General features: G+C 38.2%; 11 protein-coding genes and 5 long non-coding RNA genes across 23 annotated transcripts; 7 read left to right on the top strand and 9 right to left on the bottom strand.

Moving 5' to 3' along the window:
• Positions 1-28,581: 28,581 nt before the first annotated feature.
• On the bottom strand, positions 28,582-549,231 carry LOC143366966 (uncharacterized). The gene is made up of 22 exons (XM_076808473.1): positions 549,123-549,231; positions 368,557-368,742; positions 282,112-282,436; positions 281,217-281,368; positions 277,551-277,679; positions 274,771-274,893; positions 258,804-259,061; positions 257,420-257,662; positions 248,597-253,576; positions 246,334-246,444; positions 246,150-246,263; positions 240,826-240,931; positions 238,493-238,682; positions 235,571-235,760; positions 221,670-221,784; positions 215,816-215,952; positions 182,299-182,438; positions 178,623-178,725; positions 176,216-176,241; positions 163,346-163,420; positions 163,077-163,263; positions 28,582-30,125 (listed from the first exon to the last, which is right to left on the bottom strand). The coding sequence occupies exons 1-22, from the start codon at positions 549,169-549,171 to the stop codon at positions 29,965-29,967; spliced, it is 8,100 nt and encodes a 2,699-aa protein (XP_076664588.1). The 5' UTR covers positions 549,172-549,231; the 3' UTR covers positions 28,582-29,964.
• On the top strand, positions 526,798-528,365 carry LOC143366960 (uncharacterized). Its single transcript, XR_013084871.1, has 3 exons — positions 526,798-526,886; positions 528,053-528,242; positions 528,320-528,365. It is a non-coding gene; the product is annotated as an uncharacterized LOC143366960 (long non-coding RNA).
• Positions 549,232-565,687: 16,456 nt separating the features above from the next.
• On the bottom strand, positions 565,688-573,771 carry Ubi-p63e (Polyubiquitin-63E). The gene is given in 3 exon segments (XM_076808937.1): positions 565,688-566,677; positions 569,401-571,553; positions 573,618-573,771. Coding segments are annotated over 2 exon segments (2,985 nt in total). The 5' UTR covers positions 571,547-571,553; positions 573,618-573,771; the 3' UTR covers positions 565,688-565,838.
• A 971-nt stretch (positions 573,772-574,742) lies between these two features.
• Zn72d (Zinc-finger protein 72D) lies at positions 574,743-591,126 on the bottom strand. Of its 2 annotated transcripts, none has more exons than XM_076808935.1 (11): positions 590,856-591,126; positions 590,415-590,578; positions 589,941-590,282; positions 584,721-585,287; positions 583,878-584,591; positions 583,457-583,805; positions 583,197-583,384; positions 582,066-582,214; positions 580,727-580,822; positions 580,366-580,486; positions 574,743-578,203 (listed from the first exon to the last, which is right to left on the bottom strand). In XM_076808935.1, the coding sequence occupies exons 1-11, from the start codon at positions 590,903-590,905 to the stop codon at positions 577,920-577,922; spliced, it is 3,024 nt and encodes a 1,007-aa protein (XP_076665050.1). In that variant the 5' UTR covers positions 590,906-591,126; the 3' UTR covers positions 574,743-577,919. The 2 variants fall into 2 exon arrangements, with proteins under 2 accessions (XP_076665050.1, XP_076665051.1); XM_076808936.1 differs by having other exon boundaries at positions 584,721-585,176; positions 590,856-591,121.
• Positions 591,127-593,877: 2,751 nt separating this feature from the next.
• Positions 593,878-599,756, top strand: Betaggt-i (geranylgeranyl transferase type-1 subunit beta). 2 transcript variants are annotated; one of them, XM_076808631.1, is made up of 4 exons: positions 593,878-593,991; positions 594,065-594,614; positions 594,724-595,084; positions 599,292-599,756. In XM_076808631.1, the coding sequence occupies exons 2-4, from the start codon at positions 594,081-594,083 to the stop codon at positions 599,402-599,404; spliced, it is 1,008 nt and encodes a 335-aa protein (XP_076664746.1). In that variant the 5' UTR covers positions 593,878-593,991; positions 594,065-594,080; the 3' UTR covers positions 599,405-599,756. The 2 variants fall into 2 exon arrangements, with proteins under 2 accessions (XP_076664746.1, XP_076664747.1); XM_076808632.1 differs by having other exon boundaries at positions 593,936-594,614; positions 594,724-594,936; positions 595,031-595,084.
• Positions 599,757-626,443: 26,687 nt separating this feature from the next.
• On the bottom strand, positions 626,444-763,108 carry LOC143367117 (uncharacterized). Its single transcript, XR_013084982.1, has 3 exons — positions 762,974-763,108; positions 759,300-759,804; positions 626,444-626,458 (listed from the first exon to the last, which is right to left on the bottom strand). It is a non-coding gene; the product is annotated as an uncharacterized LOC143367117 (long non-coding RNA).
• On the top strand, positions 648,186-660,912 carry Sigmar (Tumor necrosis factor alpha-induced protein 8-like protein sigmar). Its single transcript, XM_076808673.1, has 4 exons — positions 648,186-648,226; positions 648,370-648,477; positions 650,798-651,069; positions 659,707-660,912. The coding sequence occupies exons 2-4, from the start codon at positions 648,468-648,470 to the stop codon at positions 660,058-660,060; spliced, it is 636 nt and encodes a 211-aa protein (XP_076664788.1). The 5' UTR covers positions 648,186-648,226; positions 648,370-648,467; the 3' UTR covers positions 660,061-660,912.
• Positions 666,074-673,327, bottom strand: Dcaf12 (DDB1 and CUL4 associated factor 12-like protein). The gene is made up of 8 exons (XM_076808598.1): positions 673,188-673,327; positions 673,068-673,107; positions 672,376-672,931; positions 671,839-672,294; positions 670,020-670,250; positions 669,660-669,944; positions 669,416-669,581; positions 666,074-669,325 (listed from the first exon to the last, which is right to left on the bottom strand). Exons 3-8 carry the CDS (start codon positions 672,459-672,461, stop codon positions 669,170-669,172), a joined length of 1,380 nt encoding a protein of 459 aa, XP_076664713.1. The 5' UTR covers positions 672,462-672,931; positions 673,068-673,107; positions 673,188-673,327; the 3' UTR covers positions 666,074-669,169.
• Positions 676,010-680,447, top strand: LOC143367003 (U3 small nucleolar RNA-associated protein 15 homolog). Its single transcript, XM_076808588.1, has 5 exons — positions 676,010-676,102; positions 676,255-676,837; positions 676,921-677,141; positions 679,612-680,047; positions 680,122-680,447. Exons 1-5 carry the CDS (start codon positions 676,013-676,015, stop codon positions 680,355-680,357), a joined length of 1,566 nt encoding a protein of 521 aa, XP_076664703.1. The 5' UTR covers positions 676,010-676,012; the 3' UTR covers positions 680,358-680,447.
• LOC143367019 (uncharacterized) lies at positions 682,023-683,463 on the bottom strand. Its single transcript, XM_076808613.1, has 3 exons — positions 682,620-683,463; positions 682,343-682,550; positions 682,023-682,252 (listed from the first exon to the last, which is right to left on the bottom strand). The coding sequence occupies exons 1-3, from the start codon at positions 683,461-683,463 to the stop codon at positions 682,129-682,131; spliced, it is 1,176 nt and encodes a 391-aa protein (XP_076664728.1). The 3' UTR covers positions 682,023-682,128.
• On the bottom strand, positions 683,629-685,420 carry LOC143367061 (tubulin-specific chaperone A-like). Its single transcript, XM_076808682.1, has 2 exons — positions 685,159-685,420; positions 683,629-683,855 (listed from the first exon to the last, which is right to left on the bottom strand). Exons 1-2 carry the CDS (start codon positions 685,286-685,288, stop codon positions 683,629-683,631), a joined length of 357 nt encoding a protein of 118 aa, XP_076664797.1. The 5' UTR covers positions 685,289-685,420.
• Temp (protein prenyltransferase alpha subunit repeat-containing protein tempura) lies at positions 690,572-693,264 on the top strand. Its single transcript, XM_076808603.1, has 2 exons — positions 690,572-690,921; positions 692,007-693,264. The coding sequence occupies exons 1-2, from the start codon at positions 690,845-690,847 to the stop codon at positions 693,211-693,213; spliced, it is 1,284 nt and encodes a 427-aa protein (XP_076664718.1). The 5' UTR covers positions 690,572-690,844; the 3' UTR covers positions 693,214-693,264.
• LOC143367092 (uncharacterized) lies at positions 693,069-694,117 on the bottom strand. Its single transcript, XR_013084954.1, has 2 exons — positions 693,981-694,117; positions 693,069-693,371 (listed from the first exon to the last, which is right to left on the bottom strand). It is a non-coding gene; the product is annotated as an uncharacterized LOC143367092 (long non-coding RNA).
• LOC143366995 (uncharacterized) lies at positions 693,981-947,327 on the top strand. Of its 6 annotated transcripts, none has more exons than XM_076808566.1 (8): positions 693,981-695,457; positions 736,457-736,709; positions 750,228-750,416; positions 898,463-898,684; positions 927,467-927,620; positions 936,367-936,899; positions 939,540-939,810; positions 944,012-947,327. In XM_076808566.1, the coding sequence occupies exons 2-8, from the start codon at positions 736,570-736,572 to the stop codon at positions 944,123-944,125; spliced, it is 1,623 nt and encodes a 540-aa protein (XP_076664681.1). In that variant the 5' UTR covers positions 693,981-695,457; positions 736,457-736,569; the 3' UTR covers positions 944,126-947,327. The 6 variants fall into 6 exon arrangements, with proteins under 6 accessions (XP_076664681.1, XP_076664677.1, XP_076664678.1 ...); XM_076808562.1 differs by lacking the exon at positions 693,981-695,457 and adding an exon at positions 698,321-698,755; XM_076808563.1 differs by lacking the exon at positions 693,981-695,457 and adding an exon at positions 698,321-698,755 and having other exon boundaries at positions 943,986-947,327.
• Positions 761,425-762,027, bottom strand: LOC143367069 (uncharacterized). Its single transcript, XR_013084893.1, has 3 exons — positions 761,732-762,027; positions 761,516-761,564; positions 761,425-761,443 (listed from the first exon to the last, which is right to left on the bottom strand). It is a non-coding gene; the product is annotated as an uncharacterized LOC143367069 (long non-coding RNA).
• On the top strand, positions 761,857-762,408 carry LOC143367126 (uncharacterized). The gene is made up of 3 exons (XR_013084991.1): positions 761,857-761,971; positions 762,139-762,187; positions 762,260-762,408. It is a non-coding gene; the product is annotated as an uncharacterized LOC143367126 (long non-coding RNA).
• Positions 947,328-948,196: the final 869 nt, after the last annotated feature.

Raw genomic sequence — 948,196 nt, 5'->3', positions numbered from 1 at the left:
ATCGATCCATCTCATGCATATATAAGAACACGTATCAAATGATTAATTTCGCTAAAACATAATGAAATTTTTATGATATCTTGCGATTTAATAATTCAAGATTTCCTTGCTTTCGCAACTTTGCGATTTCTATTACCTTCTTACTTGCTCCCGTTCGTGCTTCTGATGAGAAGATACCCCCAGTATCTCCACAGGCAAACAATCTTGGGTTCGACAGGCTTAGAGAACGCTTTACAGCGAAAAATATTATTCCTCTAGGGTACAATGTTTTACCACACAACGAACGTTAGGCGCTAGAAGCGAGAGATGACGATTTCCGAGCCGCCCCATTCTCGCCAGAATGCGATATGTATATCTATAGTGGCGCACACAATATACCTATGCAGTATGCACGCGTAATGTACTCGACGCGCTCTCCATTCGGGGGAGGTGTCTCGTCGATCTTCCCGCGGCTGATTTTCCACGGCCCTCAGCCATATCCACAGGTTTCCCCCTCGCGTGCGCGCGTTTTCCATTCCGTCTTTCTTCGCAGACCGTTCCACGGTATCATGGCCCACACTCCGTGTGTAGCCTATAGCGAGGTAAATTTATCCTGGATTCGACGGTCGAGAGGCTCGCTCTAAGAGCATTACCGCGATCACGATCGACACGCCCGCAGAGATGTAGGAATTACCGGCGGGAAATACGCGATGTAAATGTTATATGGAATTACGCGTTTCAAAGCAACTATCGCGTTTGCGATACCATGAACGGAAGAAGAGAAACATCGAGCACAGTTTGCACAACCCGACGATCGATAGATACAGTCTATCGTATGGAAGTGTATCCTCGGGTGGCGTCTCTGAAAAGATTAATCTCATAAGAGGAGTACACGGTTTAGGACGCTGATTCTGTTAAAAGACGAATGTCACTTTTTGGTCAATTTTGGATCCTGGTGGACAAAAGAAGTTTTTATAGTATAGGGGAGAACGGGGTTAGATGTGACAGGGGCGGGTTGCTCCAAAGCTGTTTAAACTTTGGACTAGGGTAGGGTAAAGGACCCAATTACTGACACCTAACCAATTACTGTCACCTTAAGCTGTTTTACTTAAAATAACGAATAAATGAACGTCGTGAAGTCATACACAAAAATAATTATGTAATTCAACCTATAATCTATACTATAGATTATATACGATAGTTTATTTATTCGTTATTTTAAGTAAAATAGCTTGAGGTGACAGTAATTGGATAGGTGTCAGTAATTGGGTCCTTTACCCTAAGTGTGGGTATTACTGCGGATATTCTAAAACAAATCGTATTTAATGTTGGAAAGTACATAATCTCTTGAAAGTTATTTGATAAAATTATTTTAAACTCTATTACAGATATTTTATCGTAGTTTGAAATTCGTCAAGGCGAAACCTTGATCGATTTCGCGATATGGCTGTCACGAACACCTACCTGGAAAACATTTATATTTTTGTTATTAACAGTAATACATGTAATGTAGCGTTACTACTCTATAGTAAGAGTGATTCTTTCAGAAAAACTGTAAATCAGTCATCCACGTTTTAATTTTAATTTTTATTTCTCGCCGCAGTATTAGGTGCAGTACTTTACACGATGTGTATGTATTACTGCGGACTGGCGACTGCGTAACCTAACCATTTTTCAGACTGTACGTCAGTCTAACCTCCAAAGTGAGCCGCGGTGCTTGAGTGACAGTTACAACTCTGTAAAGATGCCAAGAAAAGATAAAAGTGGAAAAAAGAATAAAAAAATAAAAAAAGCCAATAGGCTTTGTTGTACTAGTATTTTGCCTAACATCAGTCCGCAGTAATATACGCGCAGTAATTGGTATTTCGTTAGTAACTGGCACGCAGTAATGCATGTACAGTAGTTCACAGCCATAATCGTACACTCTTTAAAATCGCATAACTTTTTTTAAAATTAATCCAAACGACTTGAGTTTTTTTTAGAAGCTACAAGGATTAGTTTGCTAAGTGACGTGATTCGTCGTTTTGAAAAAAAATGCACTTGGTCGGAGTAGCAAAAAAAAAATAGTAAAGGTTGTTTTTTCAACTTTTTTTGTGAGCCTGTAATGAAAATTAAAAAAAAAAAAAACGTTTGTAGATTTATGTAAGTTATATACCTGCCTAAAATTTCACGAAAATCGGTTAAAGATCGCAGAATAAGGTCGAGAATCGCTGATTTTGGGAATTTCCGCGATTCTCGACCTTATTCTGCGATCTTTAAGCGTTTATAGCTTAGAGCAACGTTAACCGATTTTCATGAAATTTTAGGCACGTATATAACTAACTTAAATCTACAAACAGTTTTTTTTTTAATTTTCGTTGCAGGCTCATAAAAAAAGTTTAGAAAACGATCTTTTCTATTTTTTTTTTCAAAACGACGAATCACGTCACTTAGTAAACTAATCCTTCTAGCTTCTAAAAGAAACTCAAGTCGTTTGGATTAATTTTAAAAAAGTTATGCGATTTTAAATAGTGTACGATTATGGCTGGTAGCCACTGTATGTCCGCAGTAACTCCTGCAATGACATTGATGTTTAAATCTCTGTATTTTTAATTAACTGCGCCTATTACCGTGTCCTTACATTTTTTTATGGAATTATTAAAGTTCCAACTTTCTTTTAAAAGAAGGAGGTGGGACTTACATTCATTTGTGCGTTTTATCGAACGTTCTAAAGTTAACCTATCTTAAAAGTCCGCAGTAATACCCACACTTATCCTATCACTTCGACGGTGAAGTGGCTGATGTGTTTCAACCATGCACAGTTGTGTATGGTGCCTTTTTTGTAGTCGGTGCACGCATTGCCACGTTATTAGAGGTTTTTGTATTTTCGGTACTAATAGTAACTCTCCTCTTTCCACTTCAATTTTGTCTACCGAACAGTCAGATAAATGTATGTAAATTAATATTGCCACGTTTGAATCAGCGTTCCTTTAGCTACAGATTCGTACCAAGAGCATAAGAATACACTAAACTGGTATGAACTTACAGCATTTTATACACAATGGTGTCAATGGGGGGTTGTTAAATACGAAAAGGGGCATGTTGTCAAAGTGAGACTCCACAAAGTGGCTTCAGTGCATGGACTGCAAAAAGGGGCACATGAGAAATGTGCAAAACCAAATAATCAATTTTATATCTCCATTAATTGTGAGTCGCCGCGCCGTATGAAACGGACGATGATAATCACCTTTTTTAGTGCAATTGATTTCAGTAGTTTTTTGTATTATTTTTAACAAATTATTCATATTTTTTCTTGTATATTTAGTGCAATAGATTCTTACAATTAGTATATTTATTTTTGTCCAAGAAAATATAGTTATATTACTCATAATTAGCCTCTTTTCGTAAAATGTAGCAACTTGCTCCGTATGGTGTCACAACTAGCCCCTACTCGGGATACGTTGTTACAACATGTCTCGACCTTCCAAATGGCTTTCTTTAAAGTCACAGTTTTCGTTTAATTACGTGGGATAGCGGTCATCGGTAGAGGAAAGTACTTTAAGTGAGAGTCATTGATAGTGTGGGGATCAGGAACCCCCATAACATAAGACAGGGCATGGAATAACCAAGACCGGGAGAGTCAGCGGTAGCCGAGGTGGCTAAGGCAGCTGGCCAGCGCGCAACGAATCTGGAGATCGCGAGTTCGAGTCCCGGTGCCCGAGGCTGCTTGCTTCCCTTTTTTTCCGTGATCCTACAATTGCTGTCAGAAGTGGGATGGGGGAGCACCGATCGCCACACGAAGCCGTCGTTTAAGGTCGTTGCCTGCGACGTGAAAAAAAATAAACACACCACGGTCATGTTGTCTGCGACGCGAAAAGTAAATACACACCACGGTCGGGTAAGAGTTGTGTCAACGACGCAAAAAATAAGCGACAACACACGAGAAGTTGAGCGACAGAATGTCATTCGAGGACGAATGGCGTCGCAGGATGGCCGAGTGTGGGGATCAGGAACCCCCCATGACAAAGACAGGGCAACGGAATAACCAAGACCACCGGGGAGAGACAGCGGTTAGCCGTGGTGGCTAAGGCGGCTGGCCAGCGCGCGACGAATCTGGAGATCGCGAGTTCAAGTCCCGTGCCGAGGTTCCCATTTTTTTCCGTGATCCTACAATAGTATCGAATATGGAATGTAAAAAGAATAATAAATAAGAAACGGACAAATGTATAACAACCTAGCCCCGGTCAACCTTAATTCGAAAAGCGTAATCATTTAACCGAAATGTGAAGGGAAAGTTATGATAAATCCGTGTAAATGTAAAAATTAAAGATTCTGACTTACATTATTGTCATATTGCATCCTGGTTTTCTTCCGATGATCTTGCTGTAAAATAATCATTAAGGAAATCCGTAATTATGTTTGAAGGAAGTTGATGTTGAGCAAAACCGAAAAACCATGAAATTGTTGCTGCGTGAGCGTGAAAAACCACTAAACGTTTGCTAAACTGCAAATCCGATTTTACTTTTATCGAATAATATATGAACGAGGTAGATATTTAATTGAAAATTTGTACACAGTATATTTAAAAATGTATCATTACCCGTGGAAGACAACAAGTACAAAATTATATTCATCCAAATTCAATATTTAATTTGTAGAAACGTAATTACAATAAGTTAATATTCTTCTAATATTCCTGCGAGTTTATTTTATAAGCTTTAATCTATTATGCATAGATTCAACTGATTTTCTGCGAAATTTGGGCTCATCTTGGCCCATTTTTTTTAGCAAAATTTCTTTGATCATTTCTTTGGTAAATGGTACTAACTGAAAATATATTAATCAAGGTTTATACCAATGTAAATTATAATGGGTAATTATGAATTTAACAGGTCTATGAAAACGAGACGAATTTAAATCACTAATTGTACGAATAATTAAATACCAGTGAAAATACCTATATCTTATAAGGAAGTACTATATGAATTTTTGTGGAGTTGCACTTGCAATTTAATTATCGTTCCGTTTGTACGTACGAACGCGTAAACCGAGAGTCTGGAAAAAGTAGAATTTTGAACTCGATTATCTCGCAAATTTTTTTGTAATGCACTCTGTGGGTTTAATAGATTATTCTACACGCTGCGCTTTCGGTCGCCTGAAACTCGAATCGATGACCTGAACCTTTCTACACTCCTCCAGTGACCTATAAAAAACTACATAAATTTAAAAGCGCATTTAAAAAGCTATTGCACTTCAACTTAATAAATAACCAGCTAAATTTCTTCCGCTCGCGATTTCGGCTTGAGAATGTTTCCACATACTCCCAAAGCCTTGCTGCCTTAATTGGTTACACATTTCGACTACACAACAGTCAATCTGAGACAATGGTTCGAACTTTCCATAGTAGTAGGATAATAAACTGTAGCAGGCAATTATGATTGTTTTCTTTTTGAAGAATTCCATTTGTACCTGTTCTTTTCAAACTAGTTTCCAACAGATATCAAGAGATTTCTCTGGTACAATTGGAGCATTGTGTACCCTGCACACTTTAATGATTGGTGAACACCCATAAAATGGCATGGTTGCACACTTTGAAACAGCTTCAAATTTGCATGTTTACTGGGTGTGGGGTAATGCATTGAAGCAGTATATTACAATAGATCGATCAATCTTCGTCTACTAAGAAGCCAGCCCTAGTAAAAATACTCCAATTGAAGACTGTATTGCAAATATTTTTATAAGCACAAGACAAGCTATTTTCCATATATTTAAAAGACATTTTATGGTCACGACAAATACATTAACACTTTCCTTTGCAAGTAGATTGATTATACGTGTATGGACGTCCGGAGGGGGGTGCAAAAGGGGCAGTTTCCCCCCCTGGATTTTGAGAAAAAATCGCTTGTTTTTTAAAACTGATCTTTATTAAGTTTATATTAAAAAAGGGAATATTTTTAAATTTCGGTTTTAAATTTGTAATTAAATTGGCACTATAAAATTGGTTAAAAAAAGCAAGAGGGGTATATTTTTCTTTACCATCACCCAAAGTTTCCCCCCATACAAGGCACTAATCTCATCCAAGTTGGATTACGGATCAACTGTATATGGGTCGGCTAAACAGCACATCTTAAAAATACTGTCACCTGTACATAATGCTGGAACTAGGATGGCCACTGGGGTCTTCCGCACCGGTCCGACTACTGCAATATTATGCGAAGCAAATCTTCCACTGCGACACCATCGAACCCCATCCACGATCTAATTACTGCAAATACACTTCTTAATGATTTTGCAAAACAAAACCTAAACTACCGCAACCCTTGAGCTTCCGACTGGAAAAATATTTACAGAGCCTACAGATCGACCTGCCTCCTACTATGCCAAAAACCACCATGGACGATAGAAACCCCCCGCATAATCGACAAATTCTGAAACGTAAGCAAAAATACTGACCCGAGCATCTTCAAAACCCTATACAGTGAACTAACCAACGAACATCCAGATCACAAACAAATGTTTACCGACGCCTCAAAGTCCAGGGAGGGAACCGGATGAGCAGTGTCCCCCCTGAACATAGATTGCTCTTCAAACTTCCAGAAGCTTTTACAATTTTCAGCAGCGAAGCAATCGCCGTTTTACAAGTCCTAGAAAACATAAAAGATACGACATACGACGATTTTTATTATTTTCACTGATTCCAAAAGCGTCGTGTTGGCGTTTACAAAATATCCAAACTGAAGACACAATAATCCAGAACATCATTGATAAGACTTCAAGACTCAGATGTGCCAACAAAAATATTCTGTATTCCTGGGTCCCCTCACACGTTGGCATCAAGGGAAGTGAAGAAGCCGACGTAGCAGCAAAGCAAGTAAACTCTAACCCCAACGCATCCACTACAATTCTGGAACCCGTATTCTACAAGGATCTTCAAAAGTACCTTGTAAAAGCTACAGCAGAATCTTGGAACGACGAATGGATAAACTCAAGACCTACCACTCTGCACCAAATCCGCAAGAATATAAATGATATCAGCCCGGCTTTGTGGCTGAACAGATAAGACCAAGTTACACTGGAACCAGTAAGAATAGGCCACACGAACTGGACACACTCCCACCTGATCGCCAAAACCGAACCAAACACCTGCGACTCCTGTGACGTACAAAACCCTGTTAGTCATATCTTAACCAAAGAGGATAAGATAGAGTGGAAGCATCCCATAAGAGCCCGTGTTAAAAAGTAATATACGAGATTCAGCGCCCTCTGGTGCTTCAGGCCCACGAAATTTCGATGAAAGAGGCAATATTTAAAAATTTTAAAGTTAGAAATGAATGAATTAAAATATTAATTAAAGCAGAAATAATGAAAAGAACTGTAAATTTGATATAATGTTAAAATTTATTAATGATGAATTACATTATGAACATTACAAACATATTACATACATCACATTACATATACATATATAAATAATACATAATAAATAAAGTTAAATTAATTTTTAAAATTATACATAAATTAGAAGTATAAGGAAGTAATTGAAGGTGAAAAGAGATTTCTTTATTGATGGTAATTTCATAAACTTCATTATTTAATAACATTGAAAGTTAGGTTATTGCTTGAAATCATTATACGTACATCATTAAATTTACAGGTTCTGAGAAAAAGAGGTGATTTTTTTAACGTGATAACGAACCATTTTTTAAACTTTCTTCACCTTTAAATCAACGAATATCCCAAGCCCACTACAAACAGCTACAAATGGCTACCAATGGCTACAAACAGGTGTCAAAGTTTGGCTAGGCTTGGCTTCTTTACCTCCCACTCCGCTACCCGCAAACTGAATAATATTGAGCCTGAACAGACAGGTGTCGCTTGCATCGCATATTTCTGCTTCTACTCTATCTTTTCCTCTTTGATCTTAACCACTCGTCCTAAGTACAGTAGGAGAAGAGCAGAACATAAGCTCCAAAATACACTAAATATGTTACAAAAAGAAGACACATGTGAAATAGTTCTAGCCTTCCTAAAGGCCATTGGACTCTACAGCCTGGTTTAGATAATACCATTAATACCCCGCCATACTCCACTGATCTCTACTGTGGTCACTAACAACCTAAGAAGGTGCATGTGACCCATGGACCTAAGAATTAAATGGACGGAGCACAAAGCTGCGGGGCCTAAGCTCGTATAAGTAAGGGGGGTGCATGATACTGCGCATGCGGTGGTGGACGATCGGTGATTGGTTAATGAAAGTGACATATCACTGATAAGAGGCATTGCCTCTTTCATATTTTTGTATGGTTAAGTTTGTCGTTGAGTTTGAAATGTTAATACGTAATTGCAACATTATATTTTGGTGTCTTAAGAATTGGTAAAACTTATGCCACTCGTCAATTGAGGGCCTCATATGTAAGTACATATATATAATATATAAGTATACATATATATATATGTATAGTTTTATACATATAAGCATATTTTAATACACCCTATATAAGCATTCCGTTTCAAATAAAGCGCGACGCATGCGCACTACTCCGCTAATCACAAGTCGTCCACCATGACCTCTCTTCCCGATCGACTGGCGCGACCCCCTCGTCCATATTCAGACTTTGTGCTCCGTCCATTTAATTCTTAGGTCCATGATGTGACCTTAAACTCGCAATAAAAAAAAAGAAAAAAAGTTGTCCCCCTCCCCTGGAAAAAAGTCTCCGGCCGCCCTTGTATACGTATACTGTAAGCTTATAATTTGTATACTTTTGACACAAGGTCGTACAAGAAATATCGAGCGTTGTTTATAAAGATTCGCATACAGTTAGTTATATTCCTTGGAAGAATTGCTGAAATACCAAATTCGATATATCTAGGGTAAATGTCCCAATTACTGCCAGTGTCCCTATTACTGCAACTTCATTTATTTTACTTAATAAACACGCAATGTATAATAAATAGTTTAAAAAATAATTTATCATAAATATGGGACTGTTCTTCTTATTACTATAGTACATTCTTTATATGGCTATTCTTTATACATTACATATTTTTAAAGTGAAATAAACAAAGTGGTAGTAATTGGGACCCTGACAGTATATGGGACATCTACGCTATATAAATAAAAATTTTATTGTTCGTTTGTTCAATATTCTTATTGAATGAAAACACTGATGACGAGATCAGTGATTCCGCAGGAAATTCGGATTATATTATGCAATACTTTGAGTGAAGGAAAATTTTCAAGATGCAGTTCCTAATCTCGGGAAAATATAAATATTTAATACGTTTATGAAACCATAAATTTATAAGTATATTTTTTGAAAAACAAATACAAATATAAAATATATTAGATAATTGCTATTATTGAAAATTAAAAATCAAGTGATAAATTCAAATAGATAAATAGACAATATAATTTTATATTTTGCATTCGCACAAATTTTTATATAACATTTTATTTTTAAAATCAATTACAATGCATCATTTGTATAAAAATCAATTTTCCAGAACTCATAATATTATAATACGATTAATCATTTTATCATAAAAAATGAAAATTATTTACGTATAACGATTCTGAAATAAGTAAAATACAATGTTACGCATTATTTATATTATTTTAGTCATTTTATTAAGTCATTTCTGATTACATTACCATCGGTCGAAATGACCGACGTGCGCCTACTAACGTAAGTTGTTTGGCGCGCCTACTCCCGGGTTAAGGGCTCGTATTTACATTTAAAGAAATAAAGATCCCATTGGTATGGCCTACATACACATACTTGCAAAAATACAGTCATCATCGAGTGACGTCCTCTTACAGATTTAACAATTTTGAAAAACAAAAACTACACATTTCACTCGGTTTTAGACATATCAGTCTACATCACCCTAAATTGTACACTATTCCCCCGTTCTACATCTTTCGCAAATATCGCGGGCGCGCTGTTATGTAGCAGATTGCACGTATTCGACGTAAAAAAATTATTCATCGCAGCTTTCCACAAAATTAACTTTGACTTCAAAATTCAAAGTTAACTTTTTTCATCGCCACACGTTACTGAGAAGCTAAAACGTGTTAAAAAAAAACATTTTTTTACGATTCACCAGCAGAGACAGGTTCTTTTGACAAGTTTATCTGTTAAACAGCTAAACTCGTAAAACACGACGAAATGAAAAAAATTGAACTGGAATTTCGAGATCAAGCTCAATTTTGGGGCACATTTTTTTAACAGATCTGTACTAATCCAAAAGCCTGCATGTCGCCTGCAAAAGCTGGATCAAATACTTTCCTTACATTCTTTACGTACCGAGGGAATCCAACAGCAGCAATTTTTCAAACTAGATTCGTCGACGATTATTAGAGAATCGCAACGAGAAGGACACGCTGTTTCTACAGCTATGCAGTATCGCGCGCGTTCGTGGATTTTGCGTTGGTTTTTTTTTCACGGACCAGCCCTCGCGAATTCATTGGTGGAGAACGAAGCTGGAGAACCCGAACATCGATCGATGCCGAAAATTTCGGTGGAGCCGACGGTGTTCGACGGGTTGACGAAACTGCTCGCGATTAATTTCGAAATTGGATGGTTCGTTGAGTTCAGCTGCAGCCGACAGCCAGTACAAGGATAGTTTTAATCCTGTCGGCGATCACGCGAAGGGCGGTTCCAGTTGTTCGAATCGGGACTGAGCGGATTTATGGAAATTACACAGTCCTAGGACATCAAAGCTCACTCTAGTCGGTCCTTCCATTGCGCGGTGCATTGCGCTGGCTATGGTACCGAGGTCAATCGAAAGTTTAATACTTCATCAACTATTATACATTTAGCCATGGCTAGTGATCCTAAATTTTAGTTATAGGTTGTGTTTAACTCGTGAATATTTCATTTCCAACCCTCGCTCGTAACTCTGGGATCTCACTCTCAGTTATTTTTGGTGGCACAAGTTAATAAATATTTTTCGCGCAATACAAACTTTCACTGACTTCCACCCTATTTCCAGAATTGAATTGGTCATTTCGAAAGGGGGGTGGGTCCTCAGAAACTAAGTTTATAGGAAATGAAACGAAAGCTTGAAATCAATTCTTTATTATTATTTTTGGATTTGGCGTATCGTGCTCAGTGAAATTTCACTGATTTTAAAAATTCTTAACGTGGTCTAATTTCATCTTCTGTTGAACAGAGGGTGTGAGGAATTATTTAACAGCATGAAGTGTATTCAAAATCGGACTTATCCCCTTGTCGAAATTTGCGATTGAATTGTGAATTGGGGTGGTCTTTATTTTCAACCTGCGATTTATTTTTCTCTCACCCCCTAATATGGTTCTATTTCATTAAAAAATGGTTCTTGATAAAGATTATTGCAATCGGACAACAGGAAAGGGTGCCGACCAGGCCATGAAGTTTAGAATTCTTCAATGATTTGAATTTGAAGAATTTTTCAAAAATGGTAAGCCCTATCGAAATTTTCTTCAAACAATATTAAAAGAGTATTCAATATTCTACAATTGTTGTATATATAAGTTTTTCATGATTCCAACCATTTTTTAAATAATAGTGTTTGAATAAAGAGAAGTCCGTACTTCGCGCGTCCCACCTGTGCGGCGTGACGCATTGTCTATACGCGTACAATATTATTAAGAAGGGTATACCCGTTTGAACCCTCGGAAAATGTGTACATTTTGTGGATTTTTTTACAAGTCAACGGCTTCATGAAGATTTCCCGTTTTTTTACTATCTTTACATAGTATTATGAACTACTTAAAAAAAAAGTTTCAGTTAAAAAACTATTGTTTTTCGGAAGTTATGCATACATATCCGAAAGTCTCTCGATTTTAGAAGGCTAAACGGTGGGCCTGAAAACAGCTGTATGTCGTGTCTGAAATCAAAAACAATAAAATCTTCTTATAAAGTATGTCAATAGCTATCGTCCAACGGGGCTGATTTTGAAAATTTTGAAAAATAAAGAAATGGTGAGAGATCGAAGGTAAAGCTACATTTTTCTAAGAGCAAAGGCCACCTTTTTTCTTTATAAATAATAAACGGGGAATCGGAATAAAAAAAGCCCTGGTTGGACGATGTGGAGTCTTATTACGATCCTGCATGCAAAATTGGAAGTGAATTGGTCGAACGTAGCGCGAGTTTTTAGGCCCACCGTTTAGCCGTCTAAAATCGAGAGACTTTCGGATATGTATGCATAACTTCCGAAAAACAATAGTTTTTTAACTGAAACTTTTTTTTTAAGTAGTTCATAATACTGTGTAAAGATAGTAAAAAAACGGGAAATCTTCATCAAGCCGTTGACTTGTAAAAAAATCCACAAAATGTACACATTTTCCGACGGTTCAAACGGGTGTACACCCTTAAGCCGATATCTGGAAACAGTTCGAAAAGAACGGGCTAGAAATTGTCGGATCCACCAGCCTCCAGTCTGAGGTACATGGATGCAAGAATAAAGTGTTACACGAATCAAGTTTATCAGATAGATGCTTAATTTTCAAGTAAAAATTTTTTTCGATTCTTTGCATGCCACTTTGAAAAGAAGCGCCAAAACTCCACCATCGTCAAGAAAACTACCGCAAGTAAAGTGAGCCTGAGGTATGTGGAAACGTATGAAAGCAAGCGTCGAGGTCCGTTGAATATATTTCGTGATATTTTGCGTGATCGCGTCGAAGCCTCTCAATGCCGGTAAACCAAAATGATTGTCCAGTAAAAGGAAGGTGTCACCCGTGAAGCCACGTCTCCACGTGTACAACGCGCGATACGGACGCACCTGAAATACCTGTTCGATGATGCTACCTGTGGAAGATAATTTCTTTAAAGTGTGTCAAGTGTTTGACACCGAGAACACAACTGTACGCGTATTCTACATCGTCTCTTGCACATGTGGATACGTGGCTTTAGGCGAAATAGGGATAATTCCCTGTATCAATCCTTGTATCCATTTAAGGTGTGTGAAAGGTACGAATAAACGAGTCTGCAGTCAGACGTGAGAAACGAAAGGATTACTTTTCTGCGTGCGGAGTGTAATCTGTTTGCGAGAAACAGTCACGCGATAGAGCGAAGCAATGTAAACAGCGTCGATGCTAAAAGCGGAAATAAAAATGTGAGAGAAGGGCGACTATTAATAATCCAATAAGGAAATTTGAGATTGACAAGGAAGATGAGTGGATTATAACGAGCGATGAACGATTTTCGTCTGTGAACCTGTTGGCGAATCATTAATTTTCGAAGGGTCTGCCTGGTACGACCGATGAGTAATTAATCTTTAAATCGGAACATTTGTTTGTTAAGACTACTTTTACCACGTGCGCAAATGACTGCTGTAGTGGGATGTATATTCTTGATTACGTAGCCTATTGAGGGTATTAAAATATCAAAGTAATTTATAATTGTAACCTAAATCATTCATCAATGTAGGTAAATCATACCGAACGTGGTTAATGTTTTAGATAAATACAGTTAATAAAATCGCGGGATAGAATATAATTTTTGTTTTTATTTTACATAACACTTTAATATTCAAAGTGGAAAATTCCATATGAGTAGTATAGTAAAGAGAGTTCCAAACCAAAGTTGAGTTTTGCATTCAATACACGCTCAGAGTGGTACGATAGACGTTCAATACACCTTCGGAGTGATACGATAGACGTTCGATACACGTTCAACGTGGCACGATAGACGTTCAATACACCTTCAGAGTGGTAGGATAGACGTTCAATACACGTTTAGTGTGGTACGATAGACGTTCGACACACGTTCGGAGTGGTACGATAGACGTTCAATACACGTTCAAAGTGGCACGTCCAATACACATTCAGAGTGGTACGATAGACTTTCAATAAACGTTCAGAGTGGTACGATAGACGTTCAATATAGTTCACAGTGGTACGATAGACGTTCAATACACCATACTACTTTTGACTGGCGCCATAGGTGTATTGAACGTCTACCATACCACCTTGAACACGTATTGAACGTCTATCGTGCCACGTTGAACGTGTATTGAACGTCTATCGTGCCACTCCGAACGTGTGTCGAACGTCTATCGTACCACACTAAACGTGTATTGGACGTCTATCGTACCACTCTGAAGGTGTATTGAACGTCTATCGTGCCACGTTAAACGTGTATCGAACGTCTATCGTGCCACGTTAAACGTGTATCGAACGTCTATCGTGCCACGTTAAATGTGTATCGAACGTCTATCCTACCACTCTGAAGGTGTATTGAACGTCTATCGTACCACGTTGAACGTGTATCGAACGTCTATCGTACCATTCCGAACGTGTATTGAACGTCTATCGTACCACTCTGAACGTGTATCGAACGTTGACCGTACTACTCATATGCATCGAAAAACACGCGCAAGCGAATGGTCTAGTATTCGTATCGTATTCTAAGTTTACTGAAGATAATATTTACATACGTAATATAAACATACACATTTGTTATTTAAAAAACATGTAAGCCCAGAGACAAGTTACTCGAATTTACGATTAAAAAGTATTTTGCCATTTCAAAGCCTATAGTTAAATCTAGAAGAGGATATGTAAACTTATAGCCTTAGAGATATTTCACCAACTGCAAAGTGTTGCAAATGGTATTAGTAATTATAGTGTTCTGTTTGAATAAATAATAAAAATAGAAATGTTCCCTTTTAAGGGTCGAAACGCGCCACAAACCGAAGCGAAGCTCGAGGTAGATCCTTAATAGAAGCACGGAGCAGAAAATAATTATTGAAGTTATCGGTTAACCACATAATAACCGTAGGGACAATATATGGAAACCGTAATTAGAGGTCATCAAAAGTTTGTGATACCTTCGATTATATCGATAAACGTTGTCTGCGTTTGAAATCGTAATTGTTAGGAAAGAAAAGGAGGAGGAATCCAGTCTTGAGAATGTCTCTTTCGTTTCCATTGTGAACGGGGCCGATCATTACGGAGCCTATTGAAATGACTGGTACATGATACGATCAGAAGAGGATCGCGAGTGATGAGCAGACGGTAGGAAAGAATATATTTTTGCATTGTTATAATTGGTACACGTTGGTCGATGTTGTAATACTTTGAGACGACGCTTCTGTCATCGCCAGATTCCTTGTTCGACCGACTAACATTGTCGCGAAGGTAGTGAATACTTAATAAGCGCTCTGCTAGACAATAGGCTATTAAGGACACGAACCAGTACAGTGAGTCAGAAGAGCCTTAAAAGATTTACAAAACTGCTTATTGTTGTTACGCTGATGATTGTCCATGCTTGGTGATCGTTTTTCCTTATCGTTTTAAGGGCAGGTATTCTCGCTCATTTTTATACTCAATGGAATTTTTTATTGGCACAGGAATCGTTTAAATTGAAATTAATTGTTACCATTGGGGATGTTAAGAAATTGTTTCTCAATAATTGTCAGCTAATTATTTTACTCGGTAGATCTTTTTACGTCCTAAAGCTATTTCTTTTTAATTGCGGATATTATTTAAGCTTACTATTAATGGACGTTTAATTATGGGCGTTTAATATGTTGAAATATTTTTTAATTATAAAACGTATACTATCACTCGTGAGTATCATATTAAATTAGTCCTGTTCCACCTTATTGCAAAGTTAAAGCAATTTTGTCTTTTACCCATAGCTTACCTGATTTGACAAATCGTATTAGCAGGAAATGCATATATGCAATACGAACTACTCATCTCTAAAAATGAATTGAAATTCTTTATGCAGCTTTGAACATCCGACGATGCTTAAGGAGTCAGTCCACTCTCACGGTTTGAAAAATTAAGCTATTTTTAAAGATTTTTTTCTCCGTAGATACAACATATAATGCAATAAATCTTTTTGGTATTTATTAAGCTACTCTTATATTATACAAAAAAATTAACAGAATTTTTTTAATTTGTTTTAAAACTTAACACGCAATTATCTCAAAACAACATATTTTCAACTGGTGCAGGTGATTACAAAAAAAATACTATTAGACCAATCAGCATGAAATTTTTACACGTTATTCAGGACATCAGTGGCTATGGCCGGGGCCACGGAAACCTTTTTGGATTAAACATTTCATACTTTTTTCAAGGCAAAATTGAAAAATTCGCCGTATTTCGGCACTTAAACTTCAAACCTCCGCCATTTTGTTAATTTCTTATCAGTAAAAATAATCCTGGTTCTGGCGATAACCACACTCATAATGATTACAACACACTTTGAATTTTTTGTTTCAAATGCGTCGTTCTCCCGGAACCACCTGCACCAGCACTGCATCGCTTTCTCAAGGCGCTCACATCAGTGCGATATATATTTAAAAAAAAACTGTTTAAAATTTAAAATAGATTTTTTTTACACTGTCAATAAGTGTATTAATAAGTAGACAAAACATTATTTATGTTGGACATTCCGTTTACTAAAAAATAAATCCTAACAAATGATAATTTTTCACGACTACACAGTGGCCTGACCCCTTAAATAATTATATTAACGCAGTTCACGATGAAAGTTACTGCAACATAAAAACGGTTGCAATTTGAAAACAAGTTTATTTGCATTTATTACTTTCACTTGCAGATCTTAATCGAAGACTTTGCAGCTAAAAAGAGGCAGCTGCACATGTACTAATTTTGGGAAAACTAATAAAAACAGTGTTAGCAAAATATTTTTAGATATATGTTTAAAGTATTCTTCTCCCTCAAGGTCTACATATTCACGCATCATTTAGCATTATTACTAAGCAAAAGGATCTCTTTTCTATGGCAGGGTGAATTTTCAAAATTTAAAACACCAAAGTGGGGGTTGAATCAAGACAACAGAATCAAGTATCTCGTTAAGTAAATTTCAATGGTTATTTAAGTTCATTTAGTTAGAAAAATATACTTACATATACCTGTTTATATTATAATATGTAGGTATATATTACTGTGTATCTATTACTAATAAACAATACATCAAATTTGAAAATAAAAGTTTTATTGTAAATCAATGTCAGGAATAACAAGTTCAGCCCATAAATTAAAATTCTTGGATTAGTTATATTTATGTATTTAATATTGCGGCCCGCGTAGAGTAGTAGGTTTCCACTTGTGGTGTTGAATTCCGTATTATAGGACTACACTGCGTTCCACATTAGAGCGTACTCGTTTCGCGCAGGGATACACTGTTGATTGGTAGTAAACCGGCAGGGAAAGTGCTACGACCAATCGCGTGTGTCAGATCTGTGGGAGCTGCGCAGATCGGTCGCAAATCGGTAGGGGCGTTGGTACGCTCTTATGTGAAACGCAGTGTATTGACTATATGTATTATAGTTCAGTGTTTATCTCATCACTTGAACTGAATTCTTTGTACAGGCAGCTATCCGTGCTGAGGATGCGACTAATCGAACGAATCCTTTTGTACATAGTTTCTTCATTATCTTTCGGTACGGCACACAGTGTTCGATGGGTATAGGGAAATGGACAAAAATTAATAACTTCTCTCTGGAGTCAAATTTTTGAAAATAAATTTCATGTTTGTTTATAAAAGGACTTTTTATACATCTTTGATGTTACAAGTTTTTTTTAATTTTTTTTTAAGGCATGTAAGGTAAGTGCGAGTAATACGGCCCAGCAGGTAATATTGCTTCTATTACATACGAAATGTCATTCGAAGATGTTTCCACGTACCTGCTCTACACGAAACAGGGCCCATTTACAAGGTTTTTAGAAACCTAAAAATTTTCCTGTTTGTTGTTTTCATATAATCCTACGCTACGCGGCGGGCGCAGCGCGGGTCTGAGCGGCCAACGTCTTGATAATGATTTTGACTTCTTTCTGTTTCGGGCAAATTCGGGCAGCTGAAATTGCCGTTAATATAAAGTTTAATGTTCCCTAAATTAATATACAAAAAGTCACGCAGGTACTTTTTAGTACTTTTTTAAAAGTCCCCCTGAAGTTGATTAACATTTGACATAAAAAATTCGTACAAATTGTTAGTATTGTAACAAACTGACTTGGCAGTTTTGAAAGTACGACAGTATTAAACACAACTTATAAAAATCAAACGAAAAACATAACCATTCCGCCAATGGGACGTGTTTGAAAAAATGCACCGAGATTTGGAATAAATTTCTAGTGTCATTTTTTACAACAAATTGGTAAATTCAGCAAAATTTATGGGTGGCGTTAAAACCTACGTTCCTTTCTTAACATTTTAAGATACAAGAATTTGTGGAACACTTCAGATGTGCGGCACAAGAAAATTATACGACTGCATGGTGTCCTAATTTCTCGGAAATTTACTGGCCTGCACTGTGAAACCGGCGTACTCCCTGATAATAGACGTGGTTTCATGCACTCGATATCCCCGGGGTAATGATAGTCAATTATTCCATCAGCCATTTGCGCCTCGGTGCTTAGTGCCTTCTACGAGAACCACCCCCGAGAAAGGAATCCAGTGACAGAGAAGTGGCGTCATCCAGAAACGCCGTGACCGTCACCGACATTGCTAAAGTGATTTATTTATCCAAGGAGTGAACAGACCTAGATATTTTCACGAAATAAGTACGTTTGTAGAGTGTCGCGTCATTTTGCTGTTATTTTGCTATTGAAGTAGAATAATTATTTTATTTAATTTCGCTTTGTATGTTCTGAATTTTCTCCCTTTGTATTTTGTATTTTTAAACATAAATAAACAAATTTGTATTTGAAATAATGAAACCATGAAATAATTCATGGATCGACGATACTGTTATTAAATATTAGTTTAATAATAGGAACGTCTATAATTTAACTGGCAGATCTTTAGATCTACACAGATGTACTGCTTCAGAGATGTACATATGTTCTCTTTATAAAGAAATATTACATTTACAGTCCCTGACAGTAAAGTAATAAGTTATACAAACTGTACCATTTTATATTGCCATCCAAAATATTTGCGTTGCTTTTAATTATAAAAAAAGTGTTTCAGACAGAAAACGGTTGTTACATACGGGCGAATATTGTAATTGATGCGAGATTTTATAAAGTCATATTGTCCGCCTTTTCAAAACATCAATATTTTTTTAACCGAGAATATTTGCGAAAGCAAACTCAAATAAATCAGTATCTTTTTATTTAATTCGAAATAACATTATAGTAAACAAAAAGTAGAAATATCATATCCGCTATTTAAATCAAAATTCTGACATAACGACTGAACTCAATACGATTCCACAGTATGTTCAGATAAAACGTACATTTGGTTTTTAATTATTGGCAAAGGAATCTACCACCGCCGGAGCGGTGGCGCTAGTGTGCATAACAAATATGGACGACGCAAGTATACCTTTTACTATATATTCATATGGATCCAGTAGTACCTATTAGAGATCCCTATTTTACGTGTATTTAAATACACGTGTACACGTGTATTAAACGTATCCGTACCTCAATCCGTGTATCTTTTAGTACACGGGTACCCGTGCACTATTTCACGTGTATTTAAATACACGTGCACTATTTCACGTGTATTTAAATACACGTGAATTTAGATACACGTGTATTTATAAATACACGTATATTAACGTATCCGTATTTTGATTCGTCTGATTTTTAATATCTACAGATATCCCAGAACTCTGAGGGATTGCGAAATTAATAAAAGAATTAATGTATTTAAATATATTTACTAGAATAATATGCGGAAAGTATGGTTTTACAAATTTTCAGATTGTAACTAATAACACAATTATAAAATTAACAAGATTTATTTAATCGATTACCTATTTTGATACAAAAAATTAAGGCATTACTGGTAATAAGCGAGTTTCTTTTTAGACGCAACGATAATCCTTAAAATTGAAAAACATCACTCGGTTTTATTACACTTATTGCTTAAGTGACCGCCATTGTCCATTCTCCCGTAGTTAATGCCCAATTCTGATCAAAATAAACAAATACGTTGATACACGTGTATTTAAAAACACGCGAAATAGTACACGGGTACCCGTGTATTAAAAGCTATACAGATCGAGGTACGGATATATGTAATACACGTGTACCCGTGTACACGTGTCTTTTTGCTACACGTACCATACCGTGGTCTCTAGTACCTATGAAAGTATATTTCAAAGCTTTCTTACAGTAAAAAATGTTGACAATTCGTTTGGACACAATCGTGAAATGTGTACAAGCAACGCCGTCATCGAGAAATATCATCGAAGGGCAGAATGTCGTAAATTTAGGAATGATAATTGTATGCGGTATAAGCGATGAAACAGAAGAGATAAGTAATATATATGCGCTATGTTTGCAAACCAGTGTGTTAACTTCTAACCCACACACGATTACGAGGAAGTTCAAAATTAAACGCTCAAATAATAATTTGCCTGGAGAAGTTTGTATAGAGAAAATGGTATGTTCCTGCAGGGCTAGCAGTGGCCATGCATGCAAACATTTTTTATGACTGTCCATATTGCTTTTTGTTAACCGCCTTTGAGCAAGTCTTTCTTCTCTTTTTAATTTGAATGCTTCTCTCTGTTCAGTAAGAGTTACAGATACTGGAACTGCATTTCTTCTTAAAACTCGTTTGCTAGCATCGGGAAAATAGTAATTATTTTCACGAAAATGTCTTGAGCAAATTATTACATCTCTCGTATCATTGGGGATATCCAATTTTCTTAACCATTCTGCTCGTTCATCAGTCATTTCTAAATTTCCAACTAAATTTTTTCTTGCAATTTTACTTGCTCCACTTTTTAGCACATTATGAAAACTTAAATTGAGATTACTCTTCATTGTAGAGTTACAATTTGCTACACAACACTTTTTTGTATACAGTTCGTCGATACTGTGAAAATTCCATTTTTTTCCGAGTTTTGAAGTCTTTGCCAATATGTAGTAGCAATAAATAGTATACTTGCGTCGGCCATTACTATTAGTTTGCGTACCGACCGCTAGTGTCGCATGCTAATGTTCTACTCCTAATTATCTTGTTATTTTCGTGTGCTGAATCGACTCTTGATATTTTAATCATATTTTATGATGCATCCTATCAAGGCCGTCTGTAGCACGGTGTAATAGACAGGTGTTCCGGCTCTGTACCTTTTTTACCCCATCGATTTTGTGTGCCGATTTCTGTTTAGTTCCCCTGGCCGCCGCGAGAGGCGTCGTGACTTAGAAGGCATATACATATGTGTTAATGAGATTGGCGAAGTAGAGATTGTAATGGTATTGCTGGGCTTGCCAAAAAAATTCTACGCTTAATAAAGGGGGAACATACGACGCATGCGCGTGATGACGCTGTCATTTGATTGAACCTTGGCGTCGATTGGTTTGACGTCACGGGGTCATCACGCGCGTGCGTGGCGTGTTCCCCTTCCACTACGAGTAGGAATTCCATACCAGGCTTTTACTAGGACGAAAAAGTCACACATTCTGGACAGGACTCGGAACACCTGTCTCTTACACCGTGGTCTGTAGTACAGGCCGGAACATAGTGACTTTGGCAACGCTGTCATCAGTCCTATTTGAATTTCTCTGAAGCCTTTCGTGCGTTATGTCACGGCCGGCTCTGGTACCGGTCGGAACATAGTCATCGGACTGATGGTTGTTCGAAATGCGGTGTTGCAAGATCGTAGTGTCCGGCCTGTACTACAGACGGCCGTGCTCCTATATAAGAAAGAACTAAATAAAGGAGAAACGTTGATTCCTGTTACTTGGCGCATCAAAAGCATCGTCATAAATTTCGATAAGAGGAATTTCCTATAAACAGTAAAACAAATAGTAGGAATTTCGTTGTACGTCGTTCATAGCTGTAACTATTGTCGTCTAATCAAGATACTTATAAATATTACAAAATGGAAAAAACAGATCACATACCTGGGATGTCGGTCACGATGTCAGAAGAATCGTCTTAAAACGAAGACGAAAGAATAAGAATAATAAATAATAGAATAAGAACGGTACAAATACACTTTTTTCGGAAAAAAATTTCTTGTCCTCACAGGTGAGTCAAAGTATTAGACCAGGGGTGTCGAACTAGCGCAGGGGTGTCGAACTAGCGGCTCCCGAGCCGCAGTGGCTCCTTCTCCTCTTCGCCTGCTCCGTAGAGCCGTAAGAGAACTGCCCCCTCCACACCTACTTCGCTCTGACGAATTTCTCCTCCGGGAGCCGCGCTCTCTCCCTGCCGGGTCTCGTGCAACGCCTGGAGAAAAATAAGTGGGGGAACCGGCTGACCCGGGGCCCGACTCGTGCGGCTCTCGGAGTGGGGAAGTTCGACACTCCTGAACTAACGGCTCGCGAGCCGCAGTGGCACCTTCCCCTCTTCACTCTGATGAATTTCTCCTCCTTGCCGGGTCTCGTGCAACGCCTGGAGAAAAATAAGTGGGGGAACCAGCTGACCGGGGGCCCGACTCGAGCGGCTCTCGGAGCGGGGAAGTTTGACACTCCTGTATTAGACGATGAAATTGTTCAGATTACGTTGCTACTTACATATCTGTGCTTTTGTGTCTGGTTCAAACGCGAGTCCAATCGATGCTCCGTGATCATCGGTACCGAAGAGAGAGAAATTATTATACAATAAAAGATAGATTGTTTAACGGTTAAGGAGCGTAATTGATAAAGAAAAACCGACGTAGCGTAAGTGAAGTTTCGTTTATTATTATTTATTGATACCCTTCCACGCCATTCGCATATCATTGTTAAAAAATAACGATCGATTACCATCGTACACGACATTACAATAAATGTATAAAATTTATGTATCAAATACAAAATGTATGTATGTATATATATATATGTATATTTCAGAGAAAAAAGAAACCTGAATATTCCTCTTCTGAGCTCCTGTCTCGAACTCACTTAACATTAAAAGGCAGTAGGTACTGCATAGTGGGATTGGTTGTGTATGGCAGTTGTAATAACATTTACGAATGTACAGTTTAACCAATACAATCTTTTTGTAAAGTATTTTGCGTTTCGTGATCTTTGCGAAGTAACCCTTGAGTTAGCGAAATGGAAACGTCGCGAATCGAATAAAAAGATATTAATTTAAGTTAAAGATGGCTCGAAGAAAATTTAATTGGGTTCATTCGAACCGGGTGTATAAAAGTGCATGGAAATTCATTAGTTGATGGAGATTTATAATTCAAGTTTGTACGTAAGACATACCTAAAAATATTGAACAGTTTAATACTAATAGAAAATAATCCGTTAGTCTGGTAACCTTAAAATGCTGAAGTACGAGTTATTTAGGGACATCTTATGAAGTATAATTAAGTCTCGGTCGAATCAAAGGATAAAACGCAGGAATTAAGTTTCTCAGTATCGTAATTAACCTCTGCGTTTTCCGGCTTCGTAAAGAGGTCAGGAATATGTATAATATAACTTTCTGTAAGATCGACTTCTACCGGAGTATCTGCCAAGTAGGTATGACAAGAAGCCAAAGAAGTTACTTAGATTCAAGATTTATCAAAGCTTGAAATAATCTGCTTCCGTTTTCGCTACACTAAAATTACATTCAGTGTGAATATTATTCGGTATTCAATGTTTCCACTTCAACGATAAGTCGAACGAGTGTAGGAAATGTAGAACCTCTTTTAATCATGCTACGATCAGTCCACTGTATTATAATAACTGAAAACTGTACGCAACCTAAAATGTAAGAAAATGTTGAAAATTGTGAATTACATGAACTTCACGTGTTTCTGAAAAGTTATACACTTTTTACAATTATTTCAATCCTATGCTCCTGATACAAAGAAAATCGGGGCAAGCAGAACGTTTAAGAGTTTTCTGCGAATTTTAAAAATGCTGATAAATCTGTAAAACAATATTTGCATGATTTCAGGGTAGAGGATGTTGAACATATTTTTCCCTTCCTAAGATCCTGATTTTCAGAGATGTGAGATCATCGAGTCTTTTTCCTCTTTCTAAATAAAACTACATAGTACAACTGATACTCGGAAGCACTTTTCCCAATATATCATAAAGTGATTTTGATATAACAGTCTAAAAATATAAGAAAAATGATCTTTAAGAAATGAAATTAGCTTTCTCCAGCTTGTGATTGCTTTGATGATAGAAATCAATGTGTACGTCTTCACCATTGTTTTATTTAGTACGTTTATGCCGTTTATATATTATCAGCCATTTGAGATAACTTTCTCAAGGTATTGGTAGGAGAGACCGGGGCTAGATGATACAGGGGGCAAGTTGAATTATCTCGACACCGTATATGTGTAGCTCCATTTGAGCGAGATATATGTATGATGATTGTTGTGCACTTCTTTCCTACGATCCACCGTACGCGTGTGTATATTGACGTTAAAAATCGTTTTTTAACTGTTTTTGTTTATATAGAGAAAAAGTAAACAGTTTTGGTACATCCATATTGATCGTCGAAATAACATTTTTTCATTCATTTTGTATGTATTCTCTCAAGTTTTCGCTTACTATGTATTAAAGAGGAAGGACCAAAGAATATCTTGGCATATTTGTTATTAAGTAAATAATTCAAATAAAAAATGAAAAAAAAATTAAAAGAGAATAAGGTATCAACTAGCCCCGCAGTGGGGTAAATTGATACATTTTACCTTCGTCCAAATAACATTTTTTTCATTCATTTTGTACGTATTTTCTCAACTTTTCATTTATAATATATTAAAGAGGAAAAACCAAAGTATATTTTAGCATACTTGTTATCAAGTAATTAATTAAAACAAAAATGAAAAAAAAATGAAAACTGAAAAACGTATCAACTGGCCCTGCAGTGGGGTAAATTGATACATTTTACCTTAGTCCAAATAACATTTTTTTCATTCATTTTGTACGTATTTTCTCAACTTTTCATTTATAATATATTAAAGAGGAAAAACCAAAGTATATTTTAGCATACTTGTTATCAAGTAATTAATTAAAACAAAAATGAAAAAAAATGAAAACTGAAAAACGTATCAACTGGCCCTGCAGTGAGGTAAATTGATACATTTTACCTTAGTCCAAATAACATTTTTTCATTCATTTTGTATGTATTTTCTCAACTTTTCATTCACAATATATTAAAGAGAAAAGACCCAAGTATATTTTAGCATATTTGTTATCAAGTAATTAATTAAAACAAAAATGAAAAAAATTGAAAACTGTAAAACGTATCAACTGGCCCCGGCCTTCCCTATATGCCACATGTTATTTAAAAGAATTTTTAAAGGTCATATCATTAGGTACGCATCAGTAAGTAAATATCATATTGTCAGCCATTATACGTAAAAAACATTTATATAAAAGTTTTTCATTATCAATTTGAGAAAGTTTTAAATATAAAAACACACGAAATACATCGTAAATTTTATCGGCATAGGGTTATTGTTTATAAAAGCATACAAGCTCGTCATTTAATCTTGCAACCCGCGCTCACGCGCGAACGGGTAAAACGGCAACAGCGCCTCACGGACACATTCCACTACAACCATGCACCGGCCAGGCGTTCGGAGGGCTGCCAGCGACCGTTGGACAGCAGTGATGCCCGAGCTTCGAGAATTTTAGAATCGTCTCTTTTAAATTAACGTCGCAAAGAACTATTCGGAATTTCCTGGCCCAGGTAAGCGAGCCGCGCGCTCCGCTTTTATGATCGATTTACCACTCACACCCCAGATTACTGTAATGAGGTTTGAAAGCAATGTCGACTGGTCTCGTACCGTCTCAATTTAAAAATTTTTAGCTACGACAGGGTTGGCTGCGGCGCTATACCTCTGTACGGAGAGATTTTTCGCCACTTGCGTGTAAAAGCCACAATAATGCCGCATCGTTCCAAAAAATGACATTACCCGAAGCTGGTATAGGCGTGGCGCTGAAAAGCTAAAAGGTTAAAACATTCAGACACAAAAATTCTAGAAAAAAAAATTCAAACTCCGTTACAATCAAAGACACGTTCCATTATAGTTCGATTTTAGAGAGTTGAGACCTCGGGCGGGTCTAGTTTATTTGCGATGTTGCCGCTTATTCAGCCCCGTTAAGGGTGTTTTTTCTGCGTGGTATTCGCCCTACTCCCTACATCTGAACCAATAGCTTTCGACTGTTTAGTCGTGAGTCCTTACCGGCCCTTACCAGACCTTACCTATTGTTTGCTTTGTCGGGCATCTATCGCTATCCTTTTCGAGAGGGCCTAACCAACATCGAATCCATAGTGACAGATACCTGTGCCGAAGATTATTGGAGAATGCGGAAGGTACGCGTCACACAGAATAAATGGCGGACAACTTAAAGAATACACCCTCGTATGCTTACGGAGTGTTTCACCTATAGTCGAATTAACGAAAGAAGGCGCCTTGGGACCGGGGCCAGAATTTGCGACGTTGCCGCTACTCCAGGCTCGCGATTGGTGCTCCCCCTACGCGGCTCCCTGCGCCATGTCTAATGACTTTCGACTACTTAGCTGTGGGTCTAGAGTAATCGTTGTCCTTGTCGGGTGTATACTGCTATCCTCTTCCAGAGGGCGAACCCAACGTCCTTTTCATAGAGATTTGACAAAGTGTCGAATCTTATTGGCTATTGCTGCACGTGCCATGCAGAATGAATGGCGTACAAGTCGAGGAATACAGGCTCATAGGATTCTTATTCTATTTAGCGTCATTCCACGGTAAATCGATCAGTTTTTACACTCGATGTCAGGGATTTTGTTCAAACTGAAATATTAAGAAGGCATTTCAGTCATCACTTTGCTGGTTTTGAATTTGTTCAATTTTTGCCTATTTTCATGAAACCGAGCTGTACTTGTGAATTTTTATCTCGGAAACTCTTTATCGTATTGAATTAATTCTTTTTTCATTTTAATCTAGAAAATGCGGGCTATTCTAATACTTTGTTTTTATATTGAAAAATTAATTTTGTAATTTTTAAAATTATAACCAAAGTTTTATTTTGCAAATTTCACGTACGAAATATTCTGCTTTCGAGAATGGAATTTTGAAAATTAACGTCAGCATGAGCTGTTACTAACCGATGAAGAGTTTCATTATCCCACTCATGGCCAATGACATTCTTTTTATGATGATCAGGTCTATACGTACTATCACCTTCTTTAATTGTTGATTATTTGTGAAAAATGAAGGAATCTGTTTTATCGAGCGAGTCAGAGAGACACAGTTGCGCTTGAAGATAGAAAGAGACGTGCGATCTGCTACATAACGTGGCAACGTCGCACGAAGTACGGAGCAGGCATTGGGTCTCTCCAGATCCACGCGCGCCGGCCTACGGGTCGCCCAGGCGCCTTCTTTCGTTAATTCCACTATAACTATTTACACCTACTGAAAGTCAACGAATTTTAAAAGCTAAAACTAAAGATTAATGTAAAACTAACGACTACATAACACTTCATTGTGGAATGGATAAAGGACCTGTGGCGGGATGGAAGTTCCCGCCAAGGTGGTAGAAACGCAGTTACGCTTGAAGATAGAAAAAGACAGCCGATCTGCTGCAAAACATGGCAACGCCGTAATGCAATCCGTAGCGTACCATTGGTTCCTCCTTAAAGGTCTGCGCACACATATCAGTTCCGTGTCAGTACCATTCCGTCGTGCCAGTGGTAAGAAGAAGAGACCCTCTACGCCCCTCTTCTTCTTACCACTGGCACGCCGGAACGGTACTGACACGGAACTGATATGTGTGTTTAGACCTCAAGCCACGCTCCGTCCGAGGGACCCGCCTCAGGTCTCAACTCTCGAAAATCAAACTATAGTTACCCGTTAAGCCGCGTATTTACCTGTGCATTCGGCGCGCACCGATTTTTTGCTCGTTCGGAGCTCACAGTGAAATTGGCGGCGTCCACTTCATGGTATTGTTCGGACTCGAATGCACGCTTTGATGGATCGGCCCGAACGCGCGCCGTACGCACGCCCCGCCCCGAACGCGCGCCGAACACCGAACGAGCAAAACATCGGTCTAGCCTATTGTTTATCAACACCATGAATTTTAAAAAGAGCATTAAATACAGTATCAAATAAACAGTTTGCAAAAGCTTTTTACAACAATTATGGTTAAAAAATTGATAACAGAGAAATTAAGTAAACATAAAATATGTTAAATTATCCATCATTAAGAGGGAATAATTTTTCCTCATTTTTCGGCGGGAATAGCATTCCGATATCTTTTATAGTTCAAAAGTTATGAAAAAAAGGCCCGAAATTCTTCAACCCGGGCTGGGAAATTCCGAATAGCTCTTTGCGACATTAATTTGAAAGAGACCATCCTAAAATTTTTGGAGCTCGGCAGTGGCGGATTTAACAGGGTGGCCGATGAGCAGTTGCCGCCTGGGCCCCCGCCCAGAAGGCCCCACAGGGCCCCATCTTTAATAAAATTATAATTCTATCCAAACTATATTTTTTTTGTACTACTACACTAAGACCGCTTTTAGTAAATTAACTCTACATTTTCCTGAAAATCTGGGCTCTTTCAGAAGGCCCCCTAGGGCCCCATCCTAAAAAAAATCGATTTTATCCAAACTATATTGTTTTCAGTACTACTACCGTTAGCCCGCTTTATTAAACTACCTCTTCATTTTCCTGAAAAAATGGGCCTCTCAGAACGTTTCCCACCTGGGCCTTGTTTTCTTAAATCTGCCACTGGAGCTCGGGCACCACTGCTGTCCAGCGGTCGCTGGCAGCTCTCCGAACGCCGGGACGATGCATGGTTGTAGTGGAATTCGTCCGTGAGGCGCTGTCGCCGTTTTACCTGTTCGCGCGAGCGCGGGTTGCAAGATTAAATGATGGCCCTGTAAGTTCGCTTGTACCCACATTTCTATATGTTTACTTCCAAAAGAAACATTTCAAATGAAGTCACTTAAAAGCACAATGTATGTACTATGTACCATATACAATCAAATACGAGCAACGAGGGAGAAATTTGTTCCCCTGGCAATTATTTTCAACTATCGTGATTCTACCCTATTTAAAACAAACATCGCCACTAAATCAAAAATTCATACAGACATTATCTGTTATAAGAAAAATATGGATAGAATATAAAATAATTTTAAATTTTTTGTTACCAACATCATTCAACAGAATATCTAATAGTTAAAACAATTGCATCCGTAAATCCGGCAAAATACGTTGGTGCGTGTCGATAATAAACAAGTGACAATCGCATCATTTTTCACAGGAGGAATATAAAAAAAAGTTTATTTCATAACGTTTTCCTATTGCAGAAAAAAGCCAACGATAAAACACACAAGCCGATCGTGAGACACTGTGTGACCTTGAGTGAACGTTTCAAATGAATGCAACGCATCTTCAACGGCAAGCTGTCTGAAATCGGCCACTGTATACAATAATAGTGTCTGTCGCTTATCTTGCATATGAGAATAAACCATAACGAAATACCTCCAAGAAAGAAAGGAAGAAAAAAATTAAAATGTGTGAACATCTTAAGGGTACCAATCGGCGTGTCGTCAAAATGTCTCGCCTGCAAAACGCCGCCACCACGTCGCCTAAAGTCGAATATAACGAATATCAGTCCCGTGGCGGCTCACTGCCGTTAGTGTCAGTAAAAAAAGAATTCCCCACTTTAGAATAGGAGCGCGTGAAGTGACACTGAGACACTGTGACGCCATCGACCGCCACGGAACTGATACGTGTGAATTCGCCTTAATACTTTACTCTTCAGAAACTTCGATCAAGTAACACCTTTTAATGATTCGAATATTCGTTTCCAATTCCCCGAGTTCCTTGTCTCGCGTTAAGGGTTAAAAGCCAAAGATCACTATCGACCGGTGCCATTCAATGATAGAAGAAGTATCACCGGGTCTTGAAGATCCTGCTGATCCTGAGGATCGAAACGACGATGGACGGTATGTCCATTATGCGAAATCGATGGACTTTAATTAGTCTTAATTGAAGCGAGGAACGAACTGGCAGTGCCTTTTCTCTTCCCCCTCGCCGGCCCTCCCCTTCACCGACGGAGAACTCTTGATATAATTTATGCGCGAACCACAGACTGGCTTTCCTTCGACAGTGAAATTACTTTCGGGTTGGCGCGGCTCGTCTTGAATAGGCACGGGTGATCCTTTACGCGCAACATTTACGTCGTGGCAATATCCTGGTCTCGACGCGACCTCTACTGTAATGAGTCGTCGGAGAAGCTACGTAATCGGTCCTCGAGGTGCGTTCCTGGTGCTGTTGCCGGTGCTCCCTCGGTTGCTGCAGTTGATACACTCCCTGGTGTCGGTCTGCGAACACAGAGAGAGATAAATTATTTGGGACAAGCTCGCCTGAAGCCCGTCGGAGACTCCGCGAACTCGGTCGATCGAGTTTAATCATCGTTACACTGATCTTCTCCTTGTTTGAGACTGCGTAATGAAACTGGGCTTAGAGTTAATCATCAAGCTCCGCTTGGAATCAGAGCTGGGCACTGTTCAAATACTGTTGTTTGAAATGTTACTTCAATGTACCAATCGCATGCTATTTCTATAAGCTATACCATACCATGTTGCTTCCCGTTTGCGCCGATTTCAAATGCAATTTCGGAAATTTATTCAAGAAATTTCTTTGAAAATATAAATAATAAATAAGCGTACAAAGTTTTATATATTCTGTTAAGTTTCGATTGCACTTCTTGTTAGAAACGAGATCAATCATGATTAGACATGTTTTTTGGCATTGGAATTCTAATGAATTCTGCGCACTGTTGTTTATGCCCCTAGATTAATTTTTTATATTAGATTCTTATCCTGTTATGATCTTAATCCCTTATTTCCTTAAATTTAAAATTAACACGTGTAATTTAACATTTAGAATTGGTCCCATGTAGTAGATTCTATGTATATCCTCTACGAGAGAGATGAATAATGAATACATATACATCATTCTGTATTCAAATCAGTATGCTTACTGTCTCCGTAAGACTACAAGATTCTCAACCTCATTGAATCGATAATTTCGAAAAGGAAATAAGTCCTCAAAAACAAATTTTACAGGAAACCAACAAAAAATTTAATATTTATAGAATTAATGTTAGAACCATCAAACTCTGCTGTATTATCCTCCGATTGGGTATCTTGTGCTCACTGAAATATCATTGATATTAATTATTTTAAAAATTGTCAAGGTGGTCGAATTTATTTTTTTGTTTGTTTAGACCAGGGGTGCACAGGGAGCCGTTTTTAGCGCCTAGTTGCGAGCAACCCGCCTGTTCCGTTGCTAAGGTTAGAATCGGTGAGGAGAACTGCAGAAGTGTATACAGCTGGGTTCAAGTCATAACAAATGCACGTATACTACTGCAGTTCGCCTCACCGATTCTAACCTTAGCAACGGGACAGGCGGGTTGCTCGCAGCTAGGCGCTAAAAACGGCTCCCTGTGCACCCCTGGTTTAGAATTATATCCTTTTCGAAATAAATGATACCGAACAGGGAATTTGAGGAATTAGAACTGGAAAATCAGTGCAGAGGAAGTCAATAAAGCAAACTCAAGCTTACTATACTTAGTCTTAAAAAAAATCAAATATGAACATGGATAAAATGAATGATATAATCGGGATCAGAAATCCTGTTTTGGGCATTCTTCATGCTCTGTTGTAGATCAACTTGTTAGCGCTTCATAAAAATCCCTGAAATCTGGCGGGACTTAAATCTTTGATCCCTTTAGTTTATAGCATTGAGATCTCTCGCTTTTCCGACGAAAACGACAAGCCAAGACCCGAAGAAGGGGGAAATGCAAAAAACGTGAATATTCTCGAAAATCTGACTCATCCCCTTTTCGAAATTATCGATTCAATCTTTAATTATTGTGCTAAATATATGTGTACATAATATATCTGTTACTTTTAATTTTTAAGTGAAATGATTGATCAATAAAAACCGTATAACCGCTACGAGAATTATTTACCCTCCTGGTTTTGTTTCTTGAAATACTCGTATAAGATTTCAATAGGTAGGGTAGATGCAGCATTTGTGGCCACTTTAAGGTGTTGTACCAGTTTTGGCCACTTCTTAAAAAATATAATATTTTAATTATATTTTTAAACAAAATATTTATGATGTGAAATTCTCCATATAATAATGATCTGCAAGCAATTTAAAATTAAGATAATTATACACATAGCCAAAAACAGTGCAATGGCCACAAACGGTACATCTACCCTATATACTACAGGATTGACTACTACTTGTGACAATTGATCAGTTGCTCGGCATGAATGTTTCAATTACCTAGTGACACATCTGAAATTACAGTTCAATGATTGAGATGTTCACATTTGACTCCTCCACTGTCCAGACGCACTTGTTATCAAATGACTTTTATTTATAATAGAGCGACTTTAGATTACAGAGTCTGTGTTATTTAGTATACAGGGTGAGTCATCTAAGATTTGAACTTAAAATATCTCCGTTGTTTTTAGCGATGCGAGAAAATGATGTAAATATTTAATGAGAAGGGAAAAAATATTTGCTTCAGAGGGACAATTATTTTGATGAAGAAGATTTTTTTCTCAAGGTCATATTTTCCGAAATTTCGAGGTCATCGACGTTTTTTTAAATGGGATGACGTATTTTCATTAGTGCAACGTTGTAGCTATTAAAGAGAGAAATTGATCCATGTAAGTATGTTGACCTTAAAATGACTTTAGAACCATCACAATAATTGGCCCTCTGAAGCAAAATTTTTTTCCTTAGACATTTTCTCGTATCATTAAAAACATCGGAAATATTTTAGGTTTAAATGTTAGGTGACTCACCCTATATAGGTACTCACATTTTACCGAAAGAATTGCTAACAGCAGTTCAAAGTACTTACTATAGGGCTATTATTTCGAAAAGCTATATACAGATGTGAAAATTTTTTATACACATGTTTTTAGAATTTGCAGCTGTTAAAGGTCTGGCACATAAAAGTCTTTATAATTTTATGCATCATTCAACTAGAATGAATTTAAGACAATCAGTGAAATTATTTTAGCCATTAGGTACGTTTTCATTGGTATTCGAAATGAAAAATAATGGAATGTTTTATAAATTGAAATTTGTTCATTTCAAATAATTTATATTGAATTCAATTATTCCACATAACATGACTACAAAGAAAAGACTGCACTATTATTTTAAACCATTATTTCTTATTTTGATTTCCAATAATGTTTGCCCAAATAAGTTTCAAATTAATAACACACTCTACTTGTAGGTGTATTATATAGTTCTAAGAATGTAATCGATAATACAATTCAGTGGACATTTTTTATGCATCATGTGATTCATGTAGGATTATAGAATAACTGCAAACCATGAGATATGTGTACTGAAGTTACGATACGGATGATAATGGGTATAATGATAACGATAGCGATAGTTATTCAAGTTATACTTTAATGTTAAATTTATATACTTTTAGATTTGAGTGATAGTTGTCTGAATTTTAAAGATACACAAAGATTATAATTTTCAGAATATTTTGTCTTCTTAAATAATCAAATAATTTGAGTTGGTTGTTCACCCATTATTTTAAGCAGTTTATTTAGAAATTTTTATGTCAACTTCTCAGTGTGATGAAAACATATGTGATGAAGATAAAATACATTACACAGAGCTATGTTATGCATTTCTAATGATACAAGCAGTATTGCTCAAGGCTTTCTGCAACCTTCACCATTAATGTGGTAAGTACCTACTATAAGAACTACTAACATCTCAGACAAGTTTTTCCAACGTACAATCAAATAGGTGCGTCACGGTTCTTTGGTACTGCGATTGGCTAAACTGCTGAGTAGGTCGCTGGCTGCGATTACAGTTAGAAAGTGTGTAAGTAATTAGTTTAAAATTAACATTTTGCCTTGTTTGCGGTAAAACTTTTGCGAATTAATTTTTCTGCTATAATCAATTTACTTAGAGTCTACTTTCAGTGACTGTAAATATTCTGTGCAGCACTTTGTTCCCCCAAGGTAGCTTCTATTTTATAATTATCATTTATTTCTAAAATATTCTTATTCTCTTCTGAAATGAAAAGTTCATGCCTCCCAGATATATATTTTTTTTTCAAATATCGAAATAATTGTATGTAAAAAGGAATTGAAAAAATATAATTTTACAGTTCTTTCGTACCCATCAATTGTTCAAAATCAATACAGTGTTTAAGAGTTAATGGTAAAAAATGAGTAAATATTAAAAAATCAATTATAAAATTTGTGTACATAATATCTAGGTCTTATAAAAATAAATAAAATCAATACTTTCTTTTGATTAATTCCGAATGTAATTATTTCTCTGTTATAAAAAATATCAATTTGATTGATTAAACCAGTAATAAGAACTTTATTTCTTCTTTTGTTAAGTGCAAGAAAACAGCCACACTGCGTTTACATTTCTTACTTAATCCAGCTTTGCAAGAACATTTTACACGTAAGATTTTCCCAGGAGCAGCAATGGATCCGGTAATCTCATGAGGATTACTTTTTAAATTCGACGTTTGCAAAGAAAATGCAATGAAATAAATACAATCAATGCTGGCACTTTTCCTGTCGCAAAATATTATATGATCTGCATTTAAAACTCTTTCAACTTCAACAAAATTGCGGTACGAAGGTATTGAATTTGTAAAATCGCACGTGTCATTTATAGAAAGCTTATTATTACCATAAGGGGACTAGGCAGTCGAAAAATCGATTTTTTATTGTATTTTCTGAAAGTACTATCTTTTCTGAATAAAATGCCGCCTGGTTTATAGTAAAATTTGCAAAATTGTAGATTTGGCAACTAAAAACGTCAAGCGGCAACCTATAGCGTCGCCTTTGCCCAGAAACTTTAAACGCGTTTTTCTCGAATATTTTTTTCTTTTGGTTTTGCCGTATTAGCGAATGAACAGAAGTTCAGATCGACTTGAAAAAATTACAGGATGTGTAAAACATGTGCCATTTTGGGGTAAACCTCTGATATGGTCCGTAAAAATTCGAGATTTTCATAAAAAAAATTAAGAAGTCATTGGATTTTGGTAGCGCACAAATAATGATGGTGCGCTACCAAAATCCGATGACTTCTAGCGTCGCGCGGTCTCCTTGCAACGGAAGGCACGCTGCGCGAAAGAAATATTGGAAGGGGAAGCAGGCGCGTGAGGGGCCCCTACGCTGGACAGCGCTCTTTTAGCCCAAATAATAGGATTCCCCCTTAAGAAAGGAAGGGCTGTGTTCTATGGTTTCAGAGTTGTCAAAATATGAATATAACTTTAACATATATACAACTGAACTACAACTATTCAAATTTTATGACCGATAAGATCATTTTAATGGTGAATCGATACAGCAGGCCATCGATAGTTGTTCGTAGTCTTCACTTAAATAATAGGTAAGTAAAAATGTTGCCTGTTCTTGCAGTGCCCCGTTTGCTTAAACAGTATGTACGTAACAAAGAAAAATCTTTAACACAAACGTAAATAAATTGTACCATCATCGAATTACAAAATAAAAGCAGAGAAGTGGCTGCATTTTACATTGGTGAGGCCACTTGCAGAATCGATGTGCTGTCTGTTAAGATGCATGTCAAATACTGCACTTTGTATGGGTTCAAAGGCAACAGAGGCAATAATACAGTATAAGGCTCGGAGCAAACGAGCGGTTTGCGGCAGTTTGCGCGTTTTAGCAGGACATAAAGAGTGACCCAAGAAATGGCCCCTTTTTGGGTCCCACGATTTTGGAACTGAATTTTGTGCCAAATGATAGCTTATGATGAGACATCAAAAATATAAACTTTAATGTCATTCCGATAATTTAAACAATTATTTCCAGGGGTTTTGCTGACGGCTAATAACGAATTTGAACTTAGATTTTCAAAATTCACGAGAAAAAAAATCAAGAAATATAAATGTCTGTGTAGTAGGTGCGTTTTTAATATATCGTCCACAATGTTGAATAGGCCATTTGATTTTTTTTTTCGTGAATTTTGAAAATCTAAGTTCAAATTCGTTATTAGCAGTCAGCAAAACCCCTGGAAATAATTGTTAAAATTATCGGAATGACATAAAAGTCTATACATCGAAGCGTATGGGCGGACGCGTTAATGAATTTTCACTTCTTTCACCTCTCATATCTCAGAAACTAATTGTCACCTCAACTTGAAAATTTATCGGGATTGATGTCTCATCATAAGCTATCATTTGGCAAAAAATTCAGTTCCAAAATCGTGGGACCCAAAAAGGGACTAAAAAGGGCCTCATTTTGGGGTCACTCTTTATATCAGGGGTGTCGAACTAGGGGCTCGCGAGCCGCAGTGGCTCCTTCTCCTCTTCGCCTGCTCCGTAGAGCCGTAGGAGAACGGCCCCCTCCACACCTACTTCACTCTGATGAATTTCTCCTCCGGGTGCCGCACTCTCTCCCTGCCGGATCTCGTGCACCGCCTGGAGAAAAATAAGTGGGGGAACCGGCTGACCGGGGGCCCGACTCGTGCGGCTCTCGGAGTGGGGAAGTTCGACACTCTTGCTTTATATGAAGCAGTTCACACGGGACGCAAAGTTTTGCGGCGACTGCGCGGTATGTTTGCGTTCGTTACGACGTTTTGGCAAACTGCCGCAAGCCGCTCGTCTGCACCGGGCTACAAATAAGAAAGTCGTGAGAAAGTGTTGTACATACATGAAGAAGATGCATTCAATCGTGATGCATCGATTGAAAATCACTTCAATCTTAAATGACCAGCAGGTTCTAATACTAGATACGGAATTGCGATCAATTATCAGTTGAGATCCAGATAAAGCAACAGAAGAAATTGTTCAAAAAATTGAAGGCCATTGAACTGCAGTGTATTATCTCTAACCCCGGGTCCACACTAACGCGAACGTGAACAAAAGCACAGCATAAAAACGTTTTCTAGGTAACACAGGTCAATGTTTCTTCCAAGTTCTTACTGTAGTTTTCTGGTGTTATTCTGCTGATCAGCACACCCTCCATAGGGGAGGATAAAATTTGAAAGTTGCCTAGGAAATAAAAACAAATCGTATATAAAGCCGGGAATCCAGCGCAAAGCTAAGCTATGCTATGCGATGCTATGCTATGCCATGCTACGTTTTGAAAAAATTAACTTCGATACGTTCTTATGGAACCGTTTCCACCAAAAGCTACGTTGAAACACAGCACCGTATAGCATAGCTTACAAGGGGGGGACACCTTGTGATAGATATCGATTTTGATGAGCCTTGGCACGATGGATCTATGTCGAAAATAAGTAAATAGGTGTCCGAGCGTTTTTGCCATTTGGCCTTAATAATAGAAAAATTTACATGGAAATTATTAAAAATTTCATAGTGGTCGTGGGGTTTTAATGGTGAAAAATCCCATACTACCCTGCCCCCCCCCCCCCCCCCCGGAGGATTACCCTCTGAAGGAGTTGGGGTGCCTTTTGAAGATTTCCCCAAATTAAAAAAAAAATTATAAAAAAAAATTTATACATTTTTTTTTAACGTGGAGACACCTTCAAAAGGCACCGCGACGCCTCCAGAAGGGAATCTCCCGCGGGCGCCAGGGTAATGTGGGATTTTTACGCATTAAAACCCCACGGCCGCTATGAAATTTTTAATAATTTCCAAGTATCTCTATTATTAAAGTCCATTGGCAGAAACGCTCAGATACCTATTTACTTATTTTCGACATAGATCCATCGTGCCAAGGCTCATCAAAATCGTTGTCTACCACATGGTGTCCTCCCCTTGTTAGCTTCCCGGTGGATTCCCGGCATTACAATGAATTTATGCTGATATGTTAAATATTTAAGTGGCCAGATCTATTGCACTTGCTAAACAGCGTGGAGCACGTGTTGTGTGTCACGTAGTCGCGAATATGTAGAACGGAATGTCGCGTCTATGATCAGAGGCCAAGCTACTGGAATACTTTCCCAGATGCGTCAATGCGTGTCACAGAGCTTCGTGGGCTGAATCACCCTGATACAGAATGCGATGACATAGTCTGAATACATGCGAGCGCCAATTCAGGAATTCGCTGGACGTTCTTAAAAATTAACTCAATTGGAAATAATCGTGGAATCCTGAGCGTGTACCTATACATAGGTATGCACGATTCTAAGCAATTTTTAGCAATCAAGCAGATGATGAAAATGCTTGAAGCGAGGACGACATTCGTAGTAGGTACACCTACAATTTTTAACGTAACATTTCGAGCTTGCTATTTCCGCATTTATAGTCGCAAGTATAATTGGGGCGCCCAGTAATACACAGGCACGTGCCACAATACTATGAATTTACAGAAAAGCAACTGTTGGGAAAAGTGATTTTCTCAGATAATTCACTGTAATTGTGTTAACTGGTAATTGAAGTAGATGGTAAATGGCAATTACTATCTTTTGGCTATAAAATATACGTTGGTTCACACCTTTTATTACATCTTACTTTGAATAAACCATTTGCTCATCAGCATGAATATTAATTATACATATGTATCAATTTGGAATATCAATATAGCCACATATGTTCGGTAAATATAACCGCGATACTTACATATAACCCGTTAATAATTCCTACTTATTTCCTAATAATCACGTTACAAGAATTTTATTATTATTTTTTAAAGAAAATCTGTCATTAACTACTTAGTATAAAAAAGTGTTGATATTATGAAACCATAACATATTATAATATTGTCAAACTTGTCGGAATTGCGTCGTGTTGGTTCCATTTTTATCAGGCAAATTTCGCCAGTAAATGGGAAATATTTTTATCGAGATACAACAAAAAATATATAAATTTTGTATTACTCAAAAGTGAATACGTATTAGCTTCTATCTCGCGTGTTATCCCTTTGGGGTGCCTGGCTGTGGATGCTTTCGAGTAGTCCCAGAAATGGAAGGGATGTCGACCGCCAGATTTCGACCTACTAACACCAAAAATATTATCCACTGCGCATTCGTACTGGTGCAAACATCCTAGAGAACGTTTTTACGCCGAGAGCAACCGTTTTTACGCTTTTCCGCAGTGTTCTTGTTCGTGCTCACCTAGGTGTGGATCCAGCGTCACATTTCCTCCTGAATCTTACTAGGGTAGACCGAGCCGAATCGGATCAAAATAAGAATTCAGTCTGTATTTCTTACATCGCGATAGAAATGAGCATTCCGATCGTTCGTGCTACCTCATCCCTTTCTCCGCATCTACCGCAATAACCCGTCAATTGTTTTTAAGTCATTGTTCAGAGCTGGCATACGTTTATTTTGGTCCAAATCTAACCTACGTATTCTGCAATTTCGTATTTAAAATAAAAAGTATGCTTGAAAATTCAAATGTGTTTATTATTACTAACAAGGGAACATCCCGAATCTGGAAATTCAAAAAATTCTGAAACTTTGTGAATATGTAGGGAATTTCCTCCTGATTACAACGGAATTTTTGTTTGCTGCCCAAATTTACTCTAAGGGGGTGTAATTGACCCCTGAAAATCCGGTTATTTTCCGATTTTGTGTTATAACTTATGAAATATAAAATAATTTTTTTACCAAATGATAGATCTAATTAAAAGAAGTATCTTTTGTCGTAAAACTTTTTTTCTATCTTTTACAGTTCGCGAGTTATAATACAAAATCGGAAAATAGCCGAATTTTCGGGGGTTAATTTCACCCCCTTCGAGTGAATTTGGGCAGCAAACAAAAATTGCGTTGTAATCAGGAAGAAATCCCCGACATATTCACAAAGCTTTAGAATTTTTTTAATTTTCGGGTTCGGGATCTTCCCTTGTAAGTAGTTTACACGGTGTCAAAATTTAATATGTCATACGTTAGACTATTATTTCATAATATGTTTATGTAATCTACAATCTTTGAAATCCTTATATATGGGGCTAATCGGATCACCCTTTTTTTCATTTGAGTATTTTTATTATTAAAAATATGATAATTGTTTATATACAGATGATTCGTACGTACATAAGAAAGACCAATATCATAAGTGTCCCCAAAAAATAAAGGAAGCTGTTATCAAAATTAAAACTAAAGAAATGACTTAAGAAGATGGAATTGTATTTACTGTGGTAAAAAATTAATTCGTCCATTTTCAGAAGATTGGCTGAGAAGAGTGATGCCACGAGAATTGTGCTGATAGAGGCAGCAAAAAACGACAATATTCTTCCGATCTGTGTGCTAAGTAGTGTCACTTGACTTCAGTGACATTGAATGAGATTTGTTTAAGTTGATTCTAATGATTTTGTTATGAAAATTTCAATTTTTTTCAGAGATTTCTGGGTTATCCGATTCGCCCCGAAACTTGGGGAGAATCGGATATTTATTACTTTTTCGTTTTTTGTTTATAAAAGAAAGATAGGTATGTATGTTTAATTTTAATTTGTATATATTAATGTTCAAGTCAAAGGCGTATTGGTTCCAAATATATAATAAAAAATTAATTTTTTAATGTTTGACTATTATTTTTTACCATCAAACACAAAGTGATCCAATTCGCCTCGGTGTACCCTACATATTTGGGTCACTGTGTAATCTTTGTTGACAGCAATCTTATGTTAGATGATACTGTAGATATTACTCAGCATTTATTTTTTTGCACATATATTACTTATGTTAGATATTACTCAGCACTGTTGAAAGACCACCCACAGCCTTATTACAAGAAAGTGATAAATACCACCGTAATAACAAGTGATTGGAAGCTGAATGCATTGAAAGTGATCAATTACTGACAAGGAAAGGCACTGAAGTGTCCCCTTCCGATTATAGTAAAACTTCGTACGTTTGTTAAGGAGATAAAAACAAGAGATGCTTTTTTCCATCGGCCGAGACGCGACTTTAAGGGGTGAAACCACCCCCCAAAGTTTCGACCCAGAAGAGCTATCTCGAAAACCAGAAGAGATACATGAAAACTTCAAACGGGAAACTTTCATGGTTCTTTATGTACAATAACACGGCCCCAATAAAGTAGGCAAAGTACACTTTGTTTATAGCAAAAAAAAATTTACAACTTTATTTTACAATTGATTCAACTTTACATAATGACCAAAAATGACAAGCAATTTAATTCAAAATCCATTGGTATATATATATATTTATGAAATGCCCTCCTACATTTTCACAGATTTGTATTATTTATATGCCGCGCGCACGCGGGAACGCTGACAGGGAAGGGTCCTGTGACGTCCCGGCCCCACCACATGGGTCACGCCGGGTTAGTCTCCGTCGGCGCCGCTAGAGGTCTACTCTTCTCGCAAGTCCTATCGTCCACTCTCGTTCCTATATATACAAGTTCTAAGTTTACTTCCTCTTAGTCCTCGTGTGTCTAGGGCAGGGGCCGTCAGCTATAGCCCTACTGATGAGAGTCTGGCTGACGGTTCCAAGACGAAACACGCACCGCCCATAAACCATCATCTTTTCTCTCTTCTTGTTTTTTCCCCTCGATATTTAATGCCAATTCACCTGCCCCGTACAGTAGTCCAAAAAGCGTGACCGACGACCGGCCGGCCCCCGAGGGATTTACGGTGTTACGCCGGAGGCGACGACGGGGTAAGAATAAAAAAAATCATCCCTCTTCTTTACGTTCCGGAATCAATCACCATCTCGGTTTCGGACGTAAACCAGGTCCCCAATCCGGAAATTCAAAACGGCTGTGTTCGGAATCAGTTTTCTTCACCACGATTCCGAAAATTTGATTACGTATTCGTGGTATAAAATCAGACACACTTTATGGTGACCACCACCACCACCTTGTTTCGAATAGCCCGTAGAATTTTGCTATGTGTCGGATAATGAACCACGGTGCCATATATATGTGGTGATGTAGCTATTACTACTTGTGCTTTGGTGTCGAAAGTCGCTATTGTTTGACACATATCTTTTTCGGGTTATCATGACTGTGTTCCTTAAGTTATTCAAGTTACCTATTGAAATTATCAGTCTGATACGTTTCTTTTGAGATACGCATAACTGCTCTATTTTATATCATTCAATGAAATTTCGTAAAATTTTGTCTCCTTAACAAACGTACGAAGTTTCATCACAATCGGAGGGGGACACTTCAGTGCCTATCCTTGTGAGGCCCGAATTGTTCGAATCTAAATGATAAAGAAGCCTGAGTGCTTTATTAAACTTTACACAACAAATTTAAAGCATTATAGGTAAGTAAACAAAGCGAGTCGTAAACTGCCACGCGTATGCGCAAAAAAGTGGCGAAATCATTTCGATTGGGCCGCTTGGTCCCCCTCTAGGGAATTAGAGTTTAATGCATAGGGTAAATTAGCCGAATATGACGACCTTATCTCCGCTACTGAACTCTTGAAGGTCATAGCGATGCTATTTCTTTACTAACTAACCGTGTATTCACAGTGGCAGACTGCAATTTTGCTTCGTCCAAGGTGGCCTAACCCCTTAAGGGGGTAGGTTACCCTCAACAGTCCAAAATCAGGCCCTTCTTCAAACGCACATTCTGAAGTAATAAATGAATATAGAGATAATTTTTATTTTAATTTTTAAGCGTCATTTCGTTGACTTCGATGGGCAAAAAGAAAATTTTAAATATATTTATAAGAAAAAAGTTATAAATATAAATGTGAGAGCGTGTACGCGATGCACCGTTTGATGGTGAACACGATTTTGGATAGATGAATTACCTAAAACACAAATTAAAAGCATTTTTACAATCGGCAAGACAGTCTGCTTCTTGTGCAGGAAGCAAAATTTCGATAAACAAATTAATACTATTTTTATGATGATGTTTCTGATTTCATCCTTTTTTGTAGATAAAATATTTTTTATCCTTTTTTTAAGAACTTATATTGAAAATGTGCTCCCAAAACATGGAGGGAAATATTTTCCTGCACTTCCGTGTAAATTTTCACTCAAATCGTTGCACCGGTTTTCGAGATTTTATGTTCACCGTTTTCGAACACGTAGTTTCTTTTGTCGTCATCCGATCTCATGTGCAGGCTCATACATTCTTAGCTGTAATTCCTCCAATTTTTGGAATTTCGGGGTCCGGTTGCGCTTAAGATAGGCAGAAAAGATGTAGCTATATGCAAACATCCTAAAAAACAATTTTCGAAAATTTTGAAGGTAACCTACCCCCTTAAACGCGTTTTTCTCGAAACCACGTTTTCTAAACTTGTGTACACGAGAGAGAAAAATTTATACGACCGATTGACTTTCCCCGGGGCTTTTTAGTTACATACTGACCGACTATCGTCGATGAATGAAAAATATTTATGCAGAAATGAAATTAAATCATTTTTTTGCATAAAAACTTCGAAATTTTTCCTTCAAAATCATAACTTTTTCGTTACAGTCCCATAATTTTGTCAATTTTAGACTTCTTTCTTATTTTTTTAATACATCGACGATATATATTCATCTCAATTAAGAAAAACTTCGACTTTTTGCTTTCAGGCAAAAATTGAATCCGCTAGGTTGCACACAATTTGACCACTCCACGGCGCGGCGCCATGAAGGTATAGGCACCAATAAAACAATATTAAATAAATTATTCTTAAATAAAAAAAAAATCCTTGTTGTCTGAATATACAATAATACACCTTTAAAGTTTTAGAAAGATTTGCTTTATATTTGTTGCGAAAATAATTCCTAAAAATTGCCGTGTTTTCAGCGTCGTAAACCAGGTTCCCCCCCTTACGAGGAGGTTCCGGTCTAAAAATCGATTTTTTTTATTTCATTTTTCGAATGTTCAACTGTTTAAGAATATGTGTTTAAAAGGATTTTTTGAAACTCGTAAAATTCCCGAAGTTATAGGCATTTGAGTCGCGGCAAACGCATGGGTAACGCTCGGCCACTCGGCACTCACGTAAAACTTTAACCACGTTTTTTTTCGAAACACTGTTCTCAAACTCGGTGGAACCTGCATCTCCAAAAGTTATTATCCGATTTGACTGAAACTTTTTTTAATTTGAAGAATATACTTCTGGCTCGTGGATAGACCAGTAAAATTAAAAAAAATTAAAAATTTCTGAATATAGGCAAAACATGATTTCAAACTTCGAGTGTCGTTATTTTCTCAAAAAATGTAATTTTTTAATTTGTTCTGGTCTAGTCCACGAGCGAGTTTCATTCCCTTTAATAATCTGGCGTTGTTTTTTACTTCAGACCAATGGTTTATGTTCCGTCTTACTGGAACAAAGAGGGGCTCAGAGCGAGGCGGAAATACAGCGATCCTTATTACCTGGCAATTGCTTATTTTAGAAGCGTTTTAGGGAGCATTTGCCTGCCAGATGTCTAATAGGTGGCAATCAACATCGTGCTATTTTTTTTTGGACACCTCGACCGTCCTCGCTCTGGGAAAACCCGTTGATTGCTCTGTCAGCAGGCGGTATACGGCAACTTCAAACCGGTACATACCATCGACCACCGCTGACTCGCGGGACAATACGGTCATAAACCGCGACCCTGGCGAGACGCTCCGGCCGATCAACCTAGCGAGGTTTGGTAGCCAGATGCCCGGCTTTCCCTCCGCTACGTCACGAAGAAGGAGAGGATTCCTCCTCCATCACCGAAATCGCAGAGGGAAGGTTCCTCCTCTTCAAGGAAAGCTGAGCCAATCAGGCATTTTGGCGCCTCCCAAAATTCAGATGTCTTGTCCACCTTTGACATCGAAAGGTGGACAAGAGCAGAATTCAATCGACTATCCACTAACAAGGTTCGTCTGCTTGGATCGAGTCAACGTTCGGACTACAAGCGCGGACAGAGCAATTCCTCACTATTTGATCATCGTGCGGATCAGAATCTATACATCTAAATAATCACCTAATATTAGTTTGGTGGGTATTAAGAACTTCCGATTACACGTGTTTAGCAAGGTAAATCGGGCCTTACAACCCCGAAAGGAAACGTTAAATTTCCACGCGCGTGTCGGTACGAACAGTTTAGGTGCTACAGGTTCCACCGATTTGGATGAATTTTTTGACGCCTCGACTTTAACGACTCCCCAGTTCCATCTGCAATGATTAATTATAGACCAAAAAAATCAGGTCTATAGTTTAAGACATCCTCAATTCAATGCAAAAAGTCCGATTAAATTATATGTAGTAGTTTTCCCTTAATTAATTCCTAAAGGTCACCTATTTTTATGAGCTCTAGACCGGAACAGCCCCTTAAGGCTCTTCTATACGTATACATTTTAGAGGAGGAGTTTTGATCAGTAGCTTAAATGCTATTGGTGACGATGAACTCCTCGAATCCGCATCTTTGGCAGAGAAGTGGAAACGGGTCTTGGAAATTTTATGACATGTGGCCTTTGAAGTGGTAAGTGCAGTGACGCGTAAGTTGTTATGTGTGGAATTACTACTTGGTATCGGGTAGATATATAATGACTAAAGGAATGCTAGTAGAAAGTAGGTCATCCAACATTTTTTCATTCACAAGTACCCATTCGAAATATTATTCAACTATAAAAAAAGTTGGCGTGCAGAGTTGTAACTGAAAATTTCTAAACTGGATCAGAGTGATAAATTTCAGTCGTTTTTGGAATTTCAAGTAATATTTCTTCCAAGAGTAATGCTTTTTCGCAGTAAACAAAGGACAATTTATTGTGATTCTCGTCAGAAATATAGAATAGGTGCAGCATTTGTCATAAATCGATTTTGTATCGCGGCAGGACAACAGCGGCACCTCGAAACCAACAAATACCAAAATACGGACGCGGCGGACGTCCCGACGTTCGATGACTCGCTTTTTTTCCTGATCATAAATCATTAAATGTCGATCGATATCCGATTAACCGTTGTCGTCCGTAATTCAAACAGATACCTAAATCCTCTTCAGGCTGATTTATCCCCGGGTGATACGGCCACGAGTGTTTCCATCCTCTCTCGTTTTTCCTTCCTTTTTTTTTTCAAATTGAAACGCATTGTCGCTTTTATGCAGTTCGTAAATAAAACGTCAAAAAATAAACGGAGCACTAGCAACTAAGAACATAAAAATAAGAGAAACTCAGTAATTCACTCGTCATACAAAATGAAGGTTATGAAGAATATGTTGTGTAATTTGTAATTTGCGGTTTTTCGAAAGGATTCGAAAGTGTATACTCCTATGTATGCTCTGGTAATGTTTCCACTTTATCAGCATGACGTTACCTACTAATTTTGAAGACTCCTGCTCGCACCAGTCGCCACGGACGCCCATGGAATCGATGGCAGTTCTCAGTCAGACAGATTTCAGGTTGAAACTAGCTTACAAGGGAACATCCCGAACCCGGAAATTCAAAAAAATTCTGAAACTTCGTGGATATGTAGGGAATTTCCCCCTGATTACAACGCAATTTTTGTTTGCTGCCCAAATTCACTCTAAGGGGGTGTAATTGACCCCCTGAAAATCCGGTAATTTCCCGATTTTCTGTTATAACTCGTGAACTGTAAAATAATTTTTTTACCAAATGATAGATCTAATTAAAAGAAGTAACTTGTGTCTCGAAACTTTTTTTCTATCTCTTACATTTCGCGAGTTATAACAGAAAATCGGAAAATAGCCGAATTCTCGGGGGTTAATTTCACCCCCTTCGAGTGAATTTGAAAATTCGAAAAAAATGTGAAACTTTGCAGAAAAGTATAATAAATAATTCAAGCGATGCTAATAACGTAACCATTTTTTGTTTCGGCAATGAGACCGCCCTAACGGTGGGAACACCCCCCAAAGAAATTGTGAATTTTAATATTTTTACGAGCCGAGGCTGAGGGCAATGAGATTGCCGGCTGCGAAGCCAAGAATTTGTGACTGTTGTTTAAAGGTTGTTAGCCTGGTTAACACAGGAAGCCACTGGGAATGTTAGTTTAGCCTCGTAACTTTATAATGTAATACACCTCCAGCGGTGAAGATGTATCTCTGTGGGTTTATCTGACATTGGAAATTCAAATAATGATGGGATTCTAATAAAAAAACTGTCAGTAAGAAATAGCGAAAGTATATTCTATAAAGTTCAGTCTTTACAGTTGGTAGAGTAGGTGTAATTCATTGTCGCGGTACCTAAGTCCACCTCTCGGTTTTGACGAGCTGAGAAATACCAGGGTCTCAAAGAGGATAATAAATATACATAATGTCAGGCATTATGCCTAACAGTAACTTTACGTATTGCACGGTTAAATTGTGTAATTGCTCAAAGGGAATGTATTGATATATAATTGAGCGGGTGGCCTTAGAATTATCCGGGTGTATACTTTCAGATGAAACATAAGGAGACGCTTCGTGGCAGACACACTTTATTGAGAGAACAAAAGTCGATCGACAGGGCAAGATGGCGATGCCGACCAAAACAATTGGTCTCCTAGGTGGGAGATTATAAACCCAACAGAATGGAACCCTACCTTGCTAAGCCTCTGTCTTCTTAGCGTATTAAACTAGAAGTGAGCCCCTGAGGATGCATTCATGCTCCGTTTTGAACTACAAAATTGGGCTTGGAACGTGGTGGGGACATGTATACTTTCAATGAGTTATCAGTTTTCGTGGAAAACCTCGGCTGCACCACGTCATTGCAGAAAATTATGACTCCCCCGGGTCACGTGCATTCCAGACACCCGAAAATGTCCGAATGTCAACAGTCTCTGAACGTAACATCATATTATCGCGAGTATCTGCAAAACTGTAAAAGATATCGACAAAAAGTTTAATTCAAAGTTTAATTCAAAGTTTTATGGCTTATGATACCCTGCACTGTGGCGACAAAAACTTTTCGAATAGAAAGGATTGTGGGGATAAATTTAAAAAAATTTAATTTGTTTCGGAAATTCTTCATCACCATATAATAGGATATCAAGAGCCATAAAACTTTTTCTCGATATGTTTTATGGTTTCGCAAATATTCGCGATAATATGAAAACTCGAAATTCCTTTGAGGGGGTGTAACTTCTAGGCCCGTTTCATTACCGAAGCAAAAAATGGTTATTAGATCACATTATTAGATCACTTGAATTATTTACATTTCTACAAAGTTCCAAATTTATTAAATCTTCGGATTGCCGAACATCCCTTGTACCTACGTTTATCTTCAATGTTTGGTCACTTCATTTTTTAGGTCGCACTCTTTAAAAAAAAAAATCAAATTTTTTTACCACTAAAAAGAATCTCTAAATTATTTTAACATAAATTGCTTGTAGTCACTTCAAACTAGTGCGTATAAAACTGTTTCTAATCATTATTATCACATGTCAGTTCCGTTTTACGTAAATACATTAAAACGTTGTTCGAATCTAATATATTTTCAAAGTATTAGAAAATCATCTATGATTGGTAGAAGTATAATGATTTTAAGGTCATTACATAAATATTTAAATCAGACACATTATAGGTTGTGTTATTACTTTTTAAGCGCAACGCAACCCACCCCTTTAATGGTACTGAATGCGGATCACGCATGAGATAATCTCTATTTCACTTGTACGAGGATCGTTGAAATTATTTGCAGTTCGGAATTTTAGATGGCGATAAAATGCGGTTATATTCAGGCATGAACACATGCTAACGATTCATGCGGCGGGAACGTTTACAATTCCATTACGACATTACGTAAACTGCAATGAGTCGTATTCGGTTGTTCTACAACGGGGTGGTCCATTATTGACGTTACAACCACGAAGTAATTCTTTCGGTTTGAGAAGAACAAAGATATAACATAGTTAATAGTAGGAATATTCACCATGTACTTAATACTATATTAATATGTGTACTATTATTATTTGTTATTATATACTCATATTATACCTCTGGTGGGCGGGGGAACGAGTGTAAGTGAAATTTTACCTGAAGCTTAAACAGCTTTTCTCTTTTGTTCTTTTTCGTGAATCGAAGTTAAAAATAAAAGTTTCTTTTAACATACATGCTATCATCTTTCACGTTCAAAAGTTTACACCTGATCTTACATAGAACTTTAAATATACTTACAAGGAGAGGTTCCCAGGTGTCCGCCTCCGATTGTTTTGAATTTTGGATATGTTTTAGAGGACCGAAAAATAAGATATACGTGTTTTTTTATAGCGGACTGTTTTCATATTGAGGGGGTGAGATCAACCCCCAAAGTTATAAGATTTTCAGGTGTTTATATCCGATTGCTTTGATTTTTGGATATGTTTTAGAGAACCGAAAAATAAGAAATACGTGTCTTTTTATTTTGGCCCGTTTGCATGTTTGGGGGGGGGGGGTATAACCACCCCCCAAAGTTCATAAGAATAGTTGGTGCCGGCCTCCGATTGGTTTGGTTTTTGGATATGTTTTAGAGCACCGAAAAATAAGAATTACGTGTTTTTTTATTTTCGCCTGCTCGAATGTTTAGGGGGTGAAACCACCCCCCAAAGTTCATAAGAATAGTTGGTGCCCGCCTCCGATTGGTTTGGTTTTTGGATATGTTTTAGAGCACTGCAAAATAAGAATTACGTGTCTTTTTATTTTGGTCTGCTCGAACGTTTAGGGGGTGAAACCACCCCCCAAATTTCATAAGAATAGTTGGTGCCCGCCTCCGATTGCTTTGGTTTTTGGATATGTCTTAGAGGACCGAAAAATAAGAAATACGTGTCATTTTATTTTAGCCTGTTTGCATGTTTAGGGGGTGAAACCACCCCTCAAAATTACATGGGTCCTCTAAAACATATCCAAAAACCAAAGCAATCGGAAACGGGTACCAACTATTCTTATGAACTTTGGGGAGTGGTTTTACCCCCGAAACATGCAAGCGGGCCAAAATAAAAAGACACGTATTTCCTATTTTTCGGTCCTCTAAAACATATCCAAAATTCAAAGCAATCGGAGGCCGACACCTGGGAACCTCTCCTTGTAAGTGTCTTTGACTTAAATCTATAGGATATCATTTTGACTAATGTGGACATTTGATCGGCTAACAGTAACTAATAAAATAGAAAATACTGACAATCTCATCATAATTTTGAGTGGCGCTAGGTTTTGAAAACGGCACCGTCAAAGAGATCAACCCGGTCAGGCGTTCTTCAGCAATTGTTACGGCTGTAAAAGGCTTGCAGGAAAAGGGGGTACCTACATGAGTATTTCGGGGTCAAAAAATTCGAAAAAATTGATTGTTTACGATAGCCACTAGTCTCAGAAGGGTTTTAAAAAAGATTTCATTGAACAATTAAAAAAATTGCGAGAGTTACAGCGTCAAAAGTAACGGACGGGCCATGCAGGTAAATGCGCCGCGCCGCGGCAGGCTTTAAAGCCATTTCCCTCAAAACTATGTTTCGCAAGACGGTGAACATCGTAACTCAAGAACGGATCGATATTTTTGATTGAAATTTTAACTGAACATACAAAACACTTTTCTCCACATGGTGGAACTCGCTCACTAAGATCGCATAACTTTAACAACATTTAAGATAACATTTATCACAGAAGTATTTTTGGAAAATCCTTCGAAGTTGATATTTGGTGTACAACTACGTGAATTTTTATTAAAATTGTTCGATCGAGTTCCACCTTGTAGATTTTGAGTTACAGGATACTTATGTACAGCGATTTTGCTTTTAGATGAGTCGGTCAATCGGAATCGTGTTCATCACATGCAGGTGCGTATTACGCAAGCATTCACTTTGACATCTTGTATATTAATTAATTTTTAATATTTTGTAAACATTCTTATTTGAAAGTACGTCTTACATCCCTAAGAAAGAATTGTTAAAAGAACAAACGGTTTAAGTTATTACTGGCTCCATAATCTAGCCCAGAAGCAACCGTTGATTTTAGCTGTCTATTACTTATGTACTCCCTTAAAGATTAATGTTTGCTTTCCTATTTTTCGGTATACTTTAAAAACTATAGTGGACACAAAAAAATGTTTGGAATACAAATTTAATGGTCTTCTTATGGTCTATAAAACTGTGCAATGAAATTGTTTAATTGTTTCTGGTAGGAATCGTTTGGTTATGTAAACTTCAAATTTTAAACAATTCCATTGCACAATTTTATAGAACACAAAAAAATGTTTCTATATTATTTCATATTTTCACAGTACATAGGTAGGGTAGACCGGGGGAGATAGTAACAGGGGGGCGATTGTAACACGTTTAATATCTCAAAACATATGATAGATATTAACACAAATTTTGGATGTATGATGAAGAATGACATTTGGAATACACACATCCATATCCTAGCAGTATAGATACACAATAGACGTGCATAGCGAAGAAAATAACTTTTCGCTACCCTAAAGTAACTTTTCCTAACTGATTTAAAATTGTAATATAAATACTCCCTTTGCAAGTACGTGTTTTCTCTATTTTTTAATATTTAATCTGGCCATTTTTAAAGTAATACTGATCGTTACTTTTAAGTGTCTCGTTAAAAGAAATTTATAATTTAAGTTCAAAAACCTGGTCGGGGGCGATTGTAACATCGGCAGTCGGGGTCGGTTGTGCCGCGACAGAACCGTATAGTGACAAAGAAGATTAATAATATTGTCTTGTTAGCATAGAATCCTATAGCACAGCACAAGCAAACCAAATAAAAAATGGGTGCAATGTACTGAATGTAAAGATTGATCGCATGAAGAATGCACCAGCCAAAACGTTTTCTATATCTACCACAATGGCGACACCGCATATCTGGTTATAAATTTAATTTTTTCATTTATTATTATCATTAAAGTCAATAAATATTTTAATTTTGTAAAGTTAAATTTGTGCTACTATCGACTCCATGCAGTGTTACAACCGACCCGGGGTCAGGGACGGTTGTAACACTTTCTCCGCTTCTCATTTTTTTATTAATAACCGGAATATTACTTGACATATGTCATATATTTAGCGGGCCAGTCCTCGCTTCCTCCGGGGCCTCCGGTATACTGGGCGGCCGGAGAGGGCGCCACGTGTTGCCTGGTGACTGGAGAGAGCGGTCTGGCCGCACCGCGAGTACTGAATAAAGTATATTAAATTAATTCCGACCCAGAAGGGCTTACCCATTTCCACTACCCTACTGTAATACATAACAACACACAGCGAAACTGTTGTGGCTTAAATAATGTCAGATAAGTAAGTAACATTTTCGTAAAAAAAAACTGTTGTTGTAACTGTAATTTTAATTAATTAGTTTTTGCGTAATCGTATTCCAAAGTCAAAGTGTTACTACCACCCCCGGTCTACCCTATATATAATTGTATAACTTCTTGTTTCCACACTTCGTCTTCTCGCGAGCTGCTTCATCCATTATTTTTATAATCCCCTTCATCTTCAACTTGCAGAATTATTAAATTGATCCTGCCTTCGTGGTAAAGAATAAAGAACACAGCAACTTTCAGTGTCGATACCCCCACACTTAACTTTACACCATAATGTATTTCAACGCTGTAGTTTCTTAATTTCTTCGACCTCCTAATTCCGAGAATACACGAAGGCACGTTACCAGCACAAAAATATGATAATCCATATCCTGCTAGCTTCCCCTATAAATTATCCCCGTTGAATATCGTGACGTATACACATTCCGATTCACCTGCCGGGCAACATTATTCTCGGCGAACATTCTGACAGAGGACATATTACAGCTGAGAATTACAATTTGTTTAATGTAATCGATCGCCGAAACAGCCTTCAGCTCTCAGCGTGCTCGAGGTTCCTCTATTTTCCAGCCCGCCCTGTCGTAACTCGGACGCGGCTGATACTAATGCCGCTCATAATTTCGGTCATTGTGTGCGGGAAGAAAATTTATAATCAATAAAAACTACGTTCAGGCTGGGGCGAAAATTGCAGCAGTTCAACGAAAATGTGAGCGGCGAGAGAGAGGGAAGGAGAATCGAGAACGACCTGCAAGAAATCGCGCCACGGGAATATCGCTAATGGTCTCGTCTCGTAAACCCCTCTAAAGCGAAATTGCGTGCGGCATCCGGACGCGGGAGAATATAAATCAGCTCTTGCACGTCTTCCGTGAACGCGCGGGCGAGAATATTAATCAACGTCATCGGGTCTCGCGGTGCTGTGAGAAACACGCTCTCTTAATCGTCATTGGGCAGGCTATATCAATTACTGTGGAAACTAAGTCGTCCCATATTGCTGTAGCAAAGTCAACAGTTCGCTGAAGTCACTGCTGGGCTTGTTCTCAGTGTGCCGTTTGATCGCCACATGTTTTAAGACTGTCATTACCGTGAACTGTTCGGAACAGGAGGAGCGTGACAAGGCATTCCTGGGCTTGTTGGGGAAACTGACCATGTCCACGATTCTTAATTTTCAGTAAATGCAAATTTATAGCTTAACCTAATACAATAATTTACCCCGTATGGATTTTTACTAATCTATTGTCGAAAAATACTTAGAAAGTAATTGCTTCCATTAATCTTTAAGGATTGATAGGATGGAATGATAGACTTGGTCAGTTTTACAAACAAGCCAACGCTTTGTTTTGCGTTTCGCTTTTTGCAAATATTTTTCGCACAAGCACTGGTCTAGCAATAAACAAGAAAGCAATTAAATGGAGTTTAGGATATAGATCCCGAGGAGTATCAACCATTCCTGGATTTTCAATCACTAATGCAACTGTTTTTGTAGAAAAAGTAGTTGCAAATTTGATAATTTGTAATTAACATAGTAGCTGGCGAATGATCCCTGAATCATATAGAGGACACATTTTTTTTTACACATTTTCATTCCTTATTTTGCATCGTTTTGTGTGATTTGTTAAATCAGGTACCACAATTTTTTGAATTTCTGGTTACCATTTTGACAGGATACAGATTGAATTTAGGAAATGAGAAAATAATATTTACAGTGGCTCGCATTAATATTCGGACACTTTTTAAAATCGCATAACTTTTTTAGAATTGGTCCAAACAAGTTGAGTTTTTTTGAGAAGCTAGAAGCATTAGTTTGCTAACTGACGCGTTTCGTCGTTTTGAAAAAAAAATGTATTTGGTTGGAATAGCGAAAAGAATAGTAAAGGTCGATTGTTAAACTTTTTTTTGTGAGCTTGTAATGAAAATTTAAAAAAAATCCGTTTGTAGATTGCAGTAAATTGTATACGTGCCTAAAATTTCATCAAAATCGGTTAACGTTGCTCCGAGCTACAAACGTTTAACGATCGCAGAATAAGGTCGAGAATCGCGAAAATTACCGAAATCAGCGATTTTCGACCTTATTCTGCGATCGTTAAACGTTTGTAGCTCGGAGCAACGTTAACCGATTTTGATGAAATTTTAGGCACGTATACAACTTACTGCAATCTACAAACAGGTTTTTTTGAATTTTCATTACAAGCTCACAAAAAAAAGTTTAAAAATCGACCTTTACTATTCTTTTCGCTATTCCAACCAAATACATTTTTTTTTCAAAACGACGAAACGCGTCAGTTAGCAAACTAATGCTTCTAGCTTCTCAAAAAAACTCAAGTTGTTTGGACCAATTCTAAAAAAGTTATGCGATTTTAAAAAGTGTCCGAATATTAATGCGAGTCACTGTATGTGTATCTATCTGCATGTCTATGCACATTCTTGCTCCGAGAAGTTATTGTGACGGTCTGGACGTGAGGACGCAGAACAGTTGGAATCCGTAGATCGTGCACTCTTAGATTCTCATGATACGCTTTAGACACCGTTGCACAAATATACCGTAGAGATGAAAGGATTGTAATGCCGCAAGACAACAGTTTAGAATATATATGTAAGGAGTGTGCTCCTTAAACTGATTTAAACCTTCCCGCTCAATACAGTGAGTCGGTAAGTTAAGGGTCTGCAGTAACGGCAGAAAAACAATGGCCAGCATGCGGCAGACGTACACGTGTGAGTCTTGCTAATTAGTAATTAAGAAATCTTTATGATAGAGTGGATTGATTATACAAGGAACAAGATTGCGAAGAACAAGCACTGAATGTTGTTTCTTGTATTTTTACAGGTTTGTAACCATTGTGAATAGTTCATGTAAATAGGTTAATTAATAAAAACACTTGTATTGTTCCCAGTGAAACTTTTCAGTTTGTTATTATCCGCAACCCTTGAGTGTCCAATTAAATAACTCAATTGCACGTTACATATATATTAGGGTGGTCCTTATTTGTCAACTTTAAAATTTGTATTGTCTGACTCTCTGAAAATCTTCTATTTGACAAAAAAAATATCTTTGTGTTTTTTATTTGTATGTTTTGATATATAAAGGTCGCTCAAGGACTTTATATTTCGCATGTGCCACAAGTTTGGCAACTGCGACTTTCCATAATTGTCACTTGTCAATTTTAATGAAACGGGGCCCATATTTATATATCAGAGTCCGAAAACACGCTTTTATCTATGCGTTTAACAACCCGAATATGTAGAATGTACGTCAAAGTTTGCCTCTGCATCTGATTCGAGAGCTGCTGATGAGAGAAATTTAAATGTGCATATAAAGTTATTAATGTTATACTCTCACTTAAAAGTTAATAAAACTATTTTGGCCTCATTGCAAAAATTTCTAACAATTTATACCAAAATAGTAACATTTCAATACCATTGGGCGACCTTTAATCCTTAATATATTTTAACACAAACTCTAGACGAAATTCTTTTAAACTATTTGGAAACTTCTGAGAGGGTCAGAAGAAAATTTTAAAAACTTTGATTTTTTACCATACATATAAGGACCACCCTAATATATACATAGGTATATTTAATATAAGTAGAGGTTCGGTGGTTGTACAGAGACTAAACTACCTGCCCTGCAGCTTACAGACTTATATAAATGTCTTACGATCTAGAGGTGGAGGGGATGATGCGTAAGGGTGCAAAGTTTGAAGGATGTTGTAGAGGAGTGCGCGGATGACTAGCTGGTATGACTACTGGTAAACAGGATCACTCGGAGGGTTGAGCTGTATATTTATTTAGCTGACTATCACATTATCAATGAACCACATGTGGCAGTGCAAGCATGTTGCGGATCATATGTATCGCATGATCAGGTTTTTCTGCTGTTTACACTTATATTTATGGGCTCGAACATACTGTCTCCATGAATACAATATGTAATCTAGCAAATGCTCTTAACAATCGATTAAACTTCAACGCGACTTATGCCCGATTTCTTCACCTCCGATTAAAGTCCCGGTTAGTAAACGACCAATTGGATGCTTTCATGTGTCACTCGTCGACCAGTTGGATGCTATCATGTGCCAGTTATGTAGAACATAACTCTAACTGGAAGATTACTGAAGGTGAAGAAATCGGCCGTTAGACAAATATAACTCGTAACCCACACTGTGCCTGGAAACATTGCCAAAATATATTAGACGCTTCAAGCATAATCGGTTTGTACGTTTCTTATTCGGACTCCAACACTTTATTTCGTTCACACCAGTTTTCCTCTAGTTCTATACAGGGAGTCTTCCTGATAATAAACATCTAAATCTACATTATTTCTGCTACTATTGAATGTTAAAAGAAATGACTAACGGCCGGTTTCTTCACCGTCAGTAATCTTCCAGTTAGAGTTATGTTCCACATAACTGCCACATGATATCGTCCAGCTGGTTGACGAGTGCCACATGATAGCATCCAATTGGTCGTTTACTAACCGGGACTTTAATCGGAGGTGAAGAAATCGGGCATAAGAGGAGTTTATATGATTTGAGGATGTATATCTGATGATGTCATATTATTTAGTACATTATGTATGCAAGTCAATTCAAGGTCATGATGCCATAGGTCGTTGAACTTGTCTTGATATCACGTTGCCGTTGCATTATAAAAAATAGACGTTAATGCGCAAAAAAATGTTGACGATCTTGGAAAGACCTTCGTTCAAGTTGTGATATTTAATATTTGTGGGTCAATTTGCAATGGCTGATTCTCAGACCAGTGAAAATTACTTGATTACTTCCATCTTTAAGATATGGTTGTGGGTTTTTAAATATATTCTTTCTAACATCAGGAAGCTTTTGTAGTATCGTTTATATCCATTTGATGTTCCAGGATTTTTTGTTTCTTTTATGTACATACTTTTTTTCGTCATTATGGAGGTTAACTCGGAGGGTTTGGTGAAGGCTCTTTGTAGCTTTTTTGCAGCTTCATTCGGAAAATCATCGTTTTCCCTTATTCCAACATGTGAAGGGATCCATTAAACCCCTTCTTTATTTACAGTGGTGACTTCGGATTTAAGGTTAATTATGGATTCGATAATTGGTTCTTCTACTTCATAGGGTTTAAAGTCTCTAAATGCTGAAATGAGCATGCAAATGTGGACGTCGTTCCGAGGTACATAGGTATGCGAAGTGCCTCGGGGCCGCCGCACGCCTCGAGCCGTTCGTCGCACGCCTCGAGCTGTTCGCGGTCCAGAAGAGAGAATTCGTGCTCAGTGTGGACATCGTTCCGAGGCATGCGAAGTGCCTTAGGCCGTTCGCCGCACTGCCACGGGCCGATCCGAAACTTGTCGGTCCATCAAAGAGAATTAAGCGGCCACGTATAATGCGCTACTTAGCAGTCTCAGCACTCGCGTTGACTGTTGGTGGCGTGCGAGATTTATATAACGTCATATCTTCTACAATTATTTATTAATCAGTGTGAAAATTGGTGAAAACCTTCCTTGTATATTAAGGAAAAACTTTGTCGCTGCAACTTACCTCAAAATTGCCTCCATATTTTTTAACGGAGAACGTTAAAAAACATGGGTTATGTCCACTATTACTTTTTAATTAAATATTATTACATTTTTTAACATAAGGGTTTTGTGCATACATTTTACAGCTTCCCTAGAGTTTTCTGAAGTTATGTTTTATGTCTCATAAAGATCCGTTAATATTTACTGAAGTTATCGCAATTTATGCTTAAAGAAATAATGATTTTGGGCGACGAATTTTTTGTTGATTATAATTTTTAGCTCGAACAGTAATGATTCGATAAAGAAACTGTAAATAGAAAAAATGTGTGTCGTGATGAGCTTTATAACACTATATTTTTTAAAATTAAATTTAACAACATTTCATTTTCCGATCTTTCTTAGCGTTTGGACAATTTTTCCCATTCTGAAGCGCTAGTCTCCTTATTGCATCCGACCCTTCAGTTGTCAAAGGTAAGGTGAATGTCCCAATTTCTGCTCATGTCCCCATTTCTGCTCATTTCGTATTTTTCTTATTATTATAAGCGTCACGTTTGCACTGTAGTTGCAACAAAATAATTCCAAATTATTTGAACATTTACGCGAGTGTTGCACGAGCTTGGGGCTAATCAAAGTGCAGCATAAGCAACGAAAAACTTTTAAAATGAGAGACACATGATTTTCCGACCGTATTTTAGCTGGTTGTGGTAAGGAACAGGGTCGCTATTGGTATTCGATAATTGGGCAGAAAATAGTTTTCGCAGTAAAAGTTCTTATTTAATAACAAAAACAGATACCGTGCTCTGGATGTAGAGTTTTTTTTTACTATTTTTAATTATTTTAAGTAGAAAACAGGTGATTAGATTTAGGGTCAAGTGAATCACCTTCATGTCCGAATTTCTACTCACCAAAATTTTAGCAACATAACCTCACAATTCAATATATGCTGTAACCTCTATTTCTATTCGAAGGCATTTTATTTTTTGCTTATCATTATTTTATGCTTTACTGTTGTGTTATGAAACATCTCCATAAAAGATGTAACTTATTTTAACCTGAAAAGGCAACATATTATGTCAGCAGAAATTGGCACAAATGGTGAGTAGAAATACTTAATTACAAATTACTAGTAGTTAAACATCTTGAAATATCTTTCTTAAATAGTTTTCGACTGGTTGATTTATTATTAAAGAATTAATTAATTACTCTGCAAATTTTCATCACAAACAAATTTTGTACACCTTCTTTCCGACGAGTAACTTCTTAAGGAGGTTCGATACTTCACTTGCGGGGCAGGCGGCGAGAGCGGTAAGCCTATGCTTATGCATGGGAGCTCTGCAGTGATACCAATCTTATATAAAAAAAATGATGTAGACAAAAATGTTATTTACATGTCTATTCCTAATAAAATTATTACTACATATTTTGTTTTGGAAATCAATTAAACAAAAAGTATATTTAATGCAGCTAGAAACACAATGTTTCCATTAAAAGTAGATTAAAATATGCGAGCGAAATGCGGCAACGTCGCCTTGCGTCCATTTTTTTTTCTCTTTCCACTTTACACTTGTGGCGTCCCTTTGCGCGTTCGTACTGGTTCGCAACAAATTACTAAATACATGTTTACAGCTTGGTAGTGTTTTTACAAATTTTTACTGTATCCTTTGTACAAGTATACACTGTATAGATGACGACCTGGCGTACAGCGTTGCCACGTTTCAAACAGTTCCTTCAGGCAGTTCCAAAAATACGAGCACATTGCTGTCTATTTATTCAATTATCTAATAAACCGTACGGTAAATGTCCATTTTTTTTTTAGAATTTCATAGGAATACTTAAGCTTTTCATTGCAAAATTTTTTAGGACTTTCTCGCTATTTTTAAGGACTCTGAGTAACATTTTATAGAAATTTTATCGTTTCTCCCATAACAGCCTGTGTATAAGAGCGCAACTTTGATTTCAATTTTTTCATAAACCGTGCTGTCAATCGACTTGAAATTTTAACACAATGCGGACTACACTTTGGACATTAGATCAAAACACTTTTCAAAGATTTCTCATTATTTTTTCTCCGGTATCGAACCTCCTTAAATGAGCAGAAATTGGGACATTTACCTTGCGCTATGTTTTTGTGCCGCTACGGTGGTGTTACTCCTTAGCCCCGTTACGCACTTGCGACAAGTTGCCGGCAACCAGGTCGCCGACGACCAGGAGGTACACGGGGATATATGAGTTTGTACGCACTTGGTCGCGACGAACAACAAAGGTTTCTGGTCCCTTGTCGATCAAGTTGCCGGCAACTTGTCGCAAGTGCGTAATGGGGCTTAAAAATTCCATTTCTTTATTCCTCTTCAAAGAAATGTACAAAAGAATGAAATTTGTACAATCCTCAGCTTGCTTTAGCTTGCCTTAGCCTGCTTTAGCTTGCCCCAGCTTCCCAGTGCGGGGCGTACAGGACGAATATCTCAATTTTTCCAGCTCGAGGAATTCGGTTTGGCCTCGGCTTGCTTTATTCGCGTTCGTGCTCAAGTCTGTACGCGGCCTAAGCTTTTGTCTGACACTAATAGAGTCAGTGAAGATGAGATATGTAGCTTTTAGTGATTGATCACTAACAGTAGGAGAATTCCTATCTCTTGACTATCATTTGAATTATTTTTAAATAATTTAAATATCTTGGGTGTCATAGCATTTTGTTGCCCTCTATTGCTGGTCGTATAACTGTACTTGCGGAGTATATTTAAAACAAATAGGAATGAAGGTAAGAGGTAAAAAACAATAAAGGCAAATATAAGGTGCAAGAAGTAATATGAAATATGCATTAGATCTCAGAGTAAATATTAAGTAACCTTAACAGCTACAGGAATCCAGGTGAATTAAAACGAACGTGTACCAACGATGAAGATAAGGCACGAAGAGAGTAAGAACGGGACATCCGACCTGAAAATTTTAAATAAACCGTGGAACTTTAGAAATTATGCTCAAATTGGAATGAACAAGAAGCAAGCAGTACAGATAAGGGACGGAAATAGTAGGGGGGAATTTGAACCTTCAAAATCTTAAGAAGTGTGGAACTTCATCAATTAGAATAAATTCAAGCAGACAAAAGGGAATTACATAACAGAGACGACGCACAAAGAAGAATAAGACGAGGAGTCTGATGTCTAAAAAAATATAAATAAACTCCCCAACCGCAGAAAGTGTAATAAAGTGGAACACGCAGGTAGCAAGAATCAAAATAGGCAAAAAAGGTGATAATAAAAAGGTGTCGGGGAAAAAGAAACCGGAGTAGGTGCATTAACAGGTCTTTGTGCATTCAGTATCTAAAAACGCATCCGTTCAAAAGTGAACCTCGAAGCTGCTTCCAAAAGGAAGGAAAATTCTAAGTCCGTGCGAATCACAGCAAGAAAGTTCTACAGGAATGCTGGCTGTTAAAAGCTGCATCGTAAACCTTGAACGAGATTGCAGGCAGCATCAAGTACCGCGATCCTCGCCTAGTTCTTCTTCGTCTTCCGCTAGCGGGTGTCATCTTCACGGAGAGCTCTTTCCGCATGCGGCATAATCGCGAAACGTCTCCGAGCAGCTTACGCTCCGTTGTCCCCGTTTCTTGTTACGTATTATTAATAGTCATCTTGTCTAACACGTTGACCGTTGACGACGCAAATCGCATAAATCACTAAAGAATCGTTGGACTTAACGAGCCTCTTAACCTTAATTGGTGATGAATAACGGAAATTCATTGTCGATCAAGAGTGAAGAACAGATTGCTATCATCAGTGGAAAGTTTGTAGTGCAAAAAACACAGGTAGCGTTGGGAAAAACGTGGTACCTGCGGGCATATGATGATTCCTCGTTAAAAAATCAATCAAAATTGGAGAGTACGTAAATATTGCTCGCACTGGGCGTGATTTCTGCGAAAAACGAGTTTGAACTTTCATCAAATACACGTGCACTTGTGCTGGCAGTCCCCTGTGGTGACGCCGGATCGCTATTATTCTTCAAGATATTCTTGGAGGGGGTAGGGGGTAGAACGAGGTATGTAGGTTATCGACAGGGGTGAGTGCGCGAGAATGCCAATGAGAAATTTTGGAGAATTTCTGGGATTTTGCATACACTCCTCATACGCCTGCTGCATATGGTATGCAGGTATGCAATGTAGAGATCCTGGAGTTGTCCGTAATTTGGAAAAACCTACTTGCAGTTCTTGAATTCGAATTTGTATCAACTTTAACGTGATCGTGGATTTATACACCTGGTCTTTGGCGTCCCAATTAGAATCTGGAAGTTTCTTGACTATAAACGTCTGTAAACTTGACTGTAAATTAAAGACCATGCAAAAAAGCATTACAAAAATGACAATTAAACACGACCGTGTCATAAACTTATTCTCCGTTATTGTTTTTAACACGTCCATTGTAAACGGAAAAGTTGATGAAGTAAAGGGATCATCATTAATTTATATAAGGGGCAGCTCTTTGAGTCGTCTGTGTATTATCTAGCAGGATAACACATTTAACAATTTATGATATAATAAAGTAACTACGCGGGTCGTATGTAAAAATGTGTTAAGTTACATGGAAATATACTTGATGTAATATGCATTCTATTGAAACATGGTAGAGGTCCGCCCAGTGACCAGAGACCCACTGAAATATGTGTAATAAATATGTTTATATGCAATAGACATTTGCACTAACAGGTTTCAAGTACATGGTAGAGCTATTCTTTTGGCCCGGGTACCCGATGAGACCCACGGGTAGACAAAATTTCCCGGGTACCCCTGAGATACCCGGGTAAACAAAAATTACCCGGGTACCCGATGAGACCCACGGGTAAACAAAAATTACCCGGGTACCCGATGAGACCCACGGGTAGACCAAATTACCCTAGTACCCGATGAGACTCACGGGTAGACAAAATTACCCGGGTACCCCTGAGATACCCGAGTAAACAAAAATTACCCGGGTACCCGATGAGACCCACGGGTAGACCAAATTACCCTAGTACCCGATGAGACTCACGGGTAGACAAAATTACCCGGGTACCCCTGAGATACCCGAGTAAACAAAAATTACCCGGGTACCCGATGAGACCCACGGGTAGACAAAATTACCCTAGTACCGCCGAGATACTCGGGTAGACAAAAATTACCCGACTACCCGGGTAGACAAAATTACCCGGGTACCCGAAGAGACCCACGGGTAACCCAAATTACCCGGGTACCCCTGAGATACCCGGGTAGACAAAAATTACCCGACTACCCGGGTAGACAGAAATTACCCGACTACTCGGGTAGACAGACCTAACCCGACTACTCGGGTAGACAGACCTAACCCGACTACTCGGGTAGACAGAAATTACCCGACTACCCGGAATCCCGTGAGACACCCGAGTAAATGTGATAGTTGAGAATTCCAATTTGACAGCCGATCGTCTTTCGACTTTCGATCATTTTCGGCTAACATCAGTAATGAACTTCAAGCAATTAAATGTGATATTGTCTGCGCGTTACGATTATGAAGGGCGCCTTTTATGAATAACAGCATCAAATGCTGTATTTTAAATTCTCTAATAAATTTGCTGATGCATTCATGTTACTTGCATTGTCATGTACCACAACAATTAATTTATTTGTAATGTTCCACCTTCCTACATTCCTATTTCCTATTATAACGGCTGTGAGATTTTCGGCGGAATGCCGTCATGTCGTCCCTGTATAACTATGATTATCATGCGTGGAAAATGTGAAATTTTTTAGCTCCCAATTATCTGTTATAAATTGCGGATTGCGCATTCTAGGTATCATAGTCATAATTTCATAATCATAACGCGCAGACAATATCACATTTAATTGCTTGAAATTTATTCCGTTCATTATTGATGTTAGCCGAAAATGATCGATAGCCGAAAGAGGATCGGCTGTCAAATCGGAATTCTCAACTAACTCATTTACTCGGGTATGTCATGCATACCCGGGTAGCCGGGTAATTTCTGTCTACCCGGGTATCTCACAGGTAATTTTTGTCTGCCCGGGTATTTCATGGGTAATTTTTGTCTACCCGGGTATCTCACGGGTAATTTTTGTCTACCCGGGTATCTCACGGGTAATTTTTGTCTACCCGGGTACCTCACGGGTAATTTTTGTCTACCCGGGTATCTCACGGGTAATTTTTGTCTACCCGGGTACCTCACGGGTAATTTTTGTCTACCCGGGTATTTCACGGGTAATTTTTGTCTACCCGGGTATTTCACGGGTAATTTTTGTCTACCCGGGTATTTCACGGGTACCCGAGTACCCGGCGGGTCGGGTAGTAACAGCTCTAGTACATGGTAACAGTGCAGTAGAAGCATACTAATAATATTTATAATAATAATAAATTTCAGATGTAATTTTATTGAAAATAAAATCCTTGTGTTAAGAGAATTTATGCTTCGTTCTTTTTATTACCTATATCTGTTTTAGATGAAAATAACCCATTTCTAATTAATTATTATTCCTTGTATTATTATAACACAATGCTTTATGTATCGTTATCAGTCATGGGAATTCTCTCAGCGAACGAAAATACTAGTTCAACAAATTAACACTTTAGGACGGTTACTTTAAAATGACTATTGTACAGTTCCGTTTTGAGAACGCAATGTTTAAGAAATAACGCATACAACAATTACACTCGATGGAATTATTGTCGTAAATAAAGCCTTCAGCATTCGAGTGGTTTAATTAAAGTGGTAGCAGGTGCATAATCTTTTGTAGGAACGTCTTCTTTCCATCCTTAATTCTTATCTCAAGTTCTTGGACAGAACTTTGACAGATGTTTGAAACTTATGATGCTCACTGTAACGAACCAAGGCTCAAAGATTTATGAGTGCCTCGAGATACATTAAATTGTACTTTTGACGAAGCTGCGTACAGATGAATCTTATCGCGACGTCTCGCTATTTCAAATACTCGAAGCCCATTAATATCTAACTGCGCCTCTAAATGTGAAAAATAATTTCGTACATGTGCGGTTCACTCAATTTACCCAGCAAGAAGTGATTAGAAACGAACATTCTAAAGATGTATATTCATTTACAATACATTTTCCACCAGGTGGGGCAAATCATTTTGCATCAACCCTGATTTTTCTCTGCCATGTTCAACAAATTTTGCACTTGCTGGACTTCTATGGACGACAAGGTTGACTCTAATCCCGGCAAGATAGCGTCCGTCAGACTCAGAGAGGCCAGCTCGCCGATATTAGTGTGGTCGCGATCGGATAACACCCGCTTCAGCTTCTTTATATATTTCTTCAGACCGACTTGCATGGCTATGCCAGCCTTGGAGTCTCGACGAGGAAGCTTCAAACCTCCAGCAGCATTGTCCAGCTCCATCGCCGCCTGACTGGTGCCTGTTTTTTCCGGTTTTGCGGTTTTCAATATTCGCCTTTCATTCGAAGCAAACTCACTCGACCTGATTTGCACCGATCGCACGCCACTCACGCTGTCGTGCAAATCAGTGTTCACTTTGGATGCAACCACCCTTTGTTGCAATGTCCTCGAATTCGAAGACAGTTTGCTATTCGTTGAAACGTCAGGTTTAACGCTGGTTGCTACTAAATTTTTCATAGCCCCCGCAGCTTTTCTTCTATTAAAATCGTCTGTGAATTTCGCAGAGCTCGCTTTCACCCCTTCTTTGCGTTTAGTCACAACAGGAGTATGTTTCTTTCCATATGAGCCTGGTTTTGAATTTGCACCTACTTTTGGCTTTCGGTTTTCTCGCAACCATTCATGCGACCGTTTATTCCTCTTTTCGTTACTCCCATTTGTAATAGAGTTCACTGGAACGTTTTCATGAAATTCGTCCTTAGGGGGCAATGTCTCCATCGAAAGCTCTATTTTTGGGCTCAGCAGAGCTACTTTCGCTAGCACAGGACTGGAGGTTCTTGACCTCTGCCTCCTATTTCGATAACGCTTCGCGAATTTCTCAGATTGGCTCTGCATCGAGGGTAACCTTGAACACTCCAAATCTTCAGCTATCTCATTTTCCACATGCAACTTGTTAGGCAATTCCTTCGAGCGAATAGTCTTCAACCCAAGTTCCCCTGGAAGCTGTCGACTTACCTCAACGAAACAATCCATGCATTTAGGCATTTCAACCCTCGGTAACGTTTCAGGCGAAAATTTCGACGATGAACGACTTAGACGGCCAGAAGAATCGTTAGCTAGCCTCCTCGCTGGTAAATTGTTCACTAAACACGATAGATCTGGGTTTGGAATCACTTCAGTTTCACTTCGAATGACTGCTAACTTTTCAGGTTCATTGCTTCTCAAGTGATTTGTTCGAGCGACTGATTTCAGGTCGCCTTTGCTCTCTATTCTACTACTTCTTTCAGGCTTCTTTCCCAGTTGAGAGAGATTCGGGGTTATGTGAGCAGCATACTCTACGTTAGGGTGAACAGTTTGCTTGCTGGACGACAGTTTACTCAATGTGTCTGACTTCTTCATGATCGAATTTCTTCTGGACACTTCGAACGTCTTGTTCGAAGATTTGCTACTGGTCCCGTACTTTTTGTTGAAAGACATTCGCGAATTACCAATAAACCAGGGTTGAGTTTGAGGCCTGTCAGTCGTACATACTTTTGAAGCAACGGAGGAGTCACGAGAGTGGCATGAGTGATCGTCGCGAAACTTGCTGGACTCGCTGCGAGCGCTCTCAGAGTCTATGGAGCTGATGGTCGTGCAGTTTATTGATTCTCTCTCAGCCCCATCGTTCGAAGAGAGGGTTTCTCGCCTGTTGTCCCGTTTCTGCGATCCTGAAAACGTGTCTCGTTTCGAACTAACCGAGTCAGTGCTAGATGTAGGCCTCGAGATCTTCGTGACGCTCCTTTTCCCTGCGCTGTGTGAAATCGCGGTCCTTCTCGATGCTGAGGAATCTGCACCAGCGCTAGATGGCCTGCCCTTCGATATTCTCGAGCTTCTCTTCATGACTGAGTCTACAATACGTGCGAAGTATGTACATACAATTGGTACGTGAGTAGGAACTTTGTAGAGTCTTTCGTTCTTTTGTGGTTTATCTGTGACAATGAGTCTGTTATACGTTAATGAGTCTTTAATGAGAATTAGGCAACCACTCACAAGGGTTCGCCCATTTATACACGAACCGATTACCATTATAACAAGTCACACCAAAACCTATCGGCTAATCAACGTTCTAGCCCAAGGAACTTTACATTTATTTAAAAAATCCTACAATATGGTGATAAAAAAATTTCGAAAAAAATTATTTTTTGTAGAATATCAAAATCCATGAAACTTTGAATTAAATTTTTTCGATATCTTTTACGGTTTTGCAGTTATTCACGATAATCTGAAAACTGACAGATTCTTTTATGGAGGGTTTTTTTTTCATCCCTAAGACCGTTTCATTGCAGAAACAAAAAATGGTTACGTTATTAGCATCACTTGGACTACATTTCTGCAAAGTTTCAGATTTTTTTGAATTTTCGAGTTGCTGAACATCCCTTGTGAGTTGTATACAAGTATAGTACAAAGTTGTATATGTATCAGTTTGCCAAAAAATTTTTTAAAAATGACAGTGTCAATTCTAAGTGTACAGGGTGTCCCAATTGAAGTTTCGCACGCAATTACCTCCTAAAGTATTCGTTACTGAAAAAAATGTTTCACGTAAAACTTACTTTGTCTCGAGGGGGACATCTTGTGATGATCAAAAATCTTATCTTTGTAAGTGGATGTGCCTTCGAGATATCATGGTGACCTTTGTTTTTTTAATTGGAAGTATATATTTTTATTCAGATGGACGTGTAGCCCGTTCCGCGACGAATTCATCGACCTGTATTATGTCGGCATTCCAAGGTCATTTATTGACGTTCAAAACTTACCTTCGTTGAACGTCCAGAAATTATTCCTTAACTTCGGATATTCGAAATGATGACCTCGGACGTCAATGCATTGATTTACTCTATCTCTAAAAGATAGTTACCCCCTCTCCAATGATGCAGAAGTAATTTGTTGGCAGGCATCCCCAATACGATTTTCATATTATCAATGGTAGAGGGTTCTTCCTGATAAATTTGATCTGTTATGAAACCCAGGAATAAAAAGTCTACAGGTGTCAAATCCGGAGACTTTACTGTCCAACAAAATTAAACTTTTTTCTGTTCTGTAACATTCAATAGCCGTTTCTTATAGATTTTTGTGCGCTGAAAACGAATCTGCAAACCGTTTATCGCCACCACCCTTAGTTTTTCAGAAATTCGATTTTGAAAAAAAATGCAAATTTTCAATTTAATAATAGTTATTCAGTTGCATTGTCTGTCAAATTATTCTACGAACCCTCGCGAACGCAGTGATATAAGTTATTATTGAATTATAAGCATTTAAATATGTTTAAACAACGATCGAAGAAAAAGGACACCCGGAATGCACCAATTTTTGCAGATATCTTGTTATACAATTTAAAAACTAAGGGTCTAGGAGAAAAATTAACTACTCCACGCGATGCAGCAGAAAAATTTCTTTCGGAAAGCATCAACAGAAGTGGTAAGTCACGTTTTGTTTTCAATACAGAAGCGAAATAGTTTGGCAAAACGTGCGGCGGCGACAGTGGTAGTCAACGGCGGCGCGCGATACACTGCCGCTCAGCGTCACACAATCACTTAACGCGCGTGACTACCACTGTCGACGCCACACGTTTTGCCAAACTATTTCGTTTCTGTATTGAAAACAAAATATGCCTTACCACTTCTGTCGATGCTATCCGAAGGAAAAATGTCTGCCGCGTCGCGCGGAGTAGTCAGATTTTCTTCTGGACCCTTAGTTATGGAAATAAATTTAAAGATATCTTCAAAAATGGGTGCATTTCGGGTGTTCTTTTTGCTTTGATCGTTGTTTAAACATATTCAAATGTTCAAAATGCGCCAATAACTTATATCGCTGTATTCGGGAGGGTTTATAGAATAATTTGACGCAACAAGCAACTGAATAACTATTACCGTTTCGACAGAAAAGATGTTCAAAGTTGAAAATTTGCAGTTTTTTTTCAAAATCGAATTTCTCAAAAACTGAGGGTGATGGCGACAAACGGTTTGCGGATTCGTTTTCAGCGCACAAAAATCTATAAGAGACGGCTATTGAATCTTACAGACCAAAATGGCTGTTGGACAGTGCTTAGGGTGGGAAGGGTATTTTATTTCCTCTTCGTGTCGTCATTTCAAATATCGAAGATAAGCAACAATTTGTGGACGTTCGACGAAGATAAGCTTTGACCTTGGAACACCAGCATATTATAGGTCATCTGAATAACATATAGTTCCCTTTAAAAAAACAAAGGTCACCTTGAAATGTCGAAGTCATGTCATCCAGATAAGATTTGTGATCATCACAAGATGCCCCTCGAAACAAAGTGAGTTTTACTACAAACCTTTTTTTCAATAACAAATACTTTAGGAGACAATTGCGTGCGAATCTTCAAATGGGACACTTTGTATATAACGCTAAACACAATTTTTTGCCGATCGGTCAAGCGAAAAGTCAAACGAAATTCCTGTAAAGTAATTAGTACATCTAACACATAAATGGTATTGTTTGAATGATCAATTATTAGTTAGCAGAAGATGGGGTATTGACTACTCAAAACGACAAACTATGTCGTCAAAAAAATATGTCACAATAAATTAGCCTTCCTTACAAGTTTTCTAAAGTTGTGTGTAAATTTCGTGTAATCAAATTGTTTTCTCGGTCTTATTTACTCCTTACATGATTTTTAAGAAGATTGTATATGCCTTTTGGGCATCTATGTTTCAATTAATGTATACATAATCATATATTCGGCAAAAAATAGTGCCGCGCACTATATGATACCAAAATGTTTCGCAATTAATAAGTTGAGAAGTGTGAGAGTCGTCGAAGTCAGTACACGCTTAATCGGTCGTTGCAAGATTCATTTCAACAAGCTCACCACCTATTAACGAAAACACCTTGAAGGTAAGTACCTAAGTCCCCATTAAGCTGCTTCCTCTGCGTCAAACTGCTCCTTCCCACAGTGTCATCGTAGAACGAAATCCGTGGCGACTTTTCGTCCTGATCAGCGGAGTCGATAACATCCACCGCAAGTGTCTCCGTCTCTTTCTCCACGGTCTCCGGTTTTTGCGTGCCTTTCACCAAGAAATGATCCAGCGGGTGCAGGTACTCTGTCTCCTTCTTGCTCATCCCCGTAGTGGCATCGTAATACTCTTCAACGAAGTCGAAGAAGCTGTGATGGTATCGATCATTGAGGCGCACAGCCACGGCGGAATCGTTATTGTTCAGGTGAATCGAGTTCAGGACAACGTCCCCGGGTGGCTGATAATCGTCGTACTGCTTTCGTAGCGCGGCCTCTATCAATTGGTGCCGGTAGGCGGCGTAGTTGAATGCCGATATGTCGACGATAGGTAGCTCCGAGTTGGTGACTACGAACGAAGAGGACTGCTTCAGCGATACGTCGTTGCGCCTCATCGTCACGTCCGTTTTTCCCCGATCGTCGCGGAGACCTGGCCTGGCCTCAGAATCCCCGCGGTTCCTAACGTTGTCGCCGCTCGCCTGCAGGATCGGCGTCGAGATTGTCCTACGGGCCGATTCCAGATGCAGGTCCGCACTCGAGCTAGATGCGGAGTCGACGAACACCGACGCTGGATAGTGCGTCACCACATCCCGATCGTGACTTCGTTCAGTCCCTGGGCTGGCGCGACGAACGGCTGGGCTCCGGTAGCTGGATCTCAACGGGTCGTCCTAGCACGAGGGTACTCGGTATTCCGACAGTGTGTACAAATAGCAAGATTCGGCGGAGTCGATGACGCGAGTCTGCTGGGTATATAACAGAAGGTACGGCGGCGGAATTTTTGATTGGGAATGTTGCGACCGGTGCTTCTCATACATATCCCCCCTGTACAACTATATTTTATTTGGGTGGGTGACGACGCGGTTGATTGGGCGAAATCGCGTTCGCCATGAGCGACCGGTACACCGACTGTTTGTTTGACAAGATTCTCGCGAGCAGCCTTCCTTCTTAAATTGGATTCCCTGGAAACTTCGTGGTTTGACGGCCGGAGCCGTGACGTATAGTGGGTGGAATAACTAAGCGTGTCTTGCGAGATAAGGTATCAGCGTATAGGATAATTCTTTGTGAAAAAATAAGTAGGTAAGGAATCGAAAGTAAGGTCTCCTTGTGCTTGAAGACTAGGGTAGACTGGGGCTAGTTGATGCAGGGGGCAAGTTGATACAGACGAATTGTCTCGGCACCGTATATGTGTAGCTCCATTTGAGCGAGATATATGATGATTGTTGTTCAATTCTTTCCTACGATCCAGCGTACGTGTGTGCACATTGACGTTAACAATCGTTTTTTAACTGTTTTCGTGTATATAGAGGAAAAGTAAATTGTTTTGATACATCCAAATTGATCGTCCACAAATAACATTTTTTCATTCATTTTGTATGTATTTTCTCAAGTTTTCGCTTACTATGTATTAAAGAGGAAGGACCAAAGTATATTTTGGCATATTTGTTGTTAAGTAATTAATTCAAATAAAAAATGAAAAAAATTGAAAACAGAATACGGTATCAACTAGCTCCGCAGTGGGGTAAATTGATACATTTTACCTTCGTCCAAATAACATTTTTTTCATTTATTTTGTACGTATTTTCTCAACTTTTCAAAACGTTGAGGGGTGGTTTCACCCCCCCCAACATGCAAACAGGCCAAAATAAAAGATACGTATTTCTTATTTTTCGGTCCTCTAAAACATCGAAAATTCAAAGCAATCGGAACCGGGCACCAACTATTCTTATGAACTTTGGGGGGTGGTTTTACCCCCTAAAAATTCAAGCAGGCCAAAATAAATAGACACGTATTTCTTATTTTTCTGTCCTCTAAAACATATCGAGAAACCAAAGCAATCGGAGCCGAACACCTGAAAATCTTGTAAAATTGAGGGGTAGTTTCACCCCCTAAACATGCAGACAGGCCAAAATAAAAAGATACGTATTTCTTATTTTTTGGTCCTCTAAAACATATCGAAAATTCAAAGCAATCGGAGCCGTGCATCAACTATTCTTATGAACTTTGATGGGTGGTTTCACCCCCTAAAAATTCAAGCAGGCCAAAATAAATAGGCACGTATTTCTTATTTTTCTGTCCACTAAAACATATCGAGAAACCAAAGCAATCCGAGCCGAACACCTGAAAATCTTGTAAAATTGAGGGGTAGTTTCACCCCCCAAACATGCAAACAGACCACAATAAAAAAATACACGTATTTCTTATTTTTCGGTCCTCTAAAACATATCGAAAATTCAAAGCAATCGGAACCGGGCACCAACTATTCTTATGAACTTTGGGGGCTGGTTTTACCCCCTAAAAATTCAAGCAGGCCAAAATAAAAAGACACGTATTTCTTATTTTTCTGTCCTCTAAAACATATCGAGAAACCAAAGCAATCCGAGCCGAACACCTGAAAATCTTGTAAAATTGTGGGGTGGTTTCACCCCATAAATATGAAAACGGGTCGCTTGGAACCTCTCCTTGTAAGTATGTCTCTGACGTCTGGTGTGCTGTCGTTTTTTATCTATTTAGTTTTCAGGGTATTTATTCCTCCCAATATACCCTTTCCTGAATTCTAGTATTTGACCTCTTTCTCAGTGGTAATCACAGATAATTCATTCGAATCACATTACCGTTCATAAGTTACAAAAAACTTACTAATTTTTTAATGAATATGAATTGCATAGGAGATAGTACCTCTTGTATCATTTAATCTTATTATAATCATATCATGACCAATATGAAGTCATTATTCAAAGATAAAATTAATGTTTGGATATTGATGACATAAATAAATTTGACAAAAATTTAACTATAATATTCCTGTTACAAGTGCCTTTTCCTTGGCACTATCTATTTCCACATTATAAGACAATTTAAATATTTGTTTCAATATTCAGTGGAGTATCAGTCATTTGATAGAAATAAACATGGAGGTTGTGAAGTCGTTCACTTGGTTTCAGTTTGAGTTTAACAGTGTATTTCCACATTATAAGACAATTTAAATATTTGTTTCAATATTCACTGGAGTATCAGTCATTTGATAGAAATAAACATGGAGGTTGTGAAATCGTTCACCAGGTTTCAGTTTGAGTTTAACAGTGTATATACTTATAGCCATGTGTTTCAAAAGTGAGGTGGGTATTGTCTGTAGAAAGTCATTCTGCTATTATAACACTTGTTAAAATTTGTTATTCAATTAGGTAAACTGCGCCACGTCTAGAAATTTCGAACATATATTACATGATACAGTAACAATATTAAGGGCTGAAAATTGTTATATCTATAAAAAATATACTGTTAATAATTACTGCATGGAAATATTAAGAAAGCTTAATATGTTCGACAGAAATCAACCACATCAGAAAAGTAACTACATATTATCATGTATATCCAAGTAAGAAACGTAAATGGCGACTTTTAAAAGCTATGCCACAAGGCGGTATTGTGATTAAAGAAACAATTAACGCCAAAATTAGGTGAAACAATTTAAGTGCTCAGGAAAACGTGTAAATTGGACAATCTTTCTGTAGAGGGTAGTATTATGGGTAAATGAGTTTAAATTTTAAGTAGTCAGTGGTGAAATTTGTGTTTATGTTGCGTACGAAACCTCATGATAAATTATTTTCCGAATGTTTAGTGCTTACAATAAAAAATAATAAAACAGAATAATATTTTATACACCTTCAACAAAACGCTGTGCCTTGTAAAAAATGTATTTAGAGGAAATAATGTCGTTTTTAATAATAATTCAAACATAGTGAAGCATTTGTAAAAATTATTTAAATGAATTTTAAGACGAATTGGACTAAAAAGAAAGGAGCAAATGTCAAAAATCAGAAAAACGTCTTTGAAGGAAAGTACACACAGCGTAGAAGAAATTCGTAAAGGCACAATCAAAAGATTTGTTGTTAGATAATTGTGAATTACTGAACTTATCAATTCTAGGCGAAATTGTAAGATTTTTAATCTACGGTACAATTTAAACCTTGTGTAACGCAGAGAATGTTAATAAATCGTACGTAAGTAAATAAAGTTAAATTTATGAACAATAATAACTTATGAACGGTATTGCACATGAATTTACAAAAAGTGTACACTTTAATCCGTTAAGGTTGAGTTTTGGTGAAAGGAAAATTTTTAAAGCATTTTTTAGCTTCTGTAAAATGTTACATACAAAATTCCTTGAAAATAATTAAGTTTTGATACAATTACCACTTCATTTGATGACATATCTAAATAGCAGTCCAGTACCTCATCTATTTACTGAAATTTTAAGTACGAAGAGTTTGTCTAATAAGAATACAAAGTGTAAAATAATGTGTATGCTAAAAAACTTCAAACTTATTTCTTTCAACATTGGGCGAATTCCACTTGCGCCCAAATCGCCCGTGAGTTTCATTAGGGTAGCTTTCGCGACGTCAAGAATTTCAAAGTCGATTTTCTCGAAAACGAAGCACGATATGAAGAAAAGTTACTCTTCCTTTTCGATTTATAACAAGTAAATAAGTCGAGGAAAACGAATAACATTTTTTGTTATTGCGCTTCATTTTCGAGAAAATCGACTTTGAAATTCTCGACGATGCGTCCAGTCGCGCATAGAGAAAACCTAACTTAAGGGAGTAGTGGACTATTTCAGCTTCAGAAAATCGATTACTTTTTTTTTACTGATTTTGAAAGTCTTTGTGAAAATTTTAAACAAAATTTCATGAAGAAATCCAAATAATTGTCGAGTAACGGCCTCGTAGAGCGGTACTGGCATAGGGCACTTAACTTTGAAGCCGGTTTTCTCGAAACACCATTTTCAGAAACGGTGTACATCATAACTCTTGAACGAATGAATATTTTCACTTAAAATTTTAACTGCAGCTGTAGAATTCCATTCTCTATCGCGTGTAAATTCCGCATCAGCATTGGATGTTTGTAAAACATTTTATAACTGATTAAAGACGATTTTTCCCGTAAAAACGTGTGAAAAAATTGATTCGTGTGTAACTTCCACAATTTTTGTCCAAATTCATCGGCAAGTTTCCACACCATAGATATTTGTGTATAGAATAATCACCTCAAAGCATTTTCCTTTCAGATGATTAGTTCATCTAAATCCATGTACACCACCTGCAGCGGCGCGCCGTACAGACTATGTTCAACGATTAATAACTTCGACAATTTTATACATTCCGACGATTTTATTTTTGCAAATACTCGCAAACGTGCCCACAATATATTGTCAAAAGACTATAACGATTGCTTGGTATCAAAGTAATTTACCGTCAAAGAAACTAACGATTTTACGTATCCAATAGTCCACTACCCTCTTAATGAAAATCACGAGCGATTTGGGCGTAAGTGGAACTTCCCCATCACGTAACATCCACGTCACAGTGGGTACCATTTCACTGTCAACGATAGCAGACGCAAACTTTAATTTCAAAAGCAAGTCATTCAAAAAAATATGTAATTGATAATAAACGGTAAAGTGTCCGTTTGTTGCGGAATTACATTTAATATTAGATTACGTACCCACCCCTCAGAACTAGAAATCTATTGTCCTATTAGATAACCACATCACAGCATCAGTACTCCGCGATTCGGTCACGCAAAACTGCGGTTCGACCCACAACCTCCGTCAGTTTCCAAGGAATCCAACGTCTAGACCCCGTCGAATGCTCCATACTCCAAGGAAATACATACTAGAAAGTATTGAACGTGAAGGATTAAGGGCACAGCCAGCAGCACTGCCAAAGTCAAAGCGAAAACGCTCTCGACGACGAATGGTGGTATCGATTGCAAGGTTAGAATAAGCTTCCCGGGCTCCACGACGTTCAGCATAACGTTGCCTTCCTTCTTCTGAACGCGGTCGTTTTCCGGGAATGGTGGTTCGATCCGTCTCGCGCCTCATGCTAGAACCTCGATCGCCGGTTGGAAGCTCGGGCGATCGATGTCGTTCGCAGCCCGCAGATTGTTCACGGAAACGTCTTCCATAATTGAACAGCCGCTGATGCCCGCGATTTCCGCTCGTCTCTTTCTTCCTTCGTTTGTTTCCGACGGCATCGGGAAACGCTCGCTCGTAGACTCCAAGTGCGGTTTTCCATTAGGGAAATTCCTGAGTCGCCGCGACTCGGTGACCGATAGCCGCTAACCCAGGCTTAGGCGATTACATACTTGTCGAAGTTTTCTGTATTCGGATATTTAAACAATTCAGTAATTTAAATATTCGGCGAATATAAGTCGAATACTACTTATTTGAGTATTCGTTGCACTGATCCAGTATATCTAAGTGTTTGTAGTGTTCGAATAGTGTGATGCGGATTATAAACCACGTTGTATGTACCTTAAGTTCATCGTTCTTTAATAAACTCCATTTTCATTTAACGTTTTATATCACGTTTTTATTTTGAGAAATTATTATAGAATTACTAGGGGGGCTACACCCCCCTGGCGCCTTAGGCGCCCAACCAGTGTTGCCAACTCAGATTTTTTAAAATCCGTAGAGAAAAGTTCAACATTCCGTAGAATTCCGTAGATCCCGCTTTGAAAAATCCGTTGATCTACGGATTTTCTTCGTAAGTGTTAATTATTACAGGTATGAAAGAAGCTAATTCCCTTGCTCATGGAAACCGTCCTTTCGCAAATCCTTTCTAGAAATCTTATGTTTCGACCCTCCCCTAGCAACCTCAAAAAAATTATTGTCACAACAAAAATTCACACATTACGAAAAAAGTTCACGTGTAAAAGTTGTGAAATCGACTTTGCTAATTCCACTTCAGTACAAGAGCTTTTCCCAAAAATAATGTTTCCCCGAAAGTCGTTTTCGCCAAAGACTTTCATCCCGACGTAAATTCACGAAAAGGAATTAAAAAAGTTCACGTGCAAAGATTCTGAAATCAACTTTGCTAATTCTTATTGTATTCGTTCAAAATGCAGGGTAGTAGAACTAGAAAATAATAACTTGAATTCCAGTGATTAAGTGTGGTAAAAATCTCTTGTAGTGAAGTGGAATTTAGCGAGCCGCAGTAAATTGGCGGTTTGGATCGTAAAATCAATGGGTCAAATTAAACAGTGAATGATTTCTTTAATCAGAATCAGAATCTTTTGTTTTATCAATTTCGAATTACCTTAGTTTTAATATTATACATATTAATAGTATTAAATAATTTAAGGGAAAAAATCCGTAGATTTCAGTTTACAATCCGTAGATCCGTAGATAAAGTAAAAAATCCGTAGGGTTGGTAACACTGCGCCCAACCCCCCGGGGGTGAGCGAAACGGGACCCCTTCGTTACTGGTTCCCTTTTCTGCAAAATTCACTGTTTCGTTCAGCACGTGTTTTTGTTTACTGTTTAGTTCAGGGGTGCGCAGGGAGCCGTTTTTAGCGCCTAGCTGCGAGCAACCCGCCTGTCCCAATGCTAAGATTAGAATCGGTGAGACGAACTGCAATAGTGTACGTGCATTTGGTATGACTTGAACCCAGCTATAGGGACATTCCACGCGAAATCGGACACTTTTTGGAGTAACATTTCGGATAAGGCTGAAATGTGAATATGTTATAGTCTTTAGGGATATATAAACATATCTCGAAGGATTTTTGACAATTTTGAAAAATGTCGATTTTACAGCTGTTTGAAGGTAAGTGTTAACTTTTTTTCAATAAATTATAACTATGGAAGTAGTAAACGGATGGAGATGATGTTTACGGCGATTTGTAGAAAAGACATTGAAGTTTGAAGAAAAAATTATTTCAGTTTCAGAAACAAATTTTTTTAACCATTTTGTGCAATTATTTTAAACAAATGCAGTTTTTAACAAGGGTGCCATTTTAAAAATCTAAAAAAAAACAGAATATAGTTCTATCCTTCCCCTTCATGGTCTAATTCTCAAAAATATGGGCATTTTAAAATTGGCCTTGTAAAAATTGCCAAAAGTTGACGCTACCTTCAAACAGCTGTAAAATTGACATTTTTCAAAATTGTTAAAAATCCTTCGAGATACGTTTATATATCCCTAAAGACTACAACATATTCAAATTTCAGCCGCATCCGAAATGTTACTCCAAAAAGTGTCCGATTTCGCGTGGAATGTCCCCATTACTTCCGCGTGCCCCATAGGCCTCGTTCACATTAGTCAAGTTACTTGACTTCAAGTCGCTTGAATTCATGCAACTTGAAACTACATTACCAATGCGAACTTCTTATTTACTTGCCTTGAAATATCCTTTCAGGTTTCATTTAAGTTTTAAGTAAAGTAGAGATTCTTTCAACTTTACTTGCCTTCAAATACAACTTGACTAATGTGAACGAGGCTTTAGGTGCCTAAACCTGTACTTCGGTGTACACGTACTCGGCTAACATTCAACGTCAATTTTCGTCGAAAACGATGTGCGATATTAACAAAATGTATTCTATATGATCGTTTTATTTTGGCCTGTAAAGTCATCCCCCAAAAGGTTTACCACCTGTAGCATAACATCCTGTATACTCGCCGTTTATCGGGTGTATCTTCCTGTTGCGCTCTTTCCCTCACTCTCGGTTTGTCTCGTTGACTCTTTTTGTCCGATGGTTGAAGCAAGGATCCAAGAAGGGGTCAAGTGGTAGGTATGACATTTGAATCCCCTATTTTTGGCTACTGAACTCAGCAGTCGATAATGGGCAATGTGAATAAATGAACAATTTTCGAGAATTATTTCTTCAAACATTTCTCGCAAATTAGCAAGTAATGTAAATCTCGGAAGTAAATAAATCTCGCAAATTTACTTATAGTCCAGTGAAATTAGGATCTGTCTTCGGAATAAATCCCAGCAAGCTAAATTTTGGTATGGGCCTTTATTTGGTCGTTTTAAACAATATGTCAAAAGTCCCCATCGATCCGACTGCCGCTAAAAATTTTACAGAGGTTTGAAAAAAAACAACTGTTTTTCGCGAATATCTCGTTATCTATCAGTTTTGCGACAAAAATAGTTATTACACACTTTATAGCCTAGGAAATTCTCTACAAAAAAGGTCGTATGAGTTTGTTTCCTAGGAGCAATGAGAACGTCAGCATCGTCTTGTGCGTGTTTTGCATTGATGTTTGCAGCTTCCAATTTTTTAGAGAGCATAGCAATAAACCTACTCTTGTTCTTTCTATTCGCTCTACACGTGCTGCATCCATTGATATTTTCTGGAAAGCCCTTCGTCACAGCTTCTTCATGTAGCAGCAGGGCACATTGTCCCATGCCTCCAAAGATCTAAATCAATTATCATCGCGGTGTATCAGCACAAAAATTACAAGTGGTCAATAACTGTATTGCTGCGCATTCGTCGGACCAGTTACTGAACACCCCCCAAAACAAGATCATCACGTTCGACACGACTGGACGTATGACGAATGTTAGCATTGGGTACTTGTCCCCTTTTATGATCAATGGCATTGACGGCCAACAAAATTGAACGATGAGTCATTAAAGAAGTCGCCGTTCTAAAGATGCCCGCTAAGCCCGTACCTTCTTTGAGAGTAAAAATGACGTTTTCCTTTCCGACAATCTCACAGCGGAACGCTTGTACTAAAATCATCGATTCTTGGTTGAAACGAAAGGTAGGACTGTCGTTTCTGATCAAAATGTATCATTGATGCGGGAACGCGCAGGTTCGTTAGAAATTTGAAGTGGTCAACTTTTCTACCCTGGTCAATAACTATATCGTTTACCCTATTTACAAAATACAAAAACTTAATTTTAAGGGTTGGTGGTAGCCTTTAAAAATATTGATTTCTCGAGAATTATTTTTACGCAATTTTATAGATATAAAAAAAGGATGCAATTTTTTATTAACCTTCTTTTTGATATTTCTCACCGTTCTCGAGATATTCTACGGAAAATAAAATTTTGCATTTTTTTGAAGAGGTGATTTAACCCCCAAAAACTGCACTATATCACCAAAAAGAGGGTTGCGTTACGGATAAACTACTCTACTTGCACACCAATTTTCATGATTTTCTGAATTTCTGGGTTGCTGCACGTCCCTTGCTAGTTTTGCAGTTATATGCATTTTTATATTTCGTCAATAGCGGGTCATTAATGCCTATTAAGTGACATTTAAAGAAACCCACATTTTTATAAACACTCTGTACATGTGTAGTGACAATGTTATAAGGGAAGTGCCAAATGAATCTGTGACTATCACATATACTTAACCATATAATTTTATAATTACATAATATAATAATAACAACAAGAATAATAAGGGTTATAATAGTAATTACGTTGTTATATGTGTATATATAATATATTTCCAATATATATATGCAGGTGAAAATAGGAGGTACAGTATGTATTCGCTAAGAGCTCGGTTAGGCCTACGCGTTAAGAGCTCAGCGCTCTCCCCACTACGTCTGGCTCACTCCTGTACCGCGAAGGTGAGAGCGAGATGGAACGAGAATAAGTGATCAGTATAAAGAAGAGAATAAGTATCGATAAAGTGGTTTATTTTTTACCGTAGATGGTTTAATTTAGACAAAATAGACGAAGATCTTCCAATTCTATCGACGATGCGTGCGAAGCATTCTCGTCCGCGCGATGACCTTCTTTTCAGTTTCAGCTAGCATTTGCGAGGCAGGTGTGCGAGTCTGATCGTTAAAAGTGTTGAAACCCAAGCTTTTTAATGGCACATGTGTGGAAGGCATTTTGGCCGCGCACAGTTTTGCGCGTATTCGTGAACGCTGTTGCACATATTTAAATCTACCTTAACGTTACATGTGTAACGTAAATTATTGTGAAACCAATTGAGGAATATTACATAACTCAAGATTGTATCATCAAAATGGTTAATGTGAGAAACTAAAATGTTATTTATTTCCACGATTTGATTTGATATCGATACTCGGCTAGCTTTAACAAGTTTCTCGGCTTCTTCGTTTTCTCCAGATTGTAATATCGTCAGCGTTTGTCGCGTTCGCTTCCCTCCATGTTTACTGTTGTGTCAATACAATTCGTCTCCATAGCGCCCCCCGGGGAAACTGGCGAGCCTTGGAATAATACTCGCTACGAGAAAGGATATTTCCAGTCGGTAGACTGAAAGTGCTTCGAGACGTTTCGTTTGTTCTATGTGAACCTGTGCTGTAACGCAGTGTTTCTCAAAACAGGCGCTACCGCTCCCCTCCCCCGGTGTCTTTAATTTATCTAGGGGACATTAAGCATTAAAGGGGCGGTAAGAGGGCGGAAATTGGACAACTTGGATTTTAATAACATGAGGTTGCATATGTTTACGCAATAAAGTACAGTTACGTGTGTGAAACTGTAAACGTATATGTAAATTAATCTTATATCAATAGAATATTTTTTATACTAATTATATTAATGATATTCGGCGGACTTCAACATTAAAATGTTCGGAATAGTCGTAACTGTCGTAACACAGCTGCGGCGATGCTAAATGTTAGGAGATAACTGCGCGGTGAAATTAAAATGAAACACCCTGTATATGACAGGGGACGGTTGGAATAATTTGATAGAACTAAGGGGACGGTGGTCTGAAAAAGTTTGAGAAGCACTGCGGTAACGTGCATATGTACACCCAGATACAGTGAATCGCAGAAGTATTCGTACCCACTCAATTGTTGAATTCAAATAAAATTGATATTAATATTTTTCAACAAAATGTCACCGAAATGAGTATACATATAGTGTAGTAATAATGGCGAAACTTCCGAAAACCGGTCAAACCCGATTGGGCTGAAATTTTGCAAATAGCTTCATTTTGCATAAAAATAACGTTTGCGAGAAGGATTTTTGGCGACTCGAAAATTTTTTTTTTACCATTTCAATGTCATTCTCTATCTTACCGACAGAGCGGAGAACCAGGACCTTCGATTCGTACATGTGTTTAAAAAATCCTGTACGCAAAATTTGAGTCAAATTTAATAAGGAGAATGCATTGAAGCTTGGCCCCGTGTAAACTCACATCGGTTCGCTACCATGCTTTACGCGCCCGCGAGCGGGCGCGCGCCCCCCGCCCCAAACTAGCCCAAAACCAATACTAATACCCAGTATCAAGCTGATATCTCTTTCTAAGTTGATCTCTGTTTTATAGATTTTAGGAGATTAATAAGGAGAATGCACTGAATAACTGTTGAATCCGATTCTCCGCTCTGTCGGTAAGATAGAGAATGACATTGAAATGGTAAAAAAAAAATTTTCGAGTCGCCAAAAATCCTTCTCGCAAACGTTATTTTTATGCAAAATGAAGCTATTTGCAAAATTTCAGCCCAATCGGGTTTGACCGGTTTTCGGAAGTATAGCCGTAATAATTAAGCTTTTGATATATAATAAACGATATATCGTTTATTGAAAAATAATAATTCAATGTAATATAAATGGAAATTTAAATAAATTGTCGCAGATTTAATGTCATAAAAATATTCGTACTCGAACAATTTATGCCAAAGGTAATAAATATATTATCAGATCAGCTGTGTGGGGATATCCATTGCTTCACAACATGAGCTATATGCTCGGAATCGTTGTTGTGTTAAAAATAATTTTTTTTCTAATTGCAATTTAGCGGCACTTGATATTAAATCATTTGGTAATATAGGTACTCAAATACAGCATTATCTCGATCTAAAAACGGAGTTTCCGACTTGGTGAAAAGGTGCATTCCCGCGGCGCTTGGCTCGACAAGCCTTGTAGACTTGTCAAATCTGTTTAGCGAGTCGGCAAGCCAAGTGTGCTTCGACGACGCGGCTAATCCAAACCACGGTGTAATAGTCAGGTGTTCCGACTCAGCACCTTTACCCCAGTGATTTTGTGTGCCGATTTCTGTGTGTTTCCTCTGGCCATGTACGTATGCATTTATGCGATGGTTACTACTGTAGAGATTTTAGTGTTATTATGCACAAAAAGTCTGCCTTATACAGGGTCATCATTTAATCTTGCAACCTGCGCTTGGGCGAACATGTAAAATGGCAACAGCGCCTCACGGACGCATTCCACAACAGCCATGCACCAGCCTGGCGTTCGGAGAGCTGCCAGCGACCGCTGGACAGCAGTGATGCCCGAGCTTCGAAAATTAATGAACGGTATCTTTCAAATTAACGTCCCAAAGAGCTACAAGAGGTACAGCAGGACTCCCGAATAGATTCACGGTTCTTCGTTGCATGTTTCGAATGATTCTCGTGCTTGTACAATATTGTTACTCTCATAGGAATGCATTCCAACAAAACGATTTATCACCACGTTAAATGTGTATATTGCAAATCATGTGATATTCATAAAAGGAAATTTGAAGCCACGCGATACAAAGAATCGTTAGTAATACCTGTGAATGCTTTCGTGACATGAAAACAACAAGTATAAAATATAAAACAGTGTTTCTATTTATTGTTTTAAAGATTTGTATCATCTTATATTGAAATTAATAAATCTTATAATTTGCGGCTTGTGTAAACGGCTTGATAGTGGATCACGGTTAATTTCAGGTTTATTACTAAAAACATTTGGTCTCGCGTAGGTGCTCGTTCGGCGCCTAATCCTCAATTGTTGCAAGCTAATTTTTCTACGCATGTTAAAATATTAATTTATAACGCCATTAGTAATATTACTATTTGTGAAAAATTCATATTAAATTATTTCTTTAAGATTGTATTAAGTTTGATGTTTAAGAAGTAATATGAAAAAAATAAATAAATATTGAGAAATGCTGAAGTTATGAGTTTTTTCCACTTCTCCTCTATGCGTCCGACCACTGTGCGGCACACTCTCGGAGACAACCATCAATACAGATGGCGCGATATTCGCATATCAGTCGCTGCGACCATAGACATATATAGACAGAGCGTAAGCTGAGGGGGGGTGTAAGATTCGCGGTAAGGGGAGCGATACAGGCAAATCGGGTAACGCAGTGGTTATGTATACCGAATGCTTCCGAAGCTAACCCGACGTCGGGCTGACGTGCCTGTATCTGACTTCTGCCTTTTCCCCTCCAAGCCTACCATTCCCCTCGCCTATAGTCCCAGCTTCTGCTCCGTCTATATATGTCTATGGCTGCGACTGCTTGTCCACTGACTACCTACTGACCAAAACGGCACCCGGAGATTTGTTACCATTTTTAGGGGTTAAAAAAATTAATATTTTCAAATAAATTAAAAATATTCAGTTTTTGTTAGAAACATTTAGGCACCACGTCATAAAAGCGGCTGCACGGGTGAGCCTAACCAGATGTAGCCAGCGTGACGAGTGCAGCGACGATGGGCCCAACTAGCGCGACGCCACAGCTGTCATAAAATTAGCATCGGGGTCCTTAGGATTTTTCCCAAAAGGACAACCGAGGACTTTCCACAGGACGGAAAGGCAGCCTTCTCTAGACCTCGAGTCGAGAAGGACCTCATCTTTACTCTTGTTTCTTCATTGAAAATATATGTATATTCAGCAAATAACTTCTTCAGCAAATTGTTCCTGCTACACTTTAGACTTTCTTACATTTTCTTTCGTATATATTGATAGACTTGTGACAGCGTATATATACGCCTTCGTAGTCAACGGGTTAAACGTTAAAAACTAGCTTTGGTCGAACGCGAGCGAGGAACGGCACGCAACAGATACTCCGTCGCGCACGCAAAGGATGGAATATCACGCGCCTGAAAGACAGAACGAGACAAAGCAATAACTGCGTTTGCCCCGCACCGCTCCCCGCTCGCGTTCAGTCCCAACGACTCGCTCACGCCTTCGGCAAGAAAAAAACAAGAAAGGTCGAGGTTACGGTGGCCGCGTTTTCGCCCGAAAAATCGATCAGTTTCTGTGTAAACAATAACATTCATCGGTGTGATCCATTTCGGCTTCGTCATTGACATCACGGGATTAAAACTAGCATTGATCTTACATTCGCCAGAAATCTAGATGTATCTTGTATGCCATTCGCTTCATACTTTAGCTATCACAGGCCTATAATCAATAAAATTATCGGCTATACTTCCGAATGGCTCCAGTAGCCGATCGACATGAGGTTTGAGAGGAGCGGAGGGGAGGGGGTGTGGACTCTAAGTCTAAAACTGTAGCTTCAGGAATTTATTAGTTTCCGAGATATTAATAAAAAAACTTAGTATTTCTGTTGACATTTTCCGACATGACGCATTCCACTTTTCAACTTGTTCTGAATATTAGTATTGGTTGGGGCTAGATTAGCGCGGGGGCTGTAAATCGTGGTAACGAACCAATGTGAGTTTGGAGATTTGAACCAGAAACTTGCGGATGCGATTCATCCTATTATACAGGGTGGATACCTATTACTCTATAGATAGTCAATAGTCTAGGGGGGTAATTATATGGGTCAAAATAAAACGAAAATATACAAAACAATTTTTTAATATCGCGCTTCGTTTTCGAGAAAATTGGTTTTCAATTTCAGCTAAATACGCGTGCCTTTTGGGCGCCTGAGGGGCACGCAGAGGTAAGGGGAACGCGCCCAACTTTCCGTAGAACAAATTGGGGGGCAGGATGGATCCACGTTAGGACTACGTGTACACAGTTAAAAAAATAGTTTGTAAAAAAAATTAACACTAATTTTTTATTAATATTTCGGAAACTAATAAATACCGGAACACCCCCTCCCCTCATACCTCGTGTCGATCGGCCACTGGGGCCATTCGGAAGTATATCCAAATTATCTTTGAATATTAATATCAAGCTTACTTCTTCAATATCCGAGTATTCAACCTATCCGATTTTTTTTTAGTTATAAAGTAATATTTTTTATAAAATTTATGTCTTACAAATTAAGTTCAACATAGGAATACCCACGAGTGGTAAATATAAGTACGTATATAAAGAAATCTATAAAACACTTAAATAATAAAATGGTTTAGAATTAAATTCTACTTGAACACAAATGAGATTAATTATTGTACTAAAATAGGTAGGTACGTTTTCACATTGCAGATTAAAGATGTTATTATTAATTTTTGACGATACAGTTTGTCGCTTTCAATAGTCACTTTATTAATTCTTAAATTTGAAACAATACGTCATCAACTAATAATTGATAATTTAAAACAATGTCATCTATGTATCAGATGATACACTAAAGTCGGTATCAGATATATTGGCCGGTGAGTTCGTTTTCGTGAGCAGCGATCGAGGAGAAATCAGCCACCACCATCTGACGGTCGTGGATTTATTAGTTGGAGTTTCGTGGCCCTCGCAGGGTATGGTGGCAACGGGAACGTTGCTCGGCTCTGCCTGAACCTAGCAGTTTGGTTGTTATTTATTCTTAGCGTAATAGTTGTATGCCTGATCCAGACTTGAACGAGTACACGTTGAGCAAGGCTCAACGCGCACGAGTATTCTGATGTGGACGGGTGAAACGGTAGCCAGGGCCGCGTGCTTCTACGTCAGAAAGGGTGAGCGTGAACGCATATGCTAGTGTGGACGTTTCATTTGTGGTGACTCGACGCATGCGACCCGACTCGCGAATGTCGACGAAGGCACATGGCCTGAACCGATCGTTGTCGGTTTTCTTCCACACATCAAAGGCAGTTTGAAGTGCATTGCGCTCAGCGTTGAAGATAGAAGCAAATGAGATACTTTTCTGAAATCCTCCACGTCTGGGATTTTCATGATATTGAAATATGTTGTAGTCCATATGAAATTAGAGAGGACTAAGTCCTCATTTTTCGAGATACGAAATTGTTTAAAAAATACAAATTATCAAAATTTCCTGTTCTCGGTGATTTTTACGAAACCCGCTTTCAGAAATGAATTTTAATGACCTAAATTATTGAAGGCATGAACTTGCGTCTTTTTTTTTAATCATGAAGGATGAATCTACACTGCGTTCCACATTAGAGCATACTCGTTTCGCGCAGGGATACACTGTCGATTGGTAGTAAACCGGCAGGGAAAGTGCTACGACCAATCGCCAAAGTATTAAGACCACTCGCGCGTGTCAGATCCGTGGGAGATGCGCAGATCGGTCGTAAATCGGTAGGGGAGTTGGTACACTCTTATATGGAACGCAGTGTATGTGAATGAATTGTTTTTGTATTCCGAGAGAGGTGTTTGCCACATAAACATAATAGAAATTCTTCTTTTCTTTTCGACAGTCGGCACTATCGATAGTTTCCGATAGTTGGACCATCAACATCGATAGTTATCGATAGTGATGGTATGATTTATTATCACAGTTGAGTTATAGAGGTATCATATACCGTCGGTGATATTACTGCTTTTCAAATATGTATAAACCAATTTATTTTTAATACACGTAATAATATTAGAAATTAATTTTTAGATTCTGAATTTGAGCTGTTCCCTTTTTTAACAGACTTAAAAAAATGTACATGAAATTTAACATCCTTTTCTTTAATCTTACAAAATTTAATAACTGTATTACGAACCTTGAGTTTCAATAATTTACAATAAAATTTAAATTTGAAGTCTTAGAGCATATAAACATGCAGGAAGTAAAGAAAATGTAGACGGCGGTAGAGAGAGAAAGATATACATTGGGGACACCCTCTCTCTTTCTAACATCAAAAGAAAAACACTGCCACCCCTGGCGCTAGAAAGAGAAGGCTGACCCCAATGTATATCTTTCTCTTTCCACCGCCGTCTACATTTTCGCCCATTGCATGCTTCCTCCATGTTTATATGCTCTAAGGGCGGTATTTGTAAACGTTTCTTAAGCGAATGCTTAAGATCATCTTCAGGAAGACGATCCTATTTCACTTAAGACATCCGGAATTCATAGACGTTTCTTAAGATGATCTTAAGCATTTGCTTAGAATAATAACATTATCTTAAGTCACGTCTATGAATCTAGGCGGCATCTTGAGCAAATGCTTGAGATGGTCTTGAGAATATGCGACGTCATACAACTATTTACTTATTTGAACAAGATCTTCCTCAAGCAAATGCTTAAGCACGAATTTAAGATTATCTTAAGTCACGTTTATGAATCTAGGCAGCAATCCAAGCAAATGCTTAAGACGATCTTAAGCTTAAGACACGTTTGTGAATACCGCCCTAAGCTTGAAGTAGAGATGATAACGATACATCGATGTTTTTATAATCGATATTTGAAGAACGATATGTAAGTGCATCGAAACTAGTGATCCTCTAGGCACTGATCGTGTATCGTCGCTGATTGGTCGCCTCAATTTGGAGCAAAAGCGGAAGTAGACAGAGAAAGAAACTGTAAAAAAGAAAAAGACAGAAATACTGATAGAAAGAGACAGATACGGTTTAGGTTATGTTATTTCCGGTTTTGCTTCAAAATGGCTGCGGTTATACCGATCACTCCCTAGAGGATCACTAATAGAAACCATCGATGTTTTTCTAATGAATGTTTATCGATGTCTTTGGTTATTATTATGCTAAGTAGAAATCATTTCTTTAGGATAAAAACGATTTTTTCCAGTTTAATGCTTTATGAGCTTTAGCAGCAGTTCTTAAGCAAAGCGATCAGAACTGAAAGGATATGAATCCACAATTTTCAATACCGATAACTATCGATAGTGAAAATAAGTCGTCGATAGTTTTCGATAGTGAGGATCATCGATAGTTCTCCACCACAGCTTTCGCTCGCAACCGCCCGCGGCTCCTCTTCGAGGGCAAGAGCAAAAGTTGGACAGGCCTGCTCTAAGGGATTACTACTCCGTTGCAAGTGACACCGCAGTGACGTTTATGTCAAATAACTGGACACTAGTGTTGACATAAAAAGGAAAATAACTTGCATGTGTAATGCATTTAGAATTTTGTCAATTCGATTTGTCCTATTTAAAACCTGTCCCTTTTATAGCACCTCTCCCCTATTGTAAAATACTGACTTGGCAGTTTTGAAGGTATGACAGTATTAAACACAACTTATAAAAATCAAATGAAAAGCATAAACATTCCGCCAATAGCACGTGTTTGAAAAAATGCACCGAGAGTTGGAATAAATTTCTAGTGTCATTTTTTACAACAAATTGGTGAATTCCGCAAAAGGTATGGGTAGCATTAAAACCTACGTTCCTTTATTAACATTTTAAGATACAAAAATTTGTAGATGGAACAATTCAGATTCTTGACTTTTGTACATTACAGTATTGTCTCGTTAGCGACTCGCTGGTCGGGACCGGCGTTGAGTCGGTATCGTGAACAGAACCCTAATTCCGAGTGTTCGTTTCTCGCTTCTTTCTGGCCGGAGGGGGGAGCGAGATGGAACACTGCGTGCGCGGCGAGCGTGCGCGATGGTCGCAAGCGCAAAGGACAGAATGTCAGGCGTCCGAAAGACGGAGCGAGACAAAACATCAACGCGTCGTCGGTCTCGTACCGTCCTCGTTCGCTTTCAGTGCCTCTCGCTCGCTCTCGTTCCATCTCGCTTCAGCTTTCGCCGGGCAAGAGTGAGACAAAAGTGGTGGGGATAGCGAAGAGTCGGTATCGTGTACACAAAATCGAGTCGCTAACGAGGAAATACTGTACATCGAATACTGTGCATCGTGTTGGCCCATTTCATGCGCGCGGCCTCATAAAATCGACCCTTGCTTGGCGCGCCGTTGCACGAGTGGGATCCTCCCTATAAATGTGCATATTGTACAGGTTTGACGACCGACGTCTTCGAATTCTTTGGGCGAGTTCATCTTTTGTTTATATTTCAATAAGATAAGCTGTCTGGACCTCTACTGCCTAAACACAGTTTCCACGCTCGAGCCCGAGGGTATTGAATATCCTGCCTTATGATAAACGAACTCTCAAAAGTTCCAGAGCTATCAAGACTTTCATGGCTTGCAAGCCAATCAAGATTTTCAAGATGTATCGAGACTATAAAGCAGCGCTGCCCAGCGTAGGGGCCCCTCACGCGCCTGCTTCCCCTTCCAATCTTTAGCTGTGACGGCGAGTATCACATTGTGTCACTATAATCCACCCGTCGTATGGGACGTCTGAGCTCGCTTGACGACGAAGACGCTGGTCTGTCATGGTCGCCTCTTTAGCGCCGCGCGTATCCCTGACAACGCGGACGAGAGTGGGAGAATCCCAAGTGTACGTGTACACGACCTTGGACAGCGCTGCTTTAAAGACTTAAGACCTATCACGACCAGAGACTTATCAAGTGGTTCAAATTGTTTAAGCTTCGAATTATGTTGGAAGTGATTCAAATTAGTCGCCACATATACATAGAATACAGATTGGGGGGGATTCGAAGTGTTTCAGGTCCCATCATAATATGCAGGTACTTACAGCAATGTGTACTATTGCGAGATGAGAAGAAACAAGACTACCAACAAGCTGAAATGTCACAGGGCCAAGGGGAATCGCCCGTTCGCGTCAACCTATCCCCTCCAACACAGTTCGTCCCGTGATGAAGAACGCGAACGAAACCAATCGCAACAATCCGCGGATATGGACAGCCGCTAAGAACCGAAAAGTAGGACTTCTTGGAGGGGATAAGGTGGAACGAGCGGGCGATTTCCCTTGCCCCTGTGACATTTCAGCTTGTGGGTAGTCTTGTTTCTCCTCATCTCGCAATAGTACGCCGATTAAACACATTTTGCAGGTAACGTTAAGTGAATATAATTTATTCATAATCAACGGCTGGTGGTTATATGCATTGTTACGCTATAATCGAGCTGTAATTAAATAATAATGTAATTACATGAAATTCAATAAAATATACCAGGGTTGACCAACTGGTGGCTCGCGGGCCACCGGGGGCACCTCCGCGTTGTTGCCACGCTGAACGGCCCCCTCCACACCTACCAGACTCTGACGATCGCAGTGGATTTCTCCTTCTTTCCTTCTCTTTTCGACTGCGATCGTCAGAGTCTGGTAGGTATGGAGGGGGGCCGTTCAGCGTAGCAGCAACGCGGAGGAGCTCCCAGTGGCTCGTGAGCCACCAGTTAGACAACCCTGATATATACCATTGTTACGTCCTGAAGTGACTTTGGCAGATCACCCCGAGCGGCGGGGATGATCCGTCGGGTTCTTGCTCTGTCAAGGTGCTAAAGCACGCCTTGACTACACTTACCAGAAGGAAGGAGAGTGAAAGGGGCTTCGAATGATTGGTTGACTCGAGGATTAGGAGAATAACAATGTAATATTTATATTCTAAATATAGGAGAAGTACAAGCTACAGTATTTCCTCGTTAGCGACTCGATTTTGTGTACACGATACCGACTCTTCGCTATCCCCACCACTTGTGTCTCACTCTTGCCCGGCGAAAGCTGGAGCGAGATGGAACGAGAGCGAGCGAGAGGCACTGAAAGCGAACGAGGACGGTACGAGACCGACGACGCGTTGATGTTTTGTCTCGCTCCGTCTTTCGGACGCCTGACATTCTGTCCTTTGCGCTTGCGACCATCGCGCACGCTCGCCGCGCACGCAGTGTTCCATCTCGCTCCCCCCTCCGGCCAGAAAGAAGCGAGAAACGAACACTCGGAATTAGGGTTCTGTTCACGATACCGACTCAACGCCGGTCCCGACCAGCGAGTCGCTAACGAGACAATACTGTACATACCCTTGAGACGGCGTTCCGTCTCAGCTGACGCTCGCGTGTCGCAGAACCTGTCGTAGGTCGCGTTCGCTCGCAAGTTCTCAGGTGACGCTGGAAGTTGACGCTCTGGCGTCCGTCGTATCGCTCGCTCGCTCGCTTGTCTTCGCGATCAATCTTCGTGGTCCGTATCGGCGCGTAAGTACACTCCCGGCGAGGCCGTTCCTCGGTGCGTCTGGTTGGAGATGCACTTCGCCTGACCTGATCGGCCGAGCGCGGTTCGCGAGATCGGCGCGGAGGCGAATACGCGATTTCTGGACGGCGCGACTTGCCGTCGATACTTCCTAAGTCGAGCTATCAAACACGAATGTCGCTTTCGAGTCCGCGGTTGAGGACCGCGCCTTGCACTCTCAAAATCGAACGGGGGTAATCGCCGCGCCGGCACCCGTCGATCGCTGCTTATTGGAAATCTCGGGGCCCGGGCCGTCAGCGGTCACGTTGCGCTTACCGCGACGTTCTTCGTGCTTCGGCGACCTGGCTGCCACGCGCGAGGCGATTCCGCTGAATCGCCGGTGTCGCAAGGGAAAGCGACGCGTGGACAACGAGCACGGGAAGGACCGATAGAGCCATGTAACACCATAAATGGTTTAATAGTCATAACACACGTGTTCTCGTTTAAATGTTATTATCTGGTAAAGGGGTATTTAATTTAACGCATGATAAACGTACTATGTATATAGGTACGATGGTTCAGTTTTTTGGTGGATTATGTTTAATTTTCGCGTATGATGAAAGCAGCGCACAGTGGTCGAAAATCGAGATAACCTGGCCAAAACATGAAGGTGACCTTTGATTTATACCAAAATGAGGATATAGTTACGTCCCTACATATAACTTTAATTTTTCTTGGTTAATAAGTGGGGTGCGCCTTGACAATGCATTAAGCATTCTGGGAAAACCCTAGTCGAATGCACTCTTGCTTACTGTATTTTATCTTTGATAACGGATACCTCCGGTGTTGGGACCATCGTCGTCGTGACACTTGGTCGCTGCGCAGTATTCTGGTCGTGGGACTGTGCTGATGTTAGCATGGTTCCCTGAAGCTCGCTCAGAAGAACCCAGTGGTTCTCATACCTCGCGAAACTTATTAATGTAAGCGGTGGGGATGCGACTTGGCAATGCGTCTAGCATTCTGGTAAAAACCTCGTCGAGCGCACTCCTGACCGTGGCATCCAAGACTAAATTGTAAAGAAGTGAGTGCAGGAATGCGTGTCTGGGTTATTAAGGCGAGTGTAAACTAAGATCGGAAGGGTAGTAGGACGGTAGCGTAGGGCCACGACCCAAGTATGAAAGTATGGAAGGATGAAAGAGCTAATGTCACATGCATTGGTTGCTGGGGCCTGATAAGACTGCAGCGTCAGCTTTTTCGAGCAGGCCTCGCGGCCGGACGCTCCCGAGAGCGCGAAGCTGACTCACTCTTTGTCGTACAGTCGCGGAGAGCGTGACAGGGTGTCCGTGGATTTGTAACTTCTTTCTTTAATTTATTAATCGTATTTCGAGCCGGAGATTGCTAAGTTTATAGTGAATGGACTCAATGTTCCACGTTAAATAGTGTAACTTCGTTTAAACTGCGTTTTATATTCTTTTAATATTTTTTTATACTTTTCTTTTATATATTATATGCCCCTATTATTAGTTGCGTTCAGATCAACCTTCGGTTCTATCTCATTTCTTTTGTGTTATCAAACTCTCGCTATTGTTTGCAATCGAAAATACCGGGTGTGTGAGTGAGTTTCTCTGTTCTTCAGGTACCGAACAAGCTTCATATTATTCAACAGCGAATATCCAAGCGACTGAAATTTGTACACTAAAAAGAAAGCTATACCGATATAGTGGGTGAGTTGCGCATTTTTCCTTTTAATGTTGTAAATATTATAACGATAGGCGAGCGTTCTTCTCATGTAAAAGTTTTATTTTTATGTAATCAATTCGAACGTTACTACTGCAGAGGTAACGGAGGGCCAATATTGGCATTAGCCATTATTCTGGGGGATACCCTTGGCTCTTCAGCCTCTCTAATCCGAATTAGAGAATAAAAGAATATTCATTCACACTTGAACTTTACACTCGAATAAAAGTTATTTTTCGTTGAACCTTCTGTAAATTAATAGTAACTCAGTGCGGCGGCCTGTATAGGACGAGATTTTTGACCCACGAAAATAATCAAAATTCTTTAATCATCAAATTAAGAATTTGTACTGTAACGCGCGCGGCATTCCTCCGACTAGACAGACTTGAAATGTCAACTACCAGTAATTCCACGTTTACCTGTAAACCGCGTTACAATATTATGGTTTTCAACATCGCTGATTACGAATGTTAAGTCAAAATTGCAAAAAATATTTGTGATCTCCTAAACAAAAACTATTTTAATGTTGAAATAGTTTCAACTTGACGGAGACTCAGACTCCAAGTAGTATCTTCCTTGCATCTTTTGTGCCACTTCAATTGATATCTAGTGAGCTGGATTCATAAAAAAAATTATTGTGTGGCAAAATCCATCATCAGCATCACCTCGTTTTTGCCGTCCAATTAGATTACAATTCATACAAGAAACATCTGAGGTTACTATTCAAGACAAACTGTACACAGAAACACAAATATATGAACTTCGTCCTTCGTCTTTTTCTTTTGTTTAAATTTTGACTGAACATTATATACGCGTCTGCCATATTGGGTCCGCCATTTTGTTTTTTTACTCATTTTTATACAGATCAAAAGTCATCTGTATGTTTTGGGATTGTTGCAACGTACAACAAAATGGATTTTCCTAAAAAGGGGCAAATATGGGCAAAAGTTTTTTGTACGCCACAACAGTTGAAGCATTGCTCTTAATGACAGAAGAAGAAATTTTGCTCGGAAGAGCCCGGGGGTAAACCTTATCTCTAGTTAAACATAGTTTCACCAGTGGTCGTGACAGAGGGTGCAATTTTTTAATTTAAATTTCATCCCAAAATTGCTACAGTTCTCAAATCTGTAATCTGTAACCAAAATATACTATATGACTCTACTTATCACTACCTACTGAATCCATGGCTATTCTATCTGTTGGTATAATGGCCTCACATGCGTACCTTTAATGTTAATACAATAGTTAATAAGATAGATGGCGCGACAGTCGTTCAACCCGAAACGGCAAGGGAAAGCCAGTCGTAGCCATTCGGTCACGCGATACGCAAGTAGAAGCAACGGCGACAAAGATCCCAAGTGTACAACGTTTATTCTCAGATACATATATTATTCTTTATGTTAATCGACGAGTGTCGGAGTTATTACGAGAGACCTTCCAACACTACCAATGATTTTAAGTACAGTTTTAAAAGTCACAAAAGAGCATCAGCAATTTCACTGAGAGAGTAATACTCAGACAATACTCAACGTTGGAATAAGCTGTAGCGAAGGATGATACCAAAACTTACTTTCCTCTAACTGTTGGTAATTAGTAGCCAGATAGGTGATGAAAACGGTGATGGGGTCTGAAACCATAACTGGTGATTTTAGAAATTAGGGTTTTGGCCAGGTTTTCTCGATTTTCGACCACTGTACAGTGGGGTCGATGGAAGGCAGTATCCCCGACTCGTTATTAGCATCCAATATTTATATGAAAGGCGTTATTTACATACTGATTGTGAGATTAATAGAATTATCGAAATGCGTTGTATCATGAACCCAGTGAGCGGAACGTTGTTTCCACAAATATAATACAATATTTTGAGATAATACTGGCTACCATCCTTCCATATAGAGTTGTAATCGTTTTAGTTTCGACGAATATGTGGTCCAATCGAATACTGATAAAATTTATTAATATAAATTTTATTCCACATCTTTCAAATAATACTTATTCATATTGGATAGATTTTTTTTTAAGACTTTACAGAAACAAATGTATTGCTATTGAAAACGCTTGAATCCCTTGAATTTCATGATATTTAACTCTGCTTTTTTTATGAAAGTATATAGGCTACTATTACGGTACTATTACCTACATTTTACTCTTTGCTTAAATAACAGAAGGTGATTAACACATTGAGTAGTGCCAGCGTGTTTTACAAAAGTTTACAAAAGTTAAACAAAATTCTCTCTGTAGAACCAATCGCTCAGAAAATTCTGTCCGACTTGAAGGGGCATTTTTCAAAACCCTGCGCGATTCAAAGTGTTAATAGTAAGTACGTGGGGCGAACTTATATTTTTTAAGTTCTGGGTTATTTAAAGGTCTAATAACTCTGAGTGTATTGAAAAATATACAGAGTATTTCGTATGCGGTGGTACAGGCGGAAGAGTGGTGACTCTGTATTATAAAAAAAGGGAAAAATAGAAAATAAAATTGTTTCGCTTCGTTTTCAAGAAAATGTAGCTTTGAATTTCTTTACATATACAGGATGATCGACGTAACTTGATTCCCATTAAAACTTGTAAGAGCCGACAACGATGGGATTCTACGAATCCCATCAGCAACGCGGCAACGTCGCGAGCAGCGTGGCGTGGAAAACAGCTACCAGCGCAGCTATTTTAAAGTGGGGATGGCTACCTACGTCCACGCATGCGCGCGATGACGTCGCGACCATCGAACCAATCAACGCCAAGATGAAAATCACTGGAAAATTCGCCGACGACAGCGCCAAGTCAAGCCAAGTGGCGTGAACGCGAACCAATCAACGCCTAGATGAGAAACGAATCGACGCCAGCGCCAAGCCAAGTGAGGCCGCAGTCAACCAGTGTCGACAACCGATTCCCCGGCGACGCTGATTGGTCGCGGCCGCACTTGGCTTACTCCACTTGGCTTGGTCTGGCGCTGGCGTCGGTGAATTTTCCTGCGATTTTCATCTTGGCGTTGATTGGTTCGACGGTCGCGACGTCATCGCGCGCATGCGTGGACGTGGGTAGCCGTCCCCACTCTAAAATAGCTGCGCTGGTAGCTGTTTTCCACGCCACGTTGCCGCGTCGACCGTAAAGACCGCCTGGTAACGGAATTCCGGGAGAGACGGCACGACTCGACACTCGTCGCCTGGCCGCTGTGGTGTGACGAGTATAACGGTTTCTTTCTTTCTTTTCAAATACACATACCCTGCCAAAGGTGTAGTCATTGTAGTGACCCATAAAAACAACCATCCTACAAACTGAGCAAATTCAAATTATTGTTTTTAAATACCTCGGTTTTGGCGGGCCTACGGCCCGATTTCAGTGTTGTTTTTACACGTTTACTTTATGCAGAATACTTTTTTATCTTTAGAACTGATGATACGATGGAAACATGTATTTTAGAGAAAAATATTTAGAGACTTACCTACATACACAATATGTTCATCATGTCGTTCCTTACGTTTAATACACTTGTATGTAGTAGGTAACGTAATCTAACCGAATGCCTAAGTCTAAGTAGTTGCTTCAAATATATTAATATCGTGATTCATAGCTGAGCGAGCATGCAGCTATAATTCGTTGCCGCATGCTTCCTGATGTTGTTAAAACGTCTTTGTAAACTTCTTCATTCAACGTGCCCCATAAAAAAAGCAATCTAGGGGAATGAGGTCAGAAGATCGAGCTAGTCAATTTTGTGCCGGACAACCATCATGCTCGTATGGAATTGTCGGATTCTTCTAAAATATCTACATTCCATCGTATCTTCAGTTGTAATGATAAAAGAAGTCTACTGCGCTGCTTGCCGAATTTATCTCTCTGTCTGCTAAAAGATAGTTGGAGAATAATTATAGAGCCCGATTTAAAAAGTAGAAGGTGATGGCAGGTCTTGTAACTCTGAAAAAAAATGGCTTACGAAAAATATACTTTAGTGATCTTGTAGACCACTATAAGTAAACTATATTTCAAAGATAAAAATAATCTACAAAGATAAAAATAATTTGAATTTATCCGATAGTAATAGAAGTATATGAGCTGATCAAGTTACGTTGTCCAGCCTGTATACATATAGTTTCATTTAAAAAAAAAAGCACAAATGAATCATTTTTGTGAGAGAAATACATTACAGACATCAACGAGGACAACTAGACAAAACAGAAATTATTTTCACACCTGAGAATCATTTAAATCCTGTTTTACATATAGGTATTTGTATTCTATATATTCGAGGAAGACACAAAAATGTTCTTTTTCTGTTGACTCATCTGCTCCAACCTAAATATGAAAAATTTTCTTAGAAATCATTTTACGTCAAATAATTTTATTTTTAATTGTTTGTAAATGGTTTATCCACTTTTTCTCATCAATTACTAGATAGTTAATTTGTTTCGTAGATGCACTGACAAGTGTCGGCGATAGTAAAAAATTGAAGTGAAAAGGGTGTTCGTAATTGTGTAAGTATTGGCATCGCTCTCCAGCGGAATTGCTTTCTGAAGAACTTTACGAAATGGTCGGCGCGGATAGTTAAGCGCAGAAACTGTAAACTTTTCACGGTTGATTACAGCAATGTTACCATGCCTTTGGAGTAACGAAGTTTAAATTCCTGATAACGTTTAAACTTTTCGAAACTGATATTGTATTTTGGCTTTAAAACACACGATTCCTTAACACGGGAAAAACACACAGCAAAATATACATAAATTAAATATAAAAATGTTATGAATATTGATTAAACTTCCTTTGCTAAAATACATATTTAGGTACATAACTGTCTTTCTCTAAAATTATTTTAGCACTTTGAGTGGCGTCGGCTTGTTTTCAAGCCCAAGGACTTCCACTCGAGCTTAAATTTTCAAAACTAATTTTCTTTAAAAAAAAGCTTCTTATGAACAAATTTTATTTGACATTATCAATTTATTTTTGCACAAGGAATCATACATTTCTCAGTTGTACCATGAATTTTACTGTACCCTATATTTTGATTACCATATTCTGATTTTATTCGAGAGAACGCACATAGGAGTATTTGTATAATAAAACCGGACAAAAATATTTTATGTGTTTTTCGCTATGTACATACATGCAGAAAACACATAATTGCCACAACACATGCCAAGAAAACTTTTAAAAAATATCTTTTATTCCCCGGTTAACACAAAAATATTACTGCTGAATATTACAACTGAGGAAGGATTGTCAGGCTGTTACATGGGCCCTTTAGGTCCATCCCGTGCTTGCTGTCCACGCGTCGCTTTTGTTTCGCAAGGGCGATCCAGCGGAATCGCCTCGCGTGTAGCAATCGAGTGGTGCTGAGCCCGTGGCAACAGCGATGGGGACAGCGACCGCGCTCTGCCCAATTCCCCAATTATTTCTCAATAATCAGGGAATTGGTGAAGCAAGCGACAGCTGCCGACGGGGCAGTTTCCCCCATTCGTAGGGATCGTTCGAGGTTCGGCCCGCGATCGGGAGCCGCTTAAAAGATTCATTCTTATTCGAGTGCTCGAGTTAAGCCGCGTATTCACCTGCGCATTCGCCCCGAATGTGCATTCGGCGCGCACCGATTTTTTGCCCGTTCGGAGCTCAGCGCGCGTTCGGCGCGCATTCGGCGCGCGTTCGGGGTTGAGTGAAATTTGCGGCGTCCATTTCATGGTATTGTTCGGACCCGAATGCGCGCTTTGATGGACCGCCAACAAGCGGATCGGCCCGAATGCGCGCCGCGCCCCGAACACGCGCCGAACACCGGACGAGCAAAAAATCGGTGCGCGCCGAATGCACATTCGGGGCGAATGCGCAGGTGAATACGCGGCTTTAGGAAGTCGCGACGGACCAGAGGACCGTCTAGATACCGCGACCACGTCTCCACGCAGATTCCGCGAAGCGCGATCGGCCGATAGTAATTCGTAAGAAGGGTAACTCCGTCCGACACACAGGACACGGCATAGCCGGGAGAGCCCTTGCGCGTCAATCGAGACCGACGTAGGACCGCTTAGAAGTACGTTAGAGACAGTGCGGTACGACGGGCTCTAGGCCACCGACATCCGAGAAGCACAGCGAGCGACCACGACCTACCCGTGGGTCAGCGACACTGCGAGCGACCGAAACACGAGAGAGCAAGCGTGCCGCGCGACACCCGAGCGACACAGCGAGCGACAGCCAAGGCGAAGCGCTGTCTCGAGGTAGGATAATCTTATTTATGTAACAATATATTTATTCTTATCGTTTCTCCCTTATATCCCCTGTACTTTATTCTTTCAACCCCTTGTCACCTTCCATATTCCCGGTAAGTATAGTCAAGGTGGGCTTCAGCCCTTCGATAGAACAAGAACCCGGTAAATCATTCCAACCGCTCGGGGTGATTTACAGGAAGTCCTATCAGGACGTAACACTACCAACAGAAGCGAAACATGAAAACATATCAATATGGCACATATTGTATCCAAGTGCGACAACGATACTAATCGTAATAGCAATAGTACTAGCAATTATAATATACTCTCGGGGATGACGAACGGGTTTGCCCATACCCTCCCCTCGGAGACGATTTCGACATCAACGAAGATCAAGATCTCGGCGATTACCGCGTTGAACGCAAGCCTACCGAAGAACGAGTACAGCATATAGTCCAAACGCTGAAACTGGGGGAGATAGACCTGGAACCGCGCCAGCTTATCGAGGAGTTGGTGACAAGATACTCGGACAGGTTCTTTGTACCTGGGGACCCACTGGGAGGAACGACGACAATGGAACACACCATCCCGTTAACCGACCCGACGCCAGTATTCACGCGGCAATACCCGCACTCCCCCCTTATGGACGAAGAAATTGCCAATCAAACAAGGAACCTCGAAGAGCTGGGAATAATCGCAGCCTCGTCGTCGCCACATAACTCACCATTACATGTGGTCCCGAAGAAGGCGGACCCAGATGGAAAAAAACGCTGGAGGATAGTGGCGGATTTCAGAACCTTGAACGCCAAAACGATCGACGACCGTTTCCCCTTACCGCGAATTACGGACATTCTCGATCGCTTAGGCGGAGCCCGATTTTTCTCAGTTTTTGACCTAGCGAACGGTTTCCACCAAATTCCTATCGCTCCCGAAGACCGTGCGAAAACCGCGTTTACCACCCCCGACGGACACTTTGAATATCTCCGTATGCCGTTCGGGTTAAAGAACGCTCCAGTCACCTTTCAACGCCTAATGAATACCGTGCTGCAAGGGCTTATCGGTAAAGAGCTGTTCGTGTATTTAGACGACATAGTTATACATTCGCGCACGCTCGAGGAACACTTACGCAGACTTGAGAGATTCTTCGAACGCTTACGCGAGCATAACTTGACGCTGCAGACGGAGAAGGCCAGGTTCTTGAAGGACAAGGTCGTGTACTTGGGTCACATAATAGCAGCCGACGGAGTCAGACCCAATCCCGAGAAGATCCGGGCCGTCTCTGCATTCCCCGTACCAAAAAGCAGGAAGAATGTAAAGCAATTCTTGGGTCTCGTAAATTACTACCGTTGTTTCATCCCAGAAATGGCGAAACGTGCTAAACCACTCACGAATTTAACAAGCGTCAAAATTCCGTTCTTTTGGACTGAGAAACACCAAGAGAGTTTCGAAGATCTACGCCAGGCACTCTATAAGGAGCCGGTTCTACGTTATCCGAATTACGATGAACCGTTTATTATTACAACCGACGCATCGGACGTAGCCGTCGGTGCGATTTTGAGTCAGGGAAAGATAGGCGAAGACCCGCCTATAGCGTACGCCTCACAGGTACTCACGCCGTGCCAGGAAAACTACTCAACAACTGAAAAGGAGTGCCTCGCGATAATTTACGCTGTAAAGCAATTCCGCACGTACATTTATGGACGAAAATTCCTCTTGGTAACCGACCACCGGCCGCTTCAATGGTTATCCTCGGTAAAAGACCCGGTGTCGCGACTAGCCCGTTGGAAAATCACGCTCGCCGACTATAAATACGAGATCATTTATAAACCCGGCCGAGTAAACGCGAACGCCGACGCGTTATCGCGGAACCCGATTTCGCACGCGTTCCCGACTACCTCAAAAGAAACTGCGCCGGAGAAAGAGCAGGAAGGCATAGGGACCCGTGTAGGCACGCGTCGTCAAGGCATGCCCAGACCGAATTATGAAGAACCACCGTCGTTCGACCTCCTAGAGGATTCCACGCTAGAAGGACACGAACCCGAACAGGAGCTGCAACCAACAGAGGGAGACAACGCAGCCAGCTCGGAGAGCCGGGCGAATTCCACCGTTCTGGATACAACAGAAGGTCTGACGGGAATGCCCGAGTTCCTGGATACGGGAAACAACGATCCAGAAGAAGGAGACGAGGACTCTGCCATATTAAGCGATAGCTCGCGCATAGGCCCACTCACGCCAGACGAAATCACCATTTTAAAGAGCTTTGATGAAGAGTATCCCTGCAAAGAAGAAGGGACAGCAACGAATCACCACGAAAATGTCAGTCCTCAGAAGACGGAGGACCTACGATCAGGCCCAAAGAAGCGGGTGTCATGGGGAATACCTCTGCACGCAGAAGTCTTGGACATCCCGCAGTCGACCATGATTGGACCTGACGACGAGACAGGGGAGGAGCAGAAAGATCCATCGCCACCCAGGCAGAAATCAGGCATAAGCCGGGGGCCTGATGCAACTAAGATGCCCGATTTAACGGAGTTCCAGGAAACAAGCTACAGGCCATTCGTCGTCCCGCCAAAACTTCCAACAACCTGGAGGGAGTCGCCCAGACTCGGGAAAAACACACCGGACGCTTCGGAAGACGAAACGCAGTAAAAATGCGAAGTAAAAATCGTTAAAACCACGCTAGCGTCGACCCCGGACAATTATGCTCATTTTATATCTTCCGACAGAATACTAACTAACCCCATTTGTAAAACTTTAAAAGCTATTGGACTTTTCGACGAGACTAAATTATTATCCGATGAATTAATCAGGAACCGCGTAATAATCACCCACAACGATGAAGGAAAAATTTTCAGCATTGTCGGAGCAAGAAGCTTCTATCATGAAATGGGAGAAGATGAGCTTACATCAGCATTAGCAGCGCTCAGGGACGCCATAGAGACCGAACGCGTCCGCACGCTCCGTATGGCAACGTATGGCGAAACCTTACACCGTTTTGACGCCACGGCGCTCCAGAAATACTGCCAAGTGATTTTCAAACGTACACCCATCATGATTACAATCTGCACCGGCGAAATCCAATTACCACCAGAAGATAAACGGGAAGAAATCATCCGGCACTATCACGAAAGCCTTATAGGAGGGCACAAGGGCGTGACAAAGACGTACCGACGTATCCGCGGCCTATTTGACTGGCCGCGCTTACGTCGAGATGTAGAGGATTTCGTACGAAGTTGCCAGAGTTGCCAGGAACAAAAGCTCGTACGCATTAAAACACGAGAACCGATGTTAATCACCGATACGCCCGCTAGGCCCTTTGATAAGGTAGCTTTGGACACTGTAGGACCGCTTCCCCCTACACCAAGCGGAAACCGTCACGTACTGACAATGCAATGCCAACTATCGAAATTCTGTATGGCCGTCCCTTTACCGGATATACGAGCCGTTACTGTGGCCGACGCCTTATCGCGTTACTTTATCGCAATTTTCGGCGCCCCGCGCGCAATACTCACGGATCGCGGAACAAGTTTCATCAATAGCGTAATACAGGGAATAGCTGAAACGTTTAAAATCAAACACGTAACCACCTCGGGATATCGACCACAGACCAACGGTTCCCTCGAAAGAAGCCACATAGTCCTAACTGAGTACCTGAAACATTACCTGGAAAGATACGAGGATTGGGACTTGCTACTTCCGTTTGCTATGTACTCGTATAACACCTCGGTACACGAGGCCACGAAATTCACCCCATACGAAGTGGTTTTCGGACAATTAGCTCGAGATCCGTTTACGCCTATGTCCCGTGAGGAATTGCTAACATACCCGGGATACGTACAAAATCTAGTAGAACGCTTAGACGAAATCCGAACGACCACGCGATCAAATTTGGACACCAGCAAATCGCGTTCAAAAAATATTTATGACCGAAAAAGTAATCAGGTCACCTTTGCGGCAAACGACCTCGTTTACGTACTAAAGGAGCCCCGGCTCCACAAATTTGATCCGCATTACATCGGCCCCTTCAAAATAAAAGCAATTACCGATCAAAACAACGCGGTACTAATCTCAGATAAGGGCCAACAAATCATAAAACATTTCGATAAATTGAAACATGCTTATATTAAAGATAAACCACCTTGACGCCAATGAAGCGCATATAGTGTGGTTTAAGCTTACAACGGACCGGAGGAAGGAGTCGTATTACCGACTTCCATAACCACGGTCCCACATTCCAAAACTTTATTTATCCCCCCCCCCCCCATCCTCTTTATCTCACTTGTTTTTCGTATTTGCAGTAGTCAACTACGTAAAAACAATAGAATTCCCCCGTGAATTTGACATTTTCGGAAAATCTTCGTACTACGGCCACAATGGACGGACGTGGGCTGTTTTTGTTTGCGTCCCTGTGGACGATCGTTAATAGTAACATCATCGACGGAGACTACAGTATATCGCAATTGACCCACAACCCGGGCTTGTACTACGAAAAGATCAGACCCCTCCGAGTATTCCATACCCAATGGAGGCTGGTCACTGACATAGGAGTCGCGGAAGTACTAGCTTCGAGACCGCAGCTTCAACCCCAGATAGACCGGATGAAGGCAATATGTAATACAAATAATTGGACGCCTTGCTCGGCCGACGCCCTTAACGCGGCCTTGCAACGAAAACTCCTCGACAGTAAACGCTACGAGGAACTGCTACTCAGCATTCTGGGAAAATCACCGCTCCGCCGCACCAGGCGATCGGTACCGTTAGGATTCATCGGATCGCTGAGTAAGGCCCTTTTCGGAACTTTAGATAGCGACGACGCCCAATATTACAATAAGGAAATAGATAAACTGTACAAGGATCAAAACCACTTAGCCGAACTGTTAGGAAACCAAACACACATTGTAAAATCCGAATTCCAGGATATACACAACACACTAAAAGCTGTAACGGGTTCCGTGCAAAACATGGGCGATAGAATTAAGGAAATAACGGCGGGTACATTACAATTAGACGAACGAGAAACAAAAGTAGAATTACAATCAGCCTTTTCGACATGGACATTTTTGATGACCAGACACGTGGACGAGTACGTGACCGCGCTCATCATAATTGCGGACGCGCTTACGTTCGCGAAACTCGGTATCTTACATCCGGCCGTATTGTCCCCATGTCAGCTTGCGCAAACTTGCGAACGAATTCGCGAAACCACGCCATACGAATTCCCGCTGACTCCAGAAGAATTAAATTCCGAACAATTACAAGGGGTGACCAAATTGAACGTAGCCTACATACAGGGACGAATCATCTTGTCACTCGACATCCCCTTACTAGACCAAATTCCCTTCGACCTTTATCACCTACAACCGTGCCCTTCGTTCTAGTCTATCTCAACCAATGTCTCTACCCCTATATTCATAGTACCAAGAACACAGTATTTGGCAATCAGCCAAACCAAAACCCAATACTTCATGCCCAACGAGAACTACATCACAGCATGCAGGAAGCACCCTCGGATGTACATGTGCGAACTCAGTATACCGCTCCAGGACTTGGAGAACGCACCGAGCTGCGAGACGGATGCGTTGTTAAGACCACAGAACATCAAGTGGTCTAGTTGCAACATCAAGGCCCTTCCCGGAAGTCGAACCTTCCTCAAGAAGATGGTCGCACCCAACACCTGGTTATATTCCATCAAAGACACTCAGGCCCTGCAGATCCAATGCAACAAGCACGCGGCCGGATATGAAATGCTCCGGGGGGCAGGAATATTACAACTGAAGAGAGATTGTCAGGCTAAGATCGGCACCGATCAGGTCTGGGCATCCGGAGTTGACACCGAGACATTGACAACCGTTTACAAACCATCCATCGACATAGACATCTCAGGGATCCTGCCAACGCTCACGGAACACCACGTAAAAATCTTGTCCGACCATCAAGGAAAGGAGCCCCAGGGGACCCTTCACGACGCCCATGCGATAGCAAACGCAGTCGCCCTGGAAGACATCGAAAGACAAGCAAGGGAGCTGGCCACCCATCATCGTACCGAAAACCTAACAACTTATGTTACCTATGGACTGCCCGGACTGGGAGGAATTTTCATCGTTCTCCTTATTGTCTGGATTGGATACCGTTTTTTGAAGGCACGCCGCACACAACATCGCAAGCCCTCAAGGACCAAGACAAAAGTGGATATAGAGATGGTACCATCCCGTCCCCCTCCGCAAATAATTTCAAGACCCCGTCCTCTTGCTATTACATCCTTTCCTCCAGACCTACCCGTTATACCGCCCACGAGGACAAATGAAAAAACTCAGGTAGAACAAGCGAGAAAGTTCGCGGGCTCCGAGCCATACTTCGAAATATTCTAGACCGTAGCTGCTGACCGTAGCAATAAACCCCACGCGATACCTGTAGAATCAATCCTCGCGATGCGCTCTGCTGCGAAAATTAGGTAGTAGGGACAATAGCATATAAGACATCAATCAAGCGAGCGAGATACAGTCGTTAGAAAATCCTTATAACAACGAGAAAATGGAGTATCCCACCTTTAACGATTCAAAGCACGTCCGCGCATCCCTGGCCGAGGCCATCCTCCCGCGCCGCCTCCAAGAACCCTTCGGACGGAGGCTATGCGTGCGTCCGGAGACAACGTGCACGGGGGAGGACGGACGCGTCTGGGCGTTAAAAACCCAGACACTGTGCGGGGTATGCGCGTGGACGAACCCACCGAAAAATTTCGATGATTACCGCAAGCTAGCGGTGCACTGGTTGGCAAGTGAGACCAGGGCCCTCGCACTAACCAGGTGCACCCAGTGCCGGAGGCGCCATTTAAAATGGTCTGTGCCCGGAAATTGCACCGGTTGTATCCGGGCAATAATGGAAGCAGAACCGCGATTTCTCCCGGCCTTCCCGATTCTGGAGGCACCAAGGCCGTTGGAGCCTCGCAAACCCCGGGATGTGCCCTGGGTGATCCCCGCCGGAGCGGAATGAAGGAGCACCTCTCGCTTTAGGTAATTACCCATCACACTGTAATCACTTAAAAGTGACGCGATCGGATTGTAATTGTTTCGGTTTTTCATTTCCATTCGCAGCAGAGCAACTTCACCCAAAGGCCACAGCTGAGAGACTTAGGCCCCAATCAGATTTTCGATTATTAATCACCTTTATTGCTATTATTTTTCCCCTTTTTTTCTACCATTATTTATGTAACAATATATGGGTTTTTCGTTGCTTAATTATGATTCATTCATTAGTTTCTCCTTGCGTCCCCTAGTTTTAAGTGCCTTATTCATAGTATTAAGACGCGGAAAAAGCGTACGCGCCGACAGCTACGCACGGGTTGACGCCGAAACAGCCTCGCGAGGCCGTTTCGTGTCTAAGTGGGGAGGTGTTACATGGGCCCTTCAGGTCCATCCCGTGCTTGCTGTCCACGCGTCGCTTTTGTTTCGCAAAGGCGATCCAGCGGAATCGCTTCGCGTGTAGCAATCGAGTGGTGCTGAGCCCGTGGCAACAGCGATAGGGACAACGACCGCGCTCGGCCCAATTCCCCAATTATTTCTCAATAATCGGGGAATTGGTGAAGCAAGCGACAGCTGCCGACGGGGCAGTTTCCCCCATTCGTAGGGATCGTTCGAGGTTCGGCCCGCGATCGGGAGCCGCAAAAAGATCATTCTTATTCGAGTGCTCGAGTTAGGAAGTCGCGACGGACCAGAGGACCGTCTAGATACCGCGACCACGTCTCCACGCAGATTCCGCGAAGCGCGCTCGGCCGATAGTAATTCGTAAGAAGGGTAACTCCGTCCGACACACAGGAAACGGCCTAGCCGGGAGAGCCCTTGCGCGTCAATCGAGACCGACGTAGGACCGCGTAGAAATACAACGTTTAAAGACAGTGCGGTACGACGGGCACTAGGCCACCGACATCCGAGAGCACAGCGAGCGACCACGACCTACCCTTGGGTCAGCGACACTGCGAGCGACCGAAACGCGAGAGAGCAAGCGTGCCGCGCGACACCCGAGCGACACAGCGAGCGACAGCTGAGACGAAGCGCTATCTCGAGGTAGGATAATCTTATTTATGTAACAATATATTTATCCTTATCGATTCTCCCTTATATCCCCTGTACTTTATTCTTTCAACCCCTTATCACCTTCCATATTCCCGGTAAGTATAATCAAGGTGGGCCTCAGTCCTTCGATAGAGCAAGAACCCGGTAAATCAGTCCAACCGCTCGGGGTGATTTACAGGAAGTCCCCTCGGGACGTAACATCCACACAATCTCTCTCTCGACTATCCCAGAGCGTAGAATCCCAGGATTTTCTCGAAAGCGGATCAAAAATATAAACTCCCTAAATCACGGCCCCAAATAGGAAGTAGAGACGTAACAAGAGACACTTTCAAACTAAATTTGAACCTGACAAGTACGTAGCATGATGCAAAAATGTCCGCCGGAAAAAATACATAGGGGTGCTAGGTACAGTACATCTCGGTAAAACGTTTTTCAGCCAAAACAGACCCCCGTGTACGACGCGACCGCTCGTGTAGGCGGGTTAAGGGGGTAGACTACAGTGACGGCCCGAAAAAAACAGGTAATTTTCTGATGCACAATGTAGAGAAACTAATCAGCCGATTCAATTGCGGTTTAGCACTTGATTTTGGCATATTGTAAAGCATTACAAACCATTATAAAAATTAAGAATATATATATGGAAAGAGTCGACGACAACTTCGTGTCAGCTGCTTCGTTTCCTCTAGCTCGTTCATTGGGTTTTCTCACTCGCGCCATTGGCCGCGCGGAAGAGCGTCCATAACACATTAGGAGCCCGCCGCCAGCCCCGTTCGTCGGGCTGGTAACGAGGATTTACTGCATATGTCAGGATGTGACTCCGAGCTGATGGTCTGGATTTTGTAAAAAACCAAAAAACAAATAGTTGTCTATTAAGTATAATGTTATGCCTAAGCATTAACGGACCCGTTTTTTAATATTTTAAAAATTCACTGAATAACAGCGTCTTGAAGAAAAGGATGTCAATTTTCGCGAAGATTCGCCTGTTACTCCCGTGCAAAAAGGAATTTTCAAAAAATGGTCCCTTATGCATTAACGCTTAGACAATGTAGCAAGAAAGATGTCTGCAAAATTTGGCCACGTTTGCATCAATACAGGTTGAGAAATCATGTACACCGTTTTGAAAAGTATCGTTCGGCGCGCAGACATTCGAGTGTGCGTTCGGCTCTGTATCTCCAAAACTAAGCTATATTTATATTTCAAACCTTTTGCATGTCATCCTAGAGATTTAAAACTAATATTTAAGCGAAAAAAAATACGATTTTTATAACATTTTACAGTAGTGTATCTGTTGCGTGCGTACACTTCCCATCTGCATAATAAAAATATTTTAAGACTTCTTCTCGAAGCCGGATAATAGACTCGTAAGGTCAACAGATGTCGCAGCACTCCGACCTTATAGCCGTTGTAAATTCTAAGCTTTACCCCTTATTAACGAAATTTCTTTGCAGTCACCAAATGTTCCCAAGGTCTAAGTACTTTATGAGTTTATTAACCGCGCGTGGCCAGGAAATCTCCCGCTGACCGTGAAATTACAAGGGCTAGCGGTTCGGTTCTTTCGCTCTGGAGAGTGTCCGCTGTGACTTGTCGGCGGTCACTCGTTGCCATCCCCGTCCTTTTTCTAATTCACCAATAGTCCTCGACTGATTTCAACCCGCCCAATAAGCAACGAGTTTATTTTCTCGACCGACTCTGTTTACCCCTCCACCGAAGGTTTTATGAAGAATTGTACGAAGCGGAACTAGTCTAGTTCAAACACCCAACAACGAACCACCTCGTTCCTTTAAGTTAAATTTAATAGTTTTTGTAGTATAATATACGTTTGTTTTTTTTTATTATTATTAAAACTGACTAAAGACTTTTTATCCCATATCACGAATCGGTCTGACATCATTAAGTTGCCGTGAGACATCCGGACGTACAGTATTGTCTCGTTAGCGACTCGCTGGTCGGGACCGGCGTTGAGTTGGTATCGTGAACAGAAACCTAATTCCGAGTGTTCGTTTCTCGCTTCTTTCTGGCCGGAGGGGGGAGCGAGATGGAACACTGCGTGCGCGGCGAGCGTGCGCGATGGTCGCAAGCGCTTACCGTGGGCACGAAAACCGCTTCGCAAAATCTTGACGCAGGCCCGTCACAAATCTTTTTTGCGCCCTAGGCGAACTTGTCAAATTGCGCCCTTTATTATAATACATTTATTTGAGTTTATTGATGACCTTACTCTGAATTTTTATTCGTAGTTTAAAACAGTTGCAGTGCAATTTGTAATATTTTATTTTAAAGTATATACATATGTGTACACACTGATCTCTGCTTGTAAGCTTGACTTGTCCCTGTAAGCAAAATTAGGCCACTGCCTAGGGCGGAAAGTCGACAAGAGATGCATAATGGTATTTTCATTGCTGGTGTTGTTTAAAATATACTTTAAAATAAAATATTACAAATTGCCAAGTTCGCCTAGGGCGCAAAAAAGACTTGAACCGGGCCTGCGTCAAGATTTTGCGAAGCGGTTTCGTGCCCACGATACGCGCTTGCGACCATCGCGCACGCCCGTCGCGCACGCAAAGGACAGAGTGTCAGGCGTCCGAAAGACGGAGCGAGACAAAACATCAACGCGTCGTCGGTCTCGTACCGTCCTCGCTCGCTTTCAGTGCCTCTCGCTCGCTCTCGTTCCATCTCGCTCTAGCTTTCGCCGGGCAAGAGTGAAACAAAAGTGGTGGGGATAGCGAAGAGTCGGTATCGTGTACACAAAATCGAGTCGCTAAAGAGACAATACTGTATAGTGTCGTGGTCGCCAGTAACAGAAGTTACATCCGTTAATGGGATCAATCTAGGTACACGCGTCGGAACAGTATCTCCTTAAAGAAGTAACGTGACGATGTTGTCCGTAGTTCTTCCTGCGCCATGCATGCCGCTTGCCACGTTTTTGGGATGTGACACAACAATTCTAATCTACCGTACATGAGTTACAAACAATTTCTTTTTTATCTGAGACTAATTTGAAACAAAAATATCAATTATCACCCTTCAATTGAGAACGAGCTGAATTTTGGTAGGCGAAACTAGGTGCACTTACCCTAAATGTTTCATGACTCTACCACCTGGGTTAGGACTGCATACCGCAACACCAACTTAAAACAAAAAACCGCTGATGACATCCTGCTACTTATGCGACATCATTATAGGTACCTTTGTATACCAACTACAATACTCCTAGCAGCTGGCCTAGTATACGCACTCCTTAAAAGGCAAAAAAGAATGATATATGTGATCTCTGTGTGGAGCAATAGCGCTAAAGACGTCGCGAATCGACGCTAATTATTTCAAATAGGAACGGGGGAAAACAGAATAAAGGTCACGAACACCAATCTCCCAGAACAACACTACTTCATTCTTTTGGGTACGTAAACGTACCACGCACACTTCTCGCTTCGCCCCACTTTCTCGCCTTCTTTCCTCGACACTTACGCCATCTCGTACCTCACACTAATCTTGCAATTTCGTTAAAAACAGCCATACCAAACGAACGACCATTGTCGCTGCATAAACTGCGAGGAGATAGTCCCGTAACGAGGTTAAGGATTATCCACGCGACGTCGCTTGTTTCTCGTTTATCCCCCGTTCATTTCGCCCAAGAGCCCAGCGATTTCACGCGAACCGCAGAATATTCGTTGCTTACTGCGAGACGGTTATATAATACCGCGCCATCCGTGCAAAGAAAATGAGATTTTGGGGACTTTAATTACCGGTTGGCACCAGCGAGCATGAACAGAATGCTTTTCGTTGGTTGACGATCTTTTTTTATACTTCTGCGCGATGCAAACCACTCCCTCAATGTGTTTAATACAAAAGTGTTTTGTGCAATTCAATAAATACAAGCGATGAAATTATATAGTTGGAAATTAGGTGATGTATGATAGCTACAAGAAGAATATATGCAACACATTAAAATGCAATGGAAATTGATTTGAAACCGCTATACAATGACGGTGTTTAAGGGAGGAACCCCAATCGACGAACGCAAATTCATATGGAAATGTGTTTTTTTGTTAAACTAAGCCGAGGATCAATTTCAAATTGTGAGGGGTATTTTTTTATAGGTACTTATGATCAAAAGGAGACACCATTAATTAGCAAGAAAAAATTATTAATTCAAAGAATTATTATATAATTGTCAAGTGCCCGGTTTCAAAAGTTGCTGTGCAGCGTGCACTGTAGCGGTTGTTCTATTTATCTGAAACCAAAAATCCAAAACGTATTTTTTAATTAGGAAATTACGCGGGTAATGAAGCTCGATTCGGAAGGAAAACTGTAAAATTCACAAAATGGCGGCAGTTTGAAAAAAGTATCGATTTTGACGAAATGATATTTTTCTTCAAACTGCCGATATTTTATGAATTTTGCAGTTTTTCCTCCGAATCGAGCTTCGTTACCTGCGCAATTTCCTAAAAAAATATTTTTACTTTTTTTGGTTCAGATAAATGTAGAACAGCCGCTAGTGGGGTACACGCTGCACAGGAACTTTTGAAACGGAGCGCCGGACAATTGTATAATAATTCTGTGCATTAATATTTTTTTTACCAACTAATGGTTTTTTCTGTTGTTCGCAAGTATAAAAAATACTCTCACAATTTGAAATGAATTCTCTACCTAGTTTCTGAAAAAAAAACACACAAATTTTCATATGAATTTGCCCTCTTTGATTGGGGCTTCCCCGGTAAAATCTCATAACAGAAACTAAGGAAAACCATTTGAACAGCAGCTGAGAACTTCAAAGCTGTCCCTAGTATATGCCATGTACTTGATGACTGATGAAGATTTGTAATGAGACCTTACAGAAATGATAAGTGAGTATTGTTTGACTGGAACAGAGAAGCAACGCGTAATTAAAATCTTCAGATGGAACAAAGAAAAATAGACATTGCCAAAGAATGTCGTCAGTCGGTGTATAATTATAAAAATCGTGATATACAAATTTTCAAGAGAACAATGCTATTAAAAAATCACTGCGATGATGTAAACCTTGAAAAGTCCAATCCAAGTGCATATATAGACCTTGGAATTATAAAAACCAATTCGTTTTGTAATGCTACACAGATCACGAATCATTTCTAATTTGAAGAAATCGATAGCATGAAAAATTTGAGACAAACCATGCATTTGGAAAAAAAAAGAGAAAGGCATGCTTCGAATTTAATAATTGTAAGTAAGAATACGTTATTTGTTTGTAACTATTGACAGAAACAACAATAGACGTTTTATTAAAAACTATTTACTTAGTACTGTTGTGTTGAAATACATGATATGTATTACGAACCAATTGCCTGCAGACTTTAGACAGGTAAGTGTGATTGTATTCAGTTACTTGTTTTCTAACAACATCGGAGCGATAATACAAATAATTAGAGATATATACAGTGAACGCCGATTAAACGGATGTTTGGTTGCCCAAACAGCGTTTTCTCACCAAGAAAAAAAAGAAGTGCCGAAATAATCATTTCTTGCTCGAGCTCCAAATATTTCAAACACCCTGAGAAATGAAAAATTGCTAGATAGGATATTTTAGTTAAGTAGGGTAGAATAGAATTCTATAAAAAATATATGTTGAAAAATTGTCCATGCGTTCTGAAAGATTAGAATCACGTGTGTGGTAAAATATGTACTTATGAGCGCAATGTGCATTGTGCATGCTTCTTGTATTTTGTACAATCAATAGCATGCGGGTATAAAAGAATGAATAAAGCATATTGAACAATTTATGAATGACTATTTTGTTTCTTAACTTTTTTAAATTTTATATTGCGTTTATTAAATCTTCATTCAAGCTTTAAACGAATCGCAGTCTCTTAGTCTGTCCCATAATTAAATAGTTTTTTCGCAACCGTTTGCCAGCAATTTAAACATTTGAAATTGTCGACATTGTTCAAATAACCGAAATTATATAATGGGCGAAATTACGTCTTACTGTCGCGTACCACTAGGGAAATCCCCGGGTACGCGCGCCAGCAGCGTGATTTCAGGAGTCCTCCTATTTAATTTCTTCCATTTAGATCGTTATTCACTATCTACATCAGCTCTGTCTCATTGTTAGATCGTCAAACCGAATTTCTGTTAGGGTTGAAGATAGGAGAAAATATCAAAGGGGAGACTTGTTTTGTTTAAGGGGTCAAATATTGTGATATACATAAACGTTATCTTCAAGGTTTTTTCAAAGTCATCGATGGCTATGTAAGCCGGGAGTAGGCGCATGTTGGTCTTTTCGACCGATGATTTCGTATGTTTTGAAACATGATCCATAGCGTTCGACTGTTTACTTTTTTCGTGGAGCTATTCTTATTTCAAGGAGGTCTCGACTTGTTTACGTTGCGGAGCGACAGTTAGTACGCTCGTGTAGGTTTTAAAACATACATTGTTACGCGTCGGTCTTTTCGACCATAGCGCGCCTGCTAACGCCAGTCTCATTTCGTCTGTCACATAGAACGCGTACTGTGTGGCAATCATGGCTAATACTAATTTCCGAGATTTCTTATTGAATGAAAACATTAAAGACGAGGTCAGTGATTCCGCAGAAGATTCCGATTATGTTATACAATCCGATCACGATACAGATTCGGAAATTGATTCTGCGGATATAGAGATATCAGATGTAGAGGAGGCATGTACTTTGAGTGAAGGAAACGTAAGTATTTATTCTTTATTTTCAAGATGCAGTTTCTAATTGGAAGAAAATATAAAAATTTAATACGTTTATAAAATCATAAATTTATAAGTATATTTTTTTTTAAAAACAAATATAAATGTAAAATTCATATATTAGATAATTACTATTATGAAAAATTAAAAATCAAGTGATAAATTCAAATTAATAGACAATATAATTTTATATTTTGCATTCGCACAAATTTTTATATAACATTATATGTATTTTTAAAATCAATTACAATGTTTCATTTGTATAGAAATAAATTTTCCAGAACTCCACAATGCATTACATTGGCAAAGATAAAACAACAATATGGTTTAAAATACCACCTACGAACAAGAGTAAAACTAAAAAACATAACATTGTCAATAAACGTCAAGGCGTAAGACCTACTGCTAAATATGCTAAAACTGTTATTGATGCGTGGAGACTTTTTTTATCTGACGATATGATTGAAAAGATAGTTCTGTATACTAATTTTTATATAAATAATAAACAAAAAGATATATTCAAAAGAAAACGAGATGCGAAAGGAACAAATGGCGGTGAAATCGAAGCGCTTATTGGACTACTCTATTGAGCTGGGTATTTGCGGTCATCGCATCAAAATTTATTAGATTTATATAGTAAAGATGGAACTGGAATTGGCATTTTCAAAGCGACTATGCCACAGAAACGATTCAGTTTTCTCCTAAAATGTATAAGATTTGACAATATACAGGATAGAGAAGAAAGAAAAGCAATTGACAAACTAGCTCCTATCCGCGAATTTTATGAAGCATTCGTGAATAATTGCATGAAACACTATACTCTAGGTCCATACAGTTTATTAAGCGAGGAATAATTAGTTATTTATTTCATTGACAGTTAATTATATTTATTTACTTTATATTTTATTTTATATTTTATATTGTATTTTCTTTCATTTATTATGATTTATTTCGTTAACAGATTAAAATTTATTTTATCATAAAAATGAAAATTATTTATGTATAACGATTCTGAAATAAGTAAAATACAATGTTATGCATTATTTATATTAGTTTAGTCATTTTTATTAAGTTATTTCTCATTACATTATCATCGGTCAAAATGACCGACGCGCGCCTACTAACGTAAGTTATTTGGCGCGCCTATTCCCGGGTTAAATGGCAGCATGTATTTGACAGTCGTAAAAAAATTTTCTGTCTGCTCGAAAATGTATAATACACCAAAGTTCAACGACACTGAGTGCGTACGGTCCACGTTGGCCGAAGCGGTCCTTCCGCGCCACCTCCACGCGCCCTTCGGACGAAGGCTCTGCGTAAGGCCCCCAAAAGACGTCCTCGGGAGTGACAGACGAGTATGGACCAACAGGGTCACGAAAACGCAGACCCTGTGCGAAGCCAGCGCATGGGCAAGACCACCGAAGGACTTCGCCTCTTACGAGAGGGTCCAGGCGCACTAGTTGGCGGTGACGTTGTTACGATGTAGAGAAGACACTCGTGCTTTCTCAGTAACTTTAGAGTTTGTTGTAGATAGACTTTTATTACGAGAATGAAAACCGTGCTTAAGGTTACGCGCTAACAAGTGTTTAGGTCAGTGGTCAGTACTGGAGTCTCTGGCGTTGGTGGAGCACCAGGGGTTTTATACCCCTTGAGGGTACGACGCTTTCCTCGGTTTTTGGCGGGAAAGTCTGGCGGGAAAATCAGGCGGGAAGATTTGGCGGGAAGATCCTCTTGGGAGATCTACCGCCAAGATCTATTGCGAAGGTCCGGAGAGATCTAGCGCTAGGATCTATCGGTTAACGAGAAGTTATGCGATGGTCCTTTGTCACGGGTTCGGGATGATCCTTGTTTTTTGGCGCCAGCCTGGCGCATAGCGTAACAACGTCGACGGCGGTGGCCCTCACCAAATGCGTCCAGTGTCGGGACCGGCACTTGCAGTGGGCCCTGCCCAACGACTGTACGGGGTGCATCCGGGCCATCATGGAGATGGAACCGCGTTACCTCCCGGCATTCCCGGTCCTGGATGAGCCTCGCGAGGCCGTTTCGTGTCTAAGTGGGGAGATGTTACATAGGCCCTTCAGGTCCATCCCGTGCTTGCTGTCCACGCGTCGCTTTTGTTTCGCAAAGGCGATTCAGCGGAATCGCCTCGCGTGTAGCAATCGCGTGGTGCTGAGCCCGTGGCAACAGCGATAGGGACAACGACCGCGCTCGGCCCAATTCCCCAATTATTTCTCAATAATCAGGGAATTGGTGAAGCAAGCGACAGCTGCCGACGGAGCAGTTTCCCCCATTCGTAGGGATCGTTCGAGGTTCGGCCCGCGATCGGGAGCCTCAAAAAGATCATTCTTATTCGAGTGCTCGAGTTAGGAAGTCGCGACGGATCAGAGGACCGTCTAGATACCGCGACCACGTCTCCACGCAGATTCCGCGAAGCGCGCTCGGCCGATAGTAATTCGTAAGAAGGGTAACTCCGTCCGACACACAGGAAACGGCCTAGCCGGGAGAGCCCTTGCGCGTCAATCGAGACCGACGTAGGACCGCGTAGAAGTACGTTAGAGACAGTGCGGTACGACGGGCACTAGGCCACCGACATCCGAGAGCACAGCGAGCGACCACGACCTACCCTTGGGTCAGCGACACAGCGAGCGACCGAAACGCGAGACAGCAAGCGTGCCGCGCGACACCCGAGCGACACAGCGAGCGACAGCTGAGACGAAGCGCTGTCTCGAGGTAGGATAATCTTATTTATGTAACAATATATTTATCCTTATCGTTTCTCCCTTATATCCCCTGTACTTTATTCTTTCAACCCCTTATCACCTTCCATATTCCCGGTAAGTATAGTCAAGGTGGGCCTCAGCCCTTCGATAGAACAAGAACCCGGTAAATCATTCCAACTGCTCGGGGTGATTTACAGGAAGTCCTATCAGGACGTAACACTACCAACAGAAGCGAAACATGAAAACATATCAATATGGCACATATTGTATCCAAGTCCGACAACGATACTAATCGTAATAGCAATAGTACTAGCAATTATAATATACTAAGTAAGTCATCGTAAGAAAACAACGAAACGCGAGGCACAGGCCGTATATACTGTGCCAACACCAAAAATATCACGATCAGAACTCAATGTACAACTGGGAAATTGAACTAAGAAACGATTGTATAAAACATTATAATCGGGAAACCTTATGTAACGAACTGACTCTGGGCAATAGAAATAAGACAAATTTATCCCGATACAGCCACCCTTCTTCCAAAGGGGGGAGGATGTTGTGAAACAACCACCGCTTAGCATCGAGCCCGCAAGATGTGTCCCAATGCTAAGGAATCCGCGAACGATGCGCGGTTAACGAACGTTGCACAGCCACGGGTCATCGGACAGCGACCATTAGGCCCCACCGTGACCCAAAATGACCATATATAACCACCGCCCAAACGGGGCTCGCTCTCTCAACTTTTGCGAATCGATTAGCGATCACTGCCGTGATCGCCGCGTCATTGTCAGTTCAAGCTCAATAAATCTTTGTTCACTTTACGGTGAGTTCCAACTCTTAAACCGGCTAAAGATCCACTACCTTCGGTTCATACCGAATCCTCGTTCCCGACATCTACACCCGTACTATCGGAGCCCGGAGGACGACCCTTCAGAGACCAGCCCACGGCAACCGACGAGATTCTCAGGGAGAATCTCAGCTCCGGCAACCTCACAACAGTATTATAATAAAGGGCGCAATTGGACAAGTTCGGCTACGGCGCAAAAAAGGCTCTTACCATGCCTGGCTATCTGACCATGGCGCGCATGCGCCGAGATTCCATCTGAACGCTCGCGCCTGTCGCGCACGCAAAGCGTTCCACCTCGCTCCCCCCTTTGGCCAGAAAAAAGCGAGTAACGATCGCTCGGAATTAAGGCAACGTTCACGATGACGGCTCATCGCCCTCAGCGAGGAAATACTGTATTTGCACCCTTGAACAATACAAGCTTCCTCTTTGACATTTTCTCCTATCTTCAATCCTAGCAGAGATGTTTAGGTGTCCTGTTTCTCGTGACTTACTTCGTAACCTCGTGAAAAAAATATTTGTGAACTTAGTGACTGTTTATTGAATAAATTAAAAGAACTTGGAACCGGTGAGATCTCACTAAAGTGTCGCACTGCGATTAGAGAATCCTTTGCTTCTTTGGGATTTAATGGTTTTATCAACTGAAGAGAGTGTGGTAGAGGTGGGCATACAATGTAGTTGTATGATCCACTTATTGTTAGTAACAGCATCATGGCAACGGCGGTGTATATCCACGTGCCGCTGAATCTGCGAAAAACTGCTTCGAGTTTTCATTCAATTCCTTCAAAATTTTGCTTCGACATTCCACTAAAATATCATGCAATATTCCTTCAAATTTAAATCCTACAATAATTTTATCTTACACGTCTCTTCAATCCCATTCAATCGGAATTTCATTCCACAACGTTATAAAATTCTATCCCACCGTTACGTGCCGACCACTTTTTAAATTTTTCTGTAATTCAATTTTTAAGACAGTAACAATTGATCCAACCACAGTGTGTTACGGATATCCCTCGATCAATTGTCAATGATCTGTGAACCAAAGCTCTCTACAGTAATAATTTAATCCTGGTCCCTAGTTCCTGGAACACCGCATGCGATAAGGTTTGAAAACTCAAGCAGTAAGAGGCTGGGAACGATCTGAGGTGACGACGTTGTTACGAATTAGAGAAGGCACACGTGCTTTCTCAGTAACTTTAGAGTTTATTTGTAGATAGACTTTTAAAACAAGGATGAAAACGGTGCTTAAGGTAACGCGTTGACAATGTGTTTCAGTCGAAGGTTCGTACTGGAGTCTCTGGCGTCGGTGGGGCTTCAGGGGTTTTATACCCCTTGAGGGCACGACGCTTTCCTATCCTTTTTGGCGGGAAAGTCAGGTGGGAAAATCAAGCGGGAAGATTTGGCGGGAAGATCCTCTTGGGAGATCTAGAACTATAGCAAAGGCCCCGAGAGATCTTAGCGCTAGGATCTATCGGGTGAACCTAACGATGAGTTATGTCTTGGTTCTTTGCCGCAGGTTTGGGACGACCCTTGTCTACTGGCGCAAACCTGGCGCATAGCGTAACAACTTGGTGGGCCGTGTACACGAAATGCGTGCTCAGCAATTTGAAGCTCTTTGCCCAAAGTCCCAAGTGCTCGGACCTACGATGCGTTCGTTCAACACAGTCGGCCAGCAAGTCGCGTGGTGCGCGATCGTTCTGTCCGATGGACATTAACTGTTTTTTTTTAATAGTCGTTGAGCGAGAGTTTCCATTGAGTGTAGTGATCGTGGAAAAGACTCAGTCTTTTAAATTATACTTATTAAATTAGAAACTCTTTTAAATTATACTTATTTTAACCAATTCTCGTTTAGTTCTTATACCTTGCGTTATTATTATTTAAATCCACCGTTTATCACAATATTAACAAAGTGTACAGTGCTACGTATCCTGCGCTTCAACATTTCGTATCGCAGGCCCCTCCAGGTCACACAGAGAGAAAGAGAGAGAGAGTAAGCCGTTCAAAATTGAACAGTCTTCTCGTACCGAGTCGGTGAGTGAATCAAAGTATGCCATTGTACGGAAGCAGCAGTTGATCCAACCACCTAGTGTGTTACGGGGTTTCCCTCGATCAACTGTTATCTTCCCTTCAGCGTGTACCGCGTTCTGAAAATCCTCCAGTTTATGTAGTAACAATCCCCGACCGCATTACCTTTCCAAATTATCGTGCCACATGTATAAAATCGAACACGTGATAATTGATCCAACCACCTAGTGTGTGTTACGGGTTTACCCTCAATCAATTATCGTCCGGTTTAGCATGGAAAGTATGTAACATCCGGAACGAAACCAAATATTGTCAATTTCCAACCCCCGCAATTGGAAAGCTTATATTGTTAGTCGCCTACGACTTTGTATAAACCCATGTAAATTCCCCATTTTTGTACCACCTTTGTGTTTTCCCTTTTGCTTATTTTGTAATACATGGTAAATTTAATGTAAATCTGTCTCATTCTGGTTCGAATCAATCTCTCCAAAGTATCACATCCTGATTGGGCAACCTGTATAGGTTGTAGACAAAACCCGTGCCCAAAACAATCCTGATTTTTGCGTAATAACTCTAATTATGTCAAAATTACAACAATCCTTTTTAATTCGTTAAGCGTTGCGTGAGAAAATTAGACTCAACCCCTCGGTCGCTTAAAAATTAACGCCCCCTCGTAGCACCACCGTTTCAAATTAAAATCCTTTGATTCCATTAAATAAAAAGCACGCGCCGTATTAAATTTCATACATCAAAAACTGTCGTACTCGGAAATGAGTAATTCATTAAACGTCCGCCGCTAATTCATCACCCGAAATTACGCAATCCGCTTAACCGAGATTTCTACGGCCTGCGGGCTACTTGCGAAATTGTTGTTCAAGTGTCACGTTCTCCGGCCGGCCGCCAGCAATTTCGGCAAAACCTCCGCGGGCTAATCTAACGGCACCTCATGCGTTAATTCGTAATTACTGTTCGAATTACAGGGAGGACAGCGTGCGGGGCCGATGTTATTAAGGGGTCCCGTAGCTTTCGTCGCTCGTGGAAAAATTATTCTATACACCCATGCTTCGTGTTACATTATAACATTACTAATTTGAAAAATAAATTAAACTACATTTATGAACCGATATTTCCTATAATTAGGCTTTGAATGAGAATCAAAATGGTTCACATTCGGGCAGAGATGTTGCTTCAAAATTCCTATGCGAAATATAGTGGGGACACGCTAACTGATAAGTATTGTGTCGGTCGAACAATTGGTTTGCAATAATAAAGATACTTAAGGATACAAAGCAAAATATAATAAAAATTTTTATCCTTTACATCCTTTACGATAACGAATTCCTGAGGCTCCCGTTCCCTACGCGTAACGAGTTCAATATAGTGTATCTAGGTTTTATTAAAAAGTTGAAATTGAAAAATTCAAAGTATCCATATTTCACAGTTTGGTTGAAGTTTACGTCGACAAATTTATGCCGAAATGGATTGACAATCTATGGGTCTGTTCCGTTTCACGCGCAGCATTGCATAGCATGCATAGACCCCGGCGCAGTCGCTGCGCGCATTCATAGCGTTCCGTTTTATTTCTGCGATTCATGCGCTGTTGGAAACGGAACGGTTCTTGTAGCGTTTGATGCTCCTGAGATTGCGCGGGAATGTTCAAACCTACATACAATTAGCTTGTTGTTGGATGGATTATGTTAAATTTAATTCGAGACATTTGGACGGTGGTCGAAGCACGCTTCGTAACTACCTCGGTCTTCGTTCTTAGGATCGGGAACCGACTCCTAACGAAAGATGGCTTTATTGGTTCCTGGTGTTGTGCCCGGGCCGACATCCGACGTCGTCGACACCGCGCACATACCGATTGCGGCAATCGAACGGCCGAAATCCGGCACAGCCGCGTAAGGGATTTCGGAAGCGCACCAAGACCATCAGCATATGGCGAAACACCGGGAAACTGGGCCAAAGGCGGAGACCCCAATGGTCCCCGCTTCGCCCCGACGATAGTATAACAGCGTGTAAGAGCCATGCGAGGGCAGATTTAGATAAAGCTCTGTTACGGGAACATCACCCGACTTTTACAAAACTCATGCCGATCTAGGCACAGTGTCACTGTCACCCAGATCGGGACCCAATAAACTTGTTACACCTTACGGTGAGTTCTAACTCTTCGACCTGCAACGATCTCCTACCTCCGGGTTCTAAACCGAATCCTCCCGTCCCGGCACAATCACCCGAACCTACGGAGCCCGTGGACGACGATCGCGAAGGACGCCCAGGAGCACCTCGAGAATCGTACCCAGATTCTCGACCCCCAGGCGCCTCAGCACAACAACGTAATACAGGGAATAGCTCAAACGTTTAAAATCAAACACGTAACCACATCGGGATATCGACCACAGACCAACGGTTCCCTCGAAAGAAGTAATCGGATTCAACACATATACGAAATACCGACATACACGCAAAACAAACGAAGAGGATTAATAAATGGGATTGGATCAATATCAAAAACACTATTTGACACCATGGACGCAAATGACGCGGAAGAAATAAGCGCTCATTTCGCAAACTTAGACAGGAAACAAGATCCGGTACAAAACGCCATGAAAAAGCAAATACAATTGATAAACACAACACTAAGTCACCTACAAAACGTTGAACAAACGATCCAACGTAACGAAGATCTATGAACCAGGCAAATGAGACGGATACAAATGTGAAGGAAGACCTGGTACAGCAAAAAGTTAGGACTGATTTAAGCGACCGCTTCACGACATTGGATTCTCTATTGGTCGACCTTACCGAATACGTGAACGACATAACACAATACTGCAGTCAGTTGAAAGGAGGAATAGTTGATCCTAGCATATTATCAAGCGCCGAGGTAGTCAACTTACTACAGCGGTTCAACGGCTACCAAACGGGCTTACATTTCCGATACCACCAGCACCGGAAAACGCACACGTCATCGAGCAACTATCATCGATAACAGCGTACTACGCCAAGCGCACACTCATCATGGTGATCAAGGAGCCACTAATCTCAACACAAGTATATAGCGTCATGGAGGTGACACCAGTACCCGTGCACGTACGCGACAACATATATGCACTGCTAACTATCCACTCATCGACTATGATCATCGACACGGAGAACGATCAATACATCAATGCAGATGCACAAGAGCTACAGAAATGTAAGAAATTTTTAAACCAATATTATTGCGAACAACCTATGGTCGAGCACAAGTTAACAGACACCTTCGTTCAAAACTTACGCTGAGTTCCAACTCTTTAACCGGCAACGATCCACTACCTCTCGGCTCAACCCGAGTATCCCGTTCCCGGCATCTTCACTCGAACTATCGGAGCCCAAGGAACGTCCCATTCAAGGACAACCGCGGAGTGCAACCAGATTCTCGGGGAGAATCTCCATACCGGCAAACATTGCAACAATGTTTTAAGGGCTCGGTAACAAGTTTAAAGTATCTCTCCAACGCGATATCTTCCGCCACCTTGCCAGTCTTCAAAGCCTGATGTTTCTTGTGAAAGGATTCGCTGTTTTTTGCAATTTCCTTTGCTATTCTCTCGCGATCCTTAATCTCCTGACTACTGATCATCGTTGTACCGTAGACATTGCTTTCCCACTGACGTGTTGACGATGATTGACCCTCTCACGGTACCGCAAACTCGTTAAATCCCTTTCTATAACGTCCATTGGACATCGAGCTATCCTTGTCTATTACCGCGAAACCATACTCCCGTTGTCAACAATTACGACACAACGCGCAGAAATCCTCGTAAGACATGTTACATAGGCCCTTCAGGTCCATCCCCTGCTTGCTGTCCACGCGTCACTTTTGTTTCGCAAAGGCGATTCAGCGGAATCGCCTCGCGTGTAGCAATACTGGAAACGGCCTCGGGAGAGCCCTTGCGCGTCAATCGACACCGACGTAGGACCGCGTAGAAATACAACGTTTAGAGACAGTGCGGTACGACGGGCACCAGGCCACCGACATCCGAGAGCACAGCGAGCGACCACAACCTACCCTTGGGTCAGCGACACTGCGAGCGACCGAAACGCGAGACGGCAAGCGTGCCGCGCGACACCCGAGCGACACAGCGAGCGACAGCCAAGACGAAGCGCTGTCTCGAGGTAGGATAATCATATTTATGTAACAATATGTTTATCTTTATCGTTTCTCCCTTATATCCTTTGTACTCTATTATTTCAACACCCTTATCACCTTCCATATTCCCGGTAAGTATAGTCAAGGTGGGCCTCAGCCCTTTAAAAGAGCAAGAACCCGGTAAATCATTCCAACCGCTCGGGGTGATTTACAGAAAGTCCTTTCAGGACGTAACATAGGCTATTTCAGAAATTGGTAAAGAAATTTTTGAAGGCCCCGAAAAGAGTCATAATCACCTAGGCATTTAGTCGAGCGCCAAAGTGTTAGAACACCAATAGGAAGTTGCGCTACATGTCATTGGTATTGAGGCGTAAAATTAATGTTCAAATAAATTACTAATATGTGAAAATGCAAGACGCGAATCACTGAGCGAATAAAATACTGAATATACCTACAGTAGTGTCTTGAAACAAGGATGGGGTTTCTGTCTCGAAGGAAGGCGAACGGTATCCCTTCGACGTATTCTGTTGCTGCTGCGGCCAATGAAGCAAACTGCGAATCAGCGAGAAGGACTGGCGGGATCCCCCTCACTTACTAAGGGTCGGTTTATACAGCCAACGAGGACGGGCCGGGAACGAGCCGAGCCTACGGTACGCTTATGGACGGCGAGGAGTTACCGAGCTCGGTGGAAACTCGGTGGCTCCTCGTTTCCTGCTGGCCACGGGCTCGGTGGCTCTTCGTTTCCTGCTGGCCACGGGCTCGGTGGCTCCTCGTTTCCTGCTGGCCACGGGCTCGGTGGCTCCTCGTTTCCTGCTGGCCACGGGCTCGGTGGCCCCTCTTTGAGACGACGGGCCGAGTCTGTACCGTGTCGAAGTGCAACGTTGCTGGATTTTATGCTCGCAACACGTAAAGGAGTTATATGACAAAAACTGTACTTTAATAACTGGCATTAGCACCACCCAAAATGCAGTTTTTGTCATTGCGAAGAGATTTGTCATTTTATAAAAATGTCCGTGCATACGTTCAAACTAGACAGAACTTTGTTCCTTGCACTTCATCTTGATAAAACAGTCTCATAATGAATGGAAAAAATTGAGTCCTTGATTCAAAAACCAGGAACTTCAAGCGTTAAATTGTTTTTTTTTTTAAATATTTTTGTGACCATTTTTCGCGAAGATACAGTCATTTCAAAATGAACAATATTTTGGAAAATTATAGTGCTCCTTTAATTTAGACGAGCAGTGTATATTGTGACGAGGCCACAGGAAACAGGTTGAAAATAAACGGTGGACTTCAGAAGTGACAAAGAAGTTTAATCAATGTAATAAAAGGTAAGAGTAATACGCGGACGCGCCATACCGTCCGCGAGAACACAACGTGAGTGTTTAACATAGAGGGGCGACTGTATGGGCACGCTTGCCAACAGTAGATGGCGCAAGATGCGTATCGCAACTAGAAAGATGACACGCGGGAATTCCTCATGGAAATTCTCTATTCCGTTCTACACTTCCCCTCGATACGCGATCGCAGCCCGTGACGCTCATACCCAACGCCTCCAAACATCGTTGATGATTCGAAATGGCCAAAGGCTTAGTTAACACGTCAGCAGCCATATCTCTTGTTGAGATATGTTTAAGATTAAGGTTCTCGTTCGTTAATGCCTCAGGCACGAAGTAATGGCGTATGTCGATATGTTTCGTTCGGCTATAGAACACGGGATTCTCGGCAATCTTCGCAGGACCAGTATTGTCGCTGAAGAGGGTGATTCTTCCTAACTCAGCGCATCCAAGTTTCTTCAAAAAGTTCTGTAGGTAGATAGCCTCTTTTGTTGTCTCTGTCAAGGCCATATATTCCGTAATCGGCCCATTTGCAAGCACGAACGCATAACCGCTGTAAGACCTTCGATCTTTGGGATTGTTCCCCCAATTAGCGTCAACAAATCCTCTCAGAGAATCAGAACCCTGCCTGTACACGATTCCTAGATCTGCAGTTACTTTCAGGTATCGGAGTACCCGTTTTGCAGCCTTCCAGTGTCGTTCCTGATAATTTGTTAAAAACTGGATCAAATAACTCACGGTACGTGCGATGTCGGGTCTGGTTGCAACAGCGAAATACATTAGGCTTCCGATCATCTCGCGGTATGGTAGGTTACCGGATTTTTCATTTATCCGTTTGTCACCGTTACATGCTGTTATGTGTGTTACTCACTGGACACATGATTCATCTAGAGATTTGTTTATGAACTAACACATTACAGTTAAATATATGAATGATAGAAAGTTAACCTAAAAGGTATACACATGTCACGGGAATTTCCGCGAACTGGCGGCCGTACACGAGCACGACTCTCCCAATTAATTCATTCGCGCGAGAGATGGCGCAGTGCGATTCCAATAGCTTTAGGCGCGTCCTCAATACGCAACACATGACTTCGTACCCACTTCTGCAGGCGAGGCCACTGGATTTTACTCAGACATTCCGAATCACTCTAGCAGGTCCAAAATATAGCCTTTTTAGTGAATCTTTATTTCATCCTGGTTCTGCCGAAATTCGATGCCCAAGCAGCACTGGACCCCGTCGATGTCGTTGACCTTGAACAGCCGCTTCAAATGATTCTTCAATTTTTGCACTTCTTTTTGACTGCGTGACGCAATCAGAATATCGAAGACGTATACAGCAATAAGTGTCGATTATTCCCCTTGCTTGATACGGTAGACGCAAGGATCAGCGTGTGTTGGGATCGCTCCAAACGCTTGCAGTTCCCTGTCCAATCTGGTATACTAACTACGATCCGCTTGTCGTAGTTCGTAAAGAGCCTTCTTTATTCGCCACACCATGTTGCCTGCTTGTATGGCCTTAAGCATTCTATTAGCTTTCGCCTTTATATTTTCATCCATGTCAGATCGACAAATCTCCTCCAACGCTTCCGACATCCAGAGGGGTAATTCCACATAGGCGGACTCTTCTAACGTCCCATTCAAGAATGCCGTCGTAATATCAAGCTGATACATTTTCATCTTGAACTGTGCCGCTAAGACCATCAACAAACGAACCGAACCCAGGCGCGTAACTGGAACAAAACTTTCACGAAAATCAATCTTGGGTCTCTGCGAAAATCCACGCGCAACGAATCGTGCCTTTCGCTTCGCCAGACTCCCGTCAGGATTGTATTTGTTCCGCAGGACAAAACGACTTCTAGTGACTGTTCTACTTGGTGGTTGATCGACGATATCCCATGTGTCGTTTTTAATAATCCACGCCACTTCCTGTGCCATTGCATGCAGCCACTCCTGCGTATGTTTAACAAGCATGGCTTGTTTTACAGAGATTTCAGCCGCACATGCCAACTCTGGCATATTCTCTGATTCGTTGCTCGGGGACTCGTCCTATAGATCAGCGCAGTTCAGGAGTTTCCCGATAGAGCAACTGGTCAGACAGCCCGGGGCAATACACTTACTATACGGTACAGATGCCAGGATGAACAAGGCCACAACCATTCCTCCCCACTCCGCTGTAACGATAGCTGAAGTCCCTGCCCGGAGCTTTGCCCACAGCGTTTGCCCTGGGTAATAGCGGCTGCCCTTGCCCTGAAAACAGTAGCCTGACTGGCGCTGCTCTAAATCATCTGGCTCGTGGACATTTACTTCTTCAGGTCTGTGCTCTTGGATCTGATCTTCCGTTGTCACCAATGGCTGATACTCCTTGCGGGGTGTTCCCCTGCGTTCGGTGAATATCTTCCGGGGTCTTCCGCGTCCTCGTCCTGGTACATGAACAGGAGTATCCACAATGCTTTCTTCATCGATTCGCCGATCGATTTCCTCGCTGCCTCCATCGGTGTTCTTCTGCACGATCGGCCTTACCTCAATATTGACGAAGTTTTCCGTCTCCGAGGATGAATCACACTTGCTCGCGTCGCATATTAGAGCAAAGTCCTCACAGACATTTCTCGAAATACTGGGAAAGCTTTCTCGGAATCTAACGTCGCGAGATACTACTACTTTTCTCTCATTTGACAGCCATACTCTGTACCCCTTGGATTGCTCCGAGAATCCCATTAGGATTCCTTCTAGAGAGTGAGGAGCAAACTTATCTCCACGGTCATTCAAATTTAAACAGAAAACCCTGCAACCGAATTCACGAATATGACTGACATTCGGGACCTGTCCACACCAGGCTTTGTGTGGAGTTTTATAACTCAGACTACTCGTTAGGACTCTGTTTCTAATGTAATTTGATGTTGAAACAGCCTCGGCCCAAAACGATGATAATAGACCTGATTGTATCAGAAAACATCTGGCCATCTCTATTAAAGTCCGATTCTTCCGTTCCGCGATTCCATTTTGTTCCGGTTTCCCGTGAGATTCACTGGTACAGTGAGTCTGCGTTGAATCCCGTGCAGTTTCAAATAATCATCGAACTCTAAATTACAGTACGCACCACCGTTGTCTGAGTGTAAATATTTAACTTTTCTGCCGCTGACGTTCTCTGCCATAGCCCTGTATTCTATAAATGCGTTAAGAACGTCGCTATTTCTTTAAGTACTCGCACCTCACACCATCGCAAAGTATCATCGATGAATATGACAAAGTATAATGCTCCACCGTTGGATCCGACCCGCATTGGCCCACACACGTCAGAATGAACTATGTCCAATAATCGCGTTTTACGCAACGATCTCTGTGGAAACGGACTTCTAGTCATCTTACCGAGAGCGCAAATGTCGCATTCCAGTTCCCCCTTAAACGTAACGGAGCCAAAACTGCGCATCGCTTGACTACGTGCTCTTTGCATATCCTCGATGTTTAAGTGTCCTAAACGCCTATGCCAAATTTCTAAGTCTGAACGTTTATTTCTGTTTTCGTCTTTAGCAGATCCTGTTATTGCGTTACACGTGTCTTGTTCTTCGCTCTGAATACAATACAATCCTCCGGTATGACCTGCTATCAAAATTGCATCGCCGCGTTCGTCTAAAACTGTCGCTTTATCTTTTTAGAACACGACCCTAAAGTTACGGTCTGTGATTTTTCCAACGGATAACAAGTTTGTTCTTAAATCAGGAACAAGCAACGTTTCGTTCAGAGTCACTTTTTTCTTATGCCTATCAATTTTAGCAACGATCGGCACATTTCCTACGCCGTCCATTACCGCGTGCGCGCTACTAGCTAAGTTTAATATTTTCTGACTCGACTACTATTCATTCGATTATTATTGCGTACAATTTCGGCCCGAAGGGCTCCCGGCGTTCGTTTTCAACGATTTTGTCGACACGTGTACACTCTCGCGACGCGATCCGCACGAGTTCAGTACGCACTTTACCAATCACACGATACTTTCTCGCAGTGGAAGCGTGCTGGGCCCATAACCTGTGACGAGGCCAGAGGAAACAGGTTGACTACAAACCGTGGACTTCAAAAGTGACAAAGAAGTTTAATCAATGTAATACAAAGTAAGAGTACAAAGCGGACACGCCATGACGGACGCGAGAACACAACGTGAGTGCTTAACATAGAGGAGCGACTGTATGGACACGCTTGCCAACACTGCCCTCTTTAGTTAAAATGTCCTATCTAACATTTTGAAAGAATCGAGAAAACTGAAGTTTTATCATTTACTTTGTACCGTCCTTATTTTCCTTCATTTAAATTAAAACATGTTGTCATTATTTCGTAACAGCCTAATATAATTTTTTGTAATAGGTGTACCGGTAGGTGATGTATTATTACCGTACCAATTGATTAATTGTTTTAGATAGGATATTATAACCATTTGGAAATAAGTTAGGTTAAATATATTATACTGTTTATAAATTTTGACGAAGCACGTAGAGTTTTGTAACTTTACGTAAAAGGTAAAAGACGTGTGCAACTTCAAATATTTCAACATATCTCGAAAAATGAAAAAATGCTAGATACAGTATTGTCTCGTTAGCGACTCGCTGGTCGGGACCGGCGTTGAGTCGGTATCGTGAACACAAAATCGAGTCGCTAACGAGGAAATACTGTAGGACAGTTTAACTGGGGAGGGCAGAACAGTAGATGGCGCAAGATGCGTATCGCAACCAGAAATATGACACGCGGGAATTCCTCATGGAAATTCTCTATTCCCTTCTACATAATTTGCCAATCTCCCAATCGGCCAATTGGGTGAAGAGGCCCAAGAAGTCAGAAATAATGATTTTAAAAACTATAGAAAAAAGAATAGCCCAAAATATTCCCCCTACAATACAAACGAAGATGTTTTAAACTTCTTATCGATTTCTTCAGATCCAGTAATAAATAGTTTTCTATCTTTGCCAAAATAAAACCAAAAACCTTTGTTTGCAAATTAGGTTAATAAGATTCGGCATTTTGATTGGCAAGGTTGCATCTTAGGCCCCGTCCGGAGTTCGGCTCGTCCCGGCCTGTCCTCGTTGGCTGTAAAAACCGACCTTAATCTGTACAGGGTGTTCGGCTATATGTGGGAGAAAATTTAAGGGGTAGTTCTAAACGTTAAAGTAAGAGGAAAATGAAGAATAACGAAATTACGGTTGAAGCTTCGTTTTGTAATTAAAAGGGTCCGGGCTAAAAATCGATTATTTTCTATTTCATTTTTCGAATGTTCAATCTTTTAAGAATACGTGCGTAAAAGAATTCTTTCAAATTCCTGAAATTGCCGAAGTTAAAACGTTAAACGCTTTTTCTCGAAACAGTGTTCTTAAAATCGGTGGAACCAATATCTCAAAAAGTTATTACCCGATTCAACTGAAACTTTTTATTTTGAAGAATATACTTCTGTGTAGTGGAGACCACTAACATTTTAAAAATTTGGGAAATTTGTAATTTTTAACGGCGTTGAACGACGAAAAATATAGTGAAATAGTGATTTCAAACTTCAAGTGTCGTTACTTTCTAAAAAAATGTCATAGTTGTCATTCTTCTGGTAAGTCCACTAGCGAGTTTCATGCCCCTTAATCATCTGGCATTGTTTTTTACTTCAGATCAATGGTTTAGGTGCTAAAGGTTCCACCGATTTGGATGAATTGTTTGACGCCTCGACTTTAAAGACTCCCCAGTTCCGTCTGCAATGATTAATTATAATACAAAAAATGTATTTCTATAGTTTAAGATATCCTTAATACAATGCAAAAGGTCCCATTAAATTATATGTAGTACTTTTCCTTTAATTAATTCCTAAAGATCACCTATTTTTATGGGCTCTAGACCGGTGTCTCCCTCGTGCAGTGCCTTTCAGGAGTTGCCCGTGCGAGTAACAGATCAGACTGCCCGGGGCAAACGCTTGTCGGCGGCGAACAAGTCACGCCTCCCTGGGCAATACAGTACAGATGCAAGCACGAACAAGGACCGTCGCGCCGACTCAACAGTATTAGGATGAACGTACTAACACATGCCTGCCTACCAGAGTTAGGAGCCATGGGGCCGCAGTGATGGAGGGGGAAACACCTACAGGAGCGGTGGTAATGTGTGCGTGACTGACGCACAGGCGCAGGTCATGCACACATAACCACCACTCCTGTAAGTGCCCCCCCCCATTCACTGCGGCCCCATCGCTCCTAACTCTGTCTAAGAGCCTCTACAACCGTTCCTCCCCACTCCGCTGTAACGATAGCTGACGTCACTACCCGGAGCTTTGCCCACAGCGTTAGCCCCGGGCAGTGGCGGGCGCCTTTACCCGCCAAACGATAGCCTGAACGGTACTGCCCTAGTGTGACAGTCTGAAAAGAAGGCGATATTTGAGATTTCCTTTAAGAGAACACCTTTAATTATATTAATTAAAAACTTTAGGCCTATATTTGAACATATTTAGACAACACTTTAAAAAAAGGTACCTAACACATGAATCGCGTCTTTCTCAAAAAGATGTTTTTAGAATTGGTTAGCATGACATCTAAAAAACCAATCAACCGATACTACAAACTTTGTACATATATTCAATAGATGTCCCATTCTCGTTGTTTCTAAAACGAAGATCTAGATTAAATGAGAAATACTGAAAAATAAAAAAATGGCAGCGTCTAAAACAGGAAATTTCGATTTCTGCAAAAGATTCGCTGGTTTTTTAAGTCGCAAAAGACTAATTTTGAAAAAAATCGACTTAGTTTTAGAAACACTCTGCTTCCATTGTACCAACTCTAGTGCATTGGTTTATCGACACACATATGCGGACAAATCACACTACATAAAAAAATATCAGATTTACTCGCACTAAAAATTACCACAAATAGTTGTACTCTTTCAACGATTTTACTTTGTATCCTCAGGACTAATAATATGTATATGATAAGAGATATGTTGGCTAATACTTTTGATGATTGTTGATGCAATAGATGCATTTAAAATTAATTATTGTCTCTAAAACAAAAAAGTAGTTCATATATCCACCTCTCCCTCTGCATTACCGTGACAGGAAATTATATCCGGCAACTTCTCTAACGAAGGTTCTAGCAAACCTGTGTTGCAAACAAAAAGTGCGAACTCGAAATGGAAACATTTTCCGACGTTTGTTCAGGTATTTCTTTTTCATTCTTGCAGCTAATTGAGCATGTTTCTGAGGTGTGACTACACCTCGTGCCGAAACACCCTGTATAGCAAGTTGAAGTGGACAGCTTCCCGCGAACGCCACCCCCCAGTAACATTCTATTTTTCCGCGGGAAATCGGTGCGAAAATCTGGCGCACTGAAAGCACTGGCGACCAACACACGACCATTCGACTGCAAAATGAAAGAGTGCGAACCCATTGTGCATCGAGTGGTTCGCCGGCTATTGCATTTTGGTGCAGCGAAACCATCAGCGCAATCTGCACGTATTGCGGCCACTACCGAAGCCCCATTTTCGTTTTGCCACGATGTGACCCGACACGCACTGATTTCTAACCCATTCTCTATCTCATTCTAGATAGAAGAACACGTTGAAAATTCCTGCAAGGAAGAGTTTCTTATGGAATGGCCAAGGGGTGCAAATTTTGAGTTTCTTGGACTATTCTACAAAGAAGAGACCGAGGGGAACCACACTTTCTTAATTTCTAATGGGCTCTTGCAGAGTGATGGGGGTTGAAATACTGCAATTAATATGAAATATGACCAATAACCCTGAATGAATGTATAATTTTTTTCTTTTTCTTTACAATTTGTCCAGGTGGACATTTGGTAAATTCTTCTAGCATTTATTCTGATATTCTAAGGAAGTCACGTGAGGCGGTCTTGTCGATGTCGACCGGCTCGTGGTTTGAAGAGTCCCCGATGTGCGCTACGAATTTCGGGCGACGTCGACGTTGGGGATTCCAATACCGGTAAACCGGTTTATTGGTTTCCCGGTAAATTGCAAGAAATACCCTCAAATTTTTACCAGTAATTCGGCAAATTTGTACCGGAAATTCGATAAATTACGTATAGCAATATAGCGCGAACATGCGTTCATTAATTCCGTCCACATCTACTACGTTATCAGTGAAAAAAAACTTCAATTACTAGTGAAGACGAAAACCGAAGTATCTCATAAAGAACCAACTCTAATACAAAAGAAAACTAAAAATCTGAATCAAGTCATAAAAAAATGAACGTATTTTCAAGTAGAAAAAATAAGGAGAAAATATATAGGTACAAATGGCATATGATTTCTTAATGACTATCTGACCAACAAGTGTAGAATCTGAGAGCGCTTTATCTTTATTTAAAATTAGGTCGCGATCAAGAGACCAAAGTTTAGACAAATTATGTTTTGCGTGCTTATTTGTTAAAAAGAATTGTTAAATAAAAAATATTGAATTATGTGTATCAGTTACGATTCTTTTCATTGTTTTCGGGGTGAAGATCCATATTAATAAGTATTGTCAATAGTTATACAAATACATCTATTTTGTGTTATCTCATTTTATATTTTATGTACAGAATAGTTTTATTTGCATACAGGGTGTAAACGGTATATGTAGCGATATTTTAGGGGGTGGTAGGGGAGGTTCAATGAAACATAAAAAGTTCTATGATATAGTGTCCGATCTGTCTCTATTTTACAGTAATAATGCCTTAAAATTTGCACCATGCATTTGAAACGGATAGTAGCTCGCGCATATTGGTGAGACAAACACATTGAAATAGGGTGTTGACCTTTGACCTTTCATGTAATTCTCAAAGTGGAGTGTTTTTCGGAAAGAACAACTCTTAAGGGTGATCCTCCAGCGACTGGACTCAAGGAGATGCCGCCTGATACCTCGTGGCGAAGACAACACCCCGCGATGCCTCACCGCATGTTTATGGCTTTCGACCCTCGAAGGAGTTGAAATACTCATTAAGAAGTGAGAAATGTTCCAGCATTTCTCATCACATCTCTGCGAAAACGCCGCCAATCGATACTTTTTGTCATCTTTTGGTTGTCATTTAAAGTGAATAACGAATAAAAGATAAATCCAGGAAAATCATGTTAAACGTAAAAAGATGAATACACATTTTTTTAAAGCAGAATCGAAAATAATAATTATTTGAAGTGAGAGAACAAGAAATGCGTAAATTTTCTTTTCAAATAGCACATAAACGAAAGAGTAATATAACAGAAAATGAACGAAAAGTCATCGTAGTTCGTCATTGTGATAAAAATCCATAGTTCAATAACGGCCAACACTGTCGCTGATAATGAATAAGTCTGTTTAAAAAATCCGAAGGAATATTTACGTACAGAAATTTTGAGAATTATCGTCGGAAATAAGCCATAGCCTGCGTTAAATTTAAAAAATAATAATCACCAATAAAGTAACTAAAACTCGTCCTTTCGGAAATTCACCTGCAGCTTGAAAATCTGTCACTGTATCACTGAACTGATCATGATCATCAACGGATGCGCTCAGTGCACAGCTAGTCCCAGGTATACGACACCACCCATACTTTGGGCCCCAAAGTTAAGAGTCGCAACATCAAGTACGTTCGGGTTAATGTACCGAATATTCACTCCACCGCACGGCTAGGTACTAACACTGGTCACTTCCTGAAAAAATCTGTGTTTATGCCCAGAATAACGGAGACGCAATTACTGCTATACGAGCATTTGCGCGGCTGTATCCACGGCTCCGGACGCCAAGTGAAAATTTTTGCACCAATTTTTATAAGGTAGGAACAACAGGATTCATGGCCGGTTAAAGAGTTAGGACTCACCGTAGAACTGAACAAGGTTTATTCTGCCCCGATCTGGGTTACACTGTCACTGTGACTGTCGCGCGTGAGTCTCGTATAGAGTCTGAACTATTATATTGATGCGAGCACCGGGTATAGGCCCGTGCATAGCCTGCTGGTGCTCGCAGCTGAAGATAGAAGTAGGTCGGCTCCCTTCAAGAGAACGATCGGGAGGCCGACCAGAAGACTGGGTCTTGTACCGATTGCCGTGGCGTTCGGACGTACGGGTTGGGCTTGTAACATTGTAATCTATCGCTGTTGCCCTGTACACCGGAAATATAGTTGTGTCCTGTGTGCGCCCGTCTTATTATTCTACTCCTTTGCGTCGGGGTGGCCTGCGGTGAAAACACCCCGGCGCAACAATATCCTAATCGGGATGAAGCGGGGACCAGAGGGGTCTTCGTCTTTGGCCCGTTCTTCGACGTTTTCATTGAAATGCTGACGGTGCTCGCGGGTTGTTGCCCGCGCTTTGGCGCTCGCGCGTGGCATCGGAATGCGCGGTGGTTGTAACGCCCGGTCGTTGGTTGGGTTACAATATCCCCCCCCCCCTGAGGAAAGGGTGCTTATTGGAAATTTTTACAGTTGTTGGAAATTTCCTTGGGCCCTAAGCGGTCGGTTCGTTTGCCTTTGTGTCGGGTACGGTGGATTGTTTTCATGCCATCGGAATTTATGTTGACTTTGGTATTTGCATTAAGTAGGTTACAGCTGCTGGTATTATAGATTGTACAATGGTTGCAGTCGTCGGGTACACGATATTCTATGAAATTACATGTGGTTGTTCCTGATTCGCATTTTCGGATAGCACGTTTTGCTCTTGGTCGAGGTGACTATATATATTTGTGAGTTCGGATGGGTTGTTTAGGACTCTCTGTAATTGTGTTTGTGCGAGGGCGCACAAACTTCGTTAGACGATTGCCGACGCGCGACGGGGCAGTTTCCCCCATTCGCCGACGATAATGTGGGACTCGGCCCCGAGCTGCAAGCGAGCGAACGGAGAGTTGAATTTGAGAGTTGAGATCGAGAGTTCGAGTCAGATTGGGAGCGCAATTTAGGAAGTAGCGACGAGCCGAAGTGCCGTCTACAAATCGCGACCTCGTTACCGCATATAGTTCAACGCGAATCGCGCTCAGCCGATCAGGTTAGGCGAAGTGTATCTCCGTTCTGACACACTGAGTGGGCGACAGCCGAGGCGAAGCGCTGTCTAGAGGTAGAGTCATTTAATTTCTGTAACAATATATGTAGCCTTATCGTTTTTCCACCTTATCCCCTGAACTTTATTCTTTCAACCCCTTTTCACCTTCCTTATCCCCGGTAAGTATAGTCAAGGTGGGCCTTAGCCCTTCGATAGAGCAAGAACCCGGTAAATCATTCCAACCGCTCGGGGTGATTTACAGGAAGTCCTATATCAGGACGTAACAAGAGATTGTCAGGCTAAGATCGGCACCGATCAGGTCTGGGCATCCGGAGTTGACACCGAGACATTGACAACCGTTTACAAACCATCCATCGACATAGACATCTCAGGGATCCTGCCAACGCTCACGGAACACCACGTGAAAATCTTGTCCGACCATCAAGGAAAGGAGCCCCAGGGGACCCTTCACGACGCCCATGCGATAGCAAACGCAGTCGCCCTGGAAGACAAGCAAGGGAGCTAGCCACCCATCATCGTACCGAAAACCTAACAACTTATGTTACCTATGGACTGCCCGGACTGGGAGGAATCTTCATCATCCTCCTTATTGTCTGGATTGGATACCGTTTTTGGAAGGCACGCCGCACACAACATCGTCAGCCCTTAAGGAAGGAGGCGAAGGTGGACATTGAGATGATACCACACCGTCCCGCTCCTCAAATAATTTCCAGACCCCGTCCTCTCGCTATTACATCTTTTCCTCCAGACCTACCCGTTATACCGTCCACGAGGACAAGGGACAGAAGCCAGGTGGAAGAAGCGAGAAAGTTCGCGGGCTCCGAGCCATACTTCGAAGTATTCTAGACCGTAGCTGCTGACCGTAGCAATAAACCCCGCGCGTTAGGCTAAGAACCGACCCCCGCGAGGCGCTCTGCTGCGAAAATGAGGTAATAGGGATATTAGCATATAAGACATCGATCAAGCGGACGGGCAACAGTCGAAAAAAAATTTTTCTCCTGCTAAAAAATGTACGCAAACCAAAAGTTCGACGACACGGAGTGCGTTCGGTCAACACTGGCCGAAGCAGTCCTTCCGCGCCACCTCCACGCACCCTTCGGACGAAGGCCATGTGTGAGGCCCCCAAAAGGCGTCTTCGGGGATGACGGACGGGTGTGGACGAACAGGGTTACCAAAACGCAGACCCTGTGCGAAGCCTGCGCATGGGCAAAACCGCCTGAGGACTTCGCCGCTTATGAGAGTGTCCAGGCGCATTGGCTGGCGGTGACGTCGAGGGCGGTGGCCCTTACCAAATGTGTCCAGTGCCGGGACCGGCACCTGCAGTGGGCCCTGCCCAACAACTGCACGGGGTGCATCCGGGCCATCCTGGAGATGGACCCGAGGTATCTCCCGGCATTCCCGGTCCTGAATGCGCCTCGGCCCTGGGAACCCCTGCAGCGGAGGGCCACCCCAAGGATTGTGCCCGCCGGAGCGGAGGAAGAGATTAACTGTAAGCACAAATCACGCGACCAGATTGTAATTTTTCCCGTTTTCCATTTCCATTCGCAGCAAAGCAACTCCACCCGGACACAGCTTGGGAAATTAGGCCCGAACCGGATTTTGAACCCAAGCACTTCCTCTCTTTTTTTTTGGTTTTCCTTTCTATAATGTCACAATATATGGGCTGTTACTTGCGTAATTATTGACTCACTCATTGGAATCTCCTTGCGTCCCCTAGTTTTAGTTGCGTTATTTATAGCAGTAAGACGCGAGGGAAAACGTACGCGACAATAGCTACGCACGGGTTGACGACGAAATAGCCTCGCGAGGCCGTTTACGGTGGCCGTGGTCAGTCGATCTCCCGGTAAATGAAACGTGTCGTACTATTCTTTGCATATTTCCTTCATGGATTCCTTTTCTTCTTTATTCATATGCTCTCGGTCTACTTGATCTACGACTCGAGCAATGCGCGTTGACAGCGATTCGTTCGTGGTCAAGGCGCGAACAGCTGCGGCGCTATCGCTGCAGTGGATTATTTCGTTATCCTACATTTCGTTTAATTGAACTCGGGACTCGATTTTCGAGCCGAGCCAGGTACCCGTAAAATCCGGGCTCGGTTCGCTTTATTCGAGTACCCGAACCACCCTACTGGCGAGTATCACGTTTGACGACTATAGCTATAGCAGCGCCGTCCAAGGTCGTGTACGCGTACACTCAGGGGTTTCCCACTCTGGTCCGCGTTGTCAGGAATACCGTGCGACGCTAAAGTGGCGACCATGACAGACCAGCCGCTAGCTCGGCTAGCCCGTCATGGCAGCCTTCGTACCGTCGTGCGGTCTCCTTGACAGCGGAAGACACGCTACGCGAAAGATAGATTGGAAAGGGAAGCAGACGCGTGAGAGGTCCCTACGCTGGATAGCGCTGAGCTAGAGAATCGCCCTGTACAAATCTAAGAAACCATCGTGTGAAGCGGCGCGCGTGTCACCTGCACATTGGCAATACCGTAGATTCTAGGGCCTAGAATATTAGCTCCGAATTGCAATGTGCTTAACCAGAGTACTGAATTAATGAATTAAAAAATAAATGAATTGGTCAACTAATTAAAATTAATGAACTGAGCATGATTTTAATAATGCCTAATTTAATTGCACTTACAAACTGAATTATTAATTGTAATTAAAAGAATACAAACTTTTTATCTTCAAACATCTATAAAAATTTTAGCAGATGTTGGATCGATGGAAACTTTTGCATATTAATTAAAACGACGAAATAAAGGCTCATACCAAAGTATAGCTTGCTGGGAATTATTCCCCAGATTGTCCATTTTTCCGTCTAATTTCACTGGTCTAGTTGGCGAGCGCGAAACGGGAAGCCGACGAAGAATGGGAAGCCCAAGCCGTGCCAAGCGGGCCCGAGCTGATCAAACCCACGGACGCGGGGCTCTGCGAGCAGTGTTTCCAGGAATGGTCCTGTCACACAAATTGTCAGTGGAGGGGGAACACACCACGCATGCGCGTGATGACGCCGTGACGGCAAACCTATCGACGCCAAGCTAGGTGTTGGCTCCAAACCAATCGACGCCAAAGTTGGTTCCCCCTCCACTGACAATCCTGTGCCAGGATGATCCATGGCAGCCCTGTCGGGGAATATGGCGCGTCACGCGTCGTTGGAATTCACCTCTACCACGTTATGAGATTATTTGTACAAGTCATGGAGGCAACAGTTCCAAAAATATGAGGAATCTTCTTATTTTATTTTCGAGTATGCTTTTGTCGTGTACATAAATCTTATCTTATAACATTTATATTTTAAAAATATATTGTAGAATACTTTGTGTTCAAATGAATTCTTCCATGTAAATTGTTGCTCTCACAAACACCATGTAAATTTATGTGAATGTTACAATAGAGGTAAGTATTAATTAAATTTAATCTATAATTTAAAAAAATGTATTGTGCAAACTTTAGATGCGCAATATAGAATATTTATAGTATGATAAATAACAACAGTTAAGAATATATCAATTAATATATTATTAATATATTTGCTTAAGTCTCAAAAGAAAAACCGCCCTAGAAACATTAATGTTAAGTAGGTATCTGTTAAAGTATTAACTTGTTTAGTGATCTTCATCTTGGGTTTCATCTTTTTTGAAGATAATAAAAAAAGTGTCAGAGTTGAAAGGGCAATGAAAAATGTTTTGAGATGAACAAGCATAAACTATTTAGAATACATAATCAGGGTATTACGATTCTAAAACAAAATATTCTGCAGCTAATATTTAATTTCTACAAAATAATTTCTAACTGTTCTTACAGAAAATGTATGTTTCAAAGCATACATTTCATAATTCTGAATATTTAATTCATTCTCTTGCAGATTTGCGGAGATATTTCACTCTTTATAACATAATTATGTACTTGACCTTAGATTAATAAATCTGAGTGGCGTAAAAATGCTCAAATAATAATTATTTTACTACTTTCATAATTCTATTGTCCTCTCTAACTTTCTAAATATGATGATTAAAGGCGTCACCCTATAAAAATCTACCACACAGTAAAACCAAGGATCTGTGAATCAGTTAGTTCAATCAAAGAACCGTATAACTTTAGTAAAAAAAGAGGTAAATCTGTGTCAATGAGAATCTATGAAAACCAACCAGCGTTCATAAACATCTACTGGCCACAAGACGCGACATTTTAAAATCCTCGTAGGATTGATAGCAGGGTCTTTTTCGCGTGCAAACGTGTTCCCGGAGGGAATACAGGTCACACGGTAATGGGACTATCGGAATTTCAAATGAAGCATTCCTTATTGTATCACCGAAGGACTTGATGTTCCAGCAATTTCGACACTTTTCATCCAAATATTTCCCTTCTTAACAAAGGTACTGTTTTTATTGCACGGCAGCGTAAAATTGTCTCAATCCCAGCCTCGCTGACATTTACGTTGCTCGAGGGAAAATTATTTCTTTCCTTTTTCTGTCAAATTTTCAGACTCGGCGAAAAACCCTCTTCTTTCGTTGCCACCATCTTGGCCCAGTTCGTGGTAGAAAAATGCAAATAGTTGAACCGTGCTCTCGAGACGAGCTCGCTTGACGTCGATAAAAATGCGTTATTTTGCATTGGAGCTCGGTCGATCTTCGCTCTTCGAAATCAGCTATATCTTACGATCTTCGCCTCCCATTCTTATCAACCCGCTTTTCCATATTCCAACTCCCCAATGTCGAAGCCATATTTCGTCCCACATCGCTGCAACTACTTTTGGGAACGGTTTTGAAACATTCAGTAGTGCCTCGGTAAAATTAATTATCACACTTTGAATAATCAATTCCGCGAGTTATTCATAAAGTTTAACCAATATTTATTCTATTCCCAGAGTAATCACTCTAATATATTCTTCGAGTTTGTTCATAGTTAAATATTCAGTTTCTTGTTTCTCATTGGCAATGACGTTTATATCAAATGCATATTGCTGGAGTATCAGTATGACTGGATTCCTACATATCTGATAAAATCAACTGCAACAATGATCAAATATCAGAACAGGTTTTCGAGCAACACGGTTTACAAACCTGGAAAGTCTGAAAGGACCTGATACAGCAGTTGGCAGAAATGTAGACAGTTGTACAATGTGCTTGAATTTACAGCAGTATTTAAACACAAAGCTTCCCTTCGTTAATTACCACTTCGTTAATTGCTACTCAATTTTGTAACTTCTACATGTTCGTTAAAATCTAATACTTTGACAGGCCACCAACCTAAACCATAATTTCTCTGATAAATGTAGTTGTCAGGTTTATAATTGGAAGTGAAACTAATTGTTCCGTCTCACGGAAAACAAGCGGGTTCGGAACGAAATGGAAATGTTTCGTAATTTAAAAAAAAACGCTTCGAAAACATCTTCTTGCCTTACTTTGAAAGGCGATGAATGGGTGCAGTTTTTAAGAATATAGACATTCTTCGCTTTGAACAATACGTTATTTTCGTTAATCCGTGTATTGCTTCATTGGCGGGTGGTGACTTCGGACTAGGGAGTTCAATCCCGGGATCCCGGCTGTTTTTTGCATTCTAAAACTCCCGGGATTTGATATGTCAAGTTATAACTTATCCCGAGAATTTCGAGATTTTTTTAAAACGTCAATTACTTTATGAACAACTGAAAAATATAAAAATGGAATCCAAAAACAGCCGGGATCCCGGGATTGAATTCCCTACCTATTCACACATATTAGTTGTAGTAGGCAACCGGCATATAGGCAACAGCCTATGGTGTGCGATGAGGCCCATAGGTGACGTCCATTTATGAGGAGTTCGGAAGACAGGGACCGTGGAGAGTCGGCGTAGCCGTGGTGGCAAACCCGACTCATCAGCACGCGGACGGCTCGGGTTCGATCTAGGGGTGTTCGATTCACTTCAAAGAATCGATTCTTGAATCGATTCAAAATCGAATTATAAGAATCGATCCTTCTAAAAAATCTGAACCGAAGAATCGATTCTGGAAGAATCGAAATGAAAAGAATCACCATAAAACGTTTTCTTCCAAAATTAGTACATATACATAGAAGTCGGATTTGAATAATTTTGAAAGAATCGATATAAAACATACTTTTACAAGGAACAATTTGGGATAGTTGTTGAAGGGCATTGTATTGAATAGAAGAAATATTTTGCTATTCATTTTAAATATTTCATTCATAATGTAATTGCCATTCTTTCATTGATAAGGAATTTAAAAACAATAATTGCTGTAAATGTTCAGGTGATAAATTATTTCTGTGATCAGTTAAAATATTTCCGGCTTTGGAAAATACACAAGGAAGGAAGAAGGAAGATGGATAAAGAAAGGTACAGATCCGTCCCGAATCATCCAGCACATAAGAATCGTTTATAAATTTGGCGCGAATCCTGCATAAATTTGGCGGGAATCATGTATAAATGGCGGGAAACGTATAAGACCAGGAAAACCTACGCAAAAAGCAGTTTGATTGGTCCTTTCACTAGTGGCAATTAATTCCCCCAGACGGCATAAAATTGACCCCACACAAAATTGATCCCACACTCCGTCAATCGGACTACCTCCCATCCTTTCCTTAATCTCACTTGTTTTTCGTATTTGCAGTAGACATTTACCAAAAACAATAGAATTCCCCCGCGAATTACATTTTTGGAAAATCTTCGTACTACGGCCACAATGGACGGATGTGGACTGCTTTTGTGGGCGTCCCTGTGGACGATCGTTAATAGTAACATCATCGACGGAGACTACAAGATATCGCAATTGACCCACAACCCGGGCTTGTACTACGAAAGGATCAGACCCCTCCGAGTCTTTCATACCCAATGGAGGCTGGTCACTGGCATAGGAGTCGCAGAAGTACTAGCTTCGAGACCGCAGATTCAACCCCAGATAGACCGGGTGAACCCCTGGAAGACATCGAAAGACAGGCAAGGGAGCTGGCCACCCATCACCGAACCGAAAACCTTACAACTTATGTTACCTATGGACTGCCCGGACTGGGAGGAATCTTCGTCATCCCCCTTATTGTCTGGATTGGATACCGTTTTTGGAAGGCACGCCGCACACAACATCGTCAGCCCTTAAGGAAGGAGGCGAAGGTGGACATTGAGATGATACCACACCGTCCCGCTCCTCAAATAATTTCCAGACCCCGTCCTCTCGCTATTACATCTTTTCCTCCAGACCTACCCGTTATACCGTCCACGAGGACAAGGGACAGAAGCCAGGTAGAACAAGCGAGAAAATTCGCGGGCTCCCAGCCATACTTCGAAGTATTCTAGACCGTAGCTGCTGACCGTAGCAATAAACCCCGCGCGATACCTGTAGAATCAATCCCCGCGATGCGCTCTGCTGCGATAATTAGGTGGTAGGAACAATAGCATATTAGACATCAATCAAGCGAGCGGGACACAGTCGTTATAAATTTTTATAAAGATCAAGAGCAATAAGCAAAATGGAAGTTCCGTCTTTCGAGGATTGTAAATTCACGCGCACGTCGTTGGCCGAAGCGGTGCTGCCGCACCAACTGCACGCGCCGTTTGCGAGACGTCTGTGCGTTCCTAACCCTGCCGGCGACGGAAGGGTATGGACGCATAAAACGGACAAAACCCGGACTCTCTGCAACGCGTGCGCGTGGCTGAGAACACCGAACGATTTCGAGAACTACCGGAAGATAGCAGCTCACTGGCTAGCGGAGGAGGTGCGGGCCATCGCGATGTGCAAATGCACCCAGTGCTGGGACCGGCACATGCAATGGGCACCTCCCCAAGATTGCACTGGATGCATCCGAGCTCTCCTGGACGCGGAACCACGCTATCTCCCGGCCTTCCCGGTTTTGAAGGCACCTAGGCCGTTGGAACCTCCAAAACTCCGGGATGTGCCCTGGGTGATTCCCGCCGGCGCGGAGTAAGCAAACAACAACCGTCGCATTGGGTAAATAACCACAGAATTGTAACACTTAAAAGTGACGCGATCGGATTGTAATTGTTTCGGTTTTTTCATTTCCATTAGCAGCAGAGCATCGTCTTCATTCGAACACCACAGACGAGAACCCAGCCCCTTCAGTACTATCAGTTTTTTTCCCCCCTTTCTAATGTAACAATATATGGGCTTTTACTTGCTTAATTATTGACTCACTCATTGGAATCTCCTTGCGTCCCCTAGTTACATGGGCCCTTCAGGTCCATCCCGTGCTTGCTGTCCACGCGTCGCTTTTGTTTCTGAACCTAACTATATTATTCTGCCTTAAAGCTTTAAAAGCTTGAGTTAAGACTTTAAAAGCTTGGAGTGTAAGACTTAGAACTTCTACACTAAGTTTTAAGGCTTCCAAAACTCGAGCTTTGTACATATTCACTTCACTACATACAATTTAAACGACTCGAGCCTCTGAGCTTGAAGACTCGAGCTTTAAAGGCTAGAGCTCTCACGGCTACAGGGTTCGAGCCTTAAGGGTTCGAGCCTTTAGAGTTTGAACCGCGACTCGAGCTCTTGAAGCTCACGGCTCGAAGCTCATTTTAACAACACTAGTTAATACACGGTCAAATTGACTGCCCGGAGCTCTTGGCAACAGTACGCTTTCACGCCCCACAACGGCATCCGCGCTCCAGACCCCTGTTTGTGTCTAAGGTACCTGGGTACTTTAACTACACAGCTGATCCCGTCAATAGAGCTATGTATGCGGCGAACCAACATCTCACTGATATTGATGTGTTCCCTATATCGTGTGATTCATTCCGGCACAAATTGCTCAGTCGACTCTCCGAACAACTGTCCCCGATGCGTAAGCACATATGCTTAGGTTATTAGAATAAGTTACCAGACCCCTTTTCTCTTTGTACTAGTTAACATGTTTTGTATACTAAAGGGTATTCCCGTTGATAATAATAATAATTATAATAATAATCTTCGAAATCGATTTTGTCGGAAGCAAAGCAATTTATGAAAGAATTTTGTAGCACAGGGTAAATCCGGGAGACGCGGTCGGGCCGGAGAGTTGGTCGAAACAGTTGATTCCTAGAGAATGAATTGTTCTGAACCTCAACACACTTTTGCATATACAACAGATGTAGAGTCTGAATATAGCGACTCGACCAACTCTCTGGCCCGACCGCGTCTCCCGGATTTACCCTATTTTCGCCTGAATTTTACTTGCATAGTCACCTGCATTTCATTTGTACAGCGAATTATGCTCTACCCTGGCTGCCAGCCCACGAAATTATCGTAGTTAGGGCCCGTAATTTCATCAGGAGATTCCAAATTCAGTGAACGAAACACCTAGGAAATCCCCTTCGGATTTCTTTGCGAGTAACGTGTTTCCCATCAGCGCATTACTCGAGAGCCTGTGATTAACTCTAACCGTGCAACATCGTGTCCCTCTGCTTTGGCCCGACGCTTCGGGGTTTCCCTCGTTTCTCACGTGTTGCCGTTCTTTTGATCCCTCGCCCAGCCTTCCCCCCTCAAAACCTAGCCGAGTTTTCACGGGTCGAGCTTAATCTCGTTTCCTCATTGATTTCTCTGAATTGCAAATCTTTCCTCCGACGTAACGCGTTTGTCGAACTACCCTGCCTACCAATGCCTCGGCTCCCTTTTAAAGAGGATATCTACATATGTCTCAGCTGTGATTCCTCCAATTTCTTGACGCCACGATTCATGTTCGCATTTCTGAATAAATTAAGGTTTTCTTCTCTGAACTGCTTGCCAAAAATTCTCGTTGCGCATCTTTTACAGCATGCAGAATGTTTAAAGTATTTAAGCAGGGAGAGAATTTTGACTAATCATTCGTTGATTAGTAAGGACTTTTTGAAATTTGTCAGTCATATTCTCTATTCCAAAAGGCAAATCCTATTTTTATATAGATTTTTATTTATTAATGTGTACTTCCTTATGTTGTAACATAAGTTGACGCAAGAGAAGTGTAAGCAGGGGGGAACACAAGCTTTCTTATAAATCCTTAAGTGGTTAGACCACCTTGACCTGGTCAAGAAATATCGCATCCTTGAGAATTTTTTTCTAAGTGACAAAAACACTTTTATCCATAAAAATTTTTCAATGAAGATAGAGATATCATTGAATAATATATACAATTTTCTTCAAATGTATATAAAACAATTTCGAAAACTTTAAATGCATTTTTCTCGAAACCACGTTTTCCGAAACCGTGTACGCTGTAATTTGAGTAAAACTCTACGGATTTTTGTACAATTTTGCACCTGCAAAATTACGCGAAAAAATCAGGATTTCAACTTTAAATAGCTGCCATGTTGTTTTAACTTAATATTTCGGAAAATTCTTTCCGTCAACCTGAGGATACATTAATATACTAATGAAATCTTTTTTGTTGTTTGATTTTAAATAATCTGATTCCGAATGGCAATGCTCACCGCGAAACCAAATTTTTAAAAATGCTTCTTGGATGTCGCATGTTATTTTATTATAAACGTAAATATTTTTCTACGAAAAAATTACCAAATGTTCTTTAAATGTTGCTCTTTTAAGCGCAAAAAGTTCTGTAAAAATATACGCTTTCGCTTCTTCAAAAAAAATTCACAAATATTCGCCTCTTTTCGACCGCCTGACTAGGCATCACCCCTTAAGCATCGTCGCTAGTGGAATAGTGGACTGTTCACGTATGGAATACAAGTAAATCGCCCCAAAAGTGAGCCCATTTTTTTCTGTAACTACTTGCGAAATCGCGGGCAGTAGTCCCGTAGGAATTGCCGCTGTGTACATCGCAAATGATAGTAATTTTTCCTGCGACCGTATTTGCGACGACCGCAAACTGCACTATTGAGTCGGCCACTTTGTTCTGCTGACTCGTCGAATAAAATATTTCAGCGACTGCAGTTGAAACAATGTATTTTCCACTATTTTTCTCCGCGAGAACAATTTTCAAGAGAGTATAGGCTTTTAAACTAATTCAACGGTTGGTTTCAGGCTTTAATAAAATGTTATTTCTGTAATCTGTAACATATATACCATTGACTCGGTTAAACGGATAAAACGAGTTATTTAATTCTTTTTTTCGGGAAAAATGTTTACAGAGTGGAGTTAATATGTTCATTTAATATTTTGTAAGAGATAGATATTTGGTAACAACTATCACATAATTTTTTTTTTAAATGAAAGCCTGCTAGTAGTTTTACTTTTTGCAATAATTTAGAAAAACCACGTTTATCGTGAAAGATCCCAATTTAATACGACAAATTATGTGCGTAGTGTTTGATACGTATTTCGCAGGATATAGATGAAATATTAATCAGAATGATAATTAAATACAGTAAAATCAAAAATGGTCATTCGAAGCGAAGGAGACCAGTGTCGTTGCTCGATCATTATATAGTATTACCATAGTCTTACGGGAACAAAGTGGGCTCAGAGCGAGGCAGAAATTCAGCGACCCATTATTACTAGGCAATTGCTTACCTTCGAAGTCTTGGGGAACATTTGTCTGCCAGATGTCTAATAGACGGCAATCGACATCGTGCTATTTTTTTCGACACCTCGACCGTTTTCGCTCTGAGAAAATCCGTTAATGGCTGTGTCAGCGGGTGGTATATGGCAACTTCTAACCGGCACATACCGTGGACCATCGCTGAATCGCGGGACAATACGGTCATAAACCGCGACCCTAGCGAGACGCTCCGGCCGATCAACCTAACGAGGTTTGGTAGCCAGATTTTCAGTTTTTCCCTTGCTACGTCATCAAGAGGGAGAAGTTCCTCCTCCACCACCGAAATCGCAGAGGGAAGGTTCCTCCTCTTCAAGGAAAGCTGGGCCAATCAGGAATTTTGGCACCTCCCAAAATTCCGAAGTCTTGTCCACCTTTGACAGCGAAAAGGTGGACTAAGCAGAAGTCAATGAGCTCGCGACTATACTCGTTTCATCCTAAGAAAAATCCTATGCCCCGACCGTTTTGTGGCCGTTCTGCGCAGCCCCCACTACCGCCTACGGGCCCGACGCAGGCTATTGCTCGCAACACTTTACCTGCCGACTTCCCTGCTCCTCCGAGGGCGTGACATGACCGATGTCAATGTCAACACTGCAGGTTGCGGAACGGCTGACAGAGAGGTAACAGGTGGTAAGACGGGGAAAAACGTAGGCGGTTAAGTGGGGAGTCGGACCAACCAGCGCCTCCTCAGAATCATCCCTGCGCGAACGGGATTTTTCTTAGGATGAAACGAGTATAGCAAGGTTCGGTGTCTTGATCGGGTCAGCGTTCGGACCATCAGCACGAACAGAGCAAAACTTCTCTGATCATCGTACGGATCAGAATCTACATTTAAACATCGAAACAGTCACCCAATATTAATTTGGCGGGTGATAGATCGTCCGGCTACACGCGTACCTCCAGGTGAATCGGGCCTTACAACCTCGAAAGAAAAATTCCGATATTTTTCACGCGTGTGTCGTGCGAACACCCTAACTGATATCGAATCGATACCGAACCGATGCCTAACCGATACCAAAGTGTGGAGTAAAGTAAGATCGGTAAGTAATTAGAGAAATATTAATTTTTCTGATTTTTAGTAATTTATTTTAACATTTCCAACGAGCGTCGGCTATAATATCGTTCAAGTGATTCGCCGTCGAAATAGGGATTTGGTGTCGCCTATAGTTTTACCGACGCGACACAAGTCTAATGATTCACAGATGACATCACTCTGCTGTAACACGCTGACAAAATTTGAAAACTTCATATTGATAAGATTCGTATTCAAAGCGTAGGGGAGACCGGGGCTAGTTGACTAATTTTTTGCGTTTCTAATTTTTATAAATGGACCGTTGGTATTTTGTTCACTTGTTGCATATCAAAGGTTTGCAAATTTCATTAGGTATACAGGTTCAATTTTTAAAATCGTTTTAATTGAGTCTAGGTTGTAGTTTTTAGTATATTTAGAGTAGTGAGATGAATAAGTTAACAAACCCCGGCTGTGGGGTTAGTTGACTTGAAATTTACTTTTCAGTTTTTTGCCTGTGAAAGGCAACACACTGCGATGCCACAGTTCCATTAATATAGTACACGAAAGGCGTACATATATATCATACGACCAATAAATTTTTTAAAAAAATTTTCACTCCTTCACACTGTTATTTTTTTTATATTAATTATCATGGTGTTAGATACTGTAATTATTTTCTACTTGTTTGTTATGGTCTATTTGGAAGGCCTGCGAGTTTGAAAGGAGGATGTTAAACTGATAGGGGTGAGTTTGGAGGGATTTGTGGTGGGGGAAGTGGACTTGAGCAGCTAAACACTTTGCCTCGACTGCAGCTTGAGGATAAAAAGTGCAATTTTAAGTGGTGCTCCTATGCTTAGTCAAGTAACCCCATCCGACATTGGTTAACATGTTAAAGGCCGTACGTACAAAACCTCCATGCACCCGATAAAATAAAATACCGTAAGTTATAGCAAATGTATCACGTTTCCACAAAATATTTATGAAAAAACATCAAACACTACTTAGTGGACAAAAATTCATAAATAGTCGAAACAATAGTACATTGCGTGACAAGGGAGAGAAGAAAGCGATTTCGACGAGCGGGAAGTTTGCTGCTCGAGCGTAGCTTGGGCAGCATTTCACGCGAGGCAAAATCGCGTCTCTCCCTTGTCACGCACAATACTTTTTTCAACACCTGCATGAAAGGTATGTTTTTGATAACCTGCTGAGCGATTCGCAAAAAAAAAATACACATGATCGATAACGATTAGTCGAACAAATGCATCCTCATACCACAGGGTACCGCCAAACTCCAGTTTCCTTGGGAGCAAAGTAAAAAATTGCGAATACGCATGCGCGTAAAGTCTTTTTCCCTTGGGAGAAAAGTAGAAAACGCGAATACGTCTGAAATTGGCCATTTTGCCCCAGCTCAGCAGACGTAACAAAAAAAAAAAAACATTTTCATGCAGGTGTTGAAAAAAAATATTTACTTTCCGCCGCCCCACAGTGGTCCGTCTATTAAGAAGCTAGCGAGACAAAAGTCGCGGTTCGTCCATAAATCGTCAATTAGATGAAAATGTTTGAAAACACCATCCGCATTGTTTTACCACCCTTAAAACGTTCACCCCTCACAAGGGAAGGTCCCCCACACGAAAATTCCTAAAATTATGAAACTTTGGGGATATGTAGAGGATACATCGGCATGTATTACGCATTTTTTTACTGCCCAAAAATTCAGTCTAAGGGGGTAAAACTGACCCCTGAAAATCCGGCTATTTTCCGATTTTGTGTTATGACTCGCGAATAAACGAACAGTTTAATAATGCAGAGTTGCAAATATTTGCAGCTGTAACTTGTCAATATGCATTCTATAAAACAAATAGAAAAACAAAACCCCACAAAAATTTCTAGGTTCCACGAGGTTCCCGGATATCTAGAGCTTTTCCAACGAAAGCTTTTGAAAAAATCCACCATTTTTATGATCATATTTTAATTCTGTACGTTGGAAATTAAAATATTCATGGCTGAAACTTCATGTACTACTTACTTGTACGTTTGCAATCCATTTTGTAAAGTACTAACAATTTTAATTGCGATACAACGGAGCACTACTGATTTATAGCTGATTCTGATGCATTCTAACAAACTGTTACTAAGGGTCCGGCGCGCTTACGTTTGGACGATCGTCATTTCTATAAAATACATACAAATTTGCATACCATATCATTCCGATATCTGTGACTCTGTAGCTTGTGGTATGGCAAGGATTCATTCATTTTGGATGGGTCATGATTTTGGACCTTTGTCCCGCTAGGTCATCAATAAGACGAACCACTGTGGCGACCTTTTTAGCTTTTTAATTCTCACTGATAGAACACTCAAGATTTTGTCACGGCGACACATTAAATGGCAAGCTGATCATCCATATGCTTCAATATCTCGAATCGCAGCATAATTTACTCCAGAATACAACCATTAAATGGAATTAGTCAACTAACCTCGTTAGTCAAGTAGCCTCGGTCTCCCCTATATTCTCCCCAAAGACGCAACCTAAAAGAACAATCAAAGCTTTGAAAATTACCGTTTTCAGGAAAACCGCAAATAAAAAATCACGAAAGGTTGAGAAAAAAATTAAGTTTTACGTGTTAGATATATTCTTCTTGCATGGAGGCACAATATCTTGTATGATCGTCGGAACGTAATAATTCGTACGTTTAGCGTTCCCTTGAACATCAGTACTGCACATTTTTTATTTTTGATCGCGGCTTGTCCGTCGAAAGTTGCCGTTGTTACAGATGGATTGATGCACTACCGTGCGAGCACTGGTTTAAATATGGACGCATGCAACTTGCATACCTCAAATACATGCCATGCTGTGCATGTATTGAGGTATTCTATTAAACCGGATAATGAATGTCTAATAAAGCGTCATAGCCAGTGGCGGATTTAAGAAAAATGGCCCAGGTGACAAATGTTCCGAGGGGCCCATTTTTTCGAGAAAATGAACAGGTAGTTTACTAAAGACGGGCTCAGTGTAGTAGTACAGAAAAAAATATAGTGTGTATAAAATCATCATTTTTTTAAACATGGGGCCCAAGGGGGCCTTATGGGCAGGGGCCCAAATGCAACTGCACATCGACCGCCCTGTTAGATCCGCCACTGGCCATTGTCTATTAAATGAGAAAAGATATTAATATGCGATATTTACGCTTTTACAACTGCTTTTATTCTAAAGCTAAAAAGTTTTGAAAACGTTTTGATTCTCACGGCGCACCGTATGGCGCGATCTAGATTCAGTAGGTGTAATTCGAATCCGCGAGGATATGGTAGCTGTGTTATTTTTGGTGGTGTGAAGAATCCACGAATGAAGTATTATACTTTGATAATCAAATTCGTCGCACGCGAGAATCATAGTATATAAAAGTATATAAAAGTATATAAAAGTATATAAAAGTATATGTAACAGTATAATAAAATGTATAAAGTATATACAAGTAGATAAAAGTATATATAACAAAAGTATATAAAAGTGCATAAAGTGTATAGAGAGTATAGAGTGCATGAAGTGTATGAAGTGTATAGAGTGTATAGAGTGTATATAGTGTGTAGAGTGTTTAGAGTGTATAGAGTGTATACAGTGTATACAGTTTGTAGAGTGTGTAGAGTGTGTAGAGTGTGTAGAGTGTGTATAGTGTGTAGAGTGTATAGAGTGTGCGAAGTGTGCGAAGTGTACGAAGTGTACGAAGTGTGCGAAGTGTGCGAAGTGTGCAAAGTGTATGAAGTGTATGATGTGTATGAAGTGTATAAAGTGTGTAAAGTGTGTAAAGTGTATAAAGTGTATACAGTGTATACAGTGTATAAAGTGTATAAAGTATGTGAAGTAGAGATATTATTTAAAAAAAATGCTGTAACCAATGGGTGACGACATTTGCGACACCTCCGTTTGTCACGGGGTGGCACTCATCAGCAGTTAAGGGTGCAGTCTACTTTGATCAGCCGAAAAATTAAGCTATTATTATTATAGATTTTTTCTAAGTAAATACAACATACAATGAAATATAATTTATTAAGTTACTCTTATATTGTACAAAAAAAATTGTTATAAATTTGTTTTAAATGTTTTTTTATGGCGCCAATATGGCACCTAACAAATAAAGTATATTCGTGGCGCAGGTTATTTCCCAGCTCAAGTTTATCTCAGATAAAAACTCCGAAAACATTCTTAATCTGTATGAGTGTCGCTATAGCACTTTAGCTCAATTAACAAGTTTTATCGAACAATACCCGCGATTTTTCTCAGGAAAGACCCGAGAAAACATCCGTTTGGGTGTTTTGACAAACTGACACTCATACGGATTAAGGGGGAACGCCACTGGGACGGCCTGATAAACAAGCCATTTTTAAGATTTTTTTCAGGAATAATTTACAGTTTTCATAGAAATTTTTGATTAGTTACCTTTAGTACACTGTCTTAAGACCCTATACAAAAAAAAATAAATAGAAACACATCCATAAATTTTAATATATTAATTAATCTTCTAGACCCCCCACGCGAGCTGGTCGAATGTGTAGATATTGAACAGCAGCTCCGAAATCAAATTTCATTTTTTTTTTATGAGTGTAGTTTCCGTTGTACGTACGGATTTTTTGATTGAAAACAAATTTTTTGCAATACGCTCGAGAAGCTATCCACCTTATTCGTGGATTTTTTAAACTTTCATTCTAAAGCGCGCCACGTTTACAAAAATAATTTGTTTAAGAAATCTGTACGTACAACGGAAACTACCCTAATATAGTTTATTACAAAGAAAATGAAATTTGATTTCAGACCCGATATTCCAAAGTTACACATTCGACCAGCGCACGTGAGGGGTCTAGAAGATTAATTAATATATTAAAATTTATGGATGTTTTTCTACTCATTTTTTTTGTATAGTCTCTTAAGACATTATACTAAAGGTAGGTAATAATTTTTTTCTATGAAAACTGTAAATTATTCCTGAAAAAAAATTGTTAAAAACGACTTACTTTTCCGGCCATCACAGTGGTGCTCCCCCTTAAGAATCTTTTCAAATTTGATGGTTCAGACAAGCCTGAGCCGGGAAATCACCTGCGTCACGAACATACCTCTTTCTTTTAGGTGCCATATTGACGCTATAAAAAAACAATTACAACAAATGGAAAAAAAGATTTTTTTGTAAATATAAGAGTAGCTTATTAAATACTAAAACATTTATTTCATTATATGCTGTATTTATTGACAAAAAAAGCTTTAAAAATATCTTAAGTTTTCGGCCGATCAAAGTAGAATGACCCCTTAAATTGAAATATTCTTCAATGCATTCAGAACATTTCTCTATAGGGTGGCGGGTGTATATTTGTCTCAGACATATTCAGCAATAAACATAATACGTACAGTGATTCCGGAGCGTCATGAGATGATTAAACGCTCCTCGTAGGATGCCCGAGGTAGCACCTGTGGCATATTTTCCGGCGACACACCTCGTCTTTGACTGTGTGGAGGGTGCGCCTGCCTTGTACTGCAGAATATTTATTGCGTAATACACCATCCCATGGACTATAGTATTCTTCGTCGCAGTCGGTCGGACGGAATGCCACGGTGTGTAGGACCGGCATTTTTATTTGCAATATGATTCTATTAAAGAAGTTTAAACTTTTCAAATCCAGTCCCTCGATTAGTGTTTCGTAAACTGGGGGAATATTGGCAATATGGGAGTAACACTAGCAATTAATTAACATGTATTAAAGAAGGAAAAGGACAAAAAATTGATGCATTATCACACTTGTAGTACAGTCATAAAAGATGCAATGTTATAATAAGATACTTAAGGGGAGGTTCCGGTCTAGAGCCCCCAAAAATAGGTGATCTTTAGGAATTAATTAAAGGAAAACTACTATATATAATTTAATGGGACTTTTTGCATTGTAATAAGGATGTCTTAAATTATAGAAATATATTTTTTGTTTTATAATTAATCATTACAGACGGCACTGGGGAGTCGTTAAAGTCAAGGCGTCAAAAAATTGATCCAAATCGGTGGGACCTGTATCCCCAAAAGTTATTATCCGATTCGACTGAAACTTTTTTTATTTTGAAGAATATACTTCTGGCTAGGAGGAAACCAGAACAAATTACAAAAATGACATTTTTTTTAGAAAATAACGACACTTGAAGTTTGAAATCACTTTTCCCCTATATTTTTCATCCTTCCAACGCCTTTGAAAATTATAAATTTTCAATTTTTTGTATTTTTCGAGTGTCCCCCCTAGCCGGAAGTATATTCTTCAAAATAAAAAAGTTTCAGTCGAATCGGATAATAATTTGTGGAGATACAGCGCCCACCGATTTTGAGAACACTGTTTCGAGAAAAACGCGTTTAAAGTTTTACGTGAGTGCCGAGTGGCCGGGTGTTACCCATGCCTTTGCCGCTACTCAAATGCCTATAACTTCGGGAATTTTACGAATTTCAACAAATCTTTTTAAACACGCATTCCTAAAAGGTTGAACATTCGAAAAATGGAATAAAAAAAATCGACTTTTAGACCGGAACCTCCCCTTAAAGCAAATGTAAAAATGTTAACAGTTATATTATACTAGCTATCCCGTTACCCGGTGTCACCCGCCAATTATAATTTATGATGTTTCCAAAATAAAAAAGCCTAAAAAAATAGCCTATATTCCAATCTAGAACGTATGCAATGTATATTCAAAATTTCATTGAAATCCGTTCTGCCGTTTTGGCGTGAAAGAAGGACAAACAAACAACGTTGCACTTTTATATATTAGTAGGAACAGCGAAGTAGGGATAACAAAATAATAAAAAAAAATCTGTCATTATTCCCCCAGTTTACGCTATATACAGTGATTTCCTTACCTTTCTTTGGGCAAATCAAAACTTTCTCCCCGTACACTTTCTATCACTTTTTCTTCACTTTACTTTACAAGCGGCTACCAAACGACTGTAACAGCCTCGCAGCAACCCAGTTCCTTCCATGCAATCCTTATCTTGGAATAGAGAGGGGGGATGCATACGTTGCAAATTAGGGGTAGTCAGCATGGGGCCGCTGCAAGTCAGCATGGTGTCTTTGTTCCGCACCTTCTTCGCCGACTGTTCCTTTCCTTTTCTCATTCTTCTGCTTCTTCTACGGTGACTTTTTCTTTTCTTCCTCAGCACGTATATTTTGCGGTGGAGAGGCGAAATGGACCGAATTAACGAAGGATCTGGTTTAAGAATGTTTATTAAGCACGTGGTCTCTCTTCGAACTTGGCTCGACGACTGACCCGGCCAAACCACGATCGTCATTGGCTCGACCCACCGGCGACGATGCCGAATTTCCTCGGCGCTCAACGCAGGCGAGCATCGAAGATGACAAAGGCTCGCGAGGCCCGCTGTATGCGCAACAACCATGCCTCCCGCTAAGGATGGGCGATACTTCTAAAAATATCAATACAGCGTATCCAAACGTATCTGCAGCCCTAATATCGATACATTCCGACACAAAATAAAAAACAATGACAAACTGAAGGTTTAATTAATTAAAGTATAATTAAAACTGGATTGTTTTATTATACATGTACCTTTATTATTCGAGTAGTTTTGTTTTACGATATGGACCATTTATTTTGAAAGTGGTATAAGTCTATTATTTGAAAAAACTGAGAAAAAAAACGAAACATTTACATATACTTTAATGTGAACTGTTTATTTATAAACATAATCTAAATCTTAAAATATTAATTTGGTTGAATCAATTGAAGTTTCGTAAATAAATGGAATTGCATAATCATTTAAATATCGAAATTCGATACTGGTAGCCATGATATTTAAAACCCAAGATATCGATGCAGGGGTGTATCGATACTGTACCGCCCAACCCTACCTCCCGCACAGCTTACTCGCAGGACGAAGATACCGTATCGCCTACAATTTGATATTTAAAGATTTTTCGAGTTGAAATAATTAATCAGCGCGATTTCCTGTAAGAAAGGTATCCGCACTACTGATGCCTTTTACTTTAACACTCCGGACACTGACAAGGAACACTATTCAATTGATGATGGAATCACGCAGATTTCTTTATATAGATCGAAAGTATTTGTCACAAAGGTCACAAAAATGCAAATTAAAGATGCTCCCAACTGCTGGTCTGACATTGAAAAATCAACAAAGGTGGAACAGGGGAAAAAGAAAAATGAGGGAAAGAAAAATGAGGGAAAGAAAATGACAAATCTGTCAGTTCAAATTTAAATATCTCTGTTATATGAAAATACATTAGAGTAAATGAATGATAAATCATTAATGATAGATAATAATTAGAAAAATATAATGCTAATAAATGATAATACTAATGATGTCAGTGACATGTTTAGACTATCTCGTTGATCACGGTATGGAAGAAACAGTGTTCGCTTGTTGCAGCCATTGTGAAATTTATTATTGCTTCAATCACTTTTTTAAACCTTCTTGTCGACAAGATTATCATAAATGTAATGATTAATATTACCCACTGTTGTGATTTCATTAGCATATCATTTATTATCATTAATTTTTTTTAATTAATATCTATCATTAATCTATTATCATTCATTTACTATAATGTATTTTCATATAATAGAGATAATTAAATTTGAACACACGGATTTGTCATTTTCTTTCTCTCATTTTTCTTCTTTCCCCGGTTCCACCTTTGTCGATTTTTCAAAGTCAGACCAGCCTTTGGGAGCATCTTTAGTTTACATTTTTGTGACCTTTTTGACACATACTTTCGATCTATATAAAAAAAAACTGCGCCATTCCATCATTAATTGAATAGTGTTCCTTGTGAGTTTTACCAGAAATTTCTTTATACCTCGCCTCGACATCTTTATGTGTATTATTTCCGTGTCCCTTCTCCGAATACACGTTATGCAAAACCGCTGATCCTTCCCGACTTCATGCGATACAGTTTCAGCTGACACCACATAATTCTTTCTATGATTCTCGCGTTCGATGAATCTGATTTTCGAAGTATAATACTTCATTCGTGCATTCTTCACGCCACACAGTGGGCCGGATTTAAAATTTACCGCCTTTTGGGTCTTTTTCTTAAGATATCGGAATGAAATTTACGCCAAAAAATAGGAAAAAAATATTCCTTTTTAATGATGTATAATTTAATATTTTTTACATATACTTATTTATTAATTTTTTTAACTTATCTGTGATAAAAAAAAATTAATTCTGTTTGTTTGGTACCTTATTTAATGCCCTTTACAGTGGTTTAAGCGAAATGTTTGGGAAGCTTTTCGTTTCCAAGTTATAAGGAAAATTCGAATAATAAAGGAAAGTAGCAACAAATCGGTTTGTTTAAATTAAAGACAAGGTTTTTGCGATAAATATCTTCTTTTATTAGTTACTACATAATATAAACAATCCATTAAAAAATATTTTTATATGCAGTAACGAAAATAGCGACATTTTTCAAATTTGATTAGGAATATCTTCCAAACGCCAAAAAGTTCCACTTTCGGACCAATTGCTATAATTTCAGCACACTCTCCTCTAAATAATCACGCAACGATCATTTCCGGCCCACTGTGCGCCACGAAAAATGACACCATCTCGCATAGCTGCCTTATGCTAGAGGATTCAAATTACACCTACTGAATTTAGATCGCGCGATACGCTGCGACGTTAAAATCAAAATGTTTTTAAAACTTTTTAGCTTCGGAATAAATGCAGTTGTAAAAATGCAAATATCGCATATCAATATCGTTTCTCGTGTAATAGACAATGGCTGACCAACCGATATATGAATGTGTGATTGACTGACTATGGCGCTGTATTAGGTATTCATTATCCGGTTTAACAGAATACCTCAATACATGCACAGCAGATATAGCTGAAGAATAAGATAGGTGGTGTGGGGGAATCATTTGTTTAAAACAATTCTCACACGGCATTGCATCAATCGATCTATAACAACGGCAACTTTCGACGGACAAGCCGTGATCAAACATAAAAAATGTGCAGTACTGGTGTTGAAGGGAACGCTAAACGTACGAATTATTACGTTCCAATGATCGTAGAAGATGATGTGCCTCCATGCAAAAAGAATACATCTAACAAGACTTATTTTTTTCACAACCTTTCGTGATTTTTTATTTGCGGTTTTCCTGAAATCGGTAATTTTCATAGCTTTGATTGGTCTTTTAGGTTGCGTCAACCAGCTCGTATGTTGGGGAGAAGATACGCATCTTATCAATACGAAGGATTAAAATTTTATCAGCGTGTTGCAACAGAGTGATGCCATCGGTGAAACACTAGACTTGTGTCGCGGCGCTAAAACGATACCTACGTGACAGCAAATATTTCGACGGTGAATCAGTTGTCAATTGCGAACTATTGGAGTGCGCCTTAAACATTATTGTAGACGACGCTCGTGGTAAATGTTAAAATAAATTATTAAAATCATAAAAATTAATATTTCTCTGATTACTTACCCATCTTCCTCCTTACTGGCTGTGGGCGCTACGCCCAGTTGCCGCACTTCACTCGCGGTTTCCTCTCCATACTTTGGTATCGTTTCGGTATCGGTTCGGTATCGGTTCGGTATCGGTTCGGTATCGGTTCGGTATCGGTTCGGTATCGGTTCGGTATCGGTTCGGTATCGGTTCGGTATCGGTTCGGTATCGGTTCGGTATCGGTTCGGTATCGGTTCGGTATCGGTTCGGTACCGGTATCGGTATCGGTATCGGTACCGGTATCGGTATCGGTATCGGTATCGGTATCGGTATCGGTATCGGTATCGGTATCGGTATCGGTATCGGTATCGGTATCGGTATCGGTATCGGTATCGGTATCGGTATCGGTATCGGTATCGGTATCGGTATCGGTATCGGTATCGGTATCGGTATCGGTATCGGTATCGGTATCGGTATCGGTATCGGTATCGGTATCGGTATCGGTATCGGTATCGGTATCGGTATCGGTATCGGTATCGGTATCGGTATCGGTATCGGTATCGGTATCGGTATCGGTATCGGTATCGGTATCGGTATCGGTATCGGTAGAAAGTTTTTTATTAATATCTCCGAAACTAAGGCCGACCGCCAAAAAGTTTAACGGGAAATGTTGTTCAGAATGACGGACTTCACAACATACGTGAAGGTCATCGAAATTGGGGAGGGCCCAGTTCATCGGCAAGTTTACCGTGTTATCCTGTTGTACACTAAATAAAATGTGTGGTAAGCTGTATGTGTTCTAAATTGAATGTGTACTATCTCGTGCGTGAAATTTTGCTGTGCGCTATCCTGATGTGCACTAAATAAATATGCGTTAAACTGCATGTGTTCTAAATTACATTGCAATATCGTACTGTGTAGTATTGATATGGTGCTATTTCTTGTAGACAAATAATCTAAACTATTTTGTGCACGAAATAATAGATAAAAGCAAAATCGGATTGGAAATTGGAAGCACGTATTTCAGCACAACGTGACACCAAATCGGTAGCTGCTGTCACGTAGCAACGATCTTATGGTACTTCGGTTTTGCTCGGTAGCCATCTTCGACTGATTTACCCGCAGGTTTCCTTTCTAATTATGCTTTTAATATATTTTGGGTGCTGAATTCGAAAAGCACAATAATAGTTTCATACAAACATTTCATTTTTCACTACTAATTCCATTCAATCGCACATTGCAACATAAAAATGTCAAAGCCAGTTGTGAAAGAACTGTACACTTGGCGCCAAAACTGGCTTCCCTTCGGAAATTTGGCAACGTTGCATGTCACTGAAACCAGGGACATTCCACGCGAAATCGCACGCTTTTTGGAGTAACATTTCGGATGTGGCAGAAATTTGAATATGAAGTAGTCTTTAGGGATATATAAACATATCTCGAAGGATTTTTGACAATTTTGAAAAATGTCGATTTTACAGCTGTTTGAAGGTAAGTGCTAACTTTTTTCAATAAATTATAACTATAGAAGTAGTAACCGGATGGAGATGAGGTTTACGGCGATTTGTAGAAAAGACATTGAAGTTTTAAGAAAAAATTATTTCAGTTTCAGAAACAAATTTTTTTAACCATTTTTGTGCAATTATTTTAAACAAATGCAGTTTTTTTAACAACGGGCACGATTTTAAAAATCTGAAAAATACAGAATATAGTTCTATCCTCCCCCTTCATGGTCAAATTGTCAAAAATATGGGCATTTTAAAATTGGCCTTGTAAAAATTGTCGAAAGTTACTCGAAAGTTACCGGTACTCGCAGCGGCCAAGCGGCTATACCTGATATTCTTATACAGGATTCTCGAAAATGGTAAGTATTTGAAAAAAACTGAAGGAGGAAAACTTTTACTGAATTTCATATCCAACATAATACGGTATCTCAATTTTTGGTGTTCAAAACATTTTCCTTGAAACGAGGGTGACTTTTAGTTTTTTTAAATGGAATGCTATATATTTGATTACCCAATATGAAAGCGACTGTCAAGACAAATTCAACCATATGGTACACTATGATCTTCAAGGCCACACAAGGTTAGGAATGAAGTAAATATATTGAACTATCCATCTAGTAGATAGGGTTTCTTTCTTTCATTCCTAACCTTGTGTGGCCTTGAAGGTCATAGTGTACCATATGGTTGAATTTGTCTTGACAGTCGCTTTCATATTGGGTAATCAAATTTATAGCATTCCATTTAAAAAACTAAAAGTCACCCTCGTTCCAAGAAAAATATTGCGAACACCAAAAATTGAGATACTGTATTATGTTGGATATAAAAAAAACAGTAAGTTTTCCTCCTTCATTTTTTTCAAATACATACCAATTTCGAGAATCCTGTATAAGAATATCAGGTATAGCCGCTTGGCCGCTGCGAGTACTGCGGTGCTGGGCGACACAGCGTCAACTTTCGGCAATTTTTACAACGCCAATTTTAAAATTCCCATATTTTTGACAATTAGACCATGAAGGGGAAGGATAGAACTATATTCTGTTTTTTTCAGATTTTTAAAATCGCGCCCGTTGTTAAAAAACTGAATTTGTTTAAAATAATTGCACAAAAGTGGTTAACAAAATTTGTTTCTGAAACTGAAATAATTTTTTCTTAAAACTTCAATGTCTTTTCTACAAATCGCTGTAAACCTCATCTCCATCCATTCACTACTTCCATATTTATAATTTATTGAAAAAAAAGTTAGCACTTACCTTCAAACAGCTTCATATTCAAATTTCAGCCACATCCGAAATGTTACTCTAGAAAGTGTGCGATTTCGCGTGGAATGTCCCACCACTGAGTTATGCCTAGTGACATGCAACGTTGCCAAATTTCCGAAGGCAAGCCGGTTTTGACGCCTAGTGTACATACGTGATGGAATAAATCTGAGGTTGTTTTTGCATTTAGAAAACCAGCATACACTTTTGAAAAAATTTCTATGACCCCCAATTTTGTATACCTGTGTTATTTTGAAGACGTATCAGATATTTGAAGGAGATGAGAATGAAACGTAACTCCTACGTGAGTTCGATTATATGTATACCGTCACATTGTTATAAATTTGCAGTCGATCCTTATAACTTTCTCATCACATTTCGGATAAATAATTATGCTTACCTAATTCTGTGGGGCACATACTCTTAAATATCCTGCATAAATTTCTCGTTTCCAAGTGATGCCAAAAATAGCCATTTTCTATTCTCATCTCTCATGAGAGACACAGTCAAAAGTTAACAAAAATCGGAGCTTTTAAGAACTTGTAGAAAAAAAGGAAAATACCTAATTGTAAGTCTCATTGTCAGTCACACATATAATCACCTTTCTATGAAAAAAGAATTAAATTTTAAATACAATTTTAGTTGTTTGAAACCTTGTCTAAAAAATTCAGCTTAAAATTCGTGCCATACAATTACATCCTGAATATGAGAAGTTTTTCATTCTATTTCACATCGTGGAACAATATTACTGTTCTACGAAACCACATGTTTCATTTCGTGTTTCAATAGCTTTTGTAATCGCTGTTACTTCCTTTTCAAAGTATTCTTATGTTGCTCCGTTTCAGAAAATAATTAAACAAATAATCATTGTATTATGTAAGGTCCTGAAATAAAAAAATAATCAACAGTTCAACACAAATAGGTCAATTGTACAGTAACATTACTTTCATGCTATATATAGTTCAATGATTTGATTGTAGTGGGAATTTTCCAAACAATTGTTTACAACGATTCAAATTAGTATATACCATTATTGTAAGGAATTATACAAAAAATGAAAGAAACTTTACGCACTTGCTCTGAGAAATAACAGATTAATGGTGTAGTATGCTTACGAATTAAGAATGACTGCATCAGAATTATGAAATAATGAATACAGTGTACAATGTACATATATATATATTCTTTTTGTTTCTTATTCTATTCTCTCAATTTTCCTCATTCTCAGCACTACACTACTGCAAAATATAACCATTTATTGAAATAAATAATTATAAATTCATAAATTGTCAATCTGAAACGATTTGAGATAACTGAAACGAATTATTTTAATCATCCTTTTTGAATCAATACTTAAAACGAAATATAGTCAAATGTTTTTCATGATTTAAAGTTCCTCTAATTCTAAATAAATCAATATTCTATTCAATTCCAAATCATTTTATTCAAAATAAACGTTGAAAGTTTTATTTAAACTCGTTACTGCTTACTTGGATTTCAGGGACAAATATCAAACATTGTACCCAGCTCTGGTTCGCTCTACGAGGAACTGCAGCTGCATGCAATTACACATGAATACCAGCGTTACAGAGTCACGAAACGGCGGGCCGACAACTTTAGAGACATTAGAAGCGAGAGAGTAAAAGAAGCGTACAACACTTACAGTCGCCGAGGGGATACGATCTGGGTAGTTGAAGACGACCTTGGCTCTCGTGGATGGGATGAACTTCGTGATAAGCCGCCCTTGCGTCCTGATAACTGTTCTGCCTCTGCCCTCGGTAGTTCTGGACCGCGTATGCCCCGGAGAAAATTCTCGTGTACCTCAGGTAGCATCCGTTCGGTATCTGCCACTAGAAATCGAATTAGGATATACCTTCGTGCTTTCCCGGTTCTCTCCGGCGTGGGACCGACGTAGAAGGCGCGTTCACTCACCCCGTAAGCGGTGGATGGTATCTGCTGGGGCGGTCTACCGGGACACATCAGCATCCTTCTTCTGTAGTACCGCGGCTAAACGGCGAGACAAGTGTAAGCACTGGATTTTAATTGAATTTCGGCGATCACAGGACTGGTCTGTTTGATTGAAACGTTTCAGTGGCAGTTGGACGAAGGGCTATGATTGATAATGTTAGTAAATCATCCCATAAGTATTGCGGGTTCTTCCCGTACATTGTCCGCATTTGCAAACTTTATCAATACGTTTTAGGTGACGATGGATCGTAGAATGAGTTGAATTCAAGTTCTGGGCTAATCCTTCAACAGTAACTCGTAAAACGTCTTCATCGAACTCTTCAGGCCTCCCGGCACGACGTTCATTTTCGAGACTATAGTTTCCAGCTCGACATTTCTTCAAACATCCTCGACACTGGCTTACACTAATAATATACAGTTGCATTATTTCTGGTAGTATGTACAGTTTTGTCTCGTTACAAGTCAGACGCTTGGGGGACAGGCCGAACCTCTAACGAACCGGTATGCTATTTGGTTCGTATGCCACGGCGTGTGCGAAGAGAGTGAGAATGAGTGAGGACGCATGCGACAGTGACAAGCCATAAATCTCACGTGTCCTCTCGCTCATTCTCAGTCTCTCCCTGGTGACGACTACAAAAGAAGTAGAGGGGAGAGAAATGTACTTCTAACGAAACAGGGGACGCGGGCTTATAGCGGGACAACACTGTTCGTATATCGAACAAATAAGTGACGAACGCGACGAGTACCATTCTTTTAAACCCAGCTCTCACAGAAAACCGCATTACGTGTGGGATGATCTAATATGATAGTTATAAGCAGCAGATTCCACCATAAGTAGTGCGTACATTAAGTAGACGTTGGAAATATAAGATATAAAATTAAGGGGATTGTAGGATATTCTCTGAATCTCTTTTTCAATAGCTCTGTGTTTGGTAGCCAACTTTTATAAGATCTTGAAAATTTTTAATTTTGAATGTTTGGTGTTTTTCATTCAGTAGCCTATTGTTAAATGTATTTATATGACAAGTACACATTTATCAATAAGCAAGGTTAATGTTTTCAAAGTTTTTGAATGTGAATATTTTCCAGAGTTGCAAGACTTTCAAACGTATTTTAGTCTCTAGACAGTTTCATATTTTAGTTTCATTACGTTTTTAGAAGACAGAAAGACTATACCAAAATGTTGATTTCATTGTCACAGTAGCTTGTAGTTTTGAATACTCATTTATATTTGTAGCCAATTTCTCCTGAAGTAAAACGATTGTACAAGGTCACATTAAAATTATCACGAAAAAGTAGAGGGTGTAAAGCGTAAAAATATCTCTTTTCGAATTTTTTCGTGGGATGTTTTTTTCGAAATAAAATGAGCAAGTGTAGTAGATACGACCAGTATAGTGTCAAACAAGAGTCAATATTTTATGGCGTGAACGCGGCTAAGACTTTAAATTTGATGATGTATTCTAAATACATTATATTACATGTAAATTTGGAAATTTATAATTTTAAGAATATATGACATCCTTATTACAACAAAAATTGAACGCTGTCTGCGTTTTACCTACTAATTTTCAATTATAATTTCCATACAATCTTGACTGTGTACAATTATCTTACTCATTGAGCAGTGAGATAATGTATTTCGCCATTCAAAATATTGTCAAAAACACCAGAAGACCAAACAATCTCCAAGAGCGAAAAAATTTCACAGCTCCCTTTAGAGATATTATCCAACGTTCTTAATTTTACACATTGTATATGTAGGGTATTAAAAAAAGGTTCTAAGAAATTAGAAGCTTATAGTACTGATCGACAGGAATAAAAAATACCAAATCAACATAGGTCCTGAAATTAATCCTTTTACAGTAAAATATAGTTTTGTGTTTAAAAGGGTTTGGTAACTGAAGTCTATTTACAACACATTAACACTAAATGTACCGACACTTTATATATGTATATAAACCTATTCCTACCGTAACCGGTCAAATGACAAGTTAGGAAATAAATTGTCATAAAGTCAAATGGACGGAAAAATGCTAAATTGAATTTTAAAACCGGTCATTTGACCGGGCGTGGTACGTTTAGTGTTAAATGTAAACAGAAGTATGGTCAGAAGAATTTTAGGATTTAAATTTCTGAGAACAGTTGAGGTGTGATTTTTCAAAAGGGCATATTTTCATTTTTGACCTTGAAGCAAATTTTGAGGGCGTCGCCTTAATAATGTTAACTTACACCCCCCAGTGGCACACAACACTACAAAATAGGTTTAATTCCTTTTTGAAAAGTTGAAGTGAAGATACATGTTTCATACAAAAAGTTTTATTTCTAAGTTTGTCTGATGACATAGTGAAATCAATTTTTAGTCTGAAACAAAACGAAGATATTTCCTATACTCGTCTAGGAAATTGTTATGAATTCGAAACAAAACGAACTTAATTCCATAGAGTTACCCAAACTTAATTAAATAAGTTTGAAAGTGTACCTACCTAAATGTAATAAAAACATAGTAACTATAAACATTATATTGCATTTTGAAAGTGGCAGAAAAGATTGGAATGAAATTTCCAAATAGTTTCATACAAAAGGGCTTATATCCAAACGTTTTTTTTAAATAACTATTAAAAGAATGTCGCTAAATTTAAAGCATTACCGCTATTAGATGGAAGAATAAAATGTGCGTGTAGTTATAAAAAGAAAAGTGATTTTTTTTAATAAATGTAGGTACCACCATTTTTTGCGGGTATTGAAAAATTTCTCTATGTGGAAATGTGCCCTTCTGAAAAATCACTCCTCAGTTGTTCTTTCGAAAGACAGGTGGAAGTTAGCAAATGATTCGAAGTCTTGGATAGCGTGCTGTATCAGGAAAAATTATGCACGTGGTTTCACCGTGATGGGGCTCCACCACAGTTTTCAATTAATATGAAAGGTACATGGGCGAGGAGGTGCAGTAGTATGACCTCCTATATCATCTGGCTTTGAATCCTCTGGATTTGTATTTGTGGGGATACTTAAAGAATTTGATCAAGTCATCTACAATAAATAATGTAGTGGACTTACAATAAAAATTAGAAAATGCATGTCAGATAACACGAGATGGATAAAAAATATTTGAAAATGTACGTCAATACATAATCCGCAGATGTTAATGTTGTGTTCAACTGGGAGGAAGACACATCGAAGATATCTTGAGAATCTGAGACCAAAATTTGGATTTTACACCAAGAGGATTAATTTTATGATTTATGTCGATTAAGTATTTCTTACTCGTTTTACTGACAAAGGACGTTCGGCAACCTGGAAATTCAGAAAATTATGAAACTTGGTGAGCAAGTAGAGTAGTTCATCAGTAACACAACCTTATTTATTTATTTATCGTGTGGTTCAGTTTTAATAGATTTTACCTTGGATGCAATTTTAGGTACGTACTGTCTTGCTTAAGTAATTGAAAGCTGTCTAAGCTTTATGGAAACAATAACTTAAATATTGCTTTAAGAAACCATTTTATTAATGGAACCTGGTAAAATGGACTTCAAATTCGATAATAGAGGTTTCATTTGTTTACAAGAAAAAATATAACACATAAACTATTTATATATTTAGAAAGAGATAATCCAGACGTATTTCAGTATATATTTACAAAATACAAATAATTAATTTTAAGGGTTGGTGGTGAGGGTAACTTGAAAGATATGGATTTTTCGAGAATTATTTTTACTCAGTTTTGTAGATATAAAAAAAGGATGTAACTTTTGTTTAAATTTCTTTTCGATATCTCTCACCGTTCTCGAGATATTCCACGGAAAAGACTGCACTATGGCACCAACAAAAAATAGATTTGCGTTACGGATGAACTACTCTACTTGCACACCAAGTTTCATAATTTCCTGAATTTCCGGGTTGCCGTACGTCCCTTTGAGCAGTGAGCACTATAAGTCTCTAACACCTTAAGGAGACTAGGCAGTCGTTTTCCGCGAAAGAAACTCTTTCTTTTTAATGTATTTGCAAAAAATGAAAGCAAATCCAGATGTACATATCCTTTTACCCAATGTTTATTATTATCATAGAGATTGCAAAAAAAGTTGGTATGAAATATATATGTGCTTTAGAAATAGCGGTGCTAATTGGTAAACATTTTAACTTTCTTCTGTAGTTTTGCCGTAATATTTGTTTTGAAAAATGACACAATTCAATTTCAAGGTATGATTTTTATTTGTTACATCTGTTGTTTCCCCCGGAACCAATAAAAACGCCGATTATTTCAAGAAAAATTCGATCGTGTTTGTGCGTTATTAAAAATCCTCGACTTTATAACATTTTTTGAAAATCTCGAATTTTTGCAGACCATATCAGAGGTTTCGCGGGAAATGGCACATGTTTTACACATCCTGTAATTTTTTCTGCACTGCATTCCACATTAGAGCATACCTGTTTCGCGCAGGCACGCCCCTCGGGAGGCGTTGCAACGCCCGACTTCCCACTTAACCGCCTATGTTTTTCTCCGTCGCACGGCCCTCTACTCTCTCTGTTAACTTTTCGTGCGGGACGTTGTTTACGTTGACAACGGTCAGGTGCCGCGTTTGGGATGTACCAGTTTTTCCTTGGAAACCACCACGACCAATCGCGTGCGGTTCAAACCGTGGGTAGTAGTGGGAGCTGCGCAGAACGGTCGCAAATCGGTAGGGGCATCGGTATGCTCTTATATGGAATGCAGTGTAGTCGATCCGAACCTCCGTATTTTTGCCGTATTAGCGCCGTCATATATCTATGTATATATAATTCTTTGACGGATTAATCGCAAGGAGATGGATACAAATTGTGTTTGGTACTTTTAGGTAATGTCTATTAGTACTATAAAGTGTAAAAAATTTTTTTGATTATATATATATTTTTTTTACAGTTTATAGTATTAATAGATATATATATATATATATATATATATATATATTCAAAAAAAAAAAATTTTACAGTTTATAGTATTAATAGACATTACCTAAAAGTACCAAACACAATTTGTATCCATCTCCTTGCGATTAATTCGCAAAGAAGTACTTGATTTTCGAGCGACTCGACTACCTGGTCCCCTTAAATCGATTTTTTGAGTTCTCTAACGAGCAAGGATTTCTGCACTTACTGTAGGTAAATCGTATATCACCCTTTGTACTCTATACTCTGAAGTGTGCAAATAATAACCAACTGTAATGTACATAATATTTTTAAATCCGCAATGATTATTAACAATAGTGGTATCAGTACTGGTATCAGTTAGTACACATAAGAGTAACTGACTAAAGAAGAATTTTCGGTAATTATTTACTCTAGCGATTCCTCACCGATTTTGATGAAATTTGGATATGTTGTAAAACTCCACATTCTGAGCAACTTTTTCCTATACATGTTACCACCGCTCGGTCTTAGTTTCCGAGATATTCGCAAAAATATTTTTTAAATTTCTTACTTTGGTGTTATAATTTGGGTTAGTGTTGGGTTAGGTTTAGTATAAATAAATATAAGTGCACTTCACATTCAACATTATGTTCAATTATTATTGAGAAGCCGAGAACGGGCGGGAGGAAACGAAAGAGTCGACACTTTGATACTGTGTCCCGCTCCGGCTTTCAGCACGTGCTCGAACTCGAGCTCGACCCACGGGTGGGCTTACACTGCATCAGCGCAACTTTTTCCTATACATGTTACCGCCGCTCGACCTTCGTTTCCGAGCTATTTCCGAAAAACTTCCGTTGACTTATTCCGACACAACGCATTCCACTTTTAAACTACTCTCGGGTATTAGTATTGGTTGGGGCTAGATTAGTGCGAGGGGCGCGCGCCCGGTCGCGAGCGCGTAAAGCAGAGGTGCACAGGGAGCCGTGTTTAGCGCCTAGCTGCGAGCAACCCGCCTGTCCCGTTGCCTAGATTAGAATCGGTGAAACGAACTGCAATAGTGTACATGCATTTGGTATGACTTGAACCCAGCTGTATACACTACTGCAGTTCTCCTCACCGATTCTAACCTTAGCAACGGAACAGGCGATTTGCTCGCAGCTAGGCGCTAAAACGGCTCCCTGTACACCCCTGGCGTAAAGCATGGTAGCGAACCGATGTGAGTCGGGGTGTTGACGGGAGCCTCCACCCATCCAATAGGTGCTCTCGAAAGCACCCTCTTTCTAGCAAAAAAATTATGTTTTAGAAACAGAGGCATCCGAATATCCGGCGGCGCCGCCGCACAGTGGGGATTTTTGCGATTTTATGACCAAAACTACAGAAATGAAATTTTTTAATTTTTCAAATTTAATACAAATGTGAATTGAAGAACTATATCCATTTTCGTGGTCAAAACCTCAAAACTTATTTTTAATATATAAAATTCGGCACTTTTACGTTCTAATATATTAGAAACTAAATTATCCGAAAAACAGCACTTACAAAAATTACGAACGATAAAGATTTTTTTATTAATTACAGTTATACACTTTTTTCTTTGTTTGTGCAGCAGGGCATAGCAGAAGGGTTAACAAACATACATAATACAAACAATCAAACAGAGGATCGAAGCTGAATAAAATCGTTTAAAAATGAATAAAAAGGTTTGTAATGTATAACATGTGAACCAGTCTCGGTCACGGTTATGTCGTATGTTAGACAAGACACGCTGGATCGAGTTTAAAAAAATGCATATAATTACAAGATTAGCAACTATTAGCAATTAAGAAGTGCATTTATAGAATCAAAATAGTCCAACGTAAAATAGGAATGAAAATCACTGCAGGATATTATGGGATTGATAACTATTTTATGTATTGAAAATTGATTCTTATATGAAAAGGTTATTTCTAAAACACTACATTAAAAATTGTATAAAATATGTATTAAAAACCGGAACATAATTATTTTGAAGATAAAAAGATATCTAACGCACCACCACGAATTGAATCCATGCCTTCACATTATTTTCAGATCTTTGGATAAGACAATATAAGTATTTGAAACAACTTGAAAATCTGGATTAATTCTTTGCGATCGGTCTAACCTCGCGTGAACATAAACATTTTCGAGTCTATACGAGCTTTGTATTAAAACATTTAACAGTAAAATTGGTAGCATTTGATACTCATATTAGTTCTTCAATTGACATTTGCATTTATTTTGTCGAATTCAAAAATTTATTTTTGTGGTTTTGGCCATCAAATCGCGAAATTTCCCCACTGTGCGGCGCTGCCGGACAGAGTCGGGGTTGACGGGAATTCGCAAGTTTCTGGTTGAAATCTCCAAACTTACATCGATTCGCTACCACGTTTTACGCGCCCGCGAGCGGGCGCGCGCCCCCGCCCTGATCTACCCCCACCCTATACTAATATCCGGGACAAGTTGGAAAGTGCAATGTGTTTTTCGCAAATATCTCGGAAACTAAGGCCGAGCGGCGGTAACATGCATACGAAAAAGTTGTTAAAAATGTGGAGTTTTACAACATATCCAAATTTCATCAAAATCGGTGAGGAATCGCAAAAGTAAATAATTACCGAATTTTCTAATAATCGTAGTTTCAATTGTGCCGTATACAAAAGCATCAAAGCATACCTACAGAAGATTCATATCCACGTAAGAAAAGAAATCCTGATGGACAGGCATCTGAATGTTATTTAATGTCACACAGTTCGACAAAATTTGACTTTTTTGGGACTTGTAACATTCAATAGCCGTTTCTGATAGGATTTCGTGCCCTGAAAACGAATCCGCAGATAGTTTGTCGCCATCACCCTCAGTTTTTGAGAAATTCGGTTTTGAAAAAAACTGCAAATTTTCAACTTTGAACATCTTTCGTGTCGAAACGGTAATATTTGGTTGCTCTTTGCGTCAAATTATTCTATGAACCCTCCCGAATACAACGATATAAGTTATTATTGAATTATAAGCATTTAAATATGTTTAAACATCGATCAAAGGGAAAAGGACACCCGAAATGCACCCATTTTTGAAGATATCTTTCAATTTATTTCCAAAACTAAGGGTCTAGGAGAAAATCTGACTACTTGACGTGATGCAGCAGATATTTTTCCTTCAGGAAGCATCAACAGAAGTGGTAAGTCGCGGTTTGTTTTCAATACAGAAGCGAAATAGTTTGGCAAAACGTGCGGCGGCGACAGTGGTAGTCAACGGCGGCGCGCGATCCACTGCCGCTTAGCGTAACACAATCGCTTAACGCCGTTGACTACCACTGTCGCCGCCGCACGTTTTGCCAAACTATTTCGCTTCTGTATTGAAAACAAAATGTGTCTTACCACTTCTGTTGATGCTTTCCGAAGGAAAAATGTCCGTTGCATCGCGTGGAATGGTCGGATTTTCTCCTACGCCCTTAGTTTTGCAAATAAATTGAAAGATATCTTCAAAAGTGGGTGCATTTCGGGTGTCCTTTTCCCGTTGATCGTTGTTTAAACATATTTAAATGTTCATAATGCAATAATAACTTATATCGTTGTATTCAGGAGGGTTCATAGACTAATTTGACGCGGCGAGCAACCGAATAAGTATTACCGTTTCGACACAAAATATTTTCAAAGTTGAAAATTTGCAGTTTTTTCTAAAAAACGAATTTCTCAAAAACTGAGGGTGATGGCGACAAACGGTTTGCGGATTCGTTTTCACGGCACGAAAACCTACAAGAAACGGCTACTGAATGTTACAAGTCCAGATGGCTGTCGAACTGTGTCATCCATGTTGAAAGCATTAACATGATTTATCAATTCGATGACGTGCTAATTATGCCAATAACGGCACGGTTATTATGTATGCAGATGAACGGGCGTTTAATTAATAGGTATTCGAATAATCGACAGGTGGGTTAAGTGATTTCCAATTAATGGGGATGCTGCTGCATTAATAAAACGATCTCGTCGATGTCGACCGATTAAATCGCAATTCGGCTGCAGTCTTCCGTCATCCACGAAACGAAATATCCAGTGTAAAGTCTATTTCCTACGCGCGAGAAGTTTTCGAAGCAATCGTGGATGCACGTAAAAAAAGAAAGTGGAATTTGCAGAGGGAACGGGAAAACCGTGTTTCCCTGCTTTTACAACCGGCAGCCGGGTGTTTCCATTACGAGCAGCTATCGTTTCTCCTTTTTTTTCGGAGAAAAGAGTCGACGACGACTATAAAATTGTCTGTCAGCAGCACGCCACGGAATCCCCCTCTCGTAAATCGCGCGATAAACTTAGTAAGCATAGGGGGAGCGTTTTGAAATTTTTTCTGCGAAACTTTCGAACATGCAACATCATTCCCGAAGTTTCTGGAATATTTCTCGATGGGGGATGAAGGGTTGGCGAGGGAGTGGGGGTCACGTGATGGAGTAAGGATTTTTCAGATTGTGAGAAACGAGCTCGTATTCGTCGTGTTATTGAATTATGAAAATAACAAATAATTTAGACCTGCTATTCTGAAAATTCACGTGCGTCTGTTTCGTAATTAATATGGATAAGCTTTCAAAGAAATATAATGCGAAATCTCAAAAGATGAATGAGTGTCAGAGTAAATCAGAATTTGTTATTTAAAAAGTAACTAAATTTTAGTAATAAAGGATCCCTTAAATGTAGCAGATATTTGAAAGAGAAGTCTAAAATGTATAATAGGAGATTGTTATATTATGAATCTATAAAACACGTTTAATTAAAAAAATTCACAACACCCTTAGTCGCATACAGAATCTTTCGTAATAGAAGATACAACCAAAGAGGAAGTTATTCTGTGTGGAAAAAGTAAGTACAAAATATATGTTACAACTTTTTTATGCAATGCGTCAGTTTACAGAAACCCTATTGTGAAAACTCGTCTGATATATACAGGTAAAGGGACCAGTAGTTGACCAGTTATGAGAAATTCTTCACGTAAACAATAGTAACCACTTGCTCTGTCATTAAATAGTGACAGTCGCTGCCTAAAAATACTCTTTAAGCTTTCTAAATTATGTAATGAGAAAGATTTTTAAAAAAGTTATTGTATAAAAATTTTAGAACCATTTTTCGAAATTCCGTAACTGCTTCAGAAGTTGGCCATCCTTAAAAATGAAAATACTAGTAGTTGACCCTATGTTGGTCAGTAATTGATCACCTATACTAAAAAGAGAATTAAGGCAATGACGCAGGTAATCGTGTTAGCATCGATTATTGTAAATAATTTAGAACAAAGTAGAACTAAAAAGGAAAGTGAAAATAAAAGAAACCGGCTAAATGCACGAAAAAGTTCACTGATTCCGAATCCGACATAGGTTTCGTAAAATTAATTTGTTTAAACAATTTGTTTAAACAAATGATTGCAAAATTACATGTTTTGTTACATATAGAATCGTGTTCTGCGGGGAAAATAACTAAACAAACATGTATAAGTTTCAGAAATTTTTGTATTTATTCAAAAACTTTTTTACAATATAATTTGTTAAACAAATTGTTTAAATAAATTAATTTTATAAATCCTATGTCGGATTCGGAATCAGCGACCTCAAAAACCACTCGCAATATATACATAGTCAGTAATTGACTATACCTGTCAACTTCTAGAAACAATTAGAATGACAGGAGTCATTACTTGATCACCCCACAAACTATGTGTTTTTGACATTAGTATAACAAAAACGGTGTATTTATCAAATATAGAACACTATGAGAGTTTAACAAGTGAAGAGTTCAGTCATAAAGTGTTAATAACCTACGAATTTTTTTACCTGAACCATACACCTGTTCTTACCAAAATCATTAAGGAAATAACGATATAGGAACACACTACTCACCTTGATGTAAATAAACGTTCGCCAATACTATTCATAATGTACTTCACACTTGAGTGTTTTAGATTTTAGTCGGTAGATGTCTTGGCACGTCAACTGCACTTAGGGCGGTATTCTCAGTCGCAGCTTATTCTTAAGCAGATGCTTAAGCATTCGGCATCCTTTACTAGCTACTAGGTTAGTAGAGGATTGCCGCATGCTTAAGCATTTGCTTAAGAATAAGTAGCGACTGAGAATATCGCCCTTAGAGACACTATAATAAGAGTCTGGGCACAAGAAGGCCACTTTTTGATTGGTCCGCCATGTTTGATCGAAATCCCAGGATAGAGAAAGAGATATACACCATTAGAGCACTAAAGAGGTGAGTATACGCATCCGCCATATTGGGTTCTCTGGAGAAAGAAGATTAATGAGTACCCGCCTTTATGCGCATTGTCAAATTCGCTTTATAAACCAAATATAAACTTAAATGTAATAAAATACTCTAATAATGTGTCGTGCTACTATGCTTCAATATCAACAACGCATATTTTGTTTATAAAGTGAATCTGACAATGCCCATAAAGACGGGTACTCATTAATCTTCTCTCTCTAGAGGACCCAATATGGCGGATGCGCATACTTGCCGCTTTAGTGCTCTAACACCAGCGGCCGTAGCCGTGATGGAAAACACCGGTTCTCGTTAGATCACCGAAGTTAAGCATCATGGGGCGGTGTACTGGGGAAAGATGGGAGACCACCTTTCTCCCGGTGCGCTGCTGCTGCTGGGCCCCGAAGGAGAGAGGAGGGATAAAAAAATGTGTGACTATAGTTCGTTGGGCAATATAAGCAAAAATAAGCTTGAAACGCCATCCTGCTTAAAACACAGGAAAACAGTAAAAACAAACAAAACAAACAATAGTGCTCTAACACCATTTCACTCTTGACCACTCTTAACAACTCTTACGTTTATGGCGGTATTTTACTTCTGTTTACTTCACGTAAATAGGCATACATAGGTATATCAAGAAATTCTAATTGCGATTGATACATACAAAATGGTTGGATGTACAGCACCCTTTTGTAACAACACCTTAGAAAAGGGTTATGTTTTGAGAGTTTTTCCCAAATGTCCCGAACGTCGAGCTTTATGGCTAAGAAATATTCCTTACAAAAATAGCAAAAAAAGGTTATGTTATGAATATATATATATATGGCAAAAAAAGGTTATGTTATGAATATATATACTATATTCATAACATAACCTTTTTTGGCCATTTTTGTAAGGAATATTTTTTAGCCATAAAGCTCGACGCACATCATTTTTTTACTACCCAAATGCACATTTTCAGATTAATAGATAGTAAAATACCGACATGAGCGTAAGAGTTGTTAAGAGTGGTTAAGAGTGAAATGGTGTGTATCTCTTTCTCTCTCGCAGGATTTCGATAAAAAATGGCGGACCAATTAAAAAGTGGCCTCCTCGTGTACAGACTCTTGTTACAGTGTCTCTAATTGCACTTTGTTCAAAAGATCGTCACTTCTAAAAACTTTATTGTTCACGTTCTTCTGAAAAGTGGTCAACTACTGATACATGGTCAACTACTGCTGCCTTTACCTTAAGCCACTTTCAAAATAAGCGACTTGTAGAACCTCTGTAATTTAGAATGACTTGCCAAATATGCTGGAAAATTGATCAGTTGCCCGGTGAGACACCCAATGTATGTATCCCGAAGCATAGACCACAATAGAAGATAAGTTGGCCTCTTTTTAGACAAGCCGATATAATGCTCAGCCCTTGGCAGCACCAGATAGAGGTGTGCCAAACAGACGGTCGCGAAATTGTTAAGTCATCCTGGAAGGGCCGAAATCCGCGATAATTGAGATTTCATTGGGATAACGCCGAACACGGCTCGATGCTGAAGCTCCACAATGGATGGGACGGTGGGAAGGGGGCTGGGGATGCCGCGAAATGAACGAAACAGAGTTATGTTTCCCGATGAAAGAGGACACCAAGCCGGATTTCGTCGCTCTACAAAGGCATTCGGGGTTGCACGAGACCCGGCCAACAGTTCCTTTCAGCTCACCTCGAAATCTCGACGATGCTCCGATTCTGAAAATGTACGGGACACCAGATAAGTTCGATTAATCGTTTCCTATCGCGACCAGCCGATGCTATCGAGAACGGAATTCCACCAAAGCCCGACGAAAGCATAATTCTTTTCTTATCGACGCGACTTCGTCGATTAGGCGCGACTCCTCTTGGATGTTTTATGGGGGAATCGCCTTCGTCGAATCCATTAAAGCGAAGCAATTAGTTGGAGTCAATTGAAACCTCAGACTACCGGCTGATTCGAGGCCATTCTCGCTTAATCGATTATATAGGGGCGTTTCATAAATCTTTGCGTATTTCTTCGTGAAAATTTTAAATGGAAGTAACTGTTTTTTTTATGTAGAAGATAAATGAAAAACGGGCCAGCAGGAAGATAGCTACTGTACAGGACCACCAAATGCACGTGGTCCGCTTTAAAAGGTCGTAATTGTTTCTAGAAAAAAATGGATTGTAAGGGTAGTGTGATCTTTTTCGAACAAGGTTTTTGTTTACGGGAAAACTAATTCTGCAGGTAGCTATCTGGTTTCACACATGTTTGACTAATATTTAGTATACTGGATCTTTTTACAGATGTCCATGACAATAATAATAATTGTGTCAGTAAGTGCCATATAGGGTAAGTCCGGGTGAGATGGTCGTATTTTCGTTTGGAGCCTCCTACAGCCAACCTATTTGCAAATAAAGCAACGAAAATGATGTACAACAAAACTTCAATCCTTTGTCTACATATCCGTTAATATCAATAAACGAAAAATTATTATTTAATATACAAATTTCACAAATGAAAAAAGTGTCATTGCTCATCTCTCCCTTAATGTCCAGGAGAGATGGGCATGTATACCTTTTAGGCTAACAAGTTGTGGATCCTACCTAGTTATCACAGATCCTTTCTAGTTTTCGTCCACTTTTGTTTCTGCCCGCTCAAAACTTCTTTGGGCTTTTGCTGTGAGTCGTCTAACCCGCATGTTAGACGCATAGTGCCAAACGTTGTACAATTTTCATGGGCCCAATAACCACATAATTTACATCTTAGCCAGTCTTTTTTTTTCGTTTCAAAATAATTTTCTCCGCATCCTCTAAAATTATTAATGTCAAAGGCAGACTCTTGAACGGAATCACATTTATTGCCAAATTTTATTTTCTTAGAGGACTTTTGTTGTTTGAATTATTTTTCCGCCTTTGCCCTGTCACTCATTTTTCGAGTGGTAACATGTGTTTGCGGCGTTAATAATTTTCCAGGTTGTTTGACGCGATTCCGAGTAGGGAAGTTTTGAGCGGCACAGGAACGATATCTTCCAAAACTTACTTGGTTGATTCAAGTGTACATTCGGTTTCAAATTAGTAAAGACCATATTAGATGGACCGGGATCATCGTTAGGACCATTCTAGGCTATACCTACAAAAACAACCTTCAAAATATCTGAAATTACATCAAATACAGCTATGCCCATCTCTCCCGGACAAAAATTCACCATCTCTCCCTTAAAGCCCTGATAAGATGATCATTCCCATTGCACTTAGACTAGCAAACGGAACCCTGAATACTTTACGGTTAAAAACACTGTAGACAATACACTATCGAAAATACATCTTGAGATCTAAAAATATTCAGCATAAATAACACAAACAAGGTGACCAAAATATAGATCAAACATTTTGAAGCACTAGAAACGTCCTAGTCCAACAGTTTTAACTAAGAGTGTTGCTTGTCTATAACACTTTGTACCCGCGTGGACGCAGCGCCATCTGGCGTGTCCTTCTAAAAAATACTGCCACTGCCCATCTCTCCCGCGTGACCATCTCACCCTGACTTACCCTAGGTATATGCTACATGTGTGGGTAATTAGATCAGTAAGAAATATAACTAGGCACTGTGTAATGGAGAGGTTTAGCAATGTGCTGTTACGAACCTAACCTATACTGAAAGTTGATATGGAGACGAAACAAAAGAAATTCAACACACATTTCGAAACACCGAAGTTACATTTATTTATTTACTCCATCTAAGAAACTTTGACACTTTCTACCGCAATCGTAACTTTTTTTTTAGGAATACTTTCTTACATGCACACAATAGCACATTTTATTTTCAAATTTTAAAATTGTATTTCAATTCACAATTATGAGGAGATTAATATTGAAAAGCTACATTTTCGACCGTAAGAGCTACGATACACCCTCATTTCTTGGGGTAGCCGCAGAACTTAAAAATGAAACGTGGACCTTACATGTGTACGTAAGCACGCAGTGGCTAGACTGACTAGGGCATATTCAATGCTTAGCGATTTCCCAAAAATATTCGATGGATGTCGTCTCTCGATATCATCGATCCGGTGGCCATACGACTACGTGAAGCCTCTCCATGCATTGCATAAATTTACCTCGCACGTGTATCGAGAAATGGCATTCGGCTCGATTTCCGGCTGCATCGGAAGCAATGTAGCGCACGTTGTGAATGCCGGGGTACATCAGTTGTCCGGGTTCCTGGACGGAATATACGCGAGTTAACTTTCGATAGACTGAGAACCGAATCCCCTTTGAGATTGAAATGCGACCGTCCGTCGCGATAGCACGAGGGCTTCAACCGAATTATTAGCTTGTTGCATAATACATATCGTTTTTGAACTGGAAACTCAGAATGGTCATAATATAGGTCCAAAGCAGAAGATTTTCAAGAAACATGAAAACTAACTACTTGAATCACCTCGTTTTTACAAACCAGAAACAGTTGAAGTTCGGTTAATAATTAATTGTCACAGAATTATCCCGATTGCCTTATTGAATTTTTGAAACGGAACGAGCCTTCGTATTATCTACTAATGGAACCATTGACACAAGAAAAATAATTTTTTTTATTCTTTACTTTAAAATTATGCGATTGTTTTAATAGAATTGGCGAGGTTCTTGCACTGAAAATGATATGAAAATTAATTACATATCTATAAATTCGAATTTAACGAGCTGAATAAGGTAATTTCGGGTAATAAGGCCCACCTAAGGTTCTATAATTTAAAAAAAAAACTTATAAACATTAATCTATACACTGTAATATTTGTAATATTATATGAACAAAACAAATACGGAAATTAATAGGATTTTAAAAACCTTGTAAACGGGCCTTATTTCCTGTAGTGCAGGTAATAAGGCCCACCTATTTAATATGTACAATTCGGGCAAACAACATCTTCGACCTCAGGTGTGAGCCCAACGCATTCCTCTTATACCCAGGTGAGACACATGACACACTGTCACATATCTATCTTGAATGCAGTTCTGCATAATTTGCAAAACCAATTTCCGCAGAGTTGCCGTCCACTTTTTTTCTGGAGGTGGATGACATGGGCTTTTGTTCACACAATCTTGTCTTTTTTCTTCTGGTTGAAGTGACACGTGCTTGGGAGCTCTTCTCAATATCGTTCCTGCTGTGGAAGGGGTCTCTAGTTACTTCCTGAGCCTTAAAGCCCACTTAAGGGGTTATACCTAGTCAGGCGGCCGAAAAGAGGCGAATATTTGTGAATTTTTTTTGAAGAAGCGGAAGCGTATTACGAAAAAATTACCAAATGTTCTTTAAATGTTGCTCTTTTAAGCGCAAAAAGTTTTGTAAGAATATATGCTTCCGCTTTTTAAATAAAAAATCACAAACATTCGCCTCTTTTCGGCCGCCTGACTAGGTATAACTCCTTAATATTTTGGTGGGCCTTATTATCTGTTTTGTTTCTTCCTCATTGCCGTGGATATATGTTAAGCGCGCGCTTTACAAAATCATCAATTTTCTGTGAATATGTTGCCAACATATATACTTATACATACCTATAGTTGTACAGTAATTGGATAATGCGTACTCCTAATACAATGCCAAGAAAGCAACGTAATTCTTATAACTACAGCAACGCTAGTCGCGGAGGAAACATTTCTTGAATTTACAGCCGACAAATGTTATATTAATCGCGTGGGGTTTCTTCCAGTGACATTTTGTATGTAGTAAAAGCAATAGATGGCATTAACAAGATTGTGGATTGACCTGCCAAGGATAAATTACAGATGGGCCTTATTACCTGCTGGGCCTTATTACCTGCTGGGCCTTATTACCTGAGCTTACCTTATTACTAACCAAAGACCAAAACGGATGTAACATACATATGTTACAACTATGTACTTTCTTTGCTAATTAACATTTGCTTTACTTTTAGTAACAGAAAAAAAGGCCAGAGTATTTTGCATATGAAGCAATTTTTAGGTGTTCACATTTGCTTTGTTTATTGACTACTTCCTTGAAAATATTTGTCCATTTGTTACTCAAATATGGAACATTATTCATTCGATGGTATCGCAAAACAGCCAGTCTAAAAATAATAATAGTGAGTGTGAACATACGACTACATCTTACAAGGGAAGATCCCGAACCCGAAAATTCAAAAAAATCTGAAACTTTGTGAATATGTAGAGAATTTTCTCCTGATTACAATGCAATTTTTGTTTGCTGCTCAAATTCACTCTAAGGGGGTGTAATTGACCTCTGAAAATCTGGTTATTTCCCGATTTTATGCTATAACTCGGGAACTGTAAAATAATTTGTTTACCAAATGTTAGATCTAACTAAAAGAAGTAACTTTTGTCTTGAAACTTTTTTTCTATCTTTTACAGTTGCCGAGTTATAACAGAAAATCGGAAAATAGCCGATTCTTCAGGGGTTAATTTCACCCCCTTCGAGTGAATTTGGACAGCAAATAAAAATTGCGTTGTAATCAGGAGGAAATCCCTCACATATTCACAAAATTTAAGAATTTTTTGAATTTGCGGGTTCGGGATCTTCCCTTGTTAGCTACATCCTAGATTCGTAGATCACCTTCCTCCCCGCTTAAGGGGGAGTTGCGCCTTGTTGGGCTGAAAAATTCAAGAGTTTTTTCGTCAATTATATATATATTTTTTAAACTCTTTTCTAAATTTTGTTAACGGAAGTTTGTAGCGCTTATTGCACCATTAAGCTTTTGTTTGAAACATTTTTTTCTGTCTGTTGTACTTTGAGAGTTATACGCGACAAAGTGGAAGTGCCAATTTGACTTTGAGGTTAGTTTTTACCCCCCCCCCCCTTAAAGGGCGATAGGGCCCAAATGAAAGACACCGTTGTTCTTGTTTAGAATCACTCGAAAAAACCCACAAAGTTGCGTTCGAATCGGTGTATCCGGGTTCGCGGTGTTCCCTTCTTAGAAGTATTTTTACTAACCCATGTTATAAACGCTGATAAATAGCTGACGAATAAAAATAAAACTCTACATTTACATAACGTATTCCAATTAAATCCCGTAACACTCTCTTATAATTATTTCTCCTTCATCGTCTGCCCTTCACCTCAACTATATTTTTTAATGCACTTCGATACCTCATACCTCCACCGTTACGCCCTCACCCCGAGGCCACTTTAATTGACGCGACTTAGCAATTTGCTTCAACGCACCAAATCAGTCATTTATCAGCTGCACAGGAGGAACCAATTACGGCTCGCCAATTATCGACTGTCCGACGAATTCACGATTACGTTACCACGCTGCTGCGACGAGCGTGGTGTCACCGACGACTCGAACTTGCAAGCAACCAGAAATAATCATTAACCGTTCCTCAAATTTCTCGTTGAAAGCTTCTGAAATTAGAAGCATAAGAAAAGACCGGGTGAACAAGTAGCTCCTCCCAATGTCTCCTCCCACATCAAGTCAGAGGTCTCTGTGCTTGAGACACCGGGAGATAATTAATGGGGGGGTATCTTGGCTGGAGATAACAGCCGGATTGGTAAGTTCGATCGTTAGAGCGAAAGTTTTAATAAACCGCTTGCGAAAAAACGGGTGGAGGAAGAAGGAGATCGGCCGTTTTGGAGGGTTGGCGTCGAGGGTCAGATAGGGCGGTTGAATGTGGGGAATAAAAGTCGGCGGTCGCGAAGCGTCATTTTCTCAGAGATCAAACGGTTGAAATTTTGAGGAGAGGAAACGGAGACATGGCTTAGCCTAGGGTTACACTCGAACTGGCTGGCTACCCTCTCCCTCTCTTTCTGTCTCTCTCTCTCACCCTCGTTTTGTAGACTCGTTCCACGCCGACGTTGTCAGTGAACGTTGGCTCCTGCCAGAATATTAAGCGATTTCGTTCGCCAGGGTTTAGCCGCACTTCAAAGGACGTCGGGCATGTCGAAACTTTCGGATTCTCGGTGTCTGGAAATGGTAATATAATCAGCCGTGAGTAGGTATGGTAAACAAATTGACCCGTTTTGAAGGGTCGGTCAGCCAACTAGCGTCGAATTGAGACGAGCTTGCAGTCTGTCATACAACAGCGTACCCTCGATATCGCGGGGAAAATTCATTTGACGTATACCAGTTTACATGCTGCTTCAAAGTACATTCAGAGAGCCTTTGCGTTGCTACATCATAATTGGACCCATGGCGGCCATTAGTGTTTCCACCGATTTTTGGTGATAGAAGTAAGTAGCGATCGCCAATTATCGCGGCAATGCGTTGCAGTGAAACCATCAAAATCGAAACACGATATCTTTTAAACTATTACGATTATTACGTTAACATACCTACGTGTCGATTACACGTTGTTAATAGGATGAGTAATTGCAAATTCGAACCGGTGATTTAACGTAAGCGTTTTTCGTTATCTGCTTAGCAACGTACATACGAGGTGCTTTTGACAAAGATGGTCTGAACTCGGCGGGAGGCGCTACTTGGTGAAATTTACCACAGAGGCGCTAGTTGCGAAAGTATGAAGACAGTTTGAGTTTTTGTTACAATTTTTTAAAGAACTTTAATAAAGATTTTAAGATATTTCATAAATTTTGGTTGATTCTTAAAACACAGTACTTTAACATAAAAATTACGAAGTTAAAAAAAAATATTCCGAAACCGTGGTTTTTACGTTTCAATTTTGGGTATTTTGGAGGACTACATGCATATTCAATGAAATTAATGTCACAGGGAATTTTCAATATCTCCTATGCAAAATTTTGTTCTCCGGGAAACTGATTGGCGCAACCCTTGTAACACGTTAGTAGTACTTTTTTTAAAACATAAACACTGACGAGGCAACCTTTTGAAGAGATTCTGCAGATTTGCAGAATAGTGAAGAATATTTTATGCACTTTTTGGTATCGGCAATCGTCCATGTTGAAGGGGTGAAAACAGCCCCTAAAGTTAGGGGTCGGAAACATATTTTTTGGAATGTCTCGGGAACTATTAGGGGTAGGATATTTTTTTTAACGCGTGAGTGTTTTAAAGATGAATCCAGCCCCTTGCTCAGTTTTTAGAAAATTTCGGAAAATATGTTTTCGACCCCCAACTTTAGGAGCTCCTTTCGCTCCCTCAACATGGGCGATAGCCGATAAAAAAAATACGTGTAAAATATTTTTCCTATTCTGCAAATCTACAGAGTCTCGTCAAAATTGGCGTGCGAGTGTTCGATATTATTATTATTATTATTATTAAAATTTACGGGTATAATTCCCTTTAGATTACAAAGATAAGAACTATAAGGAAGGATTACATAAAGATTAAAACTAAAACTTAAACTTAAGTAACAACTAAAACTAAAGATAAAAATATAATAAAAATAAAATAAGTAAACTAGCCATGCATGACTAGGCGGAAAGAAGCAACACTTCATTAAAGGCCATAAACGACAGGTTTTTTGCGCAGCAGACCGCGCAGGTGATTTGTTCCCTTGTGAGTCATATACAGGACATTCATGAAGCTTACCGCAATTTATAATAAGACAGTTCGAGAGCCATCTGAACTTGTAACATCCATTGGCCGTTTCTTATAGGTTTTCGTGCCATGAAAACGAATCCGCAAACCGTTTGTCGCCATCACCCTCAGATTTTGAGATATTCAATTTTGAAAAAAATTGCAAATTTTCAAATTTGAACATCTTTTGTGTCGAAACTTGCGTCAAATTATTCTATAAACCCTCCCGAATACAGCGATATAAGTTATTGGTGCATTATGAACATTTAAATATGTTTAAACAACGATCAAGGGGAAAAAAACACCCGAAATGCACTCACTTTTGCAGATATCTTTAAATTTATTTCCAAAACTAAGGGTCTAGGAGAAAATCTGACCATTCCACGCGATGCAGCGGACATTTTTCCTTCGGAAAGCATCAACAGAAGTGGTAAGACACATTTTGTTTTCAATACAGAAGCGAAATAGTCTGGCAAAATGTGCGGTACCGACAGTGGTAGTCACGCGCGTTAAGCGATTGTGTTACGCTGAGCGGCAGTGGATCGCGCGCCGCCGTTGACTACCACTGTCGCCGCCGCACGTTTTGCCAAACTATTTCGCTTCTGTATTGAAAACAAAACATGACTTACCACTTCTGTTAATGATTTCCGAAGGAAAAATGTCCGTTGCATCGCGTGGAATGGTCAGATTTTCTCCTAGACCCTTAATTTTGGAAATAAATTGAAAGATATCTTCAAAATGAGTGTATTAATAGTAACTTATATCGTTGTATTCGGGAGGGTTCATAGAATAATTTGACGCAACGAGCAACCGAATAAGTATTACCGTTTCGACACAAAATATTTTCAAAGTTGAAAATTTGCAGTTTTTTCTAAAAATCGAATTTCTCAAAAACTGAGGGTGATGGCGACAAACGGTTTGCGGATTCATTGTCAGGGCACGAAAACTTATACGAAACGGCTATTGAATGTTATAAGTCCGAAAAAAGTCAAATTTTGTCAAACTGTGTAATTTACCAATCATAGACATTAGTGCCTTGGACAGTTTCTTTAACAATATTTATCTCATTAGTTATGCGTTTTTGATACTATGTTGATAGTTTATTTAATATAACGTTGAACGAGTATGTTCGTTAGCTATAGTAGTTAATTTTCAATTCCCATTATGTCCACTTTGTAACAAACTCTTTTCACTTGTACATATACACGTGGCTTCAAAATTAAGAATCACAACATTTTCGCTGAAAAATTATTGACCTTTAAACTGTCATAACTTCGCGCAGAAAAATCTTACAATAATCCGTCTGGGGTCATCTTGAAGAGCGCAGCCTCTACTTTCATCCTCATAAGTTGATTTTTCTCCAAGACGCTTTTACACTAGGAATACATCACTCCTAGTGGTGTACCTTGGGTTATTCTAATGCCTGCGGCACACATCCAGTTTTAAGGGAGCGTTGTAAAGGGCAGGCTTCAATCTGAAATTCGTGGTGTCTTGAGTGGTGAGAAAACATTTTTAAATTCCGTAGGGTCGTTCGACTTTAAAAAAAATTTCGAGAAAAAAAAACATCTTGACTTTCCAACCTCACTTCCTAGTGTAAATGCATCCTAGAGGAAAATCAACAGGTGACATCGGAGATGAAGGTAAGAGGCTTCGCCGTTCAAAATGACCTCGGGGGATTATTACACGACTTTTCTTTACAAAGTTATAACAGTTTAAAGAGCGACAATTTTTCGGTGACCGTTATACTTTAATTTTGACGCCGAGTGTATATTATAAGTGCCATTGCAAAAATCACTTTACCTATGTTCTTTTGGAGACTAACGGGAGAAAATTATTCCACATCATTTAACATATGCAAAATTTATGCATGATATTAAAGATCTAAATATTAAATATCTCGGTGGCGTAGAAAGATGTGAAAAAATTGTTCAGGACAGAAATAAACTGCTCAAAGAGATGACAGGAAAAATAATTTCCTGAATTCCACTTTTCGCGATTTCAAGTCATAAAAGTTTTATTTAAAATGATATCATGTACTTTTTTTAATACCCTTATGAGCTCTATTTTTTTAGAATATCATGGATACGCTTTTATGTGACCTTCTTTCCTCTCCTGCCTGTTAGGTTTAAGAAAAAGTTTAATGTAAACCGTATAATATTGTCCTCCTTCTTCTGCAAGTTTAACGAACCGGTTGAGATTTAAAGTAACGAGATTTTAGTGTATCTAGTTAATTATGGACGTCCAGTGTTACTCGTTAAAAAGTTTCAATTAAATTTCATTCGGCTTTTAAATTAGATTCAGAATGATGATAGTAGTTTTGAGCTTGCTAAACATTATTACGGTAGATACTCCATTTTTTTCTTACATTTTCTTTTCACAGTTATAATTTCAATTCTACTATAATCTGTTCTGTGCTAAATGCTACCTAGTGTTAAAAACAGATATATGTAAGTAATAACTTACGAAGTCACAAAATTGTGACTTCATTACTTTCTTCTTGGCATACTTTAAGATATCACAATTGTAAGAATATATCATTTTTTATTAACAAAACAAGTACGCTTTGTCCATTCTACGTGGAATGAACTAAACATTATAACATCCTTGTTTAATTCGTCAGAGGTCAGAAATTTGTATCGTTGGACACAAGTTTCTCCAATATTTTGAAACAATGAATTTAACCAAAATTATGGAACAGTGTCATATTAAATGCTACATTATGTAAAAGTGCCCGAAAAAACTGGAGTGTATAAACAAACATGCAGAAATGTCGAAAAATCCAAGTTTAAACAAGATGTTGAATGTCAACGTCAAAGGAGTGCCTGAAATTAGGCTTGTGCTGTGGAATGAAATTGGGTTTTCAAGTTTACAAGGCTTTTAGGCAAATGAATTTTGAAAAAGGTTGTATAAAATCCTGAAAGAAGTGTAAGAAAGAAAATTATTACTGTACATATATGTTAGCGTCAACGTGTTTATGAGTGGAATCGAGGGCAGATAGCCTCATGCTGTGCTGCCTTCGAGACTTTTATGATTGGGACTTAAGGGGTTATACCTAGTCAGGCGGCCGAAAAGAGGCGAATATTTGTGATTTTTTTGAAGAAGCGGAAGCGTATAATTTTACAAAACTTTTTGCGTTTAAAAGAGCAACATTTAAAGAACATTTGGTAATTTTTTCGTAGAAAAATATTTAAGTTTATAATAAAGTAACAAGCGACATCCAAGAAGCATTTTTAAAAATTTGCTTTCGCGGTGAGCACTGCCATTCGGAACCAGATTATTTAAAATCAAAAAACAAAATAGATTTTAAGTTAAATATTAAGTTAAAACAAAAGGGCGGCTATTTAAAGTTGAAATCCTGATCTTTTCGCGTAATTTTTGCAGGAAAAAATCAGGATTTCAACTTTAAATAGCCGCCCTTTTGTTTTAACTTAATATTTCGGAAAATTCTCTCCGTCAACCTGAGGATACATTAATATACTAACGAAATCTTTTTTGTTTTTTGATTTTAGATAATCTGGTTACGAATGGCAATGCTCACCGCAAAAACAAATTTTTAAAAATGCTTCTTGGATGTCGCATGTTATTTTATTATAAACGTAAATATTTTTCTACGAAAAAATTACCAAATGTTCTTTAAATGTTGTTCTTTTAAACGCAAAAAGTTTTGTAAAATTATACGCTTCCGCTTCTTCAAAAAAAAATCACAAATATTCGCCTCTTTTCGACCGCCTGACTAGGCATAACCCCTTAAGCTGTGTGTGGTCTTGAAGAGGATTGCACGAGGCTAAACAGTCCTGGCCTCAGGGGATAGCTGGTGACCACATTGGATCTCCCAGCTACCGGGTGTTGTAGGATTGATGGTCTGAATCAGACCTGCTCAACTCGGCTGTGGAGAGCGCTCTCAATTGCTCACGAGCAAAGTCAAGAGCAACGCCGTGAGCAGTTCCCCTGCCCTATGGTCACTAGGGTAAAGGTACCAGTAGTTGACCATGTATCAGTAGTTGACAACTTTTCAGAAAAACGTGAAAAATAAGGTTTTTAGAAGTGGCAAACCGTGGGTAGTAGGAGCCGCAGTGCGCTGTTGAAAAAAGATAGTTGCACTTCTAAAAACCTTAGTTTTCACGTTTTTCTGAAAAGGTGTCAACTACTGGTACCATTACCCTAGTTGCATCCAATTGTATCGGCCTGATCTGAATGAAGGGAGAGAGTTTAGAGATGGCAAGCGGCCCGCCGCCCCGTATTGCTGAAGGATAGGGACTTTATTCCTGAAGGATCTCGCCACGGAGTGCGGAGGGCGAGGATGCCTTCTGGCAAGAGGACTGTGATGAACCACACAGGGCTAAGCTCAGAACCCTGGAATAGAGTGGACTTTCTAAAGTATTGTTGATAAATACTTTCATAACAATCTTATGTTTTGTGATTCACCGAATAAATAAGGTAAAAGTATTGATCAATTATGTAAATATCGCAATAAAATAAAAAAGTTTCAATTTATGAATTATAACATTTTTAGGCAAGAAACATGATATTTTGCACGTTTCCCAAATTACTTTCTGAACAGGATGTCCAGTAACAGTTAACTATTTTTATTACCGGCTTTTGAGACCATCTTAAGGTAGAAAGTTGAGATTGTTATATTCCAGACAAAAATTTTCTAACTGTAGAAATTTCATGGAACTGGATTGTCTCAATGATGTGTTGCACTGTGTAAGCCTCCCTAATCAAGCAAAATCCTAATTTTCGACACAAATTAATTTCACTACCAATTCTTAATGTAAGACAATTAAAACAATGTCAGATAGAATATATTTTATAAAAAAAGTATATACAAGATTGAATGTAATTAAAATTAATACAAAGTAATCGAATGTAACGCAAGACAACCCGACCCAAGCGCAACACAAAACAATTCATTTACTCTCCCTGCCGGTTATCCCAACCAGGGTTGTCAGGAATGTTCCTGACGCACAAGATTGTCAGTGGAGGGGATCCAACCTTGGCGTCGATTGGTTGGGAGCCAACACCCAGCTTGGCGTCGATTGGTTCGACGTCCCGGCGTCATCACGCGCATGCGTGGCGTGTTCCCCCTCCACTGACAATTTGTGCATCAGGAACATTCCTGACAACCCTGGTGCCAACTATGGCCGTCCTCCGTAATGCTCGCATTTCCGACAAGGACGCTATACCTCCCCCCCCCCGCAAGCTCTTCTTACTCGCCTTCATGCCCAAATATGGGCATTTCTTCGCCACGCGCTTTCTCACTTCGACAAACCCTAGCGCGCGTCGCTGGGCCCTGTGACGCGTCGGGTTTTTCCCCGACGGGCCTGCTTCCTCAGAGGTTCCAAACATAACTCAGGCGCACACACATCATTAAAACTATTCCGATACTACAACAATGATTAAAAACAATTATTGTCCTTAGTGTTACGTCAGTACGAACACAAAAGATTCTCCAAATAAACACGAGCTCGATTTGCAATGGTTTACATAGGTACCATTACGAAAGCCAGAATCAATATTATATTGCATTTGCAGTTCGTGCAGTATTTCCATTCAATTATACATGTATATACATTGCTGTCTGTATGCTTATTATATTCGAGGAACTAATAGTGTAGCATTAGGTACCTGTAATGTTACGTGAAATCCGAAGTGTATACTGCCAGGTTGAATAGGAAGCCGTTAAATCGAGGGTAAGCGTTTCCTTTAGTCCCCCAAGCTTTCGGCACGTATTATACGTTATCCTACGCGTTTTGACGTGCTGAATATGAATATCGTATCCGTTTTTGGCGGAAACTCACAATGGAAAATACGTGGGAATACAAAAACTCTCTTCTGACATTTTGGGGGGAAAAAGGTATCCTGAAAGAGTGGGGATCAATGAGGGAGTCATTAATCCTGACAAAACGGAGTGCAAAGAGACATTTAGGAGCTATCTTTGCCAGCGGGAGGACTATATAGCTAACGATGTGACTGTGTCCGTCAAGGCATCAAGCATCTCCACCAGGCTTGCCAGGAGTATGTATGTACTGTCCCCCGCTGCAACCTCCGCGCCACGTGGTCTGTACTCCTGGCCAAAGAGGATAAGATAGAGTAGCAGCAGAAATATGCGATGCAAGCGACACCTGTCTGTTCAGGCTCAATATTATTCAGTTTGCGCGTAGTAGAGTGGGAGGTGAAGAAGCTAAGCCAAACATGACACCTGTTTGTAGCCATTGGTAGCCATTTGTAGCTGTTTGTAGTGGGCTTGGGATATTCGTTGATTTAAAGGTGAAGAAAGTGTAAAAAATGATTCGTTGTCACGTTAAAGGATGCCATAGATCACAAGCCAAAGACAAAAATCAACAGTTTTTCTCAGAACCTGCAAATTTAATGATGTACGTATAATGATTTCAAGCAATAACCTAACTTTCAATGTTATTAAATAATGAAGTTTATGGAATTAGTATCAATAAAGAAATCTCTTTTCACTTTCAATTACTTCCTTATACTTCTGCTTTATGTATAATTTTAAAAATTAGTCTAACTTTATTTATTATGTATTATTTATATATGTATATGCAATGTGATGTATGTAATATGTCTGTAATATTCATAATGTAATTCACCATTAATAAATTTTAACATAATATCAAGTTTACAGTCCTTTTCATTATTTCTCCTTTAATTAATATTTTAATTCATTCATTTCTAACTTTAACATTTTTAAATATTGCCTCTTTTATCGTAATTTAGAGGGCCTGAAACACCAGAGGGCGCTGAATCTCGTATATTACTTTTTAACACGGGCTCTAATGGGATGCTTCCACTCTATCTTATCCTCTGTGCTCCTGGCAACCGTGATCCCCACCACTTTACGGGGAACCGTACGCGCATCTCTTGCGCGCACCGCGGTGAACGCCACGTAAGAAATCTGCCTCGCTTCACTATTTCGCTTATTACTAAGTCCCATTTAGCAATATCGAGATGATATATAGCCTAAAACCTTCCCAAATGTTGTCTCTACAAATCTGTGAAACCTGCAGGAGAATTGGTTGAGTAGTTTCCGAGTTTACCGCGTACAGACACAATAATACTTTCCGTTTTATATATATATGTATAGAGAGAAGAGAAGAGATTCGTTGTGAAGCACTTGCGTTCGAAGCTCTACTGCGAAGTATGTGTTGATGCATTAACAGGCTCGAACACTAGTGAAGTATATAGTTTAATTGCGTTTAAAAATATGGGTGGATTGTGTTATCCTTCTGATGATGTTTATGATGTTTACATGACTTGTTCAAAGGCTGAAAAGTAGTGGTACTACACCTGTAATCATCTCGGACGAAATCCTCGTGTAATTACGATGGAACTTCACGTACAGGTAAGTTCGTTTGATCGTTCAATTTTACCATTTATTTCAACGCGGCTCGATCGCAATAATTCAAGCGATCGAAAATCCACTTTTCAGGAATTCAACATGTAACCTACAAGGTTTGTTTCCACTTATTTATACATTCTACATAAAAACGATTAAAACCACTAACAATTATTGCATCGCATTAGTTAATTCTACTACAGTATTTCATTTTAGTTGGAACGCAAATTACACAGTCAAACCTACTGTCTGAAGTGGTCAAATTAAAAGGGCAATGGAAGAAACGTTGAAAATTACTTGGACTGCAAAGTGTTAACAGTTTCTTATGCTTGGTGATTTTGGATTAAGTATAGTTCTTGCAGAGATATAGTATTATTGTAATAGTAGCAAGAGGCGATGTCAGTAGCACCCTTGACTATTTTGCCGAAAAGACAAGAACTCAGAGACATGCATATTTAGTGGCTTGTACCCACAAACATATCGCTTTACATAACACTGTTGCGTCATTGTTGAGAGAGTCCCAAGATGAGTCACTATACACACCTCCAAATCCGAACAGTGCTTCTTCATCTCTGCGGAACAGAATCTCCAGACCTATTTAACCTCTTAGCTATGGCTGGACTTTCCGCGAAACTGTATCTCTGTATGGCAGTATTTGACGCGAACTGCCCATAAATAATATAGCACCGTTTAGAAAGATGACATTCGCCATAGCTAAAGCCATAATAGTGGCGTACCGTTCAAGTACTATTGCGAGATGAGAAGAAGCAAGACTACCCACAAGCTGAAATGTCACAGGGGCAGGCGGAATCACCCGCTCGCTCCACCTTATACGCTCCAAGAAGTTCTACTTTTCGGTTCTTAGCGGCTGTCCATATCCGCGGATTGTTGCGATTGGTTTCGTTCGCGTTCTTCGTCACGGGACGAACTGTGTTGGAGGGGATACGTTGACGCGAGCGGGCGATTCCCCTTGCCCCTGTGACATTTCAGCTTGGTGGTAGTCTTGCTTCTTCTCATCTCGCAATAGTAGATGGCATTCGCGAAAGCCACTGCACTGCGTTCCACATTAGAACATACTCGCTTCGCGCAGGGATACACTGTTGATTGGTAGTAAACCGGCAAGGAAAGTGCTACGACCAATCGCGTGTGTCAGATCCGTGGGAGCTGCGCAGATCGGTCGCAAATCGGTAGGGGCGTTGATACTCTTATGTGGAACGCAGTGTACAGTGGCGTACCGTTGAAGTAGTCCCAGTAGTATTTCTAGTTGGCCCACAGTATCCCTAAGTTGGGAATTAGTTGGCCATCCAAATGCCAACCATACATGCTACTAGGGAGATGACATACGCAAAAGTCACTATAGTGGCGTACAATAGCTAGAAGGTTAAATCATGTCACCTGACAATGTTCGGAGTATGAGGATGAATGTATAACTTTGTTAAAACTGCTCCTCAGGCACAAGTATTATCTTTCACTTTGTGTTAATTCTTTTCTATATGAATCTGATACCGAAGGCCTTCAATTGATCTATAATTTTCTTAAGAAATGTAATGTAGGAATTTAACTACTGCCAAGTAAGATACAAATATTAAATATTGTAAATGCTGTTATGTAAACTGGTAGCTTGAAAGGGTCTAGCCGGGTAAGCATAGGGAAAACGGCCCCAGCACCAATTCTAGTATTTATGTGATCCAAATAATGCTCCTTGCCTAAAGAAACACTGAGAGAAATTTCAGATGTTTACCCCCTTTCGTTAGGGTGATATGGGGATAACAACCCTAAACTTTACCATTTTTTTCTCAGCAACTACTGAAGATATTTGAATGTTCCAAAATACACGTAATAGGTAATTTTTGGCTCTACCACATATATATTTTTTCGAAATTGCAGATCAATTGTTAAGGGTGGAAATAAAGGAATTCATTTTGGGGGGTTGTTTGGCGAAACTTCCGAAAACCGGTCAAACCCGATTGGGCTGAAATTTTGCAAATAGCTTCATTTTGCATAAAAATAACGTTTGCGAGAAGGATTTTTGGCGACTCGAATTTTTTTTTTACCATTTCAATGCCGTTCCCTACCTTACCGACAGAGTCGAGAATAGGATACAACAGTTATTCAGTGCATTCTCCTTATTATTCTCCTGTATATACATATTTAATATCGTTCAATAATGTTGAGAATGCATTGAAGCTTGGCCCCGTGTAAACTCACATCGGTTCGCTACCATGCTTTACGCGCCCGCGAGCGGGCGCGCGCCCCCCGCCCCAAACTAGCCCAAAACCAATACTAATACCCAGTATCAAGCTGATATCTCTTTCTAAGTTGATCTCTGTTTTATAGATTTTAGGAGATTAATAAGGAGAATGCACTGAATAACTGTTGAATCCGATTCTCCGCTCTGTCGGTAAGATAGAGAATGACATTGAAATGGTAAAAAAAAAATTTTCGAGTCGCCAAAAATCCTTCTCGCAAACGTTATTTTTATGCAAAATGAAGCTATTTGCAAAATTTCAGCCCAATCGGGTTTGACCGGTTTTCGGAAGTATAGCCGGTTGTTTTTGCAAACAACCCCTTGAGTGACACCTACGAAAAAAATCAGGAGTAAAGCCTCACTACATAAAACCTCTTGGCAGATTGTAATAAATGGGCCGACCACATGATCAATAGGGAGGGTAAAAAATCTTGCATGTTTTGGATTCTTTTTAGGAAAACTTAGGAAAATGTATGTATAAACTACATAAACCACGTATGGTTTAAAGTACCTAATAAATAAGTAAATAAATACATATTTCTCCAAGGCACAATAGAATGCCTTCGAGGAGTTCGTGCTTCTAGCGGCCCGATTTTACCCGTCAGAATGACTGCGTTTGTACGTTTCGTCGATAAACACCCCTCCCCCCGTCGTCTCCCGGCCTGTTTAGCGCCGCCTTTAATCGTCGCAATTAGTCCAGTAAGAAACTACCGTGGCAGTTGAGTCGAGCAATTAAGAATTACCACGCCAGATCTGCCCGTCTTGGGCTTCTAAGAGTCCGTTTCGTGTAATTGCATATCGACTGCTGGCATCCGTCCACCGTTTCACCTGTACCTCATCTGAGCGTGTCTGTCCGCCAGGAAAGAACTTGCTTAAAGGGAGTTTCGTGAACCTTCGGAATGAGTAATTAAGCGGGACGCGGCTAAGTGCACTTTACTAGCGAAGCTGAAGTTTCCAGTATCGGGGTTTCGATTCGAATGCGACCCATGCCCGGTTTCGTTGACTGTCCCCCAGCTTTCGAAAAAAGTTCTCCTTTTATCATGGAGTCGATCGTTAAGCCCGCTCGTCTTTTGCACGTTCCCTCCTCCCTCCGCGCAACCTCCTTCGCAACTTCCTCTTACCCCCAGATCGTTGTATTCTTGTTCCCTTTCTTTCAGCAGGAGATTGAATCGCGGTTTCGTAACTCGTCCGGTTGTTCGTTAATGCCCTCGGATCGATCCAGGTTTCCGCTGAATTGGTAAACGCTTTCACCTGTCTTTGGGCAAACGTTTCTCCGCGATTTCAGGGAGGACTTCCATGGTTAATCTGTATCGTTGCAGTTTTCTAAAGCGACGCGGGTTTGTCGTTCGCCGAAGTTCTTCGGAGGACGTGGAACGATTTTTCGAGTGCCAGCGAGAAGATAGACATGAGGCATTGTGAGAGGAGACAGTAACGGAGCAGATATACAATTAAGGAGACCCACAGTTCTCGATGTGCGTGAAAAAGGGATCCTGCACTCATCCTCTGTGTGCAGTAATAATATCGGTCATTTATAAAACAAATTAAGTGATATTTTACGACTACAGGGTGATTCTCTCGGTTCGCCTGATCAAAGAGATACCGCCTGATCAACCGTGACGAGGTCAACCCCCCGTGGTGCCTCTCCTAATTTATGGATTTCGACCCTCGAAGGGGTTGGAGTACCTATTAGGAAGTGCAAAATGTCCCGTTTCCGCATTTATCATCAGATCTCTGCGAAAACGGTGCCAATCGATTCCTTATGTTTCGCCGATGAAAGTAACACCAAGAACGACGCAATTCGGAGCATAATGAAGGAAATTACATAAAAAATTGATTTGCATAATTTCAAGCTAACTTCGTTGAAAATAGTCCGATTTACATGACATTTGGTATGATTTTCATCGGAAACACACAAGGAATCCATTGGTGTCACATCCATATCGATACGATAAAGAATAAAGAATTTCTTAATACGCTGTAATGAATATTACACATTTCCACCCTGGACTGCGGGGCGCTAACCTCAATTTGCTGTGGTCGGCCGAGGTTTCATACCTGTTTCAGAAATAAAACAATTCTTTATTCTTTATCGTATCGATATGGATGTGACACCAATGGATTCCTTGTGTGTTTCCGATGAAAATCATACCAAATGTCATGTAAATCGGACTATTTTCAACGAAGTTAGCTTGAAATTATGCAAATCAATTTTTCATGTAATTTCCTTCATTATGCTCCGAATTGCGTCGTTCTTGGTGTTACTTTCATCGGTGAAACATAAGGAATCGATTGGCACCGTTTTGGCAGAGATCTGATGATAAATGCGGAAACGGGACATTCCGCACTTCTTAATAGGTACTCTAACTCCTTCGAGGGTGGAAATCCATAAATTAGGAGAGGCACCACGGGGGGTTGACCTCGTCACAGTTGATCAGGCGGCATCTCTTTCATCAAGCGCACCGAGAGAATCACCCTGTATAACACACATGCCTGCAATATTGAGGGTCGTAAAAACTTTTTTAAACGTATGCTGGTTTTATAGGAATTTGGACTTATAAATGCAAAAATAACCTTAGATTTACTCCACCTGGTATTCAGAGCTTTTTCACAACTTGCTTTGACGTTTTTATGTTGTAATGTGTGATGGAATGAAATTAGTAGTGGAAAAGTACCTAACTCGCAACTCGAGTGGCTTGCTCGGCAACCCAGTAGGTACTTATACTGTATAGTCTTCTAAAAATTCCTAGTAAGTTCTAATATTTACCTGCACCAACTGTTGTAGTAACTCTGAAACCGCCCGTAGTCGATATTGTATGAAATTCTTATCGTGTTCATCGAATTCAGAACCCAAAAATATATTAAAAACAGCTAAAACATTGAAAAATGCTTTTTCATCGCAGGTCTGTGTAATCGCTGTACTATAATTTGTCGTCAACGTTAATACTGCACAAAATGTGGAGTCCATGATACACGTTCATCAACCTGAACGGTGGATTTGAAAGAAAATTCTTTAAGTAAACATCATTTGTGCACCGATCGTGAGAACTCCGGTTATTATTAAGGGGTCAGTCCACTGTGACGGTTTGAAAAATTAAGCTCTTTTTAATGATTTTTTCTCCGTAGATGCAACATATAATGCAATAAATTTTGTTAGTATTCATGAAGCTACTCTTAACAAATTTAAAAGAATTTTTTTAATTTGTTTTAAAACTTTAAACGCGATTATCTCATAGCAACATTTTTTCGACTGGTGCAGGTGATGGCAAAATAACTATTTGACCAATCAGTCTGCAATATTTACACGTTATTCAGCACATCAGTGGCTATGGCCGCGACCACGGAAACCTTTTTTTATTAACCATTTCATACTTTTTACAAGCCAAAGTGATTGAAAAATTCACCGTATTTCGACACTTAAATTTCAAACCTCCGTCGTTTTGTTACGGTAGTCTCTAACCAACTATGTCAGTCAAATTAGAGTTGGGTAATAAATGATAAATATAAAGTAGTATGATACTATAGAAATAATAATAATAATTTTTTACATAATTTATATATATTTTAAAAAGTTCAATGTTAATATAAATAATTTTAATACGAAAATAGAATATTAAATTGGTTAGCGTAGTGAATTGGAGCAGCAGATCTGACAACGTCGCATTCACTGGAAGCGTTTTTTATAACCAAAATGTCAGAAAGGTTTCGTTACAAAGGTAAATTTATTAAAAAATATAACATTGGAAAAGAAAATTCGACAAACCTGAGAAAATTGTTTAACAACATTAAATAAATTTAAGTCACAATTATGTTATTTAATATTTTATCTACAAATTTCAAATAACTAATATGACTTGCAATATAATTAGCTTTCATATGAATTTGACTCGTCGTTCGCTATTTAAATGTCTAAACATATCGATAGTGCGACGTTGCCACGTTGACTGCTGTACGTAGTTACTGAAAAATTTGCACGTCAACCTATTTCTTATGGGCATTTACGAAGAAACTATGTGATCAGTTTTGCAGAAATTAATAAATTCATTTCCTGACATTTCGATACACATTGTTGCCAATTTTTGTACACTTCTCGAATATAGTTTTCCTGTTTCAGAAGAAAAACAAACTATAACCTCCTTTTTTCGACTCTGCCACATGCCACTGTGTTAAAATGCGTTAACTTTAATTAACAATTTCTCGATAACTATGTGGTAAATCGATTTTAAATTTCGTACAGGGGTTTCTTGCATTCCAAATTAGTTTCGCACGAAATCTCAAAGAATTCTTGAATTCAGTAGATTATTCAGGAACTACCTTGATAAATGTGATTATACGCTTGTTTATTTGGTCTTGGCGGCGCCAAGTGCCGCAGAAGCGTTATTCTTCAAATTGTTTTCCAAGCAATTTCTCTCGAGGTGAAGACGCTTCCTTTCAGGAGCTGCACTTGGTTCGCAATTGCGAGCGGGAAACGGAAGTTTGCCAGTGACAGGGTGGACAAAGATTGCGCCGTCATCGACGATTCGAATATGGCAAAGAAATGAACTAAGCGAGCAGAAATATTGCCCGGGCTTCCTCGACAATGGCACAATCGAGCTTTGCGGTTTCGCAAAGCGCCCGTAATTTACGAGCGATGCTCCAGCCCGAATTAAATACCTCGCCGTGTAAACGTGAAAACCTAAAACGGTCGACTGTGATTCTCCCCGCGTGGCGCTATCAATTCCATTGACAAGTTTTCAATGGTACCGTAAACTGGGGTGACTTTACCCGCCGGGGTGACTTTGCCCACTTTTTTTACTCTGAAAAATTACCATATGATTGAATTCGCTATTGTTTTTTTTCGTTTGACCTTGGAGAAATTATTGCTATCGATTGCAAAACAACATATGTTCTAATTACTTCACAATAAAATAAAATAAAGTTTCTCCGAAAAGTGGGCAAAAAATAAATTTTCCATTAAGTTATGTAATTGATATGTTAATCATATTTGTACACAAAAAAAAATTTAACATCATAAAATAATTCATTAAAATATATTTTTGAACATTATTTTTATTAGTTAATCATATCGTGCATACTTTTGTAAAACAAATAAAATATATATTTTTTTAAATACATTTAACCACAAATTAATAACAAACACATGAAACAATTATAAAAAAATAAAATTAATTTTTTAAATAATTCGTATTGATAAAATTTTTTAAATTACTCATTCTTATTACACATCTTCATCACTATCAGTTGAATCTGAAGGAATTCAAAGCTCGGTGTCTTTTAAAAATAAATATTCTAGCACAGAGTTGTCTAACTTTTCGTTTCATTAATGTATTTCTTCTTATGTGGGAGCACTCGGGAGCAGATAAAATTTACACCAATTTAAAGGGCATAAAAAGAACTAATTGTAGTAAAAAAATGAAAGAACCGATAGGTTTCGTTTTTTTTTTTAATTCTCTCCAGAAGATAGAAGATGCGACAAAAAAGTAATAATTTGAGCCACTGGTAGGGGAGAGGCTTGCAGGTTGCCACCCTTAGCTTTTTTTTATCATAAAGTTATGGACCTTGGCGTTTGTATTTCACCTGGGCTGGATTTCTCTAAACATTGTACGAATGTTGCCAATACTGCTGCCAGAACCCTTGGTTTCATAAAACGATCGGCATGCGACTTCAAGAATGTCGCCACCTTCAGATTACTATATATTACTTTGGTTAGGCCCCACATGGAATATGCATCCATAATTTGGTCTCCAACACATCTAAAATACAAAAAAATCCTGGAAAAAGTGCAGCATAGATTTTTGAGATACGCAGCTTACAAGTTGGGCCAACCGATGTCTTTTTTAGATCACGATTACACCCTCATTATGGATAAGCTTAGTATAACGCCTCTACGTACACGCAGAATGGTCGCAGGCTTGTCTTTTCTATCTCGAATACTAAAAGGCCAAGTTGATTGTCCACCCCTGCTGGAACTCATAAAACTATATGCTCCACCCAGATCGCTCAGGGAAAAACCCTTATTCTATTACATCGTGTACAAAACGAAATATGGATCTTCTAACCCGATTAACCGGCTACTACAGCAAGCAAACTTATATGCTGATGCAGTTGATTTCTTTCATGAATCTGTTGACGTATTAAAGAGTAAATTGCACAGCATGCTAAGAGCGAACGATCAAAATAGCTGGTAATCCGTTAACGCGACAAAACTAAAATTAATAGTATAGTATACACTTTTTAGAGGGAATGGAGCATGGATGAGGAGATGAGAGTGGAAGGGGAGCCGAGCGGTAGCGGAGGTCCGGGAGAGAGGGGGGAGCGTTTTGGGGGTTTTACGTTTGCGAGCGGCGGGGAGGAGGGTAAAGGACGAGCGAGCGGAGAGGAGGGAGAGACGGAAGGAAGAAGTAGGTTAAGATAGGCTAAGATAGGTTAAGGTAGACACACGGTAGATATAAGGGAAGAAGAGGGTTTGAGAGGCGTAGGTATAAGGAGATTGTAACCTCTAGAGTAGTCAATAAAGACCAATACATAGTATACACTTTTAATTCCACCCCTCACTTTTCACTTCTATTCTATTTTCTATGTATTTCTATTTTGATTTTCTTTTTCTTTTTCTTTTTCTTTTTCTTTTTCTTTTTCTTTTTCTTTTTCTTTTTCTTTCTCTTTCTCTTTCTCTTTCTCTTTCTCTTTCTCTTTCTCTTTCTCATTCTCATTCTCATTCTCATTCTCATTCTCATTCTCATTCTCATTCTCATTCTCATTCTCATTCTCATTCTCATTCTCATTCTCATTCTCATTCTCATTCTCATTCTCATTCTCATTCTCATTCTCATTTTCATTCTTCACCTCTATTTTTCCATTTTTCTCTCCATTGTTAAGTATAATTTGATATAGTATGCATATATTTAGATTTATTTTTATTCAACACGCATGATGTTATGTATCCTTGCTATATAATGGGTTCTAACCCGCTTATGATAAATAAATAAATAAATAAATAACTCGTCATAAAATTAACGTATCGTTGATTTATGGTATAAGTTGGAAAGAGGAAGTGTAGAGCTACAATCCTGAGCTAGAAATCATGTAAACTCTCGAAAAAGAAAAATTATACTGCGAATTCTCGAAAGTATCTACAATTGACTCCTTGAAATTTTGGCTTGCACGCTGCCACCCCTAGAAAAATTGCTGAAAGTGTAAAAAAAAACTCAAGTAAAAACCTGATTCAGAAAACTTTTCAAAATCAGCAACGCTTCAAAATCCTTAATGCCGCGTTCAGTTTATCTTGACCTGCGTGCTGCCATACTAAAAATGTATCAAAAATGTAAAAAATAAACGAAAATATGACTACAATGCAATAAAAACACTTCACTTCAAAATCAATGACAATAGTAAACATCACATAATCATGAAAAATGACATTTGAGTGTAAACAAGCGGGGAAGAGAGAGGTGGCAACCTGCAAGCCAAAAAAGGTGGCAACTTGCATCCCAACGCATTTTTGGAAAATATGAGAAAAAATTGTCAATTCATGATATGTTTGGAAATTTGTTTGGCATATGTAAATTAGATAAAAAAGCAGCACAGTACGAATAGTTACCTTGAATTGTCGATGAAAATGTTCTATTTACGAGCACAGGGAAAACACACAATTTCAATAATTCAATTTCTTGACAAACACTATGTCACACTTCGCTCAGTAACCACAGTGTTATTGCGTCTGTCCGCACCGGAGGTTAATAAATAGTGACAACTACTCTTTTAACGTCGATGTGAGTCCGAGTTCAGGTTATGACACTGCTAGAAAGTCGAAATACAGCAGGGGTGGCAACCTGCAAGCAGTGGCAACCTGCAAGCCTCTCCCCTACGTATCCATATCTTTAAATGCAAGAATTTTTAATTAATAAAACGAAAGAAGGATACATTTTGCTTATTTTCAAAAAAGAGAGAAAGAAAAGAACTCATAAATACAAAAAAATGCAGTGGGTAAATATTTCCTATTTGCAGTCTGCGGCAGCTTGCGTTTGGTTATTCGACTTTGAATGTAATTACTGACCATAAATCCTTTATTTATGGTACTAACTTGTGATGTTCTTATGTCGGAGGACTCTTTACTACCAATTCTATGAGACGAAATACAAAATTTAGAAACTCAAATTTTTGCTTTTTGAACACGTGCCGCGACACTGTGCGGCGCGGGCGAAGTCACCCCAGTTTACGGTAGCCAGGAAAAATAGAATACACGAATGTCTACGTTTAATTTAAAGTTACAGAAACAACGTGTAGACCAGAAGTTCAATGACCCCACAGGATGAACTTCTTAAACTCACTTTTTCCTGAGTTATCACGGTCATTAACGTTTTTCTTTCTTATGGGACTACATATTTTTTGTCTCCTGCATATTAGGGGATGGAAAACCACATCGATTACTTTGAGATTCTTTGAAGTTTGTTGTCCAAATTGTCTTGCAATTGACGTGAAGAGAATTTCCTGGGTTGTAGGTGTGAGAGTTTCGTCATTCATTTTAAATAATGAAGTTGGAATTTCGACCGTAAATTTTTTTTTAAAATATTACAACATATGATTTCGGCGCGCAGTTTCGGTCAATTAAATTCATCATATGTTTTTAACATATGAAATCATATGTTTTAATTTAAAAAAAAAAAATACATCGATTAGGTACTGTGCACAGAAGTATAGTTACATTTGAAAAGGGGTGCAGTTGCATTTGTCAAATGCACCGATGCATAAAAGTGCATAAAATTGATGTAGCTATATGCAACACCTCTTACTATTTAATTTTGTCTTACGAAATTTTTCTCTATGTTTAACCATTTCAAGGATACAGCTTATCCCAGTTGCGTGGGACACTGTATTGTATTTACTTTTTTTTTATATACATATCATATTTGTACAACCTAAAATCAAGTTCTATTATTAAAAGGGAAGAGACGGACGAAAGAATTGCTTCTAGCCAGAAAATCGATCCAGAACCTGGAGATACGTTCTCAGATATCATCTGCGAGAAAGCACAGAAACGATAAACTGATAAAGTCAGTTGGACGTATGAACAATCCGCATGACCCAGGGCGATACTATATAGCGTGCTGACATTAATAACAGAGATGTTATATTGAACGATATCGGGGCGGAGAATTATGGGGCAGGTTTCTTGCACCTCGTAAGCGAGAAGTTCGCTTGAAAAAATACAAGAACAAAGGAACGGCTGCGTGAGAAGTTTGAGAGCGATACCATGATATGTGAGAGCGCGCATTGCGATTCTTACCGCGCATACCGCTTTGGGCAGCGGAGCTATTACTATCTCGTGGTTAAGCGGCGCGATTGTAAATCATGCATAAGCGGGATCAAATACCGCTAAATAACGTTTCTATTCCAGCTGTCTATGGTCACCGGCACTCGTTCCCTCGCGCGCATTGCACGATATTGCACCAACCAGCTTTGGACCTACGCTACAGAGAATGCCTCAGAATAATGGGACGGACGGTCCGAAACACGCTTGTTCGATATTCCAAAAGAAATCGGAGAGAAGATTAATGTTCTGTAATCTAAGGTTTTGTTTTTTAACATCTAGGCCGGTATTAATAGTCGCTACTTATTCTTAAGCAAATGCTTAAGCATGCGGCACCCTCTACTAACCTAGTAGCTATTTAGTAAAGGATGCCCAATGCTTAAGCATTTGCTTAAGAATAAGGAGCGACTATGAATACCGGCCCTAATCGAATGAAGTTCAATAGTATCAAAATCACACAGTTCGACAGCCATCTGGACTTGTAACATTCAATAGTCGTTTCTTATAGGTTTTCGGGCCATGAAAACGAATCCGCAAACCGATTTTCGCCATCACCCTCAGATTTTGAGAAATTTGATTTTTACAAAAATTGCAAATTTTCAAATTTGAACATTTTTGGTGTCCAAACGGTAATACTTATTCGGTTGCAAGGATATCAGTTATTATTGCATTATGAACATTTAAATATGTTTAAACATCGATCAAAGGGAAAAGGGCACCTGAAATGCACCCATTTTTGAAGATATTTTTCAATTTATTTCCAAAACTAAGGGTCTAGGAGGAAATCTGACCATTCCACACGATGCAGCAGACATTTTTCCTTCGTAAAGCATTAACAGAAGTGGTAAGTCACGTTTTGTTTTCAATACAGAAGCGAAATAGTTTGGCAAAACGTGCGGCGTCGACAGTGGCAGTCAACGGCGGCGCGCGATCCACTGCTGCTCAGCGTAACACAATCGCTTAAGGGGTCATGCTCAGTCAGGAGGCCGAAAAAAGGGTGGTCTTTGGAAATTTTTTACTCAAAAGCTATAACACATTTCTCAAAATATCTTTTTTCTTTTAAGGATTGCATCTAGTACCGCGCATCGTAATTTTTTTTTTTTAAATATTTATCAATAACTAAGTTATTGTCCATCACTCGAAGGTTCTCTAAAGGCTTCTGCGGTGATCACTGCTGCTCGAAAGTCGATCACCTAAAGTAAAAAATTCAAAAGAATTTACTTATTATATTATATTATCTTGTATTTGAACGAAGGATTTTTCGAAATATTGATTTGGGGGAAAATGGCTGATGTTTAAAGTAAAAGTTTAAATTTTTATCATTAATCGTGCCAGATTTTCGTGAATTACAAGAAAACTAAACATCGGATAAAAAGATCCTTCGTTCAAATACTAGATAATATAATATAATAAGTAAATTCTTTTGAATTCTTTATTTTAGATGATCGACTTTCGAGCAGCAGTGTTCACCGCAGAAGCCTTTTTTTTAGAGAACCTTCGAGTGATGGACAATAACTTAGTTATTGATAAATATTTTTAAATAAAAAAATTATGATGCACGGTACTAGATGCAATCTTTAAAAGGAAAAATGATTTTTCGAGAAATGTGTTATAGCTTTTGAGTAAAAAATTTCCAAAGACCACCGTTTTTCGGCCTCCTGACTGAGTATGACCCCTGAAGGGGAGGTTCCGGTCTAGAGCCCCAAAAAAAGGTGATATTTAGGAATTAATTAAACGAAAACTACTATATATAATTTAATGGGACTTCATGCATTGTATTAAGGATGTCTTAGGTCATAGAAATATATTTTTTGTTTTATAATTAATCATAGCAGACGGCACTAGGGAGTCGTTAAAGTCAAGGCGTCAAAAAATTGATCAAAATCGGTGGGACCTGTATCCCCAAAAGTTATAATCCGATTCGACTGAAACTTTTCTTATTTTGAAGAATATACTTCTGGCTAGGGGAGAAACCAAAAAAATTAGAAACGTAACATTTTTTTTTTTAGAAAATAACGACACTTGAAGTTTGAAATCACATTTTCCCTATATTTTTCATCCTTTCAACGGCTTTGAAAATTATAAATTTTCAATTGTTGGTATTTTTTTCTGCCGCTCCCCCCCAGCCAGAAGTATATTCTTCAAAATAAAAAAAGTTTCAGTCGAATCGGATAATAACTTTTGGAAATACAGGTCCCACCGTTTTGAGAAGACTGTTTCGAGAAAAACGCGTTTAAAGTTTTACGTGAGTGCCGAGTGGCCGGGTGTTACCCATGCATTTTCCGCTACTCAAATGCCTATAACATCGGGAATATTACGAATTTCAACAAATCCTCTTAAACAAGTATTCCTAAAAGTTTGAACATTCGAAAAATGAACTAAAAAAAAAATCGACTTTTAGACCGGAACCTCCCCTTAACGCGCGTGATGCATAATAATATTTAACAAGTTTATAGTTTTAAACACATTACCCGAATTGATTAACTTTTGCCAATATTTTTAAGTTAAACATGTCAGTGTATGAATAAGTGGACTTAAAGCACTTTCAAAAACAACGGCTCAATTTAAAATGTTCCTACAGATTCAATATTTCGTCTTGGGCCTTATTTTTGCACATTCGTACCGTAGACCTACACTCCCAGAACTTCCTTCTGCGTACTCTATCTCTTTACGCGTTACACATTTTGAGACAATATGTTAGATTTTGCTCTGAAGAAATCTGACTCACCATCAGTATTTGCCGAGATTATAGACTGAGAATCCAGAATTGTTTATGTTTCAGAAACGGAGTCTCAGTTTTCCATACTTATTTCATAACTTTGAGACGCCCTGTATAGTCTTCATCCGTTATGCGAGATGCAATTGAAACTGTAGATTCAGGATAAACAGGTGATTGCTTGTGCAAAAATAATTGAAATACATGGAAGAATTGTTTTTTCACGCGAACAACGCGATCTCAACGAACGCTTATGAAGCAGGACCAAGTTTAAAGTAAAGTTTGCCTAAATGTATGTAGATCTAAAGATTAATCGGTTCAGAGATAATTAGTTTTTAATCTGTAAGTTAATAGTTCTCTGTACATGACTACGCATACCGTAGAGTGATTAATAGCTCGGAAGGTCAGATTCCTGCAGGAAATTAAAAGAAGCAGAAAATTTATTAAGAAATCGTGCAGATGACTGCATACAAATGGAGAGGCCATCAATTTCACCTCTGCTCCGAACAGTGTATTGTAGAATTTACGATATACAGGGTGTTGAAAAAGATATGGAACATTCCCTCCGGATCCACTGTGTGCGATTAAATAATGAAGAAAGTTTATGCACACACATATACAGGGTGGAGTAATAAGAATTGCCAGATTGAATATTTCCCGAATCATGAAGGTAAGAGAGAAAAATCGAAAAAAGTTGCTTATAGTTAGTATGAAAGGGGCCATCTTATGAGCATAGGCGATTTTTTTCAGGCGCAGTCGCTTACGAGCGATTTGTCTCTTAGGGTAGATGCACCATTTGTGGCCACTTTAAGGGGTTATGCCTAGTCAGGCGGTCGAAAAGAGGCGAATATTTGTGAATTTTTTTTGAAGAAGCGGAAGCATATATTTTTACAGAACTTTTTGCGTTTAAAAGAGCAACATTTAAAGAACATTTGGTAATTTTTTCGTAGAAAAATATTTACGTTTATAATAAAATAACAAGCGACATCCAAGAAGCATTTTTAAAAATTTGGTTTTGCGGTGAGCATTACCATTCGGAACCAGATTATCTAAAATCAAAAAACAAAAAAGATTTCGTTAGCATATTAATGTATCCTCAGGTTGACGGAGAGAATTTTCCGAAATATTAAGTTAAAACAAAATGGCGGCTATTTAAAGTTGAAATCCTGATTTTTTCCTGCAAAAATCACGCGAAATCGTGTAATATAGAGTCAAATGGGTATTTGTATTTTGTTTTTCCTGTGTTATTTACACACAGGATGGCGTTTCAAGCATTTTGCTTATATTTCCCAACGAACATTAGTCATTCCATTTTTCTCTCCTCTCTCCTTCGAGTCCCAGCAGCAGCAGCGCATCGGGAGAGAAAGGTGGTGGTGTGTGGTCACCCATCTTTCCCCAGTACACCGCCCCGTGACGCTTAACTTCGGTGATCTAACGGGAACCGGTGTATTCATCACGGCTACGGCCGCTGGTAGTCAAATGGGTATAATACTATGCAATGGAAATACTATACTGTGCAAAATATAATACTATAGGTACTATACTATATAATTACTATACCATACAACATTTACACACGCAACAAAGTGCTAATTTCCATTTTCTTAACAAACTATTCCTTTTGTCATGGGTTAATGTTTCACACACCCAAATCTTTCTCGAGAAATGCTCTATAAAACGGTGAAAATTGCATCACAATTCGTCCAGTGGTTTTCGAAATTAGAGCGAACAAACAGACAGACGCCTACCGGGGACTTTATTTTATACTGTGTAGAGAAAATAATTCTCAGGTAGTAAACAGTCTCTGACAAGGAGAGGCTTCTAGATGTCCGCCTCCGATTGCTTTGGTTTTTGGATATGTTTTAGAGAATTTAGAGGACCAAAAAATAAGAAATACAGTTAAGGAACTAGTTCCTCATCAGGCACTAATTTTTTATCAGTTCATGACATAAATTTTTTAAGTTTATGTCAACATATAATTGTTTGAAATAATTACTAACATAAAAATTGATAATTCAAAAATATATGTGTTGTATGTGAAAGCAGTTAGTATTGTTAGTTTTCGTGAAAATAAATGTGTAAGGTAGCCCACTTGAAGGAAGCCCCTGTTGAACGCTATCACTTACTGTTCGCAGGGATCACTATTGACGCCAAAGTCGATTTCTTTGCTGCTTGTTGCGGTATTAAAGGTTATTTTCACACATTTTGCTTATAATAGTTTACTGCAGTAATTGTAACTTAAATAATTTACTAAAGTAATTGTAAACAATGTAGTGCAAGAATTTTAGCATTGTATGTATCATTTTGGTTTAATCTTTAGAGGGCCGGGATTTTTTCATTCAAGTTGTAAATTTTATTTACTTAAAATTTATGCATATATATCACCAAAATGGCGGGCAAAGTATCCAAATTCTTAGGTGGACACTACAGTGGCCAACCCGGCCCTCTAAAGGTTAAAAGTCAGTGATCGTTATTTAGTTCCAATTTTTTCTTGTGGAACTAATTTTTGATTACCTGAATAAAAAATAGGTTAGAACATTATAAAATTATAAAAAAAATTTAATTTAGATGGTATAATACTAAAAATAAGTTATTTTCTTTTTAATTAGTATGGCTTTCTGGTCACATATTAGTTCCTTACCTGATAAGAAATTAGTTCCCATGTATTTTAGATGATCAAAAACTAGTTCCTCACCTGATAAAAAAATTAGTTCCCCATGTATTTTGGATGAACAAAAACTAATTCCTGACCTGATCAAAAATTAGTTTCCACGTATTTTAGATGATCAAAAACTAGTTCCTAGTCATCTTATTATTCCATACGTTATAAATAATTAAATTATGCTTATTTTTATCTTTTTAAAATTTTTCCTTAAAGTTTAAACATTAATTCATCTTTTAGTATAAAAACTCTATGGTTTAAAGTTTTATTAGGTTAAAAATAAATGTTAAAGCGAGGAGCCCTCTAAACTGATCAGAAACTAGTTCCTCAACGGTAGGTGCCTTTTTATTTTGACTCGTTTGCATGTTTAGGGGTTGAAGCCTTCCTTCAAAGCTCATAAGTAGAGTCCTTCATCAATTCACTTGTTATCTAATTGTTTGTTGTGTTGAATACAGTTTTCTGTTACTGTTATCCCTGCAATCATCTACTTTCACTTTACTATCCTTATCATGGTAACTTGTCGTAAGGACGCACATAATTCCGCGGTGTCGATAAAAACGTGACGAAGATTTAAGCCTTTCGTTGACTCGACATCCTGTGGTAGAAGTCTCATTGCGGAACACGTGCTCATTAGGGTGGCTCTTATTTATTCTTGGTAAATATTTTTTTCAAGATTTTCTTCAGGGCTCCCTCCAGAATAGTTCCAAATAATTAAAAAAGATCCGTGTAATGTTTGAGCTCGATCGAATAACGGGAAAGATTGTCCCTGAGCCCTTAAACATTTAAATCATTATTTAACAGCTCGCGAAGTCGATTTTATATAATATCCTCCAAGTTATTGATTAAATAAAAAAATATGCTAAACAAAAATTGTAGATCCGGACAAGGAGCATCTTTTATGTTGTATTACTTTTTCTCGTGCGACAAACGGTTTTCGAAAAAAGTCCGGAACACTGAAAAAACATTATTACTTTTCAATTTTTTAAAGTTTAAATCCTTCTGAAACACTTTGTATTTATGAAGACGGAAAAATTGTAATTTTTAATTTCGAGGACTATTTTTTTAATATTTAAGGGGTGGGCATATACCGAAATATGCGAAAAAGATAACAAAAAAAATTTCTTATTTTCAGTATTTGATATGTCATGAATGTTTCCTGAAAATTTGGGACCGAAATTTGCAAAAATATCGAAATATGAGTCTCTATATCTTCGAAAAAAAAGTGTTCTAGAAGCATTTAAACTTTCAAAATTTGAGGGGAAAAAAGTTTTTTTTTAGTTTTTCGGACTCTTCGAAAACCGTTTGTTAAACGAGAAAAAGTAATAGAACATAAAAGATGCTCCTTGTCTGGATCTACAACTTTTGTTTGACACATTTCTTTATTTAATCAATAACTTGCAGGATATTATATAAAATGTACTTTGTCAGCTGTTAAATAATTATTTAAATGTTTAAGGGTCCAGGGGCACCCTTTCCCATTATCCGATCGTGCTGAAACTTTACACGGATTTGTTTTTAATTATTTGGAACTATTCTGGAGGGTGCCCCGACGAAAATTCAAAAGTCGAAAATAAGAGCCACCCTAGTGCTCATATGCTGCGTTCTTTCCGGAACGCGAACATCCATAGTAAATAAATGACAGTTAATAAAAATACAGGGAGAAAGATGAAGATTCAGAAAGGTACAGAAATTTAAATAAAAATATCTGTTCGTAAAATGGAAGAATATATCTAACCAAATTTCACTCAAATTTGAAGGATCTTGTATTTTCAGTCCTCCCTTATTCTGCTGATCTGAAATTATTTCTTTCCTCGAAGTCTCACATTTGTTGCACTCAATCTGGAATAAAAATGTTAAAACCGAATCCCTGTTAAATCCTTTCACAACCTGTTGTCATTAAAATTAAGCGTTGCATGACGAAAAAGTAATAACCGATCTACACAGACTCCTTTAAAAGAAAAAGGGACACAGTTCAAGCATAATAGCTTGAAATAGAAATCGTAATAACAAATCGTCCTTCGAAGAATGCATACATTAAAATTTACATGATAGCACGGGCCTAACTGTAATTTCCCGGAATTACAGTTGAAGCGCGTAGATCTGAATCCCGGCGACAATGTTATTTGCTGCTTTCTCATACGTGAAATGAGATTTAAATCGAGGGCCTTGTGGCACCTATGTATCTTTATCTGTGTAAGCGGCAATTTGACAATTTTCTGTTAGCAGTTAGGCCAATCCTCGAGCAGTCATTGTGCAGGCCTCTGCACGTATTTGCATGATCGATCAATAGCTCATACTTTATAGCTTTGCCAGGGATGTTATGCAATGTTTAGGCACGGTTGGGATACTTTTCATTGCGGTTTTCTTAGCTGTGATAGAAATTTTTTATTAAACTTCGCAATTGAACCTCAAAACCTAGCTAAGCACATTGTTACTTCTGTGTGGTCTTCGGTTTTAATGCAATTTTTGGTAGGTGGGGGTGGGTGCAATAATAAGAAAAATAAAATTGTATGATACCTACTGGGGCGTGTGAAATGTACTAATTTCTAGATAAATTTATCAAAGGAGATAGTACTGTACGACATAGCTTTGGAATGACTACCCTAGTAGCATTTCTGGTTGGCCCACAGTATCCCCAGGCTACAAATTAGTTGGCCATCAAAATTGCCAACAATAAATGCTACTAGGGTATGTATTTTTACTAAATTCATCTTGGAAATAATTTTTTTAATAAAAACACCTTAATATCTGTCACCTTTTACGCTATTTAAATAGAAAAATATAACGCTAAATAACGAAAAAGGACACTTGACTGTGTATAGTGCATTAAATTTGTCCGATAAAATAAACCGAATTGCCCCTAATATTGAATAATTAGAATTAGAGGCCCATCCACAATTTTGGCAGGATACACTCCCATACTTAATACTCTCATTAAATATAATCTACCAAATTTTATACTGTAAACATTAAAAAAAAAGGATAAATTAGTCAAGCTGCTAAAGATAATAACAAAATTAAAATTACTCTAAAATAATATAGACATAAATTAATCCTATCAATAAAAAAAAACTCCGTATTTAGCAGCTTAATTACATCACTAAAAGGCTGTAGTAGTCCACAAAACCCTACTTTATTTGGCCCCTTGCGATCTTGAATATAGCCCAAAATTTTTCGTTGAAATAAAGTTAAAAAAGCTATACCAATTATTACTATTAAAATTAGAACAATTGGATAAAAAAATTCATCAATAAATAAATAACTAATAAATAAATTACTACCTATAACTTATTTATATATTTTAAATTTTAAATTTAACGCACTATTCTGCTATGTTTATCGAAATTGAAAATAAAAGAAACTGTGCAAAATAGAATGTAAATGGTTCGGAAAGACGGCCGAGAGAAACATACTTACACTGCGTTCCAAATAAGAGCATACCAACGCCCCTACCGATTTACTACCTATAACTTATTTATATATTTTAAATTTTTAATTTAACGCACTATTCAGCTATGTTTATCGAAATTGAAAATAATAGAAACTGTGCAAAATAGAATGTAAATGGTTCGGAAAGACGGCCGAGAGAAACATACTTACACTGCGTTCCAAATAAGAGCATACCAACGCCCCTGCCGATTTGCGACCGATCTGCGCAGGTCCCAAGGAACCGACACACGCGATTGGTCGTCGTACTCTCGCGATTGGTCGCAGCACTTTCCCTGCCGGTTTACTACCAATCAACAGTGTACCCTTGCGCGAAACGAGTACGCTCTAATGTGGAACGCAGTGTAGTTTTTCTTCTCTAAAGTAATTTTTTATGCGTTTTCATGGTCTTTTGTTTCTTTCAATGAAGCTACTATACGTATACCTATATCCTTTTTAAAGTCATATTGTGTTATGTGATTGAACTCATGTTTCTGCTAGCTACAGTACGCAGTTGAAAAGAATGTAGTTCCATTAAAGAGGACAAACTAATGATAATAGTCACACAGAAAAAAAGAGCTCGAAAGAAAAAGATTGTGCCCATCTTGTACGTCCTTTGGAACCATCTAAATTATATTTTATACATTTTTTTGTGTTTTAAAATTCAACAGAAATATTTAAGAGTTCTATTACTCATAACCCATTCTGTATAAAAATATAAAAAGTATAGTCAATATATCGCGAAGATATTAAATTCGTTTCCTACATCCCCACTTTGTTATCTGATTTCCATTTCCTTCGCTGCTACTTTACCTTTCCGGTTAACAAGTACTACATGAACAGTCGATAATATTCAAGAACTTTATCGTATCAAACTAATGCCTGTCAAAGTTCCAAGGACCCCTACAAAGTAAAATCGTTTCAATATCTCGTAACCTCTATCTCAAATTCTGTCTCGCTCGTCTCCGCTCCATACCAATGAGCGATATGTAAAACATACTATGTATATAAGGTGATTCTAGTAACTGGGCCGAGCTACAGCTTCGTTCTAATTGCAAGTGAAGATACAAAATAATCGCAGAGGAAAATCTTGCACTGTTTAATGAACTCTACCTTCCTATGACGTGATAATTTTCTGCAGTGCATCGGTGCACTTGCATTGCAATTTTTTTATGTAAATCGAATCCTCGAGTCATTCTGCGTATAAAGAATACAAGGTGATTAAAAACTTAATAACTTACATGATATTCCATAATACTAGTTTAATACATATCATCTGAGAGTTTCACCTTCAACTTTGGATGGCCGGTAGGGGAGACCGAGGCAAAGTGAGACGAGAAAAGTTTGAAGTCGAATAAAATTTTTCCCTTTCAATAAAAATGTGTGGAAACAGATTTATAATATAATTTAAACATTACTGTTGATAAATGACGAACAGCAATACTTAAAATAAACTTAGAGTATATTAAAATTCAACTTGAAAAGAAAAAGCCAAAACAACCACTTTACCCCATATATGGGGTGAAGTGAGCTGAAATAAAATAAGAACTTTAATTAAGGATATAGGTAATTATTAAGGGGACATTCTACTCTCTTGGTCGAAAAATCCGCCACTTTTCAGTGATGATTTTTATAATGAAATACATACTTAACGTTTTCGAATTTCGGGGGGGGGGGGGTATATTGTAACACTCTTGAGATACAAGAGAAGCTCTTTGTTGTTTGTTTATTTTACTTGTTTACTTAATTATTTCACAGTGAAGTTGGCGTTTTCAGAATTGCTGGCGGTTGAAATTTCGGACGACTGGATCATCGGAAACAGGAACACCAAACATACCTATTTTTAATTTGCAGGAATATGGCTATCTCGCTAACCACAAATATCTTAAGATTTCTTAATATTTTCCCATATTTTATATCTATTAAACAGAAAAGAAATGCCCTTTTGGTACTTTCAACTTTGATCGACTCCCATTTTAATAATTTTTGTTCAAAATTGTTCATTCGTGAAAAGCGGGATAACCATTCTCCTGCGAATGAGAAATATGTTTGGTTTTTTTATTTCCGATCATCCAGTCGCCCGAAATTTCAACCGCCAGCAATTCTGAAGCCGCCAACTTCACTGCGAAATATTTATGAAAAATAAATGAAATAAACGAACAACCAAGATTTTTTCTTGTATTTCAAGAGTGGTAGAATATACCCCCAGAAATTTGAAAACGTTAAGTGTTTACTTCGTTATAAAAACCATCACCGAAAAGTGGCCGATTTATCGGCCGAGAGAGTAGAATGTCCCCTTAACACCTTGAGTTGAACTGTCGTGTGTAGCACGTCAGCTTCTGGCTTTTTTGCACCGTGATGGTCAAAAACAGTGGCAGATTTTTCATTTTTTTGAGGTTAGTTTGTGTTCCATCACGCCGCGTGGTTTTCTAGCCAGCTGACAGGTTAGAATATTGCGCATCTGTTCTTTGCAGCTCAATTTACCCCGGCCACTTTACCCCGAATATGTACTCACAAGGGTACGACACCATGAGGTAGACACCGATTTTGATGAGCTTTGGCACGCTGGATCTATGTCGAAAATAAGTAAATAGGTGTCTGAGCGTTTCTGCCACTCGGCCTTAATAATAAAGATATTTACATGTAAATTATTAAAAATTTCATAGTGGTCATGGGGTTTTAGTGGGTGAAAATCCCACACTACCCTGGCGCCTGCGGGAGATTCCCTTCTGGAGGCGTCGAGGTGTCTTTTGAACATGTGTCCACGTTAAAAAAAATTTATAAATTTTTTTTATAAATTTTTTTTATAAATTTTATTGTTATAAATTTTTTTTATAAATTTTATTGTTATAAATTTTTTTTATAAATTTTATTGTTATAAATTTTTTTTATAAATTTTATTGTTATAAATTTTTTTTATAAATTTTATTGTTATAAATTTTTTTTATAAATTTTATTGTTATAAATTTTTTTTATAAATTTTATTGTTATAAATTTTTTTTGTAACATTTTTTTAACTTGGGGAAATCTTTAAAAGGCCCCCGACTCCTTCAGAGGGGAATCTCTCGGGGGCGCCAGGGTAGTATGGGACTTTTACCCATTAAAACCCCACGGCCACTGAAATTTTTAATAATTTCCATGTAAATATCTCTATTATTAAGGCCCATTGGCAGAAATGCTCGGACACCTATTTACTTATTTTCAACATAGATCCATCGTGACAAGGCTCGTCAAAATCGGTGTCTACCACATAGTGTCCTCCCCTTGTCAGTAGAAAATTATTTATTTAATAATGTTAGGATTAATGTCTTCTTAAACGCGTGCACATGTATGTTTATAAGGTTGTTTTAAACACGTATAAAAAATTTTGAGTTAAACTAACACATTTATGACTCATTAATCCAGAAAGCTAAATTGAAAAGAAAGCCAATCGGACGTCTCTAAAAATTAATTTTTAAGGTTTTAAACGAATTTACATTTTTCGATATCTGAATGTGCATAATTATCATTGTCATATTACACACATTTATTACGTCACCGAATTTTGTAAATATATTCTATATTTAAAGAACAAATTAAGAAAGCTCATTTCACCCCGAGGCTCACTTTACCGCGGTCTCCCCATCTTGAGTTTACTAACATCACACCTACGATATTATCATAACAATATTCGTAAAGTATTAAATTCTCAACGACCTCATCTTACACATCTTATACCCAGAATAATTCCAGAAATTGATTTATGCGGCAAAAGAAATACTGCTCCATTTAAGAATAAAGAACTGCTACATTTTGCGCGTTGCAAGTGCCCCAGGATGCACTTGCGAAAAAATTCATGTCGTGGGTCTAGTTTCGGGACTTTGTCCCTGTCTATATGCCGTATTTTGCTTGCGCAGGACGTGCGCGGAGAAGGTAGCATCAACTGGCATCCATATGCATGTCAGCGTGCGCAGAGTGTGGCAAGGTGCCTGAGCTGCGGAGCTCGGTTCGGACATCTCCGGCTTATTGTTATAGCCAGGTTACAGCCCGGCCCAGTTACTGGGATCACCCTGTATACATACTAGCCAACGTGCACGAGCTCCATCTTATGTACATCGATCACGATTGACGATTGTATTGCTTGCTGGGAACACTCACCTCGAACGCGTATCACAATCCTACACGTGCTGGTGTAATTCGACACGGGCGACCAGGCTGTAAATGTGACAACCGTTGTACCGGCTGGTAAATCCGCTTGTAATTGTTTGGCCCAGGACGGTGAAGCGTCCACGTACCTGTACAAAGCAGAACAGAGAAGAAAAGGGGGAAGTAAGCCGGCCATTGATCGCGCCAAGATGAAATCTATGTAACTCTCTCGCTGCGACCATAAAGATCGAATCTCTGGGTCTGATCGATGAATCATTACCATATAAATGCTGGATCTCCTTTATGGCCTCGATGTGATCGACGTCTAACGTGTAGTGACGCAGATGCTTTCTGTATGGGACCACGCGTAAAATCGTACCCGACCGACTTCAATAAATAGAGATGCGGGGCACAAATACCGGGGCAAAGACGTGTATACACCCTTGGAAGGAAACCCCTAAGCTCGTTTGGAATTCCCATTGTGCGCGTGCGGCAGGCTTGCGAGCAGTCCCGGTTGCGACGCAAGATAAACCATTCCATTGTGGTAATGCATTGTGTGGGGACGGATTCGCGAAAAGAAATTAATTTTACCGGTTTCACGTTCAACTGGAATTTATAGCCACACGACGGAACTACTGTGACGGCAAGACGAAGGTCTTCGTTAATTTGGTTGGCGACTTGGTCATATGATAATGAAAGTATCTTTTAGTAGGTTGCTGCATAAGCTGTGTTAGGCTGATGCTCTGTCCATCGCTTCGTTTACGTTATGAGTACATATCAATCCAAATACAACTGTCAATGCTGATTTATATTATGAACAACTTAAGAGAGTGCAACAAGAACTGCAAATTAAAAGACCATCCCTTGCGAATCGAAAGGGTGTCCTGTACCTCGATGACCTGGAACTTATTCCTCATCCACCATGTTGATACGGTTAAGAATTAAAATCATTTAAGGAATTGAAGGTCATATGGAGATGTTTTACCTATTTCTTTGGTCATGATATGGCGTAGTCAGTCCATGGTACCTACGGACGATGACATATGAAGCGGGGAGAATAAACATACTCTTAACTCGGCGGGAGGCGTTACTGGGTAAAATTAACCTCAAAGTCATAAGTGGCGAAAATATCTTTTTTCTCGCCCAATCCTGTGCCGCGGCGTTCTAGGTACCTTTCGGCGGAGGAATATCCGACCAAGTGCAATCAGAGACCACAATATTTCACTAACACTATGTAAACTGATGATTCTAACAAAGGAAGATCCCGAACCCGAAAATTCAAAAAATTCTGAAACTTCGTGAATATGTAGAGAATTTTCTCCTGATTACAATGCAATTTTTTTTGCTGCCCAAAGGCACTCTAAGGGGGGTGTAATTGACCCCTGAAAATCTGGTTATTTCCCGATTTTGTGCTATAACTCGGGAACTGTAAAATAATTTGTTTAACATGTTGAGATCTAACTAAAAGAAGTAACTTTTGCGTTGAAACTTTTTTCTATCTCTTACCCATACAGCACACTCTCGTTGCAGCAAAGTTACAGAATGGTTGCAGTGCAAGATTGCAATGTTGCACGGCAACGTCGCAGCAATGTTACATCCACATTGCGCTGCAACCATGCAACAATGCAAGGTTACTGCAACCATCCTGCAACGTTGCCGCCACGAAGTGTGCTGTATGGGTTACAGTTCCCGAGTTATAACAGAAAATCGGAAAATAGTCGATTTTTCGGGGGTTAATTTCACCCCCTTCGAGTGAATTTGGGCAGCAAATAAAAAATGCCTTGTAATCAGGAGGAAATTCTCTACATATTCACAAAGTTTCAGAATTTTTTTAATTTCCAGGTTCGGGATCATCCCTTGTAAGTATGTATGTACTTTAGGAAAATTCTCAGTATTGTTCGTTGATAAGTTCATAGCATCTACTTTTGATATCGATCTCAATTTGATATTGTTACTAAAGAAAGAAGACTAATTTTTCTTATTCGATGTTATAAGCAAGTAAAAATTAAGAAGGCTGTTTGAGTTTTTCTTACAATTTTTTAAAGAACTTTAATAAAGATTTTGAGATATTTCCTAAATTTTATTTGCTTCTTAAAACACTTTACTTTAACATAAAAATAACAAAGTTAAAAAAAAAATATTCTGAAACCGTGGTTTTCAATTTTGGATATTTTTGACCCGGTAGCGACAACGTGCGTTGCATATTGGGGTGCGCGTCCCGCCGAGTTAATATATATGTATATATACTAAGTGGAGCGTAATTCATGGCACAATCGATAAAGGATTGATTTCATGTTATGTTATTGTGTAAAAATAAGTCAAGATTGTGGAATAAAATTGTTTCCTGCAGGGCTTCGTGTTTAGAATATGTAATCGACTTTAGAGATTCATTGGACACTCGTACGATGGCAGACGTGTCCGTCTAGTTCTTACTACTTCTACTGGCATGCGAGTATTTCAAAGATTGATGGCGATTTGTATCGAATAATGCAACAAACTTGTGGAGATTGTTAATACTTTATTATCCAAAAAATTGTGTTTGGATTAATCATAGTGGTACAATAACTTGACTTCCAAAATTACTTTTCTACTTATTGTTAGAGATCATATTAAGAACATTATTAATCATAGAACGATAAATTCTGCAAAATAGAAGATGGTATCCAGTTTCGAATTAAAGAAAACATTACCCCAGAATTTGAAGAATAATAAAGAAAAATATGTTGGTATATTTCATATATACCTGTTGAATTCGCTAAACAGTACTCTGTATGCAACATTTTCAACAATTTCCAACACATTGAAAAAACGTTTGTTGTTTTATAAAACATTAATATATTTATTGAAATTTTTTTGTATGCGAAAAAGTATTTATATGAACGGTCTTACGCCAGTATGCGCTAGTCGCTCGATTCTTAGTAGCCATTGCTCAGCGTATACGTGCCTTCAAGTTAATAAAAACCGTGTTTGGACGTATTGCAAAGAGGTATGTAATAGATGATTGTATTGAAATATTAACAATTTATAAATAAACGCGTAAACAAAGAAAAATAAAACGATAGAACTCATAAAATTGACTGTCCATGTACTGGTATGGATTTTCTAACCTAAGCCCAGTAGATGGACAGAATAGAATTGAACCTTTTGAAGCCGTTTTTTTTTTAATAAACAAAAAGTTTACACATTTACTTGTATGCAGGTACCTTATTTTTCTTTTAATTTAGATAGTAAGCAACAAAAAAAATATACCTTAAATCAATATGCAAATAATGATGTACATAGATAGAGGTTACATGTCAAATCCGGATAGTCCTACATTATCCAGGACGTCTGATCACTTTAGAATAGATATAACCTCACTTTATTTGCACTCTGGGGCCATAACCTGTTGCACAGTTTTCGGACAACGAAGACTGCACACGATTTTAATTTTGATGAAATAAACTATATTTTAACAAAAATGCCTTAATCTATACTTGAGCTCATTTAAGAATGAACCCGTTTCGCGCATGTGGAATGAGCTCATTGGCTCCGAAAAAGCGTTGATGGAGGTACAGCCAATAGTGCCTTCTCCCGGCACCAATGAGCGTCAACCTGCGCAGAACCGGTCTAAATTCGTCGGTCGGCAGGTTCCTTCTAAAATGAGCTCAAGTTTAGGTCACTACTGTAGCTAATAAGCCTTTTATACGTCTAGCCAGACACCCGTCCATCTATTGGTTCTAAACTGTCCATCTACTAGTCCTATAGTCCATCTATGAGTAGAATTTTCATCATTTTATGCTTAAATACATTAATTTTTTACTTACAGTAATTTTTTCTTTAAATTTCTACAGTTTTACGTGCAAAGGTTTTGATTTTTTTTCTATTACAACAGATATTTCTAAGAAACGAATTAATATATACATCGGATTCCGCTAAACCGTCCATCTACTGGCCTGCTTACCCTAAGCAGTTCCATGAATTATGTTGGACCAAATATGTTTCTTCGAGCAGAAGAAACTCGCTCGTACAAACAATGTTTCTTGTTTAACTAAAACTTTGAATGATGAAGTGATTTAAGAATAGTAGAAAAGATCTGGGAATTATAATTTAACTAACTTATTGGTATTTTGTTCAGTTAGCTACACAATATTAACTGGACATACAAGAAGCAGGAGCTACTTATCAGCATAAATTCGATTAATATATTGCAAATTAAGGCCTCAAACTATTCAAACAACTGTTCCCGATCATCTACACAGTGCGCTGAGATATGGCTAGTATTGCTGTGATAAAACAAAAACAAGTGAATTTTTTCCAGATATTCATCTTGGGAAAGTTTCTGGACTGATTTAGTAGGTACCTACGTGTCACGACTTTTTGAATGGTGTCTGCGTCGTCAAACGCGTTTATGTCCGTAACCTTGAATAACCTTGAATGACTATGGTAATTGAAAAGCTCCTGAGAAGGGCTACAATCGTAGGTGTTCAAAAATACATGGTTCGATTTAAAAAAATCAAGTTGACTTTTAAATCTCCCAAGCACTGTCGCCTGAAAATAAGTTCCGTCTGTCACGGGGTGGGCCCCTTGGAACCAAATAACCTTTGTCTCAAATATTTCTTTTTATCTCAAAAACTGTAGAAGTTATTCAAGTGGCTTGTCTTAAGTGACACCCTGTATATTCTTTGCCAAATATGATCAGTGAATACTTCCTTATACTCGGATATACTTGAATAGAAATTGTGAAGAAATAGTCACTGCGTATTGGGATTTACTTATTGCCGCTACGCGACCTGGTGGCGAAAATTAAAAGCAGTATAATCGGGTTAGCTGTCACATGTAATAGGGCAGTATTGGGAATTTCAACTGTTTCATGATCGATTTTGTAAAATTTAACAGACTATTTAATGACAAAAACATTATTGCAATATTGCAATACTTGTGTGACACCAGTCCTGTAACGCGATTGACCCGATTACAGAGCTTACTGAAGTAGATGGCGCTCTCACAGTATTTCCCAATACCAGTACTTATTAGGGCGGGGCGGAACATTTAAATTTGAATTTTCAGTTGGTCTGGGTGCCGGATAGTTGTCTTTTGATTAACCATACACAACTGTAAAAAAATTTTGGAAAAATATTCATGTTTGCAGGTTTCTTTTTCTCTTAAAAATGTAAAAATGCACAATGTGAATCTTATTTTTTTTTACATTTTTTGAATATTCAGTTGGCCTGGGTGCGGGAAAAATCAAATTTAAATTTTCAAAATGTAAAAAATAAGATTCACATTGTGAATTTTTACATTTTTAAGAGAAAAAGGAACCTGCAAACATGAATATTTTTCGAATTTTTTTTACAGTTGTGCTTGGTTAATCAAAAGACAACTATCCCGCACTCAGGCCAACTAAAAATTAAAATTTAAATTTTCGCCTATATAGTATGATTATATAATTATTTTTAGGAGAAAAAGGAACCTGCAGACATGAATATTTTCCCAATTTTTTTTTACAGTTGTGTTTGGTTAATCAAAAGACAACTATCCCGCACCCAGGCCAACTTAAAAGTACTTATTGTTGGCTTGTTAGTAAAACTGATCAAATCCCTCATTCCATCTTAAAATCCTTAAGGATTAATGGAAACAATTAGTTTCTAAGTTTCTTACAACAATAGATTACGTTATATTATAATGATATATTATAACAATATATACTTGATAGCTGATTCCTGATTCACCTAATTATAGGCACGTCGTCCATCCGAAATACATAGGTATATTAAGTTAAAGTAACTTTCATCACGGGATATCGTACTTTTATGAACAAATTACCTTGAAAATCGTATTAGTCGTCGCAGTAGCATCGAGAAAAAGTATTGTATTTAATAAATACCTCCACCAGTTCATGTTGGACTTGGGCTGTGGAAATGAGACGCGTATCGTGTTCTGCCTTGCGGGTAGTTCCACATCCATGTCTCGGGGACACCTCACGAACGGCCGTGGCATGTCTAGAGCAACAAAGCCTGTTATTAAACATGCGGTTTTCCGTGAAATGTCCGGCGGAATTATAGCTCTGGAACTGCTAGGAGAAAGGACATGACGTAACGTCGACGAGATATATCCTTACATCACGCTAGAATTATCACGTTCCTTGGAACTGTCTCTTCCTGTTCGTAATCAAATTATCGGCTACTCGCTAAATTGCTGTAGGGCTCAATTACTCCGGCGTTCCCTTTCCCGTCTTCGCTGTACTCCCCCTCCCTTCAGAGTAAGCAATAACCGCGGCTATATCACTTCTGCTACTTCTACGCGATCTGATAAAAAGGAAAATACACCGAATGACTTTGATACTGTAATATCCGCTTCGCAGTCGAATCCTGTACAAAAAGACGCTTAAGGTGGATGTTCGTTTGTTAGCAAAATTTTTCCAGAGTTTTTTTTTGTACTCCCCGATGACCTGCAAGGTTCAGATTCGGCATGAAGTTTCCTCGGCACCCAAGTATGCCGTAGAAAATAAAAAAAACTGGAAAATTCGATAATGGGTAATAGCTTCGGCCTAAAACAGGTATTTATGTACAATGTAGTAGCGGCCACTGCATTGTATCTAGGCCCGCACGCGGGTCGAGCTCGAGCTCGAGCTAAATGACGAAGCGAGACAAAGTATCATGCTTTCTCTCTTTCGTAGCCGACGATAACTTCGTGTCGACTCTTTCGTCCCCTTCCTCGCTCGCGAGTTCTCTCACTCTCGATCGAAGGATTCCAAGAAATGGTGGGGATACAAACGCGCGCTTAACGCAGAGGCGAAATGCGCCCTTTATTTGGGCACTCGTAGAGGCGAACGAAAATGCGCTGTTGTAAGAGTGAATATGCTCCACAAATTTCTTTGATTCGGGGTCTTTGTCACACATCAGTTGTTTTAATAATATCGAGAATTATTTCGTTTTTAGTCGACTTACAAGGGAATATCCCGAATCCGAAAATTAAAAAAATTATGAAACTTTGTGGATATGTAAGGGATTTCCTCCTGATTACAACGCATTTTTTGTTTGCTGCCGAAATTCACTAGAAGGGGGTGATATTAACCCTTGAAAATTCGGCTATTTTCCGATTTTGTGTTATAATTCGCGAACTGTAAAAGATAGAAAAAAAGTTTCAAGATAAAAATTACTTCTTTTAATTAGATATATAATTTGGTGTAAAAATTATTTTACAGTTCACGAGTTATAACACAAAATCGGAAAATAACCGGATTTTCAGCGGTCAATTACACCCCCTTAGAGTGAATTTGGGGAGCAAAAAAAATTGCTATATAATCGGGAGGAAATTTCCTGCATATTCACAAAGTTTCATAATTTTTTGAATTTCTGGTTTCGGGATGTTCCCTTGTAAGTAGCGCATTACACGCGGCCGCTGACTGTTGGTGGCGCGCGGGATTTATATATATCGTCATATCTTCTACAATTATTTATTAATCAGTGTGAAAATTGGTGAAAATCTTCCTTGTATATTAAGGAAAGACTTTGTCGCTGCAATTTATATGTACCTCAAAATTGCCTCGATACTTTTTATCGGCGAACGTTGAAAAGCATGCCTTATGTCCAGTATTACTTTTTAATTAAATATTATTACATTTGTTAACATAAGGGTTCTGTGCAAACATTTTACGGCTTCGCTAGAGTTTTCTGAAGTTATGTTTTAAGTTTCATAACGATCCGTTAATATTTACTCAAGTTATCGCAATTTATGTTTAAAGAAATAATGATTTTGGACGATGAAGAATTTTTCGTTTATAATTTTTAGCTCGAATAGTAATGATTGGATAAACAAACTGTAAATAGGAAAAATGTGTGTCGTGACGAGCTTTACAACACTGTATTTTTTAAAATTCAGTTTAACAACATTTAATTTTCCAATCTGTCTTAGCGTTTGGACAATAATTTTTTCCATTTTCGAGCGCTAGTCCCCTTATTGCATGCGACCCTTCAATTTAGCTTATACTCCTTTGCCCGCACACCAGAGAAATATCACTTTGAGTGGGCACGAGGTTTTGCGAAATGCCGTTTCAAGTCGGTCAGGCCTTTCCAAGCCGTTCCTTCTGCTAACAAACTTTTGCCCAGCTAGCCTCGCACTTTAAACATATGCCGATAATAATGAGAACTTAAAATTCTATATTTTTCACTAAATTTATATGAGTGTACTCTCAAAGTATGTGTGTGCCAAATAGGAAGCATAAAAATTAAAATTTTCAGTATTAGATAATTTATTGGAGGCTCGATTGTCGAAGTGGCAAAGTACAAAGCGAGCTCCGATTTTGCTTTCCTTTCCAAGTAAAGTATCTACATACGTGAAGGGAAGAAATCCTCGATGTGGAAACACGCCAACGCCACGCAAAGTGGTATTTTTCGACGTATAATAACTTTCTGTTGCAGTTTCATTCGATTCGGCAAAAAATTTAAGGATGTATTGGACCTATCTTGAAAATGGTGCCAAGTCGATGAAAATTTGTGAGATTGTTCTTTCTAATCTTCCTGATGTGCTCTAAAAATTTTAAACGAATTCACTAAATGGTTGCTGAGTTGTAACGATTTTAATTTTCACTGATTTTACACGTACTCTTATGGAAAGAGACGACCTCGACGGATAAAACAGCTGAAAAAATGTTGAAGAAATAGTAGCAATGTTTTCAATTTTTTTTTACATGTAGTATATGGGTAGATGAAAATATCTGCCAAATTTCAATTGTTTTCACTACACCGTTTTAAAGAAATAAATTATAACTTAAGAAAATTGTGAATTCAGGGCATTTTTACGGACAAAAGTTTAGCAAATAATGGTTTAGAGAGCATTTGGAAAGTGAAAAATACCTTCATAGGAGTAAAAATAAGACTCCAACTGTCGTTCGAGTTCCTTACATATAGATTTACTATGCGTAAGACTTAGATAAAGTGAAATTCCCAATTTCTGCTCATTTCATATTTTTAAATTATTTAAACATTTACGCGAGTCTTGCACGAGCTTGGGGCAATACATCGCTATTTTTCATGAGCAGAAATACGGACATTTAGAGAATTATATATTTAATTACAAATTACTAATAGTTAAACAGCTTGAAATATCTTTCTTAAATAGTTTTTAAATTGGTTGATTTATTATTAAAGAATTAATCAATTACTCTGCAAATTTTCATCACAAACAATTTTTTTACACCTTCTTTATGACGAGTAACCTCTTAAATGAGCAGAAATTGGGACAGTCACTTTATTCAAGTATTTCAAGGTTCATATACTTTTGTCTAATATTGTTCGTCCGATACATTCTTAATATTAATGCATTAGCCTCAATTTATATGACACCAAATTCAACACGAACTGTAAAACATGTTTTACAAAAATGATATTAATTTAAAGATTATTTTCATTTCAACATACGAGTGCTTGTTAGAATGACAACATAAGTAGTATAAATAACTATCTACCTAATGCATTCAACTGTGAAAAGAATATTATAATTAGTGTTCCTTCTCGAGAAAGAATTCTCGAAAATTTCTCGAGAAATTTTATAAATGCTTATTTCTTATTTCTCAAGAAATACTATTTCTCTTAAGTTTCTACTTAAGTTTACGAAAATTATTATAAATCTCATTTATTTTCGGAATTGAATTTTCAGTTAGTTCAAATTGTATATTACTAGTTAATTGCGAAACGTATAAGCACATCTACAATTTATAATAAATCTTATTAGTAGCATTAGAACCTATATGAATTACAATAGAAAATCTCAGTAGAGAAGATTCGACATTATTGACTGGTGAAGGTGATCTTAAATTCTTAATTAACAATTTAGAAAAATGGTACACCTACTGAATTAAGTAATGAGTTTCTTGTGGCTATTAAAGAAGAAATATCGAAAAGAAGAGAAAAAACTATTGTATCCCTTATAAAATTGTTGCATAGATAATGGAGAATCTGTTAAAAAAAATTCAAAAGTCACGTTTGTCATTTAATATTCGCGACAGATATGTATATAACGGCAAAACAATTTTTAAGTGGCTAGACTTTTCGGAAAATATAACAGTAACCATGATTCTACTGAAAGTACTGAAAAATTTACGGGTCCTCAAAATGAAGAATTACAATTAAGAAAATAATTAGAGATACCAATCGCAGAGAGCCTCCAAGAAATTAGTATCAACCAAGAACATGATAAATTCCGGACTTTAACAAAGGAATTTCATATCTTTGAGTCCACTGGAAGGACATCCAATTTACCATAACTTTTGGATCTGCTACATAGGATCAAGTCAACATCCACTCAAATCGAAAGAAAGTTTTCTACAGCTACAGATTTTATCACAAAAAAAAGAAACAGATTAAAAAACTATTTTAAAATAAAAAAGTAATGCTTCGCTTTGCACAACTTTTGTATTAAATAAATAAATATATCAATTATATTTAATATCTGTTTTTTCATTTATACAAGGTTTGTGCAAATTAGACAGGAATGAACAATTAATTAAAGGTTTCTTGTGTTTTTGATAAATATTATCAACATTATTCCAAAAATATAAATTTTCTAATATTATTTTCATTTTCTCGAGAATTCTCGAGAAGTCTAAAGAAGTATGATCTGATTTCTGATTTCTCGAGAGACAAAAAATATCGAGAAATCAGGAACACTAATTATAACACAACTATGAAGGAGCCTAATGAATAAAGTGTAAGCAATTGCTCTTTCTTAATATTTTACTAGGAATTGCTTAAATTCATGCGAATAAAAACACAAGCATTTGCTTTATCTTGTAGGAATACCTAAACTGTCTAGGAATTTCTTAAAGGAATCGCTTTTCCTTAATTTTTTAAAGAATTGCTTACAATCGAATGAATAAAAGAAGCAATTGCTTTTGCTAAATAAGCAATTCCTTAAAAAAATTTAAGACTGCTGTACCCCATGCTAACATTTGCTTGAAGGACCAATTTACTTCATCAGTATGTATTTGGGAGAAAGCGTATGAATAAATGGTACATGAAGCTCTTTAAACAATAATTAATTGCAGCCGTTTTAAATTCATATATATATAAATATATATATATACCACAAATCACCCCTTTCAAGGAACGGAAACATTTTTGTATATAAATATATATGTATATATATATAAAAGGGGTGATTTGTGGAGTGATTGCAAACGATTGCGAGCCGCGCTTCCACGCCCACGCGTTTCGGCTCACGGGCGGCCAACAAGCGTATTTGGGTAACTTCTCGATGGTCGGCGTTTCTCCATGAAAAGTTTCCTTTTCTGCATGCTACAGTTGTAATTTTGTTTACGCAGCAATAACGTATGGAAATGGCGCATTTCTTAAAAGTCCGGAAAGAAAAATTTTATAATGTGCGAAAGAAATGGAAAAATGAAGATTTTCGAAAATTATATCTGCAAAGGCGGGCGCGAGTCAGGAGCACTGGACGCGAACGAGCAGGGGTAGCCCGAGAGAGAGTGAGAACGTTACCGGCTGTCACAGCTACCTTTTACTTATACGGTCTAGCAAAGCCAGCAATTCCTTACGATTTTTATTCATATGAACATAAGAAATTCCTTTTTTGTTTAAGTAATTGCTTTTTAAACAATTGATTTGGCTAATAAGGAATTGCTTGTGGGAATTGTTTAGTTTTTATTCATCAGGCCCCTTGACAGGACACCATGTGGTAGACACCGATTTTGATGAGCCTTGGCACGCTATGTCGAAAATAAGTAAATAGGTGTCCGAACGTTTCTGTCAATGGGCCTTAATAATAGAGATATTTACATGGAAATTATTAACAATTTCATAGTGGCCGTGGGGTTTTAATGAGTAAAAATCCCATATTACCTTAGCGCCCCTGGAGATTCCCCTCTGAAGGAGTCGGGGGCCTATTAAAGATTTCCCCATGTTACAAAAAAAGTTATAAAGAAATAATTTATAACAATAAAATTTGTAAAAAAAAATTATAAAAAAAATATAAAAGAATAATTTATAAAAAAAATTTATAAAGTTTTTTTTTAACGTGGAGACACTTTCAAAAGGCGCCGAGACGTCTCCAGAAGTGTGGGATTTTTACCCACTAAAACCCTAAATTTTTAATAATTTACATATAAATATCTCTATTATTAAGGTCTATTGGCTGAAACGCTCGGAGCTTTGTAAAATGAAAACAAGTGGATTTTATTCTTTAAATAAATTTTTATAATCATCTATGAATTTTATTCAATTTGCATAAAAAATATTTTTAACCAATTCGTGACGATTTCCAGATCATGGAAGCTGATACGAAAGAACCCTTAGTCGAGACTTGCTGTCAAGAACCCCAAGTTGTTACATTTGATAGCGCCGTTTCTTGTCGTAAAAATATGATGATGAAGGCTGTCAACCACAGAGGTCGAATACGACGGCCTTAAGGAGAGGTTCCGGTCTAAAAGTCGATTTTTGTATTTCATTTTTCGAATGTTCGACCTTTTAGGAATACTTGTTTAAAAGGATTTGTTCAAATTCATAAAATTCCCGAAGTTATACGCATTTGAGTAGCGGCAAATGCATGGGCAACAACCGGCCACTCGGCGCCCACGTAAAACTTTAAACGCGTTTTTCTCGAAAGAGTCTTCTCAAAACGGTGGGACCTGTATTTTCAAAAGTTATTATCCGATTCGACTGAAACGTTTTTTATTTCGAAGAATATACTTCTGGCTAGGAGGGTAACCAGAAAAAATACAAAAAATTGAAAATTTATAATTTTCAAAGGCGTTGAAAGGACGAAATATATAGGGGAACAGTGATTTCAAACTTCAAGAGTCGTTATTTTCTAAAAAATGCCATTTTTGTAATTTGTTCTGGTCTCCCCCTTAGCCAGAAGTATATTCTTCAAAATAAAAAAAGTTTCAGTCGAATCGGATAATAACTTTTGGAGATACAGGTCCCACCGATTTGGATCAATTTTTTGACGCCTTGACTTTAACGACTCCCCAGTGCCGTCTGTAATGATTAATTATAAAACAAAAAATATATTTCTATAATCTAAGACATCCTTAATACAATGCAAGAAGTCCCATTAAATTATATATAGTAGTTTTCGTTTAATTAATTCCTAAAGATCACCTATTTTTTGGGGCTTAGACCGGAACCTCCCCTTAATTCAATTACCACAACTGTGCTTTGCAGTCGTGTCGATGAAATCCCTTGTCGATTTACAGGTTTTTCATTCACTTGTATATTGTTAATAAAATATAATGTAAATACGATTTCTACATTTTCCAGTAAAATTATACAAAATGTGGTTAAACTCACCTCAATACGCCATTTTTGCTCGTGTTCAAGAAAAAAGTATAATTGCTAAGGAACATAATATGAGATTTTAAGGATAAATGTAACCCGTCGAGTTTCTTCAAAACTATTACGTTCAGTGGAACGTAATGCGTCTTGAGATAAATCCATTTGTATGAGGTGTCTTACTAGGAACATAACAACCTATTTATTTGTCACGTCTGACGGCGCGAAAAAGTGTTCACACTTCACACGACTTGAACGGTTCCAAGAAACGAATATAATGCAGTAAAAAATTCGTTTCCAGAGTTTTTAAAATCACCGAAATTTGTTACTTGAAATCGTATATGTTTCCATTTCGTATACAGTGTCCTAGTAACCATAGTACAACTGAGAATGGGCTTCATGTAAAACCAAATCGAAAATATGAAAAAAGCTTTTTTTGTAAGTCCTTTGATATTTAGAAAAACAACTTTGAAAATCTGTATCGTATGCATTAATTTGTCTTATCGAGTCTTATGAAAAGAAAAGTATATTCTGCGGATAACAGAAGCATTGAAGGACTAAAGGCAAAGAGTAATAATAATTTGTTTTTTAGAAGTGTGTACGTCGCACTGTGCGCAGTGGTTTAAATAAATTCTTTAATAAAATTAAAGAACTGTCTTATACTTATTTGCTAAACCATCGTAATCAAATACAGACTATAAAAACCCATTAGATCGCGAATTACAAAGACAAGTGCAAGCATTTAGCATTTATTATTATTTTTGGGGGTAAATTATTTTTTTGGGAAAATTTTTATTGTATATTTTCAATTTATTTTTGCATGACGAAGCAACTGAGTTTCGGTTGTACTGCTATTATTGAGGCACCCTGCATAATAAGCTTATAATGTACAGTAGGTATCAAAAGTTTCCGAATTCCGAATTTAATAATTTACTGTGGTGGAATTAAAGACAGTAAAAAGTAAAAAGGTAAGCATGATGCCTATCTTAGTATACCTGAGAATTGCTATTTTCCAGTAAATTATTAAACTCAGAGTCCAGGAACTTTTGATACATACTGTGTTATACTTGCTAAACTCTAGCCGGAGTAATTCGTGTGTAATGTTACGATTTTGAATGCACCACGAACTCCAAAAAAAACAACAACAAAAAAAAAACTCCAAAATAATTTTAAGATAATATGTGAGTTTTACTACTATGTTAATATAACCCAGACCTAACCCAGACCTAACCCAGACCTTTAATGTAAGCAGAATAAAACTCAATAAATTTCCATACCTAAAACATAAATCAAGAAATGAGGCTATCAGCACAATAGTAGCGTAACCCCAAAGCTTTTGTTTTGAGATAACGGCAAATGAAATTATTGACGTTTTAAAGTTTTTGCTTAAAATTTCTACTTTTAGGTACATAGGTATGATTTTTTACAAAATATAATTGCTAAGGTGTATATTATTAGTATATAAAATAGTGACCAATGCTGCACAGGCCAGTATTTTGCGACGTAAATCAACAAAATGCTCAGTGCAAAAACACTGTGCATTTTTGTGCTGCCACTTTGTGTATGTTTTTGTAGGGTTAATCAGAACACTATAGAATTCAAATTTTGCACTATAAGAAGCGGTTTCGGCTGAAGTATCAATTCGCCCAGAATTGTGGGTTACGCCACTATTGCGCTGGTAGCCTCAAATTGCAATGTAGCAATTATCAAATGAACAATTGCAGCACATGGAACCTGCAGGGAAAATACTGTTGCAGTACGGGATTAATTATGTTATTATTATGAATTTTATTATCTCACTCTATGTATGGATGAATGTAGATTGGCAAATATTGGTAGTCTAGGTGATAAGAGAGTTGCTTTTGATTCTCTAACGGCCGATTTCTTCATTTCCAGATATCTGCCAGATAACTCTGACTGGAGGTGATGAAATAGGCATGTGCCAGATATCTGCCAGATAACTCTGACTGGCAGTTCCAGCAATTATCCGGTGCCCGAACATCTAGTCAAATTGACCGGAGGATAACTGGCAGATAACTCGAGATTGGAGGTGAAGAAATAGGCATGTGCCAGATATCTGCCAGTCACAGTTATCTGTTATTTGACTAGAGGTTCGGGCACCGGATAACTGCTGGAACTGCCAGTTAGTGCATTTTTGCAGTAGTGGGGGAAGTAGGAAATGTGAAACAGAGAACAGAGTTATGTTTGTGGACTGTTCTGGACGCCATTGTATACTTTGCGACGCCAAGCGATTTCAGTTTTGTTGAAAAAGGCGCTTCGACGAAAAAATCGTTTAGAAATGGAAGTGATCATGAATATTAAGATTTTCGAACATTTGGAGGAAGAAGAGGCCTACTTTACTCCTACTTATCTAAAACTAAATTTCTGACAGTAACATGGGGAAAATAAAAGAAAAATGCCATTATTAAGAACCATGGTTATTTATGTGTAACAGTTTATACTCTTTTATTTTTAATTTTGCTTCTAAATTTTTAATGGTTAATTCGTTTATTCTTTCTTTGCGACGTTTGCAATAAACTCTGCGATTTCTTAAAATTATTAAGTTTCTTTAGCGATGCGCCCCATATTCAAATCACATCCAATTGCACCCCTACTTAAGCAGTAATACTTACCATTCGCAACATTCCTAATCAATTGACCTAAAAGTTTCCTAATATTTTTTACAAAAATTCAAAGACATGTTTTATACGTAAAACTAATATTTTTAATAGATTTGACTGCAATTCAGAAAAATGAATAATTAAGAAATCTCTCCCATCCCCGAGTCGACTTTTAAATTTAATTTGCGTAAGCGTAAGACTTTTTGGCCAACCCTAACATAATTTCAGGCACATTAAAATGTACTAATCGATAATCGTACAGTTGAGAGCAAAAACCTCGTTCTTGTTAACCCGAATCAAGCGGCGGTCGTTGCGGAAAAGAAGAATATGGTGAGGGCAAAACGGTGGACCAGCTAAAGAAAGCGGAAGGGAGGCCGAGAAATGAAATGTAAAAAACTAAAACGCGTCTCTGCAAGCTCGTTAAGGCGTGGCGTTAACGTATGGCATCGTTAGCAACCGGCTTTTACGCCGGAACTTCCTATTATTAAAAGCTGTTTAGAGCGGCCGCGTGACTAATTAAATGCGCCGGAGGATTTTCGTTGGTAAATAATTGCCGCTGACTGCGATCTTTCTTCTCAATCGTTTGCAAAAAACCACCTGCCAGCCGACTACTGGATCCCCAACATTCCCAGCCGTTTTGTGTGCATTTCGTTCAACGGAATGAGACGTAATTTCTCTCTCTGACATTTCAACCGTAATTGTGTCGTCTGAAAGTGCAAGGACTCGGTTCCCGTATTTTTCACAATAATAAAATAATGCGTGGGAAAAACTTTTCGAATATTATAATTGTAGGGAAATAGTTGGTAATCTTGTAACTTAATTACGGGGGAACAACACCTTGAAGCCCGGAAAAAAGTGCGATTTTTTTAAATTTTTTTGGTTAGATATCCATACTTCGTAGGAAAGTCATTGATATGGGGTTTGAATGTGCATGTTGTGGACAGTATTTTAAAATTTTTGTGTGACAAAATATACGAACACAATTTGATGGTTTCCACCTAGGGCGGAGCGGAAAATTTTATTTTGATTTTTCAGTTGGCTTGGGTGTGGGATAGTTATTTTTTGATTAACCAAACACAACTGTAAAAAAAATTTGGAAAAATATTCATGTCTGCAGGTTCTTTTTTCTCCTCAAAATGATTATATAATCATACTATATAAGCGAAAATTTAAATTTGATTTTTCAGTTGGCCTGGGTGCGGGATAGTTGTCTTTTGATTAACCAAACACAACTAAAAAAAATTTGGAAAAATATTCATGTTTGCAGGTTCTTTTTTTTCTTTTAAAAATGTAAAAATTCACAATGTGAATCTTTTTTTTTACATTTTTTACATTTTTTTAATATTCAGTTGGCCCGGGTGCAGGAAAAATGAAATTTAAATTTTCAAAATGTAAAAAATAAGATTCAGATAAGATCACATAAGAATCATTTTTTACAGTTGTGTTTGGTTAATCAAAAGACAACTATCCCGCACCCAGGCCAACTGAAAATTCAAATTTAAATTTTTGCCTATATAGTATCGCTCCGCCCTATTTCCCACTTTATTCACGTCGCGTTCATTTGAGAAAAAAGGAGAGCATTTTTTATCTATATTAATATAGTTACAGTTATGCGTACGGAAATTAAAAATAAATTATTTTTACTATTTTTTCCACCCCAAAATATATTGATTTCTTCCTTAACCTGACTCAGAAATTTAGAACTTTTCCCTTTAAGCTCCTTCATTTCTCCAAAAATTATTGTAATTAAATTTCCCTACGCTTAACTGTAACTATATTAATATATATGCGACGTGAATAAAGTGGGAAACCATCAGATCCTGTTCGTCGCGTCGCGCTCTACGGCGACCTCTATAACTTGATTAAAACTGTATATTTTGTCACACAAAAATTCTAAAATACTGTCCACTACAGGCACATTTAAACCCCATATCAATGACTTTCCTACGAAGTATGGATATCTAACAAAAAATTCCAAAAATTTGCACTGTTTTCCGGGCTTCAATGTGTTGTTCCCCCTTAAGCAAAATGATGTCCTTTAAATAACATCCAGTTTCGAATTTTAATCTAATTATTCGATCTCTTATTTCCTCAGAACCTTTAGGTATGCAATCGCTTGTCACCTTTTTTTCATTTACCGATCGCTTAGAATTTTCAGTTTCATTTGTAGTCTCTAGCAGCCATGTGTACCTAGCTCAGGCCTGTCCAACTTTTGCTCTTGCCTTCGAAGAGAAGGCGCGGGTGGTTGCGAGCGAAGGCAAGCGGGGCAGCCGTAAAAGAGTGGGGATAGTGGCGCTCACAGATTCCCCCACCAACAAGACCTTTTGCTCATGGGCCTGGCTCCCTACCTCCGAGAGCGAAGAGCAACTCGCGGCTGCGCGTGGGAGCAAATTCCTGGACAGGTCTGATCTAGCTAATCAATCTATCAGTCGAGCTAATCACACTATCACACACATTAAATACATGGTGAAAGAAATAGCCACCGGATTGGACACCTGAATTCTTACAGTAGTGTTTCGACAAAATAGAAATTCTAGATTTAATATAGAATTGTAGATTGAATAAGGCGAATGTCCCATTTCTGCTCATTTCATATTTTTATTATTATTATAAGCGTTACGTTTGTATTATAGTTGCAACAAAATAATTCTAATTTATTTCAACATTTACGCGAGTTTTGCACGAGCTTGGGACTACCTAATCAAAGTGCAGCATAAGCAACGACAAGCTTTTAAAATGAGAGACTCATGATTTTTCGACCGTGTTCTAGCTGGTTGTGCTGAGGAACAGCGTCACTATTGGTATTCGATAATTAGGCAGAAAATAGTTTTTGCAGTAAAAGTTCTTATTTAACCCGATGGGAGGCGCACCTCATATTCTAACACAGGTTGTCGCTACCGGGTTAAAATACCCAAAATTGAAACGTAAAATACCACGGTTTCGGAATATTTTTTTAAACTTTGTAATTTTTATGTTAAAGTACAGTGTTTTAAGAATCAACCAAAAATTATTAAATATCTTAAAATCTTTATTAAGGTTCTTTAAAAAATTGTAACAAAAACTCAAACAGTCTTCATATTTTCGCAACTAGCGCCCCTGTGGTAAATTTTAACCAGTAGCGCCTCCCACCGAGTTAATAACAGAAACAGATACCGCATTGTGCTCTGGATGTAGATTTTTTTACTATTTTTAATTTTTTTTAATAGAAAACAGGTGATTAGGTTTAGGGTCAAGTAAATCACCGTCATGTCCACATTTCTACTCACTAAAATTTTAGTAACATAACCTCACAATTCAATCTATGCTGTAACCTCTATTTCTATTCGAAGGTATTTTATTTTTTGTTTATCATTATTTTATGCTTTACTGTTGTGTTATAACATATCTCCATAAAAGATGTAACTTATTTTAACCTGAAAAGGCATTTAGAGCATTATAGTTAATTACAAATTACTAATAGTTAAACATCTTGAAATATCTTTCTTAAATAGTTTTTGAATTGGTTGATTTATTATTAAAGAATTAATCAATTACTCTGCAAATTTTCATCACAAACAAAATTTTTACACCTTCTTTATGACGAGTAGCCTCTTAAATGAGCAGAATTTGGGACATTCACCTTAGCATTCTTCTTTTCTTCAACCCTATCGCCACACCTGTTCTCGCCATTAAATCTATAATAACTTAATTTCACATAAAAAAACGATTCCAACTTTAATCTCCCCAAAGTGACAAAGACATTGCCCCAACTTTGAGAAATGAAGATGAAACATTTGATGTCTCCTGCTGTAACTTAAATTTTCGTAGGGGAGTTCAGAACTCGTTTAATGGGATTCTAAGAGATTACTGTCAGTGAAAAGATTGGAGAAAAAGCTTACCGGAATGGTAACGAGAATCGGTCACGATCGATTCTTCAATGCAAGTTGGTTCTTTCCCGTTCCATCGATCTCCAGCCATGCAGTGCCTTGTGTGCGGTCCTTCTAACCTGAACCCCCTTCGACAGCGTATATGACATCTGGCCCCAACGGGATAATCCACTGCCCCGGAAGAATGACCAGGACATCTGATCTAGAAGAAAAAGAACCTCGAGACTACAATGCATCCACGAGACCAGATAGCTTTAAATACTTCTTCCGTTCCTCTGCACACACATACAGCAAGTTATAAAATTATTGAAGATAATTTTTTTGGCATGAACTCTCTTCGCTTGTTTTTCTCCGTATTATTACATAAGGACGTGATTCTCGGACATTTTCCTTTCATAGCAAAATATTACGTGACTTGTGTATATTTTCCAAAAATCAATTGTATTTAATATGTACTTTTTGGTAAATTTAAATTGTTTCTTCTCTGTTGACTTCTCGGAGTAGTGTTCGAGATTTAATACATATTAAGATGATTAACACGTCAACTTTATCAGAGTTTAAAAACTTGTAAAATCGCAAATGAGAAATTAATTTAAAGGGTGGTCTAAGAAAAAGGTAGAAGAATTTAGAGACACGGTAGGTACACGCAAGTATTCAGTCAACATAGCTGAGTGTTGATTTAAATTTTCTACAAGAAGACTTTTGTATAGGTATTCATAATTTATGTCAATAGCCATACAGCACACTTCGTTGCATCAGTATTGCAGGAACGTTGCTGCAATATTGTGTTGCTGCAGGTTGCATTGCAATATTGCAGGAACGATGCTGCAATATTGTTGTGCATTACTGGAGTGGCAACGATCCTATAATATTGCAGCAATATTGTAAGTTCGTTGCCGTGCACTTTGAACAATTTTCGGTCTGTATCATATCATTTTACATACACTTGCCGAAAACCTTTTATGTAGGTACATTAGGGTGGCTCTTATTTACTCTTGGTGAATTTTTTTTTCAAAATTTTCTTCGAACTCCCTCCCCCCCCCCCCAGATAAGTAGCAAATAATAACCAATGTCTGTGTAAAGTTTAAGTCCGATCGGATAACGGGAAAAGGAGCCCCTGGGCCCTTGAACATTTAAATAATTATTTAACAGCTCACAGTGTAGATTTTATATAATATCCTCCAAGTTATTGATTACATAAAAAAATATGTGAAACAAAAGTTTTAGATCCAGACAAGGAGCATCTTTTATGTTCTATTACTTTTTCTCGTGCGACATACGGTTTTCGAAAAAAGTCCGAAAAACTAAAACAAAAAAACTTTTTTTCCTGAAATTTGGAAAGTTTAAATGCTTCTAGAACACTTTTTATTTATGAAGACGAACAAAAAAATGGAATTTTTATTTTCGAGGACTATTTTTTAAACATTTAAGGGGGGGGCATATACCGAAATGTGTGAAAAAGATAAATTTTTTTTCTTATTTTTAGTGTTTGATATGTCATGAATGTTTTCTGAAAATTAGGGACCAAAATTCGCAACAATATCGCCCATACAGTACACTCCGTTGCATGAAGGTTCCATGTGCGTTGCCGTGCAATGTTCCACAGGGGCGGACGTAGGAAGATTCCTGCAACCTTCCAGCAATGTTGCTGGAACGTTCCGATGCTGCACCGCAACCATCCTGCAACGGAGTGTGCTGTATGGGCGAAGATATAATTAGAAATGTAGTATGCTCATTGGTGACGCAGACGTAACAGCATTAACATTTAGGGTTGAAAATAAGAAATGTTCGAGATACAATTAAATTTCCAAAATTTAAAAAAAATCGGGTATGAAATCTTGCACTTTTTAGGCAATAAAAAAAAAGCTATGAATCAAATAACCAATTCACGCTGTCAAAAAACTGACTAATACTGTATCATATAGCCATGGAAAAATTGAAGTAAATCGGTTGAATAGTTTTTGAGTAATCATGAGTAAGATGTTTAAAAAACATGATTTCCAGTAAAAAAGCATTTGAATTCCTCACTTCTTATGTTCTGTATCTTCGATATTTTTACGAATTTCGGCCCCAAATTATCAGGAAACATTCGTGACATATCAAACACTGAAAATATGGAAAAAGAATGTTATCCTTTTTGGCATGTCTCGGTATATGCCGCCCTTAAATGTTTAAAAAAAATAGTCCTCGAAAATAAAAATTACAACTTTTTAATTGCCTTCATAAACAAAAAGTGTTCGTAAAGCATTTGAACTTTCAAATTTTGAAAAAAAAAAATTTCAATTTTTTTGGACTTTTTCAAAAACCGTTTGTCACATGAGAAAAAGTAATACAACATAAAAAATGCCGCTTGTCTGGATCTACAACTTTCGTTTCACATGTTTGTTTTATATAATCAATAACTTGGAGGATATTATATAAAATCAACTTTGTGAGCTGTTAAATAATTATTTAAATGTTCAAGGGCCCAGGGGTACCTTTCCCCGTTATCCGATCGGGCTCAAACTTTACACAGATTTTTTTGTATTATTTGAAACTATTCTGGGGGGTGCTGCGGAGAAAATTCAAAAGTAGAAAATAAGAGCCACCCTAAGGTAGTACATATACCATGAACCAGAAACGATAAAGTCAAACTCATGTATCCCCATAAAATGGAACCCAAGGATTTGAACTCTGGGGATGATAGATATCAACGAGGCAAGAAGATAGTGTTTCCCAAGCCGTGGGTCATAATGTACGTCAATTTATGTACAATTGATTCCATGAATAAAATTAAATTACTTGCTCCTTCGTCAAGGCTGATACACTGGCGGGTGTTAACTGCTATTTTTTACCGCCCATTTCGTACGAGTATCGTTAAATTCCTCGACCTTTGTTTTTAGGTTGCCCTGTATAAATAGGTAAGTGTATTTCACGCAATAAATTGTTACTCACTTCGGCGTGCAACGGTGGTTCCATGGCGCGACATCTCAATTCCGGTGAAACGCAAGTTCTCTCGTCGAAAGCCAACACCAAGTCGCCGCTGCACGTACAGTAGTAACTTCCGGCTGTGTTAACGCATTCACCGCTGCAGCCCCCGTTACGGTTCAAGCACTCGTTTATATCCCAGCACTGGCTTCTGTTCCTGGCAAATAAAGGGGCGAATTTGTTTAAGGAAACTTCCGCGATGCCAACGTCTTCAACCGTTTTAACTAAGCGCCGTTTAATTCATTATAAGCGAACATTAATTACAAATGACTTTAACAGTCTCGGAGAACAGCCGGCAAGATTAATTCGCGTAATGCACACAGGATTGTAAATTTCATGAGTTATGTTGCTTAAATGATTGAATTTAATTTTCCAAGCCTTCATTAGTTAGGAAGGTCTTGTGTCTTAACCTTTAGAGGGCCGGGCTGGCCACTGTAGTCGCCATTGAAAATTTTAAAATTCGGAACAATAAATTTTTTTTGATATCGCTAATCACGATTCTAAGGTCAGAGAATCGAAATTTTTGGCAGAAACAGTGTTGCCAACCTGAACAAGCCTAAATGTATAACAGCAGTTACAATCATATATTATTCTTTCCTTTGGCGTTACCCAGAGCGAAGGACGTGGACGTAGAAAGTTTTGTACCTCTTTTTTGGTCTTTGGGTTTTTTTTTAGGTTTCTGACTTTACTATTTATTATGCGAGCTGCATTATACAAAATGAATAATGAACGTGTATCCTTTCCCTCATTTCGTTTACAAGTGCTTAGAGCTTTACTGAATCTTGATCCGAATGACCCCACTTCTCATCTGCATAAACCAGAGGTGTCGAACTAGGGGCTCGCGAGCTGCAGTGGCTCCTTCCCCTCTTCGCCTGCTCCGTAGAGCCGTAGGAGAACGGCCCCCTCCACACCTACTTCACTCTGATGAATTTCTCCTCCGGGTGCCGCACTCTCTCCCTGCCGGGTCCCGCGCAACGCCTGGAGAAAAATAAGTGGGGGAACCGGCTGACCGGGGGCCCGACTCGTGCGGCTCTCGGAGTGGGGAAGTTCGACACCCCTGGCTTAAACCCTCTCGACTAATAGGTCGTCATTTTCCAAAATTATTGGATAAAAACCGACGATGCAATTTGCGTTCATTACGACAAACTAGACGTCGAACTCTTTATATATGCTCCACATGTGACACTGCATTGTGCATAACACCCTGTTTTGAGGATTTCTATACGAAACAATCAATACCGTATATTCGAATTTCCGAAATATAAATTCATTATTTTTTTTTCATTTGGAAGGACAAGAAGTATGAACAAACAGATAAAAAACGCAATATAGAGATACACATTCATTATTCATTTTATATAATGCATGGGCATTAGTGAGTTTCACGATTGCAGCTCGCATAATAAATAGTAAAATCAGAAAACTAAAAAAACAAATCCAAAAATAATAAAAAAACCCAAAACAAAAGAAGTGCTACAAAACTTTCTACGTCCACGTCGTTACCTCTGGATAACGCCAAAGGAAAGAATAATATATGAATGCAACTGCTGTTATTCATTTAGGCTTGTTTAGGTTGGCAACACTGTTTCTGTGTAAAATTTCGATACTCTGGACTTAGAATCGTGATTAGGGATATCGAAAACCGTTAGAAAAATTAAAGTTCAAATTTTAAAAATTTCAGTATATGCCACACCGTTCGCGGCCGGGCTGGCCACTATAGTGGCCACCTAAGAATTTGGATACTTTTGGAAAATTTACAGTATTTAAATAAAATGTACAAAATTTAAATAAAATGCACAAAATTTAAATAAAATGTACAAAATTTAAATAAAATGTACAAAATTTAAATAAAATTTACAAAATTTACAAAATTTAAATAAAATTTACAAAATTTAAATAAAATGTACAAAATTTAAATAAAATGTACAAAATTTAAATAAAATTTACAAAATTTAAATAAAATTTACAAAATTTGAATAAAATTTACAAAATTTAAATAAAATTAACAAAATTTAAATAAAATTTAAAAAATTTACAAAATTTAAATAAAATTTACAAAATTTACAAAATTTAAATAAAATTTACAAAATTTACAAAATTTAAATAAAATTTACAAAATTTACAAAATTTAAATAAAATTTACAAAATTTACAAAATTTAAATAAAATTTACAAGATTTAAACAGAATTTACAATTTCATCCCGGCCCTCTAAAGGTTAAACAATGAAATTTTGTTTGTTAAGAGTTTCTTTTATATTTAATGTAATTGCATGAGGAATGCATTTAATTAATTGCCTTACCTCTGACTCGAGATGAAGCCAGTACGACAAGCACACACGTAGGATCCCACTGTGTTGATACAATCTTGCTCGCATCTTCCGTTGTTCCACTGGCATTCATTTATATCTAATTAGGAAGAGGATATTGTTACCCCCGCTTGAAATAAATCAATCTTTTCAAATATGCAAATATTTAATCACTTTGTGTTTGAATTTGAAAATGTATGACTTTTAAACGGATTTCTTATTTAACTGTCTTGAATGTTTTTCTCGAACAATAAATTACACAAACTAGCTGGCCGCTTATGGAAATTAGGTGATAAATATATCAAAAGCCACTTATAATACAGACATTAAATATTTCGTGAAAGTTGTGCACTATTATCGTAGTATAAGAACTTTCACTTGTGATACCCAGATCATTATTCAATTCTAATATACTATTTTTCATTCACGAAATTCCGTAACTACAGGGTCAGCATTTAATCTTGCAACCCGCGCTCGCGCGTACAGGTACGCCGGGCCAGTGCGTGGTTGTAGTGGAATGCGTCCGTGAGGCGCTGTTGCCGTTTTACCTGTTCGCGCGAGCGCGGGTTGCAAGATTAAGTGATGACTCTGTACTTAAAAAATGGTATAACTATGTATGTCAGCAATCATATCTCCCGTTTTTCTTTTATTTCTTCTCAAATTATGTATTAGAAAAATACCAACTTTCTACTTTAATTAAAAAATACAACATACAATAGAATCGAATTAGAAATAATCTGAATTTATCAGAGGTTAAATAATTTTATAAATAATACGTGAAGGTTATGTAATATGTCTCTATTAGCTTCCTAATTCAGACTTCGACGTTTCTAATTATTTTTAACTGTATAAGAACAGTAATAATAGCAATAATATCTCGAGTTTGCCTTTCATGTTTCCCCGACACCTGCAAAGCTACTGTTAAGTGGGGAGACCACTGTAATGGTCTGAAAAGTAAGGGTGTTTTCGGGAATTTTTTTCAACCAAGCAACGCAAGTAAATGAATGTATAGCTTAGTATAGTTAATATGTACATATCGAAGGGTAAGAAATATTTTTTTTCAATCAAATTCATAAATCCGTTTCCTGTATACTCTTCGTCAAAATTTGCTCTGCGGCAAAATCATGCTTGTCGCGCTGACAGTGCCCAGGCCATATGGTTAATCCGAATTCAAAAAGACAAAAATATTTAGAAACTAGAAGCCTACCTCTATTACATGACGATAAAAAAAGTCAAAATTGCAAAAAATTACAAAATGGCGGACCACTGAAAAAAATCATGTTTTCGGGGTACAAAATTGGGCAAATGTTGATAAAAAAAATAGAAGCAGGTCGTTAATTGAAAAAAAACTAATCGTCACGTAATAGCGACGGGTTTTCCGTACAATAAATGCCCTTGCTCATGTCAATTGGACGTATAGCTTTCTCTATAGACTGTCAACGCGGTTGAAAAATGTCATTCTCAGGAAAACGCGTTCAATGTTCCGCGCGGCTCAGTCGCGCGCTTGACACCGCTTCACGGAAAATACTATATCCCCGTCAATTTTGAGCATTTCTTCATAAAATTTGGAGAGAGCATTCCTGAAACGTACGTCTTTCAGAAAATATAAAAAAGAAAAAATCGATTTTTCCGATTCTTTACAGTAGTCACCCCCTTAATCCGGATCCAGACCTGAATGCGTATACGCTGATTTGGCTGAGCGCGCACGAGTGACGCATGCGGCGGGGTCGAAAGTGCCATGTGTCTTTCGTCACCAACTTCTGTGCTTAGCTTAGCCCACTCCGCAGTCGTAAAGATGGCATCGAAGAAACAATTCCTTATTGCGGGCGCAGCGTTTCTTTTAACGTACAAATTAATAAAAAAAAAGCGAACTAAAAAAGAGTAGAGAGACGATGGTAGATAACGGAACTTTATAAACACAGAAAAGAAGAGGGACACAATATTCTGAATGAATTAAAAGTGGAACTTAGCACGGGAAGGTTTAAAAATTTTGTACGAATGTCCAGCGAGGATTCTGAAGTGCTCATTCAGATGATCGGACCTAAAGTGATCAAGAAAGATACTCGGTTCAGGGACGCTATTCCCGTTTCACTGAGGTTGGCAATAACATTACGCTTTCTAGCAACAGGCGATTCGTATACAAGCTTGCAATATGTTTTTAAACTGTCGAAGCAAACAATATCAACTATCGTAATGGAAGATACGGATGCAGGGCAAATTGGTTAGGTTAGGACTTCAAGCCAACCTTCTGTCGCACGGAATACGTCAGGCGTGCCTTTGTTTTGAAATTCGAGCGCGTGTATTATATACTCGAGAGATAAGGGATCCGTCTCCAATTGGAAGGGAAGACGACGCAGACGGGGTCACGCGCAATGAGCGGACTACACTTTTTTTCCTACGTCCCTCCACGAAGCGTATTGCCGGTCCCCGCGAATAATCTCGTGTGATTTTTTAATACAACAGCGAGTCGGTCAGGTTGTATGAATTGAGAACAATTCAGGGTGTAGTGAAGAAAAGAAAGACAAATTATTCATTAAAATAGAGCTTTAAAGTCTATCATATGGCAAATGCATTATATTGTTAAGAATGTAATTTTGTTAATTTTCATTAACTGTTTATGACAATATTAGCAATGGATTAAATGCATTCACATAGATCCATCTTTCATGATTAAAACAAAAGACGCAAGTTCATGCCTTCAATCATTTAGGTCATTAAAATTAATTTCTGAAGGTGGGTTTCATAAAAATCATCGAAAGCAGGGAACTTCGAAGATTTGTATTTTTTTAAACAATTTCGAAACTAGAAAAATGAGTACTTAGCCCTCCCTAATTTCTTATGGACTACAACATATTTCAATATCATGAAAATCCGAGACATCGAGGATTTGAGAAAAGTAGCTCATCTGCTTCTATCATCCACGCTGAGCGCAATGCACTCCAAACTTCCTTTGATGTGTGGAAGAAAACCGACAACGGTCCACCACAAATGACACGTCCACACTAGCATATGCGTTCACGCTCACCCTTTCTGACGTAGAAGCATGCGGCCCTGGCTACCGTTTCACCCGTCCACATCAAAATATTCGTGCGCGTTCAGCTTTGCTCAACGTATGCTCCAGCGCCGTTCAGAAGTTGCCCGACAGGGCAACTGGTCAGACAGCCCGGGGCAAACAGTTGCTGGCAGTTGGCAAGATACGCCTCCCGGGCAATGCGGTACAGATGCCAGGATGAACAAGGACGCAACGTGCCTGCCTACGCAACTACGAGCCTGTACTCCCGCCACAACCATTCCTCTCCACTCCGCTGTAACGATAGCTGACGTCACTGCCCGGAGCTTTGCCCACAGCCTTTGCCCTGGGCAATCGCGGCTGCCCTTGCCCTGAAAACGGTAGCCTGACCGGTGCTGGTATACTCATTCAGGTCTGGACCTGGCTTTACATTGGAGCTAAAGCCGGAACCAGACCTGAATGAGTATACCAGTGCCGGTCAGGCGCCCTCATTCAGGTCTGGATCCGGCTTTAGCTCCAATGTAAAGCCAGGTCCAGACCTGAATGAGTATACGCTGAGCATGCTGAGCGCGCACGAATATTCTGATGTGGACGGGTGAAACGGTAGTCAGGACCTCATGCTTCTGATCTGATGAGAAATGCGGAACTCTTGGACATTTCTGAATTCTTAATGGTATTCCAACCGTTTCGAGGGTCGAAACCCATAAAATTCGGTGAGGCACTGCGGGGAGTTGTCCTCGCCACGGGGTACCAGGTGGCACCTCTTTGACTGGCGTCGCTGGAGGGTTGAGCTGTATGTTTATTTAGCTAATCACACCATCTTTAGGGTCCTCCAGACGCTGATGCATGTTGCAGTGAAACGTTGATACATGCATCATGATGCAGATTTCATTATACATGTTGCTACGTCTGTAGATCGGTTTCACGTGTTTCAGCATCAGAAGCGGAACTGGCATCTTGCTCATTAGCTAGGCGCGTGAGCAAGATGCATGAGTCATGAAACCTGCATCATGATCAGTGTATCACTGCAACATGTATCAGCGTCTGGATGTCCCTCTTATGACTGCGGAGTGGGCTAAGCTAAGCACAGTAGTTGGTGAAGATAGACACAATGGCACTTTCGACAGTTTCGACCCCTCCGCATGCGTCATTCGTGCGCGCTCAGCCTGCTCAGCGTATACGCATTCAGGTCTGGACGCGGCTTAAAATGTGCCTGCTCTAAAATTATGTTCTAATATTTACAATGTACATGTATGTATAATCTTACAAGAAGATTAAAAGTGAAGTACTAACGCGATGGCAATATAACACGACAGGCATACAATATTATGTTAATTAATCATTTGTCTCCAGATGGTATTTCAATAATACAAATCACAAAAACGAAAGAAATGGGTGACATTTCGAATTAAAGCAGATTACAATACCTATGAAATCTATCCCATTATCTCATTCACTCATTCAGATTATACAGGGCGTTCCATAGGCAGGGTTATACATTTTAAGAGCTCGTAGTGCTCATCTGAGCAAACTGACAAGTTTTAATAAACATATGTCCGAAATCGAATTCTTATTGAGGTATACGCGTTAATAAAGAACTCATCGCGCTCGGGGTACTATTAGTATTTTTATAAACCTAGCTGTAACAGATTATTTTTATAATACGATACCAAAATGTCTTTTTAAGACATTTACAAATACCATTTATATCTGCATCTACATTTATTTATAGTGAAAAGATGAAAGCTTTGAAATGAGAAGGAATCACATAGAACATCTGCTATAGAGCCAACATATCTTCTACGTCTCGATATGGTATACAAAAAATATTACTATATTCAGACACATATTTATTAAAACTCTTTTGTTCGTTTAAATGTAAATCACGAGGCCTAAATTACCTAATCCCTTTTTTGAAATACCCTGTACGTGCAATTTGATTTTTCGTATTAGAAATAGGCAAACTTAGAAACACACATACAAAAATTGAGAGTGACAGATATTAAGAAGGTAAAAGTGTCACTAATAGTTTTAGATTAATTATCATTTTCAATTTACACAAATAAAGCTGTAAGTCCGTATATGCGGCACACACTTATGAAAAATGAAAAAACGACAGAAGAATTGTAAAGGAAAAAAGTGAAAGCATTAAGTGAAACGCGTACTTTTGATATGCTACAACCAAATAGTTTTCCCTGGTAACTATTAGAAAGTGATCTGTTAAAGTTCCCAATCCCTTCAATTCGATCAAAGTCACGTTACGCAATCATACGTCTGACAACACTTATAAACTCGTCGATATACTCGCCTATGCAACTATCCCCGTGCGATCTAAATCCCGGCGAGCAACTGCATCGATAAGAGCCAGGCGTGTTGACGCATCCCTCTTTGCAAGCCGCATTTTCGACGCACTCGTCGATATCTGATCAACGCAAGCTAGACTTAATGGAAACGTAGTTGATCTACCGTTCGAGAGAATATTTTGCACGAACCTACACAAGTGTCGCCATCCAATCGATAACCCGTGTCGCACTCGCAGCGATAGCTGCCGTAAGTATTGACGCATTTGTTCTTGCAGGGCTCACTCGCGCACTCGTCGACATCTGAAAGTAATTAATTAATTGATAACACCCCCATTGCACTGGATCCCCATTTACTTTCAAGGGAGTAGTGCAATGCCACTACAAAATGCTTCCTCGAGAACTCGGATTAGATCCAGGAGCTGGATATCTTAACACTACTCGTATCTCTGGTACTAAGGTTCAGAGTGAGGATAGCTTAGGTACCATTGCGAGATGAGAAGAAGACCGACTACCCACATGCTGAAATGTCACAGGGGTAAGGGGAATCGCCCGCTGGCTCCACCCAATTCCTTGCAACAAAGTCCGCCGCGTAACGCAGAACGCGAACGAAACAAATCACAACAATCCACGGATATGGACAACCGCTAAGAACCGAAAAGTAGGACTTCTTGGAGGAGATAGGGTGCAGCGAGCGGGCGATTCCCCTTGCCCCTGTGACAATTCAGCTTGTGGGTAGTCGGTCTTCTTCTCATCTCGCAATAGTACTGTGGCCTGATGGAAAGAAGACGGTGTTACGCTATGCGCCAGGTTGTTGCCTAGTAGACAAGGGTCGTCCCAAACCTGCGGCAAAGGACCAAGACATAACTCCTCGTTAGGTTCACCTGATAGATCCTAGCGCTAGATCTCTCGGGACCTTCGCTATAGATCTTAGCGCTAGATCTCCCAAGAGGATCTTCCCGCCAAATCTTCCCGCCTGATTTACAGAAACACAATAGTAGTTGACTTGAGTGATAGTGACTTGATTGGCCTGTGTGGCAGAATCTTACCAGGGGACCACATAATGTCTTGCCAGATGGTTTAAAGAACTGTGTAAATAAATGGAGAACCGAAGAATAGTTGATCTACTTATGCTTGGTCTTTTCTCTAGATCAATTATAGTATACGAGATATTGTTGGAAATTGTGTAATTATACGAGTGCAGAGCACACTACAGTGTTTCCTCGTTAGCGGCTCGCTGGTCGGGACCGGCGTTGAGCCCGTATCGTGAACAGAGCCCTAATTCCGAGTGTTCGTTTCTCACTTCTTTCTGGCCGAAGGTAGGAGCGAGATGGGACACTGTGTGCGCGGCGAGCGTGCGCGATGGTCGCAAGCGCAAAGGACAGAATGTCAGGCGTACGAAAGACGGAGCGAGACAAAACATCAACGCGTCGTCGGTCTCGCACCGTCCTCTCTCGTTTTCAGTGCCTCTCGCTCGCTCTCGTTCCATCTCGCTCTCGCCTTCGCCGGACAAGAGTGAGACAGAAGTGGTGGGGATAGCGAAAAGTCCGTATCGTGTACACCAAACCGAGCCTGTAACGAGGAAATACTGTATTTCTCTCTTATTAGTAACGCGCGTAAATAATTGAAAATCGGGACAAGAAGAAGCAAGAATGCCGCATAGAGAAAAACAAAAGCTAATCCCGCTGACACCAATGAACTGTTGTCCAAGGTAAAGTTCTGTAGCGATTAGATGATAATTGGTGAATTGTAAAATGTTTCTATGCGAGGAGTCAGTCAGAATTGAAAGGAAAGAGTTTGGAAAAAGCCTGTCATACGGTGTAGGTACAGACCGCATGTATTGTTGACGAGTGGGTTGGCTGGTTGATACATGTTGGCTTTCACTAAATTCTCAGCATGGTACACAACTTAATTATGCCCATGTGGAAAATAACCCAACTACTGTTAGAAACGGCAGTTATGAACAGGAATGGAAGGATGCTCAAAATCTGAATGGAATAATCCTTTATATAGAATTCCCATGGTGATTTTGCTTCTGTTGTACCTTACAGATTGGAGTATCCTCCAATTTTCATTTCAAGATCATCCTGTATTTTATACAGAGGTATAGATGGAAAATAAATTTAGTCAATAATTAATATATTCATTTTTAAGATTTGTGAAATCATTAGACACTTCAGCTCTTCTAAAAAAAAAACTTTCTAAATGTTCTAGACTCTAGACTCCAAGATACTCTGGTGACGAATAATATTCAAAGAGATTCAAATTTTCAAATAATCAAATTATTTCAAAATCTTCAAGCCAAAGATTTGAATGCCCATTCGAAGTAGTCGGACATCCAAACATTACAGTAGGAAGCCACTCCTCATTACGTATATCCCCTTGCATACTAAATAACTTAGTACACTCCGAACTTTTCCTTAATTACTACCAAAAAAAAAAGAAATGTACTCACCAATGCACGTAGAATTCTGCATCTCAAAGCCCTCCTTGCACCTGCACTCAAAGGATCCAGCAGTATTCAGGCAGAGCTGATCGCAGTCATGTTGATCAACACACTCATCAATATCCCCGCACTTTGAATGATCAGTCTCATCATATCGGAAGCCTTCTTTGCAAGCACAGACAACCCGGCCGTTTTCAACGCTGCAGATATGCTCGCAGCCACCATTGTTGCGCGCACAAGGATCAACAAGGTGGCACGACTTACTCCTTAACTCGTATTCCGCGGGACAATCGCACCGATAAGAGCCGTGCTCGTTGATGCACACGTGAGAGCAGCCGCCGTTATTGTTCTCGCACTCGTTCACATCCAAACAGAACTTCTGATCGTCGTTCAAACGATAACCCGTCGGACACTCGCAACGATAACTACCCTGGACGTTGACACAGACGTCAGAGCAGCCGCCGTTCTCCATATCGCACTCGTTCACGTCAAGGCAGGTCTTAGAGTCGCTCTCCAGATGGAATCCACTCGAACAGCGACAGACGAAACTACCTTCTAAATTGACGCAGATATCCGAGCAGCCACCATTCTCCGTTAAACACTCGTCTATGTCACTGCACGCCCTCCCAGCCTCGTCTAAACGCAATCCCACGGGGCAGCTGCACCTGACGCCTCCGACGACATTGAAACAGGCGTGCGAGCAGCCGCCATTATTTAGCTTGCACTCGTCGACGTCCACACAGCTGCGGGAGTCGTTCGCCAAGATGTGGCCATCAGGGCAGGCGCACCTCCAAGAGCCTAGAGTGTTGATGCAGTCATGTTCGCATTCGGACACGCCTGTCTTGCACTCGTTCACGTCGATGCAGGTTCTCTCGTCCTGCGAGAGCTCGTACCCCGAGGGGCAGGCACAAAAGTGGCCACCGATAGTGTTCGTGCACAGGTGAGAGCAGCCGCCATTTCTCTCGAGACATTCATCGATGTCCAGACAGGTGGACTTGTCGGAGTGTAGATAGTGTCCTTTGTAACAGGTGCACATGTAACTCCCCAGGAGGTTCTGGCAATCGTGGCTGCAGTTGTGTTCACTGTTTAAACATTCATTTACATCGATGCAGTTCTTCATATCTCCAGGTAGTAGAATGTAGCCTGGAGGACACTCGCAGTAATGCCCTCCTTTGGTGTTGACGCAGATGTGCGAACAGCCTAGGTCCACGTCGTTCTCGAGTTCCTCGCATTCATCGATGTCTTCGCAGGTCCTCTGATCCTGTTTCAGTCTGTACCCTAACGGACAAGAGCAGTGAGTCTTCTCAGTGCCTTCATCGTGGTGGCAGTGATGAGAGCAGTTCCCATTATTCTGTTTGCAAACGTCGATCAACCTGCAAGTCTTGTTATCATTCTCGAGGATGTAACCTGACGGACAGGAGCAACGAAACGATCCAACGAGATTTACACATGTGTGAGAACAGCCTGTCTTACCATCCTCGCATTCGTCCAGATCGTCGCAAAACGCAAGTTCAACGGAGTTCACCTTGAAACCCTCGTTGCAGCTGCACTCGAAACCACCTGGGGTGTTTACACATTTGTGCGTACAATTGTCCTTGAGTTCCAAACATTCATTAACATCGATGCACGTAGCGTTGTCCTGCACTGACAATCGGAATCCTGATGGACACTCGCAGTTTACAGACCCCTCGTTAAAGGCGCAGATATCCGAGCAGCCGCCATTATTGAGGAGGCATTTGTTCTCGTAGATACAAAGAAGCTTATCATCCGCCAGGATCATCTCAACTGGACAAGAACAGGAAACTTCGTCATCTTCGTAATGACAATCGTGGGAACAGCCACCATTGTCCAGCAGGCACTTGTTACGTGCCACACAGACAGTGCCATTTTCAGAGAGGATCATTTCTGTTGGACAGGTACAAAACACTTTCCCATCGTCCTGGTTGCAGAAATGGGAACAGCCACCGTTCTCCACGTAACACTTGTTTTCTTCTACGCACGTGGCGTTATCCCCCTCAGGGATCATCCCTGGCGGGCAGAAGCAGGATACTGTGCCATTCTCATAGTGGCACAGATGAGAACAGCCACCGTTGTCGATCAAACATTCGTCGATTTCCACGCAAGTTTTCCCGTCGTCCTCCAGTAGCTTGTAATTATCGGGACAGGCGCACTCGACGCCGCCCTCGGTGTTTGCGCATAGATGCGAGCAACCACCGTTCTCCTCGATGCACTCGTTTATGTCCTCGCAAATCCGTCGATTATCCCCTAGTCGATAGCCGTTCGGGCACTGACACTCGAAGCTACCCTCCGTGTTGACACAGGAATGAGAGCAGCTGTTGTTTACCTCGTTGCCCTCCTCTTCGCACTCGTCTCTATCGTGGCAAGTTTTGTTGTCCTTGGACAAAATGTACCCTGTCGGGCAAAGGCACCGAAAACCGTCCTGCCCGCTGACACATTCGTGCGAGCAGCCGTGCTGAACGGCGCAAAAATCGATTTCCCTGCACGTCTGATCGTCGGAGCTTAATTCCATGCCGTCAGGACACTCGCATCTGTAGCCTTCAGATGTATTCACGCACTTGTGGCTGCAGTTGTGTGATCTCGCGCAAGTGTCGTTATCATCGCAGATCTTATTATCCTCTCCAACGACTGGATACTCGGGACAAGAACAGTTGTAACCAGCATCCAAGTTTTCACACTGACGGGGGCATCCGTGAAGGCGTTTAACGCAGTCGTCGATAACCTGACACGTTTTCTTGTCTTCAGCTAACTCGTACTCCTCTGGACATGCACAAAAGAAGCTGCCTTTGGTGTTCACGCAACTACCAGAGCATTCACCGTTGTTCAGCGTACACTCATCGATGTCCTCGCAGGACCTGTGATCTTCAATTAACCGAAAACCCAAAGGGCATTCACAAAGGTAAGAACCGTCAGTGTTTACGCAAGTGTGGGTACACGAATGAAGATCCTCGACACATTCATTCACGTCTTGGCAAGTCCTCTCGTCGTCCTCCAGCTCGAATCCTTCGGGACACCCGCATCGTGTCTCGCCTTCATTCTGCTCGTACGTGTGGGAACAATTATGATCGCCAGCTATTAAACAGCTCCTTGAATCCTCGCCGAGCTTCCATCCTGGAGGACAAGTGCAATTGTACGCCCCCACAGTGTTCACGCATTCGTGAGAACAATTGTGCCTGCGCTGATGATCCTGGCACTCGTCGATGTCCGTACACATGCGTTCCTCCTTGGAGAATACGTGCCCCGCGGGACACGAACAGTCGTAAGTCCCTTCGAGGTTTACACAGCCGTGAAGACAGTCGTGACTTTCTTCCGCGCATTCATCGACGTCGATGCAAGTTCCATTGTCCTCCGTCAGCATGAATCCTACTGGACAGCCACAGGTATAAGACCCTTCATCATTAACGCAAGTGAAGCTACAGTTGCTCAAATTTTCTTGACACTCGTCGACGTCCTCGCAAGTCGAATCGTCCTTTCCAATTCTGTAACCCAGAGGACACTGACACTTGTACTCTGAACCTTCAACTACGCAGAAATGAGAGCAAGATGCGTTCACACAAGGATCACCGATGGTACACGTGACACTGTCGTCAGTTAAGGTCCAACCTGCTGGGCAGGAACAATGATAGGATCCGTTTTCGTTGTGGCAAAAGTGTGAACACTCGTAGTCTCCTAACTGGCACTCGTCAATATCCTGGCACTGGCCTTTGTCATCCTGTCGAAATCCTTCTGGGCACAAGGCATCCTCGCATGTCAATCCGTCTTGCAGGAGCTTCACACCCTCTGGGCAGACACACTTGTAACTTCCTAGTGTATTCATACAATCGTGGGAGCAGTCGTGCTCGTCTTCAACACACTCGTCGAAGTCCTTGCATGTTCTCCCATCGCCCTGCAGGACGTAGCCCTCCAAGCAGCTGCATTTATACGTATCGCGATTTTTCTCGCAAACATGGGAACAGTTAGCGAATTTGCACACGTCGATCGCAACACACTGTCTCTTATCCTCTGCCAAGAACATTTCACCAGAACACGTGCATTTGTAAGATCCTTGCACGTTCATGCATTCGTGGGAGCACTGATGTGTTCCTTCCAGACACTCGTTTACATCCTGGCAGGTCTTAGAATCGTTTCCCACCACAAATCCTACGGGACAGGTGCACTTGTACCCTTTCTCTTCGTTAACACAGTCGTGAGAGCATCCGTGTTCATTTGTCAGACACTCATTAACATCTTTGCACATGTAGCCGTCTGAAAGGTCGTATCCTTCGTGGCACGAACAATTGTAGCCTCCGGGGCTGTTCAAACATACGTGAGAGCAGTTATGTCCACCACTCAAACATTCGTTCACGTCGGAGCAAGTCTTATTGTCGTCGTTCAAGACAAATCCAGGCCGACACGCGCAGATATAACTTCCATGAATGTTCGTGCACACATGCTCGCAATCGTGAACACTTTTAACACACTCGTCGATATCCGTGCAATTGAACTTGTCGTGTTCTAATGTTTCGAGCCCAACTGGACAGGTGCACTCGAAGCTGCCTTCTAAATTGACGCAGAAATGAGAACACAGGCCCAGAGCGCATTCATCAATATCTGAACAGTTGGCACCGTCCTCCAGGAGTTTGTGTCCATGAGGACAAATGCAGATGGGCCCTTGGTTTGATTCCTGACACTCGTGGGAGCAGGGTGTTACCAGTGTCTCGCATGTTTTCGTTTGAAAGCAGGTGACGTTGTCCGCGTTCAGACTGAATCCCGCGGGACAGGTGCAGTTGTAGGAGCCTTCAGTGTTGTTGCAGCCGTGCGAGCAAGGCGGTGGCATTCTCTTGCACTCGTCAACGTCGTTGCAGGACACGCCGTCTTCGTGGAGCTCATATCCGAAATGACAGACGCAGTAATAACCGCCAAGCTCATTAATACAGTCGTGCTGGCAGCCATGAGCCTCGCCTCCGTCTCCTTCAATGCACTCGTTGATGTCTGTGAATAACGCGATGATCGATATCGAGATTGACGAATTCGGTTACAGCATTTCTATAGAGCAGCTCCTGCTCTGAATATCACAATTATTCGAATCTGCGCATTTATGTTACTGTTTAACTGCTTCACTATCTAGGCGTTACGATAGCGAGACGCTCACACATCCCGCTCCAAAATATAGACATGTTTAATTATGCTTCTTTTCTCAGTGAAAAATCATTGTATTTCAAAATATAGGTTGACTAACAAATATGAAATTAAGAAATGAAAGTATAATGGAAATAGGTACTGTAGAATCGACGTGATGTTATAGTTGCTTCATAATATTGCTGCAATGTTTCCAAAATATTGTCAATGCAATATTGCATGGTAATATTTCTATAATATTGCAGAAATATTTTCACTGCAACATTGCATGTTTTTGCAATGTTGCGTGCTGTATGGGTAGTATTAAATTGAAGACATCAAAGTGACAAACAAAAACGTACATACACGTAAGGACCTATTATAAATGAATTGTTGAAGACTTATCATATTACTAGTGATAGTGATTAAATTACCTATCAACTGTAGGTACCACAAATAGCCATTTGAGCGTACGAGGGGTGTTGAGCGTGACCCGGACAGTGAAGCAATTAATGCAAACGGTGATTCACTAAACATCAGCATTTTAACATCTTGATTGCAGGGTACATGTAGTATCAGTGTCACATATGAGACAACGCATTATTCTGACTTTTGATTTTTTTAAAAATAATTATTAGTAAATCATTAGTAAACCCGTCGAATGAACTAGAGTAGTGCTTCAGAAGTCTACACGGAGTCTATTCTTCAGAAAACACGTGATCGACATCCCTTATCCCTACCTCGAGTTCTATCTGACTCACTCTCGGCGTACCTTGTTTACTGTCATCGTCAGGCCCAAGCCCGCAAAAGAAGTGTCTTGAGTAGTTGCGAATAACGGTTGCTGCATAAGTGGGAGGCCTGGGTTCCATTCCCGTCAAGGTTAAAATTTTGGAGGAGGCGGGCATCGCGACGTGTTCCCCTGGAGTTCTAGGTGTTTCCCACCGCGCGATGGTGGCCGCGGGGTTTTAGTGGGTAAAAATCCCATAATGTCTTTGGAAGATTTCCCCGCGTTAAATAAAAACGTAGAACCTCCTCCTTTTTGAAGTCATTTCAAAAGGCTCGAGCCCGCGATAAAAATTGTGACCATGCACCGAAAATCGCATGCGAGCGGTTCCGAATGGTCGTGCGAATAATGTAGCACTACTGTAGTTTGTCATATTAATTATTATTTACTTCCAATGCAATGTTAATCTGTTTACACACTGTTTATACATTTTGGGACACATATCGATACATCCGTTTTTGTAAAATCTGGCATTAAGTCTTCGAAAATTATCGAGAATTGGCGAAAATTGGCGAGGATAAAGTACCAATCTTTTTTCCCCTAAATCATTTGAATTGAGATCAATGACTATTTCAAATTTCTACCTCAAATGATTTCAAGAGTATGTAATTAAACTACACTACATTCCATATAAGAGCATACCGACGCCCCAACCCATTTGCGACCGATCTGCGCAGCTCCCACTACTATCCACGGTTTGAACCGCACGCGATTGGTCGTGGTGGTTTCCAAGTCCCAAACACGGGACCTGACCTTTGTCAACGTAAACAACGTCCCGCACGAAAAGTTAACAGAGAGAGAGTAGTTTCTTTTTGTTAAGTGTTCCATTGGGGTTTAGATGTCCCTAGGAGTTTTGCCCCTTTACCACCTGTGATGGGAGATAGTAGAGGTGTTACCTGCATGTGTTGACATTCTTGTGTCTAAGTAATTTCTTTGGGGAAAAGTTTCAAAAAACTCCCTCTTGAATCAGCCCGGCCCGCAAGAGCGGCCGGTGACAAACATTGACAAAAGCGCCCGAGGCGCAGGCCATGAGCAGGAATTGGATACCACGCCCTAGTAGTATCCCCTGAGAAACACCCAACGCGTGGGAAGTCCAAGTCACGTAAGGACGCCTGGCGGTGCGGCCCCTCGACAGCACTCAGTACCTCAGGGCTCCACCAACGAAGGAAAGTGGGAAAGGGATTTTAACCCTATAAGGTATCTTGTTAATATCTAAAGTTCCTATAAGTCTGACCAGGGGGTTAAGGTGCTCCCCTACCTGATACCTCTCGTTTAAAAAGTTAATAGAGAGAGAGTAGAGGGCCGTGCGACGGAGAAAAACATAGGCGGTTAAGTGGGGAGTCGGGCGTAGCAACGCCTCCCGAGGGTCGTGCCTGCGCGAAACAGGTATGCTCTAATGTGGAATGTCCTGCTGTAGGACACCATATATGTATGTGATAAAATGTAGTTCAATTTATACTTTTATTTTCAGAAATGTTGGAATGAAATGACTAATCAAATAGAGAAATACAAGAAATAGGCACAAAGAACAGTATATCTGATATAATAATGATATAATATATAAAAACGACATAATATCTGATGTTCAAAAATACAATAATATAATCCTCTTAGGATAGCTTTAATAAGACAATGGTAATAGATCAAAATAGAATTTAGTTTATATTTGTATTTATTCATATTCGTAAAAAACACATGCAGACAACAAATCTGTATTGGTTTGTAAATGAAACTGTTCCTAAACTACAAAAATTGTATCAAATGTTTCATCAGAGGCTACGATACAGTCTACTCCAAAATGTACCCTGCTAGTCATATAGGATGTAGCCATATTGTATACATGCAGAGTTGGTATTAATCGAATCAATTTTTATTCGACTAAATTTTTATTCGAATATCCCGAATAAAATGTAGTTATTGGTTATTCGTTATTCGAAGAACTTCCGTGGCAATTAAGCCACACGAATAACCGTGGGTCGAAACTCAAGCCGCCCCGCCCTCCGGATGGGCCGAGGGGGGTATCATAACTCGGGACCCGAGCCGAAGCGGCTTGCTTATTCGTGACGCTTAGTTGCCACGGAGGTCCTTCGAATAACGAATAACGACTAAAAATTTATTCGTTATTCACGAATAACTTCATTTTATTCGAAATTTTTACTCGACGATTAGTCCAATAAAAATTTAGTTGAATAATGCCCAACTCTGTACACAGGGTGAGGCAGAAACTACCATAATTTTCAATATCTTCAAAACTTGGACAGCTATACAAAAATTTGTATAACAAAAGTTGCATAGCCTGAGCGTCATTATGTCACAGATCGTTGTATTAAAATTCATATAGTATTCCACTTACTTAAAAATCCAAAGTTAACCTTCTGATCTCCAAAGCCACGGCCGTCTGTAGTACAGGCCGGAACATAGTGAATTTGGCAACGCTGTCATCAGTCCTATCTGAATTTTTCTGAAGCCTTTCGCGCGTTATGCCACGGCTGGCTCTGGTACCGGTCGGAACATAGTCATCGGACTGATGGTTGTTCGAAATGCGGTGTTGCAACATCGTAGTGTCCGGCCTGTACTACAGACGGCCGTGCCAAAGCACTTCTACAAAAAAAAGTTGCCATCGTATGACAAATGCATCTGTGCAACCTTTGTTATATTTTTTGTCCCGCGCTCATAGTTTCGAAGATAGTGGAGGCGGCGGTTGACTGCCCCACACCGTATACTTAACCACGAAATTCTACGATGCCACTATATATGGCTGACGTAGCAGTCAAAGAGTTAAATAGCTTTTGTTAAGTGTTACACACATATTTCAAGAAGAATATTATAGTAGTATTGCAGAGAAAATGTTAAACATGGAGCACATATAATTCATTTCATGATTCTGATTCATGCAATAATATTGAATGAAGATTTAATCAATGTTTACGAACCAATACATTCACCATTTTTGTTTTTCTTGAAGCCCTCCTCGCACTTCCCGATTCCTGAAGTTTCTGTGACACCTTCTTCGCCGTATTCGTAATCGTCGTTTTCATCTTCGGCATCGTAGTCCTCATCCTGGAGGACTTTCGTCATTTTCTGTGGCTTACTAACGCATTTGTACGATCCAATGGTGTTTTCGCAAACGGTACCGTTCGCGCAAACCACCGACACGTTATCGCACTCGTCCACATCTAATAACACAATAATTCATAATATCTACTTGTACAAATATATTGTTTAATAAATTAAACTCTGTTCTTTCTCTAATACTATTAAGGCAATACCTACGTACGAAATTTTCATTCTCAGTACACAAAGCTAATAATACCCATAATTTTATCATTAACTACTATTGGGAGATGAGAAGAAGACCGACTACCCACAAGCTGAAATGGCATAGGGGCAAGGGGAATCGCTCGCTCGCTCCACCCTATCCCCTCCAAGAAGTCCTACTTTTCGCTTCTGAGCGGCTGTCCATATCCGCGGATTGTCGCGATTCGTTTCGTTCGTGTTGTTCGTCACGGGACGAACTGTGTTGGAGGGGATAGGTTGACGCGACTGGACGATTCCCCTTGCCCCTGTGACATTTCAGCTTGTGGGTAGTCGGTCTTCTTCTCATCTCCCAATAGTAGGATTTATACAAAAACCGACTTTTGAAAAAACCAGTTAAACCGGTTATCGAATTTTCACAAAAAATATAATTAAATTAGAAACGAAATATTTGTACATATTTTACAATTTTTCAGTTTTTTAGTATTTATGGAATCACAAAAATATAACAAAATAAAATATAATCTATCTATACAAAACCAAATAAATAAAAAAAAAATGAAGAAAAATCCGTACAATTTTTTAGATTATTTAATATTTATGGATCTACAAAAATATAACAGAATAAAATACACTGCATACAAAACCAAATGAAAAAAAACTAAAATAACTAAAATCCGTACAAAATATAAATTGTAAATCTTTATTTTATTTAGTATTTTTCTTCTGAAAATATAAACTCATGAAGATTAGTTTTACAGTAAACTGTTACCTACTAAAATATGCTTGTGTCCGAGGCGATTGCAAGTAAAAATGTTAACAATTTTAATTGAATAATTAAATGATTTTTACATATTAATTCTAGTATATAAAACCTATAATAGTTTATATTTTCTAAAAATTGTATACAACAATAACACAGCTATTTTCTCTTTCAAGGGTAAACAATATATAAACTTATTACAAAGTACTCCTCTTGTTAACTGCTCACTAATTCCAAAAAAAAAGCAACAGAAAATGTAATACATATTTACAGGAATTGAATCATGTTCGGTACATTACCTTGGCATGTTTTCCAATCGTTCGTCAAATAAAAGCCATCAGGACAAAGGCAGAAGGCGCTTCCAGGTGTGTTTAAACAGACATGAGAGCATCCCCCGTTGTGTATAGCGCACTCATCGATATCCTCGCAGGTGTGATTATCCAAAGCCAATTTGTGACCGGGAATGTCGGAGCAGCTACACTCGTAGCCCCCTTCGAGATTGATACAAGCGCCTTGGCACGGGCCGTGCCCGTTATTCAGGAGGCACTCGTTAATGTCTGAAGACATGAGAACAACGAACGTAATTTTGCAAACTGCTTTCGAGATTAAATGAAAAAAAGCGAGTGCCTCGACTCGACGATCGTTGTGTTTAAAATATAGCACTGAATTTTAGATACCCACATTATTGCTAGAATGTTTCGGTACATGTACCACGTACATATGTAGGTGAATGGAAATGTAGAGTTCAATATTTGATCATACTTTAATCGTTGTATTTTCTTTTCTTCCAGTCGTGAATAATACAATTGTATGGTGCTCAAAATTATTTATTCACGGCTTGGCATTGATAGTGGGATAACTTTAAAAACTGTCAATTATTATGTTTTTTGCACAAATAGACTCCATATATTTTATTAAATAGTCTGTTCCAGCCTTAAGCGCTTGCGACCATCGCGCACGCTCGCCGCGCACGCAGTGTTCCATCTCGCTCCCCCCTCCGGCCAGAAAGAAGCGAGAAGCGAACACTCGGAATTAGGGCTCCCTTCACGATATGGGCTCAACGCCGGTCCCGACCAGCGAGCCGCTAACGAGGAAATACTGTAAAGGCTCCCCCAAACCAACGCGAATTTCGCGGCGCGGAGCGGAACTGTCTCGGATCAGATAACACTGCCCATAAGCTGCCACGTGTAAAAAACTGCTGCCTTATCTGACCCGCGGCGCGGAGCAGATATTCGCGTTGGTTTGGGGAAGCCTTAATATGTGTAGCAGCGGCACGGTCTGTTGTTGATTTGAGAAGCTCGGAAACTGTAAATCATACTTACTTTTAACAGGGTTAATAGTTACATTTTAGCTCATGGAACAATAAAGTACTTAATAATTGAGGGGCTCAGTGGAAAACAGCCACATACCACGTGTGCATAAATTTCCGTTTCTCTGTACCATTAATTCGTTCCCGCAATGTAGTGTAATTCCACTACCTCCTATTATAACAGCATGTAAGTACATTCCACCGATTCATAGTGGAAGAGGGGTCCATGCCACTCGGCTACTTTGGAACACGTGCATTGTTTTCACGATGGATATAACACATACGTAGAGAAATTAATCATTTACATATACGAGGCAAACACAGATGTAAGTGGTAAAAAAAATTTTCGTAATAAGATTAAATAGAAAGATAGCGAAAGAAAAATACTAAGAACTAGTGGTAAACAATATTATGCGGCGAAGTAAAACAAAAATTTAATTAATTTTTCAGCTAAAATTTAGTAATAATTGTCATTTACCAATTGAAGTACCGTTTAAAATAATTAAAATAATTTTCTATTTGAAGCACCGTTTAAAATAATTAAAATCTCGTACCGCATCTTCTATGAAAATAATTTTCCCTTCAACTTGCTTTTCTCTAAAATCATGAAACGGTAAAATGCTCCTGCTTTCCACTGGGCTCCTCAATTTCAGGAAAAAGGAAATGTGAAAACGCGTAGAAACGACAAAATTTTATAATTATTGAAGAAAACAACAAGCATATAGGAGAAGAGAACAAAATAAAAGAAGTAGACTATGTACGGGGAACAAGGGCCATGAGAATTTAGGAAAAGGAAGTTCTGTACCATGTAAAGAATAGATTTATAAGTACAATATTGGATGAGGATGGCAGAAAGGTAATAATATAAATAAAGGTTGTGAGCAAAATTAGAGAACAGGAAGATAAAGTGGAAGATAAAGTTATCAATAGAAGCTGACTACGAGGAATGGATTATAATGTGCACTGATTTGGTTAAGAGTGTAATTAATGAATAAAATTGTAAATCAAGTAAAAATAGAGATCTTCAGCCAGATTTAAAAGAACAGAAATAATAATACTGACATGCAGTATTTCATTTTCGAAGTTTTATTTTTTGAATGGAGTTCGTAGAATTTGTAACGATTAAAGAAAGACTAGAGTAACGAACTACAAACGTAGAATAATTACAGATATGCATTTAGATAGATGTTTGATTGTTTGAGAACACGTCAAGTGTGCTTTCAATTATCCAAGTGCTTACTGATTCAACTCAATTTTAGTCAAACTATGCGGTGAAATGGATAAACCTAGGTACCTACATCCAATCGCACAGAATAGATTAGGTACACTCTGTTTAAATCGAATCCTCGATAATTCCACCTAATTCTTCTGTCGTCAAAATCGAAAACGCTTTAAAAACATTTTCACTGGCTGAATCACTGAAAAATACAATACCCACTTCCTTCAGCCAATGTTGAATCGTAGCCTCGTTTTAGTCGATTTTTCAACTAAAAATTGTCTCGTTATTTATAAAAACCGATCCACCTAAATACAGACGTTATATTTTGACACGTATTTATAATCGAAATAAGCGTATTCAATTTCAGCGATTTTAATTTAATATTTATAAAATATTTATTCGTGAATTACGTATGCTCGACTTTTTCTCATTAAACTGCCTCGCTCCAAATTCTCGCGTGTTTAAATTTCCGTATTTTTCGTTGCTCCAACTTTAATTCATCGAAGCTCCGAGCACCCCCAACATTAATCAATTTAAACCTCTCTGACCGCGCCGCAAATGTGACAGGATTCGCAGGCCACATCAAGCAATTCAACAACCAAGGGTTGTTTGTGATTCTTGCATCGCTTGTAAACAAATTGTAAAAGGTCTCGTCGCAGGCCTCCCCTGCCTCGGTTAGCGGAAGCTCTCCTAAATTAATTAACTGACGCAAAAATTTGTCTTCCGTGAGACGATTTTGCGAGCGTCGCGACAACATCTTAAAATCAGATTACTCTGTCAAAGCTTTAAACGCAACTTCATCTGGCGTAGAATCTTTTCGCCCCAAGGTGCGCGATTTTTTAAAAACCTTATGAAGAACCGTACGAAGAATCTTACTGGTACGACAAATGAATTTAGGATCACGAAAAAAAGGGAGGCCTCCGGACAGGACTCGAACCCCGCCGATCTCCAGATTTGCGCGCTGACCAGCCGCCTTAAATACCTTTTTTTTTTTTTTTTTTTAAAGTATACGTTTATTGCATACCAAGAAATACAACAGTGGGATGAGTACGTCCTTAACGTATAAAAGGAGTACAGTCGCTGGTATTCTTAAGGGGAGGTTCCGGTCTAAAAGTCGATTTTTTTTTATTTCATTTTTCGAACGTTCAACCTTTTAGGAATGCGTGTTTAAAAGGATTTGTTGAAATTCGTAAAATTCCCGAAGTGGGATCTGTATCTCCAAAGGTTATTATCCGATTCGACTGAAACTATTTTTACTTTGAAGAATATACTTCTGGCTAGGAGGGAAACCAGAAAAAATACAAAAAATTGAAAATTTATAATTTTCAAAGGCGTTGAAAGGACGAAAAATATAGGGGGAAAGTGGTTTCAAACTTCAAGTGTTGTTATTTTAAAAAAAAAGTCATTTTTGTAAATTTCTCTGCCCCCCCTCCCCTAGCCAGAAGTATATTTTTTAAAATAAAAAAAGTTTCAGTCAAATCGGATAATAACTTTTAGGGATACAGGTCCCACCAATTTTGATCAATTTTTTGACGCCTTGACTTTAACCACCCCCCAGTGCCGTTTGTAATGATTAATTATAAAACAAAAAATATATTTCTATAATTTAAGACATCCTTAATACAATGCAAAAAGTCCCATTAAATTATATATAGTAGTTTTCTTTTAATTAATTCCTAAAGATCACCTATTTTTTGTGGCTCTAGATCGGAACCTCCCCTTAAGACAAAAGACCCATCGCAATGGGTACGCGTACCCTCTGTTTTAGGTACAATGGTAATGCACATTAGAATATAGTGCAGGCTTTGGTAGTTTTAGTATTTGACTATTTACAGTTACGCTTTTAAACTTAGCCCAGGTCGCCGAGGACCACGAGGTACACGGGGACATATGAGTTCGTACGCACTTGGTCGCGGCGACCAGCGAGGTGCCTTGACTCCAATGCACGTGTTCACACGACCAGCGACTTTGTTGGCGACCAGACACCTGGAAGCAACGAAACTGAGATTCGATACGCAGAAATTTATTTTCCAAATTGAGTCTCGAAAGGCAATTTGGGACTTGTCATATAATGAGCCAGCGGCAGTGGCCGCGATGGAAACACCGGTTCTCGTTCGATCACCGAAGTTAAGCATCGTGGGGCGCGTATCGGGGAAAGATGGGTGACCGTTTTTTTCTCCTGGTGCGTTGCTTGCTGCTGGCAACCTTACGGGTAGATTTCCCCGGCCGGTTGCGAACGTTTATAATTCGTGACCGTTATGGCCTACCCAATAGGGCCCTTTACACGGACGGTCTTGCGCGCGGTCCGGCCCGCGGGCCGGCGCGCCACACGCCGCGCGGCCCGCAAAAGTACGCGAGGCCGGATCGTGGCGCTCCTTCGCGCGGGCCAGAAGGTCGTACCCGTCACTACTTAGAGATAGCGAGTTCGGGCTCCCATTTCTACGTCGACTCCACATGCTTTGTACACGATCCACCGCAGTGGTGTATTGTGTTCTACCTGTTCGATGTATATTATCGATCTGCGAAACGATCGACAAGACACGATCGCGATATACGTTCGCGAAAAGTATACAAATTCCTCGATATACCTGGCCTATAAAGGATATCATAAATGCTGTTACTGTAGGGTACACTGAAACATCTGTTTTTACGAAGCTAAATTTGGTTGACCTGAAGGTGCTATAAATTCTAGAAATGGTTTATGACTCAGTTATAACGAGTGTAAAATTTTACAAGGGTACATTAAAATATGTCCAAATGTTTCCCCGGCAATGCGATGGCAAATGAAATTGCAGTTAACACATTCACTGTTGTGACGATCATAAATATTACTATCAACGGCAATAATTACCATGTCACTGCTTGTTTTAATATAAAAACTAATATTGATAGACAATAAATACATATAGGTATGCAAGTGATGTTATGTCTAAGATAAATGATGAAGAGATGTAATATGCAAGATGTTTTGAAGAAGGGGGCTAGTCTTCTGATTGCTCGTGATGCAGGTCAAATTTTTCACCCACGCTCTTGCGTGGCGCGCAGCAAGAAAGCATCACAGTCCTGCCCGCGCGCCAGAAAGCACCACGCTCCTGCCCGCGCGCAAACCTCGAATCCAGAAGAGTTTTCATAAGAGACAGAAAAGGTAGTTAGAAAAGGAAAAAACGATACTTGGAACCAGGCTCGTTGCGCGCCTCAGGATTTCCGACAGTGCGGACGAGTCTGAGGCGCGCGACGAGCCTGGCAGCCGATCCTGGCAGCCAAGACTCCAAACGCAACGCCGTCGATAAGCCGTGCCTCGATGGGTTTCGAGGACTTCGACCCTCGAGACCAGGGGGGCCGTACCATGTTGCCCCCTAAGACGTGGCGAATCGAAAATTCTACATTTCGCACCGGATCTTGGCGAAAGTGACGTGGATCGTTTCCTTATGTTTTCCCGATGAAAATGGTCCAAAAAACGACACAAATCGGATTGTAATTAAGGAATCTTCATAATAAATTGATTTCCATAACTTCGTTAAAAATAGTCCGATTTACATGAAATTTGGTATAATTTTCATTTGAAAAACGTAAAGAATCCATCGGTATCACTTCCATATCGATACGATAAAGAATAAAGTATACAGTTTTTCTGAAACAGGTATGAATCCTTGGTCAACCGCAGCGAATTGAGGTCGGCGACCCACAGTCGAGGGTGAAATATTCATTACAACGTATTGAGAAATTCTTTACTCTTCGTCGTATCGATATGAAAGCAACACTAATGGATTCCTGGCGTTCTCCCAATTAAAATGATCACAAATATCATGTAAATCGGACTACTTTTAACGAAGTTATGGAAATCAATTTATTATGAAGATTCCTTAATTACAATCCGATTTGTGTCGTTTTTTGGACCATTTTCATCGGGAAAACATAAGGAAACGATCCACGTCACTTTCGCCAAGATCCGGTGCGAAATGTAGAATTTTTTATTCGCCACGTCTTAGGGGGCAACATGGTACGGCCCCCCTGGTCTCGAGGGTCGAAGTCCTCGAAACCCATCGAGGCACGGCTTATCGACGGCGTTGCGTTTGGAGTCTTGGCTGCCAGGATCGGCTGCCAGGCTCGTCGCGCGCCTCAGACTCGTCCGCACTGTCGGAAATCCTGAGGCGCGCAACGAGCCTGGTTCCAAGTATCGTTTTTTCCTTTTCTAACTACCTTTTCTGTCTCTTATGAAAACTCTTCTGGATTCGAGGTTTGCGCGCGGGCAGGAGCGTGGTGCTTTCTGGCGCGCGGGCAGGACTGTGATGTTTTCTTGCTGCGCGCCACGCAAGAGCGTGGGTGAAAAATTTGACCTGCATCACGAGCAATCAGAAGACTACCCCCCTTCTTCAAAACATCTTGCATATTACATCTCTTCATCATTTATCTTAGACATAACATCACTTGCATACCTATATGTATTTATTGTCTATCAATATTAGTTTTTATATTAAAACAAGCAGTGACATGGTAATTATTGCCGTTGATAGTAATATTTATGATCGTCACAACAGTGAATGTGTTAACTGCAATTTCATTTGCCATCGCATTGCCGGGGAAACATTTGGACATTTTTTAATGTACCCTTGTAAAATTTTACACTCGTTATAACTGAGTCATAAACCATTTCTAGAATTTATAGCACCTTCAGGTCAACCAAATTTAGCTTCGTAAAAACAGATGTTTCAGTGTACCCTACAGTAACAGCATTTATGATATCCTTTATAGGCCAGGTATATCGAGGAATTTGTATACTTTTCGCGAACGTATATCGCGATCGTGTCTTGTCGATCGTTTCGCAGATCGATAATATACATCGAACAGGTAGAACACAATACACCACTGCGGTGGATCGTGTACAAAGCATGTGGAGTCGACGTAGAAATGGGAGCCCGAACTCGCTATCTCTAAGTAGTGACGGGTACGACCTTCTGGCCCGCGCGAAGGAGCGCCACGATCCGGCCTCGCGTACTTTTGCGGGCCGCGCGGCGTGTGGCGCGCCGGCCCGCGGGCCGGACCGCGCGCAAGACCGTCCGTGTAAAGGGCCCTAATAGCAAAAATCCTTACGGTGATCCCATCGAGTTAATAAGACCGTGGTCTTTCAGACCTCACTCTGCTTTCCGTCCACCCTGTGGCCTTGCACGGTGGTTTCCTAGGGAGGAAAGATGCTCACTCTCCATCTTGCTTGGTTTATATGCTGCTATAGAGGAGACTCTGAGGCGCAGCGCGTCAGTTGGACCTTTCTAAACCGACACTATCTGTCATATAATGAATACTCCAATAGTGACATTTAAAAAATCAATAAGAAGAAATGGTGCATTTATTTGAGAATGAGGAAACCAGTAAACATTCCTTTTTGGCGGCGTTCTTCCAATATAGGATGCACCCAATATCGCCTCTTCTTTTTATTTTTTTTTTCAATGTACTTCATAAATACAACAATCTCCTCGGAGTCCACTCTGTTTGGCGCTCTCTACGAGGTATCGAGTTGCTCGCTCTGGTCGCTTCGTTTGGTTGCCCGAATTTTGGTCTCTCGGCGACCAAGTTGCCGGCGACTGGTCGGAAGTGCGCAACGGGGCTTAGAGTCTAATTAACGAGGGTACTATGGTATAGAAAGGTATCTAAAACTATACTGCTGTGTCAAGAGCTCGCAGCGCGTAGTCATGCGGACATAGTCGGTCACAGCCGGGTTTTGGACGATGCTACGCCTTAACCACCTCGGCTACCGCTGACTTCCCAGTCTTGGTTATTCCGTGCCCTCCCTTATGTTATGGGGGTTCCTGATCCCACACTCGGCCCTCATTCATTTGTCGCACAACTTCGGCGCCCCACTTATTTTTCGCGTCGCTGACAACAACCTTAGTGTCTCTTTTTTTTTCGCGTCGCAGACTGTAGGGGAGCGGTACCCTCCTTCACAGGGGATTGTCCTGGGAGTGGGGGACTCGCTGCGCGCTGGCAAGCGTTGCCATGCGGTTGAACACTGCCGTCCGGAACGTCTTCGATTAAGGGAGCTCTCTATTCTCCTTCGTCGCCATTCGTGACCCCACGTTCCGGTTGCGACTGATTAGTCGCATCCCAGACACAGTTTGTCTGATAACCTCAATTGTGGTTGTGGCCAATGTGCCAGACAGTATTTGGAGATTAAAGTCTATTTCAATCTCGTGACCTCGATCCTTCATTTGATCCTAAGTCCTGTGAAAATATTTATATCGGCGCCGGAGACAAGCTCGGGGATCAATTGGCATTATATATCCACTGATCCCTACAAGACAACGACCTTAAACGCCATTTCTCGGCTTCGTGTGGCGATCGGTGCTTCCCCCATCCCACTTCTGACACCAATTGTAGGATCACGGAAAAAAGGGAAGCCTCCGGACGAAGGCTGGACAATTCTTTTCCGTCAGAAATGCTACTTAGGTAGGTACATCTGCGGTATCGAGAAGCGCACCGTTACTTTTATTTCGCACTTGCTCCTACGCTCGGATGGCCGGTTCTTTTGGGAGGGATGCAAGTTGGATTGGTTAGGTTAGGAGGAGTGAAAGTTGCTAGACTAAATTTCAACCATAGGGAGCAGATTGTATCACAAGCAATCGGATTTGCATCCCTCACAAAAGAACCGGCCATCCGAGCGTAGAAGTAAGTGCGAAATAAAAGTAACGGTGCGCTTCTCGATACCGCCAGATATACCTACCTAAGTAGCCACTTGGCAGCAATAACTCAATTTAAGCGAAAGTTGCAGATACGCCCTTTCGAATTAAGACGACAGTGTTGTGTAGTGGCAAGGTGCGTGACGAAAGAGCCGGTGGAAATCTTCCCTTTTCTGTTGTATCTATTACAACTTTTTCTACACAATTTTTTATATTTTTTTTAAAGCAGCTATGCAACTTTTTGCATCAAGGTTCACGCGCGCTTTACTTACAAGTTTCTTCGAGTCAGAGGTTCACTTACAGTTGGAAGTATACATACAACTGTTGAAAACTGTTTAATTTCTAGTTGACTTATGACATATTCACAAATTTGGTTCTTCCAGACCGATTATCCGAAAGACCGCTTATCCGAACGGATTTATCTCCCAATTAGTCCGGATAATCGACGTTCTACTGTACATATTATACCACGATTGAATGGGCTCATATCGAGCACGTTAAATTTAGAATCAAATATTCAAATATAATTATATTCAGTTATGTATCTTAATTTGAAATCTATAATAGCAGTTTAGTTTGATAAGCAATTTCGATTCAGTTATTTAATTCATTCGTGTGCGTGTTTCTTTACTTTTCCAGATCAGCGAAAGCATAAAGGGAGACCGGGGCAAAGTGGGGCGGAAAAAGTTCGAAGTCGAACACAATTTTTCCCTTTCAATAAAAATGTTTGGAAATAGATTTGTAATATAATTAAAACATTACTATTGATAAATGGCGAATAGCAATACTTAAAATAAACTTCGAGTATATTAAAATTCAACATGAAAGAAATGATGCATGAGGTAAAGTGAACCCCTATCCGGGGTAAAGTGAGGTGCAACAAAACAAGAACTTTAATTAAGGATATAGGTAAATATTAACCCCTTGCGCTGGAATGACGTGTGTAGCGTGGCAGCTTCTGGCTTTTTTGCACCGTGGTTGTCAAAAACTGTGGCAGATTTTTCTTTTTTTTTAGGTTAGTTTCTGTTCCACCACGCCAGCTGACAGGTTAGGATATTGCGCACATCACTTGCGCATTGGTTCTTAGTAGCCATTTGCAGCTCAGTTTACCTCTGTCACTTTACCCCGAATATGTACTCAGTGGAAAATTAATTATTTAATAATGTTAGGATTAATGTTTTCTCAAACGCGTGTACATGTATGTTTATACAGTTGTTATAAACACGCAGGAAAAAATTGGAGTTAAAATAACACATTTAAGACTCATTTATTCAAAAAGCTAAATTGAAACGAAAACCAATTGGAAGTCTCTAAAATTTTTTTCTAATTTTTAAAATGAATTTCCATTTTTCCATATCTGAATGTGCATAATTATCATTGTGGTATCACACACATTTATTACGTCACCAAAATTTGTAAATATATTCTATTGTTAAAGAATAAATTAAGAAAGCTCATTTTACCCCGAGGTTCACTTTACCTCGGTCTCCCCTATAGGTATCAAGCGAGAAACAGCGAATTTTTTATTCATCCACATTTCATTGTTTAATTAATCCATAATTTAGTGAGTTTCCATTGTTTTATACAAAGTCTTTAATTAATTTTCGTTACTGATTAATTCCAATATTTCCAATACGTCTGCCGCGTAGGTATCTCATTACATCGCCTTTTTCTCTTCATACATATGTTTAATTGTGAAATAGAAGGGCATCGATATTGATTATTATCGCTCAGTATCCTGGAGTTCCCTTGATGTTCCTTTTGTCTACTACACATGGTATCGCAGAATAGGTGGGAAATAACATGATTTTTAATTAATTCTGGTATCAGCTACATATTGCGGCTTTTTAGCGAATGTGTTCAAACCCTTGTACTGTCTCAAATTTCAATTATTTCTTTCTAATACAATTTGTACATATTACTGAAACATGGTTAAATATATGAACCAAATTTTGAAGGAAAAAGTTGTATAACTGCTTTGCAAAAAAATACCAAAAATTGTGTGAAAAAAAGCGAGTTATACAGTGGAGTACCACCTTAATATGTTAATACATTAAGGTTGTTCTTGTTCGGGAATCTGCGTTTGCTGCGAAGATTTATCCCGAGCCCAAGATAAAGATATCGGTTCTCGCTAAAGAAAGAGCCCTCCCGAAAAGTTACTTGTTCTACTCCGAATCGCGGGGAAGGATTGCCAGCAACAACGAACGCACTTTAAATTAAACTGTTTATATTTCGGAACACTCGAGAAACGAGATATACCGTGTCGTCGCCACTAAGACAGTAGCTCGCTCGTCAGAAATCGGCGGTAATTAGGGGGCCACCGGCCTCCCCTCGCGGCACCCGCGAGAACCTAGCTACTCGGTCCACCCTGGGTCCCGCGGGACGCGGGGGGCGCGCGGCTGCCGATGCCTCAATTCCGCCTTGCGAGCGCTGCTATTGATAACATAAATTGTCTGTACAAATAATATAATATAAGTTAGGATAAGTATACAGGGTGTCCCACAAAGGAGTGGACAGCGCGATATCTCTTAAAGTATTGTCGATAAAAATATAAAAAAAATAGGGAATTGCATGGTTCGAGGGGGCCCATTTATTAGCGCGAACGAATTTTGTTTTCGATTATTATTTTAAAAGATACGATGGTCAAGTTCGGTTTTTCAAATGGAACTATTTTTTTTGAAGACCTGAGTTGATAGTGCGTTCCAAGACAAATGCAATAAGCTTTAATGTATACACTTTATTTCCACTGGTTTTTAAGATATTGCGCTTGCAAATTTACTGATTTTCACTGCAAGAAACCCCTCTGGAATGGCAAAAACCGGGGGTGGTCTTACTGGCGCCACGGGTGGCACTGCCTGTTGAAATGGATACTTACCTGCCAAAGGTCTACGCCAGAAATGGCAGGCCCAAAGGCTGGACAATTCTTTTCCGTCAGAAATGCTACTTAGGTAGGTACATCTGCGGTATCGAGAAGCGCATCGTTACTTTTATTTCGCACTTGCTTCTACGCTCGGATGGCCGGTTCTTTTGGGAGGGATGCAAGTTGGATTGGTTAGGTTAGGAGGAGTGAAAGTTGCTACACTAAATTTCAACCATAGGGAGCAGATTATATCAGAACCACTCCTCAGTGGGACACCCTGTAGTATAAAATAGTATAAGTATAGCATAAGTATAGCATAAGTATAGCATAAGTATAGCATGAGTATAGCATGAGTATAGCATGAGTATAGCATGAGTATAGCATAAGTATAGCATAAGTATAGCATAAGTATAGCATAAGTATAGCATAAGTATAGCATACGTATAGCATACGTATAGCATAAGTATAGCATAAGTATAGCATAAGTATAGCATACGTATAGCATAAGTATAGCATAAGTATAGCATAAGTATAGCATAAGTATAGCATAAGTATAGCATAAGTGTAGCATAAGTATAGCATAAGTATAGCATAAGTATAGCATAAGTATAGCATAAGTATAGCATGAGTATAGCATGAGTATAGCATGAGTATAGCATAAGTATAGCATAAGTATAGCATGAGTATAGCATGAGTATAGCATGAGTATAGCATAAGTATAGCATGAGTATAGCATGAGTATAGCATGAGTATAGCATGAGTATAGCGTAAGTATAGCGTAAGTATAGCGTAAGTATAGCATAAGTATAGCATAAGTATAGCATAAGTATAGCATAAGTATAGCATAAGTATAGCATAAGTATAGCATAAGTATAGCATAAGTATAGTATAAGTATAGTATAAGTTAGTATAAGTATAGTGTAAGAGAAAGTAAAAGAATGAAGACGTAACTAACACAAGGAATCGTACCGTGACGCGAGTCACAGACCCCAAATCCCCCGCTACTATCCGTTTCCGAAACAAAGGCAAAATAAGTTCATAGATGTAGGTAATGCAATTCTAATACCAATGTCATTTTTGTGCCACCAGATTTAAACGTATTTCAACGATACTGATAATCGTATTCACAAATGCCCCATCCAGAAATACCTGAATAAACCTTATTTGGCTTTTTTACGAACCAATCGCGTTTGGTGAGCATAAAAGCTACAGAATTTTTTCTGAATGCTGAAACGTTGAAGGCAGAAAAAGTGTTCCCCATGCTGATATTACCACTTCGATCTGGCGTTTTAAAAAAGCATTTCGAGTTAAACCGAAGCGGTCGAACGTATAATTTTCCCGACATTCGACCCAACGATCGTTCGTCTCTCCAACAACTGCGTCGCTTTGGCCTTCGACAAGTATTCACGACAATAAAAAAAAACAGAAAGAAGAATTTCAACTGATTTGATCTATTCATAAGTACTGCTTGGTTTATGTATGAGCTTCATCGAGACGGCGCTCTAGAACTCGAATAAATATCGCTGATAACCACAGCTGGGGACAGAAAATACGGTACCGATCAAAAGTAAACTGATTATGTGAAGCTTTTGCTTTAAAATTAGCTGGTTTCCTCTTGAACGAATTTCATGAAAGTAAATTTTCGAAAAATTAATTAAGAAAGCAAGTTTAGTTACCCGAGCATTCCGATTTTTTTTTTAAACTATGCAAGCGTGTAGAGGACCGCAATAGAAGTATTAGGCAATTTTCCGTGTTTGCCCATTTTCAGATCTTTAGAGTGAAAACATCCCCTAATGGGACCCTTCGGTAAAAAAGCTCGAAAAATGGGTGATCTTTATGAATTTTTTACTAGAAGAGGTTATAACATATACTAAAAAATATGTTTGGCATTTATTGATACACTCGTTAGGGTGCAAAAAAAATTTTTCATTCATGTTTTCGGTCTTGATGCATTTTCTAGGTGGCGCTTAGTGCAGCATTGCCAAAAAGAGATACCAAAATGGTAATTACTAAATTTACTCACAGGTTCATCCAAAATCAAAAATTCAAACAATTTCTTAAAATTTATATCAATGGCTATCGCAGCATTCCTTGTTGGGGCAAAAAATACAAAATTACGATGATTGGTGCACGTTTGAACGAAGTAGTGCAAAAGCGGGTAATTATCAGCACAAATGTGCAGATAAAAACGAAACCCGTGTTACAAAAAATTATGTTATAGAGTGCTGCGATAGCGAGACCAATTACGAATCAAATGCCTCAAGGTTTTTTTTTAATCGGTTCATTAGTTCTTCTGAAATCGTGTTTGGAGTAAAACATGTTCAAAGTGTCTTCGACTCATACCTGCGTTCGGAGCCTGAATTGGTTATGTGACTCTAGAATCTATACCGTTACAAATTTTGGTGTGAAAGTTTCACATGGTATTCTCGGGATGTTACACTACAAAAATATATTTATAAAAAAAAACGATTTTGTGAATAATTTTAACCGGGGGGCCCCTTAAAGGCTAATGCATGATTTCCTGAATATCGCGAAAACTATACTACTTAGATGGAACAAAATTATTAGAATCAATGAAAACTGAAGGACATTATGCTTTTTGAAATTATGCCTTGAATTATTTAAAATTTGTAGTTTAAGTAACAAATCGTTCCTGATTTCAAATTTTAAACAATTTCAATGCATAGTTTTATGGGGCATAAAAAAGCGGTTAAGTTTTCATTATAATAATTTTTTTATATCCACTATTAATTTTCAAAATGTAGAGAAAAGAAGGAAATCACATATTAATTTTTAAGGGGTGTTTTCACCCTGAAGAACCGAAAATGGGCACACACAAAAAATTGCCTGATACTTCTATCGAGGTTCTTAATAAACCTGCACAGTTTCCAAAAAATGGGAATGTTCGGGTAACCGAACATCCCGTAAGTTCTATCAGTAATTGGAAGCGGTTCTCTATGTACTGACGTGTTGTGTTGTAATGTTAAAAAACTGTCTCGGTTTTAACGTTAAAATTGTAAAAAATAGTGGTTTGTATAAAATGAAGAAAAAAACAATTCGCGGGGTACAGAAATACAAGCAAATGAAGGTACGAAAGTGAAAGAACGAAATGAATCTGAAAATATTAATACAAAATTGAATGTATCGCGCGTTAAAAATACGGGCAAATGGATATTTCGTTGCAAACATACAGATATAAAGTGTAATTAACAATGCTATGTTACGTTCAATTGAATTTTCATGTGATGGGTTTCATTTAATATGTAAATACAATTTAATGACTGTTATAATATGTACATATTCCTGTATCGATATATGTTACCAATTGATTGTCCAACGAAATGTTTATTCAAAATAAACTACATATTCATACAGATACATTTATACATACTTAAGTACAAAGTTAATGAGTTGTGTAGCCTTTAGTTTTTAACAATAAAACATTTATGCATACTATTTTCATATGTATATTATGCCAATGACGAATAATTATATAAACATAAAATGGGTACCTACTGATATGATCGAGTACCGTAAGCTGGGGGAACATTGGCACGTTTTTGGAAGATTTTGCTATATAATATAAAAATTAACATTTTTACATTTGCTTTAAGTATCCTATCGTAACATTGCATCTTTTGTGAATGCACTACAAGTGTCAAAATGCATAAAATTTGTGTCCTTATCCTTCTTTAATACATGTTAAATACCTGCCGATGTTACCCCGTAACTGGGTAACATTGGCACGTCATGTATAAATAGCAGTAGAAAGTTAAAGTTTTACCACATCTGAACTTACATTAACAGTTAACTTTGTTTCTTTTTATGTTCAATGTACTTTACTTTTTATTTTTTTATTTTTTTATTTCTTATTATTTTTATTAATTTTTTTATTTTTTAATTTTTTAATCTTTTTATCTTTTTATTTATTTTATTTTTTATTTTTTATTTTCTATTTATTTATTTTTTTTTTATTTAACATTTTTAAATTTGGTTTAGGTATCCTATTATAACATTACATCGTTTGTGATGGCAATACAAGTGTGAAAATGTATACAAATTTTTTCCTTTTCCTTTTTAATAGATGTTAAGTAGATGCCAATGTTACTCCGTACTGCCCATGTTTCCCCAGTTTACGGTACATATTAACGGAATTTTTCAGTGTTAACCCCCATATACAAAAATAAAATTCAAGTTTGTGACTCACCCTGACAAGATTTGCCGTCAGTAACCAATTGATAGCCAGTACGACATTCGCAATGGAAGGAACCAAGCTCGTTGTAACAAGTTTCAGCGCAGCCAGCTATACCCTCGGCACATTCGTCTACGTCTGGAAAACATTAAGGATGGATCGGTTCTCGTGTTACGTTGCACAGTGACGTGATTCCCCACCCTAGACCACTGATAAGTGAATAACATAATAAGTGAAGTCCAGAATTAAAGCTATTTATATGCATAATAGCTTCACTACTCGGCTTCGCCCGAAATTTAAATTCAGATTTTATAAAAAAAAAATTTCTTGTGAAAACAGTCACATTCGTCTGGATTAGCTAGGCATAATAAGCTGGGACACATTTCGTGACCCCAGAGTTTACCCTTCAAAAGTTTTTAGGTGACAGACAAACACACAAACACTTTCTGCTTTATATATTACACTAGTTTACACTGAAAATGTACATTTGATGAGAGGTGATTGCTCTTATGGATTTTCTCCTGCTGAATTCCAACATCAAGATTAAATTTTTTTTATGGAACAGTTTTTAAGATATGCGATTTTTTCCATTTTTTTACCTCTTCATGCTCGGATAGTTTTCGCGGGTACCGCCTATTTGGGAAATTTTTCTCTTCCCGGATATCTTGTTGGATTGTTGGTAACAATTGCGTCGGCAAGAAAACAAAAATGAATTTGGTTACGTGTGACAACCGCTGACGAAAGCAGTAAACAAACTGTCAGCGGATGCATGGGTCTGTGAGTGTTTGTCTATTAGAGATGTGCGGGTAATTGAATGTGTCGTGTAGCCCGATTACTTCGGGTAGCGCGATTGTATCAGATAGCCCGATTATTTCGGATAAAGCGGTGTTTGATAAGTTCATATACGTACAAGATCTTTACCTATATGAAACTTTAGAATAAGATGATTTTCATATTCATATGATTGTATATTTTTATTAAATACTATGAAACATCCGGAAAATATGCGTTTTTAAACATGTATTTAGTATTGCGATATTAAAAAAAGGAAGTTTAATGCATTATTAACAATATTTTCAGGATGTTTCATATAGTATGTAATAAAAATATACAAGCATATGAATATGAAATTTATCTTATTCTAAAATTTCATACAGGTAAAGATTTTGTACATGTCCCGAATAACTTCTAAAGTACGAAATTTAAAAGAGCAGTGCATTTTCTATAACGAAGTATTATCTAAGCTTTATTTGTCCTAAACTTAATAATAATAACAGATGTATGGAAGCCAACGGGCATCGCTTTGCACCTATTGTAATTAACAATAAGGTAACTAAGTAGTGAGATCATAAACAATAATTTTGCAAATATGCCGCTAATTATTAGGTTTAGGATCAATGCTAAAAGCTTAATACTTTTTTATAGAAAATTCAGGACCCTTTTAAATTTTGGTACAAAAAGGTACGCATTTCGTTTCAAAAATTCAGATCCACCTACTCGTCAACAAATAGGTTATTTAAAAACCCCGTTTCGGCATCATATGTTCTCTTCAATATCATACAATTTCTATATAAAACAGTCTTTGGGAGAATACATACTTTAGAAGTTATTCGGGGTGGACAAGTTATGTGACTCATCCTGTATAGTTCACTCCAGTATCTTTTTTTAAGTATTTTGAAAATGAAATAATTTGAATTTCGACCGCATAAATCGTTCCAATTAAAAGATTGTTGTTTCGGTGCACTGGTTCACAAAAACAAAAACTAATTGCAATTTTGAAACATTTTTTTACAGTTTCCAACATTTCGGTCAATAATTCTGATCATTTTCGAAGAAAGTTAAATTTTTTTTTAAAGTGGAAATAAAAATTGATATTAAATGAACTTTCGAATTTAAAAGATTGTGGAAATGTCGCATGTCCACTACGAACGCGACATTTCCACAATCTTTTAAATTCAAAAGTTCATTTAATATCAATTTTTATTTCCACTTTTTTTTAAAAAATAAAAAATAAATTTTAACTTTCCTTGAAAATGGTCAGAATTATTAAATTAAATGAACTTTTGAATTTAAAAGATTGTGGAAATGTCGCGTTCGTAGTGGACATGCGACATTTCCACAAAAAATGAGAAGCGGAGAAAGTGTTACAACCGTTTCTGACCCCGGGTCGGTTGTAACACTGCATGGAGTCGATAGTAGCAGAAATTTAACTTTACAAAATTAAAATATTTATTAATTTTAATTATAATAGTAAATGAAAAAAGTAAAAATTATAACTAATTATGCGGTATCGCAATAGTGGCAGAAATAGAAAACGTTTTGGCTGGTGCATTCTTCATGTGATCAATCCTTACATTCAGTACATTGCACCCATTTTTTATTTGATTTCATGCAAACAAGACAATATTATTAATCTTCTTTGAACTTAAATTATAAATTTTGATTAACGAGACACTTAAAAGTGATAACTAACGATCAGTATTACTTTAAAAATGGCCAGATTAAATATTAAAAAAAATAAAAACACGTACTTGCAAAGGGAGTATTTATATTACAATTTTAAATCAGTAAGAAAAAATTACTTTAGGGTACCGAAAAGTTATTTTCTTCATTATGTGTGTATTCCAAATGTCATTCTTCATCATGTATCCAAAATTTGTGTTAATATCCATAATATGTTATGAGATATTTAACGTGTTACTATCGCCACCGGTCTACCCTACATATTTTGTGGCTGAAACTCGATCGCCAAATAATACTTCAAATTACATTGTTCGAAATGAAACAGAAATTACCTATGCAGGAAAATCCCTTGGCGCGAAATCCATCGAAACACGAGCACTTTACACCCGTCGGAGAGTCTTCACACACATGTTCGCATCCTCCCCTGTCCTGATTGCACCGTTTCACATTGAGTGCCACTTCTGAAACAAGTCAATAAATTTTTCGCTTTGTAGATTAATATCCAATCGATTCTCTCTGGCTGAGAGGTGGATTAAACGAGATATTCGTGTGCGCTTTTAATAGTCTTGTTACATTAGCACGGTCCAGGCCATGCGAGTCACAGGTGACCCACCACTGATAACGATAAAATAATTCTCATATTCCTTGATCCCACAATATTACCCATACAGCACACTTCGTTGCAGCAGTATTGCAGGAACGTTGCTGCAATATTGTGTTGTTGCAGGTTGCATTCCAATATTGCAGGAACGATGCTGCAATATTGTTGTGCATTATTGGAGTGGCAACGATCGTGCAATATTGCAGCAATATTGTAAGTTCGTTGCCGTACAATGTTCCATTGGCAACGATCCTACAATATTCCTGCAATATTGCGCGCACATCGACGTGCAATATTTCAGTGGCAATAATCCTACAATATTTATGCAATATTGCGCGCACATCTTAGTGCAATGTTCCAGTGGCAACGCTCCAGCAAAATTGCACCCACATTACCGTACAATATTGCAGAAATATTGGAGTGGCAACGCTCCTGCAATGTATCGCCCGTATCGCCGTGCAATGTTCCAGTGGCAACAATCCTACAATATTTATGCAATATTGCGCGCACATCGACGTGCAATATTCCAGTGGCAACAATCCTACAATATTTATGCAATATTGCGCGCACATCTTAGTGCAATGTTCCAGTGGCAACGCTCCAGCAAAATTGCACCCACATTACCGTACAATATTGCAGAAATATTGGAGTGGCAACGCTCCTGCAATGTATCGCCCGTATCGCCGTGCAATGTTCCAGTGGCAACAATCCTACAATATTTATGCAATATTGCGCGCACATCGACGTGCAGTGTTCCAGTGGCAAAGCACGAACAAATTATCGCACATATTGCCGTGCAATACTGTAGTGAAAAATATTGTAGAAATATTGCAGCAAAATTCTGAAGCAACTATGACTTTGCAAAATTTGTCGAAATATATACATGACGTCGAGTAGATTCTGCAGCTTGTTTTATTTAACTGGATAAGCTAAAATTTCTCGTTGGCCGTCGATCATATGAAAAAAGTGTTATCGTGAGACTTGTTTGTACATGAAATTATAGAAGAGATTTGAGGATCAATTTAATTTTTTTAGACACAGTAGGTACTATATATTTTAATGTGTGAAATTATTATTATTATTAAACGTCTTTATTGCACAAACACGTATATACAATGAAGCAGGAAAAAAGAGAGAAGAAAAGAGAAATGTAAAGGTTCAGTCTAAAGACTGTTTTCCAACATAACCTAAAATGACACCGGGTGAAAATTGTAGTCCGCACCTATACTGTTACAACTCTCTAATGGGGTTTGTTAAATCAGCCTTCGTTTTTGAATAATTTGAGTTTAAAGTTTTGCACGGTAGGAGTATAAGTTCGAATACGTAAGTAATCTTATAAATCAGCGGTTCTAGTTGCGGCGGTAAAGTGTTCGTCTACGATGCTACAGGTCCTCGGTTCGAATCCCCCCTGGGGAAAAAAATTTCTATGAGAGAAATACACACCGGCGTTATACTACTACGATTCTGCACACATTCATGTCGTCGCGTCCCTCACTGCACGAAACGTTGCAGCGGGACCATTCTCCGAAAAATATCCTAAACGTTGCGGGAATACACTCCTGTTGCCGTTTCGTTGCAAAATCATTTTCGGAACGTTGCAGGACTACTTTTTTGTAATGTTGCTGCAACATTGCAAAAATACGCACCTGTAATATTGCGAAGTCGGACATAGGACTGAACCTGCAACGTCTCTGCAATGTTATGGTGCAACATTGCAATCTTGCACCGCTTCATTACAGAGACGTTGCTGCAATGTTATGGTGCTGTGTGGGTAGTAACAACGATTGCACATTCTATAAAGGTGAATGAATTTAATTTTAAATGTAAGAGTGATTGCGAAAGTAGCCTTGGTGATACTTACATTTTTCGTTTTGAGGTATTTCAACTTTTGCGTTTGCATGTATTGAAAAATACAAAAACGGTGATAAACTGAATTTTTACAAATTTTTTCTGGAGCCACTTTCATAATTACTGGTACAAATGTATTTGTATACTTGTGAGTGTTCAGCAGTAAGTGACAAGGAGAAAAGTTCTACTGCCAAAATCTTTGTTAAAGCAACATAAATTACACTGTAGGTACATTACCAAAGGTGATAAATGCAATGAAACAAAGACGAAAGTCAGAAATGTTGTAATATCCTGCTGAAAAGATGGTAAACTAACAAGGGGAGGACACCATGAGGTAGACACCGATTTTGATGAGCCTTGGGACGCTGGATCTATGTCGAAAATAAGTAAATAGGTTTCCGAGCGTTTCTGCCAATGGGCCTTAATAATAGAGATATTTACATGGAAATTATTAAAAATTTCATAGTGGTCGTGGGGTTTTAAAGGGGGAAAACCCCATACTACCCTGGCGTCCCCGGAGGATTACCCTCTGAAGGAGTCGGGTTGCCTTAAGAAGATTTCCCCAAGTTAAAAAAAAATAAAATTATAAAAAAAATAATTTAAAAAAAAAATTATAAAGTTTTTTCTCCAAATGGAATCTCCCGCGGACGCAAGGGTAGTGTGGGATTTTTACCCACTAAAACCCCACGACCACTATGAAATTTTTAATAATTTACATGTAAATATCTCTATTATTAAGGCCGATTGGCAGAAACGCTCAGACACCTATTTACTTATTTTCGACATAGATCCAGCGTGCCAAAGCTCATCAAAATCAGTGTCTACCTCATGGTGTTCTCCCCTTGTAAGTAAGTACATATGTAGAAAAATCGGATAATGGTAAAAGTAAGCTACATATTACCTAAACTACTATTCTAAAGTATTTGATCACTTGCTGTAGCTACGTGGGTTCATAGAATAATTTGACGGTACAAGCAACCGAATAACTATTACTGTTTAGAGGCACATGCTGTTCAAATTTGAAAATTTGCAAGTTTTTTTCAAAATCGAATTTCTCAAAAACTGAGGGCGATGGCGACGAACGGTTTGCGGATTTGTTTTCAGCGCACGCAAACCTACAAGAAACGGCTATTCAATGGTACAAGTCCGAAACAAAGTGAAATGTCGAGCTGTGTAATTCTACGAGTCATTACGTACTATACATATGAATGGAACATTTTCTTAAAAATTCTATGAAACCTCGCGATATTCAATGTAACTGTTACTTATATTGATCTAATTGCTCATTTCTTCAGTTCTGCTAGGCTTTCAGGAAAGAATAAAGAAAGTTAAAAATTAAAGGCAATTACGAGGAACTTCTTGTTCGAAGCTTGGAGATAAAACGACGAAAGTACATTCATTGAAGTCTTTAAACAGTGAATAATAAGTAATAGCAAGCGTGCCAACAAATAATTCAATTAAGAAATTCATTACAATTATGAATTTCTGGTATTTTTATGAATATTATGCTTTGAAAAAATTAAATGCCATTTTATTTCTAGCTACTTACCACCCTGTTTTATGCAATGCGGAAACACGCCCAACCAAGTGCCACTGCTACAGAAAAGTCGATCCGCCATCGAGTCATCGAAAACGTACCCCTCTGTGCACTCGTAAACTGCTACGAAGTATCGATTGTACGGCGGGAGTACGTTTTTCCTCCTACAAAAATACGCGAAGAAATATACAAACGGTCGTGTAGCTGTGTTAGGAAGAACTCAAATAAAACAATTGAAAATATCTGAAATAGCAAACGGAACATGTACTACAGCCAATAATTATTCGAACGTCTTTAATTTAGAAAGCCAGTGAAAATTGTATTTTTAATACATCGCACGTGTCTTACTGTCATAATTTATCTCAAACTATAAATGTTAATGAACTTATTAGTAATAATTTAAGTGAGAGTATAGAAGAAAAGCTGTTGCTTGATCCATTAATAGGTACTGACGTTCAGGTCCAAGATCCTGACGAAATGTTATATTTAATATTTATAACATCTATTTGGTGTTACGGCGTTGTCAAAGGAATATATTAAGCGTAGCGAAACAAACCACGTTTGCCTTCAATACTGTAAGTGATTATACACAGTGCGGCTATTAAAGTAATTAATATAGATCACTTAATTAAGTAATGGTCTATGTTTCAAAATCTATGATAATAAATTTCAATGCATATACTCCCATCAAGACATTGGTGACACAATTGAACATTATTAACTGAAAGTACAAACTATAGAACAACTAAGGGGATATACGAAGAATTACAATTATTCGAATAATTATGCGTGACTGTTGTAAGTTCCTAATTACAAAATGATAGATGACGACACAGAGAAACGTTTACTGTCTTATTTGCTTTTCTTCTGTTTTATGGAATGTAGCGGTTTACAAGAGAGCACGGACCTGGCATACTTGGCAGGATATGCGTTTTCAACCTGAGGAGCTTTTGCAAATCCTTTCTTCCGGGCTTTCATGAAGCAGCTCAGATCCAACCTCGACATTATTGTTTCATTTAAGGCAGCGACTACTGACGCTGGGGGCGGTCCGGGCAGGGACTTCTCGGCGATTTGCTTCCGCTTCTTCTGCTTCGCTTTTCTACGCTTCTTCAGCTCGCCAATTCTCTTGCGCGCCCTCAGCCGCTCCTTTGCCGCATTCTCCTCGAGCGGTGTCGTTGAGATTGGATCATCGCCGAGATAAAGGTCGTTGCGAAAGTGACGGAATTTGTTGTCTGCACAGAAAGCGAATTGCAGAAGAAATGAGAAAGACAAACAGAGTAATTCTTCCGGTAACCTACGATAATTTAAATAGCACGAATTTAGAGTAACGTCTGGTAGCTTTGATAAGCACGCGATTAACCGTGATCATTAAAGTGTCATTTATGGTCGACACACTATTTCCTATCGTGCGCGCAAATGACGATACTTGGTGACTCTAGAATCTAGAGAGTGGGATGACATGCAGTTGTTTTCTACGCAAAGACACGAAACAGAATAGAGAAAGGAGTTGAATGTCATAACAGGGACTGCCTTCTCGTGACAATTTTTTGTTTGGCTTAAAAATCGGGGCGAAGAGATCATTTTAATTTGGATACCATCTCAGGTGGGTATTGAAGGAAACGAAAAGGCTGATTCCCTAGCCAAGTCAGCATGCTCACTACCAGTGCCTGACGTCCCTATCTCTGTGCATTACAATGATCTCAAAACCCCGATTCGTATTGCAGTCCAGGCCCTATGGGATGAAGAATGGAAAACGGGCAAAACCACCACACTGCGCCTGATTAGGAAGGATATCCCTGAAAGAAACGGAATCTGCTTGGAAAACCGGAAAGACCAAGTGACACTCACTCGATTGAGAATCGGTCACACTCACTTGACCCACCCCCACCTCATTACCCAGAATGAACCGACAGAATGTGATGTCTGCAAAGTACGTGTCACCATCCAGCACATACTGGTCGAATGTGTCAAGTACTCAGCAAATCGAAACCAACATAAAATTGGCACCGACCTCAAACAGGTGCTCACCGATCCGGATACCTTCAACAATGTGCTCACCTTCCTTGAAGACATTGGAATCCGACAACTGATTTAGCGTCTATGCTCATCAGTACCTGAGATGTCTGAGCCCCAGGAACATTTTTCTTTTTTTTTTCCTTTCTACTCTACTCTCTTTTCTTTTCACTAATTCGCACGATGACTAATTGATCTTACGCACCCAATGTAGTCGCTAATGACCATAGAAGTAGATGCGACTCTAAACGCTCAATTAATAAATAAATAAAAAAATTTTGTTTGGGTGTACTGGTGAAACTGAAACGTGTAAATACAGTAGTGGCTCTCATAGTACCTACACGGCTCTTGCAAATCCCTAACTACCTATTTGTATCCCCATCAGTTTCAGGAACTGTTCAAAATTATGTTTTAAATTTGTCAAAGAAGTGATTGAATTCGTATCTCGGCAATCAAAGCAAAAACACCTTTGCTTGATATTATTGTCTAAAATTATACTAATATATTTTGTGTAAACTGTGTTACGTCCGAAACCGAGATGGTGATTGGTGATTGATTCCGGAACCTAAAAAAGAGGGATCTTGCCCCGTCGCTTCCGGCGCAACCGTAATCCCTCGGGCCGGTCACGCTTTTTGGAGTACTGTGCGGGGCAGGTAGATTGGCATTAAAGATCAAGGAGGAAAAGAAGATGTGTGCGTGTTTCGTCTTGGGACTGTCAGCCAGACTCATCAGTAGGCTATAACTGACGGCCCCTTTTTTTTTGTTAAAGTGTTTATTTCAAAACATAGTACATACTTTTAAATAAATCTTTGGCAGAATAAACATAAAAAGAAATGCCTAACGGTATATAATATTCTTATTACTTGTACGAGAGTCTTCGTAACTTATAATACCTCAGTCTATGACAGCAGTTGTCGCATAAAGAATATAAAAGAGAAGAAAAATTGAAAATAAATGCCAACGTATAGCTAACAGTCTTATATTAACGCACGGGGGAAAAATGTTCATGAATAGAAAGAAAAACACCTGTATCACTCTTTAAGAGACTTAACAACTAAACTTATGATTAACTAATACATAAAAAGACTATATACAATTTGGCCCCAAAAAGGGCTGTTCATGGCTATCATAGCGCATTAAGGGGTTATGCCTAGTCAGGCGGTCGAAAAGAGGCGAATATTTGTGAATTTTTTTTGAAGAAGTGGAAGCGTATATTTTTACAGAACTTTTTGCGTTTAAAAGAGCAACATTTAAAGAACGAATAGTAATTTTTTCGTAGAAAAATATTTACGTTTATAATAAAATAACAAGCGACATCCAAGAAGCATTTTTAAAAAGTTGCTTTCGCGGTGGGCACTGCCATTCGTAACCAGATTATCGAAAATCAAAAAACAAAAAAGATTTCGTTAGTATATTAATGTATCCTCAGGTTGACGGAGAGAATTTTCCGAAATATTAAGTTAAAACAACATGGCGACTATTTAAAGTTGAAATCCTGATTTTTTCGCGTAATTTTTGCAGGAAAAAATCAGGATTTCAACTTTAAATAGCCGCCATTTTGTTTTAACTTAATATTTCGGAAAATTCTCTCCGCCAACCTGAGGATACATTAATATACTAACGAAATCTTTTTTGTTTTTTGATTTTCGATAATCTGGTTCCGAATGGCAGTGCTCACCGCAAAACCAAATTTTTAAAAATGCTTCTTGGATGTCGCTTTTTATTTTATTATAAACGTAAATATTTTTCTACGAAAAAATTACCAAATTTTCTTTAAATGTTGCTCTTTTAAACGCAAAAAGTTCTGTAAAAATATACGCTTCCGCTTCTTCAAAAAAATTCACAAATATTCGCCTCTTTTCGGCCGCCTGACTAGGCATAACCCCTTAATCGTACGTGGCGTTTCTAATAGAACTCTCTGATTCAGACTGGCTTCTCTATCAACAACTTTGACCTTGTCGAAGTCAAATCTATGGTCGAACTCAAGCGAGTGTTTCGTTAAAGCAGTGTGTTGGAGGGGAGATAAAAAGATATTTCTTCTGTGCTCATAAATCCGTCTTTCCAAACAGCGCCGGCGGAAGGGACGGGCGAAGCGGGCGACCGCCCGGGGCGCCAATTCGCGAGGGTGCTTCAATAAAAAAATAGTTGTTTAATTTAGTTATTTTTCTGTTTTATTTTTTTTAGTATTTCTGGTATTATTCAAATAAATAGCGACGAATTACGAAAGCAACCATGACAATTTATATTATACGTCGTTTTTTGAAAGAATATTAGCTACAGTAAATTGTCGTTCTAAGATCACCAGATTTAGTTCGTTGTACGTATAATCATCATTCGCTGTCACGAAAAAGAAATGAATCCCAGGTAGATGAGACGGACGCCTCCGTCGTCCTTTGTTTTTTAAGAAACACGCTTTTGTATAATATACAAAGTTACTCGTGGACTCTGAGAAATATTTTATCCTTTCATATATTTATATTCGCAATTTTAAGTTCTAAATATAAATATCTATTGCAATTTAACTATAAGTTTTGTTTTGTAACATTAAAAGTTTCAAATCAAAGGATCATTGTCAGTTCTAATAACTTGCAGTACTTTCTAATAAAAGTTACGTGTGAATTTTTACTAGACAATATATACATCTCGGCAAATTCCCATGAAATATTGAAAAATTCGGGTAAAACATAAAAATCTTTTGACTTTCTTTAGCCATAGAATGTTGAGAAAAAAACTCTCAGGAGCGCAGAATAGAGAGAGAAAACTAAATCAATCAAAAGAAAATGAGTTGTCTACAAGTCTGATGTGTTCATTTTTTAAAAAGAAATATGAGCCAAATATGCAAAATGAAGAGCGTAAAAATACCGAAGAAGAAGAATATCTTGAAATCGATACAATTACTTTTGAAGAGGAAGAACGTGATGATAATCAACCTAAAAGTGTAAATACTGACGCCAAATCTTCATCTGAATATGTATTTATTATGTATTATAATAAAACTATATAAAGTAAAACAGATGGTTTTTTTTATTAAAAAATTAGGAGAGGGCGCCAAAAAATATTTTCGCCCGGTATCATATGTATTGTCACGCCGGCCCTGTTCCCAAAAGCCTGGAGGTTTGCCCAATGTAAACCTTGTTACTTACAAGCCATGCAAGGCATTGAGTAGACGATGTTAGAATTTTTAGAAAAGGATATTTTATCTTTGATTGGAGGAAACAAATGTTTAGTATAAAGTGGCAGTTTAAAGATGGTGTGTATTCCTGCTTTTCTAAACATTCTTTTCATATCATTTCAGATTAATGTATTTTGTATGAAAGCTAAACATTGTACTTCAAAATAAATCCAAAGCGTTGAAATATGTTACAAAACTGCCTTGTAACTTATGTATTTCAATATCTCTGCTGATGGCAACAAAGAACGCAGTCGAATTTTCTTCCATTATTTCTCGCAAATTGTCATCAGAAGCTGTAGGTGCACGTCCACAGCGTGATTCATATTCTAGGCACAAAACCACCAGATTGAAATCTGGCAAATTTCCCCGAGAACTATACACAAATTTCTGATAATTACAGTTGCGCTACTGTACATTTAAAGACAAAAAAGGAGACAGAACTACTTCTAAAGCACAGATATATGTATTAAAAAAAATACTTGAGAAAATGTAGAGAATAAATTAAAATTGAAATAACACAATAAAATGAAAAAAAAAACACAAAAACTGAGAAAAAGTGAAATTTTAGTGTTTTCACGCAATTGTCTCTACCTTCGGTATTTATCCATAGATTTTCTTCAATAGCATCTTGTTTTCTTCGTAAAAGTGCAGAATCAACGTGAGAAATGAGAAACTTAGTCAATTCTTGCGATTTAGATTTTTCCCAGGTGATTAAATGAATTGTCAATTTCAATTTTGGTCGAAAAATGACTTTTTCACATATTTCCATTGAATTCACCCAAACTACTGAACCGATTTAAAAAATGTGTGAAGGTAAATTTGTTGGTGATTCAATTATCTAAAACTTGATATAATTTTCGCACATACCGGTCATTCGCAACACGAGATATTCGCAATTAAGGAGACTAAATAGGCAGTCGTTTTTAGTGAGAAAGAGACTCTGTCCTTTATTTATTTGTAAAAAAATGAAAGCAAATCCAGGTGAATCCTTTTACCCAATGTTTACTACTGCCATACAGATTGAAAAAAAAATTGGTAAGAAATATATATGTGCTTTAAAAATAGTGCTGCAGACGGGTAAACATTTAAACGTTTTTCCGTCGTTTTGCCTTAATATCGGTCTTAAAATGTGACGTAATCCGATTTCAAAGGTGTGATTCTTGTTTGTTGGATTCATAGTTTGCGGGCAAACCTATAAAAACAAAAATTGAATCAGAATTATGCGATTAGTGAAAAACTGCGATTTTTTCGAAAAAAAATCGTTCTTGTTTGTGCGCCACTAAAATCCGGTGACTTTTTAATTTTTTGATAAAAATCTCGAATTTTTACGGACCATATCAAAGGTTTGCCCGGGAATGGCTCATGTTTTACACACCCTGTAATTTTTTCCAAGTCGATCTGAACCCCCATTAGTTCGCAATCAGGGAAAAATAAAGAGAAAAAAATATTAGAGAAAAACGCGTTTAAAGTTTCTGGGCAAGGGTGGCGCTGTAGGATGCCGCTTGACGTTTTTAGCTGCAAAATCTACGATTTTGCGAATTTTACTATAAACCAAGCGGCATTTTATTCAGAAAAGATAGTACTTTCGGAAAGTGCAATAAAAAATCGATTTTCAACTGCCTAGTCCCCTTAAGGGGAGGTTCCGGTCTAAAAGTCGATTTTTTTTTATTTCTTTTTTCAATTGTTCAACCTGTCAGGAATACGTGTTTAAAAGGATTTGTTGAAATTCGAGGGCTAGGGGGGAAAGCAGACAAAATAACAAAATAGTGAAAATTTATCATTTTTAAAGGCGTGGAAAGGACGAACTTCAAGTATCGTTATTTTCTTAAAAAATGTCATTTTTGTAATTTTCTCTGCCCCCCCCCCTAGCCAGAAGTATATTCTTTAAAATAAAAAAAGTTTCAGTCAAATCGGATAATAACTTTTGGTGCTACAGGTTCCACCGATTTGGATGATTTTTTTGACGCCTTGACTTTAACGACTCCGCAGTGCCGTCAGCAATGATTAATTACAAAACAAAAAATATATTTCTATAACTTAAGATATCCTCAATGAAATACAAAAAATCCCATTAAGTTATATGCAGTAGTTTTCCTTTAATTAATTCCTATAGAACACCTATTTTGTGGGGCTCTAGACTGGAACCTCCCCTTAAGGGTACTAGGCAGTCGTTCCTATCTAAAATGAAGCATTTCTGTTTCAATTAATTGCAAAGAAACCAATTGAAACTGAGACTTGTTCTTTGGCATGAAGTTTATTAACATCATAAGCTTTAAAAAAAAATTGTGTGTAGTCAAAAATATGCATTATATATTACGCTACAGATGGATGATTAAAAAGGCTTTTTAGAAAAAGTTTCTTTTGTATTGCAGTGATAACTCAGAAACGGAGGTTCCAATCGATTCAAAACAAATTCGAGGATCTTCACAAAATGTGTAGTTTCGGACCAGACCTAAATTAAAGTTAATGAAAACTCTTATTCTTTATGAAAATAAACTGAAACCCCATTGAGACCCCATTGATGAGGTTTTTCCATCCCCCAAGCGCCAAAAGGCGAGGTCTTAGTTTATTTTCATAAAGAATAAGAGTTTTCATTAACTTTAATTTAGGTCTGGTCCGAAACTACACATTTTGTGAAGATGCTCGAATTTGTTTTGAATCGATTGGAACCTCCGTTTTTGAGTTATCACTGCAAAAGAAAAGAAACTTTTCCTCAAAAAGCCTATTTGATGATCCATCTGTAGCGTCGTATATAATGCATATTTTTTACTAAAGAAACATGTTTTTTAAAACATATGATGTTAATAAACTTCATGCCAAAGAACAAGTCTCATTCTCAGTTGGTTTCTTTATAATTAATTGAAACAGAAATGCTTAATTTTAGACAGGAACGACTGCCTAGTACCCTTAAGTACCACTTTTTTGACAGACAGGTAAAAAGTTCACTTGCCGATATCTCGAAATCGAATCGATAGAAAATTTTTTAGACCTTATTTTCGGAATCAGCGGACCATTCTACATAAGAAAAAGATAGAGGCATCTCCTACGCCAATTTTTTTTATAAACTAGTGTTATCAATGTTTTATAAAAAAAAATATCACGCAATGCCTTCGGTAGTCTTTACATGTAGAAACATTCGTCACACTCCCACTTTCATTACTCGCTGCATGCTCTACACTCCATTCCATATAAGAGCGGACCTACGCCCCTACCGATTTGCGACCGATCTGCGCAGCTCCCACGGATCTGACACGCGCGATTGGTCGTAGCACTTTTGCGATTGATCGTAGCGCTTTCCCTGCGCGGAACCGCGTTCGCTCTAAAGTGGAATGCAGTGTAGATTAAATCGCAACAACGGAACATGGTAATCCATCCACCGCACACGGTATTATTATCAATAATGCTATTGTTAATATCCTTCACAGTTCTGCAAACTAATATTTTTCGTAATCGTGTAAATATGACTGTCACCCGTACACGAGTGGCGCGGCAAACGAAGTACCTACGTATTAACACAGTTATTGTCCACACTCTACTGCTTAAATTTAACAGGATCGTGCACGCGAACTGGTCCAGGCGCCAAGGCGTACCTGTACACGTTAATATTGTTTATTGCGAGCCCAAAACAGGCAGTAAAACAGTGACAATGCACGTCAACGTAGTTGCACGTGGTTACGACGTATTGTGGCTGCTGTTGAGCGCGCGCGTACGTTCTCGACGTGAGAAGTTACCTTTAACGCCCGGATATCCGGGAACCCACCGCGACGGAAACTTTGTTGCAAGCAAGCACGTGCATTCGTGTGTGGGAAATCTACCGATACGAGTTTCATTTCCTTGCGAGTAAGTCTCTAATAATAACGCGGTACCGCGAAACTCTGCCTGCACTGGTAGGGTAATTGCGGAAGATATGCCGCACTGGGAGAGGCGCCACACCTTCGGCATTTCAGGGTTATCGGTAATAAAATACAACACTGTCGATTTTATTTGCTTTGGGCAGTTCGTTTAAGCTAGATTAATAAGCGGGAACGTGTTTCCATTATTAGTTTTAAAGATTTTGCTATTTTTGAGGTAACCCTACCGCACTTTGCCTCAGTAGTTATACGTCCAGTTTATTTTTGCTATGGTAGTAGTTAAAAATTCATAGTTTTTTCGTGATATAACTTTTGTAATACGTTAAAGGAACTCTGTGGAATATTTCCCGGCCAGAATAGGTCATATTCGACATAGCACTTGGAAATACGAAAGTGCGGAGTCTCTTCCGGGCATTTGGACTAGATGCCGCACTTTTATGCGCACTGTGTCGGAAGGTAAGTCGACTAAATGATGCTTTTAATGTTAAAAATACAAAAAAGTGTCTGAAAATAGATACCGTGATATCTCAAGGCAAATTATTTATTTTTTAATGACAAATCTGATAATCCAAACATATTTGTGGGCTTTTTACTCTTTTTCACATTCTATTTTTATTTTATGTGTAATGAATGTGGAAGGAAGAAGAAAAGACAATTAAATTTAGAAAAACAAAAATAATTTCTGCACCAATTTATTTTTACAATTTTATTGTATTTTATAACTGTATAAATTAAAAAGATGTTTCATTTTACTTTGCTTTTACCATTTTTTAAAATAAAACGTTAAAATTAACAAGTTTAAATGGACAGTTAAAGGTTTTTTTGAAATGCGGCACCACTCCCGCACGTGCGGCGTCCCTCCTAAAAAATGGATGTTTGTAGTTTCAATTTTTTAAGGATGACAAATATTAAAATGTTGATTTTCTTTAATGCTAGTAGTAGGACAAGATGTTCAACTAATAATATGTATCCTTGGAACAAATTTTCATTGCAAAATTTAGACACGGTGACAATTCTGCGTAAGGTGCGACAACTGTTCCACAATTACCCTAGTTTCATACTTGAACGGCCTAGGATTCTTGGAACGCTGTTACGATTTGGATGATGGGAAGAATGACGGGATGTCCAGTGAGGTTTCCACAGACTCTCAAGTCAAGTTCGCAACAAGAGTTTATTGTAAGATACGCCTTTTACAATCAGAATTAGAACACTGGCGACAGTGCTGCCACACAGAGATTCGGCGTGATATTACGTTGAGGTTTTACTCACTTGCTTGGACTTAGCTGCAAGGGGTATTTATACTAAAACCAATGGAATGTCTTAAGGGGATGAAGGGAGTCACGTAGGCCTCCAAGCATTGGCATCTATGGTGGTTATATGATGTGATATCGTCAGTTATCACACTTATGGTGAGTGGCGGAGGTCCTTGTGGCCTCCGAGTCCTGGAGCTTTGGAGTTGTGGGCTTATTTTAAATATGACATGCTGTGGCGGTAGTCTTTTAGGCCTCCGAGTCCTGTAGTTTTGGGTTGCATCGACGATAGGGTACCTAATTATTCTGAGGCGATCCTAACAACGCCTGTGAAGTAAGCTCGCTGGCAAATACATCTGTTTGATAGAATCCGTCACATCCTTTTACGGAACAATATACTAGGGCAAAGGACCCAATTACTGACGCCTAACCAATTACTGTCATCTTAAGCTATTTTACTTAAAATAAAGATATTTCCCAAAAGGACAACCGAGGACTTTCCACAGGACGGAAAGGCAGTCTTCTCTAGACCTCGAGTCGAGAAAGACCCCATCTTTACTCTTGTTTCTTCATTGAAAATATATATATATAGCAGGAAGAATTTGCTGAATATATATATATTTAATTCTTATATATATATATATATATATATATATATATATATATATATATAATTCTTCCTGAATATATATATATATATATATATATATATATATATATATTCAGCAAATAACTTATTCAGCAAATTCTTCCTGCTACACTTTAGATTGTCTTACATGAAGAAAAATATGGGGCAGAAAGCAAATAATTCTTTTAATAACTATAACAATGTGAATAATGTGGTAAATGAGGAATGGATATTAAATATAACACTCATTATAGAATGACAAATTTAATATGGATATGTTAATAATAATATTGGTTAACGATAAATCACTTTGAATGTGACATGCTTTCACTGCGCTCACTCTCCATCTCGGGAATGAATCCACTAGCTCTTTTCCCATTGCTGCCAACCTCTCATTACATCATTACCCATACATTAGGCCCATTCACACTCACACTCATACCAACTCAAAGATGAAAAATAACTCCACAAATAATTACAAAAAAAGATAAAGAATATTATTGTCTGGCGTGCATGGAATCCTATAGCAAAAGCAAAGCAAACGGAAAATGGGTACAATGTACTGTGTGTAAGGATTGGGCGCATGAAGCATGCACCGGCCACAACATGTTTTATATTTGCCACAATTGTGATGCTGATTAACAGGTTACAAATTTTACTTTTTTCAGTCATTATTATAATTTAAAATTAATAAATATTTTAATTTAGTAAAGTTAAAGTTGTGTTGCTATCGACCCCATGCAGTGTTACAATCGATCCGGGGTCAGGGACGGATGTAACACTTTACACGCTTCTCATTTTATATTAATAACTCGGATATTACTTGACATATAGCGAAACTGTTGTAGCTCGATAAGTGTCAGATAAATAAGTAACATTTTCCTGTAAAAACTTTTCTTTTAACTGTAATAGTTGTTGCGTAATCGTATTCCAAAGTTAAAGTGTTACTACCGTCCCCGGTCTACCCTATAGATTAACTTTATTTAAGCAGAGGAAGGCTGCACGGGAAGAGAGAATGGAACAGAACATGGTTGATTATTTTTTATCTTTCCCAAATTGCAATCCTGGTTTTTTGTTGTATGAGCAATCTTGTAAATGTGATTTTAATCGTAAGGTCTGAAATGCTTTTTTTGAGCAAATATACTAATAAATAACGAGTAACGTATACAGTTTGATATACATATACAATATATATAAGATGGGTCTCGATGCACCCTTTATCCGCCAAGGGAAAGGTTAACATCTTCTTAGAAAACCGTAAATGAGTACACGATTTCTTTAGTCTACGAATATTTTTCGCATTTTGTCCGTGGATCAACTTTAACTCCGGGGGAGGCGCTACTGAGTAAAATTTACCACAGAGGCGCTAGTTGCGAAAATATGAAGACTGTTTGAGTTTTTGTTACAATTTTTTAAAGAACTTTAAGGGGTTATGCCTAGTCAGGCGGTCGAAAAGAGGCGAATATTTGTGAATTTTTTTTGAAGAAGCGGAAGCGTATATTTTTACAGAACTTTTTGCGTTTAAAAGAGCAACATTTAAAGAACAAATGGTAATTTTTTCGTAGAAAAATATTTACGTTTATAATAAAATAACAAGCGACATCCAAAAAGCATTTTTAAAAAGTTGCTTTCGCGGTGAGCACTGCCATTCGTAACCAGATTATCGAAAATCAAAAAACAAAAAAGATTTCGTTAGTATATTAATGTATCCTCAGGTTGACGCAGAGAATTTTCCGAAATATTAAGTTAAAACAACATGGCAGCTATTTAAAGTTGAAATCCTGTTTTTTTCACGTAATCTTTGCAGGAAAAAATCAGGATTTCAACTTTAAATAGCTGCCATGTTGTTTTAACTTAATATTTCGGAAAATTCTCTGCGTCAACCTGAGGATACATTAATATACTAACGAAATCTTTTTTGTTTTTTTATTTTAGATAATCTGGTTCCGAATGGTAATGGTCACCGCAAAACCAAATTTTTAAAAATGCTTCTTGGATGTCGCTTGTTATTTTATTATAAACGTAATTATTTTTCTACGAAAAAATTACCAAATTTTCTTTAAATGTTTCTCTTTTAAACGCAAAAAGTTCTGTAAAAATATACGCTTCCGCTTCTTCAAAACAAATTCACAAATATTCGCCTCTTTTCGACCGCCTGACTAGGCATAACCCCTTAATAAAGATTTTAAGATATTTCATAAATTTTGTTTGATTCTTAAAACACTGTACTTTAACATAAAAATTACAAAGTTAAAAAAAAAAATTCTGAAACCGTGTGTTTTTACGTTTCAATTTTGGGTATTTTTGACCCGGTAGCGACAACCCGTGTTACAATATGGGGTGGGCCTCCCGCCGGGTTAATGAATACTTAACTCTTTTATGAGAACCTTTTGATTCGACGAGCACAATTTTCAATTTTTTATACAGTTAAATAGATCAATAAAAGCGATTGATATTTTAACAATGTCCTTCGAAAATAACGATTTTTTTTTTATTTTAATTAATTAATACACACCATTTTAAAATGTATCATTTATAAATGAGGAACATACATAATTGTGTTTCGGTAGGCAGTCAAAGTTTGTCAACAATAATTTATGTATACTTCATCGGGATTCTTGAATATTGTCTATCAAAATAACGATACTTATGGCGGTTTAAATACGTAGGTACTTCTAATTGCATAGTAGACGACTGTATCTACAAGATAAAGATTTGTGGTCCTTCAGATACCTACCACATTTACAGGGTTTGCTGATTGCAACATACGTAACCACTTACAAGGAGAAGTATTATGCAATAAGTTATACAAAACTAATATGTAGGTATTTAAACAGCACGTGTTGCGAACTTGAGCTCCTAACTAGGGTTTATACAAAAACCGACTTTTGAAAAAACCGGTTTTCTAATTCCACTATTCTAAAAAGACTGGTTAAACCGGTTTTTGATTTTTCACAAAAAATATAATTAAAATAGGAATTAAATATCTGTACTTATTTTAAAATTTTCAGTTTTTTTTAATATTTATGGAATTACAAAAATGTAACAAAATAAAATATACTCTATCTATACAAAACTAAATAAAAAAATTAAAATAACTAAAATCCGTACAAATCCCTACAATTTTTTAGTTCATTTAATATTTGTGGATCTACAAAAATATAACACAATAAAATACGCTGCATACAAAACCAAATGAAAAAACAACTAAAATCACTAAAATCCGTACAAGAAGAAGCGGAGTGGATGCGTATGGTTCTGGAAAAAAAGGAGAAGAAAAGAAGCCCAAGATGAAGGAGGAAGTAAAAAAGAAAGCAAAATCTTGAGTTAACAGTCGTAGAAACATTTACACACACAACATATGTAACCCTGTTTTGACGTCGAAAGGCAAAAAATAAACCTATTTACTGCTAGTAAAATCCGTACAAAATATAAATTATAAATCTTTATTTCATTTACTATTTTTCTTCAGAAAATATGAACTCATGAAGATTAGTTTTACAGTAAACTGTTATCTACTACAATTTTTTTAATTAAACAATTAATTCATTTTCACATATTAATTCTAATATATAAAGCCGATTTTTTAAAGTTAAAAACCGGTTTTCGAATTTTACAAATTTATAAAAAAAAGGTTTTTAAACCTGGTTTTTAAAAACCGACAAACCCTACTCCTAACTCTTGAATTTTATAACTTGAAACGAAGCTTCAATTTGAAGATAACGATTTCAATCTCTTTTGATACGAAAAATTTGCATACTGTCGCATAATTTTCGTATTATAGAAATTGCACAGAACCCTCTGCATAAAACGATAATAGTATATCTACTTTCAAGAGAACACCGCGAACCCGGACTCATCGATTGGAACGCAACTTTGTGGGTTTTTAGAGTGATTCAAAACAAGAAAAACGGTGTGTTTCATTTGGGCCCTATCGCCTTTTAAGAGGGTGAAAACTAACCTCAAAGTCAAATAGGCACTTCCACTTTTTCGCGCATAACTCTCAAAGTACAACAGACAGAAAAAAATGTTTCAAACAAAAGTTTAATGGTGCAATAAGCGCTAGAAACTTGCGTTAACAAAATTTTGAAAAGAGTCCTTTTCGTCAGTAATATATTTTTTTTTAGCTCTTTTCAAAATTTTGTTAACGGAAGTTTGTAGCGCTCATTGCACCATTAAACTTTCGTTTGAAACATTTTGTTCTGTCTGTTGTACTTTCAGAGTTATACGCGAAAAAGTGGAAGTGCCAATTTGACTTTGAGGTTAGTTTTCACTCCCTTAAAGGGCGATAGGGCCCAAATGAAACACACCGTTGTTCTTGTTTTGAATCACTCTAAAAACCCACACAGTTGCGTTCCAATCGGTGAGTCCGGGTTCGCGGTGTTAGTACTTCCGCGAACATCCCTATACCTGCAGGAATCCAGTACTTTCGTTGCACTACAGTCCACTATATACGTACATCATTCCTTTGATCGAGTAGGCAACAACAAAGACAGGACAATGGCTTGTGGACACCGTGACTCATCCGAGATGCACGATATTCTAACCGCGATCACCGCAATCGATTATGCACTAGCGGCTGACTTCACTCAGCGTATGACTACCTACATAGAGACCTTTTTACTTAATCACCACTCATTTATGGATTTTTAATACATATATGTACATGTGTAGCAGGTAGAGCTTGATTTGGTAAGTTGCTGGTAAACTGAATGCATTTGTCAGAAAAATATAAATTATAATCGTTGGCATGGTGACTATACTAATTTTCTACAAAACCTGTAAGATATGAGCAGTGTATAGAACATGAGTAAAAAATTAAGTTTCAGAAACATTCCAAAGGTAACTGATCCGTTCCGCTAACCAAATAGCAACTGTCTATCATAATTCTGCTTTTGGTAATACTTCCCCAAAGCTGTATAATAAACTTATCATGTTTACAGACGTCCCAGTACCTTTTACACCCAGCTATTATTAACTCAGACTCATTACACACAAAAATCGCTTGTAATCATTGAATGTTTTAAAGATTTAAAGATTTTTAAAAATTTCAAGAATTTTAGGCAACAACTCTCTTCTTAAGGTACATATTCACAATACGTTGAAGGTCTGGGTTAGGTCTGGGTTGGGTCTGGGTTAGGTTACTCGCTCACTCACTATTATCCCCGTTTTTCTGAAACAGCCAACAGCAATATTCTGTTTCCATACCACCAATGAGAATTCAATTTTGCACCGACTCTGTATACTCCTTCCCCTAAAGAAGTTTACTTCAAAGGATTGTACAAATAATTCAGAAGCCCTTGTTCATTTTTTCAATCGACAAACAATCCACAAAATATCTACTTAGTGAGCATTAATATACAGGGTGTAACATAATAAGTGTATCAAACTTTAAGAGTGGACTCGGCACTGGAAAATAATAAAATTTAACCTTGTTTCTGAGTCTCAGCGAATTTTGATTTACAGAAACTTGTATTCATGTAATACCTAATACAATAAAACTGATAATATAGACGGTGCAATTGCGCGCGCGTTCTAATAGCAATAATTGATTGATAATATTTATTACTGCTGTAATAAATGTATAGCTCATTCATCGGATACCTATGCTAACAAAAGGTTTGCTGTTAAAGTGGCTTGAAAGCCATTCAAGATCGACGCATTATTACTAATAATATTTTATTAGACTTGCGTCAGACTTCAAGACTGGATACGGAACTGGAAAACAATAAAAACAAATCATATGGACATATGTGCGATTTGAACTTGTTTCTGAGTTTAGTAACTAAATATTCTTATTTATTTATTAGTAACTAAATATTCTTATTTATTTATTAGCAACTAAATATTCTTATTTATTTATTAGCAACTAAATATTCTTATTTATTTATTAGCAACTAAATATTCTTATTTATTTATTAGCAACTAAATATTCTTATTTATTTATTAGCAACTGAATATTCTTATTTATATATTAGTAACTAAATATTCTTATTTATATATTAGCAACTGAATATTCTTATTTATTTATTAGCAACTGAATATTCTTATTTATTTATTAGCAACTGAATATTCTTATTTATTTATTAGCACCTAAATATTCTTATTTATTTATTAGCAACTAAATATTCTTATTTATTTATTAGCAACTAAATATTCTTATTTATTTATTAGCAACTACATATTCTTATTTATTTATTAGTAACTAAATATCCTTATTCATTTATTAGTAACTAAATATTCTTATTTATTTATTAGTAACTAAATATTCTTATTTATTTATTAGTAACTAAATATTCTTATTTATTTATTAGTAACTAAATATTCTTATTTATTTATTAGTAACTAAATATTCTTATTTATTTATTAGCAACTAAATATTCTTATTTATTTATTAGTAACTAAATATTCCTATTTAGTTACTTACTCTTATAAGTTATTTAATTAATAAACTCAGAAACAAGTTCAAATCGGACATATGTCCATATGATTTGCTTTATTGTTTCCCAATTCCGTATCCAGTCTTGAAGCCTGATATAAGTCTGATAAACTATTATCTACACTATTATATAAAGAGAGAGCCAATTTTCATGTTCGCGCAAAACTCAAAACCTACTGAACCGATGTTCCTGAAATTTTAACACGTTATTCCTGGATACTCTAGGACGGACATAGACTATTTAGCATGTCTCAAAAACGGGTTATTAACATGGAACGAAGAAGCGCCTGGTATATGTTGCGCTGGAGGAAAAGTAAATCACCCAAAGCAGAGAATGTTATCTTTTCCAAAATATTATGAAGAAATTAACCTTTTTCCTCAAAATACTTAATTTCCTTAAAAGATATTAATTCCAATAAACATGAAGCAGTCACGCTAATATCTCGGGCGAAGCCGACACGGGGGACGCTAGTTAGTAATAAAGCCGGGAATCCACCGGGAAGCTAAGCTGTGCTATGCGATGCTATGCTATGCTATGCCATGCTACGTTTAAAAATAATTAGCTTCAATACATTCTTATGGAACCGTTTCCACCAAAAGCTACGTTAAAACATATCATCGCATAGCATAGCTTAGCTAGGCTTCCCGGTGGATTCCCGGCTTTATGCGTCGATCTTCAGTGGCTTTCAATCCGCTTTAACAGCAAACTTTTTGTTGAATGAGATTTACACTTAATACATATTTCGAATAGATGGTTGACGTAGTAAACGAATTATTGCTCATCGTTTGTATTAAAATAGCAAGGAAGAAATTCACTGGCTTCACGATAACGCCACTAAAAGAACTTAGGGGAGAACGGGGGTAGTTGTTACACTTTTCAGTTTTTTATTTTTTTTTTGCATTCCATTTTCAATACTATCAACGACTCTGACTTAAAGTACGTTCTTTCCTCTACCGATGACCGCTATCGCATGCAATTAAACGAAAACCATGACTTTGAAACAAGCCATTTTGAAAGTCGAGACATGTTGTAACAACGTGCCCCGAGTAGGGGCTAGTTGTTACACAATACGGGGCAAGTTGTTACAGAATTAAATTTTACGAAACGAGGCTTATTACGAGTAATATAATTATATTTTCTTGAACAAAAGTAAGTTTATTAATATTAAGAATCTGTTACAATAAATATACAATAAAAAATCTATTTGAAAAATAATAAAAACTACTGAAATCAGTTGCACTAATTATCGCCATCCGTTTCATACGGGGACTCGCAATTAATGCACGCATAAAAGTGATTCTTCGGTTTTGCACACTTCTCATGTGCCCACTTTTTGCATTCTATGCACTGAATCCACTTTGCGGAGCCCCTCTTTGAATTTGAAAAAGGAGAGAGACAGTGCAAGCAAACGCATTCTTCATCTTCGGAGGAAGAGTGTCTATTATTTGTGGTGGATTTATTTTTCATCTGCCTTTTCTTTACTGTATGTTTTTTTTATTTTTATGTCATCAGTTTCCTTTCTAAAACTTTTTAATAAAATCTTTTTAGGTTTTGATTTTTTACTTTTCGTTTTTTCTTTTAACAGTTGTTCCTGACGTTCATTTAGCGGGAAACCACTATAGTGACTCGTGGTAACTAAAGGATTAAATTAATAAATTAGTTACTAAATATAATGTAACAATATGCCCCTTTCCCTCTGTAACAACGTGCCCCTTTTCGTATGTAACAACTTGCCCCGGTTGACACTATTGTGTATAAAAAGCTATAAGTTCATACCGGTTGGGTGTATTCTTATGTTCTTGGTGCCAATCTGTAGCTAAAGGAACACTGATTCAAACGTGGTAATATTAATTTACATACATTTATCTGTCTGTTCGGTAAAAAACATTGAAGTAGAAAGAGAAAAGTTACTATTAGTACCTAAAACACAAAAAACTGTAATAAAGTGACAACGCGTGAACCGACTACAAACAAACTACATACACAACCGTGTATGGTTGAAACACATCAGCCACTTCATCGTCGAAGTGATAGTCCAAGCGAAAAAAATTTAAACGGCTTTGTAACAACCTGCCCCTCTAACAACTAGCCCCGGTCTCCCCTACTGTTAAAAATGAAGACTTCTAACGGTTGATAGATGTTTATTGGAAACATTTCTACGCTGGTCGCGCGTGAATCAAGCGATGTATTTATTTTCACCAAGGATTAATAGATTTCCCTCTCGAGATTAACCAAGCCATAAACCACGATCGACGATCCAATTGGCTGATCATTTGTCAGGAGTTCAATGTCACCTATCGGCTGTCGGTAAGGGGCGCGTTGAATCCACTCGCAATCGATACGTGGCTTGTGCATTGAAACTCGTAGGGGGCCATTGATCTAATTCGCAGCCATGTGGCTTCAGAAGTTCCTTCTTATCGAAGATAATCTCGCCGCTATTATGCTGAGACTACGAACACTTTGTCCTCATCAGTGACGATTAGTCATGACGGATCGTCTCGTCGAGACACACGAGAGTCGGGATTGAAGTCACTTTCCTCGTTAACTTTACGAGAATACTCTCCGTTTCGCCGAGCAAATGAGTATTATGAAACCACCCCAGCGAAATAACTAAGTAATTGTTCTAACGATGATGAAGTACAGCCGTCATAGACACGAAACTGTCTGTGCGATGGCACCTCCTACAGAATTCAATAAAGATATTACTCGACCTCGCCATGTGAAATAGGTTCAACTTCAATTAACCACAACGAATGCTCTGCTCTGTTTTTAACTCAAAACAGTTCGAAATAATTATCCCGCAATTCTGCAGTCGCGCATGCCTGACACGTGAGTGAGAACGATTGCACGTGAGGTTTGGTAATAACAAAACGCGCATTGGTTGTATGGGATGTCTAGTCGCAAAGTGAACAAAAAAATCTTCATCGTAATTATATTTTCTATATATAGACACGCGGTCATGAGATCGGATCTTGACCACGCACAATGTAACCATACTTCCTGCCCAGGGTTGGGCCTACAACGGCCATTGCACCTGGTTTACACGCAGGCATGCGCATACACACGACTGCAATGACACTGTCCGTGGATATTTCGTAGCGTATTTTCCTTACCACGGAGGCAGTGGCGGATTTAAGGAGGTTCGACGCCGGGGAAAAAATAGTGAGAAATCTTTGAAAAGTGTTTTAATCTAATGCTCAAAGTGTAGTCCGCATTGTGACAGAATTTCAAGTCGATTGACCGCACGGTTTTTGAAAAAATTGAAATCAAAGTTGCGCTCTTATACACAGGCTGTTATGGGAGAAGCGATGCAAATTCTGTAAAATGTTACACAGAGTCCTTAAAAATAGTGAGAAAGTCCTAACAAAATGTTGCAATGAAAAGCTTAAGTATTCCTATGGAATTCTAAAAAAGAAAATCTATTATGATCGGTTTATTAGATAATTGAATAAATAAACAGCAATGTGCTCGTATTTTTGGAACTGCCTGAAGGAAAGGTTTGAAACGTGGCAACGCTGTACGCCGGGTAGTCATCTATACAGTGTATACTTGTACAAAGGATACAGTAAAAATTTGTAAAAACACTACCAAGCTGTAAATATGTATTTATTAATTTGTCACAAGTGTGAGATGGAAAGAAAAAAAAAGATGGACGCAAAGCGACGTTGCCGCATTTCACTCACATATTTTAATCTACTTTTAATGAAAATATTGTGTTTCTAGCTGGATTAAACATACTTTTTGTTTAATTGATTTCCAAAACAGTGTAGTAATAATTTTATTAGGAATAGACATGTAAATATCATTTTTGTCTACATAATTTCTTTTTATCTAAGATTGGTATCACTGCAAAGCTCCCATGTATAAGCATAGGCTTACCCCTCTCGTCGCCTGCCCCGCAAGTGAGGTATCGAACCTCCTTAACAGGCCGGCCGATGAGCAGTTGCCACCTGGGCCCCTACTCGGAAGGCCCCACCAAGGCCCCATCCTTAAAAAGAAATTATGATTTCATCCAAACTACATTCTTTTTCTGTATTATTACACTGAGCCCGTTTCCAGTAGACTACCGCTTTAGTTTCCCGAAAAATGGGCCCAGCTCAGAAGGCCCCCCCCCAAGGGCCCTGTCTTCAAAAATAAATTATGATTTTATCCAAGCACTTTTCTTTCTATATTTTTCTGTACATTTACCCCCTTTTAGTAAACTACCTCTTCATTTTCCCAAAAAATGGGCCCCTCCACGTTTGCCACCTGGGCCTTTTTTCTTAAATCCGCCACTGTATGGAGGCTTTAATTTTTTGATAAGTTAATTAATTTATTAATACTACTAGAGATTTCCCGGTGTAAATTGTGTCGCCTTGATAGAACCTTGAAAAGTTTCGCCAGCGTTAAACCTTCATCGGAGGTCTGCAGACACACTGACATTAGTAAGTACCTCGTGTTTGTTATGTATTTAACATATGCGTGATCATATCACGGATCATTAATCGCCAACCTCGGTTTGTTTTTATGTTGCCCAGTTAATGAATCAAAAAAATTGAAATTATCGATACTATATAGGAGGATGTTTCGCAGTTTCTAAAGCCCTCCTATATTTTCTACAAAATTATCCCCTTTTCTGCACCACTGCATTTTTTTATATATATAATATGTTGCGTCGCGTAGTTACACTTGGTGTTCTACGGTTGAGTGTAGGTATCTCAATCTGATGCACCACCATGTTCTTTTAGATGTGTGCTCACATTTCTCCCAGTTTGGTCAATATACAGGGTGTTCCGCTGTAATCTTCCCACGGGATTATCTCCGAGATATCCTTTGGTGAATACAACTTTATTTACAACTTAATTATTCGCGAAATCCGCCATTTCTTAAAAAAATAATATTTTTTTAAATCTGTACGCTTAACTGAAGCTATTGTAATATACTTTAAGAAAACCTTCGAATTTTTCAATGCAGAGCAAACGTTGGAATGTTATACGACCGCCCGTTTTGTAAATTTTTGTTGCAAAGCCTAACATTATCGTTACATTTTTTCAATCTAGAAGCAAAAAATATTAGTTAAATATATGCAATTTCAGGTGGTAATAAAGATTTTTTCGTAGAAAGTTACATTTAAAAAAAAAATATCTTGAAATAGCCTTTATTTTAGCACTCTATTTTCTTTTCGCTAAAGCCATTGCATTCTAGGGCGTTTTTGACATGGTTCAACTCTTCCTTAATATGTTCCTCTTCACATGCCTTCATTACTCTATTGGCAAGGAGCAGATTATCGAGTATTTTGCGTCATGTGGAAATGAGAAGAAGTAGTAACTCTTATCTGTGTGTGTTAATTGACTTCAAATCCTACGATTCGAAAACTGCATCCGGCTTCATCAAACTTAACTTCTAAGGTAAATTGAACTCCAAAATTCAGGAAAATAAGTAATTTGTTGCTCCTTTTCGTGAAACTATTTGTCTCTGTCGAATTCACTGATTCTATCAATTCCAGAATTCGATGTGTTGAATTTATACAATAAGTTAGTAATACAAATAAAAATGGTAGAAGCAGATTGAGCATTGCAAACAATCGACATCTTTATTAGTCGCTAGCAAACTTGACATCAGAAGTAAGGACCGCTTATCTCGATGATGGATGGAAATAGATCCGTTGTGTGCATAACGTTTTTGGTTCATAATAACCTGTCAAACTTTCTGGAAAGGTTTATTGGTTATCTCGCGGGATACTCTGTGTGCTAAAGGTTTACTGAATCTGAATTTTAATTCAGCCGATTTGATGAATAGGTGCTTGCTTTGCCTAAAATGCTGATCAATTGGATTGAACAAAATTAAAATTTTATTTTAAAATGGTTATGAAATGAATAGAGATGAGCAATTTAATTATAAATACTATCTGTGCAAGTTTAACGTAAGAAAGTAATTATGAATTGTTTATCATAGAATGTAAAGTATTTAGAGTAGTATCTTAAGAGTGAAGAAAAGTGAAGGGAAATGTAAAGAATATTGTAGAAAAGGGAAGAAAAGCGGCGGTAAATTGAAAGAAAATGAAGAAAATTGAAGAAAAGTGATGGTAAATTGAAGGAAATTGAAGAAGAGTGAACAAAAGAGGAGATAAGTGAAGAAAAGTGGAGAAAAGTGAATGGAAAAGTAAAGAAATTTGAAGAAAATAGAAGAAACGTGAAGAAAAGTGGAGAAAAGGGAATGGAAAAGTAAAGAAAAGTGAAGAAAAGTAATGGCAAATTGAAGAAAATTGAAGAAAAGTGAAGAAAAGTGATGACAAATTGAAGAAATTGAAGAAAAGTGAAGGGAAACGAAAAGAAAAATGAAGAAAAGTGAAGGAAAATGATGGTGAATAGAAGAAATGTGAAGAAAAGTGAAGAGAAGAGAAGAAAAGTGGTGATAAATTGAAGAAAATTGAATAAAAGTGAAGAAAGGTGATGACAAATTAAAGAAATTGAAGAAAAGTGATGGTAAATTGAAGAAACTTGATGAAAAGTGAAGAAAAGTGATGGTAAAATGAAGAAAATTGAAGAAGAGTGAAGAAAAGTGGATGGAAAAGTAAAGAAAAGTGAAGAAAAGTGGATATCAGTGAAGGGAAAAGTATAGAAAATTGAATATAACGTATATAAATTAGTTTATGTAAAGTATATAAATTAAAAGAGAATAACAGGTCATTTATTTACCTGCTAGAAGGGTGAAATTTTAGGTACTTATTGGCCGATAGACGGTACGCCGTGTTTATTGATAAATACCTCATGTACTATTACCTACTTATGTAGGTGTATGTGCATAAGGCCGACACATATAACATATTTTTCAGCTCTCCATCCACCTACGCGGTTGTATAAAAATTGGTGCACAACATTTCACGTGGTTCCCTTGTCAGACCAGAGATGGGCATAAAATTATCTTGATACAAATTTCAAATTCGAATAAAAAAGAAAAATTTTATTCATTCGTCGCCGAATAAAAAAAAACGAAGTATCTTTATTCGAAGCGCCAGTTTATTCGACGGGAATTCATCCGACGAGGCAAAGATACTTTTTTTATTCGAAGGTCTTTCACCCTGAGCTTCGAATATGTTTTTCTTTAATTTCTGTAAAATTGGTGACACGTGGCGGAGCGCCCGTAGCAGGGGACAGTTGCCTCGCTCGCCTCAGCCCTTGAACGACCCAGGCCTGTTGAAATTATTCGAAGTCTTCGAATAAAGATATAGTTAAACTAGGAAAAGTTATTCGAAGCTCACAGTGAAAAGCCTTCGAATAAAAAAAGTATCTTTGCTTCGTCGGATGAAATCCCGTCGAATAAACGTTTCATCCGTGGCGTCTCAAATAAGATACTTTGGGGTTATTCGAACTTCGAATAACGGATAAAGATATAATATCTTTTATTGAATTTGTTATTTAAATAATGTTTTTATCTAGATAATGCCCAACTCTGCTACCCGAGATACTTGAGATATCCGAGAACTTACAGAGTACAGGGTGAATCTGGAGCGACGCCTGTCAGAGAGATGCCGCCTGGCACCCTGTGGCGAGGTCAACCCTCCGTGGTGTCTCACAGAATTGTATGGAATTTGTATTCCTTATGTAAAAGTAGTCTGATTTGCATGAAATTTAACATAATTTTAATCGAGAGGACGCCAGGAATTCATTGGTGTCACTTTCATATCGATACAATGAACATTAAAAAACTACTTAATATACTGTAATGAATATTTACCCTCGACTGCGGGGCGCCGACCTCGATTTGCTGCGGTCGGCCGAGGATTCATACCTGTTTCAGAAAAAAATAATTCTTTACTCTTTATCGTATCGATATGGAAGTGACACCGATGGATTCCTTATGTTTTTCCGATGAAAATCATACCAAATTTCACACAAATCGGACTATTTCTAACGAAGTCAATTTGAAATTATGCAAATCATTTTTTCATGTAATTTCCTCCATTATGGTCCGAATTATGTCGTTCTTGGTGTTATTTTCATCGGAGAAACATAAGGAATCGATTGGCGTCATTTTCCCAAAGATCTGATGAGAAATGCGGAACTGGAGATTTCAATACAGGCATCAATTATGGAACGGTACTCTGTGACATCTCGGGTGTCTCGAGTATCTCGGGTAGTTTACCCGGGTAGCTCCTATCCGAGAAATTTTTCTCTTCCCGGGTATCTCACGGGTACCCGGGTACCCGATCTCCTGGGAATCTACAGCTCTAATCTGAACGCAGTTCTAATGTCAATCGGTTAGACTTTTGTTCCTCAGCTGAACAATGTTTTAATCAGTTACAAGGATGAATATTTTAAAGTGTTTGTGCTAATAATCTCTTTAATCTTGATGACAGTGGATACTTTGTTCACGCTGCAAACTAGCACATATTATTAGACATATACTTATACATTAAAGTGTGAAAATGCAGGGTAATAATACGAAGTGTTTCGTAATAAGTGATACGACGGAAAGGTGAATGATTCTATATAAAAAAAATGAGTGAGAAATGTGGAATAAAATTTCTTCATAGAAGATTTTCTTTCTATAAAATCGATTTTGATACTCGCCTGGAACAAGTGCATCTGACTAAAAGTCAGCAGTATTTTCCAGTAAATATGGTGCAGCTCCGAATAAAATGAATCCTCGTGTATCAGTAAGTCGAAATTGAACAATCGGTTCATATTTCGGACGTATTGTATAAATGCAGCGAGGCGCAACGTCTGAATTCCGAAATTTGTAACCCCGTCCTATCAACCATGTAATCCTACCTAATCCAAATAAATCTTTTCTGTCTAGAAATTATCCTTATTCCTATTCACGAAGCCTACACATATAAATTATTAAACATTTTATGGTGGCGTGGGGTTTTAGTGGGTAAAAATCCCACACTATCTTGGCGCCCCGGGGGATTCCCCTCTGGAGGCGTCGGGGTGTCTTTTAAAGATTTCCCAACGTTAAAAAAAAATTATAAATATAATTAACATTTACCACATATGGGGTAAAGTGATGTCTCTTGCATCATTTGTTTCAAGTTGAATTTTAATACACTCTAAGTTTATTTTAAGTATTGCTATTCGGTATTTATCAATAGTAATGTTGAAATTAAATTATAAATCTATTTCCATACATTTTTATTGACTGGGAAAAATTATATTCTACTTCAAACTTCATTAGGCCTCACTCTACCCCGGTTTTCCCTACAGCGACCCGATCGCGCTATTGCATTGCAAAAGTATGCGCAATATGACATACATTTATTTACTTCGTAAAAAATATAACAATAGTTGGTTTTTTCTCACGATCATCACACTTGCTAGGATATGTGAGTCGGAGGAGCGTTGCGAAAGTAAGGTCCGCGTTGCGGAGGTAACGAGTACCCGCTGCGCTTGGGTTAGGTCGTACCAAAGAGGATAAGATAGAGTGGAAGCATCCCATAAGAGCCCGTATTAAAAAGTAATATACGAGATTCAGCGCCCTCTGGTGTTTCAGGCCCTCGAAATTTCGATAAAAGAGGCAATGTTTAAAAATTTTAAATTTAGAAATGAATGAATTAAAATATTAATTAAAGCAGAAATAATGAAAAGAACTGTAAATTTGATACAATGTTAAAATTTATTAATGGTGAATTACATTATGAATATTACAAACATATTACATACATCACATTACATATACATATATAAATAATACATAATAAATAAAGTTAAATTATTTTTTAAAATTATACCTAAATTAGAAGTATAGGGAAGTAATTGAAGGTGAAAAGAGATTTCTTTATTGATGCTAATTTCATAAACTTCATTATTTAATAACATTGAAAGTTAGGTTATTGCTTGAAATCATTATACGTACATCAATACATTTGCAGGTTCTGAGAAAAAGTGTTGATTTTAGTCTGTGGCTTGTGATCTATGACATCCTTTAACGTGACAACGAATCATTTTTTACACTTTCTTCACTTTTAAATCAACGAATATCCCAAGCCCCCTACAAACACCTACAAATGGCTACCAATGGCTACAAACAGGTGTCATGTTTGGCTTGGCTTCTTCACCTCACACTCTACTACTCGCAAACTGAATAATATTGAGCCTGAACAGACAGGTGTCGCTTACATCGCATATTTCTGCTTCTACTCTATCTTATCCTCTTTGGGTCGTACCAGGGAGCGGCGGGCTCCAGCTACGCTGATGGAGGGGGGAACACCTACAGGAGCGGGGGTAATGTGTGCGTGAACTGACGCCAGCGCGAAGCGAGCCAAGTGGCGACAACGCGAAGTGAATGTGACGTCACGGGTGTACCGACGCCAGCGCCATACCAAGTCAAATGACACAATTGGCACTTTAAGTTTTATATTTTATGTATACATTTCTATGTATTATGTATATATTTTTATATAATTATGTTTGTATTATATATATATATTCATACACATGGGTCCAGCTGTACGCTAGACGCGTCCATCGATGACCAGGAGCGGTACAGTGAAGTAATAACACAGGTTTTCAAGCTGTAGGTGAATTGTCACGCCTTTTTCATTTGCTATTCTACGCAATTTCCTTCCATGCATGCCAACTTGCTTCTTCGTAGCACAATTACAGCGCGTAGCCACGCTACCACAGAAGCTCGGCCGACAGACTCGCGCTCTGACTGGTCGGGGTTTTCTGTTAATAGCTCATTAACAAAGCCTCGGAGAACATTTTCGCTAAGGAAAAAGTTGTATCAAATCACTCCACGAGTCACCCCTGTCAAGGAACTCCAATATTTTTGGGACAGCCTGTATACAGACTACCCGGGTTATTCGCTGGTCTTCTTAAACAAGATGATTAGGTAGGTGAAAATAAGGAAGAAAAAAAATGTTTTATAAACAAGATGTCAAATACGAACACTTAATGAGATATACGTTTTCAAAGCTTACCACTACTTACGTCGCAGTTATAACAGATGCTCCGAGTGACCACCGTTTTCTTCTATGCAAAGATCAATACGGCGCAACAGTACTTAATTGACGAATTTGTGGGAATCTATTTAACGTGATATTTTCACTTGCGGCTAATATTGCATTCCACAGTTTATCACGATTTTCAAACTGGGAGTAAACTGTCTTGCTTTCCAAGAATAGAAATATAGTGGTGATATATTTGGTCATCTAGGTGACCATTTTGTTGGAGCAACCATTTTCTTTGGTTACTTCTTTGAAGATTTATATCTCAGTAAGTATCGGTCTTTGACACCATGTTTACACAACATTTTTTTCTTCATTGTAGCTCCCTGTCACCTGCTTTAAGGAGCCCAGTGAATAACCGGCCACCTTGTACTTACATCTCCATATTTTGCAATACAAATTGTTAGTTCGCGAACAACAAGGAGAACAGGCTGGAAGAAAGTAACACTAGGGGGATAACTACCGCCGGTAATATCGTTGCAACTGAGTGCACCCTCCACATGATATACGATACACGGGACCGTATCTCGATCGCGACAAATTCATGGTATGCTGTGCTGCTGAATTTCCTGCCCCTGAAGCACGCTGAATGGAACAAGGGGCGACGCGTCCAGCCGGGCACGTTCCTAAACCACTGCTCCGCAAATTTCCGAACCACTCCAGGAACGTTCTCAAGTTCCTCGCGACCCTGAGCTATTCCCAGGTTGTACCATCGAATCGATGGAGAATCTACGGCACTGCAACCCTTTCGCTCCTAACGCCGGCTATAACCGGCATTCATGAAGTCATCTGCGAATACTAACGCCCACTATACTTGTTATCCATGCGACAACCTGTGGATACTAACATCGGGTTTAGTCACCGCACAGTGGTCCGCCTGTTAAGAAGCTAGCGGGATAAAAGTCGCGGTTCGTCCACAAATCATCAATTAGATGAAAATGTTTGGAAAACACCATCCGCATTGTTTTACCACCCTTAAAACGTTCACCCCTCACAAGGGAAGATCCCCCACACGAAAATTCCTAAAATTATGAAACTTTAGGGATATGTAGAGGATATATCGGTATGTATTACCTATTTTTTTACTGTCCAAAAATTCAGTCTAAGGGGGTAAAACTGACCCCTGAAAATCCGGCTATTTTCCGATTTTGTGTTATGACTCGCGAATAAACGAACAGTTCAATAATGCAGAGTTGCAAATATTTACAGCTGTAAATTGTCAATATATATTCTATAAAACAAATAGAACATAACCCCACAAAAATTTCTAGGTTCCACGAGGTTCCCGGATATCTAGAGCTTTTCCAACGAAAGCTTTTGAAAAAATCCACCATTTTCATGATCATATTTTAATTCTGTACGTTGGAAATTAAAATATTCATGGCTGAAACTTCATGTACTACTTACTTGTACGTTTGCAATCCATTTCGTAAAATACTAATAATTTGAATTGCGATACAACGGAGCACTACTGATTTATAGCTGATTCTGGTGCATTCTAACAAACTGTTACTTTTAAAAGTACATACAAATTGGCATACCATATCATTCCGATATCTCTGACTCACAAGGAGAGTATTTTAGGTATTATACGTGTTTTTTTATTTATCGACATTTTCATATTTGGGGGGTGAAAACTGCGTTCAAAGTTAGGGTTGAAAAATCATTTCTGTGGAATATCTCGAGAACTATTAGAGATAGGGGAATAGTGTCAATGGACGAATTTTGTGCCTTTGAATGCGAAATATGACTGACTCACCAGATTTTCAAAAATCCACAAAAATGATTTTTCAACCCTAACCTTGAACGCAGTTTTCACCCCCCAAATATGAAAACGGGGAAAAATAAAAAAACACGTATTTCTTATTTTTCGGTCCTCTATAACATATCCAAAAATCAAAATGATCGGAGGCGGACACCTAAAATACTCTCCTTGTCAGTAGCTTGTGGTATGACAAGGATTCGTTCATTTTGGATGGGTCATGATTTTGGACTTTTGTCCCGCTAGGTCATCGATAAGCCGGACCACTGTGCGCCGTGCGCGAAACAGTGGAAACAGTAAACTGTAATAATCGCACATTCACACTTTTGATCACGTATCGCATACGAATTACATAAGTATGTTTCTCGCGATCAGTCAGTCCTGTGAGTATTACACGAAGGAACTGTTTGAAGTAATTTTTTTTTACGCATTGTTTGAAGAAACTTCTTATTAGAAATTTCTTATTAGCTTGTCATTTTAATAAATGGTTCAGATCTTACTCGCTATAAGATGTGGGAAGCATGGAGAATAGGAAATGTACAAACGGATTAAATGAATCAGAAACTGATTCGAATAACTACGATGAAAACGAAGATAATACATTATTAGTACGCAAAAAGGTATATAAATATATCGATTGCCTAGAAATCAGAAGAAACAGACGGAGTTGAAGCACAAAATAGCATCTTTTCAGATATCATTTGGATTTTCAAAATATTTTATTAAAGTTTAATGTTCCCTAAATTAATATACAAAAAAACACGGAGGTACTTTTTGGTACTTTTTTTAAAAGTCCCCTTGAAGTTGATTAAAATTTAACATAAAAAAATCGTACAAAATTGGCAGTTTTGAAAGTATGACAGTATTAAACACAACTTATCAAATGAAAAGCATAAACATTTCGCCAATGGCACGTATTTGAAAAAAATGCACCGAGATTTGGAATCAATTTCTAGTGTCATATTTTACAACAAATTGGTAAATTCAGCAAAAGTTATGGGTAGCATTAAAACCTACGTTCCTTTCTTAACATTTTAAGATACAATAATTTGTGGATCGAACACTTCAGATTCTTGACTTTTGTACATTACACCGAACACTGTGCATCTGTGTGCAACACTTATTAAAATGAAATGGAAAGTTAATTATGTCTTCGTTGTGGAGGAAAAAACGAAACACACAAACTCACAAATTAATTGTTTGTTTATTAGAAATAGTGATGATATATATTAATACTGAAAAATACACGTGCGTCTCTGAATGCACCCTTTTCGACCACGAGATCCGAACAGGCAGTACATAACCCCAAAACATATAAATACAAGATGGCATTCTAAGCATGGAATGTAAGCTGGGACTGGCAGCTGCCATCTACTGTACAAACAATGAGACTTATAATAAAGATAAGAAAAAACAACTCCACATTCGTTAATAAGCATTCGAATAGTATCAGAGTCTAAAAATTATGTCTGCACTGTAACGCCTGCAAAACAAGATGCTGATGAAACCCTATTTTTTAGATCACCTATTTCTCCATTTACCGAGTACCCTAGTAGCAGTTCTGGTTGGCCCACAGTATCCCCAAGTTGGGAATTAGTTGGCCATCAAAATGCCAACAATAAATGCTACTAGGGTAGGTACTAGGGTTAGTCCGTAGTTGCTTTCAATGCCTCAATTGGTCTATGGAGTTCGGAAATAATTTAAATTTCGTATAATCAAGCATATAATCCGACTACGATCGTATTTAGGGATATTATTATCACCTATACATTGTCAGTAGGTATTCTCATTAAGATCTAATAGAAAATGCAGAAATCTTAATTTTCACTAAATAGCGTCGGTATGTTGGAAACGCAAATACAAGCCGGATGAAACTGTCTCGGTAGAAGCGACTTGGAATAATTTCCGCCAAACCTGGTGGCTCTCAAAGGGCTAGTAATGTGATTACTTACAACAAACTGTCAGGACAGTGACACAGATTCGCGGTTTATCGGAAAAATAAATTGCAACCTTTTCACAGAAGTACGTGTCTCCATGATCCTATCCCGTCTTCAATGGTTTAGGGAGCAGCTGCCATTCCAGAGTTTCGTGGCCTTTGCCGTTTATATCTCATATCCATAAAAAATATCGCTTATGTATTTGATTTACGATCGTACGATACGCGGCCGCCTCGAAAATGTTCCTCCTGGGACGCGATCAAAGTGCTCGACGCGTTATGCCAATCGTTACGCATCCTATCTAAAGTGGCACGGCACTTTGAGCTCCGCTTCCAGGACATTATCATCCGCTGGGACGCCCTCGTGCAAAAAGGAAAGCAACGAATAAGTTGTCACGTTTGCAAATTCTTAGTGGGATCAATACCAAATTTCAGAGCCCATCTCGTTGTATCCAACTGCATGCTGTCTGTTGGTTTGAGGGAAACAATAATCGAGCGTATAAACTCGACTTACTCTTTCTGAAACAATGTTATTACCTGTATACAATTTTTTCATTTGTACATAATCGTAAATTTAAAGGGTGAAATAATAGTTCGTAGTTTGGAAATTACAGATGATTACTTCCACTTTTTTTATCATTCTCTGATTTTCGTATACGTACACCTCCTTCCTGTCTTCCGCTACTTGAATTATTTATTAATACTTATTAGTTTAATTTGTTTTGTATTTCTTCCAAAATGTGGGGTTTTAATGGGTAATAATCCCACACTACCCTGGCGCCCCCGGGGGATTCCCCTCTGAAGGAGTCGGGGTGCCTTAAGATGATTTCCCCAAGTTAAAAAAAAAATTTATAAAAAAATAATTTATAAAAAAAAAATTTATAAAGTTTTTTTTTAACGTGGAGACATCTTCAAAAGGCACCCCGACGTCTCCAGAAAGGAATCTCCCGCGGACGCCAGGGTAGTGTGGGATTTTTACCCACTAAAACCCCACGGCCACAATGAAATTTTTAATAATTTACATGTAAATATCTTTATCTCTGTTTACTTATTTTCGACATACAGGGTGTCCCACTAAGGAGTGGACAGCGCGATATCTCTTAAAGTATTGTCGATAAAAATATAAAAAAAATAGGGAATTGCATGGTTCGAGGGGGCCCATTTATTAGCGCGAACGAATTTTGTTTTCGATTATTATTTTAAAAGATACGATGGTCAAGTTCGGTTTTTCAAATGGAACTATTTTTTTTGAAGACCTGAGTTGATAGTGCGTTCCAAGACAAATTCAATAAGCTTTAATGTATACACTTTATTTCCACTGGTTTTTAAGATATTGCGCTTGCAAAATTACTGATTTTCACTGGAAGAAAACCCTCTGGAATAGGAAGGACCGGGGTCGGTCTTACTGGCGCTACGGGTGGCATTGCCTGTTGAAACTGATACCTACCTGCCAATGGTCTACGACAGGGTTCGCAGGCCCAAAAGCTGGACAATTCTTTTCCGTCAGAAATGCTACTTAGGTAGGTACATCTGCGGTATCGAGAAGCGCATCGTTACTTTTATTTCGCACTTGCTTCTACGCTCGGATGGCCGGTTCTTTTGGGAGGGATGCAAGTTGGATTGGTTCTGATACAATCTGCTCCCTATGGTTGAAATTTAGTCTAGCAACTTTCACTCCTCCTAATCTAACCAATCCAACTTGCATCCCTCCCAAAAGAACCGGCCATCCGAGCGTAGAAGCAAGTGCGAAATAAAAGTAACGATGCGCTTCTCGACACCGCAGATGTACCTACCTAAGTAGCATTTCTGACGAAAAAGAATTGTCCAGCCTTTGGGCCTGCCATTTCTGGCGTAGACCTTTGGCAGGTAAGTATCCATTTCATCAGGCAGTGCCACCCGTGGGGCCAGTAAGACCGCCCTCGGTTTTTGCCATTCCAGAGGGGTTTCTTGCAGTGAAAATCAGTAAATTTGCAAGCGCAATATCTTAAAAACCAGTGGAAATAAAGTGTATACATTAAAGCTTATTGAATTTGTCTTGGAACGCACTATCAACTCAGGTGTTCAAAAAAAATAGTTCCATTTGAAAAACCGAACTTGACCATCGTATCTTTTAAAATAATAATCGAAAACAAAATTCGTTCGCGCTAATAAATGGGCCCCCTCGAACCATGCAATTCCCTATTTTTTTTATATTTTTATCGACAATACTTTGAGAGATATCGCGCTGTCCACTCCTTAGTGGGACACCCTGTAGATCCAGCGTGCCAAAGCTCATCAAAATCGGTGTCTACCTCATGGTGTCCTCCCCTTGTTAGCTTCTAACTAGCTGAAATTCATCAGTTGTAGAATGATAGTTTTTAATATTCTAGAAGCTGTCTCACCCTACAAATATGAAATTCAGTACAGATAAAAATACACCTATTCGTCAGTTTCTTCATATAACTTAACAACATACGTTAAGATCAACAAGATCGATTCTAATAAGTTGGAGAAATAGGTACTCCTTATTAACCTCTTTGATTCAATATATTTTTTAAAATCAAATGCGTCCATACGAGCTCCAAAAGCTCGAGCTTAATTCTAATATGCTGAAATATAATTGTTCATACATTACTATGTTTTATTACATTCCATGTTGGTATAAAAGTCTTTGAAAGCAGCCCTTTAGGAAGAACATTTAATTTGGTATTAGCAATTATATTATTTCTACTTCAAAATGATTTGTTCTAACTCTTTTTAACTTATAAATAGGTGTCTATTTTTATATATTACAATTATTCGACAACGTAAACCGAGTGAGAGATGAAGTACTGAACACGTAGGCTTTAGAATCATATTATGTAATCTGACCTCTTCTTGCGTAAGTAAGGGCATCGCTGCAGGTGACTAGAATGGTTAATAAATTATTCAAATCTCAAGTATCCCTGTAAAAGCACTTTTTTTTATCATATTCTATGTGCCCTATCACTCATACTACATCCCACCCAATAAATTGGCACACAATCAAAACTCGGCCGCTCCCTCCTCCCGCGCAATGTTCCGTCGTAGGTTCAATTAGTCACGAACACGAAGAACGGCAGCCGCGAAAATTGTAGGACTTCCTCGATTGCTTGCCTCTGGTTTGCTACGCGTAGTATCGATTCGCAATCTCACGGCCAAAGCGGGAAATCGTATGTAGGGGAGCGTTGCCTTTATTGGACCGGCTCACAGTGGGCCGGATTTAAAATTTCCCACCTTTCGGGACTTCCTTTTAAGATATAGGAATGAAATTTACGCCTAAAAATAGGAAAAAATTATTCCTTTCTAATGATGTATAATTTAATATCTTTTACATTTATTTATTTATTTATTTATTAATATTTTTAACTTATTTGTGTTTAAAAAAAAATTAATTCTGTTTATTTGGTACCTTATTTAAAGCCCTTTACAGTGGTTAAGCAAAATGTTTGGGAAACTTTTCGTTTCCAAGTTATAAGGAAAATTCGAATAATAAAGAAAAGTAGCAACAAATTGGTTTGTTTAAATTAAAGACCAGACTTTTGCGATAAATATTTTCTTTTATTAGTAACTAATAACAACAACCCATTAAAAAATATTTTTATATGCATTAACGAAAATAGCGACATTTTTCAAATTTGGTTAGGAATATCTTTCGAACGCCAAAAAGTTCCACTTTCGGACCAATTGCAATATTTTCAGTACACTCTCCTTTAAATAATGACGTAACGATCATTTCCCACCTCGTCCCACTGCTCAAATTATTGGCGTTTAAAGCTATGAACGTTCGGTCAGTCCGTAGGATAAAGGTGGGATAGTTAAACAGAAGGGATACATGGTCACAGAGGTTATTTTAGTGTCTGCAAAATTAATTCCTCAACTTCAAGGTCTAAGCTCTGATTTTTTTTTGGTACACGATTTCATTCGCATACTAGATATATAAGGATCACTGCATTGCGAAAGGGCTTTCTTTCCTTTATAAACAGATACATAATATAATTTCGATTTTACTTTAGCACTTGTTGAAGCGATATCTTTCAGTATACTTTTCGGATATAAGAATTCTTTTTCTAGCCAATCATTGTGCCGTTGAAAGAATCTTTTTTCTGTGTAGGAACACTTCATCCACTTTTGCTTTAATTTATTGGTAAAAATTTTTTAAACTCGTTTTTAATACTTCTATTTTTTTTCAGGAGAAATATTGAATTTTTCACACACTCTAGAAGATATGAGTGATCACCCACATCTTTTTTAGTGTTGCGTAGTATAAAGTATAAATCTTTATTCCTACGAAAATATTGCATTTATATTAAATAAATAAAATCTAGATATCAAAGAAGGAAATGTAAAACATAGGAAACAACTCGTGTGTTAGAATATAATGTTTATTTATTCAAGAAAATAAAAGTTACACAGCCGAACGTCAGTATAATAATAATAATAACTGTATAAAACTTAAACTATAAGTAATAGAAAGAATACTGTCTTTAGCGCGATACAAGTTATCCGTTCAGAGGGTTTTCTCGGACTGAGAAGCGCAGGGGTCGAGACGACCGTTTTCCCCTCTTTTGGGTCTCCTGTAGCGAAAGAAAGGAAACTCATAAATTACCGGGTCCTTAAAGTCCCTGACACTCTAACTCTAGGAACAGTCTATCGTTGTACACATCTGAACGCAAAAGATCCCGGATTCCGTCGACATTTTCATGGTTTCTTGAAGATGAAGGCCTTCCGCTGCGTGGTTCATCCTCAATCGACTCTCTTCCTTATGAAAATGCCTTAAACCACCGATAAACCTGGGCCCTTGACAAAACAGAGTCCCCGCAGGCCTGCTGAAGTTTAGCAAAAGTTTCCGTTGCACTGTGCCTAAGACTGAAGCAAAACCTGATAGCACTCCGTTGCTGGAAATTGATGTCACTCGTATTTAGAACGCACTAGAAACAACTGTTTCACAAAAAAAATCGCTGCGGACAGCCAACTGACTCTAGCGACTTTAAACTCGTACTGAAAGCGCACCACGTGTTCACCTGCCGCCCCTCCAAGTCCCGCGTCCCAAGCGTTGCCAGATCGAATGCTACGTTGCCAGTCTCATTACTTAATTTGCACACCTCGTAGATTCATTTTGGTAAAGTGTTCGAGCATTAATTTTGCTCAGATCCACGACTGATTGGGCTTTTCTGTGATAAACAACGCTACTGTTACCGTTTGAAAATAGAACTGAGAATGCGGCGTTTAACAATTAAACGACGAATCAATATTCAAGTGTACTCTAAGCTTCGTCCAATCATCGTGGACGCCTGTTAGCTGCTAGAATCCCTGCATTCTCGATGCTAAACCATTAGGAATTCCTATCCTTTCAGAACTCGAAAACCGTGAAAATGGTCTTCTACAACACTGCCCATTATTGTTTCTTCATAATGATGTTGTGTGGATTAAAAATAGAAGAGACATGAAAGTCCTAGCACCTCACTAATTGGTTTATTACTGGGAAGGTCATAAATTAAAATACATAGGTAACTACAAACTTCCCCATTTGCGTGCGTGGTGGTTGGCACAGACTGCTCAGATACAACTGGGGAAGAGGAACTAGTTAGCACCACATTATTTCACGCTTGGCTAGTCCTCATTCGAAGCGTTTAACAAGGACAGCAAATGAGATACACCGAGAATGAGAGAAATAGCGCAGCAGTGGGAGTCATCCACTACTGAAAATTAAAATTTTCATATTTTTCATTACCCCTTAACGAGAATATTGCCGATGGATTGGCAAAATTGTATCGATGAAAATCAGTCCAAACATGACGTAATTCGGACTTTACAGGCGCACATTCCAATTTGTAAAGTACCTACGTATTACGTATTTGGGTAAGTCAGGGTGAGATGGTCATACGGGAGAGATGGGCAGTGGCAGTATTTTTTAGGACACGCCAGATGGCGCTGCGTCCACGCGGGTACAAAGTGTTATAGACAAGCAACATTGTTAGTTAAAACTGTTGGACTAGGACGTTTCTAAAGGTTTGTAAATCCACTGTGAAATTTAAGCTAGTGCTTCAAAATGTTTGATCTATATTTTGGTCACCTTGTTTGTGTTATTTATGCTGAATATTTTTAGTTCTCAAGATGTATTTTCGATAGTGTATTGTTTACAGTGTTTTTAACCGTAAAGTATTCAGGGTTCCGTTTGCTAGTCTAAGTGAAATGGGAATGATCATCTTATCAGGGCTTTAAGGGAGAGATGGAGAATTTTTTCCGGGAGAGATGGGCATAGCTGTATTTGATGTAATTTCAGATATTTTGAAGGTTGTTTTTGTCGGTATAGCCTAGAATGGTCCTAGCGATAATCCCGGTCCATTTAATATGGTCTTCACTAGTTTGAAACCGTATGTACACTTGAATCAACCAAGTACGGGTCTTGCTGCTGAGATTGATGAAGAACGTACGCCAACCCAAGTTTTGGAAGATATCGTTCGTGTGCAGCTCAAAACTTCCCTACTCGGAATCGCGTCAAATAACCTGGAAAATTATGAACGCCGCAAACACATGTTAACACTCGAGAAATGAGTGACAGGGCAAAGGCGGAAAAATAATTAAAACAACAAAAGTCCTCTAAGAAAATAAAATTTGGCAATAAATGTGATTCCGTTCAAGAGTCTGCCTTTGACATTAATAATTGCAGAGGATGCGGAGAAAATTATTTTGAAACGAAAAAAAAAAACTGGCTAAGATGTAAGTTATGTGGTTATTGGGCCCATGAAAATTGTACAGCGTTTGGCACTATGTGTCAAACATGCGGATTAGACGACTCACAGCAAAAGCCCAAAGAAGTTTTGTGCGGGCAAAAACAAAAGTGGACGAAAACTCGAAAGGATCTCTGATAACTCGGTAAGGTCCACAACTTGTTAGCCTGTAAGGTATATATGCCCATCTTTCCCGGACAATAATGGAGAAATGGGTAATGACACTTTTTTTTAATTTGTGAAATTTGTGTATTAAATAATAACTTTTCGTTTATTGATATAAACGGATATGTAGACAAAGCATTGAAGTTTTGTTCCACATCATTTTCGTTGCTTCATTTCAAATAGATTGGCTGTAGGAGGCTCCAAACGAAAATATGACCATCTCACCCAGACTTACCCTAATTAAAAATAGATTGAATAACATCGGGTTGAACTTATTTTTATAAAGAAGGTCTCGGTAATTTGTTAGTATTTTACTTTCACGAGGATGCAATAAAGGACAGAAATCTTGAAAATTTCAATAATGCATTCCAGTAGTTCATTCCAAGCGCTAATACTGTCGCTTTTAATTCTTGAGCTCCGTGCGAGCGTTCCTCTATTCTGCTCGTTCTAGATTTGGTTTCCTTGTCGAACGGTTTAGCCACAAAAAGTAGTGGAACATTAAAAATTCGTGACCTCATCCCGTTTAAAGGCTCCCCCAAACCAACGCGAATATCCGCTCCGCGCCGCGGAGCAGATAAGGCAGCAGTTTTTTATACGTGGCGGCTTATGGGCAGTGTTATCTGATCCGTCGCGGATCCACTCCGCGCGGCGAAATTCGCATTTGGTATGGGGGAGCCTTAAGAGCTCGCGACCGGTCCCATCCCACGAACCTTTAGCCCCGTTACGCACTTGCAACAAGTTGCCGGCAACTTGGTCAACAAGAAACCAGAAACCGTTGTTGTTCGCCGCGAACAAGTGCGTACGAACTCATATATAGGCTCCCCAAACCAACGCGAATATCCGCTCCGCGCCGCCGATCAGATAAGGCAGCAGTTTTTTATACGTGGCGGCTTATGGGCAGTGTTATCTGATCCGCCGCGGATCCGCTCCACGCGGCGAAATTCGGGTTGGTACGGGGGAGCCTTAAGAGCTCGCGACCGGTCCCAACCCACGAACCTTTAGCCCCGTTACGTACTTGCAACAAGTTGCCGGCAACTTGGTCAACAAGAAACCAGAAACCGTTGTTGTTCGCCGCGAACAAGTGCGTACGAACTCATATATAGGCTCCCCAAACCAACGCGAATATCCGCTCCGCGCCGCCGATCAGATAAGGCAGCAGTTTTTTATACGTGGCGGCTTATGGGCAGTGTTATCTGATCCGCCGCGGATCCGCTCCACGCGGCGAAATTCGGGTTGGTACGGGGGAGCCTTAAGAGCTCGCGACCGGTCCCAACCCACGAACCTTTAGCCCCGTTACGTACTTGCAACAAGTTGCCGGCAACTTGGTCAACAAGAAACCAGAACCTTTGTTGTTCGCCGCGAACAAGTGCGTACGAACTCATATATAGGCTCCCCCAAACCAACGCGAATATCCGCTCCGCGCCGCCGATCAGATAAGGCAGCAGTTTTTTATACGTGGCGGCTTATGGGCAGTGTTATCTGATCCGCCGCGGATCCGCTCCACGCGGCGAAATTCGCATTTGGTATGGGGGAGCCTTAAGAGCTCGCAACCGGTCCCAACCCACGAACCTTTAGCCCCGTTACGCACTTGCAACAAGTTCCCGGCAACTTGGTCAACAAGAAACCAGAAACCTTTGTTGTTCGCCGCGAACAAGTGCGTACGAACTCATATATAGGCTCCCCCAAACCAACGCGAATATCCGCTCCGCGCCGCCGATCAGATAAGGCAGCAGTTTTTTATACGTGGCGGCTTATGAGCAGTGTTATCTGATCCGCCACGGATCCGCTCCGCGCCGCGAAATTCGTGTTGGTTTGGGGGAGCCTTATCCCCGTGTACCTCGTGGTCGTCAGCGATCTGGTCGCCCGCAACTTGTCGCAAATGCGTTACGGGGCTTAAGGTCGTCGTCCACTAGGCCGAAGAGCGGCGGAGCGAAGCGCTGCGACCACGCATCGCTCATATAACAGAACAGCAGCAACAACGCATCGCCCATATGACAGAAGAGCGGCGACGAACATTTCGCTTTGGTCGCCGCGCTTCGCTTCGGCGTAATGGGCGACGGCCTTTAATTGGAGCCAGTACCTGTATTGAAAGTAGTTTCTTCAATGCTGCCTGAAAGGCATGTAAATGACTGTACCGCGACAGCGGCTTTGTATGATTGTACATTAGGGTGGAGTGAAATTTTTTTTTGACAATTTCGCCAACACTGTACGTTTAATTTTTGACCCTGTACAAATGCATTATTCATACCCAAAATTAATAAGTTATTACATCACAAAACACTAGGTAATATAAATATTAAATCAATTATTGTTAATTTCTTTGCAAATTCATAATGTTACATACTGTTTTCCAGAACATCGGTCCGTTCCATACTTATTTCCCAGACACATTTTGTTTCTTCCATATTTTCTATTATATAATAAACAAAATTCTTAATTATTTTTGGTGCTTTTACTTTAAAATAGACCAATTTAACATTACCACGCGTTTCATATATATACCGTTGCATATTATACATAAAAAATATTGGTGTTTCTCGTTAATTTCGTATGTTTGCGTTTGGTTCCAAATTTATGGCCAGGGGTTGTATGAAACACATAAATCTATACCACAAGTTGTTGCCTCTAGGTGTACATTTGAGTCGCTAATAATCCATATAAGTGGTCGATGCGACCTTAAATAAACAAAAAAGGCATGGAAAGGCTGGGTGTGACACGTGAAATCCAGACTTCGGTGCTCGCATGCTTATAGTTACAACCACAAAATCTTTGCAAACCCATAAATGTCATGCTGCTTACAAGGTCTTCGAAGATCAAACGGCCATCAACGTTGTACGTTAGGAAATTGACGACGCTCGATAAGGAGCTACCGGCCGTTACATCCGATCATCCTCTAGTCAGGGTCAACGAGACTGACATAGTTCTCGAGCACGGGAGCAGTATCACGAGAAACGAAATAAAAGCAAGAACGATATCCTTTGATTGGAACGGGGGTCTTTCAGTTCGGACGATGAGCAGGAAACGAAATCGATTAGTATTCATAACGGGGATATTAATTTCCGCGAGAAGCGAGAGGAAAAGAAATGCGGACTGAGACGCGATTACAAGAATTTTTATTCATACCGCTTCAGCTGCAAAACGTCGTTCCCGCTTTCCATCTTCGCGAGCTTTTTAAGAGGAAAACGCAAAAGGAGCTTATTCCGCGCAGATGAGTCGGGTACAGCCTGCGCGAAAGGTGGGTCAGAGACGAGAATTACTTTCCGCTTTGTTTACTTCTCGCTCGGGTCTATTGTAAGAAAACGGAGATGGAATATACGAGAACCGATCGACGAGCTTTAATTTTCAATAAATGTCACTAAGTTGAATCTTCCTTTGTACTGCACCCATTCCCGCTAGACTAAAAGGTCCCTTCTAATAAGAGGCACTATCGAGGTGTCCAGCGCCAATTTTTTTCTGCTTGAAATACGTTGTTGAGCACAAAAATCTAAAAGACACATAATTTCTATTTTTTCCAATCTCAATTTTGAACACAGTGGAATACTTAAGGAGTCCATGCGAAAAGAAGAAGTTCATTTGCCGTGATTACCTAGTTGCACACATAAACTGTAAGATCACTTGTATAAAAAATTAATTTTTCAATTTATTTCCTGTTTTACAAACATTTTCTAGGGGGCGAAATTAGGAACAGTTTTTCAGATCTGACATTTTGCTCGTTTTCACATTTTTTTATTATCTCGTATTGACATGACATAATTACATTTTGCGATTCGTGGATACACAGAGAAACGTTCAAAGAAAATTCATGCCAAGTACTAGCCTATTCTAACATTTTACACACCCTCTACAGGGTCCAATACAAATGGGGACGAAATTTTGGCCCTTTATCCTATACTTGGGCGAAATAACGTGCTGCTCGTTAAGAGTTCTAGAAAAAGACTGCGTCTTTATTAAAATGTGGTTGCAGTTTCCCATGCACCTGTCTTGAGGCAGTGGTGGGGCACCGCGCCCTGTGCAAACGGATTACGGAATTCTGTTGAGTTTGGTGATTCTACAGATAATATATGTCGGAAGATAGATGCGTTACAAATACAGTAATCCCCCGTTATGAGTCCGACGAACAGGGCTGGCGGCGAGCTCATAGTGAGTTGCGGACATGATTCCGCGCGGCCAATGGCTGTGTCGACTCTTTCGTTTCCTCTCGCTCGTTTCTCCCACTCTCGTCCGCAGGCTTCCAAGAAATGGTGGGGATAGTCGCCGGACTGTCAACGGGTGGAAGAAACGGACTCATAACGAAGAATTACTGTACCTAGATAATTATTAGTGGCATCTTCAGTTTCAAATGTACGGATAACACTCGTAGCGGTTATTAATCTTGGATACGTTGCATATTTATTTGTCCAATGATCAATTTTATCGTATTTTTATCTTTGCTTTCAGCGCGACGATTCCACGACCGCTCGTTTTCATCCTGAACAGCCTATTTGGAAGGCATTATTATTTAAATGCACAAGTCTTCTGGCTTCAAACGAGGAATTTTATAGTTATATTCGGTAACAATGGCTCCAACTGTTAACCAAGTTTGCAGCAACGGGCCACTAGAAGCGTGTTCCGGACGCGAGTGTGCTAAAAGCTCGTATTACAATAAAATCGTGCCGGACGATTCACGTGCTGAATGCACGTGTGATATTCCGCCATCTCCTCGTTAGAATAAAATGCACGATGAACGGGGGGATCCGAATATTTCAGTGATTGTTCTAATTTTTATGAAGACCTCTCGTACGTAGTTGACAACTTTTCGAGCTCGACTATTTTGTTCATCAATTTGATCGTATCAAGAGGATGTTACGAACGTCCGAACGAAGACGTTCTGAAACGAAAAATAATGACGAGTTCCCAAAGTGTTTTATGGTGAAGAGGCAGTCGTTTTTAAAATGTGAAACAAAATTGATTTACTTTTCTACGACTGCCAGCAATTACACGATAAAATAATTAAAAGTGTAGTAGTGCTTAAAACTAACGGCTGTTATTTCGATTGTAGTTTATAAACGAGCCGCGAAGTTAACGATCAATAAAGTTTATTTCCAGGTGGAAACAAAATAAAATGCAGTCATCTAGAACGCAAACATTGTCCCTGGGTGGAGCAGTGTGGAAGGGAACACTAGAGTGTAAAATCCTTTTGACGAAATAAAGGGTCTAGCAGGGTAAGCATGGGCAAACGGCCCTCATGCCGATTCTTGGAGTTGTTATTTTTTAAACAATGCTCCTTGCTTGAAACACCATTATGTAAAGTTTTAGATCGCTACCCCCCTGTTTAAGGATAATACGGGGGTAAACGCCCTTAACGTTATTATTATTTTTCTCGGTTACTACTTAAGATATTTAAATGAAAAAAAAACGAAAAATAGTTACATACTAACTGCCCTTCATATATATTTCTAAAAATTATAAATCAATTATTAAGGGTAGAAAAAAATAATTAATTTTTTGGGGTGGTTTATGGAAACAACCCTTTAAGTGACCACCTCCAAAAAAATTAAGAATAATGCTCTATTATCCAGTTATTATATATAAAAACCTGAAGATAGTCGAGATGGTGGAACATAGTTAAATAATTTAATGAAGATCAATATATTATAAATAGGTGGGGTTTTGTGACGAGAAAGAGTATTTGTCGCAAGCCTGAGTACGTTTCATTTAAATGCGAATGGAAGAAACGATTGCGGTGCGTTTGGGAGATCGAAGTGTAAATGAAGAGTGTTTAGGATTTATTGTTTATGTATAGCGTCGGGCAAAGAAGCGAGTCGTGAAGCGTGCCGTTACAGTAATCAGTGGGAGTTCGAAAATCGTAGGTAATAACGACAAAGGTTGATATCATTATTGATTATTATTTATTAATCCTCGTCGCTATTTACGTCAATAACTGCCGTTGTGTCAGTTGCATCAAATATATTTGTTAATATTTCGGACGGTTTAACTATTTTGGATTTAAAACGCCCGTGTGATAAATAATAAATAATCGCAGCGACGTGCGAACAGCAACCCACTGTCCTGTTGCCATTCGCACAATCGCACGTATATCGTTGTATTGCCGTGTAGCTGATAGAATTTGGTACATATTCGATATAACATTTGTACGTTTTGCGATTGATATGTCGCGAGCGGACCTTCATCCTTATAATGTTAGTGGTTTCCTTTAAGTACTCCACGGTCAAACAATTTTCATTATTCATGACCTCAGCAAGATAACACACTGCCTGTGTTAATTGGTACGTGCCTGTCTCGTTTGGGAGTTCGAGTGTGAAGGTGAAGGTAGCTGCGGAACAACGCGTATGCGCTAAATACGAATATTTCCCAAATATTAATATTTGTATGGAGCTTTACCTTGAATACCTATGCATTAAAGTGAATATAATTCTCGTGTATATTTCGTACAGTATATTTCTAATCTTCGAGAGAAATAGTTTACATATTCTCAAATAAGAGAATTATAGTGTGACATACAAGTATTAATATCTGGGAAATATTCGAATTTAGCGCATGCGCGTTGTTCCGCAGCTACCTTCACCTTCACACTTCGATATCCCAAACGAATCGTAATCGTTTCTTCCATTCGCATTTAAATGACACGTACTCAGGCTCGCGACAAATACTCTTTCTCGTCACAAAACCCCACCTATTTACAATATATTGATCTTCATTAAATTATTTAACTATGTACCACCATCTCCACTATCTTCAGGTTTTTGTATATAGTAACTCGATAATAGAGCATTATTCTTAATTTTTTTGGAGGTGGTCACTCAAAGAGTTGTTTCCATAAACCACCCCAAAAAATTAATTATTTTTTTCTACCCTTAATAATTGATTTATAATTTTTAGAAAAATATATGAAGTACAGTTAGTATGTAGCTATTTTTCATTTTTTTCATTTAAATATCTTAAGTAGTAACCGAGAAAAAAAATAATAACGTTAAGGGCGTTTACCCCCGTATTATCCTTAAACACGGGGGTAGCGATCTAAAACTTTACATAATGGTGTTTTAGGCAAGGAGCATTGTTTAAAAAATAACAACTCCAAGAATCGACATGAGGGCCGTTTGCCCATGCTTACCCTGCTAGACCCTTTGATGCCATAAAGCAATTATTCAAGGGTCAACCAACAAAAAACGTGAGAAGAATTAGTATTTTTACATGTCAACATGTAACAGGGAGTATAGATAAATAGAAAATGATGATCGTTCGAAAAGGAAGAGAAAAGAAGAAGGGAAAGCGATGGAGATGGGAAGGTGAAGTGATAGAGAGAGAGTGAGGGAATTGACATAGGTACTTGGGCTCCAAATTTCAAAGGAACGGGTTGTAAAAGAACATGTGTAGCTGAGAATAAGGAAAGCGAATACAGCGAAGGTTGTTCAAGGATGATTTCAGAAACAGAATATTTATGTTTGGTCATCTAGTGGTGGTCAGTTTGTTGTACGGGGTGGAGATCTTTGGTTGGAAGGAGAGAAAGAATATGGAAGCAATACAAAATAAATATATCAGGTGGTGCCTTAGTTTAGAAAGATGTATGCCAGGGTATATTGTGCTGGAGGGGACAAAGCGAGAGAAATTGAGCTTGACCAAGAGCAAGTAAAAGGGCAATGAAGTTTGAGGATGGAATACAAAGAACAGGTTGAGGTAAATGGGTAAAAAAATGTCTAAAAGAGAAAAGACAAATAGTACATATGACACGTACGGCAGAAGAAAGGATGGACTACTTAACTCTTAAGTAGGCGCACTGGCAAAATCACACAAGTGGGTGCATGGGGTCAGCAGTGAGCTCAACTTCTTTTCGTTCACAAGAAGGAAAGGCTTTAGTCAGGCAGGATTAATTTTGCTAGACCAGGAAGGTAAAGAGGGGTACAGAATTCTAGAGGTTAGAGATGAAGAGAACCAAGAAGTACAATAAATATTGTAAGTATTGTTGCGAGCACCCTTTGGATGGAATCCAAGGCCTGCTGGTGCTCGCGACTGGAACAAGAGGACAGCGAGAAGAAGGCGATCGAATCGAGAGTCAGCCGCCACTGCGTACAGACCTATCGATACTAACATTGCAGAGCCTTGGAGATTGTATTCCGTTACCTCTGTTCTTGTACCATTCCTGTTAATGTTCTGTTACTCTCGTTGTACACTAAAGTTATACCATGTCGAGCGCGAAGCGTAACAGTATATTAGGTGTTTAGGAATCCGGGAGTATTTAAGTAGAAGAGAAGAAGGAAGCAGCCAAATTCTACTAGCAAGAGCAAGATACGGCAATATGGAAGAGAATAATAAGTACTAATGGAAAGAAGAGGGAAGGAAATGTAGACTGTGTGGAAGAGAGTTTAGCACGTTGAAGCACTTAGTGCAAGATTGTACAGGAGTCGATAAACCGAAACACGGAATAGAAAAGATATTGCAATATTCAATGTGTTAAGGTGGAATCAGATGGCGCCTGAATAGGTCGATTCACGCGCCGTGAGATCGCTGATGGCTCGCCAAACCGAATCGCCGAACCTGGGCGAGCCGAGCAAGCTTGCCGATACACGTGCTGTGTGATCGGTTATGGATCACCGACTGAAGCTCGCCAAGCCGACTTGTCCAGCCTGGACGAGCCGAGCAAGTTCGCCGATTCACGTGCCGCCTGATTCCACCTTTACGTGACAGTGGGGTAGTTGAGAGGGGTGGAAAGAAATATAAGGCGGGAAATAGAACAACAAAGTAATTTGTAGAATTAGAGACAAGTTTTAGGAATAGAGATTACATAGATTATTTATGCAAAAAGGAGTGATGGTATGAGTGATGTGTGAAGAATGAAAGGATAAGGGGAACAGTGAATTGTGAAACCAAGTCCCATCTCAGTAGCCGACAAAGCTGAAATAAAGTTTTATCTTACTATCTATAAGAGCAAATTCAAACGTTTCATTGAAAGTGAAAAAAAGGTTAATAAACATTGCAGAAGAAGAATAAAAAAAATCTCAAAATCTAACAGTTGATAAAAATCCATAAGGTTCGAGAAAAGTTTTTGAAAATAAGTGGAGAAACTTGTAAGTATACTCGTTCTCAAATGTGAAGGAACCTGCTAACCGACGAGTTTAGCCCGGTTCTGCGCAGGTTGACGCTGATTGGTGCCGGGAGAAGCCACTATTGGCTGTACCCCCACCAACGCTTTTTCGGAGCCAATGAACTCAGTCTGCATGCGCGAAACGGGTTCCTTCACATTTGGGAACGAGGATAGTACGGATGCGCCAGTACTGTCTCTTTATGATTAAAGCGCGTAACATTTCATTTGGAAATATTCAAAACCATGTGGTTATTTTTACGCCACTTATTAAGGTTAGCAAGATCTTCCTGTAAATGTTCTATGTCCAAAAGCGATTCTATCATGAAACATTTTAAGATCGTCGGTGTATAATAGAAAATTGCAGTGTTTAAATATCGATGCAATATTATTGAGGAATAGATTTAATAAAAGAAGGCTGACATGAAAACCCTTGTTATAAGAGACATATTTCAACACCCAGCCATATCAAGTGAAATTGGTTCTGAAACGAGCTTTGGGTACTCGTCATTTCTGGCTTTCGCACATCCCTAACATTTCTCTTTTATAATGCCAGATAAGCTATCTCTTATACTTCTCATGCATTCGGCGTCACTCTGAAATCACAAGTATTCATTTCACAAGTGATTTCAATCAGCTCTGAGATTAAATTCTTGTATCTACTTAATTCAATAAAAATTTATTTTTTAGTAAAATATCAACCTATCTGTGAAACTGGAAATCCAAACGACTCTGTCAAAGAAGATAAACATCCAACAGACTTGCCATCTGTAATAACAAACTATCGGTAGTTGTTACATCCTTGCGAATACGCTATGATGTTTACCCGGTCCCCTCTAATCTGTATTAAAATTAAACAGAAAATCGATCGAAGTTGTTGTTGGACCAAGCCGTTACGGTCCATCGTTAACGCGAACGAAAAATGAGGAATAACTGAATCCTCGTTTACTGTGTTGTATTATGTATCAGCCATGTCGTTATACGGCCTTGTTATTTTATGGAATAAATCCTGAGCGAAACGATAGTCTACAAATTTCAGGCCATATTTAGTCCAGATTAAAAAAACATCTAGATAGGTAACATAATATTACGCTCTTTGCAACTGTTTATATATACATAATTCTCAGTACTCGCAGATAAATTGAAATATACTTTAATCTATTAGTGATGATAAAGCTTTATTATTAGCAATTATAAGACTGGAGTATATTCTGTCTTAATTATAAAGTGCATTCCGGGAAACGGATCTTTACTGAATACCAATTTTATGCGAAATTATTTGTATTAAGACCGCTTCTTTTCAATTTCATGATGCACAAAGAATAATATTTAACAGGAGGCAATTTTCAATAACGACGGAATAAATATAATTACTTGGAAAAGCATGAGTGTTGCATTAGAGGCGCGAATCATAAAAAGAATTGGATATTATTCCGAAAGGGCCGATCGAGATGAGGTTTGGGGGGAGGGGTGGGGAGGGGGTGCGGACTCTAATCTAAAATTGTAGCTTCGGGTATTTATTAGTTTCCGAAAAATATTAATAAAAAAATATTGTTAATTTTTTTGGAGGGGAAATTTTTTGGACGTTGGTAGGCCCCCCTACCCGGAACCCTCCCGTCCCACAATTTTTTCACTTTAAAATTTTGTAGCCTGAGTCTCATTTTTAGCATCGCCAAACTCAACGAAATTTAATAAAATTTATTTAGCTCCTCCAACCAAAAATCTTAGCGTAATCAATTAAAATCACGGGCATTTTCGCCTGGATGCTAATAGTCCAACACTTTGACACCACAAGATACACCTCTCTCGCGACACTAATACCTCTAAAACAAGCCTTTCTAGATTCCAATTTCCCTCAAGAGAGTTAGTTAGGTCTACTAACGCCATTAGAACGATCGAATAAACAGGATCGAATAAACGGTAGTGCACGCTCCACGACGCAATTCGAACTGTCTCGCGTTTCTTCAAGCAACAATTGTTGCACGTTGCACGCCGTCGCGCGATACTTCTAACCAGTCATTTTAAGCATCGCCAAATTCACATCGGATCGCCACCATGCTTTACGCGCCCGCGAGCGGGCGCGCGCCCCCCGCCCTGGTCTAGCCCCAACCAATACTAATACCCGGGACAAGTTGGAAAGTGGAATGCGTTTCGTCGGTGTAAGTCAACAGAAATATTGTTAAGAGGGGGACCGTGGTAAAGTGATTAAAAAAGATCGGTAAGGTGTACCTTACTTTTATTCACAATTACCCCTGTATCTTTTGAACGCATTAATTGCCGAAGCTAACATTTTATATTTGGGGTCTTTCCACACCCCTCGTAATACCCACCAAATTTTATCTCGAACGGCCACCGATCCCTTTCGGAGTGATGAGTCAAATGAAACAATGATAAAATGTTTGCCAACGTAAACCGTGACGAACATTAAAGATCGAGCTTCTTTATTCTGGAAATCAGAAACTTCGAGTAAAGCGAGTGAAATATACTTTTCACATGGATCAGCAACGTCGAACTTACAAGTAGCGAAATGTTGTCACGAATTTGTCGAATGTGTATTACATATTTGCGAACAATATTTCTTCTAGTCGAGGAGGATGTAGGATTGTCCCCTTTTCAAACCCATGAAAGCTGGGCCTTGCTATCCCTTACAACTGTGGGACTGCTGGTAAACAGGGGAATCTGCCAGCAGGCACTCCAGTGGAATAGTATGCGTGACAAGCACGAATAAATCTTTTTTATATTTTTCGGTTTAACTTAATGAGAATATAAACCAAACACGACATAATTCTGAAAATTCTGAGTTCCAGTCACAATACAGGGTCATCCGTTAAAACTGCAACCTACGCGCGCGTGAACAGACGAAAATGGCAACACCGCCTCACGGACGCATTCGACTACAACCATTCACCGGCCCGGCGTTCGGACTCCGAACTTCGGAGGGCTGCCAGCGACCGCTGGAGAGCAGTGATACCCGAGCTTCGAAAAATTTAGGATGGTCTCTTTCAAATTAACGTTGTAAAAAGCTGTGCGGAATTTCCCGGCCCAGGTAAGCGATCGGCGCGCTCCGCTTTTATGATCGGTTTACCACTCGCACCGCAAATTAGTGTAATGAGGTTTTGTAGGAGTCAGAAAAAGAGAGCCACGGCGGCGGTGTCGTGGATCGAACTCGAGCCGTCCGCGTGCTGATCAGTCGCGTTTGCCACCACGGTTACGCCGCCTCTCCACGGTCCCTGTCTTCCGAACTCCTAATAAATCGACGCCATCTATGGGCCTCATCGCACACCATAGGCCGTTGCCTACTACAGTTTTAAAACAATGTCGACTGGTCTCGTACCCGTTTTAACTTTAAAAATTTCAGCTACGACAGGATTGACCGCGACGCTATACCCCTGTACGGAGAGATTTTTCGCCACCTGCGTGTAAAAGCCACAATAATGGCGCATCATTCCAAAAAATGACATTATAACGGTGTTTATTTTACTTGCTGTGTACCAAGCCTTTTTTCACCGTTGACTTAACCTCACCGGCATATCCCACGCGCTCACCCGCTAGACTTTCAAACACCGTCACTGCGCGTGACCCCACCTGCGTCGTCTTCTCTTCAAATTGGAGACGGATCCCTTATGTCTCGAGTATATAGACGCGCTCGAATTTCAAAATATAAGCACGCGTTGATGTATTCTGTGCGAGAGAAGGTGGGCTTGAAGTCTGATTGGCCCGAATCTAATCAATGTGCCCTGCATCCGTCCCAAACAGCCACTCTCTTGAAGAGGCCCTCTTCACAGCAATATCTCCTCCCCGAGGCCCACCTTTTCTTGCATGGAATACGTCAACACGTGATTTTGTTTTGAAATTCGAGCGCGTGTTTATACTCGAGAGTTAAGGGATCCGTGTTTAATTTGAAGAAAGGACGACGCAAGCGGAACCACGCGTAGTCAGCGGACTACTCCTTTTCTTCCTGTGTCTCTCCACGAGGGAGAGTTCCTTCGATGGCATCTTTACGACTGCGGATTGGGCTAAGCTAAGCACAGAAGTTGGCAAAGAAAGACACATGGCACTTTCGACCCCTCCGCATGCGTCAATCGTGCACGCTCAGCCTGCTCAGCGTATACGCATTCAGGTCTGGATCCGGATTTACACTCACTCTTGTTCGCACAGTGTGTAGTAAAAGACGTGTCTCTTATCGATTCAAGTTTTCTCACCTTGTGAATTCTCATCAAGCATAGTGCATTCTCTAAGGCAGAGTTTAGGAGCGATGGGGCCGCAGTGATGGAGGGAGGACATTAGGCTTCGCTAGTAATTGTCTTCCTTTGTTTTAAATAGCTTTTTTTACATTTTTGTTTCATTTAAAACCCAGCACTTGCATTGATTTCATTTCATAATAAATATTAGTTTCGTTGTACAATAATAATTTTCCAAAAATAACTGCATTGAAACAATAAAATAAAGTCGTTCAAGAAACTGGTATTCGTTGCTTTGCACTGTCCGGATGCTTATGAACATGTTTGTATATGTACACATTTATTTATTCATCTCTAATTGCGTGCGATATAATGTCACAATGAAGTCTACGAAACACCAGCACATTAAAAATATACACTGTACATATAATCGCACTTGTTACACCACAGGTTGAGTATGCGTCGGAAATCTGGAGCCCATGGCATAAACAATATGTTGGCTTAATTGAAAGGGTCCATCATAGGTTCCTTAGGCTAGCCATGAGGGCAACTGGTAGCTCTATGCGGTTCTACGTACATGATTACAGTCCTGCCTTACAAATGACAAGGCTCACCTCCCGTCGCGACCATTGGGTCTGTTCCGATCTAATGTTTCTAAATAAAGTTATTCGCGGTCAGATAAACTGTCAAGAGATTGTGGCATTGATTGGGTTTCATGTCCCACAACGGTCATTGCCTCCGAGACCCCTTTTTGTATCGAAGGTTCCAAACTATACTGCTGATCCCATAAACCGTGCCATGGATGAGATAAAGGCTCCCCCAAACCAACACGAATATCCGCTCCGCGCCACGGATCATATAAGGCAGCAGTTTTTTATACGTGGTGGCTTATGGGCAGTGTTATCTGATCCGCCGCGGATCCGCTCCGCGCGGCGAAATTCGCATTTGGTATGGGGGAGCCTTAAGAGCTCGCGACCGGTCCCAATCCACGAACCTTTAGCCCCGTTACGCACTTGCTACAAGTTGCCGGCAACTTGGTCAACAAGAAACCAGAAACCTTTGTTGTTCGCCGCGAACAAGTGCGTACGAACTCATATATAGGTTCCCCCAAACCAACACGAATATCCGCTCCGCGCCGCCGATCAGATAAGGCAGCAGTTTTTTATACGTGGCGGCTTATGGGCAGTGTTATCTGATCCGCGGCGGATCCGCTCCGCGCGGCAAAATTCGCATTTGGTATGGGGGAGACTTAAGAGCTCGCGACCGGTCCCAACCCACGAACCTTTAGCCCCGTTACGCACTTGCAACAAGTTGCCGGCAACTTGGTCAACAAGAAACCAGAAACCTTTGTTGTTCGCCGCGAACAAGTGCGTACGAACTCATATATAGGCTCCCCCAAACCAACGCGAATATTCGCTACGCGCCGCGGATCAGATAAGGCAGCAGTTTTTTATACGTGGTGGCTTATGGGCAGTGTTATCTGACCCGCCGCGGATCCGCTCCGCGCGGCGAAATTCGCATTTGGTATGGGGGAGCCTTAAGAGCTCGCGACCGGTCCCAACCCACGAACCTTTAGCCCCGTTACGCACTTGCAACAAGTTGCCGGCAACTTGGTCAACAAGAAACCAGAAACCTTTGTTGTTCGCCGCGAACAAGTGCGTACGAACTCATATATAGGCTCCCCCAAACCAACGCGAATATCCGCTCCGCGCCGCCGATCAGATAAGGCAGCAGTTTTTTATACGTGGTGGCTTATGGGCAGCGTTATCTGATCCACGGCGGATCCGCTCCGCGCCGCGAAATTCGCATTGGTATGGGGGAGCCTTAAGGTTGCAGTTTTTTATACGTGGTTGCTTATGGGCAGTGTTAAGGCTCCCCCAAACCAACGCGAATATTCGCTACGCGCCGCGGATCAAATAAGGCAGCAATTTTTTATACGTGGTGGCTCATGGGCAGAGTTACCTGATCCGCGGCGGATCCGCTCCGCGCGGCGAAATTCGCGTTCGTTTGGGGGAGCCTTTATATCAGTGCCTCGCTGACATTGATCTGTTTTCAGTTTCACTTGATTCGTTCCGGAGGCAACTGTTTAGTCGACTCCTAGCATAGCACAGTATATTACCATTGGTGCCGTTAAGTATGTTGTTGCAAGCAGACTGTTTTATGTTATTTTATTTGATTTAATGTATTTATCTGTTAATACTTTGTAGTCTTAAGGGTTTTTCCGTTGAACTAATAATAATAATAATAATAATATAACGTGTCCTGGGCGTGTTCTACCTATTTAGTTGAAAGTAGTTTCATTACCAAATCATTAAATATACACGTTTAATCTCCCATCGTGAACAAGAAACTCTTTTAAGCAAATAACAGATACATACGTGTGTGGCCTATTGAAGTGTCATTCAATTTTACTCGAAGAAACCGCCCTTAGCTCACTAATAGCTTCACATAGTGCAGATTCTACTTAAATACTGCGTAAGAAATTTACTCGGTTTTTCTACTTTACTTTAAGATCATGATACCAAGTGCGCAGCGTGTCGGTGTCGGCACATTGGATCTCGAAACTTAGATTCTCCAGCCCGAATGTTAGTGCAGGGGGATGTGGAAAGCGATGCGTGGAATTGCCTCGATAGGAAAATCCATTACAACTTCTATCGGAACTTCCACATCGGTGAAATACCGGAAACTGATCGTGGCATCTTATTTGGATCACTGACATGTTAAAAAACAAATTACCAATTCCGTATTTCTAGATCTCAAGATATACACTGAAATCGAAAACTCTCCTGCTTGTATATGTTCTGATATTTTCATGTCGATTTACACATATGTATAATGTATATGTTCCCAACTGGTCTTTAAATGATATCGGGTATTGTTTGTTGCGTTCAAGAACTTGTTTATCTATCATTCCAATGTCCGGGGTCCAGAGCCTATTGAACAGGTCAAGCAGGAAACCTAAGTAAATAGAGAGCAATGATTGAACCAAACTCTCCCTTTACGTTTCCTAAATTACAATGAGATACGAAGGTCAACGTTGCTCTTTTAAACTAGCCATTTTAAAGACGAATTCGATGACCTGCAACAATAAACACCTTCGATATTCACTAAAGGTTCTTTAAAAAACTTTAAAGAAACAAAGTTTCATCTCATTAACCCCTCGCAACAAAATAAAACGGTAAACATGTCTTCTAGGGGACCCATCTGCAATGACCTTGACCTTGACATGTTGTCAAGGTCACCCTTCTGAGTAACCTTCAGAAGGTTTTAGCCGTCGTTCGTTGTTTGTTAAAAAGTTGTAGTTTAGCTTCATTGTGTTTCCTACTTTATCTCTGATCGGTAATTGCTTGGTAGGGGAGACCGGGTATGGTTGTCTCTTTTTCTTATTTTGATTTATTTGTGGATTATGGCTGCAGGGAAGTTCATTCAAACTTAGATTAATATAAACTACGTACGTTAGGGTTCTTACTTTTCGCGGGTTTCCGGTTGCCCGGGTAACCGGGTATCACCCGGTTAACCAAGTACCCGGGTCACCGGGTATCAAGAGCCCTGACGTACATCCGACTTTATAAAAAAGAATGGTCCTGTGGATTTTGTCAACCAAATTAGGAGCTAATTCACATTATTTGCAGGAACTATTTTGTGACAACATACCCCGAGGTCGGATTGGTTGTTACAGTATCTGGGGTTGATTGTCACACATTTGGATAGCTAAGTTTATGAATAAAAAGTTGATTCAATTACGAAAGTAATATCATTTTTTATTGTATTTTTCACAATATCGCGCTAGAGTGCGATAGAATTTATATTATAATCCTTTGCAATCCCTTTTATTGTGTAATTGCCCTTTTTAACCTCTCTTGCCGCACGTAACAATAATTCAGGAGGCACCTCACCTCTGGACGTCTTCTTCGTATAAGTTTGCGGCATTATTATTGAGAACTGTTGCCAAACAAACAAGAAAATAATATCACATGATAGGTACAGCAAGTTACACCGGGATTAATTGTCACATGCGGCAAATACCTAATCCCAAATATTCTGTGACAACTTGCCCCAAACCTTTAAACAATTTCACCTCTCTATTCAGGTATTAAAAAGTTTAAAAAATGCAAAAAAATCATTATAGTAAGTTAGAAAAAAACTCTAAACTAAGAGAATATTGCAATAATGTTATAGTCAATTCGAAGAAACAACCTATACTTACATGATAGAAAATATGGCGTAATTACTTCGAGCGCACGAAAACAAACAATGACACATTATGTTTCCATGCGACTTCACAACGACTTGTATGATGGGGGAGCAGGCGGCGATATGTTTACGCATCGCCATGGAATACACTGCCCAACAAAATTAACCTTTTTACCGTTCTGTAACATTCAATAGCCGTTTCTGATAGATTTTAGTGCGTTGAAAACGAATCCGCAAACCGTTTATCCTCAGTTTTCGAGAAATTCGATTTTGAAAAAAAAATGTAAATTTTCAACTTTGACCATCTTTTGTGTTGAAACAATAATAGTTATTCGGTTGCATGGTCTGTCAAATTTAAATATGTTTAAACAACGATCAAAAGAAAAAGGACACCCGAAATGCACCAATTTTTGCAGATATCTTGCTATATATTTTAAAAACTAAGGGTCTACGAGAAAATATAACTACTCCACGCGATGCAGCAGAAATTTTTCTTTCGGAAACCACCAGCAGAAGTGGTAAGTCACGTTTTGTTTTCAATACAGAAGCGAAATAGTGTGGCAAAATGTGCGGCGCCGACAGTGGTAGTCAGGCGCGTTAAGCGATTGTGTGACGCTGAGCGGCAGTGTATAGCGCGCCGCCGTTGACTACCACTGGCGCCGCCGCACGTTTTGCCAAACTATTTCCCTTCTATATTGAAAACAAACTGTGTCTTACCACTTCTGTCGATGCTATCCGAAGGAAAAATGTCTACCGCGTCGCGCGGAGTAGTCAGATTTTCTCCTAGACCCTTAGTTTCGGAAATAAATTGAAAGAAATCTTCAAAAATGGGTGCATTTCGGATGTCCTTTTCCCTTTGATCGATGTTTAAACATATTTAAATGTTCATAAGGGAGGGTTTACAGAATAATTTGGCATAACAAGCAACCGAATAACTATTACTGTTTCGACACAAAAGATGTTCAAAGTTGAACATTTGCAGTTTTTTCTTAAAAATCGAATTTCTCAAAAACTGAGGGTCATGGCGACAAACGGTTTGCGGATTCGTTTTCAGCGCGCAAAAATCTATAAGAAGCGCCTATTGAATCTTACAGACCAAAATGGCTGTTGTACAGTGTTATTAGTACATTCCTATTGTTTATATATTTTTTTTGATATAGCGGTTGTGACAACCTACCCCTGTGACAACCATACCCGGTCTCCCCTACTAGATTTGTCCTTGATTCCTTCGCCACATTCAATTCCTATAGAAAGGAACAAATATTCGCGAACCTCTGATGTCTGCAGTTTACGAATGTAACAAATTTACCGCATGAAATTCCACGAATTATGACCCGTATGAGAAGCCACTTAAACAAAGAGCCCGCTTCGTCCCGCAAAGCGGATGCAATTTCATCTTGCTGAACTGTCGCAGATGTAATCCCGTTCGCTCGCAAATCGCACGCATATTCCAGCGCGACGCCGGCCAGTGTCTTCTCCTATAAAAATTGCAAATCGCCTGTCCCATCGCGCCTCTGACCTACAAGCAGGCCAGAACCAGAGACCAGGGAAAGAGACGAGAAAAAAGAGCAGCAAAGGGCTGTGGTTCCAACAGCCTTCCTGCAAGGAGTGTAGGGGAACCACTCACCCGAACGTGATTCTTACGCGGCGTCGTCTCTTATTTGCGCCATTTGGTTTGCTGAAAATCCGACGCGCCGGCTCTGAGGACTTTAGAGTTAAATGCTCGCTGAAAAATGTGGCCCAGAAGCCGCGAAAGCATCCCGTGGGAAAGGAACCGTCGTCGGGGAATTTGAATCCTGGCTCCTTTCCGGCTGGGAGCAAATTAACGACACCTCCTTTCACAGAGTGGAAGCAAATAGTGGTAATTGAATAAGGGGCAGACGTGAAAAAAGAGAGACTCGCAAAGAAACTTTCGTATCCCGACAGTTACGATGTTTTGGGATCTGCAAGTTTCTGAAGAACCTCAATAAAAGTATCAGGCTATTTTTTTTCCTCTACCACTTTTTGGTTCTTCAGGGTGAGAACACCCCTTAAAGATTAATGCTTGCTTCTCTACTGTCCGCATATTTTGAATAGTAGATATAAAATAATTTTTGCATTCGAAATTTAATGGTCTTTGTGGTCTGCAAAACTGTGAAATGAATTTGTTTAATTGTTTGTGGTGGGTAAAGTTTCTGTATTCATATCAAAATTTTAAACAATTTCATTGCAGTTTTATAGAGCATAAAAAGCATTAAATTTTCATTTTAACAATTGTTTTTATATCTACTATAGCTTTCAAGATAGGAAATAAAAATTGCCTGATATTGTACTTCTACTGGGGTTTCCTACAAGTCTGCGAAGTTGAAAAAAATCGACATTTTTGGGTTGCCGTAGTACCGGTTACTTCGTCAGTTGATTTTATACTTTTTTTACCGACAAATAATGGGGAGTTGTTCCTTTTTGGAACTGTATTTCGACCTATCGATAGCATTGTAACTTCGCCAGAAGTTTGTGCTATATCAGTAAACAACGTGAGCTGTAAGAATTGTGGTCGTTGAAATTATAGGGGCTGCCATGTAAAAGCAACAAGTTAGTTACGAGACACTGTCAAATGTGCATAAGAATTTTAAACAAAGGTGTGTAACTGCTCTATTTTAATTATTTATCACGTTTATCTCTTATCACTCGTTCCATACTCTATCACGACTATCATCTATGCTAAACGTTCGCAAACGACAGGACGCTTACAGGAATAAATGATGACGTGTGTGGAACTTAGTGTCCGTTAGTATTAACAAATTCTTAATTATTTAATTTTCTCTGCATAATAATCTCTTAACTCTCCTTTGCCCATTTACAAATTCCACCTGTAAGGTGAGGGAGCGACCCTAAAGTCGTCTTTATAGACACATTTGACTTTTATGACCACATAAATTGCATTTGAAATACACCGCCAAGGCGTTAGACATAGTGAAGCGCGCCTTTAAACGTTTTAAGTGTGTTTTCACACTTAGAATATTATGCTTAAATCCAATAAGAAACCACTTCGAATATGCTTATCTGATATGGAAAATTTGCATCCACAAACAATCGTATATATTGAAAAAAATCCAGCACAGGTTTCTGCGGTACATCTAGTAATCTAACTTCGTTCTTCTGTGGACAACTTGTGTCACGACTATATTGTATTATATTACCTCATATGACTATCTTTTAAAGTACCTACGCAGAAAAGTTAGCCATCCGTTTTTTATAAATCATTGATATTCATGCCAAACATTCCCAGTTGCTTGAGAAAATTAATGTTTATGTATGGAGACAGCGTTCGATACATGCTTCAATTTTTATGGCGAAATTTCGGGTGATAAATCCAAAATTAATCGACCCGGAAAGAGTGACCCCAAAACGAGGCCTTTTTAGCCCCTTTTTGGTCCCACGATTTTGGAACTGAATTTTGTGCCAAATGATAGCTTATGATGAGACATCAATCTCGATAAATTTTCAAGTTGAGGTGACAATTAGTTTCTGAGATATGTACGCAGACATTTATATTTCTTGATTTTTTTTTGTGAATTTTGAAAATCTAAGTTCAAATTCGTTATTAGCAGTCAGCAACACCCCTGGAAATAATTGTTTAAATTATCAGAATGACAAAAGTTTATACATCGAAGCGTATGGGCTGACGCGTTAAGGGGTTATGCCTAGTCAGGCGGTCGAAAAGAGGCGAATATTTGTGAATTTTTTTTGAAGAAGCGGAAGCGTATATTTTTACAGAACTTTTTGCGCTTAAAAGAGCAACATTTAAAGAACATTTGGTAATTTTTTCGTAGAAAAATATTTACGTTTATAATAAAATAACAAGCGACATCCAAGAAGCATTTTTAAAAATTTGGTTTTGCGGTGAGCACTGCCATTCGGAACCAGATTATCTAAAATCAAAAAACAAAAAAGATTTCGTTAGTATATTAATATATCTTCCGATTGACGGAAAGAATTTTCCGAAATATTAATTTAGAACAAAATGGCGGCTATTTAAAGTTGACATCCTGAGTTTTCCGTGCAAAAATCCCGCGAAAAAATTAGGATTTCAACTTTAAATAGTCGCCATTTTGTTTTAACTTAATATTTCGGAAAATTCTCTCCGTCAACCAGAGGATACATTAATATACTAACGAAATCTTTCTTGTTTTTTGATTTTAGATAATCTGGTTCCGAATGGCAGTGCTCACCGCGAAAGGAAATTTTTAAAAATGCTTCTTGGATGTCGCTTGTTATTTTATTATAAACTTAAATATTTTTCTACGAAAAAATTACCAAATTTTCTTTAAATGTTGCTCTTTTAAACGCAAAAAGTTCTGTAAAAATATACGCTTCCGCTTTTTCAAAAAAAATTCACAAATATTCGCCTCTTTTCGACCGCCTGACTAGGCATAACCCCTTAATGAATTTTCACTTCTTTCACCTCTCACATCTCAGAAACTAATTGTCACCTCAACTTGAAAATTTATCGAGATTGATGTCTCATCATAAGCTATCATTTGGCACAAAATTCAGTTCCAAAATCGTGGGACCCAAAAAGGGGCTATTTCTTGGGTCGCTCTTTACATGACATTCATCAACGCATTACAGAACCTTTAGACCTGTTATTTGTAATGCCCAATTACTAAATGCGAGTAAAAACACAACGCTCCGCGTTTTTATAAATGAAAACGTTTAACTACCACAGGAATTTCATTACATCCATATTGCGTGTTGCTTCATCAGACCTAGCCGTAAATCAATGTCGCGTGCGAAAAACGGGACGCTCCCCTGTATCATACGGAAATAAAATTGCATTAAGACACATGGTACGGTTTAATCGGGACCTGCTTTAAAGACAAAATCGGATTAAAGCAACAAAAATTAATTATTCCGCATTTGCGCGGGTCGTTATTCAACGCACGGGTCCACGTTCTGCTGCCTGTTGTCGTTCAAAAATCTGTTTCATCACACGTTAAACATTGTTGAATGCAATATGATTTAGGGGGATCAATGTCCTGCGGGATTGCCGCATACAAAGCGTTCTGTGTTCAGAGGGAAGCCCCAGTGCTTCGCCATAAATCCTCGTCCCCCTTTTCCTCTCTATCTTTCCGTCACTCGGAATCCCACTGTCTGGGTTTCCTCATGTCATCGTCGGTCCTTTAGATCCGATCGCGTTGGCAAAACTGAAGTTCCGCCTCCGGTTCATCGCGTCCATGACTCCTCCGAGCTTGAATCTGCGTTTCAACCACCACCACTCCCCCTCGTAATCTCAACTGGATACGATGCAAGTTGAAGCTGGCGGAATGTCTGGATATTTCTGTGTTCTGACGATTTGCCAGTTGTGTTTACTAACCACTACTTACTGTGGTTTGCGAAAATGTTGACGAGCAGAAACTTGGTGGTCCGATCGAGTGTATCCTCATGGGCCCACGGTTCTCTAACCAGTGGTAGAGGTAAGGCACACGTTATTGTCGCTATTGGCCGACGCGTCACGTCACGAATCGGACAGCAGCACCGCGTGACAAAGAGCAAGGGATGCAGCATGTGCCGCTAAGAACCTACGAGTGGGGAATTTGGGAATCCGCGGCGGAGAGTGGGGCAGTGCGAGCAAGGTAGCCCCCTTGTCCCGCTCAGCATCCGGCCCTCAACATTTTTGCAAAACACAGTAGGTATCTCGCGAGGGGATGTTCTGATCGCACGACGAGATTTTATCAGAAGATGCGAAAATCAAGTTTTACTTCGACAATATCACACTTCGGTAACAGCTCCTTAACAGTAATATGGAATACAATAAGGACCTTGGAGCTAACAAGTTGATCACTTTGTTGGTTTCACTTTGCGAAAGATAAAAAAAAAGTAGTGGGGTTTGAGTGGTATCAAGAGTTATATCTCTTTAGGGGAGGAGACCGTATAAATTCGAACGAAAAATAGAAACAAAAACTTTTCCATAAATCGCTTCTCAAACATTTAACACTATTCGTACCAACACTCCATGTATACCTATTCCTACTGTGACCGGTCAAATGACCGGTCCTTGAAAAAGAGTTAAATTTTTTACAATTGAACGTAGATAGTAGTTAATTTGGTACTGAATGTAATAATAAATGAAACAACTTTCACCAAATAACAAAATAAATTTTTTTTTCAGTTTAATTATACACTTGAAAAGAAATCGGTCAAATAGGTCATCTTTTTCCATGTCATCTTCAGTTTCAGAAAGTTCCTCTTCATCGGCATCCGAACACTCTTCGTGTATGTTATTTATGTTTTCTAATAACATCATATTTTTTTAATAATACAGTAAAGACCAAATACAAAATTTGCGTCAGAGTATTGTGTTATATTTTTGTAGATCCATACATATTACATGACCTAAAAAATTATACGGATTATCTTTTCTTTATTTGGTTTTGTGGAGATACAGTATATTTTATTTTGTATATTTTTGTAATTCCATAAATATTAAAGAAACTGAAACTGTTTAAAATTTGTACAATTATGTATTTACTGTTTTAATTATATTTTCTTCACGAAAATTCGAAAACTGGTCTAACCGGTTTTTTGGGAATAGTGGAATTCGAAAACCGGTTTTTTCAAAAGTCGGTTTTTGTATAAGCCCTAGTACTTTTATAATATAATAATCGATGCAACAGTAAAAAGGGCATCAAATACCACTGATAAATAATATAAGACACAGACTGTAACATTTTACTAAATAGTTATGCAGTAGTTTTCTAGCACGATATTTCTTTAAAACCAAAGAAAATATGTAAATTTGATATTGTACTTTACTCTTTTCTCCTTCCCACAGCAACCAAATTATCCGCATTGAAATTTATATTTTATAGTTTTATACTAAATAGATCGGACATCCTGTCGACATTTATGTGCAGCAGTCAAGCTCCCCCACGCGTGAAAATCATTTTCGTCTGCAAGTTTTCCCCTACAGCAGTTTTACGAGCAAAAAGTCGAACGAAGTGGTCTTCGTTCTCGCGAAACCCGAAGATAAGACAGCCACATTTTCTGTGCCCCAGTGCGAGGTATCCACGGTTTCGCGGTCGTGGTCAGACGTTTCTCCGTGGCCAGTCGTGTTGACAAACGAAAGAGGCAGGCCGTTACGCCAGCACGTCGTGATATCTCAGTTCCTTTGATGGCCAACCGCCGTCGCAAGGACTCGGTGTGTGTGTGCTTCTCGACTCGAGTGGAGTATCGTGACCTCTCGACCTTCTTTAAGGAGGGCTTCGATGAGTGGGCACTTCGTACCGAGAGCCGATCCGGAAGTATATCGAACTAGGATGTCCTTTGGTGGTCTACCGGCAAGGATCACTCTTTCTCGGCAATTTTTCAAATATTTTGTTATTTTTGAATCGCGAGTTTTTAAATTCTCTATACTTTTCTAAGAGCATAGCAATATACAAGATGTGGTTCTTAACGTAACTATCTCAAATTAATAATTTTACTGTACCTACCTAATGATACCAAGAAGCGTGACAAAAAATTTATTCTCTTTAAAGGAATAAATATTACGATTGACACAGAATGTTTTTCATGTTATTTCACGTTCCAAGATTTCAAGATCGATTGAAGACTTTACTGTAAGAAGGGGGCACCACCAAATTTTTAAAATTCACTTTAGAACCTCGCCATAGAAAAACATATTTTTGCTTGGTAATAGTGCTAAATGCTGTGTTAATATGTATATTTTAAATGGGTAAAATACTTTGAACATACGGCTAAAAATTATTTAACACTCTTTTTGTTACTTTTGCAAAAGTTAATACGTTTGAAGCTGTTCCCTTCCTACTGCAAAGTCTTTAATTTAATTTGTATTAATATAAATTGTTATCCTCTGCATATTATAGCTGACATTAAGAGGAGGTCAGTCATGTAATATATTATAACTTTTAAATAACCTTTAGCTGGGAAATTTAATATCAAACCACGAAAGCTTTAAAGTGTAGAATTGCTTCATTTATTTAAATTGTATTAAACGTTTTGCATTACAACGATTTACTTTGACGCGCACTCATTGTGGTTGAAAAGAAACCCCAAAAAGGGCTGCCCACACACATAGTTACTGTGACACTCTGTCTCCCTAAAAAATAATTAAGGAGAACTCATACACGCAGAAATTTACACCAGGTTTACCCACAGTTTTGGTTAACTGTCATAGCTTTCTGCAGGCAATGACAAGGCTGTTTTGATGCATGGTAATGGTAAAAAGTACTATACGAAACAGATGTAATTTTTATTCAACTAGTGAATGAGTTGCCGAAAATAAAGAATAGGAAGTGAAACAGTCCAAAATAAGTCAAAATTTGCATATGAAAAAGGCATTCTATTAACCCTTCAGCGACGGCACCGAATTTAACAATTTCTTTACGCGGACGGCGCACAGTGGTCAAAAATTGAGAAAACCTGCCAAAAACATGAAGGTGACCTTTGATTTGTACAAAAATAAGTATAATAAGGTTTTCGAGGTCGCTGATTACGAATTTGAGGTCATAATTGCAAAAAAAAAAATGGCGGACTCCATATGACGGGCGCGCATATCAGAAACACATCAGATTTGGTCTAAACATGGTATCAACAGCCAAATCCTGCTTCATCTATGAAACTGAATGGAATAGTTCGACTAAATATAGGTATATTTGATGAAAATCGAATATAGAAAAGTGCGATTGGTTTTTTAAAAAAAAAAGTTTTTTTTCTTCATGAATTTTTCTCAAACTCTTTTAAAAAATTTGTCAACGCAAGTTTGCAGCGCTTATTATACCATTAAACTTTTGTTTGAAATATTTTTTCTGTCTGTTGTACTTTAGGGGTTATACGTGAAAAAGTGGGAGTGCCTATTTGACTATGAGGGTAGTTTTCACACGCTTAAGGAGCGATAGGGCACAAATGAAACATACCGTTGTTCTTGTCTTGAGTCACTCTATAAACCCACAAAGTTGCGTTCCAATCGAGGAGTCCGGAGTTCCATTTGTATTTTAACTTATTAAAAAATGTTCCAGCTCCAAAGTTGCAAAAAGTAGCGAATGGAAATAATTTTTCCAGACTCTCTACACTTGTGTGAACAAGTTCCAAGATGCCCTAAGGTGGAACAAATCGGAACTTTTTTTTAGAGGCCGTCAAAGTGCAAAGATTGTAAGTTTAGACTAAATTTGATGTTTTTTTTTTATATGCGCGTCCGCCATATTGGGTCTGCCATTTGTTTTTTTTTAAATTCCAGGATACCAAGTTTAGACCAAATCGGATGTTTTTCTGATATGCGCGTCCGCCATATTGGGTGCGCCATTTTGTTTTTCGCAATTTTGACTTCAGATTCGTAATCAGCGACCTTGAATTCAATAATTTCAAACACCCCTATGTAACACTCATTGTCAGTAAAAGTTTGGAAAGAAAAAAAAATTAAAAAATGTTGCCAGATTTCTTGGTAAATAGTATTTACACTCATCATAACATAATATTATTACTTATGCACACGTATTATATATTGCGTAAGTCTAATTATTTAATCTCTCAAGAAACAAAATCCTTGACTACCTATTTCAAAATCGACGTTAATATTAAGTCACAAGCCGATAAGAAACTGATATAGCAAAAGTGTAATGAATTGAAACGGTTTCCCTCTGCTCCAATGTCAGATTGTATCTGCATAGCAATTCAAAGGGAAGGAGAATCGATAGGAACGGCTAAACGCGTATGATAAAAGTTCTGTTCCGACAGGATGGTGAGCCCATTCAAACTCATAACCCCTGCATCTGCATAAAAGTCCGAGTGGTACGGTCAATCCTCATGCGCTGCGATGAAAGCGGAAACGCCACAGAATTGGTATCAAGTAAGTAGAAGAGGGCACTTGTGCCTTTGTAGGTTCCCGACGGGCTTTGAAGCTCGTCCACCTTTCACGAAATTAATTAGTACGCCTACGGTTGTAGCACCTGTTCTAAAGTACTATAATTCATCAGAAAACACGAAGATGAAGAAGAAAGGAACAATGGTAGCGACTCGGGACTAATTCTTTGTGAGCGCAGTCGAAAACGTAGATGGTTGTGTGCGTGTCAACCGTGCCCGCCCAACACCGTATAACGCAGCGCTGTCCAGCGTAGGGGCCCCTCACGCGCTTTCCCCTTCCAATCTTTCTTTCGCGCAGCGTGCCTTCCGTTGTCAAGGAGACCGCGCGACGCTACGACGGCTTCCATGCCGGGCTAGCGTCTTCGCGGTTAGCGTCGCGCGGTATCCCTGACAACGCGGATGAGAGTGGGAGAACCCGAAGCTCCCGCGGGAGCGACCTTGGACAGCGCTGGTATAACGTAGGAAAGGTATAGCTTTCATCCCAGGAATTAACACAAATAATTTTACATTTGATTTGTAGGCATTCGGTGTTTGGGTACGGCCTATGGTGCGATTGGCACATAGATAGCGTTCCGTTACTCACACAGCACCATAACATTGCAGCAACGTCTCTGCAACGTTGCGGTGCAAAATTGCAATGTTGCACCATAACATTGCAGAGACGTTGCAGGTGCAGTCCTATGTCCGCCTTCGCAATATTGCAGGTGCGTATTTTTGCAATGTTGCAGCAACTTGTTGTCAGGCTTTTGAACTTAAATTATAAATTTTTATTAACGAGACACTTAAAAGTGATAAGTAACGATGAGCACTACTTTAAAAATGGCCAGATTAAATATTAAAAAATTAAAAAAAACACGTACTTGCAAAGGAAGTATTTATATTACAATTTTAAATCAGTAAGGAAAAGTTACTTTAGGGCAGGGTTGACTAACTGGTGGCTTGCGGGCCACCGGGGGCACCTCCGCCTTGTTGCCACGCTGAACGGCCCCCTCCGCACCTACCAGACTCTGACGATCGCAGTCGAAAAGAGAAGGAAAGAAGGAGGAATCCACTGCGATCGTCAGAGTTTGGTAGGTATGGAGGGGGGCCGTTCAGCGTAGCAGCAAGGCCAGGAGCCCCCGGTGGCTCGCGAGCCACCAGTTGGTCAACCCTGCTTTAGGGTATTGAAAAGTTATTTTCTTCACTATGCACGTCTATTTTGTATCTATACTGCTAGGATATGGATGTGTGTATTCCAAATGTCATTCTTCATCATATATCCAAAATTTGTGTTAATATCTGTCATATGTTTTGAGATATTTAACGTGTTACAATCGCCCCCCTCCCCGTTACTATCGCCCCCGGTCTACCCTATTCGTACTGTACATATTACTCGAGAAATTTCCTACGTTAAGGCAACCGCGAATTTACGAAATCAGCGAAATGCAAGCGCGTCGCCGGAACCATGTATGCCCAATAGCGAAATAAAACCCATTTGACTCCGCAAATCGGCGGACTCGAGATCCGACCCTCGACCGGATCACACGGCAAAAACCTACTTGTATACCTCAGTGTATGTAGTTTAGTTGTGTTTGAATAAAGACTTAGTCTTTGAGTTTAAACAAACATTGTGTAGTTCACCCGGTGGATTTTCATCCTTTAATCACTCCCGAACACATGATAACGCCTAATCCCGTGCCAGCCTTGCGAGCCATCATGCAGGGCACAACAATACCGACATGAAAGCACGCCAAAGTCGCGCACAGGATGGAGAACCCTTAGCATGAAAACACACCCACTCCATCTCAAAGTCTTCAGTTGTTTCATCTTTTTGCACTTCGTAGCAACCAACGGGAGCAGGTCGACGCATGATTTTATTAAAATTTAATGAAATTCATTTGCAAGTACGTTAAATTGTCTAACAGACTAAAATTTAATATTATTATATGACTAATATGCATATTTGTAAAGATAAATAAAAAAATCTGTTTTTATGCTGTTTCATAACTATAAAGCAAGTAGTTTAAATACATTTTATTACACACACACTAAACTCAAAAGGCAATAAAATGAAATCCTTACAATAATTTAATAACGCGTAGCCTATGCGGCATGGGTCTTCCTTTATTCTATGTTCAAATATTCGATTATGCATTCTTCCAACCATATTTTACTATATAGCTTTTTGTGCCTCATTTTAAGTTGTTATAATTGCAATCTTTAGTTCTGTTATGTTCTGATATTGTTTACTTCTGGCATAAACTTTTCGAACGATGATGCTCTACATGTCTTCCGTCGGATTTTGGTCTGGAGAACATGCTAGCCAGTCTAATGACCGGTGTCAATGTGACGGTAGTTGGCGCGGCTGCAAAATGACGCAAACCGCTCGTGTGCACCGGGCCTAAAACATCGACTTATTCTTGATCTGGAAGCCATGCTACAGTGGCTTGGCTTGTATGGACGGCAGCATTGTCTTGCTGGAACATCAACTTTATTTCTGCATTTACCTAATGTGCCGATATACTCTTCGCTGTCCATCTGGGTTAATAAGAAATTCTGTTGTATTTATGCTACCTTGATCCAAACAAAGCTGACGTAATACCAACGGGAAGTACTACCTATTTATATAATTGGCTCTACAATTACGAAACAATAACGAATCAGTTTTGTTCCTCGGTTTTTATATGCCAGGAAATATAATGCATCTTTTATAATTGAAACAGTGTTTCTCGATATGTAAATATAAATAGGGGAGAGTAGGGTAAAATGGAACGCTTAACTTTTGAGGGTGATAACATAAAATAGGATGGAAAAAAGGGACGGGACTTCAACAGATGTCTTAAGTGGACCTTGGACTATAAGAAAATCAAAGCCTTTGTGAAGAAAAATATTTGGCAACAAAGGAAAATGAGGTTTACCGAAGGTATTGAAATCTTCGCCTCGCTCAAGTGCTAGGGTAAAGCCGAACACCCACTTCAAGATCATGTAAACCTACAAAATCTTTATTCTTATGATTTAAAAAGTATTCCTTTATGTAAAAAAGGAGAAATATATATTTTAGGTATAACTATTACAAATAAAATATAACAAAAATATATATTATACACATAAGAAATAATATTTTACCAGATAACAAAAATTACCGAAAATAAACAAATCCACATGGGATCCCAACCACCCAATGCACTTTCATAAAACAAAAAAGCAGGATGCATGGAAGGAACATGCTCAACAGTTAAATAGTAGTGGATGTAAACGTATACTTCTGCTGCTAATTGTAACGACATCGTCCTCGGTTGAATGTCCGTAACAAACTGGAGACTTCTGTATATTACGTTGCGCTATGAAGTTCGGGTACTCAAATTTTTAATCGTAACACCGCAACGTATCCTTTTTGTAACGCTATGGTCTTATGCTACGTCAGACCTGCAGAAGGAGCCGTTTTCAGCGCCTACACTAACTGCAGTTCTCCTCACTGATTCTATCCTTAGCAAAGGGACAGATCGACTCCCGGCTGATTGCTCGCAGCTAGGCGCTGAAAATTGCTCCTTGTGCAGCTCTGCTTTACGAGTTTGCGGCATAGGTTTCTGAAATCTGGCCACACTGTCGTGCTCAGTGTGGACGTTGTTCTGAAGCATGCGAACTGCCTCGGGCTGTACACCGCACTGCTTCAGGCCGATCCGAAAATTGTCGGTCCATCAAACAGAATTCGAGCTCACGTACGGGAACATCGAAGCAATGGAAAGACGAACCCTTCTTCTATATATGTTTGGTTCTGTTATCTGACACCGGTTGAGTTCACACTGCTAACAGTCATTCGTATAGCGATAACAAGAGCGATATACCAACAACTAGAGGAAACACAAAAGTGTTCGATCGGTTCCTTGAAGTAAATTATTTTCTACCGTAGTTGACGTTCAACGACCTTGAATGATCTAAACGTAGATCATTCCATTATTGTGTGCATCTTAGAACACTCTATTAGAAGGTAAGGAAATAAACACGTCATTTCATTTAAAACAATGAAGATGACCTTCGCATCTCCTCTACACCTCCACCTACAAAAAATTATTCACATAATATTATGTGCCCCTCGAAATCAAGCAAGATTGGTTTGATACATTTCTTTCTATCACCAAAAGCGAGCGATTTATTTAGGTGACCTGTGTTAGATGCCTCGTCCTCTATACTACCAAGATTAATATCGACCAGTGGTCCATAATACCCAGCTTTTCTAGCTTGTTAGTATAAATTATTACGTTTTTAAAACTCAATTTTATTCATTGCTATTGCTTCCTTTCTTTTTTTTTAATTGTCAAAGGTCCTCGTGATCCATTTACTCAAACAAAAGGCAAACGAAGTATAAGCAGACAGTGCAAAATGCTGGATCTGTTGTAGGGAATAGAAAATGGAGTTTAGCAAAGTCTCTAAACATTATAAAGTTTCTAAAACATTTCGTAGATGTTTGGCAATAAAAAAAAGGTAGGGTATGTGTAGCAACAGGTCCGTATTAGTACCCCACCCTGTTTTAAGTTTGCTGAATGGCAAAATTGATAAATTGGGGAATTTTCAGAAGTTAGACCGATGTTACATTGATCCATAAGGAACCGTTCACACGACGCTACTCGAAAAGTCAATGAAAATCTGTCTCCAGCATACAAGTACAGGGTGATTCTCTCGGTGCGCCTGTCAAAGAGATGCCGCCTAGTACCCCGTGGCGAAGTCGCCCCCCGCGGGGCCCCACCGAACTTTATGGCTTTCGACCCTCGAAGGGGTCGGAGTGCCTATTAAGAAGTGAGAAATATTCGAGTTCCGCATTTCTGATCAGATCTTTGCGAAAACGACGCCAATCGATTCCATATGTTTCGCCGATGAAATTGACACCAAGAACGACGGAATTCGGACGATAATGAATGAAATTACATGAAAAATTGATTTGCATAATTTCAAATTAACTTCGTTGAAAATAGTCCGATTTGCATGATATTTCGTATGATTTTAATCGGGAGAACGCCAGGAAGCCATTAGTGTCATTTCCATATCGATACGATAAAGAATAAAGAATTTCTTAATACGCTGAAATGAATATTTCACATTTTCACCCTGGACTGCGGGTCGCCGACCTCAATTTGCTGCGGTCGGCCGAGGATTCATACTTGTTTCAGACATAAAATAATTCTTTATTCTTTATCGTATCGATATGGAAGTGACACTAATGGCTTCCTGGCGTTCTCCCGATTAAAATCATACCAAATATCATGTAAATCGGGTTATTTTCAACGATGTTAGCTTGAAATTATTCAAATCAATTTTTCATGTAATTTCCTTCATTATGCTCCGAATTGCGTCGTTTTTGGTGTTAGTTTCATCGGCGAAACATAAGGAATCGATTGACACCGTTTTCGCAGAGATCTGATGAGAAATACCGGAACGGGACACTTCGCACTTCTTAATAGGTAGGTACTCCAACCCCTCCGAGGGTCGAAATCCATAAAATTAGGAGAGGCACCACGGGGTACCAGGCGGCATCTCTTTAACAGGCGCACCGAGAGAATCGCCCTGTATTGCATACATGTGAAACCGGTCTTACTGTTTGTATTTATGATTTGGTGACTATCGTTTACTTGCGAAGTGGATCGTACCAGTAAAGATTGATTTTTTTATTGAACTGTAAACTTTCTTTTTGAAAAAGTTTATGGCTGTACACGTGCCGACCTTGCCTGATATCTCAAAATAAAAAATAGTAAAAGTATATCGTGTCAACTTTTGCTTCGAAAATCATCAAGCTTCTGTGCGTATACCAGGGTTCCAAGGTCATGTACGCGTACACTCGGGGTTCTCCCACTCTCCTTCGCATTCTCAGGGGTATATACCGGGCGGCGCTAAAGAGCCGACCATGAGAGACCAGCGTCTCCGTCGTCGAGCTCGTGCGAGCGAGCGTGGATTACAGTAAATCCCCGTTATGAGCCCGTTTTTACCTCCCGTTGACAGCCCGGCCACTATCACCACCATTTCTTGGAAGCCTGCGGACGAAAGTGAGAGAACCCGACAACGAGCGGGAGGAAACGAAACAGTCAACACAGCCACTGGCCGCGCGGAATCATGTCCGCAACCCACTATGAGTACGCCGCCAGCCCCGTTCGTCGGGCTCATAACGGGGATTTACTGTATAGCGAATTCGACAGACACGCACTGGCACTGCACTAATGCAGCTCCAGCTCCATGCCCTTGCAGCACCAGAACGATGCCAGTGCAGATTCCCTAGCATCGATTACATTGGATTACATACGACCCAATCCTGTATCGTATTCGGCGACCAAGAACTGCCCTGGTGTAGTGCAAACTTCGCATTCAGATCAACGGAATGAACTGCGCGTGTGCAATCTTTATGGCACTGAGGTTATTGGCAGTGCACTCAGTGCAGTTTGGTGGCACCGAATAACCTCCAAATTACTTTCAAAATGGACTGAAATTTATTCGTTGTGGAATTATTGGAAACGAGTAGTAGCAATGACGACACCGAAAATTTACTTTTAAGTTATCCAAAGGATTTTTTAATTAATTGTAGGTATGTTAATATGTATGTATTTTACAGAAGTGATTAAATTGATAATTATCGTTATTTATAACATAAAAGCTTCTTATTTTATGAAAAAATAGCAAAGTGAGCACTTTTGAAACGTTTTCGTATTTTTTAAAGTGAAGCCTCTAAAAGGGATAGGGTTGTAACGCTTGTGTGCCCCTCAGTGCTCACTCTGTACCTGCGAAACCTAACCTTATTTTCCTTTCTCTGAAAGAAACGGAACGAAAGGGATTTTAGGGAATTAAAAAGGCTATTAAAAAAGGGCACCGTGTTTGGGATAAAAACATGTACTTTTATTTCAATTAAAAATAATGAAAAATTAACATTTTTAACCAGAAAAAGTGCCTTAATAAAGGGAAAGGTTAAAAAAAATTGGTGTTCCAATAAAAACCCGCACGAGATCACGCAACAAGGGCAGCACCAGAACACCACAGAGTCAGTACGTGACTGCCGAATGCGCTAGAGATCTTGGCACCAAAAAAGTTCGCACTCAGTGCGCATCAGTGCGGGGTGCCGAATTCGCTGTTATTAGTGATACACGGTGACACACGCCGTCACAGCTAAAAATTGGAAGGGGAAGCAGGCGCGTGAGGAGCTCCTACACTGGAGAGCCCTGGCCTATACCAATACCTTCACGACTCGCTATGTATATTAACTAATACATTAAGATGTCCATAAAGTATTTTGATTGTTTTCCATATGGCACTTCGGTTATAATATTGCGCGTGGTTTCCTTCGGCATCCTGCATGCATAGAAGCTTTAAATGTCGGCTCGGAAGATCGAAGAGCTACTCAATCTATCAGAATCCAGTTAAGAAGTATTGATTTGGTACATAAATTTTATTTTTAAGTTCTCTTTGTTTAACTTTTTCTTCCATAATCATTGTAGAATTGTAGATAATTGTGTGGTTCGTGCTGATCTTCGCCGTTTCCTGTAATAATTTTCGTTCAGGTCAATATTCCTGTACGTGCGAAAATATCTATAAGTCTCACGTATCCGCTATTTCCGAGACAAGAAATCTACGCGTGTTCGCCGGCATACGTCGTGTCCGTCCAGACGGAAAGAAAGATGTCGCCTTGCCTCTCGAATGCAACACGCGAGACTGCGGCAATAAATCAAAGCAAAATCCCGTTGCTTTCGATCTCGGAGCGGGTTCGGAAGGAAAGGGGTGCTTTCCAGGTCCATGGCCCCTGGGAGATGTCGCGTTACGAAAAAGCCATTCGTCATCGTTGCCCACCACCCTCTTCCTCCCGCTCGCCCCTTTTTCGCCAAGGTGAATGCATCCACGCCCAACGCTTCCACGTCTTCGAAACCATCCACCCATCCCGACTGTTTGCTGTCCTCCGCTTCCATTTCTTTCTTCGCCACGCATCGTCAGGCGACTTTACGCAGACAAATCTCTCACGATCTGTGGATCCGATGTCAGTTTATCCCGGCAACGGGATAGAACAGACCTTCTGGTTTAAGGGGTATTTGTGGGTTTGAGGCTTCAAAAAATCATTTTTTATGTATAAATCGACAGTATAATGTCTTAAGAATGTTCAGTTCAAATTTCATAAAGAAATTCGAAATATTTTCGAAGTTATATCATTCAGAAGCAAAGCATGTCATGCCATCTACGCTCGGTATTCAGGGGAAATACAATACTTTAAACGCGGTTTTCTCGAAATACTTAATACCTATAGATTGTAATTGTTTTTAATTGAAAAAAATACCTAGGTTTTAAAAGTCGGTGAAAATCGAAACTTTTTATTCAAGCACGCGTCACTTTGGGTTTTTTGATATTTTTTTAATTATTTTGGGGGGGGGGCACTAGTTTTAGGCCTAAAATTTAAAAATCCATTTGATTTTTCGATGATTGAACGTGGTGCTACAGTGCTCGCCGCAAACACCTATTTCTTAAGGAGGCTACTCCTCCGCCCTCTATATAAACAACGTAATTTATTTTTATGACAATATAAAAATGGGATATTATAGTGTAAACATAGATTAATAAAATGGAACAAGTTTCATCAAGATATCGGTAAAAGTTTACTTCAGGGAAGGATTCTCAGATTTCAAAGACCTTGACATATGTTGTCAAGGTCATCATTCTGAACAACATTTCCCGTCTAAACTTTTTGGCGCTTGGCTCTGATCTACGAGATATTCGCAAAAAAATTCACTTCACACTAGAACTACAGATGGTCTTATAGATGACGGTATTAAAGTCGTTTTCAGATATATTGGTCGGTGAGTTCGGTTTCGCGAGCAGCGCGCGAGGAGAAATCAGCCACCACCACCTGACGATCGTGGATTGGCAGTTGAAGTTGCTAAGCACCCGAAGGGTATGGTAACGGGAACACTGCTCGACTCCGCCTGAACGAAGCCGTTTGACTGTTGTTTATTCTTAGCGTAGTAGTTGTGTGCGTTACGAAGCTATGCCTAGCCCAATACAAGATGAAGCTATCGAGAAAGAATCAATGTTCTGACAAATAAAGCTCCTGAATTTTTTCAGAGCTAACGCACACCTATTCTGATGTGTGTATTTCTACGCTAAGAACTCGGTTTGGCCTACACGTCAAGAGCTTGGCGCCATCCCCACCATTTCTGACTCGCGCTTGTTCTGCGAAGGCGAGAACGAGATGGAACGAGAGCAAGAAAGAAATGAGAAAGTGGTGGGGATGCTTCGCGGCGTGTTACGTAACTCACGGGCACCGAATCCCCACCGCGCCACGAACAGGCCTAGCCCGAGAGAGAGTTAGAACGTAGAGAAGAGGAGCACCTAGGCAGGCAAACGGTGTGGTGGGAGAGTACCCCTCACGAAACTCACTGGCCAATATATCTGAACACGACCTAAGTTTGAAAATATTTTCTGTAACCAGCCACATAGCGTTTCAGTATGTTTATTAGGTTGTTGCAAATGAAATGGCCGTTTCCTACAATTAAAACTTCTCGGCTTTGTAGTTTAGCTCTTTTCCATGCAGATGGCGTTGTATTTGTATCATTTGAAAAGTACATGTCTCACACGTGATTTGTCATGTATAATTCCTATTATACTGTGCAGTATACGTAATTAAAAACCGTTTTAACTGATCATGGAAAAGAAGGAAATTCGAATAATTTACTTGTATGAGTTCAAACTTGGTCACAGTGCGGCTGATGCAACGCGGAATATAAATACTGCTTTCGGCAATGGTACTGCAAGTGATCGGACCACTAGGCGTTGGTTCGAAAAATTTCGTTCTGGTGATACAGACCTCAAAAATATGCCTCGCGGCCATAAGCCAACAGATATCGAAAACACTATTTTGAAAGACATGGTTGAAGGGGATTCGCGCCTAACTGTTCGGGAAATCGCAGTGAGAACGAATATTCACTATTCAACCTTTTCCTGACATCTACAGGCCATGGGAAAAGTAAAATAGCTGGACAAATGGGCCCCACATGAACTTACTGAAAACAACAAAATCCGCCGCTTGGAGATCAGTTCTTCTTTGTTTTCCCGTCACAATAATGAAGGCCTATTACATAGACTAATTACTTGTGACGAGAAATGGATTCTTTATGACAATCGTCGACGTTCTGCACAGTGGTTGGATGCAGATGAAGCCCCAAAACATATGCCGAAACAGAACCTTCATCCGCGAAAGATTTTGGTGTCTGTATGGTGGTCAGCATGGGGTGTTGTGCATTTTTCATTTTTAAAACGAGGTGAAACCATAAATTCAGACAAATACTGTCAAGAAATTGATCTCATGTATAGAAAACTGCGTGTTCAATAGCCCGCATTGGTCAATAGACATGGTGTGTTATTGTTTCATGATAATGCTCGAGCACACACCGCAAAACAAACCTTTAAAAAGTTAGCAGAATTGAAGTGCGAAGCTCTCCCTCACCCTCCTTATTCTCCTGACCTTTCACCTACAGACTACCATTCTTTCGAGCACCTAGATAGCTTTTTGATTGGAAAAGTGTTTCGAAAAGAAATGGATGTAAAAACTTCATTCGCTGAATATATTGCCTCTCGTACTCTGGATTTCTTTCAGAAACGCATTGGTGCACTTATTCCGCGTTGGGAGAAGTGTATTGAAGTCGATGGTGACTATTTCGATTGATGAAATACGTATTAGGTTTGTCAAATAAAAGTTTAAATTAAAAAGTCAATTGTATCAATTACATTCCTGAAATTGTTTTCAAATTTTTCAAAATAGTTGGAATTGATTGGTAAGGTTCTTCCAATGAAAATGAGGCTATTTTTAGGATTATTAATAGTTAAATAGAAATATACACTACCGCTGTACACAAACCTAAAAATAGTCCTAATTTCATATCCCATGTTTGGACTTATTTTCATCGAGAGAACCTCACTAATCAATTCATACTATTCTCATAAAGACATACAGGGTCAGCGTTTTATCCTGCAACCCGCGCTCGCGCGAACAGGTAGAATGGCAACAGCGCCTCACGGACACATTCCATTACAACCATGCACCATCCCGGTGTTCGGAGCTGTGATGCCAGATCGGGGACGGGTTCCCTCGAGAATTTCCCCCACCTCGCGCATACTACGCCGGAGCAGCGTGTCCGTGAGCTCGGCGCTTCGGAGTCCAACTCACGGACACGCAGCTCCGGCGTAGTGTGCGCGAGGTGGGGGAAATTCTCGAGGGAACCCGTCCCCGATCTGGCATCACAGGTTCGGAAAGCAGCCAACGACCGCTGGCCAGCACTGATACCCGAGCTTCGAGAATTTTGGGATGGTCTTTTTCAAATTAACGTCGCAAAGAGCTATTTGGAATTTCCCGGCCCGGTTTGAAAAATTTGAGGCCTTTTTCGTATAACTTTTGAACTATAAAAGATATTGGAATGCAATTTGCGTCGAAAAATGAGAAAAAATTATTCCCTCTTAATGATATTTAACATATTTTACATTTACATAATTTTTTTTCTATCAATTTTTTAACCATAATTGTTGTAAAAAGCTGTTGCACTGTTTATTTGATACTGTATTTAATGCTGCTTTTAAAATTCGTGGTGTTGATAAACAATAGGCTAGTTGTTTCAGTATCATTACTTTCAGAAATTGAGAAATTAAATTTTTATTCAATTATGCGTTAGTTCTGCAGACCTCAGAATCTATTGTTCTGGTTTTCTTTTTTATGATTTTATCCTTAATGCAGTGCATACCTAGATCAGACGTAAGGGGTAGCTAATAGGACATGTCTTTGATTGTAGCGATGTTTTAATTTTTTTTTTTAGAATTTTTGGGTCTAAATGTTTTAGCTACTCAACGCCACGCCTATACAGGCTTCCGTTAATGTAATTTTTTGGAACGATGCGCCATTATTGTGTCGTTTACACGCAGGTGGCGAAAAATCTCTCCGTAAGTACCTGGGCCGGGAAATGTCCAATAGCTCTATGCGATGTTAATTTGAAAGAGACCATCCTAAAATTTTCGGAGCTCGACAGTGGCGGATTTAACAGGGTGGCCGATGAGCAGTTGCCGCCTGGGCCCCTGCCCAGAAGGCCCCTTAGGGCCCCATGTTTAATAAAATAATAATTTTATCCAAACTATATTTTTTTCTGTACTACTACACTAAGACCGTTTTTAGTAAATTAACTCTACATTTTCCTGAAAAATGGGCCCCTTCAGAAGGCCCCCTAGGGCCCCATCCTTAAAAAATATCGATTTTATCCAAACTATATTTTTTTCTGTACTACTACCCTTAGCCCACATTATTAAACTACCTCTTCATTTTCCCGAAAAATGGGCCCCTCAGAACGTTTCCCACCTGGGCCTTTTTTCTTAAATCCACCATTGGAGCTCGGGCATCACTGTCGGGACGGCGCATGGTTGTAGTGTAATGCGTCCGTGAGGCACTGTTGCCATTTTACCTGTTCGCGCGAGCGCGGGTTGCAAGATAAAACGCTGACCCTGTACAGGGTGAAAATTATGGAAAATGAAATTTTTGTTATTGAACGAAGCATTGTACCGTGCGCGGCAATCTTTTGATATACCTGCCTCGACCGCGAAACCCTCGACGTAATACGTCTATCTCCCTTACTCTCGATATTTTCTCCACTTTACTTGTCAATTTGTTAGGAGACCAATTCTTAAGGTGCAGATCGCACCTTGTGCATCGAATATATTAAATTTTGCTTGAAATACTTCATTAATAATCTACAACATGTTTAAAACTCCATTTATATCTCCATTTACACTTTAAGTAGAAATTGTCTCTTCGCTCCTTGGTAACAACGAAACTTCTGTCTGATAGACATTCTGGCGTTCCCTAAATATGGAAAATTGGAGCGAAAGTGACGCAATCGATGTCGAAGGGGGAAATTAACCTTCGCTTGGCTGCTTGAACTCGCGACTAATAAATCTATCTCGAGCTTCGTTAAAGTTTCAGTAAGGTCAATGGTGGAGGTATTTTTTCGTTTAATATGTCAAAGGAACGCAGGGCTGTATTCATACTTGCGCAAACGTACCTTCACATTTAATGTTCCTATGATTTAATTAAACGCGACATAAATGTTTTACGTTCACTGACAAAAACTTCATTTTCTCTAGTTTTTAGGGCACAGCTTAAATCTGAATGGTAGAAACGAGTGTAATATCTAAATGTTTGAAAGTACTAAAGTACGTCATAGGGAGCAACTATGAAAAATACTCTTCTGCTTGAACTGTAAAGGATATGATCCCGAATCAAATGGAATCTTTGCTGTATCAGTTCATTCTCGTTGGGCAAGATTCGCAAATCGAGATGCATGTCGTGACATTATGCCCAAGTACAATTTTAAGTGTCGCACTACTTAAAGTATTCGTCTTACCTTTTAACAAAAATTGACTAGAACTGACGTGCATAATTCTACCACAGCACAAATGTTATTTTAATTTTCCGCAAAAGCCTGTATTCTTAAAACTGTTTCATAACTTTCACATTTGAATTTTTCTTTCTTTTTTCAAAGTTAGGTGATCGCGAAGCTGGTCCCTTCAGTCAAACACTGTATGCAGGATTGGTAGGAAATGGAAACTCATTCCCACTCGTGTGATCGTCGACAGGCTTTCATTCCCAGACCTTCATATCATTGTGCAAATTAATTTCGAAATTCATTCGTTCAGAAAACATTCCTGCTCGAAAAAGTATCCGCTGCTTCGCAGGCTCCAATGTATGCGGGAGAGATCGGGGCTAGTTGACTAACGAGGTTAGTTGACTAATTTAATTGTTGTATTATGTTATAAATTATGCTGCGATTCGCGAAATTGAAGCATATGAATGACCAGCTTGCCATTTAATGTGTCACCGTGACAAGAACTTGCGCGTTCTATCAATGCGAATGAAAAAGATAAAAAGGTCGGCGGGAAGTAAATATTTCTGTTTCTACTATTTATGAATTTTTTTCCACTAAGTATTGCTTGATGTTTTTTCATGAATATTTTTTGGAAACGTGATACATTGACTATAATTTAGGGTATTTTATTTTTGTCCGGTGCGTGGAGGTTTTGTACGTACGACCCTTAACATGTTGACAATGTCGAACGGGGTTACTTGACTAAGCATAGGAACACCACTAAAAATTGCACTTTTTATCCTCAAGATGCAGTCGAGGCAAAGAGTTTAGCAGCTCAAATCCACTTCCCCCAACACAAATCCCTCCAAACTCAACCCTACCAGTTTTATACCCTATCCTCCCTTCAAAACTCTCAGGCCTTAAAAACAGACCATAACAAACAAGTAGAAAATAATTACAGTATCTAATACCATGATACTACAACGGAGCATTCCGAACCCGGAAATTCAGAAAATTCTGAAACTTTGTGAATATGTAGGGAGTTTGAGGAGTGATTACAGCGCAATTTTTGTTTGCGGTCCAAATTCACTCTAAGAGGGTGGAATTGACCCCTGAAAATCCGATTATTTTCCGATTTTGTGTTATAACTCGTGAACAATAAAATATTTTTTTACTAAATGATAGATCTAATTAAAAGAAGCAGCTTTTGTCTTGAAACTTTTTTTTATAGCCACTGATGTGCCGAATAACGTGTACAAATTTCAGACTGATTGGTCAGGTCAAATAGTTTTTTTGCAATCACCTGCACCAGTTGAAAAAATGTCGTTTTGAGATAATCGCGATTAAAGTTTTAAAACAAATTAAAAGAATTATTTAAATTTTTTTTAATTATTTTAATTTTTTTAATTTGTATTAAAACTTTAATCGCGATTATCTCAAAACGACATTTTTTTCAACTGGTGCAGGTGATTGCAAAAAAACTATTTGACCTGACCAATCAGTCTGAAATTTTTACACGTTATTCAGCACTTCAGTGGCTATAAAAAAAGTTTCAAGACAAAAGCTGCTTTTTTTAATTGTTTCTATCATTTGGTGAAAAAAATATTTTATTGTTCACGAGTTATAACACAAAATCGGAAAATAATCGTTTGAAAAATTGGGCTCCCAGTAAAGATTGTTTTCTTCGTGGATACAACATATAATGCAATAAATCTTTAAAAAGAGCTCAATTTATTAAAATACCAAAAAGATTTATTGCATTATATGTTGTATCCAAGAAGAAAAAAATCTTTAAAAAGAGCTCAATTTTTCAAACCGTCACAGTGGATTGATCCCTTAAGCCTGTTTGCCTAATGAAATTTGTAAACTTTTGGTGTGCAGCAAGTCAACAAAATACCAATGATCTATTTATAAAAATTATAAATGTGAAAAATTAGTCGACTAGCCCTGGTCTCTCCTACTACCTCAATAACCCCTAAGGAATTCCACATATTGGTCCACAGTCACAATGGTATGCGAGGTGGACTTCCAGCTCGCATTCACTATTATCCACCCCTGACTCCTGACTCGCAGAATAATATGGTCGTGAACCGCCATCCTGGTGAGATATTCTCGAAGCCCCGAATGGTCAATTTCTGAACTTCATTACATTTTTTCTAATTAAATTTCCCACGTCCATTTCACTTTGAATGGGCAGTGCCCTCCCTCACCAGAAAGCTACCTAAGGAAAAGTGCTCTTCTCCTTGAGTCATATCAACTAATCAGGTTTCGTAAAACTTTTGAAAATTAATTCTTCAAATTCGCGACATAGTGATTAGTGTATATAACGGGGTGAAATAATATCATGTTAAAAATAAAAAATGCGTAAAATCTTGTGGACATTTCCAACTACGGTCATTGAAAGCAATCGTTTAGTCCAACAACTACTGACGTATAGTTACCTAGTCCATGCAACGACGGAACACGTGGCACGTTTTTATACTCACAATAGACTTTCTCGTTCAATATTAATTTGGTGGGTGACAGTTGCAGCTGACGCTCGCCACGACGTTTAATCTTCAGCTTTACAACCCCATGAGAATTGAAGGAACAATTTGCGTGGTTCAACTCACGACATTATTCAAAGATTCAGAAACCCTTTGAGCCCCAAATAAGCTGAACTAAAATTAACTGAAAGTGTTTGCTTTAGCTTTTTAATATCGCGTAGTAGTGCACCGTTTTCGAACCTTTGCTTGTGGTACATGTTTTCTTACTTCTACTCAGAAGCATTATTATGTTTTATCGTTTAACTTTAGGACATTTTATACCTATATCATCTCATTGTCAGCATAGGTAAGTATATTCTGTTATTTCAACATTATGGAATTGCAGATAAAATAATAAATGGCATTCAATTAGAAAACCCTTAGGACTTTATCTTGTTAATAGTGGGAGAAAATGTATTGTAATATTAAAAAATTCCTGGTACTTACAAGGGGCGGACACCATGAGGTAGACACCGATTTTGATGAGCCTTGGCACGATGAATCTACAGGGTGTCCCACTAAGGAGTGGACAGCGCGATATCTCTTAAAGTATTGTCGATAAAAATATAAAAAAAAATAGGGAATTGCATGGTTCGAGAGGGCCCATTTATTAGCGCGAACGAATTTTGTTTTCGATTATTATTTTAAAAGATACGATGGTCAAGTTCGGTTTTTCAAATGGAACTATTTTTTTTTAAGACCTGAGTTGATAGTGCGTTCCAAGACAAATTCAATAAGCTTTAATGTATACACTTTATTTCCACTGGTTTTTAAGATATTGCGCTTGCAAATTTACTGATTTTCACTGCAAGAAACCCCTCTGGAATGGCAAAAACCGGGGGCGGTCTTACTGGCGCCACGGGTGGCACTGCCTGTTGAAATGGATACTTACCTGCCAAAGGTCTACGCCAGAAATGGCAGGCCCAAAGGCTGGACAATTCTTTTCCGTCAGAAATGAAATTGGTTAGGTTAGGAGGAGTGAAAGTTGCTAGACTAAATTTCAACCATAGGGAGCAGATTGTATCAGAACCAATCCAACTTGCATCCCTCCCAAAAGAACCGGCCATCCGAGCGTAGAAGCAAGTGCGAAATAAAATACGCAGATGTACCTACCTAAGTAGCATTTCTGACGGAAAAGAATTGTCCAGCTTTTGGGCCTGCGAACCCTGTCGTAGACCTTTGGCAGGTAGGTATCAGTTTCAGCAGGCAATGCCACCCGTAGCGCCAGTAAGACCGACCCCGGTCCTTCCTATTCCAGAGGGTTTTCTTCCAGTGAAAATCAGTAATTTTGCAAGCGCAATATCTTAAAAACCAGTGGAAATAAAGTGTATACATTAAAGCTTATTGAATTTGTCTTGGAACGCACTATCAACTCAGGTCTTCAAAAAAAATAGTTCCATTTGAAAAACCGAACTTGACCATCGTATCTTTTAAAATAATAATCGAAAACAAAATTCGTTCGCGCTAATAAATGGGCCCCCTCGAACCATGCAATTCCCTATTTTTTTTATATTTTTATCGACAATACTTTAAGAGATATCGCGCTGTCCACTCCTTAGTGGGACACCCTGTATGTCGAAAATAAGTAAATAGGTGTCCGAGCGTTTCTGCCAATGGAACTTAATAATAGTGATAGGAAATTATTAAAAATTTCATAGTGGCAGTGGAGTTTTAGTGGGTAAAAATCCCAAACTACCCTGGTGCCCCCGGGGGATTCCCCTCTGAAGGAGTCGGGGTGCCTTTTGAAGATTTCCCCAAGTTAAAAAAAACTTTATAAATTTTTTTTTATAAATTATTTTTTTATAAATTTTTTTAACTTGGGGAAATCTTATTTTATAACTTTTTTATAAATTTTTTTTATGAATTTTTGTAACTTGGGGAAACCTTATTTTATAAATTATTTTTTTATTATAAATTTTTTTAACTTGGGGAAATCTTCAAAAGGTACCCCGACTCCTTCAGAGGGGAACCCCCCGGGGGCGCCAGGGTAGTATGGGATTTTTACGCATTAAAACCCCACGGCCACTGTGAAAATTTTAATAATTTCCATGTAAATATCAGACATAGATTCATCGTGCCAAGGCTCACCAAAATCGGTGTCTACCTCATGCTGTCCTCCCCTTGTTAGATAGATTCCCATAAAAAACTTCAAAAAAGTAAAAAAAATACGCAAAGTACATGAAAAAGTCGAGGACTGAAAAGAGTATTAACAAATAAATCACACAAAATAGAAGATAATAATAATTATAAAATAAAATAAAAAAATGTGAAATCAAAATGAGCTGCAAGTCCATAAAGGTGCTTTCCAACTGCGCTTAAGATGACACAACTACATATACACAGCTAAAATGCTGTGTTCATATACATTCCATTACTCATATCGCGGACATTTTAATTAACCCATCAAAAAGAATCCCATTCAAAAACATTTTCATAAATTAATAGCTTTACAGAAATTAATGATTGGAATTAGCAAAGTTGATTTCACAACCTTTGCATCTGAACTTTTTTAATTTTTTCGAGAATTAAAAGGAATTAGCTTCTTTCATACATGAGTCATGTTTATGGGGGGGGGGGAGGGGCGAGGGATAAATTCTTAATGCACAATCCGAACTTTTCAATTTCCAGATCAAATCTATTTTTTACTTATGCATATTCTATGTAATAAGACGATATAAGATCCAAAAGGATGCCAATAGGGCGAGTGAACTAATCTTTCATTAAAGTCGTTAATACATTAACCAATAAGATTGAGCAGAGCTATTCTGGGAACGGGACATTTCACCCAATTAATCTGCTATTATAGTACGCGAAGAGAGAAAGGCAGCTCTGATAATTGGCCAAAACGTTAACAAGTTTTAAAAGAACGATATATTTACAATATAATTGCTCTAATTAGAACAGGTGATTTATGCGCACTGGTTCGGTCTATTAAATAATTAAATAAAAGCTATTTTGCAATTTTAAAACTTTTTACCAAATTCCAACGTTTCGGTCAATGATTATGATCATTCTCAAGGAAAGTTAGATAAATGGGAAAAAAATACTGCGTACGCTTTTATACAAATTTTTTTTTGAACGTGATATTTGTTTAAAAAAAAAATTTAAAAAAGGAAACATATTTTCGTATAAAAACATACGCAGCATTTTTTTCCTTACAATTTTATTTTTTGAACGCGATATTTGTTTAAATTTTTTTTTAAAAAATAAGGAAATTTTTTTGTATAAAAGCATACGCAGTATTTTTTTCCTTGCAATTTTTTTTTTGAGCGTGATATTTGTTTAAAAGAAATTTTAAAAAATAACGATTTTTTTTTTGTATAAAAACATACGCAGTATTTTTTCCTTTTATCTAACTTTCCTTGAAAATGGTCATAATCATTGACCAAAACGTTGGAATTAGATAAAAATTCTGAAAATTGCAAAATAGCTTTTATTTAATTATTTAATAGACCGAACCAGTGCGCCGAAATCATCTCTTCTAATTAGAACAATTTTTACGGTCGCAATTCAAATCATATTATTTAACATATAATTGCATTTAACATCTTATACTCTTCGAGTAGAACACCCATAAATAAAAAAGTATTTCACCCCGAACTTCATGATCAAAATATAGTCTGTAGTAGGTAGTATTTTTTAACAAATCTCCAAAAACGCATCTAACTGAGTAGGTACTTACATTCACCTGTAAACTCATGGTTAATACTCTTCTTAATCTTTGTACCGTGCCTTTTTCTTTAACAACAATTTTCGTATTTTGTGCTTTCAATTATGAATTATCTTATATAGTTTAGTATCTGGCGTTACAAGGTACCTACCTACGTTAATTTGCACATTAGAACGTAAAATATTTTGGATTAGCTAATTCCATACTCCGCATAATACGTGCTTCAACATTGCAAGCTGCTGTATAATGAAAGTCGTCGTTATCGCGTTTATAAAATACAGTGACAATTCCTCGTTGTTGATCGCGGGCTTCTACGCTGCAAAACTGGAACATTCCGATACACGCGGAAACAGCAAACAGGCCCGTTGAATGGCATGTCTATTGAGATAAATCGTGAGCAACAAGCTTATCCCGGGTTTCATACATTTGCTCTTGCCTACGCGAACACACGATGTCCAGAAATACGCGGAGATGCGATTATCTCTTCGCTCGATATTACTTCTTGTCTTCCGTCCAATGGCATTTCTCCGTGTCAGCATATTGAAAGCGAATCGTTGTTTCCGAGCAACGTATCGCTTTCGCTTTGACAGAAATGCGTTAAACCCCAATGGTTACCTATATCTATGCATTCCAATAGTTATAAGAAAATTTATAAGACGAAAGAACTCGTCATTTGAAACTCCATCTGCGTTAGGCAAGATGAGTTGACCCGTTGCGAAAATTAGAAACTTTCGCTCATAGACAAGGAATAAATAATTCGTTAAATAGATACATACATCGTATCTTCTGTGGACGAAATGAGTTAATGCGTCTGTTACCATTTTTAAATGTAAAACTTCCAGTACACATGGCACGTTTCTGGTCTAGAAAAGTGGACTGGTCTTACAAGTGGAGGACACCATGAGGTAGACACCGATTTTGATGAGCCTTGGCACGCTGGATCTATGTCGGAAATAAGTAAATAGGTATCCGAGTGTTTCTGCCAATGGGACTTAAAAATAGAGATATTTCCATGGAAATTATTAAAAATTTCATAGTGGCCGTGGGGTTTTAGTGGGTTAAAATCCCACACTACCCTGGCGCCCGCGGGAGATTCCCTTCTGGAGGCGTCGGCGTGCCTTTTGAAGATGTGTACACGTTAAAAAAAATTTTATAAATTTTTTTTATAAATTATTTTTTTTATAAACTTTTTTATAATTTTTTTTTTTAACTTGGGGAAGTCTTCAAAAGACATCCCGACTCTTTCAGAGGGTAATCCTCCGGGGGCGCCAGGGTAGTATGGGATTTTTACGCACTAAAACCCCACGGCCACTATGAAATTTTAAATAATTTACATGTAAATATCTTTATTATCAAGGCCCATTGGCAGAAACGCTCGGACACCTATTTACTTATTTTCGACATAGCGTGCCAAGGCTCATCAAAATCGGTGTCTACCACATGGTGACCTCCCCTTGTTAGTTAACAAGTTAAAAAGTAATTTAAACGAGTTAGAAAGAACATTTAAAAAGTGGGAAATTCGTTATTGAATTTTGTAAAAAAATGGTAGAGGCTGGTCGTAACTCTTCTGTAGGCGTAGCATGCTGTAGCGTTAAAAGTGCAAAGCGTGTAAATGAAAGTGCACATCTCTTACCATAAAGGACGCATTTCGGGATAGAATGATTCCAACCGTCGGCGGTACAAGTCAGTATTTTATGGCCCTTCAATCTGCGGCCTGGTTCACACGAGTACACAGTCTGCAGAGTGCCATCTTTAAGGACTCTCTCTCTCACCGCGCCCCACTGGGGTGGCTGTACTAACGGACAGTTCCCGACAACTCCTGAAAGCCGAACAAGAGATCTTTAATCATGGAGAAGCTTTAAAATGGAAAAAGGATTGTATGGTTATAGAAACAGTAAAAATGCCACCTTTACAATTGTTTAACGTTTATCGGGTTAAATCTCTCTCTCTCTCTCTCCCTCTTTCCCTCTCTCTTTCTCTCCCTCTCTCCCTCTCTCCCTCTCTCCCTCTCTCCCTCTCTCCCCCTCTCCCTCTCCCTCTCCCTCGCTCTCTCTCTCTCCCTCTCTCCTTCTCTCCCGCTCTCCCTCGCTCTCTCTCTCTCCCTCTCTCCCTCTCTCCCTCTCTCCCTCTCTCCCTCTCTCCCTCTCTCCCTCTCTCCCTCCCTCCCTCTCGCCCTCTCTACCTATCTCTCTCTCTCTCTGCAAAGAGATGAAGAATATACAGTGTTCCACGCGACTAGGCCAGATTATACCCTTAAAATCGTAGAATATATGGGTGGTGCTAATGCTGGCGGTGTGGTGCAGTTTTTACCAATTGCGAAGAGATTGGATATTAATGTTTTTCCTAAATTTTGGAAATTTTTTTTTTTACTAAACTGACGTTGAACTAACAAAACAAACATACAACAATCGTTCAAAAGCCGCGAGAACGAAAAAGAAGGGTTTTGAAGAGAAACAGCGTAAAACAGGTGATCCTGTTCCTATCGCATGTTTGACCATCTAGTATAACGCACAACATTCCCCCATCAAATCTCTGGAATCTAAAGGTACATCCAGACGCTGATGCAAAAGTCATGAAACCTGCATCATGACGCATGCATCAGTGTTTCATGATTCTTGCATCAGCGTCTGGATGTAGTTTTAGCTTCCAGAGATTTGATGGTTGATGGGGGAATGCTGTGCGTTATACTAGATGGTCAAACATGCGATATGATCCGAAAATTTGAAAGATTACCTGTTTTACGCTGTTCCTCTTCAAAACCCTTCTTTTTCGTTCTCGCGGCTTTTGAACGATTGTTGTATGTATGTTTTGTTTTCGCTGATGCAAGAGTCATGAAACACTGATGCATGCATCATGATGCAGGTTTCATGACTCTTGCATCTTGCTCACGCGCCTAACTGACGAGCAAGATGCCAGTTCCGCTTCTGATGCTGAAACACGTGAAACCGATCTACAGACGCAGCAACATGTGTCGTGAAACCTGCATCATGATGCATGTATCAACGTTTCACTGCAACATGCATCAGTGTCTGGAGGACCCTTAAGGGGGAACAACACCTTGAAGCCCGGAAAAGAGTACAATTTTTGGGAATTTTTTGTTAGATATCCATACTTCGTAGGAAAGTCATTGAAGTGGGGTTTAAGTGTGCATGTAGTGGGCAATATTTTAGAATTTTTATGTGACAAAATATACAGTTTCAATCAAGATATAGAGGTCGCCGTAGAGCGCGCCGCGTCGAACACCATCTGATGGTTTCCCACTTTATTCACGTCGCGTTCATCTGAGAAAAAAAAAGGAGAGCATTTTTTGAATCTATATTAATACAGTTACAATTAAGCGTACAGAAATTTAATTACAATAACTTTTGGAGAAATGGCGGAGCTTAAAGGCGAAAGTTCTAAAATTTCGAGTCAGTTTAAGGAAACAATCAATATATTTTGGGGTGCAAAAAATAGTAAAAATAATTTATTTTTAATTCCCGTACGCTTAACTGTAACTGTATTAATATAGATTGAAGAAATGCTCTCATTTTTTTTCTCAGATGAACGCGACGTGAATAAAGTGGGAAACCATCAAATCGTGTCCGACGCGTCGCAATTTAACGGCGACCTCTATAACTTGATTAAAACTGTATATTTTGTCACACAAAAATTCTCAAATACTGTCCACTACATGCACATTTAACCCCCATATCAATGAGTTTCCTACGAAGTATGGATATCCAACCAAAAAATTTTAAAAAATTGTACTTTTTTCCGGGCTTCAAGGTGTTGTTCCCCCTTAAGGGGTTAGGCCACCTTGGACGAAGCAAAATTGCAGTCATTTTCGGCATTTTTTTAGGAAGATAATCAAATAAGCAGAGAATTTAATATGAAGCCTGTTACTGTACAACTCTCGCCGGAAAAAATCGTATTTTTCTCCCTACAAAATGGCGGCGGTAGAGCCGTGATACGCAAGATCTTGAAGAGCGACGTTTTTTACGGTGTTCAATCTCACGGCTATACTGTTTGACCCAGAACAAAAAACCAAAAAGTTTTATTTTCTGCATGCCTAAAACTAGAGAACTACGTAGGGAAATCCAGAAACATTAATCCGTCTCGAAATAGTGACCATGGGGAGAAAAAGTGCATATTATTTTTTATAAAACTGTCAATTGCAAAGAATATATTCAAGATATCGCAAAACCGGTAAGTACTTCTCTAGATTTAGTCATGTAGAAAATAAAACTTTTTGGATTTTTATTCGAGGTCAAACGGTATAGCTGTGAGATTGAACACCGTGGAAAACGTCGCTCCTCAAGATCTTGCGTATCACGGCTCTGTCGCCGCCATTTTTGGGAGAAAAAAAATGATATTCCCAGGCGAGAGTTGTACAATAACAGACTTCATCTTAAATTTTCTGTTTATTTCATTATCTTCCTAAAAAAAAATTCCAAAAATGACTGCAATTTTGCTCCGTCCAAGGTGGTCTAACCCCTTAAGAGATGCGTCACTTATTGCTAGAGATATTCAACAATGCCGCACTAAAACGAAAACGAAAGGAACAAAAAGCCTTGAATAATCTCAGGGCAACATGTTATACGATTCCTGGCACCCTCCGCCAGCGAAATGTCGGAAGCTCCTGATCGGCTCACCACAAGAACCCCAGAGAGTTACGAGCTACCAGAGCTGCGGAGGTCACCTTGACCGCCACCAACGACGAATGCATGGCCAGGCCAAAACGAGTCGCTGAGTCGTAAGTCGCGATGCGAAATGACTTTCGGTTTGCGTGCGCAGATGATTTTTCTGTGACGAGCGATGAGACATCGGGTTTACCACCTACTGCGTTTTTGTGTTGTTAAAATGACTCGTTCCGTCTTATTTATGTACTGTTTCAAATTGTACGTTACCCTTATTCGGTACTTTTACTATCGAAGCGTGCAGTGACTGAATTTTTAAGGGAGTTTGACATGGGAATATCCACTTATTTCTCATCAAATTAACAGGGTTAGCGTAGTTCTGTACCAGAAAAAATTAGTTAGTACAAAAATAAAAAGACTTCTCCCTTAGAGGACTTTTTTGGTTGGAACTGATCTCGCGCATTTTTGGATTGCTAATAATATATTTTGCTTTTCTTAAATAGTAACTATGTAATTTGCAGACGAATAAATTGTTATGGTTCTTGGGAAGGGGAGAAGGAAGAAGTGTAAATGTAAACGTCAGGAAGTACATATGTATGTACATACGAGTTTTAAATGAATTTGATTATATTTATCAGTTTTTTTTTAAAAAAAAAAAGAAACACTTCATCTTCCTTAAGGAGGTTCGATACCGGAGCAAGAATGATGAAAAATCTTTGAAAAGTGTTTTAATCTAATGTTCAAAGTGTGGTCCGCATTGTGTCAAAATTTCAAGTCCATTGACCGCACGGTTTTTGAAAAAAAAATTGAAATCAAAGTTGCACTCCTATACACACGCTGTTATAGGAGAAGCGATAAAATTTATAAAAAGGATGAGAAAGTTCTAAAAATGTTGCAATGGAAAGCTTGAATATTCCTGTGAAATTTTAAAAAAGAAAATCGAATATGGACCGTACCGATTTATTAGATAATTGAATAAATAGACAGCAATGTGCTCGTATTTTTGGAACTGCCTGAAGGAACTGTTTGAAACGTGGCAACGCTGCGCCGGGTAGTCATCTATACAATGTATACTTGTACAAAGGATACAGTAAAAATTGGTAACATCTCTACCAAGCTGTAAACTTGTATTTAGTAATTTGTTGCGAACCGGTACGAACGCGCAAAAGGACGCCACAAGTGTGAGATGGAAAGACAAAAAAAATGGACGCACAGCGACGTTGCCGCATTTCACTCACATATTTTACGCTACTTTTAATGAAAATATTCTGTTGCTAGCTGCATTAAACATACTCTTTGTTTAATTGAATTCCAAAACACAATATATAGTAGGTAATAATGTTATTAGGAATAGACGTTTAAATAACATTTTTGTCTACATAATTTTTTTTATCTAAGATTGGTATCCCTCTCGACGCCTGCCCCGCAAGTGAGGTATCGAGCCTCCTTAAGGGGAGGTTCTGGTCTAGAGCCCAAAAAAATAGGTGATATTTAGGAATTAATTAAAGGAAAACTACTATATATAATTTAATGGGACTTGTTGCATTGTATTAAGGATGTCTTAGATTATAGAAATATATTTTTTGTTTTATAATTAATCATTGCAGACAGCCTTGGGGAGTCGTTAAAGTCAAGGCGTCAAAAAATTGATCCAAATCCTCTATCTCCAAAAGTTATTATCCGCTTCGACTGAAACCTTGTTTATTTTGAAGATTATTCTTTTGGCTAGAGGGGGGGGGGCTAAAAAATTACAAAAATTACATTTTTTAGAAAATAACGACACTTGAAGTTTGAAATCACTTTTCCCTGTATTTTTCTTCCTTTCATCGCCTTTGAAAATTATAAATTTTCAACTTTTTATAATTTTTTTTAGTTCTCCCACCCTAGCCAAAATAATAATCTTCAAAATAAAAAAAGTTTCAGTTGAATCGGATAATAACTTTTGAAGATACAGGCCCCACCGTTTTGAGAAGACTGTTTGAAGAAAAACGCGTTTAAAGTTTTACGTGGGCGCCGAGTGGCCGGTTGTTGCCCATGCATTTGCCGCGACTCAAATGCCTATAACTTCGTGAATTTTACGAATTTCAACAAATCCTTTTAAACCCGTTTTCCTAAAAGGTTGAACATTCGAAAAATGAAATAAAAAAAAATCGACATTTAGACCAGAACCTCCCCTTAAGCGAGACTGTATTGCATCCCCATGGTGAAATTTGAAACATTATGTGTTCACAATAGTGTTCGAACTACGTAATCGGGCGATGAATGAATGAGACACTTTTTTAAAAATTCGTTGTTATTACAGCACACGCCGACCTTAGAGCATGTACTATTGGAGGTCTCATTGCCTTATGTCTCCTGTCCTCGAAACTGTCGCCAACATCAGGCGAGAGAGAAATACACGTGCGAGTTGGTGCGAGAGAGAGGTGTACACCGGCGCATGCGCATTGCGAGCGATAGGGAGTCCCTCGTTCTACCTCTCTCGCTCGCTCAATCGAGAAAGTATCTCTTTCTCTCTCGCACGATGTTGGCGACAGTTTCGGGCTCTCAATGAGATCTCCATGTCTATATGCTCTGAGACGCCAACGCGCCCCCGGTTCTCGGTGGCACGAACGCTCGCCAGAAAATTATTCGCCGCTGAATACACCGTCGAATATGTAGTTAAAGTTACAGTTACAGTTAAAGCTAAAAAATTTATTCGACCCCAAAGTTGAAACTCTTGACCAATAAAAAAAATTAACGTTATTCGTCGAATAAATTCTCGTCGAATAAAAAGATTGACTTTGTTCGCCGAATAAAGTTAACTCGGATTCACTTGTTTCCAACCGAGTATACCTGTCCCGACATCCTCACCCAATTCATTAGCGCCCGCCCGGGCGACAACAACGAAGGGCGACCAAGGAGCATCGCGAGATTCTCAGCGAGAATATCAAACCCAGGCGCCTTCCACAACAATTCCATTGAAAAAACTGATGGTGGCCGTTATATCTTGATAAAAATGTAACATAGTGAAAAACATATTATCGCACTATCTGTATGTCCCCCTTGATACCGTGCAATTTTTGTTTAAAATATTTTTTAATACAGCCAATAATTCACGAGTAAATTGCGATCGTCACATTAGGTGAACCATCCTGTATATGCACAAGGTGTTCCACGTACCTACGTGTCGCCACGAAATTTAAGGACTTTCCTTGAACTTTACAAAAAATGTTTTAGACAAAAGTTGAACTATATTAAACTGTGCACAACTTGAGTGAACCAGAGTTTCTTTACCTGCATTTTTTCGGAGATATGAATATTAAACGGAAGTATAGTATTTTTTTAATATTTTATATTAGAACGAATGATGACAAATCCAACGACTACACATAGGTTACAAAAAGAAACACAAATAACATATAAAAAGATTAACGAATTTGGGCAACATCGTGGTATATCAAGGTGTTCGCTTCAGAAAAAATTTAAATTTTCATTTGATATGGCATGACGCAAAACAAAAGATTCACGTTCAAAAATCCATAAATTATGCTACTCCAATTCAAAACACAGAAGTTTAATGGAAAAAATTCGCATACTAATATGTAAAGAAGTTCACTGTGAGAGCATCATAGCGATAACCAATGCAATTTCCTTCATCGAGCGGAGCTACATACAGGGCCGGCCAAAGGGGGGGGGGGGCAGTGGGTGCAAGTCACCCGGGTTCCGGACTGTACAGGGGCCCCAGAAAAAAAGGAAAAATGAAGAAAAGAGAAAAGAAAAATGAGAGCGAAAAGATTGTATTTCGTTTAAATGAAAATAATTTTATAAACCGGATTGAATTTCACACTCTAAACAAAGAACTGACAGTACTACTACGGACACGCCACAATTATTGTGCTTGTGGTACCTAATCATACCATGGTATGCAAGGACCGTCAAAAAAGAAATTAGAATATAATTTCTAATATAATACCTAATATAACAATCTAATATTATTAATGTTATGGCAATAAAAAGTCATATATTTAAATATGTTATTGCCTATTAGTTAATTTATTTGTTTTATTTATTTTATTTCATTTATTATTGTTATAAATTCCCTTTCTCCGTGAAAAGATGGCATGCTTTTCTGTCATAAATAAAAAAGTACCAGTAGGCTATCTTTTACAACAAGCCTAATATAATTTAAGATTAAGCTGTATCTGCAATGAATTACGTCTCTCTGTTAATTATGGCATTAGTTTTTCTGGGCGATTAGTCTACAAATTCCTATTAGTTACTAACAGATAATGAAACGTTCTACTGTACTCGATAAATACAAAACAAAACTCCATGTATCGAGCCAATTCTCGCCGTACCCGAACAATAAGTTGCGAGCGTGGTGGTTAAAAGCAGCACAATTCATAACCGCTGCTCGCGGCAATATCTTGCGCAGTATTGATCATAAGCTCGCGTTAGAACTTTGTAACACAATAAATCAGGCATTTCATGTGCATTTGGCGTATGGTCGCATTCCAGCCGGCAACATTTCCGCGCGAGAGAGACGGAGAAACTTCTCCTCCGAGAGCTGAAGCATCATCATTCGCAGAAACTCCGCCGTTTAATTAATACCCGAACGTTTAGATTCCTTAATTAATATGAAGATGCCATGAACGCGGAGGTCGACGTGGTCAATTCTCTATTCAGGTGGCTTGATGCTCCTCAAAGGGCAGGGAAACGTAGCCAGCCGCAGCCAGACTAATTAAATGGATCGAACGCGATACGGTGTAAAAGAGATATCCGGGAAAATTGACGACCCTGCGGCACGCACCCCGTGACTTGCCTGATGCCCCTTAATTGCAGCCACAAAGCGTTCGAATCGTTTCGACGGATAAATTCGCTAATAGGTGCGCCGAGGCGATTTTCGTGGCGTCGCTCGTGGACACGGATAATCGAGCCCCAAGTAATTAACCGATCGTACACTGCCATTGTATCAAATAAGTGGTTCGACCAGACCGAAGCCATTCAGAGAAACGCCGACCACGAAATTTATACGTATCGATAACGACTGGTTGGAGTTTTATCTCTACGGCACGGCTCGCCAAGTGTTATGGGATAGTTTGAACACCAATCTAATGTTTATTTTTATTAAATGTAGGGCACGCAGGCCAGTAAATGGACGAATCGTTGGTTAATCGTTAATATTGAAAGAACTAGAGTTTTAATCTATATTACTGTTTTTTTATTTTGTAGAAAAAACGTGTGTTGTTTTGTAAAACATTAATATATTTATTGAAATTTTTTTTTTGGTATGCGAAAAAGTATTTATATGTATGGTCTTACGCCAGTATGCGCTAGTCGCTCGATTCTTAGTAGCCATTGCTCTGCGTAGTCGTGCCTTCAAGTTAATAAAAAACGTTTTTGGACGTATTGTAAAGCGGTATGTCTGATGTCCCGGCCCCACCACATGGGTCACGCCGCACAGTGGGCCGGATTTAAAATTTGCCGCCTTTTGGGTCTTTTCTTTAAGATGTCGGAATGCAATTTACGCTAAAAAATAGGAAAAAATTATTCCTTTCTAATGATGTATAATTTAATATTTTTTACATTTATTTATTTTTTAATTTTTTTAACTTATTTGTGATAAAAAAAATTTAATTCTGTTTGTTTGGTACCGTATTTAATGCCCTTTACAGTGGTTTAAGCTAAATGTTTGGGAAGCTTTTCGTTTCCAAGTTATAGGGAAAATTCGAATAATAAAGGAAAGTAGCAACAAATCGGTTTGTTTAAATTAAAGACCAGGCCTGTGCGATAAATATCTTCTTTTTTAGTAATTGCAAAAAATTCCCAAAATCAGCGATTCTCGACCTTATTCTGCGATCTTTAAACGTTTGTAGCTCGGAGCAACGTTAACCTATTTTGATGAAATTTTAGGCACGTATACAACTTACTGCAATCTCCAAACTGTTTTTTTTTTTTAATTTTCATTACAAGCTCACAAAACAAAGTTTAAAAATCGACCTTTACTATTCTTTTCGCTATTCCAACCAAATACATTTTTTTTCAAAACGGCGAAACGCGTAAGTTAGCAAACTAATCCGTCTAGCTTCTCAAAAAAACTCAAGTTGTTTGGACCAATTCTAAAAAAGTTATGCGATTTTAAAAAGTGTCCGAATATTAATGCGAGCCACTGTACGTGTACTCGAGTGGAGTCTTTATTCCTTAAGTTTAAATCTAAGCACCACGGTCCTTCCTTTTTTTACGTTTAAGGATTCTCTTGTTTATTTGTGTTCTTACATATGTACTTTATTCTGTTATTATTGTTGACTCTTTTTTAATAAACGTATATGGAAAAAAAGGGCAGGGGCCGTCAGCTAAGTATTATAAGTTACAAAGACTCTCGTACAAGTAATAAGAATTATTATATACTGTTAGGCACTTCTTTGTATGTTTATTCTGCCAAAGATTTATTTAAAAGTATGTAATATGTTTTGAAATAAACACTTTAACAAAAAAAATGGGCCGTCAACTATAGCCCTACTGATGAGAGCCTGGCTGACGGTTTCAAGACGAAACACGCACATCCCCTCCCCTTCCTTCTTTTCCTCCTCGATATTTAATGACAATCCACCTGCCCCGCACAGTACTCCAAAAAGCGCGACCGGCCCCAAGGGATTAAGGTGAATCTATTAGACAATGTTGCAATGCATAAGGGAAAGATTTTTCGCATGTATTTTGCAATAGTTATAATAAGCTGATGGAGCATTAATAGTTTCAAATTAATCATCAAAACAAAAGAAAAATAAGGTGAATGTCCCAATTTCTGCTCATGTCCCCATTTCTGATCATTTCGTATATATTTTCTTATTATTATATACGTTACGTTTGTACTATAGTTGCAACAAAATAATTCTAAATTATTTAAACATTTACGCGAGTGTTGCACGAGCTTGGGGCAATAGATACATCGCTATTTTCCACGAGCAGAAATACGGCCATTTAGAGGATTATATATTTAATTACAAATTACTAATAGTTAAACATCTTGAAATATCTTTCCTAAATACTTTTTGAATTGGTTGATTTATTATTAAACAATTAATCAGTTACTCTGCAAATTTTGATCGCAAACAAATTTTTTACACCTTCTTTATGACGAGTAACCTCTTAAATGAGCAGAAATTGGGACATTTACCTTACGGTTACGCCGGAGGCGACGTCGGGGCAAGTTCTCCCTCTTTACGTTCCGGAATCAAATCACCAATCATAATCTCGGTTTCGGATGTAACATATGTAATAGATGATTGTATTGAAATATTAACAATTTATAAATAAACGCGTAAACAAAGAAAAATAAAACGACAGAACTTATAAAAATGACTGACTGTCCATGTACTGGTATGGATTTTCTAACCTAACTCCAGTAGATGGACAGAATTGAACCTTTCCCTGTTAAATTATGTTATTGATTAAAATAAATGAAAGAGAGTAATAAATTATATAAGCACACAATATTTCTTTCCCTGTTGCAACGTTTTGACTAGACTAAGGTGACCAGACTTTGTGCCACTACGAAAATGTTAAAAAGGTTACATGTCAAATCGGGACAGTCCTACACGATCCAGGACGTCTGGTCACTTTAGCGTAGATATAACCTCACTTTATTTGCACTCTGGGGCCATAACCTGTTGCACAGTTTTCGGACAATGAAGATTGCATACGTTTTTAATTTTGCTGAAATAAACTATATTTTAACAAAAAATGCCTTAATCTAGGTCACTACTATAGCTAATAAGCCTTTTATACGTCTAGCCAGACACCCGCCCATCTATTGGTTCTAAGTTGTCCATCCACTAGCCCTATCGTCCATCTACTGGTGATACGGGCTATGAGTAGAATTTTCATCATTTTATGGTTAAATACATTAATTTTTTTACTTACAATAATTTTTTGCAAAGCTTTTGATTTTTTCTAATACAACAGATATTTTTAAGAAACACCTTGATGTAAACTCATGGATGTAAATTTAATGGAATTTACATACCAGTTCGTTATACTGTTTGTTTTACTTTAAAATATATTATTTTACGAGAACAGTATGCGAACAGCGAAACATAACAAGGTGTAGTGTAAATAGTAAACCAATTTTTATTATATTTTAAGGTTAGTGTTATTAAATAAATACTTTGGGAAATCACGTCCTCTCGGTGGAAGAAAATTTTTCGTCTCGCGTTGCGGTGGAACGTTAAACGCAGCGAACTGCTCATAAATTGCGTACTTACGGCTTACTACAGACGGTAGAGATATTTTTCTAGGGAAGTTTTTTGTACACACGTAACGCAACGCGCATTATTTTTCGGTCAATTACATCGTCATAAGGTTCCTTATTCAAAAATAATTGCACGTATTAATACCTGACATTCCTTGTTTCATTTATTAAATTTCAAACGAAATTCAATAGATATTAAAAAAAATCGAATGAAGGTGTTAAAATTTACAATTAGTTATGGTAGGTATAAAAATAATTTTGTTAGCATAATCTTTTTTGTACCTTAGGGTACGACTGATCTAATACCGGGAAGGTTAGAAAGTAGGACGGAAGGAGAAAAGGAGGAAAGTGTGTGTGCGTGGATGTAGGAGCTAGGACGAAAAAATATAAGGGTGTTCAAAAACAGTGGGACCATCTGAAACATGCAAAAAGACATCGAAAAGTCCTTTGTGTTAGCGTGGTCGGCTTTCGATTGCTTAAATAATGCTAATCAAAAAAGTAATTCTGACTTTTACATTTTACTTTAAAATATATGTTAAAGAATCCTTCAGAACTTTTATTAATCAACTACAAAATAACTGTTCAACCCTAATTCTTGCAACAGAGTTAAAGTATTAATGTACAAAGTTAACTTAAAACAGAAAAGAAATGGTTTAAAAGTTAAAAGTTCAGTGAATAACTTTTATTTATAAAAGCTAACAGCCTCATTCGATCCCTGGAAGATTAAACAATTAGAACAATATTTATTTTCTTAGATAACGTAAACTAAATCATTCTACAAATTTTTAAAATTTCTTTAGCTAATAGTGATTCATATTTACAACTATTTGCTCTTGTTGAAATTTAAAAGTAATGTGGAGAGATATAGCAACAACCTATTAAAAACAGACACTTCGTCAATTTTTTTAATAAATATCAGTTACTCTAATTAGACACAAATTGTGCACCCGCCCAATTCATTTCTACCCAGGTGTTTAATTCGAACGTACCTAGTACTTTTATGAACAAACTCAGTCGGCTCTCCGAAATAAACGTTAAAAACGTATCCCGAAACAAGTCGACGTTTCCACGAAACCGCGGAAAAATTCAAAAAACAACATCACCGGGCAGAGGAGAAATTAACAGAGCTCGCACGAAACAAAGGCTGGGTACCATAGTGCCCGAGGTTTAACGTAATTTGTTCATTCCCGCAAATTTTCGCGGCCAAACATCGTGAGCAAACTTCCACGAGGAAACAAACGATCACGAGTCTTTTATGGAAGCAATCTGTGCGAACCTGAGCCCATTTACTTAATGCAGCCTGGCCGTAGTGACTCCTTAATTAATGTCACCGCGATCTCTCTTCCAAAAGGCGGGTTGCCTCCTTCTGTATCAGATCCCACAAAACGTTCCCTTATCTCCTTCTTCTCCACCGAATGCAAATGGCCAGCATTAGGTGTGCCGTAAAATTAAATTGTATTTATCAAAATTGGCCCTACCTAATTGTCTACTATATATACCAAAATAAATTGTACTATTGTGTAGTGAATTTATTCCGATAAACTCTAACAGAAATAGATATTTTTGGTAAGAAAAGGAGAACCGAGTTTGTATTTTCAGAGTTCCATAATTTCTTAACACACTTTGGGCTGAACAGATTGGTCCTAGGAACTGGTTATGGATATAACCTTATAGGAGTTATAGGGACATACGCTACTGCTCAAAAGTATTTGATCACTGATTGTATTGGGAAAATATTTAAACTATGTATGTAAAGAAAGCGCATAAGCGTATTTCTTTAAAATAGAATCTGCCGCTCACTTGGAAGGGCGACATCTGCAGCACGCGACCAAGCGTATGAGGTAGAACAAAGAAGTAACAAGATCGTTTGTAATTAAATCGTAACGTAATAAAATCGTTTAAGTTAAATTGCACAAGGGAATCGACATCAAGGATAGAATAGACTTTAATGTCGTTTCTTTTTGTTACAGGTAGCAATAGGATAAAGTAATATAATTAGGATTTATAAATTAAGAATAAATTATCTTTTTGTTACAGAAACTCAATACTGTTTATTTGACCGTGCCGAACGCCTTTAGATAAAACTAATATCATTATATGTACATTCCGAATATTTATGTTTTTAGCGTAATTGTTACGTGTATACGCTGCTGGTTCAGTAACAACGCTTGATTTTGACCAATAATATTTATTATAAATGACCGTTACTATGGTCGAAAAATATGTGAAATGTATTTAAAGAATATGTATTACAAATGTGTATTACAAAACGTGTATGGCCGTTTCCAAGGCCGACAAGAGCCGAGAACCTTTTTTGATTTTGCTGGTCTGAGTTCTGCTCTTCCTTCGCCGCGTACCCTCTAACGAAACCTCGGTTTTCCCCACCACCTGGTCTGCTACGGAGGTCCGTTCAGGGTGGAAATATTCGCTTTCCAATCAGTGTCCTTAAGGTGACACGTTGGGCGTTTTCCTGGATTTTACCAATACTCCGCCCACCTTTCCAAATGAACAAAATGCAGTGGGAGACACCGTACCGAGACCCCGAGACAGGCCCCAAGGTCCCGCGGCAGAAACGACCCTCACGTGCGCGACCTGTCCAGGGGGTTTATGATGCGGCAATCACTATTGAGTGCCAGGAGGAACTCCAAGACCCGGCATACCTGGGATTTGGAGCTTTCCCCTGTTTATGATGCCAGATGTTTAACAGCTGCAAAAGTCGCGCTAATGAAAATTTAAGTTCAAAAATAGCGAAGAGAGCACGTCCGCATCATAAACCCCGTCGCCTTTCGAATCCTTAACATTTATCTTTCTAGAAAGCCACACGTGGATGTACACACAACAGGCCAAGGCGTAGCTCGGTTTTGTGACGTAGGACTACGTCTAAAGGTCTGCGCACACATATCCGTTCCGTGTCAGAAGAAGAGGGGCGTAGAGGGTCTCTTCTTCTTACCACTGGAACGACGGATACGGAACTGACACGGAACGGATATGTGTGCGCAGACCTTAAAGGTGGCCGTTCCAATGTGCGGCCGGTCACAGTCGCCAGCCGCAGTACACTGGTACAATGGAAAAGCATTCATCTCAACTCCTATGTGCGACTGCGACTGCTGCGACCGCGCTACGATTGCTATACTCCAGGAGTGTCGAACTTCCCCACTCCGAGAGCCGCACGAGTCGGGCCCCGGGTCAGCCGGTTCCCCCACTTATTTTTCTCCAGGCGTTGCACGAGACACGGCAGGGAGAGAGTGCGGCACCCGGAGGAGAAATTCATCAGAGTGAAGTAGGTGTGGAGGGGGCCGTTCAACTACAGCTCTACGGAGCAGGCGAAGAGGAGAAGGAGCCACTGCGGCTCGCGAGCCGCTAGTTCGACACCCCTGCTATACTCTATGCGCGTCTGGTTCATGAGCAGCCTAAGGTCGTGTTCAGATATATTGGCCGGTGAGTTTCGTGAGGGGTATCTCCCACCATACCGCTTGCCTGCTCGGTGCTCCTTTTCTCAACGTTCTCAGTCTCTCTCGGGCTAGGCCTGCTCGTCACGCGATGGGGATTCGGTGTCCGTGAGGTACGTATGCACGCAGCGAAGCATCCCCACCACTTTCTCGTTTCATTCTTGCTCTCGTTCCATCTCGCTCTCGCCGTCGCAGAACAAGAGCGAATCAGAAGTGGTGGGGATAACGCCAAGCTCCTGACGTGTAGGCCAAACCGAGTTCTTAGCGTAGAAATACACACATCAGAATAGGTGTGCGTTAGCTCCGAAAAAATTCAAGAGCTTTATTGGTCAGAACATTGATCTTTTCTCGGTAGCTTCATCTCGTATTGGTTTACGCATAGCTTCGTAATGCACACAACTACTACGCTAAGAATAAACAACAGCCACACGGCTTTGTTCAGGCGGAGCCGAGCAGCGTTCCCGTTACCATACCCTTCAGGGGCTCAGCAAGTACAACTGCCAATCCACGATCGTCAGGTGGTGGGGGCTGATTTCTCCTCGCGCCCTTCTCGCGAAACCGAACTCACCGGTTAATATATCTGAACACGACCTTAGGCTACTCGAGACACAACACAATGCCATGAGTGTTTGTTTTCCGCCATAAGGACAGAATCTCCTAGTCGCACTGCGGCTGCCGCACGACTCCTCCAGAAGCAGTCTAGTGACTCTAGCCGCACTGCGACCCATTATCACATTTGGACAGAATATCCAGAAATAAGGAAAGAAGTCAGAATTCAAAACTTATGGAATTATGTTTTTTTTTATATATTTCTTGTAAACTAACAATATGAACTCTTATAAAAAAGGTAAAAATATCATGACGGATACATCTAATCTGTGTGTAAACACATGTCAAATTTTGTGTTTTGTGCAGAATTTTAAATCGAGTCTTTTAAAGTTTGGTAATATGAAAGAAAAAAATTTTGGGGTCCGAAATAAGTAGTATCGAATTGTAGTAATAATGATAAACAGTATCTTCAATTTTTGTTTTATTTTATTGAAATTAAAGTTGTAACACTTAAACTATAGGGCCCCGGTTTTGTCCTGATCTTCCCTAAACACAGACCTGCAAGAGGTAGTAGGGGGCCACGTTTAGCGGCCTATACCCAACAGGGTATCGGTTAAAACCCCGCTTTGTGACCTCACACCTAAGTCACTATAGCTCGCAGAGGCACTATACGGACATACCACCCAAAGGGTTACAGTTCTGAATTCATTTTCCAAAAAAGCGACCAAAAACTGACTAAATTGCTCCATCCGGCAATGAGAGAACAAAATCCAGCTTATCGATTTTTTTTACATTTTTGGAGGTAAACAAATTCTCAATTGTATCCCATTTTTTTAAATCTAGATTAGGTTCGGTATCCCGAAAAAAGTGTTTTGTTTAATAATGTTAAACAGTGAAGACGATTGATGCATGTAATCGTTTTTTAAACATCCTGCACGCCAGCATGAAAAATGTATTTAAAGTTTCATATTAATTTTTTCAGTAGGTACCTACATATCTTGGTCATATGGATAAATATAATCAATTATTCCTGAGTCAAATAATATATCTTCTACTGTCCCCAAAATGTCCTCTTACTTCAGCTGCTGTTGTCTTGGGGCTGGTCTCTGGTTCTATTTCTTTTGTTGTGGCAAAATCTGTTACTGTTATATTTTGACGTTTTATATATATCTATATATCTTGGCTGTTAAATGAAAAAAATGTGTCTTTTGACCCTTTTGGAAGAAATTCTGGATCATGCAAAAATTTTATACGGGATACAATAGTCTTGTCTCCTCTTTTCTATATTTCTTCTTTAATAGCCACAAGAAACTCATTAGGCATTTAATTCAGTATACCATTTTTTTAAATTTTTAAATAAGAATTTAAGAACACCTGCAGCAGTTAATAATATCGAATCTTCTATACTGAGATTTTCTATTGGAATTCACATAGGTTCTAATGTTATTAATAAGATGTATTATAAATTGTAGGTGTGCTTATACGTTCGCGATTAACTAGTAATACATTCATTTACGAAAATAAATGAGATTTATAATATTTTTCCTAGACTTAAGTTTCTTGAGAAATTACAGTATTTCTCGAGAAATAAGAAATAAGCAATTATAAAATTTCTCGAGAAATTCTCTAGAAAGCATTCTCGAGAGGGAACACTAATTTTTGCCGATCTGATTTCAATCGATCCAGGGAACCAAACAGTTCAACGTCAACTCTATTTGTAATAGGGGAGACCGAGGCTAGTTGTTACAGGGGTAGGTAGTTACAAAGGCGTTTAATTTTTTTTTGCTTGGGCTATCACTTCGACGATGAAGTGGCTGATGTGTTTCAACCATACACGGTTGTGTATGTAGTTTGTTTGTAGTCGGTTCACGCGTTGTCACTTTATTACAGTTTTTTGTGTTTTCGGTACTAATAGTAACTTTTCTCTTTCTACTTCAATGTTTTTTACCGAACAGAGAGATAAATGTATGTAAATTAATATTACCACGTTTGAATCAGTGTGCCTTTAGCTACAGATTGGCACCAAGAACATAAGAATACACCCAACTGGTATGAACTTATAGCTTTTTATACACAATGGTGTCAACCGGGGCAAGATGTTACATACGAAAAGGGGCAAGTTGTTACATACGAAAAGGGGCACGTTGTTACAGAGGGAAAGGGGCATATTGTTACACTGTATTTAGTAACTAATTTATTAATTTAATCCTTTAGTTACCACGAGTCACTATAGTGGTTTCCCGCTAAATGAACGTCAGGAACAACTGTTAAAAGAAAAAACGAAAAGTAAAAAATCAAAACCTAAAAAGATTTTATTAAAAAGTTTTAGAAAGGAAACTGATGACATAAAAAAAAAAACATACAGTAAAGAAAAGGCAGATGAAAAATAAATCCACCACAAATAATAGACACTCTTCCTCCGAAGATGAAGAATGCGTTTGCTTGCACTGTCTCTCTCCTTTTTCAAATTCAAAGAGGGGCTCCGCAAAGTGGATTCAGTGCATAGAATGCAAAAAGTGGGCACATGAGAAGTGTGCAAAACCGAAGAATCACTTTTATGTGTGCATTAATTGCGAGTCCCCGTATGAAACGGATGGCGATAATTAGTGCAACTGATTTCAGTAGTTTTTATTATTTTTCAAATAGATTTTTTATTGTATATTTATTGTAACAGATTCTTAATATTAATGAACTTACTTTTGTTCAAGAAAATATAATTATATTACTCGTAATAAGCCTTGTTTCGTAAAATTTAATTCTGTAACAACTAGCCCCTACTCGGGGCACGTTGTTACAACATGTCTCGACTTTCAAAATGGCTTGTTTCAAAGTCATGGTTTTCGTTTAATTACATGCAATAGCGGTCATCGGTAGAGGAAAGAACGTACTTTAAGTCAGAGTCGTTGATAGTATTGAAAATGGAATGCAAAAAAAAATAAAAAATAAAAAACTGAAAAGTGTAACAACTACCCCCGGTCTCCCCTAACGCAAATCGGATAGCGTCACCGATTCGTGTAGATTCTGAAATAATGCGATCCCCTGGTCCACCGTTAATGTCCCTGCTGAAAGGCGACTTTGTTGTTCATCTACACGCTTTCATTCGCTACCACGGCTATCTTTTATCCGCCGCGCTACAAATTTGATTCACTACACCGTACTTCCCAACAGTCCCCACTATTTCGCCGCGTCGCATGCGGTTCCAAAGAGCTGTGCACTTAGCGATGGCTTTTCCTCCTTCAGAAAATGGATTTTCTTTTATGAATAGTGAAAATAGTAGTTGAACATTGCTAACGTCAAAAGAGAAGCCAGAGTTTCAAATAGGAGACTGATTTATCAAAGGTATTTCAGATGCGTGATTTTTGCACGAAGAAATCAGGATTTCAACTTTAAATAGCCGCCATTTAGCTTTAAATTAATTTTTCGAAAATTCCCTCCGTTTATCAGAGGATACATTAGTATGCTAACCAAATCTTTTTTGTCTTTTGATTTTAGATAACCTGGTTACGAATGGCAGTGCTCACCGCGAAAGCAAATTTTTAAAAATGCTTCTTGGATGTCGCTTGTTATTTTATTATAAACTTAAATATTTTTCTACGAAAAAATTACCAAATATTCTTTAAATGTTGCTCTCTTAAGCGCAAAAAGTTCTGTAAAAATATACGCTTCCGCTTCTTCAAAAAAAATTCACAAATATCTCTTTGGCCGCCTGACTAGGTGTAACCCCTTAAGTAATGATTACGGTGACTCCCTCGAGAGTACTGGCACGATCGCAATGTACGTGGTCGACCTTACAATTCTGGCGCATCGCGCAAGCATCGCCACAAAGATTCCACCTTAATTTCACAAATTGTCCTTCGAACAAGAAACTATAATGGGATAGGTCCTCGTAGCGCCTTATGTCGCATAAATTTTGGAATGCCGATAACACTAACCATAAGAAGATGATGCTTGAAAGTGAATGCAAAATACATAGGGGAAGGTGTTGTACCTTATACCAGTTTGAAGTTTTTAAATTTTCTCCGTCTCAGTTTTGCTAAAAAAAATTCGGAAAAGGGATCATATAAATTTTCAAGGCTTTTACTAACACATACTTTTAGCAAATTTTAATATAAATGATAGTAAATTATTTTTTACTATCGCAGTTTAAAGAAGAAAGGAAAATTGGTCAAAGGTACAAGAGCCTGTTGTTCCTTTGACCAGGAGGTATATAATGCTACGTAATAAAAAGAAGTAGGCTTAAATCAATACAAATGTTTATTATAATGTTACAATAATATGTTACAGTAACTTATAGACTATAAATTTATACTATATCATAAAACTATAAATTAGTCTATTTAATTTTTAAATTTCTCTATCATAAACCTATAAATTTCTTCTCTTCAATAGCAAGTTTCTCTGGTGTGTTTGTTGATGTCATGCCACCAATTTGTTTCTTCCCTTTTTTGATTAAAATTTTTGTGATGCCCGTTTCACCACAGATCCAAATGTTAGTTACATCAAACATATATCATTTTAAAAACTGTGTGCGATTTTTAAAAACTATGGAAACAGTTTCTCGGTTAAAATCTGTTGCTTCCGCATAGAAAAATAAAATTAAAAATAAAAACAAGAAATGTGAAATTTTATATTGTTCTACAGTTACAGGAGTATTGAATTCCTGACGTTTCCACGATTAAAAAACACCAAATTTCATATGTGCAAATTTTACTATTTTTAGCCAAGTGAGCATTTCATTATGCAAACAATTTTTTTTCTTTATTTCGTTAGTTATAGCTCGAGTTATGTTAAATTCTTTATCCATGCTAGAGTATTGTACCTTTGACTGGTCAAAGGTAGAATGGTTACTGGTGGTCAAAGGTACAACACATTGACTAGATTAAGCTAATGGCAAACTATAATTTTTAGGTTAGAGCGTCCTAATTCAAACCTGGCATGTTTCTTTGTCACAGTCTTTTCTACAGCCTAGTATAACAAAACTTAAAAAAAATTAGCTTGTTAAAATTTTATGAGGTTACGTAAAAATGGAAGAGTACTTACTTTTTCCTTATAAAATTGCTTAATATTTTTTGTATGGCCACATAAACTGCGATATCCTTACAACAAGTCATTAAATTACAAATCAGATGGCTAACAAATGCACTCAAATTTTTATTTTCACATACATTTCACAGATGGCTCCGTAACACATGGTGGTCAAAGGTACAACTGGCAGTGGCGGATTTCAGAATAAAGGCCCAGGTGGCAAACGTTCTGAGGGGCCCATTTTTCGGGAAAGTGATGAGGTAGTTTACTAAAAACGTGGTAAGTGTCGTAGTACAGAAAAAAATATAGTGTTTGGCTAAAATCATAATTTTTTAAAGTAGGTCCTTCGGGGGCCTTCCGGACAAAGGCCCAATTTTTGTGAAAATGAAAGGGTAGTTTACTAAAACCAGGCCAAGTGTAGTAGTACGAAAAAATGTAGTGTTTTAATTCCTATACCTAATCATAATTTTTTTTTGGTGATGGGGCCCTGTGAGGGCCTTCTGCGCAGGGGCCCAGGCGGCAACTGCTCATCAGCCGCCCTGTTAAATCCGCCACTGACAACTGGTCAAAGGAACAACACCTTCCCCTACATAATTGTTTAAAGGCGAGCGAGTTATAGCCAAACATAAGCTGTGGGACTTTTTCAATTAGTGAAAAAAAATAATATGCGATAGTGTCGATTTTTGCGAAACGTAACACACTAAAAATTACCCACTAGAAATCGTATTTCTCGCCTCAACCTTCTACTTTCCACGGCAGTCCATTTTTCTCCAAACTACGTTGGTACATCTTCTTCAAAGATGTTGAAGCGATCTTTGACGATTTAGACGCACTCAAGGAAATGGAACGGTGGGGGTAGAAAAGGGTATAAAACGCTTCTCCGGTTTCACTTTAACAAATCGTTGTATCTGGCAGAAGAATGGATCGTGCTGCAAGCGAAAGAGAAATGTGTCGAACAACAATGCGTATTCCTCGCATATGCGTACACACCCCATTCGGAAATATAAATCATGCCACATAGACTACACCATTTTTTATGAAACATGATCGCAAACAATAGTGAATAATGATACTACGTACACAGATGTTCGAAAGGGTATTGTACTAAATCTGGGTACTTTTCGAATAACACTGCTTGAAATATTGTATTATCCTAAACAACGTGTTACATCACGCCAAGAATATTGCGTTGTTTAAATATAATTGTCATTTATTTCACAGAAATAACTTTGAAATAATAATTGCACATCTGTGATGATGAGATAATGAATTAATAATTCAAAATAAATATTTCAATAAACTATTCAGAAATTGCAGTTCTGTGAGTGAAGTGTTCATATTTAATTATTATATTTAATTATAATCTTAGTTTTTAATAACTACATACATATATAGGTATATAGGAAGCTCTACTTCTAACAAATTGTTTGTTTATACAGAGTGACTCAGAAATATGTGGCCAAAATTTGGGATCTCATACTCACTGTGAGGGTAAAAAAACGTCATCTGAGCATATATTGTATATTCAGAAACGCTTTCTATCTAAATTTAAATTTCTCTTGCATGTGATAGTCGATAGTATTACCTATAGTCCTATACCTATAGTTATACCTATACCGTAAATAAGAGATAGGAATCGCGAGGGAGAGACACACCACACACACACGCGCCATCTCACTTACACACACTTCTTTAATGTATTTGCGTTCTAAATTCTAATAAATACTGAATAAAATTTATTTTGAATAAGTTTTGATGCGAATTAAAATAAAAATGTATTCCTATCTAACTATGGAATAAACAGTGTTATGAATAAAAATTTATTTGTTATTGTCGAATAAGTCTGTAAGTTTTATATGCTATTCGAAGTAAAATTTGCCCCGGTCTGCCCCATGAAAAAGCGCTTAGACGGTCAACGACGCGATGAATTCTTCAGTAAACTATGAACAGCTCCTACATAACATGCGAGAGAAGAGTTGGACAATTTTTAATTTGATATAGTTTATGTTTGAATAATTTCCAGTAGATATAGGTAGGTACATATAACTATCTAAAATAATTATCCGAATAAGGTTATTTTATTTAAATAATTTATACAAATAATAATGGTTCGTTATTCGTAATGAATTTCGGGAATGAAAATTATTTTCAATAGTCTATGCATCGTTTATACAGTTTACTACTCGTACTACTTAGTTTATTGTTATGTGTTCCGGTCCATTGTATAGTAGGCGGAAATTTTGCTTTATGTAACTGGTTTTATAATTTTCGCCTAAAAATATATGTATGGGAATCTGTATCGAATACATTTCCATTTAACTTTTCTATTTCAGTGCTGCAATTTCCTTCATATTCACCCCCAGGATCTGGTTTTAATTAATTACATTTCTCGAAATTTATTAAATTGATGTTTTGGCTAATTATTGATACAGGTACAAAGGTATTCCATTTCATACGAATAATATATTTCATAGGTATATTTGATCAATATTAAAGATATAATTACGAATTCTAATTGAAGTTAGTATAAATCTTAATTAATATAATGTAGGATGGTTGTTTCTACAGGTCACTACAGAGACTACACTTTTGGAATGGATACATGTATATGTATATTTGAAAAGAAAGAAACCATTCTTCTGGTCACACCACAGCGGCCAGGCGAGGAGTGTCAAGTCGTGCCGTCTCTCCCGGAATTCTGTTACCAGGCGGTCCCCACGATCGACGCGGCGTACGCTTCGCGACGTTGCCGCGTTGCTGATGGGATTCGTAGAATCCCATCGTTGTCAGCTCTTACAATAAGCACTTTTAGTTACTACTACATAAATGCCAGTTTCACTAAAAAGATTAATTCTAAATTAAATCTATGCATAATAGATTGAAACTTGTAAAATATTAATTTATCCAAAATTAAATTTATATAAAATATATATTGAATCTTGACTTGATTGCTAGTTCTACAGATAACGATACGCCTTTAAATAAACTGTGTATAATTTTTCGATTCAATACATTGTGGTCTAAAATACATTAATCACGGTTAACGAGATTAAAATTGGTAATGTTAGCGTTAGCGAGAATTAGAATAGGTAATTTTGATACTGATTCTATATTATTATTCCTTATCCGTATGCGGTGAACAGATATTTTTGTGAGTACCTAAGTGTATATAATCAAAATAGAATAGATAATGAATATTATAAATACGTTGTAAGATATTCAGATTTATTTTTACTTCTTATTAGAAATGTACTATTTTGACATTGTGGTGGGGAATTACGTGCTATAAAGTATTTAGGTATGTAATTGTATTTTTGTCAGCATGCATTTTGTGTGTAGTCTGTGATAAGTCACTGCCAGTTTTACATACTTTAAGAGTTTTGCCTTCCCTGATCTGAAACTTTTATTTGTATAAAACAAAGCGTTGGTTGGAGCGGAACTCGGAACAGGAACGGGGAGCAGTGGAGCAATGGGGTTTTGCCCGGAGCAGGAGCGGAGCCGGAGCACGGAAAATTTGTACTGCTCCGCTGCTCTAAATTTTTTTTTATTATTTTTTTTTTTTTGTCATTTCATAAAAGCAGATGAATGAACCGCACAGCCCGGTGTTAAGAAAACATAATACTTTCTTTGCCCGAAAATTAAGCATTCTTTATGAATTTTTTTCCATATGAAAATGAAAAGCTAGAAAGACGGGGTTTATTGCAAATGAAAGATCACAGTTTGAAAGTATTAAAATAATTTTTATTTAAAAAAAAACAGCTGGAGTGAAGCAGGAGCGGAGATGGAGCAAGTATTTTGATTTCGGAGCGGAGCAGAAACGGAGCAAATAAACAATTGGTCCGCTCCAATCCCCTCTTACAAAAGATCATTCGAATAAATTTCAATTCAGTCCAACTTAATTTAAATAAGCTTCTCCACGTTAATGCCAAATAAACTGTTGTATATCCACGATTCATTATCCGCTAAAATGATGGCCAACTTAGTTTCAAAACTTTGGAGTTATTCAAGGAATATAGCAAGGTAAAGTTTTCATTGCTCCTTCAGCGAGAGCAGCTCATCTTTTCCGCTACTACATAAACGTTAAGCCGTCTATGCGGCATAGTAGCTGAAAGACCATACAAGAGCGAAATGTGTCTACCAGTAACCTGCTTACAACAGATGTTTCAAATGACGGCCATCAGCGACGATGCAAGCATTGCAAGCTCGCAAGCGACCGTGAAGTGAGCAACGCGTTTCGCTGTATTTAGACTTTCAAGCGAGATACTTGCGTGCAAGACTCAGAGTTAGGAGCGATGTGGTCGCAGTGATGGAGGGGGAAACACCAACAGGAGCGGTGCTAATGTGTGCGCGAACTGACGCCAGCGCCAAGCCAGCCAAGTGGCGCCAACGCGAAGCTAACCACGGCCAACCAGCGTCGACAATCTATTTCCCGGCGACGCTGATTGGCCGTGGTTAGCTTCGCGTTGGCGCCACTTGGCTGGCTTGGCGCTGGCGTCAGTTCGCGCACACATTAGCACCGCTCCTGTAGGTGTTTCCCCCTCCATCACTGCGGCCACATCGCTCCGAACTCTGCCAAGTCTCTGTCGGACAACCGTGTTAAGGTGCATTCCCACGGCACGTGCCTCGGCGAGCCTTACAGGCTCGTCAAATCTGTTTGGCGGGCGCGAGTCGACAAGCCATAGGCGTTTCGACGACGCGGCTATCCCAAGCTAATTTTTTACGTGTGGCTCGGCGACTACGGCCGAAAAAAAAGTATTTGCATTTGAAGACTGTTGCTTTACTATATGAGCAATATTTTACTTATTAAAATGAAATGATGTTACCTTGTGACCATTTGAATTTGTGGAACTAGTAGTCATGGTTTTATTGTGAAGTTATTTAAAAGTTATCGGTGTACTATTAAGTGTCTCAAACTTAAGATCGTCCACTACCTTTGCCTCTGTATTTGTATTCATATGCTCCTCCACTAATTCTTCCAGGAATTTTAAATGCGCAATTCTGTTCGACTGTTCTTATTTCATGCGTAACCTTCTTTACTATTCTTTAGGATATCTTGTAGCCTATATTGTAAATGGTTCGAATATAAACAGGAATGTAGAATTTTATACAATATTAATGAAGAATTGATGAATGTAACGACATCTGAGAGAAACACTTTATACTAAAAAAAAAGTCAGTCTGTAAAGTTTAAGGATTTTCTGAATTAAAATATCTGTAGTTACTTATTTTATAAAAACTTGGGCCATTTCCTTTTACAGATACAGATTAACTCATTGCGTTGCATTTTTCCAGAAATTAAAGTTTAGAAGAACCGAACTGCAATAAAAAAACAGAAGCTAATAATTTTTCATCACGATCAAGAAAAATGTCAACGTGAAATCACTAGGGGTGTGCGGTAGGGTGGAGTGAAAAAAACTTTTTTTCGATAATTGAAAGTTAAGGCCTTTGGTGCACACAGAAGAAATCATCCGATCGAGCTGAAATTTTTTACACGTTTTATTGGGCCAAGTAGGCAATTTTTCCGCACTATTAGAATTTGATTATCGAAAAAAAGTTTTTTTCACTCCACCCTAGTGTGCGGGTACCCGAAATTACGGGATCCGATTTGCGATTTGGGAGCCGATTTTCTAGCTTAAAAATTCTTACATCTGATCACACTGCAAAACCACAACATAAAATTTATCGGGTACCCGAGACTCGATAAATTTTAAGTTGTGGTTTTGCAGACTGATCAGATGTAAGAATTTTTAAGCAAGAAAATCGGCTCCCGAATCGAAAATCGGGTCCCGTTATTTCGGGTACCCGCACACCTCTAGAAATCACCAAATTCAGAAATACATAAAAGTCGCAATAGAATAAACCATACTCGTAAAAGATTCCGGAATAGAATCATATTTCAAAGTGCAAAAAAGAATGTGCAGAAGTTACTATAAAAGGTACATTAAAGTACATTTACATTATTAAACTAAATTAACAACAGATTTGATGGAGCAGAGAATGGTAGTGGAAATTGTCCAACGTTAATTGCATATTTTTGGTAGTGAGCGTTCGAGATTCTCAAATAAGTAAAGGTGTACAACTTCAAGGTTGATTATTTATTCATACAGGTACTTCAATTATATGTAACATATTTTATTTAGATGAATGCATAAGGTAAAGTAGTGGGCAATTTTCTTTGCTACCGATTGAAGGTGATGTATTGCGACTGAAATTACGAACATTTCGGAATATGGAATGGTAATATTCACCGACAAGTATTCTCGACGTACATCATTTGCATATATTATCTATGATATTCACTGGCGTCCAATCAGAAACTGATTGGCTCGTTCAATTTGTCCTTTGCCGTATTCGGAAACTCGATCTCCTTTCATCTCTTTCGCGATTTAACCGCATTGCGTGATTATGCGGCTACTGAGCACCATGAAATCGACAAAGAGACACAGCCAGCGACAAATGATAAATGATAGCACATCTGACATTACAGTTTATTTTATAAAAGTAATACGAGATACATATATAGTTAAGTACACTTAAATATATCCGTTAGGTTATATCGTGGGTTTACTGGTAAAACACTAAGTCAATATGTATGGTTTTTCAGAAACTAAATTTTAAGTATGTACGTATTTTACATGATATAGATCTAAAATAAATGGCTTAATTTAGTGCAAAAATTCTTTATTTCTTATGTTATGACTTAGTGTGTATTATATTCTATAAACGGGTAATTATTATGTTTTTCCACCATAAAGTAAAAACGACATTTCTTTATAAGTAAAGGAAAGGATTAATTTCTGTTATTAATCCTTCTTTTAATTTTCAATTTATATTTCTCGATTTATATTTCCCTTCTGGACTTTACCTAAAGCGACCAGGCGTCCCACATCGTGCGGGACAGTCCCGCATTTGAGCCCTTTGTCCCGCAAAGTGTCCCGGATTGGACACGCAACCTTTTACATTTTCGCAGTGGCATAAGGTTACTGTTTCCTCTACTTTTTTTGTTGTGAAAAAAGAAATATTTTTAATTTCGTTTCACTGTATCAGTTTATAATCACAAGTATGTATTTTTAAAAATATATTTTAAATGCTTTAATAAACTACGGAAAAGATCTCACGGATCTGTTACCCCTTTTTTTCGCTTGCTTGCTTGTCCCGCATTGAAACAAAAAATATCTGGTCACTTTAACTTTACCCATCTCCTAATTTAATGTCGTCGTATGTCTCATTTTGCATTAATTCGTACTGGCATACCCTACTGTTCTTACTGCATAAATCAGTAGCTCCAGCAATATGCTGACATACATTATTCCTTGGCGTCGCTGGATCCACCCGACCCAACCTGACATATTGAGGGTAGACATGGTTATTAAGGTTTAATAGCTCCGTCTTGTTCGTTACGTTTCTACTCTTGGATCGTTGTCGTTGGTAAACCTGCGTGTGTGTGTATATATATATATATACATATTATACATATGTACATACCTCATTGGCAGTGGCGGATTTAAGAAAAAAGGCCCAGGTGGTAAACGTTCTGAGGGGCCCATTTTTGGGGAAAATTGGTAGTTGACTATAAAGGGGTAAATGTATAGAAAAGTACAGAAAAAATATAGCGCTTGGATAAAATCATAATTTCTTTTTAAACATAGGGCCCTAGGGGGGCCTTCTGAGCAGGGGCCCATTTTTCGAGAAAATGAAGAGGTCGGTTAGTAAAAACGGGCTCAGTGTAATAGTAAAGGGCAAAATATAGTTTGGATAGAATCATATTTTTTTTTTAAGAATAGGGCCCTGGGGTTGGGCCTTCTGGGCAGGAGTCCAGGCGGCAACTGCTCATGAGCCGCCCTGTTAAATCCGCCACTGCTCATCGGCCCGAAACGCGGGCTCAAGTGTTTGTGCACAGGTACATTTGCGTAAGGTGAGAACGACGTGAAGCAATGTCCACGCGAAACCCTCTGTCAAGCTTCTTCTTTCCATCTCCCTTCCGGTGTCTCTGTGCCGTCTACTCCGTTTTATTACATTCAACAGGATTCATTCGTTTTATATCCCCTTTATCAAACGTAGTTTCCTGCTTCTTTTTTAACTGTTTTAATTTCCCCTACTCGTCTAACATAAATACCCACATTATCGGCATCGCCTTCTTTATCGATGAATCGTTTTTCAATTAAGAATAACATTTGAAGAAATATACCGAGCAAAACGTTAAACTGTTAGAAAAAGGTACGTATCGAACTTATGAAAATTGATTCGTCATTGTTATGTTACAACATTCATTAATGAGTATAATTATACATCTATACTGTTATATAAAATTGAAGTTGCATACTTTGAAATGCGGTTTCTCAGTAAATATGAACTGTACGCACAAGTGTGTTACATCACTTTGTTCGTCTTGGCGAGATGAAGGTTCTAACGTTTTTATTTTTTTTAAATACTGATTTTTAAGTAATAGTAGGTCGGGACGCCACCGCCAGGTGGCGACCGGGCGAACGCTTCTCGCTTGCGAAATAGCACCGCGGCGGGAATAAGTGGGCGAGGGCTCTCGAGTTTACAGATTATGAATCAGTCACGCTAATATTTCGGGCGAAGCCGAGACCGGGGGATGCTAGTATAATACTGTAATACGGGGTCACTCCTTGACACAAAAGTAGACAATTAGACATACGTATCTTGTTATGTCATCGCGTCTAATAATGGTCTGACGGCCGTAAATCTTTCATTGCGGTTTACTTTAAAACTTCCATACCCCTAAGGCCTAACAGATGAGGTTTCGTTCCGTGGGATTTTTATACATGCGGTATCAATTTTGGTCATTCGAGGAATAAAACAACTAGGTATATACCTTACATGTACGTGTTTATTATAAAGTACTAATTCGAAATATAAACTTTTACGTATTGAAGTATTCCATCTCGCCCAGAATACGAACAAATTTCGACTACAATAATTTTTATTACAATGTATAGAAACTCAAAATTCCGAAATATCCGTATTTTACGGTTTATAGTCTGCGCATACAAAATTACATGAAAGAGGATTGGACTCTTACTAGTAAAATTAACACACCAACGTACTTATTTTTAATTTATTATTTAAACATGTTCATTTTTCTACATAACGCTTATGTAGCTGAATTTGTCGTTCAAAAGCACACATCGTTTTCAGGATATTGTCTAAATACGATTTCCGTCCCGAACTTTAGGGGCTACTTTCAATCTCTAGATTAAAAATATAGGTACATACGTATCGAATATTTTTGAAAAAACTACTTCATACAAAAGTTTCATAGCAACCGCCGATTGTCCCGTAAGGACTGGCTCTTGTTAGACTTTAACAAGAAGTCCTCCAACTTCTGTCTCCTACTAACCTTTTGCACGGCCCTTTTACATTCTTTCGTCCAGTATTTATTCAATCTTCATGTATTCTTCTTTGGAGCTACGTAGCTGTCTTTTTCGCGCAAATTCAACCCACTTCTCTTGAAAGTTCACCACCTTCTTTTCACTCTTCATTCACTTTCGCACACGCGCGGCGCCTGTCATTTCTTTACTCTTTTCTTCGATCTAATGTCGAAGTTTTTACTTCTTTCCTCTCCCCGCTTTTCTCCACCGCTCATGCATCCTGTTATATACATGTTTACTCCAGCGCTCAATCATTTACCGAGTAGATCGCCGATATAATCGTGGTCCTCGAGTTGCACGACGCAGAGAATCACGAAATTATACCGATACCGGACATTTACCATAATGCTCCGGTTGCTCAGTTCACCGCGCGATATTTACGATAAGCCCATGGCGGTGCATAGATCAACGAGTGAAACCCCTCTAATAATGGTCTTTGATCGTTCCAAACCATTTCCGCCTAGGCTCTTGATCTCAGCCACTTTTAAGTAGAAAAAAGTTCCATTCGTCATTTGCACTTCATGCGTAAACGTAGTCGTGCTTAGCAATTATTTCTGTACAGAGTATTTGTAAATTTAAACACTCTTCTTTTTCAACCCTTTGACATAAGAATAGGGGAAGAAGATTCGTCTAATTGAATATCACATAATGGTAACAGTATATAACAGAAATATTTTTATTATTAAACGATTTTAATTAACTTTACTCCTGTCTGCTTCTGTTTTGTCCGTTTGTTTGGTTCAGATGTTGTAACTCAAGTTTACCTCACTACCACAAATCCAATCGACTTGCAGGTTTACATAGGTATAATGATAATAGATAATTTTGAGAAACTCACCCTCGAGGGGGTGAAAAAAAACACCCCTTACAATTTTAATCCATTTCCACAAATGCAATCGACTTCCTTCTAACTTGATACAAATAATTGTAATTTGTTAAAAATAAAAATTAATTGTAATTTGTGAATGTTCAGGTATATACCTAAATTCGGTGCTCATTATTTACTAAGAGATATTTGAGTGGAGAATTCGTAAGAAAAAATATTGATTGCAATACACAAACGCTAAACAGTGAAAAGTTAAAAATATATAAAAAGAATTTAAGTGGCACGATTTTATTTAACTTGATTAATAATTTTATTTACAGTCACATTTCACCAGCGAAATTGTAGTACAAGAATGGAATTATTTTTTACTTTTTAGTGCATTATTGATCAAGTTAAATAAAATCGTTTCACATAAAATTTGTTTTAGTACTACCTTATTTGACATCCAACAAAGTTTGTTACAAGTTAAACTCGCTATATATTGCATGATGTCCCACATAACAGGGCACACATAGCTGAACGTGCTCCTTAGATTCCTTAGAATACAAGTGATATCAGCCCGGCTATGTTTCTGAACAAAAAATATTAGCAAGGGGAGGACACCATGTGATAGCCTTGGTACGATCGATCTATAATTATTAAAAATTTCATAGTGGCCGTGGGGTTTTAATGGGTAAAAATCCTACACTACCCTGGCGCCCCCTGGGGATTCCCTTCTGAAGGACTTTTGATGATATCGCCACGTTAAAAAAAAAATTTATAAATTATTTTTTTAACTTGGGGAAATCTTCAAAAAGCACCCCGACTCCTCCAGAGGGGAATCCCCCGGGGGCCCAGGGTAGTGTGGGGTTTTCCCAGGACCCATGAAATTTTTAATAAATTACATGTAAATATCTCTATTATTGGCAGAAACGCTCGGACACCTATTTACTTATTTTCGACATAGATCCATCGTGCCAAGGCTCATCAAATTCGATGTCTATCACATGGATGTCCTCCCCTTGTAAGTTATACTGACACGAGTAAGAATAGGCTATACGAACTGGACACACTCCTATCTGATCACCAAAACTGATCCAAACACCTGCGATTCTTGCGACCTAAGTTTCATAGGGAAAGAGCACAATATAAGAAGAAGACTCATGTGAAAAAGTTCTAGCCTTCCTAAAGGAAATTGGACTTTTCTATCTGCTTTAGATATGTCTATACCCCACTGACTTTAGCCGTGGTCACTAATAACTTTAGAAGGTACATGTGACCTTAAACTTGCAATTAAAAAATAAATAAATAAACGTGTCCCTTAAGCAATTTCAAATCGAAAAATTGAAATAAACTTTAAATATGGTCGAGGAATTGAATACAGTTATTATATCGATTTCGGTTCTTGAAACACTTATGAAAAACCGTTACGCTGAATAACTGTTAATAAGGAACCGAAATTTCTGCAAATCGTATATCGGGTCGGTTATAGTTCTATAACCTTTATTTTTACGGTTCGATACCTATCGGTTCCAAACATGGGCGTCCGCAGGGCGGGGGGGGGGGGAGCAAAAGGGGCAGTTGCCCCCTCTCCGGCTCTTAAGAAAAAATCGTTTATTTTTAAAAACTGACCTTTATTAAGTTTATACTAATAAAGGGAATATTTTTAAATTTCGGTTTTAAATTTTTAATGAAATTGGCACTATAAAATAGGTTAAAAAAGCAAGAGGGGTATATTTTTCTTTACCATCATCCCAAAGTTGCCCCCCTCTGGAAAAAAGTCTGCGGACGCCCCTGGTTCGAAAACAATTCTGGAATCGATTCTCGTATCGATTTTACAGTAATTGAAATCATTAGCTATTACGTTTGGAGATTATTGTATAAAAGTATAGGTAACTTTTACAAAATCATTATGAAAATACTAAACACTGGAACAATTACGATACAGATCATTATTTTTCAACGTGAAATGTTTTTTTTGACACAGTAAAAAATAGTAATCGGCAAAGGAAATTATTCTTATCTGTTGATACTTTTTCATGTCTTAATACATTTTGGTTCTTTTTTAGTTTCAATTAAGATGCAGCGTTAGCATTGTTTCGCTTTCAAGAAAATAAGAAATAACAATTTACTGTACTCATTTGTAATTTATATAATGTTTCAAAAGGATCAAAGAATTTTATTCTTGAATATAACAACACCAATAACAACAACAACAATAATAATAATAATAATAATAATTTTTTATTGCACAGTAAACACTGCGAAAGAAAATTTATAAGAAGGCAAGAAAGAAAAAAAAATAGGTAGAAATTATATATAGCACATGTCAGAGTAGAAGAGTGCAAAAGGCGAGCTACAGCTGTCAGCTGTTGTTAACCTAACCACTTAAAACACTTAAACTACTTAAAACTAACACTAACAGTGTATACGGAAAATAGATGTAGATAGCCAAATAACGTAATCACGAGTAAGGACTAAAGTCATGTGTCAACGATTTCAGTCGTTCAACAGCCCTATACCCCCTTAAGGGGGCCTGAAATCGACGGTTTATTGCCGGTTGGATTGCATAGATAGCAAATAATCGCCATACGGGCATTTTTCCACAGTTTTTTATGCACGCTTTTACAAGTAATGTAAAATAAAAAAATTGTCAGAATGTTGCAAATTATTCAAGTTATTTGACGCTAAAAATGGTCCCGCGTAACGCGCAGCTGTAATCGGTGTACATAGTCCCACGTGAACCAATCATCTGAAAGCAAAATGCTTTGGGGTGAGTAGTTATAATTATCGCGTGGAACTTTGCTGGCGAATTTAAACAAAAATTGTAAAAGTTACACACGAATCAATTTTTTTCCACATTTTTATGGAAAAAAAATCGTCTTTTATCAGTTATAAAATGTTTTACAAATATCCAATGTTGCTGCAGAAGTTCCATGCGATAGAGAAAGGAATTGTACAGCTCCAGTTAAAATTTCAAGCGCAAATATTCCTGATGTACAGTGTGTTTTTAAATGTAGTTTCGAGATAAACGGCTTCAAAGTTAAGTCCCATACGGCAGCGTAGGCCACACCGGGCCATTTGGGAGCCCGATCTCCATGATGTTTACCACAGCCGCACGGAAGGGGAGCTCGAAAGCCAATGGTAACGTGGGCGCGTCACGGATAGGGAAAACTGTAAAAGTGTAAGTAGTAGCGTGCGGTGCAGGCTTGTACACCGAGGCTTAAATAGCTGGCCCTGTCAAGGTAGGATCTCCTACCCGCGATTGGTCGCAGCGATTTGACCCAGCGACTGAGCCTAGGCTGAATCTCCTTGCCTGCGACCAGGGGTGTGCGGGTAGCCGACTTTTCGGGCTCGGGACGGGTCGGAAACTTACGAAAGTATCGCGACCCCGCCCGACCCCACCCGAAATTTTCCGACCCGTCCCGAGGGCCAGGGACCCGAGCCTCGGGACGATCTGCACACTCCTACCTGCGACCAAGTCCATTGCCACAGTGGGGCAGAATCCCAAGAAACAAGGAACCGAGTCAGAATACAAAAGTTGGGGGAGGATTATGTATTTTTATATATTTATGATAATAATAATAAATCGTGTTTATTCTTTTATAATATTTGATACAACGCAGTGGAGTTAGAAATGCAAAGTACAGAATGGGCGAGGCTCAGCGTCGCTGTTATTCATGCCTGACCCGAATATTTCTTGTAAATTACTAATATGTGCTCCTAGAAAAAGTAAAAACCTAGAAAGAAAACCCAAAAAGAAGCCAGAAATTAACAGGTAACATAAAAATACATACTCCCATATCTTTTGAATTCTGACTTCTTTCCTTATTTCTTGGGATTCTGTCACACTGTGGCAACGGGTCGCAGTGCGACTGGTCGCTAGACTCCCTCCGGGAGCAGTCTAGCGGCCGGTGGTCGCAGTGCCCAGCCTGCGACTAGGTATAATGGGAAACAGACCCTCATCGCATTGTGTTGTCTCTCGAGTAGCCTAGGCTGGGTACTCAAACAGACTCGCGTCAGGCTCCTACGTCTGGCGTAAACCCGACGATCGCAGTCGCTTGTAGGAGAACAGATACATGCTTTCCCATTGCACCAGTATACTGCGACCAGTCGCTGCGACCAATTGCGGGTAGGAGATCCCGCCTTTAGGAGCCCAAGTGGCAGCGATCACTGGGGCCCCCAAGATTCCAGTCATTCAAGCTTATCGTACGGGCATGAGGCTGCATCGCGCACTACTACAGTTTTCCCTATCCGTGACGCGACCACGTTACCATTGGCTTTTGAGCTCCCCTTCCACGCGGCTATGATAAACATGGAGACCGGGCTCCCAAATGGCCCGATGTGGCCTTCGCTGCCCTATGCCAATACCGCTCTGCGAGGCCTTTACTCAGCGGTACACTCAATTACGTTCAGCGCTATAATTTCCGTAATTATTGGAATTTCCTCGCGAAACTTTGTTGTGAATGTTCACAAAGGATGGCACATTCAGGATTAATAATAAAAAAATCGATTTTTCGAAATTTCAGTGGTTTTATACCTCCCCAAGCCTAAGCCAACCAGTTTCTATAAATGATGGTGTTATGTGATAAAACTCTCGTAGTCCAAAAGCAAATCGAACACAAACGTTCTGAACTAGTGGGGTAATTCCGGCAAAATGACTATTTTTGTGTTATTGCTTCCAATTTTGTTACAACGTAAATTTATGCTTTCTCGGTCATACTAATACAAACTAGACACTTCAAACTATCAATTAATACAGAAAAAATAACAAATTTGTAGCTTGTTCAAATTTTATAGCATTTACTGCTTATGTGGCCGGAATTACCCCGCTTTGCCGTACTGATTATGACTCTGAAAGTTACAATTGTGTCTACTGCAAATAAATTTTGAGACTTTTGATATTTACCTGAGATGATTGTTCCTATGCTATGGTTTTTGGGCCTGATTAGCTTATAAGAGAGAATAATTTTATTATCTAATTGTTTGTTTTTTTTTAATTTTATAAAGTGAAGGTAAATTGGAATATGGGTATTAACAAAATCGTGGCTTTCTGTCACTTTTCAATTCGACAAAGTTTCAGATACTTTTTGCTTCTCATTATTAGATACTGAGAGTTTGAGATATAAGAGTTTATTAATTTCCGTATGATATTATGCAGTTTTATTTGTTCCCATCGTCTGCCCTAATTTTGTATTCATCTTAAACAAATTGGTATTCCAAATATACTGCACTTACGCTACATTAACCAAGGTGTGAAGGCTGGGAAGAACACAATAAAGGCAATTGAAGTATGGAGTATGGAGGCATGAATCATACAGCCGGACGCAGAAGTCCGTAAAGACTTTCCCACGTAGGTAAGTCCAAAAGCACGGCACAACGAATCGTGGCGAATACGAGGAAGTGACGAATGAAAGAGCTTGCGTTAAGTGACCTACATAGACCGCGGTGAGCTGCGGTGTGCGTTTCCAATTTCCAATTTCAAAACTTTAAACCGTTTCGTCGGGCACCGTCTGAAATTCCGCGATTTTCTTTCGAATTTTCCAGCTTATGCAAATACTTTCGGGGCGTCTCCGATTTGCTGTTATTTTCGCGGGAAAGATCGTCACGCATCCCAATACGTGTGCTCGATAAGCACATACACAGATTTATACTGATTTTACGAATAAATATAAATCTTACGAGGATAATATAATAAATACAACGTGCAACGTAGTGGGTGGCTACTGGCCTATTTGAATTGTCAAAGTTACAGACCAAGGCAGTTACGAATGTATTGTACAGGAAAATAATATCCGTATAAGAATTTTAAGATATCAAAATAAGTTGTATAAGGAAGGAAAATATTTGTCAATAAATTTTTTGGATTCGTGACTAGATATAAGTTATTACAACCAACTGTAGTTGCATAAGCAATTTGCTCAACAAACTTGAAATAATTTCATAAAGTAATTTAACTGTGACAATTCGATTTACAACTAGAGTAGATAATTATCTACCGATAGGTAATCACTTTTTAATGTTTTAAGAAACTTTTTTATGTACACCTTTATTAAAATTGCGAAGACTCAAGAAATTTGTAGAGGAAAATTATAAATGACATAAGAAGGACTAGTTTTTTATGACATAATTTTTTCCATGAGTAAACACGGTGCCAAAATAGGCATAGGGAAGACTGGGGCAAAGTGAACCTCGGGGTAAAATGAGCTTTCTTAATTTATTCTTTAACAATGGAATATATTTACAAATTTTGGTGACGTAATAAATGTTTGTAATACCAAAATGATAATTATTCAGATATCGAAAAATGGAAATTCATTTAAAAAATAAAAATTAAAAATTAAAAATCCAATTGGTTTTCATTTCAATTTAGCTTTTTGGATAAATGAGTCTTAAATGTGTTACTTTAACTCCAATTTTTTTCTGCGTATTTGTAACAAGCTTATAAACATACACGTACACGCGTTTGAGAAAACATTAATCCTAACATTATTAAATAATTAATTTTCCACTGAGTACATATTCGGGGTAAAGTGACAGAGGTAAACTGAGCTGCCAATGGCTACTAAGAACCAATGCGCAAGTGATGTGCGCAATATCCTAACCTGTCAGCTGGCTAGAAAACCACGCGGTGTGGTGGAACAGAAACTAACCTCAAAAAAATGAAAAATCTGCCACAGTTTTTGACATCCACGGTGCAAAAAAGCCAGAAGTTTAAGTATTGCTATTCGTCATTTATCAATAGTAATGTTTTAATTATATTATAAATATATTTCCAAACATTTTTATTGAAAGGGAAAATTTTTATTCGACTTCAAACTGTTTCCGCCCCACTTTGCCCCGGTCTCCTCTATCACAGCGAAGAAGAAAAATTATATCATGACAAGTCTTCATTATGACATCCAAATTTTCCTTTTATCAATTTTCTGTATTATCACATAGAAAAAAGCTATAGCTTATCGCAGAATACATTCCTAAGTAGAGTAACCCCCCCGAGTATCAGTGCATCAATGTATCAATACATTAACATATCAGTGTATCTATCAATGATTTATAAATGAATTACAGTATCACTGTAAAGTTTAAAAACAATAAAAGAAGAACGTAGTCTGACCATACAACATCTCCATTGCAAACTATTGTGCCCGGATGGGAAGAAGTCGGTCGAGAAACTCTAGGGTCCGAATAGACCCACACAGCACACAGGAGTCTTAACCCCTTGGCTTACCGTTTAAATTCCGACCGCCGGCGCCAAATCAGCACCAGCGGTGAGCGACGCGTCGAGCCATTTCACGATTCGGTTCAGCGTCCGAAGTTGTTAATCGCACACCTCTTAGCCCCGTTACGCAGTTGCAACAAGGTTCCGGCAACTTGGCTAACGGGGCTTATGATGTGTAAATAAATGTGTATGCGGCCAGGAATAATTGAGATGAAAAGACATCAGCGAAATGTTCAGTCGTCGTCGAGGATTGCTCGCGAGGTGTCCCCTTGACCTTTGTTGTTTACGTTTCGCTCGATCGATGTACCAGGAGTCTCACCCGTGCTTTCCATCTTTGGCCTGATCGACGTACCACGAGTCTCACCCGTGCTTTCCATCTTTGGCCCAATCGACGTACCACGAGTCTCACCCGTGCTTTTCATCTTTGGCCCAATCGACGTGCCACGAGTCTCACTCGATGTTGAAAGCCAAGGGGTTAAAGGCGCCTGTCAGGCGCTTGGTCCCAGGCGCTGAAAGGCGCCTTGAGTGTCCCACGGGCGGCTTATATACGCCCAATATACGCCTTCTGAACGGCTGATGATACAAAACGGGACGCCTCAAAGGCGCCTTAAACAGGCCTGAATTAGGACTGACAGACGTCTTAAAGGCGCCTTAAACAGGCCTGGACTAGAACTGACAGGCGTCTTAATTATCGATAAATTAGAAACAAACGGTTATCAAAATGAAATCACACTGGATAAAAATTCATTGCGATTTACTGTATTTATTTATTTAAAATTTGTGTACAGATACTTTTATTAACAGACTTCGAAAAACAAGGAGGTTCTCAGTTCGACACATATATTTGTGTCCCACGCCCATCTGGCTTTCGATGAGCCCAGGGACGAAGGCGAACGCCTCGTGGTTTCGGCTACGAAGTCCTCGCTGCGAGGCGTCGAAATTCAATATCACGTCGGGGTCACCAATGTACGGGTTACCCGGCACGTAAATAATTCTAGCAGGTCCTACTCCTGCAGGTGATGCATACCGAAGATTGGTAGGGATAATAATCACTCGTTGTCGAGGAATAAAATAATACTGTATTTTGAGGTTATAAAGAAATGCACACGTTGTGCCCGTACGTGCGCACAAGTGCTTGGTCGTCGAGAGAGTGCGTGGGCAGCGTGGGGCAGCTCCGTGGCTGACCCCCACTCTTCGCTTTCGGGAGGGGAAGACAGCGCTTCCTACAACACTTCCTATAAGACCGTCGAAAGTAGAGCACTAAAGAGGTGAGTATGCGCATCCGCCATATTGGGTCCTCTGGAGAGAGAAAATTATTGAGTACCCGCCTTTTTGAGTATTGTCCAATTCGCTTTATAAACCAAATATAAACTTAAATGTAAGAATATACTCTAATAATGTGTCGTGCTACCATGTATCAATATCAGCAACGCATATTTTGTTTATAAAGTGAATCTGACAATTCTCAAAAAGGCGGGTACTCAATAATTTTCTCTCTTCAGAGGACCCAACATGGCGGATGCGCATACTCACCTCTTTAGTGCTCTATCGAAAGTCCTTCAAAAGGCGCCTGTTGGGCTTCTTGTAGGCGCCTTAAAGGTGCCTTTAAAGCTTTATATAGATGGCGCCAGTGTAGTTACACGGCATCCGGAAGGCGCCTTTGAGGCGCCTTGTTACAAATCGGGACGCTCAGTCGCTCAGGCCGAAAATGGGTGCCTTTAACGCGCCGTGTGTTGTGTGGGTATATTCCTATTGGCCGGCGCGACAATGTCGACGAATACAAAGTAAGCAAACGGGGCACGGGCGGCGGGAGTCATTGCGAGCGAAGAACCCCTCTTGCCCCTGTGACATTTCAACCGACTTCTTTCCATCCGGGCACAATACATACTAACGAAAAGAGACTATCGGGCGTATGTTGTCACTGTCGATAATTCGGTTCGGAACAATGTGAGGAGTTTTTGGAACTTCGTAAACGCTAAGCGCGGTAATCATGGACTTCCCTACCGATATGGACAATGGAGGTTCTTCTGCTTCGTTGCATTGTCAATTGCCAATCTCTTCGCTACCTACTTTGGTTCCGTGTAACTGCTCCGTCGGGGCTAATGCCGGCCTTCAATATTGACCACACTTTTTGCAATAGTGTAAACCTAAATTCACTTTGAATTTCCATTGGGGACATTTTCTCCAAGCTTAACGCGCTTGATTCGAACAAGAGACAGGATGCCGATGGAATTCCTCCTCTGTTGTTCAAACTGTGTAGTTTTATTTTTTTATGGCACCTCTGGAATATCTTTAACGCTTCGCTAGCCAGTGGAGTTCTTCCCTCGTTCTGGAAAACTAGCCTTATAACCCCAATTTTCAAGGCCGAGGATGAATCAGATGTTTGCAATTATCAGCCCATTAGTAAACTGTTCATATTACCCAAAGTTTCCGAAGAGATTATCGCTATGTTACGGTATCTTCGCAACTCACTAGCATCTTATGCGATGAACAGCATGGTTTCGCCCCTAAACAGTCTACGACTACTAATTTGGCGGTGTACCACGGCTTCGTGATCACGGCCCTTGATGAGGGCTAGCAGGTTGACACTGTCTATATTGTAAGTCCGGGATAGTTCGACCACTTTTGGAAAAGAAATTGTAGCAGCTTTGTTTTTTTACATTTTTGTCGTTTTGTATAAATTAAAGCAAAGCCCAAGCAATTTAGAGGAAGCATAAATTATAGTGTGCGATAAATTCAAATATTTATTTTCATTTTCAACCAAAAACATTGGTACTGCAACTGGTCGGTCTCACCCGCATGTCGGGGTTAGAGCGTCCACCCATTACGGGTGAGGCCGACCATCATTTCAATTATGAGCGCTTCGATTAAAAAGTGACTCGGGCTAGTCTTATTCATGAGTCTCGAATAAAATTTTCGTCTTTCAGTCGAACTCAATTTTTTATTTGAAATAATTTTTTGCCCATCTCTGTCATCAGCACTGTAACTTGGTCTAAAAACCTTCAGACTCGCATAAAGTCTTAAGTGTTTCTTATAATTTAAATATGGATTTGTGACAATGGTCAATGCAAGATCAACAACAAGCGCATCCAATTCTTTTGTATCAATGACACACAGTGCACTTTCTTGCGTCAGTCTTAAAATATCAACACTGGCTGGACTCTCCCGGTGGTCGAACTATATCGAACTTACCCTACAGATTTTTAAAAAGCGTTCGCTACCGTGGACCATTGTGTTTTGCTTCAAAAACTTTCTTCCCTTTTATCTTGGTTCGAAAGCTATCTTTCGGAGCGTAAACAGATAGTAAGACTGGCTAATTGTGTTTCCTCCCCGATAAGTGTCACTTCAGGTGTTACTCAAGGTTCGCGTATTGCTCCCCTGCTGTTTAATGTATTTATCAACGATCTTGCCAACATATTTTTAAACACCAACTTCTTGTTGTACGTGGACGACCTGAAAGTGTTCAGAAAAATCCAGTGCGTTCAGGATACAATCGGTATGCAAAATAATGCACTGTGAATAAGATGAGGCTTCACACATGCAGTGCACTGTGAATAAGATCAGGCTTCACATATGTAGTGCACTGTGAATAAGATGAGGCTTCACACATGCAGTGCACTGTAAATAAGATCAGGCTTCACATATGTAGTGCACTGTGAATAAGATCAGGCTTCACACGGCAGTGTGTGCTACTCAGGGCCTCTCGCGCTAGGTCTCGCGTGAAACACCCTTATGAATTATATAACATTACTCTTAGAGAGGTCTCTGAAGTCACTGATATCAGTGCCTCCATTACGCCTTGTTTTCACTTTAGGTCTCACTCTGTGCGTTGTACTAATAAGGCCACGAGAACCCTTGGTTTTATTTCTGGATTTGTGAGGCATTTTAGAGACAGAGATGCGCCAAAACTGTTATACGTCGCCCTCGTTAGGCCTCATGTCGAATATGTCTCGATTATCTAGAGCCCAAGGCATACTAAATACATAAAGTCAATCGAAAGGATGCAGCATACATTTTTAAAGTTTGCTACACGTATCCTAGATCGTCCTATGGATATAAGTGATCATGACTATCGCCATATACTGGCATTCCTTAATATCGCCACTCTTACGTACCAAAGGCATATTGCGGACTTGATTTTCCTATACAAGATAATCAATGGTCACATAAACAGTCCTGATCTGCTTGCATCAATAATTTTTAGCGCTCCATAGAGTCTCTTTTCGCTTAGAGGCTTCCTCAATACCAGTACTATGCGGTTGACCCTACATTAATCACTCAGAGCTCTATTATGAGTGTCGCTAATTGGAACTTTAGTGACCTGTACCCTTTCTTATGTTCTCTCAACTCGTTCCGGGCGATGCTACAAACACAGGTTAACCATTCACATGGCGACATTTAATTTATTTGTTAAGTTTAATTATTTACTTTACTTATTTATTTTATCTGTTTAAGTACATTCAGAGTATGTAAATTTCACTGTTATATATTTTTAGAGCTATGAGTGTCGCTAATCGGAACTTTAGCGACCTGGACCCTCACTTCTGCTCTCTCAACTCGTTCCCGGCGATGCTACAAAGACAGGTTAACCATTCACATGGCGACATTTAATTTATTTGTTAAGTTTAATTATTTCCTTTACTTATTTATTTTATCTGTTTAAGTAGATTCAGAGTACGTAAATTTCACTGTTATATATTTTTATATACTATGGAGATTCCCGTTTATAATAATAATAACTAAAGCACTCCTGTAGAATTTTATTTTTTTGTCTTCGCGTACCTTTTCCGGAAATTACAGCAACGATTTTGATATTTTTTTTTTAATGTGTTCACAAATGAATCGAGGTTTCAGAGAAGAAACAAGATTTACTAAACCCAGTATTAAAACTCACACAATGCTTGGGCATAGTCTATAAATTGAATGATTAAAATATAGTCTATCAAATGAGAAAAATGTGAAAAAAATTCAGAATATGTTCACTCACAAGGAAACATATCGAACCCGAAAATTCTGATTGTAATGAAACTCCGTACGATTATAGAGCATGTCGGAGTATGTATGAAACGATTTTTTTTCTGCGGAAAAACACTCTGAGGGGGTGAAATCAGCCCCCAAATTTTCAGGGATTTTTCGTTTTTCGAGTATAACTTTGTAACGGTGCGAGGTAGAAGAAAACCGTAAATGGACAAAATGTTCAGTGTTTGATGCCGTATAACGCGGTGCAAAAGAAATGTTTGTCCGCCCAACAATTTATAAATAAATTAAAATTTTCGTTATTTTACATATAATTTCTAACCGTGAGGGTTGGGGACGATCTTTTTCCGTGTAAAAGTTATAATTCGCAATGGTTTACTAAAATGTAAAAAAGGAAAAAATTTTGGTTCATTTGTTTATTTGTTTACAAAAATTTTCCGCCTTTGTCCATATTACTACCATCTGCCACTTGACAATCGAGGATTTTTTTTTATTTAAAAATTGTTGGACGTACAAACATTTCTATTGCAGCGCGTTACACGGCATCAAACACTGAACATTTTGTCCATTTCCGGTTTTCTTCTACCTCGCACCGTTACAAAGTTATACTCGAAAAACGAAAAATCGCTGAAAATTTGGGGGCTGATTTCACCCCCTCAGAGTGTTTTTCCGCAGAAAAAAAAATCGTTTCTTACATACTCCAACGTGCTCTACAATCGTACGGAGTTTCGTTACGATCAGAATTTTCGGGTTCGATATGTTTCCTTGTCAGTACTGAGAAAAAGAGAGCGAAAGATATCGTACCTGAGTTTTTAAAAGAAAGAGAAGCCTGAACTACCATTGTGGCCAGTAAAAGTCACCGTGCTTCGATGCATCAATATCGCGGCGCAGCCATAAATTACGAGATCTGCGGGCGGCGTACGCTCGAATGCGCAACATCTCTATGCCCTCCGTTGCGCGCCTTTAATGCATCAACATGAGAAGCCGTTTCTCGTCTACCAGCGGCGAATTACCGTGGCAGCCGCATCGCAAAACGCTTTTCCGGTTCATTATCATGGAGATCTATTATTATGAAGCAACGAGCGACGGGTCTGGCGACCGCTATACTCCCTGCCTCCACTCACGCCACGCGACCGTTAACAATCGGTTCGCGAGAAATATTAGAATTGATTCGGACATCGATTTACCTGACAACAATGACCAGAACGTGCGGCACCAATAGCACGGCTCGTTAGCCCACCTCCTTGCACGCGAATGCCAATGCGCCAGCTGCTCGCCAACTTCCAGCATTGTTGCATCCCCTTTATAACGAACCTGCCGCCGCGAGTCTGTTTCTTTCCCCTTTCCCCGGCTAACACCCTGGCTGCGTTTCCACGGGTACTTTATCAATGAGCCTCCTAGCCGTGGCGCCTGCATTGTCGGGGCTGATGTGCCTTTAGACGCGGTCTATGGTCATTCTAATTACAGTAGCTTGTGAAACTATTCAAATGCGAGCACTTGAAATTGCTAACAAGTGGAATACGTATGTCAGTCGAAAATCTAAAATAGTGTGGGTCACGATTGTTGTTCCATTTTCTTCTGCGAAGACTTTGCCATAAAATAAGCTTTGGAAACTATTAAATCGTCGTATAATTCGACAGTTATCAGCTTCGCTGACTCTATGAGTGTCGTAGAAAATCACCGCTGCAAGTAAAATAGTTGCTTATACACGGATTTCTTCCCACGTTGGAATAAGAGAAAACGACTGTGGGGATGAAGCTGAAAAAGGAACTACAAACAGCGTTCAAGAAAACCTCCCAGTTTCGAGAAACAAAGAATACTGGAACATCAAATGGACCCAATCGATGGCACAAAAATTTTCTGCTGTTAGGACGAATATATTTGAAAATCCATAACTATATCTCAAAGACAGAAAAAGTCAAATAATTCTGACTCGTCTGAGAATCGGTCATTGCAAGTTCATGTAGATATAATAGATATAATAGCATTGCATTTTTTTTTTAATTTTATATTAGATATCCATACTTCCTAGGAAAGTCAGTGATATGGTGTTTAAGGGGAGGTTCCGGTCTAGAGCCCCAAAAATAGGTGATCTTTAGGAATTAATTAAAGGAAAACTACTATATATAATTTAATGGGGCGTTTTGCATTGTATGAAGGATGTCTGAAATTATAGAAATGTATTTTTTGTTTTATAGTTAATCATTACAGACGGCACTGGGGAGTCGTTAAAGTCAAGGCGTCAAAAAATTGATCAAAATCGGTGGGACCTGTATCCCCAAAAGTTATTTTCCGATTCGACTGAAACGTTTTTTATTTTGAAGAATATACTTCTGGCTAGGTGGGGGAACCAGAAAAAAATTAAAAATTACATTTTTTAAGAAAATAACGACACTTGAATTTTGAAATCCCTTCCCCCTATATTCTTCGTCCTTTCAACGCCTTTGAAAATTATACATTTTCAATTTTTTGTATTTTTTCTGGTTTCTTTCCTAGGCAGAAGAAAAAAAAGTTTCAGTCGAATCGGATAATAACTTTTGGAGATACAGGTCTCACCGTTTTGAGAACACTGTTTCGAGAAAAACGCGTTTAAAGTTTTACGTGAGTGCCGAGTGGCCGGGTGTTACCCATGCATTTGACGCTACTCAGATGCCTATAACTTCGGGAATTTTAAGAATTTCAACAAATCCTTTTAAACACGTATTCCTAAAAGGTTGAACATTCGAAAAATGAAATAAAAAGGAATCGACTTTTAGACCGGAACCTTCCCTTAAATGTGTATGTAGTGGACAGTATTTGAGAATTTTTGTGTGACAAAATATACAGTTTTATCCGAGCACTGAATTGATTTGTGGCCAATAAAGGAATGTCAAGTATAAAAAGTGACAGAGGAATCAGTGTTCGAACGGAGAACGAGAATACAATTGGAATTAGCAGAGTTGATTTCACAATCTTTGCGTGAGAATGTTTTTAATGTTTTTCGTGAATTAAAGGTACAATTGGAATTAGCAAAGATGATTTCACAATCTTTGCATGAGAGCTTTTTTCGTGAATTAAAGGGTTAAAGGTACAATTGGAATTAGCAAAGATGATTTCACAATCTTTGCGTGAGAACTTTTTTGTGAATTAAAGGGAATTAGCTTCTTTCATACATGAGTCATGTTTATGGGGGGGGGGGGATTTCATCACTTTTTTCATAATTTGTGAATTTTTGTTGTGTTGATCTTATTAAGCTAAGGTACCGCCGGTCACTCTCTAGGAAATTTCACCACAAAGAAAACGTATATATGCGAGGAAAGAAATTTATTATTAATAAATTATAAATAAATTAACAATATTAAGTTAATAAACTTTTGCGCCTTAACGGCTTTCCTCCTGACCGCCACGGCCCCAACCACGGCCTCGACCACGATACTGTGCGTGGATATTAACGTATGCGAATTTCACATGTTCGTTTACGTTAAACTCAGATATGTTTCTTTTTTTTTTAATAAGTTTATTAAATATTTTCTAATTAATCCTACCTTTAACCTTGATTAAATATGTAAATTATGTTATACGTGTGGTAATACGTATTCAGTGGATTGGTGGATTTTGTGTTAAATTCGAGTTTTCAGATATGTAGCAAACATACAAGAAGCAAACAGAGGATCGAAGCTGAATGAAATCGTGTAAACGTATGATTTCTTTTCATTGAATGACAGCCAAGTGACATTTATAAATTATGCTTTCGAGGCGACACCTACTGGCGTCAAGTGGAGAAGGAAAACGTGACGTCATACCTCGTAATCCTAAAAGTATCATTTTTATAACTATTAATTCAGAATAAATCTTATATCTTTTAGACAAATAGCTTGATACATTAAGTAACACGACATATGGGTTCGAAAAAAAAAATGATTCGCTTAATCATGTAAAAACACCGGCACTATGTCATAAAATAAGATAATAAGGCTAAAATAGCTCCGACGGCCTGTCAATTTCGCTATCTTTCGTGTATAGTGACATGGTCGCTCAGTGTGCCTATGGGTAGAGGGGAAGGGGGAATTAGCTTCCAGACGCGACCGCGTCTGTTGATTGTGCATTCGGCGCGCACCGATTTTTTGCTCGTTCGGTGTTCGGCACGCGCCCGGGGAGCGGCGCGCGTAAGGTGAATGTGCCAATTTCTGCTCAAGTCCCCATTTCTGCTCATTTCATATTTTTCTTATTATTATAAGCGTTACGTTTGTACTATAGTTGCAACAAAATAATGCTAAATTATTTGAACATTTATGCGAGTGTTCACGAGGTTGGACCTAATCAAAGTGCAGCATAAGCAACGAAAAACTTTTAAAATGAGAGACTCATGATTTTTCGACCGTGTTCTAGCTGGTTGTGCTAAGGAACAGGGTCACTATTGGTATTTGATAATTGGGCAGAAAATAGTTCTTGCAGTAAAAGTTCTTATTTAATAACAAAAACAGATATTGTGCTCTGGATGTAGATTTTTTTACTATTTTTAATTTTTTTAAGTAGAAAACAGGTGATTAGGTTTAGGGTCAAGTGAATCACCGTCATGTCCGCATTTCTACTCAACAAAATTTTAGTAACATAACCTCACAATTCAATATATGCTGTAACCTCTATTTCTATTCGAAGGCATTTTATTAATTGTTTGTTATCATTTTATGCTTTACTGTTGCGTTATAAAACATCTCCACAAAAGATTAACTTATTTTAACCTGAAAAGGCAACATATTACGTGAGCTGAAATTGGTACAAATGGTGAGTAGAAATACGTACATCGCTATTTTTCATGAGCAGAAATACGGACATTTAGAGCATTATATTTAATTACAAATTACTAGTAGTTAAACATCTTGAAATTTCTTTCTTAAATAGTTTTCGACTGGTTGATTTATTATTAAAGAATTATTCAATTACTCTGAAAATTTTGATCGCAAACAAATTTTTTACACCTTCTTTCTGACGAGTAACCTCTTAAATGAGCAGAAATTGGGACATTCACCTTACGGCGCGCGTTCGGCGCGCATTCCACGCGCTTGCTGACGGTCCATCAAAGCGTGAATTCGGGTCCCAACAATACCATGAAATGGACGCCGCAAATTTCACTGAACCCCGAACGCGCGCTGAGCTCCGAACGAGCAAAAAATCGGTGAGCGCCGATTGCACATTCGGGGCGAATACCCAGGTGAATACGCGGCTTTAGGTCTGTGGGAAAGTTGTGTCGTCCCGCGCTTAGCCAAGTTCTTTTCACTCAAGTAGTGCAGCTATCTCGTGTACCTACTTTAAAACAAATCCAAGCTAATGGATGTGGTCCATTACAGTGAAACATTCAACTTTTCAGCGATATCAAAATGAACAGGGATTGTCTTGCTGTAATGTCTTCCGAACGTCGTTGTCAATTGTTACGAATTACAACAGTTAGATTCTGTTTATAAAATTATTTATTAATAAAATGGTGTCCCTCTTTTTGTGTCAAGACAATTAAGTCATTTACAACTGGGATAGGGACTTCGGTAGCACGAATAATTAGATTACACGAGTGAACTTTCTTGTTTGAGACCAGACTATCAACTGAGGCTCCGCGCCGAAAAACTCTTCCTTTTAAAATGCTGGGTAGAGAGGTTTTCACCCTCTACCCTCGAATGGCCAAGATGGAGGGAAAGCCCAAATATACACACAATCCAAAGTGCATTGCTGACGAAGTCCAGACATTGGCATCGGCGGAAAGACATTACAGCGTAGACCTTGACAATCCTTGGGCTTCACGATTTCGAGGACTGCTCTTGTGCCCAAGGGTTACTGCCTAGTCCCTCGCCAGATGAGCATGTCGAGCTCAAGGGAGGTCTCCGCCTTAGTTGTTTGCCAAAATGCACGGCCAACATTCGGGACTACATCTGGGTTTGCTTACTAAAACTTTCCCTGATCTGGCCATTCGTTACGCACGTAACACAATCTTCAACGGCCTTTGGAACGAGGTTCACCTTGATGGAGTAAATTCTCAACTTTAACCTTTGCAAACCACCACTGCACTGTTCTAACATTTGCAATGTTGTCTTCAAAAGCGGTATACAAATTTTCTGCTGCGACAATAGCGTTACTTCCTCTCTGGTATCCGTAAAGGGTGCAGTGGCGCAAATGTATCTTACCCACTCATATATTTACTGCTAAACTTTTAACGACTTTTATACCTCAGGGCAAGGGTAATAAAAGTCAGGCCAACTGGGAATTCCACAGAAAGATTTCAAACAATGTTAACCGCCAGGATAAACATGGCTGGAAAAAACGATAGAACTTTCCGGCAGACCTAATATGTACCTGCTATTACTTTGAGTGGGGCAAGGTTTAGAGAAATACCCCTTGAAGTCCGCCAAGTCTCTCCTGGCAATCGTTTCTGCTGGGAAAGTTTTGTACAACCAACCCAGCACTTTGAACATACATATATATGTGTACATAGGTACATGCGTAAATATAGGTACACACGGCTCAAACGATTGTGGCCGATCGAGATTCCATTGTGGAATAGGTTACCATGGTTAGCCTTTTTTCGTCGCTAACATTCTACAGTATTTCATGAACATGGTTTAGGGCACTGCCAAGCCACAGGTTCCCGTCTAGAACACTTCTATTTCGTGGTGGAAACTAGAGACACTATAATAAGAGTCTGGACACGAGAAGGACACTTTTTGATTGGTCCGCCATTTTTTATCGAAATCCTGCGAGAGAGAAAGAGATATACACCATTTCACTCTTAACCACTCTTAACAACTCTTACGTTTATGGCGGTATTTTACTATCTATTAATCTGAAAATGTGCATTTGGGTCTTAGACCATATATACTTATAGACGCGGCTTCAGATAACTGCCTTGACGCAAAGATTAAATCATCTACGTGACGTCACATGTGGGCAAAGTAATGATGGAAGTTACAGCGATGTATAAATATTTCCGAAAATGCGATTTAATCATTGTCTTTGCAATTCTTTATACAACATGTTTGCACCTTTATTAATAATTATTCAAAAATTATTCACAGAAAAATATATAACCACTTTTGCCCGTTATCTTTGCTTCACTATGACTCGTGGCTTCATATAGAGCAGGCCGTGTCTATAGGAATATATGGTCTAAGATTTGGGTAGTAAAAAAATAATGTATATATATATGTAAAGAGAAAATATCCTCTCTAATTGAATCTGAGCGCGCTTCGGATACTCGGCGCACGCTTCGGAGTATGATTGACAGGTGGCGCATAGATTACGACGGAGTAGAGAGAATTGGAGAGAGATAGGGAAGCAGAGCACATGTGCAATTATCCGTAAATAGATAAAAGACTACAAAATTATTAAATAGATAAACTGACAGGGAAGAGGAGAAAATTAACCTTTATTGCCGTTTCTCTGTTTTTCAGTGAAACAATTATTGGTTAATTTCATAACCTGCTCGAGAAAAGAAGAAAGAAATAGTGATTAACATTATATATATATTCATAACATAACCTTTTTTGGCAATTTTTGTAAGGAATATTTTTTAGCCATAAAGTTCGACGATCGGGACATTTGGGAAAAACTCTCAAAACATAACCCTTTTCTGAGGTGTTATTGTAAAAGGGTGTTGTACATCCAACCATTTTGTATGAATCAATCGGAATTAAAATTTCTTGATATACCTATATAGATGTCGTCGAATTTTTAATTTCTGTTTCAAAAGTCCTTTGACACCTTTCTCTTCCACGATAAAAACTCCTCGTCGAATTTCCCTACTCCCTGCATAAATTTTGTCCTTGTCGGAAATTTCAATACTTTCCGAGATCGATTGACGCATCCATTAGAAATAACCGTAGCCTAATAATACGTGAGATCGTGCTTTACCCTTTGCATTAGAATTTAGATGTAAATTTTAGAAAAAATTTTAAAATCGGTGAGCCACGTTCCATGCTCATGAAAAGGCTTGCCAGACGAAAGTACCTGCATAAACAATGTAAAAGTAGAAGCTGATCCACTGTTGCAGCGATAAATGTGTAAACCAGAATTTTGGGACTTCAAATTCTCGCTGCGTGCTGTTGTCCTCTGTGAGAGTTAAGGGGGTATACCCGTTTGAACCCTCGGAAAATGTATACATTTTGTGGATTTTTTTACAAGTCAACGGTTTGATGCAGATTTCTCGTTTTTTAACTATGTTTACATAGTATTATGAACTACTTATAAAAAAAGTTTCAGTTAAAAAACTATTGTTTTTCGGAAGTTACGGATACATGTCCGAAAGTCTCTCGATTTTAGACGGCTAAACGGTGGCCCTAAAAACTCGCGCTACGTTCAACCAATTTACTTCAAATTTTGCATGCAGAATCTTAATAAGATTCCGCATCGTCCAACGAAGGCTTTTTTTATTTCGATTCCCCGTTTATTATTTATAAAGAAAAAAAGTGACCTTTTCTCTTAGAAAAATGTAACTCTACCTTTGATCTCTCACCATTTCTTTATTTTTCAAAATTTTCAAAATCGGCCTCGTTGGACGATAGCTATTGACATACTTTATAAGAAGATTGTATTGTTTTTGATTTCAGACACGACATACAGCTGTTTTCAGGCCCACCGTTTAGCCGTCTAAAATCGAGAGACTTTCGGGTATGTATGCATAACTTCCGAACAACAATAGTTTTTTAACTGAAACTTTTTTTTTAAGTAATTCATAATACTATGTAAAGATAGTAAAAAAAGCGGGAAATCTTCATCAAGCCGTTGACTTGTAAAAAAATCTACAAAATGTACACATTTTCCGAGGGTTCAAACGGGTATACGCCCTTAAAAGGACTGTAGACTGTGCCTAAAGCGTTTCAAGTGCACCTGATAAATCTGGTTTACAATGGTCTACTGAAACGTATCGCTTGGAAATAAAACGACGCAGTATTTATTGGCTTTCAGAGGGTCATGACAAATTACTAGGCATTATAAATCTCTTCCATACTGCCACTTACTATCGTCCGGCGCGCCTACTGTGGATTTACAAAACGAGAGAAAAGGAACTACAGAAGGATTTGCACGAAGAAAGAAGATACATCTTGCGTTTGATCCCACGTTCTGTTTTGCATGATCTGCTAAGCTTGAATTAGTGTGCCTCGCGTTCCGTTGCATATTCGTGTGTGGCAATCCAATTTAAGCTTGCGTGTCAATTCTTTGACGAAAGACACTGAGAAGAAGCGAGTCTATCGTCTTATTGCATACCGATACCGACATTTATTTTACTTTAAAAATAAAAAAATTGTAAATTGTTAATTTGGAAAGAAAATTCGTAATGAATATTTCATTGATAAAAAGTGTGTTTTACGTAATATTGTCAGTGTTTTAAATAACACCAAAACAAATTAACTGCAGATATGACGGCGTTTGTAATAGAGACGTTAACGTATGGTGTGATTCTAGCATTATTTTTTCATTCAAGTGTCAGTACTTAACGAAATAAATTTAATTGTACTTTTTTTTAATGTTAGAATTTACTCTTTGGATAGACACCGCTTACAAGCGCAACAGCGCCAACATGTTCAAAGCTATGCTCAATACAGGGTCAGCATTTTATCTTGCAACCTGCCTCACGGACGCCTTTTTAATGGCAACAGCGCCTCACTGACGCCTTTTTAATGGCAACAGCGCCTCACGGACGCCTTTTTAATGGCAACAGCGCCTCACGGACGCATTCCACTACAATCATGCACCGGCCCGACGTCCGGAGAGCTGCCAGCGACCGCTGGACAGCAGTGGTGCCCGTGCTTCGAAAATTTTAGGACGGTCTTTTTCAAATTAACGTCGCAAAGAGCTATTGGGAATTTCCCGGCCCCGGTTGAAGAATTTGGGGCCTTTTTCGTATACCTTTTGAACTATAAAAGATATTGGAATGCAATTTGCGCCGAAAATGGGGAAAAATAATTCCCTCTTAATGATGGATAATTTAACATATTTGACATTTACTTAATTTTTTTTATCAATTTTTTAATCATAATTATTGTGAAAAGCTTTTGCAAACTGTTTATTTGATACTGTATTTAATGCTATTTTTAAAATTCATGATATTGATAAACAATAGGCTAGTTGTTTCTGTATCATTACTTTCGTAAATTGAGAAATTAAATTTTTATTCAATTATGTGTTAGTTTTGCAGTCCTCGGAGTCTATTGTTCTGGTTTTCTTTTTCATAAATTTATCTTTAATGCAGTGCATATGATCTACATCGGACGTAAGGGGTAACTAATGGGACGCGTCTTTGATTGTAGCGGTGTTTGAATTTTTTTCTAGAATTTTTGTGTCTGAATGTTTTAGCTACTCAACGCCACGCCTATACCGGCTTCCGTTAATGTCATTTTTTGGAACGAAGCGCCATTATTGTGGCTTTTACACGCAGGTGCCAAAAAATCTCCCCGTACAGGGGTATAGCGCCGCGGTCAACCCTGTCGTAGCTAAAATTTTTTAAATTAGTAGGCAACCGGCATTTAGGCAACGGCCTATAGTGTGCGATAAGGCCCAGAGATGGCGTCCCTTTATTAGGAGTCCGGAAGACAGGGACCGTGGAGAGTCGGCGTAGCCGTGGTGGCAAACGCGACTGATCAGCACGCAGACGGCTCGGGTTCGATCCCCGACGCCCCGTGGCTCTCTTTTTCTGACTCCTACGAAACCTCATTGCAGTGATCTGGGGGTGCAAGTGGTAAATCGATCATAAAAGCCGAGTGGCGCGGCTCGATTACCTGGGCTGCGAAATTCCTCCCAATAGCTCTTTGCGATATTAATTTGGCACAGACCATCCTAAAATTCTCGAAGCTCCGGGCATCACCGCTGTCCAGCTGTCGTAAGCAACTCTCCGAACGCTGGGCCGGTGCCGGCCGGTGCATGGTTGTAGTGGAATGCGTCCGTGAGACGCTGTTGCCATTTTACCAGTTCGCGCGAGCGCGGGTTGCAAGATAAAATGCTGACCCTGTACTTTGGATGAAAACATTCGTATGTTTCGTAATGGAAGTAATAGAATGGATAAAGCCGAATATCTCAGGCACAGTAGGTTTTAGAACAAATGTACTTTAGTAAGGTAAACTCGGGTAAGTTTGTGGTACAGATTACTCCGTGCTTCTTTTTTATTTATACGTAACTCTAAATTGTCTGACTCAATTTAGATGAAACAAAAACTAACAGGCAGCGTTGATCTTCTAGTTTATGTTGCGGTAAAATAATTAGTCAATTGAAGTTAGTGTGATAGAATGAGAGAGCATTTTGTTCCAGCAGCGCATTATTCGTGAAATTTTGCGTGCTGTTTGTGGACGATCGCTTGTTTATGTATTAAGTATATGTGCTTTAGAAGACAAATGGAAAGTTCAAACTGCAGGTAAGTGATGGTAAAATGACACTTTAACAAGTCTTACTCTTGAAACTATCATTCAATAAGGCATCAGTGTTATTTTTGGTTATGAAAAGTTACTAAATTCTTTTTTTTCGTGTGCCTAAGAATGCGTTTCTGATTGCGCTGTTTGAGAAATTTTGATGGTTAATACTAGAAACAATGTTTCCTTACGTCTCAGACATCTAAAGATGATGAAATGATTGCTTATGCACAAAAGAAGAATAATTATATAAAATAATATAAAATAATATGAAATAATATGAAATGATATGAAACGATATGAAACGATATGAAACGATATGAAACGATATGAAACGATATGAAACGATATGAAACGATATGAAACGATATGAAACGATATGAAACGATATGAAACGATATGAAACGATATGAAACGATATGAAACGATATGAAACGATATGAAACGATATGAAACGATATGAAACGATATGAAACGATATGAAACGATATGAAACGATATGAAACGATATGAAACGATATGAAACGATATGAAACGATATGAAATATTATGAAATATTATGAAATAGTATGAAATAGTATGAAATAGTATGAAATAGTATGAAATAGTATGAAATAGTATGAAATAATATGAAATAATATGAAATAATATGAAATAATATAAAATCCACTAATCCGTTGGCGATTTCGTACTGGACATCATAGGAAAGGGGCTTATAGGGCAAACGCAGGCCCAACACGGCCCTAAAATTAAGGTCATGAGGCACATTTGCCGCCCAGCCTGCTAGAGTATCGCTTACATCCCTCAGGTTTTCCTCAGGTGCCTACCCGAGGTCCGTCGGGCCGGATGGGATTTTACTACCGGCTTCTTTTGTTCAAAACCGCAAAGTCTCGAAATTAGAGGGCATTTTTCGAGGTGATCTCATCTGATTTCGAAGTTAAAAATCGTATCAATCGATTCGTCTTAACGAGATCTTTCCAACGATGTATAGCATACGCTGTAGGCTCGTAGGTCACTTAATCCCCTCTGCGACTTAACATTGTCCTTTGTATATTTTCAATTAAATATACATAGTAAATTTCTGTTAATCTATTATTTGTTTCTCTGATGTCTGACCTATCATTATATCCTAGACTTACTTTCAGAATATGTAAATATTAGCAGTTAATAGACAAAATCTAAAACTATCACGAACTTACCCGAGTTTACCCTACTCAGAATTCACTGCTGTATCGAATTCGACCATAAAATATTGGGCATTCCATTAAAAAAAGAAAAAACAGAATTTTCCACCAGCTTTTCTCTATGCCTCCAACTCTAAAGAAACTATTTCCGGCATGTTATGTCTTTCGTGTAACCATATAACTTTTGTAAGTAACATTTTCGCTTATTACTTAAAACAATGGAGATATTTGAGGAGGACAGAGTTGGTGGGACACATTGTCGTATGCATAAAGGTGTGCAAAATTTAAATAAGAAGAAAAAAATTGAATTTCTTTACAAATTTTCACAAACCAATACCCTGAACGGGGTACTCTCGCTTAGAAGGTTCAAAAGCTCGATTTTTGTTTTACAGTATTCTGTTAAAAATTAGAGTCTTGAAAATGTGCCAGGAAATTCCTAAAATTGGCAGAGTTGTACCTAAATGTTTGAAAGTCGCGTCGTCCAAATGGACTTAAATTTGTCCTCTATGTCATAGAGTCTACGTCCTACACACTCTTACTGTGATATAACCCAGAAGAAATTAGAAACACTTTTATAAGAATAAAATTATTTACTGCGCTCCTTAACTCCAAACGAAACAGGTATGTATCTTGCGACAAATTCACAAACGTGAAAGTCGACAAGACACTCACCCCAGGAAACAGAAGGAAAGAAAATTCAAAAGAAACTGATATGCTGGGCCTAGTTTTGCAAGTATATCATTAAACAACGCCGAGGAAGATGGAAGACGAGATTCATATTAGTAAAGAACACAGGTATCATATTATTAACTGCTATTTTCAACTCTTTGACGATGAGGAAAGTACCCATTACATATAACCCTGATCTAGCAAATTAGGTGTAAGCGTAAAAACCGAATATCACTACTTATTTATTTTATCTTAGAATTAAAATAGATTTCGAATTCTGTATTTCTCATAACCAGGACGAACTCAATTAGTGCTGCCATTTAAAAGAAAAAAATTAGAATCGTTTGCAGCTCCTAAAATACCGGGCTACAATTTTTTTCATTACATAAAATGTCAGTAAAGGTGTGTAAAAAATGCCAATTTCATAGCTTCATTCATTTTTCCATTATTAATTGCCACGTGTAATATCCATCTATGTGACCCTAAAACTGTCTCAAGTAGATGATTTCCCAATTTCTTTGAGCAGCTTATGCTAAAATTCCCACCCGAGGTATAAATTCCCTCCAAGCCTCTTGAAAGAGAAGAGAAAGGGAAAACCGGAACCCCGAATTACACTGGACTTCGCGGCAATTAAATAAACACCGGAACAAGAAGAGAAGCTCCAGCGAGACAAACAAGATTTCACCGAGAGCCGAGGACGAAAAGGCGAATCCATTTGATGTCTCCGAACGCGTATAAACGTAGGCACATATACATAACGTTGGAGATGGAACGGAACTCGAACTCTCCATTCCGACGGAACGAGATTGACTGTAAAAGTTGGCATTGTTGAGGGAAAGGAGAAGAACGCGAGCTCGAGATCCCCTGCTCGGGAAAGGGTCACAGAGTGGCTGTATATACGCGTGCAAAAGTACAATCGCCTCGGGAGACCTTATCGAGCGAAACAAGCCGAGTTGGCAAAATTGCTTTCGTGGCGCGGACGATTAACTCCCGAATGCTCATCGTCGAATCAGCGAACTATGGTTCATTAACGCTCCGCCGCCGCCACCGAGCCCGAACGAAACGAACTTCGTCCGTTAATCGTGTTTCACGAATTGCCCGTAAGAAAGCCGATGGAACTTCTTGGAACTAGCCGATCGCGAGAATTTTTTCATGCGATCAAAAAGTATCTCAAACTGGACCTGAACATTGGTTCCTCTCATCGAAGGGAGGTGTGCTACGTCTTCTTGAAACTTCGCTTCACGAAGGCTTCCTCACTGATCTGACAGTGATGAGCCGCTTACTTTGGGCGCAATTATGTAATGTAGCGTTACGACCTTATGCGCACAACAAATTTATAGTGCACAAAATAGTATTCCTAACTGTTGAATGGTGAAGACGTGTTTGACGAGAAGGCAAACACTAACTTGTAAAAACATCCGTGAGTTATTGTCTGTGAATTTATGAGGTAATTTAAAGGAAACCTAGACCGACAAGGGGAGGGCACCATGAGGTAGACACTGATTTTGATGACCCTTGGCACGATGAATCTATGTCGAAAATAAGTAAATAGGTGTCCGAGCGTTTTTGCCTTTTGGCCTTAATAATAGAAATATTTACATGGAAATTATTAAAAAATTCATTGTGGTCGTGGGGTTTTAATGGGGAAAAATCCCATACTACCCTGCCCCCCCCCCGGAGGATTACCCTCTGAAGGAGTCGGGGTACCATTTGAAGATTTCCCCAAATTAAAAAAATTATAAAAAAAATTTATAAATTTTTTTTAACGTGGAGACACTTTAAAAAGGCACCGCGACGCCTCTAGAAGGAAATCTCCCGCGGGCGCCAGGGTAATGTGGGATTTTTACGCATTAAAACCCCACGGCCACTATGAAATTTTTAATAATTTCCAAGTATCTCTATTATTAAGGCCCATTGGCAGAAACGCTCGGACACCTATTTACAGTGGTCCCCGGATTATCGAGAAAGATTCGGGACCGGGGAATTCTCCATAAACCGGGGCAGGGGAAGTAGTTTGCGCCTAATAAACTGACCCTTGTCAGGACCCTCGCTCGAACCGTCTGACAAGGGGACTAAACGACGTAAACCGAGAGTGAGTGAAACAGCGCACCAGCAGGAGACCCTCGGTCGACGGCGAATTGAGATTCAGTATTGAATATGACAAATTTCATATTACTGATTACAAACAAAAACACAAATATTCCGCATGACGGTAGATAACGCGGCGAATATGCTGAAAACGGTGAGAGTTTTGAGCGAGGACGATACAGACAGATAGTGTCGGTTTATTCAAGGTCCAACTGACGCGCTGCGCCTCAGGAGTTTCCTCTATAGCAGCATTGAAACCAAGCAAGATGGAGTGAGCATTTAATATCTCTTTCTAGGAGACCACCGTGCAGGCCACAGGGTGGACGGAAAGCAGAGTGAGGTCTGAAAGACCACCACACGTCTTAACTCGATGGGATATCACCGTAAGGAATTTTTGCTATTGGGCAGGCCATAACGGTCACGAATTATAAACGTTCGCAACCGGGGAGGAAACCTACCCGTCGTAAGGTTGCCAGCAGCAAGCAACGCACCAGGAGAAAAACGGTCACCCATCTTTCCCCGATACGCGCCCCACGATGCTTAACTTCGGTGATCGAACGAGAACCGGTGTTTCCATCGCGGCCACCGCCGCTGGCGGACGATACAAACAGTAACAATGACGATAATACGGACAATATATTACGCAATCCGAATTGGTCCAAGTTTTGCTAAACGAAGAGGACGAACGTACACGTACGCACAGTGCAGAAAACTCCGATGTGGACTTTACCATCACTACAGTTAGATGTGCTGCCCACACCTTACAATTAGCTATCTACGATTTTTTTTTTGAAACAGGAAAAGGTAGCAAACATTACAGAGAAAGCACGAAAAATCGTTAAAAAATTACGTACACCACTTTTGAAGTCGACATTGTCATTATAAAAAATAAAATTAAATTAAATTAAAAAATAAAAGTTATAGAACCTAAAAAATGAAAGTTATAAAACCTAAAAAATAAAAGTTATAGAACCTAAAAAATTAAAGTTATAGAACCTAAAAAATTAAAGTTATAGAACCTAAAAATAAAAGTTATAGAACCTAAAAAATAAAAGTTATAGAACCTAAAAAATAAAAGCTATAGAACTTAAAAAATAAAAGTTCTAGAACCTAAAAAATAAAAGTTATAGAACCTAAAAACTAAAGGTTATAGAACCTAAAAAATAAAAGTTATAGAACCTAAAAAATAAAAGTTATAGAACCTAAAACATAAAAGTTCTTGAGCTATATAGGAACCGTAACTTATACTTATATAGTCTGATATTTAGGTTCTTTATAACGGTTATTCCGAATAAAGGTTCTTCATAACTCTTTCAAGAACCGAAATCTTTATAATAACGGTTTCAAGCCCTGCTTTCCAGTGAGTGAATTACAACATTTAGTCAACGTAGTGACGTTCACTAAAAATGGACCGAATCTCTCCATATTTGAACTCATTTCCATTGGGAAATCCTAAAAAATCCATTAGTAATACTTTCACGAAAATTTATCAAAAACATGAACATTTTATTTTTCTCTACTGGGTATTTTACCTGACCCAACGGTTTTATTGCTCTCGGCAGTCAACGGGCGATCTACCCGGGACCGAAGGCCCTCGCTCGCACCGAGGAAGCAAAACTGTGGGGTGGGTTGGTCTTCCCGATGATCCGGGGAAAAAAGCATGTCAATAATCCGGGGAGCACTGTACTTATTTTCGACATAGATTCATCGTGCCAAGGCTCATCAAAATCGGTGTCTACCCCATGGTGTCCTCCCCTTGTGAGTAACTAGCGAATCAATAGGAGTGACAGAAATAGTGTCCAACTTAGTAAGTAGTGATGGTTACTCCTACGCAACCGAGCGGTGTTCCAATCGATTATTCGTAGCACAAAATTGTCCATTGCGTCTCAACCATCACCAAGAGCACATTGTAGTTATACTTATATAGTAAATCACGGCCTGCCATAATATCAAATAAAATCGGTACGTCATAAAATGTTTGAACATCTTGAATGTAGGTACCTTATTAAGAAATATGAAATATCTTGCATTGTGTTCATGACCCTAACGCTTTCCCCAATCACGTATACGCAGGATAACAAAAATGATCGATCTATCTTAAAAAATATGATTCACTTTAGAAAAAAAGCGCAGCTGCACTTCGCAGTGCGTTGTGGACAAAACAGAAGTGAGATCATAGGAATATAAATCTTGTTACCTATGCCATGCTGTATTGTCCTGCACCATGTTTTATACCTTCAGCAAAACATGAGCAACGGTGTACACATTCCCATTGCGTGATACACTGCGCCTTGCAGAGATATAACGATATATTCCTCCATTTGATACATGATGCATTTTTCGTATTCAACATTTTTTTTCTGTTTCCAATGGTTTATGAAAAATGTAATAAAATAGGTTTCCCATTCTTAAAAAAATACCGATAAAAAATACATGTCTAGTATTCCCTAAATAGTACTATACCCATGATTCAAATCCGAGTAACATCTCTTATTATTCTACTTATGTACTTACATTTACTTAGTTCATTACCTGGTCTCATTATCTACATTGACTGTGTGACTCGGACAAAACCAGGGAGTAGAGTCTAAATATGTCTACTCAATAAATGTTGAATAGGTAAATATTGATCCGTTTGTAAAACTGGTTCGGTTCATCCAATAACATATGCAGTATGTCTCATGCACTAGTTTGATCGGACCACGGCACGGCCACGGCCGTCTGGTATCGGTCTGAACATAGTCGTCGGACTGATGGCTGTTCGAAATGCGGCGTTGCAACATCGTAGGTGGTGGCCTGTATTAGAGCCGGCCGTGCCATAACCCAATCATAGTACGTTGCGTGACAAGGGAGAGAAGAAAGAGATTTCGACGAGCGTGAAGTTTGCTGCCCGAGATGGCTGAGGAACTGTGTTACCCGTATCATACGAGTGTCGAGTACCCGTAACCGTAGTACCCGCGGACCCGGGTACTGCCCGGGTAACCGGGTACCGCCCGGGTAACCGGGTATCACCCGGTTAACCGAGTACCTGGGTCACCGGGTACCGCCCAGGTAACTGGGTATCACCCGGTTAACCGAGTACCTGGGTCACCGGGTACCGCCCGGGTAACCGGGTATCACCCGGGTAACCGGGTATCACCCGGTTAACCGAGTACCTGGATCACCGAGTATCAAGAGCCCTACTGTGCGCCATGGCAACAGCGAACGATGGTGGAGGACGGCTTTTGCCTCTTAAGAGCAGTGATGCCAAAATCGTGGGACACTGGACCAAATGCTTACCCCCACTATGCCCTACCGTCGTCCTCCACTTTCTTCCCATCGAAGCACACAAGCATATCCCTAGCCCTGTCCGTGTACTCGACAGCCCAACAGGCAACGCACACGTACAGGGGTAGGGATATGCTTGTGTGCAGTGCGATGGGAAGAAAGTGGGGGACGACGGTAGGTCATAGTGGGGGTAAGCATTTGGTCCCACGTCCCACGATTCTGGCATCACTGCTCAAGAGGGAAGTTGGACGGCGCTGACATAGTCGATTAACTTCTTCATATGCGCTGGCTTAGTTAGCATTTCGTCTATATTGTTATCAGCTGTATTCCTGAGACCCAGTATATTGAATAATTAAAATTTCACCAGAACCCAGGAGTACCAGTTTGAAGTTGAATGCTACACAATCGACTTTCCACCTCGAGTTCGTTTTTCTAGTAAAGAGGAGGAACAGTAATACGCAGAGAAAATTTTTTAGACCATGAAGGGTGCCTGATTCATCAGCGTACCTACTGTTTCGCGATTACATGAAATGCAACGTGCACGAAGTTTCCTTGTGGCAAGAACGGTTATAACGTTCTTTATTACCCTTGAGTTTGCTGACCCATGAGATGCAGTTATTGGACGAATAAACATGAATGTTCTTCGTTCTTCCAGTTTTTTTTCCATCGAGCTCGAAAGAGGTATAACTGTTTTATATTTTCATGTGTTTGGACGAACTATGTGTACCTACCTACTTTTACACGATTTTTCATAGTTCTGTCACAGCTAGATTATATTTATTGTACCAGTTAGATAAAAATGTAGAATTTTGTACATCAAAAACTAAGCAAGTGTTACTTTTACAGATCTTTTGTTTTAGTAATTTACTTCGTAATTTTATTTTGTATGTACTAAGAGAAATAGCTGAAGAGATTCTGCTAAAGAAAATTTAGATGCGATAAGGAAAATTGATATCTTTGATTTTGAAATGTCTGTGAAAAAAAAACATTATAACGGGTCTAAAAAATTATTAATATTATTCAGCAATAATCTCAGTTTTATTACATGTGTAATAAACATTTTATCATTTTGGCAATCATATTTGTACAAACGTAGAGAACTTCGGGTTCAAGATCATAAAGACTACATTTCCCTTTTCAGGTTTTTCTTTAGTACGTTAAGATCTTCTTATGATTCCAAATCACTTGGACAGGGAGAGCGCCCATACCACTTGCAATGAGAAGTAGCGCTGGCCCACTTTACCTGTGATAGCAATTTTTACCACACTGGGGATAATCAGGAACAAAATGCCACGTAATTAATTAGAATATCATAAATCAATACGACAGTTCCGTGCAAATAATCCACTTACTGTAGCGACCAAAATTTATATTGGGGAAGTCGAAATTAAAAATTTCAAAATGTCGGTATTTTTTATTTTGGGATACCTAAAGTTTATATTGCCGAATTTACGCGAAGCATGATCAACAATTTGTGAGAAAACCGAGTAAAAACTATAAACTTTTAATATATTTTATAAACAATTTTGTATTTTCTGAAACTGTTTACGCAACTGAATTCGCCGTTAAAAAGCACACAATTTTGCAATTTCAAGCTTTTATCTACATCCAATAGTTTCCGAGGTAATGAGCAAAATATGATTTCGAATCTCAACTTTGAGGGTTGTTTTCATCCTCTAGATGTGGATGATAGCCAATAACAAAGGTACGTGTCGAACAGTGATGCCAGAATTGTGGGACCCGGGACCAAATGCTTACCCCCACTATGCCCTACCGTCGTCCCCCACTTTCTTCCCATCGCACTGCACACAAGCATATCCCTACTCCTGTACGTGTGCGTTGCCTGTTGGGCTGTCTAGTACACGGACAAAACAGTCGACGGCAACGAGAAGATGGTTGTGTTAGTAACTTCTGTATAGGTAGAGTTCATTTTATTATGCCGAAAGTTTTTTATTAATATCTCAGAAACTAACAAATACCCGCAGCTAAAATTCTATATTAAAGGTTCTCCCCCCCCCCTCCCGCCCTACCCCTCAAAATTTCGGTTCATTCTGGTGGTTGGGTCATACCGTAGTATATCCCTTTATTTTGAGGAGGAAGAAGAAGGAGTTGTAAATTGACGGTAGGACTGAAAAGGAGGAAAGGAAAGAAGTTTGCGTTTCATCCTGGACTTCCCCACCATGCCGCCTGCCTGCCTGGGCGCTCCGTTTCTTATTAACGTTCCCACTCTCTGTCGTACTATGCCATGAGCACGCGTAAGGCCGTCTGGCCACGAAGCTTCATGTCAATCAAATCATAGACGCGTTTTAGACGTCGCGTATCACTTGCTGTACGTCTCCGTGCAGCGCCCTAGGTATGTAAAACAATGCCCGCCCGTCCACGAGCCGGCAGCATTGCGCTTTGCATTCGTCATGACGATGACGCCCAACGTATGACACTGTCAGACTGACAGTGTCAGTCGCTGGGCGTATATTGTCACTCGTGTTCCTTCTTGTTCTCGTTGCGCCATCTCTAAATAGACGGAGATACTGGTGTTCGCATATTTGTATTCTGTATTTCTGTACTTGGTCCCACTATTTGTACAAGATTTTTTCACGCGAAATCGGACACTTTTTGGAGTAACATTTCGGATGTGGCTGAAATTTGAATATGTTGTAGTCTTCAGGGATATACAAACATATCTCGAAGGATTTTTGACAATTTTGAAAAATGTCGATTTTACAGCTGTTTGAAGGTAAGTGCTAACTTTTTTTCAATAAATTATAACTATGGAAGTAGTAAGCGGATGGAGATGAGGTTTACGGCGATTTGTAGAAAAGACATTGAAGTTTTAAGAAAAAATTATTTCAGTTTCAGAAACACATTTTTTTAACCATTTTTGTGCAATTATTTTAAACAAATGCAGTTTTTTAACAACGGGCGCGATTTTAAAAATCTGGAAAAAAACAGAATATAGTTCTATCCTTCCCCTTCATGGTCTAATTGTCAAAAATATGGGCATTTTAAAATTGGCCTTGTAAAAATTGCCGAAAGTTGACGCTGCGCCGCCAGGCACCAGCTCGACTGGTCGGACCGTGCGGTACCTGCAGCGACCAAGCGACTGTACCTGATATTCTTATACAGGATTCTCGAAAATGGTAAGTATTTGAAAAAAACTGAAGAAAGAAAACTTTTACTGTTTTTCATATCCAACATAATACGGTATCTCAATTTTTGGTGTTCGCAATATTTTCCTTGAAATGAGGGTGCCTTTTAGTTTTTTAAATGGAATGTTATATATTTGATTACCCAGTATGAAAGCGACTGTCAAGACAAATTCAACCATATGGTATACTGTGACCTTCAAAGCCACAGAAGGTCAGGAATGAAGTAAATATATTGAACTATCTATCTAGTAGATAGGGTTTCTTTCTTTCATTCCTAACCTTGTGTGGCCTTGAAGGTCATAGTGTACCATATGGTTGAATTTGTCTTGACAGTCGCTTTCATATTGCATAATCAAATATATAGCATTTCATTTAAAAAACTGAAAGTCACCCTCGTTTCAAGGAAAATATTGCGAACACCAAAAATTGAGATACCGTATTATGTTGGATATAAAAAACAGTAACAGTTTTCCTCCTTCACTTTTTTTCAAATACTTACCAATTTCGAGAATCCTGTATAAGAATATCAGTTTATAATAAATCGAATATAACTTTCGACAATTTTTACAAGGCCAATTTTAAAATGCCCATATTGACAATTACACCATGAAGGGGAAGGATAGAACTATATTCTGTCTTTTCAGATTTTTAAAATCGCGCCCGTTGTTAAAAAACTGCATTTGTTTAAAATAATTGCACAAAAATGGTTAAAAAAATGTGTTTCTGAAACTGAAATAATTTTTTCTTAAAACTTCAATGTCTTTTCTACAAATCGCCGTAAACCTGATCTCCAACCGCTTACTACTTCCATAGTTATAATTTATTGAAAAAAGTTAGCACTTACCTTCAAACAGCTGTGAAATCGACATTTTTATACATATGTTTATATATCCTTGAAGACTACAACATATTCAAATTTCAGCCACATCCGAAATGTTACTCCAAAAAGTGCCCGATTTCGCGTGGAATGTCCCTTACGCATTCTGTAAAATACTTGAAACATCATCGCTTCACTTCTAATGCGTGAGAGTCCACGCCCGGACTTCTTTTATAACTTACCATTATCAGCCATTAAAAAATAACGTAACTTTACTTTTTTTGCACATTTAAGGGACGCCTCCGCGTCGTTTCATAAAACAAGAATTATTTTCATTAAAAAATGACGTGGGAAAATGGTCACTGGCTCTCTGTCTACTACGCGTGCGCATCTATGAAGCGGCGCTTCATGGACGGACGGCCTACTCCCTAGGCCATCCATAGCATTATGTACACCACCATGAGTGGTTGTCCTCCTTGCCATTGGTGGTGTCAAGTAGTACTTAGAAGGAGCAAAAGAAGTTGGCAATAAACGTAAAGTGTCGCATAAACATTTTGAAGCGTGAAAATCCCGTAGAGTGCCAGCAAGGTATGTACAGATAGAGGTTCATGGTACAGTGAAATGCATAGGCTCAGATGTGGAAACCAGGCATTAAGGGGGGAGCCTGGTGTAACTAAATGAAAATCGAGGCATTTTTCGGGAATTTTTTTTAAAGAAAGTATTTGATAGATCTTTCTGAAACTTTCAGGATATTGTATTAACAGGTTAAGGTATATAACAAAAAAAAAATTATTAAAAAAGAGCGGCAAATAACAAAGTTATGCCCAGTCCGTTGGCGACGCAATTATTGCACTGCGGGCAACGTAGCGTCTTTTGGTTTCATCTGAAACCAAAAATCGAACAATTTTCTTTTAGTTTATGAGTGTACGCACAGAATGAAGTAATTTGAAACTTAAAAGATGCAAAATGAACAAATGGCGGCCTCTTGAATAAAAAGTTCACTGTTTCCAACGAAATTTTGCCTTAAATGTCTAAAAAAAAGTTATTTATTTACACAATATCATTATACTAATAACTTAGTACTATGAAGAAAATGTTCACAAATATCCGTGCACAAGGCCAAGTCGATTGGTCGAATATTTTTTGAGTTACATTGCCCGCAAAGTATAAAACTGTCGTTTCGAGAAAAACGCATTTAAAGTTTTGTGGTACCCTGGCGCTCCGTAGCAAAACCGGCTATATCCACTTTAATTTTTCGAATTTCGTTTTGCGGCTTTGGGAACATATTGTCGTGATGTTTAACTATTGATTTATGCAAAAAAAAAATCGATTTCTTCGACCCCCTACACTAGACTCCCCCCGTTAAATGTGTAAAAAAAGTTATGTATTTAAACAATATCATTATACCAATAACTTAGCTCTGTGAAGCATATGTTCACAAATATCCGTGCACAAGGCCAAGTCGATTGGTTGAATATTTTTGGAGTAATATTGCCCGCAAAGTGTGAAACTGTCGTTTCGAGAAAAACGCATTTAAAGTTTTGTGGTAGCCTGGCGCTCCGTAGCAAAACCGGCTATATCCGCTTTAATTTTTCGAATTTCGTTTTGCGGCTTTGGGAACATATTGTCGTGATGTTCAACTATTGATTTATGCAAAAAAAAAATCGATATCTTCGATTCGCTACACCAGGCTCCCCCCTTAAGCGTGTTCGATGCGAGTCTCGGCTTAGATTTGGACGCACCCTAAGCTGCCCTAAACCTTCTACGTGGGTTACGCTTTCAAATATCTTATAATTACCGCGATACAAACCCTAAATTGACAACACCAAGTTGAAAGTCGCCTATTTCGTTAGGGATACCATCGGACGAGAGACGACGAGACAAAGCCAGCGCGCCAAGTAATTCGATTTTCGGCTGGCAATTTGGTAGCCGTATCAGAGGGCGAACCTTGGAGCGACCACTTCCACTGTCGTTCCCAGGCTTCCGCAAGAATAACGTTGCGAGCCGGGGCCGGTGAGGCGGATAACCTTTTCACAGAAAAGAGCCGAGGAATTACGATCTCGACCCCGGATTCCCGTGGCCCCGGCACGATCGTGATTTAATTACGGACTCTCTTGGTGGGCGTTAAAGAGTTCCCTCTTTTTTTCCGTTTCCCTATGGAGCTCTCCGCGAAGGAGGCACCGCGAAAGGTGGCGAAGATCCAAATCTCCGAAAAACCATTTCGCCTCCATGCTGCGGTCCTTCGTCCGCGGGAAGGCGTGTTACGTTTCATGCAGCTTCCACGCCGCCGTGGACGGCGATAAAAACAGGAGGACGAGATAAACTTACTCGTGTTTCGTGAGAATTTCTTTCTTATTTTTTTTGTTCGAAAGGAAGAGCGCAACCAACGCGAGAGCCGAATGCACAAGATTTCTTCGTTTACCTTAATCAACGGAGAACCCGGCTGGATGAGGGACGGTTACAGGGAAACCGCAAAAAACTTTCCTGTACCTTGTTCTTAATTTAGTGGAGAACTACGGGGAACTTCCTTGTATCACGTTTTTACGTTTATGACGCGATTAAGGTTCGCGCCAACGCTGCGGCCAACTTTCCGCCGCTACTTCACGTCTGATTTGTATACCTAGACCATGTGTAATCGTGAAACTTGATGTAAGAATACTTTGCGCGGAGTTTTCTCGGTCTTTTGTTTCTGTTTCAACGTACTTATGCTTTGATGCCGTTTGTAACGCCCCTCGGCTGACTGACGTCTACACATATTGAATTACTATTTTAATAAAAGCTGCCTTGATGTTTGCTTTAAATACAAGTACCGTAAACTGGGGTGACTTTGCCCACTTTTGAACTTCAAATAACTTTTTAGCACTCCTAGTGCATTACATTTTTTTTTGAAAAATACTTTTATACGGTAGATGGCGTGTAGATTTAAATAGGCTTTTAAAAAAAATTCTTTACTTAAACGTACGCTTTTAAAATGCCAAGAACATGGTGGGCAAAGGTACCCGCTCAGTTGGGGTGTCTTTGCTCGCGTCAAATTTTTCAGTGAAAACATGCCTGAAACTCATTATTGAGTTATGATTGAGCAATCGTTCTTATTCTAATGGATACATAAGACTCGTATTATCAAAACATATGTTTTTCAAAAAAAATTAGTTAAAAAAGGCCTTAAAATGCACTCTGGGTATTTCACCCCACGCCGAAAACACGCTTTTTTCGTTCCCAGGTCGTCGCTAAGATTCGTCTCGTCGTAATTAAGTATGCTCGCTTTCGGGACGCCTTCCAACGTTTTCTCTAAGTGGTCAAAATATTTTGCAACCGTCTCGGCACCAACAGCCGCTCTCGCGCGAGAAATATTTTGACACCTTCTTTCGGTCAGTTCCGTTTTTTGTTGTTAACGAATTTAACAATTTTGTACGAGATTTTAAGGTTTATTTTCTCTCAACAGCACAAATTTCGGAGATCACAAAATGCACTTGGAAAAAAAATTTGTTTGTGTAATTTTTTACTCTGACTGAAAAATTACCATTTGATTGAATTCGCCATTGTTTTTTTCGTTTGACCTTGGAGAAAATATTGCTACCGATTACAAAACACCATATGTTCTAATTACTTCGCAATAAAATAAAATAAAGTTTTTTCGAAAAGTGGGCAATGTCACCCCGGCGGGCAAAATCACCCCAGTTTACGGTATGTGGAATTATGTGTATTTATTGCGTTCGCGTTGTTCTAGATTTTAACTGTTTTTAAAATCATTATTAGTAACGTTTGTCCAAAGAAAATGTTTCAGTCTACCTTTTATAGCGTACCACTTTCTTCAAGTTAACTATCAGATTTAGATATCTTCATGAAGCGCTCGCAAAATCGATGAGCCATCACTTCGATTTCCCTTCCGAGCTATCGTAAGTTCTTATAGAAACGCGGAGCAGACACGGTTGAACGAACGTTATCGGCTCGTTTTGCTTTACGCTCCTGACGATCTCAGGCGCCGCGTCGATGGAACCGCTTCTACAATGATTTCCTAATTATCTGACCTTAAGCCGCGTATTCACCTGTGCATTCGCCCCGAATTTAGGGATGAACCGATGCAAGTATACACGAGTAAATACTCGATACTTTTGTTTCGATACCGAGTACTTTTAGTATCGATACCTACGGTTGCGATATGTACTTGGTATCGGAAAAAGGTACTCGTATCAAAAGATTGAGATTTTGATGGATTTATATGTCAAATAAATGTTTGTTAATAAAATACTATTTTTCCTTTCTCTTTTCTGCATTCTTTTAGTATGTTAAACATAACCCATTTGTATATATCATTTTATCATTTATGTATTTATCGTATTATATGTTATACTTCTCTTGTTTCCACGCCGCGAAATGACTGTTTTTTTTCTCTTCCGTTATAGGTATAGATTAATTATTATAGACTGGTTCGTACTTACTTATGTACTTCGTTGTAACTAAAGGCTACTCCCCGTTAAATAATAGTAAAATAAAATACGTCTTCGTTAATAAAATATATATTAATAAAAAAAAAATCTGTATTAATTTTCATTCGATACAAGGAGGTATCGATACTTTTGATTCGATACTGAGTAGATATCGATACTTTGTTTCGATACTGAGTAGATATCGATACTTTGTTTCGATACAAGTTATGAGTAAAAGTATCGATACCTTGACGGTATCGATTCATCCCTACCCGAATGTGCATTCGGCGCGCTCCGATTTTTTGCTCCTTCGGTGTTCGGCGCGCGCAGTGGTAAAAAATCGAGGAAGCCTGCCCGAAACATGAAGGTGACCTTTGATTTGTACAAAAATAAGTATACTAAGGTTGAATCTGAATTCAAAATTGCAAGAAACAAAATGGCGCACCCAATATGGCGGACGCGCATATCAGAAATACATCCGACTTGGTCTAAACTTGGTATCCTGGAGTTTTCGAGGTCGCTCATTACGAATCTGATGTCAAAATTGCAAAAAAAAATACTAATGGCGGTCCCAATATGGCGGACGCGCATATCAGAAAAACATCAGATTTAGTCTAAACTTACAGTCTTTGTACTTTGACGGCCTCTCAAAAAAAAGTTCCGATTTGTTCCACCTTGGAGCTTCTTGGAACTTGTTCACACAAGTGTAGAGAGTCTGAAAAAATTATTTCCATTTGCTACATTTTGCAACTTTGGACCTGGGACATTTTTTCATAAGTTAAAGTACAAATGGAACTCCGGACTCCTCGATTGGAACGCAACTTTGTGGGTTTATAGAGTGACTCAAGACAAGAACAACGGAATGTTTCATTCGTGCCCTATCGTTATTTAAGCGTGTGAAAACTACGCTCAAAGTCAAATAGGCACTCCCACTTTTTCGCGTATTACTTCTAAAGTACAACAGACAGAAAAAAATATTTCAAACAAAATTTTAATGGTGTAATAAGCGCTGCAAACTTGTGTTGACAAATTTTTTAAAACAGTTCGAGAAAAATTCATGACAAAAAAAACTTTTTTTTTTTAGAAACCAATCCCACTTTTCTATATTCGATTTTCATCAAATATACGTATATTTAGTCGAACCACTCCATTCAGTTCCATAGATGAAGTAGGATTTGGCTGTTGGTTGCTGATACCATGTTTAGACCAAATGTGATGTGTTTCTGATATGCGCGTCCATCATATTGAGTCCGCCACTTTGTTTTTTTTTTCAATTTTGACCTCAAATTCGTAATCAGCGACCTCGAAAACCTTAGTATACCTATTTTTGTACAAATCAATGGTCACCTTCATGTTTTGGGCAGATTTTCTCGATTTTTGACCACTGTGCGGCGCGCGTACGGGCCACGGTGTAAGAAAGATAAGTGGACCGACTCTATCCCCACTCCTGTGATCTTAAAGAAAAAGTTACTTGTCCCTCCTGCAGAGGGTATTAGTGTAACACGTGAACAATATCAGGTTTACTTCCTTACGTTTCTTTTACAAATTTTTAAGAAAATTGAAATCTCGTTTCAAAATCATTTAAACTGCACAAATGTATATGAATTGGTGATAAATGACCTAAATGAAAATTCAGAGAAATTTTCTTCCCCATGTATGAAGCATAAGGAATACACTGTTGCTTACTGCATACATTACTATTTAACCTTAAGAATTCGACAAGTAGCTAGAATAAAAAATAGAGAGGATTCTAAGTGCAAAGTAAAAAAGAAAACAGCCAAACTGTACAACAAATAAATAAATATTTGTATAATTGAAACAAAGTCTTAATGTGTGTTTATTATAATATCATCCTAAGTATAATTTATCCTCATAAAATAAGCATTTTACATAACGATAAATATTTGTTTGGTCGTTAACCGACTCTCATTTTCTCAGTTTAATTAATTTTAAAAGTTAAAATATTTTACTTTATAAAACTGTTTATTGGAGCTACATAAAGTCGTTACAAACTTTGAAACCCACTTGGTATTAAGCACGTGGTTATGGCACGGTGTAAAAGAAACATAAGAAAGTAAACGTGATATTGTTCACATGTTACACTAACACCCTCTGTGGGAGGAACAAGTAACTTTTTCTTTAAGATCACAGCAGTTTTGTGGTGGGGGTAACCTCGTCGGTCCACCTATCTTTCTTACACCGTGGTTCAGCCCGATCCGCTCGCTGGCGGTCCATCAAAGCGTGCATTCGGGTCCGAACAATAACATGAAATGGACGCCGCAAATTTCACTCAACCCCGAACGCTCGCCGCACGCGGCGCTGAGCTCCGGACGAGCAAAAAATCGGTGCGCGCCGAATATACATTCGAGGCGAATGCACAGGTGAATACGCGGCTTTAAACGTAAGAATTTGTACACTGTGGTGGACAAACTTTATTCTTTCATATTATTACCCTGTGTCTGTATAAATTTTTCTATTTTGCCAGTATTCTTTCTGCTACGAATAACATTCACATCACAGATATCTGTATTCTACAGGATCACATTTTTAGAAGCATTACTTTTCGTCCCGAGATTATACAATCTTTCCTGCATTTTATATTGTCGAGTAACTCATACAATGCAAGATAGATAATTCTTCATTTTTATGTCATAAAACGTAAGAGCCAACCCATATTAAGACACCATACTTCACTGATTTTATTTTCATTGTAGGAGTCGGAAAAAGAGAGCCACGGGCGCCGGGAATCGAACCCGAGCCCGTCCGCGTGCTGATCAGTCGTGTTTGCCACCACGGCTACGCCGACTCTCCGCGATCCCTGTCCTCCGAACTCCTCATAGATGGACGCCACCTATGTGCCTCATCGCACACCATAGGCCGTTGCCTAAATGCCGGTTGCCTACTACATCATAAAGAAAACCGATATATTTTTACTGTGGCCAGTATGTACAAACGGCAAAAGCTTACGAGATGAGAATACATCTTCTATACTTGATGATGTCAAAAAGCAGGCGCAACGTAGTTTAAAATAGTTTCCAAGAAAAAAAACGTGATGAGTGAATTCTCTTTTTCTCAAGGAACTTTTGTTCAAGGCAATGCAGGTTATAAAAGTCTTATTATGCATAACTATATCAATTTGTTAAGAAATTAGTGTATCTACCAAATATATAAAAGTGCATCAATGCCCAACTGAAGTTCACTTTTTACTTTAAAGGCTACTGCAAAGTAGGGACTTGGTCCTGAAGGAATTTACGATTTATTTTCAAGTGGCCCGCGATGGTACATTTTTCAGAGTGTGGCGCGAGATAAAATTTTCTTCGGCCCGTACACAGCCGCGCGAAACGCCGTCCGGAATGTGTTGGGACCCTTAACTACGGACAATTTATTTCTTCCGCCTGGCCACGAAATAACGTACATATGCACCGTGTCGCGGATACCTACCGTCTTTATAACGCTGCGCGAGTATGACATCGTTACGCGGGAGGAGCCTTTTAAGATTGACAAAATGCTTCGTGACGCTAACAAACCAGGTGCAGCCGAAATTGATACTGGTGGGATATTGATGATACGGCTGGGCAATATTGTGGTTCGCAGGTGTTAAAACTTAAAAACAGTGTGAAAATTCTTTAAAAAAAAACAATTTTTCTTTCGCACATATTTAAGTTTTACATTATTTTCTAAACATGGCAATGTGTGTATACAAATTTTAGGTATTAATAGGTAGATACATAGGTACGTTAATAATGGTACAGATAACCGAAACGATACTGTTTTATTTTCTACGTACATCAATTTTGTAAGGGTTGCATTTTTTATATGAAAATAGTATCTTTCTGGGTAACTAAACACGTGAGGTTTTTCTAGAGTACTTTAGGTCTAACACGTTGTGATGAAAATAGACCTTTATTATGTCTCAAGCTTAAACTGTCGACTAACGTCTCATATACCTAAGAATATTAACACTTTGAGCAACGCCGCCGTGTTGTCACGCCGTGGGATTTACGTCCTGTACAGCTGTGCACGGTTTGCGCGTGCTTTCACGCCGGTATTTTCTGGAAAGTATCGAAAGTACATATTGTCCAAGTGTCCCCAAATGTTTACTTTAAAAGCAAACCAAGCTCGGTGTTCGCTTTGCGCAGGCGGTGAATTTAAATTGGTCCGAGGGATTCAAAACCATTAGGCTATGCTTCGCCACCTGAATGAGTCATCTAAGTAGTAAAGATAATTTTAATTTCTATGTCCACCATTAGATCTGTGTGAAAGTAGGGGAAGCAGGCCAGTAGATGGACGGGGTCAGTAGATGGACGAATCATTAGTTAATCGTTAATATTGAAAAAACTAGAGTTTTAATCCACATTATTATTTTTTTATTTTTTAGAAAAAACGTATGTTGTTTTATAAAACATTAATATATTTATTGAAATTGTTTTTGTATGCGAAAAAGTATTTATATGTACGGTCTTACGCCAGTATGCGCTAGTCGCTCGATTCTTAGTAGCCATTGCCCAGCGTATTCGTGCCTTCAAGTTAATAAAAAACGTGTTTGGACGTATTGTAAAGAGGTATGTAATAGATGATTGTATTGAAATATTAACAATTTATAAATAAACGCGTAAACAAAGAAAAATAAAACGATAGAACTTATAAAAATGACTGTCCATGCACTGGTATGCATTTTCTAACCTAAATCCAGTAGATGGACAGAATAGAATTGAACCTTTTGAAGCTTTTTTTTTAATAAACAAAAAGTTTACACATTTACTTGTATGTAGCTACCGTATTTTTCTTTTAATTTTGATGGCAAGCAACAAAAAATATATACCTTATATCAATATGCACATAATGATGTACATAGATAGAGGTTATATGTCAAATCGGGATATTCCTACACGATCCAGGACGTCTGATCACTTTAGGATAGATATAACCTCACTTTATTTGCACTCTGGGGCCATAACCTGTGGCACAGTTTTCGGACAATGAAGACTGCATATGTTTTTAATTGTGATGAAGTAAACTATATTTTAACAAAAAATGCCTTAATCTAGGTCACTACTATAGCTAATAAGCCTTTTATACGTCTAGCCAGACACCCGTCCATCTATTGGTTAAAAACTGTCTATCTACTAGCCCTATAGTCCATCTACTGGTGATCCGGAGTGTGAGTAGAATTTTCATCATTTTATGCTTGAATACATTAATTTTTTTACTTACAGTAATTTTTCTTTAAATTTATACATTTTTACGTGCAAAGCTTTTGATTTTTTGTAATACAACAGATACATATTTCTAAGAAACACCTTCATGTAAACATCGGAATCCGCTAAGCCGTCCATCTGCTGGCCTGCTTACCCTATCGCCAATGGATTGGCGAGATTTTCACGACGAAAATAAGTCTAAACTCGACCACATTCGGGTTATTTTTAATCACACATGGTGTATAATTGTACTACGAAATTCGGGAGCGATATGAAAAATAGCACGAATTAGTTCATATTTGAATTCCCATTTCATCGAATAAACTCACCCATCCATTGATAGTACTCCCATGAAGATTGAGTGGTCAATATTGGGAAATACTGTGAGAGCGCCATCTACTAAAGTAAGCTCTGTAATCGGGTGAATCGCGTTACAGGAGTGGTGTCACACAAGTATTGAAATATTGCAATAATGTTTTTGTCATTAAATAGTCTGTTATATTTTACAAAATCGATCATCAAACAGTCGAAATTCCCAATACTGCCAATTACATGTGACAGCTACGTGATGGAAAACACCTCGTTAGATCACCAGCGTAGACATGCAATATATGGGTGAATATTGCAATGAATTAGCGGTAAAAGCTTTTATAGAAATCATATAGGAAGTAATCCACTAAAATCTAACAGAATCTAACTAAATCTGACTAAAAATCTAACAGAAATTAGAGATCATAGTATACCGGTTACTTTTAGGCATAGGCTACCTTATCAAAAGTTAACTATTTTTTATGAAATAGCAATGATTCGCACGTGATAAAACGTGTGATACTCTGGCCATAAGTAAGCAAAAGTAATTTAAGTAAATTAAGTACAGTATTAAATAGTACTAACACTGTAACAAAATACCTGATAACGCTTCAAAACAGTACATGCAAACAGGTACACACAAAGGTGTAAAGCTGAGAACAAAGAAGGGTTTTTTTAACGCAATTTTCCCTTATTAAATGATTACACGAAACAATACTAGATATGAGCTAAATGAACACATTAGAAATAAGAGATATACTGCATATCGACTGATTAATCATAGTAGTATTATTTAAGCATTAATTGTAGGAACTATGTACAAATTCAATTACCAAAGAAACAGTTTAAATGAATTTATTTTTTTTTATACGCTTAAATGTACATATGTTATATAATAAAGAGACTTTTACAAATAAGCAACGTTTGGTCACCGAAGTTAAGCATCACGGGGCGGTGTACTGGGGAAAGATGGGAGACCACCTTTTTCCCGGTGCGCTGCTACTGCTGGGGCCCGAAGGAGAGAGGAGGGAACAAAAAAATGGGACTATATTTCGTTGGGCAATATAAGCAAAAATAAGCTTGAAACGCCATCCTGCTTAAAACACAGGAAAACAATAAAAACAAACAAACAAATATGTGACAGCTAACCCGATTGGACTGCTTTAATTTTCGTCACCAGATTGCGTAGCGGAAATAAGAAGTTGCCAATAGAAGTTGACATTTTCATTAGTATGTGTTGGTAGTCATTAGTATTAGTACCTCGGTATGTGAAAGCACGGAACGAGCTGGACAAAACCTTTCCGGCAGAAAAGTACTCGATGAATCTTTAACAACGATTTCTTTAGAAATGCATAAATAGTATGAAGAAATGTTTTCCGTCGAATCTCTATACCTTCGATTTATTTTTAGTCGTAGAATATCCTTCCTTCGGCTTGTACGAGCTGTTCAGAGACACCCTCTAAGCAAAGAGTGACCCAAAAATAGCCTCTTTTTGGTCCCATGATTTTAGAACTGAATTTTATGCGAAACGGTACCTTATGATGAGACATCAATCACAACAAATTTTCAAGTTGAGGTGACAATTAGTTTCTGAGGTCCGGGAGATCAAGGAAGTGAAAATTCGTTAACGCGTCAGCCCTTACGTGTCGATGTACGTATTTTTGTGTCAGTCCGAAAATTTAAATTATTTCCAGGGGTTTTGCTGACTGCGAACAACGAATTTGAACTTAGATTTTCAAAATTCACGAAAAAAAAAATCAAAATCATGAAATATAAATGACTGGGTAGTGGGTGCTTTTTTAAATATCGTCCACCATATTGAATCGGCCCTTGTGAGTTTTGCTGACAACTAACAATGAATTTGAACTTAGATTTTCAAAATTCACAATGGCCGATTCAACATGATGGGCGATATATTAAACAAAGCACCCACTACACAGAGATTTATATTTCTTGTTTTTTTTTCGTGAATTTTGGCTTTTTTTAAATATTTTGCAGGTCAATGCAGTGTATGTGCATAGAAAAATAGAACTACATGATCAAAATAGATACTACAAAAATTGTGAAAATGTGGTTTATACACGTTTTATGTAAATTCTCCCGGACAAAAATATTGGCGCACCCGAGGAAAACTTTACATACATATAAGATTTCATGGGAACGTTGCGTTTCATTTGAAAACATAAATTTTTAAAACAAGCTATTGGTGGATGCGTCAATAAATTTTCTTCAGTTTTTGAATAATCCCCCCAAAAATTCACCAAGCTCACCAAACCTGACGCCGTTGGATTATTTCTTGCACCTACATCAAACATCATGAGTACACCTTTTTGTAACCAGCTACACGTAAAAAATTCTGTTAGATAAGATTCCTTATATTTCCCAACACTAAGTCGAAAATCAGACCGTTCTAACTCTCTGCACCGACCCCCTGTTTCCGCGTGATACATCTTGTTAACGTTCTATTCATACGACCATCTATGGCACGATGCCTCTCCTGTCCACATCGGAACACCGATAAAGGGCTTCGTTTTTCCCCGTGCGCAACATCCTCCGACGATTGTGTTCATGGAGCATGACGAGGTGGACACTGGGCGGGAACCGTACATGTGTATCGGTAAAGGGGGACCGCACGTCGAATCTGCGATTTCGATCGCGAGGAGGCTTAATGGACGCGCGTGACTAACCGTTTCCTAATGCGGCGCGTTGTCAAAGTGCTTGACGCCGCCAGGACAGAGGAGGAATGCACGCCCGTACTCGCGAGGGTTCGCGTTAAATCGCAGCACGCTTGCAGATTCGTGTTACACGCGAGGGATTACCCGCAGAGAAACGTACGAGATAAGCCTCCACCTTCTTATATGACGTTCCCTTTTTTTTCTCTCATCGTTGACCCCGAGAGGCCGTCGTTCGCCACGGAGATTCCGAGGCCGCGCAATAACCGAGCCGACAACCACCAGACGGACGAAGAAGAAGGGAACAGTTCCGTTTGCTCTCCTCCGAAACTTTTTGGCCGTGTAATTATTTTCGGAGAGATTGCCGGCGTTCTACTTATCAGCGCGAAGTGACGGGGATATGAGGGATTACCTTTTAGGGCAGACTACCGAGCAACCCTCTAACTTCTGAAGATTCTGCTTCGCGTGGGTATGTGTTTAGCGGAGGGCGAGTTCTATGCAGATGTCTTTCTCTGGAACTGATTGGCACAAAGAGCCGTGGAATTCCCTACGATCTACCTTAGTAATATTTCTGGTTGACCCACAGTATCCCCAAGTTGGGAATAAGTTGGCCATCAAAATGCCAAGAATAAATGCTACTACGGTAACAAGGAGAGGTTCCCAGGTGTCCGCCTCCGATTGCTTTGGTTTTTGGATATGTTTTAGAGGACCCAAATATAAGAAACACGTGTATTTTTATTTTGGCCTGCTTGAATGTTAAGAGGGTGAAAGCACCCCCCTCCCTCCCAAAGTTCATAAGGGTTGTTGGTGCCCGCCTCCGATTGCTTTGAATTTTGGATATGTTTTAGAGGACTGAAAATTAAGAAGTACGTTTCTTTTTATTTTGGCCCGTTTTCATGTTTAGGAGGTAAAACCACCCCTCAACGTTATTTGCGTGATTTCACTCCCTAAATAGGAAAACGGGCCTAAATAAAAAACCACCCATATAACTTTGAAGGGTGGTTTCACCCCCTAAACATGCAAATAGGCCGCTGTAAAAAACACGTATTTCTTATTTTTCAATTCTCTAAAACATATCCAAAAACCAAAGCAATCGGAGGCGGGCATCGGGGAACCTCTCCTTGTAAGTGTACAGAGAGAAAATATTTTCGGGTGATAAACGCGTATTCGGATGTATAACGAAATAGTAAAATAATGGCAGATGTTTAAATTAATTTGATAGACTATTACAATCAGGTAATAGGGGACATGGATGTCTGAGTTCTTGGTGCTTTCTTGCACTGATTGTCAGTAAAATTATGAAAAACTAAGAAAACCTGAACACAGGTATTATTATTAGAGCACTATTCTATTCTTCTTTCATTAGAATTGTAAGGCAGTAGGTATTTCGGGTTTCGAGGTTAAGTTCCTCCAGTATCGAACATCCTTTATTGTGCTAAAGGAAATATGCATTAAGGCAGACACACGTACGTATTAGGGCTGGGACTATTCGAATAATTTAATATTCGAATATTTTACAAGTATTCGAATGCTACGAATAAACTTCGAATATTTAAGTATTCGAATGTTATTATTCGAATAGTATGGTGTGAAGTGGGTCAAAATTAGCTTACAAGATTTCACCCTGACAAATGAACCAAAAGAACTTGATTTATAATTCACACCATACTATTCGAATACATCAGTATTCGAATACTTGGATATTCGAATTATATTCGAATACATGGATATTCGAATTATATTCGAATACTTAAATATTCGAATAGTATTCGAATACTTGGATATTCGAATTATATTCGAATACTTGGATATTCGAATTATATTCGAATACATGGATATTCGAATTATATTCGAATACATGGATATTCGAATTATATTCGAATACTTGGATATTCGAATTATATTCGAATACTTGGATATTCGAATTATATTCGCCACATAATTGAGCAACTGAAGTATTCGAATATTCGAATACCGAAAAAATTCGAAAAATACTCCCAGCCCTAGTACGTATGTATGCACAGAGCATAATTCTTACATTCTCTAATTCAAACTGCAATGGAATCCACATTGCAGTTGAATGATTAAAATAATGATATTTAAAGCCTATGTTTGTAGATCTGCATAGATCTATTTATATTAGAGTAGTGAAATAATCATATTCAACTTCTATCTAAGTCTATTTATATTAGAGTAATAAAGAATTGTCCAGAATTCAAAATAGTATGTATCGTTGTTATTATAACAAAATATACAAAAACACGCATTGTAGGTACTGTGTAAAGTGTAAACGGTACAGTTCCTGGTTTCTCATGAACGTGTGTACAAAGTGGATAAGACTGGTGGTAGGGTAAACTGTGCAATGATTGGCACCCTAAGCGGAAATCTCAATTGGAATGTCTATATTTTTTTGTGACGTTTTATATGGTCTTAATTTCCAGTTATTATGGATGATTATGAATTTCTCATTAAAATAAAACATCTTGAGTACCTATTAACTCTTTTATTTTAAAAATATTCAATGAAAAAGAAAAATAGATATAAAAGGACAATTATTGGCACACTAAAATTTGATTTGTTAAGACGTTTAAACAGACTTTTTCATTCACTATCGAATTCCTACTGTGACGTCCCGGCCCCACCACGGTATCGCGACTTAGTGTCGGCGAGCGCCATCAGAGGTCTAATCTTCTCGCTAGTCCTAATTCCCAATCTCATTTCATATATATACAAGTTCCACATTATGTGTTCTTGTGTCCCCCTGTGTGTCTAGGGCAGGGGCCGTCAGCTGTAGCCCTACTGATGAGTCTGGCTTAACGGTCGTTCTTCTTCTTTTCCTCCTCGATCCTGACAAAGCCTCTTCTCGTCCAGAGAACGGTTCTGGCAATTCTGGACGTGACGACACACTCTACTACAACACTACTTAGTAGTAAATATGTATTTTCAATCCATTACTTAGTTATAAAACGACAAAATATTATACTTGTAGTTCTTATCAAAATTTTAAGAAAACGCTTAAAAGTCAGCCCTTTGCCCCACTTTGCGGTGTTGCCAGATGTAAAATGTGTAGTTCAACTACTGGACTTTGCTGCGTTGTAGTGAAAGAAAAATAAGAAACTGTAAAAAGGTACTTTCTAAGCTTGTACCTCTTAATATTTGGCTCTTTAATCACGAGTGCCAATGATTAGTGCAGTGCCAGCATTAGCGCAGTTTACCCTAGAACTGGGCATAGAGAAATTTCTTGTGCAAAAATAAATCGTAAATGTGCAATAAAATATTATCATATGAGCAAAATTTGTAACTGAATATAGTAGAACTGCGAATTAAATGAATCCTCGTGCAAAAATAAATCGAACTTACAGAATATCTTCTTTATTAACAACGCTTTGTTTTCGGGAAAATATAGTTCGAAAATCCATCGAGTACAGGAGTACTACTTGACTAAAAGTCGAAAGATGTTCTACAAAAAATGTGTTATTCAGGGCCGGCTTTAGTACACTTGGCACCCCGGGCAAGATTACCATGGCGCCCTTCCAAGGGCACGAAATCAATTAGCAGAACGGATATAAATGAATGGACGCGTACAGTGGCGCCCCTACAGATGTGGCGCCCGGGGTGATCGCCGGCCTTAAAGCGGGCCTGGTGTTATTGTACCACTTTGACTTATTTGCACGCGAATAATAAATTACTCGGAACTCTTTGTACCTAACTATAGATCAATTCCTTTTCTCCGCGATTCCAAACCATTGAGTGTTCCACTGTGCAAACAACTCTTATACATTCGTATCCAGCAGAGAGGCTAACCCAACTAGTCTATTTCAATAACCAAAAACTAACAATCAACTTTAACCACTGCGTTTTACAGCATCATGGTACTGTAAACCAACAATTAAGATGGGAGGGAGTTAAACAGCAAACACGATTACCGCTACCGTGTAAAACAAGTGTCTAAGCGTTGAAAGTTCTTATCTCACATGGGCCATAACGAACCGATTGCTAGACGAACTGGAAGTTCTTTCACCGTATCGCGACAACCCAGTTTTGCTCGGCGGTATCTCGTATCCAGGGGTTCGACGGATGAAAAGCCACTGTTGATAACAAAAAAAAAATGCACCAACGCCAGCAACTCCCGCTAATGAGTTCATTACAATCGACAGTGATCGTCGACCGATTCTACTCGCATCGCGGGACAAGGAGCTCGCTCGCTTTATGCACGCTACGCACGCATGCCGGAGGTTGCCCGTATGGAGACCGAGCAGATCGATAGCCAAGGCGCCAATCAAATGATAACGAGCAAGCAAAACGCCGTTACCATGCAAACATCAAGAGCCATCCGTAAAAAGAGCGTGTGAGCGCATGACTACACGGCTTAATTAGGAGCATGGAATGCAAGGAGGCGATAACTAATCAATATCGACTTAGGGGTTACTCGTATACGTTTAATGTGAAAAAGTGTTGTTATATCTACAGTCCGAAATAACATCACGACACGTTGCAATATTTTAAAAAAACCTTTGCCTTCGAATATAATAGGCAGCATGTTTCCAGGAATAAATATTAAATATTGAATAAATATTAAAAGGTATTCCTAAATTTTTTAGCCAAAGACAGATTTTAAGCCTGTAGAGTAATTTATTAAAAGTTTCCTCGTGGCGAATGGAATGATAACATTTTTTGGGTGAAACTCAGGTGGGATCACATTAAAAAGTGTTCTTAAACCTCGAGATTTCGAGCTTTTAGAGAAAAGATACCCATACTAGAATCGAATCGGCTTGGGGAATCTTGAGTAGTCACAAGAGGAACATCTCAGTCAGGGATTGTAACCCGCTGCGGGCGGGTTACTAGTAACATAAAGGTGAAATCTGACGGCACGTGGATCAGCGAACTTGGCACGAGACTCGCCGAGCCCACGCGGCGTCAGAACGCTCACGGCTTGCCGACTCGCGAGCCTGGGCGAGCCTGGACGAGCCTAGGCGAGCTGAGCTGTCTCGCCGAGTCCAGCGCCGTGGGGACGCACATGGATCGCCGATTCGCGAGCTTGGGCGAGCCGACGCGGCTCGCCGATCCACGTGCCGTCAGATTTCACCTTAAGGGGAGGTTTAGAGCCCCCAAAAATAGGTGATCTTTAGGAATTAATTAAAGGGAAACTACTACATATAATTTAATGGGACTTGATGCATTCTATTAAGGATAGCTTAAGCTACAGAAATATATTTTTTGTTTTATAGTTAATCATTACATACGGCACTAGGGAGTCGTTAAATTCAAGGCGTCAAATAATTGATCCAAATCGGTGGGACCTGTATCCCCAAAAGTTAATATCCGATTCGACTGAAACTTTTTTCTTTTGAAGAATATACTTCTGGCTAGGTGGAGGAACCAGAAAAAATTAAAAAATGACATTTTTTAAAAACTAACGACACTTGAAATTTGAAACCACTTTCCCCCTATATTTTTCGTTCTTTCAACGCCTTTGAAAATTATAAATTTTCAATTTTTTTATTTTTTCTGGTTTCCCTCCTAGCCAGAAGTATATTCTTCAAAGTAAAAAAAGTTTCAGTCGAATCGGATAATAACTTTTGGTGATACAGGTCCCACCGTTTTGAGAACACTGTTTCGAGAAAAACGCGTTTAAAGTTTTACGTGGGCGGTTGTTACCCATGGATTTGCCGCTACTCAAATGCCTATAACTTCGTGAATTTTACGAATTTCAACAAATCCTTTTAAACACGCATTCCTAAAAGGTTGAACATTCGAAAAATGAAATAAAAAAAAATCGACTTTTTGACAGGAACATCCCCTTAAGGGGACTAGGCAGTCGAAAAATCGATTTTTTTATTGCATTTTCCAAAAGTACTATCTTTTCTCAATAAAATGCCGTTTGGTTTATAGTAAAATTTGCAAAATTGCAGATTTGGCAGCTAAAAACGTCAAGCGGCAACATATAGCGTCGCCTTTGCCCAGAAACTTTAAATGCGTTTTTCTCGAATATTTTTTCTCTTCACTTTTTTCGTGATTGTGAACGAATTGAGGTTCAGATCGACTTGGAAAAAATTACAGGATGTGTAGAACATGTGTCATTTCGGCGCAAACCTCTGATATGGTCTGTAAAAATTCGAGATTTTCATAAAAAAATTAAGAAGTCACCGGATTTTGGTAGCGCACCATCATTGTTTGTGTGCTACCAAAATCCGGTGACTTCTTAATTTTTTTATGAAAATCTCGAATTTTTGCAGACCATATCAGAGGTTTGCGCCGTAATGACACATGTTGCAATAAAAAAAAAATCGATTTTTCGACTGCCTAGTCCCCTTAAGACAGCCTAGTTTAGACAGCCACTTAACGCACTCTGGTCATCCGGCCGAAAAAATGAGCAATCTTTATGAATTTTTTACTCAATGAATAACAAATATAATCGTGCAAAACTTTTTACATAATATTCATCTACTTGTGCCCTGCTCAATGTTTCGACCAGATGACCAGAGTACCCTCTAAAATGGCTGTCTAAACTAGACTGTCTTATGTTACTAGTAACCGGCTCCGAGCGGGTTACAATCCCTGATCCTAGTAGCGTAAGCGATAATACAGTTTTTCTTCCTCGTTAATCTATATTAAACTCTATTTCTGCATAGACTTGCAATGTTCCTAGCGAGGGAATGATTTCTGCTTTAAGAAAGAGCTTCAGATTCTACACGCATCATTTGCACGTATGAACGTCAAGCCTGATTAGTTCACAACCACGGGCGATCGAGGCGCTAATCAAACTTACTTACATGAAAGAAAAACGACTACGCGAACGATGTTTAAGAAATTCGTGAAAGGATTAGAAAAAAGTCTTAAACAAGTGGAATACCTTTTTATAGAAAATAGAGCAAGTCAATTTTTGTAGAAGATTAAATTATTGTGGAATAAGTGAAACTTTTTTTTAACAATTTCGTCTAATGCTTTGAAGAGGTAGTAATTAAAGCGAGATGCAACGTCTTGTGAAACTGAAATTACGCTTTTATCTCAGCGATACGAGCTTTCACCCGAAAGTTTCAAGTCACACTAATCCCAAGAGTAAATTACTACCCACGAAATCTCTTGATTTGATATTCACCGTCAGCGAGACGAAATAAATGCCCCAAATGAGGAAAGCTGTCATCGGGCTTTCACCGTTCACGACAAATCTCGGTGGATTTTAGTAGAACTTTGTGGAAATGAGATTTCATACCTCGGTCATAAATATAGTAATAACAATGACAATAATGACAATAATAATAACAACAACAATAGCCCCAGTACTGTCTTTAAGTACACTACACCTGATAGCATAAAAATGCCAATAAACCAGTGTGAAAGGAGAAACAGTAAGCGAGGATGAAACAAATATGCAATGGACAAGAAGAGATACAAACCACTGTAATAAAACGAACTCAAACGTAAAGAATAATTTTAATACTGTCCATGCACAGACACATGCTTCGAATTTAATTGGGGTAGAACAAAGAGCCAGAGCTCCAATTGCACGATAACGAGGAAGTGACACATAGGCCGTTAATAAGCGGTAACAAGTTTATCGGATTGCGGGGAAAAAGTAGTCGCCAGTGCCATGCAACGCATGAGTAAACAATTCTAATTACGACGAACTTCGTAAATTGCAAGCGACAACAATTAGTAGGCCTAAATGTGAATAACTCGTCGAGTCCAGCGCCGTGAGATTGCTCGCATGAACATAGGAATATAGGGACGTAGCAATAGTTGCGACATTAGACAGGGAGTGATACGTATTTGAGAGGGGAGGGGGCACCTAAACCTGCCTGGATTTGATTGGTTGCACTCTACGCATGCCCCGTACCGCTAATTAGGAAAAAGTGTTTGCTACTGATTAGTACATACAGCCGTCTAATTGTAAGGACATATGTACTAACGAAGTGATTGTTCACGAATATAAATTATAAAAATAATGCAAATTGAAGAGAAATATGCAGCTATAATTATTATTAAAATATATGAAGTGAATACACACTGCATACCACTCTACGAGAAACGCTTCGAATATGGCTGCCACTATCCCTGCTTGCGACGCGACAAACGTTGATCATTGCACATCACTTCGCTTGCGCGAAGCAGCAGCCAGTGGAAAGAAGGCGTATGTTACCTCGTCGCCCCTCCCGCAAGGATATCACCCCCCGGAAACTATTCCTCCATCCCTATGTTCCTATGTCCACGATTGCTCATGGCTCGTCGACTCGCTGGACCTAGGCGAGCAAAGGATGAACCGAGTTGACTCGCCGAGCCACGCGCCGTGGAACTTCACCTTAACCCCTTGGCCTACCGTTTAAATTCCGACCGCCGGCACCAAAGCAGCACCAGCGGTGAGCCACGCGTCGAGCCTTTTCACGGGTCGGCTCAGCGTCCGAAGTTGTCGATCGCACATGTCTTAGCCCCGTTAGCCAAGTTGGAACAAAGTAAATACATGTAAATGCGGCCAGGAATAACTGAGATGAAAAGACATCGGCGAAAAGTTGAGTCGTAGTATCTACTAACCTCGAGCCTGAACTATCTAAACTAACGAGCCTTTGGCCTAATCGAGAGACCACGATTCTCACTCGATGTTGTAGGCCAGGCCTTCCCAAGTAGGGGAAAGGCACTTCTAGAACAGATGTTTCGGTTCTCCCTCCACCGGTGCGCCTTCAGCTAAGGTGGGACTACTCCTACAACCCTCTCTCCGAGGAGACAGTAATAACGTCGCTGGGAAGCATGTTGGGCGCTTTAGGGCGAAAGTGCCAAATGTGTCAAATTTTTATAGAAAATTTCATAATGACTTAAAAATAGTAGGAAAAATTAAAATTTAAACTAGCATTTCAAAATGACGTAAAAAGAATTACAAAAAATGTATTACATACATTGTTAAATTAAAATTTAAACTAGTTTAAACTAAATTTTAATTTTTAAACTGGTTTAAATTTTAATTTTTAAACTGGTTTAAATTTCAATTTTTAAACTGGTTTAAATTTCAATTTTTAAACTGGTTTAAATTTTAATTTTTAAACTGGTTTAAATTTCAATTTTTAAACTGGTTTAAATTTCAATTTTTAAACTGGTTTAAATTTCAATTTTTAAACTGGTTTAAATTTTAATTTTTAAACTGGTTTAAATTTTAATTTTTAAACTGGTTTAAATTTTAATTTTTAAACTGGTTTAAATTTTAATTTTTAAACTGGTTTAAATTTTAATTTTTAAACTGGTTTATATTTTAATTTTTAAACTGGTTTAAATTTTAATTTTTAAACTGGTTTAAATTTTAATTTTTAAACTGGTTTATATTTTAATTTTTAAACTAGTTTAGATTTTAATTTTTAAACTTGTTTAGATTTTAATTTTTAAACTAGTTTAGATTTTAATTTTTAAACTAGTTTAGATTTTAATTTTTAAACTAGTTTAAATTTTAATTTTTAAACTAGTTTAGATTTTAATTTTTAAACTAGTTTAGATTTTAATTTTTAAACTAGTTTAGATTTTAATTTTTAAACTAGTTTAAATTTTAATTTTTAAACTAGTTTAGATTTTAATTTTTAAACTAGCTTACATTTTAATTTTTAAACTAGTTTAAATTTTAATTTTTCCTACTATTTTTAAGTCATTATGAAATTTCCTATAAAAATTTGACACATTTGGTACTTTCGCCCTAAAGCGCCCAACATGCTTCCCAGCGCCGTTACTGTCTCCTCGGAGAGAGGGTAGCAGGAGTCGTCCCACCTTAGCTGAAGGCGCACCGGTGGAGGGAGAACCGTAACATCTGTTAGGAGTGCATTTCCCCTACTTGGGAAGGCCTGTTGTAGGCCAAGGGGTTAACACTGATCTTGCTCTGTCACAACTCATCTATTTTCCTTCATTATGCTCCGAATTACGTCGTTCTTGGTGTCAGTTTCATCGGCGAAACATAGGGAATCGATTGTCATCATTTCCGCAAAGGTCTGATGAGAAATGCGGAAATCCTGAACATTTCTCACTTCTTAATTGTATTCCAACCCCTTCGAGGGTCGAAAGCCATACAATTTGGTATGGCGCAGCGGTGGATTGACCACGCCACGGGGTACCAGGCGGCATCTCTTTGACAGGCGCTGCAAGAGAATCACCTTGTACAGCAGGTCCTCGCAAAGGGGCGAACGGAGACTGACCGGGCCAGAGCAGCCCACCTGCGTAGTTGTCAGTGAAATCAAGGACACGGCACAGACGCGGCTTGGGCACGGAATTGACACGGGCCTGACACGGAACGGATATGTGTACAGCGACCTTTATTTTCGCTTGCCACGGCTACACTGTGCTCGCTATAATAGGTAGTTGATGGTCCACTGAATCCTCCACAACATGGACAACGGTTTCGCATTTGGCAACGCGAAACTGATCCGCCACGGCTCCCAGTTGCTGCTGAATTTTTCACTCGATAAATTCGTCGCCACTGGATGGCGCCGCGTTTCGCAAGAACACCGAATAAGTAATGGGGCACGAAATAAAACGAACCTTCGCCTCAGCGAGCTAGATGTTGCTCCTCGGGCTCGACTTGTAAAAAATTTAAACGTTAATTATCGGTAGTATTCGAAGCAGAATTTTCAGGGGACCAATAAAGAAGTAACACGAATTTAATTCGAAAAGATATAGGCGCAAGTAATCCCGAAGTGACAATCACCGACTTGGATGAACCTTGGGTGTTTAATAGTTTTTGAAGTAATATTTAACACGCGTTTTTTTAAGTATCAACAGTCAAGTGTAGAAATAATTGGCACATTTAAACTTTTTTCCTATACTTAATAGTTTTTTAAATAGCGCGTTAAGTACCCAGGTATTTCACCCTAACTTCGAGAGCTATTTCCACTCAAATCAACGCTTCTTCCCCATTCCTCTGAAATATGTAGAATTGGTCCTAATTACAATGTATTCATTGATGGTTGGTTGCTTTCTGCATAACTAAGCCCAATTGATATTCACTGGGGAGAATATCATAAAAATACATGTACAACTTATCGACAGGAGATAGGTAGTGTTTAACCCTGTTTCACTTTTCCGGGACACATATGTCCCGCTCAAAAACACTGCTGGGACTAGGGCTTATACAAAAACCGACTTTTGAAAAAACCAGTTTTCGAATTCCACTATTCCCAAAAAATCGGTCAAACTGGTTGTCGAATTTTCACAAAAAAATATAATTAAAATAGTAAAAAAATATTTGTACCTACATGATTTAAAAAATTTCAGTTTCCTTAATATTATGGAAATACAAAAATATAACAAAATAAAATATACTCTATCTATACAAATCCAAATAAAAAAAATTAAACTAACTAAAATGCATACAAAAACGTACAATTTTTTTGTTCATTTAATATTTATGGATCTACAAAAATATAATAAAATAAAATAGATCGCAATACAAAATCAAATGCAAAAAAAGTAAAATAACTAAAATCCGTACAAAATATAAATCTTTTAAAAGGTGGTACAAAATTATAAATCTTTATTTCATTTAGTATTTATTTTCTGAAAATATGAACTCATGAAGATTAGTTTTACAGTAAACTGTTGCCTACTACAATATGCTTGTGTCCCAGGCGATGTGAAATAAGAATGTTAACGTTTTTAATTAAATAATTAATTCAATTCTGCCTATTAATTCTAGTATATAAACCCGGGTTTTTAATTTTAAAAACGGGTTTTCGAATTTTACAAATTTATAAATAAAAACTGAGAAACCCCAGACCTAACCCAGCTGGGACACATATGTGTCTCTTTCTACTAGGCATCAAAATCTTCTTTCCATACCTGCACACTCGACATGTAAATTCGAATCCTCCTTCGCCTATATTTCTGCGCACTATTATAATTCCCTTCCTCCTGATATTTGAGGGATAAATTCCTTTCCTGATATAAATGTAAAGCTCGACGATATATGTATGTATATCTCTACACTATTCCTAACCTACCTCTATATTCTTTCTTTTCCTTGTCGCGTCCATGTCTATCCATTTACATTTATGCTTTTTATTTTGCTTATGCGCCATAAATTGTTTCTCTTCAATTTTTCTCCTTTCTTCCTTTTCTTTCCCAGTGTTAGTTTTAGTTTTAGTTTGAATTATTTAGTTACGGTTAGGCTTCTAACAGTCTTGTACTGCAGCCTCGCCTTTTACTTCGCTATGCTCTATGTATTACTGTTCTTTCTATATTTACCAACTAATAAAGACGAACAATAACAATAACAATGACAGTGACAGTGACAGTGACAGTGACAGTGGCAGTAACAGTGACAGTGACAGTGGCAGTGGCAGTGGCAGTGGCAGTGGCAGTGACAGTGACAGTGACAGTGACAGTGACAGTGACAGTGACAGTGACAGTGACAGTGACAGTGACAGTGACAGTGACAGTGACAGTGACAGTGACAGTGACAGTGACAGTGACAGTGACAGTGACAGTGACAGTGACAGTGGCAGTAACAGTGACAGTGACAGTGACAGTGGCAGTGGCAGTGGCAGTGACAGTGACAGTGACAGTGACAGTGACAGTGACAGTGGCAGTGGCAGTGGCAGTGCACAGTGACAGCGACAGCGACAGCGACAGCGACAGTGACAGTGACAGTGACAGTGACAGTGACAGTGACAGTGACAGTGACAGTGACAGTGACAGTGACAGTGACAGTGACAGTGACAGTGACAGTGACAGTGACAGTGACAGTGACAGTGACAGTGACAGTGACAGTGACAGTGACAGTGACAGTGACAGTGACAGTGACAGTGACAGTGACAGTGACAGTGACAGTGACAGTGACAGTGACAGTGACAGTGACAGTGACAGTGACAGTGACAGTGACAGTGACAGTGACAGTGACAGTGACAGTGACAGTGACAGTGACAGTGACAGTGACAGTGACAGTGACAGTGACAGTGACAGTGACAGTGACAGTGACAGTGACAGTGACAGTGACAGTGACAGTGACAGTGACAGTGACAGTGACAGTGACAGTGACAGTGACAGTGACAGTGACAGTGACAGTGACAGTGACAGTGACAGTGACAGTGACAGTGACAGTGACAGTGACAGTGACAGTGACAGTGACAGTGACAGTGACAGTGACAGTGACAGTGACAGTGACAGTGACAGTGACAGTGACAGTGACAGTGACAGTGACAGTGACAGTGACAGTGACAGTGACAGTGACAGTGACAGTGACAGTGACAGTGACAGTGACAGTGACAGTGACAGTGACAGTGACAGTGACAGTGACAGTGACAGTGACAGTGACAGTGACAGTGACAGTGACAGTGACAGTGACAGTGACAGTGACAGTGACAGTGACAGTGACAGTGACAGTGACAGTGACAGTGACAGTGACAGTGACAGTGACAGTGACAGTGACAGTGACAGTGACAGTGACAGTGACAGTGACAGTGACAGTGACAGTGACAGTGACAGTGACAGTGACAGTGACAGTGACAGTGACAGTGACAGTGACAGTGACAGTGACAGTGACAGTGACAGTGACAGTGACAGTGACAGTGACAGTGACAGTGACAGTGACAGTGACAGTGACAGTGACAGTGACAGTGACAGTGACAGTGACAGTGACAGTGACAGTGACAGTGACAGTGACAGTGACAGTGACAGTGACAGTGACAGTGACAGTGACAGTGACAGTGACAGTGACAGTGACAGTGACAGTGACAGTGACAGTGACAGTGACAGTGACAGTGACAGTGACAGTGACAGTGACAGTGACAGTGGCAGTGGCAGTGCACAGTGACAGTGACAGTGACAGTGGCAGTGGCAGTGCACAGTGACAGTGACAGTGACAATGTGTCCCAATTTTAAAAATTAACATACAACTTTTAAATTTGATATGCACATATCCGTAGCCAGGTACAATCGATTTCTGCAAGAAAATATAATAAAATCCAAATAGACAAAAGTCGGGTCAAAAGTGTTAAGACCGGTTAAGTATTCGACGACCTGTTTAACAATGTACATTTTCAACAATTTGTGAAACAGTTCAGGCACGTGTGGGGGAACAGTCAGACGCGAATATTTTTTCTAGTGTTATGGAAATTGAAAACTCTTTTGAGTTCTATTACTACAGTGATACTGAGCATGAAACACAAATAGCACAGAAATACGTACCCACTTTATAAACACTGAAAAGTGTCACAAACATCTGAATCATCCAAAACGAATCTGACAGAAACTATGAACATATGTATAGAACGAATTTGAAGCAATGATTTCGTAAAAATTCAGTGTTGAATCAGACCACAATAAAAATGTTAAATATAAATTGTTTTATGTATATTTGAACGTTTAAACGAAATCATTAAACAAAATGTCCAGTTAGAATGTTAAACAAAACTGCATCTTATAATAAGTATGCCAAAACGTTTAATTCATTCGGTTATCATGTAGGATAATATGAGAGGTGGAACAAAAGTTATTTATACCTTTACAAACCATTGTACATAGAATAATTCAATGTTACAGTATCTTCTTTCACTCCACAAAGTAAGGAATTCATTCATCGTTTTATTATACAAAGAGGAAATACATGTAGCTCTTTTATATAAATATGAAATTTTGCACAAAGAACGTACAAAACAAAGTTATGGCTTAGGTAAACACCTATGTCGGTATTATTAAAAAGATGAACTAGCAGACAACCTGCAGAAAGAAATAACTAAAATTTGCAACATCTCATGATCGTCTTTTAACCTTTAAAGTGCCGGGATTTTTTCATTGAAATTGTAAATTTTATTTACTTAAAATTTATGCATATATACCACCAAAATGTTCGGCAAAGTATCCAAATTCTTATGTGGCCACTATAGTTTAGATTGGCAACACTGTTTCTGAGTAAAATTTCATTACTCTGACCTTAGAATCGTGATTACCGATATCAAAAACCCTTGGAAACATTAGTCCAAATTTTTAATTTTTCAATGGCCACTATAGTGGCCAGCCCGACCCTTTAAAGGTTAAGGACTAACAACCTAACCATGCTTACGAAGCAGAAAATACAAGAATGGAATAAGAAAGGGATATCTATAGCTTCCCAGCGCTTACTAACAATTAAATATGTTTTTTGTAAAGAGAACTCTCTAAATAACATTTTTAAATAGTACCAAAACGCAATTTTATGAATTAGTATCATCCATACAAGATTCACACACTCGCACCTTTTTAACCGACTTCAAACAGAAGGAGGTTATAAATTCGACCCGCATGTATTTTTTTTATGTTTGTCCCCGCATAACTCCTCAGCATATGAACCCATTTTGATAATCTTTTTTTTATTCGAAAGAGGGCGGTGGTCCCACCCTACACTGCATTAATATTGACCTAATATTGCCAGCTCTTGTTAATAATAAAGACTATTGTCACCTAATTATTATTATTTTATATGCGTACACGCATATCGCCTAAGCATGTTGTGTCAATATATGGGCTGTTTATTTTGAAAGTGGTCTAAGTCCATTTGTCAATTATTTTTTGTTGATTATAGTAACGTGTACAACTTGAAGTTAGTATTAAAAATTTATATATGAAAAATTTTTAAATATAAAGTGGACTTAGGTCACTTTCAAATTAAACGGCTCGTATATAAAACTAAAAAGACAAAAAATAAAAAAATTTAAAAAAAATAATTTAATCCCTTATTTAATCTACGACTCTCATATTTTTTAAATCGGCGTCACATCATTTGCACTGTGTAAACCTGGCGCCGACTTAAAAAATACGAGAGTCTAAATAAGGGATTAAATTTATTTTTTACTCTTTAGGTAATTTTTATTTTTTTGAAGTCGGTTTTAATTTTTTTTTAATTTTCAATAAAATCGATGCTCCAACAGCAGACATGTGTCTCACTGAAATTACTGTAAACCACCTCATCCTTGATCGCAACAAATATTTGGTGAATATATTGCACTACAATATAAATCCCTCAGTTATAAAAGGCAGCCTAAATCATTTCAAAGAAGTATCATATTTCTTAAAATCTTATAAAAAAAGAGCATACAGAGTGAAATTAATTGTTCTGCACTACTGAAACTCGTTGAACTATATGCTCCTACCAGATGTGTCAGAAAAAGGCCACCTTTCGTATACCGCAAATTCAAATCTAAATATGGGTCACTTGATCAAATGAATCGCTTAATGTTCAGTGCTAGCTCCTATGTAGACTATGTCGTCTTCTTTTCCGGTAGTAGTTCCTTTCAGTTGGAAGCTCTTCAGACTATTGTGTCAGGAAAATCCTATCACGTCGTTGTAACTGCGCTTTGTATTGGGTAATGCCCGTTTAATTATCAATAATAATAATAATAATAATAATAATAATAATAATAATAATAATAAAAAATTGAACTTTACTAAAAGTTGTAACACCTAATTAACTTCAGTTACATCGCGAATAATCATCTTGTAGTGGTTCATGTGACAAATGTTAATCTGGGCATATCTACGATTCGAAGAAGACGCGCCAGTCGCGAATAGTGAGATCAGATTGAAATTTTTCGGTTTACGAGTTCGCAATTTTCTTCTGAATCTCATTTGCGGAATGACGCTATAAGAAACCTTCAAGAAATGGCACAATCAAGTCTGTCCTTGACAAGTGAATTTGCTTGTAGGGCTCCATTGAAAATGCGGGAACGCGATTTCCAATTTCCTACGAAATTAAACATCTGAGATGAGAGTTCTCAAATGAATCGAATACGGATGTTGCATCTACATCCATGCTGATCGCGAGGAGAAGAAAAAAAAGTTGGGCTTTTCCAATTTCGTTGTAAGCCAAATTGAAATGATCTTAAATTGCGAATACGGCGGTGAGAACACCTAAGAGGATAAGCAACTCGAGCTGTTATTTTCTCGTTTTCGTTTTACGATAGAAGGAAATGGACAACTCGTAATACAATAGGTACAAGCCGATTGGTACACTATTCTCTGTCTCCATTTCGTTCGACGTGTGCGAAAATCCATTTCGATGTAGCGTCGTTGATCGGTTCTGTGAAATTTGTCCCCTGAATTTCGTGCTGAGAGCATTTTTCTCGTTCGATCGGCCATACCCATTTATCATCTCGACGAGGTATTTGTTACAATAATCAGATGAAGTAACTATCGATCCCGCAGTAGTAGAACACAGGTACGATATATGTATTAACTACTTCCTCGTGTTAAAAACAATCGTCTCTGAAGTAGGGCTGCTCAAGTACTTGAATATTCGAGTAGGTTGAAATTCGGACCGAGCCGAGACTCGGTTTCCGAGCCGAGCTGAGTACTCGAAAAAATCGAGCGGCTCGAATACAACCGAGTAGCTTGAATAGAACCGAGAATCCGAATTTTTCGAGTGGCTCGAATAGAACCGAGTAGCTTGAATAGAACAGAGAACTCGAATTTTTTCGAGCGGCTCGAATAGAACCGAGAACTCGAATTTTTTCAAGCGGCTCGAATAGAACCGAGAACTCGAATTTTTTCAAGCGGCTCGAATAGAATCGAGTAGCTTGAATAGAACAGAGAACTCAATTTTTTCGAGCGGGTCGAATAGAACCGAGTAGCTTGAATAAAACCGAGAATCCGAATTTTTCGAGCGGCTCGAATAGAACAGAGAACTCGAATTTTTTCGAGCGGCTCGAATAGAACCGAATAGCTTGAATAGAACCGAGAATCCGAATTTTTCGAGCAGCTCGAATAGAACCGAGTAGCTTGAACAGAACCGAGCGCCAAGTATATAATTCCATCAAAAAGAATCCCATTTAAAAACATTGTCGTAAATTAATATCCCATCAAAAAGAACCCCATTTAAAAATATTGTAAATTAATATAAATTTATTAATGAGCTATATTTAACTTTACAAAAGTAACTAGATGTACAACAATTGCGCCAATTATCACAATAGCTATTTATACAAAGGAAAAAATGTATTAAATAATATTAAGCAGATATATTTTTACACAATTCAAAATACTTTGCGCTGCGAACCCGAAAAAATGTTAATTATCTTGGTTAATAATTAAAGTAAAACAAACCAAGGCACCATTGAGACAAGAAAGAAAGAAAAAGATTTTAATGCAATTTATACATATTTATTCAGGTTAGCAACACTAATTCGGGGTGCAGCTCCAAGTGTTTTGAATTATTCACTAAGTACAAAGAAATTGGGGAGGTTTAGGAGACCAGTACGATATTGGCAACTCTCCCCTACTAACAGAAAGCTGAGCATCCAACGTCGCGGAAAGTATGTAAGACATGTGGTACGAGGAATACGAGGCATTCAAAATAATCTGAGAAGCAATCCAGCGAGTTCCCCGATCAATTTCTCTCGTCCGATTCGGTAATACGAATCCACGGATCGCGGCTTGAAGCGTCATCGTCAGCACGGAACAGACTGTTCGTTCCGGCATTCAATGTGACGAAGGTTTTCCAAGCCGCACGAACTTTTATCGAACGGTATAGCCATTGGCACAGTTCTATCATATTACCCCGACCGCGAAAGATCACTCAGCCCATGCCTCGAAGAAGAGCAACATAGGTCGACTGTCTTAGAAAACCGACTACGTATTACGTTGCACCGCTTATTATAACGGATACCTGCGGTGAGAAGCATGTCTTCTTCCCTTGTTTCAGCGGTACGGACCGATCCAAGGCAACGTCCTGAGAATGAAATATTGCTTAAACGGATTGCCACCGTGAATTATTTAGCAATGGGAGTTCGCTGTCTAAGCAATTCGTAAACGACTGCGAACAATACCCTTGGTTAATTATGTAGGGTCAGGGTGCCGACAGTGGTTCAGTCTTGTTATGTAGGGCTGTAACTTTATAAGGGATTGAGCAAAGAGGCTGAAATTTGGTATCAGCATAGCCTAGTTATTGGATGTTTTTAAATACGTTATTACTTTCTAATGTCGAGCGATACAAAAAAGATATAAATTTTTTCTTTAAAAATGGGAAATCATCCACTGTGGACTGCAGGTCGGGTACGGTGAATCATCCAAAAATCTACAGTGGCTCACCACAGTACACAGTGAATGATGATGTGAGAGACATAAAAAAATAAGGCACATATGATAGTGAAATCGGTCTTTTATTTAATCGTGCAGTCTCTGTAAATACTATGGTGGATATTAATACAAACGCAACGAAAATTATGCCTTTGGTATTACGTAACAATATTAATAATGAAATGTTAACTCAAACAGTGCGATTTTTTAAATTTAAGATAACATCGAGCAACTTTTTTGGTTCAAAATCAACAAATAATAATAACCAAAATTACCCCTATGGTATGGGACCGTCCTTAAATTACGTAAGGGTAATTTTGGCGAATTCTTACCCCCCCCCCTCCTCCCCCAGTATAAGAATTCGTAAGGTTTGGTAATCCAACCCCCTCGTTGCGTAATATTTGTTACATTTAATTTTTTCAGTTATCAAAATTCTTTTAAAGGTTTATAGGTATACAGTGGCGGGCGAAAGAAAGTTTACACCCTTTAAAAGCGCATAACTTTTTTAGAATTGACCCAAACGACTTGAGTTTTTTTTCAAAAATTCATACTGATTGTGTGACTTTTGAATGGCTTGTGGCACCTCAAAAAATTTGTTGATCAAGATCACACTTTCGCAGCTTAAATAACATTATAAAAGGCAACTTTAGCCCATTATTAGAAATCATGAATAATAAAAAAATATTTTGCCCCTATATTTCGTTCCACCCTACTGTGTACCGAGCTACCATTTTATAATTACCCTCAAACTCACACAAAATACTTGACTTTTTAAATATGATTACACTATCAAAATAAACTAAAATAGATGTATTTTCCAATACAATGACATCTGCGTAATAACATGGCGTATATCGCAGCCTGGAAAAAGGGAAAACTTACCTTTAAAAACAACTTCGGACACACGAAAATATAAAACCAGTCGTAACACGTGTACGCGTCGACTCTGGAGACACGCGACTAAGGTCGTGTTCAGATATATTGGCCGGTGAGTTTCGTGAGGGGTATTCTCCCACCACACCGCTTGCCTGCCTCGGCCCATCTCATTCTCGCCTTCGCGGAACAAGAGTGAACCAGAAGTGGTGGGGATAGCGCCAAGCTTCTGACGTGTAGTCCAAGCCGAGTTCTTAACGTAGAAGTACATACATTAGAATAGGTGTGCGTTAGGTCCGAAAAAATTCAGGAATTTTATTGGTCAGAATATTGATTCTTTCTCGATAGCTTTATCTCGTATTGGTTTACACTTCGTAACGCACACAACTACTACGCTAAGAATAAACAACAGGCACACGGCTTCGTTCAGGCGGAACCGAGCAGCGTTCCCGTTACCCCACCATACCCTTCGGGGGCCCAGCAACTTCAACTGCCAATCCACGATCGTCAGGTGGTGGTGGCTCGCGAAACCGAACTCACCGGCCAATATATCTGAACACGACCTTAGTTCGTTCGCGTTCGCATTGCGAGAGCCTTGATGCGTGAGTAGGACGCAACGATATTGTTTTTCCTCTCACACACAGAGCACTTGATCCACTGTACCCGCCTGAGCCACTGTCGGAACCCTGACTCTAGGTAGCCTAATAGCTGAAGGGAGAACGTTAATCAATGTTATGATGTGTGTGTTTGCGTTGGAAGGATTGTAGAATACTGTTAGAACTTAAGAAACGAGGGATGAGAAGCAAAGAAGTGTTAAATGTAAAAAGGATTTATCCTTTCAGCAAATGGGAAAATGGAAGCTCAAGGGTGGAAGTTTAAAGTTACAAAATAAAAAGGAAATGCTCTTTTTGGTATTAAAAAACACTGTTTTATATCTTTTAATACGTTCGTTATGCGTCGAATATAACTGAATATGTCTCCTTTTAGATAATCTATTTGTGCGTCGAGGTTTATTGTTAAGAGAACTGCAGGCATGTAAAACTTTTTCCAGGTGCTCCATTCGCGAGCTGCAGCTGCTTGAAATTTTAATCGAATGGATGGACTTAATCTCATTTGCTGCTTGTTAACGCGTCGGCTTTGTCGTTTGAAGGACAGAAAGAGTATGAACGGGGTCAAAAGTGTAACACAGAAAACATGTTTATTTTAGAACAAAACCCACACACTGTTCACCTTTGAGAATATTGCATTATGACTCAATGCTGTATTTTAATGAGATTTTCAAAAGTATGTCGTTTTCCTTCACAATAATACGGAAAAAATTCATAAGAATAAAGAAAACTAGAGTTAAACTTGTATATTACCTACATGGTGATCATTGTTCTTTATATTCTGTTATAAACATTTACCCATAGATAAGTTTATGCATAGAACAGTAACTACAGTACCGTAAACTGGGGTGACTTTGCCCGCCGGGGTGACTTTCCCACTTTTTTTACTCTGACTGAAAAATTACCATATGATTGAATTCGCTATTGTTTTTTACGTTTGACCTTGGAGAAATTATTGCTATCGATTACAAAACACCATATGATCTAATTACTTCACAATAAAATAAAATAAAGTTTCTCCGAAAAGTGGGCAATGTCACTCCGGCGCGGGCAAAGTCACCCCAGTTTACGGTATCTGAAAAATGAAATGAAATTGAAGAATTCAATTTAAGTATAAACGTATCATATAATAATATTGTAGATCTCATAAAGAATATGTAGTCACATATTTAAAAGAAACAGCTGGATTTATCAATTTATTACATTTTTTACCTCTGCATGGAATTATCCAGAAAATAAGAGCTTCTGAGCTCTGTTTCTTATCAATCTCTTAACAACTGAGAAATATGATTGGATAATTATTCAGAAGGAAGGGAGGTAAAAAAAGGTCTCGCTGCACTTATCAGTTCAGTGTCAGTTCCGTGTCGGCGCGGCGTACCAGTGGTAAGAAAAAAGATACCCTACGCCAGGGCTGGGCAATCCACGGCCCATGGGCCGCATGCGGCCCGCTCCCCGACTTGCCTACTCTGCTGGGCCGCAGGAGAACGACCCCCACCATACTCTTTTAACTCCTACAGTGTGCGCCGTACCTATATATGACCGCACTCGTAGGAGTAAAAGGAAAGGACATGGAGTGGCGGCTAATCTGCTGATGGTGGGGGAACCGGCTGACTGGTAGTGGGGACTGTGCGGCCCGCGGCGGCGAACAAGTTGCTCAGCCCTGCCCTACGCTATAGTGTGATTTACTAAAGAAGCCTGGGTGACCCGTGGGCCAGCACGCGTGGCTCGGGAGAGACCAGTGCTGCCAGAACCGTGGGTTTTCGCCCACGGGCGCTACGCCCACTCTGTGACCAAGCGTACCCCCTCCTAGCGCCTGTACCGCACCACACAAGCATACCCGTCCCTCTATCCGTGTGCCGTACGCGCTGCCTGGCAGGCGCTCTCCGCCTAGAATTTATTTCACCGACATCCTAGAGCTTGGGTCGCAAACAGAAAATCCGAGGTTCAAATCCCGGTGCGAAGAGTCTATCTTTTTCATTAATTATTCTCTAACTTCTGTTTCTATATTCTCAGTAGAACAAAAACTTGAAAACTGTTAATTTACAAAGCCTTTTCGCAAATGGCTAATGTACGATGTTGCTCTTCCGCCTTTTTTTATACATAAACAGAAATAAATGTTATTTATGTATAATATTAAATCTCTGTTTATGTATAAAAAAAGGCAGAAGACCAACATCGTCATTAGCCAGCTGCGAAAATGCTTTGTAAATTAACAGTTTTCAAGTCTTTATTTTCCTGAGAATGTAGAAAGAGAAATTAGACAATAATTAAAGAAAAAAAGTAGAATATCCGCGCCGGGATTTGAACTCTGGACTTTTTGCTTGTGACCCAAGTGCTTCGATGTCGGTAAAACGAATTCTCGCCGGAGAGCGCCGGCCAGGTAGCGCGTACGGCACACGGATAGAGGGACGGGTATGCTTGTGTGGTGCGGTACAGGCGCTAGGAGGGGGTACGCTTGGTCATAGAGTGGGGGTAGCGTCCGTGGGCGAAAACCCACGGTTCTGGCATCACTGCTGGCATCACTGGGGGAGACCCAATGCCCGCTCCGGACTTCGTGCGACGTTGTCACGTTGTGTAGCAGATCGCAAGTCTCTTTCTATCTTCAAGCGCAACTGTGTCTGTCTCACTGGCTCGATAAAACAGAGTCCTTCATCTATAAGACAATCCACGCCAAATCGATTAGATTTTTAGACACTTTAATCGGAACGCAATATGTATTATGTGAATCACGCGAAATTATGAAAAGGTTTGACTCATTGTTTAACGGGTTTTGAACTTGGTTACAAAATAAATAGGTTATGAATTTTTATCCCGAAAGCTATCAACAGCATTGGGTTAATTTTCTTTTATTTTAATCGAGAAAAATTATCTTTCAGAATATAGTTTTGAAATTGTCAAACTATTTGAAAAAGTAGGGGCATATTTTTTTACATTTGGAAACAAGCGACCTTCTAGGAGAAATTTGAAAAATAAAACTTTGGCCATAATTTTAAAAATTACAAAATTAATTTTTCAGTCTAAAACAATATTATTAGAATAGGCCGCATCTGCTAGATTAAAATAAAAAAAATAATAAATTCAATACGTTAAAAAAGGCCGGTATTCATAATCGCTACTTATTCTTAAGCAAATGCTTAAGAATAAGTAGCGACTATGAACACCGGCCAAAGAGTTTCCGAGAAACGATTGCTCGGAATTATAGCTCTGTTCACGATACGGGCTCATCGCCGGTCCCGACCAGCGCGCCCTCAACGAGGAAAAGCTGTACTATTTAACTTTTCATTATAACTCAAAAACGAAAAGTTTCCCCAGCAAGCGATTTAAATCACTTAAAGAGCATTAAAAAAAACTACTAAATAAACAGTTTTCAATTTTTTTATAATAATTAAGTTGAAAAAAATATGAACTGAACGTACAATGTAATCAATTATAAATCACTAGATAGGGATAATTTTTTCTTGTCTTTTTGCGCAAATCTCGTTCCGATATCTTTTATACTTTAAAAACTACCCCCATCCCGACCACTGTGCCGGACGCCATAGTGCCAGGCCGGAGCGTGTGTGGCCGCCTTAACGGTCACAATATCGATTATTATGAGTACATAAGTTGTCCGATAGCAACTGATTATTTCATCAAATGCATATTTATTTTTTCTCAGCATGCTGTAAAATGCTTCTCAGCGTTCGAAAACTCACTATTATAAAACAATCACACAATTTTGATTTTTTTTTAATGTAAGTATGTTCAGACCTTAATACTTTAATCTCATTGTCAGCCAAGCCCGGAAATATGGTTTTACAATCGATACTGTGATGCGCGAATAAAGTTCCTGTTTACTGGGTAACAGCAGAACTGTGAGGTTCCTCTTAAAAAGAAAGTTGCTCGCAAAAAACAGAGGGAAAATGTGGTCGAGAAATGTACAAGATCGTACGAGAGTCTGCACTTGGTGATTCCGTTCGCTCCCTGCGCCCCATGACTGCCATTTTCGTTTATACTTAACTCTGAATTTTATGTAGGCCTGCATCTGCGCTCTCCCTAGCACGCGCGTACACAGACATACCGATATGTATGCCCAGAAAAGACCGTGAGAGTTCAAAGCTGCCGTCGAAGTTCCCCTACGTTGTAAAACTTTGGACTAATGTTGCCAGAGAATTGCACCGCAGAAACCGTTTGACTCCCACAATGAAACCAAGATAAAGCTGTAACCTAGTGTAAACTTCTCTGACGCGTCTTACTTCTTGAGCAATGACTTAGGGATTAAACGTTACGACTGCATCTAGGGGAGGTACCCCTAATGCTATCTACGGCAAAACTTCCGAATGTACTGTGCGTAAGTACAACCGTGCTCCGTGCTAAGTTCTGTTATTTGTCTTCGTAAACCGACTGAATCATTCGATGTTAAAATGTAAATGTTATTGGATTAGTTAATAATAATTGGTACTCAATTGAAGCGTTTAGTTGTTGGTTAATAATTAAAGCCTTATACCCACTTGAAATTAATTCTCTGAACTGTTACCATTATTCGAGTATTATATTTGTAAAATTGCTCTCCTTCTTTATAATGGTAAAATTCAAAGTTACGTAATATATTTATAAACGTTAGTGAATTGTTTTATATCTAATAGTGTTTAACATACGTAAGACCTCTCTGTATTCAAACGCTATTATCTAAAAAATGGTTGGAAGCACAAAAAAAATTATATATACAGTAATTGTAGAAAATTAAATGCTCTTTTAATATCATTTGAACAAAATTTCGATAGGGCTTACCATTTTTTCAGAAATTCTTTAAATCTAAGCTATTGATGAATTCTAAACATTAAGGCATAGTCGGCACCCTTTCCTGTTGTCTGATTGCAATAAACTTCTTCAGGGACTTTTTTTTGTCAAATGAAGGGTCGGATGCAATAAGGGGGTAGCGCTCGAAAATGGGAAAAATTATTGTCCAAACGCTAAGAAAGATAGGAAAATTAAATGTTGTTAAACTGAATTTTAAAAATATAGTGTTGTAAAGCTCGTCACGACACACATTTTTTCTATTTACAGTTTGTTTATCCAATCACTACTATTCGAGCTAAAAATTATAAACAAAAAATTGTTCATCTTCCAAAATCATTATTTCTTTAAACATAAATTGCGATAACTTAAGTAAATATTAACGGATCGTTATGAAACTTAAAACATAACTTCAGAACACTCTAGCGAAGCTGTAAAATGTATGCACAAAACCCTTATGTTAACAAATGTAATAATATTTAATTAAAAAGTAATACTGGACATAACACATGTTTTTCAACGTTCGCCGTTAAAAAGTATCGAGGCAATTTTGAGATACATACATATACAGCAATAGAAGATATTTGTAAAAAAAAAGTCTGAGCTGTGAAATGTAAATCCACAAACACTAAAAATTAGAAAAAAAAAATTGTGTTAAACGATTTTATTAAAAATGTAGTAAAAACTAAATTAAAATGCACTAGAAACTAAAAAATGATTCTTTTCTTGTACTTCAATTTTGATGGTGTTAAAATGGTGTTTGATCACTTTAAATAAAATCGTGGGGCACCATGTGCAACCAGAAGTTGAAGTATTAAAGTGATTCCAGTTTTGAAATATCGTGCCCCACGATTTTATTTAAAGTGATATCAACACCATCAAAATTGAAGTACAAGAAAATAATTATTTTTTAGTGACTGTAGCACTACAACGTTTAAGCAAACTGTTAAACTGTATACAGCAATAAATGATATTTGTAAAGAAGTCTGGGCTGTGAAATGTAAATCCACAAACACTAAAAATTAGAAGAAAAATATTTATGTTAAACGATTTTAATGAAAAATGTAGTACAAACTAAATTAAAATGCACTAAAAACTAAAAAATAATTCTTTTCTTGTACTTCAATTTTGATGGTGTTAAAATGGTGTTTGATCACTTTTGAACCAGAATTTGAAGTATTAAAGTGATTCATATCCTGTTTTGAAAATCGTGCCCCACGATTTTATTTAAAGTGATATTAACACCATCAAAATTGAAGTACAAGAAAAGAATTATTTTTTATTTTTTAGTGCATTTTAATTTAGTGTTTATTACATTTTTAATAAAATCGTTTAACATATATTTTTTATATATATATTTTTTATTTTCTCTATTAGTTAATGTCGCATCCACCGCTAACTACGATGTTGTCGACATAAAGAGTCTTGAACAGATAATTACGATGTCGACACGGTTAATTTACGCGAGTTAAAACGTGCATTAATCATCGTGACACGTTAAGTTATATCCCAACCCAACAAAGAGACTGTGTGTAAACTACTTCGTCGAAGGCAGTAAACGAAAATGACTTTTCATGTATCATGTAAGTGAGAATGATGACGTTAATGTCCACGATGAACGATAACAAAAAGGGGAGTGTTACAAATAGTACTACATTATTTCTCGGATTCACAATTTTGAATTTACTTCTGATTTAAAATGACTAACTATGAAATATATAGCGATATTTATTAATAAATGGGCTGAATACATTTATGCACTTATGTATAAGATTTTATGAGCCACATATATATATATATATTCGTGTCACTAATTTTGAGCGTAAAGTAAGATTATACGTAATACACTTGTATACTGATCCATGCAAAAGTCATTATGTAGGTACATACTATTAGCAATCTCATTTCGATTATTACTGCACTTCAAAAATAAATTCTCAAAGCCAGAGGATATAATTAATTTAACTAACAAGGGAACTTTGGTAACCCGAAAAGTTTGTTTGCGAAAAGATTGCACAGTGGTTACTTTACATTACGAATTCTAGGAAATTCAGTTCCCATGCTATTCGCGAAAAGTTTGCAAAAGTTGGTGGACACGCACCTTTAGACATTTAATATTTTCGTTTATCAGGTGTTTTTAAATTATGGGACAAACCAAACATATGTAGGTACGACTGACACAAGAAATCAAAAAGTTCCTTATCCTTTTCCAACTTGAGTTGAGTGAATAGTATCTCACACACCAAAGCTGTACACACAGTTTTGCGATTCTGAATACATCCAATACTCTATCACACGAAATGCATTTTTATGTTCGGCGTGATAAATAAATTCCCTGGTTTATTTAATTTCACATTTAATTCGACGCATATCGATGCATATCGATGAGTGTAATTAAAATAAATTGTTCCTGTCACTCGAAATTTTGTGTTTTACCTACATAGATTTGTCAACACCATGTCGTAAGAAATATGTGTGATAGATTTTTTCGCTGTCATCATTGAAATATGTAATAAGTACTGCTCGCTTGAAGCTATGCTCGACTATACCTACAGCAGTATTAGGTAATGTCCATCTCGAAATTCATAATATATGTGGATTTTAAAAACGTAGAGTAGTTACGTAAGAAAGTTAAAGTCGTTCAATGGTAGCAATTCAGGCGTAATATTTTGGTAAGTGACAAGGGAGCATCCCGAATCCGGAAATTCAAAAAATTCTGAAACTTTGTGAATATGTAGGGAATTTCCTCCAGATTACAACGCAATTTTTGTTTGCTGCCCAAATTCACTCTAAGAGGGTGTAATTAACCCCTGAAAATCCGGTTATTTTCCGATTTTGTGTTATAACTAATGAAATACAAAATATTTTTTTTACCAAATGATAGATCTAATTAAGAGAAGTAACTTTTGTCTTAAAACTTTTTTTCTATCTCTTACAGTTCGCGAGTCATAACACAGTATCGGAAAATAGCCGAATTTTCAGAGGTTAATTTCACCCCCTACGAGTGAATTTGGGCAGCAAACAAAAATTGCGTTGTAACCAGGAAGAAATCCCCTACATATTCACAAAGTTTCAGAATTTTTTGAATTTTCGGGTTCGGGATCTTCCCTTGTGAGGCGCAGAATTTATGGCAAAATAAGGACAGTGTCATAAGGTTCATTCTACTAAGTAGGAGAGGTTCCCAGGTGTTCGCTTCCGACTGCTTTGAATTTTGGATATATTTTAGAGGACCGAAAAATAAGAAATACGTGTTTCTTTATAGCGGCCCGTTCTCATATTTAGGGGGTGAAACCAACCCCCAAAGTTCATAAGAATAATTGATGCCTGCCTCCGATTCCTTTGGTTTTTGGATATGTTTTAGAGGACCGGAAAATAAGAAATACGTGTCTTTTTATTTTGGCCTGCTTAAATGTTTAGGGGGTGAAACCAACCCCCAAAGTTATAAGATTTTCAGGCGATTGTCTCCGATTGCTTTGGTTTTTGGATATGTTTTAGAGGACAGATAAGTAAGATATACGTGTTTTTTTATAGCGGTCTATACCACCCCTCAGAGTTATATGGGTGGTTTCACCCCCTAAATATGAAAACGGGCCAAAATAAAGATACGTGTTTTTTATTTTTCGGTTCTCTAAAACATATCCAAAAACCACAGCAATCGGAGACGAACACCTGGAAATCCTATAACTTTGAGGGGTGGTTTCACCCCCCAAACATTCAAGCAGGCCAAAATAAAAAGACACGTATTTCTTATTTTTTGATTCTCTAAAACACATCCAAAAATCAAAGTAATCAGAGATGAACACCTGAAAATCGTATAACTTTGGGGGTTGATTTCATCCCCTAAATATGAAAACGGGCCGCTATAAAAAAAACACGTATATCTTATTTTTTAGTCCTCTAAAACATATCTAAAAACCAAAGCAATCGGAGGCGGGCACCAACTTATGAACTTTGGGGGGTGGTTCCACCCCCTAAACATTCAAGCAGGCCAAAATAAAAAGACACGTATTTCTTATTTTTCGGTTCTCTAAAACATATCCAAAACCAAAGTAATCGGAGATGAACACCTGAAAGTCTTAAAATTTTGGGGGTTGATTTCACACCCTAAATATGAAAACGGGCCGCTATAAAAAAAACACGTATATCTTATTTTTCGGGCCTCTGAAACATATCCAAAATTCAAAGCAATCGGAGGCTGACACCTGGGAACCTCTCCTTGTAAGTAGTAAGCACGTTTGTCTTTTAATCTTTTCTTTTTTCACATTCTTTTCAAACACCATCTATCCCTTGTTTATTATAAATTCGAAAGTTCAGTAATAGCAGTGATCTATAGAACAAGCCTGCAATACGAAATTCATATCTCATTTTGAGACATGCTCCCGTATTTCTTAATTTTAATTACTTTTCTTTTATTTAATTTTATCGTCGCATTAGAGGGGGGGGGGAGGAGCGCGTCTCATCTTTCGCAAAATTCGATTTTTTGGGGAAATTATAGCAGTTTGAAGAGCTGACTTTAATTTTTAACAAAAAATTGCACTGAAATGCTTGTAAAAAATCGTATAATTGAAATATCAACAAAATCCTACGCTACACGAAAGATAATATATTACAGTTTATATATATTTTTTGTATTTCCTTCTCAGATGATCCAGTCATTCCCGGGAGTGTGGGCCAGTTTTTTGCAGTGCTTCGGGTGGCCATTTTCACTGCCATCTTGTACAATTTTTCATAAAAAAAAATTTCTAGCAAAATAAAAATTGCTTTAAAACTACAGAAAAATCCAAGCCCTATAATATTTTATTTACACGAATAAAAAAACCCATTACTTTGTCTCTTGTTAGTGGCTTCAGGGCGGGGTCCCCCTTAACTGTTCACGCAAAACGTAGAGGTTATGCGCGACAGGTAAAAAATCTCTAAAGTAAATGTATTATTAATTAGCCAAAATATAAAACTTGTTAGAAAAAAAAGGAAAGAAAAGTGGGTAAGTATTCACAATAGGAGCCGATTGATCGGCCTTTTTCGCCGATTAGTCGCCGACTACAAGAGTGGCCGGATAATCGGCTTAACCGGCTAGTCGGCCACTAGTCATTTCTAATTACTATACATAGCTTAATTTTAAAGACTTGACATTTTTTTTTAAATTAAATTCGACTTTATCCTGGATGCGTTCATATGCAGATGTATCAAGATTCAGTATATGTTTAACTGAGAAGTGTGTTAATTACGCTTTTCTTAAAAATGTTTTTGTAAAAATTTCTTGGCTATGTTCCAAAGATAATTTTTTCGAATTTTCATTGTACTGTACTGGAATGGATAAGTCCTTGGTAGTGAACAAAGAAAATTCCTTTCTTAATTTTAGCTTGAAACTAAGTAGTTATTCTACACTTATTATGCATTACGAATTGCGAGATAATATTCTACATCTCGCTCAGCCATTTCGCATTTAACCAATGCGGGTCGGAAGTTGAACTCCCAAACTTTAATTGCTTATATCTTGAAAACGGAGAACAGATTACAAAATCATACAAAAGATTTCGAGTTATTTGCACACGATTAATTTACGTATTCCAGCTTTACCAAAGGTAACAAATCACAGTGCAAAAATGACTAAATATATAATTAAGTCTCTCATTTCTGGCTTTGCACGACTTTGATAATTATTATGCTTTATTTAGTTGAACCGGCTGTAATAACTATTTTCACATGGTTTAAAAAAACTACAGCGTTTTGAAAAGGAAAATTCAGGTCACCGACATTTTTCAAAATTTTTATAAATTTAAAACATTGATTCCAGCCATCGTATTACTTATATCTTATAACAAATAATGAAGCCTTTTTATGTTCACTTGTTTTCATAGTTAATAAAAACGCTGGCCCGTAATAACGCGAACACACACCATACCAGATATTAATTCTTGAAAAGACCATTCTTTGACCATCATCGCTCAAAAATTTACCAATAACTAAGTTATTGTCCATCACTCGAAGGCTAAAATAAAAATTTCAAAAGAATTTACTTATTATGATATATTATCTAGTATTTGAACGAAGGATTTTTCGAAATATTGATTTGGGAAAAAATGGCTAATGGTTAAAGTAAGTTTCAATTTTTATCATAAATCGTGCCTGATTTTCGTCAATTAAAAGAAAACTAAGCATCGGATAAAAAAATCCTTCGTTCAAATACTAGATAATATAATATAATAAGTAAATTCCTTTGAATTTGTTATTTTAGATGATCGACTTTCGAGCAGCAGTGGTCACCGCAGAAGCCCTTTTTTTAGAGAACCTTCGAGTGATAGACAATAACTCAGTTACTGATAAATACTTTTAAATAAAAGGAAAAAAGATTTTTTGAGAAATGTGTTATAGCTTTTGAGTAAAAAATTTCCAAAGACCACCCTTTTTCGGCCTCCTGACTGAGCATGACCCCTTAAAGGTTATGTGTGATGTCCTACTTTCCTGTACATCTTGAAAACTGTAGTGGATACAAAAAAATTATTATAAGAGAAAATTTCATATAGTCATAGGTAGATAATAGGTATAGTTTATACAAAATAGGTACATCAAAATTGTTAGTACTAAATTTTATATAGGTTTATAAGAAAAACGGGACTTTTAGCCCCACCTTACCCTACCGTTAGAATTTAGCCTTGCTGCTGTTTCTTTTAAAATACAGAGTATAAAAGGTAAGGGTTCAGGACCTATATGGTGGGTAGTATTGATGTGAGATTTACAAAAGATGTCCTAAATGTCCTCTTTCCATTTTTGTACACGCCTCATGGCAAAAGATTATTTCACCAATATCCTTCGATACGGAAATTAGTTCGTCAATCATCTTATGCAACCAGAAATTTCCTGGAAAAGACCTGGAATTTTCAAAAGAGTTTGCGACCCATTGTCAGTAAAAAGAAATCAAACATTTGTGAGAGTGGAAGGAGGACATTTGGAACACCTTTTGTAGATATCAAAACTAAGGATTTGGGAAGATAATCCTTTGTCGTCATGCAGCATGTTACACGTACATGCATAGAAGCCGGCAAGTCACTTACGTTACTACCATACAAAATCATTCTTAACTCAAAGACAGTTGAGTTTTCTACCAATGTTTACTAAGGTTTTTTTACCATGTGATTTACCACGTAAGTCTTAAACTCTTTTCCATATTATCCTGTATACACCCATGGCCGTCTGTAGTACAGGCCGGACATTACGATGTTGCAACACCGCATTTCGAACAACCATCAGTCCGATGACTATGTTCCGCCCGGTACCAGAGCCGGCGGTGACATAACGGGCAAAAGGCTTCAGAAAAATTCAAATAGGACTGATGAGAGCGTTGCCAAATTCACTATGGCCGGTATTCATAGTCGCTACTTATTCTTAAGCAAATGCTTAAGCATGCGGCATCCTCTAATAACCTAGTAGCTAGTAAGGGAAGCCGAATGCTTAACCCCTCAACGACCGACCCCTGAAACGAAAAGCTGACCGTGAGGCCCGGGTCCTCGGAACGAAAACCTCCACTGTTTTGCCAGGTGGTATAGGAAATGCGGCTTTAAGGTTCGTACGAGATACGGAGGCGGGCGACCAGTGGAAAACTTAGGGTCCGTATGAGATACGGAGGTGGGCGACCAGAGGAAAACTTAGGGTCCGTACCAGATACTGAGGTGGTCGTTGAGGGGTTAAGAATAAGCGACTATGACAGATACCGGCCTATGTTCCGGGCTGTACTACAGACGGCCGTGATACACCGCATAAACAAGATATCGATGTTTATTTAATGTGGAATAAACAACGACCTTACTTATGAGATAAGCTGATACACCTCAAAGTTAACTCAGAACAGTTTCTGAGTTTCTTGCCATCTAAACATTCAATATTGTGATCCGATTGTGCATACGTCAAGAACAGCATCGTATCATCAATAGCTTGGACATTAACACAACGAGCAAGACATTCCTCTCTCACGATATTAATATAGAAAGTAAATTGGCATGACGACAATCAAGCTTCATCATTTTTCCTCAATTTCCACATACCACGGTCAGGCCCCATGCTTTTGGAATACCCTGTCAATTCCACTGGCATGGCTGGGATGACTGGCAACGGATCAACGACCCAATGACCATAACGCGAACCCCTCCATCATCGCCAACACGGGGATAATTAAAAACCAAGGGATTGCTCGCCATACAAATTACCTATTCGCTTAATATACGACCCCGTGTCGAGAACATCTCTTCCACACCCATCCTTTTGCCCCGTTTACCTCCTTCTTTGCAACCCGATCGGCTTCCGTTTAATTTCGGCCACTCCGACGAATGCCACGGATAGAATTACAAGCCTCCGAGACACCGTTTGCCCCCGCCCCCGTCGATCTTCCGATAAATTGACTGAGTGATTTGTAGCCTTCGTAGATCCAACCGAGGGAATAAAATAATAGTGTCGTCGGGAGTTTGACAACGCGCGAAACCCGCATCCAGGCCAAGCCAGACAAATCATGGGATGTAACACGAAACTGAAGCGGAGGAACGGAAACACCGATTCTGAAGTCTGACGAATATATTTATACACTTTTTCGCTGCAAGATTTAAGCCGGGAACCCACCGGCAAGCTAAGCTATGCTATGCGATGCTATGCTACGTGTGGAAAAAATTAGCTTCAATGTATTCTTATGGAACCGTTTCCACCAAAAGCTACATTAAAACATAGCATTGCATAGCATAGCTTAGCTTAGCTTCCCGGTGGATTCCCGACTTGCTCGTTAGTGGAGACTGACTTGCGTCTACGAAATAATGTTTGTATTTCTTGTGAGAAGGAGAATTCTTGAGGTAGAACTCGTACAGGGGGTTAAAAATGTGATGGTCCCTGCTTTCATGGGTAAATCTACCCCTCTGGATCGCACAGTAATCATTTTTAGGAGAAAAAGGAACCTGCAGACACATTTTTTAATATTTTTTCAAAATTTTTTTACAGTTGTGTTTGGTTAATCAAAAGACAACTATCCCGCACCCAGGCCAACTGACAATTCAAATTTAAATTTTCCACCCCGCCCAAACGAATACGCTTGACATCAATGGGGCTATATTTCTCTCAAGAACGAATGAAATAAGTCCCAAGGAGAATATGACCTTTTCGATTCTGAATATCACGTAAAACATGCTAGGAAATTAGTCGGTCACCTTGTGCATGCATGTGCAACGCTTAATATGCAATGTGCTCCGTAACTTTTTCGGTCCAACGTTCGTTACCCGGATTTTCAGAAATTCGAATGTGAACCTGTTGTCGGGTGAAAAAAATCCAATATTCTTTGTGGACACCGAGCTGAAGCGAATTTCACTGTGCCAGGACACGGCGAGGAAGTACGAGACCCTGCGACGAAGCAGAGGAAAAAAGCAGGGCAAGCTTGGTTTAATCGACGACGAGTTAAAAGCTCGATCCCGTTGAATTAGTCAGCCGAATTTAATTGATCGACTGATCCTTTCTCTCTCCCTCTCTTCTCCCCCCTCTCTCCGTCTCTCTCTCTCTCTCTCTTCCTCTCTCCTACCCTCTCGTCCTCTCACTCCCTCTCATTCCACATCAACGACCTCGATTTATCGTCGCATTCGATTGCTAACGTTTTAATACCTTTTCGTTTTGCACAGCATGGGAACTGGGCGTAGCCGATGGCGCAAAAGCTACCAATAAAAATCGTCGATGCATTTAAATCGAACTCGAGCATCCTTCGATTGTAAGTCCAGTGTGCCTCGCTCACAGCTGTCCTTTTATTAAAAGTTTATCGATTAAGCCTCACACTATAGACAAACAGTTGAAAATGAAGTGCTACTTCATCGCGTAATGATGAGTTACACCTTAGTTCGGAATAATTTGTAGAAAATGTTCTTTGTCGAAGAAATTATACATATATTCGATCTGTTTGCGGGTAACAAGGAAATGCTTTCAACCCCGAAAAACCCTGATTTTAATGCAGCACGAAACACATTTTTTTCAGCGATTTCATACAGGGCGTCCCAGTATTGATGATACTCAAATATAGAATAAATTTTTTTCATACCATGCTTTCTGTCTTATTTTCAGTTATAAACCCACTCTAAACAGACGCAGATAAATAATACCACGTAATATTGACAAGGAATCAACATTAGGTGCACCTGTTAAATGCACACGTAGGTACTCGAAGAATATTCAAAGTCGATTTTCTCGAAAACAAAGCCTTGAGTGAAAAAAATTTATTTTATATTTTCGACTTATTTTCTCATGTGTAACGTTCCGTTAATTACAGGAGATTCCACGAGTAGAACGGTTTACCCATGGAATTGTGGGATTGGTTCGGGTGGCGTGCGATAAAGAAACGAATTTCACGAAACGAGAGTCCTTCTTTTAACAATAATAACAAAATAGTTTATTCAAAATAGGTTTTGACACTAGGTCGAAATGGAACATACAATACGACACTGAGTCGTGTGAACTATGACGATAAATGAATAGCACATAAGATAATTACGTAACGACGTATCGGTCGGTAATAAAGAATATCGTTTGACCACAGACCAGGTATAGACTAGACCTTCCACTCTATTGTCTTCTGTGTCACTCGATTTTGGGGCTCTAGAGCCCCATTACTATTTCCGTGTCGCATCCAACGTTAACGCCTAAGCATGAAATAAGAGTGCAGCGCTATAAGCGGTAGGAATGAAAGTTATAATAGCGGTGAGAATTTAGATACACGGTGTCCCGATGTCAAATTAATACACCATTTTTAAAAGGCAAATAAAAGTTTCTTCATTTCTTTATTAATCAGCAACTCTACAGGCCCATACAACGGGTTTTATACATGGTCTGTCGTTTGACTTCGGTTTCACCGGTAAGTCGGTAATAAAGAATATCTTTTGATATCGGTTTCAACGCTAAGTCGGTAATAAAGAATTTTGTTTTAATTAAGCGTTTTAAATCGCATCTACTTCTATGGTCATTAGCGACTACATTAGATGCATAAGGTTAATTAGTCATCATGTGAATTTGTGAAACAAAGAAAAAGAAAAGAAGTGTTCCTGGGGCTCAGACATCTCAGATACTGGCAAGCACAGGCGCTAAATCAGTTGTCGGATTCCAATGTCTTCAAGAAAGGTGAGCACATTGTTGAAAATATCCAGATCGATGAGCATCTGTTTCAGGTCGGTGCCAATTTTTTGTTGATTTCGGTTTGTTGTGTACTTGGCGCATTCCGCCAGTATGTGCTGGGTGGAGACAGGTACTTTGCAGACATCACATTCTGCTGGGTTGTTCTTGGTGATGAGATGGGAGTGGGTCAAGTAAGTGTGGCCGATTCTCAGACGAGTGAGTGTAACTTGATCTTTCAGATTTTCTAGCCAGATTCCATTTCTTTCAGAGATATCCTTCCTGATCAGGTGCAGTTTGGTGGTTTTGCTCGGTTTCCATTTGTCATCCCATAGGGCCTTAACTGCGATACGAATCAGGGCTTTGAGATCGTTGTAATCCACAGGGGTAGAAACTTCAGACACTGATAGTGAACATGCTGTCTTGGCTAGGGAATCAGCTTTTTCGTTTCCTTCGATGCCCACGTGAGATGTTATCCAGATTAAAATAATCTTTTTGCCTCGATTTTTTAGATTAAAGAGGGTCTCTTGAAGCTCTTGGATGATATGGTCACCTTTGCTGGAATCTTTAATTCCCTTAATAGCAGACATGGAGTCAGTGAGAATGGCAAACAAGGAATCGTCACTTTTTCTTATAAATTTCACAGCCTGTAATATAGCATACGTTTCGCATCTGGATATACTGTAGAAATCCGGTAACTTATATTGCAGGTTTTCTTCTGGTGTGACCACCGAACATCTACATCCCGTTTTGGATTTCGATCCATCAGTATATATTTGGATGTAATTGGGAAAGGAGTTAAGGATACCGTTTAAAGCTGTTTTAAAGTTGTTAGAATCAGTTACATTTTGCGGAAGTTCGCGAAGGTCAGTGTTGATAGTCGGTATTGGAAGCTCCCAATATGGAGGGATGTGGAATCTTCTGCAGGCAATCCTGGGGTGTTTACAGTTTATTTCTTGCAGGTATCTGTTCAATCTAATGTATAGAGGCGCAGGAACATTGGGGTGTTTTTTGTATTCCTCCCGATAGTTTCCACGGAAGAGATTTCCGTACACAGGGTTATGAGGCGTTGAGGCTATCGAAGTAGCATAGGTCAGGCTTAATTGTTTTCTCCTGTGGTCTAATGGCGATTCTCGATATCGAAGTAGCATAGGTCAGGCTTAATTGTTTTCTCCTGTGGTCTAATGGCGATTCTCCAGCTTCGGCGAGGATGCTGTTAATTGGGCTAGAGAAGAAGGTACCCATAGCGATTCTCAGTCCTGCGTTATGTATGGAGGAGATCGTGTTTAAGGCGTTTGGTTTGGCCGAGTTGTATATCACAGATCCATAGTCCAGTTTGGACCTGACAATAGCTTTGTAGGTATTTATCAATAGTTTTTGGTCGGATCCCCCATTTTGAATAAAGAATATTGTTTGATTTTGGTTTCGAATAGTTATAACTGAGGCGTTAATTAATATTAAGGCTAGTATAAGAGTACGATACTAAATCGCTAATTGAACAGAAATGTCTCGACACGAAGTCGGTATAATGTGTAATACAGAGAATGACGCTTGGTGGATTTAGAATGTTTAGTTGAGAAAATTGAGAGGTTTCCTTCCTTCGGAGTTGTATTGACTTCCTGTTACCTATCAGCTGGCCCACGCATTCTAGGATGGAAGTTTAGGGGCTAGTTAAAGCGACCTCGGATGAAGTTTAGGGGCTAGTTAAAGCGACATCGGATGGATGTTAAGGAGCTAATTAAAGCGACCTCAGTTGGATGTTGAGGGGCTAGTTAAAGCGACCTCGGTATGCTGTTGGTTCGGTGGCAGAACCAAATCTCCGTATGCTGTTGGTTCGGTGGCAGAACCAAATCTCCGTATGCTGTTGGTTCGGTGGCAGAACCAAATCTCCGTATGCTGTTGGTTCGGTGGCAGAACCAAATCTCCGTATGCTGTTGGTTCGGTGGCAGAACCAAATCTCCGTATGCTGTTGGTTCGGTGGCAGAACCAAATCTCCGTATGCTGTTGGTTCGGTGGTACAACCAAATCTCCGTATGCTGTTGGTTCGGTGGTAGAACCAAATCTCCGTATGCTGCTGGTTCGGTGGCAGAACCAAATCTCCGTATGCTGTTGATTCGGTGGCAGAACCAAATCTCCGTATGCTGTTGGTTCGGTGGCAGAACCAAATCTCAACACTGCTCTCTGCTACTGGCAGGCCTATGTTTATACTCCTTGCTGGTACTTGGGCCGCGCAAAATCAGTTGCTGCACGGTCTCGCGCACCAATCGGATTTTACATACGGTTCCCGCCACTCGCGCACTACACTTAGGATGCGTTCCACTTGCACCAAAATCGCCCACTGCGCACGTTATTTTGGTTTATTCAGCGTCCTGTTGATCGTGCGGTCTGCGCACGCGCGCTCCAGTCGTTCACGGCACTGAGTTCACAGTTTGAATGGTCGGTTATGCGCATGCGTTGCGCGTCATTAGGTTCTTTCGCATGTCCTTATTATTAACATTGAAACTTAGATATAATATAATGAGAATAACAATTTATATGGTAAGAAAAAAGAAAAAATTTATGCTGATTGGTAGCGGTGCGTTACACATGTGGAAACACTCCCTCCTCGGTTGTAACATCAATACAGGGGCACACTGTATAGTGAACAGGTACTTAAGTATACAGGATGAGTCGCCTAAGAATTAAACCTAAAATATTTCCGTTATTTTGAATGATGCGAAAAATTCTCTAAGGAAAATATGTTTGTTTCAGATGGGCACTTATTGTAATGGAGATTTTTCCTCAAGGTCATATTTTCCGAAATTTTAAGGTCATCGGCGTATTTTTAAATGGAATAACGTATTTTCATTATAGTTTGATTTTCGAGAGTTGAGACCTGAGGCGGGTGCCGCTACGGATGGCGTGCGGCGTTGCCACGTTTAGCGGCAGATCGACTGCCTTTTTCTATCTTCAACCGTAACTGCGTTTCTACCACCTTGGCGAGAACTTCCTTCCCGCGACAGTTCCTTCATCCATTCCACAATGAAGTGTTACGTAGTCGTGCTTACAATTAGTTTAACATTAATCTTCAGATTTAGCTTTTAAAATTCGTTGACTTTCAGTAGGTGAAAGTGATTAGGTGGAACACCCCGTAAGTATACGGGGATGTATTCGTTAAGTTGTCCGCCATTCGATCTGTGTGACGTTTACCTTCCGCATTCTCCAATAAGATTCGGCACAGGTATCTGTCACTATGGATTCGATGTTGGTTAGGCCCTCTCGAAAAGGATAGCGATAGATGCCCGACAAAGCAAACAATAGGTAAGGTCTGGTAAGAGCCGGTAAGGACTCACGACTAAGCATGTCGAAAGCTATTGGTCAAGACGCAGGGAGTAGGGTGAATACCACGCAGGAGAAACACTCTTAACGGGGCTGGATAAGCGGCAACATCGCAAATAAGCCAGCTCCGCCCGAGGTCTCAACTCTCGAAAATCAGACTATAGTGTAACGTTATAGCCAATACAAAGGCAAATTCAACCATGCGTAATATGTTGACCTTCAAATGACCTTCGGACAAACAAATCAAGACAAGAACTGGACAAAAGTTTTCCCGCCGCTGAATTCGACGATGGGGGAACTGTTCAGTGGCCACTAGGGAATACAATCCCGGGATACGGATCTCGGGATTCCGCGATCCCGGCTGTTTTGTCCAAAAATCTCGAGATTTGATATAACTAATCCCGAGGATTTCGGGATTGTTTAAAAATGTGAATTACTTTATGAACACCTGAAAAATTTAAAAAAAAAAAACAGTCATTTCGTAATAATAAGGACAATGCAAATAACAATGATTTATTTAATAAATAATATTAAGTCGCATATAACTAACTAAACTACATTTATTTTTTACAACGATATTCTCACTTTCCGCTATTTCAAAATCGCGCCAGTTGCAAATCGCAACTTGTCTGAACAGGTAAAGTCGAAACATTGTACATATGTACTTTGTGTACTTTGCTGTTTCTTCGTTCGCATTCCCAAAAATCTTCGCAATGGTTTACTGATATCATCTTTTTATTGAGACTATATTATTCTTCATTGTTGTACTGTTTTTATAGTTGAAAATGATTTTAACTTATGTTTCAGACTAATTATAAAAAAAGTATGTTTGTTTACTTTAAATAAAGATTCAGAATTTTAACACATAATAAATCATTTTATTTACTGAAATTTTCTGTTACCCAATCCCGGGGTGATTCCCGGAATCCCGCGATACACTTTAAAAAATCCCGGGATAGTAAATAATGACCGGGATTATATTCCCTTCACCTGATTTGACTCCACTCGATTTATTTTTCTAGGGAACATTAAAAAACAAACTTTATACCTATTAATGTACCGACAATTGCTGATGATATAATTTTCTTTTTATTGGCTATAACGTTACACTAATGAAAAAATGTCATCCCATGACAAAAATAGTCGATGACCTTGAAATTTCGGAAAATATGATCCTGAGAAAAAATTCTTCTCCATCATAATATTTTCTCGTATCATTAGAAACAACGGAGATATTTTGGGTTGAAATGTTAAGTGACTCACCCTGTACATATATTATTTTACGGCTACCGAAAAAGTAATATACATATACAGCGTCAATACAAAGTTGTGGTACACCTGCACAAGGGAAAATTCTTTATGTAAAAAATGAATCGAAAGAATGTTTAAAAAAAATTAATTATTAATTTATTACTTTAATTTTGAAAATGTGATACAAATGATTCAGATTAGCATATAAAGACCAGTGACCAGTGACCTGTGACCTGTGATCCAAGTGACCCGTGACCAGTGACCAGTGACCAGTGACCTGTGAACCAAGTGACTAGTGACCAGTGACCACTGACCAGTGACCAGTGAGTTAATATTGTGCATACGCGTGAGAATATGAGTGCAAAGTAGAAAGTTTTAGAATGGGCAATAGTTCGCGTCGCGGCCGCTAGGGTGGTCACCGCACTACGCGCCCTTTCGTTGGCAGCACTTCTCCCTTATTTCACCCCCTTGACACTCTGTGGCAATCAAAGTTTCATCCGGGCAACGTAGGGGGGATTTAAGCTAGTAATATCATAAGAACGATTGAGTTTGCGACGCTATAGTCGTATGATCTTTATGGTTCAGAATGATCCCGAGAATCAACTGGTATTTCATACATTTCATTTAGAATGTATCGACAAATGAAGCATGAAATGAAACTAATATCTGTCCTTGTCAAATTGCTATAGTCGTAATATTCGCATTACGTCATCGCTATAAAACAGGTAAAGAATACGTGTAACTGATAATTTAGGTTATTTAGGATCAAAGATGGGAAGAAAGCGTAAAAGGGCAAGAAATAATTATAAAAGAATCACACTTCAAGAATCACACCTACACGGTCGCCATTCAGCTATACAGGGTGCTTAAAAAAGGGGGGTCCAACAATAAGACTGTAGCTCAGGGGTGTCGATCTAGCGACTCGCGAGCCGCAGTGGCTTCTCCTCTTCGCCTGCTCCGTAGAGCCGTAGGAGAACGGTCCCCTCCACACCTACTTCACTCTGATGAATTTCTCCTCCGAGTGCCGCACTCTTTCCCTGCCGGGTCTCGTGCAACGCCTGGAGAAAAATAAGTGGGGGAACCGGCTGGGCCCGACTCGTGCGGTTCTCAGAGTGGGGATGTTCGACACTTCTGCTGTAGCTTAATCAAGGTAGGTTGCAAAATCAACCCTTTCTCTACAAAATACGAACGTTCATTCTCATAGGATATGTTCAATGTGTCTTCTTCGCATTTCAATACAAATTCGTATCTGCGGATTACATGTGGACCAATATTTCCACGTATTCTTGATCTGACTCGTATTGTTTGGCAGGCACTTTCTATTCGTTGTCACAAATACAGTACATTGTTTATTACTGATTAGTAGGGGAGACCGGGGGTAAGTTGTTCCGACAGTTGTATCTTCAAAATAAAAAGAGCGTTGTACTTTAAATTATTTTTTCCGTGTGAGTTGATCACGCCACTTAGTCGCCCATTTCAATTAGGGCTGGGATTATTCGAATAATTTAATAATCGAATATTTTACAAGTATTCGAATGCTACGAATAAATTTCGAATATTTGAGTATTCGAATGTTATTATTCGAATACTATTCCAATGTTATTATTCGAATACTATTCCAATGTTATTATTCGAATACTATTCGAATACTTAAATATTCGAATACTATTCGAATGTTATTATTCGAATACTATTCGCATGTTATTATTCGAATACTATTCGAATGTTATTATTCGAATACTATTCGAATACTATACTTAAATATTTAAGTATTCGAATACTTGGATATTCGAATAGTATTCAAATACTTGGATATTCGAATAGTATTCGAATACTTGGATATTCGAATAGGATTCGAATACTTGAATATTCGAATATTATTCGAATACTTAGATATTCGAATTATATTCGCCAAATAATTGAGCAACTGAAGTATTCGAATATTCGAATACCGAAAAATTCGACAAATAGTCCCAGTCCTAATTTTATTAGCGTCCACGACAGCGAATCATGCGGTTGTAAGCAAGGACCTATTAGTCACGTACCAAAGTAGTAAATATTTTTCTATCATTATTTTTTGGTCTATTTCGATTATTTATCGTCGATATTATTAATTGATTCGTTCTTATGGATCAAATGATATTTAAGAACATGGTGTAATAGTATTTATCGTTTCAATATATGTATAAGCTGAATAATCTCTCAAAATGCTACATGAGTCGATAGGGACTAGTTGTTACCGTGAATTGGGGCACGTTGTTACCGTAACAACTTGCAACACCGCAAATGTAGATATAAATTGTTTCTACTGTGCTTTAAGATGCGAACATATGAATGAAAGATGGAAAGGGAATTTCCATCGAAGTTATGCATAAAGATAAAAACTGTCGCTTGAGAATTCAGTATCTGCCACTTGACTCTATCGAGAATTATTAAAAAAACTACAATCTGAACAAGAAGCCACTGTAGGCTACAACTACAAATCTCAATAAGTAGGTACCCACAAATAGTAGAATTTAAGACTGATTTGTAGATTTTAGTTTTTATATTTCATTAAATATTTCATTAAAAGGCTACTCTTATATCTTAGTAACAACTTACCCCAATGCGATAACAACTTGTCCCATAAAGGGGTAAGATGTTCCGCTTCGATCAGCCACAAATAAGTTACTTTTTATGAAAAACCTAATATAACATATTAAATACAAGCTTAAAATCATAAAATATAATAAATTTGACAAGAAATTAGTCAATAGTGAAGAGAATAACTACATTATTTTCCAGTCATTTTTTATGTTTTATCGAAATCGGAACTTTTAACCCCGGTCTCCCCTACACTACATTCTTTTAGGATCCCCACCAAAAGACATCCGAATAATTCAAGTGGGGATCTCGAGAGAGAGGGTGCATTCTACTGAACCTCCGCGGCCTACCCACTTTTCACCGAAAATACGATTTAAATGTTGCTTCACGTTAATTGAAAACTGTGGTGGAGGTCAATCATGCTGAAACTACATGCATAAATAATAAAAAAAAATTTAAATTAAAACCGTCTTCAAAAAAATAAAAAAGCGCTAAAAAGTAAAAAATAATTTTGTTTCTTATTTAATCTACGAGTCTCAATATTTTTATGTCGACGCCTCATCATTTGCACTGTGTAAATATGGCGCCGACTTAAAAAAATTGAGAGTCGTAGATTAAATAAGGAACAAAATTATTTTTTACTTTTTAGCGCTTTTCTTTATTTTTTTGTAGTCGGTTTTAATTTTTTTTTTTGTACTTTTTAGTTATTTAAGTTATATAACTACATTTGTTTAAATAATATAATATATATATATTATAATATAAATATAACATGATATACAATATATATTATAATATTATAGAAAATTGAAGTTACATACTTTGAAATGCGGTTTCTCAGTAAATATGAACTGTACCCACAAGTGTATTACATCACTTTGTTCGTCTTGGCGAGAGGAAGGTTCTAACGTTTTTATTTTTTTTAAATACTGACTTTTAAATAATAGTAAATCGGGACGCCACCGCTAGGTGGCGACCGGGCGAGCGCTTCTCGCTTGCGAAATAGCACCGCGGCGGGAATAAGTGGCCGAGAGCTCTCGAGTTTACAGTTTGCAGATTACAGATTATGAATTAGTCACGCTAATATCTCGGGCGAAGCCAAGAGGGGAACGCTAGTATAATATAATATTACAACGTAGAGGGGACACAATTCCGAGCGATCGCTTTCGCTCCTTCCTTGCCAATGGCGAGAGCGAGAAGGAACGAGAGCGAATCAGAGGGACTGAAAGCGAGCAAGAAATATTACGAGACAGACGACGCGTTGATATTTTGTCTCGCTCTGTTTTTGGGTCGCCTGATACTCCGTCCTTTGCCTGTCCGCGCATACAATGTATTATAATGAAACAGATTTCTTATTTTTTGGCGTAACTTCAAAACTACTGGACCGATTTTGATAATTCTTTTCCATGACCTAAGTTGATTAAGGCCAAACTAAATACAATAAGTTTCACCAAAATCGGTTCAGCAGTTACGGAGAAATTCGCGGACAAACATAATACGTGTAACATACATAGAAACACCTCGAACTGAGAACCTCTTTCTTTTTGAAGTCGATTAAAAATATCTCGCTCGCACTATTCCGTTTGCTATTCTCTCTTGTGAATGTGAAAATAAACCTTTGTGTTTTACATAGAAAGGATTGATTTTAAGACTTATATTGGCTGAACAATGTTCACTCCTGCCAGTCAGTACTATAAGCCCCCAAGGTCTCAGACCCTTTCTTCTGAACACCCTGTATATGCCTCTCTGTCGTTCCGTTTTCTTTTGCAAGGTGTATCTATAATACACAGAAAAATTAGAGATCTTTATTGTCTTCGCGAAAACAGGTCAAACCGGGGAAACGCCCTCGCGTTTTATACGAGAAAGTAGTATCTTACCTGACATGTGGGTTGATTAGCAATTACTGATTTTTCTTCCTTAGAGCGACGTGTAACCACCGATATCGTGGTAGCATTAAATGGTCGATAATTGAGCGTAAGAATGAAAGGTTAGCAGGAGGTGAACATACTCAGGGGAAGTTAATAATGGTAACAAAGGTAGCACGAGTTAGGGAACAGCGGCGTAGTATAAAAAGGCAGGGGAGAAAATGAGAAACGAAAGCTTGGAAAGATAAAAAAAATGTGAAAGAGTGACCTTTTAACACTGTGACGTCATGATGATCCGTTAAGATTAAAGTGGCCAGATATTTTCTATTCCAATGCGGAACAAGCAAGTAAGCAAGCAAAAAAAAGGGTTAACAGATCCGTGAGGAGATCTTTTCCGTAGTTAATTAAAGCATTTACAATATATTTAAAAATACATACTTGTGATTATAAAGTGATACATTGAAACGAAATTAAAAATATTTCTTTTTTCGCAACAAAAAAGTAGAGGAAACAGTAACTTTATGCCACTGCGAAAATGTAAAAAGTTACAAGTCCAGTCCGGGACACTTTGCGGGACACTTTTCAATGCGGGACAAACGGCTCAAATGCGGGACTGTCCCGCACAATGCGGAACGTCTGGTCACTTTATAGTCCAGTGAAATTAGATGGAAATCTGCACAATCTACGGAATAATTTCCACAAAGCTAAATTTTGGTATGGGTCTTTATTTGGTCGTTTTAAATAATGTGTCAATAGGCCCCATCGATCCGTCTGTCGCTAAAAATTTTACAGAGGGTTGAAAAAACAACAGTTTTTCGCGAATATCTCGTTATCTAGCAGTTTTGTGACAAAAATAGTTATTATACAATTTATAGCCTAGGAAATTCTCTACAAAAAAGGTCCTATGCGTTTTTTTCGTAGGAGTAATAAGAACGTCAGCACGTCAGTACTGTACCTCCGATGTGGTGTGGAAATGAGTGTATTATTTCTCATAAGCAAAGATACTCACCTCGCAAATTCAAAAAATTATAAAACACTGGGGATATGCAGAGGTTAATATAGGTGTGTATTACGCAATTTTTTTGTTTCCTGTCCAAATTCACTTTAAGGGGGTGAAATTGACCCCTGAAAATCCGTTTTTTTTTATTTTGTGTTATAACTCGCGAACCGTAAGAACTGTAAGAACTATAACTTACCAAATGATAGTTCTAATTAAAAGAAGTAACTTTTTCCTAAACACTTTTTTTCTATCTCTTACAGTTCGCGAGTAATAATACAAAATAAAAAAATTTTCAAGTGTCAATTGCACCCTCTTGGAGTGAATTTGGGCAGCAAACGAAATTGCTTTATACTCAGGAGGACTTCCCCTACCTATATACAGAGTTTCATAATTTTGTGAATTTCAGGGTTCGGGACCTTCCCTTGTCAAATCTATGGGGGTTGAAACTTGGTAACCCGACATACATGAAAATGGTTACTCCTACGAAAAGAACTCATACGACCTTTTTTGTAGAGAATTTCCTAGGCTATAAATTGTATAATAACTGTTTTTGTCTCAAAACTACCAGATAAGGAGATATTCGCGAAAAACAGTTGTTTTTTTTCAACCCTCTGTAAAATTTTTAGCGGCGGTCGGATCGATGGGGACTTTTGACATATTGTTTCAAACGACCAAATAAAGGCCCATACCAAAATTTAACCTGGTGGGATTTATTCCGAAAATTCATTACTCAGTGCCAAATTTAATTTAAACCCCCAACTTTCTTATCACATCCATTTTGTAAGTCCTTATATGTACATATTTCACCAATTAATTCTATCATTTCAAGGAACAATAGCAGTCTGTATTTTAACTTTATTATACGCTATGCTTACTCTACCGGTCCGCACGATTTTTTAGCGATTTGTGATAGTTTAACCAATAAAATTATTAACAAGAATTTGTATGTATGAAATGGGCATATATGTATTTAATTTCAACCTTGCGGTCTAGAAATGTGACTTGGTTTACAATTATATTCCTAACCTTACAACTACCCACCTGTAACGCTCTCTCACACTCATTCACACCCATGATTCTTACCCTATATAATCAACGCACCCTCTCTCCCATACTATCTACTTTTCTACTAAACTATTCCCTCTCCTACCATTCCATTCTATTGCACGTTATTATTCTTTGATACCATTTCGCTCTCTCTCCTTCCTTATCTTTTTCTTTCCTCCTTCTTTCTATACCCCTTGGCGATTCCACTACCTCCTCAACCCTTCTCTCCTGAAGTATTTTTTCCGCACTTATATTTATTCTTTCCACACCTGTACAGTCCTCCACCAGATTCTTTAACGACCCTATATCTCTTGCGCACAGCTTACACCTTCTATCCTCCTTTTTCATCCAATACCTACCCCCCTCTTCCATATTTCCGCACTTTGCTCTTGCCATAAGACTCTGGTTTCCTCTTACTCCTCTCTCTTCCAAATATCTTGGCAAGCTTACTCTATACAGGGTCAGCGTTTTATCCTGCAACCCGCGCTCGCGCGAACTTGTAAAATGGCAACAGCGCCTCACGAACGCATTCCACTACTACAACCATGCACTGTCCCGGCGTTCGGAGAGCTGCCAGCGACCGCTGGACAGCAGTGATGCCCGAGCTTCGAGAATTTTGGGGTGGTCTCTTTCAAATTAACGTCGCAAAGAGCTATTCAGAATTTCCCGGCCCGGGTTGAAAAATCTGGGGCCTTCTTCGTATAACTTTTGAAATATAAAAGATATTGGAATACGAAAACATTATTCCCTCTTAATTTACAAAAATTGGACCTTGATGGGGTGCGAACCTACGACAAAAGAGAGTATGCAGCGGTTTTGGAGTCTAACACTCTTTTTTTTGTAAATGTGTTTATTTTGCCATAAAATACATAAGAATTATATAGATGTTTACAGGGTATAAACTCAGCCGAAATTGGCACCTCGTTACATTATAAACTTATGCTAAGCAGCAGACTCGTTCGAGTACCCGTGCCTAAACAATAATAGGAACTTTTTATATATCACTAGTTTGTACTTTAAATTGCATTTACTATCTTGTAATGATAGGTCGATTGTACTTTATTAACCTAGGAAAAATCGGCTCTAAACCTAGAAGGTCACTTTGGTCTCTAACACTCTAACCACTCCGCTAACTGCGGCGCTGAATGATTCTTTCGTACCATATGATATATGGTGCATATACACTCCAATTAATCATATTAAGGGGAGGTTCTGGTCTAAATGTCGATTTTTCTTTTATTTCATTTTTCGAATGTTCAACCTTTTAGGAAAACGGGTTTGAAAGGATTTGTTGAAATTCGTAAAATTCCCGAAGTTATAGGCATTTGAGTCGCGGCAAATACATGGGTCACAACCGGCTACTCGGCGCTCACGTAAAACTTCAAATGCGTTTTTCTCGAAACAGTGTTCTCAAAACGGTGGGACCTGTATCTTCAAAAGTTATTATCCGATTCGACTGAAACTTGTTTTATTTTGAAGATTATTCTTTTGGCTAGTAACTAAAAAAATTACAAAAAGTTGAAAATTTATAATTTTTAAAGGAGTTGAAAGGACGAAAAATACAGGGAAAAATGATTTCAAACGTGAAGTGTCGTTATTTTCTAAAAAAAAATGTAATTTTTGTAATTTTTTTTAGTCCCCCCCCCCCCTAGAAAAAAGAATAATCTTCAAAATAAAAAAGGTTTCAGTCGAATCGGATAATAACTTTTAGAGATACAGGTCCCACCGATTTGGATCAATTTTTTGACGCCTTAACTTTAACGACTCCCCAGGGCTGTTTGCACTGATTAATTATAAAACAAAAAATATATTTCTATAACATAAGACATCCTTAATACAATGCAACAAGTCCCATTAAATTATATATAGTAGTTTTCCTTTAATTAATTCCTAAATATCACCTATTTTTTGGGGCTCTAGACCAGAACCTCCCCTTAACTTAATTCTCTCCGTTTATATATTACTCTGTCGAATGTAGAGATATTAAAAATCATATAATGCATTCACTGTATGGCGGAAATGCAAAAATTGAAAGTACTTATCACGTTTTCACGCGAAATATCTCGAAAATATCGTTTTCTGATTTTTTTTAACTATGGCGCACCTTACCGAAAAATCTGAAAAAAATGTAGATAATAGTCATGTGAATATCTAACTACTGTGAAATCAAAAATCTAGTCGCTCGAAAACTTCAACACGAAATCTGCTTTTTTCGACATTTTTTTGCGTTTTTTATTTCTTACACTTAGCAGTTGCGACGAAAAAATCTGAAAAAATTCACAATCATACACAAACAAGTCTACAATATTTCAGATTTTTTTTAGAATTTTTGCTGACCATTAAATAGGGAGCATATGGCAAAAACCGAAAATTCGAATTTACCCTATAACTAACCTCCTGGTTGAGATAGGGAGTTGAAACTTGGTGTACAATGTTTTCCTGTGCTACACTATTGAAAGGTGCATTGCCAGCTAAAATGTTTACCCTGTTAGATCCTTTCACTGATCCCTTTACCCGTTGACAAACAACCGAATTTTTTTACGAATCATGGGGATAGTAATGTCACGAGCACAGAGTCGCACGCGCATCACCATCACGGATTTCTCATAGCTGGTTGTAATATTTGCATATCATCACATCGATGACAGCGCCAAACAACGAACTCCTACTCGTCGATAGGAGTTGCACGGTGAAAAGTAAAAGGAAAATAGAAATACATAATTATTATTATTATTATTAACGTGTAACCCTTTAAAATGCAAAAGATACAAAGCATGAAGCAAAATATATAAGTAAGCTTTACAAAATAAATTAAAATATATTAAAATAAAGTAAAATAAAGTAAAATAAAGTAAAATAAAGTAAAATAAAGTAAAATAAAGTAAAATAAAGTAAAATAAAGTAAAATAAAGTAAAATAAAGTAAAATAAAGTAAAATAAAGTAAAATAAAATAATACTTGCCAGAGATTGGGACTAGAGCTGTTACTTTTTGACCCGTCAGGTACTCGGCTACTCGGAACAACTTTTCAAGCCATTAACTTCAAACAATACCACAGACAATAAAACATGCAATTCGGCCCTCTTCAGTTAAATTGTCCTATCTAGCGTTTTGAAACAACCGAGAAAACTGAAGTTTTATAATTTACTTTGTACCGTCCTTATTTCCCTTCATTCAAATTAAAACATGCTGTCGTTATTTCGTAACAGCCTAATATAATTTTTTGTAATAGGTGTACCGGTAGATAATGTACTATTAACGTACCAATTAATTAATCGTTTTAGATAGGATATTTTAACCATTCGGAAAGAAGTTAGGTTAAATACATTAGACTGTTTTTAAATCTTTACGAAGCACGTAGAGTTTTCTAACTTTTCTTAAAGGGTAAAAGACGCGTGGAACTTCAAATATTTCAACATATTTCAAAAAATGAAAAAATGCTAGATAGGACAGTTTAACTAAGGAGGGCAGAATTGCTTGAAGTTGTTTCGGGTAGCCGGGTACCCCGGGGACAGCGTTTCGATCGATTTATAAAAGGACATTTAGGCCCGTTCCACACCATCGGTCCGGTCACGGTCCGGCCTCGATCAAAATCACATCCGTGAGCGTCCACACTAACAAGTCGGACGAGTGCGGACGCTCAGGGATGTGATTTCGATCGAGACCGCTCCACACTCGTCCGACTTGTTAGGGCGGACGCTCACGGATATGATTTTGATCGGGGCCGGACCGGGGCCGGACCGATACTGTGGATCTGGGCTTATCGCCTTCCGTACGAACGGACATCTCGTGCATTTGCATACTTTGCATAATACAGTTACTTTATCCTCCCAACACGAAGAGGAATCGAAGATAATTTTGACGTTACCTCGTGGAAAGACTGTTTATTAAGACTAATATTGATAATCACTCAAACGATTGGACTCTGCTTTATGTGTAGTATAAATATAATATTGGAGAATTGTATGGTGTTAAATATACAGATTGAAATGTAAATTTCAAAACTGCATTCATTATGTGCACTTAAATGCACGCGAAGCCGGGTCCAGAAGACCTAAATTGCCACCTGTCTTTCTTCACGTGTTTCTGTGCTCAGCTCGCTCCACATTCGTAAACATTAGATACCTAGGCGGAACAAGTCCCCATTGCAAGGGTGGGGAATAGATAAGAGATTAGCAGTTTCGAAATTCGATTCGAAATCGAAGGGAGCACGACGCAGCCGGGACCACACGCATGCACCGGACTACCTGTTTTGTTCCTCACAACACCCCCCCACCCCACCGCAAGCACCTTGTCCGCGTTGCACAGTAGCAAGGTCGTAAAATCGGTAGCATGTTAAAACGAACATCCTTCGGGTATTGGTCTTAGCCTGTCGTAGCTCGCCCCAGCTTGCCTCGGCTTGCCTCATTCACGCGCGTGCTCAAGTCTGTAGGCGGCTGAATACTATGGCAGTGGTTAGATTTAAATTGTAGAATTGGTAAGAACAGATGTCTATTTCGATAAAAAGGAAGTTTCTTCCACTTCCATGAGAATGCAAGGCCTCTATCTATGTACAGTATAAGTTTTTAAGAAAAAAAAATTGCAGAATTAGATCGTCTCCACAATCTTCTATTTCATCCCCACCAGATTTTTCGTTATTCCCTGAAAGTCCTAAAATCAACACTTATTTACTCTTGGTAATAAATTCTTTCGAGATCTCCTTCGGGGTACCCTCCAGAATAGTTTTAAATAATAAAAAGAAATCTGGGTAAAGTTTGAGCCCGATCGGATAACGGGAAAAGGTGCTGCCCCTGGGCCCTAAAACATTTAAATAATTATTTAACAGCTGACAAAGTAGATTTTATATAATATCCTCCAAGTTATTGATTAAATAAAAAAATGTGTCAAACAAAAGTTGTAGATCCGGACAAGGAGCATCTTTTATGTTGTATTACTTTTTCTCGCGCGGCAAACCGTTTTCGAAAAAAATCCGAAAAACTAAAAATACATTTTTTTCTCAAATTTCGAAAGTTTAAATGCTTCTCGAACAGTTTTTTTATTTATGAAGACAAACAAAAAGAATGGAATTTTTATTTTCGAGGATTATTTTTTAAACATTTAGTAATTTGGAATACCGAAGTATCTAATAAACTACTAATGCTATCTAATTTGTAACACCGTAGATAATAGGGGCTAATGACCTGTTAACTGATGACATTTGTGGATGAACCGCCATTTTAACATTTTCGACTTAATTTGCAGAATAAGAAAACGTCAATCTGCAAAACTTTTTCAGCAAGTATTTATTCAATCATTCCAATCATGGTTAAAATATGTCGAAACTTTAGAGTTAAATACTTAATCTACTCATTTGCATGGTCCTTCTATGATTGCCTGTCAGTTTTGCGATAATTTCGAGAATACAAAGTGTGATATGAAATTGTAGGTTTCAATGCCATGTTGCCAAATCGGAATACCGAAGGTGAAGGTAATTTCGAATATTCCAAAGTTTAGCAATGCTTTTGTTTATTAAACGATTTTTAAAAATTTTCATAAAAAAGAAAACCAGAACAATAGATTCCGAGGTCTGCAGAACTTATTGGAAACTGGTTATTAAATAAATGAGCCTTTTAGTTTTATATTTTAGTTTCATTTAACGGCTAGGAAAGAATGTCTTTCTATAACAGTATACCGAACAGAAGTGAGCTCTTCTCTAACAACGGACTGTTTTATCATCGTTGCCAGATATTGAAACAAAAAGACGCTCTACAGACGTATCATTATCTTTTACTATAGGTTTCCCTGAATGTTGAATCATTTTTGCCTTTTAATAATTATAGTAATCCAACAGAACTAACACATAATTGAATAAAAATTTAATTTCTCACTTTCTGAAAGTAATGATACAAAAACAACTAGCCTATTGTTTATCAACACCACGAATTTTAAAAACAGCATTAAATACAGTATCAAATAAACAGTTTGCGAAAGCTTTTTACAACACTTATGGTTAAAAAATTGATAGAAAAAAAATTAAGTAAATGTAAAATATTTTAAATTCTTTATAGTTCAAAAGTTATACGAAAAAGGCCCCAAATTTTTCAACCCGGGCCGGGAAATTCTGAATAGCTCTTTGCGAAGTTAATTTGAAAAAGAGCATCCCAAAATTCTCGAAGCTCGGGCATCACTGCTGTCCAGCGGTCGCTGGCAGCTCTCCGAACGCCGGGACGGTGCATGGTTGTAGTGGAATGCGTCCGTGAGGCGCTGTTGCCGTTTTACCTGTTCGCGCGAGCGCGGGTTGCAGGATAAAACGTTGACCCTGTATATGCAGGTACATATGTATAATAAGTTTGTTTTGCTATAAAAAACCCAATCCTTTATCGACGCCAATAAATTCTGTTTATTCTGGAGTATGATTACCTACTTAATTAATTTCTTTTATTTTCAAAATTAATTTCTTTTATTTCATATCAAGTTTCTTTCTGGAATATTCATAACTTACTTATGTGGTATAAATTCTTAAGCTATACAATAAACCATTCCCCATTAACATTGTTAAAATTCTCGGAAAATCTGTAATCGAAATAGATTAAGGTATGACTCATATATCTAATACCTTTCTAGTGCCTAGTAATATTCTTTCGTTTCTAGCAAAGATTATTACATATCAAATCTGTTCTCTGAAGTTTTACTGTTTCTACTTGGCCAATAAACAATAAACAAGTAGCACAAAATCCGTCTTCCCTCGGAATCGATAAACATCAAGTTCATCAAAAGTTCTTTATGTACTCTGAAGTATAATTGAAGGGTCGGATGCAATAAGGGCACTAGCGCTCGAAAGTGGGAAAATGTATTGTCCAAACGCTAAGAAAGATTGGAAAATTAAATTTTGTTAAACTGAATTTTAAAAAATATAGTGTTGTAAAGCTCGTCACGACACACATTTTTTCTTTTTACAGTTTGTTTACCCAATCATTACTATTCGAGCTAAAAATTATAAACAAATAAATTTTCATCGTCCAAAATCATTATTTCTTTAAACATAAATTGCGATAACTTGAGTAAATATTAACGGATCGTTATGAAACTTAAAACATAACTTCAGAAAACTCTCGCGAAGCCGTAAAATGTATGCACAAAACCCTTATGTTAACAAATGTAATAATATTTAATTAAAAAGTAATACTGGACATAACCCATGTCTTTCAACGTTCGCCGTTAAAAAGTATCGAGGCTATTTTGAGGTACATATAACTTGCAGCGACAAAGTTTTTTCTTAATATACAAGGAAGATTTTCACCAATTTTCACACTGATTAATAAGTAATTGTAGAAGATATAACGATATACATAAATCTCGCGCGCCACCATGTAGTAAATAGAAAAAATGTGTGTCCTGACGAGCTTTATAACACTATATTTTTTAACATTTAATTTTCCAATCTTTCTTAGCGTTTGGACAATAATTTTTCCCATTTTCTAGCGCTAGACCCCTTACTGCATCCGACCCTTCAATTACCTACTTAAGGGGTTATGCCTAGTCAGCTTTCGAAAAAGAACGCGATTTTCAGGAATTTTTTGTTGAATATCTGCTGTATATTTTTTTACAACTTTTGGATTATTCTAAAAGTACATATATGGAGAAACTTTCAGTATTTTTTTTTATACAAAAACATTAAAAGATAAACGAATTACAGCCATTCTCGCGGAAGCTGTTTTGATAAAGGCGCTGTACGGTGAGCAAGTTTTCTCTGAGCCGGATCGTTTAAAATAAAAACTTCAAAAACATTCTGTTAATATACGGTTGAATTCAGTAGATGAACGTAGGTTTTTTTCAAAAAGTAAATTTTTGATAAAATGGCGGCCGTTTAACGCAAAACCACGCTTTTCGATGTCTGAATTATTCGTTTCTTGTTAATTAAAAATACAGTTTTTGTTCAAATAAAAAATCCTTTGTTCATCTACTAGTCTTTGGTATATGAAACAAGTCTGCAAAAGTTTAGGCCAATTTTTACAGCAGTTTCCAAAACATATTGCTCACCGATATCAAAACAGCTTCCACGAAAATGGCTGTCATTCGTTCATTTTTTAAATGTTTTTCTATAACAAAATTACTGAGCGTTGCTGCATACATGTACTTTTAAAATAAGGGAATAGCTGTAAAAAAATATACAGTAGATATTCCACAAAAAATTTCCAAAAATCGCGTTCTTCTTCGAAAGCTGATTAGGCACAACCCCTTAATAAGTTTTCATAATATCTGCCAAAGAAATGTTCATATCATTTCTTTTTTTCATTGCTCTTTATCAATAAAAAAACTCAAAACCTATTTCTTATAATAATTACATAATTCGTATCCTCTACTCGTGGCCAAGAATATTATCTATCGAGTCTTTCTCTTCAAACTTCATCGCGCCTTCTTAACGGAACGCCAACTAATTTGCCCAGGCGAAAAGTCAGTCGACCGTTGATTCTGATAATTTTCACAGTTCGTGAAAAGTCTACCGTCCACTGTAAGGTATAATTATATCTTCGGTTTCTCTCATTCGTACCAAAGAATGATTGAGGTTGAAGAGAACTGCGCAAACGTTCGAACTTCGCAACAGATACCTGGGTATGTTTTCGCAATCGGCGGCGAGAAATTATACCCTCATTATTCAAAATCAAATTGTATCTGTACATACGGTTGGGTCCGAGTCCTTACCAGCTGAAAGCAACCGCCAGGTTGATTATAGGCGATCGAAAACAACCAGCGGTACGTGTACGGTAATTTCTCTGCAGAAACTAAATAAGTCACCATTATGTTATGAGACACCGATAGTCCATGAAACGACGCCCCGTCACGGCAGGAAGAAGTCACTTTATAAGTCGCCCGACATGGTCTGTTCCTTTCCCTATCTAATCGAACATTTCATTCTTCGAAAAGTGACCGATCGCACAGCAATCAGACGGTCGTTCGGTAATCAGAATCGAGGCTCTATCATTTGATTAATGAGCACGAACTCAACATCCAACATCTCATGCATATGATCAGCGATTTCCATGGATCGCGTCAGGGACTGTCGACGTAATTTTACGAGAATTACGGTTGCATACTTTTTAAGGTAGGTAATAGCTTTAACTCTGCTGTTCCGTTCGAATCTACTTCGCTCGAAATGACTTTCATTTAATGATAGATATTCAGTTTTTGCACCCACTGTTGCAGTAACAATTTCTTTTAATATTCAAAAACTCCTGAGAATTCTTTCGCGTCAAATGGATCTCTACATAATAGCAGTGTTGATATGATAACTGCGTTGTTATCTTTAAGTAAATCTAGCAACCCACCGAATCTAAACAGTCAATGAATAAGCAATGAATCTAGTAATACAAACTTAAAAATATAAATTCTGCTGTGTATACGTTTGTATCTGCAAGCAAGTTTTTTGCCGTTTTTTTAATGATATTTAAATTACAAACACACACGGTAGTATCGTTATACTAAAAGTCAACTTCCAAATTCTTCCGAATCGGTATTGCATATTCATTAGGGCGGAGCGAAAAATTTAAATTTGAATTTTCAGTTGGTCTAGGTGCGGGATAGTTGTCTTTTGATTAACCAAACACAACTGTAAACAAAATTGGAAAAATATTCACGTCTCCAGGTTCCTTTTTCTCCTAAAAATGATCATATAATCATATAATCATATAATCATATAATCATATAATCATATAATCATATAATCATATAATCATATAATCATATAATCATATAATCATATAATCATATAATCATATAATCATATAATCATATAATCATATAATCATATAATCATATAATCATATAATCATATAATCATATAATCATATAATCATATAATCATATAATCATATAATCATATAATCATATAATCATATAATCATATAATCATATAATCATATAATCATATAATCATATAATCATATAATCATATAATCATATAATCATATAATCATATAATCATATAATCATACAATCATATAATCATATAATCATATAATCATATAATCATATAATCATATAATCATATAATCATATAATCATATAATCATATAATCATATAATCATACAATCATAGAATCATACAATCATACAATCATACAATCATACAATCATACAATCATACAATCATACAATCATACAATCATACAATCATACAATCATACAATCATACAATCATACAATCATACAATCATACAATCATACAATCATACAATCATACAATCATACAATCCAATAATCCTATAATCCTAGAATCCTATAATCATTTAATCATATAATCATATAAGCATATAAGCATATAATCATATAATCATATAATCATATAATCATTTTTAGGAGAAAAAGGAACCTGCAGACATGAATATTTTTCCAATTTTTTTTTTATTTTGTGCTTGGTTAATCAAAAGACAAATTATCCCGCACCCAGGCCAACTGAAAATTCAAATTTAAATTTTCGCCTATATAGTATCGCTCCGCCCTAATATTCATGAAGCATTGTACGTGATCCATTAATTGAAGCTTTACATACCAGGGAGTATCACTCCCCTGACTTTGGGCCAAATGAAATTAACTTGGGAGCACATATTAGGCCGGGTAGAGACTTGAGGCACGATCGCGAACGAGGCAAGCAGAGGCAGAATGAGCATGCAAGTGTTGAACGTTCGTGAAGTTCACAGACTCTTCATGTTCATAGCTCCCATGTATGAGCATAGACTTACCCCTCTCGCCGCCTGCCCCGCAAGTGAGGTATCGAACCTCCTTAACCACGCTCCGTCCGAGGGACCCGCCTCAGGTCTCAACTCTCGAAAATCAGACTATAATGGGACGTGTCTTTGATTGTAGCAGTGTTTGAATTTTTTTCCTACAATTTTTGTGTCTGAATGTTTTAACCTTTTAGCTATTCAACGTCACGCCTATTCCGTTAATGTCATTTTTTGGAACGATGCGCCATTATTATGGCTTTTACACGCAGTATATACATCGAGTCCACAATTTTGTACTGGGTGTACTTTATCTTACACTTTCATTCATGAGTGTTGCTGCCTATATGACCCCCCACCCCCATAAACGTGACTCATGTATGAAAGAAGCTAATTCCCTTTAATTCTTGAAAAAATTAAAAAAGTTCAGATACAAAGGTTGGGAAATCAACTTTGCTAATTTCAATTGTATACAAATCAATTCAGTGCTCAGATTTTCAGCTTCGGTTTTAAGTAATTGGCAGGCTGTATGAAGGTCACTTTACGATCGAAGATAATAAAAACTTGGTAGAGACTAAGTTAAACGAATCAAAGTCAGTAGTGGATTAAGAGAGATGCGGATCTTTTTTTCTTATACAACGGCCCGCTAATTACTTAAAACCGAAGCTGAAAATCTGAGCACTGAATTGATTTGGGGTCAATCCACGCGAAGTCAGACACTTTTCGGAGTAATACGGAGTATTTTACATTTTTCAAGAAATATTGAAGTATTTAAAGTACCGTACGTCGTTTAGCTTTTAAATAAAATTATAAAAACCTACGTGCTTCGCAGAGATCTAGAAACAGTCTAATATATTTATTTTTTTACAAGGACGGCACAAAGGAAATGGTAAAACTTCAGTTTTCTCGGACGTTTCGAAATGCTAGATACCTAGAACACTTTAACTAAAGAGGACAGTATACTACCGCAAGTTACGAATGAGACTTTGGGCAGATGTCCTTAGGCGCGTGCGCATACGTGTGCTCGACACCGCGGCTGTAAAGTGTGTATCTCTGCGGAGGACATTCAGAGGTCGCACGCGTATGTATGTAGACGCACTTGATCGCCCGGGTGTCGCGTTCGCACCGGCGTAGAAATACAAGCGGAATCAGCGTGAATCCGGCGGATCGAGATCGCACGCCCAGACAGCCCTGATAATCGGCAGACAATAAAGTTGTAAAGTGTCGCGCGCCACACAGGAATGCCGTTTCCGTGGGCTGTGGCCCGTGGGTTCGTAGACTGTTCGCTTATCGGCGCGTGCATCTGGTATTTCTATCGGGAGCAGCGCAGCGGTTTCGATGCGTTTCATTAACTCCCGTTGCTCGTTCCGGAAACGAAAGCTGTATAGCGACTGGAAGTTATAAGTACGTACAACAATTAGCTATTGGGCTTTACAAAGTTACAGTGTCGTCGTAAAAGCAACAGGGGCCTAAGTCGGTAGCGCATTAAGCGTCTCCAAACAAGAGCCACAGCAACGTTTTCGATATAATTTTTGGACATTAGTAGATACCTACTTTAAGGCCCCGGGATGTGCTGGAATATGGCCAAATAAGTGTAGGCCTGTAACAAGTGGCGAATAACACTTTTGGTTGTTTTTAACACCAGAGATACGGTTTGGGTTAGGTTTTACACACCACTTGGGTGACTTGTGTGGCTCCCAGGTCAGTTATTATAGCTTTACAAGGTACGGTACTTAGGGCACACTCGAATTATAATGTAAAGGCGGATTCACACCTATCAGTTCCCTGGCGGTTCAGTGCCCTGAGTGCCGGTGGTCTGTTTGTGTCAGTGTCAGCAACTGACACAGAGAAGTGTGAACTGCTACATCCGAAAACAGGGAAACGATATTTTTTACACTAACAGCACTGAGCCATCGCGAAAGTCATATGTGTGAATCCGCCTTAAAGCGATAAGTTGTAGGTGCCAGCCGGCAGATGTGTTTTTCGGCGCTCATGTAGGGTCACGTACTATGTAGGCCTGTTCGCTTGGATAGTACAAACAAAACGTACACAGAATATACCTCTGGTCTCTTAACTTTCGAGGCTAGAGTGCACTATTATCTTCACGGTTCTACTGCTTTCACGATCTCGCTACTTTTTTTCCTACCGTACGGGCGGCCGCCGCACTGACTCGCATGGCCGGGTGAAAAGAACGAAACGAGAAATTGGGGGAGTGGAGTGATCAGCAAGAGCAAACAGGAAGCGGTGAGTGAACATTACGTAAGGGTGAGCCGCTTCGACAACGCAGTATTTTGTGGAGACACCGTAATGTCACAGTTCCGAATGATATATTAGGTAAATACAGTGTCCGTGTAAGATATTGGCTGATGCATAATCAACCGAGTTATGAAACTGCTGATGAAGTATTCGCGGCACGCTATTAACCTGTTACGATTTACATTCCTGTCGCTGATAATACCTAATGAATTAGGTACTATCCAGAGTAATTTAACGTAGAACCTTAAAAACAAAACAAAGTATTAGACTGCAATATTTGATAATAGAAAAGTATCAGCTATAGTCTTTAGTCAGTTTTTCATAATTCCAGTTTCTTTTTCTTTTTTTTAATAAGTATCCAATTGAAAAATTACACTTGTCCCTTCGATGAAAGTTTCATTTTCGATAACCATCGTGAACCACCGGCGAGTCACGTAACGCAAAACATGTTGAGCAGTCAACTGAGATTTGGTGTAAGATATTTAAAGATTTACTGTACAGAACCTTTGTATGATGTTGATTAAATTTAAGGGATTAATGAGAAACTGTATAAGATGTTTGAAACGGAAAAGAAAATTTATATAAATTTTGTATAAATTTTTTTTGTGTGTTTTCAAAATCGTGATAAAAGCGAAAAGAACATGATCCCTCATGCAAAAATAAGTCGAAAATATAGAAAGAACCTTTTTACATAAGACCCCATTTTCGAGAAAATAAAGTTCGAAAACTCGTCCGCTACGCACGCACCCTGACTAAATTAAGAATTGTTTCCATTTTCAAATTGATTTTCTTAACCTTCGGAGGGCCGGGTTGGCCAGTGCAGTGGCCACCTAAGAATTGGGATACTTTGCCGGCCATTTTGGTGGTATATATGCATAAATTTTAAGAAAATAAAATTTAGAATTTCAATGAAAAAATCCCGGCCCTCTAAGGGTAAAAACACAACCACTTGCGAAGAAGAGTTATTCTACAATTTCGACTCTTTTTTGGACAAGGATCCATTCCACGTGCACATATTCCATCCTTATTCGTGTATTCTACCAAATTCACAACGAACAGTATGTGTACTAAACAAGTTTTCAAATTCAACGCAATATACAGTAAAATCTCGTTATAGGCGCGCGTTCAAGGCTGGCGACGCGCACTCAACGCATAGCATCGACGATTCTGAGCCACCGATGACGCGATAGAGAAACAGAGCGTAGGCACGTGATGGATGAAGCGAGACTAAGTATCATGCTTTCTCTCTATCTTATCCAACGGTAATGTTGTGCCGATTCTTTTGTCCCCCCTCGCTCGCTCTCGGGTTCTCTCACTCTCGACCGAAGGTTTCCAAGAAGTCGTGGGGATAGCGACGCACGTTCAACGCATAGTTGAAATGCGCTTATAGCGAGAGTTCACTGTACAACGTTCGTATAGACATATTATTATGTTTATTATTCATGACGGAACGGAGAATATATATGCGTTTAGGGCAGGCCTGTAGGGTAAGAGGTTGTACGTTTGTGCGTGGGATGGTGGTGTCTTTTACCATTTTTCTCCAAAACTACTGGACCGATCTTCATGTCGTTTTTTTTGCATTTGTTAGGTATCGTTTAACGCAGGGATGCACAGGGAGCCGTTTTTAGCGCCTAGCTGCGAGCAACCGCCTGTCCCGTTGCTAAGGTTAGAATTGGTGAGGAGAACTGCAGTAGTGTATATAGCTGGGTTCAAGTCATACCAAATACACGTACACTACTGCAGTTCGCCTCACCGATTCTAACCTTAGCAACGGGACAGGCGGGTTGCTCGCAGCTAGGCGCTAAAAACGGCTCCCTGTGCACCACTGGTTTAATGGCAGGTTCTTAAACATATTTTATGGCATTTGGCCGCCAGGCGGCGCTGCAGTAGAATAGAAGTAAAAAAAACACAGAACTACAAGACTGTATATTCTAAAGAAATTAAATCTTCCTACTGCAGTTCTCCTCACCGATTCTAACCTTAGCAACGGGACAGGCGGGTTGCTCGCAGCTAGGCGCTAAAAACGGCTCCCTGTGCACCACTGGTTTAACGGCTGGTTCTTAAACATATTTTATGGCATTTGGCCGCCAGGCGGCGCTGCAGTCGAATGGCAATAAAAAAACACAGAACTACAAGACTGTATATTCTACAAAAATTAAATCTTCCTAAGTCGTTCCAACTCTTGTAATGCTACAATATTGGGTGGCCTATTAAACACAGTCCTCTAAAAAAAAAGCGAAATAAAAAAATAAAATTACAATTTTTAAAAAAACCCACGACGATGTAAGCAAAACGTAACAATAAAAAATAAAACACAGTGATCTAAAAAGAGTGAAATAATAAATAATAATATTTTGATAATGTGTTTACACTATAACTTTTCATGATATATGTTTATCGATTTATAATTAATTAACAGCCGTCGTGCGTGACCCCACGTTTAGGTAAGGACTAGGTAAGATTGTTGGGTAGGGCGGTAAAACCTTTCAATTGATGTATAATACAATTCCTGTACCTTTTTGAGAAAAACTTCGATTAAAAGAATAAAAAACGGAACTTCCAGAACAGGGACGTCTTTTTTCAAAATATCTTCAGCATCAAAAGATTTTTCACCAAACTATCGATATATGCTATTTCCTTATTGTCTGACGAATTGATTAAAAAAAATTGTTTAAATCGGTACGGAAAATCGTGATATATAGAGGAAAGAAAATTCTGGGTCGCGTGGACCCAGTGTGGTGGAAGCGTTAGGAAAACATAGTGTGGTGTTTGAGGGTTAAATTCTTTTAAAATCTGTTCAGAAGATGAAATTACCAGTCACAATTGTTGTACAAAGATTTCTGCACGTTAAAAGAGTTTGATAAAAAACTTAATGAGATTGATATGGTAAATTGCCTAATAACACGCATAAATTATCTTTAGAACCCCGTGTGCCTGTTAACTCTTTGATAAACTCTAATAAAATAGATTCAAGGATTAAATTCATCGAGCTCCTGCAAAGGACGGAGCACACCTCCATATTTCGATGTTTAATATACTGGACATGAAGCGAATCAAGATAATCACGAAACGGTAGCGACTTGAGTTTAACACTTTTATCGAGAACATAAATTAGTCGTGTTATTGGCGTCATTAAGTTGTTTCGCCTCTCTCGAGCGGTTCTCCCTTGTACATACACTCTGCTCACCATTTCTCTTCGCCTCCGGTGCCGTAAATAAAGGTGCTCGAAAGAAAAAAGGCTGACTCTGCTGCGTCCGAACCAAAGCTAACAAAAAGAGACAGAGCTTTACGACCGATGTTAGTATACCTCGTGACAATGAAATGAGAAATTCGGAAACTTGTAATATTACTTCAAATGCACACACTCTTCAAAATTCTCACATTATTTTCAACAGCGATGACCGTACAGCATTCGTACTTACGTATGATTAACAATCAGAATAGAAACCTGTTAATCACGTATTCAATGATGATACTCTGTTTATCAGAAGAATGCATTTCCACATATAAGTAGGTACTTGCCCACCCACTTGATTTCCGTGACAATAATGTGCACGCTTCTTCGAGTAAAATCAGAAAAAAATAAAAACAAGAAAAGGGGAAAAAGTTAATTTCTAAAGGATTTTCACGTAGGGCAAGAGGCCCAATTACTCACACCTTAATTGACTTTGACATTATTGAATAGTTATTGTATTTATTGATCAAAAGCATAAGTTTTTTTTTTTATTTAATAAGATTAATTGAAGAAACAAATGTTTGCGACTCTCAAAACCAGATACTGGCAAGACTGGTGGACAGGCACATCAGGGAGCATGCGCTAGTGGAAAGACCAGTGCAAATCTCTTAGCTCGCGTATCAGGTCGGCAGTCGGAGACGACGCTCCAACACCTAGTAGAGGTGTTAAAAGGGACTCTGACGCGAAAGGAGACAATTCGTCCTGAGAAGTCATTTGCAAGGTTCTGAATAGCTTTAAGGTTGAGGAATCGATCGGAAGATGGACTCACAACATGTTACGGACCAGAACCGTGATGGCCAGCTGTGAAGGGACCGCGAATAAGGGATCGGGCCGACAGGGGCTGTCCACAGGAGGAGTGCTTGCCGCATTACTGTGGACCCTGGTGGTGGATGTGCTGCTACGTGGGCTCGGAGACGAAGGAGTAATAGTAAAGGGCTACGCCGACGACATATCTCGGTCAGAGGCAAGAACCCAACATTGATGGCTAGGAGAATGTAGAAAGCACTCACACTAGTCCAGGAATGGTGCCACTCCCAATAATTCAGGGTAAACCCAGATGAAACAGAGATGGTACTTTTCACGCGAAAGCTTCAAGTTTAAGGGCCCCTGAATATTTGGCACTGAACTTCGCACCTCCCCATAGGTGAAGTATCTAGGGGTAACATGAAATAAGAAGCTCACCTGGAAAAGCCACATCGCGAAGTAGACTCACAATCAGAAGCCGAGTATCACCTACTGAGCCTGTAGAACGATGATTGGCAGCACGTGGAACCCCAATCGACAGATACCTCAGTGGTATGGTGGACGTCCACAAGGAGGGCAACCCACAGGAGGACACTGAGCAAAGTGCATTGCTTGGCACTGCTAGGGATAACTGGGGCGTTTTCCACCACACCAATCCTGGCGATGGGGGTCTTGCTGGACCTGGCGCCTTCGCACGTGGTTGCGGAGGCCAGGGCTAGGAATGCTGCCCTAAGGATACACTTTGGGAGAATGTGGAGAGGCGCAGGGAAGGAGCACACGGCGATCTTGCAGGAGGTACGGTTCGATTCGCAAGTAGGAAGGACTCGGAGGAGAACGCGAAGGAACTACTCCCTCGGGGGGGGGGGCTCATTTTGTACACGGATGGTTCCAAGACCAAAAGCGGAACCGGGGCCGGGATATGAGAAGAGAGGACCAGGGTAGAAAGGTTCATCGCCCTGGGCTCACAAATATCGGTCTTTCCGGCGGAGGTGCAGGCCTTAGGACCTGTGCCAGATTGAATCTGGTCAGGGACTACGAGGGCAAGTACATTTATATCTACAACAACAGTCGGAACCCTACTAAATAGAGTAGTGAGATCCATTCTGGTGCTACACTGCATGGACACGCTAACACAACTGGCAATAAGCAACCGCGTCAGACTAGGGTTCAAAGGTAATGAAGGGGTGAACGATAGGGCTCGAGAAGACGTTAGGCATCTCTATGGATACCATGAATGAGTAGACGAGGCGCTAGACAAGACAGCAACTCGCTCGGCTCTGGAAGCAGACCCAATACATGAGACATGCGAAGGCCCTGGTAAAGGGACCATCCCGAAAGCTAGGAGCGACTTTAAACAACTTGGGTAGCTCGCAGTTGCGACCGCTCGTGGAAATGGTCACAGGATACTGGCACACGAGGAAGCTCCTAGCGCACCTTGGGATCGTACAGGGACCATGGTGCCCGAGGTATAGAGAGGACGACGAAACTCCTCTGCACTTAATAACGCAGTGCGAGGGCGTGGTGGACCAGACAACCATTAGGTGGGGCTGCTTTCCTTCGCACGATGAATATGGAGGACACAACCGTGAGCAGGCTTCTTGAGTTTGCCCGAGAGGCTGGTCTAACGGGGCGCCCTCCAAAATAGGACTGCTCGTATGGGCTGGGGTACAATGATCCAACAGGACTGAGTGCCCAGAAATCGTCAAATATAATAAATAAATAAATGATTATCGAAACTGTATTTTTATTTCCAAATTCATTAATTTAACAAAAATATTTCGGGCGCTATTACTGTCGTCCTTCAAACGGGTTCGATCGAATTACTGATATATCAACCCAATTACGACCAGCTGACCAAATACTGTTATCTCATTTTAAGGTGATGTCCAGTTACGTCGCACACGCACTGCAGACAATATGGAATTACTATGTAATAGCATACGGCATAATCAATCGTTGTATTCCGATCGTTACTATTTTCTCTGGGTCTTATGTTATATAAAAAATATATTTTATTATGTTAATAACTTCTATGTTACAATTAGGTATAGCGTTTTCTTTAACGCCTTGTTTTTTCTTTCGCTAGTAAGAAAGTCATCGTTTTCACGCTTCTAAACAATTCTAAATATGAAAATGGGACAAAATAAAAAAACACGCATTTGTTAGGTTTTGGTCCTCTAAAGCATATCCAAAAACCAAAGCAACCAGAGGCGGACACCTAAAAACCTTTCCTTGTTAGTATGATTTTCACCTATACCGTTTTCTGCAAAAATTCCAGAATTTGTATTTTTTTTGGACCTCTAGGTATATGTGGACATGGCTAAAAAATAAGTTGTACGCGAAGCACGATGCATACTAATATTTCAAATGGTCAACGTATTATGCAATCGTTTTGAACTAATAATTCCCAAAAAAATGTAACGGAAATATTATTGATAGCTCGTAATAACGAAGAACGAAGAAAATCTCGAAAACGGAATACTTATTGCATTACTGTCACATTTACGTAGTACGCATAACATTGTGAGCTGCACATTTTTGTAATAAACATTTTACAACAACATTTCCCTAGTACTAATACTAAATGAGATGGAAGTAGATATACGCTAAATATTCGAGTAATGCAATAAATATTTCCAGTACTGTATACCTACATAAAATAACAAAAAGTGGAAATTTTATTTTTCCATAAGAGAAAAGATTGACAGATGGTTTTGACAAGACTTGCAAGATTTTTCATTTTAATCCCACAACTTGTGTTGTGGCCAAAATGTCGACTTGTTCTTTGGAGGTTGTAAGACTCCGACGACACAATGTCACACTCCTTGCGGTTTTTTCCACCGCAAGAGTTCACTAATTGAACGGTGATTGAGGTATGTGGAAGGACAGTGGTGAAATCAAACTGACACTGTAGCGCGTAACAACGTAACACTTAAAATATATTCTGATAAAATTGAATGAAAATACTTGTACACTTGAATTTTGGTAAAGTTATAATGTGCGCTGGTAGTGTCTCAGAATGCTGAATGCAATTCTGTCGATGATGATAGTACAGAGGTTTTGTTCGATCTGGTTTTCCAAGTTGCATTCAGGCTCTACCAAGCCTTTGAAAGCCCTTGCAGGGGTGTGTCTTAAAAAATAAGAGGTGGTAGACTATTGCCTATTGGCTGTAAATGATTGTGGCATTGGGCGACGAAACGCACCGGAAAGGGAAACTGAGTTCCACGAAATCGCATCGAACGGCGCGACTCCGTTTGTTTATGTCGTCTAGAGATACGCGGTCTTGACTCGGCCCAATAGCCCATATTTCACGGCACCGCTGGTAAATAGTTACGTCCCAAGATTTTAGGCCCGGACGGTCGGCTCAAGTGTTTTGCCACGTGCGGATTGACGAAGCACAGGCCCAGGAAACGCTTCGAATTCAATAATTGTATTTTTCACGCTCAACAACTTGAAAAAAGATTTGGTCGTTGATACACATCGGCAGGTGGGTGAGGAAGGATTGATAATTTGGAATGTAATTGGGTTCCACAAACAACAATATACCTATTCACAGGGCCGGCGGAACCCACTATGCAAGTCAGGGCTGAGCAACTCGTTGCCGCGGGCCGCACAGTCCCCACTACCAATCAGCCGGTTCCCCCACCATCAGCAGATTAGCCGCCACTCCATGTCCCTTCCCTTACTCCTATGAGTGCGCTCATATATAAGTACGGCGTACACTGTAGGAGTTAAAAGAGTATGGTGGGGGCCGTTCTCCTGCGGCCCAGCAGAGTAGGCAAGTCGGGGAACGGGCCGCATGCGGCCCATGGGCCGCGGGATGGCCGGCCCGGATGCAAGTTATGCGCCGCATAAGGGCGCCAGCCGAAGGGGGCGCTAAAAAACTATTTCGCACAGTTAATAATAAAGGAATTCAACTCCCACATAAACAAAATGTAAATGTAATTATTTTTTACTGTAAAAACAAAACATATTAAATAGAAAACAGATGCAAAAATTTGTGGGCGCCAAAAATTTTCTTGCATAAGGGCGCCAACCATCCTCGCGCCGGCTCTGCCTATTCACTTCACTGACACGAAATTGAACGATGTCCGGCATTATATCTCATGTAGGCTTATTGAATATAAATAAATATTTCAATATAATAATGGGTCTATTATTTTCCTATTATTATAGCTCGTCTGTTTGCTTACACCTATTCCTGAATAGTCGATAAAAGATATTAATATTTACAGAGGGCAATACAAAAATTTGGTATATGTTTAAATTTAAAAAAATATCGATAACATTTAATGCAGTATCTTAAGTTCGTGTCATATAGAAGGGCAAACTGGTCTGGTACATGTACATAGTATAAGGATTCATGGAGCTCAAAGGAAACCACGTTTTGTTCTTCTTTCCTGTTCTCCTTCTTCCCTTTTCTTTTCACACCTAATTGTGATAAGAGAGAAAAACGAAAGGGGAAAAGGCAGAATGAGGACGCTTGGTGTTCGAAGTAGAAAATCTTTCAACGCGTTCAAAGGGAGAAAACAGACGGGGCAGGAAGCAAAACGTCGGAGAAGAATCGAATAGTAAAAGGAAATCCATAAAATAAAGTCCGATTGACGCGAGCTATCGAGGAAGAAACGTACCGCGAAGATGTTACATCTGGCCCGGCGCGGCGCCGTAAAAAGGGCGAGAAATTCTCAAACGTGAAAAAGAGAAGCGATATTTCAAATCATCGTTGAAGCTACGATCTGAAAACCGCATAACACCTTCTCTTTTCTTCCATCCGACGAATTACCCAGACGAAACGACAAAGGTGAGGAAAAGTCCAGAATAAGTAGGGGAGACCGGGGCAAAGTGAACCCCGGGGTAAAATGAGCTTCCTTAATTTATTCTTTAACCATAGAATATATTTACAAATTTTGGTGACGTAATAAATGTATGTAATACGACAATGATAATTATGCACATTCAGGTATCGAAAAATGGAAATTCATTTAAAAAATTAAAAATGAAGTTTTAGAGACTTCCAATTGTTTTTTTTTTCAATTTAGCTTTTTGGATAAATGAGTCTTAAATGTGTTATTTTAACTCCATTTTTTTCTGCGTGTTTATAACAAGCTGATAAACATACATGTACACGCGTTTGAGAAAACATTAATCCTAACATTATTAAATAATTAATTTTCCACTGAGTACACATTCGGGGCAAAGTGACCGGGGTAAACTGAGCTGCAAAGAAAAGATGCGCATCTTATTAAAACATCGTTACTTTTATGTGAAACCTCTCTGCCAAAAATTATTGAAGCCCATTTGAAAAAAAAAATTAGATAAAAAAATATATGTTTTTGTTGAAAAATTTATTTAGATATTATAAGTACGTATTTTATTAAAAATTATGTATGTATTTGTTTTACTTATAATATGTCAGACTGTTCATGTAAACAGAGTTCCTTTAAAAACACATTTTCAGAAGAAAATGAGTTTAGGTTAGTAACACAAAGTACAAAGTTACAAAGTACAAATTATTAACATTAAGCTTGTATTAATGAAATATATTTAAAAAAAATAGTTTAAATAGTTTAACAGTTCTAATAAAGTTGATTTTATAATTATATCCTTCATTAAAACACGTATTTTATTTCTGCTCACTTTACCTCAGAGAGTAGCTCACTTTACCCCATATATGGGGTAAAGTGGTCGATTTTGCATTTTCTTTTCAAGTTGAATTTTAATATACTTTAAATTTAATTTAAGTATTGATATTCGTCATTTAGCAATAGTAATGTTCAAATTATATTATAAATCTATTTTCACACATTTTTATTAAAAGGGAAAAATTTTATTCGACTTCAAATATTTTTCGTCCCACTTTGCTCCGGTCTCCCCTAGTAATGACACATTAACTTTTATGAATTTCTTACAAGTTATAACATATCCTAAAAAATGTTTTTTCCTTTTATTAATACACCAGTTGGAGTACAAAAAAACATTTTTGTTCCATGTTTTCGGTCTTGACCATATAAAAAATGGTGCACTTGCATATTGCACATGCGTCGCTAGATTTTAGAAAATATTTGCGCTCATAGCAAATTGAACCTCCTTAAACAATTCACCTCCTTGCTCTACTGTATTTTCTTATCTGCATCAAACAAAACACAACACTTGTTCCAGTTGCGTGCCTCACTTTGAGTCAGTACAGTAAACTTGTAAAACTGTGGAAATGAAGATCGTATTTTTTATGTAAATTTAGGTTTATGTTGTTTCAAAAGCAAGAATTCAGCGTGTGCAACAAGTTCTATTTGTAGGCCAACTTTAATGACCATGTTTAGAGTTAGAATGTATAGTAGACCTTGCTGCAAATATAGTGTTACATGCACTTGCGGCGAAAAAAAAGTTTAATATTGATATTTTCCTTTGTTTATATAAATAGGTAAATTTAGTGTTCCTTCTCGAGAATGCTTTCTCGAGAAATTTTATAATTGTTTATTTCTTATTTCTCGAGAAATACTATAATTTCTCGGGAAACTTAAGTCTAGGAAAAATATTATAAATCTCATTTATTTTCGTAAATGGATGCATTACTAGTTAATCGCGGACGTATAAACACACCTACAATTTATAATACATCTTATTAATAACATTAGAACCTATATGAATTCCAATAGAAAATCACAGTACAGAAGATTCGATATTATTAACTGCTGAAGGTGCTCTTAAATTCTTATTTAAAAATTTAGAATAATTGTGTACTGAATTAAGTACCTAACGAGTTTCTTGTGGCTATTAAAGAAGAAATATAGAAAAGAGGAGATAAGACTATTGTGTCCCGTGTAAAATTGTTGCATAGGTAATGGAGAATCTCTTCAAAAAAATTGAAAAGATGCGTTTGTCATTTAATATTTGCGACAGATATGTATATAACGGCAAAAACATTTTTAAGTAGCTAGACTTTTCGGAAAATATAACAGTAACCATGATTATACTCAAAATACTGAAAAATTTACGGGTCCTCAAAATGAAGAATTACAATTAAGAAAATAATTAGAGATAGCAATCGCAGAGAGCCTCCAAGAAATTAGTATCAACCAAGAACACGATAAATTCCGGACTTTAACAAAGGAATTTCATATTTTTGAGTCCACTAGAAGAACCCCCAATTTACCATAACTTTTGGATCTGCTACATAGGATCAAGTCAACATCCACTCAAATCGAAAGAAAGTTTTCTACAGCTACAGATTTTATCACAAAAAAAGAAACAGATTAAAAAACTATTTTAAAATAAAAAGGGAATGTTTGTTGTAAATTAATAGTATAGTATACACTTTTAATTCCACCCCTCACTTTTCACTTCTATTCTATTTTCTATGTATTTCTATTTTCATTTTCGTTCTCATTTTCATTTTCTTTTCGATTTTCATTTTCATTCTCATTTTTATTCTCATTCTCATTTTCATTCTTATTTTCATTTTCATTCTCATTTTCATTTTCTTTTTGATTTTGATTTTCTTTTTCATTTTCATTATCATTGTACATTTTTCATTTCTCATTACTCATTCTTCACCTATATTTTTTCATTTTTCTCTCCACTCTTAGGTATAATTTGATATAGTATGCATATATTTAGATTTATTTTTATTCAACACGCAAAATGTTATGTATCCTTGCTATATATTGGGTTCTAACCTGTTTATGATTAATAAATAAATAAATAAATGTTTCGCTTTGCACAAATTTGTATTAAATAAATAAGTATATCAATTATATTTAATATCTGTTTTTCCATTTACACAAGGTTTGTGCAAATTAGACAGGAATGAACAATTAGTTTAAACTTTCTTGTGTTTTTGATAAATATTATCAACATTATTCCAAAAATATAAATTTTGTAATATATTTCTCATTTTCTCGAGAATTCTCGAGAATTCTCAAGAAGTATGATCTGATTTCGGATTTCTTGAGAAACAAAAAATATCGAGAAATCAGGAACACTAGTTGCGAACCTTAAAGTTTAAAAAGGATGCATTTTATTATTATGGTTCCGTATTAGTTTACACTATTTTAAGATGCTAAACAATATAAATCTATTTGTTTTAGAATGCAGTTAAATAAAAATGCCCAAAAAGGGACCATTTGACAACAGAGGCAAGTGGGATGAAAATATTGACAGAAGCAATTGTATATGTCATGGAGGGCAAGTTGGCACTAAGATTAGCTGCTGAAAAGTATGGCGTGCCACGTAGCACTTGCAAGGCCGAGTAAAAGCATTAAAAAGCAGTCACGAACTGATTTTTAAACCAAAATTAGGCTGCTTTGAATCTACTTTTGATAAAAAAATTTCATCTTTTCAGAGATCTGTACAACCGCTTAATGCCATTGACTAGATTACAGTCTTTAAAACTAGCCTTTGAATTGCCAGAAGATTTTAAAATTCCTCAGCGTTTTAATAAAGAAAAAAATTGGCAGGGTAAGACTTCTTTTATGGCTTTAAAAAAAAATACCTAGAGCTTACTCTGAGAGCTCCTGAATGAGCTAGCATTACGCGTGCAGTTGGCTTTAATAAACCTCAAGTAGACCGTTCCTACGATCAACTTCAACACCTTGAAGAAAAATATAATTTTCAAAAAAATGAATATTCACCAAAACGATAAAGTTTTGTCCTTCAAAGGGGAGAAACAAGTTGGTAAATTAATTTCCGCAGAGGGAGGTAAAAGTGTCACTTTAACGTTCGCAATGAATATTACTGGCCACTATATGCCATCCCTATTTATCTTTCCCAGAAAAAAAATGAATAAGCATGATCGATTAATGGTCGGAGCTCCATTAGACAGCATTGCAATTCCACATGAAAGCGGATAGCTAATTGGAGACATATTTTGCGGTGGCTAGAACATTTCAAGCATCAGGTGCAGCCTACAAAGGAAAATCCAGTGCTTCTGGTTCTAGATGGGGATGTTAATCGCAAAGAGTTAGCTGTAATAGAATATACTCGTCAAAATCACATATACCTAGCCATACACGCCACGCAAAATCCAACCGCTCGATAGAACATTTTCCAAGCCTTATAAAACTTCCTCCGCGTCAGCAAGTGCTGTATGAATGCGAAGAAATCCCCGGCCAAAAGTGACTGATGATGTTGTTGCACTCGTTAGTACCGGAATCGATAAAGCTAGGCTTGAAGTAGCGCAGAACGGTTTTCGGTGTGCACCGAAATTTATCCTTTCAATCGTGACATATTCAGCGATATCGATTTATTCCTGCTTCAATGACGGATGTAGCAATTCAAGAGTCGGAATCTGCCGATCAATTTCCACCAAGCGCAACAGGTATAATTAAACTGTCATCAGCTGTGTCTGATGTTTCTAAAAAAACCCATTGCATCCCGGTCACGAAAAACACAGAAGTGTAATTTCAACCTCTTCTCCAAATATAAGGATGAACTTGTTGCAAAAAGTATGGCCACTAAAAGTAAACAACTGAAGGCAGGGAAAAACATTCAAAGTGTTTTTAATCGAGAATGATTTCACCAATGTGCTCTATTTTCTAAGTTATAATGAATTAGCAGATTCTTATGTTTATTTCCTGAAAGAGTAATTTGTTTATAATTTATTATTACATGTATATTTGCTTTGGGTTTCATTTAAGTGTTAGCAGCTACCTACGTAGTCACGTTATAGCGCAAATACCTGCAAGACGAACGTCGAAAACCTTGCGAAGAAAAGGCCACGTGATCGGGAGAGCATCAGCTAGGATGTTCATTTTTTTCGCGACGTCGGTTGTTAAAAATGGCTCTATTAATTCGAAGGATGATTTAACGAAGCGACCCGAGCCGGTATGTGGTCGCGAGAGCGCCTCTTCTCTTCCCGTCCTCGTGGTCTTATTTCGTGACGTTTGGATAACTTAAGGTTGCCTCTCTCGCGGGAGCTCCTCCTGCGCTTTCGACCCTCGTCCGCTAATAGCAACAAGTTACTTCTGACCCGTCAGCGGGACAGACCCTTGCGACGCCTCTATATTTAGTCCGGGTCGAACCACTAGAACGGCGAGAAAACACAAAAGAAAGCTACCGAGCGCGGAGCGCCGGCAAGACGAGTGCAAAGGGGACATCGTGATATCTCTCGACGTACAGAGAAGATTCTGCAGCTTCTGGCCTGCAGCTGCTACCGCTACGCCGCAGTAAAAACAATGTGCGCATAGATACGCCAGCCGTGCCGAAAGAATCGGCTGGGACTGATCGTGACTGACACAGCTGATAGACTGACATCCTGCAGCAAAGTATTCCTTGGAGCTTTTTCCTGTCGTGTTTTGGTTGCAAACTGACCAATCGTCAGGTTCGAATATGAAGATCCGCGCGAAGCAGATTTACAATTATGAAGCGTGTCTAAACCGCGTTTGGTAGTTGTTATTAGTTATTCGGGCACACAAATATCGTCTATGGTTAATTTTTGTCTCCTAAAATTAGACACTGTCGAACACAAATACTATGAAGAATGTACAAATCCACTAATACCTATATCAACAATGGAAAGCTTGTTAACTGTACAAGAATTTTCACTGGCGAAGTAACAGCATGAGCTATAACTTTATTGGGAGTTATTTAGAAACCTGTATAGTAGGGCGGAGCGATACTATATAGGCGAAAATTTAAATTTGAATTTTCAGTTGGCCTGGGTGCGGGACAGTTGTCTTTTGATTAACCAAACACAACTGTAAACAAAATTGGAAAAATATTCATGTCTGCAGGTTCCTTTTTCTCCTAAAAATGATCATATAATCATATAATCATATAATCATATAATCATATAATCATATAATCATATAATCATATAATCATATAATCATATAATCATATAATCATATAATCATATAATCATATAATCATATAATCATATAATCATATAATCATATAATCATATAATCATATAATCATATAATCATATAATCATATAATCATATAATCATATAATCATATAATCATATAATCATTTTTAGGAGAGAAAGAAACCTGCAGACATGAATATTTCTTCAAATTTTTTTTGCAGTTGTGTTTGGTTAATCAAAAGACAACTATCCCACACCCAGGTTAGCTGAAAATTCAAATTTAAATTTTCGTGTATATAGTAGGGGAAAGTGGGGCAAAACCGGGTACGCGGGTCAGACCGGGTACCATTGTTTTTCTAAGGCAAGAGCTGCGATATACACCCAACGTATGATGGTGTTACATTCGGGTGGACCTCACGACGGTATGAGATCAATCGCAGAGCAAAGACCGTCGTAGTTTTTCATTCGGAGAAGTTTAAAATTTTCAAGTTGAAAAGTTCCAGTGTTGCGTTGGTGAATTGCCTTTTTTATACCACTTGGATTTAAAGAATCTATTACGGTAAATACTGCATTGTTTTCTGTAGACTTTGCACAGTATTTTGACGTTTCACCCGGTTCTTTACCGCATGTTGAAGTGTAAATATTTAATGTTTAGTAAATCACCTCATTTGGGGCAAAACCGGGTACCCGGTTCTATGTATTAGTCCAGTGAAATTAGGCTGTGCCTTCGGAATAAATCCCACCAAGCTAAATTTTGGTAAAACCAGGGGCGTAGTTAACCCTAGACTACAAAAAAATTAAGAAAAAGATAAAGTAAAAATGCAATTATCTACGAAGGAACCTTGCACATTTTGTGACGAACTTTTCATTCATTCCAAGTCCAAGGAAAAGTGGATTCAATGCATTGTCTGCCACGGGTGGGCTCATGAGATTTGCACAGGTGTTGAGGAGGGCGACAAGACCTGTACTTGTGATTTCTGTTCACTAAATAAATTAAAATAAATTTATATACAAATTAATATTTTTAAAAAACCCTTCCTTTATGGTTTCTAAAATAACAATAATAAAGGTGTTATAATAATTATATCATATTTTATGCGTTTTTTTAATAGGTACCCGGTATTACCCACACCTATAGGGTAAAATCGGGTGCTTGCATACTTCGGAGAAAACTTATTTTCTTGTGAATCAAATAGTTTTTTCATATAAGAACTCTCATTTTCTGATTCTGTAAGGTCCAATTAAGATTTCTAGCGTTGTCCAAAGTTTATTTTGCCGTCTGACTTTATGCTAGCAGGAAAAATACATTAGGTACCCGGTTATGCCCCACTTTCCCCTATGATTATATAATCATTTTTAGGAGAAAAAGGAACCTGCAGACATGAATATTTATACATGAAAATATTTTTACAGTTGTGTTTGGTTAATCAAATTTAAATTTTCTGCTCCGCCCTACTGTATAGGCTACACGATTGTTGTTCCATTTTCTTCCGCGAAGCCTTTGCCATAAAACCAGCTCTAGGAACTATTAAGTCATTAAATAATTATAAATTTATCATCTACACTGACTCTATGAGCGTCAGAGGAAAGCTTAGAAACCGCAGGCCCTGTCAACTGCAAGAGCCAATTATCGAATCCATATTAACTTGAAATCATCGCTGCAAATAAAGAAGTTGCTCATACCTAGACCCCTTCTCATATTGGAATAATAAAAAACGACTATGTAGTTGAAGCTGCACAAGAAGCTACAAAGGGCCTTCACCAAAAATTTCACATCAACATGCACACTACCCAACATACTCTCATCCCTATCTTGCGAAATACAAGCTATCAAACAAGCTTTAATATGTGCAAAAGGCTCCAACTCCAATAATTTTACTATTTTTTCTGATCCAAAAAGTGCACTGAAAACAATAAGCAACAGATCTCAATACCCTACCATCCAATCTGTACAGGAAATTATTACAGACCTCAAGAACAAAGGGAAAACCATAAAAATAGCATGGATCCCCAGTCACGTAGGACTCATCGGCAATGAAACAGCTGACAAAGCCGCCCAAAAGACAGCTAAACTACCTGCCCTCGAGGATATCAGAACCAACCTCCAAGATTCAAAAACAGTTACTAAAGGAGCCATAAACAGACTCTGGAGTTATGAATGGCTCAACAGCTCTCAAACGGAGCTGCACAAAGTAAGATCAAGTGTACAAGAGGAACCTAATACTCCAGTGCTAACTAGGAAGAACCAAGCCGCATTCGTACCGGCCATTCGAGACTAACCCAGACCTAATAACGAAACAATCCCCTCCCGAATGTGAAACTTGTGGAACACTGATTAGTATAGAAGAACATATTTTGCTAGACTGCACTAAGTTCTCACATGCAAGAAATCGACTCAATATTAAAGAAAATTTGAAGTTGAACTTGAATCTAAAAACATCCAGAATGTAATCGAAGTTTTCAAAGCGTTCAATTTACTTGACCACTTATAATTGAGATTTATGCAATTCTATGTGTAGTAGTGTAAATACTTTGTAATCAAATTTCAAATGTGTAATCATTGTGCGAAGGTAAGCGATGAGTAATGGCTCTATTGTTAATGCGACCACTGTAAAATAAACTCATATAAAAAAAATCATCCTACTTTCTCATAATGTCGTAAAAAAATATCTACATTAAAGAAACAATGAATGCTGGAACATCAAATGGATCCAACGGAGACCACAACAACTTTCTGACATTAAGAAGAATATATTTGAAGACCTACAACCATACACCAAAGACTGAAAAAGTCAAGCAATTCTCACTCGTCTGAGAATCGGTCATTGTAAGTTCACCCACGAATATTTAAATATCAAAAAACCAACCTACACGTGCGTGTGCACATTGCAAAGTGTTCGTCCTGGTTAATGTCCTTCTTTACAATCAAGCCGAAACAACTTGAATATTACCAGCGGCCATGGCCGTGATGGAAACACCGGTTCCCGTAAGATCACCGAAGTTAAACATCACGGGCGGCGTACTGGGGAAAGATGGGTGACCAACCATCACCACACCTGTCTCCCGGTGCGCGCTGCTGCTGGGACCCGAAGGAGAGAAGAGGAAGGAAAAAGGAAAAATGACTATCGTTCGTTGGGCAATATAAGCGAAATGCTTGAAACACCATCCTGTGTGTTAGAAACACACAGGAAAACAAAAAATACAAATACAAATACAACTTGAATATTTCAGGAAATCTTCAAGTAGCGTTGAGCGACGAACGAGCAGCAACCGAAGCAATTGAAGGCGATACAAGTAGAATTAAATATCCAATTTATACGATTCACCACGTATAACCCAAATGTGGTCGCTAATAACCTATGAAGTTGATACGAGCTTAAAAAAATAAATAATACTGTTGTACACCAACGCCACTTAAATTTAATTTTCTATAGTTTCAGTCATTCGTTTACAGATAGTAAATCTCTCTACAGATAGCTCGTTCTACAGATAGCAATAGCAAACATCCTAAATTCCTTTTCCTGTGATTTCATCCGTCCCTTATTACTCATCCTTGTACCTTGATCCCCATGCATCATCCCTTTCAACCCCCACTTTCTGAACACACCCAAACCACCTATATATAACACGCAATGTCTCTTTCAATACTCACTCTTTACTCTGTTTCCGAACAGTCTCGACATAATAGCCTAGCTCTAAAATCTATTAAGCTGTATTTCGTTTAAGTTTCCGTAAATTGTATTTTTATATTATTATATAAAATAAATGGAAATATCATAATTACGGAATACAATAATACAAACAAGAACTTGTACTATTGATGGCTATTCGGATGGTGAACTTGAGAATGTTCGAACACAGTATATAAATGTTCAAATCGCTAGGGATATTACTCGAAACTAACTGTTCTTGCAAGTGTTGACAGATTGATCGAGCAACTGTTGAATGTCTGAGAAGGACAATGTTGAGTCCCAGAGGGGATTACTGACCTAAGAGGGTACAGCGATTGCTATACACCATTGAAAAGATCTCGCCAAGACGAATCGATTGATACCACTTCTCACTTCGAAATCAGATGGGATCACCTCGCAAAATGGTTTCATAGTTCGAGATTTTGGGGTTTTGAAGAAAAGAAAGCAGTTGTTAAGGATTCGAAAGGCCAATGGGTTTATGATGCGGACGTGGTCTCTTTGCTATTTTTGAGCTGAAGAATTTCATTAGCGCGATTATTGTGACTGTTAGACATCTGGTATAATAAATAGGGGAAACTCCAAATCCCAGTTATGACGGGTACCCTTGGAGCCTCTCTTGACGCTCAATAGCGATTGACGTATCACAAACCCCCTGGACAGGCCGCGCACGTGAGGGTCCTCCGCGGGACCTTGGGGTCTGTCTCGGGGCCTCGGTAAAATGTCTCCCCACTGCACTTTGTTTATGCGGAAAGGTGGGCGGAGTGTGGACAATTTTCGGGAAACCGCCCAACGTGCCACATTTAAAAACTGATTGGTGTACCAACATTTCCACCCTGATCGGACCTCCGTAGTAGAGGTTGGTGGCAAGGGCGGATTCAGAGGGGGGCGATAGGGGCGATCGCCCCCCCCCCCCCCAAGAGTAATAAAATAGAAAAATATTATGACACTGTGGACTATTCTGTATAAATAATTAATGTGAATGTAATTATTTAGGTTATAGTTTCAGATAGAGATATTAAAATATTAATTACAAGCAAATTTTAAATCTTGTAAAATAAGATTGAAAAATGTACTTATGTACTTTTACATATTTCACCCCCTCCAAGAAGGGCTTCTGAATCCACCACTGGTTGGTGGTGAGACAAACCGAGGTCTCGTTAGAGGGTTCGCGGAGGAGGAAGATCAGAACTCAACCGAGACACGTAAAAAAAGGTTCTCGACTCTTGTCGGCCTTAGAAACGGCCATACATACATATATACATTTATACCTTGACTCTTGTCGACCATAGTAACGTTCAATTATAATAAACATTGCTGTTCTAAAAATCGAGCGTGTTACCGAACCAGCATTCATCCACGTAACAATTACGCTCAAAACAGCAGTAGTAAAATCCCATTAGGCCCAAGGGACCTGGGGTAGGCACCCGAGGAAAACCCGAGGGATGTAAGCGATACTCAGTGGGTGGAAATTGAGTAGGGAACTTCCTGAATAGCGTTTAGACGGGAAGGAACAGGCTTTCATAACGTAGAGGGCGGTAGTGTCGCGGTATAGTTGTTTGTGTCTATACATACACGATCGGCTGGGACTTATAGTGAAACGCTATTGTTTACTTGTGTTTACTGTTTAATAACTTAAAATGAATTTGCAGAAGAATGGAGCAATTGCAAAGAGGGTGACAGGTAAGAAAGTTTTATGTACGGTTTAAGTTACATTTGAGACACTTGTTTATTTGAATATTCGTGATGTTTTTGTATTTTTAGGTTATAAACTCTATTATTGAAAACTTTCAATTTACCGTAAACTGGGGTGACTTTGCTCGCCGAGACATTGCCCACTTTTCAGAAAAACTTTATTTTATTTTATTGTGAAGTAATTAGAACTTACGGTGTTTTTTTAATAGATAGCAATAATTTCTCCAAGGTCAAACGAAAAAGACAATAACGAATTCAATCAAATGGTAATTTTTCAGTCAGAGTAAAAAATTACAGAAACAAAATTTTTTTCCAAGTGAATTTTGTGATCTCCGAACTTTGTGCTGTTGAGAGAGAATAAACCTTAAAATCTCGTACAAAATTGTTATACGATGCTAAATATTTGATATGATCCACATATTTTAACTTTTTTTTTGTAGGAGATGCCGAGAGTTTATAAACCTAAGCTTGGAAGTCGGTCATACCGAAATTATTCCGACGAAAAATTAGAGCTGGCGTTAAAAGCAATGGCGGAAGAAGGTTTGTCGGGGAGAAAAACCGCCGAAGTTTATAAGATTCGCGGGGAAACCCTCGACAATAAGTTCAGGGGTTTATTCGTGAAAAAAATGAGGGGCACAGACATGTCTTTCGGCGTCGGAGGAAGCCAAAATTCTTCACCATATTGTAACCTGCGCTGAATGGGGGATGCCGCTTTGCGCCATAGATATTCGTTTAATAGTTAAACGAATAGTTCCTGTGTATCCATTAGAATAAGAACGATTGCTCAATCATAACTCAATAATGAGTTTTAGGCATGTTTTCACTGAAAAATTTGACGCGAGCAAAGACACCCCAACTGAGCGGGTAACTTTGCCCACCACGTTTTTGGCATTTTAAAAGCGTACGTTTAAGTAAAGAATTTTTTTAAAAGCCTATTTAAATCTACACGCCATCTACCGTAAAGTAGTATTTTTCAAAAAAAATTAATGCACGAGGAGTGCTAAAAAAGTTATTTGAAGTTCAAATGTGGGCAAAGTCACCCCAGTTTACGGTACTGTAAAAAATATTAAAAATGATTTCCTAAACTTAAAACTTGTATTTTTGGAATGCACTCGTTTACTGCTATTAAAAGACACAAAAATGAATTTTGTTAGCTGCAGGGAGAGGACGGAGAGGACCAACAGTACATTGGTGATGCGTTCGAACAGCAATATAAAGAGACACAGCTTCCCTAAGAACGTAATAAGGAATGAACAATGCTTGCAGGCAATTAATAATCCGAACCTGGATGGTCTTACGTCTTATGAATTGCGCAACTACAGAGTTTGTCAACTACACTTTCCTGTAAGTGCCTACAAAATTACACGCATTCGCCAAATATTACAAGACGATGCTGTGCCGTAATTAATGTTGAATTCTAGGTTATCTGCTGCATCCCCCAATGTATTGACCATAGGTAGAGGAACAGTGTATATCCCAGATAGCGCACGACGTCTTAAAGACGTCCATTTTACGTCTGTTTTTGGTCTGAACGTCTGACGACATTATTAAGACGTCTTTAAGACGTCGATGTCGAGACGTTTCTAAGATGTCTGTCTTAGGCGTCTTTAAGACGTCTTTAAGACGTCGGTGTCGAGTCGTTTCTAAGATGTCTGTCTTAGGCGTCTTTAAGACGTCTTTAAGACGTCTGTGTGCTATCTGGGATGGAGGTCGCGTACAAAGGAATATGTATGTACATACATGACCAATGTAATATAAGTAATTAATATAATTACATAGCTCTATAGCGTTTAAGCAAACTGTTAAACTGAATACAAGGAACATTTTTCAAAGAAAAATCTGAGCCACTCACTAATCCTTACCTTTACTTGTATTTTTTGCAATATTAAGTATCTTATACAAACTGCAGGGTAAGAGATACATTTGTTGTCATTATCAATTATTGTTGGCAAAATAATGTCGAATTATGCCAATAATAACTGAAAAGATGGGGAAGGTTTAGATAAAAAACTTCAGGTGAATGTGAAATATTTAATTAAATTACTGCAGATTTAATTAAATATTGTTCCCTAACACCTGAATTTCATATCCAAATCTTCTTAACGTGTCAACAAATGTATTTCTTATTCTACATATTACAGTACGCAAATTCTGAGTGTACTTAATTTTTCCGGCATGAGCCGCCATATTGAATTTTAGTTCAAACAGAATCTTTCATAGCTTAGAGGGCGCGCAAATACTGATCCAAAAGTTTTGCTGGAGTTTCCAACTCCCGGCGATACTCTAGCAGGATGGGGCGGCAAATGTGCCACGTGACCTACATTTCAGGGCCGTGTTGGGCCTGCGTTTACTCTATGGGTCACTGATCCATTGGCGATTTCGTACTGGGCATTATAAAAGCGCCGGATGGGATTGGACCACCGGTTTCTTTTGTTCAAAACCGCGAACTGGATTCCAAATACTCGAAATTCGAGGTTATTTTTCGAGGTGATCCCATCCGATGTCGAGGTTTAAAATGATAGCAATCGATTCATTTTGGCGAGATCTTTCCAATGGTGTAGACTAGGCGCCAGAATCGGCTTCCCTTCGGAAATTTGGCAACGTTGCATGTCACTAGAACCGCTGAGTTATGCCTAGTGCCATGCAACGTTGCCAAATTTCTGAAGGGAAGCCGTTTTGACGCCTAGTGTATAGCCAGTGCTGTACGCTCGTAGGTCAGTAATCCCCTCTAGTACTTAACATTGTCCTTTCGGTGAATCTTGAATTTCTTAAAAGTCTTTGAACATTTAAAAAGCCCTTTCTTACGAGTGTTGACATATTTGACTTGAAGAACCTTGTTGGCGGAACAGATACAGCCAAGTGTATACTTGAGGCACACTCAAGACTCAAGTGGTGGGTAAAGCCATATCTTTTTTCACTGCCCGCTACAAGGCATCATAATGCAAGGTCCCATTGGCGCAACTGCGCGCCGCGGGCAACCTTTTCGAGCACTTGAAGGGGTCGATTTTACGAGGCCGCACGCATGAAATGAGCCGACGTTGCGCACGCGAATTCTTGACGCGCACGTCGAAAACAGTGGCAACAACTAGCTTTCTTCTAAATACACATCTTGCTTTTTGTTTATCTGTCGCCGGCTGTTGAGTTCAGTAGCCGAAACAAGGGCTTCACACTTCACCGTCGCTGAAGCATATTATGCGCAATCAACATTCATAATTCTGTAGGATCATTTTAAAATAAAGGAGTGTGTTGAAATCGCTTGGAGGGGACCTTTTCTATGACCGCGAAGGGTTCTTAAGCCAAAGCTCTCGAACCATGCGCTTCCCGGTTTCTAGACCCTAGACTCTAAAGCAGGGCTGCACAAGGAGCCGTGTTTAGCGCCTAGCTGCGAGCAACCAGCCGTGCGTCGAACTGTCCCATTGCTGAGGGTAGAATCAGTGAGGAGAATTGCAGTGGTGTAAGTGCGTGCTTGTAGGCGCTTAGCGTAAGTATATATATTTCGGCTGCTCGACGCTCGGCTGGTTGCTCGCAGCTAGGCGCTAAAAACGGCTCCTTGCGCAGCCCTGCTTTAGAGTCATAAAGGCAAAGACTGCGATAGGCGATTCAGTAATGAAAATGCCAATTTCTATATTTTGTATTCCTCTCCGTACAAGTACAACCAATGGATTGCTGGTGTTTTTGTAATGAAAATGAGATTAAACGTGATATAAATCTTATTATTTTTAAGGATTGTAATGAGCCAGAGCATGCCTGCTATAAAATGCGGATACCGAATAGTCGGCAGTGACACGGGCCTAACACCGATATGTATGCCCAGACCCTTGCAGGGCCGGCGTGAGTTGTGTGAATAAAAATTGAGTAATTATGCAGAAAGGGGGCCCGCAACTCCAGTGACCTTGATCTTGACATATGTTGTCTCTACAACATTCCCCTCTGGGAAGACCCTGAATACCTAATATGCACTTTGTCCGAAGCGTGGCACGATCGTGGTTCAAGAGTAATGACACACCAAGATGGTACTTGTTACATTACATTTATTCGGTTATTATAGAAAAAGGGGAACTTAATCGGGGGTGATTGTTTATTAAAAAGTGAAACAGGAGGTCCTCACCCCCCCCCCCCCAATCTTTCCCCAAAAGCTATACCGATACCTCGTGCAATACAGGGTGATTCTCTTGCGACGCTACTGAACGCGAAGCCGCCCGGCACAGTGGTCCCAAATCGCCAAAACGTGGCCAAAACCTCGAAAATGAACTTTTCATTTCGGGATTTTTAGCCGTTGGGTTGGGTACAGCGATGATCTGACCATAGAATTCCGGCAAGGAAAACGGCAAAATGTTTATGGTTTGACAGGTAAGTCATTTCAAAGTTAGCCTTCGTTACTGGAACATTTGCTGTGCGCGCTGATACGAATTCGAACGCCGACTTTGAAAGTGAATAACTTTTGAAAAAGTTGACCAATTTCCATTGTGTAAAATGGATGCTACTCCAGGAAGTAAATATAATATTTGTTTACTTTTACGTAACCATAATTGTTAGCGTTTACGTTACACGATTGCAAAATTACTTGGTGAACGTAGAAGCAAAACTTGGCCCGCGTATTTTACAAATGTAGATGAAAAATTGTAAGTTCCTAATTGCTCCTGTTGCTAATGCTTGTACCTTGCAAACTTTTAAACAATTGGCTGCCACTAGGTGCCACTTTGCTAATTCGAGAGTAAAATTGCTCTCCTCAACGAGTTTGAACTATTTGACGATTTTGTAACATTTAGAAGACATTTATTATACATCCTTGTGGTAGAAAGTTGTACAAGAATGATTTTTTATGTATCTTATGCATATTTTAAACAATTTCCAATATAATTGGATTTTTACCTGTCAAACACCAAGAACTAATTAACTGTGAATTATTCTATATGTTTTAATTGGTTAATCTGTTTACAAACATTATAGGTTCAGATTCGTAATCAACGACTCCAAAAACATCAGGGTACTGACAGTCGAGCAGATCCAACAATTTTTTACTGTAGTTCTCCGCCATATTGGATTCGCCATTTTGTTTTTTAAAATTTTAAGTTTAGATTCGTAATCAGCGACCCCAAAAAACCCAGAGTACCGATTTTTGCCTGAATTGAATAATATTTGAGATTTTGGCCACGTTTTCGGGAGTTGGTACCACTGTGCGGCAACCCCGTAGCGAACACAACACCCCGTGCTGCCTCGCCGAGTGTTAAGGTGGGTATCGACTTCGCGAGAATTGCCCACCAAACACGCCTCGCAAAGTCAATACGCACCTTTGTGGCTTTCGGCCCTCGAAGAGGCAGGATTACCCATTAAGAAATGACAAATCTGAAGTTCCACATTTCTCATCAGATCTTTGCGAAAACGACGCCAGTCGATACATTATGTTTCTCCGACGAAAATAACACCAAGAACGACGTAATTCAGACCATAATGAAGAAAATCACATGAAAAATTGATTTGCATAATTTCAAGCCAACTTCGTTGAAAATAGTCCGATTTACATGAAATTTGTTATGATTTTCATCGGAAAACATAAGGAATTTAGTCTTTCTAAAAGAGCATATTAAGCTGATCGACCACTCGCTGCTCAGATTACTTTAATGAGGTCTAAAAAACAATATCGACATACTTCATACCAGAGATGGGCATAAAATTATTTGAAATAAAAATTTCATACACAAGTTTTTATTTCAAATCATTTTTTGCCCATCTCTGCCTCATACCCGTCTCAATAGTGTCATTTAAACATGCAGAAGAGCTTTACTAACCCACTCTTTGCTGGTGACGCCTTTTTAGAATATAGAAATCCGGTTTACACCTTCCTTGCCTGTTGCTTAATGTTTTACGTCTTATTAGAGACTCTCCTACAGAAAACATTAAAACATATGTGGAATTCACCACAACGACCCAATCTATTGATATTGAAGCGTTACTTGAACTGTCACCATTATTTAATGTTTCTTCATCTGGTAGTTGAGATAGGGTTTATACAAAAACTTTGAAAAAACGGTATTCGAATTCCACTATTCCCAAAAACCGATTGAACCGGTTTTTGAATTTTCACAAAAAATATAATTAAAATAGGAAATAAATACTTATACTTATAAAATCCGTACAAATCCGTACAATTTTTTAATTCATTTAATATTCGTGGATCTACAAAAATATAACATAACACAGTAAAATACACTGCATAGAAAACCAATTAAAATAAATAAATAAAATAACTAAAATCCGTATAAAATATGAATTATAAATCTTTATTTCATTTAGCATTTTTCTCCCGAAAGTATGAACTCATGAAGATTAGTTTAACAGTAAACTGTTACCTAAAGGTTTTTAATTAAATAATTAATTTATTTTTACATATTAATTCCAGTATATAAAACCAGTTTTTTTTAATTTAAAAACCGGTTTTCGAATTTTACAAATTTATACAAAAGAAACTGTCAAACCCTAAGTAGTTTAGTATGACAGTAGCAGAAATGGCGAGTGCGAGTGCGGCTGAACATCGTCGGCTTATTACACTGCGTAAAAATTGTTTGTTAAGAGTGTATAATATTTTATTGAATGAGGTTCGTAATCATATTGAAGAGGAAAAAAGCAGAAGAAAAAGATTGTGGGTACGTGGCTGGATAGGAAGGAGAAACCAATTAGGTGCCTCTGCACTTCTCCTCAAAGAGCTCGCAGCTGAGGACGTTAAGAAGTACAGAATGTGCTTAAGAATGTCTCCACACCAATTTACCACTCTATTGGGTATGGTTGGTGCAAGAATACAGAAACAGGACACACACATGAGGGATGCAATTCCGCCACAATTGAAGTTGGAAGTGACTTTGAATTTTTGGCATTTTAGTCTCGTTTACATTAGTCAAGTAACTCGGCCTAGTGAACTGAGCCCAGTGCTCGGCCCAGCTACTATGCTGTCCGCTCTACCACTCGACTCGGCTAATACTCGCCCGTTTACTCGACTTCTTTACTCGACCAACTGTTTACACTAGTCGAGTTAGATATGCTTTTTCACACTCGCCACTCTGCTGTACCGTTTACTGGACTAATGTAAACTGGGCTTAAGTATTGTGTGTGTACTATCAGTGCCATCATTACTTAACAGCATTGCTTTTATTTGTCATTCAATTAGGTATACCTATGTATTGTGTAAAATCTAAATACCACTGACTAACTCATCGCGATTTTTCTGGAACCACTATTGGGATAGGAATATTGTAGGATCGTTGCCAATGGAACATTGCACGTCGATGTGCGCGCAATATTGCAGGAATATTGTAGGATCGTTGCCAACGGAACATTGCACGGCAACGAAATTGCAATATTGCTGCAATATTGTACATTCGTTGCCAACGGAACATTGCACCGCAACGAAATTGCAATATTGCTGCAATATTGTACATTCGTTGCCAACGGAACATTGCATGGCAACGAACTTGCAATATTGCTGCAATATTGTACATTCGTTGCCAACGGAACATTGCACGGCAACGAACTTGCAATATTGCTGCAATATTGTACATTCGTTGCCAACGGAACATTGCACGGCAACGAACTTGCAATATTGCTGCAATATTGCAGGATCGTTGCCACTCCAATAATGCATAGTAATATTGCAGCATCGTTCCTGCAATATTGCAATGCAACCTGCAACAACACAATATTGCAGTGCAACCTGCAACAACACAATATTGCAGTGCAACCTGCAACAACTCAATATTGCAGTGCAACCTGCAACAACACAATATTGCAGTGCAACCTGCAACAACACAATATTGCAGTGCAACCTGCAACAACACAATATTGCAGTGCAACCTGCAACAACACAATATTGCAGTGCAACCTGCAACAACACAATATTGCAGCAACGTTCCTGCAATACTGCTGCAACGAAGTGTGCTGTATGGGTGACTGACTCATCACGATTTCTCTGGAACCATGATCCTATGACCATGAAATTTGGTAGGTAGACTCCTTTTAGCCCCTAGGTGCTCGCTAAGAAATCTTATTTAAAAAAAAACTTCCCCTTCACCGACAAAAGATATATAACCCGGGTACATTAAGCTAGTTTATGTAGATATATTATCTATATCAAATTTTCTAAAGATACGAGTATTCTCTGTTCGAAGTATGTACATAATAATGTCTACTTCGCCGAGCTGTGCAAATCTCATTATGCAGAGATGTTTCTAATAAACTTTTGCGAATTATATTCTGCGTGCTCTGTGGAATACTTATTAACCATTTTCCCCATGCACCTTCCTGGCACAAGTCGAAAACTACTTTTCAAAAACTCTCTCTCTCTCTCTCTCACAGGCAGAATTCTAATACTTACGCAGCTTTGCTATTAAACCGCGAGTCCCATAAACGAAAAGGAAGCATTAGGTTCTACAGGCCACTTTATTGGTCCGTTAGCAACCTGCTTGAAGAGGGGAAGAACGTTGGGCACGTACCCTCGTTTAAATACAATTCGATTATCGGGTGGAAAGTTAACCTGCTCGAGTCCTCGCGGACGAACACAAAAGCACAAGGCAGCGGCGTGAGTCAGTAATGAAGTTGGCAAGCACAGATATTGCCCCGACATTCAATGCGGGAGCGAAAGACCTCTGGCGCAGAGATCGAGCACAAAACATTGCCTTCCCTGCGACTCAGCCCGTTCCGGAACAGGGAGAAAAATCTATTTAGGTATTTCAAGAACAGTCACCAAGCTTTACGTAAACACAAGAGACGGCTCCAATGAAGTTTTCAATGTTTCATTCCACAAGCAAAATATAATTTAGGTTGATGTGCGTTCATAACCACTAAATAATCCCTACAGGATCCTGCAAATCGAAAATTCTCTTCCACGAGCTTGCATTTTGAGATCGTCGAAATGATACGTACAAGTGCTATATTGAAATACTGTCCATTCACGACAGCTGCCACACTCGGCCAGTTGTTACTCCTCGCTAGATTTTTCCGGGGATTTAAGGGGACCTTCCGGTCTAGAGACCCAAAAAATAGGTGATCTTTAGGAATTAATTAAAGGAAAACTACTATATATAATTTAATGGGACTTTTTGCATTGTATTAAGGATGTCTTAAATTATAGAAATATATTTTTTGTTTTATGATTAATCATTACAGACGGCACTGGGGAGTCGTTAAAGTCAAGGCGTCAAAAAATTGATCCAAAACTGTGGGACCTGTATCTCCGAAAGTTATTATCCGATTCGACTGAAACTTTTTTATTTTGAAGAATATACTTCTGGCTAGGGGGGGAAACCAGAGAAAATTACAAAAATAACATTTTTTTAGAAAATAACGACACTTGAATTTTGAAATCACTATTTCCCTATAGTTTGCATCCTTTCAACACCTTTCAAAATTAAAAATTTTCATTTTTTTGTATTTTTTCTGGTATCTCCCCTAGCCAGAAGTATATTCTTCAAAATAAAAAAAGTTTCAGTCGAATCGGATAATAACTATTGCAAATACAGGTCCCACCGTTTTGAGAACACTGTTTCGAGAAAAACGCGTTTAAAGTTTTACGTGAGTGCCGAGTGGCCGGGTGTTACCCATGCATTTGCCGCTACTTAAATGCCTATAACTTCGGGAATTTTACAAATTTTAACAAATCCTTTTAAACAAGTATTCCTAAAAGGTTGAACATTCGAAAAAATGAAATAAAAAAACAACGACTTTTAAACCGGAAGGTCCTCTTAAAGACTTTGCTGCACAAACTAAGCAGCTCCATCATTTGCTGAAATTGAGTTATAGGTAGCATTGAATGTAAAAAATATTCCTAACAGATTAGTGTAAGAATGACGTAAGAATGAAGCAGATCCGACAATCCAGTCCCAAGTTATAAAGATGCTATTTCATAATTGATATGATCTTGTTTAAAGTCTTAAATGGTTATTTTGACTGTCCGGATTTGATAGCCTCTGTTTCCTTCATCGCACCGCGGAGGGATTTGCGACCCAGGCCTCTATTCGACTCGAGGCTACCCCGGTATCGTCACTACTTGTTCGATCCCATTAATCGCGCCAAGGTGGTTGCAAATCTGCATTTTAGCGGTATTGACCTATTTAGTGGGTCTCTAGATTCATTTATTGCGCTGGTTTATAGGCAGTCTGGTCACTACCGGGGGCATGATTTAGATTTAGTTTTGATTTAGTTTAACTTAATATATTTGAATTGACTGTGTAAGCTCGAATGGTTGTATATTTTTGTAAACTATGGGATTTTCCTTTTTGTAATAAATAATAATAATAATAATAATAATAATAATAATAATAATAATAATTTAGTAAGCATATTTCACTATAATTTTTCTACAATCCTGTAGATTGATGTTTTCTAATATGTTTCCATGTACTAATACACAGTTTTATACCATACAAATGGTGTTTAATGTAATTATTTCCCCGAGGTAAGTGGATTTTTATACAATTTGATGCAAAAAGGGGGCAGATCCATGACTTGAAAATGCACCCTGCCATAGAGGACATATATTTTTGCTTAGTAATACTGTTCTGTGTTGATATGTACATTTTATGGCGGTCGAAAAAGGTGTGATATTTGGGATTTTTTTTCTCAGAAACTATACAACTTTATTCGGAAAGTTTGCTTTTGTTTGAAAGGTAGTACGTTTAGCTGTGTCTCTGAATTTTTGCGTTAAAAAATATTTATTAATAACAAGGTTATTTACAATCTCCTAGATGTCCTGCTCGAAAGAGGGGTTTTGCGGTGACCACGATTACTCGGAAGTGGATTACCTAAAATCGAAAATTCACAAAAATTTAGTTAATATATTAAATTATCTAGTCCTTGGGTGAAGGATTTTTCGAAATATTGATTTAGGAGAAGATGGCAAATGTTCAAACGTAAAATGTCGATTTTCTGCCACAATCTCACTGAATTTTTGTTAATTAAAAAAAAATAATAATAAACAACAGAAACAAAAATCGTTTGTCCAAGGACTAGTTAATTTGATATATTAACTAAATTTTTGTGAATTTTCGATTTTAGATAATCCATTTCCGAGTAATCGTGGTCACCGCAAAAACCCTCTTTCGAACAGGACATCTAGGAGATTGTAAATAACCTTGTTATTAATAAATATTTTTTAACGAAAAAATTCAGAGACACAGCTAAACGTACGCGCTTTCAAACAAAAGCAAACTTTCCGAATAAAGTTTTATAGTTTCTGAGAAAAAAAATCCCCAAAATCACACCCTTTTCGGCCTCCTGACCGTGCGTAAATATCTTATTAACACTATATCTATTAGTTTTCCAAAAGTTAAAACATCTGCAGCTGCCTTCTTCTTGCTGCAAATTCTTCATTGTCATCTCTGTACAGAATTGCTACGCTAATAGGAGTTTCTTCTGCCGAAGTGATCGATATCCTTAAATTAGTTAAACCTGTGTTTTGTGGAGTATCAATTTCAAACACATTTATTCGTTTTAGTATCTTAAATAATTATTACAGCTCGCAGATTGATTATCGTATAGACATGCGCAGAGAGCAGGGGTTTGAGGGAGCGAGAATAACAGCGTCAATTTTTAATAGTTTTGGGCACGTGAAAATGTTTGTCGCGTGCTCTTTCACATATTACAAATGAATAATATCTTCTTGCAATTTATGGCTTGTGTATATCCTCGAAGACTGCCATATTTTACCGCCTCACACACTCGTATAGGTACCCCATTAAATGGCACCATCCTCTGAATTTTGCAAAATTGAACAGAAGGTGATTTACGTTGCACGCGTTGCTCGGGAGTCCCGAACTGTTGAAAGGTAACACTAGTTTACAAAATCCAAAAAATTATTTTTGATCGAGACTCCATTATGAAATTCTTATGCAAGGAGATCCCCTAAACTCAAAAATCGACATGAGACGAAATCCTATGGATACGTTTTTGAGATATCGCCCGATGATTATTTTGGTAATTTGTTAAGAAGACGACACAATATTTTTGGTCATATCTCGCGTTAGAGTTGACCGATTTAACCGCGACGACTCTTAAATTAAAGATAATTAAATTGCACACAATTATTTCCTACAGTGTTTTCCAATCGGATCAATAGTTTAGGCGGAATCGAGCGAAACTTAAGAAAAATGTTTTGGGGCAGAAATTGAAATCGAAAATTCAGTACATAGCCTGGAAAAAATAGAAGTTATCATGTTACGTCTAGTTTCTTATTTTTTTTACGTAGAGTGCGCACCTTTACGAAGAAAACAAGCCCACCTTGAGCAAAATCCATGCACAAATAAGGAAGTTATGGGCGATAGAGTGGGAGTGCCTATTTTCAACTATTTCCCTATTTTTGCATTTCTTCCAGTTTCTTGGCGAATTACATATTTTTTTCTGGAATAAAAAACAAATTTTTATGTATTTTATTTTATTATTTATTTTTTTGAATAGCAATTCTGGCTCTTTCTGTTTCTTTTGCCCGCATTGAGATCAGTTTCTCTTTCAAGGAACCAGTCGTAGTCACCCATCATTGACTCATCCCAGAATCCTTGGTAGCATCTCTCAATACTTTTCATCTGTTGATAAAATCTCTCGCCATATTCATCGCTTCCAACACCAAGATTTGGATCTTCAAAGACATGTTAATTACATATTTTATTAATTACATAGTTGATATATAATTTCATTTGTATCAATCTTCAGCTGTAACATGCTTTTTACTTCTTTATTCTCTCAATAGGCGTTAACATGTCTTTGAAGATCCCTTTCTTCCATTCGCATTTGGATTTCTTCCCAACAAATCTTGCAGATGAAAAGTATTGAGAGATGCTACCAAGGATTCTGGGATAAGTCAATGATGGGTGACTATGATTGGTTCTTTTTAAGAGAAACTGATCTCAATGCGGGAAAAGAAACAGAAAGAGCCAGAATTGCTTTTGAAAAATAAAATAAAATTCATAACAATTCGTTTTCATTCAAGACAAATACGTAATTCGCCAAGAAACTGGAAGAAATGCAAAAATAGGGAAAAAGTTGAAAATAGGCACTCCCACTCTAACGCCCATAACCTCCTTATTTGTGCATGGATTTTGCTCAGGTGGGGCTTGTTTTCTTCGTAAATGTGCGCCTTCTACGTAAAAAATAAGAAACTGAACGTCACATGATAATTTCTATGTTTTCCAGGCTATGTAGTGAATTTTCGATTTCAATTTCTGCCCCAAAACATTTTTCTTAAGTTTCGCTCGATTCCGCCTAAACTATTGATCCGATTGGAAAACACTGTAGGAAATAATTGTATGCAATTTAACTACCTTTAATTTAAGAGTGGTCGCGATTAAATCGGTCGTCTCTAACGCGAGATATGACCAAAAACGTCGGGTCGTCTTCTTAAAAAATTACCAAAATATTCATCAGGCGATATCTCAAAAACGTATCCATAGGATTTCGTCTCGTGTCGATTTTTGAGTTTAGGGGACCTCCTTACATAAGAATTTCATAACGGAGTCTACGTCCGGAAATGACTGTAAACTAGTGTAATCGTCAACAAAATCGTTCGCCTTAGGTACCTACCGAGTGGTTCACCCAACTTGATGAACTAAAATATTTCAGCTATATTCAAAATTTCATAAAAATGTTTCCCCCAAATGTTGTATAGTTTTGTGGGATCCGGCGTACAATAACAATAGTTTCATTCGAATGGAGTGGTTGCTGGAATACGAGGACCAACTTTGCTTTTATAAATGGAATGCTACATTTTTTTTCTCGATACTCGATGGCCACTTTAAAACGAATTCAGCGATCTACAGCAATAAGTCCTTAGGTCGCTACAGATATTTTAACAAACTTTAAAAAAAAAGTTTCGTCTCATTAAGCCCGCTCAACGAAATAAAACTGTCGTTACTATTGGGAAATATTGTGAGAGCGTCATCTACAAAAGTAAGCTCTGTAATCGGGTGAATCGCGTTACAGGACTGATGTCACATAAGTATTGAAATATTGCAATAATGTTTTCGTCATTAAATAGTCTGTTAAATTTTACAAAATCGATCACCAAACAGTCGAAATTCCCAATACTGCCAATAACAGGTGACAACTAACCCGATTAGATTGTTTTAATTTTCGCCACCAGATGGCGTTGCGGAATTAAGAAAATGCCAAAACGCCGGTCCCCAGGTACCGTGAACTGGGGGAACATTGGCAGCATGGGGTAACATTGGCATACCCCGGAATTACATTGTTTTACGTCAGATTAGTAAAACTTAACCTGTTAATGCTATTTATATGAAATGCTACTAATACTATTAAGATGTAAAAAATAAAATAAAATAAACAAATTTGTGTCAAGAAGGAATCAATCAAATAAACAAAGTGTCAATGTAGGGAAGACCGGGGCTAGTTGATACACTCTTCTGTTTTGAATTTTTTTAATTTTTGTTTGCATTAATTACTTAATAACAAATATGCCAAAATATACTTTGGCCCTTCCTCTTTAATATATTGTAAATGAAAGGTTGAGAAAATACATACAAAATGAATGAAAAAATGTTATTTGGACGAACACAAAGTGTATCAATTTACCCCACTGTTAGTTGATACGGTATTCTGTTTTCAATTTTTTTTCACTTTTTATTTGAATTAATTACTTAATAACAAATATGCCAAAATATACTTTGGTCCTTCCTCTTTAATATACTGTAAATGAAAAGTTGAGAAAATACATACAAAATGAATGAAAAAATGTTATTTGGACGAAGGTAAATATATCAATTTACCCCACTGTTAGTTGATACGTTATTCTGTTTTCAATTTTTTTTCTTTTTTATTTGAATTAATTACTTAATAACAAATATGCCAAAATATACTTTGGTCCTTCCTCTTTAATATATTGTAAATGAATAGTTGCGAAAATACATACAAAATGAATGAAAAAATGTTATTTGGACGAAGGTAAAATGTATCAATTTACCCCACTGTTAGTTGATACGTTATTCTGTTTTCAATTTTTTTCCTTTTTTATTTGAATTAATTACTTAATAACAAATATGCCAAAATATACTTTGGTCCTTCCTCTTTAATATGTAGTAAGCGAAAACTTGAGAAAATACATACAAAATGAATGAAAAAATGTTACTTGGACGATCAATTTGGATGTATTAAAACTATTTACTGTTTCTCCATATAAACGAAAACAGTTTTAAAAAAACGATTGTTAACGTCAAGGTACACAGACATACGCTGAATCGTAGGAAAGAATTGAACAAAATTACTTCACATATCTCGCTGAAATGGAGCTACATATATACGGTGTCGAGATAATTCGTCTGTATCAACCTGCTCCTGTATCAACTAGCCCCGGTCTCCCCTATCTTACTGGCTTCAGATTAGTAAAACTTAACCCGTTAATACTATCTATATGATGTGCCAATGTTACCCCGGTACACCAACGTTTTTACCATGTATTAACTCAGGAAAAGGACAAAAATGTTATGCATTTTGACACTTGTAGTACAATCACAAAAGATGCAATGTTATGATAGAATACTTAAAGCAAATGTAAACATGTTATTTTTAAATTATATTACAAAATCTTTCAAAAAACCTGCCAATATTCCCCCAGTTTACGGTACCATGTAACTTTCGTAGGCGACATTTTTATGAAATGTTAAATAAAGCAGGAATATTTCAGGTGATAAAGGTAGACAAAACACCCTGTATACACCACTGTTTCATTTCCCGGACGTACCATGCCTACGCGGTAGCGCTTTTAGGAGTGGCGCGTCGATGGGACCCAGACGAATTCCGCAGCATTTCCGTGAACAAACGGAGATGCTAGCGAAGATACGGGAGCATGAAAGAAGAGGGGCTGGGTTCGTGTCGGGTGTTCCCCTATAGTAATAAAGCTCGCAACGATGTTAAGAGAGAAAAATAAAAGGCGCCAGTGTTGCTGGCAGCTGTGCCGCCGAGGAATATCCAGTATCCTCTCCCGATTATGTATTTATGCAAAAATACGAGCGATAAATATTTCGAACGCGCGCGCAGGCGTACGCGGGATGAGAAATCTCGAAATTGCGAGACTGCTGAAATATTCTTGGCCGCACATTCGAGTTCTAGTTGACTTGTTGCAACGGTAATACTGAAAGGCAATCTAAGTAGTTTAATCTATGGGTTTCGAAGCTGGAGGAAAGATCGATGTGTCAAATAATATTTCAATAAAATTACGAGTTTGTATGTAACGCAACTACAATTCAACCTCCACTTTTTTTGTGGCAACTGGGGGGAATAATCACTTACTAGGGAACACCGCGAACCCTGACTCACCGATTGGAACGCAACTTTGTGGGTTTTTAGAGTGATTCAAAACAAGAACAACGGTGTGTTTCATTTGGGCCCTATCGCCCCTTAAGGGGGTGAAAACTAACCTCAAAGTCAAATTCGCACTTCCACTTTTTCCCCCGTAACTCTCAAAGTACAGCAGACAGAAAAAAATGTTTCAAACAAAAGTTTAACGGTGCAATAAGCGTTACAAACTTCCGTTAACAAAATTTTGAAAAGAGTAAAAAAAATATATATAACTGACGAAAAAAACTTTTTTCAAATTTTTGTTAACGGAAGTTTGTAGCGCTTATTGCACCGTTAAACTTTTGTTTGAAACATTTTTTTCTGTCTGTTGTACTTTGAGAGTTATACGCGAAAAAGTGGAAGTACCAATTTGACTTTGAGGTTAGTTTTCACCCCCTTAAAGGGCGATAGGGCCCAAATGAAACACACCGTTGTTCTTGTTTTGAGTCCCTCTAAAAACCCACAAAGTTGGAGTTGGAAGTGTGTGAAAAAAAAAAATGTTTTAAAGTATTATGTATTGCATTGATTACACTAGTATTAAAGTATTATGTATTGCATTGATTACACTTCTTATGGAAAATGGCCCGCTGATTCCGAAAATGAGGTCTAAAAATTCTTCTATGGATGCGTTTTCGAGATATCGATAGGAGAACTTTTTACCTGCCGGTCAAAAAGGTGGTCCCACTTAATTGCGAATATCTCGTGTTGCGAATGACCGATATGGTCGAAAATTATCTCAAATTAAAGATAATTCAATCACCAACAAATCTACCTGACAAAATTTTCAAATCGCTTCAGTAGTTCGGGTGAAATCGATGGGAATATATGAAAAAAGTCATTTTTTTCGAAATTGACATCGACAATTCATTTAATCAGCTGGGAAAAATCGAAATCGCAAAAATAGGCCCAGTTTCTCATTTCTTACGTCGAGTGCACTTTTACGAAGAGAACAAGGTGCTGCTGAAGGAAATCTATGGATAAATAGCGAACATAGAGACAATTGTGTGAAAACGCTAACATTTCAAATTTTCTCGGTTTTTGTGTTATTTCAATTTTAATTAATTCCGTACATTTTTTAAGTATTTTATTAATATACATTGTGTTTTAGAAGTAACTCTGGCTCTTTCCTTGTCTTTTATTCGTGTCAGGATTCGTTTCTCTTATGAAGAACCAAATATAATCTCCCATCATTGCCTCATCCCAAAATCCTTGATACCTCCCCTCAATACTCTTGATATCCTGATGGAATGTCTCTCCGTGTTCGTCACTTACGTCACCAAGATTCTCCGGGAAAAATTTCAAATGCGAATGTAAGAAATGAATTTTTAAAGACTTTTTCACACCTCTTGGTAGAATAAAAAAAAAGAAAGACATTCAATAGAAAATGAACTACGAGTAGAATGAAATGAAATGATAGTATTGCATACCAATTTTTGCGTAATTCTTTAACAAATCGTCGACAATTATCTGGTAGTTTGGATTTCTATGCCGGTCCAGAAACAAAGAAATTACTGAACGACGAAAAATTTGAAACCTTTTTGTCACCCGATGAAGCTGCAGCCTGGAATTCGTTTCGGTTGATTGTTTCAGATTTTTTTAGAAATAATAAAAGTCCAAAGTAACAGAAAATTGTCGACAATTTGCTAAAGAATTACGCAAAAATTGGTATGCAATACTTTACAAAAAATGTACAGAATTAATTAAAATTTAAATAACACAAAAACCAAGAAAATTTGAAATGTTAGCGTTTTCACATAATTGTCTCTAGGTTCGCTATTTATCCATAGATTTTCTTCAGCAGCACCTTGTTCTCTTCGTAAAAGTGCAGACTCAACGTAAGAAATGAGAAACTGGGTTTATTTCTGCGATTTCGATTTTTTCCAGCTGATTAAATGAATTGTCGATGTCAATTTCAAAAACATGACTTTTTTCATATATTTCCATCGATTTCAGCCGAACTACTGAACCGATTTGAAAATTTTGTCAGGCAGATTTGTTGGTAATTGAATTATCTTTAATTTCAGATAATTTCCGACCATATCGGTTATTCGCAACACGAGATATTCGCAATTTTGTGGGATCACCTTTTTGACAGGCAGGTACAAAGTTCTCCCATCGATATCTCGAAAACGCATCCATAGAAATTTTTTTAGACCTCATTTTCGGAATCAGTGGGCCATTTTCCATAAGAAAAAAATAGTGGCATCTGTTGCGCAAGCGTTTTTTTTATTTTGTAAACTAGTGTTACCTTCGTAGTTATGTGAATGTTAATTAGTACTTGCACAATTTTTTCACGATATTTCCCCGCGTGATTCTACTGTAGTAATTTGAGAATTTACTAAGGAATCATCCCTTTCGTTAATTCCCCTCTTTCTTTTAACAGGGCACGGTTAATTTGCAAGTCCACACTTGTAATGGGAGAATAATCACCGCGATTCATAATGAAAAATAAGGGACGGAGTTTAGCGACAGTCTTCTTGGAATGTAAATCCGGATGAATGTTTATTAGGTGGAATTAACGTTTCCAGCAAGAACAGAAATTATTTTCAGAAAGGCAGTGATAAAAGTTACGACTACGAAAATAATTACGAACTGGAATTTAGAAACGTGACGCTTCGATAAATAATCGAAAGTGCACACCAAAATTAGAAAATAATATCATGTAATGTAGAATGTACCTACATTTGTTTCATATACAGGTAAATGCAAATAAAAGTATGCGTGCAAGAAAATTATTTGTTATTTTTAAGTCACTCTTATGGAATATTAGAAAAATAAAATTCTTAATAATTGATGAACAGTTAAATTCTCAGGAATTTTTAACTGTACCAAAAATGGTAGGTTAGCCATTATTTCTGCTTCACATTCATAATATTCCATTTCAATTTTTTACTTAATTATACATTTATGCTAGTCTTGATTAATAAACATGTTAGATATTAATAAAATTTAAATCTATGTAATTCTTGAAACTTTTGCAGAGTCAACTTTGGTAAATCTCTTTCTGTAAAGAATATTCATTGGGACTCAAAACGTTAATTATATACCTAATGAAAACTTATTACCGTGCTGAAATTCACTCTTTCTTGATAAATTTGCAGACCTTCGGCCACAGCTTTCGATTATACAGAGTTGAAAAAGAAAGGTTAAAAATTTGACAGCGCATAGTATTTGCAAAAGCAAGGAAACTTGTGACTTTAATTTAGGGTTTGTCGGGTTTTAAAAACCGGGTTTTATTTATAAATTTGTAAAATTCGAAAACCGGGTTTTAAATTTAAAAAACAGAGTTTATATAGTAGAAGTAATATGCAGAATGAACTAATTATTTATTTAAAAACTTTAACATTTTGACTTCAAATCGCCTCGGACACAAGCACATTGTAGTAGGTAACACTTTACTGTTAAACTAATCTTCATGAGTTCATATTTTCAAAAAAAAAAAAAAATACTAAATGGAATAGAGATTTATACTTTGGTACCACCTTTTAAAAGATTCACATTTTGTACGGAAACTCAAATAACTAAAAAGTTTTTTGAGTTTTTTTTCATTTGGTTTTGTATGCAGTCTATTTTATTGTGTTATATTTGTGTAGATCCATAAATATTTATTTTTTTTTTTATTTGGTTTTGTATTGATCGAGTATATTTTTGTAATTCCGCAATATTAAGGAAACTGACAATTTTTAAAATAAGTACAAATATTTCTTTACTAGGGTAAACCATACAATGATTTGCACCCTAAGCAGAAATCTGAATTGGTATGTCTATATTTTTTTGTGAAGTTTTTATATTGTCTTCATTTTCAGTTATTATCAATGATTATGGATTTCTCATTAAAATAAAAAATCTCGAGTACCTATTAAGTCTTTTATTTTAAAAAAAATTCAATGAAAAACAGAAATAGGCATCAAAGTACAATCATTGGCACCCTAAAATTTGAGGTTATATAGAAAAACATATGTAGTCAAAAACGAAGTTTGAAGTGTTTAAACAGACTATTTCATTCGCTATTAAATACCTACAACACTTAGTAAATCTGTAATTCAATCCATTACTTAGTTATAAAAAGACAAAATATACTTTCCTACCCCTTATCAAAATTTTAAGAAAACACATAAAACTCAGCCCTTTGTCCCACTTTGTGGTGTTGCTAGATGTAAGATGTGTAGTTCGACTACTGGACTTTGCAGTGTTGTAGTGAAAGAAAAATAAGAAATTGTAAAAAAGTACTTTCTAAGTTTGTACTTCTTAATATTTGACTTTTTAATCAGGAGTGCCAATGATTAGTGCAGTGTCAGCATTAGTGCAGTTTACCTTATTTTATTTTTTTTTTTTCGAAAATTCGAAAATCGGTTGAACCGGTTTTTTGGGAATAGTGGAATTCGAAAACCCGGTTTTTGAAATGTCGGTTTTTGTATAAACTCTACTTTAAGGGGAGGTTCCGGTCTAAAAGTCGATTTTTTTTTATTTCATTTTGCGAATGTTCAACCTTTTAGGAATAAGTGTTTAAAAGTATTTGTTGAAATTCGTAATATTCCCGATGTTATAGGCATTTGAGTAGCGGCAAATGCCTGAGCAACAACCGCCCACGTAAAACTTTAAACGCGTTTTTCTCGAAACAGTGTTCTCAAAACGGTGGGACCTGTATTTCCAATAGTTATTATCCGATTCGACTGAAACTTTTTTTATTTTGAAGAATATACTTCTGGCTAGGGAGATAGCAGACAAAATTACAAAATAGTGAAAATTTATAATTTTGAAAGGCGTTGAAAGGATGAAAACTATAGGGAAAAGTGATTTCAAACTTCAAGTGTCGTTATTTTCTAAAAAAATGTTATTTTTGTATTTTTTTCTGATGTCCCTCTTAGCCAGAAGTATATTCTTCAAAATAAGAAAAGTTTCAGTCGAATCGGATAATAACTTTCGGAGATACAAGTCCCACCGATTTGGATCAATTTTTTGACGCCTTGATTTTAACGACTCCCCAGTGCCGTCTGCCATGATTAATTATAAAACAAAAAATATATTTCTATAATTTAAAACATCCTTAGTACAATGCAAAAAGTCCCATTAAATTATATATCGTAGTTTTCCTTTAATTAATTCCTAAAGATCACCTATTTTTTCGGGCTCTAGGTCAGAAGGTCCCCGTAATTGAAACGTAATTGTGTACTTAAGTGCTTATAAAAATATTATTATCAAATTAATGCCATCTACTGTACTACTTGCAATAAGGTGTATCCAATTTCAGCAAAGATAATTTACAAATAATCAAAGGAAATTTTGCGCTTATAATTTTTCATAATATACACTATACAAAATTACAATTCTAAACCTTTTTCTAAACACTGTTTCCATAGACATCCGAGCAGCAGTTGGATAATTAACACCAACCAAACAACTACATATTCGACATACCCAAATAACATCTCGGCAAAATACTTGCCTCTTGTAACCGCCCAGAATTTTCCATCGCTCACTTTCGGGCTCGCGGAATAAAGTAACCGGCAATTATCGATGCTCCGCGACAAGCGGTGCGGGAATAAATATTTTTTAACACTCGCAGTTAATCACCCAGAATTGGCAGCAATTAAATTCACCGCCGCTAGAATCATCGAAGTTCAGCGGATAGAGCTGGGCAACCAATGATCGCTAACAGAAATTACAACGCTTGCTGGCGAATTAAACTCAACCTTAATATCAATCCTCCATACATTTAAAAAAAAAAAAAAAATTCTGAAGCTGCTGCACAATTTACCAAGAATCCTTTCGCCCTTACTAAACACTTCCCTCTCCATCGGCTTATCGCCTACTCTGCTTTGAAACTCACTCCTACCAAGGAATAGAAAAGAGCAAAAAAGGCCCCGGAACGCAGCAATATACGGATCACCTTACCCGATACGAGGGAGAGCAGGGGCAGCAATCCGATCAGCAGCACGCCCATGGTCTTTCCTCGAAAACTGTCGCTTCGGTTGGCTGTTCCTTTCGTTGATACCGCATCCAGTCGCTCAGTCTTGCGTCCGTCTGATTCCAGATCGATCAAAGGCACGTAAATCCCGGTAGGTCCCCTTCTGGACGTCGCTGTCGTCCTCGCGGTCTCGGGTAAGTCAGCGAGCTGAGGTATCAAGCACGAGCAACCGATAGTCCTAGCGTTAAAGCGGAAACACTCGGCGGGGGAACGGGGATGTGTCTTTAAGTCTGTCGGAGTCGTTGGAACGTCCGAGTTCGGGATAAAGAACTCACGCAATTGCGCGACACTGGGGAACGCGGCGCGGATGATGTGGACAACGTGCTGGCCGGGGTAGGCGATGTCGGAGCACCACGCGGTGTTGTTAACTAAGCTGCCGCTCTTCGCGGGCCTGTGTGACAGACTGTGCATAGAGCGCGGTACGAGGCCAGTTCGAAGACTGAGTACGAGTCCATATCCCGGAGGCTGACTTCTCCCGGCCCTACCAGGGCACGCCGTACAGTAATGCCCGTCCATTGCCCGCCTCTGGATAACGTTTCCTTCCACCATTAGGCAACACGCGATACACGTTCCGCGAGACACGTCGTGCTCCCCATGTCCTCGTGGCGAAACCGTTGTGGAATTATCGCAGATCTTTTCAGACACTATCCTCCGGACTCGTGCGGCAACGAAACGATAAGATTCCAGCCAGCGCGGCTGCTCTGCTTTTTCGGAAATCCAACGACTTCCCCGCGGCCAGCTATAGAACGAACAGGAGCGGATTCCTTGAAGTTAGTGGGTAAACCAACCGGTGGATGATCGAATGATTGTTGAATCTATGGATCTTTGAGATTAATGGTTGGATATATTTTTGTGTAACAGCAAAATAACTGTTGAAATTGCATTTAGAGTTATTTCTCTTGAAATTTTTATAAAAATGTTTACTTATTCTTATTGTAATTTTAAAAAAAATTATTTTAAAATGCAAAACGAGTGGGAGTCATGTAAATGACTGCAGGCTTTTAATAAGAATTGTACTTGTTAGTGTTTGCTTAATGCGCGTAACTGAGAATGTAGGATATTAAAAGTGTGACTACATTTCATTTATAAATGTATGATAATGTTTATATTTATAATTGATATTTCTTTGCCTAATGGTCATGAACTGGTATGCGGTCAATTACTGGTTGGTTTACCCTATCCTTTGGCGAACATCCAACTGAAACAATAGAGCTGCTAAGAAGAGGGACACATTTGTTCGGATAAAAGGATTTTTGGATACTAGAACTTTTTTTTTTCTTGTCTGACGTTATTCGTTCTGCGTTTTAAATGGAATAACAGAAATATGAATAGCTGAGGTGGACAAATAACTACAGGACGAATAACGTAAATTTTTTATTTATTAAGTAGGGTTTATACAAAAACCAACTTTTGGAAAAAACGGTTTTCGAATTCCACTAGTCCCCAAAAGCAGGTTAAACCGGTTTTCGAATTTTCACAAAAAATATATAATTAAAATAGTAAACAAATATTTGTACTTATTTTTAAAATGTTCAGTTTTTTTAATATTTGTGGAATTACAAAAATATAAGAAAATAAAATTTACTGTATCTATACAAAACCAAAAAAATAAATTAAAATTAATTTAACTAAAATCAGCACAATTTTTTAGTTCATTTAATATTTATGGATCTACAAAGATATAACACAATAGACTGCATACAAAATCAAATGAAAAAAATACTAAAATTCGCACAAAATATAATTTTTTTTCAGTGTAAAATATGAAAATATGAACTCGGGAATACAGTTTTACAGTAATGAGCAAACTGTTACGTGCTACAATATGCTTGTGTCCGAGGCGAGTTTCAAGTAAAAATGTTTCTAATTAAACAATTAATTCATTTCTGCATATTAATTCTAATTTATAAAACAGTTTTTTTTAAATTTAAATCCCGGTTTTCGAATTCTACAAATTCATAAATAAAAACCGGTTTTTTAAATTTAAAACACGGTTTTCGAATTCTACAAATTCATAAATAAAAACCGGTTTTTTAAATTTTAAACCCGGTTTTCGAATTCTACAAATTCATAAATAAAACGGGCTTTTTTAAATTTAAAACCCGGTTTTCGAATTCTACAAATTCATAAATAAAAACCAGTTTTTTTAAATTTAAAACCCGGGTTTCGAATTCTACAAATTCATAAATAAAAACCGGTTTTTTAAATTTAAAACACGGTTTTCGAATTCTACAAATTCATAAATAAAAACCGGTTTTCTATATTTAAAACCCGGTTTTCGAATTTTACAAATTCAAAAATAAAAACCGGTTTTTTAAATTTAAAACCCGGTTTTAAATTTACAAATTAAAAAATAAAAACCGGTTTTTAAAAACCGACAAACCCTAATATTAAGTATACGGAAAATTACACTCTTCTTGTGCCTCAAGGAAAGGAATATTTTGAAGACTTTCAACGATAGATAATATTTTCGTTGTCATTGTCATCATTTTCCACAATACCTTGAATTATCTTTTGATTCGCTTTTATAATTACAATTACATAGGGTAAATTATATAGAATATTTGATAATAATTCACCTACATTAATATCAAAAAGTATATAGGGTAAACTGCACTAATCATTGGCACTCCTGATTAAAAAGTAAAATATTAAGAAGTACAAGCTTAAAAAGTACTTTTTTACAATTTTTTATTTTTCTTTCACTACAACACTGCAAAGCCCATTTTGATAAGGGGTAGGTAAATATATTTTGTCGCTTTATAACTAAGTAATGGTTTGAATTACAGATTTACTAAGTGTTGTAGGTATTTAATAGCGAATGAAATAGTCTGTTTAAACACTTCAAACTTCGTTTTTGACTACGTATGTTTTTGTATATAACCTCAAATTTTAGGGTGCCAATGATTGTACTTTTATGCCTATTTTTGTTTTTTATCGAATATTTTTAAAATAAAAGACTTAATAGGTGCTCAAGAAGTTTTATTTTAACGAGAAATCCATAATCATTGATAATAACTGAAAATGAGGACCATATAAAAACTTCACAAAAAAATATAGACATTCCAATTCGGACTTCTGCTTAGGGTGCCAATCATTGTATAGTTTACCCTACTCCTGCTTTTATGTTATTATTACATGTGACCGCGGACGCTGACAGATTTATACTATTGTTACAATCGCAAGTATGTGTAAGAATTATAGAGGAATGTCTCATCATAAGAAGGGGTGTTTTGTAGGAACACGTTGCTTTCCAAAATTAGAGTCGCACAATCCATTTTACTCTACTTATCTATACTTGAAATTTGCACATACTGTTTTCGTTACAATATTGTAATCTAATATCCAAAATAGTAAATTACATTAATACTCAAAATATCCAAATCTAATATCCAAAATAGTAAATTACATTAATACTCAAAATATCCAAATCTAATATCCAAAATAGTAAATTACATTAATACTCAAAATATCCAAATCTAATATCCAAAATAGTAAATTACATTAATACTCAAAATATCCAAATCTAATATCCAAAATAGTAAATTACATTACTCAAACGTTTCGTATAAGAATTATCTTTTCCATCTGAAAGCTGAAGTTTACGATATAATATTGAGCATCAAATTTTAAGACATACTATTTAACAGAACTTTTATCTGAAACTTAAATTACGTTTAGGAAAACCACATGGACGATACGATTTAATCAAAAGTTTAATCTGGTCTGCATGGAAGTTAATTGCACAGCTTATCATCGAGTAAATTACGCCGTAGTCCTGCAACCCTTTTTTCACGACACTCGCGCGACTTTAGGACGCGCGATTATCAGAAAATTATCACGGAATTTTCAAAACACCTCCCGGGAGAGGAAATGGTGTCAGTAAGGCCGAGAGAGCGAGAAGGAAAATTAACATCCTGGCCAGAAAAGCTGTAATGTCTTTTAGAATAGTTTATATTGCACTAAACTATACTAATTACTTACACTCGAAACATTTTACCCTGCTCCAACTCTATACGAGGAAAATTAAATAAAACAGAGTCCTAAAAAGAATAACATAACGCATTTAAATAATGAAAAATGATATTTCGAATTTTATGGTAATTAATGTGGCGAGAACGAAACACTAACTTGTTTTCCGCACTGCTGCGAAATTTGATTACAATAAAAGTAAGAATAATCGCACTATAGGAGCCATTCGGTACTGAATATAATTTCCAATTCTAATAAGTAAAAAAGACACAATTTTGAAAAAAGTAATAATGCGATACGAAGAATTATTAAGGTAGCTCCTAACCAACTATGTTAGTCAAATTAGAGTTCAGTAATAAACGATAAATATAAAGTAGTATGGTACTATAGAAATAATAATAATAATTTTTAACGTCATGTATTTATATTTTAAAAAATTCAATGTTAATATAAATAATTGTAATACGAAAATAGAATATTAAATTGGTTAGCGTAGTGAATTGGAGCAGCAGATCTGGCAACGTCGCATTCATTTGGAGCGTTTTTTGTAACCAAAATTTCAGGAAAAATATTCATATGAATTTGAATCGTCGTTCGCTATTTAAATGTCTATACATATCGATTTTGCGACGTTGCCACGTTGACTGCTCTACGTTGTTTCTAAAAAACCTATTTCTTATGGGCATTTATGATGTGGTCAGTTTTGCAGAAATTAATAAATACATTTGCTGACATTTCGATGTACTTTTTTGCCAATTTTGGTACACTTCTTGAATATAGTGTTCCTGTTTCAGAAGAAAAACTGAAACTAAGGTGAATGTCCCAATTTCTGCTCATTTAAGAGGTTACTCGTCGGAAAGAAGGTGTAAAAAATTTGTTTGCGATACAAATTTGCAGAGTAATTGATTAATTCTTTAATAATAAATCAACCAGTCGAAAACTATTTCAGAAAGCTATTTCAAGATGTTTAACTACTAGTAATTTGTAATTAAATACAATGCTCCAAATGTACGTATTTCTGCTCAGCATTTGTAGCAACTTCTGCTCACATAATATTGCCTTTTCAGGTTAAAATAAGTTACATCTTTTACGGAGATGTTTTATAACGCAACAGTAAAGCATAAAATAATGATAAACAAAAAATAAAATGCCTTCGAATAGAAAGAGAGGTTACAGCATATATTGAATTGTGAGGTTATGTTGCTAAAATTTTGGTGAGTAGAAATGCGGACACGACGGTGATTCACTTGGCCCTAAACCTAATCACCTGTTTTCTACTTAAAAAAAAATTAAAAATAGTACAAAAATCTACATCCAGAGCGCAATACTGTATCTGTTTTTGTTATTAAATAAGAACTTTTTGATTGGGCCCAACCTCGTGAACACTCGCATAAATGTTCAAATAATTTAGAATTATTTTGTTTGAACTATAGTACAAACGCAACGCTTATAATAATAAGAAAAATACGAAATGAGCAGAAATGGGGACTTGAGCAGAAATTGGGACTTTCACCTTATAACCCTCTTTTTTTCGACTCTGCCATATGCCACTGTGGTAAATGCATCGACTTTAATTAACAATTTCTAGATAACTATATGGTAAATCGATTTTAAACTTTGTACAAGGGTTTCTTGTATTCCAAATTTGTTTTCCACGAAATTTGAAAGAATTCTTGATTTTAGTAGATTATTCAGGAACTACCTTAAGGGCGTTAACGAGCAACATATTTACGCAGTACTATGGTATCTATCGCTGAAGGAGAAAAACGTAGTAGAACAAAGGCACTATTTTCAGAAAAAGTAGTACAATGTGACACCAAAAATTAACAGAAAATCTTAAGCTTTTTAAAGCAGACACCCTTGATCACTATCTAAGAAAATGTAGAATAAAGTGTATTTCAGTGATCAGCACTTATCAATAAAAATTTAGTGTTTCTGTAATTTACTAAGTTCAAAATGCAGTCGAAAATCTCGTAGTATGTGATCTACTTTTAAACAAAAACGTTTATTTTGAAAGTGGCGTAAGTCCATTTTCCAAAAAAATCGATTTAGCTGTCTTAATAGTTACATTTCTACATGATCTTTTCATTCTGAAGCAAATTGTTACTAATGTATTTAAAATCATTAAAATTTCGTAAAACGAAAATATGCTGGTTAATGAAGCGATGGAAAAGTTTATTTTGAAAGTGGCGTAAGTCCCATTGTGAGAGTTTCAAATGGATATGTAAAATATTGTGCAATAAAATTTTTTGAGATCACAGCTTTATGTTTAATTATCAAGGTAGCAGTTTAATTATCAATGTGCAGTAAATTTGTTATAAACAATTTAATCTCAAATTTCACTTTCGATCCGCTGACGGATTTTCAAAGTAAATGTCTGCGGGACATAAGGCAGTCGCAACTAAAATTACAGCAAACAGATAAAATGCACAAAATTTTTTAGAATACGCGACTTGGACTATAAAAAACGAGACAATCTAAAATATAAGGACTTAATGGATTTATTATATAATATACCACCTGCACACCATAATTATTTTAAATCACTCCCGCATACAAAAACTGGAGAAGACTGAATAATAATTAATAAAACATTATTAATTTTAATGTAAAAATTACTTAACGAATAAAAGTTTAATATTTCTTTTCGATTTTATAACATAAAAGTGCGTACATTTATTTTTATTTCAAGGGAAATTTACTTTTCCTATGGACTTTTGTTTTCTTAAGAACTGAAAACGTCAATTCATTGATTTTGAAAGTGGCGTAAGTCAAACACATATTATTTCTTAAATAATGTTAATTATGCTAATTGGGATGATAAATTTGACACCCTTGGAAACCCAAAAAAATTATACTACTCTGTTATCTGTTACCCATATTTTTAAATTTAATCCAACGCAAACCCATCAGTATCTCGATTCGAACATAAATGGACTTGCGCCACTTTCAAAATAAACGGCTCATTTAGCAATTTTGCACGCAGGATTATAAAGTGTAAATCTTCCCAAATATTAATGTGTTCTTACAACATATACACTTATACACAAATATACACTTATATACCAACACAACGATCGTTACAAGGGAAGCTTTCGAAGAACAAAGAAGAAATGAAATTCCAAAAAGCCTTTAAAACTATTAATAATCATAGCAAGCGTAGTGTAATGGACAAAAGTGACCAGGTTCGCATATATGGAACGTTTTAAGTACACCAGAGTTTAGCGGTAATTCTCGTTATTTTGGCGGCGATATTAAACTACCGTGCAGCGGCTGAAACGCTCGGAAATTCGTTCACGTCTCGTCACCGCGTGAAAATTTTAATCGAATCGCCGCGCCTGCATGCATCGAAGCAGCTGAAGTATAAATAATTGCAGACTGGCCGTACGTCGTCAGTGCCAATGGCGATTACGCATCACCCTGTTTAATTTCCTTCAGTTTCTACAAAATACATTGAGACGTCCGAGTAACATGCTTACCCTCGGTTTGATTAGTGGAAACAAAGATAATAAGGGATGGTGAGGCAAGCTGGGGTCGCAGGGCATACATTTTTTCATAACGTCGATGTGAAGTCTGGGAAAATTGCCTGTGCATACATGTATAATGTATTAGCGTTAGAGTATTTTCTTATCGTAAAACACGTGGGTACATATCAAAGAATTTAAAGTAGTAAGTAAAAGACAAAGACAAATAAAAATATTACGTGTTCAATTTTCCAAATCTTTCTACATTCTCACAGGTACATATACAGGGTCATCGTTTTATCCTGCAACCCGCGCTCGCGCGAACTTGTAAAATGGCAACAGCGCCTCACGGACGCATTCCACTGCAACCATGCACCGGCCCACAGTGGGACAAACTGCTCCTTTTTGTGTCAAAATTGTAGAGCTTTTCATAGGAATAGGATAGAGGGATGAATTTTTTTCGAGGTTAAGGATAAGATGTTGAAGAATAAGGGAAAAATATTGAGAGTGTATGACAAATAAGTTTTGACCTTGAAAATCAACGTCAAACTTGACATTTTCGAGAAAAAAATTTCGGTTTTTTCGTTATAACGTGTGGTTGAAGGTTTTTCTTGACTTGGTATACATTATTTCGTATAGATTTTGGTGCGCTGAATTCAAATCTGAAATTTTTCAAATAAAGAAAAATGCGATTTAAGGGGTCACGCTCACAAGGGGTGCGGCAACCCGGAAATTCAGAAAATTATAAAACTCGGAGTGCTAGTAGAGTAGTTCATCCGTAACGCAACCCAATCTTTTGTTGGTGCCTTATTGCAACTTTTGGGGGTGAAATCACTCCTTGAAAAAAATGCAGAATTTTCTTTTCCGTGAAATATCTCGAGAACGGTAAGAGATATCGAAAAGAAGTTTAAACAAAAGATACGTCGTTTTCTTATATCTACAAAACCGCGTAAAAATAATTTTCAAAAATCCATATTTTTCAAGTTACCCCCACCACCAACATTTAAAATTAATTTTTTGTATTTTGTAAATATATGCTGAAATCAAACAATACAGCATGTACAACAAGCGACGAGTCTTGCTTAAATAATTGAAAGCTGTCTAAACTTTATATAAATAATAATTTAAATATGGCTTTCAGAAACCACTTTATTAATGGAAACTGCTAAAATGGACTTCAAATTCGGTAATAGAGGTTTTATTTGTTTGTCAAACAAAATATAACGCATCAAGTATTTATATGTATGAAAAGAGATTATCCACAGGTATTTCAGCATATATTTACAAAATACAAAAACTCAATTTTAAGGCTTGGTGGTGGGGGCAACTTGAAAAATATGGATTTTTTTAAAATTATTTTTACGCGGTTTTGTAGATATAAGAAAACGATGTATCTTTTGTTTTAACTTCATTTCGATATCTCTCAGCATTCTCGAAATATTCCACGGAAAAGAAAATTCTGCATTTTTTTCAAGGTATGATTTCACCCCCAAAAATTGCATTATCACACCAACAAAAATAGGGTTGAGTTACGGATCAACTACTCTACTTGCACACCGAGTTTCATAATTTTTTGAACTTCCGCGTTGCCGAACATCCCTTATGAGCGTAACCCCTTAAATCGCATTTTTCTTCAAATTCTAAAGGCTTAGACAAATTCTGCGAACAGATTCGAATTCAATACGTCAAAATCTGTAGAAAATGATGTATAACAAGTCAAGAAAAAAATACAATCACGCGTTGTAACGGAAAAACCGAAATTTTCTTCGAAAATTTCAACTTTGACGAAGATTTTCAAGGTCCAAACTTGTTTGACGTATATTCTCAATATTTTTTCCTTATTCTGCAACACCATAGCTTTAACCTCAAGAAAGAGTCATTACTCTATCTTATTCCTATCAAAAGTTCTACGATTTTAACACAAAAAGGAGCAGGTTGTCCCACTGTGCGGCCCAGCGGAGAGCTGCCAGCGACCGCTGGACAGCACTGATGTCCGAGCTTCGAGAATTTTAGGATGGTCTCTTTGAAATTAACGTCGCAAAGAGCTATTGGGAATTTCCCGGCCCAGATAATCGAGCCGCGCGCCCCGCTTTTATGATCGGTTTACCACTCGCACCCCAGATTACTGTAATGAGGTTCGAAAATAATGTCGAGTGATCTCGTACCCGTTTCAATTTAAAAAATTTTAGCTACGACAGGGTTGATCGCGGCGCTATAACCTTGTACGGAGAGATTAAGGGGTTATGCCTAGTCAGGCGGTCGAAAAGAGGCGAATATTTGTGAATTTTTTTTGAAGAAGCGGAAGCGTATATTTTTACAGAACTTTTTGCGTTTTAAAGAGCAACATTTAAAGAACATTTGGTAATTTTTTCATGGAAAAATATTTACGTTTATAATAAAATAACATGCGACATCCAAGAAGCATTTTTAAAAATTTGGTTTCGCGGTGAGCACCGCCATTCGTAACCAGATTATCTAAAATCAAAAAACTAAGAAGATTGAGTTAGTATATTAATGTATCCTCAGCTTGACGGAGAGAATTTTCCGAAATATTAAGTTAAAACAACATGGCAGCTATTTAAAGTTGAAAGCCTGATTTTTTCGCGCGATTTTTGCAGAAAAAACTCAGGATTTCAACTTTAAATAGCTGCCATGTTGTTTTAACTTAATATTTCGAAAAATTCTCTCCGTCAACCTGAGGATACATTAATATACTAAAGAAATCTTTTTTGTTTTTTGATTTTAGATAATCTGGTTCCGAATGGCAATGCTCACCGCAAAACCAAATTTTTAAAAATGCTTCTTGGATGTCGCTTGTTATTTTATTATAAACTTAAATATTTTTCTACGAAAAAATTACCAAATGTTCTTTAAATGTTGCTCTTTTAAACGCAAAAAGTTCTGTAAAAAATATACGCTTCCGCTTCTTCAAAAAAAATTCACAAATATTCGCCTCTTTTCGACCGCCTGACTAGGTATAACCCCTTAAGCCCAGTCCAGACCTGAATGTGTATACGCTGAACAGGCTGAGCGCACACGAATGACGCATGCGGAGAGGTCGAAAGTGCCATTGTGACTTTCTTCGCCAACTTCTGTGCTTAGCTTAGCCCACTCCGCAGTCGTAAAGATGGTGTGATTAGCTAAATAAACATACAGCTTAACCCTCCGACTCACCCTGTTTACCAATACAGGGTGATTCTCCAGCGACGCCTATCAAAGAGGTGCCACCTGGTACCCCGTGGCGAGGACAACCCCCCGCAGTGCTTCACCGTATTTTATAAGTTTCAACCCTCGAAACGGTTGGAAAACCATTAAAAAGTCAGAAATGTCCAAGAGTTCCGCATTTCTCATCAGATCTTTGCGAAAACGACGTCAATTGATTCCTTATGTTTCGCCGATGAAACTAACACCAAGCACGACGTAATTCGGACCATAATGAGAAATTTCATGAAAAATTGATTTATATCATTTCAAGCTGAATTCGTTAAAAATAGTCTCGTGTGATTTAACACAACAGCGAGTCGGTCAGGCTGTATGAATTAAGAACAATGCAGGGTGTAGTGAAGAAAAGAAAGACAAATTACTCCATTGTTACCATATGATTGCCGTGAAATTGGACACCGTGGAAAACGTCGCTCCTCAAGATCTTGCGTATCACGGTTCTACCGCCATCATTTTGTAGGAAAACAAAATACGATTTTTTCCGGCGAGAGTTGTACAATAACAGGCTTCATATTAAATTCTCTGTTTATTTTATTATCTTTCTAAAAAAAAAATGCCGAAAATGACTGCAATTTTGCTCCGTGCAAGGTGCCTAACCCCTTAAGCAAGAGTGTCACATAAATAGTGAATTATATATGTGACTTTAGTAAATTTGAAATGAAAATCAATATAAATAAGTACGAAAAAACCCTAATAATCTAAAAATAAATAGACTTTATAAAAAAAAATATCAAGAATTTATAAAAATATAAAAAAAATGTGTTGACTACAAAGAAATATATTTATTGGCATGGTCATGACAGTAATTGTCCAATCGGTTCGACAGTGATTGGCCACTATTTGACGCATAATATAACCTAAAAGAAAATGTTATCTGATGTGATGATAGAAATAGGATTAAAATTATTCAATACAAGAAAAATTAAAAAAATTAAAAAACCCGACTGCTTAAAAAACATTAAAAAAATTAATTTTTAATTTAATTTTTTTATTAATTTAATTTTTTTAATGTTTTTTTTATTAATTTAATTTTTTAATGTTTTTTAAGCAGTCGGGTTTTTTAATTTTTTAAATTTTTATTTAATTTTTTTTTTAATGTTTTTTTATTTTTTTTATATCCTATAACATTCGGAACGACAAGACAATTCTAAAGACACCTCATTTGTCCAAATCGGTGTATCCGTACAGACTCTAGAGCGTAAGATGGACATACATACATAGCCTGATAAACACAATACCCTCCTTTGCGTGCCGCAGTCGGGTAAAAAATGGATGTATCTTATGTATGTATGTGTTTCCTAATGCAGGAGGTGGACCTGGCGATGATTTAGAAACGGCGGGACTCATTCTAAATTGCATGGTAGATCGTGGCACTCCATATTTTTTGGAAGCTGTACGCTGTGACATTCCTTTTTGCACAGCATCTACAGCTTGTATGATTTGTTCATCTGTATATTTTTTCCCATATTTATCACCTTTTTTATATCGGCATTTTTTACTGTAGGGTAATTCAGTTCTACTAAAAAATAAAAATTTTCTATAATTTATCTACTAGGTAATCACAATTTAATGTTTAACACCAATTTAATTAAATAAATTTAATAATCAAATTGAATTTGAATACACCAATTAAAGTTCAAACCACAAGAAACTTAAAATATAACTATACAATGTAGAATACCTAATAGTACTTCTTCTTTTTATTTAATTGTACTATAATTATGTAAGTGTTGAATCATTTTAATAATGATCGTTTCAATACCGCTAATGAACAGGGTAATAACTGTTTTACCGTTACCATGATTATAAAAAAGTTGCCGGCCGCCTGACCAATTACTGCCATTCAACATTATTCATATGACAGTTATTGGCCCCCCGTAATTTTCATAATATATGTATATTTTAACAAATAATTAATTTTTTTATAAAGTTTTAACCTTTATTTATTTACCAATAAACTTTCAACTGTACAGGGTCATCCGTTAAAACTGCAACCTACGCGCGCGCGGACAGACGAAAATGGCAACATCGCCTCACGGACGCATTCCACTACATCCATTCACCGGCCCGGCGTTCGGAGGGCTGCCAGCGACCGCTGGACAGCACTGATGCCCAAGCTTTGAAAATGGATGGTGTCTTTCAAATTAACGTCGCAAAGAGCTATTTGAAATTTCCCGGCCCGGGTTGAAGAATTTGGAGCATTTTTCTTATAACTTTTGAACTATACAAGATGTCGGAATGCAAATTGCGCCGCAAAATGGGGAAAAAGTATTCCCTTCTAATTTTAGATAATTTAAAATATTTTACGTTTACTTAATTTTTCTGTTATCAATTTTTTAACCATAATTGTTGTGAAAAGCTTTTGCTGTTTATTTGATACTGTATTTAATGCTGCTTTTAAAATTCGTGGTGTTGATAAACAATAGGCTAGTTGTTTCTGTACCATTACTTTCCGAAATTGAGAAATTAAATTTTTATTCAATTATGTATTACTTCTGCAGACCTCAGAATCTATTGTTCTGGTTTTCTTTTTTATGATTTTATCCTGAATGCAGTGCATGCATAGATCAGGCGTAACGGGTAACTAAGGGGCCGTCCTTAAATTACGTAAGGGTAATTTTCGCGATTTCGTACTTCCTCCCTCCCCCAGTATGAGAATTCGTAAAATTTGATATTGCAACTCCCTCCTTACGTAATATTTTTCACATTTAACTTTTTCAGTTATTAAAATTCTGTTAAAAGTTTATATAATTCATTTAACTCGATTTCGTAAAATTTAGACTAAAACTACTTTTCTGGAACATTAATGATAGAATTTGTATTTATTAAAAATTAGGTTGAAAAATATTACGTAAGAAGCTACCTCACTCCCCTCCCCCTCTGTAAGAAAACGTAAGAAATTCGCGACCCCCTCCCCCCTCCCAAAAAAAGCCTTACGTAATTTAAGAACAACCCCTAATGGGACATATCTTTGATTGTAGTGGTGTTTGAATTTTTTTCTATAATTTTTGTGTCTGAACAGGGATATAGCGCCGCGGTCACCCCTGTCGTAGCTAAAATTTTTTAAATTAAGACGGGTACGAGACCAGTCGACATTGTTTTCAAGCCTCATTACAGTAATCTGGGGTGCGAGTGGTAAGCCAATCATAAAAGCGGAGCGCGCGGCTCGCTTACCTGACAAGGGAAGATCCCGAACTCGAAAATTAAAAAAATTCTGAAACTTTGTGAATATGTAAGGGATTTCCTCCTGATTACAACGTAATTTTTGTTTGCTGCCCAAAATTTACTCTTGGGGGTGTAGTTGACGTCTGAAAATCCGGATATTTTTCGATTTCGTATTATAACTCGTGAACTGTAAAATAGTATTTTTTCCAAATGTTAGATCTAACTAAAAGAAGTAACTTTTATCTTGAAAATTTTTTTCTATCTCTTACAGTTCGCGAGATATAACACAAAATCGGAAAATAGCCGAATTTTCGGGGGTTAATTTCACCCTCTTTCAGTGAATTTGGGCAGCAAAAAAATCACGTTGTAATCAGAAAGAAATCCCCTACATATTCACAAAGTTTCAGAATTTTTTTAATTTTCGGGTTCGGCATCTTCCCTTGTGAGCCGGGAAATTCGGACAGCTCTTTGCGCAGTTAATTTGAAAGAGACCATCCTAAAATTTTCGAAGCTCGGACATCACCGCTGTCTAGTGGTCGTTGTAGTGGAATGCGTCCGTGAGGCGGTGTTGCCATTTTCGTCTGTTCGCGCGTACGTAGGTTGCAATTTTAACGGATGACCCTGTATAGACGAAGCGGAAGAAAAGACTGTGGGCAAGGGGAACATAAGATCGAAGGGGCAAAGCTAGAAACCTTACAGGCAAATCGGTGGTTAGCTTCGGATGCATTCGGTTCGTGTCGGTTTAGCATTAATTGCTGTTAATTGGCTGTGTTCGAAACATAACCACTGTTGCTGTTCTAAAGCGTCGTAGTGGTCGTGATATATAATAATTATATATTAACTGAGTGTAACAATGACTTATTGCGTAGTAAGCGGTTGGGCAAATCGCAGAAAAAATAAAAACTACGAACAGTTGGAGAAAGAAAATATAAATAATAAATAAATATATATATATATATAAATAAATATATATATATATATATATTTTACTATATAATTATTTATGCATATTAATTATGTTTATGTATGCGCGAATTTATATCAGCAATTTTCATTATATTCTTTTTAAGCTTACAAAATCTTTAAAAATATAACTATTATTGCAAATATCTATAAATACGATTTTATTAAAAAATCATTCTTCTTCATTCTATTTACTAATTTTGTTAAATATATATAACCTACATGATATACGAAATTTGGAGTGTATGTATAATTATACCTAACCTTTTCGAATAAGTATCCCTCATAGATATATAACGTCATTTCATTTCCGAATAGCACCGAAGAGGAACGGAGTTACCCGATTCGCCTGTATCACCATCCCCTGACGGCGAACCTTGCAACCCTCCTCAGCACACGCTCCATCTATATATGTCTATGGTCTGAGGTGGCAGTGAGTGCCGGCAGGGGCGGATCCAGAGGGGGGCGATCGCCCCCCCCCCCCCAAAGAGTAATAAAATAGAAAAATATTATGACATTGTGTATTATTCTGTCTAAATAATTAATGTGAATTTAATTATTTAGGCTATAGTATCAGATAGAAATATTAAAATATAAATTACAAGCAAATTTTAAATCTCGTAACAGAAGGTTCAAAAATGTACTTATGTACTTTTACATATTTCGCCCCCTCCATGAAAGGCCCCTGAGTCCGCCTATGCATGCCGGCCATTGAGTTCTAAACATACCTGGAGAGTGAACAGCAGTGGGAAGAAGTAGAGGCGACAGCAGTCCGAGGGAAATAGAAGATAATCGGTGAACCTATCTTTCTTCCTATTATCCCTCTCACTCTGTACTATCTGTTTTATATACGTATGTTGTGCGCAGATAACTTCACTCACCTGCACTATACATCCATAGCCTGTTGTAAGACAGAGATAGGTTCACCCGTTATCTTCCCTCTTTCTCGGACCGGCCGCCATTGCTCTGTTCACTATCTACGTATGTTTAGAGCTCAATGGGTGCCGGCAAAACCGAAGAATATTTCAAGCAATTGGAATTACTATAGTGTCTCTATGTCAGACGGGCAGCAGGATCTGCTGCTGAACTGCTGCCGACCTGCCGGCAGAACCGTAGCCTAATGCGAACACAGATCACACCGGATCTGCCGGCAAACTGTGCTATCAGATTTGGTTTCAGGGTACTTGAAATCTTTAATTCAGGGGACGTAGTGATGACATTTTATGTCAGTCATCGAATGAACATTTTTTCGCAGTTCATACTTTGGCGGTTCTTTCTATCTGACTATATCCATATTATTAAAAGAAAAAAATATATAAGTATTGTAAACATATTGTACAAATTTGTTTGAACACTTATAATTGCTTGCCCCCATACTCTTCCTCCAAAACATCCTAAAAAAAATTTTTTTCCGCTCGCCAATGAGAATACTAACTTAAAGCCGTCATCTATAATTGGCTAGTGGAAACAAGTTTCCCGCTACTTAAAACTGATTTATGAAACACACCAGTATTTAATAAACATGTAATGATGAGTAGTTGTAAATTATAAGCAAATCTCTTACGTTATATAATAGGTACTACTAAGCTGCGAAACATATTTCAAACATTCTCTTCTGTACATTATGAGTGTACCAAGGAAATTTTACATCATACTATATAAATCATACAAACGGATACACAGTGGAAAAAATAATTAGAATAACATTTTATTAAAGAGTCATTTATTTATGAGGGTATATATTTAACATAAATATCACAAGATCAGTCGCTATTAGGAATAAAAAGTAAAAAAAACTTTATTTCTATTTATACCATACAATTTTAGGTATTAAAACGAGATGACAACCAGGAATCATTAATTTCCAACTCTAAAGCAAATAATATATAACTGTAGGGTACAGTCTTCCTGAATATGGTAAGCAGAAAGCTTAAATCCAACTTTAAGCTACTTGTCAGAAGAGATCCATCTCAGCTGATATGGTGAAATGCCTTCTTTATTGCTAATTATGAATTTAACGCTCCCAATTGTAACAGATGCTTCAATTTCTAAAGTAACGGTCTTCCCAGTAGGACTTTTTACAAAGATTTACATTCCACCTCGCAGCCTTAAAACGAGGTGCAGAGTCGACTCTTTCTGAATATTGTAATCTGATAGCGTTCGGCCATCTTCTAGTTGTTTTCCAGCGAAGATTAATCTCTGCTGATCTGGTGGTATACCTTCCTTGTCCTGGATTTTGGCCTTGACATTCTCAATAGTGTCGGATGCTTCAACTTCTAAAGTAATCGTCTTTCCTGTGAGAGTTTTCACGAAGATTTGCATTCCACCACGGAGTCGGAGTACCAGATGGAGAGTAGATTCTTTTTGAATATTGTAATCAGAAAGCGTTCGCCCGTCTTCGAGTTGTTTACCAGCGAAGATTAATCTCTGCTGATCTGGCGGAATGCCCTCTTTGTCCTGAATTTTGGCTTTAACATTCTCAATGGTATCTGACGCCTCCACCTCTAGAGTGATTGTTTTACCCGTCAGAGTTTTCACGAAGATCTGCATACCACCACGGAGTCGGAGTACCAGATGGAGAGTAGATTCTTTTTGAATATTGTAATCGGAAAGCGTTCGCCCGTCTTCGAGTTGTTTACCAGCGAAGATTAATCTCTGCTGATCTGGCGGAATGCCCTCTTTGTCCTGTATTTTGGCTTTAAGGGGGGAACCTTGTGTAAAATGAAATTTTTGAACATTTTTTTTTTTTTGTTTAAATCGATAGGAAATTTCCTCAGGAATACGGTAGAAAAGTTAGAAAGTGATCAGAGATGTTCTTGTACGTTATTTTCAAAATAAAGTGAACGGTTGTATTGGGCGGAGCGGCTCAGGTAGTCGGCCTTCGTCGGGCGCTCGGCCTTTCTGTCCCTTCTAACTGTGTTAAAACCTATACTAATGTACACCAGTTGTTAGACCCACCATAGCACTGCCTTTTTCGGCGTCTATACGTGTACATTTGTGTGTATAACGGTTTTGAAAAAGATGCCCCTTCGGCGAGGGGTCCTCGCTCATTGTCAGTTCAGCAGCGTCTCTTGAGTGAAATCGGTCGTTTACAGAGCCTTATACGAATATATACGAATAAATTGAAAATGAGTCGAAAGCTGCAAGATAATAATCCAAATTATCGTCCGAATCGTCCCAGACGGCGAAAAGCTCCTAAAAAATTCGAATTTAAGAGTGCTGAGATAGAAAGTGAAAAGACGAGCGGAGGCGAAGGAACGAGCTCTTCTGCTAAGAAAATAAAAGCTACGTCGGCAGATGTAATTATTAATTTTACACATTGTTACCGAATTATAGAATTCATAAGTGTTTTTAGTGCAATATCAGATATTTCTGTGTGCAAAACGTGTAAACAAAAACAAACATATGGAGAAACAGGCAGCCGTGGATTAGGTTTTAAAATCGCCGTTACATGTGCGTGTGGAACTGTTTTAATCAATTCGGGACCATTTCTAAATAATAGTTTCGAAATTAACCGCAGAATTGTGTTTGTGATGCGTTTACTAGGCGTGGCACGTAAAGGAATAAATATATTTTGCGGCATGATGGATTTAGGCTGTGAATTGAGTGTAAGTGCTTATGACGGCATTATACAGCATATACATACCGCAGCGCAAAAAATGTATAATGACACGTGTCACAAAGCTGTTGAACAAGAAAAACAATTGAATGAAAAAAAGGAACAACCCTTGACAAGACTCAAAGTATCTGGAGACGGCTCTTGGAAAAAGCGAGGATTTTCTTCACACTACGGTGTAACGACGCTCATCGGTTATAACACGGGGAAAGTCATCGATTTATTGGTGAAAAGTAGCTACTGCCAAATATGTACGTTTTATAAAAACGATAAAAAGAATCCCGAATATTTAGAGCACAAAGAAGATGGGCATTGTGCAGTAAATCACAGTGGGTCTTCGGGTAAGATGGAAGTAGATGCTGTAGTTGAAATGTTTCTTCGCTCTGAAGAATTACACGGAGTACGCTACAGTAATTATATAGGAGACGGTGACGCTAAGACGTTCAAGGCTATACTCGATATTGAACCGTATGGTCATAATTTCAAAATTAAAAAGAACGAGTGCATTGGACATGTGGAAAAGAGGATGGGCAGTCGGTTGCGCAATGTAAAAAAGAGTGCAAAATTAGGAGGAAAAGGAAAACTGACAGACGTGTTAATAAAAAAATTAACAAAATACTACGGTCTCGCTATTAGGCGTAACAGTGATTCTGTGATTGAGATGAGAAAGGCGATAATGGCAACATTTCATCACCTATCTTCGACAAATAAAAAACCGCAGCACGACGATTGTCCCCCCGGCGCCGATTCGTGGTGTAAGTGGCGCGTCGCACAAGCCTCGGGGCAAGAATTTGATCATCCACCTCCATTACACGAAGATGTACAAAAACATATTCGCCCAATTTATGAAGACTTGTCACGGGATGATTTGTTAGAGAGATGTTTAGGTGGACATACGCAAAATGCTAACGAGAGCTTTAACGCTATCGTTTGGCGTTTAGCACCTAAACATCTCAACTGCGGTATTAAAATTGTTGAAATAGCTGCTTTTTTGGCTGCCGGCCTGTTTAACGAAGGATTTTCGTTTGTCCTTCAAACAATGCAACAACTTAGCATAGTAATTGGACAGCAGAGCAAAAGGTTTGCCGAAAATGAGGACAAACGCCGTATTCAACAGCAGGAGCGCCGCAGCCTTCCTTGGGCCAAAGAGGCTTGTGCTTCTCGAAAAGAAGAAAAAACGGCTGAGTTACAAGTTTTTGAAGAAGAGGAAGATCTATTTTATGGCCCTGGAATCGCAGATTAACAAAAAACTGCGGTAAGTCAAAATGAATTACGATTTTTCTGTTACTCAAATTTTAAACGCATTTTTCTCGAAACGCAAAATTTCGCATGCCGTGCAACGTAGCTCAAAAACTAATTACTCGATTTTTATGAAACTTGGCATATATATTCTATAAATAATTGGCCTCAGCATGACGAGCTCCGATTTCTTTATTTTTTATGTAAAATATTGTTATTAACAATTGTTCATAACCGAAAATCCGTTTCTTTCTTCAAAACTTCGCCATTTTTGCAATTTTGAAAATTTTAATAAAAGAAAAATGTCATGCTGAGCGTTTTTGCATAAAGTAACTATTCCATTTTGATTTTTTTGTTTCAGATCATTTTTGTGCATTGTACACTGCACGGCGAATTTACAGGATGCCATTTTCAAGCCGCCATTGCACCATTATTATTAACAATTAAAATTTATAAAAAATATATTTTTTTACATTATAACGTTAATAAATGGTATTTCAAATTTTAAATCAATCTGCGCATTACATTTTCCAAAAAAAAATTCTTGAAAAACAGACCATTTACATAAGGTTCCCCCCTTAACATTCTCAATAGTGTCGGATGCTTCAACTTCTAGAGTGATTGTTTTACCCGTCAGAGTTTTCACGAAGATCTGCATACCACCACGGAGTCGAAGTACCAGATGGAGAGTTGACTCTTTTTGTATATTGTAATCAGAAAGCGTTCGGCCATCTTCTAGTTGTTTTCCAGCGAAGATTAATCTCTGCTGATCTGGCGGAATGCCCTCTTTGTCCTGAATTTTGGCTTTAACATTCTCAATGGTATCTGACGCCTCCACCTCTAGAGTGATTGTTTTACCCGTCAGAGTTTTCACGAAGATCTGCATACCACCACGGAGTCGGAGTACCAGATGGAGAGTAGATTCTTTTTGAATATTGTAATCAGAAAGCGTTCGCCCGTCTTCGAGTTGTTTACCAGCGAAGATTAATCTCTGCTGATCTGGCGGAATGCCCTCTTTGTCCTGAATTTTGGCTTTAACATTCTCAATGGTATCTGACGCCTCCACCTCTAGAGTGATTGTTTTACCCGTCAGAGTTTTCACGAAGATCTGCATACCACCACGGAGTCGGAGTACCAGATGGAGAGTAGATTCTTTTTGAATATTGTAATCGGAAAGCGTTCGTCCGTCTTCGAGTTGTTTACCAGCGAAGATTAATCTCTGCTGATCTGGCGGAATGCCCTCTTTGTCCTGTATTTTGGCTTTAACATTCTCAATGGTATCTGACGCCTCCACTTCTAGAGTGATTGTTTTGCCCGTCAGAGTTTTCACGAAGATCTGCATACCACCACGGAGTCGGAGTACCAGATGGAGAGTAGATTCTTTTTGAATATTGTAATCAGAAAGCGTTCGGCCATCTTCTAGTTGTTTTCCAGCGAAGATTAATCTCTGCTGATCTGGCGGAATGCCCTCTTTGTCCTGAATTTTTGCCTTCACATTCTCAATTGTATCAGACGCTTCAACCTCTAGGGTTATTGTTTTACCAGTCAACGTCTTCACAAAAATTTGCATTCCACCACGGAGTCGGAGTACCAGATGGAGAGTAGACTCTTTTTGTATATTGTAATCAGAAAGTGTTCGTCCATCTTCTAGTTGTTTTCCAGCAAAGATTAATCTCTGCTGATCTGGCGGGATGCCCTCTTTGTCCTGAATTTTTGCCTTCACATTCTCAATTGTATCAGACGCTTCAACCTCTAGGGTTATCGTTTTACCAGTCAACGTCTTCACAAAGATCTGCATACCACCACGGAGTCGAAGTACCAGATGGAGAGTTGACTCTTTTTGTATATTGTAATCAGAAAGCGTTCGGCCATCTTCTAGTTGTTTTCCAGCGAAGATTAATCTCTGCTGATCTGGCGGGATGCCCTCTTTGTCCTGAATTTTAGCCTTCACATTCTCAATTGTATCAGACGCTTCAACCTCTAGGGTTATCGTTTTACCAGTCAACGTCTTCACAAAGATCTGCATACCACCACGGAGTCGAAGTACCAGATGGAGAGTTGACTCTTTTTGTATATTGTAATCAGAAAGCGTTCGGCCATCTTCTAGTTGTTTTCCAGCGAAGATTAATCTCTGCTGATCTGGCGGGATGCCCTCTTTGTCCTGAATTTTAGCCTTCACATTCTCAATTGTATCAGACGCTTCAACCTCTAGGGTTATCGTTTTACCAGTCAACGTCTTCACAAAGATCTGCATACCACCACGGAGTCGAAGTACCAGATGGAGAGTTGACTCTTTTTGTATATTGTAATCGGACAGTGTACGTCCATCTTCTAGTTGCTTTCCAGCAAAGATTAATCTCTGCTGATCTGGCGGAATGCCCTCTTTATCCTGAATTTTTGCCTTCACATTCTCAATTGTATCAGACGCTTCAACCTCTAGGGTTATTGTTTTACCAGTCAACGTCTTCACAAAAATTTGCATTCCACCACGGAGTCGGAGTACAAGATGGAGAGTAGACTCTTTTTGTATATTGTAATCTGACAGTGTACGTCCATCTTCTAGTTGTTTTCCAGCGAAGATTAATCTCTGCTGATCTGGCGGGATGCCCTCTTTGTCCTGAATTTTAGCCTTCACATTCTCAATTGTATCAGACGCTTCAACCTCTAGGGTTATTGTTTTCCCAGTCAATGTCTTCACAAAGATCTGCATTCTTTATCTAAGAAACAATTAAGAAAAAAGTGAGGATAATGAACCAACTGTTGTTACCATCAAATGGGATAACGTTGACCAAAAACTAGATTGTTAAACAAATTCCTCTAGCATCTATTATAATTGGAGAACAGATGTTATGGCTGGAACAGACACATCGAGTAATTTAGTCGAGTAGCCAGTAATTTAGTAATTTACCATTGTTTTACAAAAGTACTTGACTCAATTTTAGTGTTCATACACGAATAATTACTAAATTACTCGCTGCTCGACTAAATTACTCGATGTGTCTGTTCCAGCCTTTATTCGCAGACAAAGTGCCATGGAGATAGCTTTAATTGCCTACTTCAAGATACAGTTTGTCTGCGAATAATACCCTTCATACAATAGATGCCACAGTAATTTCTTTCAAAAGTGAAAGTCACCCCATTTGATGGCACCTGGTATTATCATTAACAGAGTGTACAAGATGAGTCACCTCACTCTACGACAAGGAACTACTTGCAAAATTAATACAGCGTTCAATAATCTTTCGAATTGCGGGAACAAATAAAAAAACTAATTATTGCATTGTATGCCCCTGCTAAGTTCCATATAACGAGTAAACTTTTCGTCTGGGAAACTTTTTTTTCACCGAAAATTTATATGGATCGAAAGCACGTATCAAACAACATGCAAAAATAACAAGTTTGAGTTTAGGAATCTATTCAGTAAAAAGTTGTTAAGTGAAAGGGACTGCGAAATATTCACGTATATTCTAACCCCTAATGTGACCAACTATTATGCTTCGATTTGAATGGATACTTTTATTTAACCAATACTATACAAAGTAGGCGACGGGCCTGGCACGGTTGCATTGGTGAGTATAATCACAGACCTTCGGATACTAAAAACGCACCCTCTTCCTACTTTTCCGGGTGAAAAAATTATTTTAGGTTATGCCCAAACTCGCGCGCCCCCGCACTAATCTGGCCCCAATCAATACTAATACCCTGGACAAATTAGAAAGTGGAATGCGTTGTTTCGGAATAATTCGACGGAAATACTGTACAGAGGGGAGGGTGTGCAGCATTTAAAAATATGATATAAAAAGACAATTTTGCTCGAAATGTAAAAAAAGTATTTTAAAGTATTTTCGAAACACCCTAAGTATTTATGCTGTCGAAATCCCTGGATGTAACCGTTTCGAAAAAACAAAGAAACTACATACTCCTGCCCCTCCAACCTCCAACAACGAATCATATCCGACAACCACTGTAACTGTCACAATAAAGGTTAAAAAATATGTAAAAATTTTGCAACTTTTTCGCCTCATAACTTTTCAACGAATAGATTCCTAAACTCAAAATTGTTATTTTTGTATGTTATTTGATACGTGCTTTCGATCCATATAAATTTTCGGTGAAAAAAGTTTCCCAGAGGAAACGTTCACATCATATAACTTTCGTTTGAAACATTTTTCATATAATAAACAGCTTGCAAGTAATTTATGGCGGCAGAGTTAGTTGACTCACCCTGTATATTGCGCAACTTGAAGGGTTATAGAAAATTTTCACAAATATGCATACATATGGTGGGTTAAATGTGTAAAAATGCGTAGCTTGAAATTGAGTGAATGCACTGCTTCAACGGTATCGGACTAATCAATAGCGGCCATCTTGTTACCCGTTACTACGCAGCAGGAATTTAACGGATTTATTTGAAAATCTATGTATCTTTTATTTCACACAAAAGTAACAAATCATTCTTATAATACACAAGTCTAATACTGTATTGACGGGTACTCTAAATATAATGGTGTTTCGAAACTGCTTTAAAAATAGCTCACAAAGCAATGCTTAGGTCGACACCTTCAAGGTAAACTAGTAATTTATGTATTAAAACAAATATGAATATCTTATACTGCACATTTTTGAAATTTTCCTCGAGACATGAACTACCCGTTTTAGATAGCTCATTTTGTAATTATAATATCCAATTCCGCAGAAGAACAAGTGAAAATTCAATAAATACCTTATTATTAAATAGTGAGGAAGTTTCAATAATAAAAGACGGAGACAAGAATTCTTACCTTCCGTAGGAATAGCTCGTAATGCAGCAAGAATTTGCAGTAAAATTTGACTCGGCTGTTAGTACTCTCACAAGATCTCTGAAGCAGCTCGCAGAACTGAACAGAACATACAGCGAACGTTTCTTTTATGTCACTGACAGAAAGTTGTACTGATCATGCGCAAACGCGTCAGAAAATATCCAGGAAGACGTTTATCAGGCTAAACTTCCTGTCGTCATCGGATGTTTGACGTAACTACGTCTGATTGGTGTTTGAGGACAAAGAGTATTCTGGCATGTTCATTGCGTAACGAACTACATTAAATTTTCAGTATTTATAAAATCCGTTGCAATACATCGTCATTTTCAAAGTAATGTCTGTTGTTCGACTGTGAATTTTGTTTAAGTAGTTTTTCTTTCTTCGAACTGTCACATTTTGATAGAGGTAGATGGCGCTCAAGAATCGAAACTATTGAACAAAAGAGAGCGATGATTCATTGTTTTTCACGATGATACTTTTCCAGTAAATTCGTCATACATATTTTACGTTTAGCTAAGTATATCCTAGCTAAAAATTACTGCATATAATAAATGAAATGTTTACCGCTTATTGAAATGTAACGCAATTAGGTTATGTAAGAAATTAGGCAAATATGTACGTAAAGAAATCAATAAAAATCTGATTCAGAATACGATTCTAATATTGCGCGGTGTGCGTGGAAGTTGAAGCTACATTATCATACAAAATAGTTCAACATATTCTCGTATAAATTTGCGATTAGTCATGTCACGTTGCATCGCACTATTAAGCTGATGCAACGGTGTTACGATGGCCTAATGCTTTAATTTCACAAAAAGAAATCAGTTTCACTAAGTTGCAATTTAGAATTTAAATTAAATGTTTAAACCCAAATATTGAAACATTTATATTGTTATTCGTCATAACATGGTTTAGACGTTTTTTTTAGGAACTCAATGACTCATTAATTTACTAAGTTGTAGTTTCGATAAATTTCATGGAGAATTACTTACCAGATATTTATAAATATGATCACACCGTTCATTGTTGTATTCTGTATTCCGTTCCAACTATCACTATTAAAACGAACCGTTCAAACGAAAAGAATCGAACCAAAATAGTTACGACGTGTACGAACAGAATAAAAAATTGCTCAAGTGATTATTTTATATGAAATACATGACAATTTCGAAAACATGCATTTACTTACGATTAGCTATGTACATTTTTTAGTTTGACGTTTCAGTGGTAATATCGAAGTAATCGATTTTAGTCAACTACAGAAGTACATGATTTTTTTTTAAATAATTACGGAGACACATTAAGTAATGTAATGGAAAAGAAAAAATGAAAACTCGCAGACTTTATAGATGATTAGTTTCTTTTCGCAGTATGCTTTCCAATTTCCGAATTCCAAGATTCACACAAATTTACTTGTTTCTTTCCGAAGCATTTCTGGCAGAATATGAAAATTTCATCATGCGTATAACATTTCGATCATTGCCCATAAAAATAAACGGGAATGGCACTGCAAATGTTGGATGTGGCTCTTTTATACTTAATGAGATTACTGGCTTAGTTTCATTACTATACTGTCCAACTGCTAATACTGAGCAAATAATAATGCGTCGTACTTAACTTCGAAATTCCTCAAGGCTCTACACACATTTATTTTTACAGGTTACAAGGACTGAGTGGAGAAAGTTTGCGAATTTTCTTTGCAACATACCTGCAAACGTACAGCGCATCGTGTTACATTAATATTTGGTTGAAAAGATGATAATAAATTATAAGAATACATATGTCATGTAGCTCGAGTATGTACAAGTATATTTTAAGTAATACTGTAAAAACAGGAAATGAAAGTGGCTAATGCTTGACTCTATATTGATTTGAAGCATGCGCCAGTTCAGTCAATAAGATTAAAATTAATCATATTACGTCTACGGAGTACAACAAGATTGGGGGAGAATCGAAATGTACGGGATTAAGGGGTTTTATACCTAGTCAGGCGGCCGAAAGAGGCGAATGTTTGTGATTTTTTTTTGATAAAGCGGAAGCATATAGTCTTACAGAACTTTTTGCGCTTAAAAGAGCAACATTTAAAGAACATTTGGTAATTTTTTCGTAGAAAAATATTTACGTTTATAATAAACACAACACCGACATCCAAGAAGCATTTTTAAAAATTTGGTTTTGCGGTGAGGGTGAGCACTGCCATTCGGAACCAGATTATCTAAAATCAAAAAACAAAAAAGATTTCGTTAGTATATTAATGTATCCTCAGGTTGCCGAAGAGAATTTTCCGAAATTTTAATTTAAAACAAAATGGCGGCTATTTAAAGTTGAAATCGTGATTTTTTTCACGCGATATTTGCACGAAAAAATCAGGATTTCAACTTTATATAGCCACCATTTTGTTTTAAATTAAAATTTCGGAAAATTCTCTCCGGCAACCTGAGGATACATTAATATACTAACGAAATCTTTTTTATTTTTTGATTTTAGATAATCTAGTTCTGAATGGCAGTGCTCACCGCAAATCCAAATTTTTAAAAATGCTTCTCGGATGTCGGTTGTTACTTTATTATAAACGTAAATATTTTTCTACGAAAAAATTACCAAATATTCTTTAAATGTTGCTCTTTTAAGCGCAAAAAGTTCTGTAAGAATATATGTTTCCGCTTTTTAAAAAAAAAATCAGAAACATTCGCCTCTTTCCGGCCGCCTGACTTAGGTATAACCCCTTAAATGATTGACTCTTATCGAAAAGACTAGCCTGCACCAAACAGAATCAATGTTATATAAAAGTATGTTCGTGACTCAATGTAAATTAAGTCTATTAATTTTGCACACTATCTTCTAATATGTTTATTAGAAAATTAATACAGTATCAGTCTCAGTTCTGCTCGGTGCCATCCAAAAATAAATTAACTTTCTTTGTATGTCAAGTGTTTGTTCTTGTAAAAAGTTGCCTAGTAACCATAATCATACAATTTGAGTGCTATTGTGTGTGTGGCCTTCTTGCTAAAGAGGATTATTTTTATTTTTTTATATTTTTTATTTTTTTTTTTTTAGTCCGATTCATTATTTAAAAAGATCTCTTATACGATACTAAATATGTAAAAAGGAATATGGAAGTGAAGAAAATCTTATACTTATCGCATGCATGTTCGATTTATTCAAAGAGGATTTGCATGTGTACAACAGAAGATCCATACACTGTGTCAGAAAAAAAATCATTTAAATGAGAACATTCTGAAGTGATCATTCAACTTCCTATGAGACTTTTTTCAACAAAACTGCAGCAAAATTATTTGGAATTCTTGACACGTGCACTGTAACCCTCATTGGACAGCAAAACGTCTAAATTTCAATAATCGATTAGCAACTCTGCTTTCTTGGTATCTTCTGCGTGAATCAATACACGCAACGTGAACGTACGAGTGATTATTTGGTGCAGAGAAACATACTGCACTTCTTTACGACTACACACACAACATACACACGAATTCTCAATACAAACTAACCTATGCTTAAACTTGAAAACTTATAAATGTCCATCTCTTTTACCACCCTTTCTATTAAACTTCTTCATCGTATATTGTGACTTTGAAATATAGCTAAATAAGTAATTCGAACTAATCAACGCATTCATCATTTCCATCGACAAAATCCTAGTGCTGGAATTAATCGTACCAATTGCCTGTTTGGGAAAGGTTTTAAGTTCTCGGAAATCTTACAGCATAAGATTATTGCAAAACAAGTCCTCTCTTTTCTTACCTTACAAACAGTAGCGTCTACATACTTCTAACGCTGAAATGTTTTATTAAATCAACTTAATAACTGAATCTTGAGAAATTGCATGTTTCTTTTTTTTTATATCAAAGATATTCAAAACGTATTTAAAAACTAAGACGCCGGTAATGATCGAATACATTGTTTCTTATGAGAATGTCAAACTTAACACTAGCAAATGGGCGAAAGAGCTCGGTGCCATTATTAAACGTTTAAGAATAAGTCAAAGTATATGACATAATCTGACTTGATTTCTTTCTTTCGCCGTTAAAGTCATGATAGCGAGTTAAAACGATGCCGTCAGTTGTCTAAACCAAACTACCTACTCGAAGCAATCACGCTTCCGTAATAGTAGGTCTCCCATTAGTTTCGCTTTAAACTTTTCACGTCTTCCTAGTCCTAAGTATAGAAACGTTTCACTGAACAAGCAATTGACACGAGAAAAAAATTTGTTTCTTACACTATATAAGTTATGAGTAAATCGATAAAGCGAATATTTTGGTAGATCTATTTGGAGTCTGTCTCCATTTTGATCTCCTCTGCTTTTTTATCTTTCTTTGAAGCCTCACTGTCCGTCCCTTCTCCGTTACTGTTGTCGCGTCTCCGTTTTCGAGCAAATCTGCCTTTATATTTAGGTGGCGGAAGTTGTTCCATACCCAGAACTTTATGGATTTGACGAAACGCAACTAATCTTAACGCATGTTGCGCCGAAGCAGTTATATCTTCCCTTTGTTGAGCTGTCATATTACCTATTGCATCAACTGGTTCCTTCTCGCACGGATCAGATAATCCTGTAAGAGAGAGAAAAAAATACTCACAATTATTATGTTCCAATACAGATACTGCGGAATTTTTAATACAAATGGTAAATAATCAGATTGCCGAATCATCTACGCAATATCGTGAAATGCTTCAAAGTGACACTAAAATCGAAAGACTCGATCTTAGAGTCGACAATGGGCTTCGCAATATGCTCAGTCTCGTCATCAGTCTCATCATTTTATTCATTTTTAATAACTTGGATTATTAACCTTCCGGAACTCGCGGGTTAGCCGATTTTCATGAAATTTTAGACACGTATACAATTTACTTCAATCTACAAACTTTTTTTTTTAATTTTCATTACATTAATTTTCATTCACCAAAAAAGTTGAAAAACGACCTTTTCTATTTTTTTTTTTTTGCTATTTCGACCAAGTGCATTTTTTTCAAAACGACGAATCACGTTACTTAGCACACTAATCCTTCTAGCTTCTAAAAAAAACTCAAGTCGTTGGGATTAATTTTAAAAAAGCTGTGCGATTTTAAGAGTGTACGATTATGGCTGTGAGCCACTGTGGTTCTTGGGACGACAACAGTAGCTTTTCGCACACTTTTGTACGTTACACCGTTTTATACAGATATTTTTCGGTCCGTGAAATCGATGCGAGATTATACGATAAATACACCCGCGGAATGTAGTTTTAAGTTCAAATTATCGAAGACTGTTTCGGAAGACTACTAATGAAAGAAATATATATATTCTAAATTAGTTTGTGCATTTTTTAATTGTATTATAACCCTGAATGAATATTAAAAATTAATTTTATGGAACTATAGAGAATACATATCTTCAACGCGTAAAACACTGCCTCTCACAGACCGACGCGAGTCATTATGCAATGAAAAATCACACGAGTTCAGGAAGGTTAAAGAACTCATGAAACTATACTGATTATTGTAACTACTGTGCCCGGATGAAAAGAAGTCGGTCGAGAAACTCTAGGGGGTCCGAATATTACGTCCGAATAGTATATCCCTGGACACGAGCGGCGCACAATGGTACATAATAACACTTTTTGTTCAAATCACCCTACAGGTCGTAATTATTCAGAAAACTTGACAATTTTTTTTAAATTCTTCGTAATTAAATTCTCTATCGATCTGTCGGGCCGAAATTTTAAATTTCATTGCTGATTTTTTTACATTTAGCGAATTATACAGCACTTTTCGAAGATCTGTATCTGTGGGTATTTTTTGGCCGTCTATTCCGAATTTAAAGTCGGATTTTCGAAATTGAAGGTGGTGAATCGAATATGTTGAAGGAAAATTTCAGAAAATGGGCTTATTCGGAAGAAACATAGTGCGTCTAGATTTTCGGGGACAATTATTATAAAGATCAAATTTTTTATTTCTACCACAAATCTAATACTGTAGATCAAATTGTAAGATTTAAAATGGCGGGTGGACATTCGTATTTTTACAAATTTTTACAAATTTATACGCATCTCATAAATGTGTACGTGATTTTGCATATTTAAGCCTATTCGTCTATGTTTATACGCGTTCTTACAGTTGATTTTTCGCATTGAATATTGATGAGCAAGATTTTGAATGTTTGATATTTTTAGAAGGCCCGATTCACTTAACGTTTTATCCCAGTTGCCTTTAGAAATCCGATTTTATTATGTGCAATCTTGTTTGAGGAGCAGGATTTGCGCTTCTGAAAGCAAATCTCTGATTTTTTGTTCATGTACGTGTTTGAAAATATCAAATATTAAAAATCCTGCTCATCAATATTGAGTCAGAAAAGTCAACTATATTCGGCATATTGGATTCACGACCTTCAATTTCGAAAATCTGACTTTAAATTCGGAACAGGCGGCCAAAAAAGCCCACAGATACTGATCTTCGAACAGTGCTGCATAATTCGCTAAATATAAAAAAATCAGCAATGAAATTTAAAATTTCGGCAGGGCAGATCCATAGATAATTTAATTGCGAAGAATTTAAAAAAAAATCGGCAAGTTTTCTGAAAAATTACGACCTGTAGGGTGATTTGAACAAAAAATGTCATTATGTGTGGCGGGAGCCAATGCGAGCGAAGACCCCCCCTCTTGCACCTGTGAGATTATTTCAACCGACTTTTTTTCCATCCGGGTACAGTAGTAACTGTAGAACAAAGAAAATATACCTGGACTTCCTGGAAGCAATATTCCTCCAGCAACACACTCCAAAAGCCTCCTCAAAGCTTCACCTGGACTAAGAGGCCCTCCAGCGGTGCTGATCACTTTCTCAGTTAGCAGTTCCAATGCCTAAGAATGATTTATGTATTCACTTATTTCCAATTAGCAATTATTATTATTTCTAAAGATATTACTGAACTAATACAAGCAGACTACATCATATTATAATGACAAGAAAAAAAAAACGCATTCGTGGATACGGAATTAATTGTTCTGTTTAATATTGCATTTAAAGTGCGTAATAAATAAATAAAAATATTAGACTCGGCAAATTGACTGTATAATAATAATATATTATTCTATACTAACCCACGGATTTAATGGTCCCCAAGTGGGTACACGGTTACAAAGATCACGCATTATGCGAATGACCATAACACAGCTCTGCAGCGAAGTTGCTCTAGCCTGTTAAATACGATTAGTGCTTCAGTATACACAATTAAATAAACGCATTAAAATCTCTGAGTCTTCTGGAGATGCGACGCCCTAAACTATTTTTCGTTTGCTTTGTGTGGGCTTTAGCTATCCTCCCAGCCTCGTGCCTATAACCCCTAAGTATTAGCCCATATCAAAATTATCGGGTGTTTATTAATTATTTCCTGAACAATGAATACCTAACATAATATTTAAAAAAAAGGTACAATGTATTGGAAAGAATGCGCACTTCCAACAAAGTGCTAAATGTAACGCTCGAACTTATAAGCTGAAAAACACCCGATATACTTATGACACCACTGTGTGTTTGTGCTTGTCTGTCTTTTAAATATTTAACGGCGCTTAACGCACGTAGTGTAGAAGGCATGACGAAACGTTCATATTTACAAAGAACAATACGCTAACTTGAATAACTTCTAAGACAGACCTAGAACAGACTCAGTCTAGGCTACAATGCATTAAGATTAATCCAGAATAATGAATAAGCTTGATCATAAGCATCATAAAGCAGTTTTCAGTGCATTACAAACAAAATAAACAAAACTACATTGTTTTAAGAGAAATTACGTATTTTTAAATGATCTTCCGCAAATGGTTTCCTATTATTCTGGATGTTGATGATTGGAAGTAAAGCAGATGTAAATGCTTCCAGTGCGTACCAACATTCCAATTGCCACAGTTTCACATTTACATAATGCTTAAACTCCTTGTCTGGGACTATCTGATAGCACGTTCAATGTTTCTGGTTTTATCTTTTCTGAATTACGACAATTACATACGTTCATTTCTTAGTCAAATTGCCAATAACCAAACGTTACCACTGTTATCCACTTACACTAACCATTATTAATTACAAGCTACAAACGATTTTACGAGACCTTTAATATATATATCTGTGTATATATATATATATATATTTCTCAAGAACAACATCAGTGGACTAAGTGGATTGGCAGATGTAAAGGAAATTCGAACATCAAACATGATCAAATAAATGTTTCAGACAAAATCATATCAACAAGAAGATGATAATAAAAATAAAATTGTCACAAGGCTGGAAGTTCTAAGACTGCTCTTTTTTTGCGGACAGAGAGAGAGGACAACTTGCACGCGTACCGCGTATCAGGAGAAAATAACAGAAAAACAGTCGTTAGTGCCAGCAAAATGGCATCGACAATTCGAGATCTTGAACTGAGAGTTGATTGATTCAAACCTGAAACCACTTGGCATGCCTGAGTGCAGCTAAAGCCTCCAAACACTTAGCCTTGGGAAGTACATCTGGCGGATCTGGTTTCGTCAGAGCGGGCGCCGCAGGCGTTGTTTGCGGTTGAGCAGCTCCCTGCTGCTGCTGTCCAGCATTATCTGAGATTCCAACAAAGAAAGCACAACACGCTTAGACAACACTTAGAGTGTTTGATCATGCCCAAATTGGGTTTTGTTTTCCCTCTATGATTACAGTTCGACTCAAGTACATTAAACTTGAGGGCGTAGCCTAAAACATTCTCATTAAAATGAAACTATACCTAATCGAATGTAGTACCCGATAATGGCAAGCCACTCCTATTCGTGTACGTCCTTTATCGCATTATTAGCTTTTAAAAGAACGACCGACGTTTCTTTCTTACGTTGATAGCGTTACTCGAATTTCTACGGGAAGTAACACTATCAGGAGAATCGTCGGTTAGAATAAGGAGTCTACTGCGCATCGTGTAACATGTGTACAACATTCGACGACAGAGGGTTTCCTTTGAAAATTATCAATGCATGATCAAAAAGTCCATAGTTTTAAGATTGCCTCAGCGTTGTTTCCTCATACCAAAAGCGTGTCCACGTTCATACTAGCATACTCTTCCATAATGGAGACTCCAGCTCAGCTTAATATTCGATAGAACTTACACAATCTGCCACTGCGAGTTAAATTAAAGCAAAAGAAAAGCGACGTCTAATCGTATCAAGTTTACGCTCCCCCTTTCCCGCGAAACAATCAGTTTAATTGCGGTATTTTTGTGTACGCCCTTGCATTTTCTAGTATTTTCTCGAAAGTATAAGCTATAGTCAGTCGTGGACACACTAAAAATCGCAGCTGTATTGGAAAGGAGAAGAATTTTTGTATGTTAGAGCGTATATACACTGGCAACCGTTGAAGTCCTTGGCTGCCCCTGCGTCTCCTCTGGTGCTTAAAAAAATGTACAGAAAAATCTTTCGGGCCATGAAAAGAACAAACAAAATTGATAAACCACGCAGTTATCGAGAAAGTAGCATGAAAATAAAAGATGCTTTCTGGAAAAATTATCGTAGTTATCCTTTTCTTGGCCACCATGAAAATATAAAACGATCAAATCACCTGCGGCTGCTGCTGGTTTCGGAGTTTCGCGCATCAAAGGGCTGGTAAGCGTTACGCTGACTGTTACGCTGCCGCCTGAAACTGTTAAAGCAGCGGATTCTGGATGCTTCCCGACGTTGTAAGTGTCCTCTGGAGCAACGATCTTCAATTGAGCCGGCAAAATCTCAGCAACTTTATTTAATAGTGTTCTGTAAAGAAACAAAGCTTTGTAACGGCACAGGTCCATGTTATATAAACAATGCTATAATGCTCTGACTAACCGTGTTGGTTTTTCCGCGCACAATACTACGAGACACACGTGGTTATCGCCAGAGAGCAGAAGTCCTTTCGCCAAATTGCCAACACGCATTACACCCCTGAGTATCCTCGAATCCTCCTTTTCCTTTTGGAACGAAAACAAATTCCCGTCGCTGCCGTCTTCTTTCTGCGGCGTTGCAGATTTCTTCTTGTCAGCGTCCTCTTTTACTTTCGCAGCATCTGCATTTGGCTGTTGCGGTTGCTGCGGTTGCGGTGGCTGTTGCTGCTGCGGTAGAGGCTGCTGTTGCTGCTGCACAGTTGTAGCGGTAGTTGGCGAAGTGGCGTTCGTAGCGGCCGGTGTTGTTTTCTTGCCTACGATTGTAAGATATGTTCATGAAATCCTTAATAGGCAGTAAAATTGCAGAATGAAGAACAGATAGTTACCAGCTTCTGCCAGAGTGTCAGACACGAATTTCAATGCTTTCTCAGTGTCTGAAACAATTTTTTGAACTGCCAGCAGTTCCTGTTCCTTCGGATAAATAGTTGTGTGATGAGCCAACACGTGCTTATCATCCGACGAGTCTGGCCTCCTTTGAGGACCAGGGAACATCATCATTGGAGGTGGTCCCGGGAAAGGACGTGGCATTGGCGGAGCTCCTGGACCACGTCCATAACGTCGATACCATTCGTAATACTCGCATTCCTCTTCGTAACGTCGTCTTTCTTCCCAATACATCATTTCCTCGTCCATCATTGGGCCCATTGGCCCCAACTGGTTAATTTCTTCTCTACGACGTAAATATTCATCTCGCATCTGTTGTCTCCGTAATTTCTCTTCTAACATCTTTCTTTGCTTCAAACTTGGTTTCATATCAACGACCAAATCAGGATTAACCTTCTTTTTATAAGCGAACCTATGTCGCCTTCCTTTCATATGCATATCTTTGGCGTTTGGATCGTTGAATCTGCATTCACAAAGCTTGCAATTAAAGCTGATAATCTTTCCGTCCTCTGATTTATTTTCTTCTATATACTCTTGACCAACCGGTTGGATATCTTTTTCGTCAACAGCTGCTTCTTCTACAGTCTCCTCCGTTGTGGTTTCTTCCTGTTTAATTTCTGCCGTTTGATTTTGATTCACAGTCCCCAAATTTCCAGCTGTAAACATTACACATTATGATGTTACGCGGTGTGTACCGACGCGTAAGAACTTCTCTATAAATATATGTTATTAAACACATTCCCGAGATCGGAAATCGTTAAAGAAAAGATGAGAGATAGACTCACAGGCAACGAAGTTAATTTTCGGAGTGGCTGTCACTGTAGGCTTTTTAGTTCCCGCAGTTTTAGCAACAGCTGCCGGTTTTGGATTCAGAACAGTTGGATCTGCGCTTGGTATTGGCTTGCCAAGTTTAGTGTGAAGCTTCACGACCTTTTGATGCTTAGCACCTCTGATATGAGCGGCGTACGCATCATTTCCGGTGCAAGTGACATCGCAAAGCTCGCATCGTAGACTGTTGCCGGCCCCTCGCGCTGGTGGCTGCTGCGGTACCTTCAGAGAGGCTTCTTTCTTCTTATGCTTCTGGCCTTCCAGATGCTCGCGGTACGTTTGAGGCCCAGCACAGCTGATCTTACAGACATCGCAATAGTGTAGCTGCTGAGGTTTGGGGGGCTGCTTGGGCCGCATTGCCTTCATCCCTCCCCCTCCAGCGCCAAATCCCTTCCGTCCGTAGCCCTGCCAACCTCCAGTCTTCTGGTTAGTTGAATTGCTGTTTGCACTCTGTTGGGCTACATACATAGTCGCAGCGCTATATAGCGCTGCGTCGTAGCCGGAATACGTTGTACTCGCCGTTTCTAAGGGAAATGAAATTGAAACCTCAAACTTTGGAGGAGTCAATTCTTTGTATTCATGGAACCACTCTACTACTAACTAGCCTGTACCCATCGGTACGAGTACACTTTACTTTCATCCAAGTATTTTGCAAATTACAACCTACGATATTCGAAAGTCTCTATATAGTCAAATTTCCATTAATTTTTGAATCTTCAAAGACATTAGACTCTGCTAAACTTCCAAACCACGTAATGGTTTAAAACAGGGGTTTAAAACAGTTATGACATCGGTTTCGGTTCTTGAAACAGTTACGAAGAACCGATATTCTGGATACCTGTTATAAGGAACCGAAATTTCGGACTATATGTATCGATTTCGATTACGGTTCTAGAACCGATATTATATCGGTTATTTTTTCGGTTCTATATCGGTTTCTTTCGGTTCGTAAATTCATTCTTATATTGTTCCTACGAAATTGTTATATGTTTTAACTCTCCAATGGCGGTGCATGGATTTATTTTGTCAACGCAATTTAAACGCAGACGTCTATTCTTGATTTAGCCACCATCTCAGTAGCGTATCTACGTCAATGTTTTGATGTGTAGCTGTTTATTACTCCGTGGCGGAATCCGCTTGACTGTGAAAGTGTGAAAGCTTGCGTCTGTTTCACAGTAAAGCCGGGTATCCACCAGGAAGCCAAGCTATGCTATGCTACGTTTTAAAAAAATTAGCTTCGATACATTCTTATGAAACCGTTTCCACCAAAAGCTACGTTAAAACATGGCACCGCAGAGCACAGCATAGCTTAGCTTCCCGGCTTAATCATTGCGGACGAATGCTCCTATACAATGTATAAGTAATTTTCTCCGCACCCGTAGCGCGGACGCTCCGCTGAACTCTGAAACATGCCTAACGTAAACAATTTTTAGCTTAAGCGCTTAAGCCAATCATCGCGAATTGAGATGTTTGGAGAAGCTCTTGGACAAAAGAAACCCATGCACAGCCATCCGAAAGGTGAAACAGTGCGATAAAATAGAATCATCATTTCTGATTGAATTGTAGATTATTGAATTTCTTAGAAACACTTCTTCAAAATAAAGGTAATTATTGAGAAGTTGTTCATCCTCACCGATTTCAATGATTTTTGGATATGTTATCAAGAAGACCAAGATTCTGAACAACTTTTTCTTGTACATGTTACCGCCGCACGACCTTCGTTTTCGAGATATTTGCGAAAAACTTCTGTTGATTTATTCCGACGCAACGCATTCCACTTTCCATCTTGTCCCGGGTATTAGTATTGGTTGGGGCTAGATTAGTGCGGGGGCGCGTAAAGCATGATAGCGAGTGATGTGAGTTTAGAGATTTGAACTAGAAACTTGCGGATGCCCGTCAATACCCCGACTCATATCGGTTCGCTACCATGCTTTACGCGCCCGCGAGCGGGTGCGCGCCCCCGCGCTAATCTAGCCCCAACCAATACTAATACCCGGGACAAGTTGAAAAGTGGAATGCGTTGGACGCGTACTGCAGGTAGGTATACCGCAGAATACATTGTGTAGTAGCAGCAGTTTTTTGCGAATATCTCGGAAACGAAGGTCGAGCGGCTGTAACATGTATAGGAAAAAGTTGTTCTGAATCGTGTCCCCGACAACATATCCAAAAATCATTGAAATCGATGAGGATGGAAAACTTCTAAATAGTTACCAAAATAAATTCGTAATATACAGTAATCTGTAAGCGTAATATCTACTTATATCAATTCCTGTAAAATCGATGCGAGAATCAATTCCAGAACAATTTTAGAACCTATATAGAACCGAAAAAATAATAGTTCTAGAACCGTTATAACCGAAAAAATAATAGTTCTAGAACCGTTATAACCGATATAATATCGGTTCTGTAGAACCGTAACCGAAATCGATATAGTCAGAAATTTCGGTTCCTTATAATCAGGGACTTCAAACCGGTATGATTTTCATACCGGTATTACGTCAACAAAGCTATACCGAAACCGATATCGTACCAAAACAGATGATTACCGAAACCGTTATAGAACCGAAATAGGTGAATACCGAAATCGTTGAAGTACCGAAACCGAAATAAATACCGGTATTTTTCCGGTTTTTCTTTAGGTGCCATCGTAGATTAAAGTAATATCTTCATAGCCCTTATTAATTCGAGCTGTAAAAACACCGACATAACGTAATATATTTTCATAAAAATACCAATAGATTCGTAGCTTCATTATAGCGTGACCGCAGAAAAAAGAAAAAAATACGTTTCCCTTCCTTAAATTTGAATTTTCAGTCGGCCTGGGTGTGGGATAGTTGTCTTTTGATTGACCAAACACAACTGTAAAAAAATTTGGAAAAATATTCATGTCTGCAGGTTCTTTTTTCTCCTAAAAATGATTATATGATTATTTTTACAAAATTTTTTACAGTTGTGTTTGGTCAATCGAAAGACAACTATCCCGCATCCAGGCCAACTGAAAATTCAAATTTAAATTTTCCGCTCCGCCCTATTATACATGTTATTTTATGATTAGCTTCAGTATTACAGCAATATCAATATGCTTCGTTCCCTCGGACGTGATATGTTGCAACACAATATCGTTCGTGCGATGCCACAGACGAGTAAACGCGCTTCTTTTGTGGCAAGCTAAGAAGAAACACTATTCAATTGATGATGGAATGGTGCAGATTTTTTTATATAGATCGAAAGCATATGTCACAAAGATCACAAACATGTGAACTAAAGATGCTCCCAAAAGCTGGTCTGACCTTGAAAAATCAACAAAGGTGAAACCGGGAAAGAAGAAAAATGAGAGAAAGAGAATGACAAATCCGTGTGTTCAAATTTAATTATCTCTATTATATGAAAATGCATTATAGTAAATGAATGATAATAGATTAATAATAGATAGTAATTAGAAAAAATTAATGATAATACAAATGAAATCACAACAGTGGGTAATATTAACCATTACATTTATGATAATCTTGTCGACAAGGTTTAAAAAAGTGATTGAAGCAATAATAAATTTCATAATGACTGCAACGAGCGAACACCGTTTCTTTCATACCTTGATCAACGAGACAGTCTAAACATGTCACTGACATCAATAGTATTATCATTTATTATTAATTTTTCTAATTATTATGTATTATTAATGAATTATCATTCATTTACTATAACGTATTTTCATATAATAGAGATATTTCAATTTGAACAGATTTGAAAATTCTCTTTCCCTCATTTTTCTTTTTTCCCGTATTCCACCTTTGTTGATTTTTCAAGGTCAGATCAGCTGTTGGGAGCATCTTTAATTTACATTTTTATGACCTTTGAGACATATACTTTCGATCTATATAAAGAAATTTGCATGATTCCATCATCAATTGAATAGTGTTCCTTATAAGTGACCGCGGAGCAAAAACAGAAGACGCGTGTTTACTCGTCTGTGGCATCGCGCGAACGGTATTGCGTTGCGACATAAAACGCCCGAGGGAACGAAGCGGTTAATAATATTTTGAAAACTGTAATAAAATCCGAAAATCGAAAAAGCTACCGGTAAATATAGGTAAACATACCGATATTCGCGTATATCAGTATTTGCGTATTTCGGTTTCTATAAGGGTTTTGAAGATGGAACCGAAAAACACCGGTATCATACCGGTATTTTCAGTTTCGGTAGAAGCCCCTGCCTCTAACAGTTATTCAGAATATCGGTTCTTCACAACTGTTTCGGTCAGAACCGGTATATAACTGTTCGAAACAGTTATTTTCAGGACCGTTTTAATCCCTGGTTTAAAATGTTAGCGTTGTACATCGATTTAACAGCCAGAGGATCAATTTCATGTTATTAGTGCCTACGTCACGGTTAACAGGACATTTACATAGGACTTTGAATCGGATGTATTTCCGAATGGCTCCAGAGGCCGATCCACACGAGGCTTGAGGGGTTGGGTGGGGAGGGGGTGTGAACCCTAAATCTAAAATTGTAGCTTCGGAAATTTATTAGTTTCCGAAATATTAATAAAAAATTATTGTTAATTTTTTTTAACTGTATATACGTAGCCCTAACAGGGTTTCATCCTGCCCTCCCCCAATTTGTCCTACGGACAGCTGGACGCGTTCCCCTTATCTCCGCGTGGCCCTCAGGCGCCAAAATGGCACGCGTATTTAGCTGAAATTCAAAGCCAATTTTCTCGAAAACGAAGCGCGATATTAAAAAATTGTATTCTATATTTTCGTCTTATTTTGACCTGTAATATCACCCCCCTAGAGTATTGTCTATCAATAAAGTAACAGATATCCACCCTGTATAATAGGATGGATCGCATCTCAAAGTTTCTGGTTGAAATCTCCAAACTTACATCGCTTTACGCGCCCCCCGCACTAATCTAACCCCAACCAATACTAATATCCAAAACAAGTTGGAAAGTGCAATGCGTAATGTCGGAATAAGTCAACCGAAATACTAAAAGTTTTTTATTAATATCTCGCAAACTAATAAATTCCCGAAGCAACAATTTTAGATTTAGGGTCCAAACACCCTCCCCACTCCTCCCCGCAAATCTCGTGTCGATCGGCCACCGGAGTCATTCGGAAGTACAGCCTTCGAATCTTTTGGCGAAAGAAAGAAACGCGACACAATGGAAACTTACTATTCGTTGCTGTCGATGGTGTAGCAGCGGGAGTAGCCGGTGCTGTGTATCCCGACGAGTAGGTCGCGCTTTGCGTAGGATTCGATTGCTGATAGGCTGTGCTAGATGCTTGATACGTCTTAGCTTGCCCAGTGGTAGTGGCTTGTCGCGCTGTGCCTGTATAAGCGCTAGTTGTACTATATGCCGGCTTCGCAGCTTGATAATGGGTTTCAGTAGTGGTGTAAGTTGCCGCGGCTGCAGCGGGCTGCTGATAATACGTTTTAGTAGCGTCGTAGGTAGCTGCGGGTGCAGCACGTCCGTAACCGTAATCGTAAGTCTGAGCCACGGTACCAGGATTCGCGGCTACAGAGGAAAAGAGACGAAATGAGAAAACCTCGTGGAAGTTGGTCCATCCGAGAGCTAAGAGTTGGGTTGATTCCCGACGGGACGCGGAGGGGCGAGAAGCGGATAGAATTAAAAAAAAAATTGTCTCACCAGCGTACGTGGTGCCAGTAGCGGCTGCGGCAGCGGCCGCTTGGTAGGTTTCGTAACCTGTAGCCGCGGCGGCAGCGGGTCGTTGAGTGTACGTGGCGGCGGTTGCCGCTGGAGTTACTGCGTATCCCGCTTGACCAGTTTGATAAGCGGCTGCGCTGGTCGCTCTGTTCGGAATAATAATTAGATTTTATTACAGGCAAGGAATAGAATGAGAAATGGGAACGGGCAAAACGAAAAAGACCTCTATCGGATCCGTGCCCGGGAGAGACGCTCGATGGACGCTCTAACTCAGCAAGAAATGGCGGCCAAGCCGGCTGGGGCTCTCGCGTGCGCCGATTTTAACGAACAGTTAATACTCCCGCCAACGTGGTTACCGTCACGATTCTTTGATAAACTTAACACTAGCTACTTAATAATTATGGTATGCAATCGATTTCGTACCCATATTGCGTTCCGCCGTGAGTAAACCCAAAATAATTGTTCTGAGCCATCCTTCCTCGCAGAGAATCCCGGAAAGAAGGACAATGGAGGAAGTTGTAGGGCGTGCCACGAACTCGATAGAATGGCGGCGCTGCCGCGGCTCCTATTGGCTATTCTGTTGGAGCCGGGCGCAACAATTGCAAGAATGCCGCGCCCTCAGTGGCCGCTTCCACGAGAACCCTGCGTCGTCCCTCCGACAAACTACCTCCGCGCAAATCAACGCGCTACCGTTCTAGCCAGAGAAACTACCGCGAGAAAGTGTTCACGAGCCGGACAGGTGTATGTACGGTTGATTCAAACTTAACTTACTGCGTGTTTCTCGTTAATTCTGCTTCCCGGGGTAGTATGTAGTTTGCGGAATTTTCGCGGCTGGTGCGTGTTGCGGCGAACGTCCGGCGTGCGCGAGGAACGGCTAGTTTGCCGGCGACGCGTGCGTTCACGAGAGATTTTTTCGACGCCCCCTAGTAGTAACCAGCGGTGGGTCGGTATTTAACACCGCGTCGCAAATGCATTTACATGTTGCAAATGTACGTATAATATGTCGTTCGTAAGCCCATTTCATACGTATCATTTGTCGCAAATGTAGTAAATAGAAATATTCATTATTTCAAGGTTTCAACAATTAAAGTGTTGGGAGAATATAGTTCTTTCTGACTCGCTTGTTGGTTGCATGCGAATACTGTAGAGTACTGTAACCCAGACAGCACACGTCGTCTATAAGTCGTCTTTGAGACGTCTTGAAAGTCTGAAAGACGGCTTATAGACGACGTATGCTATCAGGGTAAAATACGGCGATTACGTTGAAAACCGTCGAAAAATATTGGGATTGGCAAAGCTGCGATACGCTTCCTGGTGGCGACCTACTCCTTCAGGTTCTGATTTTCGCCACCAGGTAGCGTATCGCAGTTTAGCTTGTGAGGTGCCTACCTACTGAGCACTGTTGCCGGGGCAGGTCCACAAAGAATTAAGTACTCGAGGATTATAACTGAAAATAAAAGTCTTATTATTCAAATCACGTACAACGGACCTCGTGGTATCCTTTTTACCCTTTTCTCTCCACGAGTCGTAGGAACAAATGAATGCTTATAAACTAGGATTGCCGACAACTTAAAACTAAAGTCTCTCGCGACACCGGCGTGGTGTCGCCGTTCTCGTCGCTGGTTGGCTAGTCAGATTACAATTCCCTAGCGTGACGAACCCGCGTTCTTTGAACGAGTTTTTATGTTAACGGCGCACTTGCGGCACCACAAGCCAATCCCAATATTGGCATCCAATAAATATAATTTAAACAAATTATATTTATAATTCTATATACATTACTTTTAATAACTTTTCAATATCCATTTTTCTAATTATAATTATTAATAAATTGGCATTTCTTCATAACCTATACGAAAAATGTTTTATAGGTTTGTGACGTCCCGGCCCCACCACTGGATCGCGACGTAGTGTCCGCCAGCGCCACCAGAGGTCTAATCTTCCTAGTTATTTTCATTCCAGATATACCTACAACGGTTATGACACATTTACGACATTTAAGACACGTGTTGTGTATAAAATAAAAAAATCGTGTTTTTACCCACCACTGGTAGTAACTGACTGTTTACCTTCCATCGCTTAAGCTGGGATTTCCAATGCGCGGCTAGCCGCGGCTGCTGGCGGCGGTCCCACTAGTGCAAGGGAGAAACAGATACATACTTCTCCCTTGCACTAGTGGGACATTGCGCATTGGAATGGCAGCCTTTAGTGATCCTCTAGGGAGTGATCGGCTAAACCGTAGCCATTTTGGGGCAAAACCGGAAATAAACTTAACCTAAACGTTTATCTATCTCTTTCTGTCAGTATTTCTGTCCCTTTCTATTAGTATTTCTGTCTCTTTCTTTTTTACAGTTTCTTTTTCTGTCTACTTCCGCTTTTACTCCAAATCGCGGCAACCAATCAGCAACGATACACGTTGTTCCGATCACTGCCTACAGGATCACTGCCATCGCTTAGAGACACAAACCTTGTTAATCAGAGTCTGGCCACAAGAAGGCCACTTTTGATCGGCCCGCCATTTTTCGTCTATTCCCGCTGATTTTTAAATCTGTCAATTATACCAATCTTAATTGTAATACATTTTTGCAAAAGGGTGCTGTACATCCAGCTATTTTGTATGAATCAATCGCAATTAGAATTTCTCGATATACCTATATATATACCTATTTATGTGAAGTAAAGAGATGTAAAATACCGCCATAAACGTAAGAGTTGTTAAGAGTGAAATGGTGTATATCTCTTTCTCTCTCGTAGGATTTAGCCCAAACATGGCGGACAATAGTTCGTGACCAGACTCTGATAGCGAATTCGGTAACTCGCACTCACCCTGCACTGGTGCCAGAAAATGACTTTGATTGGTTGATTCTTATAGATCTCTCTTAATTTCTGGCACTAGTGCCAGAACATGATTTGGATTGGTTGTTTCTGATTGAAACTAAGAGAGCTCTATAAGAATCAACCAATCAAAATAATTTTCTGGCACCAGTGCAGAGTCAGTGCGAGGTACGGAAATACCGAATTCGCTATGATTATTGGGAGTAGAACATGCGACACTAGCGGTCGGTACGCGAACTAGTATTAATGCCGACGCAAGTATACAATTTATTGCGGTCTACCAATTTTCACAGTATCGACGAACTGTATGCAGAAATAAATGTTGTGTAACAAATTGTAACGCTACAATGAACAATGATCTCAATTTAAGTTTTCATAAAAGTGCCAAAAAGTGGAGCAACTAAAATTGTTCGCATTACATACTTTTACATATTCTAAAATTGTGTCTAAATGTATTGTCAACATTTTTACTGTAAGAAATAACTTTGAAATAAACTTTTATACTACTGGATTCATATAAACATATAGTAAAGGGTATACTTGCGTCGTCCATATTTGTTATGTTACACTAGCGCCGCCGTTCCCGCGGTGGTATATTCGTTTGCCAATACTACCATCGCTGGCATCGAAGCGCTCTCTAGTAGATTCTACATACTACCAGTTCTAATCAGTTCTAATGGAATTCCATCAAATTCCATTCCATTCCATTCGCACAAGTTTAAAAGTAACGCCTCGCTCTAATATATCGACGTGCACTTGAAACGATATTTTTTTTTCATTTTTTTTTTATTATACAGACACATACAGTAAAATATGCAACCACAATTAGCCAAGGAAAAGCATGCTAAATATTTTCAAAGGATACTACAAATCATGCCCAGTGATTTGGCAGATCACGATTGCTCCAGACTAACTATAGCATTTTTTGCTATATCAGGCCTCGATATATTAAACTGCTTGAACGATATAACCAACGAAACAAAATTAGAGGCGATAGATTGGATTTACGGACTACAAATTACCGGTGCCGGGCCGCGTTCTGGCTTCCAACCATCGACCACAATACCAAAGGATGCTACGAAATATCAGTGCGGGCATATAGCAATGACGTATCTCGGATTAGTCAATCTTTTGATCCTCGGCGACGACTTGAGTCGCGTCGATAAAAAATCTATTATCGAAGGAATGCAGGCTTGTCAAAATCCGGATGGTTCGTTCTCGGCCATGACAATGGGAAGCGAGAGCGATATAAGGTTTCTCTATTGTACTTGCTGTATATCCACGATCTTAAACGACTGGTCGGGCATGGATAAAACGAAAGCCATCGACTACATTTTGAAGAGCATCGTGAGTCATTAACTTCTATTATTTTTGTTTTGCGTACAAAGAATATTAACAAAAACTGGCTTTGTCTACTTAATTTTATCATAGCACAATATCTCAACAATGATTATAGTCATATGATGGAGCAATGGGCCACGGACCTGGCCTTGAATCGCATGGAGGATCTACCTTCTGTGCCGTAGCTAGTCTATTTCTGATGAACGAGCTTCATAATGTTCTGACACAAGATCAGTTGAATAGACTGAGGAGGTGGTGTCTTATGAGACAGAATAGTGGCTTCCACGGACGACCTGGGAAGCCATTCGATACTTGTTATAGCTTTTGGGTGGGTGCGACGCTGCAACTGCTCGATGTTAACAAATTTTCAGATCCCGATGAGAATAGAACATTCCTTCTTGGTACTCAAAATTATGTTACAGGGGGATTTGCTAAATTTGCTGATTGTCAGCCTGATCCCCTTCATACATACTTCGGTATGTAATTACCACGCTTAATACAGGATGGGGTTTAATTCGTGGTACAATGCTTTTCACAAGTCTTTACTTTCAAGAAAATCGTTACACGAGAACAAAAATCGATGTATGTGTGATTGGGTATAACTCGTGCTAAAAACTGTTTGAATTTATCACAGTAGTAAAGGGACATTCCATGCGAATTCGGACAGATTTCGGAGTAAGCTTTCGTGGATGGCTGAAATTTGAATATGTTGTAGTCTTTAGTGGTATTTAAACGTACCTCGAAGGATTTTTCAAAATTTTGAAAAATCTCGATTTTACAGCTGTTTGAAGTTAAGAGCTAACTTTTTTTTCGATACATTATAGCTATGGAAATAGTAAACGGATGGAGATGAGCTTCACGGTGCTTATAGAGAAGACATTGAAGTTGTAAGAAAAAATTATTTCGGTTTAAAAAAAAAAATTTAACCATTTTTGTGCAATTATTTTAAACAAATGCAGGTTTTTAACATCGGGCGCGATTTTAAAAATCTGAAAAAAGGAGAATATAGTTTTATCCTTCCCCTTGATGGACAAATTTTCGAAAATATGGACATTTTGAAATTGGCGCTGTAAAAATTGCCGAAAGTTGAATTAAGTAAATATATTGAACTATCTAGTACGGGGTTGACGTACCACCGGGGGCTCCTCCGGTTTACTGCTGCGCCGAACAGCCCCCTCCATAGCTACCAGACTCTGACGATCGCAGTGGATTTCTCCTTCTTTCCTTCTCTTTTCGTCTGCGATCCTCAGAGTCTGGTAGGTATAGAGGGGGACCGTTCAGCGTAGCAGCAAGGCCAGAGTTAGGAGCGATGGGGCCGCTGTGATGGAGGGGGAAACACCTACAGGAGCGGTGGTAATGTGTGCGTGACTGACGCAGGCGCAGTTCATGCACACATAACCACCACTCCTGTAGGTGTTTCCCCCTCCATTCACTGCGGCCCCATCGCTCCTAACTGGGAGTAATGCGGAGATGCCCCCGGGGGCCCGCGAGCCATCAGTTAGTTAACCCTGTACTAGATAGTTCAATATATTTACTTCATTCATCTTTCGGCAATTTTTACAGGGCCAATTTCAAAATGTCCATATATTTGAAAATTTGTCCATCAAGGGGAAGGATAGAACTATATTCTCCTTTTTCAGATTTTTAAATTCGCGCCCGATGTTAAAAACCTGCATTTGTTTAAAATAATTGCACAAAAACGGTCCAATTTTTTTTTAAACTGAAATAATTTTTTCATAAAACTTCAATGTATTCTCTATAAGCACCGTAAAGCTCATCTCCATCCGTTTACTACTTCCATAGCTATAATGTATCGAAAAAAAAAAGTTAGCTCTTAACTTCAAACAGCTGTAAAATCGACATTTGTTAAAATTTTGAAAAATCCTTTGAGGTACGTTTAAATATCACTAAAGACTATTCTCCCTGTCATTTAAGAACGAACCTGCTGACCGACGAGTTTAGACCGGTTCTGCGCAGGTTGACGCTGATTGGTGCCGGGAGAAGCCACTATTGGCTGTACCCCCACCAACGCTTTTTTGGAGCCAATGAGCTCATCCTACATGCGCGAAACGGGTTCCTTCTTAAATGACAGGGAGAATACAACATATTAAAATTTCAGCAATCTACGAAAACTTACTCCGAAATCTGTCCGAGTTCCCATGGTCCCTAAAGAATTTTCACTTCCGATTGAGAACAAGATTGAAATTCTAAAAACATTTCAGTATACTGATACCTTTTTAATTTCCAATCAGAACTCTGTGTGTAACGATGGGAACGATATTTTTGGCTATTTTCAATAGTATGTAAAAATGTAGCAGTATATTATTCGAACCATAACACACTCGATATTTGCAAACACTAATACAAAAATAGGGCTGTACTTCCGAAAGGGACCGGTGGCCGATCGAGATAAAACTTGGTGGGTATTACGAGGGGTGTGGAAAGACCCCAAATATAAAATTTTAGCTTCGGCAATTAATACGTTCAAAAGATACAGGGGTAATTGTGCATAAAAGGGTAGACTTTACCGATTTTTTTAAATCACTTTACCACGCCCCCCCCCCTCTTAACAACATTTCTGTTTACTTATACCGACACAACGCATTCCACTTTCCAAATTGTCCCGGGTATTAGTATTGGTTGGGGCTAGATTAGTGCGGGGGGCGCGTAAAGCATGGTAGCGAACCGATGTGAGTTTGGCGATGCTAAAAATGAGACTGTGGCTACAAAATTTCAAAATTAAAAAATGCGGGACGGGAGGGTTCCAGGGTAGGGGGGCCTGCACCAACGCACAGTGTGTCGAAGTATATGGGCGGCCGGGACAAAACTCATAACTTCTGAATTAATCAGTTTTCGACCTAAGTACCCTAATATTTTTTTTTAAAGAGGATACAAGGATACATGGATTGATGAAAAAAATACATTTAAAAAATTAAAGCGATCTTAATTTTTTATTAAATAAAAAGGTTTTTGCCATTTTTTCTGGCTACAGTTTGTTGTCATATGATTACTGACTAACTTTTGTTTGAAAAACATTTTTATCAGTTTATCGGGAATGCATGGAAAATTGAATCGATTGTTTAGACTCTAGAGCATATGGATTTTTGGGACAAAGGTTAAAAAATTAACAGTTATTCGATTTATTTTTTAATATATTTTCTAAATCAATTACATGCACAATGAGAAGAGGCGAATGTTTAGACTAACATAAGTGTCTTCTGCCTTCGCGGGACGCACGAGAGAAGCCCCAGCGACTACGCTAAGGGCCGGAGCGGTGAACGTGTTAATAATGATTTTGGCTATTTTTTCTGTTTCGTGCAAATTCGAGCAGTTGAAATTGACGTTAATATAAAGGTTAATGATGCCTAAATTAATATACAAAAAATCACAGGTATTTTTGTTAAAAGTCCCATCGAAATTGATAAACATTTAACATAAAGAATTAGTACAAATTGTTAGTATTGTAAAAAACTGACTCGGCAGTTTTGAAGGTATGACAGTATTAAACACAACTTATAAAAACCAAATGAAAAGCATAAACATTCTGCCAATGGCACGTGTTTGAAAAAATGCACCGAAATTTGTAATAAATTTCTAGTATCACTTTTGACAACAAATTAGTAAATTCAGCAGAAGTTATGGGTGACATTGAAACCTACGTTCATTTATTAACATTTTAAGATACAAGAATTTGTGAATCAAACACTTCGGATTCTTGACTTTTGTCCATATACGCATAACACTATGCAACGTCCAAAAAAATGCCCCTCCCTCGCCCAAAAAATTAACAATATTTTTTTATTAAGGGGTCATTCAAAATTCCGCAACATTCAGACTTTTTTCCCAGTGAATACAATGAATAATAATGTCAAACTTTTTTTTCATTTATTAATCTACTTATAATGTATACGGAACAATTGTATAAATACACTTTTAATTGTATTTTTTCATTGTTATCTGGAGTTCAAAATCGCGCCTTTGAAAAGACGGCGGGAGTGGATTCATATCACAGACTCATCTGAAACAAGAAAACCAAGCTGATTCTTAATCATTATGAGTACCGCTATCGCAGGTGCCAGAATTAGCCACGTAAGTCAAAATTTAACAAAATTGCGCGCATTCAAACTTCAAGTAAGAATGGAAAATTTCGAAACTTGAAGCTTGAATGCGCGCAATTTTGCGTTGTAATCAGGAGGAAATCCCCTACATTTTCACAAAGCTTCAGAATTTTTTGAATTTTCGGGTTCGGGATCTTCCCTTGTGAGAAAAAAACCTGAATGTTGCCGAATTGTGCGGCGCGATTACCAGAATGACCCCTTAATATTTCGGAAACTAATAAATACCCGAAGCTACAATTTTAGATTTTGGGTCCAAACCCCCACCCCTCCCACCAAACCGCGTCTCGATCGGTCACCGGTCCCCTTCGGAATAATATCCAAAAATAGAAATAATAAATAATAAATAAACAGATTTGCCAACTTGCACTCAACCACGCACACATATTCATTGAATTTTTTCAGAAACGAAGCCTCTTATATAAAACTATATTCCGCGTAATCAATTTCTGTTGATACGGAGAATCAATCTTTTTTCTCGATTCTACCACGAATTATACCTCACCCAGTGTATGCAAAAATTTCATTCGGGTAACAATGACGTGTAATAAATATACCTGACTTTTAGGTTTATGCGGTTTGAGTCTTTTGGGAGAGTCTAATTTATGTGTAATGAATGCTGCTCTTAATATCTCTGATCGAGCGTACAAGCATTTGTTAAAGATTCAGAAATTATGGTAATGCAATTGCCTTTCATATAAAGTACGTGCAACAATTGAATGCCATATCAAACGCACAGAGTAAAAGTATGACTAAAAGATTACACTTTAGCGTTCCATCATGAATCCTGTTTACGCATATAGTTCTCAGAAATTCTGCGCTGAGAACAGTTACTCTAAAGACGTCAATTAACAAAAGTATTATGATTTTAAGATATGTTACTAACTTCTTCGTTTTAACCAAGATACTTGTTAAAGAAGTGTATCTAATGCATCTACAGATGAGAAGAAAAACAATAGCATAATTCAGTCACATTTTAAGGTGTTACTGTATACAGCCATTAAAAGTTCTAATAAAATAAAAGAAAAAAACATTCGTATAAGTATTCGTAACTGATACCCTCCATCGTCGCACGAGAGTTCACGAAATTATATGTATTTCTAATTCTTGTGGAAAATAAAACAGATAACTTGTAGTGTCTGTTATTTCAATGCCAGAAAGCGAAACGGAAATATCTAACACTATCTTACGGGACGATCATAATTTTAATACCGTCGAATAGAGAACTAGCGTGACCATGCTCGATTCCTTCATGTCCGCAACTAAAACGACCTCCGCGACGAACAGGCGCGCACGGCGAGAGGAAGGAAACTCCTTGGCACTGCGAAGTTGTCCGAGCATAGCTGCTTGGTGCGCCCCACCTCGCGGAACGGTGATTCCATGGTAACCGGGGTGGGTTCGCAGCCACAACAGACGACGTTCGCTCGTTCGTTCGAGGAGATCGTACGAGGCTCGTGAGCGTGTCTATTGTTGCCGGTGTAATCCTCGGCCTCTTTCTATGGATATTAGTGAATTGTGTTGGTTACGTTCGGTTTAGGAAAACATTTTGAAAGTTCCGTCGCATCGGTGGAATTTGTTACGCTGCAACTACTTACTCGCAGCGGAACGGAAAGAGCAAAACAATAGAGCAATAAATCTATTATCCGGCCGTCGGGAAAGAGAAACTTCATCGTCGAGTGTTGGGGTCGCGTTCGCGATCCAGAACATCAGCAGAGGTTAGTGCGCGCCCAAAATTCAAATTAATTCGATGTGCACATTTTCCGTTACTTATTAACGGCGGAACTGCTTAACGGAAATTCGGATACTTCGAGATTAGTAAATTCACTGTCCAGTAGATACGTGACTGAGGAAAATTTCTCCAGTTCGAACTGTATTCTGAAAGAGATTCTCTTAAAAGGGGGGAAAAGAAAAATGCACTGTATAATGCGCTCGGTATAAATTCATGCAAATATTTACTGTAAATCGTGGAATTTTTTTTTGCTGATATTTTACGTTTCTTAATCGTGGAATCGGTTAGATTATACCTCGCTAAGATCGTGTCGCGCCAAAAGTTGCTTTGCATTTACGAAAATGAGATAGAAGCCGTGTATACGATACTGACTGCAAGTAGAAAACTTAGAAAAACTTCTAATCTGGGGCAAAGTTAGATAAACTTAAAAATAACAGGCGCACGATAATATCACTCGTACACGGCACTGAGTTGCACGAAGAGGAAAGCGCGTGTATAAGTAACTCGGGGAAACCGAGTTTCGCAAAAACTGTGCGGAGTCCCGCGTAATTGCGTCACTTTGTTAGTCATGGCCGAACGGATGCGTGTAACTTAATTCATTGCATGTGCATCTGTCACCGGGTAAATAGTGGACCCCGACACAGACCGGTGTATAATACGAGTATAATACAGAGGCGAGTCGCGTATATTTAGAAATAATGGTTGAAGACTTTTCCAAAGTATTGCGAATTAATCGATTATCGGCAAAGCGTGAAGATTTCCACGGTGGATGATTTTCATCCGTGTGATCGCGCATCGGAGGACAAAAACATAGGGGAGAAAACATCGCCGGAATATGTAAACACCTTTTTTTCGACTTCACTAACAAGGAGTGGTGGGGGTAGTGGGGTCGCTGGTTACAACCAAACTTTTTCTGATAAGTCTGGAACGAAAATGAGCAGATACACTCCGCAACAATGAAATAGGGCACTTGTAGGGGGTTAAGTATTTCAAGCCCCAAGCAAAATTTAATTTTGAAGACCGTTCCAAGTGTAAAATAATTTTTTTTTATTCAATAAAAACATGTGTACAGTGGCGGACGAAAAAAAGTTTACCATCTTTAAAATCGCATAACTTTTTTAGAATTGACCCAAACGACTTGAGATTTTTTTTGAGGAGCTAGAAGGATTAGCTTGCTAAGTGACGTGTTCCGTCGGTTTAAAAAAAAAATGTAATTGGTCGGAATATATAGGTTATATAGAATATCATAGAATACAACAAGATTTACTTTTATGATCTTTATTATTATTTTACGATTTTTATAACGGATATGTTAAATAACGAAAAAATCAGAGTTTCGTTTCTTTTCTTTTTCCTGCAAAGCCTCTGCATATCGAAGCCCCCACCGCGTATTTATTATGACTGTACGGTGATTCATCACTGGTCGGTTCAGTGTTTTCGGTATTTCATAGAATTTACACGATACACAAACTTTTATAACCAGACAGATATGAAAGAAGTCATTGAGAATTTTTGCGGCAGATACATTTTGTTGTAGAAAATTAAGCGAGATAAAATAATATGAAGGTAGTAATAAATAATGTAATATATTAACACAGAATCGCGAAATAAAGTTTCATTTATAGGCTTAATATGCACTTTGTTGGTATACCACGTCTTTCTGTTACTTTGAGAGTTTCCTTGGCAGAGATTTACAGTGAGTAACGAAAATATTCGGACACTTTTTAAAATCACATAACTTTTTTAGAATTGGTCCAAATGACACGAGTTTTTTTTTAGAAGCTAGAAGGATTAGTTTGCTAAGTGACGTGATTCGTCGTTTTGAAAAAAATGCAATTGGTCGGAATAGCAAAACAAATAGTAAAGGTCGTTTTTTAAATTTTTTTTTGTGAGCTTGTAATGAAAATTAAAAAAAAAGTTTGTAGATTGAAGTAAGTTGAAGTAACTTAAAGACCGCATAATAAGGTCGAAAATCGCGAAATTCACAAAATCAGCGATCTTTAAGGGGAAGGGTGGGGGGCATGATGGGGTAGCTAAGCAAACATGCAAAAAAAAAATGATACTTATACCTTTTATTCAAGTTTTTATGAATCATTATATAATTATAAATTAATACTCTAACCTTTGGTACATAGTTTGAGGAACATTTAAATAACAATTTGAAGTTATTAAACTTTAAAAAAAAAGTAATGAAAAACCATCTTGCCCCTGCTACGGGGTATAAGGTAAATGGCCCAGTGGTGGAACAGTTAAGGAAGCAGTGGAGATAATTGCAATTTCTTTTATATTTAAACAGTATAAAATTATAACTAAATATGATTATTCGAAAGCGTAAAATTTCTACTTTCAGATAAAGTAACAAGAATCTACATTTGTTAAAGGAAAAGTTTTAAATTAATTAAAACATGAAACTGTGTTCATATGACCCAGTAATTAAATGAAATTCATAGCGTGTCCCAGTCATTAATTATCAGTGTCCCAATTATTGAATATATATTTAATTTAAGTATTTCTATCAGTTAATGAAAAGAAATCAATATGGTAATATTTTGGGGCAATAAAAACATTTTATTTATAATAAATTTGTGTGAAATTCTTTATAATATACCCGAATTAATTAATTAGGGTTTTAGTCGGTTATAAAATTGTAGGTTATGTTAATATGTTTATGATGAGTTTAAGATTAATTGTCCTAATAATTCTTAAACAGTATTATATTTTTGTATAGTTACTATTAACGTAAATATATAGGATCCAAAAAATACTTACTTTAGTACAATAAATGTTAATAATCTCAAAACTTCACTCTTCACTGAGAGTACTGGCGTCTCTACCAGTGTTTAAACACAATTAAACACGCGTTTAATAACATCTCATGTTTTCGTGTACTCGTGGATAAACGCGACAATTTCAATATTAAAAATAAAAAATTAATAAGAGATCCAATTAATTTTAAATTCTTCAATATTAATAAATCCAATATTAATACATCCAAAACAACAGTGCCATTTCGAAAATTATAAAATAATAAGTAATTACAATCTTAACAAAAATATCTTCTCGCTTGCTTGAGCCCATTAGGTAAGAAGCGAGATTGAAACTGTTAAAGCTTTATTGTACAATAATATTTGTGCATGATATAACTATTCAGTTGTGTAAGCTTATAATTGTATCTATACAATGCTAATGCAAATTAGTAAAACTGTTATTATTAACAATACTTCTTTTCAATTTTCAATTATTGGGCCTTGTTTAAGCACTGGGCCAGTTACCTTAACGGGGTACCGAAAATGGGGCAAGACAAAATATGAATTTCTTCTACATTATTTTCCTCCCACCCTAGCACAGGAGTTGTAGAACCATATCTTTTAAATATTCCACAAACTCTTCCTCTTCTGTTTGCGAAAATACACTCTTAATTGGAGCTAATGGTAAACCCATGATCACTTTATTTCCCTGTTTCGATTTTTAGATATAACGTTCCAATGTTGTTTATGGAAGGCAGTGACGGATTGAGGGGGGGGGGGGGCGCCCCTCCAAGGGAAAAATACTTATTTTAATTTGCAAAATACTTATTTGAAGTTAGCAATATAAGAGAAAATATGATAAATTGATACAAAAAAAGCACTTTCATTTAGCAGGAAAATATTATCGGGAAGGTCCCTGGTTTATTTCTCAGACTTACTCCTCCCCTCCTCAAGAAAATCTTGGATTCGCCCTTGCTCCCCCGAAAATCCCAAATCCGCCCCTGTTGGAAGGCAATATTCTCGACCTGCTCTCTTGTAACCCATTTTGCTGCTTAAACGCATCATCTACAGATTTCTTCGTAACTTCTTTTGACCGTTTTCCTCGTCTAGGTTTGTCTTATATGTTCTCACTGTTTTCAAATCCGAATTAAAAATAACGAAAATTGGACTGAAATTATAATAGGAAACGACGGCGTGGTTCAACCTCACATGAACAACCATAGTGCGGGGTACCCCATCAGTCCCCGTATCAAGGACCCCATTTTGCCTGAAACCATCGTTTTCCAAAGACTGATGTTATTTGTACAACAAATAAAAAAAATATCGCAATTTTTAATATTATACGTTAAAGTAAATAGAGTGGAGATTATAATGTAACAAAAATAATTGACTTACCGTTTTTAAGTATATACTTATTATTAGTCTTTTTAGTACACAAAATAAGATCCACGCAGGATATGGACGATTTCACAGCTCTAAACGAAAGACGCGTGCTCCCCCACATATATCTATCAACGACCTAACTATTACAATACAATGGTTTCCTTTTGGTACATTCATCAATTGTCTATGATTTTTAAACGATTTTATTCAGCTTCGATCGTGTGTCTATTTGTATGTATGGTTCAAATCTGGCAACTCAAATTTAACCCACTTCCAACCAGAGTTCGGAGGGATTCGGCTCCACTGGTGGAGGGGGAAACACCTACAGGAGTGGTGGTATTGGGGGCGTGGCCGACGCAGGCGCAGTTCTTGCACACATTACCACCGCTCCTGTAGGTCCTTCCCCCTCCATCAGTGGAGCCGAATCCCTCCGAACTCTGTTTCCAACTATTCAATTGGTTTAGTTTGGATGACAATACAATATTTAAAAAAAAATTAACCCCGTGGGGTTAATAACCACAAATCCAAACAACTTGAAACGAGCCACTCGCGTTCTTTACGAAAGTACACAATTTATCGAGAAATGATCCGTCACGTATGTACGAATAGTAAAACCAAAACTTTGCAGGCGTTCGTAGTATATCACCATCGAAATTGTAGTACAAGAAAATAATTATTTTTTAGTGACTGTAGCACTACAACGTTTAAGCAAACTGTTAAACTGTATACAGCAATAAAAGATATTTGTAAGAATGTCTGAGCTGTGAAATGTAAATCCACAAACACTAAAAACTAGAAAATGAAAAATATATAAAAAAAAATTATGTTAAGCGATTTTATTAAAAATGTAGTAAAAACTTAAATGAAATGCACTAAAAACTAAAAAGTAATTCTTTTCTTGTACTTTTGATATATCGTGCCCCACGATTTTATTTAAAGTGATCAAACACCATTTTAACATCATCAAAATTGAAGTACAAGAAAAGAATTATTTTTTTAGTTTTCAGTGCATTTTAATTTAGTTTTCACTACATTGTTAATAAAATCGTTTAACATCATTTTTTTTTATATATTTTTTTATTCTATCCCCGTTTTTGACGACACCCCATCTTACCTCCCCACCTTCCCCTATATAAGTTGTGAAGAAATGACTCCCTAACCGTCTTCAGTAACGAGTTTTAATTCTCACGTACACTGAATAACGCGTGTTGCCTCGGAAAAAAGTCTGAATGTGAGTATGCAATTCTTTCGAAATATATTTTATGATGTTAGAATCTCATATGCAATTGTACAAGTAGTATATTATTTCTTTCAAAATAATTTCTTACCATCTTGGATCTGCGAATGGATGCATCATTATATGGACAAAATATATTTATTTCCAGCAAGTTTATTGCTATTTCTTATAATTTCTTATACACTTCTCGTTGCTAATATTTTTCTCGCAATAGGAGCCAAATACGTTCTTTCTAACGATTCTCCAGAGTGTAAAATATGCTTTAATTATACTACCATTTCATCGTCTGAAGTTTTTAGTACAGTAACGATTGAAAACTGTAATAACCTTAACTAGTAATCATTCTTAAAGAAATTATATTTAAAACAGAAATATTTGACGAAAAAAGTACGGCTTGGTTGCGATCCAAAAAATCTTAGATTACAATACAGACTTTTTTGCTTTAGGTTATCAAGCATCGCGTTTAATTTACCAGAACTTCAGCGACAAATTTTACAATAAATACGGAACGTTGACACGAACACTCGGACACCCACACACACTTGTGTTCGCCCATTTTCGCGCCACACTCATTAATAAAAATGCGGTTGAAATCGGTGATTCCACTGCTATGACAGCTCCTTTAGAATAAATTATGAATTTGCCGTTCTCTGCGGAACGTAAACTGCGCGTAGGTAGGGTGAACGAGTAACCGCGCAATGAATGAGGCTGTTGTGTGTTAACGCGCATTCACCGTCCTTTTCTAATTACGAGCAAAAGCATCGCGAGTCCAATTTTTCACGAGGATTTATCAACGTTTCTCTGCGAAAGCGTTTTATATGTACTTAACAAACCGATTCGTGCTACAACAGTTAACTCTGTGCGTTTATCCTGAACTACTACTTACGAGAAGAGTGCACAGCATTACAACCACTCATTTAGATCAAATTGTGCATAAAGTAGCGTATATCACGTGTATTAGTGTACGAAACACACAGAGAACATTGTTCGTAATTTTGCAAGAGAAAATCAAGTTCAATATGTTATATTTTCAATGCGCTAAGTAAGTACGTACATTTATATATAATAACAAAAACACAACTAAATGAGTAATGCATTTTATCACGTCTTCACTATTTGGAATGTCCCGAGTTAAAACACGCTATATTACTATATATATATTACTATATATATATAGACGGTGTTAATATTTATTTAATGTTACATCACTGACAAGGGGACCTTCAGGACTTGCAAACTCAGAAATTGTTTATACTTAGTGTACGTGAAGGTCTTCACTCGGATTTTAATTTCCCATAGCAGTAAGATCTGGTTGTGCTTCCTCTCCAAATTCGAGAAAATCGACTTTGAAAACGTCGAGTTCCTAATATAGGTAGGGTAAAGGACCCAATTACTGACACCTAACCAATTACTGTCACCTGAAGCTATTTTACTTAAAATAACGAATAAATAAACTATAGTATATAATTTATAGTATAGATTCTAGGTTGAATTACATAATTCTTTTTGTGTATGACTTTACAACGTTTATTTGTTCGTTATTTTAAGTAAAATAGCTTAAGGTGACAGTAATTGGTTAGGTGTCAGTAATTGGGACCTTTACCCTACATTTGATACAATCCAATGAGCAAGGAGCAGCGTGGGCCAGTGCGTAGCGCTCCCGACTAGTACGCGTGAGGGTCGCCAGTTCGCGTCTCACTGTTGGCACTATTTTTTTTATTTATTTTTTTATTCATTTGAATACCTACACCTTTCACGTGCAACGTTTATCAAATTCATGCTAATTAACAGATATGTAAACATCTGTTACATGTATGGGTGTACGGTGTATACCGGTGCTCCACCTCCCAGGAGATGGACATCACTTTCCATTAAAAACACAACCTTATTTTAAATTATCTCTTGCTTGAAAAATCGTACTTTTTATTGCACATTAGTAATTTTTAAATAGGAATACAGCATTGTCTCGTTAACGGCTCGCTGGTCGGGACCGGCGTTGAGCTCGTATCGTGAACGGAGCCCTAATTCCGAGTGTTCGTTTCTCGCTTCTTTGTGGCTGAAGGGGAGAGCGAGATGTAACACTGCGTGCGCGATGGTCGCAAGCGCTTACCGTGAGCACGAAAACCGCTTCGCAAAATCTTGACGCAGGCCCGGCTCACGGTAAGCGCTTGCGACCGTCGCGCATGCCCGTCGCGCATGCAAAGGACAGAGTGTCAGGCGTCCGAAAGCGAGACAAAACATCAACGCGTCGTCTGCCTCGAACCGTCCGTCCTCGCTCGCTTTCAGTGGCTCTCGCTCGCTCTCGTTCCATTTCGCTCTCGCCTTCGCTGGACAAGAATGAGACAGAAGTGGTGGGGATAGCGAAAAGTCCGTATCGTGTACACCAAACCGAGCCCGTAACGAGACAATACTGTATTTACAATGGATTAGATTTTTCGTGCAAAAGTATTTTGTACAAGAGTTTTCGTACACCCATACATGTAACAGATGTTTACATAGGCATCTGTTAATTAGCATGAGTTTGATAAACTTTGCATGTGAAAGGTGTAGGTATTCAAATGAATAAAAAAAAAAAAAAGTACCAACGGTGAGTGAGTGAGACGCCAACTGGCGACTGTCACGCGTACTAGTCGGGAGCGATACGCACTGGCCCACACTGCTCCTCGGCCATTGATTTCTATCAAATGTATACATATAAGGGAACTCGACATTTTTCAAAGTCGATTTTCTCGAATTTGGGGGGGAAGCGCACCTTACTACTTTGGGAAATTAAAATCCGAATGCAGACCTTCACGTACACTAAGTATAAACAATTTCTGAGTTTGCAAGTCCTGAAGGTCCCCTTGTGAGTCAACTCGATACTGAGAGAGAGGGATCGAGATATACAGAAGCAGCTGCAGTTTAATAAGATAAGGAATACGAGGTATAGTGAAAGGTATAGATTAATAAGAGAGGACAAAGTACCGGACTACCTAAGAATTGCAGGGCAGAAGGACAGCCAAAAGCTGACTGCAAGAGCGAGATGTGAAAATTTGAATGAGTCAAGAAGATTCTGGCTGACCGAGGGGGATAGGCTGTGCAGTATTTGCGAGGAAGTAGAGCGTAGCTTAGAGCAGGAGTGTCGAACTTCCCCACTCCGAGAGCCGCACGAGTCGGGCCCCCGGTCAGCAGCTGGTTCCCCCACTTATTTTTCTCCAGGCGTTGCACGAGACCCGTCAGGGAGAGAGTGCGGCACCCGGAGAAAAATAAGTGGGGGAACCGGCTGACCGGGGGCCCGACTCCTGCGGCTCTCGGAGTGGGGAAGTTCGACACTCCTGCTCTAAGCCACTGCGGCTCGCGAGCCGCTAGTTCGACACCCCTGGCTTAGAGCATCTGCTGAATAGTTGCAGGGAGATGGATTGATAAAAGAAATAGAAAGACGGAGGAAACAATGCAATAGGTAAATGAGCGGGGAAGAATGTAAATAAGAAATAGCGGTAAGACCAGACACAAGTACAGCAGAGCAGATTTTATATTCTTATATTTTTGTATTTAGCAACCTCTCTGCTTATAGTGGGTAGGGAGGGATAGAGTAAGGGGCGGTTGCAAGGTAGCTTATATTATGAATCCAATGTGACACTGCAAACCAAAGAGTGTGTAATAGTTAATTTATGTAAAGGAGTGTGGTATGAGTGACTTAGAAGTTTTGTAACCAAGCCCATTTCGTGGCCAACCGGCCGGAATTTAGGGTGTATTGGACCTATCTTCAAAATGGTACCAAGTTGATGAAAATTTGTGAGATTGTTTTTTCTAATCTTCCTGATGTACTCCAAAAATTTTAAACGAATTCTCTGAATGATTGCTGAGTTATAACGATTTTAATTTTCACTGATTTTACACGTACTCTTATGGAAAGAGACGACTTTTACAGATAAAACAGCTGAAAAAATGTTGAAGAAATAGTAGCAATGTTTTCAATTTTTTTTTACATGCAGTATACGGGTAGATGAAAATATCTGCCAAGTTTCAATTGTTTTCACTACACCGTTTTAAAGAAATAAATAACTTGAGAAAATTGTGAATTCAGGGCATTTTCACTGTCAAAAGTTTAGTAAATAATGCTTGAGAAAGCATTTGTAAAGTGAAAAATACCTTCCTAGGAGTAAAAATAAGACTCCAACTGTCGTCCGAGTTCCTTACATCTTGATTTACTATGCGTAACACGAAGATATTCAAGTATTTCAAGTTTCATATACTTTTGTCTAACATTGTACGTCCGATACATCCTTAATAAACTACTACTACTACTACACTGAGTCAACTTTTTCCGAGGACATTAATTTTATTAATCTTTTACGCTCCAGTTGCTAATATTGCTGATTGAACTGTGAAAAAAGTATTGTATTGTTTTTACAACGTTGTATGATTTATTACCCCTTTCGGCCCTCTTGGGACACATATGTCCCAGTGAATGTTTGTGATCATCTGTGGAACAATACGTGCCACATATGTGCGTTGTTCTATTGTTTTTTAGTTAATCTGACTATATGTATATATACAGGATAATATGCAGGAGTCGGAGTTCATCGGAGTTAAAATAATTGAATAAAAATTTAATTTCTCAATTTCTGAAAGTAATGATACAGAAACAACTAGCCTATGGTTTATCAACACCACGAATTTTAAAAGCAGCATTAAATATAATCAAATAAACAGTTTGCAAAAGCTTTTTACAACAATTACTAATATTTAATATATAGTATGTTTGTATATATTATATATCTACAGTATAAAAAGCTAAAGCTACGCTAACAAATTTTGTGGAACTGGACTGACTGGGCTACTGCGGCCACGGGTTTCGACGAACGCAGAAATGTGTTCTTTCAAAGTAGGTACCCCGATCACCATAGCGAAACAATAACGAAACGAAGTGCCGATAATGTTGCTGTAGAGCGACAACGAATGTCGTTCGAAAACTTCGTTGACGATTGTAATCTGAGAACTGAGTCGGAGCTTGACTTTGTCAAAGTTGGGCCAAAATGACCCTGCATTCGTCGTACGAGTTGTTAAACAAAAATATATCGCGAGCGTGTATAAACGTGTACAGCTCAACAGACTCGGATTTTTATATAATTTACTAATATGGAGTCGGCATATATTTTTTCGACTCCCACTCCGACTCCGGTAATCAGAAATTCCTTCTGAACTCCGACTCCACAGCCCTGATTTTATCCTTAATGCTAGATCAGACGTAAGGGGTGTTACGTACGCAGACCTATCTTTGACTTCTTAACCCTTTCGGTTGTCCGGAATGCACGTGACCCTGCGGGTCACCGTTTCCTGCAGTAGTGTGATGCAATCGAGTTTTCCCCGAGAACCTAATATTCAACGAAGGCACTCATGTCCCCACTACTTTCTAGCCGAGTTTCATTGTATAAAAAGGGCCACTAATCCATACTCGGGGGCTCATTTCCAGTCTAGCACGTTTAGACGAAAGAGGCTTGCGAGATCGAGTAACATTCTCCTTCGAGGATTATTTCAACCTAAACCATACAGTACGTAGAGTTGCTGATAGGTGCTGTAACTATTAAGCTCTTTGAGACCCCCGCATTTCTCAGTGCGTAAAAACCGAGAGGTGGACCTAGGTACCGCGACAGAAACACTAAACAATTGTAAAAACTGAGCTTATATATAGAATATAATTAGTTATTTCTAACTCAGAGTTCCTTATTTGAATCATTCATCATCTGAATCTCGTCTTCGATACCAACCCACATAGATGCTCCTTTACCGCTCAAGGTGTATCACATTTTTAAGTTACGAGGCTAAACTAACATTCCTAGTGGCTCCCGGGGATACCAGACCCCGGTTCGTCCACGATGTCCAACCTCCCAGTGGCTCCCGGGGATACCAGACTCCGGTTCGTCCACGGTATCCACCTTCCTAGTGGCTCCCGGGAATACCAGACCCCGGTTCGTCCGTGAAGCTTACCTTTCCTAGTGGCTCCCGGGAATACCAGACCCCGGTTCGTCCGTAAAGCTTACCTTTCCTAGTGGCTCCCGGGAGTACCAGACCCCGGTTCGTCCACGATATCCACCTTCCTAGCGGCTCCCGGGGATACCAGACCCCAGTTCGTCCACGATATCCATCTTCCTAGCGGCTCCCGGGGATACCAGACCCCGGTTCGTCCGTGAAGCTTACCTTTCCTAGTTGCTCCCGGGAATACCAGACCCCGGTTCGTCCGTGAAGCTTACCTTTCCTAGTGGCTCCCAGGGATACCAGACCCCGGTTCGTCCACGATATCCACCTTCCTAGCGGCTCCCGGGGATACCAGACCCCGGTTCGTCCACGATATCCATCTTCCTAGCGGCTCCCGGGGATACCAGACCCCGGTTCGTCCGTGAAGCTTACCTTTCCTAGTTGCTCCCGGGAATACCAGACCCCGGTTCGTCCGTGAAGCTTACCTTTCCTAGTGGCTCCCAGGGATACCAGACCCTGGTTCGTCCACGATATCCACCTTCCTAGCGGCTCCCGGGGATACCAGACCCCGGTTCGTCCACGATATCCACCTTCCTAGCGGCTCCCGGGGATACTAGACCCCGGTTTGTCCGTGAAGCTTACCTTTCCTAGTGGCTCCCGGGAATACCAGACCCCGGTTCGTCCACGACATCCATCCTCTTTACAGCGGCTCCCGGGTATACCAGACCCCGGTTCGTCCGCCGCTAACAAACTCTAATAAACAAATACAATCCTCGGCCTCGCAGCCGCCACTCTCATTGCCCTCAGCCTCGGCTCGTAACAGGGGTAACTAATGGGACGTGTCTTTGATTGTAGCGGTGTTTGAATTTTTTTCTCTAGAATTTTTGTGTCTAAATGTTTAGCTACTCAACGCCACGCCTATACCGGCTTCCGTTAATGTGATTTTTTGGAACGACGCGCCATTATTGTGGCTTTTACACGCCGGTGGCGAAAAATCTCTCCGTACAAGGGTATAGCGCTGCGGTCAATCCTGTCGTAGCTAAAAAATTTTAAATTAAGACGGGTACGAGATCAGTCGAAATTATTTTCAAACCTCAGTACAGTAATCTGGGGTGCGAGTGGTAAACCGATCATAAAAGCGGAGCGCGCGGCTCGATTACCTGGGCCGGAAAATTCCCAAATAGCTGTTTGCGACATTAATTTAAAAGAGACCGTCCTAAAATTTTCGGAGCTCGGGCATCACTGCTGTCCAGCGGTAGCTGGCAGCTCTCCGCTGGGCCGGTGCATGGTTGTAGTGGAATGCATCCGTGAGGCGCTGTTGCCACTTTACAAGTTCGCGCGAGCGCGGGTTGCAGGATAAAACGCTGACCCTGCATGTGTATAATATATCTATATATAATAAAAATACATTATATAACATACCTACAGAAGATCGAAAGTGTTCAACCGTGTTTAACTTTTCCGGGTCACATATGTCCCATTCAAGAAAACTGCTGGGACACGGGTCCCAATTTTTAAAATTCACATACAACTTTCAAATTTGATCAGTACCTATCCGCCACTTAGTACAGTCGATTTCTGCAAGAAAATATAATAAAAATTAGGTAGAAAAATGTCGGATCGAAAGGGTAAAACACACGGTGCCCCTATGGGCAAAGTTTGAACCAAATCAATAATGTACCAGTCGCATATTCATCTTCTTAGTTACGATTAGGTAAAGGACAGTGTGAATGATATTTCTGAATAATGGAACACTAAATACCGAAGAATGTATAGATATGTAGTAATTAGACTATTCCAACTTAAATGAGGTAGTTGCGATGGCTCGTGCGACAGGTTGTGTTGCTATAACGCTAATTTCCCACACCACGCCTACGTAGAGAGGAATGTGTCTCTTCGACCTTGGATAAGCTGTCTGCTTAAGCCAGAGGTGGCGACAAAAATATATCCCTCCTGTCTAGGATTGAAGGACATCGAGACAAATAGTGATTTAGACGCACACTGTAACGGTACTCACATTTCGTACACGATAATCATAAATTAGTAAAAACTGTGGTCAGGCGATATGTAAAGAAATGGCGGTCATTTAATTAACCCTTCGTGGTCACACCTTCTTATAATCACAAATTGGTCACTGTACCCCGTGGTCATTTTTTGAGTTACCATTTTCGTATTTTTGAATCTTTTAAGTTTTCAGTGAAAATTGTACATTCGTAATACTTATACAATCATTGTCTAATAGTCTTTTTCTAGAAATGCAAATTTTGATACGATAAAATGTGTGGTTAAAAATGAGCGATTTTTCACGCTCGTGAGGAAAACCGATTTTTTAATATTCTTTTTTATTTTTGTTTTTGCGATAAATCCCCTTTGAAAGACGTGAAGGCGCGACATATCAATTCGATAATTGCTCCTGGGGTGCGGTACACCCGTGTGACCACGAAGGGTTAAATAAAGCCTTGGATGAAACGTATTACATGATATATAAAGGTGAATTCTATTTTCAACATTACTATAGCAACAATCGTACGCCGTGGTATGGGAACAAGAAACTATCCCGCCAATTTATTGTAACTGTAAATAGAAGCAGAGCGGATCACTATCATTTGGCCGCTTCCCTAGCTCGTATACGGCTTTGTCGCTAGCCCCAAATGTAAATGTAATCTTGAAAACGAAACCCTCAATCACGTCCTTTGGCAATGTAATTTATATAACGTCCAAAGAACGAAGCTAATATTCAACCTGCGTTTAATAAATCTTCATCTGCCACTCGATGTCTCATCGTTAATTGCTGGTCCTAACATTAAAGCTTGCCATTGCATTCTAGCCTTTCTAAATAGCTGTAATTTGCGTATCTAGGGCGAATAATGGTTTAATCCTACTGTATACTTCTGTAAGTGCATACTGATATCTTTCTTTTTGTTGCTGTTCCCTGAAACACTGTGTATTACCTGTAATATTGTTTTAATAAGTCTCCTATGAGATTAAAAACAAAATGTATTACATACATTGAAATTACACAAATACAATAATGCAACTGTAACCTATCTTTAAACACCCTGTTAGTAAACCAAGTGTATCAGTGACTCTAGAATCCAAGCTGGGCTTCAGCTCTTCCCTAGGTGAAGACAGGGAATTGGAACAAGGAAATGCTGCATTGTTTAGTGACTTCTATCTTCCCATGTCCATATTTCTCTCAGTAGACACTGGTACGTCTCCTAGATGTAACTGCGTTGCTTTTTAAATGCGGCAGTATTTTATTAGGAGGATGTGAAAAGTATCACCATTACACTTTAAGTAATTGTAACGTGCTTTCTTTTCAATTTCTGGTAATATCGTTAAGCTGATGAGTAGTCGCATTGTGTGCATACAGCATGCCTTCCAAAGATGCGATACGGATGGAAGCTCTTAAGGTACGTCTACAGGACGACACTTTTGTGTCTAGACAAGTGTATAACGACACTCAACAAAATTTCCGGGTGATTGGAAACTGGCTAGAGCAGTCCGCGACACTGAATTTCACCTATCGTCGCGGGAGTTGCAGCTAGAGCTAGACTGAAGACACTGCAACTAACTCTAGCTAGACCCAAGAGGCACTTGATCTGGGCACAAAAGTGTCGTCGTGTATACGTACCTTTAGACTATAAAATTTGAGAATCAATAGGATTTAAGTGTACGTGCGTAAATACTTCTACCTAAGTAGCCGTCGTCGTTCTCTGTTAGGGGAAGGTGGGGCAAGACGGGGTAGTTAAGGTTTGATGATGAATAAAACACAGATTTTCATAATCAACTAATCAATTTTATGTCTGAAGCATTCTTTGGTAATAAGTCTTTCAGTTTAACTGTGAATCAACCTAAGTTTTACAGGTTTGAATGGAATAAATACAAAAAATTCAGAAAAAGTCGTTTCTCCCCATCTTGCCACACGGGTGGGGTAAGATGGGGTACCAATTAAGAAACAATATAAATAAAGTATATATATATAAAGTAATTATTTATTGGGTTGACAGAGGAGGCACACATGTATGGCTTCGTCGTCCTCATCCCCTACATCAACACAGGAGAAATGAGCCTGTTTGTCACATATTTGGCAGCCTATCCACCTTCCCACAAGGGAATCAGTTCTTTTGGACTAATTAAGGGGAGGTTCCGGTCTAAAAGTCGATTTTCTTTTTATTTCATTTTTCGAATGTTCAACCTTTTAGGAATACTTGTTTAAAAGGATTTGTGGAAATTCGTAATATTCCCGAAGTTATAGGCATTTGAGTAGCGGCAAATGCTTGGGTAACACCCGGCCACGCGGCACTCACGTAGAACTTTAAACGCGTTTTTCTCGAAACAGTGTTCTCAAAACGGTGGGACCTGTATCTCCAAAAGTTATTATCCGATTCGACTGAAACTTTTTTTACTTTGAAGAATATACTTCTGGCTAGGAGGGAAACCAGAAAAAATACAAAAATTTAAAATTTATAATTTTCAAAGGCGTTGAAAGGACGAAAAATATATGGAAAAAGTGATTTCAAACTTCAAGTGTCTTTATTTTCTAAAAAAAATGTCATTTTTGTAATTTGTTCTGGTTTCCCCCCTAGCCAGAAGTATATTCTTTAAAATAAAAAAGATTTCAGTCGAATCGGATAATAATTTTTGGAGATACAGCGCCCCCCACCGATTTGGATCAATTTTTTGACGCCTTGACTTTAACGGCTACCCAGGGCCGCCTGCAATCATTAATTATAAAACAAAAAATATATTTCTATAATTTAAAACATCCTTAATACAATGCAAGAAGTTCCATTAAATTATATATAGTAGTTTTCCTTTAATTAATTCCGAAAGATTACCTACTTTGGGGGGCTTTAGACCGGTACCTCCCCTTAATAGAAAAGAAGTATAATTTTTCTCGGCCCGTCTTCCGTCTGTAGTTTTTAACCACCCTGGAACAATGAGAAACTTTGATTTTTATTTCTAGGTAATGAAAATGAGAGTTACCCCATCATGCCCTTTCTCCTCTCACTACAATCACATGGAAACTGCCCGAAATAGGGATGGGCGATGTTCATCGATGTTGACGAATTATCGATAATGGGGAACCAAACATCGATGTTTCAATAACTGCCGAAAATAATATTCGCATTTTTTTAAGCTAATTTATGGACGCACAATCGAACGAACGAACGATATTTATCGCTTTTCGATATATCGTTGAATCCCTGTTGGCCCGTTCAGACCAGAGTTGGGAAAAATGTAAACGAATTTCAACTTACAAATTACGATTAAAATGTAATTTAATTACAACTTACAAATTACGATTAAAATGTAATCAAATTACAACTTACAAATTACGATTAAAATGTAATCAACTACACAATTACATTTTAATCGTAATTTGTAAGTTGTAATTTGATTACATTTTGCCAAACTCTAGTTCAGACGCAACCGACACAACGTTTTATCGTACGACATAGTACGTTAAAGTGTTTAAACTGTTCGAAACATTTACAAACGTTTTATCTTTCATTTGCCTATCCACCCGTTTGTCGTTGTTGGCGCGTGTGTCAGCTGTGAGGCGTATGGTCTGTGATCCTTTTGTTTAAGCGCAGTTTTGAATTGAAAAACAATTACTTATTTAGATTTAATATGAAACTTCAAAATATGTAAGCATATTGCTTTATTGTCATTGGCATTATATTATTAGGAATAGTTTGGTTTGGTTTAGAATTTGGTTCACATGCCAATAAAGTGTTCGTCATGCTAGTGCACATCCAATGATAACTGCTAAAAACTTAATAGATTTGACTGAGGTTGGCGACATTTTTCGCCCGGTCGAAGTCGCCACTCGTGAAATCTGTGGCGAAAAGTATGTGACTAGCAGTAAGGTTGTTCCGCTGACTCGAATGTTACACATAAAAATGTCTGACTTAAAACTTACACAGACCATTGGGACTAATCTACGAAGGAACATACCAGCAGAAATAAAGATGGCTGTTTCTACACTATTGGACCCCAGATTTAAGAACATCCATTCCCAAGATGCTCTAGCATGTTCTAAAGCGATAAACACTATCAATGATCTAATGATTACTGCAGAGACACAACAGATCGCACATAATGAACAAGATGTGGGTGGTAACGAAAAGGAGAACATTGATACACAATTTAATCTATGGAGCGACCATTACAAACTTGTACAAGAAATAGGTAACTTACAATCTCAAAATGAAACAGGTATGCCGTCAGAATTGAGGTATTACCTGAAAAATCCTTTAAGTGATTTAGACCAGGAACCATTGAAAACATGGAACCATATCATTGGTTCTACGTATCCAAAACTTCGTAAAATTACCATTAAATGTTTATCATGTGTTGCAACTTCGTCAGCATCTGAAAGACTATTTTCTAAAGCAGGACTTATACTTAGTCAGCAAAGAAACAGACTGAAAGGAAAACTAGTTTCCAAACTGCTTTTTTTACAATCGCTTCCTAAAATTTTTTGGGAACACTGCGAATAGTACCTGAAAGTTTTCTCCACCGCCCTACTACTAGCCTTAGTACCATAACCTAGTTATTCAGTACTTTTTTTAATAAATATTTTTTAAATATTAATGTTGTTAAATTATTGTTCTGTTTTGTTCATTTTATGCTTTATTGTAAAATCGTCGATGTTGCCGAAAAATCGATGGTTTGTGTTCGATGATTATCGGTTATCGATATTTAGCTATCGATGTCAAAATCGATGTCAACATCGATATTTTCTCAACATCGCCGATCCCTAGCCCGAAACATTATTTACAAAAGTATAAAATAATATACGTACCTTATAGCCAGCTAAATTCTGCCTCAGAATCATATACATGTACCGGAGATCTTCTATATTATTATATCACTCACGGGTGCTAAAAATAAGGAAAAAGTAAGGAAGTCCCAAGAAATTATAAATTCTGATCTAACTTCGTCACGCGTCCACGTGTTTCATTGATTCGCTGCTCACTGACAGCGCCGATAACGATGCATCTAACGCGTATGCTCAATTTTAATTAGCGCATTTGTATCACGAGATACGGGGGGTACCCCGTCTTGCCCCACCTTCCCCAGCTAATTTAAAAAATAAGGCATACACCTATTCGGTTGGCAACTAAGTGATTGCGGATTTTGTCGATAGATGGTGTTAGCACATTCTGTTGTTTTGTCAACGTGTTCAAAGCACCTAATCTATATTGTTTCCTTGTTGTTTGAACTTCCACCTTTAATTAGTAAGAAAATTGTGTCGATTAGTTATTTAGTTTCGTTTCAATCCCAATTTAAAATGGAAGAATAAAACGCGCATTTCAGACATATTTTATTGTATTATTTCCGAAAAGGCAGGAACGCATCGCAAGCATACAAGAAGTTGTTTGTTTGTTTCTATTGTTTTCCTGTGTTTTAAGCAGGATAGCGTTTCAAGCTTATTTTTGCTTATATTGCCCAACGAACTAAAGTCCCATTTTTTTTATCCCTCCTCTCTCCTTCGGGTCTCAACAGCAGCAGCGCACCGGGAGAAAAGTGGTCACCCATCTTTCCCCAGTACACCGCCCCGTGATGCTTAACTTCGGTGATCTAACGAGACCGGTGTTTTCCATCACGGCTACAGCCGCTGGTGTACAATAAGTTACGTGCTGTATATGGGAATGAAGCCTTGAAGGAGAGGCAGCGTCAAAATTGGTTTGCCAAATTTCGTTCTGGTGATTTTTCACTTGAAAATGCGCAACGATCTGGCTGTCCAGTTAAAGTGCCAGCGGCAGTGGCCGCGATGGAAACACCGGTTCTCGTTCGATCACCGAAGTTAAGCATCGTGGGGCGCGTATCGGGGAAAGATGGGTGACCGTTTTTCTCCTGGTGCGTAGCTTGCTGCTGGCAACCTTACGACGGGTAGTTTTCCTCCCCGGTTGCGAACGTTTATAATTCGTGACCGTTATGGCCTACCCAATAGCAAAAATTCCTTACGGCGATCCCATCGAGTTAAGACGTGGTCTTTCGGAACCCACTATGCTTTCCGCCCTCTCTGTGGCCTGCAACGGTGGTTTCCTAGGGAGGAATGATGCTCACTCCATCTTGCCTGGTTTATATGCTGCTATAGAGGAGACTCTGAGGCGCGGCGCGTCAGTTGGACCTTTCTAAAACCGACGCTATCTGTCCAGTTAAAGTTGATGAGAGCCATATCAAGGCCATTATCGATTCAGATCATCATAGCACAACACGCGAGATTGCAGAGAAGGTCAATGTATCGCATACATGTATTAAAAAAAAAATTAAAACAGCTTGGCTATGTTAAGAAACTCGATTTATGGGTCCCTCATCAGCTTAAGGAAATTCATTTGACGAAACGCATTAGCATTTGCGATCCGCTTCTGAAACGCAACGAAATTGATCCATTTCTGAAACGACTGATTACTGGCGGCGAAAAGTGGATAGTTTATAACAACGTTAATCGAAAAGATCGTGGGTGAAGCAGGATGAACCAGCCCAGACAGCAGCAAAAGCTGAGATTCACCAAAAAAAGATTATGCTGTCAGTTTGGTGGGATTATAAAGGAATTCTGCACTTCGAACTTTTACCAAGAAACCAAACGGTTAATCCAAACGTCCACGTTCAACAACTCACCAAACTGAGCGATGCAGTTCAAGAAAAGCGGCCAAAATTGGCAAATCGGGAGGGTGTTGTTTCCCAACATGATAATGCAACGCCCCACGCATCTTTGGTCACTCGCCAAAAATTATTGGAGCTAGGTTGGGATGTGTTGTCACATCCACCATATAGCCCTGACCTTGCGCCTTCAGACTTCCATTTATTTCGTTCCATGCAGAACCCCTTAAATGGTAAAATTTTTAATGACGCTGATGATGTCAAATCTTATTTAATTCAGTTTCTTGCTGGCAAAAATCAGAAGTTTTACGAACATGCAATTATGAGACTGCCTGAAAGATGGCAAAGGGTCATCGACATAAACGGACAATACCTAATTTAATAAACTTATATTTTCAAGTAAAATTTTTGAATTTTCATTCTTATTTAAAATTCGCAATCACTTAGTTGCCAACCCAATATTCCCCAACCTGTGAAAGTACTTCAATTCACTCCAATTGCGCTCGATAAAGATTCGATAAGTTTTTCACGATAAATTGCTGCAGCGACCATTAAAATTTTATTGCATCGTACCAAGGCAACGAACACATCAACTTCTTTATTTTTTGTCAAAATCATAATTTGTTTAAATGGCAGTGTAAATTGATATTCTCGTCAGAACCGAAATAAAATATGTACAAGGTGGGGCGCTTGAAATTTTCACCTTCATTTACGCTGATATTATTATCTGTAGAGAAAAATGGGACGAACTAAAGCAGTACGCTATAAATTATATAATACAAATATAGATACATTTTTTTTTACTTCAACCCTATAAATTGTGAAAGTTTAATACAGTAATTTAATTTCTACAAATTACTGCGCTCATGGAATCGACGGAACACTATGATACCGTCAAGGACCCAGTTCCTGATCACTTAAGAATAACTACCGCGGGTTTTTAAACGTGTAAGGGGAAAACTTAACCAAATTTAAAAGATTTTTTGTCAGTTCAATAAATCTATATTTTATCTTTAATTTCGTATTAAAAAAAGTGCACACATAATAATAATTATTTTATAATTCAACTTTGAAATTGAAAGATGCAAAGGGAGCAGTTCCTGATCACCTTCACACGTTTTAGTATGCTCCATCAAATTTTGCGTATAAATTTCAAAATACTTGATAATTATTTAGTAATTTGTTAGAATAAATTTGTATCACAATAAGCTTATTATTCGGTTTGTTTTCCTAAACTGATCAGGAATCGGGTTCTGATCAGGAACTGCGTCCTTGACGGTACGATAGTAAAATAGCGAGGGCTGCATCGATCGCGAACGAGGACCTCTTAAAAGTTGTATTTAACAGAGTAACATGCGACTTCCGTAGGACAGAGCATGATCCGCCTGGTGTGACCACGTGCGCAATGCCTATCGCCATAGTGTCCGTGCTCCGTGTGCGCGTGTAGTTCAACACGCTGGTCGAGGGGCAGGTGGTGGGTATATTCTCAGACAAGATGCTCAGTTTAACAAGGAGGTTCGTGCCAGTTGCACAGCTGCCTGTGTGACAGCTGCATCTTTGGAAGTAGAAAAGAAAAACGTTGAGGAAATCGAAGGGGGAACGGTGGGACAGGGGTTGTTTCTCCCCCTTAATGGTTTTGTGAGAATAGCGAGAGCAGTCGTTATTTCGACCGGCTGAAAAAAATATAGAAAGTCGTTCGTTTAAACCGAACGATGATAGGCCTTACATATTTTATTATTTTTACCTTGCATTTCGTATAGGGTAACTCGTGGTAATATGCCACAGTTAAGGAGTCTTTCCACTGTGACGACCTGATAAAGTACCGCTGTTTAAATTTTTTTTTTGTCACGAAAAGAATGTTTTTATTAAACTGAAGTTCCTTCTATTTATTAATATGTGTTTTGGGAATACAATATTTTTTTTTCCTATTTTTTTAATGCCTGCATGCCCCAAAATAAGGGGGTGTAATATGCGCTGTGAAAATAGACGCTTCGACTGCGTGGTCGATTTTGGAGGAACCATGTACCTGGGGCGGTGGTATCAGGGAGATTTGCAATCAGCATAATTGTCGCCATGGTCCGAACTAGAATCACACATTTTCGTTGTTTTTTCTCATCTTTTACGTCGCAGAATGATTAAAAAATTTAGCTAATTTCGATAGTTCAACTTTGGACGTCCGCCATTTTGTTAATTTTTCATCGATCTAATTAATTTTAATCCCTGCCATAGCGACAGTCGTACGGATTAGAAATGTATTTGTTTTTTTTTGTTCAGACACACGGTTTCTCTGAAATCGATCACGCAGTCGTGGCGTCTTTTATTTTACAGCGCGTATTACACCCCCTTATTTTGGCGCAATCAAGCATTCAAAAAATATGAAGAAAATAATTTTGTATTCTCAAAGCACGTATTAATAAATTGGAAAAACTTCAATCTGGTAAACATATTCTTTTTGAGACAAAAAAAGTTCCAGGCAGCGGTACTTTATGAGGGCGTCACAGTGGAAAGACAGCTTAACTTTGAAACGCGATAACTCGCAAGTATAAGTAGATACAGGGAAAAGGATAAAGCTATCTGAAAGTGTAACTAATTCTGTGTATTGACTAATAAGTAGATATTTGTAAATTTTATAGTTCAATAAGAAACGTACAAATATAAAAGTCCTCAAAAGCGGCATACTACCCAAATGGTGGGTAAATATGCCACAAGGTCTGAGGTAATGAAGTGCGAACTAATCACTCAAATTTTTGAGAATCAACAATATTTTAAACTGTTCAAAGTATTAGTAGCTAATAACAAATATTTGAACTCAATGGAGCGTAAAATATATTTGAAAAAATTGCTATTTCTCACAAACTAAACGGTCTCCAATCTCCACGCAGTCTTCGTGGACGCACTTTTTGCAACAAGTAGTTTTTACCCAGTCACATTTAGGTCCATTTTTATCGTAATAATATAGTTCACATATTGCACAGTAGTTGCACATTTTCTGCATCAGTCGAATTGTCATAAGAAATATTTACATTCTCAAAATTTATTCTATATTGTAGTACGAGCCTTCTTTTTCGAATGGCTTCCTTTAAACTTTTGTCTGACCAAGCAGCACGGTTTGAAGTTCATACATACAGTGGCTCAAATTAATATTCGGACACTTTTTAAAATCGCATAACTTTTTTAGAATTGGTCCAAACAACTTGAGTTTTTTGAGAAGCTAGAAGAATTAGTTTGCTAACTGACGCGTTTCGTCGTTTTGAAAAAAAAAATGTATTCGGTTGGAATAGCGAAAAGAATAGTAAAGGTCGATTTTTAAACTTTTTTTGTGAGCTTGTAATGAAAATTCAAAAAACCCCGTTTGTAGATTGCAGTAAGTTGTATACGTCCCTAAAATTTCATCAAAATCGGTTAACGTTGCTCCGAGCTACAAACGTTTAAAGATCGCAGAATAAGGTCGAGAATCGCGAAAATTCCCGAAATCAATTGAATTTTCATTACAAGCTCACAAAAAAAAGTTTAAAAATCGACCTTTACTATTCTTTTCGCTATTCCAACCGAATACATTTTTTTTTCAAAACGACGAAACGCGTCAGTTAGCAAACTAATCCTTCTAGCTTCTGAAAAAAACTCAAGTTGTTTGGACCAATTCTAAAAAAGTTATGCGATTTTAAAAAGTGTCCGAATATTAATTTGAGCCACTGTACTTCTTAGACATGGTTCTAATACGAAAAAAAACTTGATGGCATTAAATAGAAAGAGTTATATAGATATGTCACAAGTGGCATATTACACCGACAGACTTGTTGCATATTACTCCAGAAGGCCACAAAAAGAAGGGTTGAAAATCTCTCCACAAAGTACATAGTGTTAACGGATGTCTGAGAGGTTATAAAATTTGTTTGTTAGTATACTTTATCATAATCTATTGAATTCTTGTAGAACTGTTCACACAAATGTATAATCTGCATTCTAGTTACAGTGTGAAATTAGATCAAGACGATACTTTTATGACTTACCAGGATTTACTGCAAATAAAAGTAGGTAAAAGCCAAACTCTATTGTCGTCTTAACAGTTACACTAAATTGAACGGAATTAGTGCAAATGTAACGCCAAGTGTGCATTACACTGCCCAACACGATTTTTGTTCCGCAATATCCACTGGGTGAATCTTGTAGAGTTTTTCGCCCTGAACACGAATCCGCAAACCGTTTGTCGCCATCACCCTCAGTTTTTGAGAAATTCGATTTTGAAAAAAAAACCGCAAATTTTCAACTTTGAACAATTTTTGTGTTCAAACAGTAATAGCTATTCAGTTGCTTGTTGCGTCAAATTATTCTGTAAACCCTCCTGAATACAACGATATAAGTTATTGGTGCATTATGAACATTTAAATATGTTTAAACAACCATCAAAGGGAAAAGAGCACCCGAAATGCACCCACTTTTGCAGATATCTTTCAATTTATTTCCAAAACTAAAGGTCTAGGAGAAAATCTGACTACTCCACGCGATTTAGCAGACATTTTTCCTTCGGAAAGCATCAACAGAAGTGGTAAGTCACGTTTTGTTTTCAATACAGAAGCGAAATAGTGTGACAAAAGGTGCGGCGTCGACAGTGGTAGTCAACGGCGGCGCGCGATACACTGCCGCTCAGCGTCACACAATTGCTTAACGCGCGTGACAACCACTGTCGACGCCGCACGTTTTGCCAAACTATTTCGCTTCTGTATTGAAAACAAAACGTGACTTACCACTTCTGTTGGTGGTTTCCTAAAGAAAATTTTCTGCTGCATCGCGTGGAGTAGTTAAATTCTCTCTTAGACCCTTAGTTTTTAAAATATATAGCAAGATATCTGCAAAAATTGGTGCATTTCGGGTGTCCTTTTCCCTTTGATCTTTGTTTAAACATATTTAAATGCTTATAATTCAATAATAACTTATATCGTTGCGTTCGCGAGGATTCATATAATAACCTGACAAACATGCTCAAATTTGAAAATTTGCATTTTTTTTCAAAATCGAATTTCTCGAAAACTGAGGATGATGGCGATAAACAGTTTGCGGATTATTTTTCAGCGCACAAAAATCTATAAGAAACGGCAATTGAATGTTACAGAACAGAAAAAAAGTTTAATTTTGTCGGACAGTATTCTGTGACTGATTCTCGCGCGGTTTTAATTTTATCAATAACTATGAAAATGTGGCGACGTTGCTTTTACGTTACGAATATTAGACCAGTTTTATGAAAATTAGAATATTTTTGACATACGGTCCACTGTATTGAATCGGCCACGTGGATTTTGAAAATATCAGTTAAAATTCGCTGTTAGCAGTCAGCAGAACCCCTGGTGTGATTGCTTTAAATTATCGTCCTCACATAAAAGTCTGTACATCGAAGCGTATGTGCTGAGTCATGTTAATGATAATTTTCACTTCTTTGGCCTCCCATATCTGAGAAACTAATAGTCGGCTTAACTTGAACATTTGTTGTGATTACAATGGTATCGGCGCACTCGATTATTTTAATAAATTATTTATAAAAATTTTATTATTTTAATAAATTAAAATAATACATCAGAACTATTTTGCAATTAATTAATTATATATAGATATTAGTTCCCGACGTTTCGATCTTGGTTTAGATCATCTTCAAGAATGATTGTGATTCATGCGTCATCGTAAGGTATCACTTGACACAAAATCCAGTTCCAAAATCGGGCGAAAAGTCCCCTCATTTTTGGGTGACTTTGATTTTAATTAAATAAGAGGAAGTGGATGTGTAGAGTAGTTATATCATTCACAAATGTTTCCTTAAAAATAAGGTTGTGTATGCTAGGAAAAATACACAGGTTGGCGTGTCCTTCGATGTATCGCGATAATACGAAGCAGATAACTAATTATAGAAATGACGAGACCCCAAGTCTGGGTTAGCGCATACCTGTTTCTCTGTTGTAAGTCATATTTTTAATGTTACCGAAAGATTGTTGTCTCTAGATAACGCTAAAAACCATTCATAAATCACTTTCTGTAAAGTTTTTATCCAACTCAGGCGAGTTTGCTATTTTGAACTATATCGCTGGTGTAGGCAAGATCGCTTGAAAACACAATTCAGTTCTGTCACTACCAATACCCTAAATACACGCTCCAGATGGTAATTGGGATGCCTGAAACGATTATCATCACTGAATAATCGTTAAGTATGAATTAGAACTCCTCATACAGATTATTATGTTCGTTAAATTTGGTGTTAACCGGAATACATTGATATTCTATTTAAACAACGATCAGTTATACGTGTTAACAACGATTTAACGCATTGCTTCTTAAGGGGGGAGACCACTGTAAAAAATCGGAAAAATTAATTTTTTCTTTTTCACACTTTCTGAAAGACATACGTTTCAAGAATGCTCTCTCCAAATTTGATGAAGAAATTCGTAAAATTGACGAAGATATAGTATTTTCCGTGAAGCGGTGACAAGCGCGCGACTGACAAGGAAAGATCCCGAACCCGGAAATTCAAAAAATTCTGAAACTTTGTGAATATGTAGGGAATTTCCTCCTGATTACGACGCAATTTTTGTTTGCTGTCCAAATTCTCTCTAATGGGGTGTAATTGACCCCCGAAAATTTGGCTATTTTCCAATTTTGTGTGATAACTCGGGAACTGTAAAAAATTTTTTACCAAATGATAGTCCTAATTAAAAGAAGTAACTTTTGTCTTGAAACTTTTTTTCCATCTCTTACAGATTGCGAGTTACAAAATAAAATCGGAAAATAGCCGCATTTTCAGGGGTTAATTTCAACCCCTTAGAGTGACTTTGTGCAGCAAAAAAAAAATTGCGTTGTAATCAGGAGGAAATCCCCTATATATTCACAAAGTTTCAGAATTTTTTGAATTTTCGGGTTCGGGATCTTCCCATGTGAAGCCGCGCGGAACATTGAACGCGTTTTCCTCAGAATAACATTTTTCAACCGCGTTGACAGTCTACAGAGAAAACTATACGTCCAATTGACACGAGCAAGGGCATTTATTTTACGGAAAACCCGTCGCTATTACGTGACGGTCAGTTTTTTTTTCAATTAACGACCTGCTTCTATTGTTTTTATCAACATTTTATTGGCAATTGGTTATTAAAAAATGAGCCTTTTAGTTTTATTTAACGGCTAGGAAAGAATGTCTTTCTATGACGGTATACCGAACAGAAGTGAGCTCTTCTCTAACAACGGACTGTTTTATCACCGTTGCCAGATATTGAAACAAAAAGACGCTCTACAGACGTATCATTATCTTTTACTATATTCAGGTTTCCCTGAATGTTGAATCATTGTTGCCTTTTAATAATTATAGTAATCCAATACATTTCCCCAATTTTGTACCCCAAAAACATGATTTTTTTCAGTGGTCCGCCATTTTGTAATTTTTTGCGATTTTGACTTTTTTTGATCGTCACGTAATAGAGGTAGGCTTCTAGTTTCTAAATATTTTTGTCTTTATGAATTCGGATTAATCATATAGCGAGGGCACTGTCAACGCCACGTGCACTATTTTGCCGCAGCGCAAATTTTTACGAAGAGTATACCGGAAACGGATTTATGAATTTGATTGAAAAAACATTGTCCTACCCTTTAATATGTACATATTAACTATACTAAGCAATATATTCATTTACTTGCGTTGTTTGTTTGAAAAAATTCCCGAAAACACCCTTACTTTTCAGACCATTACAGTGGTCTCATTCCGTAACGGACAAGGGGGAACATCTTGAACCCGGAAATTCAAAAAATTCTGAAACTTCGTGAATATGTAGGGAATTTATCCCTGATTACAACTCAATTTTTGTTTACTGCCCAAATTCTCTTTAATGGGGTGTAATTGACCCCTGAAAATTTGGCTATTTTCCAATTTTGTGTGATAACTCGGGAACTGTAAAATAATTTTTTTTACCAAATGTTAGTCCTAATTAAAAGAAGTAACTTTTGTCGTGAAACTTTTTTTCTATCTCTTACATTTCGCGAGTTATAACACAAAATCGGAAAATAGCCGAATTTTCGGGGGTTAATTTCGCCCCCTTCGAGTGACTTTGTGCAGCAAAAAAAAATTGCGTTGTAATCAGGAGGAAATCCCCTATATATACACAATGTTTCAGAATTTTTTGAATTTTCGGGTTCGGGATCTTCCCTTGTGAGTGAATTCAAATTTAGAACTCACACATCTTTTCCTACAAACTTCTTGCATTAGTGTAATACAATTAGTATAATAGTTGGAGGAATTAAAAATAATATGCAAGTGGTGAAATTTCGAAATTTCCATTATTACTCAAGTTGTGTATGCTGTGGTGCTCGGTTAACCCTTTCGCTGCATATTTTCCGACGATTCTTGAAGTTTCAATTTTAAACGAATAATTTTTTTTCTAATTTTTAATTTATGGATACATATAGAACTGCCTCGGAGGGGCTCAAAAATGGAATCCAAGAAATAAACCATCGACCAATATCGGAGAACATTGCTAACAACGAGTATCAACTGCGACACTGACAAGAGAATACATGGGTTAAAGAAGGGTGGTAGAAAATTGACAAATTTATGGTTCTTCCAACACTTAAAACTTTAACAAGAGATAATTTTATAAGTCCCAAAGAATTATAAAAATATAATTATTTATGTTAGTTATGAAGTTGTTGACTTTAAATAATCATAACTTTGAAATAAATGTGCGAATTTTATACATAAAGATCATGCTTTTATTGTACGTAAAAAAGATTAGTTAATAACTATAGTAACCGCCGAATTACTGATGCAGGTATTCGCGAAAATGGGTTTAGAATTATGTATACTTTAACTTGCGTCTAAAACAAAAGCGTAGGGGAAGAGTGGGTAGCCCCGGACGCTTAAATGAAGCACAAAAACAATATACAACCAATAAATTGTAATCAAATTACTAATTCAGGAAATCAAAATAAGCACCTCCTGCTGCGTTATTTCTTAAATAATTTAAAAAAAAAAAAATAAGAAATCTGTAGCCTCTGTTTTTACGCAATCAAAAAATAGGCGGGTAGCCCCGGACATAATTTTCAACGTTTATCTAGGCGTATCGCGTATCCTTATTTCTTACATACATCACAGAAATAATAAAAATTTGATGGATCAATATTTGCAGAATCATCATATGCTGAATCTTTGCATTTATTGCACTGGATTCAGTCTTTTTCGAAGGTCTCGCCGCAAATGATGCATTGAGTGACTTGATATTCTTAATGGATTTCGTGAGCGTAGCCAAAGTGGGACAAGGGAGAGCGTTTGCCCTCCCCCGGCACAGGAAAAAAAAATTAGTCCGTCCAAAATTAACTTAATTTATTATAAAATACAAAAATACAGAATTGTGAAGTAATTTTGCATTGCGTGCAAATTTCTTTGTCTATCTAATTATAAGTAAAATATAATATCAAATTTTGTTGCAATATTTGTTGCCCCTCCCTGACTGGCTACGCCCCCGACGGACTTGATTAAAACGACTTTGAATGTTTTGTTTTGCCTTAGATTGCTTTCTTTTAGGGGCCATGCTTTTGCAACAAGTTCATCCTTATATGGAGAAGATGTTAAAATTTCACTTTTCTTGCCCTCCATAACACGTACAATCGCTTCTTTCATTTTATTTCCATCCCACTTGCCTCTGTTGCTAGTTGGCCCCTTAAATTTTGGCATTTTTATAACCGTATTCTAAAACAAATATATTTATATTATTTAGCATCTTAAAGTAGTGCAAACTCATAAGTAATCACAATAATAAAATGTATCGTCTTTAAAAATTAAGGTTCGTAAAAGTGTCCGAGGGTACCCGCCATATTAGTGATCGGGGGTGCCCGATTGACTTGATCCAATATTTTTACCATTCACTTGTACAATACGAAAAGAATTTAGCTAAATGTTTAAGAATCTTAAAAAATATTAAATTTTGAATAGTAAAATCAATAGGACATGTAACAATACTTACATTTAATATACAACAAGCACCGATGAAATTTAATGGCCTCAGTAACTAACGACACTTTCAGTGGGAAGAAAACTGATTATAATGTCAAATGCGCTTGGCGTGCACGCTACTACTGACTTGCATCTGTTTCTGGGCTCAGGCAGCACTGTTAGAATCTGTCATTTGTTTTTCTATGTGGCATAGTAGTGAAAATACAACAATGTCCGGGGCTACCCACCGTCCGGGGCTACCCACTCTTCCCCTAATGTGTTTGAACGCGAAGTAGAATTTTATTATGTTCCACTCTCCTCTTCTTGACATAACAGTTCTTCACTAAAGTAGTCGTTGATGAAGTTTGCGGGTGAATGTGGGTATAAGAGGTGGTTGATGTTGAGGAGACTCGAAGTACCATAATGCGGTTGCTGCATGTGAGCACAAACTAATTTAACAAAATCAATAATTATGGACAAAATAAAGTACCTATGCCTATACCTTGTCCTAATTACGACATTGTAAACTTTCACGAAGTAAATACGCACTACACATTGAATTCAAATGCTTGATATTCACGGGCTCTTATACCGCTATTAATATCTATAAACCGCGTGGGTAAGAAGACAAAATGCAAGCACATATTGATATCTAATTATTTGGGATATACTTCCGAATGGCCCCAGTGGCCGATCGACGCGATTTTTCAGAGGAGTGGTGAGGAGGGGGTGTGGACCCTAAATCTAAAATTGTAGCTTCTGATATTTATTAGTTTTCGAAATATTAATGAACAATTATTGTTAATTTTTTTTACAATTATTTTTTTGAAATGCATACACGTAGCCCTAACGGGGATCCACCCCTCCCCAATTTGTTCTACGGACAGCTCGATGCGTTCCCGTAAGGGTACCTCCGCCTAAATGGCACGCGGATTTAGCTAAAATTCAAATTACCCAATTTTCTCAAAACTGAAGCGCGATATTAAAAAATTGTATTTATATTTTCGTCTTGTTTTGGCCGATAGAATCACCCCCCTAGAGCATTGACTATCAATAGAGTAATAGGTATCCACCCTGTATAATAGGATCGTATCCACAAATTTCTGGTTCAAATCTCCAAACTCACATCGCACAGTGGGGTATTTGGCCTCAAAAGCTGGCCAAAATTCTAGATGCTTTAGAATTTGTTCAAACTTGGTATATAAGGGTTGTTGGGGCCGCTGATTTTGAATCTCGTGTCAAAACTTAAAAATTCAAAGTGACAGCTCCAATAATTGAAGAAAACTGGCCAAAATTATTTTTTGTTATTTAATGAAAAACAAAAATACTTTATTGATCTTAAAACATATATCTGTGTTACAATAAAATAAATCGATGATCAATCAGATGATGATGTCCACGGTTCCTTGTCGCGTCGGAAGACACATCAGCTACGTCGTCTTCATCATGGGAATATGAATCTTGTGTGTCCAAGGACCTGTCCTAGTCACCGGGAAGAATCATTTCTATGGTTTCTTTCAGGAAGGGATTACTTATCTTTCGTGGTATGAGGCTCATGCCTGTTAACATGGAAATGCGACCGTACAGGCGTACGTGAAACGCTGCAACTCTTGTTTGTCATTTGCAGCTAAATTAGCTATAAAACTTCCATCCGGACGAATCCGGATCCAATTAATTTTGCATTGTGATCACAAATCTTTACCAAATGTAATGACACCAGAAAGAGCATCCGGACTCACCCGGGAGTAGAACAAAATCGTTAATGAAATCTTATAGTTGTAAAGAAAATTTACTGAACTCTCGATTATCTTCAGACGTTAATAACTCTACAAATATATATGATGAAAAACTAAAACCTGTTCGAAATTGAAGTATATACTCACCTGAAGAGCTTCCATAATGGAAGAATTCCCACAATTTCATTACAACATGTAAAAATCACTAATAAGCCAACGATGTTTCAGGGGATGGTTAAGAAAGAAATGCGTGCTCTACAATCTTCTAACTTTCGACGAAGCCCGTTGCTTCACGAGTGCACGAATGAAAAAAAAAACAATATTGCTACATTGTTTCTTACATATTCAACTGCCTCGAGCAGCAAAAATTCTGGCCAGCTTTTGAGGCCGAATACCCCACTGTGCATCGGTTTGCTATCATGCCTTACGCACTCCCGCACTAATCTAGCCTCAACCAGTACTTGTTTCCGCGAAGAGCGGAGCGGATTCTCGGCGCTGACGCGACTCGGTGGGAAGGCGAGCAAGTGGAAAGAACGCCACGTTCGTCGGACGAAACACCTTTTTTAATTGGCTGGTCGTCGGTCCGTGACAGACGTTGTACACATACAAACTTCACAAACAGAGATGGACGGTACACCGAGAACGTGGATGCAAGCGCGTGGGCGCAGGGCGAACGATCGCCAATGTTCGAAAAAACACAGGGCCCAACACTGGGCGCGAAAAGTAAAGTCGCAACGGTGCATGTCACGGATCGTGTCTCGGCGATGTTGTTCCGAGAACTATCGGTCGCCGGGCGAGCGCAGCTCGAGCCCGTTAGCGGTCAAAAAAACAATTGAAACGCGCCGCATTGGCTCAACAGCTGTGTTGATGCCACCGCGTGCCAGGCCGGTGCCGGTGCGACGCGTTACGCGCGGCCGCAATAATACTAATATCCAGAACAAGTTGGAAAGTGGAACGCGTTGTGTCGGAATAAGTAAACAGAAATACTAAAAGTTTTTTATTCATATCTCGGAAACGAATAAATACCCGAAGCAACCATTTTAGATTTAGGGTCCACACAAGCTGCCCACCCCTCCCCTCAAACCTCGAGTCGATCGGCCTTTGAGGCCATTCGGAAGTGCAGCCATTATTTGTTTTAGGGCCTATGCACACGGCGACTTTTTGCAGGAGGGCAACTGACACAATTGCCAGCGATTGTATCGATGCAAACGCGCGACTAAGCGTTCACTCAGTGTTCGGCAGAGTTCGGAGGGATTCGGCTGCACCGATGGAGGGGGAAACACCTACAACAGCGGTGGTAATGTGTGCATGAACTGAGCAAAGAGGAGATATAGTAAGAGGCGTCACCTCGGGCGAAACCTTTGAAGTCCTTACTTGACCTTGGCATTTAAATTGGTTGTCTATTCGAGCGGGATATTCAAATCGACTAAATGTACCTTACCGCAATTTGCTGATTATTACCGAAGTTTACCGTGGTTTACCGATCATTGCCGAATGGGCATTTAAATTGGTTGTCTAGTGTATGTCTGTCCTCGTCGAGTGACGCCTTTTATTATATCTCCTCTTTGAACTGAGCCTGCGTCGGTCACGCACACATTACCATCGCTCCTGTAGGTGTTTCCCCCTCCATCACTGCAGCTCCATCGTTCCGAACACTGCGTCACATTTGTATCGCTGCTGCATCTACGCAAGTGTGCAAAGATAAACGGGCAGCGACTGCATCGCGCTAGCATCGCTGCCCCTTTGCGAGTGTATCGCGACTGTATCGCTGCAAAAAGTCGCCGTGTGCATAGGCCTTTAATCGTTCGGGAGCAGCGCGTCAGCCGGGAGCGGCGCGAACTCATAGCGAGAGTTTACTGTGTACATATAGTACTGTTGCGCCTGGGTGTTTCCTCGTTGGCCATCCCGGCGCAAAGGAAAGGGTAATAGACGAACGAACACACAACACAACTATATTTGGCAGTAGATATAAGTTTACAATGTTAGAACTAGCCAATCTGATACGTCCGGTCGTATTGGCCTTTGGTATAAGACGGGCCATCTGATCGATATCGTGATCGTCGTTGAAGGGGGCCGACCGTCTTCTCTCTTCAGCTGCGAGTACCAGCAAGCTATGCACGGGCCTATACCCGGTGCTCGCAACACTACTCCCCTCCTTCGAAAAGCGGACGCTCCGACCGCATCAATTCCTCTTCAGAATCTTCGTACCCCTGCCTGAAGGAGGGTTGTGCAAACCCCGTGGCTTCTTCAGACATCCAGCTTGGCATTTGCCTTCTCGCTCTGGGGAAAACCACGGAAAACCCTGAGCAAGGTGTGGGTACAACGGGACTTCTAAATCTTCAGCGGAAATATCCAACGATGAAACGTCCTAGACACGCGGTGTAGCCCCCTCCCCTGGCGAATTCCAATCCGTCCTGGTGTGGTTTCTGGAACCTCGCTGAACTGTGAACTGCTCCCAACCGATGCGCCAAGACTTTTCTAACAATGCCTCATTCACGGACATCCTCTCCAAGAAATCGGCGAACACCTTCTCCGCATCTTTCTTCCTTCTTCTCTGGACGTTCTCCGTTCAGCAGCCAGCGTCCAGCAAGCGCGACCTGGCGTCGACGCCGACCAGACTTCCTCTTTCTCCAGGGACTCGTACTCGACGTTGAGTCCTCATCCTCGTGATGTCCTTCCGATAGCCTTGCTCGAAACTCCCATCCACTTACGGCTCCGGAGTCTCTTGCAAAAGAAGCGAAAACATTAACATTCTCACAAATATCGGAGAATCCGTTGGAGCCGACCAGGCCGAGAAGCTAGAAAGGCGGGACAAGCACGAAAGCAGAGGGTCGCTGCTATACTGAATCCATCCTAAGAAAAACCCTAACGTCCATACCGTTTTGTGAGCGATCTGCGCAGCCCCCCAATACTGCTTACGGGCCCGACGCAGGCGATTGTTCGTAGCGCTTTACCTGCCAGGTTCCCTGCTTCTCCAAGGGCGGGACGTGACCGATGTCAATGTCAACACTGCAGGTTGCGGAACGGCTGACAGAGAGGTAACAGGTGGTAAGACGGAGAAAAACGTAGGCGGTTAAGTGCGGAGTCGGACCAATCAGCGCCTCCTCAGAATCATCCCTGCGCGAACGAGGTTTTTCTTAGCATGGAACAACTATAGGCATGACCATACAACCGGCCCATCCCCCAGTCCACTCCTCACACCTCTCAGCTTGGACCATCTTCTCTCCGGACCATGGCTCTTGAAGGCCTCATTCCTCTTCTTTGCATCTGGTGCTGACCCAGGGGACCGTCCAGTGCAACCTGTTAACGATCTCGTCTCTGCGACCCCCCCCCCCCCCCAGCCGATCCAAGCAGTCACACTGCTTATCCGCTTGATGATTAGGAGTGCTATTTCTCGTCTGCTGTCCACCCTGGAGTACAGGGGCTAACTATGAACATGTGCGAAAAGCCTCCCCGTCCAGAGGTAGTGCAGCGGTTTCACGTATGTCCGCGCCCCACTGCGGATTGCTACGCTGTTGCAGCACATTCGGGGAATCAGAGATCGCGTATCCAGGCCGCGGCAGCAGTCCCCCGACACTTTGTCCCTCGACGTGAGGTATCGTGAATCCTGAAACAGACAAGGAAGAGGGTCGGGCTACGAAGGTAGCCTTCGTAGTCCAGTCCACTGAATTAAGGTGCAGCGAATCTTCTGTTCCACAGTAATTCTTTCCCTTGCTCCTGAAGTTCCTCCTTTGTTCAATAAGGAATTGCCCCTCGTACTTGTCGATTTTTCTCGACACTTCTGAGTTGTCCACAAATCGGTACTGTGGGACGTCGCAACAAAATGTCCTTGGCAGTTGTCAGCGAGCGCAAACGGACAATTAAAGTATATGAAGAGAACAGAATGGGTCATTAGAAACATATCAGAATCAGAAACAAACAGTGGGGATAACAGTGGGAAAACAGTGGGGAATATTAGTGGGAAAGAGGTGATGACGGCGCATCCAGGACCGTCTTCTTCGCAAACACCTTACGCGAGACCGACGCAATCATCCCAGAGCAAGCATTCAGTGGGAAGGGGTGATGACGGGTCGCTCCAAAGAGCGCGGAAGTAAATTAAGTCCTATTACTTTGAAACCGTTGTTTGATAACCTCAGGCAGGGCTCTCCAGCGTAGGGGCCCCTCACGCGCCTACTTCCCCTTCCAATCTTCCTCTGGCGCAGCGTGCCTTCCGTTGTCAAGGAGACCGCGCGACGCTACGAAGGTTGCCATGACGGGCTAGCCGGGATAGCGTCTTCGCGGTTAGCGTCGCGCGGTATCCCTCACAACACGGACGAGAGTGGGAGAACCCTAAGCTCCCGCGGGAGCGACCTTGGAGAGCCCTGACCTCAGGAGACGTGAAAACATCTCTGTTTCTCGTTACTCGCGCAAGAGTCAACTTCAGTCCGTACTGTTTCCCATTCGATGTACGCTCGTCTTACTTTTATCAGCAACCGTTCTTTGCCGTTTTCTACATTACCCAATGAGCTGTTCCTTCAAAATTCGCATTCCTTTTTGCAAGTCGGTATCCCGAGCTTCCAGAGCCGACCTCGCAGTGGCCTCTCCGTTCTCCTCTTCTTCTCCGGCAGCATCCTGGATTCCCTCGCCGAAGTCTCGTTCTCCCCTTCTTTTCTGGCAGTAGTGTTGCGAGCACGGGGTATAGGCCCGTGCATAGCCTGCTGGTACTCGCTGCTGAAGAGAGAAGACGGTCGGCCCCCTTCAACGACGATCACGACATGGATCAGATGGTCTGTCTTTAACTGAACGCCATTACGACCGGACGTGCGGGTTTAACATTGTATAAACTTATAGCTGCGGCTCTATCCTTTACGTCGGGATCAGAGTTAGGACCGATGGGGCCGCAGTGAATGGAGGGGGAAACACCTACAGGAGTGGTGGCTATGTGTGCATGAACTGACGCCAGCGCCAAGCCAGCATAGTGGCGCCAACGCGAAGCTAACCACGGCCAACCAGCGTCGACAATCTATTTCCCGGCGACGCTGATTGGCCGTGGTTAGCTTCGCGTTGGCGCCACTTGGCTGGCTTGGCGCTGGCGTCAGTTCACTCAACATTACCACCGCTCCTGTAGGTGTTTCCCCCTCCATCGGTGCAGCCAAATCCCAGTGGGCCCATTACTCTTAACTCTGGTCGGGACGACCAGAAAAATTCTTTTGCATATACCTCTGAAACTAAGGTCGAGCTGTGATTATACGCATTGGTGAAATTACTCAGGATGTTGACCTTGACAACATATTTCAAGATCATCAAAGTGGGTGATGTGTGCATTATTCTAAATAATTTGCTCTTTTTTTTAAATAATGCGTTTGCGACATATGCTTTCAAACTTGTTTTCCTTTCAACCAGCAGGATATGTTGATGTAGAAAAATTTAACAATAATTTTCAATGTTATACACAGTTTTGCGGCAAGTTTTTTTACAAATATCCGCTGATCCAGAGGTGTAGATTTTCGCTGAATACAGTGCCCATTAGTTTTTTAACACCTTGTACATATCACAGATTTAATAAAACACTCATAGGTAGAAGAAAATATCAGTGCTCGAAAACATATCGAATACCATATTTAAACTTTTATCGCGGTAATTGTACAATTTGAAAATAATAAAAGTTTTAGTTAATACATTTGACACTGTGAGCCATTGGTGACTCTCGTTGTGAGATAACAGAATAAATTTCATAGTGCCAAGTGTGGCAATATTCAAGCAATGATGAACGGGAAAAAGAAGTGACTTCACTAGGAATTCGGTGTGATTGATAATTTCGCACAGCCGAGCATCAAAATGAAATGTTCTGACCCACTTTTAAGCTTCCGCCGGAAGCCATAACTCGCCCACAGGATTGAGCGTGGTGTGGAGTTTCATGCAATCGAATTTTCCATGATCTGGTTAAACGGATGATAGATAGCGTGCAGTATGTTAACTAGAAAGTTACAACAATACCGTTAAAAATGCACGTGTACCAATCAGATGAGTTTATAGACAGGAAAATTGTTGCAAAGGAATCATGTTCTCTGGAATGCATCTCCTGTATAAATAAAAGAAAGCGGAGCGTTTTAGAAAATATTCCAATCATAGAAATCGTATAATTAAAGCGAGCTATTCGGTATTGGCGAAAGAATTTGCGAAAAATGAAACGTTACACAGTGCGCGATCCTAGTAGCGAGTAAAGCGTTTGATGCCAGTATACACTCGAGCCGTAATGTGACCGTCTTTAATTGGCTTGTGTAGCAACTCGATCGATCGTACTTAGGAAACAACCGGTGGAAAGAGTGTGATCGATCACTCATTTTCTCGTATAACTTTCCAGCGCACCTGCACACGGCAATACATCAATTAAAACCCGTTTCTAACGGAATTTAATTTTGTCCTTAATAGGAATGGAGAGTATTAGGAATGCGGCTCGTGGTTGCATAAGCGAAGTGTATACAAATTAGTAGTATCTAGGTGACCTCTAATTAGAATGGTATTGAATTATGCATACCGCACACGTTGCTACTTACGTTAGTCATACTTAATCGATTGAAAATTTCATATTTTCAAATTCGAATACAGTAGATCGCCCCGTTACCCCGCGTATAAAAATACGATTCCCTAAAAGTAAGCATATCGAAACTTTTGCTTCGAGTGCGGATTGCCCAGAACGTTAATTCCTTAATTATTTTAAGTAAATCCATTTTTAACAATAATTTTAAAACGTAAAAAATTATTTTGGAAAGTACACAGAGGCCCCTTGTCCCCTTTACCGATTTACGTGTTCTAATTTAACCATTACTGACCATTTATGTTCGCATTGCCAACCACTTTCAAGTTATTAGACAAACAACATTTTAAACTATTTTGAAATATTTTTTATTCTAGAGAAAATCATTTTTCTTTTACACTTCCATAATGTTATACTTTATGGCTTTTTTAAAAGTTTTTCGTTTGCTCTTTTTTTCTCCCTTCGCGTGGAAATTTCTACTCCTTTCCTTTAACTTCATCTTACTTTCTGCTTTCCAGGGTTTTCTTCAATTTACGATGAACACATTTACTGTTCTTCTGAAGATACTTTGTACAGTGCCTATGTTCTATTAATATTATTATATAGTAATCATAAATGTTCTAAAAATCTAATTTTTAAACCGTTCCTTAGTCGTATTGCTTACATGTAGGCACTTATTTCTATGGCACTTTTAGTAGAAAAATGAAACCATTTGACAAAAATAATCGCAATAAAAGAATAGAGAAATGAAAATAAATAAAAATATAATGTACCATTTCTGTTACTTGTTTATTTATTGCTTTAAACCAGATGTATTTTATATAGCAAGTACAGTGCACATTTTGTTTATATAGCACACAATTTACAAATTGCAAGCTACCAATTTATGTAATAGCATTTACAACTTTTATTATTTATATCTTACTTGACCGTAATTAGACTCTTACATTACATTTCGTAAGAAAGTTGTAGATAAATTTAATACTCTCGGTATCAGGTTCATAAAAATATTATTTTCAATTTCCACGCGTTCAAAAGATATTCCATTTCTATGTCTCGTTTCTATTTCCATTTCCTGCGCGTAGGGGAGACCGGGGCTAGTTGATACGTTCTTGAGTTTTCAATTTTTTTTCACTTTTTATTTGAATTAATTACTTAATAACAAATATGCCAAAATATATTTTGGTCCTTCCTCTTTAATATATTGTAAATGAAAGGTTGAGAAAATACATACAAAATGAATGAAAAAATGTTATTTGGACGAAGGTAAAATGTATTAATTTACCCCACTGTTAGTTGATTCGCTATTCTGTTTCCACTTTTTTTCACTTTTTATTTGAATTAATTAATAACAAATATGCCAAAATATACTTTGGTCCTTTCTCTTTAATATATTGTAAATGAAAAGTTGAGAAAATACATACAAAATGAATGAAAAAATGTTATTTGGACGAAGGTAGAATGTATCAATTTACCCCACTGTTAGTTGATACGTTATTCTGTTTTCAATTTTTTTTTCACTTTTTATTTGAATTAATTACTTAATAACAAATATGCCAAAATATACTTTGGTCCTTCCTCTTTAATATATTGTAAATGAAAAGTTGAGAAGATACATACAAAATGAAAGAAAAAATGTTATTTGGACGAAGGTAAAATGTATCAATTTACCCCACTGTTAGTTGATTCGCTATTCTGTTTTCAATTTTTTTCACTTTTCATTTGAATTAATTACTTAATAACAAATATGCCAAAATGTACTTTGGTCCTTCCTCTTTAATATATTGTAAATGAAAACTTGAAAAAATACATACAAAATGAATGAAAAAAATGTTATTTGCACGATCAACTTGGATGTATCAAAACTATTTACTTTTTCTTTATATAAACGAAAACAGTTAAAAAAAAACGATTGTTAACTGGATCGTAGGAAAGAATTGAACAACAATCTTCACATATCTCGCTGAAACGGTGCTACATATATACGGTGTCGAGATAATTCGTCTGTATCAACTTGTCCCCTGTATCAACTAGCCCCGGTCTCCCCTACCTGTCATGATTAATCGATTCGAGTGGCTTTGAATTTCAAGAAGTTTGATCGATTCCGAATGGACTACATCATGTAAATAACTTGAGTATACCAATATATACGTCTTCAAGTACGTCGCGTGAGCTATGGGTATGAGATCGTTGTCTCGGATGTCCGAAATCCTTGAAGGTTTGCAATTCGAGCCAAACAGCGGCAAATATATTTTGAAATTCTTGAACACATCCGATAATCAATATTCCCCGCATTCGTGAAATACACGCCGGCTTGGCTGTATCGAAGAGGAGACCTAGCTAACGTCCATCCCGTCGACGCTGTTTCCATTTGCCCCTATTTACTTCGACAAATGAGAATGAGAGGATCTGGCTTGCCTTGACGCTCCTTACAAATCGATCCAACTGCCATGCGACTATAACCTTTGAGAGTGTGTACGCGCATATGTATACCTGTACACGATTTTATCCGGCGACAACAAACCGCAATACACATTGCGTTCCATTTCCAGTATACCGAGTTTGACCTCAGCGACTGATACGAATTACCCGAATGAGGAAGCGGGTATGTTCCTCCAACCTATTTAATCTCCTGGTCTGGCGCGATTATCGATTAATTCGATCGAATTCGTGACGATAATGTATTTTAACATCCACAGAAAAAGGTGGATCTCAAAGAGACCCTTCAACTCTAACAAGGGGAGGACACCATGTGGTAGACACCGATTTTGATGAGCCTTGGCACGATGGATCTGTGTCGAAAATACGTAAATAGGTGTCCGAGCGTTTCTGCCAATGGGCCTTAATAATAGAGATATTTACATGGAAATTTTTAAAAAATTTTAATGGGTAAAAGTCCCACACTACCCTGAAGGAGTCGGGGTGCCTTTTGAAGATTTCCCTAAGTTAAAAAAAAAATTATAAAAAAATAATTTATAAAAAAAAATATTTTATAAAAAAAAATTATAATAAAGTTTTTTTTTAACGTGGAGACATCTTCAAAAGGCACCCCGAAGCCTCCAGAAGGGAATTCTCCGGGGGCGCCAAGGTAGTGTGGGATTTTGACCCACTAAAACCCCACAGCCACTATGAAATTGTTAATAATTTAAATGTAAATATCTCTATTATTAAGGCCAATTAGCTGAAACGCTCGGACACCTATTTACTTATTTTCGACATGGATCCATCGTGCGAAAGCTCATCAAAATCGGTGTCTACCTCACGGTGTCCTCCCCTTGTAAGTACATATGTAGAAAAATCGGATAATGGTAAAAGTAAGCTACATATTACCTAAACTACTATTCAAAAGTATTTGATCACTTGCTGTAGCTACGTTTTTCCACATGTTGATTGTCCACCTGGGATATTCCGTAGCTTATAATAATCATTTCATTTTATTTTTATATCTTCAAAGTGGTTTTCGAACTGTAATTCAATTATTATTGACAGCTGTATTTTTCCTGTGTACAAGATACAGCTGCTGATTTTGGTGTCCTCCCCTTGTAAGCCCCGTTACGCACTTGCGACAAGTTGCCGACGACCACGAGGTACGCGGGGATATATGAGTTCGTACGCACTTGGTCGCGACGAACAACAAAGGTTTCTGCTCTCTTGTCGACCAAGTTGCCGGCAACTTGTCGCAAGCGCGCAACGAGGCTAAGGTCTCCAAGAATTTATCTTACCTTGCATTTTCTGAAAGTATGAAGTCTTTCTTTCAAGTGGTACCATTTCGTGAATTTTCATCAAGTTTTCATCAGATTAGAGCCAGCATTTCGAGCAGTTCATGTAGATTATAAATAAACTTCAAGTGGTGGTTTCGAGGCATTTCTCGAGAAGTTAGAGCATACGCTGTAGCGTAGGGCATGTTCTCATAACGCCAGAGTGAACCAACGCCAATGTACAGGGTCAGCGTTTTATCCTGCAACCCGCGCTCGCGCGAACTTGTAAAATGGCAACAGCGCCTCACGGACGCATTCCACTACAACCATGCACCGTCCCGGCGGAGAGCTGCCAGCGAGCGCTGGACAGCAGTGATGCCTGACCTCCGAAAATTTTAGGATGGTCTCTAGTTGTTAAACTGAAGTTTAAAAAATACAGTGTTGTAAAGCTCGTCACGACACACATTTTTTGTATTTATAGTTTGTTTATCCAATCATTACTATTCGAGCTAAAAATTATAAACAAAAAATTGTTCGTCGTTCAAAATCATTTCTTTAAACATAAATTGCGATAACTTGAGTAAATATTAACGGATCGTTATGAAACTTAAAACATAACTTCAGAAAACTCTGTGTGACGTTAATTTAAAAGAAACCATCTCAAAATACTCGAATCTCGGGCATCAAAAAAATTTAAAAAAAAAAAAATTTTAAAAAAACTAAATAATTTTTTTTTTAAATTGTTAAAAAATTTTAAAAAATAAAAAAGAATCAAAGTAAAAAAAATATGTCCAGCGGTCGCTGGCAGCTCTACGAACGCCGGGACAGTGCATGGTTGTAGTGGAATGCGTCCGTGAGGCGCTGTTGCCATTTTACGTGTTCGCGCGAGCGCGGGTTGCAGGATAAAACGTTGACCCTGTACTTTCTAGTTGTAAAAATTCCGGAACATTGCTGTGTAGTGGATAAAGGCACGCGCCAAAGAGGAATGTGCGACCAGAATATTCTGCAAAGAAAATTCCCAAAATTGACGCATTCTTTGATGCGCTAGAGTCAAAGCACCGCTTAACCCTTTTACTATGACAGTGTCCTGCACAGGTATGTAGTTCGCAACTGTACAAACAAGACGGTTCAGAGTGTTGTTATGTTATTACATCCATATTTACCGTATCGATACAAGTAAAACAATATTTATATTGTACAAACCGATAATTTATATCAAAACGTAATTTTGCGTCGGGTACTTATCGCTATTCTTAAAGGGTTAAAATTACAAGTTTTTTTAATCTCTTATCTAAAATTGGCACCCACAGCGATATTTCGTAGTTCATCGATATTTTTTAAAAGAACCGTACCCCAAATATTATAAGTTGCAGAGGAAAATTTAGTGACATTTTTTCCGATTTTTAAAAACAGAATTTCGTTCCGAAAACTGTAGAATACGAATTTATTTATAATTTTGGCACATTAACAGTGACTGTAGCTCTTAACAAAAACACTGCTTAAAAAGTACGAACGTTCCCAAGTAAAACTGAAGAAGAATCATGTCAATAGGATTAATAGTTCCGGAGACCAAAATTCGTTTAAGGTATCAAGACAAATCGATTAAAATTAGCAACTTTGATTAAAAATATCTCCTTAACTATTCAGTTGGGACTGGTGTTCCTTCTCGAGAAATTTTATAAATGCTTATTTCTTATTTCTCAAGAAATACTCCTAAAATAAATATTACCTATGCAACAATTTTATAAGGGATACAATAGTTTTGTCTCTTCTTTTCGACATTTCTTCTTTAATAGCCACAAGAAACTCATTACTTAATTCAGTAGGCATACCATTTTTCTAAATTGTTAAATAAGAGTTTAAGAGCACCTTCACCAGTCAATAATGTCGAATCTTCTATACTAAGATTTTCTATTGTAATTCATATAGGTTCTAATGCTACTAATTAGATTTATTATAAATTGTAGATGTGCTTATACGTTCGCAATTAACTAGTAATATACAATTTTAACTAACTGGAAATTCAAATCCGAAATTAAATGAGATTTATAATAATTTTCGTAAACTAAGTTTCTCCAGAAAAATAGTAATAAAACCTCAAAAAATAGCCTCAAAATTTTTCTCGAGAAACTTAGTTTACTAAAATTATTATAAATCTCATTTATTCCAATTAAAAGAGTGTTGTTTCGGCGCACTGGTTCGGTCCTTCGAATATTTAAACAAAAACTAATTGCAATTTTGAAACATTTTTTTAACAGTTCCCAACGTTTCGGTCAATAATTCTGACCATTTTCAAGGAGAGTTAAAATTTATTTTTTAAAAAGTGGAAATAAAAATTGATATTAAATGAACTTTTGAATTTAAAAGATTGTGGAAATGTCGCGTTCGTAGTTGGACATGCGACTCTCGAGTCCGCTGACTGGTGACTGAGGTAAACAGTGTTAAATCAGGCAAGGACATCAAAACAGTACGCCAAAGGGCACCCGAACGACGCCGAAGCGATAACCGTTGCCAATTTAAAATGTTTTTGAAAAGACGAAACTCTATTAATTCACGCCAACAATGCCTGATATCTTTATTATTATTTATTTGCTGATAAATACATCCCTTATAGGTGTCAAAAACCAAACAGTTACATAAATTAAGAAGTTATCATATGTAAGAATAGTCCAATCATAGAGAAACAGAAAAACCAAAATTCTATTAGAGGGACTATTTAAATCTCATTTATTTTCGGAATTTTATTTAACAATTTAGAAAAATTGTATGCCTACTGAATTAAGTAATGAGTTTCTTGTGGCTATTAAAGAAGAAATATCGAAAAGAAGAGACAAAACTATTGTATCCCTTATAAAATTGTTGCAGAGGTAATGGAGAATCTCTTCAAAAAAATTCAAAAGATGCGTTTGTCATTTAATATCCACGACAGATATGTATATAACGGCAAAACAATTTTTAAGCAGCTAGACTTTTCGGAAAATATAACAGTAACCATGATTCTACTGAAAATACTGAAAAATTTACGGGTCCTCAAAATGAAGAATTACCATTAAAAAAACAATTAGAGATAGCAATCGCAGAGAGCCTCCAAGAAATTAGTATCAACCAAGAACACGATAAATTCCGGATTTTAACAAAGTAATTTCATATTTTTGAGTCCACTGGAAGGACACCCAATTTACCATAGCTTTTGGATCTGCTACATAGGATCAAGTCAACATCCACTCAAATCGAAAGAAAGTTTTCCACAGCTACAGATTATATCACAAAAAAAGAAACAGATTAAAAAACTATTTTAAAATAAAAAAGTAATGTTTCGCTTTGCACAAATTTTGTATTAAATAAATAAATATATAAATTATATTTAATATCTGTTTTTCCATTTACACAAGACTTGTGCAAATTAGACAGGAATGAACAATTAGTTAAAGGTTTCTTGCGTTTTTGATAAATATTATCAACATTATTCCAAAAATATAAATTTTGTAATTTTTTTTTCATTTTCGCGAGGATTCTCGAGAAGTCTCAAGAAGTGTGATCTGATTTCTGATTTCTCGAGAAAGAAAAAATATCGAGAAATCAGGAACACTAGTTGCGACCCTATACTGTAGTGTGTGTGATTTTTTTGAATGTTCTAATTTTAAAAACGACTAGTGAGAAAACGGTACAATTTTATGTTCAAAATTAACCACTACCTTTAAATTTTGTGCAATACATTATTTACCTATACTCCCTGTCATTTAAGAAGGAACCTGCCAACCGACGAGTTTAGACCGGTTCTGCGCAGGTTGGCGCTCATTGGTGCCGGGAGAAGTCACTATTGGCTGTACCCCCACCAACGCCTTTTCAGAGCCAATGAGCTCATTCTACATGCGCGAAACGGGTTCCTTCTTAAATGATTTCTGGTGTAGTTGGAATTTAATTTGAAATTATAGAAAAATACGAAAATTATTAAAAAAAAATTTAATAGTTGAGCTTATGAACCGCAACAGAAGCAAGCAACATGTCGCTTCTCTGGTGGACTTTGTTAAATAGCATTAAATTTACTACATAAATGACATACGGCTAGATTTGTTGCTAAAGTTACATATATTTTCAATTTGTAATAAATGCACATTTCCATGCATTTTCATATGAATATAATAAACACTAATTTCCACATATTTTTATTTTTATTTTCATTTGCTTTTATGTAAGCAAGTCTCGCTTTAAGTTTGTAGTTAAATCTTACTTAATTTTCACTTTTTTCAACTGTGATTTCAAGTAGCTAAACCTCACTCAAATCAATTTCTGAAGATAGTTTCAGATTCAGGATTAAAAGCAGCATTACTTTGTCACTAGTCATTCTAAATTTTTCAAAAATTTTAAATATACCCATAAAATTGACACACCCTCCCCTATATGCCATTCCTGATTCTGAATCACGTCCAAAATCGACTGAGAATTTTTTCGAGGAGAGTTTGGAAACACCCTAGCTATGTGAAACATTCCTGCAAGGAATCAAGTAATTTATATAAGGTAAAAGTACCTATTATGGAACGAAATTTCGGAAAGATTAGAATTTTCATCAAATTCGAGTTAATAAACTTACAAAATGTTAAAAAAAATTTAACTATATAAAAGGCCAGTTCTTTTAGAAATAAAAATGACTTTTTATATCTTAATCTAATGTATGAAATTAATTTTATTAAGAAAATACTAATAGGACTCGTATGTACCTATTATGAAACAGGGGAAAACACGTAAATCTACTGCTTTTAAATTTACTTTGTTATTCGATTCTAGTTTCTAAGGTTTTTACTTATATAAAGACGGAAAGAACAAAGTGAAATTAATTCATAACGTGCACCAAATAATTAAAAAATGACGTATAAATTTATGACAATTATTTCAATTTTAAATGAATTTTTAAAAATTATTTCAGGTAGGAATTAAACAAATAGAAAAATCTTCATTAATATTCATTACTATTTAATAATAACGGCTTAATATAAATACTGGGGAAAGTACAGTAGAATGGGAGACCAGGGGTAGTTTGGACAATATTAATTAACAATATTATTACTATTATTTCACTTTCCATTTTAAGTAAGTTCGTTACTTGTAAATAAAAAGTTTTGAAGTAAATAAGTATTAATTATGAAATTAAATTAATTATATTTTTACATACTACACATTAGAGGGTAGGTTTTGAGATTTTTTTATAAAATAGTAATACATACTTATTGTGTTTACTTACTTATTTATGTAAGTATAAACAGCTTATAAAAAGGAATGCACGTGTTTCATAAACATGTACTAGAGTAACAGGGTGACCAATTATGAAACACGCGTTTCTTCTGTTCCACAAATACGTCATGCGAACAAATATTATATTCCCAATTTGCAACACCTATTTTATAAATAAAATTCTATTCAAATTCGGAAACCGAGTAAAATTATTAATTCCACAACTTATAAGCTACCCTACAATCTATTAAACTTGTTATATAAAAATTTAAATTAAAAAAAAATTAAAAAATAAATCGTCGAATCCTATTGGTATTAATTCTGCAGCTAGCCAAATTTCACGGAGCTGGCGACGTGTTTAATATTACAATTTCTTTCTAATATTTTACACGAGAGAATATTTACTCTTATTTATCTACAAAATTAAATATTCGTATGTATTGGACAAATTTATATAATTCCTAATTATCCCTAAAACTATATTAAAGTTACATTGTTGATAAAACTGTTCCATAAAATGGACAATGTTTCATAGGTACTTTTACCTTAGTCGGCATTTTATACGACCTTGTGGAATGAGCTGAAAAAAAAGTATTAGGAAGTAACGCTTTTTCAGGTGGCGTGGGGTACAGCAGTGATGGAATTGCAGAGCTGGCTGCTCTATCATCTTGTAGCGGTAGCCGACTGCAATCAAGGTATGCGAGCGTTACACATGTCTGGTATGCTCTGGCCAAAAGTACACCAGGCAGTATTATTCCAGCCCACTCGTTTAACATTGATATATTAATTTACATTTATCTGCAACCACCAATACATTGTACGCCCTTGGTTATTTTAGTTACTTTTGCCTGAGTTTCGACCCGTGCTCACAGAACACTGCTTCTTTATTTCATTCACAATCCCGTTATCGCCTAGAGGAAACAGCCGTCTCTACCAATGTTTGATGGTAAGTACTCGCACGTATAATCTACAATCGTCGAAATTTTCACCACGATAACATACTCTTATTAATCTTCGACGGATCCAAAATTTTACTTTCAACGTTTCTTAAGGTCGAGAGATTCATTTGCGAGGGGGTGTTCTACGGAATAACTCAGAAACGTTTTCAGAACATTTGGCAAGTCATTATCAACCAACATCACATTTAGATCCTTTCATAATTTAGGCGAACGTCGTTTCAGCTTAACACCTTCAATGGCGTAAAGTTTTGTACATTCTGAAAAAATTTTCCTTAATTAAAAATTAGCCTTAAATATGAATAGTGATTTTAACTTGTTTATTTTTGTTCACTCTGTGCGATGCCTCGTGTATTTTTAACCCTTCTTTGACACTCTGGGTGTAAGCCATCCATAAGCTGATATTGACGCTTTGTATTTTCTATATGCAAAATAAATAGTTTTTTCCAAAGCCGACTAACGCACTATTTTTTCTCTCAAAGTGTTATATCCGAGCAACAACTCTGTAGATTTTTAGCTTCTAATATTGAAATTTGTAAAAGTTACAATTTTTTAAAGATTTTCCTCGTTTTTCCTCGACACGTGGTAATCTAGATTTTTTTTTACAAAAACGGTCATAAAATTTCAATAAAAAATCTATTGGAATACATTCTAGAGGCTTCGAAATTGACCCATGATTTTTTTCACGAAAATTGGATTTTTCAGAGGAGAATGGCAGTCGTTCAAAAATTGCTCTGGGTGTGAGCCACCCAGGTATGTCAAAGTTGATGGAAAAAGGAGGTATGCCAACGAAGGGTTAAACGTAAAAAACACGGATATTGTATTCACGCGTAGTTCTAGTAATAACAGCAGCCATTGTGAAAAAAAAAATTTCGTCAACCCACATTTCGCAACATATGCAGAATTTTAAAACAAATTGTTTCACTGTGAAGCAATACACTCAGTTTACTCGCAATAACACAGTTCGACAAAATTTGACTTTTTTCGGACTTGTAACATTCAATAGCCGTTTCTTATAGGTTTTCGTGCGCTAAAAACAAATCCGCAAACCGTTTGTCGCCATCACCCTCAGTTTTTGAGAAACTCGAATTTGAAAAAAACTGCAAATTTTCAATTTTGAATATTTTTTGTGTCGAAACGGTAATGATTATTCTATGAACCCTCCCGAATACAACGCTATAAGTTATTATAGAATTACGAACATTTAAATATGTTTAAACAACGATGAAAGGGTAAAGGACACCCGAAATGCACCCATTTTTGGAGATATCTTTCAATTTATTTCCAAAACTAAGGGTCTAGGAGAAAATCTGACTACTCCACGCGATTTAGCAGACATTTTTCCATCGGAAAGCATCAACAGAAGTGGTAAGTCACGTTTTGTTTTCAATACAGAAGCGAAATAGTTTGGCAAAACGTGCGCCGTCGACAGTGGTAGTCAACGGCAGCGCGCGATACACTGCCGCTCAGCGTCACACAATCGCTTAACGCGCGTGACAACCACTGTCGACGCCGCACGTTTTGCCAAACTATTTCGCTTCTGTATTGAAAACAAAACGTGACTTACCACTTCTGTTGGCGGTTTCCTAAAGAAAATTTTCTGCTGCATCGCGTGGAGTAGTTAAATTTTCTCCTAGACCCTTAGTTTTGGAAATATATAGCAAGATATCTGCAAAAATTGGTGCATTTCGGGTGTCCTTTTCCCTTTCATCGTTGTTTAAACATATTTAAATGTTCATAATTCAATAATAACTTATATCGTTGTGCTCGCGAGGGTTCATAGAATAACATGCCAGACTATGCAACCGAATAACTATTATTGTTTAAACACAAAAAATGTTCAAAGTTGAAAATTTGCATTTTTTTTTCAAAATCGAATTTCTCGAAAACTGAGGGTGATGGCGACAAACGGTTTGCGGATTATTTTTCAGCGCACAAAAATCTATAAGCAACGGCTATTGAATGTTACAGAACCCCAAAAAAAATTTAATTTTGTTGGACAGTATAATAGATAAGTCGGGTAATAGTCGGGTAACAGACAACAGACTTTGTACCCATAAATTACTGTCACATTTAACATAAAAAATTAAATAGCTTTTATTTGGAAAAAGAATGAAACAAGCCTTTTAGTGTTTTTACAATTTTGATTCAGTATGCCTTGCTGAACTTGCTGCAAACATTTCTCGGATACTCCACAAAACACCTTCTGTGTGTAGCATACTCTTGACTCGGTTCCTCCAGCTAATAGAGCGACCATTATTCGACTGGTATCTCGCCGAGCAGCTGTACAGCTTGTAAATTTTTTTCCAGTGATGCAGTCCGCAACTACACTGAACGGCGGATCTTATCCCGCCGGAGGCACCGGAAGTCGTGCTCGCGATCTAGGGCTTCGTGCTCAGAAGAAACTGCTCGGCAGAGTGGTATCTACGGGAGCCGGGAGGTCGCTGCTGATAGACGACGCCACCACTTCGCTTTTAGACAACCTCTACAAGCTCATGGAAAGAGCTGCGAAAACCAACTCCGGTTTGGATAAAAAACAGCCTGAGAAGGTTTTGAAAAACATCGTCAAGTTGTCTATTAAGGTACCTATCACGATCATACTCGATCCAAATTTATAAAAAAATACAAGGGTCCGTGGTGGGGCATATAATCTCGTCATAGGTACAATTGAAATTAACGAATAAAGTTGTTATAAATGAGCCCTTGTTTTTTCACCAAAATTGCTTAAAAAATTCTATCGAATATTGATGCACCGAGCTAAAAGTTGGTGTAGTAAATCTTGTCGCAAATCAGAACATTTGTTTGCGTTTACAACTAACATGCATAATGTCACTGGTAAAAATTTGCGAGGATGAGTGTATGATAATTTGGTTTATAGAGTACAGTTGTGTACATAATAACAGAGATACCATTTTCAAAACTTTCTACATTTATCAATCTTGATAGAAGCTGAATATCTTGGCTAAATACACACACTTTTTCTATTTAGACTCCTAGTAGTAGGATGTAACACTGGTAATTGCGAATAAAAGCATTTGTTTAAATTTTCGAAGTCGATTTTCTTAAGAAAGGATCATTATCATTATAGGATTTTCTTAAAAAAAAGTTCATTATTATTATAAGATTTTCTTTAAAAAAAAGGATCATTATTATTATAAGATTTTCTTAAAAAGGATCATTATCATTATGGGATTTTCTTAAAAAGGATCATTATCATTATAGGATTTTCTTAAAAAAAAGGATCATTATTATTATAAGATTTTCTTAAAAAAGGATCATTATCATTATAGGATTTTCTTAAAAAAGGATCATTATCCTTATAGGATTTTCTTAAAAAAAAGTTCATTATTATTATAAGATTTTCTTAAAAAAAAAGGATCATTATTATTATAAGATTTTCTTAAAAAGGATCATTATCATTATGGGATTTTCTTAAAAAGGATCATTATCATTATAGGATTTTCTTAAAAAAAAGGATCATTATTATTATAAGATTTTCTTAAAAAAGGATCATTATCATTATAGGATTTTCTTAAAAAAGGATCATTATCCTTATAGGATTTTCTTAAAAAAAGGATCATTATCATTATAGGATTTTCTTAAAATAGGATCATTATCATTATAGGATTTTCTTAAAAAAGGATCATTATCATTATAGGATTTTCTTAATAAAGGATCATTATCATTATAGGATTTTCTTAATAAAGGATCATTATCATTATAGGATTTTCTTAAAAAAAAGGATCATTATCATTATAGGATTTTCTTAAAAAAGGATCATTATCATTATAGGACTTTCTTAAAAAAGGATCATTATCATTATAGGATAATGATCCATTTTTAAGAAAATCGACTTCGAAAATTTAAACAAATACCTTTAGTCGCAATTACCAGTGTTATATCGTACTACTAGGAGTCCACATGAGAAAAGTCTGTGTATTAAGCCAAAATATTCGAAAATTTAAACAAATGCTATTATAAATGTATAAAAACCTTGCTCTCTATTTCTGACTTATTTTTTCATAAAGAATTACTCTTTTTACGGCTGCACTACAAATAGCAGATCCTCTTGTATGGGATGTGTAGGCGGCAATCACTTCGAATATTAGGCTTAGGGGGGAAAGCACTCGTTGACGAGCCAGATAACTTAATCGACTAAAACGTCAAACCGATTATTCTAAAACAGAGTTCTAAACGAGAGATCAAAGAATTTAGGAGCATGTAGTACTGTTAAAAATAAATAAAAAAAGTCTACTTAGTCACCATTGGTGTGCAAATCCATGCTAAGGGAAATAATGCGAGATAAAGATAGGTGTTCGTCACAAGTGCATTTTTATTCCGGTTCTCTATAAATTTAATGATGTTGTATATGAGGTTCTTCTTAAATTACGTAAGGCTTTTTTTTTGGGGGGGGGGTCGCGAATTTCTTACGTTTTCTTACCGGGGGGGGGGGGAGTTAGGTAGCGTCTTACGTAATATTTTTTAACCTAATTTTCAATAAATACAAATTCTATCTATCATTAATGTTTTGGAAAAGTAGTTTTAGTTTAAATTTCCCGAAACCGAGATGAATGAATTATATGAACCTTTAAAAGAAAATTAATAACTGAAAAAATGAAGTGTAAATAATATTATGTAAGAAAAGGGTTGGAATAGCAAATCTTACGAATTTTTATACTGGGGGTGGGAGAGGGTAAGAATTCGCCAAAATTGCCCTTACGTAATTTAAGGACGGCCCCCTATGAGTCTACTTTTCATTTTAATACATACAGGATGTTTCCGAAACCGCGATACGACCGGGAGGGAAATGATTTCTCGTGTTATAGAAATGCGTTGAAAATATAGTATGAAATTTTTTCACATAAAGCTCCATTTTCGAGAAAATCGAATTTAAAAACTCGTTTAGTAGGGTAGACCGGGGGCGATAGTAACAGGGGGTGGGGGAGAGGGGGGCGATTGTAACACGTTAAATATCTCAAAACATATGATAGATATTAACACAAATTTTAGATATATATAATGAAAAATGACATTTAGAATACACACATCCATATCCTAGCAGTATAAGGTGAATGTCCCAATGTCTGCTCATTTAAGGGAAGGTTCTGGTCTAGAGCCCCAAAAAATAGGTGATCTTTAGGAATTAATTAAAGGAAAACTACTGTATATAATTTAATGGGACTTGTTGCATTGCATTAAGGATGTCTTAAATTATAGACATATATTTTTTGTTTTATAATTAATCATTGCAGAAGGCAGTGGGGAGTCGTTAAAGTCAAGGCGTCAAAAAATTGATCCAAATCGGTGGGGCCTGTATCCCCAAAAGTTATTATCCGATTCGACTGAACCTTTTTTTATTTTGCAGAATATACCTCTGGCTAGGGAGAAAACCAGAAAAAAAATACAAAAATGACATTTTTTAAGAAACTAACGGCACTTGAAGTTTGAAATCACTTTTCCCCTATATGTTTCGTCCTTTCAATGTCTTTGAAAATTATAAATTTTAAATTTTTGTATTTTTTCTGGTTTCCCTCCTAGCCAGAAGCTTATTCTTCAAAGTAAAAAAAGTTTCAGTCGAATCGGATAATATCTTTTGGAGATACAGGTCCCACCGTTTTGAGAACACTGTTTCGAGAAAAACGCGTTTAAAGTCTTACGTGAGTGCCGAGTGGCCGGGTGTTTACTCATGCATTTGCCGCTACTCAAATGCCTATAACTTCGGGAATTTTACGATTTTCAATCAATCCTTTTAAACACTTATTCCTAAAAGGTTGAACATTCGAAAAATGAAATAAAAAAAAATCGACTTTTAGACCGAAACCTCCCCTTAAGAGGTTACTCGTCATAAAGAAGGTGTAACAAATTTGATATTTCAAGATGTTTAACTATTAGTAATTTGTAATTAAATATATAATCCTCTAAATGTCCATATTTATTTCTGCTCATGAAAAATAGCGATGTATGTATTGCCCCAAGCTCGTGCAACATTCGCGTAAATGTTTAAATAATTTTGAATTATTTTGTTGCAACTATAGTACAAACGTGACGCATATAATAATAAGAAAAATACGAAATGATCAGAAATGGGGACATGAGCAGAAATTGGGACATTCTCCTTAGATACGCAATAGACATGCATAGTGAAGAAAATAACTTTTCGATACCCTAAAGTAACTTTTCCTTACTGATTTAAAATTGTAATATAAATACTCCCTTTGCAAGCGCGTGTTTTCTCTATTTTTTAATATTTAATCTGGCTATTCTTAAAGTAATGCTGATCGTTACTTAACAGTTTTAAGTAGGGCTCTTACTATCCGGATATCCGAGTGTCCGGATTGCTCGTTATAACTCGAAATCCGGATCTGACAAGGGAAGGTCCCGAACCCGAAAATTCAAAAAATCCTGAAACTTCGTGAGTATGTAGGGGATTTTCTCCTGATTACAACGCAAATTTTGTTTGCTGTCCAAACTCACTCGAAGGGGGTGAAATTAACCCCCGAAAATTCGGCTATTTTCCGATTTTGTGTTATAACTCGCGAAATGTAAGAGATAGAAAACAAGTTTCAAGGCAAAAATTATTTCTTTTAATTAGATCTATTATTTGGTAAAAAAAAAATATTTTACAGTTCACGAGTTATAACAGAAGATCGGAAAATAACCGGATTTTCAGGGGTCAATTACACCCCCTTAGAGTGAATTTGGGCAGCAAACAAAAATTGCGTTGTAATCAGGGGTAAATTCCCTACATATTCACGAAGTTTCAGAATTTTTTGAATTTTCGGGTTCGGGATGTTCCCTTTTGAGTATCCGGATATCCGTACTTGGATCCGAGTACCCGGTTTCGGATATTTTATCATCATGGCTGAATAAAGCTTTCTTTATATCGATTCTAATTAAAGAGAGCAAGTTTAACTGAAGTGATTAAAACAAGAAATGCGAAGGGAATTATATTAATATTTTATTTACATTTATACATACACACTAAGATAATAACTTCCTATTTTGGTACAAAAAAAAACAAGTTTATTTACATTTTCCGGTGACAAACACGATCTTTTGGTGGTTACAATATTATCCGCTGTAAAGAAGACCCTCTCCGAAGTTACTGCTGTTGCAGGTATGCATACATGGGTATTTTTTTGTTAAGGAAGGCATTTTTGGAAATTTGGTTTCTCTTAATTTTCCTTAAATACTCGGGTACTCGAATCTAGATTAAATAAGTATCCGGATATCCGAATATACTTTTTGTGGGTATCCGAGTACTCGGATACTCAAGATAAATCCGAGAAATATTAAGAGCCCTAGTTTTAAGTGTCTCGTTAATAAAAATTTATAATTGAAGTTCAAAACCCTGGTCGGGGGCGATTGTAACATCGGCAGTCGGGGTGGGTTGTACCGCGACAGAATCGAATAAAAAAATGACAAAGAAGATTAATAATATTGTCTTGTTTGCATGGAATCCTATAACACAGCACAAGCAAACCAAATAAAAAATGGGTGCAATGTACTGAATGTAAGGATTGATCACATGAAGAATGCACCAGCCAAAATGTTTTCTATTTCTGTCACAATGGCAACACCGCATAATTGGTTATACATTTTCATTTATTAATATAATTAAAATCAATAAAAAATTTAATTTTGTAAAGTTAAATTTGTGCTACTATCGACTCTACTCAGTGTTACAATCGACCCGGGGTCAGAGACGGTTGCAACACTTTCTCCGCATCTCATTTTTTATTAATAACCGGAATATTACTTGACATACAACAAAACAGTTGTGGCTCAAATAATGTCAGATAAGTAACATTTTCTTAAAAAAAAAAAAACTGTTGTTGTAACTGTAATAGTTTTTGCGTAAGCGTATTCCAAAGTCAAAGTGTTACTACCGCCCCGGGTCTACCCTACCGACCCCCGGACCAATGAAAAATCAGAAGTCATCGGAGGTGAATACCCGAAACCATATAAAAGCAGGGAACATTGCCCCGTGCCTCCAAAGATCTAAATCAATTTTCCTCGCGGTCTTTCAACACGGAAATAACGAGTGGTCAATAACTGTATTACTGTGCATTCGTCGAACCAGTTATTGAACACCCTCCAAAACACAGCATAATCACGTCGACACGACTGGACGTATGACGAATGTTAACATTGGGCCCTTGTCATCTATTGTGATCAATGGCATTCACGGCAAACAAAATTCAACAATGATTATACCGTCATTAAACAAGTCGCCGCTCTAAAGATGCCCGCTAAGCCCTCACATTCTTTGAGTTGAAATTACGTGTTTTCCTTTCCGACGAACTCACGGCGGAACGCTTGTGCTGAAATCATCGATTGTTGGTTGAAACGAAAGGTAGAACTGTCTTTTCTGATCAAAGTGCATCACTGATGCGGAAGCGCGCATCTGCATTAGACTATGGCGGCAGAAATTTGAAGTGGTCAACTACTGTACCTTGGTCAATAACTGTATCGTTTACCCTATTTCAGGCTTGGGAATGAAGTGAACGCGGCGGCCGATTTTCGGAGACACCGCCTCCTTCCTCCCGCCACGCGTCTAAGGCCCCGCGGCGGCCAATGTGCTTGGGGCGCCTGAGGCCCGTACCACGTGAACCGCGCGTGGCGCGTTGACAAGGACAAAAACGCATCGAAAATCGTGCTCTCTGGGACGATGTGGAAACCTATTGATACAATGTCGCCCCAATGCGTTACGCGCGGTTTATGTAGTATGGGCCTGAGGCGCTCCAAGCACCTTGGCCGCCGCGAGGGCCAAGACGCGCGGCGGGGGAAAGGAGGCGTTGCCTCTGAAAATCGGCCGCCGCGTTCACTTAATTCCCAAGCCTGCCCTATTTCATACAAATTTGGGGAATTTTAAAAAAAAGAAAGCAGCTTTTACCCACAAATATTTTTTCAAATACAAATTTCAACAGATCAAAGATTACATTTCTAGAAAAAGACTATTAGAGCATGATTCTATGAGCATTGCGAATGTACAATTATCACTGAAAAGTTAACAGATTCAAACATACGAAAATGGTAACTTAAAAATGACGCTATGGTGCAGTGAACCCAATGTGTAATTTGTATTCTAATTCACTTCACATATTGTTAGGGGTGTGCGGGTACCAAAGATTATGGTCTCGGGCGGGTTCGGAAAACTTCGGGCGGGTTCGGAAAACTTCGGGTGGATTCGGAAAACTTCGGGTAGGTTCGGAAAACTTCGGGTGGGTTCGGAAAATTTCGGGTGGGTTGGGAAAATTTCGGGCGGGCTCGGGGGCGGGTACCCTCAACATACGAATGTTCGGGTAGCTCGAAATTTTCGGGCTTGGTTGGAAGAAGTCGGGCAGATTCAGTCCAAGGCGTTGTCGTTTCTTACATGCTAATTTAAAATAAAGTATACCATTATACCTAACAATATGTGTGGAAAGTTCTTTAATGTACCCTGATAACCATCTGTCTCCAGTCTGACAACAGATTGGTAGCAGGGTCTGGCTCTGGCACGAGAGCACAGAGTCCGACGTCAGAACCGTAGCAGACGGCAGAATCTGCTGCGGATCTGCTGCCGATCTGACATCAGGCACTGACATCAGGCTCTGCACCTCAGAACGCAGCCATCTGCGGACACAGACAACTACGGTTCCGATGTCAGATCCTGCTGCCCAGATCTGGCTATCTGGGGTATATATTGTGCATTATTAAGAAATTGATAGGATACATCTACATATGCATATATGCACTACGAACATCACTTAACTTGACTTGTGCCTAGCTATGATTGTATGAGGAATCGACGACGAAATACGACGATGACGCCTTGGACCGAACCTGCCCGACTTCCTCCAACCAAGCCCGCAAATTTCGGGCTACCCGAACATTCGTATGTTGCGGGCTAGACATGTATAGACGGAGCAGAAGCTGGGACTATCGGCGAGGGGAACGGTAGGCTTGGAAGGGAAAAGGCAGAGGTCAGATACAGGCACATCGGGTTGGCTTCGGAAGCATTCGGCATGCATAACCACTGTCCGCTTATACCGCAAATCTTACACGTCTATATGGGTGCGGGTACCCGCCCGAAATTTTTCGACCCGATCCGTCTGCTCGGGTACCCGTACTTTTAGGTACCCGCACACCCCTACACATGTTAACTTAATTGAACGTGTCCAGCATAAGTTCCTCAGGCTGGTCTTGAGGGCAACTGTCTGCCCTATGCGGTTCTACGACCATGATTATGGTCCGGCCTTACTCATAACGAGGCTCTCTACCCTCCGTGACCGTCGTGTCTTTTCCGACCTGATGTTCCTGTATAGGGTTATTCACGGCCAGGTTAATTGTCACGACCTCGTTGCATCGTTACGTTTCCTCTTTAAGCCAAAGATACCGGAATATCACCACTATACTGCTGACCCCATAAACCGTGCCATGGAGGAGGTCAATCAGTGCCTTGAGGATATAGATTTGTTCTCTACTTCTGAAAATTCATTTAGGAATCAATTGTTTGACCAACTCTTAGTAGAATCTTTCAACCTCGCTGTAGCATTTTATTGTTTTTAGTTCGCGGGTGGTTTTAATCTTACTTGTATTCACCTGTATATTATGTACTCTAAAGGGTTTCTCCCGTATATAATAATAATAATAATAATAATAATAATTATCATTTTAGTTGCTTGTGAATAAAGGAATGTTCCTAATCTTTGGGTAGCTGTGTAATTTCTGTGTGCCTGATGCATCCCTGAAAATATGACACACCCTGTGTATCACAAACTACTTCTATTTTTACTGATAAATAACTAATGCTCCTCAATTACGGGTGGATCTGTCTTCAATTAATCCCACTTTTAATGATAGAAAACCGAAGTGTACGATTTGAAAAATAATTTATTAGCTAAAAAAGTATGTGAAGCATAGTCAATTTATGGTCGGTACATATTCTTCAACTTATTGCTGTATTACACCAATATCTATAATTTTTACTAATTGGTGATTTCTGTAGGTAACTCTTATACATGTACACGTGTAATTCGTCAATCAGAATGAAAGATTTCCGCTGTATCACTATCCCAAAATAAATCACCTTCGTTTGAGACATATTGCAGTATTTATCTCTACGTTAATTATATTGAAAACATTCGATTAGTATACTTCACGAACGTCTTATAAGCATTAAGCGGCGCGATTGCACATGACACTGTACGGTACATACATTGAATATTGTTTTACAGGTGGGGCTCCTACAACGTAACCAGCAATTACACGCTGCCGACGACGCAAAACTGGTTGAAATAAGGACTGCCCTTCGAGCCGTGGCGATGTCCGTGGTATCGTTTTACGAGCTGGAGTTCAGTTTCGACAAAGCTTACTTAATCAAGTCCTTGGAACGTTGTAGAACCGCGATACATGCGCTCATAAAGCCGCATCTCACGGACAAGTCCCAAGACCGTTGTGACCAGGTGTTCGATTTCCTAACGCACTCCGACTTCTTAGACTCCGTTTTCAGACAGGATTCCGAGCACAGACCTATCCTCGGGATGCTAGTTAGCGACGTCAATAAGGCCTTGGATGCTGGGCATCTTTGATTTTGTTTCCTCTCCTTAACACAATCGCGTTTACGTGGCCACAGTGGTGAGCATGGATGAAGAACTCGCACGGACTCGCTACGATACGTTATTACAATTAAGGGAACACAAAGATGGGTTTCCTTCCTACCTATGTATACCGTAAGGGAATGAAATCCACGCGTACGTACGGTACAGTTACTTACGCTCGTCTGCAAAGAATAACGATACGAGAAGGTGGTTCCGAAATGGCATTCCTCACGTGAATGGATCGATGTCATAGTAGTGCTCACTGATTTATGCAATAATTGCGAAATACTCTATTTATTTTCAGAATCATATATTGTATGATCAATGTATATTTATTTACGGTACTTGCGTGTTAGGATACCAACTGTCAATCTATACCAAAAAGAAAAATGAGCTTATTTACACGCCCGACGGTGGGCTCATAGTGATGCCGGTAGGAACGGCTCGTTAATCCTGATGGAATTAACGCGTGAATGAAGCAATTTATCGCTGCTGAGATCGCGCTAATAGAGAGCATCCTCTTTAAAGGTTTAATCTTTCACTCGTCAAGAGCTACACCAACATATCGACGAATGCATTGCGGGGCAAGTGGTCCTCCGTTTTTACCAATATTGCGCCTCGGTACGTTTTCGACACAGATGCATAATAAAGACGACATATCTAATATAGTCACGGCTAAGCCCGAACAATTAGATTAAAAACATTTACATCACATGTACTACAAGTATATCGCGACTCCGCGTGTTTTGTATACATTATTATACACTTTACACGTTATTTGTGATGGCTCTCTATGAGACAAAAATGTATCGTTCTACCATGAATAAATTATTTGTAAAGAGACATATCTCAGTTTGTCCACATTATCTTTTTAGATCTGCTGCCTCTTTAGTTGACACGATTGATAAATACAATTCAGATCGATCAATTAATATATTTATTTATACAGATCCCCTAGCATAATTGCGCGCACGCAAGATTGCAAATCTTTTCAATGTAATATATTCGCCGCTCGGGTAACGTTGCGTGTAACATATATTCAGTACGTCAGATATCAAATAAAAATATAAAAATACATAAATTACTTTGTCATGATTAATTTTTGCAAATGCAGGGTCAGCGTTGTACCCTGCAACCCGCGCTCGCGCGAACTTGTAAAATGGCAACAGCGCCTCACGAAAGCATTCCACTACAACCATGCATCGGCCCAGCGGAGAGCTGCCAGCGACCGCTGAACAGCAGTGATGCCCGAGCTCCGAAAATTTTATGATGGTCTCAAATTAACGTCGCAAAGAGCTATTGAGAATTTTCCGGCCCAGGTAATCGAGCAGCACGCTCCGCTTTTATGATCGGTTTACCACTCACATCCCGGATTACTGTAATGAGGTTAGAAAATAATGTCGACCCGCTATACCCTTGTACGGAGAGATTTTTCGCCACCTGCGTGTAAAAGCCACAATAATGGCGCATCGTTCCAAAAAATGACATTAACGGAAGCCGGTATAGGCGTGGCATTGAGTAGCTAAAACAAAAATTCTAGAAAAAAATTGAAACACCGCTACAATCAAAAACACGTCCCATTAGTTACCCCTTACGTCTGATCTAGGTATGCACTGCATTAAGGATAAAATCATAAAAAAGGAAACCAGAACAATAGATTCTGAGGTCTGCAGAACTAACACATAATTGAATAAAAATTTGATTTCTCAATTTCTGAAAGTTATGATGCAGAAACTACTAGCCTATTGTCTATCAACACCACGAATTTTAAAAGCAGCATTACATACAGTATCAACTGAACAGTTTGCAAAAGCTTATCACAACAATTATGGTTAAAAAATTGATAGAAAAAAATTAAGTAAATGTAAAATTTGTTAAATTATCCATCATTAAGAGGGAATAATTTTTTCTCATTCTTCGGCGCAAATTTCATTCCAATATCTTTTATAGTTCCAAAGTTGTACGAAAAAGGCCCCTAATTTTTCAACCCGGGCCGGAAAATTCTGAATAGTTCTTTGCGACGTTAATTTGAAAGAGACCATCCCAAAATTCTCGAAGCTCGGGCATCACTGCTGTCCAGTCGCTGGCAGCTCTCCGAACGCCAGGACGGTGCATGGTTGTAGTGGAATGCGTCCGTGAGGCGCTGTTGCCATTTTACGTGTTCGCGCGAGCGCGGGTTGCAGGATAACACGCTGACCCTGTATATATATATTTCTTAAAAATCAATCGTTACAATAGCTTAATGGAACAGAACGCGAACAAGCTACAATCAAATGATTATAACTTATCAAGAATTTCCGTACGCCTATTAATTGTACTAGGTAAATTTGGTAACAGTCGAAAAATAATTTTAAACGAAATTTATACAAGAGCTTAAGAAACAATTTATATATTGTCCTCTATGTTTAACATGGATGATAAATATTTTCGGAACTAGTATTTTGCTACAGATACAATAAGAACACAAACACAGCATATAACGTATAACAAACTATTCTTTCATTGTAGTACGAAAAAATATAATACACACATAACATAATACATTGCAGAAGAGAAAGAAAAGAGGCGGAGAAATGATTGAAAAATAAAAAGACAAATATTTTGAAGTCATTCTAATGTAATCTATCTTAAATTTTCTAATATTTGTATGATGAACATATCGTATGAAAGGACATTTTCTGACACAATTATGCAGTGATTACAGTTGTACAAAATTGTTATATAACCTACGCGCGCTCACACACACACACACACACACTCACACCCACACACATTAAATATAAAAATTATTTATTTATACTTTTTATATTGCATTTCCGAGTTAAAATATACGATGCTTAGGTTTTCTTGTTTAAGTGACGACAGTTTGAAAACTAGGACATTTTAATATGAATATTATATAACACGCACTGAAAATAATTACATAATATTGCTCAAAACGCTTTATATGACAGAACTGAACTCAAACGAATTAAACTTTAACATGAATTATTGTTAAGATGTATTATAAATATAAATACCAGAATTCGTAAGATTATTGTAAAACAAAATTATTGGTACTTCGTAGTATTTGTTTTTGTAGCCTTTATAATAAAAGTACATGTGATAGTCATATTAAAATGCATTCAATGTATTATTCGTTCATTATGCACAGTCACATACATATTTATAGTCTATTCATGAATTCGTAGATACAACACACACGTTTACATGTTATGATGGTATAATGACTTTATGATTATATGCTAACAATCTATAATCTGTTAATGCACAGTGGCTCCCAAAAATATTCGGACACTAGAGTATGGCTAACTTTATGACTTAATATTTCAGTTGTTTATAAGGTATCCGCCTTGGTTATTTTTTCTAACCATAAGCCATTTATTAGTGTTAATAGAGATATATAATTTATTTGAAAAATTGACATACATTGTATAATAATAATTGCTAAAGGAAATAATGCGGCATTTTCGGCTCACAAAAATATTCGGACACGTGATATATTTTCCGATTACGTCTTTCTGGGAACTCGGTGTTTCGGAAAATTAGAAGAGCATGTTTATAAACAAAACATTAGAGGTCCATGTCTTCTCACTAATCCTCAGTAGCAACTCTGGCGTTCGTCAACGTGGTTCGCAAAGACAAGAATACGTCGTTTAATACACGTCAGCTCATAATTTTCCACCGGGAACAGAAAAAATACTATCGACAAATTAGTTCCATGCTTGGCGTGAGTAAAAGCACTGTCGTAGATATGATTCGAAGATTTCGTACCGAGGGACGCATCGAATCTGTTCCACAAACTGGTAGACCAAGTCTTCTAAGCACAAGGAAGAAAAGAAGTATCGTAAGAAAAGTTAAACAAAATCCACAATTAAGTGCTCCAAGATTAGTTAGCGAACTATTACAAAGTTCTAGAAAGATGACAACAGAAAGAATTCGGAGATCGTTAAGACAAGCTGGGTAGAATGGTAGGGTAGCCAGGAAGAAACCGTTCATTAATGAGGTAAATAGGAGGAAGCGAATAAACTTTGCAAAGGAGTTAATTCCTATGGATAAATCGTGATGGGAGAACGTGATATTTGTGGACGAAAGTAAATTTAACAGCTACAATTCCGATGGAAGAACCATGGTGTGGTGGAAGCCAAACACAGAGTTCCATTTTACCAATACACGAGGTAGGGTGAAACACGGAGGAGGCAGTGTGATGGTCTGGGGCTGCATTTCAAGTTTTGGCGTTGGAAACTTAGTGTTTATTGACACTATTGTGGACAATAATGTTTATTTAAATATACTTAACAACAATTTAATTCAAAGTGTAGAAAAAATGGGGATTAGCAGTAGGGCTGAGACTATTTGTCGAATTTTTTGGTATTCGAATATTCGAATACTTCAATTGCTCAATTATTTGGCGAATATAATTCGAATATCCAAGTATTCGAATACCATTCGAATATTCAAGTATTCGAATACCATTCGAATATCCAAGTATTCGAATACCATTCGAATATCCAAGTATTCGAATACCATTCGAATATCCAAGTATTCGAATACCATTCGAATATCCAAGTATTCGAATACCATTCGAATATTCAAATATTCGAATACCATTCGACTATTCACGTATTCGAATACCATTCGAATATTCAAGTATTCGAATACTGATGTATTCGAATAGTATGGTGTGAATTGTAAATCAAGTTCTTTACGTTCATTTGTCAGGGTGAAATCTTGTAAGCTAATTTTGACCCACTTCACACCATACTATTCGAACACATCAGTATTTGAATAATAACATTCGAATACTCAAATATTCGATGTTTATTCGTAGCATTCGAATACTTGTAAAATATTCGAATATTAAATTATTCGAATAATCCCAGCCCTATTTAACAGTAGTTTTAAGTTTTATCAAGATAGTGACCCCAAGCATACAGCACGTATTATGCAGGAATTCTTGTTGCACAGATGCCCCAAAATTCCTCATCCCCCACCACAATCCCCGGACCTGAACCCTACCGAAAATTTATGGAACGAATTAGACAGGAAAATTCGCAAAACACCAATTCATTCGAAAGAAGAATTAAAACAAAGACTCGAAAATGAATGAGCGTCTATAACGACAGAATATTTAAAAAAAAAGTATACATAATATGCCAAGTAGATTACAATATGTTTTAAAGCAAAATGGTTTTACCACAAAATATTAAAATGAAATATCTACTTATAAATTTAGTTGGAAAAAAGTTAATTCTACATTGTCCGAATATTTTAGTGACCCGAAAATGTGACCATTTCCTGTAGCAATTATTATTGTACATTGCACGTGAATTTTTCAAATAAATTATACATCTTTTTTAACATTAATAAATGACTTATTATTAGAAAAAATAACCAATACGGTTGCTTTATAAACAATTTAAATATCAAGTCATAAAGTTAGCCATACTCTAGTGTCCGAATATTTTTGGGAGTCACTGTACGTACACATAGAATATATTTTGTTATCATATATTCACCATAATGTTGATAATCCAGTTGGTTATTGTGTACATTGGAAACAATTGATCGGTTCATTAAAATGCGCTATCTTAAGTATTGAAACTGCACTTACGTTATTACTGTATCAACAATATTAGTTCGTGAGATAGAATCGAATTTCCTAAATCAAATATAAACGTGCTTGATTCAACTAGCAAATAATCGCACACAATCACTACCAGGTAAAGTTGTCTAAAAGCTACTTCCTCACCGATTTCAATGGCCTTGACATATCTTGCCTTTGAAATCGGTGAGGGAATAGCTGTTCGACAAATTAACCCAGTGCCATTGTAATGATACCTTTATTTAGGCTCCCGCAGACCACCGCGGTTCAGCAGTTTTTTTATACGTGGCTGCTTATGGGCAGCCTTATCTGATCCGCGTCGAAACCCGCTCCACGCCACAAATATTCGCGTTGGTCTGTGGGAGCCCTTAAACGAGAAAACAAATTAATTGAAGCAAATTTTCTGAATTTTATACAGCAAATGTATTTAAAGAAAAAGTAAATTCACACATGTCCTATTCCGTAATACTTCAACGCCGTAGAATGGCTTAACATAAGGGTAATGAATCCAATCGAACTTGAGCAGCTATCATTTAAAATATCTGCATTGTATGTACAGCGATCGCCGATGATTCGCGCCGCTCGATACAAATACACGACGATCGATTGCCTTAGGAAGAGGTGCCTCTCCACTAAGGCTGTTCGAGTACTCGGAAAAAGCGAGCCGAGCCGAGTACCCGTAAAATCCCAGTGGCTCGAAAGAACCGAGCGGCTCGATAAAACCGAGTAGCTCGAATTTTTTCGAGCGGCCCGAAAGAATCGAGAAGCTTGAATTTTTTCGAGCGGCTCGAATATACTTGGAGCAGATCGAAATTTTCGAGCAGACCGACTGTGTCGAGTAGCTTGAAGCTTGAACGTTTCGGGCAAAACGAATATTTCGAATATTTTAGGTTATGTTTATCTACGGGAATGTAAATAATGGTTCTCAATAAGTAATGCGAATAATTAAGGTGTAATTGGAAATATTCTGTAACTTTTGAAAATAAGTACTAAATTCAAATCTTTCTTTTTTTTCTTTTTTTTTTTGTGTATTTATGAACGTATTCATACACTTCTCTTTATGTTATCTTTCTTTTCTTCTTACTTTTTTCTTCGTAACCTAAAATATTCGAAACATTCGTATTGCCCGAAACGTTCAAGCTTCAAGCCACTCGACGCAGTCGGTCTGCTCGAAAATTTCGATCTGCTCCAAGTATATTCGAGTCGCTCGAAAAATTCGAGTTTCTCGGTTCTTTCGAGCCGTTCGAAAAAATTCGAGCTGCTCGGTTTTATCGAGCCGATCGTTTCTTTTGAGCTACTGAGTACTCGGCTCGGCTCGGCCCAGCTCGGCTCGGCTCGGCTCGTCTCAGCCCGGCTCGGCCCGGCTCGTCTCAGCCCGGCTCGGCCCGGCTCGGCTCGGCTCGGCTCGGTCCGAACTTCAAGCTACTCGAATATTCGAGTACTCGAACAGCCTTACTCTCCACCGTGAATTTATGTTTCTTCTAAGTGATTAATCGGTGGCCACTGTACCTTTATGTATTCCAAGTAGTATTACTTATAATTAGTACATTTAATATTTTATAGTCATAACAATATTAACAGAAGAAGCTCGTTATGAAAACTGATGTTTAAAAGATATTGAATCCGTACATTTTCTCGATTTTTGGTTTAACAGAATCTTAACAACTGCTGTGCACATTCAAAATGCATACGTTACTTCATACATTGCTACAAATTATATGCACTTTACTGTACAGAAACAAATAGTACATTATCTAATGCATGCGTGTCGAAAATAAGTGTATGTAATTGTTCTTTTAAGGCCAGTTATACACTTCAATTCAAGAAATTGCATCTCGTAAAATTGAATGTTCATTGCGATGTCATTCGTTGATTACATTTCTAAATTTTCATTTCTGCCAGACAGAGATCCGTACATAACACAGGATATGAAGATTATTTTAGAGATCGCGTTATACTCGGGTAATATACTAATTCAAATTAGTAATAATTTATGAAATAACTTTTAAAGAAAAGTTATTTTCATTATACTATAAGAGAGGTCCTCATTCAACAGTTTGTTAAATTTCATATACGTACATGTGAAATTTTATTTTAAATAAAAAACGAAATTATTTTGACAAGTTTATGACAAGCCAGTGATAATGATTGTGACGAAATTATGATAGCATTTATTAAGTAGTTATTTTAAATACAAAATTAAAATTTTGCTTTATTTCACACATATATAAACATACTAATGATTTCTTAGTTTAATCAAATTAAACAATGAAAATTACTATCAGTGTTAATCCTTTGCACTCCTAGTGCCAACTGGGTTTACGCAAAATTTGCGGAGTGCCAAGGGTTAAATACGCGAATGAAATGATAAAGGTGTCTTGTTTAAGGGGGGACCCCCCACCCAGCCAGAAACCACTAAAAAGTTTGGGATTTTTTTGTTCGTATAAATAAAAATATTGGGTCTCGATTTTTTACATAGTTTTAAAGCAATCTTTATTTTGGTAGAAAATTTTTTTTTTATGGAAAATTGTACAAAATGGCGGTGAACAAAATGTTTTCCCGGGGCACTGCAAAAGAAACTCACCCACACTCCCGGGAATGACTGGATCATCTGAGAAGGAAATACAAAAGAGATATATAAACTGGGATATATTAGCTTCCATGTAGCGTAGGATTTTCTCAAAATTCGAATTATTTTGGAAATTGTAGCAGTTTGAACAATTGACTTTAATTTTTCACGACGTAATAATTTGCACTGAAATGCTTGTAAAAAGTCGAATAATTAAAATATCAATAAAACCCTACGCTACATTGTAGAGAATATATTCCAGTTAATATATCTCTTTTGTATTTCCTTCTCAGATGATCCAGTCATTCCCGGGAGTGTGGGTCAGTTTCTTTCGCAGTGCTCCAGGAAGACATTTTGTACAATTTTCCATAAAAAAAAAAATTTTTCTAGCAAAATAAAGCTTTAAAACTATGTAAAAAAAATCCAGGCCCAATATTTTTATTTATACGAACAAAAAATCCCAAACTTTTCAGTGGTTTCTGGGTGGGGTCCCCCCTTAAGTTATCTTCCGAGACGTTCGAGGTACATACACCTTGAAAATGTATTCATCTATTGTTTCATTCATTCGTGAAGTATAAAAACGTTTTAATAGCATGCATTCAGTTTGAAAATTTTTTCATATCTCAATAGATCGATACTGTTTTACGTGATCCCGTGTACATACATATAAAGGATCGAAACGTAAGAGAGAAAATTATGTAAAAAGTATAAAAATACAAGACAGAGGGAGAGAGAGAGAGAAAAAACCCCTAAACGTGAATTATATTTCGTGTTTTGCTGCCGTTAGAAAAATGTTGCTTAACTCTAGAATGAAATGGTCGGGTGTATATACCTCCGTAGATGAAATCTTGATATTTATTTAAATGTACAACTTATAATCACTTACGTAAAAGCCGATGCTGTTCTGAATTTAGTTAAGATTAACTTTATTGCCACAATCCTGCATAGTTACCATACAGATTAACAGGAAGAGGACCACCGGCTGTAAATAGCCGTGTTCCTGATCCATCATAGCAATGAGTATATATAGCAGGTGTGTATTTTACATTTTGGAATCCGTCGATATATTCTTCATCTGGAAACTAATACCACCGTACAAGTGAGTATCATGTTCTGACAAAAGTAATCAATTCAGATTGAAATTTAAATTCAACAAGAACACAAAGGCATACCACATATCCTTTTGAAGCTTTCAGTACAACAGTTCTATTAGAATTAATTGAAGATTCAAGATACTTTTGAGCTCTGACATCATAAAACATCAGCATCCCCAAGCCTGTTCCGATTGTTAAAACAGAACCTTGAAAGCTAGCCGATCGGATCCCGCAACCACTATACCTGCACAGAAAGCATCGGGAACGTAGAGAGTTTTGTAAAGCTTACGCGTGAAGATATTCATCGCAAGGTGTTACATACCGCGAGGGTATCTTCTTAATAGGTTGCAGAGTTCTTGCGTCTAAAAGTAAAGTATAAGAGCGGCATCCTACTGCGTAAACACCATCGTCTTGTACTGCAAGGCAAACATTCTCCTGACAAGGTGGTAGTTTCCTAGATATTTTTTGTCTGAAGGTCTCGGCAGACCAGATGTGTATAAAACAGTTCAAAGTAAGCGCAGCAATTTCTTTGTACGTCCTGTTGAACGCAAGAGCTCGTACTTTTTGCGCTGATCTGCATTCCTTAACACTCGCAGGCTGAATCAACCTAAACCAGAGTAGAAAGCGAATTAATACGGTGTTATAAGAATATCCTTATTCCTTATACTTTGCATTGTACAACCTGTGCGTAGGCACGTCTTCTTTGTCAGGGGCTTCCGCAAGATCATTATCTATACGCCATAAAGCCATTTTAGTGTCTCTAGAGCCGGAAACTAAAAATTCATCGTCTAACCAACACATATCGAAAACCCAATCTCTATGGCCTCCTTCTCCTACGCAAACTGGATCTAGTGTTGGCAATCTGTATATTGCTATTTCATTGCTATTTTTTGCCCCAGTTGATAGAAGAGTCCTACGACACAAGCAAAACATCGTAAACGAAGGAAAGTTAAGGGGCCTTATACGTTTCTCGGCGCTAAAACGTGGCCAACGTTTGCGAGTGGTTCAGGAATAAACTATTAATCCGACTGGTTTAATTCTTTTTGTGTTTTATAGGTATATGGTTATATACTTCAGGTATGAGAATTAGAAATTTTTTAAAAACGTGGCTTTTTCTCGAAACATCGATTTCCAAGACCCTGGGCATGGTAACTGCCTCACCGTTCATCCGATTAACTTCATTATTTACACACATATTCAACATAAGATTCGTTATCTGGTGACGTTGAGCTTTTTCAATTAAATTCAACCATTTTTTAATAACAAGCAAAAACGTACGACTTTTATAGCGAAACTCACGACCCTTATCTTCAAAGTATTACCATTGCCGCATTTTTTTTGTCGAAAAACGGCATCGTCACCAGATAACTACATTCTCAAAGATTGTTAAAAAATCGGAGATTTTTTATTCAGACCACTCGTACGGGCTGAATCATGCCCACCGTTTGGGGCGGCGCCGGAAAACATGTTCTCCGCTACCGCACGCGGACGCCACATTTTTAAAATTTTTCCAATTCTCATGCCTGTTTTATAATCTATAAACATATACCTATAAAACACAAAAAGAATTAAACCAATCGGATTAATAGTTTATCCCTGAATCGAGTGGCGGATTTACGAAAAAAGGCCCAGGTGGCAAACGTTCTGAGGGGCCCATTTTTTCGGGAAAATGAAGAAGTAGTTCACTAAAAGGGGGTAACTGTACAGAGAAGTACAGAAAAAAATATAGTGCTTGGATAAAATCGTGTTTTTTTTTAAGACAGGGCCCTAGGGGGGCCTTCTGAGCAGAGGCCCATTTTTTCGGGAAAATAAAGCTGTAGTTTACTAAAACGGCTCACAAGGGATGATCCCGAACCCAAAAAATTCTGAAACTTTGTAAATATGTAGGGAATGTCCTCCTGATTACAACGCAATTTTTGTTTGCCGCCCAAATTCACTCTAAGGGGGTGAAATTAACCCCTGAAAATTCCGTTTTTTTTCGATTTTGTGTTATAACTCGCAAACTGTAAGAGATAGAAAACAAGTTTCAAGACAAAAGTTACTTCTTTTAATTAGATCTATCATTTGGTAAAAAAAAATATTTTACAGTTCACGAGTTATAACAGAAAATTGGAAAATAATCGAATTTTCAGGGGTCAAATATCCCCCCTTAGAGCAAATTTGGGCAGCAAACAAAAATGGGGTTGTAATCTGGAGGAAACTTCCAACATATTCACAAAGTTTCAGAATTTTTTGAATTTCCGGGTTCGAGATCTTCCCTTGTCGGTGTAATAATACAGAAAAAAATAGCCGTTGAATATAATCATAATTTTTTGTTTAAAGATGGGGCCCTAGGGGGCCTTCTGTGCAGAGGCCCATGTGGCAACTGCTCATCGGCCGCCCTGTTAAATCAGCCACTGCCTGAATCACTCGCAAACATTGACCACGTTTTAGCGCCGAGAGACGTGCATGACCCCTGAACGAAATAAGTTAGAAAATTAGAAATTTCTATGCTCGCGTACCTAGATGGATTAATTTGAACAGAATGTATACCACATTGCTGCTCAGGAACAGCACCGCTTCCTGAATTCATTTGCCTCCCATGCAGCGATGGTATTTGGTCTAATTTCTGTGTCGCTACATCATAAACCATCAGTTTGTTGCATTTGGTACCAAATACTACTTGCCTATCGCTTAACCATTGAGAGCAAAAGACTTTATTCATATTATTTAAGCTAACCGAATATTCTTTGAATAAATCATGCGTTAATATATGCCGAAATCCGTATTCTTGATTAATCTTTCGCACTTCCTTTGTGTTCGTCTCCCTCGCGCGTACGTAATCCACGAAATTAAAAGAAGTTCGTAAAAACTGCTTTCCCTCGCTTACAGTTTCCGCTTCTTCGTCGCTCGACTCGTAGCAGACAAAATCTTCCGGCTTGTCCGGCTTTCGATTTCTTTCTAATCTTAAGGCCAATCTGTAACAAAGCGTTATTTATTTAACCGCTCGAAGCGAAATCGTTACGAGAACAAGGGAGTACGTATATTTGTTCGTTTACCTTCTAGCGCGCCGTTCTTCTAAGCGATTCCCACTGGCGCAAGGAGGATGCCTGCCGTACACGGTCATTCTCTGCGTCTCGGCCATTGCGTAGAAATTTTATAATTTACGAACTAACGTGCGTTTGAATAATTAAACAGTGCTGCATATAAAATCCTTGGTGGGGATTTATTAAAATTACCCCTGTCTATGTAATAATTCAAACTACTTTTATTGATACAATCTCGAGAATATTACGTTAAATATTCTGAATCATTATATATAACTAAATTGTCCTATCTAGATGGAACTTAAATACATGTTGTCCGTCGTTAGAACGGGAACCAAGGTTTATTCGTTCGGCTTCCAGAAGGAAGTTGTTAACTTCAGAGAAGTTGTTTATATGCATGCACTAATACGATCATTGTAACAATCAATAAACTCTTTGAGCGACGTCGAAGGATTTAAGTATCCAGAGAAAAGTGGAGACTCCAATCTCGTCTGGTGAAATATTTATAAACGTAGCTGGTATGCAGTGAAACAACAAGCAAGTTTTCTTGGCAGCGAGTCCTCTGTAACTGGAAGAAAACAGAGCTGTAGATTTCCCGAGCGATTTTTCTTTCCGTAAAGAGCGGCATTTTCCCGAAGGCAATAATCTCGGAACGCGCGCGCGAGCGTCCGCGGCTTCGCGATCGTTTATAAAACATAACAAACCTTACTAGAAGGACGGCAATTGCCAAAACTATCCGACTGCCTGAGGGAAACGAGTTTCGGATGAAATCCTTTGTTTGTCAGATGCGGAGATTCATAATTACATAACTGATATGCACTTACGGATAATCATATAAATATCAAGGCTTCTTATCGAAATTATACGAAGAAATGGAAAGGAATGCCGCGATATTCATGATAAGTAAGGAGACCTTCGAGGCACTAAGGAACTATTGGATCGCCATATTGAAACGAGCAACAAAATCGTATAAAATTGAACAAACCACACTGAAACAGGAAACTCCCTAAACATGTCGCCGCTCCTTCTCGCGGGATAATTCTCGAGAGTTTCGTTGCTCAACGATTACGAGGAATGAATTGATTTTGAAATAATTATAAGCAGCGAAGACAGTAAGTTCCATCAATTGTCAACAAGAAAACTTTACCCCCTCTACTAAGTTTTATTACAGATTACAGCCAGTGTTACCAACCCTATGGATTTTTCCGTAGATCTACGGATTTTTTAGTTTATCTACGGATCTACGGATTATGAACTGAAATCTAGGGTAGATGTCCCGATTACCGTGCTTTGACGCCGACTTGCTCGCGAAGGAATTAATTACTGACTTCTCTTAGGGCGGTATTCTCAGGCGCTACTTATTCTTAAGCATGCGGCATCCTCTACTAACCTAGTAGCTAGTAAAGGATGCCGAATGCTTAAGAATTTGCTTAAGAATAAGTAGCGACTGAGAATACTGCCCTTACTTCAATTTTGCTTGGTGAAAATTTATATTGGTGTTTTGAACTTTTCTCTTTATTAAGGCATTTTTTTCGGGTTGAAAATGTTAATTTTTCATATTTTCTTTAATTGAAATAAAAATACACGTTTTGTTCCCAATTACCGTGGGCTGAAAAATGCATTGTCCCTATTCCCGTGCCCTTTTTTGAATAGCGTTCCCGCGGTTAGGTTGTGTCTTTGAACTTTGAACTGTTCAAAACATTTTTTTGCTCTACGAGAGGTGTTTTTATGTAATTTTAATCTGACCTTTTCATTACAAAAGCAAAATATGCAAATATAAATTTCTGTTCACCTATTCTGGGAAACGAAAGTAGGGTTAGGTTTAGCAGTTACAGAGGGAGCCAGTGGGATACGAGGGGCGCGGTAATAGGGACAAGCATTAAATTCTTGTCCCAATTGCGGGATTCACTTTAAAAATACGAAAACGTTTCAAAGGTGCTCATTTTGTTATTTTTTCATAAAATTCGAACCTTTTATGATATAATAAACACTTTACATAAGTGCAAATCATGATAATTATCAATTTATTCACTTCTGTAAAGTACGTGTTACTTACCGTTTCCGGTAAGGATTTAGGTATATAAATCCATCGAAATCTTCATATGCATTTTTGAAATTTTTTTTACTATGCTTTAATTGTTTAAAAATACAACCTTCTCGTTTGTAACACATACATTAATAGTTTAATTTAATTTAAAAAAAATTCCTAATATATTTATGCGAGTTTTTTTGTACAGCTACTTTAAACATAAAGGCACGGTAATTGGAACATCTACCCTACGGATTTTTTACCTTAAATTATTTAGTACTATTAATATGTATAATTTTAAAACTAAGGTAATTCGAAATTGATAAAACAAAATATTCTGATTCTGATTAAAGAAATCATTTACTGTTTAATTTGACCCATTGATTTTACGATCCAACCAGCAATTTACTGCGGGTCGCTAAATTCCACTTCACTACGGGCGGTATTCTCAGTCGCTACTTATTCTTAAGCAAATGCTTAAGCATTCGGCATCCTTTACTAGCTACTAGGTTAGTAGAGGATGCCGCATGCTTAAGCATTTGCTTAAGAATATGTAGCGACTGAGAATACCGCCCTATGCGTCAAAACGGCTTCCCTTCGGAAATTTGGCAACGTTGCATGTCACTAGGGGTGCATTCCACTTGCACCATGGAAATAACGTGCGCAGTGGGCGATTTTGGTGCAAGTGGAACGCACCCTAGGCATAACTCAGCGGTTTTAGTGACATGCAACGTTGCCAAATTTCCGAATTAGTAAAAGTCGATTTACTTTTGCACGTGAACTTTTTTTCGTAATTTGTGAAATTTTGTTGTGACAATAATTTTTTTGGGCGGATTCCACTTACGCCCAAATCGCCCGCAACGCCCATAGTTTTCGTTTAAAAAATTATGGAAATCTCCTGAAATATGGAAAAGAAATCTGTGAAAAAGCTATTATCGGAAAATACAGGTTTTAAAATATAAATTACGATTCGAAAACAGGAACATATAATTTATGATATGCATTTTATTACAAGAACGGAAAATTCCTATGGTCGTGAACACGGGCGATTTGGGCGTAAGTGGAATTCGCTCTTTGAGGATGTTATGGGAGGGTCGAAATATAAGATTTCTAGGAAGGACGGTTTCCATGAACAAGGGAATTAACTTCTTTCATAGATGTAATAATTAACACTTATGGGGGTGAATTCCAGTTACGCCCAAATCGTTCGTGAGTTTCATTAGTGTAGTTTTCCCTATACGCGACTGGACGCATCGTCAAAATTTTCAAAGTCGATTTTCTCGAAAATGAAGCGAAATATCAACAAATTTTATTCATTTTTCTCGACTTATTTACTTGTTTCAAGTAAAAAAGAAAGAGTAACTTTTTTTCATATCGCGCTTCATTTTCGAGAAAATCGACTTTGAAATTTTTGACGCTGCGTCTAGTCGGGTACAGGAAAACATAGTTTAATAAAAATCACGAGCGATTTGGACGTAAGTGGAATTCGCCCTGAATAAAATCCGTAGATCGACGGATTTTTCAAAGGGGGATCTACGGAATTCTACGGAATGTTGAACTTTTCTCTGTTTTCAAAAATCCGAGTTGGCAACACTGACTACAGCTGACATTTTTCAGGAAATGGCGTCCTTTAAGAAGATAAATACCAAGGTATTTGCGAGGCCGGGATCGGAATTAACCCCGGATAATATATATTGGAAAAAGTACACCGTAAGTATGCTGTAACGGCGAAAATGACACGAATATTATTATGCCCGTACCGTATCGATTAATAAATAGTATCCACGTGTGTGTGACATAACCTAACAAACAATACTTAAAATTCAGCAGCGAAGTATTATTATCTGTCGTTTACTCAACAGCCACCCGTCTTAGTCAAGGAATTTGGGCCAATCGATTATATAGATTTCTCACCCGTCGAACCGCATAACTTCGCTGTCACTTGCTCGGTGAGAGTGCAAGTCTACAATCCAATTACGAAACTAGTCACGAAAAATCTTAGCAGATTCAAGGAAGCCGCGTACGGTGGCTCCTTTCGCAGCGATGGCAAATTACTTTGCGCCGGTGGAGAGGAAGCAGTCGTTCGACTTTTCGATGTCAATACGAAAAGTCTGCTTCGAATTTTCTCGGGTCACAAAGCTGCTGTACACAGAACATTTTTCACCGCCGATAATCATCATATCGTTTCGTTTTCCGACGACAAGACTGCGATAGTCTGGGACATACCTAGCGAAAAGCAAATCGCACTTTTCAACGAACATTCGGATTATATCAGGGCCGGCGCGGTCAGCCCGATCTCCAAGGATATATTGTTATCCGGAGGTTACGACAAACAGATATACATGTACGATACTAGGACAAAGAAAAGAATTCTCAATGTAAGCCACGAAGCTCCTGTTGAGAGTTTAGTGTTCTTACCATCCGGTGGAATATTTTTGTCGGCAGGTATACCACTTTAAACTGCATTCTAGGAACAGTTCAATGTTATTGTAATATTAGTGTAATTATGTTTTATAATTACGAAAAAGGTGGAACGGAAATTAGAGTATGGGATGCACTTGCTGGTGGCAGGTTACTCGCAAAGATTACCCAACATCATAAGACCGTAACTTGCCTGAAAATAGCTTCGAACGGTCACAGAATTTTGTCCGGTTCGTTAGACAGACATGTGAAAATTTATGATTCTGGAACGTATAAAACTGTCCATTCCTTGGACTATCCGAATTCAGTTCTTAGCATAGGAATCAGCGTAAGACATTCGGCTGTACTTCCGAAAGGGACCGGTGGCCGATCGAGATGAAACTTGATGGGTATTACGAGGGGTGCGGAAAGACCCTAAATATACAATTTTAGCTTCGGCAATTAATGCGTTCAAAAGATACAGGGGTAATTGTGCATAAAAGGGTAGACCTTAACGATTTTTTTAAAATCATTTTACCGCGGTCCCCCCTCTTAACAACATTTCTGTTTACTTATACCGACACAACGCATTCCACTTTCCACATTGTCCCGGGTATTAGTATTGGTTGGGGCTAGATTAGTGCGGGGGGCGCGTAAAGCATGGTAGAGCTATTCTCTTTAAAATTACAGCATTTGTCGATAACCTTGCAAAAACAAAGTATGCTGAATTTCAACGGCCTATGTCAAATAGTTTTCGAAATATTTAATGTTAAAGTTTCGAAAATTCAAACAATCGGCTGACGCGTCATCACTTAAACTGTAATATCTCGGTCGTTTTTAAAGATAATGCCACCATCTTGGGTTCATTTTAAAGCTGAAGGAATGTTTTCTCAAACCGTATATAGAATATTTTGTTTATTGTTAATAAACTTAACAGTAATCGATGTCAGTTTCAAATTGCGATTTGACATTGATCACACCCACGGTCCGGCTTGAAAAATATACCATTCGATTCATTAAGTCTTCGACTAATAAATGCATGTTTTAAAAAAGTGGAGAGATTTTGGGAACAGTTAACAATAAAATAAAACTTACGATAGTGCACACCGCTTGGAACTGCACGGATCCCATGGTCAGTCCGCACGCATGCGTTTCCCAAACAATATATAATAGCCTAGCGTAGGAAAGTATTTATATACGATGGGTTAGAACAAATTTTTCTTTCAGTGTTTTCGGTATTCTCCAGAAAATTAGTAAGAATATCTGCTATCTACTATGGCTAATCTTTTATATGGTGAGCAGATATTCCTATTATTTTTCTCGAGAATACCGAAAACACAGAAAGAAAAATTTGTTTTAACCCATCTTATATAAATACTTTCCTACGCTAGGCTATTGTTTTGAAAACGCGTGCGTGCGGACTGACCATGGGATCTGTGCAGTTCCAAGCGGTGTGCATTATCGTAAGTTTTATTTTTTTGTTAACTGTTCCCAAAATCTCTCCACTTTTTTGAAAAAGGCATTTATTAGTTGCAGACTTAACGAATCGAATGGTATTTTTTTCAAGCCGGACCGTGGGTGGGAACAACGTCAAATGCTGTAATTTTGAAGAGAATCGGTGAAACTAAATTTTTCACCTATTCGTTTTGACGTGGAATAGTGCAGTAGCGTACCGACGTGAGTTTCGCGATGCTAAAAATGAGACTGTGGTTACAAAATATTAAAAATAAAAAATAGCAGGACGGGAGGGTTCCCGGGTAGGAGGGGGGCCTGCACCAACGTCCAAAAAAAATTTTCAAAAAAAAATTAACAATAATTTTTTATTAATATTTCGGAAACTAATAAATACCCAGAGCTACAATTTTAGATTTAGGGTCCACACCCCCTCCCCACCCCAGAGTTGGGCATTAGTCTAATAAATTTTTATTCGACTACATTTTTATTCGAATGAACTCGAATAAAAATTTCGAATAAAGTGAAGTTATTCGAGAATAACGAATAAATTTTTAGTCGACTAAATTTTTAGTCCTTATTAGTTATTCGAAGGACCGCCGTGACGAATAAGCGGGGGTCAGAACCCGAGCCGCTCCGGCACGTGTCCCGAGGCCCGAGGCCTCCGGCCGGGCCGACGGGAGGGGGGGGGGGGGGTATCATGAGGCAAGGGAACACTTTTTGAGTGTACCTACTCGAGCCGAAGCGGTTTATTCGTGACGCTTAGTCGCCACGGCGGTCCTTCGAATAACGAATAACGACTAAAAATTTACGGCAAATTCCACTTATGCCCAAATCGCCCGTGCTTTTCATTAAGCTAGGTTTCCCTAAAGGCAACGTCAAGAATTTCAAAGTCGATTTTCTCGAAACTGAAGCGCGATATGAAAAAAAGTTACTCTTCCTTTTCGATTTATAACAAGTAAATAAGTCGAGAAAAAGGTATAAAATTTTTTTGATATTGCGCTTCATTTACGAGAAAATCGACTTTGAAATTCTCGATGATGCGTCCAGTCGCGTATAAGGATATCTACCCTAATGAAACTCTCGGGCGATTTGGGCGTAAGTGGAATTCGCCCTTAGTCGAATACAAATTTAGTCGACTTAAAATTTATTCGTTATTCTCGAATAACTTCATTGTATTCGAAATTTTTATTCGAAGGTTAGTCGAAGAACAATGTAGTCGAATAATGCCCAACGCCGCCCCACCCGTTCCCCCAAACCTCATCTCGATCTGCCACCGGTCCCTTTCGGAATAATATCCCATTATTCTTATATTACAATATTTTTAATAATACTTTTCAATACGGAACATAATTTTCTAATTTCAGTCGAATGATGAAACAATAGTAGCCGGCATGGTGGACGGTTTGATTTCTGTGAGAAGAAGAGAAGAGGATGCAAAAAATGAAAAGCCACGGCGTAAAAAAGTATCTTATAAGCATTCTGGTAGAAATTTACACACACCAAATGTAGATATCATTGTGCACGAAGAAATGAAAGAAATAATGTCTAAACACGACACCTATTTAAGGAAATTCCAATATTCTAAAGCTTTAGACTGTGTATTGATGAGCTATGTAGTGACCAAAGCACCGAACGTTACGGTTGCTCTGATGCAGGAACTTATCAGACGGCAAGGCTTGAAACAAGCCCTTGGGGGTAGAGATGGCAAGGCTCTTGTAAATATTCTGAAATTTTTGAACAAACATGTAGGAAGCGTTCGATTTGGAAGAGTACTATTACACGTAGCCAATGTTCTAATGGGTATGTCGCGAACGTCTTTCTTTTTCCATCGATAATTTCTTAAGAGTATTTTAACAATGATCATTGCATAATAGATGTCTATGAAGATCATTTGGACGACCTAGCAGCGGAACCACGAAAAATGTTTACGATGTTAGCGTCGAAATTGGAAGAAGAGGAGAACTTAATATTAGCATTATCTGAATTGCAAGGAAAGTTGCACATGATACTATCTGCGGCAGAAACTGTGCCCCCCGCACCAGTGAAAGACAATCAAGTTCTGGAACCTTCGAGTGCTGCTCAAAAGAGTTTAATTTTGAGTATAGCATGAGTATAACGTATTTTACCATCTCATTGTGTATCATAGAAAAGTCTGTACATATTTCTCATATATTTTAATAAAATTGGTAGGTATATTGTATGTGTAGTAGTTTAATATTGCGCATCGAAGGAGTCCAAAAACTCTTCGGATTGATTCGCGGAACCTCGGGCTACTTCGCGGGCAGTTGGGTCGGTTCGCGGTGTCGAGCGGATTGGCAGAGCGATTCTCCACGTGTTCAGAACACACGTGTGTACCCGAGTTAACGACTAATTCGGGTCGATATTACAATAGCCAACTACGTATTAACCACGCACACTATATATAGATATTTTGTTATTAAGCCTTACTATATATGTTATACTAGCGTGGCTCTTATTTTCGACTTTTGAATTTTCTTCCGGGCACTCTTCAGAACAGTTCCAAATAATTAAAAAGAATCCGTGTAAGTTTGAGCTCGATCAGATAACGGGAAAAGGTGCTACCCCTGGGCCCTTAAACATTTAAATCATTATTTAACAGCGCGCGAAGTCGATTTTATATAATATCCTCCAAGTTATTGATTAAATACAAAAATATGTCGAACAAAAGTTGTAGATCCGGACAAGGAGCATCTTTTATGTTCTATTACTTTTTCTCGTGCGACAAACGGTTTTCGAAAAAAGTCCGAAAAACTAAAAAAAAACTTTTCCTCAAATTTTGAAAATTTAAATGCTTCTAAAACACTTTTTATTTATGAAGGCGAACAAAAAAAATGGAATTTTTATTGTAGAGGACTATTTTTTAAATACTCAAGGGGGAGGGGCATTGTACCGAAATATGCAAAAAAGATCAATTTTTTTCTTATTCTCAGTATTTCATATGTCATGAATGTTTCCTAAAAATTTGGGACCGAAATTCACAAAAATATCGAAGCTATAGAGTCTCATATTTCGATATTTTTGCGAAGATATAGAGTCTATATCTTCGTTATTTTTGCGAATTTCGGTTCCAAATTTTCAGGAAACATTGATGACATCAAACATTGAAAATAAAATTTTTTTAATCTTTTTCGCATATTTCGGTATATGCCCCCCCTCTTGAATATTTAAAAAATAGTCCTCGAAAATAAAAATTCCATTTTTTTTGTTCGCCTTCCTAACTAAAAAATGTTCTAGAAGCATTTAAACTGTCAAAGTTTGAGGAAAATTTTTTTTTTTTAGTTTTTCGTACTTTTTTCGAAAACCGTTTGTCGCACGAGAAAAAGTAATAGAACATAAAAGATGCTCCTTTTCCGGATTTACAACTTTTGTTTGACATATTTTTGTATTTAATCAATAACTTGGAGGATATTATATAAAATCGCCTTCGCGCGCTGTTAAATAATGATTTAAATGTTTAAGGGCCCAGGAGCACCCTTTCCCGTTATCCGATCGAGCTCAAACTTTACACCGATTTTTTTTTAATTATTTGGAACTATTCTGGAGGGTGTCCCGAAGAAAATCTTAAAAAAAATTACCAAGAGTAAATAAGAATCATTCTAATATACACTTTTGTTCATTAAAGCGTCTGAATCGTTAGATACTAAAGACGAATGAAAGTATTTAAAACGCAGATAGTTTTGTCATTTTTGTTAAATCATATTAATAATACACAGGGTTCACTGCAATTAATCGCTGTGAACGCTGATAATACATTCCATGCAGACTGTTTATGTTCATACAATATAAATTAATACAGTGTGTATCAAATATCGCTTCTTTCTATAAGCTATAATCTATTAATTATGTGTTATCGATTTACTTCATGAAATTTCTTTTTTGAGACATTTTTGCCAAGCAGCGGAGGATGGTTTATCAGGCATTACCCATCCAACTGGAATTGCTGATGCATCGCTGTTGGGATTTATATATTTATCCCAGGCAGTTCTAAAAACAAATTAGTAATTTTAATATAATTAATATCAACAATAACTTCACGACAAACAAATACTATCCCGACATTAATGCCATACTGACCGTATTGTAATAAAATTAGCTAAGTCTGTATTATATTGATCAGACATCAATAGTCTTTTTCCAAATAATACATTTTCCCACTCGTCGAAGAGACTTTTCTTCTGTTTTTCAATTCTTTCCTCGTTATCAGTCTTTAACATTAATTTCAAACCCTGTTCCTCTATGGAATACTCGCGATCAAGCGTTGACCACTGTTCTATTAACTTTGCTGCGCATAGGAATTATTTCTGTTAATCTAATTTCAAGAATGTTTATCAGGGATAAAATAAGACGGTACCTATTATATTATTAAATGCTTTATCTGCTGCCGAAGATAAATGCTCCCCTCGTGCTCGGGCAATATTGGCCTTGACGTTCCGCAGATTTCGTAATTCCAGTAATAACCCAAGATATTTCCTCGCGTCGCTTCGCTTTCCTCTGACATCGGACAAAATCATGTCGGCATCTTTGCGTAAATTTTCCTCTTGCTTTTCCTTTTCTATTACAGCCTGTTCCTTTCTAATCCACGAATCAATCTGTGCATGCATTCTTGCTCTCCTTTCCATTCTCATTACTTTCTCGCCCCTCCATTGCTCTCTTTTAATTTTCTCTCTCAATCTCTTTCTCTTTCGTCTTTCTAAATTCTTCTTCAACTGCTTGAAAAAATTCCGATCTTTAATAGGCTCCAATAACTTAACAATTTCATCTTTCGCCGTATTACAAATATTCATTTTCTCTCGCCACTCTTCTTCCGTCATGTTCCGATCGTCTTTAATCTCCGCGCAAATTATTTTTAATTTTTCATTCAATTTATGCGCCGACATTATGGCATCTTTGGCAATTGCAATTTTAGACTTTTTACATATACTTTCCTGGTTATTTGCGTGGTCGGCTTGACCAACTTCTGAAACGAAATTTTCAATATTTTCTTCATCGACTTGTCGTTCTTCTGCCGTCCTTATCGGTGTGGTATTCTTACTAGCGTTGTTAAAACTCGCTCCGAACGGATAAACATAACTCTGATGTACATCCGTATTGCAATTTGCATTGTACGTGGATTGATCGATTGGTTGATACATATTATAACGTGGGTCTCCACAGTTCTGTGTAGACGCTTCTAAAGAACTTTGATCAGTAAACATTGTAAGTTGAAATTAAACAGTTAATTCTGCGAAATAAAGAATGCCTTAATACTATCGTTTTCTTTATGCGTTAATTGATTATTTTAATTTGTTTACAGCTAGATGAATATATAGTTCTTTCATAACTTATAGCAATATCTTAATCGGAGTAATAGGCCTCAGTTTTTAACACATCTCCATTACCTCCCCCTCGTTAGGAAGTTCAGTTTCAGCCTCTTTCAACACTTCCTCCGCTTCGATGTATTCGTCAATTTCTTTTAAATCTTGTTCCGTACACAAGATGCCCTTAAGTTCCTCGAATGCCTTTACAAGTCGCCGTTGACAATCTGGCACCATCATAAGAGATTCTTGAAGTACTTCTTCTTGTTTCATTATATGGTAAGCATCTTCACCTGCAATGAAATTAAAAGTAACATGAAATTTATCATCTTTCAAAGTCATCGGGATAATTCAAACTTTTCTGTTGTAGCATTTTGTGCATTGAACTCGATTCAGCAAAAAATTCGGCAGCATTCAGGTTTTTTTTTTCTCAGTGAATACAACGAATAACAATGTCAAACTTTTTTTTCATTTATTAATCTACTTATAATGTTTACGGAACAATTTTTTAAATACACTTTTAATTGTGTTTTTTCAATGTTATCTGGAGTTCAAAATCGCGCCTTTGAAAAGACGGCGGGAGGGATTTCTGCTCACAGACTCATCTGAAATTAAAAAACCAAGCTGATTCTTAATCATTATGAGCACCTCTATCGCAGGTGCCAGAATTAGCCACATAAGTCAAAATTTAACAAAATTGCGCGCATTCAAACTTCAGGTAAGAATGGAAAATTTTGAGACTTGAAGTTTAAATGCGCGCAATTTTGTTAAATTTTGACTTACGTGGCTAATTCCGGCACCTGCGATAGAGGTGCTCATAATGATTAAGAATCAGTTTGGTTTTTTTGTTTCAGATGAGTCTGTGAGCTGAAACCACTCCCATCGTCTTTTCAAAGGCGCGATTTTGAACTCCAGATAAGATTGAAAAAACACAATTAAAAGTGTATTTAAAAGATTGTTCCGTATATATTACAAGTAGCTTAATAAATGAAAAAAAAAGTTTGGCATTGTTATTCATTGTATTCACTGGAAAAAAATCCTGAATGTGGCCGAATTTTGCGGCGCAATTACCAGAATGGCCCCTTAAGGCAGGGTTTCCCAAAGTTTTTCTGCAATGGAACACTTCGCAAACCCGTAAATATCAACGGAACTCTTAGCTTATTTTTTAGGTTAGGTAATTCCTACTAGTCAAAATTGAAAAAAAATGTTATTAAAACACATTATTTATTTCGTAATTATTTTTAAATATAAACATAAAAATATGAATAAATAAAGAACTTAATGACTTTGATGAAAAGCTCTCGAAATTGTCGCGGAACAGTTTGGGAAACCCTGCTTCAACCTTTAGAGGGCCGGGCTGGCCGCTATAGTGGCTACCTAAGAATTTGGATGGTTTGCCAAGCAATTTTGGTGGTATATATGCATAAATTTTAAGTAAATAAAATTTACAATTTCAATGAAAAAAATCCCGGCCCCCAAAAGGTTAAGGATCAAGATATACAAAAATTAACTTTTTTAACATTTCACACAGCTATTGAAAGGATCGAATATAAAAGGGAGACATGCTACTGATCGCATCTTTCGAAGTATTCTCACCCTGTTCCCTTAATTTTTGTATCCATGCACGTTGCAGTCCTGCTTCTTTCTCATACATGAACTTTTCTCTCGCGAGACGCTTCACTACTCCAGTCTTAATTTTTAGAGTTCTTATGCGAGGATCAGACATTGTTTTAATTTAAAATATTTTACCTCGTTCGCAGAAAATGAAGTGCTCACTGATTAAAGAAGTTTATCCGTATAAGGTAAGATGAGTAGCTAGAAACGCCGTCGAAGAGAATTCTCGCGACATATAGGTCATTGTTGCGAGTTCCGATTCTCGCTCTAGCGGCGTTCGACACAAACTTTAGAAGCGCGAAGTTCAAAACGGAACATACGAGTGTAATAGGAAAGGGAAACAAAGCGAAGTTCGCACAAGCCCGAGGGGTTTGAAAATAGTTAGAGATTCTTTAATGAGAAAACTTCAAGATTATAAATTAATCAATACCCGCTTGGAAACGGGTGTTTGAATAAATGAACTGCACTTTGATCCCTTCTCCTAGATGTAATTCCAGAGCAATGTTGTTAAACGCTTGATTCTAAAAATCAATAACTGTGAAGGAAATAGATTCACCAATGAGCATTTAGTTAGTAAATGTTTTATTGGCTCTATTTTATCTTGTAAAGAACAAAAGATGTAAAAGCGTTTGCGTTTGAAAGGTCACTTGAACCCCGAGAGCGATAGTGAACGGACGTGAAATTATAAACCTAGCGAAATTCTTATTTGTATTGTTTAAATTCATTGAGTTCATTAAATTTATTAATTGTTTGTGTTCAAATAGTTTCCTTACATTATTATTTTATATCTAAGAATTTGCGTTCAGGGAGCAGAACGCCTTAGCGTTCCACGGACGTTGTCCCGCGCCTGATTTCCCCACCAGAAGGCTACTATTTCCCCTAAGGCCACGCAACATCATACCGATTTGTAGCTGGGAACTTGTAGTACCGCGTTAAGTTATGTTCTCATGACTCATAACTTACCACTCACAATCAGTCAGAATGTCGATTATTTGAATCGATCGTTCACTTTAAACTCAATACTTTCTAGAGTCTAAAATGGAAGAAAAGATTTCTTTGGAAAAGCCATAAAACTTCTACTAAATATGTGTATGTCTTCGAAAAATTCGCCAGGAATGCGCAAGGAAGATCCAAATAGCATCTCAGCGGCGGAACATTTAATGTCTTCTTTAAAACAAGTGCGAAGGCCTAACAGTACCAAAGGTAACTTATCCACCCAATCAGTACCAGAACCAACGCATATAATAGCGGATTTCAAGGATCGGTGCCACCTTTCAATAATACCATTGGACTGAGGATGGTAAGCTGTTGTACGAGTTTTAGCACAACCTAAGAAATTAGCAAGGCTTTTAAATAATTCACCTTCAAACTGACGACCTTGATCCGTAGTGATGATCACAGGAACACCGAACCTTGATACCCAAACATTTAAAAGGGCAGAAACCACAGTATCAGCAGTAATATCCTTAATCGGAACTGCTTCAGGCCATCTACTAAACCTATCAATCAAGGTAAGGCAATATCTCTTACCTTTGACTTCAGGTAATGGGCCAATAATGTCTAAATGAACTTGATAAAATCTTTGATTGAGCACCATGATCTTTTCTGGACTTAGCTTAGTATGTCTTTGGATTTTGCTACGCTGACATTGCAAGCATGTCCTAGCCCAATAGTTAATTTCCTTGCACATTCCTGGCCATACAAATTTCTCTTGGACTTGGTGCTTGGTAGCCCTACCACTAGGATGTGACAAACCATGCACCACGTCAAAAATTTTTTGTCTCAAAGACTTAGGAATATATGGTCTAATCCTACCATAACGCACATCGCAAAATAAAGGAAATTTGGTTCCTGATAAATTAAATTCTCGAAGTTCTAAAACTGAAGGACCTTTGAGGATTTCTTTCAACTCTTCGTCAGAACTCTGTTCAGAGGCCAACTCATCAGTAGAGATAATGACTGGTAAATTAATCTCTTCGATTCTAGAGAGAGCATCGGCCACAGTGTTTTGCTCACCCGAAATATGACGGATATCGGTTGAAAACTGAGCAATAAAATCTAACTGTCTAGCCTGACGAGGTGAAGCCTTATTTAAAGTTTGTTTAAAAGCATACATAAGTGGTTTGTGATCCGAAAAAATAACAATTTCACGACCTTGAATTAAATCCTTAAAATACTTAACGCTTTCAAAAATAGCTAACAATTTTCTATCATAAGTACTATATTTTCTTTCAGTAACGCTAATTTTCTTCGAGAAAAACGCAAGTGGTTGTACATCACCTCCGCAAGACTGTTCCAATGCCGCACCTACAGCAAAGTCAGACGCGTCCGTCTTCAAAAACAGCTTAGCGGAGTCAACAGGATGAGCCAACAACGTCGCATTAGAGAGCTCCTGTTTACAGCTCACAAAAGCTTCGGTAGCTTCAGCGGTCCAAGGTACAGGACGCTTGTCATTCTTCCTGCTATCCTTAATGAAGTGATTCCATAAAGCTTGACTTTTAGCTGCATTCTTAAGATGCCTTCTATAATAGTTAATTAAACCTAAAAATCTTCGTAACTGAACGATGGTTTTTGGTCTTTCCAACTCAACGATTGCCTTAACTTTACCCGGAAGCGGCTGAGTACCCTTTGCCGATACAAGATGACCCAAAAATTCAATTTCTTTAACTCCGAAAACACATTTCGAATGATTGATACACAACCCAGCATTATCCAAGCACTCAAATAATTTACGCAAATGACTTAAGTGCTCCTGTTCATTCTGGGAAGCGATTAAAATATCGTCTAAATAAACGAAACAAAAGTCTAAATTCAGCGTAACCTGGTTAATCATCCTTTGGAAAGTCTGAGCAGCATTCTTCAAACCAAAAGGCATGGCAACAAACTCAAACAGGCCAAAAGGAGTAGTAACAGCAGTTTTGGGTATATCATCTTTTTGAACGGGAATCTGATAATAAGCTTTCAGTAAATCAATTTTTGAAAAAATTGTCTTACCGTGAAGTCCCAAAGTGAAATCATGTATGTGCGGCAAAGGATACTTATCCGGAACCGTCGCCGCGTTAAGACCGCGATAATCGCCGCAAGGTCTCCAAACTCCGGGTTCTTTCTTAGGAGCCATATGTAAAGGAGAAGCCCAAGGACTACTTGAAGGACGACAAATGCCCAACTCCAGTAAATGTTGAAATTCTGTCCTCGCAATCTTCAACTTCTCTGGTGTGAGTCGTCTTGGTTTACCAACTACTGGAGGTCCCTGGGTAACGATATGGTGTTCAATTCCATGGCCAGATACTTGAGGTATTCTAATCGGCTTCGTCAAATGAGGAAATTCAGCTAAAAGTCGTTGGTAAGAGGACACGGGAATTATAATAGAGATAGTGGAATGCTTGGCATTACACATAAATCCTTTTGAAGAAATTCTTGTAACTTTGTCCAATAAACGTTTCCCTTGAATATCGACTAAAATGCCGTAATGATTTAACAAATCAGCTCCCAAAATAGGTCTGGTCACATCAGCCACGGTGAAATACCATTTAAATGATCTTCGAAAACCAAGATCCAATTCCATAAATTTTTGACCAAAAGAAGGAATCACCGTCCCCTTTGCCGCAAAAAGTTGAAATGAAGATGGTTGAAACGTCTCACGGAAACGACGGGGCAAAATTGAAATGTCTGAACCAGTATCAACTAAGAATTGAAGTCTAGAAATTCTATCAGTTACATGGAGCCTAGGAGAAATTAATCTTCCATCGCAGGGGGCTCCGGATTGCGACGGTTGGTGGCGTTTCCCGACGCCTCAAAAGACTGACTCTTCTGACACGGTGAAACACATCTGTGTGCTTTCTGGCCGTAGACTCGGTGATAAAAACATAGATTATTTTGATTTTCACGGCTCTTACTTCTAGGACGGAACGATTTCCTGGACCGAAACGGCGATCTTCTTCGAAAACCCAAACGAGCGACTTGTCGAGATAATTGCTCAACTTGTTGTGTTAAACGTTGAATTACCGTATCTTGAAGCTCACCAACTCTCGTCTCAGCGACTTCGGACTGCACTGATAACTCCCAAGCCTTATCTGCGGCAACGGCTAATTTATCCAAACTGGACCCTTCTAGAACTACTAATAATTCACGTAGACGGTTAGGAATACGCTGCATCCAAAGAGTTTTTAAAAGCCCTTCAGTCGCATTTAAACCTGCTAAGTTACGCATTTCACGTAATAATACCGAAGGTTTCTTGGATCCTAACTCCACGCCGCTCAAAACTCTTAGGAGCTGTTTCTCTTGTGATTCAGCCAGACGTTGGATTAAAGTTCTTTTAAGGATTAAATACTTATCCTGACCTGGAGGATTTTCCAAAATATCGGAGACTACAGTCATAGTCGATTCGTCCAAATGTCTGATCACAGCGCTGTATTTAACTTCTTCGGAGCGAATCCGATAAGCCGTGAATTCGCTCTCCAGCTGGACAAACTATAAGGCCGGTTTATTCCTCCAAAATGTTGGAAGGCGAACGTTCCGGAACTCAGCAGCAAAAATTTCTTGGCGATTTTGTTCTTCAGCAACCTCATGAGAAATAGGAGGACCAGGAAAGAGACTACTTCTAGTTTCTTCGAAGAGGCTTCCGGAAATTTGAGGGGTCAGCATATCAGAACGATCTCCATCGTTGGAACTCACGTGGGGTGGAGAATGTAACACGGACATTATACTTCCTTTTTATTTTTAAAAAAAGATCACGTCGGGGTCACCAAATTATGTAGGGGATATCCGATTAGATAGACAACGTGAATAATCGAGGAATTAAGGAAAACGTCCGTTAGGTCAGGGAACAGAATATTTAATAAATTTATACAAAGAATGTAACAAAAACCTTAGCAACTAATAAACAGAAGAACAATTAATTATAAACATTTATAACTCACTTCATTCATTCTTCATTCATTCGATAAATTATAAAGTCGCGCGCAAACAGGCATACCACAACACAAACACGAAACCCCACAAAGTAAAACGAGAATGGCGACATCTACTGGCGTCAAGTACTGGCGCTACGTGACGTCTGACTGTCTCGTAAAAACAGGTATCATTTTGATAACTATTAATTCAGAATAATTCTTTTATCTTTTAGAAAAACAGCTTGAAACTTTAAGTACAACGACAAATGGGTTAAAGAAAAATAATTATTCGCTGGATCATGTTAAAACACCGGAACTATGTCTAAGATAAGATAATAAGGCCAAAATAGCTGCGGGGTCGTAACCATTTCGCTAGCATTCGTGTATAGAGACATGGTTGCTCCATGTGCCTATGGGTAGAGGGGGAAGGGGAATTAGCTTCCAGACGCGACCGCGTCTGTTGATTTCAAGGAAATGCTAACGAAACTACTTCAGCTCGTATTCGTCTGCAAAATCAATTACATGCAACTGTTAATTTCCATCATCGCAGTTCAGCGTTAATAATTTCGCGCCATCTGATTTCGAACGTTCGAGACATGCAGGCAACTTCAGACGGTACTACAGCATAGCCCCTTCCCCCTCCACATACCTCCGCAGGAAAACGCTACATCGTGCCTGCATTGAAAGGTGCAGCAAGAGAAACAGTAGGGTTAATCGTGCATTAGTTTACACTTGATTCCCCGAGACATGTAACGAACGATAGTGACAAGGTTACAATGCAAGACGATATTTTCCCGGCCGCAGAGAAAATCCTTTCTGACATTGAAAATGTGGTGAAGAAGAATTCGTCACTGTGAGTGTTTTTCTAGATACATTACGAGGGCGGAGGCTTTAAAAATATCTGCGAAACGTGCCACTGAGCTCTTAGATTAAATGCATCAGTGTTTCCGTTCTATCGACAATGGAACGTTACAGTTAGCGTGTGTTAATGTTCTAACGAAACGAAATGACAACAGTGTCGTTAATCGAGCACGAGTACGACGATGCTTCGCGAAAGTTTGGATAGTAAATGGGGCATCAGTAGTGTTGGTATTTGATGCCTGCGTAGGAAACTGGCGCCATCGCGATTATTAAATCTTAATAATCGCGATTAGTGTGTGTGTGTCTGCTGCATGCATGGGTATATGCACACCTGAAGTCTCAATTGTACTTAGTCCCCAGTATATTAAACTAATAACTACCAGCAATAACGTACGTTAAATCGACATTATATCAATGAAAAATATTGTACAATTATTTTCGCGGCAATCCGTAAATGTTTCTCAAATTGTTATGTAATTTCTATGTACATTTCTCTCAAAATTTGATACGTAGCTTGTTATTTACGTTAATTTTTTAAGTGCAATTTTAACTATAAAGCAGAAAGTGTTTCGTATGTTTGTGTGTTTGTCCGTCGCCTAAAAACTTTCGAACGGTAAACTTGGGGGTCAAGCAATGTACCTCGGCTAGTTATGCCTGGCTAATCCAGATAAATGTGACTATTTTCACCAAAAAAAAAATAATAAAAAAAATGTTTTTCTTTTATAAAATCAGAATCTAAATTTTGGGCGAAGCCGAGTAGTAAAGCTAGTAAGTGTATAAACACGAGTATGTTATTGTTTAGCTAATAACGTGTTCGTTATATTTTTTGGAACACGTGTTATTATTTATGATATTAATTTTCGAAAATATTCACGTTGAAACTTTTATATACCTAGTGATAATTAAAGTTTCGTTTGAAATCTTTATAAACAATTATATTTGTTTCACGCTTCCTTTTTTCCATTTCTTTAATGATATCGCAAAATAGCGCTCGATATAATCGATCGTTTATTTCATAATTTTCCATTTTTTACGATCAATATGGGGGAATAATGTACTTATTGCGTGTAATTTCAGGAAAAGTTTCGAAATAGTCCCTGCGGAGGATAACGAAAATAAATCACCAGTATTTCATCAAGAAGACTGCCTAGGTTTGGCGTCGTGGTGCGTGCAGCCTCTTTACTGTTACGCTTATCGCCGACTCTTTGAACTTCGCCGGAACCAACATAGACGAGAGGAGCCCAGCACTGTAGCAAGATGGTTACTGGGCGCTCTGCTGTTAAACCCGGACGTCTCGACTTTCTGGACCATGCGGCGGGAGCTAGTGAGACATCACAAACTAGAAGTATCGGACGAATTTGCTTTCTCGCGATTGGTGCTCTATCACAAGCCAAAATGTTTCAACGCGTTCGCCTACCGGCGCTTGTTACTTTCGTACGTGCTGAACGCTAAGGACAGCGAGTACGAATTCAATTCAGCGGAATCACCGCTCTGCACGGAACTAGACGTGGCGGCTATGTGCGCGGACAGATACGCGAACAACTATGAGGCGTGGAGTCATAGGCGACACGTGATGATGCTGCGGGAGTTCCGAGGATTCGCTTATCCGACGTTCGAGAACGAATGGAAGAGCTCCCTCGCGTGGAGTCAACGGCACATATCGGATTACAGCGGGTTTTCCTATCGACAATTCTTACTGAAGAAATGTATGTTAGAGTTCAAGGAACCGCCGGATGAGGCACTGATAAAGTCGCCCGACGTCGGCGAGCAACGTATGGAGGAACTGTTTGCTTACATCAAGTCCAATATCGGTGATGTGGAAGAGACGAATAAATCGCAAAGGCTGCTTGATAGGATGCGTGCAGAATTCAGGCCAACCTCTTCGAGAACGGAACAACAAGCGTACTTCCACGCTCTGTCGTACTGGGCCGAAGAGTGTCGCGCCAACGAGGACGCCATCTGTATGTACAAGGATCACGAAGTTCTTTGGTCCCATCGTAGGTTCTTGGCGTATGTCCTCGTGCGTTTCCCAGCGGCGTATCTAAAGCATTCCTGTCACAGGGACGAGTCTACCGACAAGTCCAGCGATACGAAAGATATTCAGAACAAGTTAGTCACAATGGACGATGACGTTAAGTTGTGTCACGATTTTCTCATGAAAGTTTTCCGCTCGCGTACGGAGAAGATCGCTGACGTCGTGACGAAACGAGATCAACACGAAAACCCGGTCCTCGAGAGGTTCTTCAAGTTTGTCAGAAATATCGGATTCGAGATCAGGTCGTGATCCTATTAGCTGTTGGAATTGTACTTTTAAATAAACGCTGATGCGCGTGCATTAAGTTGTTTAATTCTACTCGTATCGGGCATGAAATCAAGTGACACTAAGAAAAACCACGCAATAACTCTTTGTATTCCATGCAGACGTTATTTCTAGACGTTATACTAGAGCACTAAAGAGGTGAGTATACTAGAGCACTAAAGAGGTGAGTATGCACATCCGCTATATTGGGTCCTTTGTAGAAAGTAGATTATTGAGTACCCGCCTTTATGCGTATTGTCAAATTCGCTTTATAAACCAAATATTAGCTTAAATGTAATAAAATACCCTAATAATGTGTCGTGCTACTATGCATCGATATCAACAACGCAAATTTCGTTTATAAAGTGAATTTGACAATGCCCATAAAGGCGGGTACTCATTAATCTTCTCTCTCTAGAGGACCCAATATGGCGGATGCGTATACTCTGGAGCACTAAAGAGGTGAGTATGTGCATCCGCCATATTGGGTCCTCTAGAGAGAGAAGATTAATGAGTACCCGCCTTTATGGATATTGTCAGATTCACTTTATAAACGAAATATGCGTTGTTGATATTGATGCATAGTAGCACATCACATTATTAGAGTATTTTATTACATTTAAGTTTATATTTGGTTTATAAAGCGAATTTGGCAATGCGCATAAAGGCGGGTACTCATTAATCTTCTTTCTCCAGAGGACCCAATGTGGCGGATGTGCATACTCACCTCTTTAGTGCTCTAGTTATACTACTCATGAATTGTATATCACAAGTAGTGTTCTTTAGTGGTCTGGCCCACCAGCACCGCGAATGCCCAGCGCATAATGCAAACGGGGGTCATTTTAATAAGACTTCACATACGGCGTAGCTGAAATGGAACGTGTATTGATACTTATTTTTTAAAAATTTATCTGGTATAATTTGAAAAAACGTTTGAACGCGATGTTGACGCGTACCAATTGAGGGAGAACGAGATCGGTTAGCGTTTGATATTCTAAACGCTGCCCGACACTTACGAGAAATAGTACAATTGCGTGATATACAAAAGAAAAGTGTCTTTTGAGGCTATAGGGAAAGCGTTGCCGCCAGATAAATATGTATAAACGAATGTGTCGATAAAATATGAGAGGCGAAGAAAATGTTAGTTTTGTAATCATATGTTTCTAGATATTTTGCAAGGAGAGGCTATGATTCTAGAATATTAGCCGGTAACGGCCAACCATTTTTATAAAAAATTGGGTCCGTCGCCGGGTTTATAGGGAGAATCGGCTCGCCTATTTAGCACTTCATTATTTCGCCCTTCGCTGGGTCCTCAATTCAACTGGTAGAATTAACGGAACACGCTGAAAGTGAACGAGATAGAGCACCAACGAGATCCTCGACGCCCGAAAGCCGAAAGTAGTAAACCAAGCTCTGGATGAATCACCCACTACTGAAAATTTATATTTTTTATTCAACCTTCGCGAGAGTGTTAGCTATGGATTTGAGAGACTTTTCCCATGAAAATAAGCCCAAACATGACGTGAATTACACATCACGTATAACCAAAAATATGCTGCATTACTTCGGGTTTGGAATCATTTTCGTTGGGAAAACCTCGCCAACCTGTTGGTAATTATCTCACGAAGATTTAATAGAACGTGTAAAAACAGAAACTCTTGACTCTCATTAGTGGATGACTTACCTCGCGCGCAGGGCTCATTATTCCCAAGCTTCCCGGAGCTAGCTACTCGTGTAACGAGACGTTCGCCTAATGTACAAAAAAAGAGTGGCCGGGGTGACTCGCGACTACACAGCGAGGGTGAAAATCGAGATTTTTTCCTGTTTTGATTTTATAGTACTTCCTATGTTGGGCCGGGTACAGGCGGGAGTAATGCATCATGTAATGTAACACGAACTACAGACGTGTCGTGAACCTAACTGCGGATTATTGGAGTGCGTAGCGTGCTGCCAGTTGCAGCGAACATGTCGAACGTACAAGACATGGCTGCAGTTGGCTTCTTTTATAATTACGCATTGATTACGTCGAAAATAGTGCCAGTTCTACTGGGTCAGTCAAATAAATTGGCAATATAGAAATTTTACACGGGCGTCACCAACTAAGTTTAAGTATCTGTTAACGTTAACCGGGCCGAAAATTAAAAAAAAAATGAAACACTTATGAGACTTCCTTAAGAAATGCATTCAGCCTAAATCCTTTGTCATAAATCGCTCGAAAGCAAAATACAGGTGAGCTACCGGTTTTCAATACTGCTTAAAAATGCAACGATGTTCGCACGTTTTTCTTATTGAAACGAATAATTTCACTGCATCTGTTTGGTTTGGCGTGTGCACAAGGCGAAATTGCACCAGAACATCCGAAGACGAAATAACGAATGCCTTTTGTTTTGCACAGTAAAAACCGTCTAGAGATGAGATGTGTACCGCAAATTGTTCGCCGAGTACTGCATGTAACACTTCCAGACGTTGCTAATCGCTCACATTACGTTACGTCACTACACGTTGCATTACGTTCATATGTACTCGGCTTAATATGAGTTTATAATGTTCATTTTCATATTCTAATGTGACAAAAAGTCGGATCTGAAAGTTAAAAATATTATAATTTCCACAGGGTTATTTCGAACGTTTATATTTATTTATAACCATGTCTCATTATATTTATCAACGTTTCTTATATTACTATAATTATATAAAACTGTAAATAAGTGTGAATGTTTTAAGAACACTTGTATGTGAGTGAATTAGCAAATGTTAAGTTTTCTATTTTTCTACTACAGCTGTTACTAGATTTATATGACACCTTGAGTGCTTTGAAAAGGTTTTAAGATAAGAAATTATACCTAGTTTCCATATTTCTTTAATTATACCAGTGCAAAGAAATTCTTTGATGTGAACAAATTTAGGTACACATTTCTCAAAAAGCATTTGTGTTAGAAGTTCGGAATTTTTGCTGCATGTTCCTACTATACATATGCTCAAAATAGACCTTTATGACGCTCTCAGATTTACTATTTTTTATACAAATACTTCTTTTAATATGCGACATAGAATTTTGATTTTTTTCGTACCATACCTTAGTCGAAATATTAACAAATTTTAAGCTCGAGACGCAATAAAGGTCTGCATTTATTCAAATATACATAAAATATACTACAAAAAATTTCAGCTTTCTACCTCAAATAGTTTTCGAGATTCGTATACTTAACTATACATATACTATAAAAAATGCAATTCTTGAAAAATTCTGGCTCAAGATAAAGCGTTATTTTTTGTTGTTTAATTCGCTTATTCAGGACTCCATTTATTCGGGGAAACAACGTAGGATTTAAATATACAAGAAGCAAACATTCGATTTTTTTCACAAATTTTCACATACAAGTGTTCTTAATTAACCTGTGGAAATATAGTGTCTCGATCATCAAGTTCGATTCTTCATATTGACACATCAAGTTATAAAATCGCAGGTATTAGACATAGTACGTAACATGACTGGTACTTTTCCAAATGATGATTCGGCACGATTCTATCGAATCCGTAATGATAATTTGAAATTACTTGAACAAATAACGTCAGGACTGTTTTAGCTTTTCTAATATAATTTTCTATTATTCCAATTTTATAAATGTATTGTAATAAATTTTTCTTGAATATTTTTCAAGATAGAAGTTTTGCGAAAAAAATCCGCTTTAACAAAGAATTTAAATAAGGTACATAATGTTAACGAATTTTTTATTTTTCTACTAAAAGTATCAGGAACTTTATCTTTTTAGTAAATTATTTTATCATTAAAATAAGAATAACTGTGTAAAGTAAAATGTTCTCGTATTCGTTAATGTCCTTTTAAAAGGAAATTGTACGTGAATGCAGTGATGCCAGAGTCGTGGGACGCGGGACCAAACGCTTACCCCCACCATGCCCTACCGTCGTCCCCCACTTTCTTCCCATCGCACTGCACACAAGCATATCCCTACCCCTGTACGTGTGCGTCGCCTGTTGGGCTGTCGAGTACACGGACAGGGGTGGGGATACGCTTGTTTTGCAGTGCGATGGGAAGAAAGTGGGGGACGACGGTAGGGCATGGTGGGGGTAAGCATTTGGTCCCGCGTCCCACGATTCTGGCATCACTGCGTGAATGGGTTAAGTTCTGGGACACAAATGTTTACAGGTACTTTTACGAAACGGGTTGGCCATTAGCGACGAATATTCGAGAATTTGTTTATACTCATCGTCGGCCACATTTTGAACCAGGTCCCACCTGATGCACTCGCCTGGATCGTAGCCTCTTCCCGTTAGAACAGTGGGGTCAGTTTATATCGCCCGGACCAATCGTTTTGACGCGGCTGCCGCACATACATGACATTGGCCACGTTGTCCTCTGTTGGCGCGACAATCTGACCAAAAATAAACCTTTAGAGTTTTGACTGAACTTCTCAGTAGACCAGGAGCGGTCGTTAAAGCGCGAGCGATACTCAGATTTCTCGTTCACGAAGTCCTACAAACTTTCGTTTCATTGTTACACGTTAATAAAGTTCAGTGAACCCTGTCGTCGTTATTTTTTTGTTGTTGTCCGCATAAGGCACCGATCCGTCTGCATTCACGTTTTCACGTTAAATCTTGGCCCTAATACAGCGTTCCAGTTATCTTGACCTTAATCTTCCAATATCCTTCAATTCCGGGCATTAACTTTAACGCGGAGGACAGAACGTAACGACCACGAGGCACGGCACATGTTTCAGTCGTGCAATGACAAGCTCGAAAGTTTCATCAATGTCCGAACCAAACGATAACCTCGGGCGCGTATCTTCCCCCAGAACTTAAGCCTCGATATGTCTATCAAAATATACTGTGACCATTGATCGACGTGCCGCTAACGTAAATACGTAAACCCGTGTGTATCGTTGTAGATTACTAGTCGAATAATAAACATCGGTTCACGAATTCGCCGGCGCGATGTTCCACGGTGAAAGTAACGTCATTCCGCGTTGCACGTGTATGCGAGTACCGCGACACAGCGAGGCGTAGGCATCTCCTGTGTGACTTGCGTGCAACCATACTAACCGGTCGATAAGTAAAGATTTCGTTCGCTCAGTGATCGATCGACGATATAAATTTCCGAGTGCGCGACGTTTCACGGTTGTTGCGTGTACTTAAATTAATCGAGGTGAAAAGCTTGGACATCATGCTGAATAGAACATTGCTGACGGATTCCTCTTAATATATTGTCGAAACTGGCACGTGACTATAGCCTATTACTTCTATTGGTTAATCGGTTCGATTGTACGACGCGGTAGAACGAGGCGGTCGATAGGCATCCTCAGAAATTCCATCGGTACGACACGCTGAGAAGGTGGCATTGACGAGGTGTGCAGTGGCGGGTCGGACAAGGTTTTTCTTCGTTCGTTACTTTATTAGAAACTGAAAATATTGAAAGTCGGCTCGATGGCGTCCAAAGCTGAATCCACGGCTGAGAAGAGTCTGAAACATTCATCGGAGCTGAGCAAAACGCAGATTTTTCCAAAAAACGGTAAGACGAAATGCTCCTTAATTGCTGTATTATTTTTTATGAATACATGTATTTCTTATAAATTTTATAATTATTTTTTCACATCTAACTTTACGAAAGGCGCATTTTGATGGGGCAAGTGCAACCGCGAAATTTATTTAAATAGTTTGCATATGTAATATTATATTTACTATTACATAACAAAAGATATTCTATACATATAACATATACCTAATATCATAAGGGAAATATTGTAATTCGTGTACAGTGGGCTTTTCATTGTAAGTAGCAGATAGGTAATTGTTAGTTTTTGTTTACATATGTACTCAGTATGTTTATTTATCGCTAACTGTGCTAATACACATTGATTAGAAGTTAATATATGTACATAGTTGGTTCGTTAATAGAGACTTTGACAAGGTGAAATTCATTTGTGTTGTTGCCATAGATATAGGGAAGTGCAGTACGTACTGCTCAATTTGGGACTTGCGACTCGCCCCACACACATTTTTGTTCATGCTGATCCAGAGGCCCAGTGCAGTCGAGCCCTCGGCTCCCGAAAACTAACAGGGGAACCTTCAGCTTTGGCAATTTCAGAAAATTTGGATACTTAGTGTACTTGAAGGTCTTCACTCGGACATTAATTTCTCAAAGCAGTAAGACGCGCTTTTCAGCCAAATTCGAGATAATCGACTTTGAAAAATTCTGAGGTCCCGTATATACAGGGTGTTCCTCTAACTACAGTCAATACTCTAGGGGGTGATTATATAGGCAAAAATAAGACGAAAATCAAAAGTGACGAAATTGCGGTAATGGCTTTGTTTTCGAAAAAATTGACTTTGAATTTCACCTAAATACGCGTGCATTGTAGGCGCGTGCCCTTCAAGCGTGCCCCTCAAAGCGCCTACATTGCACCCGTATTCAAAGTCAATTTTCTCGAAAACGAAGCCATCACCGCAATTTCGTCACTTTTGATTTTTGTCTTATTTTTGCCTGTATAATAACTCCCTAGAGTATTGACCATAGGTAGAGGAACACCCTGTATATAAGGGACCTCAGAATTTTTCAAAGTCGATTTTCTCGAATTTGGCTAAAAAGCGCGCCTTACTGCTTTGAGAAATTAATGTCCGAGTGAAGACCTTCAAGTACACTATGTTTCAAAATTTTCTGAAATTGCCAAACCTGAAGGCCCCCTTGTAAGAGCGATAAGTTCAGCGCTTGAAATGAGTCATGAAATGACTATAGTTTGATTTTCGAGAGTTGACACCTGAGGCGGGTCCCTCGGACGGGGCGTGGTTAAGGAGGAACCAATGGTACGCTACGGATTGCGTGCGGCGTTGCCACGTTTTGCGGCAGATCAGCTGTCTTTGTCTATCTTCAAGCGTAACTGCGTTTCTCCCCCCTTGGCGGGAATTTCCTTCCCGCGACAGTTCCTTCACCCATTCCATAATGAAGTATTATGCAGTCATGCTTAGTTTTACAATAATCTTTAGTTTTAACTTTTAAAATTCGTTGACTTTCAGTAATATTACTTGAAGAATATACCTTCATATGACAATACATGTTGTGCTACTTTATGCGATAAAAATTAAATTCCGATGAGTAGTTGTACGTGACACTTATTTGAACAGTACACAATGATTAAATAGTAAGAGAACTATGTGAACCCCTATGATTAATCGACGGTTGCAGAAATCTTTATACCTGCAAGAATGTCGACTTGTAGCTATCTGAGGGGTTCTCTTCATTTAATATAAGAACGTAATGTAAACTGGTAATGGTTGTTTATTATTTGGGCTTAACCTTTGTACACTATTTAAATAACTGTTAACATTCAAGTATTTATAATATATTTCTTTTTATCGCATGAAATAGCATACCATACCTTGTTATACAGCAGGGGTGCCCAGGGAGCCGATTTTAGCGCCTAGCTGCGAGCAACCCGCCTGTTCCGTTGCTAAGGTTAGAATCGGTGAGGCGAACTGCGGTAGTGTACGTGCATTTGGTATGACTTGAACCCAGCTGTATACACTACTGTAGTTCGCCTCACCGATTCTAACCTTAGCAACGGGACAGGCGGGTTGCCCGCAGCTAGGCGCTAAAAACGGCTCCCTGTGCACCCCTGTTATACAGGGTGCTTCACCTAACTTTTTCACCTGAAATATTTTTACTATATTGAAAATTTCATGAAAATGTTTTCCTCATCAGTTACATAGTTTTAAGGAGGTCGGCGTATAGTAACTGTTACAAATAATAGAGAGATTTATTGAAGAAAGACAATTACATGAGGTGAGATACATGGAAATTATGGAAAGTTCTAGAACGAATATTTTTAATACAAAGAACATAGAAGTATGTATCACGAGGGGAATCCCGCTTGGCGAGTGACGGCGCCCTCAGCGCCATCTCATTGTAGAGTTGACAATATTCAACCAAGAGTAACAATAGTTTTCTTCTCTTGGGAGGGGTTAATGAGATGAAACTTTGTTTTTTTTTAACGTTTTGTAAAATATCTTTAATGTCTCCTTGTTGTAGGTCGTTGAATTCGTATTAAAATTGTCCTTCGTATCTCATTAATCCTTCCCGACAGAATAACACTATGTTTACGTCGGCCCCCACACAGCTATGTAACTTTTGTAGGAAACATTTTTATGAAGTTTCAAATATAGCAAAAATATTTCAGGTGATAAAGTTAGGTGAAACACGCCGTAAGTAAACGATGGTGTATTCTTTAAGTTATCCACACCATTCATTCTTTGTGACGCGTACCTTCCGCATTCTTCAATAAGATTCAGCAGAGGCAGCTATCACTGTGGAAACGACGTTGGTTGAGCCCTCTCGAAAGGGATAGCGATAGATGCCCTACAAAGCAAACAATAGGCAAGGTCTTATAAGGACCGGTAAGGACTCACGACTAAGCAGTCGAAAGCTATTGGTCAAGACGCAGGGAGTGGGGTAAATACCATGCAGGAGAAACACCCTTAGCAGACCTGAATAAGCGGCAACATCGCAAATAAGCCAGCTCCGCCCCAGGTCTCAACTCTCGAAAATCAAACTACAGGGTCATCCGTTAAAACTGTAACCTACGCGCGCGCGAAGAGACGAAAATGGCAACACCGCCTCACGGACGCATTCCACTAAAACCATTCACGACGTTAATTTGAAAGAGACCATCCTAAAATTTTCAAAGCTCGGGCATTACTGCTGTCCAGCGGTCGGTGGCAGCTCTTCGAACGCCGGGCCGGTGAATGGTTGTAGTGAAATGCGTCCGTGAGGCGGTGTTGCCATTTCGTCTGTTCGCGCGCGCGTAGGTTGCAGTTTTAACGGATAACCCTGTATAATAAAAGATCCCGAACCCAAAAATTCAAAAAATTCTGAAACTTTGTGAATATGCAGGGGATTTCCTCCTGATTACAACGCAATTTTGGTTTGCTGCTCAAATTCACTTGACGGGGGTGAAATTAACCCCTGAAAATTCGGCTATTTTCTGATTTTGTGTTATAACTCGCGAACAATAAGAGATAGAAAAAAAGTCTCAAGACAAAAGTTACTTCTTTTAATTAGATCTATCATTTGGTAAATAAATTATTTTACAGTACACGAGTTATAACACAAAATCGGAAAATAATCGGATTTTCAGGCGTCAGTTACACCCCCTTTGAGTGAATTTGGGCAGCAGGCAAAAATTGCGTTGTAATCAGGAGGAAATTCCCTACATATTCACAAAGTTTCAGAATTTTTTGAATTTCCATGTTCGGGATGTTGCCATGTAAGTACTAACTACTAAAATTTTCATATTTTCTATTTTCTGTGAAATCTTCCTGAAGGAAAAATAACCCATACATTATCACGTGAGCGGCCCTCCGGGAGCCAGCGAACTTCAAAGGGCCCTACAAGACCTCGAGTGCTCCATAAAATTTTAATTTTTATATTTTTGTATGAGTAACTTCAATAAATCGACAAAGTTCGCTTGATGAAAGTAAGTCCAAACTCAACGTTACTCTGGCTGTTTTTAACGATACCTACTCGAGCAGATTCACTTTTAGAATTTGCAAATCAGTTTTACATCCCATAACATTAAAAATAGCCCGAATAACATTATGTTTGGACTCATTTTCATTGGAAAAATCTCAGGTATCCATTAGTCCGACTTTTATGAGGGTGTATACATATATACTTACTACCGCTCAAAAGTATTTGCCTACCTATGTATGTACACTTACAATTGGTTGTATTATAACGCTAAATGTTTGTTATCTTTTTTGCATCTGTTAACTCCATTAAGTCCCATGAAGGGACGAATTGTATTCCTTATGAATTTCTGTAAAATTATTACTGCAACGACTATTATAAGGAAAACTCAAAACTGGCTGTTCTTCTACCTAGAAATAATTTTTTGGTTTCATTTATGAATTTCATCGTGCTTATGTAACACAAAAAACAGATGTGTTTGCAACTGATTTTATAATATTTAATTGATATAGCCAATAAATGTTGCTTACACCCCTACATGCTTTCACTGTATTTGCTGTATTCATGGATGGGTAAATATTTTTGAACGGCATATGTGTTATTTTTAGCATTGAGTTTCTTGTTTTTGTTTTTCGAGGACCGTACCTAAAGGGACAGAAATGTTGTGCTTTTGTGATGTTTCCATAAAACTATACATTTGTAAATACGTTATGTTAGGTAACAATAAGTTCTGAGTCTGTATTTATTCTGCAGTTAAACAGTTGTAGTAATCAACTGTACTTATTCTGATTGTGAGTGGCGGAACAGTTATCTTGCGCCTTGAACTGCATACCATCTGATAATGTGCTGTAACGCAAACCGTACACCACATGCACTTATGTCTTAAACATACTTAGCCACTCGCTTCTGCAAATTGCAGCAATCATTGGGGACGAATAAAATATGTAAATATGTTTTTATTTTCATCGTGTATTAATTTCCTCGATAATATTCAGTTTGTATGTGTACTTTGTATCATTTCACTTGACATTCCTAATGAACTCAACAATGACATATAAACTAGTCAAACCAAGGACGTCCGCAGACTTTTTGGGGGTGACGGTAAAGAAAAATGTAATAATGAAATTACAATCCTGAGGATGACATCGACGAATCGGATCGAGGAACACGCGGTGCGAGTGGAGTAGCCCTTTCGCTTTTCTGAACTTATTTTGTAGTGCCAGCGTAATTAAAATTTAAAACTGAAATTTGAACATATTCACTTGTTTAATGTAAACTTATTAAAGATCTGTTTTTAAAAATAAGTGACTATTTCTCAAAACTCAGGGGGGCAACTACCCCTTTTGCCCCCCGCACCTTCTCCGGACACCCATAAGTCAAACACTTTTACATCGACAATTTTAAACATTTCGGAATGTACGATTACTTGTACTTGAAAGTATAGGTTAATTATTTTAGTGTTAAGTATGGTACATAAAAATGGGTTTTTGAATTTGAACAAAAATTTACGTATAAAGAAAACTTGTTTTAGAGAAAAACTGATTATTATTATTTCGTTATTGCATATTATTACTTTACTTATTTCTGCAAAAAACTTCTGATACCAGTATATAGATTATGAATAGAGTATGTCGAGGAAAATGCGTCCAAACACGAAGCAATTCTGTCCGTTTTTTTATATGAATAGTAAAATAATGTAAGCATGCTTTCCATGATTGACGTGTGACATACACTAGGTTCATTAAAAATGGATCGCATTGCTTCGTGTTTGGACTCATTTTCATCGGGAAAAACTCAAAAATCCATTGGTAATACTTTCGTGAACATTTGTCAAAAACGCGAACAATTTAGTTTTCCGTACTGGATATCTTATCTGGCCTGCCGGTTGTATGTACCTATTGCCAGTGGCGGATTTAAGAAAAAAGGCTAGGGTGGCAAACGTTCTTTGAGGCCCATTTTTTCGGGAAAATCAAGAGGTAGTGTATTAAAAACGGACTAAGTATAGTAGTTTGAAAAAAAATGTAGTGTTTGGCTACCTATACCCAGTCATAATTTTTTTTTTTAGATGAGACCCTTCGGGGGGCCTTCTGCGCAGGGGCCCAGGTGGCAACTGCTAATGAGCCGCCCTGTTAAATCCGCCATTGCCTATTGCTCTCGGCTTTCAAAGACGGGTGGCCTTTTTCGACAATTCGGGGTCAGACAGTTTTCGTTAATCTGGGGAATACTATATACAGTGTGGTCCCAAAATTGAGGGACAGTCAAAGAGACATCAAAACGTCCTATACCGTTTGGGTCAAACCGTGAAAATGAACCAGCGCGGTCGGCTTTACTGTGCGCTGTGGATCTGTATCTACACGTGCCTCCTGCGTGTGGGTACGAGCGCTCACTGCTCCGCGCTCAGCTGTCTCGGCTTTAAACCGCGCGGCCCGGAAGTTCGACCGCTAATATTCAACTGTTAATATCTCGAGAACGAAGCCTCGGATCTCAAAACGATAATGGACTTACCAATGTCTTTTTGCATCGGAATGTTCAGGATTATATCCCTCAATTCTGGGACACCCTGCACGTAGTGTTTAATACGCACATTGTAAACTGAAATTGAAAAGTAATTTACGTAATTTAAGGACGCCCCTTACATCCCTCGGGTTTTCCTCAAGTGCCTACCCGAGGATTCTACCGGTTTCTTTTGTTCAAAACCGCAAAATCTCGAACCTTGAGGGCATTTTTCGAGGTGACCTCATCTGATTTCGAAGGTAAGATTGGTATCAATTGATTCGTCTTTGCGGGATCTCTCCAATGGCGTGTAGCAATCGTTTCACGCTCGTAGGTCAGTAATCCCTTAGGGGCTTAACATTGCCCTAACACTTATATTCGATCCTTATTCTTATAGATTAGTAAGGCGTTTACAGAAATGTACGGCGCTTGCAAATGTTTAAAGCTAAATAATTCGAAAAATATAAACCATGTACATATTTTTTTATTTTTTTTATATAGGTTTATTATAAAATTTTGTGTACATTCACTTTATATATAAAGCTCTGAACAAACATAACGAAAAACTAGCTACACAATAATACTTATTAGGACAGGCTAATTGTTCCAACTATTAGAAGCTCTTAGCACACACTAGCCGTAGAAACATCTTTGGTGATAATAATTCAGGTACTGGTACTCCAAAAGGAATTGCATTTATGTAATCTCAAACGGATCGAGGGTACAAGTAAACTGCCTAAGGGAAAAAAAACCTATCGACCCAGAAGGAAGGTAAAACCCTGCACTCAATCTTAGACTACCATATACATATATTCTGCATCGGTAGGGCGAGATCCACACGTGTACAAAGTTGCCTTAATCTTTAGAGGGCCGGGATGTTTTCATTGAAACTGTAAAATTTATTTACTTAAAATTTATGTATATATTCCACCAAAATGGCCGGCAAAGTATGCAAATTCTTAGGTGGCTACTATAGCGGCCCTCTAAAGGTTAAAATCTGGGACGACCACCTCGGGCGGTTCCTCGTCAGTTGAACGTTCAATCTCAAACTGTAATTTAGTAAAATAGGAAAAACTTACGTTTTTAAACATTCAACTCTTATAAGATGTGTGACAGTTTTATTGAAATCAGGATACAGAGGAAGGATTTCGTTGGAATATAATTTAACGATTGGGATTCGATGTAGCAGAATAAAAATTAGATACTAATGTAGACAATTATTGAACCTTGGACTGCTGCCCAATTAGTCACCGCATAGATTTAGCCTTCCTCTTTGTCCTTTATTCGCAAACTGGGTGATAGCTGCGAGGGGCAGAGTTCAAAGCGACATCGTGCTGTATTTATCATTCTCGGAGATACATATATGTATTCTTCTCAAATAATAAACCAACGCAGAGGTGCTTGTCGCGCTTCGTTAGGCCGCGTCCAGATCTGAACCGAACGCCACTTGAGACACCCTAATGCCGCGTTCCCACGTGTGGAACGTACTATTGCGAGATGAGAAGAAGCAAGACTACCAACAAGCTGAAATGTCACAGGGCCAAGGGGAATCACCCGCTCGCGTCAACGTATCCCCTCCAACACAGTTCGTCCCGTGACGAAGAACGCAAACGAAACCAATCGTAACAATCCGCGGATATGGACAGCCGCTAAGAACCGAAAAATAGGACTTCTTGGAGGGGATAAGGTGGAGCGAGCGGGCGATTCCCCTTGCCCCTGTGACATTTCAGCTTGTGGGTAGTCTTGCTTCTTCTCATCTCGCAATAGTATATTTCTAGCGATTTTTTCCAGTTTAGACAGAGTCTCGTGGCTCGTGACAGCTAAAGATTCAAGGACAGAGAGTGTTTAGAGTAGTGCAGACCAAAGGTCTGTTGCTGTCTGTTTTTTTTTATAAATGTAATACGTGCAGATATACTCAGCTGCTTGATCTGCGGACATGGTGCTGATGCGAATGGTGAAACTATTCTGTGAGTCCCGTAGATATTTCAAACCGTAGGCGTAGGTACGCTTGGGAAGGTCTGTGGGACACTCTTCGTTTATCACCAACTTGTCTTGCTTCTTCAAACTACAGTGCCTCTACGAGCTATAGTGACTTAGGTGTGAGGCCTCTCAGCGGGGTCTTAACCGATATCCTGCTGGGTATGGGCCGCTAAACGTGGCCTCCTACTACCTCTTGCAGGACTGTGCTTAGGGATGACCAGGACAAAACCGGGGCCCTAAAGATTAAGTAATATAATTTCGATTTTAATAAAATAAAAAAGAAATTGAAGAAATTGATTATCAATATTAACAGACATCAATTAAGCTTTGCTACTGGCAATTAAAATTTGTCTCGTTGTCAGCACGTACTAAATAAAAATCCATTGTAGTACCTAAGGTATATGTACTGCATTAGAACAGTTGTAATATAAATTATTTTATATTAACAACTTATTTTAAATTAAAATCACTGCATGTCTTGAAGTAATGTTGGAGACCCTTTAGGACCCCAGTTTTGTCCTGGTCTTCCCTAAACACAGTCCTGCAAGAGGTAGTAGAGGGTACGTTTGGCGGCCCGTACCCAGCAGGGTATCGGTTAAGACCCCACTGAGTGACCTCACACCTAAGTCACTATACCTCGTAGAGGCACTATACCTGACACCCCCAATAGCCAGCGGCAGTGGCCGCGATGGAAACACCGGTTCTCGTTCGATCACCGAAGTTAAGCATCGTGGGGCGCGTATCGGGGAAAGATGGGTGACCGTTTTTCTCCTGGTGCGTTGCTTGCTGCTGGCAACCTTACGGGTAGGTTTCCCCGGTTGCGAACGTTTATAATTCGTGACCGTTATGGCCTACCCAATAGCAAAATTCCTTACGGTGATCCCATCGAGTCAAGACGTGGTCTTTCGGAACCCACTATGCTTTCCGCCCACCCTGTGGCCTGCACGGTGGTTTCCTAGGGAGGAACGATGCTCACTCCATCTTGCTTGGTTTAAACGCTGCTATAGAGGAGACTCTGAGGCGCAGCGCGTCAGTTGGACCTTTCAAAAACCGACACTATCTGACACCCCCAATGGCAAGGACGACAACAAGTCATGGTGCTGTGAGGGACAGGGATGCACCACTGCAGTTGTTTACCCTATGTGGGTGAGCCATGCCTTTGTTGGTTCGGGACTTTACCGACATCGGCTAGGAACAGCCCGAACATCTCGGCGAGCCTGACTTTCCTGTGGTCGACGATCCCGAGGTCCCTTCCTCGGTGTCATATGGCAGGCAAACCTCTGTCCTTCAATCTTTAGCTGCCAGGAGCCACGAGACTCTGTTTAAACTGGCGAAAATCGCTAGAAATATATGTTCCACACGTAGGAACGCGGCATAGGGAGTCTCAAGTGGCGTTCGGTTCGCCATTCGGTTCAGATCTGGACTTAAACGAGCGAAAATCCTTCAAGAGGGTTGACACATCTCCAACGAGACCTTCGCAGTGTGCATAAGGAAAACTTTGTTTAATCTCTATACAAAACTGTATCGAGACTTTAACATGATTTCTGTAACGTGTTTCTGTCAAATTATAAACGCCGGTCTGAGATCTGGAGCTTTTATGAAGTCTGGGAGCATACAAATTACAGTAAAACCTCCATTATTCAAATTAATAAGGAGACATGGTTGATTACATAATAAAGAACCCTGCTGTTTTAATGTCGATCATTCTATATTTCACTTAAAATAAATATATAGCGATGGCTTAGTGCACAAATATGGTAGGGTAAGTCCGGTTTAGTCCGACCACCGGGAGAGTCCCGCCAGTGCTGATATTTTAAGGCTGACGCAAGAGAGGGCACTGTGTGTCATTGATACAAAATAAATGGACGAGCTTGTTGTTGATCTTGCATTGACCATTGTCACAAATCCATATTTAAATTATAAGAAACACTTAAAACTTTATGCGAGTCTGAAAGTTTTTAGACCAAGTTACAGTGCTGATAATAGTTGAAAGACAGGTAAGTTTGTTTACACTATTTCGATATTGGGGGATATAATATGCATAAAACTACACCCAAAAAATACGTATGTATTCGTTTTTAATTTATTTTGACGAGGTGGTCGATCACTCCCTTGATTATGGGACAGTCCGACCACATTAGTTAAATATACAGGGTATCTGAAAAAGTGTAACTATCTCGAAAAATATGAATGGTACGAAAAATTGTTTCAGACGAAAGTTGTAGGATTTCAAGGGGGACATAAGGTGGGGGTATTACTGCGGACTTTTAAGGTAGGTTAACTTTAAAACCCTCGATACGGCGTTCAAATGAATGAAAGTTCCTCCTTCTTTTTTTAAAAGAAAGGTGGAACCTTAATAATTCCATAAAAAAATATGAGGGCGGGGTGATAAGCACAGTTAATTAAAAACACAGAGATTTGTCGATCAATGTCATTGCAGGAGTTACTGCGGACATGCATGCATTACTGCGGTCCGACGTCAGGCGAAACATAACCTTAGTACAAACATCACGTCAGTGAATACAGTCGGAAGAAAGGTTAGATGGCGCTGTCGTCGGTCCGCAATAATACATGCACATGGTGTAAAGTACTGCGCCTAATACTGCGTTGATAAATAAAAATTAAAACTAAAATGCAGGTGACTGAATTACTGTTTTTCTGAAAAAATAACTCTTACTCTATCGAGTAATAACGCTGCATCACATGTATTACTGTTAATAATAAAAATATAAATGTGTTTCAAGTAGGTGTTCATGACGCCATATCGGGAATCGACCGAAGTTTCGCCTTGACGAATTTCAAACTACGATAAAAGAATTAATAATAACTTTGCTGTACATATTTATTAATAATTATCTGTAATAGAGTTTAAAATAATTTTATCAAAAATTTTCAAGAGATTATGTACTTCCCAACATTAAATATGATCTGTTTTAGAATATCCGCAGTAATCGGGGCATCCGCAGTAATACCCGCACCTACCCTAGCACGCTCGTATTTTTTATTTCTTATTCTTGTAACTGACATCGAAACGTTTTCTAAACACTACCTACATGTGTCTTTTTTACTGTAAACCCATCTTCAGATTCAGGGAGCGAAAATTCCATTCTTCAAGATAGTGATATGTCGTTAAAAGACTGGGACGAAAACGAATGCTTGGGATGCGGAGAAAACTATTTCAAAATCTCGAAAAACGACAATTGGATTAAATGTGTGCGCTGCAGCGGTTGGTTTCATGATACTAGATGCTTCAAGTACAAGAATGTTTGCGATTTACGTTGAAAACTTAAGAATAAATAACATATCAATTAACTTCTTCGTGTATTATACTTTTCTTAAGCTACACTTTTTTTTTTGTCACTTTTTGTCGGTCTCACCAGGGCCGGCGAAACCCATTATGCAAGTTATGCGCCGCATAAGGGCGCCAGCCGAAGAGGGCGCTAAAAAACTATATCGCACACTTAATAATAAAGGAATCCAACTCCCACGTAAACGAAATATAAATGTATTGTTTTTTTATTGTACCTCGTAAAGACAAAACATATTAAATAGAAAACAGGTGCAAGGATTTGGGGGCGCCAAAAATTTTCTTGCATATGGGCGCCAATCATCCTCGCGCCGGCCCTGGCTCTAACCCCGACATGCGGACGAGACCGACCAGTTGCAGTGCCATTGTTTTCGGTTGAAAATGAAAATAAATATTTGAATTTATCGCACACTATAATTGATGTACACTCTAAATTGCTTGGGCTTTGCTTTAATTTCTACAACACGACAAAAATGTGATAAACAACGATGCTACGATTTCTTTTCCAAAAAGTGGTCGAACTATCCCGGACTTGCAATATGTCCACTTTCAGAGGTTTCATGAAAAACGGGTTTACACATGCAATGGTACGCACATAAGATTCAGGGATATACAATGAATAGAAATATCATTTTTGACAAATTTTTGAAATAGATAGGGTAAATGTCCCAATTACTGCCAGCGTCCCTATTACTGCCACTTCATTTATTTTACTTAATAAACATGCAACGTATAAAGAATAGTGTAAAAAAGAATTTATCACAAAATTGGGACTGTTTTTCTTATCATTATAGTACACTCTTTATACGTATATTCTTTATACGTTACATTTTTTTAAAGTGAAATAAATAAAGTGGCAGTAATAGGGACACTGACAGTAAATGGGACATCTACCCTATAAATGTGATTTTTATACAGCAAAAAAGAAACAGTCAAGACCTACTTGTTGCATATAAAAACTCAAAATTCACACACAGTGGACATACAATATTTGTGCACTAAGCCATCGATATGTGTGTATAAATATACAGGGTGTTCGACTACACGTGGGAATAAATTTAAGGGGTGATTCTAGACACCATACTAATTGTAAGACGAAAATCAAGAATAACGATATCGCGGTTGAGGCTTCGTTTGTTAGTTATAAGCGTTTAAAGATACACATAAAAGCGAGGGGTCGAGCAGTGGTTGTCAAAGCGACTGTTGTACGGGGTCACTCACCTCGGAGAAGCTACAATGAAATTTACCGACAATCGGTATGTACTGTAATTTTGGATTAAGTGTCGCAGAAGCGTGTGGCCATGCCGATTGTCGGTAAATTTCGTTGTAGCTTCTCCAAAGTGAGTAACCCCGTGCGACAGTGGCTTTGACGTCTTTGACAACCACTGCTTGGCCACTCAGCCGATTTGCTCCGCGTGTTGCGGTGCGTAGTGATTGCCTGCTTTTAGGCATATCATTAAACGCATATAACTAACAAACGAAGCCTCAATCGCAAGATCGTTATTCTTGATTTTAGTCTTAGTATGGTGTGTAGAATCACCCCCCAAATTTATTGCCACGTGTAGCCCATCAGCTGGTACATATGTACGTAGGCGCGATGCGTAATGGAGATATAGGGTAAACGATCCAATTACTGTCACCTTAAGCTGTTTTACTCAAAATAACGAATAAGCCTTGTGAAGTCATACATAAAAAAAATTTAGCATACTATAAAACTGTTATTTATACGATAAAAAACAGTACTCAATTTTTTCTTCGTTAATTTTGGTAAGGAGATCAAGAATTTTAAGTGGATATTAGAAGAGTGAAAACGATGACTTACTTCAACAGACCTCTTAAAGACGTCTTAAGGACGGCGAAGTCTGAAAACGTCTTAAAGACGTCAATTGTACGTCCGTTTTAGGTCTGGACGGCTTTAGGACGTCTTTTGGGCGTCTTTAGACGTCTGTGGGCTATCTGGGAAGGCTTTAAAGAAACGGATATAATTGTAATATTTATTTACGCTATTAACAGAATATAATTTTTTAGATAATATAAGCATCATAGAAAAGCATCATAGAAAATAATAACGAGCGAAATTCAACGATTGTTTAAGTTATATTTATTTAATATTTGGATGACAGTGATCGATACACGCGTTTCAAGCATTTTGGAATTACTGTAATGGTAGTAGTTGCGACATTAGATAGTATGTGGTTATTTAAGTAGGTGGCAGTAATTGGGGTGATAGTAATTCAATCGATCACGTTTTAAGGATGACAGTAATAGCTCTCGCCATTTTTTTTTTAAATCAATGAATTCATAAATAAAAATACAGGTTTTGAGAGTCACAAACAGTTTTTTGTTCAACAGAACATATTAAATAGTAACAAATAGATAGAAAAACTTATACTTTTGGCCAATAAATACAAGAACAATGCAGTAAGGTCAAAGTCAATTCTTAAGGGGGTAGACTACTATGACGGCCCGAAAAAGTAGGTAATATTCTGATGCAAATTGTAAAGAAACTAATCAGCCGATTAGATTGCGGTTTAGGACTTGATTTTGGCATATCTTGTAAAGCATTAAAAACCATTATAAAAATTAACAATATAATATAGACATATGTCACGAGGTGGCTCCGAACTTATGGTCTTTCTTAAGGGGTTATACCTAGTCAGGCGGCCGAAAAGAGGCGAATATTTGTGATTTTTTTTTTGAAGAAGCGGAAGCGTATAATTTTACAAAACTTTTTGCGTTTAAAAGAGCAACATTTAAAGAACATTTGGTAATTTTTTCGTGGAAAAATATTTAAGTTTATAATAAAGTAACAAGCGACATCCAAAAAGCATTTTTAAAAAGTTGCTTTCGCGATGAGCACTGCCATTCGTAACCAGATTATCTAAAATCAAAAAACAAAAAAGATTTCGTTATTATATTAATGTATCCTCAGGTTGACGGAGAGAATTTTCCGAAATATTAAGTTAAAACAAAATGGCGGCTATTTAAAGTTGAAATCCTGATTTTTTCGCATAATTTTTGCAGGAAAAAACGAAGCTATATTTATATTTCAAACCTGTTGCATGTCACTCTAAAGATTTTAAACTAATATTTCAGCGAAAAAAAAATATTACGATTTTTCGACCGTTTTACAGTAGTCTATCCCCTTAAGCCTTAAGGCGACAGTAATTATTGGATCCTTTACCCTGGGGACCGCTTATGTAGGAGGAGGCTGGCTCCTTTAATATACATATGTGGAATATCCAAGGGATTCAAATTCCCTATTCGTATAATTTTTATTATTATTATTATTATTATTATTATTATTGCTATTATTATTATTATTATTATTATTATTATTACTATTATTATTATTATTATTATTATTATTATTATTATTATTATTATTATTATTATTTATTACAGAAGATACACGGACAGAACCCAATACAAAGCATGGTTATAATACCTATGTGATAGGGTTTTCCTAACCTAACAATCTGTATAGTATTCTTGAAGGAACAAATGCTCCCAGCAAAGAAATCAACGTCATCTACATAGGAATTTATATCTCATAATTATGTGATTAATTGGGTTAAGTGATCGATATTTCAATTTAAAGTAGTGGGATAACAAAGGTGGTCATTTTTAACGCATCTGGTTGGAACATATAAATCAACATGTTCCAGTAGTGTCGAACAATTAATTTCACTATTAATGATCTTAAACAGAAAGAACACGTTGAACATGAATTCTACGTGCAGTCAAATTTAGTTTTACAAGTATTGATGCATAATCGTGATCTGAGACAGGGCTGTGACTGTGTAATTTATATTCAGCACATCTCAGAAATCTGTATTGCACTCTTGCCAATTGAATAGTGTATTTAGTTGAATTCTGCGACCATATAACAGATGCGCATTCTAAATGAGGTCTGATTAACTAGATGTACAATAACTTTATAGTATTTATGTTTACAAAGTCGGCAGAAACACGTTTTATGAACCCGAGAGTTTTCAAGACTGTGTTCGTAATTATTGCACACTGTACAGTGTTTCGAAAAATCTAACATGGATGTGATACAAACCCCAAGGTCCTTAATTTCATTTACTTCAGTTAAAAGAACATTTTCAAGTCTACATGGGTAAATAATTAATTTCATATTACGTGAGAACCTCATGGAAAGATATTTAGAAAAGTTTAAAATCATGTTTATATTGCACCAATTGTGAAATCTATTAAAATCCGATTAAATTTCACGACAGTTCCCATAATCTGATATTCTACAATATCTCAATATAGATGTAATGAATTTCTCGTTTTTGATATTTTATTTTTAAGTAACAATAATTCTCCTGAATTGTTGCAGTCTTATGGTTTTGAAAGACAGGAGATAGTCTTCTTAGGAATCGGGTCATAAATATATTTACAGCATCCCTACGCTCAGATAATTCTTCGCTTCGAATGGTCACCGAAGTCATCTTTATCACTTTATTCCTGTCTTTGTTTATGGGTCTTTTGACATAAGACACTTTTGTTTCTCACAACTGATATTTTATCTCTTCCCTTCTCTATATATATGTACTAGCATAAAGTACCCGGCGTTGCCCGGGCTTCTCATATGTATTTATAGCGGTAGCATTAATATTTTAAAATTAACTGGTGCCTTCAATAATTATTACGCAGTGCTCACTTATACTTCATTACCCATTGCTTACGTTCATTACATCTGTACATAATCCAGATTCGCACGCTAGGACCGCGCGATTTTCCTTTATCACGGCGGAGACTTTACGCGTGTGTACAGTTTTAGAGCGCACGCCTGGGGTGTTCGTTTCAAAACTGTGAGAAAAAATGATCGATTCTTGAAATACATAATCGTGAACATACAGACAGAAGAACGTCCGTTTATAACACTGGCGGTTAGTGGAATTTATGAAAAGAAAAGTGGTGCTAAGAAGCGAGTGGCATAAATTGTAACAATACTGATAGTGGCAACAGTGAAAGTCTCAAAAACATTATTTGGATGAGGAGTCCAACTGCAAAGCCTGCTTGCGCGTGAATGTCAACGGTCATAAACAGCTAACGATGCGACTGTGTCCGTCAAGGCATCAAGAGTGGCAACCGTGATCCCCACCACTTTACGGTGAACCGTACACGCATATCTTGTTCGCACCGCGGTGAATGCCACGTAAGATTTATCTGCCTCGCTTCACTACTTCGCTTATTACACAGTCCCATTTAGCAATATCGAGATGATATGTAGCCTAAAACCTTCCCAAATGTTGTCTCTACAAATCTGTGAAAACTGCAGGAGAATTGATTGAGTAGTTTCCGAGTTTACCGCGTACAGACGCAATAATACTTCCCGTTTTATATATGTAGAGATATGTACATATAAAACGGAAAGTATTATTCTGTCTGTACGCGGTAAACTCGGAAACTACTCAACCAATTCTCCTGCAGTTTTCACAGATTTGTAGAGACAAGATTTGGGAAGGTTTTAGGCTATATACCATCTCGATATTACTAAATGGGACTGAGTAATAAGCGAAATAGTGAAGCGAGGCAGATAAATCTTAGGTGGCGATTGCGGTGCGCGCAAGAGATGCGCGTACGGTTCCCCGTAAAGTGGTGGGGATCACGGTTGCCAGGAGTACAGACCACGTGGCGCGGTGGAAGCAGCGTGGGGGGGGGGGGGGGATCGGATTAGTATGTACAGGGTCAGCGTTTTATCCTGCAACCCGCGCTCGCGTGAACTTGTAAAATGGCAACAGCGCTTCACGGGCGCATCCCACTACAACCATGCACCGTCCCGGCGTTCGGAGAGCTGCCAGGGACCGCTGGACAGCAGTGATGCCCGAGCTTCGAGAATTTTGAGATGGTCTCTTTCATATTAACGTCGCAAAGAGCTATTCAGAATTTCCCGGCCCGGGTTGAAAAATTTGGGGCCTTTTTCGTATAACTTTTGAACTATAAAAGATATTGGAATGCAATTTGCGCCGAAAAATGAGAAAAATTATTCCCTCTTAATGATGGATAATTTAACATATTTTACATTTACTTAATTTTTTTCCATCAATTTTTTAACCATAATTGTTGTAAAAAGCTTTTGCAAACTGTTTATTTGATACTGTATTTAATGCTGCTTTTAAAATTCGTAGTGTTGATAGACAATAGGCTAGTAGTTTCTGCATCATAACTTTCAGAAATTGAGAAATCAAATTTTTATTTAATTATGTCTTAGTTCTGCAGACCTCAGAATCTATTGATTTGGTTTTCTTTTTTATGATTTTATCCTTAATGCTGTGCATACCTACATCAGGCGTAAGGGGTAGCTAATGGGACGTGTCTTTGATTGTAGCGATGTTTTAATTTTTTTTTCTAGAATTTTTGTGTCCGAATGTTTTAGCTACTCAACGCCACGCCTATACCAGCTTCCGTTAATGTCATTTTTTGAAACGATGCGCCATTATTGTGGCTTTTACACGCAGGTGGCGAAAAATCTCTGCGTCCAAGGGTATAGTGCCGCCGTCAACCTTGTCGTAGCTAAAAATTTTTAAATTCAGTCGGGTACGAGATCAGTCGACATTATTTTCAAACCTCATTACAGTAATCTGGGGTGCGAGTGGTAAACCGATCATAAAAGCGGAGCGCGCGGCTCGATTCCCTGGGCCGGAAAATTCCCAATAGCTTTTTGCGACGTTAATTTGTAAGAGGCCATCCTAAAATTTTCGGAGCATGGTTGTAGTGGAATGCGTCCGTGAGGCGCTGTTGCCATTTTACAAGTTCGCGCGAGCGCGGGTTGCAGGATAAAACGCTGACCCTGTACATGCGAGGATTCCCCTTCCACCGCTCCGCACCGCGTTCGTGATCCGTACATGCAGGGTCAACCGTTAAAACTGCAACCTACGCGCGCGAACAGGTAAAATGGCATCACCGCCTCACGGATGCATTCCACTAAAACCATTCGCGACGTTAATTTGAAAGAGACTATCCTAAAATTTTCAAAGCATCGCTACTGTCCAGCGGTCGCTGGCAGCCCTCCGAACGCCGGGCCGGTGAATGGTTGTAGTGGGATACGTCCGTGAGGCGGTGTTGCCAATTCGTCTGTTCGCGCGCGCGTAGGTTGCAGTTTTAACGGATGACCTTGTATAACAAAGGAAGATCCCGAACCCGAAAATTCAGAAAATTCTGAAGTATTGTGAATATGCAGGGGATTTCCTCCTGATTAGAGCGCAATTTTGGTTTGCTGCTCAAATTCACTCCACGGGGGTGAAATTAACCCCTGAAAATTCGGCTATTTTCTGATTTTGTGTTATTCTCTTTCAAATTAACGTCACACAGAGTTTTCTGAAGTTATGTTTTAAGTTTCATAACGATCCGTTAATATTTACTCAAGTTATCGCAATTTATGTTGAAAGAAATAATGATTTTGGACGATGAACAATTTTTTGTTTATAATTTTTAGCTCGAATAGTAATGATTGAATAAACAAACTGTAAATAGAAAGAATATGTGTCGTGACGAGCTTTACAACACTATATTTTTTAAAATTCAGTTTAACAACATTTAATTTTCCAATCATTCTTAGCGTTTGGACCATAATTTTTCCCCCTTTCGAGCGCTAGTCCCCTTATTGCATCCGACCCTTCAATTTATTCCACTCGCTCCTTAGCACCACTTTTCTTTTCATAAATTCTACTAACCGCCAGTATTATAAACGGACGTTCTTCTGTCTGTATGTCCACAATTATTTCGAGAATCGATTAATTTGTCTCACAGTTTTGAAACGTACACTCCAGGCGTGTGCTCCAAAACTGTATGTACGCGTAAAGTCTCCGCCGTGATAAAGGACAATCGCGCGGTCCTAGCGCGCGACTCTGAATTATGTACAGATATAATGAACGTAAGTAATGGGTAATGAAGTATACATATGTAAGTAAGCACAGCGTAATAATTAATGAAGGCGCCAGGTAATTTTAAAATATTAATGCTACCGCTATAAATTTATATGAGAAGCCCGGGCAACGCCGGGTACTTTATGCTAGTATACATATATTCGGTAGGTAGGGGCAGTGCTGACTTGAAAAAAAAATAGATGACGGTAGAAAGTGTGTGAATATATCCGAAATATCAGTCACAAAGCTTAAAAGTGTGAAATGGCCTTTACTAGGATTAAGCGATCTCTCAGCCATATGTAGGTAACGGCCGGCGACCCTCATGACTAGCATCAGTAGAAATAGTGTTCAATCAACTTCTTTGATGGAACGATAAGGGACAGAGTGAATATCGCCATGAAGAACCTATTGAAAAATGTTTTGGCGGACGATTGCTTGTCCCTGGCTATACGAACAGTGTGAATCAACCTTTATTCTTGGATTCAGATGCAAACAGTTACTCGCAAAAGTATCCGCCCACCCCGTACATATTACGTATTCTACTTGTTTAAGTAATGTTAAATTCAGAATTGCCCATTGTAATTTACGTTAGTATGAACTTTGATTAATATATTTTTAGTTCCTACCATGTACCAAAGAAATGCACAACAATATTCTAATTGCTAGAAGAATAAAACAAGATAAACTTGAATTTCACAGAAAAATCGTTGAATTTATGCATAATATGTAGATTAAAGCCTATAATAAAATCGCAGGAATATTAGAAGAATATTAGCTTAAATATTATATATATATATATATATATAATATTTAAGCTAATATTCTTATATATATATTGAATTTAGTCGAATATTTTTTTGCACGATCTTTGCTACTTCCACGGATAATACTTTTTTTTTAAACAAACTGTGATCAATCGTTCAATTAAATGCAGCCAAAACCAAAGTATATTAATCAAGGTTTATTATTAATGTGAATTAGAATTGCGAATTCTTACTGCCAAGTCGATTTAATATGTAAAATATATTACATATAGGGTGGACGGATACTTTTGCGAGTAACTGTATATGCTGCTGAATATATTACCCGTTTTGATATACACATATTCGTAGTTGGCAAATTAATGTAGTATGACCTTGTTTCAAAGGTATTTTGCCCTTTCAATTGTTTCATTGCCAGAGTAATATTTCGTGCTTAATACCGATATCACACGCGGTAACAGACTTAATTCTGCCAGGAAATAAGTCATGACCTCGTATTACACATAGGAGGAAACACAAGAGTCATCTGCAGAAAATAAAGCTTCGTACGAGACAAATACTAAAATACTTTACTCCATCATTTTGTCTTATTTTCAAGCATAGATCCACTTCATTCTAGAGCTGTTACTTTTTGACCCGTCGGGTGCCCGGTTACCCGGACATTATCCGGGATAACTTCAAGCAATTGAATATAATATTGTCTGTGATTGTCTGCGGTATAGTCTGATGTTAGCCGAAAATGATCGAGCAATAGTAACAATACCACATTCAATGGCTTGAAGCTATTCCGGGTAGCCGGGTACCCGACGGGTCAAAAAGTAATAGCTCTACTTCATTCTCAGTTTTAGCCTGCATAGGTGTACTATGTACTTTAGCCCGCTCGGGTTTCATTCGCTTGTTTGTAAACAACTTCTCGCTACCGTAAACTGGGGTCACTTTGCCCGCGCTGCACAGTCGGGAAATTTCGCGATTTTATCGACAAAATAAATGCAAATGTCAATTGAAGAATATGAGTATCAAATGCCACCAATTTTACTGTTAAATTTTTTAATACAAAGCTCGTATAGACTCGCAAATGTTTATGTTCATGTGAGGTTAGACCGATCGCAAAGCATTAATCCAGATTTTCAAGTTGCTTCAAACACTTATATTGCGTTATCCAAAGATCTGAAAATAGTTTCAAGGCATGGATTCAATTCCTGGTGGTGCGTAAGATATCTTTTTGTCCTCAAAATAATTATGTTTCGGTTTTTAATACGCAATTTATACAATTTTTAAAGTAGTATTTTAGAAATAACCTTTTCATATAAGAATCAATTTTCAATACATAAAATAGCTATCAATCCCATAATATCCTAAAATGATTTTCATTCCTATTTTACGTTGGACTATTTTGATTCTATAAATGCAATTATTAATTGCTAATAGTTGCTAATCTTGTAATTATAAGCATTTTTTTAAACACGATCCAGTGTGTCTTGTCTAACATACGACATAACTGTGACCGAAACTGGTTCACATGTTATATATTACAAATCTTTTTATTCTCTTTCTTTTTAGCTTCGATCCTCTGCTTGATTGTTTGTGTTATGTATGTTTGTTTGTCGTCAGAAGCGATAACCCTTCTGCTATGCCCTGCTGGACTGGAGCAGAGGCATGCTCTAACAAAGAAAAAAGTGTAGAAATGTAAATAAAAAAAAATCTTTATCGTTCGTAATTTTTGTAAGTGCTGTTTTTCGGATAATTTAGTTTCTCGTATATTAGAACATAAAAGTGCCGAATTATATATATTAAAAATAAGTTTTGAGGTTTTCTCCACGAAAATGGTTATAGTTCTTCAATTGACATTTGTATTAAATTTGTAAAATTCAAAAATTTCATATCTGCAGTTTTGGCCATTAAATCGCAAAATTTCCCCACTGTGCGCCAGGGTGACATTGCCCATTTTTCGGAAAAACTTTATTTGATTTTATTGTGAAGTAATTAGAACATATGGTGTTTTGTAATCGATAGCAATAAAAACCAATAGCGAATTCAATCATGTGGTAATTTTTCAGTCAGAGTAAAAAAAGTGGGCAAAGTCACCCCAGTTTACGGTATTGATTATGTTTGGGAAAACATATTTTTATTATACGACGAAATTAAAATGTGCTTAATCCAAGTAAACGGCAAGTGTTGAAAGACCCAAAATTAGATATGAGCGTATCATAATCCACCCTTTATCAGTTGATGGTTACTCGCAACGGAGCACTGCGAACCCGGACCACACCGATTGGAACGTATATTTGTGGGTTTTTAGAGTGACTCAAAACAAGAACAACGGTGTGTTTCATTTGGGCCCTATCGCCCTTTAAGGGAGTGAAAACTAACCTCAAAGTCAAGTTGGCACTTCCACTTTTTCGCGTATAACTCTCAAAATACAATAGACAGAAAAAAATGTTTCAAACAAAAGTTTAATGGTGCAATAAGCGCTACAAACTTCCCTTAACAAAATTTTGAAAAGAGTTAAAAAAAAATATATAACTGACGAAAAAAATTATTTTCAAAATTTTGTTAACGCAAGTTTGTAGCTCTTATCGCACCATTAAACTTTTGTTCGAAACATTTTTTTCTGTCTGCTGTACTTTCAGAGTTATACGCGAAAAAGTGGAAGCGCCAATTTGACTTTGAGGTTAGTTTTCACCCCCTTAAAGGGCGATAGGGCCCAACTGAAACACACCGTTGTTCTTGTTTCGAGTCACTCTAAAAGCCCACAAAGTTGCGTTCCAATCGGTGAGTCCAGGTTAGCGGCGTTCCCTTGTCAATGAGAAACACTAGAAAACAAGTCATGTTTACGAGTTGCTGCATCTACTGTATATGCACGCACTTGTTCCCTAAATAGTAATTGGCTTCAAATAAATGTGAGCATTCCGGGTGGAAAGGTAGCCGACACTCTATTTTTGTTATTGGCATAGTCATCGGACACGGAGTGTAGAGTCCTTCGACCAACGCGTTCGTTACGATTCACACATTCTCGCCATTACGTTCTGGCTGAATAAACAAGTGATTTTTCCTGGTCGCACGTGGTCCCGCGAAAACCACTCGTGTCAGTGCAGACTACTGCGAACGAAAATACTGGTCGCAGCCGAAGGTAACATCTTCATGCTCCCCGATGAAAAATCATTTATCCGCAGAGCCTATCCTGCTTGTCGCGAAATAGATCTGAACTTATGACCTTCCCGATGGGACGGACGTGCACGTACATACGTTCACTTAATACTAATTGAAACTGAAATAATGATCGTACGGATAAAAGTAACTCGGACGTGCTGTTGTTCGAGCTTCAGCCATACCTATTGCTATTGATGCTCCGTGGTCTGAGTCACGGAGGATCTCCATTGGGTTGCACTACGCATAGAAAGCAGTTTCGCGTATATTTACATCGCGAGATTCCCTGGACTCGGTCACTCTCAGATATAGTGTCGAATTCAGTGGAATCCATAAAAGAAATAGTAACGTCGGCACGTGTGACAAATATTCTAAGAAATGCAGTATTCCCGACAAGGATGCGCGGCTGCTTGCCAAAAACGCGACTGTCCTTGTACTTGCGAGACACTAGACTTTTCAGTCGTCAGGTACAGGTGCACGGGGTCATGTTTCGTAAATGGGCACCTTTTTCATGTTTCAAACGGAAACTGGGAAACCTGTGACGCGTTCTTTGTCCCGTAAATAGGCGTGCCGTTGGACATACCGCGTAAAGGTGGTGCTACTAATTGCTATTAATTTCGCGTAATTGTCTCGTGTTTGAAACGATCATAAGCACACGTCTATTCTCTATGATATGGCACTGCGCATTTACGAAATACGAGGTAAGTTGCCTGAATGGACACGAACCATTTCAGCATTGATTTGATTACAGAAATACGTGTTTAATGCTCTCACGTAACTCACGGGATACCAAAGGCAGTACACGAACGCTAAGGTTGGCGTGATGTAAGAGGGGTTTTAAACGAATTAAAGCACCGTCGCCAAGAATAAGCTAGAATCGCGACTTCTTTCCCAACATTGCCACACCTGTTTCTTAAACGTCAGTCGCTATTCATTCGACAGACACTCAGCCTAACTTCTAGCGAGCTCCAACTGCCTAGAGCTGCTTATTACATGTGACTCGGTTCATTAGCATTGTAAATTGAAACGCGCTGTTGACTATGTCGAGACGTGGATACTCAGGTGATAAAAAATTAAAAGCATCTGTGCGCATACAATATAAATGATAATACTGTGGCATATGTTAAATGTTGTACAAGTGCAAAAGTTCTGTTCGTTTAAATACTTGAAACCCATGTCAGTGCGAATTGCGATCTGTAGTATGTATTAGGGCTGGGACTATTCGAATAATTTAATATTCGAATATTTTACAAGTATTCGAATGCTACGAATAAACTTCGAATATTTGAGTATTGGAATAGTATTTGTTAGGGTGAAATCCTGTAAGCTAATTTTGACCCACTTCACACCATACTATTCGAATACATCAGTAAAGTGGGTCAAAATTACCTTACAAGATTTCACCCTGACAAATGAACCTAACTTGATTTATAATTTACACCATACTATTCGAATACATCAGTATTCGAATACTTAAATATTCGTATAGTATTCGAATACTTAAATATTCGAATAGTATTCGAAAACTTAAATATTCGAATACTTAAATATTCGAATACTTAAATATTCGAATACTTAAATATTCAAATACTTAAATATTCGAATGCTTAAATATTCGAATACTTAAATATTCGAATAGTATTCGAATACTTGGATATTCGAATACTTGGATATTTGAATTATATTCGCCAAATAATTGAGCAACTGAAGTATTCGAATATTCGAATACCGAAAAATTCGACAAATAGTCCCAGCCCTAGTATGTATACATATATTCAGTTGACCCTCACACGTATGGTCCATTATTCGATACATTTTTTCCTAACTCTCAAATAACACTGGAACTCCTGTTTCGAAAAATGTTTTGCTTTTGAAACTGAAAAAATCGTGAATGCTATTTTTCGTTCCTTTGATAATCTTGAATATTTTGTTATTTAAGAAAGTTTTTTAGCCAAGGTAATAATTAAAAATCTCTCGACGCAATCTCCGGAGAGTAGAGTGGATGCTTAAAGTTTTCCAACCAAACACACGTGTCGACGGCAGAAATGGTTAACTCTAAAACAGCAGTTTTCAGTACAAGACTTTAAAAATGTATAAAAAATTGATATTTTCTAAAATCCTGAACAGATTTATCTGAAACTTATAACAGTGCAATATTACGACATAACACGGGATATGGAAATCCCCATAAAAAAATTCAAAAAAGTAAAAAAATTCGCCAAGTACATGAAATCAATTAAATCACAAAAAAGAGAAGATAATAATAATTACAAAATAAAAAAAAATGTGAAATCAAAATGAGCTGAAAGTACATAAAGGTGCTTACAGTCAAATACTTGGCAAGGTCAAGTTGTCGATGAATAAGAATTATTTAAAAATGCAAAATAATGAAAGTGTACTCATATTGTCAGAGTTTTAAATTGACAAATTATCTGAAAGCCCGCGAGAGGGAAGGTATGGGTATTGATGATCTGAGAATACCTTGCCTCGCCACGCCAAGTATTAGACTGTAAGCACCTTTATGTAGTTGCAGCTCATTTTGATTTCATATCTTTTTTTTTTATTTTGTAATTATCATTATCTTCTATTTTTTGTGATTTTTTTAAACTTCTTTTTATGGGGATCTCACTTCTTTTTACAAAGATAACTTGCATTCCTATGGGAATGACTTCAGATATTTTTTAAAATAATATTTATTATTATCTTCTACTTTTTGTGATTTATTTGATGATACTCTTTTCAGTCCTCGACTTTGTTATGTACTTGGCGTATTTTTTTTACTTTTCTGAAGTTTTTATGGGGTTTCTATTTACAGTTTGTTTATCCAATCATTAATATTCGAGCTAAAAATTATAAACAAAATATTTCTCATCGCCCAAGTTAATATTTCTTCAAACATAAATTACAATATCGTGAGGAAATATCAACGGATCGTTATGAGACTTAAAATATAATTTCAGAAAACTCTAGGGAAGCCGCAAAGTGTATGTTAAAAACGCTTATGTTAAAAAATGTAATAATATTTAATTAAAAAGTAATACTGGTTTGTGGTTATATGCTGATTGCATATCGATTGAATTGATTTGATTTGTGGTTACAGGCTGATTCCAAGTCGTCTGAATTTGTGGTTATGGGTTTTATTCAGGGTTGCCAGATCAGGCCTGATCTTCTGCCGGAGATTTCAATTTCGTTGAGGATTGCAGTCGGGCGGTGGGGGGGGGGGAGAGAAAAAAAGGACCAATAAGAAATTCATTGTAATGGGCAAATTCCACTTATGCCCAAATCACCTGTGCTTTTCATTAAGCTAGATTTCCCTGAAGGCAACGTCAAGAATTTCAAAGTCGATTTTCTCGAAAATGAAGCGCGATATGAAAAAAGTTACTCTTTCTTTTCGACTTATAACAAGTAAATAAGTCGAAAAAATGGTATACAATTTTTTGATATTGCGCTTCATTTTCGAGAAAATCGACTTTGAAATTCCTGACGATGCGTCCAGTCGCGTATAAGGAAATCTACCCTAATGAAATTCTCGGGCGATTCGGGCGTAAGTGGAATTCGCCCAATGACTTCTTATTAACGAGTGATAATAATAAGAAAAGTATTATGAATATTTATTAGAATTTGTTACAGATTTTTGTAGTTTTTTATTTTTGTACGGCATGATAAACCAGTGCAGTGCCAGTGCGTGCCTGCCTGAGGCCGGAGGCAACGGTACAAAACCAGATACTCCGGTTGAATGCCGAAGACAACGGTACAAAACCAGATACTCCGGCTGAATGCCGAAGATCTGGCAACCCTGGTTATATTTATGATATACAAGCAGGACGCAATTCAAATTTGGCCAACTTATCTTGTGTTTGAGGCTGCATTTTGGTTGCAATTCAATGGTACAACGATAATTTGTAAAGACACGTGGCATCTCAAATTTTGACAACCTACCTTATTTGACACTCGTCAGGTTATAACCTGACTGTAAGCTGTCAAAATCTTAGGCCGGTATTCATAGTCGCTACTTATTCTGAAGCATGCGGCGTAAGGGGACTAGGCAGTCGAAAAGTCAATTTTTGTTTATTGAATTTTTCGAAAGTACTATCTTTTCTGAATAAAATACCGCTTGGTTTATATTAAAAATCCCAAAATTGTTGATTTGGCAGCTAAAAACGTCAAGCGGCAGCATATAGCGTCGCCTTTGCCCAGAAACTTTAAATGCGTTTTTCTCGAATATTTTTCTCTCTCCATTTTTTCCTGATTGCGAGCGAATTGAGGTTCAAATCGACTTGGAAAAAATTACAGGATGTGTAGAACATGTGTCATTTCGGCGCAACCCTCTGATATGGTCTGTAAAAATTCGAGATTTTCATAAAAAAATTAAGAAGTCACCGGATTTTGGTAGCACACAAACAATGATGGTGCGCTACCAAAATCCGGTGACTTCTTAATTTTTTTATTTCACATGAAAAAACGAATTTAAACCATTAATTATATACGAATGGGGTATAGGATAGAAAAACTGATATGCTACATCGTAGATAATACCATTAAGAATATGCGTGCCAAGTTTGAACTCAATCGGACAAATAGTTTTGGAGATATTTGATAGGTCATCTTTGAAAATGTAGTTTCAAGAAAAACGCAAAAGAAGAAAAGTAGAATGGTCGCTACCTGCTGCGGAATATCGACATCCGCGCCTCGTTTAAAGTCTACAACTCGGCTATTTTAGGGAATTTTTGCGTCTACCATGGCTTAAATTATTCTTAAAACTTTACGTAATAAGAAAGTGCAAAGAAAAAAAAAACGTTTCTTCAAAACTTTCAGGGTGGCGTAACCCCTTAAGCATGCGGCTTAAGCATGCGGCATCCTCTACTAACCTAGTAGCTAGTAAAGGATGCCGAATGTTTAAGCATTTGCCTAAGAATAAGTAGTGACTATGAATACCGGCCTTAGAGCATATAGACATGGAGGTCTCATTGAGAGCCCGAAACTGTCGCCAACATCGTGCGAGATAGAAAGAGATACTTTCCCGATGGAGCGAGCGAGGGAGATAGAACGAGAGACTCCCAATCGCTCACAATGCGCATGCGCCGGTGTACACCTCTCACTCGCACCAGATCGCACATGTGTTTCTCTCTCGCGTGATGTTGGCGACAGCTTCGAGGACAGGAGACATAAGGCAATGAGACTAGTGTTCCTTCTCGAGTAATTTTATAATTGCTTATTTCTTATTTCTCGAGAAATACTATAATTTCTCGAGAAACTTAAGTCTAGGAAAAATATTATAAATCTCATTTATTTTCGTAAATGAATGTATTACTAGTTAATCGCGAACGTATAAACACATCTACAATTTATAATACATCTTATTAATAACATTAGAACCTACATGAATTCCAATAGAAAATCACAGTACAGAAGATTCGATATTATTAACTGCTGAAGGTGTTCTTAAATTCTTATTTAAAATTTAGAAAAATTGTATACTGAATTAAGTACCTAATGAATTTCTTGTGGCTATTAAGGAAGGAATATAGAAAAGAGGAGACAAGACTATTGTATCCCGTATAACATTTTTGCATGATCCAGAATATCTTCTAAAATGGTCAAAGGACGCATTTTTTCATTTAACATCCAAGATAGATATATATATATATAAAACGTCAAAATATAACAGTAACAAATTTTGCCACAAAAAAGAAATAGATTCGCTGACGCTACATTAGACGCATTGTGCTATTTAAAAATAACTTTTAAAACCAAAAAGTAATGTTTCGTTTTGTAAAAATTTTGTATTAAATAAATAAATTTACCAATTATATTTAATATCTATTTTTTCATTTACACAAGTTTTGTATAAATCAGGCAGGAATAATCATTTAGTTAAAGTTTTCTTGTGTTTTTGATACATATTATCAACATTATTCCAAAAATATAATTTTTCCAATATTTTTTTTCAATTTCTCGAGAATTCTCGAGAATTCTCAAGAAACATGATCTCATTTCCGATTTCTCGAGAAACAAAAAATACAGAGAAATCAGGAACACTAAATGAGACCTCCAGTAGTATATTATGCTCTAAGGTCAAAATTTGGAGTAGATTGCATTAATATAAAAAGTAGATCGATAACGTAGAATAGAGTTTATTCTACACAGTGCTTTATTTTCGAGAAACATGATTCTATATTTGTTTTATAATACCTTTATTTGCTTAGGATGTTAAGGATGAACTTCAGTGACACTCTTAGCCAAAAGTTAATCCATTTCCAAGATATTAATAAGGCTTTTCCCTGTGACGAAAACCAGTCAGAAATGGCAATGGTGTATTTTTATCGCAAATTCAGTTGAATTCGCTCTTATTTTTTTTTTATCTTATTTTGCCAATTTATTGAATACTTGATGATTTAAAAAACGAATATGGAACAAAACGCAGTAATGTGTTTCAAATATTTCCGCCTCTAGAGGTGATTGCGGCGTTGCCGCACTTTCATAGTCACTCAGCTGACAATCGAAGAAGAACCAGTTTTCCGTGTCATTTTCTTTCATTTAAACAAAAACCATCGAATCAATTGTCCGGAATTTTTGTGACAATTTTGTTCAGTGTTTGATCTTTCTGTACACAAGATTTCAAAAACTTTGGCCCATTATTTCACTCTTAATTTTGAAGTTATATTCTCAACATTGCGTTTCCCGATAAGAATACATGTTAAATTGAAATTTAAATAATTTGAAAGCTACTTTTACTATTGCGTAAAGATTGACGCCTCCAATTTTCAAAGATTTTCGCTTATTTTGAATGTTACTGAAGTTCATCCTTAAGCCCACAGTGACATGCATAATTATTACAGTACGTTGGTATAAATGTTTCGTCAATTTTTCTACGATAGAATTGTATGACAATATGAAAAAATTTTAGAAATTTGTGCATCAATTTACATTTAGCTGATGTTGATTTTGACTTGTAACCACTTGTGTGGGTGGCCCAAGCTTTGTATAAAAGTTGGCCTGTTAACTTACCTACAGCTAACTTATAATTGCAAATTTATAACTAATAGAAAATTGATTCTAGATATATGCCGTCACTACATAATAGAAATATTATTTTCAGGAATATACAGTTCGACTTACAGATGCACAAGGAACTACTTCATTCCTTGATATATCAAAATTACTTATCGTACCCCACCCATTTTTAGTCAGATGTACATACTCTCGTCGAATTTTCAAAACTAATTTTCGCGGGAAACGAAATTTCATATAAAAAAGCAAACAAAGTTGCATTTTATGTTTTCGAATAAATTTAATTACTATCCTAAGTAGTTTGCTTTATAAATATAAAATAGAAGCTAAAACTGTTTTTTACTGTTGTCCGCAAAGTATTCCATAACCGTAATTTTAAGTACCTCTGCAAATAATGCAAATATTTCAGCTTACAAAAATAGATGAAACCTATTTTATGCTGCTGTTAAATACCTACGCATAATGGTATCAGCCAGACAGAGAGAATGAAGTATTATAATTTATTATCTAATGTTAGTGCAAATACAAGAAACCAAGGAGCTGCACATATGTACATGATGTAGCAAACTGAGGAGTGCGAAACTTCTCCATTTAGCCAGTCTATTCATTAACTGATAAGGGATGTTCGGCAACCTGAAAAATTCAAAACACTTCCAAACGTTTTAGAAATGTAGTTCAAGTGATTCTAATAACGTGACCACATTTGTGTTGAAACATTTTATTGTGAAACAAAATGTGGTTACATCATTAGCATCACTTGAACTACAGTTCTGCAAAGTTTCGAATTGTTTTGAATTTTCGAGGTGTTGAAAGTAGATAGGCTATGCAGATTCTGGACCAAGTGTCAGTGAGGGGGTGAGGTGGGGACGGGGTACCGAGTTCGTGGGTGAGGGGGATGACGTCATAGGGGAGGGGGGATTTAAAAATTTAAAAATTTCAAACTGGCGTCGCGTGCGCGAGCCGAGTTCGTAGGTTAGGGGGATGAAGTCACAGGGGAGGGAGGGTGGATTTCAAATTTTCAAAATGGCGTCGCGCGCATTTCCTATTGGCGCCACCTATTGGACGTTTAAGGAACTTTGGGTCCGCGTCGGTATTTGGGCCCGTGTACAATACATTTCGTATTGGCGTCGCCTGTTGGATGTTTAAGGAACTTTGGGTCCGCGTTGCCGCCGCGCAGTCTCCGTACGCGTGCGGGGATCGGTGCGGAGGCGGGACCACGACCGATTCGTGGAAATTCGCGTCTTCGATGTGCGGAAGAAGGTGGGCCTCGATTTTTAAGAAAGAGGGTGGTCCATGATTTCTGAGAAAGATAAGGAATCATGGCGCGCGACATGATTGAACGCGTTTTGGAGACTATGTGCGCGCGCTTCATGCCGTGTATTTATATTTGAATCGTGGGACCGATACAGCGCACGTGCAATGATGTAAACATATAGCGATAATTATTCGGAGTAGAGTTCCGAATATTTTAATGATCGAGGAGGCTGTAAGTCAATTATTGCGGCAGTCCATGGAGTAAACACTACATTGTACCGCGCGATGCCGTGTATTTATATTTGATCAGGATTGAACGCGTCTTGGCGCCTACGTGCACGCGCTTCATGCCGGGTATTTATATTTGAATCGTGGGACCTATACAGCGCACGTGCGATGATGTAAACCAGCCTGTCCAGGGATTTGCTCGCACGAGCAACCGCGACTTGCTCTTCGCTCTTGAAGGCATTGAGCCAGGCCCCTCGCGCCCCTCAAGAGAGATAGGTCCCAATGGTGGGGCACAACCGTCGGTCTTGCCTTCGCACGCAACCACCCGCGGTTGCTCTTCGAAGGCAAGAGCAACAGTTGGACGGGCCTGATGTAAACATACAGCGATAAGGAATCATGGCGCGCGATAGGATTGAACGCGTTTTGGCGACTATGTGCACACGCTTCATGCCGTGTATTTATATTTGAATCGTGGGACCTATACAGCGCACGTGCGATGATGTAAACCAGCCTGTCCAGGGATTTGCTCGCACGAGCAATTGCGACTTGCTCTTCGCTCTTGAAGGCATCGAGTCAGGCCCCTCGCGCCCCTCAAGAGAGATAGGTCCCCATGGTGGGGCATAACAGTCGCTCTTGCCTTCGCACGCAACCACCCGCGGTTGCTCTTCGAAGGCAAGAGCAACAGTTGGACGGGCCTGATGTAAACATATAGCGATAAGGAATCATGGCGCGCGACAGGATTGAACATGTCTAGCGCGGATGCTGTAATTCGAGACCATCTGGCATGGATCGATAATATAATTATTCAAGACCTAGTTCCCAGTATTTAATTTACGTAGCCCCACCCTAATCGATAATTATTCGGAGTAGAGTTCCAAGTATTTCACATCGAGGAGGTTGTAAATCAATCGTCGCGGTAGCCCAGGGAGTAAGCACGACATTGCACCACGCGATGCCGTGTGGGAGCGATACAGCGCACGTGCAATGAAGAAATGAATTCGACGTTGCGTTCGCGTAAACAACCAATGTAAACATTGAGCGATAATTATTCGGGGTAGAGTTCCGAGTATTTCATATCGAGGAGGCTATGAGTCAATCGTCGCGGTAGCCCATGGAGTAAAGGCGGCCACACACGCTCCGGCCGGCCTGTCAGTTTGGCCTGCGCAGGCCGGACTGTGTCGGGATAGGGATAGTTAGTAACATTCGTGTTGTATAACTTTTAAACTATAAAAGATATCGGAATGGCGCCAAAAAACATAAAATGAACAAATTATTCCTTTCTAATGATTTATAATTTAATATATTGTACGTTCATTTAATGTTTTTTTTCAATTTTTTCAACTTAATTGTTATACAAAAATTGAAAACTGTTTATTTAGTAGTTAATTTAATGCTCTTTAAGCGATTTAAATCGCTTGTTGGGTAAACTTTTAGTTTCCGATTATAAGGAAAAATCAAATAGTACTATTAGAAATTGTGACGAAATATACAGTTTAGTTAAACATTATTATTTATTTATTATTAATTTATTCAACGAATTTATTCATTTCAGAGTATTAAGAAATTCTTTATTCTTTATTGTATCGATATGGAAGTGATACCGATGGATTCCTTATGTTTTTCCGATGAAAATCATACAACATTTAATGTAAATCGGACTATTTTTAACAAATTCAACTTGCAATTATATAAATCAATTTTTCATGAAATTTCCTTCATTATGGTCCGAATTATGTCGTTCTTGATGTTAGCTTCATCGGCGAAACACAAGGAATCGATAGGCGCCGTTTTCGTAAAGATCTGATGAGAAATGTGGAAATCCTGGACATTTCTGACTTTTTTAATGGCATTCCAACACTTTCGAAGATCGAGAGCCATCAAATTCGGTGAGGCACTAGGGGGTCCTGTCCTCGCCACGGAGTACCAGGCGGCATCTCTTTGACAAGTGTCGCTGGGGAATCACCCTGTAGTATATAGTATAGTGTCCTGCTGGGTATTGGCCGCTAAACGTGGCCCCCTACTACCTCTTGCAGGACTGTGTTTAGGGAGGATCAGGACAAAACCGGGGCCCTATAGATGAAGTGTTACATCTTCGATTTTAATAAAATAAAATAGAAATTGAAGGTACTGTTTATCATTACTAAAAGACAGCAATTAAGCTTTGCTACTGACTATTAAAAATTATCTCATTGTCAGCACATATTAAATAAAAATCCATTTCAGTAAGGTATATGTACTGCATTAGAACAGTAGCAATATAAATTATTTTATATTAATAACTTATTTTATCCTTTAGGGCCCAGGTTTTGTCCTGGTCTTCCCTAAACACAGTCCTGCAAGAGGTAGTAGTGGGGGCACGTTTAGCGGCCCGTACCCAGCAGGGTATCGGTTAAGACCCCGCTGGGTACCTCACACCTAAGTCACTATAGCTCGTAGAGGCACTATACCTATCCGAGATATAGTGACTTAGGTGTGATGTCCCTCAGCGGGGTCTTACTCGACACCCTGCTGGGTACTGGCCGCTAAACGTGCCCCCCCCCCCTCTACTACCTCTTGCAGGACTGTATTCAGAGAAGACTAGGACAAAACCGGGGCCCTAATAGAAAATAAAACAGAAATTGAAGATACGGTTTATCATTATTAAAAGACATAAATTAAGCTTTGATTAATTGTTATATTGATTCATAAATTCTCCACTACTATTCTAATGCAGTACATATACCTTTCTAAAATGTATTTGTATTTAATTTGAGATAATTTTTAATAGCCAGTAGCAAAGCTTAATTGAAATACGAGAAACGATTCGTTCTGCCTGAACCGGACTGATCGGAAAACGTGTCAGAATTTGTAATCTAAACCCTGATCAAACTTGATTGGATCGATATCGATACTATTGATGATATTCAATCAATTCATTACCAAAGTATTCAATACGAAATATCGATACATATCGAAGTTTAAGGTACTTGGTATCAGATTCTTCTTCAATCGATACCAAACCAATACTATACTGAATCTATACCTCTTTCATATGGTATTTGTTCGTACCGAGAGACGCGCAAAAATCGATGTTTCTTTCGGCGTTGTAAGACCCAATTAATCTGATACTTTATCACCCGCCACAATTAATATTAAGCAAGAAAATGTTTTGAATATTTTAGGAAAGGTGGATCTACTGGAATGTGAATAATGGTTGTTAATAATGTGAATAATTATAAAGTAAACTGAAAATGGAAATACATTGCTGGACAAAATTAAAGGAACACTATAATTTCACGAAAAATTTGGTCATTTTGAAATGGCTGTACTATCTCCGTGAAAAATAGTCGCAAAAAATATTTAAAAAAGGCATTTTAAAGCTTCAAGATTCTAGTTTTTGATTCAAGGACTCAAATCCTTTTTTCATCCATTATGATACTATTTTATCAATGGAAACAAAATTTCTAAATTTTTAAATACTGTCAGGCCGGGCGGAGCGTGTGGATGCACCATCTGGCCACCCTGTCAGGCCGGGCGGAGCGTGTGGTGGCCGCCTGTACATCGAAGACGCGAATTTGCACAAATCGGTCGCGATCGCGCCTGCGCACCGATCCCCGTACGCGTACGGAGATTGCGCGGCGGCGACGCGTGCTGAAAGTACCCTAGACATCCAACAGGCGACGCTAAAACGAAATGTATGAGAAGCCTAGGGAATTTACCGACACGGGCCCAAATACCGACGCGGACCCAAAGTACCTTAAACATCCAATAGGTGGCGCTAATAGGAATTACGCGCGACGCCACTTTGAAATTTGAAATCCACCCTCCCACCCCTGTGACGTCGTCCCTACGGATAAGGACCGAAGTTCCTTTTTTCAATTCTACCACTCTCTTTTATTTCAACAATTTTAGCTGACAACGCCGGGAAAAGTTTTTCGGTGAAAATAGTACTCCATAATTGTTACAAAAGGCATAGTTGCAAAAATAGTGTTGAACTTGACCGTATTTGATTAGGCGGATTGTGCCAAGTGCCCTTGCAGTTCATGCAGCTTGGTTGTATCCGGGGTATCTTAAACATTTCTCCAGCGTGGGAAATTTTTTATTTTCTTGAATAAATCGATCCAAATTGAAATACTCGACCAACTGGAACAAAAATCAAGCAATCGAAATTTGTTACATAGGTATAACGAGAAGACACGAAAATATTTGTGACGGCCGGAAAACTAAGCCATTTTTAAGATTTTTTTTCAGGAATAATTTATGCTGTTAATATAAAATTTGTATTACCTACCTTTAGTACAATGTCTTAAGAGACTATGAAAAATAAATAAATAGAAAAACATGGATCAATTTTAATATATTAATTTATTGAGGCTACCAGCGCAATAGTGGCGTAACCTACAATTTTGGGTGAATTGACATTTCAGCCTAAACCACTTCTTATAGTGCAAAATTTGAATTCTATAGTGTCCTGAGCACCCCTACAAAAACATACACAAAGTAGCAGCACAAAAACGTGTTTTTACACTGAGCATTTTGTTGATTTACGTCGGAAAAAAATACTGGCCTGTCCAGCATTAGTCACTCTTTTATATACTAACTAGCATCCCCCGTCTCGGCTTCGCCCGAGATATTAGCGTGACTGATTCATAATCTGTAATCTGCAATGTGTAAACTCGAGAGCCCTCGGCCACTTATTCCCGCCGCGGTGCTGTTTTGCAAGCGAGAAGCGCTCGCCCGGTCGCCGCCTGGCGGTGGCGTCGCGAACTACTATTATTTAAGAATTAGTATTTAAAAAAAAAATAAAAACGTTAGAACCTTCCTCTCGCCAAGAAAAACAAAGTGACGTAACACGCTTGTGCGTACAGTCCATATTTACTGAGAAACCGCATTTTAAAGTATGCAACTTCAATTTTATATAATAGTATAGATAATATACACCTTAGCAATTATATTTTGTAAAAAATCATACCTATGTAGTATGTACCTAAAAGTAGAAATTTTAAGCAAAGACTTTAAAACGTCAATAATTTCATTTGCCGTTATCTCGAAACAAAAGTTTTGGGGTTATGCCACTATTGCGCTGATTGCCTCAATTAATCTTCTAAACCCTCCACGCTCGCTGGGCGAATGTGTAACTATGGAACAGCAGCTCCGAAATCAAATTTAATTTTTTCCCCTAAACTATATAAGTATAGTTTCCGTTGCACACACAGATTTCTAAAACAAATTATTTTTGTAAAAATGGTGCGCTTTAGAAGTTTCGAAAATTCGCGAATAAAATGGACAGTGTTCCGAGCGTATTTAAAAAAATTATTTTCACTTAAAGAATCCGTACGTGCAATGGAAACTACACTCATATAGTTTATAAAAAAAAATGAAATTTGATTTCGGACCTGCTGTTCCATAATTACACATTCGACCAGCGCGCGTGGGTGGTTTAGTAGATTAATTAATATATTAAAATTTATGCACGTTTTTCTATTTATTTATTTTTTATAGTCTCTTAAGACGTTGCACTGAAGGTAGGCAATACAAATTCTATATTAAAACCGTAAGTTATTCCAGAAAAAAATCTTAAAAATGGCTTATTTTTCCGGCTGTCACGGTGGGGTTTCCCCTTAAACGTGTGGACCTATTCAAATAATTTAAGCCTCTCGCAATACTAAACGGGCGCTCGGTGAGAATTATGATGGGTAAATTGTTTCAGACAGTGAACTGGGCACTCAGCTTCGACGCAGTGGCTCCCTAAGGATCCCAAAGTCCTCGAATGCAGGTAATAGGCTGCAAGTGTCGTCGTGCGATGGAAAAGCATCTTCGTCCATGGCGTGGACGGCGGATAAATCCGATGCCACGCCAGTCCGGCCCGCCAGGCACTCCGCACCTGCGATCGACGCACCTGCGCCAGAATACCTCGCGAGGAACCTCCTGCAACTTGGCTGCCCAGTCGTGTCAATGCCCACGTAAGTCTCTCTGATCTATTCCTTGTGCGTCCGTAACGGTTCACTGGATTCCCCCGGCTACATCTGCGCGGAGATAACGATTGTCGCGAACCCAACATTGTTGATGGCTCTTCATTGAATCGAAGCACTGCGCACGTTTCCTCGGCGAGAGGTTGGTGTGCTGCGATGCTCCATGCGCAAGGGTGTGTTAACTAACTGACGTACGATACAGAATAAATATCTTCGTGATGTCAACCGTGCAAGAAAGCATTCCGAGCACCGTGATAAGTTCGAGAACAAGGTGATACGTTACACTCGTTTTTCTGTACTTCTTGAAGTCCTGTCGCTTTGAATTTTTATTACGTTCTAGTGCCTCCTTCATCAGAATCAGGATTCTGTTGTAGAATTGTTATTGTGCAATTTATTCGTTGGTCTTCTGTATTTCATAATTTTTCTTTTATCATAGAAGAGTCGTGTGTCCTCAGCGAATTATATAAGTGGGTGAATCAGTACAGTCACTGCGAAAAGGAGCATCAATCTCGTCGTCGTGTGTACTTAATCTCAGCAAAGTTTCGGTTGCTGCAGGATCCACGTTCTGCTCGCTACACCACTGATATACTCACTGGTGTATAGATTGGTCCACGTAATGGTCGCCACTATTTTTCAGCCACTTCCCATAGGCTTTGCTTATTTCTGCTCTTTATTTCGGAAAGTTTTCGACAACAAAAATGTTCAATTTATAAAATGCTTGAATATGTTTTTGCTAAGAAAACCTAAAAGTGAGCTGGGTTTTTTTTAATGAAATTACATGTGTGCCTGTTATATACGTTTGTTTTCATTATAATGTTCGATTTTCATTGGAGTATGAGAATTCATACTCACCTTCTAAATTGCAATCAAAGAGGTTAACTGAAAATGCATACATGCATGTTAAAATGTAATTGTTTTAAAATAGTAACAGCTAAACTAAAACAACTGGAGATAATAAACAAACTGTAGAAAATATTTGCTTCCTTGGTCTTCAAATTACGCATACTTTTCAGTATATAATTAATTTTTACGAGAAACTTATGGATAAAAGGGGACTCAGTCTTTTGTTACTTTGTCAACTTATCTGTGTTTACTGTCAATTATTTAATTAATGAATTAAATTTGATCTCGAAAATTGTCGGTTTATTGTACTAGCGTTGAGTATTGCATATTTGATATTGATTCACCTATATTAATATCAAAAAGTATATAGGGTAAACTGCACTAATCATTGGCACTCCTGATTAAAAAGTAAAATATTAAGAAGTACAAGCTTAGAAAATACTTTTTTACATTTTCTTAATTTTCTTTCACTACAACACTGCAAAGCCCAGTAGTTGAACTACACATTTAACATCTGGCAACACCACAAAGTGGGATAAAGGGCTGAGTTTTAGGCGTTTTTTTTAAATTTTGATAAGTAGTGAGTAAGTATATTTTGTCGCTTTATAACTAAGTAATGGATTGAAATACAGATTCAATAAGTGTTGTAGGTATTTAATAGTGAATGAAATAGTCTGTTTAAACACTTCAAACTTCGTTTTTGACTACATATGTTTTTCTATATAACCTCAAATTTTAGAGTGCCAATGATTGTACTTTTATGCCTATTTTTGTTTTTTATTGATTTTTTTTTTAAATAAAAGACTTAATAGGTACTCGAGATGTTTTATTTTAATGAGAACTCCATAATCATTGATAATTACTAAAAATTAAGACCATATAAAAACTTCACAAAAAATATAGACATTCCAATTGGGATTTTGGTTTAGGGTGCCAATCATTGTACAGTTTACCCTACACCAGCAAATATTTAGGTACCGTGTAAAAAATAGGTGATGCTACTTTGTTAGATAGAGCTTATTCTGTTTGCAAAATCTTTTTTATAATATGAAGTGTTCTTTGCATTTACATTTCATATTTCCAGATGGAAAATGTAGCAGTTATATTGAGGCAGTAAAAAGTATGTAGCAAAATTTATAAATGAATCCATGTACCTACAAGAGATATATACTATAATAATAAGATAACCTTGATATAAAAACGTGTGTGTTTCGGTTTAACAAAGCAATGGTCTTCTCCTTCAATTATATGGAACGTCTCACCCCACAATGATTTCATGCAATACAGTTAGCATCACCTTCAAAACATGCAACTTTCGTTTGGCCGATTTTGCTCTAAATCTAATAGTATTGACGTAATTTGAGATTTATAAATGCCTCGACCTGTATATGATTCCATTTAGAAAAGTGAAATTAACCTTCTATTTTCATTCCGAAGAAGTGTTCATTAGGGCGGAGCGGAAAATTTAAATTTGAATTTTCAATTGGCCTGGGTGCGTCTTTTGATTAACCAAACACAACTGTAAATTTTTTTTGGAAAAATATTCAGGAATATTCATGAATATTCAGACATGAATATTTTCCAAAATTTTGGAAAAATAATCATGAATATTCAGACATGAATATTTTCCAAAATTTTGGAAAAATAATCATGAATATTCAAACATGAATATTTTCCAAAATTTTGGAAAAATATTCATGAATATTCAGACATGAATATTTTCCAAAATTTAGGAAAAATATTCGGTCATGAATATTTTCCAAAACTTTGGAAAAATATTCATGAATATTCAGACATGAATATTTTCCAAAACTTTGGGAAAATATTCGGTCATGAATATTTTCCAAAATTTCGGAAAAATATACATGAATTTTCAGACATAATTATTTTCCAAAATTTTGGAAAAATATTCATGAATATTCAGACATGAATATTCAGACATGAATATTTTTCAAAATTGTCATGAATATTCAGACATGAATATTTTCCAAATTTTTTTTTTACAGTTGTGTTTGGTTAATCAAAAGACAACTATCCCGCACCCAGGCCAACTGAAAATTCAAATTTAAATTTTCGCCTATATAGTATCGCTCCGCGCTAGTGTTCATGCTATTTTTAGTACTAGCATTTCTTGTCGATTAAACAAACATGATATAATGATTGCTGAGAATGTTTCTGTCACACTATCGAAAGCGGCTCAGAAATCACGGCGACCATCATTCGGGAATCACCTTGTATACCGGTAGTCTCCTAACGAGGAAGTTATTTTTATTTCGCTGACCTATAGGGCAATTAAACTGTCCACAGTAAGCGTACTGGGTGTACGCGTCACTATACCTACTGTGCACAGTATAGTACCCAGTGTTTATGATACGTATGTATGGCTTGTATGTGGTAGCTTACAATTAATTCTTTATAATCTGCAATAGATTTTGATCATTGAATATAGACTTAAGGGACTAGGCAGTTAAATCGCTCGAAAATCAAGTATTTTTGCGAATTAATTACAAAGAGATGAAAGCAAGCACAGACTTTTCTTTTTGTACAATGTTTATTACTATTACGAAGAGTAAAAAAAAAATTTCTTTTTTTACATATCTATTTTACAAATGGCGCTATACGAGGTTGATTATACATTGTTTTAGAAACAGCATCTTTGGTTTTGCTCTGATATTGAGCTTAAAAAATAAAAAGGAGGTAAAAAGCAGAAAATAATTTTGTTCCTTATTTAATCCACGACTCTCAATTTTTATATTTTTTTATGTCGGCGCCTCATCATTTGCACTGTGTAAATCAGGCGCCGCCTTTAAAAAATTTAGGATCATAGATTATATAAGGAACAAAATTATTTTTTACTTTTTAGTTATTTAAAATAAGTAACAGATTTATAATGTTTGGTGTAACTTCAAAACTACTGAACCGATTTTGATAATTCTTTTTCCATGACCTAAGTTGATTGAAGCTAAACTAAATGCAATAAGTTTCACGAAAATCGGTCCAGTATTTACAGAGAAATTCGCGGCCAAAGATAATATATACATACATACATACATATTGAACGTAGAACCTCTTTCTTTTTGAAGTCGGTTAAAAATAAAGATACAACGGTTTCCTTGGAATATGTTTCTTCTAGAACCTGTAATGTCGGCATGAACGTGGGAAAAAAGAATTAAACCAAAATTATTAAAATAGCACAGATATCTGTTTTTTTTATCTCGGAAACTAGAGTTTTTACATTTTAATGTTGCAGTTCAGTGCAGAATGGAGTATATTTTGCACATGCTGTAAAAATTAAAAAAAAAGAAAGACGTATATACACTAGACAATTTTTTTTACAGTTTATAGTATTAATAAATATTACCTAAAAGTACTAGTCACAATTTGTATTCATTTCCTTGTAATTAATTCCTCCCAAAAAGTACATTTTTACCAAATCTGACTGCCTAGTTCCCTTAACAGTTTTGAGCAGGAAACTGTAGTTTGCCTTGTATCATGGAAAAGGGACTATCAGCAGAAGTTCAATTGCACAGGATGTACAAGGTACATGGTGAAAATGGTGTTACGCAATGCCTGAAGGCTTAACACTCCGTTGAAAATCTGTACTATAATCTTAATGTATAAAGCAGAAAGTGTTTGTGTGTGTGTCTGTCGCCTAAAAACTTTCGAACGGTAAAGTCTGTGGTCACGAAATGTGGCTCAGCTCATTATGCCTAGCTAATCCACATGAATGTGACTATTTTCATAAAAAAAAATAAAAATAAAAAAATGTTTTATAAAATCAGAATCTAAATTTCAGTTGAAGCCAAGTAAGGTAAATGTCCCAGTACCTGGACACTAGTGTAAATAATACTGATTATTACATTTAATATTCGCTTTATCTATAAAATAACTATTTTATTCAATTATTGAAATATTTAATAAAATATATTCATGTACATATTGTTTTTAGTAAACTTGTAACACTCGTAATAAAAATAAATTTTCTTGAACTCTCCAGTTTACACCATTTTAGTATTGCTCTTATCTCATTTGCTAAACAGTCTCTACTTTTTCTTAAGCGAATATAATTAATAATGTTTAGTATATTGGTACAACTAATACATTTTTAGAAAACTGGTACCTTGTAGTATTATTTTTTGATTGGAAGATTAAAATTAAAGGTCTTATTAGTTTTTTTATTCGCGTGTCTATCTACTGGTACAGTGAAATTCCGGAACGGCCCTAAACCTGACCATGTGTGCAAACTGTGAAATAAGTACGAGTTATTGTTGACACAATATTAAAATCGTTATTTAACACCTTAGCAATTATTACTTTGTATTCTTATTATCTTGTTTTAATGATAATATTCAATTCAATATTCATGTGTAAAATTCGCGTGTCACGCACGAATAAACATAATCTTAAAATTAATCATTCAATAATAAATTGTTTTTATTCAAGTTTGTTTACTGACTTGAATAAATTACTTATACAGAAAAAATATGCCAACAGGAAAAACTATTGTGTTATTTTTTTTTATTTAATTTCCCTAGAAAACATCCAAATTGCTGATGTTTCATCATGTGTCCAGGTTATGGGACACTAAAATCGGGACAGCGGGACACACTAGTTGAGGGGTCATGCTCAGTCAGGAGGCCGAAAAAAAGGGGGGTCTTTGGAAATTTTTTACTCAAAAGCTTTAACACATTTCGGAAAAAATCTTTTTTCCTTTTAAGGATTGCATCTAGTACCGTGCATCGTAATTTTGTTATTTAAAAATATTTATCAATAACTGAGTTATTGTCTATCACTCGAAGATTCTTTTTAAAAAAGGCTTCTGCGGTGACCACTGCTGCTCGAAAGTCGATCATCTAAAGTAAAAAATTCAAAAGAAATTAATTATTATATTGTATTGTCTAGTATTTCAACGAAGGTTTTTTCGAAATATTGATTTGGGAAAGAATGGCTGATGTTACAATTTTTATCATAAATCGTGCCTGATTTTCGTGAATTAAAAGAAAACTAAGCTTCGGATAAAAAAAACCTTCGTTCAAATACTAGATAATATAATATAATAAGTAAATTCTTTTGAATTTTTTATTTTAGATGATCGACTTTCGAGCAGCAGTGGTCACCGCAGAAGCCTTTTTTAAAAAGAATCTTCGAGTGATGGACAATAACTCGGTTATTGTTAAATATTTTTAAATAAAAAAATTACGATGCACGGTACTAGATGCAATCCTTAAAAGAAAAAAAGATTTTTTGAGAAATGTGTTATAGCTTTCGAGTAAAAAATTTCCAAAGACTACCCTCTTTTCGGCCTACTGACTGAGCATGACCCCTTAAGCTGTCCAGGAATTGGGCCATTGTAAGGACTATGAATTTTCAATATTTTACAAAATTATTCAATTCAATTACACATTGGTTTTATTTTAAATGATAAAGTACACGCAGTGCCCCACGTAATTGCAAAATTGTTTTTATATAAATCGACTTGTATAACTGCAAAATTCTCAATCGCGTTTCCCCCGTACCTTAAATGTCCAGGTATTGGGACATTTACCTTAGTAAAGCTAGTTAGGTATATTATAGGTAGACTGCATAACATTGTCTTGAAACTATTCAAAATACGTTTGAAACATTTTTCGTGGCGCCGCAATTAGAGGAAATGATTAGGTGGCCTGCTTCAGGTGGGGCCTGTATATGCACTGCATATTCTTTTGTCTTTTATTTCTGACCTTGCGTTAATTACTGTGTCTTATGTTGTTGAACTTGACATGACATCCGCTAAAAATATATTGTATACACAGTGCCCCAAGATATGATCATCATTACTGTAAATTTGTTATACATCCCCCCATCTGATGGCGCTGTATGTCGTTTTAAATCTATGTCCCTCCTCTATAAACAAAACGACTTTGAACTATAAATAATGACGCATTATTATGTTATGATAGTGGGCGTTGCAGTCTAAAAAATTCGGTGTCAAAAGAGTGATTATTATTAAATTTCATGCAAGCAACGCAGTAGGACCACCGCAAAATCATACAAAATGTGGCAGACAGTTTCTAGTGATGAGTGTTTATCAAGAACACCTGCTTTTGATTGGCATAAACAATTTAGCGAGGGCCGGGGATCAGTCGAAGGCGGCTTACACGCCTAAAATCATTCAAAATGGTAAAAAAGTTGATAAATAAATGGATAATAAATGATCCATGCGCGACCAGAATACCGCGTGTGAGGAGGCTGGTCTTTTGCTGCACGACAATGCATCCAACGCTTCAAAAATGTGTGTGATTTTTTCACATGAAAATAAGTCACCGTGTTCAATTAACCGCCTTATTCGCTAGATTCGGAACCACGCGACTTCTTTCTGTTCCCGAAACTCACAATGCCACTGAAAGGATGTTACTTTAACGACATAGACCCCATTCAAGAGGCTGTGACGTGTACTCTACAGATTATACCAGTCGATGAATTTGCTCAATCTTTTGATTCATTCTTGAACAGCTGCCAACGATGTATATTTTGGCACGTAGGGGGACTATTTTGAATAAAGAGTAGGTAATGAATATTTGGAAAAAAATCAGTTGGGTTTGAGTTGTCACAGCAATCTCGGCCATATCTTGGCGCACAGTGTAAATACAAATTACGACTTCACGTCTGATGCAATTAAGGTCATCTTCATTACATGAAATCTATCGCAAACAGAAAACTGATTTATGCTGTCGTTGGACTCGTTGGTTGTTATAACCAGAGATGGGCAACATTTTTTATTTAAATAAAATTTCAAATAGCGAATGAAAGTTAAAAAAATTCTTCGTCATGTGTCGAATAAAGTTAACTAGGGTTAACGAACAAATGAAGAAATTTTTTTTAACTTTTATTCGTTATTCGAATTTTATTTAAATAAAATTTTTGAACATCTCTGGTTATAACACGTACCTAGATGGAGACACGACCTCCACTTTTGTTTTTTTTTGTCGTATAAGGTAAATTATATTATTACGCGTGTACCTACATGATAAGAATGTGATCGATTAAGGATAAATATATTTCACTGATAGGTAAAAATGCTTGCATCGAGCACAGATTACACTGTCCAGCAAAATTAAACTTTTTTTTGTTCTGTAACATTCAATAGCTGCTTCTTATAGATTTTTGTGCGCTGAAAAGGAATCCGCAAACCGTTTATCGCCACCACCCTCAGTTTTCGAGAAATTCGATTTTGAAAAAAATGCAAATTTTCAACTTTGAACATTTTTTGTGTTTAAAATAATAATAGTTATTCGGTTGCACGGTCTGTGAAATTATTCTATGAACATTTAAATATGTTTAAACAACGATCAATGGGACAAGGACACCCGAAATGCACCAGTTTTTGCAGATATCTTGCTATATATTTTAAAAACTAAGGGTCTAGGAGAAAATTTAACTACTCCACGCGATGCAGCGGAAAATTTTCTTTCGGAAACCACCAACAGAAGTGGTAAGTCACGTTTTGTTTTCAATACAGAAGCGAAATAGTTTGGTAAAACGTGCGGCGTCGACAGTGGTAGTCAACGGCGGTGCGCGATCCACTGCCGCTCACAAGGGAAGATCCCGAAGCCGAAACTTCAGAAAATTCTGAAACTTTGTGAACATGTAGGGGATTTCCCCCTGATCACAACGCAATTTTTGTTTGCTGCCCAAATTCACTCTAAGGGGGTATATTTGACCCCTGAAAATCCAGTTATTTTCCGATTTTCTGTTATAACTCGTGAACTGTAAAATAATTTTTTTATCAAATGATAGATCTGATTAAAAGAAGTAACTTTTGTCTTGAAACTTTTTTTCTATCTCTTACATTTGGCGAGTTATAACACAAAATTGGAAAATAGCCGAATTTTTGGTGGTTAATTTCACCCCCTTCGAGTGAATTTGGGCAGTAAACAAAAATTGCCTTGTAATCAGGAGGAAATCCCCTACATATTCACCAAGTTTCAGAATTTTCTGAATTTTCGGCTTCGAGATCTTCCCTTGTGAGCAGCAGTGGATCGCGCGCCGCCGTTGACTACCACTGTCGACGGCGCACGTTTTGCCAAACTATTTCGCTTCTGTATTGAAAACAAAATCTGTCTTACCACTTCTGTTGATGCTATCCGAAGGAAAAATGTCTGCCGCGTCGCGTGGAGTAGTCAGATTTTCTCCAGGACCCTTAGTTTTGGAAATAAATTTAAAGATATCTGCAAAAGTGGGAGCATTTCGGGTGTTCTTTTTCCTTTGATCGTTGTTTAAACATATTTAAATGTTCATAATTCTATAATAACTTATAGCGTTGTATTCGGGAGGGTTTATAGAATAATATTACCGTTTCGACACAAAAGATGTTCAAAGTTGAAAATTTGCATTTTTTTTCAAAATCGAATTTCTCAAAAACTGAAGGTGATGGCGACAAACGGTTTGCGGATTCGTTTTCAGCGCACAAAAATCTATAAGAAACGGATATTGAATCTTACCGACCAAAATGACTGTTGGACAGTGTTATTGACAACTTGGGTTTTACTAGTTTAAGCTAACTAGGTTAATTTTTAAGCGAAATATGAACGTTTACAATGAAATTATGCTGAGAAATCCCTTATACTTTTTGTGTCTACCATAGAGCAGCTTATATTATGCCAATTATTGTTTGAAGTTGCTGTATATGATTTATTTAACACTTTAATAGTATCATAAATTAATTTTTATTAATGTAACGGTAAAGTGTAATACATAGTAAAAAGAAACTATTTCTGTTAACTGTTTGTAGAAGTACTTTTCATTATCTTTTTTTAAGTGTGTTCTTGTTTCATTTATTTTCTTATCATTTCTGTTTTTCTTCGCGTTGATTTCTCTTCATCTGCCTTCTCGTCTCCATAGAAATTTCTGTCCCTTTCTCTTAACTGCATAAACACCCACATGTGCAAAATATAAATGAAACATTTTTATAATCAATATACGAATTATATTTTTACAAATAAATACGTACACATTCGGAGCTGGTTATTAGAAATAGGCTACGTACATTTATTTCAGAATTTTTCCACGTTAATTGCAAAGGAATACAAGCTTAAAATATTTTAGCAAATTGTTGTTAATTAACTTTATTGGTGTAAATCTTCTTTCGTTGTCATTAAACATTTGCTTCTTCATTTTCTTTCTTCAACTGATGCAATCTTATTCCTGCACGTTTTAAGTATTGTACGCAACATCCTACGTGAATATTCTTCTGCAATGTTTAACCTCACTAATTATTCTTCCTCTGCTATAGTTCACGTGCGACTTTCGATCTTTAGTTTTACGAAAAGTAGACGTTTAAACACCGAGAAACACTGCAAAAGAATTACCTCGAGTTGGCACCTGTCCTACATACGTACCATTACACATATTAATCCTTCGTGGAAATTAATAAAAATTTGCGTTGCTGTTATAATAACCTAACAAAAATGGGAAGGCAAAGATGACGGACGATTTTAAGCATAAACCTAACCCAAACCATGGTATGCCATTTTTAAGTGAAGAATAAAAATTTGGGCGCTGAGGCTTGCAATGAGGACGTTTACTATACCCATTACTTTCACTATAAGAAACAGGCTGAGTACTAAAATAAGACATGCACCTTGCACAGTGTCGCGTGATCCGCGCACGTGGATCGCTCTGTTCCGCCCGTCCTCTTGTGGATCTCGCGTGCGAGATAGAGGAAGAAAGGATTAGGCATAGACCAGTCCGGGGAGCACAACATTCGTAGGATCAGCTGACCGGCACCGTGATCCCTCTGCCGGTGGTCTCTCGGGTAGCGGGTGCAGCGACGCGATCCCGCGAGCGCTGGTGTGCGTGCACACGTTCGTATGCGCGTTCACAAGACTCGCCAGATATACATAACTAGCAAGCGTGCTATTCGGTCAATAGCTGGCAGACTGGCGCAGACGCGCCGAAACAGCTGAGTGTGCGTTCACGTACATCCAATGTTGCTGTACAATTGGTGCTGTACATCCGCGAAAGTGTCGTCGACTAGCGAGGAGTTGCACGAGCGCGGACCGCAGCAGGCTCCATGCACCGCATTGCCGTATTTTCGCTGCGAACCTCTGTGGAACATCCCGTCGCTCTGGCATTGCACAGTTTCCGCATTCCCTTGAAGGTGATTCAGATCCCTCTCGGCCGCATCCGGGTGATCCGAGCTGCCTCTGCTGGAAGAAAAGAGTCTTGAGAAGTGCGCTAAAGTTACAGCCAACGGCATCCAGAGCACAAGGGTGGAAAGGATCTATGCGGAAATAAGTGACAATTCGAATATCCACGGTTAAGGATTTAATTGATCCTACGGTCCATTTCTGAGAAGAAGGATGCTGCGACTTTATTGACCGAGCGAGCTTCCGGGGTGCTTGAATTTCTGAAGAAAGTCGCCGAGGTCCTCTGTGTGACGGAAAACGTGGATTAGAAAGAGGGAAGTGTACGACAATTGGAGGTGGTTTTTCGTGGAAGAAGACCCAATTCCGAGGTGGTTTTTTTCGCATGCGACTGTATAGCAGTAACGTGGGACAGTGGCGCCACTCTACTGGACTGCTAGCTACGACAATACTCATCGCAGGTGTGACTTTTTTAAACTCGTTCTCGCCTGGGTCAGTGAATTCTAAAACGTGTAACGGTCGCTTCCTTCTATGAATAATCTATTCGTATGTCGAATGTCAGGAATGCCATTGAAAGTCAGGTTTAGTGTCCTGATTAATTGTCGCCCTACCATGTTGAGATCGATTTATCATCTTACGAATAAGAAGGTAAAAATCTTCACCTCTCACGTATTTCCAGTCCTACCTATCATATTTCGGGGATCGTAGAAAACGATATGGATTCGAAGCGCGGGAAGTTTTGTCTAGGTTATGGTAGCGTTATTACCGAAAAATGTTGCTTCCTATTGAATTGTACACCCGTTATTTCGTAACGTTTTCTTTCATCTTCTATTTGCCCCGTTATTTTCAGTCCTGCTTCAATTCTCACGGGAATATCATTCCGGGTGTACGTACATACGTGCTCATCACACGAAGACCAGGGCCGTTTCTGGCGGGGGTGCAGAAGGTGCCCCCGCACCTGGGCGGCCAAACTTAAGGGCGGCCGCGGGCCGTTTATTATTTGTGAAGCTTTGACTAATAAGAATAATAATCGAAAATCTTTTGCACAATAATTGTTTAAAATTATGCGTATATATAGATATAAAAGTAAACACTGCATATCAAATTTTTAATTCAAGAATAGTGAATTAATAAGGGCGGTCGTGGGCCGTTTATTATGTTTAAAGCTTTGACTAATGAGAATAATAATCGAAACTTTTTTGCACGATAACTGTTTAAAATTATCCGTATATATAGATATAAAGTAAACACTGCATATCAAATTCTTAATTAAAGAATAGTGAATTAATAAGGGCGGTCGTGGGCCGTTTATTATGTTTAAAGCCTTGACTAATAAGAATAATAATTGAAAATCTTTTGCATGATAACTGTTTAAAATTATGCGTATATATAGATATAAAAGTAAACACTGTATATCAAATTCTTAATTAAAGAATAGTGAAATAATAAGGGCGGTCGTGGGCCGTTTATTATGTTTAAAGCTTTGACTAATAAGAATAATAATTGAAAATCTTTTGCATGATAACTGTTTAAAATTATGCGTATATATAGATATAAAAGTAAACACTGCATATCAAATTCTTAATTAAAGAATAGTGAATTAATAAGGGCGGTCGTGGGCCGTTTATTATTTGTAAAGCTTTGATTAATAAGAATAATAATCGAAACTCTTTTGCACGATAACTGTTAAAAATTATGCGTATATATAGATATAAAAGTAAACACTGTATATCAAATTCTTAATTAAAGAATATTGAATTAATAAGGGCGGCAATATTGTTTTTGCACCTGGGCGGCCAAAACCCAGGAACGGCCCTGACGAAGACTATGGCAATCGTTATGAAACCTCTCTATCCTCTGTACAATGTTTACGGAAATTTGCAATTAAAATCAACAAACCAACAAATTGTAATTAAAAGTGACCCTTGAACTTTAACTCGGCGGGAGGCTGTGCTGGGTAAAATTTACCGCAGAGGCGCTAGTTGCGAAAATATGAATACTGTTTGAGTTTTTGTTAAATTTTTTAAAGAACTTTAAGAAGGATCTTAAGACATTTCATAAATTTTGTTTGATTCTTAAAACACTGTACTTCAACACGAAAATACACAAAGTTAAAAAAAAATATTCTGAAACCGTGATTTTTTACGTTTTAATTTTTGGTATTTTTGACCCGGTAGCGGCAACCTGTGTTACAATATGGGGTGCGCCTCCCGCCGGGTCATTAAATATTCCCGGTGAAAATGTGTTCAGTACAAAATTCGATCAACTATGTAAGTAATTACGAAAATCACGTAGCGTCGTCTTCGCATTGAAACAACGTGGGTTAAGAAGACGTTATCAGCGCAGCGGATTCACGTGTTTGTAATTAAGTCCCACCGCTCGATAAATTCTGATCGATAAAGTGCACGGAGATTATGTAGCAGCGTTGCGCAAAAACATATTTATGAGAAAAGGCTGTTGTACGAACAAGACTAAGTAATTATATGTTTCACTACGTCGAGAGTGTACCCCTGTCAGCTAACATATATTTCTATTGTTTTAGACCTCGTGGCGGAGTAGGTACTGAGCCTCCGCAGAGTAGCGACAGCGATGAATACTCGACATCTCACGGCCATCAGCAGCAGCAAGTGGGTCATGGTCATGGTCAAGGACAAGTGGATGTTCTCAACGTACCGAAAGTCCACGTGTCAGGACCATCTAACAGTGATGAATCCTCTTCCATCATCAATGGGTAAGTCCAGTCTGTCCTTCCTATTTCCGAAAATGATCGCGTTTGCACCATGGGGTTGGAGAAAAGCTCCACTTGGGCGGTAAGGGGACCTGCAAAACTAAGAACATATAAGCTCTGCTCTACCCCTACTATCCTGGACACCTTGAAGGAAATATTGAAAGTGTTTTATTACGATTTTCATGCGAAAAGCTGGAAGTGTTTTTAAATCTTGTTACTATTATTAATAGTGCTGTTATAGAGTTAGCATCGTCAACCACCTCTATTTTATGTATCTATGCACTGTGTACTCCTTTTTAATGATTATCATCACCGTTATTGGAACGTATTGCTAGTCGTGATATTTAGAAATCGCAGTAGCCGGCATAATACAAAATAACACGTACATTCAATGGGGAATAAATATTAATAAATGATATTTTATTTCGAGTGCCGTTAAGGAACTAGTTTTTGATCAGTTTACAGGGCTTTCGGCTTTTATATTTATTTTTAACCTAATAAAACTTTAAACCATAGACTTTTTTATACTGAAAGATGAATTAGTGTTTAAATTTTAAGGAAAAATTTAAAAATGTTGAAAGTAAATGTAATTTAATTATTTATGTGGTATGGAATAATAAGGTGACTAGGAACTAGGTTTTGATCATCTAAAATACATGGGAACTAATTTTTGATCAGATGAGGAACTAGTTTTTGATCATCTAAAATACATGGGAACTAATTTTTTCATCAGGTGAGGAACTTGTTTTTGATCATCTAAAATACATGGGAACTAATTTCTTATCGGTTAAGGTACTAATATTTGATCAGAAAGCCATACTAATTAAAAAAAAAGTACCAAATAAACTTATTTTTAGTATTATACCATCTAAATTTAATCTTTTTATAATTTTATAATGTCCAAACCTATTTTTTATTCAGGTGATCAAAAATTAGTTCCACAAGAAAAAATTGGAACTAAATAATGATCACTGACTTTTCAAGCAAAGTGATACATATAATACTAAAATTCTTGCACTACATTGTAAAGTAAACTATTATAAGCAAAATGTATGAAAATAACCTATAATACCGCAACAACCAGCAAAGAGATTGACTTTGATATCGGTGGTGATCTGTTACATCAAACAGTAAGAGATCAACAGGGGCTTCCTTCAAGTGGGCTACCTTAAACATTTCTTTTCACGAAAACTAACAATTGTAACAGCTTTCATATACAACACATATATTTTTGAATTATCAATTTTTATGTCAGCAATTGTTTCAAACAATTATTTATTGACATAAACTTAAAAGAACGATTTATTTCATGAACTGATAAAAAATTAGTGCCTGATCAAGAACTAGTTGCTTAACGGTATTATTTGCTAAAAAATCACTTAGTGGTGTGTTGTGTTAACCCTTTCCCTGCTCACTAAAAGAGAGTGCGGTAAAGAAATGCCAATTATTTTCTGTTTTGTATTGCTCGTGTAAAGGTAGACAAATTTGTATGACATTTGGTACGGTTTTAATCGGCAGAACGCCAGGAATCCATTGGTGTAACTTCTATATCGATACCGTGAAGAATAAAGAATTTTTTAATACACTGAAATAAATATTTCACCCTCGACTGCGGGGCGCCGACCTCGAATCTCTGCGTCGGCCAAGGATTCATGCCTGTTTCAGAAAAACTGCATTCTTTATTCTGTATCGTATCGATATGGAAGTGACACCTAGTGTTCCTGATTTCTCCATATTTTTTGTTTCTCGAGAAATTAGAAATGAGATCATATTTCTTGAGAATTCTCGAGAAATTGAAAAAAATATTGCAAAAATTATATTTTTGGAATAATGTTGATAATATTTATCAAAAACACAAGAAAACTTTAACTAAATGATTATTCCTGTCTAATTTATACAAAACTTGTGTAAATGAAAAAATAGATATTAAATATAATTGGTAAATTTATTTATTTAATACAAAATTTGTACAAAGCGAAACATTACTTTTTGGTTTTAAAGATTATTTTTAAATAGTACAATGCGTCTAATGTAGCGTCAGCGAATCTATTTTATTTGTTGTGGCAAAATCTGTTACTGTTATATTTTGACGTTTTATATATATCTATCTTGGCTGTTAAATGAAAAAAATGCGTCTTTTGACCCTTTTGGAAGAAAGTCTGGATCATGCAAAAATTTTATACGGGACACAATAGTCTTATCTCCTCTTTTCTATATTTCTTCTTTAGTAGCCACAAGAAACTCATTAGGCACTTAATTCAGTACACAATTTTTCTAATTTTTTAAATAAGAATTTAAGAGCACCTTCAGCAGTTAATAATATCGAATCTTCTGTACTGCGATTTTCTATTGGAATTCATATAGGTTCTAATGTTATTAATAAGATATGTTATAAATTGTAGATGTTTATTTACGAAAATAAATGAGATTTATAATATCTTTCCTAGACTTAAGTTTCTCGAGAAATTATAGTATTTCTCGAGAAATAAGAAATAAGCAATTATAAAATTTCTCAAAAAACTCGAGAAGGAACACTAGACTGGCACCGATGAATTCCTTATGTTTCTACGATGAAAACCATACCAAATGTCACGTAAATCCGTCTGTTTTTATCGAAGTTAGATGGAAATTACGGAAATCAATTTTTCATGTGATTTCCTTCATTATGCTCCGAATTGCGTCGTTCTTGGTGTTAAATTCATCGGCGAGACATAAGGAATCGATTGGCATAGTTTTCGCAGAGATCTGATGAGAAATGCGAAACTAAGATTTTTCACTTCTTAATTGTTAATTCAATCCCTTCGAGAGTCGAAAGCCATCAAATTCGGTGAGTCACTGCGGGGGTTGTCCTCGCCACGGGGTGCCAGGCGGCGTCTCTTTAAATCCACTGGCACCAGGATCACCCTGTTCTTTGGAGTAAAGGGTCACCTGTTTACGAGTAGTCCCATAATTGAACGGGCTGGCAAGGCCTATGAGTTTGAAAAGAGACCAGAACGAGCAAACACCCGGAATCATAATTTACCAATCTGATTGTTATAAAAAAGTGTCATTTGCGAAGAGTGGGTTAGTAAAATTCTATCGCACTTATAAATGACACCATTCAGACGGATACGAAGCCTGTCGATTTTGTTTTTAGAACTCATTGAAGTAATATGGGGTGCGAGTCGTACGATCAGCCAACTGTAATACATAGGGGCTCGCTTATCTGAAAGTCCTGAAACGAAGCGCACGTCTGTTTCTAACGGCTCATTGCGACGTTAATTTTAAAAACTCCTGCTTAAAAAGGAGCTTATTTTGTAGGTAGAAAACCCCTGACCATCGAGGAGAAAATTTGCAAATAAAAATTTGTTTATAATTTGTCATGTTACCAAAATGATTTCTCAGTTTCAAAAATATTATTCAGATAGACTGAACTTTCCAGATTAAAATGAAAGAAGAATTACTTCAATAGGATAAATAGTTCTGAAAATAAAAATTCATACGTACAGCTCGGTTTCGTGAAAATAGGCAAAAATTGCAAACTTTGACGGCCTGTATTTTTTTAAACAATTTCGAAACCAACAATATGATGACTTAAACTCCCTATAATTCCATGTGGACTACATCATCTTTCAGTTTGAACAAAATCCCCGACATCGAGACCGATCAATTAAACGTTAACAAATCTCGATTTAATTAGTTAACTGATCGTTGAAATAATATTTGCTTTAACTGTTCAGCGGGCTGATAAATAATTGCTGCTGTTCCTATAATAATGATTGTTATTGGTCGGAGCAACCATTACAGTTGCTATTCGTTCATAACAACGTTATATATAATACATAAGCAGAATTGGCCAGATTTTTTTTTATTATATATGATACATAAGCAGAATTGGCCAGATTTTTTTTGATCATGCTCAGTCAGGAGGCCGAAAAAGGGTGGTCTTTGGAAATTTTTTACTCAAAACCTGTAACACATTTCTCAAAAATCTTTTTTCCTTTTAAGGATTGCATCTAGTACCGTGCAACGTAATTTTTTTATTTAAAAATATTTATCAATAACTAAGTTATAGTCCATCACTCGAAGGTTCTCTAAATAAAAAGGCTTCTGCGGTGACCACTGCTGCTCGAAAGTCGATAATCTAATATAAAAAATTCAAAAGAATTTACTTATTATATTATATTATATTATCTAGTATTTGAACGAAGGATTTTTTTATCCGATACTCAGTTTTCTTTTAATTGACGAAAATCAGGCACGATTTATGATAAAATTTGAAACTTTTACTTTAAACATCAGCCATTTCTCCCCAAATCAATATTGCGAAAAATCCTTCGCTCAAATACTAGATAATATAACATAATAAGTAAATTCTTTTGAATTTTTTACTTTAGATGCTCGACTTTCAAGCAGCAGTGGTCACCGCAGAATCCATTTTTTAGAAAACCTTGGAGTGATGGACAATAACTCAGTTATTGATAAATATTTTTAAATAAAAAAATTACGATGCACGGTACTAGATGCAATCCTTACAAGGAAAAAAGATTTTTTGAGAAATTTGTTATAGCTTTTGAGTAAAAAATTTCCAAAGACCACCCTTTCTTCGGGCTCCTGACTGAGCATGATCCCTTAAGTACATTCATTTTAAAATAATAAAATACTATTATTTTTATACTTCAGAATATTCTGAATGATAACACTGGACCTAAAAACTTAAAAAAAAAAGTGAATGCTTGTTGATGCTTGTTAATGCTTGTCAATAGCTGCCAATGGCTGCAAATGGCTGGCGAAGAGCTTCGTGAAACGTTAGCAATAAGTGTGCGTAGCCCTCAGCCAAGCCAACGAGTACGTACAGAAACAGACACAACTATACCGCGACACTAACGCCATCTAAATTAAGAAAGCCTGCTGCTTCCGGTCTAAAACCCTATTCCGGAAGTTTATATCTTAGTTCCCACCCCCTGGTTCTATCTCTCAAGAATTTCAGCTGGCCGTATTGCAACCTCTCACGAATTTCGGTTGACCGAAATTCTCAGAGGAATTCTCTCTCGAATTCCGGTGGATAGGAAACTCTTGACCGATTGTCGCTCGCGAATTCCGGTTGCGACGACTGTAAACACCATTTCGGTGGGCTCACTGACCGTGACCGTGACCGTAACCGAAATTATTTCGGTCTCGACTCCCTGGTTGAAACACAGCAGCTACTTCATCTTTAACTCGGCAGGAGGCGCTAGTGGGTAAAATTTACCACAGAGGCGCTAGTTGCGAAAAAATGAAGACTGTTTGAACTTATATTACAATTTTTTTAGGAACATTAATAAAGATTTTAAAATATTTCATAAATTTTGTTTGATTCTTAAAGCACTGTACTTTAACATAAAAGTTACAAAATTAAAAAAAAATATTCTGAAACCGTGGTTTTTTAAGTTTCAATTTTGGGTATTTTTCACCCGGTAGCGGCAATCTGTGTTACAATATGGGGTGCGCCTCCTGCCGGGTTAAAGTAGTACTCCAGCCTGTAAATTAACGTTTACCTTATAATCAGATGACACGTGAACGTATTTTTTTACGTATTAATTGAACTTCCATGTGCTTTAACTCGATAAGATTTTAATAATAATCGCGAAGGAAATCTGTAGAGGTGATAAGGGTATTTCACATGTCTTATCACGGCCCTGACGCCACGTCGATTCACTTATTCTGTATTAAATCTGACGACAGATTTTTTGCCACGGTATTTAATTTTGCGGTATACATAATGTGCTCGATAATGATATGCGACTCTGTCAGCTGTTTTCAGTTACATAATGTGGAATAATTTCGCGAATCCTATCAGAGTATTTGCGCCTCGCTTTTGATTTATTTCCCAGCCTGCAAGGGATGAACAAGTAATCGCGACAAACTAGTCACTCGTGCGTGTATTGTTACACGAGTAACCTCGCAAAATCTGTTAAGTGTGTAGAAACGTACCATAGGATTATGGAACTAATGATAAAGGTAAGGATACCGGGAAGTAGTCAGTGTTGTTGAAAGTATTAAATTTATTCAAACTACTTCATTCACGTAATAGTAATGGCAATGTGAATATTGATGAGGTGTTATATTCCGTAACACTTGGTTACTTCTAAAGAGGCTACATAGTATTTTCAGAGCTCGTTATCGATTTCATATACTTTAATAATAGCCGATGATAATCCATAAGAATATGGACAATTAGTGTCTCAGTTCTGTGAATTGGTGTTTTTCCACGATATATTTGGGTAAAATTATGTTGATCAATTTTGTAGTGCCCGATGGATTATCATTTCTGACTATAGGCTTAGGGACTAAAATATAGCGTGTTTACAAAGTTATGGCCTTTTCGTACGGAACGGTTCTGTGACTCGTGACTGTTCTTTCGGATGTATTGGCAAAAATAGTAATATTTTAAATAGAATGAATTAAGGTGGGAAGTATGTAATTGCGGGCAGTATGCGTCTCGCGTGAGAAGGTCCTTACTTGTTCGATACTTTGAAGTGCTAAATGCGATTTTAGTTTGATTTTACTTAAAGTTTTAAATATGATGAAATGGCAGGTTAACTCTTGGATGGCGGATAGTTTGACCGTTCCACAGTGTTCGATGGTTATATGGAAATGGACAAAAGTTAATAACTTCTCTCTGCAGTCAAATTTTTGAGACTAAATTTCATGTTTGTTTATAAAAGGACTTTTTTTATACATCTTTGATGTTACAAATTTTTTATTTTTTTTTAATGCACGTAAAGCAAGTGCGAGTAATAAGGCCCAGCAGGTAATATTGCTTTTATTACATACGAAATGTCATTCGCAGATGTTTCCGCGTCGTTGATAGAATATTTACCGGTTGCAAATTCAACAACTGCTTTCCCTCAACTTTCATAACACGAATTATAACAATTACGTCGTTTTTCTGATTTATGTTGGGAGTCCTCATCATCCAATTATTGTACAACTACAAGTATGTATAAGTACATATTAGGGCAGCGCGATACTATATAGGCGAAAATTTAAATTTTAATTTTCAGTTGGCCTGGGTGCGGGATAGTTGTCTTTTGATTAACCAAACACAACTGTAAAAAAGGTTTGGAAAAATATTCATGTCTTCAGGTTCCTTTTTCTCCTAAAAATGATCATATAATCATATAATCATATAATCATATTATCATATAATCATACAATCATACAATCATACAATCATACAATCATACAATCATACAATCATACAATCATATAATCATACAATCGTACAATCATACAATCGTACAATCGTATAATCATATAATCATATAATCATATAATCATATAATCATATAATCATATAATCATATAATCATATAATCATATAATCATATAATCATATAATCATATAATCATATAATCATATAATCATATAATCATATAATCATATAATCATATAATCATATAATCATATAATCATATAATCATATAATCATATAATCATATAATCATATAATCATATAATCATATAATCATTTTTAGGAGAAAAAGGAACCTGCGGACATGAATATTTTTCCAAAAAATTTTTACAGTTGTGTTTGGTTAATCAAAAGACAACTATCCCGCATCCAGGCCAACTGAAAATTCAAATTTAAATTTTTCGCTCCGCCCTAGTACATATGATAGTAACGTATTCCCAGAAAATTGATGATTTTGTAAAGTACACGTTGAACATAGTATATAACATCGAGAATGAGGAAATCACAAAACAGATAGGGAAGAGCTTCAAATCACGTGTCTAAGTATCTGCTCTACACGAAACAGGGCCCATAAACAAGGTTTTTAAGAACCTAACAAATTTCCAGTTTGTTGTTTTCATATAATCCTACGCTACGCGGCGGGCACAGCACGCGTCTCAGCGGTCAACGTCTTAATAATGATTTTGACTTTTTTCTATTTCGGGCGAATTCGGGCAGTTGAAATTGACGTTAATATAAAGTTTAATGTTCCCTAAATTAATATACAAAAAATCACGGAGGTACTTTTTGGTACTTTTTTAAAAAGTCCCCTTGAAGTTGATTAACATTTAACATAAAAAGTTAGTATTGTAACAAACTGACATGGCAGTTTTGAAAGTATGACAGTATTAAACACAACTTATGAAAATCAAATAAAAAGCATAAACATTCCGCCAATGGCACGTGTTTGAAAAAATGCACCGAGATTTGGAATAAATTTCTAGTGTCATTTTTTACAACAAATTGGTAAATTCAGCAAAAGTTATGGGTAGCATTAAAACCTACGTTCATTTCTTAACATTTTAAGATACAAGAATTTGTGGATCGAACACTTCAGATTCTTGACTTTTGTACATTACATCGAACACTGTGCGTTCTTTGGATTCAGGGTGCAATTTTGTCTTATAATTTTATTCATACACACTCCAGAATAAGATTTAGGTATATTACCTATACTCTGACCTTGTTGTGATCTAAAATTCATATTTTTTTCGAGAAGTATTACTGGTAACGTGGAATACATATCTATTTTGACATGTAACAATGGTCAAAATGGACCCTGCATTAATCAGCCGCGGGTTAAGGTAATTCCTAACCTACTGTGTTAGTCAAATTAGAGTTGGGTAATAAACGATAAATATAAAGTAGTATGATACTATAGAAATAATAATAATAATTTTTAGCATCGCGTATATATATTTTAAAAAGTTCAATGTTAATATAAATAATTGTAATACGAAAATAAAATATTATATTGGTTAGCGTAGTGAAGTGGAGCAGCAGATTTGACAACGTCGCATACATTCGGAGCGTCTTTAATAACCAAAATGTCAGAAAAAATGTTCATATGAATTTAAATCGTCGTTCGCTATTTAAATATCTGTACACATCGATTGTGCGACGTTGCCACGTTGACTGCTCTACGGAATTTCTACAATATTTGCACGTAAACCTATTTTTTATGGGCATTTACGAAGAAACCATGTGGTCAGTTTCGCAGAAATTAATAAATTCATTTCGTGACATTTCGATGTACATTTGTGCCAATTTTGGTATACTTATTGAATATAGTTTTCCGGTTTCAGAAGAAAACCTGAAACTATAACCCCCTTTTTCCGACTCTGCCCTATGCCACTGTGTTAAAATGCATCAACTTTAGTTAACAATTTCTCGGTAACTATGTGGTAAATCGATTTTAAACTTTGTACAAAGGTTCCTTGTATTCGAAATTAATTTTGATGAATTGAATTTAGTAGAATATTCAGGAAATACCTTAAAAGGAAAAACAGTAAATGTGTGATTCAAAATTATTGATGTGAACAGTAACTTAAGTCACTACATCTTGGATATCAATTTGCGCCATCTGTTCTCTCATCTAAAAGAGCCCTTTGTGCCTCAAATAGGGTATATTAACCCTTCGTTGACACACCTCCTTTTTCGATCAACTTTGTCACACTGGGTGGTTTACACCCACAACAATTTTTTGAACGACTGCCATTCGTATGTAAAGAATTCAATCGTTATGAAAAAAATCATGGGTCAATTTCAAGGTCTCTAGAATGTATTCCAATAGTTGTTCGATTTAAATTTTATCACAGTTTTTGTAAAAAAATTCTAGATTTCCATATGTCGAGAAAAAACGAAGGAAATCTTCAAAAAATTGTAACTGTTACAAACTTCAATATTACAAGCTATACATCTACAGAGTTGTTGTTTAGATACAATGTTTTGTGGAAAAAAATAGCTTGTAAGTCAGCTTCGGGAAAAGGGTATTTATTTTGCATATAGAAGGTAAGCTATTTCGGTAATTGAAGAAACAGAGATATTCATATAAACGTTTTATTTCTGTGCAAGAAATGAAAGAAATGAAAGAAAATGATTAAACATTGTACTTTTCTGAGAAGTTATAAACAAATTTATTGATTTTACTCCAATCCACCGCATCTAATACATAAATAAAGGCGATGAAGGTCACACATAGGTATGCTGCACAATGAGCATTGCATTTTTGTTTTGCGGTCATTTTTATAACTGCAAAGTGTGCATCGCTGTTGCTCGTCGAACTTGCATCTTTCATCGTCCGTGTTCGGAGTATCTGAAGTCAATCCAGAATATTTTGTACATCAATTTTGTTATTGGTTTTCCCGACTATAATTTTCAGCATGTCTTCATTCAAAAGTATTTTCCAAAATTCGATCGGCGCATTGCAATTTGTCGCTTCATCTTTAGGACCAGGCACAATTTCATCTTCTTGTTTGTGAATGTTTCTTCCTGAAGTTCCAGTTCGAAACCATGTATTCCAAGCAAATCCATTTTTTCCTCGTAAAATGGAAACAGCTCTACCACGTGGGCATGATTCTACGACTCGCTGTTCTGGAGTCGCCGTTTCTGTGTCCTCGTCGTTGGAATCCTCTGTTTCATAATCTTCATCTGAATGTTCAGATACATGGTTCTCTTCCGCATCCGACGTTGCACCGCCATATTCCTCTTCTTCATCGTTTTGTACAATAACCTGTACGACCGTACGAGAGCGCAAATTGTAAGCCATGGTGCTGTGTATTGTGATACGTATTACATAATACGCAATTAATGTAATACATAATTCCCTGATAACCAGATCGGGCGGCAGGATCTGCCGGCAGCTGCGGCGCAGCCTACGTCCGCATCCAGCTACGGTTCTGCCGGCAGGGTCTGCTTGTCAGGGTCTGCCGGCAGATCGACGGCAGATCGACGGCAGGTCCTGCTGCTCGCCTGACACATCCAACAGCGCCATCTGAAGGCCACAATTGCCAAAGAATTTCCTACGCGTGACGTCACATGGACTTATTTCAAAAAGTATTTATTCTTTCTTTAATAATATACAGGATCAGTGATTACAATTGTTACAAAATAATATAAGCGCATATAAATCCAAAGAGGGACTTTCAACATTTACATTGACAAATCCACGTCCCGTAACCACTGGTACCTAGTAGGGGCGATATCAGGAAATTTCATTCAGTATTTTCCACTTCTTTTTTGTGTAGAATCACCATGTTCCGCGTTGTGTTAGCGCTGAAAACAAATACAATATTAGCATAAAATTAAACGTAACGTATGAATAAACAGAATACATGCGATACTTACTTCAGCTCCATCTCCACACAGTACACAGTCTAGGCGATCATACATGCTCCTGCGAACATTAAAATTTATAAGAAAATATGTCTTAAATTATTATCTACTAAACAAGACGCTGAACATTCGCACTTCGCGCATAACCCTACTTTTCTGTCTTCTAGATAATGCGAATCTCGATGTCCGCGACGTAGATAATTAGAAATTATTCAATTCCATAATTACGTTTGCCTTCTGGATACGACGAGATGCTTTGTCTGGATGTTGATGGATGAAATTACTTGGAATATTCTTCGATTTTGCCGGCACTGACTGCCACCGCCAGTGACTGCCACCTCAGACCTCGAAAACTGGAAGTGGCACCCGTTGCCCGTTGTGCTTGAAGACGTACGCTCAAAGAATATTCTAAGTAATCTCATCCATCAATATTCAAACAAATCATCTCGGCGTATCCAGAAGGCAAACGTAATTATGGAATTGAATAATTTCTAATTATCTACGTCGCGGACATCGAGATTCGCATTATCTAGAAGACAGAAAAGTAGGGTTATGCGCGAAGTGCGAATGTTCAGCGTCTTGTTTAGTAGATAATAATTTAAGACATATTTTCTTATAAATTTTAATGTTCGCAGGAGCATGCATGATCGCCTAGATTGTGTACTGTGTGGAGATGGAGCTGAAGTAAGTATCGCATGTATTCTGTTTATTCATACGTTACGTTTAATTTTATGCTAATATTGTATTTGTTTTCAGCGCTAACACAACGCGGAACATGGTGATTCTACACAAAAAAGAAGTGGAAAATACTGAATGAAATTTCCTGATATCGCCCCTACTAGGTACCAGTGGTTACGGGACGTGGATTTGTAAATGTAAATGTTGAAAGTCCCTCTTTGGATTTATATGCGCTTATATTATTTTGTAACAATTGTAATCACTGATCCTGTATATTATTAAAGAAAGAATAAATACTTTTTGAAATAAGTCCATGTGACGTCACGCGTAGGAAATTCTTTGGCAATTGTGGCCTTCAGATGGCGCTGTTGGATGTGTCAGGCGAGCAGCAGGACCTGCCGTCGATCTGCCGTCGATCTGCCGGCAGACCCTGACAAGCAGACCCTGCCGGCAGAACCGTAGCTGAATGCGGACGTAGGCTGCATCGCAGCTGCCGGCAGATCCTGCACTCTCCTGGCAGACCCTGCTGTCAATCTGCCGGCAGACTGCAGGCAGATGGCTATCAGGGATTACTATCATTCTAAGGTATACCTACGATAAATACGAGCGAAAACAGCCGAGAGCACAACACTTTTTTCACCACCCAAAACTAACGACTTCGACGCACGTGGGTGATCCTAGATGGCACTAGATGGCGCCACTAATCTGAAATTCTAGGTTATGTAGAAGATACAGAGCGTCAAAGTCAACTTATGGGTGGCTCGCACCCAGGGTGTCAACGAAGGGTTAAACTAAACTGAACCAAGATAAATTATTATTCTTATTTGTTGCTTTATCAAATTTAATCTATTTGCTTCCTTTTAAGTTGAACGAAGTTTTATGTCAGCTTTTCAAAACAGTTTAAGGAACCAAAGTTCCTCCCTCTTCCTTCTTTGGTAAAGAAGTAGCCGTCTACACCAGAAAAACAAGATTGTTATTTTGGTTTCGTGAGAAAAGAAGACAGTTTGCTTACCACATTCTTGAAACGGTATTTGCACTTATACCGTTGCGCGTCGATGAATCGATTTCCCATTATTAAATAAACATTTGCGATTAGTCACTTATTTTTAGATCAACTTCTATACGCTCAAGGTTGTGGCATCTGTTTAATCTAAAAATACGTCGCTCGGAAATTCCTTTTTATACGAGGTATCGATCCCCCTCTACTGGTTTTCGATTCGCAGCGTAGGTACACATAAATCCATTAGCATCGGATAAGTATGGTGTTCTTAAAATGCAAATAAAACTACTCCTGCGTAAACAGGAGAGGGTAATGGATTTGTTTGATTTATTAGTATGATTTTTACTTCCAATTAGATTAGATCTAGATGGTGCCTGGATTAATCGTAGAGTATAATTTTTAATCCTGCTAGAAGATTAAAATTTTTGGTAAATGTATTATGGAAAAGCGTTTTAGCTGATGAAATTTCCAAAAAGTTCATAGACATTTCTGTTTGTGACAGATCCTTCGAAAAAAAACATAACGAAGTTATCGGACCACCCTATAAATATTCAATTCATAAGTTTATATATACCAATTAGTATATATACATTTAATTTTTATTATGTAAATACATAATGTTATTAAATATATTCGCTGATATAAGCATATAACATAATCATAATGCGATAGAAGGATAATATGTAGAATGAATATAATACAAAAATAAAATGGATCATTCACGAACAATACGCAGTCATCCGTCAAACTTACAACTAAATAAATAGTTATAAAAATAGATAATACTACTTTCTAATACTCCCACTTGGCATTCATTCCCATGAGAAATTAGCGCGTACTTCATACAGCTAATTTTTCTATACTCATTATTTGTGTGATAATATAAAATCGGAAGAAAAAAAGACACGGGACTTCAGTAGGAATCTTAAGTGGACCTTAGACTCAGTGGCGGATTTAAGAAAAAAAGGCCCAGGTGGCGAACGTTGTGAGGGGCCCATTTTTGGAAGGAAATGAAGAGGTAGTTCACTAAAAGCGGGCTAAGTGTAGTAGTACAGAAAACAATATAGTGCTTGGTTAAAATGATAATTTTTTTTTGAAGATAGGGCCCAAAAGGCCTTCTGGGCAGGGGCCCATTTTTCGGGAAAATGAAAAGGTAATTTACTAAAAACGGGCCAAGTATAGTAGTATGAAAAAATGTAGTGTTTGAATACTTATACGTAATCATAATTTTGTTGGTCATGGGGCCCTGCGGGGCCTTCTGTGCAGGGGCCTAAACGGCAACTGCTCATCAGCCGCCCTGTTGAATCCGCCACTGCTTAGACTAAGAAAATCAGAGACTTTGTTAAGAAAAATGTTTGGCAACAAAGGTAAATAAAATTTACCGGAGTTATTGAAATATTCGCCTCGCTCAAGTGATGGGGTAAAATGGGACATCCATTTCAAGACTATGTAAAAGGACAACATTTCCGATTCCGTTTTACCCTACTCTCCCCTACGCTCACCTACAACAAATATTATGTCAACATATCTGTCCGTCAGATCTAATGTAAGTAGGCATGTACAAACTCTATTGCGATATTAGCCGTAGCCTCATAATTACGAATACAGTATTGTTTCGTTGAGGGCTCGGTTTGGTGTACACGTTGTGGACTTTTCGCTATCCCCGCCACTTCTGTCTCACTCTTGTCCGGTGAAGGCGAGAGCGAGATGGAACGAGAGCGAGTAAGAGGCACTGAAAGCGCCTTGGGACCGGGGCCAGAATTTGCGACGTTGCCGCTACTCCAGGCTCGCGATTGGTGCTTCCCCTACGCGGCTCCCTACGCTTTGGCCAATGACTTTCGACTACTTAGCTGTGGGCCTAGAGTAATCGTTGTCCTTGTCAGGTGCATATTGCTATCCTCTTCCACAGGGCGAACCCAACGTCCTTCCCATAGAGATTTGACAGAGTGTCGAGTCTTATTGGCTATTGCGGCACGCGCCATGCAGAATGAATGACGGACAAGTCGAGGAATACAGGCTCATAGCATTCTTCTCAAATCAATCACTTTTTGCACTCGATGTCAGAGATTTTGTTCAAACTGCAATACTATATAGGAAGGAATTTCAGTCATCAATTTTCTGGTTTTGAATTTGTTCAATTTTTGCCCATTTTCATGAAACCGAGCTGTACTGGTGAATTTTTATCTCGGAAACTCTTTATCGTATTGAATTCATTCTTTTTTCATTTTAATCTAAAAAGTTTGGGCTATTCTAATACTCTTTTTTTATATTGAAAAATTTATTTTGTAATTTTTAAAATTATAACCAAAGTTTTAGTTTGCAAATTTCACGCACGAAATATTCTGCTTTCGAGCATGGAATTTTAAAAATTAACGTCAGCATTAGCTGTTATTAACCAATGAAGAGTTTCATTAACCCACTCTTGACCCCGTTTCAGGTAAAAATATTTTGCAATGTCGACATCGTTTGTAGACTTTATTGAAATAATATGGGATGTGAATTATATAGTCAGCTACCGGTAATAACTGAAACCTATCAACAGCATTGTGTAAATTTTCTTTTATTTTAATTGAGAAGAATTAATCTTTGAAAATAAAGTTTCGAAATTCTAAAACTATTTTTCATTTCATTTCCGACAGGAATTCGTTCCTTTAAACATGCTTTAAAAGTAATTCTTTCCTCTAAATATGGCTTAAAAGTATTACTCTAGGATAGCGATGCCCCGGTGGGCGGTCCGAGGACGCTAGCATCCATAGCGTCTTCTACGTGCAGCGTGGAGGGGGGTGCTCGAATCCAATGAAGCGGCGGGGATACAACTGATAGGGAAAACTCTACACTGCGTTCCACATTAGAGAATACTCGTTTCGCGCAGGGATACACTGTTGATTGGTAGTAAACCGGCAGGGAAACTGCTACGGCCAATCGCGTGTGTCAGATGCGTGGGAGCTGCGCAGATCGGTCGAAAATCGGTAGGGGTGTTGGTACACTCTTATATGGAACGCAGTGTAGAAGTGTGCGTGTAGGCTCGTACCCTTAAGGTGAAGTTCCACGGCGCGTGGCTCGCCGATTCGAGCTCACCAAGCCGTCTCGCTGAACTTGAGCGAGCCCAAGGGCGGATCCAGAGGGGGGCGATAGGGGCGATAGGGCCTCTAAAAAAAATTGAAAAATATTCTGACACTGTGTACTATTCTGTATAAATAATTAATGCGAATTTAATTATTTAGGTTATAGTATCAGATAGAGATATTAAAATATAAATTACAAGCAAATTTTAAATCTTGTAAAAGATGGTTAAAAAATGTACTTAGGTACTTTTACATATTTCGCCCCCTCCAAGAAAGGCTCCTGAATCCGCCACTGGGCGAGCCGAGCCGACTCGCCGAGTACGCGCCGTGGAACTTCATCTTTAGGGCCCAAGGGCACACTACTAGAGTTTTCCCTATCCGTGGCATACCCGTCGCCTCATTGGCTTCGACCGCCCACCTGGACTTCGCTGCTCTAGGATAACACCATTAAAATTAACGCCGCAGCTACATAGTCGTCTCTTGCTCAGTTATTACGGGCAGCTGACCATATAATTCACATCCCATATTATTTCAATAAAGTCTACAAACAATGTTGACACAGCAAAATATGTTTACCTGAAACGGGGCCCAAAGTGGGTTAATGAAATTCTTCATTGGTTAATAACAGCTAGTGCTGATGTTAATTTTTAAAATTCCATGCTCGAAAGCAGAATACTTCGTACGTGAAATTTGCAAAATAAAACTTTGGTTATAATTTTCCAAATTACAAAATTAATTTTTCAATATAAAAAAAGAGTATTAGAATAGCCCGTACTTTCTAGATTAAAATGAATTCAATATGATAAAGAGTTTTCGAGATAAAAATAGGCAAAAATTGAACAAATTCAAAACCAGTAAAGTGATGACTGAAATCCCTTCCTAATATTGCAATTTGAACAAAATCCCTGACATCTAGTGTAAAAAGTGATCGATTTGTTGTGGAATGACGCTAAATAGAACAAGAATCCTATGAGCCTGTATTCCTCGACTTGTCCGCCATTCATTCTGCATGGCGCGTGCCGCAATAGCTAATAAGATTCGACACTCTGTCAAATCTCTATGGGAAGGACATTGGGTTCGCCCTCTGGAAGAGGATAGCAATATACTCCAGACAAAGAAAACGATTACTCTAGGCCAGGGCTCTCCAAGGTCACTCCCGCGGGAGCTTGGGGTTCTCCCACTCTCGTCCGCGTTGTCAAGGATACCGCGCGACGCTAACCGCGTAGACGCTAGCCTGGCTAGTCCGTCATGGCAGCCTTCGTAGCGTCGCGCGGTCTCCTTGACAACGGAAGGCACGCTGCGCCAGAGGAAGATTGGAAGGGGAAGTAGGCGCGTGAGGGGCCCCTACGCTGGAGAGCCATGCTATAGGCCCACAGCTAATTGTTAGTAGTCGAAAGTCATTGGCCAAGGCGTAGGGAGCCGCGTAGGGGAAGCACCAATCGCGAGCCTGGAGTAGCGGCAACATCGCAAGTTCTGGCCCCGGTATCAAGGCGCCTTCTTTAGTAAATGCGACTATAGACCTATTCGAATTCCGAGGAAAAGGACAAGTATCGATTCTTGAAACTGGGACAAACGTCTTCCCTATTCTGGCAGTGATTCACTGCCTCTCTAGCACAAAATGACGTTCTAAGGTTTCTTAATGTAAGCTGTTGATATTAAGGTTAATCCCTGTGATCCAGTTTTAGCCGGCCTGGTAGTTATTGTAATATTAGACGTTATATCGTATTTTCGTTACCGCTCTTCATTCCGAAGCTGTTTAATTTGCGAGTGGAAAATATATTAAAGTGCTGGATGCTCCGTACACTCCAAGTAAAACGGAAAGTTTAGTGCTTATGTATTTCAACGTATTTACTTTTTCAATAAATGCATTTGATTCGCAACACGAATTTTAAAGCATTACTACCACTTTGAGTGGTGTCGACGTGTTTTTCCGCCGAGAGGTATCCAGGTGTTGCATGGCTTCGACGTGTTTCCAAGTTCATGTTACAAGTAGAAAATTCTGCGAAACATTACTCAATAAACTTTTCACATAAATACCGTTAGAAGTTACCCTCGATGTTGTCAACGAATCATTTTCGAATCATTACCATTCTTATCGCAAAAAATTTTAATCAATCCACTTCTCGAAACTGGTGGATTTCTATGAATATTGAGAATCGGAGTCTCCGTGAGCCCCTTTACTTAGCTCCTTTCTTATTTCCCAACAAAACAGTTTTACCATTTCTAGAATTCATCTTGTTACTCCAAAAATTCTTAAACTGTGAATTACCATAATTCTCACTTTGGCTAACAATAAGAGAAAAACAATTTGACGAAAGGTGTCGAATTTTTCCACACTTCCAACACGTAATTTCTCTATTTCCTGAATTATTCCTAAAACTTTGAAAACGAGAGGAACTATTCTGTCAGTTACGATTTCCAGAAGTACTAAAATCATTTCAATCATTCAAATTCTGTCGTAAGGAATTATTTTGAATAATTCTTCCTCCGAAAGGGACCGCTTAGGACCTAAGGACGGTAGGTCATAATGGGAGTAACCATTTGTCCCACGTACCACGATTCTGGCATCACTGGTCACGCCGGTTAGTCTCCGCCGGCGCCGCTAGAGGTCTACTCTTCTCGCAAGTCCTATCGTCCACTCTCGTTTGTATATATACAAGTTCCAAGTTTATTTCCTCTTAGTCCCCGTGCGTCTAGGGCAGGGGCCGTCAGCTATAGCCCTAGTGAGATGAGTCTGGCTGACGATCCCAAGACAAAAAACACGCACATCTTCTTTTCTTCTCCCTCGATCATTAATGCCAAACCACCTGCCCCGCACAGTACTCCAAACAGCGTGACCGGCCCGAGGGATTACGGTTACGCCGGAGGCAACGGGGCAAGATTCCTCTTTACGTTCCGGAATCAATCACCAATCACCATCTCGGTTTCGGACGTAACAGGTACCCAAAGAGCCCGTGTCTGGCTCGCGAGCCATATGTTGTTGCCGACCCCTGCACTAAGACCATCAATAATAAGACCGACCACTGTGCGTGCGGTGGTTCGAAATAAGCACAAGCACATGGGTCAACTTAAATTCAAATTTACCTCGCTAAAATATAGGGCACTGTGTTCGTTGGTGTGAAAACAAGAAATAAACTTGAAAATAGACATAGTTTCACACAAAAATGTCTTTCACCGATTCTCACAAATAGTAATTGTACAAAATCCTCAAGAATCATGCTAAATTTTAAGAAAAATTACCCGACAAACTTATTCTTTGTATATTTCTTTCACGGAGTGACCACATGGTGACTCGACTTGTTCATGGCGTATGGCTAACTGTTGTTTACACTTTCTACCGCTAGGGGCGATTGTGACTGCCTTAGGTTAGTGATCCTCTAAGTAGTGATCGAAAAATGTGTCCACCATTTTGTCCTATAGCGGGAGTCACAAATCGGCGGACACATTTTAAAAAAATACTGCGCTCCTTAGTTCAAAGATCACACGCCTCAGTATTAAATGAAGTTTGCTGCTGATCCCACTTTTCGCTCAATGTTGTGGAATCCAATGGGGAAGAAGACTGCAACTTTTTCCCATCCGTGACGCCACCAGCACACGTGCCATTTATCATCGCTGTGGTATAAAACATTAATATGTAACTACCAATTTCATACATTCCACAAATGAAAAATTCGCGCGCAAACCATTCACACATGCGCACTCATGCAAAACAGCAGTACATGCGCTAGTGGCGCCATCTGCGCCGAGCTTTGCGTCATCTTCCCCATTGGTAGATCTTATTTACTTGCTCTCTCTATTTCCGGTTTAGGAGAACAATGGCGTCGACCAATAGAAAACGCGGACACATTTTCCGATCATTACCTAGAGGATCACTACCTTAGGTTAAAAAAAAAACAGGGGGGCACGATTTAGGCAAGTTTATCCTATCGAAAGTATTGCTCGAGAGTCCACGAATATTTACTTTAAAAACACCAGCTTAAGATCAGTGACCGGCTTTTAAGATTGCTATTAATGAGATGGGCTAATAAGATTGCTAAGGCAATTAATTATCACTGAGATAAGTCATTTACTAATGAAAATTTTCTATCAGATTTTGATGGCTATGTTACCAATGGATTTTATTCTCATAAAAATTAGCATAAACTAGACCTCGGTCAGACTGTTTTAATCATACGTAATGTAAAATTGTTCTAAAGTATTCAAAAGTGATTCGAATAATATGACATTAAAAACGGTCCAAGTGATGTCAATTTTAGAATCATAACCTTTTTTAGAAAATCCTCGCCTATGCATTGGTAGTACTCGTGAAGATCGAGTTGGAAATGCAGAAGTTTCAATTTTCATTAGTATCAGCATATGTGCAAAGTGTGAAGCAAGCTAGACAAAACTTTCCTGGTAAAAGTGGCCTCTCGGCCTGACCGACTTAAAACGAAATTTTATCAAACTTTGCACCACTCAAAATGTTAATCAGGCAGAGTTTATCAATTCATTGACAAACTTAGTGAAGATCTAATAGAAAACAATATTTTTAATTGTCTTAAGTAGATTTCTTATCTCTAGTTTGCTCTGCAGGTGGGCAAAGAATCGCCGAAAGGCCCACGCAGAAAGAGCACTTCGATCCTCAGTTTGTTTTCGAAGTAAGTACATACATATTCACGGACTCTCGGATAATATCAGCGATACCTTGGAAAAAATATCAACGTAGAAACACGACAAAACTGTGTCGGTACAGAGTAATAATTGCTCGGCGTGAATACACGCCAACGCCACTCGAGCTGATAAGGAAACCTATGTTTAATTTGTAGAACAGAAGCGTTATTATAATTCACTGAGAATCCCTATGTATCGGTACCCTCGTTTACGCGTATAAAAGTAGCAAATATCTATATAGAGCAAACAATTTCAGTGTCTGCGATAAATGGCTGTTATAAAAATAATTATCTCCTGTATGCACGATTTCGTCGAGAACGTAAAACTTGAGTAAATACCGATCTTACGCAATTTTGCTGTGTTACCATTTCTGACTAGACCTCTCCAGAAAAACAGCTCTGTCCCGGCTTCTGCACACGCGTGAAGACGAGACGATAAGATCTGCGATACCGTAGCACCGCAAACAACACCTTTTTTTTTCTTTTATTTCACAGTCGTATATTCCCTCTCCAATTATTCTCGGCGGAGGGATATGAAATAAATCTCTCATTACACCATATTTAGAATTCCTTGGGCCCGATTTCTGTTTCTGTAGGTAAATCCTTTCAGAAATTAACCACATACATAGTGTTTAAAGTATTTCAGATTCAGTCAGGGCTAAATATACATACTAGGGCGGAGCAGAAAATTTAAATTTGAATTTTCAGTTGGCCTGGGTGCGTCTTTTGATTAACCAAACACAACTGTAAAAAATTTTTGGAAAAATATTCATGTCCGCAGGTTCCTTTTTCTCCTAAAAATGATTATATGATTATATGATTAAATGATTAAATGATTAAATGATTAAATGATTAAATGATTAAATGATTATATGATTAAATGATTATATGATTATATGATTATATGATTATATGATTATATGATTATATGATTATATGATTATATGATTATATGATTATATGATTATATGATTATATGATTATATGATTATATGATTATATGATTAAATGATTAAATGATTATATGATTAAATGATTATATGATTATATGATTATATGATTATATGATTATATGATTATATGATTATATGATTATATGATTATATGATAATTTTTAGGAGAAATAGGAACCTGCAGACATGAATATTTTCCAAATTTTTTTACAGTTGTATTTGGTTAATCAAAAGACAACTATCCTGCACCCAGACCAACTGAAAATTCAAATTTAAATTTTCCGCTCCGCTCTAGTACCTATGTTCAGAATCATATCCCAGCTGGAAATGAAAATCCCGGTTCTTCAGTACCTTCTTTAAGATTCTCTTGTGGAATGTGTAGTTGTTTATATCCGCTTTTGTATAATTCTTTTTATAAAGAATATGTTTCCTGTAAAACTCTGTCATTCGCTGTCAAACACTCTACCTAACTTTGTATACCTCCTACTTTACAGTCGGCCACAAGTTTTATATTTCCATTGCTATATTTACTCTCCTCCAAACAAAACTATGTCCTTTCAATTAAAAAATATAAGATTTTTATTTATGTGTAAATATTAGGTACTTCGTTCTAAAACAAAGTACTTTGATTAACGGTGTTTCGCAAATCATAATCGTTTTCTCTGGTTAACGTCGCTAATACACAGAAGTCTTCATTCGTGGGATAATAGAATTATAATTATTATTCTCTGTCAAAATTTGTCGACGTAATTATTAATTTCCAGAAATTGGCAGAAGTCATTACTGTGAGTTTTTGTGTCCCGGATTGGACATGTAACCTTTTACATTTTCGCAGTGGCATAAAGTTACTGTTTCCTCTCCTTTTTTTTTTGTTGTGAAAAAATAAATATTTTTAATTTCGTTTCAATCACAAGGATGTATTTTTAAATATATTGTAAATGCTTTAATAAACTACGAAAAAGTTCCTCACGGATTTGTTAACCCTGTTTTTGTTCCTTGCTTGTTTGCTTGTCTGCTTGCTTGTCCCGCATTGGAACAGAAAATATCTGGTCACTTTAACTTAGTAGTTCATTCATTTCTTGTGCTCATTACTTAATATTTTACTAACTGCGTTAATTGTCATTGATATTGTTGTCTTAAAAGTAGGTACTTAACATAAGTAGTCACTATCTTTTCACACTAAATTTAAAACGTTTAAACATTTATGTGACTTTCGTGCAACTCATGTGTAAAATAAATGTTTTGTAACTATCGCATACATTCATTAATGCTTCTATTTGCAACTGTTCAAATACTTTTCTGAGCCACTGTACAATCACATTATTCAGATGTTTGTTAGAAACTTGACCTATCTCACTAATCTATCTACATATATACCTTTATGTATATAATCGTTGTGTCACTCACTGAATCATCAACCTCCAGTCCAAACCGCTGACCCTAGAAACACGAAATTCAGAGGGTACTTATATTCCTTTTACGACGTAGGTGCTCCATAAGAAGGGATTTTTTGAAATTCCAACTCCAAGGGGGGTGAAAAGGGGTAAAACGTGTATTCGCAAACTCTCCTTAATATTTGTTAGGCCCGATTAGATATCAATTTGATTTTTACTTACAAAGGTTACTCACACAAATGCCTAAAAACCAATTTCAGGATTTTGCCCCAATTAATCCCTAAAGGGGTAAAATGTGTTTTCACGGACTCCTTAATATCTCTTAAGCCCGATTAGATATCAATTTGGTTTTTACTTACAAATGTTACCCATACAAATTTTAAAAACCAACATATATACATATATAAATGTTTCTTAAACAAAGGTAACTTTACAAAAATTATTCCAAAAATTACTTAAAATAACAAATGTAAATGTTATTCCTTTTATTTAATCTACTGTAGCTAAGCACGGGTATTTTGCTAGTGTATATATATATATATATATATATATATATATATATATATATATATATATATATATATCGACCTGCATGCATAATGACCTGGTACAACCTGAGAATCTATTGCTCTTTTCATGTAGATTGTAGATTATCTAATTATTAGCTTAAACATCGTATGCAAACGATAATGTAAAAGTCATACTGAAATAAACAAACTTTTTTTCTTCCATTATCAATCATTTCCTCTGATTTTTATCCAACAAATTACAATGCCTGCGAAACGACAACCTCACAGGATCAATATTCTGTATTACCATTTGCTAACGTACATGTTATATCGTAAGCATAGTAAGTATAGAAGTTTAGGAAACGTTGAAAGTATAGATTTAGAAAGATTAGATAGATTAGAAAGTATAGAAAAAATTTCATAACATATTAATGGGTGCTTTGGCAATATTTTAAGATTAGAAATTGCTCTTATTAGGCTTTTATCCAATCCATTTACAATAAGACGTTTGTGGAAAGATTTGTTTATACACAACTTTAGATAAACATTTCTCAGAAAGTGTTTAAAGGGGTATTCTAGTCTAGACACTCGGTTTTGAAGGTGATATTTGGAAATTAATTCTGGAAAACCTATCGCGCTGACAAGGCAGGGGTTTTGCACACACATTTAGCAGTGTTCGAACTATCAACACAAATTTTTGGAATGCATTATATTGAAATTTGTACAAGTTACACGCCGAAACGCAGGTGTGGGTTAGGTCTGGGTTAGTCATGTCATCAAAAACCGACCCCGTCGGGCGCACGAATTGCGGCCGTCCTAGTCATCTGAAACGAAAGTACCAAAGATTTTTTTAAACTACATAAGTGTGGTTATCGCCCCAACTAGATGTAACCAAGTCCGGACATTGTTACCGAAATCGCAGCTGTTTAAAAATTTATAATTGATTTTTTCGACTTTTCTTGAGCTAAAACAAGGTGTGGGGGAGGTTGTATTAAAACTATGGATATAATTCTAGTTCAGGCTGTAGGTACACATGCACTTTGAATGTGTGTAAAATTTTAGCTCAATCGGTCCAGTAGTTTTTGAGAAAAATGTGCGCCCGTTTTAAAAAAATTGTTTCGAGGAAAACGCGTTTAAAGTTTTTCATGCAGTTACGACTAATTCCTGTAACTTATCCATAAATCTGCTATACCAGGACCGTAGAGGAAACCTTCCTCAGCATAAAAAAAATTATGTTGGGCAGCTCTCTCTACTCTGCTGGCAGTCATAGCCTCTTTAGCTACAAGGGTCGAGGGAACGATTACGTGCCACGCTGCGGCCTTAAGCCCCAATAATAACTCTGGGAGTTCTACGAATTTCACCTTAATATTTTATGGACATATTTTCGAAACCCTAAACTTTTAGAAAGTCAAAAAAAAATCGATTTTTTGGGTAGAATACCCCCGTAAGCTAGAAGTGTGGAGTTTGGGCCTCTATCATGTTTTCAGGGTTAGTATTTTCCTAACACACCTATATTTTTGTATTAAATCTTGGTCAAAATGTTTTCAAACATTAATCTAAATTAAGTTCAGCGCTCTACAAGAGATAACACTTGACAACCGTGTACTTTTGCATAAAATTGCGACTTTCGGAAAACTCAAGTTAAAGATAACATTGTCCGTGGCTTATCTGTGCTATTATTCATTCATGCAAAACTTACACAGAGTGTGGCGTAATTCGTGATCGAATTGAAAGGGAGGGGTAAGGACTGAGGAGGCGCTTCTATGTATGAAAATGTGTAAATTAACAATATGAAATGAAAGTTTCCTTGTAGCAAATCATCTTTCCGAGAAATTCGATGTTACACACTTGTTGAATACGCGTAGGGTAAAGGCGGGTAATATGGAACGGCACGTAATATGGAACTTCGTAAATAACGAAATAACGAACTCTTCAGGCAATCGTGTATACTAGATCCCTAGACACAATAGACGGCGATACTGGCAATTGAGTATCAGTCGGGCATCCATCATTGAAAGAGAAACGTTTATATTTTTCGTGTGGTGTAATAGTTTCTAAAAAGTGCATTAGACAGTTAAATATTGTAGTGAAGGTTGTTACAAAGTATTATTTTGATATAATTTATCATTCAATATGTGTGTTCTTGGGTATTCAACAATAGTTTACCAATAAAGTTACTTTCTTCTTACAAGGAGAGTATTTTAGGTGTCCGCCTCCGATCATTTTGATTTTTGGATATGTTATAGAGGACCGAAAAATAAGAAATACGTGTTTTTTTATTTTTCCCCGTTTTCATATTTGGGGGGTGAAAACTGCGTTCAAAGTTAGGGTTGAAAAATCATTTTTGGGGAATATCTCGAGAACTATTAGAGATAGGGGAATAGTGTCAATGGACGATTTTTGTGTCTTTGAATGCGAAATATGACTGACTCACCAGATTTTCAAAAATCCACAAAAATGATTTTTCAACCCTAACTTTGAACGCAGTTTTCACCCCTCAAATATGAAAACGGGGAAAAATAAAAAAACACGTATTTCTTATTTTTCGGTCCTCTATAACATATCCAAATATCAAAATGATCGGAGGCGGACACCTAAAATACTCTCCTTGTTAGTATAATTCTTAATTTCTTGTCGGAACGTGTGTGTACGTATTATGGAACATACCGAGTAACTTAGATGAAGTTGATAATGACGATGACGACGATGATGCGAAATGCTTATTTTGCGATGGTAATTATAAAAATAGTGACAAAGAAAAGCAGACCCAATGTATTCGCTGCTTTCAGTGGGCACACGAGGAATGCGGGGCTTTCGACATATTATTCACGTGCCCAACGTGTAGGAGACGCAGAAAGCAGGAATAAATTTAAAAAAAAATGATGTATATTTATTTATTTGTATCTTCTACTTAATAAATCTTCATTTTTAGTAAAAAAGAAGTAAAGATTTTTTTAGTTTTTTTTTACAAATTTCCTAGGTGTTCCATATTAGGTACCATTTTTTCGAACGGCCGATTTTCACCCATTTCAGTTTCTTTTTTAACTATAATTGCAAAACAATTGGATTTTTTTACGTTTTATTAAAAAAAAAACAAATTCCCGTATTTTTGACAAGCTTTTGAAATCAGATGTTCGATATTACCTGCCTTTACCCTACATTTGGTTATGTGTTGACTAACTCATTTGTCTATTACTTATACCTTTGTACCTGCTTATTAGCATTTGTAAACGTTGATGGTAGTGAGATTCAAATATAACAGATTGTGACAGTGTTTTGCATTGCATTATGTCACATATCATGTTTGGATCGGAGATAAAATATTTTGGCCTCCAAGATTGCTGGATGTGACACTGCCTGATTGATTTTTTTAACGAAAAAGAAGAAATAATATGTAAGAGTTTAAAGAACCAAAAACGAAAGTATAGATTGCATTAGTATCTTTAATTCGCCTAAGTAGTAGTAGAACTTCAATAACTTCTAAAATACTAAAATCAAATCATATTAAAAACTTCGACAAAAAATTAGTATTAAAATTATTGACGCAAGTAGAAATAACGAGTAGTATCGCATGCTTATTTAAAAAAAATTTTCTTCTCAAACGAAACAGCAGGTGAAAAGAGTTTATCTAATGTTTTTCATCCATCGGGATGTTCCTCTGTTAAGGTGAATGTCCCAATTTCTGCTGATTTAAAAGGTAACTCGTCATAAAGAAGGTGTAAAAAATTTGTTTGTGATCAAAATTTGCAGAGTGATTGATTAATTCTTTAATAATAAATCAACCAATTCAAAAACTATTTAAGAAAGATATTTCAAGATGTTTAACTATTAGTAATTTGTAATTAAATATATAATGCTCTAAATGTCCCTATTTCTACTCATGAAAAATAGCGATTGCCCCAAGCTTGTGCAACACTCGCGTAAATGTTTAAATAATTTAGAATTATTTTGCTGCAACTATAGTACAAACGTAACGCATATAATAATAAGAAAAATACGAAATGATCAGAAATGGGGAAATGAGTAGAAATTGGGACATTCACCTTATGCGTTTATTTATTTCGTTAGTCGTTGCTAGCTCGCGTCGAACTGCCTGGGCCACGCTTGGCCCCACCACGTCGCAATTCCAACGGCTCTCCCAAGGACGAGGAGAGGTCGCGCTTCGCGACCGTTTGTTGTGGTCCGCGCTCTTTCCACGAAACTGTTATAGCGCGTTTCGCTCGCCACACGAGATAATAATAAAAAACTTTTAGTGTGTCTGTTGACTTATTCCGACCTAACGGTTTCCACTTTTCAACTTCTTATAGATATTAGTATTGGTTGGGGCTAGATTAGCGCGGGAGGGCCCGGTAAATCGTGGTAGCGAACCGATGTGAATTTGGAGATTTGAACCAGAAACTTGCGTATGCGATCCATCCTATTGTACAGGGTGGATACCTATTACTCTATTGATAGTCAATACTCTAGGGGGTGATTCTATGGGCCAAAATAAAACGAAAATATAGAATACAATTTGGTATTATCGCGCTCCGTTTTTGAGAAAGTTGGCTTTGAATTTCAGCTAAATATCTTTTAGGCGCCTGAGGAGCACGTGGAGGTAAGGGGAACGCGCCCAGCTGTCCGTAGGACAAATTGGGGGGAGGGCAGGATGAAACCCCGTTAGGGCTACGTATATGCAGTTCAAAAAATTAATTTGTAAAAAAAAATAACAATAATTGTTCATTAATATTTCGAAAACTAATAAATACCCGAAGCTACAATTTTAGATTTAGGGTCCACACCCCCTCCTCACCACTCCTCTCAAGTCTCGTGTACAAACGTAACGCATATAATAATAAGAAAAATATGAAATGATCAGAAATGGGACATGAGCAGAAATTGGGACATTCACCTTAGTTGCTATGTTTCTCGTTCATTTTCTTTGAACCTTCAGATATTGAGCAAAATCACAAAACTATTGCCACATAAAAGTAGCATCCTACAACTATTTCCCCGATCTGTCGAATCGGTCCAATAAATAACATCATGCCCGCTTTTACTTTTATCGGACAGTAGGTAGACGGAATACTATTACAATGGTGACTGTAAATGACTGTGAGTCATGATCAATTCCCACTGTGCATTGTGAGCATCTGCAGATGTACACATATGAACACCGAACTACGCATCGACTGTCCCCGTGGTAGCTACAGTTTGATAATTTGTTAATTTTATTGGGTCATTGATTACTTTACCTTTAAACTTTCATTCCAAGTAAATCAGAACGAAACGTAGCAATTAGATGACCCATGATCCACGATTATATTCTTACATCTTGTTAGATACCTACTTCGCGACTTTCCCTTTTTCTTACACCTCTGGTCATTGTCATCCTCTAACAAGGGAACCCCGCGAACCCGGACTCACCGATTGGAACTCAACTGTGTGGGTTTTTCGAGTGACACAAAACAAGAACAACGGTGTGTTTCATTTTGGGCCCTATCGCCCTTTAAGGGAGTGAAAACTAACCTCAAAGTCAAATTGGCACTTCCACTTTTTCGCGTATAACTCTGAAAGTACAGCAGACAGAAAAAAGTGTTTCAAACAAAAGTTTAATGGTGCAATAAGCGCTACACACTTGCGTTAACAAATTTTTGAAAACAGTTTTTTTTCGTCAGTTGTATTTTTTTTTAACTCTTTTCAAAATTTTTATAACGCAAGTTTGTAGCGCTTATTGCACCATTAAACTTTTGTTTGAAACATATTTTTCTGCCTGTTGTACTTTGAGAGTTATAAGCGAAAAAGTGGAAGTGCCAATTTGACTTTGAGGTTAGTTTTCACCCCCTTAAGGGGCGATAGGGCCCAAATGAAACACACCGTTTTTCTTGTTTTGAATCACTCTAAAAACCCACAAAGTTGCGTTCCAATCGGTGAGTCCGGATTCGCGGTGTTCCCTTGTAAGACCCTTATCCCCTTCCGAGCGAACGTGACTTGTCAGTAAACAAGCGGATTAGGCCGTGGGTCCTAAGGCCCACTTTCAAAGTGAAAGCTAACGTTCTGTCACCACCGAACTTTCTTCAAACCACCTTTTCCTCCCTTACTCAGTGACCAATCCTAGCTCCATTTTCCATACTCTCGCAATAGAAACTACCGATAGGATTCTCCGTTGTGTCCACGTTCTTTTCCTTCGTACATCTTTAGGGCAGATCTCGCTTGTACATCGCACCAGCAACTTGTTCGAACTGATTTGTAATAAAGGACATTTTTATACAAGTATTTGTATTTGCATTCTCCCGGGTACACGACAATTTACACGTTGCTTATCGTTTTCCAATCACTTTTGGGATAAATAACACAGGGTTGTAAAATTGAGGGTTATAAGAACTTGTTTTAGAAATGTGTGCTGGTTTTACAGGAATTTGGACTTCCAAATGCAAAAATGGCCTCAGATTTCCTCTATCACGTACAGAATTTTTTCATAACTTGCTTTAACGTTTTTATGTTGTAATATGTGGTTGAACGAAATTAGTAGTGAAAAAATACCAAATGAAATTTATTTTGGGGCCAGTTCTGAACATATTTATTTACGAAAACCATAAAACTTGTTTCTTTACATCTGAACGTGAGTCAAAAGGCTTACCTACTTAGTAGTCTATTTTTTTTTGTCAGTGAAGGTGCGTCTGTTGCTTCTCTTTCTGTGTGCTCTTTAGAGCTGCCAAAAAGTATCTACCTACATGAAATTCCAATCGAGTGAAACTCTTTTCTTTCGAACCGAACCAAGTACTGGATTATCCAAATAATAGGGGAGACCGAGGCTGGTTGTCGCGGGGGGTAGGTTGACTAATTGTTAATAACTCTGCACCGACATGACATATGCTTTACTGCGGAAAGATTTTCTGTAGAAAGAAGTCACTTCTACTATGCCATGCATTTATGCTCGACCCCGCGATCGCACGTTTTGTTTACAGTTATCAGCGCTTATCGAAAAATTGACTACGTAAGTAAATATTTTTCCTTAACGATTTTATTTTTCATGCTCTATATAGTTATAATAGAATAAATGTTAAGAGACTATTTTAAAATTTGTTTATTAGACGATCTATTGACGTAGTATTTTTGTTTATACATAAATAATTGACGGTTATTTAGATTATTAAAGTCAAAATGATCGTTGGGGGCTGGTTGACTAATAACGTTAATAGGATTTAAATTGTTATTTTGTTATTCGGAAAGCGATTTTTATTTTTTATTTAAATTTCATTATATTATAAATACACATAATTTATGATAAAGTTGAAAAAAATTTCAGTTTATTATTAAACAATGAACGAAAGATAATTAATATTTTATAATGAAACAACTCTTGTAACATTGTGTTAGTTTATTACACTTGAGATAAGTTGCTAATAACATTTTCTTAACTGATCGTACCTATAGTCACCTACCCCATAGGTACTGTAAGTCTACCAACCCCGATCATGGGGCTGGTTGACCAGCATGGAAGGTGTTCGAAAAACATTAAAATACCCTAATAATGGTTTTCACATTAAGTTAACTTTAATAATTTAATCAGATAGCCAAATGTATGCCATATCAAATATACTAACCGGTTTAATGATAAGGGAGGCCGGTATGGTTGTCACAACCGCTATACCAAAGAAACTATAAACAGTAGAAATTGACTAATAATCCATGGCGATGCGTAAACATATCGCCGCCTTCTCCCCCATCAAACAAGTCGTTGTGGAGTCCCATTGAGGCACAATGTGTCATTGTTTGTTTTCGTGCGCTCGAAGTATTTACGCCGTATTTTGTATCAAGTAAGCAGAGTTAGGAGCGATTGGGCCTAAGTGATGGAGGGGGAAACGCCTACAGGAGCGGTGGTAATGTGTATGTGAACTGACGCCAGCGCCAAGCCAGCCAAGTGACGCCAACGCGAAGCTAACCACGGCCAATCAGCATCGCCGGGGAATAGATTGTCGACGCTGGTTGGCCGTGGCTGGCTTCGCGTTGGGGCCACTTGACTGGCTTGGCGCTAGCGTCAGTTCGCGCACACATTACCACCGCTCCTGTAAGTGTTTCTCAGCTCAAAACGTGTAATTTCAGCTCTCAAAGAAGGTAAGGGCTTAGCAGCCATCTTTACACCGGCGACTTGTTTAATGACTGTATAATCATGGCTCACTTTTGTTTGCCGTGAATGCCATTGATCATAATAGGTGACAAGGGCCCAATGTTAACATTCGTCATACGTCCAGTCGTGTAGAACGTGATTATGCTGTGTTTTGGAGGGTGTTCAATAACTGGTTCGACGAATGCACAGTAATAGAGTTACTGACCACTCGTTATTTTCGTGTTGAAAGACCGCGATGAAAATTGATTTAGATCTTTGAAAGAAAAAAAAAAGAAAAGCAAAAGAAGAAAAAGAAAGAGGCTAAGAGACGCAAAGAGAAGAAGAAGAAGAAAAGAAAGAGCAGGTGAGAGAGAAATCTAAGAATAAAAAAGAAGCGAATGAGAAACCAATGAGACCGCGGCAAAGTGCACGGCATACGTCGTGAAGGGTGCGCATGAAACTCACCCTGCCCCAAGACAATATGTCTTTGATTTTGATATGGTGGCAGATGGATTTAATAAAAATGATGTTACAGTAAAAAATATGCCATTTTCTTTTATATTCAGTAAGTGGTCAACAACTGTACCTAGACTGGTCAACAACTATGCCACGACTGGTCAATAACTATACTTTTGAGTTATGTTTCTTTATAATAGCATAACATCGAAACTACTGATTTCATCAACGTTTCTTTGTATATAATATGATTATATAATAAAAATATCTTCGATATTTTTCTTTCCGCCTGATATAACAAAATTTCATTTATAAAATTCAAGTTACTTATTGGCATTTTCTTATTTCCGCTACGCCATCTGGTGGCGAAAATTAAAGCAGTCTAATCGGGTTAGTTGTCACCTGTTATTGGCAGTATTGGGAATTTCGACTGTTTGATGATCGATTTTGTAAAATTTAACAGACTATTTAATGACAAAAACATTATTGCAATATTTCAATACTTGTGTCACACCAGTCCTGTAACGCGATTGACCCGATTACAGAGCTTATTTTAGTAGATGGCGCTCTCACAATATTTCCCAATTCCATAGCGTTTAGCTAAACTGAAGCTCTTAGGTGGTCAACTACTGTATTGTTTACCCTATGTTGTCACAAAATAGCTCCTCCAAATAATGTGAATTAGCTCCTAATCTGGTTGACAAAATCCACAGGACCAATTTTTTTTTTATAAAGTCGGATGTACGTAGTTTATATTAATCTAAGTTTGAATGAACTTGCCTGCAGCCATAACCTATAAAAGAATAAAAATAAGAAAATGAGACAACCATACCTGGTTTCTCCTACCTACTTGGCTTGTGACCTGATCTGAGTTTAGCTTAGCTTGAATTTTCTAACTGAATAGGTATGTACTTGGACATACACCAAACTTGAGTAATAATTGAACCCACACTAACTGATGTGGCTTTACGACTCACAATCAGTATTTCTGTAGGTATAGTTTGCTAGTTCGATTAACTTTTCATATTTACCTGCACCAACCGGTATGGCAATCCTAAAGCCGTCCGCAGTCAATGCGATATGAAATTTTTATTGTGTTTTTCGAATTTAACCCCCAAACATATGTATCATAGGTGTATACCTAAAATATTGAAAGAAGTCTGTTCATCGTAGGCCTGTATAGGTGTATTAGTTTTGATTGGTAATGATGTTCTAAGCCATCCAGAATCAAGTTAAAAAAATTTCTTTTCCGATAACCTTCAAAATCAACCATTTTCTACCGCTGTCCCTTTTACTATGCTCGGATAAGAAAATTTCGCCTGTCGAAATCATTTAGCGTCTCAATCACCTTTGGGCCATTCCACGCGGAATCTGACAAATTTTTAAAAAGATACATATTTTGATAAAATTGTATTTGGTTAGAACAATGGCAAAAAAATGGTCTAAAATTTGTTTTTTCAGAGTAAAATAATTTTTATTAGGTACTCTTATATCTCCACTGTAAGCTCCTAGAAGCTCATTTTTATCAGTTTCTTAGTTCAAAAGTTATAATTTATTGAAAAAAGGTCAACACTATATTTTAAAGAGCTGTAACAACCACAATTTTTAAAATTTTCAAAAATCCGTTTTTATATCACTAAAAACTACAAAATATTTGAGTTTCACCAGCATCCTTTCTTGTTACTCCGAAAAGTGTCTGATTTCGCGTGGAATGGCCCCTTTCCCTTTCTTCCATCGTCTCTTACTACATAGCAAATGATGTTATGTTATGTTTTATTGTTTTCCTGTGTTTTAAGCAGGATGGGGCGTTTCAAGCTTATTTTTGCTTATATTGCCCAACGAACTATAAGTCCCATTTTTTTTGTTCCCTCCTCTCTCCTTCGGGTCCCAGCAGCAGCAGTGCACCGGGAGAAAAGTGGTCACCCATCTTTTCCCAGTACACCGCCCCGTGATGCTTAACTTCGGTGATCTAACGAGAACCGGTGTTTTCCATCACGGCTACGGCCGCTGGTACATAGTAACTGAGGTCTCATTGTGTGGAAACGCGTGCACGGAAGCACGCGTATCGCGTGTATATAAATATAGTATACACACGCACGTATCATGTGCATCAGCACTTGGGGAATGCCGCAGGGCCTCGAGTCTCGGAGCTGATCCACTAGCGCGTCGTGTTACGAGAATTTAACTGAGGACCTAAAAAGCAAGAAGACGGCCAGTAACCGTCGGAAGGCCTGCGATTAATCCGACAGACAGCGCGAGCCCGTGGAAGCCTCGTACGACAACCGACATGGATTTGCGTCACATAGAATTGGCTTCCTATCATATTTCTATCGATCGAATCTAAGAAAAGACGTCGTCAACGGAGGGAGAACTGTACCGTCGGAAATATTACGTTGGAGTACCTACCAATATAAAATTTTTCTTTGTTTCTTGTGTCAGTATTGAAGTCTTGGGCCTCAGAGGCACGCATTTTCGTTAAAACTGCGTGTATTCGACTGAATATCCCGCGAACCTTTATTGTATACTTCCCCAATGATCGATTACCTGTTTGTTAGTCCTAAAGCCTAGTTTACATTAGGCAAGTAACACGGCCTAGTGAACTGAGCTCAGTGCTCGGCCCAGTACTCAACTCGCCCTCGATTTTTGTGTAGGTATTTACACGATGCTAGTTTAGTATGACAGTAGCAGAAACGGCGAGTGCGGTTCAACGTCGTCGGCTTTTTACAATGAGTAAAAATGTTTTATTGAACGAGGTTCGTGATCTTATTTGAAGAGGAAAAAAGCAGAAGAAAACGATTGTGGGTACGTGGCTGGATAGGAAGGAGAAACCGATTAGGTACCTCTGCACTTCTCCTCAAAGAGCTTGCAGCTGAAGACGTTAAGGAGTACAGAATGTGCTTCAGAATGTCTCCACACTAATTTACCACTCTTTTGGGTATGGTTGGTGCAAAAATACAGAAACAGGACACACACACGAGGGATGCAATTCCGCCACAATTAAAGTTGGAAGTGACTTTGAATTTTTGGCATTTTAGCCTCGTTTACATTAGTCAAGTAACTCGGCCTAGTGAACTGAGCCCAATGCTCGGCCCAGCTACTATGCTGTCCGCTCTACCACTCGACTCGGCTAATACTCGCCCGTACTCGACTTTTTTACTCGACCAACTGTTTACACTAGTCGAGTTAGATGTGCTTTTTCACAGTCGCCACTCTACTGTACCGTATTGTATTCTTTGTTTTTCTGTGTGTACCTAATACACAGGATGGCGTTACAAGCATTTCGCTTATATTGCCCAACGAACGATAGTCCATTTTTTCCTTTTTCTCCCCTCTCTCCTTCGGGTCCCAGCAGCAGCGACGCACCGCGAGACAAAGTGGTCGGTCACCCATCTTTCCCCAGTACGCCGCCCCGTGATGATTAACTTCGGTGATCTTACGCGAACCGGTGTTTCCATCACGGCCATGGCCGCTGGTCTACTGTACCGTTTACTTGACTAATGTAAACTAGCCTTAAAACTGAATGTATCGTTTCGTAAAGAATAAGCCAAATGTTCAGAAAGTGAGGATTTGGTCCCGAAAGATCGGAAGCGTAGTATAAATACATGGGCGTCTGCAGGGGGGGGGGGGGGTCAAAAGAGGCAGTTGCCCCCTCCCCTGGCTTTTGAGAAAAAGTTGCTTATTTGTCAAAGCTGATCTTTTTAAGTTTATACTAAGAAGGGAATATTTTTAAATTTCGGTTTTAAGTCTTTAATTAAATTGGCACTATAAAATGGGTTAAAAGAAGCAAGAGGGGTATATTTTTCTTTACCATCATCCCAAAATGGCCCCCCCCCTCCCTCCGCCGCTGGAAAAAGTCTCCGGATACCCATGTAAAAATATGCTAAAAGTTCATATTCTGATTTGTTACTTTCTTCCATCGTTGATTTCTATTTGTCATATTTTTTCAATACCTATGTTAGCGTTGTCGCATCAACACTTACATTGCGATGGTGCGGAATGACTGTTTATAATTCACCAGAATTGATTATTTTAAATACAATTTTCAAAATATGACATCAAGCTTACTTGCTAAGCTTACTAACTAAGAGAGGATAATGGTTATTCCCTTTCTCATCGCCACGCCGTGATCGTTATTACAGCCCCTACAAGAGATAAACGTAAATTCTCCAACGAAGTGTTTCGCTTCCAGGAATTTCATGATGTTGCCACTTTGAGTGGCCCAAGGTTCTGAAAACTGACCCTTTAAAGGCAGATTCACACATATCAGTCCCGTGATGGTTCAGTGCTGTCAGTGTCAGTTTGCGTCACTGTCAATAACTGAAGGAAACGACGTGGGTAATTAGGACATGGGACCTTGAAACATGTTGTAAACGTCATCATTCTGAATTTTTCGATTTCAAGATATTTGCAACGAACTGTGATCGGTAGTTACTTTAGGTTAGATGGCTTAGTGCACCCCTCTCCCCCCCCCTCCCCTCGAAAGGGGGTCGTAACTTTTGGGAGATTTAACTCGGCGGGAGGCGCTACTGGGTAAAATTTACCACAGAGGCGCTAGTTGCGAAAATATAAAGACTGTTTGAGTTTTTGTTACAATTTTTTAAAGAACTTTATTAAAGATTTTAAGATATTTCATAAATTTTGTTTGATTCTTAAAACACTGTACTTCAACATAAAAATTACAAAGTTAAAAAATAAATATTCTGAAACCGTGTTTTTTTTCGTTTCAATTTTGGGTATTTTTCACCCGGTAGCGACAACCTGTGTTACAATATGGGGTGCGTTAAGATAAAAAAAATTTGTAAATCTCCCAAAACGCGCTCAGCCATCTAATCCGAACCAACTACCGATCACAGTTTTTCGCAAATATCTCGAAAACTAAACCCGAGCGGCGGTAACATGTGTAGGAAATAGTTGTTCAGAATCATGCCCCCGACAACATTTTTCAAAGTCATCAAAATCGGTGTGGTATGCGCTCTTCTATACGTGTATAATTATCACGATATGTTTTATGTACCATTGACACTGATAACACTGAACTGTTACAGAACTGATAGGTATGTGTGAATTAGAGCTGTTCGAGTACTCGGAAAAAGCGAGCCGAGTCTGACTCGGCTCGAAGAGCCGAACCGAGCCGAGTACTCGAAAAAAGCGAGCGGCTCGAAAGAACCGAATAGCTCGCAGAAAACCGAGAACTCGAATTTCTTCGAGCGGCTCGAAGAGAACCGAAAATTACACTTATATAATTTATAAAAAAAAAATGAAATTTGATTTCGGACCCGCTGTTCCATAGTTACACATTCGACCAGCGCAGGGGTCTAGAAGATTAATGAATCTCCATAAAAAAAACTTCAAAAAAATTAAAAAAATTACATGAAATCAAATAAATCACAAACAAAAAATAGAAGATAATAATAAGTACAAAATAAAAGAAAAATGTGAAATCAAAATGAGCTGCAAGTACATAAAGGTGCTTCCAGTCAAATACTTGGCCTGGCGAAGCAAGGTATTCTCAGATCATCAGTACCCATACCTTTCCTCTCACCGGCTTTCAGATAATTTGTCAATTTAAAACTCTGACAGTATGAGTACACTTTTATTATTTTGCGTTTTTAAATAATTCTTATTCATCGACACCTTGACCTTGCCTCGCCGGACCAAGTATTTGACTGAAAGCACCTTTATCGTACTTGCAGCTCATTTTGATTTCACATCCTTTTTTTATTTTATTTTTTATGTTTATTATTATCTTCTATTTTTTGTGATTTATCTGATAATACTCTTCAGTCCTCGACTTTTTCATGTACTTGGCGTATTTTTTTTACTTTTTTTGAAGTTTTTTATGGGGTTTCTATTTACAGTTTATTTATACAATCATTAATATTCGAGCTAAAACTCATAAGCAAAATATTTCTCATCGTCCAAAGTCAATATTTCTTTAAACATAAATTACAATATCGTGAGGAAATATCAACGGATCGTTATGAGACTTAAAATATAATTTCAGAAAACTCTAGCAAAGCCGCAAAGTGTATGTTAAAAACGCTTATGTTAAAAAATGTAATAATATTTAATTAAAAAGTAATACTGGTTTGTGGTTATATGCTGATTGCATATCGATTCAATTGATTTGATTTGTGATTACAGGCTGATTTCAAGTTGTTTGAATTTGTGGTTATGGGTTATATTTATGATATACAAACAGGACGCAATTCAAATTTGGCCAACTTACCTAGTGTTTGAGACTGCATTTTGGTTGCAATTCAATGGTACAACGATAATTTGTAAAGCCACGTGGCATCTCAAATTTTGACAACCTACCTTATTTAGGCTAGACACTTAACCTTATTAGGCTAGTAAGCTGTCAAATTTTGAAGTAGATTACATAGTAAAGATAGCGATTGACGAACGAAACATGTATTAGTTCGTTTTGGCTGATGGTGTGCGTGTAACGCGTATACGTATTATGGCGACAAAATTTGGTTGGAAAAGACAAAGAATCAAAAGCAAAATCTTACCTTTTCCGACTGACCCATGAGACGATATTACGATATCTCTGTCACGCGTGGACCGATTTTATTGAATTTGGTCTTATTCGAAAGCTTATATGCGGTTTACATAAGAAAAATGCCTTTAAATTTAAAAAATATTGCAGGCGTGATGAGATATTAATGAAATAAGTTTCAGGTTAGGTTGGGTTAGCCGGGCGACGAGTAAATAATAGCGGTAGCGACAGTCGACATACACAGGGTGTCGAAACATGTACTTGGCGTCGAGTCGCTACCGCGTCTCTAGATATATTAAAATTTATGCATGTTTTTCAATTTATTTTGTTTTTATAGTCTCTTAAGACATTGCACTAAAGGTGGGTAATACAAGTTTTATATGGAAACTGTAAATTATTCCAGAAAAAAATTATTAAAAATGGCTTACTTTTCCGGTTGTCACAATGGTGTTAAGATAAGTACACACAATGACCCCCGCCCCTTAAGATAAGTAAACACTAGGACTCAGTGTAATATTTTTATGGTGGACGGATTTTTGAATTCAGAGAATGATTTCATGATAAAACCAAGTGCTCTAGAGGCCTTGCGAGCAATGTTGTTATAATGCTGTTTAAATGATAGGGATCAGGAGAATGAGACCCCGAGATCATATACCTACGCGATGAGTTTCGTTCAGCACGATACCTACCATCGATTGAATATGGATGCATCAGCGCAGTTTTTCTCCGGGTGAAGCGCAAGACTTTGTATGTAGCAATGTTTAAGGTCATCCGATTGGTTCTACGCCACATAGCAAGATTATTCAAATCATGTCGTAAATGAACTGCGTCTGAGGAAGATTCTACCTTACGGAAAATTTTAACATCGCCAGCGTACAATAAGCAGTTGCAGTATTGGAATACAGATAAATTGAATAAAAGCGGGCCGAGATGAGAGCCTTGAGGCACTCCGGAGTCCAGAGTCCAGATAGCACGGGCAAACGTCTAGAGCGTGTGTTTTTGTGCATATGTATTTGATGGCCTGGGTTCTGCCCGTGAGATAGCAGGATATCCAGAAGAGCATGCTGCCAGAGAACGTCATCCTGGGGACCATATTCTAAGTTGTGCGAAATATGGTAATAAAATAGTGTTAAGGGGAGGTTCCGGTCTAGAGCCCCCCAAAATAGGTGTTCTATAGAAATTAATTAAAGGAAAACTACTGCATATAACTTAATGGGACCTTTTGCATTGCGTTGAGGATGTCTTCAGTTATAGAAATATATTTTTTGTTTTATAATTAATCATTGCAGAAGGCACTGGGGAGTCGTTAAAGTCAAGGCGTCAAAAAATTGATCCAAATCGGTGGAATCTGTATCCCCAAAAGTTATTATCCGATTCGACTGAAACTTTTTTTATTTTGAAGAATATACTTCTCGCTAGGGGGGAAACCAGAAAAAATTACAAAAATGACAATTTTTTTTAGAAAATAACGACACTTGAAGTTTGAAATCACTTTTCCCCTATATTTTTCGTCCTTTCAACGCCTTTGAAAATTATAAATTTTCAATTTTTGTATTTTTTCTGGTTTCCCTCCTAGCCAGAAGAATATTCTTCAAAATAAAAAAGTCTCAGTCGAATCAGATAATAATTTTTGGAGATACAGGTCCCACCGTTTTGAGAACACTGTTTTGAGAAAAACGCGTTTAAAGTTTTACGTGAGTGCCGAGTGACCGGGGGTACCCATGCATTTGCCGCTACTCAATGCCTATAATTTCGAGAATTTTACGAAGTTCAACAAATCCTTTTAAACACGTATTCCTAAAATCAAATAAAAAAAATCGACTTTTAGACCGGAACCTCCCCTTAAGTTAGTGAGCGTTGAGCGATTAGCTACAAAGCCGTGTTACTCATTGACTATGCGGTTTTTAGCCAGCAATGATAATTCGCCGGCAATGACCAATTTCCACCGCAGGCCACCCCGACGCAAAGGAGTAGAATAATAAACACCGACGCACACACGACACCACTATCTTTGGTACATAGGGCAATATCGGTTACAAAGGTACAACCCGCGCGTCCGAACGCAATGGCGTTCAGTAGAAGATCGTCTTCTTGTCCATAGCTGATCGTCCTCTTCTAGAGGGCTGACCTTCTTCTGTCTTCAGCTACGAGCACCAGCAGGCAGAGTTGGGCATAATCAATTACAAATGTAATTGATTACGTAATCAATTACTTTCATTATAATTACAGAGTAATTCCGATTAAAAAGTAATTGCAATTACATGTAATTTCAATTACAATATAATTGCTCTGAACAATTACGATTGTAATTGTCAAATGTAATTGCAGGGCAGTGACAATTACAATTATAATTATGCAGAGCAATTACAATTACAATTACAATTGTAATTGTCCTGCACAATTACAATTACAATTGTAATTGTCCTGCACAATTACAATTACAATGTAATTGTCCTGCACAATTACTATTACCATGTAATTGTCCTGCACAATTACAATTACCATGTAATTGTCCTGCACTATTACAATTACAATTACTATGTAATTGTCCTGCACAATTACAATTACAATTACAATGTGTAATTCAATTACAGATTACTTCCTATAATCATTGTAATTACGGTTAACTAAATTAACGATTATAGCAAGTAATCTGTAATTGAATTACACAGTTACATTTGAATCGGAATTTGTAATTTGTAATTAGATTACATTTTGCCCAACTCTGCCAGCAGGCAATGCAGGGGCCTATACCCGGTGCTCGCAACAATATTTAAGGTAGAGATTGACCTGTAGTGAACGATTTCGATTTGTCTCCAGATTTAAAAATGGGCGTAATTATGCTCGATTTCCATCTGGTTTGAAATTTGCTTGTCGAGAGAGATACGGTAAAAATAATACATCAAATTCTCGACATGATAAAATGGCAAGATCTAAAAAGTACCGGAGGCAAACTATCACCGCCGGATCGCATGTTAATGTTGACTGTTACAAGCTTACCAAATACTTCTCCGATACTAACAGTGTCACCAGATAATTCGTATTACAATATTATAGCAATATTACCTCAAAGTCAAATTGGCACTTCCACTTTTTCGCGTATAACTCTGAAAGTACAGCAGACAGAAAAAATGTTTCAAACAACAGTTTAATGGTGCAATAAGCGCTACAAACTTCCGTTAACAGAATTTTGAAAATAATTAAAAAAATATATATAACTGACGAAAAAAACTCTTTCCAAAATTTTGTTAACGCAACTTTCTAGCGCTTATTGCACCATTAAACTTTTGTTTGAAACACTTTTTTCTGTCTGTTGTACTTTGAGAGTTATACGCGAAAAAGTGGAAGTGCCAATTTGGCTTTGAGGTTAATTTTCATCCCCTTAAAGGGCGATGGGGCCTAAATGAAACACACTGTTGTTCTTGTTTTGAGTCACTCTAATAACCCACAAAGTTGCGTTCCAATCGGTGAGTCCGGGTTCGCGGTGTTCCCTTCTTAGATATGCACGTATGAACACGAACCATATAAATATTTACTTGTTAGAATTTAAAATTTGAACTACTTGGTATATTATTTGTAAAAGATAAAAATCTCTATGAAAACTCCATACATAGACATACAGGGTGTATGGAGAAATTTTTTGCCACCTGCGTGTAAAAGCCACAATAATGGCGCAGCGTTCCAAAAAACAACATTAACGGAAGCCGTTATAGGCGTGGTGTTGTGTAGCTAAGTGGTTAAAACATTCGGACACAACAATTGTAGAAAAAAATTCAAAGCCCTCCGAACGCCGGGCCGGTGAATGGTTGTAGTGGAATGCGTCCGTGAAGCGGTGTTGCCATTTCGTCTGTTCGCGCGCGTGCAGGTTGCAGTTTTAACGGATGAACCTGTATATACATCAGCTGCTTCAATGTATATTTCCTGTAACATTACGTTCGACACATCCCCAATTAGGGTTTATACAAAACCCAACTTTTGAAAAAAACCGGTTTTCGAATTCCACTATTCCCAAAAAAACCGGTTAGACCGGTTTTCGAGTTCCACTATTCCCCCCCCAAAAAAACCGGTTACACCGGTTTTCGAATTTTCACAAAAAAATTTATAATTAAAATTGTAAATATATATTTGTACTTATTTTAAACAGTTTCAGTTTATTTAATATGTATGGAATTACAAGAATATACAAAATAAAATATACTCTATCTCTACAAAACCAAATAAAGAAAAGATAATCCGTATAATGGTTGAGGTCATGTAATATGTATGGATCTACAAAAATATAACACAATAAAATACAATGCATACAAACACAAATGAAAAAAAAACTAAAATAAATAAAATCCGTACTAAATATAAATTATAAATCTTTATTTTATTTAGTACTTTTCTTCAGAAACTATGAACCCATGAAGATTAATTTTACAGTAAACTGTTACCTACTAATATATATGCTTGTGTCCGAGGTGATTTCAAGTCAAAATGTTAACGTTTTTAATTAAATAATTAATTCATTTTTACATATTAATTCTAGTATATAAAACCGTCTTTTTTAAAATTTAAAAACCGGTTTTCGAATTTTACAAATGTATAAAAAAATCCGGTTTTTAAACCCGGTTTTTGAAAACCGACAAACCCTACCCCTAATAGTTAGTAGGCGAAAGACTGGCATCAGCATTATCGCACTTTCATTCTCATTCACCCGTACAGATGCAGCGATCCCGAACTTTGCTCTTCAGCGTGTTTCGAGCCGACTCCGGATAATTATCAGCCTCTATGAAATGGTTGATTTATGATGTCCATTCGCGAACATAAATGCCGCTTCCCCTCTACGGTCGGCAGACTATAGCGCAAATGTTAACATAATTTTTACATGAGAGACGTATCTCGGTGGTCAGTCCCCGCCGAGAAAGATAAGGTCGCCTAGTGAACTGTGGGTATCGCTTTCTCGACCAGAGAAGATTCCTCTTTCACGTGCATCTGTGTATATGCGTTCAACATTCACGGGTTCACATTCGGTCGTTGGTCACGTCACTCCATGAAGGTGCTGCGAGTTAACAGACACATACAACGGAAAAAGCGTTGGATGGTTCTCAGCCGAGGCTGCAACAGCAGGTACTATCGTGTTTTCCTCTTACGCGACGGTCAAAAGGAGTTGGAAATTTCCGCTTTCTTGCGGATTACCGCGGTCTCAATTTCATACGTCAATAGCAAAGATTGTCCTACTGAACGGGCATCCTCTTTATTGATAATAATCAATATTTCTCTATGAGCGCATCACGTGGATGTTTAAAAGCTCGTTTAAAACTCGAGGTATACCACAACTGATCAATAGTGGTCTGCGCCTGCATGGCTATTTAATCGTAAATACTACACTGCTCGAAGCAATTAAGGAGTCCTCGAGAACGATTACGGAAGATTCAGGAAGATGGATTAGGTAGGAGATATGAAAAAAAAAATACAGCGTGATGTGAAGTAATAGTACATTGCGTGACACGGGAGAGAAGAAAGCGATTTCGATCAGCACTTCAGGCGAGGCAAAATCGCGTCTCTCCCTCGTCACGCACGATACTTTTTTCAACACCTGCATGAATGGTGTGTTTTTGATAGCCTGCTGAGCGATTCGCTGAAAAATATGCATGTTCTATTGCTTTTTTTATTGAAATAAGAAGAAAGAAACTAAAAGCACTGCTTGCGATAAAGACTCCACTTTTAGGTCATCTCGCCACTCCATGAATTTGTTGTACATTGTCTACTTTTCTTTCGACTTCGGCGGCAGCAAATTTGTCCTCGATCGCTTTTGCAGCGTCTGCTATATCGGGGGGCGTGTGGTAGTATCCCGTATCACTATCACTCTTATTATCACTCGTTTTATCTTTTAATGGAAAGAGGTGCTGTGCCAGTTGTAATGCCAACATAAACACACATGATCGATATCGATTAGTCGACGAATTGCTTCTTCATACCACCGGGTTCCATGTTCACTCAGCCCGCAAACTCAAGTTTCCTTGGGAGCAAAGTAAAATATTGCGAATACGTATGCGCGTAAAGTCTTTTTCCCTCTTAAGTCTCGTGGCCACTAGCAATAAACTTGCGACATTTATTGCGAGAGTTTATGTCAGCACTGTGTAAACACGCCTGAGAGCAACTCTAGCAAGTTCTGATTACCTGCGACAGTTGGTCTCAGCGAGTGAATTCTGTCATAGTGTAGACACCTGATAATCTTCTCTCTCTGAGAAAGATTTTACTTCCATACGAATTGGAAATTTTTGGCGAGAGTAGAAAGCAAGTAGCTTCGAATCTACGTGCACGCCAGCATTTTTGTATCACTTTTAGTAATGTTTGGACCAACTAATTCTGAATTCTAGTTCGTTGGACCGACATTATAGTAGATACTTTATGTATAAATATTTGCTGTCAACTCTCAGGCGTAACACTGCAGTGTAGAGTGGTGTAATAGACAGGTGTTTGACATTTACACACATATATACAGGCCTGGTATGGAATTCCTACTCGTAGTGGAAGGGGAACACGCCACGCATGCGCGTGATGACCCCGTGACGTCGACCTAATCGACGCTAAGGTTCAGTTAAATGACAGCGTCATCACGCGCATGCGTGGCATGTTCCCCCTCCATTACGCGTAGGATTTTTCTGGCAAACCCATTACAATCTCTACTACCCCAATCTCATTAACACATATGTATATGCCTTCTAAGTCACGATGCCTCTGGCGGCGGCCAGGGGAACTAAACAGAAATCGGCGCACAAAATCGATGGGGTAAAAGGTACAGAGTCGGAACACTTGTCTATTACACCGTGGTGTAGACACGCGGGACATATCTTCCGGGACACTTTTCTGGCAACTACTTGCAGGCAAGAACTTGCGTAAAAAAATTGCTGTAGTGTAAACACTCATGCAAGTTTCTTGCGCAATAAATGTCGCAAGTTTATTGCTAGTGGCCACGAGGCTTTAGAGCATATAAACATGGAGGAAGCATGCAATGAGCGAAAATGTAGACGGCGGTAGAAAGAGAAAGATATACATCCGGGACACCCTCTCTCTTTCTAGCGGCAGGGGCGGCAGTGTTCTTCTTTTAATGTTAGAAAGAGAGAGGGTGTCCGCAATGTATATCTTTCTCTTTCTACCGCTGTCTACATTTTCGCTCATTGCATGCTTCCTCCATGTTTATGGGCGGTATTCTCAGTCGCTACTTATTCTTAAGCAATTACAAACACCGGTTCTCGTTAGATCACCGAAGTTAAGCATCACGGGGCGGTGTACTGGGGAAAGATGGGTGACCACTTTTCTCCCGGTGCGCTGTTGCTGCTGGGACCCGAAGGAGAGAGGAGGGAACAAAAAAATGGGACTATAGTTCGTTGGGCAATATAAGCAAAAATAAGCTTGAAACGCCATCCTGCTTAAAACACAGGAAAACAATAAAAACAAACAAACAACATCTTAAGCAAATGCTTAAACATGCGGCATCCTCTACTAACCTAATAGCTAGTAAAGGACACCGAATGCTTAAGCATTTGCTTAAGAATAAGTAGCGACTGAGAATACCGCCCTATATGCTCTAAGTTTTCCCTTGGGACAAAAGTCACGGCCTTCTGTAGTATAGGCCGGACCATAGTGAATTTGGCAACGCTGTCAACACTCCTATTTGAATTTTTCTGAACCCTTTCGCTCGTTATGTCACGGCCGGCCTCTGGTACCGGTCGGAACATAGTCATCGGACCGATGTTTGTTCGAAATGCGGTGTTGCAACATCGTAGTGTCCGGCCTGTATTACAGACGGCAGTGGAAACGTAGAAGACGCGAATACGTCTGAAATTGGTCATTTTGCTCCCGCTCAGTAGGCGTAAAAATAACACCCACTTTCATGCAGGTGTTGAAGAAATAGTACTTATTTCACCATTATTGATTGATAGAGTAGCTTGAGGTGGTACTCCTTTACTTATTCTGCGCAGTGCATTGTACATTATAGCGAAACATACGTATTCGCAATCTCATAATATTCGTTATGTTTGCGATGGATAAATAGTTTGCAAGAATACTTAATCCTTCGGTGGCGTGTTAAGTCCCGGTGCACACGAGTGGCATGCGTCACTTTGCAGCGCGCGTCAATATAAGGTTATGTTCTAGCAGTATATACATATGTACATACATATATTTTCCGACAGTATTACCATATTGACGCGACTAAAAAATGACGCGTGCCGCTCGTGTGTGCGAGGCCTAAGGTGGTTGTACTTGTCATGAGACTGCTATACAGGGCGTTCCATTTTAATCAATTCCAAGGAAATATTGTCAACTAGCGTCCCCCGTCTCGGCTTCGCCCGAGATATTAGCCTGATTGACTCATGTTTATTAGAGTTAATATCGTTTAAGGAAATTAATTTTTTTGAAAAAAGCTGAATTTCTTCATAATAAAATTAATGGAGATTTATTTTCCCTCTAGCGGAACACATACCAGGCGTTTCTTCGTTCCGTGTTAATAACGCGTTTTTGAGACATGCTACATAACCTATGTCCGTCCTAGAGTATCCTGGAATAACGTGTTAAAATTTGAGGAAGATCGTTTCGATAGGTCTTGAGTTTTGCGCGAACATAAAAATCAGCTCTCTCTTTATATAATAGTATAGATACTTGTTTAGGAGTATTATTCCAGAACATACTATTTTATGATCTCGTCTATTAAAAATCGCAAACATTGCACTCATAAAGGAATCACTTTCGTCTGCAGGTATTCTTGTAATGTTTGTCGGAAATGTGTTTCAATATCTCAGGACACATAGTGCAAAACATTATAATCGCATTGTATGGGGCATAAAATTATGTTTATATTTAGCGATACATTTCTGTTATCAAATTTACGAGTTAACGATAAAGCGTTCGCAATCCATCGACGGAAATGGTGTATCGCGCAAATAGTTTAAAAATACAGCCCCCTGATAACGTGTCCTTATCGTTATTTACGGTCCATTCAAGAAAGTATGACAAAATGGCTAAGCTCCGCACGAGTTACACCGCAAACTGTATCCTAGGGTATAAGTTCTTGGATTTTATTTGTTATACCTTGATAAGAATGAATAATCTTGCGTTAACTGTAAATGCTACACGACGCGCCACCATTGGCTGGTACTACTAAACATACGTAGGGGTCAGTTGTGCAGTACCGGCCACTCTAAGTCCTTGTACTATAACTTCGGCTACTGTTGGTACCCATACAGCACACTCTCGTTGCAGCAAAGTTACAGAATGGTTGCAGGGCAAGATTGCAATGTTGCACGCAACGTTGCCGCAAGGGTGCAGTAATAATTCTATGTCCGCCTCCTGCAACGTTTTGGGCAGTAGGGCCAAAAATATAAATAACGGTGTATATATATATGTGTGCAGAATCATAGAAGTATAAAGCTCGTGTTTCTTGTTGTCAAAGAGAATTCTTTTCTCCCAAGGGGATTCGAACCGGCGACCTGTAGCGTCGTAGGTGAAGACTTTACTTTTTTTTTTTTTTTTAAAAAAGATGTTTTTATTGAAAAAATGTGTACATTATAAAATAAAATTGGTAATAAAAACAAATAAGAAAAAACATAAACCATACATTCTAAATTAAGAGATAACTAATTGTTCCAATTGTGGAAACTCTTAGTTACACAAATTCGTCAAAAAAAATTTCTTTGGTGTTACAATATGAGGTAAAAAAAAAAATAAATTCTCAAGAGAATTGCACGTAGCACATCTATTCTAATTCATGGATGATTATTAAAGAGGGGAAAAGCCCTTCCGCCAGAAGGAAGGTGGAAAAAACCCCCCACCCATTAGGTGAACACTTTACCGCCGCAGCTATAACCACTGATTGATAAGAATGCTAACGTATTCGAACTTATACTCCTATCATGCAAAACTTTAAACTCAAATTATTCAAAAACGAAGACTCATTTTGACAAACTCCATTAGGGTTTTGTGACACTAGTAGGTATGTACTACAACTTCCACCATGTGTCATTCTACGCATTAAAATATACAGGGTGACTCACCTAACATTTAAACTTAAAATATCTCCGTTGTTTGTAATGATACGAGGAAATGTCTCAGGAAAAAAATGATTGCTAGACAAAAAGGACAACATATTATACATGGCTGAATTTGTATTTTTATTGGCTATAACGTTACAGTAATGAAAATACGTCATTCCATTTAAAACATTCATCGATGATCTTAAAATTTCGGGAAATATAACCTTCAGACAAAAATCGTCTCTGTCAGAATAATTGTCTCTCTGAAGCAAACATTGTTATCCTTAGACATTTTCTCGTATGATTACAAACAACGGAAATATTTTAAGTTCAAATGATAGTTGCAACAACATTGCGGCAACATTGCAGGAACGTTGCAGCAACATTACGGCAACATTGCAGGAACGTTGCAGCAACATTGCGGCAACATTGCAGGAACGTTGTCGCAATACTGGCGCAACGTTGCTGTAACATTGTGGAAACGTTACCAAACGTTGCCGTAACGTTGCAGAAATATTGTAGGAACGTTGCCGTGCAATATTGCACCGCAACATTGATGCAACTATGCAGCAATAATTCTATGTCCGCCCCGTGCAATGTTGCACGGCAACGTCGCAGCAACGTTACATCCACATTGCGCTGCAACCATGCAACAATGCAAGGTTATTGCAACGATCCAGCAACGTTGCCGCCACGGAGTGTGCTGTAGGGGTAAAAATGAAATCTCGAAAAAGTAATTTGTAGTACAAGTTGTGCTTGATAAAAGGGGACAAATCGTTTTTCTTAAATTTTATCATAAAGAACAATATAATTTAATTCCGAGGAATAAAAAAGTTGTAATTCGCAGTGAACGAAAAATTGTCGTCCAGTACCGGCCAACTACTTAGTTAGTGGATTTTAAGGTCCAAGTAATTAATAATGTTAGTAAAAAACATTTAGGCACGTCTACAAATATCACAGGTAAAATGATCGACATTTCCTTGGTCTGTACACTCCACATGGGCCCAACCCTTGTATTTGATGCACTGCACCCAATCTTCGTTGAAGGATTCTTTACAAATGATGCACTCAGTGACTTGTTCATCAAAGTCTAGTTTAAGTTTAATTTAGTTTAGCTTAGCCTAATTTTGTTTTGCAGTAGCATTCATATCGTTCTGTGCCCATTTTCCCTTTTTCTCTTTAATTTCGGACATTTTTCTGCAGTAAAACAAAGAAGGCAAATCTAAGGACTTAAATTACAGGAAATAAAAAATGTATAAAAAAATTTTATGCCAAACTATTTTGTCAAAAATGTAGTAAAAACTAAATTAAAATGCACTAAAAACTAAAAAATAATTCTTTTCTTGTACTTCAATGTTGATGGTGTTAAGGGTACTAGGCAGTCAGATCCCTCGAAAATCAAGTATTTTTTTGCGAATTAATTAGAAGGCGACGAATACAAATTGTGACTAGTACTTTTGGGTAATGTTTGTTGATACTATAAACAGTAAAAAAGAATTTATTTGAATAGTATATACATATGTATGACAGCGCTACAGTTGCCTGATATACAGCTGTTTTTTTCTGGAGCCGCTGTAATTTTGCAATGATTCTGGCCGTAAGAAATTGAATTGTGAAATGATACTTTGCCCTGGCCCCCATTCTGCCTTGAACCTATTAAAAAAGAAAACAAATCAAAATCATAAGTATAGCTGTTGTAAAATGGCAAATTTTAAAGAAACTTGATTTTTCGCCAGGGCAAAGAGCCATTTTATTTTTTTTTTGTCAAAACAGAAGTTTTCACAGACTCACGCTTAGGTTCAAGTCTTAGCTAGACATGTTTCACATATGCTGATTTTTTTTCAAATCGACTTGTACCTCCGTTTTCTCGCAATCACTGCAAAACGAAGAGGAAATATGATACCGAGAAAAATGCGTTTAGAGTCTCGAAAGAAGAATTAGTCTACCTGCGTGCGCGCAGAGACCTTTTCGGCTGTAAAATCCTTAATTTTGCGAATTTTATCATAAACCAAACGGCATTTTACTCAGGAAGGGTGGTACTTTCGAAAATTACATAAAAAATCGAGTTTTCGACTGCCTAGTCCCCTTAAGGGAAGCTCCAACTTTCGGAATACAATTTTTTGCTTGGCTGGAGTTTATTTTATCGTTATCTGTGTTTAATAATTGATAGGATAGATAGGAGCACAAGGGGATAAGTGTTACAGAGCACTCTTATCCATATTCGTTCCGACGTCTCGCATTGATAAGACACCCTTATCTGCGCAACAACGAATTTATGTACCTATTAGAAATCGGGGCGGCCACTGTAAAATTGCGCATACAATTGTAGGCTGCAATCGCGGTGAACGAAATGGATCGAACGCGTCAGAACGAAATCTGCCGGGACATACAGTGACTCGCATTAATATTCGGACACTTTTTAAAATCGCATAACTTTTTTAGAATTGGTCCAAACGACTTTAGTTTTTTTTTACAAGCTAGAAGGATTAGTTTGCTAACTGACGCGTTTCGCCGTTTTGAAAAAAATGTATTTGGTCGGAAAAGCGAAAAGAATAGTAAAGGTCGATTTTTAAACTTTTTTTGTGAGCTTGTAATGAAAATTCAAAAAAATCCGTTTGTAGAAACGTTTTTTTTTTTAAATTTTCATTACAAGTTCACAAAAAAAGTTTAAAAAAATCCGTTTGTAGAAACGTTTTTTTTTTAAATTTTCATTACAAGTTCACAAAAAAAGTTAAAAAAAATCCGTTTGTAGAAACGTTTTTTTTTAAATTTTCATTACAAGTTCACAAAAAAAGTTTAAAAATCGACCTTTACTGTTCTTTTCGCTATTCCGACCAAATACATTTTTTTTCAAAACGACCAAATACGTCATTTAGCAAACTAATCCTTCTAGCTTCTCAAAAAAAAACTCAAGTCGTTTGGACCAATTCTAAAAAAGTTATTCGATTTTAAAAAGTGTCCGAATATTAATGCGAGTCACTGTAATAAATTTAGCTATCAAGTTGCAATTAAGGCAAATCTCTCGAAACGCACAAATGCGTATTCAGCTCCGGTGCATTTGAAGACTTAAGCATTCGTTTCCAGAAACGGGACACTTTGTCTGTTGTTACCCATTTTTAGCGCAATTCTTCGTGTGAAAATAAATGGAAAATGGAAAGTCTGTGTTATGTAGTCTGCTCTATAAGTAGAAATAAGAACAAAATTGTAGTAAACGTCTATCAACGCTTTATCAAAAGGTTATGATAAATATAAGAAATCTGAGAGAACCTTGCTCTTATCAGTCAAACACAGCTGCATCTGGGTAAATGTTTTAACATCCTTCATACACGAAATCTATGTTTGTACTAACGTAATTCAACAAAATGATAAGTTATGTTTTAGTTTTAATAATGCTTCCATTATTACTGTAAGTTGCAAAGTAGGCTCCAACCTAATCTGGTATTTTTTTTAATAAAAATCTCCTGATGCGACTGTGTTAAAAGAAACAAAGTACTCGATATTCTCGTTCAAACGAGGGATAAATCAGAAAACAACCCAAATGGGGTAGGTGCGTTTCTCAATGTGAAACATCAATAGCAATATGGCGGCTTCTAATAAACTGATAACACAGTTCGACAGCCATCTGGACTTGCAACATTCAATAGCCGTTTCTTATAGGTTTTCGTGCCATGAAAACGAATCCGCAAACCGTTTGTCGCCATCACCCTCAGTTTTTGAGAAATTCGATTTTGAAAAAAAATGCAAATTTTCAAATTTGAACATCTTTTGTGTCGAAACGGTAATACTTATTCGGTTGCTCGTTGCGTGAAATTATTCTACGAACCCTCCCGAATACAACGATATAAGTTATTATTGCATTATGAACATTTAAATATGTTTAAACATCGATCAAAGGGAAAAGGACACCCGAAATGCACCAATTTTTGCAGATATCTTTCAATTTATTTCCAAAACTAAGGGTCTAGGAGAAAATCTGACTACTCCACGCGATGTAGCAGACATTTTTCCTTGGGAAAGCATCGACAGAAGTGGTAAGTCACGTTTTGTTTTCAATACAGAAGCGAAATAGTTTGGCAAAACGTGCGGCGGAGACAGTGGTAGTCAACGGCGGCGCGCGATCCACTGCCGCTCAGCGTCACACAATCGCTTAACGCGCGTGACTACCACTGTCGGCGCCGCACATTTTGCCACACTATTTCGCTTCTGTATTGAAAACAAAACGTGACTAACCACTTCTGTTGATGCTTTCCGATGGAAAAATGTCTGCTAAATCGCGTGGAGTAGTCAGATTTTCTCCTAGGCCCTTAGTTTTGGAAATAAATTTAAAGATATCTGCAAAAGTGGGTGCATTTAACTTATATCGTTGTATTCGGGAGGGTTCGTAGAATAATTTGACGCAACGAGCAACCGAATAAGTATTACAGCTTCGACACAAGAGATATTCAAAGTTGAAAATTTGCAGTTTTTTTCAAAATCGAATTTCTCAAAAACTGAGGGTGATGGAGACAAACGGTTTGCGGATTCGTTTTCGGGGCATGAAAACCTATAAGAGACAGCTATTGAATGTTACAAGTCCGAAAAAAGTCAAATTTTGTCGAACTGTGTAATCATTTATTAATCGTGGCATGAAAGAAACCGATAGGGGTGCGATGAGGTTACAGAAGCAGTGCGCGTTATGTGATAGAAACCCCATGCTCCAAAAGTTTCAGTGCTCCAAGATTTCAGCAAAGGGTTGTACTAAAATTTTGTTCTATATTGATAGATAATTACAACATATACCTATTTTGGTTTTCTTCATAATATTCTTCTCTATTCTTCCTGCATGTTGTACTTGTATTCTACTGTAGATACTTAAATAGGTAAATAATAATAGCAACGCTAAGCACAGACTTTTTTCAAAAACAGTTGAATCAAAAACATTTGACTGCAAAAATACTAATCTTTTGATAACTCATAAATATATTAAATTTAATCAAAATCTACTTCATCTGAATTACTCCCCTTTTTGCAAATGACATAAACTGTCGCGAAAATGAAAAAAACATTTTATCTTTTATGCTTTTAACAAGATTTTTAATTTACTTTCATCGATTTTGTTCAAATCCTCAATAATTGCCACTTTAAACCCACCCACAGTTTCGTATTGTCGATTTTGAGAAAAACTTCTCGGAACTAATATTATATATATATAATATTATTATTTAATTGAATTCAAGTCGAGAAAACATACAAGCCAATGCAAGACAGTGATATTATTTTCATTGAACTAACGTCAGCCTTAGACATGAAATCTGGCGTTATTTTATATAAATACATTTTTCTTCATCAATTTCTGTCCAAAATGGAGTGAAATAATTCTCCAACAGTGTGGACATCATCGATGCCTTTTGTTTTATTTCAATGAAAGCTATTGAAGATTTTCCATGTACCAAAATGCAAACCCAAATTGTGACTAACTCTACGCCAGAATTGTGTTTTGATAAGAATTTCCCTTCCTTTCTTGAGTAATATCAATAATAATTATACTCATCCGGAATGTCAGTACTAGGCTTTTTCTACTATATTAGAAAATTGTAATAAAAAAGTTTGTCGCATAAATAGCTCAATTTTGTATATTCTGTAAGGAAATAATAAGTTAGACTTAATATATTTGACTTCCAAGGGAAAATCCCAAACCCGTAAATTCCAAAAATTCTGAAACTTCATGAATATGTAGGGGATTTCCTCCCGATTACAACGCAATTTTTGTTTGCTGCCCAAATTCACTCGAAGGGGCTGAAATTAACCCCTGAAAATTCGGCTGTTTTCCGTTTTTGTGTCATAACTAGCGAACTGTAAGCGATAGAAAAAGTGTTTCAAGACAAAAGTTACTTCTCTTAATTAGATCTATTAGATGTATTTGGTAAAAAAATTATTTTACAGTTCACGAGTTATAACACATAATTGGAAAATAACCGGATTTTCAGGGGTCAATTGCACCCCCTTAGAGTCAATTTGGGCAGCAAACAAAAATTGCGTTGTAATCAGGAGGAAATTCCCTACTTACTTACAAAGTTTCAGAATTTTCTGAATTCCCGGGTTAGGGATGTTCCGTTGTTAGATAAAATTATCGCAAATAATAAAACCGACTATTAATAAATTAAAAGTAAAAGAAATAAGACAAAAACATTAAAGTAAATATTAGAAGTCAGCATGCTACACTTAAAAATCAATAGGGTAAACCAACCAGTAATTGACCGCATACCAGTGAATGACCGTTAGGCAAAGAAATGTAAATTATAAATTTAAAAATTATTGTATGTTTATAAATGGAGTGTAGTTGCACTGTTAATATCCCATATTTTTAGTTACGTGTATTAAGCAAACATTAATAAGTACAATTCTTATTAAAAATATTTCTAAAATTTATCCCGTAGCCACTCATTCAAGAATCGTCAAATTTTTAGTAAGAAGGCAGTAATACATAACCTCGAAAATTATGTATTGTGCTAGTAATATTTATTGTTTTTATTTATAAACTAAATGACAATGAAAACAAAATCTTATTAATTATAAAAATTAATTTTATGTACAGTAAAAATAATTATAAATATTGATTGTTTTAAACTTTCTGTTGGTCATTCTTTGGTATTGAAAACAGAAGCGTTCAGCCAGTAAATTACCGACTGGTCACATATTGGCAGGTTAGAAATTCATTACAACCAGTAAATGACTGTGAAGCCTGCTGGCCCTGCTGAGCACGTTTTTAAGGTTATACATTTATAAACTATAATTTACAGTTAATAAAAAAAGTATTTGGACACTTTTTAAAATCGCATAATTTTTTTTAGAATTGGCCAAACGACATGAGTTTTTTTAGAAACTAGAAGGATTAGTTTGCTAAGTGACGTGTTTCGTCGTTTTGAAAAAAATGCAATTGGTCGGAATAGCAAAAAAAAATAATAAAGGTCGTTTTTTAAACTTTTTTTTTTAAGCCTGTAATGAAAATTCAAAAAACCCATTTGTAGGTTGAAGTAAGTTATCGGTATACATGCCTAAATTTTCATCAAAATCGGTTAACGTTATCACAAACGGGTTTTTTGAATTTTCATTACAGGCTCACAAAGAAAAGATTAAAAACTACCTTTACTATTTTTTTGCTGTTCCGACCAATTCCATTTTTTTTTTCAAAACTACGAAACACGTTACTTAACAAACTAATCCTTCTAGCTTCTAAAAAAAAATTAAGTGGTTTGGACCAATTCTAAAAAAGTTATGCGATTTTAAAAAGCGTCGAAATACTTTTTTTACTAACTGTATTTTAAACCTGTAGAAAAAATGAAACCTGTTTTGAAGAAGAAAAGTGTAATAAATACTAAGTAGGTACTACTGCTGCTAAATTTCGAGCCTTACATAGTATGATTTGAAAGTTCAAATAAAAATATTTTCTTAAAATGTAACAAAAACCTTAACCAAGTTTTAGAAAAAATTTGCTGCAGTTAATAATTACCAATCATGTTAATTTAAAAATATTTCTGTAATTATTGCGTTATATTTGATTCTTAATTTATTATTTCAGCTGACCGGTCATTCACTAGCTCATACCCAGTCATTTAATGGGTGTACGCGATTTTTTAAAAATTACGATTTTAAAGAATACCTAATTCTCTCTATAGAAATTTCAAGAGAAATAAATTTAAATGCAATTTCAACAGTTGTTTTGTTGTTACACATAAATACATTCAAGTATTAATCTCAAAGGTCCATCAATTCGACAATTCGGTCATTGACTGGTTGGTTTACCCTACATCCGCAATCGAATTCCGCAAAAGCGTCAAATTCTTATAATTTCATTGCGAACTTGCTGTATTAACATTAGGTATCGATACGAAACAAAATTTCACCGTACCCCCTTACAAGAAGTTCAGACCATGAGGGACCACTTTAGGTAGAGGGAAGGGTTGATGCGATTACGATACGCACTTTAGCGCTGTAACTCTTCTAGCCCTGATCGATAGGCTAAACTTAAAATAGCCTACCGAAGCTTGCCCCATTGTCTTTTTCCGTTTCCTCTCTATCCCCCCACCCGGTTCCCAGGGTTTCCCTCTGTTCCCCGCTGTATTTCGTCCAGTCGTTTTACGACCACGAAATATGTAAGCTGGTCCTTCCGCCTTTCGCGTCTCCCTTCTTTCCTGTTCGCGCTGTGCGAGTTGTTTGGCAATCTGCCCCCAACCTCTCGCCGGCCCGACGGAAGCAGGCAAAGACGACGAAGAGGAGGAGGAGGAGGGCGCAATGGAGGGGGGAGGGGTGGCAGAACGAAGATAGGTGAGACGGCAGAGCGCATCAAGTGCGAGCGAGCAAGCGGGCGAATGAACGGACAAACGGACGGACGGACGGACGAGCGCTGCCGCTGAGCCGGCATAGAAAGAGGAACGCTGGCGGGTTGTCGGAGCCAGTGTCCGACAGAGACACGATTCGGTCGTGTCGCGGTGCTCTGTCGTCCTCGTCGTCCGTTCTCCGGGCAGCGGGAGAGGTTAGGATCGCGCGGCTCGCAATCAGACCCATGCTGTATCCATCAGTGTTACACCGCCATCTTGATCGTTGGTGCCTGTGCGTTGGTCCAGTCTCCCTTGCTAGCTGCGAGAAGATCGTTTCGATCGTTCGTCGACGGGGCGGTCGCGGTACGTTGTTGTCGGTGAACGATCGCGGCACATCTCTCCGCGCGGAAGCAGGTTCCCGCGTCAGCAGTGTTCGGTGCAGCTGAGGATGCGACGCGCCAGTGTCGATCGCGATCCTTTTGTTGCTGGCATACCATGATCCGCGAGCCACTACGGTGACACGGTCCCGCAGAATTAGAACCCGCGCCTATTCTCTGGGCATCTTTCTCCTTTTGTTTACACGAAAGAACGAAGTGAGGAACCAGAGAGGGAGCCTCGCAGGGTGGTGATATCCGCTCTCGCCACTTGCACAGTTTTGCGCTTCACCGCTGGATAAAGGCAATCAGTTTGCCGTTGATTCCTCAGCGAGCGAGTTCTGTGGAAGTCCGAGGGTATCGGTCATCTCTCAATTCTCACCCAACCCTTTCCGCGATAAGATTTCAACGCTGGGCTTACGCCGTCTGCGGATACCATTGGTACAAGCACATTCGGCGAACATCTATGAGCGGCCACTGCACGCGATTGATTCGTCAGCGCCACACTGAGCGAAGGGGATATTAAGTATATACTTTGCCGAAGCAATTGCTCTCCAAGTGTCAATGATCCTTCGATTTATGCCGGTGTTACCGCCCTCTGTCATTGGCTGAATCGAATTAAAGTACAGCTTTTAGGGGCTTGCAGCTGAGGAAGGACATTTGCGACACTCATGAATATTGCAATTGACTGGCAGGTAAGGAAAGAGACAAACACGGAAGATCGATAAACTGCCGGGTTGTTTCCTTCCGCGGGGAAATAATGTAGGGACTGTGTTTTCTTCTTTGCATCGTGTCTGTTGGCCTGGCAACCGTATGGCGATACCCTTAAGGGTCGTATTGCTACCCATGACAACCATGCCCGCCGATATGCAGCGATCCCTGTGCTTTTCACACCGCCGTCGAAGCAGCCGTTCAATCATGCGAAGAACGATCCAATTCTCGATTTAAGATCGGTTGGGATTGACGATGGTAACGTTAGTGATTTCGTGCGTACGGTTGGAAATGAAATTGGCTTAAAATCGCGACTGCCTGGAACACGCGCGGCGAATACTTAATCAGTGCCTCCGATGACGTGCCATGGATACTGAAGCATTGAACTTCAGCTAAGGATAAGTTCTCTTCGACGCCATATTGATCGGGACCCAGCGCAAAGTTGCACACAAGCGATATTCTTGGAGAAAGAACTACACACATCAGAAGTGCATGGGGGAAGTCACCGCTCCCCTGAAAAAACCTATAATGCTGTGCTTCGTACAAGGATTTTATTCGCGGGAGGATGCGAAGTTGCGGCGCTCCAAGAGGTAAAGGAACAGTTGTTTTTTTTTTTAGTTATTTTTCTTTGTACGCATAGTGCATGCGTTCGGTATAATTATTATTATCTTCTATTTTCTGTGATTTATTTGATTTCGTGTACTTGGCGTAATTTCTTTACTTTTTTTAAGTTTTTTTATGGGGATTTTTCTTTGTACGCATAGTGCATGCGTTCGGTATACGTTCTTTCTTCTTTATTGGACAATTCGTTGATTTGTCTGAGCAATGCAGGTGGATAAATTTTATATTATTCGCGGAAAGTTAGTGAAATATTATATTGATTTTTAAAAATTTCGCAGTTACGGAAAATTTTTCAAATTAACCGTTCGTTGTCACATCTTCTTATAATCACAAGTTGGTCACACGGGGTTCACTGTACCCCGTGGCCATTTTTTGAGTCACCATTTTCGTATTTTTTAATCTTTTAACTTTTCAGTGATAATTTTACGCTTGTAATACTTATACCATTATGGTCTAATAGTCTTTTTCTAGAAATGTAAATTTTGATATGATAAAATTTGTAGTTGAAAATGAGCGATTTTCCGCGGTTGTGGGAAAAAAGCGATTTTTTAATTTTTAAAAAAAAACATTTCTTGCGATAAATCCCCTTTGGAAGTCGTAAAGACACGACATTTTAACTCGAAAATTATTCTTGGGGTACAGTACACCCCGTGTGACCACGAAGGGTTAAGAAAAATGTTACGCTAAAGGCACTTGTGTGGACACATTAACTATACTTGTGCATTTTCTGACTGTAACGACACCAAGGGTTAAAGTGATAGGAAATTAAATATCACTGCACGTACAGCCAATCGTTTTATGTTTAGATTATAATGCTTCGTACAGCTAACGTGTTATCTTCTGCAGTTTCAAAAGATTAACACATTTCGCGCCGCATCTGCCACCTACGAAACCTTGCTTAAACGTCCACGAAAATTCTTGTGTTTCAATTAAAAATTACAGTTTACGAAATTTGCGATAACTGAAAATCTACTAATTATTTCAGAATTTTTAATTGAAGCGATATAACATGCCGAGCTCTGATTACGTTCGATATTAATATTTGTTTTATTTTTAATAGCGAAAGCTTGCAAAAAAGCACTCATTTGACGTGACTATGCAAAATCCATTGAAACATGTTAGGGCGGACGGGGTTAACGGTCAGGGAGATTCCAGCTTTGTCCTTGAATTGAAATCCGCGCGTCGATGGATATAATAACAGAATTCACACCGAGCATCGCCGCTATTTTCTTTTCCCGTGGCTTGAGTAGAGTGCCCTGATAAAGGGCAGGGGCGAGAAGAGAGGAAAAGTCGGAAAGTGTGGGTTATTAAAATTCGACCGTCGCACAGTGTTACGCGTATATGGGCGTTCCTTGACAAAGCTCATAACTTCTGAACTAATCAGTTTTCGTTCTAAGTACCCTAATACTTTCTTCAAGAGAATATAAAAATGCATCGATTGGTGTATAAAAAAATATACAGTTCCATTAATAAAATTAAGGCGATCTTGATTTTTCAGTGAATAAAAAGTTTTTTATTAATATTTACTTTTGCAATTTGTTGTCAACTGAATACTGACTAACTTTTTGTTCGAAACATTTTTTTATCAAATTGTTTTATCACGTGTATCGCGTTTGACTGCTATTTTAAAAGTGAAGACAGCATCCAGGATGGAAAAGTCATGGTAGATGTCGTATAAACAATTGGAAGAAACATATCGGATGTGTAGATTAACATAAGTGTCTTATGCACGAGGAGACCTAGAGATTATGCTACGTCTTAATAATGATTTTGGCTACTTTTTCTGTTTTGGGCAGTTAAAAGTGACGTTAATATAAAGTTTAATGTTCCCTAAATTAATATACAGGAAATCAGGGAGGTATTTTTTGGTACTTGTTTTAAAAGTCCCATCGAAATTGGACGGGACATTTTCCATTTCGAGATGTTACTTGATCAATTATTATAAATAATCTTGCTGTACATGTAGTAATAAAATTATAGACAAAACACTTGGTCGATTAACAAACAAACAATTTATTCAGGAAACAAGATAAATTTTTACATGATGAAGTAACTCATCATCCTGGTTAAAAAAGTTAAGAGCACACGTAGTAAATATTAACACATTCCCTATACAGTTACTGAATTAACTGAATTTTATTCAAGATTTTACTAATATGTATGTCAAATGAAATAAATATAATAAAAAAAAACATGTGTATGTATGTAAGAATACATTAACCCTTATCGGTTGTCGACTCATGTTCTGATTTTACTTTGCGTTCTCCGTGAAAACAAAAATTAGGAACTATAGAATACTATAAAACTTTAATATCCATCTGCTCAATAATAACCAATAATATCAGTGTATAGTGTGCTTTATATTAGTGTTATCTTTTTATAGTATTATTATAGTATATTTAATACTATAATATTAAGATATTAATAGAAAGTTTTATAGTATTCTGTACTTCCCAATTTCATATAGTATATATATTTTATAGTATTCTATATTTCCTAATTTCTTTATATATATATACACACACTATTAGGAAATTAGGAAGTAGTGATATTGTCAATGAACAAAAAGTAGTTTAAATTAAAACGTTAATTATGGGTATTAATCATATCTTTATAAGATTTTTACTAGTAACTATTATTTTTACTATTATTTTTACTATTTAACTATTAGGAAATTAGGAAGTATAGAATACTATAAAACTTTCTATTCTATACTTCCTAATTTCCTATAGTGTATATATATATATATATATATATATATATATATATATATATATATATACAATAATACTATAAATATATATATATATATATATATATATATACTACAATAATACTATAAAACGATAACACTAATATAAAGCACACTATACACTGGCATTGTTGGTTATTATTGAGCAGATGGCCTTAGTATTAACTGGATTGTAGACAGATAGGACACAAGCAAACGCTTCATGACAGACATACTTTTATTGGTGTGTCAAAAGACGATCGGCGTGGCAAGATGTCGATGTCGACTAAAACAGTTGGTTTCAGAGGCGCGAGATTATAAACCCAACATGTATCAACACTAAAAGAATTAAGTTAGAGAAAAATTAACTGGTTATATTCAGCCATGTTTGCTCGTAGTTCCTCTTCTGAGACTGAAGACAGCATCTACGATGGAGGACTGTCGATGCATTGTATGAATAATGAGAAAAGGCAAATGTTTAGACTAACATAAGTAAGTGTCTTATGCCTTCGCGGGACGCACGAGAGGAGCCCCAGCCAGTGATGCCAGAATCGTGGGACGCGGGACAAATGCTTACCCCCACTATGACCCACCGTCGTCTCCGACTATGGCCTACCGTCGTCCCTCACTTTCTTCCCATCTCACTGCACACAAGGATATCCCTACTCCTGTCCGTGTACTCGGCAGCCCAACAGACAGCTGATATGGACAGGAGTAGGGATAAGCTTGTGTGCAGTGCGTTGGGAAGAAAGTGGGGGACGACGGTAGGCCGTAGTGGGAGACGACGGTAGGCCAAAGTGGGGGTAAGCAATTGTCCCACGTCCCACGATTCTGGCATCACTGGCACCAGCGACTAGTGATAGCGACACATCCCAATTGTATCGATATTTCGTATCGATACATATTGATAGCCAAAATATCGACACACGATATATCGGAGATGAAATGTCGATATCACGGGTATCGATACGTACGTATCGATCCATATTTGTTCCCTCCTTTCATGACTTTTTTTTTTGACTATACGCAATATTAATTAATCAACAGACGCAGGGCGCGTCTGGAAGCTAATTCCCTTCCCTCTACACACAGGCACACTGACAAGGGAAGATCCCGAACCGGAAAATTCAGAAAATTCTGAAACTTTGTGAAAATGTAGGGGATTTCCTCCTGATTATAACGCAATTTTTTATTGCTGCCAAAATTCACTAGAAGGGGGTGAAATTAACCCCTGAAAATTCGGCTATTTTCCGATTTTGTGTTATAACTCGCGAACTGTAAGAGATAGAAAAAAAGTTTCAAGACAAAAGTTACTTCTTTTAATTAGATCTATCTTTCAGTCAAAAAATTATTTTACAGTTCACGAGTTATAGCACAAATTCAGAAAATGACCGGATTTTCAGGGGTCAATTACACCCCTTTAGAGTGAATTTGGGCAGCAAACAAAAATTGCGTTATAATGAGGAGGAAATCCCCTACATTTTCACAAAGTTTCAGAATTTTCTGAATTTTAGAGTTCGGGATGTTCCCTTGTGAGCGACCATATTATAATTTAATCTATACGATACTTATCAAAGGAATAGTCATTCAGCAATCGGTTGCTGCGGTGCGATTGTATTGATATCGATATTTATGGGTTAAGTATCGATACAGCAATATATCGTTACATTAAGTATTGATACAAGGTATCGATGTACTGATTGGAAAGTATCGACATTTCGATGTATCGCTACTGTATCGCCATCACTACCAGCGACTTCGCTAAGGGCCGAAGCGGTGAACGTCTTAATAATGATTTTGGCTATATTTTCTGTTTCGTGCAAATTTGAGCAGTTGAAATTCACGTTAATATAAAGTTTAATGATCCTTAAATTAATATACAAGAAATCAGGGAGGTATTTTTTTTAAAAGTCCCATCGAAGTTGATAAACATTTAACACAAAGAATTAGTGCAAATCCTTAGTATTGTAAAAAACTGACTGGGCAGTTTTGAAGGTATGACAGTATTAAACACAACTTATAAAAGCCAAATGAAAAGCATAAACATTCTGCCAATGGCACGTGTTTGAAAAAATGCACCGAAATTTGTAATGAATTTCTAGTATCACTTTTGACAAAAAAAAAAAGTAAATTCAGCAAAAGTTATGGGTAACATTGAAACCTACATTCATTTATTAACATTTTAAGATACAAGGATTTGTGGATGAAACACCTCGGATTCTTGAGTTTTGTCCATGTACGCGTAACACTGTGCGTCGTGGTGATTCTTTTCTTTCCCGAGGCTTCCGGTTCTCTCGAACGCCTCGCGTTTGTCTCATGTAGGTCACTGAAGTCACATCATAACCGCTTCTGTGCATGTATTCGTGCATTCATGCATATATGGTAGGCTACACGTGGAAAAGAGAGTGGAGGCTGGTGTAAGTCGACAGACAAACGCAAATATCTTCTCCAACTTATCGGCTTGCACTTCTATTGTTTGCGATCCTTTTTGTGTTTTCCGTAATGCTAACTGTACTTATATATATATATACGACAAATTCTGTCCGAAGGACATGTCCGACACTTTCGTTGTACCTTCAAATATGCTGCTTGGGAAAGGGATTAATGTACTCCTTTTTAAAGTGGCATGCTGGATCAGCTGGTTAGGGTTCGACTATATGAATAATAATTTTTTTTTACTCCTTCTTATACTCGAGCCCAAGTACAGTCATACAGAATATTCCTTAACCCTTAACTGGTATACTGTTTTTGGCAAACGTGACTGGTATACTGGGGTCGTGGCAGACCCCAAATAAAAAAGGGCACAGAAATTTGTAAAGTCGACAATAAAGCAACCACTATGAATATTTTCTTCTTAGGTAATGTAGAAAATAATAGAAGCGTAGAAAGTTAAACTATTATTATAAAATTAATTAGAAATTCAGTTTACCAACTTAGAGAACCGAAAATTGTACATCGAACTTTGGGTGCTTGGGGTCATGAGCGACCCCAGGATACCAGTTAAGGGTTAACACGTAGACGGTGTGTTACTGACATTCTGCTAGACATGTATGGGCGCAATAAACGGCACGGCACCGTTTATTTTTATATTTATAGTAGAATAAAACGAAAATATGTGTAGGGTAAACCGGGGGCGGTAGTAACACTTTGACTTTGGAATACGATTACGCAAGAACTATTACATAATATAATTTGAATTTCGACCGTAAAAATTGTTCTAATTAGAAGAGATGATTTCGGCGCACTGGTCTATTAAATAATTGAATAACAGGTATTTTGCAATTTTGAGATTTTTTTATCAAATTCCAACGTTTCGGTCAGTGATTATGACCATTCGCAAGGAAAGTTAGATAAAAGGAAAAAATACTGCTTATGCTTTTATACAAGAAATTTTTCTCTTTTAAACAATTATCACGTTCATTGCTGGGACACATTGCAAAATAGCTTTTATTTAATTATTTAATAGACCGAACCAGTGCGCCGAAATTATATCTTCTAATTAGAAGAACTGTTACAGTTACAACAAAAGTTTTTATACGAAAAATGTTACTTGCTTGACTGACATTATAGAGACACAGCAGTTTCGCTGTATGTCAAGTAATACCCAGGTTATTAATAACAAATGAGAAACGGAGAAAGTGTTACAACCGTCCCTGACCCCGGGTCGGTTTTACTACTGAGTAGAGTCGATGGTAGCACAAATTTAACTTTACAAAATTAAAATATTTAATGATTTTAATTATAATAATAAATGAAAAAAAAAAAAATTTATAATCAATTATGCGGTGTCGCAATTGAGGCAGAAATAAAAAACGTTTTGGCTGGTGCATTCTTTGTGTGGTCAATCCTTACATTCAGTACATTGCACCCATTTTTCATTTGGTTTGCTTCTGCTGTGCTATAGGATTCCATGCAATCAAGGCAATATTATTAATCTTCTTTGCCATTTTTTTATTCGGTTCTGTCGCGGTACAACCGACCCCGACTTCCGATGTTACAATCGCCCCCGACCAGGCTTTTGAATTTAATTTATAAATTTTGATTAACGAGAGACTAAAAAGTGATAAGTAGCGATCAGCACTATTTTAAAAATGGTCAGATTAAAATTTAAAGAAAGAAAAAAAAACGTACTTGCAAATGGAGTATTACAATTTTTTTTATTATAATTTTAAATCAGTAAGGCAAAGTTACTTTAGGGCATCGAAAAGTTATTTTCTTCACTGTACATGTCTATTGTGTATTTATATTGCAAGGACATGGATGTGTGTATTAGGGCGGAGCGATACTATATAGGCCAAAATTTAAATTCGAATTTTCAGTTGGCCTGGGTGCTGGATAGTTGTCTTTTGATTAACCAAACACAACTGTAAAAAAAATTTGGAAAAATATTCATGTCTGCGGGTTCCTTTTTCTCCTAAAAATGATTATATTAATCATGCTATATAGGCGAAAATTTAAATTTGAATTTTCAGTTGGCCTGGGTGCGGGATAGTTGTCTTTTGATTAACCAAACACAACTGTAAAAAAAATTTGGAAAAATATTCGTGTCTGCAGGTTCCTTTTTCTCCTAAAAATGATCATATAATCATCTATGGTATTATATAAAATTTAAGTTGCACACTTTGAAATGCGGTTTCTCAGTAAATATGAACTGTACGCACAAGTGTGTTACATCACTTTGTTCGTCTTGACGAGAGGAAGGATCTAACGGTTTTATTTTTTTTTAAATACTGATTTTTAAATAGTAGAGCGGGACGCGACCGCCAGGCGGCGACCGGGCGAGCGCTTCTCGCTTGCGAAATAGCACCGCGGCGGGAATAAGTGGCCGAGGGCTCTCCAGTTTACAGTTTGCAGATTACAGATTATGAATCAGTCACGCTAATATTTCGGGCGAAGCCGAGACGGGAGATGCTAGTATAATCATATAATCACATAATCACATAATCATATTATCATATTATCATATAATCATATAATCATATAATCATATAATCATATAATCATATAATCATATAATCATATAATCATATAATCATATAATCATATAATCATATAATCATATAATCACTTTTAGGAGAAAAAGGAACCTGCAGACATGAATATTTATCCAAAAAAAATTTACAGTTGTGTCTGGTTAATCAAAAGGCAACTATCCCGCAGACAGGCCAGCTGAAAATTCAAATTTAAATTTTCTGCTCCGCCCTAGTGTGTATTCTAAATGTCATTTTTCATTATATATATCTAAAATTTGTGTTAATATCTATCATATGTTTTGAGATATTTAACGTGTAACAATCCCCCCCCCCCTGTTACTATCGCCCTCGATCTACACTATAAGCAAAACGATTTTTATATGTATGTAAATAAGGAATATTAAACCAATCATGGTATATGTATGGAAAACAGAGATCTTCGTGACTGGTTATCAATATTCGACAGAAGCAAAAACAGTTTTCCCGATTAGCCATGCGTGATGTGAACATTTCTTCAGATATGAGATCAGCAGGGAAAAACAATAGAGAAAGTTATGAATGTTAGTTTTACTTGATATTATCTTTAAATTACAGTCGTTCTCGTGTTTTAAGATTTGTTTTTAAGTTTTAGAATAGCATACGTGATTACGTACTGTCATTTGAATCAATGTTTCTTGCCTTAATAATGGAGACTGTCGAACGTAGTAATAGATCAGTACTCAATTGCTTGCAAACATGTATTCGAGTCTAAAGTGGCCATTTCTTTGAGAAGGTAAATTAACGACCTATACGATACAAAAAAGAATACAAGCTGAAAGCAAGATTAGACAGAGCAAATGTTTATACATATAAACATTCTTTGCTTACTAACCATTGTACAAAAATAGTACATTGCGTGACAAGGGAGTGAAGAAAGCGATTACGACGAGCGCGAAGTTTGCTGCCCGGGCGCAGCGAGGACAGCATTTCACGCGAGGCAAAATCGCGTCTCTCCCTTGTCACGCACAATATTTTTTTCAACACTTGCATGAAAGGTGTGTTTTTGTTTGCGAACACCAAAAATTGAAATACCGTATTATGTTGGATATGAAAAACAGTAAGAATTTTCCTCCTTCAGTTTTTTCAAATACTTACCAATTTCGAGAATCCTGTATAAGAATATCAGGTATAGCCGCTTGGCCGCTGCGAGTACCGCGGTGCTGGGCGACGCAGCGTCAACTTTCGGCAATTTTTACAAGGCCAATTTTAAAATGCCCATATTTTTGACAATTAGACCACGAAGGGGAAGGATAGAACTATATTCTGTTTTTTTTTTAGATTTTCAAAATCGCGCCCGTTGTTAAAAAACTGCATTTGTTTAAAATAATTGCACAAAAATGGTTAAAAAAAATTGTTTCTGAAACTGAAATAATTTTTTCATAAAACTTCAATGTCTTTTCTACAAATCGCCGTAAACCTCATCTCCATCCGTTTACTACTTCCATAGTTATAATTTATTGAAAAAAGTTAGCACTTACCTTCAAACAGCTGTAAAATCGACATTTTTCAAAATGGTCAAAAATCCTTCGAGATATGTTTATATATCCCTAAAGACCACCACATATTCAAATTTCAGCCACATCCGAAATGTTACTCCAAAAAGTGTCCGATTTCGCGTGGAATGTCCCATACTAAAGTCAAAGAATTCGAAAGTAATAAAACTTTCCATACAATTCCATAATGTCAGTTGCATTAATGACTGGCAAGCACAGTGTTGTCCCGTTAAGAGCATGGGTCCTTCGTTCCGTTAAGAGAGCATTTCTATCCCCACTACTTCTTCTGTAGTTGCTGCGGAAAATACGAGAGACTGACAATAACCGAGAGGGCGCGCGACAGCGACAAGCTATAAATTTCGTTCGAGACAGCGTCGTATTACTAAACGATGACGGCAAAGGCGAAAGGCAAGTTGAGTAGAATACCGTTTCGTTAAGGGGGGAGCCTGGTGTAACTAAATGAAAATCGAGGCATTTTTCGGGAATTTTTTTTAAAGAAAGTATTTGATAGATCTTTCTGAAACTTTCAGGATATTGTATTAACAGGTTAAGGTATATAACAAAAAAAAATTATTAAAAAAGAGCGGCAAATAACAAAGTTATGCCCAGTCCGTTGGCGACGCAATTATTGCACTGCGGGCAACGTAGCGTCTTTTGGTTTCACCTGAAACCAAAAATCGAACAATTTTCTTTTAGTTTATGAGTGTACGCACAGAATGAAGAAATTTGAAACTTAAAAGATGCAAAATGAACAAATGGCGGCCTCTTGAATAAAAAGTTCACTGTTTCCAACGAAATTTTGCCTTAAATGTCTAAAAAAAAGTTATTTATTTAAACAATATCATTATACTAATAACTTAGTACCATGAAGAAAATGTTCACAAATATCCGTGCACAAGGCCAAGTCGATTGGTTGAATATTTTTTGAGTTACATTGCCCGCAAAGTGTAAAACTGTCGTTTCGAGAAAAACGCATTTAAAGTTTTGTGGTAGCCTGGCGCTCCGTAGCAAAACCGGCTATATCCGCTTTAATTTTTCGAATTTCGTTTTGCGGCTTTGGGAACATATTGTCGTGATGTTCAACTATTGATTTATGCGACAAAAAAAATCGATTTCTTCGATCCGCTACACCAGGCTCCCCCCTTAAGAGACCACTTTGTTCCCAGAGCGGGTTGCTTACAACGGGACACCACTGTAGTATCACTGACAAGGTATAGAAAATTACAGTTCATATGAACCCATCTACGAAAATAATTTACTAAGGAATTATAAGATAGCAGATTCCCCCCTAAGCAAAGTTGTACAATGCTTCTCCGTTGTATGGGCCTGCAGAGGTGCTGACTGATAAATAAATGAAGAAATGTTTATTCTGATATGAACTTCGTTCAATTATTCAACCTCTTGAATATGCTGTATTGATTTGGCATCGGGGCACTGTATTGAAACTTTCACCGCTATTATAACTTTAATTCCTACCACTTGTAGTGCTGCACTCTTATTTCACGCTTACCCGCTAACGTTGGACGTGTGACACAGAAATGCTAATGGGGCTCATGAGCCCCAAAACCGTGGGACAGATGTAGCATTGGGTCACAGGTCTATTCTGCACCTCGTCTGTGGTAGTATCCTTAATTGGCGGCACTTATATTCAGTACGCGAGTACTCGTCAAGGTGCGTACTCACTAGCGAGCAGTTCACGAGCACTCTTTGCAAACAATGCTCGCGAGCAATTCGCAAACGTTTTATAACCGCTACTCGTGTAAGAAGATCCTAAAGTTGAGGGTATTAATTCGCTTTCTAAATTATTCGTTATATTTTTATTTATTCCGTTGTTAAAAATCAGTAGAGTCGAGAAGGTCTTTCCCGAGTCCCGGTTTGCAATCGACTGCCTTTCCGTCCCGTGGAAAGTCCCCTCTTGTCCTTTTTGGGAAAACTCCTAAGGACCCCGATGCCAATTTATGGTGTTTATGGCGTCGCACTGGTCGGGCCCATCGTCGCTGTAGGCGTCACGCTGGCCGCATCTGCGTAAGCTCAACCTTGCAGCCCCTTTTACAAGGTGGTGCTTCAATATTGCTAACACTCGATCTTCTCGCGACATTGTTCGTGTAAGAAAATAAATCTTTGCGAAAAGATTGCGTAGTTGTAAAATGTCTGCGAACAGTGCATATGCAACGATTGCTAGGGAATAGTACGTGAGTACGTTCCTTCTAACTTTACATTACGAACAGTTCAGGAACAGTAAAAAAAAACAGGGACGCAAACAGATGATTTTTAGGAAATTTAATTCCCATACTGCTCGTGATATACGCTTGCGCACGCTGGTGGAAACGCACCTTTAAGTCACTAATTGATTCTCCTTTCATATGCCCCAGCGAATATAATTTTAGGCAGTTTATGGAATATGCTCGTCATTTTTATGTAAAATATAAATTGAAAATATGAAGAAAATCTTTTGTAGGAGTAATTGTATTTTTTAAAAAAACTAATATTATTTTGCAAACGTAGAAACAATAATATGTTCTATAACATTTAGAAACGATACGACCAAAGTTAAACAGTTATTGTAACGATGCATGGTTGAAGGTAACAAACCTGTGCGCCAGCAAACTGTAATGCTTTGATTTCGCATATCTTTGTGCGCACATTCAAAATTATATTTTCGTTTATATGATATATTTTGGCTAAATTTCGTTTTGGGAGACCCAAAATTTGCGATCCATTTTTGTGTCCGAAATTTGGGGTGAATCGGATGACCCAAAAATCTCTGAAAAAAAAATGAAATTTTCATAACAAAATCTTTAGAATCAACTTAAACAAATCTAATTTAATGATAGTGAAGTCAAGTTACTACTTACTTAAGACACTATTTAGCACACAGATCGGAAGGGTATTGCCGTTTTTTGCCGCCTCTATCAGCACAATTCTCGTGGCACCACTGTTCTCAGACAATCTTCTGAAAGTGGGCGAATTAATTTTTCACCACAGTAAATAGAAAGCCATTTTTTTAAGACCATTAATTTATTTTTTTTCGTCATATCTTTCGATTTAATTTTTTTCACAGCTTCCTTTATTTTTTTTTTTGACCCCATGATCCTTGATTGCTTTTTTATGTACGCACGAACCATGTGTATATAAACAATTATCATATTTATAATCATAAAAATACTCAAATGAAAAAAAAAGGGTGATCCGATTCGCTCCAACTGACGTGATCCGATTAGCCCCATATATAAGTATTTCAAAGGTTGTACATTACATAAACATATGATATAATAGTCTAAAATATATCAAATACTAAATTTGGACAGCGTGCAAACTAATAACAATAATCACATTTGAATTTTCAAGGTTACTTTTCATTTTAAATACGAAATTGTAGATTACGTAGGTTAGATTCGGACCTAAATTGTAACGTTCGCAAGCGTCCATCTCACTGAAGACGTATGCCAGCTCTAACAACGACTTAAGTTTTTTTTATTATTAATTCTGAAAGTGTCATCCTTTGTGGACATTTACCACAAAGTTTCATGATGTAATTCGAACAATTACGGAAATTATAGCGCTGAATGTAACTGACTGCATCGCCGAGTAACGGCCTCGCAGTGCGGTATTGGCGTAGGGGACTTAAGGGGGGAACCTTGTGTAAAATGAAATTTTTGAACATTTTTTTTTTTTTGTTTAAATCGATAGGAAATTTCCTCAGGAATACGGTAGAAAAGTTAGAAAGTGATCAGAGATGTTCTTGTACGTTATTTTCAAAATAAAGTGAACGGTTGTATTGGGCGGAGCGGCTCAGGTAGTCGGCCTTCGTCGGGCGCTCGGCCTTTCTGTCCCTTCTAACTGTGTTAAAACCTATACTAATGTACACCAGTTGTTAGACCCACCATAGCACTGCCTTTTTCGGCGTCTATACGTGTACATTTGTGTGTATAACGGTTTTGAAAAAGATGCCCCTTCGGCGAGGGGTCCTCGCTCATTGTCAGTTCAGCAGCGTCTCTTGAGTGAAATCGGTCGTTTACAGAGCCTTATACGAATATATACGAATAAATTGAAAATGAGTCGAAAGCTGCAAGATAATAATCCAAATTATCGTCCGAATCGTCCCAGACGGCGAAAAGCTCCTAAAAAATTCGAATTTAAGAGTGCTGAGATAGAAAGTGAAAAGACGAGCGGAGGCGAAGGAACGAGCTCTTCTGCTAAGAAAATAAAAGCTACGTCGGCAGATGTAATTATTAATTTTACACATTGTTACCGAATTATAGAATTCATAAGTGTTTTTAGTGCAATATCAGATATTTCTGTGTGCAAAACGTGTAAACAAAAACAAACATATGGAGAAACAGGCAGCCGTGGATTAGGTTTTAAAATCGCCGTTACATGTGCGTGTGGAACTGTTTTAATCAATTCGGGACCATTTCTAAATAATAGTTTCGAAATTAACCGCAGAATTGTGTTTGTGATGCGTTTACTAGGCGTGGCACGTAAAGGAATAAATATATTTTGCGGCATGATGGATTTAGGCTGTGAATTGAGTGTAAGTGCTTATGACGGCATTATACAGCATATACATACCGCAGCGCAAAAAATGTATAATGACACGTGTCACAAAGCTGTTGAACAAGAAAAACAATTGAATGAAAAAAAGGAACAACCCTTGACAAGACTCAAAGTATCTGGAGACGGCTCTTGGAAAAAGCGAGGATTTTCTTCACACTACGGTGTAACGACGCTCATCGGTTATAACACGGGGAAAGTCATCGATTTATTGGTGAAAAGTAGCTACTGCCAAATATGTACGTTTTATAAAAACGATAAAAAGAATCCCGAATATTTAGAGCACAAAGAAGATGGGCATTGTGCAGTAAATCACAGTGGGTCTTCGGGTAAGATGGAAGTAGATGCTGTAGTTGAAATGTTTCTTCGCTCTGAAGAATTACACGGAGTACGCTACAGTAATTATATAGGAGACGGTGACGCTAAGACGTTCAAGGCTATACTCGATATTGAACCGTATGGTCATAATTTCAAAATTAAAAAGAACGAGTGCATTGGACATGTGGAAAAGAGGATGGGCAGTCGGTTGCGCAATGTAAAAAAGAGTGCAAAATTAGGAGGAAAAGGAAAACTGACAGACGTGTTAATAAAAAAATTAACAAAATACTACGGTCTCGCTATTAGGCGTAACAGTGATTCTGTGATTGAGATGAGAAAGGCGATAATGGCAACATTTCATCACCTATCTTCGACAAATAAAAAACCGCAGCACGACGATTGTCCCCCCGGCGCCGATTCGTGGTGTAAGTGGCGCGTCGCACAAGCCTCGGGGCAAGAATTTGATCATCCACCTCCATTACACGAAGATGTACAAAAACATATTCGCCCAATTTATGAAGACTTGTCACGGGATGATTTGTTAGAGAGATGTTTAGGTGGACATACGCAAAATGCTAACGAGAGCTTTAACGCTATCGTTTGGCGTTTAGCACCTAAACATCTCAACTGCGGTATTAAAATTGTTGAAATAGCTGCTTTTTTGGCTGCCGGCCTGTTTAACGAAGGATTTTCGTTTGTCCTTCAAACAATGCAACAACTTAGCATAGTAATTGGACAGCAGAGCAAAAGGTTTGCCGAAAATGAGGACAAACGCCGTATTCAACAGCAGGAGCGCCGCAGCCTTCCTTGGGCCAAAGAGGCTTGTGCTTCTCGAAAAGAAGAAAAAACGGCTGAGTTACAAGTTTTTGAAGAAGAGGAAGATCTATTTTATGGCCCTGGAATCGCAGATTAACAAAAAACTGCGGTAAGTCAAAATGAATTACGATTTTTCTGTTACTCAAATTTTAAACGCATTTTTCTCGAAACGCAAAATTTCGCATGCCGTGCAACGTAGCTCAAAAACTAATTACTCGATTTTTATGAAACTTGGCATATATATTCTATAAATAATTGGCCTCAGCATGACGAGCTCCGATTTCTTTATTTTTTATGTAAAATATTGTTATTAACAATTGTTCATAACCGAAAATCCGTTTCTTTCTTCAAAACTTCGCCATTTTTGCAATTTTGAAAATTTTAATAAAAGAAAAATGTCATGCTGAGCGTTTTTGCATAAAGTAACTATTCCATTTTGATTTTTTTGTTTCAGATCATTTTTGTGCATTGTACACTGCACGGCGAATTTACAGGATGCCATTTTCAAGCCGCCATTGCACCATTATTATTAACAATTAAAATTTATAAAAAATATATTTTTTTACATTATAACGTTAATAAATGGTATTTCAAATTTTAAATCAATCTGCGCATTACATTTTCCAAAAAAAAACTCTTGAAAAACAGACCATTTACATAAGGTTCCCCCCTTAACTTCGAAGCGGTTTATTTCGAAACTACATTTTTAAACACTGTACATTACGGTGTATATCATAACTTTTGAACGAATGAATATTTTCACTTGAAATTTTAACTGGAAGTGTAGAATTCCTTTCTCCAAAACATGAAATTTCCGCATCAACATTGGATGTTTGTACAAAATTTTATAAACATTTAAAGACGATTTTCTTCCGTAAAAGTGTGGGGAAAACACTGATTCGTGTGTAACTTTCACAATTTTTGTTTAAATTCGCCAGTCAAATTCCATGTTTTAGAGTTTGGTGCAGAAATTACTCACCTCAAAGCGTTCTGCTTTCAGATGATTGGTTCTCCTGATATTGCGTACACAATTTCAGCGTTTAATAATGTTAACAAATTTGAACATTCCGACAATTTTTTTTTGTAATTACTCAGAAACGCGTCCACAATAAACTACGAAAATTACAGGTATAGTGATTACTTGGCACCATGCGGCATCCTCTACTAACCTAGTAGCTAGTAAAGGATGCCGAATGTTTAAGCATTTGCTTAAGAATAAGTAGCGACTATGAATACGGGTCTATGTCACGACGATGGGGTTAGACTCGTGAGGGGAACCGCCATCTTTTGAGAGATTTACACATTTTTATATGCTAAAATCTCTCAAAAGGTGGCGGCCCAAATTGCACTGATGTAACCCCAAACAACTACCGATCAGAGTTTTTGTGGAATATCTCGAAACTTCATCAGTTTCAGCATTTGTTTCGTTTTCGACCGTCGCAGTGTATTTATAGAAACAAGATAAGCGGTGGTCCCATGGTGACGCATACACACACTATCATGAACCGCGTAGGTATACACAAAATTCACTGTAATTGTAGCAGCAGTTTTTTGCGCATATCTCGGAAACTAAGACCGTGCACCGGTTGTTCAGAATGATGACCTTGACAACATATTTCAAGGTCGTCAAAATCGGCGATGTGCGCCCTTTTCTATAAAATTGCCTACCCTTATTACAAATGATCTATTTAATTTTAGCTATTATGTTCAGAAAAATTTCAGTACAATTAGGTACATAAAACTACAATTTGCTCGATTCAACGTGTATGATTTTTTTTTCATTTACTATATGTTTGCTTTTGTTTGTTTTTATTGTTGTCCTGTGTTTTAAGCAGGATGGGGCGTTTCAAGCTTATTTTTGCTTATATTGCCCAACGAACTGTAGTCCCATTTTTTTTTTTGTTATCCCTCCTCTCTCCTTCGGGTCCCAGCAGCAGCAGCGCACCGGGAGAAAGGTCTCCCATCTATCCCCAGTACACCGCCCCGTGATGCTTAACTTCGGTGATCTAACGAGAACCGGTGTTTTCCATCACGGCTACGGCCGCTGGTTTCATTTACTATATCAATGAATGAATGAGAAGTATGCGTAAGACTTAGGGTGTGTTTCAATTCACGCATACTGCGCATAGACTGCAGGCAATGGTGACTGGTGGTTCATGCAGTGATTGAATAGACTGCATAACCTAATTCGTAGAATTCCCTAGAATCCTCCAACTTCTAGCGCATGATGCGTGCAGCGACTACAGAAAATCAAACCATAGGCAGCCAATGCACATAGGCCGGTATTCATAGTCGCTACTTACTCTTAAGCAAATGCTTAAGCATGCGGCATTCTCTACTAACCTAGTAGCTAGTAAACGATGCAGATTGCTTAAGCATTTGCTTAATAATGTTTGTTGTTTGTTTGTTTTTATTGTTTTCCTGCGTTTTAAGCAGGATGGCGTTTCAAGCTTATTTTTGCTTATATTGCCCAACGAACTATAGTCCCATTTTTTTTATCCCTCCTCTCTCCTTCGGGTCCCAGCAGCAGCAGCGCACCGGGGGAAAGGTGGTCACCCATCTTTCCCCAGTACACCGCCCCGTGATGCTTAACTTCGGTGATCTACGAGAACCGGTGTTTTCCATCACGGCTGCGGCCGCTGGTTTGCTTAAGAATAAGTAGCGACTATGAATACCGGCCATAATGCGCGCACGCGTAGTTTTTCGAATTCGAATACTCCAATCAGGTTACGCAGTCTATACACCCACCGTATGAACCACCAATCATCATTCTCCGCAGCTATGCGCAGTATGCGTGAATTGAAACAGACCCTTAGGGATGTACCGACCAGGGCAGGGGTGCACACTAAGTCTGCCCTAGGGCAGTCGGTGAGCCCTCGAGCTCGACCGTGGTATGCTCACCCCCACTCCTCGGTATAATGTCTCGTGGTGGGGAACTCTATGACTGCAAAGGCCGTATGCCTGTTACAACTACAAGCATACTCGCGATAGATATACAAGACCAAACGAAAACGTACAGAACTTTATATTATATTCAGAAAGTTAATTTTAACAAATTCGCATACGTAAATTTGAGTATTTGCATTTGAAGATATTTAATAACATATATGTGATATATACATATACAGTGGGCCACAAAAGTATTCGGATACTTATAAAGTTGGTCCAATATTAGATCTATACGTGAATATACATATATTTCTATGTATAATTTGTTAATATTTATTAATCGTGGATTCATTTTTCTTCAATTTCAAACCTTGAGTACAGAGATTGGAATTATAACACTCAATACATTTCTTTTCAAAATTCCCCAAAGTGTGCCTTACTTTCGGAACGTCAAACTCTGGAAACCCCTGCGGCAGCCTGTGACGCTCCGCTCCCACTACTCCTGTGCACCCCTGGATTAGGGTTTTGGCCGACTAGCCGATTAATCCGCCCCTAAGAAGCCGACTACAAAAGTGGCTTAACCGACAAATACTTTTCACTTTACATTAAACATAGAATACTAAACACTTCCCATATACAGAAATTAATCGAAACTAATGCCCCAAAGGAAACAAGCCTGCAGTTTGTTATTGTCGCGAGTAATTAAGTCGCCAAGTCTTCGAGCGCCGCAGCAGGCGGCAGGAGTTGAATCGTTTTTCATTCGTTATTGGTCATTCAATCATTCTACATATAATATTTCTATGGATTTTCTCTCGATGATCCCATCAAGGCAATGCAGTGGTTGTTGCCGCTGTATGACTACATGGTATCTACTATTTTCATTTTTAGCATTGCATTTAACTATACTGCCGTCTTTAGTTAAAATGTCCTATCTAACATTTTGAAAGAACCGAGAAAACTGAAGTTTTATCATTTACTTTGTACCGTCCTTATTTTCCTTCAATGAAATTAAAACATGTTGTCATTATTTCGTAACAGCCTAATATAATTTTTTTGTAATAGGTGTACTGGTAGGTGATGTATTATTACCGTACCAACTGATTAATTGTTTTAGATAGGATATTACAACCATTTGGAAAGAAGTTAGGTTAAATACATTATACTATTTATAAATCTTTACGAAGCACGTAGAGTTTTCTAACTTTAATTAAAAGGTAAAAGGCGTGTGGAACTTCAAGTATTTCAACATATCTCAAAAAATGAAAAAATGCTAAATAGTACAGTTTAACTAAGGAGGGCAGCATACATTCCGTTAAAACTATTTGCACCAACATTACGTGAGTTTCCTAGACGCATTGTGTGGTGTTACACGCTTCGTGAGATTAATTGCACATTTGCCATATCGGAATATTTGATTACATAGTTATTTAATTGAATGCGTTGGTTGAAGCAATTAACGTGACAGGTTTTGAGTAAATTGCGCTCCGATAGATCCTTTCGGGCGATCACAATTGTACTCGACTGATTGTGAGAAGGAGTCTGTTCTTAAGGTGCGGTTACGCGCCGTATTCACAGAGCCACGCACCGTGGAAATGATCAGCTTGGGCTAGCCGTGTTGTGGAAACGCCCATTCTTGCCGACTCGCCGCGCTAAACAGATTTGACGACCCCTCCAGCCCAGTGGTGGGTAAAGACACGATTTTTTCATTTTATACACGACACGTGTCTTAAATGTCGTAAATGTCGTAAATGTGTCATAAATGTCGTGTATCTGGAATGAAAATAACTAACCTATAAAACATTTTTCGTATAGATTATGAAGAAATGCCATTTTATTAATAATTATAATTCTGATTAAAAAAATTTAATTAAATTAAGTTACATATATATACATATATATATATTACATATATTACATATATATATATTACATATATTACATATATATACTATATATATAAGTTACATATATATATATATATATATATATATATATATATATATATATATATGCATTTCTTTTACTAACCTTTCAATATCCTTTTTTCGTCATTGTAACTTAATTTAATTTAATTTTTTTAATCAGAATTATAATATATATATTTCTTCTATATATATATGTATACCAAATTTCACGTTCCTAGAGGTTAAACGGTTTGAGCTGGGCGTTGGTTGATGAGTCAGTCAATCAGGACTTCTCTTCTTTTATATATTATAACGGAATTTCTAAAAATCCTTCCTTTTAGTGGACGCCTACGTCATAAAAACAATGTACCAAATTATATATATATATATTTGGTACACAAAAAGGAAGGATTTTTAGAAATTCCGTCCGCAAAGGGGTGAAAAGGGGTAAAATGTATTTTCTCGGATTCCTTAATATCTCTTAGGCCCGATTAGATATCAACTTGCTTTTTGCATACAAATCCATAAAAGTTAATTTCAGAATTTTGCCCTAATCAACCCTTAGGGGTTGGTGAGAAGGGGAGAAAATGTGTTTACATGGAGTCCTTAATATCTCTTAGGCCCGAAGCGAAGCGCGGATATATTTGCTAGTATACAATAAATGAATTTTTATCTCCGGAACTATACAGTACATGAAATTGCTTCTTCGTCCACTTTAATCAGGAGGGATTGACCTGCCCGCAAAAAAGTTTCGGGTAATGTCTGAAAAACTAAAAGGCCGAGCGGGGGTTATAGGTACCTATGTGTAGGAGAAAATAGCTCAGAATCAAGATCTTGACAACATATTCAAAAATCATTGAAATCGGTGAGGTGGACCGTCATCTCTATAATTACCAATTACTGTCGTTCCGAAAAGTGAAACTTTTGTAACATGAATAGTATAAACACATTCTTGTTTCACAAATATCGTTTCAAAATTATGTTATTAAAACTCCGACAGGAATATTTCCGGATTGTTTGAAGCTTTCTCTATAAAATAAGGGTTGTTCCAGGGTGGGGACTCTGCAATTCACTTGACAGTGAGCTGTTAAGGGGAGGTTCTGGTCTAGAGCCCAAAAAATAGGTGATATTTAGTAATTAATTAAAGGAAAACTACTATATATAATTTAATGGGACTTGTTGCATTGTATTAAGGATGTCTTAGATTATAGAAATATATTTTTTTGTTTTATAATTAATCATTGCAGACAGCCTTGCGGAGTCGTTAAACTCAAGGCGTCAAGAAATTGATCCAAATCGGTGGGACCTCTATCTCCAAAAGTTATTATCCGATTCGACTGAAACCTTGTTTATTTTGAAGATTATTCTTTTGGCTAGGGGGGCTAAAAAAATTACAAAAATTACAGTTTTTTTAGAAAATAACGACACTTCAAGTTTGAAATCACTTTTCCTGTATTTTTCGTCCTTTCATCGCCTTTGAAAATTATAAATTTTCAACTTTTTGTAATTTTTTTAGCCCCCCCCCCCCAGCCAAAAGAATAATCTTCAAAATAAAAAAGGTTTCAGTCGAATCGGATAATAACTTGTTGCCCATGCATTTGCCGCTACTCAAATGCCTATAACTTCGGGAATTTTACGAATTTCAACAAATCCTTTTAAACACGTTTTCCTAAAAGGTTGAACATTCGAAAAATGAAATAAAAAAAAAAATTGACATTTAGACCAGAACCTCCCCTTAAAGAGCGCAGTGCGCTCTGTTTGGGGTATCCGACTTAATCCGCTCGATTGCCGCGGGCGGTTGATCAACTGCTCGCACCCTAGGTATATTATTGAAATAATGTTTACAAATGACATCGACAAGTTTCATAGCCTTCTCAGTGATATCATTTACATATATCTCCAGAACACCGATCCACTCTGTATTAATTTCAACAAGTGTATAAATTATACCCAGAATGTTAAATTACGTACAACCTTATTTTAAATTTCAGTGCATTTCCCTGATATTTTATGCCACATCTGTTACAACTTTCACCGCACATCTTTATTATTCGGAGCCGTGGACTCGGTTTTCCGATCTAAATTATGCAATCAGATTTTAATTAGACCGCTGTGTTGCCATCAGGGTGGAGCTAACTGGATGTTACGTGTTTCACAAATAGAACACAAAAATGAATGTACAATTCGAAGTGATTTTTCTATAGAAACGCTTGCCCATTAACGGGGAGCAGAATACGTGTTTTGTTTCCTTCAGTAAGTTCAATCACCTTCTGGAGTGTTATAGCTATAGTTCATTTGCACTGTATACGCTATACAGCGAACTTGATAGCATCGGTGTACGACGGTTGGTGGTGCATTGACGGGAAGCTAAACTATTGGTTAGGTCACGAGGCATGTGCTTTAATGAGCTCTGTCGGTTTCGTGTAAAAGTACCGCTAAACTCTATGGTCTTGTTAGTGTATAGACTGCTTGCCTGGCAGAACGACGACCTCGCGAATGAAATGAGTCGTGGACGTATTAGCCAGCAGCTGCCACTGTTGGTTCGTTCCTCCGTTTTCATAGCGTGCTCGCACGCACGATGCTTATTTAGCACCGCTTGTATACCACGATCGACGTAACTCTTTCGGACCGTGTTCTTCGACCAACGGTATACGTACGTACGTATACTACCAACGTGCACACGCGGTCCCGTCGATACTTATGCGCGCGACTGTTCCCCGAATTGCTGTAATCCGGGAGCACGCAATTGATCAAGCAGGTTTTTCAGTCAATTTTATCAACTGCGAACGATTTGTTCCGGCTATTCCAACTTCCAATTCAATTCTTTCAAATAGATTTATTTGTGTGCGGGAAAAATATCTTAATTGCTAATAGAAATGTTATTAATAATAATAGTAGAAATATAAAAAAATACAAGATTGGGAGCTGTTGGATTGTGAATATACAATGAAGGAGCCAGGGGAACGTAGTAAATAGGAGAAGGGAAAACTAGAAGTAAATTAAAACAGTGTAAAGAAGATTATAGAATTTATAGTTTCCCTTCGAGAATTTCGTTCGATCGCGTTTATAAGTTATTGTCTTTAAAGAGATAAAAAACTTTCACAAATGTAATCATAATTAATATAGGTATTCATTTCTTGAGCAATGCAGAAAAAGAGTACAACACCTACGCAGGGCCGGATTTAATGGGGGGGGGGGGGGGGGGCAGGCAGGGCAGCCAAATTTGTAGGGGCGCCACTGCATGCGTTTATTCATTTATGTCCGTTCTGCTAATTGATTTTCGTGCCCTTGGAGAGGCGCCATCATAATCTTGCCCGGGGGTGCCAAGTATGCTGAAGCCGCCACTGCAGCTACGTATTGTGTAACTACATTTCCAACGAGCAAAATTGAGGATTCTGGAAACTTTCTCTTCTCCTTTTCTACTCATATAATATATACACACGTGTGTGCCTGTATAGTAAGTGCATTCTCGTCTATTGAAACGTGTTTCAATTAATACACTATCGGTATGAAAATTCTAAATAAGTAACCTCATGCAAAATACAGTGTTCTTTTAATTTTAACTACTCTTACCAGTGTGGCCGCCAATTTTAATGAAATTTTTTAAATCACATAATTAGCGTTCGTGCCAAAACGCATTTCGCGGAGACATTTTTAATTATTTATTTATTTATGGGACGAGCCCATTTAACGTTAAAGTTTCATAAATTCAAGATGCTCCTTGATTGCTATATACATACATATAAGTGAAAGACGCCACATATATCGTATTCCAACTTGGCAGAGTGGGCGCCCTAGTGGACTCGTAATTCAAGGTTCATGTGTCAAGTGTCTGCTGGAGTTACTTTACTTTTTCCTCATTTAAGTATCATTGTCCTTATAATTATTACGGTGACTTTTGAAAGGTAACTCTATTCATTATTTACTTACAGAAGTCACATTGCTAAACATATGTTCATACCCTCAAGAATTAGAAAAAAAATACTTTTAAAGTAGAGAAAATTTCACTACTTACAGGGGAAGATATCCAACCCGGAAATTAAAAAAATTATGAAACATTGATTACAACGCATTTTTTGTGTCCAAATTAGGGAATACAATCCCGGGATACGGGATCCCGGCTGTTTTTTGGATTCCAAAAATCCCGGGACTTGATATAACTAATCCCGAGAATTTTGGGATTTTTTAAAAATGTGAATTACTTTATGAACGCCTGAAAAAATATAAAAATAAACAGAATAAATAAACATAGTCATTCTATAATAATAAGGACAATATTAATAATAATGAGTTATTTAAATAATAATGTTAAGTCGCATACAACTAACTGCGCCATATTTATTTTTACAATGATATTCTCACTTTCCGCTATTTCGAAATCGCGCGAGTTGCAAATCGCAACTTGTCTGAACACGTAAAGTCGAAACATTATAGATATGCACGTGCTTTAGGTGCTTTGCTGTTTCTTCGTTTGCATTTCCAAAAATCTTCCATAATGGTTTACTGATGTTATCTACTTTTTGAGACGTTATTATTCATCATTGTTCTACTGTTTTATTATGAAAAATGATTTTAGCTTATGTTTCAGACTAATGATAGAATGTAAGTTTGTTTACTTTAAATAGTAGTAGTAGTAGTAGTAGCAGCAGTAGTTTTATTATCTCAACCCCTCTGGGGTTCGGGCCTTCTTCCCTGACATCTCCCTCCCACCTTTCCGTTTTAACCTATCTTAACCTACCTTATATAACTCAATCTAACTTAAACTATAACACGGCTCGCTCACCTCGCCACGCTCGCTTCGTTTACTTTCAATCAAGATTTAGAATTTTAGCACATAATAAATCATTTTGGAATTATTTAGAAGTTTTCCATCCTCACAGATTTCAATGATTTTTGGATATGTTGTCGGGGACACGATTCTGAACAACTTTTTCCTATACATGTTACCGCCGCTCGACCTTCGTTTCCGAGATATTCGCGAAAAACTACTGCTACTACACAATGTATTCTGCCGTATAACTACCTGACGGGACATTCCACGCGAAATCGGACACTTTTTGGAGTAACATTTCGAATGTGACTGAAATTTGAATATGTTGTAGTCCTTAGGGATATATAAACATATCTCGAAGGATTTTTGACAATTTTGAAAAACGTCGATTTTACAGCTGTTTGAAGGTAAGTGCTAACTTTTTTCCAATAAATTATAACTATGGAAGTAGTAAACGGATGGAGATGAGGTTTACGGCGATTTGTAGAAACGACATTGAAGTTTTACGAAAAAATTATTTCAGTTTCAGAAACAAATTTTTTTAACCATTTTTGTGCAATTATTTTAAACAAATGCAGTTTTTTAACAACGGGCCCGATTTTAAAAATCTGAAAAATAACAGAATATAGTTCTATCCTTCCTCTTCATGGTCTAATTGTCAAAAATATGGGCATTTTAAAATTGGCCTTGTAAAAATTGCCGAAAGTGAAAGCTGCGTCGCCCAGCACCAGCTCGACTGGTCGGATCGTGCGGTACCCGCAGCGGCCAAGCGGCTATACCTGATATTCTTATACAGGATTCTCGAAAATGGTAAGTATTTGAACAAAAACTGAAGGAGGAAAACTTTTACTGTTTTTCATATCCAACATAATACGGTATTTCAATTTTTGGTGTTCGCAATATTTTCCTTGAAACGTGGGTGACTTTTAGTTTTTTAAATGGAATGCTATATATTTGATTACCCAATATGAAAGCGACTGACAAGAGAAATTCAACCATATGGTATACTATGACCTTGAAGGCCACACAAGGTTAGGAATGAAGTAAATATATTGAACTATCTATCTAGCAGATTAAGTTTCTTTCTTTCATTCCTAACCTTGTGTGGCCTTGAAGGTCATAGTATACCATATGGTTGAATTTGTCTTGACAGTCGCTTTCATATTGGGTAATCAAATATATAGCATTCCATTTAAAACACTAAAAGTCACCCTCGTTTCAAGGAAAATATTGCGAACACCAAAAATTGAAATACCGTATTATGTTGGATATAAAAAACAGTAAAAGTTTTCCTCCTTCAGTTTTTTTCAAATACTTACCAATTTCGAGAATCCTGTATAAGAATATCAGGTATAGCCGCTTCGCCGCTGTGAGTACCGCGATGCTGGGCGGCGCAGCGTCAACATTCGGCAATTTTTACAAGGCCAATTTCAAAATGCCCATATTTTTGACAATTAGACCATGAAGCAGAAGGATAGAACTATATACTGTTTTTTTTTTAAATTTTTAAAATCGCGCCCGTTGTTAAAAAACTGCATTTGTTTAAAATAATTGCACAAAAATGGTTAAAAAAATTTGTTTCTGAAACTGAAATAATTTTTTCTTAGAACTTCAATGTTTTTTCTACAAATCGCCGTAAACCTCATCTCCATCCGTTTACTGCTTCCATAGTTATAATTTATTGAAAAAAAGTTAGCACTTACCTTCAAACAGCTGTAAAATCGACATTTTTCAAAATTGTCAAAAATCCTTCGAGATATGTTTATATATCCCTAAAGATTACAACATATTCAAATTTCAGCCACATCCGAAATGCTACTCCAAAAAGTGTCCGATTTCGCGTGGAATGTCCCAATTATTAATGTAAAGGGACATTTTAATCTATACAATCTCATCCACACGCTATTGTATTAAAAAATTACACGCAATTACTCGCGATGAGGGCCAACGCACTTCGCGAAGGACCCGGGAACAGGTAGTTTGCGCGCGCGGGGTCCCTCCAAATCCCTTATCGCTCGAGTATATACACGCGCGCGAATATCGAAACAGAAGGACGCGCGACGTTTGGGTGCAAGAAAAGGTTGGCCATAGGGATGTCATTACATTAGGACCAATCGGACCTGCGTTCCTTGCAGACGCGAAGTTTCCACTGTTACGAATTTTAACAGTTAGATACATGGTTATATAAATATTTATTATAAAATAGTGTCCCTTTTTATGTCATGACATTTAAGTCATTTACAACTGGGATTGGGACTTCGGTAGCACGAATTATGTTACATGAATGACTTGCTAGCTTGAGACCAAACTGAGAACTAAACTCTCCGCGCCGAAAAAACTCTTATTTTAAATGCTGGGTAGAGAGGTTTCACCCTCTATCCTCGAATGGCCAAGATGGAGGACAGGCCTAAACATTCCCACGATCCAACGTACAACGCTGACGAAATCCAGACATTGGCATCGGCGGAAAAACATTGCAACGTAGGCCTTGAAAATCCTTGGGCTTCACGATTTCGAGGACCGCTCTTGTGCCCAAGGGTTACTGCCTTGTCCCTCACCAGATGAGCGCGCCGAGGTCGAGGGAGGTCTCCGCCTTAATTGTCTTCCTATAATGCCCGGCCAACACTCGGCACTGCATCCGGATTTTGTCACCAAAACTTTTCCTGACCTGGCCATTCGTTACGCACGTAACACCACCTCGTCATAGTAATATCTACCCCCTATGGCCCATCTTTTCTTGTAGCCAATACGTCGCGCATCCTTTTGTTTTGATACTCGAGCGCGTGGATGTTTATATACTCTATGCGATAAGGGATCCTTCCCCAATTTGAAATTCCCCTTTTATTCCTATGTCCCTCCAGCAAGTGCTCATCGCGAGTAATTTAGATTTTAGAAGTTCATGAAATACCTAATTCATGAACAGTTCCCTTTTCATGTCTAATGCTGTTTATGGGATGAACCCAATGCTTCCTCTTCGCTCGTTTTTTACTACATCTTTTGTGTAAAATCCAAATAGATAACGCTTCAATCTCGTTCATGCTTTCAGAGAAATATTTTGTCCAAAAATGTGTGGGGCACGAGAAGATATTTTTTATTGACGAATAAATGATCGACACCTATCGCGATACGTGTTTCGCCCCGCGCCGTATGAAAGAGTCCCCTCGTTTCCACGTTTCATCTGTCGACTTCAGACAAAAGGTATCGGGCGGCCGACGTTTGCGGGGTAGTCAAAATCAGTATCGCGGTACGAGGATCGTCGTGTGAACGGTTCCTATGGAAGCTATGATCAATGGAACATCGGTATGCATCATACATATCGCGATACATGTATCGCCGTGTGAAAAAGCTCTAAAGTTTGCACGTCCTGTTGAAACGCACATCCAGCTCCATTTCCTTAAAACCCAGCATTCATGCATCCGATCATACCCTATACCTTACCGCGCAAAATTCAGATACAAAACTCTTTTCGTTACAATCATTAATAACGATCAGAATTATATCATGTTTGGTGGTATTTGCATGGAGATCTAATATTAATTATAGAAACTCCCATTGTCATTACTGAGAGGCCTATTGCTGTCCTCGTCTTTATGACTCTAGGGTCTAGGACCCTCAAAGCGCGTGGTGCGAGAGCTTCGACCCGAGAACCTTTCACGGTCAAAAAAGGTCGTCCCTTTCACCTTTCCGTGATTTCAGGACTCCGCCAGTCCAAATGCCCAAATATCATTGGCAACCAAATTTTAGTTTCACTGAACGGATAGGGGTTCTACGCTGACAACTGCTGACATCCCTGACACGGACAAGTGTGCGCTGCTCCATTCCAAAACAAGCAAGCGATAGCTTTTACGACCACGGAACTGACACGGAACTGACATGTATGCGCAGACCTTTAAGGTCTAAACACACATATCAGTTTCGTGTCAGCACCGTTCCGGCGTGCCAGTGGTAAGAAGAAGAGGGGCATAGAGTGTTCCGTCTTACGGGAACAAAAGGGGGCTCAGAGCGAGGCGGAAATTTAAAGATCTTTATTACCAGGCAATTGCTTACCTTCAAAGTGTTTCGGGGAACATTTGCCTGTCAGATGTCTAATAGGCGGCAATCGATATCGTGCCATTTTTTTTTGGACACCTCGACCGTCCTGGCTCTGAGAAGATCCGTTCATTGCTATGTCAGCGGGTGGTATACGGTAACTTCGAACCGGCACATACCGTCGACCACCGCTGCCTCGCGGGACATTACGGTCATAAACCGCGACTCTAGCAAGACGCTCCAGCCGATCAACTTGGCGAGGTTTGGTAGCCAGCTGTCCGGTTTTTCCTTAGCTACGTCACCAAGAGGGAGAAGGTTCCTCCTCCACTACCAAAATCGCAGAGGGAAGGTACCTCCTCTTCAAGGAACGCGGGGCCAATCAGGCATTTTGGCGCCTCACAAATTTCGATATCTTGTCTACCTTTGACATCGAAAAGGTGGACAAGGGCAGAATTCAATCAGCGCTCTACTAGCAAGGTTCGTCTGCGAACATATAAAAAATTCTCAATTTTTGATCATCGTGCGGATCAGAGTTAACACGCATCGAAGTAAATAGTCACCCAATTTTAGTTTGACGGGTGATAGGATCGTCCGGCTACACGCGTCCCGCAAGGTGAATCGGGCCTTACAACCCTGAAAGAAAAATCGAGTTTTTCACGCGCGTGTCGGTACGAACATACAGGGTCTCTTCTTCTTACCACTGACACGACGGAAAGGTACTCACACGGAACTGATATGTGCGCCCAGACCTTTAGGGTCCGTTAGAGATACGGAGGCGGGCGACAAGTGGAAAGCTTAGGGTCCGTACGAGGTACTGAGGTGGGCGTTGAGGGGTTAACAAAATTTCAAGCAAAACTCCCGTTGTTCAGCTTCAGCTGTGGCACCAGGTTGTCGCCATAATGTTTTTCATTTCGCAAAAATTCCATCCATCATCGTCTTTGGCTTTTTTCTGACTTTATTGTCGTAAAGCCAGCATTAACACCAGCGGTATTCGGTAAATCTACCTACGGCTACTAAATTAAAGTTGGTTGGGAGTCCGGAAGATTGTTGGTCGTATGTTTCGAGGTACATACATACTTACAAGTCGCTGTATCCCACAAAAATGTTGCTAACGCGGTGGATACTTTTATCTAGCTATTGTTAACCGCTTTGGATATATCTTTTCCCTTACGCATCACCGTTCCCTGTTCAATTGAATTGCGTGTAGCGGCCTGTGGCATTGTAGCACGCATTACAACACGATGCGCAGTTTTCGTTAAAAGTGAAAGGATACCCAGTACGTCACTACGTACCACCGGAACATGTGCGCGTTTGTTTTACCTCCCACTAACACCGGATTAATTACGATGATACGAATCGATCTCTTTCGAGGACTGTTTATGTCATTTGAACGGTTCTGTCGCTCTAGGTTTCTAGGCTATACAGTGGGTAAAAAAGTCTGCGTATAAACACGCAAAATTCACAAAACAATGTGAAAAATAAATAAAAATTGAAATGGCGGTTCATTTGTAAAGAAATATAGAATACAATATTAAGGCTTTGCCTATCTTAAATCGCAACTAGTTAAATTATTATATATAAAAGCTATGCAACTTAATGAGCATAAGCCAGATTTGATATGCTTACAGGAAACGAATTTTAAACAAATTTAAACTATTAATCGGACATAGTACTTTTTTGCCGAAAAATTAGGCAATCTTTATGAATTTTTTTCTATCTGAAACTGAAAAGGTAAGGAAAAGGTTTCTTGCAAATGATAGATCACTGCTTGAAAATATTACAAGAATTTTTATTAAAAAAAATATATAAAAAAAATTATTTTAAACAATTTTACTTAAAATACACTAAAAATTAAAAAAAAAACAATACATTTGTTGTATCCAATTTCGATGGTGTTTTTCACTTTAAATATAATCGTGGAGCGGGATATCTAACAACAAATTCATTTCGACGCTTGGTTCTGTATTAAATTGATTCATATTGTGTTATGAAATATCCTGCTCCACGATTTTATTTAAAGTGAAAAACACCATCGAAATTGGGTACAAGAAATGGTTTGTTTTTTAATTTAAAGTGCATTTTAAATAAAATCGTTTAACATAAATTTTTTTTATATATTTTATTTTTTTTTACATATATATTTTATTATTTTTAGGTTTTAGTGTTTGTTTTGATTTGTGGTTAGGGTAAAGTAGCCGAATATGACGACCTCTTCTAATATATGTGTATTAGTTGTTTTGTCCGCACAGTGGCATTGTAATCAATTGAGCGTCTTGAGCAAGCAACGACTTTAGTGTTTATTTTATAAAAACGATCAACTCGATCAGGCTCGATCAACGACAGTAAAATGTAATAAATTTTAATGTCTTGATTTGTTCTTATGGTTCAGATAAGCATAGAAGGCGGAATTTATAGCACCGCAATTCTACTCATTCTGCAAGGGATCAACTTTGAGCGACTATAGCGAGGGTGCTTTTTTTAAATAAAAATTCTTTTAATACTTTCAAACAGTGATCTTTCATTTGCAACAAACTTGATGTTTGTATCTTTTCATTTTCATATAGAAAAAAAATCATAAATATTGCTTAATTTTCAAGCAAAATAAGTACTATGCGCCCTTAAATTAAGAAACCACACTATATTCTCCAAGAATAGATGCAACGCAAATTATGCAAGTGGCGGGGTAGCCGTTACAGTTAATAATAGACACCTACAGTGCTGAAAAAATCCCGCTTATTTCAAATATGGAAGCTATTTCGCTCTGCCATTCCTACGTAACAACCTTACTGTACATTAGGGTGGCTCTTATTTGCTCTTGATAAATTTTTTTCTCAAGATTTTCTTCGCGGCATCCCCCAGAATAGTTCCAATTACTATAAAAAAATCTGTGTAAATTTTGAGCCCGATTGAATAAGGGGAAAAGCAGCATCTGGACCCGTGAACATTTAAATAATTTCTTAACAGCGCGCAAAGTCGATTTGATTTAATTATCCTCTAAGTTATTGATTACATAAAAAAACATGTCAAGTAAAAGTTGTAGATCCAGATCAGGAGCATTTTTTATATTCTATTACGTTTTTTCGTGCGACAAACGGTTTTCGAAAAAAATCCGTAAAGTTGAAAAACAGTAAACAATTTTTTTTTCTAATTTTAAAAGTTTAAATGCCTTTCGAGCAGTTTTTATTTATGAATGCTAAACACCAAATATGTATTTTTCATTTTCAAGGACTATTTTTTACAAATTTCAGGGGGGGGGGCACACACCTAGATATTCCAAAAAGATAGATTTTTTTCTTACATATTTTCAGTGTTTGATATGTCAAGAATGTTTTCCCAAAATTTGGGTCCGAATTCGCAGAAATATCGAAGTTATAGACATTAGAAGTGACGTATCCAAATGAATTTTTCTTGTAACCAGATTTTCAAACCTGGTACCCACGATTACTCAAAAACTATTTAACCGATTTACTTCCAATTTTGCATGTCTATCTGATACACTATTACTCAGCTTTTTGACTTCGCGGATGTTTTATTTGATTCATAGTTTCTTTTTTGTTGCATAAAAAGGGCACGATTTTATGTCCGATTTTTTTTTTAAATTTTGAAAATTTAAATGCGTCTCAAACCATTTCTTATTTATGAAGACTAAATGAAGTGTGTATTTTTTATTTTCAACCCTAATGGTTAATGCTGTTACGACTCTGTCACCAGTGAGCATACTTCACTTCAGAGCTCTACAACATATTAAAGATATGCAATATAATATTTGCATCGTCTTTATTGATTTATTAAATACAATAATAGCGACACAAAATATGCCAGCCACTAATGAAATAATGAGAATCATTCATGAGTTATACAACGACCCACTCAACAAAGGAACGTCAGTGTCAATTATATGGATACCATCTCATCGAGGAATATCGGGTACTAGCTTTACTACTCGGTTTCGCCCGAAATTTAGATTCTGATTTTATAAAAAAAAAAATTAATTTTTTGTGAGAATGGTCGCATTCCTCTGGATCAGTCAGGCATAATGAGCTGAGGCACGTTTCGTGACCTCAAAGTTTATCGTTCGAAAATTTTTAGGCGACAGACAAACACACAAACATATAGAATTTTTCTGCTTTATAATTAAGATAGTTAGTGATGGGATTGATACGAATATTATTGATGAGATTCAATCAATTCGATACCAAAGTACTCAATAGGAAATATCGATGCGCATCGAAATTTTAGGTAATTGGTGTCAATTATCGATACCGATTCTTCTTCAACCGATACCATATCAATACTATACCAAATTAAAACCGCTTTGATACTTTCCTTTGATACCTGTTATGATATCTTTTTGCTATCTACTTGAAAATATATATAGATATTTAATACCTGCTACATGCTTGTACGAAAGTATAGGTTTCGATTTGCAATTTAGTACTTCACGAAAATATTATTTCTTACCAATCATGATTTGATAATATAACAATTAAGTAGGAGTAGGAATCAATATTGTTGTTATTTTAGATTTTAAGCAAGTAACGTAGAAAAAAAAACGCAGTAGACCACAGTTTAAACTAAACGTTTTTATTCTTGTATATATATACTTGCTTAAAATCTAAAATAACAACAATATTGATTCCTACTCCTACTTAATTGTTATATTATCAAATTATGATTGATAATAAATAATATTATATATATATATATATATATATATTAAACGTAAAATAGTTATTGTGCAAAAACTAATATAGGAACATATAAAAAATACATTAAGATAAAAGAAGAGAAATACTTCTTACGCCGATCAGTCTCTCTTACAAATTCTCATGTCGGACTGTGTGCACACACGCTCGCCCCGCCTGATGGCAGCACTTGCATCTACGTCACCAGTCGCCACCGCATGACGCCTAATACGTACATCAAATTTAAAAAAAAAAACGTTTTATTGTAAATCAATGTCAGGAATAACAAATTCAGCCCATAAATTAAAATTCTTGGATTAGTTATATTTATGTATTTAATATTGCGGTCCGCGTAGAGTAGTAGGTTTCCACTTGTGGCCCATTTCGGAGAAAAGGTTGCTCACCACTGGTATAAGGCATTCAACGAGGGTCGAGATGATGTTCAAGGTTTGCCATGTTCCGGCCGACCGTCAACATCGAAAACATCGAAAAAATCAAGAAAATGGTCATCGAAAATCGTCGCTTGAATGTTACAGAGGTGGCTCATAAAGTGGAAATGTCTCACATGCCCGTGGATAACATTTTGACTGAAGTTTTGAGCATAAAACGCATCGCTGCACGACTTGTGCCGAAAGAGCTGAATTTTTTGCAAAAAGAGCATCGAAAAGTGGTTGCTGAAGAGATGATTTCGCGAGCTTCTAGTGACTCCACCTTCATGAAACGCACCGTATTCGCCAGATATGGCCCCGTGTGACATTCTTATATTTCCTAAACTCAAATTACCACTTCGGGGAAGGCGTTTTGAGTCGATTAAAGTCATAAAAGAGATTTCGCAGAAGGAGCTGAAGACTATACCTTCTTCAGCGTTTGAAAAATGTTTTGAAAACTGCGAGAAGCATTGGTGTATGTGTATTGCCTCAGATGGGGTCTATTTTAAAGGCGATATAATAAATTTTGATGAATAAATAAGTACTTTGTGTTTTATTTACAAATTCCGGGTACTTTATTTACATAATGTATAGTGCCAATCCGAGATATAGTGACTTATTTAGGTGTGAAGTCCCTCGGTGGGGTCTTACCCGACAACCTGCTGGGTACTGGCCGCTAAACGTGCCCCCTCCTACTATCTCTTGCGGGACTGTATTTAGAGAAGACCAGGACAAAATCGGGGCCCTAACAAAAAAAAAAACAGAAATTGAAGATACGGTTTATCATTATTAAAAGACATCAATTAAGCTTTGATTAATTATTATATTGATTCTTAAATTCTCCACTACTGTTCTAATGCAGTACATATACCAGGGGTGCACAGGGATTTGGTATGACTTGAACCCAGCTATATACACTACTGCAGTTCTCCTCACCGATTCTAACCTTAGCAACGGGACAGGTGGGTTGCCAAAATGTATTTGTATTTAATGTGAGACAATTTTTAATAGCCAGTAGCAAAGCTTAATTGATGTCTTTAAACAATGATAAACCGTATCTTCAATTTCTGTTTTATTTGCAGTTAGAGCCCCGATTTGCCCTGGTCTTCTCTAAATACAGTCCTGCAAAAGGTAGTAGGGGGGCACGTTTAGCGGCCAGTACACAGCAAGGTGTCGGGTAAGACCCCGCTGAGGGACTTCACACCTAAGTCACTATATCTTGGATAGGCACTATAATGAAGGGCTTGATATAATGCTGTCAAAGAAACACTTCTTCTACAACCTACCGAAACCATTCCAGCTGGGTACATTGACTTTCCACATTTTTTTAAAAATAGCTATATACTTACTTCAATCAAACTACTGCTATAACATTCATTACGTTCTCATAATTGAAATCATTAGGTACACTACCTACTAAAAATATTTAATTCCTTGTAAATTGTCGTATCATATTCGTACCATTTTTGTAAATAATTTATAGTTCTTTGGTGAACTGATATTGGTCCCGTTAGAAATAATTGTTATTTTTATCAACTGTATTTTTAAGTGCGGCATTCACTTTAGTATCAAACAATTTATTTTCAACACGCGTTTTAATTGTAGTTCGTTATTCACTCATTACTTGAGGCGTTTATTTTTAAAGTGGCGTGAGTCCATTTATGTTCGAATCGAGATATTGAAGGGTTTGCGTTGGATTAAATTTAAAAATATGGGTAACAGATAACATAGTGGTATAATGTTTTTGGGTTTCCAAGTGTGTCAAGTTTATCATCCCAATTAGGATAATTAACATTCTGTAAGAAATAATATGTGTTTGATGGTTATGAATGGACTTACGCCACTTTCAAAATAAACGGCTCACTTGATACAATTTAATAATGGATGTGTTCTTTCAACAGTCTGCAAAGTTTCAAACATTATATCCATGAAGTGATGTAAAAAATAGAAATATAAATCGGGTATTATTAATAACGAATTCGTTTTCATGCGCACTAATAAACTCCCAATTTTCGTTTCCTTGTTTAAAAAAGTAGGTTTTTATTGCCGGTCAGGAATGTAGCAAACGTTCAAGTGTTTGGAAAAACGAGAGCCATCTAATTCTAGAATAGTAATTTACAACGTTTTCATACTCCATTCCGGCGAAACCAGAACACTCTTTCAGCTCTTCTACTTTTTTCGCACTGCGGCTGAATTCGGCGAACACTTTATTTAATAAATCTTCAACGTCGAATGAAAAATCATTCCCTGCATATAAATAAATTATTGTCTTTTAATAAATTATTATTTAAGTCCTGCTCTAGACGTTCATATATGGAAACATGATTTTTGTAATTAACAGACGTGTTATCTGCACCGTACGAGACTGTTTTTGTTGAATCAAGACCATGTTTTTCAAGCTGCAGTTTAATATTGTTGGCTATGACTTCCAAAGAAACTTTTGCATCATCATAAAAGTCTAAAATGATATGCTGTAACCCTGTAGCCCTGTCGCCTGGTTAAAATATCTTACTGCAATTGGGGGAAAAAAGTAGAAATAGAAAATGGCGATTTCTTCATATCTTCTATAATAACTTGAATAAATTAATGCCACAAAACGTTTTCTACGATGCATTCTGTTTTTGTTCTTCCGCATTGGATTTTTGAGGATAATGTAGAATATTTATAAATATCTCATGTTCATCTGGTTCCGCACTCAGTAGGTACTTAAATACGTAGCTATGATGGTGATTAATCCCATGAAATAGCTGAGTTATTTTAGTTGCTTTCAATAACTGCTTGTTTTATTTGAATTAGAGCCACAAAATTGGTAATTATTTAGAAGTTTTCCATCCTCACCGATTTCAATGATTTTTGGATATGTTGTCGGGGACACGATTCTGAACAACTTTTTCCTATACATGTTACAGCCGCTCGATTTTAGTTTCCGAGATATTCGCGAAAAACTACTGCTACTACACAACGTATTCTGCCGTATACAGGGTCAGCGTTTTATCCTGCAACCCGCGCTCGCGCGAACTTGTAACATGGCAACAGCGCCTCACGGACGTTATCGACTACAATCATGCACCGGCCCAACGGAGAGCTGCCAGCAACCGCTGGACAGCAGTGATGCTCGAACGGCGCAAAGAGCTTGTGGAAATTTCCCGGCCCAGGTAATCGAGCCGCGCGCTCCGGTTTTATGATCGGTTTACCACTCGCACCCCAGATTACTGGAATGAGGTTTGAAAATAATGTCGACTGATCTCGGTGCCCGTCTCAATTCAAAAAAATTTAACTACGACAGGGTTGACCGCGACGCTATACCCTTGTACACAATAACGGCACATCGTTCCAAAAAATGATCTTAACGGAAGCCGGTATAGGCGTGGCGTTGAGTATCTAAAACATTCAAACCAAAAAACTCAGGAAAAAAAATTAAAACATCGCTACAATCAAAGACATGTCCCATTTAGCTATCCCTTACGTCTGATCTAGGTATGCACTGCATTAAGGATAAAATCATAAAAAAGAAAACCAGAACAATAGATTCTGAGGTCTGCAGAACTAACACATAACTGAATAAAAATTTAATTTCTCAATTTCTGAAAGCAATGATACAGAAACAACTAGCCTATTGTAAATCAACGCCACGAATTTTAAAAACAGCATTAAATACAGTATCAAATAAACAGATTGCAAAAGCTTCTTACAACAATTATGGTTAAAAAGTTGATAGAAAAAAATTAAGTAAACGTAAAATATGTTAAATTATCCATCATTGAGAGGAAATAATTGTTTCTCATTTTTCGGCGCAAATTGCATTTCAATATCTTTTATAGTTCAAAAGTTATTCGAAAAAGGCCCCAAATTCTTCAATCCGAGTCGGGAAATTTCAAATAGCTCTATGCTACGTTAATTTGAAAGAGACAAACGCCGGACCGGTGAATGCTTGTAGTGGAATGCGTCCGTGAGGCAGTGTTGCCATTTCGTCTGTTCGCGCGCGCGTAGGTTGCAGTTTTAACGGATGACCCAGTACAGTACGCTTCCGTGGCAACGTGTGCGCCAGCATGGGACAAAACAAATGACGAAGCTGACTTATTCCGACGCAACGCATTCCACTTTCCAACTTGTCCCGGGTATTAGTATTGGTTGGGGCTAGATTAGTGTGGGGAGCGCGCACCCGCTCGCGGGCGCGTAAAACATGATAGCGAGCCGATATGAGTCGGGGTGTTGACGGGCATCCGCAAGTTTCTGGTTCAAATCTCTAAACTCAAATCAGTTCGTTATCATGCTTTACGTGCCCCCCGCACTAATCTAGCCCCAACCAATACTAATACCGGGACAAATTGGAAAGTGGAATGCGTTGCGTCGGAATAAATCAACAGAAGTTTTTCGCTAATATCTCGAAAACGAAGGTCGTGCGGCGGTAACATGTATAGGAAAAAGTTGTTCAGAATCTTGATCTCGATAACATATCCAAAAATCATTGAAATCGATGAGGATGAAAAACTTCTAAATAATTACCCAAAAACTCGTCAGCAACCCATTTTCTGATTGGATGCGGAGAGAATTTTTGTGTTCCTTACTATCGCAATGGGATTGCACTAGTCTTGTTCCATCGCACTTTACTGCGAAGGTACGTGAACACTGCTTACATTTTATGTAACGCCGCATCTTCAGATTGGAGAACCACTCTTTATATTCGTTCTTATTGCACCATTCTTCGTTGACACTTGTCAAATACTTTCGCTTCTTTTGCAAAGACGATTCTATCTTCGTTTCCAAAAATAATATATAAATAAATTGGTCTTGATAACACTGTTCCATAGACATCTGGACTTGCAACATTCAGTAGCTATTTCTTATAGAGTTTTGTGCGCTGACAACGAATCCGCAAACCGTCTGTCGCCATCACCCTCAGTTTTCGAGAAATCCTCAACTTTGAACATCTTTTGTGTTCAAACAGTACCTACCTAATAGTTATTCGGTTGCCTGTTCCGTCAAATTATTTTATGAACCTTCACGAATACCGCTATACAATATGTTTAAACGACGATCAGAGGGATAAGACACTCGAAATGCACCAATTTCTGCATATATTTTTCAATTTATTTAAAAAACTAAGGGTTCCCCTTGTAAGGGGAAAGGTATCGGTGTCGATGAATGATCATGTAATTATGTTAAAACGCAATATAATGAAAATGTATTCATATTGTCAGAGTTTTAAATTCACAAATTATCTGAAAGCCGGCTAGAGGGAAGGTATGGGTATTGATGATCTGAGAATAGCTTGCTTCGCCAGTCCAAGTATTTGACTGAAAGCACCTTTAGGCACTTGCAGCTCATTTTGATTTTACATATTTTTTTTTTATTTTGTAATTATCTTCAATTTTTGTGATTTATTTGATTTCATGTACTTGGCGTATTTTTTTACTTTTTTTTAAGTTTTTTATGGGGATATCACTTCTTTTTACAAATATAATTTGCACAGGGAATGACTTTAGGTAATTTTTAATATTATATTATTATTACCTTCTATAAAATATGTAAAACAATTTACAACCTTCTTTTTCAAACTATTTTTTATTATTCACCAAAGAACGAATCTAAATAAATTGGTGCTAATCCATACTCTAATGCAGAGAAGTACAAATATTTAACAGTAAATATGGTGTACCTTGGATTCTAAGTTTATTAAATATTTTCTAATTAAACATACCAGTGGATTGGTGGCATTGATTTAAATTTGAGTTTTCAGATAAGAAGCAAACATACAAGAAGAAAACAGAGCATCGACGCTGAATAAAATTGTTTAATAAAATCGTTTAATTATTAATATAATACTATGTCAAAATAATTTTTTTTCTCTGACGTAGATCACTCTGTATCATCTTCTACTTTGATTATTTGTAAATATATAAAATCCACATTTTAGTGATTTTAGTTACAACTTAACGTAGAACTTATATAGAAACAGAGTGGCATTTTGCTATTACAAGTGTAGAGACTACAAAATGTGTCCGAAGCAGGTGAGAGAGTATGGCAGAAAGTCTTGTTGCAGGAAATTTAAATGCTAATGATAATAATTCAGCGAAAATGAACGAAGAGATCCAATATTTTCAACACACAATTTATTGGTTTTGGAATAAAAATAGTTTAGTATGTTTATTGGTGAATTGAAATATTGTTAATGGGAACCTATAAAATTAATGAATTAATGAATAGCGTGGCAACTACTGTGGATTTTAATTAAAGTATTACAAATGTCTTTCACAAAAAATTGAAAAGCATCAAGGGAGATGTGTTTTCAGCGTACTTTCTTCACTAATGTGACTTGCTCTGCATTGCAAGCAGTCGACCATAATCCATTTTCTTAATTCTCAATGCTATGTCTTTTGACAAATTTTGTCGAGTTACCTTATTTTACATGCTTCCAGAAACTTGTGCGAAACAAGATGCTCTGTCTATCTATCTAATCTTCTCCGGACAACCTCCAAACCTGTGCGTCCCCTTCATTTCTATCCATCCAAGCCTGTGCGACCTGTTGAATTCTATCCAAGTCTGTGCGCTCCCTTCATTTCTATAATATAAGCTTTACATACAAACTTTAAGTTGCTGGTATACAAATATCTGGCAATTTAAATACAATGCAATTTGTTACAACAATATATTATTTTGTACATGCATGGTACAAGTTTCCAGAAACTTATGCGAAAGGAGATGCTTCTCTGTCGAACCTTCTCCAAACAACTTCTAAGTCTGCGACTCCACATAAAAAATCTATTAAAAATATTTTGGCGACTTACCTAGTTAATAGAGACAATAATTCAGTCTCCTTTGTATATGTATATTTTGTACATGCATGGTAGAAATTTCTAGAAACTTATGCGATAGGAAATGCTTCTCTGTCGAACCTTCTCCAAACAACTTCTAAGTCTGCGACTCCACATAAAAAATCTATTAAAAATATTTTGGCCACTTACCTAGTTAAGTGAGACAATAATTCAGTCTCTTATGTAGTGTAAAAACTCGTGACATTTCACATTTGGTCAACTCACTTTATTTCACACTTGACAGGCTATGATGGATTGACACTTGGTAGGTTAATTCAAAATAGTATACACAGCTATATGTACAATAACGGACGACGATCCCTGCCGATTGGTCCCGAGAGTCGACGAATCGACGAACGAAACATGGGTAGTATCGTTTTGGCTGAAGGTGTGCGTGTAACGCGTATACGTATTATGTCGACGAAAATTTTGACTGGAGAATAAGAATCAGAAGAAGAAGAAGAAAAACCTTACCGTTTTATTCAATTTGGTCTTATTCGAAAGCTTACATGCGGTTTACACAAGAAAAATGCCATTAAATTTAGAAAATATTGCAGGCGTGATGAGAAATAATGAAATAAGTTTCAGGTTAGGTTGGATTAGCCGGGCGACGAGTAAATGACAGTGGTAGCGACCATAGACATATAGTATAGATGGAGCAGAAGCTGGGATTGTCGGCGAGGGAAACGGTAGGCTTGGAGGGGAAAAGGCAGAAGTCAGATACAGGCACGTCGCCCGACGGCGGGTTAGCTTCGGAAGCATTCGGTATACATAACCACTGCGTTACCCGATTTGTCTGTATCGCTCCCCTTACCGCGAATCTTACACCCGCTCAGCTTACGATCTGTCTATATATGTCTATGGTAGCCACATCGACATATACAGTGTGTCTTTCATGTACTTGGCGTCGAGACGCCACCGCGTCTCTAGATTAGGGATGGGCGATGTTGAGAAAGTATCCATGTTAGTATCGATGTTGACTAGTGTTGGCTAGAACCGTGATTTGTGAATCACGAGTGATCCGATCACGTTCATTTCCAATCACGGTGATCTTTCACAGTGATCCGTGATTTTCGTGATCGCTTCTGATAGGTGCAGGCACAACAGTGAGTCGCGATTTTCGTGATCTGATTGGTGCAGGCAGAACAGTGATTCGCGAGTTTTGTGATCTGATTGGTAGAAAGCATAACTGCTCTTTGCACGCGCCACATAACCCCAATTTCTAATTTCTCTTGAAATATCCTCAAGTCCTCACTGTGCTTATAGAATCTCAGTTGTATATTTTAAACCAGTGTAATCGTTCTTGATCTATTTAAATTAACGAATATTTCTTCACTTTAGTTAAAAAGTATAGTGTATATGTGAATACTTTAGCCAATCAAATCAGTGCGTGCACACATTGACTATTTATGAATGTATATACTAAGTATTTATTCGCTGAATTAGCACGCTTTGACTGTAACACAAGCTACATTGAAGTATTTTATAAAAAATAATTCAATCAAGATCAAGAATTACGATCACAGTAAACAATCCACTCAAGTTAAAAAAATCACGATCACGGTCGTGATTTAACTTCATTCACGACCGTGATCGTGATTCTGCGAGCACTGTGATAAATCACTGTTAGTGATTTTGCACTCCATCCCTAATGTCGACATCGGTAGCTACATATCGATAACCGATAATCATCGAACTCAAATCATCGATTTTCGACAACATCGACGATTTTACAACAAAACGTAAAATGAACAAAACAGAACAATAAATTAACAACATTAATATTTAAAAAATGTTTTTTAAGAAACAAACTACTTAAACATATCAATTATGTACAGTAGCGGACAAAAAGTTACCACATTTTCGGTTTCTTTCATTTCTGTTGTTTTTTGTTTTGGCATTAGCTTGAAGCTGTGGTGTTACGTGGTGCGTTCGTAAATTAGCTTAACAAAAGCGAATATTATTTTCGGTAGTTCATTATCGATATTTAGTCCCCTATAATCGATATTCCGTAAACATCGATCAGTTCATTATCGATATTGAAACATCGATGTTTGGTCCCCCATAATCGATATTTCGTAAACATCGATGAACATCGCCCATCCCTACTTTAGATACACGTACTGCTCAAACGCGGCACCTCGCTGCGTCCTGATAGCGTCGTTCTTTAAATAGCAAACGGGACGCAAAGTTGCCACAAAAAATTGTGTTATGCGTGAATCTTTTCATATACATACACTCCTCACATTAATTAAAACGGAAACGGTAGATTCAAACTTAAAGGCCACAGGTAAGAAATTATCGCAGCGGGTTCCGGTGGCATTCAAATGAATCGGCAGACTCTCCACTTTAAAACGAACTTAAGACATTGATGTTCCGATCATCCGTCGCAAAGATCCAGCGAGATGAAGAGAAAATGGAATTTGTGCAATTTTTAAGCATATTTTGGAAAGGACATCAGAGACCGAAATTTTAAACGAATCGAAAAAATCGAAGATGCGTCTTAAAGGGAAAAGACTGATCTTTCTATTGTTTTTTTTCATGAACGTTCTACGATGATTGTATGACTTGCTAGAAGCAATTAAAGTAAAAAAAACGGTTTTTACTTCAAAGTTGAATAACTCGGCCAAAAAAAATCGCACAAGAAATTTGTTACTCTCTTCTTATACAGGAAAGTAGCCGCTTTCGACTGGTGTAAATGGAATTTATGTAAAAAAAATAATGCTCCCCGTGGAACATCGCAAAGCTGAAGAAATTTTTTTTAAAATTGACCAAGTGCTCTTTATATTGCTATAACTTTTCCGAAAAGCAATGCATCTAAAATTTGAAAAAGCGGCTGAAAGTAGAGATTCCACGCTTTCAAACCATATTTTCAAAATATCGATACGACTATTTTTACCGAAGTTATGACCATGTGAACTTGCCCCTATTTTTCGGGCTCCTAGAGGTGATCCTTTAATTAATGTGAGGAGTGTATATGTACTGCTAGAACGTGGTGGCATATTTATGCAGCTGTATAATGACGCGTGCCGCTCCTGTGCACCGGTCTTAATGAAACAACCACAGCCCAATAGATTATAACATTAACAATAATCATTACATGTTGCAATCTGTTGGGAGCATTCTATACTATAACGTGGAGTTCTCAATTGTTTATTAGGCGGGTAATATAAGACTGCATCATGTCCCTCCAGTCTCCCATAAAGAAGCGCGTTCCTTCCCCGTTTATGACGGACGCTTAACCTGGCGTCACTGTTTTCTCTAAAAAGAACGTAATAATTCGGCTCGTTTAACAGATGCCGTATAATAATATAGGATCTTTCGTAAGAGAATATTTAGTAACTGTATACAAAGGACAATTAAATTTAATTCGAATAAATTAAACTATATAGGCGTCTCCCCTTTTCTTACAGTCGCCTCTAGGGATGAGCCGATACCGTAGAGGTATCGATACTTTTACTCATAACTTGTATCGAATGAAAGTATCGATACATACTTGTATCGAACGAAAATTAATACAGATTGTTTTTTTATATATATATTTTATTAACGAAGACGTACTTTATTTTACTATTATTTAACGGGGAGGAGCCTTTAGTTACAACGAAGTATATAAGCAAGTACGAACCAGTCTATAATAATTAATCTATATAATGGAAGAGAACAAAAATATACAGTCGTTTCGCGGCGTGGAAATAACAGAAGTATAACACATAATACAATAAATGCATAAATGATAAAATGATATATACAGATGTGTTATGTTTAACATACTTAAACAATGCAGAAAAGAGAAAGGAAAAATAGTATTTTAGTAACAAACAATTATTTGACATATAAATAAATAAATAAATCTTTTGATACGAGTACCTTTTTCCGATACCAAGTACATATCGCAACCGTAGGTATCGATATTAAATTACTCGGTATCGAAACAAAAGAACCGAGTATTTACTCGTGTTTACTTGGATCGGTTCATCCCTAGTCGCCTGTACGATAATATGGCAATCGCGTTTACTCACTCACTCCTAGTCATTACTGAGAATGAGTGTCTCATAAGCTCTGCCCTTCCGAAATATTTCTGCTATTCCAACAAGACTTCATTGTTCTGTGAATCACTTCTAAGGTTAATTTTATTTTTTTCTACGGAATAGCCATTTTCTTATGGTAATATTCGATAAATAGTTTTAACCAACATGTCGTTTGAATAATGAAGGTTCTGCTGCACAGAACTGCAATAAGTTAAAGATGTAGAGACAAGACTACATGTCTGTATAGTATGAGATTATCCGCAGCGCAACCTTGTGTGTTCGCTGACCTCCTTAGTTAATCAACCGCATGGGGTTTTACAGCTGGTGTGCATGCAGTTGTTGCGTAGAGGTGACTAATAAATATGTGACGCGTGCTCTTAGTAGACAGATAATATTTACAAATATAATAATTTATTACGTTATATAGACGTAAAGTACAGTGATGTACCTTCCTTTTGTACTACGTATGAACATACAAGGCTATACATATAGTATATCCCATTTTAACCTTTGCACACGAATATCGTCAAAACTAGTAGGCATTAGAAAACAGATTTCGGATAACAATTGATCTTTATTGATGGCATATGTTTTTGTTTTAACTGGAGGCGCTTTGAAGATTTCGAGGTCAGTTGTGCGGTTTTAAATCGACCATATGTTTCTGCTTGCAGAGGCATTGTATAGGGTATAAACAGACGAGATCAATGATTGATAATATGTGCGTCATTCAAGTTGGTTTTATGAAATTCCTGACATTATGAAATAACCTGCATGCATTCCAGGCGTTCTCCAATCTCTGTTACACTGCTTTAAATGAACATTTTATCAAAGAAATTCGAATGTACGTCTTCAAGTAGACGTCGAAATCATCGAAGCACATCCACATAGGGTAGATGTACCGTTTGTGGCCATTGCACTGTTTTTGGCCACGTGGTTAATTATCTCATTTTTAAATTGCTTGCGGATCATTATTATGTGGAGAATTTCACATTATAAATATTTTGTTTGGTATACCACCAGAAATATAAGGTTACATTTATTGCTTACACGGAAAAATATTATAATTTTTAAGAAGTGGGCAAACTGGTACAATATCTTAAAGTGTTAAATAATCTTTTATTTTAAACACTTTTTCCAATACCTATCAGTTTTGAAGATATTAGCGTGGGGAGGTTACAACGGTACGCTGTATACAATAGGGCGGAGGGATACTATATTGGCGAAAATTTAAATTTGGATTTTCAGTTGACCTGGGTGCGCGATAGTTGTCTTTTGATTAACCAAATACAACTGTAAAAAAAATTTGGAAAAATATTCATGTCTACAGGTTCCTTTTTCTCCTAAAAATGATTATATGATTATACGATTATACAATTATACGATTATACGATTATATAATTGTATGATTGTATGATTATATGATTATATGATTATATGATCATTTTTAGGAGAAAAAGAAACCGGCAGACATGAATATTTTTCCAAATTTTTTTTACAGTTGTGTTTGGTTAATCAAAAGACAACTATCCCGCACCCAGGCTAAATGAAAATTCAAAATAATTATATATCATATAATCATATAATCATTTATAGGAGAAAAAGGAACCTGCAGACATGAATATTTTTCCAAATTTTGTTTACAGTTGTGTTTGGTTAATCAAAAGACAACTATCCCGCACCCAGGCCAAATGAAAATACAAATTTAAATTTTCCGCTCCGCCCTAATATAGAATTTTGAAGGCATTTACATCTCCAGGGTTCAGTTTCCGCTTGCCAAATTAAGCGTTCTTGGTTGTGGCAAACACTCAGGGACACTTCTGCAACTGCTTAACTTACAGAAACAGAATGAAAGTTTTTCATCTAAATTCCCTACTTTCGATAGGCTTATAAATATCTTTCCACTACGCATTTCTCTCAATCAATTTCTTTATTTGGCTGTACTCCCGAAAGGGATCGGTGGCCGATCGAGATGAAACTTGGTTGGTATTACGGGGGGTGTGGAAAGACCCCAAATATACAATTTTAGCTTCGGCAACTAATGCGTTCAAAAGATACAGGGGTAATTGTGTATAAAAGGGTAGACCTTACCGATTTTTTTTAATCACTTTACCACGGTCCCCCCTCTTAACAACATTTCTGTTTACTTATACCGACACAACGCATTCCACTTTCCAAATGGTCCCGGGTATTAGTATTGGTTGGGGATAGATTAGTGCGGGGGCGCGTAAAGCATGGTAGCGAACCGATGTGAGGTTGGCGATGCTAAAAATGAGACTGTGGTTACAAAATTTCAAAAATAAAAAATAGCAGGACGGCAGGGCTCCCGGGTAGACGGGGCCTGCACTAACGTCCAAAAAAAATTTCAAAATAATAATTAACAATAGTTTCTTATTAATATTTCGGAAACTAACAAATACCCGAAGCTACAATTTTAGATTTAGGGTCCACCCCCTCCCCCCTTCCCCAAACCTTATCTCAATCGGCGACCGGTCCCTTCCGGAATAATATCCCTTTACTTTTCTTCGTGCTGGTGCGTTGAGTCACATCACTCAAACTTTACGAGCGTCGAATTGATCCCATACTTCGCTCAGGGAATCTCAGTTGTTGATCAACGCAAACACCTGGGCTCTTGAATCGACATAAATCTGGTATTGCCGTCGAGGACATAAATTGTCTTCGTAGCGTGCTCTATCTCTTTCTCCCCTCTTTTGCTACAAGTATCGTCTCATCAGACAGGAAGTAAATGATGATAGCCACTTCTGCGATATTTGACACCCGTGGTACCCGCGTGCATGCCCCGCGTTGGTTTAATTAACACAAAACCGCTACGTTTCCGTAGACAGGACTGCTGTGCTTCCCATTCACGCATTCGTGATGCCCATGCTCGTTATGTCACGCCAATTAACATGAAATCTTATATGGGTCACATTCAGACACGTGTGAAGCTGTCTGGGGTCACTCGATGGTTTGTCGCAAAAAATATGCAGTTTTGAAAAAAGGTGCTCTGTGACGTCATGGTTCCTTGTTTACGCTGCTAATCGAATTACAGAGAACTGAAAAACGAGTACGGATGGAGGAACTTGTTAACACTGATGAGACTGACGTTTTGGAATATAGTTTTTTTAATAGTTACTTTGCCAGAGTATAGAATAGGATAGACCAGGCCTTCCCAAGTAGGGAAAAACCACTCCTGAAACACATGTTTCGGTTCTTCCTCCAACGCTACGCCTTCAGCTAAGGTGGGACGATTCCTGCTACCCTTTCTCCGAGGAGACAGTAACGCCGCTAGGAAGCATGTTGGGGCGCTTTAGGGTGAAAGTACCAAATGTGTCAAGTTTTTATAGGAAATTTCATAAAATTTCGAAAAATTAAAATTTAAACTAGCATTTCAAAATGATGTAAAAAGAATTAAAAAAAATTATTACATTCAACGATACAGTAATACAATAATCGTAGTGGTGTCTTTTCATTAGAAAAATATATTCATTTTTATAAAAACTTGACACATTCGGCACTTCCATCTTAAAGCGCCCCAACATACTTCCTAGCGGCGTTACTGTCTCCTCGGAGAAAGGGTAGTAGGAATCGCCCCACCTTAGCTGAAGGCGTAGCGTTGGAGGAAGAACTGAAACATGTGTTTCAGGAGTGGTTTTCCCCTACTTGGGAAGGCCTGGGATAGACTATAAAGATTAACTTATCGTGGGGGATTCCCGACGTGATTTGAGCCCATGCTATGTGCAATTAGTGGTATACACCAGGGCTCTCCTGCGTAGGGGCCCCTCACGCGCCTGCTTCCCCTTCTAATCTTCATCTGGCGCAGCGTGCCTTCCGTTGTCAAGGAGACCAAGCGACGCTACGAAGGCTGCCATGATGGACTAGCCGGGCTAGCGTCTTCGCGGTTAGCGTCGCGCGGTATCCCTGACAACGCGGACAAGAGTAGGAGAACCCTAAGCTCCCGCGGGAGCAACCTTGGAGAGCCCTAAGCTCCCGCGGGAGCAACCTTGGAGAACCCTAAGCTCCCGCGGGAGCAACCTTGGAGAACCCTAAGCTCCCGCGGGAGCAACCTTGGAGAACCCTAAGCTCCCGCGGGAGCAACCTTGGAGAGCCCTGGAATACACAGTATGATCTAGCCGAATCTAGCGTTTAACACTCCACACTTGACGGCAGGGATTGTAACCCACCCGGAGCGGGTTACTAGTAACACAAGACAGTCTGGTTTAGGCAGCCACTTAACGTACTCTGGTCATCCGGCCGAAAAGATGAGTAAACTTTATGAATTTTTTATTCATTGAATAACAAATATAATCGTGCAAACCTTTTTACATAATATTCATCTACTTGTGCCCTGCTCAATGTTTCGGCCAGATGACCAGAGTACCCCCTAAAGTGGCTGTCTGCATTAGACTGTCTTAAGTTACTAGTAACCGGCTCCGAGTGGGTTACAATCCCTGATTGACGGTCTATTGTGCGTGTTAACCATATCTTATGTAAATTCCATACTCGTCTATATTTATACTTGAAACTTTATGTATCTACTTATAGCTTATTAACACCTAAATTAGATTACGTAATTGCTTAGAATTATGATGCGGGACGAGAAGTTCTTTTTATTTGATGAAAAGGCACAAAGGAGGTATTATAAAATATATTTAGCGTACATAGTGTCTGTTATCATGTAAACATTGTAACCGATCCTTCTTGATCAGTCTAATAGAATTTTCAAAGCCACATTCTTTTGTTTGTTGTTTATCATTCGAATAACTCATTTCATTTAATAAAAACTTAACACGAGAAAACGTGACTCTTCTCCTAACAGTAATTGTTATTTCATTTATCATTTTCATTTATCAATCGACATAAAAAAAATCATGGATCAGTTTTAAGGTCTCTAGAATATATTCCAATAGTATGTATTTGGGCTTCAAGGCGGTAGGCCGCGGTTCCGGGGCGCCATTTGAATATACGTCCATCGTATTTTCTTGCACGAAGGGGGTGAGAAGGGGTAAACTGTGTTTTCACGGACTTCTCAATATATCTTAGGCCCGATTAGATATCAACTCGCTTTTTTACATACAAAGGTTACCCACACAAATCCCTAAAAATCAATTTCAGGACATTGCCCTAATCAACCCCTAAGGTGGTGAAAAGGTGTATTTTTTCGGAAATCTTTGGTCCCTCATCAGTGCTACCCTTTTCCAGTACCGTAATGCTCTTTTCATTACCTCTATTTCTAAGTGCAGTCTTCCGGTTTCCAATCTTGCCATGTATCCTGGCATGCTTCTAGCTACCCCTAACATTCTTTTAATGAATTCTACTTGTACCTTTCCTATTGTTGTTTTATGGTTTAAGGCCCAAGTCCCTGCATTACATAGCAGTGTCGCTCTCACAACTGGGTCAAATAGCTTCTGTGCTGGTTACCATCTGTTAGATCTGGTGATTATGAGTGGTTTCCATATTGTACCTAATGCTGTGTTTGCTTTGGTGATAAAGTGCTTAGCCGCTGTGTGGAATGTAGCAGATTTGGTAAATGTTACTTCTAAGTACTTATATTCCTTTACTTCTTCAGTAGTTACCCCGTTGAATGTTACTCTTCGTAGGCCTTTTTTCCTGTTGGATCTTCTACGTACCATTAATTTTCTTTTATCGATATTGACCTCCAATGTGTTTTGCACGCAGTAGCTGTGTAAGGTATCTGTATTTCTTGTAGCTTGATTGGGTTGGTTGCTGTGACTGTGAGGTTGTCCGCAAACAGGAGTAGTTCCATTGCCTTTATTATTCTTTTGTGTCCCTTTTCCTCGAAAGACGTGCCAATGTGATGTATCATGAGTCAGAAGAGTGTTGGACTCAGGCTATCGCCTTATAGCACGCCTTTGTTTAATCCTATGCTATCCGTAAACTCGGTGTTATTTACTTTTACTTACATATTTGCTTTGTGATATAAGTTATTAATTACTCTTATTATTCGAGAGCTTATGCGTATCCTACGTAGCTTATTCGAGAGGATTGAGTGTCAGATCGAGTCGAAGGCTTTTCTAAAGTCGACAAATACCGTAAGCTGGGGGAACATTGGCAGGTTTTTGAAACATTTTGTTATATAATTTAAAAATTAACATGTTTACATTTGCTTTAAGTATCCTATCATAACGTTGCATCTTTTCCGTTGTGCTTTTCCTTCTTTAATACATATTAAAAACGTTAGTGTACCGGGGTATCATTGGCACATCATATAGATAGCACTAACGGGTTAAGTTTTACTAATCTGAAGCCAGTAAGATACATTGACTTAAATTTGTTTATTTTATTTTATTTTTTACATCTTAAGAACATTAATAGCATTACATATAAATAGCATTAACAGGTTAAGTTTTACTCACCTGACGTAAAACAATGTAACTCCGGGGTATGCCAATGTTATCCCGTGCTGCCAATGTCCCCCAAGTTTACGGTACTATGTATAGCTTCACTTTTGGACGCCCTAGTGACTCCGCAATTTTCGTAGTAGATACAAAAATATTGTCCTCGCACGATCTATCCCTCCAAAATCCTGCTGGACCTTCTGGGAGAATATCACAGCTTCAACACCATGTGTTCAGTCTTCTAGCCAGTATCGTTGCAAATAGGGTAAACTGTGTTAGAGTTGCAGGTCGGATAAGAAGATAATGCTGATTTTTTCGCGTAATTTTTGCAGAAAAAAAATCAGGATTTCAACTTTAAATAGCCGCCATTTTTAACTTAATATTTCGGAAAATTCTCTCCGTCAACCCGAGGATACATTAATATACTAACGAAATCTTTTTTGTTTATTGATTTTAGATAACCTGGTTCCGAATGACAGTGCTCACTGCAAAACCAAATTTTTAAAAATGCTTCTTGGATGTCGCTTGTTATTTTATTATAAACGTAAATATTTTTCTACGAAAAAATTACAAAATGTTCTTTAAATGTTGCTCTTTTAAACGCAAAAAGTTCTGTAAAAATATACGCTTCCGCTTCTTCAAAAAAAATTCACAAATATTCGCCTATTTTCGACCGCCTGACTAGGCACAACCCCTTAAGACAGAACATGTAGAGAGCAGATGCTAAAGGTTTCTTCGAATGAGTATAGTCGGGGTTCACACGTATGTGTGCAAGGCGTTATATCTTTTAAATCCAGCAGAATGTGCGCTAACTGCTTCGAATGCGGGTGGCAGACCCCGGCCGTGGGCAGACGCATAGCTGGCGTTGGACGTTAGAGATCATTGACCAAGCTACGGGACGTTTTGCAGTCGCCTGCAACAAATATCGATGAAATTTATTACCGCTGTTACGTCCCAACTTCCTATTTGGGGCGCGATTTTATGGAAATTATATTTCGTGTCCGCTTTTGAGCTAGTCCAGGGATCTTACGCTCTGGGACAGTTAGGAAACTTTGTGGGCGTACATTAACACGATATATTAAACATGCTTACTTTCTATTTGTCAATGGGTATTAATTTCCAAGCCACCGGCTCCTTGAACGCCGCGTCGGTTTCTTCCACTTGATTTGACTTCGGCCGATCGCCGGGTGCCGCCACAAACACTTGTTCGTTTAGGTTGGTGGGCTGAACTCTGCGGACCCAGGGAGTATTGGTTGCCTCCAACAAACTGGATCTTTCAGCCGCTTCAAGTTTATACCTTAACGCCAAACGACGTAATTAAACGATGGCCTTTGGGCATTATTACCTTCTACAAAGGGATTGAACTGAGTGCGGGTTGTTTTGTTCCCCGGGATCAGGGTTTGCATCGATTGCCTGGTGACACCGTAGGCGGCTGTCCTGCTTATAAGTATCACCTTTGACCCATGCAAAACATGATCGTTTATGAATAATTTTCAATCGGCTTATAACCGTGTTTAGGGGTTGATTGAACGCGCAAATCGCTTTTTGCAACCACTGCTAGATGACACTGTGGGCGGCTGTCCTGCTTATAAGTGTCATCGTCGACGGGTGCAAATGACGATCAGCTTGATCATCATTGCTCGATTGTAAAGCTCAATTGTAGAAAAATGCCAGTGCCCAAAGTAGGGATACGGATTACTAAGCTAAAACTTCACTCACTTTTTAGAATTTTAACAAAACTTTATTGTCACTTTGATTGTTACTAATATTAAAACCACGAATCTTAATAATAATAATAATAATACCATGCATATAAATTAATTGAGCTCCGCGGGTGATCAGTCCCTTTGTATAGGGCAATTGGTCACTCCTTCTCCAGATTCGTCACATGACAATTAGGATGGTGGGAGATGAAATCCCCCAATCATCTGCCATGGGATCCACCTGAAGAATTCGTTCCATCGGGCTACCCGAGAGCTTTGTTTACTGCAGAATTTGAGCTATTGCGCACCTATTTCGGTGTCTTCTCCGTTACTTAAGGCGGATTTCTGCCGCTATACGAAACCCTCAGCAGCGTCGATAGTTAAATTCTTATTCTAATTCATATTTTTAGATTTTTACGCTACTGGGTTTCGATGTACACTCTGTGCGATTGGTTTCGTACAGCCCACGTACTAAGGATTGAAGTTAATATACATCGGTTCCGTATTGGAGCTCGAATTACGGGAAATAACGGGAGGGCAAGCTTCTGGCGATGACCAGGAGCGCAGTTCAGTGAGGGTGTCGGCTGCGTTGGCTGATAGGGGCCTCCGTCCCACGCTGAACGTCAGCTGGTGTTGGCTCGGCCTTCCTGAGTGTGTGTAGCCGGCTGGCCGCCACCTCCTGTGATAGCTGCTCTCCTGCTCGCTGTTACCGTCCGTCGATTCTCGGCTTGATTTCTTCTTACCGTAGTGGGTTACGGAAATAATGCCTTATCGGCGAAACGTCGCATACGAGGTGGTTGTAATACCTCAAAATACGAAATAGTAAATATTATATGATTTATGGTTTAAAGGGTTAATTAATAGTAGACTGCACGTCGCGGGATGTGACACCGCGATGTCCGCAAGTGCGCACATGCAGTTGCTAATGCAGGTTGACGTATCAGCTTATTTCGTTTCCATGTTTACGAGGAAAGTGATTCGTTTATCGATTATTGTCATGGCTTTAATTGGAACAGTGGTATAAGATAATTTTTATTGTGCCTTATTTGTCGCTACGATTCATTATACTGGCAGGGCTGCTCAGTAGGTACCTTACACGGAAACTTGGCTTAATTACAGGTACATCATGTGAAAATATTTGACGCATATTTATTTGTAGCAGGTTATATTCATGTTGAGGGGGTGAAACTGATTTTCAGTGTCCGGAACTAAAACGTTATTTAGTTACATAACTAGAAAACTAACAGAGTTTGAAAGAAATAGTAGATATAAAAGTTTCTTGGTCTCATATCAGGACTGATATGACGTAAATAGATTCTCGAAAAAAATGAAAGATGGCAGCACCACAACTTATATGGTTGATATATTTCTTAATAAATATTTGGATTAAAATAAATCTTTTTTGCTGAAATTCGACAGGTGAGAACTATGGACTATGCTGACTTTCAATTTTGAAAAATTTCTATGAAACTTAAAATATAACCGTTACTTATCTGGGCGTCAGCTTAGTGGTTCATAGAGTAATTTATAAAGTTTACTATATGAATCTGTGAAAAATTATGTAATACATATTCATAGATAATTATTCTTTGCACAATACGTAAAGGTGACAGGGAATTCTTTTTCATTCTTTCTTGCCAAATTTCTACGAAAAAAATAGTTTCAACCCAAATATTTATTAAAAAATGTGTCACCATGTGCTGCGGTGTCGCCATCTATAATTTTGTCAAGATTCTATTTAGTCATATCAGATATTTTTTCAAGCTCTGTTAGTTCTTTGGCTATATAGCAAAATAATTTTTCAACTCCGAAATTTGACGAATAGTTTCACTCTGTTAACATGAATACAGTCCGGTACAAAAAAGCAAATAGGCTCAATTTTGATTGACAAGGGAAGATCCCGAACCCGAAAATTCAAAAAATTCTGAAACTTTGTGAATACGTAGGGGATTTCCTCCTGATTACAACGCAATTTTTGTTTGCTGCCCAAATTCACTCGAAGGGGTAAAATTAACCCCTGAAAATTCGGCTATTTTCCGATTTTGTGTTGTAACTCGCGAACTGTAAGAGATAGAAAAAACGTTTGAAGACAAAAGTTACTTCTTTTAATTAGATCTATCATTTGGTAAAAAAATATTTTACTATTCATGAGCTATAAAACAAAATTTGAAAATAACTAGATTTTATACGGATTAATTATACGAGAGTCTCTTCCGAGATAATTGCAGATGTATATATTCAGAGTATAACAAACCATTTTTCCCGAATTTATTTATGTTAACTCGAATACTGGGTATTTATAAGTAAGAGGTAATTGAATTAAACAATATTCAGCATATATTACAAATATAATTTAAAGACCTATTCATGAAAAGGCTTCTTTGAGATCTTGTTATCCGGAAAGGGGAGCACTCCAGGCGAAACAAGGCGCCTGTGGCGAAATCGGTCTTTCGTAAAATTTTGCGAGTAGCTGTGAGTTTTTCGACCAGACTGCAGTCCTTCTGATCGTCTGTAAACTTGTCCCCTTAAAGGCGGGATCTCCTACCCGCGATTGGTCGCAGCGGCTGGTCGCAGTATACTGGTGCAATGGGAAAGCATGTATAGTGCCTCTACGAGCTATAGTGACTTAGGTGTGAGGCCACTCCCCGGGGTCTTAACCGATATCCTGCTGGGTATGGGCCGCTAAACGTGACCTCTTGCAGGACTGTGTTTACGGAAGACCAGGACAAAACCGGGGCCCTAAAGATTAAGTGTTACAATTTCGATTTTAATAAAATAAAAAAGAAATTGATTATCATTATTAAAAGACATCAATTAAGCTTTGCTACTGGCTATTAAAAATTGTCTCATTGTCAGCACATATTACATGTGTAGGAAAAAGATGTTCAGAATCATGTTCCCGACAACATATTTCAAGGTCGTCAAAATCGGTGAGGAAACACCTGTTCTACATAATTACCATTATATTACCTATAAAATATTTTATTTGGAAGCATTTATGTTTGTGACACCTGAACACAATTTTATGTAATATTCTTGTATGGATTTTGATATTCAAGTGTTACTTTACGGGCAGGGACTATTGAATAGTGTTTAATTGGTGTTGTGCAATTAAGTGACAGTTTAGTGAGTTTATATGCAATTGAAGCAGACAAACATTTTAGTTTCACAATGCTTACTCACTAATTTTTTACGTTCCGCATATTTATCACATTATACGTTCATATTTTGAGAAAGCACAACTTTAATTTCGGGGAACATCTGAATGATTCTCGAGAAGTTATCAACCAAGTATGTCGCACATTGTGAGAAGTGAAGAATTGGACACGTACCTAACATGTGCCAAAACGTACGAGACTACAATGAAAGGAACCGAAGCATGAATGGTGACGACCCCGTTTATTTTTACGCGGCTTGTTAGTTCTAATCTTGAACGGTTTCTGCGCAGCTTTCGCGTTAAAGCCGGTGGCGGATATTAGTCATACCATACGATCAAACACTGGGTACTGTTATCTATGGGATATATTTAGGACATTGGTATAGGCTGATTTAACATTACAACAAGAAAAATTAAAAAAATTAAAAAACCCGACTGCTTAAAAAAACATTAAAAAAATTAATTTTTAATTTAATTTTTTTATTAATTTAATTGTTTTAATGTTTTTTTTATTAATTTAATTTTTTTTAATGTTTTTTAAGCAGTCGGGTTTTTTAACTTTTTAAATTTTGATTTAATTTTTTTTAATGTTTTTTTATTTTTTTTATATCCTATAACAATCGGAACGTCAAGACAATTCTAAAGACACCTCATTTGTCCAAATCGGTGTATCCGTACAGACTCTACAGCGTAAGATGGACATACATACATAGCCTGATAAACACAATATCCTCCTTTGCGTGCCGCAGTCGGGTAAAAAGTAACGTCTTTGAAATGTTACAATTGAATTGCACAAAGAAGAAAGAAAAAATAAACAATGTGCGTAAAGTAAAAAGTACATGTTTGGATGGATAGGATCAATTCACAGTACCTACATAAAATTATGTACTAACAAAATGTTAATTCCTTATTTAAATCCTTTTAATAGACAATTGTACACTGAAGGAATTCTTCTAATAACATACTTAGGAAAATCAGGAGCCTTTCTTTGTTTGTCTATTTAACATTGCGGCCTCAATTACAGTAAATCCTCGTTACCAGCTCGTTTCTACAACGCGTTAGGAGCCCGGCGACTATCCCCACCATTTCTAGGAATCCTTCGACGAGAGTGAGAAAACCCAATGAGTGAGCGAGAGGAAACGAAAAAGTCGACGGCAACTTCGTGTCAACAGTTTCGTTTCCTCTCGCTCGCTCATTGGGTTTTCTCACACGCGCCATTGGCCGCCCGTGGGTCCTTAGGCCCCCCTTCAAAAGTGAAAGCTAACGTCTCAGTCACAACCGAGCTTTCTTTAAACACCTCTTCCTCCCTTACTCAATGACCAATCCTAGCTCCATTTCCCACACCCTCGCAATAGTATCAACCTATAGGATTCTCCGATTTGTCCACGTTCTTTTCCTCCGTACGTCTTTAGTGCCAGATCTCGCTTGTACATCGCACCAGCAACAAGTCCAAACTAGCTTGTAATAAAGGACATTTTTTTATACAAGTGATTTGTATCTGCATTCTCCCGGGTTCGCGACAACGAACGCAGGTATTGCTTCACCGCGAATGAACGCAGCGGCAAACTGTCCCAAACCGCTCGTCGGCACCGGGCCTTAGACAGAACGTATTCAATGTATTTAGTCAACGTCATGTAAAGCCGCGTATTCACCTGTGCATTCGCCCCGAATGTGCATCGGGCGCGCACCGATTTTTTGCTCGTTCGGAGCGCGGCGCCGATTCGGGCTTGAATGAAATTTGCGGTGTCCACTTCATGGTATTGTTCGGACCCGAATGCGCGCCGGCCACCGAACGAGCAAAAAATCGGTGCACGCCCGATGCGCATTCGGGGCGAACGCACAGGTGAATACGCGGCTTAAGATCACTAGAAAGGCTTCGCTGGTAACATTTTAATGAGGCATTTGAAGTGAAAGTAATTTGGGGGTGAATTCTGCAACAATGTTTTTATTTACTACATATTACTTTTTACTAACATAAGTGGCGCCCACGTGTTTTCGCACCAGGGGATCTCCAGCCACGTTCTGGCTTTGGAGGCTTATTTTCATGACAATATTCTCTAAAGAGCATATCCACTAGAGATCCCTATTTCACGTGTATTTAAATACACGTGTACACGTGTATTAAACGTATCCGTACCTCAATCCGTGTATCTTTTAGTACACGGGTACCCGTGCACTATTTCACGTGTATTTAAATACACGTGAATTTAGATACTCGTGTATTTATGAATACACGTATATTAACGTATCCGTATTTTGATTCGTCTGATTTTTAATATCTATAGATATCCCAGAACTCTGGGGGATTGCGAAATTCATAAAAGAATGTATTTAAATATATTTACTAGAATAATATGCGGAAAGTATGGTTTTACAAATTTTCAGATTGTAACTAATAACACAATTATAAAATTAACAAGATTTATTTAATCGATCACCTATTTTGATACAAAAAATTAAGGCATTACTGGTAATAAGCGAGCTTCTTTTTAGACGCAACGATAATCCTTAAAATTGAGAAACATCACTCGGTTTTATTACACTTATTGCTTAAGTGACCGCCATTGCCCATTCTCCCGTAGTTAATGCCCAATTCTGATGAAAATACACAAATACGTTGATACACGTGTATTTAAATACACGTGAAATAGTGCACGGGTACCCGTGTACTAAAAGCTACACGGATCGAGGTACGGATATATGTAATACACGTGTACCCGTGTACACGTGTCTTTTTACTACACGTACCATACCATGGTCTCTAATATCCACTTAACTGAGGACCCGCGCGCGCGAGAACAGATGAATGGTCGAGTGATCAGACCTTGTCCTAAAGAAAACATTGGATTTTCAATGTACCAACGCCTTGCTCAGGGTTTTGGCGTTGTTTCCCACTGAGCCTGATGATAAATGTCGAGGTGATTGTCTGAGAAAGGCCCGCAAGAGGCATCTGTTTCCGCGCGCGCGGGTTCTGAATTAAGTGGATAACCCTGTATATTTCTTAATACTTTCTAGCACGTGAATATCTATTTACAGTAAATCCTCGTTACCAGCCCGACGAACGGGGCTGGCGGCGGGCTCCTAAGGGTACGTTTATGTTGGAGCTGCGATAAACGATCAGAGCGACGATAAGAGCGAGATGACTATATAGATGACCAACGATAAAAGCGTCGAGAAAGAAATATTTCTCTTTCTTCGCTATTATCGCAGCTCCAACATAAACGTACCCTAATGCGCGTATCACACTAGCTGTTGCGGCCGTCGCTCGCGGCTACCGCTGCCCCAATCACACACAGGCGGCGGTTGTTGCAGTCAGCAGAAGACAAATACGCTCGATCTGTCTGCTAGCCGTTTTATTTACATTCGCGATGAACATGCTTGAGACTGCTTGTGTCGTATTATGAAGAGAATGCGAGGAAAAGAAAATTGGCAGCTGCTTTTCTCATGATGGTCTTGGCGTTTTATCATTCTCGATGCCCTGAACGTAGTGTCTTGGTAAAACATTGAGTACATGGACCTCAGAATTAAATGGACGGAGCACAAAGTCCCAACATGGACGAGGGATCCGCTTTAAAATTGAAATATTCGCTTTTTCTGTGATGTAATAAAATTGTCTGGTTGCATTTAAAAAAGTGTATATGCCATAAATGTTTTTATGAGTAATAATCTCACACACAATTTAAATTCAATCACAAATTTTACATGGATATCTTGAATACTTTTGGGAAATAATTACACGTGTAAACTTAAACCAGCCACATGTTATATGTATATGCATACATACATAAAGAAACAGCGCAGTAACTTTATCTCCCATATTTTATTCTAGGAATAGAAACATTTTATAAGCTCCGGGTTGTTAGAACTAACGTGTGTCGCATAAGCAACTATCACTACCATCAGATCGTGGCATCTACATACATCGACAACACTCAGTCCCTCCGATCTTTATCAGACGAAAAAGGCACCAGCGTGTACGATGCCACGAAATAGATAAGCCCTCAGGATGGTTCGGAATAAAATATTCCGTCCAAGACGCTTGCATAATCGACTCGTCCGAGCAGCTTTCCACGAATCGATCGACGGATCGGTGTCGAATAAATGTTTCTCCACACCACGAGTAGTAGAGCTCGTGATTGATTCCTTGACCTCTGCATGCAAATTAAGCGACCATCAAGAAAAGTACTTACCTACACGTGTTCCCCCGGCGAGTGGTAAATTACAATGTTTTTTTATTCTTTCAGCAGAGACGTCCGCCATATAAATCGTTGAGCCGACGCATAATCGAGGGTGTAAGTGACTTTTTCACGATACCAACCAACTCCACTCACAGTTTTAAGCGATACATACATACACGTGCCTGATATATGTATAGGTTGTTCCAAGATAAGTATCGTTGAAATAACACCGCAGCTACTGACTTTAGGAAATAATGATATAGGGACTAGAGGTGCGCGGGTACCCGACTGTTTCGGGCTCGGGTCGGGTCGGGTAAAGTCGGGCGAGCTCGGACGGGGGCCCGGGACTGACGGGCCTACGGGTAGTCCGATTGTGTTACCGGTTTCCCGGTAAATCGTGAGAAATACCCTAAAATTTTTACCGGTAATTTGCCAAATTTTTACCGGTAATTCGATAAATTACATATAGCAATATAGCGCATATATGCGTTCATTAATTCCAGCGACATCTACTACGTTATCAGTAAAAAAACACTTCAATTACTAATAAAGACGAGAACCGAAGTATCTCATGAAGAACCAACTCTGATCCAAAAGAAAACTAAGAATCTGAATCAGTCAGGAAAAAATGGACGTATTTTCAAGTAGAAAAAGTAAGGAGAAAATATATACTGTGAATGGCATATGATTTCTTAATGTCTACCCGGCCAACAAGTGTAGAATCTGAGAGCGCTTTATCCGTGGCTGGATTATTTTGTACAAAAATTAGGTAGCGATCAGGAGACCAAAGTTTAGACGAATTAGGTATGTTTTTGCGTGCTTATTTGATAAAAAGAATTGTTAAATAAAAAATATTTAATTATGTATGTAAGTTAAGATTCTTTTCATTGTTTTCGTGGTGACGATCCATATTAATAAGTATTGTCAATAGTTATACAAATATATCTATTTTGTGTTATATTATTTTACATTTTATGTTCAGAATAGTTTTATTTCCATATATTTTTCATAATGCTCGATTAGAGTTAAAAAAAATTTTTTTTGTTATGTTTACTCTTATATTTTGAATACCTTAAAAAATACCGGTAAATTATCGGTAAACCGGTTTTGATTAAAAATTTTACCGAATTACCGGTAATTGAAAAAGTGGGTAATTTGGCAATCCCTAGTAATGCGGTGCTTGATAAGTTGATATACGTATTCAGCTTTTTTAAACAACCGAGTACTCGAAAAGCATGTACAAAATCTTTACCTATATGAAATTTTAGAATAAGATAATTTTCATATTCATATGCTTGTATATTTTTATTACATACTATGAAACATCCAGAAAATACTGTTAATAATGCATTAAACTTCCTTTTTTTAATATCGCAATACTAAATACATGTTTAAAAACGCATATTCTCCGGATGTTTCATAGTATTTAATAAAAATATACAAGCATATGAATATGAAAATCATCTTATTCTAAAGTTTCATATAGGTAAAGATTTTGTACATGTTTTTCGAGTACTCGGTTGTTTAAAAAAGTTGAATACGTGTATGAACTTATCGAGCACGGCATTACCCGAAATAATCGGGCTACCCGATACAATCGCGCTACACGAAGTAATCGGGCTACACAGTCGAACTACCCGTGGGCCCGTCTGTCCCGGGCCCCCGTCCGAACCCGCCCGACTTTACCCGACCCGACCCGACCGCTCGGGTACTCGACACATTCGATTACCCGCACATCCCTAATAGGGTCGATTTTTTCCATTCCTCGCGAAGAATCTAACGGAATGAACATATCCTTCTTTTTCTTCCTTTTTAACATGTGTTCATGGTCAACTTAATTTTTTTAAATTAAACATTATGTACATTTTTTCTTGCTGATCTTTCGTTGAATAAAAAAAAGGGCTGTACTACTGAATAGCCCCAGTGGCCGGAGGGGTGGGGAGGGTGTGTTTGGACCCTAAATCTAAAATTGTTGCTTCGGGAATTTATTAGTTTCCGAGATAATAATAAAAAACTTAGTATTTCTGTTGACTTATTCCGACATTACGCATTCTACTTTCCAACTTGTTCTGGATATTAGTATTGGTTAGGGCTAGATTAGTGCGGGGGGCGCGTAAGGCGATGTAAGTTTGGAGATTTCAACCAGAAACTTGGAGATGCGATCCATCCTATTATACAGGGTGGATAACTGTTACTTTATTGATAGGCAATACTCTAGGGGGTAATTCTACAGGCCAAAATAAGACGAAAATATAGAATACAATTTTTTAATGTCGCGCTTCGTTCTCGAGAAAATTGGCTTTGAATTTCAGCTAAATATGCATGTCATTTAGGCGCCTGAGGAGCACACGGAGGTAAGGGGAACGCGTCCAGCTGTCCGTAAGACAAATTGGGGGGAGGGCAGGATGAAACCCCGTTAGGGCTACGTATATGCAGTTCAAAAAAATAATTGGTAAAAAAAAAATTAACAATAATTTTTTATTAATATTTCGAAAACAAATAAATACCCGAAGCTACAATTTTAGATTTAGGGTCCACACCCCCTCCCCACCCATCCTCCCAAGTCTCGTGTCGATCGGTCACTGGGGCCATTCGGAAGTATTTCCAAAAAAAGATATAATATGAGTGTGGGGTAATTATGGTTAGTCAATAATATGTCACAATGAAGACACCAATTTGTGGTTCATTAACATGTTTCTTACACATATACATATACGTAGTCGTAGTAGTACTTATAACCGTTGGCAAGATTTCGTCTCACAGTTCTCCATTGTTATCAGAATGACATTGTTTCATTATACCTATAACTGACAATGAGAAAGTCGATTGATTTTTAGTCGACTGATGATCAACAACCACTAACAAGGATCCATAACCTTGTTAGTCATTATGGCTGTGACAGTGGAAAAGAGTATACAACTATAGTCTGATTTTTGAGAGTTGAGACCTGAGGCGTTTTCATTCAATCAGAGACACTTCCGAACTGAATTTGAACCTGACAAGTACGTAGCATGATGCAAAAATGTCCACTGGAAGGATACATCGGGGTGGTGGGTAGAATAAATCATGGTAAAAAACCAATGGTACGCTATGGATTGCGTGCGGCGTAGCGTACCATTGGTTCCTCCTTAACCCTTAACTGGTATCTTGGGGTCGCTCATGACCCCAGGCACGCAAAGTTCGCTGCAAAATTTTTGGTTGCCTAAGCTTGTAAACTGTTTTTCTAATTAATTTTATAATAATAGTTTAACTTTCTAGGTTTCTATTATTTTACACATTACCTAAGAACAAAATATTCATAGAGGTTGATTCAGGGTCGACTTTACATATTTCTGTGTCCTTTTTTATTTGGGGTCTGCCACGACCCCGGTGTACCAGCCACGTTTGCCAAAAACAGTATACCAGTTAAGGGTTAACCACGCTCCGTCCGAGGGACCCGCCTCAGGTCTCAACTCTCGAAAATCAGACTATAATCGTAAGGGCGATGTTTATTATCAGAATAAAACAGTTGTACGTACGTGGTTATAACAAATCGAGTACTCATTCATTCTTGTTAATGAGTAGTTACTTTACTTTGGAGTTTTTTTATGAATAAAAATAAACCTTGTGTCGGACGTTTATAAAACAATACAAAATTACATTTTTGAATAATTAATATATCATTTATTACCCTTCTCCAACAGGTCATATTATATAAGGTTACTGAATTTTGTTTTCCTTATTTTAACAGAATAGTTACAAAGTATACAGTGCTCGTTTTAAAAAATCAAGTTGATCTTAAAATCACCTTAAAAATGCAAAAATATAAATATCATCTTTATTCAGCAGGGTTCTACGTAGAAAATAGAGTTTTCCATGTACCATTATTGCCCAAAGTTAGTAGTTTAAGCGTTATTTTAACCTATACTGAGTTTGAAACAAACAGTAGGGTGACTCGGTGTAATATGCCACAGTTCATTTTGAAACGTGATATCTCACAAGTATAAGTAGATACAGGGAAAAAGATAAAACTCTACGAAAGTATGATTAATTATGTTTATAGCTTTTATAGTTTAATAATAAAATTAAAAATACAAAACTCTTAAAAAGTGGTATTTTACCCAATGTGGTGGGTAAGGTAGTATCCCCTCTCTTACATTCCGAAAGCTTTAAAACCCCATCGCATCCCCTTATCCAGGAGCATTACTATTCCAAAAGCCACCAGTCTCAGTCACGAAATCGAGTTCAAAACAGTTGAATCTGCAATATTTTTAATTTAGTTGAATAAATATCTTTATAAATATTATTCATAAAACCGGTAGTTAAATTATCCTTGTGTCCATTACATTATTCCTTCCACGAGACCTAGAAACTTTCGTACACATTTAACACTTTTTCTAGCTACTGTTAGCTTTCGGCTACTATAAAAAAATACATGTCGAACGTTTTCACATGTTCTACCTCTAAGTTTTATTAAAATCGGTGTGCCATAGTTGAGAGTGATCTTCCTTATTAATCTAAAAAGTAAAATTTCCATCACTATGGTCATATGAATGCCATGTTCTAGGGGGCAGTTGAACTTATCTTGACATCGACTGCAACATGGCATTGATCCAAATGTAGTGTTCTATTTAAAAAGACACAGATGACTTTAAAATCTTGAGAAATATAACTTTGAAAAAATTCTCGTGTCGATCATAAAATTCATTACTGAAACAAACACATTGTTTCTTAAAACCGTTTTCATATCATCGAATATCAGAATTTGATAGGGTGGTTATTTTAAACGAAATACCCAGTAAATACTTTTTTCTGCGTGTATTAAAGACCCACTGAGAACTACCCTGCACGTGTTTAAATGTTAATTATACCCGATGAAAGCACATGTATCCCTCGTACACTTATTTACCCGTTATTTAGAAGCGTGTACAATACTGCGAAAGCCTTAGTCCCCAAATGAGAAGGGGTGAATGCAAATGATGCAGCTCTTGTCGTGTCTTTCCTGTATTTCTAAAGAAACTTGTTACCTTGCACGTGCTCGAGGATAATTAATTACTGGCTACGAAGTACCCAGAACATTCATACTTATGTAGTAATTACGGTTTTTTTATTAATTCGGGCGTAACACATTCGTTTGTAATTTATTATATACACTAGCGGACAAAAAAAGTTACCACTTTTTACTGCTTAATTAAATAGTAAAGCTAGTAAGCTTTACTATCTGGTTTCGTCCGGAATTTAAGTTTTGATTTTATAAAAAGAATTTTTTTTTGTTGTGAAAATAGTCACATTGGCCAGGCATAAAGAGCTGATACACATTCGGTGACCCCAGAGTTTACCGTTCGAAAGTTTTTAGGTGACAGACGAACACACAAACATATAAACTTTCCGATTTATATATAACTTATTCAAATTCGAATATGAGTGAGCGTACTATTTAATTTGTATCATTTGATGCGAGATTATTTTTAGACACTATATTCGATTTGAAAGTTGAGAATTAGGATTGATGGACAATTCTTATTATGCTAATAGAATGTGTAGATAATCACAGGCCTGCGATTAAAAAACCTTTTTCAATATTTTAGCTGTTTGTAATATACTTTTGGGTGCTGATTGCGAAAACACAATAAAAATTTCATACCACATGTTATTCTTCAGTATTTAATTTCATTCAATTGCATATTACAACATGAAAACGTGGAAGCAAATTGTGAAGAAACTACGTAATGGGGCAAATCTGAGGTTATTTTCGCATTTAGAAGTTTAAATTTCTATAAAACCAGCATAGGTACATTTTTTAAAAAAAATTTATAACCCTCAATTTTGCACCCTCGTGTAATCTGGAAAATGGTACTGTTGATTTGTGCATATATCGTTGGTTACATATCGTGATGGAATCCTTCCCTACGATCTCCCGCAGTGAGCTTCCACTTTACTTATAAAGCTGCTCTTTATTACCTTATCTTAATGCCGCTCGAGTTGGCCTGTGTATTAGAGCTGATCAAGTACCCGGAAAAAGCAAGCCGAGCCTGGCTCGGCTTGAAAAACCGAGCCGAGCCGGGTACCCGAAAGAACCGAGCGGCTCGGATAGAACCAAGTACTTGAATTTTTTTCAAGCGGTCCGAAAGAAACCGGGCGGATTGGATGGAACCGGGCGGATTGAATTTTTCCAAGCGGCCCGAAAGAAACCGGGCGGATTGGATGGAACCGAGCGGATTGAATTTTTCCAAGCGGTCCGAAAGAAACCGGGCGGCTTGGAAAGTAAGCGGGCGGGCCCTGAGAAACCGGGTGGCTTGGAAAGAAACGAGCGGTCCGCTCGACCTTCATTCGGACCGTTCGTTTCTTTCCAAGCCACCCGGTTTCTCAGGGCCCGCCCGCTTACTTTCCAAGCCGCCCGGTTTCTTTCGGACCGCTTGGAAAAATTCAATCCGCTCGGTTCCATCCAATCCGCCCGGTTTCTTTCGGGCCGCTTGGAAAAATTCAATCCGCTCGGTTCCATCCAATCCGCCCGGTTTCTTTCGGGCCGCTTGAAAAAAATTCAAGTACTTGGTTCTATCCGAGCCGCTCGGTTCTTTCGGGTACCCGGCTCGGCTTGGAAACCGAGTCCCGGATTGGTTCGGATTTCAAGCTACCCGACTATTCAAGTACTCGTACAGCTCTACTGTGTATCCAGTCTTCGGAGGGAGTCGGCTCCAATGATGGAGGGGGAAACACCTACAGGAGCGGTGGTAATGCGTGCGTGAACTGACGCTAGCGCCAAGCCAAACTAGTGGCGCCAACGCGAACCAACACCACGGCCAATCAGCGTCACGGAGAAATATGTTGTCGACGCTGGTTGGCCGCGGCGTCACTCGCTTGGCGCTGGCGTCGGCTAGTCTCCAATCGTAGCGTCTCACGCACACATTACCACCGCTCCTGTAGGTGTTTCCCCCTCCATCATTGGAGCCGAGTCCCTCCGAACACTGTGTATCTATGTACACTAGGCGTCAAAACGGCTTCCCTTCGGAAATTTGGCAACGTTGCATGTCACTAGGCATAACTCAGCGGTTCTAGTGACACGCAACGTTGCCAAATTTCCGAAGGGAAGCCGTTTTGACGCCAAGTGTATGTACATACTTGCCTGCTCTTCCGAAAGTAGATTCAGAGTGTATCTCCGGCGAAAGGATTTCGGAATGGTTCAAAAGAAGTTGTCCGATTTGTCATCAGACATAGGGTTGAAAGTTATTTATCTAATGAAGTGTGTATTTGATTCTCTCACTCTTTTTTACTCGCCCGTTCATACACGAATGTTTGTCGTAGCACGGGCGTCGATGCCCTGTACAGAGTCGGATCCCGGACATTTTCGGCACAGAGAATGAGCTCGCAAAAGTCAATGCCTCCGCGGTGTATGATGTGGAGGCATTGCCGCAATTTTGGTGGCCCCGGTGTTTACCTTTTATTTAGGCGGGTGACCGCATTCTCCAAGGCTGCAGTTATTCTTATGATCATCTACAAACGCCTATAAAACAGTTCTTACTGATTTATTGCTCACAATAACACAGCGTGCTAATAAAGTCGTTACCTTTACAGAGATTGTGATATCAACTTAATCTGTTGTAGCGGGTGTCCCACTTAAGGTGCAATAAATTTTATTTTTCCGAGGCTAGTAAAGATTGTGACAAAATATTTTGTGCACTTTAATGTTCGCTGGAATTTTTATATGATAAACTGAGTAGACTTGATTTATTTGTCCATGAAATGGTCTACGAATATTTATATTTCCCAATACTTTTTTTTCAATTTTAACATGTTTTTTAGTTTTGATAACTGAACAGTTATATAACAGACAATTAGCGTGCAAACAGAAACGCAAAGGTGATAACTTTGATTGACACTTGCTTTTAGTCGAATAATTCATGCATAACTGCAGAGTCTACTGTGTAGACCATTTAACCTAACTTTTTTCTTTTACTTGGGGAAACCTTCATAGAACACCCCGGCTATTTGGGAGGGGGTTAGGTTGTGTTAGAATTTTACTGACTAAAACCTGACAGTGAGAAATAAACTCCTTAGTGATACCTCATAGTTATACCTCCATTGCCCCCCCCCCCTTTGCGCCGTCAGGACTGGGACTTAAGGGGATATACCTAGTCAGGCGGCCGAAAAGTGGCGAATGTTTGTCAATTTTTAAAAAAAAAAAACGGAAGCATATATTCTTACAGAACTTTTTGCGCTTAAAAGAGCAACATTTAAACAACATTTGGTAATTTTTTCGTAGAAAAATAATTACGTTTATAATAAAGTAACAACCGACATCCAAGAAGCATTTTTAAAAATTTGGTTTTCCGGTGAGCACTGCCATTCGGAACCAGATGATCTAAAACCAAATACAAAAAAGATTTCGTTAGTATATTAATGTATCCTCAGGTTGCCGGAGAGAATTTTCCGAAATATTAAGTTAAAACAACATGGCAGCTATTTAAAGTTGAAATCCTGATTTCTTTCGTGCAAAAATCACGTAAAAAAAATCAGTTGTTTTAAATCCTGATTTGTCCTTCTGTCCCTCAATCTGCCAGCGGCGGTGACCGCGATGGAAACACCGGTTCTCGTTCGATCGCCGAAGTTAAGCATCGAGGGGCGCGTACCGGGGAAAGATGGGTGACCGTTTTTCTCCTGGTGCGTTGCTTACTGCTGGCAACCTTACGGGTAGGTTTCCCCGGTTGCGAACGTTTATAATTCGTGACCGTTATGGCCTACCACCCAATAGCAAAAATTCCTTACGGTGATATCCCATCGAGTTAAGAGGTGTCGTGGTCTTTGAGACCTCACTCGTCCACCCTGTGGCCTGCACGGTGGTCTCCTAGAAAGAGATTAAATGCTCACTCCATCTTGCTTGGTTTCAATGCTGCTATAATAGAGGAAACTCTGAGGCGCAGCGCGTCAGTTGGACTTTGAATAGACCGACACTATCTGTCCCTCAATCTTTTTAGCTGTTGCGAGCCACGAGACTGTCTAAACTGGAAAAAATCGCTAGAAATATACGTTCCACACGTAGGAACGCGGCATTAGGGAGTCTCAAGTGGCGTTCGGTTCGCCGTTCAGTTCAGATCTGGACGCGGCCTTAGGTTCTTCGTGTGCCTGTGGTCGCTCCGTATCAAGAGATGGAGCTACAGCTTCATCTGTAATAGCAGCTTTGTTTATTGAAAAGATTCCTGTCTTTCGAAAACTGTTTATTATTGTGCTCGGAATGAAAGTAGATAGCCAGGCTGGAGCGAGCAAACTATTGAAATCAAATCTGTTGGGTTTCTCTCCAGGATGCGAGTGCATATATTCGTCCAGTTCCTTCCTCCAATGGCTCTTTAGATGTCTGAGACGCAAGGAAACATGGTATCTGGTATTTGCCATCAGAATTTCTCGAACAGCACAATCAGAAACGCAGGCTCCGGCGCAAGAAAAATAAGAATTTCGTCACTTTTCATAAGCAAAAATAACACTGCTGCCTTATTGTATGATAATGTCAAGAGTAAGACTAGTTAAAGTCTCATTTTACCATCACATACCTGCAGTTTGAACTTTCCATTTATCTTCTAAAGCACATACAATACATAAACAAGCGATCGTCCACAGCACCTAAAATTTCACGAGTAATGCGCTGCCGGAACAAAATGCTCTCTCACTGTATCACACTAACATCAATGGACTGATTATTTTACCACAACACAAACTAGAAGATCAACGCTGTCTGTTAGTCTTTGTTCCATCTAAATTGGGTCAGTCAATTTCGAGTTACAGGTAAATGAAAAAGTGTCACGAAGTGACCAGTACCACGAGCTTACCCGAGTTTACCCTACGTCTTGATCCCATAAAACGAATTTTATATGATACAAATTCTGAACTAGGGTAGATGCACCATTTGTGGCCACTTTAAGGTATTGTACCACTTTGGCCACTTCTTAAAATATATAATATTTCCCCGTGTAAGCAATAAATGTAACCTTATATTTCTGGCGGTATACTAAACAAAGTATTGTTGCGCCGGGGCGTTTTCACCGCAGGCCACCCCGACGCAAAGGAGTAGAATAATAGACACGGACGCACACACGACTGAACTATATTGTTACATAGACCAATAGTTTACAAAGGTGCGACCCGTACGTCCGAACGCAATGGCGTTCGGTACAAGACCTCTTTCTCGTCGGCCTCTCCGATCGTCCTCTTGATGGGGGCCGACCTTCTTCTATCTTCAGCTGCGAGCACCAGCAGGCTATGCACGGGCCTATACCCGGTGCTCGCAACAGTATTTATGATGTGAAATTCTCCACATAACAATGATCTGCAAGCAATTTAAAAATAAGATAATTATGCACATGGCCAAAGACAGTGCAATGGCCACAAACGGTACACCTACCGTACGGAAGCATTTCAAGCAGGAAGACAGCTCTGTAAAATACATTCCTCGTGTTTTATTCAAACAAGATAGCGACAAGTTGTTACCTAATGGTGATGCATTTGAATATATTTGAATACTACCTGAAAACTGTTGCGAGCACTGTTATTCCAAAACGGCTTGGAGCATGCTGCATAAGAAATCGTGTGACGTCGCGACGACCGACTGTAGTGTGCATTAATGTAACGGATTGTAACGAGATGGTCACAAATAATACGTGGATCGATGGGGATGTGATCAAACTGTACGACTGCTTGGAAAGTGGCCTTACATTGAATGCCAGCCAAATGGTCCTCGTTATAAAAGTTTTCAGAATCGCGGAGGAAAGAATTTTTTTTAGCCTTTCGATAGCTCCTTGGAGATATTATCAGAAAGTACTTCTATAACCATTTTAAGTTTTCTATCACACTTAAAATTGTGTACTTTCTTCTAGTAAAGTTTTGTAGGTTTTCCCGCAATGGAGCTCAGGAGGAATAAGACGTCACTTTGTTCTAGGTAGAAAATAATGATATATATATGTGACGTCTTATTCCTCCTGAGCTCCATTGCGGGAAAACCTACAAAACGACGTAAACCCGGGGCCAGACCTGAATGCGTATACGCTGAGCAGGCTGAGCGCGCACGAATGACGCATGCGGAGGGGTCGAAAGTGCCATTGTGTCTATCTTCGCCAACTTCTGTGCTTAGCTTAGCCCACTCCGCAGTCGTAAAGATGGTGTGATTAGCTAAATAAACGACAGCTCAACCCTCCGAGTCATCCTGTTTACCAATACAGGGTGATTCTCCAGCGACGCCTGTCAAAGAGGTGCCACTTGGTAAGCCGGGTTCAGACCTGAATGCGTATACGCTGGACAGGCTGAGCGCGCACGAATGACGCATGCGGAGGGGTCGAAAGTGCCATTGTGTCTATCTTCGCCAACTTCTGTGCTTAGCTTAGCCCACTTCGCAGTCGTAAAGATGGTGTGATTAGCTAAATAAACATACAGCTCAACCCTCCGAGTCATCCTGTTTACCAATACAGGGTGATTCTCCAGCGACGCCTGTCAAAGAGGTGCCAACTGGTACCCCGTGGTGAGGACAACCCCCCACAGTGCTTCACCGAATTTTATGGGTTTCGACCCTCGAAACGGTTGGAATACCATTAAAAAGTAGGAAATGTCCAAGAGTTCCGCATTTCTCATCAGATCTTTGCGAAAACGACGTCAATTGATTCCTTATGTTTCGCCGATGAAACTAACACCAAGAACGACGTAATTCGGACCATAATGAAGGAAATTTCGTGAAAAATTGATTTATATAATTTCAAGCTGAATTCGTTAAGAATAGTTTCGTGTGATTTTTTAACACAACAGCGAGTCGATCAGGCTGTATGAATTAAGAACAATGCAGGGTGTAGTGAAGAAAAGAAAGACAATTTATTCAGTAAAATAGAGCTTTAAAGTCTTATCATGTGGTAATTGCATTATATTGTTGAAAATGTAATTTTTAGATTTTTGATTAACTGTTTATGACAATATTAGCAATGGATTAAATTCATCCACATAGATCCATCCTTCGTGATTATACAAAAAAGACGTAAATCCATACCTTCAATAATTTAGGTCATTCAAATTAATTTCTGTAGGCGGGTTTCGTAAAAATCGCCGAAAGCAGGTAACTTTGAAGATTTGTATTTTTTAAACAATTTCGAATCTACAAAAATGAGGACTTAACCCTCCCTAATTTCATATGGACTACCATATACTTCAATATTATGAAAATCCGAGACATCGAGGATTTCAGAAAAGTATCACATCTGCTTCTATCTTCCACGCTGAACGCAATGCACTCCAAATTCCCTTTGATGTGCGGAAGAAAACCGACAACGGTCGGCTCAGGCCATGTGCCTTCGCCGGCATTCGCGAGTCGGGTCGCACGTCCACACTAGGATATGGGTTCACGCTCACCCTTTCTGACGTAGAAGCATGCGGTCCTGGCTACCGTTTCACCCGTCCACATAAAAATATTCATGCGCGCTCAGCCTGCTCAGCGTATACTCATTCAGGTCTGGACCCGGCTTAAAGTGTGGCAACGGCACATGACGCAAGCGGCCGGAAGGGGACCCTAGCGTCCCCGTGTATCGGGAGGAGGCGCGGGACCTACGAACTCCAAGTTTCAAGTCGAATATATTATTTATTATTTCTTCAATGTGTATTTCTAACACCTAAAAACATTTATACACGCTCAAAAAAAATCTAGCACAGTCAAAATTGGGTTTCCTGTGAACAATTTGTGTCGCTATTGGGTCATCCTGAAAGTTTCCGTGGTTTTCAATCGTTTGGTATAAAGAATACAACTCCACTAAAATTTAACATTTTTATTTTAGAAAAACCCACGTTATACCCACAAGACAAGTGCATCTATTCCACATGTAAAAAAATCCGGATCTCTGGTATAAAAAACTGCTCACCTACATGGGGCATCTTTGAGGTTTACATCTCTAGACTTGAACCTTGAACTTCGCCAATCATTCTTGAACTATCTTATCTTTTGAAGCATAGTCACCAAAATCTGTTCGCATATTGAGAGCTGTTTCCCTTGCTCGATGCCATAGCTTAAGGGGTAACACCACTCTAGAGGCAGAAAAAAGACCTGAATTTGACAATTTATTTTGGGAGTATGACAAACGGAATAGAATTCCTTTTCAGAGGGTTTATTTAATACATATTGAAGTACGAAAAACAATTTTTTTATTATCATTTTTATACAAAATGGTGGCGATAGAGCCCGTCGTCGAAAACAGTTTTTTTTTTAAAACACCGTCACGGGAGGACGGATTTCTCGGCATGTATTAGTCCTGGAACAAAAAACAAAAAAAATTATAATCTATATACAATTGGCTTTGGAAGTACGTAGGGTTTTTTAAAATCAATTTTTGTGGAAGTGGTGCACTTTTTAAGAAATGAATCGATTTTTTGCCCTAAAAATGAGCATTAATTGTTTATAAAAGAAAAGGTTTACATTTAATGAAAAAACGGGTACGTACTTCCAAAGAGAATATTGGTGTGAAGCTACTGTAAAAATTTCAAATCGATCCATGCAATAGTCTCCGAGAAATCCGTCCTCCCAGTTTGAAAAAAGTGGTTTCGTGAAAAACGCCTTTAAAGTTTTATGAACACTTTAATCCTTGAAATTTTTGTTTACCTCTAATCTGTGATGCCTGCACCATACATTTGGCCATCCATTCGTCTCCTCCTCTTCCTTCCTAGATGCTTTTAAGGATATTCGGGCCTTTTTTGCGGCATCGCTAAGCGATCTCTCGGAAAAGTCGATGCGGCGTTCGTCAGTTTCCACGCAGAAGTTATAACAGTTCGGCCCAATTGTCATACCCAAATTCTGCATGAGCCTCATGACAGTCGATAGGCCGTCATTATATATTCCTGCACTAATATAAACTGCCGTGTCGAGAACATGTTTGTCGCTGGAAGTCGATTTCGGAGCCATTGACCAGACTGTGGCGTTAAAGCTCTCGTTGCTATTTTGCGTAAAGCTATACTGACTCACACATACACGTTTGTTATAGTATTAGCGTACACTGGTGACCTCTCGAGGAACCCTAAGAACCGTAATTGAACCTTTTAACATTTGTTTTCCACTATAAATTTTGTATTTGTATTTTTGTTTTTCCTATGTTTTTACACAGGATGGCGTTTCAAGCATTTTGGCATATATTGCCCAACGAACATTAGTCATTCATTTTTCCCTCCTCTCTCCTTCGGGTCCCAGCAGCAGCAGCGCACCGAGAGAAAGGTTGTCACCCATCTTTCCCCAGTACACCGCCCCGTGATGCTTAACTTCGGTGATCTAACGAGAACCGGTGTTTTCCATCACGGCTACGGCTGCTGGTTCCACTATAAATCAAATGTCATATTGTTTTTATGACCCTAAAGTATCGTTTAAGCAAAAAAAAAATCAAGTTTTTTAAAGTCCTAGAGTGGTTTTACCCCTTAAATTCATAAAGCTCCAAATGTCGAAAATCACGTCTTTTCCTGTTTACGCTTGGGCTCGGTCAAAGTGAGTTGACCGAAACAAAATTAGCTAATCGCCACTATAAATAAAAAAGAAACGCGAATTACGGTGAGCATAACCATATACAGTGTGTCTCAGAATAAGTGGGAAGTATTTTAAGGGTAACTTCAGCAGATATAAATAATAAAAAAGTTCATATAAACATATGTCCTATTTGATTTTGTTTTCGAGGTATAGCGAATTGCCAAAACCTCCTGGAGGTTACTCAGGATAGTGTCCTTGACAACATACGTCGAGGTCAAGGTCATCGGATATGCCTCCCCTAAAGTAAACATTTACTAAAACAAATTTGGGGACTCTCGGGTAATACTTTCCCTGCTTTCCGGAAAACATTAGGGTGAAAAAAAACACCATGGCTGTGGAGTGTGTAAATTCCACAACGTGAGAACACGTCGATGCTAATTTATGTTTTCTTAGCTTCCTGAGGAAAAAGTATGATAGAAAAAGTTTTCTCAAAGCAACTTTTTACAGACGTGTTTACGAGCATATGCATGTTTGTTTGGATTTTCGTACTTATCGTTAGAATTACAAATCCTTCCAGATCCCGTGCGGATTTTCTCTTGTTTGGGGATTCTCTGTATGATCATTTTTTCATTTTAAAAATAGCTAGAATACATTCAACAAATTTTTATCATCTATTTGAAGGGCAGCCTATGTAAGTAAATGAAAATCATTTCTGTTCATACAAATTGGAACGGAATAGCAGCATTAAAAGCGTTTCCCTATCAACTCAGGAGGCAATTAAGCAGAGGTGGTAATGAATCGTGCATTATTATATTACATGCCATTGTAAAGTCGTGTACTGTGTACACATGTCTTTACGGACGTTTCAAATTATCTGCTATATAATTACTGCTACCTTACCTCTACGTCGTTGCACGCGACCTTCGAACAGCATTTGCGATAATATACATCTGCTGCATTTCAATAATGCACGGAATACGTCACGGCGGTGGGGATTATTTTACTGACGTTCTGACATTCTGACATTCTTTAGAGCACATACGCTGTACAGTGTGTTCAAAAAGTGATGGTCACTGCTTTCAGGGGTAAACTTACTCCTCTGGGTCGACGTAGATTTGTACAAGAAACTTGACGCAAAATTGTTTATAGTTTATAACATTGAAAATTACTGTTAATTTTTTTTACATCAACATTCTGCTAGTTGAAAAGAGAAAAATTTAAAAGGAGCCATATGTCGGAAACACGCCGTTTTCTGAAAAATGTGGAAAATGGTTTTATGAAATAGGTTTAAGGGGTTACAAACCCCTCGGAAAATAAGGTCATTTTTATGATTTTTTCTTCATACAAAGAGACGTTATATTTCCAAATAAAGACATACACCTTGTTGTGTATAAATAATTAAGCCGTATTCTCTTCAAAAAGAAATTTGATATCTTACGAAATGGTGCCATAGCAGCCCTTTCTCCCAAGTCTCTTCATAGAGCATTTGCGGTGCCGAAAATATCTCAGAGCTTAGTGGACCAATTTGATTAAAATTTTGCAAGAATATTCTTAAGACTATTAGTGCCTTGTTTTGTTTTTTTATTAACAAAGGAAGGTAAAAATTTAGTTCGGAAATCACATGATTGAGTAGCTGCTATTCCTCAAAAAATAAATTTTTTTAAAATCTGCGACTACAAGTACTATATCATAGTCTTAAGAACACTCTTGCAAAATTGTATTCAAATCGGTCTACTAACCTCTGAAATATTATCGGTACCGCAAATGCTGTAACTATGAAGAGGCCCTGGGAGAAGGGGCTGCACCATTTCTTAAGATATCAAATTCTTTTTAAAGAAAATACAACTTAATTTATACACAACAAGGTGTATATCTTGATTTGTAAATATGATCTTCCTTTATTGGGAGTAGAACATTTGTATGCGACACTAGCGGTCGGTACGCGAACTAGTAGTAATGGCCGACGCAAGTATACAATTTATTGCGGTCTACCAATTTTCACAGTATCGACGAACTGTATACAGAAATAAATGTCGTGCAACAAATTGTAAAGCTACAATGAACAATGATCTCAATTTAAGTTTTCATAAAAGTGCCAAAAAGTGGAGCAACTAAAATTGTTCACATTACATACTTTTACATATTCCAAAATTGTGTCTAAATGTAATTGTACTAAATGTAAAAAGTTTTTACTGTAAGAAATAACTTTGAAATAAACTTTTATACTACTGGATCCATATAAACATATAGTAAAAGGTATACTTGCGTCGTCCATATTTGTTATGTTACACTAGCGCCACCGTTCCCGCGGTGGTAGATTCCTTCGCTAATATATCTAGAAACTAGATTTTAAAACAAATTCTTCTGGCATTTATTGTATAAAAGTTATTATTCTTAAACAAAATGCATCTTAAAGTAGACAATTATAGCTACCCAAGACATTTTGTCTGAGAAGAACATCCCTTCTACAAAAGATGTTAGAGGAATTTATTTCCAAAACTAATTTTGTGGTCAAAGTTACCCCAGTATCTATTTGACTCTACATGGATCACTTCAACCATAACAAATCATTATTAAATTTTTTGTTGTTTTAATGCTCTCAACGAGCAGAATATGTTGATGTTAAAAAAATAAACATTAATTTTCAATGTTATAAAAAATTGTACGGCAAGTTTTTTTTTACAAATGTCCACCGATCCAGGTGTAGATTCACCCCTGAAAGGAGTGACCGTTACTTTTTTAACACTCTGTACAATATGCGCTTGCTGACCTCCACGTGGTATAAGATAATCGACTGAATCGTTATCAATGGCATATATGTATATATGCGTTTGATTGGCCTAGTCTTGAGAGTTTAATACCATGCATTAATTTTTTACAACTGTACATACTATGCCGAACTGGACGGCATTGTGTTTATTCTATGTATAATCCGTTGTTCAGAAATGCACCTTTCGGCCAACAAACTTTCATATAACATCTAGCATAAATGAAGCTTAAAGATTTTGTTTCTTAAAACCTATCCTAAACCAGTATAGTTAATTGCATTCACTGCTACTTGCACAATTTAACTTTCAGGGGAATTTATTAGTCATTTTTTTTTATTAAGAGATTTTGCAACGAAATCGAAACAGTGTCTTAGTCTTGTAATATTATTGTTCGTCTCCTTAAAAGAAGATTTCACTTTCGCGCCATTCTTACATTATCGATCTCTGGGCAAAAATATTTTAATTTGATATTTGTCGAAGTGCATGTTTTCTCCGATTTATGGCACATCGGAACATTCATATCGCTCCTCACGTTTATGGAAAACGATGTACCTACAGTTGTGCCCGGTTAAGTCGATAATTCCAGGTTGCAGAGATTATCTTTCATTCGGGGTGGTAGGTGAATTGCACAACTCCGACTTCGCGCTTCATTGAATTTTATGCGTTTCGGCGATCGAGAATAGGGGACCGGGAAGACAATGTAGCTCTAACCATTAAGAAGTGAAAAATGTCAAACGTCGCATTTCTCATCGGATCTTTACGAAAGCGACACCAATCGATTCCTTGTGTTTTCCCGATGAAAATGATAGCAAACTCTGCATAATTCGGGTTATAATTAACGAAATGACATATAAAAGTAATTGGCAGAATTTTAGTCAATTTCCTTAAAAATAGTCCGATTTACATGGTATTTCGTGTCTTATAATCGGGAGAATGCCAGGAATCCATTGGTGTTACTTTCATATTAATACGATGTAAAACATAGTAGTTACCTGTGTATAAAATCTAAATTCTGCAAATTAATTTGATATGTAATTTCGTTAATTATAGTTTGCACAAGGTCGGGTTTAGCATCATTTTCTTGAGGAAAACATAAGGAATCGATTGGTGTTATTTTCGTGAAGATCCGCTGAGAAATGTGGAACTTGACATTTTTCACTTCTAACTTTCTAACTTTTTAAATACTAGGTTTTGCTAAAAGGTTTTCAATGAATGAAGCTGGAATGCCAACCATATAAGCCTACATACTGAAATAGTCGTTAATGATGCTTGTTGGATAGAGGGCATTGCTAGAGAATATGGTTGAAGTTTTGTTCAGGTCTGCTACACTGGTACAGTGGATCAGCAGTGATGATTTGAGCGAGCTTGACAGATCCAAACACTAAAAAATATTATCGAAACTAATTGTCTTCCGTGGGGAATTCAGGTTCCGACGAAGGTTTATCTATAGCAGGCATGCACAGGACCCCCAATTCCGGGCGCGAGCGCACATTCGAACTGGAGTTGAGCTCCGAGCTCGTTCAAGGACAAGCGAGTCCGCCAACGGAGTGAGGAGCGGCTGGAGTAGTGGTAGCGGAGCGTTTAGGTGTGTAATACACAGGTTGCCGCAGGGGTCTCCAGAGTTTGACGCTCTGAAAATAAGGCACATTTTGGGGAATTTTTAAAAAAAAATATTGAGTATTATAATTCCAATCTTTGTACTTTTATTAATTGAAACTTGAAAAATGTATTCAAATTGTTGTATACAATAATAGTAATTTGGTTCAAAGTTATAATGGTAGTAGTAAGAGGGGTTTGAAAAAATGTTTGTTGCTGGCGAACATGATTTTGGCTGTCGTAATCATCTGAAACAAAAAACGCAAAATTTTTCTTAATCTATATGAGTGTGGTTATCGCATGAACTAAAATGAATGAAAAATGTTGCAAAGCAGAAAGATGGTTGAATTTCAAATGAAAACATTAATTTTTGAGAAAAGCATTTGTTAGTTTTCTGTGTTGCAAAATTTGATTTTTGCAAATAATTACTTCATTCCAGTTCATACGATAGCCGCACTCATATGGATTAAGAAAATTTGTACGTGTTTTGTTTCCGATGACTACGACAGCCAGAATCATGTTCGCCAGCAACAAACTTTTTTAAACCCCTCTTACAGCTACCATTATAAATTTAAACAAAATTAGGCTAAACTTCCAAATGGCCCCAGTGGCCGATCGACATGAAGTTTTAGGGAAAGGGTGGGGAGGGTGGGGCTATTCGGAAGTATATCCCAAAATTATTAGTATTGCATACAAAAATTTAAATATATTTTTCAAATCTCGATTAAGCCTTCTTATACTGTGCCTGAGTCAATTTTGACCCACCGCTTGAGATCGCTAACGCACACAGTGACGGATCTGTTTATGTCAGTTGCGGCTAAGCCATCATTTAGCTGTTGGGGGGGGGGGGTGTCATAAAAACATAAACAGGACCTTTTCGGTGACTGGGTTGGAGCAACAATGGGAAGCTGGAGACAATGCTATATTTTCCTTGCAGAAAACAAAATGGGCATACGACCTCTGCAGTCATACAGTTCTCCACCACGAGATCTTATACCGAGGAGTGGGGAGTGAGCTTACTACGGTCCAGCTCGAGGGCGCAACGACTGCCCTAGGGCAGACTTAATGTGCACCCCAGATCTACATTATATGTAATGGCTGTTGGTGGAATAATCTCCTCAGCATTTACAAAAATGACGAAGCACTAATAGAAAGGAAGGAGAGTTCGAACTTCCCAATAGAGCATACAGCACAGAACTCTTGCCTATTTGAAAAACAATATACGAAACCTTCAATGTCTTAACAATGTTTTACGACCCTAAGGCTGAGCTATTTTGTGAGACGCTGTCTCATGCATGACAAATAAGTGAGAAATAAAATATCTGACAATTTATCGGATGACCCTGTACTATTGCGAGATGAGAAGAAGCAAGACTACCCACAAGTTGAAATGTCACAGGGGCAAGGGAAATCGCCTGCTCGCTCCATCTTATCCTCTCCATGAAGTCCTACTTTTCGGTTCTTAACGGCTATCCATATCCGCGGATTGTTGCGATTGGTTTCGTTCGCGTTCTTCATCACGGGACGAACTGTGTTGGGGCGATTCCCCTTGCCCCTGTGACATTTCAGCTTGGTGGTAGTCTTGATTCTTCTCATCTTGCAATAGTACAGTTCTCCACCACGAGACCTTATACCGAGGAGTAGGGTGTGAGCATACTACGGTCGAGCTCGCGGGCGCATCGATTGCCCTAGGGCAGACTTAATGTTCACCCCTGATCTATAGGATCCCAGGGATAGGATAGACAAGTTGGTTGAAATAATCTAAAAGAATGTCTTAACTGTACGGTAGAGTTTAATAGTGGTCTTTGCCTCTAATTGCCTCTTTGCTACGTGCACTTTACAAAAGCGTCTTTGGAGGAACAGGGGTGTACACCCGGGTGTATGTGCCCTAACCAGGCCCAAGCTACTCGTCGCGCCTATGCTCTTCACTGTATAAAATATATTATACAAGGTCTCCAGCGACACTCAACAACCAGTGAAGAGGATAGCTCATGGCACTAAACCAATCCGGCTATCTTCCCATAACTTTACACTCATGTTAACAATTACAAGCCACAGTCTTCCAACTGACAAGCCATCGCATGCGTACGCCACGCCGAACGTCTCCGCACTGCCTTTCCGGGTCCCACCGCTACAATGTCTTCTCCCGCTTGACGAATTCCAGATGGCTGGGTCCTACCTCACCAACCTCCTTCGCCAAGGCCCGTACCGCGGGCAACCCTGGGCGCGACACCCCCCCCCCCCCAAATATCTTAAGACACATCTAGACGCTGATGCAAGAGTTATGAAACACTGATGCATGCATCACGATACAGGTTTCATGACTCTTGCATCAGCGTCTGGATGTGCCTTTACACTCACGTATCTATCAAAAGCTCGAAAGAATGTTTCCACTTTGTCTTTGTGTAAGTCTCGTTGAACTCACTGACTAGTATTTTCCAGCAAGGACGTAAGGGATTCGTGGCGTTTTCTTTGGCTAGTTCGTCCGCCTCTTCATTACTAACGAGGGAAGATCCCGAACCTGAAAATTCAAAAAATTCTGAAACTTTGTGGATATGTAGAGAATTTTCTCCTGATTACAACGCAACTTTTGTTTGCTTCCCAAAATCACACTAACGGGGTGAAATTAACCCCTGAACATTCGGCTATTTTTCGATTTTATTTTCTAACTCGCAATCTGTAAGAGATCGAAAAGAAATTTCTATCTCTCGAGAAACGGTCGTTTGTTCTCGCGCGACCCAAACCGACAATCCGGCAACTCTGCCCATGGCCTGCTCTGTGTCACCGTCGCACAGTGGGGCTGGAGAGGAAAAAAGTCTTAAAATGAAAGTTGTATTTTGTTGGAGACAGAGCAACATTCATTGCGGACGCGCCGGGCAGTCGTGGAAACGCTGCCTTGATGCCCTGGGACTCCCTCTAGACAGCGACCTCTGGATCCCTTCTTCCTACTCGTCCCTACCTAGCGACACGCGCGGGTTGTACGTCTCGACGTTTCCAATTGTACTTTCAAATAGTTAATTATATCACTTGAAACGAACCGCGCATTATCTTCTTATCCGACCTGCAAACTCTAACATATTTTTATGTATCCATCACTATATCCTGAAAGCCAATAGACCAACGTATCTAACGTATATGACAGATATGTCATATTCATGTTAATTGCAAAGAAAAATTGATCTGAAGTTAACCTTTCGTATTCTAACGGGAAACGTGTCAATATTCGTACGAGATTGTCGAATTTTTTCTGAATTCCTCTAGATATTTTTATTTTTTTACCGCATGTATTTCGAATGTGTATAGTCTCAGCTTATTTGTGACATAAATATTGTTCGAAAATTCTTCACTGTAATCTCACTATACGACTTCAAATGAAGCTACCCAGTATTTCGAGTTTTCATTAACTCTTTTAGGTTTATAAACAAAGCTCCGCCTTCCTCCGGGCTCTAGATAGTACTAATTGAAAGCAGATACCATCTACTAACAGCCATAAAAAAATTGGCTGCAACTATTTGCAACTTTGGCTGTTATTAATACATAATCACCCGAGTGCGCTGTGCACTCTTCGTTTCTTCGGTTTATTACTATTTCATTTGTTAAAGATGCTTCAATTTTATTTATGTTGCTGTCCATATAACCGTTGGCTATTAACAAATAATATAAAAAAAAGTACTCAAAAATATTGAGAAACACCGAAGTTATGACATTTTTTCCGCGAATCCTGTTACGTGTCCCACTGTGCGTCGTCGTTCCGGCCGCTCGGCGTACCCGGAACTCTAGCGTCCCTACAATTATTCAGTGGTGCACAGGGAGCCGTTTTTAGCGCCTAGCTGCGAGCAACCGCCTGTCCCGTTGCTAAGGTTAGAATCGGTGAGGCGAACTGCAGTAGTGTACGTGCATTTGGTATGACTTGAACCCAGCTGTATACACTACTGCAGTTCTCCTCACCGATTCTAACCTTAGCAACGGGACAGGCGGGTTGCTCGCAGCTAGGCGCTAAAAGCGGCTCCCTGTGCACCCCTGCACTATGTGGTAGAACAGGTGTTATTATCCCACAAAGTTCCTTAGATAGCTTTAATTGTCTACTTCTTTGACCACAAAATCTATTTCTTTTTTTATCAAAGTCATACTATGTACCTTCGTAAGCATCGTGTGTTGACAGAAAACCTCAGACACGTATTTCATTATTTTTTTTTCTTCTATATTCTTGCACAACAAGTTGCATTAAAATACTCGTATATGCTGTGAAAGTCGATCCATAATTCTACTCGACCATGGTTGCAATTATAGCTTCGGTATGCATTATTTCAGTTCTGGAACATTCTCTTCAAAGTTTAGCTCGATCTTCATTTCCCATGTACATGTATATTTTCAGTCAAGAAACAATCGAATTGAAACGTGTTCCCCGCGATGTTCAGCCTCGAGGGTATAGCTGAGGGTATGTGCAAAGTCACGGTGCGTTTATTAAATATTCAGCGGGTCGTAGGGACACCGATGGTTAGGTCGTGTGCCGTGTTCCATCGTCAGCCTTGCCATCAGTCTACTTTCGCGGCTGGTCCGTGGAAGACTCGTGTAACGTTCGAACGCGTTGCTCTTCAGATTCTGTTCCAACTTCAGCTTCATCATCGCTCGCTCCTCATCGTCATTTAGCCTCAACTGGCAACTAACAAATCCGACCTGACGTTGGATCGCTGCTGAATCAGTGATCGCGAACTAAATTCCTTTCGTAGCGGCCCGTTCCGTCAGAAATGAGCATCTTCTTCCTCGCTCGGCTAGCCTTCAGCTCATTGGGAGCGAAGCTGCGAACCACGACCAGAGTGATATTAAAAAAACACCGATACCAGCGTGGCTTCTACTGATACCGCTTGGTTCAACAATTGATTCTGCTATGGAGGATGTTTGACCGACCGTTAGATTGGGCCAATCACACATTATCGTTGCTGGACGACGGTACATCACATTTAGCTGATCTCGAAGTTCTATAGTTTTCTGGCTTTCTGTTTCCTTGGAATATTCCTTTCCGTTTCTTCTGGTGTTCAGCGTGGGATTAAAAAGCAAGAACAGCCAAGTCGCTCTCGTCATTTTTCGTTGTATCAAGCTCAACATTTACCTTAATTGGAGGATAAAAACTACTCTGGCCAGCTTCGGACACCCCGCCTGTTAACTCTGTTTCTTCTGGCAAGAGCACGCTTCCTGAGCTTTCGTTTTTTCGATAACTTAAAATTCTTCAGTAACTCAAGCTGCAGTGATCGTACATTCTCTTCAGTTCTAGAGGACCAACGGAGGATCTTGTTTTGCCTCTTAAACGTGCTATAGCGTCACGATTACTGCTTTATTGCCGAATACCTTACGCAATTCTGTTGACCGCCTGAAATCACATTCAACGCGGTCACTGTACCACCTTTCTCTCGATTTTTCATCTCTCTTATTGCCACGAAGCAGTGTAGCACGCAGCACAACAGCTTTCAACGCTGCTTGAAGGTTAATTCGATATTAGTAGGTGAATCTTAGTTCACCCCGATTTTCGGAAAATTTGAAAATCGTCGTTGATACAGGACACCTGCGAGCTTCAAGTACATCGCCCTTCAGAGACATCTGCCTTCGAATTAGTCGCTGGAAGCGAAAGATACCCAGCACGATGGAGTTCGAAACTCGGGGCTTGATCAATTTTTGCCTCTCTTCGGGCCCGATCCCCAGAGCTAGGTATGTCCACAAAGTTTGCTAATTTCCGGTGAAACACTCGACACCACTTTTATTACACTCCGATTATTCAACTTCGCCTATTATTTTCATAATTTTCACCTTGACTTTGTTCGAGTAATTGTTAAAAACTGATGTTAATAGGTACTAGGTAAATTTATATCACAACTCGTGTAGTAATTCACAGTTCTCATTATCAATGTTTCTATTTCATTATTTTTACCTCAAGCACCCTTATTTATAATAGTTTCACTTGAAATTTTCTGCTTTACCCCAAATCTTATGTAACAGATGCCAGTGGAAACTGAGACCTCTGGTCTTCCAAACATGAAAAATGTTTGGAGCATAATGCAAATAATTAATTTTGAGGGAATTAATTTTGAATTGATTAATTTAGTTTAGAACTTGTGATTATCACATACAATATCCATTAGAATTATAAAAAGGCACATTAATTATATTCAGATAATTTTGAGAGAATGAATCTTGAAACTCAATTTTCTTAAAAAACGCTTCCCTGTTATTGGATATTATTAAGATTTTATGCCCTTTAAATGTCTTTACGTGTGTAGAACACTCAGATATAATTTTGCATTTCACGTACAATAATTAAGCATTTCATTTCAATGACGACACCCTATTTGTTGCTATTGTTCGTGCCAACTCTCGATTAATAGGACGAAATACTCGTTGCGTGACTGTAATTTGAAATTAAGTTAAACTTATATTATATTGATTTCCCCCGATGTATAATTATTACAAATTTAACCCTTTCAACACTAGCGCCAACTTTATTCGGCGTCTCCGGTAGTTAAAAAAAATTAGAAAAAAAAACACTTTCGCGGATATGTACGCCGTAGTGAAAGGTTTAAGTGGGGTTTGCGCCTTGTTGGGCCGACAAATAGGTAACTCTTTGTAAATTTTTTGTACAAAAACGGTTCGACAAATTAATTTGAGGTTTGGCAGGCTGTTCTATTGTACCAAGGTACAAGTAGCTCAAGAGCTACTGTTCTAAATTTTTTGTGTGGCAGTGATTAAAAAGGCAGATGCAGCGTGCTGACTGAGAGCGTTGAAAAATAATCGGGTGGTTCTGGCGTTGACGGAAAGTACTGCAAGGGTTATCTAAAATACAAAAAGGAAAAGAGATTCTTAATCTATACGAATGTGGCTATGGGTGGTAGTAGATGCATTAAGAAAAATAAATAAATGTTAAAATGGCAACCTTTTGAAGAAGATGATGCGCCCTGATTTGAGTCTATAAAAGGTTTTGCCCCAAAATCGGGAAAACTTCTTTAAATAAACAATTAACGGTAACAGTTACAGCAATAAATCTACAATAAATCCCTTTCAGTAGGGGAGACCGGGGCTAGTTGACTAATTTTTAACATTTCTAATTTTTATAAATAGACCATTGGTATTTTGTTGACTTGTTGCATACCAAAGTTTACAAATTTCATTTGGAAGGTATACAGGCTTAATTTTGAAAATCGTTTTAATTGAGTCTAGGTTTAGTTTTTATTATATTTAGAGTAGTGAGAGGAATAAGTCAATAAACCCCGGCTGTGTGGTTAGTTGACAAATGTGACGGGGTTAGTAATTTTTTTATATTTTTTTTCACTCCTTCAGTGTTATTTTTTTGATTAATTATCGTGGTGTTAAATATTGTAATTATTTTGTACTTGTTTATTATGGTCTATTAGAAAGCCCTGAGATTTTGAAGGGAGGATAGGGTGTAAAACCGGTAGGGGTGGGTTTGGAGGGATTTGTGGTGGGGGAAGTGGACTTGTGCAGCTAAACTCTTTGCCTCGACTTGACTTATGCTTAGTCAAGTAACCCCGCCCGACATTGTTAACATGTTAACCTTTTCGCTACGGCGTTGCGTTCCGCGGGGTACCCCCACTGAACGGGACCTCGCGCCAAAAGTGAACACATTAAGCGTGGACAGTCTTCGGCATTCGGGTTTACGTCTTACGTCTGACCAACGCCATCTTCACATGCTTTTGGAAGAAAAGGGACTTTTTTTTAAAACAAGATATTTATACATTCTGCATAATCGTATTTTCACTTGTTTAATGACACTCAGTTAACAATTAGCCGCAGTAAGTGAAGCTACAATTGCCCAACAATAGCTCTGCGGTTCAAACTGAAAGTCTTATAACCATTATATTTTGTATTATTATTACTATTGTATTACTATGGATCGCGGAGCGTTATTGAGTGTTGAAGAGATTGAGAAAGTAAAAGAATTTTGTCGAGAGCGACTATAGTCGCCCGTTATATGCATGAGTCTTGTAGCGAGCGACTATAGTCGTCCGTCGTATGTACATGGCGTTTTGTGGAGGGCGACTATAGTCGCCCACCGTGTGTACATGGCGTTTCGTGGAGGGCGACTATAGTCGTCCGTCGTATGTACATGGCGTTTTGTGGAGGGCGACTATAGTCGCCCACCGTGTGTACATGGCGTTTCGTGGAGGGCGACTATAGTCGCCCACCCTGTGTACATGGCGTTTTGTGGAGGGCGACTATAGTCGCCCACCCTATGTACATGGCGTTTTGTGGAGGGCAACTATAGTCGCCCACCGTGTGTACATGGCGTTTCGTGGAGGGCGACTATAGTCGCCCACCCTGTGTACATGGCGTTTTGTGGAGGGCGACTATAGTCGCCCACCCTATGTACATGGCGTTTTGTGGAGGACGACTATAGTCGCCCACCGTGTCTACATGGCGTTTTGTGGGTGGCGACTATAGTAGCCCACTGTGTGTACATGGCATTTTGTGGAGGGCGACTATAGTCGCCCACCGTATATACATGGCGTTTTGTGGAGGGCGACTATAGTCGCCCACCATATGTACATGACGTTTTTTGGAGGGCGACTATAGTAGCCCACCGTGTGTACATGGCGTTTCGTGGAGTGTGACTATAGTCGCCCACCGTATGTACATGGCATTTTGTGGGGGGCGACTGTAGTCGCCCGTAGTAGCGAAAGGGTTAAGAACCGTACGTACAAAACCTCCACTGACTGGATAAAATAAAATACAGTAAATTACAGTCAATGTATCACGTTTCCACAAATTATTCTCGAAAAAACATCAAACAGTACTTAGTGGACAAAAATTCATAAATAGTCGAAACAAAAATATTTACTTCCCGCCGGCCTTTTTAGATTGTTCATTCTCACTGATAGAAGACGCAAGTTTGGTAAATGTTTACTTTAGGGAAAGATTCTCCAATGACTTTGAGCTTCACATATGTTGTTTCCTCTACTCTCTTTGGTGCTCGGCTTTGGTCTACGAGATATTCGCAAAAAAACTGTTTCACAGCCGACGGTATTAGTTTTGGTTGGGTCTATTATAGGGGGGGGGGCACCCGCTTGCGGGCGTGTAAAGCCGGGTAGCTAATTTTTTTGCGAATATCTCGTAAACTAAAGCCGACCGCCAAAAAGTTTAAAGGAAAATGTTCAGAATGATGACCTTGACAACAATAGCGATGTTGACCTCATCGCGAGATGCTTGTTACTGCAGGCTCATTTTAAACATTCCCAAGCTCACGTGCTTTACGCGCCCCGCACTAACCCAACCAAAACCAATATTAATACCGTCGGCTGTGAAACCATCGGTAGTTCTAGTGTTAAGTGAAGTTTTTGCCTAATATCTCGTAAAGCAAAGTCGAGCGCCAAAAAGTTTAGAGGGAAATGTTGTTCAGAATGATGATCTGGACAACATATGCCAAGGTCAATGAAATCGGAGAATCCTCCCCTAAAGTAAACATTTACCGCAAGTTTTTGTCACGCTGACCCATTAAATGGCAAGCTGGTCGTCAGCTAGCGGATTAAAGAAAAAAGGCCCAGGTGGCAAACGTTCTGAGGGGTCCATTTTTCGGGAAAATGAAGAGGTAGTTTACTAAAAGGGGGTAAGTGTACAGAAAAATATAGAAAAAAATAATACTGGATAAAATCATAATTTCTTTTTGAAGACAGGGCCCTAGGGGGGGGGGACTTCTGAATAGGGGCCCATTTTTCGGGAAAATAAAACGATAGTTTAGTAAAAACAGGCTTAGTGTAATAATACGGGAAAGAATATACTTTGGATAAAATCATATTTTTTTTAGGGATGGGGCCTTGGGTGGGCCTTCTGAGTAGGGGCCTAGATGGCAACTGCTCACCGACCGCCCTGTTAAATCCGCCACTGCTGGTCATTCATATGCTTCAATATCGCGAATCCCAGCATAATTTGTTCCATAATATGACACATAAAGGGAATTAGTCAACTAACCTCCTTAGTCAACTAGCCCCGGTCTCCCCTACTTTCCGCCAACGCCAAGACCACCTGATATTTGTTCAACGCTCTCAGTCAGCACTCTGCATCTGCCTTTTTTTCACTGCCACACAAAAATTTAGAACAGTAAACTTGAGCTCATTTTAGAAGGAACCTGCCGACCGATGAGTTTAGACCGGTTCTGCGCAGGTTGACGCTCATTGGTGCCGGGAGAAGCCACTATTGGTTGTACCCCCACCAACGCTTTGTCGGAGCCAATGAGCTCATTCTACATGCGCGAAACGGGTTCCTTCTAAAATTAGCTCAAGTATAGCTCAGGATACAATAAAACAGCCTGCCTAACCTCAAATAAATTTGTCTCGCCGTTTTTGTACAAAAAATTCACAAAGAATCACCTATTTTTCGGCCCAACAAGGCGCAATCCTCCCTTAACATCGATATTCATAATTATTAATTTGTTATCTAAAGCAACGATTATTTCTGACAGAGCTACTCTTCGTATCTATTCTCCGCAAAATTGAATTATATATTCAAGTTACAAGGTGGAGTACGTAGGTAGAGAAAGTTTCGAATAGATGAATAATTGCTATAACCTTTACCTACACGCTTCTGTAGTCACTTTCAAGTTTCGAGTATAGCTAAAAATAAAAAAAAAAAGAGTCAAGATTCGTTCACTAATCCGATTCGCCAATTCATCTTCTCTTCCCTACAACATTACTTATACTATAGTATTACTTATATTACAGTTATACTATCTATTCTAGTTGAGGGTTAAAGGTTGATCTTATTCACTATTCACGCAACCAGTAGCAGGCAATCCTTCATCGAAACATTCTTCAATTGGTTTTGCATGATGGTACTCCCATCCTCTACCACTGTTCCATCGAAGGGACCCATTGAAGAATGAACGATGAACCGTTAATTTTACCCTGCGCGTAACTGAAGAAATTTGCAACAAACGACATTCTAATCGATGGATCGTTGTTGTTTCAGGTCTGCGGGGTCCATAGGAGCACGGTCGGCGCCCAGCACGCCTCTTCAAGTAGTCCCTGGTGGGCAACAAGCGAATCAGCAGCCGATTAGCGGCTCTCAGCTTACAGTAGCTGCTGCTGCTGCTGCTGCTGCTGCTGGAGCTGCCACTGGTGCTGCTACTACTACCAATACTTCTCAGCCTCCGAGGAGTCCGAGCCACGCGGCCTTGAGATGTAACGACAGGTGAGTACTCGACCTTCTTTGAAATTGGTTTCTCCTTAGTATGCGGCTCGTAATATGTGGTTTTACTAGTATTCCAATGACCGCCCTTGACCATGAGCTACGCAACGGCTGCAATCTTAACTGGCTTATACTTATAGATATATATATATCCCCGAAAGGATTCTCAAGTGGGCTCAGGAATGGTGTCGAATTGGGGATATAACATCTGCATTTTGGGGAGTAGTAAAGCAAGCAGATATATATATATATATATATATATATATATATATATATATATATTGTTTTAAATATTGTTTTATATTTTATATATATATCTCTGCTTGCTTTACTACTCCCCAAAATGCAGATGTTATATCCCCAATTCGACACCAATCCTGAGCCCACTTGAGGATCCTTTCGGGGATAGAAGGCTTCATCTTTGCGCACACACGTGGAAACGAAACCATAAGATACTTATGATTTTTGTCAATTGTATAATTATTTCATTCGTTTTAAAGATCTGCCACTTCATTCTAAGAACTTAGGGGCAATTTTTAATAACTGAGAATTTTTCCTTCATTTCTGTCCCACTGCATTGTTAATTACCAAGTTAACCATTCCTATTGTGTGGCACACTTTCTGTAAGTTCCATTGTAAGAATATTCAGTCTGTTGATGCATGTCATAATTTGTATCTTTAAGTAACTTACAATTAGTATCGTCATACGTAGTATATACTTTGGTTTTAAATATAATAGAAAGTTCAAAACTTTTTAGATACTTCAGCGCAAATTCCACAGAATTTTTATCGAAAACAGGACATATCACTATTCGGATTCCCTGTTTCTGAAGAATATCTCCACAATTAGGCCAATACGTCATTAAATATTGTTTTATATATGTTTTATATGTATATTTTTTTATCGTTGGAAAATTTCACTCTAATTAGTTTGAGTTACGGAATTTTAAATTTTGTAAAGAAAACATTGCTACTAAATGATTAGGCAGGGAATAACTTTTGGGAATAACAAGTAAACACAGATTGTTATGGAGAATTAACCTTTGTAGATTATAAATAATGTATATTACAATATTTATTTTCAATAACTTCTGTAATATTCTGCGCTCAAAATTTATGCATATTTTTATGACTTTCTCATTTAATAACGTCAACTTTTCCTTCACGTAGTCCTTTTAATTTCATTTCATTAAAAATAATCAATATTTTCCACGAAATAATGATAAGAACATCACAGAGTTTATGTAACTCCTAGTTTTTATTTGTCTCCAGAAGTAGGTACTTACAAATAAATTCTTATTATACTGATTGTGAGAAAAGCGGGATGAAATATTACTATGATACTCCCTACAATGATAAGTGCCTTATATTTTTGTTGCCACCTGTGTACATTAGGGTGGCTGTTATTTACTCTCCTGGTAATTTTTTTTTTCAAGATTTTCTTCGGGACACCTTCCAGAATAGTTCCAAATAATTAAAAAAAATCCGTGTAAAGTTTGAGCTCGATCGGATAACAGGACAGGGTGCCCCTGGGCCCCAAAACATTTAAATCATTATTTAACAGCTCGCGAAGCCGATTGTTTATAATATCCTCTAAGTTATTGATTAAATAAAAAATGTGTCAAACAAAAGTTGTAGATCCGGACAAGGAGCATCTTTTATGTTGTATTACTTTTTCTCGTGCGACAAACGGTTTTCGAAGAAAGTCCGAAAAAATAAAAAAAAATTTCCCTCAAATTTTGAAAGTTTAATGCTTCTAGAACACTTTTTATTTGTGAAGGCGAACAAAAAAATGGAATTTTCATTTTCCAGGACTATTTTTTAAACATTTAAGGGGGGCATATACCGAAATTTGCGAAAAAGATGACAATTTTTTTTCTTATTTTCAGTGTTTGATATGTCCATGAATGTTTCCTGAAGATTGGGGACCAAAATTTTCATATATTTCATCATATTTATATCGTTAAATGTAAAAAAAATATTAAGAAGAAAGTAACTTTATTGGTAAACTATTGTTGAATAATCAAGAACACACATATTTAATGATAAATTATATCAAAATAATACTTTGTAACATAACTGCACTACAATATTTAACTGTTTTAATGCACTTTTTCAAAAACTTTTACACCTCACGAAAAATATAAACGTTTCTCTTTCAATAATGGATGTCCGACTGATCTTCAATTGTCAGTATCATCGTCTATTGTGTCTAGGAATCTAGTATACACGATTGCCTGAAGAGTTCATTATTTCTTTATCGAAATTTCACGAAGTTCCCTATTAAGTGCCGTTCCATATTACCTGCCTTTACCCTATGTAGCGCATTAGAACAGTAGTCATATAAATTATTTTATATTAATAACTTATTTTACCCTTTAGGGCCCAGGTTTTGTCCTGGTCTTTCCTAAACACAGTCCTGCAAGAGGTATAGTGCCTCTACGAGCTATAGTGACTTAGGTGTGAGGTCACTCAGTGGGGTCTTAATCGCCAAACGTGCCCTCTACTCCCTCTTGCAGGACTGTGTTTAGGGAAGACCAGTACAAAATCGGGGTCCTAAAGGGTAAAATCTCCAAAATTACCTGAAGCATGCAGTGATTTTAATTTAAAATAAGTTGTTAATATAAAATAATTTATATTACTACTGTTCTAATGCTGTACATATACCTTACTACAATGGATTTGTATTTAATATGTGCTGACAATGAGTCAATTTTTAATAGCCAGTAGCAAAGCTTAATTGATGTCTTTTAATAATGATGATCAATTTCTTTTTTATCTTATTAAAATCGAAATTGTAACACTTAATCTTTAGGGCCCCGGTTTTGCCCTGGTCTTCCCTAAACACAGTCCTGCAAGAGGTCACGTTTAGCGGCCCATACCCAGCAGGATATCGGTTAAGACCCTGCGGAGTGGCCTCACACCTAAGTCACTATAGCTCGTAGAGGCACTATAGTAGTGGGGGCACGTTTAGCGGCCCGTACCCAGCATGGTATCGGTTAACACCCTGCTGAGTACCTCACACCTAAATCACTATAGCTCGTAGAGGCACTATACTCGCAGCGGCCAAGCGGCTATACCTGCCACTTTTATATAGGGTATTAATGAGGACCGCTGCAAGGTTTGAAGTAAATATATTGAACTATCTATCTAGTAGATAGGGTTTCTTTCTTTCATTCCTAACCTTGTGTGGCCTTGAAGGTCATAGTGTACCATATGGTTGAATTTGTCTTGACAGTCGCTTTCATATTGGGTAATCAAATATATAGCATTTCATTTACAAAACTAAAAGTCACCCTCGTTTCAAGGAAAATATTGCGGACTCCAAAAATTGAGATACCGAATTATGTTGGATATAAAAAACAGTAAGAGTTTTCCTCCTTCAGTTTTTTTTCAAATAGTTACCATTTTCAAGAATCCTGTATAAGAATATCAGGTATAGACCAGTTCGGTGCTGGCCGACGCAGCCAATTTTAAAATATCCATATTTTTGAAAATTTGACCATCAAGGGGAAGTATAAAACTATATCCTCCTTTTTTAGATTTTTAAAATCGCGCCCGATGTTAAAAACCTCCATTTGTTTAAAAAAATTGCACACAAATGGTTCAATTTTTTTTTTAACTGAAATATTTTTTTCTTAAAACGTCAATGTCTTCTCTATAAGCACCGTAAAACTCATCTCCATCCGTTTACTACTTCCATAGCTATAATGTATTGAAAAAAAGTTAGCACTTACCTTCAAACAGCTGTAAAATCGACATTTTTCAAAATTTTGAAAAATCCTTTGAGGCACGTTTAAATATCACTGAAGACTACAATATATTGAAATTTCACCAATCCACGAAAACTTACTCCGAAATCTGTCCGAGTTCGCATGGAATGTCCCAATCGCTAGTGTCATCTTTGTTTCTTCCCTATTCTCGCGCTCCAAAAGCCATAGAAATCATTGTCAGAGAAGCGTGAAATTGGAGGTGTGAATTTCGCCCACCTCCCCGAATAAATGCGATTATCGACTTAACTGGGAAAAACTGTGTGTTCGAGGGGGATTTGGGATTAATTAAATTTCAAGAACTAGGTATTATTATTAATTGTCCAGACATGGATACATATACCTAACTTCGTCCATTGCGCTAGTAACTCGTTAGCGTATCGCAAGATAGCGTGAACACCTGTTCATACAAGACAAAGAGTGGGAAGCAGAAGGTATTTACGAGATATGTGTTAGTCATTCGCCACCTGCAAGATAATTCAGGATAAAGTTGGTCTTACGTTTGCACTTTATGATGCGAAGGAAACACTTGTCTCTGTCCAGTTTGAGTGGTATTTAGGAGGTATACATATGCATACATACATGTAACCTCTTTGCCAGTTGTACTTGAGCGATCATAGCGATGATTTCATTTGGCGATAAAAAACAATAGATTATATCACCGTTTTAGATCGATGTTTTTAGAGAATCATAGAGGAAGTACAGCATATTTTGAATGATGTTGGTAATTTGGAATACCGAAGTATCTAATAAACTACTAACGCTAAATAATTTGTAACACAGCAGATACTAGAGGCTAATGACCTGTTAACTAATGAGTTTTGTGGATAAACCGCCGTTTTAACATTTTCCAGTTAATCTGCAGAATAAGAAAGCGTCAATCTGCTAAAACTTTTTCAGCAAGTATTCACTCGTTCCAATCATGGTAAAAATATGTCGAAACTTTAGAGTTCAACACTTAATCTACTTATTTGTATGTTCCTTCTATGGCCCCGTGTCCGTTTTGCGATAATATCGAGACTGCAAAGTGTGACACGAAATTTTAGGTTTCAATGCCAAGTTGCTAATTCGGAATACCGAAGGTGAAGGTAATTTGGAATAGTCCAAAGGGACATTCCACGCGAAATCGGACACTTTTTGGAGTAACATTTCGGATGTGGCTGAAATTTGAATATGTTGTAGTCTTTAGGGATATATAATCATATCTCGAAGGATTTTTGACAATTTTGAAAAATTTCGATGTCACAGCTGTTTGAAGGTAAGTGCTAACTTTTTTTCAATAAATTATAACTATGGAAGTAGTAAGCGGATGGAGATGAGGTTTACTGCGATTTGCAGAAAAGACATTGAAGTTTTAAGAAAAAATTATTTCAGTTTCAGAAACAAATTTTTTTAACCATTTTTGTCCAATTATTTTAAACAAACGCAGTTTTTTAACAACGGGCATGATTTTAAAAATCTGAGAAAAAAACAGAATATAGTTCTATCCTTCCCCTTCGTGGTCTAATTGTCAAAAATATGGGCATTTTATAATTGGCCTTGTAAAAATTGCCGAAAGTTGATGCTGCGTCGCCCAGCACCGGCTCGACTGGTCGGACCTGCGGTACCCGCAGCGGCCAAGCGGCTATACCTGATATTCTTATACAGGATTCTCGAAAATGGTAAGTATTTGAAAAAAAACTGTAGGAGGAAAACTTTTACTGTTTTTCATATCCAACATAATACGGTACCTCAATTCTTGGTGTTCGCAATATTTTCCTTGAAACGAGGGTGACTTTTAGTTTTTTAAATGGAATGCTATATATTTGATTACCCAATATGAAAGCGACTGTCAAGACAAATTCAACCATATGGTACACTATGACCTTCAAGGCCACACAAGATTAGGAATGAAGTAAATATATTGAACTATCTATCTAGTAGATAGGGTTTCTTTCTTTCATTCCTAACCTTGAGTGGCCTTGAAGGTCATAGTATACCATATGGTTGAATTTGTCTTGACAGTCGCTTTCATATTGGGTAATCAAATATATAACATTCCATTTAAAAAACTAAAGGCCACCCTTGTTTCAAGGAAAATATTGCGAACACCAAAAATTGGGATACCGTATTATGTTGGATATGAAAAACAGTAAAAGTTTTCCTCCTTCAGTTTTTTTCAAATACTTACCATTTTCGAGAATCCTGTATAAGAATATCAGGTATAGCCGGTTGGCCGCTGCGGGTACCGCGGTGCTGGGCGACGCAGCGTCAACTTTCAACAATTTTTACAAGGCCAATTATAAAATGCCCATATTTTTGACAATTAGACCACGAAGGGGAAGGATAGAACTATATTCTGTTTTTTTCTCAGATTTTTAAAATCATGCCCGTTGTTAAAAAACTGCGTTTGTTTAAAATAATTGGACAAAAATGGTTAAAAAAATTTGTTTCTGAAACTGAAATAATTTTTTCTTAAAACTTCAATGTCTTTTCTACAAATCGCAGTAAACCTCATCTCCATCCGTTTACTACTTCCATAGTTATAATTTATTGAAAAAAAGTTAGCACTTACCTTCAAACAGCTGTGAAATCGAAATTTTTCAAAATTGTCAAAAATCCTTCGAGATATGTTAATATAATAAAACTATATAACAAAACTTCTGATTTTTGCCAGCAAAAAACTGAATTAAATAAGATTTGACATCATCAGCGTCATTAAAAATTTTACCATTTAAGGGGTTCTGCATGGAACGAAATAAATGGAAGTCTGAAGGCGCAAGTTCAGGGCTATATGGTGGATGTGACAACACATCCCAACCTAGCTCCAATAATTTTTGGCGAGTGACCAAAGATGCGTGGGGCGTTGCATTATCATGTTGGGAAACAACACCCTCCCGATTTGCCAATTTTGGCCGCTTTTCTTGAACTGCATCGCTCAGTTTGGTGAGTTGTTGAACGTGGACGTTTGGATTAACCGTTTGGTTTCTTGGTAAAAGTTCGAAGTGCAGAATTCCTTTATAATCCCACCAAACTGACAGCATAATCTTTTTTTGGTGAATCTCAGCTTTTGCTGTTGTCTGGGCTGGTTCATCCTGCTTCACCCACGATTTTTTTCGATTAACGTTGTTATAAACTATCCACTTTTCGTCGCCAGTAATCAGTCGTTTTAGAAATGGATCAATTTCGTTGCGTTTCAGAAGCGGATCGCAAATACTAATGCGTTTCGTCAAATGAATTTCCTTAAGCTGATGAGGGACCCATAAATCGAGTTTCTTAACATAGCCAAGCTGTTTTAATTTTTTTTTTAATACTTGTATGCGATACACTGAGCTTCTCTGCAATCTCACGTGTTGTGCTATGACGATCTGAATCGATAATGGCCTTGATATGGCTCTCATCAACTTTAACTGGACGGCCAGGTCGTTGCGCATTTTCGAGTGAAAAATCACCAGAACGAAATTTGGCAAACCAATTTTGACGCTGCCTCTCCTTCAAGGCTTCATTCCCATATACGGCACGTAACTTCTTGTATACCAGCGGCCGTAGCCGTGATGGAAAACACCGGTCTCGTTAGATCACCGAAGTTAAGCATCACGGGGCGGTGTACTGGGGAAAGATGGGTGACCACTTTTCTCCCGGTGCGCTGCTGCTGCTGGGACCCGAAGGAGAGAGAAGGGATAAAAAAATGGGACTATAGTTCGTTGGGCAATATAAGCAAAAATAAGCTTGAAACGCCATCCTGCTTAAAACACAGGAAAACAATAGAAACAAACAACCAACTTCTTGTATGCTTGCGATGCGTTCCTGCCTTTTCGGAAATAATACAATAAAATATGTCTGAAATGCGCGTTTTGTTCTTCCATTTTAAATTGGGATGAAAACGAAACTAAATAACTGATCGACACAATTTTCTTACTAATTAAAGGTGGTAGTTCAAATAACAAGAGAACAATATAGGTTAGGTCCTTTGAACACGTTGACAAAACAGCAGAATGTGCTAACGCCATCTATCGACAAAGTCCGCAATCACTTACAAGGAAACATATCGAACCCGAAAATTCTGATTGTAATGAAACTCCGTACGATTGTAGAGCATGTCGGAGTATGTAAGAAACGATTTTTTTTCTGCGGAAAAACACTCTGAGGGGGTGAAATCAGCCCCCAAATTTTCAGCGATTTTTCGTTTTTCGAGTATAACTTTGTAACGGTGCGAGGTAGAAGAAAACCGTAAATGGACAAAATGTTCAGTGTTTGATGCCGTATAACGCGCTGCAAAAGAAATCTTTGTACGTCCAACAATTTATAAATAAATTAAAATTTTCGTTATTTTACATATAATTTCTAACCGTGAGGGTTGGGGACGATCTTTTTCCGTGTAAAAGTTATAATTCGCAATGGTTTACTAAAATGTAAAAGGAAAAAATTTTGGTTCATTTGTTTATTTGCTTACAAAAATTGTCCGCCTTTGTCCATATTACTACCATCTGCCACTTGACAATCGACGATTTTTTTTTTATTTATAAATTGTTGGACGTACAAACATTTTGTCCATTTACGGTTTCCTTCTACCTCGCACCGTTACAAAGTTATACTCGAAAAACGAAAAATCGCTGAAAATTTGGGGGCTGATTTCACCCCCTCAGAGTGTTTTTCCGCAGAAAAAAAATCGTTTCTTATATACTTCGACATGCTCTACAATCGTACGGAGTTTCATTACAATCAGAATTTTCGGGTTCGATATGTTTCCTTGTTAGTTGCCAACCCAATATATTTTCGTTTTACTTTCGCCTGTAGAATCGCCCCCTAAAGTATTGCCTATCAATAAAGTAATAGGTAGCCACCCTGTATAATAGGATGGATCGCATCTCCAAGTTTCTGGTTCAGATCTTCAAACTCACATCGGTTCGCTACCATGCTTTACACGCCCCCACCCTTATCTAGCCCCCACTAACACTAATATTCAGAACAAGTTGAAAAGTGGAATGCATTGTGTTAGAATAAGTAAACAGAAATAGTAAAAGTTTTTTTTATTAATATCTCGGAAACTAATAAATTGCCGAAGCAACAGTTTTAGATTTAGGGTCCACACACCCTTCCCACCCCTCTCCTCAAACCTCGTGTCAATCGGCCAGTGGGGCCATTCGGAAGTGCAGCCCTTTTTTATTATTACTGGGAGTTTGAAATATAAAAGTTTATCAGTTTCCCTATGATATTACGCAGTTTTATTTGTTCCGGGTGTTCCGTAATTTTTTATTCGTCGTAAACAAACTGGTATTCAAAATATACTGCACTTCCTGTATGTTTATCAGGTGAATCGAAGGGAATTGGTGGAATTGTGATTCTGCTTACCGATGAGTTATGATGACCGATGATATGATTCCGAGAAAAATGCATTTAAAGTTTCGAAAGAGGAATCAGTCTATCTGCCTGCGCGCAGAAACGGTTTATGACGCGCTCGACCTTTTCGGCTGTAAAATCCTTAATTTTGCGAATTTTAACATAAACCAAACGGCATTTTACTCGGGAAGGCTGGTACTTTCGAAAAATGCAACAAAAAATATCGAGTCTCTGACTGCCTTGTCCTCTTGAGGGGACCTTCCGGTCTAGAACCCCAAAAAAATAGGTGATCTTCAGGAATTAATTAAAGGAAAACTAATATATATAATTTAATGGGACTTTTTGCATTGTATTAAGGATGTCTTAATTTATAGAAATATATTTTTTGTTTTATAATTAATCATTGCAGTCGGCACTGGAAGTCGTTAAAGTCAAGGCGTCAAAAAATTTATCCAAATCGGTGGGACGTGTATCTCCAAAAGTTATTATTCGATTGGACTGAAACTTTTTTTGTTTTGAAGAACACACTTCCGGCTGGGGGGGGGGGGGCAGAAAAAAATACATAAATAACATTTTTTTAGAGAACAACGCCACTTGAATATTGAAATCACTTTTTCCCTATAGTTTTCATCCTTTCAACGCCTTAGAAAATTATAAATTTTCAATTTTGTACTTTTTTCTGGTTTCTCCCTTAGCCAGAAGTATATTCTTCAAAATAAAAAAAGTTTCAGTCGAATCGGATAATAACTTTTGGAGATACAGGTCCCACCGTTTTGAGAACACTGTTTCGAGAAAAACGCGTTTAAAGTTTTACGTGAGTGCCGAGTGGCCGGGTGTTACCTATGCATTTGCCGCTACTGAAATGCCTATAACTTCGGAAATTTTACGAATTTCAACAAATCCTTTTAAACACATATTCCTAAAAGGTTGAACATTCGAAAAATGAAATAAAAAAAAATCGATTTTTAGACCGGAACCTACCCTTAAATACAATTAGGGCACATGTTGCTCTTATTTTTATAAGTCGTAGGAGCAGTTGCTATTGTTTTTTAATTCAAACCAACAAATAAGCAAACTACTGAGCAAAACAATTAGATATTGATTTTTAAAATATTCTATATTAACATGTATATTCATTTAATGAATTATAATTTTCATATTCATGAAGAATATAACCTTGTAAAGTTATTAATTGATAAAAGAATAAATAAATGGTAATAAGGTTGCAAATGCGTATGATTTAAGTCGGTGCAATTAATGTCTCAAGTTTATCAGGCTATGAAGTTATTAACTACCATCTCTCGATTTACGCGATATTTTTTATATGCGGTCAATAATCACTCGATTGATGCGGTATTTTTTATACGTACCTGGATAATAATCACTCGATTTACGCAGTGTTTTTTTATGAGGTTTCCGTTTTACGCAATATTAATTTATAAAGTAAAAAAATATTTTTATTTTATTGTATGTGTGCTTACTCGATCGTAGCTACTTTTTACATTAATTTGTCCTTGATAAAATTTTTCTTTAGTAACTATTGGGTTGGTGGGAAAGTAGTTTTGTTAACTCCGATTCATCCGGAGCGTTATTGTCAACAATTTGACAAGCTGAGGAAGGCACAACAAATAAAACGACCAGTTTTGGTGAACCGAAAGGGTATAGCGTTTCACCAAGATAATGTCAGACCTTGTGTCGCACTGAAACCGATTAAAAAATTAAAGGAATTTGGGTGGGAAATTCTTACTCACCCTCCATAGTGCCTTGATATACTTATCAATTTCGATGTTTACAAAATCATTTACGAGGAAAACAATGAAACACTTTCGTGGAAGTGAAAATATTTAGGTATCACAAGTTTCTTCATAGAGCAAACTACAAACTTTTATGAAAGTGGCATAAATAAGTTACTAGCTAGATGGAGGATTGTTCTAAATAATCGAGGACTTTATATTGTCGACTATATAAATGAATTATATTTGAAAACTTTATGCTTCTTTTACTTCTGAATTTTAACCCGGGAGCCCACACGTTGGGGGTGGAAATTACCCCACAGGCTTTTATAACTGTCACATAAAAGTGGCTTTTCGCAGGCTTTTCCTCATTTTAGTACCTTTCAAGGACATTCTTTACCACATATTCGTACTGGTTTTAGTCACCTACTTAGATATATTAAATATTTATATTTAATAGTATTATGTTGGTTGTGGCACGATATACTTCACGTTGGCGTTTACGTCCATCCCACTTTTTACAAGTACATAAGCACATTTACACTTGTTACATGCACACCGGAAATGATTTTCTTGCTAGATAATATATCAGATAACAAATTTTATATCAGATGATAAGTAATTCTAATTTTAGTTTGTAATTTCTAAATTTGTACTAGATCACATGGCCGAAACACATTGTACATTGTTAATGCAAATGGCATAATAAAAAAGAATTAATATATTGTTCAATTATTATTACTATTTAAATACTAAAATGCGATTGTTATTATTTCCTATTGTATTCTAGTGCGTAATTCATTGCTTTTCTTCGTTGTTTTTATTTATGTTTTCTACTTAAAATAAAACAAAAAATAAGTTTTACATGCTATTAATTCATTAACAAAGTAAGAAACAATTATAAAATGTTTGCAAACAGTTTTCTTTACTCCGCGTGTGTGCATACGCGATAGATTTCAATGCGTGTGCTCCCGGGTTGAATTAGTGGCAGCAACTGTAGTCTTATTTAGTTGAGAAATGAATAATAACCAGGAAACAGAACAGCTAAAAATATATAAGAAAAACAATTTTATGCTGAACAATATTATTAAAAATGCACTAAACACTAAAAAATAACTCTTTTCTTGTATTACAATTTCGAAGGTGTTTTTCACTTTCATATAGAAAAAGTTCATAAAAAATGCTCAATTTTCGGGCAAAAAAGTACTATGCCCCCTTAAATGGGTCACCCTGTACGATCGGTTCTAACGAAAAACGCAGAGAAGTATAGTTTGAGTAAGGTGTTGTAGTTCACAAAATTATGGGACGAATAAGGTAATCTGGTTATTGAAAGTACGTAAATAGTAAAATTTTCGCAAATTAGTCTCCATTTTTTCAGAATAATGACTTTGATTGTGCACCAAATCAGTTTTGAAGATTCAGTAAACCTTATCCTAGACTCTAGGCCACGGTGTAATAGACAAGTGTTCCGACTCTGTACCTTTTACCCCAGCGATTTTGTGTGTCGATTTCTGTTTAGTTCCCCTGGCCGCCGCGAGAGGCGTTGCGACTTAGAAGGCATATACATATCGGTTAATGAGGTTCTGGTACTAGAGATTTTAATGGTATTACTGGGCTTGCCAGAAAAATCCTACGCATAATGGAGGGGGAAACATGCCACGCATGCGCGTGATGACACTGTCACTTGACTGAACCTTAGCGTCGATTGCTTTGACGTCACGGGATCATCACGCGCATGCGTGGCGTGTTCCCCTTCCACTACGAGTAGGAATTCCATACCAGGCATGTATATATATATATGTAAATGCCTTTACAACAGCCGCGAAATCTGCCGGCCACCAGAAGAACTGGGACTAAAAAGTCACACATTCTGGACAGGAGTCGGAACACCTGTCTATTACACCGTGCTCTAGGCCATACCTCGCTGTTTCTATTTACAAATACATACCATCAATGCTACCAGCGGCCGTAGCCGTAATGGAGACACCGGTTCTCGTTGCTTTCGAACACTAGTGTTCATTTAGAGGAACTAGCCGCCCGCCGCGCATTGCTGCTCAACAGAAGGAATTTAGCCTTATAAGACTAAGTAGTTTTTTTCTCTTTAGCTGCCGATAATACGGGCGCATTCGACTATCGACTTATCCGTGCGCTCTTCTGTAAATACTAGCTGCTAAGTTTATCTTTAAGTTTAGAATAGTTTTATTTATAGTTGGTAGGCGTAAGAGTGGGTAAGGGTTTTTTTACCTTCCTTCTGGTGTAGATGGTTTTTTCCCTTTTTTGTAAGTCCCCACAATTTTTTGTGGTCGCTAAAGTGCAATTCTGTGCGGAATTATAATCTCCAATAACTGACAGTACCAAAGAATTACGACAGCTAGGGTATAGTTAAGAGTTTCCACTACGTGGAACAATTAGTTTATATTTTTTATAAAAAAGAAAATGTGTAGGTATTTTTTTTAAAAAAGAAAATGTGTAGGTATTTTTTTTAATGTTTTTAAAGCCTGTTATTTAATACAGAATGTACAGAAACCTTGCAATAAACATCTTTATAAAAGAAAAAACACCGGTTCTCGTTAGATCACCGAAGTTAAGCATCACGGGGCGGGTACTGGGGAAAGATGGGTGACCGCCAAACACAAACCTTTCTCCTGGTGCGCCGCTGCTGCCTTGGGACCCCGAAGGAGTGAGAGGAGGAAAAGAGAATAAAGAAAGAAAGAAACTGGATTGACGACGACTACTAAAACTACTACTAACTAAAATTGACTGACGACGACACTGACTTTGACTGACTGAGACTAAAAAATAGTATTCGTTGGGCCTGTTTAACAGGAAAACAAAAATACAATACAATACCCCATCATCAATGCTGGACTACTATGAACTTTAGGAGGTACTTTGACATAGGTTTGCATACAAAACTAATAACGTATGGTAGCATTGACATACATGAGAAGATTCCCATGATTGTGCTCTCGTATCTAAATTGTTATACATTATCATAGGTAAAGAGGAGAAAACCAAAAAAATGGAACCAGTAGAAGAGAGTTAGTTGGAAAAATATACCTACCCGGTGGTGTCATACCTTTTAGTAAAATAAATAATCTCTCAAACGATATAAAAAGAATGTTTAGAAAAGGAATACACACCACCTTTAAACTACCCCTTTATACTAAACATTTGTTTCCTTCAATTATCAGAGGTGCAATTTTTCAAATCTAAGCAGGCACTAAATTAAAGTTCTCTAACAGTTTTATTCATAATAGATTTAAGCGCAGTGTAGTAGGTAGTAAGGAAAAAGTTATTTTGGAAAAATTGTGTTTTGCACTTTCGACTTAGTTGTTCATGATAAATCATCTCCTATGGAGGCACCGAAGTTCGCAACGACCTTCGAGCTCGCGTTGCTTTCAAAACTTACATTCGGAGACTCTCGGACAATACCTTCGATTCTTTCCACAAAATATCGATGCGAAAACACGCCAAAGCCAAACAGAGTTTTGAAATTCTTCGGCAGGAAAATACATCAACGCTGCTCAAAGCGTTTAATAATTGCAATTATTTTCCAACTGTTTTCAAGAAATTTAATAAATTATTAATATATACCATTCTTCTTTACGAAATACATTTTATTAGTCGATAAAGAATTAAAACGTTAAAAATTTGTATAGTTTATATCCAGTAGGTATATTAATTTTGCCTGCAATTCAATCCGTTACATAGAAGCAAAAATCTCAATTAACAATTTAGATCCTACTAATTTCTCTGCAAATTCTTTCTTACTTTTAAACAAATTTAATATTTCCCCAATTAAAAATTGGTAATTACGAGGATCGTAACCATCTGTGGAGAAATAGTGGTTTGCTTATTTATCGATTATCTGCTGATAAAATTATTCCGTTCCGAACGGTACTAGTTGTTTTGAAAGCGAAATAACGTATCGCGGAATGTTTTACTGTTTATCAATACAAACATGTACTTACAATTTGTCATTCAGGATTTTTTCAACCCGTCCGTCTTATCTCGAAATTTTACTTTGTCCGGTTTCTTAATCGACGCGTCTTTATAGAAGAAAGTCGAGATAGTCTTATAGATATTGCCAGCGACAGGAGTTCGCCGATATCGCCTCTACGATTCCATCTTCATCAGTCACAACTCGTCGTGACGCACGACTCGTTTGTTACCTGGTCGATAGTCCGAACGCGATCGCGCTTGAACTCGTTACATCGGTCTGTATCGTCTGAATCGTTATAAAATGCAGAGAATTCAGTTAGAATCGCCAAAGATCATCGAGTTGAACGGATGCCGAGCGTTTTCTACGTGTTCCTTCTGTCACGCCAAGTACCTGCGATCAGCGACATATTAGTGGTGTCAACGGTTTCATTCCAGCGGGAAGAGCTCTTTGGTGTTACATTCTGGGTGCAAGAAGATCAGTTACATCGCTTGTGTTCTGTGCTTTCATCCCAGCAAGACTTCCCACGAATTCTCACTGCAAGAGGAACACTTCTGTTTTGTGTCCTCATTGCTACAAAAACGTGTCTTCTTCCTGCTTCTACTCCTGACGTAGACGCCTGATGTTTTCCAACAGATTCGATTACGGTCACTACATCCTCGGTCGACTTTAATCGTTGCTCGACCTTAATTTGTATTAAGTCGGCTGGGCTGTAGACGCACTGCAATTAACGATCGAAATAAGCCCTCCTCTAGGAGTTAACGAGGTAATGCCGGTTCCGTGAGAGGCGGCTGATGCTTAGCTCCATCGAACTGTGGGTGCATAAGGGGGCGCCATAGAAGATACTCGACTCGAATCCGCAGACCTGTGGGGTCTTAGTCTCTAAGATTTGCCCGACCTATCAGGTCTACCCTGTCTCCATCAACCCGGTTGCAAGATGGTCGTACAGCACTACGATATCTGGAGCAACGACATTTGGAGCCCGAAGATTCGGAAGAGGTCCACAAGGTGTGACACCAGCGGGATTTATGTAACCATTTAAAATAAAACGGTGCTCATTCGTGACGCGAGCTATGAGTAATACAAAAATTATTGTGGTTATGAAGCTTTCTTACTTCCAACGAACATTGCGCAGTAGTTGGGTGTGGGCGTAGTTCCCGTGATCGAGAAGCCTGTGAATGTGAATAGGATCTCTGTCTGTTGTACCGTACAGTCTTTCAGTTATTGGTAAATCATAGCAGATGATCTCCGTTAGTAAGTTCGCGCAAATATCGTCGAAATTGTTGCTCGTAAAGAATAATCTTTCGAACAGAAAGTTCAGGATTTTCCAGGAAGATATTGCATGGTGGATCTAATTTCCTTGTAAGTAGAGTAATTTTGAATATTTGAATGTTGCTGCCAAAGCGATAGTCTCGCGTTTATGGTGAAAAGTTGATATTTTTCTGCTTACAAGGGAAGTTCGGTTACCCGAACATTCCGTTTTTTTTTTAAACTGTGAAGGTTTGTAGAGGACCTCGATAGAAGTTGATTTTTCGTCTGTGCCCATTTTCGGTTCTTCAAGGTGAAAACATCCCTTACTAGTCCAGTGAAATTAGACGGATTAGACGGACTTTATTTGGTCGTTTCAAACAATATGTCAAAAGCCCACATCGATGCGACCGCTGTTAAAAATTTTACAGGGGGTTTAAAAAAATAACAGTTTTTCGCGAATATCTCGTTATCTAGCAATTTTACGACAAAAATAGTTATTGTGGAATTTATAGCTTAGGAAATTCTCTACAAAAAAGGTCCTATGAGTTTTTTTCGTGGGAGTAATCATTTTCGTGTATGCGGGGTTACCAAGTTTCAACCCCCATACTCTTGACAAGGGAAGATCCCGAACCCGGAAATTCAAAAAATTATGAAACTCTCTAAATATGTAGGGGATGTACTCCTGAGTACAACGCAATTTTGTTTGCTGCCCACATTCACTTCAAGAGGGTGCAATTGACCCCTGAAAATTTTTCTATTTTTTATTATCAACATACCATTTAATGAACTTGATGGAAACCAACAATACAGTATCTAACAAAAGAAGCTTGGCACAGAAGAAACAGAAACATAAATGTGGAAGAAGTACAGGCAGAAATATATTTTTTGTTGTAGAAAATGATAAAATAATGCGGGGACCCACCGGTGGGGGATTCCGCCATGGATGGCAAAAAAGGGTAGACTCGGCGGCGTGCCCCCTGGTGCGTCACTACATTACTTTATCATTTTTCTATGAAAAAAGACACGTATATTTATCAGGTACAAAGATTAGAAACTGAAAAATTAAGTATTAATACGCTTGATAATTTCGCTGCCGTCCTGAACGTGTAAAGGTGTGTATCGACGGACGAGCCCATAGCGAGATGATAATATAATAGGTAATGATAAAATACTGGTATAGGTGAGACCGGGGCTGGTTGTCCCAAGGGATAGGTTGACTAATTGCTAATAACTTTGCTCTGACATATGCTCTACTGCGCAACGATTTACTGCAGAAAGAAGTCACTTCTACTATGCCATGCAGTTATGCCCAACCCCGCGATCGCACGTTTTGTTCACAGTTATCAGCGCTTATCGAAAAATTGACTATGCAAGTAAATATTTTTTCTTAAATGTTTTTTTTTTCACGCTCTATATAGTAACAATAGAATAAATGTTAAGGGATTATTTTAAAGTTGGTTTATTACACGATCTATTGGCATAGTATTTTTGTTTATACATAAATAATTGAAGGTTATATAGATTACACTGTCCAACGAAATTTAACTTTTTTTCTGTTTTCTAACATTCAATAGCCGTCTCTTATAGATTTTTGTGCGCTGAAAACGAATCCGCAAACCGTTTATCGCCATCACCCTCAGTTTTCGAGAAATTGGATTTTTAAAAAAATGCAAATTTTCAACTTTCAACATTTTTTGTGTTGAAACAATAATAGTTATTCGGTTGCATGGTCTGTCAAATTATTCTATGAACCCTCGCGAACACAACGATATAAGTTATTATTGAATTACAAGCATTTAATTATGTTTAAACAACGATAAAAGGGAAAAGGACACCCGAAATGCATCAATTTTTTGCAGATATCTTGCTATATATTTTAAAAACTATGGGTCTAGGAGAAAATTTAACTACTCCGCGCGATGCAGCAGAAAATTTTCTTTAGGAAACCACCAACAGAAGTGGAAAGTCACGTTTTGTTTTCAGTACAGAAGCGAAATAGTTTGTCGGTTGACTACCACTGTCGACGCCGCACGTTTTGCCAAACTATTTCGCTTCTGTATTGAAAACAAAACGTGACTTACCATTTCTGTTGATGCTTTCCCAAGGAAAAATGTCTGCTGCATCGCGTCAAATGGTTAGATTTTCTCCTACACCCTTAGTTTTGGAAATAAATTTAAAGATATCTGCAAAAGTGGGTGCATTTCGGGTGTTCTTTTCCCTTTGATCGTTGTTTAAACATTTTTAAATGTTCATAATTCACCAATAATTTATATCGTTGTATTCGGGAGGGTTTATAGAATAATTTGACGCAACAAGCAACCGAATAACTGTTACTGTTTCGACACAAAAGATGTTCAAATTTGAAAATTTGCAGTTTTTTTCAAAATCGAATTTCTCAAAAAACTGAGGGTGATGGCGAGAAACCACAAAAATCTATAAGAAACGGCTATTGAATCTTACAGACTAAAATGGCTGTTGGACAGTGTTATTGAAGTCAAAATGTTCGGTCGGTGCTGGTTGACTAATAACGTTAATGAGATTTAAATTGTTATTTTGTTATTCAGAAAGCTATTTTTATTTTTTGTTCAAATTTTACTATGCTATAAATACATTATAATTTATGTTTAAGTTGAGCAAATTTCCAGTTTATTATTAAAATATGAAAGAAAGAAATTAATATTTTATAATGAAACAACTCTTGTGACATTGTGTTATTTTATTATCACTGAGATAAGTTGCTAATAAAATTTTCTTAACTGATTGTACCTATAGTCAACGTACCCCAAACTGTGAGTCAACCAACCCCGACCATGGGGCTGGTTGACCAGCATGAAAGGTGTTAGAAATACATTAAAATACCCTAATAATGGTTTTCACATTAAGTTAGCTTTAATAATTTAATCAGATAGCCAAATGTATGCCCTATCAAATATACTAACCGGTTTAATGATATTTCGTCCACGTAATTTATTAAAAATCAAAAACTGAAAAATTGGCCTACCAGCCCCGGTCTCCCATATCATTAAATAGGTTTTTTTTTATATGACTAGTACTGATAAATAAAACTTATATATTCGCAAATAAAAGTTACAGCATTTTAGTAACACCCCCCCCCCCCTCTATAGAGAGGTATCTATATACGAAAATAAATTTTAACCAGGAAATCAAATTTTACGGCCTGAAAAATCCCCCATCAAACATTTTTACAGTAAAATGTCGTGTCCCATTAACGCAAACATTTTGTTCTCTATTTCCAAGATCCGCACCGCTGTGAACGGGGGCTCCATAATGCATCTGCTTGATTTTAAAAAACCGTTGATTAAACAATACCACGGAAGCGCAAGGACACTAATATTAAAAACAACAATTTACATATATATTATAAATACATAATTAATAATATCCATTATTCTATCTGTAACAGAAATAAAAATTATTAATAACAATTATTCATTGTTGTGTGGCAGGCCTTTTACTTGACGCCGTTATCCATTTATTTACATTATTAAAAAAAATTTATTCGATGGCAATCATCTTATCAGAATCATTTTTAAAAATTTGGGGTACAAAAAGATCTTAATAAATACATATTTAACCTTCAATCATTTCTAAAACATTGGGTTCTTTAATTCGTAGCTGCTTTAATTTTCCAAATTTACTGTAACAAATTTCGCAATTTACTTTAACAAATTTACTTTAACAAACCTAATATCGCCTAGCAAAAGTTAAATTGCTGTTAACAAGATTAACTGCCTGTAGCATTTTTCCTCTGGCCCAAGTTTTTCATTTATTTGCAATCTTAAAATTGAAGAAAAAAAACAGTAAAATGAGAAACGAAGTGTGTACGCTTCTGAAACAACAGTATCTCGTCGATCTAGATTCCAGGTAATCTACATACCTAAGTAATGAGATACTTACCTTATCTGGTTAGGTTGTTCATTTAATTTCTCGATCGCTGTTAGTCGCATTACTGCGATAATCAATTGTTTAGCGACGTCACTCGGCGGTATTGGGAACACGCATACCGCTAAAAGAAAAACGCCATTTGGTTACGAAAAATGTTTGGATCGATTCCATTCCTTCAGTACATCATTAATTAGGTATTTATAATAGATATTCTTGCATTCACGGAATTATTAGACTCTTACCTGCTCCGAATGTGATATAAAATTGTCGCAGGCCACTCATTTTTTATTAGGATGTTGAATAAGTTCTCGCTGCTTTGCAACAGATGGCGTTACCAGTACTGCGTGCGCGCAGTTTAAGACGGTAGCGCATCTATAAAGAAGTACCATAAGCAAGGTTCAAACTCAGCGTACATCATTTCCGCCGAAGTGTAAACAATTTTTTTGTCAATACTGTTAAATATGTCGAATTTTGTGCCAAAAAAGAGTATTTGCGGGGGATTTTACTGCACTACTTTATTAAAAAAATATCTGCAGCTGAAGCACACAGAATTCTTGTTGACACTTACGGCGACCATGCTCTGTCGCAAACAACATGCAGAGATTGGTTTAGACGCTTTAAAAATAACGATTTAGATCTTCAAGATAAAGAACGTTCTGGCGCGCACTGCCAAAGTTTGAAGACGAAGAATTGGATGCACTACTTGATGAAGACCCATGCCAGACATTAGCTGAAGTTGCAGGATCATTAGGAGTTGATCACACAACAGTTTGAAAACGTTTGAAAGCATTAGGAATGATTCAGAAGGAAGGGCATTGGGTGCCGTACGAGTTGAAGCCGAGAGACGTCGAACAGCTGCTTCAATGGCAGAAAAGGAAAGGTTTTTTGCATCGTATCGTGACTGGCGATGAGAAGTGGATACGCTACGATAACCCTAGCGTAAAAAATCGTGGGGTAAGCCCGGCCATGCATCAACATCGTCGGCAAAGCTGAATATCCATGGTTCCAAGCATCTACTCTGCATTTGGTGGGATCAGCTGGGTGTACTTTATTAGGAGCTACTCAAACCGAAGGAAACCATCACGGGAGGTCGCTATCGACTACAATTGATGCGTTTGAGCCGAGCGTTGAAGGAAAAACGGCCGCTATACGAGCAGAGACACGACAAAGTGATTTTGCAGCATGACAACCCTCGGCCACACGTTGCAAGACCGGTGACAACCTACTTGCAAACGCTTAAATGGGAAGTTCTTCTACCCCACCCGCCGCATTCACCAGACATTGCCCCTTCGGATTATTATTTGTTCCGATCGATGGCACATGGCCTGGCTGAGCAGCACTTCCATTCTTATGAAGATGCCAAAAAATAGATCGACTCTTGGATAGCTTCAAAAGACGTACCGTTTTTCCGACGTGGAATTCAAATGCTGCCAGAAAGATGGGAAAAAGTAGTGGCTAGCGATCGACAATATTTTCAATGACATGCTTTTTTACTAATTTTTAAAAATTAAGCATTAATTTAATAAAAAAAACAGCGAGAACTTATTCAACATCCTAATACAGTATTAAAATTTACTAACATACTTCCCTTTCTGTAATTGTTCATCATATGACGCTGCAATTACAGTATGCGCCAGCAAACTGTAATGCTGTGATTTCACATATCTTTGTGCGCACATTCAAAATTATATTTTCGTTTATATGACACGTTTTGGCCTAACTTCGTTTTGGGAGACCCAAAATTTGCGATCCATTTTGGTGTCCGAAATTTGGGGTGAATTGGATGACCCAAAAATCTCTGAAACAGATGAAATTTTTGTAACAAAATCTTTATTTATTTTTTGTTTAATCAACTTAAACAAATCTAATTTAATGACAGTGAAGTCAAGTAACACTACTTAGCACACAGATCGGAAGGATATTGCCGTTTTTTGCCGCCTCTATCAGCACAATTTTATTCTCGTGGCACCACTCTTCTCAGACAATCTTCTGAAAGTGGACGAATTCATTTTTCACCACAGTAAATACAATGCCACGTTCTTGAGACCATTAATTCATTTATTTTTTTCGTCATATCTTTAGATTTAATTTTTAACACAGCTTCCTTCTTTTTTTTTGGACCCCATGATCCTTCATTGCTCTTTTTTTATGCACGCACGAACCATCTGTATATAAACAATTATCATATTTATAATCATAAAAATACTCAAATGAAAATAAAAGGGAGATCCGTTTCGCTCCAAATGACGTGATCCGATTAGCCCCATATACAGGGTCAGCGTCATATCCTGCAACCCGCGCTCGCGCGAACTTGTAAAATGGCAACAGCGCCTCACGGACGCATTCCACTACAACCATGCACCGCCCGGCCCAGCGGAGAGCTGCCAGCCACCGCTGGACAGCAGTGATGCCCGACCTCCGAAAATTTTAGGATGGTCTCTTTCAAATTAACGTCGCAAAGAGCTTGTGGGAATTTCCCGGCCCAGGTAATCGAGCCGCGCGCTCCGCTTTTATGATCAGTTTACCACTCGCACCCCAGGTTACTGCAATGAGGTTTGAAAATAATGTCGACTGATCGCGTACCCGTCTCAATTTAAAAAATTTTAGCTACGACAGGGTTGACTGCGGCGCTATACCCTTGTACAGAGAGATTTTTCGCCACCTGCGTGTAAAAGCCACAATAATGGCGCATCGTTCAAAAAAATGACATTAACGGAAGCCGGCATAGGCGTGGCGTTGATTGGCTAAAACATTCAGAAACAAAAATTGTAGAAAAAAAATTCAAACACCGCTACAATCAAAGACACGTCCCATTACGTCTGATCTAGGTATGCACTGCACTAAGGATACAATCATAAAAAAGAAAACCAGAACAATAGATTCTGAGGTCTGCAGAACTAACACATAATTGAATAAAAATTTAATTTCTCAATTTTTGAAAGTTATGATACAGAAACAACTAGCCTATTGTTTATCAACACCACGAATTTTAAAATTAGCATTAAATACAGTATCAAATAAACAGTTTGCAAAAGCTTTTTACAACAATTATGGTTAAAAAAATTGATAGAAAAAAATTAAACAAATTTAAAATATGTTAAATTATCCATCATTAAGAGGGAATTATTTTTTCTCATTTTTCGGCGCAAATTGCATTCCAAAATCTTTTATAGTTCAAAAGTTATACGGAAAAGGCCCCAAATTTTTCAACCCGGGCCGGGAAATCCTGAATAGCTCTTTGCGACGTTAATTTGAAAGAGACCATCCCAAAATTCTCGAAGCTTGGGCATCACCGGGTCGGTGCATGGTTGCAGTGGAATGCGTCCGTGAGGCGCTGTTGCCATTTTACCTGTTCGCGCGAGCGCGGGTTGCAGGATAAAACGCTGACCATATACTTTCAAAATTCAACGTGACAGACGAATAATCGATTTTGTATTATGTCCTCCGAAAAAAAAATCGAGAAAAGTTGGCGACAGATTGTGCTCGAGCTTTTGTAGAAATGAACGATCGGCAATTTGATCAACCTTGATAAATTTTCAAAGCTGAGTTCTCAAGACGCTACATTTTTCTCGATCGAGTTTCTGCTACGAAAAATACTTTAGTACTCCTTTTTGTTACCAGTATTAATATGTAGTTGGTGAAGTTTGTGCTTACAATTCTGAAAGACCCTACATAGCCGCAGTTCAAAAGAAAACTTTGTACATTTATTATTAATTACAGTGTAATTTGTGAAAGTTTTCATTAATCGCAGATTAGCCAGTAGTTAAAAAATAAACTGCATATAATATAATATAAATAATCTACCGATGCGTCAAACATAACCTACACAAGTGCCAAATATTTTATTTTCAACGATTATTTTTCTGTTTTTTTTTTCATTTTCTAAATACCGTAATGCCCCATTAATATTGAAAGTGTTGGATCCACTGATTCAATATTAATTAACGACACCGTGACAGGTTTTGATTTCTGGAATTCTTCGAGCTCGACTCCAGTGGCAGTGGGACTTCTGAAAATGGGGTAAAAATTCGAATTGTCAATTCATTGGTGTTTCGAACGTTAATACAATGACTTACTAAAAAAATTAGTGAATTTTAAATTAAAAAAATAAATTTTATATACCGTACCTATCTCAGTACCGGGTGGTTTTGTATTTGGGAAACAAAGCATCTATATACACATCTAAAACTGCTTGAAAATAATGAAATTTGTACTCTTACGATTAGTTACAAGTTACAATCGCCTTCTTGTAGGGAGATTCCACGCGAACTCGGACTGTTAAGACAAATTCAACCATATGGTATACTATGATATTCAAGGCCACACAAGGTTAGGAATGAAAGAAAGAAACTCAATCTACTAGATAGATAGTTCAATATATTTACTTCATTCCTCACCTTGTGTGGCCTTGAAAGTTATAGTGTACCAAATGGTTGAATTTGTCTTCACAGACGCTTTCATATTGAGTAATCAAATATATAGCATTGCATTTAAAAAACTAAAAGTCACCCACGTTTCAAGGAAAATATTGCGAACACCAAAAATTCAGATACCGTATTACGTTGGATATGAAAAGCAGTAAAAGTTTTCCTCCTTCAGTTTTTGTTCAAATACTTACCATTTTCGAGAATCCTGTATAAGAATATCAGGTATAGCCGCTTGGCCGCTGCGGGTACCGCACGGTCCGATCAGTCGACCCGGTCCTGGGCGACGCAGCATCAACTTTCGACAATTTTTACAGGGCCAATTTTAAAATATCCATATTTTTGACAATTAGACCATGAAGGGGAAGGATAGAATTATATTCTGTTTTTTTTCTTCAGATTTTTAAAATCGCGCCCGTTGTTAAAAAACTGCATTTGTTTAAAATAAATGCACAAAAATGGTTAAAAAAATTTGTTTCTGAAACTGAAATAATTTTTTCTTAAAACTTCAATGTCTTCTCTATAAGCACCGTAAAGCTAATCTCCATCCGTTTACTACTTCCATAGCTATAATGTATTGAAAAAAAGTTAGCACTTAACTTCAAACAGCTGTAAAATCGACATTTTTGAAAATGTTGAAAAATCCTTTGAGGTACGTTTAAATATCACTAAAGACTACAAAATATTCAAATTTCAGCAATCTACGAAAACTTACTCCGAAATCTGTCCGAGTTCGCATGGAATGACTCTATAACATGTATAATGAATTTAGACATGTAATACTACTTGATTCAAACGTTTACAAGTATAAGATGCTGCAGCAGGTCATAAATATTTCATGTTTATATAGATTAGGAACTAATTTAACCAAATATAGTTATGGACAAAATAAAGTACAGGTACACCTTGTATAGGTATATACCTTGCCCCAATTGCGACATTATCAAATTTCACAAAATAAATGCGCGCCTTGAATTCAAAAGGTATTTCGGACGCTTATGCTGCTATACAGTATGTAGTAAAATTTACAAGTAGGTTTCACACATAATCACTCTGTTGATACAGAATTATTATTATTTACACTAGTCCAATTGAGTTCGCCTTTCGACTCATTTTTACCACGAAGATCTCGGCAATCTCGATTGCAATCCTTCATACTGAGAAAAAATAAAAATTATAGAAATTTCAATTTTTGTCAGTCAAGGTTGATACGAGCCAGGGTCGTAGCAACGCGAGAGGCCGGCAAGAGCGGTATTTCCCAAGGAAAATAGTTTATCAGTTTGTAAATTAGGGATGCGGACGAACCTGATGCATAATCATGAACTCGCTAAGAATTGAATCAGACGCGGACGAACCTGACTTTAATAATCAAGGAGTCGCAGGAGAATGAAACTTCGTGAACGAACCCGGTGCGGATTGGGGTGTTATTAGGATGAATGTTGCAGACGAACTCGGCGTATAGTCGAGGAGCTGCTAGGAGGTTGGAGTATTCACAGACGAACCTAGTCTCAAACCAGGGAGCTGTTAAGGATGAATGTCCTAAGTGCGACTGGCCGCTCCGGCCAGCGGCGGTCCTACTAGTGCAAAGAAGTATGCATCTGTTTCTCCCTTGCACTAGTGGGACCGCCGCCGGCCGGAATGGTCAGTGGCGCTTAGGAGATTTAGCGTTTAGGAGGGTGGTAGATTTACAGACGAACCTGATGCGAAATCAGGGAGCTGTTGGATACGGGCGAACCCGATGCGAAGTCGGGGAGCCACTGGGTTAGAGAAGTTTCCTTGTACAGGTGAAAGGTGCGAACGAACCTGGTGCGAAATTAGGGAGTCACGGGAAATGTTAGTTATGCCGTGTAACTCTAAATTAATGTTTGATATAACTCGAGGGGCAAAGTTGTATCGGTGGATACGTCCAACTGTCGTTATGAGGAGCCAGCGGCAGTGGCCGCGATGGAAACACTGGTTCTCGTTCGATCACCGAAGTTTAAGCATCGTGGGGCGCGTATCGGGGAAAGATGGGTGACCGTTTTTCTCCTGGTGCGTTGCTTGCTGCTGGCAACCTTACGACGGGTAGTTTTCCTCCCCGGTTGCGAACGTTTATAATTCGTGACCGTTATGGCCAACCCAATAGCAAAATTCCTTACGGTGATCCCATCGAGTCAAGACACGTGGTCTTTCGGAACCCCACTATGCTTTCCGCCCACCCTGTGGCCTGCACGGTGGTTTCCTAGGGAGGAACGATGCTCACTCCATCTTGCCTGGTTTATATGCTGCTATTGAGGAGACTCTTGAGGCGCGGCGCGTCAGTTTGGACCTTTCAAAACCGACACTATCTGTTCTTATGAGGATTACCAGATGGAATAATGGGTTTCAATGATTTACTCCATTTTATCAATGAATTACTATTTTGTGTATCGAAAAGTCAGTCTCTTGAGTACCTAAAAGTGTCGCCATAAATAATTAAAATTTTAAATGGCCAATTATTGCACAGTGTTGAGGCAGTGGGGATGCGGGGTCTAAGAGTAGTTAACTGAAGTTGTCAAATAGAATTTTACCCAACTCGTAGATTCGGTAGAATTAACTGTAGATTCGAAACGGAACCTAAGCCTGATCTCACTGGATATAACTACACTGCGTTCCACATTAGAGCATACCTGTTTCGCGCAGGCACGACCCTCGGGAGGCGTTGCTACGCCCGACTCCCCACTTAACCGCCTATGTTTTTCTCTGTCGCACGGCCCTCTACTTTCTCTCTCTGTTAACTTTTTAAACGAGAGGTATCAGGTAGGGGAACACCTTAACCTCCTGGTCAAACTTGCAGGAACTTTAGATATTAACAAGATACCTTATAGGTTTAAAATCCCTTTCCCACTTTCCTTCGTTGGTGAAGCCCTGAGGTACTGAGTGCTGTCGAGGGGCCGCACCGCCAGGCGTCCTTACGTGACTTGAACTCCCCACGCGTTGGGTGTTTCTCAGGGGATACTACCAGGGCGTGGTATGCAATTCCTGCTCGTGGCCTGCGCCTCGGGCGCTGTTGTCAATGTTTATCACCGGCCGCTTTTGCGGGCCGGGCTGGTTCAGGAGGGGGTTTTTTGAAACTTTTCCCCAAACAAATTACTTAGACACAAGAATGTCAAGTCATGCAGGTAACACTTCTACTATCTCCCATCTCAGGTGGTAAAGGGGCAAAAGCTCCTAGGGACATCTAAAACCCAATGGAACTCTTAAAAGAAGAAAAGAACTACTCTCTCTGTTAACTTCTTGTGCGGGACGTTGTTTACGTTGACAACGGTCAGGTCCCGCGTTTGGGATGTACCAGTTATTCCTTGGAAACCACCACGACCAATCGCGTGCGGTTCAAACCCTGGGTAATAGTGGGAGCTGCGCAGATCGGTCGCAAATCGGTAGGGGCGTCGGTATGCTCTTATATGGAATGCAGTGTACTATTGCGAGATGAGAAGAAACAAGACTACCACCAAGCTGAACTGTCACAGGGGCAAGGGGAATCGCCCGCTCGCGTCAACCTATCCCCTCGAACACAGTTCGTCCCGTGACGAAGAACGCGAACGAAACCAATCGCAACAATCCGCGGATATCTAGAACCTCCACCTAGATTTTAATACAGATTAAGAAGTACCTAAATCTAGAACCTCCACCTAGATTTTAGTACAGATTAGAAATTCACCTAAATCTAGAACCTCCACCTAGATTTTAGTACAGATTAAGAAGTCTTCTTGGAGGGGATAAGGTGGAGCGAGCGTGACATTTCAACTTGGAGGTAGTGTTGTTTCTTCTCATCTCGCAACAGTAACTCTTAATGAATCTGATCAAACGTGATTTTACGTACAGTTCTGTACCAACAAGGGTGGAACCATAAGGATTATATAGCTCTGAGATGAGCGGGGGACTCACTAAAAATCTCGATATAAGAAGAGTTTTAGGAGTCCTCGCGTCATGCTCCTGTTTCTAGCTGCTCTCCAGCTGGTCGAAGCCATGCTTCCCACATTATTTGAATTATAACACAAGGGGTTCTAGGGCGTCTTCCTTTCCCACACGCGAGCTCGAAAATGATTTGAAAGAGAAGGAGAGAACAGCAAAGTATGGTGACAAATATTGTTTCGCGGGTCGCGCGTCGAGAGACGGCGAGGCAAGTCGTGCTTGACGCTCACCTGGGCTAAAGTGGTGGAGATGATTCATTGCATATTAACGAGTCCATGTCTTTCCATATTAACGGGGCATTAGGTCCTGTGCGTAGAAGATGTAAAGGTTTTCAGTGTTTAGAAATACCATGTAGGTAATAAGTCGTGAAATATTTTATCTTTATTCAAGATTTCTAACGATAATGTTTCCTATCTTGCGGCGAAGCAAAGGAAACGATGAATTCTTTCGTTTTGAAAATTAGCCCAACTCGTTTAATTTATAGGTTCTTACTTTGTATGTTTTAGTCATCTTTCCAAACCGCTCAGTAGAAGCACACCATCCATGGCAGCTGGCGGTGCCGCACAAACTCCAGGAACGGTTAGCAGATCTTCGTCAACATCTTCACCAACAACTACCAGCAGCGCAAGACAGAAAAAATTCCACAGGCATTTCTCTCAGGTATTTCTATGAAAGTTTGCCCCACGCCTGTTCGTCTGTCATTTTCATGGTATACCTACAGTAGCGGACAAAAAAGTTACCACTTTTTCGAACCACCCTACTTCTATTACTTTTCAATATCAACTCGAAACTACAGTAATATACATATTCTGAAAGAGAATTAAAAGCTGTATTATGAAACCCAGTTACAGTTGAATTTATTTAACTAACAAGCAAAAACCCTACATAACATTAAACAAGATAACACAGTTTTAAAGTTAACAAAATGTTACCACTTTTGAACATTAGTAAAAAAATCTAATATTTTGTGGGAGCACCTTTTGCTTTTAGGACAACATAAAAAGTTACTAAACGTGATAACTTCTTTGTCGGCCCCAAAAATGTGTTACCTCGTTCAATGTCATATAACACTTTTGTTTGCCAGTTCAATAAATTCAACTTTAACTGGGTTTTATACAGGGTCATTCAACGCCAACTCGATCACTTTTTCCCCTCGATGTCTCGGATTTTGTTCAAACTTCAATATGTTGTAGTCCTCGTGAAATTAAGGGGTGTTTAATTCACCATTTTGTCGATTTCGAGTTTGTTTAAAAAATACAGGGCCTTGGATTTTGCGATTTTTTCCTATTATCGTGAAAATGGGTTGTACTTATGAATTTTTATCTGGGAAACTATTTGTCGGATTTAGTTGATTCTTACGACATTTTAATGTAAAAGGATCGGCTTTCCTGAATAATTTTTTTCCAGATCGAAAAATTAATTTTGCAATATTGAAAATTATAAATAAATTTTTATTTTGCAAATTCGGGCTCGAGGTCGCGATTCTAAAAATCCGAAAAAAATACTACCATATTCCTTCAAGTGTCTTCTACAAAATAAGCCTATCCCCAGGGTGGTCGTATTTACCACCCCACTGCGACGTTAATAGGAATCGCACCACCCTGGGGATAGGCTTATTTTGTAGAAAACACTTGAAGGAATATGGTAGTATTTTTTTCAGATTTTCAAAATCGTGACCTCGAGCCCGAATTTGCAAAATAAAAATTTATTTATAATTTTCAATATTGCAAAATTAATTTTTCGATCTGGAAAAAATTTATTCGGGAAGGCCGATCCTTCTACATTAAAATGCCGTAAGAATCAACTAAATCCGACAAATAGTTTCCCAGATAAAAATTCATAAGTACAACCCATTTTCACGAAAATAGGCAAAAATCGCAAAATTCGAGGCCCTGTATTTTTTAAACAAACTCGAAATCGACAAAATAGCGAATTAAACCCCCCCCCCCCCCTAATTTCACGAGGACTACAGCATATTCGAGTTTGAACAAAATCCGAGACATCGAGTTGGCGTGGAATGACCCCACAGCTTTAAATTCTCCAGCAGAATATGCATATTAAACCTACCACAGTCCCAAATGTATGGTAAAAAAATAACAAAAATAGAACCAATCGAAAAAGTGGTAACTTTTTTGTCCGCTGGTGTACCTACAGCACAGAATGGAATACGCATTATGGTATTTCATTATAACATTGAAAGTATTATCGTACCAGTTTTTTTTTTTTTTGCTATCCGAAAGTGGAATCCTGGATGTGTTCAAAGTATTCTTTCATTCTTATGAATTGATAACGGTAGCGTTCAACATCTTATCTGACCGTTATCGGCAGCTTGATTCCATAAAAGAGTAGACTTGTCTTATCGTACAGATCAGATGAGCATGGAGAGCACTATGCACTGTACATATTGTGTGTAAAAGTAAAGGCAGCTTCGTTATTGCAATGTGAAAGTGTGATCGCCGCGTTCGTAATGTGAATTCGTCTGTTAAAATTGTTGACTCCAAAATTAACCTCAAAATTAACCTTTTACAATACAAACTTTATAAATACAAATTCATTCAAACTAATTACTTAAAGAAACTTAAATTAAATAACTTTTATTAAAATAATTTATTCAACAAATATAAAAACATAAATCATTAAATTAAAATTTAAAAAATTAATTTAATTATTTCAGTGTAAAAGAAAGGTTTTTATTTCAACTAAAATTTTTTACAAAAACAACTGAAAGAATTAGGAAGATTTCTACCCACTACACAGCTGGAAATATCGCTTTACGCTTCAGCGATATTTACAGCTGTGTAGTGGGTAGAAACCTTCCTAATTCTTTCAGTTGCTTATCAAACATGAAGTAATGCGAATTCAGCTGTTCTTAAAATCGTAATTAAAATGTAATTAAAATCGCAATAGCGGGGTGTATTTGGTAGTGTACAGGTGTCTGAACATTGTAATAGGTATAGCCTTCAGTATTTTTACCAGATTTGGATCAGGATTAGGGAAGAATTTTTCTAAAGACGGCTGTGAATAGTGTTTTAGTTCGATAGTCCTATTACTGGATATATATGACCATATTGATAATAACTATGTTTTATTGGTACATAAAAATACTTACGGGGGGGGGGGTACCTATAGACAATTGAAACTGTTTGCCTTTTTAGTTTTTGAAACTAGGTCTAGTTTGAAGTATCATATAAGTGTTTATTGATTGAAATGCATTAAAAAGTACGTATGCATCCCATTTCTTATTTATTTAGGAGATCTTCCGACTTTAGCGTTTAGAAAATTAAGTAATTTTGGGAAATTATATTTGGTGAAATTAGGGGAAGCGCAGTATATTATTTGGAATACCAGTTTGTTTAAGACGAATAAAAAATTACAGCAGAGGATGGGAACAAATAAAACTGCATAATATCATAGGAAAATTAACCCTTCGTTGACACACCTCCTTTTTCGATCAAGTTTGACATACCTGGGTGGCTCACACCCAGAACAATTTTTGAACGACTGCCATTCTTATCTGAAGTATCCAATCGTTATGAAAAAAATCATGGGTCAGTTTTAAGGTCTGTAGAATATATTCCAATAGTTTTTTTATTGAAATTTCATCACAGTTTTTGTAAAAAAAATCTAGATTACCATGTGTCGAGGAACACGAAGAAAATCTTCTAACAATTTTAACTTTTACAAATTCCAATATTAGAAGCTAAAAATCTACAGAGTCATTGTTCAGATATAATATTTTGAGAGAAAAAATAGTTTGTAAGTCGGCTTTGGAAAAAAGGTATTTATTTTACATATAGAAGGTACAGAGCGTCAAAATCAGCTTATGGGTGGCTCACACCCAGAGTGTCAGCGAAGGGTTAATAAACTTTTAGATTTTAAACTCTCAGTAATAATAGAAAATAAAAAGCAACTGAAACTTTGATCTAATCAGGCTGAAAAATCACAATATAGGAACAATCTTAGATAAATAAAATACATAAAAAGTTATATTTAAGTTAAACGATTTTATTTAAAATTCAGTAAAAACTAAAAAAAATAGTGTATTTTAAACAATATCGTTTAACTTAAATTTTTTTATATATTTTTTTTTATTACTTGCTTTTTAGTGTCTACGTTTTATTCGTGGTTATAAGCTGAATTCAAGTCGTTTGGATTTGTGGTTATGGGTTATATTTATTGATGACTGGGTAATTTTTTTAACCACTTGGGGTTATTTTTCATAATTTTGTATTGCCATCTAAACTACGTACGCCTGCAAAGTTTCAAGTCTATTGGGTAGTTGAAAGTGGGTTAAAATTGAGTTTCTATATTTGAACCAACGCGGCTATACTCGTGAAACAAAAGCATTGCTAGCTTTGGAATATTCCAAATTACCTTTACCTTCGGTATTCCGAATTAGCAACAGTATTCCAAATATGCTGCACTTCCTCTATACATAAGCCAGACTTTTCTCAAGTATGATCTCATTCCAACTATTTTTAATTTCACGTAATTCGCATCACTTCTAAATTCTACGTATAAATCACTCGCACAGTTCGGATCTCAACGAATATATTGTATATAGGTACATACACTTACTGACTGAAGTTAAGAAACAACAATAATTGTTTGGGAATTACTGTAAAATTAGCATAAAGTGATAACATTTCATACATAAACCCACAATAAATGTGTTTTTCGAGTATACTTATCTAAAGACTACGATTAATATTGGTCGATGAAGGAAAACAAAAGCTTTGTGACGAAAGTTAAGAATCAGACTTACGCGTAATCGACGCCGGTGGTACCGTTCAGGGGATACAGTGGGTTCAGTTCAGGGGTTAGGCCACCTTGGCCAGGTCAAGAAATATCGCATCTTTGGGAATTTATTTTTAAGTGACAAATACTCTTTTATCGATAAAAATTTTTCATTGAAGATATATAACCCAGACACATCTTTGAATAATATATAAAAAAAAAATTCCAAATATCAAAACATTCCGAAAATTTTAAATGCGGTTTTGTCGAAACCACGTTTTCCGAAACGGTGTACGCTGTAATTTGAGTAAAACTCTATGGACTTTTATACAATTTTGCACAGATGTTCTTTAATGTGTTCTCTATCGTCCGACTGATAATTTTTTCCATTCGTTGAAAAATAAGAAAATACCGTCAAGGACCCAGTTCCTGATCAGAACCCAATTCCTGATCAGTTTTGGAAAATAAACCAAATAATAAGCTTATTATGATACAAATTTATTCTAACAAATTACTAAATAATTATGAAGTATTTTGAAAATTATACGCAAAATTTGATAGCTCATAGTAAAACGTGTGAAGGTGATCAGAAACTGCTCCCTTTGCATCTTTCACTTTCAAAGTTAAATTATAAAATAATTATTATTGTGTGTGCACTTTTTTAATACCAAATTAAGGATAAAACATAGATTTACTGAAATAACAAAAAATCTTTTAAATTTGGTTAAGTTTTCCCTTTACACGTTTAAAACCCGTGGTAGTTGCTCTTAAGTGATCAGGAACTGGTCCTTGAGGGTAGCTACACTTTGAAGCAAAACACTCATTTTCGTCTGGAAGAAAATGGACTTTATTTACGCATGACCGACAATTTTTCCGATATTTTAATTTTTATCTGACTAATGCGTAAATAAAGTCCATTTTCTTTCACACGAAAATGAGTATTTTGCTTCAAAGTGTAGCTGTTTTGTTATTTTTCAACGAATAGAAAAAAAATTTTATTATGAATACAGGATTAGAATTGCAGTGTTCTCCGGGTCAAGGCTCCCCAAACCAACGCGAATTTCGCGGCGCGCAGCGGATCCGCCGCGGATCAGATAACACTGCCCATAAGCCACCAGGTATAAAAAACTACTGCCTTATCTGACCCTCGGCGCGGAGCGCATATTCGCGTTGGTTTGGGAGAGCCTTTAAGCGGAAAGCATGCTTCTTGGGTTAGAATGGACGGAATCGCTTTGGGTTTGGACTCATTCTTATCGGGAAAAACTCAAGAATCCATTGGTCATTTCTTTCATGAAGATTTAAGCAAAAACATTAACTTTTTAGTTTCCGTACTGGATATCTTGTTTGGCCCGCTGGTTGTATTGCTCTCGTCTGTTAACGGGCGACCTACCCGGGACTAAAGGCCCCCATACACCAGCGAGTATGCTCGCCGAATTTAAGCCGCTCGTTGATTACACTAGCGAGCATGCTCGCCCAGTCCTGCGGTTGGTGGCGCGCTCGGGGAGCATGTTAGCTGGTGCATGGTTGCCTTGAAGGTCCGCACTCGCAGCGAGGAAGTATAACAATTTTTCGACCATCCGGGGTCAGAGTCTCTTCATTAATCCCGGGACCAGTATAGTAGGCAACATGGTTGGATCGAAGGGATAAGGGATAATCTACTTCGATTTTGTTGTAAACACTCGCGTTAAGCTTAAGAGCTAACGTAATTGAAAAATCGAAAAGGATTAATGTTCTCAGCAGACTATATCGATTGCTTAGTACACAAATATTGTAGTTCCACTTTTAGCGTTTTAGAGAAAAACAGGCTTAAGCATGCAATGGTACACAAGATTTAGGCGCATACAATAAAGAAAAATACCGTAAACTGGGGGATTATATTGTTTTACGTCAGATTAGTAAAACTTAACCTGTTAATGCTATTTATATGTAATGCTGTTAATGTTATTAAGATGTAAAGAATAAAATAAAATAAAGAAATTTAAGTGTCGATGCATCTTACTGGCTTCAGATTAGTAAAACTTAACCCGTTAATGCTGTCTATATGATGTGCCAATGTTACCCCGGTACAGTAACGTTTTTAACATGTATTCGAGAAGCAAAAGGACAAAAATTTTATGCATTTTGACACTTGTGGTACAATCACAAAAGATGCAATGTTATGATGGGATACTTAAAGCAAATGTAAACATGTTAATTTTTAAATTATATAACAAAATGTTTCTAAAACCTGTCAATGTTCCCCCAGTTTGCGGTATTATTTTTGACAAATTTATGAAGTAGATATAAATGTGATTTTTATACAATATAAAGAAACAGTCAAGAACTATTTCTTGCGTATAAAATCTCAAATTTCACAAACAGTGGACATACAATATTTGTACACTAATGGTAAGCCATCCATATATGAGGGAAGTATTTTTATATATCAATACAATATACATGTTTTTAAACTACCAAATTCTTGCATGTTCGAGAACGAGGTCATTTATCATAGCTGCCCAACAAAAAAGAAACGACTCACAGTGGTTTGAAATCCCAGAAACATGGCAAAAATATGAAGGCGATCTTTGATATTTACAAAAATGAGTATACTAAGGTTTTCGAGGTCGCCGATTACGAATTTGAAGTCAAAACGGAAAAAAACAAAATGGCGGACGCGTATACCAAAAAATATCAGATTCGGTCTAAACTTGGTATTCTACGGTTTTCGAGGTGGCTGATTACGAATTTGAAATCAAAACAGCAAAAAACAAAATGGCGGATCCAATATGGCGGACGCGTATACCAAAAAAATATCAGATTTGGTCTAAACTTGGTATTCTAGAGTTTTCGAGGTCGCTGATTACGAATCTGAATTCAAAAACTTAAGATAAATATTATATTAAATTGTTGAAGTTATTTATTAAATATTAAAAATATTTCGAATAATTTTATAAATTAAGATTCATCATTATATATGTACAATCGTTATGTGTTTTTGTTTGAGAATTTATCAAACTGCATGTGGGGTTTCCAGCATTTCCATAACTTCCGCTGAGAAAGATGTCAACTTTTTTCTGGGTAGTGGCCGAAGCTTTGAAATGATTGGGTCAGAAGAGTTTGCCTTAAACCACTTGATTTAAATGGGAACATCTAAATATCTCCGGTATTAATGGTCATATGAAATAACTCCATAGGACACTATATTGCTTATACTGCTATAATGATTTTTGGCAAAAATCATGTACCATTGCACGTGCCCTTCCAAGCAGTACAACTTTGTTCTGTGGAGCATTTTCATACGACCACTAATAACGGAGATATTTAGGTGTTTCTGTACAACCTAAGCATAACCTACGAGAAGAAAAAATGTAATATCTCTGAAAGTGGCAAAAAGTGGCAAATTTTCTTTTTAGATTATTAAAGCCCGATGTTTACGTATCATAACCATACTGGGACCTAACCTAAAACTCTAACAACGTACAGAAATTGAATTTCACTCCAGTGTTGCCAGCAGCCACAAAATAGAAAAATTACTTTTGATGTATTTTGTTACTTACCTGTACAGCTACTAGCTTGGTTAATATCATTTACCAAATCCATCATTTGCAATAAATATATCAGACAATTATCTATCAAACAAAAGGATTTTCAGAACGAACTAGATATTGTTTCCCTGTAAAGAGAGATTATTTTCTTTATTACATTACATTACATTACATTACATTACATTACATTACATTACATTACATTACATTACATTACATTACATTACATTACATTTACATTACATTACATTACATTTACATTACATTACATTTACATTACATTACATTACATTTACATTACATTACATTTACATTACATTACATTACATTACATTACATTACATTACATTACATTAAATTTACATTACATTACATTACATTACATTTACATTACATTACATTACATTTACATTACATTACATTACATTTACATTACATTACATTACATTTACATTACATTACATTACATTTACATTACATTACATTACATTACATTACATTTACATTACATTACATTACATTACATTACATTACATTACATTACATTTACATTACATTACATTACATTACATTACATTATATTATATTACAACGCTTATTTACAATATGTACAATCTTGCCTGTAAAGAGAGAAACGTCATTTAAAGTTTATTCTCTATCACTTCTTCGTTTACACCTTTATTACTTTCTTTTATATTAATAATACTCTATTAATTCTTATCTCACTTTCTCAATCTATGCACATGTGCTCTGTTATAATCATCCATCTATCTTTCTGCTAGTCGTTCTCTCTATACAGTGGACACTCTACCACCACTCTACACTCTACGCTCTACCACGCGCGAGGTGCGGCAAAATTTGAATTTAAGAAATACCATTTCGTTACAAATATAACACTTTAAAAATTCGCATAAAAAGTGTACAACTAAATGCAAATAATAATGAAATATGACCAAGGTTAAGGAACAAAAGAATAACACATAAAACAGTTGTGGCATATACTCCACTATCGATTTATAACAAAATATATCCAATTTACTAATTTTAATTTTTGGGGGGTTTTGTGCCACGTTTCTGGGATTTCAAACCACTGCGACTGTATCGACCCAGTAGCGTAATTCCTGAAAATTTATGTCCGCTAGGTTGCTGCGGAAGAACGTGTATTGAACTACTACAGTTGCGCGCTAGTAGGCGATATCCTGCTGCAGGGCCACCTGTATATTACGCCGAATTACTTTGCCTTCTACAGCAACGTGTTCGGATACGTGACAAAGCTGTTGATACCAACAGTCTCCGTGTTGAAGATCAGCAAGGAGAAGACCGCCCGCATTATCCCAAATGCGGTAGCAGTCGCCACCGAAGAGGATAGGCACGTTTTCTGCTCCCTTCTGTCCAGGGACTCGACATTCAAGTTGATGAAACAGGTTTGGGACGCTGCCATGGAACCGCAGCCCTCGCCCGCGATTCTGCCCCTCACCAGCGAGGAGAAGTTACTCCCCCCGGACGGGTTGGTGATCGACGACTCCGAGGTGAACCCGGAGGAGGACGATTCCAGTATGTCCGAAAGCGGGACGGATCTCAATTTGAGGCCGCCCACAGTCTGTACCGACACCGACGGCGTTTCCGCCGTTTCGCTACCGATTACCAGGCCGAGTTTGCCACCGCCTCCCATAATGTAAATAAATGGTCTTTTTTTAACATGTTTCAAGGCGCATCGAAACAAACGGGTTAGGTTAGGTCTGGGATAGATTTAGCCCTAGGAAAACTAACCGCCGTGCCGCGTTGCGAACCGCGTGCAACATTCGCGATCCTTGACGCATGTACGTGCGCGTCACAGACTCGTGTTACCGAAAAAAAATTCTTCGGTGTGCAAACAAGTTCACCGAATCATGTGGAAAGTGACCTAGTCACGCAGGAATTCGAGCCAGAGATGGAATTTTTCCATGCCCATTTTGGAATATGATAGGGCAGGTTGTCGGTCTTACAATTAGAGACTGTTTCCGTGGGAATGCTGAGCTAGTTAAATGCTTAAGAATATTCACATATTGATTTTGGGCGCGTGATAAAATTTGGAGTAATTTAGACATGGATTTATTTTCGTGATTCTCTGCACTATGTGATACTGGAAGGTAATAGTTTGTCGCTTCGCGAATGAATTTAAGAGCGATGATTTAAGAGTAGCTCCATCATCGTGTACTCCTTTTATTCTCACAACAGCCGCAATTCCGTCGGGGTTATTTGCAAATAATTTTTTAATAAACGCATTTCGTGGCTTCTGCCATATTGTTTGAAGAACTTGGAGAAGGGCACATACAGTTTTAGTCTCGTTTCCTTTCTTGTATCGGGCTAAATAATTGTGTGTCTGATGGTATAACTAATTTAGTTATAACTAATATTGTAGCTTGTTTTCCTTTAATCGAATTAAATAAGCTTTCACGATTCTCACCATGTGCTCAGGATCATTGCTGCATTAGAAAACAAAACCATCGCTAATTAATCTTTGCCCTAGACTGTATTATACACGAACATTTTGTTACATGCTGTACTTATTAATTGCTTACATTTACTAAAATACTTATTCATTCGTTACTTATATAGTGTGTTTCCTTTAACTGAAAACGCTGGAATATCTCGTAGGAAGATATGAAAAAATTGTTATTATGACAGTTGTTTGGTATGGAGAGAAGCATTGCGTGGTATAAATGATTTTTGTAGAGGAGATTCCAAGATCAATTTAATTTTTTAAAATGGAATATTACACATCTTTATTCATAATACGATAGCGTTTGTTAATACGAGTTCAACGGTGTGTCGCATGAAGTGAAATCCCAAGGGGTCAGGTCCACGCGAATTACAGGGTGTCGACTACCCGAACCCTACGTGACCATGCTACGGACTCGAACTAGGCCACTCAGGTTCTGACCAAATGTTCCTGCTGTGGAGAGGATGCATTGCCAACATTGCAGGAAATATTGAATACCAAGGATCATTCAAGACGCCGTAAATAAATAAGGTTAATTTTCACTTACCAGTGTCTAATTTGTAATAACAAGAATTGTTTAATAGTTCTATTATTTAGCTTGTCCTTCAACTTGTCCACGTTTAAAATACAGCTTTCCAATCTTTTTAAAAATTCTATTCTGCCATTTTTTAATATTTTGTCCATTCTTCTTGGGCAAGCGATTGCAGCGCTCATGCGTAATTCAGTAGTATTTTCAATTGGTATCTGGGAAATCATCTTTAGATAACCTCAAAGGAAACAATTACTCGAAAAAAGATCTGTCAATCTTGGGGGTCATGTACATATTATGTATATAAACTCGTTCAGCTAGCTGACAACCCGCGATTCGCATAGACCTGACTCCTTGGGAACTCACTAATCCAAAGATGGTCAAGAGATGCGCTCTAGGACAGTCGTTTGGGCTCATCTCTGTCACGGGCGAGCCCGCCCTGGGAACCCAGCTTCTCAGTAAAAGATCTCGTAGTGGGGTACCCTGTTAACGTAGAGCAGCCCTGTCCAAGGATTTGCTCGCACGAGCAACCGCAAGTTGCTCTTCGCTCTTGAAGGCACCGAGCCAGGTCCCTCGCTCCCCTCAAGAGCAAAAGGTCCCCATGGTGGGGCACAACCGTCGCTCTTACCTTCGCTCGCAACCACCCGCGGTTGCTCTTCGAAGGCAAGAGCAAAAGTTGGACGGCCCTGATGTAGAGACTAGAGACGCCTCGGTCTACAATATTGTTTACTACTTTCATTTTTTTTACTATTTTTAAATCATCTAAGTATAGTTCTTCATTTTCTCACATTGAAGGATCCTTTTGTAAAAAAATTGTGCATTAATATAGGCATAGAAAATTTCATTTTGGCAGAAAGTAAGAAATTTTTTACTTGATTTGGTATGGGCACAAATTCTTTACAGGAGGATTCAATGTGGGAAAATGAGGATGAGGAATCATACATGGTCATGTCTGCACTAATCTATGACCTTCTACTACATACACTGAATGACCTTATGTGAATGAACAGTATCGTATTATGAATAAAGATGTTCATATATTATTCCATTTAAAGAAATTAAATTGATCTTGGAATCTCCACCACAAATTCATGTAGAAAAAATCTAAATATACCACCCAGACCTAACCCAGACCAAACAATTGTGACAAACACCATTATTATACTACATTGTGAGTTTTAATCTATCTATTATCTAATGTCTAGCCTGCTATTAAGTATCATGAATTAATGAATTCGTTGAATTATTTCAGTTGTGTGCAGTGTAAAAATAATTCTGTGATTGTTCTTCTTGTGCTGTTTTAGACTGGAACCACCGCCGGTACCGTTGCTTCCAGCTGCGCCCAGCAAATCCAGAGTACTCTTTTCATTGTTCACGGGCGGACTGAAAACTAGCACAGTGATAACCATCCTGATAACCCTTTTAGCAGCTCTCTACGTGTCGGCGGCTCTGATGATGGTTCGCATCGACAGGTTGCACACGGCGTATCTCAACCACCCCCTCGTTTCGCCGGAACGGTTCACACAAGAACGGCTTTTGCATTATCTTAACTCGAACCTCGATCAAATAATAAAGGTACTGTATTTGTGTCACGAAAATAGATGATGGTATACTGCAGTGCATAAACTTGAAACCACTCCTTAGTGGACCATGAGTAAACAATTCTGTGGGAATTATGAAGCTCATATAGGATATTTGGGACATCGTACAATGCGTCAAAGTATATGGGCGTTTGGGACAAAACTCATAGCTTCTGAAATAATCAGTTTTCGACCTAGATACGCTAATACTTTTTTAAAGAGAATATAAAGATGCATCGATTGGCATATATTAAAATATACAGTTTCATTAAAAACATTGAGGTGATCTTGATTTTTTATTTAATAAAAAGTTTTTTATCAATATTTACTTTTGCAATTTGTTGTCAACTGAATACTGACTAACTTTTGTTCAAAACATTTTTTTATGAAATTATTTTTATCACGTGCATTTGAAGTTAGAATTTTTTTTAAATATTTTAAATATATAATCAGCTTTCTTGGACCTACGAATAGTCAAGTCAAAACGGCTGCACTTTTTCCTCAAATCGTTGTCAATCATTTCCGGACACTCTTTTATATTCAAAAGTACCAAAATGTGGTCGTAAATTCCATCAATTTTTTTGCTTTGGTCTAAAGAAATCCACTTTTCAAAGATATTAGGATTCCTGATCTGCGCACTTCTTTCTAAAAAAAATTATTTCTCAAATAATCGCAGGTAGTAGCAAATAAGGGTGCTATTTTCATAAAGTATAAAGTTAGGCGAACCAAATATAAAAAAATCATACAGACGTTTTTTTTTTATGTATTTTTTAAAAAGTAGGTTGAATTTACATTTTCGGGACTAAGAAACTAATGAACACATGATTTCGCAAGAAATAAATAAAAAATATAGAATAATCTTTTTCGACTTACGGGGTCATTCTCGAGATAAACGACTTTGAATGTAAAAGTAAGTTACATGAATTTGAGTTTACCCTTTGTTTACATATATTTTTTGACTAGTAAAAAAATTGTCAAATGACCATGATATCGATTTTTGTATAGGATAAGTTGTACTTATTATGATAGTAAGTATTGAATAATCATTAGTATTGGACAAATTACAAATATAGAAAAACACTAATTCTAAGTTTCTGAAAAACCATTACAAATCGAACTTACGTTTACTTCAGCTTCTTATTACTCTAAAATGCACTCCTAGACAAAAAGATAGCACGCGCGTGCTATCTGTAATTTTTCATGCTATAATTATGGTAGCACGAAAGTTGTGAGTGGTATAAAAATATAACCTGTTACGAACATGTAAAAGTAACTTATTAAAGAATATTCCCAACCCGATAATTCTGATTTTAATGAAACTTCGTGTGAATGTACTAAAGCATATTGGACTATGCAGAGAGCAATTTTTTTCTGCGCAAGTTCACTCTGAAGGGGTGAAATTAAGCCTTAAAGTTATAGCGCTTCCGTTTTTTTAGCGTAACTTTATTTTTATTTTGGTACTGTGATCGAGCATAAAAAACTGAACATTGTTATATTTAAAGTTTTGTTCTATCTCGCACCGTTGCAAAGTTATATTAAAACAACGAAAACGCGTTAACATTAAGGGTTGATTTCAACTCTTCAGAATTAATTTCCGCAGAAAACCAGCGGCCATAGCCGTGATGGAAATACCGGTTCCCGTAAGATCACCGAAGTTAAACATCGCGGGGCGGCGTACTGGGGAAAGATGGGTGAACGACCACCTGTCTCCTTCCCGGTGCGTCATTGCTGCTGGGACCCGAAGGAAAGAGGAGGAGGGAAAAAGGAAATGACTATATCATCATCGTTCGTTGGGCAATATAAGCGAAATCCTTGAAACGTCATCCTGTGTTAAAAACACACAGGGAAAACAAAAATACAAATACAATAATTTCCGCAGAAAAATTGCTTGCTTCTTGCATATTCCAATATGCCCTCCATTGACACGAAGTTTCATGAAAATCATAATTTTCGGATTGGGAATGCTATCTTGATAGGTTGACATTAACTTTTCAATGAGTGCGAGACAAAATATAAACACATAAATGGGTAGGGGCAAACTGATAGCCCTTTGTAAATTCCTAAATTCACGTAATGGGCCGTGGTAGAATATTAAGTGAAAGTGAGATTAAAACAATTGTTGCTGTGCAAAAGCAAAATTTTACTATTAGAAATATAGCAAAAGCCATTAATAGGAACCACAAAGGTATATATAATCTAGTGAAAAACAGGAATGCTTATGGAAAAAATAAGAGTAGTGGAAGACCGGTAACACTATCCGATTTCAGAAACGAGCAATACTACGTGCTGCCTCAACTCTTGTGGTATAGCAAAGGAAACCGCTCGCAAAGCTCGAGTTAACAGTAACATCCAAAACGTCCGACGCGTGCTCTAGACGTGTAGTACCTACTATACATAAATCCAAGTAAAATTTAAGGCAAGATGGACAGAAGAACGTTTGCTATTCGCAAAGCAACTTGTGCGTAGGTCCGGATTAAGATTTTTGGGGCCCGAGGGTATCAAATCTTCGGGGACTTACTTAGTTAAAATGCGCGTGTGGGGGTGGGGGTAATTTTTTGTAATAAAGCAGAGTTCTAATTATTTCAAAAGGGAAACAGTGAACAAAATTTCATTGAATTATTTTTGGACAAAAATGGAAGGCTTAGAACGGGGGAGAGGAGCTGGAAAGTGGGGTCCCGGGCAGCAGACCCCATCCTTGATCCGCCCTTGCATGTGCATTGGAAAAAGACTTGGAGAAGAGTCGTGTTTACGGATAAGAAGAAGTTGAATCTTGATGGCCCGGATGGATTTTTTTACTTTTATTATCATGATATATGGAAATTGCTGAACGTATTGCTGGAACATGATACATATTTGAACAAGATAATGCTGCTGTGAAAATTCTTCAGGAGTATTTCTCGAAAGAAAAGATTGCGGTTCTGAAGTAGCCCAGCATGCTTTCCAGATCTAAATACTCAGTTGTTTTTTTTCTACTCTCTTTGTGCTACATATGAACAAAACGATCTCATGCCATCACGATACCTGAACAACGCTTGACAGCAGTGTGTCAATTATGTAAAAAAATACTGTGCAAAAACCTTACACGTTTAAAGTTACAAAATTTTGTACTAATTATGGACATCATAAAACGTCGAAAAATGATCTCGTGCCACTTCAGTTGCGGAATAGTATGCTACTGCCACTCATATAGGATGACCGTACCTAATATCGCCTAGAAAAAGTTAAATCGCTGTCAATTGAATAATAATTGATATTTTTGCATGCAATACGTTTCAAAGTAAAGAGAAATTATTCATCTTTCATGTGGCATAAGTTAGAATTGTCGAAACCTATAAATTTTTAAGTAGGAATTAAAAAAGTCCTGAAAAAAGTGTACCTAAGTACTATATAATCATATAATCATATAATCATATAATCATATAATCATATAATCATATAATCATATAATCATATAATCATATAATCATATAATCATATAATCATATAATCATATAATCATATAATCATATAATCATATAATCATATAATCATATAATCATATAATCATATAATCATATAATCATATAATCATATAATCATATAATCATATAATCATATAATCATATAATCATATAATCATATAATCATATAATCATATAATCATATAATCATATAATCATATAATCTTATAATCTTATAATCTTATAATCTTATAATCTTATAATCTTATAATCTTATAATCTTATAATCTTATAATCTTATAATCATATAATCATATAATCATATAATCATATGAGCCACCGACTATGTATGCATTTTTGGCCCTTTTTATACTACAAAATTGGGCTTAGAATGTGGTGAGGACGTACATGCGTCGAATCAGTTATTAATTTCCGTGGAAAACCTCGGTTGCACCACACCACTGCAGGAAACGATAACCACATCGGGTCGCGTGCATTCCAGCCACTCGAAAGGGTCAAAATGTCAACAGACAGTCCCTGAACGTAACAGTACAAAGAATTTGCATTTTGTATTATTGGCACATTTTGTCAATGCTGCACTTCTGCAGGCACACCAGGGATTATCAGTTTCGTGTATAACTTGTACAGTAGCAATTGAAATGGTAGCATCAAGTTTATGCCCTGTAATGTAGGTATCAAACTATTAAATTGAAATCTTACTTTCAGTAAGGTTGCAACAAGAGTTGGATGTTTCAGGTGCGGCAGAGTTTGCAGACGTTGTCACAGCAATTCGTGACGATGAGCCAAAGCAGCGAAACGGAGCCAGCGGTGACTAGCGGTGCGATAGAACCGGAAGACGCCCCGAGTTAGCCCTCGGCGAGGCTGAATAATTTAACGCAACCGAATAATACGAGTCTCCGTCGCCTCTCTAGTGTACGAAGTCTCTCGTATTAATACGTTGTCTTTCAGTGTCGGCGTCGCGTGTTTACGGCGTGCCGAGAAATGATTCAAACGACTGATCGACGATGTCGCTTCGACGGTATCCTCAGAAATAGGCATTATTACATTGTTGTTAGTACCTAGACTCACGAGGCTCGAAGATAGTCACAGTTCTTAAAACGATGAAATTAAAAGCAAAGGGAACTTCGTGAAAGGGTTATTATAATCTTTTCTAGATCGGGGCATGTGTAACACAATTCCTTAACTTTTAGTTGCGCATGCATGTGTCGATTATGTAACATGCTTCAAAGTTGAAACCTATCAAATTTGGTATAAAGCTATTCTTATTTATATGCATATGGACAGGGGCAGACGAACGCTTACAAATGATACTACGACGTTTTGACGGTAAATTGGCAAATACAAATGCTCAAATATTCGAGCGAGCAAGGCGAGCGAAGGTATTGTCGTTTTTTATTGTTTTCTTTTCGAACTAGTCACATGTATATATATACATATACATGCATGCCCTCACATAAGACAAGGGCATAATGAACAAAGTGGTATAAAAATAATATAAAGAATATATTGCTATATATTGTATGTATACATACATAGAATAATGCATATTTCGCGATTACTTGTTGAGTATCAAGTATTTGAGCTAGTTGGGACACTATCATTTTCATTGATACAACCTGCAGAATTGCAAGCGTAGAGTTAACGAACGTTACGTTTATGCTGTACCGAAGAAGAATAAATTCTCTGTTGCCGCGATACGGTGAGCAAAAAACTTGGTAGACGAATCACGAGCTTGTGCGGTATTCCCACCGTTTGGAATATAAGACACTCTTCGTCTACAAATGTTGAGCTACCGCAGGTCTTCAAACGAAAGTTGCATTTTCTGCGCACACAAGTGTTCCTATGCAAAAGAGAAGAAATGTTTCACTGTTCATTCCGAATGCCAACGAAGGTGATAGGTTATGTTCTGTTCCTTTCTTTTTTTCTCTCCGACAGAGCGAAGACAGAGGATATTGGGCGAAGAAGTGCTCGCGAAATATTCCATTTCACTTGAAAATCGAGTTTCGATACGGTTGCACGTACATACATTCTTCTATGTGTGAGATAAGACACGTTTCGGACAAAGCGTTATTATGTATTTGCGATTAAATATGGGATACGAGAAAACGGGGAGATTTGACTGTGATAGTAGGATCGAGAGGACACATTTTGTTGAAACGCGGCCACGTTTATTTGGATTGTCGTTGCTCCTTGAAAGAGACAGAGGCTGGTTTTATGCGATCGGACCAAAACGACTTTGTGGCATAAGCGCGGCCGTTTGTTCAAGATCACACGGGGATCTAAGAGAAGTGCTGTTACATTATTTAGCTATATTTATAAACAAAAAATTGTATGTATCTCAAGCGAAATTCACTTAAACATTGTTTTGCGATATATTATCGTTTATTAGTAACGATTAAGTATGTGATTGCATTGCGACTAAATAACGATGATTTTTAATCATTTTAAAACGATACCTTTACAATTCTACTTTTTATTGTATAAAAACACGGCGGTCGCGGATTAGAGCTGTTCATGTACCTGGAAAAAGCAAGCCGAGCCTAACTCGGCTTGAACGACCGAGCCGAGCCGAGTACTCGAATGAACCGGGCGGCTTGGACAGAACCAAGTAGCTTGAATTCTTCAAGCGGCCCAAAGGAAGCGGGCGGCTCGAACAGAACCAGAGTTAGGAGCGATGGGCCGCAGTGATGGAGGGGGAAACACCTACAGGAGCGGTGGTAGCGCGCGCGAACTGACGCCAGCGCCAAGCCAGCCGAGTGGCGCCAACACGAAGCTAACCACGGCCAATCAGCGTCGCCAGGGAATAGATTGTCGACGCTGGTTGGCCGTGGTTAGCTTCGCGTTGGCGACACTCGGCTGGCGTGGCGCTGGCGTTAGTTCGCGCACACATTACCACCGCTCCTGTAGGTGTTTCCCCCTCCATCACTTAGGTCCCATCGCTCCTAACTTTAAACAGAACCAAGCGGATTGAATTATTTCAAGCGGGCCGAAAGAACCGAGGCGGCCCGAATGTATGTCTGTACATTGTACGTCGAGCAGATAAGTTAGGAAATAGGTTACATATACTTAACCCAATTATAATATAGACTGCGGAAGTTTATGCAAGTATGATATGCCGCGAATATGCAAATATGCTGAAAAAGATAACGGCGGGGGGGGGGGGGTATTATACTGTAATAATTATATATTATACGTATCAAGCCGTTGTACCTACTATTGAATTGTTAAACTTCTGAATATATATGTAACTATTACACTATTAAACTTTTTAACATATGAAACTATTAAATTTTAATGGCGAGGTTCACCAAGCTAATTTGTAAAGAAATTCCGCATCTGCAAAAAATATGAAAAATATGCAGAATGTGCAAAATGTGTAAAATCGAAAATATGTTTTTAACATCCTCTTAATGATGAAACACAGTTCTGTCAAAGTCCCGCTTGTTTAAGTCATTCCAATAAAAACATGCATTTACATAAACTTCCGCAGTCTATATTATAATTGGGTTAAGTGTATCTAACCTATTTCCTAACCTATATGCTCGACGTACATTGTACAGACATTCATTCAGGCCGCCTCGGTTCATTCGGGTACTCGGCTCAGCTCGGAAACCGGGTTTCAACTTGGTTCGGATCTCAAGATACCCGAATATTCAAGTACTTGAACAGCTCTATCGCGGATTCGTATCCTAAAATTGTAAACTTTGCGGACATTTATGAAACGGGGGATATATTTATAGGGTGGAGATTTAGTGGAAGTATTTAATTTATGTTTTAGACTTTGTGAATTTGGAGTATGCACTTACACTTTAATTGAGTTTTATGTATTTTACGTGTGTTGATTGGATTTACACATCTGTAATTGATATGCCTTTTAGAGTGTGGGTAGTAAACTCGAGGTGGTGGTCGAAGAGTAACTTGTGCCTGGCATGTGTGCCATAAGAAGGAAAATTGGTTGCATACTAGAGAAGGAACGTATGAAGAGAAAACGAAAATAATGAGACAATGCAAGTTCACGTACGAAATAAATACAGGATTTGTTCGCTGCATACTTTTATCGAACCTTGTTTTTACATCTTCCTCCTGGATCGAAGGTTTTCAAACTCTGACACTAGACGATGCTATTGTGGCGACAGTTAACTTCAACGAGATAATGCGATTCGTAGCATGAACGAAACCAAGACGATAATCGCCACTGGGAACGTTTAAAATCTTATTACGGATGCACATACGAAATGAAAGCAGTTCAGAAAAATTGGACTTAATCGCCAACGGCTGTGCCAAATTTTCATATAATTTGATTTTCCCGTTTAAAAATGAGAAATGGTGTTCGCTTGCTTTATCTTTTAACTGCAGAAATTCACCATTCATCGAAATGCATTTTTACAAGTCACTGAATACAAGCGTTACGTAACTCTCAGCAGGTACCATGGGGTCTTTTAGGTTCCAGAGCATAGCAAATATTTGTGTAATCCAGTATAGTGGTTTAAAATTGAATACAACCCCTTGCTATTTTTTGGTTCATGAGCGATGGTAGTGTTCTTAAATCATTACTGTTTTAGATAAATCTTTTGTGAAACAAAGGATGTTCCATTGAGTCATACGCATACTGTTCACGTACATATGTGGCACACCCGCATTTTATTATTCATATTGTGAAATATAAAGGTGGTATTAATTGTGGGATTGTCTGTAATGTCTTTATCTTGCAAAAGTATCGAGGAGCAAAGAAACTATTCGATGAATAGGGTAAAAGATACAGTAGTTGACCACCTAAGAGCTTCGGTTTAGGTAAACGCTATGGAATTGGGAAATATTGTGAGAGCGCCATCTACTAAAGTAAGCTCTGTAATCGGGTGAATCGCGTTACAGGACTGGTGTGACACAAGTATTGAAATATTGCAATAATGTTTTTGTCAT

This window comes from Andrena cerasifolii, chromosome 3 (assembly GCF_050908995.1).
Source record: "Andrena cerasifolii isolate SP2316 chromosome 3, iyAndCera1_principal, whole genome shotgun sequence".
NCBI classification, from domain to species: Eukaryota; Metazoa; Arthropoda; class Insecta; order Hymenoptera; family Andrenidae; genus Andrena; species Andrena cerasifolii.
Note: the sequence above shows the minus strand (reverse complement) of the source record. Positions and strands in the feature narration are given on the sequence as shown.

Bases quoted from the DNA above. Each gene is read 5' to 3' on its own strand.
- LOC143366995 (XM_076808562.1), top strand. From the start codon at position 698,671: ATGGCGTCCAAAGCTGAATCCACGGCTGAGAAGAGTCTGAAACATTCA. The intron at 698,756-736,456 runs GTAAGACGAAAT...AAATTGTTTCAG, and splicing joins GCAGATTTTTCCAAAAAACG to ACAGTGAACTGGGCACTCAG. The intron at 936,900-939,539 runs GTAAATAAATGG...GTGCTGTTTTAG, and splicing joins TTGCCACCGCCTCCCATAAT to ACTGGAACCACCGCCGGTAC.
- Dcaf12 (XM_076808598.1), bottom strand. From the start codon at position 672,461: ATGGCCGAGACGCAGAGAATGACCGTGTACGGCAGGCATCCTCCTTGC. The intron at 670,251-671,838 runs GTACGCGAGCAT...CTTGTGTCGTAG, and splicing joins GTTCAAATTAATCCATCTAG to GACTCTTCTATCAACTGGGG. The intron at 669,582-669,659 runs GTATGTAACACC...CTTTCTGTGCAG, and splicing joins ATTAAGAAGATACCCTCGCG to GTATAGTGGTTGCGGGATCC.
- Sigmar (XM_076808673.1), top strand. The intron at 651,070-659,706 runs GTACCTATCACG...ATTGTTTTACAG, and splicing joins TCGTCAAGTTGTCTATTAAG to GTGGGGCTCCTACAACGTAA.
- LOC143367061 (XM_076808682.1), bottom strand. From the start codon at position 685,288: ATGTCTGATCCTCGCATAAGAACTCTAAAAATTAAGACTGGAGTAGTG. The intron at 683,856-685,158 runs GTGAGAATACTT...ATTTCATTGCAG, and splicing joins ACAAAAATTAAGGGAACAGG to GTGAAGATGCTTACCATATA.
- LOC143366966 (XM_076808473.1), bottom strand. From the start codon at position 549,171: ATGGGCGTGCTGCTGATCGGATTGCTGCCCCTGCTCTCCCTCGTATCG. The intron at 215,953-221,669 runs GTATTTATTAAA...TGCTTTGTACAG, and splicing joins TCCAACATGAACTGGTGGAG to GTACGTGGACGCTTCACCGT. The intron at 30,126-163,076 runs GTAAGTGTTGTA...CTGTGTTCGCAG, and splicing joins ATCGTATCCCCTCGGCGACT to ACCGACACCAGGGAGTGTAT.
- LOC143367003 (XM_076808588.1), top strand. From the start codon at position 676,013: ATGGCGTCCTTTAAGAAGATAAATACCAAGGTATTTGCGAGGCCGGGA. The intron at 677,142-679,611 runs GTAAGACATTCG...TTCTAATTTCAG, and splicing joins TTCTTAGCATAGGAATCAGC to TCGAATGATGAAACAATAGT. The intron at 680,048-680,121 runs GTATGTCGCGAA...ATTGCATAATAG, and splicing joins CGTAGCCAATGTTCTAATGG to ATGTCTATGAAGATCATTTG.
- Temp (XM_076808603.1), top strand. From the start codon at position 690,845: ATGCAAGACGATATTTTCCCGGCCGCAGAGAAAATCCTTTCTGACATT. The intron at 690,922-692,006 runs GTGAGTGTTTTT...GTGTAATTTCAG, and splicing joins GTGAAGAAGAATTCGTCACT to GAAAAGTTTCGAAATAGTCC.
- Betaggt-i (XM_076808631.1), top strand. From the start codon at position 594,081: ATGCAACCACAATTAGCCAAGGAAAAGCATGCTAAATATTTTCAAAGG. The intron at 594,615-594,723 runs GTGAGTCATTAA...CAATGATTATAG, and splicing joins ACTACATTTTGAAGAGCATC to TCATATGATGGAGCAATGGG. The intron at 595,085-599,291 runs GTATGTAATTAC...CCTGACTTTTAG, and splicing joins TCCCCTTCATACATACTTCG to GTTTATGCGGTTTGAGTCTT.
- LOC143367019 (XM_076808613.1), bottom strand. From the start codon at position 683,463: ATGTTTACTGATCAAAGTTCTTTAGAAGCGTCTACACAGAACTGTGGA. The intron at 682,551-682,619 runs GTACCGTCTTAT...TCCTATGCGCAG, and splicing joins AGCATTTAATAATATAATAG to CAAAGTTAATAGAACAGTGG. The intron at 682,253-682,342 runs GTCAGTATGGCA...ATTTGTTTTTAG, and splicing joins GCTAATTTTATTACAATACG to AACTGCCTGGGATAAATATA.
- Zn72d (XM_076808935.1), bottom strand. From the start codon at position 590,905: ATGGCTCAGAACAATTATTTTGGGTTTACTCACGGCGGAACGCAATAT. The intron at 585,288-589,940 runs GTAAGTTTCCAT...CATTTCCCTTAG, and splicing joins ACCATCGACAGCAACGAATA to AAACGGCGAGTACAACGTAT. The intron at 582,215-583,196 runs GTGATTTGATCG...TTGGAATCTCAG, and splicing joins GAAACCAGCAGCAGCCGCAG to ATAATGCTGGACAGCAGCAG.